Consider the following 1,006,857-nt stretch of genomic DNA (forward strand, 5'->3'; position numbering starts at 1 on the left):
GAGTTAATGTGCTGGTAACTCCTCATTAGAAAAATTAAATGTATTTGCTTTCCAAAGGTACCGTTAGACCTGCTGAGTTTTACCAGCAATTTTTGTTTTTGCTCCTGATTATTCTACTGCCCTTTTATGGACCTGGGTGTGTGGTCAATCTAATGGGTTGCAATGGTATTACTGCTTCACAAGACCAGAAGAAATAGGAACGGGAGTAGGCCATCCAGCCCCTCAAAAGCCTGCTGGGCAGAGCTGTAGATGTGATCTATATGGACTTCAGAAAGGCGTTCGTCAAGGTTCCCTATGAGAGACTGATTAGCAAGGTTAGATCTCATGGAATACAGGGAGAACTAGCCATTTGGGTACAGAACTGGCTCAAAGGTAGAAGACAGAGGGTGATGGTGGAGGGTTGTTTTTCAGACTGGAGGCTTGTGACCAGTGGAGTGCCACAAGAATTGGTGCTGGGCCCTTTACGTTTTGTCATTTACATAAATGATTTGGATGCGAGCATCAGAGGTACAGTTAGTAAGTTTGCAGATGACACCAAAATTGGAGGTGTAGTGGACAGCGAAGAGGGTTACAACAGGATCTGGACCAGATGGGCCAATGGGCTGAGAAGTGGCAGATGGAGTTTAATTCAGATAAATGCGAGGTGCTGCATTTTGGGAAAGCAAATCTTAGCAGGACTTATACACTTAATGGTAAGGTCCTAGGGAGTGTTGCTGAACAAAGAGACCTTGGAGTGCAGGTTCATAGCTCCTTGAAAGTGGAGTCACAGGTAGGTAGGATAGTGAAGAAGGCGTTTGGTATGCTTTCGTTTATTGGTCAAAGTACTGAGTACAGGAGTTAGGAGGTCATGTTGCAGCTGTACAGGACATTGGTTAGGCCACTGTTGGAATATTGCATGCAGTTCTGGTCTCCTTCCTATTGGAAAGATGTTGTGAAACTTGAAAGGGTTCAGAAAAGATTTACAAGGATGTTGCCAGGGTTGGAGGATCTGAGCTACAGGGAGAGGCTGAACAGGCTGGGGCTGTTGTCCCTGGAGCATCGGAGGCTGCACGGTGACCTTATAAAGGTTTACAAAATTATGAGGGCATGGATAGGATAAATAGACAAAGTCTTTTCCCTGGGGTCAGGGAGTCCAGAACTAGAAGGCATAGGTTTAGGGTGAGAGGGGAAAGATATAAAAGAGACCTAAGGGGCAACTTTTTCATGCAGAGGGTGGTACGTGCATGGAATGAACTGCCAGAGGATGTGGTGGAGGCTGGTACAATTGCAACGTTTAAAAGGCATTTGGATGGGTATATGAATAGGAAGGGATATGGGCCAGGTGCTGGCAGGTGGGACTAGATTGGGTTGGGATATCTGGTTGGCATGGACAGGTTGGATTGAAGGGTCTGTTTCCATGCTGTACATCTCTATGACTCTGTGACTCTAAATAGGATCATGGCGATCTAACATTCCTCACATACATTTTCCCACCCTTTTTCTGTAACTCTTAGTTCACCAACTGACCTAAATCTAACTCAGCCTTAAATATACACAAGGATTCTGCCCCAACAGCTGTCTGTGGCAAGGTGTTCCAAAGACTTAAAACCCTCTGAGAGAAGAAATTCTTCCTTGTCTCAGTCTTAAATCGGCAACCCTTTATTCTGAGACTATGCCCTCTGGTTCTAGACTCTCCCATGAAGGGAAACATCTGCTCAGCATTTGCCCTGTCAAGCCCCTTACAAATCCTATATGTTTGAATGAGATCACCTCTCATCCTTCTAAATTCCAGTGAGTAGACTCCCAACCTGTTTAGCCTTTGCTCGTAAGACAGTCTCCCCCATACCTGAATCCTAATGAAACCTCCCTGAACTGCCCCCAATGAAATAATATCTTTCTTTAAATAAGTGGACCAAGAGTACTACTCACAGTACTCAGGTCTGAAGATGGGTCACTGACTCAAGAGGTGAATCGTGTTTTCTCTTTGCAGATGCTGCCAGACCTACTGAGTTTCTCCAGCAATTTATGTTTTGTTTGTTTCAGCTCTCCAGCATGTGCAGTTCTTTATTTTATTTTCTCTCAGTACACTGGATGTGGTCTCACCACTTGTAGTAGGATTTCCCTGCTGTATAGGCCAATCCCCTTGAAATAAGGGCCTACATTCCATTGGCCTTCCTGCTTACCTACTACACTGGTGTGCTAGCTGTGTTTCATGTACAGTGCCCCAAATCCCTTTGTGTTGCAGTTTTCTGCAATTTTTCTGCATTTAAATAATACCCTGTTCTTTTGTTCTTAATTCTAAAATGAACAATTTCACTTTTTCCCACATTGTATTTCATTTGCCAGCATTTTACTAACTTACTTAATCTATCAAACCTCTTTGTAAACTGTTTGCATCCCTTTCGCAAATTGCCTTTCCACCTAGTTTTGTGTCATCTGCAAATTTACTTAAATTACATTCACTTCCTTCCTCTAAGACATTGATATATATTGTAAACAGTTGTTGTCCCAGTATTGCTCATGGGTTGCCAACCTGAACGCGAACCCCTTATCCTCATTTGTTGTTTCATATCTATTAGCCAATTCTCTAACCATGCGAATCTACGACCTCCAACACCATTCAATTTCCTCAGCTCCATACATAAAGCTACAGACCAGATAGTGCTTTATGCAGGTTTTTAGTCAACTCTCTGTCGCCCATTTACTATGAGTTGAGCTCATATCCCAGTGTGTGACACAATTTGCACGTGACCTTCGATTGAAAGATGTGAATTTGCTTCCTATACTCTTCAAAATTCTTCTTTGAATCTTCTGAAAATTTGGTTATTTGGCTATAAGCAAACTTCAGTTCAACCATAGAATCACAGAGTAACTGCAGCTCAGACAGAGGCTATTTGGCCCCACTGTGTATGAGTCAGTTGTCTGCAGGAGTAAATAAATTAAACTCACACCCTTTCCCTGTGTCCCTGTGAAATAATGTTCCTTTGGAATACAGGTAAATGCCTATTCCACTTCCTCATTTTTTTCATTTTCCCCTCACTACAAGCCACTCACTAAATGTTTTGCCGCCACTGGGTCAAAGTACTGGAATTCCCTTCACAACAGCATTATGGGTCTACTTCACTCTATCATAAGGTCAGAGTAAGAATGTTCTCTGATGATTAGACAATGTTAAGCACTATTTGGCAACTCCTCAGGTACTGAAGCAGTCCATGTCCAAATACAGAAAAACCTGGACAATATCCGGGTCTGGGCTGACAAGTGACAAGTAACATTTGCGCCATGCAGGTCCCAGTCAATGACTGTCTCCAACACTAGAGAAACTAACCATTACCCCTTGACATTCAGTGGCATTACCATCACTAAATTTTCAACATCCTTGGGCGGCGCGGTGGCACAGTGGTTAGCACTGCTGCCTCACAGCACCAGAGACCCGGGTTCAATTCCCGCCTCAGGCGACTGACTGTGTGGAGTTTGCACGTTCTCCTCGTGTCTGTGTGGGTTTCCTCCGGGTGCTCCGGTTTCCTCCCACAGTCCAAAGATGTGCAGGTCAGGTGAATTGGCCATGCTAAGTTGCCCGTAGTGTTAGGTAAGGGGTAGATGTAGATGTAGATGTAGGGGTATGGGTGGGTTACGCTTCGGCAGGGCGGTGTGGACTTGTTGGGCCGAAGGGCCTGTTTCCACACTGTAAGTAATCTAAAAAAAATCTAAATCTAATCTAAATTATCATTGACCAGAAACTCAACTGGACTAGCCATATAAACATTGTAGCTACAAAGCAGATCAGAGGTTAGCAATCCTGCTGCAATCCTTCTGACTCCTCAAAACCTGTCCACCATCTACAAGGCACAAGCCAAGAGTGTGATGAAATGCTCTCCAACTGCCTGGATGGGTGCAGCTCTAACACCACCCAAGAACATGACACCATCCAAGACAAAGCGGCACACTTGATTGGCACAATATCCACAAGCCTTCACTCTCTCCACCACCAATGCTCAATAGCAGCAGTGTGTACTATCTAGAAGATGCCCTGCAGAAATTCATCAAGGTTCCTTAGACAGCACCTTCCAAACCCAAGATCACAACCATCTAGAGGACAAGGACAGTAGATACATGGGAAACACTACCACGTGCAAGATCCTCCCCAAGCTATTCTCCATCATGACTTGGAAAAGTATCATTGCTCCTTCACTGTCACTCGGTCAAAATCCTGGACTTCCCTCCCTAACGGCATTGTGGGCCTACCTACAACACATGAACTGCAGCAGTTCAAGAAGACAGCTCAACCCCATCTTCTCAAGAACAACTAGAAATGAAGAATAGAAGAGAATAGAAATTTAATGTCATTTCTATTCATGAAAATATAATGAAAAGTGCACAAGTTGCCTTAATCTGGTGCCATTTTATTTACAGAAATTATAAAAAGAAGTAATGGAGACAAAGTTAAGCCAAATGTAATTTTTTGTTGCCTCCACGGTTCCTGGGTTTCTGAAGTGGCTATGGGTCACTGTGGCAAAGCTGCCCCAGAGGCCGCCAAAGCAAGAATTTCTGGACTGGACCCACCATGTTGCCACTGCTGAAGGTGCTGTATTACTGCCATTGCCAGGAGGAATAGTTTGGACTCACCAAGTCCCTGATGATGAAACGATTGCTCAAGCCATCACCACTTTAGCCACTGCTGTAGCTGCTACATTGCCGCCACGGCCATGATGAATGAACAAGAACCACCTCGACACCACCACTATAGCCACTGCTAAAAGCATTGCACTGTTGGCAGGAGGAACCGACCAGACCCACCACGTCACTGATGATGAAGTCTTCACGCAAGCCACGGCTACCATGGCCACGAGCAACGGCTATCCAGATCTACCAAGCTGCTGCCACAGTAGGTCATCACACCTGCCTTCCTGCACCACAGTGGCAGAAAAGAAGATAATGTCAATTCTGATACAAAACAGAAATGAAGAAACAAACAAAATCAAGAACAAAGAAGAACGTGGCTAGCTTGGTGAGCAGGAGCCTATGGGCTCAGGAGACTAAGTGATGGTACATCCAGTGATATGCACATAAAACACACTATCCCAAATGATAACACCATTAAAAGATTAATTTGCAGAATTTTGAGGAAAGAGAAGGGGAGTGGGACGAATTGGGTATCTCTTTTGAAAAGTTAAAAATCACGTAACACCAGGTTATAATCTTCTGGGAGAAAGTGAGGATTGCAGATGCTGGAGATCAGAGCTGAAAATGTATTGCTGGAAAAGCGCAGCAGGTCAGGCAGCATCCAAGGAGCAGGAGAATCGATGTTTCGGGCATGAGCCCTTCTTCAGGAATGGTTATAGTCCAGGTTATATACACCAGGGTATAGTCCAACAGATTTATTTGGAAGTACGAGCTTGCAGAGAGCTCCTCCTTCATCAGGTCGCTAGTGGGGCAGGATCATAGGAGACAGAATTTATAGTAAAAGATCAAAGTGCCATACAATGTTTTCAACAAACCTTGATTGCTATTAAGTCTTTAATCATCTAGAATGGGGATGCAGGTTTTGGTTGCTTCATCTGTAAATCCCAAAACATCTTTCAAGTCACAATCCTGAGATAACTTCAGATTTTACAAAAGAAAGTGATATCTCAACTCAGACAATGCAGACAGTGTAAGGTTAGAGTGTGTCTGTATCCCAACCTTGAGTCAGACTGATTCTATTTCCAAAGGAGGAATTTATGAAATGTCATATGAACTGACTGTATACAGATTTGCATACTTTTTGAACAAAATAGAATGTATCTTCAAATATAAATCTGCAACTTCACCCCATACACTTTTATGTGTATATGTGTGTGTGTGAGAGAGTTTGTGAGAGTGTGTATGTGAGAGAGTGTGTGTGTGTGTGCATGTATGCATGAGAGAGAGTGTGTGAGAGTCTGTGTGTGTGTGTGCTTGGTAAAGTGTGTTTGTGTGTGACACAGGCCAAGTGTGTCACACTGACCACCTCTATCTTGTGTTAGTCTTCCATTTATTCTGTCAGATGAGCACGTCAGATGACGTGCTGAGCCTGATTCTATCAAGGAATCATGCTCAGCACATCAGGTTTTAATTATTCTCACATCTGGAGGTTCCTTCACTCATTTCCTTCACTCATTTCCTTTCTCAGCAGCGAACCACCGTTAAACCAGGAATCACGGATTTCATGAGACTCTTTTCTCCAGCTTATATGGAGACTACAGAGATACTGGACATTTAACCTCAAACAGAATCCATTCACACATACTCTAATCATTGGGAAACCAATTGACTTCAGAAGGAAACACCAGAAACACAATGGACAACACAGATTTGAGAGGAGATAATGAGGTACATAGTCTATATAACCACCCAGCCTGATCTCACCTGAGAGAGCCTTTTCCAACAACGAGCTTCTGCATAAACAGCTTCCCCACAGGCTTCCAGCCCCAACAAGCAGCTTCGGAACCAAGAACCACAGACGCCGAACAGAGAAGCTGAATCAGGAAGCCAAACCAAGGGCATCATCACAACAAAGGACATCTGAGAGAGAGGACATGCCAACTAAGTGCTATCCAAGCAAGAGCTTCCCAGACACAGGCCTATTCCGAACCAAGCGAATGGACAGCAAGAACCTCAACAGCCACCTATACTTCAAAATGATGCTTTCCCCAGTGCTGAACTTAAACTCCCAAGACTCCAAAGTTTTAGACCTAGCTAGCAGGGGAGGGGAAGGTGAGAGATGACAGGGCAGGGGAACCCAAGGATAGAAATCCTGATAAAGTTTCTGTGATTAAACCTGCTTCTTTAAGTTCAAATAGTGTTTAATCTATTTTTAATTTAATAATATATTTAATGACTGCCCTCTGTGCTAATTTCTGTTCTAATTAATAGTGCTAATTTCTGTTTATTGCATTTATCTTTACTTTCTTGTATTATACTTACCTTTTTGTATTTAAATAAACAGAGATTCTTTTGCCCTCAAACATCTGTCCACTGTCTTCTTCATTTCACTTTCCCTAAAATAAATCCAGTATCTAGAACCAGTGATCTGGGGGTGATTTAAATCAGCTAAAATCAGCAAATTACTGCGTTTAAACCTGAACCCTACAATTCCTAGTTGCCCTTGAGAAGTTGGTAATGAGCTGCCTTCTTAAACCACTACAACCCATGAGACCTGGGTGGACCGACCATGCCTTTAGGGAGTTAATTTGACATTTGGCCCAGGTTAGATGAATTGGCTGTGCTAAGTTGTCCATAGTGTTCAGTGATATATACATTAGATGCATTAGTCAGGGTAAATATAGGGTAGGGGAATAGGTCTGTGTCGGTTACTCTTCGGACGGTCATGTGGACTTATTGGGCCAAACAGCCTGTTTCCACACTGTGGGAATTCTAATTCTAAAAAAACTCACAATATATTTCCAAATCTACATGGTGATTTGCTTGGAGGGGAACTTGCAGATGGTGGTGTTGCCATGTATTTGCAGGGGCCCTGTACTTCTAGATGGTCATGAGTTTAAAGGGTGTTGTCTAAGGATCTTTGGTGAATTTCTGCAGGGCATCTTCTAGATAGTATACACTGCTGGTACTGAGCTTTGGTGGTGGAGAGAGTGAATGTTTGTAGATGACGTGCCAATAAAGTGTGCTGCTTTGTCCCGAATGGTGTCAGACATCTTGGATATTGTTGGAGCTGCACCTATCCAGGCAAGTGGGAAGTATTCCATCATTACCCTGACTTGTGTCTTGTAGTTGATGGAGTCATGAGGTTAGTCATGAGGTGAATTACACCTTGCAGTATTCCAAGCCTCCGCCCTGCTCTTGTAGCCACTCCACTTTATATAACAAGTCCAGTCGTGTTTCTGATCAATGATAACCTCCAATATGTTAATAGTTGGGGGGGGGTGGAGGTTCAGTGATAATAATACCATTGAATGTCAAGGGGCTGTGGTTAGATTGTCTCTTATTAGAGATGGTCATAGCTTGACATTTGTGGGACATGAATGTTACTTGTCACTTGTCATTCCAAGCCTGGATATTGTCCAGGCCATGTTGCATTTGAGTATGGACTGCTTCAGTATCTAAGGAGTTGCAAAAGGTGCTGAACATAGTGCTATCTTTGGGGAACACCTTAGGATGGAGGTAGGGTCGTTGATGAAGCAGTTTAAAATGGTTGGGCCGAGATCACTACCCTGACGAAGCCATACAGAGATGCACTGGAGCTGAAATGACTGACCTCCAACAATCACAACCATCATCTTATGTGCCAGGCATGACTCCAACCATCAGAGAGTTTGCCCCGATGCCCATTGATTCCAGTTATATGGGAGCTCCTTGATGCCACACTCAGTCAAATGCAGCCTTGATGTCAAAGGGCTGTCACTCTCACCTCACCTCTGGAATGTGACTGTTTTCTCCATGTTTGAATCAAGGTCAAAATGAGGTCAAAAGCTGAGTGGCCCTGGCAGAACATAAACAATATAATACTATAACAGTGGGCTGAAAATTATTGATAATTGGTAATCTCAAATGGGAGATTAACAAAATCAACATCTCTCTGATTTGAGATTTTTCAAAGATTTGACCAAGGATAATTAGGGATAACAAAGTGAGGGCATGACAATTGGTCTGGTGGCCAGACAGACACAGTAAAAAGAAATGATTGCTAACTACATTCCTTGTGTTTTAAATAGCCAGAAGAAAAGTAATCATTGTTACCTTCAACTTTCATATCAAGGCCATGGAAACACATGGAAATGGATTTATTTCAGATCAAGAGAAAAACATCTACATTATTGCAACAGATTATTATTTAAAATGGATTGAATCAATTGTCTGCACAGTTTCATATCAGGCAGAATAATAATCACTTGAGCCGGAAAGCGCAAATGAGCAGCTCAGGAGATTTGCTTGTGAAAATGATTTCATTCATGTTTCCAGGTCACCTCACTATCCTCAAGCAAATGCAGAAAGTAAGTGAGGAGTTTGGATAAAAAAACAAAACTAATGAAGGAAAATTAAGGTCTAAATCTTGCTCTATTGAGTTAATTCTCACCACACGATAGGCAATATTATCAATAATTTACTGATGTGCAGGAGATTGAGAACACTGCTTCCACTTCTGTATTGTACGTTAAAATGTCGACATTACTGAGAATGACCATAACGGAGTGAAACAGCAGGAGAATGGACAAATGGACAATCAAAGTCAAATCTTCAGTAATGGTAAGTACAACACAAGTTGCTCGTGTTGAACATCAGGGAGAGGGTATGAGCAAGCAACTAACAGAGAGAAGGGATTGTAACAGAATAAACATTAATATTATTCAAGATGAATTGAATCAATCACTTGCACAGTTTCATATCATGTTACGTATGTGGTGTAAAGTTAAAACAAATTTTAGGATCATTAAGGGAATGGATTGATGTTACTAAGCAAGAAGAATCATTGAATTCCTATAGTGTGGAAGCAGGCCATTTGGCCCATAGAGTCCACACTGAACCCCTGACGAGTATTCTATTCGGGTCCAACCCCCTATCCTATATTTTCTCATGGCTAATCCACTTAAACTGCACACTATGAGCAATTTAGCATGGCCAATCCACCTAATCTACAAATCTTTGGATTGTGGAAGGAAACTGGTGTACCTGGAGGAGACCCATACAGATGTAGTGAGAATGTGCAAATTCCATACAATCACTCGAGGGTGGAATCGAACCCAGGGCCTGGCATTGGGAGGGAGCAGAGCTAGCTACTGAGCCACTGTGCCACCCCACAAGGAAATGTGCTACATGATCGAGTTCTGAATTGAGCAGTGATTTTGGAGTTCTGGAATCAGCTGTCCAGTCCTATATGCTTCAGGGAATTGGACAAAAGGCAAGCACCTCAAAGCACTGGAAAAGTACGCGCCAGTGAGGCCGTCATGAGTCCCTTAAAGTCTAGTGGGAAAAAAGATGTTACAACAGCAGCATCCTTTCTCAAGCATTGAGATGTTAACCACACAAAATCACCTCTCCTTGGGGCAGTACATGTCGCTTGCTGATACGAAACACTACTAGTATGAAAACCGATGTCTTCACAAAGTGAGTGCGCTTTCTCTTTGACAATTCAAGGCACTTATTGCTTCTTGTCCCACCACTGACAGGAAAATAACACTGCATCCTGCTCATGTGGCTATTATTTCCTTTTTTTGCCATGGTCCCCAGCTTATTGCCATTGTTGCATGTTGTTTTCTTCATCTATCTACCACACAGGATAGATACAGGAAGCTTTTTATTCTTAACTATTAAATACTATAGCCCTATTTGATTAGTCAAACATTATTTTATCAGAATTGTTTCTTTCTGTGTTATTTGCTAAACCATGAGCATGCAGATTAGTGCATCAGATATCACTGGTCAGGGTGTATCCTGAATAATAACGTGGCTTTCTCAGAGTTGCTTTCACCTAAAGACACCTTATAATGTTAGCAAACCTGATTTGTATCACAGCATAGTATTAAGGTAGATACATTAGGCAACATTTTCCCAGAATGGTAGATATTGTAGGCGGGGACTGGGAAAATATCAAGGAGCTGTAACAGCATGGATCTCCTGCACATTCCTACCACAGGGAAGGCTTCTCAGAGATGTGATCAATTGATGGAGAAACACAAGATATTTCAATAATTAAAGCCTCAAATAAAGGGGATAGAGAGCCATTGGTGTGTTGCTGGTACCAGGATGGCTTTATCACATTGGAAGCCTGAAGCTCATTACAGGCAATGTGCCAACACCAGGCTGTCTTACAGGTTCTCAAAGATGGAACTCACCAGCACAAAGGCTGCACTAAAGCCCAAAATGCTACAGCTGAAGGTGTTTCCTCTCCACTCTAAGGCACCTGTCTACTTGTCCTTTCTGAATTCTTATTGTAAAGTTAGGCCTCCCAGGACATCTCTGATCTGAGATGTCTTTACCTGCCTCAGAAGCACCCCAATCTCTCAATAGGGTTACTGGAGGTCTGGAGATGCCAGTCTCTGATCGACCTGGTACCATTGGCAATGAGTCTACTCTCTGTCATGGTGAGTACCAAGGTAGCCAATTCGGAGGCTGTGTTTGGGAAAATAACACCAGCACTTTTTTCCCACCAAATATGGGGTTGGACACCCCCTTTAGGACTGCTGTCAGGGTCCCAAAGCCTAGAAGAAACTCCTATGCAATGTGTCCACGGTGAAACTGATTTTGTCAATGTTAAATTTTTTTTTAGTATTAATATAAAGACAGGTTAAACTGGGTCTGTGCAGAGAGAAACAGAGTTAGTGTTTCTGGTTTGCTTTTGTTAACATAAATTCTGCATTGCTAAAATGAATATTTTGGGATTCATTTTCAGAATACTCAAATTATTCTCATCACCAGTAGCAAACAGCTCCCATCAGACAATAGTGGTGGAGAACAGTACATTTTGTATGGCCTCTTGATGATGGTTTGAAATGTTAATTAGCTGATTCCATAAGGATACCATTATTTATGATCTTAATTATTCATTACGTCTAGCTTTCTGTTTAAGACACCATTCTATTCGATTTGGATGGGGTACTACACAATCTGCTAAAATTCTAGCAGCATGATCATAAATCTTAAAATAGATCTCCAGCCTTTGGAGTAGTGTCTGATCAACCACTATTTCTGAACATTTTTAATTAATTGCCAGGATGCAGGTTGGACTGAAGTTCTATATGATTGACAGCTGAATGGGCAGATGGCACATATTACAGAACGATATTAGCAGTTCACAGTAAAAGATTGTGTTCAATAGGTGTGTTCAGTAGTAGCCACAGAATCCACACAAAAGCACTTACAACAAGCTTAGAGGGTCATTAGGGAGGTGGTGGAGAAGGGGTATTATCACTGGCTGAGTAACACAGAACCCCAGGACAATTTTCGAAAAATATGGGCATGAATCCCACGTGGCAGATGGTGAAATTTGAATTTAATAAAAATGTCTTGAACTGAAAGCCATAATGACAGCCATGCAATTGGAAAAACCTGTTGGGGAGAGGAGCAAAACAGCTTCAAAGTGAGCCTACCTGGAAGAGATATGGCAGTGAGTTAAACACTAAAAGGAAACAGAGAACTGTGGATGCTGGAAATAAGAGCAATAATAAATTACTGGAGAAATTCAACATCTGTGGAGAGATAAGCAGAATGAAGATTTTGAGTCTGATGAACTGAAAGCAGCTGGGAAAGAGTATGATTGGGAATAAAGGGAGGCAATAGCCTGGTGGCATTATTGCTGGACTGTTAATGCAGAGACCCAGGCAATGATCTGAGAACCCAGGTTTGAATCTGATCATGGCAGGTGGTTGAATTTGAATTGAAAGTTTAGTGATGACCATGAATTCATTCTCAATTGTTGGGGAAAAAAATCCACCTGGCTTGCTAATATCCTTCAGGGAAGGAAATTGCCATCCTTACCTGGCCCAGCCTACATGACACTCTTAACTGCCCTCTGGACAATTAGGGATGGGCAATAAATGCTAGCCTAGCCTGCAACAGCCTCATCCTGTGAATGGATTTTTAAAAATGTGAATAGAATACATAAGGCAGTGCCAAGAGAAAGAAAAGTAGGAGAGGCAAACAAAGGGATTGCTGATGATAAGCCAAGATGGAGACATGTGCTGGGTAGGGTGCTAACAAGAGTGCGAATGGTGAAAAATGGGTTGGCTGTGCTGAGAACAACCTAAACAAAACAGCACCTACGGGTGTGGGTAATGAACAGAGTGGAGGGTGTTCATGTTCCAAAATTGTTAAACTCAAATCTTTTATAGTTCAATACCCTTATTTTTAAACTCCAATGGGTAAAGGTCCAACCTGGATTAGTGGTGCTGGAAGAGCATCTTTTGCCCGAAACGTCGATTTCGAAGCTCCTTGGATGCTGCCTGAACTGCTGTGCTCTTCCAGCACCACTAATCCAGTATTTGGTTTTCAGCATCTGCAGTCATTGTTTTTACCAAAGGTCCAACCTGCTCAACCTTTCCTCTTCAAGAATCAACTTCTTCTGAACTGCTTCCAAATGCAACTGTGTCCCTCATTAAATAAGATCAGATCAGTACACAGCATTGGAGGTGCAGTCTCACCAAAGCTATTCACAGTGATAGTTAAACTTCCTTACTTTATAACTCCATCCTTCTTGCAATAAAAGTGAATACTCTATTTGCCATTCTAATTGCTAATTGAACCAACTAGCTCACTTTTTTGTGATTTGAGTATAAGGATACACAGATTCTTTTAAAGTGTGACATTCTGCAGTCTAATGAAGGTCTTATGCCTGAAACGTCGATTCACCTGCTTCTCGGATGCTGCCTGTCCTGCTGTGCTTTTCCAGCCCCACATTCTTGACTCTGATCGCCAGCATCTGCAGTCCTCACTTTCTCCCATTCTGCAGTCTGTCCATTATTCTGTTTGTGTATTTTTCCTAACAAAGTGGACACCTCATATTTTTCCACATTATTCTTTGCCAATATCTTGCCCATTTATTTGACCTATTTGCATTCATTTGCAAAATCTGTATCCTTCTCACAATCTACTGTCCTCCCTATGTTGGCATTGTCTGTCCCTTTATCTGAGTCATTAATATGGATCATAAATTAAGGTCCTAGCATAGATCCTTTTGATATGCTGATTCCAGTTTGCCAAGTTGAAAATGACCCATTCATCTGTTTCCTGTGAGTAAGCCAGTTCTCTGTCCATGCAGATGTATCACCCAACACCATGAAATTTTAACTCGAGTGGTAATATTTTAGGTGACCCGTTAGCAAACACCTTTTGGTAATCCAAATACACTACATTGACTAGTTCCCCTTTATCCATTGTTTGTTAAACTTCCTCAAAGAACTTTAATAAATTTGTTAACCATGATTTTACTTTTGCCATCATTTAGCTAGATATTTGGCAAGCAATGGTATCTATATCATAAGGGACACAAGATCCAGCTATGGGAGTGACTTGCAATTGTGAACTCAATGAAGTATCTATCGTGTAGCCCCCCAAAACGTCAATGTCATAATAAATGGGCGCTGTGTTCTGTACCTGTTGCTGGAATTGAAATTTGTCCCCTGTGCACCCAAAATTGTTAAAAAGAGATTTGGTGATTGCTGCTGGTTCTTTGTCCCAGTCTGTCATCTTGTTTTTTAAATTACCCAGTTGCGACTGACTCATGCAGTGACTCATAGTGGGCTTTTGCTTTGTAAAGTCATTTATATTTTACCTCCATTTACTTGTATGTAACTAAACAGCACTTTGGGATAAAAGTTGGGACATTATTTGCAGTAGAAAGCAGTCATAAAAACAGACAGTCAGAGAAGCAATTAATATAGCCATAAAATCAGGGAATTAAATTCAATCGAGGATTATGTATGGATTAAAAATATCATGAAACTGCAAAATCATAAAAGATTCTCATTACTGCTGGAAAGCAATTGTTTGATGGAATGGCTGGTTTAATTTTTCTTGATAATAAGATTGTCTATTTGACTGCAGTTTGCCCTGATGCTGGCTTACAATGTGAGCTGAATCCACATGGGTTTTATTTGGGTCATACTTCATGTGTCACCTAACCTCTGTTGACCAGAAGCAATCCATCTTACCCCACTAATTGGTCCCACTGCCTCCTACAATCACACACAGGTCAATATAATTAACAGCCCATTTCAACCACACAGTTCTACTCGTCTGCATTATCACAGTAAACCAATTGCCACAGGCTGTCTCTGTTGGCTTCTACAAATTAAAAGTAAAACCAATTGGAAAATTTACACACACCTGACGTTTCACAGAATGCACTCAGATTAGACGAGCTATTATTGCTTGAGTCGGCCAAAATTTTTGAGAACCCCTTCAAACGGGCAGGATGATTGGAATGCACAATCAACCTGTCCCTCTTCAAAGTAATGCAAGTTAGCACCTAAACTCCATTACCCCCCAGTTACAGTGACATGCTGCCTAGGACCAGATATGCAGCTGAGTGACTAAACACTTGCACTGAGCCCAGATTCATGTGAGGGGAGCACCAATGAAAGTGAACCTATAGTACCCAAAATATTCTCTCTTTTCCAGGATTGAAACAATGAGGAGGAAATTCCAGAGATAGAGGTGACATGGACATGGTAGTAATGATTAAAAGCTAGCCATAAAAACATTATCAATTATTGTAAAAGTTCATCTCATGCTTATTAGGGAAAGAAATCTACTAACCTTACCTGAAGTGGTGTGCATGTATCCCAAATGCTGATCTTCAGCCAATTTGATCATCTCTACGAGACATCAAGAAATGACTGATGCACTAGATAGTGCAAAAGCCATGAGCCCTGACAACATGCCCTCAATACTGAGAGCTAGCATTTGTAGTGACCATTGCTTGAATGTGCACAGCTGTAACTCAGGCATCTCCCTTGCAACGGGGAGAATTCCAAAGGATCACAACTCTCTGAGTAAAATAATTTCTCCCCATATCACCAACCTGAGAACAATTCTGGGAACCTTTGTTATGCTCCCTCCATGGTAATACTATCTCTCCTGAGATAAGGAGACCAAAACTAGACACAGGTGTGGTTTAGGAGAAAGTGAGGACTGCAGATGCTGGAGATCAGAGCTGAAAATGTGTTGCTGGAAAAACGCAGCAGGTCAGGCAGCATCCAAGGAACAGGAGAATCGACATTTCGGACATAAGCCCTTCTTCTTTCCTCATTCCTGAAGAAGGGCTTATGCCCGAAATGTCGATTCTCCTGTTCCTTGGATGCTGCCTGACCTGCTGCACTTTTCCAGCAACACATTTTCAGCACAGGTGTGGTTTAACCAAGCTCCCATCTAACTGAAGCAGGCACTAGAACTTCCATTAACCTTCCTAATAGCTTACCGCACCTGCATATTAATTTCAGTGACTTTTCAACAAATCTACACTTTTCAATCTCTTACCATTTAAAAAATACTTTGCACATCTGCTTCTGCTGTGAAAGTGGATAACCCTACATTTTTCTATATTATGTTCCATATTGTATGTCACATTCTTACCCATTCACTAAGCCTAACCAAATCTTCCTGAAGTCGCTTTACATTATCTTCATAACACATACTCCCACTTAGCTTTGCATCATCGGCAAATTTGGACAATATTTCATTTTGTCCCTGCCTCCAAATCATTAGTGTATATTGTGAACGGCTGGAGCTCATGTACTGATCCTTGCTGCACCCCACTATTCACAGCCTGCCAACCTGAGAAAGACCAGTTTATTCTCACTCTCGATATCCTGTCTGTTAGCCAATCATTAATCCACACCAACACATTACCTCCTAGCCTACATATTTTAATCTTTCTAACCAGCCTCCTGTGGGTGACTTTATCAAATCTATTGACAAATTGGGGCAAGGGAGTGGGTGCAGCACAGTGGCTCAGTGGTTAGCACTGCTACCTTACAGCACCAGGGACCTGGGTACAATTCCACCCTCAGGCAACTGTCTGTGTGGAGTTTGCACATTCTCCCAATATCTGTGTGGGTTTCCTCCAGATCCTTTGGTTTCCTCCCACAGTCCAAAGATGTGCAGGTTAGGTGAATTGATAGTGCTAAATTGCTTATAATGTGCAGGTTAGGTGGGTTAGCCATGGAAAATGCAGGGTTACAGGGATATGGTAAGGGGGTGTTTTTCAGAGGGTCAATGTGGACTCAATGGGCAAAATGGCCTGTTTCCACACTGTAGGGATTCTATTCTATGAAAACAAATCCCAGTATACTATATTAATTAGCTTTTCTTTACTAATTTTGCTAGTGACATCTTCAAAAACTCTTCAAACATAATTTCCCATTTGCAAATCTATGATGACTGTACCCAATCAGATCATTATCAACAAGGTGTTAGGATAGAGAAATTATATCTGCTAAATTAATTAGAATTCTTTGAGAAGAGCTTCGGTTCCCTTATCTAAGGAAAGATATACTGGCATTGGAAGAGGTCTATGCAGAGGTTCAGTTGGCTGATCACAGGTATGGAGGGATTTTCCTATGCGGGGAGATTGAGTAGGTTGCGTTGTTCTCATTGGAGTTTAGAAGAATGAAAGGTGATCTCATGCAAGCAAAGAAGTTTCTTAGAGTACTTGGCAGGGTAGATGCAGAATAGTTGTTTCCCTCTAGCACAAGAGGGTACACTCTCAGAGTAAGGGGTTGCCCAGCTGAGACAGAGATAAGGAGAGATTTCTTCTCTTAAAGGGTAACTAAACAGTAGCATTCTTTACCATAGAGTGCTGTAGAGACTACAGACAGATTTTCAATCAGCAATGGAATCGAGAGTTAGGAGGGAAAAGGCAAGAAAGTGGGGTTGAGAATGATCAGATCAGGCATGGCCTCATTGAATGGCAGAACAGATTCAATGGGCCAAATGGCTAAATTCTCATCGTATGTTTCTTATGACCTTAAGGAGAAACTCTGTAGTATTAATGGATCAAATGTTTATACTTTTAAATTTATTTATTAATTAGATGAGGACATTGCCGGCCAGGTCAGCACTTCTTGGCTATCTCTAATTGGCCTGAAGCTGAGCGACTTGCTAGGGCTATTTTAGAGGGTAGTTAAAAATCAACCACATTGACATGGGTCTGGGAGTCAAGTGTAGGCCAGACCAGGGAAGGCCGGCAGATTTCCTTCCTTACATGACAATAGCAATTTGGTTTGACTTCTGTGACAATTGGCAATGGTTAAGTAAAAGATAATAAGTTACCGTATCCCATTGGGTTGCTTTTTCACTATAAAATGGAAGTGTTGGGGAATAGGTTGAAGTTCTGTTTTGATATTTGTGCAAAGATCTTTCTAACTGCCTTCTATATTTGTACAGAGCTTTGTTTTATTTTCCTTCTTTTGTGTAATAAACTTATGCGCTCTTGTTAAGGAACATCTTCAACCTCATGTGAATATGTTTCAGTGACTAACTTCAACAATTAAGAAGGTTCAGGGATCGGATTTGCCCAGTATTGCCACTAACTGGTTTTATTATTAGTGAGAGTAGACTGACAGGACAGTAATTAGCTGAGCTGAACATGCCCTGCCTTCTGTTTAAGGGATATACCTGACGAGTGTTGTAGCTGTACTGGAACAGTTTGGCCAGAGCAGGTAGCTAGTTCTGAAGCAGCAATATTTAGTACTATTACTGGGATGTTGTCAGTGCCCATAACCTTTGCAGTATCTATTGCATTCATCCATTTCTTAACATACATGTTGACTGAATATTGGTGTCTGTAATGCTAGGGACCATCAGGGAAGGCTGAAATGTGTCACCCACTCAGCACTTCTGACTGAAAGTAGCTGCAAACATTTCAGCCTTATCGTTTGCACCGACGATGTTGGGCTCAGGTCGGTATTTGATGGTCAGTCTAATTTCAGTCCTTTCTTTAGACTTTGTTGTGAATAGATACAACTGAGTAGCTTGTTTGGACATTTCAAAGGGCAGTTAGGAGTCAAACACAATGCTGTGGGTCTGGAGTCACAGTAGGTGAGACCAGGTGAGGCATTATTGATGTAAATTTTTTTTTAATGACCATTGACAATGGTCAATTGATTACCATTATACCAGCCTTTAATTCCTGACTTTTATGGAATTTAAATTTCACCATTTGTCATGAATGAGTTTCAAAATGAGGTCCCAGAATATGACCCTGGAGCTCGGGATTAACAAGTCCAATGACAATCTTATTGGAGTGATGTTAGACATTGACTGATGCCATGAACTGTCTTCTTCACATTCCAATGGACACACCTATGTTAATACTAAACCTAACATAGCATCACTGGATATTCTGGAAAATCGCTTGATTGGCATTTTCTACCAACCCAGTAACATCAAAACTACCACAATATAACAAAATTTTAGATTAGATTCCCTAAAGTGTGAAAAAAGGCCCTTCAGCCCAACAAGTCCACACCGACCCTCTGAAGAGTAACCCATTTCCTCTGAATGATGCATCTAACATTATGGGGCAATTTAACATAGCCAATTCACCTGATCTTCACATCTTTGGATTGTGGGAGGAAACTGGAGCATCTGGAGGAAACCCACACAGACATGGGGACAATGTGCAAACTTCACACAGTCGCCTGAGGCTGGAATCGAACACGGGTCCCTCACGCTGTGAGGCAGCAGTACTAACCACTGAGCCACCATGCTGCCCATTTTATAGACTAAGAGTAGTATCCAATTAGAAACAATAGCTGGAAAATATTGTAATACCCTTCTACAATCGAAAGAAGTTTTTCTTTAACTTGTAACACAGAGTAGAAATAGAAAAAAGTGAAAATTTCATAAATAGGTGTAAAGAGCATTTCATTATCCATTGAGCTAAACAGCTGGAATAAATACCTTCGCTTCAAACAGTAAAGTTGAATTGAAGAGACAAATAAATGAAAACTTCCAGGAAATGAAACAATATTGAATGAACAAACCAATTGTTTTAGAGTGAAAGCTAATAGCCCATACTTTTCTCCATTTTATATTATAGTTCAGATGATAGCGAGATGCCTGGGGGAGGGACCCAAACACTGACTCTCAGTCAATTATCTCCTGATTCAGCTTATTACCAGAAGATATACTAGGCTATGATAATAATCAACTTTTTCTCAATTTATCAATCCCTGTTTGAATGTTGGTACTAATAAATGGCGCATAACCTACTTTTATCATCATGGTTACCATGGTGAAGTTGGATGGTAGGAACGCTAACATGTTACTGGGATCTTTACTTATCAAGAGCTGATGGAATATATAGTGATTGAAACAAGGTCAGCCAGGTGGACCTCATAAAATATGAGTTCCCTGTTTGGGGCTGTTAATTTGGTCCAATTAGGGAACCCTGGCTGACAGATAAGAACAAGTATGTCAGACATCCTGTTCACACTGGGAGCTGGTTGTCTGGGAGCTGAAACAGTGCCAAGCACTCTCCAAATATAAATAACGGGTGATAGGTATTGGGACATTGGCCTCTGTGGAGTTATTTCAGAAGATCCTTTAAATTTTAAGCTCCAATATGTGGAATTAAATTGAATTGGGTACAAAGTGATCCACTCATTCCTTTTGACTTTAATTCTATGGACCTCTATTCTGTGGATGTATTCCACCCCCAAAAGACTGACCTGAGGAGATGCTCAAGGGTCAATACCTGATTGATCAGTGAGTGTAAAGCCAAGCCAAGCAAGGTCCCCGCACCAAATCATTCTCTCGGAATAATTAGATTAGATTACTTACAGTGTGGAAACAGGCCCTTCGGCCCAACAAGTCCACACCGCCCCGCCGAAGCGCAACACACCCATACCCCTACATTTACTCCTTACCTAACACTACGGGCAATTTTAGCATGGCCAATTTACCTAGCCTGCACATTTTTGGACTGTGGGAGGAAACCGGAGCACTCGGAGGAAACCCACGCAGACACTGGGAGAACATGCAAACTCCACACAGTCAGTCGCCTGAGGCGGGAATTGAACCCGGGTCTCTGGCGCTGTGAGGCAGCAGTGCTAACCACTGTGTCACCGTGCCGCCCATAATCTGGACCATTCAGAGTTTTATCACTAATCCCACACCTACCCACCCTAACAACTCCCTTATACGTTAATCATTAATTAATAGACAGGAACTAAATTCAAATAATCCCACATTGCCAGGAAGAGCCTTATTTGAGGAATTATATCAGAAATTGTGGTGCAAGATTATAGAATTGTTCATCACAATGGCTTTTATAGAATCACCAGGCATTCATCGAACTAATCTTGTGTCTTTACAGGACTTTGTTAATTTGGTTATTTTCTCAAACAAACTGAGTTTATATTAAATAGTCTAATTTTTTTATGTCTCTCAACTCAACTGCCTCCCTGAAAAAATATGAATGCATAATATAGGCACTGGGCAATGAGTAATAATTGCAGCATATTTGTGTGATTAACATCAAACGTTGATGGTTTGAGGTTTGAAGTCTCAAAGCAGATCGCAATAGTATTTTAAACCAAAATTTGACACAGCCACGTAAGATGACATCAGGAGAGATGAGCTCAAGCTTAGTCAGTGAAGTAGGTTTTAAGGTGCACCTTAAAAGAGGAAAGTTGGGTAGAGGCGTGAATAAATCCCAGAGCTTAGGGCCCAGACAACTGAAGCTGATAATGGAGAGACAAAGGAAAAGAGATCACAAATGGAGGAATGTATTGATATTTGTGGATTATAGAAGTGGAATAGATTTCAGGCATGGAGAGTCAGGGAGGAATTGAAGTTTCAAAAGCAAGGTCATGCTGAACCAGAATCAATGTTCCCTCCATTATGAACACAGTTGCAGAGATATCCATCAGATGAGATCAAAACAAATCAATTTCAATAAAAGTTAGCGATATAACAACAGGCCAGGAGATTAGAAGAAGAGGAAAGTGCTCAACAAACTACCTAGTCATAACAAATCTACACTGAGGAACATGTTTGATTGAGACAGTAAGTTATCAGAAACATTTCCTTAGCTCAGAGCTTTAGTGAAACTGACAACTCCCCTGTTTAAGCCATGCAGGATTTGAGATATTCTTTTAATTCCTCTGATTGATCAGTGGGAGTATTGCTTTCAGATTGTGGAGGTGATCCAATAACTGCAGAAGTCATGCAGGTTTAAAGATTCTATTCAAAGGGCAAAGGAAATCAGATTTGCTCTTTGTGAAAATTTCTCCAATCAGAGACAGAGTCCTCTTGATTTCATTGAGCAATAATCTGGTCACAGAAATTAGATGCTAAAGCAAAGACAGTAAATGAACATCACACGGCAGCAGAGGAGGACTCCTGAGCTGGAGTTTGTCTGCTCCCTCCATTTCTTTTCTTCTTTTCTCTCTCCCTTTGCATGTTTCTTCTTTTTCTTTTTACCTTCTACCTCAGAGTGGACTCGAACTCCTGGCCTCAGTGTGGACTCAAACAACTGGCCTCAGAGTGGACTTGAACCCTTGGCCTCAGAGTGGACTCAAACTCCCGGCCGCAGACTGGACTCGAACTCCCGGCCTCAGAGTGGACTTGAACCCTTGGCCTCAGAGTGGACTCAAACTCCTGGCCTCAGTGTGGACTCAAACTCCTGGCCTCAGTGTGGACTCAAACTCCCAGCCTCAGTGTGGACTCAAACTCCCGGTCTCAGTGTGGACTCGAACTCCAGGCCTCAGTGTGGACTTGAACGCCTGGCCTTGGGGTGAAGCCCAATGTGGACTGGGTTGGGAAGAGTGTTATCCTGAACTCTGAATTCTCTATTTTTATAATTTATTTCGGGACTTTATATGATTTTATTTTCCTAATTATTTTCCTTAAGTATTTAAGATACCTAGGTGGCTTGGTACCTAAGATGGTGCCATAAGAAGCAAATTGTAAATTTTTCACTGCACTCATGTGAATACATATGACAATAAAGCTAATTCTAATTCTAAACTCTTGTGGTCACAATGTTGCTTCTAAAATTGATAGACATGTGTGTGCAAAAGGTGCAAATTGCCACCAAGAAGGAATTTCAGTGCTAATCACTTCAGAAGTCATAATTTTAGTCAGGTCAGGATTATCAGATCATAATTCTGAGAAGGTGGGTTACCGCTTTGGCTATTAGACACAAATGCCCAACAATAAAATGAGAACAGTTATGGGATAATTAAAATATCATTTGGCAACTTCTTCACTCAGAAGATCAAATTGTTGCAATCAAAAAGGAAGTTTCATGTTTTATCTGGTGCTCAAAGTGAATACTTCTGCCTGCATATTGGGATAGAGATCTGGGATATCCCATGCTGTGGTGTCTGCACATACACTCTCCCTGAAGCTGCTTGTTCAAATTGTACATTGTAGATTACCAAATGCAGCTCTCCAGTGTAATGTCAAAGACCGCTGTCATGCTCATTCTAGACTGGCATCTTCTACCTTGCTGATATCAGAGTAATGTGATCAGCTGTGTATATGATTTTGATTTACTTGAACCTTATTGTATTACATTGCCCCATAAGTTTTGCTCCACTTGGTCAACATTATTTTAGTATTTTGCATTACTTCCTTACATAGCCATTGTCTTCATGAAAGTGATTATGACGATCATTATTACCATGATCACTGTTATCACCATTAGAGGAACCTAGGAATAGGAGTAGGTCAGTCAGCCTATTGGGTCTCCACCACCATTCAACATCATCATGGCTGAACAAATACTTCAATTCCTTTTACGAAACACACCCCCATAACCCTGTATGTCTTCTGTAATCAGAAATATATCACTCTCTACCTTAAATATACTCAAAGACAAAGCTTTCTTGGCCCTCTCTGTGGTAGAGAATTCCAAAAGATTACAACCCTCTGAGTTTAAAAAAAATCCTCATCTCAGAACTAAGTGTCATCCTCTTTATTTTTAAGTTGTGCCCCTGGGTCTGGCCTCCCCAACCAGACTGTCCACCATCCCACGAACACCACCTCCTTCAAAGTCTGAATATTTCTTGGGATGTAGTGTTCATTGGCAAGGTCAGCATGTGCTCCCCATCCCCAACTGCCCTTGAAAAAAGTGGCTTACTGGATCATCTCAGAGGCCAGTCAAAATCAACAACATTACTGTAGATCTGGAAGGATGGCAGATTCCTTTCCTTGATGGGTATTAGTGAACTATTTACAATGTTGTCAGGGTCATCATCCTTCCAGTTAAATTATTTTCTAGATTTAGTGATTGAATTCAAATTCCATTTACTATGGTAAGATTTGAGTCCATATCCCTACAGCATTAGTCTACCTCTGGATTACCTCACCAGTGTTCTCAGCAGGTCCACTGGGCAAACAGTGGCTACTTCTGGATGCACACTTCCTAGAATGACAGGATCATGCTACAAACCAGACCACGATAATAAATTCCTCAACTGATTGCATTTGTGTGATGTGTCAAACCAGATTTCAGTCTGAAATTTGACTTGTCAACTAGTAATGTCAGCTGGGACCATAACACATGGAAAAATGTATGTGGCCACGGCAAAACAGGCAACTTCAGGTGATGGTTGGCTCAATTCAATGGCGTGGATGAGATTGCAACTGACAACAGGGGGCGCAATCACTGTTTTAGGTGGGTCCTCGTTACATGTGATGTCATCCGGACATCATGGTATCGTAGGTTGAACCTACCTTTGGACAGATAAATGGAGAAGAAATAAGGATTTCAAATAAATAGACCTGAAGAATGGGAACCTTTTCCATAATCAGTTCCAAAGTGGATTTATCTTGGAACAAGTATACAGAATAATCATGTATTCAAGCTCATTTCTAAACTAACAAATGCAAGAAAAGAATCCTGCAAATGAAGACAAGAAAGCTAATTATTCAGAACATCTTTAATTTCTGAAACAATGAAAATAAATCTTTAAAATTAGCCCCCAAACAGATTGCATGGACTTACTTTTATACAGCTCTCTACATATTTTCACAATGTTCCAAAATGATTTACGCCAATGATGTGTGGTCATTATTGTGACATCGGGAAATGTGGCAGCCAGTTTGTGCTCCAAACTCCATCATAACTGTAGGGTAGAATAAACAGACTGTCTGTCTTTGCTGGCCATACTTTTATACACACATGTGGTAATTGTTGGCTGGGCCAGTATTTTATTGCCATCTTTGAAATGGTAAGCTGCCTTCTTGAACTGTTGCAATTCTTGGACCATCAGGGAGGGAGCCCCACGAATTTGACCTAGTGACACTGAACAAATGGCAACATGTGACAAGTCTCAGGATCAGATGGGACTTGAACCTGGTCTTTCAAGACCAGAGGTATGGCCACTATCACTGTGCCACACGTTCCAATGCCCCTTTTCAATCCAACTACATTATTCAGCGTAGAATTTATGATATAAATTTAGGTTTATGAATACTAATAATGGTTCATGCCAATTCTTATTCTGATTAATATCACAAAGATTAAAAATGTATAAATTAAGAAATGTATAAATTACCATACTTAAGATATCAGACATACATAACAGCCTGAGAAAGGTAGAGTCCTAATTTATTTAAATGATTAAACATGCATCAGCCACTTTCAGAACAAAACTGGAAAAAAGTCCTGCACACCAAAGGACATGATCAAATAAGGGATAATAAAGTCATGAAAGTGCCAAATAAGGAAAATATATTCGAACACATCTGATACTAGCACAGGGCTTTCAAGAGAAAGAGAAAATCTTTTTGCCCATCTCTGCATTCTTTATCTTTGTGAATAAACCATATCCAAGACATCCTTGATTAGTTCAAAAATATTTATGGGGAAGGTGATGGCATTTATTGCTGGGCTAATAAACCAGACCCCAATTTATATCCTGAGAGAGGGTGAAATTTGAATGCAATTTTTAAAAAAAAATCTGGATCAAAACCATTGTCATAAAATTCTGTCTAGTTCACTCAATTCCATCTTACTTTAGGGAAGGAAACCTACAGTCCTTACCTGGTCTGACTTACATGTGACTCCAGACCCTCAGAATGAGGTTGACTCTTAACTGCCCTCTGAAATCTTCTTGCCAGTAACGCCCACATCCCTTGAATAATTAAAAATTGCTGAAGAACCAATACTAAGATCTTGATAGAAGTTTTCCAGAACACTAGAATTACCCACCAGTCTGTCATTGAATCCAATTTCTTTTTTATTCATTTGTGGGACGAGAGCATCGCTGGCTGGTCAGCATTTATTTCTCAGCCCGTGTTGCCCTCAGGAAAGTGGTGGTGAGCTGCCTTGTTGAATTGCTGCAGTCCACTTACTGAAGGCAGGCCCACAGTGCCATTTGGGATTTTTATCCAGTGACAGTGAAGTTACAGCAATATATTTCCAAGTCAATGGTGAGTGGTTGACAGAGGAAAGTGCAGATGGTGACATTCCCATGTATTGGCTGCCCTTATCCTTCCACACAGTAGTGGTCTTGGGTTTGGAAGGTGCTATCTAAGGAACTTCAGTGAATTTCTGCATTGCATTTCATTTGAGCAGCATTGACAGTCCCATGTGTAATCTATAAAGTAAGGGCAGTGCTGTTTATGCAAGTTAATGCAAAGAAAGGCCTGAGAAGATTGTTGTGAGCAGGTACTACTCCCTCACTGATTCTTGCTTGTTTGTCATTTCTTCAAGTTGTTAATCAGCAGATTTGGGAGTAAGTGGTAAGGAACAGCCACTTATTAGATAACCAAGCAGAATGGATCCCCCATTGGAATCATCCTGTACATTTTTCAAAAAGGAAAAAAGAAAGACAAAGAAGAAAATTGAAGGAGCTGGGATTGCACCTCAAGCAACTTGCATCACTTGTGCCCACCTTGACAGTTGATAAAATGTGGAGCTGGATGAAGCACAGCAGGTCAAGCAACATCAGAAGAGCAGGGGAGCTGACGTTTGAGGACGTCCTACTTAAGGTTTCTGACCTGAATCATTCACTCTCTTGCTCCTCTGATATTGCTTGACCTGCTGTGCTTTTTCCAGCTCCACATTTTATTGACTCTGGCTTTCCAGCATCTGCAGTCCTCACTATCTCCTTACCTTGATCATCTCATTACAAAGAGAGGTAAAGATGCTTCAGTCTAATGGAGCAGTAGGGCCCATGAAGGCTGAAGTTTACAAAAGAGTGATGCTGCACCAGGGCAGCATCGTCTGTTGAAAACTGACCTGTAGACAAAAGCTAGTAAGGTCATAAGTACCAACAACAGTTATAGATCAAATGCCAATGCGTACTTCAGGAACTTAATCTAATTAGCTGTCCACTGACATTAGAAATCTCTGTGACAGTGTGTTTGCTCAAGCAAATAATTTCTAATTATTCTTCACAATCAGCAGCAGAACAAGAAGCTACTGCATTTTTACAGTGACAGGAATTCCAAAGCTCTAGAAGCCAACAAATAACTCTGCTTAGCTCTAAACTCCTCCACCTTTCCAACATTTTCCTCTTTAAAGTCATCCTTTTGACCAATCTTCTGGGTTTTTTTTATTCTATGGCTGATTACATCTCTGTGAAGCACTTTGATATGATTTCCTACCTTGAAGGGCTACATGAATGTAGGTGATTGTTGTTGAATGATTTCTCTCTTTCGCCTTTTTAATGCAGAAGACTTAAATTGTTGTATTTGGTACTGTTGTGCCTGCCACACACTGTGCTTTGACCCTTACGTTCAGTAAAAACTTGCAAGTCGACTTTTAACAGTAATAAGAAATGATCTTCAGAGAATCATAGAACCCCTTACAGTGTGGAAACAGGCCATTCGGCCCAACAAATCCACACCGACCCTCCGAACAGTTTCCCACTCAAACACATTCCCCTACCTTATTACTCTACATTTACCCCTGACTAATGCATCTAACCTGCACATTTTTGGACTGTGGGAGGAAACTGGAGCACCCAGAGGAAACCCACGCAGACACGGGGAGAATGTGCAAACTCCATCCAGACAGTCTCCCGAGGTTGGAATCGAACCTGGGTCCTTGACACTGTGAGGCAGCAGTGCTACCCATTGTGAAATGGATCTTCAACCATTTCAACACAATTAATACTATAATAACAAATACATTACAAAACTACCAAGTAACAAATCTAATGAACTATCTTATACTTTAACTTTGAATTATCAAATACCATTGCACTAGATCTTGGCCTGATCTACGTGATGATCGTCTGGTCTTCTTCTGGTGGTCCCTGTGTTGTCTTCTCTTCATGAGTGTTGGTCTCGGGTTACCACTCCCAAGGGTGGTGTTGTGATGATTCTTATATCTAGAAGCTTTCACAACCCTTTGGGAGGATCTTCAATTCCTATCGAGGAATCGACCAGAGCTTGATCACCCTGATCAATTGAACCCAATCGTGCGTTGATGTGTTGATGGTGCTGAAGGTGTTAGGGACATGTAGGTCAGGTAGCTTTTCTTAAATAAAGGTTATGAAGAGCCTCCTTTGTTCTGGAAAACAACTAAATGTTTCCTGTTGTCCTGGGAATGGGCTGGGTAAGTTGTATATTGTACTGTCTGCAGCTGTAGCCTCTCTGGGTCTGGAGCTTGGTTATTTCAGTGTTTTTAGCACGGATACTTTAGGCCAATGATGGACTCAATTTCCCAGCATGCTTTATTTATTATCTAGCTTTTCGTAAGTCCGCCATTTTGAGTGGCCCATCTGGCCACAGTCCCTGCTCTTGATCCTGAACAGGAAGCATGATTGATCACATGATCACAGACTAATTTCCATGTGATGACTACATGATCATCCAAGCTCAAGTAAAGTATAACACACACTCAATGAGAGAGGACAACCTGGAGAGTGCAGTGAGAGAGTTTTAATGATCCTTCCCAAACCATACACTCAAACAACTAAAATCTTACAGATAGAATAATGGAAAATGACACCAAATTGAGATCAGGCAAACATCATCAAACTCTACATAAATGAAACACAAAAATTCGGACTTACTGGCTAATCAAGCAAATATGGCAAGTTAGAAAATAAATAAGACATTGGGAATTCATGGTAAAAATCAAATAAACATTACAAAACCAGAGTCACAGATACAGCAGACAGTGATCAAACAAGGGCCATTGTGTACAAATGAACAAATAATCCAGAGAAACATTTTATGCAAACAATAGGATAAATGAATATTTACAGTGGTGCATAGGGTGCCCTTTTAATAAGCTTGTTGAGACCATGAATTGAGTGAGATCTCCATGTTCAGTCATTGTAATAGTTTGCCTTTCCACTTGGTGAATTTGACAGTGAGGCTGGTGAGGTACCAGGGTAATCAGACACATGTGACACAAGAAGGAACAAGGGATGGATTTGGATGTTAAAGCCCCAGTCCCAGAAGTCCTCGCACCAAGTTATACTTTAATTTATTTTTGTTTGTTCTTTGGCATCATTAGTCTGCTGAAAATGTGTTGCTGGAAAGCGCAGCAGGTCCTCGAAGATCTCCTCGAAGATCATTAGTCTGCTGTACTAACTTGGTGAAGCTTCTATGAGTTGTGGCCAATCAGGTTCAAATTTGGTGTAACTCCTCTGGCAGGGTTGAGATCCATATCGTACTTCTCCAGGTTTGCTGGACTTCCTCACTTGCTTTGAATTCCACCTTTTCCCTTTTGTGTCTATTTATCAGCTGAGTTCGACCTACCATGGCAGGTACGTGGTGTTGGTGACATTACATTGGGCTGTCCCATATTGATAGGTACTAAATGAGAGTGTGAGGCAATATTCCCCTTCTCCCCTGTAGGCTATCTGGGTTATGTCGGTGTCCAGGTTGCAAGCGTCTATGGGGCAGTTCAGGCTGGTGTTTGTCTTGAAGCCACGTGGTGTGAGTTCATTGAAATAAATTGGGTAGGGGCATGTTATCACTGTATTAGTTTGTTTGCACGAGTCCAAAGTGGTGCCTATGAGCCTCCCTTCCTTCTCTACTGTGTACCATAAGGTGCCATCGTATCCTATCCATAGACCCTCCTATGTTTTCTACTCCGAATACTGTTAATCCAATTCTGTCGTCTGTGATTACTGGAAGTCTGAATATCACCCTGACATTTTCCCAGGAGTCCCTTTACAGTTGTCGTTGAACCAGAATTTGGTCAGTTGCCTTAGTTGACAATCTGATAATTTGGGGTGTTTCTTTCCCCTAAATAAATGCTCTACCTGTTTGTCACTGATCCAGGATAGAACTTGTCCCTGGCTAAACTGACCAAGGTTTTCCCTCAACTGTTCTGTCATTCACTGTCCATATACTCTACACAGTGCTCAGTTCTGTTCTTTGTCGTCATCTTCCAATTTCCTTTCTATTACCTGGTTGATTGCTTTGGCATGTCCTTTGAGCACAGCTATCAGCTTTAATGGGCGGCACAGTGGCACAGTGGTTAGCACTGTTGCCTCACAGCACCAGAGACGCGGGTTCAATTCCCGACTCAGGCGGCTGACTGTGTGGAGTTTGCACGTTTTCCCCGTGTCTGTGTGGGTTTCCTCCGGGTGCTCTGGTTTCCTCCCAAGTTTAGGTGAATTGGCCATGCTAAATTGCCTGTAGTGTTAGGTAAAGGGGTAAATGTAGGGGAATCGGTGGGTTGATGTGGACTTGTTGGGCCGAAGGGCCTGTTTCCACACTGTAAGTAATCTAATCTTTATTCCCAACCAGTTCCCTTTCGACATCCTGCTGACTATTCTCATTAATTGCATCCAAACTATGTTTTACTTTTTGGGTCAGGACTCTGAGTTTATTGTCCGGGTTGGCCAAATCAAGGGCATTAATGGCTGGTACCCCTGCTCCATATGCTGTCACTAAGTTACTCAGTATTTCCCTTTTTTGTGTCGCTTCTCCATTCCGGGTTTGGTTTTCCCTTCGTCTGTCCCAATCATGTACTGGTTAAGTGGGGATATTGTCTTTTAAGTTGAAGGGAAGCACCATTCTGGCAGTTGGGTTCCTGCTAAATTCACTACCACAGAGGTAAAAACAATGACTGCAGATGCTGGAAACCAGATTCTGGATTAGTGGTGCTGGAAGAGCACATCAGTTCAGGCAGCATCCAAGGAGCTATCATAGATACCAATTCATGGTGGATGTTATCATACAATATTTTGCCAATAGGTTTTAAAACTAGTCTGTTTTGTGGACTAAGGGTGGCTTCAGGACAGACAAGTTGCAGTGCCTCTGCGGTTGATTAGATTAGATAGATAAACCTACAGAATGGAAACAGGCCAGTTGGCCCAACAAATCCACACTGACCCTCCGAAGAGTAACCCACCCAGACCCATTCCCCTACATTTACCCTGAACACTATGGACAATTCACCTAACCTGCACATCTTTGGATTGTGGGAGGAAACGGTGCACCCGGCGGAAACCCACACAGACACAGGGAGAACATGCAAATTCCACACAGACAGTCACCTGAGGCTGGAATCGAACCCAGGTCCCTGGCACCGTGAGGCAGCAGTGCTAACCACTGAGCCACCGTGTTGCCTAAAATGGTTGGCTTTAGGCCGTTCCTATACTTGTACAGAGTGAGCTTCCCCTCTATGAGTTTCCTGGGGCATCACTGCCCGAGTTCTAATCATTTTTCTGGGTCACTTGCTGAACAGTCTATCTTGGGGCACCCTCTGTCTCAGAATCCCCAGCAATCTCCCGTGATTTCTACGCTCAGGCAACAATCATCTGACCTCCTATTTGTTTTCCTGTATACTGCCCACCGGTGTATATAGTGTATAGTATATATTATAAAGTATATTTCCAACATACTGTAACATACCATCCTCACATTTGCCTGCATCCGGTGGACCAAACCATAAGAATAGATTAGAGTGGTGCTGGAAAAGCACAGCAGGTCAGGCAGCATTCGAGGAGCAGGAAAATCAATGTTTCAGGCAAAAGGCCTTTGTCAGGAATCTTGAATCAAGATCAGCAATCTTGACTCTAATCTCCAGCATCTGCAGTACCCAGTTCTGCCAAACCATAAGTATCCTGGGTACATATATCCTGGTCTGTCTGGTGTTTCTTGTGTGTTGCTTCCAGTGATGATGATGATTCCAATAAGGTAGATCTTGATTATGTTCCGTGTAATCATGATTGTCCTGGGGAGAGTTGAAGATTATTTCTGTTGTTATCCTTGCCTAAGATCTGAATGGTTTAGATTAGATTAGATTCCCTACAGTGCGGAAACAGGCCCTTCAGCCCAACCAATCCACACTGACCCTCCGAAGAGTAACCCACCCAGACTCCACACAGTTTAGAATGTGTAATGCATACATCCCAACCCTTCTCAGCTTTTTTTTAAGGAATGGGAACCTCATATGGAATTTTAATTCGGATGTAGATGCCTAGTAGGTTCCAACCTCGGTTTCTTGTGGCTATGGCCTCGTTTCCTAGTGGTAGGGGTTTGTCAGTTGTGTTGGTTTAAATGGACTGGCCATGGAGTGGTTAGAAAAGACTGGAATGAGGCAGTCAACTTGGACCCCAAAAATGTTTGCTTGGCACTGTGGAGTGGTTATTATGAATTAGCAATACAATGAGGCAAATTCGGATACAGAGGTTGTATCTAATAAACTGTGTTTGGAAACCGTGGGTTGGATGACAACCTGTAGGAAAGTCATTGTAAAGAGACTAAGTGATGTCTGGAAGTAAACAGGCAATTGTCTGAACTGAATGAAAATGACCTTTGATCTGTGCGCTACCACGCTAACCCGTTTAATCTTATCAGAATTTACCAGAATATGAATTGGTCCCACTGGACCGACAGAGAAGTATGAATTGCATATGAATGCAGACCATCAGAAACAGTTGCACCTCACCTTGGGTGGCTGTCAGGAACCATTACATCATCTGGATTAATGACTTAGTACATTCATTAAATAGGCAGCCAGCAGAGTCTCATCAGTTTGTCCTGAATCCTGTGTCTCTGTGGGCCTGGCAATACTATATCCTCCAGGTTCCCATGTTCGCGTTCTCTCATTCCCCCTAGTGGTGATGCTCTGAATGCTGAATGCTTCTCCCTGACAGTCCAGTTCAGTCTGTCTTTCCTTTGTCCGCACTAGTCCCTTAGAACTGACCCATATCCACGTTGTGGATATGCCATCTGGGGTCTGAGTTATAAGGACTCGGTTTCCTTGTCTATCGGGGAGTTATTGAGGAGTTCTATCATGTCTAGACTGGTGTGTGACACATCTGTGCTGTCAGTCACTAGTGAGTTATTCTAATCTGTTAGAGAGATCAAGTCCTCTGTCAAGCCAATTAGATTACCTGGGGTCCCTTGGATGTTGAAGCTGCAGTCAGTGGTAATGATGTGAGAGTATAAATTTCTTCAGGGGTGCAGTCTGACTGAGAGGACGTGTCAAGGACCGTCCTTGGTATCACGGCTAACCTTGGTCTTGTCAATTGCTCTACGGCAGTGTCATCCGCCATACACATCTCAAGGTGGTGAGAGCAGCTGTGATGTGTGCCATAGGTTTGTAATTGGTTTACATGATACCAGACAGTCTTTCCTGTGGCTAGTAGAACCTTGTATACTGAGGGGATCACCTTATCCACCATGATATGGAGACCTGAGTATTGAGGGGAGAGAAAGAAACTAAGGTACAGAAACTCTCTGTAACATCACCTGCTGTCCTATAGGGTATTCGACAAGGTTAACCTTACTGACAAAGTAAGCCTTACTTAATTTCCTTTTGTTCCCTAACCTGACAGCTGCTTCTAACTGAGTGGCCTCAATATTCTTGGTAAACTGCTGTAGTGCTTTTTCATGGGTGAGGGCAGTGAGGGCAGGTTCTGTGAGGTTGAAACCTATCATGAAGGTACTGGGGGTATACCCTGTGGACCGGGAGATGGTGTTACATATCACCATTAGGACAACAGAAGTACTGTGTCCCAGGTTTTATTGTTCTGTTACTCTGTCTTCATAATCATCTCTTTAAGATGTGGTTCATCCTTTCTAATATCCCACTGGATTGGGGAGGTATGCAATGTGGAATTTCTGCTTGATACCAAGCATAGCCATCACTTTCTGCATGACTCAGCTGGTGAGATGGGGTTCCGTGATCTGGCTCGATACTGTGGGGTAGACCCCATCTCGTAAATACCTGTTAAATTAGGATTTGTGCGATCATTTTGGCTGCATTTGTCCTAACGGGCAAAGCCTCAACACATTTTGTGAAGGTATCCATGACAATTAGAATGTAGGTAAATCCACTCCTACATGGTGGAAAGGGACCTGTGTAGACAATTTGTAGATTTGTCCAGGACCCTTCCACAGTTCCCCATTTTGAGCGAACCTGCCTGGATTGTTTTGGGTGCATGCCAGGCAGCTGCCAATGTAGTGTGCTCCATCCTCATGTAACTTGGGTCACCAAAACAGTTCTTTCAATCGTTTAGTAGTAGCCTCAATTCCCTAGTGTCCAAGCCCATCATGTTATTGGCATATGATCGGATTTCTGTATTGAATCGGAACTACGTAAGCTTCTGCCTCTAAGACTAATCTGTCCTGTACCTGTAAGGAGTCTTTCCATTTATAATAAGCACCCGGATAAACTCTTCCCAAAATCTGTTTCAAGGAATCATCACGGTGCTGTGCTGGCCGAAGGGCCTCTAGGTTCATTTGGTTCATAGTGATTACATTTACCTGCTCCCCTATGGGTGACTGTCAGAATTCTCCTACATGAGCATCTCTCTTAGTTAACTCATTTGTTTGGTGGTTGCCTACTGAGGATGCATTGTGGTGGCTCCTAATTTACTTATGTCATATTTCCTTCCACTGGCGGCCTGTAGTACGTGGCTGATGGTAGGAGGTTTCACTGGCAGAAATAAAATCTGTGGCTTCCCATAATGGTAAAAATTCAGTGAGGCTGTTGCACACAAACATGTTATCAGAGTATATATCTGCAGGTGGAGGGAACAGATCTGGGTCGCTGCCACATAGGTTACAGCTGCTCGTTCTGCAGCCTGGATATTTAGATAGCTGAATAATTTTAAAGCGAGTTCAATGAGTGGTTGTCCCTCTGCAGCTGTCATATACGTGCCACAGTTGGAAATCCTCCATCTAGATTCTGACTGCAGTTTCTACCTGACTATCCTTTTGTCTTGTCCCCATGCTGCTTTGGGATGAAAGAACCAATGAGGTGTTTTGCTGCAATGATTTGTCTCTCCCATTATTTAGGTTAGATTATCTAGGAAGGTGGTAACCTTGGAAGATGGGCACCTTGGTGTGTCTAATTATGATGTCCCGACCTCGAAGCAGCAGAGTCCATTGCGCGGCTTAGAGCTGGCTCACTCAGCCATCTTTGATTCGGCCGTCCGGCAGGAGATGGATTGGGCTGTGCTCAGTTCAGATAGTGAGTGGACTTAAACCAATGATATAGTTGAAGCACTGGACTGCCCAAAAGACTGCAAGGAGGTGTTGTTCACACATGGAAAACCCTTGTTCCATGGGCTGTAGGACCCGAGAGACACAAGCCTACCTTGTCACTCCTGCAGTGGAACGCAGCGATTATATGATCTCCATCCTACAGCCTGGAGGATTCAACATTGAGTTCTTCAATTTCGAATAACTTGCTTCCCTATCCCCCGACTCCATTCCCAGCCCCTCCCCCTTCCTTCTACTGGGAATCCAACCGGATTCATTTCTCCCATTGACTAACCAGGTTGTACCCTCTACCTATCTTCACCTATCCTCACTTCACCACCCTGCACCCGCCACCCCCTTTATCTGCAGTTCCTCCCACACCCACCCAAAGTCCTGAAGAGAAACGTCGACTTCTCCACCTTGTGATGCTGTCTGACTTGCTGTGTTCTTCCAGCCTCCTGCTTATATGGTCTGTGGCTGCAACTTTGAGAGCGTATGGTAAAATCAGGTTTGGGAACTAATAGGGCTGGTGCTATTGCCAGGATGTGTTTGAAATCAATTACTGCTCTTGTATGATGGGATGTTCAATTCCAGGCAGCGTTCCCTTCAGCAACTCTCAGAATGGAGCTGGTTCGATAGCGAACCCATTGATGTGGTTCCTGCAGTATCTCACTAGATCTAGGAAAGCTCGGAGTGCACTAACAGCTCGGGGAAGTGGGGGGTTATGCTATGAAATCTACCTGCTTTGGTCTCTCTCTCTTGTCCCATTGGTGCCTATTGTTCCCAAGGATGTTACCCTGGGCTGTAGAATCTGGACATTTTTCAAGTTTATTTTACAGCCTTGCACTTGCAAATGGTTGAGTGATACATATTGGATCAGGCAGTCAGGCCAGGAAAACCTCTCCAGTCCTTTGGCTCCCCATCAATGAAAAATCGAGGGTGAGTTATGGAGCCCTTGGGGTAGGCAGGTCCAGGTACACTGCTGTTCTTGGAAGGTAAACATGAATTTGTACTGACAGGAGCGATTTAAGGGTATGGACTAGAAACCGTTATTAATATCAAGTACTGTGAAGTACTTCGCTTGCGGGGCTTGCTTCATTATTGTGGCTGGGCTGGCGACTACTGATGGTATAGTGGGTGGGGTGATTTTATTAAGGTCCTGATAGTCAATGGTTAAACAGCATGAGCCATCCGGTTTCCTGACCAGCTAAATTGGAGCATTATTCGTAGAAGCTACCAGTCACAGCACTCCTTGCTGTAACAGACTGTCAATCACCTTGACCACCTCCCCTGCTGCCTGTCTGGGGAAACCATGCTGTCTTTGCAGTTTTGGGGAGAAAGTGAGGACTGCAGCTGCTGGAGATCAGAGCTGAAAATGTGTTGCTGGAAACGCGCAGCAGGTCAGGCAGCATCCAAGGAGCAGGAGAATCGACATTTCGGGCATGAGCCCTTCTACAGGAATGAGGAAAGTGTGTCCAGCAGGCTAAGATAAAAGGTAGGGAGGAGGGACTTGGGGGAGGGGCATTGGAAATAGGCCGGAGTGGGGGTGGGGGCGGAGAGGTCAGGAAGAAGATTGCAGGTTAGGGAGGTGGTGCTGAGTTTGAGGGTTGGGACTGAGACAAGGTGGGGAGAGGGGAAATGAGGAAGCTGGAGAAATCTGAGTTCATCCCTCATATTTCTCCAGTTTCCTCATTTCCCCTCCCCCCACCTTGTCTCAGTCCCAACCCTCAAACTCAGCACCACCTCCCTAACCTGCAATCTTCTTCCTGACCTCTCCGTCCCCACCCCCACTCCGGCCTATCACTCTCACCTTAACCTCCTTCCACCTATCACATTCCCAACGCCCCTCCCCCAAGTCCCTCCTCCCTACCTTTTATCTTAGCCTGCTGGACACACTTTCCTCATTCCTGAAGAAGGGCTCATACCCGAAACGTCGACTCTCCTGCTTCTTGGATGCTGCCTGACCTGCTGCGCTTTTCCGGCAACACATTTTCAGCTTTGCAGTTTTGGGTCTGGCTTGTCAGTTATCACCTCTCCTGGGATATGCCCACGGTCATGTTTATGCTGGGCGAATACCCCGTTGTGTTTTGCAATTACCTCTCTCATAGCCAGACCCTTGGTTATTGTTAGAGGATTGAACCAAAACTCCCCTATTGTGGTGATCTAATTAGCATAACTTCCTGCTGAGATGATGGGTGGCACCTTGCTAATCATGGACCTCTGCCATAGGCAAGAATTTACTGGCTCAATGGCAAGACTACCCTTAGTCAAAGTTAAAAATCACACAACACCAGATGATAGTCCAACAGATTCATATGAAAGCACTAGCTTTCGGAGCACTGCTCCTTCATCAGGTAGCTGTGGAGCAGGATCACAAGACAGAATTCATAGCAAAAGATCACAGTGTCATGCAACTAAAATGATATCTTGAACAAACCTAGATTACTGTTGCGTCTTTCATTTTGTAGAATGGGTTGCAGGTTTCGGTTCATTGATATATAAATCCCAGAATTTCTTTTAAGTCACATTATCGAGATAATGTAAGGTTTTATTAAAAAAATGACTTCTCAGCTCAGACAATCCATTAAAGATGTGAGGTTAGAGTCTGTCTATATCCCAATTTTGAGTCAAACTGGATCTATGTCCAAAATTTATAAAATGTTACAATCCATGTTACAATGAGGTTTGGGTCTGAGATTTGGACAGATTTGAACAGATTTGGGGTGCAAAAGGTCCCAGCAGATTGAAACACTTGGCGATTAATGTCCTAGATCTTTAAATAAAACTTCAGTGAAAAAAATTGTTTAATTTCGGTCACTTGTGGTTGGTTAAATTAAAAATTAGGGAAATGGCTCTTAATATTGCTAAAAAAGGTTTTGGGGGTTGAAGGTGCTTCCCAAATTTGCCAAGAAATATTGGAAAGACAGAGGAAGGATATACTTTGAGAATTAGCAAACAGGTTAGAATTGGGTTTAGCCAGGGACAAAAGGAGAGGTGAAATTGTAAAGGAGTTGATCAAGCACTTAGGTGCATCAGAGAAACAGACAAGTGCAGTAGAGTTAGAAAAAACCTAAACTGCAAGTGAGGCAAATGTACTAGAGGATAAAGAAAGGGAGAACAGAGCCATGTTAGAGGATAAAGAAAGGGAGAAAAAGTTCTTAGATGAGTAAAAAGGAAGCGAGAGAAGAAAGAGAAAGAGAGACAGAAGAAAGAGAAAGGGAGAGAGAATATTAACTTCAGAAGTTGAAAATTAGTCAGGACAGTCAAATTAACAGGGTGGAGATGAAGGGAGAAGGCAGTGATGTATACAAATATGTTAAAATATTGCCATATTTTGATGAGAAAGATGTCAAAACTTTCCTTATTTCATTTGAAAAATTGGCTAAGCAGATGGAGTGGCCAGAGAACTGCTAGTTCAGACTAAGCTAGTCGACAGAGCTAGTGAGGTACTTGCAGTGCTGTCAGATGAGGGGTCCGGGGATTATGTAGATGTCAAACAGGCCATTTTGAGTGCTTATGAATTGGCATCAGAAACGTAAAGACAATGGTTCAGAAACATAAAGAAGGAACCAAGTCAGACTTATGTTGAGTTCAAAGGAATTTTGATAGATGGGCATGGGCCTTAAAAATAGGTAAGACATATGAGGGTCTAAGAGAGATTATTCTGCTGGAGGAGTTTAAAAACTCTCTTCCAGAAACAATAAAAAAAATCATGTGGGATGAACAGAAAGTTCAGGAAGTGAGAAGAGTAGCAGAGAATGGCAGAGGAAGATGCATTGGTGCATAAGCTGAAATTTAGCTTCCGGCAAGAGTTTTATCCTGTGAGGGATAGAAATTGGGAGAAGAGGAGATTCTTCACTACAAAACAAAGAGTAGATTACACTGGGAATAGTTTACCACAGGTGAAGGAAGAAGTCTAAGGGGGTGAGAAGGAGGTGAAAGGCCTCAGGTGTTTCCACTGTGGTAAGGTGGGACACACTAAGTCACAGTGCTGGTCACCGAAGAAAGGCACTATGGGAAAAGATGTGGTAAAAGAGGATAAGCCAGTGGGCTTGGTGGAAGCTGCAAAGGAAACCCCAAGAAAAGCCAAGGAGCTGCAGGAGAGAGGCCTAGGCAGGGGTTTGGTATTAAGTTAGTGTCTGAGCTCTATAAAGATTTCACCTCTGTGGTTAAAGTTTACTCAGAAAGAACAGGGGGGGGATGGGAAAGAAGCTACAATTTTGAAAGATATGGGAGCTAATCGGTGTCTAATAGTAAGAGATGAAATTATTTGCACTCTTTCTGAAATGTTACCTGAGAAAGTGGTAATAGATGTGGAATAGATGAACAGGAATTTAGGTCAGGTTGGAGAGTCAAATCAAGACTGGGGAAGTAACAGTGGGTGTGACTGACAGATCGTCAATTCCAGGAATACAGTTTGTTCTTGGGAATGACCTGGCAGCAGCCAAGGTGGGAGTGGCATCCTTTTGTGGTGGAAAAGCCAAAGAAAAACCAGGGAACTGAGGAGTTAAAAAGCATTACTCTGGAATTTTTTCAGACTGTTTAGTAACAAGATCCAAAGGCTATAAGTCACAGCAAAAACAAAAACAAAAGAGAAAGGTGAAGGAGTTGAGGTCCAGTTAGCTGACACTCTGTTTGATGTAATGGTATAGGAAAAACATGAACAGGTAGAGGGTTAGGTAGAGGTGTTTAGTCATGAAAAGCTAATAGACTTACAACAGAAAGGCGAGATAATAAAAGGTGTAAATATTGATACCTGATCAGTTTACTGATCAGAATGTATTCCCGACAGTTATTATCTTAAGGATAGAATCCTAAGACAAAAAAGGAGACCACGGCAGGTTAGTGCAGAGGGGAAATAGGCGGAAATGCACTGGATTGTGTTGCTGGTAACATAGAGACAGGAAGTGTTACAGGTAGAACATGAACTACCAGTAGGAGATCACCTAGGGGTAAGGAAGACTCAGGCCAAGGTACAAAAGCACTTGCCTTGGCCTGGACTGCACAAGGATGTGGTTACATTGTGCCGTACATGTCATACACGTCAAATGGTAGATAAGCCACAGGCAGTAATAAAACCAGCATCTTTGTTGCAAATTCCTGCATTCAAGGAACCTTTCACGTGAGTTATGATTGATTGTGTAGGTCCTCTCCCAAGAACTAAAAGTGGGAACCAGTACTTGTTAACCATAAAGGATGTGTCTACCAGATTTCCGGAGGCAATTCCATTACAGAGCATTAGGCAAAAAAGGTGGTAGAGGAGTTAATAGCTTTCTTTACCCTATATGGGTGACCCAGAGAGATTCAGTCAGACCAAGGATTTAATTTTACTGCTAGACTGTTTCAGAAATTCATGAATATCTTAGGCATACAGCATTTTAAATCAAGCGCATACCATCCTGAATCCCAGGGAGCCTTGGAAAGGTGGCATCAGACTTTGAAAGACAATGTTAAGAGTGTACTATCAGGTTTACCCAAATGATTGGAATAAAGGTATCCCATTTGTATTGCTTGCTATTAGAAATGTCCCAAATGAATCTATTCCATTTACTCCCTTTGACTTAATATTTGGACATGAAATGAGAGGGCCTTTGAAATTATTAAAGAAAAATTGATAGAACTGAAGTCAGAGATCTCACAATTGGCTTATGTATCTAAGGTGAGGGAGAGATTAAATTGCTTAGGTGAGGTAGCAAAACAGCAACCAAAACTCAGGTATCCATTTCACAACCAAATGTTACATATTTTCAATTTTCCAGTACACTCTTGGACTGGCATCAAGTCATATACACAGGTGCTTGTAAACAGCATTCACTCTCTCTTAAAGGTACAGTACATGCCTTCAACTTCATAACCCCAATCCCTTCAATTTACTTGAATTCCTGCCATCACATGGGACTTCACCCCCTTAATACAGGCTCAAGCAAAAGTTTAGGGAAAATTAGGTTCCGTGGGGGTTCAATTTCAGAACAACAAAGCCATTTATTTTATTGAATCCCGCCAAAGTCACCAATTTGTTGCACCTGCGTGTTTTGACCCTTATATGCAGCAAAGATCTGCAAGTTGACTCTTAGCAGTAAAAAGAAATGATCTTTATCTATTTCAACATAATTAATACAGATACAGGTAGTACAAACTAACAATGAATACTATAAAACTAACTAACTACCTTATACTTTAACTTAACTTTGAATGATCAAATACCAACACACTAGATCTTAGACTGATCCACGTGGCGATGATCAACTGGTCTTCTTCTTTCAGTGGTCCCAGGGTTGTCTTCTCTTCATACTTGTCAGTCTCGCGTTGCCGTTCCAGAAGGTGGTGTTGCAATGATTCTTATACCTGGAAGTTTTCACGCCCCTTCAGGAGGGTCTTCAATTCCTACTAATGGATCAATCAGGACTTGATCACCCTGATCAATTGGGCCTAATCAGGCGTTGATGTGTTAATGGTAGGGTGGTCCTTGGGTCCTCCATTCCTGAAGGTGTTGGGCATGTAGTTCAGGTAGCCTTTCCCAAATAAGGGTTGTGAAGTGCCCCTTTGCTCTGGAAAACAATTCAACATTTCATATTGTCGTTGGTTTGGGCTGGGTAAGTCTGAAGCTGAAGCCTGTTTGGGTCTGTAGATTGTTGATTTCAGTGTTTTTAGCACAGCTAATTTTAGCCAATGCTTGGCTCAATTTCCCAGCATGCTTTATTTATTATCCGGTTTATCATAAGGCCGCCATTTTGAGCAATCTGTCCGGCCACAGTACAAGGGTCTGGGCTGGAGTTGGTTTCTAAACTGCAATTTAGATTTAAAAGAACAGGAAACAATCAAATCAAGCAACATGTTTTGTCCTTAATGGAAACAGAAATATATGGTAATGTAGAGAATTAAAAACATTTGTCTTGGGTCATTAGATTACCTACATTATGGAAACAGGCCATTTGACCCAACAAGTGCACACTGACCCTCCAAAGGGTAGCCCACCTCCCTCTGACTAATGCACATACCACAACAGGCAATTTAGCATGGTTAATCCACCTGACCTGCATATTTTTAGATTATGGGAGGAAACCCACACAGACACAAGGAGAATGTGCAAACGCAACACAGACAGTCACCCAAGGCTGGAATTGAACCCAGGCCCCAGGCAATGGCAGGCTGTAGTGTTAACCACTGAGCCACCAGACTGCCTGTTATAGTTAAGCAAATAAAAGTTGGATACTTGCAAATCAAATGGAATTGTGTAGAGTACATTTTTAGCTGTACAAGACTGTTACATTTGGTGCAGTGAAGTTGTTACATTATTGAAATAAGGCAGCATTTGGAGTCTTTGAGTTAAACAAAAATTGCCTAAAAATAACGCTCAATTTGTTGAGCTGCAGACTGGCACAGACCAATGACAATTGTGTAGCCAAAGATATCCAGAGCCAGAAAACAAAAATCATTGCTCTTTGCCTTCTCTCTGTATGAGTAAAAAGGATAAAAAAAAAACTAGAAACTCAAAGGAAGGAATTCTAATACAATAAAAAACCTAGGTCCACCTGATCAGCTGTTGAATCAAAACCCGACTATTCTTCTACAGACAATGTTGTATCAACATTAAAAATCAAAACAGCTAATTTAGAAATGTATTGCTGGGTCAACATCCTTCCCTAACAGCATTGTGGGTCCACATATAGCACATAGACTGCAGCAGTGCAAGAAGATAACTCACTATCGCCTTCTCAAGAGGTAACTAGGTATGGTCAATAAATGCTGGCCCAACCAATATTGCCCACAAAGCAAGAGTATACTTTTAAAAAATAACTTTGCATCTTGTGACCTGGACTGTGACCAACAGAATTTTGATTGTCCCAGCCATAATATTTGTATCAAAGCATCAGTCTTTGTTTTTTTCTGAAATTAAGGTTTGTGTGCTTGAGGCTGTAAAGTGGAATAGTTAAAAATGCAAAGTAGTACATTAGTGATCTTTTGTCTTTCTCCCATTTGTCAAAGGTTATGTTTGTTTACAATAAATTGTTTGTTTTTGTTAATGATGAAGCCTGATGTGGATAACCATTGCCCCAAATAGCAGTCAGTCAGATAAACTGATCAGCTTGATGGTTTAATTGATGGTTTAGTTGTATAGTTGCACATTTGTCACAGCTGGTACAATAGTGGGACTCAATTATTAGTGCAATGTCCCCAGTTAACCCAATTCCAAAGATTCATCAGAGTGAAAGCAAGTTGAATATTTCAGGTGCAATTCTTTCTCATGTCACGGGCCAATCTTATAATTTGCTTTCCATTTCATTGCTGCAACTTATTCTAAAACGTTGTGCTCAATTTTCTTCTATTTTTAGCATTGTAAGTAAAAGTAGTTTGTTACTATGTTCAGAATTTACTTTCCCTTAGAATTTTGCTTGTTAATCTGAATTATTTTTCTCAAAATCAAAGCAGAAGGAACAAGGGTCACTGCTCAGGTTTATGCCTTTGTGGTGTAGCCTGACCATGTACAAACATTACAGACAAGATAAAAGGACAACAAATTATTGCCTCCAGCTTGCACTTTAGCCACGATTTTATGATCTGTACTGTTTCAACCTTTCAAGGTGGCAGTGTTCAAAAATGTAGGCTGCAAGCCCGGGCAGACTGCCCAGGAGAGTAAATGTCGATGGAGAAAGGTTATTTTGAGGTGGGGTCCAGCATACTCATTCACAGACTTGCTTCGCACTTTACCTTGGCAGAGGCCTAGGATCACATCAGATAGGTTAAAATACATGCTTAAGCAATGGAATTAAACCCCTCTGTTATTCTGCAGAGAGCAAATAGTTAAAATATTCCAATACAAATGATATATGAGGTGGGATATGGTTTGCAATGTTGGTGTTCCTCTCCATTACTCCAGAAACACTACAACTGCAAAAATATTGCTGATCAAAATTGGCAAAATTTGTTAGTGCAACAAATCATTCAGGCGAATCCAAATCTTATTTGCAGCATTAATGTTTTCTGGAACTTGGGGACAATGTAGCTCAGGAAAGCAAAAACAAAATCCAAGGCTCTCACATTTTTGATAGTATCTTCAAATTAGCTACATGTAAACTGCAAGATTCAACACTGAACTGCGCTGCTTATTCAATATTCATTCCAATTTTAACTATAAAAAGGATAATGATATTCTGCAATTTAGTGAGGTTCTCTTCTGTTATGATAACTGTGTTGAATCTCATTAGATTAATGCTGTTCCAGCGATGTATAAAAATGCAATCTGTTTGCACTCTGTTTTTTAATGAGGGTAGGGATACTCAACTCCAGCTGCTGTCATAGATATGCACATCAAGCATTCCTCATTTTGAGCTGACTTGAATTCAGGAAAGAGAACATAAGGATTATATGTCCATATGTTAACTAAGGCTCAAGATTCCTAAGAACATTTGATCAGCGTTGTGGCAATAATACTTTTCCTTTCACTGAATAAAAGCCAAATAGTACAAAATTTACCTGGTACATTAAGTGCTCCCTGGGTGAAAGGAATACAAATAGCTTGAAAGGCAGCAACCATTCAAATTTTTCATTTGGATATCTTTCACTCATTCTTTCCAGCACACTGACTTTCTTACAGACTCTAACTTCCACAATGGGAGCTCCTATGGATGGTCTAACTCAATTATAACTGATTAGTGGATGAATAGTCAACATGGGACCCCCCTCCACTGACAGCTCACTGATTTTCAACAGTATAGCTATCCTGATTATAGAACATACTCAGCAAACCAGAAAATGAGCAATGAAACTGCCTCAATAAAATTGGTATCGTTTGCAAAGACAGGACAGTTCACAATCTTTGCTCAACTCAATGGGACATGAACTGCAAAAAGTAATAGAGTTGCAGTAACTTAAGTTGCAGGTCTAGGTAACATTTTTTCACAGAGACAAATACATGTGTTTTACGTCAACAGAAAACATAGATACTTCTGCAAGAACATGGAATAACGAACAGTACAGCACAGGAACAGGCCCTTCAGCCCATCATGCATGAGCCAACCATGATGCCATTCTAAACTAATTCCATTTGCCTGCACATGATCTGCATCCTTCTATTCCTTGTCTGTTCATATGTCTGTCTAAGTACCTCATAATCTTTTGCTAACATATATATTTCCACCACCTCTGCCAGCAGCATGTTCCTGGCACCCAGCAGGCAATCTGTCTAAAGCATTTTCCTCACATGTCTCCTTTAAACATTCCCCTCTCATCTTATACTAATGCCCCCTAGTATTTAATATTTCCACCCAGAAAATGACTGACCATCCACTCTATCCATGCCTCTCATTACTCATGCGGGAGAAATCTGCCATCCCAAGAAATGTACATTTTTAATACGATATTATTTGTAGTTTTTAGTATGTTATTTGGCTTTGCAAATAAAGAAAAACAGCATGCAATCAACAAGGGAATGTTACTGCAGTTCCAAATGAGAACGGTGTGTGATTTGGAAATGAACTTGTAGGGAATGATATTCTCATTGTTGCCTTTCTAGGAGGTTGCAGTCAAGGATTTGGAAGATGCCATCAAGATTCCCTTGGCACCATGCACAAGGTGCTGTGGTCACTATGTGTCTATATTGGAGGAAGTGAGAGTTGAAGGTTGTAGATGGGATATCAGTCAAGATGGTCTACTTTATCCTGGATGGTGTTGAGCTCCTTGAGTGCCTTGGAGCCACACCCATCTGGGTAAATGAGAAGATCACACTCTTGACATGTGCCTTGAAAATAGCCTTTGGGGAGTCAGGATTTGAACCACTGGAAGCAGAATTTCCTGCATTTGACTTGCTATTGTAGCTGCAGTATTTATGTGACCAGTTAGTTTTCTGGTCAATGGGTCAACTCCCCAGGTTGCTGATTGTGGATCTGATGATAGTAATGCCATTTAATGTCAAGGGAAGATGGTTAGACTCTCTGTTGTCAGAGATGATCATTGATGGTGACACTTGTGTAGTGTCAATGTTACTTGCTTCTTCTGGATGTTGCCAAGCTTGGATATTGTCCTGGCTTTCATCATCTGAGGAGTTTCAAATGAAACTACCTTTGCTGTAATCATCAGAGAATATCCCACTTCTTGCCTTATCGTAGAAGGACGTTCGCTGATGAAGCAGCTGAAGATAATTGGTCTTGTGGAATATCTGAGGAGATATCCTGGAACTGAGATGATTGCCCTTCACCGGGTAGAGCTTAGCACTGGGTATGACTCGAAACAACAGTTATTTTTCCCATTAATCACCATTAAGATCATAAGACATAGGAGCTGAAATATGCCAATCAGCCCATCAAATTTGGCCTGCCATTCAATAAACTTCTTTTCCAGTTCAATCCAGATATCTCTAACCTGATTCCTTTGTAATGCCTTTTATCTACTTTAGCACAGTTGTTTCTGATCCAAGTTCCTCCTTCTCAAACTGATTGCTAAATTCTACCTTGCTATGGTCACTGTTTCTGAGGGGATCTTTTACTCTGACATCATTTATTAAACCGTCTCATTACACATTAACAGATCCAAACTAACCTGACCCCTCATTGGATCCACAGCACATTATTCTAAGAAATAGTTTAGGAAATACTCTATGAATGCTTCCTGATGGCTTCCCTGCCAATCTGACTATCTCAAACTGCATGAAGACTAGAGTCAGCCATGTTTAATGTACTGCCTTTGTTACATGTGCTCATTGTCTCTTGATTTGTATAGCTATTATTAGGGAGCCTACAGACTCGTCCTAATATTGTCTTCTTCCCCTTTTATTTCTTACTTCTGCCCATATGGATTCTACATTCTCTCATTCAAGATCATTTTTTGTTATCATACTTATTCCATCCTGTACCAACAACATTGCCCCTTACTCCCAGTGAGTCCACACTGACACTCTGAAGAGTATCCCCCCCAAATCCCCCTACCCTATCCCTGTAACCCTGCATTTCCCATGGTTAATCCTCTGTGTCCCTGGACACTATGGGCAATTTAGCATGGCCAATCCACCTAACCTGTACATCTTTGGACTGTGGGAGGAAACCCATGCAAAGTTGGGGAGAATCTGCAAATTCCACAGTCAGTCACCTAAAGAATTGGACCTGGTTCCCTGGTGCTGTGAAGCAGCAGTGCTACCATTGAGTCATCATGCTGCCCTTTGAACCTTTTTATTCCATGTTGTTAAATGCTACAACAATGACAAGATGAATCAATCTATCTCCTCTCTGAATTTCAGCTCCTTTGTCCATGGTTGGTCCAAGGCAGTAAAGACATCTGGAGTCAAGTGGTCCTGCTGGAACTCAGATTGGTGATAGGTCATTCCTGAGTAAGTGCTCCTTGACAGAACTGTTGATGACACCTTCAAAATGTTGATAACTGAGTGCACACTGGTGGAATGGTATATCAACCAGATTAGATCTGTAGACAGGATATGGCTGGGAAACTTTATACTTGGTCATGTAGTTCCCAGTACTGTAGCTGTATTGGAACAGTTCTGGACCACAAGTCTTCAGAAATCCTGCTAGAATGCTTTTAGAGTTTAAAAACCTCCCTGTCTTCCATTCACTCAGACATTTTATGATGTCACGTGAATTACTGTAGACTGGTATCAATGGTGGTGGAGATCTCAGGAAGAGATCAAGGGGAAAAAGCTACCCTACACTTCTGGCTGATGATGCTTGTGAATGTCCATAGAGTGTCTTCCTTCAATTAGTTGGATATTTAATGGCCTGTTTCTATTCACAACTGAATGTACATGACCACAGAGCTTTAATCTAGTTATTAGTTGTGAGGTCACTTTGCACTCTCCACACCATGTTGCTTCTATTGCTTAATGCTCAGATTGGTACTTGATCTTCACCTGGTGCTGGTGTGCTCCTCAAAACACATCATTGATCCTGCTTTGGTCACCTGACCTGCTGATAATAGTGGAGTGAGAGACATGCCAAGCCATGAAGTTAAAGATTATAATGGCACCTTAAAATACGTTCATTTTTGGAAACACACTGAAATAGAGTGAGAAATAAAATTCAGTACAAACAATAACAACAGCACCATATCAAAAAGTTTAAGTCTTAGAGACAGTACAGCATTCCCGCTCACCTGCAGAAACAATTTGTCAATAATTGTGAATAATTTACATTCTGCAGCACTAAAAAAAGATCTTTTTGAATCTTAATGGGTCTAACACAAACTTGGATGCTTAGCAAAAAATGTTAAAGCCATAAAACATTACATTGTCAGCCTTTAATCTGTTATTTTGTGATCTTGCTTCTATACAATCATACTTCTTAATAGTTCTGTCTTTTAGTTTGAAAAATGTGTGTGTGTGTTTGACAACATTTGCCCTTTGAACTGAATGGCTTGCTAGGACATGTCAGAAGGCACTTAAAAGTAAATCACGTCGCTCTGGGTCTGGAGTCACACAGAGGCCAGACTAGGGAAAGAAGACCGACCTCTTTCCCTAAAGAACATTAATAAACCAGATGAGATTTTACAACAATCACCATTACAGAGACTAGCTTTCAGTTCCAAATTGTAATCGAACTAATTTAAATTCCATGAGCTGCCATGGTGGGACATGAACCTTCATCCCAGAGCATTAGCCTGCATGTCTGCTCAGTGACATTACCATTGTCCTGGATGATGTCGAGCTGTGTGAGTGTTGTTGGAGCTGGATGCATCCAGGCAAGTGGGGAGTATTCCATCACACTCCTGACTTGTACCATACATTGTAGATGATGGATAGGCTTTGCGGAGTCAGGAAGTGCAGGATTCCTGGCCCCTCACTTGTACTTATTTCCACAGTGTTTATATGGCGGGTCCAGTTCAGTTTCTGGTCAATGGTAACCCCCAGGATCTTGACTGTGGGCAATTCAGCAAAGGTAATGTCATTAAATATCAAGGGAGAATGGTTAGATTATATCTTGTTAAAAATTGTCATTGCTTGGCACTTGTGTGGCAATGCATCATTTGTCAGCCCCAGCCTGGATATTGTCCAGGTCTGCATTTGGATATGGACTCCTTCAGTATGTGAGGTGTAACAGCCACTGAACTTTCTCCCTTCAACAAAAAAGGTTGCCTACTTGACTAATGTTCTCCAAGCAGTATATCCCCAATTTCTGTTTCATAATTATAACTTTTTAAATATCAATTTAATAATATATTATTATACCTATCAATCCAGCAGGGTGCAACACAGGCTTAGCTTTACTTTTTAATTCTCTTAGAATCTCTTAGTTGACTTAGATTGCTTTTTTATGGTCTTGCTTATCTCTGTTACTATTCATAGCCATTTTGTGTTTATTTTTTTCTTTGATCCCACATTGATTTTTATTTTCTAACTAACCTTCTTATCTTTCTTGCCAAAGTGTCATTTGTCAAACTTATCCAATTTGAAATTAATTTGCCAACTATTTGTTAATTTTGCAATCTTCTTGCGATTTATCCTCCTCACAAATGACTATCTACCCCAAGTCTCAATTTAATGTCATCTACAGATGTTTAAAACTGTATCTTTACTTCCAAAGTTCAAATTGTCAATATGAACTGTGAACAGCAGTGGTCCCAGTAGTGATCCTCATGGAACACCACTTTCTACATTCTGCCATTGTGAAAAATGGCTCGACTCTATGGCTTTCTGCCTTCAGTTAGATAGCTAGCTGACTGAAGGCAGAAAGCCAGAGAGTCGGGCCATTTTTCATTTTGCTACTTGCCCCCTAATCCAACATTCCTTGGTCACATTGATTAGTTAATGATGTGGTATGTTATATAGGGTCTTTTGAAAGTGTACATAAATGTAATCTATTATATTACCTTTGTCTATTCCCTCTGTTATATCTTCAAAAAAGTCAAGGTAGGTCACGTAAGATGTTCCCTTTTAAAATCTGGGCAGGTCATTTGTTATTTTATTTTTAGTTTATTTTTAATTCCCACATTTACATGGAATTTCATTACTTTTCATGCCACTGATTGCATTTGTGGTGGGCAACCTGTTATATCAGGCTATTAACAAAAATCATTTTCCGTTCCCACAGAAATCACTTTCAAAGGTGTTTGATGGCAATTTGTGCAATTCAATAAACTCTATGCATCTCATTACAGTGTAATTATCTTAATTACCAAATCTTCTCTACCTACTATTTACTGCTTCTGATCATTAAAGTTATAGGTTGAAAAGAATAAATTAACCGTGAAGAATGATATCCATATCATGCTAAATCCTCTAAAATATCCTGATGTTTCTGTGTGACACTATGGAGAGAGCAAGAATTAAACTGATGAAAATAAATTACTGATTCACTTCACACAAATCACAATAAAACTGGAATTTGTGCAGAATTATCAACTATACTCCCACTCAGTGCTTCTACGCAACAACTTTAAATGAATGAATCAGCTATTTTCAGGCTTTTCTTCATCATGAACACTTTTATTTTGTTTTTCATTTTGATACGCTTTGAGTCTTATTGCTAATCGTATATCAATTCTTGAATCATAGAAAATTGAAGTAGGCCATTCAGCCCTTTGAGCCTGCTCTACCTATCATAAAGTTGTAGAGATGTACAGCCCGGAAACAGACCCTTCGGTCCAACTCATCCATACCTACCAGATATCCTAACCTAATCTAGTCCCATTTGCCAGCATTTGGCCTTTATCCCACCAAACCCTTCCTATTCATATACCCATTCATGTTGTAATTGTACCAGCCTCCACCACTTCCTCTAGCAGCTCATTCCATAGACTCAGCATTCTCTGTGTGAAAAAGTTGCCCCTTTTAATTTTTAATCATAGTATAGGGGGGCCTTTAGGTCATCATGTCCTTGCTGGTTCTCTACACACTGGAAACTGGAGTCCCTTTAAGAGCGATTTTTTTTCTAGCATTTGCCATGCTTCCTTTACTTTGACCAATGAGTTTGAAAGTGGCATGGCTCTGACTAAGAGCCAATCTGAAAATAAGTGTCAGGGTAGAATGGACACTAAACTAAAGAGCAGGCAATAAAACTAATAGGGTCATAGAGTCATAAAGCACAGAAACAGACCCAATGATCCAACACATCCATGCTGAACAGGTTTCCCAAACTAAATTAGTTCTATTTGCCTGTGTTTGGTCCATATCCCTACAATCCTTTCCTAATCATGTACCTGCTCAGATGTCTTTGAAATGCTTTAGCTATACCTGCATCTACCACTTCTTCTGGGAATTCATTCCAAATTCCTGTGTGGAAAACCTTCCGCTGAGGTCCCTTTCAAATCTTTCCCCTCTCACCTTAAACAGTTTTGAGCTCCACTACCCGAAGGAAAAGCCTTTGCTATTCACCTTATCTATGCCCTTCATGATTTTATAAACATCTGTAAGCTCACCCCTCAACTTCCTACACTCCAGGGAAAAAAGTCTCAGTCAATCCAACCTTTCCTTTTAACTCAAACCCTCCAGCCCCTCTTCCTCTCTCGTGCACAGAGTGGAACCTTCCAAGTGTCAGACACCGAGCAACTGAAATACAGACAGCGAGACAGTGACACATCAAAGAGCAACAACACATGAGTGTCCCCACCCCCACAGTCTCTATACTGTGATGGTAAAAGCTCATGGGATCCAGGGTAACTTGGCAAGATGGATCCAAAATTGTTTCAGTGGTATGAGAAGGGAGTGGTGGTATCAGTCTGTTTGTGTGACTGGAACACAGTGTGCAATGGCACACCAAAGGGATCCCTTATTGTTTCATAAATGATGTAGATGAGAATCTAGAGGGATGATAAGTTTTCAGATGTCACAAAGATTGGCCAGGTGGTGGAAAGTGAGGAAGGTGTTAGGTTACAGAAGGATATAAACGGCTTGGCCAGATGGGCAAATCAGTGGCAGATGGAATTTAACCTGATAACCGTGAGGTGATGCACTTTGGAAAAAGGATCAAGACAAGGGAATACTCAATGAATGGCAAGAGAGGAGGAAGCTCAGAGGAACAGAGGGATCTTGGGCTGTTTGTCCACAGATCCCTGAAGGTGCAGGACAGGTTAATAGAACAGTTAAGACAACATACAGGACACTCTTGTCTTCATCATTCGTGGCAGATGTTAGAAGATTAGGGATGTCATGTTGAAGCTGTACGGAATTGCAGTTAGGTCACAGCTGAAGTATTGTGTACAGTTCTGCTCACCACACTGTTAGAAAGATGTGACTGCACTGGAAGGTGTGCAGAGAAGATTCAAAGAACAAAGAAAATTACAGCACAGGAACATGCCCTTCAGCCCCCCAAACCTGCACCGATCTAGATCTTCTATCTAAACCTGCTGCCTATTTTCTAAAGATCTGTATCCCTTTGCTCCCTGCCCATTCATGTATCTGTTGAGATACATCTTAAAATGACACAATCATTCTCGCCTCTACCACCTCTGCTGGCAATGTGTTCCAGGCACCCATCACCCTCTACATAAAAAACTTTATATGTATATCTCCTCTAAACCTTTCCCCTCTCACCTTGAATTCAAGACCCCTAGTAATTGAGTCCCCCACTTTGGGAAAAAGCTTCTTGATATCCACCTTGTCTACACCTCTCATGATTTTGTGGACCTCATTCAGCTCCCCCCTCAACCTCCGTCTTTCTAATGAAATAATCATAATCTATTCAACCTCTCCTCATAGCTAGTACCCTCCACATCAGGTGAACCTCCTCTGCACTCTCTCCAAAGCATCCACATCATTTTGCTAATGCGTTGACCAGAACTGTATGCAGTATTCCAAATGTGGCTGAACCAAAGTCCTATACAACTGTAACATGACATGCCAACTCTTGCACTCAATACCCCATCAGATGAAGGAAAACATGGCGTATGCCTTCTTGACCACTCTATTGACCTGCGTTGCAATCTTCAGGGTACAATGGACCTGAACATCCAGATCTCTCTGTACATCAATCTTACCCAGGACTTTTCCATTTACTGTATAGTTCGCTCTTGAATAGGATCTTCCAAAATGCATCACCTAGCATTTGCCCAGATTGAAGACTATCTGCCATTTCTCTGCCCACTGCTCCAATCTATCTATATTCTGCTGCATTTTCTGACAGTCTCCTTCACTATCTGCTACTCCATCAATCTTAGTGTCATTTGCAAACTTGCTAATCAGACCACCTATACCTTCCTCCAGATCATTTATGTATATCACAATCAACAGTGGTCCCAACATGGATCCCTGAGGAACACCACTGGTCACAGTTCTCCATTTTGAGAAACTCCCTTCCACAACTACTCTCTGTCTTCTGCTGCTCAGTCAGTTCTTTATCCATTCAGCTAGTGTACCCTGGTCCCCATGCAACTTCACTTTCTCCATCAGCCTACCATGGGGAACCTTATCAAATGCCTTACTGAAATCCATCTATATGACATCTACAGCCCTTCTCTCATCAATCAACTTGGTCACTCTGTCAAAGAATTCTATTAAGTTGGTAAGACATGACCTTCCCTGCACAAAACCATGTTGCCTACCACTGATAAGCCCATTCTCTTTCAAATGTAACTAGCTCCTATCCCTCAGTATCTTTTCCATCAGCTTCCCTACCACTGACATCAGACTCACCAGTCTATAATTACCCGGATTATCGTTGCTACCCTTCTTAAACAAGGGGACATTAGCAATTCTCCAGTCTTCCGGAACCTCACCCATGTTCAAGGATGCTGCAAAGATATCTGTTATTTCCTCTCTCGTTTCCCTCAGTAATCTGGGATAGATCCCATCCAGCCTTAGGGGTTTGTCCACCTTAATGCCTTTTAGAATGCCCAACACTTCCTCCCTCCTTACATCGACTTGACTGAGAGTACTCAAAGATCTATTCCTAATCTCACCTCTCCTTGGTGAATACTGATGCAAAGTACTTGTTAAGAATCTCATCTATTTTCTCTTATTCCATGCATCACTTTCCTCCTTTATCCTTGATTGGGCCAACCCTTTCCCTAGTTACCCTCTTGTACCTTACATATGAATAAAAGGCTTTGGGATTTACCTTAACCTGATTTGCTAAAGATATTTCATGACTTTTTTCAGCCCCTTAATTCCTCATTTCAGATTGGTCCTACTTTCCCGATATTCTTCCAAAGCTTTGTCTGTTTTCAGGCACCTAGACCTTATGTACGCATCCTTTTTCCTCTTAGGTAGTCTCACAATTTCACCTGTCATCCATGGTTCCCTAATCTTGCCATTTCTTTCCCTCTTTTTCACAGAAACATGTCTGCCCTGCACTCTAATCAACCTCTCTTTAAAAGCCTCCCACATATCAGCTGCTCCCAGTCTACATTCCCCAGCACCTGCCACATTTTGGTATAGTTGGCTTTCCCCCAATTTAGCTCTTCCTTTAGGGCCACTCTTGTCTTTGCCTATGAGTATTCTAAAATACTATTCCTAAAGTAATCCCCACTGTTATTTCAACCACCTGGCTGGGTTCATTCCCCAACACCAGGTCCATTATAGCCCCTTCCTGAGTTGGAGTATTTACATACTGCTCCTTACAAATTCTGCTCCATCTAGATCTCTAAAACTAAGTGAATCCCAGTCAATGTTGAGGAAATTAAAATCTCCTACCACCACCCTGTTGCTCCTGCACCTTTCCATAATCTGTCTACATATTTGAATTTCTACCTCACACTTACTATTGGGAGGCCTGTAGTACAGCCCCAAATTGTAATCATACCCTTCCTATTTCTCAGTTCTGTCCATATTGCCTCATTGCTCGAGTTCTCCACAGTGCCCTCCTTCAGCACAGCTGTGATATCCTCTCTGACCAGTAATGCAACTCCTCCATTCCTTTTACCTCCCTCCCTATCCCACTTGAAGCATCGATATCCTGGGATATTTAGTTGCCAATCATGCCCTTCCCTCAACCAAGTCTCAGTAAAACCAATAACATCATACTCCCAGTTACTAATCCAAGCTGTACGTTCATCTGCTTTGCCTACTACACTTCTTGCATTAAAACAAATGCACCTCAGACCACCAGTCCTTTTGTGTTCATCATCTGCTCCCAGCCTACTCTTCCCATTAGTCACGCTGACTTCATTATCTAGTTCCTTGCAGGCTTTAGCTACTACCTCCTTCCTGTGCACTAACCTCCTCATTTGGTTCCTATTCCCCGCCACATTAGTTTAAACCCTACCCAACAGCGTTGCAAAAGCACCCCCGAGACATTGGTTCTGGTTCTTCCCAGATGTAGACCATCCAATTTATAATAGTCCCACCTCTCTCAGAACCAGTCCTAACGTCCCAAAAATCTGAACCACTCCCTTCTTCATCATCCTACCTTTTTTTTCATTTCTACTCCGACTAGCACATGGCACTGGTAGCAATCCTGAGATTACTATCTCTGATGTCCTACTTTTTAACTTGGCCTCCCAGCTCCCTAAATTCTGCTTGTAGGACCTCATCCCATTTATTACCTATGTCATTGGTGTTGCCAGGATGTTGCCTGGAATGGAGCATTTCAACTTCAAGAGAAGGTAGATCAGCTTGGGTTTTTTATTTGAAGTAAAGAAAGTAAAGGAGGCCCTTATAGCGGTGTTTAAGAATATGAGGGGCATTGACGGGTGAAGAAATAGCCGCTGTTTCCCATAGTTGAAGGTGCCAGTAACAAGGGGGATTAATTTTATTGTGTAAAGAAGAGATTTGAAGAAAGCTTTGTCACCCAGAGAATGGTAGGAATCTGGAAAGCATTACCTGGGAGGATAATTGAGATTCAAGATGGCGGCAGAGTAGCAGTGCAGCTTTCAGGCTGCTGAGCCTGGGCTCACTCGCTTCCATCTGCTTCCCTTTGTTTTTCTTAAAATTTTGCTCTTCTTATTTTTCTTTTTTTTATCTTTTTCTTTTCTTCGGAGCATTTTGCAACTTTGAAGGGTCATCGGCAGCACTGGAATGGCAGCGACAATGCGGGGATTGAGGAGTGAGTTCAGGAGGTTGGCAGCAGCAGCGAGTTATAATAACTCATGGCTTTGGGGACAGAGGCCTACTTACCTAATGGAGATAAAACTTTCTGATACAAATATTTCCATTTCTTCTTGTCTCTGTTTCTTGTATTTCTTTTTTTTTTAATTTTATATCTTCTATGGTTGTTTTGATTTTGTATCTAAAATGTTTGTTTCTGTTAATTCTGTTTTTTTTAATCTAAGATAACACTGCAGAATGGTAATGTTGTAAATTTTTCCTCGTGTGGATTTCACCAGTTTCCTCATTTCCCCTCCCCCACCTTATCCCAGATCCAACCTTTTCCCTCCCGAAAAGACATGAGGGGGCCAGCTGGGTCTTCCTTTTTCTGAAAATTGACAATGATTCTGTAGTAGAGTTGAAAAATATGGTGCGGGAAAAACACTGCAGGCCAGGAAGAAGGGCTTATACCCGAAACGTCGATTCTCCTGCTCCTCGGATGCTGCCTGGCCTGCTGTGTTTTTCCAGCACCACATTTTTCAACAAAGTTTCTGTCGTAGTCATTAATTCCAAATTTTTTATATTGCTGAAATTCCACCATCTACCACGCTAGGATTCGATCCAAGGTCTCCAGAACATTACCTAGGTCAACTACATTATTAACCTCATACCAATGCCACTATGCAGCTGTCTACTCTGCTGCACAACTTTGCTCAATCTGACAGTAAAGTTAGTAGATTCATCTTGAATTAGAAAGCCACAATTAATCCTTTCGATCAAGGCACATTTTTACAATCATTCTGCTCATGAATACTCCCAACTCCAGGTTTTATGTAAAGTCTATGTTTAAATTTGTTTCACTGTTAGAAATATATTTCTGTTCCAGCAAAGAGACAGATTCCTATGCCTGAATAAATTTACAATGTAGTCAAAAACAGTTAGAGGTTTATTAGGATTGGCATGAGCCAACCTACTGAGACTCAGTGTTGTGATCACACAATGTTGCAGAAGGAACACACATTACAGCCAGCAATGCTCAACTTCCTGTCTCTCCCTCTCCCTAATTTCTTCCAACTCTCATAGTCATAAGGCTCAGAAGGAAAATGAACATTTTGAATCATTCTCTAAATTAAAAAAGCAATATTGAATAGAGGATTTGTTTCAAAAAAAATTATAGCCCTGCGGGTTAGGAAACTTGTTATTTCTGCTTAGGTAGAAATTGACATGTCTGAACAAATCTCTGGGAACTTATTTGAAATAGAAATGCGCCCCCCCCCCCCACCCCCGGCGTTGGTCGACTCCCTGTCACCATTTTGATGAAAGAGATTGAAAACCACCACAGCCAATGCACTCTCATATCTCACTGATTGGCCCAGTTCGATGAGGACTTAATCAGAGCTGGAATATGTCACTGGATCAGTAAATATTCATCCATCACGAGTCCAATCCATCTGCTATTAACATGATGTGTAAAAATGGAATCCATCCCAACATCCCATGAGTGAAAGTAGCTGGAGGGAACCAACATTTCATTAATGCACGAGACCAGCCTAATGCATTAGTGTGGGGTAAGGAGACTACAGAGAAGCTACAGACTTCCAGTGAGCCCAAGGGAGGATCACTTCAGAGATTATTTTGCAAGATTATATTTCATAAATACAGAGGCTCAACCACAGCTTTTAGTGAAAAACCAACCTTCATTGCCTTCACTGAGCCAAGAGAAGACCTTTCAGGCCTACAACACCTTAACGACTGTATAAAAGAATGTTTTTCATTTAATCGTCTCATAATCTAAGTGCATGTAACATCTTTAGACATCATTTTTTCTTGAGTGTATGTCTGTCTGTCTGTTTGAGGGGTGGGTGTTTACTGTATTTATATTTTGGGTGTTGTGAAAAATAAACAATGATGACTTTGTTTGGTTTAAAATGGTCTGAAAGCGTATTTTTGTGTCTACTCTTTAAAGCTTTAGAACTCAAAAGGTTAAAAACTTACTTACTGAAATATCTGTTTTGTAGTCAGTCAAAAACTAAGAGTAAGGAAAAATTATTCAATAATTATTCTACAACACAATCTATAGTTAAGATCACACCTTCTTTATATGTTTCTAACTACACTGGTCCAGTGCCCATCCCATCCATGTATCTGTTCAATTACATTTCAGTCTGTATCATGTGTTCCAGATCAAGAAAAATATTAACTTCTTTTCTGACATTTCATGCTCTGGAAGTTGCTTCGTGTTGAAGTCAAAATGAGCCTCACAATATTCATATTGAGGCCCCTAATATTTGTGGGGTCACACATTTGGAGAAAAGGTTTGAGGGGAGAAATTAGTGATGGGCAGGAAACTTGGGCATCGAGTTTTCAAAAGCAGCAGGACATTAGAATATAGAACATAGAACAATACAGCACAGAACAGGCCCTTCGGCCCACGATGTTGTGCCGAACTTCTAACCTAGATTAAGCACCCATCCATGTACCTATCCAAATGCCGCTTAAAGGTCGCCAATGATTCTGACTCTACCACTCCCACGGGCAGCGCATTCCATGTCCCCACCACTCTCTGGGTAAATAACCCACCCCTGACATCTCCCCTATACCTTCCACCCTTCACCTTAAATTTATGTCCCCTTGTAACACTCTGTTGTACCCGGGGAAAAAGTTTCTGACTGTCTACTCTATCTATTCCTCTGATCATCTTATAAACCTCTATCAAGTCACCCCTCATCCTTCGCCGTTCCAACGAGAAAAGGCCGAGAACTCTCAACCTATCCTCGTACGACCTACTCTCCATTCCAGGCAACATCCTGGTAAATCTTCTCTGCACCCTCTCCAAAGCTTCCACATCTTTCCTAAAGTGAGGCGACCAGAACTGCACACAGTACTCCAACTGTGGCCTAACCAAAGTCCTGTACAGCTGCAACATCACTTCACGACTCTTGAATTCAATCCCTCTGCTAATGAACGATAATACTCCATAGGCCTTCTTACAAATTCTATCCACCTGAGTGGCAACCTTCAAAGATCTATGTACATAGACCCCAAGATCCCTCTGTTCCTCCACCTGACTAAGAACCCCACCATTAACCCTGTATTCCGCATTCTTATTTGTTCTTCCAAAATGGACAACCTCACACTTGGCAGGGTTGAACTCCATCTGCCACTCCTCAGCCCAGCTCTGCATCATATCTAAGTCCCTCTGCAGCCGACAACAGCCCTCCTCACTGTCCACAACTCCACCTATCTTCATATCATCTGCAAGTTTACTGACCCACCCTTCGACTCCCTCATCTAAGTCATTAATAAAAATTACAAACAGCAGAGGACCCAGAACTGATCCCTGCGGAACTCCACTTGTAACTGGGCTCCAGGCTGAATATTTACCATCTACCACCACTCTCTGCCTTCGACCGGTTAGCCAGTTTTCTATCCAATTGGCCAAATTTCCCTCTATCCCATGCCTCCTGACTTTCCGCATAAGCCTACCATGGGGAACCTTATCAAATGCCTTACTAAAATCCATGTACACTACATCCACTGCTCTACCCTCATCCACATGCTTGGTCACCTCCTCGAAGAATTCAATAAGACTTGTAAGGCAAGACCTACCCTTCACAAATCCGTGCTGGCTGTCCCTAATCAAGCAGTGTCTTTCCAGATACTCGTAAATCCTATCCCTCAGTACCCTTTCCATTACTTTGCCTACCACAGAAGTAAGACTAACTGGCCTGTAATTCCCGGGGTTATCCCTATTCCCTTTTTTGAACAGGGGCACAACATTTGCTACTCTCCAGTCCCCTGGTACCACCCCCGTTGCCAGTGAAGACGAGAAGATCATTGCCAACGGTACTGCAATTTCCTCTCTTGCTTCCCACATAATCCTAGGATATATCCCGTCAGGCCCAGGGGACTTGTCTATCCTCAAGTTGTTCAAAATGTCCAACACATCTTCCTTCCTAACAGGTATCTCTTCTAGCTTACCACTCCGTTTCACACTCTCCTCTTCAACAATACGCTCCCTCTTGTTCGTAAATACTGAAGAGAAGTACTTGTTCAAGACCTCTCCTATCTCTTCCGACTCAGTACACAGTCTCCCACCACTGTCCTTGATCGGACCTACCCTCGTTCTCGTCATTCTCAGGTTTCTCACATACGCATAAAATGCCTTGGGGTTATCCTTGATCCTATCCGCCAAGGATTTTTCATGCCCTCTCTTAGCTCTCCTAATCCCTTTCTTCAGGTCCCTTCTGGCTATCCTGTATCCCTCCACTGCTCTGTCTGAACCCTGTTTCCTCAACCTTATGTAAGCCTCCTTCTTCCTCTTTACTAGACATTCAACCTCCCTCGTCAACCAAGGCTCCCTCACACGACCATTTCTTTCCTGCCTGATCGGTACATACATATCATGGACACGTCGTATCTGCTCTTTGAAAAAGTTCCACATTTCCACCACATCCTTCCCTGACAGCCTATGCTCCCAACGTATGCTCCTCAAATCCTGTCTTACAGCATCGTAATTTCCCTTCCCCCAATTGTAAAATCTACCTTGTTGTGCGCACCTATCTCTCTCCATAACCAAGGTGAAAGTCACAGAATTGTGGTCACCATCACCAAAATGTTCACCCACTAACAAGCCCACCACTTGTCCCGGTTCATTACCGAGTACCAAATCCAATATGGCCTCCCCTCTGGTTGGACACTCTACATACTGCGTTAGAAAGGCTTCCTGGACACACTGCACAAACACCGCCCCATCCAATCTACTTGATCTAAAGAGCTTCCAATCAATATTTGGGAAGTTGAAGTCGCCCATGACTACGACCCTGTGGCTTCTGCACCTTTCCAAAATCTGTTTCCCAATCTGTTTCTCCACATCTTTGCTGCTATTGGGGGGCCTATAATAAACACCCAACAAGGTGACTGCACCTTTCCTATTTCTGACTTCAGCCCATACTACCTCCAGAGGCAGATCCCCCTCAAACTTCCTTTCTGCAGCCGTTATACCATTTCTAATTAGCAATGCCACCCCCCCTCCTTTTTTACCACCCTCCCTAATCTTACTGAAACATCTGTAACCAGGAATCTCCAACAGCCATTCCTGTCCCTCATCTATCCATGTTTCCGTGATGGCCACAACATCGTAGTCCCAGGTACCGATCCACGCCTTAAGTTCACCCACCTTATTTCTGATACTCCTTGCGTTGAAGTATACGCACTTGAGCCCATCTCTGTGTCCGCAAGTAGTCCCTGTCAGTGCTCCCTTCTCCACAGCCTCCCTACAGTCTTGGGCATCCTGACACACAGCTAGCTTACTTGCTGGACTACAAGTCCGGATCCCATCCCCCTGCCAAATTAGTTTAAACCCCCCGAAGAGTGCTAGCAAACCTACCCCCCAGGATATTGGTGCCCTTCTGGTTCAGGTGCAACCCGTCCTGTTTGTACAGGTCCCACCTTCCCCAGAATGCAGTCCAATTGTCCAAATATCTGAAGCCCTCCCTCCTACACCATCCTTGCAGCCACGTGTTCAACTGCACTCTCTCCCTATTCTTTGCCTCACTGTCACGTGGCACCGGCAACAACCCAGAGATGACGACTCTGTCTGTCCTAGCTTTTAGCTTCCAGCCTAACTCCTTGAGCTCTTGAATGACCTCCCCACCCCTCTTCCTACCTATGTCGTTGGTGCCAATGTCTACCACGACTTCTGGCTGCACACCCTCCCCCTTAAGGATTCTGAAGACACGGTCCGAGACATCTCGGACCCTAGCACCCGGTAGGCAACAAACCATCCGAGAGTCTCGCCCATGTCCACAGAACCGCCTGTCCGTCCCTCTAACTAGAGAGTCCCCTATAACTAGCGCTCTCCTCCTCTCCCCCTTTCCCTTCTGAGTCTCAGAGCCACAGACCCCTTCACTGCAGCTTACACCTGCAAGGCTGTCCCCCCCAACAGTTTCCAAAGCTGTATACTTATTTTTTAGGGGAACGACCACAGGGGAACCCTGCACTGCCTGCTTCTTCCCCTTCCCACCTCTAACTGTTACCCAGCTACCTCTGTTCTCCAGCGTAACTATGTCCCTGTAGCTTCTATCAATCACCCTCTCGGCCTCTCGAATAATCCTCAGTTCGTCCAACTGCAGTTCCAGTTCCCTAACTCGTTCGGTGAGGATCAGGATCTGACTGCATTTCCTGCAGACGAAGTCGGCAGGAGTATCGGTGGTCACCCCTACCTCAAACATCCTGCAGGAGGAACATTCCACCGCCTGCGCTGCCATGACTGTACACTTTGTCTCCAAAAACAAGAACACTGAGTCAATAACACTGAGTCACTTACCTGTGGACTTTAAAGTTAGGTTAGAGGAGGCCCTACGAAAGTAGGACCTGGGTTCTAGAACACACCCACTCAAATACTAATCACTTACCTTCCCGCCCAGCTATGCGCTCTAACCTCACTTCCGCTGCCCGCTATAGGTAAGTAATTTTGAAACAAACTGTCTTACCTTAGCTGTAGTCTCCCAGGTTCACTTTTACTCGGCTGCTGCTCCCACTCAAATGACCGTTGGTGATTAAAGGGTGAGTATTTATACTCACTGTTCTCCTTCCTGGCTGCCCCTCTGTTTGCCGCCACTTCCTCTGCTGCTCCCGCTCTTTTTGTGAAGAGAGAGAAAAAAAAACACCGCTGCCTGCTACAGGTAAGTAATTTTGAAACAAACTGTCTTACCTTAGCTGTAGTCTCCCGGGTTCGCTTTTACTCGGCCGCTGCTCCCACTTAGGAGATATTACTGCAGGATACCCATCTAAGACCAATCTGATTGACAGATTGATGAGCAGCTTGCCTCTTGTGCGAGTAGCAAAGTACTCACAGAAGAGGCAAGAGAAGTACACAGAGGAAGAACAGGAAAGGAGGTAACGAGAGATCAGTATCATGAATGGGATTTGGCGAAGAAGCATAATCGCTTGGGGGCAGCCAATCACTAGATCAGGGAAGAGATCATTAAGGTGGGAAGAAAAGGGATAGATCCTAAGAAAATGATAGAATCTATTCAACATAAACGCAGGCCATTCAGCCCAGGAAGTTCACACTGATCCTCCAAAGAGCATTCAACCCAGACCCACCCCCTACCCTGTAACTTTCATGGCTAACACACCCAGTACGCACATCACTACATGCTATAGGCCATTTAGCCTGGCCCATCCACCTAACCTGCACATCTTTGAACCATAGGAGGAAACCCATGCAAACACAGGGAAAACATTCAAACACCACACAGACAGTCACCCAGGGGTAGAATTGAACCCTGGTCCCTGGCACTGTGAGGTAGTAGTGTTAACCACTAAGCCATCATATCACCCTAAAGTGATAGTAAAGGAGGTGGGTGGTGGAGACATTGAGATCGTAGGGAGGTGAGGGGAGGGCAGTCTGTCCAGATGTTTTATAGTGTGTTTAGTTGGGGATTGAAGAAGCTATGCCAGCTTCTCCAGGCTAACAAACAGTACGGTAAAAGCACTCACTTAATAGATCCATCACATTCTCACTTCCTTTTAGTTGTCAGTCTTCCCAAAGCCCATTAGATAAAATAAAAGCTTGTTAAAATTGAAGGCAAAGAGAAAAGTTAAAAGCTGCAAATATCTGACAGGCCTCGGAATGTTGATTGGTTGTCTCTGATATGACTCTATTAAACCAGATAGTTGGAAGATTTGAGGCAGTCTGAGGTCATGTTTGAAATTTCAAAACATTTAACTTTTCACCTGATTCAAACTTACTCAATTTTACAATTTATGCTTTTCTCAAATTTCCAATTTTGGGTGAAATCAAATCGAAGTGAAAACAAGGTGGCCTTGGAGGAGACTGTCATTAACCTCCAAGCAGAATTCTGAACATCCTATTTTTCTGTCTATTAAAGATAGTAATTTCAGAAGTAAAATAAAAAAAACTCGCATAAATCATTCCTTCAACATTAAATAGATTTTATTACTATTTGGTAAGCTCAGTCTTTAGCTCAGTCTTTGTGGGCGGCACGGTGGCACAGTGGTTAGCACTGCTGCCTCACAGCGTCTGAGACCCGGGTTCAATTCCCGCCTCAGGTGACTGACTGTGTGGAGTTTGCACATTCTCCCCGTGTCTGCGTGGGTTTCCTCCGGGTGCTCCGGTTTCCTCCCACAGTCCAAAGATGTGCAGGCCAGGTGAATTGGCCATGCTAAATTGCCCATAGTGGTAGGTAAGTGGTAAATGTAGATGTAGGGGTATGGGTGGGTTACGCTTCGGCGGGGCGGTGTGGACTTGTTGGGCTGAAGGGCCTGTTTCCACACTGTAAGTAATCTAATCATTCACTGTGTATAAAATGTTTTTAGTCATCACTTCCATCATATGTTAAGTTGCACACAAAGCTAACCTGGAAGTGTCAGAGGCAAGGGATATTTGTGTTTTTTCCTCCAAGAATCCAGGTTTTCCTTCTTCTTCCCCAACAATAAATTGTATTCCTGGCACTGCGTCTTAAAAATTACTTAGTGACATACAGTCATAGAGATGTATAGCACTGAAACAGACCCTTTGGTCCATGCCAACTAGTTATCCCAACCCAATCTAGTTCCATCTGCCAGCACCTGGCTCATATTCCTCTAAACCCTTCCTATTCACATATCCATCCAGATGCCTTTTAAATGTTGCAATTGTACCAGCCTCCACCACTTCCTCTGGGAGCTCATTCCATACACATACCATCTTCTGCATGAAAAAGTTGCCCCTTAGGTCTCTTTTATATCTTTCCCCACTCACTGTAAACCTATGCCTTCTAGTTCTGGACTCCCCGACCCCAGGGAAAATACTTTGTCTATTTATCCTATCCATTCCCCTCATGATTTTATAAAACTTTATAAAAGTTCCCCTCAGCCTCCAATGCTCCAGAGAAAAAAGCTTATTCAACCTCTCCCTATAGATCAAATCCTCCAACCCTGGCAACATTCTTGTAAATCGTTTTCTGAACCCTTTCAGGTTTCACAACTTCCTTCCGATAGGAAGGAGACCAGAATTGCACACAATATTCCAAAAGTGACCGAACCAATGTCCTGTACAGCCGAAACATGACCTCCCAACTCCTGTACTCAGTACTCTGACCAATAAAGGAAAGCATACCAAATGCCTTCTTCACTATCCTATCTACCTGCAATCCACTTTAAAAGAGCTATGAACCTGCACTCCAAGGTCTCTTTGTTCAGCAACACTCCCTAGGACCTTACCATTAAGTGTATAAGTCCTGCTAAGATTTGCTTTCCCAAAATGCAGCACCAGGCATTTATCTGAATTAAACTCCATCTGCCACTTCTCAGCCCATTGGCCCATCTGGTCCAGATCCTGTTGTAATCTGAGGTAACCCTCTTCGCTGTCCACTACACCTCCAATTTTAGTGTCATCTGCAAAATCACCATCTATACCTCTATGCTCACATCCAAATCATTTTTATCATTGACAAAAAGTAGTGGACCCAGCACAGATCATTGTGGCACTCCACTGGTCACAGGCCTCCAGTCTGAAAAACAACCCTCCACTACCACCCTCTGTCTTCTACCTTTGAGCCAGTTCTGTATCCAAATGCTAGTTCTCCCTGTATTCCATGAAATCTAACCTTGCTAACCAGTCTCCCATAGGGAACCTTGTCGAATGCCTTACTGAAGTCCATATAGATCATGTCTACCGCTCTGCCCTCATCAATTATCTTCGGTACTTCTTCAAAAAACTCAATCAAAGATTGTGAGACATAATTTTCCAAGCACAAAGCCATGTTGACGATCCCTAATCAGTCCTTGCTTATCCAAAAACATGTATATCCTGTCCCTCAGGATTCCCTCCAACAATTTGCCCACCACCAACTTCAGGCTCACCGGTCTATAGTTCCCTGGCTTGTCCTTAAAACCCTTCTTAAACAGTGGCATCACTTTAGCCAACCTCCAGTCTTCCAGCACCTCGCGTATGACTATCCATGATACAAATATCTTAGCAAGAGGTCCAGCAATCACTTCCCTCGCTTCCCACAGAGTTCTAGGGTACACCTGATCGGGACTGGGGACCTTTATTCATTTCAAGACACCAAGCACTTCCTCCTCTGTAATATGGACATTTTTCAAGATGTCACCATCTATTTCCCCACATTCTATATCTCCCATGTCCTTCTTCACAGTAAATACTAATGCAAATACTTGTCCAGTATCTTCCCTATCTCCTGCGGCTCCACACAAAGGCTGATCTTGAGGGGCCATATTCTCTCCCTAGTTACCCTTTTGTCCTTAATGTATTTGTGAAAACCCTTTGAATTCTCCTTAACCCTATTTGCCAAAGCTATCTCCTTTTTTGCCCTCCTGATTTCCCTCTTAAGTATAGTCATTCTGTCTTTATACTCTTCTCAGGATTCATTCGATTATCTTGTCTCTACCTAACATAAGCTTCCTTCTTTTTCGTAACCAAACCCTGGGGAGTTCAGCCATGATCGACCTACAAAATAACGCACCTGACAAATCCCACAACTTCTGGCGAGCCTCAAAATCCTGAACAACTTGAAATCCATGCTATTTTGTGTTTGTCTGGCTGGGGAAAGAGTTATATTGATGTTTGGGTTCACATTCCATTAAACAGCTTCACCTGACGCACTGTAAATGGCCGTGAAAACACTCTGGCTGGATCGTCCAGGACAAGAGTTCAGTCTATGGGGTGTTGATAGTAATTGGATGATATCGGCTGTTCCTCACATTCTACTTGTGGGGCAAGTGGTCACATCTTCCCCATCCTCTTTTCTAGCAGTCAAGCCTTGTCTAGACTTCCTGTTAAAATCTGGGGTTTCCTCACTTGGGCCATTTACCAGGTTAGAAAAGTGATGTTTGCAGTCAAACAGGAAGTGCACCATTGAGAGCTGGGGATGTTGTCAGGTTATGCGGCAGTATTCTGTTGTTGGGTATGTCGAGTGAGTGAAACAATATGGAGTGCATTGGCTCTGCTGTCCAGAAGTTTCCAGTTTAGACTCAAACCTTGGCTCTGGTATTCTTGAGGTGGGTCAATGCATTAGAGTGATGTCTATGTTATTTTGGCATTAGGCGAAAGTGAGGACTGCAGATGCTGGAGATCAGAGTCAAGATTACAGTGGTGCTGGAAAAGCACTGACAGTGTTGAGTCAATTGTCATTGATAGAGATGGAGAGGTCCAGGAAGGGGAGGGAGGTGTCAGAGATGGTCCAGGTGAATTTAAGGTCAGGGTGGAATGTGTTGGTGAAGTTGATGAACTGCTCAACCTCCTATCGGGAGCACGAGGTGGCACCAATGCAGTCATTAATGTAACGGAAGAAGAGGTGGGGAGTGGTGCCGGTGTAACTACGGAAGATGGACTGTTCCACGTAGCCAACAAAGAGACAGGCATAGCTGGGGCCCATGCGTGTGCCCATGGCTACACCCCAACCTTAAATTCACCTGGACCATCTGTGACACCATCCTCCCCTTCCTGGATCTCTCCATCTCCATCAATGACAACTAACTCAACACTTACTTTTTTACAAACCCATCGACTCTCACAGCTACCTGGATTACACCTCCTCCCACCCTACCTCCTGCCAAAATGTTATCCCATATTCCCAATTCCTCCGTCTCCATGTGGGAAAGTGGTCACAGATTCGGGCATGAAATTCTTCACTGAGCTTCAAGTATTCAGGTAGAAGGCATAAATGACAGTATTGGCAATGTTTGGTCAAAGATTTCACCTCATGAAATAGGGTTTCAATGACCTTTGACCTGCTGTGTTTGCCTGTCTTGAAATTCCAAAGTTTGGAAACCAGGACCAAGTCATAGAGTCATGGAGCATTGAAACAGCATGGAAACAGACCCTTCAGTCCAACACGTCCATGCCAACCAGATATCCTATATAAATCTAGTCCCATTTGCCAGCATTTGGCTTATATCCCTCTAAACCCTTCCTTTCCATATACTCATCCAAATGCCTTTAAATGTTGTAATTGTACCAGCTTCCACCATTTCGTCTGGCAGCTCATTCCATACACGTACCACTCTCTGCATGTAAAAGTTGCATCTTAGGTCCCTTTTAAATCTTTCCCCTCTCACCCTAAACCTATGCCCTCTAGCTTTTGACTCTGCAACACTGGGGAAAAGAACTTGGTTATTTACCCTAAGTCCTTCATGAACTTATTAACCTCTATAAGATCACCCCTGAGCCTATGTTGTTCTAGGGAAAATAGCCCTCCCTATAACTCAAACCCTCCAATCCTGGCAACAACCTTTTAAATCTTTCCTGAACCCTTTCAAGCTTCACAATATCATTCCTATAGCAGGGAGACCAGAACTGAATGGAATATTCCAATAATGGCCTAACTGATGTCCAGTATAGCCACAACATGACATCTCAACCTCTGTACACAATGCACTGACCAATAAATACCAAATGCCTTTTTCATTACCTTGTCTCTCTGTGACTCTACTTTCAAGGAACTATGGACCTGCACTCCAAGGTCTCTTTGTTCAGCAAAACTCCCCAGGACCTTACCATTAAATGATTAAGTCCTGCCCTGATATACCTTTCATCAGTTTATCCATATTTCCCCATTCCCAACATCAGCCAACATTCTCACACCTCAAGCTCAAACTACCACCAACAAAGTTAAAGCTGAAACCAGACTGGAATCTGTAAAATGGGTAATCTGGATGCATCTACAGTACATGTTGCAAGCATCTAGTTTGTGATTCATACATTTTGAAGAACAACTTTCGTTTTGGAAATGTAAATTTTAATTGTAAATAAATTGGTAATGAAGCCATAAACAATAAGTGAATAATTTCTGGAACTCAAAAGTAGAACTCAAAAGTATTATTATCTCCACAAAACAAGCTTGGCATTCTGAAAAAGAGAGTTGGAAACTTCATTCGTAAAATTAATGACAGAGTCAAAGAATTACACTGTAGGTGAAATAATTTGTGATGTTTGAACCAATTGAAAACATGTCACGTTGTCACTGAGATGGAATCTGTGTGTGTCAAATGTTCTTTTGCTAAAGTTATGTGTGTGTGTTTGGTGACAGAAGCAAGCAGTGGTTTTGGAATAGGAAGAGGGGGTTTGGCTCTATTTTGCTGAAAAGTGGATCAGAGTAGATTTAAAGAACCTAACCCTTCAGAGAAAATATTTGTTTCATTGTTTACTGCAGAAGAAGTAATTAAATCAGCAACCAGTGTTGTTAGAAACTAAGATTTGTCCACATTGTCTGTATTGCACTGTTTCATTAGAATTGTAATCGTAGATTCCCTACAGTATGGTAGCAGGCTGCAGGCTGTATTTATTATATATTAATTAACTCATAGAACTGAACAATTCATGGATTCCCTACAGTGTGGAAACAGGCCATTCAGCCCTTTAAGTCCACACTGACCCCTCCAAAGAGCATCCCAATCAGACCCACTAACCAGACCCTTGTCCCTGTAACTCTGCATTTCCTATGACTAATCCACCTAGCCTGCACATCCCTGGACACTATGTGCAATTTATCATGGCCAATCCACCTAATCTGCACATGTTTGGACTGTGGGAGGAAACCAGAGCACCTGGACGAAACCCACATGGACACAGGGAGAATGTGCAAACTCCACAAAAACTGTCACCCAAAGGTGGAACCGAACCCGGATCCCTGAGGCAGCAGTGCTAATCACTGAGCCACCATGCCACCCTAATTAATCATTGATTCCAACATATTAGTGATTACAGACAGGTGGGGTGCTGTGATTACAGAATGTGGGAGCTTCTGAATGCCAGTGTGACTTAAGGCAAACACATCTGCAATAGATGCTTCATCCAACTTCATCCAAGTTCAGTGACAAAAGGGAAAACAAACAGAAAGTTGACTTTTAATTCAAAGGGAATGGAGTATAAAAATAAAGAAGTTTTACTACAACTACACAAAATAATAGGAATACTGTGGACAGTTTTGGACTCCTGTCTAAGGAATTATATACTGACAGGATGTTAAGTAGTTTGGACCTATACTCACTGGAGCTGAGAAGAATAAGTGGTGATCTTATTAAAACACTAAGAATTTTAAGAGACCTGAGAAAATATATATGGAGAGCATAAGACTAGTAGGCATCATCTCAGAATAAAGGGTCACCCATTTAAAACAGGGATGAAAAGGAATTTGGTCGATCAGAAGGTAGTGAATCTGTGGCACTTCTGAGGCTCATACACAGCTGTCAAGGCTAGGTTAAGTCTATTCAAAATGGAGATAAATAGATTTTAATCAGTAAGAGAATCAAGGGTTATAGGGAAAAGGCAGGAAAGTGGAGGTGAGATTATCAGATCAGGGCAAGACCTCATGAATGGTAGAACAAACTCAATGGGCTGAATAGCCTATATCATCTCGAATGCATTATGGTCTTATGGAGAGGTATTGAAACTGTTTTCTGCAGTAAAGAACAAGAGTCTAAATGCCTGTGTTGTCTGTCAAGTGCCAGATTTTGTGTAATCTGTCCAGGTCTGGAGATGACCTTGTGGTGGGCAGGAGAAGATCCAGTGATCATGATCATATCGGTACCAATGACCTAGATAGTTCTCGAGATGAGGTTTTGCAAAGGGCAGATCAGAAGTTAGGTGCTACGTTAAAGAACAGAACCTCAAAGGTAATAATCATTGGATCGCTGCACAAGCCAAGTGCAAATTGGCAGACAATGAATGAAATTAGAGAAGTCAAAGTGGCTCAAAGACTGGCATGGGCAAAACTGCCTGTATTCCTGATGAAGGGCTTTTCCCGAGATGTCGATTTTACTGCTCCTCGGATGCTGCCTGAACCGCTGTGCTTTTCCAGCACCTCTAATCCAAAATGAGTTCTGTTAGGAGAACTGGCACCAGTCCTGGGGAAAGTGGGATCTGTGTGTTGGGATATAAGCCTTAACTATTAATTTAACATGGGGCAGTGTTTGTAGAGGAAATAGACTGTGTTATTTTCTGGGTCTGTACATTGTGAAGGTGCAAAAATGGCCTTTAATAGAGTGATATGCACTTCTTGTCAGATGTGGGAGTTTGAAGAGAGTTTAAGGGTTACTGCAGATTATATCCGCCATAATGGATCGGTTGGGGAGACAGTTAGAAGCAATGAGGAATTTGCAACAGCAACAGTATGTGATGGATGGCAGTTATAGGAAGGGGGGAAAGTCTCAGATACAGTCACAGAGATGGGTTAACTCCAGGAAAGGTAAGAGAGGTAGGCAGATAGTGCAGGAGTCTTTTGTGGATATACCCATTTCAAACAGGTATGCTGGGTTTTGGAAAATGTAGGGGGTGATGGATTCTCAGGGGAACGTAGCACGAACAGCCAAGTTTCTGGTATTGAGACTGGCTCTAATGCAATGAGGGGTACATCGGCTTCCAAGTGGCCAATTGTGTTAGGGGACTCTCTAGTCCGAGGTACAGACAGATGTTTCTGTGGCCAGCAGCGAAAAAGCAGAATGGTGTGTTGCTTCCCTGGTGCCAGGATCAAGGATGTCTCAGAGAGGGTGCAGAATGTTCTCACGGGGGAGAGGGGCCATCGAGAGATCATTGTCCACATTGGAACCAACGACATAGGAAGGGAAAAGGTTGAGATTCTGAAGGGAGATTACAGAGAGTTAGGCAGGAATTTAAAAAGGAGGTTCTCAAGAGTAGTAATATCTGGATTACTCCTGGTGCTATGAGCTAGTGAGGGCAGGAATAGGAGGATAGAACAGATGAATGCATGGCTGAGGAGCTGGTGTATAGGAGAAGGATTCACATTTTTGGACCATTGGAATCTCTTTTGGGATAGAAGTGATCTGTACAAGAAGGATGGATTGCACCTAAATTGGAAGGGGGCTAATATACTGGCAGGGAGATTTGCTGGAGCTGCTCAGGAGGATTTAAACTAGTAAGGTGGGGGGATGGGAACCAGGGAGATAATGAGGAAAGAAATCAATCTGACACTGGTACAATTGAGAACAGAAGCGAGTCAAACAGTCAGGGCAGGCAGGGATAAGGTAGGACTATTGAATTAAACTGCATTTATTTCAATGCAAGGGGCCTAACAGGGAAGGCAGATGAACTCAGGGCATGGTTAGGAACATGGGACTGGGATATCATAGCAATTACAAAAACATGGCTCAGGGATGGGCAGGACTGGCAGCTTCATGTTCCAGGATACAAATGATACAGGAAGGATAGAAAGAGAGGCAAGAGAGGAGGGGGAGTGGCATTTTTGATAAGGGATGGCATTACAGCTGTGCTGAGGGAGGATATTTCCGGATATACATCCAGGGAAGTTATTTGGGTGTAACTAAGAAATAAGAAAGGGATGACCACCTTATTGGGATTGTATTATAGACCCCCCCCAATAGTCAGAGGGAAATTCAGAAACAAACTTGTAAGGCAATCTCAGCTATCTGTAAGAATAATAGGGTGGTTATGGTAGGGGACTTTAACTTTCCAAACATAGACTGGGACTGCCATAGTGTTAAGGGTTTAGATGGAGAGGAATTTCTGAAGTGTGTACAAAATAATTTTCTGATTCAGTATATGGATGTACCTACTAGAGAAGGTGCAAAACCTGACCTACACTTGAGAAATAAGGCAGGGTAGGTGACTGAGGTGTCAGTGGGGGAGCACTTTGGGGTCAGCGACCATAATTCAGTTAGATTTAAAATAGTGATGGAAAAGGATAGATCAGATCTAAAAGTTGAAGTTCTAAATTGGAGAAAGACCAATTTTGACAGTATCAGGCAAGAACTTTCGAAAGCTGATTGGAGGCAAATGTTCGCAGGTAAAGGGACGGCTGGAAAATGGGAAGCCTTCAGATATGAGATAACAAGAATCCAGAGAAAGTATATTCCTGTCAGGGTGAAAGGAAAGGCTGGTAGGTGTAGGGAATGCTGGATGAATAAAGGAATTGAGGGTTTGATTAAGAAAAAGAAGGAAGCATATGTCAGGTATAGATAGGATAGATCGAGTGAATCCTTAGAAGAGTATAAAGACAGTAGGAGTATTCTTAAGAGGGAAATCAGGACGGCAAAAAAGGGACATGAGATACCCTTGGCAAATAGAATTAAGGAGAATCCAAAGAGTTTTTACAAATACGTAAAGGATAAAAGTGTAACTAGGGAGAGAATAGGGCCTCTCAAAGATCAGCAAAGCAGCCTTTGTGTGGAGCCGCAGAAAATGGGGGAGATACTAAATGAATATTTTGCATCAGTATATACGGGTGGAAAAGGATATGGAAAATATAGATTGTATTGAAATAGATGGCGACATCTTGCAAAATGTCCATATTACAGAGGAGGAAGTGCTGAATGTAAAGGTGGATAAATCCCCAGGATCTGATCAGGAGTACCCTAGAACTCTGTGGGAAGCTAGAGAAGTGATTGCTGGGCTTTTTGCTGAGATATTTGTATCATCGATAGTCACAGGTGAGGTGCTGGAAGACTGGAGGTTGGCAAACGTGGTGCCACTGTTTAAGAAGGGTAGTAAGGATAAGCCAGGGAACTATAGACCAGTGAGCCTGACCTCGGTGGCGGGCAAGTTGTTGGAGGGTATCCTGAGGGACAGAATGTACATGCATTTGGAAAGGCAGGGACTGATTTAGGATAGTCAACATGGCTTTGTGCTTGGAAAATCATGTCTCACAAACTTGATTGAGTTTTTTGAAGAGTAACAAAGAGGATTGATGAGGGTTAGGGTTAGGGTTCTATAGATGTGATCTATATGGACTTCAGTAAGGCATTCGACAAGGTTCCCCATGGGAGTCTGATAGCAAGGTTAGATCTCATGGAATACAGGGAGAACTAGCCATTTGGATACAGAACTGGCTCAAAGGTAGAAGACAGAGGGTAGTGGTGGAGGGTTGTATTTCAGACTGGAAGCCTGTGACCAGTGGAGTGCCACAAGGATCGGTGCTGGGTCCTCTACTTTTTGTCATTTATATAAATGATTTGGATGCGAGCATAAGAGGTACAGTTAGTAAGTTTGCAGATGACACCAATGGGCAGAGAAGTGGCAGATGGAGTTTAATTCAGATAAATGTGAGGTGCTGCATTTTGGGAAAACAAATCTTAGCAGGACTTATACACTTAATGGTAAGGTCCTAGGTAGGTTGCTGAACAAAGAGAGCTTGGAGTGCAGGTTCATAGCTCCTTGAAAGTTGAGTCACAGGTAGATAGGATGGTGAAGAAGGTATTTGGTATGCTTTCTTTTATTGGTCAGAGTATTGAGTACAGGAGTTGGGAGGTCATGTTGCAGTTATTCAGGACATTGGTTAGGCCACTGTTGGAATATTGCATGCAATTCTGGTCTCCTTCCTATTAGAAAGATGTTGTGAAACTGAAAGGGTTCAGAAAAGATTTACACGGATGTTGCCAGGATTGGAGGTTTTGTGCTATAGGGAGAGGCTGAACAGGCTGGGGCTGTTTTCCCTGGAGCGTTGGAGGCTGATGGGTGACCTTATAGAGGCTTACAAAGTCATGAGGGGCATGGATAGGGTAAATAGACAAAGTCTTTTCTCTGTAGTCAGGGAGTCCAGAACTAGAGGGCATAGGTTTAGGGTGATAGGGGAAAGATATAAAAGAGACCTAAGAGGCAACTTTTTCACTCAAAAGGTGGTGCATGTATGGAATGAGCTGCCAGGGGAAGTGGTAGAGTCTGGTACAATTGCAACATTTAAGAGGCATTTGGATGGGTATACAAATAGAAAGGGTTTGGAGGGATATGGGTCAGGTGCTGGCAGGTGGGACTAGATTGGGTTGGGATATCTGGTCGGCATGGACGGGTTGGACCGAAGAGTCTGTTTCCATGCTGTACATCTCTATGACTCTATGACTCATTGTATCTGAAGGTTTGCAGCTGATGAATTAATAGCTGAAAAAAGCCAGGCAGTTATCTGATTTGGAAGGTGATCTCTAAAATACTAATTTTATACCAAACTCATCCTTTCTGTGAAACTGAAATCAACATCCAAAAGGTGATCACCCCTCATTTCTTCCCCTCATTCTTTTGAATAGCTTGAACCATATTCAGTTGGAGTCAAATCTGTTTATTACAAGAGAGCTGGGACAATCAGCAAGCTGATTACTGCTGTCAAAATGGTTTGAACAATATTTCAACAAAAAAATAAGATTGTTATAATAACTACAGAACTCCTGAATTCCCATCATATTTGATTTATCATTTAATAGTGCCCATTAATCCTAATGTGATTTCAAAATGTGTTGCTGTTGAACAGTCTGTATTGTAAGAGTTGCAGTTATGAGCAGAAATCTAATGGTTTCAATCATTACTTTTCAGGATGCAATCACAGTTGTGATGGCAAAGTGAAGAATGAAGTCTTGCATCAAAAATTCAGAGAGCTAGGCAGCAGATTAAAAAAACAGGACATCAGTGGTTGTCATCTCTGGGTTACTCCTGGTCCCACATGCTAGTGAGGGTAGAAATAGGATGAATGTCTGGCTCAAGAGTTGGTGCAAGACGGAAGGTTTTAGATTCCTGGATCACTGGAACCATTTCTGGGGAAGGTATGACATATGCAAATGAGATGATCTACACTTGAATCACAGTGGGGCCAACATCTTTGCAGGTAAGTTTGCTAATGCTATTGGGAGGGGTTTAAACTAGTCTGGGAGGGGAAGGAACACAGAATATTAATAAAAAAGTGGTATGTCATGGTAAAACAGAAGAATCAAGTTACAGTGAGTTCAGCTATGTTGAGTGACAAAAGAGTAAGCTGGAGAGTCTTTTCTTTAATGCTAGGGGTGTAATAGATAAGAATGATGAACTCAGGACATGGATTGAAGTATGATAATGTTGCCATTACAGAAATGTGGTTGAGGGAAGGTCTGGACTAGCAACTCACCTTCCAGGGTGTAGGATCTTTAGGCAAAACAGAGGAAGTTATAAAAAGGGTGGTGGTGGAGCACTATTTATTAAGAAATCAATTACTGCAATAAGGAGTGATGATATCTTTGAAGGATTATCAAACATGGGTTTGAAATAATGTTAAGGGGACAGCTACTTTATTGGGAATGTATTAGAAGTCCCGAAAGAGTCAGGAGCAAATATGTACACATTTCACAGGGAAACGATTGACAATTGTACTAAGGGATTTCAATTTTCCCCAACGTAAATTGGTGTGAAGAGGTTAGAAGAGGCAGATTTCTTGAAATGTGTCAAAGGGAGATTTTTTGTATCAATGCGTTGAGGGCCAACGAGAGATGATGCACTGCTAGATTTGAATCTGGAGAAAGAAGCCAGGCAGTGGAGCAGCATTTAGGCAATTCGTAACCACAACAAGATTTAGGCAATTCGTAACCACAACAAGGTGTGGTTTGTTCTGGAAAGGAAAAATATGGCCTGAAAAAGTGGCTTTGGACTAGGGGAAGATATATTTTATTAAAATAGAGCAAGATCTGGCCACAGTAAACTGGGAACAGCTCCTTACATGTAAAACTACAGCAGAACAATGGGGGGGGGGGCATTCAAAAAAGTGCTGGGAGAGTACAGGTCCAACATGTACTCTTTAGAAGGAAATGTAAGAGCAACAGGTTCAGTGAACCCTGGATCTCTAGGACAATTCAGGACTGGATAAGGAAGAGGAGAAGAACTTTTAGCCAGTCTAGAGGGAGCAATTCAGATGTGGCCCTAGAGCAATACAAGAAGTACAGGAAGGAACTTGAGAAAAGAACCAGAAGAGCAAAAAAGGGGTCATGAAAAAGTACTTGGAAACAGGATTAGGGAGAATCCTAAGATATTTTATAAATACATTAAAGGGAAAAGGTGAACCTGGGAAAGAATAGTGCCCATTAGGGACCAAGGGGGCAACCTGTGTGAAGCTGCAGGAGATTGGAAAGGTGTTGAATGAATACTTCTCTTCAGTCTTCACTCTGGAAAAGGAGACCGTAGGTATGGAATTCAGGAAAAGGAACTGTGAGGAGTTTGACGTAAGAAATGGTGAAGTATTGGAGGTTCCGTTGGGCTTAAAAACAGACAAATCCTCCACTTGGGTTAATTACATCCCAGGCTGCTGTGGGAGGCGAGGCAGGAAATTGCAGGGGGCCTCACATAAGTGTTTAATTCCGTCTGGCCACAGAGGAAGTACCAGAGGACTGGAGGATGATTAATGTGGTTCCACTTTTTAAGAAGGATGGTAGATGTGAGTCAGGAAATTACAGAGCAGTGAGTCTCACGTTGGTGGTAGGGAACCTCTTGGAGATAATTCTGAAGGAATTAATTAATACCCACTTGGGAAAGCCTTGAGTTCATTTGGGATAGTCAGCATGGCTTTATCAGAGGGAGGGCATGTCTAACAAATTTGTCCCGCATGGGACACTGATTAAGAAGGTTAAAACACATGGAATATGTGAAAATTGGCAAGATCAATGAGGAACTGACTTAGCAATAGAACACAAAGGGTAGTGGTAGAAGGCTATTTGAGTGGTTGGAGGCTGGTGTCGAGCTGTGTGCCATAAGGATCAGTGCTGGTACATATATTGTTTGTTTATACATAAATGAGAGAGATGAAAATGTGGGGTGAATATTAAACAAGTTTTCAGGTGACACCAAAGTTGGTAGATTGGTTAATAGAGAAGATGGTTGTAGATTACAGGAAAATATAGCTATGTTGGTCAGATGGACAGGCAGAAGTAGGTACTGCAGATGATGGAGATTAGAGTCAAGATTAGAGTGGTGCTGGAAAAGCACAGCAGGTCAGGCAGCATCAGAGGAGCAGGAAAGTCGACGTTTCAGGCAAAGAGCAGATAGACCAGTGACAAATGGTTTTTAACCCTGATAAGTGTAAAGTGATGCACTTTGGAAAAAGAAACAAGATGAGGGAGTACAGTATTTAATGAACACTGTGTGACTTAGAGAAATAGAGGGATACTGGGGTAATTATTCACAGATCCCCGAAGTCAGAAAGTATGCAAATAGAATAGTTAAGATACTTGGGATACTTTCTTTCATCAGTTGTGGCATAGAGTATAAGAACAAAGAGGTAATGTTAGAGTTGTACAGAGCATTGGTCAAGCTACAACTAGAGTATGGTGTGCATTTCTGTTCACCCACTACAGGAAGGATGTGAAAGCACTGGAGGAGGTACGGAGGAGGGTCATCAGGATGTTGCTTGGCATGGAGAAACTATAAGGAGATTCGAGATAGGGTTGGATTTATTTTCTTTAAAGCAGAGAAGACTGAGGGGGAACATAATTGAAGTGTTTAAGATTCTGAGGGGTACGGACAGGGTGAATAGAGAGCAGATGTTTCTCGTGGTTGAGTGTCAATCAAGAGAGGGCATATTTTTAGGGTAAGGAGCAGGAGATTCAGAGAGAATGTGGGAAAAAACATTTTCACTCAGCGCATAGTGGGAATCTGGGAAGGTAGTGGAGGCCAGGAAACCTTACAACCTTTAAGAAATATTTAGATTAGCACTTCAATATCCTAACATTCAAGGACATGGGACAAGTGCAGGAAATTGGGATTAGCGCACTCATTCCAAAATTAGGATTAGTGGTAGTTATTTCGGTGTAGCTCGATGTGCAGAAGGACCTTTTCTATGCAGTATGAATTTATGAATCTATGCCATTCAATATCTTCTGGAACATATTGTATGGCTGTTTATTATCCTTATCACTTTCATATTGGGCAGTTCAAGAGTGAAATTGGCTTGTTTACTGCAGTGAGTCCTAATCCAACTTTACAAAAACCAGCACAGCAGTCAGTATTTATTTCTTTTGCTGAATCCATTACTCCAGCCTGTATTGTGTCCCAGGGGGCTGCAATCGTAATATTGCAAAAGATGTGGATACCAATCAATAAGAGTCATGCTGTTTTCGTCTTAGCATTTATGGCTTAGTGCTGATGTGTGAATACATCGATAAGTTCTTTGAATGCCCAGGAGCGGAAAGGATAATATTCATCAATGAGACTGGAGGCTGACTAAAAAAATGGTTACTTACAAAAAGTATGCATCAGTATTTCTCTATGCTGCACTGGAGAGAACCCAACATACAACATGTCTTCAGTCTGTGTAAAGCTTTCTGAACTGATAAAAAGTAGTTTATTTCCATTCAGAACAATGTAATATTAATTGGAATAAATGACTTGTATTAAGATAGCGTCTTTAAAAGTAGTAAGGTTGCTTCAGCAGCACCTTCCAAAACCCACAACCTTCAGCAGCACCTTCCAAAACAATTCCTGAACCACCTGGATGTCGAAGGTGGTTCAGTGGCTAGCACTGCTGCCTCACAGCACCAGGAAACCGGGTTTGATTCCACCGTGGACGACTGTCTGTGTGGAGTTTGCATATTTTCACTGTGTCTGTATGGGTTTCCAATGGGTGTTCTGATTCCTACCATAGTTCAAAGTTATGCAGGTTTTGTGGATTGTTCAAAATAGATGCAGATGGGTGGGGGGGGGGGGGGTGGGGGAGGTGGGGGTCAACACAGACTCAATCGGCTGAACAGCCTCTTTCTGCACTGTAGGGATTCTATGATTCTAAGATTTCATGTGAGTTCCCTTCAAACCTCACAGCAACCTGGCTTGGAACTGCGTCATTGTTTACTGTTCCTGGGTCATGGAAAACCCTATGATTTCATGCATAGATGCAGTCTGGTGGAGCCACCGCACTTGACTGCTGCAGATGAAGAAGTACCTACCAAACAATTCCTGAGGCGTCATCTGGCACTGCAGGGGGTAGTATTGGAGTCGATTTTATTGCTGACAGTGAATTTGGAAAACCCTCTGAAAACTGAGGTAAAATCTTGGTCATTTGAATCTAGATCTCGGCAAAACAAAAAGTCATACAGTAATACAATACGGAAACAGGCTCTTCAGCCCAAACTGCTCCACACTGACCATGGCGCCCACTCAGCTAGTTCCAATTGCCCAGATTTGGTCCATATCCCTCTAAACCTTCCCATCCATGTACCTATCCTAATGTTTGATAAATGTTGCTGTTGTATCTGCCTCAACTGCTTTCTTTGGCAGCCCATTCCATGTAGGTACTACGTTTTGCGTGAAGAAGTTGCCCCTCAGGTCCTTCTTAAATCTTTCCCCTCTCAACTTAAACCTGTCTCCTCTGGTTTTCAATACCCCATCCTTATATGCATTCATCTGATATATGCCCCAATGATTTTATACACCTCAATAAGATTATCCTTTCCTGGCTAACCTCTCCCTATAATGTCACGGTGGCTCAGTGGTGAGAGCGGCATTGTTGGTCAGTGGTTAGTACTGCTGCCTCACGGTACCAGGGACTAGGTTTGATTCCAACCTTGGGTGTCTATGTGGAATTTATACTTTCTCCCTGTGTCTGTTTGGGTTTCCTCTGAGTGTTCCAGTTCTCTTCCACAGTCCAAAGATGTTCAGGTTAGGTTAATTGGTCTTGATAAATTGCCCATAGTGTTCAGAGATGTATGGGCTAGGTATATTCATCAGGGGAAATGTAGAGCAATAAGTAGAGGAATGAGTATGGATTGGAACTCTTTGGAGGGTCAGTGTGGACTTTTTGGGCCAAATGGCCTGTTTTCACACTGTAGAGATTCTATGAATCTATGATGAACTCAGGCCTACTAGTCCTGGCAACATCCTTGCAAATCTTCATTGCAATCTTTCTAGTTTAACTATATCTTTCCTATAACAGGCTGAGGAAAACTGTACACAATACTCCAAGTGCGACCTCACCAATGACTGTAATATAATGTCCCAACTCCAAATGTATTGCGATGACCGATGAAGGACAGCATGCTAAATGTCGCCTTCGCCACCTTGTCTATCTGTGATGTCGCTTTCAAAGAACTACGTACTTGTACTCCTCGGACCCTCCTCGGACTTCACCGTTTACTGTATGCATCCTACCTTGGTTTGACTTTCCAAGGTGCAACACCTCACACTTATCTGTATTGAATTACACTTGGCAATCCTCAGCCCATGTCCCCATCTGATCAAAATTTCTCTATAATTTTTAATAACCTTCCTTGCTATCAACAATACCTCCTAGTTTTGGATCATCTACAAGCTTACTAATCATGCCTTGTGCATTCACATCAGATCACTTACATAAATAACAAATAACAAAGGTCCCAGCAACAACCCCTATGAATCTACATGAATCTACCAGAAGCTCGAAGCTATTTGTTACAAGGTCTGTAACCCTGTGGAGAGCATGGTGTGTGAAAGTCAAAAAAGAAAATTGTTTTTAGTCATTTGTTAAAGTAAAAGACTTGAAGTATGAAACCTTGTTGTGTCATCCTTTTCAGCTATTAATTGGATTTTGAGTGTCGTTTCAAATATTATCAGTCACAGCGAACATTTTCACAAGATCCAGCCATCATTGATGGAATGAAAGAACTGGGCTATGCTTCAGAGGCTTGCATGGTAGAAAAGCAAAGTTGGGGAGTATGGAGTATAGCCTCTATTCTAATGTAGAAAACATAACAACTAAATTGCTCGCAGCATGTCCTCATAAAGAGAATGCCCAGATAATATGTAATAAAAACCAAAGAACTGTGGATGCTGGAGATCTGAAATAAAAAAAACAGAAATTGCTGGAAAACTTCAGCATGTTTGGCAACATGTGTGATGAGGGAGTTAACGTTAATAATTCAGCTTGATCAGATACTGTGGGAGTGGCCGAGTCAAAGTGTCATTGACCCGAGTTTTTAAAATTCCAAAATACAGCCAGTGATTGAGGCAACTTCCAGATGATGGGTGCAGAGGTTAACCCTGTGAGTGTTCTCCACCCTGGACCTGTTGCAACCACTGTGTCACAACAGCTGCGATAGTTCTTGTGGAGAGGATTTCACCCTCAATTTAAAGGAACATTATCATGGCTTTAGAAGGTGCCTTCATGTTAATGTGTTCAATGTCTCAACACCTGCATCAGGAGCTCTGACCTTGGGTGTTGGGGTTGCCATTATACTGGAAAGCCTCCCATTGACATTGGCTTTGGATGCCCATCTTATCAAAACTCCATCTTTAGTTCAACTGTACATTTGAGAAAATATATTAGCTGAATGGTTTGAAAATGTCAATGTGCACATGTCAAGTCCACATTGTCAAACTTTATCAGAGGGAAGTTTTCCAATATTAAAATCCAAAACCCAAATAAAACTTCAAACTTTGCACTATTTTTTAGTTCATCAGATGTGACTGTTGCCAACTAGACCAGTGTTTATTACCCATCCATAATTGAAAAAGGCCAGTTAAGATTCAAACACATTGCTCTGGATCTGGAGTCACAAGTGCACCAGCTGGGGTAAAAACAGGAGGTTTCATTCCCTAAAGGATGTTACTGAACCAGGTGAGATTTTACTATTGACAATGGATACATGGTGCCCACTAGATTAACTTTATATTCCAATTTTTAAAAACTGAATTCACATTTCACCATTTGACATAGTGGTATTCAAACCTACATCCCAGAACATAAGCCTGAGGTTTTGGATTACTAGTTGACTGTGAAAACTGAGGTGTCAACCTAATGAAGCCAGAAGGGACTGCTGTATATGGTATGTAAATGTACGAACAAGTTAACACCACTGAGTGCCATAAGAACCTCCTACTATGATGATGTCATTTGACTTTGTGGGCAGACCAGATTTGACATCTTGAAGGAGTAAGATTGAAAATCTGTTCCTTATCACAGTCCCTGCAACAATGTCCATTATATCAATGTAACCTGCAGGCAGTTGCTAACGTACGATAAATTGGATCTTGTTATTTACAAGAACTTCTTCTAATTGGACCAAAACGTGATTTTCCTCTCCCAGACGAAAGCAAGCGGGTCCGAAAGTTTCCCACACTTAAAAAGGACAATGGCAGCAGCCTTTATCCTATGCAGCAGATCACACAGCGCAGAGGGCTGGCAGTGACAATATAACACAGACTACTTCCAGGATAGACATTAGAAGCAACATGCAACAGACTGAGCCAAGTGATTAAACAAGCATCAAATTAGTCCTGCCAGATTTACTCATGATGATTGTGGGCAGTTAAATAGGCAGAGGAGGCTCCACAAATCTCCCCTTCTCCAATGAAGGGGGAATACAAGAAACAAGGTAGAAGAATTTATAACTATTTTCAGCCAGAATTGCCAAGAGGATGATTCATCTCCCAAGGTCCTCAATATCACAGAGGCCAGTACTCAGCTAAATCAATTTACTTCACATGAAACCAAGAAACTGCTGAAGGATGGATACTGCAAAGGCTATGGCCCTGCCAATAATTCAGCTTTAGTGCTGAGGACCTGCATTCCAGAATGAGCTGCATCTCTAGCCAAACTGTGCCAGTACAGGGCATCTACCTGATCCAACTCCTGACTTTCAAAATCATGTCCACCAGGAGTGTAATAGAATACTATCCACTTGCCTGGCTAAATGCAGCTCCAAGATGATTGATACTATTCAGAACAAAGCAAGCCACTTGCCCAACATTCCATCAACTACCTGCAACACTGATGCATAATGGCATCAAAGTGGACTACATACAAGATACCTTGCAACAATCCACTAAGGCTCCTTTGATAGCCTCTTTCATGACCACTACCACCTTGAATTGTGTTTCCCAGATGGTTTCCCACTTTAATCCCATTTCAAGGCTTGAACACTATTGCAACCCCTTGTTGAGAATGGAGAAATGGATGAAAGTTGCTGGGGTTGCAGACTTATGGTATCAGGAGAATGAGGGAGTGCGCGAGCTGACAGGCTCATGGTGGTCATTGCTCCCTCAGAACTCATGACCTCAAAGTTCCTGAAGGTGTCCCGATCCCCATTTTGGGAAGCCCTGACCCAGAGAAACAAGGGACACAGATGCTTGGCAATACCAGCAGTTGTAAGTTACCCTCCAAGTCACTCTTCATCCTGACGTAGGACCATTTCATAGGCCTCCTTTGTTGTCCTTGGGTCTATAATTGGGAACTTGCTCATGAGCAGCATTGCAGGTGTGCCCACACCAAGTGGACTACAGTAGATAAAGAAGACAGCTCACTGCCATCTTCTCAAGGAGAAATCAAGTTATGCAACAGATGCTGGCCCAGCCAGAGGCACCCATGCCCCTTTAATTTTTTTTAACAACTGGTCTGTTAAATCTGCTCCACCATTCAGTAAAATCATAGCAAATCTTTTCACTGCCTTAAGTATATTTTCCCACATTTTTCATTTGATTCACTTGTTTATGGTAATCTGTGTAATTGTGGCATTTTGCTTTTATATTAATATTTCAGTGTAATTTAATCTCTCCTTAGATTTTGCAGATTCCCTTTAATGTTTCTGTTTGTTCAAGCAAATCATAAATCAAAAAAAGAAACTGTTTTACATTAAATAAAATTAGATATTAATTGGATCCGTTGACACTTTTAAAACCATCACCCAAATGTTCTGTCAGAGCATCAACGTACCAATGTCAATATTCAATCTTGGTAAGTGCCTGTAAACACAATTTCAATGAACAATAAACCAGTTCGAGCTGCTTAGATTTATATTGATAGGATGCCTGTGTGATCTGGGATGCTGTGGCAACTAATTTTATTTTGCCATGTTGTTTTAAGGTCTTAAATTTGAGTTTAAAATAAGGCTTCTTTGATTTGTTGTGCAATTTATAGAAATATTTTGCTTTACTATTAGATAACAGAGAGTATCGGCAAACCTAACTGCCTTTTGGTTCCACATACACTATGCACTGTAACCAATAATTTGTGTAAAATAAGACTTGATGTTTTGACTGATTAGTGTATAGGTCAAACGGATAAATGGCTTTGATATGACTGAGATCAGAGTTGAAAAGTGCGGCACTGGAAAAGCACAGCAGGTCAGGCAGCAAAAAAGGTGCAGGCGAGTCAATGTTTTGGGCATAAGCCCTGCATCATTCCTGTGCTTCTCCAGCACCACACTTTTCAACTCTGACCTCCAGCATCTACAGTCGTCACTTTCTCTCAGGCTTTTCACACTGAAGAGAAGAAGGAAGAGAGGTGACTTGATAGAGGCGTACAAGATAATGAGAGACATAGATAGAGTAGATAAAGTTAAAAATCACACAACACCAGCTTATAGTCTAACAGGTTTATTTGAAAGTACTAACTTTCGGACCACTGCCGCTTTGGCAGATAGCTGTAGAATGGATCATAAGACACAGAATTTATAGCAAAAGATTTCAGTGTCATGCAACTAAAATGATGTATTGAACAAACCTAGATTGCTGTGAAGTCTTTCATCTTTTAGAATGGGTAAATCCCAGAATTTCTTTTAATGTACCAATGTCAATATTCAATCTTGGTAAGTGCCTGTAAACACAATTTCAATGAACAATAAACCAGTTCGAGATAACTTAAGGTTTTATCAAAAAAGATGACATCTCAGCTCAGATTGAGTCTGCCTGTATCCCAAACTTGAGTCAGACTGGTTCTGTTTCCAAAGTAGGAATTTATAAAATATTACATGGATTGACTGCCTGCAGGCTGTGTGCTTTTTGAGCAAAATAGAATGTATCTGTAAATATAATTCAGCAAATACAAATTCACCCCATTGACTTCTATGTGTGTGCGTGCATGAGAGAGAGAGAGGGGGAGAGTGAGTGTGTGCGTGTGAGAGAGTGTGTGTTTGCATGTGTGCATGCTTGGTAATACATGTGTGTGTGACTATGATGGAGTATAAGCCTGTGAGAGGGTGTGTGCGCGGGTGTGAGTGGAGGGTATATTTGTGTGTATATGAGAGAGCGTGTGTGTATGAAGGTCTGCGTGAGTGTGTGAGTATGTAAGAGTGTGTGTGTGTATGAGAGAGTGTATAGTGTAGTGGAGTCACCTGTTGGGTGACTTGAACCCAAGGTCCTAGTTAAGGCCATCCTCATGGGTTCTGAAATTGGCTATCAGCCTCTGATTGGCCACTCTACATTGTTGCGTATCCCGAAGTCCGGTTTGGAGGATTTTCGCTAGAAGATCTGAGGCCGAATGTCCCTGACCGCTGAAGCGTTCCCAACTGGGAGGGAATACCCCTGTCTGGCAACTGTTGCACGATGTCCATTCATCTGTTGTTGCAGCATCTGCTTGGTCTGTTTCAGTCCCAAACTGCTCAGTTAGCTGAGCACCAATCAACTTCATTTAGAGTCATAAAGTCCTACAGCACAGAGACAGGCTCTTTAGCCCAAACTGGTCTGCGCTGACCAATATGTCCTTCCACGCTAACCCTATTTCCTTGCACTTGGCCCATAGCCTTCTAATCCTTTCCTATCCATGTATTTCTCCAAATGCCTAAATGTTGTTGTGTACCTGCCTCAACCACTTTTGCTGGTAGCTCAGTCCATATGCACATTGCCCTCTGTGGAAAATGGTTGCCCTCAGGTTTCCTTTTATTCTTTCCCTTCTAACCTTAAACTGATCCCCCTTCAGTCTTCTACGCTCTAAGCAAAAGGTCCTAGCTTGTCCAACCTCTCCCTATAACTCAGACCATTGAGTCCTGGCAACATCTGTGTAAATTCCTTCTCCACTCTTTCCTGTTTAATAACTTCATTCCCACAGCAAGTGACCAAAACTGAACACAATATTAGAAGTGTGGCCTCACCATTATCCTGTACAACTGCAACATAACTTCCAAACTTCTTTACTCACTACCCTGACTGATGAAAGCCAGTGTGCCAAAAGCCTTCTTCACTGCCCTGTCTACCTGGGACTCCACTTTCAGAGAACTGTGCACCTGAACTCCAAGATCCCTCTGTTCCACTACATTCCTTAAGGTCCTATCATTCACCATGAAACTCCTGCCTTGATTTGACTTTCCAAAATGCAAGACTTCACACTTATTTATATTAAATTTTATTTGCCATTTCTCAGCCCACTTCTCCAGCTGATCAAGGTACTGCTGCAATTTCTGATAACCTTCCTCGCTATCCATGATACCGCCTATTTTGGTGAGGACTGCAGATGCTGGAGATCAGAGTCGAAAAGTGCAGCATTGGAAAAGCACAGCAGGTCAGGTAGCATCCAAGGAGCAAGAGAGTCAATGTTTCAGGCATAAACTCTTCATCCTGGATGCTGCCTGACCTGCCGTGCTTTTCCAGCACTACACTTCTTGAAACTTACTAATCATGCCTTGTACATTCTCATCCAAATCATTGATATAGATAACAAACAGTAATGAGTCCAGCACCAACCCTTGAGGCACTCCACTAGTCACAGGCCTCCAGTCTGACAAGTATCCTTACCCTCGGCTTCCTTCAAGCCAATTGTGTATCCAATTTGCGAGTTCACACTGGATTCCATGCAATCTAACCTTCCAGAGCAGCCTACCAGCTGGAACCTTATCAAAGGCCTTACTGAAATCCATATAAACTTGTAAGGATTTCCTCCACTCTAATTACCTGCATATTGCAGGAACCCATACCCTCAAAAAGCAAAGTTCTCAATAGGTATTGTTTTCCTTGCTCTGAAATTATAAAGCCACCCTGGTAAATCTGTGATTTCAAAAACAGCTTTTTCTCCTTGTAGTCCACAGTTTTGAACATGCAAAAATAAGACCTTACACTATTTTAAAAAAAAACTCTCCTTGTCTTCCATGTTTCTTATGCCAATTACCTCTCATCAATATTCTCTGTCTCCTGACCTTCCTGTGAATGGACACACAGTCTGTTTATTTGTCAGGTCTAAATGCCTCAGTTCAGTCTCTGCTGACCTTTCATTGCTCGATTGAATTACCACCAGCTGAAGTCTCTAAGCCCTGTTATAACTCTCGAATATTTGTTGTGCATCTTTGCCAACTTTCCTATTTTGTAGTGCCAACAATTGGTTACATTTCCCCAGGTGGGACCAATAATTTATAAAGGTTAACAATAACTTGCCTGCATTTTTACCTTAAGCATGTGTTTCTAAATATATTTAATGAACTTCCTCAAGTGAATTACAGTATACCCCTGTAGTAGGTGGGACTTGAACCTGGACCTCTTAACACAGAGGCAAGGGCACTACCACTATGCTACAAGAGACCTCAACTATGTGGATATAATTTGGAAGTAAGGACATAACATGCTTGTGATATGCTGAAGACCCATTGCTACTTCCAGAATCAGAACAGACCTGACAAAATATCACATTGATCAAGTACAGTCTAGAAGCTTTGATTATTGATTGAGTGTGAAGACCAAAAAGACAAACATCAAATGGCAGCTATAGAGAATACATTAGAAGAAACTGAAGTGAAGATTAAAGAGATGGTATCATTCTCAAACAAATAGATAAGTTTGTCTGTTCAGGACAAGTGATAACAAATGATGGCAGATGCAACGCAGAACTTAAAAAAAGGATAGAGACAGCCAGAAGTAATTTTGTGAAGATGAAGGATATAAATAGCAAAAAAACAGTCAAGGATAAACAAGGATAAACTGCTACATTCCATCCATTTTCTTTTCTGCTTCAGAAACCTGGTCAAGTGAACATCTGCTAAAACTTCCATTCACAGCCCTTAAGACAAATGAAGAGATGCTTGAAATTTAAAGAGCAAACGTATGTCTAGAACATGACATTTAGCCAAAAAATTCAGTATTTTGGTGGTTTGAGCAGAGCTGAAGAGCAATTGAGATCTCTTCCAGGGGCTGGCATAGAGGGCAGTGGGATTGTTTATGGTAGAGTTGAATGTCACAGGGCAATTCCTGTATACAGATGGTGCAAGACAGATGAGTGTGGGACCATGATTGAAGGTCTCCTGGAAGGAGGAGTACAAGCAGCAGCAACAGCATCATTTACAAAGCAAAGGGTCCCACCTGCCTGTAGCTGCCTCAACTCATCCTGCTATCTTGAAAGGTTATGTACACAACTTCAGGTTCTCAGGCCCTGCACCTCCGATCAACTGTACCATTCAGTATGCATTGTCATTCCTTGCTGTTCACACTGAAGGTATTATCTCACACTTGATTGCAACACAGTCTATGGGCTGAATCCCACAGTAAAAACAGAGGCAAGCAGAGGGTAAATTACTGAAGCTAGCTGATTCCTGGGTTCCTGCTTTGTTCACAGCAGGTTTTGCTAAGGCTGAGGGAGGGTAGCCTGACAATCCCAGTTGATTGAGATAAGAAGGCCGGCTGATGTTGTTAAAGAGTTCAGTGAGTGCTCAGTCAGGATCATGATCTACCACGCATGAGCTGTATGCACTGTCTCAGACAGACAAGCAAAAGGGGTTATGGGACTATCATGCCATTCCAGGGAATGATCTTGTCCCTGTGAAAGATGAATGATCCAAATATGGACTGGGCCATTGGGAAACATGAACCTGTGCACCACATTTATTCGCCTGACCAAGGCCACTGGCACAGGCAGCCATGATAGCCTTTGGAAGGTCATGGAGAAACACAGTCATTCTGAGAAATTAATTACAATGATCCAATAGTGCCAAGGCAGAATGCTCATTGATATCAGTGTGTCTTCTGATCCACTAATGGAGATAAACAGAGGTGTGCGTTAACACCAACACGCTGCAGCATGTTTTTCTCCTCCATGTTCTCCAAAACCTTCCGTGATGGTGATCCAGTCATCAAAATCAGAAATCGCATGAATGGGAAACTGCTCAGTCTGAGAAGACTCCAGACAAAGACCAAGGTCTCCAAAGACGTACTTTGCAGTTACCCATTTGCCGATGACTGATCACTAACTGTTGGATCAGAGCTGGACATTCAATGTAGCATCAATTTGTTCTTCAGTGCAAACAATAACTTTGGTCTCATAAGCAGCAAAAAGAAAACTAAAGTTAACCATCAGCCGGCTCTAGGAAAGCCCTGTCTCTGGCTGAAAGTTTCGGTTCATGGACCAGAGCCTGTCAGCAGCCTGTCACTTATCTCAGTAGCACTCTCTCTCAAGCTCTCTACTTTGACAATGAAACATAACAAGAATTGCTAAAGCAAGTCCTGCAGTCTTGTAACATCAGTCTGACTGCAGAGTAATCTGACTACAAAACTGAAAGTGTACAGCAATCATCTTGTCCACTCTGCTCTATTCATGGGAGACTTGACCATCTCAAACAAGAAAACATCTAACTATCTCCCGAAGCCTGTCCACCATTTACAATGTACAAGTGATGGAATACTCTCCGGCTGCCTGGAGGATTGCAACTCCAATGACACTCAAGAACGTGATAGCATCCAGGATAATGTACCTTGTTTGATTGGTACCCTGTCCATCACATTCATTATTCATCCCTTGCAGTGCCAATGCACAGTCACAGCAATGTATACTATCTACAAGATACACTGTAGTAACTCACCAAGGCTCCTTCGACAGCACCTCTACCACTTAGAAAAAGGGTACTAGGTGCATGGGAGCACTATAACATACATGCTCCCTTCCAACTCACTCACCATTCTGATTTAGAAATATAGTATTCCTTCAGCGTTGCTGGTTCAACATCCTGGAACACCCTCTCTTAATATCTTTGGGTGCACCAAGACCCATGTCCAGCTGGGAGTCATTATTATATATTGAACTGCAGTGGGGAACGATTCCCTCTGTAGTCTGCGAAACAACTTTTCACTGCTAACCTTTGCATTTTGTCTCTCAGCTAATTATACATCCTCCACTTGAGAATATTATAATGAACATAGGAAATCATATATATTATCTTATGGTCCAGATTCAGACTAGACAGGCCCATACCATTAACACAGCTCCGTGAGAGTATAACATACAACACTCCAGTCCCTGCCTCATCTTCAGTCACTCTCTTTATGTCATGAGTCAATGTAGTTAGTCACTTGGTTGTGCCTGTCTAATGTGTGGTAACATTAGTGAGCACAGAACCCAGACTATGTATATAAGCCTAGGGATCTCTGTGCTCTATAGTCTGTTCCCCAGGATGCACGCCGAGACAAACATCAACTGCGCCTGTGAAAGACGCTCTTTGGTCTGACCGAAACATGTTGATTTTTCCAGAGCAAGGAGTTGACCTCAGCCAAGTGTTGCAGACTGGCACCTCCTAAGGTCCAGGACTACATGCTGATGGATACATTAACACTTGGGCAGCTGCTGCCAAGGCACAGTGGGGAAAGACCACCCTCTGAGGTCTTTAAGTCTAAGTACAACGGGAATCGTTCAGTTACTGGATTCTTCCAATGCCTCAGATACATGTAATTAAATGTTGCATAAGGAAGAAGTGCCTTGTGTTGTTGGAACTTTTGGGAAAGGCAAACATCTCGATTTATTTGTTCTCAATATGTTACGACTATGCACCCATATAAAGAATTTTATGAATAAAATATATTTTTGAAATAATAAAAGCCTGTGATATCATAATCTTAAAAATTGTTACAGTTGTAAATAAACAGCAGAACCTGACTCAATACAACATATTTAATGCAAATAAACATACAGTAAAACACAAATGACATCAACGTATGGACATCTTGAACCAAAATGTTATGTCCTGTTTTGACCCTCCAGGTGACAGGGGCTGAGGCAATAGCACCATGTTTAACTGAGTTCTTCCGAGTCGGGGTGCTCAGAGAGTGTTGCTGAAGCAATCAGTAATATAGCAGCACATTCTTTGCACTGAGGCTCTGACCCAAGCAGAGCATTTTATTCAAGAAACTAGTTATAGATTTATTGGAACTGAACGATGAGAGAAAAATCAATTCCTGTCTTTTTACCAGGTCAAATTTATTGTAATCCTTACGCTGCTCACAGGGAAACTAACCACACTGTGCATTCAAAAATCCATTCTAAGATGTGGTGGCAAATCGTTTCTCATTAACAGATGAATTTTTACCAGCCTGGATATGAGGGATCCGTTTCAGTGATAAATGAACAATCAATGCAGCCTCTTTAGCTGGATAGTTACACCCCACTGGAAACCCTGCATTGCCATAAACCAGGTTTGTTTTGCACCTTTTCTCAAATGAAATTTCAGAATTTATTTTATGCCTCTGACACATTCTAAGTCGATAAATGGAGCAAGTTACAATCTTCGAGGTGAAACTGCAGACTTTATTCAATAATCTCTATTATGAAAGCTTCATAATATCTTCAACAGTTGAAGTTTTAAAAACCTCTGATTTTAAGTTATATTCCCCTGTGCTTTGTGAGCTATCAGTTGGTAAAGATCGCAGTTATAATTCAAGGAGCCTGAGTGTTGGATGACTTGGCAGAAATGAAGTGGATAAATTATCCACAGTGCATTCAAGAAAACAGGTATGGGGGTATCCTGCAGTCTGACAGCATGGAGTTAGAGAGATGTACAGCATGGAAACAGACCCTTCGGTCCAACCCGTCTGGATATCCTAAACTGATCTCATTCCATTTGCCAGCATTTGACACATATTCCACTAAAGGCTTCCTATTCATGTTCCTATCCAGATGCCTTTTAAATGTTGCATTTGTACCAGCCTCCACAACTTTCTCTGGCAGTTCATTCCATACATGCATCACTCTCTGTGTGAAAACGTTGCCCCCTAGGTCTCTTATTAATTTTTCCCCTCTCACCTTAAACCTATGCCCTCCAGTTTTGGACTCCCCTGTCTTGGGAAAAAGATCTTGTCAATCCATATTCCTTGTGATTTTATAAACCTCTACAAGAGTACATGCAACATCCAGCATATAATTACTGAGTTTTTGTTTCTGGGATGTGAGCATCTGAAGGCAATTAAGAATTGCCACACTCCTGTGAGTCTGGAGACATATATGGGTCAAGTAAGTATGACAGATATCCTTCAATGAAAGAAATTAGTGAACCAGGTGGGGTTTTACAACAATGAACAGTGGTTTCATGGCTGATCATTCAATCCCAGATTTTTAATTGAAATCAAATGTCACCATTAGCCATGGTTAGATTCAAGCCCATGTGTTCAGGGCCACACCCTGAGGTTCTGGACTACTAGAGTCAACACCACCCCTTCTCCACAATAATGAGTAAGCACTAATACAGCAAGTGAATTACTAAAAACAAGATTAGCAAACAGCAGGTTGAGATACATCAATTACACTTCATGCTTTAAACAGGGTCTGAACGAGACTTTCAAAGTAGAAACAGATCCAAATAGACAAAGACAAATGATGACACAAAGGCTATGGGATATCATATTTTGGGCAAAAGAAAAGGTGAGAGTGTTGGGATGGGGATATGAGGAAGATATTCTCAAGCAGAGAAAAGCAGGCTTGATGAGGACCTTGTGGTAGGCAGTTAGTATCACTGAGAGGAGTGGGTGAGGATAGACCCTTGTGAGAGGCAGTTAGCATTATTATGAGGAGAAGGTGAGGTGAACACTCTATGCCAGGCAGTCAGCACCACTGAGAGGAGCAGGCGAGGTGAAGAACCTCACAGAAAAACAGACAGAGCAACGCAGACATGTGTGGGACTCAGGACATAAACAAGAATAAAACTTTTCCAATGTATACTTCAGCAGGAGCAAGCGTAAAATAGAAGCAAGAGTTTATTTAGATGAAAGCAAAACAAAAACTCAGCAGGTTGAGCAGTGTCTGTGGAGTTAACATTTTGAGTCATAGAGTCGTACAGTCCAACTCGTCCATGCCGACCAGATATCCAAAACTGATCTAGGCCCATTTCCCAGCATTTGGCCGTTTCCCTCAAAATCCTTCCTATTCATATACCCATCCAGATGCCTTTTAAGTGCTGTAATTGTGCCAGCCTGCACAACTTCCTCTGGTAGCTCATTCCATACACGCACCACCCTCTGTGCGAAAACGTTGCCCCTCAGGTCCCTTTTCAATCTTTCTTCTCTCATCTTAAAACTATGCCCTCTAATTTTGGACTCCCCTATCCGAGGAAAAAGACCTCGGTTGTTCACCCTATCCATTTCCCTCATAATTTTATAAACCTCTATAAGATCACCCTACAGCTTCTGAAGCTCCAAGGTGAAAAGCCCAGTCTATTCAACTTCTCCCTGTAACCCAAATCCTCCACTCCCAGCAACATCCTACTAAATCTTTTCTGTGCCCTTTCAAGTTTAACAACATCCTTTCTATAGCAGGGAGACTAGAATTAAATGCAGTATTCTAATTGTGGCCTCACAAAACTCTTATGTGACATCCCAACTCTGATAGTCAATGTACTGACCAATAAGGGAAAAGGTGCAAAATACCTTCTTCACCTCCTTGCCTATCTGCAACTGCAATTTGAAGGAACTATGCACTTGCACCCCTAGCTCTCTTTATTCAGAAATAGTCCCCAGGCCCACACCATTAACTGTATAAGTCCTGTCTGGTTTGGCTTACCAAAATGCAACACCTAACATTTATCTAAATTAAGCTCCATTTGACTTTCCCTTACCACCTTTCTTAAATAATAGCACCACATTAGCCACCCTTCTAATTTCTGGCACTTCATCTATGCCTGTCAATGATACAAATATCTCAGCAAGGGGTCGGGTAACATCTTCTGCAGCTTTCCACAAAGTTCTGGGATACACCTGATCAGGATCCAGTTTGATTTATCCACTTTTATGTGTTTTAAGACTTCCAGCAACTCTTACTTTGTAATATGGACACTTATCAAGACATCACTACTTATTTCCCCAAGCTCCCCAAGAAGCTTCTATGACCTTCTTAACAGTAAATGCTGATGTGAAATATTTGTTTAGTATCTCACCCATCTCCTGTATTCCACACATAGACGGCCTTGTTGATCTTTAAGGACCCTTTTCTCTTTTGACCTTAATGTATTTGTGGAATCTCTTTGGATTCTCCTTACCCTTAATTGCCAAAGCTATCTCATTTCTCCTTTTCACCCTCCTGATTTTTCCTCTTAAGCAGACTCCTAAAGCCTTGCACTCCTCAAAGAATTCGCTTGATTCTAGCTGTCTATACCTGACATATACCTCCTTTTTCTTCACTGGAGCATCAATTTTGCTAGTAATCTAACACTTGCCACACCTACCAGACTTGCCCTTCACACTAACAGGAACATACTGTCTCTGATCTCTCATCATCTCTTTTTTTAAAGGCTTTCCACTTCCCAATCATCCCTTCACCTGCGAATAGCCTCGTCCAGTCAAGCTTTGACAGTTCCAGCCTGATACCATCAAAATAGGCCTTATTTCAATTTAAAATTATAACTTTTGGGTCAGGTCTATCCTTTATCAAAGCTATTTTAAAACTAATAGAATTATGATTACTTGCCTCAAAGTGCCTTTGCTGCCTTATTTCCAAGAGACAGTCATAGTTTGCTCCTCCTCTAGTAGGTACATCCATGTAATGAAAAAGAAAGCTTTTTTTAAGACACTTAACAAATCCCTTAACACTATGACAGTCCCAGTCTATGTTTTGAAAAGTAAATCCCTTACAATTACTCCCCTTCTATTCTTACAGGTATTTGAGATCTCCTTACATATTTGTTTCTCAATTTCCCACTGTCAATTGAGGCACCTTTAATACAATCTCAACAAGGTGATCATTCCCTTCTTATTTCTCACTTCTATATAGATAATTTCACTAGACGATCTGCCAGGAATATCCTCCCTAAGTACATCCGTAAGGTTATCCTTAACCAAAAACACCATTTCCCCTCCTCTCATGCCTCCCTTTCTATCCTTCCGAAAGCTTCTATACCTCGGAACATTAAGCTGCCAGTTCAGTCCCTCCTTGATCTATATTCCTGTAATAGTGATGATATTCCAGTCCCATGTTCCCAACCATGCCATAAGTTGATCTGCCTTACCTGTCAGGTCTCTTATATTGAAATAAACGCAGTTTAATTTATCAGTCTTTCCTCATTCTGTGCAGTGCTCTTGCCTGCCTTGACTATTTGACTTGCTCCCCCTTACCTGCTGTACCAGCTTTAGCCTTATCTATTTTCTCACCATCACTTTGCGTCCTCCACCCCACCCCACTAGGATATTGGTCTTCTTCCAATTCAGATGCAGTCCTTTCTATACATGTCATCTCTACCCCAGAAGAGATCCTAATGGTCCAAAGATGTGAATCCTTGCCACTTACACCATTTCTTTATCCACACATTCAGCTGCTCTATCCTTCTGCTTCTACTCTCACTGGCACATGGCACTGGGAGTAATCTAGATATTATTACCCTTAAGGAATTATGTTTAATGTCCTGCCTAATTTCTTGTATTCTCTCTGCAGAACCTCATCCCTTTCTCTATCAATGACATTGGTACCAATGTGTACAACAACCTTCTGCTGGTCACTCTCCTCTTTCAGAATATCCTGCACCAACTCTGATCTGTTGACCTTGGTCTTGGCACCAGGGAGGCACTGCATCAGTCTGATGTATTTATCACATTTGTAAGTAAATAGAAGTGTGCAATTTCTGAGCTGTCTTAAGGTTGGCTAACCCATACACATTTGATGAACTTGCAATGTGATTATGAATCCAGTGACACTTTGTCAGAACTGGTCACTGGGCTTGATATGTTAACTCTGTTTTTCTCTTTACAGGTACTCCAGATCAGAGTTTCTCCAGCACTTTCTGTTTTTGTTTAAGATCCCTAGCATCCTCACTTCTTTGAAATGTATCTATTTGACTGAAGTATGTCGGGGGAGCTCAGACTGTTACACATTCGGCACACTGAGACATTGTCGACAGTCCGGGTGGTCTGGATGACTGTGTGGGAGAAACGCCTCCAGCTGGAACAACTCGAGCTCAAGGATCTGGAGATTGAGCAGCAACTGGGGGCAAGGCAAGGCATTTGTAAGACTGTGAGGTTGGTGGATGGCATAGTTCAGGGCATGGTCACCTTGCAGCTTCAAAAAGTGCAGGCTGGGAGGAAATGGTTGACCACCAGGGATTTAGTGAGAGAATCCCCAGTGTGCATTTCACACAGAAACCACTTCCTAACCTTGGTAAACAGTGAGAATGAGGGTTCCTCTATAGAAGCCTGCCAGAGACGAGGCCATGGCCCCATGGGTGGTCCAGCTGCTCAAAGGAGAGGAAGACGTGTGAGAGGGCACTAGAAGTAGGGGTTTTGTTCATGAGGGGAGTAGACAGATGTTTGTATATTATAGATGTGACTCCAAGAAGGTATGTTGCCTTCCAGGTGCCAGGATCAAAGCTGTTCTGGAATAGCTACAGGGCATTCTGAGATGAGAGGACAAACAGCCAGAGACTATGTTCCCTGTTCAGACCAATGACAGAGGAAGAAAAGAAAAATTAGATGTGGCAGAGCAGACTTTAGGGAGTTAGCAAGGAAATTGAAAAACCAGAATTGAAAGTAAGACTCTCTGGAAGACTAAAGTAAAACAAAGAACTTCAGCTGCTGGAGATCTGAAATAAAAACAGAAATTGTTGGCAAAACTCTGAACTTCTGAGAAAGGGTCACTGAACTCAAAACGTTAACTCTGCTTTCTCCCCTCAGATGCCAGACATGCTGAACCTCTACATCACCCTCAGCATCATGCCGCAGTCAGAATCAGAACAGAAGGATACAGCAGATAGATGTGTGCCTGGAGAGAGATTATTAGATTCCTGAGCCATTGGGACTATTTCTGTATCTGTACAGAATTTGTACAAGTTGAATGGGTTACATCTGAACATGAACAAAAGTAATAACCTCAGGGAAAGTTTGAGAATGCTGTTTTGGAGTAAATTTAAACTAAATTAAATCCTGACAAATACTTCAGAGGAGAGAGAAACTCAGATATAATTAGAAGTTAAAACATGAATGAGTGAGGTTGCAAGGCAGAAGAAACATAGATTAGATAACAAAGAAATTAGTCCAGCAAGCCTAATTGGAATATATTTTAATGCAAGGTTCATGAGGAATAAGATATAGAGCTGAGGGCATAGAGAGGTATGTGGGAGTATGATAACGTTAGTGTGAGAATGACTTGGCTGAGAGATGGGAGGACTGGCAGCTCAACATTCATGGTTAGAGGATATTCAGATGAGATAGAGAGGGGCATAAAAGTTGGGGTGGAGTAATTCAATATTGATTAAGAAATCATTTATAGTGATGATGAAGGATGATATCTGCGAAAGATTATCAAATGAGGTCATTTAAGTAAAAGCAAAAAACACAAAAGGAGCAAACACCCTGTTGGTGATGACTTTACCCAAAACAGTCAGGGAGAGATACAGGATCGAACATAAAATCAAGTTTCAGGTTAGTGTAAGAATAAGAAGACAATAAAAATAAGGAATTTTAGCAATGCAAATATTAACTGGGATAGTTTCAGTGTGCAAGATAGTGAGAGCGCAGACTTATTAAATTGAACCCAAGAGAGCCTTTTTGATCAGTTTGTAGAAAGCCTAACAAGGGAAGGGACAGTTCTGGATCTAATATTCAGCAATATGATCCCTCAAACACCTTGGATTCTTAGCCCCTTACCTTATTAAGTATAATAATGTAGGGTGCCTTATCAAATACTTTCTGAACATCCAATATATTACATCTACTGCTTTTCCTCTATCGATCTTCTTGTTAATTCCTCAAAGAATTCTAATAAATTTGCCAGGCACAATTTCCCTTTCATGAAGCCATTCTGACTCTGCTTGACCATATTACACATTTCTAAATGCTCTGCTATTGCAACCTTTATAATAGACTATCACATTATCCCAATAGCACAGGTGCTAAGCTAACTGGCCTACACTTGTTTTCTCGGTAAAAACAATGACTGCAGATGCTGGAAACCAGATTCTGGATTAATGGTGCTGGAAAAGCTTTTGCCCGAAACGTCGATTTCGAAGCTACTTGGATGCTGCCTGAACTGCTGTGCTCTTCCAGCACCACTAATCCAGAATACACTTGTTTTCTGTCTCCTTCCCTTTTTAAATAAAGATGTTACCCTGGCAGTTTTCCAAACTCTATGTGACTTTTCCAGAATCAAAGGTTTCTTTGAAGATTACTATCTGTGCATCCACTATCCCCTTTAATTTTCTGGGATGTATTCCATCATGTCTTAGGGACCTATCGGTCGTTAGCCCCTATTGGTTTCCCTAGCATTTTTTCTTCAGTGATATTTGGTCTCATTTTTCCCTTGAGTACTTAGTAATATTAGAATGCTTTTAAGTATCTTCTACTGTAAAAATTTATGAAAATTATCTATTCAACTCCCTTGTCTAATTCTCCAATAGGCTGCTTTTTTCCTTATTATTAAATAAGTTTGTGGTATCCATCTTGATATTAGAGCATAAAACATTACAGCGCAGTACAGGCTCTTTGGCCCTCAATGTTGCGCCGACCTGTGGAACCAAAATGAAGCCCATTTAAACTACACTATTTCATTTTCATCCATATGTTTATCCAATGCCATTTAAGTGCCCTTAAAGTCTATTACTGTTGCAGGCAGGGCATTCCACGCTCCTACTACTCTCTGAGCAAAGAAACTACCTCTGACATCTGTCCTATATCTATCACCCTTCAATTTGTAGCAATGTCCCCTTGTGCTAACCATCATCATCTGTGGAAAAAGGCGCTCACTGTCCACCATCTGATTATCTTATATGTCTCAATTAAGTCACCTCTCACCTTCTTCTCTCTAATAAAAACTGCCTCAAATCCCTTAGCCTTTCCTCATAAGACCTTCTCTCTATACCAGGCAACATCTTAGTAAATCTCCTCTGCACCCTTTCCAAAGCTTCCACATCCTTCCTATAATGCAGTGACCAGAACTGTACGCAATACTCCAAGTGTGGACGCACCAGAATTTTGTACAGCTGCAGCATGACCTCATGGCTCCAAAACTCAGCCCCTATCAACTTGGGTGGCAACGTTCAGGGATCTATGTACATAGACACTGAGATTTCTCTGCTCTTCTACTCTACCAAGATTCTTGTCATTCGCCCAGTTACTATTATTACTGTTACTCCTTCCAAAGTGAATCATCTCATACTTTCCCCACATTAAACTATATATGCCACCTCTCAGCCCAGCTCTGCAGATTATGTATGTTTCTCTGTGACCTACAACATCCTTCAGCACTATCCACAACTCCACCACAGTGCTAACCACTTTGCCACCGTGCCTCCATTTTGCCAGAGCGGCGAGGAGAGAAGGAGTGGTGAAGCAAGGGCTACTGGGAAGGGTGAGTTTTCCCGCATTAAAAGGGACTTACCTTGGGAGTCGGGCCTCTATTTGCTGAGAGGTGCGAGGGAGGAGCGAAGGACTTCTGGGAAGTCATATATTTGTGTGGTTGCATTACCTGAAACACTACTTGGGCAGTGTCTCCCACCCATCCTCCTCCTCTAACCAAAAAAAAAGTTCTGTGCGCCAGATTGGTAAGGCAACGAGTTTATTTTTTATACATTATTTTTTGAACAGTCTCTTTGGGAATTTGGAAAAGTGGGAATGGAGGTTAGAGCAGTTGAATGTTCCTCCTGCAGAATGTGGGAAGTAAGGGTCACCACTAGAGTCACTGCTGACTACATCTGCAGGAAGTGCACCCAACTCCAGCTCCTCAAAAACTGTGTTAGGGAACTGGAGCTAGAGCTGGATGAACTTCGGATCATTTGGGAGACAGAGGAGGTTATTGAGAGGTGTTACAGGGAGGTAGCCACTCCTCAGGTACAAGAAAAAGGCAGATGGGTTACAGTCAGGGGACGGAAAGGGAACCAGCAGGCAGTACAGGAATCCCCTGTGGCCATTCCCCTCAACGATAAGTATACCGTTTTGGTTACTGTTGGGGGGGACGACATACCAGGCGATAGTCGTTGTGCACAGGGCTCTGGCACAGAGTCTGTTCCTGCTGCTCAGAAGGGAAGGGGCTCAGAAGGGAAGGGGGAAGAGGAGCAGAGCAGTAGTCATTAGGGACTCCATAGTTAGGGGGACAGATAGGAGGTTCTATGGGGACGAGAGAGACTCACAGTTGGTGTGTTGCCTCCCAGGTACCAGGGTTCGTGATGTCTCTGATCGTGTTTTTGGGATCCTTAAGGGGGAGGGGGAGCAGCCGCAAGTCGAGGTCCACATGGGCACCAATGACATCGGTAGGAAGAGAGATGGGGATTTAAGGCAGAAATTCAGGGCACTAGGATGGAAGCTTAGAGCTAGGACGAACAGAGTTGTTGTCTCTGGTTTGTTGCCCGTGCCACGTGCTAGTGAGGCAAGGAAAAGGCAGAGAGAGGAGTTGAACACTTGGCGACAGGGATGGTGCAGGAGGGAGGGTTTTGGATTCTTGAATAACTGGGGCTCTTTCTGGGGCAGGATGGTCTTCATCTGAACCAGAGGGGGACCAATATCCTGGGGGGTGGGAATTTCGCGAAGGCTATTGGGGTGGGTTTAAACTAATCCAGCAGGGGGATGGGAACCAAAATTGTAGTTCTAGTATAGAAAATGTTGACAGTAGGGAGGTCCAAAATCAAGTTTCAGGAACGCAAGATGGCATCAGCAAGCAAGGGTGTCTACTTCAATGCCAGGAGCGTCCGGAATGAGGTGGATGAACTTGCAGCATGGGTTGGTACCTGGGACTTCGATGTTGTGGCCATTTCGGAGACATGGATAAAGCAGGGACAGGAATGGTTGTTGCATGTTCCAGGATTTAGATGTTTCAGTAAGAACAGAGAAGATGGTAAAAGAAGGGGAGGTGTGGCATTGTTGGTCAAGGACAGTATTGCAGTTGCAGAAAGGATGCTTGGGGACTCATCAACTGAGGTAGTATGGGCTGAGGTTAGAAACAGGAAAGGAGAGGTCATCCTGTTGGGAGTTTTCTATAGGCCTCTGAATAGTTCCAGAGATGTAGAGGAAAGGATAGCAAAAGATTATTCTCGATAGGAGTGAGAGAGACAAGGTAGCTGTCATGGGGGACTTCAACTTTCCAAATGTTGACTGGGAACACTATAGTACGAGTACTATAGATGGGTCAGTTTTTGTCCAGTGTGTGCAGGAGGGCTTCCTGACACAGTATATAGACAGGCCAACAAGGAGCAAAGCCACATTAGATTTGGTGCTGGGTAATGAGACCGGCCAGCTGTTAGATTTGGAAGTAGGTGAGCATTTTGGTGATAGCGATCACAATTCTGTTATGTTTACTTTAGTGATGGAAAGTTATGTTTACTTTAGTGATGTATACCACTGGGCAAGAGTTACAGCTGGGGAAAAGGCAATTATGATGCGATTAGGCATGATTTAGGAAGCATAGGATGGGGAAGGAAACTGCAGGGGATAGGCACATTAGAAATGTGGAGCTTATTCAAGGAAAAACTCCTGAGCGTCCTAGATAAGTATGTACCTGTCAGGCAGGGAGGAAGTTGTAGAGCGTGGGAGCCGTGGTTTATGAAGGAAGTGGAATCTCTGGTCAAGAGGAAGAAGAAGGCTTATGTTAGGATGAGATGGGGAAGCACTAAATGAATATTTTTCGACAGTATTCACTCTAGAAAATGACAATATTGTTGAGGAGAATGCTGAGATACAGGCTACTAGACTAGGTGGGATTGAGGTTCACAAGGAAGAAGTATTAGAAATCCTGCAAAGTGTGAAAATAGATAAGTCCCCTGGGCCGGATGGGATTTATCCTAGGATCCTCTGGGAAGCAAGGGTAGAGATGGCCGAGCCTTTGACATTGATTTTTAAATCGTCATTGTCGACAGGAATAGTGCCAGAAGACTGGAGGATAGAAATGTGGTTCCCCTGTTCAAGAAGGGGAGTAGAAACAACCCTGGTAATTATAGACCAGTGAGCCTTACTTCAGTTGTTGGTAAAGTGTTGGAAAATGTTATAAGAGATAGTATTTATAATCATCTAGAAAAGAATAATTTGATTAGGGATGGTCAGCACGGTTTTGTGAAGGGTAGGTCGTGCCTCACAAACCTTATTGAGTTCTTCGAGAAGGTGACCAAACAGGTAGATGAGAGTAAACCGGTTGATATGGTGTATATGGATTTCAGCAAGGTGTTCAATAAGGTTCCCCACAGTAGGCTATTGTACAAAATACGGAGGAATGGAATTGTGGGAGATATAGCAGTTTGGATCAGTAATTGGCTTGCTGAAAGAAGACAGAGGGTGGTGGTTGATGGGAAATCTTCATCCTGGAGTCCAGTTACTAGTGGTGTACCGCAAGGGTCAGTGTTGGGTCCACTGCTGTTCGTCATTTTTATAAACATCCTGGATGAGGACGTAAAAGGGTGGGTTAGTAAACTTTCAGATGGTACTAAGGTCGGTGGAGTTGTGGATAGTGACGAAGGATGTTGTAGGTTACAGAGAGACATAGATAAGCTGCAGAGCTGAGCTGAGAGATGGCAAATGGAGTTTAATGTGGACAAGTGTGAGGTGATTCACTTTGGTCGGAGTAAGCAGAATGCAAAGTACTGGGCTAATGGTAAGATTCTTGGAAGTGTAGATGAGCAGAGAGATCTCGGTGTCCAGGTACACAGATCCTTGAAAGTTGCCACCCAGGTTGACAGGGTTGTTAAGAAGACATGCAGTGTTTTAGCTTTTATTAATAGAGGGATCAAGTTCTGGAACCATGAGGTTACGCTACAGCTGTACAAACTGTGTACAGTTCTGGTCACCGCATTATAAGAAGGATGTGGAAGCTTTGGAAAGGGTGCAGAGGAGATTTACTAGGATGTTGGCTGGTATGGAGGGAAGATCTTATGAGGAAAGGCTGAGGGACTTGAGGCTGTTTTTGTTAGAGAGAAAAAGGTTGAGAGGTGACTTAATAGAGACATATAAGATAATCAGAGAGTTAGATAAGATGGACAGGGAGGGCCTTTTTCCAAGTATGGGGACAGCGAGCACGAGGGGGCATAGCTTTAAATTGAGGAATGATAGATATAGGACAGATGTCAGAGGTAGTTTCTTTACTCAGATAGTAGCAAGGGTATGGAATACTTTGCCTGCAACGATAGTAGTTTCGCCAACTTTAAGTACATTTAAGTCGTCATTGAACAGCATATGGACATACATGGAATAGTGTAGGTTAGATGGGCTTCAGATTGGTATGACAGGTCGGCACAACATCAAGGGCCAAAGGGCCTGTACTGCGCTGTAATGTTCTATATTCCACCAACCTTAGTGTCATCTGCAAATTTACTCACCCATCCTTCTACACCCTCATTTATAAAAATGACAAATAGCAGTGGACCCAAAACAGATCCTTGCAGTACACCTGTTAGTAACTGAACTCCAGGATGAACATTTCCCATCGACCATCGCCTTCTGTCTTCTTTAGCTGGCCAATTTCTGACCCAAACTGCTAAATTACCCTCAATCCCAAGCATCTGTATCTTGTGCAATAGCCTACCATGGGGAACCTTGTCAAACGCCTTACTGAACTCCATATACACCACATCAATCACTTTCCCCTCATCCACATGTTTGGTCACCTTCTCAAATAACTCAATGACGTTTGTGAGGCACAACCTACCCTTCACAAAACCATGTCGACTATCCTTAATCAATTTATTCCTCTCTAGATGCTTATAAATCAAATCTCTTACAAACGTTTCCAAATCTTTACCCACAACTGAAGTAAGGCACACTGGTCTATAATTACCAAAGTTATCTCTACTCCCCTTCTTGAACAAGGGGGGAGCATTTGCTATCCTCCAGTCTTCTAGCACTATTCCTGTAGACAATGGTGCCATGAAGATCAAAGCCAAAGATTCTGCAATCTCCTCCCTGGCTTTTCAGAGGATCCTAGGATAAATCCCATCCAGTCCAGAGGACTTATCTATTTTCACACGCTCCAGAATTACTAACACCTCCTCCTTGTGAATCTTAATCCCATCTAGTCTAGTAGCCTATATATCAGTGTTCTCCTAGACACCATGTGAGTACTGAGGAAAAATATTCATTTAACGCTTCTCCTATTTCCTCGCACTCCACACACAACTTCCCATTACTGTCCTTGATCGGCCCTAATCTTTCTCTAGTCATTCTTTTATTCCTGATATAGAAAGCTTTAGGGTATATTACTTGCAAGTTTACCCTCAGTTTGTTTTCTCCCCATTTATGATATTTTTTAGTGTCTTTTGCGAGTGTTAAAAACTTTCCCAAACCTCTGGTCTACCACGTATCTTTGCCATATCTTATGTATTTTTTTCCTTTCAATCTGATGCTTTGCTTATCTTCCCTGGTTAACCATAGTTGGCTTATCCTCTCCTTTAATTTCCTTCTTCACTGGAATGTCTTTGCTGTAAGCTATGAACCAGTTTCTTAAATATCTGTCAGTGTTCCTCAGCTGTCATTGCTCCTAAAACCTTTTTCCAGTCAACTCCAGCCAACTCTGTTCTCATTTCTTTGTAGTTAGCCTTATCTAAGTTTAGTGCTGATCCATGTTCCTCTCTATTAAACTAATTTTTAAGTTCTACCATGTTATGACCATTCTTTCTGAGGGGATCTTTTACTCTAACATCATTCATTAAACTGTCTCATTATACCTCAGGTCCAAAATAGCCTGATCACTGATTGGATCCTCCACCCATTGTTCTAGGAAACAGTCTAGAATACACACTGTGAGTTCATACTCATGGCTTCCATTGACAATCTGACTATGCCAATATACATGAAGACCAAAGTCACCCATACTGAGTACACAGCCTTTGTTATATGTCCTCATTATCTCCTGCTTTATTTTCTGTCCCACTATATGGCTACTGTATAAGGCCGAATGTCTAGTCCTAGCAGTGTCCTCTTTTCCTTTTTATTTCCTCCCTTCACTCGTTTGGATTCTACACCTTCTCGTTTAAGAGCATTTCTTGCTATTATAATTGTTCCATCCTGTCCCAACAATGCTACCCCACCAACCTTTCTTTCCTGCCTGCCCTTTCACAAAGTCACATTTCCCTAAATATTTAGTTTCTAGCTTTAATCTTCTTGAAACCATGTCTCTGTAATAGCTATAAGATCACACCCACTAACCTGCACTTAATTCAACTATTTTGTTTAAATTCAACAAGTATTTATATTTGTTCATTAAGAATGATGTTAATAACCAGGAGCCTTAGATTTCAAGTAAGATAAAGAAAGCTAAAAGGAGAACTGAGCAGAATGGTTTTTTTTGGTTGGAGGGTGGTGAGAGTCTGGAATTCACAGGTGGTTGGGTCACAAACTCTCATAATATTTAAACAGTATTTAAACATCCTCTTACCTTGCCAAAACCTCAAGGGCTAAGGGTCAAAAGCTGGAAATGGGATTGGTGTAGTCAAATCTTTGTTGACCAGCACAGAGAGATGAGCTGAATCACCTCTTTCTCTGCTGTAAACTTATGTGAAACTATACTTGGTAACGCCTGGAAATTGCCACCTAAATGGACTGACTGGATAGAGAACTACAAAAAGTTTAATCACAACAAGTGATTTATTTCTAAAAGAAAATATAGTTAGAAATTGACAGCTTCTGAAATCCACTGGCGATCTGAAGAGAAAGAGTCTTTGGATTGTCACAAGATAAGATGTCAAGGATGCTTTAAAATGAGACATTGCATTGCAAACTGAACTTGTAATCTCCTGGGTGTATCTTCGATGGTGAACATCAAAGTAAAAAAAGGACAGCAGTCAAGGCAAGAAACATTTATATTTTCCCTTTCAAGAATCTGCAGAGGCAGGTGTTAAAAGCAAGTTTCATGCTGTTCGATGGGTTTAATAGCCTGACAACCTCATGTGTGGACTCGTGTCCATGCGTAACAGCTAAGAAACATCTTTGCATTACAGGTAAAGATAAAGGATGAAAAATCGTTTTCATTCTGCACATTGCCAGTGAGCCACTGCTAAAAGAAATCAGAACAAAATAGTTTCAATCAACTTCGAAAGTTATGATGGCCTCACAATGCCAGTGACCCGGGTTCAATTCCAGCTTAGGGTGATCGTCTATTTGGAGTTTGAATGTTCTCCTCATGTCTCCATGAGTTTGTGCAGGTGCTCCAGTACCTCACACAGTCCAAAGATTTGCAGATTGGGTGGATTGACTGTGGTAAATGTGGAGTTACAGAGAAGGTTTGGGAGGCAGGTGGGAGAGCTGAGTCTGAGTGGGCTGTTCTTCGGAGGATAGGTACAGATTTGATGGACCAAAAGAGCACTTTCCAATCTATAGTGATTCTATGATTCAAATTTGATTTTCAAAGGCTAATAAAGACCAAATGCCAACAGCCATCTGTAACATGTTAAATATTTTTAGATCTTTTAACTCATAACATTCCCTGATAGGTTGCTCAATAGCCTCACAGATAAATAAATTATTTTTCAAACATCTAACTACATAGATGCAAAAATTCACTTGAATGGGCGGGAAACCAAAAGCGCTGTTAGAACTTTCAGTCCAGTGCAGAAAGTCCTAAAGCGCTTTCAATGCAATCCATGCCCTTGATATGCCAAGTTTAGTATCAGACAGCTCAGTTTAAAAAAGACAGTAAGAGATAAAGCTTGCAATTCAATGATTCCACTGTCAAACGTCAATCCACATCAGAAACACCATCATTTTCTGTCTTGGGACCTTTCTACAGTTCCTATTCATATACCCATTCAGATACTTTTTAAGTGTTGCATTTGTACCACCACTAGCAGTTCATTCCATACACACACCAACGTCTGCATGAAAATGTCATCTCTTGAGTCTCTTTTAAATCTTTACCCTCTCACCTTAAACCTCTGCCTTCTAGTTTTGGACTCCTCTACCCTGGGGAAAAGACCTTGACTATTCACCGTATCCATGGCACTCGTGATTTTATAAACATCTATAAGGTCACCCCTCAGCCTCCAATGCTCCAGGGAAAACAGGCCCAGTCTATTCAACCTCTGCCTATAGCTCATATGCTGCCACTCCCAGCAACAGCCTAATAACTTTTTTCTGAACCTTTTCAAGTTTCACAACATCTTTCTTCTAGCAGAGGGACCAGTATTTCATATGATAAAAATGCTTCTGATGCATTTACATCCTTTCTTAAATAGGAGAGCAAAATTGTACAATATTCTATACCACTGAAGCAAAAACATTCCTACTCTTATGTTCCATTCCCCTTTAAGTAAATGATAATGTTCCATTTGCCTTCCATGTCATGTGTTGTAACTGCATACTAACGATATGTAACTCCTAAGACAAGACACTCAGATCCTTCAATACCTCAGAATTCTGTGCTCTATTACCACTTAAATAATGTCCAAGTTTCTATCCTTCCTGCCAAAGTGGACAAGTTTACATCTTTCCACCTTGTACTCAATTTGCCAATAATTTTTATTTTTGCCCATGCAAAATACTATCCACTTTGTGGATATTTTCATGTCTTCTTCACAACTTACTTCCCTATTTGTATCATCAGTAAATTTAACAACCATATTTAAGGTCACTTCATCCAAATCATTCACATAACTTGTAAGTAGTTGAGACCCCAAACCCTTTGGCACACCATTTATCACAAACTGCCAGTCTGGAAACAAGCTATTGACCAACTGATCTTCTATCCTTGTTAATACATTACTCCCTCACCATGAATAACAACTTTCGATGTGGAACTTCTGTCAAATGGCTTCTGGAAATTTAAGTACAGTATATCCTGTATTTTACCTACTTTACTAGGTTACTTCCTCAAAAAGCTCTAATAAATTTGGCAGCCATGGTTTCCTGTTTTCATAACCATGCTTGTTCAGCCTTGTTGCATTAAGCTTTTCTATATGCCCTGCTGTAATCACTTTAATAATAGATTCCTGCATTTTTCCTACAAAAGATGTTATTCTGATTTGCTCCAACCATTCTCGAATACAGAAATTATTACCACTATCTTACAATGTGATGGGATCTTCCCAGAATGTAAAGGTTTTGGAAAACTAAAATGAACAATCTATTATCTCGGAAGTCACTTTATTAAGACGAAAGGACAAAGTCCATCAAGGCCAGAAAAATGAATGTTCAGTTTTAGCACTAACAATTTCCTTTCTAGCTGTTTCCTACTGACTATAATCAGTTTAAATTCTCACTTCCTTTTACCTTCTTATTCACAATTATTTCTGTAATGTTATTTGTATCCTCTACAGTGAAGGAAGGTACAAATATTTATTTGTCATTCCCTCATTTTCCATTATTAATTACCCACACTCAGTTTAAAAGACCAAACCTCCGTTTATTTATGCTTCTTCCTTTTTGAATACCTGTAGAAACTCTTCCTTCTTTTGTATTTTTAGCTAGTTTTCTGTCGTACTCTAATTTCCCCTTCCTTATTAATCTTTAAAATACATTCTACTATTATGTGTATGATGTTCAGTTTTCTGACTTGCCACTAACTTATGTAAAATGATGTATTTTTGCTTTCTGTTTCTTTAACCTCCTTAATAAGCCTGGTACGTATCATTTCTGTGAACTCTGAACTATCTCCTCAAAATGAGTGCCATTGCTGTCATTGCCAACCTTTATTCTGATTTCTCCATTCACTTCAGCAACTCAATCTTGATGCGTTCATAATTGTACATTTTTTATGATTAACACTATAGTTTTTGATCTGCCCTTCTTTTCCTTCAAGTAAATGTGAAATTTATTCATATGTTCAGTGTCATCTAGTGGTGTGCAGTGGAGTATTTCATTTGAAGGTCATTAAATGATCCTGTCTCATTACACAATCCCAGATCTAATATAAAAAAAACAAATGAACTGTAAATGTTGGAAATCAGAAACAAAAACAGAAATTGCCGGAAAATGTCAGCTGGTCTAGCAGCATCTAGGGAGAGAAATCAGAGTTAATGTTTCAAGTCCAGTGACCTTTCTTCATAACTGATGCTAGCTCAGAAAAGGTTGCTCTTTTCACAAAAGATCGGGTGTGGGAAGAGGAAGGAGTGAATGATAGGTCGAGGTAGAGCCCAGAGAGAGAGAAGAACAGTTGGACAGACAACGGTCCGTCTAGGAGAATGAAAAGCTACCAATAGGGACTATTGGTAACCAACAATGGGTTGTGTGTATTAGATCATGTGATAACCATGTGGTGTGAGGGGGTTGGGGTAAGGACATGGGAGAAGGTGCCTTAAGCCCTAAAATGTTTGAACGTGATACTGAGTCCAGAAGGCTGTAGAGTTCCTGAGCAGAAAATGAGGTGCTATTCTTCCAGCTTGCATTGAGCTTCGCTGGAGCACTGTGGAAAGCCTGAGACAGAGATGTTGACCAGGGAACAAGGTGGTGTGTTAAAGTGACAGGCAACTATAGTTCAGAGTCTTTTTTGGAGATAGAATGTAGGTATTCTGTGATGTGGACACCCAGTCTATATCTCGTTTCCCCAATGTAAAGGTCTTCTCTCTCTCTCTATTACACCATTAATTAACACATTAAACCCTGCACCTTTTCCTAGGTTGGGGGCAGAACTGTAATCTTTACTCTGAATGGTTTTCATATAGAATTAAACAAGTGCTACTAGATGAAAGCTTACACATAAATTATGTCACATAGAATTCTGGCAAAATAGCATTAAAATCTGGATCAACTTTGCTGTAAAATCAATATTGCAAATGGTACCGAGATACCCTTGGCAAGTCCTTGTCTTATGGTCTGGACTACATGTGTCTCCAGGTCCACAACAATGCGGTTAGCTCTTAACTGCCCACTGGGATGGGCAATAAATACTGGATTAGTGGTGCTGGAAGAGCACAGCAGTTCAGGCAGCATCTAAGGAGCAGCGAAATCGACGTTTCGGACAAAAGCCCTTCATCAGGAATAAAGGCAGTGAGCCTGAAGCGTGGAGAGATAAGCTAGAGGAGGGTGGGGGTGGGGAGAGAGTAGCATAGAGTACAATGGGTGAGTGGGGGAGGAGATGAAGGTGATAGGTCAAGGAGGAGAGGGTGGAGTGGAGAGGTGGAAAAGAAGGCCAAACCAGTGAGGCCCTCATCTCCTGAATGAATTAAAACAAAATAAATGAGACAAGCTAAAGGAGAAATTGTTCAGTGAGAGAATGAACTCTGTCAGGAGGAGAAACTGGAAAAGGTTGAAATGCTGTAAGTTGTGAGAAATACTGTAAATGTCAATCAATCAATGACAGTCCTGGAAACAATGGCTTGATATTCAGTGGTGGAGTACTCATCTGATCTCCCTTGAAACCTTTGCTTCACAGCTTCACAACTTAGAGTTCCACAACCAATACAGTCTGCTTCTACCTTCTAAAAATCCATAAATAACATTGCCATGGTAGACCTCTTATTTCAGCCTGTTCCTGCCCCAATGAACTTCATTTATTAGAGTCATAGAGTCATAGAGATGTACAGCATGGAAACAGACCCTTCGGTGCAACCCGTCCACGCCAACCAGATATCCCAACCCAATTTAGTCCCACCTGCCAGCACCCGGCCCATATCCCTACAAACCCTTCCTATTCATATACCTAGGAGAAAGTGAGGACTGCAGATGCTGGAGATCAGAGCTGAAAATGTGTTGCTGGAAAAGTGCAGCAGGTCAGGCAGCATCCAAGGAGCAAGAGAATCGACGTTTTGGGCATGAGCCCTTCTTCAGGAATGAATCCTGAAGAAGGGCTCATGCCTGAAACGTCAATTCTCCTGCTCCTTGGATGCTGCCTGACCTGCTGCGCTTTTCCAGCAACACATTTTCAGCGTTATTCATATACCTATCCAAATGCCTTTTAAATGTTGCAATTGTACCAGACTCTACCACTTCCTCTGGCAGCTCATTCCATACACGTACCACCCTCTGCGTGAAAAAGTTACCCCTTAGGTCTCTTTTATATCTTTCCCCTCTCACCCTAAACCTATGCCCTCTAGTTCTGGACTCCCCGACCCCAGGGAAAAGACTTTGTCTATTTATCCTATCCATCCCCCTCATAATTTTGTAAACCTCTATAAGGTCACCCCTCAGCCTCTGACACACCAGGGAAAACAGCCCCAGCCTGTTCAGCCTCTTGATTTAACTTTACCTTTTAACCCATGATGCTCATGGTGATGGACCTTTGGGTCATGCAGGTGATATGGATATAGTAGAGGTCCTAGTGATGGATGTGTAGAGATTGAAAGTGAGCCTAGAACTGAGAAGGCAATGTTTCAACTGATCTGGTATTTGAGGCCAAGCTGACAGAGATGGTACGTCAAATAAAACGGTGATCAGTCCTGTAGTAATTTGGACCTGTAGTGACATCGAGTGATATGAACATTTCAGCCATTTGTTGCTTGAATAATGACTTAGTTGAGCAGGTGCTCGGATTCGGAACATAGGTATTGCCATGAAGTGATAAGCTTGGCCTTTCTGCACAATAGGATGTTTGTTACATCAAACATTTTGTTTTTGTAGCCATTTTGTCAGGGAAGGACTTCATGGAACTTGTTTGCCTTAGACATTCTTCTCACCCATCACATTCTTCCAGAGACTCACACCCTTCCAAGGTTGGTGCTAAAATCCCTGAGGATGATCTGTTTAGGAATTCAGTCTAGGGATTGCTCAAGGTTGGAGTAGAATCCCTCCTTGAACTTGACCACATCACCATGTAGGTAGAATTAACTACTTATCACTGACACATTTATTGCCAATCATTAATTGAAGTTAAAATCAACCACATTGCAGAAAGTCTGGAGCCACATGTATGCCAGACTGGGTAAGGGCAGCAGATTTTCATTCTCCAAAGGACATGAGTGAACCAGATGGGTTTTTAATGACAATCAATAGTGGTTACATGGTTATAAGGTGAGTTTCTAATTCCAGATTCTTATTGAATTCAAATCTTTGCCTTTGAAGGATTTCAACATCTCTCAACATCCTCAGAACATTAGCACTTGATTACTAGCCCAGTGACATTACCATTATACTACCACTCCCCTAAGGTAGAGCTGGACATGTCATATGACTTGGAGAATCGACTTGTATCAATATAAATTATACTTCCCCCAATATCATTGGATAATAATGTCCAGTCAAATCCACTCTGCTGCCATTTCGAACAAGAGCATTTATATAACTTCTTTAACATTGGAAAATGTCTCAAAAGAACTTCATAGGAGTGTAAACAGACAAAGACACTGACCCAAAGAAGGGTTTATAAGACTTGGATTGAAGGAAGCAATGGATTGATGACCTTTTTGGATTTATGCAGAAAGATGAGAATTTTAAAATTGAGGTATTGTTGACTGGGAGAAAATCACAGATCTATTGGGACTTGGTGCAGGCTAGGATACTGGCAGCAGAATATTGGATGAGCTGAAGTTTGTCTGTGTGAAAGAAGGAGAAGCTTAAGAAAGAACAGAGAGCATTGAAACAATGAAAGCCAAAATACTGCAGATGCCAGAGTCATAGAGTCATAGAGATACACAGTTTGGAAACAAATCCTTCGGTCTAACTCATCCATGCCGACCAGATATCCCAAACTAATCTAGGCCCATTTGCCAGCACTCTCTAAATCCTTCCTATTCATGTACCCATCCAAATGCCTTTTAAATGTTCCAATCGTACCAGCCTCCATCACTTCTCCTGGCAGCTCATTCCATACACGCACCACCCTTTGTGTGAAAACTTTTCCCCTTAGGTCCTTTTTATATCTTTCCCCTCTCACTCTAAACCTGTGGTCCCTAGTTCTGGACTCTCCCACCCTAGGGAAAAGACTTTGTCTATTTGTCCCATCCATGCCCCTCATGATTTTATAAACCTTTATTAGGTCACCCCTCAGTCTTCGACATTCCAGGGAAAACAGCCCCAGCCTATTCAGCCTCTCCCTAATGCTTAAATCCTCCAACTATGGCAATGTCCTTGTTAATCTTTTCTGAACCCTTTCAGATTTCACAACATCCTTCCAACAGGAAGGAGACCAGAATTGCACGCAATATTCCAAAAGTGGCCTAATCATCGTCCAGCACGGCCGCAACATGACCTTCCAACTCCTTTACTCAATACTTGTGACCAATAAAGGAAAGCATACCAAACGCCTTCTTCACTATCCTATCTACAATCCACTTTCAAGGAGCTACGAACCTGCACTCCAAGATCTGTTTGTTCAGCAACACTCCTTAGGACCTTACCATTATGTGTAAAGTCCTGCTAAGATTTACTTTCCCAATTGAACCTCATCTTCCACTCCTCAGCTCATTGGCCCATCTGATCAACATCATGTTATAATCTGAGGTAAGCTTCTTCGTTGTCCAGTGCACCTCCAATTTTGGTATCATCTGCAAACTTAACTATACCTCCTATTTTCACATCAAATCATTTATATAAATGATGAAAAGTCATGGACCCAGCACCGATCCTTGTGGCACTCCACTGTTCACGGATCTCCAGTCTGAAAAATAACCCTCCACCACCACCTCTATCTTCTACGATCAATCCAGTTCTGTATCCAATTGGTTAGTTCTCCCTGTATTCCATAAGATCTAACCTTGATAAGCAGTCTCCCGTGGGGAACCTTGTCGAACGCTTTACTGAAGTCCATATAGATCACGTCCACCACACACTTTTCTTAAATAATGATACCATGTTAGCCAACCTCCAGTCTTCTGCCACCTCACCCATGACTATCGATGATACAAATATCTCAGCATGAAGCCCAGCAATCACTTCTCTAGCTTCCCACAGAGTTCTCGGGTACACCTGATCAGATCCTGGGGATTTATCCACCTTTGACCATTTCAAGACATCCAGCACTTCCTCCTCTGTAATCTGGACATTTTGCAAGATGTCACCATCTATTTCCCTACAGTCTATATCTTCCATATTCTTTTCCACACTAAATACTGATGCACTTAAATAACTTCCCTGGACATATTTCTGGGAATGTCCTCCCCGAGTAGAAATCAGAGATAAAACCAAAATATGCTGGTGAGGCTCAGTAGCTCACCGAGAGAGAAAGAGTTAAAGTTTTGTGTCCAGTATGACTTTTTCAGAACTGTATTAAGATAATCAACTTTAGTGTTAACAAAAGCATGAATGCAAGTGTCGACAGTAAATGGGCTGAGGGAAAGCTACCAACAAGCAATGTAATAGAGCAATGTTACCATCACAGTGCCCCTTTCACGAGCAAACCACTTACTTGATCAGACTGTTTGATATGACTATGTTACAGATGGTCAACTTTCCATTTAAAAACCGTAATTGCTACAAATGCAAGATGAATCTATTATCAGTGTGTTAATCCTTGTTTATAAACTGAAAGTCTCCACTCCTGTCAGTCAAGCACACAGCATCACTGATCTCAGGTGCTGCGAGACTATCAGACAGAATTGTTAACACTTGACATCTTGCCTTCATTATTGCTTACATTTAAAATATCACAGTCCATATCGACATTGACATGTAATGTTGTGCTGACAATGGTAGGCAGATCCTCTGCACTGTGAGTGGATTTGTGTCAGTATCAGTGAATGGTTCTGTCCATCAGGGACTCCCAGAGGACATTATTTCTGATCTTGTCACAACATTCTTGTCTTTTAAATCATAATTTACACCAAAGATTTGGAAAAGTCACTTGTAGGTTATGAAGCTTACAGATCTCAAGCTCCCACTGACTGCATCCTCTGTTTCATGCTTTTCAGAAACTTCTCAAATGGATGGAATAAAGTGCTGATGCTTCATTGCTACTGATCTATTTGGTTGCCAGTTCTTGCTTTCATTTCAATTTGTTCATTGACTTCATTCTTCATCTTAGCCCTTAACACTATGACAGTCCCAGTTTACATTTGGAAAGTTAAAATCCCCTATCATTACAATGCTATAATTCTTACAGATACCTGAGACCTCCTTACAAATTTTTTTCTTATTTTCCTGCTGTTTGTTGGGGGGCCTATAATATAGTTCTTAACATGTGAAAACATTTTAAGCATTTGAAAACATTAGCTTACAATTACGATGGAAGGTCATGAAGTGGGGGATCTGGTAGTGCTTACAATGATTGCACTCCACATTTTAAAGGCCAGGAGAATTACAACAACAATTGCAAAAAGCTGACCAGTCTCATTCTCTGGCCACAACTGTGCTGAGCACACAGTCATCTGTTTGTTCCACATAAAAATATACATTGGAGCAGGAGTAAACCATTCAGCAGTGACAACCTCGTGGGTGATTTAAATGCTGCCTGAACTCCATATTCCAGCCATTCCTCAATACGGTGGGCGGCATGGTGGCACAGTGGTTAGCACTGCTGCCTCACAGCGCCGGAGACCTGGGTTCAATTCCCGCCTCAGGCGACTGACTGTGTGGAGTTTGCACGTTCTCCCCGTGTCTGCGTGGGTTTCCTCCGGGTGCTCCGGTTTCCTCCCACAGTCCAAAGATGTGCAGGTCAGGTGAATTGGCCATGCTAGATTGCCCGTAGTGTTAGGTAAGGGGTAGATGTAGATGTAGATGTAGGGGTATGGGTGGGTTATGCTTTGGCGGGGCGGCCTGTTTCCACACTGTAAGTAATCTAATCTAAAAAAAAAGCCTTTTGACTTCCTTGTTAATCTCGCATTAACCTGACACAGCCTTAAAAATACCCAATGACCCAGTCTCCACCACACTTACACCACATTTCACACACTTACAATCCACCAAGAAATGGGACTTCTCAACACTGTCACAAATGTGGAAATGCCTTACTTTAAAACTGGTGTCCACTTGTTTTGGTTTCTCAGATGAGGAACCATCCTCTCACCATCCATCCTGTTAAGTATGTGCTGCTGAGATTAGGAGGATAGAGCAGATGAATGTATAACAGAGGGGATGGTGCAGGGGGCAAGGATTCACATTTTTGGACTATTGGGATCCCCTCTGGGGTAGACATTACCAGTTTAAGTAGAATGGGTTCTGCCTGAATTGAAAGGGAATCAATATCGTGCAGGGAGATTTACTAGTGCCACTTGGGAGGCTTTAAATGGTAAGGGGTTGGGAGGGTAATCCAAAGTGAAAGTGAGAAAAGGCTGAGGGAGGTACAATAGATAAAGAGAGCAAGTCAAATAGTCAAGGCATACAAGAATTTGGCAAAAAATGAGATAAGACTGATAAACTGCATTTACTTCAACCCAAGAGACGAGGCAGGTAAGGCAGATGAATTTAGGGCATGGTTGTAAACATGGGTCTGTGATATCATAGCTAATACTGAAATGTGGCTAAGGATGGACAGGACTGGCAGCTTAATGTTCCAGGGTATAGAAGCTGGAGGAAAGGTAGAAAGGGAGGCAAGAGATGAGGTGGAGTGGCGTTTTTTGATTATGGATAACATTACAGGTGTTCTTAGGGAGGATATTTCTGGGAGATTATGTAGTGATGTTATCTAGAACTGAGAAATAAGAAGGGGATGATCACATTTTAAGAACTGTATTATAGGCCCCCCAACAAACAGCAGGAAAATAAGAAAGAAATTTGTAAGGAGATCTCAGGTATCTGTAAGAATTATAGCATTGTAATGATAGGGGATTTTAACTTTCCAAATGGGACTGTCATAGTGTTAAGGGCTAAGATGGAGAGGGATTTGTTAAGTGTGTACAAGAAAGCTTTCTTATTCAATATGTGGAAGGGGCAATACTTAATCTTCTGTTGGAAGATAATGGGAGATAAGGCAGGGCAAGTGATGGAGGTTTCAGTGGGGAAAGGGATCATAATTCTATTAGTTTTAAAATAGTAATAGAAAAGTATAGACCTGATCCAAAAGTTCCAGTTCCACATTGGTGCAAGGCCAACTTTGACAGTACTAGACAGGAACGTTCAAAACTTGATTGGAGAAGGCAATTAGCAGATATTGGATTGGTCGGGATGTGAGAGGCCTTTAAAAAAATGATATAATAAGAGTTCAGAGACAGTATGTTCCTGTTAGTGTGAAGGTCAAGGCTGGTAAGTGTAGGGAATGCTGGATGACGAGAGAAATTGAGACTCTGATCAAGGAAAAGAAGGGAGCATATGAAAGATATGGACAGTTGGGATTGAGAGAATCCATATAGGAGTATAAGGGCAGTATGTGTGTACTTAAGAGGGATATCAGGAGGGCAAAAAGGAGACACAAGGTAGCTTTGGCAAATAGAATTAAGGAAAATCCAAAGAGATTCTATAAATACATTAAGAAAAAAAGAGTAACTAGGGAAGGAATAGGGCCCCTTAATGATCAACATGACTGTCTAAAGTGTGGAACCACGTCAGAATTTGTTGTGGAGAAGCTAGGGACTTTGGGGAAATAATTAGCGATGTCTTGAAAGGAGTTCATATTGTAGCAGAGGTTTTCCTGGAGGTCTTAAAATGCATAAAGATAAATAACTCAACCAGGACCTGAACAGGCATTTCGCAGAACTTTTTGGGAACCGAGGAATTGTGAGGCCCCTTGATACATTTGTATCAATGTCAGCCACAGATGAGGTGCTGGAAGACTGGAGGTTGGCTAACGTGGTGCCATTATTTAAGAAAGGCCAAAAGTAAAGCTTGACATCACTAGTGAGCAAGTTCTTGGAGGGGATTCTGAGGGACAGGATTTACATTTTGAAAGGCAAGGACTGCTTAGGGACAGTCACATGAATGAGGGCAGTCATGTCTCACTAACTTGATTGAGTCTTTTGAAGAGGTGACACAGAGATTGATGAAGGCAGAGCAGTAGACGTTGTCTATATGGACTTCAGCAAACGTTCGATAAGGTCAACTGTTCAGTAAGGTTAGATTACATGTGATTCAGGGGACGCTAGTCAATTGCATACAAATTTGGTTTGAAGATAGGGGAAAGATGGTGGTAGTAGAGGGTTGCTTTTTGGACAAGAGCCCTGTAGCTGGTGGTGTACCATAAGGATTGGTGGTGGGTTCACTGCTTTTCATTCATTTATGTAAATGGTTTGGATGTGAATATAGGAGGTATGGTTGGTAAGTTTGCAGATGACACCAAAATAACTGGATTAGTGGACAGTGAAGTAGATTATCTCAGATTATGACAGGATTCCATCAGATGGGCCAATGGGCCAAGGAGAGGCTGATGGAGATTAATTTAGATAAATATGAGATATTGCATTTTGGTAAGACAATCCAGAGCAGGAATTATTCAGTTAATGATAAGGGCCTGGAGATTTTTGCCGAACATTGAGACTGAAGGGTGTGGGTGCATCATTTCTTGAAAATGGAGTTGCAAGTAGACAGATGTGAGGAAGGTGTTTGTCATGCTTTCCTTCATTGGTCAGAACATTGAGTGTAGGAGTTGCAATGTCATGTTACAGTTCTACGGGACTTTGATGAAGCCACTTTTAGAATACTGAGTACAATTCTGGTTGTCTTGCTATTGGAAGGATGTTGTTAAACTGAGTTTAAAGTCACACAATATAAATTTACTTTAAATTCTGTGTCCTATGATCCTGCTCCACCAGCTACCTGATGAAGGAGCAGCACATTGAAAGCATGTACTTCTAAATAAACTTGTTGGACTACAACCTGGTGTCATGTGATTTTAAATTTTTTCCATCCCAGTTCAACGCTCGCACCTTCACATCATTATTAAACTGGAAAGAGTGCAGAAAACATTTACGAGAATATTGCCAGGACTGTAGGGCTAGAGTTACAGGGAGAAAAGGCTGGGACCTTTTTGAGTGGCATGCATAGGGTAAATAGACCATGTCTTTTTCCATTGGTGGAGGAATCCAAAACTAAAGTGCATAGGTTCAAGTTGAAAAGGGAAAGATTTAAAACAGTCTTTTTCACGCAGAAGGTGGTGCGTGTGTGGAATGAGCTGCCAGAGAAAGTGGTGGAGGCTGGTATAATTATAACACTTAAAAGGCATCTGGATGGGTATGTGAATGGAAAGTGTTTAGAAGGTTATGGGCCAAGTATTGGAAAATGGGGCAGAGGTCAAATAGGAACTTATGACTGTATCTAAGTCCCCTCAGGACTTTCCATGTTCCAATAAGTTCACTTCTCATTCTTCTAAACTCCAATAGATAGAAGCTCAACTTTTTCTCATCAGATAAACCACTCCCCCAATCCCCAATCCCAGGAATCAGTTGAGTGAGTCTTCTCTGAACTGCCTCTCATGCAATTGTATTCTTTCTCAAAAGAAGTAACAAGAAATGTACACAGTACGCCAGATGTGGTCTCACTAATGCCTTGGGTAACAGAAGCAAACATCTTCACCTTCATGTTCCATTCTCCTCATATCTATTTGCTTTCATAAGCACTTATTATAGCTGCTTTTATATAGTGATTCATATACCAGGACACCTAGATGTACCACAGAATTCTTCAATTCCTAGCCATTTAAATAATGCCTTTTTTCTATTCTTCCCGTCAAAATGGGCAAGATCACACATCCCATGTTTTATAGGTTTGCTTCTGCACTGTAGGGATTCTATAATTCTATGACTAGTCAAACACGATTTTCCTTTCACAAAGTCACACTGACTGTCTGAATCCATTAGATTTTGTAAGTGAGCTGTTTTATCCTCCTTGATAATAGTTTCCAGTATTTGTTTCTGATGCAAAACCTTTGCTGATGTCACGTTAACTGGCCTGTCGTTTCCTGCTTTCTGTTTTCCTGAGGGCACAAAATTGGCTGAGTGATAGGAAACAGAAGGTAATAGTCAGTGAAACGTTTTCAGGAAAGTTTGTAATGGAATGGGCTAGTATTGGGACTCTTGCCTTTGCTGATATATACATATATATTTATATAAATGATCTAGGTCTTGGGGAGCAGGAGCTAATTTTGAAATTTCTGGATGATAGGAAACTGGAAGCATTGAAAACTGTGAGGAGGACAGTGTACAATTTCAAAAGGGCACTGACTCATTGGTGGATTTGGCAGGTAGGTGACAGATAAGGTTAATGTAGAGAAGTGGGAAGTGATGTATTTTGGTTGGAAGAAGATAGAGAGACAATACAACATAAGGAGTACAATTCTAAAAGGAATGTAGGAATAGAGGGATCTGAGAGTATATGGAAGTTAATAAAGCACACAGTATCCTGGGATAGGGATATAGAAAACAAGAGCAAAAAGATGAAGGTGTCAGACCTCCACTGAAGCACGTTGTACAGTCTCGGAGTCACCTTTCAGAAGGACTGTCTCGGAGCCACATTACAGGAAGGCTGTGAATGCACTGGGGAGTGCAGAAGGGATTTACAAGAGAATAGTTTGAGAGATAAAGAAATTCAGTTATGAAGGTAAATTTGTGAAGTCAGGTCTATTCTCTGAGGAGAGAAGGATGCTGAGAGAAAATATTTGATTGATATTCTTCAAATCCTGAGGTGTCTGGACAGAATAGATAGGGAGAAGCTGTTCTCACTTGCAAAGGGATCAAGAACAAGAGGAAACAGATTTAAAGTGATTTGGAAAAGAAGCAAATGCAAGGTGAGAAGAATTTTATTTGTTCTGTGAGTGATTCAGGCCTGAAAATGTGATGGAAGCAATTTCAGCTGAGATATTGTGAGGGACAATTAATGATTGTTTAATTAGAAACAGTAAAGTAAAGATGTGGAGAGATAAAAAACAGGAATACAGCATCAAGTCATGATGCTTATTTCGAAAACTGGTGCAGACATAACGGGCTAAATAGTCTGCACCATGAAGCTTCTGTGATTCTTTCATTCCTGTTTTGAATGCCCTAGGATAAAGACCATCAGAAACTAGGGATTTGACAGCCTTTAATTCTAAATGATTTCCCAGTGTCTTTTCTCTGGTGATTGTGATTGTTTTAAACTCCTTCCTCCTTCTCACCTCTTTATTAATAATTATTTCTGGATGTCAGTTGTGTCTCCTACAGTGAAGTCAGATGCAAACTACACTCAATTCATCCACCATTTTCCGATTTTCAATTATCAATTTCTCAGATTCACTCTCTGGATGGTCAATCCTCATTTTAGTTTCTCTTTCATTTTAAATACATGCAGAAATTCTTTAAGTGTTTTTATATTTCTGGTTAGCTTTTGCTCAATTACTAACTTCTCCCTTCTTAGCTGTTCTTCTTTGCTGAATTTTATATTTTTTGTATCTTCTGACTTGCAAAAAGCGTCTGCAGAATAGGACATTTTTTCTTTCCATTTGTTGTTATGTTTCACTTCTTTAGTTTGATATAGCCAGTTTGCCCATTGCCTGGACTTTCTTTCTCATTTTCTCATACCTTTGTTAGGAAGTAGCTCCTTAAATGTCTGCAACAATATATTTACTGACCAGTCCCTCATTCTAATTTCTCAGGCAATTTGGGTAGTTCTGCCTTCATAGCCTCGTAATTCCTTTTATTTGCCTTTTAAAGTATTAGCTTTAGACCCAAACCATGCACCCTGAAAATTAATGAAAAATTCAATCATCTGTTACCAGGGAAGACATTGTTATGTATCTATTAATTAATCATACATCACTCCCTTTGAGAATAGTGTGAAAAACTAAAAGACAGACTAAATCATGAACTTTTATTTTTGTCCATCACATCCTAGACTGAGATTTGAGAACCTAAAGGCTACTGCTCAGAGGGAGGGGATTCTACTAACTGAGCCACAACAGTTCTGTAGTTCCCAGCAATCTACATTTAACAAAAGACTGGAGTTTATAGTGTGGTGGTCAAAGTTGATCAGATAGTACTCTTCAATTGTGAATAGTTGAGAAGATACAGTAGGACTTGTCTTGTAGATAGAGAGGGGAAACAGGAAAATTTTCCAGGTATAGTAATTTAGGTACTACGTGGCTCACTTTGCAATATCTGTGAAACAAATTTGATTTAACACAAGCTGAGTCAGCCATTGTTCTCTCTATTTCATGAAGCCACAAAATGAATCATCCATCTGATGATGGTGGGAAGATCAAGGGTCAGTCAAATATATCCAAGTGAGGAAGGATTGCTGTTTGTAAGAAATTGCTTTTGGAATTTCCAAATTCCTCAGTATTGCTCATATTTCTGGAATCAATTTTGGATTTTGCCACCTTTATTAGAGTCTGAAGACAACTGGGAATCAGGTCAATGATTTGGGGCGGCACGGTGGCGCAGTGCCAGAGACCCATGTTCAATTCCCAGCTCAGGCAACTGTCTGTGTGTGGAGTTTGCATATTCTCCCCGTGTCTGCGTGGGTTTCCTCCGGGTGCTCCGGTTTCCTCCCACAATCCAAAAATGTACAAGTTTGGTGAATTGGCCATGCCAAATTGCCCGTAGTGTTAGGTGAAGGGTAAATGTAGGGGAATGGTCTGGGTGGGTTGATCTTTGAAGGGTCGGTGTGGACTTGCTGGGCTGAAGGGCCTGTTTTCACACTGTAAGTAATCTAATCTAATCAATGGGCATCAGTCAAACAGGCATCAGTGTAATCAACATTAATACAATGGGATTCAAATACAATGGGCATCGGTGCAATGGTGCCTGTGACACGTGTACCAGCCAATGGATGGTTCTTCATTAGGTTTTGATTATGAAGGCACTGTTGCCCACAACTGATGGAAACATTGAGTACAGAATTGACATGTCATGTTATGGCTGGACAAGGCATTGTTAAGGCCACAATTCAGGTCATGTTGCTATAGGAAGGATTTTATTAAACTAGAGAGGAGGCCCAAAAGATTTACAAGGATGTTACTGATACTGGAAGATTTGATTTTAAGGTGAGGCTGGGACATTTTTTCTCTCAAATGTAGGAAATTGAGGAGTGATCTTATGGAGGTTTATGAAATCATGAGAGGCATAGATAAGGTAGTTTCCCGAATGGTAGGGGAATTCAAAAGGAGATGGCATAGGTTTAAGGTAAGAAGGAAGAGATTTAAAATGGACCTGAGGAGCAACCTTTTAACCCAGAGGGTGGAGCATATATGGAACAAGCTGCCAGAAGAAGAGGTAGGGAATAATTACAACTTCTAAAAGACATTTAGACAGGTACGGGGAAAAGAAAGGTTTAGAGAGATATGGGCCAAATGTTGGCAAATGGGACTAGTTCAGTTTAGGAAACCTGGCGGCATGCACGAGCTGGGCCGAAGAGCCTGTCTCCATGCTGTAAGAATCTATGACTCAATTTCCTTCTCAAATAAAATCATTTGTGAGGAAAAACACCTTCGCTTGGCAAGTGGTTAGGATTTGAAATGCATTGCCTGAGATTGTGGAGGAGATAGGTTCAATCAAGGTGCTCAAGACGAAATTGGATTAATATCATAAAATGGGAAGTATTAAACAAATTTTCAGGCTGCTGAATGCAGGAATATGGGGAAAAAAAGCTGAAGGATGGCACTGGGTGAGATGCTTATTTGTATAGCCAGTACAGATATAAAAACCTGAAAGGCTTCTTTCCACGCTGTAACAGTTCTGTCGTTCTGTGAACTCTACAACATAATCAGCATTTGAGAATGTCTGCATTTGACTGTCAGTAGCCTATACTTTCAAAAGAGCTTCATAACCAGGTCCAGTATTGTCTTTGGTTAATGTTCACAGTGTGATGAAATAGGTTATTGTCATTTTTGCAATTTGGCTTGCTTTAAAAGAGAGAACGAATTATGTGGGATTATACTCAGAAGGTTTTAATAAAACAAAGTCAGCAACTCATTTTGGAGCAGTGAACTAAATTGAACATTACTCACAAACATCTGATTGCAGGTCCCCGTGGTGTTAATGAAAAGCTGTTTATGCTATTGAGTTTAAAACAGACAGTGGAAACATATTATGGCCTTCAGCTTTGTTTTCAGATCAGTTCAGAAAACACCAGAGTTGAATTCAGAAGTAAGATTTAGTTTTCTCTTCAAGTCGGAGTTCAGGGTGACTCAGAGAAGCCAGTTACATGAACAGAAGTGCCCAGTTTGTGCAGCTTCCAGGCCGGGAGAATCTGGATAGAAATTGACAGGCTGAAGGTCTCAAATTTGTAAAGACTTCATGTCAGATGACCTTGGAAAGGAATAATCAAACTGCCTCCACAGTCCATTGGAAGAAGTCAGTTAGGTAGAAACCTAAGGGTTGCAATCGGGGCATAATTTCTCTGGACTTGAGTTTCGGTATGGAATGTGTTTGCAAGTAGGTTGAAATATTCTTTTGAAGTTTGCGTTAAGATCTTTCTAACTGTAGATAAATTCATTTTTTTGTTTTCTTTTGTTTAATAAATTTATATTCTGATGTTAAAGTACATTTGCAGACCAGTGTGGAAAAGTTTCAATTACTAATTATTATGTTAATTTTAATTTGTTAAATTTCATTCTGGGCTCTGACTTGTCCAGTATTACTACCAGCTGGGTTCATAACAATGGTGTTATGGACCAGTCCTGACCCTTCTGTTATGAAGATGTGGGTGTGCTGTACCTTTAAGAGAGTTAAAAGCTCACAGAATGATCTGACAGCACCAAGTTCTGAACAAGATACAATGTCACCTTTTCGTCCAGCAGCTAGGGTAGCTGGTTACATGGAGACAAAAAACAAAGAACAGAGAACAGCCAGGGAATTCCTAGAGGCATGGCACTCATCCACAGACTCTATCAACAAACACATCGACCTGGACCCAATATATCGGCCACTACAGCGGACAGCTCGAACTGACAACCGGAAGCGGCAGAGACAGGCCACTATAAATGCCGGAGGAAACAGCACAGAAGCGCTTCACAGGAGGCTCCCAAGCACTGAGGATGTCACCTAGACAGGGGACGAAACATTTGCAAGACAAATTCCCAGCTCGGTGAACAGAACCACAACAACAAAAAACAAATTTGAATTAGGCCAATCAGGTTAAATTATAACCCCCCACCAAAAAAATACAAAACTCTGATCAAGTGTGAATTGATTAAATTGACAATATTAAAAGCCAATGTCACAATCTGATGCTTTGCGGGTATAAGACTGGGGAAAATTGAACAGTTGAGGAAGAACTGCCAAAAACCAACAGATATAGGCAGCTAGTCAGAACTTTCTGAGAGGTATCTGTTTGAAGAAGGCGTTTGCACAGGGACAAACATCAACACAGAAAGCAACTCGATAGAGGAAATTAAAGAGAAGATTCGACTGCTGACTGGTTTTGAAATTTGAATTTTTGGTAAATTTTAATCGAGGGTTTTGTCAGACTAGTATTATAGAGGGGAAAGTAAAAGATAGATTAGAGGAAGGAGTTGTAAATAGTTGTTAGTTAATTATTCTCTGTTATACTTTTCAAAATAATGTTGTTAATATTTACTTTAACTAGTTCTTGGCCTCTCGAATTTTCACAGATTACTGCACGGGATAAATCTTTCCTGTGTTGCTGGTTTAAAATTAACAGAGGGCATTTAGTTTGTATTGTAATACTTCAAAACATTTTTGAGCAGGTAGCCCAGACCATAACTTTGCTATTTGTTTCAGGTGAGTGTATGGTGGATATTCCCAGAGTGAATTGACTGGTTAGACTGCTGAGTTTTAAACAAACAGAATTTATTTACAAGATTATGGAATGAAACACAATGAACAGAAAATGGAATACCAGATTACTTATCCTACCCAAAAACCCAAAAGATTATCCCTACTTAATTTTTTTTTAGATTACTTACAGTGTGGAAACAGGCCCTTCGGCCCAACAAGTCCACACCGCCCCGCTGAAGCGCAACCCACCCCTACCCCTACCCCTTACCTAACACTATGGGCAATTTAGCATGGCCAATTTACCTAACCTGCACATCTTTGTGACTGTGGGAGGAAACCGGAGCAAACCCACGCAGACACGGGGAGAATGTGCAAACTCCACACAGTCAGTTGCCTGAGGCGGGAATTGAACCCAGGTCTCTGGCGCTGTGAGGCAGCAGTGCTAACCACTGTGCCACCGTGCCGCCCTAAAGTGTTGCAGGTCGACTGAAGTTTGTGTGAAAAGTTTACACTGAAGCATTGAGTTCCAGAGAATCCATGTGTTGGAGCATTTCTGCCCCTCCTCAGTACATCAAGACTAGGTCACTTGCATTGTAATAATAGTTTCTCATGATCAAAAACTAACAGGATACTGAATAAAGTCAGAATATAAAGCAACATTTGAAAAACAATTGTGCATCCAAACAAACATTAGATAATGAGATCAATTCTTTGAAGTTCGGCTCTGTTACTTTAGTGACCCATTATAAATGGGGTTTTACTTGCCCTTGTTTTAGAACATAGAACAGTACAGCACAGTACAGGCCCTTCAGCCCTCAATGTTGTGCCGAAGACTAATCTACATACCCTACATTTTACGATCATCCATGTGCCTACCCAAGAGTCACTTAAACGTTCATATCTGACTCTACTACCTCTGCTGGCAGTGCATTCCACGCACCCATCACTCTCTGTGTAAAGAGCCTACCTCTGACATCACCCCTAAACCTTCCTCCAATCACCTTAAAATTATGTCCCCTCATGATAGCCATTTCCACATTGGGAAAAGGTCTCTATGTATCCACTCTGTCTATGTGTCTCATCATCTTGAACACCTCTGTCAAGTCACCTCTCATCCTTCTTCGCTCCAATGAGAAAAGTCCTAGCTCCCTCAATCTTTCTTCATAAGACATGCCCTCCAGTCCCGGCAGTATCCTGGTAAATCTCTTCTGCGCCCTGTCTAAAGCTTCCACATTTTTCCTATAATGAGGTGGCCAGAATGGAACAGAATATTCCAAGAGTGGTCTAACCATGTTTGTAGAGCTGAAGCATAACCTCACAGCTCTTAAACTCAATCCCTCAGCTAATGAAAGCCAAAAAATCATACACCTATCAACTTGGGTGCCAACTTTGAGGGATCTATGGACATGGACCCCGAGATCCCTGTGTTCCTCCACACTGTCAAGAATCCTGCCTTTAACCCTGTATTCTGCATTCAAATTCAACCTTCTAAAATAAATCACTTCATACTTTTCCACACTGAATACTTTCCATCCTCAAAAGAATTCAGTAAAGCTTATGAGGCACAACCTGCCCCTCACAAAACCATGCTGACTATCTTTAATCAAGCTATGCTTTTCAAATATCATAAATCCTGTCTCTCAGAATCCTCTCCAATAATTTGCCCACCACCAATATAAGACTGACTGGTCTATATTTCCCAGGTTTATCATTATTCCATTTCTTGATCAAGGAAATAACATTTGCCACCCTCCAATCATCTGGTACTACATCAATGGACAAAGATTACCCTACCCTCACTCTGGCCATCCTCTTGTTCATCACATAAACGTAGAATGCTTTGGAGTTTTCCTTAATCCTTACCACCAAGGCTTTTTCATGCCGCCTTCTCACTCTCCATTCTTCAGTTCCTTCCTGACTACCTTGTAATCCTCTAGAGTCCTGTCTGAATCTTGCCTCCTAAACCTTAAGTAAGCTTCCTTCATCCTCTTGACTAGATATTCCACATCTCTTCTCATCCAAGGTTCCTTCACCCTACCATCCTTGCCTCAGTGGGACAAACCTGTACAGCACTTGCAGCAAGTGCTCCCTAAACAACCTCCACATTTCTGTCAAGCATTTCCCTAAGAATATCTGCTCTCAATTTATGCCCCACAGTTCCTGCCTAATAGCATTGTAATTCCCCCTCCCTCAATTAAACACTTTCTTCTACTGTCTGCTCCTATCCCTCTCCATGAGTACAGTAAAAGTCAGGGAGTTGTGATCACTATCACCGAAATGCTCTCCCATCGAGAGATCTGATCCAGAGATTTCTTAGGAAGGCACAACTCTGTTGTAACAATTATCAATTCAAAGTACCAAGTTTTACAACTTTTTCTATCACCATTATCTTAGTAACAAACTTGCATTCTCACCTGCTTTCATGACAGAAGCCAGTGAGATATTTGTTCTATCTCCATTGTGTGTTCAAACCCATTATATATTCTGCTAGCTCATAATAATGCAAAACAATTTCATCATAAGTATTAGCTCCTTCTGGACCTCAATAGTCACTAAACCATCCTTACGGAAATTCATTGTCAATGCAATTTTTTGTACAAACAAATAGAAAAGAGAGAATGTCATCTGCCCTATCACAGCTTGTGCTACTACCATAGCACCAACATCTCAGCTAAAACACAATAGACAGAGAAACTGAAGGCCCTCCTCATATCAAACCAAGCAGTGTAACCAAGTCATCAGCAGTCCCATTGTTTGCTCCACCATAGCCCTGAGCAAAGGAGTGCACCAACTCTTGAAGGAGCTATATCTGCTGAATGAGCAAGACATTCCATTCAAAAGGAAGTACTCGCTGTGCTCAGACCCCCTTCCCACCCGAGGCCTACCTCAGTCGTTTCACCTTCCATTGCATTCATTGTTCATTAACATAGTTACATGACAGATGATGTAGCAATGTTCCGCTTGTGCCACAGTACCATTCCACAAGATAAGGGGTGATTTTTGCCAGCATTTCACTCTTTTTATGTCATTGCCACTAATCTCTGCACCACTGAGTTACCAATGTTCATTTCTCCAGCACTGATGGCATGGTACAATCTATGTTTGATCAATACAATGCATCAGCAAATTCACTCTGCACTGCACATGTTTGAAGAATTGTTTTCAAATGAAATGTAAGTTTGCAAACTCCTGCTTCATGTGTTTGCACTTTCAATGCCTAAACGTCTAACAGAAGTGGATCCCATGTTTTTCTCCATCAAAGTGACACTGACCCCACCCATCTTAGGCATTGTCCCAGTTATTTTCCAGTTGCATTATACATCTAGAGAACAGCAAAGAAAGCATCTTCCAGCGGACACTATCAGCACCGGGATCCACCTGTTTGCAGTTATCCCCCAAAATGTCCATGTCTCCTTTTACCTTGCATTAGTCAAGAGCCTATTTCCACCAATCCTCCCATTAGGAGACCTTCCACATTGAACTTTACGTTCAGATATCCTCCCTGCCCCCTGAACCTCAACATTACACCTTCTGGTTTCTGGAGACTAATGACTTTTAAAGACAGGGAGTAAGAGCAGGGAAATGAGATTGAGAACATGATCAATAAGGATCTAAAATTGCAGGGCAGGCTCAATGGTCTGAACACCTATTCTTGTTCCTAAATACCACACCTGCACCAATAATTACTCTTTCTTTGTGCTCTAATTCACCATGGCAGTAATATTATATTATTCTGACACAGAATGTTAACTCTGATTTCTTTTCACAGATGCTGTCAGAGCCACTAAACTTTTCCAGCAAGTTTCTGATTTGTTTCAGCATCCGCAGTTTTTTAGGTTTCTACCAGCTATAAAATAATCAGCTAAGCTGTTCTGTTGCTTCACTCCACATGATAGGCAGTTATTCTATTTCTAACATCAATCTAGCATTCTTCAATAACAGAAAGCCTTGTTATCTGTGTTTACAATTAAGACTAGGAAGGTCTTGAGTCTGTGGCTGCTCTGAGAATCAATTCACTCTTACATTTAATGGGAAGAAAAGCTGAATTGTGATAATTGGAGCACAAAGCTTTGTTTATCATGGTCTTACTTGAAAAAAATCTAATGATGATCATGAATTGATTAACATGTGACCATGTCTCAGAGGATTAATCACACTGTAAAAAAATTAATCTTCAGAAGTCAGTCGAAAATCTGAAATCGCACCAGGAGGCCAGGATCTTAGCCAAAACATTTAAGACTAGGATTGTTTAATCAAGGTTTTCCCAGTGGGTTTTCACTTGTTTAACATTTTAATACCAACAGTTTCAATGAGATTCAACATTGATATGATGCCTCAAACCTTAAATATAAATAGAAATTTCTGGAAACACTTCATTTAGATAGTAAGTTGCAGTTTGAAGAATTCAACTCTAGAGAGCTGGAGAAATTAAAGATGGCAAATATCGGATGTGAATCCAATGCAAACAAGTTTTAATTAATCACCATTTAATGGCTAGTCATGTTTATGGAAAGGGTGAGCCATGTTGACTTAAAAGGTCTGAGTAGAAAGGGCAGCGTCATACCCAGCAGGTACAGAATCGTTAAAAATGGATGACCTACCTGTCAATCTTTTTGTGGGAGGCATGCCTGTAATCCTTGCAATGAGGGAAGTCCAGAGAGGTCATTTAGTATTGAAAGAATTGATCTTCTGTGTGAGGGGACAATATTGAGGGCTAAGGTATTTCAAAGACTTGTATTTATATCTTCACTTCCATTAGCACAGGATACCTCAAAGAACTTTACACCAAATAAAGTTGTTTAGTTACTGCCATATTGCAGGAAATGTGGTTTCCAATTTGTAAACGGCAATGCCCCAGCAATGGGTTAATGGGACCAGATGATTTATTTCCATGTGGTTTGTTGAGGGGGGAGGTTAGGAGAATTTCTCTGCTTGACTCAGTAGTGTTATGGGATATTTTACATTCGACTGATGTGGGATTTAACATCTCATCTGAAAGATAGCACACTCAATAGTGTAGGGGGAGACAATGGCCTAGTAGCATTGTTGGTAGACTATTAATCCAGAGACCCAGATAATATTCTGGGGACATGGGTTTGAATCCCACCATTTGGATTTAATCTGAATTTAAGTATCTACTGACCATGAAACCATTGTTGTCAGGAAAACACATCTGATTCACTAATGTCCTTTAGGGAAGAAAATTGATATCCTTACCTTGTCTATATTACATGTGACTCTTGACTCTTAGCAATATAATTGACTCTTAACTGTCCTCTGGCCAATGAGGAATGGGTAATAAATGCTGGACAAGCCAGCAACATCCACCCATTAATGAATAATAAAAAAAAAGGAATACAAACTGAAATATCTGCCAAGATATGGTTTGAATTCTTAAACCCTCAGGCTCAAAGGTGAAATGTGAACCATTGAAAGGAGGTTGGTAATCATAAATGAATCTGGGGATGGCTGAAGTTTGTAATTCTGGATTACTAGAACTCACTGTGATGGAATGAGATAAATGGGTTTGTCATAGAATGGCCAAGCTAAGTATTATGGAACTTGCAAAGGATACTTTCAACTGGAGGATCAGGCAGGGGCTCCATGTGAGGGAGAGCAGGATCTTGAAAGGAGTTAGAAAAATAAGGCAGGGAAAGAAGCAGCAAGTACACATTGGCAGTGGCAGAAAAAGTTACACAACATTAAACTGATTTGAGAAAATAAATAAATGCACATACAAAAATCATTTTAAAAAACATTAAAATAATAACATCTAATTTGAACATAAAAGTTTGGAGATGTTTCAAAAAAATCCTTCAGAGCAATGTGCCTGAGCTTTTATCTTTGAATTTTTCAATGAATAATGTATGTCTTCCTGGTAAACTGCTGTGCTTTAATTGCTTGTTATTTCCTAGCTTTATTTCACATTGTCAACAAATCATTAGCTGAAATCTATTTTCCTTCATAAGCTGCAATTTCTTTTGCAAATGGGCTGATTTTCCGAGTTACAGCTCCACAAATGTTTAGCCTCCAAAGGGAAAGGAACCTCATTTGTCTGAATTGGTTCCTGATTGTTTGGTTCATCCAAGTCCAGCAGAGTTTCACCTCCTTGGCCCAAGACCTGCAATCAGGTTCAGAGCCCCACTTGCTGATGCCAACAGGTCAGAGAAAGTAAACTCCAATTTATCTGGTCAATCTTACAATGTGCGATCTTCCGAACGCAGTGTGGTAGGAATCCTTGAAGTGAATCCATTCCCCTGTTTACAGCACCAGCTGCTCTATCCTGGTCAGTGAAACTTTAACGAGTCCCAAAGCTTGTGATCACTGTGCTATCCCTAGCTCTGCTTCACAGTAGACTAGATTAGATTAGATTACTTACAGTGTGGAAACAGGCCCTTCAGCCCAACAAGTCCACACCGACCCGCCGAAGCGCAACCCACCCAGACCCATTCCCCTACATTTACCCCTTCACCTAACACTACGGGCAATTTAGCATGGCCAATTCACCTGACCTGCACATTTTTGGACTGTGGGAGGAAACTGGAGCACCCGGAGGAAACCCATGCAAACACGGGGAGAATGTGCAAACTCCACACAGTCAGTCACCTGAGGTGGGAATTGAACCTGGGTCTCTGGCGCTGTGAGGCAGCAGTGCTAACCACTGTGCCACCGTGCCGCCCACAAAGTAGGAAATGAGACACTTCAGATTTAGCAGTAACAAAGTTAATCATTCTGTGGCATTTCTAAAAGGTTTATTCAACGTTGAATGAGTACATGGAGACTGAGGGGAGAAACTGAAGGCTTATCATAGTTGATGTCAACCTTCAACTGCACAGCATCACTCCAAACCCTGATAACAGCTCCTGACAGTGCAGCACCCCTTCATCCTGAGAGTGCTAATTCCCCCCCCACTCTGTGAGCACACAGAACACCCCCTTCAACCTAGCCTTAACAGTTTGAGCAACTCCTCAGCCACACAAACCGTCTGAACAGAGCAATCTCTCCCGCCATCCTCTTAGTGATAACCAGCCCTTCCTTGGCCCCAACAGTACTACCCTCCTTGTCCCAACAGTGTTAATCCCCCACTTTGCCCCCAACAAATGCTAACCTCTCTTTTGTCTCCCCTAGTGCTTCCCCTCCATCACCCCTTGACAACACTTGTAGGGTATCCTGCCTCATGACCACACACCCCCAAACAGGATGAATTCGCACCGGCCCCACCAACTCCCCAACACTCTGGCATCATTCAGCCTTGTCGCCTCACTTTCCACCCCCGCCCCATGAAACACACCCGTAAAAAATCCCCCTTCTCTGCTGTCTCTTCCCACATCACCACCGGATGAAGGAGCAACACTCTGAAAGCTAGTGTGCTTCCAATTAAACCTGTTGGATTATAACCTGGTGTTGTGTGATTTTTAACTTTGTACACTCCAGTCCAACACCGGCATCTCCAAATCACATCATCTGGACAGGAGTAAAGGTGTGTGTCATGTCCAGGGAAGGGTTGACAGCTGTTTAGTTTGGTCTGGGTGTTGGAAATGTAGGGGTTGGGTTAGTGACCATTGTCCAGAGAGGGAGTGAGCATTACTGTGGGTGATCGAGCGCATTTGACATAAAACTCTTCTACATTCTGTCTTATAAACACAGCTTGCTAGTATGTATACAGATCCCCATTGAGAGACCACAAGACTATAAGACATTGCAGCAGAAATTAGGCCATTCAGCCCATCAAGTCTGCTCTGCCATTAAAGCATGGCTGATAGTTTCTCAACTCCTTTCTCCTGATTTTTCCCTGTAGTGTTTGATCTCCTTGACAATCAAGAACCTATTTGTCTCCATTATATGAAGATATGGGTGAACTATACCTTTTCAGAGAATTAAAAACTTGTAGTGACAGCACCAAGTGTTCTCAATAAGACACAATGTAACATGTGCTCCAGCTATTCGAGTAGCTGGTTGCCTGGAAATGACAAATAAACAGATTTGAATTAGGCCAATCAGTTTAAATCATATCCTGGAAAATACCAATTTCCAATCAAGGGTGAATTGAGTACATTGACAATTTTAAAAGCCAATGATACAATCGATGCTTTGGAGGTATAAGACCAGGGGAAAATTGAACAGTTCAAGGAGAACTGCCAAGCCCAGCATGTCAACAGACTGCCTGAAAAATAGCTCTCTTAAAAGGTACCTTTTTGATCAGTAACCTGTGAAGCAGAAATCCCTCAGAAGAAGAAAAAAAGAAAACACAGGAAGATCCAAATAGAAGAACCAAAAGCTGCCTGGTTTTGAGATAAGAAGTGTTGTTGTGTAAATATTAATTGGGAGTTTTATCGGACTAGTATAGAAGGAAAGGTGACAGATAGGTTAGAATTGTAAATAGTTGCTAGTTAATTACTTTCCGTTATACTTGAAGAAATGCAGCTGTTAATTTTTACTTTAAATAGTCTTTGGCCACTCGATTTTTTGCAGCTAACTGCAGAGGATAAATTGTTTCAGTTTTGCTGGTTTTAAATTAAGCAGAAGGGTTTATCCCATGTCGTAACAAATATACTCAATGACCTGGCCTCCACAGCCTTCTGTGGCAGTGAATTTCATAGATTCACCACTCTCTGGCTGAAGAAGTTGCTCCTTATATCTTTTCTATAAAGTCTTTTCATAACTCTCAGGCTGTGCCCTTGGGTCCTAATCTATCCTACCAAAGGAAACATCTGCTCAACATTCACTCTGAGTCCAGGTCATTGAGAGACACCAGCCTAACTCACAAAAAAGGCAGGAGATGCACTGAATTCATAGCAAACAAGGAAATGTCAAAGGCATATTATCAATATTTGGAGATGCCGGTGTTGGACTGGGATGTACAAAGTTAAAAATCACACAACACCAGGTTATAGTCCAACAGGTTGAATTGGAAGCACACGAACTTTCGGAGCGTCGCTCCTTCATCAGGTGGTAGAGGAGGGTTCAATCCTAACACACAGAATTTATAGCAAAAATTTACAGTGTGATGTAGCTGAAATTATACATTGAAAAATTTGTTAAGCCTTTCATCTGTTAGAATATCATGATAGTTTCACTTCTTTCATGTGTAAATCACAAAACCTTTTTTTTTAAAGTTGCATTCTCAGGTTAGCTGTTAACAATGGTGATAGCTAGACAATATGTTGAAGGCGTTGGCCCCCTGTGTTCTCTGTCTATGCCATGATGTTTAGATTGATTCTAATCTAAACAGTGAGATAACGGAGTTTTACATGAATGCATGCAGATTTTGAGCAAAGTAAAATGTAACCCTGAAAGTACAAATTCACCCCACAACGTATATGTGTGTGCATGTGGGTTTTTGTCTGTTCGTGTGTGTGACTGTCTGGGTTGGGGGTTGTGAGTGTGAGTGTGGGAGCGTGTGTGTCTGTTAGGGTGTGTGTGGGTGTCCTTGTGTGCATCTGTGTGTACCTGTGTCCATGTGTATTTGTGTATATGTGTGTCTGTGTATGTGTGAGAGTGTGTGTGTGTAGGAGTATCTATGTGTGTGTATAGTGCAATGGTGGTCACCTGTAATGTGACATGAACCCAAAGTCCTGGTTGAGGCCCTCCCTATGGGTACCGAACTTAGCTATCAGCCTCTGCTCGGTCACTTTTCTCTGCTGCCTGTCCCGAAGTCCACCTTGGAGGATGGTCACCAGAAGGTCTGAGGTTGAGTGTCCTGGACCACTGAAGTGTTCCCCAACTGGGAGGGAACCCTCCTGTCTGTTGATTGTTGTGCGGTGCCCATTCATCCATTGTCATAGCCTTTGCTCGGTTTCCCCAATGTACCATGCCTCAGGACATCCTTGCCTGCAATGTAAAAGATAGACAACGTTGGCTGAGTCACATGAGTACCTGCCATGTACAAGGTGGGAGGTGTCCCCACGCGCAATGGTGGTATCAATGTCCACACTCTGACACGTCTTACAGCGCCTACCATGACAGGGTTGTATGGAGTTGTCCTGAGAGCCGGGCAGCTTGCTACGAACAGTTTGAGGTTTGGCGGATGTTCAAAGGCACGTAGTGGAGGTGTGGGGAAGGTCTTGGTGAGGTGATCATCCTCATTGATAATGTGTTGCAGGTCATGAAGAACATGGCGTAGTTTTTCAACTCCTGGGAAATACTGAACAATGAAGGGTACCCTGTCGGCTGCAGCACGTGTCTGTCTCCTGAGGAGGTCATTACGGTTCCTTGCTGTGGCACGTCGGAACTGGCGGTTGATGAGTTGGGCATTGTACCCCGTTCTTGTGAGGGCATCCCTGAGTACTTCCAGGTGTCAAGCACTCAGGGATGCCCTCACATGAAAGGGGTACGATGCCCAACTCATCGACCACCAGTTCTGACGTGCCACAGCAAGGAACCGTAATGACCTCCTCAGGAGACAGACACGTGCTGCATTGGGGAAACCAAACAAAAGCTACGACAACGGATGAATGGGCACCGCACAACAATCAACAGACAGTTGGGGAACACTTCAGTGGTCCAGGACATTCAACCTCGGACCTTCGGGTGACCATCCTCCAAGGCAGACTTCGGGACAGGCAGCAGAGAAAAGTGGCCGAGCAGAGGCTGATAGCTAAGTTCGGTCCCCATAGGGAGGGCCTCAACCGGGATCTTGGGTTCATGTCACATTACAGGTGACCACCATTGCACTACACACACACAGATACTCCTACACACACACACTCTCACACATACACAGACACACATATACACACATACACACGGACACACATATACACAGACACCCACACACACCCTTACAGACACACACACTCCCACACTCACACATGCACCCCCTCACAGACTTAAGACACTCTGCACTCACTACACGCACATTCACTTTCTCACACTCACAACCCCCACCCCAGACAGACACACACACAGACAGACAAAGACCCACATGCACACATATATTTTGTGGGGTGAATTTGTACTTTCAGGGTTACATTGTACTTTGCTCAAAAACTGCATGCATTCATGTAAATCTCCGTTTTCTCAATTTTTAGATTAGAATCAATCTAAACATCATGGCATAGACAGAGAACACAGGGGGCCAACACCTTTAACATATTGTCTAGCTATCACCATTTTTAACAGCTAACCCGAGAATGCAACGTTTTAAAAAACGTTTTGTGATTTACACATGAAAGAAGTGAAACTATCATGATATTCTAACAGATGAAAGGCTTAACAAATTTTTCAATGTATAATTTCAGTACAATCACACTGTAAATCTTTGCTATAAATTCTGTGTGTTTGGATTGAGCCCTCCACTATCACCTGATGAAGGACATTCACTCCGAAAGCTAGTGTGCTTCCAATTAAACCTGTTGGACTATAACCTGGTGTTGTGTGATTTTTAATATTATCAATATTTCACAAAATACCTTTGGTTAAACTGAGAGACAGCAGAGCTCGTAATATCAGTTAGAATATTTAAACATCATACAGAGATGTGGTTTCTGGATTTGGGTGTGTCTAATCCAGAAAATGAGCCATTAAGATTTGCTTAGCAATTGGAAACAAAGAAATATATGGACTTAATAGATCAGGATTGGTGGTAGAAGAGCTGGGAGATCTAAGATAGTACTGTCCTGTGAAAATGGCATTTGCTGGGCTCCGTGCCACAACATCGACAGGACAGGCCTGGAACCCAGCGTTCCTGATGAAGGGTTTTTGCCTGAAAGTCATTCCTCCTGCTCCTCGGATGCTGCCTGACCTGCTGTGCTTTTCCAGCACCACACTCTCGACTCTAATCTCCAGAATCTGTGGTCCTCACTTTCGCAGAGTCGGAACCCAACCTATCCACGTTACTGTGAGTGAAAACACAGTAAAAGTGCTAGAAAACCTGAAAAAGTTGCTTACCTTTGTTTTTACTGCGGGAGAATGCCAAAGAAAGGAGGAAGTTCGCCCAGGGCCTGGTCCATGGCTCAGCCCACTGGAGCAGCAGGCTTGCTTACTCACCAGACCTTGGTTGTAGAGCTGGCCAAATCTCGCAAGATCCTGGAAAGGCAGGTCAAAGGAAAAATCAAGGAGAAGCTGGCTCCGGTATCTGCTCTGCTGTAAGACTTGGGGGAAAGGACTGGTGAGCTTGAGTGCCAGGCCGCAAGGATAGAGGCAGAGACTGACTCCTCCAAGATCCAGATTGAAGCCCTGGAAACAAAGCTGTGTGGTTTGATGGATCTGGTGGATGATCTCAAAAACGGGACAGAAGAAAGAACCTGCGTGTGGTTGGTATGCCGGAGGGGACGGAAGGTGAGCAACGGGTGGACTTCTTTTAGAAATGGTTCCCGGATTTCCTTAGTTTGGAGGCTGAAAAAGAGAAGGATAAAGATTGAGAGACCCCACTGGCTCGCGACATCGTAGCCAGGTATGGACCAGGGACCCCGCCCTGTCCTGGTAAGGTTCCATCATTCTAAAAATAAACAGAGATTCAGGGAAGCTTCCAGAGCTCAGGGAAGGGATCCAAGGGTGTTGGTGTGTGTGAGCTCTAAGGTCAAGTTCTTTCAGGGCTTCTCAGTGGCAGTGATCTGGAAAAGGAAGTCCTACGATGGCGTCAAGAGGAGATTGGGAGTGCTTGGGATCTAGTACTGTTTAAGATATCCAGCGGTGCTTCCGATCAATCTTCATGGGTCTATACATTTATTCAACTCACTAGAGAAAGTGAGGAACTTTGTGGACGTGCTGACTTAAGTCGGATGATTGAATAGGTGTAGAGGACAGAGGTGTTTGGGTTTGCTCTTCATTAAAGAGGACTTGGTGTAGTTTCCTTTTTATTGGTAATGAGTTGAATTTAATTGAGCTCGGGCTGGATAAAGTATTTATCTTTAATCTCTGAGCTAAATTATAGTAAGGAATGGGTGACATATTAATTTTAACTTACTTGTTCATAGTACTAATCTTGTTTTTGCTTTTTTTCCTACCAGGCTGTTGGTGTATATAGCGCAATCCTAGCTGGTAGGAGTTGAGAGAGTGGTTGGGATGGTTAGTAGGGTTGTGGGATGTATAGGTATCCCCTCTGAATGGGGGCTAAACTCCTGAAATCAGTGCCTTTGATGATTTTTTGTTTTTATGTTTTTAGTATACATAGTTTTTGTAAGTTTTGTAGATTTGTTGGTTGCAGTTATTTTAGTTTATGTAGTTTTTGAGTTTAGTGATTTTCTTACATTGAAGCTCAGTGATTTGTAGTTCAAGTTCTCCCTCTCTGGAGTCTAAATGTTGCTATTGAAGGTTATGACTAAGGATGTGTTCAAGTAAATGGGAGCGTAAAGGGGAGTCACTCGCTAGTCAAGAGCAAGAAGGTACTTGCCAGTCTTAAAAGGGAGAGAGTGGATGGTGCCTTATTGCAAGAAGAACACCTAGATGATGCAGAGCATTTGAAACTACAACAGAAAGGTTATGACCAGGTTTATTTTTCACCATTCAATATGAGGAGTAGAGAGGTGGCCATTCCAGATAGAAAGAATCTCCCATTGAAGTTGTTAGAGTGTATTAGGGACACACATGGGGGATTTGTAATCCACAGAGCTCTGATACATGGGGAAGAATATAGGATCTTAAATGTTTACTGTCCCCCAGCTCACCTTCTTAAATTCTTGACACACGTACTTTCTAGGCAAAAGTGTGAACTGCAGATGCTGGAAATCAGAGCCTAGATTAGAGTGGTGCTGGAAAAGCACAGCAGGTCAGACAGCATCCGATGAGCAGGAAAATCAACGTTTCGGGCAAAAGTCCTTCATCAGGAAGGGCTTTTCCAGCATCACTCTAATCTAGACATACTTTCTAGACTGGTTAACTTTGCTGCTCAGCATATTATTGTAGTGGGTGGATTTCATCTGTTTCATTGATCCTACAGTAGATAGATTGCCCAAAGCTCCCTCTTGGCCACTGCATCTTCTTTGCAATCTAAGCGATTAAGGGATTTGTGTGTTGAACTGGGATTGGTAGATGTTTGGAGGCACCTCCACCCTACTGGTAGGGATATCACGTTTTTCTCAAATCCGCATAAATGCCATACCAGAATTGATCTTTTTTTGACACCTGCAGCGCACTTAGGCTCGGTGGAGTAATGTACAATTGGTAATATCATTATTTCTGATCACGCCCCAGTGTATTTAATGGTCAAGAGTAAGAGTACTGTGGTAAGTTCAAGGCACTGGTAACTGGACCCCCTTCATCCTCAAGGGTAGCAAGTTTACTGAATTCTTTTCGACTGAATTCTACTTTTTAGACATTAATTCAGGCTCGACCAGTAATCCATCCATTCTTGGGAAACTGCTCTTGGCTGTGCTAGGGGGTTAGTTCTTTCTTTTCAGCAGATGGGTGAGTAGCAATGTTGCCTTCACTCTGAAAGCAGCTGAAAAAGGCACGCTTTGATAGGCCCTCGCTGGCTAAACTGCAGAGGATCACAGTGCTTCAGTCTACACTGAACTCCATGCTCACACAGACAGCCAAGAAGGAGCTTACAATTTACACACCAAAGGCTGTTTGAGCATAAGGATAAACCGGGCAAGCACTGAGCATACCTTGCCAGGAAAAGGAGTGCTCCCCAAGCCATTACCTCGATCTCACGGAATACACTGAAAATTTGACCCATGATTCTAAAAGGATTAATGCAGCATTTCAGAAATTAAACTCTGAACAATACAGTCTGGAAGTTGTGAGGATGATGGGTTAGGATGGAATCTTTATTTAAGAATTTGGACCTTTCGGGAGTGACCCCCAAACAAAAGTCTCTTCTTAATGTCCCATTGACAGAGCAAGAGGTGCAGGAGGCTGTGAGACAGCTCCAGAATGGAAAGGTACTGGGTCCTGACAGGGTCCCCAGTGAACTAGTTAAAGAATTTATAAGTATACTGTCAGGACTGAGGCTTAGTATGTTTAACGATTCACACAGTCGAGGCCTCTTCCCACCGTCTCTAAGAGAGGCAAAAATCTCACTCTTCCTTAAAAACAGGAAGGCCCCGGAGGACTGTGCTTCTTACAGGCCCATCTCACCCCTGAATGTCGATTTCAAAATCCTGTCTAGGACTCTGACATTAAGACTAGAAACTGTGTTGCCCTTTATCATTGAGGAGGATCAGACGGGTTTTATAAAAGGTCGCAGATTGTCGGATAATATCAGGAGGTTACTTAATATGATCCAAGTATGTCAACAACGATCGGTACAGGGATTAGTGATCTCTTTAGATGCGGAGAAGGCATTTGACCGGGTTGACTGCTTTTATACTTCAAAGCAGTTTGGCTTGGGCAAGGTCTTTACCAAGATGGGTAAAGGTTTTGTATAGTGACCCTCTTGCTGCAGTCCTCACCAATGGTGTGCGGTCAAGCAATTTCAATATTCATAGAGGCAGTCGACAGGGCTGTCCCTTGTCACTGTTGCTTTTCATATGGTGATTGAAGGGCTGGCGGAGGCAATACGTGGGGATCCCAATATAACCGCACCAGAAATGGGGGTGGGGGACAAAGTCACATAAGTGTATGTAGATATGTTCTTATCTTTTTATCAAACCCAAGTTTCATTGCCTCATCTGATACAATGCATTAATTTATTTTGGTGGATTTTTGAGTTGCAAGATCAACTTTGTGAAATCAGAATGGGTGGTCTCCCAAAAATGCTTGGTCATGAGGAAGAATCTTGATTTCTCTTTAGATGGTCACAGGAGATCTTTCTCTACTTAGGTATATTCATTACTCCCATCTTTGATTTCTTTATTCAACAGAATCAAGCAGGACCTTCATAGATAGAAGACACTTCCAATTCTGGGTTAGGTTGGATAGCCCTCATTAAAATGAACATTTTCCCTGTCTGCTATATCCTATGCGAATGATTCCTCTGCTATTTACTAAACAGACATTTTGAAGACTGACCGGCTGGTTCAGTTCCTTTTTCTGGTATTGCAAGCAAGTCTTAATTAAACTGACTAAACTGCAGCTACCCCACAGACTGGGATGAGTGGGCTTCCCAGATATCAAAAACTACCAATTAAACTCGTTGTTATCCTACGTGAATAACTGGGCCCAAGTGGACCCTCACTCACTTTGGTTGGACATCGAAGCATCTCAGGCAAGATGCCCCCTTACTAGCCTGATGTTCTTGGACAAAATGAGGACAATTAATGAGCATTGTCATAGCCCAATAGTTATTAACACTATCAAGGCATGGAGGGCAATGCGTCAGAGTGATGGCAATATTGACAAAACACCATTTTTACACCCATAGTTGGTATTGGAGAAAGTGAGGCCTGCAGATGCTAGAGATCAGGGTCGAGACTGTAGTGCTGGAAAAGCACAGTAAGTCAGGCAGTATCCGTGGAGCAGGAGAATCGACGTTTCGGGCATAAGCCCTTCATCAAGAATGAGGCTTGTGGGTCATGACTGAGAGATAAATGGGAATGGGTGGGGTTTGGGGAAAGGCAGCTGAGAAAGTGATATGTGAATGAAGGTGAGGGCGAAGGTCAGAGGTGATAGGTCATACCCATAGTTGGTATGCCAAGTTTTCAGCCAGGGATGATGGACTCAGGATTTAAACTATGGGCAGTTAGGGCTTTTGCCCGAAACGTCGATTCTCCTCTTTCTCGGATGCTGCCTGACCTGCTGTGCTTCTCCAGCACCGCACTCTTCTGCAGTCCTCACTTTTTCCACAGTTAGGGGTTGTGTCTTGCCTCTGTGATTTATTTGAAGGGGGCATACTGATGTCTTTTGACCAGTTGGCTCAGAAATATGAGTTGCTCAGTAGGTAACGCTTCTGTTTTGTTTGAATTCGAAATTTCATACAAAAAGAGACCACGCTTCTAACTGATTTTTATAAGTCTGACTTGAAGAAGAGGATTGCTTTCTGTTAGCAATCTCCATCATCTCTTGGGAGAAGGTCCCTTGGATGAGTCAGAACAGCTCTGTAAGGTATAGGAGAGGGAGCTGGACGTTGAAATTTCTTCTGAAATATGGGAGGATATCTGGGAAAATCGGTTTGCAACAGAACCCACAGCCTGCAATTAAAGATTCTCCACCGGGTCCACTTGGCTCTAGACTGTCTCGCAAAATTTAAAGCAGGGGCATCTCCAGTGTGTCCTAAATGCAAAGTGAGTATGGGCACGCTTGTCTCTGGCCCTGCCACAGGCTGTGGGCATACTGGAGAGCTGTGGTCGGCAAAATAGAGAAGGGCTAGGTAATGGAGGTATCTTTTCTTCTTGGCCTTATTAATTTACTTCGATTAGGTGCATGCAAAAAAGCCTTTTCAGCATCCTCACTTTTCGTGCAAGAAAGAACATTCCGTTCGGGTGGGTGTCTGAAGATCCCCCGGGCTGTCGGCTGGCGTAAGCTGGTCATGGAACACACCCCCTTAGACTTTCTTACGAGTGTGGTGCATCATAAAACTGAGAATTTGTATAAGACATGGCAGCCCTTTTTGGACTATTTGGATACAGATTTGTCCACGATCCTAATAAGAGCCTTTATATTGCCATAGCAATTCTGTTTAATGAATCTGTTATCCAGAGAGGAAGAACTACAAACATATGATTATGTACACACTAATGCACTTGATGGTCGAGGGGTATTGCTTTGTTTTGTTGAGTAATTATTATTATTATTGGTATGATTTCCCCTTTCTTTAGTTAGTTATTAGTTATCATTTATTTATCTATGTAATTAGTGTTTTTTTTACATTGGTTTGAATTGTTTGGTTTTCTATTTGTTGTAATATTCAAAAGATTTTTCCTTTACTCAATAAAAAATATACTTTAAAAAAATAGAAGAACTAAAAGACACTTAAAGTCTTTAGATCACATTTGAAGGCCAGTTCAGAGACAGATAAAATTTCTGTATGCATCAACTAGAATTCATGTTATGTCGAAATGTAAACATAAGAATTGATCACATAGACAACCAAAAGATCATGAACCGGGGATTCTTTATTCCACTGGCATAGAGACATTATAAACATGAAGAAAAACTAAAGGTTTAAAAAGAGTACCTTCATAGAATTGAGCATGTGGTTTACAACTGGTTGAGGAAATCTTTTGGCTGTCCCATTTTTCTCTCCATCAGGCCTCCTTTACCTTCCCCCAAGGGATGTTCCATTCAACTACTCCAACTGCCCTGCTAGTGGCCAACCTCATTGTTGCCATCTGCTGCTGGAGCACTCAAAATGGACGGATGCTGACACAATCCAAGGTCCATTTCATGACTCAATGCAGCAAAGGGCTCATTAGATAGCGGCTAGAAAATAGAATTGTTGACTTGGTGATAGTAATTATCCACATGAAAATTGAAAGAAAACTTGCGCAACAAACCAATCAGAGCAGCATGATGGCACCGTGGTTAGCATAGCTGCCTCACAGCATCAGGCTCCCAGATTCAATTCCACACTCAACAACTGTCTGTTTGGGGTTTGCATGTTTTCCCCATGTCTATGCAGGTTTCCTCTGGGACTCTAGTTTCCTCCCACAGTGTCAAGATGTGCACGTTAAGTGGATGCCTAGGCTAAATTGTCCATAGAGCCACCGTGTGGGCGACACGCTGGCACAGTAGTTAGCACTGCTACCTCACAGCACCAGAGACCTGGGTTCAATTCCCACCTTGGGCGATTGTCTGTGTGGAGTTTGCACATTCTCCTCGTGTCTGCGTGGGTTTCCTCCGGGTGCTCCGGTTTCCTCCCACAGTCCAAAAGATGTGCAGGTTAGGTGAATTGGCCATGCTAAATTGCCCCTAGTGTTAGGTGAAAGGGAATGGGTCTGGGTGGGTTGCTCTTTGGAGGGTCAGTGTGGACTTGTTGGGCCGAAGGGCCTGTTTCCACACTGTTTGTAATCTAATCTAAGTAATCTAATCTAATCTGTCCAGAGCTGTACAGGCTAGGTGAATTAGTCATGGGAAATGGAGATGAGTGTTACAGGGATAGCTTAGGGGGGTGGGTCTGAGGGGGATGCTCTTTGTAGGTGTAGTGTAGACTTAATGGGTTGAACGGTCTGCTTCTACACTGCAAAGATTCGATAAATCCTCCTGTATGCAATAACCTCACAATAGTCACAATCCTTGGTATCAGTTTGACATCAGACAACCTGAGACATTATCTCCTCAGTTTACAACTTAACATTGAAGTAGCGAGAATAGAACATAGAACATAGAACAATACAGCACAGAGCAGGCCCTTCGGCCCACGATGTTGTGCCGAACTTCTATCCTAGATTAAGCACCCATCCATGTACCTATCCAAATGCCGCTTAAAGGTCGCCAATGATTCTGACTCTACCACTCCCACGGGCAGCGCATTCCATGTTCCCACCACTCTCTGGGTAAAGAACCCACCCCTGACATCTCCCCTATACCTTCCACCCTTCACCTTAAATTTATGTCCCCTTGTAACACTCTGTTGTACCCGGGGAAAAAGTTTCTGACTGTCTACTCTATCTATTCCTCTGATCATCTTATAAACCTCTATCAAGTCACCCCTCATCCTTCGCCGTTCCAACGAGAAAAGGCCGAGAACTCTCAACCTATCCTCGTACGACCTACTCTCCATTCCAGGCAACATCCTGGTAAATCTTCTCTGCACCCTCTCCAAAGCTTCCACATCTTTCCTAAAGTAAGGCAACCAGAACTGCACACAGTACTCCAACTGTGGCCTAACCAAAGTCCTGTACAGCTGCAACATCACTTCACGACTCTTGAATTCAATCCCTCTGCTAATGAACGATAATACTCCATAGGCCTTCTTACAAACTCTATCCACCTGAGTGGCAACCTTCAAAGATCTATGTACATAGACCCCAAGATCCCTCTGTTCCTCCACCTGACTAAGAACCCCACCATTAACCCTGTATTCCGCATTCTTATTTGTTCTTCCAAAATGGACAACCTCACACTTGGCAGGGTTGAACTCCATCTGCCACTCCTCAGCCCAGCTCTGCATCATATCTAAGTCCCTCTGCATCCGACAACAGCCCTCCTCACTGTCCACAACTCCACCTATCTTTGTATCATCTGCAAATTTACTGACCCACCCTTCGACTCCCTCATCTAAGTCATTAATAAAAATTACAAACAGCAGAGGACCCAGAACTGAACCCTGCGGAACTCCACTTGTAACTGGGCTCCAGGCTGAATATTTACCATCTACCATCACTCTCTGCCTTCGACCGGTTAGCCAGTTTTCTATCCAATTGGCCAAATTTCCCTCTATCCCATGCCTCCTGACTTTCCGCATAAGCCTACCATGGGGAACCTTATCAAATGCCTTACTAAAATCCATGTACACTACATCCACTGCTCTACCCTCATCCACATGCTTGGTCACCTCCTTGAAGAATTCAATAAGACTTGTAAGGCAAGACCTACCCTTCACAAATCCGTGCTGGCTGTCCCTAATCAAGCAGTGTCTTTCGAGATACTCTTAAATCCTATCCCTCAGTACCCTTTCCATTACTTTGCCTACCACAGAAGTAAGTCTAACTGGCCTGTAATTCCCGGGGTTATCCCTATTCCCTTTTTTGAACAGGGGCACAACATTCGCTACTCTCCAGTCCCCTGGTACCACCCCCGTTGCCAGTGAAGACGAGAAGATCAATGCCAACGGTATTGCAATTTCCTCTCTTGCTTCCCACATAATCCTAGGATATATCCCGTCAGGCCCAGGGGACTTGTCTATCCTCAAGTTGTTCAAAATGTCCAACACATCTTCCTTCCTAACAGGTATCTCTTCTAGCTTAACAGTCCGTTTCACACTCTCCTCTTCAACAATACGGTCCCTCTCGTTCGTAAATACTGAAGAGAAGTACTTGTTCAAGACCTCTCCTATCTCTTCCGACTCAATACACAGTCTCCCACTACTGTCCTTGATCGGACCTACCCTCGTTCTCGTCATTCTCAGGTTTCTCACATACGCATAAAATGCCTTGGGGTTATCCTTGATCCTATCCGCCAAGGATTTTTCATGCCCTCTCTTAGCTCTCCTAATCCCTTTCTTCAGGTCCCTCCTCGCTATCCTGTATCCCTCCACTGCTCTGTCTGAACCGTGTTTCCTCAACCTTATGTAAGCCTCCTTCTTCCTCTTTACTAGACATTCAACCTCCCTCGTCAACCAAGGCTCCCTCACACAACCATTTCTTTCCTGCCTGATAGGTACATACATATCAAGGACACGTCGTATCTGCTCCTTGAAAAAGTTCCACATTTCCACCACATCCTTCCCTGACAGCCTATGCTCCCAACGTATGCTCCTCAAATCCTGTCTTACAGCATCGTAATTTCCCTTCCCCCAATTGTAAAATCTACCTTGTTGTGCGCACCTATCTCTCTCCATAACCAAGGTGAAAGTCACAGAATTGTGGTCACCATCACCAAAATGTTCACCCACTAACAAGCCCACCACTTGTCCCGGTTCATTACCGAGTACCAAATCCAATATGGCCTCCCCTCTGGTTGGACACTCTACATACTGCGTTAGAAAAGCTTCCTGGACACACTGCACAAACACCGCCCCATCCAATCTACTTGATCTAAAGAGCTTCCAATCAATATTTGGGAAGTTGAAGTCGCCCATGACTCCGACCCTGTGGCTTCTGCACCTTTCCAAAATCTGTTTCCCAATCTGTTTCTCCACATCTCTGCTGCTATTGGGGGGCCTATAATAAATGCCCAACAAGGTGACTGCACCTTTCCTATTTCTGACTTCAGCCCATACTACCTCCAGAGGCAGATCCCCCTCAAACTTCCTTTCTGCAGCCGTTATACCATTTCTAATTAGCAATGCCACCCCCCCTCCTTTTTTACCACCCTCCCTAATCTTACTGAAACATCTGTAACCAGAAACCTCCAACAGCCATTCCTGTCCCTCATCTATCCATGTTTCCGTGATGGCCACAACATTGTAGTCCCAGGTACCGATCCACGCCTTAAGTTCACCCACCTTATTTCTGATACTCCTTGCGTTGAAGTATACGCACTTGAGCCCATCTCTGTGTCCGCAAGTAGTCCCTGTCAGTGCTCCCTTCTCCACAGCCTCCCTACAGTCTTGGGCATCCTGACACACAGCTAGCTTACTTGCTGGACTACAAGTCCGGATCCCATCCCCCTGCCAAATTAGTTTAAACCCCCCCGAAGAGTGCTAGCAAACCTACCCCCCAGGATATTGGTGCCCTTCTGGTTCAGGTGCAACCCGTCCTGTTTGTACAGGTCCCACCTTCCCCAGAATGCAGTCCAATTGTCCAAATATCTGAAGCCCTCCCTCCTACACCATCCTTGCAGCCACATGTTCAACTGCGCACTCTCCCTATTCTTTGCCTCACTGTCACGTGGCACCGGCAACAACCCAGAGATGATGACTCTGTCTGTCCTAGCTTTTAGCTTCCAGCCTAACTCCTTGAGCTCTTGAATGACCTCCCCACCCCTCTTCCTACCTATGTCGTTGGTGCCAATGTGTACCACGACTTCTGGCTGCACACCCTCCCCCTTAAGGATTCTGAAGACACGGTCCGAGACGTCTCGGACCCTAGCACCCGGGAGGCAACAAACCAACCGAGAGTCTCGCCCATGTCCACAGACCCGCCTGTCCGTCCCTCTAACTAGAGAGTCCCCTATAACTAGCAATCTCCTCCTCTCCCCCTTTTCCTTCTGAGTCTCAGAGCCACAGACCCCTTCACTGCAGCTTACACCTGCAAGGCTGTCCCCCCCAACAGTTTCCAAAGCTGTATACTTATTTTTTAGGGGAACGACCACAGGGAAACCCTGCACTGCCTGCTTCTTCCCCTTCCCACCTCTAACTGTTACCCAGCTACCTCTGTTCTCCGGCGTAACTATGTCCCTGTAGCTTCTATCAATCACCTTCTCAGCCTCTCGAATAATCCTCAGTTCATCCAACTCCAGTTCCAGTTCCCTAACTCGTTCGGTGAGGGTCTGGATCTGACTGCATTTCCTGCAGACGAAGTCGGCAGGAGTATTGGTGGTCACCCCTACCTCAAACATCCTGCAGGAGGAACATTCCACCGCCTGCGCTGCCATGACTGTACACTTTGTCTCCAAAAACAAGAACACTGAGTCAATAACACTGAGTCACTTACCTGTGGACTTTAAAGTTAGGTTAGAGGAGGAGGGCGGGAGGGAGGCCCTACGAAAGTAGGACCTGGGGTCTAGAACACACCCACTCAAATACTAATCACTTACCTTCAATAAAATTGGCAGTTTCAAGGGAACTACAACATTGCACATGAAGCCAAGCCTGAATTTCTCACAGCGACAGTGCCGTGCCCTACCTCACCACCCTGCACCACCCCCCCCACCCCTTTATCTGCAGCACCTCCCACACCCATCCCCAGTCCAGAAGGGTTACACCCGAGACCTCGACTTCTCCTCCTCCTGATGCTGCCTGGTTTGCTGTGTTCTTCCAGCCTCCTGTCTGTCAAACCTGAATGTAAGTCATTCTATTGTGTAACTTGTGTCCATTTTAAAGGTGAATTGGAGATCAAGCTGGACAAGCTGGAGAGAGATGGATTCATTAAAGGAATTCAGGAGCACACAAACTTATGCAGCTCAATAACATGCATCATAAAGAAGGATTGATCTTTGAGAGGATCCATTATGCCTCAACACCACTGTGAAATAGTCCCCTTACAGAATATCCACTCTCAAAGTGCTAAAACGAGATTTGCAAGTGTGAAATTCTTCTTAAAGCTCAGATCCAAGTACATTAACTGATCAGTTAGAGGAGTTCCAAGATCTCAAAGCATATTATAAACCATTCAGATGATACTGTTCACAATAACTCCCCTTCATGTTGCGTGTTTGACAAGAGTTTTTTCAAGAGCACACAAATGGCATTACATCCATTGGACCATGATGTATCTATATCACCAATGACATTACTGTAGCAGGAAGATAAAAGCATGTACATAATCATACTCTACATTTACTGATGCCAGCGACACACAATGAAGGATTGGTGTACCCAGTCAGAAATATTGCATTAAGTTTCTCAGTTCTATTTAATTCAGCATAGGCACACATGATCCAAGTAAAACAGAGAACATAAAAGTCATATCAGTTCATCAAGACAAGGATGATCTTCAAAGATGTCTACGTCCCTTTAATTTCCTGTCACCACCCATTCCCAATTTGTTTAGAATCATACAATTGTTATGATGTTGAAACTCCACCCTTCAGGCTCTCTGCCTTTATTCCTGATGAAGGGCTTTTGCCCGAAACATCGATTTTACTGCTCCTTGGATGCTGCCTGAACTGCTGTGCTCTTCCAGCACCACTAATCTAGAATGATGTTGAAACGACCATTCGAGCCGTCATGTCCACAGTGGCTTTCTGAGCATTTTAATTTAAATGCCATTCCTCGGTCTTTTATCCGTACCCTTGCATATTGTCACTTTAAATGATCATCTAATGCCCTCTTGAATGCCTCAATTGAACCTGTTCCCACCAGACTAAGAGGCAGCATATTCCAGACTCTAACACTTGCAGTTTCATCTCTCAAGGAATTATTGAGAAAAGAAATACCTTTTCTGTGGCACAAGGATGACCAGTGTCTCTTTGAAGCATGAAAACAGTCAGGGTCAGAACTATCAAACGTGCAATTTTACAAACTTAAAGAAGACAATTACCCTGGAGATAGATGACTCAGAGAAAGGTCTGGGAGCTTGCCCAATACAGAAAGGAAAATCAATTTAATTGGCTTCAAAAATTCTAACTGGACTCAATGACTGAGCAGAAAACATTAACTTTAATATTTACACTTGTGCATTTTCATGTCTGTCTACTGGGCAAAAGATTTGTGGCAGGCTATGAGATACAATTTGGTAAAAACCAAAGCCCAGTGCAGGCCAAGATTGCAGAGTTTCCTGATAAAGGTCCTTGGATATGATGGTCTCACTACTAAACCAGGTAAATCAGAAAATATCTCCTTAGATCTGCAAGCTCATATCACTGGTGTTCACTTTGAAGATGTGTTCCAAAGAGTCCTGGCACATTTTGCACAAAGCTGCAAAATGACAACAGCTACAAGAAGAAACATCAGAACATTCCATGTTGCAGGAACTATAGAATCAGCCTGATTCAATTCAGCTTGTTCAGGAACAAATGATACCATATTGGTATTTTCAGAGAGAGCTCGACATCTCTGGTGAATAATTGTTAGAATAGGAATTTATGCCAGAACCTCTGCAACCTGTTAATCTTCAATAATTTCTTTACTCACACATAGGTATTAATCAGACAAAAAGACTTGCAAGAGAGTTCATGTATTGGCTGGATATTAGCAGCGGCATCAAAATCCTTGTTGGGGGCTGTGAGATATGTCAGGAGCATATGCTAAGATCAGTGCAATGGGCCATTTATACTACACAAACCCTTGTCCATCCTTGGTCCAAACATGGACCCAACTATTTTCATGTTCATCATCGTTATTCAATAACCCTGGAGATCATTATGGGCAATGGCCTTTAATTTATTGGAAAGGCATTCAAGGGCATGGGTGAGAAGTGAGAGTATGGATCACATGAATTCTTCTCCAAATTATCTCAAATCTAACAGTTTTGCTGAATGCATGATTTGTACAAACATATAATCCCTAAATGCAGAGAAACCAAATAAGATCTGCAAATTGCAATGTTGTATTGAGAGCAATCACACTGAGTATAATAATTACCTCACTAGTGATGCAGCGATTATAACGAATTCAGCCAGCTGATCATCACAGGATATGAGTTCCTTGATTGGGGTAGTGAATCTGGTCCAATCAGGGAGCCCTGGCTGACATATTAAAAGGAAAGTGTCAAAGATACTGACATTCTGGTAGCTAACTCTGAATGAGACAGTGATAAAGTCATGGACTGTTCATATGTAAATAAAGGGTGACTTGGTCACAGATATCAGCCTTTGTGTAGTTATTTCAGATGGAGTTCATGTTTGACAGACCTGCACACACCAATTTACCAACTCGTACCCAAAGAACAGATGTGAACAGATCAGAGACAACAACAGAGAAACAGACAATACCAACTGGACACAATAATCCAAGTACAGCCGCACCACAGTTTTGTATAGCTGCAGCATGACCTCATGACAACAAAAGTCAATCCCTCTACCAATAAAAACTAATAAACTGTACGCCTTCTTAACAACCCTATCAATCTGGGTGGCAACTTTCAGGGATCTATGTGCATGGACACGAAGATCTCTCTGCTCATCTACACTACCAAGAATTTTACCATTAGCCCAGCACTTTTTATTCCTGTTGCTCCTTTCAATTAAATCACCTCACATGTTTCCGCATTAAACTCCATTTGCCACCTCTCAGCACAGCTCTGCAGCTTATCTGTGTCCCTCTATAACCTACAGCATGCTTCAGCACTATCCACAATCCACTGACCTTAGTGTGATCCACAAATTTCCTCACCCATCCTTCTATGCCCACATCTAAGTCATTTATAAAAATTACAAACAGCAGTGGCCCCAAAACAGATCCTTGCGGTACACCCATTGGTAATTGAACTCCAGGATGAACATTTCCCATCAAACACAACTCTCTGTCTTTTTTCAGCTGGCCAATTCTGATCCAAACTGCTAAATCACCCTCAATCCCATGCCTCCATATTTTGTGCAATAGCCTACCGTGGGAAACCTTATGAAATGCCGTGGTAAAATCCATATACACTACATCAACCACTTTACCCTCATTCACCTGTTTCGGCACCTCTCAAAGAACTCAATAAGGTCTGTGAGGATGAGCTACCCTTCACAAAACCATGTGGACTATCCTAATCAACTAATTCCTCGAGGTGATTAGAAATCCTATCTCTTATAACCTTGTCCAACACTTTACCTGTGGGTCAGTGGTTAGCACTGCTGCCTCACAACGCTAGGGACCCGGGTTCAATTCCAGCCTTGGGCGACTGTCTGTGTGGAGTTTGCACATTCTCCCCATGTCTGCGTGGGTTTCAGTTGGGTACTCCAGTTTCTTCCCACAGTCCAAAGAGGTGCAGGTCAGGTGAAGTGCCCATGCTAAATTACCCATAGTGTTAGGTGCATTAATCAGTGGGAAATGGGTCTGGGTGGGTTACTCTTCAGAGGGTTGGTGTGGACTTGTTGGGCCAAAGGGCCTGTTTCCACACTGGTAGGGTTGGGGGTGGGCAGGGGTTGGAGGGGTGGGGTTGGAAGTGGGCAGAGCTGGGGGCGGTAGGTCGGACGAGGTTGGGGGCGGGCATGGGGCAAGAGCTCGCGCACGGTGTGCTACTGCCTATGCTTGTGAATGGGGAGCAGACCTCACAGAAAACTCCGAGCCTTAGAGGAAATCAATTAACCAACAATTAATTATATAAACGAAATAGTGCCTGCCCATCTCATTTGGATAATCGACGTTCCTTGTATTCTCCTCGACAGCATTGACAAAAGATATTCATTTAGTGTTTCCCCACTCTCCTTGGTCTCCACACACAACTTCTCACTACTGTCCTTGATCAGCCCTAATCTTTCTCTAGTCATTCTTTTATTCCTGATATACCTATAGAAAGCTTTAGGATTTTTCTGGATCCTACCTGCCAACAATTTACCATGTTCCCTTCTGGCTCTTCTTAGCTCTCTCTTTAGGTTTTTCCCTGGCTACCTTGTCATTCTCAAGCATCCTAACTGAGCCTTCATGTCCCATCCTAACATAAGCCTTCTTCTTCCTCTTGACAAGAGATTCAACTTCTTTAGTAAACCATGGCTCCCTCACTTGACTACTGCCTTCCTGCCTGACAGGTACATACTTATCAAAGACACGCAGTAGTTTTACCTGCACATCGACCAATATGACTTATTGTAGCCGTTGGTCCCGGTGCAGTCTCCTCTACATTGGGAGACTGAACACCTCCTAGTAGAGCGCTTTAGGGAACATCTCTGGGACACCCGCACCAATCAACCACACCGCCCTGTGGCCCAACATTTCAACTCCCCCTCCCACTTTGCCGAGGACATGGAGGTCCTGGGCCTCCTTCACCGCTGCTCCCTCACCTGGAGGAAGAACGCCTCATCTTCCACCTCGGAACACTTCAACCCCAGGGCATCTATGTGGACTTCAACAGTTTCCTCATTTCCCCTTCCCCACCTCATCCCAGTTCCAAACTTCCAACTCAGTACTGTCCCATGACTTGTCCTACCTGCCTATCTTCTTTTCCACCTATCCACTCCACCCTCCTCCCTGACCTATCACCTTCATCCCCTCTCCCACTCACCTATTGTACTCTATGCTACTTTCTCCCCACCCCCACCCTCCTCTCACTTATTTCTCCACCTTTCAGGCTCTCTGCCTGTATTCCTGATGAAGGGTTTTGCTCGAAACGTCGATTTTACTGCTCCTTGGATGCTGCCTGAACTGCTGTGCTCTTCCAGCACCACTAATCCAGAATCTGGTTTCCAGCATCTGCAGTCATTGTTTTTACCTAGTAGCTATTCCTTGCATAAGCTCCACATTTCAATTGTGTCCATCCCCTGCAGTTTCCTTCCCCATCCTATGCATCCTAAATCTTGTCTAATCGTATCATAAATACCTTTCTCCCAGCAATAACTCTTGCCCTGCGGTATATACTTATCCCTTTCCATGGCTAAAGTAAACATAACTAAATTGTGGTAAAAGTGCTCACCTACCTCCAAATTTAACAGCTGGCCAGGTTCATTATCCAGTACCAAATCCAAAGTGGTCTCACCCCTTGTTGGCCTGTCTACATACTGTGTCAGAAAACCATCCTGCACGCATTGGACAAAAACTGTCCCATCTACAGTTTCCACACTGTAATGTAATGTAATCTAATCTAATCTAAAGTACTCAAGCTATAGTATTTCCAGTCAATATTTGGAATGTTAAAGCTCCCATAACAACTACCCTGTTATTCTCTCTCCTATCCAGAATTCCTAACCTCATCTCCCCTTTTCCCTACTGAGCAACAGGGACAGACTCTGTGCCAGAGACATATACCCCATGGCTTACCCCTGGTAAGATCCCCACCCCACCCCCTAGTATCCAAAACGGTATACTTGTTATTGAGGTGAACAGCCGCAGGGGATCTCTGCACTGTCTGCTGGTTCCCTTTCCGTCCCCTGATTGTAACTTATCTGCCTTTTTCTTGCTCCTGAGGTGTGACGACCTCCCTGTAACTCCTCTCAATAACCCCATCCACCACCTGAATGATCTGTAGTTCATCCAGCTCCAGTTCCAGTTCCCTAACATGGTCTCCAAGGAGCTGGAGTTGGATGCACTTCCCACAGAGGAAGTCAGCAGGGAGACTAATGGTGACCCTTACCTCTCACAGTCTACAGGAGGAACATTCAACTGCCCTAATCTTCCTTCCCACTATTCTAAATTCCCAACGAGACTACTGGAAAATTAAAAAAAACAAAACTAGTCACCTTACCAATCCGGTGCATGGAACGTTTTTTTTGGTTAGAGGAGGAGGATGGTTGAGAGACACTACCTAAGTCGTGTTTCAGGGAATGAAACCACCTCAATATATTTCTTCACTTACTTAGCAGTCCAGTGTCTGCTCCTGCTCAGCATGTGCTCCACCTATTAACATTCACATCAGCTCTGTTTTGGATGGACAACCCTTGTTTTTTAAACAGTGACCCCTAGTTTTGGCGTCTTCCATAATAAGAAGCGTTCTCTCCATATCCATCGTGTCAACCAACACCTCAGGATCTTATACCCTTCAATGAAGCCACCTCTTATTCTTTTGAAGTCCAGCAGTTACAAGTTTAGTCTCCCAAACTTTCCTCATAAGATAACTCTCCTTTTTCAGGTTCGAGTCTGAACTCAAATGCGGTTACGTCTTGTCTCAACGGAGACCAATATAGTACCCAATACTTCAGATGTGGTCTCACCATTACTCTGGATAACGAAAGAATAAGCTCCCTACTTTTGTATTCAATTTTTCTCAAGATATTTGGTAACATTCCTACTTACCTGCAGTGCCTTTTTATGATTCATGCACAAGGACACTCAGCTTCTTCTGCATTCAAAATTCTGCAATCTCTCATCATTTAGATAATATGCATCTGTTTTATTTTTCCTGCCAAAACAGAAAATTTCATAATTTTTCACCTTGTGTTCCGGTTTCCATATCTTCTCCCATTCACTTAAATATCAATCTAATACATGGAAAATATTGCGGATGCTAGAAAATTGAAATAAAACAGCAAGTGCTAAAGAAATTCATCAAGTCTAGCAGCACCTTTAGAGAGAGAAACAGAGTTAATATTTCAAGTCCAATATGACAATTCTTCAAAACTTAGAAGTGAACCTGAGAGCCTGCCCTTCAAACTAATTTGCCAATTATTTCAGCCAGCCCCCCTTCAATGACCTAATAATTGTGCTAATTTAAATTTTGAAAAATGTTCTCAGACCCATTCCTCTCCAGCTCAAATTCAATGTAAAATCCAATCATGTTATAGCATGATAAGCCACCTATAGGAGCTGTCACAATGAGATCATTAATCCTTTCTCACTGTTCAATACCAGCTCTAGAATAAACTTGCTGTCTGGTCAGCTCCAGAATGTGTTCTTCTCGAAAGCAATCCTGAAAACTTTCTGTGAACTCCTCATCTGGGCTACTTTTGACCATCTAACTTTTCAAGCTGACACAGAGCTTAATCTTTCCCATGATTATTACACTACTTTTCTGACATGTTCTTATTATTTTTTACTCTATGCCCCACCCTACTGTGTGGTTACAGTTTCCAGGATAAAAAGTGCACGTGCTTTATGTTTCTTTTCTTTGCTTTTTCTGTTGTTCAATAAAAATTGAATGTTTTCAAGTATTTGAAGGTTTCCCAATGCAATGTTCCCACATTGAACAATAACAAGATGCTGTGCAATGTTGGGTGTTAGGGAAAAGGTAGCACTGCCTTAGGCAGGGCTCACACAGGGTGCTATGACAAGGATGGGTAGCCTGTGTAACTTGACTCTTGCAGCTGTAATTGCAATAGCAGCCAATCAAACAGCTGCTAGCAAGAAATAGCTGTACATTAACAAATATGATCTTCTATTTTCAATGAAAATCATCTGTGCTTGATATGTGCCCTCAGAAGTTTTTTTTTCATCTCCCTCCCACTTGCATGCACAGTAAATGTTATTGGTGGTTGGCAGTGATTGACCTGGTCCACAGCTGTCCTGACAGTTGCACATACTACTGTCTCTGGTGAGTGTGTGTTAGCACGATCGCACACCAGACTGGTATGATGTATACATAATGAACAGAGCAGCATAAAACCGTGTGCGCTAACTCACCTGAGCTCATGGAGAGACACCCTCCAAGAAATTTTCTGATTTTTGGGAAAATTCAGCCCATTGTTCATAAGTCTACTATGAGACCTTTGGGTCTTCGTTCTACACAATCCCCAATTGATCTGCCCTTTTCTGCATCAACTCCCTTGTGATATCTTCATATTGGGTAAAGCTTTATACAGTCTTCAACATGAGCCTTTATAGATCTATTATCTTTAATTTTAACTTCAATGTAAGTATTATAATGTGGTGATTTTTCTGTTGAGTGCAGTGAAGGCTGTTGTGTTTCGTATAGTATACAGCAAGTGATTCATTGGTGTAATGTATTCTGAACATCCTGAGGCAGGATTTAACACAGGCAGCTAATCCTATCCTTTTCCTCTTGGCCCAGGTGGGTGGATTATAATCACCTGATATATTTAACAGCGAATGAGTTCATCAAAGTTGATTATTGTTGTCAAGTACATGAATCCATTTTGTGATTAATTAGAGAATCATACTGTCTCAAATAAGCTTAGGTAAAGTATGGATTTTTAATAGGAGTGAGTCATTATGGAAGTGTGTAATAATTTAAAATGATCTTCTAACACAGGTTCCTGCAATGGCTTGAAGAAGTGAGCGACATGGTGAGACATTTCGGGGATTTCTATAAATATTCCTGTTACAGACACAAGTGTTTTGCTGTGACACTGCAGGGTTGTGCTGTGTTTAAAATCCAGTGTTGGCACTGACATTAACCTGGGTAAAGTTAAAAATCACACAGCGCAAACCAAAGGTTTTGGACTATAATCTGGTGTTGTGCGATTTATAACTTTGTCCCCCCCAGTCCAACACCGGCTTTTCCACATCATTGACATGGGTATTTAACCTCACAGCAAAATGTAATCCAGAGCAAAATGGATCAAAATGAGATTGTTCTGGTTTCAGTATCAGTGCATGGCCAATGAAGACCAATATGAACTCACAGTAAATTAAGAAAATGCAAAGCCTATCCAAGCAATGCGATGTTTTAACATTTTGTACAGCTGTATTGCAGTGGTCATCCTCTCACCACTGAGACATGAGATCATGGTTCGAAACTCCAATCCAAAGAGTGAAATGCATAATCAAGGCTGACATTTCAGTGCATTACTGAGGGAGAATGACATGGTCAGAGGTGCAGTTGTTCAATAGGAAACACACACTACTCTGTCCCCCACGCCATCAAGTCGAATTAACAAATCCCAGGGCTCCAGTTGAAGAACGAGAATGAGTGCTCTGGTCAATCCTTTGATCAATATGACCAAAACACCAACATCTCATGGGAGCTTGAAAACTCCCTGTTCTGCTTCCTACACTCCAGCAGCAATCGAATCAGAAAGTTTTAATAAGCTGCAAAGCAAACTGGGATGTTCAAAGGTTTATAACAGTGTTTTAAACAGTTCATTTTTGCATGTTGCTTTGCAGCCAAATTGATCATGTTAACTTCTAGCTAATAGCTAATATTAGTTGAGGGTCAGAAAACCAGGAGATAGTATTTTTATTCACTCATGAAATGTGGCTGCTGCTGGCTAGACCAACATTGATTGCCCATTCATAATTAATTCCCTGAAGAGGTGGTGGTCGAGCATCTTCTTGAGCTACTGCAGTCATGTGTAAATGCTCACCCACAATGCTGCTAGATTGGGAATTCCAGAATTGTGCTGAAAATGTGTTGCTGGAAAAGCGCAGCAGGTCAGGCAGCATCCATGGAGCAGGAGAATCGATGTTTCGGGCATGAGCCCTTCTTCAGGAATGCCTGAAGAAGGGCTCATGCCCGAAAGGTTGATTCTCCGGTTCCTTGGATGCTGCCTGACCTGCTGCGCTTTTCCAGCAACACATTTTCGGCTCTGATCTCCAGCAGCTGCAGTCCTCACTTTCTCCTCGAAGTTCCAGAATTGTGACCCAGTGGCACTAAAGCAACAGCATTAAGGTTGTAAGTCAGGATAGTGAGTGGCTTGGAGAAAAATTGCAGGGGATGGTATTCTTGGGTCTCTGCTGCCCTTGTCCTTCTGGATGGCTGTGGTCAGGGGGTTTGGAAAGTGTTGTTTAAGGAGCTTTAGTGAATTTCTGCAGCTATTCACTGTTGCTACTGAGAGCAAGCAGAGTAAATGATGAATATGTTGAATGAGGTGCCTCATCCTGGGATGATGTTGAGCTTCTTGAGTGTTATTGGACTTGCACTCATTCAGGCAAGTGGGGAGTATTCCATCACACTCCTGACTTGTGCCCTTTAGTAGATGATGGATTGGCGGTGGGGAGAAAGAAGATAAGGTATTCAACACAGAATTCACAGCCATTGCTCAGCTGTGATTGTTTTCGTTATTTGCTCATGGGATGTGGGATTGCAAGAGAGTAATTAGGAATTAACCATATTGCTGTGTGTCTGAAATCACATGTAGGCCAGACCAGGTAACAATAATAGATTTCCTTTCCTAAAGGGCATTAGTAAACCAGATGGTTTTATTACAAGTGACAGCAGTTACATGATCATTATTGTTAGACTCACTTTTGTGTTGAATTCAAATTTCACCATCCACCATGCTGGGAGTCAAATCCATGTCCTCAGAACTTTTGTCTGGAACTCTGGATTACTGGTCTAGTGACATTACACCACCATCTTCTCCTGATTATATGTCTGGTCCAGTACAGCTTCTGATCAGTGGTGATGCCCAGAATATTGATAATGGGGGATTCAGTGAATGACAAGTAGTGTTATGAGACTCCTTCCTGTTTGAGATAGTAATTTCCTGGCACTATTGTGATATGAGCATAAATTGCCTCTTCAAGCCTGAATGTTGTCCAGGCCTTTTTGTATTTGGACAGGGACTGCTTCAATATCTGAGGAATCATGAATGTTGTTGAACAGATTATGTGGTCATCAGCAAACATCCCTGTTTCTGACCTGATGATGAAGGAAAAGGCCACGATGCTGAAGAACTCCTGCAAGATGTCTAAGAGTTAAAATGACTGATCTCCACAACCACAACCATCTTCCTTTGCGCCAGGTATGACTCTGACCAGAAGAGAATTTTACCCACGGTTATTGCTGAGCAAATCTTGCTTGGTAGCATGGTGGTTGGACTGTAATATTGTTTCCATCCACTTGAAAGGGAGATAGGGCCTTAGTTTATTGTCACATTGCACTACATTTCTGACAGTGCTGCACGCCCTTAGTCTATTATCATCCTCTGTTGAAATGGAGAGATTCACTAGAATAATTCCAGGGATGAGAAATGTCATCATGCAGGTAGATTAGCAGTCAGGACTCTTCTGCCTGGAGAGAAGAAGGCTGAGAGGAGATAGCATGGTATTCTTGGATAGATCATAGAATTTCCATTTGTAAAGAAAACAAGGACAAGAAGGTATAGGTTTGAAATGATGTGCAAACAAAACAAGGATGATGCGAGAAAAAAAAATTCTCACAGCAAGTAATTAGGAACGCACTGCCTAGAAAATGTGGTGATTTAGGTTCAATTTAGGCCTTCAAGAGGGGCATTGGTTGATTATTTGAATAGAAATGGTGTGCAGTGATATGGAGAAAAGGCAGGAGGTTGGCCACAGTTAGTAGAGCTGGACTACATATCGAGCTGGTGCAGGCATGTTGAAACAAATGATTTTCCTCTGCACTGTAATAATTTTATGCTTCTATGATTCTGAAATCTCTGGAAGGGGATTTGAAGCTACTTATTGCAAACTCAGAGATAAGAGGACCAACCACTGAGCAATGGCCATCATGTATCCTATATATGAAGTCAGGTTAACTCTTGATCATCGATCGCCTTCAAGTCTATTTGATCAATCATGAATGATCTCGCTGCTCACTTTGGTTTGCAGCAGCTTTAATGAAAACTAGCTGGGGCTGGTTGGCATTGTTGGCCTTTCAGTTACATAAGGCCATAAGAAATAGGAGCAGGAATAGGCCATTCGGCCCCTCAAACCTGGTCTGACATTCAATATGGTCATCGTTGATCTCAAGATGGCTGTAACCCCACTTTCCTGCCTATCCCTCAAGTATCATGATTGAAAATTTGACTCAGTCTTGAGTATTTCTATTGAACCAACCAATACAAATCTTGATGGAAGAGAGCTAAATGTTAACAACCCTCTGACAGACAAATTCCAACAATCTCAAACTTAAATGGAATATCTCTGATTTCTAAGCTGTTCTCGGTCCCCCTCTTGGAAGGGGGAACCAAGAGATGTGATGACCATCTCCATCAATTTTGAATCTAACCAACATTCTTTGATATTCAATAAAACTATCATCTCTGAATTGCCCACTATGAACATTCTTGGGTTTACCATTGACCAGAAATTGAACTTGAGCATTGCCAATCCACCCAATCTGTATACCATTGAAATCTAGGAGGAGACTGAAACACCTGAAGGAAACCCACTCAGACATACGGAGAATATGCAAACTAAGAGAAACCCCACTGTTGCCCAAGGGCGCAATTGAACCCAGGTCCCAGGTATTGTGAGGCAGAGGTGCGAACCACTGAGCCACCATGCTGCCCTCAGAGCTTGAAATTCTGTGACAAGTAACTCACATCCTGTCTCCCAAAGCCTTCTACCATCTATAATATACAAGTCAGGAACATGATGGAACACTCCTCATTCCTCTCAATGAATGTAGCTCTGACTCGAAGCTCTCCACCATGTTCGCTTGATTAATTGGTGTGGCAAACACCACCTTTAACACAAAGTGGAAGCAGTGCATACCACCTACAAATTACACTGCAGCAAATCAGCAAGGTTCCTCTGACAACAAGTCCTTTGCTCACTGCCCATGCTGCCTAGAAAACAAAGACAATCTTGTAACTGGCTTTTAATTTAAAGGGGTGCATTGAAAAGAATCTCCAAATTGAATTTCAACAATCCTTCATACCATCTGTTAAAGTCCATTATATATTTCTCCTTGAAATGACCATGCAACTTTCCAAACCTTTCAAATTCTGATTAAGTCTCCCAGGTATCCAATAGATAACATTCTGCTAAACTGACACATGAACACTAATGAAAGATTCAAGTCCTCATCATTAGTTGGCAGGGATTCAAGTCACAAATGCTTCACTTCTGACTTTACTTTTCTTCAATAATAACTGCTTGGCAGAATCTTACAGGGATCTGAGTGATGCGGGCTATGATGAATTTGTGGCAGAATCAGAGGAGCAGTCAGGCAAGCCCTATCTTGTCATCAGGAGCATCTTGCTCCATCTTTTATACTTTTCACAAGTGACGTGGTAAGATTCTCATCGGGCAGTGTGGGTTGCCAACGAAGAGGAATTATTGCTTGTGAAACATTGATGGCCCAACTCGCCTCAATAATATTCAGCTTCCTATCTTACCAACTGGCCGAACAAGCTAAACATCGAGAAATCGTGACATAGAAACCAGAGTTAGGTCCCTGGTGGATTCAGCTCACATCCACAGACATTGGCATCCGACCCTCATGGTCCTCTCTGATCCACTCAGAGGACACTTCTGCACTTTAGTGCTGCTCCTTGAGTTTAACTGGAAACTATACTGCAGCAAAAACACTGTGTGCCCAGGGACACACATCCAGCTCATGGACTAACCCAGGCTCTTCATTCCCTATCATTGTGCTCACTCATTGTCAACCTACCTGGATGCTCTCTTGCCTCTTTGTGCTTTGATCCCTCAACAGGAGATAGAAGGATCATTTTAATACTGCCTTGCTGTTCTGCACAGACAAAACAGAAAGAAGCTTGTAAGAAAGCCTCAGTCAAGTTAAGGCAGATAACCTTCAGGCTCTTATGGTGCAGAGCTAGTATCTCTACTTCTGAGCCAAAGGGTTTCCAGCTCAGTAAGTCAAGAGCAGCTTCTGATCCCAGTCCAGGAATTTTGACACAGTCAGTCATTTCATTCAGGGTGATCAGAGTCAGGAGCCTCTCCACATAAGGTGTGAAGAACCAAATGTCAAGCAGCCCACCATCCATTTATTCTAGTGTGGTCTGTCTTCTTCCTGGAATGAGTGAGAGGTAGATATTAAGGGAGGTGAAAGTGGGTGGCACAGTGATTGCTGTTGGTACAGGTGGGGAGGTGTCCTGAGCAAGAAAGTAGGCAGCACAGAGGGCTGCAGGGCGAGTGGGATTAGGATGGGTGTGAGTAAATGAGAGAAGATGTTGCAGTCAATAGTGAGAGTGGCGGAGCATGAGCTTTGGTGGGAGATGGGAACAGAGAGAGTATGAGATATTGAAGAGAAGATGGTGGCATTTATCCTGGCAGATTGGAGAAGGTCGTTAACCTGTCTCCTACATCGTTGTGAGTTCCGCCAGATGTAATTTTAACTTTAACCCATTGTCTAATGATATGACCTTGACTGCTGGCCCTCAGGGGAAAGGAAAATTCCCAAGTCTTCAGGTGCACAGTTCTCTGAAAGTGGAGTCCCAGGTAGACAGGGTAGGGAAGGTGGCTTCTGGCACACAGGCCTTCATCAGTCTGGGCACTGAGTTATGTTGAGAAATTTTTGAGAAATAATAAAATAAACAACATTAACTTGTGCCAGTCCATTAAAGGGAACTATAATAAAAATCAAATCATAAAGGCAACTTTGCAAACTTCTAATAACTTTTGATTTTGGAGGGGAGAAGGTACACTCCACCCCCTGCAATACTCCTAGTTGTGGGAAGCATCAACTGTAACAGTGGAGTCTGTGTATCGCCTCTGCGATCATGGAAAACAGGTGACCAGTCAATTCTAAAGCCCCGTCCAATGCACAATGCCTGGACCTGTTGATAGCTGCATTGTTCAGGCTCAGGAATGAACTCATGAAGATGACCTCCAGATTTCATGCCCTTATCCCCATACTGGATAGCCAAAGGTCTGAAGTATTGGGCTCAAGTCCAACCAAAAATTACAAAGCAGCCCTTCAAATAATGAAGTAGGGTTTGTAAATCTGCATAACCTGTGTATGGATTCTTCAAGGGCACAAACAATTCAGGCAACCTGGGCGTCTGTGAATCACCTTAACTTTCTATTGCAACATACCTCCAAATATCTGGACAGAATGCCGCAGCATGACTGGAAATGTGCATAAGATATTTTCGAATCAACCTGTACAGACAGTAACGTTATCAAATACCTCTGGCAGCAGTTCTCCTAGTTCCAAGGTAGGGACACTACTACTGAACCACAAGATTAGATTAGATTCCCTATAGTATGGACACAGGCCCTTTGGCCCAACAAGTCCACACCTACCTTCCGAACAGTATTGTACCCAGACCCATTACCCTATCCTATATTTAACCCCTAACACTATGAGCAATTTAGCAGAGCCAATTCGCCTGGCCTGCACATCTTTGGATTGTGGGAGGAAACTGGAGCACCCAGACGAAATCCACACAGACCTGGGGAGAACGTGCAAACTCCACACAGAGAGTCAACCAAGGCAGGGATCGAACCCAGGTCCTTGCCAGCGGGAGGCAGCAGTGTTAACCAGTGAGCCACCATAACACCCACAAGAGCACCTCTGCTTTGTGTGTACTCAATATTCAGCTCACCTGTGTACGCTTAAAACATCATTTATAAAATGAGCATTTCATCAACCAAGCTTAATTGAGACAGGAATTTTGTGCAGGCCAGATTGAGAAAGGATTTCATTCCCTGAAGGAATTAGTGAATTGCATTGTCTTTGATGAAGTTCCAGTAGTTTTTGTGATCATTATTAATTATTTCAATGTAAAAACCCTCAACTACTGTGCAGCAAACTGACCACAGGTCACCTGAGAATTCTGGTCCTGTGACATTGTCACCATGCAACTGTTCCTTTACCTACAACATAGAGACATTAAGGCCATGACCAGAAAAAAGAAGGAGCTGTGGCTCAGGTACAGGCAGCTGGTATCAAGGGAACCCCTGCAGATTTACAGAGAATACAGGAGATTACTAAAGAAGGAAATCAGGAGGGTGAAAAGGGGGCACGAGAGAGCCTTGGCTGAGAAGATTAGGTTAAATCCAAAGAGATACTTTAAGTATAGTAAAGGAAAAAGAATAACTAGAGAGAGAATAGGGCCCCTCAAGGACCAAAGTGGACATGCATGTGTAGAACCACAGGAGATGGGCAAGGTTTTCAATGAATATTTCTGCTCTGGGTTTACCATGGAGAATGACATGAAGACTTGGGAACTTGGGGAAGTTAGTGATGATATCTTGGGGACAGTCCATATCACAGTAGAGGAGCTACGGGATATATAAAGGTGGATAAATTTCCAGGCCCTGACCAGATATATCCAAGAACACTGCAAGAGGCTAGAGAAGAAACAGGAATGGGAAGGTCTGGCTGACATTTTTGCATCATCGTTAGCCATGGCTGAGGTCCCGTAAGACTGGAGGGCAGTGAATGTTATGTCATTATTCAAAAAGGGTTGCAAAGAAAAGCCTGGGAACTATAGACCCAACGGCTTAACACCTGTGGTTGATAAGTTACTTGAGAAGATTCTGAGAGTTTAGATATACATGCATTTTGAAAGACAGGATTTGATTAGAAATAGTCAGCATAGCTTTGTGTATGGGAGATCGTGCCTCACAAATGTATTAGAGTTCTTTGATGAACTCTAATGTAGTGGGTGGCATGGTGGCACAGTGGTTAGCACAGAGACCTGGGTTTAATTCCTGCCTCAGGCAACTGTCTGTGTGGAGTTTGCATATTCTCCCCGTGTCTGCATGAGTTTCCTCCAGGTACTCCGGTTTCCTCCCACAGTCCAAAAATGTGCAGTTTAGGTGAATTGGCCATGCTAAATTGCCTGTAGTGTTCAGTGTAGGGGAATGGATCTGGGTGGGTTGCTCTTCCGTGGGTCGGTGTGGACTTGTTGGGCCGAAGGGCCTGTTTCCACACTGTAGGGAATCTAATCTAAGTGACCAGGAAGGCTGATGGGGGCAGGGTGGTAGAGTTCCACGTGGTAGGCTGCTCTGGAAGCAGAGGGTAATACTGGAAGGATGCTTGTCAGACTGGAGGCCTGTGATAAGTGGAATACCTTGGGGGTCAGTTACATATATCAATGATCTGGATGAGAATGCATGATTAGTAAGTTTCCTGATGACAGTAAAACAGGTGGTATCGAGGACAATGAGCAAGATTCTCAGAAATTGCAGCAGGACATTGATCAGCTGGGGAAGTGGGCTGAGAAATGGCAAATGGAGTTCAATATTGATATGTGTGAAATCTTGCATTTTGGAAAGTCAAATCAAGGTAAGAATTTTAAGGTGAATGGTAGGGCCTTAAGTAGTGTAGTGGAATCGAGGGATCTTGGAGTTCAGGGGCACAGTTCTCTGAAAGTGGAGTCCCAGGTAGACAGGGCAGGGAAGGTGACTTCTGGCACACAGGCCTTCATCAGTCTGGGCACTGAGTTATGTTGCAGTTGTACAGGACGTTGGTGAAGCCACACTTGGAGTATTGTGTTCAATTTTTGTCAGCCTGTTATAGGAATGATGTTATTAAACTGGAAAGAGTGCAGAAAGAATTTACAAGGATGATGCCTGGACTCGATGATCTGAGTTATAGAGAGAGGCTGGACAAGCTAGGACATTTTTCTTTACAGTATAGAAGCCTGAGGGGGGACTTTATAGAGGTGTATAAGATCATGAGAGGCATAGATAGGGTGAATGCACTCTTTTTTTTCCCCGGGTTAGGGAATTGAGGACTAGAGGACATCAGTTTATGATTAGAAAGGAAAGAATAAATGGGAACCTGAGAGGCAACATTTTTTAAACAGAGGGTGATACGTATATGGAATGAGCTGCTAAGAGAAGTGGTTGCTGTGGGGACATTAATAACATTTAAAAGGCATTTAAACAAGTATGTGGATAGGAAAGGATTAGAAGGATATGGGCTAAATGCAGGGAAATAGGGTTAGCCTGGACCAGTTTGAGCCAAAGGGCCTGTCTTTTTGCTGTAGGACTCTATGACTCTAACTCTAGTGCAATTTTACCATCATGGCTAAAGACAAAGACCTTCTGAAGTTAATAAAACTCGTGGAGACAGGAGGAGCTAAACTAATTCAGCCACTGTGACTTCAGTGGATTTTGAGGCATGACGGTCTATTTTGCAGTTAGTAATCAGGCAGGATTTGCCTTGTGCTTTTCCATGTGGAATTGTTAGCCAACAGAGGTGTTTATTACAGATAGTGATGGAAAATGTGAGGAAATAAATCAAAGCTCAAAATGATGCTCCAGCTGACTTATAAGTTTGGTGTGAATGGAAATGTTATTTTTCTTCAAAGGAAAGATCCATAAATCCATACTATAACCATGGCAATATCACTCCGAAAGCCATTTGAAGCAATTATTTTGCTTTCACGTTGTAGTTTTGGAGGCCTACAGGCAGTGTGACCAAATTTAAGATCTTTAAGATTTAGATATTTTGTTTTTCTCGAACATTCCTCTTTTGAATGTATCAATACGACACAATTCTCTGTGTTAGTTTAAAATATTTTCTCTATATAATATTCCCAAATTCCAGCATCTTATGAATAATGTTATCCAACCTTGTCACCATGGAGATTGCGTGGGGTCCCCATGGTGCAGGCATCTCTTTGGACTTTGGACCTTTTGGACTTCCCTGCTCGTGTCTAACAAAAACACTGAAGACAATTCCTCCGCTGGTTGTGAGTGATGCTATCAAATCCCCCTTTTCTGCCAAAGACCTTATCATTTTCCCAAGTGTTTTTTACTTGCTACATTTTTCCAGGATCTGGGGCATTTGCCTGGAATAGATCTCACCAGTGAGATACTGCACCTTTGAGGAGGCTATATTCACTTGGGGTTCCTGCCACATCTGCTAAATGGAGTAGGCTGAGATGGAGGAGATTTTGGCTGAGAGGTTTTCCACCCTGATTTATTGTTTGCCTTGTAAAGACTAGGAGGACTGCAAAAATGTAGTTACCTTTAAGGCAACTGAAGATCTCCAGAGCATAATAGAACTCCAAGAAATCAGCTGTCAAATATTCTGCCTATCTCACATGTAGGTTTGAGCCATAGGTCACCAATCGTCCAAGCCAAGCAGCCTTAATCAAAAGGTGGCGTAGATTTTTTTAAATCTATTGCGTACTTCAAAATAATATTAATTCCTGATAATGCAACTAATTCAAATTAGTTAAATGAAATCAATTGGTTTATACAAGATGAAAGCATTAGCCAAAGATGGAGACTCTAACTGTAATTTAAAAGGAGAATTCAGTGCAAGACGGTCTTTTATAGTTCAGTCAGGTCACGTGATCAGGCTGATATGAAGTCCTATGACCCTCAAGTTACCAAATTGATATCAATTTTTCCAGATTCTGCCTCTGGAATTGTCAAGTACATGACTCCGAGTAGCAATGACAGTTGGAGTTATTATTTTTATCCCTCAAATTATCAATACCTCATCTCAAACCAGGTTAATCTCATAATTAATCAATTTAATTATCAGTTTTTTTCCAATTGGAGCTTGACTGCCTGCATATGTTATCCATTCCAATTAGCATTGTACCTGTTTTTATCAATGTCTATTGTTTGGTTTCATTGTTGAAATATTAAGACTAAATTAAAGCTGAGCTTTGTATGCTTTATGTGTTCTTCCAAAGGAGCAGAAATGTTACAGTACCTTTTCTTATATCACGTGGTTTGATATCACAAGATGATCTTGGGTTCATGACAGACTAGGCAGGGAGAAGGCAAAGTCAAAGTGACATAATTTGTTAGTCGTTAAGACCAAATGCAACTGTACATGCAAATCACAGCTACACCATGCTCTGGTCTTATGGTTGCACTAGAGAGGAACAAATTTATTTTCCTTGTCTGTTTATGTTCACACACCCAAATGAACCTTCCAGTCTGGATTATTGCAGTCTGATGGTGTTTTTGCAGATTCTTCTAATTCCGCCCAGACTGTGCTATTCATGGCCAATGATGTCCAGCTCCATGGTACCATCGTTAAGTTTGTTACATTTTCTTGCAGCCACTACACAACACCCCTAGCCGAGGCTTCTGGCCCAACATAAACAATGATTAATGTCATATATTTTCAAATCAATTACTCAGGGTATGTCTTTTCTTTTTTCGTTTCTGTCCTACACCTCCAAGTCTTTTATTTATCTGTTTCCACAGGTAAATCAGGAAACCCGAACAGCAAAAACAGAAATTACTGAAAAAACTTAGCAGGTCTGGCAGCATCTGTGGCAAGAAATTCTGGATTAGTGGTGCTGGAAGAGCACAGCAGTTCAGGCAGCATCCAAGTAGCTTCGAAATCGACGTTTCGGGCAAAAGCCCTTCATCAGGAACTTTTACCTGTGGAAAGAAAGTAGAGTTCAAGTTTAAGGTCCACTGACCCTCCTTCAGAATAGTGTTTCTGATTTCCAACATCCACAGTTCCACAGATTTTCTTTTTTCTTCAAGAAAATGTAAATTAGTGAGTTTGCATTTTCTCTTCTGGTTACTATTATTTCGGAGATTCAGTCGATCTGGCTGATGGAGATGGTTATGATGTAACAGCATGAGTGAATGTGAATGATGAGAGGGCTATACTTTTCCAGCTGCATTATTAACATCAGATCCATTGTTGGTTCCACAAGGAGAATAATGGAGTGGCCCATCCATCCATTGTTGATCTTCATGTACATAAGCTTGCTCCCTTACATTATTGAGATGCTCTTCAAGGTTCTATTCAAGATATGAATGTTGAAGTTGGATTGGGAATGATAGTCACTGGAGTTTAGAAGAATGAGGGTGGATCTCATAGCAACTTATAAAATTCTAACAAACTAGACAGGATAAACACAGAAAGAATATTTCTGAGGACTATGGAGTCCAGAAACAGGGATCATGGCCTAAGGGATAGGCCATTGAGGACTGAGACAAGGAGAAATTTCTTCACTGAGACAGTGGTGAGTGTTTGAAATTCTCTTCTACAGAAAAAGTTTCAGGCCAAAATATTACATGATTTTAAGAATGAAATTGATATAGTTGTTAGAGCTAAATGGATCAAAGGTTATGGGGAGAAAGAGAGAACAGTTTACTGAGTTGGATAATCAGCCATGATGGTATTGGATGATAGTAGGCTCAAAGGGCTGAATGGTCTACTCCTGCTTCTGTTTTCTATGTTTCTATGTTTCTTTATTGTACAACTATTCTCAACTAGCTTTCAACAATTTATATCCATTGTTAATTGGACTGCTCATTCTAAATTTATTGATTAATTTCAGTAAATGATTTATCTGAGAGGCCAGTAACAATTCTGTCACAAATGATATTTTGTTGAAAATGTTCATAAATGGTTCTGGAAGTTGTCATCTGCTACTTAAGGATGATGTCACTAGTATCTTACTTATTCTTGAAGATAAATATTTATCAAAAGCTGTTAGGAGGTTGTCAAAACTAATTATTTGCTCATTGATCTGTTGTCAATATAAGGTGTGATTTTATGTTCTTCCTATGTAATCAAGAAGGGTGTCCTTCATTTGATCTAATACCCAACCCTGAAACTGCTCAAAACCTTTGAAATTGAGTTTTTCTCACATCTGCCAGATTACAGGATATTAAATCTTGCTCCTTTAAGAATTTTATTTGCTCTCAGATTAAAAAGGTTTAGAAGACTATGGGCCAGGGGCAGGCCGGTCGGACTAGTTTAGTTTGGGATTATGTTCGGTATGGGCTGGTTCGACCAAAGGGTCTGTTTCTGTGCTGTATGACTCTACGACTCTATAACTTCTTCAAAATTACCCGTGCTTTTTTGTATTGGTGCTTCATAACACCAGCTGTAGTTGCCATTAAGGATAGTAGTGTATTTACTTGTTCTGCACGTGAATTAGTATTAAAGTGTAAAGAAGTTCTGTATCTTAAATGCTAATCCACATGCTGATCAGTTCATAAGTTTAAAGAAGTTCAGTACCTTAAGAACTGTTTCCCCAAGATGTCCAATTCTATGTTTCATCTGAGTCACCTCAGATATTAAATCCTTCAGGACATGTTATTTCTCCTGCCATGTCTTATTCATCTGCTTGTTTATTCTTACCTTGAAGCTTTGAAATTTTGCAGAATCTCAAATGCTGCTGTAATTTCTTTATGTTAAAGACTTTTATTGCTGTAAATAGCAATGCTGTATTCTTTTTTCTTTTTTAAAATTAATCATATTAAATGATAATACTATGTAGCTGCACTTCGCACTGAAAATTTTTTAATGCTTTTGCTGTCAAAAATGGAAGCTTCGTGCCACCTTGTTAGCAAAGTGGATGATTTCCTTCTTTTTAAGGCATAACACAGTAGTTAACACTGCAGCCTCACAGCGCCTGAGACCCGGGTTCATTCCCCGCCTCAGGCGACTGACTGTGTGGAGTTTGCACGTTCTCCCCGTGTCTGCGTGGGTTTCCTCCGGGTGCTCCGGTTTCCTCCCACAGTCCAAAGATGTGCGGGTTAGGTGAATTAGCCATGCTAAATTGCCCGTAGTGTTAGGTGAAGGGGTAAATGTATAGGAGAGTTGCGCTTCGGCGAGTCAGTGTGGACTTGTTGGGCCGAAGGGCCTGTTTCCACACTGTAAGTAATCTAATCTAATCTAAAACACACAATGCTCAAAATTGTTCACAATGCCCCAGGCTTGTGTCTGTACCCTTAATAAATTCTTCCCACGAACAGCAGTTTAAATTGCGGTTCTTCCACTTTTCCTGTAGCTCCAAATGTTTTTATATTTTCTTATGTTCCTGGTGCTGCACCTGCAGAATAAAAAACATCCATGACTCTTGATTTCCCTTCTGCAGCTGTGCCTCATGGCATCTCCTCATTATGGTGGAAAATCTCATTGTGAGCGACAAGCATTCCTTATTTCATTTCTAGCCTTTTCTTTTTGCACCATTAATTTAAAGCTTTCCCTGCTTAATCCTAAATTTAACTTTTAGCGTTACTCATGGTGCTGTGGTATATTCTCTTCTGAGCTAAAAATTGAACCATTGAACTTCAGATCCTTACTCCCCAGTAGAAGCTGTAATTGTGACTTGTCTTTAAGCTCCTTCTAGTCCACACTGTCCTTCCATGTTCTTTCATGCTTCTTACCAGGATTTGAAATAAAGCTTTAGCAATAGTGTGCAGTTTTCCCTTGTTGGTCTTTTCACAAGCTCCTGCTGACTACATGTCCAAATGCTTGAAGTGGCTGACACTGCATATTTATGATTAAGTGGTAAAGTCTTTAAAGTTTAAACTCACTTGGTCTTCTGGAATGCTTTTCTTCTGCACCCCAAAGGAATATTTCATCATTATACCTTACCACCAGGCATCTTTTCTTTACTAGGTCTAAGGTTCTATTGTTTTACAGTGGTAGAGGCACAGCCGTTAGTTAGTCTTTACAAGAAAAAAACTCTTGTCTAAACAAGATGTAGTTTATTACATGCTAGCAATTTGGTACAAGGTACATTAATTAATTAGAAATTGTTAATGAGATTACTAGGAGATAGATGACATATCAGTTCCTTTCAAGATCCACAGCTAATCCACCTAACTCCCCATTCAAATCGTTTGATATGATCAGGTGAAGTGGTGCTGAATATAGCCTCCAATATGAACCCTTTCACAACCATTATGTTACACAACAGAAAATATAAGAGCTGTTCAGTACATTATTCTCTGATTCTCTTCTAACATTTACGGCTTGTTCCATCTTTCACTCTCGTGCAATGTACTTTTTTTTGTATTAAAATATTATGTAAATGTGAGTTACTCTTATGGTTTATCACTTTAATGGATACAATAACAAGGAGAATACACCACCTACATCCTTGAAAAATGTGAGAAGTATTTGATGCTCTGCTTGATATATTAGGATATACATGATCTGAAAGTAATTAAAACAGCCAGCGTGACAATGATGTAAATATGCAAGAATATCAGTGACTCTGCAAGAAGGACAGTATAAAATATATTCAACATCAAGAGGTCAGAATTTACACATAAACTGAGGCTCTCTGAGCAGATAAATAACAAGAAATGAAGAAAAATTGATAGATCTTCTACCTCAGTGTGAAGACGAGATTGGTTATCCTGCTCCCAATTGCAATTCCTCCCTGTTGCCATAGGAATTCAGGACTGCTGGAGATTAATTGCAATGCAAGACACATGCTTCAGGGGTTGATCAATTATATCACTCAGGTACATTAAATATTAAAAGCAGAGTCACCAGGGTATTCATTGAACAATATGTATCCCATTAATATTGGGCAAGTTTTATTGATGATAAGGTAACAGACAGTGAGCACTATATAAGCAGATGAACTGAATGGTATTAATGGTTACCAAAACATGTAAGCTTAGCCTGCCCTCTATGAATTATTAATTTTTTTTATTTCTTCAGTTCAGGACTTACTTATTGTGGCCTGAATGCCCTTTAACCAGCTTAAGTGAAATCTAAAACATTCATTTGGAACAGAATCTGTTCTCATATTCTGGGGAACTTGGAGCATGAAATTTGTACAGTAGGGATTGTTTCTTAGAGCAGTACAGTGTACCGTCTACCTGAAAACGGTCTATTTTAAACCTAGTAATGTGCAATAAGGTATGATTAATAAGAGAGCACAGTTAAATATCCTCGAGATGATAGTGATCATAATGTGGTGGAATTTCAAATTCAGTTTGAAGGACAAAAATTTGGGTTTCAAATCTGTGTCTGAAACTTAAATAATTTATGAAGAAAGCGCTGTCTAAACTGGGTTGGGCAAGTGAACCAAGGAAATATTCAGTAGATCAGTGCTGACTGTCATTTAAGCACATATTTTACAGCTTTCAACAGAAGCTTAGTCTTGTCAAAAAGCAGGACTGGATAAGAAGAATGAACATCCAATAGTGAACAAGGGTGGCCAGGGAGAATATCTAACCAATAACTATGGCATCTAATTTGGGAAAAAAACTAGTGATAGGCTTTTTGGGATTTTTTTATGAACCAGCAATGGATAACTACAAAGTTAAAAATTGAAGAAAACTATTTATGAAAGCAAATTGGCAAGAAATATTAAAACAAACCGCAAGAGTTTCTACAGGTATAAAAAAGTAAAGAGAGCAGCTAAAGTAAGCTGGGCGGCATGGTGGCACAGCAGTTAGCACTGCTATCCCAGAGACCTGGGTTCAATTCCCACCTCAGGCAACTATTTGCATGGAGTTTGCACATTTTCCCTGTGTCTGCGTGGATGTGCTCCGGTTTCCTCCCACAGTCCAAAAATGTGCAGGTTAGGTAAATTGTCCATAGTGTTAAGTGAAGGGGTAAAGGGTCTGGGTGGGTTGCTCTTTGGAGGGGTGGGTGTGGACTTGTTGGGCCTAAGGACCTGTTTCCACTCTGTAAGTAATCTAATCTAAGTGCAGAACTCTTGGCAGATGTGACTTGGGAAATTATAATTGAGAACAAGATGGATAAATTGTCTGCAACATGGATAATTTAATCCAATATTTGGGCTCAGTCTTAATGGTGAAGGACACTATAAACATCCCAAAGGTATCAGGTAAACAATGTACTAAGGAGATGGGGGTAGAAAATAAAATCTTATAACAGTCTCTACCAAAAGAAACTAAAGGCAGGTAAGTCACCAGAACCTGATTGCCTGCATTTAAGGTTTCCTAAAGAAGTGCGGATACTGGAGGCCGAGGTTGAAATATTCCAGAGGTCACCGAGTTCTGGGAGGGTCCTGTAGATTACAAAACTGCAAATGTGACATCCCTGTTCAAGCAGGGAAGGAGACAGAAAGCAAGAAACTATAGGCCAGTTAGCCTAATATCTATTGTGAGAAATGCTAGAATCCATTATTAAGAAAGAAATAATAAGGCATTTTGAAAAGCTGAATTCAATCAAGCAGGTAGCGTAGTGCCTCAATGGTTATCAAAGTGGCATTGATCCGGGTTTAATTCCAGCCTCAGGAGACTGTGTGGAATTTGCACATTTTCCCCGGGTGCTCTAGTTTCCATCCACAGATCAAACATGTGAAGGTTAGGTGGATTGACCATGCTAAATTCATAGAATCCCTACAGTGTGGAAACAGGCCATTGGCCAAACAAGTTCACACTGACATTCTGAAGAGTAACACACCCAGACCCTTTCCCTACCCTATTATTTACCCCTGACTAATGCACTTACATATCCCTGAACACTGGGCAATTTAGCATGGTCAATCCACTAACGTGCACATTGTCAGAGGAAGTCGGAGCACCCGGAGCAAACCCAAGCATACACAGAGAGAATGTGCAAACTCTTACACAGAGAGTTGCCCGAGGCTGGAATTGAAGCCAGATCCCTGGCACTGTGAGGCAGCAGTGCCACTGTGCCTACAGAGTCCAGGGATGTGCAAGCCAGGTGAGTTAGCAAAGGGAAATGTAGGGTTACAGGGATAGAATAAGGGGTGTGAGTTCGGGTGAGCAGTTGTTCGAATAGTTGGTGTGCACTTGATGGGCTGAATGGCTGGGGCTTGCATACTGTAGGGATTTTATGAGAGTGAACAGGGTTTTGTGAAAAGGAAGTCATGTTTGCTAAGATTGAGGATATAACATGAGTTTATAAAGCAAATCACTACATGCTGTGTATTTGAATTTTCACAAGGCATTCAATAAGATGTCACATAAAAAGTTATTGCACAAGATAAAAGTGCACAGTTATTTGGGTTTTTCATTCATTTATGGAATGTGGACACCACTGACGGATGGCCAGCATTTATTGCCCATCTCTGGTTGCCCTTGAGAAGGTGGTGGTGAGCTGCCTTCTTGAACTGCTGCCACCAATGTGCTTTAGGTAGACCAACGATACTACTTAGGAAGGATTCCCAAGATTTTGACCCTGACAAAATGGTGTTATATTTCCAAGTCAGGATGGTGAGTGGCTTGGAAGGACATCTTGCCAGATGCATGGTGTTCCCGTGTATCTGCTGCCCTTGTCCTTCTAGATGCAAGTGGTTGTGGGTTTGGAAGGTACTGCCTTTGGTGAATTTCTGCTGTGTATCTTGTAGATGGTACACAATGCTATTACTGGGCATGAGTGGGAGAGGGACGGAATATCTGTGGATGTGCCAATGAGGCAGACTGCTTTGGTATGGACGGTATCAAGCTCCTTGAGTGTTGTTGGAGCTGTGGCCATCCAGGCAAGTGGAGAATGTGCCATCATACTCCTGACTTGTGCCTTGTTGATGATGAAAATGCTTTAGGGAGTCATGTGGTGAGTTACTCACTGCAGAACTCTTAGCTTCTGACCTCTGTTGTAGCCACTGTATTTATATGCTGAGTCCAGTTGAGTGGATAAAGAATGGAGCTGGAAAAAGCACAGAGGAGAAGGGAGTCGATGTTCCAGGTCAGAATCTTTCATCAGGACTGGATTCTGACCTAAAACATTGACTCAACTCCTCCTCTGATGCTGCTTGACCTGTTATGCTTTTTCCAACTCCAATCTTTATCCATTCTGATCTCCAGCATCTGCACTTCTCACTATCTCGGAATCCAGTTGAGTGTCAGGTCAATGGTATCCCTGAGAATATTGATGAGGGAAGAAACATCATTATTAGATTCTCTCTTGTTGAGGATGTTTATTGCTTGACATTTGTAAATGTTACTTGCCATTATTCAGCCCAAACCTGGATATTAGAAAATAGAACACAGAACATAAAACAGTACAGTATAGTACAGGCCCTTCGGCCCTCGATGGTGTGCAGACCTTTTATCTTACTCTAAGATCAAACTAACCTACATACCCTTCAGTTTACTATCATCCATACAACTATCCAAGTGTCGCTTAAGTGTCCTTAATATATCTGCTCTACTCCCACTGCTGGCGGTGCATTCCAAATACCCACCACTCTGTGTCTAAAGAATTACCACTAACATCTCCCCTAAACCTTCCTCCAATCACCTTAAGATTATGCTGCTCTGAGAAAAGTCTCTGGCTATTCACTCTATTTATGCCTCTCATCATCTTGTACACTTCTATCAAGTCACCGCTCATCCTTCTTCGCTCCAATGAGAAAAGCCCTAGTTCCCTCGACCTTACTTTATAAAACATGCCTTCCAATCCAGGCAGCATCCTGATAAATCTCCTCTGCACTCTCTCTAAAGCTCCCACTTCCTTCCTATAATGAGGCAACCAGAACGGAACACAATATTCCAATTGTGGTCTAACCAGAGCTTTATAGCACTGCAACATTACCTAACGGCTCTTAAACTCAATCCCCCTGCAAATGAAAGCCAACACATCATATTCCTTCTTAATAACCCTATCAACTTGGGTGACACATTTGAGGGATCAATGGACATGAACCCCAAGATCCCTCTATTCCTCCACACTGCCAAGAATCCTGCTTTTAACTCTGTAATCTGCATTCAAATTCGATCTTCCAAAATGAATCGCTTCACATTCTTCCAAGTTGGACTCCATCTGCCAATTATCAGCCCAGCTCTGCATCCTGTCAATGTCCCATTGCAACCTACAACAGCTCTCCATACTCTCCTCAATTCAACCAACCTCCATGTCATTAGCAAGCTTACTAACCCACCCTTCCACTTCTTCATCCAAATCATTTATTAAAATTATAAAGAGCAGAGGTCGTAGAACAGATCCCCATGGAACACTGATCACTGAGCACCAGGCTGAACACTTTCCATCTCCTACCACCCTCTGTCTTCTATGGGCCAGTCAATTCTGTACCCAGGTAGCCAAATTTCCTTGTATCCCATGCCTCCTTACTTTCTGAATGAGCATGCCAGGGGTAACCTTATCAAATGTCTAAAATCCATATACACCACATCCACTATTCTACTTACATCAATGTGTTTGTCACATCCTCAAAGAATTCAATAAGGCTTTTGAGGCATGACCTGTCTCCCACAAAGCCATACTAATCAAGCTAAATAATCATGAATCTGGCCTCTCAGAATCCTCTCCAATAATTTGCCCACCATTGAGGTAAGACTGACTAGTCTGTAATTCTCAGAGATATCCCTATTCCCTTTCTTGAACGAGGGAATAACATTTGTCACCCTCCAATCATCTGATACTACTCCAGTGAACAATGAGGATGCAAAAATCATCACTAAAGGCACAGCAACCTCTTGGGTGGCACTGTGGCTCAGTGGTTAGCAGTGCTGCCTCACAACACCAGGAACCCAGGTTCGAAACCAGCCTCATGTGACTGTCTGTGTGGAGTTTCACATTCTCCCATGTCTCTGCTGGTTCCCTCTGGGTACTCTGCTTTCCTCCCACAGTCCAAAAAATGTACAGATTAGGTGAATTGGTCATGCTAAATTGCATTCAGTGGTGCGTAGGTTAGGTGCATTAGTGAGGAGATATGTAGAGTCTGGATAATGGGTTTGGGTGGGTAAGATAATGGTCTTGTTGGGCCAAATGGTGTGTTTCCACATTCTATGATATCCCATCTGGACCAGGAGACTTATCAATTGTTGTGTTTTTCAAAATTTTCAGCACATCTTCTTTCTTGACATCAACCTGTTCAAGCATATCCTCACAAATGACAAGGTCCCTCTCACTAGTGAATACTGAAGTAAAGTATTCATTAAGGACCTCCCCTACTTCCTCTGACTTCAGGCAAAATTTCCCTCCATTATTCCTAATCAGCCCTACCCTCACTCTGGCCATCCTCTTGATCATCACATAAGTGGACAACGCCTTGGGATATTCCTTAATCCTACCCACCAAGGCTTCTTTATGGCCCCTTCTAGCTCTCCTTAGTTCATTCTTCAGTTCCTTACTGGCTATCTTGTAACCTTCTAGAGCCCTGTCTGATCCTTGCTTCCTCAACCTTAAGTAAGCTGCCTTATTCCTCTTGACTAGATGTTCCACATCTCTTGTCATCCAAGGTTCCTTCACCTTGCCAGGCATTTGTTGCCTCTGTGGGACAAACCTATCAAGCACTTGCAGCAAGTGCTCCCTAAGCAACCTTCACATTTCTGTTTTGCATTTCCTTGAGAATATGTGATCCCAATTTATGCTCCACAGTTCCTGCCTAATAGCGTTGTAATTCCCCCTCCCTCAATTAAATACTTTCCCAAACCATCTGCTCCTATTTCTCTCCATGACTACAATAAAGGTCAGGGAGTTGTGATCACTATCACCGAAATGCTCTTCCACCAAGACATCTGACACCTGACCTGGTTCATTGCCAAGCACCAAATTCAATATGGCCTCCCCCCTAGTCGGTCTGTCTACATATGGTGTCAGGAATCCTTCCTGGACATACCTGACAAAATCTGCTCCATCCAAACTATTTGCAGCAAGGAGGTTTCAATCAAAGTTAAGCAAACTGAAGTCACCCATGACAACAACCTGTTACTTCTGCACCTTTCCAAAATCTGCCTCCAAATCTGCTCCTCCATGTCTCTGTTGCTGTTGAGGGGTCTATAGAAACCTCCCAATAAAGTGACTGCTCTTTCCTGTTTCTGACTTCCACTCACACTGATTCTGCAGACAAACTCTCCTCGGTGACCTCCCTTTCTGCAGCTGTGATACTATCCCTGATTAGCAATGCCACTCCCCTACCCCCTTTACCTCCTTCCCTATTCCTTTTGAAACACCTAAACCAGAACATCAAACAACCATTCCTGCCCCTGCAGCTCCAAGTTCTGATCCATGCTCTAAATTTATCACCCTTATTCCTGAAACTTCTTGCGTTAAAATAGACACACTTCAACCCATCACACTGACTGCAACTTGGCCCTATCAACTGTCTATCCTTCCTCACAGACTCTCTGCACACTGTATCTGCCTGTTCACTCGCTACTCTATCCTCTGATCCATAGCTCTGGTTCCCACCCCCCTGTCTCACTAATCTAAACCTCCCAAAGAGCTCTAGCAAACCCCCTACTCAGGATATTGCTACTTCTCCAGTTTAAGTGCAGTCATCCTCCTTGTACAGGTCCCACCTTCCCCAGAGGCATCCAATGATCCACATATCTGAAGCCCTCCCTCCTACACCAGACTGCAGCTACTCTCTGTTCCTAGCCTTACTAGCCCGTGGCACCGGGAGCAATCCTGAGATTACTCCTCTGGTCATCCTGCCTTTTTGCTTCCAACCTAACTCACTATATTCACTTTTCAGGTCCTCCTCCCTTTTCCTAGCTACGTCCTTGGTACTGATGTGTACCACAACTTCTGGCTGCTCAACATCCCCCTTAAGAATCCTGTAAATTCCTTTCCAGATTTTAATGCTGTTGAACATGGACTGTTTCGTATCTGATGAGTAACAATTGGTGTTGAACATTGTGCAACCATAGGTGAACATCCCCACTTCTGACCTTACGATGAAGATTGTTGAGCCTAGGACATGACCCTAAAAAACCCTGCCGAGGTGTCCAGGAGCTGAGGTGACTTACCTCCAAAAAACACAACCATCTTCCTATGTACCAGGTATGACTCCAATCAGCAGAGAGTTTTCCCCCTGATATCCGTTGATTCCAATTTTGTTAGAGCTCCCTGATGCTACACTCGGTCAAATGTGACTTGATATCAAGGGCTGTCACTCTCCCTTCCCTTCCGGAATTCAGCTCTTTTGTCCATGTTTGACCAAAGGCTGTAATGAGGTCAGGAGCTGAATGTCCCTGGGGGAACCCAAACTGGGCATCACTGAGTGGGTTATTGCTGAGCAGGTGCTGCTTGATAGCTCTGTTATTGACACCTTCCATCACTTTACTGATGATGGAGAGTAGACTGATAGGGTGGTAAATGACCGGGTTGGATTTGTGCTAGAACAGGTTGGGTAGGGGAGAGGCAAGTTCTAGAATATAGAACATAGAAAAGTACAGCATAGAACAGGCCCTTTGGCCCACGATGTTGTGCCGAGATTTCATCCTAATGTAAAATATAGTAACTTGACCTCTGCACCCCTCAACTCACTGTTATCCATGTGCACGTCCAGCAGTCGCTTTAATGTCCCCAATGACTTCGCTTCCACCGCCACAGCTGACAACACATTCCATGCATTCACAACTCTCTGCATAAGAACCTACCTCTGATGTCTCCTTTATACCTTTCTCCTAATATCTTCAAACTATGACTGCTTGTAACAGTCAATCCTCTCCTGGGGAAAAGTCTCTGGCTATTGACGCTATCTATTCCTCTCATTATTTTGTACACCTCGATCAGGTCTCCTCTCTTCCTCCTTCTCTCCAGAGAGAAAAGTCCGAGCTTATTCAACCTTTCTTCATAAGGCAAGCCCTCCAGTCCAGGCAGCATCCTGGTAAACCTTCTTTGCACCCTCTCCAAAGCCTCTGTATCTTTCCTATAGTAGGGCGACCAGAACTGGACACAATATTCCAAGTGTGGTCTCACCAGGGACTTGTGGAGCTGCAGCAAAATCTCGCGACTCTTAAACTCAATCCCTCTGTTAATGAAAGCCAAAACATCATATGCTTTCTGAACAACCCTATCCACTTGGGTGGCAACTTTGAGGGATCTATGTACTTGTACACCCAGATCCCTCTGTTCCTCCACACTGCCAAGAATTCTGTCTTTAATCCTATATTCAGCATTCAAGTTCGACTTTCCAAAATGCATCACTTCGCATTTATCCAGGTTGAACTCCATCTGCCATTTCTCAGCCCAGCTCTGCATCCTGTCGATGTTGCACTGCAGCCTGCAGTAGTCCTCTATACTATCGATGACACCTTCAACCTTTGTGTCATCTGCAAATTTACTAACCCACCCGTCAACCTCCTCATCCAAGTTCTCTATGCTATCCCTGATCAACCCTACCTTCTCCCTGATCATTCTCTTATTCCTCACGTACGAGTAAAATGGCCTTTGGATGTCCCTAATCCTTCTTGCCAAGCCTTTTTAGTCCCCCCCCCCCCCCCCCCCACCTCCTGGCTCTTCTCAGTCCAATTCTGAGCTCCTTTCTAGCTAGCCTGTAATCCTCTAAAACTGTGCTAGATCCTTGCTTCCTCCACCTTACGTAAGCTGCCTTCTTCCTTTTGACCAGAAGTTCTTCTGTTCTCGTCACCCAAGGTTCCTTAATCTTACCCCTTCTTACCTGTCTCAGAGGAACAAATTTGTGCATCACTCGCAACAACTGCTCCTTAAACAGTCTCCACATGTCTGCTGTGCCCTTTCTGTGGAACAATTGCTCCCAGTCTGTACTTCCCAACTCCTGTCTGATAGCGTCATAATTTCCTTTACCCCAATTAAATATCTTCCCTCAGTAAGTGCTCCTTTCACTCTCCAAGGCTATGGGAAATGTGAGGCAGTTGTGATCACTTTCACCAAAGTACTCTCCCACCGCAAGATCTGACACCTGTCCTGGCTCGTTGCAGAGCACCAAATCCAAAATGGCCTCTCCCCTCGTTGATCTGTCTATATACTGAGTCAGGAAACCCTCCTGAACACACCTGACAAAAACGGCTCCATCCAAACCATCTGCACTAAAGAGGTTCCAGTCGATATTGGGAAAGTTGAAATCACCCATAACAACAACCCTGCTACTTTTGCATTTTTCCAGAATCTGCTCGCCTGTGAGATCTTCAATCTCTCTACTGCTATTAGGGGGTCTGCAGAAAACCACCAATGTGGTGGTTGTTCCTCTGCTGTTCCTAATTTCCACCTGTACTGACTCAGTAGACAAACCTTCCTCAATAACCTTCGTTTCTGTAGCTGTGATGCACTCTTTGATTAGCAATGCTGCATCCCCTCTTTTTCCACCCTTTCTGTTCTTACTAAACATTCTAAACACTGGAACATCAAACAACCATTCCTGCCCCTGTGAAACCCACATCTGTTATGGCCACAACATTGTAGCCCCAAGTACTGATCCATGCTCTAAGTTTGTCACTCTTATTTTGGACACTCCTTGCATTAAAGCAGATACACTTTAACCGAACCCTTTGTTTCTGGACTGCACGTCTTCAGTACTGTTACAGGAATGTTGTCAGGGCCCAAAACCTTTGCAGTATCCAACTGTTTTCAAATATCAGATGAAGTGAATCAAAAGTATCTGAAGACTGACTTCTGTGATATTGGAAGGAATCCCAAGGGGATATAGATAGGTTGAATGATTGGGCAAATCTTAGCAAATGGAGTTTGATGTAGGAATGTGTGGGGACATACACTTTAATATAAGAATAAGAATATATTTAAATCGAGAGAGACTCCCAACACTGAGGGATCTGGGTGTTCTTGTGCATGAAACACAAACATTACTATGTAGATGAGGCTAGCAATTAAGAAGGCAAATGGAATTTGACTTTTATTGCTCGAGGGTTGAAGTTTAACAATAGCATCTTGTTACAACTTAACAGGGCATTGGTGAGGCCCCTGGAATACTGTTTCGGTCGCCATATTTATAAGCATCTGAATTACCAATGTTTGTACTTACAAGTCCAATCCCATGCAGGGGTGTAAGTTTAAAGTTCTTAAATACGAACATTTTCTGCACTCACGTACAACTACTTTAGATTATCCTGCATTGTGTTCTGACGTGCATACAAATCGATTAGCGAACAGACTCAAAAACGGAATCCATTTGCAACCCAGGAACTGTCTATAAATTGTGTGATTTTTAACTTCCTTGAGGCATTGTAGGTTACCAGTATCCATAGAACTGCATTCTAGCACGACCTGTACCAAAGAATGCATAGGAACAGGCACTATGCTCTACCAGGTCTACACTGACACATGATAAAAACAATGACTGCAGATGCTGGAAACTAGATTCTGGATTAGTGGTGGTGGAAGAGCACAGCAGTTCAGGCAGCATCCGAGGAGCAGGAAAATCGACGTTTCAGGCAAAAGCCCTTAACCAGGAATAAAGGCAGAGAGCCTGAAGGGTGGAGAGATAAGTGAGAGGAGGGTGGGGGTGGGAGAAAGTAGCATAGAGTACAATAGGTGAGTGGGGGAGGAGATGAAGGTGATAGGTCGGGGCAGGGGGAAGTTGGAGTGGATAGGTGGAAAAGAAGATAGGCAGGCAGGACAAGTCATGGGGACAGTGCTGAGCTGGAAGTTTGGAACTAGGGTGAGGTGGGGGAAGGGGAAATGAGGAAGATGTTGAAGTCCACATTGATGCCCTGAGGTTGAAGTGTTCTGAGGCAGAAGATGAGGCATTCTTCCTCCAGGCGTCTGGTGGTGAGGGAGCGGCGGTGAAGGAGGCCCAGGACCTCCATGTCCTCGGCAGAGTGGGAGGTGGAGTTGAAATGTTGGGCCACGGGGCGGTGTGGTTGATTGGTGCGGGTGTCCTGGAGATGTTCCCTAAAGCGTTCTGCTAGGAGGCGTCCAGTCTCCCCAATGTAGAGGAGACCGCATTGGGAGCAACGGATACAATAAATGATATTAATGGATGTGCAGATAAAACTTTGATGGAAACTTTGATGGCACGTGATGCCTATCTAAACCAAAAGCCTATTGTCGGCCTCCCTCTATTTCCTGCCTATTTAGATATCTATCACATTGCTATTATACCCACCTCCACCACTTTCACTGGCAGTGCATTCAAGGCACTATGTAGAAAACCTGCCTCCCACATCTCCTTTAACCATACCCCTCCTTGTATTTTAAAGCTATGCCCCATTGTGATTGACATTTCTACGCTTGGAGAAAGACTCTAGCTATCCATTCTATCTATGCCTCTCATATTTTATAGACTTCTATTATGTTGCTCTTCATCCTTTGACATCCAAGTGAAAACAAGTTAAATTTGTCCAATTTCACCTTAAAACTAAAACCCTCCAAACCAGGAAACACCCTGGTTAGCTATTTCTCTTCCGTTTCCAAAGCCTTCACATCCTTCTGGACTGTGGCAGCCAGAAATATTCCACAAATGTAGTCTAACTAGAGTTCTATGCAGCTGCAACATGACTTGCCAATTTTTTCAGCAATTTTTATGTCCCAATTGATGAAGGCAAGAATGCCGTACGCTTTCTTGACCACTTGATCCACTTGTACCTTTCGTGCTTTCAGGGAGCTGTGAGCTTAGATCCATTTGTATGTTGATGCTACTCAGATCCTGCAATTTTCTATAATACAGTACTTCTCTCCTGCATCAGATGTCCCAAAATATTTCACTTCGCATTTGTTCAGATAAAACTCCATCTACCATTTCTCCTTTCAAGTCTCCAGCCTATCAACATCCTGCTGTAAGATCTGGCAAGCCTTCTTACTATCTGCTCCTTTGTGTCATCAGCAATCTTGCCAACCAAGCCATATAGATTCACTTCCACATAACTGACATATATTACAAACACCAGAGATCCCAACAGTGATCCCTATCGAACACCACTGGTCACAGGTCTACAATCTGCAAATCACCCTTCCACTACTTACTTTTTGTATTCTGTTATGAAGATGTGGTACCTTTAAGAGAATTAAAAGCTGATAGAGCTACCTGACAGCACCAAGTGTTCTCAATAAGGTAACAATGTAACACTTGGTCAAAGGTTAAATTAGTTGGTTGCCTGGAAACAACAAAACAGATTCAAATTAAGTTTAAATTATACCCCAAAAAATACCAAACTCCGTTTCCAGTTTAAATTTAGTATATTAACAATCTTAAAAGCCAATGACACAATCCGCTGTTTTAGGGCACCAAGACTGGGGAAAATTGAACAGTTGAGAGAATTGCCAAGCTACCAACATGTAAAACACTGCCTGAAAAATAACTCTCTTAAAAGTACCTTTATCAATTAGTAACCTGTGAAGCAGAAACCCCTACAAAGAAGAAAAGGAGACTGGAATTCAGAGAAAATGAAAGCTGCCTGGTTTTGGGGTAAGAAGTTTTGTTTTGTAAATCAAAATCTGGAGTTTTATCAGATGAGTATTATAGAAGGGCAGGTAAAAGTTAGGTTAGAGGAAGGAATTGTAAATAGTTGTTAGTTAATTGTTCTCTGTTATAATTTGAGAAATAAAGTGGTTAATTTTTACTTTAACTAGTTCTTGCCCTATTGAATTTTCACAGATTACTGCACGGGATAAATCCTTTCTGGTTTTAAATCAAGCAGGAGAGTTTACCCCGTGTTGTACCAATTCCATAACTAAGCCAGTATGAATAATCCATTTTATTAGCTCACCATGAATCCCATGTGACTACACGTTTTATATCACCCTGCCTTAAGGTGCTTTGTCAAAGGCCTTGTTAAAGTTCATATAGACAATACCTGCCCTTATCAATGATCTTTGTCTCTTCCTTAAAAAAGTCAAATGAAGTTTGTGAAATATGACCCTCCCGCACAAAACCATGCTGCCGGTTGCTAATAAGTCCATATTTTTCCAAATGTGAGTAAATCATATCCGTAGGACTCTTCTCCAATAATTTCTCTGTCACTCACAAAAGGATCACCAGCCTATAATTATCTCGTCCCCTCCCCTCTCTTAAACATGGGAACAACATTGGTGATTCTCCTGTCCTCTGGGACCTCACTTGTGACTAAGGAGGATTCAAAAGTTCCCTACAAGACCCCATCAGCTTCCTCACTTGCTTCTCTCAGCATTCTGGGAGAGATCCCATTAGATCCTGGGGATTTGTCTGCCTTAATGACTCTCAAAACACCCACACTTCTTTCTTTTTTATATTGACATGTCTTAGAATATCAACATAGCACTCCCTGGACTCTCCTTTGTGAATTACCGATGTAAAGTATTCATTAAGACCTCACCCACATTCTGTGGCTACACACATAAATTTCCTCCTTTGTCCTTGAGTGGGCCTACATTTTCCCTAGGTAACCTCTTATTCCTTAGATACCTTGGGATTTCGCTTGATCCTGTTTGCCAAAGACTTTTCATGGTTCTTTTTAGCCCTCCAATTCCTTGTCTGAGTTCTTTCCTGCTATCTTTGTATTCTTTGAGGGTTCTGTTTATCTTCAATTTCCTAAACTTTACATTTGCCTCCTCTTTCTTTCTGAACGAGCTCTCGATTCCTCTTGTCAGTGAAGGTTCCCAAATCTTGTCATCCTTATCCTTAATTTTTACAAGAACATGCTTTTCCTGAATTCTAACCAACTGGCCTTTATAAGTTTCCCACATGTCAGATGTGGATTTACCAGGCAAAAGTGAGGACTGCAGATGCCAGAGATTAGAGTTGAGAGTGTGGTGCTGGAAAAGCACAGCAGGCCAGGCAGCGTCAGGGGGACAGGAGAATCGACGTTTTGGTCAAAAGCCATTTCTCAAACAGTCGCCCCTCGTCTGCATTCCCCACTTCCTGTCTAATATTGTGGTAGTTAATCTTCCTGCAATTTAACATTTTTAACCAAAGACTATTCTTGTCCTTAAAATAACTGTTTCCAAAATACTCCCCACTGAAACTTTGATTATCTGGCCGGGTTCACTTCCCAATACCAGATCTCATATATTTTTACATATTATTTCAAAACACTGTCTTGGACACATCTATAACACCCCCTTCTCCAAGCCTCTGACACTAAATGATTCCAAGTCAATAACCTCATGTCATCAAGCCAGGTAACCAACTCTCGTTCAACAAAGAGTGTACAAGAGCCTAGCGGCGTCATCAGCTGTATCTGAAAATATGCTGCCAATTTAATGGCGGTTACAACACAGGACTGAACGTGTTGTTCAAATGGTGGAAGCAGCATGTGACAGAAAGATCAAACAGTTCAGATCAAAGTTTTGCAGTCTTCTTACATCAAGTTGTAAATGGTGATGAAAAATCAAAGTTGATGAGAAATGTCATGATAAGGCCCATCCTTTTCTGTAGTGGGATCTTCAGCTGGAAGTGCCAAATCGAATATCGATCTCAACATTGACCTGAAGTTTCCAACTTCACTGATAAAAGTCTTTAGCCAGCCTTTATTCTGAATTACATTACAAAATGATTAAATGCATCAGATATAGCAATGGCTATAGGTCCCTAGATGTTCCTTGTTGTTAAGCAGAAGATTTGTGTTCAACAATTAGCCATGTATCTTGGATGGTTCATGGTCCATTACAGCCATAATACTGGTTCTACCTGATAATGTGGTCAGCTGTTCAGCTATATCCTGTCTCCAAAGAAAAGAATAAATCCAAGCCAGCCAATTGCTGTCCCATCAGTCGACACTCAATGATCAGTAATGTTCTGTTGACAATATGCCATGTGGCGCCTATCAATAACCTGCTCACCAATGTTCAGTCATGAGACCACTGCCACCACAGAAAGTGTCTACACCACTCCCCTCACGTCTATTCAAGGCCCCAAGGGATCCTTCCAATCTATCAGAAATTTACCTGCACCTCTACCAATGTCATGTACTGCATCCTTTACAGCCGGTGTGGCCTCCTCTAAATCGGGGAGACAGGACGTCTTCTTGTGGATTGTTTCAGAGAACATCTCTGGGGCACCCGCACCTACCAATCCCACCACCCTGTGGTTGAACACTTCAACTTCCCCTCCCACTCTGTCAAGGACAGGCAGGTCCTGGGCCTACTCCACCACCAAATTGTTACCACCTAGAGGAGGAACGCTTCACATTCTGCCTTGGGACCATGCAACACATGGGATAAATATGGATACAACAGCTTCCTCATTTTCCCTCCCCTCACATTATCCCAGTCCCAAGCCTCCAACTCAGCACTGCCCTGCGGACCTGTCCATCACTCGCCCCTCTGACCTATCACCTCAGCTACCTTTCCCCAAACCCCACCCCCTCCCATTTATCTCTCAGCTCCAAAGCACAAGCCTCATTCCTGATAAAGGGCTTATGCCCAAACCATCCTGCTCCTTGGATACTGTCTGACCTGCTGTGCTTTCCCAGCACTACACTCTCGACTCTGATCTCCAGCATCTGCAGTCCTCGCTTTTTTTCAGTCATGGGATACTAAGGCCACATGTTCTAAACTTTTTCTTAAATTCATTCATGGAATGAAGCTGTTGCATAGTGCAGCATTTATTGTCCATCCCAGAGTGCAGTTAAGAATTAACCACACTGCTGAGGGCCTGGAGTCGCAAGTAGGCCAGACCAGGTAAGGATGGCAGTTTCCTTTCCTAAAGGACATTAGCGACTAGATAGATTTTTCAGACAATCACCAATGGATTTGTGGTCATCATGAGACTCTTAGTTCCAGATTTCCATTGAATTCAAATTCCGCCATCTGCCTTATCAGGATTCAAATCAAGGTTTCAAGAACATTACCTGGGTCTCTGGACTAATAATTCAGCAATAATACCTTTAGACCATCATCCCCCTATCATACACTTAGTGCAAATATGGTCACAAGAGCCTAATTCCTGGTGTGAGATGAGAGATACAGCCTTGATGTCATATAACATTCAACCAAGTGTGGCTTCAAAAAACCTTGGTAAAACTAAAGTCAATGATGGTCAGAAGGATAGATGTCCAGTGGCTACAGTCATAGTTTGTGAGAAGATTTGTAGCTCGGGTGCTCGTTGTTGTGGTTCTGTTCTCCGAGCTGGAAATTTATGTTGCAGACGTTTCGTCCCCTGTCTAGGTGACATCCTCAGTGCTTGGGAGCCTCCTGTGAAGCGCTTCTGTGATGTTTCCTCCAGCATTTATAGTGGTTTGTCTCTGCCACTTCCGGTTGTCAGTTCCAGCTGTCCGCTGCAGTGGCCGGTATATTGGGTCCAGGTCAATGTGCTTATTGATTGAATCTGTGGCTGAGTGCCATGCCTCAAGAAATTCCCTGGCTGTTCTCTGTTTGGCTTGTTCTATAATAGTAGTGTTGTCCCAGTCGAACTCATGTTGCTTGTCATCTGCGTGAGTGGCTACTAAGGATAGCTGGTCGTGTCGTTTCGTGGCTAGTTGGTGTTCATGGATGTGGACCGTTAGCTGTCTTCCTGTTTGTCCTATGTAGTGTTTTGTGCAGTCCTTGCATGGGATTTTGTACACTACATTGGTTTTGCTCATGCTGGATATCGGGTCCTTCGTTCTGGTGAGTTGTCTGAGGTTGGCTGTTGGTTTGTGTGCTGTTATGAGTCCTAGTGGTTGCAGTAGTCTGGCTGTCAGTTCGGAAATGCTCCTGAAGTATGGTAGTGTGGCTAGTCCTTTGGGTTGCGGCATGTCCTCGTTCCGTTGTCTTTCCCTTAGGCATCTGTTGATGAAATTGCGGGGGCATCCGTTTTTGGCGAATACTTTGTAGAAGTGTTCTTCTTCCTCTTTTTGCAGTTCTGGTGTACTGCAGTGTGTTGTGGCCCTTTTGAACAGTGTCTTGATGCAACTTCTTTTGTGTGTGTTGGGGTGGTTGCTTTCATAGTTCAGGGCTTGGTCTGTGTGTGTGGCTTTCCTGTATACCTTTGTGGTGAATTCTCCATTTGGTGTTCTCTGTATCATCACGTCTAGGAATGGGAGTTGGTTTCCTTTTCTTCCTCTCTCGTGAATCGGATTCCTGTGAGTGTGGCGTTGATGATCCGGTGTGTGTTCTCTATTTCTGTGGTTTTAATGAATACAAAGGTGTCATCCACATATCTGACCTAGAGTTTGGGTTGAATTTGCAGTAAGTCTGTTTGTTCTAATCTTTGCATTACCGCTTCTGCAATGAGTCCAGAGATCAGTGAGTCCATGGGTGTGCTGTTGATTTGTTCATATATTTGGTTGTTGAATGTGAAGTGTGTTGTGAGGCACAGGTCCAGTAGTTTGAGTATGCAGTCTTTATTGATAGGTTCACCGTCCTGTTGTCTGTTCTGTATGTCCAGCAGGTTGGCTATTGTTTCTCTGGCTAGGGTTTTGTCGATAGAGATGAACAGTGCTGTTACATCGAATGAGACCATGGTTTCTTCCTTGTCTATGTGTATATTTCTGATGTTGTCCAAGAATTCCTGTGTTGATTATATAGATTGTCTGGATCCTCTGATCAGGTGTTTCAGTTTCTGCTGTAGTTCTTTCGCCAGTTTGTGTGATGATGTCCCTGGTAGTGATTCTATGGGTCTGAGTGGGATGTCTGGTTTGTGCATTTTAGGTAGTCCATAGAATCTGGAGGTGTTGTTGCTTTCAGGTTTCATTCTTTATAGGTCAAACCTGGTTATCTGTCCGTTTTTTTTGTAGGTTCCTCAGTGTGTTATCTATCCTATTGGTGAGCTGTGGGGTGGGGTCAAGCTCCCTCTTTTGGTAGGTGTTGGTATCTGCAAGTAGTTGTTGCGCTTTTTGGATGTACTCTGCTTTGTCTAGGATGACCGTCATTCTGCCTTTGTCTGCTGGTAGTATGATTATGTTCTTATCATTTCTTAGTGATTTTAGTGCTTCCCTCTCCTTGGTGTTCAGGTTATGTGTTTGTCTTTTCCATGTTATCAGAGGTGCAATACATTGTATCACTGTTTGTTGTGTCTCTTCTGTCAGTCCATTGTTCCTGAGTGTACATTCTAGTGCTGCTGGGAAGTCTGCTGTCTTGGCGTCCCTGTGGTTGTAGTTGAGTCCCTTGGCCAAAATTGTTCTTTCCGTGTCTGTGAGCTGTCTGTGGGAGAGGTTTCTAACCCAGGAGTGTGTTGTGGTGTCCTCTCTGTTGTGTGTTAGTTTGGCCAGTTTTTCTTTTAATGCCATTTTTTTGCGGTGTGTGGTCCTGTTCTGTCCTATGGTGACGGCCTGTTCTATGATCCAGGTCCATTCCTGATTGGTGGTTTTTGAAATTAACGATTTTTGGCGCGCAATGTCTTGTCTGTATTTGTGAACTCTGATGTGAGCATCTGTAATCATTACCTGGATCATCCTGAATCTGTTCTGTCTGGCTGTGTCCCTGGCTTGTGAATTGTTGACTGGTGGTCTGTATCTGACACATGGTGGAAGGATTCGATTCTTTCGGCATTCATGCAGGAACCGGAGTTGTTCGTATGTGGCACTTAGGCAGTTGGCACAGGATTCCCATTTCCTAGCTTGTCTTAGCGTCTCTCGCCCGTATGTGTTCAAAGTTTGTGAGAAGATTTGTAGCTCGGGTGCTCGTTGTTGTGGTTGTGTTCGCCGAGCTGGGAATTTGTGTTGCAGACGTTTCGTCACCTGTCTAGGTGACATCCTCAGTGCTTGGGAGCCTCCTGTGAAGTGCTTCTGTGATGTTTCCTCTGGCATTTATAGTGGTTTGTCTCTGCCACTTCCGGTTGTCAGTTCCAGCTGTCCGCTGCAGTGGCCAGTATATATCTGTGGATGAGTGCCATGCCTCTAGGAATTCCCTGGCTGTTCTCTGTTTGGCTTGTCCTAATAGAACACCATGAACACCAACTAGCCACAAAACGACACGACCAGCTATCCTTAGTAGCCACACATGCCGATGACAAGCAACATGAGTTCGACTGGTACAACACTACTATTATAGGACAAGCCAAACAGAGAACAGCCAGGGAATTCCTAGAGGCATGGCACTCATTCACAGATTCAATCAAAAAGCACATCGACCTGGACCCAATATACCAGCCACTGCAGCGGACAGCTGGAACTGACAACCGGAAGTGGCAGATTCAAACCACTACAAATGCCGGAGGAATATCACAGAAGTGCTTCACAGGAGGCTCCCAAGCACTGAGGAGGTCACCTAGACAGGGGACGAAACGTCTGCAACACAAATTCCCAGCTCGGCGAACAGAACCACAACAACGGCTACTGTCATAGTTAGCACAGAGGAAGATAGTTGTTGTGGAAGACCACTCTCTGTCCAAGTATCACTGCTGGAGTTCTTCAAGGAAAACTCTCAGCCTAACCATCTTTAGCAGCCCCCTCAATGATCAATTTCCTGTCATGAGGAAGGTTTCCCTGGGAGCCCTCATTTTACTGAGCTAGGATTCTTTGATCTTAATAATTGTTGGATGCAATGTGCAAGATCAAGAGTGCCCTGTGTAGCCTGTGTAATCACTAATAGGCCAAGCCAAACACCAAGATATATTGATTTCCAGTCGAATACATGAGCAAAAATGAAATAGTGGCATTTGAAGTCAGGATTTGGGCACCCAAAGTGAAGACTTCTTCATTACAATACTGAGATTCTGTGACAGTAATCTGAATTCTGACTAAGGAAAATCCACCTGCTTGTAGAGTCTATGTCACAGTCTCCACTGCATATATCCCACATACACTTCAGGATATCTGACAGTGTTGTAAAGCCACTGGGCTTGGTTCTGCTCAGAGGGTGAGTGGATTCCTCCATTTCTACAAGACATTTAGACAGTTCCAGTAACTTCCTTATGTAATTATTGTTCAGGAATATTTCCAATGTGACATTTCAAGCAGAGTTATAATTCATTATAATTGGTGAGTCTACTAAGAAAATGACACTCAAAACAGCTCTTGATGCATGTATTTCTAATGTGACATGTGGTGATCAAAAGAATTAGAGGTTTGGAACCAAGATTCACTTTGAAGCATAAAAGTAGAACAGAACATCAAACTTTACTTTTTGCCAAGATCTTACTTATAAAAGCACCGACCTATAAAGTCCCGCAGTGGGAGTTAACTCTGTCACTCAGACCTTCACATTAAGGCAACAGGGTCATTAGGTCTGATTTTCCCTCCACTGGTGTTCCATCCATTTGCAGAGGACTAATGCATATATGACACTTCTCTCGATACTAAAGACTCATGAAGTCTAGGGCAAAAATAAATTATCAAGAATGAAAAACATACGCACTTCATAAAAATGGTTAAGGGGAGCATGATTTCAAAGTTTGAGCTTGGCCGTTTGGGAGTAAAAGCAGGAAGTTCAAAGGTCAACAGAAATCTGAAACTCACTCTCCACTCTACACCTCGCAGCCACGAGACTGTGAATACTGGAGATCACTATAGCTCTCAGGATTGAGGCTGATGATTTTTATTTTGGGGGCGAAGGAAGTGGAATGTAATAATAGAATCAAACAAAATTAAATAAAGGAAGGTAAATGGAACTGAGATACAGAACAGCCATCATCTAATTCAATCACAGAAAAGCTTTGAGTAACCAAGTGTTCCTATTCAATGTTAAAAGTCATGCAACACCCCAGGTTATAGTCTGACAGGTTTATTTGGAAGCACTCACTTTCGGAGCACTGCTACGTCATCAGGTGGTTGTGGAGTATAAGATTGTAAGACACAGAATTTATAGCAAAGGTTTACAGTGTGATGTAACTGAAATTATATATTGAAAAATACCTGGATTATATGTTAAGTCTCTCATCTTTTAGAATGACCACGTTGGTTTCAGTTCTTTCATATGTAAATCGCAAAACTTTTTTGAAACTTACATTCTCAAGTGAACTTTAACAATTGGTATCATGTTGGACCAGACAATGTATTGAAGATGTGAGCTCCCCTGTGTGAGGCTGTCTGTGCCACAATGGTCAGACTGATTCTCATCTAAAGAATGGATTTACAGAATCTTACAGGGATTCATGCAGTTTTTGAGCAAAGTAAAATGTAATTCTGCAAGTACAGATTCACCCCACAAGCTTATATGTGTATGTGTGCATGCGAGTGTGTGTGTGGGGGTGTGTGGTTTTGGGTGTCAGTGAGAGAGTGTGTGTATGCGTGTGAGTGTGAGTGTAAAGGGGTATACGTCTGTGAGAGAGTGCGTGTGTGAATATGGGAGTGTATGTGTGAGCGAATGAGAGAGGGTCTGCGTGAGTGTGTGCATCTGTAGGAGTGTGTGTATGAATGTGTAGGTGTGTGTGCGTGTGTGTGTAGGAGTGTCTGTGTGTGTGTTTGTCTGTGTGTGTGTATGTCTGGTTGTGTGCGTCTGTCTATCTGTGTGTATTGTGCAATGGGGTAACCTGAAGTGTGACATGAACCCAAGTTCACAGTTGAGGCCCTCCTCATGGATACTGAACTTGGCTTCAGCCTCTGCTCGGCCACTTTTCGTGTTCGCCTGTCCCAAAGTCTGCCTTGGAGGATGGTCACCTGAAGGTCCAAGGTCGAATGTCCCAGACCGCTCAAGTGTTCTCCGACTGGGAGGGAACACTCCTGTCTGTTGGTTGTTGTGCGGTGTCCATTCATCCTTTGCCATAGTCTCTGCTTGGTCTCACCAATGAACCATGCCTCAGGGCATCCTTGCCTGCAGCGTATAAGATAGACAATGTTGGCTGAGTTGCATGAGTACCTGCCTTGTACATGGTGAGAGGTGTCCCCACACGTAATAGTGGCATCTGTGTTGACATTCTGATATGTCTTGCAGCATCTACTGTGACAAGGTTGTATGGTATTGTGCTGGAATCTGGGCACATTGCTACAAACAAGTGGTTGTTTAAAGGCAAGAAGTGGAGGTATGACGAAGGTCTTGGAGAGGTGCTCATCCTCATTGATAATGTGTCGCAGGCTGCGAAGAACATGGCGTAGTTTTTCAGCTCCTGGGAAGTACTGGACCATGAAAGGTACCCTGTCGGTTGCCTATTCAACAACATCAAATCCCTGCAGCCCACTAATAGTTGGGCCATTTGCTGAGCATTAGTTGATTCATTTGCCACTTGGTCTGTAGAAGGGGCACTTCTTGGGAGGGTGCAGCATTGTCTGTGTCTCTCCACAATTAAATTAGATTACATTACAGTGTGGAAACAGGCCCTTCGGCCCAACAAGTCCACACCGACCCGCGATCCACCCATACCCCTACATTTACCCCTTACCTAATACTACGGACAATTTAGCATGGCCAATTCACCTGACCTGCACGTCTTTGGACTGTGGGAGGAAACTGGAGCACCCAGAGGAAACCCACGCAGACACAGGGAGAACGTGCAAACTCTACACAGCCTGAGGCGGGAGTTGAACCCGGGTCTCTGGTGCTGTGAGGCAGCAGTGCTAACCACTGTGCCACCCACGGGTTTTGGGTTTTGCATCAGGAATTTGTACCAAAGCTCCATGCCAAAGACTGACAGTCCAAGGGCTCCTGAACTGGTTTAGTAAAGTCCACTCTTGCTGAATGCTCTAACCATATTCATATATTCCTCAGCATGACTCCCAAGGGCAAGTTGAACAATCTTTTTAAGATATATTATACATCACTTTGCAAATCAGGCAGCTACATAAAGAACAAAAAGCTGAGGGATTTATGGCATTGGTAAAGCTGTAGCTCTCTCATTCCAGCAGTAAACGCATTACACAAAGTCATTTATCTTCTTAACTGATGCAGATTTTCCACAGATTCTTCAGCTGATTTGAAAATGATCAATGCACTGTGCTTGTCTCATTGACCAATGAGTAAATCACTTGTACATTAATGAAATGCCATCAGAAGCCAAGGTGGCCTGTTTCAAAATGTCATTAATTGCCAAAAGATCAAAAAAAGGGATCAAGCATAAATATCAAAGTAATGTCGGAAACGTCAGTATCCCCTTTTGCTTAATGGAGAAGTAACAATTTTTCTGTTGATCATTTCCTGGAAACTATGACTTAATGGGGTAATTTAATTTTACAATTACTCAGGATCAGATGTTAATGTCCAGTCAAGAAAGAGTTGCTAATTCTTGTGGTCCCTTACAAGCCATCAAAGCCCCGGTCAGGGGTCAAATGTCCAGTTCATTAATTTATGTAAAGAAATTATTGACTGGCACAAGACCTTTTTTGTCTCGATGGCACCTCAGTCCAATTTGGGTTTTGTAAATCAAAGCATATTATGTGCATAGCTCTCTGTTAAGGAATTGCTTGGTAGCTCTGTTTCAGGCTGTATTCTCAAAATTGGCACAATATGAAATAAACTAGTGATCAGGAGGTTTGAGCTCTATTTGTCACATGCATAATTCAGGTAGTTGGGCAGCACTGACTTCAGAAGGAAGTCTCCATACAGCAGGGTACAGTTGTATGTTATAATGGCCCAGTGCGTTTGTGTGTTACACACCAGTGGAGATAGCAGTGATGTTGAAAGATGGAGAGCGGCGTTACCACAAAGGAGTGTGTATTGCATTCAGAGCCAAATATTTACCAAATTTCGAAGGGTTCAATCCACAGCAGTGTGGGATTGAAAAATGCTCATTTGGAGTGATCAAGAACTACTGAAGGGGTGAATTAACATATTACAAGGCCAGAACGCTAATTAGATTAAGAAACTGAGATAATGAATTCCAACGAGGAGAGTATGAGCAGGAACCAACTAGAGAGTAGGCCATCTTAGACTGGGTACTGTGTAATGAGAAGTGAATCAGTGCCAATCAAGCTGTGCGACATCCCTTGGGAATGAGCAACAATAACATGATAGAATGTTTATCAAGTTGGAGAATGAGGCAATTGGTTTGGAGATTAGGGTGCTGAATCTTAATAAAGAAAACTACAAAGAATTGAGGCATGCGTTGGCCTTGATAGATTAGAGAGAGTTACTTAAATGGCTGATGGTGGATAGGCAATGGCAAACATTCAAGGAATGCATGGGGGAACTGCAATAAACTGTTTATGCCTATTTGGTACAAAAGCAAAATGGGTAAGAGGGCCAATTCATGGATTACAAAGGAAATTAGAGATAGTATCTGATCCAAGAAAGAAACATACAGATTGACCAAGAAAAATAATAAATGTACAGACATAAACGGGGGAGTGTATAATAGTGGACAAAGAAAAGGCTGAGCAACTGAATACATAGTTTGGTTCTGTCTTCACAAAAAGTGGATACAAATCAGATACCAGAAATGTTAGAGAATGCAAGATTTAATGAGAGGGAAGAACTGAGGGAGATCAATATTAGTAGTGAAATGATGCCGGGAAAATTGATAGGATTGAAGGCAGATAAACCCCCAGGGCCTGATGATCTACATCTCAGAATACTTAAGGAAGTGGCCCTATAGCAGATGCATTGGTGGTCATCTTGCAGGATTCTGTAGATTCTGCAACAGTCCCTACATATTGGTGGGTAGCTAATGTCACTCCAAGATTTAAGAATGGAGATACAGAGAAAAAAGGGAATTATAGATCTACTGATCAAGCCCAACATCAGTGGTAGGGAAACTTTTCAAATTCATTATCAAGGACTTTATGGCAGAGTATTTAGAAAGTAGTGGCAGAATCAAACAGAGTCAGCATGGATTTATGAAGGGGAAATCATACTTGACAAATCTGTTGAAATTCTATGAAGATTTAACTAGTAGAGTTGACAAGGGGGAGCCGGTTGATGTGGTATATTTGGACTTTCAGCAAGTGATTGACAAAGTCCTGTATAAGAGATTGTTGTGCGAGAGTAAGGCTCATGGGATTGGAGGAAGTGTATTGAGATGGATAGGAAACTGGTTGGCAGAGAGAAAACAAAGAATAGGAAGCAATGGGTCCTTTTCAAGTTGGCAGGAAGAATTGGGGGGGGGGGGGCACAGGGATTGGTGCTGGGACCCCAGGTATTCACAATATATATTAATGGTTTGGATGAGGGAACAGAATGTAACCTCTTAAAGTTTGCAGATGATACCAAGTTGGATGGAATGAACTGTGACAAGGATCCTTCAGCATGATCTGGAGAGCTTGGGTGAGTGGATAAACCAATGGCAGAACGCAGGATAATTTGGATAAGTGTGAGGTTACTCACTTTGGAAGCAAAAACAAGAAGGCAGATTACTACCTGACTGGCTGTAAATTGGGAGTGTGCCTGGGTGTGCACCAGTCACTGAAGGTAAGCATGCAGGTGCAGAAGGTAGTAAAGAAGGAAAATAGTATGTTGGCCTTCATTGCGAGAGGTTTCAAGGTACAGGAGCAGGGTTGTGTTGTTGCAGTTATGCAGGGCCTTGGTGATGCCACACCTAGAATATTGTGTGCAGTTTTGGTCTCCTTTTCTGAGGAAGGATGTTCTTGTTCTCGAGGGAGTACAGCGAAGATTCACCAGGCTGATTTTGGGGATGGTGGGACTGATGTAGGTTAGCACTGTTTTTGCTAGAGGTCAGTTAAATGAGGGGAGAGATCTCATGGAGACATACAAAAGTCTAACAGGACTAGGCAGGGTAGATACAGCGAGGATGTTCCTGATGGTGGGTGTGACCAGAATCAGGGGGTCACAGTCTGAGGATTCAGGGTGGACTGTTTAGGACAGAGATGAGGAGACAATTCTTCACCCAAAGAGTGGTAACCCTGTGGAATTCACTATTACAAGAAATGGTTGATGCCAAAACATTGAATGTATTCAAGAGGTGGCTAGATATAGCACTTGTGGCGAATGGGATCAAGGTGGAGAAAAAAGGTAAAAACAATGACTGCAGATGCTGGAAACCAGATTCTGGATTAGTGGTGCTGGAAGAGCACAGCAGTTCAGGCAGCATCCAAGTAGCTTCGAAATCGACGTTTCGGGCAAAAGCCCTTCATCAGGAATAAAGCCCTTTAATGCTGATGAAGGGCTTTTGCCCGAAACGTCGATTTCGAAGCTCCTTGGATGCTGCCTGAACTGCTGTGCTCTTCCAGCAGCACTAATCCAGAATCAAAGTGGAGAAAGCAGGATACTCAGCCTACCACTGAGTTGGACAATCAGCCGTGATGGTGATGGATGGCAGTGCAGATTAGAAGGGCTGAATGGCCTCTTCCTGCTCCTATCTTCTATGTTTCTACATTTCTATGCCTCCTATATTCTCATCCAAATCATTTATATAAATGACAAACAAAAATGGACTCAGTACTAATCCGTGTAGATTACCGCTTGTCACAGGTTGCAGGTCACCTGTCTGAAAACAACCAGCACCCTCTGTCTCCTACTGGCAAGACAATTTTCTATCCAGTTGTCCAGCTCACCCTGAATCCTACGTGATCTAACTTTTCTAATTAGTCTACCATGCGGAACTTTGTTGAAGGCTTTACTAAAATCCATACAAATACCACTCTGCCCTGGTCAATTTTCCGGGGTTTTTAAAACTGTATGAATCCATGCTGACCCAGCCAGAGAAACTCATACCCTGTGAAAGAACAGAACAAAAACTGATGTGATGAATTGTTTCTTGTCACTGTGAATCAAACACGAAAGGGACAGGAGATCAGTTATGAGTCAGGCTATTTTGAATTCCACCAGGAAGCAGTCTCCCCAAAGGGTTTCTGGTATACAACTGCACCTCCAAATATGGAGGCTGGTGGATTATCGTTGGAGTAGGTTCTGTAGGTAAATAGAGCTGAGTTGCAGATGATCTAATTAAATGGACAATCAGGGCCATGGCCTGAACAACTTCCCTCTGTTCCCAAAGCTCTCTGTCTCTAACCAGCAAATATTCAAAGTCACACCAACAGATAGGAAAAAATAAGTTTGGAAATGTAAGCTTATGGATTTGTACAATGTCAGTAATTCTGTCCAAACATGGGTTTATGGGAATTCCTGAGGCAACTTGAAATGACTCCAAGGCACATTTTACTGTGAGATAAAGGATTCTAATTGCCATGACAATCTGTGATTAGAGTACAGCAGACAGCTTAGGTCAGCCATGATCTCTCAGTGAGATGTGGCTGGAACAACCTGTATTTGGAAGAATAGGTACAAGTTCATTCAAACTTAGCTCATCTCCCTTTTCCCATCAGCATCACTTTCCAATGATACAACATGAAGAGAATATTCTCAGGAATTCTGTTTGAGGCTCTTTTGAATTTAATTTTGATCTTTTTTGGGGGGAGAGAAAGCTACAAATCTGAACAATGTGGAAAAAGAAACAAGCTATGAAATCAGCTCGCAAATACTCAATGATAAACTTCCATAAAGTTCCTAACATAAATACAGCTGTTTTCATTTAAAACACAGGCCTGCAGCAGTCAAATGAGGACATGGTCTGACCTTGATTATTTTTTGTACAGAAGAAGTCTAACCACAGCATATTTCCATGTGAGGACCTGAGAATTAGCCCTATCAAATTTGCACTCTGTTGCCCACTCATAGCAAGGTTCAAATGAGGCCCTTGATTTTACAGGAAATCATTTTGGGTCAATTGAAAATCCGTCCTGTTCAGTGATGGGACTTCCTTCCCAGAGGCCCTGAGTCTCCAGGTTCTGTTTGATCCAGACGCAATCAATACCAGAAGCAGAAGACCAGTACCTACCACATATAGGGACTGGTCGATTGTAATTTCTCATTAATATGGTTATTGGGTAACAAACAAGAGCCCATTGACTTTTTACTTACATTGCCCTTGAGAAGGTGGTCGTGAGCTGCCTTACATATAGAACATAGAACATAGAAAAATACAGCGCAGTACAGGCCCTTTGGCCCTCGATGTTGCGCCGATCCAAGCCCACCTAACCTACACTAGCCCACTATCCTCCATATGCCTATCCAATGCCCGTTTAAATGCCCATAAAGAGGGAGAGTCCACCACTGCTACTGGCAGGGCATTCCATGAACTCACAACTCGCTGAGTAAAGAATCTATCCCTAACATCTGTCCTATACCTACCACTCCTTAATTTAAAGCTATGCCCCCTCGTAATAGCTGACTCCATATGTGGAAAAAGGTTCTCATGGTCAACCCTATCTAAAGCCCTAAATCTTGTACGCCTCTATCAAGTCACCCCTAAACCTTCTTTTCTCCAATGAAAACAGCCCCAAGTGCCTCAGCCTTTCCTCATATGATCTTCCTACCATACCAGGCAACATCCTGGTAAACCTCTTCTGCGCCCGTTCCAGTGCCTCCAGATCCTTCCTATAGTATGGCGACCAAAACTGCACACAATACTCCACATGCGGCCACACCAGAGTCTTATACAACTGCAACATGACCTCAGGACTCCAGAACTCAATTCCTCTACCAATAAAAGCCAGTACGCCATATGCCTTCTTCACCACACTATTTATCTGGGTGGCAACTTTCAGAGATCTGTGTACATGGACACCAAGATCCCTGTGCTCATCCACACTACCAAGTATCCGACCATTAGCCCAGTACTCCATCTTTTTGTTACTCATACCAAAATGAATCACCTCACACTTACCCACATTGAACTCTATTTGCCACCTTTCTGCCCAGCTCTGCAGCTTATCTATATCCCGTTGTAACCTGCCACATCCTTCCTCACTGTCAACAACTCCACCGACTTTCGTATCATCCACAAACATGCTCACCCAACCTTCTAGCCCCTCCTCCAGGTCATTTATAATAATGACAAACAGCAATGGTCCCAAAACAGATCCTTGCGGAACACCGCTAGTAACTGCACTCCAAGGTGAACCTTTACTATCAACTACTACCCTCTGTCTTCTTCCAGCCAGCCAATTCCTAATCCAGCCAGCCAGTCTTCTTGAATCACTACAGTCTATGTGTTGTATATTGACCCACAATGCCCTTAGGGAGGAAATTCCAAGACTTTGACCCAATGGTAGTGAAAGAACAGTGATATATTTCTAAGTTAGGATAGTGACTGGCTTGGAACAGATTTTGTAGGTGGAGGTGTTCCAATGTATCTGCTGCCCTTGTCCTCAATAGAAGTGGGCATGGGATTGAGAAAGTGCTCTCTAAAGAGCCTTGGTGAGTGACCACACTACATCTTGCAAATGGTGCAGGCTGCTGCTAATGACTGTCAGTGGTGGAGTGAGTGAATGCTTACGGATGGGGTGCCAATCAAGTGAAATGATTTTCCCTGGATGGTGTAAAGCTCCTTGAGTATTTGTTGGAGTTACACCCATCCAGGATAGTGGGAGATATTCTATCACACTCCTGATTTATTCCTTAAGGAAGAAGGACAGACTTTGGGGAGTCAGGAAGTGAGGTACTCACCACCAGATTCCTAACCACTGACCTGCTCATATAGTCATTGTATTTATTTAGATAGTTGAGTTTCAGCTTCCAGTGCATAGTATTGACTATGAAAATGCTACTAAATATCAAAATCTAGGAACTGAACGTTGCTTCCATATTCTACATGAGAGTCCCATGAGGAAAAAGATTGGAAATTGGCCGAAGCTCAGTGAGCTTTACAAAGTTACATCAGGCTACCACCTGCTCTATTCCTACCTTGGGAGAGAGCAATTCAGTCTGTTCCATTCTCATTAATCTATCACATCCAGCTAGTGCATGACAGTGACTGGAGAAGAAATACTTACAAAACCTTTGATATTAATGAAGTGGTTCAATAATTTCAGCTTGATTAGGTTGACCTTTCTATGGACAGAAAGTAAAGGTCTTTATTTGGGCACGGAATGCAGATTCACAATGATCTGGGCTCCTTCAGGTGCAAGTGACATGCATCTTCTCTGTGACCAGATGAGCTGTTGCTGCTAATGGCACATTCCAATTCTTAAAAAACTGCACTGGAGAAATGAGGCTGAAGAAAAGGGGTGATGCAGTATTGGGAGGCACTATCCTGGAAATGTCCCCAAGAAAAGGAGCAGTGATCCCATGTGGAGGTAGTAGGCCATCACGACATGTCATTCTTGGAGGACAATGTCATTCCCATTTGTAGGGAGAACCACATGGATGAGCCAGTATGACTTAATCCACTTAGCCTGACCAAGCCAGTCCCTGCTCCAATCTATGGTTGCAGTCTCCTTACTTCACCCTAACACACACCCTTGCCTAATATTTCCTGCCTGGCCAGTTGCAGTTTAATCAGGAGGGTGATCAATAGCACATAAGTGTGAAAGAAGGAATTTGATGTGACTCGCAGATTTGATACTAAAGTTGTACACATCTGTTCACATCTGTAAGCAGGAGTCACCAAGCATGTTTGGACTGCTGCCAAGTTGTGGGGTTACGAATGCTCCACGTACCAGCTCACATGTGGCCTAAGGTCAGGCAGAGGTTGGGACAGGAAACATGGATGAAGTTAGTGTGACCATATACAGAGCTCTGAGGAACATGGAGGGTCAAGGTGGCAGTCAGTATGGAGTGACATGCTCTTCCTGTCAGATGTGGGAGATCAGGGAGCAGTCAATTGTCTGTGGTGACTATGCCCACAGGAAATGGGTCTGGCTGCAGCTCCTCTCAGACTGCATTGATTGATTAGAGTGACAGTGGGATGCACTGAGGAGCATACAGGAGGTAGAAAGTGTGATGGATAGTAACTTCAGGGAGGTGGTGACAATGCAGGTTCAGTCAGGTCACCACCAGGAGAGTTAGACAGATAGCCACAGGAGACTCCTGCACTATACTCCTTTCAAATAAGTATCTGTTGGGATATGATAGCCTCTCAGAGGAAAATAGCAGTTGCAGCCAAAACTTTACTGCTATTAAGTGGCGTTTGTCAAGGTTCACGAAAGCAATTCTGATAGGGGAGTCTCTCGTCAGGGCACAGATAGGCATTTCTGTGGCTGTGAGTAAGACTCCACTATGATGTGTTGCCTCCCTGGTGCCATGGTCAAGGATGTCTCAGAACATTTGCAGCAACTTCTCAAAGGGAAGCATGAGCAACCAGGGGTCATTACAAACATTGGTACGAATGACATTGGCAGAAGAAGGGCAGAATGTTAAAAAGCAGGATCTCAAGTGCGAGAGTGAGATTGAGTATGAGACAGAGAGATTGTACATGTGAGAGTGTGTGTGTAAGAGAGAGATAGGAAGATTGTGTGAGACAGAGATAGTGAGATTGTGTGTGCGAGAGAGAGATAAGGAGATTGTGTGTGTGTGTGTGTGTGAGAGTAATTTCTGGATTACATCCTAGTGAGAGTCACGATAGGAGGATAGGGCAGATGAATGCATTGCTGAGGAGATGGTACAGGAGGCAGGGATTCAGATTTTTGGATCATTGGGATCTCTTCTAGGGCATAAGTGACTTGGAGGAGAGGGATGGCTTGCACCTGAACTGGATGGGGACCAATACCCTGGTGGGGTGATTTGCTAGACACACTCAGGAGGGTTTAAATATTAATGAGGGGTGGGGAGCGGAATGCCTGTAAGCAATAGTAGTGATAAAAGAGAGAATCTGGAGACTGGTTCACAAATTAAAGGGAGCGAGTTAAATAGACAAGGGAGGCAAGAACATGGCAGAGAACAAGGTACGAGTGGAAAAGTGTAGTGCTGGAAAAGCACAGCCTCTCAGGCAGCATTTGATGAGTAGGAGAGTCTACGTTTTCAAACGTCGATTCTCCTGCTCCTCGGATGTTGCCTAACTGGCTGTATTTTCCCAGCACCACACGACTCTGATCTCCAGCATCTGCAGCCCTCACTTTGTCCTAGGGAGTGAGTATGATTGATGAATTAAGCTGCATTTTTTTTAAAATGTAAGAGGTCTGACAGATAAGGCAGATGGATTCAAGGCATCGATGGGAACATAGCACGGGGATATCACTGCTATTACAGAAATATGGTTGAGGGAGGGACAGGACTGGCAGCTCAATATTCCAGGAGAAGAAAGGAAGGTAACAGAGGAGGGAGAATGGATTTTTGATTTGGGAAAACATCACTGCTTTACTTAGGATATTCCTGGGGATGGTCCAGGGAAGCTATATGGATGGAACTGGGTATGTGGAGATATGGATCTGGCTATATGTTCACATATACATATATATATATAAAACCAAAAGAGAAAATGCTGGAAAATCTCAGCAGGTCTGGTAGCATCTGTAAGGAGAGAAAAGATCTGACGTTTCGAGTCTAACTGACCCTTTGTCAAAACTGAGATTTTCCAGTATTTTCTCTTTTGGTTTCAGATTCCAGCATCCACAGTAATTTGCTTTTATCCAGTGCTTCCATTTTGCCTCTGCTTCACCCATTCCCCCCCATCCCCACATATCTTGTCACATAGCACCGGCTTCAGCCTTGGCCATTCACAGCTCCTAATCTCCCTATAATCTCTCTATGCACTGTCATTATCACCTCTTTATTGCTACTTTTGCTTCTGCAGCCATGACTCACCTTCTCTCAGCCGAGTATAAATACCTCCCTATTTCTCCCTTTTTTTACCTTTGAAAAAGGGTCAGTTAGACTCGAAACATCAGCTCTTTTCTCTCCTTACAGATGCTGCCAGACCTGCTGAGATTTTCCAGCATTTTCTCTTTTGGTTTCAGATTTCAGTATCCGCATTAATTTGCTTTTATTACATATATATAGGGCTATAACTGGCTATATAGATAAGAAGGGTATGATTGCCTTGATGGGATTATACTGTAGGCCTTCCCAATAGACAACAGGAATTTGAGGAACAAAGATAGTGGGAGATCTCAGATGAAAGGGTGATTAAGAATGAAAGGGTGTAATAACCGTGGAGTTTAAATTTCCAAGCATAGACTATGCCTGCCATCATGTTTAAGGCCCTAGATGGGGGAGGATTTGTTAAGTGTATTCAAGAAAATTTTGCTTTATCAATATATAGATGTACAGAAGAAGCAAAACTCGATCATCTCTTGGGAAATAAGGCAAAAAAACACAGCAGTGACCATAATGCTGTTAGTTTTAAAATAGTTATGGAAAAGTAAAGGCCTTGTATAAAAGTTAATGTTTCAAATTGAAACAATTTTGACTGTATTAGACAGGAACTTTCAAAAGTTTGGGGGAGGGGCTGTTCACAGGCCAAGGGATGTCTGGCAAGGGGGAGGCTTTCAAAACGAGAATTCAGAGCCAGCATGTTCCTTTTAGTGTGAAGGATAAGGCTGTTAAGAGTAGGTAACACCAGATGACTAGAGATATTGAGGGTGTTGTCAAGAAAAAGGTGACATTTGTTAGCGATAGACAGATGGGATCAAGGGAATCTCTTGTGGAGTATAAATGGGAAATCACTAGTGGATGTGAGATAGCTTTAGCAAATAAAGTTAAAGTTAATCCAAAGAGATTCTACAAGTACATTCGTGGTAAGAGAGTAACCAGGGAGAGAATAGGACCCCTTAAACATCAACGTGACCCTCTATATGTGAAACCACAAGGGATGGGAGAGATATTAAAATATTTCGCTTCAGGACTTAAGTGGAAAAAGACATGAAAGCTAGGGAACTTGGGGAAATAAATGGTGATGTCTAGAAAAATGTCCACATTATAAAAGAGGAGGTGCTGGAGGTCTTAAAACACTTAAAGGTAGATAAATCCCCGGGACCTGAACAATCGTAATCCAAGACATTGTGGGAAGCGAGAGGGGAGATTGTGGGGCTTTAGGCAGATGATATTTGTTTTATCCATAACCACAGGTGAGGTGCCAGAAAACTGGAGAGTGGCTAATGCTGTGCCTTTATTTCAGAAAGGTTGCAAGAAAAAGACAGGGAACTGTGAGCTCGATGTCAGTGGTGGACAAGTTGTTGGAGGGGATTGTGAGAGAAAGGATTTCTATGCATTTGGAGACGCAGGGACTGATTAGGGATAGTCAGCATGGCTTTGTGCTTGGAAAATCATATCTCACAAACTGGATTAAGTTTTTTGAAGGGACGACCAAGAAGATAGATGAAGGCAGAGCTGTAAATATCAGCTACATGGACTTCAGCAAGGCCTTTGACAAGGTTCCGCATGGTAGCCTGGTTAGTAAGGTTGAATCACATGGGATCCAGGGAGAGCTAGCAAATGGATACAAAATTGTCTTGACAGTAGGAGACAGAGGGTGTTGGTGGATGGTTGTTTTTCAGACTGGAGTCCAGTGACAACTGGTGTCCCACAAGGATCAGTGCTGGGTACACTGCTGTTTGGCTTTTGTATAAATGATTCGGATGAGAATATAGGAGGCATGGCTATTAAGTTTGCAGAAGACACCAAAATTGGTGATGTAGTAGCAGTGAAGAAGTCATCTAAGATCATGACAGGATCTTGATCAGCTAGGCTAGTGGGCTGAGCAGTGGCAGGTGGAGTTTAAAAAAAGAACACAGAATATAGAACAGTAGACCAGGGAAACCCAGTGGATGTGGTCTATCTAGACTTCCAAAAGACCTTTGATAAGGTGCCACACGGGAGGCTGCTGAGCAAGGTGAGGGCCCATGGTGTTCGAAGTGAGCTACTGGGATGGATTGAGGATTGGCTGTCTGACAGAAGGCAGAGAGTTGGGATAAAAGGTTCTTTTTCAGAATGGCAGCCGGTGACAAGTGGTGTCCCGCAGGGTTCATGTTGGGGCCACAGCTGTTCGCATTATATATTAATGATCTGGATGAAGGGACTGGGGGCATTCTAGCGAAGTTTGCGGATGATACGAAGATAGATGGACAGGCAGGTAGTACTGAGGAAGTGGGGAGGCTGCAGAAGGATCTAGACAGTTTGGGAGAGTGGTCCAGGAAATGGCTGATGGAATTCAACGTGAACAAATGCAAGGTCTTGCACTTTGGCAAAAAGAATAAAAGCACAGATTACTTTCTAAACGGTGAGAAAATTCGTAAAGCCAAAGTACAAAGGGATCTGGGAGTGCTAGTCGAGGATTCTCTAAAGGCCAACATGCAGGTTAAGTCTGTGATTAAGAAAGCGAATGCGATGTTGTCACTTATCTCAAGAGGGTTGGAATATAAAAACACCATTGTGCTACTGAGACTCTATAAAGCTCTGGTTAGGCCCCATTTGGAGTACTGTGTCCAGTTTTGGTCCCCACACCTCAGGAAGGACATACTGGCACTGGAACGTGTCCAGCGGAGATTCACACGGATGATCCTTGGAATGGTAGGCCTAACATATGAGGAACGGCTGAGGATCTTGGGATTGTATTCATTGGAGTTTAGAAGATTAAGGGGAGACTTAATAGAGACGTACAAGATAATACATGGCTCGGAAAGGGTGGATGCTAGGAAATTGTTTCCGTTAGGTGAGGAGACTAGGACCCGTGGACACAGCCTTAGAATTAGAGGGGGTAAATTCAGAACAGAAATGTGGAGACATTTCTTCAGCCAGAGAGTGGTGGGCCTGTGAAATTCATTGCCACAGAGTGCAATGGAGGCCGGGACGCTAAATGTCTTCAAGGCAGAGATTGATAGATTCTTGTTGTCTCGGGGAATTAAGGGCTACAGGGAGAATGCGGGTAAGTGGAGTTGAAGTGCCCAGCAGCCATGATCGAATGGCGGAGTGGACTCATATGTCTTATGGTCTTATAGTACAGCACAGTACAAGCCCTCCGGCCCATGGTGTTATGTTAATCATTTATCTTAATCTAAGACAAACCTAATCTACACACCCATCAATTTACTGCCTTCCATGTGCTTGTCCAGCAATCGCTTTAATGTCCCTAATTTAGATAAATGTGAGGTATTAGATTTAGTAAGACAAACCAGAGTAGAACTTACACAGTTAATGAGAGACCCCTGGGGAGTGTTGTTCAATGGAATGACTGAGGGATTCAGGCACATAGTTCCTGGAAAGTGGCGTCACAGGTAGACAGGGTGGTGAAGAGGTGTTTGGCATGCTTGCCTTCACTGGTCAGAGCATTGAGTTAAAGAGTTGGGATGTCATGTTGCGGCTGTACAGGACATTGGTGAGGTTACTTTTTGAGGACTGTGCACAGTTCAGGTCACTCTACCATTGGAAGGATGATATTAAACTGGAAAGGGTGAATAAAAGATTTTCAAAGACATTATATGATTGGAGGGTTTGAGTTATAAGGAGAGGCTGGATAAGCTAGGATCTCTTTCCCTGGAGCCAAGGAAGTTAGGGGGTGACCTTATCAAGATTTATTAAAAGTGAAGAAAAAAATAGTTTATTGTCTAAATGTGTGAAACTAGAGACATAAGGTGAATAGCCAAGGTCTTTTACCCAGAGTATGACAGTGGAAAGATCTAAAAGGGGCCTGAAGGGTAACATTTTCTCACTGAAAGTGGTTTGTACTTGGAATGAACTGCCAGAGGAAGTGGTGAATGTAGGTACAGTTAAAATATTTAAAAGACATTTGCATAAGGACATGAATAGGAAGGTGAGGAGGCTTATGAGTCAAAACAGGCAGGTGGGGTTGTTTGGTCTGGGAACATGGTCGGCGTGGACTAGTTGGAGTGAAGGTTCAGTTTCCATACTGTGTGACTCTATGATTCTGCCAGACACGCTTTTCAATAAGGAAATTGGTGCCAACAGAATAACAACATTTGTGAGCACAGCTGTGATGGAATAGCTGCTGGCTGCTCCTTCAGCATTACAAAAATCTGACTTCCCCTCCTTTGTATCCTATTCTCCATGAAATAAAGACCAATGTCTGAACCTGTAACATTAGCTCAGTTTCTTGACACAAATGCTGCCTGATCTGCTGAGTATTTCCAGAATTTTCTGTTTTTATTCCTTTAGAATTTCTCGATTGCTTTTATCTACCCACTCAAAATAATATTCATGTTTTTTGTTCCGTATGTCCTTCAATCCAACTCATCCATGACAACCAGATATCTTAAAGTAATCTAGTCCCATTTAAAGAACAAAGAAAATTACAGCACAGGAACAGGCCCTTCGGCCCTCCAAGCCTGCGCTGATCCCGATCCTCTAAATCAACCTGCAGCCTATTTTCTAAGGATCTGTATCCTTTTACTCCCTGACCATTCATGTTTATACATCTAGATACATCTTAAATGACACTATCGTGGCTGCATATACCACATCCACTGGCAATGCATTCCAGGCCCCCACCACTCTCTGTGTAAAGAACTTTCTATGCATATCTCCCCTAAACCTTTCTCCTCTCACTTTGAACTCATGACCCTGACTGTAACATGACCTGTCAACTCTTGTACTCAATACCTCGTCTGAAGAAGGAAAGCATGTCATATGCCTTCTTGACTGACTCTACTGACCTGCTTTGCCACCTTCATGGAACAATGGACCTGAACACCCAGATGTCTCAGTACGTCAATTTATCCCAGGACTTTCCTATTTGCTGTATAGTTCGCTCTTGAACTGGATCTTCCAAAATGCATCACCTCGCATTTGTCCGGATTGAACTCCATCTGCCATTTCTCCGCCCAACTATGCAATCTATCTATATTCTCTGACAGTCCCCTTCACTATCTATTGGTCCACTAATCTTAATGTCTTCTGCAAACTTGTAATGAGGCAACTACACCTTCCTCCAAATCATTTATGTATATCACAACCAACAGTGGCCCCAGCATAGATCCCTGTGGGACACCACTGGTCACAGGTCTCCATTTTGAGAAACTCCTTTCCACTATTACTTCCTGTCTTCTGTTGCCCAACCAGTTCTCTATCCATCTAGCTAGAACACCTTGGACCCCATGCGATTTCACCTTCTCCACCAACCTACCATGGGGAACCTTATCAAATGCCTTACTAAAGTCCATGTATATGACATCTACAGCCCTTCCTTCATCAATCAATTTTGTCACCTCTTCAAAGAATTCTATTCGGTTTGTAAGACTTTCCCTGCTCAAAACCATGCTGCCTATCACTGATAAGCCCATTTTCTTCCAAATGGGAATAGATCCTATCCTTCAGTATCTTCTCCAGCAGCTTCCCTACCATTGATATCAGGCTCACTGGTCTATAATTACCTGGAGTATCCCTGCTACACTTTTTAAACAAGTAAATACCGATACTAAGTGCTCATTAAGAATCTCACTTATTTTCTCTGACTCCACACATTTTTTTCCTCTTCGTCCTTGAGTGGGCCAACCCTTTGCCTCATTACCCTCTTCCTCCTTATATATGAAGAAAAGGCTTTGGGGTTTTCCTTAACCCTGCTCACTAAGGATATATCATGACCCCTTTTAGCCCTCTTAATTCCTCTTTTCAGATTGGTCCTACATTCCAGATGTTCTTCCAAAGCTTTGTTTAATTTTCAGTTGCCTAGACCTTATGCATGCTTCCTTTTTCCTCTTAGCTAGTCTCACAATTTCAAATGTTATCCATGGTTCCCTAATCTTGACATCGCTGTCCCTCATGTTCACAGGAACATATCTCTCCTGAACGCTAATCAACCTCTCTTTAAAAGCAAGAGAGGTTTGAGATGTGAATTTCCCTCCAAATTTACATTCCCCAGCTCCTGCCAAATTTTGGAATGATTGGCCTTCCACCAATTCCCCCACTCTTAGGACCATCCTTGTCTTTGTCCATGAGTATGCTAAAACTTATGGAATTGTGATCACTATTCCCAAAGTAATCCCTTACTAAAACTTCAACCACCTGGCCTGGCTCATTTCCCAACACCAGGTCCAGTATGGCCCTTTCCCAAGTTGGACTATTTATATACTGCTCTAGAAAACCCTCCTGGATGGTCCTCACAAACTCTGCTCCATCCAGACCTAAGTGAACCCCAGTCATTGTTGGGAAAATTAAAATCTCCGATCACCACCACCCTGTTGCTCCTACATCTTTCCATAATCACCACCCTGTTGCTCCTACATCTTTTCATAATCTCTCTACATATTTGTACCTCTATCTCACGCTTGCTGTTAGGAGGCCTATAGTAAAGCCCCAACATTGTTACCGCACACTGAGTTCTGTCCATATTGCCTCACTGCTCGAGTTCTCCACAGTGCCCTCCTTCAGCACAGCTGGGATATCCTCTTTGACCAGTAATGCAACTCCTCCACCCATTTTACTTCCCTCCCTATCCCGCCTGAAGCATCTATATCCTGGGATATTTAGTTGCCAATCTTGCCCTTCCCTCAACCAAGTCTCAGTAATAGCAATAACATCGTACTCCCAGGTACTAATCCAAGCCCTAATTCATCTGCCTTACCTACTACAATTCTTACATTAAAATAAATTCACCTCAGACCATAAGTGCCTCTGCATTCATCCTCTGCTCCTTGCCTACTCTTGCCCTTAGTCAGGCTGACTTCTTTATCTCGTTCCTTACAGCATTTGCCAAGATTTAGCACATATTCTCCCTAACTCTTCCTATTCGTGTACCCATACAGATGGATGTTAAACATTGTAATTTGTCAACCTCTACAACTTCTTCTGGCAGCTCGTTTCATACATGCACCAGCCTCTGTTTGAAAAAGTTGCCCTGTAGATCCTTTTGAATCTATCCTCTCTTACCTTAAACATATACCCTTTAGTTTTGGGCTCCCCTACCATGAAAAAAGATCTTGGCTATTTTGCTTGATTTTTTGGCTTATAATTTACGCAGGATAAGGGATCGGGGCCTAGCACAAAAGAAAGAGTGAAATCACAGGAAAACCATTGGTAGGTAATCACTACTAATTTGGCTATCTATTATAGATTACTTTTAGATTGAAGGTAAATACTTATAGGTTATAAACTAAAGGATCAGAAAGAATTGTTGAAAAGTAAGTACTAAGTAAATAAACAAAAGATGTAGGACAAGACAATGTGTTGTACCTGCATGATGTGGAAGCTGTTAGACCCCATTGTGGTTCATTTGTAGCAAGGGTTAGTTGCTTAAGGAACTCAAGCTCAGAGTTGATGAACAAGTGAGGGGAGAGTTACCTGGACTCTGTGTTTCAGGAGGCAGCCACACTCCTTAGATTAACTACCCTGAGTTCAGTCAGTGGTCAGGGACAGGAGGGTGTGACGACAAGCGAGGCAGGGAAAAGGATCCAGGAGATAGTGCTGAAGGAGCCTCAGTCTCTGAGTTATCTAATAGGTTTGAGGTTCTTGCTGTTTTGTGGATGAGGTTGGGGCTGTAGCACCATGGTTCAAGGAGCCATTTAAAAGGTGGGAGAAAAGAGAAATATTGTTGCAGTCGGGGATAAGATAATAATAAGATGTTGTTCTCTGTGGCCAGGACAGTTCCAAAGGCTGCTGGTGCTTGGGTTCAAGATATCTCATCTAAGCTGCAGGTGACCTTGGAGTGGGACAGGAAGGATACAGTTGTCATCATCCACTATCAGCCATATACTGGTAGAATGAGGAAAGAGGCTCTGCTGAGGGAATATGAGAAACTAGAGGCTAAATTAAAAAGCAGAAGCTAAGAGGTAATAATGTCTGAATTACTAAATGAGCCACGAGCAAATTAGCACACTGTCAACAAGATTAAAGGGGTAAATGCATGACTCAAAGATTGGTGTGAGAGAAACAGCTTTGAGGAAATAGCGGAGGCGTTGGTTGAGATCTTTCAAAAGTCACTGGAGTCAGGGAAAGTCCCGGATGATTGGAAGATCGCTGTTGTAACCCCCTTGTTCAAGAAGTGATCAAGGCAAAAGATGGAAAGTTATAGGCCAATTAGCCTAACCTCGGTTGTTGGTAAAATTCTAGAATCCATCATTAAGGATGAGGTTTCTAAATTCTTGGAAGCGCAGGGTCGGATTAGAACAAGTCAACATGGATTTAGTAAGGGGAGGTCATGCCTGACAAACCTGTTGGAATTCTTTGAAGAGGTGACAAGTAGGTTAGACCGGGGAAATCCAGTGGCTGTGGTCTACCTAGACTTCCAAAAGGCCTTTGATAAGGTGCCACATGGGAGGCTGCTGAGCAAGGTGAGGGCCCATGGTGTTCGAAGTGAGCTACTGGGATGGATTGAGGATTGGCTGTCTGACAGAAGGCAGAGAGTTGGGATAAAAGGTTCTTTTTCGGAATGGTAGCCAGTGACAAGCGGTGTCCCGCAGGGTTCAGTGTTGGGGCCGCAGCTGTTCACATTATATATTAATGATCTGGATGAAGAGACTGGGAGCATTCTAGCGAAGTTTGCCGATGATACAAAGTTAGGTGGACAGGAAGGTAGTACTGAGGAAGTGGGGAGGCTACAGAAGGATCTAGACAGTTTGGGGCAGTGGTCCAGGAAATGACTGATGGAATTCAATGTGAGCAAATGCGAGGTCTTGTACTTTGGAAAAAAAAGAATACAAGCATGGACTACTTTCTAAACGGTGAGAAAATTCGTAAAGCCAAAGTACAAAGGGATCTGGGATGCTAGTTGAGGATTCTCTAAAGGTAAACATGCAGGTTGAGTCCGTGATTAAGAAAGCGAATGCAATGTTGTCAATTATCTCAAGAGGGTTGGAATATAAAAGCACCATTGTGCTACTGAGACTTTATAAAGCTCTGGTTAGGCCCCATTTGGAGTACTGTGTCCAGTTTTGGTCCCCACACCTCAGGAAGGACATACTGGCACTGGAGTATGTCCAGCGGAGATTCACACGGATGATCCCTGGAATGGTAGGTCTAACATATGAGGAACAGCTGAGGATCCTGGGATTGTATTCATTGGCGTTTAGAAGATTAAGGGGAGATCTAATAGAAACTTACAAAATAATACATGGCTTGGAGAGGGTGGATGCTAGGAAATTGTTTCCGTTAGGCGAGGAGACTAGGACCCGTGTACACAGCCTTAGAATTAGAGGGGGTAAATTCAGAACAGAAATGCAGAGACATTTCTTCAGCCAGAGAGTGGTGGGCCTGTGGAATTCATTGCCGCAGAGTGCAGTGGAGGCCGGGACGCTAAATGTCTTCAAGGCAGAAATTGATAAATTCTTGATGTCACAAGGAATTAAGGGCTACGGGGAGAATGCGGGTAAGTGGAGTTGAAATGCCCATCAGCCATGATTGAATGGCGGAGTGGACTTGATGGGCCGAATGGCCTTACTTCCGCTCCTATGTCTTATGGTCTTATGGTCTTATGGAATCGTAGGACATTGACACGAGTACTGGGGAAGGCAGGGCTCCACCTGAATTATGTTGGGACCAGAGTCCAGGTGAATTGTGTAACTAGTGGGTGGGGTGGGAGGGTTTCAGTTACATGGAAAATTATGGAAAACAATAAAGGGGTGAGGGCTTAGCAGAGAATATTAAAGTTTCCAGAACAAGTAATCGGACAAAAACTATGGAAAGCTTCAGGAATTTGACTTCAGGCACAAGAGATATGGGGACAACTATTAGAAGAGGACATACAACTGAGAGTGTTGTATTTAAATGTACACAGTACATAAAACAAGGTCAATGAACTAGTAGTGCAGATTGAAATTGGAGGGTATGATGTTGAGGGTATCACAGAGATGTGGCAACATGGAGTTCAGGGCTGGGAGCTAAATATCCAAGGAATTGAAAGGACATCCTATTGAAAGGACAGGCAGAGGATCAGGATTGCTTCATTCATAAGAAATGAAATTAAATCAATTGCAATGAGCAATGTGGAGTCAAGGAACCACAAAGGGATAAATGGAGTTGTGTATAGGCCTCCTCGCAGTAGTCAGGATGTGGGGCAGAAAATAAATCAGGAGATGGAAAAGGCATGCAAACAAGCCACTATTTCAACAATCATGTAACCTTCAATATGCAGGTGGACTGGGGAAATCAGGCTGGTAGCAGATCCCAATAAAAGGAATTTCTGGAATAACTACAAGATGTTTTTTTTTGGAGGAGCTTGTGGTAGAGCCCACTACAGAACAGGGAATTCTGGATTTGGCGGTGTGCAATGAGGCAAACTTGATTACAGAACTTAAGGTGAAGGAACCCTTAGAGGACTGTGACTATAGTATGATAGAGTTCATCCTGCAGTTTGAGAAGGAGAAGCTGGAATCAGATATAACTGTGTTAGAACTGAGTCAAGGTAACTACAAAGACATGAGGCCTGGTTGGAATGGATGTGGAAAAGATGTTTCAACTAGTAGGAGAGACTAGGGCTCGAAGGCACAGCCTCAGAGTGAAGGGACAATGCTTTAGAATTGAGATGGGGAGGCATTTCTTCAGCTAGAGGGTGTGAATCTGTGTAACTGAGAGGTGCTGAGGCCAAGTCATTGATTGTTTAAGGCATCGAGAAGTAGATTCTTGATTGGTAGGGGGATCAAGGATTATGGGATGAAGGTAGGAGAATGCAGTTGAGAAATGTATCAGCTATGATAGAATGTGGAGCAGACTCGATGGGCTGAATGGCTTAATTCTGCTCCATTGGTTTCCTCCGGGTGCTCCGGTTTCCTCCCACAGTCCAAAGATGTGCAGGTTAGGTGAATTGGCCATGCTAAATTGCCCGTAGTGTTAGGTAAGGGGTAGATGTAGGGGTATGGGTGGGTTGCGCTTCAGCGGGGCGGTGTGGACTTGTTGGGCCGAAGGGCCTGTTTCCACACTGTAAGTAATCTAATCTAATCTAATCTATACCTTACGGTTTATATCAGCAAATTTCCAAGCCAAGGGAACAGTTCCTGCATTAATTAGTATTTTAATAATGTATATCCATGATTTTGAGTTTCCTCCATTGTCTTCTTTTCATATCCTGGAATAGACATTGTCAGGAGATTTATCATTTTTACATCCCATTATTCTTTTTCAATCATTTTTCACTTTTATTGAATCCAATAAATTGCCACCTTTGATTTATTTATCAATTCATTTCCATCACTGTGTGACAATACGATGGTTTTAAGAAGTGTATTTTGTCCTGGTATTTTTTTTAAGAGAGGTTTTGAGCCAGAGGTGTAGAGCTATCTCTTTCAAGCCAATAAAGTAAACAGCTGGTGAAGCCTTTTTTAAATGTTGGAGCAATAGAAGCAGCATAAATACGACTATATGACCATAAGTCATAGAAGCAGAAATTAGGCCATTCAGGCCTTCGAGTCTGCTCCACCATTCAATTATGGCTGATACCTTTCTCAATCCGATTCTCCCACTTCCTCCCCATCACTGTTGATCTCCTTGATACTCAAGAACCTCAGTCTTAAATATACGCAATGACCTCACCTCCATAGCCTTCTGTGGCAATGAATTTCATAAATTCATCACTTTCTGGCTGAAGAAGTTTCTCCTTATCTTCATTCTTAAAGGTCTTCTCTTTACCCTGTGCCCTCAGATCCTCTAGTCTCTCCGAACAATGGAAACACCTTCCCAACATCTCATCTGTCTAGGCCATTCAGTATTCTGTAAGTTTCAATTAGATCCCTCTTCATCCTTCTAAACGCCATTAAGTACAGTCCTAGAGTCCTCAAATGTTCCTCATATGTTAAGCTTTTCATTCCTGGAACAATTCTCATGAACTTCCTCTGACCATACACTCCAGGGCCAGTGCATCCTTCCTGAGATATTGGACTCAAAACTGTGCACAATACTCCAAATGTGGTCTGACCAGAGCCTTATGGAGCCTCAGAAGTACATCCCTGTTTTTATATTCAATCCTCTCAAAATAAATGCCACCACTGCTTATGCCTTCCTAACTACTGACACAACCTGCAAATTTGCCTTGAGAGAATCCTTGACTCGAACTCTCAAGTCTCTTTGCACTTCAGACTTCTGAATTTTCTCCCCATTTAGAAAATAATCTATGCCTCTATTCTTCCTTGAAAAGTGCATAACCTCACACTTTCTCATGTTGTGCCCCATCTGCCACTTCTTTGCCCGCTCTTCTAACCTGTCCCAATCCTTTTGTAGCCTCAACACCTCCTCAAAACTACCTGTTCCTCTACCTATCTTTGTAACATCTGCAAACTTAGCCAGAATGTCCTCAGTTCCTTCAACTGCACCATTAATGTATCCATTGAAAAGCTGCGGTCCCAACACCGAGCCTTGCGGAACATCACTTGTCACCGGCTGCCATCCTGAGAAGGACCCTTTTATCCCCACCCTCTGCTTTCTGCCTGACAGCCAAGCTTCTATCCATGCTAGCACCTTGCCTCTGACACCATGGGCCCATATCTTACTCAGTGGCCTCCTGTGCCGCATCTTATCCAAGGCCTTGGTCTAACCTGCTCATTACTTTGTAAAGAATTCTAGAAAATTTGTCAGGCATGACCATCCTTGATGAAACCATGACTTTGCTCTATTTTACCATACACTTCCAAGTATTCACAAGTCTCATCCTTTACAATGGATTTCAGGATCTTACCCAGGACCAAGGTTAGGCTCATCCGTCTGTAATTTTCCGCCTTTTACCTTACTCCTTTTTTAAACAACGGTGTCACGTTAACGATTTTCCAGTCTTCTGGACCCTTCCCGATTCTAATGATTCCTGAAAGATCACCACTAACATCTCCACTATCTCTTTAGCTATCTCCTTTAGATCTCTGGAGTGTAGGCCATCTGATCCAAATGATTTAGAACATAGAACATAGAACATAGAAGAATACAGCGCAGTACAGGCCCTTCGGCCCTCGATGTTGCGCCGATCAAAGCCCACCTAACCTACACTAACCCACTATCCTCCATATACCTATCCAATGCCTGCTTAAATACCCATAAAGAGGGAGAGTCCACTACTGCTACTGGCAGGGCATTCCATGAACTTACGACTCGCTGAGTCCACCCTCAGGCCATTCAGTTTTTCTAGCACCTTATCCTTGGTGATGGCCACCTTACTCAGCTCTGCCCCCTTACACTCTTGAAGATTTGGGATATTATTTGTGTCTTCCACTGTGAAGACTGACATGAAGTAATTATTCAGTTCCTCAGCCAAAGGTGCAGTCAGGCTCTCACAGAACCAAGGTTTTAGTTTAGCTTTCAGTGGTTGTTGGGGGTTTTGAGGTTGGCTGTGGAAGCTGTTATATCTCTGTCTGCTACAGAAAAATGTTGCCATTCTCTTTCTAGCAGAATTTTCTCTTGGTGTTCCTTCCTCTTGGCCTGGAGAAACACCACATGTATGACAACCTATTTTACCGAATTTTCCTGTATCAAGGGTGTGTTAATGGTATGTTACTATATTGGAATATTTGCTGCTAGTAGTAAAGTAATCTACTATATTGTCATCCAATAGAGTTAAATCATTCCAATTCTTCTTTTCTTTGGTTGTATTTTAACTGTTGAGTGAGAGTAAAGTCTGTTTTGTTTAAAGTTGAGTCGTGTAACTAATCAAATTACATCTGGAATACAGTATTTGTACTTGCCTTTAAACAAGATAAAAGTTGGGGTCTAGGCTATCTCCTTGATATAATTGAAGGGGGATTGGTCTGGTCAAAAGCAAATGTTATTTTATCCTCTTCGCCCACTATGAGAAAACAAAATTCTTGCTCAAAATTAAGACAATACTTTGTTATCAATTACAGCATCATCTGTGTTCATCATTAATGGGCCAGATCTCCCTCAGCCTCTCTCTCATTCATAATATAGTTATACTGTTATAATATTTACTGTTAGCACTTGTATTACATGCAAGATTATTATGTTCATGTTTTGCAGATTTTTTTAAAAGTTCAATTATAACTTTCTATTAGCAACATTGAAGTACACCGGATATTACATACTATTACATGGGGGTGGTACGGTGGCTCAGTGGTTAGCACTGCTGCCTCACAGTACCAAGGATTCAGGTTTGATCCCAGCCTCGGGTGACTGTCTGTGTGGAGTTTGCACATTTTCCCCATGTTGGCATTGGTTTCCTCCCACAATCCAAAAGGTCGGGTGAATTGGCCATGCTAAATTGCCATTAGTCAGGGGTAAATATAGGGTAGGGGAATGGGTCTGGGTGGTTTACTCTTTGGAGGGTCGGTGTGGACTTGTTGGGTCGAAGGGCCTGTTTCCATACTGTAGGGACTGGAATCTATTTACACATAATATTACAACATCCAAACATTTCTGTTCCAGTTCTTCGGCTCCACACAGCTACTTCATTTCAGAATAACCTCCTATTATTTTCTTGTTCATGTAGTTAGCAGTTTCTACTTAAATTTATTTATGCTGCCAGTTCCTGAGGCAGTCAGTTCCACATTCTAATCACTCTCTGGGTAAAGACGCTCCTGAATTCCCTAGTGGAGTTATTAATGACAACTGTATATGCAGTTATCACCTTCTCCTGCAAATGGAAATAACTTCTATCCATGTTCCTCTCAAACTCCATCACATTCTCAACCACCTCCTTTCTAAAGAAAGGAGTCCCACCTGCTTAACCTTTCATGGGGACACCGACCAATAGTCATCAGCGGGGGAACGATGGGGAGGAGTTTGGATTTATTTTATTTCACACAGATGTGATTAAATCAGGCACTTCTTCCACACAAAGGGAGAGTGAAACAGAAACTGTGGCTCACATTTCCCCGACCACATACAAAGGGAACTGTTCAAAATGAAATTTGTAATCAAGAGTTTTGCCAATTTTGCACTAGCCACACTGATTGAGCTTTAATAAAATTTAGCAGCTAAACCATGATTCACAGACTCATAGATGTTGACAGCACAGAAGGAGGCCATTCAGCTTATCATGTCTGTACTAGCTGTGCTAAGTTAAGTGGATATCTAAATGCTGCTTCAATAATATGAGAGTTTCTGACTCCATTTCACATGGGAGTTCCAGACTCCCACAATCCTCAAACAAGTGAAACAAAAATCACCTCAACTCTCCTGTTGGCTTTTTACGTCTTATTTTTAATCTATTTCCTCTGATCATTGACCCTGCTATTAATTGGAAAATTAACTCTGGTCCACCCTATCTATGATACTCATAATCTTGTACAACTCTATCAGGTCCCCTCACAATCTTTGGTACTCCAAGGAAGACAACTCCAGCCTCTACAATCTTTGCTCATAGCTCAGACCCTTCAGCACAGGCACTATCCTGGTAAAAACAAACAAAAACTGATTTTGCTGGAAAAACTCAGCAGGTCTGGTAGCATCAATTTCCTAAACCTTACATAGGCTTCATTGAAAAGGTCCTTCATGATAGGTCAATCCAGAATATTACATCATTTGGGATCCACCGTGAGTTGGTCATAGAAGACAGAAGGTGGTTGTGGAGATCTGTGACCCATGGTGTTCCATAAAGTTCAGTACTGTTTGTGATATAAATGAATTGCATGAAAATGTCGGTGGTCTAATCCGTAAGTTTGCAGATGACTCAAAAATTGGTGTAGTTGTGGGTAGTGAGGAAGGTTGTCAAAGAATACAAAAGGATATAGATCAGTTGGAAAGTTTGGTGGAGAAATGGCAGTTAGAGTGTAATCTAGACAAGTGTGAGGTGATGCATTTTGGGAGGTCAAATGCAAGAGGAAGGTATACAGTAAATGGCAGGATTCTTCACATGTTAATAAACAGAAGGATATTGGGGTGCAAGTCCATAGCTCCCTGAAAGTGACACAGAAATGGATTATGTGGTAAAGAAGGCATTTAGCGTACTTGACTTCATTGTTTGAGCATTTAAAGTTGGCAAGTCATGTTGAAGTTGTATGAAATTTTAGACAGGCCACATTTGGAGTATTGTATAATTCTGGTCTCCAAACTATAGGAAGGCTGTGGAGGCTTCGGAGAGGATGCAAAAGAGATTTTCCAGGATGTTGCCAAGGTTGGAGTGTGTTGGCTGTAAGGAGAGGTTGGACAAAGTTGGATCGTTTTCACTGGAGCATTGGACACTGAGGGGGCGACCTGATAGATGTTTATCAAATTATAAAAAGCATGGATAGGAAGGCAGTCAGACTCTTTTACCCAGGGTGAAAATGTCAAATAGTAGGGGGGGCAAAGGCTTAAGGAGAAAGAGAAGGAATGTTTAAAGGACAAGTGCAAGGCAACTTTTTTTCGATAGTGATAGATACCTGGAATGTGCTGCCAGGGGAGGTGTTGGAAGCAAATGCAATAGCAATGTTTAACAGGCATTAAGACAGACTCGTGAACTGGCAGAGAATAGGGGGACCATGTACTGGCAAATTGGATTAGTTTAGAATGACATCATGGTCGGTGCAGAAATGGTGAGCTGAAGGGTATATTCTATGTAAAACTGAGTTAATGCTTTAAGTCCTGTGACCCTTCTAAACCTATACTCACTCCTGTGAGACACCAGGCATAACATAGAGATTAAAATCTTTTGAAATTCTGCTTTTCGATTTCTAACTCCCTGAATTCTGTGCAGAGGACATAATTTCTTTATTCTTCCTCTGTCATTGGTCCCAACATGATTACAGCCTCTGGCTGTTCACCTCCCTCTTCAGAATGCCCTGCAGCTATTACATAACAACCTTGATCCTCGTATCTGGGAGGGAACGCATCATCTTGGAGTCATGTCTATAGCTATGAAGCTCCTGTCTATTGCCCTCACTAACAAACCACCTACCACTAGTGTCCTTCCACACTTCTTACACTCTGAGCAACTGGACCACCCAGTGTACCATGGCCTTGTCTCTGGCTGGCTGCCACAGAGGAACCATCATCTCAGTATTTAACAAGGCCAGGAAACCGCTTGTGAGTGAGATGCACCCTGAGGATTCTCTCACTACCTGCCTGGTTCCTTCCTTCTGCCTGATGGTCACCCATTTCCTCTGAGCTTGCACTTCCTTAAGTTGCACTGACTGTCCCTCACAGGATCTTCACCTCGTCTGCTCCTCTGAGTGACGCTGACTGTCTCTCACAGGATCCTCACCCCGCCTGTTTCTCTCAGTGACACCGACTCTCTCACACAGGATCCTCACCTCGCCTGCGCCCCTCAGTGACGCTGACTCTCTCTCAGAGGATCCTCACCTCGCCTGCGCCTCTCAGTGACTCTAACTCTCTCACACTGTATCTTCAACCTTATCTGTTTCTCTCAGTATCGCTGATAGACTGTTACAAGGTCCTCACATCACCCTCTCCTCTCCGTGACACTGACTCTCTCTCACAGGGTCCTCACTTCACCCTCACCCCAACCCTCATCCCATCCCATCCCATCCCACCCCACCCCACCCCATCCAACCTATCCTATCCTATCCTATCTTATCCCATCCTCTCAGTAACACTGACTGCCCGTCACAAGATCTACACTTTGCCTGCTTCTCTCAGTGATGCTAACTTCTTTTAATTTCAAAAATATAGTTTATTTGAGATTGTCACAAACACTGCAAAGGAGAAAGTGAGGACTGCATATGCTGGTGATCAGAGCTGAAAATGTGTTGCTGGAAAAGCACAGCAGGTCAGGCAGCATCCAAGGAACAGGAGAATTGATGTTTCGGGCATCAGCCCTTCTTCAGGAATGAGGAGAGTGTGTCCAGCAGGCTAAGATAAAAGATAGGGAGGAGGGACTTGGGGGAGGGGTGTTGGGAATGTGATAGGTGGAAGGAGGTCAAGGTGAGGGTGATAGGCCGGAGTGGGGGTGAGGGCGGAGAGGTCAGGAAGAAGATTGCGGGTTAGGAAGGCGGTGCTGAGTTCGAGGGATTTGACTGAGACAAGGTGGGGGGAGGGGAAATGAGGAAACTGGAGAAGTCTGAGTTCATCCCTTGTGGTTGGAGGGTTGGGTGTCCCAAAGCTCAACCAACCCAACCACCCCGTAGCCCAACACTTCAACTCCCCCTCCCACTCCACCAAGGACATGCAGGTCCTTGGACTCCTCCATCACCAGACCATGGCAACACGACGGTTAGAGGACGAGAGCCTCATCTTCCGCCTGGGAACCCTCCAACCACAAGGGATGAACTCAGATTTCTCCAGTTTCCTCATTTCCCCTCTCCCCACCTTGTCTCAGTCAAATCCCTCGAACTCAGCACCACCTTCCTAACCTGCAATCTTCTTCCTGACCTCTCCGCCCCCACCCCACTCCGGCCTATCACCCTCACCTTGACCTCCCTCCACCTATCGCATTCCCAACGCCCCTCCCCCAAGTCCCTCCTCCCTACCTTTTACCTTAGCCTGCTGGACACACTTTCCTCGTTCCTGAAGAAGGACAAACAGTGTAAAGTTCTGTACAATAACCTATCAAGGAAACAAACAAACTTTGAAGTTTGAGGCTATAAAACAAAGCAAAGGCATCACTGTTCTCAGTGACACTGACTCCACAGATCCTCACCCTACCTGCCCTCTTATTTTCTTTGAAGGAAGACAGAAAAACAAAACCATCAATTGTTTAGCAGATTCAACATTCTTTATGAAGAAAGAAGCAGTTTACATTGCAAATTTGGTAAACATTTTCGGAATTTGGTGTTTTGGTTGCATATTTTCAGTTCTTCCTTTTTTCTTTATTGATTTACTCCTTGCTTCTGAGGGCAGTGCATTTGATCTAAGATCACTTTCCCTCTATTTTCCTTTTCAGAATTTCCGCAGCCACAGTGTGATTTTTTGATTGATTGTTTCTATTGTTTTAAATAGAATTGAATAAGACTTTTAAAAAAGGATATATCCTAAGGATATGTGAGAAAGGTATAAAGTGTCAGAAGTTCTTAAAATTAAGAAATTCTTTCTCTTGGATCTACGGATTTCATTTTCACTTCTTGGGCTGACAAGTGGCAAGTGACTTTTATACCACATAAATGTCAGGCAATGACTGCCTCTAGCAAGAGACAATGTAACCGCTGCCCCTTGACATTCAATAGCATTGCCATTGCTTAATCCTCCACTATCAATATCCTGGAGTTATCATTGACCAAAACGTAACTGGACTAGTCATAGAAATACTGACAAGAGCAGGTCAGAGGCTGGGAATCCTATTGTGAGTAACTTGCATCCTGACTCCCCAAAGCCTGTACACCATCTACAAGGCACAAGCCAGGATTGTGATGGAATACTTTCCATTTGCCTGGAGGGTGCAGCTCCAACAACACTGAAGAACATGACACCATCCATGACCAAGCAGCCCGCTTGATTGGCACCACACGCACAAACATTCACTCCCGCTACCATTGATGCTCAGCAGCCATAGTGTTCACTATCTACAAAATTCACTGCAGAAATTCATTCTTTAGATAGCACCTTCCAAACCACCAACCTCTTCCATCTGGAAGTACACAGACAGCAGATACGTGGGAATACATCCACTTGCAAGTTCCCCTCCAAGGTACTTACCATCCCTGACCTATAAATATATCACCATTCCTTCACTATTGCTCGGCCAAAATCCTGGAATTCCCTCCCTAACAGCATTGTGAGTAAATCCACGGCAGGGGGACTGCAGTAGCACAGAAGGCAGCTTCTCAAGAGCAACCAGGAAAACAGGGTCCCAGCCAGCAATGCCTGTGTCCCAGGAATGAATAATGAATAAGAAAATAATTTGAGCTGAGTTTGGGATAGGGAGAGAGTGTGGATTTTGGAGTTGGAGCTATTCTGGAGATGCTGATTTTCTGCCCCATTTTACTAATTGCAGATTCTCATCAAGATCACATTTAAGTGCATTTCCTGCCAAGCCCTTGTGTGTATCCAGGATTTGGATGATTGTTTACAAGGTTCTACAGAGATTTATATTAAAAAAAAATACTCAGCAGGTCTGGCTGTATCTGTTGAGAGAGAAACTTGTTCATATTTCAGGTTGATAACTTTGTATTGGAACTGGGAAAAGTTAGAGATGCAATAGGATGGAAGCAAGGCAGAGAAAGCAGGAAAAGCACAATATGGAAGGTTTCTGATAAGTTGGAAGGCGTGTGTTTAAGCCAGGAATAATGGTAGAGTGCAAAAGGAGGTGAAGAAAAATTATGTATAATTGTGTATGGGTTTGAAAAGTTAATACTGACGAATTCATGAAGCACTGATGAAGTCTCAGGTGGCAGAAAAGCTTTGGGCCTTGGAGGAGAAGGACCAACGATGAGAACTCCCTTCGTCTCAGGAACAATGTCCATCACAGCAATGTAACATTTGTCTTGTTTAGGACAAGAACCTCAATTTGTGAGACCACCATGTGGTTTTCTGTAGCCCGCTAGACTATACAGGCCCTGTAGATGGACCAGATATATCTGACACCACTATGAGGAGCTACTGTCTCAGGACAAAAATCAGGTCCAGTGGAGGCATAAATGGAAAAACAGAATCATCAACAGAAGATTTTGTCCAGAAATGAATGGAAATAAATGTAACAATCTGAAATTGCTTGTCAGTATTAGATCCAGGAGGTGCAGTACAAGGTGATGGTTCTGAAAGGGTTAATGTTAATAGAACATAGAACAGTACAACACAGTACAGGCCCATTGGCCCTTGATGTTGTGCCCTAAGACCAAACTAACCTGCATAGCTTACATTTTATTATCATCCATGTGCCTATCCAAGAATTGCTTTAATGCCCCTAATGTATCTGACTCTACTACCACTGGTAATGCATTCCATGCACCCACTGCTCTCTGTGTAAAGAACCTACATCTAACATCTCCCCTAAACCTTCCTCCAATCACCTTAAAATTATACTCCCTTGTGATAGCCATTTCTGCCCTGGGAAAATATCTCTGACTAGCCACTCAATCTGTGCTTCTCATCATCTTGTACACCTCTATCAAGTCACCTTTCATTTTTCTTCACTCCAATAAGAAAAGCCCTAGCTCCCCCAACCTTTCTTCATAAGACATGCCCTGCAGTCCAGGCAGCATCCTGGTTAATCTCCTCTACACCCTCTCTAAAGCTTCCACATCCTTCCTATAATGACCAGACTGAACACAGTATTCCAAGTGTAGTCTAACCAGGGCTTTATAGAGTTGCTTTATATAAACTCGCGAATCTTAAACTCAATCCCCATGTTAATGAACGCCAACACGCCATACGCCTTCTTAGCAACTCTCTCAATTTGGGTGGCAACTTTGACGGATCTACGGAGGTTTTTTGAGAAGCTTTATAGCTCAGGTTGAGGTTCTGGATGTAGGTTTGCTCGCTGAGCTGGAAGGATCATTTCCAGATGTTTTGTCATTTTACTAGGTAACATCTTCAGTGGGTCTCCAGGCGAAGCAGTGTTGATAATCCCTGCTTTCCATTTGTATGTTTGAATTTCTTTGGGTAGGTGATGTAATTTCTGTGGTGACATCATTTCCTGTAGCAATGTCATTTCCTGTTTTTTTTCTCAGGGGTGGTAGATGGGGTCTAGCTCAATGTGTTCATTGATAGAGTTCCGGTTGGAATGCCACACTTCTAGGAATTCTCGTGTGTGTCTCTGTTTGGGTTGTCCTAGGATGGATGTGTTGTCCCAGTCGAAGTGGTGTCCTTCCTTATCTGTATGTAAAGGATACCAGTGAGAGAAGGTCATGTCGTTTTGTGGCCAGTTGGTGTTCATGTATCCTGGTGGCTAGTTTTCTGCCTGTTTGTCCAATGTAGTGTTTGTTACAGTCCTTGCACGGTATTTTGTAAATAACATTAGTTTTGCTTGTTGTCTGTATAGGGTCTTTCAAGTTCATTAGCTGTTGTTTTAGTGTGTTGGTGGGTTTGTGGGCTACCATGATGCCAAGGGGTCTGAGTAGTCTGGCAGTCATTTGCAAGATGTCTTTGATGTAGGGGAGAGTGGCTAGGGTTTCTGGACGTGTTTTGTCTGCTTGTTTGGGTTTGTTGCTGAGAAATCGGCGGACTGTGTTCATTGGGTACCCATTCTTTTTGAATACATGGTCTAGGTGATTTTCCTCTGCTCTGCATAGTTCCTCTGTGCTGCAGTGTGTGGTGGCTTGTTGGAATAATGTTCTGATGCAGCATCATTTGTGGATGTTGGGATGATTGTTTCTGTAGTTTAATATTTAGTCCGTATGTGTTGTTTTCCTGTAGACGCTGGTTTGAAGTTCCCCATTGGTTTTTGCTCTACTCTGACATCTAGGAATGGCATAAATACCTTTACTGGCATAAAATTCACTAACGAGGAGGAAAACAACAACAAAATGCCATTCAGTGTGGACTTGTTGGGCTGAAGGGCCTGTTTCCATACTGTAGGGAATCTAATCTAATTCTTCTGTTCCTTCACGCTGCCAAGAATCCTACCTTTAACCCAGTAATCTGGATTCAAATTTGACCTTCCAAAATGAATCACTTCACAGTCTTCCAGGTTGAACTCCACCTGTCACTTCTCAACCCAGCTCCACATCCTGTCAATGTCTCGTTGCAACCTACAACAGCATTTCACACTATCCACAACTCCACCAACCTTCGTGTCATCGGCAACCCACCCATCCACTTCCTCATCCAAGTCACTTATAAAAATCACAAAGAGCAAAGGTCCCAGAACTGTTCCCTGTGGAACACTGGTCACTGAGCTCCAGGCTGAACACTTTCCATCTTCTGTGGGCCAGCCAATTGTGTATCCAGAATTCTGTATTCATGTTTGTCAATCAGATATCAGTTGAAATATGATTACTGTCAGAGAGAGGCACAGAGAGAGAGAGAGAGAGAGAGAATGCACAGCAATGGACACAGTAAAATGACTAACTCCAAAGGCACATTTTTATTCAGAGTCTGGTAATAACGCTAGGCCAAACGTGTGGGCTTGGAAAAGAGAGAACAGTCTTAGATATATTTTAACAATATAATCTTATGTAAGGAGTAATTGAAACGTCTAAGATGTAAAGTTAGAGATACCAACGGAAAAGGGAATAACTTTACAAAAAAAGTGCAAAGATCAGAAAGACAAAGGCAAAGAAATACGAAGCAGAGTTTGCATCTATCACAATGAGCATTAATGTCATTGAACTGAGACTCTGCAAGATACAACTACAAGGAACTGTGAAAGAGCCAGAAATTTAGGCCAGAGTTAGAGAATCTAGACGTCCAAATAATTTATTTAAAAGGAAATGAGCAAATTTAAATAAATCTACTAAAAGAATGCAGCAGAAGATAGGTTAAGTACTTAAAAGGAAGAACAGAAAAGAACAGTAATTAAGCTACAATTTCAGGAAGAAGATTTATAAAGGTTGCAGCCAGAGAACCTGATTTTAAGAAATTGTATGCATGGATGTTTTAGACCATGAAAAAAACATCCATTTCAATCGGGGAGATGTGATAAAGATTAGATTAGATTAGATTACTTACAGTGTGGAAACAGGCCCTTTGGCCCAACAAGTCCACACCGCCCCGCCAAAGCGAAACCCACCCATACCCCTACATTTATCCCTGCACCTAACACTATGGGCAATTTAGCATGGCCAATTCACCTGACCTGCATATCTTTGGACTGTGGGAGGAAACCGGAGCACCCGGAGGAAACCCACGCAGACACGGGGAGAATGTGCAAACTCCACACAGTCAGTCGCCTGAGGCGGGAATTGAACCCAGGTTTCTGGCGCTGTGAGGCAGCAGTGCTAACCAGTTCCATCTTATCTGCATAAGGTGAGAAACTCTTAAAAGTAACGACTAGCCACCATTTTTAACTGTCGAAAATGCTGGAAAATTTTAGGAAAGGTCATAGATTTTTTTCATTCATGGCCTGTGGGCATTGCTGGTTGGTCTAGCATTTATTGACCATCCCTAGTTGCGCTCAAGAAGGTGATAGGGAGCTGCCTCCTTGAACCACTGCAGTCCATTTGGTGTATGTAAATCCACAATGCTGTTAGGGACAGATTGCCAGGATCTTGACTCAGTGAAACCAAAGGAACATGAGGATGGTGAATGGCTTGGAGAGGAGCTTGCAGGTAATGGTGTTCCCATGTATCTACTGCCCTTGTCCTTCTAGATGGTTGGGGTCATGGTGTCAGTGAATTTCTGCAGTAATACAAAGAAACAGATTTAAAAAGCTTGAAAGCAATAAATTAGTACAGAGCAGCCAATAATGCCAATTTAACACTTTATTAAAGAATTTAATACAGTAATACAGAAATACAGCATTAAACCAATGGCAAATAAAGGAAGTAATGCATCAGTATTGTGATTGCTGTCGAGCAAGCTCTACAGTCATTATATTTAAAACAGTATTGGCAAATACAAGAATAAATGATTAAAAACAGCCACCATTATAAGACCATGCCAATGCTGTGGAACAGTAAAGCCCCTAGGGCTTGAACAATGCTTGGCTATGACAAAAGAATGCAAATTCAGTAGAAGTACAGGTCACATTCACAGGATATGCAGAAATAGAAACAATTCCAGAACAGGAGAGAAATCAAAGATGTACTCATGCAAAGATGTCAATTCACTTTTAGCAATGACTCCGAGGGGAAATTGATCATCCATGTGATTCACATCATTAAACTTGTTTATGCTGATCAACATTCTCTTTATTTTAAGTGTGACATTGGACCAGGTGTCATTGTCCTTTCAGATCAAATTCCACAGCTAAAATAACAAAGGTTACAGGCCACTGATGTGAGGGCTGAGTGGGAAAGGATGATTAGCCCCTAACAGCTTCCATTACAACACGAACAGTGACTGATGGTAGATAAGGCATACATTATTCAAAATCAAGAAGCCTCCCTCATGAGCAGAAAGACAAGTATTGCCCTAAACATTGTTTAAAAAAGTTGAAATATTGCAACAGTAGTAAAAGTTCCTTTCGATGGGATAATCAAAAGTTTTCTCAGGATTCGGTGAGCTCAATAATGAATATAGCATTGTGTTATGGAAGATTCCATGTCCCTCAATGAAACCAGCTCTTGAGGATATTCCAGAATGGACATTATCCTGGTGATCAAACCAACTGAGTGGTGCTTGGACATGGTTTCTGTACCCAACCCCCACTTCCTTCATCAGAACATGTGTTGACTTAACACAGCTCAGCAAAGTGGAAGTTCGGGTACTCCACCAAATATGTCCAGTCAATCACAGTTTAGCCAAGTTGTCCAAAAGCCAATTTTTTACCACACTTGATGCAAGGAAAGGTCTCTGGCAGCTGCCATTAGGTGAGCAATGAAGACACCTTATTCCATTTATCCAGCCATTTGGAAATAAGAGTTTCAACAGACTGCTATTTGGGATTGTCCCAGCCCTAATAATTCCCAGTGTGTTGTGTCCAATATACTAACAGGTTTAGCAAGGGTTAAATGTCACATTGGTACACATGGAGAGACAAAAGAACCTGTAGGTGCTGGAATCCAAAGTAAACGGAGATGTTTACGGTGACAGTTTATATGCAACATTTATGATAAACTCACAGACTCCCATAACTACCTGGACTACACCTCCTCCCACCCTGATTCTTGCAAAAACTCCATCCAGTTTTCCCAATTCCTCCATGTCCATCGCATCTGCTCTGACGAGGAGACCTTCCACTCCCAAGCATCCCAGATGCCCTTCTGTTTCAAATAATGTTTCTTCCCCCCTCTCTGCCTTCCAAGCAGTCCTCCACCCCACCTCCTCCATTCTCTGCTCCACTGCTCTAAAACCACCCCAAAAACATAATAAAGATAGGGTCTCCCCCTTGTCCTCACTTTCCACCCAACCAGCCTCCGCATCCAACGTATTATCCTCAAACACTTCCGGCAACTCGAATTAGATCCAACCATCCAGAACATTGTGGGCGACACGGTGGCACAGTGGTTAGCACTGCTGCCTCACTGTGCTAGAGTCCCGGGTTCAATTCCCGCCTCAGGTGACTCTCTGTGTGGAGTTTGCACATTCTCCCTGTGTCTGCGTGGGTTTCCTCCGGGTGCTCCGGTTTCCTCCCACAATCCAAAAATGTGCAGGTTAGATGAATTGGCCATGCTAAATTGCCCGTAGTGTTAGGTGAAGGGGTAAATGTAGGGGAATGGGTCCGGTGGGTTGCGCTTCGGCGGGTCGGTGTGGACTTGTTGGGCCGAAATGCCTGTTTCCACACTGTAAGTAATCTAATATAAACATCTTCCTTTCCCACCCGTCTCTGCCTTCCACAAGGACTGTTCCCTTCACCACTCCCTGATTCATGCCACACTCCTACCAACCAGCCACCCCCACCCCTCAGTGACTTCCTCTGTAACCGAAATGGATGCGGCACCTGCCCGTACACCACTTGCCTCATCTCCATCCAGGGCCCCAAGCTGTCCTTCCAGATGAGATTGAGGTTCACATGCATCTCCTCCAACCTAGTCTACTGCATCTGGTGCTCCCAGTATGGTCTTCCCAATGTAGACCAGATGACTGTTTCATCAGCATCTTTGCCAGGCCCAAACCAACCAGCCTGACTTCCCGGTCACCAGCCATTTCAACTCCCCCTCCCACTCCATCTCCAACATGTCCACCCTTCGCCTCCTCCATTGCTGCAGTGAATCAGACCGCAAATTGGAGACACAGCACCTCAACTTCCACCTGAGCAGCCTATACCCCGGAGGACTTAACACTGAGTTCTCCAATTTCAAATAATCTTCCCACCCGTCCCTTGGCTCCTTTTCCAGACCCGTCTCCTCCATCCCCCACCAATCTGCTAACCGGCCCTTCCTTCCAGTTCCCAACCAGATCTATCCCTCCCATCACCACAACCAGGTTGTACCCACTTCCGGTGTCCACCTATCACTATCTCACCAATCTGCTACTCTCTCCCTATCCTTCCCCACCTTATCTGTAGCTCCACCTACCTCTACATTAACCCTGAAGAAGGGTCAATATGTGAAACATTGACTTGTCCACCTCCTGATATTGCCTGGTTTGCTGTGTTCTTCCAGCCTCTTCCTTGTCTATTTTTGATATGTGAGGAAATGGACAAGGAACAATAAGAACATAATCAGAGGGTCCATGATGTTGAGCTTTCTCCCAATTCAAAAGGACATATTTTCCAAGCAATCTAGTTGCATCTTGGGACATTTTGTTGACAAAGATGGAATAAGACCAGATCCATAATAAACAAAGGCTGTTAATATGTTTTCAACAGATGCAAAGGTATGGTGTGCCAGCTAATGAAATTGTTGCCTCACTTGACAATGATTATTGAGCGCTTGAGGCAACTCCTCAAGAAGATATAAGGATGTGCTGGATCTCATCTATCAAGGATGCTTTCCAAAAGATTGTGGACATGTTGGCATCCACATATGTCCTAGTGGAGAATACATCCTTTCCAACTATCAGAGAGCACAAGAGCAAGATGGTGTTGCTGAACTTGTCTAAGACCCTGGTTAGAATAGCTGGAGTATTGTGTAGAGTTCTGGGTGCCACATTATAGAAAGGATGTGAATACTTTGAAGACAGTGCAGAAGTGATTGAAAAGAATGAATTCCAGGGATGAGAAATTTTAATTATGAGATTAGATTCAAGAAGTTGGGACTGTTCCCTGGCACAGCAGAAAGCTGAGATGAAAGTTGATAGATGTTTTCAAAATCATGAGTGGACTGAATAGAGTAGGTAGAGACGAGCTGTTCACATTCAAGAAAAAAAGGGAATAGATTTAAAGTAAAATGAGAAAGAGGGAAAAAGCTTTTTTCACTTGGCGAGTGGTTAGGGTATTGAATGCATTGCCTGGAAATGTGGTAGAGGCATTCAAGAGAGCACTGGATGATTATTTGGATGGGAATGGTGTGCAGGGAATTTGGGTAAAAGGTAGGAGATCGGCATGAGGTAATAGAACCAGTACAAACACGTTGGGTCAGCTGGCCTCCTTCTGTGATTCAAGCTGAGGCTGCTTCAGCTACAGTTCTATAAACTGGTCTTTTTCAAGATCACCCAGATGACTGTGAAAACTGCTGTATTATACATCCAGGTTATTGTTAGACATGAAGACAAGCTGTTGAGTTATAGACAAGGAGGCTGTCTTGATAACCTGGATCTGAGAGATTTCTAGACTACAGTCTTAACTTGTAAGTGTTCAAAGAGATGGACAACAAACCATTGGTCTCACTGTTAAATGGAGCTGGCAAGAATGCCTCTACAGACACAGATTCCAAATCTACCTTATCAAGTTTGTTCATGTGATGAATTAAGTCCAAGGGGAGACCTGGCTCAGGTACAGGCAGCTGGGATCGAGGGAGTACCTGGAGGTATACAGGGAATACAGGAGTTCACTGAAGAAGGAAATCAGGAGGGTGGAAAGGGGGCAAGAGATAGCCTTGGCTGAGATTAGGGTGAATCCAAAGAAGGACTTTAAGCATATTAAAGGAACAAGAATAACGAGAGAGAGAGAATAGAGTCCCTCAAGAACCAAAGTGGACATGCATGTGTATAACTGTAGGAGATGGGCGAGGTTCTCAAAGAACATCTCTTCCCCGTGTTTACCATGGAGAAAAACATGAAGACTTGGGAACATGGTAAAGTTACTGGTGATATCTTGGGGATAGTCCATATCACAGTAGAGTAAATGTATTAGAATGTATAAAGGTGGGTAAATCTCCTGGTCCTGATCAGATATATCCAAGAACACTGTTAGAGGCTAGAGAAGAAATTGCGGGGGGACCTGGCTAATATTTTGCATCATCGCTAGCCATGGATGAGGTCCCAGAGACTGGAGAGTAGTGAGTGCTGTGCCATTATCCAAGAGTGAGAGGGGAAAGATATAAAAGAGACCTAAGGGGCAACATTTTCACGCAGAGGGTGGTACGTGTATGGAATGAGCTGCCAGAGGATGTGGTGGAGGCTGGTACAATTGCAACATTTAAGGGGCATTTGGATGGGTATATGAATAAGAAGGGTTTGGAGGGATATGGACTGGGTGCTGGCAGGTGGGACTAGATTGGGTTGGGATATCTGGTCAGAGTGGACAGGTTGGACCAAAGGGTCTGTTTCCATGCTGTACATCTCTATGACTCTATGACTCTAAGGGCTGCAAAGAAAAGCCAGGGAATGATAGACCAGTTAGCCTAATGTCTGTGGTGGGTAAGTTTCTTGAGAAGATTCTGAAGGTTAAGATGTACATGCATTTGGCAAGATAGGGTTTGATTTGGAGTAGTATGCATGGCTTTGTGATGAGAGATCATGCCTCACAAGTTTGTTAAGAGTTCTTTGATGAAGTGACCAGGAAAGTTGAGGAGGGCAGGGTGGTAGACATAGTCAATATGAATTTTATTAAGGCAATGTGGATTTCAGATAAGATAGGCAGCTCTGGAAGGTTAGATCGCATGGAATCCAGGGCAAGCTGTGAAATTGGATACAAAATTGGCTTAGTGGTAGGAAGCAGAGGGTAATAGTGGAAGGGTCCTTATCAGACTAGAGGCCTGTGACTAGTGGAGCGCCTCAGGGTCAGTGCTGGGCCTATTGCTGTTTGTTACCTATATCAATGATTTGGATGAGAATGTACAAGGTATGATGAGTAAGTTTGCTGAAGACACTAAAATAGGCGGTATCATGGACAATGAGGAAGGTTATCAGAAATTGCAGCAGGACCTTGATCAACTGAGGAAGTGGGCCGAGAAATGACAAATGGAGTTTAATATAGACATCTTGCATTTTGGAGAGTCAAGTAAAGGGAGGAGTTTCATGGTGAATGGTAGGGTCTTAAGGAGTGTAGTGGAACAAAGGGATCTTGGAGTTCAGCTGCAAGGTTCTCTGAAAGTGGAGTCACAGGTAGACAGGGCAGTGAAGGTGGCTTTTGACACACTGGCTTTCATTAGTCAGGGCATTGAGTATAGAAGTTGGGAAGTTATGTTACAATTATACAGGACGATGGTGAGGCTGCACTTGCAGTATTGTGTTCAGTTTTTGTCACCTTGTTATAGGAAGGATGTTACTAAACTGAAAAGGGTGCAGAAGAAATTTACAGGGATGTTGCCAAGACTCAACAGTCTGAGTAATAGGGAGAGGTTGGACAAGCTAGGACCTTTGGGATTCTGAGTAATCCAAGATGGAGGACGGGAAAAATTTCTGTCTGAAACAGCTGCTCCTTTTCTGAGGTATCTTAAGTGTTGGAGGTGATTTCTCAAATTCCAGGAGCAGCAATTACTGTTTTATATGCTGTGGCATTGTTTTGGAACTTTGGGGAAAAAAAAAGTCAAAACAACAGCAGTTTTAAAAGGGAGAAGAACAGACAAAAGAAGCACATGGTCAGGTCAGTGCAGGAGAGAGAGAGAGAGAGAGAAAAAAAGAAAGAAACTGACACTGCCTTTGCTGTTTGAACTCATGTATCGCTAGACATTGGAGTGCGTCTAGGAAAATTAACAAACAGTGAAATTCACAACAGATCTTAGAGGAACTGTTGGGCGAAGTTCACAGAACAGAATCAGATAAGTTAATCGTTGTTTTAAGTGTGGCCTACAGAAAATCTGCAGTAGTGAGTAGAGTGGGTTCTTTCTTGATTATATGTTTTTGGAGATATGTCCCTTGATTAAACTTAAAATATAAGCCATAACTATTAATTTAACCTGGAGCTGTGTTTGCAGAGGAATAAGACGGTGTTTTTTCCTGGGTCTGTAGATTGTGAAGGAGCAAAAATGGCCTTTAGTAGAGTGATATGCACTTTTTGTCAGATGTGGGAGTTAAAAGACAGTTTAAGGGTTACTGCAGATTATATCTGCCATAAATGCTGTTGGCTGCGAATCTTATCAGATTGAATGGATTGGTTAGAGAGACAGTTAGAAGCAATGAGGAATTTGCAACAGCAACAGAATGTGATGGATGGCAGCTATAGGAAGGGGGGATGTCTCAGATTCAGTCACATAGATGGGTTAACTCCAGGAAAGGTAAGAGAGGAAGGCAGCAAGTGCAGGAGTCTTTTGTGGCTATACCCATTTCAAACAAGTATGCTGTTTTGGAAAATGTAGGGGGTGATGGATTCTCAAGGGAACGTAGCATGAACAGCCAAGTTTCTGGTATTGAGATTGGCTCTAATGCAACGAGGGGTATGTCTGGTTCCAAGAGATCAATTGTGTTAGGGGATTCTCTAGTCTGAGGTACAGACAGACGTTTCTATGGCCAGCAGCAAAAAAGCAGAATGGTGTGTTGCTTCCCTGGTGCCAGGATCAAGGATGTCTCAGAGAGGGTGCAGAATGTTCTCACGGGGGAGAGGGGCCAGCAAGAGGTCATTGTCCACACTGGAACCAACCACATAGGAAGGGAAAAGGTTGAGATTCTGAAGGGAGATTACAGAGAGTTAGACAGGAATTTAAAAAGGAGGTCCTCAAGAGTAGTAATATCTGGATTACTCCTGGTGCTACAAGTTAGTGAGGGCAGAAATAGGAGGATAGACTAGATGAATGCATGGCTGATAGAGCAGATGAATGCATGGCTAAGGAGTGTATGGGAGAAGGATTCACATTTTTGGATCATTGGGATCTCTTTTGGGATAGAAGTGACCTGTACAAGAAGGATGGATTGTACCCAAACTGGAAGGGGAATAATATACTGGCAGGGAGATTTAGTTGAGCTGCTCAGGAGGATTTAAACTAGTAAGGGGAGGGATGGGGGGGGTTGGGACCCAGGGAGATAGGAAAGAGATCAACCTGCGACTGGTACAGTTGAGGACAGAAGTGAGTCAAACAGAGAGGGCAGGCAGGGACAAGGTAGGACTAATAAATTAAACTGCATTCATTTCAATGCAAGGGACCTAACAGGGAAGGCAGATGAACTCAGAGCATGGTTAGGAACATGGGACTGGGTTATCATGGCAATTATAGAAACATGGCTCAGGGATGGGCAGGACTGGCAGCTTAATGTTCCAGGATACAAATGCTACAGGAAGGACAGAAAAGGGACAAAAGAGCGGAGGGAGAGTGGCATTTTTGATAAGGAATGGCATTACAGCTGTGCTGAGGGAGGATATTTCCGGATATACATCCAGGGAAGTTATTTGGGTGGAACTGAGAAATAAGAAAGGGATGATCACCTTATTGGGATTGTCTTATAGACCCCCTAATAGTCAGGGGGAAATTCAGAAACAAACTTGTAAGGAGATCTCAGCTATTTGTAAGAATGATTAGATTACTTACAGAGTGGAAACAGGCCCTTCGGCCCAACAAGTCCACACCGCCCCGCCGAAGCGTAACCCACCCATACCCCTACATCTACATCTACAATAACCCCTTACCTAACACTATGGGCAATTTAGCATGGCCAATTCACCTGACCTGCACATCTTTGGACTGTGGGAGGAAACCGGAGCACCCGGAGGAAACCCACACAGACACGGGGAGGACGTGCAAACTCCACACAGTCAGTCGCCTGAGGCGGGAATTGAACCCGGGCCTCCGGCGCTGTGAGGCAGCAGTGCTAACCACTGTGCCACCGTGCCGCCCAGATAGGGTGGTTATGGTAGGGGATTTTAATTTTCCGAACATAGACTGGGACTGCCATGGTGTTCAGGGTTTAGATGGACAGGAATTTGTTAAGTGTGTACAAGAAAATTTTCTGATTCAGTATATGGACATACCTACTAGAGAAGGTGAAAAACTTGACGTACACTTGGGAAATAAGGCAAGGCAGGTGACTGAGGTTTCAGTGGAGGAGCACTTTGGGGCCAGCGACCATAATTCTGTTAGATTTAAAATAGTGATGGAAAAGGATAGACCAGATCTAAAAGTTGAACTTCTAAATTGGAGAAAGGCCAATTTTGACAGTATCAGGCAAGAACTTTCGAAAGCTGATTGGGGGCAGATGTTTGCAGGTAAAGGGACGGCTGGAAAATGGGAAGCCTTCAGAAATGAGATAAGGAGAATCCAGAGAAAGTATATTCCTGTTAGGGTGAAAGGAAAGGCTGGTAGGTATAGGGAATGCTGGATGACTAAAGAAATTGAGGGTTTGGTTAAGAAAAAGAAGGAAGCATATGTAAGGTATAGGCAGGATAGATCGAGTGAATCCTTAGAAGAGTATAAAGGCAGTAGGAGTATACTTAAGAGGGAAATCAGGAGAGCAAAAAGGGGCATGAGATAGCTTTGGCAAATAGAATTAAGGGGAATCCAAAGGGTTTTTACAAATACATTAAGGACAAAAGGGTAACTAGGGAGATAATAGGGCCCCTCAAAGATCAACAAGGTGGCCTTTGTGTGGAGCGGCAGAAAATAGGGGAGATAATAAACCAGTATTTTGCATCAGTATTTACTTTGGAAAAGGATATGGAAGATATAGACTGTAGGGAAATAGATGGTGACATCTTGCAAAGTATCCCTATTACAGAGGAGAAAGTGCTGGATGTCTTGAAACGCGTACAGATGGATAAATGCCTAAGATCTGATCAGGTGTAATCTAGAACTCTGTGGGAAACTAGAGATCTGATTGCTGGGCCTCTTGCTGAGATATTTGTATCATAGGTAGTCACAGGTGAGGTGCCAGAAGACTGGAGGTTGGCTAACGTGGTGCTACCATTTAAGAAGGGTGGTAAGGACAAGCCAGGGAACTATAGGCCAGTGAACCTGTTGTTGATGGTGGGCAAGTTGTTGGAGGGAATCCTGAGGGACAGGATATACATGTATTTGGAAAGGCAAGGACTGATTAAGGATAGTCAACATGGCTTTGTGCATTGGAAGTCATGTCTCACAAGCTTGATTGAGTTTTGTGAAGAAGTAACAAAGAGGATTGATGAGGTCAGAGTGGTAGATGTGACCTATATGGACTTCAGTAATGTGTTTGACAAGGTTCCCCATGGGAGACTGGTTAGCAAGGTTAGATCTTATGGAATACAGGGAGATCGAGCCATTTGGATACAGAACTAGCTCAAAGGTAGAAGACAGAGGGTAGTGATGGAGGGTTGTTTTTCAGACTGGAGGCCTGTGACCAGTGGAGTACCACAAGGATCGGTGCTGGGTCCTCTACTTTTTGTCATTTCCATAAATGATTTGGATGCGAGCATATGAGGTATAGTTAGTATGTTTGCAGATGACATCAAAAATGAAGGTGTAGTGGACAGTGAAAAGGGTTACCTCAGATTACAATAGGATCTTGATCAGATGGGCCAATGGGCTGAGAAGTGGCAGATGGAGTTTAATTCAGATAAATGCGAGGTGCTGCATTTTGGGAAAGCAAATCTTAGCAGGACTTATACACTTAATGGTAAGGTCTTAGGGAGTGTTGCTGAACAACGAGACCTTGGAGTGCAGGTTCATAGCTCCTTGAAAGTGGAATCGCAGGTCGATAGGATAGTGAAGAAGGCGTTTGGTATGCTTTCTTTTATTGGTCAGAGTATTGAGTACAGTAGTTGGGGCATCATGTTGCAGTTGTACAGGACATTGGTTAGACCACTGTTGGATTATTGTGTGCAATTCTGATCTCCTTCCTATCGGAAAGATGTTGTGAAACTTGAGAGGGTTCAGAAAAGATTTACAAGGATGTTGCTAGGGTTGGAGAATCTGAGCTACAGGGAGAGGCTGAACAGGCTGGGGCTGTTTTCCCTGGACCGTCGGAGGCTGAGGGGTAACCTTATAGAGGTTTATAAAATTATGAGGGCATGGATAGGGTCAATAGACAAAGTCTTTTCCCTGGGGTCGGGGAGTCCAGAACTAGAGGGCATAGGTTTCAGATGAGAGGGGAAAGATATAAAAGAGACCTAAGGGGTAACTTTTTCACACAGAGGGTGATAAGTTTATGGAATGAGCTGTCAGAGGAAGTGGTGGAGGCAGTTACAATTGCAACATTTAAGAGGCATTTGGATGGTTATATGAATAAGAAGGGTTTGGAGGGATATGGGCCGGGTGCTGGCAGGTGGGACTAGGTTGGGTTGGGATATCTGGTCGGCATGGACAGGTTGGACCGAAGGGTCTGTTTCCATGCTGTACATCTCTATGACTTTATGACTATGACTTTTTTCTTTTGACTGTAGGAGACTGAAGGGGGGTCTAATAGAAGTCTACAAGATCATAAGAGGCATGGATAGGATTAATGTACTCCCAAGGTTGGGGAATCGAGGATGAGAGGACATAATTTTATAGTTAGAGGAAAAGGAATACAAGGAAACCTAAGGGGCAACCATTTTTACACAGAGGGTGGTACATACATGGAATGAGCTGCCAGTGGAAGTGATTGAGGTGGGTACATTAACAACATTTAAAAGGCATTTGGACAAATACATGGTTGGAAAGGATTAGAAGGATATGGGCTGAGTGCAGGGAAATGGGGTTAGCGTGGACAGCCATTTTGCTTGACATGGGCCAAAGGGCCTGTCTCCGTGCTTTAGGACTCTATGACTCTATAAGTGTTCTCCAGGGTGAAATTCAATAGTTTTACAATGAATACTGAGGAATTTGTTTGTGAATTGTGTCCTTCAGCTACATGACCAGCAAATCAATGAGTCTCAAAAAGTACAACAGGAATGAAAGAAGGACCAAGAATGTGTTGCAATTCATTGGTATTGTGTCAAATATTAGAAAGACCAAAGGCCCAATGAGTTGGGCCATGAACACCTCTTTTAGGTATCAGCAGTATTTTTCAATTGAAGAAGACTTCCTGGTGTTTGATGAAACTTTGGTCATTCCAGTCTTGCTGAGACAGGTGATATATCAGAAACACTTGTGGATTACCAAGTGCAGAGTCCGTGTTCAGGCACTGGTGTGGTTATTAAGGATCACAAAGGCAACTGAGGATGACATCATGGACTGTGAAACCTGCACCACTCTCATACCTGAAGAGAGACAGCCACTAATCCCCAGTACCTCCATCCACAGACCATGACAAGGAGTGGGACCTGTCCTATTTACGCATGATGGATGCTCTTACTGTATTGCTGTCAATGATTTTTCTCAGTGGACAGAAATGAAAACATTGTAACTCACCACAACAGGGGCAGGTGTCAGGGTCTTAACTTATACTGGATTCCTCATACGTTTGTACAGAATGAACCATGGATTATTAACACGAAACTGAGTGTGAGCTCGAGATGATCAAATCCCTTTTGAAGAAATACTGGTCTAGTATAGCTTATCACTATCTGAATTGTTAATGTGGAGAAAATGGAAGATTTACCTCCCCATTCTACCAGAGATTAATTCCACAGTTGAGTCCACAGGATACAAAAGAGTTTTGTCAGGAACACAGCCTCTTCATTATAACAGAAATTACCATGTATGAGAGGTTCCCACTTGGCCCAAGGACAATGTGAATTGACCCCAGGACAAATAGTATGGTTCTCAAATTGTCATCAAATCAACAAAGCACATATCATGTCCATTCAGCTAAGACATTCATCGAGATTTTGAATCAACCTGTCCAGATGTGTTAACGATATATCTCTGGAACAGTTAAGACTGGACCCAGGCCTTCTAACTCGGAGGTCAGGACACTACCACCATACTGCAAGCACTGCCTCTGAGAAAGTTGTACAGAGGAACTGCAGGAACCTTGTCTCGTTGTGGGACAATCATCCACTAATGCCTGATTAAGGTCACATCCGATGAGGAATACCAAAATGGTAATTGTTCAGAGATCAATCATGGTTAAGACTAGAATCAAGGTCAACAATCATCAAGCAAAGACCAACCTGTGATGATGTTGCTCCTTTAACAAGGTTATGTTGTCCTTTTTTTTACAGAGGGGTAGTAAATACATGGGTTCTGAAATGTCTGGGTTTATCTACTTAAAGAAGCTTATAAGTTTATTAAAAAAAACACTTGTACAATGAAAGGGGAGTGGCCAGTTCGCCAGCTCAACTTTTCTCTGGTTTGGTCTGGTTTTAGCAAGCAGTCAGTTTTTGAGGCTGTTGGTCAAAGAAACAGCTCCACGCTGATCCTCTCTCTCTCCCCGCCTCTCTCTGATATCTCTCCCGTAAGAACCTGTATTTGATCTTACCCCTTTTTACAAAGTAGGTGTTTATGGGGATGTTGCAAATATTTGGAACAGCATCATTAAGTTGCAATCGGACACATTGGATTTTTCAATAGTTGAGTTATTCTATATTGTGTTCTCTTTTGTTTGTGTTCCATTTGATAATCATGTAAATAAATTCTGTTTAGTTTAAAACTAAGTGATTAGGATGTCTGCATCCCTCCTGGAACATCCACTGTATACCTGCTTAAAACAACTAGAAAAGTTCGGGTCTGGGCTACTTTCTTGAAATATTTTGAGGAGGTTTGCCCTGGTCAATAACAGATTGGGGGCTTGCCCAAGATTTCTTTTATAGTTCCAATTTGGGATTAGGGTTATTGGACTTGAAGGCAGCACTTAGCAGGTGTTAGTGTCTTTTATTCTGAGTGTTGAATTCAGTTACTTTAAACAGTGCTTGACGTAGTAATGACTCTTTCAGTCACTAAGAATTTTCTGGGGGTGGAAGAAGTGACTTTGGGGGCTTTACAAAAGGTGAATATGGCCAAGCAGCTGGAATTGGCAGGCAAACTGGAAAGGAGATATGATTACTGCAATAGCTCAGCATTTACATTTGCTCAATACACCATCAGCCATCTTCGGAGATGGCTAAATGTCAATTGAAAATTAAGCAGCTTAAGTTAAAGACAAAAGGAAAAAAAAGGGCAAATGAAATGAAACTGCTTGAATTACAATTAAAAGCAGAGGAAAGATAAAGAGAATAAATCGCTTTAACAGAACAAAAAGAAAGAGAGAGAAGAGAGAGAAAAGGAGAGAGATGAAAGGAAGAAAGAGAGAGAATTTGAACTTAAGAAGTTGTGACTTAGACAGAGGTTCAAAAATTCCCTTCCTGAAGTAGTGAGAACTCATGTGAAAGAGCAGAGAGTTAAAATGGCAAGATTAGCAACTGAAATGGTTGAAGATTATGAGTTGGTTCATAAATCAAAGTTTGGCTTCCAATATCAATTTCAATCCGTGAGGGATAGAAACTGGGGAAAAGAGAAATCCTCATGTGGTAGATCTTGGTGAAGATCATAAGGATAACTTACCACACGGTAAAAAAGGAAACCCTTGAAGTGGAAAGAGAAGCTAAAAAGCTCCAGTGTTTTCATTGCAATAAACTCGACCACACAAAATCGTGGTGTTGGTGGGTTCAGAAAAGCACTGGGAAGTCCGGTGTAGGAAAGCAGGATAAGCCAATGAATTTTGTTGGAGTGGTAATGGAAAGTAGAGTGGAGGCTAGAAAGCTGCACCAGAATGTACAAGCTGGTCAGAGGTTGGCTAAGGAAGAAGTGCCAGATCTTCTTGAAACATGTACCTGCGAAGGTAAAGATTACTCGCATCGGCCTGGAGCAGCAGGTAAAGTAGTTATAATATTAAGAGATAGAGAGGGGAGATGAGGAAACTAGTGAAGTCAATATTGATGCTGTGTGGTTGGAGGGTCTCAAGGCGGAAGATGAGGAGTTCTTCCTAATGTCATCGGGTGGCTTGGATTTGGTGGTGGAGGAAGACCAGGACTTGCATGTCCTTGGCAGAGTGGGAGGGGGAGTGCTTGTGTCCCAGAGATGTTCTCTGAAATGCTCTGCAAGTTGGTGTCCTGTCTCCCCAGTGTGGGGGAGACCACGTTGAGAATAACGGACATGGTAGATGAGGGGTTTGGATGTGCAGGAAAATCTCTGCTGGAAGTGGAAGGATCCTTTGGGGCCTTGGATGGAGGTGAGGGGGGAGGTGTGGATGCAGGTTTTATACCTCTTGTGGTAGCAAGGGAAGGTGTCGGGAGTGGAGGATTGGTTGGTGGGGGGCATGGACCTAACGAGAGAATCACAGAAGAAATGGTCTCTACAGAATGCTGAAAGGAGTGGGGAGGAAAATATATCTCTGGTGATGGGATCTGACTGTAGGTAACAGAAATTGTGGAGAATAATGCGCTATATCTGGACATTAGTGGTGTGGAAGGTGAGTACCACGGCAACAGGGTTCTGTCCCTGTTGCCGTGGGAGGGATGGGGTTCAAAGGCGGAGATGCGGGATGTGGAGGAGATACGCTGGAGGGCATTGTTAACCATGTTGGAGGGGCAATTGCTGTCCCTGAAGGAGGAGGCTGTATGGGATGTTCTATGGTGGAATTGCTCCTCTTGGGAGCAGATGCAGTGGAGGCAAAGGAATGGGAGTAAGGGATCATGTTTTACAGGAGATGGGGTGGGAGGAGATGTAGTGCAGGTAGCTATGGGAGTTGGTGGGTTTGAAATAGATGTCCATGTTAAGTCAGTAGCCAGAGATAGAGACGGAGTTGTTCAGGAAGGAGAGGTAGTATCTGAGATGGTCCAGGTGAACTTGAGGTCAGGGTGGAATGTGTTAGTGAAGTTGATGAACTGTTCAACCTCCTCGTGGGAGCACAAAGAGCCGCCAATACACCAATGTAGTGGAGGAAAAGGTGGGGGATGGTGCCATTGTAATTGCAGAAGATGGACTGTTCCATGTATCTGACAAAGAGACAGGCATAGCTGGGGCCCATGCAGGTGTGAAGGGAGAGGGAGGATTCAAAGAAGATATTGTTGAGTGTGAGGACCAGTTCTGTCAATTGAATGAATGTGTCTGTGGAAGGGTACTAGTTGGATCGGAAGAACAGGAAGAAATGGAGGGCGTAGAGACCTTCGCCATGGCAGATAGATGTGTACAGGGGTTGGATGTCATGGATGAAGATGAGGCGTTGAGGGCGGGGGGAACAAAAGTCATGGAGGAGATGGAGGGCATGAGTGGTATCCCAAAAGTATGTGGGGAGTTCCTGGACAAAGGGGGACAGGATGGTGTTGGGATATGAGGTGATATGTTCAGTAAGGCAGGAGCAGGTGGAGTCAATGGGTCAACCAGGGCAGTTAGGTTTGTAGATTTTGAATAAGAGGTAGAACCGGGCAGTGTGGGGTTCCCGGACTATGAGGTTGGACACTGTGGATGGGAGATCCCCTGAGGTGATGAGGTTGTGAATGATCTGGGAAATGGTGGTTTGATGATAAGATGTTTCCCTGCACATCCAAACATCTCATTTACTATGTCTATTGCTCTCGATGTGGTCTCTTCTACACTGGGGAGACAGGACACCAACTCGCAGAATGTTTCAAGGAACTTCTCTGGGACACATGCACTAAACAACCCCATCAACCCTGTGGCCAACCACTTCAACTCCACCTCCCACTCCACCAAATACATGCAAGTCCCCGGCCTCCTTCATCACCAAATCCTTGCCACCCAATGACAGGAGGAAGAACACCTCATCTTCCGCCCTGGGACCCTTCAATCACACAGCATCAATGTTGACTTCAGCAGTTTCCTTATCTCCCGCCCCTTCAAGCCAGATTCAAACCTCCAACTCGGCACCATACTCTTGAACTGTCCATCTTCCATCCCACCTATCCACTCCATCCTCCACTCTGACCTATCGTCATCATCTCCCCACCTGTATCTACCTATCTCCTTCCCACCTACCTTCCCCCCACCCTAACTCTCCTATTTATCTCTTAGCCCCTTTTGCCCTGTCCCCCCAACATTCCTGATGAAAGGCTTATGCTGAAATGTTGATTCTAGTGCACCTTGGATGCTACCTGACCAGATTAGAGTCAGGCCTGCCTGCTGACCTGGGAAGTAAAACAGTCCTTGAGCCCAGCATGAAGGACCTCCCTGTGGCAGTTCCTACTGTGGGACAGGAATTTAATAACATTGTTACTAAATCATTGGGTGAAATAAGCTGTCACAAATTAGGTGAGGATTTACTGTAATAGTTGATCAAGTCACATTGGCAAGACGGCCAGTTGTGGGCTTTCTATAGAAAATGATTGATCCTGTTATCTATACAAGTATCTGGAAAGAAATAACAAATGAGGTATTGTTGATGACTTGTGTAGACATTTTGGGTATCGTTCTGTAGTCATTGATTAGAAAAGATTCAAACAAGTGAACGACATACCACTATTAGGCAGGAATAAGCTGTTCAGGGAATATCTCTGGGACACACGCACTAAATAACCCCACTGCCCTGTGGCCGACCACTTCAACACCCCCCTCCCACTCCGCCAAGGACATACAAGCCGTGGGCCTCCTCCACCGCCAAATCCTAGCCACCCAATGCCTGGAGGAAGAACACCTCATCTTCTGCCTTGGGACCCTTGAACCACACAGCATCAATGTCAACTTCACCAGTTTCCTTATCTTCCCTTATCTCCTGAGTTTGCTGTTTTTTTAAGCTTATGTTCTGTTTTTGGCCTCAACTCCACAACCCTCAAATTGCTTTTTAGATGACAAATCTGTCTAACCTCATCACTGGATGTCTACCCTCTCACGTTTCCATCACTTCCTAAAACTTTTCATAATTTACAGGCCCACAAATCTAGTTGAAGAGCTAATACTGGAGTGAGCAACCAGTACAGATTCAATGGGTTGAACGGTAACTTTCTGTGCTGTAATTTTGGTTAACCATGTGACAAACTGAGTGATGCAGCTGATTATTGGAGCTTTATGAAGGCAATGGCATGGTAGGTATAACTTCTATTGACTGATCAGCACCAGTCTGAGGCTTCAGCAGTTTGCAGCATCACAGAGCATTGCCATTAATGACCAGGTTACAGTGCTGGACAAAGGTGCTTGCCTTACAGAGCCTGTGCCTGTGCTGACATTTCATGTATATCCAGAAAACACTTCATTCGACCGTAATTTGAAAGCCTCAGATTTGAAAAGTCTAAATATTTTGCTGTTATTACAGTGGAGTGGGAGGTTTGGCAAGAGACTGTGTAATTATAAACTGCTTAGTCTTCCAAAAACGTTCACGTGCTTGGAATCAGCAGAAAAACAGCAGTTTGGATAAAAGACCTAGTGATTATATTATTAAGCAGTATAATTATTTAAGAAAATATATTCCATCATTTTCATATCTCTTATATATCACAAAAAAGTCATTTTGACAAAGGAGGTTACCGATTGTTTAAACAAAGAGATGAAGGGTAAATATTTTAAAAAAATGGTTGTGGTAATGAGTAAATAAAGAGGCATAAATACAAGAGACAGAGAGAGAAAGCAGAAAGACAAAGACTTCAAAATACAGGAAATGAGAGACATGGAGACACAGTGAAACAGAGATCTGTATTGAAGGGTAGCAGAGAAAGAAAGGGAGTAATAGTTCATACAGAGCTGCTGTGAAGAAAGTACTGCCAATTTGAAGATGGGAGACAGGAAGAAGTCAATGAGCAGAAGGTGGTACTTGTACAACTATTCCCAATTTTGGAACCTTTTATGGCCTCATTCCAAGAATTTCCAGGACTTCCTCTTCATCATGTACAAAAGGTCCCAAATGAGTACTGTTACCCCCATTGTTCCCATCTGCTCGGGGTTAACCCAACATATAAGAACTGCAGAGTTTTTAATCAGATCCTTTGGTTGTGGGATCACGTAGCTCTGTCTCTCACATGCTGGTTGGCATGAAATGGTCCTGAGCTGTAGCTTCACCGGGTGACATCTCATTTTTAGGTATGGCCCCAAATAATCCTTCCAGGTGAAGGAGAATTTCAATTGTATCATTTTCTGTTTTAATTTCAGATTTCTGGTTTTTGCAATATTTTGTTTTTTGTGAAGAGTCCTAGGGAGCTGAGAAAGTAGTTTGTTGAAGCAAGCCATGAGGAGTTTGGACAAAGCCTGCATGCATTAGTACTTCAGTCCAACAGAGAGAGTTTGAGCTGAAAAGCTCACAAGCAGTAATTGTTTGACACAACTGACAGTCAGTGTAAAAACTTAAAGGCTCGTTGAATCTAACTACCAGTACACAGACTACAGGGGAGCGTAATTGACCAGAAAGTTAAAAATCACACAACACCAGGTTATACTCCAACTGGCTTATTTGGAAGCACTAGCTTTCGGAGCCCTGCTCCTTCATCAGGTACAGCGCTCCGAAAGCTAGTGCTTCCAAATAAACATGTTGAACTATAGCCTGATGTTGTGTGGTTTTTAATTTTGTCCGCCCTAGTCCAACACTGGCTCTTCCACTTCATGACCAGAAAGGGAGCAGTCAGTGAGACAAGTCTATGATGGAGTGATTCTGGAAAGGGAGGTTTAAGGCCAGAACCGCAAAAGTGAAGAATTATGTACGATTTCTTTTGAAGTTTAATGAAATTTGATGACCCACCTCATTAACGTCTGGTAGCAATTGCTGAAAAATCCATGGGACTTGTCGTGATTGTATTTGTTGTTTGATGTGCACTGTGAGGTGTTTGATCCCAAGCTGTTATACATATTTACCACAATCTTAATCCTGGATGTACGTGCATTGTAAATTGTATTTATGTGCTAATATCAAAAATCTATCATTGATTTGTTCAAAACTGTGAAGTCTTGCAGCTTATTCATTTAATAAATCCCCTAGAATGCACACTTGGTCTGCTTTAAAAATAGAATAGTCAGATTGTTACTTAAATTTACCCTTTTGGCCAAAATGGTTAAAACAAAGACTTCAAATACAAAGCAAAGGAATTTGGCTGAACATACATGAAACTTATCACCTCCAATGTGTTTGTCATTTTCAATTTAAAAATAAATTGATCATGGAATGACAGCATTGAAGGTTGGATCAGTATTTGTTGTTCGTCTCTGGGCATCAAAAGGGTGTGACTTTGTAGAGGGTTCAGAAGATATTTTCAGGGAATTTCCATGGTTCCAGGGATCAGGAATTACAGAGAAGATAGAGTTGCCCTCCTAAGAGTCAAGAAGCCCAAGAGATTTGATGGAAATGCATAAAACAATGGGTTTAAATAGAATGAACAGAAACTGTTTCGGGTGGTCAAAAGATTGATAACCAAATGGCCTAGGTGTACCTTAGTTAATTAATTAGTTTAAATTCTGACAAAGGGTCACTAGCCTTGAAGCACTAACTTAGATTTCTCCCCACAGATGCTGCATGATCCATTGATATTTTCCAACAATTTCTGTGAAGATGTCTGAGAGAGTTTCCAAGAATAGTTCCAGCAATGAGGAATTGCAGTTTTGTCGCTAGATTGGGACTGCTGGCACTGATCTTCTTGGACGAGACTACGTGGAGATCTAATTGAACCATACAAAATCACCTCGGGTCTGGATAGAATTAATAGGGAGAGAACAGTGAGGACATTAAGAACGAGACAACACAGATTTGAAGTAACACGTTAAAGAAATAAACGTGGTAAGAGGAATAGATTTTTCACACAGTGCATGGTTCGGGTCTGGAATACACTGTCTGAGAGCAGAGTCAATTGAGGCATTCATAATGTTATTAGACAGTTATTTGACAAGCAACAATACGTAGGATTGTGGGGAGAAGGCAGGAGAATAGCATTAAGTGAATTGCTCATTTTGGAGACATAGCACTGTTTCATAGATCATAGAATCCTGTTAGTGTGGCAACAGGCCATTTGGCACAACAATTCTACATTGACCCTCCGAAGAGTATCCCACCTAGACCCATTCCCTTACCCTATCACTCTATATTTCCCCTAATTACTGCACCTAACCTCCATATCCGTGAACACTATGGGCAATTTAGCACAGCCAATTCACCTAAACTGCCACATCTTTGGACTGTGGGAGGAAACCAGAACACCCGGAGGAAACCCACGCAGACACGGGGAGAACGTGCAAACTCCACACAGAGGTTGGAATCAAACCCAGGCCCTGCCGCTGTGGGGCAGCAATGCTAACCACTGAGCTGCCCTGAAAGGGTTTCAAAGGGTCTAATCCTTCATCTGCGCTGTAACAATTCAGATGTTATCGTTTTTTTCTATTTAAAACAGCTCAGGTACTGACCAATCAGGGCCAAGGTGTGTTTATGAAGATTGTTGCAAATATTGGGAACAGCATCATTAAGTTGACATGATCTGTTGAGTTTTTGGATGGTCATTACTCGGCATTTGGCTTTCTTTTGTTTGTGTTTCGTTCGGCAATCTTGTAAATAAATTCTATTTTGTTTAAGACTACGTGGTTTGACTAACTGAGAACTAGGAGCAAGAGAAAGCCATCTGGCCCTTCAAGATGATCCGCCATTCAATAAGATGATGGCTGATCTTTGTATGGACTCAGCTCCACTTAACCTGCCTTCTCATCGTAACCCTTAATTACTTCATTGTTCAAAAAAAACTATCATGAATATTTGTGTTACATCTGCTTAAAGCAACTAGCAGAGTGGGTCTGGCTTGGTCCATTCCAGAATGGGGGCTCTTTGCAGGATTTGTTCTATAGTTCCAATCGGGATTAAGTTTGTTGGACTTGAAGGCTGCATATGGTAGGTGCTAGTGTCTTTTTTTCTGGGTGTTGAATTCGGTTGGTTTAAGCAGTGCTTTGACTCTTTCAGTCACCAAGAGTTTTCTGAGGGTGGAAGAGGTGACTTTGTGTACTTTACAAAAGGTAATTAAGGACAAACAGCTGGAGTTGGCAGGTAAGCTGGAGCTGGAGCTGCCTCCTTCAGGAAGGAAACGAAATGTAATTACAGCAAGAGCTCAACATTTAAATTTGCTGGAAATGCCATCAGAACTTTTAGAGATGGCTAAAATTCAACTGAAGATGAAGCAGCCTGAGTTAGAGGCAAAAGACAAAGAATTATGATTAAAAGCAGAGGAACGAGAAAAAGAGAGAGAGATAAGAGAGACAAAAGGAGAGGAAAGGAAGAAAGAGAGAGTCTGAACTTCAGAAATTGGCACTTAAACAGGAAAGTCAGATTAAAAGGATGGAGATAAAGGCTGAAGGTAAACTTAGCGAAGAGAGTGAGGATGAGCAAACCCATGGTAGCCAGAGGCCTGGTGAGAAACTGTTTAAATAGATTCAAGCATTGCCTAAAGTTAATGAAAAGGCAGTGGAAGCCTTTTTCATGTCATTTGAAAAGGTGGCTAAACAAATGCATTGGCCAATGACCATGTAAGTTTTGTTGATCCAAACAAAACTTGTAGATAGAGCTAGCGAGGTATTCGCATCACTATCAGGGGGAGGTATCTGAGGTGTATGAGGAGGTGAAGAAAGCCATTTTAAGAGCCAGAAGCTGACAGACGATGTTTCAGGAATCTAAGGAGGGACCCTGGTCAAACCTACATTGAGGAGGACAAAGTGGGGACTGCAGATGCTGGAGACCAGAGTTGAAAAGTGTGGTGCTGGAAAAGCGCAGCAGGGAAAGCAGCATCCGAGGAGCAGGAGAATCAACGTTTCGGGCATTAGCTCTTCTTCAGGAATGAGGCTGGTGTGCCAAGTGGGCTGAGATAAAAGGTAGGGGGAGGGGCGCTGGGTACATGATAGGTGGAAGGAGGTGAGGATGAGGGTGATAGGCCGGAGAGGGGGTGAGGGTGGAGAGGTCGGGAAGAAGATTGCAGGTCAAGAGGGTGGTGCTGAATCCGGGGGTTGGGACTGAGATAAGGTGGGGGGAGGGGAAATGAGGAAGCTGGAGAAATCTGCATTCATCCTGTGTAGTTGGAGGGTTCCTAGGCGGAAGATGAGGCACTCTTCCTCCAGGCGTTGTGTGGCCAGGGTCTGGCGATGGAGGAGGCCAAGGACCTGGCGATGGAGGAGGCCAAGGACCTGCATGTCCTTGGCGGAGTGGGAGGGGGAGTTAAAGTGTTCAGCCACGGGGCGGTTGGGTTGGTTGGTGCGGGTGTCCCAGAGGTGTTCTCTGAAACGTTCAAGTAGGCGGCCTGTCTCCCCAATGTAGAGGAGACCACATCGGGTGCAGTGGATACAATAAATGATGTGTGTGGAGGTGCAGGTGAATTTGTCACGGATATGGAAGGATCCATTAGGGCCTTGGAGGGAGGTGAGGAGGAAGGTGTGGGCGCAAGTTTTGCACTTCTTGCGGTTGCAGGGGAAGGTGCCGGGAGTGGAGGTTGGGTTGGTGGGGGGTGTGGACCTGACGAGGGAGTCGCGGAGCGGGTGGTCTCTCCGGAACGTTGATAGGGGTGGGGAGGGAAATATATCCCTGGTGGTGGGGTCTGTTTTGGAGTTGGCAGAAATGACGGAGGATGATACGATGTATCCAGAGGTTGGTGGGGTGGAAGGTGAGGACCAGTGGGGTTCTGTCCTGCATTGAGTTTGAAAGGATCAAACAAAGTAATTTTGATAGGTGGATAAGGACATTATAAATAGAGCACATCTTAGATGATTATTTTGGAGGAATTCAAAAATTCACTTCATGAAGTAGTGAGAACTCATGTGGAAGAGTAGAGAGTTAAAACAGCAAGATTAGCAGCTGAAATGGCTGATGATTATGAATTGGTTCATCAATCAAAGTTTGACTTCCAAAATGAATTTCAGTTCATGAGGGATAGAAGGTGGGAAAAAGAGAAATCCTCGTGTGGTAAGGGAAAAGTAGATCTTGGTGAAAACCATAAGGATAACTCACCACACTGTAAAATAGGAAACCCTGGAAGGGGAAAGAGAAATTAAAAAGCTCTGGAGTTTTTCACAGTAATAAAGTGGGCCACATGAAGTCACAGTGTTGGTGTGTTAGGAAAAGCACTGGGAAGACAGGTGTAGAAAAGCAGGATAAACCAATGAATTTTGTTGGAGTGGTAGTGGAAAACACAGGGGAGGCTAGAAAGCTGCACCAGAATGTACAACTTGGTCAGAGGTTGGTTAAGGAGGAAGTTCCAGATCTTCTTAAACCATATACCTATGAAGATAAGGTTTACTCACATCGGCCAAGAGCATCAGGTAAAGAGGTTACAATATTAAGAGATACAGGATCCTTTTAGATTAGATTAGATTACTTACAGTGTGGAAACAGGCCCTTCGGCCCAACAAGTCCACACTGACCCTCCGAAGGGCAACCCATTCCCCTACGTTTACCCCTTCACCTAACACTATGGGCAACTTAGTGTGGCCAATTCACCTAACCTACACATTTTTGGACTGTGGGAGGAAACCGGAGCACCCGGAGTAAACCCACGCAGACAAAGTGCAAACTCCACACAGACAGTTGCCCAAGGCTGGAATTGAACCTGGGTCTCTGGTGCTGTGAGGCAGTAGTGCTAACCACTGAGCCACCGTGCCGCCCATCAATCTTTGATGTTGAAAGATGAGGAGATATGTATTTCTGAAGGATTGTTGTCTGAAAAGGTACTAGTAACAGGAATTCAAGGTTCAATGATGTAGAGTGAGGTTAAAGTGTCCAGTGAAGAGTGAGGAAGTCATGGTAGGAGTACAGGACAAACTCTCAGCTCCAGGAATACAATTTGTCCTTGCTAATGATATAACTGGTTCACAGGTAGTAGTGCTGCCTACTGTGGTTGAAAAGCCAGTGGAAACTCAGGCAACTGAAGTATTGTAGGCCACATGTCCTGGGAATTTTCCAGACAGTGTGGTAACGTGGTCACAAAGTCACCAGTTGAAACAGGAGATATCAGAGAGTACAGAAAAGAAAGGTGAAGTGGAATAAGCAGAGACCGTGTTTGATTGAGACAAACCAGGAACAGATAGATGTCAAAGCAGACATCTTTAGCTCAGATAAATTAACTAAGTTACAGCAGAAGGATGAAAATTTAAACTAATTGTATCAAAAGGCATTCAAAGAAAAGGTATCCCTGAATGTTATTATCTTAAAAATGATGCAAGGAAATGGACACCTTTGCATTTTCAGGCAGATGAGAAATGGGCAGAAGTTCAACAAGTTATATTGTCAGGGGGTTATAGAAAGGAGGTGTTGTGGGTGGCGCATGAGCTACCACTAGGGGGTCACTTAGAATATAGAACATAGAACAATCCAGCGCAGACCAGGCCCTTTGGCCCTCGATGTTGTGCCGACCTGTGAACTATTCTCAACTCGTCCCCCTACACTATCCCATCATCATCCTTGTGCTTATTTAAGGATTGTTTAAATCTCCCTAATGTGGCTGAGTTAACTACATTAGCAAGTAGGGCATTCCACGCCCTTACCACTCTCTGAGTAAAGAATCTGCCTCTGACATCTATCTTAAATCTATCACCCCTCAATTTGTAGTTATGCCCCTCGTACAAGCTGACGTCATCACCCTCGGAAAAAGACTGTCACTGTCTACCCTATCTAATCCTCTGATCATCTTGTATGTCTCTAACAAATCCCCTCTTAGCCTTCTTCTTTCCAATGAGAACAGACCGAAAACTCTCAGCCTTTCCTCATAAGACCTTCGGCTCTGGACCTCAATCCCTCTACGAATGAAACTTAACACACCGTATGTCTTCTTAACAGCACTATCCACCTGAGTGAAAACTTTCGGTGATCTATGTACATGGACTCCAAGATCCCTTTGCACATCCACACTACCAAGAATCTTTCCATTGACCCAGTACTCTGCCTTCCTGTTATTCTTCCTAAAGTGCATCACCTCACATTTAGCTGCATTGAACTCCGTTTGCCACCTCTCAGCCCAATTCTTCAGTTTATTCAAGTCCCCCTGCAACCTGTAACATTCTTCCAAATGTCCACTACTCCACCAACTTTAGTGTCGTCTGCAAATTTACTAATCCATCCACCTATGCCTGTGTCTAAGTCATTTATAAAAATGACAAACAGCAGTGGTCCCAAAACAGATCATGGCACACCACTAGTAACCGGACTCCAGGCTGAATATTTTCCATCAACCACCACTTGTTGCCTTCTTACAGAAAGCCAGTTTCTAATCCAAATTGCTAAATCACCCTCAATTCCATACCTCTGCATTTTCTCCAACAGCCTACCATGTGGAACCTTATCAAAAGCATGATTAGGATTGAGAAAAACTCATGCTATAATATAAAAACATTTTTACTGGCCTGGACTACATGAAGATGGAGTTGAATTTTGTCAAACGTGTCTTACATGTCAGGTGATTGGAAAACCACAGGCAGTAATAAAACCCACACCTTTAATACTTATTCCTGTATTTAAGGAACCTTTTAAAGAGTCATAACTGACCCTTATCTGAAACAAAAATTTGAAATCAATATTTGTTAACAATAATGGATGTGTTTACTAGATTTCCAGAGGCTATCCCATTATGCAATATCATAGCTAAAGGATTGTAGAGGAATTACTCAAATTTTTCACTAGATATAATCAGATCAAGGGTCAAACATTACATCAAAATTATTCAAGGAAGTTATGGATAGCTTAGGAACAAAACAATTCAAATCTACTGCGTACCATCCAGAATCACAGGGACCACTACAAAAGGTGGCATCAGACATCAAAGACCATGTCAAGGGCGTATAGTCATAACAACCCAGTTGATTGGGATAAGGGAATTGCATTTGTGCTTTTTGTGATCAGAGATGCACCAAATGAATTGACCAAATTCACTCCATTTGGATTAGTTTTTGGGCATGACATGAGAGGACTGCTAACATTTATAAAGGAGAAATCGATATGTACAAGGTCACATATTTGGACTACATAGTCAAATTTTCAGGAACAATTAAATGGAACGCGGGAGTTGGCTAGACAACATTTAAAAGTATCACAGCATACAATGAAACAGGAAGCAGACACGAAATCAAAAACTCGCAATTTTGCTATCAGAGATAAGGTGCTAGTATTACTTCCAGTGATAGATGAACCTTTTAAAAGCAATGTTTAGTGGACCTTATGAAGTCGAAAGGAAATTGAGTGAGGTGAACTACTTGATAAGGAGCTGAAAACAACTAGGAGAAAGTGAGGACTGCAGATTCAGCATCTGCAGTCCTCACTTTCTCCTAGTTGATTTTCAGCTCTGATCTCCAGATCTGCAGTCCTCACTTTCTCCTAGTTGATTTTCAGCTCTGATCTCCAGATCTGCAGTCCTCACTTTCTCCTGCTTGATAAGGACTCCAGACAAAAAGAAGTCTCGCAGAGTCTGTCATGAGAATATGCTCAAAAGGTATTTTGACAGGGAAGGAAAGCCTGTTATTAATGACAACACAGAGGGAGGAACAAGTTCAGAGGATTCTGAATTGGACATTTCTCAAATTAACTTGGACAATGAGGAAGTTGTCAAAAATTGGGATAAATTATTGAGTTACCTTTCAGCGGAAAATTGAAATTATCTGAAACTGTTGTTACTATCACATGGGGAGATATTTGGAAATAAGCTGGGAGGTACTAACCTAATTATGCATGACGTAGATTTAGGAGATGCTGTTCTGATTAACCAACATCCTTATAGGCATAACCCTCTAAAGTTGGCATAGGTTCAAAAGGAGATTGAACACATGTTCCAAGATGACATAATTGAAGTGTGTTACAGTGACTGGAGCTCACCCGTAGTAATGGTGCCAAAACCAGATGGTACCCAATGGTTATGTGTGGACTATCGCAAAGTCAATGCAGTTTCAAAGACTGATGACATCCAATTTCATGTTTGGAAGACTGTGTTGAGAAGGTGGGACAAGTAACTTATATTTCTAAGTTAGACTTTCTCAGAGGATACTGGCAGGTACCTTTGTCAGAAGCAGCGAATGCTATTTCGGTTTTCTTAATGCCGAATAGGCTGTATCAGTTTAAAGTCATGCCTTTGGTATTAAAAATGTGCTGGCTACATTTCAGAGACTAACCAATAAAGTAATTGCCAGACTACCCAACTGTGTTGTATATATAGATGACCTGGTGATTTTTAGTTACACATGGAAGGAACATTTGCACCATTTATCAGATTTGTTCAATCGACTTTATCAGGTTTGTGATAAACTTGGCTAAAAGTGAATTTGCCAAAACCCAAGTCACCTTCCTGGGCCATGTTATTGGACGTGGACAAGTGGCCCCATGGGGATGTAAAAACAAAAGCAATTGGGGAGTTTCCCATTCCATTGACAAAAAACACAGTATAGAACAACTTTAGATTAGATTCCCTACAGTGTGGAAACAGGCCCTTCAGCCCAACAAGTCCACACCGACCCTCCGAAGAGCAACTTACCCAGACCCATTCCCCTACATTTTACCCCTTCACCAAACCCTACGGGCAACTTAGTATGGCCAATTCACCTAACCTGCACATTTTTGGACTGTGGGAGGAAACCAGAGCACCCGGAGGAAACCCACGCAGACACGGGGAGAATGTGCAAACTCCACACAGACAGTTGCCTGAAGCGGGAACAACCTTGGTTATCCGAATATTGGATTATCCGAAGAAGATATTCAAGTTCCGCAAAAACGTTACATCAATGAGGTAAATGTATTCGATTTACCTGGACTGAAGAACATGTGAAAATGCTGGCAAAAGCAAAGAAACATCAGCATTTCAAGCAACAGCGACTGGATACTTTTACATAAGGGTTGGTTACACAGCTCATTGCAAAAGTGCGTGCTTTATTACTGTCACTTTACCGGACCATTCATGAAAAAAATGGCAGAGAAAGTAAACGCATGCGTGAGGCGCTGCTTCTGTCTTTCTATTGCAACATTGAGCTCCCAGAAACTGACAAATGCCTTTGTGATTGTGGAAGCTGTTTGGGACCTTGTTTAATGCTGGGATTTCCATATTTATGTAATGGTAAGGATTTAGTCCTTCTCAGTTTAACCTGCAATTTGCAGAATGCAAAGATTAATTTGTTTAAATAGCAGACTTATCTAAATTATAGATTTAAACAAACTCTCCAGTAGAGTACAGCACTAGATCAGTATGGCATCTTCGTTTACGATCAGCTCAGTTATCTGAACAAAATACTCCCCACCCATGTCATTCAGATAATCGAGGTTGTTCCGAACTATAGTTCCTGGGACTGAGTGGATTTTATTGAAAATTTGCACCAACATTTAGCAGTATGGCTGCCCCACTCACTGAACCACTGAAGAAAGGCAAGAACTTTCAGTGAACAGCAGACTGTCAGAAGGTATTTGGCAGCCTCAAAGCCTGTTATTAACATGGCCCATGAAAGTGACTTGGGCCTTGACGAATTCACTTTTAGCCAAGTTTATCTGCCTTCTGAAGTCGATCAAACAAGTCTGATAAATACTGTAAATGTTCCTTCCATGTATGATTAAAAATCACCAGGTCATCTGTATATATGGCACAGTTGGGTTGTCTGGCAGTTACTTTATTGGTTAGTCTCTGAAAGCTGTGTTAACTACTCATCAGTATTAGCCACAGCTAATTATGCAAAGCCACTCGAGGTGGTTATTCAGGTAAGTGATGTGGGTGTTGGTGCTGTGCTCTTGCAAGAAGACAAGAAAATACCTATTAGGTATTTCTCGAGGAAGGTGAACACTCGTCAGCAGAAATATTAAACAGTTGAGAAGAGGACTCCAAGCTTGGTGTTGGCGTTACAATACTTCAATGCTTATGTTACCAGTGACGTATCTGAGACAACCATACATACTGATCATAAGCTATTGAAGTTTGTGGTGAAACTTAAGAACAAAAAGGCCGGAGTGTTTAGATAGAGCCTGTTGTTGTAGCCATTCAGTTTGAAAATTGTGCATGTGGCATGACTAGAAATTATGATTGCCAATGCATTGTCAAGGCTTGAATGAAAAAAGGAGGCGTTCAGTGGCAGGAGTAAAACAGACTGAAACAGAATGTAGTTGCACATGTTTATAGTCAATGTAATATATATGTGTGCAGTACAGCACTAACAATGTAGGATTAAGGGGTTTTAAAATGAAGCCATCTTTGGATATTGATGATTCCTTTTTTAAAGGGAGGAAGTGTGACAATGCTGCTCCTTAAACAAGGTTGTGTTGTCCTTGGCCTTTGTTTTCAGAGAGATCGTAAACGACACAGACTCTGCAAAGTCTGGGGGTGAAGGGTTTTAGGGCCAATTTGATTATAGCTAACAGATACTGCCTCGGGCAGAAGGCTTTTAAGTTTTAAACAAAACACTTGTACAATGAAAGGGGAATGGCCAATTCTCCCAGCTCAGCTTTTCTCTGGTTTGGTTTGGTATTTAGCAGTAATGTGGACAAGCTGCTGGACCCAAAGAAGCGAGTCCAGGTGGACTCTCTCTCTCCAGTGTCTCTCCTGTATTTGATTTTACCTTTTGTGCCAAAGTGTGTTTCTAGAGATTGATGTTGTTTTTGGATTGTTGTTGTTCTGTATTTGGTTCTCTTTTGTTTGTGTTTCATTTGGTAATCTTGTAAATAAATTGTTTTGTTTAAGACTACATGGTTGTACCAACTGCATCCCTCCTGGAATATCCACTGTACACCTGCTTAAAACAACTAGAAAAATTAGGGTCTAGGCTACTTTCTTGAAATGTTTTGAGGGGGTCTGGCCTGGTCCATAACAGTGTCCAACCAATTAAATCATCAAGGTGTACAATGTGCCTGACTCACAGCTATTCTGAACTAAGTTATTTCCCTGTTAAAGTTATTCTTTAGTAAATAGCAAAGAAAAATAGATCACTCATCACTATTATGCAATTTAACTGATACCTCTTTAAAACCACACACACACACACATATTAATTTACTGATATGACAGACAAAAAGGTGACAGCTTGACAATAGTACTACTGATGGAAGAATGAAGGCAGGGATAAACAGATTCTGTTGTTCAAGAGTCCAGAATGTAAGGGTGAGATAAGCTGTTTCTCATAGTACTTTTGGAGTTTTTTGTGATGATGGCACTTGTTGTCAACAGACCAATGTGATTTGTGATTTAATAGCTGACTGATTGGGTGGACCTAGAATGTTTTCTTAGAGTCTTCCAGTTTTAACTTTTTCATTCATAGAGGGAGATGGAGAAGGATGCGTCTTGCTTGCTGTCTTCTGGATGTCTCTGACTAACACTGCACTGTCAGGTGTGCAACAAACTGCAGCTGGACCAATCCAAAGGATTAGACAGTTTTCCCATAACTCAAAGACCCCTTGTGTCGCTTTGTCTTAAAGCATTTACCACTGCTCCAAAATAAAAACAATTTTCTACAGCTAACATATATACCCCGAAATCTGACTTCATCTTTAAGTTGCAAAAGCTCACCTTGTTCTTTTAGCTACATACATGTCTCACTTCAAAATGTAGTCCCTTCCAGAACGGGCACTATCATATAAGGTGACCTCCCTATTACCACTCTACTTCATGACAAGATTTTAAAATTTACCAAATCTTTGCTTCTCTTTTTCATTTTGAACTTATTTGAGTCATCTTGTTAATACAACCATGTAATAATTGTATGTGACAGGTTTTGTCAACAAAATACTAACCGTTAGTTACACTGCAGACATGACATACATACGATTTTATATCTCCTCCAGCAGTTTTTTTCAATCTGGGTTCCCTTCCAGTTGTTGGGATACTTCTTATTTTAATGTGGTTTATATCTTTGAATTCTGATCCCATTTCTGCTTCTTGGAGCGACGTTTGGCTGCCCTACCCCTGCCAACTTCATTCAAACCATCCTTATCAGTATTGGTTAACCTCTCAGAATTAACATTGGTTCTGGCTTTGGTTCTGATGGAATTTTGCAGGTTTCCTTCCAGCTACTCTGGTCCTAATGTCCCAAGACCTTCCCTCCCTACCAATCCTCAGCCAACTGCACGATCATCCTGTTTCTATACGCAATAGCACATAGTACTGGGATAAAGCTGAGGTTAGTAACTTTGCGATTTTTTTTCAAATCTTTTTGTGACTCCTGAAACTCTGCTTAAACCTTTGCTCCCTCTGTCACTAGTTCCAACATTAGCCATGTCTTCTATCTGTTCCTCTCTCCCTCACAGGATGTTCTGTACCAGCTCAGTGATACCCTTTACACTGGCACCAGAACAATGTGCCACTCAGGAATCACATCTGCAATGGCAGAAACACCTACCACTTTCCCTAACTCCTGTATGACTTGATTCAGCTGCATTCCTGTTCTTCCTTTATCCCTCCTTGGAATCTTACTGGTTTTCAAATATGAGACTGAGTAGCAATGGGTCTGGGTAGCCTTGCATTATATGTGCCTTCCTCTTGTCTTGTCTGGAGGTCAACCAATTTCTTCACCTCCTGTACCTTTTGTAATTGTGGGGTGACCTTGTCCTGGAATGAGCTTTTAGGAAAATTCGGAGACTCCCTGATGCATTGCAGTGAGTCCACCTGCTCCTCAGGCTCCAAGACTTGGAGCTTTCACTCAAACAATTGGCAATTCTTCCCATACACATGTTCATCCAGGCAGAGTGTCCAGGAGTTCCCACATAAACATCATGTCTATGCACATTACCAGAATTATAACCAGTTTTACTGTCACATCAGCCATGTCTTCTATCTGTTCCTCTCTCCCTCACAGGATGTTCTGTACCAGCTCAGTGATACCCTTTACACTGGCACCATAACAATGTGCCACTCAGGAATCACGTCTGCAATGACAGAAACACCTACCACTTTCCCTAACTCCTGTATGACTTGTTTCAGCTGCATTCCTGTTCTTCTTTTATCCCTCCTTGGAATCTTACTGGTTTTCAAATATGAGACTGAGTAGCAATGTGTCTGGGTAGCCTTGCAGTATATGTGCCTTCCTCTTGTCTTGTCTGGAGGTCAACCAATGAGTTCAGTGAAAAGTGTATAAGTTGCCGCTTACAGTGGCATCTTAGTTTCAAGGTGCCTAGGTACAGGCCTTCAGTTAGAGTTCTTAAAAAAAAGATGTTAAAAAGTCCAGCATTGCAGATTTTAGGAATAATTTATAAAGTGGAGAAAAGGTTCAGTACAATGGGTTTCCAATCCAGTCCATGAATGGCACCGAGTCTTCCGTCTACACCGGGCCTTGACTCTTCACCATTCCAGCTTCACTTCAGGGGTCATGAGGCCCTGGAATCACCTCGAGACCAGACATTCACGCTGAGGCCACACCAGATCGAGAGACTGCCTTGATGGGCCGCTGGCAGATCGTCACCCAGGGCCGAGAGACCGCCACGCTGGGCCAGAATGCCTCTCCAGGCAAGATGACACTTGGTCAAGTTTGAGTGGAGGCTGGGAGATCAAATGGTGGGAGCTCCAAAGCTGCAAAATTGGAGGCTGGGAGTTCTGATACCTCGAAGTTGGAGACCACAAGGGTCCAAGGCTGTGGCCGGGAGGTCAGAGGCCTTGACACACTGATGCTGCGGAGTTAGAGGCCGGGAGGTCAGAGGCCATCTCGCACTGAGGCTGCGGGGTTAGAGGCCGGGAGGTCGGAGGCCATGACGCACTGAGGCTGTGGGGTTGGAGGCTGGGAGGTCAGAGGCCATGACACACTGAGGCTGGGAGGTGGGAGGTTCGGAGGTTGAAGGTCAGGAGGTTCAAGGCTGAGAAGAGCAGAGAAAAAAAAACAATAAAAAGAGAGAAAACAAAGAAAAGGAATGGACTGAGTGTATGAGCTCTGGCTGAAGCATCTAACTCTGCCATCACCTTTAATCTGATTTTGGGTGATACTTAATCCACTGCCTTCAAAATAATTCACAACTGAAAATTGATCCAGAATGATGAGAACAAAACTACAAAGCTAATGATTTAAGACACTGAAGCATAAAAATCAGAGACCACTAAAATAATATAATATTAAAGATGCCAAAACTAACAAAATGCTCTGAAATCAATAGATTGATACGTATCAAAACAATTAGCAAGTTTAAAAGTATTCTTATTATCTCCTCGTTTTCGATAAACCTCCAATTAAATGAAACAAACTAGCACTCACTTGTTACCCAACAATCCCTTATTCTATGGCAACTTCTTCGCTTTTGCATTTCTTTCTGAATTTTCCACGCTAATGCGGGCTCTGACTCGACTTATCTTTAGACTTGATTTCTCCATTCTCATCAGTCCTGTGTTCAGACAACTCTCCTGTTTTCATCTGTTGGCCTCTTGAATTGTTTCCCATGAGTTCTAAACTCCAGGAAAGAAGGACTGCTTTTCCCACCTTTGACAATCAGCAATGGCCAACTTACATTCAATAGCAAGTAAAAACATAATAAGACAGCCCACGGCACTTCAAGTGAACATTATAAAGAATATTTGACATAATGTTTAATCAGTGAAATAATTTTTTACAAGTGACCGAGAGAAGGAGAGAGGGAGATAGAGGGGGTGGAGATTGTCAGGAAGGACATTCCAGAATTTAAGACCTCAGTAGCTGAAGGAACAGTTCAGGAACAGGGAAGTGAGAGCCCAAAATCAGAGGGGCTCTCGGTGATTCTGCTGGAACTGAAACAGTGCTGGGTCTCTGATCGTCAAGCAGCTTTCTGAAGATTCATATCCCTTAAGACCTGCTGAACCCAATGAAAGGCCAGTAAATTTGGTTTCAATTCTGCCAAGGTTCCTGAAAGTAGTCATGGTGAACTGGCTCCCACCTTTGTGGCCAGTGGCTGAGGTTTGTGATTTATGTTTTTAATAATTCAGTCCAAGTAGTCAATCCAGGGAACAGATTTGTTAAGGAAATGATGCTCCCAGATTGTGTGAATTCATTCAAAGTACATGTTTATTTCAGAAAAGGTTCGATAAGGTTCCCCACAGTAGGCTATAGTAGAAAATGCGGAGGAATGGGATTGTGGGAGATATAGCAGTTTGGATCAGTAATTGGCTTGCTGAAAGAAGACAGAGGGTGGTGGTTGATGGGAAATGTTCATCCTGGAGTCCAGTTATCAGTGGTGTACCGCAAGGGTCAGTGCTGGGTCCACTGCTGTTCGTCATTTATATAAATGACCTGGATTAGGGCGTAGAAGGGTGGGTTAGTAAATTTGCAGACAACACTAAGGTCGGTGGAGTTGTGGATAGTGACGAAGGATGTTATAGGTTGCAGAGAGCTGTACACCGTGGGCGACATGGTGGCAGTGGGAAGCACGGTAGCAGTGGGCAGCACGGTGGCACAGAGGTTAGCACTGCTGCCTCACAGCGCCAGAGACCCGGGTTCAATTCCCGCCTCAGGCGACTGACTGTGTGGAGTTTGCACATTCTCCCCGTGTCTGGGTGGGTTTCCTCCAGGTGCTCCGGTTTCCTCCCACAGTCCAAAAATGTGCAGGCTCGGTGAATTGGCCATGCTCAATTGCCTGTAGTGTTAGGTGAAGGGCTAAATGTGTCTAGGTGGGTTGCGCTTCGGTGGGTCAGTGTTGACTTGTTGGGCCGAAGGGCCTGTTTCCACACTGTAAGTAATCTAAGTATAGCTGGGCTGAGAGGTGGCGAATAGAGTTTAATGCGGACAAGTGTGAGGTGATTCACTTTGGTCGGAGTAGTAAGATTTTTGGTAGTGTAGATGAGCAGAGAGATCTCGGTGTCTAGGTACACAGATCCTTGAAAATTGCCACCCAGTGTTGTTAAGAAGGCATATAGTGTTTTAGCTTTTATTAATAGAGGAATCGAGTTCCGGAATCATGAGGTTATGCTGCAGCTGTACAAAACTCTAGTGCGGCCGCACTTGGAGTATTGTGTACAGTTCTGGTCACCGCATTATAAGAAGGATGTGGAAGCTTTAGAAAGGGTGTAGAGGAGATTTACTAGGATGTTGCCTGGTATGGAGGGAAGGTCTTACGACTTGAGGCTGTTTTTGTTAGAGAGAAGAAGGTTGAGAGGTGACTTAATAGAGACATATAAGATAATCAGAGGGTTAGATAGGGTGGACAGGGAGAGCCTTTTTCCAAGGTTGGTGGGCGAGCACGAGGGGGCATAGCTTTAAATTGAGGGGTGATAGATATAGGACAGATGTCAGAGGTCGTTTCTTTACTCAGAGAGTAGTAAAGGTATTGAATGCTTTGCCTGCAGCGGTAGTAGATTCGCCAACTTTAAGTACATTTAAGTCGTCATTGGACAAGCATATGGACATATATGGAATAGTGTAGGTTAGATGGGCTTCAGATTGGTATGACAGGTCGGCGCAACATCGAGGGCCGAAGGGCCTGTACTGCGCTGTAATGTTCTATGTTCTAAAGTAATATTTTGGGATATGATAAATGAGTAATTTGAGACATGTTGTCGTGAATGCATGTTGGGGAGGAATAGATGATTTTGGATCTGGATTTTGGTTAAAGACAGTGAAGACTGCAGATGCTGGAAAGTCAGAGTCGATAAAATGTGGAACTGGAAAAAACACAGCAGGTCAAGCAGCATCAGAGGAGCAGGGGAGTCAACATTTCAGGCAGGACCCTTCATTAAGCCTCGGGAATTTGGTTCCCAAAGGCCTTCAGCACTTGCTTGTATTCTTCTCATTTCTGGCTCTGTGGAGATTAATTGTAGAGACTAATTGCTATGCTTCATTCAAAACACCAAAATTGTTGAATCAGGTTGCTACCAGAATAGTCGAAGTCCAATGAGATTGCTCTTTTTCCTTTTTTTCAAACATTTCTCCCAGAAAATTATCCAGAAAATGGCAGAGCAGAAATCCAAACTCAAATGTATAGTCAAAGCACCATGGGACTCTTACTTGATGAAAATAAATTTAATGTGAAATATTCTGCAAAATATTCTTCCACTAAAAGGAGGACGGGCTGCCGGGGTTCATTAGCCTTCACTATAATTTCTCAAGCATTTTCTTTGTTCTTTCTCCAACACAAAAGAACCATAAGTATACTGCAGGCCATTCATACAATATGTGTGTTGGCAAAACTGCCGTTGACATTGCATTTTGTAAATAAAAAGCTAATCGTGATGAATATATTTCCGTATCACATTATGATGATAACGAGCATCTTCTGACAAAGATTATTGTATCAATAAGATAGCACCATGTCGAATATAGTGGCAGTCACTTGTGCAATTAACATTTAACAGTTCAATAGGAATAGTACACTACTTGCTGCAAAAAAAATGACTGAAATGAAACAAGTAAAAATTGCAAAAAAATATAGCACCATTAAACACCAAAAGCAGCGTACAAGCTCTGCCACACACTGAAACAGAAAAACCTTTTCACTACTGTCTGTTACCAGGGGCTAAGGTTATGTTTAGTGGTTAAGTCAAGCCACAGATCAAGAGTGAGATCCATGTATTGCTTTCTTTTGTGTAAAACGTTAAATTTGATTAGAACAGTCCATGAGATCCCTGCTCAGCCGCTGGTGAGTTTTGCACATCTACTAGTATATTTTTCTGGCTGATGTTTTGTGCTTGGCTGTTCCTGCATATCTTCCTGGTGCATACCAAGCTCAGTCAGAAGTGAGCAATCAAAAAATGTGCCCTTTTATTTATACTTTATGCAAATTAAAACAAGTTTTTAAAATAAATAATTAGAACTGCACAGTGATAAGTTATGCATGGGGTGTGTGAGAATAGGGTCATTAAGCATGTGTTTGCTGTGAGACTGAGTATGTTGGCTGTGCTGGGAGAATGTCAGGGTGTGGCTGGTAAATTGACATTGTTGTGGCTTCCAAAACCATTTCCTCACTTGATTGCATTATTGATACTTTGCCTGGCCACCCAGTGAGTTAGAGAACCTGACTCATATCTGGAGTGCCCAGTGAGAACATACAAGGTGGATTTTCCAGATCAGCTCTGTTGCATTCCCAAATGTCATGGCTCACTATTTATATTCAAGCTGGAGTCTCAGTCCAGAAGTTAGCTAGTTGTAAGATTTATTTGAAATTCTGATAATATCACTTAAACACTCCTGCAATTTCTCATAATTTAATTTGGACTAAAAGGTAGAGAGATCTGGTGGTTATGAGGACAGCACTATGTTTCAGAGAACTTTTAAGGAAAACTGTGAGTAGATATATTGCTGTACTTAAAGACTTTCTGTTGATTTCTGGGTCTTTGTGCTCTCATGACACTTTGTTACTCAAAGCATTTGCTTCAAAGTCTTAGCACTTCCATTGGTTTTAGATTGTGCACAATAGTGTAAGGGATTTTCCCTGTTGGAGAAGCAACTGAATTGAAATCTACCTGGCTAGATATAATACTGCCAAAGTGTGACCAATCTGTGCTGGGGGAGGTGATGGCCTGTTGTATTATCACTGGACTGTCAGTTTTGAGGACCCAGATTGGAATCCCACCACGGCAGATGGTAGAACTTGAATTCATTAAAAATTTGGAATTAAGACTTTTAAGATGACTATTGTTGATTGCTGGGAAACACCATCTGGTTCATTAATGCCCTTTTGGGAGGGAGACTGCCATCCTTACCTGGTCCAGCCTACATGTAAGTCACCGCAATATGATTATCATAGAATGCCCACAGTGTGGAAACAGGCCATCCGGCCCAACACGACCGACCCTCTAAAGAGCATCCCACTCTCCCCCACCTGCAGTCCCCTTAGCCAACTAGCGTAACCTACACATCCCTGGACACTATGGACAATTTTGCAGGCCAATCCACCTCATTAGCACATCTTTGGACGGTGGAAGGAAACTGTAGCACCCAGAGAAAACCCACACAGACACAGGGAGAATGTGCAAACTCCACATAGACAGTCACCTGAGGCTGGAATTGAACCTGGATCCCTGGCACTGTGAAGCAGCAATGCTAGCCACTGTGCCACCCTTAACTCATATCTCTTAACTGCCCTCTGAGATGGGCGTGAAATGCTGGCCTAGTTGGAGATACCCTCATCCCATGAATGAATGACAAAAAAAAGGGGCTGACATTGGCATACGAATGAGTATCTCCTTCTATCCATTGTTTCAAATGGGGAGAGAACCCTATAATAGCAAACATATCAGGGCACACCAAAGATAAGACATTAATAAATGAAACAAGGAATTCAGAAGATTATTTTTGAGTGTGGGGAGAACACAATATTTGTTAACACTAAGTATTGTTGAAATGAATAAGTGGATATATTTAGATTAGATTAGATTCCATACAGTGTGGAAACAGGCCCTTTGGACCAACAAGTCCACACCGACCCTCCGAAGAGCAACCCACCCAGTCCCATTTCCCTCTGACTAATGCACCTAATACTATGGGCAATTTAGCATGGCCAATTCACCTGACCTGCACATCTTTGGATTGTGGGAGGAAACCGGAGCACCCGGAGGAAACCCACGTAGACACGGGGAGAATGTGCAAACTCCACACAGACAGTCACCCAAGGCTGGAATCAAACCTGGGACCCTGGTGCTGTGAGGCAGCAGTGCTAACCACTGAGCCACCGTGCCACCCAAATATTTAAGATGAAACTAGAGAAAACACATGGGGGAGAAAGGCATACAATGAAATTCTACAGAGTAAGGGAAGTTCTAATTGTGGTAGAGGGCAGATTTTGTGCTGAGAGTTCTATTTAACATCTCTACAGGAGAAAGAGCATGCAGAACTAATTTCACTTTGCCAAAAAAGAGAGTTGACTTATTTCAATCCCAGATTTTGGTGATATTCTCTTGTCTCAAGGGAAATGGGGTTTATATGACACTCAAAATGATACCTCCCAAAAGAAGTGAGTTTCCAAATTGCTGGGCTTTGTTCAAAATGTCTGCAGAAGTGTGAAGGCCCACACCTTCATCTTGCTCCTCATTTTCAAACAACTACATTGAAGCTGGAGAGACTGTCTTGACCAAATGTATCCTCTGTGACTTTGTGAGTAACTTGACAACTATTTCATTCACCCTTTGCAATCCTTTAATAGTTGCTCTGAACTGAATTTTATGAAGTCTAATGAATGGGATTTGGGAAATAAGCTCTCATGTAACCCTAGTCAAAATAGGAAATTGAAATTTATATTGGAAAAGAGAGCCTAACCTATCAGTGTGCTGTGTCATTAGTGAGTCTAAGACATGGATCTCAGTGTAGTGAAACGTTATACAAGCTCATATCTGTTTGTCACTGACTGTTACCTCATGCATGTAGGCAGAAAGTGACAAGTGTATGAAATACATCCGTAACAATTTCTACATTTCACTGATGCTGATGTGCTCTTTAGGGGCATTAACATTTACCAGGGTGGGGAGGAATGGCCAAAAGGGTCAATATTTCATTCTGATTAAGAAAATGTTGACATCACTATCCTTACATGCTAAGGCAGCCATTTCTCAGTCCCTTGCTACGTCCCTTCTTCAAAGTATATCAGTTGTTATAAGTGCAAGGCAGCTAAGGTTGCATTATGGCTATGCAGGAGTATAGCCAACTCAAACTAACCATGTGCTCACATAAAGAGGAAACACAGCGTTGGGCTGTTGGAGCTCAAAGATTACATCCTCGTACAGCAATGCACTCAATCTCTGCACACTCAAGCAAGTTCACAATGTATTAGTCGAAAACCTGGGGAACCGAACAGGATTAGCTTCGTGCTCTCACTAGCAGCGATGCTGTTCTTGATTTTCCACCAGTGTTAACTGTTTGGTCTCCTTTTCCTGTTTTTGTCAAACAGGAGTCCATCACAATTACAAGATGATTGACCCCAAAGCTAGAACAGCAGTGAAAAGGTTAAATAGCACCATTCAAGTTTGCCTTTGTATTGCTAAAAAACCTGTAAATACTCAAATTGCTATAAATGAAGTTATCAAGTTATAAATGTGTTCCTGAAGTGGTTTGATCAATACTCTGGAAGGAAAGAATTGTTACATTATTAATATAATCCAGAATGACAAGAGGGAAAAAAAGCAGTGGAGTGGGGTTTAAACACATCTCCCGACCTGTCCACTAAAGGGACAATTCTCTAGTTCCATTATTGTCTTTTGCTTTTTTTTTAAGAATTCAAATCTGTAATATTAACTCCGCAAAAACATGCAGTGAAAGATTATAAACACCTTTTTCTTGAATAAAAAGAAGGCTACTGCTTAAGTTTTCCTTCCCCACTGATTCAGTCAGGCTGTTCATGTTGCAGAACCAAAGGAAGCTCATAGGGAGCAGTTCTTGAAAAGGTCACTATTTCAGTTTTTGAAGCTGTTTCATGCAGCACAATCCAAAACTGCAGAGATCTTGTGCGGACTGTGGGTAACTGTTGTGTGGAGTCCACAGCATGCCTCAACATTGTTCTCTTCCAGTTTGAGAAATTCTACAAACCTCAGTTCTGCTCAGGTTTAGGCAGAGTTGAAGCTCATCTTAAATTATCTGACGCTGCAGAAAAACCTGCGATTAGCTACCGTGGTATTGCTTGTTTGCGTAGAAGTCTTTGCAGGTTTGGCAGCAGCGCTGGTACCATCGCATGTCCTGACACAGGTTCTTCTCTCGGATGACCCTGCAGTATACTGTCCACTGATCTCCTGTACACTTGTACGTCAGGGCAGCTGGCAGATCAAAACACACTGTTACAATGTGCTCTTCATTGACATCGATAGTTACCAACTAGAATATTCTAGCCACCCAAAGCCTGGAAGGAGAACGTCTCATCTTCCGCCATGGGAGCCTCCAACCACACGTGATCAATGTCGACTTCACCAGATTCCTCATCTCCCCTCCCCCCACCTTATCCTAGATCCAACCCTCTAATTTGGTACCACACTCTTGAACTGTCCATCTTCCTTCCCACCTATCCACTCCACCCACCACTCCAACCTATCACCATCAGCCCCCCATCTTCATTTACCTATCACATTCCCAACTCCCTTCCCCCCAGCCCTAACCCCTTCCCATTTATCTCTCAGCACTTATGCTCAAACCAGTCAGTATTCAGATATGCACAAACCCATCCCAATCAGTCAGTATTTATATATACACAAACCCGTCAAGACTACAGACAGTATTTATATATTTCCAATCCTATCCCAGTCACAGTGTGCATTTATATACAACAAGCCCATTCTGACAAAAGTTCATTTTTTGCTCTTTGCTGAAGATCTGACGTTCCATACATCAGTGCTAAGCTCCCTGTGCCTCCTAGTCGGTCAGGATTTTGGGTTGTCCACAATCTATGGTTTATGTAAAAGAGAAGGAGTGACACTCACCAAGGCTGGGTGAGGTGATTGTATTGATGTTGATGCTTCCATTGCAAGGTTTCTGCTGGCATTGTTTGTAAGCTGGTGGTTTGCTTAAGGTCGGACATTCATTGCCATGGCGACCAGTGACTCTATGCATACACTGAACTACCCGCGAATGCAGGCCCTTTCCACATGTGGAGGAACACTGAATAAAACACCAATACAGACGGAATTATCAACTGGTTCTCTATTCAACAAGATGCACAAATCGATAAAAGATAAAATACTAATTGTTAGAAATCTGGAATGAAAACAAGCCAGTTTTGAGTAGGTCAGGTAGCATCTACAGAGACAGAAAAACAGTTAACATTTCAGGTCAATAACACTGCCAGAACTATCACTATATATTGAAAATGTATTTATATTTTATGCTCATGTGTACATTCATATGGCCATATGCCAGTATAACTACTTTATAGATAATGAGAAAAATTATGGCCTCTTACAAGAATTAGACAACTTCTAAGGCAGGCTTAATTTAAAAATACAGAATGCCTTTTATTAAAAAGATAATTTTAAAAGAACTAAAAGAATTTAACATAATATCACTGTTCCATGTTTAAATACAGTAAGGTCTGGTGTGTTAAACTGGGGCACAGATTTGGGAAGTTACAGAATTATTACAGAGTAGAATAGAGTCATGGAAATAGACTCTTCACTCCAGACATCCCAATCTGGTCTAGTCCCATTAGCCAGCACTTTGCCCATATCCCTTTAAACCCTTCTTATTATATACCCATCCAGATGCTTTTTAAATTTTATAAATTGTACCCACCTCCACTACTTCCTCTGGCAGCTCATTCCATACACACATCAATCCATGTGTGAAAAAGTTACCCCTCAGGTACTTTTTAAATCTTTCCCTTCTCACTTTAAATACACGCCCTCCAATTCCGGGCTTCCCCACACTAAGAAAAAGACCTTGGTTATTCACCTATTCATGCCCCTCATGATTTTTTAAACTTCTATAAGGTCACCCCTCAGCCTCCAATGCTCCAGGAAAAACAGCCCCAGCCTAGTCAGCCTCTCCTGATATCTCAAACCCTCCATTTCTGCAATATCCTTGTAAATCTTGTCTTCACCATCTCAAGTTTACCAACATCCCTCCTATAGAAGGGCGACCTGCACCGGCTCTCCAAATGAACCTCGTGACTTAGTGCCATTCTGCTGCTTTCCTTGTAACCCTACACATTGTTTCTATTCAAAAAGGTAATCATACACTCATGAAAGACTCAAGCGAACTTTCCTTCCTTCACCAACTTACAGGCACTGCATTACAAACCTTAACTACTTGCTGTGTGAAACAAATTTTACTTCTGACTTCACATTTGCTTCTTTTGCAAATTACTTTTAAAATGTGTCTTTTCATTCTTTGTCCTTTTATGCGTGAGAACTGTTTCTCCCTGAATACTCTATCCAGACCCCTCATGATTTTGAAAACTTCTATCAAAGCTCCCCTCAGCCTTCTCTTCACCATGGTAAACATTCCTAACCTCTTCAAACTATCTTCAAGACTAAAGCTTCTTATTCCTAGAAACATTCTTCTAAGTCTATTTTACATGCTCTCCAATGCACACTGTACTCCAGCTGTGGCCTAACCAAAATCTTGTATAGCTTCAACACAACTTCCTTGCTCTTATAATCTATGCCATGACTGAAAAAGGCAAGTGTCCCAAATGCCTTCCTAATTACCCTATTATTGTATCCCGCGGTATTCAGGGATCTGTGGACAAGCACCCCAAGAACCCTCAGTTTCTCTGAGCATGTTGCCATTCATTGAGTACTCCCTTGACTTGTTACCTGTTCCGAAGTGCTCATACTTATCAGGGTTAAAGTCCATCTGACTGATCTGTCGATAGCCCCCTGCAACCTAAGATCTTCTTCTTCACTAGTAACAACCCGACCAGAACACCTTCCTACCCAATGTGGACTATGACCTCTGGTTATTCACCTCCCACCAGAAGATTACTTGTGACATCTTGGTCACTGGCACCAGGGAGGCTACATACCACCTTGGAGTTACATCTATGCAGAAATGCCCAACTGTTCCCAAAATTAATGAATCATAGAATCCCCACAGTATTTAAACAGGCCATTTGGCCCAACAAGTCCACGGGACCCTTCAAAGTACATGCCACCCCGAACCATCCCCTACCCTATCCCTGTAACCCTGCATTTCCAGTGGCTAATGCACCTAACCTACATTTGATTTATAGAGACTATGATCCCCCCCAAATAACTAGACTCCCAGCACTCTATTCAACTTGCACAATACATTAAGAAAATTGAAAAGGCATTGGACAAATACATGGATAGGAAAGTTTAGAGGGTATGAGCCAAGTGCAGGAAAATGAGGTTACTGTGGATGGACATTTTGGTCAGCATGGACCAGTTTGGGCCAAAAGGTTTGTCTCTGTGCTGTAGGATTCTATGACTCTGTAACTGTTAAGATGTTATCATGCCATGCTCTGGTTGCTGGGGGTGTGGAATGCCGAGTAGAAATTTTGGCGGGAAAGTCAATAATGTTGCCTGCTCATAAGGATCTATGGTGAATATGTTAAACCCGCTCTAATCAGTCTGATAGTGTAGGGAAGATGAGTTAATACCAATAGACCCAGAGTGATGCTATGATTTGGTCATTTCACGTTAATTTTGTCTCACTATGATAATGATGACTGATTATTTAAATTTCACATTGAGAAAACTATATGGTAATCCAAGATGGAGGACAGAAAAAATTTCTGGCTGTAACAGGCTGCTCCTTTTTCGAGGTATTTTAGGTGTCGAATTTCAGTAGCAGCAATTACTGTTTTATATGCTGTTGCATTGTTTTGGAACTTTGGAGAAAAAAAGTCAAAACAACAGCACTTTTAAAATGGAGAGGAACAGACAATGGAAGCACATGGTGAGGTCAGTGCAGGAGAGAGAGAGAAAGAAACCCACAGTGCTAACTGACAAAGCAGTGAACTTGTGCAGTTACTGCCTTTGTTGTTTGAATTCATGTATCACTGGACATTGGAGTGTGTCTGGGAAGATGAATAAATAGTGAAATTCACAACTAATCTTGGAGGAACCTGTTTGGGAGAGGTCACAACACAGAAACAGATAAGTGAGTATTTTAAGCGTGGCCTTATAGTAAGTCTGCAGTAGTGAGTAGAGGGGGTTCTTTCTTGATTATATGTTATATTGAAACTTGTCTCTTGATTAAACTTAAAAATATAAGCCATTAGTATTAATTTAACCGGAGCAGTGTTTTGTAGAGGAATAAGACAGTGTTATTTTCTGGGTCCATAGATTGAAAGAAGCAAAAATGGCGTTTTGTAGAGTGAAATGCTCTTCTTGTCGGATGTGGGAGTTTAGGGAGAGGTTACGGGTTACTGAGGATTATATCTGCAATAAATGCCGTTTGTTGCGAATCCTATCAGATCGAATGGATCTGTTGGAGAGATAGTTAGAGGCAATGAGGAATTTACAAGAGCAAGGTGTGTGATGGATGGCAGTTATAGAAAGGGGGAATGTCTCAGATACAGTCACATAGTTGGGTTAACTCCAGTGCAGGAGTCTTCTGTGGCTATCCTCATTTCAAACAAATATGCTGTTTTGGAAAATGTAGGGAGTGATGGATTCTCAGGGGAATGTAGCATGAATAGCCAAGTTTCTGGTATTGAGACTGGCTCTAATGCAATGAGGGGTACCTCAGGTTCCAAAAGATCAATTGTGTTAGGGGACTCTCTAGTCCGAGGTACAAACAGACGTTTCTGTGGCCAGCAGCGAAAAATCAGAATGGTGTGTTGTTTTCCTGGCGCCAGGATCAAGGATGTTTCAGAGAGGGTGCAGAATATTCTCAAGACGAGAGGGGCCAGCTGAAGGTCATTGTACACAGTGGGAAGGGAAAAGGAGGATAGAGCAGATGGATACATGGCTGAGGAACTGGTGTATGGGAGAAGGATTTACATTTTTAGACCATTGGAAGCTCTTTTGTGGTAGAAGTGACTGGTACAAGAAGGACAGATTGCACCTAAATTGGAAGGGGACTAATATACTGGCAGGGAGATTTGCCAGAGCTGCTCGGAAGGATTTAAACTAGTGGGGGCAGGGATGGGAGCCAGGGAGATAGTGAGGAAAGAGATCAATCTGAGACTGGTTTAGGGTAAGAGGGGAAAGATACAATGTTTTCATGCAGAGGGTGGTAAGTGTATGGAATGAGCTGCCAGAGGAACTGATGGAGGCTGATAAAATTGCAACATTTAAAAGGCATCTGGATGGGTATATGAATAGGAAGGGTTTGGAGGGATATGGGCCGGGTGCTGGCAAGTGGGCCTAGATTGGGTTGGGATATCTGGTCGGCATGGGCAAGTTGGACCGAAAGGTCTGTTTCCGTGCTGTACATCTCTATGACTTTGCCTATATAGACAGACAATAAAAGGGGAACTAACTCTTAATGAGTAATATGAAGTGCTTGCAGTTTGGGCATTGCCACTAATTCCAAAACCACTGGGAAACAATGGCAGAACTCTGTTTTGGGTCCAGTTCTGTGTGTCATTTTTATAAGTGACCTGGATGAGGGTGTAGAAAGATGGGTTAGTAAATTTACGGACGACAATAAGGTCAGTACAGTAGTACATAGTGCAAAGGTTGTTGTAGGTTACGGAGGGACATAGATAAGCTGCAGAGCTGGGCTAAGAGGTGGCAAATGGAGTTTAATGCAGAAAAGTGTGAGGTGATTCACCTTTGAAGGAGTAACAAGAATGCAGAGTACTGGGCGAATGGTACGATTCTTGTATATAGATGAGCAGAGAGATCTCGGTCTCCATGTACATATATCCCTCAAAGTTGCCACCCAGGCTGATAGGGCTGTTAAGAAGGCATACGTTGTGTTAGCTTTTATTGGTAGAGGGACTGAGTTTCGGAACCATGAGGTCATGCTGCAGCTGTACAAAACTCTGTTGCAGCCGCACTTGGAGTATTGCGTATAGTTCTGGTCACCGCATTATAGGAAGGATGTGAAAGCATTGGAAAGGGCTCAGAGGAGATTTACTAGGATGTCTCCGGGTATGGAGGGAAGGTCTTATGAGGAAACGTTGAGGGACTTGAGGCTGTTTTCATTCGAGAGAAGATTGAGAGGCGACTTAATTGAGACATATAAGATAACCTGAGGGTTAGAGCTTTTTTCCTCAGATGGTGATGGCTAGCATGAGGGGACACAGCTTTAAATTGAGGGTTGATAGATATTGGACAGATGTCAGAGGTAATTTCTTTACTCAGAGAGTAGTAGGGTTGCACTGGCTGCAACAGTAGTAGTAGACTCTCCAACTTTACAGGCATTTAAATATTCATTGGATAGACACATGGACAAGAATGGAATAGTGCAGGCTACATTGGCTTCAGATTGGTTTCACATTGAGGGCCAAAGAGCCTGTACTGTGCTGCAATGTTCTATAAATCCCTAGAGTATTGCAGACTATGTGTACAATCAGAGAGATTCAAAATAAAGTGAGTTTATGCACTCGCATCTCCACTATTTAAGAATAAAATAGCTTGCAAAGGAGTATATTTACAAACTGCCGCTTTTGGAAGGTTGTTATAAAACTGAAAAGCGTGCAAAAAAGATTTACAAGGATGTTACAGAGATTGGAAGGTCTGAGTTATAAGGTGAGGCTGGATCGGCTGGGACATTTTTCTCTGGAGTGTGAGAGGTTGAGCGGTGACCTTACAGAGGTTTATAAAATCATGAGAGGCATAGATAAAGTGAATAACCAAGTTATTTTCCTCAGGGTAGGGGAGTCCAAACTAAAAAGGCATAGGTTTAAGGTGAGAGGTGGAAGATTTAAAAGGTTCCTGGGGGCACCTTTTTCACACAGAGGGTGGTGTGTATATATGGAACAAGCTGCAAGAAGAAGTAGTAGAGGCAGGCAAATTGAACTGGTTCAGTTTAGGAAATCTGGTCTGCATGGATGAGTTGAGCCGAACGGTCTGTTTCCATGCTGTATGACTCTATGACATTTCCTGAGAGGAAGACACATTTATAAGCTTTATAAGAGTTTTTTATTTATTGTATAAAGCCAATTTGAGTCAAACCCTCAATGACCATATTGGTAACAGCAAATTTCAATAACCATCAGCTCATAAAACCTTTCTGTCTCAGGTTTACATAGGAAAATACGCGAGAGAAAATGATATTGGCTTAATTAGTTCTGGCAATTTTCAGCTGTGGTCTCCAAACACTTGATTCCAACAAATTCCAATCTTTCTGTCCAGCCAATTTCCTGATTTCCATGTCCCTTTTCCAACTAAACTTACAATGGGAAAACCAGTAAATTCCAGTTCCGGTGACTCTTACTGGTCAGTTTGCGAACCATCGTGGAAATCTGAAGAAGAACTGGGAAACTTGTTATCAGTTAAGTGTAAACGCTCTTGCCACTGCCATTCACCCCCAACCCACCCCGTCCCGCTCCCTTACTTGCACTCTCTTACAAAAGCACTTTGAACACAAGGCTGTACATCTGATTTCCAGTTGGCCTAATTGTGAATACTTGGCTGAGCCCCAAGAATAGCAATGGTTCAGCTCACTAGTGGTCAGTTTAGATCACTTGAAGGGATATGACATTCTCATCTTTGATAAGCTAGTTTTTATTTGATGTGGTTTTTCAATTACTTTTTGATTATTTGGACAAGATTAACAGGTGTTAAGATATTTTAAGGTTTACTCACTGAAAGTAAGAATGGCTGTGGGTTGATTGAGTTTCTAGGATGAGCAAAATCCTCACTATTTATTATAATAGCATCAGGAATAGGTCAAATATCTGAAAGAGTTGCCAATGGCTCAATGGTTTTGTACATTGTGGGCACGGCTGACATTTGGACCAAATAAATACACACTTGAACATTACTGAAACAAAGAAATGTTGTCAAGTTTTTTGCCTTGCCCTCATCAGGACAAATGTAAGAATGCCAACTTTCAAAGATCACAATAGTTTTATAATACAGGAGAAAATGAATCCTGAGTGTGTGTCCAGCTACACAAATAATCAACTTAAGATGATCAGTTCAGTTAATAATGGTTCCAAGCTCATTTACACTTGCCAGAGGCAACATACATTCATGCATAGGGACGTGTTCTCTGCAGACAAAGGAATGGTTGTTGTGCCTTTTTGAATTATCCATTATCTCGGACAGCCCAGATTTCTCTATGTTAATGCGTATGCCAGTTAAAGTTGACTTGTTAACCAATAAGCACATTTTTCTCGGCAGTATACATTGTGACCATTTGAGATGTTGTATCCTTGCATTTGTTCTGACGAATGAAAGAGGAAAAGCTTCAGCAACATACCTTTCTCTTGAGCATCCTTAAATTCTAGAACTGAAAGCCTGTTTAAATATAAGCTCAACTGCAGTAACCAAAAACAAAGCAACAGCAAATCTGTACCATCACTGTTGTCTCATTTAGCAGCAGCTGCATGAGTACAGGCTGGTATCCACTGCTTTCTGAAAGGATGATGCCCTTCAGACAACCTGCCGGGATCAGAGAATGAATGAGCTATTTTCACTTCAAAATAATTGACTGAAATGGACCACCTCATCTATCAGACAACCCCACTCTAATCAAATCACTACACTGAAAAAATTGTCATGCTCTCCTCCCACTTTAACTGATAGAAAATGTGTATGATTCTACTAAGTTGTAAAGTAGTCCTGCAGGGTGAATGGGGATGGTGCAGTTTATATTCTGTTTGAGATTAACGATAACACATCTGTGACAATACTGCAGATGAATGTGTGGCTGAGGAGCTACTGCAGGAGAGAAAAGTTCACATTTCTGGATCATTGAATCTCTTCTGGGGTAGAAGTGACCTGTACAAGAAGAACGGATTGCACCTAAATTGGAAGTGGACTAATATACTGGCAGGGAGATTTGCTAGAGCTGCACGGGAGGATTTAAATGAGTGAGGTGGTGGGGTGGGACCCAGGGGGATAGTGAGATTAGATTACTTACAGCGTGGAAACAAGCCCTTCGGTCCAACAAGTCCACACCGACCCGCCGAAGCGCACCCACCCATACCCATTCCCCTACATTTACCCTGCACCTAACACTACGGGCAATTTAGCATGGCCAATTCACCTAACCTGAGGAAAGAGATCAATCTGAGACTGGTACAGCTAAGAACAGAAGCGAGTCAAACAGTCAGGGCAGGCAGGGACAAAGCAGAGAACAAAGTAGGACTGAAAAATTAAACTGCATCTGTTTCAATGCAAGGGGCCTAACAGGGAAGGCAGATCAACTCAGGGCATGGTTAGGAACATGGCACTGGGATATCATAGCAATTACAGAAACATGGCTCAGGGATGGACAAGACTGGCAACTTAATGTTCCAGGTACAAATGCTACAGGAAGGACAGAAAGGGAGGCAAGAGAGGAGGGGAGTGGCATTTTTGATAAGGAATAATGTTATGACTGTACTTAGGGAGGATATTTCTGGGAATATGTCCAGGGAAGTTATTTGGGTGAAACTGAGAAATAAGAAAAGGATCACCTTATTGGGATAGATTCCTCCGGTAGTCAGAGGGAAATTGAGAAACAAATTTGTAAGGACATCTCAGTTATCTGTAAGAATAATAGGGTGGTTATGGTAGGGGATTTTAACTTTCTAAACATAGACTGGGATTGACTAGTGTTAAGAGTTTAGATGGAGAGGAAGTTGTTCAGTGTGTGCAAGAAATTTTTCTGATTCAGTATGTATACGTACCTACTAGAGAAGGTGCAAAACTTGACCTACTCTTGGGAAATAAGGCAGGGCAGGTGACCGAGGTGTCAGTGGGGGAGCACTTTGGGGCCAGCGACCATAATTCTATTAGTTTTAAAATAGTGATGGAAAAGGATAGACCAGTTCTAAAAGTAAACATTCTAAATTGGAGGAAGGCTAATTTTGATGATATTAGGCAAGAACATTCAGAAGTTGATTGGGGCGGATGTTTGCAGGTAAAGGGACAAGCTGGAAAGTGGGAAGCCTTCAAAAGTGAGATAATGAGAGTCCAGAGAGAGCATGTTCTTGTTAGGATAAAAAGGAAGGCTGGTAGGTGTAGGGAATGCTGGATGACGAGAGAAATTGAGATTTTGGTTAAGAAAAAGAAGGAAGCATATGTCAGGTGTGGACAGCAGAGATTGAGTGAATCCTCAGAAGAGTATAAAGGCAGTAGGAGTATACTTAAGAGGGAAATCAAGAGGGCAAAAATGGGACATATGATAGCTTTGGCAAATAGGGTTAGGGCGAATCCAAAGAGATTTTACAAATACATTAAGGACAAAAGGGTGACTAGGGAGAGAATAGGGCGCCTCAAAGATCAGCAAGGTTGCCTATGTGTGGAACCCCAGGAGATGGGGGAGATACTACATGAGTATTTTGCTTCAGTGTTTACTGTGGAGAAGGTCATAGAAGATATCGAATGTGGAGAAATAGATGGTGACATCTTGAAAAATGTCCATTTTCAGATGAGGTGGTGCTGGATGTCTTGAAATGAATAAAGGTGGATACATCCTCAGGACCTGATCAGGTGTACCCTAGAAGTCTATGAGGAGCTAGGGAAGTGATTGCTGGGCCTCTTGCTGAGATATTTGTATCATTGATCGTCACAGGTGAGGTGCTGGAAGAGTGGAGGTTGGCTAACCTGGTGCCATTGTTTAAGAACAGTGGTAAGGAAAAGCCAGGGTGAGACCTGGTGAGCCTGACATCGTAGTGATCCGGAGGGACAGGAGTTACATGTATTTGGAACGGCAAAGATAGTCAACATAGCTTTGTGTGTGGGAAATCATGTCTCACTAACACGATTGAGTTTTTGGAAGAAGTACCAAAGAGGATTGCTGAGGCATTCAACAAGGTTCCCCATGGAATGCAGGGAGAACTAGCCAAATGGACATAGAACTGGCTCGAAGCTAGAAGACAGAGTGGTGCTTTTCACACTGGAGGCCTGTGACCAGTGGTGTGCCACAAGGATCAGTGCTAGGTCCACTGCTTTTTGTCATTTATATAAATGATTTGGATGTGAACATAGGAGGTATGAATAGAAAATTTGCAGATGACACCAAAATTGGAGGTGTAGTGGACAGCGAAGAAGGTTACCTCAAAGTGCAACAGGATCTTGATCAGATGGGCCAATAGGCTGAGGAGTGGCAGATGGAGTTTAATTTAGATAAATGTGAGGTGATGCATTTTAGAAAGGCAAATCAAGGTAGGACTTAGACACTTAATGGTAAGGTCCTGGGGAATGTAACTGAACAAAGAGACCTTGGAGTGCAGGTAGATAGGCTAGTGAACATGGCATTTGGTATGCTTTCCTTTATTGGTCACAGCATTGAGTATAGGAGTTGGGAGCTGAAAATGTGTTGCTGGAAAAGTGCAGCAGGTCAGGCAGCATCCAAGGAGCAGGAGAATCGATGTTTTGGGCATGAGCCCTTCTTCAGGAATGAGGAAATTGTGCCAAGCACACACTTGTCAAAATTGAAAGCACTGTCCTGTATACGAGTCTTAGAGTAGCCCCTCAGGCTCCCTTTTATTTTTTCCCCTCTAACCTTAAACTGATGCCCTCTAATCCTCGTTTCCCCAACCCTGGGAAAAAGACCCTATCCATGCCTCTCATAATCTTATACACTTCTGTGAGATCCCCCACCTCAGCCTCTCCCTATAACTCAGACAGTTGAATCCTGGTAAATTTCCAATTTAAATGGTATAATATTGTGCTCTTGTGTATCAGAAAGAGTGAATGTTTAAGGTGGTACATGAAATGGTTCTGAAAGATTGAATGTTAAAGTTTCATTCATTCTGTCGATGTCGCACACAGTCTGTGTGTAGTGACAGTGGGTTCTACCCTAGTCTTTAAAGGGAACAGATGTAGGGAGGGGATGTCATTTTAACCAATTTATTGGAATTTTCCAATAAATGCAGAGTGTTGTATGTCTCAGATAGAAGGGAAGGGGATTGGTTTTATTGAAGGTGAACAAGGCAAATGGAGTTTAATATCGATAAGTATAAGGTCTAGCATTTTGGAAAGTCAAATCAAAGTAGGAGTTTCATAGTGAATTTTTTTTTCAATTTAATAATACTTTCCAATTTAATAACATCTTTCCGATAGCAAGGTGACCAAAACTGAACATAATACTGAAAGTGTGGCCTCACCAATGTCCTGTACAGCTGCAACATAACTTCCTAACTTCTGTACTTAATGCCCTGACTGATGAAGGCCAATATGCCAAAAGCCTTCTTCACTGCCCTTTTGTTAATTATATTTAAGACTGAGATAGATAGGTTCTTGATTATCAAGGAGATCGGGGGTTACAGGGACAAAGCGGGAGAATCAGGTTGAGAAACTTGTCAATCATGATTGAATGGCAGAGCTGGGCTGAATGGGCCTAATTTCTGGTCCTGTAGCTTATGATCTTATGGTCTACCTGTGACTCCGCTTTCAGAGAACCTTGTACCTGAATTCTATGGTCCCTTGGTTCCACTACACTCCTTAAGGCCCTACCATTCACTATGAAACTCCTACCTTGATTTGACTTTCCAAAATGCTAGACCTTATACTTATCGATATTAAACTCCATTTGCCTTGTTCACCTTCAATAAAACCAATCCCCTTCCCTTCTATCTGAGACATACAACACTCTCCAATAAATTGGTTAAAATGACATCCCCTCCCTTCATCTGTTCCCTTTAAAGACTAGGGTAGAACCCACTGTCACTACACACAGACTGTGTGTGACATCGACAGAATGAATGAAACTTTAACATTCAATCTTTCAGAACCATTTCATGTACCACCTTAAACATTCACTCTTTCTGATACACAATAACACAATATTATACCATTTAAAAAATGCACTGCACAACTCAGCAAGCTTTCTTTGAAAGCACCTTCCACTCTCCTGGCCATGGGAATACCACCACTTGCAAGGTCCCTTTCCAAGTCACACACCATCCTGACTCGTTAATAGATTCCTACTGCTTCATTGTCACAGTGTCAAAAACCTGGGCTTCCATCCCTAGCTGTACTGAGACAGTACTTTCATCATATGGACTGCAGTGGTTCGAAATGGTGACTCAAACCAACATCCTAAGTGCAATATATATACTGCCTTCGTCAGAGACACACGTAATCTGTGAAGAAACAAATAAGATGAAGTGAATTTGTTTCAGTCAAGTTGTTTGAAGGATACTGTACAAATCAGTCTAAACACTGGGGAGAAAGCTCCTGCTCTGCTTTAAACTCCCAGTCTTCTGAGCATGTGTAAAAATCCACTAAAGCCATAGCTGACACCTTCAGTGACAATGAGGGTAGGAGATGTTGTTTATTTGGATTTTGGTAAAGCCTTTGACAAGGTTCCTCGTGGTAGACTAATTAATAAAGTTAGATCACATGGGATTCAGGGTAAGCTTGCCAAATGGTTACACAATTGGCTTAATGGCAGGAGACAGAGAGTGATGTTGGAGGCCTGGTCTTCTACAGGGATCGGTTCTGGGTCCTCTTTTGTTTGTCATTTATATAAATGATTTGGATGAGAATACAGAAGGCATGGTTAATACGTTTGTGGGTGACACCAAAAGTAGACAGTAAAGAAGGTTTTCTACGATTATAAAAAGATATTGATCAAATGGATCAATGGGCTAAACAATGGTAGATGGAGTTCAATCTTGATAAATGCGAGGTTTCGCATTTTTGTAGAACAATCAATGCTGGGGCTTATATAATTAATGGTAGGGCCTTGGGAAGTGCTGTAGAACAAAGGGACCTTGGGGTGCAGATACATAATTCTTTGAAGTTTGCGTCACATATAGATAAGGTGGTAAAAAAAGGCATTTGGCATGCTTGCCTTCATTGTTCAGTCCTTTGAGTACAGGAGTTAGGAAGTTATGGCGAGATTGCAGGCGGCACAGTGGTTAGCACTGCTGCTTCACAACACTAGGGACCCAGGTTCGATTCCAGCCTTGGGCAACTGTTTGTGTGGGGTTTGCACATTCTCCCCATGTCGGCGTGGGTTTCCTCTGGGTGCTCCGGTTTCCTCCCACAGTCCAAAGATGTGCAGGTCAGGAGAATTGGCCATGCTAAAATTGCCCATAGTATTAGTGCATTAGTCAGAGGGAAATGGGTCTGGGTGGGTTACTCTTTGGAGGGTCAGTGTGGACTTATTGGGCTGAAGGGCCTGTTTCCACACTGTAGGGAATCTAATCTTTTACAGGACATTGGTGAGGCCTATTCTGGAATACTCAGTTATAGGAAGGATATTATTAAGCTGGAGAGGGTTCAGAAAAGATTTACCAGGAAGTTGCTGGGCATGGAAAGTTTGAGTTATAATTAAAGGTTGGATAGGCTTAAACTTTTTTCACTGGAGCATAGAAAGTTGAGAAACGACTGGATAGAAGTCTACAAAATAATGAGAGGTATAGATAGAGGTAATGCTAGTTGTCTTTTCCCTAGAATGGGGGGATTTCAAGACTATGACATGACTGTGTTGCCAAATTCCCAAAGAACACCATTTGCATGTTTGCTGATGATACCACCGTGGTAGGGTGGATACCAAACAACGATGTGTCAGAATTCAGGAAGGAGATAGAGAGCTCGGTAATGTGGTTCAATAAGAACAATTTCCCTCTCCACGTCAGCAAAAGAATTGATCATGGACTTCAAAAATAAGGGAGAAGAACATGCCCCTGTCTATATCAACTCTCCTGACTTTGAGAGGGTGGACAACATCAAGCTCCTAGGAGTGACAATAACTGACAGCCTGTCCTGGACCTCCCACATAGATGCGATGGTCAAGAAGGCACAACAATGCTTCTCTCTCAGGCAGCTGAGGAAATTTTGCATGTTCACAAGATCTGTCACCAACACTTACAGATGCACCATAGATAGAATCCAGTCTGTCACCAACACTTACAGATTCATCATAGACAGCATACTGTCTGTCACCAACATTTACTGATGCACCATAGACAGCATACAGTCTGTCACCAACACTTACAGATGCACCATAGACAGCATACAGTCTGTCACCAATACTTACAGATGCACCATAGACAGCATACTGTCTGGGTGCATAAAGGCCTAGTATGACAATTGCTCTGCTCAGGACCGTAAGAAACTACAGAAGGTTGTGTGTACAGGCCACACCATCACGGAAGCCAACCTTCCATCCATGGACTCCATTTACATGGCTCATTTCCACGGAAAAGCCGCCAACGTCATCAAAGACCCACTGCAGCCGGTAATGCTCTTCTATAACCTCTACCTTCAGGCAGAAGATACAGAAGTTTGAGCACATGCACCAGCAGGTTCAACAACAGCTTCTTCCCTGCTGTTATTAGACTGATTAATGGACTCTCTCATTTCAAATAATACTGATCTTGCTAATGTTGGTCTTGCCTAGCACATGCCCTGTGCGATGTAACTTGTATGTATCTGTCTAGTTTTTTGTCATCTTACGATCTGTATGTCCTTGTTTACTATGATCTGTCTGGACTGCTCATAAGTAAGGATTTTCACTGTACTTAGGCAGATAATAATAAATCAAATCAAATCAAATAGGGGGCACATTTTTAAAGTGAGAGGACAGAGATTAAAAAAGACATGAGGAGCAATTTTTTTTTACATAGAGGGGGTTCACATGTGGTGGATGTGGGTACAATTACAACGTTTAAAAGACATTTGGATAGGTACATGAATAGGAAAGGTTTGGAGGGATATGGGCCAGGAACAGGCAGGTGGGACTAGTTTAGTTTGGGATTTTATTCAACATGGAGGTCTTGGACCCAAGGATTTGTGCAATATTACTTTATGAAATGAATAAGTGAGTCACCTTCACAATCTGCAACAAACAGAGGAGCAGATGAGTGATGCCCCACTGACTAGTTATTCCGATGAGCTTTATCTTATAACTTTTCAATGATCATATGTACAACATGATATCCTCAGTGCTTGGGAGCCTCCTGTGAAGTGCTTCTGTGTTGTTTCCTCTGGCATTTATAGTGGTTTGTCACTGCCGCTTCCGGTTGTCAGTTCCAGATGTCTGTTGCAGTGGTCAGTATATTGGGTCCAGGTCGATGTGCTTATTGATTGAATCTGTGGATAAGTGCCATGCCTCTAGGAATTCCCTGGCTGTTCTCTGTTTGGCTTATCCTATAATAGTAGTGTTGTCCCAGTTGAACTCATGTTGCTAGTCATCTGAGTGTGTGGCTACTAAGGATAGCTGGTCGTGTCGTTTCGTGGCTAGTTGGTGTTCATGGATGCAGACCGTTAGCTGTCTTCCTATTTGTCCTATGTAGTGTTTTGTGCAGTCCTTGCATGGGATTTTGTACAGTACATTGGTTTTGCTCATGCTGGGTATCGGGTCCTTTGTCCTGGTGAGTTGCTAACCAATGTAGTGTACAAAATCCCATGCAAGGACTGCACAAAACACTACATAGGACAAACAGGAAGACAGCTAATGATCCGTATCCATGAACACCAACTTGCCACGAAACGACATGACCAGCTATCCTTAGTAGCCACACACGCAGATGATAAGCAACATGAGTTCGACTGGGACAACACTACTATTATAGGACAAGCCAAACAGAGAACAGCCAGGGAATTCCTAGAGGCATGACACTCATCCACAGATTCTATCAACAAACACATTGACCTGGACCCAATATACCGGCCACTGCAGCGGACAGCTGGAACTGACAACCGGAAGTGGCAGAGACAAACCACTATAAATGCTGGAGGAAACATCACAGAAGCGCTTCACAGGAGGATCCCAAGCACTGAGGAAGACTCAGGGGATGAAACGTCTGCAACACAAATTCCCAGCTCGGCGAACAGAACCACAACAACGAGCACCCGAGCTACAAATCTTCTCACAAACTTTGAACATGATATACATTTTATCTGAATGGTTTAGTTTTAGATAGAGAACTTCATGGGGACAATTTGCTAATATGTGTACTTGTTAGCTCAGGTTTTCCAATCCATCCTCCTATACCCTTGGTTATTAAATGTTTAAATTTAGTTCAGTTTTAATAAAGCTTGCAGTTAACCAAATTTTCTTGATTATTTCCGGGCGAAGTAAAACAGTGGATAACATATTAAAAGTGAACTCATTGATTGGTGCTGGTGCATTTGCATTAATGAGTTTTTGCCAGAGATTTGATTTGCTGTGTCCTTTGATGCTGCTGTATTGCTTTTGGACGCATTGTGCTACACGTCAAAGCTGACGCACTGTAGACAGGAGGGGCTTGCAGAGGGGCCGATAAACGATGGATTAATTGATTTCACTAGAGAGCAAAGTTGGTCTGGTTTTAAACATAATCTTATACTTGCTCTCGTTGATCTCCTAGAGGAAAGGTTAAGTTAAAATTGCTCCAGAATTCTCCCACAGTGTAGGTATCTGTGCTGGAGCCAGTTAATGATGAATGGTATTCTACTAAATAGCATTCCTTCGGTTTGGTTTGGGAGTAACTAAATGTGATTCGAGCAGTTGATGCAAATTAATAAATAGACGTGCTTATATGTTAGGTCAATTCTACATTTGTCACAAACAATAACATTGCCAACCACAGAATACTAAATAATTTCATAATTACCATGAAGTGGATGTAATATTGGTCTTTAAAATTATGAACAGTTAATTCCACCCTGATGGCTAGGAAGTTCTGATGAGAGGTCATTAATTTAAAATGATCATTAAGAGATCATGCAGAGAGGTTACAACACTTTTCTGTGTATAGAAGATTTTGGATCATGGAATCGTACAGCTTGGCAGAGGCAGAGGCTGTTGTCTTTTGGAGCTCAGAGCTAAGGGTAAGGTGTAGGACAATGAGGTTAGTTGGAGTTTATGTAGCAAAGAGCTTACATAACATGATGGGCCAAACAGACTCCTTGTAAATTTAAATTTTTGAGGGTCAAGGAAATACTGAAGTTACCAGCAGCTGCTGCAGCTGTGTGCTTTCAGTCATTTTCTTCCAAAAACAGCTCAATAATACCTCGATTATGAAGACCGAGCTGGTTCACAATCTGTTCCTGGCTATGACCTTCTGTTATATACAAGATTATTTTGAAACATAAAAATGTTGGGATGGAGTCTGTGCGAGTTAGCCCATAGTGCAGTAAATGATCATTAGCCTAAGATATCATTACATAATCCTCAGAGTTACATTTATATTTTACTCCTTAATACATCCTACACCAAGTCTGGATTTCTTCCATATATCTTTAGTAACTATTATGACTATTTCCCACGCCAAACCTACCATTGGGCTTTTTAAAAAAATTCTCTCTTTTCAGCACCTTTTATCCAATTATAGTGGGAATCACAGAAATGTTAGTGTCAGAGGAGGTCATTCAGCTGATCATACCTGGCCAGCTCGTTAATGAGCATCATTATCTAGTGCCAAAATCCTATTTTTTCCCCAAAACCATTCACATTATTTTGATATAAATAATCATCAATACCTTCTTAAATGCCTGAACTGAACCTGCCTCCACCACACATCAAGACAGTCATTCTATTCCCTAATTATTTGATGTATGAAAAAGTTTTCTTTCATGTTACCCTTGCTATGTTGCACATCACTTTAAATCTGATCTGTTAGCATCGAACACCATCCCCTTCTGCCTGGCCGAGCTCAGCCTCACCCTGAACAGCTTCTTTTTTAACTCCTCTCACTTTCTTCAGGTTAGTTATACCTGTGTCTTCGTGGGGAACATGGAATATTCCTTGATCCAGTCCTAGGCTGGTGCCCAATCCACAACTCTTTCTCTGGTATATTGATGATATCATCAGTGCTGCTTTCCTCTCCTCTCTGGAATTTCCATCCCTCTCTCACTGTCACCTGGTCCATCCCTGACTCCTCCATTCCCTTCCTTGACGTTTGTTTCCATTTCTGGGGATAGGCTGGCCACCAAAATCGTGGGGCAAAACTGAGGACTGCAGATGCTGGAAACCAGAGTTTAGATTAGAGTGGTGCTGGAAAAGCACAGCAGATCCGGCAGCATCCGAGGAGCAGGAATGGATGAAGAAGGTCTTTTGCCCGAAACATCGATTTTCCTGCTCTTCGTATGCTGCCTGACCTGCTGTGCTTTTCCAGCACCACTCTGATCTAAACTCTGGCTACCAACATCCATTACCAACCAACTCGAACAGTTACCTGGACTTTGCATCCTCATAATCTGCTTCCTGGAAAGACTCTATCCCATTCTCGCAGTTCCTCATTCTCCAACGCATCTGTTCTAATGATTCCATCTTCAACAATGGGGTCTCCAAAATGACCACCTTCTTCCTCAACCGAGGATTCCCCCGCACTGTAGTTGACAGAGCCCTCAGCCGGGTTCAACCCATCTCCCACAAGCAGCCTTCATCCCTTCTCTTCTCTCCCACAACAGTGATAGGGTTCTCCTTGTCCTTGCTTACCATCCCACCAACATCCACATTCAGAAGATCATTAGCCGCCATTTCTGCCACCTCCAGCTGGATGCTACCAACAGACACATATTCCCTTCCTCTCCGCTCCCCTCCTTTGTCAGCCTTCCATAAGGGCTGTTCCCTCTGGAACACCATGGCCCACTCTTCCTTTGATCCAAACAATGCCTCACAGTCCCACAGCACCTAGCCCTGCAATGGCAGAAGGTGTAACACCTGCTTACTTACTTCCTCCCTCCTCAGTATCCAAGGCCCCAAACACACCTTCCAGGTGAAGCAGCACTTTACCTGCACTCCATTCAATCTGGTCTGACTGCCTTTGCTGCTCACAATGTGGTCTTCTCTACATTGGGTAAATGAACCGTAGGCTGGGTGACCTCTTTGCAGAACACTACATGCTGTCTCCAAAAGGACCCTGAGCACCCCGTGCTTGCCACTTTTCCACACCATGGTGTTCACTGGCCAACATCTCTGTCTCAGGCTTGCTGCAGTGCTCTAGCGAAGATCGGTGCAAGCTGGAAGAACAGCACCTCATTTTCTGCTCAGGAACTCTACAGCCTTCTGGTTCAGTATGAAGTTCAATTGTTTGAGGGCTTAAGAAAGACACCTTCTCCCATGTCCTTGCCCCAACCCCCTCACACCACATGGTTATCACATGGTCTAACACACACAATACGTTGTTAGCCACTAACAATCCCCATTCGTAGCTATTCATTCTTGAAGGCTGATTGTTAATTACTCTTTTGTCTGTGCACCTGTTCTCTCTCTTTGGGCTCTATTTCCACCTTTCATTTTCTCTTTACCCCTCCCCCAACCCTATCTTCTGCTGTAAAATACAACTTGTTCCTAGCTACCAACAGTTTTGAGGGAGGGTCACTGGACCCAAAACTTTAACTCTGATATCTCTCCAAAGATGTTGCCAGACCTGCTGAGCTTTATCAGCCATCTGTTTACATTTCTGATTTCCAGCATCCACAGATCTTTTGGTTTTTATTTGAACCTGTGCCCTGTTATTTTTTTCAAGCAGGAACAGCCTCTTCCTATCTACTGAATCCAGCCTGCTCATAATTCTGAAAGGGCTGCATTTAATGAAACCAGCACTTGCATTTGATGCACAGCTGAAATTATCACATGTGAAATCAAACAGGTTTGAGTTCAGGTTTAAAAGGGATGTGGACGTGAATGAGGGATGTGGACGTGAATGAGGGATGTGGACGTGAATGAGGGATGTGGACGTGAATGAGGGATGTGGACGTGAATGAGGCTGAGGGAATGTCCTGTCCTGCATCCTCACTGACCATCAACACCTTCCACCGTCCTCACTCCTCACCTACTAACCCACCCTAACTACATCTTCACCTCCACCCACCCACACCCTGAATGCTCACCCTCCACCCACACCCTGCACACTCACTCTACACCCACCCACACCCTGCACACTGACCCTCCACCCACACCCTGCACACTGACCCTCCATCCACACCCTGAACGCTCGCCCTCCACCCACACCCTGAACGCTCACCCTCCACCCATACCCTGCACACTCACTCTCCACCCACACCCTGCACACTCACCCTCCACCCACACCCTGCACACTGACACCCTCCATCCACACCCTGAACACACACCCTCCACCCACACCCTGCACACTCACTCGCCACCCACACCCTGCACACTCACCCTCCACCCACACCCTGCACACTGACACCCTCCATCCACACCCTGAACACACACCCTCCACCCACACCCTGCACACTCACTCGCCACCCACACCCTGCACACTCACCCTCCACCCACACCTTGCACACTCACTCTCCACCCTCACCCTCCACCCACACCCTGCACACTGACCCTCCACCCACCCTCACCCTGCACATTCACCCTCCACCTACACCCTGCACACTTACTCTACACCCTCCACCCACACCCTGCACACTGACCCTCTATCCACACCCTGAACACACGCCCTCCACCCACACCCTGCACACTGACCCTCTATCCACACCCTGCACACTAACCCTCCATCCACACCCTGAACACAAACCCTCCACTCACACCCTGAACGCTCAACCTCCACCCACAACCTCCACCCACACCCTGCACACTCACTCTACATCCACCCACACCCTGAACACTCACACTCCACCCACACCTGGCACACAGAGCCTCCACCCACACCCTGAACACTCACCCTCCACCCACACCCTGCACACTCACCCTCCACCCACACCCTGCACACTGACCCCCCAACCACACCCTGCACACTCACCATCCACCCACACCCTGCATACTCACCCTCCACCCACACCCTGCACACTCACCCTCCACCCACACCCTCCACCCTCACACTACACCCACTCACACCTTGCATACTCACCCTGCATGCACACCCTGAACACTCACCCTCCACCCACACCCTGCACACTCACCCTCCACCCACACCCTGCACATTCACTCTACACCCACCCACACCCTGCACATTCACCCTCCACCTACACCCTGCATACTCACCCAACACACACACCCTGCACACTCACACCTCCACCCACACCCTGCACACTCACTCTACACCCACCCACATCCGGCACAATCACCCTCCACCCACACCTTGCACACTCACTCCCCACCTACACCGTGCACACTCACCCTCCACCCACACCCTGCTCACACACCCTCCACCCGAACCCTGCACACTCACCCTGTACGCTCACCCTCCACCCACACACTGCACACTCACCCTCCACTCACACCCTGCACACACACCCTCCACCCGAACCCTGCACACTCACCCTGCACGCTCACCCTCCACCCACACACTGCACACTCACCCTCCACCCACACCCTGCACACTCACCATCCACCCTCACCCTCCACACACACCCTGCACACTCACCCTCCACCCACACCCTGCACACTTACCCTCCACCCACACCCTGCACACACACCCTGCACACATACCCTGCACACTCACTCACCACCCACACCCTGCACACTCACCCTCCACCCACACCCTGCACACTCACACTCCACCCTCACCCTCCACCCACACCCTGCACACTGACCCTCCACCCACCCTCACCCTGCACATTCACCCTCCACCTACACCCTGCACACTCACTCTACACCCTCCACCCACACCCTGCACACTCACCTTCCACCCACACCCTGCACACTGACCCTCTATCCACACCCTGATCACACACCCTCCACCCACACCCTGCACACTCACTCTACACCCACCCACACACTGTACAATCACCATCCACCCACACCCTGCACACTGACCCTCCATCCACACCCTCCATCCACACCCTGCACACTCACATCTCCACCCACACCCTGCACATTCACTCTACACCCACCCACATCCGGCACAATCACCCTCCACCCACACCCTGCACACTCACCCTCCACCCACACCTTGCACACTCACCCTCCACCCACACCCTGCACAATCACCCTCCACCCACACCCTGCACACTCACCCTCCACCCACACCTTGCACACTCACTCCCCACCTACACCTTGCAAACTCACCCTCCACCCTCACCCTGCACACACACCCTCCACCTGCACCCTGCACACTCACCCTCCACCCACACCCTGCACACTCACCCTCCACCCACACCCTGCACACTCACCCTCCACCCACACCCTGCACACTCACCATCCACCCACACCCTGCATACTCACCCACCACCCATGTCCTGCACGCTCACCTTCCACCCACACACTGTACACTCACTCTATACCCACACCCTGAACACTCACTCTACACCCACACTCTGCACACTCACCCTCCACTCACACCCTGCACACTCACCATCCACCCACACCCTGCACACTCACCCTTCACCCACACCCTGCACACACACCCTGCATACTCATCCTCCACCCACACCTTGCCCACTCACCATCCACCCAAACCCCGCACACTCAGCCACCACCCACACCCTGCACACTCACCTTCCACCCACACCCTGCACACTCACTCTCCACCCACATCCTGCACACTCACCCTTCACACACACCCTGCACACTCACCATCCACCCACACCCTGCATACTCACCCTCCACCCGCATCCTCCACACTCCCAATCCACCTACACACTGCACTCACCCTGCACACTCACCTTGCACATTCACCCTACACACTCACCCTCCACCCACCCTTTGCACACTCACCCTGCATCCACACCATGCACACTTATCCACCACCCACACCCTGCACACTCACCCTCCACCCACACCCTGCACACTTACCCTCCACCCACACTCTGCACACTCACCCTCCACACACACCCTGCACACTCACCCTCCACCCACACCTTGCACACTCACTCTACACCCACCCACATCCGGCACAATCACCCTCCACCCACACCCTGCACACTCACCCTCCACCCACACCCTGCACACTCACCCTCCACCCACACCTTGCACACTCACTCCCCACCTACACCTTGCAAACTCACCCTGCACACTCACCCTCCACCCTCACCCTGCACACACACCCTCCACCCGCACCCTGCACACTCACCCTCCACCCACACCCTGCACACTCACCCTCCACCCACACCCTGCACACTCACCCTCCACCCACACCCTGCATACTCACCCTCCACCCATGTCCTGCACGCTCACCCTCCACCCACACTGTACACTCACTCTATACCCACACCCTGCACACTCACTCTACAACCACACTCTGCACACTCACACTCCACTCACACCCTGCACACTCACCATCCACCCACACCCTGCACACTCACCCTTCACCCACACCCTGCACACACACCCTGCACACTCACCATCCACCCACACCCTGCATACTCACCCTCCACCCAAACCCCGCACACTCAGCCACCACCCACACCCTGCACACTCACCTTCCACCCACACCCTGCACACTCATCCTCCACACACACCCTGCACACACCCTCCACCCACACCTTGCCCACTCACCATCCACCCAAACCCCGCACACTCAGCCACCATCCACACCCTGCACACTCACCTTCCACCCACACCCTGCACACTCACTCTCCACCCACACCCTGCACACTCACCCTTCACCCACACCCTGCATACTCACCCTCCACCCTCATCCTCCACACTCCCAATCCACCTACACCCTGCACTCACCCTGCACACTCACCTTGCACATTCACCCTACACACTCACCCACCACCCACACTTTGCACACTGACCCTGCATCCACACCCTGCACACTTATCCTCCACCCACACCCTGCACACTCACTCTCCACCCACACCCTGCACACTTACCCTCCACCCATACTCTGCACACTCACCCTCCACCCACACCCTGCACACTCACGCTCCACCCACACCCTGCACACTCACGCTCCACCCACACCCTGCACACTCACCCTCCACACACACCCTGCACACTCACCCTGCATACTCACCCTCCACCCACACCCTGCACACACTCTCCACCCACACCCTGCACACTCACCCTTCACCCACACCCTGCATACTCACCCTCCACCCTCATCCTCCACACTCCCAATCCACCTACACCCTGCACTCACCCTGCACACTCACCTTGCACATTCACCCTACACACTCACCCTCCACCCACACTTTGCACACTCACCCTGCACCCACACCCTGCACACTCATCCTCCACCCACACCCTGCATTCTCACCCTCCACCCACACCCTTCTCACTCATCCTCCACCCACACCCTGCACACACACCCTCCACCCACACCCTGCACACTCACCCTCCACCCACACCCTGCACACTCACCCTCCACCCTCATCCTCCACACTCCCAATCCACCTACACCCTGCACTCACCCTGCACACTCACCTTGCACATTCACCCTACACACTCACCCTCCACCCACACCCTGCACACTCACCCTCCACCCACACCCTGCACACTCACCCTGCACCCACACCTGCACACTCACCCTGCACCCACACCCTGCACACTCATCCTCCACCCACACCCTGCACACTCACCCTCCACCCACACCCTGCACACTCACCCTCCACCCACACCCTGCACACTCACCCTCCACCCACACCCTGCATTCTCACCCTCTACCCACACCCTGCACACTCACCATCCACCCACACCCTGCACACTCACCCTCCACCCACACCCTGCACACTCACCCTCTACCCACACCCTGCATACTCACTCTCAACCAACACCCGGATCACGTCCTCTCTCCCCAACCACTCACCCCCTTCCTGCATCCTCACTTCCACCCACCCACACTCTGCATACTTACTGTCCACCCATACCATGTCCACGTCCTCACTCCACCCTCACTCACCCCCTCCCCGCATCGAACAAGTCCCATCGTCTTCAACATTGAATGTATTCAAGAGATGGCTAAATATAGCACTTGGGGCAAATGGGATCAAAGGTGAAGGAGAGAAAGTAGGATTAGGTTATTGAATTGGGTGATCAGCCATGATCGTGATGAATGACAGAACAGTCTTGAAGGGCTTGAATGGCCTCTTCCTGCTCCTATCTTCTAAGTTTCCATGTTTATAACTGATGTGCCTCATCCCTGGAACCATTTTGGTACAATGCTCTGCTCTGCTTCAATGTGTTCATATCCTTCCTATGATGTGGTGCCCAGAAATATACACAATACAAGATGTCAGCTGCGGTTTGGTGGTGTTACCCTTGCCTCTGTGGTTATGGGTTCAACTTCTGCTCCAGAGCGATGAGCACAAAATCTTAGTTGGCAAACTAAGCATTGAGGGAGTGATGCATTGTCACATGTGGCATCATTCAGACAAAGCATTAAATCAACAAGTCTTGCCTGTTGTCCCTGGTGATTGCAAAAGATCCCTTCCCACGAAGAATAATGAAGATCTTCCTGGCTAATACTTGTCTCTCAAATAGTATCATTTAAACAGATTATCTGTTAGTTTATCACATTGTTTTTTAGTATGCAGATGAGCTGTTGCTGCATTTCCTAATTATACACACTAGAACAGTGACTACATTTCAATGGGGCCATCTTCCTCTTCAAGAAATCTCATTGTGCAGGAGCACAGATCGAGTTGATGAGTGAGGCATAGCACATGCTGATGGAGACACAACCATTATGTTTATATTCATTCTCGGGGTGTGAGTGTCGCTGGCTAGCTCAGTATTCATTGTCAGGGCCTAATTGTTCAGAGTAAACCACACTGCTGATAGTCTGGAGTCACATGTATGCTAGATCAGGTACAGGTGGCAGATTTCCTTCCTTAAGGATATTGGTGAACTAAGTGGTTTATGATAATCAACACTGGTTACAAGGTTGGTAGGAAGGGGGAGGTGGCAGCATAGAGGTAATGTCACTGGACTGGTAATCCAGGCTAATGTTCTGAGGAGATGGGTCCAAATCCCACCATCAGCAGATGGTGAAATTTGAATTCAATAAAATTTGGAATTATAAGCTTGCCCAGTTGTGACCACGTGACCATTTTCAACTTTCATAAAAACCCATGTGGAACTCTAACATTTAGTGAAGGACATCTGCCCTCCCAGTATAGAGAAGTGACTCCAAACTCAAAGCAAGGCAGCTGATTCCTAACTGCTCTCTAAAATAGTCTGGGTAAACAGGCAGGAGGCTGGGAGATCACATCAAGCCAGTCAGCATCAGGAGGTGGAGAAGTCAATGTTTTGAGCATGACCCTTCTTCAGGATTAGGGGAGCTACAGATAAAAGAGATGGGGGGGTGTCAGGGTGGTGAAGTGAGGATAGGTGAAGATAGGTAGAGGGTACTACCTCAATGGTCAATGGGAGAAATGAATCCGGTTGGTGGCAGGGAATAGTGGAAGGGAGAGGGAAGGATTGCGAAGCGAGTTGGGTGATCGGAAGGGAGGTTATTTGAAATTTGAGAACTCAATGTTGAGTCCACTGGCTATAGCTGAAAATGTGTTGCTGGAAAAACGCAGCAGGTCAGGCAGCACCCAAGGAGCAGGAGAATCGACGTTTTGGGCATAAGCCCTTCTCGATTCTCCTGTTCCTTGGATGCTGCCTGACCTGCTGCGCTTTTCCAGCAACACATTTTCAGCTCTAATCTCCAGCAACTGCAGTCCTCACTTTCTCCTCTGGCTGTAGTCTACCCAGGCAGAGGATGAGATGCTGTTCCTCCAATTTGCTGTTTGATTTGTTGTGGCAACGGAGGAGGCCAAGGATGGTCATGTCAGAAAGGGAGTGGTTAGGAGAATTAAAACAGGCAGAGACTGGGAGGTCCGATTGGCCCCTGTGGGCCCGGCTGAGATGTTTGGCGAAATGTTCTCTTAGTTTACGTTTGGTCTCCCCGATGTTGGAAGTGATTGATACAGTAACCTAGGTTGGAGGAATGTCTCACCTGGAAGGTCCACTTGGGGCCCTGGATGGAGGTGAAGGGGTGATGTGCCAGCAGGTTTTGCAACCTTTCCAGGTTACAGGGGAAGGTATTTGGGGGTTGGTGTGGAGAGTGGCCTGAACCAGGGATTGCGGAAGGCAGAGAGGGGTGGTGAGGGGACGATGTTCTTGGTGATGGGGTCCACTTGGAGTTTGCGGAAGTGTTTAAGGATGATGCATTGGATGCAGAGACTAGTGGGGTGGTAAGTGAAGACAAGGGGGACCGTCTTTATTGTGTTTGTGGGGGAGGGTTTAGAGCAGTGGAACAGGGGATGGAGATGGTGCAGTGGAAGACTTTCTGGATGATGTGGGGGGGGGGTAGGGGAGGGAAAGCTCATTGCTCGAAATAGATGGACATCTGAGATGCTTGCAAGTGGAATGTCTCCTCTTCTGAGCAGATGCAGCAGAGGTGGAGGAATTGGGAGAATGGAATGGAGTTCTTGCAGGACACTTGGGATACAGGGAAGAGGTGTAATCCAGGTAATTGTGAGAGTCTGTGGGCTTAAGGTAAACATCTGTCTGGAGACTATCGCCAGAGATGGAAATGGAGAGAGCAAGAAAGGGAGGGAGGTGTCCAAGATGGACCAGATGGAAGAATTTGAGGGTGGCGTGGAAATTGTTGGCAAAGTTGATGAACTGTTCCAGTTCAGCCCGGATGCAGGACTTTAAAATAAATTAGCAAACCACTCAGTCCAAGAGCAACCAGGGATGGGCAATAAACGCTGGCCTTGCATCTCATTCATGAATAAGTAGGTTTGTAATTTTTCAAATATTAATTGAATTCAAATGTTACATCTGTCACGGTGGAATTTAAACCATGTCCCCTGAACATTAATCTGGGGTTCTGGATTACTAGTCTCGATTGCTAGTTCAGATTACTAAATAAGGATTACCTCAAACTTCCCCCAAAAAATTGATTGCACTGACTTGATTTCATGGCTTCTCTCACATTTGAAGAATATATTGGCCTGGGAAGGATTACTACATAGGGTGCCAAGAATGATCCCTCAACTTCAGGGTTAAGTTATGAGGAGAGATTATACAAATTAATTTCTGCAGGATTTAGAAGGTTAAGGGGTGATCTGATTGAAATCATCAAGGCAATAACAGAAAAAGACAGGGTAGATAAAGATGAACTATTTCCATTGGTTGGGATTCTAGAACCGGGAAGCATACCTTTGCAAATTACAGCCATATTATTCAGGGAAGATATTGAGAGAGAGAAATACAATCAAGGTGGTAAATGTTTGGAACTCTCTTCCTCAATGGTAGTGGATGCTGGATCAGTTGTTAGCTTTAAATTTAAGAAGATACATTTTTATTAAGCAAAGGTATTAATAGATCTGGGCCAAAGGTAGGAATATGGAGTTAGGCCATAATCAGCCTTGATTTAATTGAATGGTGGAATAGGCTAGAGGGACTGAATGGCCTACTCCTGTTTCTGTGCTCTTAATTGATTCAGACTTAAGAAAAGCACCAATCTGTCAACTCTACAAACTTTTACAGCTCTAGAATTCTCAGGGCTGGAAATCATCTGGTACCAATTTCAGGAGAGTGATAGAAATCTTGGGAGAATGAAGAGAATGGGATTTCACAGATTATAGCGTGACAAGGAGAGTCTCTACACAATGCAAATCAGAAGGTGGCTGGGAGTCATCATGGCGGAATTCTGGGAGACATCACCACAGCAGGTGGTGTCAAGGTGTGCTTAAACCCGAAACAGTACATTGGTGTATCCCACCCTCCCTCTTCCTCTGACCAAAACAAAGGCTCTGTGCAGAGAATGACTGGCAAGGTAAAGGTGTACAAAGGAGGAGCCGTTAAGAGAATGGGCCAGTGTTAGTGTGAAAGTGCTGAGGCTTTTGCTCTGGAGGTTTCAGTGTGAGGAGGGGATACAGGTAAGAGCAGGTAAGGGCTCTTTAACTCTCTTTCTGTCTAGACTAAAGGGAATAGGGGCTGGCAGTTAGGGCAGTGGCATGCTCCTCTCGGAAGGACGTGGGAGATTAGGGAGACTTTCAATGTCCCTACACCTCTGAGATATGCATCCAGCTGTAGCTCCTGAAAGACTGTGTTAGGGAACAGGAGCTGGAGCTGGATGCACTCAGGATCATCTGGGGTACAGAGAACATCATTGATAAGATCTATAGTGAAGTGGTCACTCCTAAGGGGCAGGCTGCAGGTCGCTGGGTGACCAGCAGAAGAAGTAAGGGTGGGGGAAGGAAACTAGTGCAGGGTTCCCCTGTGGCCATTCTCCTCAATAACAGGTATACCACTTTGGATACTGTTGTGGGGAGGATGTTCTTTCAGGGGCTAGTAGCAGCAGGTCAGTGCTACTGTGACCAGCTCTGAGACTCGGAAGGAGAGGGTGCAGTCAGACACAGCGATACTGATAGGAGACTCAATTGTGAGAGAACAGACAGGAGATTCTGTGGCTGCAGAAGAGACACCAGGATGGCATGACGCCTCATGGGTGCCAGGGTCAAGGATAGTCTCTGAGCGGTTGCAGAACAGTCTGAAGGGGAAGGGTGAACAGCCAGAGGTCATTGTGCACATCAGTACAAATGACATAGGTAGGCAAAGGGATGGGGTCCTGCAAAATGAGTATATGGAGTTAGGTAAGAAGCAGGACCTTAAGGATAATGATCTCTGGATTATTCCCAGTGCCATGTGCCATGAGGATAGAAATGATGCCAGATGAATGAGTGGCTGAATAGGTGTAGGGGACAGAGTTATCAGTTCTCAGATCACTGGGATCTCTCCTGGGATAGAGGTGACCTGTAAAAGAGGGGCAGGTTGCACTTGAACTGGAGGGGAACCAATATCCCTGTGGGGAGATTTGCTAGAGTTGCCTGGGAGGGTTTAAACTAGTTTGGCAGGGGGGATGGGACTTTGAATAAGAGAGGGCCATCAAAAAGTCAGGAAAAATACATGAGCCATTGAGAGCAAGTTTACTACCCAGCATAGCCAGGGACACAGTAAAGGGAGGGAAAAGGCTACTAGTTTAAAGTTCATTTATTTCAACACACAAAGTCTGACTGATAAGGTAGATGAGCTCAGTGCATGGATTGGCTCTGGGGAAGGGGGCATTATAGCCATAACAGAAACATGACTGAGAGAAGGGCAGGGCTGGCAGCTCAGTGTTCCAGGATACAGAAGGGACAGGCGGGATAGATGTCCCTAAGCGAGGAGGAGGAATTGCCCTTTTGATAAGGGAGGACAGAACAACTGTGCTTAGAGAGGATATTCTGAAGGGGTCATCAAATGTGGCTATTTGGTTAGAACTTAGAAACAAGACGGGGATGGTCACTTTGTCTTAGCCAGCAGGTACTGGAGGAGTAGATGTGTCGAGAGATTGCAGATACCTGTAGGAATAATGGAGAAGTACTGGTTGGAGATTTTAAATTCCCCTGCATTGACTGGGCCACTCAGACTGTAAAAGGCCTGAGTGGGGTGGAATTCATCAAATGTGTTGATGATTGTTTCACAAAGCAAAATGTAGAGGGCCCTACTCGCGAGGGTGCAACACTGCACGTCCTGTTAGGAAATGAGGTCAGGCAAGTGACTGAAGGGTCAGTCGGAAAGTACTTTGAGTCCAGTGACAATAACTCTCTTAGTTTTAACACAGTAATGAATAAAGATAGTACAGCTCCACAGGTTAAGGGGCTAAACTGGAGCAGGGCCAATTTTGGGGCCATTAGGCAGGATCTAGCAGAGGCTGACTGGGTGAGTCCGTTTGAAGGAAAAGGAATGACTGGCAAATGGAACATTTTTAAAAGTGTGATATCGCGAGTCCAGGGACAGTATGTCCCTGTTTGGGTGAAGGGAAAAGCTGGCAGCTTTAGGGATCCTGGATGACGAAGGTTATTGAGGCTTTAGTCAGGAGAATGAAGAAGACATCCGTTGAGTTAAGCTATCAGGCTCAAGTCAATTCCTAGATGACTAAAGAAAGTGTAGGCGCACACTGAAGAGGGAAATCAGAAGAGCAAAAAGAGGGTAGGAGATGGATCTGGCAGATAGGGTTAAAGATAATCCCAAGAGATTCTATCGCTACATTAAGAGTAAAACGGTGGCAAGGGACATAAAAGGTCCCCTTGAAGATCAGCATGGCCATCTATGTGTGGAGCCACAGGAAATGGGAGAGATTTTTAATGAGTATTTCTCCTCAGTGTTTATGGAGGACAGAATCACGAATGCAAAGGAAATGAGGGAAACAAGTGGAGATATTTTGGACTGCGCACATAGAATCCCTACAATGTGGAAAGACGCCATTTGGCCCAACAAGCCCAAACCGACCCTCCAAAGTGTAACCCACCTAGACCCATTCCTCGACCTTATTACTCTAAATTTACCCCTGACTAATGCACCTAACTGCACACTCCTAAACACTATGGACAATTTTACATATTACCAGGGAGGAGGTGTTTGCAGCCTTAAAGCACATTAATGTGGATAAATCCCCTGGGCCTTATCAAGTCCATCCTTGGATGTTGTGGGTGGCTAGGGAAGAAATTGCAGAGGACCTTGCAGAAATCTTTGCTTCATCTTTTAGTTGCTGGTGAAGTTCCGGAAGATTAGAGGGAAGCTAATGTTGTTCAATTGTTTAAGAAAGGTTGCAAGGACAAGCCAGGGAACTACAGGCCAGTGAGCCTAACATCAATGGTAGGTGAATTGTTGGAGAGGGTACTGAGGGACAGGAACAACCAAAATTTGGATCATCAAGGTCTAGTCAGCATGGATTTGTGCATGGGAAATCATGTCTAACAAATCTTTTAGAATTTTTCGAAGAGATAATCAAGAAGATAGATGAAGGTAGGGCAGTTGGATGTTTTGTATATGGACATCAGTAAGACCTCTGACAAGGTCCCGCGCAGCAGGCTAGTCATGAAGGTTAGGTCACATGGCATGCAGGGAGAGCTAGCTAATTGGATTCAAAATTGGCTCAATAGTAGGAAGGAGAGGGTGATGATTGAAAGTTGTTTTTCGGATTGGAGGCCTGTGACTAGTGGTGTGCTACAGGAGTCACTGCTGGGACCTTTGTTATTTGTTTTTTACATACATGATCTGGATGTGAATGTACAAGGAATGATTAGTAAGTTTGTGGATGATACAAAATTAGGAGATATGGTTGATAGTAAGGAAGGTTATCAAAAATTACAGAGGGATCATGATCAGATAGGGAAGTGGGCTGGGGATTGGCAAATGTAAATCAATACAGAGAAAACTGAGGTGTTGCACTTTGGAAAGTCAAACCAAGGTAGAACTTATATAGTAAATGGTAATATCCTGAGAAGTGTTCTGGAGCACAGGAACCGAGGAATACATGTACATAGTTTGTTGAAAGCATCGTCACAGATAGACAGGGTGGTGAAGAAGGCATTTGGCATGCTGGCCTTCATTGGTTGAGGCACTGAATAGAGGAGTTGGAACGTTATGTTACAATTGTATGATTCGTTGATGAGGCTACTCTTGAAGTATTGTGCACAGGCTTAGTCACTTTGTTATAGGAAAAACACAGGTGAAAGTGAGGACTGCAGATGCTGGAGATCAGAGTCCAGATTAGAGTGATGCTGGAAAAGCACAGCAGGTCAGGCAGCATTCAAGGAGCAGGAAAATTAACATTTAGGCAGGAGTTTCCTAATGAAGGGCTCTTGCTCAAAATGTTGATTTTCCTGCTCCTCGGATACTGCCTGACCTGCTGTGCTTTTCCAGCACCACTCTATAGGAAAGACACAATTAAACCGGAAAGAGGGCTAAGATGATTTATGGGGATGTTGCCGGGATTATTTATGCCTCAGTTATAGGGAGAGGTTGGCCAGGATAGGACTTTATTCCTTGGAACATGGAAGAATGAGGTGTGTAATATCATGAGGGGTATAGATAGGATGAATGCATACATACTTTTTTCCAGGGATGGGGAAATTGAAATCCAGAGGTCACAGGTTTAAAGTGAGAGGGGAGAGGTTTAGGAAGGACCTGAGGGGCAACTTCTTCACACAGAGTGGTGCGTATATGGAATGGTCTGCCAGAGAAAGTGTTTGAGGCAGGTTCAACAGCAACATTTAAAAAAAAACTTTTGGCTAGGTACATGGATGGGAAGGATTTAGAGGGATATAGACCAAATGCAGACAATTGGAACCCTCTGAGAGGACACCATCGTCCGCATGGACTAGTTTGGGCCAAAAGGCCTGTCTCCATGCTGTATTACTCAAAACAAACCCTCAGAAATGAGAAAACCTTTTGAGAAATGGTGCAGCTGCATTCTCTCCACTACTGCTAACTTACTGATCTTTTTATATTTGTCTGGCATTTGAATCCAATCCCCAAATTATTCTGCCTGCATTGATTCTTCCCAATTCCCTTCGATGTCTGAAAAATTCCAGTGGATAATCTCAGAGACAGATGTTTCTCTACAGTTAAGTCTGGATCCCTGATGGTGGCGGCAAGAGAGATTATCTGGCAAAGAACCATGCACTCACGTCTCAATGTCAGTTGATGCTGTTTCTGCAATGTACCATTGGGAATGATATTGGGTGTGAAATCTTTGCAGTCAAGCATGAGCTAGCTTTGCAATTCATTGGAACTGACAAAGCAGTCACCTTATGATTCTCAGAATAATAAGACTGAGCTTTAGGTGGTTAGTGTCTTCAGGGTTGGACAGAAGATGAAGGGTAAAAACAATGACTGCAGATGCTGAAAACCAAATACTGGAATAGTGGTGCTGGAAGAGCACAGCAGTTCAGGCAGCATCCAACAAGCAGCGAAATCGACGTTTTGGGCAAAAGCCCTTCATCAGGGCTTTTGCCCGAAACGTCGATTTCGCTGCTCGTTGGATGCTGCCTGAACTGCTGTGCTCTTCCAGCACCACTAATCCAGAAGATGAAGGGGTTTCAGTTTAGAATGCCAGCCTTGCTTGATGTAATTAATCACAGGTTTTCTGAGGACAGGCATTCACAGTCAGATTGACACTTCGGACAGGAGACTTTGAGCACGGCTTCTTCAGAAATGTGGAGTGTATTTTAAACCTGATAGGTTCCCCATAGTGCGGGAGAGCCAAAGCAAGGCAAACCACACCCTTTACAGTCATTCCTTGCTGTAATCTGTGATTTAAATGTTTAGCATCACATACAACCACCTGACAGCTCCTGTGAATGTGGAATAACACAGAGTGAGGTGCCAGGGTGCAAGGTCGGTAGGGAGTGGTGCGCCAGGATGCTAAGCATGTTTGATGCCAGGTGGGTAGGGTGTCATACATTTCTCCCTTCACAAGCTTACTTGGACATTAAATCTATCTTGATTTTTTTTCTCGTGAAAATATGGACTTTCATCGGTTTTCCACTTGAGGTAATTGTCTGAGAAGAAAACCTGGCTAGAATTAAAAGGATGTTACCGAGACTGGAAGGTTTAAGTTATAAGGAGAGGCGAGGATATTTTTACCCTGGAGTGTAGAAAGCTGAGGGGTGACATTACAGAAGTTGATAAAATCATGAGGGGCACAGGTAAGGTGAATCACCGATGCTTTTTCCCAAGGTCGGGAATCCAAACTTCAAGTTTGAGGTGAGAGGAGAAAGATTTAAAAGGGACCTGAAAGTCAAATGTTTCGCACTTGTGGTACTTGTTGGAATGAGCTGCCAGAAGAAGTGGTAGAGGCAGGCACAATTACAACATTTAAAAGACATTTGGACAGGTACATAGATAGGAAAGGTTTAGATGGACATGAGCTAAATACAGGCAAATGGGATTAGTTCAGTTTAGGAAACTTGGTCAGCATGAACGAACTGGGTCAAAGGGCGTGTTTCTGTGCTTTATGACTCCATATCTTCATTTTTTCAAGAATATACGTACATTAAAACCAAGAGGATAACTGGGGAGAAAGTAGGACTACACAAGGATAAAGGAGGGAACTTGTGCTTGGAGGCAGAGGAATGGGCGAGATCTTAAATGAGTACTTTGTGTTAGTATTTCACCGGACAAGGATATGGAGGGTAGAGAGATTAGTATGGAGCATGCTAATATGCTCGGGCATTTTGACGTCAAGAAGGATTGGTAGGTCTCTTGAAGAGCGTTAAGGTGGATAAGTCCCTAGGGCCCAATGGTATCTCTCCCAGGTTATTGAGAGATGCAAGAGACGAGATTGCTGGGGCCTTGACCGAGATCTTTGTATCCTCACTAGCCACTGGAGAAGTCCCAGAGGAATGGTGAGTAGCTAATGTTGCTCCTCTGTTCAAGAAGAGAAATAGGGATAATCCAGGAAACTGTAGACTGGTGAGTCTCATGTCAGCGGTTGGGAATTTATTGAAGAGAATTCTTAGGGATAGGATTTAATGCATTTGGAAAAACATGGCCTAATAAGCGATAGTCAGCATGGCTTTGTATGGGGCAGATCATGTCTTCCTAGTTTGATTGAATGTTTTGAGGACATGACAAAGGTGTTCAATGAGGAAAGAGCAGTGGATATTGCTGACATGGAATTTTGTATGGCTCTCAATAAGGTCCCTCTTGGTAAGCTCATCCAGAAGATTAAGATGCATGGGATCCATGCATGAATTGCCTGCTTGGATTCAGAACTGGCTTGGCCATAGAAGGCAGACGATAGTAGTGGAAGGATGTTTTTCAGGCTGGAGGTCTGTGACTAGTGGTGACCCGCAGAGATCCATACTGGGACCTCTGCTGTTTGTGATACACATAAATGACTTGGATGAAATTATGGATGGGTAAGTTAGTACGTTTGCAGACGATACAAAGATCAGTCGGAGTTGTGAATAGTGCAGAAGGTTGTGAAAGGATACCACAAGATATAGATCAGTTGCAGATACGAGCATAGAAATGGCAGATGGAGTTTAATCCAGGTTATTGTCAGGTGCTGCAGTTTGTGAGATCAAATGTTAAGGAAAAGTGTACACTTAAAGGAAGGACTCTGAACAGCATTGATGTACAGGAGGATCTTGGGATTCGAGTCCATAGCTCCCTTAAAGTGGTCACACAAGCACGTAGCGAGATGTGATCGTCTGATGAAGGAGCGGCGCTCCGAAAGCGAGTGTGCTTCCAATTAAACTTGTTGGACTATAACCTGGTGCTGTGTGATTTTTAACTAAGAAAAACTCAGGTTGTTTTCCCTGGTGTGGTGAACGCTAAGGAGAGACCTTATAGGTGACTGACTGTGTGGAGTTTGCACGTTCTCCCCGTGTCTGCGTGGGTTTCCTCCGGGTGCTCCGGTTTCCTCCCACAGTCCAAAGATGTGCAGGCCAGGTGAATTGGCCAGGCTAAATTGCCCATAGTGTTAGGTAAGGGGTAAATGTAAAATGTAGATGTAGGGGTATGGGTGGGTTACGCTTCGGCGGGGCGGTGTGGACTTGTTGGGCCGAAGGGACTGTTTCCACACTGTAAGTAATCTAATCTAAAAAAAATGACTACAAAATTATGAGATGAATAGATAAGGTTGACAGTCAGAATTTTTTTCCCAAAGTTGAAATGTCTAATACTAGGGGGCATGCATTTAAGGTGAGAGGAGGAAAGTTCAAAGGAGAAATGAGCAGCAGGCTTTTTACATAGAGAGTGGTGGGACCATGGAATACACTGCCAGAGGTGGTGGTGGAGGGAGATATGATAGGGGCGTTAAGGAACTTTTAGATAAGCATGAATGTGTAAGGATTACATAGAACAATACAGCGCAGAACAGGCCCTTTGGTCCTTGATGTTGTGCCGACCTGTGAATTAATCTGAGCCCATCATCCTCCACTATCCCATCATCATCCATATGCTTATCCAAGGACTGTTTAAATGCCTCTAGTGTGACTGAGTTAACTACATTGGCCGGCAGGGCATTCCACGCCCTGACCACTCTCTGATATTTGATATTTGTCTTAAATCTATCACCTGTCAAATTGCAGCTATGCCCCCCTCCCCCATACAAACAGACGTCATCATCGTAGGAAAAAGACTCTCACTGTCTACCCTGTCTCATCCTGTGACCATCTTGTATGTCTCTATCAAATCCCCTCTTAGCCTTCTTCTCTCCAATGAGAACAGACCTAAGTCTCTCAGCCTTTCCCCAAAAGACCTTCCCTCAAGACCAGACAACATCGGGTAAATCTCCTCTGCACCTTTTCCAATGCTTCCACATCCTTCCTGTAGTGAGGTGATCATAACTGTACACAATATTCCAAGTGAGGATGCATTAGCATTTCGTATACTTGCAGCATGACATCACAGCTCTGGACCTCAATCCCTCTCTATCAATAAAACCTAACACACTGTATGCCTTCATAACAGCACTATCAACCTGGGTGGCAACTTTCAGGGATCCATGTGCTTAGTCACCAAGATCTCTGTGCACACCCACACTACCAAGAATTTTTCCACTGACCCAGTATTCTGTCTTCCTGTTATTCTTTCCAAAGTGAATAATATCACATTTATCAGCATTCAACTCCAATTGCCACCTTTCAGCCCAGTTCTGCAGTTTATCCAAGTCTCCCTGCAACCTGCAACAGTCTTCCACACTGTCCACTACTCCACCGACTTTAGTATCATCTGCAAACTTACATCCACCCATGCTTGCGTCAGAGTCGTTTATAAAGATGACAAACAGCAATGGTCCCAAAATAGATCCTTCTGGCATACCACTAGTAACTGGACTCCAGGCTAAATATTTTCTACCAACCACCACTCGTTGCCTTCTTACAGAAAGTAAGTTTCTAATCCAAACTGCTAAATCACCTTCAATCCCATGCCTCTGCATTTTCTCCAGAAGCCTACCATGTGGAACCTTATCAAAGGCTTTACTGAAGTGCATGTATACCACTTCAACTGCCCTACCCTCATCTACATGCTTGGTCACCTTCTCAAAAAATTCAATGAAGTTTGTGAGACACGACCTGCCCTTGACGAATCCATGTTGACTATTTCCAATCAGATTGTTGCTTGTTAGATGATTATAAATCCTATCTCTCATAATCCTTTCCAAAACTTTTCCTACAACAGACATAAGGGTCACTGGTCTATAATTACCTGGGTTATCTCTAATGCCCTTCTTGAACAAGGGCACAACATTTAGAATCCTCCAGTCCTCTGGTACTAAACCTGTAGACAATGAGGACTCAAAGATCAAGTATATTTACATTCACACCTTCTAGAATTGATAACATCTTACTAATCTCAATCCTTTCTAGTCTAATAGCCCGTATCTCAGTCTTCTCCTCTACAGTATTCTCCTTTTCCTGAGTGAAAACACATGAGAAATATCTGTTTAGCACCTCTCCGATCTCCAAATGGTCCACACACAACTTCCTATTTCTGTCTTTGAAAGGCCCTGGTCCTACCCTACTCAAACTTTTATTCCTCACATATCCATACAAAGCTTTAGGGTTCTCCTTTATTCTACCTGCTCGTGACTCCTCCTTGCTCTCCTTAACTCTCTCCTTTAATCCTTTCTAGCTGATCTGTAACTCTCCATCACCTCATCTGAACCATCTTGTCTCAACGTCACATAAGCCTCCCTCTTCCACTTAACAAGAGATTAGAGGGATATGGACCAAGTGCTGGCAAAAGGGATTAGTTTAATTTGGTGTCATGTTTGGCACAACATGGTGGGCCAAAGGGCACGTTCCTGTGCAGTACTGTTCTATGTTTAACATGCCAGATTCACTATAACATATAATTATAGCAACTGCACATCTACCATCTGAGGTGAATCTTGTTCTATTACTACACCTGAAGTGAGTTCAGAGCTAAATTAGTCAATACATTTGAGCATCACTGAAGCTGCAACAGATAAGCAGTGATAATGCTATCCAACTACACGTGGGTTATCGAAGCCCCACTGGGACACATGTGAAGGTGATGGGGTAAGAGTGACAGCATCTCATCTGCTTGGAGTTGCTTTAAGATTTGTTACTTTGAAGATAAAAACAGATTGAAAACAGTTAACATTAACAATGCCTGGAGCTGGCACCCACTGTTGAAGGTTTCTGGCAATAACTGATGGACTATGTAAGTTTCAATAATGTTTTCTGAATTGATGTGTTTAATTGTAATTTTGAGCAAATGAGGATCTAAAATCCTAATGGTGTGATTGTTCCATGATTTCTTTTTAAATAAACTCATACTTTGTATTGGATAAAAGAATGGAGAGGAATATTTGTCCTTCACCAACTGGTAATCAGTTTTTAAGGACAGCAGTTTGGGTAGAAATCCCTTTAATGGAAAAGTAAGTCAGCATGAAAACTAGCTCAGCAGGAATTTACAATTGTCATATCAAACTTATTTGTTTCAAGCTTAGTAAATACTTTTCACCAATAGGTTTTCTAACAAACTTACAGCATTGTAAACGGCCTGTTAGTGAGAACAATTAGAAAATTCGGCCATGGGTGTCAAAGGAAATAAGGCAGGCTATCACACTGAAAGATAATACATACAGAGTGGCCAGAAACAGCATGATACTAGAAGATTGGGAAAACTTTAAAGGTCAACAAAAAGCCAAAAACAAAGCTATAGAGAAAAGAAAGGTAGAACATGAGAAAAAAAAACACAGAATATAAAGACAGATAGCAAAAGTTTCTATTAAAATATAAAACAAAAAATGGTGGCTAAAGTAAATGTTGGTCCTTCAGAGAATGAGAAGGGGCATTTAGTTATGGGATATGATGAAATGGCCACGGCATTGAACAGTTATTTTGTCAGTCTTCACAATAGAGGACACTAATAATATGCCAGTAATTGACAGAGAGATGAAGTAGATGAGGACCTGGAAACAATCGTTATGATGGAAGAGTTAGTGTTGGACAAGCTAATGGAGCTAAGGATAGAGAAGTCTCCTGGCCCTGATGGAACGCATTCCAGGGTATTAAAAGAGATGGTGGAAGAAATAGCAAGTGCATTGGCAGTAATTTTTCAAAATTCACTGGACTCTGGGGCAGTCCCAGCAGATTGGAAAACAGCAAATATGATACCACTGTTTAAAAAGGGAGGTAGACAAAAGGTGGGGAAATTAGAAGCCAGCTAGCTTCTCGAGCAGCTACCCTCTGTATCAGGGAAGATGCTTGAGTCTATTATTAAGGAAGTAATAGCAGGGCATCTCGATAGAAATTGTCCTATTGGGCCGACGCAGCATGGGTTCATGAAAGGCAGGTCATGCTTAACAAATCTTTTGGGACTCTATGAAGGTAGACAATGGGGATCCAGTGGATGTGGTGTATCTAGTTTTCCAAAAGGCCTTCGACAAGATGCCGCACAAGAGGCTGCTGCATAAGATAAGGATGCATGGCATTATGGGTAGAGTATGAGCATGAATAGAGGACTGGTTGACTAACAGGAAGCAAGGAGTTGGGATAAATGAATGCTATTCTGGCTGGCAATCAGCGGCTAGTCGTAAGCTTCAGGGATCGGTGTTGGGAGAGCAATTATTTACAATTTATGTAGATAATTTGGAGTTGGGGACCATGGGTAGTGTGTCAAAGTTCACAGATGACACTATGATGAGTGGTAGAGCAAAGTCTGCACAGGACTGTGAAACTTTGCAGAGGAACACAGATACTTTGAGTAAGTGGGCAAAGGCCTGGCAGATGGAATACAATGTTAATAAATGTGACGTCATCCATTTTAGTAGGAGAAACAGTGAAAAGGATTATTACTTGAATGGTAAGAAGTTGCAGCAAGCTGCTATTCAGAGGGACCTGAATTCCCTATTCAGAGGGAATTGGAGCTGGAGCTGGATGAATTACGGATCATTCGGGAGGCTGAGGGGGTAACTGAGAGGAGTTTATTTATTTAGATTACAGTGTGGAAACAGGCCCTTCGGCCCAACAAGTCCACACCGCCCCACCCCGCCAAAGCGCAACCCACCCATACCCCTACATCTACCCCTTACCTAACACTACGGGCAATTTAGCATGGCCAATTCACCTGACCTGCACATCTTTGGACTGTGGGAGGAAACCGGAGCACCCGGAGGAAACCCACGCAGACACTGGGAGAATGTGCAAACTCCACAGTCAGTTGCCTGAGGCGGGAATTGAACCCGGGTCTCTGGCGCTGTGAGGCAGCAGTGCTAACCACTGTGCCACCGTGTTGGTCACTCCAAAGGCTCAGGACAAGGATAAATGGGTTACAGTTAGGGGGAGGAAAGGGGACAGTCAGACAGTGCAGAGATCCCCTGTGGACATTCCCCTTAGCAATAGGTATACCGTTTTGGATACTGCTGGGGGTGGTGGGGGGGGATGACCTACCAGAGGAAAGCCATAGCAGTCAGTTCTCTGGCACTGAGCCTGACACTGTGACTAAGAAGGGAAGGGGGCAGGATAGAAAAGTACGCGTGGTATGGGACTCGATAGTTAGGGGAATCGACAGGAGATTTTGTGGTCAGGATCGGGATTCCCGGAAGGTATGTTGCCTCCCTGGTGCCAGGGTCCGGGACGTCTTCGATCGGGTGTATAAGGTTCTAAAAGAGGAGGGCGAACAGCCAGAAATCTTGTTACATATTGGCACCAATGATATAGCCAGGAAAAGGATCGAGGATATAAAAAGTGATTTCAGGGAGTCAGGATGGAAGCTGCAAAGCAGGACGAACAGAGTAGTGTTCTCTAGTTTACTACCGGTGCCACGAGATAGCAAGGCCGAGGAACAGGGAGAGGGCGCAGCTTAACACGTGGCTGCGCAGCTGGTGTAGGAGGGAGGGCTTCAGATATGTAGATAATTGGGATGCCTTCTGGGGAAGGTGGGACCTGTACAAGAAGGACAGGTTGCATCTGAACTGGAAGGGGACCAATGTCCTGGGTGGAAGGTTTGCTCGAGTAGTTCGAGAGGGTTTAAACTAGTATGGCAGGAGGGTGGGAACCTGAGCTGTATACCAGAGGTGAGAGTTGATGCAGATGAGGCAATAGCAAGAGGTAGACCAGCTAGTGGGAAGGATTTTCCTGGCAAGGAACCAAGGGATCAGTTAAAGTGTGTTTGCTTTAACGCAAGGAGTATCAGAAATAAAAGTGATGAACTTCGAGCTTGGATCAGTACCTGGTGCTATGATGTGGTGGTCATAACAGAGACATGGGTTTCTCAGGGGCAGGAATGGTTGATGGATGTTCCAGGGTTTAGAGCATTTAAAAAGAATAGGGAGGGGGGAAAAAAAGAGGAGGGGGTGTAGCACTACTAATCAGAGAGGGTATCACAGCTACAGAAGCTTCCATTGTCGAGGAAGATCTGCCTACCGAGTCAGTCTGGGTGGAAATTAGGAACAGCAAGGGAGCAGTCACCTCTTTAGGTGTTTACTACAGGCCCCCCAATAGTAGCAGGGAGATGGAAGAAAGCATAGGTCAGCAGTTTTGGAAAAGTGTGGACGTAGTAGGGTTGTTGTAATGGGTGACTTAAACTTTCCCAATGTTGATTGGAACCTCTTTCGAGCAGAAGATTTGAATGGAGCTGTTTTTGTAAGGTGTGTTCAGGAGGGTTTCCTAACTCAGTACGTTGACAGGCCGACGAGGGGAGAGGCCATTCTAGACTTGGTGCTCGGCAATGAGCTGGGGCAGGTATCAGATCTTGTGGTGGGAGAGCATTCTGGAGATAGTGACCACAACTGCCTCACATTCTACATAGCTATGGAGGAGAGGATTAGGCAAAATGGGAGGATATTTAATTGGAGAAGAGGAAACTTTGATGCGATTAGACATGCGTTAAGAAGCATGGATTGGGAGCAATTGTTCCATGGTAAAGGGACTATAGACATGTGGAGACTGTTTAAGGAACAGTTGTTGCAAGTGATGAATAAATATGTCCCTCTGAGACAGGCAAGAAGTGGTAAGATAAAGGAACCTTGGATGACGAGAGCGGTGGAGCTTCTCGTCAAAAGGAAAAAGGTAGCTTACATAAGGTGGAGGAAGCTAGGGTCAAGCTCAGCTCTAGAGGATTACAGGCAGGCGAGGAAGGAGCTCAAAAATGATCTGAGGAGAGCCAGGAGGGGGCACGAGAAAGGCTTGGCAGAACGGATTAAGGAGAACACAAAGGCATTTTACACTTATGTGAGGAATAAGAGAATGGTCAAAGAAAGAGTAGGGATGATCAGGGATAGCATAGGGAATTTGTGTGTGGAGTCTGAGGAGTTAGGGGAAGCCCTAAATGTGTTTTTTGCTTCTGTCTTTATGAAAGAAACGAACTTTGTAGTGAATGAAACCTTTGAAGAGCAGGTGTGCATGCTGAAATGGATAGAGATAGAGGAAGCTGATGTGCTGAAAATTTTGTCAAACATTAAGATTGACAAGTCGCCAAACCCGGACCAGATTTGTCCTTGGCTGCTTTGGGAAACGTGAAATGCAATTGTTTCGCTACTTGCGAAGATCGTTTCATCCTTGCTCTCCACTGGAGTCGTACCTGAGGACTGGAGAGAGGCAAATGTAATTCCTCTCTTCAAGAAAGGAAATAGGGAAATCCTCGGCAATTACAGATCAGTAAGTCTCACGTTTGTCATCTGCAAGGTGTTAGAAAGGATTCTGAGGGATAGGATTTATAACAATCTGGAAGAGCATGGCTTGATTAAATGCAGTCAACACGGCTTTGCAAGGGGCAGGTCATGCCTCACAAACCTTATCGAGTTCTTTGAGGATGTGACTAGAAAAGTTGATGAGGGTCGAGCTGTGGGTGTGGTGTATATGGACTTTAGCAAGGCATTTGATAAGGTTCCCCATGGTAGGCTCATTCAGAAGGTCAGGAGGAATGGGATACAGGGGAACATAGCTGTCTGGATACAGAATTGGCTGGCCAACAGAAGACAGCGAGTGGTAGTAGAAGGAAAATATTCTGCCTGGAAGTCTGTGGTGAGTGGTGTTCCACAGGGCTCTGTCCTTGGGCCTCTATTGTTTGTAATTTTTATTAATGACGTGGATGAGGGGATTGAAGGATGGGTCAGCAAGTTTGCAGACGACACAAAGGTTGGAGGTGTCATTGACAGTATAGAGGGCTGTTATAGGCTGCAGCGGGACATTGACAGGATGCAGAGATGGGCTGAGAGGTGGCAGATGGAGGTCAACCTGGATAAATGCAAGGTGATGCATTTTGGAAGGTCGAATTTGAAAGCTGAGTACCGGATTAAGGATAGGATTCTTGGTAGTGTGGAGGCACAGAGGGATCTTGGTGTGCAGGTACATAGATCCCTTAAAATGGCCACCAAAGTGGACAGGGTTGTTAAGAAAGCATATGGTGTTTTGGCTTTCATTAACAGGGGGATTGAGTTTGAGTCGTGAGATCTTGTTGCAGCTCTATAAAACTTTGGTTAGACCGCACTTGGAATACCGCGTCCGGTTCTGGTCGCCCTATTATAGGAAAGATGTGGATGCTTTGGAGCGGGTTCAGAGGAGGTTTACCAGGATGCTGCCTGGACTGGAGGGCTTATCTTATAAGAAGAGGTTGACTCAGCTCGGACTTTTTTCATTGGAGAAAAGGAGGAGGAGAGGGGACCTAATTGAGGTATACAAGGTAATGAGAGGCATAGATAGAGTCGATAGCCAGAGATTATTTCCCAGGGCAGAAATGACTAACACGAGGGGTCATAGTTTTAAGCTGGTTGGAGGAAAGTATAGAGGGGATATTAGAGGCGGGTTCTTTACACAGAGAGTTGTGAGAGCATGGAATGTGTTGCCAGCAGCAGTTGTGGAGGCAGGATCATTGGGGACATTTAGGAGACTCCTCGAAACACATATGATCACAGAAATTTGAGGGTGCATACATGAGGATCAGTGGTCGGCACAACATCGTGGGCTGAAGGGCCTGTTCTGTGCTGTACTGTTCTATGTTCTATGTTCTAAGGTTGGTCTGCAGGTTCAACAGGTAATTAGGAAGGCAAATGAAATTTTGTCATTTATTGCTAAATTTAAAAGCAGGGAGATTATGTTGCAGCTGTACAGGGTGCTGGTGAGGCCACACCTGGAAGACTGTGTGCAGTTTCAGTCTCCTTACTTGAGAAAGGATGTACTGGCACTGGAGGGGGTGCAGAGGAGGTTCACTAGGTTGATTCCGGAGTTGAGGAGACACTGAGTAGACTGGGATTGTATTCATTGGAATTCAGAAGAATGAGTGGAGAATCTTATAGAAACATGTAAAATTATGACAGGACTAGATAAGACAGAAGTAGAGAGGATGTCTCCACTGGCAGGCGAAGCTAGGACAAGAGGGCATTGCTTCAAGATTAGAGGGAAAAGATTCAGGATTGAATTGAGAATGAACTTCTTCACCCAGAGGGTTGTAAATCTATCAAATTCCTTGCCCAGTGAAGTAGCTGATGCTACTTTAGCAAATGTTTTTAAAGCTAAGATAGATTTTCTTTGTACAATGGGAAGCTAGGGCAGTGATTGCTGGGTCCCTTGCTGAGATATTTGTATCATCGATAGGCACAGGTGTGGTGCTGGAAGACTGCAGGTTGGCTAACGTGGTGTCACTATTTAAAATAGGTGGTAAGGACAAGCCAGGGAACTATAGACTAGTGAGCCTGACATCTGTGGTGGGCAAGTTGTTGGAGGGAATCCTGGGAGACAAGATTTACATGCATTTGGTAAGGCAAGGACTGATTAGGGATAGTCAACGTAGCTTTGTGCTTGGAAAATCATGTCTTACAAACTTGATTGAGTTTTTTGAAGAAGTAACAAAGAGGATTGATGAGGGCAGAGCGGTAGATGTGGTCTATATGGACTTCAGTAAGGCATTCAACAAGGTTCCCCATGGGAGACTGGTTAGCAAGGTTAGATCTCACAGAATACAGGGAGAACTGGCTCAAAGGTAGAAGACAGAGGGTGGTGGTGGAGGGTTGTTTTTCAGACTAGTGATCAGTGGAATGCCACAAGGATTGGTGCTGGGTCGACAACTTTTCGTCATTTACATAAATGATTTGGATGTGAGCATAAGAGGTACAGTTAGTAAGTTTGCAGATGACACCAAAATTGGAGGTGAAGTGGACAGCGAAGAAGGTTACCTCAAATTACAACAGGATCTTGACCAGATGGGCCAATGGGCTGAGGAGTGACAGATGGAGTTTAATTTAGATAAATGTGAGGTGCTGCATTTTGGGAAAGCAAATCTTAGCATGACTTATACACTTAATAGTAAGGTCCTAGGGAGTGTTGCTAAATAAAGAGATCTTGGAGTGCAGGTTCATAGCTCCTTGAAAGTAGAGTCACAGATAGATAGGATAGTGAAGAAGGCGTTTGGTATGCTTTCCTTTTTGGTCAGAGTATTGAGTACAGCAGCTGGGAGGTCATGATGCGGCTGTACAGGACATTGGTTAGACCACTTTTGGAATATTGCATGCAATTCTGGTCTCTTTCCTTTTGGAAAGACGCTGTGCAACTTGAAAGGGTTCAGAAATGTTGCCAGGTTTGGTGAGCTAAAGGGAAAGGTTGAGTAGGCTAGGGCTGTTTTCCCTGGAGCGTCAGAGGCTGAGGGGTGACCTTACAGAGACTTATAAAATCATGAGGGGCATGGATAGGATAAATAGACAAAGTCCTTTCCCTAGAGTGGGCGAGTCCAGAACTAGAGGGCATAGGTTTAGGGTGAGAGGGGAAAGATATAAAAGGGACCTAAGGGGCAACTTTTTCACACATGTATGGAATGAGCTACCAGAGGAAGTGGTGGAAGCTGGTACAATTGCAACATTTAAAAGGCATCTGGATGGGTATAAGAAGAGAAAGGGTTTAGAGGGATATGGGACTAGATTAAGTTAGGATACTTGGTCAGTATGGACGAGTTGGACCGAAGGGTCTGTTTCATCTGTACATCTCTATGACTCTAATAAAGGAATTAAGGGTACGGTGAGAACACAGGTAAGTGGATCTGAGTCTGTGAAAAGATCAGCCATGATCTTATTGAATGAAGGAGCAGGCTGGAAGGGCCAGACAGCCTACTCCTGCTCCTAGTTCTTATGTTCTTATCTTCAAAGCACAACTTTCAGCTTGTAATGTGTTAAAACTGAAGATTACGAACATGGCTTGTGTGGTATTGATTATAAAGACGTCCAACAAAACAATTACTGGCCAATTAAATACTTCAATTCTAAATTTTGAATAGAGCTTTTTAAGATTATGACAGTAAAACAAAGGAATGCAATTCTGAAACAAAAACGAAGTGCTGGAGAAATTCAGTGGCTCTGTCACCAGACTGGAAACATTAATTCTGTTTTTCTCTCTACAGATGCTGCCAGACTTGATTAGATTACCTAAAGTGTGAAAACAGACCCTTCGGCCCAACAAGTCCACACTGACCCACCAAGAAGTAACCCCACCCCCACCCCCTCTGACTAATTCTCCTGACAAATATGGACAATTTAGCATGGCCAATTCACCTGATCTGCACACCTTTGGACTGTGGGAGGAAACCAGAGCACCCGGAGGAAACCCACACAGACATGGGGAGAATGTGCAAACTCCACATAGACAGTCGCCCGAGGCTGGAATCGAACCTGGGACCCTGAAGCTGTGAGGCAGCAGTGCTAATCAGCTATTACAAGGGGGCATAGCTTTAAATTAAGGGGGGGTAGATATATGACTGATGTTAGGGGTAGGTTCTTCACTCAGCGAGTCGTAAGTTCATGGAATGCCCTGCCAGTAGCAGTAGTGGACTCTCCCTCTTTATGGGTATTTAAGCGGGCATTGGATAGGTATATGGAGGATAGTGGGTTAGTGTAGGTTAGGTGGGCTTTGATCGGCGCAACATCGAGGGCCGAAGGGCCTGTACTGCGCTGTATTCTTCTATGTTCTATGTTCTATGTTCTAATCACTGAGCCACTGTGCTAACAATTGCTGAATTTCTCTAGCAATTTCTGTTTTTGTTTCAGATTATGAAAGACTTTGATTGGGATAAACATAATTAGGTTGACATGGAGAAGGAATTAGAAAGATGAGGTTATAAGGTTGACAAGGAAAATGTCCTAACAACAGCTGAAGGTGCAAGACTTAGGGGAGACAGTATTAAGAATTTGGACAAGGCGGGAATATAAGGAACAACTATTTTACACAATAATTTGTAATGGTCTGGAGCTGCTGCTACTGGAGCTGGTGGAAATGGAAACAATGACCATAAGAGGAAAGTGGATGGGCATTTGGAGAAAATTATAGACACCGAAATAGCCAGCAGGTACTAGAGGAGCAGATGTGTAGAGAGGTTGCAGATACCTGTCGGAGTAATTGATTGGAGATTTTAATTTCCCCTTTATTGACTGGACCACCCAGAGCGTAAAAAGCCCGGATGGGGTGAAATTTGTCATATGTGCCCAAGAAAGTCTCCTAAAGCAATATGTAGAGGGCCCGACTCGGGAGGTTGCAACACTGGACCTCCTCTTAGGAAACAAGGTCAGGCAAGTGACTGATGTGTCAGTTGGAGAGCAGTTTGAGTCCAATGACCTCAACTCTCAGTGTTAACATTGTTATGAATAAAGATAGGACAGGTCCACAGGTTAAGGGGCTAAACTGGAGCAGGGCCAATTTTGGGGCCATTACGCAGGATCTAGCAGAGGTCGACTGGGTGAGTCTGTTTGAAGGAAAAGGAATGACTGGCAAATGGGCAGCTTTTAAAAGTGTGATATCGAGAGTCCAGGGACAGTATATCCCTGTTTGGGTGAAGGGAAAAGCTGAAAATGTGTTGCTGGAAAAGCGCAGCAGGTCAGGCAGCATCCAAGAAGCAGGAGAATTGACGTTTCGGGCATGAGCCCTTCTTTAGGAAACGTCGATTCTCCTGCTCCTTGGATGCTGCCTGACCTGCTGCGCTTTTCCAGCAACACATTTTCAGCTCTGATCTCCAGCATCTGCAGTCCTCACTTTCTCCTTCAAGGGAAAAGCTGGCAGTTTTAGGGATCCCTGGCTGATGAGGAATGTTGAAGCTCTGGTCAGGAGACAGAAGGCGGCAGACATTGGGTTTAAGCTATCGGGCTCAAGTGAATCCCTAGATGACTATAAAAAGTGTAGGAGCACATTGAAGAAGGAAATCAGAAGAGGAGAAAGACGGTATGAGTTGGATCTGGCAGGTCAGGTTAAAGATAATCCCAGGAGATTCTATAGGTATACCAAGAGTAAAAGATTGGCTAGGGAGAGAATAGGACCCCTTAATGATCAACGTGGGATAATCTATGTGTGGAGCCTCAGGAGATGGGGGAGATTTTTAATGAATATTTCTCCTCAGTGCTTACTCAGGAGAGAACCATGGACACTAAGCAAATAAGGGAAACAAGTGGGAATGCTTTGGACAACATACATATTACCAGAGAGGAGGTGTTTGCATCCTTGAAGCACATAAGGCTGGACAGCTACCCTGGGCCTGGTCAAGTCCATCCTTGGATATTGCAGGTTGCTAGGGAAGAAATTGCAGAGGCCCTTGCAGAGATTTTTGCTTCATCTTTAGCCACTGGTGAAGTTCCGGAAGATTGTAGGGTGGTTAGTGAAGTATTGGGTGAGAAAATTTGAGGTTAGCCACTTTGGCAGGAAGCAAAGAATTATTTAAATGGAGAGAGAGTACAAATTGCCATGACACGAATGATCTTTTGTCTACCCAAATCATTAAAGAATTGCTTGCAAGTACAGCAAATAGTTAGAAAGGTAAATGGAATATTGACCTTACTTGCAGGGTAGACAGTGAGGACTGCAGATGCTGGAAAGTCAGATAAAACACAGCAGGTCAAGCAGCATCAGAGGAGCAGAGGAGTTGACATTTCAAGTAAGAACCTTTCATGAAGACCCCTTCTCCCATCTCCAACAAACTCTATCTTCCAGGACACCATGTCCTGGCCTCCTACCCTCCCTTGACCTCTTCAAGAATTGCTGTTGCGACATCAATAGCCTCAATCTCTCTACCCCCTCACCCGCTCCAACCTTTAATGAACAGCCCTCTGCTCCCTCCACTCCAACCCCAATCTCACTATCAAACCAGCTGACGAGGGAGGTGCTGTGGCAGTATGGTGCACCGACCTCTACCTCCCTGAGGCCACACGCCAACTTGCTGACACCTCCTCCTACCGCTCCCTTGAACTGACCTCTCATCATCAAACCACTATCTCCCAGACCATTGACAACCTCATTGCCTCGGGAGATCTCACATCCATAGCCTCCAACCTCAGCTCCCCAACCCTACATCACTCGTTTCTATCTCTTACCGAGGATTCATAAACCTGCCTGTTCAGGTTGACCGATTGTCTCTATCTCTGCCTGCTCCTGCCCCAGTGAACTCATCCCCTCTTATCTCAACTCTGTCCTGTCCCCTTTGGTCAAGGAACTCCACAACTACATTCAGGACATCACATCTCCACAACTTTAAGTTCCCTGACCTTCAACACTTCATCTTCACCATGGACATTCAGTCTCTCTACACCTGTATTCTCCATGAGGAGGGTTTCAAAGCTCTCCGTTTTTCCTGTCTCACAGTATCCCTCCACCAACACCCTTATCCACTTAGTGGAACTGGTCCTCACCCTTAACAACTTTTCCTTTCAATTCTCCCACTTTATGCAAACCAGAGGAGTGGCCATTGATAATCGTATGTGTCCAAGCTATTCTCGCCTCTTCTTAGGATATGTGGAACAGTCCTTCTTCCACAGCCACCCTGGCACCAGCGTCCAGCTTTTCCTCTGCTACATTGATTACTGTATCAGCGCTGCCTTGTACTCCCATGAGGGGCTAGAACAGTTCATCTACTTCACCCACACTTCCTATCCTGACCTCAAATTCACCTGCAACATCTCTGACACCTCCCTCACCTTCCTGGATCTATCCGTCTCCATCTCCAGCGACCGACTCAGCACCGATACCTATTTCAAACCAACTAACTCCCACAGTTACCTTGACTACATCTCCTCTCACCCCCTCCTGCAAAGATCTGTCCCATACTCCCAATTCCTCCGCCTCTGCCGTATCTGCTCCCAGGATGAGTAATTGCACTCCTGAACATCCCAAATGTCCTCCTACTTCATGGACTGCAATTTCCCCTCCCTGTGATCAACAATGCCCTCAACTCCAGCTTCTCCATTTCCCACACCTCTGCCCCGAAACCGCACCCCAACCAGAACAAGGATAGAGAGCCCCGGTCCTCAAATTCCAACCTACTAATACCAAACGCAGCGAACCATCCTCCATCATTTCCTCCACCTGCAGTCTGACCCCACCGCCAAAATGATATTCCCTTCCCCACCCCTACCCACCTCCCGCAGGGACCGTCCTCTCCGTGACTCCCTCACTAAGTCCACACTTCCCACCAAACTCTCCTCCACACCTGGCACCTTTCCCTATAGCCGCAGGAGGTGCAAAACCTGCCCTCACACCTCCCCTGTTTTGTCAGGAGGTGCAAAACCTGCCCTCACACCTCCCCTGTTATGCCAGGAGGTGCTACACCTGCCCTCACACCTCCCCTGTTATGCCAGGAGGTGCTAAACCTGCCCTCACACCTCCCCTGTTTTGTCAGGAGGTGCAAAACCTGCCCTCACACCTCCCCTGTTACGTCAGGAGGTGCAAAACCTGCCCTCACACCTCCCCTGTTACGTCAGGAGGTGCAAAACCTGCCCTCACACCTCCCCTGTTACGTCAGGAGGTGCAAAACCTGCCCTCACACCTCCCCTGTTACGTCAGGAGGTGCTACACCTGCCCTCACACCTCCCCTGTTACGTCAGGAGGTGCTAAACCTGCCCTCACACCTCCCCTGTTACGTCCGTCCAAGGACCTAAAGAACCATTCCAAGCCCATTTCCTCTAACGTGATTTATTGTACCCGTTGCTCCCAATGTGGTCTTCTTCTACATCAGACAGACTGAGCGCAAACTGGGGAACTGGTTCAAGGAACATCTATGGTCTGTACGCTCCAATCAACTCCATCTTCCGGTTGCCACCCATTTCAACTCCCCCTCCCACTCCCTCAATGACATGTCCATGGGAGCTTACAACCATATGACCTTAATAGAGAATTCACCAGCTTTCAAATCTCTCTACCAAACCTCGCCTCCCCACACCCCAGGCCTCATCCCATGTCCAGCCTTCCCTCTCCCACCCTGCCTCCTTGACCTGACCTAACCTGTCCATCTTCCTTTCCACCTCATTGCTCCACCCTTCCCACTGACCGATCACATTCACTTCCCAGCTGCACCCACCTATCACCATCCCTCCTACCTTTCCCCAAACCCCACCCCACAATCATCTGTCACACCCCTGATGAAAGGTTCCAACCCGAAATGTTAACTCCCCTGCTCAATATGCTGTGCTTTTTCCAACTCCACACTTATTTGCAGAAGAATTAGAGTAAAAATATAAGGAAGGGGAAGTCTCACTGCATTTGTTCAAGGCATTGGTGAGACAGCAACTGGTATACAGATTTTGTTTCCTCACTTTAGCAGGAATATACTGACATCGAAAGCTGTTCAGAGGAGGTTTAGTAGGCTCATTCTTGGGATGAAGAGTTTGCCATAATGAGCAGCTTGAGCCTATACGCAGTGAAGTTTTGAGGGATAACAGTCAATCATATTGAGACAAACAAGATCCCAAGAGGGCTTGAGGTGGATGCTGACAGAATGTTTCCTTTTGTGGAGGAATCAAGAACTGGGGACAGTTTTAAAAAAACGAGGAGGAAGTGAGGACTGCACGTGCGGGAGATCAGAGTTGAGAGTGTGGTGCTGGAAAAGCACAGCAGATCGGGCAGCATCCGAGAAACAGGTGAATCGACGTTTCAGGCATCATCATGCCCTTCATACAGGCTTATGCTCGAAACATCAATTCTCCTGCTCCTCAGATGCTGCCTGACCTGTTGTGTTTTTTCAGCGCCATACTTTACAACACAGTTTAAAAATAAGGATATCCCATTTAAGACAGAGATCAGAATACATTCTTCTCTCTGAAATTTGTTCGTTTTTTGAATTATCTTCCAAAGACAGCAATGCTATTCAAGGTTGAGTTTGTCAGTTTTTGATTGATAAGGGCAGGAAAATGCAGTTAAGGACATGAGCAAATCAGCAATCACCTTACAGCATGGTAGAGCAGGTTCACCAAGCCGGATAGGCCATTCCTGCTCTTCTTTGTTATGATCATATGAACTTACATTATTATCTCTGTGCCCACCGGCCTCCATTCTGCAAATGGTTTGATTTTCAAATAGTCAAATGTGTCCCAAATCTCCCTTGCCTCACCCTTTCTTATCTCTGTAACATCCTCCAATGCTACAAGCTCAGAGACCTCAATGCTTCTTCAAATCTGGCCTCTTGCACATCCATATTTGTCTTTGCTCAACGACTGATGTCTGTGATTTTGGAATACCTTCCCTAACCTCTCTTTCTTCTCCCCTAAAGGGCTCCTTCACACTTATCTTTTTGATCTCTCTGTCTTAATCTCTCTTTATGGGGCTCAATGGCAAATTCTTGCTTGTTAAAACTCCTGTGAAGTGCCTTGGGATATTCTACTATGTGAATGGCACTACATAAATGTAATTGTTGTTGATACTTCTATAAATAGTGCTGAATGGTGGAAGTACCATACCAAGTTATAAACCAAATTAAGAAGCTCGAGTTGTTTCATATGTTGATCCAATAGCTTGAAGGGCATTTCACTGAAACGTATTTCTCCAGAAACAGGAGATTTGTTAATTTATACTCTGGATAGTTGGTTTAATTCAATAATTAAATATGCTTAATAGTCTAATAAAAAGTGCACAGCACATTATTTCCAAGACTGCATCATTCAGAGCTCTCTATGGTACAAGTCCTAGGTTACACCAATTATAAACTTAATGCATTTTCCTATAAATAAGTGTTTCACACAGGTAATTAGGAAAATACCTGCAAGGCATAAAATGTGGCAAAGAGCACATAATTGTAGCTAAAATATAGGCTCTAGCTTTAAAATAAGAATATATTGTATAAAATAATATGAACAAGTAAATCCCTGGTATGATAACCCCGGGTGTATTTTCTCTATAAACCATCTTCTTAATCCCCACTTCTCTCCACCCTCACGTCCTATAACAAATGCAAGGAGCTCATGGATGCCTTTATAATTAAGAGTGAGATAACTTTGCTGCATTGTCCCTGTCTTTTCTTTCTACTAGCATACCTGGCCAAATGTCTTTTAATAATTCCATTTTTTCTGCGCTTCCTTAATAGAACTCACATCCTACTCTTCCTGCCCTCTCTGAGCTCATCTGCTCCATGAGGGTCAATTCCTGTTTCCTCAATCCTACTCCCACTTAACTGCTGGTCACCTAACTTCCCCTCTGAGACCCCATGTTAGCCAATACTGTAAATGCTTCTTTCTCTTCAGAAGACCCTCTCGTCTTTAATTCTGCTGTCAACACCCTGTCTTCAAGAAAAAATCTTTACCCGATTGTCCTTGTAAATTATCTTCCCCTCTTCAATCTCCCTCTCACTTTTAAAGTCATCTTCTAAACTCTCTCACAGCTCTCCCAGAAAACCATGTCAGACTCTCTCCAATCAGATCTCTGTCCCTGCCACAGTCTAAAATAACTCTTCTTAAAGAATAGAATGTAATTTGTGACTATGTGACTGTGACAAAGGTAAACTGTTCCTCCTTGTGTTCCTCCAGCACAACCTGCAACCTCAGATTGCCCGGTATATCCCTCACTCAACCACAACCATCCAGCCAGAGAATCAGCCCTGGTTTGATGGAGAATACAGGAGGGCATACCAGGGGCAGTAACATACATTCCTGATATTTAGGTGTCAACTTGGTGAAGCTACCAAACAGCGTTACTTACATGCCATATGGCATAAGCACAAAGTGATAGTCAGAACTGAGTGATCCCAAACCAATGGATCAGACCTAAACTCTGCAGTCCTGCCACATCCAGTCATGAATGGTGGTGGACAATTAAACAATTCACTGGAGAAGGAGGCTCCACAAATATCCCCATCTTCAATGATGGAAGAGCCCACACATCAGATCAAAAGATAAAGCTTAAACATTTGCAGTGTCAACGGAATGATCCATCTTGGCCTCCCCCAGTGGTAACCATCATCACAGATGCTAAGACTTCAGCCAATTTGACTCACTTCACATGATGTCAAGAAATGGTTGAAGGAACTGGATACTGCAATGGCGATGGGCCCTGACAACATTCAGGCAACAGTACTGAAGACTTGTGCTCCAGAACTTGTTGCACCCTTGGCAAGTTGTTCCCGACCAATTACAACACTGGTATCTACACAACAATGTGGAAAATTACCCAGGTATGTCCTGCACACAAAAAGAGAGGACAAATCCAACCCAGCCACTACAACGCCATCAGTCCACTCTCGATCATCAGTAAAGTGACAGTAAGGTGTCATCAACTGTGTATCAAACAGCACCTGCTCAACGATGCCCAGTTTGGGTTCCAGTAAGGCCACTCATGAGGCGGTTGAACAGTTCATCACCTTCTCCAACACCTTTCACCCTGACCTCGAGTTCACATGGGCTATCTCCAACACCCCCCTCCACTTCCTGGAGCTCTCAGTCTCTGTCTTTAGCAAGTGACTCAACACAGACATCTATTTCAAATCCACTGGCTCCCACAGCTACTGCAACCTCAGATTGCCTGGTATATCCCTCACTCAACCATAACCATCCAGCCAAGGAATCAGCCGTAGTTCAATGAACAGTGCAGGAGGGCATACCAGGAGCAGAAACATACATTCCTGATATTTAGGTGTCAACTTGCTATCACACACCTCCCACCCCCCTGTAAAAACATGATCCTTACTCCCAATTTCTCCACTGTATCTGCTCCCAGGAGGAACAATTTCACCCCAGGACATCCCACATGTCCTCCTGTTTTAAGGTCTGCAATTACTCCTCCCGTGTGATTAGCAATGCCCTTCAACACATTTCCTCCCCTTCCCACACTTCCGCTCCCAAATCCCACTGCACCCCTCTAAACCGGATCAAGGATAGAACCCCAGATCCTCGCATTCCACCTCACAAATCTCTGGATACAGCATGTTATCCTCCACCATTTTCACCACATACAGTCAGACCCCAGCACCAAAGATATATTTCCCTCTCCACCCCTAGCTGCATTCCACAGAGATCATTCCCTCCGTGACTCCCTCATTAGATCCACCCTCCCCACCACCAACCCTACACACCCGTCACCTTCCCTTGCTGCTGCATGAGGTGCAAAACCTGCACCCACTTGCACCCCCATCACCTGCATCCAAGGCCCTGATGGATCATTTCAAATCCAACAGAGATTTTCCTGCACATTTACTGTATCCGTTCCTCTCAATGTGGTCTCCTTTACATTTGGGAGACTGACAGCCAACTTGCGGAGCAGTTCAGGGAACATCTCCGGTCCGTACTCACCAAACAACCCCACCACCCTGTGGACAACCACTTCAATTCCCCCACCCACTCCCCCAAAGACATGCAAATCCTGGCCCTCCTCCACCACCAAATTAAAGCCACCCGACAACTGCAGGAAGAACATCTCATCTTCTGCCTCAGGACCCTACAACCACACGGCATCAACACTGACTTCACCAGTTTCCAAACCTCCCCTCTCCCCACCTCATCCCAGATTCAACCCTCCAAATCAGCACTGCCCTCTTGACCTGACCTAACTGTCCATCTTCCTTCCCACCTATCTGCTCCACCTTCACCATTGACTTACCACAATCACCTCCCACCTGCATCCACCTACGGCCATCCAACCTACTTCCCTCAGCCCCACCCCCACACCCATATTAATCTCTCAGCCCCCTTCCCCCTCCATATTCCTGATGAAGGGCTTATGTCCAAAACATTGACTCTCCTGCTCCTCAGATGCTGCCTGACCTGCTGTGCTTTTTCCAGCACCACAAGTTTTGACTCTGACCTCATTACAGCCTTGGTTCAAACAAGGAGAAAAGAGCTGAGTTCGAAAGATGAGGTAAGAGTGATAGCCCTTGACATCAAGAATAGAGTGGTGCTGGGAAAGCACAGCAGGTCAGGCAGCATCCAAGGAACTGGAAAATTGACATTTCGGACAGGAGCTCTTCATTAGGAATCCTGATATCCCTTGACATCAAGCCCACAACTGCCTGAATGTGGCATCAAGGAGCCTTAACAAAACTAATCAATGGGAACTGGGGGAAAGGTTTCCACTGGTTGGATCTATACCTGGCACAAAGGCAAATGGTTGTGGTTGTTTGAGTGGGGATGTTTGCAATTATTGCACAATATTCAGCACCATTCGCAACTTCTGAGGTACTGAAGAAGTCCATGTTCAAATGCAACAAGATCCAGGTTTGGGCTGACAAGTGGCAAGTAATATTTGTGCCATACGAATGCCAGACAATGACCATGTCCAAAAAGAGGCAATCTGGATACTGTCTCTTAATATTCAACGGTGTCACTATCACTGAATTCCCCACTATCGACATCCTGAGGGTTACCATTGACCAGAAACTCAACTGGACTCACAACGTAAACAGTGGCTGTGAAAGCAGGTCAGAGGTTCAAAATATTGCGGCAAGTAACTCACCCCTTGAGTCACCAAAGCCTGTCTACCATCCCCAAGGCACAAAGCAGGAGTGTGATGGAATAGTCACCACCTGCCTAAATGAGTGCACTTCTAACAACACTCAAGAAATGTGACACTATCCAGGACAAAGTAGTCCATTTGACTGGCAGAACTTTCACAAGTGTTCCCTCCCTCCACCGTAAGTACTCAATTGCAGCAGTGTGTACTATCTACAAGATGCATTGCAGAAATTCACCAAAGCTCCTTCGACAGCATCTTCCAAACCTACAACCACTTCCATCTAGAAGGACATTGGGCAGCGAATACCACCACCTCCAAGCCACTAACCATCCTGACTTGGAAATATATCGCCCTTCTTTCACGGTTGCTGGGTCAGAATCCTGAAATTCCATCACTGAAGGGTCTACCTACAACACACAAGTACAGTTCTGGTTCAGGAAGGGACTCGCCACCACTTTCCTAAGGGCAATAGATGCTGGCCCAGCCAGCAACATCCATGTCCCATGATTAAAATTTTACAAAGAAATCCTGCTGCAGAGTCTGTTGCCTAACATTTCAAACTTGCTTCCATTGCTACCTCTCTATTCATTGCCAAAGAATCACTTGTGTTGGTTTCCCTTTCAGTTCCTGCACTGTTACCTCTGGTCATCTGTCCCTGCCTCCAACCTTAGCTTCATCCAAATACTATCCCTCAATGATGTCATCTGAAAGCACAGTATTAGTTTTTGCTGATAACACTTTGCTCAACCTCACCACTGCCTCTCCTTCTCCCAATCACTCCATTGTCACTTATCTGACATCCAGTATTGAAAGAGTTAAACTTGCCTGTAATTAAATATTGGGAAGACTGAAGGCTTGTTTTAGTTCCCGGCTTGAAACACTGTACTTGAACTACCAAATCCACCATTGGAAGCCATCTGCAATTAAACCAGTCTGTTCAAAACCTGGCTGTCACATTTTATCCTAAACTTCCAATCTTATATTTGTGCCACCACCAGGACTTTATATTTCTATCTCTAATGTCATCACCTGAAGTCACTCTGGTTCCGCTCATCTGCTGCTGAAACTAACATTCACATCTTTGTTCCCTCTGAGATTTGACTAATCCAATGGACCCCTGTCTGATCACTCTCCAGAAAGCTCTAGTCATCCAAAACAGATGACATGAAGATTAGTTTGTGATAAGTAGTGAGGAGTATAGCCTTGAGTTACTGGGTTGGTTATGATGGCTGAGAGAAACTGGGGGCTGCAGAGTTAGAGTCAAAGTGTGATGCCGGAAAAGCACAGCCGGTCAGGCAGCAACCAAGGAGCAGGAGAGTCGACGTTTTGGGCATTAGCCCTTCATCAGAATGTGTCCAATAAGTCACCAGCACTATGAAACAACCTTCTCAATTTTATAGAATGTAAAATCACTTTCTTGTATTAAAATGTGTAGATTAGAAGTATACCCTCAGAATATGGAGTCACCTTTCAGGACCTTGGCACAGGCTAGTCAGATACAAAGGCAAACACAGCTTGTAAAGTGCTCTTAGCGAATCCTGATGAAAGGCTGATGCCTGAAACGTCGATTCTCCTGCTCCTCGGATGCTGCCTGACCTGCTGTGCTTTTCCAGCGCCACACTTTTTGATTCTGGTTATATTGGCTGGTCAGTGCAACATGAAATTCAAACCGAATTACTACACTTGGGCAGTACAAACAAGGCAAGGAATTACATGATGTCCAGTAGGATCCTAGGAAGTAGTGAGCATTGGAGGAACACCAGTCCTTTAAGGCAGCAGGAGAGGTGAATAAAGTGGTAAAGAAGGCATATAGGTTACTTGCCTTTATCAGCTGAGGCTTAGAGTTTAACAGCAGGGAGGTTATGCTGAAATTGTATAAAGTAAGGGTCAAGTGTGGGAAAATGGGCTTAGAAAAGTCAGGTGCTTGTTTATGACCAGAATATTCACTATGGGCCAAAGGGTTGTTTTCTGTGCAGTAAGTCTCTGTTACTCTAAACCTTGTTACCTGTGTCTCAACTTACAGCAAGTCCCAATCTGCAGTCAACTCTGTGCTCACGGACTTGTATTGGCTCCCACTCAAGCAACCCTTTGTATGTATAGGTAATGGGATAATTGCAAAAGGACACTGACTTACAGAATTGCAGAATTCAACTTCCAAAGCAATAATTAAAATCCTAATGAACACAAATTGAATTTTATTTACTTTGTCATTGCAAATCGGTAATCTTGACAGCAACTGTATTCTAAACAGCAGCATACAAATTCACTAAGAGCAATGCATAACATTACAGCTGTGTTCATCTTTGTGTCTGACTAGCCTGTGCCAACTTCCTGAAAGGTGGCCCCATCTTCTCAGGGTATATTTCTAATCTACACATTTTAATACAAGCAAATGATTTTGCATTCTATAAAAATAAGAAGGCTGTTTCACAACGCTGGTGACTTATTGGAGATTAGTTGTGTAGTGCACTGCTTCAATTATTTCAGTAGCCAAAATAAAATTCTTGTTCTGGTCTCGGATTCTGGATCCTGCATTTACCCTGTCTAGTCCTGTTAAAATTTTATAGTTGTTATGAGGCCTCTCTCATTCTTTTAAACTTGAATGAATAATGACCTGACCAATCTTCTTGTATCGGTCCTGCCAAACCAGGGATTAATCTGATCAAATTTCATTGCACTCCTTCCATAGTCAGAACATCAGATTAGGAGACCAAAACTGTACACAATACTCCAGGTGGGGTCTCACCAAGGTCTTGCACAACTGTAGCAAGGCACTCCTGCTCTTGTACTCAAAACCTCTTGCGATGAAGGCCAACATACCATTTGCCTTCTGTATCGCCTGCTTACTTTCAGTGACTGGGTACAAGTACACCCAGGTCTCACTGCACTTCCCCATTTTATCACCATTCAGATAATAATCTGCCTTCCTATGTGGATAATCTTACATTTGTCCACCTTCTACTTCATCTGCCATGCATTTGTCACACACTCAACTTGTCCAAATCACACTGAAGCATCTCTGCATCATCCTCACAGTTCTTGCTTTGTATTTGCTATAAAGAGAGTTCTAGTAGAAGTTCACTAGACTGACACTGGACATTGCAAGAGTGCCCTGTGAGGAATGATTGTTTCAACTAGAATGTGTTCACTGGAGTTTAGAAGGATGAGACGGGGGATCTGATTGAAACCTATAAAATTCTGTGTGGGCTGGATAGACTAGATGCACCCCAAATACCCTTCCACCCAAGCTTTGTATTATCTGTAAACATGGAGATGTTGTATTTCATTCCCCCATCTAAATCATTAACATATATTTTGAACAGTTGGGGTTCATGCACTGATCCCTGATACATTAGACACTGCTTGCCACTGGAAGAAGATATACTTATTTCTGCTGTTTGATTCCTATCTGCCAACCAGTTCTCTATCCATGTCAGTACACTACCCCCAATCCCACACACGTTAATACATTGAGTGACAAAATCTTATGTGAAATATTACAGGAACAGTTGCACTCCAATCCGTGTCTGTCTTTGCCAGATCATGGGATTACTGGGAAATAACAAATATATCCCAACAGAATGTTTTTGAGCTTCTGCTAGCAAATACACAGATGGAAAAATAGACAGGGGATTAATTTACAACGTGACTGACATGTGCGAAGTAACAACAGGGACTGTGTGTTTAGTTTCAGTCAGCTTAGCCTTTCATTGTCTGCAATGACTATCTCAATAATACTGCCATTGTCACCTGGGTTTTGTAACATTAAATTTGGGCTTTTTAATTTGTTACTTGGTTTTGATAGGAAATGAATTGAGACCATGGCCCAGAGATTACGGTAGTGTTGAAGTGGAACGGATTACAGAAAGATAGAGACCAGGAGCCGGAGTCGGCCATTTGACCCTTCATGCCTGCTCTGTCATTCAATATGATCATGACTCATCCTCTGTCTCACTACCATATTCCAGCTTACCCCCACATAACCTGTGACAACATAAAAATCTAAAATAATTAAAAATCTCTTCTTGAATATATTCAGGGACTTGGTCTCTGCCGCTTTCTGTGGTGGAGAATTCCACAGGCTCAATATGGCTTGAATGATGAAGTCTAACCTCATCTCAGTCCTAAATGGTCTACCCTGTATCCTGAGACTAAGTATCCTAGTCCTAGACTCCCTTCACCCAGGGAAAATGTCCTCCTTGCATCTAGTTTATCCAGTCCTGTTAGAATTTTATACATTTCAATCTGATCCTCTCTCATGCTTCTAAATTCCAATGAATACCTGCTTAGTCAAATGAGTCTCCCCTCATAGGAGGATCCTTCCATCTCGGGTATGAGTTGTGAACCTCCACTGCACTCTCTCCTTGTAGCTAGTGATGAATGAATGAAGGATTTATGTATTGTCACATATATCTAGGAAGATACAGTGAAAAATGTTCTGTCGCCACAATGATGTACAAAAAGAATTTAAGAAAAGAACTTCAACAGAGTCCATCTTCACTTGCTGGGATCCCACCCATGGCACCAGGCCTTTTGTAAGTTTCCCGCTCTGGGTCTACTGCATCCAGGCATTCCCACTCCAAGAACCGACACACCGCAGTCGACGATCCACGGCCGTCAAGAGTCCACACTCTAGGCCCACCAAGGTTAGGAGTCCCCACTCTGCCATTGTTGCAGCCAACACTCTACTGTCACTCCAGGACTCCACACATTGGGCCAACAAAGCCAGAAATCCCCATCGACAGTGCTCCAGCCTCCCGCGATGTCAGAAAGATGAAGAAATGGAAAAAATGACAGAAAGGAGAGAGAAGCACATCCTTCCTTAGATATTTTTAGTTATACTCAAATCCTCTTGCAATGAAGGCCAACTTACTATTTATCTTCCCAACTGCTTGCAGCAGCTACTTGTCTACTTTGACTGATGTGTAAGGATGCCCAGATCCATGCTTCCTAATATGTCACCATTAAATCATATTCTTCCTTTCTGTTTTTTTTACACTGAAGTGTATAACTTAATTAGCAATGTTGTACTTCATCTGCCATGTGTGTGCCAACTGACTCAACTTGTCTACATCACCTTAGGCCTCCTTGCATTCTGCTCACAACTCAGAATGTTGCTCAGTTTTCTGTTTTCAGCAAACTTGGAAACGTTGCATATGGTTCCTTCATTTATATATACACATTGTGAGTAGCTGAGGCCTGAGCACTGATCTTGCAATACTCCACTGGTCATTTCTCTGCCATTTGGAAGAAGCCAGTTTCTGATCTGTTTTCCGTCTGTTAACTAATTATTGATCAATGCTAATATATTCCCCTCTATTCCATGTGCTTTATCTTTACCGAATACTGACATGGATAGAGCAGGGACAGGAATGGTTGTTGCAGCTCTGGGGTTTAGATATTTCAGTAAGAGTAGGGAAGGTGGTAAAACAGGGGGAGGTGTGGCATTGTTAGTCAAGGACAGTATTACTAGGACATCTATTGAGGTACTATGGGCTGAGGTTAGAAACCGGAAAGGAGAGGTCACGCTGTTGGGAGTTTTCTACAGGCCTCTGAATGGTTCCAGAGATGTAGAGGAAAGGATTGCAAAGATAATTCTGGATAGGAGTGATAATAATAGGGTAGTTGTTATGGGGGACTTTAAATTTTCAATATCGACTGGAAATACTATAGTTTGAATAGTTTAAATGGATCAGTTTTTGTCCAATGTTTGCAGGAGGGTTTCCTGACACAGTATCTAGACAGGCCAACAAAGGGCAAGACCACATTGGATTTGGTACTGGGTAACGAACTTGGCCAGGTGTTAGATTTGGAAGTAGTTGAGCACTTTGGTGATACTGGCCATAATTCTTAATTTAGCAATGGAAAGGGATAGGTATGTAACGGAGGATAAGAGTTAAAGCTGGGGGAAAGGCAATTACGATGCGATTAGGCAAGATTTAGGATGCATGGGATGGGGAAGGAAACTGCAGGAGATGGGCATGATTGACATGAGGAGTTTATTCAAGAAACAACTACTGCGTGTCCTTGATAAGTTTGTACCTGTCAGGCAGGGTGGAAGTTGGCGAGCGAGGGAGCCATGGTTTACTCAAGAAGTTGAATCTCATGTCAAGAAGAAGAAGAAGAAGACGACGACTTATGTAAGGATGAGAAATGAAGGCTCAGTTAGGGCACTTGAGAGTTATAAGTTAGCCAGGAAGGACCTAAACAGAGAGCTAAAAACTATTGGTGGACAGTGAGAGCCTTTTTCCTCAGATGATGATGGCCAGCACGAGGGGACATGCTTTAAATTGAGGGGTGGTATATTTAGGACAGATGTCAGAGGTAGCTTCTTTACTCAGAGAGTTGTAGGAGCGTGGAATGCCCTGCCTGCAACAGTAGTAGACTCGCCAACGTTAAGGTATTTAATTGGTCATTGGATAAACATATGGATAAAATAGTTTAGGTTGGATGGGCTTCATATTGATTTCATAGGCCGGCTCAATATCGAGGGACGGCTGGCCTGTAATGCGCTGTAATGTTCGATGTTCTGTGTACCCTCTTACGAGGGACCTTTCAAAAGCCTTCTGAAAATTCAAAGATACCACATCCACTGGTTTTCCCTTATCTATATGTGTGGGTTACCTCCAGAAATCAATATAACAGCTCAGTGTCTCAACTCCATTATGTTTCCATGTTATGTAACTGGTAAAGACCAACCCATACAGTCTCAGCAGTATGTCAAGCAATAAGCCGTAAAGAGAAGTTGGAGGTCTTCTAAATGGATAGTGGATATAGATGCAGAATGGCATCTAAGTTGAATGAAATTACTGCTGGATGCATTCTGGAAGATGAGGGAAAAAAGGTGGAATTTTCATCCACCAGGAGGTGGCAAGTGGAGAAAATAATAAAAATTGAAAATCCCTAATGGCAAGTTTAAACACCAACCTGAACTGTTCACATTCAAACCAGGAGAAATTCATGCTGCGCATGTTAATGGCGGAGAAAAGCTAAAAATAATTTGCAAACATCTCAGTGAGGTTTCTCAAAAATGAGAGTTACCTGCAACCCCTACCCCAACGCTGCAACAAAAAAATCCTTGAAGTCAATGAGTAAGTTTCTCACTAACATCCAAACATGGTTATGTGAAGCCTTGGACTGGACCGGTGCTTCTGAGTAAACGTTTTTAAAATGTTGTGACCTCACCTTCCCCCAAGCTACTTGTTCTGGAGAATTCTCTGCAACACACAGAAAATACCTTTTGTTGTAAATGTTTGAAGTGGAGACACACTCAAGGGGGAAACAGAGGGTCCTGAGGGATGGATGACAGATTGGAAGGGAAAGGCGTCAAGATGTGGATTAATTGTCTTGGAAGAGAATCCAGAACTGATGAAATGTTAACATCCCAGAAGATTATAGGCCTGGAAGAGGTTACAGAGATAGCAAAGAGCAAGGTCATAAAGGCCTCTGAATATCAGGATCAGAATTTAACATTTAAGGTGTTGCCAGTGCTCTGAGCACAAAGGCAATGTGTGAACAGGACTTACTGACAGGAGGACAGCAGAAATTTAGGTGACCTTAAGTTTATGGAGGGTGGAAGTTGGAAAATAGGCTAACAGTGCTTTCGAATAGTTGGCGTTAAGAAAAGCAAGAATGGAGTTTTCAGGAACAGATGGACTGAGATAGGGGAGGGGGATGAGTGATGTCAGAGCATCATTATTTGCATTAGAGTAATACTATTTGTATTTGTATAAGTCTGTTCCCCCAGGTGGATGTAAAAGTTCCCAGTACATGATTCCTCAACTGACATTGTTAAGACTGCTGCTCTAACAGTAATTATCTATCCCTTAGTTCATTTTGGAAATTAGCCCCACTCCACATTCAACAACTTCCCTCAGACCTTTATGGCTGTACCTTTTGCGCCCCTTTTGAATTATATTGTCTAAACTACTGCCTTGAGTTCCCGAAAGACTTTCCATGAGGCAATATTCTTGTTTCTTTGTAGATCTAATTTCTTCATGCTTCATAGCTTCAAACAACAGATGTTGACTTTTGGAAGAGGGGTGTGTGGGATATAGGTAAATTAATGTTACTTCTACAATTCTGCAATTCCATTTCACAAAGTAAAATGAACTCACACCAGTGTGTAATTGTTTTAGCCACGAGCTGAGTCAACAAGAATGGAAACGATGTGGAGGAAATGTAGAATTGTTTTTGTATTAGCTAAAATTGTATGTCAGAATGAGATGTGCCAGCAAAACAATGGTAGACATTACGGGCAAATAGATAAGATGTTGTGAGGGGATGAAGTTAAGCTAGATACGCCTGTACAAACAGTAGGTATAAACATCTGCTTCCCACTTTTACAAAAACACAGGAACAAACCCCAATTAAAAGGGTCATAGGGATCAGAACGGCCTCGGGAAAGGCACAGATGAAGGGGGTAGATAATGATGAAGAAAGAAAGAATATGCCTAACAATGACCTACAGCAGGATGAGGTCAAACAGCCTTGTGAGGCCAGAAATAAGCATTTTGTCACAGACAAGGCTGGATAAGGCAAGAGATAAACAGGGGTAATGGGGGCCGGTCTTAGGGAAGTGGACGATGTAAGCAGGGGAGGAGCAATGTAAAACAAAAGACATCAAATCATATAAATATTATGTATGAATTGAACTTGGTGTGTGTATGACCTCTACCTTATAGGCACTGGACATCTTACCCGCTTGCAAGTGTAAAATAAAGGACACTGCTGATTCAGATTTTGTCTCGGACTGCAATTATTGAGGTGTGTGAGCTTTGTTTCTCACAATTGGGGGCTCGTCCGGAATTTTCTTCCATCACCAGGGGGAGTAGCTAGCCTTGGACACTGGGAAGACGCGTCCCGTTCCCCATTGAGGAGCGGTCTCGTGTCCTGGTTTGGTCTGCTCCCTTGGGCGACTGGTACGAATCCCATAAGAGAGACATCTGAATCAGACAGGAATAGGCGTTCGATAGAAAATACGGCGACAAGGGGCCAGGCAACTCTGTGCACAGACCACGGTAAGAAACCTGACTTTTAAGTATTGCCTTGGTGGCCGGGATTGAGTTTTAGTAGTTAATAAGGGACTAACGAAGGAACTCAATATGGGTTGTGCCGTGGGTAAGGAAAAAGCCTCCGGGAAAACAAAAGAAGGAAAAAGCAATGGAAATGGAGGCGGGGTCCCTTACAACATACCTCCAGAAAGTCCTTTGGGGAGGATGTTGTGGAATTGGCAAAATAATACTTGTACAAGGGAAAAAGATGATTAAATATTGTTGCTTCGTATGGACTAAGGAATCCATTCTTCGTCCCGCCTCTTCTGGCCAAAATACAGGTCGGACAAAGACTGGGTTTGTAAATATCTGAATTTATTTGTCAATGAGTGAGAGAGAGAGAGAGTGAGAGAGAGAATGAAAAGAGCTGTACAGCTGGTAGAAAGTTTAACCCTTTGTGATTTGGTTTGAATGCACATTTGTTTGTTGGTGATTGAATGTTTGCGTTTTATTCCCTGGAGCTTGAGTTCCGGGACTGTTTTGAATCTGATTTTTATTATGGAAACTTAACATGATTTCTTTTAAGGTTAAGGATTCTATAGAGATTATGAAAAAAAAAGAATGATACCTCCTGTTCTTCTTACAGGTCATGACTGCCTTACTATCAGTTTCTAACTAATCTCTTTTATCTTTACATAAAAGCGATTTATGGAGGACAGTTGAAGTTTCAGTTCAACATTAGATTGTAGTAAAAACAAGATCCTATGGTTAATATCTGTGACCTTGGATTCGGCCATTGTTCATGCATTAGAAGTTTTTTTTTAACTTGAATAGACAAATTCTTTTAAGGCAGCTCTGATTATTTCAAGACCTATAGTATTGTAATTGAGCAATGATTGGTCAGCACTACTTAAGAAAACTAATTTTGGATTTAAATTAAGGGACTAAAACTGGGTGATTACAGTGGATTTCAAAATTGAGAACTGTATGCATTTTACATTTGAATATTAAATACTGAATAAATGAACGTAAATATATAAATATATTTACAAGTTTGGAACAGGCTTTAAAGTTAGTCAAGCATGAATTGATGAATTGGTGTTTGAAGTTATGGGGAGCTAGAAATATTGCAATATTTCTTTAAAAAAAAGAAAAAGGGGAAGAACGTAATGACTTATCCCCTTCGGGAGGTACCAATAGGGGACAAAGAGATTGGGTTTGTAAGTGTCCCCCTCAGCAGTGGGGAGGTCAGAACATTTAAAAAAGAAATGAAGGTCCTGGTTGAGGATCCGGTAGGGTTGTCTGAACAAATTGATCAATTTTTGGGGCCCAGTCTGTATACCTGGGCTGAGTTAATGTCTATTTTGAATTTACTATTTACTGGGGAGGAAAGGGGACTTATATGGGGAGCAGCCATTAAAATATGGGACAGGGAACACCCCATTGGAGATGGGGATGCTGGACAGGGAGAGATGAAGTTTCCCCTCAGAGACCCCCAGTGGGAGGATCAAAACCGAGAGTATTAAGAAGGAATGAGGGAATTGAAAGACCTGGTTCTAAAAGAGAGGCAGTTCCGAAGTCACAGAATTTGACTAAAGTCTTTGAAGTTAGACAGGAGAAAGGTGAGACTCCCTCAGCTTTCTTGCAAAGATTAAGAGACTCAATGCAGAAATATTCTGGAATGAACCCTGAGGACCCAGTGGCACAAGGTCTTTTGAAAGTACATTTTGTGACAAAGGAATGGCCAGACATACAGAGAAAGATACAGAAGATAGAAGGGTGGAGTGAAAAGCCATTAGATGAATTGTTAAGAGAGGCACAGAAAGTGTTTGCAAAGAGAGAGGATGAGAGATAAAAACAGAAGGTGAAAATGATGGTAACTACGGTTGATGAGGTAGTTAAAAGAATGGAACCAATATTGAGCAGCCGGAGCGGTGGGTGGCAGCATGTCGGACAGAGAGGACAAGGGGGAGCGTTTGATAGAGGGTTCGAGTGACAGGGGCAGAGCTGGAGGTCTCCACAGGCAGGATGCTATTATTGCGGAAAGATAGGGCACTTTAAGCGGGAGTGTCCTGCTCTGAAAAGGGAAGAGAGGGCAATTCCGCTTATGAATTTTGATGAAGTATAGGGGTGTCAGGGGTTCCTGCCCTCGGGGGCCCACCAGGAACCCTTGATAAACCTGAAGGTGGGACTCTGTAGGGAAGAGGTAGTCTTCCTAGTAGATACGGGGACAGCACGGTCATCGCTGAATTTTAAACCAAAGGAAGTAGGAATGTCGACACAGTCAATTACTGTTTCGGGGGTAAAAAGGGAAGGCTTTACTGTTCCAGTATTTGAACCTAAGATGATAGAAGGTCCTAAGGATAGGGTCACAGGGGAATTGCTGTATATCCCTGATATAGGAAGTAACTTATTAGGGAGAGATTTAATTATCCTCTTAGGACTGGAGATTGGAATTCAGGAAAAAGAATTAGTTGTACAAATGGCAATGTTGACAGAGGATGTGGAGAGAGAGATAGACCCTATTGTATGGGCTAGGGAAGGGAATTGTGGAAAATTACAGATCCCTCTCCTTGAAGTAAATTTAAAACAAAAGGGAAAGGGGACGTTGTCTGTGAGCGACAATATCCCATTTCCATTGAAGGTAAACGAGGACTGCAGCCAGTAATTGAAGGACTGATTAGAGATGGACTTTTGGAACCATGTATGTCTCCTTATAATACCCCAATACTGCCAGTGTGGAAATCCGATGGAACTTATCGATTGGTGCAGGAATTGAGAACATTAAATCGAATAGTACAGATCAGGCACCCAGTGGTGCCAAACCCCTCTACGTTATTAAGTAAGATCCCTCATGACCACAAATGGTTTAGTGTGATAGATTTAAAGGATGCCTTTTGGGCTTGTCCCTTGGCAGAGGAAGGTAGGAATTTGTTTGCCTTTGAGTGGGAAGACCCTAAGACAGGACAGAAACAGCAATACCAGTGTACTGTGCTTCCCCAGGGGTTTACGGAATCCCCGAATTTATTTGGACAGATGTTAGAACAAATATTGGAGAAATTTAGCAGCCCCAAGGGGACTACCCTGTTGCAGTATATAGACGACCTCTTAATAACAGGAAAAAGAAGAGAAAGAGTAGTAGAAGCCACTAACAAATTATTGAATTTCCTGGGCCAGCAGGGACTTAGGGTATCTAAAAACAAACCACAATATGTGGAGCAAGAAGTGAAATACTTGGGACATTTAGTTAGTGAGGGAAAGCGAAAGATAAGCCCGGAACGGATAGAGGGAATAGTGGAAATGCCGCTGCCCAGCACTAAACGGGAGTTACGCAAATTTTTGGGTCTAACGGGTTATTGCAGATTGTGGATTGATTCCTATGCACAGAAGACTAAGAAATTATATCTCAAACTATTAGAGGGGGAACCAAAATGTCTAAGTTGGGATGATGAGGCAAAAGAGATCTGATCCATGCCCCCATGTTAGCCTTACCTTCCCTAGATAAACCTTTCCACCTCTTTGCTACCATGGATAAGGGAGTGGCTTTAGGAGTATTAACCCAGAGGTGGGGGAAGGAATTAGTACATGAAGAATTGATTAAACGGGTCTTAGAATCCCTATTACTCCCCCGAGAAATAGCAGTAGTGCATGTAAATGGTCATCAGAAAGGAAATGAACTAGAGGTTAGGGGAAATAGATTAGCCGATGAAGTGGCAAGGGAAGCCGCCCTGAACCCACAAGAAGTGGTGATTCATTCCCTAATACCTACTGTCCCAGGTCCTAGGGAAGCTCCTATATTTACTGAAAGCGAAGAAAATGAATTAAGAGATTTAGGGGCTGTAAAAACAGCAGACGGGCATTGGATGTTACCTGATGGAAGGAGAATGTTGAACAAAATGATGATGCGAGAGATTATGGCTGTCCCACACCAAGGCAGCCATTGGGGAGTACAAGCAATGTGTGATTTAGTTCTTAGGGAATATGGATGTAAAGGAATATATACAATTGCTAAACAAATATGTGAGGGATGTATCATATGCAGAAAGGTAAATAAGAAAGTCTTGAGAAAACAGACCCCGGGAGGAAGAGACCCAGAATTGAGACCTTTCCAGAGTATACAAGTAGATTATACTGAACTCCCCAGGGTAGGCAGACTAAAATATATGTTGGTCATAGTAGATCATTTATCTAGTTGGGTTGAGGCATACCCCCTAGCTACTGCCACTGCGAGTGGAGTGTCTAAAACAATATTGGAGCACATAATTCCCCGATATGGGCTAGTGAATCGTATAGATTCTGACCAAGGAACTCACTTTACCTCTAAAGTGTTACAGGGGGTAATGAGAGGGTTGGGAATTTCCTGGGAGTTCCATACTCCGTGGCACCCGCCATCATTGGGAAGGGTTGAGAGAATGAACCAAACACTCAAATGACAGCTCTCTAAATTGATAATAGAAACCAGACTCCCATGGACCAAATGTTTACCTATAGCTCTCTTGCGAGTACGAACAGCCCCAAGGAAAGATTTGGGACTATCCCCCTATGAAATCTTATTTGGATTACCTTACTTGGGAACGAATGGAGAATTGCCAATTCCCAAAACTAAAGATTTGTTTTTAAAGAAGTACATGGGCTTGTCCTCCTCTTTGTCTTTCCTCAGGAAACAGGGTTTACTGGCACAGACTCCACCCCTTGAATTCACCGTTCATTCCATCTGGCCGGGCGATTGAATCTTAGTAAAATCATGGACAGAGACTAAATTGCAGCCGGACTGGGAAGGGCCGTACCAGGCTCTTTTGACCCCTGAAACAGCGATAAGGACAGCAGAGAAAGGCTGGACTCATTACACTCGGATCAAAGGGCCAGTGGAATCTCCAGTTGAGGAAGAAGTCTGGACAGCCGAATCAACGCAAGATCCGCTGAAACTCGGACCAAAGAGACATTGAGTAACTAATTATACAGTGGTGACGTGAGCGCGGGATTATTTCTGTAAGATTGTATATTAAGTCTTTTTGTGCTTCAGCATGATGTTTAGATACTGGGAATGCTGCTAGAATTATGATGCTAGCCCTTTTAGTATTGGAATTTCGTCAAATATCATTTTCATATGTATTATTAACGGTTCCTGAATCTGATAATCCACAAGTAATAGACGTTGATGTATGCAGCTTAGTAAATTGTGGGGATGTAGATAATCAGAGACAGTACCGCAGCTCTGAGATACATCTTAAGTCCTGTGGGGATGGCCTTGGGGACGGTACTTGGTATAATGGTCTCGTCACAGTACACCGGGCCCCCTTCCGACCAGCTCGTGATTGTCCTGATAAAAAGTGTAACCCAATATACCTAACGATAAGGAAAACCACATGGCACGAAACAATCCTGGGCGGGGGGGGCACCTATGAGATACAATGAAATGAAACGTTTGGGATAGAAATGAAAGCAAATGGGAAGGATTTCTTGGGCTATTGTTTTCGAATTAGTGTAGGACAGGAAAAACGGGTAGAACTACTGGGTAACAAGATACAATCTTTCACCCCTCCCGCTGATCCTAAAGTAGTAAAATTTATAAAGGTAAAGGACTTGAAACAGACCATTGAAATAGAAACTGGGTACAGGGATGCAAATGCCTGGGTTGAATGGGTAACGTGTACTGTGAAAAGTCTGAACAAAAGCAATTGCAATGCATGTCCCTCCAGTAGGCCAGTGGCCCAGGTGGTTCCCTTTCCGCTCGGGTGGAAGCGAGACAGGAAGGGCATGAAATGTATGATAGCCCTGTATCAGGATGAGACTGCATGGAATGACAGGAATTGTACCTCCCTATCTCTGATGTTCCCTCCCTTGGAGAAGAAAGATGCAAAAGCTCCCCCCCTGTTTTCTGCCGCAGTTGGAAAACACACATCGTGTGTGCGTAGACGAGGTACAAGTCGGTTGAAAGATTTGGGGGAGCTGAAATTATGTACAGAGATTAAGAATGTCACTGAAACGGAGAAGGGAGGGAACTACTCAGCACTAAAAGGTTCCCCGAGCGGATCTGTGGTGGTACTGTGGAGGCAAAATATTGAGACCCACGCTACCTCCAGATTGGAGAGGGATATGTGCAATTGTACAATTGGCAATTCCATTTACCCTGACATTTGAGAAGGAAAAGATAGGAGGGAAAAAGGGAAGGGGTGAGAGGTTACTGTTAGATACTTCTTTCGATGACAGGATTTATCTCGATTCGGTAGGAGTCCCTAGGGAGATACCTGATGAATTCAAGGCTTGTAACTAGATTGTAGCAGGCTTTGAGTCAGCTCTCTTTTGGTGGGTAACAATGAATAAAAATGTAGATTGGATAAATTACATTTTCTATAATCAACAGCGATTTATAAATTAGACAAGAGATGCGGTTAAAGGAATATCAGACCAGCTTGATGCGACAAGTAGGATGGCATGGGAAAACAGAATGGCCCTTGATATGATTTTAGCGGGAAAAGGGTGTGTGTGTGTGCGTGTGATGTTAGGAGGAAGCTGTTGTACCTTTATTCCTAATAACACTGCACCTGATGGTTCAATTACTCGGGCCTTAAGGGGATTGACTACATTAGCAGAGCAATTGGCTGAGAATCCAGGAGTAGACACATCTCTCACAGGATGGCTTGAGTCCTGGTTTGGAAGGTAGAAGGGGATGGTGGTTTCTATCCTTACTTCCCTGATAGTAGTAGTCGGGGTATTGGTGGCCATTGGCTGTTGTATCATACCCTGTATACGAGGGCTCACCCAAAGACTGATTGAAACAGCCTTGATGAAACAGGTGCCCCTAAAAGAAAAATGCAGAAGATAACAAATGGTAATTAAAAAAAAGGGGGAAATTGTGGGATATAGGTTCTGCAATTCCATTTTACAAAGTAAAATGAACTCACACCAGTGTGTAATTGTTTTAGCCACGAGCTGAGTCAACAAGAATGGAAACGATGTGGAGGAAATATATAATTGTTTTTGTATTAGCTAAAATTGTATGTCAGAATGAGATGTGCCAGCAAAACAATGGTAGACATTACGGGCAAATAGATAAGATGTTGTGAGGGGATGAAGTTAAGCTAGATACGCCTGTACAAACAGTAGGTATAAACATCTGCTTCCCACTTTTACATAAACACAGGAACAAACCCCAATTAAAAGGGTCATAGGGATCAGAATGGCCTCGGGAAAGGCACAGATGAAGGGGGTAGATAATGATGAAGAAAGAATATGCCCAACAATGACCTACAGCAGGATGAGGTCAAACAGCCTTGTGAGGCCAGAAATAAGCATTTTGTCACAGACAAGGCCGGATAAGGCAAGAGATAAACAGGGGTAATGGGGACCGGTCTTAGGGAAGTGGACGATGTAAGCAGGGGAGGAGCAATGTAAAACAAAAGACATCAAATCATATAAATATTATGTATGAATTGAACTTGGTGTGTGTATGTCCTCTACCTTATAGACACTGGATATCTCACCCACTTGCAAGTGTAAAGTAAAGGACACTGCTGATTCAGATTTTGTCTCGGACTGCAGTTATTGAAGTGTGTGAGCTTCGTTTCTCACAGGTGGATAATCTTTGAGACATGCATTGTAAAATATTCAGGAATAATAACCTGATTTTAAATACAAATCCAAGATCTCCCCCAGAGATCTTTGAATGTTCTCTAAAATGCATAAAGTTTAAAATCAAAATAGAGGAAGAAATTGCTGAAGAAACTCAGCAGGTTTGGCAGTATCTGTATAGAGAGAAACAGGATTAATGCCTTGTGCTCATTTGATTTTTCTTCAGAACTTTATCAAAAATACTGAACAATTCTTAGAGATTACATTATAGCTTGCACAACAACAGTCTGGTTTATACTGTGTCTTTATCAAACTGGCCACAAGATTATTGCCTGTGGTGAGTGCCTCCCAGTAATAGTCACGTGACTGCAGCAAGCCAGGAGATGCATTGGTGCAGTATTTTATTTCTATCCTAAACATCCACATTTTTATACAAAACAATTGCATGCATTATCATTTGCCCTGAATTACCCAGGTTATCCACAATGCATACAATTGTGCACATGTATTGCATACAAAATCATGCTCAGCTGTTCATGTGTGTGAGTTTCTTTTCTGGGGACAGTTGCCACACAGATGCAAGAACATGTCGGAATAAAGTCACATACCTTTGACCATTCTCCTGTCCGCCACTTGTAGCAGTTTGTGTGGTCCTCGCACTCCTCCTCCTCACTGGGCTTAGTCGCGAGATCACACTTGCTTTGTGGACTGGTGCAGTTCACTGTCCTTAGGTGAATTCCACGACCACAGTCTGTCGAGCACTGCAGGGAATTGTCCACAGTTAATATTTCCATTTTTCTTCCACACATTCAATTTTTTCATATTCTCATGCTCTCATCAGATTCTACAGAATTCAGCTCACTATCAAATTTATCCATATAAACAATACATGGGATTTTACTATTTTCAGTTAAAGCATTTTGTCAAATAAGATTTATAGCACCCAGTTTGCCACGGCTCTTAATTTCAGCTCTGATGAAGAGTCTTTTAGATTTGAAATGTTAGCTTGCTTTCTCTCCTGCCTGACCTGCTGTGACCTCCATGCTTTTGCTGGTTCTTTGAATGAGCTATTTAATTGTCTCACCCTCTTGCTCTTTCCTCCAAAAATCTTTCCCTTCCTGGGGACAGGTGATGGTGTCATGATAGGGTCACTAGATGAGTATTCCAGGATAATGTTCTAGGGTCCGTGGTTTGAATCCCACCATGACAGATGATGCAAATTGAATGCAATACAAACCTGGATAGCTTAATGATGACCATGTAAACACTATCAACTGCAGTGTGGTTGATTGTTAATTACCGCTCTAGGAAATTAGGGATAGGGAAAAAAATTCTAGTCTGGCCAGATGATGCCCACATCCAATAAATATTATCAAAAATATTAAAATATCCAGTTCCCTTTTTAAAGTTCCAATTGATGCTGCTTCCACCATGCTTTCAGACAGCATGGTCCAGTCTCTAACAACACACTGAGTAAAAAATAAAATTCATTTAATTCTGGTTCTATTGCAAGTTACCCAAGACTTAGTGGAAAATGTAACAAATTCATCCCCTTCACGAACACCACCTGAAGTATTAGCCTGGTTATCCTCTTACTTCTAAATGATGACTGTCCTGGAGTCAATTAGGTTTCTATTTGAGATTTTTAGAATTTGTGTGCTCTGTTTTTATCTCAGTAACCTGTCTTGAATTAACTCCTCTCTAAATCAGTCACAATGCTGGAAACAGCATCAGACTGCAGCACTTGGCCAGAGCAGCTTTGAAAATCTGCCAGTCTGAGCCTTGGTACACAATCTGATTTGATATAACAAGCTGTCATTCAAACTCCACCTAACATCATTAAAACTTCATTAATGAATGCCCTACACTGTAGTTCCCAAAGGGGAATAAGGATTAATGGCAGCCACAGATAAAGCATCTTGTTTCTCATCACATGCCTTAAACTGAGAATAAAACAAAACACTAGTATAATAAACCTCTTGGAAATTTAAGACGTGTCTTCATTATTGACTAACATCATGGAAACTATTGACAGCTAATTGTTAGCCAATTGTAGAGTTAACAGAGGATTTAACACTGTGAGCTGCATTACCAACACGAGGTCAAAAGGTGTGGTGCTGAAAAAGCATAGCCAGTCAGGCAGCACCTGAGGAGCAGGAGAATTGATGTTTCGAGCATAAGCTCTTCACCAGCTCCTCATCTTTCCAGCACCACACTTTTTGACTCTGATCTCCAGCATGTGCAGTCCTCACTTTCTCCCAGTTGATTATTACCAACACAGGCATGAGAGGCAAGATAGCAAAGTATAGTAATTATCAAATCAAATTGTTAAAAACAAAGAACCTGAAACTGAAATTCAAGTGAAGGACTGGACATGTTCTGCATGAAATCTGGCATTTTTACTTGTTTAATTTGAAAATAAACAACAAAATTTCGACAGCAATACTCAGCAAATAAGCCCTTCATTGCACAAAGTGGCCCAAAAACTCCAGTTCTCATCCCCATCTTTAAAGATCTCCACTGTCTTACCCCTCCCAACCTCAGAGGAGATTTTGTTCGTGTTACAATTCAAAACACTGAATTCTCTGTTGCTTTTGAGCAACTTGAACCTTCATATGTCCAACCAATGGATACCATATCTTCACTTACCTAGAGCTTATGATGAATTATTTGCATTTTCACCTCCTTTTCATCTTATAATAACCTCAAAGCATGTGTCTTTGATCAAGGCTTTGTTCGCTTGGCATTTTGTTTCAGAAACAAAGTGTCTTGGAATTATTTTCTAAGTTAACGGTGATGTACAAATATAAGTCAAAGTGGTAATAAGCAATATGAATTCTTCACAGCCAAAGCTGAGTTCTAAACTCTGCAGGCTTTGTGGAGCAGCTCGATCACAGTTTTCACATCAGTAGCACTAGTTGCACACTGGCTGTTTCTGCTGACACTGATATTTACAAGACAGCAGAACATTCTGGAAGGGCATTATTAGAGATCACCCCGAACCTTGAGGCCATGCTGGTTGCAATTCTCCAATCATGTTTCAAAGCACTAAAATAACACCAATGATGCAGAACTGGAAATATCCATGCTCTAATGAAAATGACCAGGTTCAAATGTGACATTCAACCTGGGCACATTATCCTAATTTGACATCACGTCACTGAATCCCCACCTATTTCTTAGTACGACTATTTTCTTAATGCATAATAAATATAAAACTTTCCTTTATAAATTCATATCTCTTTGTTGACAGTGTTTCCAGGGAATTCTACAATTGGAGTTTGTCTTATAAAGGCTAATTGACACAGTGCGGAGATGCATTTACAATTATATTTGGTACACATTTAGCAATAAAGCTCTTTTGTACTTTGTCTTCTCATTAAATCTTTATCTAACTCATTAAATTCACCTTTGGATGAGAATATTGATTGGAGAAATGCATTTGTGCATAGTGTACTCAGTGGCTTTCTGTTGCTATGTGACTTCTACCTCTGCTGTAAGCATTTTCACTACCATTTCTGGTAACCATTAAGCACATTACATGAAGCATGGTATCAACAGTGTCCAGTTAAAATAGTATGGATTTTCAGTGCTGTTAGGGAGTCCACACCTCTAAAAAGAAAAGGAAACATTAAAACTGAAGTATTGGGTGAGTCAGAATGGCTGTGAATTTGCAAATCTTGCTGCTGTGGAAATAAAAGGAGATTCGAGAGAATTGGATTTTTTGCCACTCTCAATGATAAAACTATGAAATAAAAAGACTGAGCAAATACAAGTAGTAACTCTGTTATCAGTGCTGGGACAAAAGTGCTACAAGCTATATTATAGACTAGACCTCAAAAGAACAGAAGAGAGCTCAGACAGCTGAGGTTTTGACGACATACTTTGAATGTTACTAATTAATGGTATGTGTTTAATATTAGAGTTCTGGGGGACAGGAAGACTATTTATAAGAATGTGATAAATTTAGCTGGTACCTGTGAATTTGGACAATTGGAAGATAATCTTGACTGAGATAGGCATCTTCTGTGAACAAGTGATTTTGCTCTGCGAATACAAACATCTTGTCAAGAAAATTATTAACTTACGCAGAAGCTCTGGGGTTGTAAATCACCAGCTAGAACATATTGGGGTAAAATTGACAAGGTTCTGCATATGCTGAGACATATTCCAAGCTGAACAACATATTAAAAGAAAGGCTGAAATAGTTGCAGAACAGCCAGCAAAGATCAAAGCCAGTGGACAGGATGTAAGTATTGAGGAGGACATGGTAGAAAAACAATAGGACCATTTCCAAGTGAAAGCAAGGTTATAATTACAAAAATCTGAATCATTTTGCACATAAATATTTAGCAAGAAAGAAACAAAGCAAGTCTAGCAAGATTGCTGCTGAAGAGATACCAGCTTGTGATTCTAATGAATCTATGTTTGTATAAAAGTTTGCCAGTGTCAGATTGAAATGAGATAAATGGTTTGTGACTATTAAAATAGTGAATGCAGTAGGAAGACATCAAACTAAAGTGAAGTCAGATAGACGTTGGTATTTTGTGTGATATGGGCTTTGCAGTCACTATATAAAGTGACTCACAAAAGTGGCCCAAAAATTAAATCAGTCAAAGACATGTTCAAAACTACATAATGGAGTGATACTCCAGAGGACAACAAAATTGGGAGTCAAATGCAATAGGAATATTTGGAATTCTAGATAGTAGATGTTAAGTCTTCTGGAATATGTATTTTGGCTATACGTTTGAGAGACTAAATTCAATTGTTTTGTTATACAAGTGGGGTTTGTATTTTATTGGAACAGCATACCATTAGAATTTTGATTTCTTAAGGAACAGTTAGTAGTTGTACAGAGGGGAATTGTACAAACAGATCCTTCTCATGTGGTGATCAGAACAGCACACATTACCCCAGCTGTGGCCTAATCAAATCTCTAAACAATTTTAGTATCACCTCCCTGCTCTTGTATTTAATGTCTAAGCTAATAAAAGCAAGTAACTCATATGCTTTCTTAACCACCTTATCAAAGTTCCCTGCTACATTCAGGGATCTATGAATGTGCACATCAACATCCTTCTACCATGTCCCATATCAAAACCTTGCTGAAGACCATGTAGACCACATTAAATGCATTACTCTCATCAACATTCCTGCTTACCTACTTAAAACAAAATTGATCAAATTTGTCAAACATGACCTTTCCTGAACTGAAACATGCTGAGTGTCCCTGGTTAATCGTATCTCTTCAAGTGTAGATACATTCTGTCACTCAGTATTGGGTATACCGAGATAAAGTGATAGCCCAGAGCGGCATTTTTCACAAATCATACAGAATCATAGAACACAGAACAGTGCAAAACAGGAACAGGCCCTATGGCCCACTGTGTCTGTGCCAATCACAATGCTACTATGAACTAATCCCATTTGCCTCCACGTATACCTCCAATCACTGCCTGTTCATATGTCTGTTTAAATGACTCTTAAACATTGCTATTGTTAATGCTTCTATTACCTCCGCTAGGGAGGCATTCCAGGCACCTACAACCCTTGTGCAACCATTTTTCCTTGCACATGTCTTTTAAACTTTCCCTCTGTCACCTTAAACCCGTGCCCTCTAGTATTTGACATTTCCACCCTGGGAAAAAAAATCTAACTATCCACTCTATTCATGCCTCTCATAATTTGATACATTTCTGTCAAGTCCACCCCTCAGCCTCCAATGTTCTAGCAAAAACATTCCAAGTTTAGGGTGTAGGTTTGCTCGCTGAGCTGTAGGTTTGATATCCACACGTTTCATTACCTGGCTAGGTAACATTATCAGTGGCGACCTCCAAGTGAAATGAAGCTGTTGTCTCCTGCTTTCTATTTATATGTTTGTCCTGGATGGGGTTCCTGGGGTTTGTGGTGATGTCATTTCCTATTCATTTTCTGAGGGGTTGATAGATGGTATCTAAATCTATGTGTTTGTTTATGGCGTTGTGGTTGGAGTGCCAGGCCTCTAGGAATTCGCTGGCATGTCTTTACTTAGCCTGTCCCAGGATAGATGTGTTGTCCCAGTCGAATTGGTGTTTTATTTTCTCCGTGTGTAGGGCTACGAGGGAGAGAGGGTCGTGTCTTTTTGTGGCTAGTTGGTGTTCATGTATCCCGGTGGCTAACTTTCTTCCTGTTTGTCCTACGTAGTGTTTGTGGCAGTTCTTGCATGGAATTTTGTAGATGACATTGGTTTTGTCCATGGGTTGTACTGGGTCTTTTAAGTTTGTTAGTTTTTGTTTCAGAGTGTTGGTGGGTTTGTGTGCTACTAGGATTCCGAGGGGTCTTAGTAGTCTGGCTTTCATTTCTGAAACTTCTTTGATGTATGGTAAGGTGGGTAGGGTTTCTGGCTGTGTTTGGTCTGCTTGTCGTGGTTTGTTCTTGAGGAATCTGCGGACTGTATTTTTTGAGTATCTGTTCTTCTTGAATACGTTGTACAGGTGGTTCTCCTCTGTTTTCGGATGTTCGTCTGTGCTGCAGTGGGTGGTGGCTCATTGGAATTGTGTTCTGATACAGCTTCGTTTGTGTGTGTTGGGATGGTTGCTGGTGTAGTTACGCATTTGTCGGTTTCCTGTATACACAGGTTTGTAGTTCTCCGTTGTCCGTTCGTTCGACTGTGACGTCCAGGAATGCGAGTTTGTTGTCGGTTCCTTCCTCCTTGGTGAACTTTATGCTTGTGAGGGTGTTGCTGTTGATGTTAAATGTCTCTTCTATCTTGTTTCGTTTTGTGATTACAAAGGTGTCATATACGTAGCGGACCCAGATTTTTGGTTTGATGGTTGTTTGTTCTAGTCTTTGCATTACTGCTTCTGCTATGAATCCTGATAGCGGAGATCCCATAGGTGTGCCATTGGTTTGATTGTAGATTATGCTGTTGAAGGTGAAGTCCCATCTATCCTGGGACAGGCTAAGCAAAGACATGCCAGAGAATTCCTAGAGGCCTGGCACTCCAACCACAACGCCATAAACAAACACATAGATCTAGATATCATCTATCAACCCCACAGAAAATGAACGGGAAATGACATCACCACAAACCCCAGGAACCCCATCCAGGACAAACATATAAATAGAAAGCAGGAGACAACAGCTTTGTTTCACTTGGAGGTCGCCATTGATGATGTTACCTAGCCAGGTAATGAAATGTCTGGATATCAAACCTACAGCTCAGCGAGCAAACCTACACCCTAAACCTCAACCTGAGCTACAAACCTTCACAAACTTAGCACATTCCAAGTTTGTCCAATCTCTCTTTAGAGGTAGTACACTCCAATCCAGGCAACACCTTGGCAAAACTCTTTTGTACCCTATTTATCTCTCTTCCCCCTTTTCCCCACACCCCACATTCCTGATGAAGGGCTTATGCCTGAAATGTCGAATCTCCTGCTCCTCAGATGTTGCCTGACCTGCTGTACTTTTCCAGCACCATACTTTTTGACTGTTATCTTATCACCATGGTCAGTTATTTCTGACTAGTGAGATGGACCACTTGACTTCAGTGATTACCAGTGAGATTGTAGAATGTCTGAAAGCACACTGCAGTTGATATACTACTCCAGACCTTGTAATAAATTAAAATTGTCCTCAATTCGTGAGTGAAGCTATTTCATTAATGATTGGGAAATTCTGCACTATACAGCATTTTCACACTATCTCGAGTCAAACAGAAAGGGTGAGGCTAATTTGAAAATCACAAAAGGATCACAAAAGAGGTGCAGTAAATCCAGCATAGACTTGTACAAAGCAATCCTTCAGTGGAGAAATATACCTACTGAAGATATAGGAAGTAATCCCCTTGAACAATTAACGTTGTGCCATTCACAAACTATTTTTCCGATACCAAAAGTACTGAGACATGAGTAACAAAATCCAAGTGAATTGACAGTAAGTCAGATTTCAGTTTGATAAAACTGCCAAATGATTGCCTGAATTGAGTAGCGGAGGGCCAGAGTACAAATATTGAACACTCTCAAGAGTCTGAACATGTAACAACTTTGAACATGTGCAGAGTGGTTGTAACCTTGATTGTACATGGTGAAAATGAATGGCTAGTTACGTGATTGCAACCACGGACATATCCAAAAAGAAGTTGTTCATTCTCTGCAGGCAACTGCTCAGCAAGATGCGATCTCACTATCTGTGCTGAGTACAAAATCATCATCAGTCCCAGAGGTCAACTGTTCCCTAAAAATGGAAATTTATCAGTAGCACTTACCATGGCAAGAACACAATCTCTTGAACATGAAAAGTGATTGTTTGGAAAAATGCATTAGTATTCAATGATTTATATCCCTCTTCTAAGTGCTTCCACTTCAGTTTGTTGCAGCTATTAAACACATTATGTAAAACAAATATAGTCAAAGCACAATTGTAATTTTGCAACATTTGATTTTTCTTTGCAATCTTAATCTTAGGGATTTGAAAATTCAGATGAATATGTTCCTTCCTTTGAGATTTGCACACAGTCTCCTGGAATTAAAAATAATATGCATCTTTATAATGTGCAAAATGAATAAATCAATCGAAATCTTGAAGTTTGAATTATTCCTCTCACCAGCTAAAACTTTATGGAAATAGGGTTTGTCATGGCAATCTGAGCTGCTGTCAATTTTTAAACAAATGGGGAACCGAAAGGAACACGTAGCAAACAAAATGAAAGAATAAAAACTGTGTTTTTGGATGTCTGATCTTTCTCAGTTTTATAGCACATATTTCACTTCTGGTGATTGCTGTGAAAATCACATTTATCTTCGCTGAAGGGTATGGCAGAACAAATACTGTTGCCGCCCAATTTTGAGCTGGAAATCCAAAATTGAAAGCTATAAAATTTTACTTAATAGGAGCTATTCTCCCTGAAGTTTAGATAGACAATACTTTTTAATAAACTTCACCATTTTCTCAGGGATGGGGAATTGAAAACTAGAGGGCATAGGTTTAAGGTGAGAGGGGCAAGATTTAAGAAGGTCCTGAGGGGCAATTTTTTTTCATGCAGAGAGTGGCATTTATACAGAATGGGCTGCCAGAGAAAGTGGTTAAGGCAGGTTCAACAGCAATACTTAAAAGTCTTTTGGCTAGGTACATGGATGGGAAGGGTTTAGAGGAATATGGACCAAATGCAGGCAATTGGAACTAGCTGAGTGGGCACCATGGTCAGCATGGGCCAGTTAGGGGCTAAAGGGCCTGTTTCCATGCTGTATTACTTTATGACTCTATGACGCTATTAGATCTATATAAGTATAATACCTATATGAAAGCAGAGGAACAGTGGAGAAGATAGTTCAGGTACTGTTTTTACTAGCAGGAGACAGACATGAAAACATGAGAAATTCAAGCTGCATAGATGTGTACAAGCTGTAGCCTGACTTACCTGTATTTAAGGGGACATGTTTAAAGTTTCATTCTTCTTTACTCATCTAGAGGGACATTTTGACTCATTGCTATGTCCGGACTCTCCCACTCCCCATAGAAAGCACCAAACTGCTGCTTGGTCCTGATGCCAATCTACAAGAATGTTAACCTAAGGGTGGCCATGGATGTGATCCCATAGCAAACAAAAGCAGAAGGTGCTGGAGAAACTCTCACGACCACATGTCTGTCATTGCAAGTGGAATATGTTGTCTCCCCAGACTACCCAAGCAGTCTATGCACAGTCATTTGGGGGGTGGCTGGGGTTGGGGGAGGTGGGGGCAAGGTGGAGGAGGGACAGACTATTTTATAAAGTGATTTTTCAGAGAAGGGTTGATGTTACATCAGGCTCTACTAATCTGATCATGTCATACAGTCTCAGATGGGGGAAAAATAAGTCGTGGTCAAAATCCTAATGGAGACAGATGTGGTATAACTGCCTCCTGATAATTTACTGCTAGGTAACAATAGATAGAGGTTATATTCGTTCAACGAAAGAATCAAAATCCACATGTTGTTAGGACAAATGGCTCTTCTTGTTAAGATACATTAGTGGCTCAAACATTACCACTGTTCATCAAATAGGCCCTTTGACCCAGTGTAAAAAGGAAGATCAGTGCTGGGCCTTTGTGGTGCAGTAGTAATGTTCTACCTGTGCACCAGGAGGCCCAGGTTCAGCTCCAGAGGTATGTAACAATATCTCTGAACAGATTGATTAGAAAATATCTGGAAAGGAAACTGGTGGCAGAACTCTACCTCAACCATGAGTTGGGATTAGTTGGTTTCACAGCACATACAATGTGGTGATTAGCACTGGGCATTGTTGCTGAAATACCTCCAGGTAACTGTGATAGAACACACCTACTGGATCCAGGGGAAAAAATGTTCAGAATACAAGTGAGTTTATCACTTTAAGAATACTCACACAGATATTCAGCTGTAATTGCTTGAACAAACAAGCAACCAGGATGACTCATAGAAGGAACAACATGGCCAAAACCTCTACTTCAAACCTGATGAGGAGCAATGTAAGCTAATTAGAGTCATAGTCATAGTCATAGAGATGTACAGCATGGTAACAGACCCTTCGGTCCAATACGTCCATGCCGACCAGATTTCCCAACCCAATCTAGTCCAACCTGCCAGCACCCGGCCCATATCCCTCCAAACCCTTCCTATTCATATACCCATCCAAATGCCTTTTAAATGTACCAGCCTCCACCACTTCCTCTGGCAGCTCAGTCCATACACATACACACTTGGCAGTGATAGAGTCCTTACAATCCTTGAAATATCAAGAAAGGCAGTCCAATTCAAGAGTTGGCTGGGAAGCAACTATCTTCAAGCTCCATGACTGACGATGAAAATCTCTGATAGACATCGGGCAAACTTTAAATTAACGGGCTAAGAACTAGGTTTGTAATGATAAAAGGTAAATAAGGAATACTTACCGTTCACAATCAGTATTGCTGCCATAAGCTCTAACTTATTTAGAGACAAGTGTAGTGCATAAAGTATGGCTACTGTAGTCAAGTTAAGGGATCTAATTTATAATCAGGTGCAACACTGGGAATGTTGTTGAGCAAATTTAATGTTACAAAAGGTCAACTTAAAAGATAAAGAAACAGTGTAAACAGTAGAATGGTTGGAAAACTGTGAAAAGAATAAGAGATCAATAATTTAAAGTGCAACTTTTGCAAGAAGACTTATTAATGCCACAGCACGAAAACTTTGTTGTGTATTGGCTTATAAATGGCAGGTAACTGTGCATATTGACTGTGATAAAGCATGAAACTGTTGGCTGCAAAAGGTGGAAAAGCTTTCATTCTGACTACAAAAAGTCAGAAAAAAAAGTAAGTAGAACACAAATACAGCTTTGATATTTTACAGAAGTTAAAGTATTATAGTGCTCATAGGAGGAAGTTTAACAGTTCATCAACTTCACCAACAGCTTCCACCCTGACCTCAAGTTCACCTGGACTATCATGGACACCTCCCTCCCCTTCTTACACCTCTCCATCTCCACTTCCGGCAACTGACTCAACAGGGACATCTACTTCAAAGTAGACCCTGAATCCCACAGCTAACTGGACTACATGTCTTCCCACCCACCCCTCCTATAAAAATGCTATCCCTTACTCCCAATTTCTCAACCTCCGTTGCATCTGCTCCCAGGAGGATCAATTCAACTTCAGAACATCCCAGATGACCTCCTACTTCAAGGACTACAATTTTGCCTCCCACGTGGTCAACAATGCCCTCCATCTCCTCCACTTCCCACACCTCCACCCTTGAACCCCACCCCAACAACAGCAACAAGGAAGAACACTCCTAGTCCTCACTTTCCACCCCACCAACCTCCAGATGCAATGCATCATCATCCGCCATTCCCGCTACCTACAGTCAGACCCCAACACCAGACGTATATTTCCTTCCCCACCGCTATCAGCATTCCACAGAGACCATTCCCTCCACGACTCCCTTGTTAGGCCCTCCCCCACCACCAACCCACCGTCCATTCCGAGCATCTTCCCTCGCCAGCACAACAGTGAAAAACCGCCCACACCTCCCCTCCTCACCTCCATCCAAGGCCCCAAAAGATCCTTCCACATCCAGCAGAGATTTTCATGCACATTCAAACACCTTATCTACTGCGATGTGGTCTCCTCTACATTAGGGAGACAGGCTGCCAACTTGCTGAACGTTTCAGAGAACATCTCTGGGACATACGCACTAAGCAACCCCATCGCCCTGTGCCTGATCACTTCAACTCCCACCCCCACTTTGCCAAGGTCATGCAAGTCCTGGGCCTCCTCCACTGCCAAATCCTAGCCATCCGACACCTGGAGGAAGAAGGCCTCATCTTCTGCCTTGGGACCCTCCAACTACACAAAATCAATGTTGACTTCACCAGTTTCCTCATCTCCCTTCCTCCACCTTATCCTTTAATCCAACCCTCCAACTCGGCACCGCTATCTTGAACTGTGCTACCTGTCCATCTTCCTTCCCACCTATCCACTCCACCCACCACTCCAACCTACATTGTCACCCCCCCACCTTCATTCACCTACCGCATTCCTAGCTACCTTCCCCCAAGCCCCACCTCCCTCCCGTTTATCTCTCAGCCCCCTTGGGCCCCTGCCCCCCCCCCCACATTCCTGATGAAGAGCTCATACTCAAAATGTCGACTCTCCTGTTCCTCGGATGGTGCCTGACCTGCTGTGCTTTGACTCTGATCTTCAGCATCTGCAGTCCTCACTTTCACCTAAAATAATATAGTATTGCTATAATACAGATTTGAAATCTGTATTAGAAGAAAAGTAATACAATGTTGCTTTACTGAACGCTTTAAAAGCTTGTAAAATGAAGTAAGACAACATTGCTATACTGCAGAATTTATAATGATAGAATCCCTACAGTGTGGAAACAGGTAATTTGGCCTAACAAGTCCATACACGACTCTCTAAAGAGTAACCCACCCAGATCCATTCTCCTACCCTATTACTCGACATTTCCTCGAACTAATGCACTTAGCCTACACATCCTTGAACACTATGGACAATTTAGTATGGACAATTTGCCTAATCTGCACATCTTTGGACCGTGGGAGGAAACTGGAGCACCCGGACAGTCACATGAGGCTGGAATCAAACCTGGGTCCCTGGCGCTGAAAGGCAGCAGTGCTAACCACTGAATCATTGTGATCAGATACACCACTGAATTCGCTATGGTATCTAGAATTAGCCTAGAATATGCACCTGTAAAGGGCAAGTAAAATGATCAAATTCCAGTGAAACAAGTTCTGAAATTATGCATGGCCCAAAAGGGATGGCAGATCCTTTAGGTGGTATTACATTTGACAGATGTAAATTGTTGTACAAATGATATTTTATGCAAGGTTTCCGATCTGCATTAATCAATGGTGGATAAGCAATTGAAGATTTTAATTAAACATTACTGTTATTGTAACAAATAAAAACAAAAATTGCCAGAGAAACTCGGCAAACTGGGCAGGATCTGTGAAGAGAAAACAGTGTTAACGTTGAGTCCAGTGACCCTTCAACCAGCAATTTCTGTTTTTGTTTGTTTCAGATCTCCAGTTCCTGGTTTCACATCACATTATTGTCAAGTCTCCCACTATCACTTTCAAACATTAATTTGAATTTCAATTTATTTATAATGTCTGCAAAATCCAGGATGCTCACTCTTAGATTTATTTCATTCCTAACTAGGTTCATTTCTTGTACTGGCGTGTAAATTCCAAACTGGCTTGGTGAGTTCGGTTCAAGATTACATCCTCAAAGATTTTAATAATCTTAAAATAGTGGAAGGAACAACAATGGCTTCATGCTCTTCCAAGTCAACAGACCTGACCTGTAGCATAAGCAGTAGCATAAGAATATAATTGGAGCAAATGTACAGCATTGAACATAAATAGTCAACATTTGAAATTTACAAGAACAAACTAAGAGCTATTTTCTTTCCCAAAGCAGGGTAGGAACAGAAAGCTGGGAAGATAAGACAAGGTACCCCATATATTGGTGCAAGTAAATTCATACGTTTGATCAAATCTGTAACTCAAACAGGATGATATAAAGACAGACTTGAGTCCAAATGGAACAGCATGTATAGCTTCAGCAAGGAAATGATAGACCAAAAACCAGAGAAGCTAGGTCACTCACTCGTCATCACTAAAGAATTTGAAGTCTAACTGTTAGATATATTAGAAGGATGTCTAGAATTGCAAATACTCGAGCTGACTAGCAAAAGGCTTGGTGCTGCCAAATGCAGAGGTGATTTTTCAGAATTAGTTTAGCTGGACCTAGAGAAACCTTTTAAGTGACTAATCACAATTGTTTTTCGTATTATAGCCTCTTTAAATGTTGATTTTTTGAGGGAAGGTAACCAGTGCAAGGCTAGATACAAAACTGAAGATCAGAGGCTGTGCAAAAAAAAACTTTTGTCTAATCAACCTGTTTAGATACGTTATGGCACATGTCTGGAACAAGTGAGATTTGAACCCAGGCCTTCTGGCTCAAAATAACATCACTGCACACCAGAGTCTAAATTAGAGTCAGAGAGATGTACAGCACAGAAACAGACCTTTCGGTCCAACTCGTCTATGCTGACCAGATTTTTTAAAAATTTCAAAAATATACTTTATTCATAAAATTATTTTGATATCTATACAATTGGTGATGCCATACATACATATACATTCCAATTCTTTACATACAGAGATCAGAATGAATCATTCCTATGTACAAATCTGTACATTGACTATCCAGATATTTTGCTGAGGTGTCAGCGGAGCTCATTACTGAGTGGGCCCCTTGTTCTTCTTAGGCAGGCAGACCTTACACGGTGGTCTTTCCCCACTGTGCCTTGGCGGCAGCTGCCCCAAGCTTCAGCCTCTACCACTTCCTCTGGCAGCTTATTCCATACACGCATCACTTTCTGCATGAAAAAGTTGCCCCTTAGGTCTCTTTTATATCTTTCCACCTCACCCTAAACCTATGCCCTCTAATTTTGGACTCCCCCACCCCAGGGAAAAGATTTTGTCTATTTACCCTATCCATGCCCCTCATGATTTTATAAACCTCTATGATGTCATCCCTCAGTATCCGACGCTCCAGGGAAAACAGCCCCAGCCTGTTCAGCCTCTCCCTATGGCTCAAACCTTCCAACCCTAGCAACATCCTTGTAAATCTTTTCTGAAACCTTTCAAGTTTCACAACATCTTTCAATAGGAAGGAGACCAGAACTGCACACAATATTCCAAAAGTGCCCTCACCAATAGAATATAGAACATAGAACATTACAGCGCAGTACAGGCCCTTCGGCCCTTGATGTTGCACCGACCTGCGGAACCAATCTGAAGCCTATCTATCCTACACTGTATCCTACAATGTCCTGTAGAGCTGCAACATGACCTTCCAACTCCTATACTCAATGCTCTGACCAATAAAGGAAAGCATATCAAATGCCTTCTTCACTATCCTATCTACCTCTGACTCTACTTTCAAGGAACTATGAACCTGCAGTCCAGCAACACTCTTCAGGACCGGATCGAAGGTAGAAGACAGAGGGTGTGGTGGACGGTAGCTTTTCAGATTGGACGCTTGTGACCAGTGGTGTGCCACAAGAATCAGTGCTGGGCCCATTGTCATTAAAACATCTGTCTTCAAATTCCATTAAAAAACATCATGGACTGTTTCAATGATTGTTCATGTTCTGGTGCTTCATCTTGCTTTCTTGAGACTATACTGCCCGGATGCTTGGAAATTGCATGCTAGCATTTCTCCAACTTTGCACAAACAGTATGCTTCAGCAAGGCAGTATTGTCACTAAGGAGAAAGTCAGGACAGAAGATGCTACAGATCAGAGTCAACAGTTTGGAACTGGAAAAACACAGCAAGTCAGGCAGCATCTGAGGAGCAGGAGAATCAATGTTTCGGGCATAAGTCCTTCATATGCAGTCCTCACTTTCTCTGACCTAATCTTGATGAAGGGCTTATGCCTGAAACATCGATTCTCCTGCTCCTTAGATGCTGCTTGAGTATTGTCACTGAGTTTGTTTTCTGAGCTCTAATTTGGCTCAGTTGCACCAAGTAATAATGCTTTTGGGTTTCCTTCACCTTCAATTACAGCAGTACTGAACTATTAGTGACACATAACTTCTGTACTTTTCTAGGTGCTAACTTAAACAATTAATTGCCTTTTTCTTGAGTTCTAACAGCATAGAGTCATCTAACAATTCTTGACTACTCTAGAGTCCCCGGCTATATCGACCAAGTGTCGTTTAGTTCACTTTTCAGCAGTATAGTTTAACAGTTCATTTCTGCTTAGAGCTTGCTTGTCTTTGTTTACCCTCTTCAACTAATTTTGAACCAGGAACTGCTCTTCTATGATTTCTAAATTTTAAAAAATAATTATATATTTATTTCTAAACCTTCTAAAAACCATACAAGTAACTCTGCTCTTGTTCCAACACAAAATTTTATGCAACTGATGTTTTGGAGGGGTCGAATATAGCAAATTCTTGCAACTGCCTGTCTGCTGAATGTTACAATGTGGTCAAGTGCTAGTTCCTGTATTACAAATTGTTACAGCAAAAAAGGAATTGATCATAATTGTCATTTCTATTACCTTTCATGGCTGCACTAGCATTACCCTGATTGAATTAACAAAAATAAAATCACTTAAAAGCAATGTAATTATGACATAAAGGGTTTTACTGACTGGGGGCATTTTTTAAAACAACATTAACAACTGAAAATAGGTGTTTAATACACCCAAATCACTGAAGGCCAAATGAACTTCTTGGACAGAGTATTTTAGGGGAGTCTGCTTTAGGAACTTTGTACAATTCCACAAACTTCCAATGATAGGACAGTCAGTAACTAGAGGACACAAATTTCAGAAAAACCGTAGAAATGTCAGGTAGACAATGATGAGAAGAACTTACTGTTTTACATAGTGATCTGTTGCAATGTTGAACACTGTCTGAAAGTGCAGTGGAAGCAGATTCAGCTGTAACTTGCAAAAATGAAACTGGAAAATAATCACTGACAGGGCTATGGGGAACACAGGTGTACACTAGCTCTTTTAGAAAGCTGAGCCAGGTACAAAGGATTGAACAATGCCCTGTGATGTATTTTTCTCTGAATATATTCTTCCATCATTTCTCTATCTTGGACCTCCAAAGATCCTACTTCTTTACTTAGTCACCTAGTACTGCCACTCCCAAAAAGGGATGGCTATTACTGGACAGTTTTCCTTCATTCAGGCGAACCAGTATCTCACAAAATATCAAAAATGAAAAAGGCAAGAAGTGCTGGAAATCCGAATTACATGGAAGGACAATTGGCATGAGGCTAAGGAATAATAAAATGTTTAATCAGAATCTAAGGATCTGAGGGAAGAGAGTTCCAGAATTATTAGGCTGCACAAAACCCTTTGCGTCTATACTGGCTCTCTGAACATTTTGACTTTGCGTCCAACTCCTAACTTCTCCCCAGAATCCTGCATATTCTTTCTATACAAATAATTATTGGCTCTCAATTGAATCTGCCTCCATCACACTTTTGAGGCAGTGCATTCCAAACCCACTCATTTGTTTTTTTTTCTCAGCTCATACTTGCATCCTTTGCAAAACAAAACTGTGCCCGCTGATTCTCCATTCTTTTACGACTGGTGACTAACAAATCTACAACGTCACTTAAAAATAGCAGGTGAGTTTAAATCATTTTTTGGAATGCCCTTAAATTTGATAACAGTAACAAATTGTAGTTATCAAACTCCTCGAGAAGCTCTGTGGACTTGGCTTTCATAGACCCAAGTTGAACTTCTGCTTACACTGATTGCTGTTGCGAGGGAATCAGCCCTCCAGAACTGTAAACACGCTTACAAAATCACAACTAGGAGGAGTTGGCCATTCGGCCCCTCAATGGCAGCATCAGATTTGTTGTGACTATCTACCAATGTCTTCAAAGTCTTCTACCATTCTCTGAGAACAGTTCTAAAGACATTTCTCCTCTTTTGTATTTTAAATGGGACACCTATTACTTCTAAAGTGTGATCCCAGTTCAATTTCTCACACAAGGGAAAACATCCTTACAGCATTTACTCTGTCAGAGTTTCCTCAGGATGTGTTAAATGTCTCATTGAGATTACCTGTCATTCTTCTAAACTCCAATAAGTACAGTGCCTAGCCTGTCCAACCTTTCCTCAATAGATAATCAGTTGAGTGAACCTTCCTCCTTAATAAGATGATTGAAATTGTACACTATGCACAGTAAAGAGTAAAATATGGAAATATCTTTCCTATATGTCAATAATGTTATAGAAATATTAGAAATGTGCTAACATGACAAAATTAAATACAGATTTATGCTTTAACTTTGCAATGTCACAAACAGTGTTATAAGAATTGAATGTGAGTTTTGATGTATAATCTTTGAAACTTCGCCAATGAATGCAGACCGTCTAAGGATTGACAAAGAACTCATTTACTTGCAGACACAATGATGTTATGCAGTGACAAATAAGATTCATCATTCGCATGTCAGAGTGCTAATATGAATTCATCTGTCCAGTCGTGAAATTGAGAAGCACATACCTTAGACCAGTCTGAGGCTTCCCACAGGGTTAGACAATCACGGCCTTCACAGCCCTGTATTGTAGATGGCCTTGGACCAAGACAGTAGAGATTTCTTGTCTTGAAATATGTGCCATTTTGTAGCTGATAGACACAAGTCACATTCCGAAACTGAGTGCCTTTTCCACAGGTGCTGGAGCATGGAGTCCAGTCGCCTCCCACCCAGCTGCGGGAAAAGAAACCCATTTTAATATGTTAAAGCATGTCCAAAATGTTCTCATTAAAAAGTTCAGTGGACCAACTGAGTGCCTTCGGTGCTGAAAATTTATTTCCATTTGAGCTGTTAGAAATACAGAAAGAGCTCACAAACCATGCAAAGTATAAGCATTACAAAACTTGCAGAATAGCAAATTAATTTCAGTATAGATAGGTATGACATATGGTGCAAGTTAGCTCATTTGCTTACATGACTACCACATTGTTCAGAATAACATCAATACCACAGGTTTGATTCCCTTCCCCATTGAGGTATCCTCTTTACCTGTCTCGATGAGTGAAAAGCAATGGTAAGTCACTAATGGCAGGGATAAACTGCCGTGAGAAGGCACAGGTTAAAGCACCAGCAGACTCTCAGGCCCAGTACACATAAATATGACAATCGGGAAAAGGTACCTTCTGTTTAGAAGAGGAAAGAGGACTCCTTTGATAAGAAAGGCAATGTTTATTGCAGGTGATAGTTATTTCACCAGTTGTCTGGAAGAGAGGATTTCAGGGTCCCTTTCAGTGCCCTCATTATATATGCTTTCCAGTTGTTCAATGAAGCATTGTATTATTGAATGATGGGCCCCAGGACCAGTGGCATGCGGCCCTTCAGTGGACAAGCTTAATTGGCCAGAGGTAGACTTGCCCCTACCCCTCAGTGTGTGTGGTAGGTTGTGGGGTGAGGGTGGGTGGGGGGGGGGGGTCAGTTTAGTAGTCACTCAGGAGTTAGATTAGATTTTTATATGTCTAAGATTTCCTAGGCAGCTATTAACTTAACTGCAACTAAATTCTCCAATTTACATGGGTACTTTCAGAGGGTGCCAGGCTTTTGGGGAATTGCCTAATGGAATCTTCAATTACCTGACAAGATTTGCTAGGCCTGGGATTCCACAATACCCTTTGTACAACTCCCACTACCGCTACAGAAGCGATGATCTGGTCATCAGAAAATCCAAGCCATAATGAGAATACATGTGAAGTTATTCACTTTAGCAGAGAACACCAGAGAGAGTGGCAGAATATTTCTTAAAAGATGATTGGTTGGGAAATGCAGGTGGCCCAGGAGGCCTAAGTATGCATGTTAGGAGTCACTAAAAGTTAGCATTCACACACAGTAAGCAATTAGCAAGTACTGAAAACAATTATAATTAAGTTGATTTTATATTTTGTACTTCAATGTTGAGAAAGGAGAGAAGTGGCTTTAGCTTCATTATATATAGATGGTTTGAGAGATTGGAAGCGCTATACTAGGCAGCCTGAAGCCCTGTTTTGGCAATATGAGGTCAGAAGTCACATGACACCAGGTTATAGTCCAACTGGTTTATTTGAAATCACAAGCTTTTCGAACACTGCTCCTTCGTCAGGTGAAGTGATTTTAAAAAAAACACAGGCACGGAATTTAGGGGCAGAGAGATCAAAAGATCGTACAAAATGGTGAGAGTGGAATATTGACAGGCTGAATAGTAAGTCTCTGAAGGTGATCAAAAGTGTCAGATGGTGTGAGTAAAGTGTTAATAAATATTTAACAAGTGAAGGGATGACCTATGTTCTGATTAATTAAGACAGAGAGATATTTACAAAAATTTAAAAATATGTTGGTGCTGGAAACAAACCAAATGGCTGGAATGACATGCTGGGTATAAGAGTCACATTCTGAGGGTCTAACCAAAGTAACAAGTAATCCAAAATTGTACAAACTAATTAAGGTAGCGAGATCATAACATCTTATCAAGGTGATGGTGTTAAAAGACAACAGTAAGGAAGATTTTACAAATACAGAACAGTATGGTGGGGATACCTGTGGTGTGACAATGAACCCAAGATCACAGGTGAGGATGTCTTCGTGGGGACAGAACTTGTCTATCGATTTCTACTTGGCAATTCTGTGGGTTGTTTTCTATCTGGAAAGCTGCCTTGGAGGACACTTAGCTGAAGATCAGAGGCTGAATGTCCTTGATCGCTGATATGTTCTTTGATGGGAGGGAACATTCCTGTTTGGCAAGTGGGCAACACAGTGGCTCAGTGGTTAGCACTTCTGCCTCACAATGCCAGGGACCTGGATTTGATTCCAACCTCAGGTGACTATCTGTGTGGAGTTTGCATATTCTCCCAATGTCTGCATGGGTTTTCTCCGCGTGCCCCGGTTTCCTCTCTTAGTGCAAAGATGTGTGTGTTAGGTTAACTGACCTGTGCTGAATTGCCCATAGCGTCCAGACACGTGTAGGCTAGCTGGATTAGCCATGGGAAAAGCAGGGCTACAGAGATAGGGAGTGGGAAGGGTTAGTATGGGATACCCTTCAGAGAGTCGGTGTGGGTTTGATGGGCCAAATAGCCTGCTTTCGCATTGTAATAATTTTATGATTATTGCTCAGTATCCATTTATCCGCTATTGTAGCGTTTGCATGGTCTTGCCAATATACCATGCCTCAGGACATCCTTGCCTGCAGTATATGAGATAGATAACATTGGCAAGCTAAGGAGTATTTGCCATGTACGTGGTGGGTGGTGTTCCCACGTGTGATGGTAGCATCCATGTTGATGATCTGACTAAGGTGACTAAGGAGGTGGACGAGGGGAAAGCAGTAGATGTGGTGTATATGGATTTTAGTAAGGTGTTTGATAAGGTCCCCCATGGTAGGCTACTGCAAAAAATACGGAGGTATGGCATTGAGGGTGAGTTGGAGGTTTGGATTAGGAATTGGCTGGCTGGAAGAAGACAGAGGGTAGTAGTTGATGGTAAAGGTTCATCTTGGAGTGCAGTTACTAGCGGTGTTCTGCAAGGATCGGTTTTGGGACCATTGCTGTTTGTTATTTTTATAAATGACCTGGAGGAGGGGCTAGAAGGTTGGGTGAGCAAGTTTGCGGATGATACGAACGTCGGTGGAGTTGTTGACAGTGAGGAAGGATGTGGCAGGTTACAGCGGGATATAGATAAGCTGCAGAGCTGGGCAGAAAGGTGGCAAATGGAGTTCAATGTAGCTAAGTGTGAGGTGATTCACTTTGGTAAGAGTAACAAAAAGATGGGGTGCTGGGCTAATGGTCGGATACTTGGTAGTGTGGATGAGCAGAGGGATCTTGGTGTCCATGTACACAGATCTTTGAAAGTTGCCACCCAGGTAAATAGTGCGGTGAAGAAGGCATTTGGCGTACTGGCTTTTATTGGTAGAGGAATTGAGTTCCAGAGTCCGGAGGTCATATTGCAGTTGTATAAGACTCTGGTGCGGCCGCATCTGGAGTATTGTGTGCAGTTTTGGTCGCCATACTATAGGAAGGATGTGGAGGTACTGGAACGGGTGCAGAGGAGGTCTACCAGGATGTTGCCTGGTATGGTAGGAAGATCGTACGAGGAAAGGCTGAGGCACTTGGGGATGTTTTCATTGGAGAAAAGGAGGTTTAGGGGTGACTTGATAGAGGTGTACAAGATGATTAGGGCTTTAGATAGGGTTGACCATGAGAACCTTTTTCCACGTATGGAGTCAGCTATTACGAGGGGGCATAGCTTTAAATTAAGGGGTGGTAGGTATAGGGCAGATGTTAGGGGTAGATTCTTTACTCAGCGAGTCGTGAGTTCATGGAATGCCCTGCCAGTAGCAGTGGTGGACTCTCCCTCTTTATGGGCATTTAAACGGGCATTGGATAGGCATATGGAGGATAGTGGGCTAGTGTAGGTTCGGTGGGCTTGGATCAGCGCAACATCGAGGGCCAAAGGGCCTGTACTGCGCTGTATTCTTCTATGTTCTGTGTTCTATGTCTTACAGACGTTGCTGTGGCAGGGTTGTGTCGTGCTGTGGTTGATATTGTCCTGAAGGCTGGGTAGTTTGCTGCAAAGGTCTGTTTAGGATTTGGCAGCTATTTGAAGGTGAGAAGTGGTGGCACAAGGATGATCCTGGTGAGATGTTCGTCATCAGCAAGGACATGTTGAAGGCTGTGAAGAACATTGCATAGTTTCTCCACTCCAGGGAAGGACTGGATGATGAAGGGTACTCTATCCGTCATGTCTGTGTCTGTTTCCTGAGAAGGTCATTGTGATTTTTCGTGGTACGTTGGAACTTGTGATTGATGAGTTGAGCACTGCGTCCCATTCTTATGAGGGCCTCTTCCAGCATATTTCAGTGTCTGTCGGAATCCTCCTCGTCTGAACAGATCCTGTGTATACACAGGGCATGTCCTTGGCGGGGGGGGGGGGGGCTTCTTTAATATATTTGGGATGGAAGCAGCAGTGCTCCGAAAGTTGTGATTTCAAATAAACCAGTTTGTCTATAACTTGGTGTTGTGTGACTTCTAACCTTGTTCACTCCAGTTCAACATTGGCACCTTCAAATTTTGGTAATATGATTTTTACATGATCTTGCTAAATGGCCTATTTTTACACCTACATCTTATAGAATAAGAGGTGACTTAATTGAGACTTACAAGTGTGTAAAGGTGGATGTAGAGAGGGTGTTCCCCATTGCTGTTGAGTTTTAAACCAGGGGCAGGTGATTGAATACAGCAGAGAATTTCTTCACTTAAAGGTTGGGGAATTCTTAGAATTTGGGCGGTGTGCGGTTCCAGCATCTGCAGTCCTCACTTTCGCCGAATTTTCAGAATTCTTCACCCCACAGGGCTGTGGAAGCTTAGTTAGCATCAATGGCAATGGAATCTGTGCTGGAAAGGAGCATTAAGCTCAAAGATCATCCATCATCAATGATGGAGCAGACCTGACATCGGTTCTTCTCTAAGGCTTACTTTAGAAGAGTGACCAAGACCACATGCAAGTCTCAGTACTGGAGTAACAAGAAAGATTTACTATATTGTTAATAGGATAGCAGGTTACAGTTGAATAAGACGAGGTAACTCTATTACAAGATGAGCAGTACTGCATGTCTGATAAGAACAATCTTCCATATCCTGGGGATTACAGGCAACAGAGTCTAATTCAAGATTAGAGTGGTGCTGGAAAAGCACAACGGTTCAGGCAGCATCCGACGAGCAGAAAAATTGACATTTCGGGCAAAAGCCCTTCATCAAGAATGAGGCAGACAGCCTCTGGGGTGGAGAGATAAATGGGAGGAGGATGGAGCTGGGGAGAAGGTAGCTAAGACTGCAATAGGTGGATGGAGTGGGGATAAAGGTGATAGGTCAGAGAGGAGGGTGGAGCGTATAGGTGGGAAGGAAGACTGGCAAGTAGGACAGGTCATAAGGATGGTGCTGAGCTGGCAGTTTGGAACTGGGGTGAGGTGGGGGGAGGGGAAATGAGGAAACTGTTGAAGTCCACATTGATGCCCTGGGGTTGAAGTGTTCCGAGGCGGAAGATGAGGCGTTCTTCCTCCAGTCTTCAGGTGGTGAGGGAGTGGTGGTGGAGGAGGCCCAGGACCTGCATGTCCTCAGCAGAGTGGGAGGGGGAGTTGAAATGTTCAGCCACTGGGCGGTGGGGTTGATTGGTGTGGGTGCCTGGAGATGTTCCCTAAAGCCTTCTGCGAGAAGGCGTCCAGTCTCCCCAATGTAGAGGAGACTGCATCGGGGAGCAACGGATACAATAAATGATATATGTGGATTTGCAGGTGAAACTCTGATGGATGTGGAAGCCTCCTTTGGGGCCTTGGACTGAGGTGAGGGAGGAGGTATGGGCACAGGTTTTGCAATTCCTGTGCTGGTAGGACAAGGTGCAGGAGGGGACGGTGGGTTGTTAGAGGGCATGGATCACCAGGTAGTCACAGAGGGAACGGTCTTTGCGGAAAGTGGATAGGGGTGGGGAGGGAAATATATCCCTGGTAGTGGGGTCTGTTTGTAAGTGGCAGAAATGTTGGTGGATGATGCGGTTTATGCGGAGGTTGGTTGGGTGGAAGGTGAGGAACAAGGGGGTTCTGTCCTTGTTGCGGTTGGAGGGATGGGGTTTGAGGGCGGAGGTACGGGACGTGGATGAGATGCATTGGAGAGCATCTTCAACCATGTGGGAGGGGAAATTATGGCCATCTGGTGTGTTCTGTGATGGAACTGGTCCTCCTGGGAGCAGATACGGCGGAGGCGGAGGAATTGGGAATACGGGATGGCATTTTTGCAGGAGGTAGGGTGGGAAGAGGTGTAATCCAGGTAGCTGTGGGAGTCAGTGAGTTTGTAAAAAATGTCAGTGTTGAATCGGTCATTGATGGAAATGGAGAGGTCCAGGAAGGGGAGGGAGGTGTCAGAGATGGTCCAGGTGAATTTAAGGTTGGGGTGGAAATTGTCGGTGAAGTTGATGAACTGTTCAACCTCCTCATGGGAGCACGAGTTGGTGTCGATGCAGTCATCAATGTAGCGGAGGAAGAGGTAGGGAGCGGTGCTGGTGTAACTACGGAAGATGGACCGTTCTACATAGCCAACAAAGAGACAGGCATAGCTGGGGTCCATGCAGATACCCATGGCTAGCCCTTTGTTCCGGTCCCAGCCTCATTCCTGATGAAGGGCTTTTGCCTGAAACGTCGATTTTTCTGCTCCTCAGATGCTGCCCAACCTGCTGTGCTTTTCCAGCACCACTCTAAACTTGACACACAAGTCAGCTGAGCTGTTCAAAAAATTTCTACATTAACCCTTTCAGGCTAGCTGCCTTATACAACACAATAAAGACTTAAAAGGATGAGACTAAAACTCAGAGGTTGTAACTATCAGGAAAAATGAAACAGGTTGGTGAGGTGACCTATTCGTGACTTTTAAGATTATGAGAAGATTTGTTAGGGTTGATGCAGAGAAAAAGCTTCCATTGCTGGGGTCTCCAAACACAGAGGTTAGAGATATTTAATAGTCACCAATGATTCCATTACAGAATTCAGGAGAGACATTTTTACTCAAAGTGGTGAAAATGTAGAATCTGCCATCATTAAGTAAATGAGGTGAATTACATAGATGTGTTTAAGGAAAAGAAAGAAATCAAGAGATGAACTGCACTGGGAAATTTCTATTAGATACGTACACTGGTATATTTGAGCTGAATGACTAGCTTCACTCTTGTAAATGCTATTTAGCTTTATATCTGGTAGAAAAACCGTTGAGAAGAGTTGGTTATCAGTCAGTTGGTTAGCCCATACTAGAATTTTCTATTCAATTGACATTGAAGCAAATATAAATTCTCCTGAAGTGCCAGTAACAGCATAATTTAGACTGTTTCAGTCATTTCAATCATGCACATCATTCAGATCCCTTGGCACCATGCTTGCCAACACATTACAAGTTGAATGCTCAATATTTTAACAAAATTATTTGGAAAACGGCAAATAAGATGTCTTAGAATTTTGTGCAACCAATATTTGTGCGATACTATAAGATTTCACTTGCATTGTGAGAGACAATGCAGAATTTGGGATCCTAGAGATTAATGGAGGTGCAAGGGGAAGGAATAAGGTGGAGAGCTCGAAGGTGGAGGAAGAGGAGGTGGAGAAAGTGAAAGAGGAGGCATTGATAGGAAGAGAAGGTGATGGAATAGGAAGAAACGGGGAAGAAAGAGCAAGAGGAGTGGAGGTAGGAGATGGAGGAGAAGTCACAGTGCCTTACTGAAGAGGAAAGGATACTGAAAATGTTGGGGATTGGCCCACTATGTTGAAGAAGTTCTTGCAATGAGATGAGATGGAAGCCCATCATTGGCACATTGACCTGCCATCATTGGCACACACTCTCATCCAACAGGTTTCCTGAAAGGATTGCAAACTGCGCTGTTGGGTGTGGCAGGGTAAAAGGCATTGTGTTATATCTCACAGTAGATATGCAACATTCCTTTGAAGTGCATGCTCTTGATGTCATTACTGTATCATGACGTATGACTTAATGGTATGAAGCTCTCAATCTCTACCTGACTGAGCTCTGTCCTCTTGCAGAATGACATGCTGAGGGAAACATGCTCAGTAAATTGGCACAGCTTACACATCAGACACACAAATGCCTGTGACTGTCATGTTTATATGTAGTTACCAGGGGCTGTAATAAAAGTTGATTGAGCTCTTCAGTATTATATGAACCACATAAAGGCATATGGGATACTTGTCTTTTGTAGTGATTGTAATGAGGTCAGCCAAGTGGACCTCAAAGAATATGAGTTTCCTGATTTTGGCTGTTAATCTGGCCCAATCAGAGACCCCTGGCTGACAGATATAAACAAGAATGTTGGAGTTCTGTTCATTCCGAGAGCTGACTCTGAGAAAGCTAGATCAGTGTCAAGGACTTTCCATGTGTAAATAAAGAGTGACTTGGCGATGGAATACTAGCCTCTGTGAAATTTTTTCATTTTTAATTAGCTGATACATAGAGTTTAAGAGCAGGAAGGTTATGCTGAACTATATAACAAGCTAGTTAGGGTACACAGAGTATTGTGTTTAGTCTGGAATCCACATTGTAGAAGGGACATGATTGATGTGCTGATGAGGGTGTAGAAGTGGTTTACCAGGATATTGCCTGAGCTGGAGTGTTCTAGTTATAAACTATGATTGCGATCCTTGCAGCAGAGGAAACTCAGCAAAGAGAAGACCGGAGATGTATAAAATTATGAGAGACATCGACAGGATAGACAGGAAGTAATCTTTCTCCTTGATAGAGGAATCAATGACCAGGGTTCATATATTTAAGGTAAGGGGCACTGGTTTTGAGAAGATGTGAAAATAATTTCACACAGAGGGTTGTGGGAGCCTGGAGCTCACTCTTTATATGGGTGCAGCGGAGAAGCCCATATAACATTTAAGAAGTACTTAGATGTGGTCTTGTGATGCCCAGGCATACATGGCTATGGGCCAAGTGCTGGAAAATGGGATTAGAATAGTTAGGTGACTGCTTTTGGCTGGCTCAGACTTGATGGGCCGAAGGGCGTTTTCTGTTCTGTGCTGTGCTGTGCTCTACAATTCTACAACGTCTTAGTACACACCACAATAGAAAGATATAAGCACATAGGATAGGAGCAAGGGTAGGCTATTCGTATTCAATATAATCATGGCTGATCATTGAGTTCAATACCTTAATCCCATATCTTCCTATGTCCCTTAATCCCTTTAGCCACAAGAGCTGGTATTCTTCCTTCTTGAAAACATATCAGGTTTTGGTTTCAACCACTTTCTGCTGTAGTGAATTCCTCACCATTCTCTGGGTGAAGAAATTTCTCCTCAGCTAAGTCCTAAAAGGTTTACAACTTATCCTCAAGCTATAATGCTTGATTCTGGACCGTTTCACCATTGGGAACATCCTTCCTGCTTCTAACCGGTCTTAGTCCTGTTAGAATTATGTAGGCTTCTATGCGATCCTTCTTCATTCTTTTAAACTCGAGTGAATAAAATCCTAGCTGACTCAATCTCTCCTCAGAGGTCAGGCTGCCATCCCAGGAATCAATTTGATAAACCTTTGCGGCAGTCCCTCTAGAGCAAGAAAACCCCTTCTCAGACAAGGAGACCAATATTCCAGGTGTGGTCTTCACAATGGCTTGTATAATTACAGAAAAACGTCCTTGTTCCTGTACTCAAATCCTCTTGCAACATGCAGTTTGCCTTCTTTACTGCCTGCTGCACCTGTGCTCTTACCTTCAGTGACTGATGCACTAGATCTCATTGAACATTCCCCTCTCTCAATGTAAATGATTAAGCCATTCAAATAATAATTTGCCTTCCTTTTTTTGCTATTAAAATGGATAAGTATACATTTATCCACATTATATTGCAATTGCTACGCATTTGTCCACTCCCTCAGTCTGTCCAAATCACACTGCATCCTCCTCACAGGGTCCCCTTCTCCTCCCAGCTTTGTCTCATTTGCAAATTTTGAGATATTACATCATCTAAGTTGATAACCGATATTGTGAATAGCTGGGGTTCTGGTACCAATCCCTATGGTATCCTACTTTTCACTGCCTGCCATTCAGAAGAAGACCTATTTGTTTCAACTCTTTATTTCCTGTCTGCTAACCAATTTTCTGTCGTTCTGAATACACTACCCCCAATTATATGTGCTTCCACTTTACACAGTAAAATGTAGAACTTATGAAAACCTTCTGAAAGTCCAAGTAAGCTACATCCACTGGCAGGAGAAAGTGAGGACTGCAGATGCTGGAGATCAGAGCTGAAAATGTGTTGCTGGAAAAGCGCAGCAGGTCAGGCAGCATCCAAGGAACAGGAGAGTCGACGTTTCGGGCATGAGCCCTTCTTCAGGAAGGGCTTCCTGAAGAAGGGCTCATGCCCGAAACGTCGATTCTCCTGCTCCTTGGATGCTGCCTGACCTGCTGCGCTTTTCCAGCAACACATTTTCAGCTCTGATCTCCAGCATCTGCAGTCCTCACCTTCTCCCCAATTATAAAGTCCCTGTTTCTGTAACAGACCTACACTAGTTCTCATCAATCTTTCTCTGTTTACATATCTGAAGAAACTTTTACAGTCAGTGTTTATGTTCCCTGCAAGCTTACACTCAAACTCTTCCTTTCTTAATCAATCGCTTGGTCCTCCTTTGTTGATCAAAACTGCTCCCAATCCTCACGCTTTTCCTTGCCAATTTACCTGCTTTTTTGCATCTAATACTTTCTCTAACTTACCTCATAAGCCATTGTTTGGTCACCATTTCCTTTCAGTAGCATTTCCCAATTCATCATAGCCAACTCACACTACATACCATACGGTGGCTCAGTGGTTAGTGCAGCTGCCTCACAGCACCAGAGACCCGGGTTTAATCCCAGCCTTGGACAATTGTCTGTGTGGAGTTTGCACGTTCTCCCTCTGTCTGCGTGGGTTTCCTCTGGGTGCTCCGGTTTCCTCCCACAGTCCAAAGATGTGCAGGATCAGTGAATTGGCCACGCTAAATTGCCCGTAGTGTTCAGGGATGTGTAGGTTAGGTGCATTCATCAGGGGCGCCAAGAGGGTAGGGGAATGGGTCAGTGTGGACTTGTTGGGCCGAAGGGCCTGTTTCCACATGGTAGTGATTCTAATTATAAAGGCCATCATTGTTTCCCTTATTAATATTCAGGTCCCTAGTCTCAGAATAAATTAGCTCATTCTCCATTTTGATGAACAATTCTATCATATTATAATCACTCATCGCCAAGGGGTCTCTTACAACTATGTTACTAATTATTCCTTTCCCAATGCATGAGACCCAGTCTACGATGACCTGTTCTGAAAATGTGTTGCTGGAAAAGCGCAGCAGGAGAATCGACGTTTCGGGCATAAGCCCTTCTTCAGGAATGAGGAAAGTGTGTCCAGCAGGCTAAGATAAAAGGTAGGGAGGAGGGACTTGGGGGAGGGGATTTGGAAATGCGATAGGTGGAAGGAGGTCAAGGTGAGGGTGACAGGCCGGAGTGGGGTGGGGGCGGAGAGGTCAGGAAGAAGATTGCAGGTTAGGAAGGCAGTGCTGAGTTCGAGGGATTTGACTGAGACAAAGTGGGGGGAGGGGAAATGAGGAAACTGGAGAAATCTGAGTTCATCCCTTGTGGTTGGAGGGTTCCTAGGCGGAAGATGAGGCGCTTTTCCTGTAACCGTCGTGTTCCTGTTCTCTATGTATTGATCTAGAAAACTATCCCATGTACACTCTAGGAATTCCTCTATGGTATTGTGACTAATTTGATTTTATCCAAAATACATGCAGATTAAAGTCACCCATAATTACTTCAAGCATCTCTGATTTTCTGTGTAATACCATTCCCAACATCACCACTGCAGTTTTGTGATGCCACTAATGATTTTTGCCACTGGCATTTCTCAATTCTACCCACACAGATTCTACATTGTCCGAGCTAATATCTTTCCTCAAATATAGTTGGAGATCATCAGCTTCATGACATAACAATCAGACAGAGACAGAGGGCACTGTTCTACTCCACCTTTCCCTAACTGACACACCATAATGCATTGGACAGGAAAGAGAGGTCAGAGATGATGTTCTATTTGGAACGGGAGACAAAATCTGACATCAGGGTGAAAACCAGGGAGCAGGCTTCATTGCCTTAATTTACAACAATCTCACTTCTGACATGGTTAGAATTCTGGATAAAACTCCAGGTGCTTTTACTTATTTCTGGTACCCCAGCTCGGGCGACTGTCTGTGTGGAGTTTGCACATTCTCCCCGTGTCTGCGTCGGTTTCCTCTGGGTGCTCCGGTTTCCTCCCACAATCCAATGATGTGCAGGTTAGGTGAATTGGCCATACTCAATTGCCCATAGTGTTAGGTACATCAGTCAGGGGTAAGTATAGGGTAGGGGAATGAGTCTTGATGGGTTACTCTTCGGAGGGTCGGTGTGGACTTGCTGGGCCGAAGGGCATGTTTCCATACTGTAGGGAATCTTATCTAAAGAGAGGACTAGAAATAGAAAAATTGCCCAACATCAATTTTAATTTCAAAGTTAGGTCATCATGCCACAGGCTGAAAAACCGTGACCTTCAAGAAATTTGAGTGTCAAACTATTAGCACTAATCCATCAAAAATATCATTAAATGAAAGTGCCATTTAATTACTTTAATTCAGAGTGATATTTCTGAAATTGAGTCATCTGAAATCATATTAATCTGCACATGTTTACTGAGTAGCTTTAGGGACTGTGTTGCTAGTACATAGCAACTGCCATTAGGATCTGGTAAGTTTAATTGTCTCTTATATAGGTGATCCTGGTCATGTATTGCATATTTTTTGAATTTTAAAATATAAATTATGGATCAAAGCCATATTTGTATCTAGATATGTTACGTTTAGATCCCTTATAAATTCTACTCCTTTTTAATCTCCCAGGAACACTTTTGTATAAACACATGTGAAAACTCCAAACCTTTCTGGATTTTTTATCTGTTCCTGGATTGTGAGGATCTCTGGACCCCTATTTCTGCCCATACCATTAAACACTGAGCTTGACAATGATCGGCACCTGTAAGGCAACATGTACTAACCATATAAGACCAATCAATGCTTTATAGCCTTTTTTTATTTTTATTTATCATGGCAGAATACGTCAAAGTGGGGAAGAAGCTGGAGGGATTCCACTCCATTACAGTGACCAGGACGTACACAGCCTGGTTGAATATAGAACACAGAACATAGAACATTACAGCACAGTACAGGTCCTTTGGCCCTCGATGTTGCATCAACCTGTGAAACCAATCTGAAACCCATCTAACCTATTCTATTCCATTATCATCTATATGTCTATCCAATGACCATTTAAATGCCCTTAAAGTTGGCGAGTCTACTACTGTTGCAGGCAGTGCATTCCACGCCCTTACTACTCTCTGAGTAAAGAACCTACCTCTGAAATCTGTTCTATACTTATCACCCCTCAGTTTGAAGCTATGTCCCCTCTTCCTAGCCATCACCATCCAAGGAAAAAGGCTCTCACTGCCCACTCTATCTAATCCTCTGATCATTTTGTATGCCTCTATTAAGTCATCTCTCTACCTTCTTGTCCCTAAAGAAAATAGCCTCAATTCCCTCAGCATTTTCACATAAGACCTTCCCTCCATATACCAGGCAACACCCTAGTAAATGTCCTCTACATCCTTTCCAATGCTTCCACATCCTTTCTATAGTGCGGCAACCAGAACTATACGCAATACACCAAGTGCAGAGTTTTTTTACAGCTGCAGCATGACCTTCTGGCTCGGAAACTCAATCCCTGTACCAGTAAAAGCTAACACATCTTATGCCTTCTTAACAACCCTATCAACCTGGGTGGCAACTTTCAGGGATCTATGCACATGGACACTGAGATCTCTCTGCTCACCTACACTACCAAGAATCTTACCATTAGCCCTGTTACTCTTTCCTGTTGCTCTTTCCTCTGCATTCCTGTTACTCTTTCCAAAGTGAATCACCTCACACTTTTCCACATTAAACTCCATTTGCCACCTCTCAGCCCAGCTGTGCAGCTCATCTATGTCCCTGCCTATGTCAACATCCTTCGACACTGTCCACAACTCGATCAACCTTAGTGTCATCTGCAAATTTACTAACCCATCCTTTTACGCCCTCATCCAGATTATTTATAAAAATCACAAACAGCACTAACCCCAAAGCAGATCCTTGTGGTACACCACTAGTAACTGAACTCCAGGCTGAAGATTTCTTATCAACTACCACCCTTTATCTTCATTCAACTAGCCAATTTCTGATCCAAACTGCTAAGTCACACTCAATCCCATGCCTCCATATTTTCTGCAATAGCCTACCATGGGGAACTTTATCAAACACTTTACTGAAATCCATATACACCACATCAATCGTTTTACCCTCATCCACCTGTTTGGTCACCTTCTCAAATAACTCAATATGTTTTGTGAGGCACAACCTACCCTTCACAAACTGTGTTGACTATCCCTAATCAAATTATTCCTCTCTAGGTGATTATAAATCCTATCTCTTAGAACATTTTCCAACACTTTACCCACAACCGAAGTAAGGCTCACTGGTCTATAATTACCAGGGTTGTTTCTACTCCCCTTCTTGAACAAGGGGACAATATTTTCTATCCTCCAGTCTTCTGGCACTACGCCTGTAGACAATGATAACATAAGGATCAAAGCCAAGGGCTCTGCAATCTCCTCCCCGGCTTCCCAGAGAATCCTTAGATAAATCCCATCTGACCCAGGGAACTTATCTATTTTCACGCTTTCCAGAATTGCTAATGCCTCCTCTTAATGAACCTTAATTCCACCTAGTCTAATAGTCTGTATCTCAGTATTCTATTCGAAAACATTGTCTTTTTCCTGTGTGAATACTGAGGAAAAACATTCATTTAGCGCCTCATCTATCTCCTTGGATTCCATGCACAACTTCCCACGACTACATTTGATTGGCTCTAATCTTACTTGAATCATTCTTTTATTCCTGATATACCTATAGAAAGCTTTAGGATTTTTCCTTGATCTCACCTGCCAAAAACTTCTCATGTCTCCTCCTGCCTTTTCTTAGCTCTCTCTTTAGATCCTTCCTGGCTAACTTGTAGCACTCAAGTGCCCTAACTGAGATGTCACATCTTTACATAAGCCTCCTTCTTCCTCTTGATGAGAGATTCAACTTCTTTAGTAAAACACGGCTCCCTCGCTTGGCCATTTCGTCCTTGCCTGGCAGATACATACTTATCAAGGACACACATTAGCTGTTTCTTGAACAAGCTCTACATTTCTATTGTGCCCATCCCCTGCAGTTTCCCATCCTATGCATCCTAAATCTTGCCTAATTGCATAATAATTTCCCTTCCCCCAACTATAACTCTTGCCCTGCGGTATATACCTCTCCCTTTCCATCACAAAAGTAAACATAACCGAATTGTGGTCACTATCACCAAAGTGCTCAACTACCTCCAAATCTAACGCCTGGCCTGGTAGATTACCTAGTACCAAATCCAATGTGGGCTTGCCCCTTGTTGGCCTGTCTACATACTGTGTCAGGAAGCCCTCCTGCACACATTGGACAAAAATTGACCCATCTAAAGTACTCAAACTATAGCATTTCCAGTCAATATTTGGAAAGTTAAAGGCCCCATGACAACTACCCTGTTACTTTCGCTCCTATTCAGAATCATCTTTGCAATCCTTTCCTCTACATCTCCGAAATTTTTCAGAGGCCTATAGAAAACTCCCAACAGGGTGACCTCTCCTTTCCTGTTTCTAACCTGAGCCCATACTACCTCTGAAGATGAGTCTTCATCAAACGTCCTTTCTGCCACCTGTCCTTGACTAACAATGCCTCACCTCCCCCTCTTTTACCACCTTCCCTGTTCTTACTGAAATATCTAAATCCCAGAACTTGCAACAACCATTCCTGTCTCTGCTCTATCCATGTCTTTGAACAGGCCACAACATCCAAATCCCAGGTACTCACCCATGCTGCAAGTTCATCCACCTTATTCCACCGTATGCCTAGATGAGGCTGAGGAGGACCAGAGACATTAATGACACATTTCGTTTGAGCCATTAGTGGAACCTCCCCAGAGTGAACAAGAGGCCATTGCAGGAGACAACTCCATTGTGAGTATAATGGGGACAGCGGCAGATCATGAATTCAGAACAGGAAGAGGTTCAGAAACTGCTACATTCAGCAAAAGTGTGCCGCTTGTCAGAAACATACACAGAAATCCAAATGATGATTCACGCTTGAATGCTGCATTTCTGGTGGGAGACCTAGCATAAAGCTCTTGAGTGTCCAAGTCGTTCAGGTACTTTCACACAGCAATCTACACACTGGTGCACAACCAAACTGAAGAGATTTCTCCTTGGCAGCACTTAATTTGAGGCCAACGGCATTTTGTATGTTGTGCCTGCAGGGCAAGAAGATCCATAGTGAGAGAGATAGCCTAGACTGGGAATGTGACCACAAGGTCTGGGTACTTGGGAATGTGAGGAGACGTTTTCGATCTAATCAGGCTGCCCATCCAGCGGGTGGTCAGGAATGGGCAATGTGCACAGGAAGCACTTTGAAACTTGGTGGTACTGGTGGTGATGTTTTGCTAACTTCATTGTGATACAACTATGTAACACACCTGATTCTGTCCTAACCTTTCAGCATTCTCCATGATATCCAAGTCCACTCCTTAGTCACCCTATACTGTATATTCCTTCTCTTCCTACAGTACTTTTCCATGCAAGCAATCGTGATTCAAACCAGTTCTTTCACCAACTTCCTTTCCCAGGCATTAACTACTGCTTTCATGCAGAGTAGAGATTTTCTTTTATTTTGTAGAAATAATATACTGTACATATTACTTGTAATTTGATTTTCTCTACACTTAGGTGACCAAACTGTTTTGCAGAGCATGTCAACTGAGTCCACAAGCAGGAGCCTGAGCTTTCAGTTGCTTGTCATTTCAATACTCCACTTCACTCCCAGTCTGACTTTTCTATCCTCAGCATGCGGCACTACTCCAGTGAAGCTCATCACAACCTTGAAAACAGCAACTCAACTCAGCCCTCTGTGGATATCTGGACTCAATATTGAGTTCAATAGCTTCAGATCATGAAACAAGAAGGTAGGCAGGTTGTTTGTGTTTTTCTCCTTGGTCTTGCTGGGTCAGTCTTGTCTAGTTTTCTTCTTTATCCCTTCAAGTTCCATTCAGATGCTCCATCCTGCAGCAATTCACACATCATTTGTGCACAGCCTTTATTTCTTCACTACATCCATCATCTTTCTTTCTGACTGCTGCGTCATGAAATATTTTATTATTTAATCTGCCCCACCTTCTACTTTATGACAGAACTTCCCCTTCACTCTCTCCCACCAGCTTAAAAATTCTGATATTTAAAGATTTATAGAAAAGTTAATAGAAAAGATGTGAATTCATTGGAGAGAGTGAGGAAGTGATTTACAAGAACGGTTCCAGCGATGAGTAACTTAAATTATGAAGATAGATAGAAAAAGGTCAGAATTGTTGTCCTTGAAAAGAAAAAGGCTGAGAGATCTGATGGATGTTTTTAAAGTCATGAGCTGGCTGGATAACACAGCAAACAGTTAAGATCCGGAATGAACCGAATGGAAGCAAGTTCAAATCAGACATTCAAGAGGGCATTGGGTGATTATGTCGATAGAAATAATATGGGAAGAATATGGAGAAAAAGCAGGAAGTTAGCAGTAGGGAATTAAGCTCAATTAAGATCGGGCAAAACATATAATGGGCTGGATGGCCTCCTTCTGCTCCATAGCACGTCTGTAATTGTGTGTGTGTGTGCGCCTGTATATCTGCCTGGTGCAGGGTGTCTGTGTGTGTGGGGTGCGGGGTACGTGGGTACCTATATATCTGCCGGATGCAGGGTATATGTGTCTGTATATCTGCCTGGTGTGGGGTGTGTGTGTGTGTGTGTCTGTATACTTGCCTGGTGCGGGGTGTGTGTGTGTGTGTGTCTGTATACCTGCCTGGTGCGGGGGGTGTGTGTGTGTGTGTGTGTGTGTGTGTGTGTGTGTCGGTATATCTGCCTGGTGCAGGGTGGGTGTGTGTGTCTGTATATCTGCCTGGTGCGGGGTGTGTGTGTGTGTGTCTGTATACCTGCCTGGTGCGGGGTGTGTGTGTGTGTGTGTGTGTGTCTGTATACCTGCCTGGTGCGGGGTGTGTGTGTGTGTCTATATCTGCCTGGTGCGGTGTGTGTGTGTCGGTATATCTGCCTGGTGCAGGGTGGGTGTGTGTGTCTGTATATCTGCCTGGTGCGGGGTGTGTGTGTGTGTGTCTGTATACCTGCCTGGTGCGGGGTGTGTGTGTGTGTCTGTATACCTGCCTGGTGCGGGGTGTGTGTGTGTGTCTATATCTGCCTGGTGCGGTGTGTGTGTGTGTGTGTCTGTATACCTGCCTGGTGCGGGGTGTGTGTGTGTGTGTGTGTCTGTATACCTGCCTGGTGCGGGGTGTGTGTGTGTGTGTGTGTGTGTGTATGTCGGTATATCTGCCTGGTGCAGGGTGGGTGTGTGTCTGTATGTCTGCCTGGTGCGGGGTGTGTGTGTGTGTGTCTGTATACCTGCCTGGTGCGGGGTGTGTGTGTGTCTGTATACCTGCCTGGTGCAGGGTGGGTGTGTGTGTCTGTATATCCACCTAGTGCGGGGTGTGTGTGTATGTCTGTATATCTGCCTAGTGCGGTGTGTGTGTGTATGTGTGCGTGTGTATATATCTGCCTGGTGGGTGTGTGTGTCTGTATATTTGCCTGGTGCGGGGTGTGTGTCTGTATATCTGCCAGGTGCAGGGTGAATGTGTGTTTGTGTGTTTTGTCCATTTCTTGCTCATAAGTTCCAATTCCTGTCCTTTAAATATCCTGAAGAATCATCACCTAAATTGCATTGAAATAAGAATAAGATTCATTCGTTGGTGCTCCACTTCCAACTTGTGCCTTTTCTATCTCTTTTGTTTTATTAAATGTCACACATACATGTAGATCACTGATTGTAGACTCAAGATGGTCTTTTAAAAGAAGTATCCAAAGCTAACTTCTGTCTGTTGAGCTTTCAGGACAAATGTTAAGGTGCACAATCAAGACTACAACTAAATTATGGTAACAGCACAGGGCGGCATGGTGGCTCACTGGTTAGTACTGCAGTCTCATAGCACTGGGGACCTGGGTGCAATTCCAGGCTTGGGTGACTGTCTATGTGGAGTTTGCATGTTCTCCCCGTGTCTTGGCAGGTTTCCTCCAGGTGCTCTGGTATCCTCCCACAATCCAAACATATGCAGGTTAGGTGGATGGGTGATGCTAAATTGCCCATAGAGTTAGGTGCATTGGTCAGAGGGAAATGAGTCTGGGTGGGTTACTCTTCGGAGGGTTGGTGTGGACTGGTTGGGCCGAAGGGCCTGTTTCCACACTGTAGAGAATATAATCAAATCTAAATTATAATGTCAAGAGGATGATGGTGACACCTTTAAGATGTAGTGAGAAACTTGTGATTCTGATGATTGAGGCGAATACTAAAGATACTATGGCATTACTGAAAGAGCTAGGAATCTGCTTGGCCAACATTCCTCCTGTAAACAAAACCATTAAAAACAGGTGAACAGTTTATTTATGTTCTTGTTTGTCAACATGCCAAATTCAATAATGTAACAACTGTTCATGCCAACATCAGATAACAGGGGTGACACTTGGACCATACATGTTATTATCTGAAGCTTCCTTTGTAAAGTACCAAAGGGTTACCTTTGACTGGGAGAATTAATGTCTAAAGTAGTTGTGCAGCAGTGAGCATATGATGGAGGTTCTTACCGTGACTGGCATGGATGTATATTGCACTTCCTGACCTGTGGATCTGGACGGGTCAGGTTTTGACAATCGCTGTCATTCACCACCTCCAATGTCTTATTCATAATCTTGGTGCAACGGACAATTGTTTTCCGTTCACCTGAAAACAAAGATCAGAGTACAAAGATTTTAAAAAATGAAGGATACAGTGGTTCAGCCTTCAACACTATTATCCCCACAATTAATAAACTTAGTGATCTTGGACTGAGCCCCACTCTCTGCAACTGGATCCTCCGTTTCCTGACCCACAGGCCACAATCAGTGAAGACTGGGAACAATATTTCATTCTCACTAACACTCAACATTGGAGCTCCCCAGGGGTGCATACTCAGCCCTCTACTGTACTCAGTGTATATCCATGACGGTGTCACCAACGACCAGACTAATGCCATTTGCAAGTTTGCTGATGACACCACCATAGTCAGTCGAACCTCAGATGGCAATGAAACAAATTTCAGAGGGGATGTGGAAGACCTGGAAAAATGGTGCACTGAGAACAACCCAGCTCTCAATGCCGGCAAAACCAATGAACTCATTATTGACTTTTGCGGGATGTTATTCATGCCCCCCTACACGTTAACAGCACAGAGGTGCAACGACTGGAGAGTGTCAAGCTCCTGGGAGTGGTCAGCCACAACAGGCTTTCTTGGACTCTTCATGTGGACGCACTGGTTACAAAGGCCCAATAATGTCTCTTCTTCCTCAGGCAGCTGAGGAAATTTGGCATGACGGTGGATACCCTTGCCAACTTTTATAGGTGTGCCATCGAGAGCCATTCTGTCTGGATGCATCACTACCTGGTATGGCAACTGTACCATTCAAGATCAGAGATGTTTACAGAATGGTGAACTCGGCCCAGACAATCACAAAAGCCAACCTCCCATCTATAGAATCCATCTACCAGGCCCATTGTCAAGGAAAGGCCACCAGCATTCTCAAAGATCCATCCAACCCTGGCAATGTCTTTCTACAACCTCTACCATCAGGGAGAAGGTACAGAAACCTGAACACACACACCAGTTGGTTTTGAAACAATTTCTGCCCTACTGTTGTTAGAGTACTGAATGGACTCAGAAACTCTTAACATTTGCCTGTACCTACATTTTTGTTTTTTTGCCACTGTTTACCCATTATTTACTTATCTATGTTACTTTCCTCTGCTCGCAAGACAAAGCTTTTCACTGTGCCTCGGTACTCATGACTATAAGTTCAATTCAATTCAATCTGAATGCAGAAAACTATCCTACTGAGCTACAAATACTATACTGAAACTTTTGTTTAATTCTAGTTTGATCTCTAAAACAACATTTTGATTATTCTCAGGCACTGCTTCTACAGCCTACACCAATGCTTGCAACAGCCCAGTTAATTGGGTTTGTTGCAGTACCGTCCAACTGAATGTAATTATATTAGATTTTGGTGTCTGAGGCAGGTCTAACTGTCAGCATTGACAGCAGAATGGATTTCAGCATGTTCCATGATGAGATTATGATATAATATGCTGAAGAAAGCACAAATGCTTTGACGCAAATACAAATAGGTTATACGTTACGGTGGTCAATCTGTCACCACACAGTTCATTGCCAAGCTCCAGAAAGCAAGTTGCTGTTGGTTCAGATACTTGAATGTATGGGACCAAAATCATTTCAGAACTGTTTAATTCTTTTGAAGCCTGTGAATTGATTTGTTTCACCCTTTCAATCTACTTGTTAGTGTCAGATACAAAGGAAGAAATGTAGGCCAAAATGTGTCATTTTAATCCATGGGTTGAGCCTCAGGTTATTTGTTAAAGAAGCCCAGCCTTACATTAGTATATTCAATACAACTGTGGCCCTCCAGTTGGCTGCACTAACAGTTGCTATGGGCCACAGAACAACAATGAAAAATTGTAAAAATCAAAGGATTTACACGCAAGTTTGTAACTATTCTATGGAATTTACGTTGCCTGTGATTTTCTTTTTATTGATTCCCACGGAGATGTTTTTCTGATGCGTGTCTACACCACATGGGACTCCTCACTGGAGTCATGCTTTATATATTTAATTGATATATCTTAATGGCTAGCTGCTTTTGCACATTGCAAGCTCTCTCGTATTTCAGTCACATCTGTCTAAATTAAGTGTCATTTATATTAGTTAAAATATTTGTAACTAACAGGATGTTGCCTGGTATGGTAGGAAGATCGTATGAGGAAAGGCTGAGGCACTTGGGGCTGTTTTCATTGGAGAAAAGAAGGTTTAGGGGTGACTTGATAGAGGTGTACAAGATGATTAGGGGTTTAGATAGGGTTGACCATGAGAACCTTTTTCCACGTATGGAGTCAGCTATCACGAGGGGGCATAGCTTTAAATTAAGGGGTGGTAGGTATAGGACAGATGTTAGGGGTAGATTCTTTACTCAGCGAGTCGTGAGTTCATGGAATGCCCTGCCAGTAGCAGTGGTGGACTCTCCCTCTTTATGGGCATTTAAACGGGCATTGGATAGGCATATGGAGGATAGTGGGCTAGTGTAGGTTAGGTGGGCTTGAATCGCCGCAACATCGAGGGCCAAAGGGCCTGTACTGCGCTGTATTTTTCGATGTTCTATGTTCAATGTTAACACCAAGACATTTTTGCTCAGAATGTTATTTAAATTTTTTTCCCTTCTCTATTCCATTCTCCAACAGTCCATCCTCAATTGCAAGTACAAACCTTACATTCAGTGAACTAATTGGAAATTTTTGGCTATTTGTAAGTTCATTTATACAAGGTCCACAGTTCAAAACAATTCTGAACTGCATTCAGCCTTTGTATTTGTACTGAGTCATTGAAAGAGCTACCCAATTAGTTCAATCACCTTCAATCATATTCATCTCATGATTTCTTGCAAGTTGTTATGAAACCTGCAGATCCCAGGATTAAGCCTGACAGTACGGATATCAGCAATACTGCACTGGACACACACAAACAGACCAGGGTGTGTACACACATTGAGACTGCAGCCATGGAAAAGCCACGTCTAGTTTGAATCTAAAATTTCACAAATTCTGACCAACATCAAAGCAAACTCCAACAAATTATTGATTCCAAAGTATTTGTTATCAGTGATATTTAAAGGAAAATTTGGCTTGAAGGATCATTTCTGGGACCAGAGAGTGGTTGTCCCTGTGCTATTGTTAATCACTCAAGGCCCAGGTAATTGTCTCATGTTCAGGGTTAAAAGCCTTGGCAAATAGCAGAATTGGTGAATATTGATGGTAATGGCAGAAGAGCTAGAATTCTGTAGGACAGCAGCTGTTTAGGCATAGAGAATTGAAAAGGATTTTAGTTTTCTTTAAGTACACGTAAGGAAGATAATGAGAAACCACCTTGTGTAATCTCTTCCTTAGTAATATTGCTCATTAGTCATTGAAGTTAAAAAGGGCAGGATCCTGTAAGCAATTGAATTGGATACTGCAGACCTCGAGGCATGGAGAAATGAGCAGGGGATATATCCTTAGATATATCTATCACTACGTTTCAAGAAAAATATTTCTGTATAAAAAATATAAAATGGAAACAAAACACAACCAGGGGAGAACATGTTTCTGCTGAAGAGAGCAGCTGTAAACTTGAAATGTAGAGTAAAATGCACTACATTTTCACATATCTGATTGCAAAACCTACATTGCCATTTCACATTACTGTAAGTCTAGTAGCCTAGCAGCTCTTGGACCTGAGTACATAGCCTTGAGTGTTCATTTCCCAAAGATGAAATGGACACCATATTCCCAGTGGAATATAGTGACATTCCCAGAAATATCAGGCTACGCTGGCTAACCTCACTGCACTCCACAAAAAGCCAAAATATTCTGTTTTATGGTAATTGTGTGATGGAAAGCAGGCCCTAAATATGCAATATTAGATTCCAATTATCAACCCTGCAATTACCAATTCTAATTGTGTTGGTTAAAGTCCTACGTTGGGCACTTAAAGCAGGATATTCAGACCCCATTAAGGTTGAAAATGAAATCAGACTATTGCTGACAATACCAGCACTGGCTACATTTGCAGGTGATGGGGGGAGGTGTAAGACTGGTTCTGGGAAGATCACCTGTCCAAATAAAAGAAGCAACCAAATCCACCCACTAGAATGCTGTTAAGGGCAGTTAAAAGGAGGCCAACTTGGATTTTTTTTTAGATTAGGTTAGATTACTTACAGTGTGGAAACAGGCCCTTCGGCCCAACAAGTCCACACCGACCCGCCGAAGCGCAACCCACCCATACCCCTACATCTACCCCTTACCTAACACTACGGGCAATTTAGCATGGCCAATTCACCTGACCTGCACATCTTTGGACTGTGGGAGGAAACCGGAGCACCCGGAGGAAACCCACGCAGACACGGGGAGAACGTGCAAACTCCACACAGAGAGTCGCCTGAGGCGGGAAATGAACCCGGGTCTCTGGCGCTGTGAGGCAGCAGTGCTAACTGCTGTGCCACCGTGCCGCCCACAAATTTATTTATTTTATTGTTCTCTAGTCTCTGCATATGACTGGCTGGAGTGGGGCTCATTTCACTGCCTGAAGAGAGTGATGGCCAAGTTTCATTTCTATTTTTCTATTAAACATTTTTAAGTGTTGCTGAGAACCAACATAGAGTCAGAGAGTTATAGAGTCCAACAGCACGGATAAAGGCCCTTCAGCCCAAACTGGTCCATGCCAACCAAAATGTCCATCCACGCTAATCCCATTTCCAAATCAAGTCACTTATTAATTACTGACACTTTACTGTAGCCTGATGTTCTTCTCATGTTGAAAGGTGTGTGTGGCTGCATCAAGCTGTGCGTGGATCCGTGGTACACAAACACCAAGTGTCACTATGTACTGTGGCTCTACCTGTCCCTGGTGTTGCGGAGGATGGACCTGGCCTTGCTGTCACAGAACCCTTCAAGTAGTTGGACCGTTCCATATCACAACAGTGACTACACTCAAATGTATTTCATGGCCAAAACGCATTTTGGAAGGTCTTGAGGTTGGGAAAGTTGCTTGAGAAATATCTTCCACTTTTTCCTGTCCTGCTCAGAGAGCCATATGCCCAATCTTTTTGGATTACAGCATCTTTATTTTTGGAGCAAATGTCACAAACACAATTGTATTCATCAATTTGGCTTGCATGGTGACATGGGCTTTTTACTGGTCATATCTATTTAATATTTCTAACCATTCCCCACTGTCACTGATTAGACTCATTTATACTAACAATTTCAATCCATTGCTCCCTTTTAGCATTGACAAATAATTGATACATTTAAGGAGTGGAAGTTATTCAATTTCTGCTAGGAATTGGTGAGTATGTTGGACTGTCATAATGAAATCACTTTATCAGGCTCTTAAAGTAACAGCCTAACATACTTACACAAGTACACAATGGTATGGAATGAACCTGCTACATTGTGGTACATGCTCCCAAATGATGAACGTTCTTGTCACCAATACAATTTTGAGAAATTTGCTCTTTTCAAATTTGTTTTGTTGACAAAACTGTTTTTGCAAGCTGTTATCATGGAAAGACAAATTTCTATTAATTCATCAAAAATCTGCCCTTTTCCAGTTACAGACATATAGGGCAGAGCCAGGCTCTGAGTGATACAGGCCATGGCAAAATATTTGGGAGAATTGTCAAAAGTCAAGTGAGGCCTTTCTCAATGTTGGGGTCAACAAGTCACATTTTCTAACACGGTTTCGTATTAGATTCTCACTGCTGAGCAGCAAAGGACCTATCAACAGAAATTATTGCTTATTAGTACCTTCATTGTTCCTTAATCTCATTCATATGCATTCTCCTACTCTACCACCCACCAGATAGAATTCTCAACCTGAAAGTCAGAGCAGGTACCTAATGACTCAAACTCAATGGTTGCTGCTCTGGAGCTGTACTTTGGACACTGGCACCAATGTTTGAGGGCAATCTCCATGGGCAGTAGACACTCACCAGCTGCCATTGTCCACCCTTGTTAAGCTTCAGCTCAGCCAAAATGTTACTGCCTGTATTGGGGTCAGTTAGCTCAATTGGGTGGATGGCTAGTTTGCAACAGCAGGAGGTCAATTCTTGCACAGGATGAAGCTACTGTCAAGGACTTTCCTTCTCAATCTCTCCCCTTGCCTGAGATGGGTGACCCTCACGTTAAACCACCAGAGATCTCTCCCTAATGAAAGTGTGGTCCTTTAAGACTATGACAACTTTACCTTTACCTACCCTATTGTACAAAAGTCTCATTAACCCATCAATCCTGTCCTTGGCCACCTGCCTGAGCTCCAGATTCTCAAATAGCTCATATTTAAAATCCTTATCCACACTTTCAAATCTTCCTGTAGCTTCCTCATCCCAAACCTTGTGTTTCTCTTCTGTGACTCCTTTCACACCAGACTAATGGTCCATAACTGTTCACATGCCATCTTCTGGAATTCTCTCCCCATGTTGAACATTACTTCTTAGTCAAGTCATAGCTTATCCTTTGACTCAGTCCCCTATTCTTTTCCCAAAACCCTTTGAACTAATTGCAACCACATTTCTATAGTAAAGATGTTGGATCAAGACAGACTGCTTTACTTGTGAAGCAAAGTTAACAATGCAATAGGAATACAGTAGGAGGGTGGGAGTTCCTCAGAACCTCTTTGTTTGTTCATGGCAAACGTCAAATGGAATCTATCTGCTGACAGTACCTCCTCCACAGTGTACACTGCAGTCCCCCCAGCCAGTATTTGTCCACAGGTAAAAAGGTTCCAGCTGTTTTTGCACCTCGCTGCTGCTTTCAATGGAGTTGTTCACCGAGATTGTGTATTCATAGTGGATAACATAGCTTTGGTCATGAAATAGCAGCACCTATTTTATGAAACAAAAGTCAGTAAGAAAATAAATTCCAGTGGCCTCTTAGCTTCCTATGAATTTCCATTGTTAATTTGAAAATTGTAATCATCAGAACATTGTCAATACATCGGGTTTGAATTACAGCAAAATTCTCACAATCACGAAGTCTGACATTTTTACACTAATGAATAATTAGTAGTAACTTATACTGCTTGGGATTAGAATCATCATAAAACATGGAATGAGAGTTAACAGACTCAACTAAACATAATATTTAGCAACAATCATGACTTCTCAGAGAATGAAACAGTCCATTTCCATATTCAGCAAGAGCTGGACAGTATCAAGGTTTCAGATGATAAGTGGCAAGTAACATTTGTGCCACAAATCAGGCAATGACCATCTCCAATAACAGACAATCTAACCACTGTCCCTTAACATCAAATGGCATTACCATCGCTGAAACCCTGCTATTAGCATACTGGGGATTATTTACCATTGACCAGAAGTTGAAGTGAGCTACCATATAAATGCAATGGCTATAACAGCAGGTCAAAAAGCAAGAATTCTGTGGTGAGTAACTCATTGCCTGTCTCCCCAAAGTCTGTTCACAATTTACGGTGCACAAGCAAAGAATGTGAGGGAACACTGTCCACTTGGAGATAATGAGGTTTGCAGATGCTGGAGATCTGAGTTGAGAATGTGTTGCTGGAAAACCACAGCAGGTCAGGCAGCATCCAAGGAGCAGGAAAATTGATGAAGGGCTCTGGCCCAAAACAACAGCAGTTTTAAAGGGGAGAGGAACAGACAAAGAAAGCACATGGTGAGGTCAGTGCAGGAGAGAGAGAGAGAAAGAAACTGACACCACAGTGTACCTGCACAGTTACTGCCTTTGCTGTTTGAATTCATGTATTGCTGGACATCGGAGTGCGTCTGGGAAAATTAACAAACAGTTAAATTCACAACTGATCTTGGAGGAACTGTTTGGGTGAAGTTCACAGCACAGAATCAGATAAGTTAATTGTTGTTTTAAGTGTGGCCTGCAGAAAGTCTTCAGTAGTGAGTAGAGTGGGTTCTTTGTTAATTATATGTTTTTTGTGATATGACTCTTGATTACAGGAGTTGGGAGGCCATGTTGTGGCTATACAGGACATTGATTAAGCCACTATTGGAACATTGCTTACAATTCTGGTCTCCTTCCTATCGGAAAGATGTTATGAAACTTGAAGTGGTTCAGAAAAGATTTACAAGGATGTTGCCAGGGTGGAGGATTTGAGCTATGGGGAGAGGCTGAACAGGCTGGGGATTTTTTCTCTGGAGTGTCGGAGGCTGAGGGGTGACCTTATAGAGGTTTACAAAATTATGATGGGCATGGATAGGAAAAATAGACAAAGTCTTTTCCCTGGGGTCGGGGAGTCCAGAACTAGAGGGCAAAGGCTTAGGGTGAGAGGGGAAAGATATAAAGGAGACCTAAGGGGCAACGTTTTAACACAGAGGGTGGTACGTGTATGGAATAAGCTGCCAGAGGAAGTGGTGGAGGCTGGTACAATTGCAACATTTAAAAGGCATCTGGATGGGATATGAATAGGAAGAGTTTGGAGGGATATGGGCTGGATGCTGGCAGGTGGGAATAGATTGGTTTGGGATATCTGGTCAGCATGGATGGGTTGGACTGAAGGGTCGGTTTCCAGGCTGTACATCTCTATGACTCTATGACTAGGACAGTTCAACACCACCGTATCAAGATAATTAGGGATGAGCAAAAAGTATTGATTTGGTCAAGTGACTACACTTTATGGCTGAATTGAGGAATTTACAAGCTGACAAAGAATATGAGTCTAGGTAACTGGGTATACTAAATGCAGTTATTGAGAAAATGACTTTCTAAATATATTGCTATCAATATAATGCCAACAAACTCTTCATCAGAAATTAAAAACAGCCAAGTATTTTTCGATAGTGAGTTTTAAGGAAACAAGGTCAGATTTTCACTAAGTTGTGAAAACTCTCGACGTTTTTGAAAATTATGGATGGGACTCAGATTCAGATTCCATTTTCACCTGTAAAGGACAGGGTGTGAAGCATAGCTTAAAAATGTGTTGCTGGAAAAGCGCAGCAGGTCAGGCAGCATCAAAGGAACAGGAGAATCGACGTTTTGTGCATAAGCCCTTCTTCAGGAATCCTGAAGAAGGGCTTATGCCCGAAACGTCGATTCTCCTGTTCCTTTGATGCTGCCTGACCTGCTGCGCTTTTCCAGCAACACATTTTTAAGCTCTGATCTCCAGTCCTCACGTTCTCCTAGGGTGTGCAGCATGATGCATACAGGTGGGATCCCTGATGTTAGCAGGGCAATTTGAACTCAGTATCCGTGCATCCAAACACCTCATCTACTCTGTTTGTTGCTCTCAATATGGTCTCCTCTACATTGGATAGACTGGACGCTAATTCATGGAACGTTTCAGAGAACATCTTGGGGACACACACACCAAACAAACCCACCGCCCTGTGGCCGACCACTTCAACTCCACCCCCCACTTCCACTCCCCCAAGAACATAAAAGTCCTGGGCCTCCTCCACCGCCGAATCCAAACCACCCGACACCTGGAGGAAAAATGCCTCATCTTCCGCCTTGGGACCCTCCAACCACACAGCATCAAAGTCAATTTCACCAGTTTCTTCATCTCCCCTCCATCCACCTCATTCCAGATCCAACCTTCCCACTCGGCACTGCCCTCTTGAACTGTCCCATCTGTCTATCTGCCTTCCCACTATCTGCTCCACCCTCCGCTCCGACCTATTACCACCACCTACCACTTGCACCTACCTATCGCCTTCCAAGTTACATTCCCCCCAAGCCCCAACACCCCCTAATTATTTCTCAGCTCCGTTCCCCCACCCCCAACCCCCAACATTCCTGATGAAGGGCTTGTGCCCGAAACGTTGACTCTCCTGCTCCTCAGATGCTGTCTGACCTGCTGTGCTTTTCTAGCACCACACTTTTTGAATTTGAACTCAGTGTTGAGTTCAACAAACCCCATTCTCTCTGTGAGCATCATCAGGTAATGTGTGAGTTACAAACCTACGGTAGAGACATAGAATCTCATGAAAGATGGAGAAAATCTGTAAAACTGTCCAATTATGAAGCTATTTAAATCCTTAGACCATTAAACCACAAGAACGGCCTGCATCAGACTCTGTTATAAATAATCTGATATAACAACTACAAAAGCTGTTTATATCATTATTAATGGTTGGTTGCTTTCCACAACTTTCAATTACCTCAGCAGAGGATTGCAAATTCACTGTTTGATTGACAACTCAAAAGGGGTTATTAAAAGTTTTTTTTTGATGTGGAATCATGAACGCAAGTCTGTTAGTTTTTCTTGTAAGGGATTAAAACTTTTAGGGGCTTCTTAAGTTTTGAATTTCGTGATCATGAATGGAAGTTTGCTTTTTAATAATAATAAAGGTTGTAAAAGATATTTTATTTCATCACAACATGACTCCTGAGATTTACTCATGTTGGAGATAGATTGGGTTGACCTGGAGGCAGTAAGACTTGGAGTTAAATTGGGATTGGGGATGAAAAAGGCCAAGGGGTAGGTGGGGGAATGAATCAGAACAATTCAGCCATGGCCATGAGGAGTAAATGGGCATGGGAATGGATGGATTGGTGATAGATTGTGAGGACTGAGGGATAGAAGACCTAATAGCTAACAAAATGTTTGGGTGAAATCCTAGAGAACTGGGCTGAGCCTTTAAATCAGTCTGTCTCAGCACCTCTGCAGCCATTTCATTGTCCCAGGGTGTGAGTGGAGTCAACTCTAGCCCGCTCGTACTTTGGGCATGATGGGACACTTTGCTATCCATCTTGGCAGTGAGAGGCCAGCCCTGCTTGCATTATGTGAGTTGTTTATTCCTTATTGTTGTTCTTTATTGCTGATTTACTCCTCAATAGCAGCAGTGTGTACCATCTACAAGATGCACTGCAGAAATTCAGCAAGAGTCCTCAGAAATCACCTTCCAAACCCATCATCACATCCATCTAGACGGACAAGGGCAGCAGATGCACAGGAACACATCCACTTGTAAGTTTCCCTCCAAGCCACTCACCGTCTTGACTTTGAAATATAATTTTATTCCATCACTGTCGCTGCGTCAAAATCCTGGAATTCCTCCCCCACCAATGGCATTGTGGCATATGGGCTGCAGTGGCACAAGAAGGGCAGCTGATCATTGCCTACTCAAGGACAGATAATGATGGGCATTTAATGATGAGCCAGCCTGCATGATGTACATCCCATGAGTGAATAAGATAAAAACTAACTGATCATTCTATAAATTACATGAAAATTACAAGTACACCACAAGGACTGCAACAGTTCAAGAAGCCAGCTAACCAGCACTTTGTCAAAGACAATCAGTGATGGGCAATAAATGTTGATTTACTCCTGATGAAGGGCTTTTGCCTAAAACGTTGATTTTCCTGCTCCTCGGATGCTGCCTGACCTACTGTGCTTTTCCAACATCGCTCTGATCTAAACTCTGGTTTCCAGCATCTGCAGTCCTCACTTTTGCCTAATAAATGTTGGCCTAGCCAGTGATGCCCATAAATATTTTTTTTAAAAAGCTGAAATTTACATTAATATTTTACATTAGCAACTAAGAATCGAAACATTATATGTTGCTGGTGTAATGTGTCTGCCCAGGAGCACAGATCTTATTTTCGGGCATTCACATTTGTACTTGTCCAGGACATAATCACTAACTGCTTTGTTGAGCAATGCCAATTGACTCCATGAATTCCCTTAAATTCACAGATTCCATTCCTCATGTTCACTTAAGGTCAAGGTAAAGAAGCTGGCATACCACGACATTCCCAGGGCAATAAATGACTGTGTGAAATTCACACTGGAAAATGATGTTTTAAAATCCAGATGATTATTTATGGCACCCTGTATGTTACTAAAGGTCTTGGGCTTTGATTGAAAAAAAGACTGGCATTGTGTTGTCAATATTATTGGCAAGTTTTTGCTAGCTTCCTATGTTGGCATATGTGTATGACAGCTTTATTTGCTGAATCCAATGCAGCTGGATGCAAGATCTAAACTCACTAGAATTGGATTTTTTCCTAGCAATGACCTTTGAAACTGATGCTGGGTTGCCCCCAGACTTAGTGGCAGAACCATGTACACAATGGTAATTGTTTATTTAGGTAAACATTGATGCATAGATTATGTCCTTCTGATTAGAAAAGCTCAGTTCAATATTTCGTAGAAACTTTTTCCTTGAAAATTTGCAAAGTCAGACACACACAACAACATTCCTGCATGGTAAATCTGGAATTAACTGATTTAATAAAGACATATTCCATAATAACCAATAGCTTATTGAACAGCTCCAAATATTGCTTAGTCAACAATTTCCTGCAGTTAAATGGCAATCAAATCTTCAATTCACATTTCACACTCGGCATCAAAATCTGGCTTGCCGTCAGTCTGGCTGTTGCAGTCCTTGTGATGTAGTTGTTGTTTTCATGTAATTTATATAATTTAGTTTTATCTTATTCACTCATGGAATGTGCATTGTGCAGGCTGGGCCAGTATTTATTGCCCATCATTAACTGCCCTTGAGAAAGTCCCTTGAGCTTCTGCAGTCCATATGCCACAATGCCATTGGTGGGAGAGGAATTCCAGGATTTTAGCTTCCCTACAGTGTGGAAACAGGCCCTTCGGCCCAACAAGTCCACACCAACCCTCTGAAGAGTAATCCAGACCCATTTTCCTCTGACTAACACTATGGGCAACTTAGTATGAAGGGCTTATGCCCGAAACGTCGATTCTCCTGCTCCTTGGATGCTTCCTGACCTGCTGCGCTTTTCCAGTTACACATTTTCAGCTCTGATCTCCAGCATCTGCAGTCCTCACTTTCTCCTCGCAACTTAGTATGGCCAATCCACCTGACCTGCACATCTTTAGACTGTGGGAGGAAATCAGAGCAAACCTACACAGACAAAGAGGGACACCAGTTCAACTGGGACAATACATCCATCTTGGGACAGGCTAAACAATGACATGCACAGGAATTCCTAGAGGCCTGGCATTCAAACCAGAACTTCATTAACAAACATATTGATTTGGACCCCACATACCAACCTCTCAGAAACCAAACCGGAAATTATATCACCCACCACAACAGACCAAGACAAATAAACAGCAAGTGGGACAGAACTCCAACGCTTCACCAGAGGCTCACTGATTATATTACCTAGCATGGTGAGAAAACGCCTGAGAACAGCTCAGCACTCAAATTTACATCCTTACCCTCAACTTTCTTAACATCTCATTCTCAGGTTGGGGCATCACAGGCAAAGCTGTATCACCAATTCTTGTTTGCCCTTGAGAAGATGGTGAGCACTGTCATGATCCACTGCAGTTTGTGTTCAGTAAACTAAAACTCCCAGCAGTGAAAATAACACCATGATTTTCTATCTTAAAAATGATGTTCTTAAAATAAGTGATTGAAGGTCACCATCTGCTGGTCTTTTAGACCCAAAGGTTTAAATTTGGATATCACGTTTGAAACTAAATGTCAGAGATTCATGGATAGAGTATGTTATCAGGTGTGGGGTGTTAAGATATAATTATTCATCCTGCTTGGTCAAAGACTCAGCCTTTGTAAAAATTCAATGAAAAGTACACAGTGACATTTTAGCTTGTTATCAGTAAATTTAAATTGAGCAAAATTGTCCTTCTCATTTCAAAACCAAATGATTTGCTCCAGGCTAGATTTTCCTGTCCATTCATAGTTAAGAGGTAGTAAATACAATCCGCAGCCTTATAGCAGTCTACACATCAAAACTCTGAATTGTTGAATAAAGTATGTTATAAAGCCTTGAAAATCACAGTACACAAACAGACTGGAAATGATAAACAGCTCTATCAAAACTTAGAAGTATCAAGTCTGCATATGGCAATGTTTGGAAAATGATTTGCAATAAAATTTTCAATTATTCAGTTTAGGCCAAGTATTGCCTCGTGCCAATTTGACATAAAAAGCAGTACAGCTGATACAGACACATGCTCAGGATTTGTGTGGAAATCTGGAATTCTCTTTCCCAACTGGCTGGGAGTCATCTGAACGGTCCAAGACACAGAACACTAGGGTTTTTTGTTACGTGAGGGTATTAAACATTCTACAGCAAAGACAGGCAAAGAGAGTTGAGGCAGAAATTTCACATAATCTAATGTAATGGGGACAGAAGCCTTGAGGGTGTCCTCTTATTGCAATGTACTTAATACACTTAAGAAATCAGGCGGCACGGTGGCATAGTGGTTAGCACTGCTGCCTCACAGCTCCAGAGACCTGGGTTCAATTCCCGCCTCAGGCGACTGACTGTGTGGAGTTTGCACGTTCTCCCCGTGTCTGCGTGGGTTTCCTCCGGGTGCTCCGGTTTCCTCCCACACTCCAAAGATGTGCAGGTCAGGCGAATTGGCCATGCTAAATTGCCCGTAGTGTTAGGTGTAGGGGTATGGGTGGGTTACGCTTCGGCGGGGCGGTGTGGACTTGTTGGGCCGAAGGGCCTGTTTCCACACTGTAAGTAATCTAATCTAATCTAAAGTCCCATCACTCTAAGGTCACTTGTGACAATGCGTAAAATGGACTAGGGTGTTGTGTTAGTCTGGTAAAAACAATGACTGCAGATGCTGGAAACCAGATTCTGGATTAGTGGTGCTGGAAGAGCACAGCAGTTCAGGCAGCATCCAAGTAGCTTCGAAATCGACGTTTCGGGCAAAAGCCCTTCATCAGGAATAAAGGCAGTGAGCCTGAAGCGTGGAGAGATAAGCTAGAGGAGGGTGGGGGTGGGGAGAAAGTAGCATAGAGTACAATGGGTGAGTGGGGGAGGGGATGAAGGTGATAGGTCAGGGAGGAGAGGGTGGAGTGGGTAGGTGGAAAAGGAGATAGGCAGGTAGGACAAGTCCGGACAAGTCATGGGGACAGTTACTGAGCTGGAAGTTTAGAACTAGGGTGAGGTGGGGGAAGGGGAAATGAGGAAGCTGTTGAAGTCCACATTGATGCCCTGGGGTTGAAGTGTTCCGAGGCGGAAGATGAGGCGTTCTTCCTCTAGGCGTCTGGTGGTGAGGGAGCAGTATTTCAACTCCCCCTCCCACTCTGCCGAGGACATGGAGGTTTCTGGGCCTCCTTCACCGCCGCTCCCTTTTGATAAGGGATAGCATTACAACTGTACTGAGGGAGAATATTCCTGGAAATACATCCAGACAAGTTATTTGGGTGGAACTGAGAAATAAGAAAGGGATGATCACCTTATTGGGATTGTATTCTAGATCCCCTAATAGTCAGAGGGAAATTGAGAAACAAATTTGTAAGTAAATCTCAATAATTTATAAGAATAATGGGGTGGTTATGGTAGGGGACTTAACTTTCTAAACATAGACAAGGACTACCATAGTGTTCGGATGTAGACAGAGAGGAATTTGTTAAGTTTGTACAAGAGAGAGGTTTACAAACCCCTTACAGAGGTTTACAAAATCATGAGGGTCAGAGATAGCATAAATAGGCAAAGTCTATTCCCTGGGGTCAGGGAGTCCAGAACAAGTGGGCATAGGTTTAGGGTGAGAGGGGAAAGATATAAAAGAGACTGTTTCCCACTGAGGGCGGTACGTGAATAGAATGAGCTGCCAAAGGAAGTGGTGGAGCCTGGTACAATTACAGCATTTAAAAGGCATTTGGATGGGTATATGAATAGGAAGGGAAAGTGAGGACAGCAGATGCTGGAGATCAGAGCTGAAAATGTGTTGCTGGAAAAGCGCAGCAGGTCAGGCAGCATCCAAGGAACAGGAGAATCGACGTTTTGGGCATCAGCCCTTCTTCAGGAATTCCTAAAGAAGGGCTCATGCCCGAAACGTCGATTCTCCTGTTCCTTGGATGCTGCCTGACCTGCTGCGCTTTACCAGCAACACATTTTCAGCGTATATGAATAGGAAGGGTTTGGAGGGATATGGGCCGGGTGCTAGCAGGTGGGACGAGTTTGGTTTGGAATATCTGGTCAGCATGGATGGCTTGGACTGAAGGGATTATTTCCATGCTGTGCATCTCTATGACTCTATGACTGTAGCTTTCAAAAGTTGATTGGAGGCGGATGTTTACAGGTAAAGGGACAGCTTGAAAATGGGAAGCCCTCAATAATGAGATAACCAGAGTCTAGAGACAGTATGTTCCTGTTAGGGTGAAATGCAAGGCTGGTAGGTGTGGGGAATGCTGCATGATGAGAGAAATTGAGGTTTTGGTTGAGAAAAAGAAGGAAGCATATGTCAGGTGTAGACAGCAGAAATCCAGCGAATCCTTTGAAGATTATAAAGGCAGTAGGAGTATACTTAAGAGGGAAATCAGAGGGCAAAAAGGGGACATGAGATAGCTTTGGCAAATAGAGTTAAGGAGAATCCAAAGGGATTTTATAAATATATTAAGGACAAAGGTTGAATAGGGACATATCAAAGATCAGCAATGCAGCCTACACGTGGAATCGCAGGAGATGGGGGAGATACTAAATGACTATTTTGCAATAGTGTTTACTGTGGAAAAGGACATGGGAGATATAGAATGTGGGAAAACAGATGGTAACATCTTGAAAAATGTGTATCAGGTGTACTGCTTTTTACAGAAGAGGAGATGCTGGATGTCTTAAAATGCAGACACCTGACCAGGTGTAGCCTCGAACTCTGTGGGAAGCTCAGGATGTGATTGCTGGGCCCTTTGTTGAGATATTTGTATCATCGATAGTCACGGGTGAGGTGCCGGAAGACTGGCAGTTGGTTAACGTGGTACCACTATTTAAGAAAGATGGCAAGGAAAAGCCAGGGAGCTATAGACCTGGTGTGACTGACATTGTTGGTGGAAAAGCTGTTGGAGGGAGTCCTGAGGGACAGGATGTACACGTATTTGGAAAGGCATGGACTGATTAGGGATAGTCAATATGAGTTCGTAGATGGGAAATCATGTCTCACAAACTGGATTGAGTGTTTTGAAGTAATGAAGAGGATTGATGAGGGCAGAGTGGTGGACGTGATCTATATAGACTTCAGGAAGGCGTTCGACAAGGTTTCTCATGGTAGACTGGTTAGCAAGTTTAGATCTCATTGAATACAGGGAGAATTAGCCATTTGGATACAGAACTGGCTCAAAGGTAGAAGACAGAGCGTCATGGTGGACTGTTGCCTTTCAGACTGAAGGCCCGTGACCAGTGGTGTACCACAAGGGTCGGTGCTGGGTCCACTGCTTTCCATCATTTATATAAAGGATATGGATATGAACATTGGTGATCTGTTTAGTAGGGTTGAAGATGACACCAAAATTGGAGGTGTAGTGGACAGTGAAGAAGGTTACCTCAGAGTACAATGGGATCTTGATCAGATGAGCCAATGAGCTGAGGAGTGGCAGATGGAGGTTAATTTAGATAAATGTGAGGCACTGCATTTTGGAAAGGCAAATCAGGGATGGACTAATACACTTAATGGTATGGTCCCAGGGAGTGTTGCTGAACAAAAAGACCTTGGAGTCAGGTTCATAGTTCCTTGAAAATAGAGTCACAGGTCTATAGAATAGTGAAGAAGGTATTTGGTATGCTTTCCTTTATTGGTCAGAGCATTGAGTATAGCGGTTAGGAGGTCACGTTGCGGCTGTACAAGACATTGATTCTGTCACTTTTGGAATATTACATGCAATTCTGGTCTCCGTCCTATTGGAAGGATGTTGTGAAATCTGAAAGGGTTCAGTAAAGATTTACAAGGATGTTGCCATGGTTGGAGGAGTTGAGCTTCAGGACAGGCTGAATAGGCTGGGGCTGTTTTCCCTGAAACATCGGAGGCTGAGGGGTCACCTTATAGAGGTTTATAAAATGATGAGGGACATGGATAGGATAAATAGACAAGGTCTTTTTCCTGAGGTGGGGGAGTCCAGAACTAGAGGGCATAGGTTTAGGGTGAGAGGGGAAAAATTTTAAAAGGAAGCTAAGGGGCAACTTTTTCATGCAGGAAGTGATGCATGTATGGATTGAGCTGCCAGAGGAAGTATTGGAGGCTGGTACAATTACAACATTTAAAAGGCATCTGAATGGGTAGATGAATAGGAAGGGTTTGGAGGGAAATGGCCAAGTGCTGGAAAATGGGACTAGATTAGGGCGGCACGGTAGCACAGTGGTTAGCACTGCTGCCTCACAGCGCCAGAGACCCGGGTTCAATTCCCGCCTCAGGCGACTCTCTGTGTGGAGTTTGCACATTCTCCCCGTGTCTGCGTGGGTTTCCTCTGGGTGCTCTGGTTTCCTCCATCACTCCAAAGATGTGCAGGTCAGGTGAATTGGCCATGCTAAATTGCCCGTAGTGTTAGTTAAGGGGTAGATGTAGGGGTATGGGTGGGTTGCGCTTCAGCGGGGCGGTGTGGACTTGTTGGGCCGAAGGGCCAACTGTAAGTAATCTAATCAAATCTAATTAGGTTACAATATCTGATCAGTATGGACGAGTTGGACCAAAGGATCTATTTCTGTGCTGTACATCTCTATGATTCTACATCCTTTTGTGAAGGAAATCTGGTCTGGTCTAAAGGTGACTGCCGACTCTCAGCAACGTGGTTGACTTGGAACGGTCCTCTGATATGGTCTAGCAAGCTCCTTAGCTAAGGGCTGCTGTAGTAGGGCATCTCATGACACGAATAAAGAAAAAACAGGTTTCAGATAATGTTTTCATTGGTTCCAGGACTATCTAACCAGACCTGGAAGAGGACTACAATCTAGGTTAGCTTCCTGATGTGGAAAAAAGATTTGAAGTTTAAAAGTAGTGGAAAATCTGGGCAATGTGACTACATACACGATTCTCCCAGAAAGTCAGCACAAATGTGATGAGTCAAATGGCCTCCTACTGAGCTGCAACATTGTTATATTCTTCTGTTTTAAGTCCCTTCGCTTTACTGAGTAGGCCACTGAAATGAAGCAGAGCTCAGATTTTACTCTGCTTAAGTGCTTATAACATGTAGATTAATGATGAACATACATTCTTCTGTAGATACAACAGCATAGTGGTGGGATTAGACTGGCAATTTAAAGCTTGATAGAAAGACACAGGGAGGAAATGCATTCGATCGCACCATCTGCAATTCCCCTTCAAGTTACACATGATCCTAATTTGGAAATATGTCGCTGGGACAAAATCCTGGAATCCCTCCCTAATGGCACCTGAGCTGTTCCGACACTACATGAATTGCAGTGGTTTAATAAGAGTGCTCATCACCACCCTCTCAGGGGCAATAAATATTGGCTTAACCAGTGGCACTCATATCCTGTGAAGAGAGCCCAATGCATGGAAAGTCCAGAAACAGAATTCAATTGACCTGGAAATTTGTGTGCTGGCCTAGGAAAAACAGACCATAAAAAGTACTGGACTATAAACCACACTTTGAAATGATCAAAGAACATCAGCTTACCAGATTTGTCCACATCCTGTAATGAGGAATTTAGTAGATTGAAAATTGATACACAGATTTATGTCCTGGCAAAAACACACTGTTGTTGTCTCTCTCTCTCTCTCTCTCTGTCAAACCTCATTACAGTCTGACCACCAATTCTCCAAGGGCTAAGGAGCTAACCACTTTTAAAGTAACAACTCTTCTGCTTGTACTCAGAAATGAATACTAACATGCAACAGAAAGTAATTTCTATGTCATACAGTTACCAAGAAAAAAGAAATACTCATTGGAGCTCATTATTCCAAAGACAGATTAACGATATACCATTAAATGAAGTGGTGTTTTAGTTGGTCCCTTAGCAGACATCTTTTCCCACAGTCCCCGTCGTACATAACGGACTGTCGTTCCTGCCATTGGAAACTCGCCAGGAAGTTCAATCTTCCAATCACTGTTGATGGATTGTTTTGTGGAATCTTTTAGAGCTGGTGAAACACAAATATCAAGCAAATTTAGTTATGAAACATTTGTGATTAAACATATTTTCTTCACTCTGAGAGAAACTGGCAAATAACCTCATGGAAACCCTTAAACAGCGGACTTTGAATGTGGATCGTCCACAGGAATTTACAATAGATTTCAAGATGGCTGAAGTATGGGTGGATGTGGATTATTGGCAGAGCCAGTACTTTCAATTTTTTTGCACAGCTACAATCCAAATGAATAAAGTGGGAGTGGAAGTGGGGCTTGATCTTTCTTAAAGCCACCATCTGGTTGTGCAAGTGAAAGCCAATTGGCCTCTGCTCCAGACAGAGACAAACAACTTCAAAACTTTTCCGAAGAGACTAACATCCAATCCAGTCACAACTGTCCATTGAATAACTTTAATAAGAGATAGGAGCTCTACATTTGGGGTAACAGACTTGGTATGTTATTAGCAATTAATTTCACAAGGAAGAATGACGAAATGTTTTATGAATTAGATGGAACAACGCCCACAGGAGCAAGAGAGACCAAGGGAAGGCTGGGAGTACACAAATCTTTGCAAGTTGCAGGAAAAACAAGATTCTGGAATTTATGAGCAAATAGAAAGTTAGGCTGAATCTTTGCAAAACACTCATCAAGTCAAAATGCTGTAATTTCCTCCCTAGTGGCATTGCAGGTCTATCTACAGCACATGGGCTGCAGCGGTTCAAGAGGTCAGCTCACCACCATCTTCTCAAGGGCAACTAGGGACAAGCAATGAATGCTGGCCCAGCCTGTGGCACACATCCCATGAATGAATTTTTTTAAAAAACACTGGTTAGACCGCAGCTGTAATGTTCTGTGACTGTAGTCTGAATGCAGAGTGTGACTTTCCATTTGATTGATCTTAATCAGATAGACAGCTGCTGAAAGGTGATAGAAAGTGAAAGTGTCCTTTGCCAGAAGGAGGGGAAGCATTCATCAGTACCTTATTCTACACAGCACCTGATTTCTTTTCTCATTGAAGTCAAGGCAGTATGACGCATGCTGCCAACTCACTCAATCCTGGCAGTGTTTTTGGAATAGAGTCACAGCAAGTAAAATATTCCTTTCAATTTATTTACACTGGTTGGGGCATGTCCTTGGAATGGAAGCTCTCTGCTGCCCCTATCATTTCAGCTATTTACCATAAAACAATTATATTAGCTATCTTACTAACGACTATGTGCTGAAGTTTAAAAAAATGACATTTATATATCGCACTTTTCAAATCAGCAGGCTGTGTCAAAGTTACTTACATTCAAATCACTAAATAGCTTTGAAGTAGTTATTCTGATCATGTTGATAGATGCATCAGTCAGTTTATACAGGGCAAGCTCCCACAAGCAGGAAACAAAGCAGATGACCAGCAAGTCTGATTTTAGATGATACATTAGCAACATACCATGGATACTGGAATTCTTAAATAAAACAAATACTGGAAATACTCAGCAAGTCCAGTAACATCCATGAAGAGAAACAGTTAACACTTCTGATCAATGAAGTTCCAACGCTTTGTATTATGTTTGATTTTGAAGCTGTACATTGAAGGATGAACATCTTTATACAGTGTCATGCATAAAATTAAATTAAGGTAGATACAGCAGATCAACTTAGATTGTTCATGGAATGAGTTTGGAACCCAGGCATTCAAAATCGTTGGCTGTGTTTTCTGATCTTTGATTGTAATCAAAATCAGGATCATTTTCTGGGCCCTGATCCGGTTCCTGTCAGTGTATTTCATGGCAAAGGATCTCTCGCCAATCAGGTCTAAGGAGTTTATTGGCCTTTCTACCCATAACTTTCCCATGCATGCGTTCACATCCGACAATTTTAAAGGAAGTAGCTACAGAGATAGTGGATGCACCTGTTTGTAATCTTCCAAGAATCCTTATATTTCGGAAGAGTCCGAGATTTTTGGAAAATATCAATCTATAAGCCTGATTATACTAAATTCCTTTTTTTCCCCCTTCATTACATAGCATTTTTGGAATGCTATTTGTGCTTTCTACCATGAAGACTGATGCAAACTATTGATTTCAAATCCTGTGCCACTTTTATAGAACATTTCAGCGCAGTACAGGCCCTTCAGCCCTCGACGTTGCACCAACCTGTGAAACCAATCTGAAGCCCATCTAACCTATGCTATTCCATTTTCATCCATATGCCTATCCAGTGACCATTTAAGTGCCCATAAAGTTGGTGAGTCTACTACTGTTGCAGGCAGTGCATTCCACGCCCCTACTACTCTCTGAGTTAAAGGAACAACCTCTGACATCTGTCCTATATCTATCACCCCTACATCCCCTTGTGCTAGCCATCACCATCCTCAGAAAAAGGCTCTCACTGTCCACTCGCTCTAACCCTCTGATTATCTTATATGTCTCAATTAAGTCCCCTCTCAACCCTTTTCTCTCTAACGAAAACAGCATCAAGTCCCTCAACCTTTCCTTGTAAGATCTTCCCTCCATACCCGGCGACATCCTAGTCAACCTCCTCTTATACCTTTCCAAAGCTTCCACATCCTTCCTATATAAAGCAGTGACCAGAACTGCACGCAATACTCCAAGTGCAGCCGCACCAGAGCTTGACCTCATGGTTCCGAAACCCAAACCCTCTACTGACAAAAGCTAACACACCCTAAGCCTGCTTAACAGCTCTACCAACCTGGGTGGCAACTTTGAGGGATCCAAGTACATGGACACCGAGATCTCTCAGCTCATCTACAGGATCAAGAATCTTACGAATAGCCCAGTACTCTGCACTCCTGTTGCTCCTTCCAAAGTGAATCACCTCACACTTTTCCAAATTAAACTCCATTTGCCATCTCTCAGCCCAGCTCTGCCGCTTATCTATGTCCTTCTGTAACCTACAGCATCCTTCGGCACTATCCACAACTATACTGACCTTAGTGCCATCTGCAAATTTACTAACCCATCTTTCTATGCCCTTATCCAGGTCATTTATGAAAATGACAAAGAGCAGTGGACCCAAAACAGATCCTTGCGGTACACCACTAGTAACTGAACTCCAGGATGAACATTTCCCATCAACCACCACCCTCTGTCCTCTTTCAGCGAGCCATTTTCTGATCCAAACCGATAAATCACCCTCAATCCCATGCCTCCTTATTTGTGCAATAGTTTACCATGGAAAACCTTATCAAATGCCTTACTGAAATCCACATACACCACATCAACAGCTTTATCCTCATCTACCTATTTGGTCACAGTTTCAAAGAACTCAATAAGGTTTGTGAGGCATGACCTACCCTTCACAAAACTGTGCTGACTATTCCTAATCAAATTATTCCTCTCTAAATGATTATAAATCTTATCTCTTAGAACCTTTTCCAATACTTTACCCACAACCGAAGTAAGGCTCACTGGTCTATAATTACCAGAGTGGTATCCACTCCCCTTCTTGAACCAGGGAACAACATTTGTTATCCTCCAGTCTTCTGACACTATTCTTGTAGACAATGACAACATAAAGATTAAAGCCAAAGGGCTCTGCAATCTCCTCTTTGGCTTCCCAGAGAATTCTTGGATAAATCTCATCTGGCCCAGGGGACTTATCTATTTTCACACTTCCCAGAATTTCTAACACCTCTTCTTTGTGAACCTCAATCCCATCTAGTGTAGTAGCCTGTAGCTCAGTTTTCTCCTCAACCACATTGTCTTTTTCTAGTGTGAATACTGACATTTAGCACTTCCCCTATCTCCTCCATGCATAACTTCCCACTACTGTCCTTGGTTAGCCCTAATTTTACTCTCATCATTCTTTTATCCCTTATGGACTTATAGAAAGCTTCAAGGTTTTCCTTGATCCTATCCGCCAATAACTTCTCCTGTCCCCTCTTCTCTCATCTTAGCTCTCTCTTTAGGTCTTTCCTGGCTACCTTGTAATTCACAACTGCCCTAACTGAGCCTTCACATCTCATCCTAACATAAGCCTTCTTATTCGTCTTGACAAGAGATTCAACTTCTTGAGTAAACCATGGTTCCTGCAATCGAGGTTTCCTCCCTGCCTGACAGGTACATACTTATCAAGGACACACTGTAGTTGTTCCTTGAATAAGCTCAACATTTCTATTGTGCCTATCCCCAGCAGTTTCCTTCCCCAGCCTATGCATCCTAAATCTTGTCTAATTGTATCATAATTACCTTTTCCCCTGCTGTAGCTCTTGCCCTGCAGTATATACTTATCCCTTTCCATCACTAAAGTAAACATAACTGAATTGTGGTCACTATCACCAAAGTGCTTACCTACCTCCAAATCTAATACCTGGCTGGGTTCATTACTCAGTACCAAATCCAATATGGCCTTGCCCCTTGTTGGCCTGTCCACATACTGTGTCAGTAAACCTTCCTGCATACAATGGACAAAATCTGACCCATCTAGGGTACTTGAACTATAGTATTCCCAATCAATATTTGGGAAGTTGACGTCCCCAGTAACAACTACCTGTCACTCTCGCTCCTAGCGAGAATCATTTTTGCTATCCTTTCCTCTAAGTCTCTGGAACTATTCGGAGGCCTATAGAAAACTCTCAACAGGGTGACCTCTCCTTTCCTGTTTCTAATCTCAGCCCATACTACCTTAGTTGACGAGTTCTCAAATGTCCTTTCTGGAACCATAATACTGTCCTTGACTAACAAATGCCACACCACCACCTCTCTTACCGTCTTCTCTGTTCTCAATGAAACATCTAAATCCCCAAACCTACAACAACCATTCCTATCCCTGCTCGACCCATGTCTCTGAAATGGCCACAACATTGAAATCCCTTTTTTTGGGCTTTATATTATTATTTCCCCAGTCTCATTCTCTAAGATGCCTATGTTCACTTTAGCAAAGCTTTTCTTTTTCATCTATTTAATGAAACTCTCAGTATCTTTTTTATTACTTCCTACTCTACATTCAAAATGTACAAGGAAAACCGCCTGCTATTTTGCTCTCTATCTACTGAGGGCTATCATTAAAGGATCTGTGATTCACAAGCTATTATTATCACAGTGAAGTACTGGTCAGTTTGAAGAATATATCAATAAACTCTTAGATCTTGATTTAATTTCATCGAGCATGATTCCAGAGGTATGTCCACACCAGACATTGGGTGAGTTGGCACAGTCAGTGCTAAATGCAAAGGATGATGGGACGGAACATAGGACTTTGGGAAAAGGACAACAAGGAACCATGGGGGCTGGGTGGGAAGCATGAGATGGCATAGCTGGGGCATGAGGTATGCACGGAGGGGTAAGGGAGTGTGTCAAGTGAAGGATGTGTATTGCTTTTTATTAAGCTGTTGTGACAAAGTTCCAGAGTGCCGAGGTGTACGTCCATAAATGTTGAGTATTTGAGTGTTTTTTTTAATGTGATTTCTATTGATCACTACATTTTCATCAACTGAATACTCTCAACTCTTTAAATGTTGGATAATTTTTTTTGAGTTCTAAATGCCCTTTCCCCAATCTTGCATAAATATATCCTTCTTATCATTTGGGAATATATTTGTATTCTTGACCACTCTTTTGGCCAACATACATTTCAAATCTTCTCTATTTACAGCCCTCTTTTTTTCTCTAAAATGCTCTCCATTTTGTCTTCAAATATAGCTCGCCCTCAAATAGTTTGTCTTTATCAGCTTATGCATTTTTTTTCAATCTGTTCTTGGCATTTGTACTATTGCACTTTATATGATTTGTTATATCATTTCCCAGATTTTCTATTAAGCAATTTGTCAACCATTCTTGCAGGTGTACATCAATTCTGCTACAGGGCCATTTTTCTTCTCCCATTCTAATCTGTTCTGAACCCTATTAAAAATCTCCTTCACCTTTCGGCTCTCACATCTGTTATAGGTATTGTCATCCACAGCCCAACCCAGAAGTTTAACCTGCTATAAAACAAAGAACTGCAGATGTTAGAAATCCAAAACTATAAATTGCTGAAAAAAACTCAATGGGGTTCTGGCGTTTTCTGTGCAGAGAAAGTAGAGTTAACATTTTGGGTCCAGTAACCCTTCAGAATTGATCGTAGCTAGGGAAAGGTGGGATATATGCTAAAGACAGAGGGTGGGGGAGTGTAAAGCAGTCAGCTATTATTTCCCTTTAAAAATGTTTAGTTATTCAAATTTGCCATTATTTCTTCTTTCAATTGTCTGACTGCTTCCAGATCAACCTCCACAACACTTTTACCAATCTAGTCATCGGGAGATGCTTATCTTCAACCCAGTGATGATCCTGTGCTGATAATTCTTTCTCTCTTTTCCTGTATCAAATGTGTCATTGAAGCAAAGACCATGAAAAGAAAAATTACTTCACATGGAATCTTCCAAATGTTGCAGAGTTTAAAAAGCGAGCCTTGCTTTTAATCTTCCAAAGTCTTTCAGCAATCTAATTAGCTGTAAAAACAGACAGCAGATGGTTACCAGCTGATAATCAGGATGAGACTGGGAACTCAGCTTGAGATGATTTCTGTCAGTATCCAAAACGACCAAAGGACAAACTGATTGGATGCACTTGGATGGGAGTAATTCTTGCTGTCAATTGGAATGATCAAGTGTGGGAAAATGATTTTGGGGGCAATGGGGTTGGGGAGCTGACTGATTTTGCTGCCCTATGCTTAATGTACCAGCAGCAATCAGGTAGACTAAGTTTTTAATCCTGTAAGGTTTTCACTGAGTCAGTTAGCTCAGCAATTCTCCACTGAAGATTATTCTTTCACTGTGAGATTCACAGGTTTTACTGATGCAACTACAGATACCATTGACATTTTGAATCTCTTTCATGCTAAAGTCTCAGAATAACCCGATACTGGATCTATAGTCCTATAAATAATATTAAAAACATAAATATTCCATTCCCTCTGTAGTGAAGGCATTTAGTAAAGGAACACTCACCTTAATGCCTTCCACTACTCATTGCACCTGTGTGGTTTCTATCCCTCTGTTCACCTCCTTTTCATGTGTCTATCGATATAAGCCTCAAATAGTGCTAACATGCTTGCTGCCACTGTCAGTGTGTTCCACGCTTCCACCATTCTTTGGATGAAAAATGTTCCCCACACTTCTCCCCTAAACGATCCCCCCCCCGCTTACCTTGAATTCGTTCCTTCTTGCAGTTGACGTTCTACCATGGGCAAAAAGCCTCTAATTATTCATCCTATATATGCTATTATAACTTTGTAGACTTCTATCAGGTCACCCCTCAGCCTGTCTTTCTCATGAAAACATTACAAATTAGTTCAATCTACCTACAAAACTAAAACCGTCCAGTCCATGCAGCATTCTGATTCGGTACATTCCTTTTCCGAAGCATCCTCGTTCTTCTGGTAGTGTGGCTGATTCCCTGTCTCGCGAATAATGGGATCCAAGTTCCAGAACTAGAGGGCATAGGTTTAGGGTGAGAGGGCAAAGATATAAAACAGACCTAAGGGGCAACTTTTTCACTCAGAGGGTAGTACGTGTATGGAATGAGCTGCCAGAGGATGTGGTGGAGGCTGGTACAATTGCAACATTTAAAAGACATCTGGATGGGTATATGAATAGAAAGGGTTTGGAGGGATATGGGCCGGTGCTGGCAGGTAGGACTAGATTGAGTTGGGATGTCTGGTTGACATGGACAGGTTGGACCGAAGGGTCTGTTTCTGTGCTGTACATCTCTATGACTCTAAAATTAACTGACAAAGTGTGCAGATTGAGGGAGCTCAGGCATCCTTCAGCAGATGGTTAACCTTGGGCGGCACGGTGGCACAGTGGTTAGCACTGCTGCCTAACAGCGCCAGAGACCTGGGTTCAATTCCTGCCTCAGGCGACTCTCTGTGTGGAGTTTGCACATTCTCCCCGTGTCTGCGTGGGTTTCCTCCGGGTGCTCCGGTTTCCTCCCACAGTCCAAAGATGTGCAGGTCAGGTGAATTGGCCATGCTAAATTGCCCGTAGTGTCAGGTAAGGGGTAGATGTAGGGGTATGGGTGGGTTGCGCTTCGGCGGGGCGGTGTGGACTTGTTGGGCCGAAGGGCCTGTTTCCACACTGTAAGTAATCTAATCTAATATTTGTGTTATCATGTGTCCCATATCATTATTACATTCTTGCTCCCTTCCTCACAACACATTACCCTTGGAAGCATACCTGAGGCCTTGACGACAATAAACAATGTCCTATTGACTTCAAAAGCTCAGTTGAACCTGAAAATTACAGGCCTGTTGGCACTACTCTCGGTAAACTTTCGGCCTGTAGTTGCAGAGACTTACAAAATATGCTGCCCCTTCCAGTGTGTGTGCATGCTCAGAAATTCTTGTAAGAGAGCAAAGTCTTCATGTTTCCTCGTGCAATGGTCATAACACACAAATCTGACGGAACCGAGCTAACCAATGACGAAAGTCAAAAATCTTGGTGAGTAGTGAGTAGCCTTTGCACTTAGAGCAATATTTAATAATTTTCTAAAACTGTAGAATGATACAGCCACAATAATACATGCATTATGCTTGTGCTGATTCTTTCAATGAGCTATCCTAGTTCCTCGCTCTTTTGCCAGAGACTTGCATTTTTTTCCTCTTTGAATAATTTATCTAGTTCTTTTTGGAAATTATTACTGAATTGGTTTCCATCACCTTTTCAGGCAGTATATTCAGGACTAAAAACAATTGTTGTTTCTTTCCCTCATGTCACCTTTTAGTTCTTTAGCCAACTAACCAAAATCTATACCTTCTGGTAATTGTTTCTCTTTATTCTATAAAAAACAGTTTATGACTACGAACAAATTTCTGCAAGCTTCTCTGCTTAAAGGAGACCAAATCTAGCTTCTCCAGTCTCTCCACTTAAATGAAGTCCCTCGATTCTGCTCTCATTCTAGCAAATGAGGCGGCAAGGTGGTTCAGTGGTTAGCACTGCTGCCTCACAGTGCCAGGGACCCGGGTTCAATTCCAGAATTGGGCGACTGTCTGTGTGGACTTTGCACATTCTCCCTGTTTCTGTGTGGGTTCCCTCCGGGTCCTCCGGTTTCCTCCCACAGTCCAAAATATGTGCAGGCCAGGTGAATTGTCCATGCTATGTTGCCCATGGTGTTAGGTGCATTACTCAGGGGTAAATGTAGGGAAATAAATCTGGGTGGATTACTCTTCAAAGGGTTGGTGTGGACTTGTTCGGCTGAAGGGCTTGATTGCACACTGTAGAGATTCTAATCTAATCAAACCACCTCTGCAAAAGCTCTCTCAGGCCTCAGCCTCCTTCCACAGGCATAATGTCCAGATTGGCCACAATTCTCCAGCTAGACCCTAACAATGTGGGCGGCACGGTGGCACAGTGGGCGGCACGGAGGCACAGTGGTTAGCACTGCTGCCTCACAACACCTGAGACCCGGGTTCAATTCCCGCCTCAGGCGACTGACTGTGTGGAGTTTGCACGTTCTCCCCGTGTCTGCGTGGGTTTCCTCCGGGTGCTCCGGTTTCCTCCCACAGTCCAAAGATGTGCAGGCCAGGTGAATTGGCCATGCTAAATTGCCCGTAGTGTTAGGTAAGGGGTAGATGTAGATGTAGGGGTATGGGTGGGTTACGCTTCGGCTGGGCGGTGTGGACTTGTTGGGCCGAAGGGCCTGTTTCCACACTGTAAGTAATCTAATCTAATCTAATCTAATCTAAATGTTTTGTGCTCTTTACCTCTGTTTATAAAACAAAGGATCCTCTATGCCTATTCAACATACATCACAACGTGGCCTGTCACTATCGAAAACTTGCACACACACACTCTTCAGTCTCTCTGTTCCAACAACCCATTAAAAACTGTGTTTGCTTGTATTATATTCCATTTGTCGTGTCTGTCTATCCCTTCAATTAATATGTCTTTTTAAAGACTATTACTACACTCCTGTTGGCTACATTTCTGAAAAAAAGGACAAGAATGAGCCTGGAATCACTTCAATATGGGGGAAGACTGATTTTACTAAGTTCAGATATGATTTGGCCACAGCGGACTGGGAGCAGATACTTCCAGGTAAATTAACTAGAACAGTGCATTTGATAAGGAAATATAGAGAGTACAGGGCCAACGTGTTCTAATAAAGGGTGGGACCATCAAATGCTCTGAACTCTGGATATCAAGGGATACACAGCATTGGATTGAGAGAAAAAGGGAGACTTATGACAAATATCAAGGACTCAAACCAGCAAAAGGCTTAGAGGAGTACAGAAGGGCAAAGGAGAATTTTAAAAGGATATGAGCTAAAAGGAGGTATGAAAGGATACTGGCAGTTAAAATAAAGAAAAATCCTAAATTGCTTTGCAGTGTATATTCAGTGTAAAAAGATAATAAGGGAAAGAGTAGGGCTCAGACAGACCACAGTGGTAATTTGTGCATGAAGCCTGAGTATGTAGGTAGGAATCTAAATGAATACTTCAATCGGTGTTCACTTGTGAGAGGAACAATGTGGGTGTAGAAATTAGGAAGAAGGTCTATAATACAATTAAAGAAGTTAGCATAGACAGAGAAGAGGTTTTGACTGGATTTGCAGGCTTAAAAACGGAGAAATCTCTAGGGTGAGATATATCCCAGGTTGTTGAGCGAGGCAAGGTAGAAAATAGCAGGGACGCGTGCAAACATTTTCAATTCCACTCTGGCCACAGGAGAGGTACGGGAGTGCTGAGGGACAGCCAATGTGTATTGTTAATCAAGAAGGGAGCAAGGGATAAATCAAGAAACTACTGGTTAGTCAGTCTAACCTCAGTGGTGGGAAGCAATTCTGAGGGACTGAAGAATCTGCATTTGGAGAGACAGAGATTATTCAAGAGCGGTCAGCATGGTTTTCTTAAAGGGAGGCCATGTCTGACTAATTTAATTTAATTTTTAAAAGATGTGACCAGGTGTGTGGATGAGGGGACTGCTTTTGATGTAGTCTATTTGGACCTCAGCAAGACTTTTGATAAGAACCAGCATGCGAGTCTGATAACAAAGGCAAGACCCCATGTGATCGAAGGAAATTTGGCAAATTGGATCCACAATTGGCCAAGTGACAGGAAGCAGTAATTTCTTTAGTTTTATATAAACAATTTAGACTTGAATGTAGGAGGGTTGATTAGTAAGTTTTCAGATGATACAAAAAATGGAGTGGTAAATTGTGAGGATAGCCTGAGATTATAGAAGGGTGTGGATGGGCTGATCAATACCAAATGGAATTTAATCCAGGTAAATCTAAGGTAATGCACTTGGGCAGGAAAGAAAGGTAAGGGAATATATGATGATCAGATCCTTGGAAACACCGAGGGTCAGAGGGGCCTTGGTGTGCACATCTACCAGTCCCTCAAGACATCAGTGGATGAAGTAGTTAAAACAAGTATGGAATACTTCCCTTTATTAATCAAGGTACTGAGTTTAAGAGCAGGAAGATGATGTTGGAACTGTATAGAACATTAGTTAGATCACCATCTAGAGTATTATGTGCACTTTGTAAGCCATATTATAAGAGGAATGCAGTAGCACTGAGGATGCAGAGGAGGTTTACCAGAATGTTGCCTGGGCTGGAGGGTTTCAGTCATGAAGAGATATTGGACAGGGTGGGATTGTTTTGCTTCTAGCAGAGAAGATTGACAGGGGACATGATTGAGAGGGGCATAGATAGGAAGAAACTTTACCCCTTGAAAGAGGGGTGTCATAGATTTAATTAATTGTATTGGAAGGAGTAGGCCATTTGTCCCGTTCAGCCTACTCTGCCATTCATTAAGATCATGGCTGACCTATCTCAGCTCCACCTCCCTGCATTATCCCCATAACCCTTAATTCCCCTACCATGCAAAAACCCATCCAACCCTATCTTGAATATATTTAATGAAGCTGCCTCTACTGCTTCCTTGGGCAGAGAATTCCATGGATTTATTACTCTCTTGGAAAAACAGTTTTTTCTCATGTTTTCCTAAATCTACTCCCCCTAATCTTGAGGCCATATCCCCTGGTCCCAGTCTCACCCGCCAGTGGAAACAACTTGCCTGCCTCTCTTATCTATTCCTTTCATAATTTTATACATTTCAATGAGATCCCTCTCAATTGTCTAAATTTTAGTACAGTTCCAGTGGGCTCAACCTCTCATAGGGTAACCCCCTCATCTCCGGAATCAACCTGGTGAACCTCCTCTGCACCACCTCCAAAACCAGTATATCCTTCCTCAAGTAAGGAGAATAGAACTGTGCAGAATACTCTGGGCACGGCCTCACCAACACCTTATACAACTGCAGCAGAACCTCCCTGCTCATAAATCCACTCCCTCTAGCAATGAAAGCCAATATTCTGTTTGCCTTCCTGATTACCTGTTGCACCTGCAAATCAACTTTTGGCGATTCAAGTACAAGCGCTTCTAAGTCCCTCTGTACAACAGCTGCAGTCTTTCACCATTTAAATAATACTCTGACCTACTACTTTTATTTCCAAAGTGGATAATCTCACATTTACTAACATTGTACTCCATCTGACAGACCTTTGCCCACTGACTTAACCCATCTAAATCTCTCTGCAGACCCTCCACATCCTCTGCACAGTTTGCCTTTCCACTCAATTTAGTGTCATCAGCAAACTTGGATATGTTACACTCTGTCTCCTCTTCCAAATCTTTTGTATAGATTATGAACAGCTGTTGGCCCAACACCAATCCCAGCAGCACCCCACTCACCACTGATCTCCAACCAGAGATACACTCATTTATCCCAACTCTCTGCTTTCTATTGGTTAACCTGTCCTCTATCCATGCTAGCACATTCTCTGCTAACTCAATGCATTCTTATCTTATGGGGGAGTCTTTTGTGTGGCACCTTCTCGAATGTCTTCTGAAAATCCAAGTATACAATATCCAACTGTTCCCTCCATCTACTGAGCTTGCTACATTCTCAAAGAACCCCAGTAAGTTTGGCAAACATGATCTTCTCTTCCTGAATCCATGCAGGTGGGAAGAGGTAGGAGGAGCTGAGATGATGGATACACCAGCCATGATTTTAACAAATGGCAAAGCATGTTCAAAGGGCCAAATGGCCTACTCCGGCTTCCAGTAACCTTCTCTTCCTGAAGCAATGCTGCGTCTGCATGGTGGAACCCTTTCCATCTAGAATCTCACTCATTTTTTTTAAATGATAGCCTCCAGCATTTTCCCGGCTACAGGTGTTTAGTGAACTGGCCTATAGTTACTTGGCTTTTGCCTATACCCTTTTCAAACAGCGGTGTGGCATTCGCTGTCTTCCAGTTTGCTGGGACCTACCAGGAGTCCAGTGAATTTTGGCAAATTACCACCATTGTATCTACTATAACTTCACCATTTCTTTCAGATCCTGGGATACATTCCATCAGGACCAGGGGACCTATCTATCTTTAGACCCTCCAGTTTGCTCAACACTACCCCTTTAGTGATAACAATTGAATTGAAGTCCTCACTTCCCATCATATCCTTAACATCATTCTTTGGCAGGTTAGACACATTTTCCACTGTGAAGACTGACACAAAATAGTTATTCAAGTCCTTGGCTGTTTCAACATCACCCAATATTAAATCCCCTTTCTCATCTTGCAAGGGATCTATATCCACTTTAACCACCCTTTTCCATTTATATATTTTATATTCTGTGCTAGTTTGCATTGATAATCTACCTTTCCTTTCTTTATTGCTTGTTTCATGGTTCGTTGTTGCTTTTTAAAGTTTTCCGAATCCTCTTGTTTCCCATTATTCTTAGCTACTTTGTAAGCCTGAGCTTTTAATTGGATCCCTTCCTTTATTTCCCTGTTATCCAAAGCTGGCTCTTCTTACCCTTGCTAACCTTGTTTTTGACCAGAACATACTTTCCTTGAGCACTGTGAAAAATCTCTTTGGAAGTCCCCTCCTGTTCCTCAACTGTACCACCATATAACTTGTGTCCCCAGTCTAATTTAGCCAACTCCTTCCTCATCCCATCATAGTCTCTCTTAACATGTTGGGTTTTAGATGATGCTATTTCACTTTCCATTTGTATCCGAAATTCGATCATACTATGATCGCTCTTTCCAAGAGGACCCTTAACTGGGAGATCATTAATTTTTCGTGTCTCATTACACAGGACCAGATCTAAGATTGCACGCTCCCTTGTAGGTTTGGTACCAGGGCTGTTCAAGAAAGTTATCATGGATTAGATCTATGAACTCCTTTTCAAGACTGCCTCTACTGACTTGATTTGGCCAATCAATATGCATGTTAAAGTCCCCCATGACTACTGCTATTCCATTCTTACATGTGTCAGAAATTCAGATATTTCTTGATTGATTGCCTGTGCCACTGTAGCATTATTATTGGGTGGCCTATAGACTACTCCAACCAGTGACTTCTTCTCCTTACTATTCCTGATCTCCACCCAAATGGATTCAACAGTTTGCTTCTTAGATCCTATATCATATCACCCTAATCTCATCCTTAATTAAGAGGGTGACCCCATCAGTTTACTTACTGCCTATCCTTCCTTATTGAATTCCAATCATCACCACCCTGCAACCACGTTTCTGTCATGGCAACTAAATCATACCCCGTTGAACTGATTTGCACAAGTTCATCGACATTGTTTCGAACACCATGGGCAATCAGATAAAATGTGCTTGTACCCATTGTCCCTTTGGAATCTAGCAATCTCCCTGTCTTTTGCATATGATTCTGTTGCCCAATTTTACTTTTGTCTTTTTTACCATTTTTTACTCTGTTCTCTGTATTGCTTCCTTCTGCCTTTTTGTGTGGATTCCAATCTTCTTGCCACTTCATCCTACACTCTGCTCACTGCATCTTCTGACCTGATGCTCTGGTTCCCAGCCCCCTGCCAATCCAGTTTAAAGCTTCCCCATTAGCTCTAGCAATCCTGTCTGCAGGATATTGCTTTCCCCTCATGTTCAGGTGTAAGGTGTCTCTTTCATAGAGATCATACCTTCCCCAGAAGAGAGTCCAGTGATCCACAAATCTGAATTCCTGTCCCCTGCACCAACTCTTCAGCCATGCATTTGTCTGCCATATCTTCCTATTCTAGTCCTCACTAGTGTGTGGCACAGGCATCAACACAGGTAGAGATTACCACCCTGCTTTTATCTTTCCTTCCTAATTGCCTAAATTCACTTTTCATGACCCCATCCCTTTTCCTCTGGTTGCTCAGAGAGGAAGTCAGTCAGTTTGCCGAAGCTGTAACCGTCCTGGACTCCAGCATCTTGTGACTGCCACAGCTAGACCAAACTAGGAAAAAAAAATTGTTTTAAGATAAAGAACAGGAGAGTTTCAGGAGATGTGAGGAAAGACTTTTTTCAACCAGAGGGTATTAGGAATCTGGAACTCACCGTCTGAAAGGTTGGTAGAGGCAGAATGCCTCATAACATGTAGGAAGTATTTAGAGGTACACTGGCGGTGTCAAGGCATTCAAGCACTTGAAACGGGATTCGAATAGTTAGCTGGTTGTTTTTGACTGGCACAGTCTTGCTGGGCCGAAGGGCATTTTTAAAAATCTCTAGATCTCTATGACTCTCAACACTTCAACTCCCCCTCCCACTCCACCAAGGTCATGCAGGTCCTTGGACTCATGCCACTTTTAGACTTTGAATATATACCCTCTGTAAACAAATCCAGGTTACTAAAGGATATCACGATGATGCTGACACTTTATAAAGGTTCGAGGAGAAAGTGAGGACTGCAGATACTGGAGATCAGAGCTGAAAATGTGTTGCTGGAAAAGTGCAGCAGGTCAGGCAGCATCAAAGGAACAGGAGAATCGACGTTTCGGGCATAAGCCCTTCTTCAGGAATGAGGAAAGTGTGTCCAGCAGGCTAAGATAAAAGGTAGGGAGGAGGGACTTGGGGGAGGGGCGTTGGAAATGCGATAGGTGGAGGGAGGTCAAGGTGAGGGTGATAGGCCGGAGTAGGGTGGGGGCGGAGAGGTCAGGAAGAAGATTGCAGGTTAGGAAGGTGGTGCTGAGTTCGTGGGTTGGGACTGAGACAAGGTGGGGGGAGGGGAAATGAGGAAACTGGAGAAATCTGGAGAAACCCCACTGGTCCTCACCTACCACCCCACCAACCTCCACATACATCGTATCATCCGTCGTCATTTCCGCCACCTTCAAACGGACCCCACCACCAGGGATATATTTCCCTCCCCTCCCCTATCAGCGTTCCGAAAAGACCACTTCCTCCGTGATTCCCTTGTCAGGTCCACACCCTCCACCAACCCAACCTCTACTCCTGGCACCTTCCCCTGCAACCGCAAGAAATGCAAAACGTTTGTCCACACCTCCCCCCTTACTTCCCTCCAAGGCCCCAAGGGATCCTTCCATATCCGCCACAAATTCACCTGCACCTCCACACACATCATTTACTGCATCCGCTGCACCCGATGTGGCCTCCTCTATATTGGGGAGACAGGCCGCATACTTGCGGAACGTTTCAGAGAACACCTCTGGGACACCCGGACCAACCAACCCAACCACTCCGTGGCTCAACACTTCAACTCCCCCTCCCACTCCACCAAGGACATGCAGGTCCTTGGACTCCTCCATCGCCAGACCATAGCAACATGATGGCTGGAGGAAGAGCGCCTCATCTTCCGCCTGGGAACCCTCCAACCACAAGGGATGAACTCAGATTTCTCCAGCTTCCTCATTTCCCCTCCCCCCACCTTGTCTCAGTCAAATCCCTTGAACTCAGCACCACCTTCCTAACCTGCAATCTTCTTCCTGACCTCTCCGTCCCCACCCCCACTCCGGCCTATCACCCTCACCTTGACCTCCTTCCACCTATCACATTACCAACGCCCCTCCCCCAAGTCCCTCCTCCCTACTTTTTATCTTAGGCTGCTGGACACACTTTCCTCATTCCTGAAGAAGGGCTCATGCCCGAAACATCGATTCTCCTGCACTTTATAAACGTTGTTTTGTCCATGATATTTTTTAAGTGAGGTTGTAAAGACAGAGAGGTTCAGAAAGATTCTAACTTAACAATGGCAGGGGAGTGGCCAGTTGTCCCAGTTCAGGTTTTTTCTTGTTTGGTTTAGCTGCAACAGTCACAAGATGCTGGAGTCCAGAAAGGTTGCAGCTTCAGCAAATGTTTTCTAACTGACTTTCTCTCTGAAATCTCTTTGGATGTTGTCCCCTCCTGCCTGTAAGAATCTATGTTTCAATTTACCTTTTTGCTGGTGTGTTTATGGGATATTACTGAACTGGAACAGTTTTTTAGTTAAGTTGCTGTATTGGGGTGGTTAAGTTTTCCAATGGTTAGTTATTATAAATTCCATTTTCTTTTGTTAGTGTTTTAACTGTAATGTTTAAATAAATTCTGTTCTGCTTAAAGCCGAGAGGTTTGACCAGCTGCCTCACACCTGGAATATCCACTTCACATCTGCCTTTAAAATGAGAAAAAGACAGATCTAGGCTATCTTCTTAAAATATTTTGAGGGGTCTGGTTTGGTCCATCACAATATCAAAAGAAAGTAGTGGTCATTGTAAAGTCTCTTGGAGATGACTGTAATATCTCTCTCTAGTCAGTAAAATAACAATTCATTCATACTTGAGCCTTTTTAATGCCTTAACAAACTTCCACACAGCCACTGTGGTTTTAAACTCAGTTTCAATATTGCTAACAGCTGTCAGTTGAAAGACATCAAGCAGTGTGGCAAAAGGTGATGAACCGATTAACAAGAATTTCAGGGTAATTGTGTTAAATAAACGATTGCAAGACAGGAGGAGTGTGTCTGTGATTTCTGATGTATGTATCTGATGGGAGAGGCTTCCTCTTGGGAATGTGAGCTGTAATGCTAAGTGGAAAACAATAGTGATTAGAACAGGACTTGGGGACAATGTGAAAATACTGGAAGGGGGGCGGGGCGGGGAAGAGCGGGAATCCAATCCCATAGGGACGAGGTGTATTGGATTCATCCATGATCCTTCACTGAAGGCTTCTCGTCCATATCAATAAAGAAAGGGAACACCTTATGAAGTAACTTGTTCAGAGACCCTCTCTATCTATTTAAGTTAAAATCTGGAATAAAAACTATCCTAATGATGGCCATGTGACAGTTGTCAGTAAAATTTCATCTGATGCATTAATGTCCTTCAGAGAAGGAAATCCATCATCCTTGCCTGGTCTGGCCTGTTTGTAATCTCAGACCCACAGCAATGTAGTTGACTCTTAACTTTCTCTGGGCAACTGGGGAATGACAGATATGCTGGCCCAGGTAATGACATTCATATCCCATGAATGAATTTTAAAAAAAGAAAAATGCTCCTATGAGGAGGATAATTTCACTTTAATTGGATTGTCACTTTTTGTCACAGGTCAGACCTGAGAACCTATTACATACCAAGAAATATGAATGTGTTGAAATCAACATTGTTCCTTTCCACGGTCCAGTTAACTGGCCAGCAATGACCTTGTCCTCGATGGTAGCAAGTGCTGAATACACTGTCCTCATGAATCACCCAGGCTCTTGACCTCCTTGTATTCTGCTCTATTTGTTTCAGAGTACACAGCAAGGAGAGACTTATTGCCAAACTCCAGCCCAAGTATAAACTCTAATCCTTTATTTTGACCATATTTGTGAGTCCTGCTCATTGTTCAAATCCCACCTGCAATCTCTGGTGCTTTCTTCATATTCAATGTGGAATATGAATCTGGGGATTAACATGCATTACTCCAGTTCATTGTAAGGTATAGCTGAAAGAGAAACTAGAATTACTGTCTCATATATTAATTTGATCAATAATTGAGGTTGCCTTTTCCTACACTAAGCCTGTGAAATAGTGCTAATGCATTAAATTTATTAACCTCAGTTATGCCATATCTTCCCACAATTATACAAATCACAGCAGAATCTTACTGTTTTGAGATGTGCTGTTGAGCATATGACAATTTTTACTTGCCTGTTTCTTGATGTAGGTTCAGAATTACTATCTGGCCAATGATTCCATCACTTCAACTTGGTTACTTGCCATATATTTCTGTCTTACACAATAACTTAATATCACTGTAACCTTCTGGGATTTTTTTTTAATAAGGCTTTGCATATGAATACTTGATATTACTGTATACATGACTGTTACAATTTTTTTATTCATTCCCAGGCTAAGCAGCATTTAATGTCCATCCCTAATTTCTCAAAGGGCATTTAAGAGTAAAGCACATTGTTGTGGGTCTGGAGTCACATGTAGGCCAGACTAGGTAAGGATGGCAGTTTCCTTTCCTGAGGGATATTAGTGAACCAGATGGGTTCTGACAATGGTCGTCACTAAATTCTAAATTGCAGATTTTTTTATCTACCATCTGTCAAGGCGGGATTTGACCTCAGGTCCCCAGAACATTATCTGGCTCTCTGGGTTAACAGTCCAGCAATAATACCACTAGGCCATTGCCTCCCTTTACAATTTACAAACTGCTCAACCTCAATTAAAATTCACTTTGCTCAACGACTTTTGAACTTTGATGGATAACAACGCAGTGTTTATAGTGAGTCTGCGGCATGATATCACAGGTCAGGGATTATTATAGCCCACGCTCTTTCAACTGTTGTGCTCCCCTGACCTACTTCCTGGTTTTTCTCAACAATCAGAACTGACCTGTCCAGTAATGGGTTGTTCACCACAGTGGGATTGGAGGCTGTTGGTCCCACAAATAAAGAGATCCTTTGTGACACAAGCACACACTTTGGGAGAGAGAATTGTAAAAAAGAACGAGATTATTCACTAACTAGCAACTTAAGTACAAAACAACATGGGGATACAAGTTTAAAAATGTTCTTATTTTTAAAGCTGGAATCCACAGTTGAGTTGAACATGGTTTCTTTTTTTAAAAATCTCTTCAAAAGTCTACTGAAGAAATTTTGTTGAAATGTACTTTCTATATCACTGTTTTAATGAAAGAAAATTTCACTTGCAGAGAGCACTAGTGCAGGCTCATTACAGGCCAGAGCCTTTATCCATGTAGTCTGGAGTTAAAGGTGTTCTGAAAAAGGGTCACTGGACTCAACATGTTGACTCTGTTTTCTCTCCACAAATACAGCCAGCCCTCTCTAACTTCTGTTTTTGTTAAAGGTGTTTGATGTATACAGTAATGCTGATTGCCAGTGTTTCAAAATACTATATTCAAAAATCAGTTGGGTTCAAGACTATGGAAGTCATAGGAGCAAGCTCTTTGGGGAGGAGAAACAGTTCCCCTTGAGATAAAGGCTTACATTGCAGATAGTCAGTTGTCTATAGACCCTTCCAGGAGAGTAGAAAGTTATTCACATATCTTCTTGTAGGGTGGGTTTAACTTGCAACTCCTGAGGATTTCTCTTAGATCATTTCTGTAACAGATTACAACACATCAGTGAGTACTCCAGAGCTATGAGGAGGAGTTGGGGTGTTGATTGTCTGGCTAATGTTGCCATTACAGACCATTTCAGAAAGTTATTGCAAAATCCAATCACATGGTCATTGCAGACATTTCTGTTGGGCTGTTTGTATTATTTTTAAATGTCACTAAATATATACAACAGGCACTCCAGCAGCACGGTGGGACAGTGGTTAGCACTGCTGCCTCACAGCACCAGAGACCCGGGTTCAATTCCCGCCTCAGGCGACTGACTGTGTGGAGTTTGCATGTTCTCCCCGTGTCTGCGTGGGTTTCCTTCGGGTGCTCCGGTTTCCTCCCACAGTCCAAAGATGTGCAAGTCAGGTGAATTGGCCATGCTAAATTGCCCGTAGTGTTAGGTGTTAGGGGTAGATGTAGGGGTATGGGTGGGTTGCGCTTCGGCGGGGTGGTGTGGACTTGTTGGGCCGAAGGGCCTGTTTCCACACTGTAAGTAATCTAATAGAAGGTGGCGATGGCAAGGGAGGGAGCCAAGCAGGGCATGCAGCAGTTCAGCAGAGGAAAGGATGAAGTAGCCCTCTTGGGTAGATAATCAAAGAGGCAAAGACTCAACTAGGTGTAAACCACATAAGCATAAATGTCTTTGACATTTAATAATTTCTCTTCATGTTAGTGACCTGATGCCAGTGAATAAATGATCCCTACTTCGTGATCTTTGGTTTTGTCCATGTGTTCAATTCTCATGTCATATTTCTGACAAAGCCAGCAAGTCATGGTAGATGACGTTGAAAAGCAATTGGCTAAGGTGGACTGGATGGTAATCAGGTTGAAATTAGCAATGGCCACAAAGGAGACTGAAGCTACTCTGAGGCCACTGGAAGCTTATGCATTGGCGGAGGAAATTGCACCATTAGGTGAAACCCAAGCAGAGGTTCCTCCACAACAATCCCTTGGCAATACAGTGAAAGGAAGTGTTATTCCTGTCAAATATTCTAAATACCAATAAGTAAGAAGCTAGAGAGTTCAGGAGAAGAATCAGAAACATCCTGGAATGATCCTGTAATCGAAGACTGGGTTAAGGGTGCTGAACTGGTCATGGCATCCAGCAGCCTCAATGTGAGTAAGCAGGCAGCATTCATGATGGAAGGTCTGTTGGGAAATACTGGGAAGAAGTACACTTGTTTGAAGAGATACATGTGCTCAAATATGTTCACCATGGATCGTTGCGGGACTGATGAAGATTTTGAAGGACTGAGGTAGCCTGACATACTACAGAAGAGTCTGGATTAGTGGTGCTGGAAGAGCACAGTACTTCAGGCAGCATCCGAGTAGCTTCGAAATCGATGTTTCAGGCAAAAGCCCTTCATCAGGAATACCTGATGATTTTACCTCGTTTTTACCTTTTTACCTATACTACAGCAGAGACTTTATGTCTACAAGCAAGCCAAAGGGGTGGATTTGGTCTCTATACCCCTAGAGCTGATGTTGTCAACTGCATCATTTTCCTGGATTTTTCCTTCAAACCAATCAGGGAATGGAAGCAGCGAGAGATGGGAAACTTGAAATGAAGCCTTTTCAACTACATAGTGACAAAACTCAATTGTTTTTCTTTGATGTGTGGGATAACAATTATGGGGCAAGATCAGACTTCTAATTCAATATCTATATAGGGACAATGAATTCAGGCTGAAGAGGCAGGTAGAATAAATTGCTATACAGCAAGTGAAGATCCAATCCTTGCTATCCTATTTCCACAGTAAGCCTGCAGCTGATCTTGCCCAAGGGATAGTCCAAAGAAAAATTTGGGTAAGTCGGTGCACTTCAGACAAGACTACTCTCTTGCAAACAGGCATTCTGTTTGTGATAATGTTGAAGGGGATAGTCTCTTGGATGAAAATAGAAGTGCCAGTCAGATCTTGGGCACGAAGAATGAATCTTAAAAAGGATTTGTCAAGATTTGAAAGAATAATTGCCATTGAGGACTCTCCTGTCGGGTGCAAAGACAGGGGATTCTGTAGCAGTGAGTGTGAATCTAGGATTTATAGATTCATAGGTACGTACAATGCAGGAAAGGCCCTTCAGTCCATCGTGTCTGTATTGGCATAACTACCACTAAAAGTACGCTAATCCCAATTTTCTGCACTTGTCCCATATCCTTGAATATTTGAAGTACTCATTTTTTTTAAAGGTTGTAATGTTTTCAGCCTCTACTATCTCTCCAGGCAGTGGAGTCCAGTTTCCCATAACCCACTGAGTTAAAAATGTTGTTTTCCCAAATCCCCTCTGAATCTCCTACCCCTCCCCTAAAACTATGCCCTTTTGTGCTTGACCCCTCAACCAAGGGGAACAGCTGCTCTTTATTTACCCTGTCCATACCCCTCATAATCTTATACACCTCAATCATGTTCCCCCTCCAGTCTTCTCTGCTCTAAAGAGAGCAATCCAGTCTATCTAGTCACTCTTTACAACTCAATTTCTCTATCCCAGGTAACATCTGGTGAACCTCCCTCGAATGTTATCATATCCTTCCTGCAGTGAGGTGACCAGAACTGCACACTGTGCTCCAGTTGTTGTTTGACTAACGATCTACACAACTCCAACATTACCTGCTTGATCTTATAGTCTATACCATGATTGATGAAAGCAAGTGTCCCATATGCTACCTTAACTATTTTATTCACGTGCTCTGCCTACTTCAGGGATCTGTAAACAATAACCCCAACAAGGATCCCTCTGTTCCTATTAACTACTCAGCATCCTGCCATTAATTGAATACTCCCTCATCTTGTTTCTTCTTCCAAAACGCATCACATCCCCCTTCTCAGTGGTTATCTGACCAACTCACCTATAACCTTTCTGTAACCTACAACAATCATTATCCCTGTTAATCACTCTACAATCTGGTGTTATCTGCCAATTTGCTTAATTTTCCCCCATGTTTTCACCTATATCATTTATGTATATAACAAACAATAAGGGTTCCTATACAGATCCTTGTGTTACACTAGCCTCCAGTTACCCGAATTGACTTCGACCACGATTCTGTGTGTCCTATTACGAAACCAGTCTACGATTCATCTCACCAAGTTTCCCTCGATTCCTTGTGCTTTAACCGTCTCAATCAGTCTCCCTTGTGGGATCCTGTCAAAAGCTTTCAAAAGTCAAAAGTCCATATAAACTACATCAGCTGAACTTCCCTCATCCACACACATCTTCAAAAAAGCTCTAACACATTTTTAGGCATGATCTCCCTCTGACAAAGCCACGCAGGAATAGTATGTTGTTTTCCTAGTGCCAGGATTAAAGCTATCTCAATGTTTGAAGCAAATTCTCAAAGGGAAGAATGAAATGCTGGAAGTTGTTCTACACAAGTTGGAATAGTTAGGGAATAAGCGGTTAGGTTGAAGGTTAAAAAAGAGAACCTCAAAAGTAGTAATCTCTGGTTTACTCCCGGTGCCAGGTTCTAATGAGGTGGCTCAGTGGTTAGCAATGCTACCTCACAACGCCAGGGACCCGGGTTCGGTTCCAACCTTGGGCCTCTGTCTGTGTGGTGTTTGTACATTCTCTCCATGTCTGTGTAGATTTCCTCCGGGTGCTCCAGATTCCTCCCACAATCCAAAGTTATGCAGGTCAGGTGAATTGGTCATACTACATTGCCCATAGTGTTAGGTGCATTAGTCAGGGGTAAATGTAGGGTAGTAGGGAAGGGGAATGGGTCTGGCTGGGATACTGTTCGGAGGGTTGGTGTGGCTTTGTTGGGCCAAATGGCTTGTTTCCAAACTTAGGGGAATCTAATCTAATGTAATACTGGAATAATAATAGCAATATAGTTAGAAACAGGAGAGGTCACACTGCTTGGAATTTTTTATAGGCCTCAGCAGAGTTCCAGGGAGGTGGAAGAGAGGATTAGCAAAATCATTCTGGGTAGGAGTGAAAGGAACAGGGTGGTCATTATGGGGGAGTTTAACTTCCCCAAAATTGACTGGAAATGCTATAACTCTAGTACGTCGGATGGGTCAGTTTTTGTCCACTGTGTACAGGAGGGTTTCCTGACGCAGTATGTCGAAGGGCTGACAAGAGGGGAGGCCACACTGGATCTGGTGCTTGACAATGAACCAGACCAGGTGTTTGATTTAGTTGTAGGTGAGCATTTTGGAGAGAGTGACCATACTTCAGTTACATTTAATTTAGCGATGGAAAGTAATAGGTACATGCCACAGATCAAGAGTTATCGATGGGGCAAGGGCAATTATAATGTGATTAGGCAAGAATTAGGATGCATAGAATGGGGTAGCAAAATGCAGGGAATGTAGACAATGGAAATGTGGAGCTGGTTTAAGGAACAGATATTGCGTGTCCTCGATAGGTATGTCCCTGTCAGACAGGGAGGAAGTGATAAGGTCAGGGAACCGTGGTTTACTAAAGAATTGCATCTCTTGTTATGAAGGAGAAGGAAGCTTGTGTTGATGAGGCAAGATGGTTTAGATGAGGTGATGGAGAGTTACAGATCAGCTCAGTAGGATTTGAAGAGAGAGTTAAGAAGAACAAAAAGAGGACACAAGCAGTCTTTAGCAAATAGAATAAAGAAGAACCCTAAAGCTTTCTAAAGGTATGTGAGGAATAAAAGGATGATTAGGGTAGGAATAGGTCCAATCAAAGACAGAAGTGGGCGGCACGGTGGCACAGTGGTTAGCACTGCTGCTTCACATCGCCAGAGACCCGGGTTCAAATCCCGCCTCAGGCGACTTTCTGTGTGGAGTTTGCACGTTCTCCCCGTGTCTGCGTGGGTTTCCTCCGGGTGCTCCGGTTTCCTCCCACACTCCAAAGATGTGCAGGTCAGGTGAATTGACCATGCTAAAAATTGCCCGTAGTGTTTGGTAAGGGGTAGATGTAGGGGTATGGGTGGGTTGCGCTTCGGCGGGGCGGTGTGGACTTGTTGGGCCGAAGGGCCTATTTCCACACTGTAAGTAATCTAATCTAATCTAATCTAATCTAAGTGGGAAGTTGTGTGTCGACCCTGTGGAAATCAGAGAGATGCTAAACGAACATTTCTCATCGGTTTTCACTCAGGAAAAGGAGAATATTGTAGAGGAGAAGAATGAGTTATGAGATATTAGACTAGAAAGGATCAAGGTTAGTTACAAACAGGTGTTATCAATTCTAGAAGGAGTGAAAGTAGACAAGTCCCCCGTGCCAAATGGGATTTATCCGAGAATTCTCTGGGAAGCTGGGGAGGAGATAGCAGGGCCTTTGGCTTTGATATTTGAGTCATCATTGTCTACAGGTTTGGTACCAGAGGATTGGAGGATTGCAAATGTTGTACCCTTGTTCAAGAAGGGCAGTAGAGATGGCCCAAGTAATTATAGACCAGTGAGCCTTACTTTTGTTGTAGGAAAGGCTTTGGAAAGGATTATAAGAGATAAGATTTATAATCATCTAGCAAGCAACAATTTGATTTCAGATAGTCAACATGGTTTCGTCAAGGGTAGGTCATGTCTCATAAACCTCATTGAGTGTTTTGAGAAGGTGACCAAGCATGTAGATGAGGGTAGGGCAGTTGATGTGGTATACATGGACTTCAGTAAAGCCTTTGATAAGGTTCCGCATGGTAGGTGTTGGAAAAAGTGCAGAGACATGGAATTGAGGGTGATTTAGCAGTTTAGATTAAAAACTGGCTTTCTGAAAGAAGGCAGCCATTGGTGGTTGGTGGAAAATATTCAGCCTGGAGTCCGGTTACTAATGGTGTGCCACAAGGACCTGTTTTGGGACCACTGCTGTTTGTCATTTTTATAAATGACTTAGACGCAGGCAGAGGTGGATGGATTAGTAAATTTGCAGATGACACTAAAGTCAGTGGAGCAGTGGACAGTTTGGAAGAATGTTACAGGTTGAAGGGGGACTTGGATAAACTGCATAATTGGGCTGAGAGGTGGCAAATGGAGTTCAATGCAGCTAAGTGTAAAGTGATGCACTTTGGGAAGAATAACAGGAAGGCAGAGTACTGGGTCAATGGAAAGATTCTTGGTAGTGTAGATGTACCCAGGGATCATGGAGTCCATGTACATAGATCCCTGAAAGTTGCCACCCAGGTTGATAGTGCTGTTAAGAAGGCATACGGTGTGTTAGGTTTTATTCGTACAGGGATTGAGTTCTGGAGCCGCAATATCATGCAGCAACTATACAAAATGCTGGTGCGGCCACACTTGGAATATTGTGTACAGTTCTGGTCCCCATATTTTGGGAAGGATGTGGAAGCATTGGAAAAGGTGCAGAGGAAATTTACCAGGATGTTGCCTGGTCTAGAGGGAAGGTCTTATGAGGAAAGGCTGAGAGACTTGAACCTGTTCTCATTGGCAAGAAGGAGGCATAAGAGGGGATTTGATAGAGACATATAAGATGATCAGGGGATTAGATAGGGTAGACATTGAAAGTCTTTTTCCAAGATTGATGACGTCAGCGTGGACTACAAATTGAGGGGCGATAGATTTAAGACAGATGTCAGAGGCAGGTTCTTTATGTAGTCAACTCAGCCACATTAGGGAGATTTAAACAATCCTAAAATAAGCACATGGATGAATTTGGGATAGTGAAGGGGGACGAGCTGAGAATAGTTCATGGGGTCGGCGCAACATCGAGGGCCGAAGGGCCTGTTCTGCGCTGTATTGTTCTATGTTCTAAGGATTAAAAGGATAAAGGAGAGAAATCAGTGTCTGAAGAGGTGGTGCAGTATGTGGGGATTGTGATTCTTGAATCATTGGGATCTCTTCTGGGGTAGAAAAGACCTGTTCTAAAGGGTTGGGTTTCACCTGAATTGGAAAGGGACCGATATCCTGGCTGGGAAATTAGCTAATTCTATTTCGGGAGCCTGTAAACTACTGGAGAGGAGGAGTAGCAGTTCCTACATAGCAGTGAAAACAGACAAATGAAGATGTTTCTGAATCAGAAAAGACCAAGTTAATTAAAAAAGACAGACAACAGCAAGTCAAGTAATGAGGTAACTGAAGAATTAAGCTGCATTTATTTCAACGCAAAGGGTCTTACAAGTAAGGCTAATGAACTCGAAGTATGTATTAGAACATGGCTGAGGGAAGAACAGGACTGGCAGCTTAACGTTCTGCATTTGAGATGGTATAGGAAGGTAAGAGGAGAGGGACTGGTGTTTTTTATTCAGGAAAACATCACTGCTCTAATTAGGATATTTCTGAGGGATCGTCCAGTGAAAATATACAGGTTGAAATTAGAAATAAGAAAGGTATGATCACCTCGATGGGACTATACTATAGGCCATCCAATAGTCAGGGAAATTGTGGAGTAAACATGTAGAGATCTCAGATATTTGTGGTCTATATGGATTTCATTAAGGTCTTTGATAAGGTTCCACATGATAGGCTGCTCTGGGAGGTTAGATTGCATGGAATCAAGGGGGAGCTGGCAAATTGGATATAAATTGGCTTGATGGTAGGAAGCAGAGGGTAATGTTGGATGGATGCTTGTCAGACTGGAGGCCTGTGAATAGGGGAGTGCCTTAGGAGTTGGTGCTGGGCCCATTACTGTTTGTTATCTCTCTCAATGATTTGGCTGAGAATGTACAAGACATGATTAGGAAGTTGACAGATGACACTAAAGTAGGAGGTATTATGGACAGGAAGGTTATCATAAATTGCAGCAAGACCTTGATCAGCTGGGGATGGGCTGTAAAATGGTGAATGGAGTTTAATATAGATAAGTATGAGATCTTGCATGTTGGAAAGTCAAATCAAGGCAAGAGTTTCATGGTGAATGGTAGGGCCTTAAGGAGTGTAGTGGAATCGAGGGTCATTGGAGTTCAGGTGCACAGATCTCTCAAAGTGTAGTCACAGGTAGACAGCAGTGGAGGCGGCTTTTGGCACACTGGCCTTCATCAGTCAAGGCATTGAGTATAGAAGTTATTGCAGTCATACAGGATGTTGGTGAGGCCACACTTGGAGTATGGTGTTCACTTTTGCCACAGGAAAGAGTGCAGAAGGAGTTTACAACTATGTTATAGGGCTCAAGGTCTGAGTTATAGAGAGAGTTGGACAAACTAGGATTTTTTTCTTGAGCGCATAGGAGACTGAGGGGGGACCTTTATAGAAGTGTATAAGATCATGAGATGCATGGGTCATGTGAATGCATTCAGTTTTTTTTTTCAGGGTTGGGGAATTGTGGACTGGAAGGCATCAGTTTAAGGTTAGAGGGAAGGGAATATAAAGGAACCTGAGGGGTAACGTTTTTCCACAGAGGGTGAGCTGCCAGAGGAAGTGGTTGAGGTGAGTACATTAACAACACTTAAAATGATTAGGGGCAAGTCAGCATGGTTTTGTAAGAGGGAAATTGTATCTATCAAACTTGATTGAGTTTTTTGAGGAAATAACCATAAAAGATTGGTGAGGGCAGAGTGGTGGATGTTGTTTACTTGGATTTCAGTAAAGCCTTTAATAAGGTTTCACATGGTAGACTAATTAGTAAAGTTAGATCACATGGGACTTAGGGATTGCCAAATGGATACAAAATTGGCTTTACGGTAGGGGACAGAAGCTGGTGGTGGAGAGTTGTTTTTCACACTGGAGGCCTGTGACCAGTTGTGTTCCACAGGAATTGATATTGGGTCGACCTGCGCTTGTTATTTATATAAATGATTTGGATGAGAATATAGGAGGTATGGTTAGCAAGTTTGCAGATGACACCAACATTGATAGTATAATGGACAGTAAAGAAAGTTTATCGAAGATTATAAAGAGATTTTAATCAATTGAGTCAATGGGCTGAGGAGTGGCAGAAGGAGTTTAACTTGGATGATTATGAGGTATTGCATTTTGGTAAAACAAGGGCAGGTCTTCTACAACCAATGGTAGGATCCTGGGTAGTGTTGTAGAAAAGAGATGTCAGGGTTTAGGTACACAGTTCTTTGAAATTTGCACCACAGGGCTTATGAAGAAGGGCTTATGCCCAAAACGTTGATTCTCCTGCTCCTTGGATGCTGCCTGACCTGCGCTTTTCCAGCAACACATTTTTCACAAACAGGTAGACAGGGTGGTTAATAAGATGTTTAGCACATTTGCCTTCAATGATCAGATCTTCGAGTATAGGAGTTGGAATGTCATGTTGAGGTTGTCCAATATGCTGGTGAGGCCTCTTCTGGAGTACAGTTCTGGTTGCTGTGTTATAGGAAGGTATTATTAAACTGGAGAGGGTTCAGAAAAAAATGATCATGATGTTGCTGGGAATGGAGGGTTTATGTTATAAAAATAGACTTGGATTTCTCACTGGAGAATAGGCTGTTGAGGGGTGACCTTATAGATGTTTATAAAACCATGAAGGACATAGGTAAGATGAATAGGAAGTGTCTTTTCCTTAAGGTGGGGCATTCAAAAATAGGGGGACATATTTTTGAGGTGAGAGGAGAAAGATTTAAAAGGACATGAGGGGCAATTTGTTTACACCATGGTTCACATGTGGAAGAACTGCCCAGATGAAGTGGTGGATACAGGTACAGTTACAATCTTTAAAAGACATTGAATAAGTACATGAAAAGGTTTTGGAGGATATAGGCCAAATGCTGGCAACAGTTTAGTTTGAGAGCACGATCAGTGTGGACTGGAGGGTTCTGTATGACTCTGATTCTACAATCCTCTAACCATGGCCACCAATACCATCAGGGGGTAGGGGCCTTTTCCAATGCAAAAGCCTTCCTTTACCAGATGGTAAACTGCTTAGACCTCCCACCAAAATCCAATTTCAAATAACCTCCCTTTCCATCCCGACTCCTTTTCCAACCCTTCTCCCTTCCTTCCATTCCTCTGACTGACCCTTCCTTCCAGTTACCATCTGGAACCATTCCTCCAAGCAACCAACCAGATTGTACCCTCTACTTGTGTTCACCTATCCCTATTTCACTATTCCGCCCCTCCCCACCCAAAGCCCTCCCCCACCCCATTTATCTGCAAATATTTCAAATATTTGTGCGGAGATAAATAATGAAGAGGATAACTTTAGACTACAAGTAGATCATAGGTAGGCTGGTCAGATGGGCTGATCAGTAGCAAATGGAATTTAATTTAGATAAACGTGAGTTAATACACTTGAGTAGGACAAACATGATGAATGTGCTGGGAAGCACTGAGGGTTAGAAGAACCTTGGTGTGCATGTACACCAGTCTCTTAAGGTATCTGAACAGGTTAAGAACACATGGGATACTTGCCTTGATTAATCGAGTCATAGAGTTTAAGAGCAGAGAGATGATGCTGGAACTGTATGAAATGTTGGCTCAACTACATGCATTGTGTCCAGTTCAGTAATCCATATTTATAAGAAGGATGTGATTGCAATGGAGAGGGTGCAGAGGAAATTGATTAGGATGATGCCTGGGCTGGAGGGTTTCAGTTGTGAAGTGATGTTGGATGTATTGAGGTTGAGTTCCTTACAGGAGATTAAGAGGGAACGTGACTGAGATGCATAATATCACGAGGGACAGAATCAGGATAGACATGAAACCTTTCCCCTTGATAGTGGGGGATCATTGACCGGGGTTGGGGGGGGTGGGGGGGGGGGTGGTGGTGGCGGTGGGGAGCGGGTAGAAGTGCTGAGTAGATGTGAGGAAAAATGTTTTTTCATCCGGAAGTTATTGGGAACCTGGAACTCAGTGTGGGGCAGAGACCCTCATACCATCTGAGAATTCCTTAGGTGTCCACTTGTGCTGCTAAAGCATACAAAATGCTGTAAAATGGGATTAGAATAGTGGTTGGTGTTTTTGAGCGGCATGGATGAGATGGAAAGACTATTTTTCCATGCTGTTTATCTCTCGGACTGTAATTGGCTCTATTCCTTTCATGACAGTGTTAATACTCAAATGGATTTCCTCTCCTCCTCCACGCAATCAGACATGTTCTTGCATTCCTTTGTGCTGATCTAACTTCTCCTTCAATGTATCTGTGACTTTTGCCTTAACTACTCCTTGAAACTCACATTCTAGCCACTTGCTTAGTAAACAGGTCTCTCCTGAATTCTCTATTTGGTGATGTTTTCATATTTATGGTTCCTACATCTGTACTCCACAGCAAGTGGAAACAATTTCTCTCTTTCCTATTAAATGCTTCTTCATTACTGATCTATAGAATGGTTATAGCACAGAAGGAAACCATTTTAACCCATCTCTGTACTTGGTTCTCTGTCATACCAATTGGCTTGCTTTGAACAGAAGGTCAATATCTTCACCTGTCCCCACAGCCTCAGATGAACTCATAGCCACAGTCACCACTGTAAACATTAGACCGGTGTTCTTGAGAGTGAACCCATGAAAAGTGATTGGTGCAAATGGACTCCCCAGGCCTGCACTCAGATCCCAAATGGACAGGCTGGGAGGAGTATTCGCTGACATCTTTAATCTTTTCTTTCTTCGATCTGAAGTCCCTATCTGTATCAAGATACCAACCCTCATCCCAGTGCCAAAGAAAAATCAAACAGTGTTTATTAATGAACTACCACCCAGTGGCTCTAACATCCGTAATTGTAAAGTGCTTCAAGAGGTTAATCATGGCTCATATCAACACTGCTTTAATCCTTTGCAATTCACCTACCTGCACAACAGGTCCATGGCAGATGCCATTTCCTGGCCCTACACTCATCCCTGGAATATCTGAATAACAAGGTCAGGTTCCTACTTATTGATTACAGCTCCACTTTCAACACCATAATTCAAAACAAATTCATCTCCCAACTCCAAGAGGCCTCGCACCGCCCCCCCCCCCCCCCCCACCTTAACTGAATCCTTGACCTCCTGACCCATGGACCATAATTGACAGGAGTAGGCAACAACACCACCTCCACGATAATCCTCAATGCCAGTGCCCCATAAGGATGCGTACTTGGCCCCCTACCATATTCCTTATACACTCATAACTGTGAGACGAAATTCTGCACCAACTCCACTTACAAGTTTGCTGATGGCATCACCATTGTAGGTCGGATCTCAAAAAACAATGAGACAGTACAGGAAAGAGATTGAGTCAGTGCTTAGCAGCATGGTGTATAGACAACAATCTCTCCATCAATATCAGCAAAATGAAGGAGCTGTCTGCTGCAATGGTGCTGGGCTGGAGATGGCCAAGACTATCAAGTTCCTGGGAGTGATGATCACCAACAATTTCCCCTGTAATCCTGCACATTCTTCATTTTCAAATAATAATCAATTACCCTCTTGAAAGCCTAAGCTGAATCTGCCTCCATCACACACGAAGGTAGTTCAATCCAGATCCTGACTACTTGCTTCATGAAGAGATTTTCCTTGTTGCCATTACTTTTACAAATTACCTTAAGTCTGTGCCCTCTTGTTCTCCAGCCATCCACAAATGGGAAAGGTATCTCCCATCGACTCTCGGAAAAACTGTTGTGAATTTGAAAACTTTTATCAAACCTCCTTTTAGTTTTTTCATCTCCAAAGAAAACAGTCCTAGCCTCTCCAATCTACCTTCATAGTTGCAGTTCTTTAGCCCTGTGACCATTCTTGTTAATCTTTTCTGGACCTCTCCAATGTCTTCACATCCTTTCTAAAGTATGGTGCTCAGAACGGGACACACACTCCAGATGAGGTCATGCAAGTGTTTTACACAAGTTCAACATAATAAGATAGTTATGTTAAAGGATCAGATCTTAGCCTTCCCTTTTTTTTTGAAGAAAATAGCATTAATCTGTTCATTTTTTCCAATAAATACAACCTCTCAGTTCTAAATCAATACTGTCAATCCTTTTGTATCCTGTCCAGCGCTGCAAGTCATTTTGACAATATGGATACCAGAGTTGTAGAGGGGAATGTGGAACTAGATATTGCCATCTAAATATGCTTAAAAAGTTGAAATGAACAAATCTGGGGTTCAAATTCCTTAACATAGATGATTTCGATGTTGAGTGGGCACTAACGTTGAAACATAAGATGTTGAGCACATTGTAACATTTCCATTCTTCCAATATCAATGTGAGCCCATAGGTGAGTGTAGTCACTCATTACTGAACTAACAGAAAATTAATAGTATTGGTTATTTGCTGGCAATAAAGAAATGTCTGGGAAACTGCAAAGTCATTGGGCCCTCTGAGTACCTCAGCTAACTTTGAACCCTCGAGAGGCAATGACCACAAACCCAACCAACACAGGGTGGGTGAGGACCCTTTAAACTTGAAAAACATATTTAAACAATTAATATGCACAACAGTTATAGTAGTAAAGAGGTTTAATTATTCATATGAATGATGTATATTTCACCATGTAGAGAGAAGTGTAGGAGCAGCACTCTGTCATTTCGCCCCTCCAGCCTCCTCTACTGTAATTAGATTGTGGTTGATCCGGACCTTAATTACTAATCCACTCATAATTATGTTTCAAAAGCTGTCCCAGACCTCAGGCAATAACGCTTGTGTCAGCTTGCTAACAAAATCCTGTTAAATATCTTGAAATGAAACAAATCACTTGAGGGAATAAAACTGAAACTGCATTGTACAAATAAATGCTGCATTATTTAATTCACAGGCTCTGCAGTTTTTAGATTTGCAGCAGAGTGAGAGAATGTTATGTCATTGTTTCTGTCTTGGTATTGCCTATCAATAACAATGATACCAATTCGCAGTTTTTTCTCCTCATCTTTCCGTATATTTCCTTTTGAGATGCTGATCATTACACTTTAATGAATGGTAATGGGATGGTGAAACAGTCAGGGATTTTGGGCTGCTATATATAGAGGTCCTAAGTTCTCCTTAACACATCATGTAAGGTCAACTAACTCTTAATTATTTATGGTGCTCATTTAAAAACATTGCACGATATACAGAGAGCACTCAAAGATTGTAAGGTTTTAGCTCTTGTTGAGACATTCTTTTTATTTCTTCTTTCTGAAATCATCACTGTTAGATTAAGCATACAGCACAGCAGCCATGTCTTGGTAGGCTGGCACTCTTGTTTCTGAGTTGAAATTTGGAGGCTCAAAACTCCTCTTCCTCTGAAGAAAATTTAAGCTGATCATCAAGTGCAGAACGGAGGGAGTGCTACACAGTCAGAGATGCTAGCTTTCAGATGGAAAGTTAAATTAGAACACAGTTTATCATTTCAGGTGGGTGTAGATGATGCTATTAGACTTGAGTTCTCACTGGTGTCCTGGCCAATATTTCACGCTCAGTGGTTCGCACTGCTGTCTCAACTCCATTGACCCAAATTCGAGTGCAGCCTCTAGTGACTGTGTGGAGTTTGCACATTCTCCCTGTGTCTCTGTGGGTTTCCTCTGGGTGCTCTGGCTTCCTCCCACAATCCAAAGATGTGCAGGTCAGGTGGACTGACTATAGGAAATACAGGGATAGGGTAGGGGAATGAGTCTGGATGGGATGATCTTTGGAGGTCAGTATGGGTGAATGGCCTGCTTCCAACACTGTAGGGACTCTGATTCTATTAAATAGATTATCTGGTCATTACCTCATTGCTGGGAGTTTGCTTCTCTTAAATCGGCTCCTGACGTTGTTACAACAGTGATTACACTTCAAAAGTACTTTATTTACTATAAGGTATTTTAGCTGAAAATGTGTTGCTGGAAAAGCGCAGCAGGTCAGGCAGCAACAAAGGAACAGGAGAATCAACGTTTCAGGCATAAGCCCTTCTTCAGGAATACATTTTAGAATGTCCTGACATTGTGAATGGTACAATATCAAATTGACTTTTTTTTTCTTAATGGGCTGTTTTGGCTATTTCAGCTACCATAAGTATTCACCTAACACTATAATCAATTGACTTAATGTCAATAACAATCAGGAACAAAGGAACAATATTTTCTAGTAAATATAATTGAAAATCAATTTCCCATATTAATTGAATTAAAACAAAAGTGGAAAATGTAAAGCGCTTCACATCCAAATTATCACAGTGCTAAACAGCAGAATGACGGCATTCAATGCAAAAGGTAAAGAGAAAATAGAAGATGACTCACTTGGATCAATGCTGACTGACTATCAGAAACACAGTCACTGAGCAGGAACTTATTACATTCCTAATGACCGTTTACAAACATGGATATAATTTTGTCCATGAGCAATGGAAACAAATGCAAGAATGAAGCATTAACAGTATGTATTTAGATAGCACCTTCAAAATAATAAAACAATAAGGCAGACCACACATTAGGCCAGATATTCCTGATTCTGTATTTGATTGTAATGAAGCATAATGTATAGAGGAAGCAGAAGTAGAAGGATCCTAGTCAGTCACAGACGCAGCTTCATTCTTTACACGTAAAGCTAAATTGGTCAGTAATCAAGTTTGATCAATTGCTGTTTGGGATCCTCTCCATCCTTGCTTCTTTTACTACTCCACTCTGGTGTTCCTTTATGCTAAAACTTAATAAGTGTGCAATCTGTCCCAGCATGTTTAATTTGTTGGGCAAAATGTGTTTTGACAAAAGTTCAGAATGGCAGCAAATCATGACTTACCCAGGAAACTGTGGGCTGGCTTCTCTTCAACTACACGAATCCTCCTGGCACCAACAGGGATCACAGTAGCTTCAACGTAACCTATGGCAACAAAAGTTAAATAGATCAGGAATGTTTTGCTAGAATGGCATTCAGTGGCTTCCTTTACAATGTATTAATCCAGCCATTGTAAAATGAATCAGCAGTCTAAATTATATACAGAATTCACAAACAGTACAGCTTTTAGATACTGACCAATTATGTCGGTTAAGTCTGAAGAGTGCTGAGACTCTTTCAAAATGCAATTAGATATCACATTGAGAAGATGCAGCTCAGCAGGAGGGAGCTGTTAACGAAAGAAAATTTTCAGCACTTCAGAATCAGTGGCTCCTCAGACATTCAATTGCACATGTTCTAGCAAACTCTAAGAGGTATGAGTGGTACTTCAGACTGTCTACACTGTTCCGAATGGCACATAATCTGTCCCTCAATTCTTATTTAATTTGTTCTGAGGATGTGGGTGACATAGACAGACAGGCATTTATTGCTCATCATAAGCTGCCCTAAGATAATAATGGAAATTCCTCACATATTAAATTTAGTAATGAGCCATATTTAGTTAAACTGTGTAACAGTGCATGAACATCTATCTAATAGTGATCATAAAATTATCAAATTCAACATAATATTTGTAAAGTAGAAGTGAGAAGCAACTATTAGGATTCTAGATTAAGGGAAGACTAACTTCAATGGAATGAAAACACACGGTCCACAGTAATAAAGAGCAATACACTGCAGATTCTAGAAATCTGAAATAAAAATAAAAGTAATGGAAAATCCCAACAGTCTCTGTGCAGCACATGCAGTTTCAAGAAGAGTAAAATTAACTCTGTCTCTGTCTTTCAACAGATGCTACCAGAACTGCTGAATTTCTCCAGCAATCTGTTTTTATTAAGACAGTCCACAGTAAACAAGGTAAATAAGTTAAAATAAAACAAATAAATACAGATGTTGGAAACCAGAAACAAAAACAGAAATTGCTGGAGAACCAATGGCAGTATGTGTGGGAAGAAAGCAAAGTTACCATTTCAAGTCCAGTTACCGTTCTTCAGAACAGTTCTCCAGCAATTCCTACTTTTGTTTGGGCAAAAATGTTTATGGGTTAAAACCTCATCAGTGGTTCTTGAAAAAAGACTAACGTAATACTGACCAGTTTATATCCTAAACCTGACTGCCCCAGCCAACCCATTATCTCAGCCTGCTCCTGCCCCACCGAACTCATCTCTGTATACCTCGACACGGTCCTGTCCCCCTTAGTCCAAGAACTCCCCATCTACGTTCGGGATACCACCCACGCCTTCCACCTCCTCCATGATTTTCGCTTTCCCGGCCCCCAACGCCTTATCTTCGCAATGGACATCCAGTCCCTATACACCTCCATCCCCCATCACGAAGGCCTCAAAGCCCTCCGCTTCTTCCTTTCCCGCTGACCCAACCAGTACCCTTCCACTGACACCCTCCTTCGACTGACTGAACACTGAACAACTTCTCTTTCCAATCCTCCCACTTCCTCCAAACCAAAGGAGTAGTCATGGGCACCCGCATGGGCCCCAGTTATGCCTGCCTCTTCGTAGGATATGTGGAACAGTCCATCTTCCGCAACTACACTGACACCACCCCCCACCTTTTCCTCCGCTACATTGATGACTGTATCGGCGCTCCCATGAGGAGGTTGAACAGTTCATCCAATTTACTAACACCTTCCAACCCGACCTCAATTTTACCTGGACCATCTCAGACTCCTCCCTCCCCTTCCTAGACCTCTCCATTTCTATCTTGGGCAACCGACTTGGTAAGAGTAATAAAAAGATGGGGTACTGGGCTAATGGTCGGATACTTGGTAGTGTGGAAGAGCAGAGGGATCTTGGTGTCCATGTACACAGATCTCTGAAAGTTGCCACCCAGGTAAATAGTGCAGTGAAGAAGGCATATGGCGTACTGGCTTTTATTGGTAGAGGAATTGAGTTCCGGAGTCCTGAGGTCATGTTGCAGTTGTATAAGACTCTGGTGCGGCCGCATCTGGAATATTGTGTGCAGTTTTGGTCGCCATACTATAGGAAGGATGTGGAGGCACTGGAACGGGTGCAGAGGAAGTTTACCAGGATGTTGCCTGGTATGGTAGGAAGATCCTATGAGGAAAGGCTGAGGCACTTGGGGTTGTTTTCATTGGAGAAAAGAAGGTTTAGGGGTGACTTGATAGAGGTGTACAAGATGATTAGGGGGTTAGATAGGGTTGACAGTGAGAACCTTTTTCCACGTATGGAGTCAGCTATTACAAGGGGGCATAGCTTTAAATTAAGGGGGGGTAGATATAGGACTGATGTTAGGGGTAGGTTCTTCACTCAGCGAGTCGTAAGTTCATGGAATGCCCTGCCAGTAGCAGTAGTGGACTCTCCCTCTTTATGGGTATTTAAGCGGGCATTGGATAGGTATATGGAGGATGGTGGGTTAGTGTAGGTTAGGTGGGCTTTGATCGGCGCAACATCGAGGGCCGAAGGGCCTGTACTGCGCTGTATTCTTCTATGTTCTATGTTCTATGACTCAACACAGACATTCACTATAAACCGATCGACTCCCACAGCTACCTAGATTACACCTCCTCCCACCCTGCCCCATGTAAAAATGCCATCTCATAATCCCAATTCCTTTGTCTCTGTCTCCATCTGCTCCCAGGAGGACCAATTCCAATACTGAACAACCCAGATGGCCTCCTTCTTCAAAGGCCGCAATTTCCCCTCAGAAGTGGTTGATGATGCTCTCCACCGCATCTCCTCCACTTCCAACTCCTCTGCCCTTGAACCCCGCCCCTCCAATTTCCACCAGGACAGAACCCCACTGGTCCTCACCTCCACCCCACCAACCTCCAGATACATCGGATCATCCTTCGTCATTTCCGCCACCTCCAAACAGACCCCACCACCAAGGATGTATTTCCCTCCCCTCCCCTATCAGCGTTCCGGAAAGACCACTCCCTACGCGACTCCCTCGTCAGGTCCACACCCCCCACCAACCCAACCTCCACTCCCGGCACCTTCCCCTGCAACCGCAAGAAATGCAAAACTTGCGCCCACACCTTCCCCTTCACTTCCCTCCAAGGCCCCAAGAGATCCTTCCATATCCGTCACAAATTCACCTGCACCTCCACACACATCATTTACTGCATCCGCTGCACCCGATGTAGCCTCCTCTACATTGGGGAGACAGGCCGCCTACTTGCGGAACGTTTCAGAGAACACCTCTGGGACACCCGCACCTACCAACCCAACCGTCCTGTGGCTGAATACTTTAACTCCCCCTCCCAGTCCGCCAAGGAAATGCAAGTCCTTGGCCTCCTCCATCGCCAGACCATGGCAACATGACGCTTGGAGGAAGAGTGCCTCATCTTCCACCTAGGAACTCTCCAACCACAAGGGATGAATGCAGATTTCTCCTGCTTCCTCATTTCCCCTCCCCCCACCTTATCTCAGTCCCAACCCTCAGACTCAGCACCGTCTTCTTGACCTGCAATCTTCTTCCCGACCTCTCCACCCCCACCCCCTCTCCAGCCTATCACCCTCGCCTTAACCTCCTTCCACCTATCGCATTCCCAACGCCCCTCCCCCAAGTCCATCCTCCCTACCTTTTATCTTAGCCTGCTTGGCACACCCTCCTCATTCCTGAAGAAGGGCTTATGCCCGAAACGTCAATTCTCCTGCTCCTTGGATGCTGCCTGACCTGCTGCGCTTTTCCAGCAATACATTTTTCAGCTCTGAGGTGTAAGGGGTCTATTTATCCAATATAAACAGATCTTAGGGGATAGCAGCCTAAAACTATTAGAGAAAGCATGAAAAATGCCAAAAATAACATAGATCTCGGCAAAGAGACCTTGGAATGTAGGTTCATAGTTCCTTGAAAGTGGAGTTGCAGGCAGATAGAATAGTGAAGGCGGCCTTTGGTACACTTGCCTTTATTGGTCAGTGCATTGAGGAGAGGAATTGCGAAGTCATGTTGCAGCTGTACAGGATATTTGTTAGGCCATTTTTTGGAATACTGTGTGCAGTTCTGGTCTCTCTCCTATAGGAAGGATGTTGTGAAACTTGAAAGGATTCAGAAAAGATTTACAAAGATGTTACTAGGGTTGGAGGGTTTGAGCTATTGACAGAGGCTGAATAGACTGTGGCTATTTTCCCTGCAGCGTTGGAGGCTGAGAGGTGACCTTATAGAGGTTTACAAAATCATGGGGCAGGGGTAGGGCAAATAGACAAAGTCTTTTCCCCTGGGTAGAGGAGTCCAGAACTAGAGGGCAGAGGTTTAAGGTGAGGGGGAAAGATTTACAAGGGGCCTAAGGGGCAACTTTTTCACGCAGAGGAAGTGGAGGTTGGTAGAATTATAACATTTAAAAGGCATCTGGATGGGTATAGGAATAGGAAGGGTTTGGAAGGATATGGGCTAAATGGTGGCAAATGGAATTAGATTTATTTAGGATATCTGGTCAGCATGGACAAGTTGGACAGAAGGGTCTGTTTCCATGCTGTACATCTCTATAAGTCTAAATAGGAAAACTATAAAGAATGCCAAAGGATGACAAAGAAGATACTACTACCTACAAAGAGTTTAAAAACAACTTACAATAGATATCAAAATCAATACTTTTTTTTACATTTACATTTGGATTAAAGGGGTCAGTCAGGATATTAATGATATTGTCAAGGAACACAAGTGGTCAAAAAGGCATAAAGCATGCTTGCCTTCATCAATCAAGGCATTGAGTATAAAAATTGGCTAGTCATGTTGCAACTGTATAGAACTTTAGCAAGACTAAATTTGGTATATTGTGTATAGTTCTGATTGCCACACTACAAAAAGATGTGGAGGTTTTGGTGAGGGTGCAGAAACAGTTTACCAGGCTGTTGCCCAGTGGGTATTAGCTATGGGAAGAGATTAGACAAACTCGGTTTGTTTTCACTTGAACGAAGGATGAGGGACACCCTGACAAAATTTACAAAATTATGAGAGGCATGGATAGGAATGAGTAGTTAGCATCTTTTTCCCAGGGTAGAAATGTCAATTACTAGGGGATATAGGTTTAAGGTAAAAATGGGTAAGTTTAAAGGAGACGTGAGAGGTAAGTTTTTCACACAGAGGGTACAAAGTGCCTGGAATGCACTGCCACAGAGGAGCCGGTGGAGACAGATACAATAGCAACGTTTAAGAGACATCTTGACAGATATATGAATAGGCAGGGAACAGAGAGATATGGACCATGCAGAGACAAAAGGTTTAGAAAGGCATCATGTGTCGGTGCAGTCTTGGTAGGCCAAAGGGTCTGTTCCTGTGCTGTTCTGTTCTCAGAAGGGAGTGGCATATATCTTGAAGAAATATTTCATCTGAATATTTACAGCAAAGGAAGAGATCAGTATGTTAGAAATACCACGGGGCTGTCCGTGGCTGCAAGTGGTTTTTAGTATACATAAAATAGCTTTGGAAGATTTCTCGTTGAAACTACAGCTTCCACAGTCTGTTTGAAGCTAAACTACAAGCTAGAGTAAGAAGCTGCCTTCATAGAAGGAGTATATCCAAAGTATCTGGAGTAAGATAACAAACAAAGGCTCTTGTGAAATGTATACAATGGGCCTTATGGAACAGAAACAGATGTAGCTGTTGTGTTGTGACAATTAGAGAAGGTACAGCCTTGAGGAATGTGGGTAGAAAGCTCCATACCAGGCTGGTCCAAAATTTGATGAAACGTCGTTTCTCCTGCTCCTCGGATGCTGCCTGACCTGCTGTACTTTTCCAGCACCACCCTCTTTCTTCTATGGGCCAGCCAATTCTGTATCCCTGTATCCTATGACTCTTTACTTTCTGAATAAGCTTACCATGGGGAATCAAAGAAGGGCTTATGCCCGAAACGTCGATTCTTCTGCTCCTTGGATGCTGCCTGACCTGCTGCGCTTTTCCAGCAACACATTTTTCAGTTCGAATCTTATCAAGTGCCTTGCTAAAATCCATATACACCACATCCACTGTTCTGCCTTCAATGTGCTTTGTCACATCCACAAAGAATTCAGTAAGTTTTGTGAGGCACAAGTTCCTTTGATTATCACTGATCAGTCCTACCCTCTCTCTCTGGCCATTCTCTTGTTCCTCACATAAGTGTAGAATGCCTTAGGGGTTTCCTTAATCAATCCACTAAAGCTTTTTCATGCCCTCTTCTAAGTCCATTTTTCAATTCCTTCCTGGCTACCTTCTAGCCTGCTAAAGTCCTGTCTGATCCTTGCCTCCTCAACCTTAAGTAAGCTTCCTTCTTCCTCTTGACCAGATGTTCCACATCCCTTGTCACCCAAGTTTCTTTCAGCCTCCCATCCCTTCCTTGCCTCAGTGGGACAAACCTGTCCAGCGCTATCAGCAAGTGCTCCCTAAATAACCTCCACATTTCCCTGTGAACATCTGTTCCCAATTTAGGCACTCCAGTTCCTGCCAATGTAACTCCCCCTCCCCCAATTAAATACTTTCACATACCATCTGCTCCTAGCCCTCTCCATAAGAAGAGTCAAGGTCAGGGAGTTGTGATCATTATCATTGAAATACTCCCCCACCCAGAAATCTAACACGTGCCATGGTTCATTGCCAAGCACCGAATCCAATATGGCCTCCCCTCTAGTAAACCTATCTACATATTGAGTCAGGAACCCTTCTTGAACATACCTAACAAAAACTGCTCCATCCTAACTATTTGAAGCAAGGAAGTTCCAATCAACATTAGGGAAGTTAAAGTCACCCATGACAACAACCCTGTGACTTCTGCATCTTTCCAAAATCTGCCTCCCAATCTGCTCCTTTGTGTCTCTATTGCTATTGAGGGGTCTGTAGAAAACTCCCAATAAAATGACTGCTCTTTTTGTGTTTCTGACTTCCACCCTACTGACTTTGTAGGCAAACCCTCCTCGATGACCTCCCTTTCTGCAGCTGTGATACCATCCCTGATTAGCAAATCCACTCCTCAGTCTCTTTTATCTCCCCCACATTCCTTTTGAAGCATCTAAACCCAGGAACATCCAATAACCATTCCTGCCCGTGATATCCAAATCTCTGTAATGGCCAAAACATCTTAGTTCCAAGTACTGATCCATACTCCATGTTCATCACCCTTATTTCCAATGCTGCTTGCATTTGGGGTGACACGGTGGTTCAGTGGTTAGCACTGCTGCCTCACAGCACCAGAGACCTGGGTTCAATTCCAGTCTTGGGTGACTGTCTGGAGTTTGCACATTCTCCCAGTGTCTGCATGGGTTTCCTCTCACATTCCAAAAGATGAATTGGCCAGGTGAATTGTCATGCTAACTTGCCCAGAGTGTTAGGTGCATTAGTCAGGGGTAAATGTAGGGAAAATGATTCTTGGTGGGTTACTCTTCGGAGGGTCAGTGTGGACTTGTTGGGCTGAAGGGCCTGTTTCCACACTATAGGAAATCTAATCTAACCTAAACAAAAGTGTTCAACCCATCACACTGACTGCATCTTTTCCCTGTCAAGTGCCTATCCGTCCTCACAGACTCTCTGTATGCTGTATCTGGCTGTTCACTACCTACTCCATCATCTAATCCATAACTCCAATTCCCACCCCCCTGCCAATCTAGTTTAAACCCTCCGGAAGAGCTCTAGCAAACCTCCTGCCCAGGATATTGGTCCCCCTCTAGTACAGGTTCCATCTTCCCTGGAAGGTACCCCAATGATCTATGGATCTGAAGCTCTCCCTCCTACACAAGCCCTGCAGCCACAAGTTCAGCTGCACTCGCTATCTATTCCTAGCCTCTCTAGCCCATGGCACTGCTAGCAATCCTGAGATTACTACTCTACTCGTCCTACCTTCTGGCTGCCAACCTAACTCCCTATATTCTCTTTTCATCCCTCATCCCTTTCCATACCTATGTTGTTGATACCAATGTGTACACTGACTTCTGACTATTCTCCCTCTCCCTTAAGAATCCTGTAGACTCGATCTGAAACATCCCTGATCTGGCACCCTGGAGGTATCATACCATCCCAGAGTCTTGTTTGCTACCACAGAATCTTGTCTGTTCATCTCTCGATTGACTCTCCTATCACTACCACTCTTGTATTCTTCCCCCTTCCGCTCTTAGCCACAGAGCCAGGTTCAGTGGCAGAAATGTGGCTTTCCCCTGGTAGGTCCACCCCTCAACAGTATCCAAAACAATATACTTATCACTGAGGGGAATGGCCACAGGGGGTCCCTGCACCATCTGCCTATTCCCTTTCCCTCTCCTGACGCTCACTCAACTACCTTCATCCTGTAGCTTAGATGGGACACGCTATAATGTGTCAGATGTGGCACATATACCAGGGAATAAAGACTGAAGTGATGACAGAACAAATTTGAATGCATGGCTAATAGTACATCTGGGCAAAGATGTAGTGCGTGTACAGTCCTCTACAGGCACATTTGTTAAAGGTTTATTGAAAAAGGAGGCTGAAAAGACAGACAGATGCATTTTTGGAGTCCCTTGTGGCCCTCTCTTTGGACAGCGGACTATGGAATATGCAAGGGGGAAGGGAGCAGTGTTTGGGAATGTGGAGAGTGCCAGTATTATCATCCCCTGCTGCAACAACACCATATCCTCTCACAACCTGGAAAAAATTAAGATGTCAGGAACCAGCAGAGGGACCAATTAATGGAAAATTCCTGCTGAACAATTAAGAGGTATAGCATGATAATGTGAAGCATGTTGTGCTGATCAATATCTTAGGCAGTCAAATGCCAGAGCATTGCTCAGCACAGTCAGGAGATATGTATAAAATGTTAACCAATGTTGAAGTATGTCAAGCTACAGATACACAAGGATCCACTAAATTTAGAGGACATTCCTTAGACGCAAAGGGGAGATATTAAATGACATTGCAGCAAGAGTCGATATTGGAACTTCAATAGCTAATTTTTTAGACATTCAGGATGTAAATGTGTGTGAAGTAGTTCACTAAAATCATGGAAGAATTAACAATAAAAGCTGAAGAGGCCCTGAAAGATCAGATGGGGCTGTGTTAGAAAGGAATCGAAATACAATAAAATGGGGCAGCCCTGATGGAGGGACACGAGACATGGCTATGGATGGTAGGCCAGTGAAAACATAACCTCAACCAGAACCAGAGCAGTCAGTACCTGACTGGATTAATAGCAACAACTGGCACAACTAACCCCCATGTCTAACACTGGATAACTGAAAGGCTTAAAAAGAGTGTACCCTGTAGTTCCAATGGTGAAGCCATTACTGGTATAGGGATGGTTTTTATGGTTGATCCAGAAACAGGGCCCTACTCCCACTATCAGATGGAAAATATAGGTGTTATATGGGAAAACAACTCTCTCCAATACAACACCACAGACACAAATAGAATACATAGGAATAATACCTTATATGGAATCTCACGTGTAGGGTGTAAGCGAAAGAGGAGTATCACCCGACCAATGGGGTAGGGAGATGTCAATGAATGTTCAGAAGGATATTTCGTAGAAATAACCCATGTTACAGACACTGCTCAATCAGGATGTGGGGAACTAACCCAGAAACATCACACATATGCGGAAGTTTATCCTGTTCTGTCACATAATGCATTATCTGGGTCAACATGACACCAATTGTTAAAGTTCACTTAAGAATGTAACTTTTAAAATGTCCTGCGATTTACATATGAAGGAACTGAAACCAACATGTTCATTCTAAAAGATGAGAGACTTAACAAACAATCCAGGTCTTTTTCAATCTTTGATTTCAGTTACATCACACTGTAAACTTTTGTTCGAAATTCTGTGTCTTACAATTGTGTACTCCACAACCACCTGATGAAGGAGCAGCATTCCGAAAGCTAGTGCTTCCAAATAAACCTGTTGCACTATAACCTAGTGTTGTGTTATTTTTAACTTTGTACACCCCAGTCCAACAACGACATCTCCAATCATAATTATCACACACCCCAAATTCTACTTCACACCTCACTTGCCAGTTGCTGTAGTCAGGCTGGGATTATGCTGGAATCCAACAACAAGAAAAGGAAGTGCTTAAGCTACTGACACACGCTATGATGACTTCATGGACTATAAGGAAGTAGAATCAGCTCTCATCCCACACTCAAATGAGCAATTGAGGGAAATTAGGCAAAGGATAGGTCAAACAGTCAAGTTCCACCACTAGTTGTAAAAAAAGACATTCTTGAAGAAGATACACAACTGGAATGTCAGGAAGAAATGGTGGAAAAAGGTGTGTGAGTGAGGAAGGACATTAGTATACATTCCTGGATCAGCATTCCACAAGTAGTAGTAGGAATACAACTGGTATTGGCTCTGACAAGGGGAATAATGGCCTGTAGGTCCTGTAGGCAATATGGGCAGACAAAAAAGCACAGGCCCTAGTAAAAGATAGCAGGAAGGGCTGACAATAGTAGGTCATACAGATTTGATTCTAATCGGCTGGAATTCTTCAAATCAGGTGACAGGCCAACATGACTGAAGCAAGGACTACCGGGAGAAATAAATTGAACAGTAGGCTTTCTCGGTAGCCCTGAACCTCCTGGTGCATGAGATCAGGCTTCTGTACCTTCTGCCTGATGGAGCAGGTTGTAGGAGATCATTACTGGGGTGCAAAGTATCTTTGATGAAGTTGGCATCCTTTCTGGGGCAGCGAGCCACGTAAATGGAGCCAATGGATGGAAGGTTGGCTTCCGTGATGGCCTGATGAAGGGCTTATGCCCGAAATGTCAATTCTCTGCTCCTTGGATGTTGCCTGACTTGCTGTACTGTTCCAGCACCACAGTCTCGACTCTGATCTCCAGCATCTTCAGTCCTCACTTTCTACTGGCTTCCGTAATAGCCTGGTCTATGCACACCACTATCTCTAGTTTCCTATGATCCTGGGCAGAGTAGTTGCCATAGTTATGCACCTGGACTGTATGCTTTCAATTTTGCATCTATCGATGTTGGTGAGGTTCTTTATGGAAATGCCTGAGGAATTTCCTGAGCCGCCTGAGGAAGAAGAGATGTTGTTGTGCCTTCTTGACTGTCACAACAACATGGGAAGACCAGGACACGTCGTCGATTATCGTCACTCTGAGGAACTTGACACTCTCCACCCTCTTGACCTCAGTTCTGTTGATGTAACGGGGGGGGGGGGGGGTTGTTCTCCTCCTTTCTTACTAAAGGCAGTGATCAGTTCTTTAGTTTTGCCGACGTTGGGAGAGAGGTTGTTCTCATTGCACCACATCATCAAACCCTCCATCTCCCTTCTGTATTTTGATGCATCATTGTTGGATATCCGTCCTACTACAGTGGTGTGTTCAGTGAACTTAGAGATGGCGTTTGTTCAGACTTGGGCAACACAGTCGTGGGTGTACAGGGGGTAGAGTAGGGGGCTGAGGACACATCCTTGGGGGTCAAGTATCAAATGTTACTGTGAGGAGGTGTAGTTACCTATCTTCACTGATTGCAATCTGTGGGTCAGAAAGCTGAAGATCCAGTTGCAGAGACCTAGGTCACGGAGTTTTGAGATCAGTCTAGAGGGGATCACGGTTTTGAAGGCGGAGCTGTAGTCAATGAGCAGGAGTCTGACATAGGTGTCCTTGTTGTCTAGATGCTTCAGTGATGAGTGCAGGGCTAGAGATATGGCTTCCGCTGTGGTAGCCTCTGTGGCATTCAGCTCAAACTGAGCATAGAAAGCATTGAGTGCTTCAGGGAAGGGTGTGTCTTTGTCTGCTATCTACTCTGCTTCATCTTGTATTCTGTAATGTTGTTCAGGCCTTGCTTAGGTGGTGGGCATCTGTTTGGTCGGTATGGGCTGTATTGCCTTTTGCCATCCCTGATAGCTTTGCAGACATCATATCTGGACTTCTTATATTCATGTGGGTCATCCAACTTGATTGTTGCATGTCTGGCCTTCAGTAGGTAGTGGATTTCCAGGTTCATCCATTGTTGATGGTTAGGGAACACTCGGATTGACATCTTTGGTACACAGTCCTCCACGCATTTGCTAAGGAAATCCGTGACAGCAATGGTGTACTCGCCTAGTACTTTCTGCTGAGTACTTGGACACCAGATCACTGATTCCAAGCAGCCCCAGAGAAGGTCTTCCACAGCCTCAGACCAGCATTGTAGTTCCTTTTGTGAAGGGTCCTCCTGTTTCAGCTTCTGCTTGTAAGCTGGGAGGAGGAACACAGAGCTGTGATCTGATTTTCAGAAGTGTGAGCAGGGTATGGGGCTGTTATTAGACTATTGAATGGAGCTGATCTTGTCAATATTGATGTCTCTTGTACGTCGTGTGCCTTTGTCTAAATCTTTTGTTCTGTCCATCTTTACTTACTATGATCTACCCGTACTACTTGTAAACAAAGCTTTTCACTGTACTTCAGTCCATATGACAGTAAATCAATCAATCTGTTTGAAGCTAAGCTATAAGCTAGTGTAATTAGCTGCCTTCATAGAAAATCCCGTTACTTTGGTAAACACTAAGATAACACATAAAGGGTCTTGAACAGAGGGCGCTGCTGAGGGGTGACTGAGGAGGATTTTGGGTCAGGTTGGCTCAGTCACCAGCAAACGCCCAGGCGTGAATAAAATAGGGGGAAGCTATAGCAGAGCAGCCAGTTTTGGAATGGCTTTTTTGCGAGGGGCTGCTCTGTGGTTGAAGTGCTGCTGGAGGTTTAAGTGTGGGCTTCGGTGTGAAGGGCAATCAGCCACGAGGTCAGGCAGTTGGAGGAGGAGTGAATTACTTCAGCTGCTGAAGGTATGAGGGCAAACTGAACCATGACACCACAGCTAGCAGATAAGTGAAAGGCTGGTGACTGGTAAATAGATTTTCTTTTCTCTTACTTTCTCTTGGCTTTGCTGTTGTTGTTAATTTAAGTGTTAAGTCATAGTAGGAGATCCCAGACCTGTGTCATGCTCCTCCTGTGTGATGTGAGGATTCCGAGACCCTTCCAATGCCCCTACTCCTTCTCATGCCGCAACCGCATTCAGCTGCAGCTCCTGTCCGACCACTTGACAGCTCTGGAGCTGTGGTTGGATTCACTTTGGAGCATCTGCAAGGCTGAGGGAAGTGTGGATAGCACTTTCAGTATGTTGGTCACACCGCAGATAGAAATTACTGAGAAAAATGGGGAATAAGTGACCACCAAGCAGAAGAAGAGTGGTAAGGTCGTGTAGGAGTCCCCTATGGTCATCTCCCTCCAAAACAGATAAACCATTTTGGATACTGATGGGGAGATGGCTCACCAGAAGAAGGCAGCAACAGCCAGGTTCATGGCACTATGGCTGGCTCTGCTGCATAGGAGGACAGGAGAAAGAGTGGCAGAGCGATAATGATAGAAGATTCAATTGAAAGGGGAATAGATTGGTGTTTCTGCGGCCACCATTGAGAGTCCAGGATGGTATATTGCCTCCTTGGTACAAGGGTCAAGGATATCTTGGAGCAGTTGCAGGACATTCTGGAGAGGGAAGGTGAGCAGCCAGTTGTTGAAGTGCATATAGATATCCAATGGTATAATTAAAAAGAAAAACAGGGTGAGGTCCTACAAGCTAAATTTAGTGAGTTAGGAGTTAAACTAAAATGTAGGACCTCAAAGGTTGTAATCTTGGGATTCCTAGCAGTACCATGTGCTGAGTCAGAATAGGAATGGCAAGATAGCTAAGTTAAATACGTGCCTTAAGGAATGGTGCAAGAGGGAGAGATTCAAAGTCCTGGGACATTTGAACTGGCTCTGGGCTTGCTGGGACCAGTATAAACCAGGACAGGACTGGAACCAATGTTCTGGAGGGAGTGTTTGCTTGTGCTGTTGGGGAGGGTTTAAACTAATATGACAGGGTGATGGGAACAAATGCAGGAAGTCTGAGGGAAGTAAAATGTGGACAGAAACAAAAGACACGAAGGAGAAACATGCAAGTGGAATGCAGAGAAACCAAAGAGAAACATCAAAAAGGGCCATGATTCTTCATATTTCTAAAAGAACAACAAATATCAAAAATAAACAAGCCTGAAGGCTCTGTGTCTCAATGTGAGAACCATTTGTGATAAGGTGGATGACAGTTATGAATGGAAATGATGTAACTGGGATCACGGAGACCCAGCTCCAGGGTGACCAAGGCTGCGTACTCAAAATCCATAGATATTCAATTTTCAGGCAAGATAGACAGAAAGAAAAAGTAGGTGGGGTAGCATTGCTGGTTAAGAGAAGATTAACACAATAGTAAGGAAGGAAGGCCTTGACAATGTGCAATCTGTATGGGTAGAGCTGTGGAACACCAAAGAGAAAAAAAAATTAGTGGGAGTTGTGTACAGACCACCAAACAGTAGTTGTGATGTTGGGGAGGGTATCAAACAGAAAATTAGAGAAGCGTGCATCATTATGGGTGACTACGATCTACATATTGATTTGACTAACCAAGCTGATAGCAATGACGACGATTTCCAGGAATGTATGAGGGATGATTTCCTCAAAGAATAAGTTGAGTAACCAACTTGAGAGCAGGCCATCCTATACAGGGTATTGTGTAATGAGAGTCATAGAAGTGTACAGCATAGAAACAGACTCTTCCGTCTATGCTGACCAGCCTCAGGCGACTGACTGTGTGGAGTTTGTACGTTCTCCCCGTGTCTGCGTGGGTTTCCTCCGGGTGCTCCGGTTTCCTCCCACAGTCCAAAAAATGTGCAGGTCAGGTGAATTGGCTATGCTAAATTGCCCGTAGTGTTAGGTAAGGGGCAAATGTAGGGGTATGGGTGGGTTGCGCTTCGGCGGGGCGGTGTGGACTTGTTGGGCCGAAAGGCCTGTTTCCACACTGTAAGTAATCTAATCGTATCTAATCTAATATCCCAACCCAATCTAGTCCCATTTGCCAGCACTTGGCCTATATCCCTCTAAACCCTTCCTATTCATATACTCATCCCGATGCCTTTTAAATGTTGCAATTGTACCAGCCTCCACCACTTCCTCTGAGCGCTCATTCCATACTCGTTGTCCCTGATGTCCCTTTTATGTCTTTCTTTTCTCACCCTAAACCTATGTCCTCTAGTTCTGGACTCCCTCACCGCAAGGAAAAGACTTTGTCTATTTATCTTATCCATGCTCCTCATGATGTTATAAATCTCTATAAGGTCAACCCTCAGCCTCTGACGCTCCAGGGAAAATGGCCCTAGCCTATTCAACCTCTCCCTATAGCTCAAAACCTCCAACCTTGGCGACATCCTTGTAAATCGTTTCTGAACCCTTTCAAGTTTCACAACATCCTTCTGTTAGGAAGAAGACCAGAACTGCACACAATATTTGAAAAGTGGCCTAACCAATGTCCTGTACAGCAACATGACCTCCCAACTCCTACACTCAATGCTCTGATCAATAAAGGAAAGCATACCAAACACCTTCCTCACTATCCTATCTAACTGTGACTCTACTTTCAAGAAATTATGAACCTGCACTCCAAGGTCTCTTTGTTCAGCAACACGTGCTAGAACCTTACCATTAAGTGTGTAAGTGCTGCTTTGATTTACTTTTCCAAATGCAATACTTCGCATTTATCTAAATTAAACTCCATCTACCACTCCTTAGCCCGTTGGTCCATCTGATCAAGACCCCTTTGTACTCTGAGAGAGGATTAATTACCAACCTTGCAATGTGAGATCCTTTGGGGGAAGAGTGACAATAATATGGTGGAATCCTTTATTAAGGGGGAAGAATGACACAGTTAAATCTGAGACTAGGATTCTGAACTTCCAGAAAGCTAACTTTGATAGCATCTGGCATGCATTGGCAAGGATAAATTGCCCAGTCATACTTAAGGGGTTGACAGTGGATAGGCAATGGCAGATATTTAAAGAACACATGGATGAACTACAACAATTGTATATCCCTCTCTGGCGTAGGAGTAAAGCAGGCAAGGTGGCTCAACCATGGCTAACAAAGGAAATCAGGGATGGTGTTAAAGGCAAAGGGGAGGCATATAAACTGACCAGATAAAGCAGGAAAATTCAAGGACTGGGATAAATTTAAAATTCAACAGAGGAGGACAAAGGGTTTAATTCAGAAGGGGAAAATAGAATACAAGAGTTAGCTTGCTGAAAGCATAAAAACTGAAGAGAAAAAGACCAGTGAAGGCAAATATAGGTCCTTTACAATTAGACTCAGGTGAATTTCATAATGGACAACAAAGAGATGGCAGACCAGTTGAACAAATACTTTGGATTTGTCTTCATGAATGAGAACACAAATTAACTTCCAGAAATGCTGAGGGACAGAGGGTCAAGCATGAAAGGGGAACTGAAGGAAATCTTTATCAGTCAGGAAATGGTATGCGGAAATTGATGGAATTAAAACCCGATAAGTCCCCAGGGCCTGCTGCTCTGCATCCCACAGTACTTAAGGAAGTGGCTATAAAAACAGTGGAAGCATTGGTGATCATTTTCCAGCATTCTGTAGACTTTGGAAGAATTCCAATGGACTGGAAGATAGCCACTCTTTTAAAAGGGAGAGAGAAAACGGGGAATTATAGGCCAGTTAGGCTGATATTGGTGGTGGGAAAATTGCTGGAGTCAATCTTTAACGTTTAATAACTGAGCATTTGGAAAGCAGTAACAGGGTTGGTTCAAGTCAGCATGGATTTGGGAAATCATGCTTAACAAATCTTCTAGAATTTTTTGAGGATGTGACCAATAGTGTGGAAAAGGATGAACCAGTGGAAGTGTGTATTTGGACTTTCAAAAGGCTTTAGACAAGGTCCCACACAAGAAATTAGCCAGCAGAATTGAAGCTCATGGTATCAGAGGCAATATATTGACATGAATAGAAAACTGGTTGGCATATTGAAAGCAGAGAGTTGGAATAAACGGGTCCTTTTCAGAATGGCAGGGAGTGACAACTGAGGTGCCTCAGGGTTCAGTGTTGGGACCTCAGCTTTTCACAATATATATTAACAATTTGGATGAAAGAACTAAATGCAATATCTACAAATTTACAGGTGATACTAAGCTGGGTGGCAGTGTGTGCTGTGGGGAACATGCTACAAGGCTGTAGGGTGACTTGGACAGACTGGCTGAGTGGGCAAATACTTGGCAAATGCAATATAATGTAGATAAATATGAAGTTATCCACTTTGGTGGTAAAAACAGCAAGGCAGATTATCTGAACCATGGCAGTTTAGGGAAAGGTGAGGTGCAACCAGATCTGGGTGTCATTGAGGAGCAGTCACTGAAGTTTGGCATGGAGGTTCTGCAGGTAGTGAGGAAAGCTAATGGCATGCTAGCCTTCAGAGGGAGAGGATTTGAGTATAGGTATAGGGATATCTTGATGCAGTTATACAGAGCTTTGAGTATTGTGTGCAGTTTTGGTCTCCTAGTCTGAGGAAGGACATTCTTACCTATTGAGGGAGTCCAGCAAACGTTCACTAGACTGATTCATGGGATGGCAGGACTGACATATGAAGAAAAACTGGACCAAATGTGCTAGTACTCACTGGAATTTAGAAGAATGAGGGAGGATCTCATAGACACATACAAAACCGTGATGGGACTGCATAGGCTCGATGCATGAAGAATGTTCTCGATGTTGGGGAAGTCTCGAACTAGGGATCACAGTCTAAGAACAAAGGGAAAGTCATTCAGGATTGAGATGAGGAAGAATTTCTTCACTCAGAGAATTCTGACCCTGTGGCATTCTCTCCTACAGAAACTTGTTGGGGATAATTTGTTAGATATATATTGGGGCTGCACAGTGGTACAGCAGTTAGCACTGCTGCCTCACAGTGCCAGGGACCCGGGTTCAATTCCCGTCTTGGGCAACTGTCTGTGCGGAGTTTGCACATTCTCCCCGTGTCTGCATGGGTTTCCTCCCACAGTCCAAAGATGTGCAGGTCAGGTGAATTGGCCATGTTAAGTTGCCCGTAGTGTTAGGTGAAGGGGTAAATGTAGGAGAATGGGTCTGGGTGGGTTGCTCTTCGGAGGGTCGGTGTGGACTTGTTGGGCTGAAGGGCCTGTTTTCACACTGTAGGTAATCTAAATATTCAAGAGGGAGCTGGACGTGGCCCTTGCAACTAAAGGGATCAAGGGGTATGGAGAGAAAGCAGGAGTGGGATACTGAAATTAAATGATCAGCCATGATCATATTGAATGGTGGTGCAAGCTCAAAGGGCAGAATGGTCTACTCCTGCGCCTACTTTCTATATTCATATATATAGAATTGGCCTTGTGGAACAGAAGCGGATGTAGCTGCTTGTGTAGAGACAGTTAGATAAATTAAAGCCTTCAGGAATACTGGTAAAGGCTCCATACCAGGTTGGTCCAAAGTCTGTGTTCATCATGGGATAGAAAAGAACAGACTGACCATGCACTGATCACATGTTTACATGATGTTAAGTCTCTGGATGAGTTGTTGGATGAGATGTTAGATTATAGCTAGCCAAAATGGGCCGAAAAACTATATTTAACCTGCATATTTTCTTTTGTTCTGTGGAGAAGTCCCTGGACTGCCCAGAGGCTCTCTTCCACTGGGGTAAAAACAATAAGTGGACTTGGGTTTCAAGTGATTCATTAGTCATTCCACTCCATTATGATTTGCTAAAATGTTATCAGGAGCAGCAAGACATTAGAATAAACACTGAAAAGCAACAGCAGTGAAGAAAATAATGGCACCAAAGAATGCCATATCCCCAAGGACAGAAGGTTTTCATCCCAGGGTCTCAAAGAAAGTAGGTGAGAACAATGCAAATTAACAACTATAATCTTCCAAAATGTTGTTTTAAAATTTGGGAACCGTTTACTTGGATTAAAAAATTGCATATGTCACTCCGCTAAGATGACAGAGAAAATCCAGGGGCTTGTAGACCAGTTAGGCTAATGTATTATTGGGAAATGATTAGAATATACAACGAAGACTGAACAATGAAAATGTTCACGTGATCAGAGTAAGAAGTATAGAACATAGAACAATACAGCACAGAACAGGCCCTTCGGCCCACGATGTTGTGCCGAACTTCTATCCTAGATTAAGCACCCATCCATGTACCTATCCAAATGCCGCTTAAAGGTCGCCAATGATTCTGACTCTACCACTCCCACGGGCAGGGCATTCCATGCCCCCACCACTCTCTGGGTAAAGAACCCACTCCTGACATCTCCCCTATACCTTCCACTCTTCACCTTAAATTTATGTCCCCTTGTAACACTCTGTTGTACCCAGGGAAAAAGTTTCTGACTGTCTACTCTATCTATTCCTCTGATCATCTTATAAACCTCTATCAAGTCACCCCTCATCCTTCGTCGTTCCAATGAGAAAAGGCCGAGAACTCTCAACCTATCCTCGTACGACCTATTCTCCATTCCAGGCAACATCCTGGTAAATCTTCTCTGCACCCTCTCCAAAGCTTCCACATCTTTCCTAAAGTGAGGCGACCAGAACTGCACACAGTACTCCAAATGTGGCCTAACCAAAGTCCTGTACAGCTGCAACATCACTTCACAACTCTTGAATTCAATCCCTCTGCTAATGAACGATAATACACCATAGGCCTTCTTACAAACTCTATCCACCTGAGTGGCAACTTTCAAAGGTCTATGTACATAGACTCCAAGATCCCTCTGTTCCTCCACCTGACTAAGAACCCTACCATTAACCCTGTATTTCGCATTCTTATTTGTTCTTCCAAAATGGACAACCTCACACTTGGCAGGGTTGAACTCCATCTGCCACTCCTCAGCCCAGCTCTGCATCATATCTAAGTCCCTTTGCAAACGACAAATGCCCTCCTCACTGTCCACAACTCCACCTATCTTCGTATCATCTGCAAATTTACTGACCCACCCTTCAACTCCCTCATCCAAGTCATTAATAAAAATTACAAACAGCAGAGGACCCAGAACTGATCCCTGCGGAACTCCACTTGTAACTGGGCTCCAGGCTGAATATTTACCATCTACCACCACTCTCTGACTTCGACCGGTTAGCCAGTTTTCTATCCAATTGGCCAAATTTCCCTCTATCCCATGCCTCCTGACTTTCCGCATAAGCCTACCATGGGGAACCTTATCAAATGCCTTACTAAAATCTATGTACACTACATCCACTGCTCTACCCTCATCCACATGCTTGGTCACCTCCTCGAAGAATTCAATAAGACTTGTAAGGCAAGACCTACCCTTCACAAATCCGTGCTGGCTGTCCCTAATCAAGCAGTGTCTTTCCAGATACTCGTAAATCCTATCCCTCAGTACCCTTTCCATTACTTTGCCTACCACCGAAGTAAGACTAACTGGCCTGTAATTCCCGGGGTTATCCCTATTCCCTTTTTTGAACAGGGGCACAACATTCGCTACTCTCCAGTCCCCTGGTACCACCCCCATTGACAGTGAAGACGAGAAGATCATTGCCAATGGTACTGCAATTTCCTCTCTTGCTTCCCACATAATCCTAGGATACATCCCGTCAGGCCCGGAGGACTTGTCTACCCTCAAGTTGTTCAAAATGTCCAACACATCTTCCTTCCTAACAAGTATCTCTTCTAGCTTAACAGTCCGTTTCACACTCTCCTCTTCAACAATACTGTACCTCTCGTTCGTAAATACTGAAGAGAAGTACTTGTTCAAGACCTCTCCTATCTCTTCCGACTCAATACACAATCTCCCACTACTGTCCTTGATTGGACCTACCCTCGTTCTAGTCATTCTCAGGCTTCTCACATACGCATAAAATGCCTTGGGGTTATCCTTGATCCTATCCGCCAAGGATTTTTCATGCCCTCTCTTAGCTCTCCTAATTCCTTTCTTCAGGTCCCTTCTGGCTATCCTGTATCCCTCCACTGCTCTGTCTGAACCCTGTTTCCTCAACCTTATGTAAGCCTCCTTCTTCCTCTTTACTAGACATTCAACCTCCCTCGTCAACCAAGGCTCCCTCACACGACCATTTCTTTCCTGCCTGATAGGTACATACATATCAAGGACACATCGTATCTGCTCCTTGAAAAAGTTCCACATTTCCACCACATCCTTCCCTGACAGCCTATGCTCCCAACTTATGCTCCTCAAATCCTGTCTTACAGCATCGTAATTTCCCTTCCCCCAATTGTAAAATCTACCTTGTTGTGCGCACCTATCTCTCTCCATAACCAAGGTGAAAGTCACAGAATTGTGGTCACCATCACCAAAATGTTCACCCACTAACAAGCCCACCACTTGTCCCGGTTCATTACCGAGTACCAAATCCAATATGGCCTCCCCTCTGGTTGGACAACCTACATACTGAGTTAGAAAAGCTTCCTGGACACACTGCACAAACACCGCCCCATCCAATCTACTTGATCTAAAGAGCTTCCAATCAATATTTGGGAAGTTGAAGTCGCCCATGACTACTACCCTGTGGCTTCTGCACCTTTCCAAAATCTGTTTCCCATTCTGTTTCTCCACATCTCTGCTGCTATTGGGGGGCCTATAGTAGACACCCAACAAGGTGACTGCACCTTTCCTATTTCTGACTTCAGCCCATACTACCTCCAAAGGCAGATCCCCCTCAAACTTCCTTTCTGCAGCCGTTATACCATTTCTAATTAGCAATGCCACCCCCCCTCCTTTTTTTACCACCCTTCCTAATCTTACTGAAACATCTGTAACCAGGAACGTCCAACAGCCATTCCTGTCCCTCATCTATCCACGTTTCCGTGATGACCACAACATCGTAGTCCCAGGTACCGATCCACGCCTTAAGTTCACCCACCTTATTTCTGATACTCCTTGCGTTGAAGTATGGACCAGCAACAGGTAGGTAATACCTGATGAACCAGATTAAAGTGACTGAACTAGTGGATGAGGGAATGTTTATGATGTTATTTAGATAGATTTCTCCAAAGCATCCAGTAAGGACACTCATAAGAGATTGTTAAATAAGATTAGACTCATGGAATTGAAGCAAAATTATTGATGTGCTGAGGAAATTAGTTGAACAGCAGGAGACAGAAAGTAGGAATAATTGGCAGACATTCGAATTAGCAGGATGTGAAAAGTAGCAGCTTAAAGGATCAGTACTCAAATCTCAACTACTCAATGAGTGTTGTTGGAGCTGCATTAGTGCATACAAGTGAGGAGTATTCCATTATGCTCCTGATTTGTGCCTTTTGGACGGTGTCAGGCTTTGGTGAAGTTGGTAAATTGCTTGCTGTAATTTTCCTAGCCTCTGACCTGCTAGCGTAGTCATGGTATTTATATATGATGAGTCCAGTTGAGCTTCTGGTCAATGGTAACCCCCAAAGTGTTGATAGTGGGGAATTCAGTGATTGTAACACTATTGAATGTCAAGGGACAGTGGTTAGATTGTCTCTTATTGGACATAGTCATTGTCTGGCATTTGTGTGGTACAAATGTTGCTCCCCACTTGTCAGACCAAGCCTGGATATTATGTTGTGCACACATACACACAATCTTACAATTGATCACACTCACACATAGATCCTCTCTCAAACACATGCTCTCTCTCAGACACACACCCACATTTACACACACATTCTGTCATCGGCATTTACTCTGTCACACTCACGCACATATAAGTCTATGGGGTGAAATTGCATTTGCAGACGCATCCTATTTTGTTCAAAAAGCACATGATCTGTAGGTAGTCAATGTGACATTTTATAAATTCCTACTTTGAAAATAGAACCAGTCTGACTCAAGCTTGGGATACAGACAGACTGTAACCTCACAGCTTTAATGCATTGTCTCAGCTGAAATGTCACTTTTCTTTTAGAAAACTTAGTTATCTTGTGATTGCGACTTGAAAGAAGTTCTGGGATTTACATATTAATCAATGGAAACCTACATCCCCATTCTAAGTGATTAAAGACTTAACAGCAATCTAGGTTTGTTCAATACATCGCATCGGTTGTATGACACTTTGATCTTTTACTATAAATTCTGTGCCCTACGATCCTGCTCCACTACCTGCCTGATGAAGGAGCAGCACTCTGATAGCTTGTACTTCCAAATAAACCTTTTGGACTATAACTTGGTGTTGTGTGATTTTTAGCTTTATTGCATTTTGACATGGACTGCTCCAGTATCTGAGGAGTCGTGAAGGTGCCGAACATAGTGCAATCATTGGTGAACGTCCCCACTTCTGATCTTATGATGGAGGGAAGGTCATTGATGAAGCAACTGCAGATGGTTGGACTGAGGACACTACCCTGAGCAACCCTTACAGCTCAGTTGACTGACCTCCAACAATCACAACCAACTTCCAATGTGCCAGGTATGACTCCAACCAGCACAGGATTTGGCCCCGATGGCCATTGATTCTAGTTTTGCTTGGGCTCCTTGATGCCATGCTCAGTCAATTGCAGCCTTGGTTTCAAGTGCTGCGACTTTCACCTCCCCTCTGAAATTCAGCTCTTTTGTCCATGTTTGAAACAAGGCTGTAATGAGGTCAGGAGCTGACCGGTCCTGGCAGAACCCAAACTGGGCGTCATTAAGCAGGTTATTGTTGAGCATGTACTGCTTTTTAGCACTGTTGATGACACCTTCCACCACTTTACTAATGATCAAGAGTAGACTGGTGGGACAGGTTAGCCAGATTAGTGCTGTTTTTCGTAGGCAATTACCTGATTAGATGCCAGTGTTGTAACTGTACTGGAAGAGCTTGGCTAGAGGAGTGGCAAGTGCTGATACACAATTCTTCAGTACTGTTGCTGAAATGCTGTCCGGTTCCATAGCTGTTACAAAATCCAGTGCCTCCAACTGTTTCTTGAAATGACATGGAGTGACTTGAATTGGCTGAAAACCGGCATCAGTGATGTCGGGGACCAATGCAGGAGGCCAAGATGGATAATCCATTTAGCACTTCTGGCTGAAGATTATTATGAATGCTTCAGTCTTATCTTTTGCTCTGATGTGTTGGGTTCTTCCACCATTGAGGATGCGGACATTTTTTGAGACTCCTCCTTAGTGAATTGTCTAATCATTCACAACTGGATATGGCAGGACTGCAAGTTCAGATCTGATCTGTTAGTCATGGGATTGCTTTGCTCCGTCTATGACTTGCTACTTATTCTGTTTGGCATGCAAGTAGTCCTATTTCGTAGCTTCACCAGGTTTACACCTCACTTTTACATATGCCTGGTGCTGCTCCTGGCATGACCTCCCCTACTCTCTATTGAACCTTGTTTGATTCCCTGGCTTGATGGTGGAGGATATGCTGGGCTGTGAGGTTACAGATCCATGGTGGCAGACTGGCAAGGATTACATCAAATATATTTTTCCCTCTTGTTGGATCCCTTATCACCTGTCACAAATCCAGTTTAGCAGCTACATCTCTTAGGACCTGACCAGTTCGATCAGTATTGCTGCTCCAAGCCATTCTTGGTGGTGGACATTAAAAGCCCTCATCCAAAGCACATTTTGTGCTCTTGTCACCCTCTGTGCTTTCTCTTAATGTTGTTCAACATGGAGGAGTATTGATTCATCACCCGAGGGAGGACATGGTAATCAGTAAGATGTTTCCTTTCCCATGTTTAACCTGAAGCCATCAGAATTCATGGTACCTGGAGTCAATGTTGAGGACTCCCAGGCAACTCTCTCCCCATTGTATACCACTGTGCTACCATCTTTGCTAAGTCTGTCCTGCCAGTGGGACACGATCTATCCAGAGTGGTGATAGTGGTATTGTCTCTATGATTTCTAACTAGTCTATGAAACAGCTCTTCCAATTTTAGCACTAGATCCCAGATATTAATAGGGAGGACTTTGCAGGGCTGGTTTTCCATTGTCATTTCTGAAACCTAGTCTGATATCAGGTGGTCCATCCAGTTTTATTTATTTGTTGAGACTTTGTAGCCATTAATGTGGTTTGCTATGCTACTTCAGAGGATAGTTAAGAGTCAATCACAATGCTGAGAGTCTGGAGTCACATTGAGGCCAGACCAGGTGAGGATGGCAGATTTCCTTCCCTGAAGGACATTAATGAACCAGATAGGCATTCTTTTAACAAGTGACATGGTCATCAGTTGATTCTTCATTCCACAGGCATCCAGTCTGAAAAGCAACCCTCCACCACCACTCTCTGTCTCCTGCCATTAAGATGACTAAACTTAAAATACATTCCCACTTACACACATGATGGCTGGTATTTGGAACTTCATTTACAAGCAGCAACTGATGCTAAATTAATTGTTAACTTTAAAACTAAGATTGACCAATTTGTATTAACTCAAGATGTTGAGGGGAATGGGACAAAGGTGAATAGTGGTAGGTTGCTAATTAGCCTTGATCTTGGAGTGGTGAAACAGGCTCAAGGTGCTAAATGGCTGACACTAATTCCTACATTCTAGAGGACATGTGGTGATGATTGTGTTTAATCAGTAATTATCATCCCTATGGAAGTGATGAGAAGGAGGAAGTCAAACTTTGAAGTGTGTAATTAATAACGTGGCCTTTGCCTCATTCTTTTGAAAAGCCTCATTACTATATATTCAAATATTATTCCGAAATGTATCAGCAGCATGGAAATTACAGTACACCTTCGTACCCAACCAGTTTCAATTTCTGATTGCAGTTTCAAGAGTTAATTGTGGCTAGGTGCACATCAGCCACTCAGTAAGCCATGTTCATCACCTGTTACATTTTAGTGGTAGAACTGTCACCTGATTCAGTAAGATCACGGGTTCAAGCCCCGCTGCAGAATATTGAGTACAAAATGCAAATTGATAGTTCACTGCAACACTGAAAGAGGGTACATCAAAACAAGTATCAAAATGCAATACAATATTTTCTCAATGGAGAAAATGCATAATGCATTCAAAACTATAAATAAAATGGGCTGGGACAATCTCCAAACGTTTTGGACAAAGATTTAGGTGTTCAGAGATTAGCTTTGAAAACAAAATAGTACCGCTGAAGGTTAAAAAAAATCTGAGCACCTGAACCAAGTAATCTGCTTTGAATTTTGAATTTAGAAAAGAATCTGCATCTGAAAGAAGAGGGAACCTGGCTTTACAGATTCAATAGAATCCACTGCTGATATTTCTCAGAGTTTGACTTGGTACCATGTATACCTGCCAGAGTTTCAGAAGATCCACATTTATTTTAGCAAAGGCTTGGACAGAAGATTATCGTTTAGTTCACCTTAACTTGACTATATTTAGGAGAGTGTGGTGCTGGAAAAGCATCTGGCAGCATCCGAGGAGCAGGGGAATCAATGTTTTGAGCTTAAGCTCTTCATCAGGAATAAGGTAGTGACCTGTCCTCATTCCTGATGAAGGGCTTATGCTTGAAATGTTGATTGTCCTGCTCCTCAGATGCTGCCTGACCTGCTGTGCTTTTCCAGCACCACACTCTCCACTCCAGCATCTGCAGTCCTCACTTTCCCCATTTTAAAGAAGTTTTTACATTATATTCACTTTGGTAACTTAAAAAAGTCAAGACAACAAGTGACGGTAGTTGGCTGGGCCAGCATTTATTGCACATTCTGAATTGCCCTGAAGCGGATGGCAGTGAGCTGCCTTCTGGAACCACTGCAGCCCGTTTGATGATGGTAGATCCGCAAAGCCATTAGGGAAGATGTTCGAGGATTTTGACCCAGCAACACTGTATGTACTAATGAATATTGTGTAAGGGTACTAACTAGCCAGAAACAGATGATTGAATGCTGTGGTGAACTTCAAATGTTATAACTGAGAAAAAGTTCAATGGCGAGTTAATGAGGCTGGGCTTTGCATTAATAATCTAATGCTTGACATTGTCAAAGCATATACAAGACATACTGCTCTGTTGCTTTAAGTAACTAAGGCCATGGAATGGTGATTAGTCCCTGGTGTTGTAAGGAAACGGACAGCCCACAGCAACAGGGGCCAATCACCATTCCACGGGCTTAGTTACTTAAAGCAAATGACCTTAATAAATCTGGAAACATCATGAACCATCCCATTGTTTCAGTCTCTGAGGCATCCATGTTCAAATGGTCAAAACCAGTGAAATTAACCCAGTAACAAGAGACCAATTGGCTAATAACAACAGCCTTAAAGTCGGGTGAGGTAAGGGATTTCAAAGACTCTGAGTCTGATTTACATCTCTCCCTGAATTGATTGATAAACTAAAGTTGTAAACATCTGTTGTATAATTGATAAGAATATTTTTCTATTTTTTTAAAAATAAACTTAATATCACTTATAATTTCACAGTCTTGTCTTTGCCCGATGGTCGAGTGTTTTTTGATCTAAAATAGTTTATTCCTGAACTGACTAATTAGATGCATGCAACTATATTTTTGGGCGGCACGGTGGCACAGTGGTTAGCACTGCTGCCTCACAGTGCCAGAGACCGGGGTTCAATTCCCGCCTCAGATGACAGACTGTGTGGAGTTTGCACGCTCTCCCCATGTCTGTGTGGGTTTCCTCCGGGTGCTCAAGTTTCCTCCTACAGTCCAAAGATGTGCAGGTCAGGTGAATTTGCCATGCTAAATTACCCGTAGTGTTAGGTTAGGGGTATAGGTGGGTTGCGCTTCGGCGGGTCGGTGTGGACTTGTTGGGCCGAAGGGCCTGTTTCCACACTGTAAGTAATCTATATTAAAATGTACATTAAATATCCCTTTAAAATTTATAGGGCTATGCAAACATTCTGATTTTTGATTTTAAAGGACACTCTATCTTTGATGTTGTCATACAGATTGATAGCACAGAAAAAGGCCCTTTCAGCCTGTTTGGCCAGTCAAACAAAAACAACCACCTAACTATACCCTAATCCCATTTTCCAGCAATTGGCCCATTGCCTTGTATCGCTTGGCATGGCAAGTACACAACTAAATACTTCTTAAAGGGTTTGAGGATTTCTGCCTTTGCCATACTCTCAGATAGTGAGTTCCAGATTCCCACCACCCTCTGGGTGAAAACAATTTTCCTCACATCCCCTCCAAACCTCCTGTCCCTTCTCTTAAATCTGTGTTCCTTGGTCATTGATCCCTCTATCAAGGGGAGAATGTTTCTTCCGGTCTATCTATACCACACATAATTTTTTTACATTTCAAACATATCCCCACTCAATTGCCTTTGCTCTAAGGAAAACAACCTCCGTCTGTCCAATTTCTCTTCACAACTACAGCTTTCCAGTCAGGCAACATCCTGATAAATCTCCTCTGCATGTTCTCCAGTGCTATCACATTCCCCCTTATAATGTGGATTCCAGAACTGCATGCTTCATACTCTAGCGATGGCAAACAAGTGTTTTTACAGTTCCAGCAGTCTTGTACTAGACAGCTTCTTCTCCACCCACACTCTTAGTGAGATCATCAATAGGATAGAATTTAATGAAGCTTCAACATTAACACTTTCAGAACCATTATCAGGTACAGGAGTCAGAGAGGAATTTTGTCCAGTCTTTTCCTAAGTTGGCTCATAGTTTTTCCAACTCCCAGGAGGTTAAATGCCAAGGGGGTAAGGGATGTATGTAGATAGGGATGAGTGTGAATGCACAGTTCCAATGTAGGACAAGCTCAAAGGATCAGTCCATACATGTCTTTCTTCGTTTGTCCATGCAATCCCAAATTTAAAAAAATCCTTTATTCAAACAACTTGGAGGCAAAGCATTAAAACAATAAATTCTGAATGATCTATTCTTCCATTAATGAAATACGATATTCTACCTGTTAATTGGTCCCAAACCACTGCTTTTATTAATAATATATGATATTTCAGCTAATAACATCACTTTTTGGCACATGTGCCTTAAATAGAAGATAGATAACAGGATAAGACATAATGTGGCAGAAAGCTGATACTTAAAGGATGAGAGGAACACAAAGAAGTAGTTACACTTGTAAATCAACAGTTTGCTTGTTGGTGACTGTCAACTAATTTCAGACCTTTAAGGGGCAGCTTTGATCAGATATTAATCTTTACTCCAAGAACTGGAGGAAAGCACAGTTCTTTATCAAACTAGGTATTTACTTTCCAAGATGTTTGCTTAACTCTACTGGAGCTTGCAGTTTCTTTCATAACATTCAAACAAGCCAATCACTTTCAATTCTACCATGCTGTACTTGATCTATAGTGAGACAATATTCTGACATGTACTTTGATCTTTCCATATTTTTGATGTTCCCTCAGCAATGTGCACTTATACAACAGCCTCAACATAAAAGAACATCCCAAGGTCCTCGATAGTCAGGTGAGATACTGAATGTTCTCTCAAATATGAAACTGAATAAAGGACATTGCACAATAACATTGAGATGTTGCGTGATGGCAAAATGTCTGATTTGGTCCATCCTTCTACTAATTGACTGTGAATTGGTTTCTTATTGATATATTTTCTGAATTGAACATTTTCCACAGCTCTAGATCCATGGTAATTTGTGAGATATAAAACCTGGTTCCAATCTAACCCACCAAGTGGAAATGAGGTGTCAATGGAGAATACAATTGAGCAGTGTATATAATGGACATCCCATCCAAGTTAATTGAGGATTGATGAGGGCAGAGCAGTGAACGTGATCTATATGGACTTCAGTAAGGCGTTCAACAAGGTTCCCCATGGGAGACTGGTGAGCAAGGTTAGATCTCATGGAATAAAGGGGGAACTCGCCATTTGGATACAGAACTCGCTCAAAGGTAGAAGACAGAGGATGGTGGTGGAGGGTTGTTTTTCAGACTGGAGGCCTGTGACCAGTGGAGTGCCACAAGGATCGGTGCTGGGTCCACTACTTTTTGTCATTTGGATAAATGATTTGGATGCGAGTGTAAGAGGTACAGTTAGGAAGTTTGCAGATGACACCAAAATTGAAGGTGTAGTGGACAGCAAAGGAGGTTACCTCAGATTACAACAGGATCTTGATCAAATGGGCCAATGGGCTGAGAGGTGGCAGATGGAGATTAGTTCAGATAAATGTGAGGTGCTGCATTTTTGGAAAGCAAATCTTAGCGGGACTTATACACTTAATGGTAAGGTCCTAGGGAGTTTTGCTGAACAAAGAGACCTTGAAGTGCAGGTTCACAGCTCCTTGAAAGTGGAATTGCAGGGAGATAGGATAGTGAAGAGGGAGTTTCCTTTATTGGCCAGAGTACTGAGTACAGGAGTTGGGAGGTCATTTTGAGGCTGTACAGGACATTGGCTTAGGCCACTGTAGGAATATTGGAATATCAGAAAGATTAGATTACATTACAGTGTGGAAACAGGCCCTTCAGCCCAACAAGTCCACACCAACCCGCCGAAACCGAACCCACCCATACCCCTACATTTACCTCTTACCTAACACTACGGGCAATTTAGCATAGCCAATTCACCTGACCTGCACATCTTTGGACTGTGGGAGGAAACCGGAGCACCCGGAGGAAACCCACGCAAACACGGGGAGAACGTGCAAACTCCACAGTCAGTTGCCTGAGGCGGGAATTGAACCCAGGTCTCTGGCGCTGTGAGGCAACAGTGCTAACTACTGTGCCACCGTGTCGATGTTGTGAAACTTGAAAGGGTTCAGTAAAGATTTACAAGGATGTTGCCAGGCTTGGAGGATTTGAGCTATAGGGAGAGGTTGAATAGGCTAGGGCTGTTTTCCCTGGAGTTTCAGAGGCTGAGTGGTGACCTTATAGAGTTTTATAAAATCATGAGGGACACGGATAGGATAAATAGACAAAGTTTTTTCCCTGAGGTGGGAGAGTCCAGAACTAGAGGGTATAGGTTTAGAGTGAGAGGGGAAAGATATAAAAGAGACTTAAGGGGCAACCTTTTCACTCAGAGGGTGGTACGTGTACGGAATGAACTGCCAGAGGACGTGATAAGAGGCTGGTACAATTGCAACATTTACAAGGCAACTGGGATGGGTATATGAATAGGAAGGGTTTGGAAGGATATGGGCCAGGTGCTGGGAGGTGGGACTAGATTGGGTTGGGATATCTGGTTGGCATGGACGGGTTGGACCAAAAGGTCTATTTCCGGGCTGTACATCTCTATGACTTTATGACTCTAATCCTCTTCTCACTTGGCAAGTTAGGTTGACAAGGCTAGGCTGACATTTCAGTGCAATACTGAGGGTGAACTATTTTGTAAGAGGTGTTGGCCTTTGGGTGAGATATTAATCAAAGACTATTTCTGAATTTTTTAGGTGAACATAAATAAAAAAAATTTAAAATTATAAGCGACAGACCACCCGGCACCATCCATGGTGAACTAAAGTATGTCAAAGATAATATCAAATTTAAAGAAAAGGCATATAATTGTGCAAAGATGTAAGTATGGATACAATATTAAAATAAAGCAAGGGATTATAAAAAGAAAGGAAAAATCAGAATGTGACAGGAAGTTAGCCAAAAATGTAAAAACAGACAGGAAAACTTTTTTCAGATAATTAAAAATGAAAAGCTTAACAAATTATGTGTTCAGTCTTATAGAAAATAAGTCTCAGGAATTAGTATTAGAGGATAAGGAGATGGCAGATGAAACAAACAGATATTTTACAAAAGCCTTCACTAGAAAAGGATACAATCAACATCCAGAAAAAGCTGTAAATCAGGAATTGAAGGCGAGGGTGGAAGTCAAGAAATTTGCAATTACCAAGGAAGTAATACTGAGTACAGTAAATTGTTGACACGAGCAGTTGACAAGTTCCTTGGTCTTGACAAATTTTGTTTTGGGGTCTTTAAAGCAGTCTAGTGAGGTAGTTGATATGTTGGTTTTAATTTTCAAAAACGTATTAGATTCATGGAAGGCTCCTTTATGATTTCAAAAAGGGTAACATAACTCCTTTATTTAAACAATGGAGGGAGGCAGAAAGCTGGAAACTAAGGCTAGCTTCTTTGAACAATTTTCCTCTTAATGGATGTTATGATTAAAGACAAGGCATATGGATAAGTTCAAGGTAATCAGATGGAGCCAACATGTTATGTAAAAGGGATCTCATGTCTAACCAATTTAATTATTTGAAGTGTCTTGTGTTACCTAAACATGATGTGTCAACCTGGCGAAGCTATCAAGCAGTAATACTCACATGCCAGAGAACATAACAACAAGTGGTGGAAAGAGCTAAGCATTCTCACAACCAATGGACCAGATCTAACCTCTGCAGTCCTGCCACATCCAGTTGTGAACAGTGGTGGGCAATGAAACACCTTTCTGGAGGAGAATCTTCAATATATGTCTCCATCCTCAATGATGGAAAAGCCCAGCACATCAATGCAAAAAATAAGACTGAAGCATTCACAATACTCTTTCGCCAGAAATGCTGAGTGGATGATGGACATGATGCTGCAATGGACATGACAGCATTCTGGCAACTGTACTAAAAAATTATTCTCCAGAATTTGTCACATCCCTCGGCAAGTTCTTCCATCTACATTTACAACACTGACATCTACTTGACAATGTAGAAAATTGCCCAGGTGTGTCCTGTACACAAAAAGCATAACAAATCCAACCTGGACAATCATCAATCAATTATTATTAAAGTGATGGAAAGTGTCATTTTTACAAATGATCTGGGTGAGGGCATAGAAGGATGGGTTAGTAAATTTGCAGATGACACTAAGGTCAGTGGAGTTGTGGGTAGAGCCGAAGGATGTTGTAGGTTACAGAAGGACATAGATAACCTGCAGAGCTGGGCTGAGAGGTGGTAAATGGAGTTTTAATCTGGAAAAGTGTGAGGTGATTCGCTTTGGAAGGAGCAGCAGGAATAAAGAGCACTGGGCTAATGGTAAAATTCTTGGCAGTGTAAATGAGCAGAGAGATCTTGGTGTCCATGTACATAGATCCCTGAAAGTTGCCACCCAGGTTGATAGGGTTGTTAAGAAGGCAAACAATTTTTATTGGTAGATAAATTGAGTTTCAGAGCTACGAGGTCATGTTGCAGCTATCCAAAACTCTGGTGCAGCCACATTTGGAGTATTGCATACAGTTCTGGTCACCGCATTAGAGGAAGGATGTGGAAGCTTTTGAAAAGTTTCAGAGGCATTCAGAGGATGTTGCCTGGTTTTTAGGGAAGGTTTTATGAAGAAAGGCTGAGGAACCTAAGGTTGTTTTCATTTGAGAGAAGGGTGACAGGTGACTTAATTGAGACATATAAGATAATCAGAGGGTTAGATAGTGTGGACAGGGAGAGCCTTTTTCCTTGGATGATGATAACTAGCACGAGGGGACATAGCTTTAATTTGAGGGGTGATAGATATAGGACAGATGCCAGAAGTTGTTTCTTTACTCAGAGAGCAGTAGGGCTATGGAACACCCTGCCTACAACAGTAGGACACTTGCAAACTTTAAGGGCATTTAAATGGTCATTGGAAAAACACATGGATGAAATGGAATAATAGACAATAGACAATAGACAATAGATGCAGGAGTAGGCCATTCAGCCCTTCGAGCCTGCACCGCCATTCAATATGATCATGGCTGATCATTCCCAATCAGTATCCTGTTCCAGCCTTATCTCCATAACCCTTGACTCCACTATCTTTAAGAGCTCTATCCAATTCTTTCTTAAATGAATCCAGAGACTGGGCCTCCACTGCCCTCTGGGGCAGAGCATTCCACACAGCCACCACTCTCTGGGTGAAGTAGTTTCTCCTCATCTCTGTCCTAAATGGTCTACCCCGTATTTTTAAGTTGTGTCCTCCGGTTCGGCACTCCCCCATCAGCGGAAATATGTTTCCTCCTGCCAGAGTGTCCAATCCTTTCATAATCCTATACGTTTCAATCAGATCCCCTCTTAGTCTTCTAAACTCAAGAGTATACAAGCCCAGTCGCTTCAGTCTTTCAGGATAAGGTAATCCTGCCATTCCAGGAATTGACCTCGTGAACCTACGCTGCACTCCCTCAATAGCCAGAATGTCTTTCCTCAAATTTGGAGACCAGAACTGTACACAGTACTCCAGGTGTGGTCTCACCAGGGCCCTGTACAGCTGCAGAAGCACCTCTTTGCTTCTATACTCAATTCCTCTTGTTATGAAGGCCAGCATGCTATTAGCCTTCTTCACGACCTGCTGTACCTGCATGCTTGCCTTCATTGACTGGTGGACAAGAACACCCAGATCTCTCTGGTTAGAGATGTAGGTTAGATGTAGGTTAATGTAGGTTAGATAGGCTTCAGATTGGTTCCACAGGTCGGCGCAACATCGAGGGCTGAAGGGCCTGTCCTGCACTGTAATGTTTGATATTCTATGTGTCATTAACGGTGCTATCACGCAGCATTTGCTCAGCAATAACCCCCTCAATAATACCCAGTTTGGGTTCTGCTAGTGCCACTCAGCTTCTGGCCTCAATACAACCTTGGTTCAAACATGGACAAAAGAGCGGAATTCCAGAATCGAGGTAAAAGTGACAGGGGTTGTATTCAACCAAGTGTGGCATCATAGAGCCCTAGCAAAACTGGAATGAATACGAATCAGGGGAAACTCTCCACTAGTGGGAGTCCTATATCTCACGTGAGAAGATGGTTGTGGTTTTTCAAGGACATCTCTGCAGGAGATCCTCAAGGTAATATCCTCAGCCAAACTACCTTCAGTTGTTTCAATGGCCTACCCTCCATCAGAAGGTCAGAAGTGGGGATGTTCACCAATGATTGCCCAATGTTCAGCACTATTCATGACATCTCAGATACTGAAGCAGCCCAGGTTCAAATGCAACAAGACCTGCACAATGTCCAGGCTTAGGTTGACAAGTGAAAAGTAACATTTGTGCCACACAAATGCCACGCAATGACATTCTCCAATATGAAACAATCTACCCACTGGCCTTGACATGCAATGGCATTACTCTTACTGAATTTCCACTCTTGACATCCTGGGGTTACCCATTGACCAGAAATTCAATTGGACTTGCCATACAAATACAGTGGCTATAAGAGCAAGTCAGCAGCTGCAGCAAGTAACTCACCTCTTGACTCCTCAAAGCCTTACCATCATCTACAATGTACAAGTCAGGAAAGTGAATGAATACCCCACATTTGCTCGGATGAATGTAGCTCCAGCAACATTTTGGAAGCTTGACACCATTGAGGACCAAGCAGCTCACTTGATTGGGATCACATTCACAAACATTCAGTCACTTCACCACCAAATGCTGAGTAGAAGCAGTGAGTACACTCTCAAGATCCACTGCAGACATTTTCCAATGATCCCTAAATAGCATCTTCCAAATCACTTCCATCTACAAGATTTAGGGCAGCAGTTCCATGGGAATACCACCACCTGCTTCTTACCATTCTGACTTGGAAATATATCACCACTTTTTCACTTTTGCTGAGTCAAAACCCTGGAATTCTCTCATTAAGACCATGTGGGTCCACCTACATTTGGTGGTCTGCAGCAGTCCAAGGTAGCAGCTCGGAGGGGAGGGCCGTGGCGGCGAGGGCGACCAGGGTCGGGGACGTGCTGGGTGCCGGGGGCCTGAGCTGGACGCTGCCGCGGGACATAGCAAGCAGGGCAGTGGTAGATGTCCGGTACGTGGCCACCGCCATCCGACGCCTTAAAACAGTGGTGCTCGGACCCGACGTAGTGCACCAGTTGGAGGACGCTCAGGTGTGCGGTGGGATCCCGTCCGCGCTCACCCCAGCCCGGACGGAATTCCACATTGGCCCCAAGGTCCCGTACTTCCCACCGAAGCCTGTGCCCCACAACCTGAGCCGCCTCCGGAATTTTAATTTTGTTCCCTTCCAGGGGGTAAAAAGGAGGGCCCTGTATAGACTGCTGCTGCACACCGTCCACCTCTTCTCCCTCATCCACCGCCCGGACACGCCTTGGCGTGCCCATTTGCCACCGGGCGGTGGGGATTCCCAGTGGAGGGCTCTCTACACGGGAGTCCTCCCCCTTTCTCTCGGGGATCTGGGGTGGAGGGTGCTGCACGCAGCGGTCCCCTGCAACCGCAGATTGCGATGGTTCACGGACTCCCAGCCCAACTGCTTGTTCTGTGGCGCTGTGGAGTCCGTGGACCATGTATATATTGGGTGTGGGCGTTTGCACCCCCTTTTTGATTTTCTCAAAAACCTTTTCCTCTGCTTTTGGTTGCACTTCAGACCCACCCTCCTGATCTTCGGGCACCCGGTACGGAGGAGGGAGGGCAGGTCTGAAGACCTCCTCGTGGGTCTGCTCCTGGGCCTGGCCAAACTGGCCATCAACAGGTCGAGGCAGCGGGCCGTGGAGGGCGTCGTTAGGGCCGACTGCCTGCCCCTCTTCCGCGGTTACGTTAGAGCCCGGGTGTCCTTGGAGAAGGAGCACGCGGTGTCCACCAACACCCTGGAGTTGTTCAGGGAGAGGTGGGCGCCGCAGGGAGTGGAGTGTATTATTTCCCCCTCCAACTCTATTTTGATTTAGGCCCTACCCTCCCCTTCACTGTTTGATCACACAGCATTGCCCTTTGATGAGAAGGGCAGTGCTTGTCACTGGCCACTCGGGTGTTTTTCCTATCTTCCTGGTGGTGGAAATTGAATAAAGATCCGTGCACCTTGTGTCTCTCATTGTGTCTCACACCTGCACACACACACCATGGGTGCTAGGGAAAAATAAGCACAACAGCAGTTAGACGGTAGTGTGGGGGTTAATATATTAAAAATAAAGAAAGAAAAAAAGAAAAAAAATAAGCAGGAGGGTATCGCCCTTTGGTGGAAAGGGCACCGCTTGTCACTGGCCACTCGGGTGTTTTCCCTTTTGAGAACTGGATCAGTGTGAGTTTACGTACGTGCAAGGAATCTCCTCCTTGAAGGGGACTGTCCCTGGACTAGCTGCCCCACATAGAAAAAAAAATAAAACTCAACATTAACATTAGGTATCACCCATTTAAACCAGATTAAAAAAAAATCTAAGGGTTGAGGGGTTTTGGAATTCCCTTCCTCAGAAAGCAGTGGATACAGAATCATTGAATACTTTTAAGACAGAAGTACATATTTTCTTGATTATGGTCTGAATATTTATGAAAATAGAGCTGAAATTAAAATCAGATCAGGATTGATTTTATTGAATGTCAGAGCAGGCTTAAAGAGCCATGTGGTCTACAGACCAGTCAGTCAATCTCTGTGGTGGGGAAACTATTGGAAGCAATTCTGAGGGACAGGATGAACCCAATGAACCAATACACCCAATGGTGCATTGGGTGGCACGGTGGTTCAGTGGTTAGCACTGCTGCCTCACAGTACTAGGGTCCCAGGTTCGGTTCCAGCCTTGGATGATTGTCTGTGTGGAGTTTACATGTTCTCCCATGTCTGTGTGGGTTTCGTCCTGGTGTTCCGGTTTCCTCTCACAGTCCAAAGATGTGCAGGTCAGGTGAACTGGCCATGCTAAATTGCATTAGTTAGGTGCATTAGTCGGAGAGAAATGGGACTGGGTGGGTTAATCTTCGGAGGGTCAGAGTGGGCCGAAGGGCCTGTTTTTGCACTGTAGGAAATCTAATCTATATTTGGAGGGGCAGGGATTAATTGAGAGCAGTCAGCATGGTTTTGTTAAAGGCGGGGGGAAGGGGTGTGGGCCAATGTCTGACCAACTTGATTGAATTTTTCAAAGAGGTGACCAGGTGTGTGGATGAAAGCAATGCTTTTGATGCAGTCTATTTGGAATTCAGTAAGAATTTTGAAGAGGATCAGCATGGGAGACTGACAGCAAATGGAATCCAAGGAAAGTTAGGTAACTGGTTCCATAACTGGCTGAGTGGCAGGAAGCGGAGACTGATGGTTGAGGGCTGATTTTTTTTTTCACTGGATGTCTGTGCCCATTGAAATCCCAGTGATATCCTTGCTGTTTATGGTTTATATAATTGATTTAAACTGGATTGTTGGAAGGTTGACAAGTAAGTTGCCAGAAAATACAAAAACTGCTGGTGTGGTTCACAGTGAGGAGGATAATCTTGGGTTACAGAAGGGTATAGGCAGGTTGGTCAGATGGGGCTGATCAGTGACAAATGGAATTCAATCCAGATTACTGTGAGGTGATGCATTTGGGCAGGACAAACATGAGGAATGGTACGTCCCTGGAAAGCACCAAGAATCAGAGGGACCTTGTTCTGTGTGTACACCTGTCCCTTAAGCTATCAGGACGGGTGGATAAAATGGTTAAGGAGGCATGTGGCATATTCACACTTATTAGCTGAGGCATAGAGTTTAAGAGCAGGGAGGTTGTCCTTGAATTGTATAAGACATTTGTTAGGCCACAGCTAGAGTATTGTGTTCAGTTCTGCAAATTACATATCTGGATGTAATTACACTGGAAAGGGTGCAGAGGAGATTTACTGGGATGTTGCCTGGGCTGGAGAACTTCAGTTATAAAGAAATTGAACAGATTGGGGTTGTTTTCCCCAGAGCAGAGGAGATTCAGATGGGACATGATCAAAATGTACAAAGTTATGAGGGCCATAGACAGAATAACATGAGGAAACTTTTCCCCTTAAAGGAGGGATCATTGTCCATGGGTCATAGATTTAAGACGAGGGGTGGAAGGTTGAGATGAGGTGTGAAGAAAAACATTTGCACCCAGATGGTAGTGGGAATCTGGAACACATTCCTTGTAAGGGTGGTAGAGGCAGAATAGCTGATAACACGTAGTAAGTATTTAGATGTACAATTGTGATGCCAGTGCAAACAAGGCAGAGTGCTGGAAAATGGTTGTTTTTGACTGGCGCAGACACGATAGGCCAAAGAGCCTTTTTCTGTGCTGTAGATATCTATAACACTATAAATCTTGTTTCACGTTCATTTGTAAAAGATCTCACAATTGTATGTGAAGAGGGGCAGCCTATGCTTAACTCTACCAGCATCATGAAGCACAACTAATCTGGTTATTTGTTGTTTGTGGAAACTTACTTTGCACTAATTATACATTGAGTACACTTCAAAAACCTCAAATTCACTGTGACGAATTTTGCAATGTCCTGAAGTTATAGATATTCTAGCTCTTTGTTTCATAGATTTTCAATTAATTTATTGTTAAGAATGTTCACTTGAGGTAGGTTTTCAGTTGCAAACAGGAGTGACAGGGATAACGTAACACTAGTTGAAATGTTGCTGTCCTGCCTGCAAAGAGCTGCTGGCCTCTCCAATGAGCAGCAGCACTACCAGAGAGGATACAGCTCCTGACAACAGAACACCCATCTGAGGCCCACGATTGTTACTGGATTCCAGACTCTACTTGAGAGACAGCAGTAAGGGAGTCTTATTAGTGATGTAGGAAGAAATGTGACGGCTGAGGCAAATTAGGTGACTTGCAGTGGAGTCCACCCTTCTTGATGCCGGGTCTGTCAATCTGAGTGCTTTTGAAGGGGAGGGTGCCTGAGAGCCCAACAGCAGCCATATATAGGTTTACTTGTCATGTTATTTACACAGCAACACCACAGCCTGCCAGTGGGTTAGTACCAGATTGAGGCTTTAAGTTGGCTTGAATTATCAGTGTCAGGGCCTAGTGGGAGAGTAGGTTGTTGATGGTCTTTCTGCCATCACCTTAATCAAGATAGTGGTCAGTACTGCAGTGGTGTCCCCATCCACCAACCTCCTGCTTAATTAAATACTCCACCTTCTCATCAGATCGGCAGTGTGGAAGTTCAGAAAAATATGCCCACTGATAAGACTTCAGGTAAAAGTACATTTTTAAAGTTGAATTAGAAAAGCTAACAGTTACACATTACTCTTCCATTATTGTGTGTTGCTGTTATAAAATCCATAAAAGTGTGAGACAGTTATATAAAAAAACAGCTTTTCAAACAGGCTAAACATTTAGCACTGCCTCCATCTTTGAACTAAGCTCACATCAAAATAGACGATGCAAAACTGTTACTTAAGAATGAATATTTCTAATGCAGTAGATTAGGCACCATTGAAAGGGGATGATGAGAATCCTGACAGGCAAGTTCAGTGATTTGGGTGTTATTTCCATTTACAAGAACACAAAGCCATCCAGAAAGTCTGCTCTACACCTTTGGAGATAGGAAACCTCTCAAACTATTAGAGGAAGACGTTGGGAGGGGAGCCCTGAGATAACTTAAGGTTATATCAGTGTACAAAAAAAAGTGACGTCTAAACTCAGACATTTCTTTAAATGTATGCGGTTAGAGTCTGTCAGTGTCCCAACCATGATTGAGATTAGTTCTATTTCCAAAATCTCTCTCTCACTCACACACATGCACAGACACACACTTGTACACACAATAACACACTGCCCCACTCCCCCACACACACACTCTCTCTCTCTCTCCCCCCCCCCCACCACATACGCACTCTTTCTCTGCACCCCCCCCCCACATACATATTCTCTCTCTCTCACACACACACAACACTATGAGGTGAATTTGCATTTGCAGATTTGTGTTTGCAGATACATTCTATTTTGTTCAAAAAGTACACAATCTGTAGGCAGTCAATCAATGTGACATTTTATAAATTCTTACTTTAGAAATAGAATCAGTCTGACTCAAGGTTGGGATACAGACAGCCTCTAACCTCACACCTTTAATGCATTGTCTGAGCTGAGATGTCACTTTCTTTTATATACTGATAAGACTTTATGTTATCTCAGCGCTGCGACTCGAAACAAATTCTGGGATTTACATATTAATCAATCGAAGCCTGTATCCCCATTCTAAGTGATTAAAAGACTTAACAGCAATCTAGGTTTGTTCAATACACATTGACCTTTTGCTATAAATTCTGTGTCCTATGATCCTGCCCCACTCACTATCTGATGAAGGAGGAGTGCTCCGAAAGCTTGTACTTTCAAATAAACCTGTTGGACTATAACCTGATGTTGTGCGATTTTTAACTTTGTCCATTTTTAATTCGACAGCTATCTATTGGGCTGCCTCTTAACATGCTGCATCTGAAAATAACACTCCCTCCATCAGAAGGTCAGCACTGGGAATGATCACTGGTGATTAGGCAATGTTCAATATCATTTGCGATTCCTCGGATACTGTAGAAGTCCATGTCCAAATGCCACACATCTGGACAATATTCAAGCTTCAGCTGACGTGGCAACTAACATTCCCGCACACAAATAGCAAGCAATTACCATCCCCAAAAAGAGACAAACTGACCAACCACCTCTTGACATGCAATACTGTTAGCATGATGATACTATGGCTTTAAGAGGTGTAATATTGTCCTTCTTTTTGAAGACAGGATTTAAGCCACAAGGAATGAGCTGTCTATTCAAAGCCAATAAAGTAAACAGCTTCTGAGACCTTGGGATTTTTTAAAAGTTGGAACAAATTATACATAGTAGGAACAGGAAAGAGTAGGTCCCCTCAAGGATAAAGGAGGGTTAGATGTGGAGCCAGAGGAAATGGGTGAGATCCTTAATGAGTATGTTACATCAGTATTTACTAATGACAGGGATGTGAGGGATGTTCAGATTAGAGAAAGGTGTGTGAATATGCTTAGGAAGGTCAACATCATAACGGTGGAGGTATTGAGTGTCTTAAAATGCATTAAGGTAGACAAATCCACAGGGCCAGATGGGATCTATCCCAGGTTGCTGTGAAAAGCAAGGGAGGAAATAGCTGCATATTAGCAAATTCCTCTGTGGCCTCAGGCGAGGTTCCAGAAGTTTGGAGAATGGCCATCATTGTTCCTTTGTTTCAGAAGGGAAACAAAGATAATCCAGGTAATTACAGGCCCGTGAGTCTGACATCAGTGGTAAGGAAATTGTCGGAGACACAGGAAATCTTCGCCTTTGGCAGTGACTTGTTAGTGATATACAGCATGGATTTGTGTGGGGAAGGTCATGTCTCACCAATTTGATTGAGGTCTTTGAGGGGAGACAATAATGATGATTAGGGAAGGGCAGTGGACACTGTCTACATGGATCTTAGTAAAGCAATTTATAGGGTACCTCATGGCAGGCTGGTACAAAAGGTGGAGTTTCTCGGGATCTGGGGTGAGCTGGTGAGTTGGATGGAGAAGTGGCTTGTTTGTGCAGAATGGAGGGGTGCTTTTCAGAGTGGAGGTCGGTGGCTAGTGCTGTTCGGAGGAGATTGGTGCTGTGACATTTGAGGTGTATGTAGATGATCTGGAGAAATGTGTGATTGGTCAGATTGGTGGGTTTGCAAATGATGCCAAAGTTGGTAGGGATGTGGATAGAGAGGATGATTGTCAAGGGTTACAGTGGGATATAGATAGATTGCAGATTTGTGCACGGAAATGGCAGAGGGGTTTGGTCCAGATGCATTCTGGAGGATCAAATTTGGGTGTGAATTACACAGTGAATGGCGGAAGTCTTGGGAGCATTGGCATGCATAGGATCTGGGTGTATGGATCCACAGATCCCTGGGATGGCAACACAGGAGAATAGGGTGGTCAAGAGGGCATACAACATGCTTGCTTTCATTGCTGGAGCATTGCATGTAGGAGTTGGCCAGTTATATTACAGCTGTATAGGACTATGGTTTAGAATGTTGCATGCAGTTCTGGTTGCTACACTACCTGAAGGACGGGATGCTTTGGAGAGGAAGCAGAGAAGGTTTACCAGGATTTTGCCTGGTCTAGAGGGTTTTAGTTATGAGGAGAGGTTGAATGAACTCAGCTTCTTTTCACTAGAAAGACTGAAGCTGATGGGAAACCTGACAGAGGCCTACAAAATGATGAGGCATAGGTAGGGTGGATAGTCTGAGGCCACTACAAGAGGGCACAGGTTTAAAGTGACAGGGGGAAAGTATCGGGGATAAGTGCAGGGGAAATGTTTTATACAGAAGGTGGTAATACACTGCAGCAATGTTTAAGGTGTATCTTGATAAACACATGAACGGGAGTCAAACAGGGATAGAAACTGCATAAGGGCAATAAATAGTGGGTCTAAATAAGGAATAGGAATTGGCACAAGCTTAGTGGGCTGAAAGGCCTGTTCCTGTGCTGTATTGCATAATAGAAGCAACTTTAATTGGTGGAGTCAGGCTCCCACAGAATCACCAACACTCAGTAGCAACAGAGTGTACTATTTACGAAATTCACCACAGATCCTTAGACAGCACCTTCCAAATAAACAATCACGTTCATCTTGGAAAACAAGAGCAGTACATACATGAGAACACCACCACCTGCAATATCCCTTCCAAGTTGCTGAGTCAAAATCCTGGAATTCACCTCAATGACAGCATTGTGGGTGTACCAACAGCACAGGGATGGCAGCAGATCAAGTAGGCAGCTCTCCACCACCTTCTCAAGGCCAACTATAGATGGGCAATAAATGCTGGCCCAGCCAGCAAAGCCCACGTCCCACATGTGAATAACAAAGATAGAGACTCTGTGGTTTCATTTGGTGATTTTCATTTCGTGGCATTTGGAAAATTTCCAGCCTTGTCATTCATCTGAATACTAGTGAAGTGTTAGAATTACCCATTTTCATTCATTGGATAGGAGCAGCAGGAATGTTTACATAAATCTGTCTTAACTCAACAAGTCAGTGAGAAGAACCACAGGCTGATTGTTGCTCTAATAACCATCAATAATACCACTTCTGTTAAAAGACAAGCTGCTCAATTTATGATAGTAACATTCATGCTGCGTTACCTTCTGAAGAACATTTATCTTTGTGTGCACTGACATACTCTACCAGTACAAACTTGAACTTAAGGGAATTTATATTTGCCAGGATTTGGTGTTGGAGAGACTGTTAGGTCTGAAGGTTGATAAGTCTCCGGGACCTGATGGCCTGCATCCCAGGGTACTGAAGGAGGTGGCTCGGGAAATCGTGGATGCGCTGGTGATTATTTTCCAGAGTTCAATAGAATCGGGGTCGGTTCCTGAGGATTGGAGGGCGGCTAATGTTGTGCCACTTTTTAAGAAGGGTGGGCGGGAGAAAGCAGGAAATTATAGACCAGTTAGTCTGATCTCAGTGGTGGGAAAGATGCTGGAGTCTATTTTAAAGGATGAAATTACGGCACATCTGGATAATAGTAACAGGATAGGACAGAGTCAACATGGATTTATGAAGGGGAAATCATGCTTGACTAATCTTCTTGAATTTTTTGAGGATGTAACTCGGAAGATGGACGAGGGAGATCCAGTGGATGTAGTGTACCTGGACTTTCAGAAAGCTTTTGATAAAGTCCCACACAAGAGATTAGTGAGTAAAATTAGGGCGCACGGTATTGGGGGCAAAGTACAAGATTGGATAGAGAATTGGTTGGCTAATAGGAAACAAAGGGTAGTGATTAACGGCTCCATTTCAGAATGGCAGGCAGTGACCAGTGGGGTACCGCAGGGATCCGTGCTGGGACCGCAGCTTTTTACAATATATGTTAATGATATGGAAGATGGTATCAGCAATAACATTAGCAAATTTGCTGATGATACAAAACTGGGTGGTAGGGTGAAATGTGATGAGGATGTTAGGAGATTACAGGGTGACCTGGACAAGTTAGGTGAGTGGGCAGATGCATGGCAGATGCAGTTTAATGTGGATAAATGTCTGGTTATCCACTTTGGTGGCAAGAACAGGAAGGCAGATTACTACCTCAATGGTATCAAATTAGGTAAAAGGGCTGTTCAGAGAGATCTGGGTGTTCTTGTCCACCAGTCAATGAAGGCAAGCATGCAGGTACAGCAGGTCGTGAAGAAGGCTAATAGCATGCTGGCCTTCATAACAAGAGGAATTGAGTATAGAAGCAAAGAGGTGCTTCTGCAGCTGTACAGGGCCCTGGTGAGACCACACCTGGAGTACTGTGTGCAGTTCTGGTCTCCAAATTTGAGGAAAGACATTCTGGCTATTGAGGGAGTGCAGCGTAGGTTCACGAGGTCAATTCCTGGAATGGCAGGATTGCCTTACACAGAAAGACTGAAGCGACTGGGCTTGTATACCCTTGAGTTTAGACGACTGAGAGGGGATCTGATTGAAACGTATAGGATTATGAAAGGATTGGACACTCTGGCAGGAGGAAACATATTTCCGTTGATGGGGGAGTGCCGAACCGGAGGACACAACTTAAAAATACGGGGTAGACCATTTAGGACAGAGATGAGGAGAAACTACTTCACCCAGAGAGTGGTGGCTGTGTGGAATGCTCTGCCCCAGAGGGCAGTGGAGGCCCAGTCTCTGGATTCATTTAATAAAGAATTGGATAGAGCTCTTAAAGATAGTGGAGTCAAGGGTTATGGAGATAAGGCTGGAACAGGATACTGATTGGGAATGATCAGCCATGATCATATTGAATGGCGGTGCAGGCTCGAAGGGCTGAATGGCCTACTCCTGCATCTATTGTCTATTGTCTATTGTCTACAAACATACAGTCAGTTCTGCTATAACATGCGTTTCTTCAATGCGAATTGGCTATAACACGATTGAAGAATTTAGAGCATTATTTGTAGAACGCAAACTCTCCTTACCTGCTTTGGTTCTAACATGATTCCAGTCCCATTGGTTTAGATGGTGCTGCTATTACACAATTTCATTATAATGCAGGATCGCATGGGAACAGAACTATTGTATTACATCAGAACAGACTTGATTTGTTTGTCATTATATTCAATTATTATGGCATTTTCATTGGGTTTTGAGACAAAAAAAACTTCCAGATTTATCTTGCAAAACTACGTTGAACTTACAGCATAAAGTTAGGCCATTTGGCCAAGCATGTCTGTGCTAAAATGCATACCCCACATGAGCCTACTTGCATCAAACTCCAAGCTGCATGGGAGGGTGAGCTGTGAGGAAGATGCAGTGATGCTTTAGTGTGATTTGGAAAAGTTGAATTAGTGGGCAAATATATGGCAGATGAAGTAATAATATGGACAAATGTGAGGTTATCCACTTTGGTAGCTAAACCAGAAAGGCAGATTATTATCTGAGTGATGGCAGATTGGGAAATTGTGAGGTGCAACGAGATCTGGGTGTCCTTGTGCCCTAGGGGATGAAAATAAGCATGCAGGTGCTCCAATTTTCCATCTGACCTTCTAAGCACTCTGGCCTACTGCTTTCTTTCAACTGGAAGTTATCCCTGCTTTTCACTGAAATTCATTCCACATTCCAACCAGTCTGAGTAATGGAGTTCTTTCCTAAATTGCTTCTTGTTTTCTCAGTAATGATCTTAGACTCGTGGTCCCTAGCTTAAACTTCCCTCAGAAGGATGCATCTCCTTCACAAGCAGAAATTATTTCTCAAAACCTCTCTATCAAACGATATCATAAAGACACAAATCATTTCAGAATATTTCAGAAACACTCAGGATTTCAGAACCTGAGATAATTTGAACTAAATTTTGTCAGGCATCCAATACTCGTGGATTTCTGGCCCACTACGCACCAGTGTCCCAAATATATGCTACAATCTGTAATCAATTCTAGAAACTAAATTAAATACGCAAAGTAAACTAAAAATGTTTGCAAAAGTTCCTCAAATGATCTTCTCCCTCCCTGGATAATGAATTACACACACCAATAAGTTGAAACAGGGCCAGAATTGTTTTCTAATTCAGTTCTCCACAATGTATTTTTATAGTTGTTCTGAATGGTGATTTTGCAGTGTGGCAAATCAGCCAATGTTGAGCCCATACAGTAGATGTCTCATTGAAGAGGAGTGGGTCACAGATAGATCCCTTAATAATAAAGGGCTCATTTTGCATCCTGTATTTAACCCAGCTGAGGGCCCGAGGAGAGGAAACAGAATTACTAAACGTGTGGATCTTTTTCAATATAGTCATGATGTAATTATAACTATTTAATATATTTAATAATATATAATTAATAATATTATTATATTATTACAAATAAACATGTCAAAATCCTTCATAAAAACAGCACAAAGATACACCAACTAAAAGAAGGAACTGCAAGTGGGGAAATAGACACTGAACATGAAATTGAAGAGTTGAGCAGGGAGGGGATAACTGAAGATGTAAGTGAAGTGGCACACTTTCAAACGAAGAGTTCAGAACAGAGCTCAAGCAGATGGGCTAATACAGGACTGAAGGTGTTGTATCTGAATGCACACAGTATAAGGAATAAGGTAAATGAGCTTGTGGCGCAGACTGAAATTGGCACTTATGACGTGGTAGGCATTGTGGAGACATGGCTGCAAAGGGATCAGGATTGGGAGCTGTACATTCAAGGATATACATCCTATCGAAAAGAAAGGCAAATGGGCAGAGGGGGTGGGGTTGCCTTGTTAGTAAGAAATGAAATTAAATCAATAGTAAGAAACGAAGTAGGATCAGATGGTATAGAATCTGTGTGGGTAGAATTGAGGAACCAGAAAGGTAAATAAACCATGGTTGGAGTTATGTACAGACCTTCAAATAGTCAGGAGCTGGGGTGCAAGATACACCAGGAGATAGAAAAGATGTGTAGGAAAGGCAATGTTACCGTGATCATGGGGGATTTCAGTATACAGGTGGACTCGAAAAATCAGGTTGGTGGAGGATTGCAAGAAAAGGAATTTGTGGAATGTCTACAAGATGGCCTTTTGGAGCAGCTTGTGGCAGAACCCACTCGGGAACAGGCAATACTGGGTTTGGTGCTGTGCAAGGAGGCAGGCTTGATAAGGGAGCTTAAGGTGAAGGAACCCTTAGGAGGCAGTGATCATAATATAATTGAATTTACTCTGCTGTTTAAGAGGGAGAAGATAGAATCAGAGGTAATGGTATTACAGCTGAATAAAGGCAAATACAGAGGCATGAGGGAGGAGCTGGGTCGAATTGACTGGGAGAGGAGCCAAGTAAGGAAAGACAGTGGAACAGCAATGGCAGGGGTTTCTGGGAGTAATTCTGGAAACACAGCAGAGATTCATCCCAAGGGAAAAGAAGCATGGCACAGGAAAGATGAGACAACCATGGCTGAGTAAGGAAGTCAGGGACAGCATAAAAGCAAAAGAGAAAGTATATAATGTGGTGAAGGACAGTGGGAAACCAGAGGTTTGGGAAGCTTACAAAGATCAACAGAGGGCAACAAAAAAAGAAATAAGGAAGGAGAGGGTTAAAAATGAGGGTAGGCAGTAATATATAGGAAGACTGTAAGCTTCTTTAGATATATAAAGGGCAAAAGTGGACATTGGGCCGCTGGGAAATGATGCTGGAGAGATAGTAGTGGGGAACAAGGAAATGGCTGAAGAACTGAATAATTACTTTGTGTCAATCTTCACGGTGGAATACACGAGTAATATCCCAAAATTTCAAGAGAGTGAGGGGCAGAGCTGAATATTGTGGCCATCACCAAGGAGAAGGTGTTAGAAAAACAGAATGGCCTGAAGGTGGATAAATCATCTGCACCAAATGGACTACACCCCAGAGTTCTAAGGGAGATAGCTGAAGAGATAGTGCAGGCAATCAGGTAGGGTCCCAGAGGACTGCAAAGTTGCTAACGTGACAATCATTTAAAGAGAGAGTAAGGCAGAAGATGGAAAATTACAGACCGATTAACCAAACCTCAGTCGTGGGTAAGATCCCGGAATCCATTGTGAAGGATGAGATTTCTAAATACTTGGAAGTGTATGGTAAAATTGGGCAAAGTCAGCATGGTTTCATCAAGGGGAGGTCTTCTTTGAGGAAGTAATGAACAGGTTAGACCAAGGAGAGGCAATGAACGTTATCTACCTGAACTTCAACAATGCCTTTGACAAGGTGCTTCACCAGAGGCTACTTAGTGATTTTTGAGAAGATTTGTAGCTCAGGTTGAGATTTTGCATGTAGGTTTGCTCGCTGAGCTGAAAGGTTCTGATGCAGCTTCATTTGTGGGTGTTGGGATGATTGCTTCTGTAGCTGCATCAGAACATTATTTCAATGAGCCAACACACACTGCAGCACAGAGGAACTACACAGAGCAGAGGAAAATCACCTATACCATGTATTCAAAAAGAATGGGTACCCAATGAACACAGTCTGCCGATTTCTCGGCAACAAACCCAAACAAGCAAACAAAACACACCCAGAAACCCTAACCACTCTCCCCTACATCAAAGACATCTTGGAAATGACTGCCAGACTAGTCAGACCCCTTGGCATCATGGTAGCCCACAAACCCATCAACACACTAAAACAGCAGCTAATGAACTTGAAAGACCCTATGCAGACCATGACCAAAACTTATGTCATTTACAAAATACCGTGCAAGAACTGTAACAAACACTACATTGGACAAACAGGCAGAAAACTAGTCACCAGGATAAATGAACACCAACTAGCCACAAAAAGACATGACTCTCTCTCACTAGTATCCTCACATACGGATGAAAAAGGATACCACTTTGACTGGGCCAACACATCCATCCTAGGACAAGCCAAACAGAGACATGCACGAGAATTCCAAGAAGCTTGGCATTCCAACTGGAACTCTATCAACAAACACATCGAGTTAGACCCCATCTACCACCCCCAGAGAAAAGGAGCAGGAAGTGACTTCACCACAGGAAATAACATCATCACAGGAAATGGCATCACCAACCCAAAGTAAACCAAACACATAAATAGAAAGCAGGAATTTTCAGCATTGCTTTGCATGAGGTCCACTGAAGATGTTACCTAGTAGGGTAACGAAACGTCTGGAAATGAATCTTTCAACTCAGTGAGCAAACCTACATCCAAAACTGGAGGCTACTGAATAATATAAGGGTCCATGGTGTTAGAGGCAAGCTGCTAACATGGATATAGGCTTGGCTGTCTGTCAGAAAGCTGAGAGTGGGGATAAGTCCCACGCTAGTCCCACTTTCCTGCACTAGGCCTATAGCTTTGAATGTTATGATACTTCAAGTGCTCATCCAAGCACTTTTAAACATTGTGAGGTTTCCTGCCTCAACTACCCTCCCAGGTAGTGTATTCCAGACTCCCACCGATCTTTGGCTAAGTAGGTTTTTCCTTAGAATCCCTCTAAAACTCCAGCATTTCACTTTGACTAAGGAGAACAGCTGCTTTGTATCCATGTTGTTCATACCCCTCATAATCTTATGCACCTCTATCAGGCCCCCTCCCAAACTCCTCCGCTCCAAAGAAAACAACCTGAGCTTATCCAGCCTCTTTTCATTGCTGAAAATCTCCAACTCAGGAGCCATCCTGGTGAATCTCCTCTCCACCCCCTCCAGTGCAATCATATCCTTCCTACAGTATGGTGACCAGAACTGCACATGGTACTCTAGGTGTGGCCTAAGTAAACTTCTGTACAACTCCAACATAATCTCCCTGCTTTTATAATTTGCTTGTACTGCTAAAACCAAGAGTCCCATATTCCTTCTTAACTGCTCTATTAACTTGTCCTGTCACCTCAGGACTCTCTGCACAAGCACCCCCAAGAACCCTCTGTTTCTCTGAGCTTCTGCCATTCATTGAGCAATGAACAAGCAGATTTAACTTTAGAAAAGAGGAACAAAGTCAAATTGAATTAGATGATGATGTGGTGTTTTGAATGAAATGCAATTAGGCAGGTTTGTTTTGCGCATGTTCGGTGGAGGTAGAAATAGTGGACGAGGTCAACTGTGCTGAAGGCAGTAAGGACAATGAGAGAGAATGTCTCTAGCCATCACAATCACCTGTGCAGACAACATAATAGTGATCACATTAAATTAACCTGGAGGAAAACACCATCTGGCTCTCCACCATGATAGCCAAAGCATTTTGACTGCATCGTCTGTTTTCTGGCGTTAGTAGAAGGATAGATATTGGTCAGCACACCAGGATAATAAATGCCTGCTTCCTCTAGTGGTACCATGCAATTTTTTTCTATTTACCCAAACAGACAGATCAGGCTTCAGTTAATCACTAATTCAAAAGGCAAACATTTAACAATGCAACATTGTGCTAATATATCTAACACAAACTCAACTTTGGGGTCTGGTGCTAGAATTGAATAAACACAGTGGCACACTGGTTAGCACTGCTGCCTCACAGCGCCAGAGACCCGGGTTCAATTCCTGCCTTGGGCAACTGTCTGTGTGGAGTTTGCACATTCTCCCCGTGTCTGCGTGGGTTTCCTCCGGTTTCCTCCCACAATCCAAAAATGTACAGGTCAGGTGAATTGGCCATGCTGAATTGCCTGTAGTGTTAGGTGAAGGGGTAAATGGTGGGTTGCTCTTCGGAGGGTCGGTGTGGACTTGTTGGGCCGAAGTGATTCCACACTGTAGGGAATCTAATCTAATCTAACTCTGAGGTGAGAATGCTACCACTGAACCAAGTACAAATACATACTGCCTGCTGCCAAAGGGTTGACTGATGCTGCATGGCCTCAATCAGTGCTGGTCTAAAACCCACAATATGGTTCGTGTTTGAGATGACACATTTTTTAATTTCCCTCCCTCTGTGAAGTCTTGAAGTGATGAAAAACACTTCTGAGATGCAAGTCTTTCATTCTCTGCTCACAGAGATGTCACTGAGATCTGGAACAGAACAGATGGAAGTCTGCAGCATTGTGACTCTGTGCAAGGTGTCAGCCAGCAAATATTATAAATAATTGGAAGTTATAGAAAGTACTCACACTTATATAGATAGAAAAAAAAATCAAAGCTGGGTGTGTGATTAGCTAAGGCATGCATAGAAGTTATTGAAGGAACTTTAAGAGAAGGCTGATTAAAATTTAACAAAACATTATCAAGTTATCGAGGCATTATAAAATATTAAATCTAGCAGGTCAGTTGAAATATTCAGTAAAAAAATCACTTGGCAATTTTGATGTAGATCAAAAGCAACACAGTTATGATGATCATAAATCTCACATCAATTTACAAAAGATGATGATTTAAAGTAAACTGCATTTGGAAAGGCACCTGTGACTCCACAGTGAATTAAAGCACCTGTGCATGTGAATTTTCTAAGTATATAATGAAAGGCCCATCAACCTGAAATGTTAGTGGTGATCGTACTAATCCGCAACTGATGGCATTGGAAGCCAAGCTGCTAGTGAAGTAGTTAGGAGCTATATTGGGGATGGCTTCAAACACAATTGTGTCACTGGACATGTTTCCCAGGGTTGGGCTATGCAACGGCATGGCTGTGTGTTTCACAGACAGGAACAGCCAATTTGCATATTTAAAGACTGCAGTTAGAGCCATTTTTTAAGGCTGCCAACATTTTGGCCAAGGCTCCATCTGGATGTCACTAACTTCATAAAAGTGGCTTCCTGTGGCAGTCTGGGATTGGGGAAGAATGTCACCAGAGGCTTCACAGCCTAAAGATGGGGCCATAGTCAAGAAGTGCAGCCCCAAAGACCCAATGATCCATCTGAAGGAGTTTCTCATTGTCTCATGGGGCTGACTGTCCATCACTTTAATTTGTCCAAGGGTGCCCCCATTTTGAGAGGTCTCTGGCCTGCCTCAGGAATGTAAATTCCTCCACCCCCCCGGTGATGCTGCTGAGGGTTCACAGCTGCTGGACCTCAAAGCATTGAGTCCTTACATCAAGGAAGGAGACCATTTGCTGCTGGAAGACAACCTTAAGTTGGACAGCAAATAGTCAGAGATTGTAGTTCACATTGGAACCAACAACATAGATAGAAAGAGATTTTGCAACAAAAAAATAACTAGGGAGCTAGACAACAGATTCAAAAGCAACACCTCAAAGGCTGTAATCTCTCGATTACTCATGGTGCCAAAGGTTATTGAACAAAGGCAGATAGAACAGATGTACAAGTGGTTGAAGAGTTGGTACTGGAGGGAGAGCTTTAGATGTCTGGATCATTGAGTTTGTTTTTGGGACGGTAAGACCGTACGAGTCTGATAAGTGCATCTAATCCGGAATTAGACTACTAACTTTGTGGGGGGGTTCGCATGTATGCACCAGAAGGGGTGTAGAGGAGATGCACCAGGATGTGGCCTGGGATGGAGCATCTTAGCCACAAAGAGAGGCTGGATAAGCTGAGGATTGCTTTTGAGCAGTGAAAGTTGAACAGGGACCCGATCGCAGTGTATAAGATTATGAGAGGCATGGACAGGATGGATAGAAAGCAACTGTTCCCCTTCCAGTTGAAGGGTCAATGACAAGGGAGAATAATTTTAAAATGAAAGGCAGGAGGTTTAGAGGAGATCTGAGGAAAAGCTTTCTCACACAGAGGGTGGTGGGACTCTGGAATGCACTGCCTGGAAGGGTAGTTGAGGTGGGAAGCCTCACAGCTATTAGAGTATTTGGATAAACAGTTGAAGTGACACAGCATTCAAGGCTGTAGGCCTTGTGCAGTCAAGGGGAACTAATGTATGTAGCAGTATATTTTAGTGGTACAGACTCAATGGGCTGAAGAGCCTCTTTTGTATTGTACGATTCTATGAATTTGAAAAGAGGACAACCACTTTGCTGCAGATATACAACAGAATCAAAACAATCAGGATACGATAGAAAGATAAATATGCAGGTAAATTTCAGTGAACTGTAAAAATAATGGGGTAGTAATGTAGAGGAGTTTGTCTATCCCAGTTAAGATTGGGAAAGTAAAATGTGAAACCTTTGGAGGGGGCAGAATTCTTAAAATGTGTCCAGAAGGGCTTTTTTAAGCCAGCACATAGAATGTCCTACAAGAGAGGGAGCTGTGCTGGACTTAGCTTCAAAGAACAAAGCTGAGCAAATAACAGATGTAGCAGCGGGGGAACATTTCAGTGAATAATTTAGTACAATGTAAGGTAACTATGGATAAGGACAAAGATGGACCGGAGAGAAAGGTTTTGAACTGTGGAAAGCTGATTTTCATAAGGTTTTGACAAGGTTTCACATGGCAGGCTAGTTTAGAATCTAAGAGTCAAAGGGATCCAGGACAATTTGGCAAATTGGATCTAAACTTGGCTTTGTAGCAGAAAAGATGATGATACAAAGGTGGTTTTGTGACTGGATGTCTGAGTCCAGTAGCATACCACAGGGTTTTGTGCTGGGTTACTTACAATTTGTAGTGTATATTAATTATTGAGACATGAATCTAGGAGCTATGACCGGTAATTTTGCAAATGACATGAAAATTAGATTAGATTAGATTAGATTACATTAGTGGTGTGATAAATAGAGAGGAGGAAAACATAAAAATACAGGATGATATAGAGGAGCTGGTTCGATCGGCTGAACAGTGGCAATTGGAATTTAATCCTAAAAAGTGTGAGGTGATGCATTTTGGAAGGATTAATAAGGCAAGAAAATACATGTTGAATGATGGGAACCTTGGTGTGCAGGTTCATAGATCCTTGAAGGCAGCAGAATCATAGAAGTGTCACAATACAGAATGAGGCCATTTGGCCCATTGTATCTACATTAGCTTATCAAACTAACATTATTACCTAGTGCCAATCCCCTGATTTGTCCCCATATCTCTGAACACTATTTGTACCCAAATAATCATCTACTGCCCTCTTGGAGGCCTCGATCGAACTTGTCTCCACCTCATTCCAGACAGTTCATTCCATACCCTAATAACTTGCAGAGTGAATTTTTTTTTCTTAAATCACTCCTCTTCTGTTTGCACATCACTTTAAATCTATGAACCTTTTGTTCTTGTTTGTTTTTGAAGTGCCAACAGCATCTCCCTATTGACTCTATACCGCCCGCTCATGATTTTGAAAGTATCTATCAAATCTCCTCTCAATCTTCTTCTTTCCAAGGTGATCAGTCGCAGTTCCTTATATCTATACTCATAACTGAAGTTTCTCAATCCTGGAATAATTCTTATCAATTACTTGTATACTCTCTCCAATTCACATCTTTCCCATATATAATACTAGACATAAACAAGCAGCTGAGGTCTAACAAGGGTCTTGCACAAGCTCAACATCACCCACTTGCTCTTGCCCTTATTAATTTAGCCAAGAACACTTTATTTAACTGCTCTTTACATCTGTCCTGACATCTTCAATGATCCAAATAAATATACACCCAGGTACTTCTGTTTCTGCAATCCCTTTAGAATTGTACCCCCTATTTCATATTGATTTTTAATGTTCTTCTCACCAAGTCTGTCACTTCACACATCTCTATATCGAACCCTCAACTGCCATCTCTCTACCCACTCCACCAACTTATCTTTGGAATTCCACACTGTCTCCTCACAGGTTACAATTTTTCCAAGTTGTATGCCATCTCAAATTTTGAAACTGTCCCTGCATACCAAGATCCAGATCATTGATATAAAACTGGAAAAACAAGGCTCCCAACTCTGATGGTTGTTTAGATCAGCGTGGTGCTGGAAAAGCACAGCAGGTCAGGCAGCATCCGAGGAACAGGAAAATCAATGTTTCGGGCAAAAGCCCTTCATCAGGAATACTGACCCCTAGGGAAACTGCATGACAAAACCTCCTTCAGCCCAAAAAATATACATTGACCAATACTTTGTTTCCTATCATTCAACCAATTTTGTGTTCATGTTTCTACTACTTCTTTTATAAAGTGACCTATCACTTTTTTCACAAGTCTATAGAACATGTAGATAAGGTGGTTATGATACCTGCCTTTATTAATCAAAGCATTGAATACAAGAGCAAGGTTATAATGGAGCTGTACAAAATATTAGGCCACTGCTGGAGTGGGATATGTAGTTCTGGTCACCACACTTTTAAGAAGGATATGATTGCATCAGAGACGTGCAGAGGAAATTCACCAATCAGAGATGGAGTGATTCAGTTATGAAGAGAGGCTAGATAGGCTGGGGTTGTTCGTCTTAGCGGATAAAGAGTGAAACTGGAAAAAGCACAGCAGATCAAGCAGCATCAGAGGAAAAGCAGAGTCAATATTTCAGGTTGGAACCTTTCATCAGGACTGATGTGAAATGGTGACTCCTCTTCCCCTCTGATGCTGCTTGACCTGCTGTGCTTTTTCCAGCTCCAATCTTTATCCACTCTGATCATTAGCATCTGTAGTTCTCACCACCTCCAAGTTGTTTGTCTTAGAACAGAGAAAGCTGAGGGTTGACCTGATTTATGTATACAAGGTTCTGAAGGACGTAAACAAGGTAGATAGGGAGAAACTTTTCTCGTTAGTTGAGGGGTCAATACCAGAGCTCCTTAAGGTAAGGAGCAGGAGGCTTATAGGAAACTTGGGGAAAAAAAATTCATCCAGAAGGTTGGGGGTTTTAACTCACTGCCTGCAAGGTTGGTAGAGATCGGAACTGCCAAGATAGTTAAGAAGGATTTAGATGAGCATTTGAAATACTGTTCTATACAAGGCTATGGGCCGAATGTTAGAGAATGGGATGAGAATAGGTGGATGTTTGATGACCAGCATGGACATAATGGGCTGAAGGAGCTTGATCCATGCTGTAAAAGCTCTATGACATCAGTAAAATGGTTAGGCTGGATTTACTGCTGCAAGTACACGTTTAAAGCCTGCAAAAACACACAATCTCTTCAAAGATGTTGCTGAACTTGCTGGACATTTCTAGTATTTACTGCATTTATTTTAGACTTCCAGAATCCATAGCAATTTACTTTACTAAGAAATGATTACTGATTCAGTGGTGCCTACTGCAGTAAGATGTTTGCTTCTGTGTCTCAAAGGAGATGATGGCACAGACTGCATTTCAAAATTAAATTCTAAGTGAACTTTCTGAGTAATCATATCCAAATGTCAGGTCTCACATGTAAAGGAATTGGTCTTTGTCCCATTTACTAGTGTTCAATTTAACTTTCTACAGATTTCAAAAGAAAAGCACACCATGCATCATGTAGAAATTTGTTGCTGATTAACTATCAACCATGTAGAACTTTTCCACTAGACACACGCACACCCACAGAAAGGCCATAAAGTTCAGGAGAAACAACGTAAAGAGCAGGAGAGGAACTAAGGAATGAATCAGAATTAAGGAAATTTATCACCCTGACTGAGAAACTGGTTATGCAAAAAGAGACTGAGAGTCAGGGTAATACAAAATGTTCTAGTTGGTAGAATATCACTAGTGGTGCCCTGTAATGATCTGTGCCAGTGCCTCTAATAGCCAATGCATTTAATAATAACCAAAATAATAGGATAATAGATCGCGTATCCAAATTAGGCAATGGCACAAAGATAGATGGCATTATAAGCAGTGTAGGTGGAAGCTGAATCATACAAATATATTAATAGTATTGTTGAAAAAGAGTTAAAGCCTTTCATCCTGCACTCATCAGGACAGAATATCAAATCAGAAAGAGAAGAACTTATACTGCGTGACAAGTCTGTGCTTATTGTTTGACAAGTGAACTCTCATCGGCAGAAGAATTACCATTCAGAATGCAGCAGAGCTCTAGGGGACATGGAGTAAAAACCTTTGAGGACTGGATTAAGGAAACTCTTTGCACACGAAGAGTGAATAAAGTTTAATAAGCTCTTCTGCCAATGGCAGCTGATACAAGGTCAAGTGTTAATTTTAAAATTGACACAGGTTTTTGTTCATCAAATCATTAAGTAAAACGGAGCAAAGGCAGCTGTTTAAAGTTAAGGTCACAGATCAGCCATGATCCCGCTTCATATTCAAATAAATTAAATGGATTAAATAAGCTTCTGCTGTTCCAGTTCCTACTAGCTGGGAGACCAATATGTCTCCTTTCATACTGCATTTTAGTAACTCAGTAAATGACAGGACTACTGATCTGCAAGACCCAGCTCCAAGACACAGCCACATTTTCTTTGACAGAACAAGTAATAAGGTTGTTAAGATACCTGCTTTTATTAATCAGAACATTGAATACAAGAGTAAGGTTATGATGGAGCTGTATAAAACATTAGGCCACTACTGGAGTGAGGTATGCAGTTCTGGTCACCACACTTTTAGGAAGGATATGATTACATTAGAGATGTGCAGAGGAAATTCACCAAGATGTTACCTGAGATGGAGTGATTCATTTATGAAGAGAGGCTAGGGTTGTTTGTCTTAGTGGATATCGAGTGGAGTTGGAAAAAGCTCACTTTGTACTCCCAATGAAGGCCAACAGTCTTCTGTATCCAGCTCCTGCATGAGCTTTGAAACACTAACTGCTAAACAGGACTGCCTTGGATGACTCATGGCTACTGGGAGCCTTGTTTCCATTTTGACAAAAAGAAAATTGCCTTCAAATCCATTGATTTGTTTGGAAGTTTTTCAAGGAACGAAACAATTTTCAAGGACAGGTACAACTCTGTGATAGAGAGATGGTGGATATAAGTCACCATCCCTCAATCACAGACATAAAACAACATACTGTCTGCCAAAAGCAAGATACTGCAGATACTGGAAATCTGAAACAAAGACAGAATGTTGAAGGAAATCAACAGCTCTAGAAGCATCTGTGGACCAAGAAGCAGAGTTAACATTTCAAATCCAATATGATTCTTTAGACTTGCTGCTTTTAAAAAAAGTCATATTGAACTTGAAACATACAGTCTGTGCTGCTACTTTTCACGAGCCATCGCTATTCCAGTGAAAATTCTTCAGTGTTCTGATCCTGTCTTTCTGTCGTATGCTGGGTATCTTCCCAGTCTTGGATGTTTATAATAGGCAAATGATTTAGCCATTCATCAAAGATCTGACTTGCTGACATAATTATCATATCTTCTTTACAAAAACTGTTCACTATTCCAAAATATTTATCTTTAATTTAAACATCATGTAGCAGGCAATGTTGACAGTCTTTGTCATTAAGAGTGGGGCCTATGTCCAGTTTCTACAGGCACTTCTTTCCAGACTCGGATTGGGAACAGAGAACAAATGCAGCTAAACACATGGCTGGTGTAGGAGGGAGGGCTTCAGACATGTGGATCATTAGGATACTTTCTGAGCAAGGTGAGATCTGTATGAGGAGGATGGGTTGCACCTGAACTAAAGGAACACCAATATCCTGTGCGGGAGGTTTGCTTGAGCTCTTCATGAGGGTTTAAACTAAATTGGCATGGGGGGTGGGAACAGTACCTACAGATCTGAGGATGGAATAGCTAGTGAACAGCCTGGCACAGCGTGCAGTGAGTCTGTGAGGAGGAACAGACAATTAAAAAGGCAAAGTTTCAGTCAGTGTGATGGTTTGAAGTGTGTTTATTTTAACGCAAGAATTATCAGGAATAAGGGTGATCAACTTAGACCATGGAGCAGTACTTCGAACTGTGATGTTGTGGCCCTTACGGAGATTTGGATATCACAGGGGCAGGATGTTTCAGGGTTTAGATGTTTCAAAAGGAATTTGGGGGGGGGGGAAGCGTAAAAAGGTGGGTAGTGGCACTGCTAATCAGGGATAATATCACAGCTGGAGAAAGGGAGGTTGTCGAGAAGGGTGTGTCTACAAGGTCAGTATGGGTGAAAGTCAGAAACAGGAAAGGAGCAGTCACTTTATTGGGAGTTTTCTACAGGCCTCCCCTGCCCCAATAGCAACAGAAACATGGGGAAAAGATTGGGAGGAAGATTTTGGAAAGGTGCAATATAATAAAGGTGTTGTCATGGGTGACCTTAAATATCCCTAATATTGATTGGAAACTCCTTAGTTCAAAAAGTTTGGATGGAGCAGTTTTTGTCAGGGGTGTATCCAGGAAGGATTTCTGACTCAATATGTAGATAGCCCAATTAGAGGGTAGGTCATATTGGATTTGGTGCTTGGCAACAACCCAGGCCATGTGTCTGAACTCTCAATGGGAGAGCATTTCGGTGATAATGATCACAGCTCCCTGACCTTTACTAGAGTCACGGAGAGGGATAGGAGCAGACGGTAGGGAATGTATTTAATTGGGGGAGGGGGAAATTACAATATTATTAGGCAGGAACTGGGGTGCCTAAATTGGGATCAGATGTTCCGGGGAAATGCATGACAGAAATGTGGAAGCTGTTTAGGGAGCACTTGCTGATAGTGCCGAATAGGTTTATCCCCCCAAGGCAAGGAAAGGATGGTTGGGTGAAGGAACTCTGGGTGACAAGGGATGTGGAATATCTAGTCAAGAGGAATAAGGAAGCTTACTTAAGGTTGGGGAAGCAAGGAGCAGACAGAGCACTACAGGGTTACAAGGTAGCCAGGAAGGAAGTGAACAATGGACTTCAGAGAGCTAGAAGGGGGCAAGAAAAAGCTTTAGCGGGTAGGATTAAGGAAACCCCTAAGGCATTCTAAACTTATGTGAGGAACAAGAGAATGGCCAGAGTGAGGATAAGGTTGATCGTGGAGGGAACCTGTGCCTGGAGTCAGAGGAGGTAGGGAAGATCCTTAATTAATACTTTGCTTCAGTATTCACTACTGAGAGGGACCTTGTCGTTTGAGAGGACAGCATGAAATGGGCTGATATGGTCGAACAGGTTGGTGTTATAATGGAAGATGTGCTGAAAGTTTTGAAAAATGGAAGGATAGATAAGACCCCTGGGCTAGATGGGCTATACCTAAGTTTGCTCCAAGAAGTGAGGAAAGAGATTGCCGCGCCTTTAGTGATGTTCTTTGCATCCTTATTTTCCGCTGGAGTAGTGCCAGATGGTTGGAGGGTGGCGAATGTTATTCCCTTGTTCAAGAAAGGGAATAGGGGTAATCCTGGGAATTACAGACCAGTCAGGCTTACATCTATGGTGGGTAAAGTATTGGAGAGAATTCTGAGAGACAGGATTTATGATTACTTGGAAAACCATAGTTTGATTAGAGATAGTCAGCATGGCTTTGTGAGGGGCAGGTCATGCCTCACAAACCTTATTGAATTCTTTGAGGATGTTGAAGAAGTTAGAGCAGTGGATATGATGTACATGGATTTTAGCATGGTGTTTGATAAGGTTCCCCATGGCAGGCTCATTCAGGAAGTAAAGAGGCATGGTATACAGGGAAATTTGGCTGTCTGGATACAGAATTGGCTGGCCTATAGAGGATGGTAGTAGATGGAAAGCCTGGAGCTCGGTGACCAGTGATGTTCTGCAGGGATCTGTTCTGGGACCTCTGCTCTTTGTGATTTTTATAAATGACTTGAATGAGGAAGTGGAAGGGTAGGTTAGTAAGTTTAACAATGACATGAAGGTTGGTGGAGTTGTAGAGAGTCTGGATGGCTGTTGGAGGTTGCAATGGGACATTGACAGGATGCAGAACTGGGCTGAGAAGTGGCAGATGGAGTTCAACCTAGAAAAGTGTGAAGTGATTCATTTTGGAAGGTTGAATTTGAACGCAGATTATAGGGTTAAAGGCAGGTTTCATAGCAGTGTGAAGGGACAGAGGGATCTTGGGGTATATGTCCGTAGATCCCTTAAAGTTGCCACTCAAGTTGTTAGGGTTGTTAAGAAGGTGTGTGATGTGTTGGCTTTCATCAGTAGGGGGATTGAGTTTAAGAGCTGCAAGGTTATGCTCAGCTTTGTAGAGCCCTGGTTAGACCGCACTTAGATTATGCTCAGTTCTGTTTGCCTCATTCTAGGAAGGATGTGGAAGCTTTAGAGAGGGTTCAGAGGAGATTTACCAGGATGCTGCCAGACTGGAGGGCATGTCTTATGAAGTAAGGTTGAGGGAGCTAGGGCTTTTCTCATTGGAGTGAAGAAAGATGAGAGGTAACTTGATTCGAGATGTACAAGATGATGAGAGGCATAGATAGTGCAGATAGGCAGAGACTTTTTCCCAGGGCAGAAATGGCGATCACATGAGGATGTAATTTTTAGGTGATTGGAGGAAGGTTTAGGGGAGATGTCAGAAGCTGATTCTTTACACAGAGTGTGGTGGGTACATGGAATGCACTGCCAGCAGCAGTAGTAGCGTCAGAGACATTATGGACATTAAAGCAGATCTTGGATAGGCACATGGAAGAGAGTAAAATGAAGGGATGTACGTTAGTTTGATCTTAGAATAGGATAAAAGGTCAGCACAACATAGAGGTCTAAAGGTCCTGTGTTCTATCTCTTAGTACAACAGTTCAAACTCCCCCAGCGATTCCATTAGTCCAGCCCTGAACTCATCTTTTTCTCCCCTTTCTATCCTCACACCCTCTCCAAGTATATCTCGTGCGTGAAACCAAGCCCATGCTCCCTTGAGACCATTCCCATTAAACTGTGCCTCCTGGTCGTCATGTTAGGTGTTTATCATTTCCTCCCTTCAGATACTGGCCCATTCTCCTCCAAGGTCTGACCTCTGACCCATTGTCTTTGCAGGCTATTGCTCCTATGTCCAGCCTCTCTTTTCTCTTCAAAGTCCTTGAATATGCTTTTGCTTTGATTCATGCCTGTTTTCTCTCTGCCTGTATGTTTGATACTCTCCATACTGATACTATGATCCTGTCCCATCAAAGTACTGAACATACCATTAGGGAGATCTTATCTGATGGTGCCTCATGAAAATTATCCCTATTAATCTTTCATGACTGTCTGCAGTCTTTGACATGACTGATCTCAGCATCTTCCTCCAAAATCTCTCCACTCTCATCCAGCTGGATACAGCGCATGAAGAAATAGCAGTCCGGACCATGTGTGTCTTCAGTCTGTTTTGCTATTCAGTATGAAATTGGCTTATCTTTGGCCTCAGTTCCATTTTTCCATTCTCCTTCCCTCCATCCATTGATTTCCTGAGAAACCAAAACTCTCTCTATCTTAGACTTTAAATACTTAACAATAGTGAATCGACAACATGCTGAGCTAAAGAATTTGAAGATACTTAAATCTTTGAGTGAAGGGGTCTCTCCTCATTTCAGCCCTAAATGTTGACTCTCTTATTCTCAGATTTTAACCCACCTGGGGAAATAGCCTCGGAGTGTCTTTCCTGTCAAAGCCCTTTAGAATTTTGTGTGTTCCAATGAGATCATCTCTCACTCCTCTAAACTCCAAAGAATATTGATCCAGTTTGTGCAGTCTGTCAGGAGTGTCACAAAAATTGGGCTTTACAGATTATATTTTAAATATCTCCTTTAAGTTAAGGGGAAATTGAATGCTGTGGACAGAGAACGATGGTTATACTAAACCCCTACCTGCAGAAAGTTCATAAGATCTGGTTATCATGGGAAAGAAACCTAACCAACGCCTATTGGAAACCAAGTATATGTATTGTCACAGATTCCAAAGCAGTTCTGAAGAGTCATATTGGATTTGAAACATTAGTTCGGTTTGTCTCTGTCAGGCCTACTGAATTTCTCCAGCATTTTCTGTCTGCTTCGGTTTCCCAGCATCCATTTAATTGTTTGCTGTACCTACCTGCTAGTTTTCTGTGTTCCTTCTACAAATACACCAAAAACCACCAGCACATCAACATTTACAAGTTTAATTTCATTTCAAAAGTATTCTCTATCTCCTTCATCGTACAAAAGAATTTCATATTTACCCACATTATAATCCATCTGTCAACTTGTTGCCCATTCATTTCATCTATCCAAATCTCTTTACAGCCTGTCTGCGTTCTCCTCACAGATGACATTCACATCCAGCTTTGTACAGTCAGCAAGTTTAGATGCACTCTTCTCTTTTTGTCTAAGTCATTAACATAGATTGTAAAGAGGTGAGGTTCCAGAACTAATAATTGTAGTACTCCTGTAAATTTAGAAATGCTCCACTTATCCCTATTCTTTAGTTATTGTTCTTTAACTAATTCTCTGTCTGTGCTGTGACGATGCTGTTATTTTAAAAAGATTATCTTGTCCTTGGTTTTTTTTTTCAAGAAAGATCATAAAGGCACAGGTACCAAACTGTCCAGTTTAACAATGGTAGGGGAGTGGCCAGTTATACAATCATAGAGCTGTACAGCATAGAAACTGACCCTTTGGTCCAACTCGTCCATGCCGACCAGATATCTAGTTCCCTTTGCCAGCACTTGGCCCATATCCCTCTAAATCCTTCCTATTCATATACACATCCAGATGCTTTTTATATGTTGTAATTGTACCAGCCTCCACACTTCCTCTAGCAGCTCATTCCATACACGCACTTCCCTCTGTGTGAAAACTTTGCCCCTTAGGTCCCTTTTATACCTTTCCCCTCTCACCCTAAACCTATGCCGTCTAGTTCTGGACACCCCTATCCCAGGGAAAAGACCTAGTCTATTTACCTTATCCATGCCCCTCATGATTTTATAAATCTCGATAAGGTCACCCCTCAGCTTCCGATGCTCCAGGCTTATTCAGCCTTTCCCTATAGCTCAAATCCTCCAACCCTGGCAACATCCTTGTAAATCTTTTCTGAACTCTTTCAAGTTTCACAACGTCTTTCTGATAGGAAGAGACCAAAATTGGATGCAATATTCCACATGTGGCTTAACCAATGTCCTGTACAGGCGCAACATGACCTCCCAACTCCTGTACTCAATACTCTGACCAATAAAGGAAAGCATACCAAACGTCGTCTTCAATATAATATCTAGCTGCGACTCTACTTTCAAGGAGCTATGAACCTGCACTCCAAGGTCTCTTTGTTCAGTAACACTCCCTAAGACCTTACTATTAAGTGTATAAGTCATGCTCTGATTTGTTTTTCTAAAATGCAGTACCTCACATTCATCTGAATTAAACTCCATCTGCCACTCCTCAGCCTATTGGCCCATCTGATCAAGATCCTGTTGTAATCTGAGGTAACCTCCTTCGCTGTCCACTACACCTCCAATTTGTGTCATCTGCAAATTTGCTAACTATACCTCTTTACTCATATCCAAATCATTTATATAAATGACAAAAAGTAATGGACCCAGCACCGATCCTTGTGGCACTCCACTGGTCACAGGCCTTCAGTCTGAAAAGCAACCCTCCGCCACCACCCTCTGTCTTCTACCTTGGTTAAGTTTTCCAATAGTTAAGTTATTCTAAATTCCATTTTCTTTTGTTCGTGTTTCACCTGTAGTATTTAAATAAATTCTATTTTGCTTAAAGCGGAGTGATTTGACCAGCTGCATCACACCTGGAATATCCACTTCACATCTGCCTTTTAAGAAAGAAAAGCGAGGGTCTAGGTTACCTTCTTAAAATATTTTGAGGAGTGTGGCCTGGTCCATCACAGTGCTAATAAACAATATCCACGTTCATGAACTATTATCTTGTATAATAATCCTGATGCACCTTATTAAATGTGCTTTTAAAATCTAATTATAGTACATATCCAAAGAACTGATGGCATTCTATCCTCTTTTCACACTGCAACATTAGGTCTCCCCTGAGGATCCATTCATAGTTTGTTTGGTAATACAAAATTTTAGTACTGCTGGAAAAGACATTTTGTCAAAATGCTTCAGCATGCATTCATCAGGACAAATTGTAAGAAAAGCTATTTCAGGGGAAAAAGAACATTTGAACTGCACGGTTGAAGAGTTCTGATTGTTTCGGAAGTCATCAGCACTCTCACATAATGTAAACATGGTCTTTGCCCTGAAATTGCTTTTCTTGTGAGTTGTCCTGATTTGTGGAAGAAGAAATCTTCAAGAAATCTTTTTTCTCAGCAATAAATAAGGATCTATTCTTGGCCGCCTCTTTTTCTCTTCTATTTGCTGCCCCCTTGTGACATTATTGAAAAATACAACTTCAGGTTTCATTAGAAGTAATATGGCCGACTTCACAGGAGGCTGGAAATACACAGCAAGCCAGGCAGCATCAGGAGGTGCAGAAGTCAACGTTTCGGATATTAACCTTTATTCAGGACTGAAGAAGGATTAATACCCAAAACGTTGACTTCTCCACCTCCTGATGGTGCCTGGCTTGCTGTGTTGTTCCACCCTCCTGTTTGTCTACTTTGGATTCCAGCATCTGCGGTTGTTTTGTCTCATGGCCTACTTCACAATTACCTCCCTCTTCAATCTCCAAAAATCTGATCTGCTGGGCTGCTTCTCTGATATACAGTATTAAAAAAGCAGAACTTTCATTGAATTAAATACTGGGAAGATCGAATCCACTGTTTCCATTATTTTCCATAGAATCCATTTCCTAGTCACGGAGGATGTCACACTCTCTCCCTGGCCACTGAATTAGGCTAAATCAGATCACATAAAACTTCATGTCATATTCAACAGAGGTGACCTTCTGATCACATAGATATAAAGCTATGAACTATTTTCTCATGTGTATGATCATTTTACTCCACCTTGCCTTACTATAACTACTTTTGAAACCCTTATCATGCCTTCATTACAATAGACTTTACTGTTGAATTAGGGAAACAAATTTAGTGAAACGGAAATAAATCCCCATGGACTTGATGCAGTGTACCCTAGGGTATTGAAGGAAATAGCTACAGAGATATGGATGCACTGGTAGTAATCTTCCAGGAATCCTTAGATTCTGGATAAGTCCCAGAGGATTATAAAACTGCCAATGAAAATCTTTATTCGAAAGGGAAGGTGACAAAAATAACAGGTGATTATAGGTCAGTTTAATATCAATCATTAGGAAAATGTTCTAGTCTATTATAAAGGATTTAAGAGCAAAGTATTTAGGGACACATAATGCAATGAAGCAGAGTGAGCGTAACTGTCATATTAGAATAATGTGAAGAGGTAATAGGCAAGATAGGTAAAGAGAAAGCAGTGAATATAGTATATTTGGGTTTCCAGGATGCATTTCATCTTGCTAGGCTACTAAAAATAAATAAGAGCCTGTTCTATTGGGTGTATATACTAGTGTGATTAGAGAATTGACTGACTAATATAAGGCAGAGAGTTGGGATAAAGATGTCATTTTCAGGATCGAAACCTGTAATTATTGGAATTCTGCAGGGATAGTGTTAGGCCAAATTATTTGCATATATATTAATGATTTGAATGTACTATCATTAAGTTTGCAGATAACACAAAAATAGTCAGGAAGGTAAGTGGGGAGGGTGACACAAAACGTCTGCAGAGGCATAAGAATAGGTTAAGTAAATGGGCAAAAACTGGTCAGATCGAATATAATGTAAGAAAATGTGAAGTTCTGCACTTTGGCAGGAAGAATAGAGGAGCTGAATATTATTTCAAGAGGTAAAGTGTGCAAAAGTTAGGGGGCCAGCATGTGTAAATCACAAAAAGCGACCACCCAAAGCGTCCCCAAGATGGTGGTGCAACAACGTAGGTAGCGTTTGGGCTGCTGAGCTTGTTTACTCCAGCCCAATGGCATCCTTTTCTCTCTCTCCTTTCTTTTTTCCTTCTCTTTGTCTTCCTGACGTTTCAGGGAGATTGTGGAAGTGGTGGTTCCTGGGACTCTTGGTGGCAGGTGCAGAGGTGGCAGTGCCCAGAGCAGAGACTCCTGGCTTCAGTAGGCCTTCAGCCTGGTCTCTTGAATGCAGCATTGGTTGCAGTGATGGTGGAGTGGGGATTCCTGGTGGTACTGTCAGGTCGTCGACTGCAGCAGTATTGCTGCCCTGTGCGGTGACTCCTGGCTTCAGTAGACCTGGAGCAGGAAGTCTTGGTGGTATAGGCGAGACTGTGGTCGCATGAGGAGCCAGGAAATCCTGGGGCATCTGTGTCATCGTTGCTGTACCCTGAGCAGGGTACCTTGAAGTCAACCTTGTAGGGACATTGCAGAAGCCTTGAAGCTGTGTTGGGACACCGGTCAATGAAGATGAAGTCTAGTTAAGTTATGTCTTTTTGATCTTTTGTAACTTAAAATGGCGCTGGATTGTGGCGACAAAATAATTTTCACTGTATCTCTCTACGTATATGAGACAATAAGTCATTCATTCATTCATTCATTTAGAGTCAGAAAGTAATAAGGAAAGCACATGGAAAATTGGCCTTTATTTCAAATGGAATAAAGTATGAAAGTAGAAAGGACTTGCTAATGTATACATGGCACAAGTTAGGACTATATCTGTAATACTGTGAATAGCTTTCATCCCCTTATCGAAGAAAAGACATGGTGGCATTGGAGACAGTCCAGAAAACGTTCATTAGGCTGATCCAAGATATGGAAAGACAGTCTTATGCGGAGAGGTTGAGTAGGTTCCGCCTGTACTCATTGGAATTTATAAGAATTACTCTACTGAAACGTTAAGGATTTTAGCAGGCTTTTTGGGGTAGATTCTGAGGTAGATTGTGAGACAGTCTAAGACCAGTGGGCATAATCTCAGAATAAAGGAATGTCCATTTAAGAGGAGGAATTTCTCCTCTCACTTGCACATTCAGAGTGCTGAAGGCTGAGATAGACAGTAAGGTAATCAAGGGGAAAGGGGAAAAGGTTCAAAAGTGGAGGTGAGGATGATCAGATTGGTCGTGATCTCACTGTATGATAGAATGCACTTGACAGGCTGTTCCTATGTCCCATGATATTATGTGGCTCGCTATTGGATTTTGCTTGACTAATCACCTGTGAAGCAACTTGGTATATTTAATTACATTAAAAGATCAAAAGGAAATGAAGTAGTCCTTCTTAAAGATTCTCTCTATCCTGCGAATAGTTTTATTGGCATGGAGTTTGAAGCCAGTGGCTTAGCAGAGGCAGACACCACTGTTAAAAACCACACAACTCTTCAAAATAAAAGCAAATGTGGTAAATCAGAAATAAAACAGCAATTGCTGGAAAAGCTCAGTAGATCTGGCAGCATCAATGGAGACAATTCAGAGTTAACATTTTGGATTGAGTTCTGAGAAAGGGTCACTCCACCTGTCATGTTAACTCTGATTTCTGTTTGTTTCTTACCTTTTCACTTGGCCGAAGCTATAACCTGCTCTCCCACCTGCAGCATGGATGGATTAGCAAGATCACTGGGGTGAACCACAATGGCTGCCTTCAGCTCAATGACAGGTAAACGTTTTAGACAATTTTACACTTTTACTTTGAACTACTTTTGATTGGAGACACCTCAGAACAGCAGCCTGAACTCCATTTCATAGGACAGTGATTCGTTTAACTTTGAGGTTGGAAGACAAGAAGACACTATGGATGAAAAAGCTGAGGTATGGTGTGTGAATGGGACTTTATGCTTGACAGGATACATGCAACTGGGATCTTGGATGAACCTACATTTACAGAGCATGGAGGACAGCAGGCCAGTTAAGAGAGCATTTGGCGATTAATTCTGAAGATGTCAAAGGTGTGAATGAGTGTTTCAGGTGAAGGTCAGCTGAAGCAGGACATAGATACGGATGGAGCTAATGATCTTTGTGAAGAGTTTATTTTTAAATTCTTCCATGGGATATTGGAGTGAAAAAGTGTGGTGCTGGAAAAGCACAGCCAGTCAGGCAGCATCCAAGGAGCTGGGGAGCCATTGCGTCTCCCAGAGTTGCAAAAAGGTAAATGGGAAGGGAGTACAAGTTAGTAGCTTCATGCATACAATTATAATTTATTATTGTAAACACTTTCAAACTTCTTTCATTATAGGTTCTGTGACTCAGTGTTATTCCAAGGCTGACATACAGCTCAGCTCCTTTGGAATTTGTTATTCATCTGTTACTTTTCTAGGGTATCACTACCAAATTTGTGACCTGACAGTTTCAAGCATAAGCTCTTCATCAAGAATGTGGGGGACCCCAAGGGGGCGGAGGCTGAGGGGAAGGTAGCTAGGAATGCAATAGGTGGATGATGGTGAATGATCAGAGTGGAGGGTGGAACGGATAGGTGGGAAGGAAGATGGACAGGTAGGACAGTTCAAGAGTGCGGTGCTGGGTTGGAGGGTTGGATCTGGGATAAGGTGGGGGGAGGGGAGATGAGGAAACTGGTGAAATTGACATTGATTCCGTGTGGTTAAAGGGTCCCAAGGTGGAAGATGAGGCGTTCTTCCTCCAGTCGTCAGGTGGCTAGGATTCGGCAGTAGAGGAGGCCCAGGACCTGCATGTTCTTGGCAAGGGAGTTGAAGTGGCGCTGGGGTTGTTTAAGTGTATGTGTCCCAGAGGTGTTGGCATCCTGTCTCCCCAGCATAGAGGAGACCACACCACAGTAGATGAGGTGTTTGGGTGTGCAGGAAAATCTCTGCTGAATGTGGAAGGATCCTTTGGAGCCTTGGATGGAGGTGAGGGGGGAGATGTGGGTGCAGATTTTATACCTGTTGCTGGCAAAGCTTGTTCATTCCAATTTGTTATTGAACTGAGTAGATCGCTGAGCCATTAGGTAGGGCAGCTAAGAGTCAACCACATTAATGTGGGTCTGGAGTCACATCTAGATTAGGTTATGTAAGATCATCAGATTTCCTTCCCTAGAAGAAGGGAGCAGATGGGTTTGACAACAATTCAGCAAACTATATTACTTGGATTAGCTTTATATTCCAAATGTTTTAATGAATTTAAAATTAATCAGCTACTAATCTAGTGACATTATCATTATACCATTGCGTCTCCCAGAGTTGGAAACAGGTAAATGGAAAGGGAGTACAAGTTAGTAGCTTCATGCATACAATTATAATTTATTATTGTAAACACTTTCAAACTTCTTTCATTATAAGTTCTGTGACTCAGTGTTATTCCAAGGCTGACATACAGCTCAGCTCCTTTGGAATTTGTTATTCATCTGTTACTTTTCTAGGGTATCACTACCAAATTTGTGACCTGACATTTCAAAGGAGCACTGCTTCTGTAGGGCTGTACCTGACGTCTAATTCATGCAAATAAATTGTGTGGAGCTCAGCCTCTTCTAAGTGTAACTTCCTATTGTTGCATTTCAATTTGTTCTAACTTCAAAAATAACTTACTTTTTCCCCCACTGGTACTGTCCTATGTCAGCTTGTTTTCTTTTTAAAATAGTTAGAAAAAAATTTGTGTTCCACGTCAAACAGGTGGATTTTCTAATGAGCCTAAATTTGTTGGTTTTAATGGGAATGACCGGAGTATCCATCAAACATTCAGTAGTTTGGCCTATGATGTAACATGGACAATACTGAATTTGCCACATGTCTTACACCACATCCTACACAGGGCACTAAAAGGGAAATGCAGCAGGTGTACATTCAATGGTTACTTCATTAACACCTCATTTACCACATTGTCTAAAACTAAAATGGGTGTCACCATCACGAGTCTTCAATATTAAATAGGGTTCATGGCTGATTTGATCTTGGCCTCAAGTCTATATTTCAGGAAACTGCCCATCATCCTCCACTGCTCTCTGGATAACAAAATTCCAAAGATTCACAACAGTCTGAGAGAACAAAGTCTTCTTCATTTCACTCTTAAATAGATCTGTGTCCCCTATTTCAAGATTTCCCAAAAAGAGTAGTGAATTTAAAGTTTGGTAGAAGATTTGTAGCTCGGGTGCTCATTGTGGTTCTGTTCGCCGAGCCGGGAATTTGTCTTGCAAATGTTTCGTCCCCTGTCTAGGTGACATCCTCAGTGCTTGGGAGCCTCCTGTGAAGCGCTTCTGTGCTGTTTCCTCCGGCATTTATAGTGGCCTGTCTCTGCCACTTCCGGTTGTCAGTTCGAGCTGTCCATTGTAGTGGCCGGTATATTGGGTCCAGGTCGATGTGTTTGTTGATAGAGTCTGTGGATGAGTGCCATGCCTCTAGGAATTCCCTGGCTGTTCTCTGTTTGGCTTGCCCTATAATGGTAGTGTTGTCCCAGTCGAATTCATGTTGCTTGTCGTCTGTGTGTGTGGCTACTAAGAATAGCTGGTCGTGTCGTTTCGTGGCTAGTTGGTGTTCGTGTATACGGATCGTTAACTGTCTTCCTGTTTGTCCGATGTAGTGTTTTCTGCAGTCCTTGCATGGGATTTTGTACACTACATTAGTTTTGCTCATGTTGGGTATTGGGTCCTTTGTTCTGGTGAGTTGTTGTCTGAGCGTGGCTGTTGGTTTGTGTGCTGTTATGAGTCCTAGTGGTCGCAGTAGTCTGGCTGTCAATGACAAGCAACATGAATTCAACTAGGACAACACTACCATTATAGGGCAAGCCAAACAGAGAACAGCCAGGGAATTCCTAGAGGCATGGCACTCATCCACAGACTCTATCAACAAACACATCGACCTGGACCCAATATACCGGCCACTACAGTGGACAGCTCGAACTGACAACCGGAAGCGGCAGAGACAGGCCACTATAAATACCGGATGAAACAGCACAGAAGCGCTTCACTGGAGGCTCCCAAGCACGGAGGATGTCACCTAGACAGGGGACGAAACGTTTGCAAGACAAATTCCCAGCTCGGCGAACAGAACCACAACAAAGAGTAGTGAATTTTACACACTCCTGTGTGAACTGGCTTTCAAAGGTCATCTGCTGACATTCCTGCTGCACGAGGTTCATCATCAAACCAGTCAGAACCCTAAACTTATAGATATTTTCTAATCAACTTGTCATAGATTATTACATACCCCTGGAACAGGTGGAACTTGAAACGAGGCCTCTTGGCTCAATGGTAGGGACACTATCACTGCACCACAAGAACCATAATCCAATTTACATTTTAATGTTCACATGTCAAACTAATTTCTGGATGGTGTTGAAGGGAATGATTATTCAATGTCAGCAGTTAAGTGGGACTGAGTGGAACTGGCCTGTGAATTTTCAGAGAGGGCTATGGTTCTCCCTAAGTTTATATTCAGAGCCCAGATCAATAGATTTTTGAGAAATGATGGAATCAAAGGTGGGGATATTGCTGCAAAGTGGTGTTGGGGAGGTCAGCAGTGATCTTATTGAATGGCAGAGCAAGCTAAAAGGATCGTACGGACTGCTGTTTTTTAGATTAGATTACTTACAGTGTGGAAACAGGCCCTTTGGCCCAACAAGTCCACATCGACCCTCCAAAGAGGAACCCACCCAGACCCATTCCCCTACATTTGCCCCTTCACCTAACACTATGGGCAATTTAGCATGGCCAATTCACCTAACCTGTACATCTTTGGATTGTGGGAGGAAACTGGAGCACCGGGAGAAACCCACGCAGACACGGGGAGAACGTGCAAACTCCACACAGACAGTTGCCCGAGGCGGGAATTGAACCTGGGTCTCTGGTGCTGTGAGGCAGCAGTGCTAACCACTGTGCCGCCCCATACTACTCCTACTTTTTATGCTCTTTATATAGCTGTTAAGGAAGCTAGTGAATTAAAGTAAATGTGTTAAACTTCTATTAAATCATGCCTTTTAGAATAAGTCTTGAAAAGTTTTGTTAAGGATTGATATGCAATGTATAATGCCACCTAAATACAGTAACGGTTTTCTGTCTCTCTGTAAATACACAAATACTGGCAGTGGCAATGGCAATGACATGGGCCAGGAGCAGACAGGTGGGACTGGTTTAGTTTGGGATTATGTTCAGCTTGGACTGGTTGGACTGAAGGGTTGTTTCTGCGCCATATGACTGCATAACTATGACTCTTAGTTCAGGTTTTCACATTGACATTCCTAAAGTGGTCTTTTGGTGGCACCTTGTGTACCCTCTCTAACAGAACCAAAAGATGACATTGACTGGGAGATGGGCAATGAGGGACAATTGTAAAATCAAGTACCTGTCCTTCATTGATTATATGCACTTGGAAACAGGAGTAGGCCATTTAACCCCCTCAAGCCTGTGCCACCATTTAATGAGATCATGGCTTAATTCCATATGCCTGCCTTTGGCCTGTATTCTTTAAGAACTTTACTTAACAAAACAACTGACTTAAAACTAACAACTGATCTCGTATCAAGTGGAATTTGTGGAAGAGAGTTCCAAACCTCTACCACTCTTTCTGTTTAGAGGTGCTTCCTAATATCTCTCCTGAACGGTATAGCCCTAATTCTCAGACTATGACCAGCTCTAGAAAGATAGTTAGAAAGATGATTGTCATGGATTAAACTGCAAGGCCCTAAGCATATTAAGGAGTCCTCTTTACAGGTGCCAGAGCTCATCAAGCAGGAAATTTGGAGAAAAGCCCAGCAAGTTACCTAGTGCTTTGAGTATAGAGCAGAATGTTGCCTTCATAATCTAATTAGATCAACATAGTCTGTGCTAATCAACAATTCGCTAGCTGGTATCAGTGATCCTCCTATGTCCTTGGTTGTATCATTAATCTGTCTATTTAGCTAATATATCGTATCTCACTGCTCCTACGTCATTGGTTGTATCATTAATCTGTCTATTTAGCTAACATGTCGTATCTCACTGCTCCTTCGTAACAAGTTTTATAAACTATCTTGAAATTTCTGATGAATAGGTGACTGACTGTTTCACATGAACGTGGCCCAGTATCCCAAATTTTACTCGATTTCTTTTTATAGCTAATGGGTTGGAGGCAGTATAAAGTTTGAGGTAAGATGATGGAGTAATTATAAAGTACTTTCATTTCATTGGTAGTTAAGCAGCTGGAGCAGCCTGTCACATTTCAACCGCAGTGCTTTCAAAGAATTAGAAAATACAAGCTAACTTGAAAGGACAATATAATATCATCATTCCTAATGCATCTAGCTCCAACAGCTTGTTCATTATTTCACCATTCGTCTTAATGTTTTATTACAGAGATTAACGTCACATGCAATCTGAGCAGAACGTCACATTCTGCATCAATCTTTAAAATCATGTTCAGAGAACAGTTTCCCACAAGGACTGCACTTGTTACTGTCATTTAAAAAGTGATGGAAACCTGGATTTTTAATGCCAAGGAGGAAGATTTACTTTTTGTCAAATGTTTGACACCAGCATTCAGGAGATCATTTTAAAGTGCCGCAGTGAGTGTGGGTGAAGGCGTAAATATACGCACACCAATTCACCTTATTCCTGTCCAGTGGTCAATCCAGCACAAATACAGCAATAACATTCTTATTCAATAACAGCATATAATTACATATTATCTATGTATATAGAAAGAGTGAACAATAATAACATCTGTAATTTATACCTTAACAAATTGATACTACAGTAAGCATGATTTGAAGATACACACAGCTGAAAAGGCTGTGTATAATACACTTTAATGAGCCAGAAGTTATCATACATAATGAAGCATAGTGTTATAAAAGCTCTCAGTTGAAGTTACAATATTTTTTCCATAATTTCATTTTACAAATTCAAGTCAACTTGATAATGTCAAAATCAGCCAAGCTACAGGAGCTGAACAAGTGCTGGAGTATCAATAGATTCATTGTGATTCAGTCCAGTAAAGATTGTGTTAGGTTTATATTCAGTTGCTGCTTGTAGTGATTGTAATGAGGTCAGCCAACTGGACCTCAGATTGGAGCTGTTAATTTGGCCAATCAGTGAGCCCTGGCTGACATATAAAAAGGATGTGTGGATCAAACCAGCTAGCCTTTCCCAGGGTTGTTCCCTGATATCAGCCTGCAGCTATTTATCTGACTGTGTTTTCTGTTTCAAAAAAGGAAAAAAAAAACGGAAAAACAAGGATGAGTGTCAGAGATACTGACACTCTGTGGCTGACTCTGTGTGAGATAATGCTATAGGCATGTGCAAATAAAGGGTGACTTGGTGACAGGTTATTGGTCTCTATGAAGTTATTTCAGTGTTCAACTATTTTTGTCATTTTCCTTCAAAGTAGTTTAATATTTATACCAGCAGCTGATTACTTTCAATATTCAATAAGCTAAACCAAATCCTTAAATGATCAAAAACAGAAATAAACCATTTGGCCCTCCACCAGCTGTTTGATAGAGCTGTCCAACAGGCTACATTCTTCTGATCTTTCCTACACCTGTCAGTCTTTTCTGTATAATATTTATGCAGTTCCCTTTTGAAAGTTACCATCTGATCTGATCTCACCAACTTATCAGTTCACTCCAAAGAACTTGTGGCAGAAAAGAATTTCTTCAAAGTACCTCCAGGTTTTTTGCAAATCCTTTTAAATCTATGCCATAAGCCACAAAAAAACAGCTTGTTTTTGTCGAATGTTCCTCCAGTCTTCATGATTTTTAACAGTTCCAGTAGATCTCTTTTTAACCTTCTCTGTTCTAAGGACCAACAAACCAACTTGTCCATTCTCTCTACATAACGTACAATTTCCTAGTATCATTCTGGTAAGTCCCATCTACGTCTTTCCAAAGGACTGAAATCGTACCCAAACTTAAACACGTCGTACAGAATAATACAACAGCTGAGAACTAACTGGTTCTTCATCGAGGATGAGAATTATTTCCTCACTCTTGTACTCTGTTAATAGACCCAAGCATCTTAATTTTTTTTTAATAAATAGCCTATGATTTGTTCTGCAGCCTTCACAGATTTATGTACCTGCACCTGCAAATATTTTGCTTCTGCGCTTTCTGTAAAATGGTATAATTTAGATTATATTGCCTACCCTCATTCTTCCTACTGTTGCAAAGTTGGGCAGAGCATTGGAAGGCAGGATGTTCAAATTTGATGTTTGTAAAATGATTGGGGGGGGGGGGGGGGGCGCGCAGACTGCTTGATCCCTTTTAAAAGATTTTTTTTTCTATGCTTAGAAATTTAAAAATGAATGCCTGTGGGCAGCAGCTTGCCAATTTGCAGCTGCTCAAATTGAAATATTTGTAGCAAAAGGCTATACTGTTAGCAGGCAAAGCAGCATTTTTACCAAGACAATAGATTTTAAAATTTAGCCAATTAATTTATATTAGGCATGCGGAGACTAAGGACCAATTAAATTTAAATCTGATGGTTTTGACAACCTAGAACCAATCTTAATAGGTCATCAAGGGTATAAAAGAGGGCACTTGAAAATTGACAGAGAGCAAACTGCCATCTGAAGAGATTAAGTTTGTCAGTTCTCAGAGTAATCATCTGACTAAAGGTACAGCAACACTCTTAGCTGTATTCCTGACACAAGGATTTGATAGAGACAGGTGTTCCTGAAAAAAGATCAGTAGAGATAGTGCGGAGCATTCTGGAAGACATTTTATTAGGGAAAAGTTAGTAGTTAGCAGGGAATTGTTTGGTTTGTTAGTGGTTCTGTTAATTTGTTCACTGTTGGAGTTAGATAAATAAATTGTTACTTGTTGGTTATAGAGTGAGTGAAAGAATTTCATTTAATTTAATCCCTCCTTTATAACAGATTGGAGGATTGAGGTAGGTTATATTACTATTCACACTTCTTTTAATAGATTATGAGGTGAGGCCAACCTCTCTGGCTGTTTCAGTTTCAGGGTGGGGGGGTGGACTTCGCTTCATAGCACCACTTAGGAACATAGTAAACGTCAGAAAGGAAAATACCAGAAACAGCAGTGAAGGATCTTATGTGACTGAGACACTTAATAAATTATAGCAAAAGTATGGAGAAATATTGAGTACGTTTAAAGAGGAGTTGAAGACAGATTTTTTAATTAGTAATGGGTTGAAGAGAATTGGAGAGCATGCAAAAAACAGGAAACTGGAGTTGAGGCTAAGATGAAATCAACTGTTATTATATCATATGACTGAGTAATCTTGAGGGGCTCAATTGCTTCCCAGTTCCCAAGTTCTTATGAAATACAAATAAATTAATGGGATTATTGGGAAAGTTGACAAATCCCTTTGGTGAGCTGTACCCTAACTTAAGAGGTGGCTGTAGGGACATTAGTTTTGAACATTCAGAATTCCTGAAATTCTAGAACAGCTTACATACCCTTTAAAAAGAACAAAATATATTCTGGGGGTTCTGAGAAAGGGTCACCTCTTTTCACAGATGCTGCCAGAACTGTTGAGCTTTTTCAGCAATTTCTGGTTCTGATTTACTGCACCTGCAGTTCTTTTGGTTTCTTAAAAAATAATTTTAATCCCCGAAGAGAGAAATCATGGAACAATTATCTTGATGTCAACTGTAGGGAAAATGGTCAAATCTGTGATCAGTAACTGGATCCTTGTTAGTGTCATCACCCAGTTTTTTTTACTGGCAGCGCAAGAGCTTGGCTGTCACTTTTATTGACAACAGTCTCTCATTTCCAAACTTATAAAGATCTACTCCACATCCAGGCACCTACATCACAATCACAGGTAAATGTCATAAATTTAGAAGACATGATATATTGCATAAAGATTGGAAAATATTTCCCAGAATTTTTGTAGGGAACAGAGATGTGAAGTAAGTGGATTGTGTTTGGGAGGTCAATTCGAGATTAAATATAGATTCACTGGGCCGCATATAATAAGTTAAACTAGCTTGGTTCTAGAATGGGACAGCATTTGTGTCTCCTATCTGCCCCCTTCATGCCAGAAGATAACATATGAGTGTGTCTGCAAAATTTCCAAGCTACTCCATGAAATCCAACTGTTGCGTCATGCAGAAAGCCACACCAACTGACAATTGGAAGTACTTTTTTGGTTAGTCCATTTGGATTATTTACACTACAGAAGGTGAATATTCGATTTCCACAGTCTATGCCTGCTTAATCATAGAGCATTTCAATAGTTAATAGGTGCAGGAATAGGCCATTCTGCCCTTCGAGCCAGCAGCACCATTCATTATGATCATGGCTGATCATCCTCAATCCATTTCAGTCCATAGAATTCCTGCAGTGTGGAAACTGGCCATTCAGCCCAAGTTCACACCAAATCTATGAAGAGCATCTCACCCAGACTCACCCCTTTAGCCTATCCCTGAAACCCTGCACCTCCCATGGCTAATTCACCCAACATAGATTCATAGAGTCCTACAGCACAGAGACAGGCCCTTCAGCCCAAACTGGTCCACACCAACCAAAATGTCCATCCACGGTAACCCCATTTCCCTGCACTTGGCTCATATCCTTCTGAACCTTTCCTAACCATGTATTTGTCCGAGTGCCTTTTAAATGTTGTTAATGTACCCCTCAACCACTTCTGCTGGCAGCTCAATCCATATGCATACCACCCAGTTGTCCCTCAGTTTCCCTTTTATTATATCACCGCTAACCTTAAATTGATGCCCTCTAGTCCTCGATTCCCCAACCCTGGGAAAAAGAATGCCTGCATTCACCCTATCCATGCCTCTCTGGATCTTATACAAGATCCCCCCTCAGTCTCCTATGCTCTAAAGAAAAAAGTCCTAGCTTGTCCAACTTCTCCCTATAACTCAGACCTTTGATTCTTGGCAACATCCTGATAAATTTCTTCTGCACCCTTTCCAGTTTAATAACATCCTTCCTATAGCAAGATGCCCAAAACTAAACACAGTACTCCAAATGCAGCCTCACCAATATCCTGTACTACTGCGATATAACTTCCCAACTTCTATATTCAATGCCCTGACTGATGTGCCAAAAGCCTTCTTCTCTGCCCTTTGTCTACCTGTGATTCCACTTTCAAAGAACTGTGAACCTGAACTCCAAGGTCCCTCTATTTCACTAGACTCCTTAAGGCCCTACCATTCACCATGAAACCCCGACCTGATTTGACTTTCCAAAGTGCAACACCTCACACATTTATTTTAAATTCCATTTGCCATTTCTCAGCCCACTTCCCCAGCTGATCAAGGTCTTTGCATACAGCAGCTTCAAAACTGACTGACTGCTTTCAGTGAACAGCCAGACCAAACCAGAGAGAAGCTGAACTGGGAGAACTGGCCACTCCCCTTTCATTGTACATGTGTTTTATTTTTAAACTCGAAAGCCTTTTGCTGATCTGTTAGCTATCAACAAATTGGCCCTACACCACTCAAACTTAGACCTTTCAGAATTGCTGCTTTTATGACCTCTCTGAATAAAGGGCCAAGGACAGCATAATCTTGTTAAAGGAGCAGCATCGTCACACAGGCAAGAGTGAAGTTTGGACATGAGGGCAAAATGCACTTGAATCTGCACCAACGAGCAGCAAAACCGCAAAGACTGTCAAACAATCAGCTCTGCAACAGAGATGGGTAGCTGCTATTGAGGCTGCAAGGTGAGAGACAGAGTATCCCATTGAGATGCCAGGCAGTGCCCAGTAACTTGAGGGGTGCTTACCTCAGTCCCAGCATTCAAGTTGGCAGCAAAGGGGACACCTCCAACCCATCTCTCCCTTCTCCAGATGCCATCTTAGCCATAATAAAATGACAGCTAGGTTGTCAAATGGTCTTAATAGGTAATAAGACCATAAGATATAGGACCAGAATTAGGCTATAAGACCCAATGAGGCTGTCCCACATTTGATCATGCCTTTTTTTTAATTTATTCTGTAACAAGATGAGATGAGACAGTGACTGGCTAGGCCGCATTTATTGCCCATCCCTAATTGTCCAGAGAGCAGCTGACAGTCAATCAAATGTGTTTCTCAACTTCATCTGCCTGCCTTTTCCTCCTAACCTATGACCTCCTTACCTATCTGAGTCTTAAGCACAGTCAATGACTCAATTTCTTTTAAAATTCATTCATGCGATGACAGCGTTGCTGGCTAGGCCAGCATGTATTGCCTATCACTAATTGCCCAGAGGGCAGTTAAGAGTCAACCACATTGCAGTGGGTCTGGAGTCACATGTACGCAAGACCAGGTAAGGTTGGCAGTTTCCTTCCCTAAGGGACATTAATGAGCTAGGTGGGTTTTTCCTGACATTTGGCAATGCATTCATGGTCATCATTAAATTCTAGATTCCAGATATTTATTGAATTTGAATTCCACCATCTACCATGGCAGGATTTGAACCCAGGTCCCCAGAACATTTCCTGAGTCTCTGGATTAACAGTCCTGCGATAATACCACTAGGCCATTGATTAATTCGCACATTGTTTCCAGTCATCAGAGAGTCAACCCACTGCCATTTCCACCTCTTGGAATATTTTTCTGGTGATTGGAAAACATTAGGCTTCCCTCTTGATGCCTTCAACCAATATTTTACCACCATACCTCTGACCTGGCTTATGTCCAAAAGGCTGGTAAAATTCCAAGCATTGCACCGAACACTGTCAGTATTCCAGATGTTCCATTTGCAGAGGTGTGCTTTCATCTGTTATTAGTTCAGGACATTCAAAGCCAGAAGCCAAGGGCCAGCAAAACCTTTTTGCAGAAAGGGGGAAACTAACATTTTGCTGGGCTACTGTTGTTGTTCCTGAACAGCCACATACAAGGGCAATGCTGTGGAGCCCTCACCTCTGTCCTGTGTTTATGATACCCAAAACCATCTCTTGGATGTGTTTGGAGAGCCAGGAAGACACTCTCTCATGACTACCTAACTACCTGGCTCCTGACTACCATAAAAGTGCAGATCAGAACCTGGTCCGCCCATTTGGAAAACTCCAGCCCATTATCCTTTCTGAAATTCCTGCAAATTCAGCTCTGCTCCACCTGTGAATAGGAAAACTAGCTGCAATTTTAGAAATCTAACATGATGATCACAGTTAATTCAGTTGGCAAGAATTTTAAGCTACGCGAAGGCTTGATATTCAAAAAACAAACCAAAAGAGGTTTGATCTGCTGAGGAAACAATTCCTAAAACAGCCTGTAGTCCTAATTAATCTTAAACATTTGCTGTTATCCAAACAGTTTTCACCTTATTATGCTAAGGATTTTAAAAACACAGCCCTTTTATGTCAAATTTTCAAAAAGAAGATAAAAAGCTGGCTATAGGAGCCTCTGTCATTTGGCCTCACCCATTCCTCGGCTTTGATTGAAATCTCCTTTGATGATTTCGCAGGACTTGTCATCACCGTTACACATACCACAGCGGTCCTCTTTGGCTGCTGAGCCAATGATTCCATCACAGCCAATCTTCTGTTAATAACAAATAGGTGTCTGCATTATTGGTTCCATAATAAAACACAGTGAGATTTAATTACAGGCAATCCCCTGGTGCTGTTTCCGGATATCTCGGCCTTTTCATGGACAGAATACTTGATTACAATGGGGCCTGTGACCCATAATAATGTCCTAGCCTCACTGTTATTTAGCAGAACAGAATCTGACCAGGCAAAAATAAATTTCAGACAAAAACTGATTTATTTTATAAAACATCAACTCCTGCTACTACGTGTGTCAGGCAACTTTATCAGTTTTACAGAAATGTCACAATGCACTGAAACACCTGAGTGATTTTTCTTGGGGTGACTGGGTTTGTAAATCTCAACTCAGTTCACTCAAGTCTATAAGAATAGAGCCTGGTTGTGGAGATAAGAATGCATAAAAAAATTCATGGCCATAGGGTAAAACTGACATCTTGCACCAATGACAAAGACTTCACAGTTACTAAATAGGAGGATTATTTCCCTCTCTGAATTATCTTTGATTTCCAGTTATTAGACATTTGTACCATGCAAAAACTCAGTTAAAAAGACATAGCCCCACGCAAAGTTATTTCAAAGAGTTCTAAGCATTTCCTAAATCTTCCCAAGCAGACAAATTCCACTCAATTGGTTCCAGCAAAGTACATAAATGCCTATGGTTATGAGCCAAGCCCATTATCGTCCATTAGCCTCTGGTTCAAATTCTATGGATGCAGGGTGATGCATTTCCACTGTATCCTTCATTAAAGAGGAGAAAGGTAAACGGTGCAGATTTCAGTTTATAAAAAGATGACAGACTGTTCTTATGGCATCCTGTTTCAACACAAAAAAAGGCTATTGGCTCAAACAAAGCCTTCTCCACAATGTTATTTCCAATCCCAAAGTTCAAACATAACACAAAATAGTATAATGTCCTTTAAACATAATTTTTTTTACTGACTGAATCTAGAATTATATTTTATCATGATGTATTGAAATAAATGAAAATAATTAGCCTGGCCTCCATAAATGCTCCATACAATCAACATACATATCCTAAGATAATTAGGTCAGCACTTGACCAGTAAAATGTAGTCCAATAATCAGTAAGATGATTACCAGAGTGAAGGACAAATCTGTTTGGAGCAGATTCAGACTGTTATAATAAAGCTGTTTCACACACACTTGGGCATGTCCATACTGAACAGCTCAGTAGGAATGAACAAGATTTTTTTTTGACAGCTGTTTTCAACATCAATCTGATTTATTTTTAATGATGCATTTAAGAGCTGGTCCAGCATCAACATTAAGCTTTCCCAAGGTGATGAGCAAAGCTCTCTCATTCTATCCAATGAGCTCATTCCTCAGAACAGTCTCTCCTGTACCTGGAAGACATTTTGTTCACTTCTTTCACTAACTATCTTGTGGTCCATCAAAATGCTAATTTACAGATTGTTTGGTGATACAAATATCTGCTTATTTAGAAAAAGAATTGAAACCATCCCAAATTAATTTCACAGAAGATCCTGAAAGTCAATTTGTCAGTGATGACTCATTGGTAGCACCCTCACCTCAGGATTGGGGGAAGATTATGGGTTCAACTTCCACTCTGGACATCTGAAGTCAAATTCCAGGCTGACACTCAACAACAGTACAAAGTGATGCCCCACACTGTCAAAGATGTTGTCTTTCAGATTAGACTTTTCAGGTAGATACTGAAGATCCTGTGACATTAGTTAGAGGAGTACAGGGATGCTCTCTCTCTCTGGTTTCCTAATCAATATTTATCCCTTAAGCAGCACCACTGAAACAGATTATATGATTATTTAGCTTATGGCCATTTTCTGCACTGAAGGAAGCCATTTGACCAATTGAGTCCATGGCATTGCATGGAGCAATCCAGTCAGGCCCACACCTGTCCCTGGCTAAGTTTATTTCAGTCAAGTGACACTTCAATTTCATTTTGAAATCTACCAACCTTGTGGGAGGCAAGCTCCAGCTTGTAACAACTCACTTTGTAAAAAAGGTTCTTCTCAAATTCACCCTGCATCTCTTGCCACTTAAATCTGTGTCCTCCAAGTCCTTCCTTTATGAGCTAATAAGAATGGTTTAGGATTGTCTGTCTACTTTATCTAAATGTGTCATAATCTTGTACCATCTTTATCTAATTTTCACTCAATCTCTTTTGCTTCAAGGAAATAACTCCAACTTCTCCATCCTAACAGTGTAACTAAAATCCTCTATTCCAGGAGCTATAAATCTCTGCTGCATCTTACCAAGAAGCTTTATTTTCTTCCCTTATTGTTTTCATCAGGTGGGGTTTAGCCACAGTGTTATAAAGGTTTACTGTAACTTCCCCACTTTCGTAGTCATTGCTTTGGTAGTGGAACCCCAAGATCCCAGGTTCTTTGCTAAACCACACTCTCAAATATGTCTTTCACTTTCTACATCGCGAGAGGTTGCAGAGCTCTGACATGCAAAGTTCTAGGTGTCCTAATGTATGAATCACAGAAGGTTAGTAGGTAGGTACAGCAAATTATGAGGAAATCTGATTGAATGTTATGTTTTATTGTGAGGGGGAATTGAATGCAGGAGTAGGAAGGTTATCTTCAGATAAACAGGGCACTGGTGAGACTGCATCTGGAAAACTGTGTCTCATACTAGTCACTGTACTTTGGGAAGGATTTTAATGCATCGGAAGCAGTTAAGAGAAGATTTACAAGATTAATAACTGGAATGAGCCAACTGCATCATGAGGGAAGGCTAGACAGGTAAGGTCTGCATTCCCTTGTGTTGAGATGAATCAGCAATGACTTAATTGAAACATATGAGATCCTGAGTGGATTTGACCAAGCGGATAGCGAAAGGATGTTTTTTCTTGTGAGAGAATGTAGAACTAGAGATAATAGTTGAAAAATAAGGGGTCACCCATTTAAGACAGAGATGAGGAACCACTTTTTTCCACTCAGAGTTGACAGTCTTTGGAATCCATTTCCTCAAAACACTTCAACCTTATCTTTTGCAATGATATGCTGGACTCTTCCATAATTCAGATTGGAGACATGTGACATTTGTTGTATCCTCCTCCTGAATTGTTGAATTGTCCACCACCATTCTCAACAGGATTGCAGAGCTTAGATCTGATCTGTTGGTTGTGGACCTGCCTATTGCATGTTTGATGTTCACGTTGTTCTGCATTCAAGCTTTACCAGGTTGACACCTCATTTTTAGGGATGCCTGGTGCTGCACCAGCCGTGTTCCCCTGCACTCTTCACTGAACCAGGGATAATTTCCCAGGTTGATGGTAATTGTAGAATGAGTGACATAAGGTTGCAGATTGTTTTGAAGCATGATTCTGCTGATGATGATCGCCTAAAGTGCTAGATAAATACTCAAGTTTTGAATTGCTGGTTATGTGTGAAACCTAACTCATTTAACATGGTGACACACAACAAAATAGAAGTCTACCTCAATATGAAGACAGGACGTCATCTCCACAATCACTGTGATTGTCACTGCTATTGGTACTGTCATAGACAGATGAATCTGCAGCAGGCAGTTTGGTGAGTACAGGTCATGCATGTTTATCCCCCCTTGGTTCCTTCACCATCTGTCACAAAGCCATTCTAAGGGCTGTGTCTTATCAGACAACCAGCTTGGTCAGCAGTGGTACTACCCAGGCACTTCTGGTGATAGACTTTGAAATCACACCCAGAGTACATTCTCTGCCTTCATCTCTCTCGGTCCTTCTCCAAGTGGCATTCAACATGGAGGATTACTGATTCATCAGTCACGGTGGTGATCATCAGTAGGTTTCCTTGCCCATCTTTTACTAAATGCCATGAGTCTTTATGGGATCCTGAATTAATGTTGAAGACACCGAGGACAATTTCCTCTTGACTGTACACCACTGTACTGCCACCTGCAGGTGGGACCAAACATATTATGGGATAATAATGGTGGAATCTGGAACAAAATCTATAAGGTAGGATTCTAAAAGGATGACAACAGGAAACTGTGGCTTGTCTAGTCTGTGAGACAGCACTACCAATTTTGGCATAAGCCCTCAAGCATAATTAAAGAAGATTTTGCATGGTCGACTTCAGGGCTGGGATTCCCAGTTTTATTTCCCAGTCTCAGTTAATTCTTGGTGATCCATCCAGTTTCAATCTTTTCTCTACACTTTAATGATTGTAATACAACAGAGTGATTTGCTAGACCATTTCAGAAGTCAGTTAAGAGTCAAAAACATTGCTAGAGACTGCTTTCCAGACTCTCAGTTTCTAGATGGTTAATCCACCAAACCTACATATCCCTGAACACTATGGGCAATTTAGCATGGCCAATCCACCTGGACTGTGGGAGAAAATCAGAGCACCTGGAGGAAGCCCAGACACTCCCAGGGAGAACATGCAAACCCCACACACACACGGTCACAAGACGGAATCAAACCTTGGATCTCTGGCACTGTGAGGCAGCAGTGCTAACCGCTGAACTAATACGATGCTCGCTTTGTCCTTAACAGTACCCACTACACCTCTTACTTTCCACTTTTAGTCTATAAAGCTGATGGAACATTATTGAGTCCCCTTTTGTGAGATGGTGGAGCAGTGGGAAAGTCATTGGACTAATAATCCAGAGACCCAGGCTAATGTTCCGAGTAACTGCATTTGAATCCCAATGTGGCCATTTGTGTTGCAACATACCGATTTCATAGTTTCGTTGTAATAGAAGCAGGAGTAGGTCACTTGGCCCATTGAGCCTGCTCTGCCATTCATTAAGATCATGGCTGATCGATCCATCATCTCAGGTCTTCCTACCTGCATTATCCCCGTAATGCTTCATTTCCCTACCACGCAAAAACCCATCCAACTGTGTCTTGAATATATTTAATGAAGCAGCCTCGACTGCTTCCTTGGGCAGAGAATTCCATAGATTCACTACTCTTTGGGAAAAGCAGTTCTTCCTCATCTCTGTCCTAAATCTACTCCTCTTAGTCTTGAGGCCAAGTCCTAGTCTCAATTACCAGTAGAAACAACTTTCCAGCCTCTATCTCTTTCATAATTTTGTATGTTTCCATAAGATCCCCTTTCAATCTTCTAAATTCTGGCGAGTACACTCCCAGGGGGTGTACCTCACCTCTCCTCACAGGGTAACACCCTCATCTCCGGAATCAACCTGGTGAACCTCCTCTGCACCACCTCCAAAACCAGTATATCCTTCCTCAAGTAAGGAGACCAGAACTGCGCACAATACTCCAGGTGTGGCCTCACCAACACCTTATATAACTGCAGCAGAACCTCCCTGCTCATAAATCCAATCCCTCTAGCAATGAAATCCAATATTCTGTTTGCCTTCCTGATTACCTGTTGCACCTGCAAATCAACTTTCGGCGATTCAAGTACAAGCGCTTCTAAGTCCCTCCGTACAACAGCTGCAGTCTTTCACCATTTAAATAATACTGACCTACTACTTTTATTTCCAAAGTGGATAATCTCACATTTACCAACATTGAATTCCATCTTTGCCCACTCACTTAACCCATCTAAATCTCTCTGCAGACCCTCCCCATCCTCTGCACAGTTTGCCTTTCCACTCAATTTAGTGTCATCAGCAAACTTGGATATGATACACTCTGTCTCCTCTTCCAAATCATTTATATAGATCACGAACAGCTGTTGGGCCAACACCGATCCCTGCAGCACCCCACTCACCACTGATCTCCAACCAGAGATACACTCATTTATGGAGAAAGTGAGGACTGCAGATGCTGGAGATCAGAGCTGAAAATGTGTTGCTGGAAAAGCGCAGCAGGTAAGGCAGCATCCAAGGAGCAGGAGAATTGACGTTTCTTAGCCTGCTGGACACACTTTCCTCATTCCTGAAGAAGGGCTAATGCCCAAAATGTCGATTCTCCTGTTCCTTGGATGCTGCCTGACCTGCTGCGCTTTTCCAGTAACACATTTTCAGCATACACTCATTTATCCCAACTCTCTGCTTTCTATTGGTTAACCAGTCCTCTATCCATGCTAGCACATCCCCATAAGATAAGAATGCATGGAGTTGCAGGGAGAGTCTTTTGTGCACCAGCTTATCGAACGCTTTTGGAAATCCAAGTATACAACATCCAACTGTTCCCCTTTACCCACTGCACTTGTTATATCTCAATAAACTCCAGTAAGTTTGACAAACATGACCTTTCCTTTCTGAATCCATGCTATGTCTGCCTGATGGAACTCTTCCCATCCAGATGTCTCACTATTTCTTCTTTAATAATAACGTCCAGCGTTTTCCCGACTATAGGTGTTTAGCTAACTGGCCTATAGTTACCTAGCTTTTTTATACAACAGTGGGACGTTTGCTGTCTTCCAATCCAACAGGACTTGTCTGGAGTCCAGTTGAATTTTGGTAAATTACCAACACATTGACTATAACTTCCGCCATTTCTTTCAGTATCCTGGGATACATTCCATCAGGACCAGGGGACTTATCTACCTTTAGACACTTCAGTTTGCTCAACACTATTCCTTTAGTGATAACAATTGAATTGAGGTCCTCACCTCCCATCATATCCTTAACATCATTCTTTGGCAGGTTAGACACATCTTCCACTGTGAAGACTGACACAAAATAGTTTTTCAAGTCCTTGGCTGTTTCAGGTAGGTAAAAACAATGACTGCAGATGCTGGAAACCAGAATCTAGATTAGAGTGGTGCTGGAAAAGCACAGCAGTTCAGGCAGCATCTGAGGAACAGTAAAATCGATGTCTCAGGAAAAACCCTTCATCAGGAATACAGGCCAATTTTTAAGGCAGAGGAAATGACCTGGGAGTTGCAGTGGGAGAGGGACTCCCTGAGATTCTTGTAGAAAGAGGAGAAAAACTTCTTCAAGGCAGGCATCCTTGCAAGGGGATTCGCAGTAGGATTAAAATCAATGAGGTAAAAACAAGGACTGCAGATGCTGGAAACCAGAATATTCCTGTATTCCTGATGAAGGGCTTTTGCTTGAAACGTCGATTTTACTGCTCCTCGGATGCTGCCTGAACTGCTGTGCTTCCCCTTAGCTGTCTCAGCAATACCCAACATTAATTCCCCTTTCTCATCCTGCAAGGGATCTACATCCACTTTAGTTACCCTTTTCCATTTATATATTTATAAAAACTTCTCCTACCTGTTTTTATATTCTGTGCTAGTTTGCATTGATAATCTACCTTTCCTTTCTTTATTGCTTGCTTCATGGTTTGTTGTTGCTTTTTAAAGTTTTCTCAATCTTCCTGTTTCCTATTAATCTTGGCTACTTTGTAAGCCTGAACTTTTAATTGGATCCCTTCCTTTATTTCCCTGGTTATCCCAGGCTGGCTCTTCTTACCATTGCTATCCTTGTTTTTGACTGGAATATACTTTCCTTGAGCACTGTGAAAAATCTCTTTGAAAGTCCTCCACTGTTCCTCAACTGTACCACCATATAACTTGTGTCCCAGTCTAATTTAGCCAACTCCTTCCTCATCCCATCATAGTCTTCCTTGTTTAAGCATAACACCCTGGGTTTTAGATGATACTATTTCACTTTCCATTTGCACCGAAATTTGATCATACTGTGATCACTCTTTCTGAGAGGATCCTTAACTACGAGATCATTAATTTTACCTGTCTCATTACACAGGACCAAACCTAAGACTGCATGCTGCCTTGTAGGTTTGGTACCATGCTGTTCAAGAAAGTTATCATGGATGAGTACTGTGAACTGCTCTTCAAGAGTGCCTCTACCGATTTAATTCGACCAATCAGTGTGCATTTCATTCATCACATTTTATGTGATTATATGGGACACTGTAACCTTTCTCCAGTACTAACTAACAATCATTCTCTGATACACTTTATACCTTTTTCTCTATTTCTATACGCTTGTGCCTATCTATTTGTCAATTTAAACACTCTTCAGCCACTCAAATTAACTTCCCCCAGGAACATTAATCCTGGTCCTATTGCAATATAATGTGTCCCTTTTGAATGGGTGCCTTTTGCCCCCAGAACTGTTTGTATTGTCCCAAGAATCTAAAGGCCTCATTCCTGCAACATGCCTCAAGTCATGCACTGATCCTTCAAACCTCCCAATTTCTATTCGAGCTGGCAGTTTTAGTGACGACTCTATTCAAGATTCTAAATTGACTTCCTCTCTTATGCCTGAAAATCTACTTAAATATTGCCTTTCTCTATTTTGTTGGTACTGTGATGTAGACTGAGTGACTTACATATTTTTAATATCATTTGTGTTTTTCACTTTGAAAAGTGTATGATAGCTTCAGGAAGAACTATCACAGAACTCTTATATGGTAGGAGTAACAAGAAGATGGATTACTGGGCTAATGGTAGACTACTTGGTAGTGTGGATGAGCAGAGGGATTTTGGTGTCCATGTACACAGATCTCTGAAAGTTGCCACCCAGGTAAATAGTGCTGTGAAGAAGGCATATGGTGTACTGGGCTTTATTGGTAGAGGAATTGAGTTCCGGAGTCCTGAGGTCATGTTGCAGTTGTATAAGACTCTGGTGCGGCCTCATCTGAGTATTGTGTGCAGTTTTGGTCGTCATACTACAGGAAGGAGGTGGAGGCACTGGAACGGGTGCAGAGGAGGTTTACCAGGATGTTGCCTGGCATGGTAGGAAGATCGTATGAGGAAAGGCTGAGGCACTTGGGGCTGTTCTCATTGGAGAAAAGAAGGTTTAGGGGAGATTTGATAGAGGTGTACAAGATGATTAGGGGTTTAGATAGGGTTATAGGGTTGACGGTGAGAACCTTTTTCCGCGTATGGAGTCAGCTGTTACTAGGGGACACAGCTTTAAATTAAGGGGTGGTAGGTATAGGACAGATGTTAGGGGTAGATTTTTTACTCAGCGGGTTGTGGGTTCATGGAATGCCCTGCCAGTAGCGGTGGTGGACTCTCCCTCTTTATGGTCATTTAAGCGGGCATTGGACAAGCATATGGAGGTTATTGGGCTAGTGTAGGTTAGGTAGGCTTCAGTTGGTGCAACATCAAGGGCTGAAGGGCCTGTACTGCGCTGTATTTTTCTATGTTGTATGTTCTATGTTAACCCCTACAGTGTGGAAACAGGACCTTGGGCCCAACAAGTCCACACCGACCCTCTGAAGAGTAATTCACCCAGACCCATTCCCCTACTACTCTACATTTACCCCCCGACTAATGCACCTAATTTGCACATCCCTGAACACTATGGGCAATTTAGCATGGCTAATTCACCCTAACCTAATTCTTCAGGAATGGCTCATGCCCGCAACGTCAATTCTCCTGCTCCTTGGATGCTGCCTGACCTGCTGCGCTTTTCCAGCAACACATTTTCAGCTCTGATCTCCAGCATCTGCAGTCCTCACTTTCTCCTCGTTAGAAGTAAATGGCCTGGTTTATTTTATTTTGCCTTCATTTCCTTGCTTAATAAACTTCTGTTTATTAGTAAAACCAAATCTGCAACAGTGTGTGCTTATATTTCAGTGAGAGACACCTTGTTCAAACCGAAACAAAATGTGACCTTTCCAGCCAGATTTCAGTCCGGGATCTGACTTTTCCAGGAATAACGTCAACTGGGATCACAAATGTACCCAATACATAAAATTTCTAGCGTACCTTTATTCCCTCAAGAATATTCTACACTCTCTTTGACATCATTAGCTCTGGCATCAAAGAGGCAACACACTTTGTGGGACTCAATGTGACTTTTACACATATACTTGTTTGTTTGCTTTATTATGGAAGCTCCTACAATAACTGTATTTCTCCTCTTTGTTGGGCTTTACTGATAGTTGGAACTTACCTTACACTTGCCATTCACACAAAGGTCTGTCTCATATGGCCCACAAGGAGTCCCGTCAAGAACTCTCTCAGCTACCAGGACAGGGGACTCTTTCCCAAAAGAGGAGCAATACAAAGTGCAGGGATCATCTGAAAAGGAAACAGGCATTTCTGATCAGCAAAGTCAGATCACAACTTAGGTTATTCACATTATGCAACTCTAGCTGGAAATAGTTTTCATATTTACAAAGGAACAATAGAGTTAAAAAAAGTAAATTTGAATCAACTAACATTATTCATAAATGCAACAGATCTTGAACAGCCCTGACTGTAGCTAACGTAATTACAGCTTTCTCCTCCAGGGGTCAGGTTTCGGTTGCTCTGCCAGTCGTGCCTGCGCCTCCAGCTGCCACTCTCTTTTAGTCTTGAAGTCTCCCTCAAAATGCATCTCTTTCATCAAGCTTTTCTTCCTAATCCTAATACATCTAATTGGCTTGGTGCAATGTTTTACTTTGTTAGAACGACTATGTAAATGACAGTGTATTTATTTTAAATTGGGGATTGTGTGACTGTGCCAGCTGTGGTTCAATTATATTCCTATCATCTAAACTGCTTCACCTCAAAATAAACTGTTTAACTTCAAACTCATTCTCTTACTTCCTTTTCATTTCCCTATTGAACTATTTATATTCAATCTGGTTCTCACTTGCATTACCAACCAGACTTCTCTCACTGATCCCCATTCTTTGCTGCACTTCACTCTCAAAGTCTTTCAACCCTCAAGGAGCTCTGAATTTGGCTGCATATCATTTCTCCTCATGCGAATGAAAGTCAACTCTACCTGAAATAGCACCTTGTTGGCATTTTGCCGGCAAATCTTTGATCTCAATTTACCCGGATCTGATTCTTTCCTAACCCAGCGAAACCCGATCACATCTGAAAGGCAGCACCTTTTGACAGAGCAACACTCTTCAAATTCTGCACTGGAGTATAATCCCACATCATATGATAAATACTGTTGTGAGACTCAACCGTCTTACTCAGCCATGAGGATCAAAAACAGAAATTGCTGGAAAAGCTCAGCAGGTCCGGCAGCACCTGCCGACAAAAGAGTTTGGATCGAGTGACCCTTTCACAGAAACAGGTTTCAAGTTCCAAACAGCATGTTCAATCCACAACCCACACAGACCTTACACAGCTATGGATTGTATTCAAACCTACAAAACTTTTGACCCAAGCAATAAATTATGCATCAAAAGCAGCAAATGACATTGAGTCATTAAATAGTGCTGTACTTCTGAATGTAGCGAAGCATAGATCCCAAGAAGGAATCCAAAATTACAAATGACACTACTGAGCTCGGCATAATCCTTCAATTGAAGGCTTATCCTTAGTACTGCTATTGTGGGTTCTCTGCATTACAATGCAGCTTGGAAGTGGCTTCCTTGGGTGTCCTACATTGGAATTAATTGTGATTGTGTGTTAACTGGTTCACTGTTTGATACACACACTAAATTGCAATCCTGCTGGGAGCTTTTCATGTTTCAGTGCTCAGTAATGGGGCAGCTAGTGAGACTGTGCTCATTTGAACTTTAAGTAGTGTTTATTATTCTCCAAATGAAGTTAATTCTGTTCAAAAGCTCAAATAAAAGCAGAACCTCTCTGTGCATTTTAATTTGGCAAGTTAATGCAGTACAGAGGGATGGAAAAGAGTTTGATGGTGAGAGTCTGGAGATGTTTCTCCATGGAATGAGAGATCAAAAGGGAAATATATATGGAATGAATATAGGAATATGAGTATGCCATTCAGCCTTTGATGCAGGTTCCAACATTAAATGAGATTATTGCTGATTCAATCATTGAACAATTTTTAATCTACATTGGTTTGAAATCTATTTCTAACAAAAAAAAGTGAAATCATGTTCTTCCTTAAAATTGCAAACTCACTAAGCACAAGAAGGCAGAACTAAACTGGTGAATATCATGCCCAAACCCGGGAATACAGGGAGGTGCTTCTGCAGCTGTACAGGGCCCTGGTGAGACCACACCTGGAGTACTGTGTACAGTTCTGGTCTCCAAATTTGAGGAAAGACATTCTGACTATTGAGGGAGTGCAGCGTAGGTTCACGAGGTCAATTCCTGGAATGGCAGGATTTCCTTAAACGGAAAGACTGAAGCGACTGGGCTTGTATACCCTTGAGTTTAGAAGACTGAGAGGGGATCTGATTGAAACGTATAGGATTATGAAAGGATTGGACACTCTGGCAGGAGGAAACATATTTCCGCTGATGGGGGAGTGCCGAACCAGAGGACACAACTTAAAAATACGGGGTAGACCATTTAGGACAGAAATGAGGAGAAACTACTTCACCCAGAGAGTGGTGGCTGTGTGGAATGCTCTGCCCCAGAAGGCAGTGGAGGCCCAATCTCTGAATTCATTTAAGAAAGAGTTGGATAGAGCTCTTAAAGATAGTGGAGTCAAGGGTTATGGAGATAAGGCAGGAACAGGATACTGATTGGGAATGATCAGCCATGATCATATTGAATGGCGGTGCAGGCTCGAAGGGCTGAATGGCCTATTCCTGCATCTATTGTCTATTGTCTATTGTCTATTGAGAGTGTCTGACGTGGTTAAGTGAATTTAGACAAGAAAATACATTTGATCTGCACTTACTTTTTTTTGTTGGGCTTTATTGCCCATCCTAGCTGCCTTTCAGAAGGTGATGGTGCGTTGCCTTCTTGAACCGCTGCAGTCCATGTACTGGAGGTAGACCCACAATGCCATTAAGGTGGGAATTTCAGGAATTTGACTGAGTAGCACACAAGGATCAATGTTATATTTCTTAATTAGAACAGTGAGTGGCTTGGAGGGGAATTTGTAGGTGGTGATGTTCCCATTTTTCCTTGTCCTTTGAGATAGAGTTGGTTGTGGGTTTGAAAGGGGCTGTCTAAGGAGTCTTGGTGAGCCTTTGAAGTGCATTTTGCAGATGTTAATATCTGCTGCTCCTGGATGGTGTCAAGTTCTTTGGGTGTTGTTCGAGGCAAGTGGGTAGTGGTCCATCACACTCCTAACATGTGCCTTATAGGTGCTGTACAAGCTTTGAGGAGTCAATAGGTGAATTACTTGCTGCAGGATTTCTACCTCTGACCTGCACTTGTAGTCACTATTTATTTCACAAGTTCAGTTCAATCTCTGGTCAATGGTAACCCTGCGATGCTGATAATGAGGGATTCAGTGAAGGCAAGGTCACTGAAGGATGAGAAGCAACATTTAGTTTGTCTCTTATTGACGACGGTCCTTGCCTGGCTTTTGTGTGGCGTGAACATTACTTGTCACTTTTCGGTGGTTCTTTTTTTTTCTAATGATCATCAATAGACTCTAAATTCCAGATTTTAATTGAATTCAGTTCCCAAGATCTGCCATGGCCGGATATAAACCCATATCCCCAGAACACTGATGCTGTCTCAGGATTAACAACACTAGGCCTCGAAACTGATGGGTATGATTATTGAAATACAGACCTTCTGAACATTTCTGAAGAAGGTATTTGCATTTCTGTATTAGTAGAAGGTTACCACTACAGGGATTGAAAGTTGCCAGAATTGGAGGCCACTGATAATTATGGAGTTTCAATGCCAAGATGAGCAACAGACAAAATAATTGAGAAACCTAATGAAGTTAATTCAGATGTACAAAAATTGGAGTCTACCCAGGAAATCCAGGTAATATAAGGAAGAGAAGACTGCCAAGAGAAGATGAAAAGCAAGGTAAAGAAAATGAAATGAAAACTGAACAAATCTTTAACCTAATAATTCAGTTGTTTCCATAAAAGAAAGATCAGGAAAGTGCCTGTGATAAACTAAGCATGGCCATCTCTCCTCTTGACTAGATAGTTAACACAGCTCTCTGAACCTATCATGCAATGATCTGTACACAATACCTGGAAACCAACACCTCTTCCAGCAGGAAACCTTCAGGTACTCATCCTTTGGTTAATAGATCAGATTTGAATTCATTTGATTTGATTTATTATTGCCACATACAATGAAAAGTCTTGTTTCGTGTGCTATCCAGGCAAATCATAGCTTATTTAAATACGTCAGGGTAATAGAACAGAATGCAGAATATCGTGTTAGAGCTAGAGACGGTGCCGAGAAAGTTGAAATTTAATATATGAGAGGTCTATTCAAAAGTCTGATAACCGCGGGGAAGAAGCTGTCTTGAATCTCTTGGTTCATGTTTTCAAACTTTTGTATCATCTGCCAAATGGAAGACAGTGGAAGAGAAGAGAGTAGAACCAGGGTGGGAGGGGTCTTTGATAATGTTGGCTACTATCCCTAGACAGTGGGAAGTTTAGACAAAGTGAATGGATGGAGGGCTGGTTCTGTGATGGACTAGGCTATGTTCACAACCTTCTGTACTTTCTCACAGCTTTAGGCAGAGCATTTGCCATATTGAGCTGTGATCCATCTGGATAGGATGCTATCTATGGTGTATCTAATAATGTAGGACTCTATGACTCTATATCTGGTCAGCATAGATGAGTTGGACCGATATGCTTGTTAATGTGCTGTACATCTCTCTGACTCTATGTCGAACAATGACTCTTAAAACACAGAAAAGGGCTCTTTGGCCCAAACTGGTCCATGTCGACCAAAATGTCCATCCACTCTAACCCCATTTCCTTATACTTGGCTCATGTCCTTCTAAACCTTTCCTATCCATGTATTTGTCTAAATGCCTCTAAAATGTTATTAATGTACCAACCTCCACCACTTCCACTGGCAGCTCATTCCATATGCGTAGCACACTGTGTGAAAAGATTGCCCCTCAGGCTCACTTTTATTTCTTTCCCCTCTAACCTTAAACTGATGCCGTCTAGTCCTTGATTCCTCAACCCTGGGAAATAGACTGAGCGCATTCACCCTATCCATGCCTCTAATGATCTTATCCACCTCTATAAGGTGTTCCCCCTCAGTCTCCTACACTCTAAAGAAAGAAGACCCAGCTTGTCCAATCTCGCCCTATAACTCAGACTCTTGAGTCCTGGCAACATCTTTGTAAATTTCCTCTTCCCTCTTTCCAGTTTAATGACATCCTTCCTCTAACAAGGTAACCAAAACTGAACGCAATACTCCAAGTGTGGCTTCACTAACATCCTGCACAACTGCAACATAACTTCCCAACTTCTATACTCAATGTCCTAACTAATGAAGGCCAGTGTGCCAAAAGCCTTCCTCACTGCCCTGTCTACCTGTGACTTCAGTTTCAGAGAACTGTGAACCTGAACCCCAAGGTCCCTCTGTTTCACTACACTCCTTAAGGCCCTACCATTCACCGTGAAACTTCTACCTTGATTTGACTTTCCAAAATACAACACCTCACACTTATCTTTTTTAAACTCCATTTACCATTTCTCGGCCTACTTCCCCAGCTGATCAAGGTCCTGCTGCAATTTCTGATAACCTTCCTCACTGTCTGTGATACCGCCTATTTTAGTGTCATGCCTTGTATGTTCTCATCTAAATCATTGATCTCGATAACGAACAGTCATGGGCCTAGCACCGACCCCTGAGGCACTCCACTAGTCACAGGTCTCCAGTCTGACAAGCATCTTCCACTATTGCCCTCTGCCTTCTATTATCAAGCCAACTGTGCATCCAATTTCCCAGTTTACCCTGGAATTCACGCAATCTAACCTTTCAGAGCAGCCTACCATGTGGAACCTTATCAAAGGCCTTACTGAAATCCATATAGACTACCGCTCTGCCCTTGTCAATCTTCCTAATCACTTTACCAAAGAACTCTAACAAATTTGCGAGGTATGATATCCCATTCACAAAGCCATGCTGACTACTCCTAATCAAACCCTGTCTTTCCAAATGCATGTATGTCTTATCCCTCAGAATCTTCTCAAGTAAGTTACTCATCACAGATGTTAAGTTTATTGATGTATAATAAACTATAGTTCCCAGGCTTTGTTTTGCAGCTCTTCTTGAATAATGGAAAAACATTCGCTACTCTCTAATCTTGTGGGACCTCACCCATGGCTAACGATGATGCAAAAATATCACCCACACCTGTAATTTTTTCTCTAGCCTCTTGCAGTGTTCTTGAATATGTCTGGTCAGGACCAGGAGATTTATCCACTTCCATACATTCCAATACATCCAACACCTCCTCTCCTGTTCCCAAGATATCACAACTAACTTCCTCAAGTTCCCAAGTCTTCATGTCTTTCTCCATGGCAAACACAAAGGAGAAATATTCATTGAGAACCTCACCCATCCCCTGTGGTTCTACACATACACATCCACTCTGGTCCTTGAGGGGCCCTATTCTCTCTCAAGTTATTCATTTTCCTTTAATATACTTAAAGTACCTCTTTGGATTCACCCTAATCTTCTCAGCCAAGGCTATCTCATGCCTTCTTTTCACCATTCCGATTTCCTTCTTCAGTAAAATCCTGTATTCCCTGTATACCTCCAGGGATTCCCTTGATCCCATCGCGCTGTACCTGAGCCACACCTTCTTTTTTCTGGTTAAAATCTCAGCATTTCTTACCATTCAGGGTTCCCTATTCCTGCCAACCTTGCCCTTCACCCTCACAGGAACATATAGAGTTTGAACTCTAGCTACCTCACTTTTAAAGGCCTCCCACTTGCCAGAGGTCCCTTTGCTTGCAAACAAACAACTCCAATCAGCCCCTGCAAGTTCCTGTCTAATTCTATCAAAATTTGCCTTGTCCCAATTTAGAACTTGCATCTGTGGACCAGTTTTGTCCCTCTTCATAACTATTTTAAAATTATGGTCACTGGTCCCAAAATGCTCCCCCACTGTCACCTCCGTCACCTTTACCAAGAGTAGGTCATGTTTTGCCCCTTCCAGAGTACTGTTCCAGAATACTGCTTGATGAAACTTTCCTAAATGTACTTAACAAATTCCACCCCAACTAAGCCCTTAACGCTCTGGCAGTTCTAGTCTATGTTAGGAAAATTAAAATCCCCTACTATGACAACCCTATTGCCCCTACAATCTCCCCAGTATCCCTGCATATTTGTTCCTCTAATTCCCATTGACTATTTGAGGACCTTTGGTACAACCCCAATAACATCACCATCCCTTTCTTATTTCTTAGCTGCATCCACAAAGCCTCACTGGGTGATCCATCAGTTATTTCATCTCTGATTTCTGCTGTGATACTCGCCTAATTTAATCTAGTCCCATTTGCCAGAATTTGACCCATATCCCTCTAAACCCTCCCTATTCATATATCCATCAGACGCCTTTTAAGTGTTGCAATTGTACCAGCTTCCACCACTTCCTTTGGCAGCTTAGTCCATACACGCATCACCTTCTGTGTGAAAAAGTTGCCCCTTAGGTCTCTTTTAAATTTTTCCCCTCTCACCTTAAACCTATACACTCCAGTTTTGGACTCCTTCACGCCAGGAAAAAGACCTTGTCTATACCCTATCCATGCCCCTCATGATTTTATAAACTTCTGTAAGCTCACCCCTCAAGCCTTCAACGCTCCAGGGAAAATAGCTCCAGCCTTTTCAGCCTCTCCCTATAGCTCAAATCCTCCAATCCTGGTTAAAAATCACACAACACCAAGTTATAGTCCAACAGGTTTATTTGGAAGCACTAGCTTTTGGAGCACTGCTCCTTCATCAGGTGGTTGTGGAGAATAAGATTGGAAGAAACAGAATTTATAGCAAAGGTTTACAGTGTGATGTAACTGAAATTATACATTGAAAAAGACCTGGATTGTTTGTTAAGTCTCTCATCTTTTAGAATGACCATATTGGTTTCAATTCTTTCATATGTAAATCGCAAAACCTTTTTTTAAGAGTTACATTCTCAAGTGAACTTTAACAATTGATCTCATGTTGACCCTCTGATTATCTTGTATGTCTTAATTAAGTCACCTCTCAACCTTCTTCACTCTAACAAAAATAGCCTGATGTCCCACAGCCTTTCCTTGTAACACCTTCCCTCCATACTAAGCAACATCCGAGTAAATCTCGTCTGAACCCTTTCCAAAGCTTCCACATTCTTCCTATAATGTGGTGACCAGAATTGTACACAAATACTCAAAATGTGGCCACACCAGAGTTTTGTACAGCTGCAGCATGAGCTCATAGAGTCATAGAGATGTACAGCACGGAAACAGACCCTTCAGTCCAACCCATCCATGCTGACCAGATATCCCAACCCAATCTAGTCCCATCTGCCAGCACCAAGCCCATATCCCTCCAAACCCTTCCTATTCATATACCCATCCAAATGCCTCTTAAGTGTTAGAATTGTACCAGCCTCCACCACTTCCTCTGGTAGCTCATTCCATACATGTACTACCCTGTGTGTGAAAAAGTTGCCCCTTAGGTCTCTTTTATATCTTTCCCCTTTCACCCTAAACCTATGCCCTCTAGTTCCGGACCCCCCGACCCTTGGGAAAAGACTTTGTCTATTTACCCTATCCATGCCCCTCATGATTTCGCAAACCTCTACAAGATCACCCCTCAGCCTCTGACGCTCCAGGGAAAACAGCCCCAGCCTGTTCAGCCTCTCCCTATAGCTCAAACCCTCCAACCCTGGCAACATCCTTGTAAGTTTTTTCTGAACCCTTTCAAGTTTCACAACATAGGATTATTCTAACAGTGGCCTAACCAATGTCCTGTCATGAATCTGAGGATGATAGAGGAGGCAATTTCGAGAATTGCAGTCTTTATGGCATGGAGGGCATTTGTTGTCAAGTGGGATGTTCAACTTTGTTTTATTAGTTCAGGTCATGGTTTGCTCTTTTTGTCACTCTTGCTCTTCTACTTCATTTTGTTATTGCTGGGTCTGAAAATGATGTGCTCCCTTCCCACAGACTCTGACTCAACCTGTTTGATCCAGAAAGATGGTCTCCCAGGAGATGATGCCGATGTTGCATTTCAGCATATCCTTGAAGCAATTTCCCTATTCTCTACTCCTCTAACAATACTACACTTACTTTTTTAATGGAAACTGAAGCTTTTAAGAGCTGCTATAATACTACAGTTTACATTCAACAAAACACTCAGTATATTGCAAACTTGGACCTTGTGAGGCAGCGCTAACCAGTGGGCCACCGTGTTGCCCATCCTCCACAGTTAAGCCCTGTCAACACTATTCAATTGCTGGCTAAGACTATAATGGTGATATTGCCGTCTGGGGCTGTCTTCAGCCATGACAATAAACAGACTCAATAATTAAAGGATCTTACAGATCTCTGATCTGTAAACGTAGAAGTGAATTGTGAAAAAAGGCACGTGGAGCTAATTCTTGCCCCATTTGCTGACTTTTGTTGTGAGGAATTAAGTGTTTCCTGTGACAAAAAGTGAGGATTGTTGGACTCAAAATTCTGCTCACTGATGCTAAATTGGAGTTCCTTGAGGCCCAATCAACACCTGACCTCATAACAGCCTCAGCTCAAATATAGATTGAAGAGCTGAAATCTGGAGGCAAAATGAGAGTAATTGCCCTTGGCATCTGAACGGATTTTCACAAAGTATGACATCAAGGTTTCCAAGCAAAACTAGAGTCAATAGTAATCAGCTCTCCACTGGTTGGAGTCATACCTGGTACAAAAGGTATGTGGTTATGCTTGTTGGAGGTCAGTCATCTCAGTTCCAAGGCATGTCTGTAGGAGCTCCTCAGGTTGGTGTCCTAGGCCCAACTATCTTCAGTTGCGTCATGAATGATCTTTCCTCCATTATAAAGATCAGTTGTGGAAATGCCCATCCATGGTTGCACAATATCCCGCACCATTTGCGACTCCTCAGATACTGAAACAGACCATGACTAAATGCAGGAAAACCTAGGCAATATCCAGGCTTGGGCTGACAAATAGCAAGTAACATTTGTGCCATACAAATGCTAGGCAATACCAATTTGAACAAGAAAAGAAATCTAAAAAACAAATGAACTACGGATGCTGTGAACCAGAAACATAAACAGAAGTTGCTGGGAAACCTCAGCAAGTTTGGCAACATCTGTGAAGAGGAATTTAAGAAAAAAATCTAACCTCTTGACATTCAATGGTATTACCATTTCTGAGTTACCTATTGTCAACATCTTGGGGTTACCATAGCCCAGGAGAAAGTGAGGACTGCAGATGCTGGAGATCAGAGCTGAAAATGTGTTGCTGGAAAAGCGCAGCAGGTCAGGCAGCATCCAAGGAGCAGGAGAATCAACGTTTCGGGCATAAGCCCTTCTTTACCATAGCCCAGAACTGTACTCAGCCAGCTAGGTCAGAGGCTTGGAATCATGTCGGGAATATCTCACTCCTGATTCCCCAGAGCCCTTCCATCATCCACAAAGCCACAAGTCGGGAGTAAAATGAAGTACTCCCACCTGCCTGGATGAGGTGCAGCTCCAGTAACACTCAAGAAGCTTTATACAATCTAGGACAAAGCCTTCTTTACTGGCACCACATCCACACACACATTCAATTCCTCACCACCGACACACTCTAGGAGCAGTATCTACTGTCTACAGAATGCACTGCAGGAATTCACCAAATCTCCTCAGACAGAACCTTCCAAATCCAAGTCTACTCCTACTAGAAGGACAAGGGTTGCTGGTGGGAACACCACCAACTGCACATTCCTCTTCAAGACACTCACCATCCTGACTTGTAAATATATTGACATTTCTTCAGTGTTGCTGGATCAAGATTCTAGTACTCCCTAATAGTATTGTGGGTGGGTCTATACCAAATGGAACGCAGCAATTCAAGGTGCCAGCTCACCACCACCTTCTCAAAAGCACGAGGGATGGGCAATAAATGCTGGCCCGGCCAGCGATTCTCAAATCCTATAAATGAATAAAAATGATGGTGTTCAAGTGGAGAACAAGTGGTTGAGTTGGCCCAGAGCAGTCCACTAAGAGAGTTCAAGACTGTAGCATCCCTATGTAGAATGCTGGATCTAAGTAGTGTACAATTCATCTATTCTCCACATATAGCAAGATAGGACCAAATTTTGTGCTCTTCTGATAAATCAGGACAGTAAACAGCCTTTCACTTATCAAATCTGAAACTGATCATATGAAGCAGAATAGAACATAGAACATAGAAGAATACAGCACAGTACAGGCCCTTCAGCCCTCGATGTTGCGCCGATCAAAGCCCACCTAACCTACACTAACCCACTATCCTCCATATACCTATCCAATGCCCGCTTAAATACCCATAAAGAGGGAGAGTCCACTACTGCTACTGGCAGGGCATTCCATGAACTTACGACTCGCTGAGTGAAGAACCTACCCCTAACATCAGTCCTATATCTACCCCCCCTTAATTTAAAGCTATGCCCCCTTGTAATAGCTGACTCCATACGTGGAAAAAGGTTCTCACTGTCAACCCTATCTAACCCCCTAATCATCTTGTACACCTCTATCAAATCACCCCTAAACCTTCTTTTCTCCAATGAAAACAACCCCAAGTGCCTCAGCCTTTCCTCATAGGATTTTCCTACCATACCAGGCAACATCCTGGTAAACTTCCTCTGCACCCGTTCCAGTGCCTCCACATCCTTCCTATAGTATGGCGACCAAAACTGCACACAATATTCCAGATGCGGCCGCACCAGAGTCTTATACAACTGCAGCATGACCTCAGGACTCCGGAACTCAATTCCTCTACCAATAAAAGCCAGTACGCCATATGCCTTCTTCACTGCACTATTTACCTGGGTGGCAACTTTCAGAGATCTGTGTACATGGACACCAAGATCCCTCTGCTCTTCCACACTACCAAGTAGTCTACCATTAGCCCAGTAATCCATCTTTTTATTACTCTTACCAAAGTGAATCACTTCACACTTAGCTACATTGAACTCCATTTGCCACCTTTCTGCCCAGCTCTGCAGCTTCTCTATATCCCGCTGTAACCTGCCATATACTTCCTCACTGTCTACAACTCCTCCGACTTTAGTATCATCCGCAAACTTGCTCACCCAACCTTCTAACCCTTCCTCCAGGTCATTTATAAAAATGACAAACAGCAATGGTCCCAAAACAGATCCTTGCGGAACACCGCTAGTGACGGCACTCCAAGATGAACCTTTGCCATCAACTACTACCCTCTGTCTTCTTCCAGAGAGCCAATTCCTAATCCAAACCTCCAACTCACCCTCAATGCCATATCTCTGTATTTTCTGCAGTAGCCTACCATGGGGGACCTTATCAAACGCCTTACTAAAATCCATATATACCACATCTACCGCTTTCCCCTCATCTACCTCCTTAGTCACCTTCTCAAAGAATTCAATAAGGTTTGTGAGGCACGACCTGCCCTTCACAAAACCATGCTGACTATCCTTGATCACATCATTCTTATCCAGATGTGCATAAATCCTATCCCTTACAATTCTCTCTAAGACTTTGCCCACAACAGAAGTGAGACTCACTGGCCTATAGTTACTAGGATTATCCCTACTCCCCTTCTTGAATAAGGGAACCACATTTGCTAGCCTCCAGTCCTCTGGCACTACTCCTGTCGACAAAGAGGACACAAAAATCAAGGCCAATGGCTCTGCAATCTCCTCCCTTGCTTCCCAGAGAATCCTAGGATAAATGCCATCAGGCCCAGGGGACTTATCTATTTTCACCCTTGCCAGAATTTCCAACACCTCTTCTCTACATATCTCAAAGCCATCCATTCTACTTATTCGTGCCTCAGTATTCATATCGACAACAATGTCCTGTTCCTGAGTGAATACTGACGAAAAGTATTCATTCAGCGCCTCCCCAATCTCTTCAGCCTCCACACGCAACTTCCCATTACTATCCTTGATTGGACCTATTCCTTCCCTCGTCATTCTTTTATTCCTAACATACCTATAGAAAGCCTTAGGGTTTTCCCTAATCCTACCAACTAAGGACCTTTCATGTCCCCTCCTTGCTGCTCTTAGCTCTCTCTTCAGGTCCTTCCGGGCTACCTTATTATTCTCAATCGCCCCTATTGAACCTTCACGCCTCATCTTTACAAAGGCCGCCCTCTTCCATTTAACAAGGGATTCCAACTCCTTATTAAACCACGGCTCCCTCACACGACCCTTTCCTCCCTGCCTGATAGGTACGTACTTATCAAGGACACTCAATAGTTGCTCCTTGAACAAGTTCCACATATCAATTACGCTCTTGCCTTGGAATCTACTTTTCCAATCCACACCTCCTAAGTCATGCCTCAACGCATCATAATTTCCCTGCCCCCAGCTATAACTCTTGCCCTGTAGTACACACTTATCCCTCTCCATCACTAGAGTAAAAATCACCGAATTGTGGTCACTGTCCCCAAAGTGCTCACCTACCTCTAGTTCTAATACCTGGCCTGGTTCGTTACCCAGAACCAAATCCAGTATGGCCTCACCTCTTGTTGGCTTATCTACATATTGTGTCAGGAAACTCTCCTGCACACATTGCACAAACACTGACCCATCTAACGAACTTGAGCTATAGCTTTCCCAATCAATATCAGGAAAGTTAAAGTCTCCCATAACAATCACCCTATTACTGTCACTCTTCTCCTGAATCATCTTCGCAATCCTTTCTTCAACGATTCTAGGACTATTAGGAGGCCTGTAAAAGACTCCTAACAGGGTGACCTCACCTCTCCTATTCCTAACCTCAACCCAAACTACCTCAGATGGCAAATCTTCGTCCATCTTCCTTTCCACCGCTGTAATACTATCTTTGACAAGCAAAGCCACACCCCCCCCTCTTTTGCCCCCACCTCCGACCCTACTAAAACATTTAAACCCTGGAACCTGCAACAGCCAATCCTGTCCCTGATCTAGCCACGTCTCCGTAATAGCCACAACATCGAAGTCCCAGGTACCAACCCACGCTGCGAGTTCACCTACCTTATTTCGTATACTTCTGGCATTAAAGTATACACACTTCAAGCCACTCTTCTGTTTACAGGCACCCTCCTTTAAGATTGATGCCATATTCCTAACCTCCCTACACTCCAGGTCCTGCACCCTAAAGCTACAGTCTGGGTTCCCATGCCCCTGCAGAGTTAGTTTAAACCCCCCCCAAGAGCACTAGCAAACTTCCCCCCATGAATGGTCTCACTCTTTCCTTACTGCTCTGCATTCCTGTAGAGAAACGCACTGAGTAGTATAAATGGCATTGTAGTCTCTGGTTTGAACTTTGGGGCTGACTGCCTGGTTTCACCACAATGATCTCTCATGCTTCCTTGCATTCCAATATAAATTGACTAGATGGGCAAAACGATCTTGAAATGAGTTATAATAAGGGTGGGGCTGGCTTGTGAAGGACTGAGCCTAATGCTTGTTGTGTGAAGGGAAGCCAATTTCAATAGCACTGTACTTTGAGAGGAAAGTCATACTCAAAAATGCTAGCATTCCTTATTTCTCTGGTCGAATTGAATGGCTGCCAAGTTTAAATCTCTCTTATTTTGGCTCGACTCAGACTTCTTAAACGTGTTATTATGCAGAGTCAAGGCTGGAAACTATACCTGCCAACTTTCCAGTTTTTATGAGCTCTAAAACAAAGCAACTGGCTAGTTTGCAACATACTCTAGTACTCATTTTCATTGCTAATCCTTCATAACATAGACGCTGGGACAGAACAATGTCCAACTTCATTGGAATGTCCTCCTTTTTCACTGTAATCTTGCCTATTACAATCATGCCATTAGATCATATCTAACTCATACTTTTCTTTCCGACCTAAAAGTTAGTCCCCTGGTCCGAAGTTCTATTTTACATAGAATTTACAGCACAGGAAGAGCTCCCTTTCCATCCAACTTGCCAATTATTTTGCTTCCCAATTCCATTTCCATCAATTAATGTTTTCAAGTGGCTAATTTTTAACCTCAGGTTCCAGGAACTGCCTGATTTTTTTTTATTTCCATTGATTTTATTCAGTGGGGAAAGTGGAAATGATTTCCCCATACACCGGCAGCATCCCCAAACTCTGCCCCATCACATGTGAAATTTAAGTTATGCAAGTTTCTAGGAAAGAAGTATTTGGCAAATGGCCGATCACCTTGAAACCATTTTGCTGCCTTCTACATATTGCAAGGGTTTTGGCTCAATGCTCTGTGCTTCCACATTGGCAACTCTCTCACTCTTTTCTAACAGATTCACAGACTATTTCAAATCATGAAAATTTACAAGGAACAACATTTTCTTCTGGTGTATAACTTTTAGTTGAAAAGTAGTATCATATGAAGAAAGAAATAAAGATGGAATTTTCATCACAATGTATGCAGCACAGATCCATCATGTTTGCACAGTTGGGCTTCAGGACTTGTAAAAAAGTTGAAGTGTTGAAAACAGTTAGCTTCAGTCAGTGTGAAACTTGGAAAGGAAATTAAACAAACTGGACAAATCCTAGTGGGAAGCCTATTTCGTACTGTTTCCTCTTGCTCACTGCTGAGACAGTTTTAGCAACTATTTCTTTAGTGCTAGTAATATCAGCACAGCTTTATATCCCTGACCACACACAGTTCATTCCTCAACCACACTGTTGCCATGTGACAGGAGAACTGCGAGTGAACAGACTGACATCAGTTCCAGTACAGACAGGTTTGAGACCCAAAGGCAACTTTAACTCATGGTGGAAACATGTAACCCCATATTACAGACTTCAGTATGGGTAGGGCAGATTTTAACTGCTGCATCTCATTAGAATGACTGTTAGATAGTTTCAGCAGAAAACAGCAGCTGCTGATTGATTTGGGTGAGCAGCAACTGGGCTGATTGCCGCCTGCTGGCAACAAAGTTATGTATGTGAGAGGTGAGGTACTGGCTAGGACTGCCATTTAAGGAGGGCATGAGTCCAGGCATCAAAGACGAATAATTTCCATATGCAGGGTGCGCAGCAGTTATTCCTTAAACAGCAGAACGCACTGGTAGGGGTCTCATCCATTACCTTAACCATATTGTTAAAATAGTGAATCAGAGAGAATGGAACTTAAATGAAGCCACTCCATTTTAATTGCTTCCCTAATCCATTCCCACAGATTGGCCCTGTGACCAGGGAAGAAGGGAATGATTGACACTGGGAATGAGCAACTGAATGAGTGATTGTGAGGATGATCGAGGGAGAGACTCCCTCAATCTGTGAGTGTAAAGGGGCAAATGAAAGGAAGAGTTTCACAGTGAGACTGCACGGGATGAAAGTGACTGCTTGATGAGAGAGTTAGCGAAGGAATATGTATCTGTGAGAATGTGTCTGGGAAAGTGTGGGTGACGTTATGAGATGTAATCCAGAGGACACAGAAGCCTCCACCAACCTCAGCACTTACTTCTCACCGACCACATGCAGCCTTCCATAATAATGGCTGAGGTGGGAGGGAAAAGTCTAAACACCACCTAGTTAGTTATTACATGAGCCCCTTGTGCATGAAGAACACCAAAAGTTGGCTTGAGTTGTCATATGACTCAGATATAAAATAACTTTTCAAGATCCTTCCAATTACTTGACACCATTTATGCTTATGTAATCATTTTGCCAATCATTTCTAAATTAACTATTGCAAACATATCTTCTCACAATTCCTGGTATGAACACTGACATCAGATTATCGGTCAGTATCATACTTTTGTAAAATGTAAGCATTCCAAATGAAACTTTGTACAGGGCTCCCTGATCTAAATATGACCAGAATGTTCCAACTCTGACTAATGTCAGAGATGACATCTGACTAATGTCAGACAAAAGATGAGGATTTAGGTAGCAAGTCTAGTTTCTGTGAGATGTTCTGAGTTAAATAATGTAAAGCCATCTGATGATGTTGGTGCCAGTGTTGGACTAGGGTGGACAAAGTCAAAGATCACAGGATACCAGATTATAGTCCAACAGGTTTACTTGAAGCTGCAAGTTTTCAGAGCCCCCACTCCTTCCTCAGGAAGCTAGTGAGACAGAATACATCAGACACAGAATTTCTAAGTAAGTGATCAAAGGGTCATACAACTTATGCAAATGTTTTGGATAAACCTAGATGGCTATTATGTCTTTAATCAGTTAGAATGGAGGTGCAGGTTTCGATTCATTAACATGCAAATCCCAGAATTTCTTTCAAGTCACTGCCCCAAGATAAGTTTAGGTTTTATCAGAATAAAGATGATACCTCTGGTCAGACAATGCATTTTAAGTGTGAGGCCATGTTTCAAGTCTATTTGTATCTGGTTTTGCTTCCAAAGTTGGAACTTATAAACTGCCACATTGACTGACTGTCGACAGATCAGGTGCTTTTTTAACAAAAAATAATTTATTTGCAAATACAAATCTGCAAATGCATATTCACCCTTTGGATTTATATGTGTATGCATGTGTCTGTGGGTTGGAGAGACAGTGCGAGTGTGAGGGAAAGGGGGAGAGTGTGGGTTTGTGGGTGTATATGTGCATGCTTGAGAGGGAGTGTTAGAGTGTGAGAGGGTATATCTGTGTGAAAGCGCGCGTGAGAGTGTGTGTCTAGTTGTGTGAGTGTGTGTGCGTGTGTGAGTGTGTGTGTAATTGTGTGAGTGAGTGTGTGAGTGTGAGAGTATGAGAGTGTGAAGTTGTGTGAGTGTGAAGTTGTGTGAGTGTGAGTGTGAGTGTGTGTGCGTGTGAGTGTGTGTGCGTGTGAGTGTGTGTGTTGTGTGAGTGTGTGAGTGTTGTGTGAGTGTGAGAGTGTGTGAGTGTGTGAGTGTGTGTGTTTCCTTGTATAGGAGTGTGTGTATGAGAGTGTATAATGTGGTGGGGTCACCTGTAGTGTGAGATGAACCCCAGATCCCAGTTCAGGCCGTCCTCCTGGGTACTGAAATTGGCTGTCAGCCTCTGCTCAGCCACTCTGCATTGTTGCATGACCTTAAGACTGCCTAGGAGGACACTTACCTGAAGATCCAAGGCCAAATGTTCTTGACCGCTGAAGTGTTCCCTCACTGGCAGGGAGCATCCCTGTCTGATTATCGTTCCATGGTGTCCATTCATCCAATGTTGCAGCATCTGCTCAGTCTTGCCAATGTACCAATTCTCGTGGTATCCTTGCCTGCAGCATACAAGATAGACAACTTTGGCTGAGTCACATGATTATCTGCTGTGCTTGTGGTGCGTGGTATCACCATGTGTAATGGTGGTATCCATGTCTATGCTTTGACATGCCTTGCAGTGGTTGCCATGACAAGGACATATGGTGCTGTGGTCGATGTTGTACTGAAGGCTGGGCAGTTTGCTGCTACAATGGTCTGTTTAAGATTTTGCAGTTGTTTAAAGGTGAGAAGTGGAGGAGTCGGGAAGATCTTGGAGACATGCTCATCGTCATCGATAGCGTGTTGCAGGCTGCAAAGAACATGGCGTAGTGTCCCTGCTCCCGAGAAGTACTGGACAAAGAAGAGTATCCTATCAGTCATATCCCAAGTCTATCTTCTGAGGAGTTCATTGCGGTTTTCACTGTGGCACTTCGGAACTGGTGATGGGTTCAGCATCATATCCTTCAATGCCTTCAGGTATTCATTGCGTTCCTCCTCATTTGAGCAGATTTTATTTATGCATAGAACTTGTCTGTAGGGAATAGCTATTTTAATATGTGTAGGGTAGAAGCCCGAGAAGTGCAGCATTGAGGTTATCCGTGGACTTGTGGTCGAGTGAGATACTGAGGTGTCCGTCCCTGATGGAGATGCGTGTGTCCAAGAATGAGACAGATACTATAGAGTAGTCGATGGTAAGTCTGTGGTGGGATGGAACTTGCTGATATCACTGTGATTGTTTCAGGGACTCCTCACCATGAATCCAAAGTAAGAAAATGCCCAGGTGTAAAGTGCTGGCTGTCGGTCTTGTGCAGCAAAAAAGTCTTCTGCAAACTTGTGCATGAAAATGTTGGCATATTGGGGTGCAAACTTGGTCTCCATGGCTGTTCCATGTGTCTGGATAAAGAACTGGTTTTTGGAGGTGAAGACATTGTGGTTGAGGAAGAAGTGGATAAGTTCGCATGGTGCCCGGAGATTGGCCGTTATTGGTATTGAGTACTGAGGCTGTTGCAGCGGTGCCATCGCTTGGGAGATACTAGTGTAGACTGCTGAAACGTCCAGACTGATGAGAAATGTTCGTGGTTTGACTGGTCCATGGGAGCTGAATTTCTTCAGGACACCTGTAGTGTCACGACAGAAGTTGGAGGTTCCCTGGATGTTTCAAGATGCCCTTGACATAGCCAGAGAGGTTCTCACACAGGTTGGACATATATGCGCTAACCGTCAGGAAGTGTTGGAACGCCAGATTCATCAGCTGCACCCACGAGATAGCAGAAAACGTCACCGGAACACAACGCAGTGCCATCCATTTTCTCCAGAATAACCACAACATTGTCATCAAACCAGCAGACAAAGGAGGAGCCATCATCATACAAAATAGAACAGACAACTGCAAAGAAGTATTCCAACAACTGATCAATCTGGAACACTACAGGCAACCACCTGCTGATCTGACTAAAAATCATACTCATAAACTCAACAGTTGATCAAGACTTTTGATCCAGTCCTTCAGAGTACCCCTATGCACTCTCATCCCGTGTACTTTTCATGTAGGGGACTTGACTGCCTTCTGAAGATTCACAAAGCCAACACGCCAGGACATTCCATCATATCAGGCAATGGGACCCTGTGTGAGAACCTCTCTGGGTGTGTTGAGGGTATCTTGAAACCCATTGTACAGGGGACCCCCAGCTTCTGTCATGACACTACCGATTTCTTACAGAAACTCAGCACCCATGAACCAGTCGAACCAGGTACATTCCTCGTCACAATGGACATTTCTGCCCTCGACACCAGCATCCACCATGATGATGGCATCACTGCAACAGCTTCAATACTCAGCACCAACATCTCAATCACTGGGCACCATCCTACAACTCACCAGCTTCATCCTCAACCATAACCTCTGCACCTTCGACAACCATTTCTTTATCCAGACACACTGCACAGCGATGGGGATCAAGTTTGCACCCCAATATGACAACACTTTCATGCACAAATTGAAACAAGACCTCTTTGCTGCACAGGACTTCTGACTAACGCTTTACACCAGATACATTGACAACATTTTTTTCCTTTGGATTCATGGCGAGGAATCACAGAAATAAGTTTCATCCCACCATCCGACTTATCATGGACTACTCTTTATAATCAGTCTCATTCTTGGGCACATGCATCTCCATCAAGGACGGACACCTCAGTACCTCACTCCATTGCAACACCACGGTTAACCTCACGATGCTGCACTTTGAGCTTCCACCCTAAACATATTCAAACAGCTATCCCCTAAGGATAAGCCCTACATATACACAGGATCTGCTCAAATGAGGAGGAACATGACAGACACCTGAAGGCGTTGGTGGAAGCCCTTGTAAAGATGGGATACAACGTTCAACTCATCGATCGCCAGTTCCAATGTGCCACAGCGAAAAACGGTAATGACCTCCTTAGAAGACGGACACGGACATGGGATATGACCGACAGGATACCCTTCACCGTCCAGTACTTCCCAAGAGCAGAGGGACAACACCAAGTTATTCAAAGCCTGCAACACATTATCGATGATGATGAGCACCTCGCCAAACCTTCCCTACGCCTCCATTTCTCACCTTTAAATAACCGCCAAACCTTAAGCAGACCACTGTTCACAGCAAACTGCCCAGCCTTCAGGGCAACATCAACCACAACACAGTACAACCCTGTCATGGCAACCACTGCAAGATGTGTCATAGTGTCGTCGCGGATACCACCATTACACATGGGGACACCTCCCATCACGTACACGGCAGGTATTCATGTGACTCGGCCAACGTTACCTATCTCAAACGCTGCAGGCAAAGATGTCCTGAGACATGGTACATTGGCAAGACCAAGCAGATGCTACAGCAACAGATGCATGGACACGGCGCAACATTCGCCAGACAGTGATGTTCCCTCCCAGTCAAGAACACTTCAGCGGTCAGGGACATTCAACCTCGGGCCTTCAGGTGACCATCCTCCAAGGTAGACTTCAGGCCACGCAACAACGCAGAGTGCCCAAGCAAAGGCTGGTTGCCAGATTTGGTACCCATGGGGGTGGCATCAACTGGGATCTTGGGTTCATGTCGCACTACAGGTGACCCCACCACACTATACACTCTCACACACAAGTCATTCACACAGACCCTCTCTCATATACACACACTTTCACAGTTATGTACTCCTTCGCATTCACGCATGCACACTCTCACATACATATAATCCTTCACACTCACATACATTCCCTCTCAAACATGCATACCTACACACTCTCTCAAGAGAGAGAGAGCACGCATGCACATACACCTACACTTTCTCCCTCACACACTCACATACACACACCCTCTCACACACTCTCTGTTCCCCATACAATCACATATAAATCTATGGGGTGAATTTGTATTTGCAGATACATTCTATTTTGTTGAAAGAGTGCACGATCTGTAGACAATCAATGTGGCATTTTATAAATTCCTACTTTGGAAATAAAACCAGTGGGTCAGATACAAACAGACTTGAAACATGACCTCACATCTAAAATACATTGTCTGACCAGGGGTGTCACCTTCATTCTGATAAAACCTGAAGTTATCTTGGGGCAGTGACTTGAAAGAAATTCTGGGGTTTACATATTAATCAATCAAAACCTGTACCTACATTCTAACTGATTAAAGACTTAATAGCCAACTAGATTTGTTTAATACAATCGCATTAGTTGTATGACCCTTTGATCTTTTACTTACAAATTCTGTGTCTGATGTATTCGTTCTCACTAGCTGCCTGAGGAAGGAGTGGGGGCTCTGAAAGCTAGCGGTTTTAAATAAACCTGTTGGACTATACCCCGGTGTCATGTGACTTTTGACTTTATGCCATGTGATGTTATGTTCACAGCTCCATCTAGCAGTGCAATATCATAGACCTGTTGCTCAAGCATGTATAAGCAATCTGATTATACTGTCCAAGATGGCAGCAAAGGATGACTCCTAAGCCACACTGCATCTGCTCTTCTTTCTCCTTTTCTCATTATTTCTCTTGCAATTTTTCAGATTTTCTTTTCTCTACTTACCTTCTCGAATGAGAAAGTGAGGACTGCAGATGCTGGAGATCAGAGCTGAAAATGTGTTGCTGGAAAAGCGCAGCAGGTCAGGCAGCATCCAAGGAGCAGGAGAAGGGCTCATGCCCGAAACGTCGATTCTCCTGCTCCTTGGATGCTGCCTGACCTGTTGCGCTTTTCCAGCAACACATTTTCAGCCCTTACACCTTCTCAAAACTGGCCATTGAGGCAGTGGCAGCAATGGCAGACTCTGGGGATTTTTGTAGTTGGCCATACGAGGTGGCTGGTGTCCCCGGGCAGCGGCATCACGGCTTCTTCAAGATCCGGAGTGCGGAAGCGACTGAGGGCCTGGAGCAGTACCAGAGCGGGACTTCAGCAAAAGTGTACAAGCAGGTAGTCCAGGGCAGTGAGCCTTTGTGAGGACTGTGAGCCCAGCATGGCCAGCTTATGCACTGTGATGTTGAACGGTGAACAGTCTTGCCTTGTTTTTCCACTTTTTAATAAGAATGCCTGTAATGTATAAGTTTTTAAACTTTGTCTTTCTTATTTTTCTGCTTTGTACCTAAGATGGTGCCATAAGCAGCGATTTATAAGTTTTTCATTGTACTCACATGAGTTCATGTGATAATAAACCTAATTTAATGATTCACAAAAGGGGAGGGGGGTTTTCCTAGCATTCTGATCAACATTCATCCCTCAAAACACTACAACCAAAATGAAGTGTGAGGTAATTCTTCTCATTACTATTTGTAAGACTTTGTTGTGCAGGCATTAACCACTGTATTAGCCCATAAATTAATGTTACTGTAACCTAGCAACACTTGACTTTTTATGAAGTGCATTGGTACATAGCATGAAGGAGGGAAGGCAAAACTTAACGCAAATTCATATTTTAGCAGTTTATGCGGAGAAGTAACTTTTAGTCTGCACTTGGTCAATAATCCTTCAGCCTTGAAATGGTCTTCACTCAAGAAGCATTTTTAACATATGCTCACCATCGTTGAGGACTGCAGTCCAATGTTTTTTCTTCATATGACCTTGCTTGTCTTGAGACTGGCATTGTTGATCCCTGAAACTGGGCAATCCCTTGGTACAAGGTAGGTTCTCACACACTTTGTGCTCCACACTGGCTCCTTGGCAGTTTGTCCCTCCTGGCCCTGGACTGGTAAGCACAAGATACAGAGTATCACCAAACTGATGATTCGTGGGACAAGATCAATTACCCAGCATCATTCTGGCACCTCTCCTAGGCTATCAAATTCCTGGTCCCTTGATGTTAATAGCAGCTATTAGTCGTGTGCGAATAGAAGAAACTTGTTTAAAAATCTTCTCAGGTACTTGCTAAAACCTACTAAATAATATTTCTGTTAAATTCTTAGCAAGTTTATCTATAGTATTCTAAGTGATTTAAGAAACTAAATCTTACAGTGGGTGACAAGTCCTGATCCCATGGATTAATCTCCTCTGATAGTCACTGACCTGAGATTTTATATTAATTGAAACAAGACATACATTGCACAGACCAATAGACAGCAGGCAGAATTTCTATTAAAAAATTAACATGAATATATGAAAACAACCAAACAATTAACAGTTGGTGAAAACCACTAGTAAAAAAGGTTGGACCAAAGGGTCTGTTTCTGTGCTGTACATCTCTATGACTATGACTCTATGACAGTAAAAATCCTTCGGAAACAGATAAGAAACATGTCAATGGGAGTAAGAAACAAAAAGAAATCAAGACACACTTACAAGAAAATATATTCATCCTACCTGTAACACAAAAGCCTGCAACTTGAGAATCTATTGGAAACGTTTGCAACATACGAACAAGGAACAAGGGTCAAAAGATAAAAGCAAATTACTGCGGATGCTGGAATCTGAAACCAAAAGAGAAAATGCTGGAAAATCTCAGCAGGTCTGGCAGCATCTGTAAGGAGAGAAAAGAGCTGACTTTTTGCGTCTAACTGACCCTTTGTCAAAGCTGAACAAGGAACAAGCGTTGGTCCTCTCAGCCTCCTGTGCCATTCCGTAAGGTCACGACTGATTTTAACCACAACTCTATATTCCTTCACATCCCTCAATAACTCCTCATCCCCTTAGGAATCAAGAATTGATCTATCTCTACTTGAAAGATTCTACACCCATTGCATTTGAAGAAAGGAAGTTCAGGTAGATAAGGTCCCCACATCCTGATGGAATCAATCCCAGAATATTGAGAGAGGCAAAAGAACAGATTGCTGGAGCATTGACGGATCTTTGGCCACAGGTGAGGTCCCAGACGACTGGAGAATTGCCAATATTGTTCCATTGTTTAAGAAGGGTAGCAGAGATAATTCAGGAAATTACAGGCCTGTGAGCCTCATGCTGGTTGTAGGGAAATTATTGGAGGAGATTCTCGGGGACAAGACATATAAGAAAATGCACTTATTAGCGATAGACAGCCTGGGTTTGCCCGGGAGAGGTCAGGCCTCACTACCTTGATCGAGATTTTTGAAGAGGTGACAAAAATGATTGATGAGAGAAAAGTGGTTGTTGTTGTCTACATGGACTTCAGTAAACTCTTTGACAAGGTCTTGTGGCAGACTGGTACAAAAGTGACGTCAGATATTATCAGGGTGAACTGGCTAGATGGATTCAGAACTTACGTAGTCATAGGAGAGAGGTGGTGTAGTGGAAGGATGCTTTTCGGAATGGAGGGCTGTGACTGGTGGTGTTCCACAGGGATCAGCGCTGGGACCTCAGCTGTTCAGTCTACATAAATGATTTGGAGGAAAGCGTGGCTGGTCTAATTAGTAAGTTTGCAGATGATATAAAGATTGGCAGAGTTGATGACAGTGAGAAGGATTGTCAGAGGATACACCAGGAGTCATGGGCAGGAAATGGCAGATGGAATTTAATCTGGACAAATGTGAGGTGATGCATTTTGGAGAGTCGAGTACATGTGGAAATTATACAGTGAATGATTGAACCCTGAGGAGTACTGATAAGCAAAGGGGTCTGGGTATGCAGGTCCACAATAAGAGGTGGCAACACAGGTAGATAAGGTCGTAAAACAGACCTATAGCATGCTTGTTTTCATTGGAAGGGGCAGTGAGTAATGATCTTCCCTCCATCATAAGGTCAGAAGTGGGCATGTTCGCCAATGATTGCACAGCGACTCGACAGACACTGAAGCAGTCCATGTCCAAATGCTACAAAAAAGTGGATGATACCTATGCCATTCACAATCTTATAAATTTCTATCAGATCGCCCCTCAACCTCCTCTATTCTAGTGAAAATGAGTTGACAAGTGGCAAGTAACATTTGATCCACATAAATGCTGTCGCCAACAAGAAACAATCTAGCCACCATCCCTTGACATTCAAAAGTGTTACCATCACTGAATCCCCATCTACCAACATCCTGGGAATTATCATTGATCAGAAACTCAACTGGACTCACCACATAAACGCAGTGACTATAAGAACAGGTCAGAGGCTAGGAATAGTGTGGCGAGTAACTTACCTCCTAACACCCCAAAGCCTGTCTGCAAGGCAAAAGTCAGCGGTGTGAAGGGATATTCCCCACCTGCCTGAATGAGTGCAGCCCCAACAACACTCAAAGCAGCCCATTTGATTGACACTGTATCCACAAACATCCCCTCCCTCCATCACTGGCACTCAATAGCAACAGTGTGTACTATCTACAAGATGCACTGCAGAAATTCACCAAAGATCCTTAGACAGCACCTTCTAAACCCATGACCACTTCCATCTAGAAGGACAAGGGCAGCAGTTAGTTGGGAACCCCGACACTTTCAAGTTCCCCTCTAAACCACTCATCATCCTAACTTGGAAATATACCATTATTTCTTCATTGTCACTGGGTCAAAATCCTGGAATTCCCTCCCTAATTTCATTATTGGTCAAAACACAGCAGGTGGACTGCAGGAGTTCAAGAAAACAGTTCATCATTACCTTCTCAAGGGCAGCGAGGGATAGGATATAAATGCTGGCTAGGCAGTGACACCCATTTCCTACTAAATAAATAAATAAATAACTTTTGTTCAGCCACACTTGCAGCATTGTACACAGTTCTGGTCACCATACTACCAGAAGGATGTGGGGATGCACTAAAGAGGGTAAAGGTTTGCCAGGAAATTGCCTGGTATGGGGGATTTTAGCTATGAAGAAAGGTTGAATAGACTGGGTTTGTTTTCACCAGAATGCAGGAGGTTGAAGGGCGACCTGATAGAACTTTATAAGATTGTGAATGGCATAGATAGAGTAGAAAGTATGAGACTTTTTCTCAGGGTGAAGGGGTCAGTTACTAGGGGTCAGAGGTTCAAGGTGTGGGGAGGTGAGGTGAGGGTGCAAATATGCTGATGAGTGCCTGGAAAATGCTGCCAGAGGAGGTGGGGGTAGTAGACCCAATAGCAGCATTCAAAAAGTACCAAGAAAAATAATGAATAGGAAAGGAATAGAGGGATATGGATCCTGTAAGAGAAAACAATTTTAGTATAGAAGGGCAAAATGTTTTGGTGCAAGCTTGGAGGGCCGAAGGGTCTATTTTTGTGCCGTGTTGTTCTTTTTTTTATTTGACTTTCAACCCTTAGATAAAAAAACAGTTGCCTCACTGGCGCCATGTAATTTCTAAACTATGACCCCTCATTCTAGATTCTCCTAGAAGAGAAAACAATGCTTCAATATCGCCATGGTTAAGTCCTCTCAAAATCTTTTGTTTCAAGTACATCACCCCTGACTGTTCTGAACTGCAGAGGATACTGGCCTAGTCTGTCTAGTCTTTCCGTACAAAACAATCTGCCCATTCCAGCATTAGTCTAATACACCTTCTGTTAATTGCTTGCCTGTGTGTGAGGCCCAGGGTTCAGATACCACCACAACCAGTATCATCAGCTACCTAGACTCAGCTAAGAAACTGGCCTCATTTTCAGCAGGAATTGCAAGTTTTAGAATATGTTCAATAATTAATAGAAACACTGTGTGCCATGAGATGCCGCTTCAAGTTTTGGTTCACTTTTACATTATGAGGTAACAATGGAAAATTATTACGGGAGAAATCTTGAAGGAAACCAATTTTTGAAAGCAACAAGAGCGCCAAAATTAGTTTTTTTTAAAATGAAGCATCAAACAAAGCAAAATGTGAACTCTTCAACTTTTTCTGAAATAACATGGAAAGCAAAAATTGCTGGTTGAATATACACAGACTGAATTTCAACTATCAGTAAGCACAAAAAGAGAGCTAAAAAGATCAATTTGGAAAACTAGAAATTGGAGAAGTAATAATTGATCAGTAAATGTTTGTACAATTTAAAGCATTTCTTTCCCTAATACATACCTTGAAGCTTCAACAATAACAAAATGATTCATATAAACAGTAACACATTTGGAAAAACTGGCACGTAATTTAAGTTTAGAGAAAGATTTGGGATAAAAGTCCCAAGGCATATCACAACCAGCTAATTCCTATTAAAGTACAGTTACTACGGTTATCCAGGAAAATACAGTAGTCAATTTGTGCACAGTCAACTCTCACAAGGTACAGATTAAACCACATCAATTGATGTTTTTGGTGGCATTGGCCAGGGTTTGAATGGTAACCAGAGGACTCCTAATTGTCAAAACATGCAATAAGAACCTTTAGCCCATCTTGAGAAAGTAACTGAGGGTTAACATCTTATCTGAAATGCACACTTCTAGCCATGCTAGAAGTGCACTAAAAGCCTGGCCCACAGAGAGATCATGCCCACACCCTGTGATTCTAGACACAACTGCCATCACTGAAATGACCTGATGCAAGACATATTGAGAATGGATTTCCTCTCTGGTTATCCTTTTTTTACTCTACCTTTCTCTAAACATGCTTTGACAGATCTACAACTCAACATTACGCATGTTCTTCAAGACAGCCTGCTTGATAACTAATACGTAACTGAGAAGTCAATCAGAACATACTGTTAATGTCTTCAAGCACTTTCCTAAATCTGATTGATTAAGCAAGTGAGCAATATGCCTAACTTATAAAACTGGATTTTCTTATCCATGGATTTATTGCTGACACCTTTGTGCATTAAACTGTTCGCAATTCTCTTTTTATTATCCATGAAAAGCTTTCCAATTCTCCTCAGTGAATCTTCATTACAGATTCAGATAGACTTTGAATACTTTCAATATGATATACCTTAACAGGCTGTGAAGTGCTTTGTAATACAAACACTCGACACTTATATGAGTGCTCTGGAAACTTGCACAACTCAACTATTGCTTTCTAAGGGGACTTGACAAGGTCAGGGTGAAGTAGCCCACTTGGATCTTCAGAGAAGGAGGTGTGACTGTCAGTGTAAGGACCTGATCGGGATTGCATCTCAGTGAAAGATCTCCTGATCCTCCGCCTCTCCAAAATACAGGTGGAGACTACAGGGAGACTCCATTGGCTTCTGAGGTCCATTGACTAACTGAAGAAAAAAACTTCTAAAGATACTGAGAAAAAGGGTTCATAAAATCTATTTTAAACAGGCTTTGAAAAAGGAATTTCATAAAAAGAAACTATTAATTCGGACATTGTTATAAAGTCAATGATGTAAGGTTTTAAAATATTCTTTCTGGCCTTCAGTTATAGCCGACAGCAATAAAACTTCTTTCTCTAAACCATCCTTTCCAAAGATGGTTCCTGAATGGGGAAATAGCTCTCTGACACCTGTAGTGACTGAGGAAGATTACCCCTACAAAGGGCATGAATTGTGTCTGGTTGATACGAGATGTAAGTTTTCCTCCTGTAATATATGTAATTATTTTGAAGCATTGCCAAGTGTTTGTAGAATTAGCATGTGATCTGGTAAAAGGTAGCACCTCCTGCTAAAGCAGTACAGTAATAAGTTACAGCATATTACACAGTAGAACGTGTCAAAATTACTTACGGGGGATTGTCACATTTTCTTTGTCTAAACCTGGCTCCTGTTCCACATGTCCGGCTGCACATACTCCACTGGCTCCAAGTACTCCAGTCTCCATCCACATGCTCTGGAATTGGTGTTTTACTGACACATTCCCCAGCTCTGCACCACTTAAATCACAGCAGAAAGTACAGGTTAAAAACTGCACCACCTCACCAGCTGTTTACCAATCACATTCTCAGTGATTAACACAGAAACAGGAAGCCATCAAGGCCTCCAACCCTGTTCCACCATTCAATCAGATCATGGCCAATCTGTATTTCAATTTCATTTAACATCCTTTCCTTCATAAATATCCTTGATATACTTAACTGATTAAAAAAAAAGCCATTTCAGTCTCAGAAGCTCCACTGACCCCCTTGTTTCCACAGCAATTTGGGGGAACAAGTAAGATCAAATTGTACACAGGAGTAATCACCAAACAATTGTAGAAGAATTTCCTTAGTATTCTACTTCGGCTCCTTCCAGCAATAGCCAACATACCATTTGCCTTTCTAATTGATTACTGTATCTGGAAGTTAACTTCTATGTTCTCTGTACAAGTACACTCCAGTCACTGAACACCATCAGTAAGGTGTTTTATGCCTTTTAGAAATGTTCTTTTCTCTTCTCATTACCAAAGCATATGAGATTACACTTCTGCACATTATACTCAATCTGTAATCTTTGGCCCACTCAGTCAGCCTATCTATAACTCTTCCCAAATTCCCACTATGCATTGCATTATTAATAACATGAATTGTCACTGATTGATCCTCAAATCAAGGAAGAACTCTACCCAGGTTACAAGCTTTTCCCAATGGGTCTTCAGATAGCTGAACGGGTTAATTTTCAGTGGGTACATGCGGCAAGATGTCCCATGATGTCGTGAGATGGGAGTGCAAGATTCTCTTCTATTCCTTTCCTTCTCTACTACTCCTCAGCCTCATCATTAAGATATCATCACTCAGAGCATGATTTAGCTCAATGGATCAGCTGTCACTATTTTGAAGCACTGCAATGAGCAAACATGGAAATAACATCACAGCTCCTTTGCCTAAGTTATTAATACAGAATATAAATGGATGAAATGCAATCAGTGATCACTAGGTTCAGTCTGCCAACTTGATAATCCTCAATTTATTCTTGTAATCTGCTTCTTCTCCATTAACTAATCCTCCAACCATGCAAATATATTATACCCATCTCCAGGAACCTTACCTTATGTAGTAATCTTTGGCCTGACACCTTGTCAATACTTGATGGAAATTCTGGTATTCAGCTGGTTCCTCTTTACCTACCTTAGTTATATCCTCAAAAAACTCAATTTGTCAGAAATGATTTCCATTTTTGTACATTCATGTTGACTCTGTCTGATCGGTGACATCCCAAATGCATTGTGAACATTATCTTACCAATAAATTCTAATGCTTTCCAGCCCGTAGTTTACAACTTTCTCTCTCCCTTCTTGGTTCTACAATCTAGGAAAATTTGGAACCTTGCAACTAATATACCCACTAAAGCTGGAGTTAATAATTTTAGAACCTTAGAATGGAAGCCATCGGGTCCTGGGCATTTGCTGGATCTTAGCTCCTCAGGTTGCTCCAATGTTTGTTTTACTTGATAATAACTGCTGCAAGTTCCTCAATCTTACCACTCTTAGTTAATATTTATTTCAGATATGATAACTGTGTCTTTTACTGTGAAGAAACACTTGGATAAAGTCTCACGGCAATGTTCGCATTCCCATCAGGATTGCTGCTTTCTATGCTCTAAGAGACAAATGCTTACTTGAGTCACTCTCTTCTTTATATAAAACTAGCTGTTTGGTATTACAGAACTTGAGTATTGCTGAAAAAGGCACATTTTGTCAAAGTTTTCCATCGTCCACTCATCAGGACAAAATGCAAGAATTACTGAAGTAAGGGGAAAACAGAAGAGTACTGATTGGATGGACAGTGGATTCATAGAGACATTGTCATGCAGAATGCAACTGTTCATGAGAACTGACAATCACATAGAGTCAGAGAATCACACAGGCATGGTAACAGACCCTTCAGTCCAACAAGTCCATGCCAACCATGTTACCAAACCAAATTAATCCCATCTCCCATCCCATTTGGCCTATATCCCTACAAACCTTTCTTATTCATGACCTTATCTAAATGACTTTTAAATCTTGTAACTCTACCTGCATCCACCAATTTCTCTGGCAGTTCATTTCACACACACTACTCTTCCTTGTAAAAAAAAAGTTGCCCCCATGTCCTTTTCAAATCTTTCCCCTCTCACCTTAAAAATATGTCCCCTATATTTGAACTCCCCCACTCTCGGGAAATGACCCTTCCTCCCGTGATTTTATAAACCTCAATAAGGTCACCCCTCAACCTCCTATGCGCCTGTCTTTCCAGTCTATATAATTTTCAGGACATGCCAAACTTAGTTTAAATTTTAAATGAGGCATATTGATTGATTGGTCAAAGCATTGCCCAGAGAATGGCACTTATTTTGTTGATTAGAAATAGGTACAAATGTGTCCACATGCTTTCCCATCTGAAAAGAACAGGACCTAGTGAATTATATATGTAGTTTTTCCAATTCTCCATCACTAGGATTCTGTTGTCAAGTCACAAACACAAATCACATGAACTCTCAGTGTAGCATTTGAATCTCAGAGCTAGGTAAGATGTTAGGAATATACACTGTACATCCCAAAGACTGGCGGATCTCATTAAACAGCATATTCCTTCAGCTGTTTGTAACAAGCAAGGTACTGATCATAACAAGGTAAAAACAATGACTGCAGATGCTGAAAACCAAATACTGGATTAGTGGTGCTGGAAGAGCACAGCAGTTCAGGCAGCATCCAACGAGCAGCGAAACTTCGCTGCTCGTTGGATGCTGCCTGAACTGCTGTGCTCTTCCAGCACCACTAATCCAGTAACTGATCATAACAGATCAACCTGCACCTGCAAAACTTAAAACACGATGTCCAACATGAGATGTGATTGCATGCTTGGATAACACCTGCTAAATAACATGGATGGAACGAATTATGCCGATAATCAATTTAGGACTGTCACTCGAGGTTGCTCTGTGCTGTACTGGTTACATGTAAACAGCGAATAAGAATTAATTTGTAACTGTGTCATAGTTTTTACTTTTCTGTTTAGTCTAGTTTCTAAGGAAACACATTTGAGAAAGACAAGTTTAAAGGATTGTGGACAGTGACTCATTTGTAGTTCCAGGGAGAAACTGACTGGAACATAAGTCAAAGGTTACTGGAAGTTCACTTTGGACACAGAGGCTTTTAAAAAAGAAACTTGTCAGAAATCACATGGCATAAGCTAATTGCTTAGATCTACCACATGACTGAGATAATGCCTATTAGGAAAGACAGATTGGACTTTTGTTTGGAGATGGTTTGGATTTCATGTGGGTCATTCTTTGAGTGAAAGAAACTACCCAGCTTTCTGAAAAAGCCTTTGAGTTCAATGTGAGAACTGAGAAGGAGAGAGAGAGAGAGAGAGAATACGTGTGTGGGTGGGTGTTAAGTAGAGGGATTATATTTATAGTTTCATATTTCAAACTGTGTATGTTAACAAGCTTTGCAGTTTTGCTGAATAATTCTTGTTTTCTAATAAATCATTAATTTCTTTATTCACTGACGAGACATGGGCAGCACTGGCTGGGTGGGCATTTATTGCCCATCCCAGGTTGTTTTTGAGAAGATGGTGATAAGATACCTCCTTGAACTACAGTCCAAGTGCTGGACGCAAACCCAGAATACTTTTAGGAAGAGATGTCCAGGATTTTAAGCCAGCGACACTGAAGGAATGACAATATCTTTCCAAGTTAGGATGTTTGCAAGTTCGAGGGGGAACTTATGGGTCGTGATATTCCCATATATCTGCTGCTCTTGTCATTCTGGGTATAAGTGGTTAGCAGTTTGGAATGTGCTGTCAAAGGAGCTTTGATGAATTTCTGCATTGCATCTTGTGGATAGCACACACTGTTGCTACTGAACATAAGTTTACATAAATGGAGGAAGTGGATGCATGCAGATATGGTGACAGTCAAGCAAGCTGCTTTGTTCTGGATGGTGTCGAGCTTCTTGAACATTGTTGGAGCTGAACTCATCCAGGTAAGTAGGGAGTATTCCTAACTTGAGTCTTGTAGATAGTGGACAGGCTTTGAGATGCGAATGGTGATTTACTTTCTGCAGGATTTCTAGCCTCTGATCTGGTCTTGTAGCAACAATATTTTTGTGGAGAGTCTCTTCAGTTCCCAGTCTATGGTAATTCCATGATGTTGATGGGGGGGGGAATTCAACTATGGTGAACCATTGAATGACAAGATGTGATGGTTAGATTCTCTCTTTTTGGAGATGGCCATTGCCTAGAACTTGTGTAGAACTAATGTGACTCGCAACTCGTCAGCCAAAGCTGGATACTGTCCAGATCTTGCTGCATTTGAATATAGAATCATAGAGTAGAGTCAAAGAGTAAAATAGCATGGAAACAGGCCCTTCAGCCCAAACTAGTCCATGCTGACCATGGTGCCCACTCAACTAGTTCGAATTGCCTGCATTCAGTCCATGTCCTTCTAAACTCTTCCCATCCAAGTACCTATCCAAATGTTTTGTAAATGTTGCTATTGTATCTGCCTCAACCACTTTCTCTGGCAGCCCATTCCACATACACACTATGTGAAGAAGTTGCTCCTCAGGTCCTTTCTAAATCTTCCCCCCCACCTTAAACCAGTGCCCTCCAGTTTTCAATTCCTCATCTCTGGGAAAAAGACTATATGCATTCATCCGATCTATGCCCCTCATGATTTTATAAACTTCATAAGGTCACCCATCATTCTCCTACATTCCAAGGAATAAAGTCCTATCCTGGCCAACCTCTCCCTTTCACACAGGCCTGCTAGTCCTGGCAACATTGTCATAAATCTTCTGTGCACTCTTTCCAGTTTAATTGTATCTTTCCTATAACAGGGTGACCAAACCTGTACACAATACTCCAAGTGCAGCCTCACCAACAACTTATATAACTGTAACATAACGTCTCAACACCTATACTCAGTGCTTCAACCAATGAAGGCCAGCATGCTAAATGACTTTGTCACCACCCTGTCTACCTGTGACACTGCTTTCAAAGAACTCTATACTTGTTCTCCTCAGTCCTGCTGTTCCACAACACTCCTCAGGACCTCGCCATTTACTGTATAAGTCCTACCTTGGTTTGACTTTCCAAAGTGCAACACCTCCAACTTATCTGTATTGAATTGTATTTGCCAAGCTCCAGCCCAATTCCACACCTGATCAAGATTCCTCTGTAATTTTTGATAACCTTCCTCACTCTAAACAATACCTCCTAATTTTGTGCCATCCACAAGCTTACTAATCATGCCTTGTGCATTCACATCCAGATCGTGTACATACGTAATAAATAACAAAGATCCCAGCACCGACCTCTGTGGCATACCGCTAGTTACAGGCCGAGAAACAACCTTCAACCATCACCCTCTGCTTCCTACCAATTTTGAATCCAATTAGCTAGCTCTCCCTGGATCCCATGAGACCTAACCTTCATGACTAACCTGCTGTGCAAGACCTTGTCAAATGCCTTACTAAAGTCCATATAGACAACATCCTCTGTCATATCCTCATCCATCCTCATGGTTACCTCTTTGAAAAACTCTACAAAATTTGTCAGACATGATTTTCCGTGCTGACTATCCATTATCATACAGTGACTATCCAAATTTTGGTTGATCCTGTCCCTCAGTATCCTCTCCAACAATATGCCTACCATTGATATCAGGCTCACTGGTCTGTCTCGTCTTTGTTACCTTTCTTAAACAATGGAACAAGATTAGCCACCCCCCAGACTTCTGGAACTTCACCAGTGGCTAACGATCTCTGCAATCTATTCCCCAGCATCCCATAACATTGGAGGATGAACTTGATCAGGCCCAGGGGATTTATCCACCTTAATGCACTTTAAGGTTGTAAACACCTTCTCTCTGGTAATATGTGTATGATTCAAAACATCCCAGTTGTTTCCCTTATTTCCTTGACATCCATGATTCTTTCCTCAGTAAACACTGAGGAGAAATACTCATTAAAAACCTGCCCCATCTTTCTGTGGCTCCACATACAGAAGGCCATGCTGATCTTTAAGGGGACCTATTCTCTCCTTATCCACCCTTTTACTCTTAATATAGCTTTAGAACCTCTTGGGATTGTATTTAACCTTATCTGCCAGATCCATCTCATACCCTCTTGTTGCTCTTCTGAAGTGCACCCTCTGAAGTGTGCTCTTACACTTTTTAACGTAATCTAGGGATTCACTTGAGCCTGATAGCTTAAACCCAATATTGCCACCTTCTTTTTCCTGACCAGAGCCTCAATAACCCTTGTCAGCCAAGGATCCCTAAAGCCGCCAGCTTTTCCCTTCACCCTAATAGGGACATACTGTCCCTGGCCTTTTGATATCATACTTATAAAAGCCGCCCATTTTCCAGTCAGTCTTTTTCCTTCAAACAGGCTCACCCAGTCGGCCTCTACTAAATCCTGCCTACTGGCCCCAATACCCACTTTTGACCTTAGTGAAACATCTGATGATGGTTGGACCTTGAACATATCCTGAGGAATTCCTTCAAATATGACCTAGAGCTGAAATGACTGACCTCCAAAAACCTCTTCCTTTGTGTCAGATATGACTCTAATCAAAATTTTTTCCTTATTTACTTTGAATCCTGTTTTACTAGGGCTCCTTGATGCCTTCATCAAAAGCAGGTTTGATGTCCAAGGAAGTCACTCTCACCTCATCTCTGGAACTCAACTCTTAGCCCATGTTTAGACCAGGCTGTGAAGTCAGGACCTTCTGCACTCTCCATTAAACCAGGTTGAACAATCACGGCAGTTAATCCCCTGGCTTAACCGTCATGCCAGGACATGAGCATGCGGACTGTTTTGGGAGGATATTCTGCTGCTGCCAATGGCCAATAATGTATCATGGATGCCCAATGTTAAGTGGCTAGATCTGTTCAAAGTCTATCCCATTTAGCATGTTAACACTGCTGTATAATATGATAGAGGGATCCCTCAGTGTGAAGACAGGATTTTATCTCTGCAACACTGTCTAGTGATCATTCTTACTGACACTGCAGTGGGCTGATGCATTTGCAGCAGGCAGATTGGTGGGGACTTCTACATTCTCCTAGGAAGGGAACTATCGCTTCAACATTCACACTGTCAAGTTCCCTTAGAATCTTACATGTTTCAAAAAGATCATCTGTTATTCTTCCAAACTGCAAAGAAGATCAGCTCCACCCTGCTCAAACTCTCCTCATAAGAGAACCTCTGTATTCCAGAATAGATGTAGTGAACCTTGTCTGAAAGGCATGCTGTGCAAAAATATCCCTTATTAAATAAAGAGAGAAAACTCTCTGCAGTATCATAGGTATGGTGTAATAAATGGTGTACACAGCTGTAACAAGAACTCTTTAATTTTATACTCCATCTCCCTTGCAATAAAATGCAATATTTTATTTGCTTTCATTTTGGAGGAGGGTATAGAAGGGTAGGTTAGTAAATTTGCAGACGACACTAAGGTTGGTGGAGTAGTGGGTAGTGACGAAGGATGTTGTAGGTTATAGAGAGACATAGATAAGCTGCAGAGCTGGGCCGAGAGGTGGCAAATGGAGTTTAATGTGGACAAGTGTGAGGTGATTCACTTTGGTCGGAATAACCACAATGCAAAGTACTGGGCTAATGGTAAGATTCTTGGTAGTGTAGATGAGCAGAGAGATCTCGGGGTCCAGGTACACAGATCCTTGAAAGTTGCCACCCAGGTTGACAGGGTTGTTAGGAAGGCATACAGTGTTTTAGCTTTTATTAATAGAGGGATCGAGTTCCAGAACCATGAGGTTATGCTACAGCTGTACAAACACTGGTGCGGCCGCACTTGGAGTATTGTGTGCAGTTCTGGTCACCACATTAGAAGAAGGATGTGGAAGCTTTGGAAAGGGTGCAGAGAAGACTTACGAGGATGTTACCTGGTATGAAGGGAAGGTCTTACGAGGAAAGGCTGAGGGACTTGAGGCTGTTTTCATTGGAGAGAAGAAGGTTGAGAGGTGACTTAATAGAGACATATAAGATAATCAGAGGGTTAGATAGGGTGGACAGGGAGAGCCTTTTTCCAAGATTGGTGACGGTGAGCACGAGGGGGCATAGCTTTAAATTGAGGAGTGATAGATATAGGACAGATGTCAGAGAGGTAGTTTCTTTACTCAGAGAGTAGTAAGGGTATGGAATGCTTTGCCTGCAACGGTAGTAGATTCGCCTCAAGGCGTTCTATGCTTATGTGAGGAACAAGAGGATGACCAGAGAGAGGGTAGGGCTAATCAGGGATAGTGAAGGGAACTTGTGCCTGGAGTCGGAAGAGATTGGGAAGTTCCTTAATAAATATTTTGCTTCAGTATTCACTAGTGAAAGGGACCTTGTCATTTGTGAGGACAGCATCAAACAGGCTGATATGCTCAAACAGGTTAATGTTAAGAAGGAGGATGAAAAACATGAGGATAGATAAGTCCCCTGGGCCAGACAAGGTTAATGCGGGAGGCAAGGGACGAGATTGCTGCACTTTTGGTGATGATTTATGTGTTCTCACTGTCCATTGGAATAGCATCAGATGATTGGAGGGTGGCAGATGTTATTCCCTTGATCAAGAAAGGGAATAGGGATCACCCTGGAAATTACAGACCAGTCAGTCTTACGTTGGTGGTGGGCAAATTATTGGAGAGGATTCCGAGAGACGAGATTTATGATTATTTGGAAAACGATAGTTTGATTAGAGATAGTCAGTATGGCAGGTCATGCTTCACAAGTTTTATTGATTTCTTTGAGGATGTGACAAGAACATTGATGAGGGGAGAGCAGTGTATATGTTGTACATGGATTTTAGCAAGGTGTTTGATATGGTAGGCTTATTCAGAAAGTAAGGAGGCATGCGATACAGGGAAATGTGGCTGTCTGAATACAGAATTGGCTGGCCCATAGAAGGAAAGTATTCAGTCTGCAGCTCGGTGACCAGTGGTGTTCCGCAGGGATCTGTTCTGGGACCTCTACACTGTGATTTTCATAAATGACTTGGATGAGGAAGTGGAAGGGTGGTTAGTAAGTTTGCTGATGACACGAAGGTTGGTTGAGTTGTGGATTGTGTGGAGAGCTATTTTAGGTTGGAATGGGGCACTGACAGGATGCAGAGCTGGGCTGACAAGTGGCAGATAGGGTTCAACCTGGAGAAGTGTGAAGTCAAACTTTGGAAGGTCAAATTTGAATGCAGATTACAGGATTAAAGACACGATTTCTTGACAGTGAGGAGGAACAGAGGAATCGAGGTCCACGTCCATAGATCCCTCAAAGTTGCCACCCAAGTTGACAGGGTTGTTAAGAAAGCATATGGTGTGTTGGCTTTCATTAGCAGTTTAAGAGTTTAAGAGTCGTGAGGTTATGCTGCAGCTCTACAAAGCCCTGGTTAAACCATACTTGGAATACTGTGTTCAGTTCTGATTGCCTTAGTATAGGAAGGATATGGAAGCTTTAGAGAGGGTGCAGAGGAGATTTACCAGAACGCTGCCTGGACTTGAGGGCATGTCTCATGAAGAAAGATCAAGAGAGCTAGGACTTTTCTCCCCAGAGAGAAGGATGAGAGGTGACTTGATGGAGGTTACAAGATGATGAGAGGCATAGATAGAGTGGATAGCCAGAGACCCTCTCCCAGGGCAGAAATAGTTATCATGAGGGGGCATAATTTTAAGGAGGGAGGTTTAGGGTGGGTGTGTGGAATGCACGGCCAACAGTGGTAGTAAAGGCAGAAACATTAGGGACATTTAAGCGACTCTTGGAAAGGCGCATGGATGATTGTAAAATGAAGGGTATGTAGATTGATTTAGACTAGAATTGGCACAACATCGAGAGCCGAAGGGCCTGTACTGTTCTTTGTTCTGTGCCCACTGGCATGAAAATTGACAACCCAGACAGCACACCGCCAAGCAGACATATTCCAACTTGAGCTAAAGGTGGAGTACTCTGAATGTGACATTGAAAGATACTTTTATAAAGAGAATACAAAAAAAATTAAGTTTACTGACAACAGAATCCTGTGTTGTCAGGCTGTGATGGAATTTTACATAAATAAGACTTTTGTACTAACTTCCTTGAAAGTAACACCCCCAGGGTCAATTATGGGTATTGTCTCTGTTACTACTTTTATACCATATGCTCAACACTGTGCTCTCAATGCATGTTTCTAGCTCACAGCTACTCATAGTTACTATTTATTTAAGGAAGATGGTCTTGGTGTCAATCAGACACCCATGGGTTTAGACTGAGCCAACTGTTCTCAGAGCCTGAACTCTTCCCTCACGAACCATCTCCCCCGGCACACATTTATCTCCGTTACCTTGTTATTCTTACATGGACCAGCAGGTGGCATTGAGGAGTTATCCCAAGATCTCACGATTACAGAATTGCTCAAACACTCTGCAGATTTCTAGTTCCACTTTTCCATTTCATTGATTCAAGAATGAGCCACAGTTTTGGTGTTTCCCTTCCACTGCCCCTTCCTTTTTTAAAGTCTTCTGCACCTGCTCTGTGATAGAGTAAGGGGCAGAAGTAAAAATGAACAAATGTCACAGAGGTAGAAACAGACAGCTTTGGAAATGAAGAGGTGATGAGGCTAGAAACTCATTTCAGGGTCAAAGGGATCACAAAAGTCAAGATTTGCCAGTCAGGATCAGAAATCTTGAATGGACTTTAAAAAGGGACACTTTTAGAGTTTCTTTTATTGTAAATTTCCTGGCCAACAACTTTCCAAGCTGAAGCACTGTAGACAAATCCAGGAATCCATGAGCATAGGAGCAGAGAGGGTCAGTGTGGAAAACATCTCTGCTTTTTATTAAGTGCCTATAAATCACTGATTTAAGGTGCTGCAGCCATTGTGAAAGCTACTGAGAAACGTTAAGTATGTCAAGTATAGCAGTGAGGTGTAGTGGTTCTGATATTAAAATGTTAGTGCTTATTGTTGTTGTAATGATCTCTTTTAGTTTTCTTCCCCTTCCATTATCTTCAACTCTTTCCACCACCCTTTTCCTTCTCTTGGCATCCTTTCTAATGCACTGATGATCCTTTATCACTTTCTGAAATTCTCTCTCCTTTTGTGGGTCAAACTCACTGATTCAGTCATATTTTAACAAAGGAAACTATTAACAATGTCGTTGAACCCATAACCATTTTACATTTAAGGTGAAGGGACTGATGAACTGCTTCATAATATCATGGTACTTATGTACCTTGATGTTTTACAACAGTTCATCAGTCCCTTCACCTTAAGGAATGCCTGCACACAGATCTGGGCACCTCCACAAGTTTGAAATGTTGGTGCTAGCTACTGCATATGGGAGATGGGAAATGTTCATCACACATCACATTGTTGGATACACTCTATGGTCAAATCAATCCAGCGATCAATCAAAGTAATTAATACATTGGAACATTAAAGATCTAATTGATTTGCTTTGAGGCTGCTCTGGTAGAAATCACCACTTATTTTAAGAAGTTGGGAGACAGTTCATTTATTGGCAATCCCACTCCTCTCTATTACATTGTAGACACTGATTGTTGCTTATTCATTGAACATTTTTACATTTGGATTAATGTTGATCACTTTGTGTGGAAACTTAGGCACAAGCCCATGACAGCAAACAAGCACAGTGTCCAGCACATTCTGGGTACGTTCAGCAATCAATACCCCGAACAAAAGCTCTAGGTGTGTTAAGCATTCCTGCACCACTCATGAAAGAGAACCAGCCGGAAAGGAATTCCAATTCCTGAAAAAGTATATGCTGGGGCCTGACATTGGGTCAAACTATAGAGCTATTAGTTTAGTTATCATCCTCTTGCATTTCTGTTAGGCAGAAGCATGTTTTGAAATGTTTAATTTTTTTTATGATTCTGTGAGAGGCAAGAACTTTCAAATGTTGATTGGGTGCTGATGTTCACAGATAAAGGGATGGCTGGAAAATGGGAAGCCTTCAAAAGTGAGCTAATGAAAGTCCAGAGGCAGTATATTCCTGTTAGGGTGAAAGGAAAGGCTGGTAGGTAAAGGCTGGATGAATAGAGAAATTAACGTTTTGATCAAAAAAAAGGAAGCATTGTCAGGAATAAACAGCAGAGATCGAGTGAATCCTTAGAAGAGTATAAAGGCAGTAGGAATATACTTAAGATAAAAATCAAGAAGGCAAAAAGGGGACATGAGATACCTTTGGTAAATAGGGTCAAGGAGAATCCAAAAGGATTCTACAAATACATTAAGGTCAAAAAGGTTACTGGAGAGAGAATAGGGCCCCTTAAAGATCAGCAAGGCTGCTTATATGTGGAACCACAGGAGATGGGGGAGATACTAAAGGAGTATTTTGCATCAGTGTTTACTGTGGAGAAGGATATGGAAGATATAGAATGTGGGGAAACAAATAGTGATATCTTGAAAAACATCCATATTACAGAGGAGTGGTGTTGGACATCTTATAAAATAAAAAGGTGGATAGATTGCCAGGACGAGAACAGGTCTGTGGGAAGTGAGGGAGGTGATTGCTGAACCCCTTGCTGATATATTTGTATGATTGATAGCCACAAGTGAGGTGCCGGAAGACTGGAGGTTGGTTAATTTTGTGCCACTATTTAAAAAGGGTAGTAAGGAAAAGCCAGGGAACTATAGACTGGTGAGCCTGACATCGGTGGTGGGCAAGATGTTAGAGGGAATCCTGAGGGACAAGATGTACATGTATTTGGAAAGGCAAGGACTGATTAGGGATAGTCAACGTGGCTTTGTCTGTGGGAAGTTGTGTCTCACTAACTTGAGTGAGTTTTTTGAAGAAGTAACAATGAGGATTAATGAGGGCAGAATATCTATTTGGCCTATTTGGATTTCAGTAAAGCATTCTACAAGATTCCTCAGAGTAGACTGGGTAGCAAGGTTAGAACACAGAATGCCGAGAGAACTAGCCATTTGGATACAGAGCTGCCTCAAAAGAAGAAGACAGAGAATGCTAGTGGAGGGTTGATTTTCAAGACTGGAGGCCTGTGACCAGTGGTGTGCCACAAGGATCGGTGCTGGGTCTACTGCTTTTCATCATTGATAAAAATCATTTAGATGTGAACATAGGAGGTATCATTAGTAAGTTTGCAGTTGACATCAAAATTGGGGGTGCAGTGAACAGAGTACAATGGGATCTTGATCAGATGGGCCATTGGGCCGAGGAGTGGCAGATGGAGTTTAATTTAGATAAAGGTGAGGTGCTACATTTTGGAAAGGCAAATCAGAATAGGACTTGTACACTTAATGGTAAGGTTCAGGGGAGTGTTGCTGCACCTTGGAGTGCAGGTTCATAGTTTCTTGAAAGTGGAGTCACAGGTTGATAAGATAGTATGCTTGCCTTTATTGGTCAGTGCATTAAGTATAGGATTTTGGGAGGTCATGTTGTGGCTGTACAGGATGTTGGTTAAGCCACTTTTGGAATACTGCATTCAATTCTGGTCTCTCTTCTATAGGAAGGATGTTGTGAAACTTGAAAGAGTTCAGAAAAGATTTACAAATATGTAAAGATTGGAGGGTTTGGGCTATAGGGAGAAGCTGTATAACCTGGGGCTGTTTTCCCTGGAGTGTTGGAGGCTGAGATATGACCTTATAGAGGTTTATAACATCATGAGGGGCACGGATAGGGTAAACAGACAGTAGTTTTTTCCTGTGGCAGGGGAACCCAAAACTAGACGGCATAGGTTTAAGGTGAGAGGGAAAATTTAAAAGGGACCAATGGGGCAACATTTTCATGTAGAGGGTAATGCATGTATGAAATAAGCTACCAGAGGTAGTGGAGGCTGGTACAGTTACTGCATTTAAGGGGCATCTGGATAGGTAAACGAACGTAATGGGTTTGTAGGGGTATGGGCCAAATCTTGGGAAATGGGACTAGATTTACTTTGAATATCTGGTCAGCATGGATGAGTTGGACGCAGGGTCAATTTCCTTGCTGTACATCTCTGTGACTTTATGACAAGGAGCCTGTAGCAAATGGGGGGGAAAAAATTGATGGTGGTAGAATAGTAGGAGCCAGTGATGAAGATGGAGGCTTTAATCAAAGCTCAAGGTTGAAGGATAAGGCTCAGGCTGATGTACAGCCTCAGCAAGAAGAGTATCAGGGGCGTGGCTTGATTAAATGCCACAGATGATCTTCCCAGACTCTTCCCAGTGTAAACATTGGGTCTACGCTTATCTGGCTCAGCCTGCTTTAATCTTTTGGGTGACAAACTTGTAGCTAGTTTCAAGCTACACTTCCATTGTCTCTAGAAAAAAGGCTAACTTCTTGAACATGATGATCAAACACAGGCGAACAGTTCTGCACACCAGCAGCACCAGCTCATGCTGGAGGTAAAGCAAGGTAGAGTAGGTACTGTCCAACAATAAACCTGGAATATAGATAAGGCAAGGATGGGGGTGACACGGTGGTTAGCACTGCTGCCTCACAGCGCCAGGGACACGGGTTCAATTCCCTCCTCGGGCAACTGTGTGGAGTTTGCACATTCGCCCCGTGTTTACATGGGTTTCCTCCGACAGTCCGAAGATGTGCAGGTTGGGTGAATTGGCCATTCTAAAATGCCCGTAGTGTTAGGTGCATTAGTCAGAGAGAAGTGTAGGGGGATGGGTCTGGGTGGGTTGCTCTTCGGAGGGTTGGTGTGGACTGGTTGGGCCGAAGGGCCTGTTCCCACACTGTAGGGAATCTAATCTAATCTCGCAGGGGCCAGGCCAGGGAGAGCAAGAAGGAGAGACAAAACTGTGGGGAAAAGGCCTTAAATTGACAATAGGGATTGAGCATGAGCACCAGTCCACCTCCCCTTAACTGACCAACATGCTGCAGCATTAAATCTGCTGGGATGCACATAGAGGCCAGGCATTAAATCTTCACTTAATGGCATCAACTGGGGAATGGGCAGGAGGTCAACTCAACAGCCCTCCTAACATGTGTAAAATCAAAGAAAGGAAGGGGGCTCCAAGCGTAACCATTTGAAGCAATAGCCAACTTGAAGAAAGCTGATGGGAAGAAAACATTTAAAGTTAGCATGCTATAATCCAGCATAGACGTCTTCGTGGAAGGACACAGCAGGATTTCATTCACCTTTAAATGGCTCTGTGGCTGCACCATAGAAACAGTACAACTACTGAAGTGTGAAGATACTGGATATCCCGAGATCTTGAACTTACTTTATCGACACCACATTCTGTACCATCCAAAGGAGGATCCAATTTTGTTTTGCATGGTTTGTCTCCTTCTACCAGGCACCATAGTCCAGCACACATTAAATGCTAAAATAAAAAGAAAATTGTGGTTAGGTAACAGGCCATCATATTTCATATATATATATCTGTCAACAGAAACAACATGATCAATAAACAATTAAACTTCCCATCCTCAAATGACAAACTGATACCTGCATATAAAATAATAATGACTGAATTTGCAGTTTTTGGTCACAGGTAGTCCTGATGATGCATCATAGAGTCATATTTATCTACCTGCTTTCATAACCTATAATATTTCCACTAAATAAAAAGCAGAATCCAACATTTTCTTCACTTTCACTGTACATTCACCCTTCACTGTGGAAAACAGAGTCACAGGATGAAGTTTGGTCAACTCTGACTATGGGAATTGGAGCAAACATCCCCAGTCCTCACAATAAATTAAAAGAGGAAATCATTTTTGGGATCCTCAATGGAAGGGCCAATAAATTATTTCAAACTAATAATTCTGACATAATAGGAATCCCTCATGGGGGACAGTTCCATTTCCTGCACCAAGACTTTGCTAAAACAGGTGAGCTTTCCAATTACATCATTTTCCTCAACCACATCTTACTCACTGGATTAGTTTATATAACTTCATGAGGGAGGGCAGTTGCTGGCAGGGTTTTCAACTTGCTGTTTGAGAGTAAAACTGACCTAACTGCTTGACTGTCATCACAGAAACCACTCAATCTTCATGTTCTGGACGGCTGAGGTTCAGCACAGACCTACTCTTGGTCAGGCTCTTGGTCAGCTGGAAGCTATAGGTACTTGGTCTCAACTTTCACTGTATACATCACACTGGGTGAGGTTGCTGTTTAACATTTAATCTTGTTGCTGTTTAGTGTCTGCCATCGAGATGTCAGCCTGGCTCAGGAGAACCAACTCTCTTGTCTCTGAATCAAAGATTTCAGGTTCTTGTCTCATTGCACAAGCTTGAGTATCTAATTCAGGTTGATACTCCAATACAGTTTTGACAGACTGTTGTTCTCTCAGAGATATCAGGTTTCAATTGTGAAACTAAATGGAGGTCCTCTTCTGCCCTCGTGAGAAGGCAAAAAGATCCAATGGCACCACTCAGTAGAGCAGTTGGAAATCTGCCTGATATCCTAGTCAATATTTTTAGCTTTGTTGTGAGTGTAAACTTTTTCTGCATAAATTCTGTATTTCTAATGTGAAAGCGCAGATTTCTCTTCGAAAATATTGGATTGTTTGGGTATCCAAAAATCCCCCAGGCCTGTCAAGTTGGCGGAAGATTGTTATGGAGCATATTCCCCTTGGATTTTCTCACAAGTATGGTACACCATAAAATTGAAAATTTCTATGAAACATGTCAGCCCTTTTTGGAATACCTGGACACAGATTTGTCTGCCACATTAATAAGGGCTTTCATATAGCTGTAACGATTGTGTTTTACGAGTCCAAAATCCAGACAGGGGAACTACAAATGTATGAATATGTGAAAACTAATGCTCTCGATATTCCAGAGTGAGTGTTTTGTTTGGCCTAGGAAATTATTATTCATTAGTTTGTTGTTGGTTTTTATTTATTTAGTTAAGTGGTTAGTAGGAGTTTTTTATACGTATATTTTTCTATGCATATTTATACATCTGTACATGAGGGCGGTTTGGGTCTGTACATTTTTTGGCGTTTTTTCTTTGTGTTGTTTTGAATTTATTGTTTTGTATTTGTTGTAATATTTTAAAAATCTATTTTTCAATAAAAATATATATATTTTAAATATTGGATTGTTGCACAGCATCTCTGAGCATTCCGAGGTCAGGAAAAACGCTACAGAAATTTCAGTTTATTAAATCAGATGGAGAACCGAGAGTTAAACTATAACAATCAGGTGAAGTAATGGCCTGGTGGTATTATTGTTAGACCATTAATTCAGAATATCGGCTAATGATCTGGGGACCTGGGTTTGAATATGTCAGATGGCAGAATTTGAATTCAATAAAAATAAACTCTGGAATTAAGAATCTACTGATGACCATGAAATTATTGTCGATTGTTGGAAAAATCCATCTGGTTCACTAATGTCCTTCAGGGAAGGAAATTTGCTATCATCTGGTCTGGCCCGCTTGTGTCTCAAGCCATTCAGTTGTACCAATCGCTATAAAGTCTCAAAGAAATGAAACCAGAAAGATCACCTGGCATTGACTTAGGCACTGGTAAAGATAATGGCAGAAACAGCCCTATTAACCCTGCAGAGTCCTCTTTACTAACATCTGGCAGCTAGTGCCAAAATTGGGAGCGCTGTCTCAGACTAGTCAAGCAACAACCTAACACAGTCACACTCTCAGAATCATATCTTGTGGACAATGTCCCAGATACCACCATGCTTGGATATGTTTTGTCCCAAAGTCAGGGCAGACCCAGCAGAGATGATGGCACAGAGGTGTACAGTCGGGAGGGAGTTGCTCTGGGAGTCTTCAACATTGACTCCAGACCTCATGAAGTCTTGTGGCATCAGGTTAAATATGGGCAAGGAAACCTGCTGATTATCACATACCATCTTCCTTCACTTGATGAATTGGTATGTTGAACAACACTTGGAGAAAGCACTGAGGATGGCAACAGCACAAAACATACTCTGCATGGGGGATTTCAAAGTGTGCCATCAAGAGTGGCTTGGTAGCAGTACTACTGATTAAGCTGGTCAGGTCCTAAAGGACATAACTGTTAAAAAAATCACACAACACCAGGTTATAATCCAACAGGTTTAATTGGAAGCACTAGCTTTCAGAGCGCTGCCTTCCACAACCACCTGATGAAGGAGCGGCGCTCTAAAAGCTAGTGCTTCCAATTAAACCAGTTGGACGATAACCTGGTGTTTTGTGATTTTTAACTTTGTACACATCAGTCCAACAACAGCATCTCCAAATCATGACATAGCTGTTAGACAGGATCAGTGGCAAGTGGTGAGGGAACAACATATTTGACCTGGTCCTTATCAATCTGTCAGCTGCACATGCATCTGTCCATGAACACCATGTAGTCTGTCACATTGAGGATAACCTCCATCGTGTTGGGTGGCACTATCACCGTACTAAATGGGACAGACCTCGAACAGACCGAGCATCATGATGTGGACCATCAACAGCAGCAGAATTGTACTCCAGCACAATCCGACACCTCATGGCCCAGCATATCTCCTTCTCAACCATTATCATCAAGCCAGGGGATCAATCCTAGTTCAATTGAGAATGCAGATGATCATGCCAGGAGCAGCACTAGGCAGACCTGAAGATAAGGGGCCAACCTGGTGAAGCTACCAAACAAGCTTACTTGCACACCAAGCAGCATAAGCAGGAAGTAAGATACAGAACTGAGCTATTCCACAACCAACAGATCAAATCGAAGACCTTCAGTCCTGCAACATTCACACGTGAATGGTGGTGGACAATTAAACAAGAGACCTTGGAGTGCAGGCTCACAGTCCCTTAAAAGTAGATAGGCAAGTGAAGAAGGCATTTCATATGCAATCCTTTATTGGACAGTATTAAATATAGGAGTTGGGAGATCACGTTGCGGCTGTACAGGACATTGGTTCAGTTATCTAACCACCACCACTTGACATTCAATGGCATTACCATCACTGAATCCCGTAATACCAACATCCTGAGGATTATCATGGACCAGAATCTGAACTGGACTCACCACATAAACATAGTGGCTATGAGTAGGTCAGAGGCAAGGAATACTGCGGCAAATAACTCACCCCTTGACTCCTAAAGCCTGTCCGCCATCTATAAACCACAAGTCAGGAATGTGATGGAATGTTCCCCATTTGCCTGGATGGGTGCAGCTCCAACAACACTCAACAAGCTTGACACCATCCAGAACAAAGCTGTCTGCTTGATTGGCACCATGTGGTTAAAGATGCCCTCCAACGCATCTCGCCCACATGCCGCACCTCCACCCTCAAACCCCACCCCTCCAACCATAACAAGGACAGAACGCCCCTGGTGCTCACCTTCTACCTACCAACCTTCGCATAAACCAAATCATCCGCTGACATTTCTGCCACCTTCAAACAGACCCCACCACCAGGGATATATTTCCCTCCCCACCCCTTTCTGCCTTCCGCAAAGACCGTTCCCTCTGTGACTACCTGGTCAGGTCTACGCCCCCCTACAACCCACCCTCCCATCCTGGCACCTTCCCCGGCCACCGCAGGAATTGCAAAACCTGCGCCCACACCTCCTCCCTCACCTCCATCCAAGGCCCTAAAGGAGCCTTCCACATCCAAAGTTTTACCTGCACATCCACCAATATCATTTATTGTATCCGTTGCTCCCGATGCGGTCTCCTCTACATTGGGGAGACTGGACGCCTCCTAGCAGAGCGCTGGAGGGAACATCTCTGGGACACCCGCTCCAATCATCCACACCGCCCTGTGACCCAACATTTCAACTCCCCCTCCCACTCTGCCGAGGACATGGAGGTCCTGGGCCTCCTTCACCGCCACTCCCTCACCACCAGACGCCTGGAGGAAGAACGCCTCATCTTCCGCCTCGGAACACTTCAACCCCAGGGCATCAATGTGCACTTCAACAATTTCCTCATTTCCCCTTCCCCCATCTCACCCTAGTTCCAAACTTCCAGCTCAGCACTGTCCCCATGACAGGTCCTACCTGCCTATCTTCTTTTCAACCTATCCACTCCACCCTCTCCCCCCACCACCGACCTACCATCTTCATCCCCTCCCCCACTCACCTACTGTACTCTATGCTACTTTCTCCCCACCCCCACCCTCCTCTCACTTATCTCTCCACCCTTCAGGCTCTCTGCCTGTATTCCTGATGAAGGGCTTTTGCCTGAAATGTCGATTTGCCTGAACTGCTGTGCTCTTCCAGCACCACTAATCCAGAATCTGGGTTCCAGCATCTGCAGTCATTGTTTTTACCTAGTTGATTGGCACCATACTGAGTCACTTCCTCAGTAGCAGCAATGCGTACTCTCTACAAGGTGCACTGCATCACCAAAGATCCTCAGATAGCTCCTTCCAAACCCACAACCACTTCCATCTAGAAGGACAAGGACAGCAGGTACATGAGAACATCACTACCTTCAGATTGGCAATGCAAGTGACACATTGGGATACTATATGGTCAGTTGCTAATTCCACAGTTGCAACACAAGTTTGCTTAAAATTTAGAGTGCAGCATTAACTAAAAATATATGCAGAGACTGAATTAATTGAAACATACCCCAAATATGGGTGGCTCAATGGTTAGCACTGCTGCCTCACAGCGCCAGGGACCTGGGTTTGATTCCAGCCTCAGGCGACTGTCTGTGTGGAATTTGCACGCATCCCCTGTGTCAGTGTGGGTTTTCTCCAGGTGCCCTGGTTTCATCCCACAGTCCAAAGATGTGCAGGTTTGATAAGTTGGCCATGCTAAATTGCCCGTAGTGTTCAGGGATGTGTAGGCTAGGTGTATTAGTCAGGAGAAATTTAGAGCAATAGGGTAGGTGAATAGATCTGACTGAAATACTTATTGGAGGGTTGGTGTGGACTTATTGGGCCAAATAGCCTGTTTAGGCACTGTAGGGATTCTATGATTCCCATCCAAGTCACTGACTTGGAAATATATTGCTGTCCTTCAGTGTCACTGGGTTAAAATCCTGGAATTCCCTCCCTAATGGCATGCTGGTCAACCCAAAGCAGGTGGACCGCAGCGTTTCATTGCGACAGCTCACCACCACCTTCTCAAGGGCAGCTAGGGATGGGCAATAAATACTGGGCCCAGCCAACGACACCCACTTCCCACAAAATGAATTTTTAAAAAAAGGACTTTCCCTATTTTGCATTACTTTCCTCTCAAAGGTATGATTCCCACCCGCATCAAAATTCTGCTGCTGCTCATTAATTCTTTTTTAATGGGTTTTCACAGCTTTCCAATGAAGGAAATTAAAACTTCAGGAGGCAACTTCTTCACACAGTGAGTTGCAGTTTGTTTAATAATAGAGTAGCTAATGCAAAATCTGCTCACGCAGACTGGTCTGTAACTGACTGGTTCAGTGCTGCTGTTGGCAAGAGCTGGTCACATCAACTGTACGTGGACTGAAAATGACACACAATTTCCTCATAGGTGCTCTTTGTATTTGCCAAATATATGTTTCAATTAATTCAGTCTCTGCATGTATTTTTAATTAACGTGGAATTAGCAACTGACCAGATAGTATCCCAATGATGTCATCTGCATTGCCATTCTGTTAAAACATCTTATCACTTCTGAAGGAATTCTATCACGAAGAAAAGTTTTGTTTTTGCAGTTATGCCATCTCTCTGTCCCAAAAGGAGAGGAAAATCTGCAGGAAGTCACCAGCCTGCCCACATCAACCAAATACCACCCACAGACTACCAAATACAGGAGACGGTCATTGGCCACTGTGTGATGCTGGCTCTTCAAAACTTTTCTGCATATTACCTGGAGCCTTACAATATTTTTCTTTTCTATCGGTGTTGTTGTGAATTTGGGTCGAGTATTTGTGGATTGGAAGACAGGGTGATAGAATTTGATATTTGTAAAATGATAGTGGGGGTGGGGGGAAAGAGTATGTGGTCCTTTTCAAAGATGATTTTTTTTATGCTTAGCAATTTGAAAGTGAGTGTCTATGGGCAGCAGTTTGCCAATACACAAAGCATTTGAATTTAAACATCTGCATCAAAAAGCCATGCAATTAGCAGGTAAAGCAGCAATTTTGTTTTGTTTTCAAGACAAGTTTCAAATTTAGCCAATTAATTTGAATCAAGCCCTTAGATATCAAAAACCAATTAAATTTAAATCTGATGGTTTTGCCAACTTCGAACCATTCCAATTGTAAAGAAATCAATAAGTCATCAAGGATATAAAAGATGAGGGTATTTGGAAAATCGGTGAGAGCAAACTACTATCTGAAAAGATAACAACTCAGAGAAAGCACCATCTAATGATACCGCAGTACTCTTAATTAATATTTTGGACAGCAGAATTCACAGAGAGAACATTCTCGACACATGAATTCGAAGGAGTAGGCTACCATGAAAAAACATCAGCAGAGAGGGCAAGGAATATTCCAGAAGACGTATCCTAGCTATAATTTTGAGACTAAATTCTATTGTTTCATTATATAAGTGGGACTTGTATTTTATTGGAACAGTACACAATTAGCAATTTGTTTTAATTGGGAATAGATGGTAGAGGGGAATTGTTCAGTTTGTTAGTGGTTCTGTTAATTTGTTCACTATTGAAGTTACATAAATAAATTGTTACTTGTTGAATACAGAGTGAGTGAAAGGATTTTATTTTATTTTACCACGCCTTTAAAATAGATTGGAGGGATGAAAGGTGTATTATATCACTTTCCACACTTCTTTTAACAGATTAGGTGATGAGGCGAGACTCTCTGAATGTTTTGGTGACCTCTGCTTCACAACAATATATATACGCGCAGTTTTACTGCAAAAACTGAGTCAAATATATTACAATAAAACACAACCAACAAAACGAGGGAATATTTATTTTCCACTGTTTCCTCCATAACAATGCCAGATTAGAGAATCATTGATGTGCCAATCCTGGGCAAGAAGTTAAAAAGCCACTTTGCTTACTGACCGGTTGCACAAGGTAAGCCAGGAAAGTTTCGCTTCCTTTCAGGTATTTTACCAGCTTCCACTTGACTACATCAGATATGATAACCATTGCCCTCTCTGCATCCTTGACGCAGGGGCAAGGACACCAGAAACCTGTCCATGACACAGCTCCCAACCTGGAATACCAGCCACTATGGGGCAGCTAGGTTTCACATAGACAAAGAGAAATGCCAACTTTGACCAACCATATAATGAGCACAAATAAGCATACAAACTGCTTCTATCATCGCCATGTGTTATGTAAGTGAATTCAAAGTAAATTCTCCATTAAAAACAGATGTTTAACCAACTAATAGTTTATTCAATTTCTCTATTACTCCAAGTTGCTAGTACAGATACTTTCTCCAACTCTGCATGGTGCTTTAGTAATCACAGATAAACTGAGCAGCTTCTCCTTTTCATATAAATTTTGTTGAATTCTAGAATTACCGCACAGAAGGCATTATAGGGCTGTGTCAGCTTTGACTGTAGTTGGCTAATCCAATCATTCCATTTAATCTATTCGTAAAGCTCTGGCCTTCCTATATCCAGATTTATTCATCTTATTTAAATACATCGACAAATAGCTTTGAAGTGTTGGTGGGACAGTTAATTTACATTCTCAATCCTTGAACAGTGCTGGAAGTCTTAATTAGAGTCCTTGGGTACAGTAGCTCAGGGAGACAGGGTAGCTCTGAGTAATGGCATCTCACAGACTGAGTAGTCAGTTTACTCCTCAAATTGAGTATAGACTCTTTCCTCCCTCAGATCAAATACAAATGCATGATCCAACACATTTTGTATCCCCAGATCCAGTAGCATTTGAGTAACCCCATAGAATAGCTATTCTTTGTGGGAGAATCTGTGGAGAATCTACATGCTGCCTCACAATGCCAAGGTCCCAGATTCAATTCCAGCCTCGGGTGACTGTGTGGAGTTTGCACTTTCTACCTATATCTGCATGGGCTTCCTCCAGGTGCTCTGGTTTCCTCTCACAGTCCAAAGATGTGCAGCTTGGGTGGACTGGCTATACTAAATTGTCCCATGGTGTCCAGGAATGTGTAAACTAGGTGGATTAGCCAAGGGAAATGCAGGATTACAGGGATAAAGTCGGGGTAGTCTATGTGGGATGCTCCTTGGAGGGTTGGTATTGCCTCAATGGGTCAAATGATCCACTTCGACACTGCAGGGATTCTGTGATTTTACGATTCTATGAAATGGCCCAGTGAAAACAAGACCCTGTTTTATGCATACTTTTAAAAGAAGGGATGTATTTAATATTCAAGAACAACAACCAACAATTCAGCACTTGTAATGCTACATACAGACCTCAAAGTTTGGAACTTGGTTTCATTACTGAACCTGCCCTCTATGCTGTGTGTATTGTAGTTTCCAAAGAAACAGCGAGATGTAACAAGATAATATTCTGAAACAGGAGGGAAGGTACAATAATATGGCAGAGGAAATCCACTCTGTGTTAGTGCATCTTACAGACTGAGTACAGTCAGTTTACTCCTTAAATCAGGTACAGACTACTTACACCCTCAAATCAAGTATATTTAAGTGAGCTCACATACTGTTTATCCCACAGATCCAGTAGCGTCTGAGTCAGTCCATCAAACAACTGTTCTTTGTGTTGGCTGGGAGAATCTACATTCCAGAGTAAACTTTACTTTTGGACAAAGGACATAGTAGCAACGGAAAGCAACACTGAGGAAACAAAACATAGACTAAGTGCAGCTGTGATGCTCCCAGGTTCAAGTGAGGGTAGGTTCAGGAGACTAAAAACAGATGCTGAATCCAGTATTGGAAAGTAGATTAAGCCCAGAAGACTTAATGCCTGGGAATCTTTTTAGTATCTCACATCTATTTCCTGCTGAAGCTAAAGAGGAATGATGTCAAGGCTGTGGGTGGAATTGAGGCAAAAGTTAAACACTGTCAGACCTCAGGCAAAAGGAAGGGGGTAGGTGCATGTGGATTCTCAATCATTTTGTGGTGTGGGTACGGAGAGGGAAGACAGGGTGACGGACAGCATTCCTGCTCCTCCTGGTTTGGAATTATTTCAAACGCTATAAGTGAACCCCTGCTGCCTCTCAGCAGATTTCTCTGGTGATTCCAGTCACTGTTCACCTTCTTATCACCTCGCACCCCACCCCCACCATTTAGATCATTAGGATACAACTTCTACACACAGGATAGGTGCAATTGCTCATTTACAAGTTAAAAAACATCACCAGTGGAATGTTACAGGATTCACTGTTGGGGCCTCATGTATTTACAATTCAAATCAATAACTTGGACCAAATGTATGGTTGTTGAATTTGCCGATGATGAAGGCAGACAGGAAAGTAAGTTGTGAGAAGGTGTGTAGAAAGGGATATTGATAAATTAAACAAGTGGATAAAAGTTTGACAGATGACAGTATTGTGGGAAAGTGTGAATTCTCCACTTTGGCAGGAAGAATAGAAAACCAACATATTATTTAAGTAGTCAGACTTTGCAAATCTCTGAGGTATACAGGGATCAGGCTGACTTGGTACAGTTGTACACAGCATTGCTGAGACAAGCCTGTAGTCCCAAGCTTTTCCACTCAACCTTCCATGATCTTTATCAAATGGGGTTGCAGGTTCAAGGGGCTAAATGGCTTACTCCAGTTCCTAATGTATATGTCCGTACATGGGGCCAAGTTAGAGTCATGCGCACCTGCTTGTAATACTGGTTCAGCAATTCCCAAAGTGTAGGTTAGATACTGATCAGACTATTAGGATCCCAAACATCATGTTCAATTCCAAATCATGTGTGCAAGACATCAATTGCAACTTCTCAGAGCTAACCAATTAAGAAGAGCTATCTTAAATAGCCCTAGGCAAGCAAGATGACTGTCCTAGATACCAAGGCTACATTTGACCAAGCATAGCATCAAGGAGCCATAGCAGCTATGGTCAACAAGAATCAGAGAATAGTCTCCACTAGTCAAGCCTACCACAAAGGTAGATGGTTGTGGTTGATGGAGGTCAGACAACTTAGCGCCAGGACACCTCTGCTGGAATTCCTCACACAGTGTTCTAGGCCTAATCACCTTCAGCTACCTATCAATGACTTTCCCTCCATCATAAGGTCAGAATGGGGATGTTCGCTGATGATTGCACAATGTTCAACACTACACATGCCTTCTCAGATACTGAAACAGTCCATGTCCAAATATAGCAAGGCCTGAATTATATTCAGGCTTGGACTGACAGTGGAAAATAGCATTCGTGCCATTCAAGTGCCAAGCAATGGCGATCTCTAACAGGAAAAAAATCTAACCATTGCTCTATGACATTAAATGTAGTACCAGCACTGAATTCCCCATTATCAATATCTTGGGAATTACAATTGACTAGAAACTGAACTGGACTAACCATATAAATACACTGGCTACAAGATCCCTGTGTACTTTTTATGCTCCTCAACAACATTCATCAATTTGGTCTCATTGTGCCAGTTAGAAGTCTCTCATCTCCTTTCAAAATTACTTGGATGGCCAGTTGAAATATCACAACATTCAAGGACTGGGGCCAAGTGCTGGAAAACAGGACTATTTGAGACTTAGAGTAGTTTAGTCAGTTTAGGGTGTAGGTTTGCTCACTGAGCTGTAGATTTGATGTCCAGACGTTTCATTACCTGGCTAGGTAACATCATCAGTGGCAACCTCCAAGTGAAGCGAAGCTGTTGTTTCCTGCTTTCTATTAATATGTTTGTCCTGCATGGGGTTCTTGGGGCTTGTGGTGATGTTATTTCCTGTTCGTTTTCTGAGGGGTTGATAGATGGCATCTAGATCTATGTGTTTGTTTATGACGTGGTGGTTGGAGTGCCAGGCCTCTAGGAATTCTCTGGCATGTCTTTGCTTAGCCTGTCCCAGGATAGATGTGTTGTTCCAGTTGAATTGGTGGGTTTTTTCATCCGTGTGTAGGGCTACGAGGGAGAGAGGGTCGTGTCTTTTTGTGGCTAGCTGGTGTTCATGTATCCTGGTGGCTAACTTTCTTCCTGTTTGTCCTACGTACTGTTTGTGGTAGTCCTTGCATGGAATTTTGTAGATGACGTTGGTTTTGTCCATGGGCTGTACTGGGTCTTTTAAGTTTGCTAGTTTTTGTTTCAGAGTGTTGGTGGGTTTGTGTGCTACTAGGATTCCGACGGGTCTTAGTAATCTGGCTGTCATTTCTGAAACTTCTTTGATGTATGGTAAGGTGGTTAGGGTTTCTTGCTGTGATTGGTCTGCTTGTCGTGGTTTGTTCTTGAGGAATCTGCGGACTGTATTTTTTGAGTATCCTTTCTTCTTGAATACGTTGTATAGGTGGTTCTCCTCTGTTTTCCAAAGTTCGTCTGTGCTGCAGTGTGTGGTGGCTCGTTGGAATAGTGTTCTGACACAGCTTCATTTGTGTGTGTTGGGATGGTTGCTGGTGTAGTTAAGTATTTGGTCAGTGTTTGTCTGCTTTCTGTATACGCAGGTTTGTAGTTCTCCGTTGTCCTTTCTTTCGACTGTGACGTCCAGGAATGCGAGTTTGTTGTCGGTTTCTTCCTCCTTGGTGAACTTTATGCCTGTGAGGGTGTTGTTGATGCTAAATGTCTCTTCATCTACTAGGTATTTCATGCACTCCATCCACTCCACCCAGTTATTCCTAAAAATCATCAAAAACACCAAAATAGAGGAAGACGAAACAGTGTTCTAAGTCGACCTAACAGCCCTGTTCACCTCCATCAACATCGACCTGGCAAAGGAAACACTTACCACACTTTCAGAAGAGACCATCACACACACACCAACCACCATCAATCACATTACCAACGAAAACATCATGAAGCTAGTTGAACTGTGCCTCACCACCCACTTCACCTTCAACAACATAGTCTACAAACAAACCAACGGCACACCCATGGGATCTCCGCTATCAGGATTCATAGCAGAAGCGGTAATGCAAAGGCTAGAACAAACAGCCCTACCAACTATCAAACCAAAAATCTGGGTCTGCTACATAGATGACACCTTTGTCATCACAAAACGAAACAAGTTAGAAGAGACATTTAACATCATCAACAACACCCTCACAGGCATAAAGTTCACCAAGGAGGAAGGAACCGACAACAAACTCGCATTCCTGGACGTCACAGTCAAAAGAAAGGACAACGGAGAACTACAAACCTGCGTATACAGAAAGCAGACAAACACTGACCAAATACTTAACTACACCAGCAACCATCCCAACACACACAAACGAAGCTGTATCAGAACACGATTCCAACGAGCCACCACACACTGCAGCACAGACGAACTTTGGAAAACAGAGGAGAACCACCTGTACAACGTATTCAAGAAGAACAGATACTCAAAAAATACAGTCCGCAGATTCCTCAAGAACAAACCACGACAAGCAGACCAAACACAGCAAGAAACCCTAACCACCTTACCATACATCAAAGAAGTTTCAGAAATGACAGCCAGACTACGAAGACCCGTCGGAATCCTAGTAGCACACAAACCCACCAACACTCTGAAACAAAAACTAACAAACTTAAAAGACCCAGTACAACCCATGGACAAAACCAACGTCGTCTACAAAATTCCATGCAAGGACTACCACAAACACTACGTAGGACAAACAGGAAGAAAGTTAGCCACCAGGATACACGAACACCAACTAGCCACAAAAAGACACGACCCTCTCTCCCTCGTAGCCCTACACACGGATGAAAAAACCCACCAATTCAACTGGGACAACACATCTATCCCGGGACAGGCTAAGCAAAGACATGCCAGAGAATTCCTAGAGGCCTGGCACTCCAACCACAATGTCATAAACAAACACATAGATCTAGATGCCATCTATCAACCCCTCAGAAAACAAACAGGAAATGACATCACCACAAACCCCAAGAACCCCATGCAGGACAAACATATTAATAGAAAGCAGGAGACAACAGCTTCGCTTCACTTGGAGGTTGCCACTGATGATGTTACCTAGCCAGGTAATGAAACGTCTGGATATAAACCTACAGCTCAGCGAGCAAACCTACACCCTAAACCTCAACCTGAGCTACAAACCTTGTAGTTTAGTCATTGCATACCCAACGGGCTTAAGGGCCTCTTCAGACTGTATAATTCTATGAGAACAAATCAAGTTTCTCAAGTCACTCCCAATATTTTCAATAATATCTTCTCTCAATCATAGCAAAGTGATGGAAGGTGTTGTCTAATCTGCTGTAAAACGGAAATTACCCTGCAAGAACCTGCTCACCAATACTCAATTTACATCCTTCCAAAGACCAGCTCCAGAGTTCATTAAAGGTTTCTTCTAAACATGGCCAAGACGTGAGTTGAGAGTGACTACCTTTGACACTGAGGCAGCAAGTGACTGACTGTAACATCTAGTTGTTAATGAAAATAAGGGGAAGCATACTAAGTACAAAGAAAGATGGTTGGAATTGTTGGATATCTATCATCCCAGCTGCAAAACACCACAGCAAGAGTTCCTCAGGGATCTGTCCAAAGTCCAATCATCTTCAGCTGTTTCAACAATGACTTTTATTCCATAAGGTGGGGATGTTTGCTGAGGATTGGACAATATTCAGCATCATGCACTTAGCCCCATGACATCTCTGCAGGAACTCCTTAGTCTAGGCCCAACCATCTTCAGCTACTTATCAATGGTGTTTCGTCCGTCATAAGGTCAGAAGTGGGAATGTTCGCTGATGATTGCACAATGTTCAGCACCATTCATGTTTCCTCAGATACTGAAACAGCCCATGTCCAAATGCAGCAAGACCATGAAAACATTCAGGCTTTGGCTGATATGTGGGCAAGTAACATTCATGCCAGACAACTGCCAGATATGGACTATCAACCAACAAAGACAGAATCTAAAATACTCCTTGGTATTCAGTGGCATTAACATTTTGAATACCACATCATTAACAATATGGGGTTATTATTGACCAGAAACTGAACAAGACCAGCCATGTTATTACTGTTGCTATAAGACCAGAGATATGGATATGTTTCCCCAACTGGTGAGAGTTCTAGAACGTAGGACTAATGTAAACATAAGGGATTGATCATTTAGAGTTGTGATGAGGAGATATCTCTTCACTGAGAGGGTTTTCAATTTCCTAGCCATTCTCCATTTCAGAGTTGTGGATGCTCCTTCATTGAATATATTTAAGGCTAAGATAGATTTACAGGGAATCAAGATATATGGAGAATGGCTAGAAAAGTGGTGTTTAGGTAGATCAGCTGTGAGTGCACTGAATGGTGAAGCAGATTCAATGGACTATACCATCTATGCTGGCACCTGCTTTTTATGTTCATGGAAAATAAGTCTTTGGCACTAAATGCTGTCCTTATAACTGATACGTCCACTTCAAGAACAAATAAAACAAAACTGAAGTTCCTCATCTTTGGCATCACCCTAGTTAATCTCCATGATAGTCTTTTCACCATTTTAACATCTTTCCTAAAGTGTGGTGCTCAGAAACAGTTTTCCACCTGTGATTTATAAATAAAACACAGTGCAGGAAAAATTCAGCAGGTCTGGCAGCATCTGTAGAGACAGAAACAGTGAAGATGTTTCAAGTCTGACATGACTCTTCTTCAGAACAATGATGTATAAAACTCAAAATATGGAAATATTAAGACTTCACCGTTACTGCAGACTTTAAAAATGAAACATGCCTCTTGTAGACTTGGAGGTTTTTACACAATAAACATCTCATGTGTCATAGATTATAACTCCCGATAATAAATTCTTACAAAAAGCAAGAATTTATTTAGCATTTTATCACATTGTCAAGACATCACTGAATTCTTTGGATATAATAAATTGTTTTATAGGCAAAGATAGCAGCCAAGTTTTATACGACAAGGTTCCACCAACAGAAAGTAAGATGAATGACTCGGGATTCTGTTTTGATTTGATAGTGATGATTAATGCATGCAAAAACATCTTTTCCCTCTTCAGCTAATGACACAGACCTTCTACATGAATCTAAACAGCTGGGCTTTAATGTTACATCCCACCGAGATGACAATGCCACTTAACAATGTAGCATCCCTTTGATAGTACAGAAGGTGATTAGATTAGATTAGATTACTTACTTACAGTCCAACAAGTCCACACCAACCCTCCGAACAGCAACCCACCCAAGCCCATTTCCCCTACATTTACCCCTTCACCTAACACTATGGGCAATTTAGCATGGCTAATTCACCTAACCTGCACATTTTTGGACTGTGGGAGGAAACCGGAGCACCCGGAGGAAACCCACGTAGACACTGGGAGAATATGCAAACTCCACACAGACCTGAGGTGGGAATTGAACCCAGGTCTCTGGCGCTGTGAGGCAGTAGTGCTAACCACTGTGCCACCGTGCCGCCCACCGCCCAGGTGGGGAGAGGCCGATGGCTCAATATCACCACCAGTCATCCCTCCAACAACAGAATAGTCCTATAGTCCGGTGGGTGAATTTACCTTACGGTAACACCTTTGCCTATGTTGTATATTCAAAATTGGAATGGAGCCTGAACCCATAAACCTCTGATGAGTGGAAAGAGTACTATTCAAACATGCATGTATTATAAATAGTGATAGATTCAGAACTCTGGGGTACAGAGGGATCTGGATATCCTAGCACTCATAAAGTTAGTTTGCAGATACAACAAACAATTTGCAAGCTAGTAGAATGCAATTATTCATTGTGAGAGGAATCAAATACAAAAGTTTTGAAAATCAAGTACAAAAGTAACTTAAGCTTCAGTCATACAGGGTACTGGAATACCACATTCATAGTACTGTGTATAGTATTGTCTCATTTAAGGAAAGATGTAAACACATTGGAAGTTGTTCAAAAAAGGTTTACTAGACTAATACCTCAAATGGAATGTTTGTCTTTTGAGAGAAGGTTGAACATGACGGAGTTTGTATTTGTTGGAGTTTACAAGAGTAGGAGGCACCTTGACTGAAACATAAGATCTTAAAGGCTCTTGTCGGGCTGGATGTGGACAGATGCTTCAATTTCTCAGAGACTGTAGGACGAAGGAACAGTTTTTGAAATAAAGGGGTCACTAATTTAAGAGAGAGATAAGAAGATTTTGTTTTCTCACAGAGGATAATGTATCTTTACTTCCAACACTTTTTGATGAAGAGTTTCAGAGTCTTTGAATAGTTTTAAGTCAGAGGTAGATAGAATTTCATCAGCAAAGGAGGTGAAAGACCATCAGAGCTCAGCCAGAATGTGGAGCAATCAGATCAGGCATGACCTTATTGAATGGCAGAGAATTCGTATGTTTGCAAAATATCACTGAAAAATTTCTGAATGTAAATCTTAATTAAATGGAATTGGTGGGGCTTTTGCTTTAGGACAACACAAGAAATAGGATTAGGAAAAAGAATTTGGCCCCACAAGCCTGCCCATTCATTCAATAAGATCATAATTGATCTGCCCCAGGCTTTAACTCCACGTTTGTCCCAGCTCTTCATAGCTTTCAGCATCCCAAAACATCAAAATTCTCCCCACTTTGTCTTTAAATATTTTTAGTGATCAACCCTCCACAATGTATTGCGGTAGAAAATTCCAGATGTTTACTGCCTTTTGTGAACACAAATTCATTTGCATCACAATTTCAAATGAGCGCTCTCATATTTTGTAACTATGTCCCCAGTTTGAGACAACCCCGTCCCACTAGTAGAAGCATCTTCCCAACCTTGTCAAGCCCCCTCAGTATCTTAGCTGTTCAATGTCATTCTTCATTCTTCTAAACTCTAATGAATAAACACTCAATTTGTTTAGAGTCGAGAGTGTGGTGCTGGCAAAACACAGAAGGTCAGGCAGTATCTGAATTAATGTTTTGGGCCAGAGCCTTTCATCAGGAATCTTTATGTTTCATGTACAAGATCATCCAAGTGCCTACATGCTCTACTTTATCTTTGAGTCTCTCCATTAAAATAATAGTCTGAAGCTTGTTTCTTCGAATTGCACCATCCTACATCAAACTCCATCAGGCAAGTCTTGCCATTCAGTCAAACAATCTATATCTCCTTGTAGAATCCTGATGAAGAGCTCTGGCCTGAAACATCGATTCTCCTGCTCCTCGGATGCTGCCTGACATGCTGTGCTTTTCCAGCACCACACTCTTGACTCTAATCTCCAGTTTCTCACTATACTTTCTCACTTCCTCCTCCCTCAATTGGTTTAGCTGTTCTTGATACCTTCATACCAGGAATCAGCCTAGTGAAATAGTTTTGAACTGCTTCCAATGCGTATATCTCCTTTTTATTGAAATACGGAGACCAAAACTGTAGACCATACTCCAGGCTCACCCTCACAAAAATATCTACACAGTTGGAATAAGATTTCCATATTTCTAAACTTTAAACACCTAACAGTAAAGGACAAAATTCCATTTGACTTCTTACAGTCCATTTGCCTGAAGTATGTTCTTGTGCAATGCCGCATTACAGAAAAATCGCACTTTAGAAACAACGCTTAAAGTGTTGTGATATAATTGCATTACAGCCAATATACATTTTAAAAGTTTGCATTTCAGAAACAATGTCCCCAATTCGTCAATCATCTTACAGCACATTTGTGTTACAACATGCGTATTAAAGCAGAATGACCTGTACTTGCTGCACCTGCATGCTAACTTTATGTTTCATGCACAAGAACACCCAGATGCCTATGTGCTCTACTTTATAGAGTGTCTCCATTCAAACAATAGTCTGACTTTTGTTTCTTCGAACCAAACCTTCATATATCAAATTCCATCAGCCAAGTTTTGCCTATTTAGTCAAACTATCTATATCCCCTTGTAGATTCCTTATGCTCTCATTAAAACATGCCTTCACACATATTTCACTATTGTCAGTAAATTTGGATGCATTACCCTCTGCTTCATTCTCCAAGTCACGGATCTAGAAAGTAAATTATTGAAGGTCTTGGACAAATTCTTGGTGCAGCTAGTTACAGTTTTCTAATCTGAAAATGTCCCTTTAATTCTGATTTTCTGAGTTCTGTGTGTTAACTTGTCCTCGATCCATGCTAATATATGCTCCAAATACTGTGAGCTCCTACATTGTGCAATACTGTGACCTTTATTGAAAAGCTTTTGGAAATCCAAATACACTACAGTTAATGGCCCCCCTTTATCAACTCTGATTGTTTTATCCTCAAAAAACTCTAGCAAAGTTGTCAAACATGATTACACTTTTACAAGACCATATTGATTCTGTTTAATTGTTAATCTTTTCTAAATATCCTGCTATTTCTTCCTTAATAATGGATTCCAGCATTTTCCCAACAGAGATTAGGAGCACGGACAACGTGGCAACACGGTGGCACAGTGGTTCGCACTGCTGCCTCACAGCGCCAGAGACCTGGGTTCAATTCCCGCCTCAGGCAATTGACTGTGTGGAGTTTGCATATTCTCCCAGTGTCTGCGTGGGTTTCCTCTGGGTGCTCCGGTTTCCTTCCACAGTCCAAAAATGTGCAGGTTTGGTGAATTGGCCATGCTAAATTGCCCGTAGGGTTAAGTAAAGGGGTAAATGTAAGGAATGGGTGGGTTGCTTTTTAGGTTAGATTAGATTACAGTGTGGAAACAGGCCTTTCGGCCCAACAAGTCCACATCGACCCGCTGAAGCGCAACCCACCCATACCCCTACATTTACCCCTTACCTAACACTACGGGAAATTTAGCATGGCCAATTCACCTGACCCGCACATCTTTGGACTATGGGGGGAAACCGGAGCACCTGAAGGAAACCCACACAGAAGGGCCTGTTTCCACACTGTAAGCAATCTAATCTCAGCTAAACTGACCAATATTTTCCTGGTTCCTCTCTCCTTCCCTTCTGAACAAACATGTCACATTAGCAATTTTTCAGGCCACTGGAATCTTCCTACAACGCGGTGCGTTTGAAATATTCTGATGAATACCTCCATTACCTCTGCAGCCACTTCCTTTAAAACTCTCGGTTGTAAGTCATCAGGTCCTAGTGACTTATCTATCTTTAGCGCTATCAATTTGTCAAATACTTTGTCCCTCTTGATAGAGGTTGCTAACAAGATCTTCCTTCTTATTAGCAACATGCTTATCTTTCAGCTGTTTATGGTACTCTCCACTGTGAAAGCCCTGAAAAGTATGCAAATCATTGGTTTAAATCATTTGTCATTCCCTGTTACCCAGTTGCATCCTTTAATGGTCCCACACTTTGGCTGCACCCTTTTTAGATGCCCATAGGCATTATTGCTGTTATCATAATTCTTCAAATTTAGATTAGATTACCTACAGTATGGAAACCAAAAGACCATAAGACAAAGGAGTGGAAGTAAGGCCATTCAGCCCATCGAGTCCACTCCGCCATTCAATCATGGCTGATGGGCATTTCAACTCCACTTACCCGCATTCTCCCCATAGCCCTTAATTCCTTGTGACATCAAGAATTTATCAATCTCTGCCTTGAAGACATTTAGCGTCCCGGCCTCCACTGCACTCTGCGGCAATGAATTCCACAGGCCCACCACTCTCTGGCTGAAGAAATGTCTCCACATTTCTGTTCTGAATTTACCCCCTCTAATTCTAAGGCCGTGTCCACGGGTCCTAGTCTCCTCGCCTAACAGAAACAATTTCCTAGCGTCCACCCTCTCCAAGCCATGTATTATCTTGTAAGTTTCTATTAGATCTCCCCTTAATCTTCTAAACTCCAATGAATACAATCCCAGGATCCTCAGCCGCTCCTCGTATGTTAGACCTACCATTCCAGGGATCATCCATGTGAATCTCCGCTGGACACGCTCCAGTGCCAGTATGTCCTTCCTGAGGTGTGGGGACCAAAACTGGACACAGTACTCCAAATGGGGCCTAACCAGAGCTTTATAAAGTCTCAGTAGCACAACAGTGCTTTTATATTCCAACCCTCTTGTGATAAATGACAACATTGCATTAGCTTTCTTAATCACGGACTCAACCTGCATGTTTACCTTTAGAGAATCCTCGACTAGCACTCCCAGATCCCTTTGTACTTTGACTTTACGAATTTTCTCACAGTTTAGAAAGTAGTCCATGCTTGTATTCTTTTTTCCAAAGTGCAAGACCTCGCATTTGCTCACATTGATCTTCATCAGCCATTTCCTGGAGACCACTCTCCCAAACTGTCTAGATCCTTCTGCAGCCTCCCCACTTCCTCAGTACTACCTGCCTGTCCACCTAACTTCGTATCATCAGCAAACCTCGCTAGAATGCCCCCAGTCCCTTCATCCAGATCATTAATATGTAATGTGAACAGCTGCGGCCCCAACACTGAACCCTGCGGGAAACACGCCCTTCGGCCCAACAAGTCCACACCGACCCTCCGAAGACTAACGCACCCAGACCCATTACCCTACATTTACTCCTGACTAATGCACCTAACACTATGGGCAATTTATTATGGCCAATTCACCTGACCCGCACATCTTTAGATTGTGGGAGAAACCGGAGCAAACCCACGCAGACACGGGGAGAATATGCAAACTGCACACTGACAGTTGCCCAAGGCAGGAATCGAACCTGAGTCCCTGGCGCTGTGAGGCAGCTGTGCTGACCACTGAGGCACCATGCCACCCACAATCAAGTTCTTCTTCTTTATTAACTTTTTAGTCATCCACTGCTAGTTCCTAAAAAAAAATCCCCATCCTCTGGCTGATCACTAGTTTTCACTGCTTTGCATGACTTAGTTTTTAATTGGATATTCTCTTTGACCTACTTTGTTGACTAAGTCACCCGTCTCATTTGACTGGAATAAATGTTTTTGCTGGGCCTTATAAAGGATCTGCTTAAATGTCCCAAGTTGCTCTCCTTCAAACTTGATTTGAAATTCTATCATGTTGAGATTGCTACTCCCAGAGGATCCTTAGAGAAACTTAGTGGGTCTGGTAACATCTGTGGACCTAATTAATCTCATTGGTCCTACCTTTTACATATTAGCCTGGATCTGAAATAGGTTGTTCCCACGTAGGTTCTGCAACATACACCTCGAAGAAACATTTCCTGCTGCACCCTACTAATTAGTCTTCCACGTCATCCTTCCCCATCTTATATATCCAGAAACAACCCTTCTTATACATCTCCATTATTTGCTGATTAATATTTTGTCTTACAATGAGACAACTCTTCAGAAGCCAATAGACAACTCCCACTTGTCACTTTTTTCCCCTGTCATGCCCTATTATCACTCAAACTGTTTCACATTCTGATTTATTGCACCAACATCACGACTCAACATCCTACTGATACTTTACTACCCCACCTCCTTTTCTATTTTACTTATTCTTCCAAAACATCAAATACCCCTGAATTGAATTTTCAGTCTTGGTCATCCTGCAACCAAGTCTCTACAATAGCAATCAAGTCATAGTAATTTATTTCTACTTGTGCCATGAACTCACCTATCTTGTTTCAAATGCTCCATACATTTAGATGAAGAACCTTAAGTTTTGACTTTTTACCGATCACTCTTCAAATCACAGAGGCATACAGCATAGAATTAGGCCCTTTGGCCCATCATGTCTATGCTGACCAACAAACTACCCGTATTTGGTCCATAGCTGACTATGTCCTGGCCTTTTAAGTGCGCATCTAGGTGCTCCTTAAATGTCACAAGAGTATCTGCACTCTCTCAGGCAGCAGATTCTATATTTCTATCACCCTCTCAGTGAAATGGTTTTTGAGATCTCCTCTAAACTTTGTGATCCTCACTTTAAACATCTTTTCCTGGTCTTAGACATGTCTGTGATGAGGAAAAGATTCTCAAAATCTATCCTGTTCATAAATTTTATAATTTTGTACGCCTCAATCAGATTCCTCCTTCAGCCATCTCTACCTATCCAGCCTCTCCCATAACTGAGCCTTTTCATCCTCAGCAACATGCTGTGGGCAGCACAGTGCCAGGGACCCGTGTTCGATTCCCTGTGTGGAGTTTGCACATTCTCCCTCTGCCTGGATTGGGTTTCACCGGGTGCTCTGGTTTCCTCCCACAATCGAAAGATGAGTAGGTTAGGTGAGTTGGCCATGCTAAATTGCCCATAATATTTAGGGATGTGCAGGTTAGGTGCATTAGTCTGAGATAAATGTAGAGTGGTAGGGGAACGGGTCTGGGTGGATTACTCTTCAGAGGGTCGGTGCAGCCTTGTTGAGACAAAGGGCCTGTGTCCACACTGTAGGGACTCTATGATTGAAGATCCTTGTGAATCTCCATTGCATTCTCTCCAGTGCAGTCACAACCTTTCGATAATATAGCAACCAAAACAGCACACAATTTTCCATCTGTGGACAAATCAATATTTTATAAAATCGTACCAAGACTTCCTTGCTCCTATATTCTCTGCAGTGGCTCATGAAGGCAAGTGTAGAATTCCTACAGTGTGGAAACAGGCCATTTGGCCTATCAAGTCCACACTGACCCTCCAAAGAGTAACCTATCCAGACCCATTCCCCGACCCTATTACTCTACATTTACCCCTGACTAATGTACCTAACTTGGACATCCCTGAACACAATGGGCAATTTAGCATGGCCAATTCACCTAACCTGCACATTTTTGGACTGTGGGAGGAAACCAGAGCACCTGGAGGAAATCCACGCAGACACGGGGAGAATGTGCAAACTCCACACACAGTCACCCAAGGCTGGAATCGAATCCAGGTCCCTGCCGCCATGAGGCAGCAGTGCTAACCACTGCTGAAGGGCTTTTGCCCAAAACGTTGATTTTCCTGCTCCTCCAATGCTGCCTGACCTGCTGTGCTTTTCCAGCACCACACTCTCGACTCTGATCTCCAGCATTTCCAGTCCTCACTTTGCCTAGTGCTAACCACTGAGCTGCCATGTCACCCCAAAACATCCTTCTTCAACACACAGTCGAACAGCTTCAGGAATCGATGGACTTGTACACCAACATCCTTTTGTTGCTCAGTCCTCTCTTGGGACCTACCATTCTTTGAATATATCTTTCCCTGATTAGACCTCCCAATATGCATCACCTTGTACTCATCAGAATTAAATTCCATCTGCCATTGCTCCGCCCAATTTACTAGCTGATCAATATCAGACTGTAGCCCAGGACCATCCTCCTCACCATCAACAACACCACCAATTTTTGTGTCATATTCAAACTTACTGATTAAACCTTCTACATTCACATCCAAGTCATTGCCTCTGATCTGGTCACCCTCTGTCTGGTTCTAATTTCTGCTGCACTCTTCTGTACACATTGTCTGGTATATTTTCTACACCTTCCTATCACACTTTGATTATCATTTGCCTATTCACTACTATGTACCTCTGTTCTCATTTTTTGTGATTTTTTGAACTTCCTTTCAACTGAAACACCCCTCTGTCATTAATTACTTTAAAGCAATATAAGCACTGCAACCCAATTTATGCAATTTGCCAGTGCCCCATGAATCAGAACCCAGTTGTCGTCTACCAATCTCTGACCCATGCATTTACCTCTCTAATGTTATTTCCCTAACTCCAATTTGCACATGACTCAGCTCGCAATCTAGAGATACCTTTGAGGTTCTGTTTTTCATTTAGCCCCAAGTTGCTCATAATCCATCAGCAGAACCTTTACATAGGTTCATGAGAGGGACAATGTGAATGTTGAGATTAAAGATAGAAGTTTGATTAGTCTGGATCACATTGACATAGTAGGGAAGATGTGTTAGGTAGGCTAGAGGTTATTATGGTCGACAAATCCCCAGGACCGGATAGGATCTATCCCAGGTTGCTGAGGGAGGCAAGAGAGGAAATAGCTGGGGCCCTGATAGATATCTTTGTAGCATCCATAAACACAGGTGAAGTGCCAGAGGACTGGAGGGTTGCTCATGTTGTCCCCCTGTACAAGAAGGGTAGTAGGGATATCTCGGGTAACTACAAACCAGTGAGCCTAACGTCAGTTGTGGGAAAGTTGCTGGAGAAGGTACTGAGGGATAAAATCTATTTATATTTAGAAAGGAATGGGCTTATCAGTGATAGGCAACATGGTTTTGTGCGGGGGCAATAGTGCCTTACCAACTTAATAGAGTTCTTTGAGGAAATTACCAAGTTGATAGATGAAGGAAGGGCTATTGATGTCATATACATGGACTTTAGTAAGGCATTTGATAAGGTTCCCCATTGTAGACTAATAGAGAAAGTGAAGTCACATGGTGTGCAGGGTGTTCTAGCTAGGTGGATAAAGAACTGGTTGAGCAACAGGAGACAGAGTAGTAGTTAAAGAGAGTTTCTCCAAATGGAGAAAGGTGACTAGTGGCGTTCCACAGGGGTCAGTGTTGGGGCCACTGTTGTTTGTGATATACATAAATGATCTGGAGGAGGGCTCTGTTGGTATGATCAGCAAGTTTGCAGATGACACTAAGACTGGTGGAGTAGTAGAAAGCATACGGGACTGTCAAAGAATACAGGAGGATAGAGATAGACTGGAAAGTTGGGCAGAGACATGGCAGGTGGAGTTCAATCCAGACAAGTGTGAGGTGATGCATTTAGGCAAGACTAATTCTCGAGCGAATTATACAGTAAACTGAAAAGCCTTGGGAAAAGTTGAATTGCAGAGAGATCTGGGAGTTCAGATCCATTGTACCCTGAAAGTTGCTGCACAGGTAGATAGAGTGGTCAAGAAGGTATATAGTGGGCTTGCCTTCATCAGATGGGGTATTGAGTATAAGAGCTGGTAGGTCATGTTAAAATTGTACAAGAATTGGTTCGAATGCAGTTAGAATACTGTGTACAGTTCTGGTCGCCACATTACCAAAAGGATGTGCACACATTGGAGAGGGGGCAGAGAAGGTTTACGAGGATGTTGCCTGTTATGGAAGGTGTTAGCTATGAAGAGAGCATGAGTAGGTTAGGATTGTTTTCATTAGAAAAAAGGAGATTGAGGGGGGACCTGATTGAGGCCTACAAAATCATGAAGGTATAGACAGGGTAGATAGAGATAAGCTTTTTCCCAGGGTGAAGGATTCAATAACAAGAGGTCATGCTTTCAAGGTGAGAGGTGAAAAGTTTAAGGGGGATGCACGCAGCAAGTACTTTACACAGAGGGTGGTAGGTGCCTGGAATGCATTGCCAGCAGAGGTAGTAGAGGCAGACACGGTAGATTCATTTAAGATGCGTCTGGACAGATGCATGAGTAGATGGGGAGCAGAGGGACACAGATGCTTAGGAATTGGGCAGTTTAGACAGTGGTTTTGGATCCGCTCAGGCTTGGAGGGCTGAGAGCCTGTTCCTGGGCTGTAACCTTTCTTTGTTCTTTGTTCTTTATAGATCTACCAAGATCATTAATACTTACATGGACCATGACCATGACTGCTTGCTGAAAAATGTGTTGCTGGAAAAAAGCAGCAGGTCAGGCAGCATCCAAGGAGCAGAAGAATCGACGTTTCGGGCATAAGCCCTTCTTCAAGAATGAGGAGGGTGTGTCGAGATAAGATAAAAGGTAGGGAGGAGGGACTTGGGGAAGGGCATTGTGAATGCGATAGGTGGAAGGAGGTTAAGGGAGGGTGATAGGCCGGAGAGGGAGTGGGGGCGGAGAGGCCGGGAAGAAGATTGCAGGTCAAGAAGGCGGTGCTGAGTCCGAGGGTTGGGACTGAGATAAGGTGGGGGGAGAGGAAATGAGGAAGCTGGAGAAATCTGCATTCATCCCTTGTGGTTGGAGGGTTCCTAGGCGGAAGATGAGGCATTCTTCCTCCAGGCGTTGTGTTGCCATGGTCTGGCAATGGAGGAGGCCAAGGACCTGCATGTCCTTGGTGGAGTGGGAGGGGGAGTTAAAGTGTTCAACCACGGGGCGGTTGGGTTGGTTGGTGACCCAGAGGTGTTGGCTCTTGCACTCCCATTGCAAGGTGCCCCCCAGCCCAGAAGAGATGTCCTGAACCTTGACACCTGATAGATAACACATCTTTTCGGACTCTGTCTTTGCTGCACGGAACAACATCTATTTCCCTAACTATACTATCCCATATTTCTACTTTAGTTCTCTTCATTCATCCTCTTTAATAGTGCTCCAGGCTAAGGTGGCAATGCTGCAACATCAGAAGTGTTCCTGTAGATTGACCTGTTAAACTGAGGTCCTTCTGTTGAATGTAAAAGGTCAATCCACAGGAACACTTCTGGTATTGCAGCACTCACTCAGCCTGGATTCTGTACAAGTGAGCTGCAACCTTCTGATACAAAGACAAGAGTTACAAAATGAGTAACTTGCAAATACAAAAAAGACCTAAAGGGAAATTCAATGTTTGCAGGATGGCACAGAAGCAGTGACAAACAATGTTTAAGGAAATGAAGTAATAAAAACAAGGAATCATCTTTGCTGTTCACCAATGAGTTTCAGGTCAATGCCCGAGATCCAGTCTCAGTTCTCTCAGATAGAAGAGGGCGTCGGTATGGACTATAAAAGCACAAAAAGAGCAGGAAGGGAAATTAAGGCCCACTCACATTGTTAAACTTGGGTTTTGAATGAGATAATCTGTTCTTTGAAACCCAAGCAAAGCAGTGATCAGTAAGTTAGCCTGCTGGATTTTATTGGTCTGGAGGTTCATAAAACGCTGCTCATAGCTTGAAACAAACTTGCATTTATAGAGTGACTTTCTTGGCCTCAGGATATCCCAAAGAAATTTACAGCTCATTAAATACTTCTGAACTGTAGTCACTGTTATAATATAAGGAATCCTCAGATCTTTTAGCATTAGCAATATATATAAATTAATGAGACCAGAGGCTCTGGGCCAGATTTTGAATTTCAAACAGGGTAACTTGGGTTAGGAAATTTCCTAACTTGCTGGACCCAACTCAAAACAGTATGCTGTAATGCACAATTTTCATTCCAGTGGTGGCATCTGCAGCATCAAATCAAACCCATCGAATTCTCTCCACAATCCCATGGACATACCATAGGTTCCATGCCAACTCATGGTTCTCACAGCTCATCATGCTCTCTATGTCAATCCATCCTATAACCCACCCACTCCTATGCCCCATAATATCACTAAGTCATCTGCATAGCCACTTTCCCAATATCCAAAGGCAACATTAAAAACACTGTGGAAACGGACAAAACAACCCTCTGAACATCTAATACATTACTTTTTTATATTTGAAAGTGAAAAATATCTCTTTTCATGAAAACCATTATAGCTTTTAAATCTCAAATCATTAAGTTCTTATAAAAATAAACTTCTATTCAGCTACATATTAAAGGTTCTCAGACTGTGAACTCAGACCCCCTCCTTAGATAATTACAGCTTATGAAACTCAGCTAAGCATTCACAATAAAATAATAACCTTCGGAGAAATGTCTACAAAGAGCTCTACTGAAACCACTGCTTTCTCTAAAGTTTGTAGGACACAGAGCAAATCGAACTGTGCAAGCCTCCCCCTCCATCCTTAGGATGAACTATTTGTACAACTCAACCCCATCTCAGATCATCACCAACTTTCAAGATGATTTACATCTACTCCATCTCTTTGTGACTCTCAGTTAAGCCCTTTCTAATGGCCAAAATTGGGTCTGTTTGAACTCAATATTGAATCCCAAATTCAGGTTTCCCTTGCGTAAATCATGCCCTTCCCACCATTCCCATTTGTCAAAATGTTAGATCTATTGGAAGTGAAGACAGGACTTCTGTTCTGGTCACACCTGCCTTTTTAAATGTTGACAGAATTTGTGAAAAAATGGCCCTTTATATCCAGTCTCTAAATGCAGAAGAGTGCGCAATGCACAACTATAAACGAAGCATGGACAACCATCAGCTTCAAGATACCCATAGAGCAGCATTTGGAAAGAGTCCAAGGGAAGAATAGTTTTGCACTGCACACGTTAAAAGCCAAGAAAAAGTTGTAATAACAAAGAAAGAAAAAATACTTCCAGAAATAACAGGGTATACCACTTTGGATACTGTTTGGGGTGGGGGGGGGGGGGTGGGGGGCGGGGCGGGGGGGGGGGGGGGAGAAGGAGTTGGGATGACATTTAAGGGCAAGTAGCAAGTAGCAGCAGTGCCACTGTGACCAGCTCGGAGGTACAGGGGGAAAGGGTGCAGTCAGACACAGCGATACTGATAGGAGACTCAATTGTGAGAGAACAGACAGAAGATTCTATGGCTGCAGAAGAGACACCAGGATGGCATGATGCCTCCTGAGTGACAGAGTCAAGGGTTGCAGAACATTCTGAAGGGGGACAGTGAACAGCCAGAGGTCATTGTGCACATCAGTACAAATGACATAGGTAGGCAAAGGGATGGGGTCCTGTGAAATGAGCATACGGAGTTAGGTAAGAAGCAGGACCTTAAGGATAATGATCTCCAGATTACTCCCAGTGCCATGCACCATGAGGATAGAAATAGAAAGCTAGGCCAGATGAATGCATGGAGAAAGTGAGAACTGTAGCTGCTGGAGATCAGAGTCGAAAAGTGTGGTGCTGGAAAAACACAGCAGGTCAGGTAGCATCTGATCAGCAGGAGAATCAACATTTCAGACATAAGCCTTTCATTCCTGTTGTGCTGGCCTGCCTGACTTGCTGTGCTTTTCCACCACACTTTTTGACTGATGATTGCGTGGCTGAGCAGCTGGTACAGGGGGCAATTTTTTCAGTTTGTGGATCATTAGGATCTCTTCTTGGGTAGAAGTGACCAGTACAAAAGGGATAGACTGCATTTGAACCAAAGGGGAACAATTATGTCCTTGCAGCAGATTTGCCAGTGTTACCTGGGAAGGTTTAAACTAGTTTAGCAGGAGGAATGGGACTCTGAATAAGAGAAGAGCGATTGAGAAGTCAGGGGAAAATACATTAGCCAAGAGCAAGCTTACTATTCAGGATAGCCGGGGGCAGAGTAAAGGAAGGGAAAAGACTTCTTGCTTAAAGTGCATTTATTTCAACGCACAAAGTCTGACTGGTAAGATAGATGATCTCAGAGCGTGGATTGGCTCTGGGGAAGGGGGCATTATAGCCATAACAGAAACATGACTGAGAGAAGGGCAGGGCTGGCAGCTCAGTGTTCCAGGATACAGAAGCGACAGGCGTGACAGATATACAAGTAAGCAAGGAGGAGGAATTGCTCTTTTGATAAGGGAGGACAGAACAACTGGGCTTAGAGAGGATATTATGAAGGGATCATCAAATGTAGCCATTTGGTTAGAACTTAGAAACAAGGAGGAGATGGTCACTTTGTTGGATCTGTTTTATAGACTCCAAAGCAGCCAGGAGATACTAGAGCAGCACATGTGAAGAGAGATTGCAGTAGGAATAATAGAGTAGTACTGGTTGAAGATTATAATTTCTGTGTATTGACTGGGCCACTCAGAGTGTAAAAAGCCCGGATGGGGTGGAATTTGTCAAATGTTTCCTAAGAAAGGACCTCCTCTTAGGAAACAAGGTCAGACACGTGACTGATCTGTCAGTCAGACAGCACTGTGGTCCACATGTTACCAGAGAGGTGGTGCTGGGAGCCTTAAAGCGCATTAAGGTGGATAACTTTCCTGGGCCGGGTCAAGTCCATCATCAGATGTTGTGAGACGCTTGGGAAGAAATTGCAGAGACCCTTGCAGAGATTTTTGCTTCATTTTTAGCCACTGGTGAAGTTCCGGAAGACTGAAGGGTGCAAAATGTTGTTCCGATGTTTAAGAAAGGTAGCAAGGACAAGCCAGGGAACTATAGGCCAATGAGCCTGACATTAATGGTAGGCAAATTGTTGGAGAGAGTACTGAGGGATACGATCAACCAACATTTGTATAGTCAGGTCTCGTCAATATGGATTTGTGTGCGGGAAATTATGTCTGACAGATGTTTTAGCGTTTTTCAAAGAGGTAACCAAGAGGATGGATGAGGATATGGCAGTGGATGTTTTGTATGTGGACTTTAGTAAGGCCTTCGACAAGGTCCCACATAGGAGACTAGTCATGAAGGTTAGGTCACATGGGATCCAGGGAGAGCTAGCTAATTGGATTCAAAATTGGTTCAACGGTAGGAAGCACAGGGTGATTGTGGAAGGTCGTTTCTCAGACTGGAGGCCTGTGACTAGTGGTGTGCCACAGGGGTTGGTGCTGGGACCTTGTTTGAGGATAAAACAAAATTACAAGATATTGTTGATAGCGAGGAAGATTACCAAAAATTACAGAGGAATCTTGATCAGATGGGGAAGTGGGCTGAGGATTGGCAAATGCAATTCAATACAGATTACACTTTGGAAAGTCAAACCAAGGTAGGACTTATACCGTGAATGGTGAGGTCCTGAGGAGTGTTGTGGAACAGAGGAACATAGAAGTACAAGTACATAGTTCTTTGAAAGCAGCGTCACAGGTAGACAAGGTGGTGAAGGCGGCATTTAGCATGCTGCCCTTCATCGGTCGAGGCACTATGTATAGGAGTTGAGACATTATGTTACAATCAATGGTGAGGCCGCACTTGGAGTATTGTGTACAGTTTTGGTCACCCTGTTATAAGAAAGACCCAGTTAAACTGGAAAAAGAGCAAAGAAAATTTATGAGGATGTTGCCAGGACGAGTCGGCCTGAGTTATAGGGAGAGGTTGGCCAGCATAGGACTTTATTCCTTAGACCTTAGGAGAATGAGGGATGATCTTATTGAAGTGTATAAAATCACGTGGACCATGCACAGAATGAATGTATATAGTCTTTTTCACAAGGATGGGGAATTGAAAACTAGAGGGCACAGGTTTAAGGTGAGAGGGGAAAGATGTAAGAAGGACCTGAGGGGCAACCTCGTCACGTACACAGTGGTGCATATATGGAATGGGCTGCTAGAATGGGTTGAGGCAGGTAATATAGTAACATTCAAAAAACATTTGAATAGATACATGAATGGGAAGGGTTTTGAGAAATAGCGATCAAATGCAGGCAATTGGAACTAGCTGAGTGAGCACCATGGTCAGCATGGACCAGTTTGAGCATGTTTCCATGGTGTATTACTGTACAACTCTAAATCAAAGTCAAACTTTGTTCTATTTCTGTTTAAAACTGCAGTGTGTTGAAATGACTACTGACTCATGTTTGACATATAGGTAACATTGCTGATTCATCCTAACTTCAAATAACCTTCAACAATTTGTAATAAATCAACATGTTGCACCGCACCTGCAGTCATCAGGAATACAACAGCATTCTCGTTCTTTGATTGCACTGGAAAATGTGAGCCCAGGCACATTCTTCAAGTGATGGAAAACTGTAAGCGGAGAACTCAAATGCTCAGTGTAATTATGTTCATTAGCATGTGACAGCGATAACATAAACAGTGAAAAACACCTTTAACACTGTGTTGTTTATTGAAATGAACTGCCCAAACCCACGTGCCAAGCTGAAGGAAATTCAGTAATGTCTTCCTGAAGAGGCAAATGAAGATTAATTAATTTCTCTAGGGCAATTGTCTTATTTTATGAATGATATTAATGATATATCAAAAGAATTCTGTCCCTTAGAATGTAAACCACTTTAATGTCAGACATAACTATAATATTCTTGAAAGGAAATCTTGAAGAAGTTGACCTGGAAATCATAAGGAATTTAGTCTCAAGATATTGATTTTCAGCTGTTTTATGTCTTCAGGATGGAGTGAACGCCTTTTACACAAGGGCCAGATTGTCTGAGACGCTGGGTGAACAGATGGTAAAAAAGTTATTAACTAGGACGAGTTCCAGTAACCACTCCATGTTGTAAAGCTGTCAGCAGCATATGTCTCATATTTTGTTTAATGACCATTGTGCTGTAAGTTATACATTCCAGTTTAATGACAGGGGAGATGCCCCACATTCATTTTATCAAAAAGGCAAGAACTTCTTTTTGGTGTACAATATCTTCAGAAAAGCTAGCATTCACAACAGGTACATGACACGACAGAAACCATTTTAAAAAAAACTCAACTAATCAATATGTTCACAAACTGGAGCAGGTTTTCTCACTAAACTATTCATTTTAATAGAGGTGTAGTTGTAACTGCCAGTTCATAGCTCCTTCATTTTATCCTATGCCTGAGAATCACCAGATAATTCAAAGTAAGAATATTGGAATGCCATGAGGAGTCTCTTTTCAATACACACAATCAAGTCTTGTGAGTAACACTCTCATCTCTGGTTTCAATTTACACTTCAAAGTCCTGAGTGCAGAAATCTAAACTAACACTCCAACCCAATACACAGTATTCTTTTAGATTAGATTAGATTATTTACAGTGTGGAAACAGGCCCTTCAGCCCAACGAGTCCACACCAACCTGCTGAAGTGCAACCCATCCAGACCCATTCCCCTACATTTACCCGTGCCCCTAACACTACGGGCAATTTAGCATGACCAATTCACCTAACCTGCACGTTTTTGGATTGTGGGAGGAAACTGGAGCACCCGGAGGAAACCCACGCAGATACGGGGAGAATGTGCAAACTCCACACAGACAGTCACCTGAGGCAGGAACTGAACCCGCGTCTCTGGCGCCGTGAGGCAGCAGTGCTAACCACTGTGCCACCATGCCACCCCAGTAAGTTCTGCATTTTTGGACATGCACTCTACCAAGGAGGAGCAGGGAAGTTTTGCCTAATACTTATCCCACAAACAAAAATGGCTTAAACAGACAAATTATTTTTATGATTATCTCATTGCAGTTTGTGGGTTTCAGTTGCACATCAACTAGATGCTTCATTCTCTGCATTATTGCTGTGATAACCATTTAATGGTGCTTCACTGGCTGCGAAACATTTTGGGACTTCATGCAGTCATTAAGTCACAATATAAATGCCAGACGTTTGATGTGCCTTCATTCTAGCAAACAGCAGTTTTTTAATTCCCAACATAACAGGTGCAGAAAATTACTTTAAAGAGAATGGAAAATAGGCCACAGTAAGAGAATGTATATGGTAGTCATGATTTGGAGGAGCCAGTGATAGATTGGGGTGGACAAAGTTAAAAATCACACAACACCAAGTTATAGTCCAACAGGTTTATTTGGAAGCACTAGCTTTTGAAGCGCTGCTCCTTCATCAGGTGGTTATGGAGTATAAGATCGTAGGACAGAGAACTTATAGCAAAAGTTTACAGTGCGATGTAACTGAAATTATATATTGAAAAAGACCTGGATTGTTTGTTAAGTCTCTCTTCTTTTAGAATGGGCATATTGGTTTCAGTTCTTTCATATGTAAATCCCAGAACTTTCTTAGAGTTACATTCTCACGTGAACTTTAACAATATGTGCCATGTGACCCAGATAATGCATTTAAGGTGTGAGGTGCCCTGTGTGAGACTGTCAGTGTCCCAATATTCAGACTGATTCCAATCTAAAAAAGGGGATTTACAGAATGTTACATGGATTCATGCATTTTTTGAGCAAAATAAAATATAATTCTGCAAGTACAAATTCACCCCACAAATGTATATATGTGCCTGTGGGTGTGCGTGTACGGGGGAACGGGGTGTATGAGTGTCTGTGAGAGAGTGTGTATTTGTGTGTGAGCATGCATGTGGGTGTGTTTGTGCGGGGGGGGAAGGGGTATGAATGTCTGTGAGAGAGTGTGTATTTGTAGGTGTGAGAGTGTAAATGAATATAAATCTGTGAGTGGGTGTGAGTGAGAATGTGGGAGTGTATGTGTGAGTGTATGAGAGAGAGTCTGCATGAGTGTACGGGTCTGTAGGCGTGTGCATGTCTGTGTCCATAGCAGAGTCTGTGTCTGTCTGTCTGCGAGTGTGTGCATGTAGTGCAGTGGGGTGACCTGTAGCATGACATGAACCCAAGGTCCTGGTTGAGGCTATCCCAATGGGTACTGAACTTGGCTATCAGCCTCTGCTCAGCCACTGTACGTGGCAGGTACTCATGTGACTCGACCAACGTTGTCTATCTCATACGCTGCAAGCAAGGATGCCTTGAGGAATGGTACATTGGTTAGACCGAACAGAGGCTTTGGCAACAGATGAATGGACACTGCACAACAATCAACAGACAGAAGAACACTAGCGGTCCAGGCATTTGATCTCGGACCTTTGGGTGACCATCCTACAAGGCGGACTTGGGGGCAGGCAACAACGCAAAGTGGCTAAGCATATGCTGATAGCCAAGTTTGGAACCTTGGGTTCATGTCACACAACAGGTGACCCCACTGCACTACACACACAGACACATACAAAACACACTACCCTAACACTCATGCAGACCCTCTCTCATCCATTCACTTGAGAACCTAACTTTAAGAAAGTTCTGGAATTCACATATGAAAGAACTGAAATCAACGTGCTCTTTCTAAAAGATGAGACACTTAACAAATAACCCAGGCCTTTCTCAATACATAATCACACTGTAAACTTTTACTATAAATTCTGTGTCCTACGATTTTATATTCCACAAACCCTTCATGAAGGAGCAGCACTCCAAAAGCTAGTGCTTCCAAATAAACTTGTTGGGACTATAACCTGTGAGATTTTTAACAACATATATGGTGGCGGCATGGGAGAAAAAAATAATCCAATTGACTAACACATCCATTTCCTGTTGAAGAGGGCAGGGACACAGATTTTAGTAGTTCAGCTTTTAGAATAATGATGCTTTGTGATTGTGGAGGCTTTGGACCATGTGGTAGTTGTAGGTGAGGATTACACTACAATGAGGTCACAATTCTCACCAAATTCTGTGGTTCAGGATGGAGTGTTTAGGTAATCCATGGCCAAAAGCAGCAGAACTCCCCATCCATATTCCAAAGCAAGGAATATCAGAATATCAGGATATAGTCACAATATCAGGATTCCTTATATTATATCTAAGAGGGGAATAGGGTTGAGTGACTCCTATGTCCTGGACAAACCAGGATTAGTTTTTAATATATTTTTATTCATTCAATATATGTGGCATTGCCTGACAGTCTCAAAACTTATTTCCCTTCTCTAATCACTCTTAAGGAGGTACTCACAAAGCACCTTGGGCTGCTGCAGTCCACATCATACAGGTATGCCTACAGTGCTATTATCGAAGTAGCTCCAGGTGTTTCATCTCACAACAGTGATGGAAGGGGACCAAAGATTCAAAAACAAAAACAGAAGTTTCTGGAAAAACTTAGCAAGTATGGCAGCATCTGTGCAGAGAAATCAAAGTTAACGTTTCAGGTGCGGTGACCCTACCTCAGATTGAAGGGCCTGTTTGGAGGAAGAGTCACCTGACCCAGAACATTAACTTTGATTTCTCAACACACATGCTGCCTGAGCTACTGAGCTTTTCCAGAAATTTCTGTTTTTGTTTCTGATTTACAGCATCCGCAGTTTGAACATAGTTTCAAGTTGGGAAGGACAGTATAATGTTAATATTATTGGAATAGTAATCTTCAACAACTACTATGAAGACACGAGTTCAAAACCACCATGATCAGTGATGGGATTTAAAAATAACAAATTAATAAATCTGGAATAACAAGCCACTCTCAGTAACAAAACAACTGGATTGTCGTTAAAGGTCCTCTGATTTTCTTTAGGGAAGGAAATTTGCTCCCCTTACCTGGTCTGATCTAAATGGGACTCCAGCCCACAGCAATGTTACTGTCTATAGCCAAGCAGGCTATTCATTTATATCTAGATTTATTGGAAAATCAGAAAACAAAGAAACCCAACAAACAGCCAAGCATCTACCTAGGCAGTGGAAAGGAGTGCTAAACATTTACATCCAACCCTGAATGAGGTTCTCAAATTTAAGATTCCAACAGAATATCCCAAACTGTTAAGTGCCCAGGCGATGAACAGCTTCCCTCCCTCCAACCCCAACCTTCAGTTGGTCACACCAAGGTTAATTTTAAAAGGATCCCTTGCTCGTGGTTACTTGCCGATATGCTCCCGCCCCACCCCCGACATGAAGTGAACTTATCTTTTAAAAATGGAGCTAATTTAGAAAGCTTTCTTGAATCAACAAAGATTCCTTCATGTTTGCTACATGCAACAATAAATACTAAGGCAGCACAAGTAAACATAGCTGAGAAATTTGAAGAGAGTCTAATGACTGTGGGCCTGTGTCTGGGAGCGAGCAACAGCAGCCAGTGGACTGTGAGAGGCCAGGGGGAATACAGTAGACCCAGGTCCCAGACCAGGCTACCACAGCTTCCTCTCCTCCCATCTCTTGTGTGTGAGCGGACAGAGCCCGCATGATCATTTACAGACCCTGTCCCTCAGCCAGTTTCCTGCCTCATGGAAGCTCTTTGGCTGCCAGCAGCAATGTGTGGACTGGTCACTGCACAGACACAGACCTTTCACCCATCCTGCAGCTGCTAACTCTCTGCAGGCCATCCTGTCCCTTTCCACAGCTTATACCCTCCCATTCCACAACTTCTCCCTTACCCAGTCATTGTTAACATCAGACTCGACAAGCCCCACTATCCTGACTGCTCTAAATTCAATTCCTACAAAACTCTGCTGTCTGTGGTCTTCAGTCACACCATTCTTTGGGATATCAGGATATCCTCATTGCTTTCAGGAAGGGAGTTCTAAGATTTTGACCCAGTTACAGAATCACGGAAGTTGTTATTGCTCACGAGGAGACGATTGGCCCACCGTGTGTGTAACAGCCCACCAAAAGACTATCCCTGCCCACTTCTAACCACTTTCCGTAAAGAGCATTGCCTCCACAACTCCCCACTAACACCCTTCCCCCCCCAACCATCCCGGCACCTTCCCCTGCCACCACAGGAATTGCAAAACCCACGCGCACACCTCCCCCTTCACCATCATTCAAGGCCCCAAAGGAGCCTTCCACATCCAAAGTTTTACCTGCACATCTACACGTCATTTACTGTATCCGTTGCTCCCGATGCGGTCTCCTCTACATTGGGGAGACAGGACACCTACTCACAGAGCACTTCAGAGAACATCTCCGCAACAGCCACACCAACCAACCCCACCACCTCATGGCCAAACACGACAACTCCCCCTCCCACTCCTCCAAGGACATGCAGGTCCTGGGCCTCCTCCAACGCCACTCCCGAACCATCTGAAGCATGGAGGAAGAACGCCTCGTCTTCTGCCTCAGGACCCTTCAACCCCATAACATCAATGTGGATTTCACCAGTTTCCTCATTTCCCCTCTCCCCACCTTATCCCAGTTCCAATCTTCCAACTCAGCACCCCCCTCATGACCTGTCCGACCTGTATATATTCCTTCCCACCTATCCGCTCCACTATTCCCTTTAATCTATCATCATTACCCCCACCTCCATCTAATCTATCAAACTCTTAGCTACTTTCTTCCCAGCTCTATACCCCTCCCATTTAACTCACAACCTCCTCGGCTCACAGCCTCATTCCTGATGAAGGGCTTTTGCCCAAAATGTTGATTCTCCTGCCCCATAGATGCTGCCTGACCTGCTGTGCTTTTCCAGCACCGCACTCTCAACTCAAAAGACTATCATGACTTAGTACCATTCTCCTAATCTCCCATAACACTGCTCATGGCTTCTATTTAAATAACCATTTAATGTTGCCTTGATTGTTTCAATTTAATCTACCTCACCTCCTCTCAACAGTGCATTCTATATCCAAACCATTTGTATGAAAAAGTTATTACTTGCATCACTTTTATTCGTTTTGCAGATCTCTTTAAATTTAAATACTCGTTATTCTCGATCCTTTTATGAGTGGAAATGGTTTCTCCCTGTCTACTCTCACTCCCTCATGATTCTGAAAACTTCTCTCATATGTCCTCTTGACTTTCTCCCAGGAGAACAGTTTTTCCTCAACCCTAGCCTCATTGGCCCTCATAACTAAACTTTCTCAACCCTAGCAACTATTTTTATACATCTCTTCTACACTCTCTCCAAATACATTCACATCATTCTTATAGCGTGGCAGCTAGAACTGTATACAGAATTCCAGCTGAAAACGAATTATCTCATATATGTTAAGCATCACCAATCTGCTCTTGCACTTTATGCATCCATTAATAAAGCCCAGGATACTTTGTGCTTAAGTATCGGCTCTCTGTCCTGTCACCTTTAATAATCTATATATACATACACATCCTAATTTCTCCGCTCCTCAACCCCATTAAGAATTGCAGCCCTTGTTTTTTATTGTCTTTCCATAAGACCATAAGGGATAGGAGCATGGGTTGGCCATTCAGCTTCTTGAACCTGCTCCATAGGATCATGGCTGATCCAATAGTCCTCATGTCCATTTCCCTGTCTTTTCCCCACAGTTCGTGATTCCCCTACCAATCATGAATCTATCTCAGCTTTAAATGTTCACAAAGGCAGTTTCCCCCACTGATCTATGTGACAAGGAGTTCCAAAGGCCTCATGGAGAAGAAACCTCTCCCCATTTCAGTCAATGCATGCAGTCAGTGGGTGAGGTCTTAAATGAAAATATGTTCACAGAGGAAAAAGACATTGTAACTGGCCATTTGATTTGGGATGGTCAGGTTCTACAACATGTTAAGGTTAATAGAAAGATGTTTTAGTGGGCATAAGTTGTATAAATTTCCAGGGCTTGATGAGATGTATCCCACATGCTTTGGAAGGGAAGGAAGGAGATTGCTGGGGATCTGGCTAAAATATTTAATATTTTGCTGGCCACAGATAAAGTGCCAGGTGACTGAAGGACAGCTGGTTTATTTGTTCAAGAAGGGCAGGAAGGATAGGCCTGGTATTAAAGACCAGTTAGTCTGACATGAGTAAATTATTGGAAAAAATTCTGAGGAAATTGAAAAAGCAGAGGTTGTTTAGGGATAGACAGCATGGACTTTTTGTAGGGAGATCCTGTCTGACTAATTTAATTAGTTTTATGAAAAGCTGACTTGATATATTAATGACAGTAGTGCAGTTGACTAGTACAGTTGTGGTTTACATGGATTTGCAGTAAGGCTTTTGACAAGGTCCCACATGGAAGGCTGGTCCAAAAGAGCCCATGAGATCCTCGGCAAAATGGATCGCAAATTGCCTTGGAAACAGGAGACAAAGGGTGACGGTCTAGGGTTATCTTTGTGATTATAAGCCTGTGACCATTGGTTCAGCAGAGGAATTGGTGCTGGAACTCTTGCTGTTTGTTATGTGCATAAACAATTTGGTTGTGAATGTAGAAGGTTTAATTAGTAAGTTTGCAGATGACATGAAAATTGGTGGTGACATTGATAGTGAGGAGGATGGTCTCAGGCTACAGTCTGATATTGATCAGCTGGTAAATTGGGCAGAGCAATGGGCAGATGGTATTTACTCCCTATTAGTGTGAAGTGATGCACAATGGGAGGTTTCGTAAGGGAAGGTATACACATGAATGATAGATCACTAGAGAATACTGAGCAACAAAGGGACATTGATGTACAAGTCACAGATACCTGAAGGTGTCAGAACAGGTAGACAGGGTGGCGAAGAAGGCATATAGGATGCTCACCTTCATTTGCTGTGGCATAGAATATAGGAGCAAGAAAGTCAAATTACAACTTCATAAAATATTGATTCGGCCAAGGATGACATACTGTTTGCTACATTATTGGAAGTAACTGCACTGGAGATGGTGCAGAGGAGATTCACCAGAATGTTGCTTGAAATGAAATGGCTCAGTTCTGGGGAGAGACTGGATAGATCAGGTTTGTTTTCCTTCGAACAGAGGAAGCTGATTTCAGTATATAAAATGATGTGAGACATAGAGTAGATCTTGAGAACCTTGTGCATGTGTGTCTAAGACCAGACAGCATAAGTTTAAAGTGAGGAGTAAGTGGTTTAGAGGAGATCTGAGAGAAGCTTTCTCGCCCAGAGGATGGTAGAAATATGGAATATGCTGCCTGAGACGGTGGTGGAAGCAGACAATCTCACAACATTTAAAAAGTGTCCAGATGATTGAATAAAAGAAAAATCTTGGTTTTGTAGGCTGATTGAAGTTTCTTTGCCTTCATTCCTTTTAAAATGGTTTACAGCACTTGGATGAAAGATTTTGTCACTTTCTTTACTGTCAGTGCAGGGGTACTTTCTAGCTGTTTCCAAGCTGTGACTTCCATGGCAAGCATGGCAGATTCTACTCCACTACCCAAAACCTTCACATAAACTACTGTATAAACTCTCCCTTAATCACGATAGCTATTATCTCAGGTGGCAATCGGTCACCTTTAGGTGTTACATGTCATTGGCTGTATATAGAACTTTTGCCATACAACCACTAAATTTACCTCTGTAATTGTTTTGTTACCGTAACAGTCCTCTTTTTAAAAAGATATTTTGGAGTTAAGGGCTAAAAATGCCTGTGTTATTTCAGTGTTCCAGCTTGTCGTCACAATAAAACCACAGATTTGTTAAGAATAGCTAAACAGTTATCTTCCCCAAATCATACCTCAGTGACAATGTCCCAGATTATTCTTTACTGCCTCAGGATATATCTCAGAGGGAGGAGAAACTGTGGTATACAGCTGCCAACATCAAACCTATCAAATCAAACGTGGGCACGGAAACCTCTAGCTGATTACCCTTGGGTAATGAATCTGTATTCCTACATGTTAAAGAGGTGGGGGGACTTCAACATTCATCCACCCAAAGTGACTCATTAGCACCACTACTGACCAAGCTGGCTGAATTGAAATCCATGGCACCGGTTGGAATTTATATTCAATTACTAAATCTAGAATTAAGAACTAACCTCAGTGATGGTTCACTCTCTCGGCGGAGCAGGTAACGGCTGTCAAATGGTGTTTAGTTTAAGTCGCGGTATAGTCCAGTTATTTTTTTTAAACGGTTAAAATTTAAAGTTTTTTTTGAAACGCCTAGTGGACCCGGAAGCTGGTGTCGTGCTAGCTTACCTGGGAAGGTTTTTATTTTGTATAATAGCGCGCAGGCGAGGAACCCGAGGCACTACAGGGGGAGAGCCTCCCACCCGCCCACCTCCTCCTCTAACCTAATAATACGACCCGTTGTGGTAAGCAGGTAAGTGCTGCATTTTGCTTGTTTGTTTCTTTAGATCCAGTTTTCTTTTTAAAGTTTACCTTTTAGAGGGATGGCAGCGAAGGCAGTGCAATGTTCCTCTTGCAAGATGTTTGAGGTGAGGGAAGCCATTAACGTCCCTGCTGATTACACTTGCGGGAAGTGCACCCATCTCCAGCTCCTCCAAGACCGTGTTAGGGAACTGGAACTGGAGTTGGATGAACTACGGATCATTCGGGAGGCAGAGGGGGTCATAGATCAGAGCTTTAGGGAAGTAGTTACTCCGAAAGTTATAGAGAGATGGGTGACAGTGAGGGGGACTGGGAGGAAGCAGCCAGTGCAGGGACCCCCTGCGGTCATTCCCCTCAATAACAAGTATACCGTTTTGGATATTGTGGGGGGGACGACTTACCAGGGGTAAGCAACGAGGTTCAGGCCTCTGGCACGGAGCCTGTCCCCGTTGCTCAGAAGGGAAGGGCGGAGAAAGGTAGAGCGATAGTTATTGGGGACTCAATAGTGAGGGGCACAGATAAGCGGTTTTGCGGGGGCGACAGAGACTCACGTTTGGTATGTTGCCTCCCAGGTGCAAGGGTACGTGATGTCTCTGATCGTGTTTTCCGGGTCCTTAAGGGGGAGGGGGAGCAGCCCCAGGTCGTGGCCCACGTTGGCACCAACGACATAGGTAGGAAGAGGGGTGAGGATGTTAGGCAGGCCTTCAGGGAGCTAGGTTGGAAGCTCAGAGCTAGAATGAACAGAGTTGTTGTCTCTGGTTTGTTACCCGTGCCACGTGATAGAGAGTCGAGGAATAGGGAGAGAGAACAGTTAAATACGTGGCTACAGGGATGGTGCAGGAGGGAGGGATTCCGGTTTCTGGACAACTGGGGTTCTTTCTGGGGAAGGTGGGACCTCTATAAACAGGATGATCTCCACCTGAACCTGAGGGGCACCAGCATCCTTGGGGGGAGGTTTGCTAGTGCTCTTTGGGAGGGTTTAAACTAACTCTGCAGGGGCATGGAAACCTGGACTGTAGCTTTAGGGTACAGGATCTTGAGTGTAGGGAGGTTACGAACAAGGCATCGATCTCGAAGGAGGGTGCCGGTAAATAGGAAGGTGGCTTGAAGTGTGTGTACTTCAATGCCAGAAGTATAAGAAATAAGGTAGGTGAACTTGCAGCATGGGTTGGTACCTGGGACTTTGATGTTGTGGCCATCACAGAGATGTGGGTAGAACAGGGACAGGAATGGCTGTTGCAGGTTCCAGGGTTTAAATGTTTTAGTAGGGTCAGAGGTGGGGGTAAAAGAGGGGGAGGTGTGGCATTGCTTGTCAAGGATAGTATTACAGCGGTGGAAAGGACGATGGAGGAAGACTTGCCATCTGAGGTAGTTTGGGCTGAGGTTAGGAATAGGAAAGGTGAGGTCACCCTGTTAGGAGTTTTCTACAGGCCTCCTAATAGTCCGAGAGGCGTAGAGGAAAGTATTGCAAGGATGATTCAGGAGAAGAGTGAAAGTAATAGGGTGGTTGTTATGGGGGACTTTACCTTCCCAGATATTGACTGGGAAAGCTACAGCTCAAGTTCGTTAGATAGGTCAGTGTTTGTCCAATGTGTGCAGGAGGGTTTCCTGACACAATATGTAGACAGGCCATCAAGAGGTGAGGCCATACTGGATTTGGTTCTAGGTAATAACCAGGCCAGGTGTTAGACTTGGAGGTAGGTGAGCACTTCGGGGACAGTGACCACAACTCGGTGACTTTTACTCTAGTGATGGAGAGGGATAAGTATGCACTGCAGGGCAGGAGTTATAGCTGGGCGCAGGGAAATTATGATGCGGTGAGGCATGACTTAGGATGTGTGGATTGGAAAAATAGGCTTCAAGGGAAGGACACAAAAGATATGTGGATCTTGTTCAAGGAGCAGCTATTGGGTGTCCTTGATAAGTATGTACCAGTCAGGCAGGGAGGAAAGGGTCTTGTGAGGGAGCCATTGTTTAATAAGGAATTGGAATCCCTTGTAAAAGGGAAGAGGGCGGCCTATGTAAAGATGAGGCGTGAAGTTTCTTATTGAATTCTTCGAGGAGGTGACCAAGCATGTGGATGAGGGTAGAGCAGTGGATGTAGTGTACATGGATTTTAGTAAGGCATTTGATAAGGTTCCCCATGGTAGGCTTATGCGGAAAGTCAGGAGGCATGGGATAGAGGGAAATTTGGCCAATTGGATAGAAAACTGGCTAACCGGTAGAAGTCAGAGAGTGGTGGTAGATGGTAAATATTCAGCATGGAGTCCAGTTACAAGTGGAGTTCCGCAGGGATCAGTTCTGGGTCCTCTGCTGTTTGTAATTTTTATTAATGACTTAGAGGAGGGAGTCGAAGGGTGGGTCAGTAAATTTGCAGATGATACAAAGATAGGTGGAGTTGTGGACAGTGAGGAGGGCTGTTGTCGGCTGCAGAGGGACTTAGATAGGATGCAGAGCTGGGCTGAGGAGTGGCAGATGGAGTTCAACCCTGCCAAGTGTGAGGTTGTCCATTTTGGAAGAACAAATAAGAATGCGGAATACAGGGTTAATGGTAGGGTTCTTGGTCAGGTGGAGGAACAGAGGGATCTTGGGGTCTATGTACATAGATCTTTGAAGGTTGCCACTCAGGTGGATAGAGTTTGTAAGAAGGCCTATGGAGTATTATCGTTCATTAGCAGAGGGATTGAATTCAAGAGTCGTGAGGTGATGTTGCAGCTGTACAGGACTTTGGTTAGGCCACATTTGGAGTACTGTGTGCAGTTCTGGTCGCCTCACTTTAGGAAAGATGTGGAAGCTTTGGAGAGGGTGCAGAGAAGATTTGCCAGGATGTTGCCTGGAATGGAGAGTAGGTCGTACGAGGATAGGTTGAGAGTTCTCGGCCTTTTCTCGTTGGAACGGCGAAGGATGAGGGGTGACTTGATAGAGGTTTATAAGATGATCAGCGGAATAGATAGAGTAGACAGTCAGAAACTTTTTCCCCGGGTACAACAGAGTGTTACAAGGGGACATAAATTTAAGGTGAAGGGTGGAAGGTATAGGGGAGATGTCAGGGGTGGGTTCTTTACCCAGAGAGTGGTGGGGGCATGGAATGCGCTGCCCGAGGGAGTGGTAGAGTCAGATTCATTGGCGACCTTTAAGCGGCATTTGGATAGGTACATGGATGGGTGCTTAATCTAGGATAGAAGTTCGGCACAACATCGTGGGCCGAAGGGCCTGTTCTGTGCTGTATTGTTCTATGTTCTATGTTCTATGTTCTATGTTCTAAGTTTCAGTTGGGGCGATTGAGAGTTATAAGGTAGCCAGGAAGGATCTGAAGAGAGAGCTAAGAGCAGCGAGAAGGGGAGATTGAAAAGTCCTTGGTTGGTAGGATTAGGGAAAACACTAAGGCTTTTTATAGGTATGTCAGGAATAAAAGGATGACTAGGGTAGGTATCGGTCCAGTCAAGGATAGTAGTGGGAAGTTGTGCTTGGAGGCAGAGGAGATTGGAGAGACACTAAATCAATACTTTTCGTCAGTATTCACTCAGGAACAGGACGTTGTTGCTGATGTGAATATTGAGTCACAAGTGATTAGAATGGATGGCTTTGAGGTATGTAGGGAAGAGGTCCGGGGAATACTGGAAAGGGTGAAAATAGATAAGTCCCCTGGGCCTGATGGCATTTATCCTAGGATCCTCTGGGAAGCTAGGGAGGAGATAACGGAGCCATTGGCCTTGATTTTTATGTCATCGTTGTCTACCAGAATAGTGCCAGAGGACTGAAGGATAGTGAATGTGGTCCCCTTGTTCAAGAAGGGGAGTAGGGACAGCACTAGTAACTATAGGCCAGTGAGTCTCACTTCTGTTGTGGGCAAAGTCTTAGAGAGAATTGTAAGGGATAGGATTTATGAACATCTGGATAGGAATAATGTGATCAAGGATAGTCAGCATGGTTTTGTGAAGGGCAGGTCGTGCCTCACAAACCTTACTGAGTTCTTTGAGAAGGTGACTAAGGAAGTGGACGAGGGTAAAGCAGTAGATGTGGTGTATATGGATTTTAGCAAGGCATTCGATAAGGTACCCCATGGTAGGCTACTGCAAAAATTATGGAGGTATGGCATTGAGGGTGCATTAGAGGTTTGGATTAGGAATTGGCTGGCTGGAAGGAGACAGAGGGTAGTAGTTGATGGTAAAGGTTCATCTTGGAGTGCAGTTACTAGTGGTGTTCCACAAGGATCTGTTTTGGGACCATTGCTGTTTGTCATTTTTATAAATGACCTGGAGGAGGGGCTTGAAAGCTGGGTGAGCAAGTTTGCGGATGATACGAAAGTCGGGGGAGTGGTGGACAGCGAAGAAGGATGTGGCAGGTTACAGCGGGATATAGATAAGTTGCAGAGCTGGGCAGTAAGGTGGCAAATGGAGTTCAATGTAGCTAAGTGTGAAGTCATTCACTTTGGTAGGAGTAACAAGAAGATGGATTACTGGGCTAATGGTCGGATACTTGGTAGTGTGGATGAGCAGAGGGATCTTGGTGTCCATGTACACAAATCTCTGAAAGTTGCCACCAAGGTAAATAGTGCTGTGAAGAAGGCATATGGCGTACTGGGCTTTATTGGTAGAGGAATTGAGTTCCGGAGTCCCGAGGTCATGTTGCAGTTGTATAAGACTCTGGTGCGGCCTTATCTGGAGTATTGTGCACAGTTTTGGTCGCCATACTATCGGAAGGATGTGGAGGCACTGGAACGGGTGCAGAGGAGGTTTACCAGGATGTTGCCTGGCATGGTAGGAAAATCGTATGAGAAGAGGCTGAGGCACTTGGGGCTGTTCTCATTGGAGAAAAGAAGGTTTAGGGGAGATTTGATAGAGGTGTACAAGATGATTAGGGATTTAGATAGGGTTGACAGTGAGAACCTTTTTCCGCGTATGGAGTCAGCTGTTACTAGGGGACACAGCTTTAAATTAAGGGGAGGTTGGTATAGGACAGATGTTAGGGGTAGATTCTTTACTCAGCGGGTTGTGAGTTCATGGAATGCCCTGCCAGTATCAGTGGTGGACTCTCCCTCCTTATGGTCATTCAAGCGGGCATTGGACAAGCATATGGAGGTTATTGGGCTCGTGTAGGTTAGGTAGGCTTCGGTCGGCGCAACATCGAGGGCCGAAGAGCCTGTACTGCACTGTATTTTTCTATGTTCTATGTTCTATGGTGACCATGACAGTTACCATTGATTATTGTAAAATGCGCCTGGTACATTAGTATCTTTTAAGGAAGGAAATCTGACTGGTCTGGCCACCTTTGACTCCAGATACATGGCAACATGATTGACTCTGAACTGACTTCTGAAATGTCTAGCCAACCTCTCAGTCAAAGGGCAAATACGAATAGGCAACAAATGCTGGACTTTCCAGCAAAGCCAATATCCCATTGGAGAATAACGTAAAAAAATCATTTCCTCATAACAAGTTCAAATGTAGGGATGGTTTCTTATTATTGTACAGTGTTCACCACCATTCACAACTCATCAGGTACTGAAGTAATCTGTGCCCACAGGCAACAAAACAGCTAAACACTCAGTCTTAGGCAGATACGTGACAAGTAATGTTCACGCCACACAAGCTCAAGGCAATAATCAGATCCAGCAAGAGAGGTAGAAGCCCCCACTCTCAATCTTCTGGAGTTTACTGTTGATGAAAAACCCAACTGAACAACCATATAAATGTTGTGGCTACTAGAGTAAGTTAGATGCTAGGGATACTGCAGCAAGTAACTCACCTTAAATTTCTCCAAAGCCAGTCCACCATTTACAAGGCACAGAAAGTAAGGTGTGTGTTGGAATACTCTTCACTTGCATGGATCAGTGCAGCTCCAACAACACTCAAGAAGCTCAACACAGACCACGTGAGTGGCACCCAACAGCTTCAACATTCACTGCCTCTACTACCAATGCACAGTGGTATCGGTGTGTACAATCTACAGAACGTTCTGTAGGAACTCACAAGTTCACAGCAACACCTCACCACTATTATCTCAAGCACAATTAGGGTGGGCAATAAATATTGGTCCATGCAGCAATACACACAACCTTTCATCGAACAATTACAAAAAGTGATCTTGATGATGAGCAGCATGTTGGTGAGTGATGTTGAATGATGTCAGAATGTTTCTAATTATCATCAAATCATTCGCTACAGCAACAAAAGAATCATTATTTTCAAACAGGACTCTTCATCGTGTTAGTTGGGTGGGGTGCTGTGCTGAATATTCTTCTAATTTAATATCAGCTCCTGACATCAATTAACACAACGAAGGAGGGGCACAGAGGGGCACACTTGGCTAGCAATCCAGAATCCCAGGATAATGCTCTAGCAATAGGAGGTTGAATACTACAATGGCAGGTAGTGTAATCTGGACTGAATAAAAATCTAGAACAAGCAGATGGCCTAAGAGCTGACCGCTGTTGCAAAACCCCTATGATTCTGACCACTGTTAAGAAACCCCTTTGATTCAAAAATGTCCCTTAGAGAGGTAAGCTTCTGTCTTTATCTTCTGGTCTACATGTGATTCCAGATATACAGCTATCTGGTTGATTTTAACTCCTTCTGGCAATTAGAGGTGGGCAATAAATGATGGTCAATACTGCCCATATTCTGTCAATGAATAAAAGAAAAGCTCATCAGAGTGATTACAAGTTGGTTTGATTGGATAACATTTATTCGAAAAATCATACTGACTTTCAAATTACATCAAATGGGTCATTTTCAGGCTGGCAGAATGTCACAGGTGATGTGCCACAAGTGTTGTTGCAGGTACCTCAGCTCTTTACAATTTAGAATCACAGATTCCCTACACTGAATTTATACAAGTGATTGGGACCAAAGGTATGGCATCTAAATTTGCTGACACTAAAGAGATATAGGTAGATCAATGAGTGGTCAAAGATCTGGCAAATGGAGTAAAACATTGAAAAGTGTGAAATTGCCCACTTTAGTCACAAATCCAAAACACATGATGTAAATGGTAAAAGGTTCCAAAGCTATGAATTATGGAAGGTTAGTATGCAGATACAGGAAGTAATCAGGAAAGCTAACAGAATGTTACAGTTCATTATGAGATAACTGAACGCAAGCGTAGAAAGATTACTTTTCAGTTATACAGTGCATCGGTGAGACCACATCTGGAGTAGTGTACAGTACTGGTCACCGTATTGACAGAAGGATATTAATGCACTCTAAGCAGGTCTTGGAATGGACAGATTGCCTTAGGAGGAAAATACAGATAGGCTAAATCAGTATCCTCTGAAATTTAGAAGAATTTGGGTGACTTAATTAAAAAATATAAGATCTTGAGGGGATTTGACCTGGTCAAATAGAAAAGAGATTTCCTCTTGGAGGAGAATCTAGAACTAGGGGTGATAGTTTAAAAATATGGGGTTGCCCATTTAAAACAGAAATGAGGAAACTTTTTTTTCCTCTCAGAGAGTTCAGAGTCTTTGGAATTCCTTTCCCCAAAAGGCAGTGAATCCAAAATGTTTAAATATTTTTATATTTCCAAGAGGATGAAAGATATTGGGGATGTGCAGGACTGTGGAGTTGAAGTTAAAATCTGATCACCCATTGAATTGCAGAACTAGCTCAAAGGGATGAGTGGCCTACTCTTGTTCCTTGTTTTATGTCTGTGAGTACCTCTTTGGTCATAGTAATGTCATAAGGCTGTTGACGTGGGAGTCAACATAAACACCAATAGCTTTTTGTTATGCAAGGGTCTTGGGGGTTATAGAAAGAAGGTGAGTTAACAGTTAAGTTACAGAGCAACTATGATCTGGCTGAATGGTGGAATAGGTCTGAGGGACGGAATTGCCTCCTTCGGTTCCAATGTGTTACAAAGTTGATCAGCATATCTATGAAAATTGAACAGGTAATTTCTGCTAGATTTTATAGATTGTGAGGCCTGCCTGAGCTCATTTACAAAGCATGAAGAATAGCATACCTAGCCAAAGTGAGTAGCTTCTTAGAATATTTATTTTTAATGCTTCCTTTAAGTTGGAATGGAAAGACATTTAACACCTGAAATATTTCATTCAAATAATAACCTTGCCAGTCAAAAGCCTAGTGAGTTATTAAACTACAAATCATTAAATACGTGGAGCAGCTCAGAGCAGAAAACCCTATCAGCAGAAGCATAATTTTCAGCAATGTAACAGAAACATGGATCAGAAACATGTTTCATTTACACATTAAATAACTACTGGACTAAATACCAGTATAACCAGTTGAGAAAGAAGTGATAAAATAATGAGTATTTTAAAATATTACAAGCAAACATGAGCAGTGCCTAAATCCTGCTTGTGCAACTAGCATCCGAAGAATTCATCTAATGTATTCGCTCAGTGGGTACAGCTGCATACTCAATGAACATTAAAGACATGAGCTGGTTCAAGAGGCCAGGTTCATAAACAGCAGCACTGATGCAAACACCAGCCGTTCTGTTCTCAATTTCATCTGTTCATTTTAAACTAAGCAACAGTATTATTTTAGGTGTTTTGGGCTTTTGTTTTCTCTTGTTTAAAACACAACGGAAACAGACTATAACTAAGAATAAAATAACTCCACATGACATCATTAAGTTAAAACACATAGAATTACTGAGCCAGATGTTGTTTGAGTAGAGGGTGAAGGGCGGCAGATTTTGTGCAATAAAATAACCATTTAATGGGTGATTTAAAAATCTATGTTTCTCTCAGTTACCAATCAGTGTCTGGTAGCATTGGAACGAGGGTGTGATTTTCGGTTAAAAGTTGGGAAAGTGCTACTGCGATGAAGGTCTAGTAGTAGTGATGCCATATGAGTACACTATATCTAAGATCCACATAAACATATCGTTGAAAATCACACAACACCCAGGTTATTGTCCAACAGGTTTTTTTGGAAGCACTAGATTTCGGAGTGCTGCTCCTTCATCAGGTGGTGTGGAGTATAAGATCGTAAGGCACAGAATTTATAGCAAAAGTTTACAGTGTGATGAAATTGAAATGATATATTGAAAAAGACCTGATTGTTTGTTAAGTCTCTCACCTTCCAAATAAACCTGTTGGACTATAATCTGGTGTTGTGTAATTTTCAACTTTGTACAATCGAGTCCAACACTGGCACCTCCAAATCACAATTATAAATATTTCATTGCCCAAAACACCTGCATTGACTGGGGAAAAAAGATAAGTGGAACTGACAGAGTCATACAGCATAGAAACAGGCCCTTTGCCCCACCAACAACCAACAAACACCAAACTAGAGTAATCCCATTGACCTGCACTTAGTCCATAGCCTACTATGCCCTGGCATTTTAAATATTCATTCAGATGCTTCTTAATGAGAGAGTACTATCATCTCTCAGGCAGGGCATTCCATTTTCTATCATTCTCTGGGTGAAAAATTCTTTCCTCAGATCCCCTCTAAACTACTTACTCCTCACCTTAAATTTACATCCTCTCATCTTCAACACGTTTGCAATGGAGAAAAGATTTGGAATGAGGAATGAACTGTGTCACGGCAATGGGAAATGTGGCACAGAAGTTACTGACTAGACAGCCCGGATCTTACACATAGAAACTCAAGGTTTTAACTGCAAAATTTCCCACCTCTTCTTGAAATTTATTTAATTTGGACACATATTATTTGGAAATAAATACATGGGTAAGTCTATCACATTCAACTAGTCATAGAGCTGTACAACATGGAAACAGACCCTTCGGTCCAACCCGTCCATGCTGACCAGATTTCCCAACCCAATCTAGTCCCACCTGCCAGCACCCAGCCCATATCCCTCCAAACCCTTCCTATTCATATACCCATCCAAATGCCTTTTAAATGTTACAATTGTACCAGCCTCCACCACATCCTCTGGCAGCTCATTCCATACACGTACCACCCTCTGTGTGAAAAAGTTCCCCATAGGTCTCTTTTATATCTTTCCCCTTTCACCCTAAACCTATGCCTTCTAGTTCTAGATTCCCCAACCCCAGGGAAAAGACTTTGCCTATTTACCCTATCTATGCCCCTCATAATTTTGTAAACCTCTATATGGTCACCCCTCAGCCTCCGACACTCCAGGGAAAACAGTCCCAGCCTGTTCAGCCTCTCCCTACAGCTCAGATCCTCCAACCCTGGCAACATCCTTGTAAATCTTTTCTAAACCTTTTCAAGTTTCACAACATCTTTCCGATATGAAGGAGACCAGATAAAAATATACCTGTTGTTTTCATTGGCCTGTTAAGCTGCCCTATTTAACTGGCTTCTCCCCTGCCCTCCTTCACCACCACAAAGGAATCACAGCCCTCCCCATTCACTGAGTGAGCTAAATAAAGTTGCCAGTTGTTTAATGTTCCTGAATTCGGAGTCTGCAAAATGTTTCCTCTTTCATGCATGCCAGCTCTCGAAATCATTTTTAAGTAATAAAATTACGAGGTCATAATTTCATTACTTAAAAAATTCAGGGAAGGACATCCTGAAAAAGTCTGCAAGCTTCAAGCAAGGATTTATTTTTAAGTTAGTTCTGCAAATATCACTGGGAAAGAAATTATTGCCCATCCCTATTGGTGTCAAAAAGGTAATGGTAGCCTCTGTGAGATGCAATGTGGTATACAAACAGAGGTATCATTGCAAGTAAGGAATGTATGAGCTTGGAGAAGTGCATGCAGATAGTGAGATTTGCATGCAGCTGCTCTTGTGGTAAATATTGTGGATTTGGAAAATGCCATTGAAAATGAATTACTGTAATGCATCTTCTGGATGGTACATATTGTGTTTTAGTGGTGAAGGGAGTAAACTTAAAAGTGGTGAATGGTTGGCAATCAAGTGAGCTGCTGTGTCTTGTGGAGCTGAGCTTCTTCAGTATTGTTGGAGATGTACTCAATCATACAAGTATTCACACTCCCGATTTGTGTCATGAGGGCCCACTTCATTTTCTGGTTGAAGACATTGCAATGGTGGTAACACTGATGGTAATATCATTGAATGTCAAAGGAAGATGGTTAGATTCGCTCTTATATGAGATGGCCATGGCTTAGCACTTCAGTGGAAAATTACATTCGTTTCACACATAATCTCAACATGAGGTCTTGCTGCATATAGAGCTGGATTGTTTCAGTGACTGGTGAGTTGTGAATGGTGTTGAACATTTATGCAGTCATCAGTGAAAATCCGCACTTCCGACTCCTGTTGGAGGACAGATCTTCAATAAAGTAGCTAAAATGGCCGGGACTACGACACTACTCTTACAGAGCTCCTACAGCAATGTCTAGTAGAATAACTGGGAGATATCAGAAAATCTCAGGAATCTCAAAGCGAGTGTACTTTCCAGTCAGATTCAATTAGTCACTGTAGGCAGGCTGAAGAAGGGCTGATGCCCAAAACGTCGATTTTCCTGTCCCTTGGATGCTGCCTGACCTGCTGCGCTTTTCCAGCAACACATTTTCAGCACTATAGACAGACTCCCAACATTAGCACAGCTCCAACTGGGTGGTCATTATATGTAGAAGGGATAGAAATTGATCTTGCGCCAGGGATTAAAATGACTTGTTAAAGAGCCAAGATCAGGTGTCTAGATTTGACAATGCTGTAAGATGATGTGAAGTTTTGACGTACGGTACTCACTTGCTTCTCAGCCAATGTACTCCCTCCACCCGACCACCAAGGAGACAGCATGATTAACAGCCTGGACGAGAATTAGAGGGGAAGTATGATTCAAAGCAAGATGCAAAATTGTAACCATTTTTGCTCCTCCTGGCCCACAAGCTATCCTCTAAAGACACTTAAATTCACCTGAAGTGTCTTAAGAGTCTCTTCAGAAACCTGCTTCAATCTGAAGCTGCCAACCTCATTAAAACATTCAAATTTACAATCCACTTCCTGGGAGCAGACCGATTGCCTGACAATTGTCCTGCTTCTGTTGAACCTGAAAGTGGGCAAGGTGGGAACAAATTTCCCACCTGAAACCCTGCATGTCCAAATTGTTTGGAGTTAATATTTACCCTTTTGTATAGGGTTATTCCCAATACAAATTTCATGGTGGGTTTACTGTACTGACAGAAGCAAAAATAAAACAGTTAATGGTAATTCAGTCATCAGCAGCAAACCTAAAGTAAAAATAAAGCAAGCTGGTTTCAGGTTATTTATGAGATAAGTAATTTTATGAGATTTTGCAGTATATTATTAATACCTCATTTAAATACTTAGAAGATGGAACAGTTCCACCATCTAGTCAAAGTAAAACCATGAACTTTTGTTCAACAGATGAGCTTCCACCACTCAACCTGAGATTGATACCAAAGAAAAATGAGTGGAGATACTGTGAAGTTACTCCTGCCTCCTTCCAGATACCTTCAAAGTGTGTGGTCGCTGTCAGGAAAAGGTTGCCCCGATCATCCTTCTCCTTCCACCCATCCCTCCAGATGAACCTCTACATACCCAGAGCCTTGTGCTCCTCTAGTTCATCCTGGCCCCAACAAGGTCTGTGGTCATTATACTGAAGCCACATCATCGTCTGGGTAAGCCATTCCCTGAGGACTGTGTTATGGGCACAGGCGCTTTAGGAGTGATTCAGAGAAGTGCAACGTGATGAAATCCTCAAATCTAAACATGCAGTTACAAGTAAAGAGTAGACAGATGCAGGCTGTGCCTCCCTGAACGAAGATAAAGAGGCCACCTTTATAGAGGTGGATCAAATACTATATAAAATACATTACAAACCCAGGGCATCGAGGTCAGTAAACTAGGAACATTAGAAATAAATTATTCTCTCTATAAAACATTAATCATCATAATAAATACTACTCACTTGTTACTTTTATATAAGGTAAAAACAATGACTGCAGATGCTGGAAACCAGATTCTGGATTAGTGGTGCTGGAAGAGCACAGCAGTTCAGGCAGCATCCAAGGAGCTTCGAAACCGATGTTTCAGGCAAAAGCCCTTCATCAGGAATAAAGGCAGTGAGCCTGAAGCGTGGAGAGATAAGCTAGAGGAGGGTGGGGGTGGGGAAAGAGTAGCATAGAGTACAATGGGTGAGTGTGGGAGGGGATGAAGGTGATAGGTCAGGGAGGAGAGGGTGGGGTAGATAGGTGGAAAAGGAGATAGGCAGGTAGGACAGGTCCGGACAAGTCATGGGGACAGTTACTGAGCTGGAAGTTTAGAACTAGGGTGAGGTGGGGGAAGGGGAAATGAGGAAACTGTTGAAGTCGAGTTTGTTTCACAACATGGTTGAAGAGCTTCAGGGCAGAGGAAATGACCTGGGAGTTGCCGTGGGAGAGGGACTCCCTGAGATTCTTGTAGAGAGCGGAGGAAAACTTCTTCAAGGCAGACATCCTTGCAAGAGGATTTGCAGTAGGGTTAAAATCAACCAAGTAAAAACAATGACTGCAGATGCTGGAAAGCAAATGCTGGTTTAGTGGTGCTGGAAGAGCACAGCAGTTCAGGCAGCATCCAAGGGACAGTGAAATCGACGTTTCGGGCAAAAGCCCTTCATCTGGAATAAAAGCAGTGAGCCTGAAGCGTGGAGAGATAAGCTAGAGGAGGGTGGGGGTGGAGAGAAGGTAGCATAGAGTACAATGGGTGAGTGGGAGAGGGGATGAAGGTGATAGGTCAGGGAGGGGAGGGTGGAGTGGATAGGTGGAAAAGGAGATAGGCAGGTAGCCTTTTTATCTGTCCTGACAGCAGATCTCAGGGCTTGTACCTTGTTTGACAACATACATCCAAACAGATGGCCATGCATTTTTCCTCTCAATGTACTCTATAAATAAAATCATATCTGAAATACTCCTTGAGGAGCCTGTGAGTGTCCACTGAGTCAGAAAAGAGATTGGTAACAGCTGCAGCATATTTGAGCTTTTATGCAGCTTGTGTTTCCTGCACTTGGTTCCACCTGCACTTGGTTCCATGTGCTTAAATCTGTTTTCATACTCTTATGGTACAATTCAATGAAACCTTTTGGGTGAAACATTAAACCAAGGTTGTGTCTTCCCCCAGGTAGATGTTGATGATCTCAAGGCACAATTCAGTCACAGCAGGAGTTACCTCAAGTCTTCTGGTCAACATTCAACCCTCAACTAACATTACTTAATTTATTGCTTTTAAGGGGACCTTGCTGTACATGAATTAGCTGCTGTGTTTCCGACATTACAGCAGTGACTATTTTTAGGAGTACTTCATTTTCTGGGAATGGTTTGGAGTGATAAAAAATACTGCAGAAATGTGAATCCTTTTTTAGTTTACAATGGATGTAGGTTTCCTCGCTGAGCTGGGAGGTTCATTTCTATTTATGCATATGAATAGAAAGCAGAAATCATGTACACTGTTCCACCTGAGGCTCACTGAAGATATTATCTAGTAGGGTGACGATACGTCTGGAAATGAACCTTCCAGCTCAGCGAGCAAACCTACATCCAGAACCTCAACCTGAGCTACGAATCTTCTCAAAACTCGCTTAGTTTACAATGTTTAAACCGAGAAGCCAAGCCAAGACAAGGTCTAGCACTCTTTTCCCTTGGTCATACTGGGCACCAGAATGCTGAAGCTGCTTCCATCAACATTCTCCCTGTTCTTGATTGCCCAGCAGGGGAAACACGAACCTCCCACAAACCCCTCTCAAACCCTTTCACAATCTCTGTGGACTGCAGTGGGATCAGCACCATTCCTCTAAACCCCAGAGTGCAGGCCCAATTTACTCAACCACAAATAATACAGCAAACCCTTGATCCCAGGAACTCATCTGACACACCTGTACTCTGTTACTCTATTGTAACTGTACAGCTTTGGTGGCTTTTGAGCAGAAAGGTGCAATGAAAGGTTGTACTCAAAGGTTGTAGATATTCATAAACAATCTAGAAAAGTAATAAAGCAGCCTCTCCGGCCATTCAGCTACCAACCGGATTCATCCCTCCAATCGACCAACCAGGTTGTACCCACCACTTGTAATCACCTCATCATTCCAACCCTCTCCGACGCATAATCCTCCCCCCTCAACCCTTTAATCTGCAGCTCCCCCACCTCCATTCCTTAAGAAAGGTTATACCCAAAACATCGACTTCTCCATTTCCTGATGCTGCCTGGCTTGCTGTGTTCCTCCAGCCTCCTGCATGTCTACTTTGGATTCCAGCATCTTCAGTTCTTTTGTCTCTGTCTCAGTTTAAAGATTCAAACAAGAAAAGGTAAAGTCACCATAGTTTTACCAGACCATAGGCTGCTCTCTCGTCAGAGAGAGACATATGGTGGTTGTGGTTTAACCTGAGGGTAGACACAACTTAGGTGAGGGGAGAGATTGAGAAAGAGAATCCTTCACAGTTATTGCAGGAGCTCAACCTACACTGTTGGTATCACTTAGCATTGCAAGTCAACCAATTATCCAGTGAACTGAGCTAACTGACTTCCTTGAAACAAGGATGTTACACTGGCTGGAAACAAAGGATCTTAGCCTCCAATGCCATTATTCATATTCAAGGACTTGACTAATTAAATCATAAGTAAAGACCACCCTTTTGCTATTTAGAAGCATTCAGCATACAAGGTAAAAGAAACTGAACTGAATTTGCAAACAGCAACAGAAATAGAAATTTTATACAAGAATTCATAGAAAGATTATGTTCAAAGGACTTATGAAATTTGATAAAAACTCTACTCCCGTGCAGTAGGATCAGAGAAACAGCACTAAAATGTGATCCCAATCTGTTATAGTCAGCTGTTCCATTGCCAATAAGCCACTACAATAATATTGTTTGAAACCAGTGACATCAGCAATACAGACCAACTGACTTTCCATTTTCACAGTACATCCAGACTCTTAAAAGATAATGATACAATATTAAAGTGTTCTAAACATGCACCGTCCCTGCATATTATAAATCTTGCTATGAAGTTCACACTCTAAAATCATCAATACCAAATTTGGGAGGCAAGAGTCAGGAACAGAAATTGGAGGAAGATTTGCAGTCGAGAAACTCAGACCTACCAGGTAATAGATCAGAGTGGTGCTGGAAAAGCACAGCAGGTCAGGCAGCATCCAAGGAGCAGGAAAATCGATGTTTCGGGCAAAAGCCTATGAAGGACCGATACATCGATTTTCCTGCTCCTCGGATGCTGCCTGACCTGCCGTGCTTTTCCAGCACCACTCTGATCTAAACTCTGGTTTCCAGCATCTGCAGACCTCACGTTTGCCTTCCAGATAATAGTCTGCCTCCTCTAGAATAACCGATAGAAAAATCCTGAAGTTTAAGGAAAGAATGTGGAGTGCAGTACTTTCTGAAATACTATCTGTGCCACGTGCTAGTGAAGAAACAGAAAGTAGCCTGACATCAATCAGGCAAAAACTTTGGTGTAGAAAATCCAGAGTTTTGTTCTTTAAATGTTGGAACAGAAGTTTATGCAAACAAGTTGGGTTCTGCCTGAAAGGGGGTAGATAGTCCATAGGAGCAGAAATTAGGCCATTCGGCCCATTAATTCTGATCTGCCAATAGATCATGGCTGATGGGTTTTTCAACACAATTTTCCCACTTCGTAACCTTTAATCCCCTTGGTAATCAAGAATTTATCTATCTCTGTTTTAAAAATACTCAATGATCTGGTCTCCACTGCCTTCCGTGGCAATGAATTTCACAGATTTACGACTCTCTGGTTAAAGACATTTCTCCTTATCTCTGTTCTAAATGGGCTTTACTTTAAGGCTGTGCCCTCAGGTCCTCATCTCTTGTATCAATGGAAACATCTTCCCAACGTCTATTCCATCCAGGCCTCTTAGCATTCTGCAAGCTTCAATCAGATCCACCCTCATTCTTCTAAACTCCATCGAGTATAGTTCCAGAGTCCTCAAATGTTCCTCTATGTTAAGCCTTTCATTCCTGGGACCATTCTCGTGAACCTCCTCTGGACCTTCTCCATGGCCAATACAACCTTCCTGAGGTATGGAGCCCACAATTGCTCACATTACTCTAAATGTGGTCTGACCCCCCCTCCAGAACATTATAAAATCTCAGAAGTATACCCTTGCTTTTAAATTCTAGCCCTCTTGAGATGAATGACAACATTGCATTTGCCTTTCTAATTACCAACTCAACTTGCAAGTTCACCTTAAGAGAACCCTGAACTAGGACTGTCCAGTCCCTTTGCACTCCAGGTTTCTGAAATTTCTTTCCATTCAGAAAATATCCCATCCATCTATTCTTCTTAACAAAAATGCACGACCTCACACTTTACCACATTGTATTTCATCTGTCATTTTTTAGCCCACGTTCCTAACCTGTCTAAATCTTTCTGCAGCCTCCCTCCCTCTTCAATACTCTCCGTCACTCCACTTACCTTTGTATCATTCGCAGTTCACCAGAATGCCTTCAGTTCCTTTATCCAGATCGTTAAGGTGTAAAGTGAAAAGTTGTGATCCCAGCACCAATTCTTACGGAACACCACCTTCCATCCCCAACTTCTGCCTTCTGACAGACAGCCAATCTTCTATCCATGCTAGTACCTGGCCTCTAACACCATAGACCCTGATCTTACTCAGCAGCCTCCTGTGTGACACCTTATCAAATGCCTTCTTGAAGCCCAGGTAGATAACATCCATTTGCTCTCCTAGGTCTAACCTGTTTGTTACTTGTTCAAAGAATTCTAATAGATTTGTCAGGCATGACCTCCCCTTGAGGAAACCATGCTGATTTTGCCTTGCACTTCCAAGTAGTCAGAAATCTCATCCTTCGCAATGAACTCCAAAATCTTACCAATGACTGAGTTCAGGTGAATCAGCTTGTCATGTTCCATCTTTTTCCTTACTCCTTTCTTAAACAGGGGGGTTACATTAGTAATTTTCCAGCCCTCTGGGACCCTCCCTTACTCCAGTGATACCTGAAAGGCTCCACTATCTCCTCAGCTATCTTCACTTTCACTTCTGCTGACACCTTCTCCCTGGTCATGGCCACTGTACTCATTTCTGCCCCCCAACTCTTTCGAATGTTTGGGATATTATTCATGTCTTCCACCATGAAGACTGATGCAAAGTACTCATTTTGATTCCTCAGCCATTTCTTCGTTCCCCGTTACCAGTTCTCCAGCATCATTTTCCTACAGTCTAATGTCTACTTTTGCCTCTCTTTTGCCCTTTATGTATCTAAAGAAACTCTTGCAATCTTCCCTAATATCCCTGGCTAGCTTACCCTCATGTTTAATCTTCTCCCTCCTTGTTTCTCTCTTTGTTGTCCTCTGTTGGTCTTTGGAAGCTTCCCAACCCTCTGGCTTCCCATTGCCCTTCGCCACATTATATGCTTTCTCTTTTGCTTCTATGCTGTCCCAGACCTCCCTGGTCAGCCATGGTTGTCTCATCCTCCCTTTGGTATTCTTCTTTTTCCTTGGGATGAATTTATTACAGCTTTTTTTTTTGCAGCTTTGACCAAAGAAGTGGCTGGTGGTTAATGACCAAGAAAAGGGAAATATAGGGTACAGGCAACTTGTGTCATTTCCATGTCATTTACCAATATGGTGAGCAAACATCTGCGCAAGTCCAAGTTCATTAATCCCCAAAAGGATCCTGAAGGAACCAAGGCGGTAAAAATAGGGAAATTCTGGCTTAAATGTTTTTAAATTGACTGAATATTAGCGAGATACCTTGAATGAAAAAGTAGATCTTGCAGCAAGTTTTAAACAAAGCAAAAAATTATCCAGTAAACTAAAAGTAACATGGATCAAGTTACAATACCTTTAACAATGATAATATCATGGAGCAGAGTAAACTATGGTGAAAAATAGGAAGTATTGATCCTTAAGATTAGACTACTGGCTTTCTTTTATGAAGAGACGAAGGAACATTATATGTAAGACAGGATATGTACTGCACAGGGAACTTCAGTAAGGCAAACACAAACAGATATTGCTGGAAAAGCTCAGCAGGTCTGGCAGCATCTGTGTAGAGATATCAGAGTTAATGTTTTGGGTCAAGTGACCTTTCCTCAGAATTCTACCAGATGCTACCAGACCTGCTCAGCTTTTCCAGCAAGTCCAGTTTGTGTTTCTGATTTCCAGCATCTGCAGTTCTTTCAGTATTCACTTCAGCAAGACATTTGCTGAAGTGTGGTTCCTTTTGGAAAGAAAGTAGGCACCAATAGAAATTTCACAGTATGTACATAATTAATTGACAGAACACTAGAGCTGGTGGCATGGGGATTGTCATAGTCAAGGAGAATATTACCAATGAGGTCACCAATTTGAGACTTTGTTGAATAAATTATCTGAAGCTAGGAGTCACCAGTGGTGGGGCTAAGATGAGGCTAAGCTTTTAAAATGTAAAGCTGAACTGGAGAGCTGCATAGGATTAAAGAAAGGAGGATTTGAGTTACTTGGGAATTGGACTGGCAGGTGTCATGTGAAATTTAATGAAGAGGAATGCAAAAAGCTTCACATGCTGACAAAAATCCCAAAGTAATTGAAAACCAAACAGCAAGAAATCCCTGAATGTGGAAAGTAAAAGTGATGTAAGGTACTGATTGACAATAAACTCAAAGCTTCACACCATGGTCAGTGCAGTGAGTAAAGCAAATTAGATGCTGGAGTCTGTTAGAGGTCAATATTGAACCAACCTTGTGAGATAACCCTGACATTTAAATCATTTGCGCTACAATGCTGTGTTCAATTCTGGTTGCAACAAGAAAATATTGAAAGCATGCAAAGGAAGGAGGGGATTGAGGAGAGATGCCTTGAAAATTGCATTAACATACACTTTGGGCTTCAATGGACTTCCCATCAGCTCATCACTACCTGCTGAAGTTCAATTAACAGTCACCCTGTTTGCCAGATGAGAAACAGGCAGCATCAGATGAAATGTACCCCTCCACTAACTCACCAGTAGAGTACGGTAAAGGATAGGTTTGGAAAAATCAGTCTCAGATTCCATCTGCTCTTCATTGTTTCTTTCATGTTCCCTAATCAGCTCCATATGCTCTCAAAAAAAGTACAACATGAGTAAGGTCAAAGCTTTATGAAATTCATGCAAGAACAAAGCTCCTATTTTACAGATCTCTTATTCAGCTGCCACTGTGGCACATGTGTTTCCAGACTTTCGTTAGCTGAAATGGAGCGGTTTAGATAGTGCTCGCTGCCTAGTAATATCATGGTGCATGTATTCATAATTTGCATTTATCAACTAAAATCCATGAAGCCAGCAATAAATTGCACAGTGCAACCAAAGCCCAGACGGAACGCACTTTGTGCCTGCCTAAAAGTGAGCTAGGGTCAGCTGATGACATCATTACCTTTTGATCATCTCCTGACGCTCATGGTCCATCTCAGGAACACAACAGGGCAGAACATCAGACACTAACATTCAAGCAACAGCCACAAGCTTCCCCTGGAGCAATAGCATGTTAACCAAAAGATGGGAAAAGAAAGGCAAGACGAGTTGGCAGATGGAATCAAAAATGAGAGAATAAGTCCCACTTTCCACTCAGCCAGATCGACTCCATAGATGTTTAAAATTGGGGGTTGGGACCTGCTTCCAAGATTCTTGCCCCATTCCCAAAACCTCAAATTTTGCTGGCACTAATATAAAGGTGTGAGTCTTGAGGGAAAGTACCTCTGTCTAACACAAGACTGTCAAATTTTTCAAATATTAATTCATTTTTCTTTTTATTCTTCTACAGATGTGGTATCACTACTAAGTCAGCATTTATTGCTCATTCTTAAATGTCCTTGAGAAGCTGATGGTAACCCACTTTCTTAAACTGCAGCTATCCTTGGCAGATACGTCAACAGAGCTATTAGGAAGGGTATTCCATGATTTTGACTCAGTGACAGTTCCAAGTCAGGATGGCATGTGGCTTGGAGGGAAACCTGCAGGTGGGAGACTGGGTTTTGTGGAGCTGGCTGTCAATGGACAATTTTGCAGCTGTTAAAATACTGGCATCCTCATTGTATGAGACATCAGTTTTTCACTTGTAGCACAATTGCTCGTAATTCACCTGCTTTCCAAGTGAAGTGATGATGGAGAATTGAACATGGAGAACAGGACACAGCCATTTAGCACCTCAAACCTACCCCACCAATGAGACCAGAGCAGATCTGTAACCAATCTACAATTGTCACGAAGCTCTTAATAACTTAGATCAATAAGAAAATGATCAATCTCAGATTTAAAAATTAACAAGTAATCTAGCAATAATTCCCATCTGAGGAAGAGAGTTCCAAAACTTCAGTTGGCTTTTGTTTGCAGAACTGTTTCCAGAATTCGCTGCTGAAATTCTGACTTTAAGTTTTCAACTACATTCTCTTATCCTTCCCTCCCTAACACGAAGGGATAGAGTTAAAAATCACACAACACCAGGTTATAGTCCAACAGGTGCATTTGGAAGTTCTAGCTTTCAGACCTCTGCTCCTTCATCAGATGGTTGTGGAGTTAAAGATCATAAAACACAGAATTTATAGTAGAAGATTACAGTGTCGTACAAACCTGGATTGAACAAACCTGGATTGTTAAGTCTTTCATCTTTTAGATGGGTTGTGTGATTTTTTAACTTTGTCCACCCCAGTCCAACACCGGCTCCTCCACAAGGAGGGATACATTCTGTTTATCTACCCTCAACTGTTCCCCTTAATATCTTGGAAACTTCAATTAAGTCATTCCTTAATCTTTTAAATTCCAGGTATGAAATGCTAGTTTGTGTAACCTCCCCTCAAAACTTAACTCGAGTCCACTTGACATTCTGCCAAATCTAAAAGCTGAGCTTGCACCAAGATTGAGATATCCTTCCTAATGTATGGTGCCCAAAGTTACCCTTAGTAACTCTAGATGTCATTTAACCAAGACTTCATATACCTGAAGCATGACTTCTGCCCCTTTGCATTTAAGTCTGCGAGATAAGAAACCGTTTTAGGAAGTTGAATTGACAGTCGAATTAGGAAGTGGGCAGACTTGTGTTGTTTCCCTGCAGTTGTATTCAGAAGCATATTTTTGGCATATTTTGTATTATGATCTTTTTCAAACTGATTTCTTTTTAAGAGGCTTTGTGCTTCATTTTACTCAAAACTAATCAGTTTGTTTTTGAAGCTGTTCAATCTCAAAGTAGTTGCACAACTCTTCTATCAAGCATTTAAAGGTGCTATACAGGCAAGTTGCTAGTGACAGAGCTGTTAATTTATCTTTTTAACCTGTGTTGTTTCTGCCTCCCCTTCAGTAAAACCCCTTGGACACTTAATAATAAGTTGCAGTTTCTGACAAATAAAATTTGAAGCAAAATCTAAAGATCTCTTAGTCTGCTGGTCCCTCCAGTTCTTTCCCGTTCTATGTGGAGAATTGATTTTGTAAGAAATTATGCTAGCAACTGTCATTGACACTCCTGTCAAAAACACATGGAGACTGGTGTTGCTTTTCTGCAGGTGCATTCGCAAGCAGAAACTCTGCAAATGTTATTTTAACTGGCTTATAAAAAAGCTGATACAGTGCAAATGTTCTATGACTGTTTTGAGGTGTTTTACATTTGGATTTATTTACAACTTTAGTTTTGAAATGGGAGGATGGTGAAGTAGAGACTTTGTGCTTTGCTATAAAATTCCAACCAATCTTAATTACGTTACAGTTAGGGTTAGCACTGTAAAGAATTACCTCCATATCTTTGCATAAGGTTGCGTTGGCTCCGAAAAGAATCTGGCACTGTTCATCAGCACTGTAGTGCATGCCTGGCAGTTTGGGAGGTAGCCGCGTTATATAGTGACTTCTAGGGTCAGTTTCCAAGAGGCAGGCACTGACTTTTGACCTGTTAATAACAAAGGCAAATGTTTTATTAAACAAAACACTCAATATTTTCCACAAAGAAAATAAGTAATCTTGGTCAATGGCAATGGATGTGAAAGAGTTAACCTGCGCTACTGTGAAGCTCTGTCCACTGCGATATGTAACACGGCCACTGGGTGGAGCATAGGCCAATAGCCAAGGAGTCATGGTAAATGTATTTGGAGACGGTGACATCTTCTCCCTCCTCATATTACCACCAATACAATGTAACCTGTATGTAAGTACTAAGACATAATAGACATAGTCCAGATATTTTGATAAGATGTCTTTGTGCTGGAGTTTCCTGGTCAGATGGCTCCTGTTACAAACTTACCCAAGAAGCCACAAACACAATAGTGAAAAAAATCTTCACAGAAACCACATACCCCAATCAATCAGTATGCTGAGTTCTAAGACTTATATATCCAGCAGCAGAGCAAACCACTTTAACAGCTATGAAAGGATATGCAAGTGTGGATGGCAGTTGATAGAGGGGTTATAGTGCTTGGGTGAGTTTTAGGGTACCAGGTAGGTGAGTGTGGCAGTGTGAGGTGAGTAGGGTACTGGGTACATGGTATACCAGATGGGTGAGTTTGGTAGCAAGTCAGAACAGCACAGAAACAGGCCCTTCGGCCTACCAAGACTGCACTGATACAAGCCTTTCTAAACTGAAAACATTTTGCTTCTATGAGGTCCGTATCCTTTATTCCCAAACCTATTTATATATCTATCAAGATGCCTCTTAAACGTTGCTACTGTATCTGCTTGTACCACCTCCTCTGGCAGCACATTTCAGGCATTTATGTAAAAATCTTGCATCTGGCATCTACTGTAAATTTATGCCCTTTTACCTTAAACCTATTTACCTCAATACTGGGGAATAAAGACTCTTACAAACTATTCTATCCAAGCAAACTATGTAAGGTAGCTTGCTGAGCTTGAAGGTTTGTTTTCAGAGGTTTCGTCACCATACCAGGTAACATCATCAGTGAGAGTCTCCGGTGAAGTGCTGGTGGTATGTCCCGCCTCTCTATTTATAGGGCTTGGTTTCTTAAGGTGGGTGATGTCATTTCCGTTTTTTTTTAAGAGAAAGTAGATAGGATCTAAATCAATGTGTTTATTGATGAAGTTTTGGTTAGAATGCCATGCCTCTCAGAATTCTCGTACATGTCTTTGTTTTGCCTGTCCTAGGATGTGTGCGTTGTCCCAGTCAAAGTGGTGTCCTTCTTAGTCTGTATGTATACAAACTAGTGAGAGTGGGCCGTGTCTTTTGGTGGCCAGTTGGTGTTCATGTATCCTGGTGGCAGGTCCCCTGCTAGTTTGTCCGATGTAGTGTTTTTTTTTACAGTTCTTGCATGGCATCTTGTAAGTGACGTTAGTTTTGCTGGTGGGATCTATTGGATCCTTTAGGTTCATTCATCACTGTTTGCTTATACAGAAAAACAACAAACACAGGCCAAATACTTAACATCAGAAACATTCATCCCGACACCCACAAATGGAGCTGCATCAAGACATTATTTCAATGAGCTACATCACACTGCCACACTCAAGAACTACAAAAAGCAGAAGAAAAATATACGTTTTCAAGAAAGACGTGTAACAAATAAACACAATCCGCCGATTCCTCAGAAACCAACGCAAACAAGCAGACACAACGCAACCAAAAACTATAGCCACATTACCTTACATCAAAGACATATCAGAAATGACTTCCAGACTACTCAGATCCCTTTGCATCATGGTAGCCCACAAACCTACCAACACACTTAAACAGCAACAATTAAACCTAAAGGATCCAATAGATCCCACCAGAAAATTAACGTCATTTACAAGATGCCATGCAAGAACTGTTTAAAAAAAACTATATATCAGACAAACTAACAGGGGACCTGCCACCAGGATACATGAACACCAACTGGCCCACTATCACTAGTTTCTATACATACAGACAAAGAAGGACAGCACTTTGACTGGGACAACACACACATCCTAGGACAGGCAAAACAAAGACATGTACGAGAATTCTGAGAGGCATGGCATTCTAACCAGAACTCCATCAATAAACACATTGATTTAGACCCTATCTACCTCCCCTTGAGAAAAAGAACTGGAAATGGCATCACCCACCTTAAGAAACCAAGACCTATAAATAGAGAGGTGGGACATACCACCAGCGCTTCACTAGAGACTCTCACTGATGATGTTACCTAGTATGGTGACGAAACATCTGAAAACAATCTGTCAAGCTCAGTGAGCTAACTTATAGACTTATCATCAACCTGAGCTACAAATCTTCACAAAAATCGCATTCCAATCATGCCTCTCATAATTTTGTAAACTCGTATCAGGTCACCTCCCAGCCTCTGACGTTCAAGTAAAAACAAACCAAGTTTCTTCAAACTCTCCTCATATGTAATACTCTCCAAACCCGGCAACATCCTAGTAGATTGTAACTGTATGCTCTTCAAAGCCTCTACATCCTTCTGGTAGTGTGGCGACCGGAACTATATGCAATATTCCAAATATGGCCTATATAAAATTCCAAACAGCAGCAACATAACTTGCCAATTTTTATACTCTGTGCCCCAATCAAAGAAGGCAGAGAGATCTAGACCTTCATGATTACCTTCTCCCTTTTGTGTTGCTGCTTTCAGGGAACTGTGAAACTATATGCCTAGATCCCTTGGCATGTTGATACTACAAAGGGTTCTGACATTTACTGGAGAGGATTGCATTAGACCTTCCAAAATGCACCACCTCATATTTATCTGAATTAAACTCTGTCTACCATTTCTCCACCCAAATCTCCAGACTATCCACACCCTGATGTATCCTCTAGCAATCCTCCTCACTACCAGAAGCTCCCTCAATCTTTGTGTCACCACAAACTTATGAAAAGAGATCATGTTCATTCTCCTCCAAATCATTTATATATCAGATATGTTAAAAATGACAGAGGCCCCAGTACTGTCCCCTGTGGAACACCACTGGTCACAGATCTCCAGTCAGAAAAACACCCTTCCAACTCTACTCTCTATGACCCAGCCAGTTTTATATCCATCTTACTGCTCACTGTGAATCCCATGTGATTTCACCTTTTGCATCAGCCTTGTCAATGGCCTTGCTAAAATCCATGTAAACAACATTCACCAGCCTGCCCTCATCAATCACCTTCATCACCTCCTCAAAAAACACAACCAAGTTTGTGAGACACATCCTCCTCTGCACAAAGCCATACTGCCTTTTGCTAATAAATCCATATTTTCCCAAAGGTGATTAAAGCCTATCCTTAAGAACCTTCTCCAATAATTTTCCTACCACTGATGTCAGGCTCACCAGCCTGTAATTTCCCAGATTATCCCTGTTGCCCTTCTTAAACAAAGAAACAGCATTGGCTATTCTCCTGTCCTTGGCTCCTCGTCTGTGAGTAAAGAGGATACAATGATTTCATACAAGGTCCTAACAATTTCCTTACCATTCTAGGTTAGATTCTATCAGGTTTTGATGACTGGTCTACCTTAATGCTTTTCAAAACTCCCAACATCTCCTTTTTGATATCAACATGCCCTAAGATATCAACATACCTGTCTCTGCACTCATCATCCACCAAATCCTTCTCCTTTGTGAATACTGATGCAAAGCATTCACTAAGGGCCTCACCCACTTCCTCCGGCTCCACGCATAAATTCCCTCTTTTGTCCCTCAATGAACCTACTCTTTCCCTGGCCACCCTTTTGCTCCATAATTAAATGTCAGGTAAGTGAATGAGTGCAGAGTCGATTCGGGAGGGGTGATCAGTCAGGGGCGGGCGAAGGAATCAGCGGGGCTTCATCAGCGACTCATGGATTCAGTTTAACAATTATTGAGTTACAGGAGCTGTTAGCTGATTTGTTTGCACGAGGTAAAAACAATGACTGCAGATGCTGGAAACCAGATTCTGGATTAGTGGTGCTGGAAGAGCACAGCAGTTCAGGCAGCATCCAAGGAGCAGCGAAATCGATGTTTCAGGCAAAAGCCCTTCATCAGGAATAAAAGCAGAGTTTGAACGACTGGTTTGTGATGCAGAGTGGCACGAACAATGCAGATTCAATCCTGTACCAGCTGAAGTTACAATGAAGGTCCTGCTTTCTTAACCTGACCCCTCATCAATGGTGTAATGAACCTTAGGTGAAGTCCCCCATTAGTCCACTCTTTTAATGATACAGCAGCCTTATGGGCCTCTCGGATTATGGCAACTTTTTAATCTCTAACTTTTCCTGAATAACTGTTAAGCTTGACTGACTTGGCAGTTTGTGACGTTTCTAACTTTAAATAGACTTTTTTTGAGGGTCCCAGATGTAGGAGAATTGTCCATTGCAAACTTCAATTTCCTAGACAATTTCCAAGGAGTCTGCTGTATCAGGGGCTCCACATGGTTCTGATCTGACTCTCTGTAGAGACAAAAAAAACTGCAGATGCTGGAATCCAAAGTAGACAGGCAGGAGGCAGAAGAACACAGCAAGCCAGGCAGCTTCAGGAGATGGCACGGATTATACCCAAAAGGTTGGCTTTTCCACCTCCTGATGCTGCCTGGTTTGCTGTGTTCTTCCAGCCTCTTGTTTGTCTACTGATCTGACTGTCTGGCAATTGGAACATCTAGGTCCTAATCTAGTTGCCCAAAGTGAGTGCCTCTTCTGCTGAGACATGTGGTTCATCCTTCACCAGAAATGACTGGAAGTGGCTGTAGACCTGCACAGAAAGGAGGATTGGTGGCAGCATTCTACCCAAGGTATACAGATCTTATCGTTTTTATTATAACTAGCAGCATCTCTTTGATATTGTATTCCATGTTTATTTAAACCATCATTGATCTCTAGGTCACTTCAAGCTTCCTAACTCCTGCAAAATTCTACCAATTAAAAACATTGCCAGCCTCAATAGTATTTGAGCAGGGAGATATCCACCAGACTTGGTGTGATAAAGGCCTTCCTGACGCCACTCCTGAATGACACAGAGCATCATCCATGCAGGGACTTTGTTACTCAGGCAGAAACTTCGATCGAAGCAGACAAGAAACTAGAAACAGAATATTTAATGGAGCATTATCCACATGAACTGTAAATAGCACTGGACTATTTCTGTATTCAGTTTGTTGAACATACAATCCTGGTTATGCTGATGTGAAAAAGTGTGAACATTTAAAGAATTTCCTAGAAACTACAGACGGATAATATTTTTTGTCAGAATGATTTCACAAATAGAGATAGGAACTATAATGGGTGGGCATGCACAAAGATGATATATATTCACTGAAGGCTGGCAGCATGGGTTCACAAAAGGGAAACGATGTTTAACAAATCTGCACAGTTCTACTAACATCCATTATTAACAAAAAGGACAGAAGTTTTTAGTCAGCAGTTAATGGCTCGTGATGGTGCTATTGGAAGTGATGTGAGGATTGAAGAAAAAACATGTTTCCTTTAAAAACTGGCTAGAGTGAGTGACAGGTATAAATGATTACCTTTCAGGCCTGAAAAAGATGTGAATAGAGCATCCTAGAAACAGTTGCCTTGTGATTTCAAGTATTTTTAAAATACGACATGATTTGGACAAAATTATATTCAGCAAAATTTCCAAAGTGAAAATGCCTTCAAATGAAAACCATGTCAGAGAACGTTGGTAACTGGTAGCAGATGGAGTTCATTGTGGTTAAAGGCTACATAATTATTGTGCAGCTTTGTTAATGAGGATTTGTCATTAGGAAAGAAAACACCAATAAATTATGGAGACCTTCAGCATTGTGCTCGCCTATTAATATGGCCAGAAATATGGAAAAATAAGCTGACACACTCTCCTAGCATTCCACAGGGATATAGGTCAGAGACAGAAATAAACAGATAGATCGGCAGAGCTTTCTTGCGGGAAGGCTCTCCAGTTCAAGTGCAGGAAATTATTTTCCTCATGACCATATAAAATCACAGGACGCAATTCAATTACAGTGATATTTCAATAGTATCACGCACTGGTCAGATCCCCACTGGGATTAATATTATAGGGTCTGAGTTGATACTAAGGGATAATGATGAGTCAGGGCATCAGGAATTTTATAAAAGAAGGTAAGGCTGTAGAATTGATCTTGTTTCTTTTGAACGAAAAGACTGTGAAGTAATCAAAATTGATTTTTGCAAACCAGCCATCCACCAATTTGCTAAGACTAGAGTGACCTCAACAAGGTGGGATGAATTCCCACACCACTGAGGTTATTATGAAGAACTCACCACCTGTCTCTAATGAGGGAGAGCCCTTTGGTCCTCTGGGATTAAGCAATTTTGCCTTTATTCTGGGATAATACGTCAGAGAAGAGCAAAATCAGCAGTATAAATAGCAAAGATGGTTGGATCCATCTCTCGTCAGAGAATTGTTTGAGGATACAGTGAGAAGATGGCTGGATGGAAGTGATCCATCAGAGGGGTGGTATCTTGGATTCATATTTTCCGTGTCTCCACAATTTTCTACATCCTGTTTGGAATGCATGCTGAAGTTAGAAACTTCAACAGAGTAAGTGTACAAAAAAATGTCAGGACTGAACAGAAGGTTCTGTGTTAATAGCTGGCTTACACTTGCCGGGTAAAATTCAGTAAAAACCACAAAGTGTGCATGCTGGGGGGGAAATCTCGGCCACAACCAACTAAAGTACAGAAAGATCTACTAAAAGTGGCTCGAAGGCAAGTTTTTGAAAACTGCAAACCCCGGTAGCGGCTCAGTGGAAGATATATTTCAAACTTTTATTGTGTACAATATCAACGTTTGTCAGGACCTAGCTTCCAGAATACAGTTTGAATATTTTTGAAATTACATGGAACTTGCAATTGCCTGGCAAAGCCTTCATCTCTATTAGTGTGATATAAAAACAGAGGGGTGTGGTGAGTTGAAAGAGTCAGGAAACTCTCTGCTGTAATTATGGTAGTGTTTTTCTTCAAATGGATCCTCCCCAGATTCATGGCTGTGCCAACCTATTATCTGTAATTTATTTCTAACCACCAGGTTGTATTAAATAAGGTCAAAAAACAAAACAAACTACTTTTCTCCCCCAATTTAATTAGAACACACCCTCTCTTGTTCAGTGGGATTTCTTCTCTTATCTATCCACACTTCCCTTATACTCATCAAATGGATTAATTCCTGCACAGCATGACAGAAATGATTTTACTGTGTACCATTATGAGCCTGCTTTATTCTGCTCATGACTCTTATTTCTGGCGACACATTTAAGGAGGAATCTGATATTACTCTGCACTCTGCCAGCACTACTTAAAGTCCATTCCATACCACAATAAATACAAATGAATTGCAGTCAAAGGTGCAGTGCTCACAATTTCTTTTATGTACACTGGGACATTTGCACTAGGTTTGTCTGCTTGAAGAGTAAAATATAAAAGCGGTTTATCTATCTCATTGTACAGATAACCAACACAGGAAATGAGGCCATTCATCCCCTCAAGCCTGCTCTTACATTCAATTAGATTGGGGTTGATTTATGCTTCAGTTTTACTTCCCTGACTTTGCTCCATGTCTTATGATAGGTTCAGTCTCAACACAAAGACTCAGTGAACACCAGTGCCCTGATCAGGTTCACCCCTCTCAGATGTTCCACTGTAGGTGGAAAGGACACCATGTAGGAAGGTGATTTCAGTATTACCAATACCATGGCAGTGGACAGGTAGCCTCACCATTCTGCGTTAAATGAGGTCTTCTCAGAGGAAATATTTTGCTGAGCAAAAGTGAGCATTTATAAGAAGAGAGCAAATCTTACCTCAAAAAATTCTCCAGGTCATCATGGCTACAGGTAGACCAGGACAGGTCACTTGGATTTTTTCCCTTGACCCATTCACCAGACATGATGTGGAAATGTTCAGCACATGAGGAGTGATCGGTGTCATGGCTCATACCCATGCTGTCCAAGAGAGAGTGATGATCGTTTGGGTTGGGGGGGGGGGGGGGGGGGGGAGTTAAGCAGAAAGAGTGAAAGGAAGAAGACAGCAAGCAGAGGAGGTACGGAGATCAAGGTCAGGAAAGCAAGTGAAGGGGGCAGACAGAAAGAGATGCAATCACACAGAGACAGGTGGAGACAGCAAGAGATGGGAGGTAGGTGTAGAGGGGACAGGGTAAGAGGGTGGCAGGGAGGAAGGGAGGACCGGGAGTGAGCAGGGACATGGAGCGAGGGGTGCAGTGAGTGAAGGAAGCAGGACCAAGAAAAAAGATGTAGGAAGTTGGCAGGAGAGAAGAGAGTGATAGAAAATAGGATAGGGGTAGAGAGAGAGAGAATGCAGAGGAGCGCAGAGTGAAAGAAAGAGTGCATGTAGGCAATAATGAGATTTTGGGAGGCAAAGAAAAACGAGTATGTAAGTAAGGGAGCAAAACCAAGAACAATTTGTCCAAATCTCAAACTGGCAGATGTGCCACAAAATTATCCACAATGACTTTTCCTGCAATGTACCATTATAAAACGTGAACTGTAATTAGGATCTAATTTACAGTAACATAGCTATAAATTGCTTGCCAGTAAATCTGGAAAACATCTGCTTTAAATGACAACATGTAACAGAAACACAATCTTAGATGTGGGCTCTGAAACCCATATGAATGTGTGCATTGAGTGACTCTCACTGTAATTATGGCATTCCTTTTAATTTCTTACATCAATTTACTCCAATGATATGCACACATATGGAGCAGATTGAATCTTGGCTCCCTCACCTCAGGGGCCAATGTTTCATCCTGAGCTCATACGAAGCCCCAACCGGTTAGCTGAGAACTGGTGAGGTGATTCACAGCACACTGACGGGAGTGGCAGATTAGCTGTTGGGAGCTAGCAGCATGCAGCAGAGACATTAAACTGAATAGTCTGCATCAGTATTCCATTCTTCACTCTCTGCCTCAAATGAAACATCTAGAGAATTTGGATGTGGTGGAGGCTGGTACAATTGCAACATTTAAGAGGCATTTGGATGGGTATATGAATAGGAAGGATTTGGAGGGATATGGGCCAGGTGCTGGCAGGTGGGACTAGATTGGGTTGGGATATCTGGTTGGCATGGACAGGTTGGACCAAAAGGTCTGTTTCCATGCTGTACATCTCTATGACCATGACTCTAATTCCGGAAGCAGCATCGTCACTAACTAACAGAACTAAGAAAAGCCTTTTCAAATACAAAAGTAAACAAAAATAATTGCTGCAAGACAATATTCATAAGTCACAGCAGAATGTCTCCATTTTCACATTGTTGTTTGGGTTACCTTAACTTGTATTCATTAAAACTCAGTCAAACCATTCTTGACACAATCAATCAGAAAACTGGGGAGGGTCCAGACCGGTGTGGATTCCGCTCCAAGATTTCTACTCTCTGCTCCACTGCAGTTACAACACTGGCATCTATACAAATCCAACCCAGCCAATTACTGCCATAGCAGTTTACTCTTCATTATCAATAAATTGATCAAAGTGATGCTAACAGTGCCATCAAGCAGCACCTGTTCAGCAATAATCTGCTCAGTTATGCCCAGCCCAGTTTGGGTTCCACCAAACCTACTCAGCTCCTGACCTCATTACAGCTTTGATTCAAATATGGAAAAAGAGGTGAGGTGAGTGACTCTTCTTGACTTCAAGGCTGCATTTGACTGAATGTCAACAAGCCCAAACAATGTAAAAAATTGTAACTCAGGGGGCAAACTCTCCGGTGGTTGGAGTCATACATGGCATAAAGGAAGATGGTGTGATTGATGAAGGTCAGTCATCTCAGCTCCAGGACACCTCTGCAGTAGCTCCTCAGTATAGTGTCCTAGGCCAAACTATCTTCAGCTGTTTCATGAATGATCTTCATAAGGTCCAAAGTGAGGATGCTCACCAAGGATTGCACAATTTTCAGCACAAATCAGGACTCCTCAGATATTCTGAAGTCCATGTTCAAATGTACAAGATCAGGACAAATCAGGCTTGAGTTGAAAATTGACAAATGTCACACAAATGCCTGACAATGACCATCTTCAATAAGAGAGTATCTAACCATTGCCCATGATATTCAATGGTGCTAACATCATTGAATCTCTACTGTCTAGATACTGGAGGTTATCATTGATCAGAAACTGAACTAGACCTGCCATATCGGATCTGCTCTTTGTAGTTCTTATAAATGACTTGGATAAAAAAGGGGAAGGGTGGGTTAGTAGGTTTGCCAAAGAGACAAAAGTCGGTGGTGTTGTTCGTAGTGCCGAGGGCTGTTGCAGGATGCAGAGCTGGGCTGAGAAGTGGCAGATGGAGTTCAACCTGGAAAAACACACGTGATTCACTTTGGAAGGTCAAAGTTAAATGCTACAAGGTTAAAAAGTTACAAGGTTAAAGACAGGATTCTTGGCACTTTGGAGGAACAGCGGGATCTTGGGGTCCACATACATAAATCCCTCAAAGTTGCCACCCAAGTTGATAGGGTTGTTAACATGGCTTTCATTGACAGGGTGATTGAGTTTAAGAGCTGTGAGGTTTTGCTGCAGCTGTATAAAACCCTGATTAGATCACACTTGGAATATTGTATCCAGTTCTGGTCACCTCATTATAGGAAGGATGTAGATGCTTTAGAGAGGGTACAGAGGAGATTTATCAGGATGCTGCCTGGATTGGAGGGCATGTGTTATGAAGAGAGGTTGAGTGAGCTAGGACTTTTCACACTGGAGAGAAGAGGAACAGAAGTGACTTGATAAAGGTGTAACAAGGTAATAAGAGGCATAGACAGAGTAGATAGTCAGAGACTTTTCCCCAGGGCAGAAATGGCTGTCACGAGGGGTCATAATTTTAAGGTGATTGGAGGAAGGTATAGGGGAGATGTCAGAGGTAGGTTCTTTCTGTCGAGACTGGTGGCTGCGTGGAATGCACTGCCAGTGGTGGTAATTGAGTCAGAGACATTAAGGATATTTAAGCTACTGCTGGGCAAGCACATAGACGGCAGTAAATTGCAGAGTGTGTAGTTTAGGTTGATCTTAGATTATTCCTGATGAAGGGCTTTTGCCCGAAATGTCCATTTTACTGCTCCTCGGATGCTGCCTGAACTGCTGTGCTCTTCCAGCATCACTAATCCAGAATGATCTTAGATTAAGATAAATGCTCAGCACAACATTGTGGGCTGAAGGGCCTGTACTGTGCTGTACTGTTCTACGTTCTATTTAATACAGTGGTTATAAGTTGGGTATTGGGACAAAATTGTAGCTGTAAGAGCTACTCCTTTTCTGAGGTACTTTCAATGTTGGAACTGATTTCCTCCAATGCTAGGAGCAGTAATTGCTGTTTGATAAACCGTTGCACTGTTTTGGAACTTTGGGGAAAAAAAAATCAAAACAACGGAACCTTAAAAAAGAAGGAAGGGAGACAAAGAGAGTGACCACAAGGTGGGACATGAATCAATCGAGAAAGAAACCGATGTGGGGAGATCACAGCAGGGGTGCAGCTAAGTGGCTAGTTTTTTATAATAAATCTACAATACTGAGGAGAATGGGTTCTTTTTGATTACATGTTTTTATTGAGATCTGTCTCTTGATTAAACTTTAAAAATATAAAACATAGGCACTGAGTTAGCCTGCAGCAGTGTTTTTAGAGCAGCAAGACTGTGCTATTTTCTGGGTCTGTGTTGTTCAGGTGCAAATGTTGTAAAGTTGATGTATTAAAATTGTAAAATGGGGGAAGCATTGCGTGGTCACTTTTTTTTTGGTGCTTAGAATTAAAATGGATGTATGAACAGCAGCTTAAAGTGAAGGTGCAAAGAAAGCGCTCGAATTGAAACATTTTGTATCGAACAGCCAAGCAGCATTTTTATCAAAACAAAACGTCTTTTCAAATTTCTCCAATCAATTTTAACCAAGCACTTAGCGACCAAAAACCTAGTGAATTTAAATCAGATGGTTTTGACAACCTAGAACCAATCTGATTGTAAAAATATTGATAGGTCATCAAAGGTATAAAAGATGAGGGCATTTGGAAAATGGTGAGAGCAAACGATCATCTGCCAAGGGATAACAACTTTCAGCTCTCAGAGAAAGCACCATCTAATTAATAAAGGTATTGTGACACTCTTAGCTAACTTTCCAGACAGCAGAATTCACAGAGAGAATATTTCTGACACCAGAATTTGACAGAGACAGATATTCCTGATGCAAGAATATGAAGGAGGTGCTGTTCCTCAGAGAAGATCAATGGAGAAGACACAGAAAGGTCTGGAAGACATGACCTGGCTATAATTTTGAGAGACTAAATTTTATTGTTTTGTTATATAAGTGGGACCAGTGTTAATGCGAACAGCATAGTATTAGGGTTTTATTTTATTAGGGAATAGTTAGCAGTTAGAGGGGAATTGTTTGGTTTGTTAGTGGTTCTGTTAATCTGTTCATTGTTCGAGTTAGATAAATAATTGTTACTTCTTGATTAAAGTGTGAGTGAAACAATTTCATTTCATTTAACCACCCCTTCAAAACAGATCGGGGGCGGGGAGGTGAGGGGTAGGTTACACCTCTTTTATCAGATTAGGAGGTGAGGAAAGGCGATCCTCTCTGGATGTTTCAGTTTTAATTATCAGAGAGTGGGCAAACCTCCACTTTATAACAGCAAAGATGGCCTTTAGTAGAGTGATATGTTCTTCTCGTCATGAGTGGGAGATTAGAGAGAGCTTCCATGTTACTGATGATTACGTCTGCAGGAAGGGTGCTTGGTTGCAAATCTTGTCGGATCGCATGGATCGGTTGGAGTGGCAGTTAGAGGCAATGAGGAAGTTATAGGAAGTAGGGGATGGCAGTTGCAGAAAGGGAGATAAACTGAAGATACAGTCAGGTAGATGGGTGACCTCCAGGAAAGGTAGGAGAGGGAGGCAGGTAGTGCAGGAGTTTCCTGTGGCTATCCTTAACTCAAGCAAATATGCTGTTTTGGAAAATGTAGAGGGTGATAGACTCTCAGGGGAATGTAAAACTAACAGGGTAAGGAATAGGAAGATATAGCAGATGAATGTGTGTCTGAGGAGCTGATGTAGGAATGAAGGATTCACATTTTTGGATAATTGGAATCTCTTCTGGTGTAGAAGTGACTTCAATAAGAAAAACTGATTGCACCTGAATTGGAAGGGGACTAATATACTTGCAAGGAGATTTGTTACAGCTGCTCAGGAGGATTTAAACTTGTAAGGGGATGGCAGCTTTCAGAGAGATAGTGAGAAAAAAGAGCAGTCTAAGACTGATACAGTCATGGCAGGCAGGAACAAAGCAGAGAATGAAGTAGGACTTTTAAAATAAACTGCATTTAATTCAATGCAAGAGAACTAACAGTTAAGGCAGATGAACTGAGGGTATGGTTGGGAACATGGGACTAGGATATTATAGCAATTACGGAGACCTGACTCAGGAATGGACAGGACTGACGGCTTAATGTTCCAGGGTGTAGATGCCATAGAAAGGGGAGCAAGAAGGGAGGGAGAGTGGTGTTTTTGGTTAAGGATAGCATTACTGCTGTACTTAGGGAGGATACCCTGGGAGTACTCCCAGTAATGCTATCCTTAGGGATGTCATTTTAGATTAAATTAGATTACTTACAGTGTGGAAACAGGCCCTTCGGCCCAACAAGTCCACACCGACCCGCCGAAGCGCAACCCACCCATACCCCTACATTTACCCCTTACCTGACACTACGGGCAATTTACCATGGCCAATTCACCTGACCTGCACATCTTTGGACTGTGGGAGGAAACCGGAGCACCCGGAGGAAACCCACGCAGACACGGGGAGAATGTGCAAACTCCAAACAGTCAGTTGCCTGAGGCGGGAATTGAACCCAGATCTCTGGCGCTGTGAGGCAGCAGTGCTAACCACTGTGCCACCCTTAATTTGGGTGGAACTGATAAATAAGAAAGGGATAGTCAACTTATTAGGATTGTATTACAGACCTCCCCAATAGTTCAGCAGCAAATTGACAACCAAAATGGTAGGAGATCTCAGTTATCTGTGAGAACAGGTTGTTGTGGTAAGGAATTTTAATTTTCCAACGTAGACTGAGCCTGCCTTAGTGTTAAGGGCTTGGATGGAGAAACATTTGTTAAGTTTGTATAAGAAAATTTTCTGATTCAGTATGTGGATGTACCTACTAGAGAAGGTTCAAAACTTGACCTACTCTTGGAAATGAGGCAGGGCAAGTGACTGAGGTGTCAATGGGGAGCACTTTGGGGCCAGCGATCATAATTTGACTTGTTTTAACACAGCGATGGAAAAGGATAGACCAAATTTAAAAGTTAAAGTTTTAAATTGAAGAAAGACCAATTTTGATGGTATTAGGCAAGAACTTTCACAAGTTGATTAGGGCCAGATTTTTACAGATAAAGGGACGTCTGGAAAATGGGAAGCCTTCAAAAATGAGATAATGAGAGTCCAGAGACAGTAGGTTCCTGTGAGGGTGAAAGGCAAGGCTGGTCGTTGTAGAGAATATTGGATGACGAGAAAAATTGGCCAAGGAAAAGAAGGAAGCATGTGACAGGTATAGACAACAGAGATTGAGTAAATCCCTATAACAGTATAAAGGAATATAATTAAGAGGGCAAAAAGGGGACATGGTAAACAGGGTTAAGGAGAATCCAAAGGAATTCTACAAGTACATTAAGGACAAAAAAGTAACTAGAGAGAGAACAGGGCCCCTCAAAAATCAGCAAGGCTGCCTATTTGTGGAATCGCAAGAGATGGGTGAGATACTAAACGAGTAGCTTGCATCAGTGTTGACTGTCAAGGAGGATATGGAAGATATAGAACATGGGGAAATAAATAGTGACATCTTGAAAAATGTCCATATTGCGGAGGTGCTGGACATCTTAAAATGCATAAAGGTGGATAAATCCCCAGGACCTGGTCAGGTGTATCTTCGAACTCTATGGGAAGCTAGGGAAGTGATTGTTGGGCCCTTTGCTGAGATATTTACATCATCAATTGCCACAAGTGAGGTGCTGGAACACTGAAGGTTGGCCAACCTGGTGCCACTATTTAGGGAAGGTGGTTAGGAAAAGCCAGGGAACTATAGATTGGTGAACCTGACATCAGAGGTGGGCATGTTGTTGGTGGGCTTTGTACTTGGGAAATCATGTCTCACTGTCTTGACTGAGTTTTTTTTAAGAAGTAAGGAAGAGGATTCATGAGGCAGAGCAGTAATTGTCATCTATATGGACTTCAATAAGGCGTTCAACAAGGTTCTTCATAGACTAGTTAGCAAGGTTAGATCACACAGAATATAGGGAGAACGAGCCATTTGGATACAGAGCTGGCTTGAAGGTTGAAGCTGGAGGGTGGTGGTGGAGGATTGCTTTTCAGCCTGGAAGCATGTGACCAGCAGTGTGCCATTAGGATTAGTGCTGGGTCCACTGCTTTTTGTCATTTATATCAAGGACTTGAATATGAACATAAGGTTAGCAAGTGTGCAGAAGACACCAAAATTGGAGATGTAGTGGACAGTGAAGAAAGTTACCTTAGATTACAATGAAATCTTGATCAAATGTGTACCAGAGTTTGCTAGATCTACACCAACTCGCCACTGCTCAGACTAACCCTCATCTCTGTGACATCCTGGAGACTCACTATTTGGATGAGGAGGTCGAGGTCATTAAGCAGCTTGGGGACTACATCAACAACCTGAAGCATCTCAGAGCTCCTGAGAATGGGATGGGAGAGTACCTGTTTGACAGGCTCTCACTGAAGGACAGCAGTTAGGGGCATGGAGTACTGTCTCACTCTCTAGCTTAGAATGAATGTATGGTAAAGAAATAAATGGATGTGCTGGGTCATGGGGTAATAAATATCTTGACATTGCCTGAATTTCAAAAATGAAAAAAAGGCAGCACGGTGGCTCAGTGATTAGCACCGCCGCCACACAGCCAGGGACCCTGGGTTCGATTCTAGCCTCAGACAATTGTCTGTGTGGAGTTTGCACATTCTCCCCATGTCTGCGGGGGTTTCCTCCGGGTGCTCTGGTTTCCTCCCACAATCCAAAGATGTGCAGGTCAGGTGAATTGGCCATGCTAAATTACCCATAGTATTAGGTGCATTAGTCAGAGGGAAATGGGTCTGTGTGGGTTACTCTTCGGAGGGTCAATGTGGACTTGTTGGGCTGAAGGGCCTGTTTCCACACTGTAGGGAATCTAATCTAATCTAAATGGGCCAATGGGCTGAGGAGTGACAGATGGACTTTAATTTAGATAAATGTGAGGTGCTGCATTTTGGAAAGGCAAATCAAGGCAGTACTTATACACTTAATGGTAAGGTCCTAGGGAGTGTTGCTGAACAAAGAGACCTTGGAGTGCAGGTTCATAGCTCCTTGAAAGTGGAGTCGCAGGTAGAGAGGATAGTGAAGGAGGTGTTTTCTATGCTTTCCTTTATTGGTCAGAGTATTGAGTATAGGAGTAGGCAGGTGATGTTCTGCTGTACAGGACATTGGTTTGGCCACTTTTGGAATATTGCGTGCAATTCTGGTCTCCCTCCTATCGGAAGGATGTTGTGAAATTGGAAAGGGTTCAGAAAAGCTTTACAAGGATGTTGCCAGGGTTTAAAGGTTTGAGCCAAACAGAGAGGTTGAACAGGCTGGGGCTGTTTTCCCTGGAGTGTCGGAGGCTGCGGGGTGACTTTATAGAGGTTTACATAATCATGAGGGGTGTTGATAGGGTAAATAGGCAAGGTTGTTTCCCCAGGGTGGGGGAATCCAAAACTGGAAGGCATTGGTTTAAGTGAGACGGGAAAGATATAAAAGGGACCTAAGAGACAACTTTTTCACGTATATGGAATGAGCTGCCAGATAAAGTGGTGAAGGCTGGTACAATTACAACATTTAAAAGGCAACTGGATAGGTATATGAATAGGAAGCGCTTAGAGGGATATGGGCCAAATGTTGGCGAATGGGATTAGATTTATATTAGCATGGATAAGTTGAACCAAAGGGTCTGTTTCCGTGCTGTACATCTCTGTAACCCTATGACTCTAATTATTAATTCTATTTGTTAACACCTATTAATTCTCTAAATCCTGTCCACCACAGCTCATAAGGCAGTACTCAGAGTGTGATGGAATTCTCACCACTTGCCCGAATAAGTGGCAGCTCCAACAAAATTCCAGAAGCTTGACACAATCCAGGACAAAGCATCACAAGTATAGATACTCCGTTCCTCCCCCACCGATGCTCAGTAGCAGCAGTGTAGACTATCTGCAAGCTGCACTGCAGAAATTCACCAAAGGTCCTTCAACAACCAGCCAAACCCACGACCACATCCACCTACAGATACATGGGAACTCACTACCTGCAACTTCTCCTTCATGCCACTCATCATCATCATGACTTTGAAATATATCGCGGTTCATTCGTGTAGACAAATTCCTGGAATTCCTTCCCTAATGGCATTCTGGGTCTGCGTATAGCACTGCATTTCAAGTAACTACCTTCTCAAGGGCAAGCAGAGACGAGCAATAAATGCTGGCCCAGGCCACCGACACCCAGATCCCAGGACTGAATAAATAATAAAAGAAAGGGGAACTATGGGTGACTGCCTGACAACTCCCCATAATATCTGTACCTAGGGTGGTTATAATGGAGAACAAAGAGATGGCAGTCAAACTAAATGAATACTTTGGTCTGTCTTCACAAGGGAGAACACAAAAAAATCCCAAAAATGTTGGGGAACGCAGAGTCTAGTGAGAGAGAGACACTGAAGAACTCAGTATTAGGATAGAAATGGTGTTGGGAAAATTGATAGCATTAGAAGTTGATAAATCCCCAAAGCCCAATAATCTGCATCACAGTCTTAAGAAAGTGACCTGAGAAATAATGGCCATACTGGTGGTTATGATTTAAAATTCTATATGCTCTGAAACAGTTCATATGGCTTGTAAGATAGCTAATGTAACCTAACTATTCAAAAAAGGTAGAGAGAAGACAAGAAGTTACAGACCAGTTAGCCTGACATTGGTAGTAGGAAAATTGCTAGGGTCCACTATAAAGCATTTAATAGCAGAGCACTTGGAAAATAACAAGACCAGACAGAGCCAGCATGAATTAATGAAAGGAAAATCATGTTTGACAAAGCTACTACAATATTTTAAGGATGTAACTTCTGGAATTGATAAGGAGAGCCAGTTAATGTAGTTTACTTGCACTTTCAAAAGACTTTTGATAAAAAGCACATAAAAGATTGGAATGTAAAATTAAAGTGCATGTCATTGGAGAAAGTGTACTGAAATAGACAGAATACTTGGCAAACAGGAGACAAAAGATAGGATTGTGAGAATAAGGAATTCTTTTGCAACTGTAAATGTGCTGGTGAGACCATATTTGAAGTCTTGTGAGCATTAGTTCAGGTATGATGAACATCAGGTCAGCCACGATCCTATTTTATGCTGCAGCAGGCTCGAGTGGCCGAAAGGGGACTAAATCTAATATCTCCATATTTGCAAATGATTCAAAGCTGGTGGGAGGGTGAGCTGCACAGAGAATGCAGAGATGCTTCAGTGTGATTTGTACAAGTTAAGTGAGTGGCTAAATGCTTGGTAGATGAAGTACAATGTAAATAAATGTGAGGTTATCCACTTTGGTAGCAAAAGCAAGAAAGCAGATTATTATCTTAAAGTGATGGATTGGGAAAGGGGAAGGTGAACTGACACCAGGGTCCACCAATCGCTGCAAGTAAACATGCAGGTGTAGTCGGTGGTGTTGACTTTGAGAGTGAAAGGATTAGAGTACAAGAGCAAGAATGTCTTGCCGCAGTTGTACAGGATCTTGGTAAGACAACATCTGGAGTAGTGTGTTCAGTTTTGGCCGCCTGATCTAAGGAAGGATGTTCTGGTTGTAGAGGGTGGAACAAAGGTTTACCAAACTGAACCCTGGGGTGGCAGCGACTGATATATGGAGAGAGACTGGATCAGTTAGAACTACATTCACTATAGATTTCATATAATTCCAACAGGAAGGATGTTTATAATCACTGGGTAGTCCAGAACCAGTGGTCACAGTCTAAGGATACACGGTAGGCCATTTAAGACTGAGGAGAAATTTCTTTATCCAATGAGTGGTGAGCCTGTGGAATTCTCTGCCATAGAAAGTGGTTAAGGCTAAAATATTGAATATTTTCAAGAAGGAACTAGATATAGTTCTTAGGCCCACAGGGAGCAAAGGTTATGGGAGAAAGTGGGAACAGTGTACTAAGTTGGATGACCAGCCAGAAGCATACTGAATGGTGGAACAAGCTTGAAAGGTTGAATGGCCTACTACTGCTTCTACTTTCTATGTTTTCTACTCCCCACAGGATTTCTATGCTCTAACCCCTCAAAAGCTAGAGTCTTATAACTTCTCATTCTAAAATACATGACAAATCTGGTTCGACATATGAATCTGCCTGCAAAAACTCACAACGAAATTGCACTCTGGAAAGGTTTAGCACAACAGCACTTCCACTGCTAGGGGGTGAACAGAAAACAAGTTTACTTCCTGCTGAGGGATTATAAAATGCCTAAACACTAAGGCAGCCCAAGATAGTGACCACAGAAAAATAATTTATTATCAATAAGGAAGTGTCTCATCAAATTGAGGAAACTGTTCACACTTCACTCAATCTACACTTCTATAGGATCCCCCCTCAGCCTCCTACGCTCTAAAGAAAAAGTCCTAGGTTGCCCAACTTCTCCCTATAACTCAGACCATTGAGTCCTGGCAATATCCTCATAAATTTCTTCTGCATTCTTTCCAGTTTAATAACATCCTTCATATAACAAGGTGACCAAAACTGAACACAATATTCCAAATGCAGCCTCACCAACATTATGTACAACTGTACATAACTTCCCAGTATATATACTCAATATCCTGACTAATGAAGGCCAGTGTGCCAAAAGCCTTCTTCACTGCCCTGTCTACCTGTGATTCCACTTTCAAAGAAGTGTGAACCTGAACTCCAAGGTCCCTCTGTTTCACTACATTCCTTAAGGCCCTACCATTCACCATGAAATTCCTACCTTGATTTGACTTTACAAAATGCAAGACCTCACACTTGTCTTTATTAAACTCCATTTGCCATTTCTTTGACCAACTGGGGAAGTAGGCCAAAGTCCTGCTGCAATTTCTGACAATCTTCCTCACTGTCCACAATACCACCTATTTTAGTGTCATCAGCAAAATTACTAATCATGCTTTGTACATTCTCATCCAAATCATCGATATAGACTGGATTAGAGTTGAATTACAAGAAATTCAACAGCAGAATTCCCTAAAGCACAAAACATACAGATGCTTTTGAGAAAGGCTCAAGCTTGACATTACCTGATCAGGAAGTTATGTGCTCAAAATGTGTGATATTTACAGGCAGCCTGGCAATGTGTAAATGTAGCACTTAATCCAGGCTGACACCTCAGGGCAACACTGAGCACTGAGGAACTGTTGCATTGTCAGACGTATCATCAGATCAGATGCTAATCAAGGTTTGATCTGTCAGTTTGAGTAGACCTTGAAGATCCCATGGCACTACTTCAAAAGTAGGCAGAATTATTAGCAGTTACCACAAAAACCACATCATCATTCATCTCACCGCAGTTTGGGATGTTACAAGCATAGAAGGAAACCATCTTTCCCTATAAATATTATATGAATCCTAGATAATTACATAATGATATGCACTATTATACAGAATACTGAAAAAGAATTCTATTCACCAAACTAACACCATGCAAGCATTCCCATTGGAATACTACAATCTCTGAGAGAATCAGCATTCTCCTGACTTTTATAATTCCACTGCATACCCCAAGTCTACTTCTATTGCGAAACCTGCTTGTAGAAAACCTACACTGAAATTACTGCTTGTTGCCTGTGACAGCACATCCACTAATGGGAGACTATCACAAGAGAAGACAGGTACTTTCCTACCTTGGGGTAATCAATGAAATACAATTCAGTCAATCTGTTAGATTGTTTTTACCTCTATATGAGGATTGTCAATGACTGCAGATGCTGGAAACCAGATTCTGGATTAGTGGTGCTGGAAGAGCACAGCAGTTCAGGCAGCATCCGAGAAGCAGCGAAATCGACGTTTCGGGCAAAAGCCCTTTTTGCCCAAAATGTCGATTTCGCTGCTCCTTGGATGCTGCCTGAACTGCTGTGCTCTTCCAGCACCACTAATCCAGAATTCCTCATATACAGCCTCACTGATGAGACAGAACAGACAATCAGGTTTCGAGGTCAGTGCACCTGTTCCCCTACCTTCCTAATATCCAACCTCAGTCTCTCCAAACCCCAACCACCCACATTCCAAGTTTCTCAGATCCCTGACACTTAAGCCTAGTTGGAAGAGAAAATAAAATTACAAAGTATGCAAATCAGATGCCATTACATTGCTGGCTGACAAGCTAGAATACTCTTCCAATGAGGTTTACCCTTTTGTCTGAAATAACAAGTAAAACACTCTTGTAAATCTGTGCACTTTGAATTTTTAAAACTTGTAGTAAAGATTGAATTGTAGGCTCTTGTATATATAAGTGCATCATCATTAGCACAGAATGGAATTTTAATCATGTTCGTCATACAAGTTCTATGTAAGATATTTTATAAAAAGCATCCCTTTGTCATTTCATCCTAAAGTTAAACGCAGTGATGCTGAGAATGGAATGCAAAACATGAAGAGCTGGAGGTGGCAGGCAACACCGTATGTAAAATGTTAAGTAAAATCAGCTATATTCACCAATCCTGAATTTCCAGCAGGAAGCTGACCTGCAAGCAAATCAAAGACTCCATGCACAGCGTGGCTGTCAGTGAGTTGCTACACTTCCCACACACTTTGTATGCACACTTTCCTTTGTGTCTCAATGCAAGGAGCATTTGTAATTAAACATCGAACATAGAACAGTAGGCCCTTCGGCCCTTGATGTTGTGCCGACCTTTTATCCAACTCTAAGATCAAACTAACCTAAACACTCTTCATTTTATTATCATTCATTTGCTTTTCCAAGAGTTGCTTAAATATCCCTAACATATCTGACTCTATTACCACCTCTGGCAGTGCATTCCATGCATCCACACTCTCTGTATAACAAGAACATCTCTGACATCTCCCCTAAATTCCTCCAATCACCTTAAAATTATGCCCCCTCATGATAGCTATTTCTGCCCTGGGAGAAGGTCTATGGCTATCCGCTCTATCTGTGCCTCTTATCATCTTGTACACCTCTATGAAGTCCACTCTCATCCTTCTTCGCTCCAATGAGAAAAGCCTTTGCTCCCTCAACCTTTCTTCATAAGACATGCCCTCCAGTCCAGGCAGCATCCTGGTAAATCTCCTCTGCACTCTCTCCAAAGTTTCCACATCCTTTCTATAACGAGGCAACCTGAACTGAACACAATAGTCCAAGAGTGGTCTAACCAGGGCCCTGTAGAGCTGCAGCATATCCTAGCAGCTCTTAAACTCAATCACCCTGCTAATGAAAGCCAACACCCATATGTCTTCTTAACAACCCGATCAACTTGGGTGGTAACTTTGAGGTATCTATGGACATGGACCCTAAGATCCCTCCGTTCCTCTACACTGGCAAGAATCCTTATTTTAACCCTGTAATCTGCTTTCAAATTTGACCTTCCAAAATGAATTACTTCACACTTTTCCAGACTGAACTCCAACTATGACTTATCAACCTAATTCTGTATCCTGACAATAATCCGTTACAACTTACAACAACCCTCCACATTACTTGCCACTCCACCAACCTTTGTGTCACTGACAAACTTACTAACCCACCCTTCCACTTCCTCATCCAAGTCACTTATAAAAATCACAAAGGGCAGAGGTCCAAGAACAGATCCCTGTGGAACCCCATTGGTCACCAAGCTTCAGACTGAATACTATCCATCTACTACCACCCTCTGTCTTCTATGGGCCAGCCAACTCTGTATCCAGACAGCCAAATTTCCCTGTATCCCATGCGTCCTTACTTTCTGAATGAGCGTACCACAGGGAACCTTATCAAATGCTTTGCTAAAATGCATATACACCACATCCACCTTCATCAGTGTGTTTTGTCACATCCTCAAAGAATTCATTAAGGCTTGTGAGGCATGACTTGCCCTCACAAAGCCATGCTCACTATCTCTAATCAAACTATGGTTTTCCAAGTAATCATAAAACCTGTCTCTCAGAATCCTCTTCAATAATTTGCCCACCACAGACGTGAGACTGACTAGTCTGAAATTCCCAGGATTATCCCTCTTTCCTTTCTTGAACAAGGGAAGAACATTTTCCACCTTCCAATCATCTGGCACTACTACAGCCGACAGTGAGGATGCAAACAGCATCACCAAAAGTGCAGCAATCTCTTCACTCACTTCCTTTAGTAACCTTAGGTGTATCCCATCTGGGCCAGGAGACTTATCTATCCTTATGTTTTTCAAAGTTTTCAGCACATCCTCCTTAACACCAACCTGTTTGAGCAGATCAGCTTGTTTCATAATGTCCTCACAAACATCAAGGTCCTTCTCAGTAGTGAGTACGGAAGAAAGATATTCATTAAGGACCTTCTCTGACTTCAGGCCCAAGTTCCTTCCACTATCCCTGAAGGGGCCCTACCCTCACTCCAGCCATCCACTTGTTCTGCACATAAGTGTATAATTCATTAGGGTTTTCCTTAATCCTACCAGATAAAGCTTTTTTTATGCCCCCTTCTAGCTCTCCTAAGTTCATTTTTCAGTTCCTTTCTGGCTACCTTGTAAAGCCCTGTCTGAGATTTGCCTCCTCAATCTTCCTCTTGACTCAATGTTCGACATTCCTGATGTAAGGTGGATGAATTAACTGCACAAACAGTGATTAATGGATATGATGTAATTGGGATCACAGAGACCTGGCTCTAGGGTGACCAAGGATGGGAACTCAACATCCAGGGTTATTCAATTTTCAGGAAAGACAAACAGAAAGGAAAGGGAGGTGGGGTAGTGTGCTGGTTAAGGAGGCAATTAATATAACAGTAAGGGAGGACATTAGCCTGGATGACATGGAATGAGTATGAGTGAAGCAGCAGAACACTAATGGGGAAAAAGATGTTAGTGGTGGTTGTGCACGACCACCGAACAGTAGTTGTGATATTGGGGACTATGAGGAGAAAGTGAGGACTGCAGATGCTGTAGATCAGAGCTTTTCCAGCAACACATTATCAGCATATTGGGGACTATACTAAACAGGAAATTACAGATGCATGCAGTAAGGGTACAGCTATTATAGAACATAGAACAGTACAGCACAGAACAGGCCCTTTAGCCCACAATGTTGTGCCGACCATTGATCCTCATGTAAGGTAAACCTAATGTACGAACCCTCAAATTTCTGTGACTATATGCATGTCCAGCAGTCTCTTAAATATCCCCAATGACCTCACTTCCACAACTGTTGCTGTCAATGCATTCCATGCTCTCACAACTCTCTGCATAAAGAACCCGCCTCTGACATCCCCTCTATACTTTCCGCCAAACAGCTTAAAACTATGACCCCTCGTGTTAACAATTTCTGCCCTGGGAAAAAGTCTCTGGCTATCAACTCTATCTATGCCTCTCATTATCTTGTACACCTCATCTTGTATTATGTGTGACTTCAATCTACATATTGATTGGACAAACCAAAATGGTAGCAATGCGATGTAGGAGGATTTCCTGGAATGTATAAGGTATGGTTTCCTCTACAAATATGTCAAGGAACCAACTGGAGAGCAAGCCTTCCTACACTGGGTATTATGTTATGAAAGAGGGTTAATTAGCAACATTGTGATTTGAGATCCTTTGGGGAAGAGTGACCAAAGTACGGAAGAATTCTGCATTAAGATGAAGAGTGACACAATTAAATCTGAAACTAGAACCCTGAACTTAAAGAAAGCTAACTCCGATGGTATGAGGCACGCATTTGCTAAGATAAACTGGCCAAGGATATTTAAGTGGTTGATGGTGGATAGGCAAAGGCAAACATTTAAATAACACATGGGTGACCTTCAACAATTGTATATCTCTGTCTGGCGTAAGAGTAAAACAGGAAAGGTGGCACAACCATGGCTAACAAGGGAAATCAGGAGCAGTGTTAAAGCCAAAGAGGAGGTATAAAAATTGGCCAGGAAAAGGACTGGGAGAACTTTAAAATTCAGCAGAGGAGGACAAATTGTTTAATTCAGAAAGGGAAAATAGAATATAAAAGTAAGCTTTAAGAAAACATAAAAACTGACTGCAAAAGCTTCTATAGATATGTGAAGAGAAAAAGACTGGTAAAGACAAATGTACGTCCCTTGCAGTTGGGATCAGATTAATTCATAACGGACCTTCACGCAGAGAGTTATGATTCTGTGGAATTCTCTCCCATGGGAAGCAATTCATTAGATATATTCAAGAGGAAGTTGGACATGGCCCTTGTAGCTAAAGGGATCAAGGGGTAAGGAGAGAAGGTGGGAATGGGATACTGAGATTACATAATCAGCCATCATCATATTGAATGGTGGTGCAGGCTTGAAGGGCCAAAAGGCCCACTCTTGCATATCTATTTTCTATATTTCGCTCATGTTTTTGTTGGATGTTGGCCTTCATATAACTTTAGATCTGTTTTGTTTCCCTCAAGTCTTGGTGACACTTACAGTTCAGGAACAACTTGAGCTTGTGATCTACTAGCTCCTGAATCTCCTGAATTCTCATCATACCAGCCTTGACATTTCAAAGTAAAGAAATGTAGGGTCTCCTCATAGGTACTTTTGATGATAGATTTCATGGCAGACTAAGCACTGTAGCTCCTGTTCATTGAGTATCTCAATGTTATCTATGACTTTTCCATTTTTCCTGCCAAAATAGATTAGTCCACATTTCCCTACATTATATTCCATCCACCAACTCTTTGCCCATTCATCTAACTTATCGACATCCCTTTGCAAAGTCATGTGTAATATTCATAACTTACTGTGCCACCTATCTTTGTGTTATCAACAAGTTTACCTTTTGTAAATTCAGTCCCTTGATCCAAGTAACAGACCCCAACATTGCTCTATGTAACATGTCATTTGTTACAGCTTGCTAATTCAAAGACCATTTATTCCTGATCTCAGTTTCCTATTCGCACACCTATTATCCATCCACTTTAATATGCTGTCGTTACACCATGAGCTCTTATTTTGTAACCTTTGATGTTTGAGGACTGGGAATAAGGTAGGCAGTAGACTTGTGCAGGGAGGTTGGATAGGCATGTGCAGGCTAACTGACATCCTATTGTATTATAACAATTCCATGATTCTTTGACAAAGGGTAACACCAGGAGACTTTCTCCTATTTTATCCACTCTAATTCAAAAGGTCTGTGCTGCTGCTATTTTCCCCATAATAATAAGTTCCACTTTTGTGAAAGCAAGAAGACAATTTCATAATAGACCTGTTACGAAAGGATACATTTGTACAGATCACAACAGTATTATTCTTCAGCTCTTCATTATTTTACTTTGTCACAATTTTTCCTATTTGAATTTTCAACCCACATCAACCCACACTTAATCAGCTACAAATGAAAAGGTGACTATTACTTAATAGGGTGCAGGCTCTTTCAAACATTCACCATTTTTCTACATTCAGTTGATCAGACTTGAAAAGACAACCCACATTTTGCGTTTTCCATAAAGCACAACCATTCCCTTTGTAAACCGGCAGCTCTGCTTCGCTTTATAGCACTCACACCATTGAGGCAGCCAATCATCCCTCCAGAAATCTGAGCACAAAATGCTGCAGTAGACTGCAACATTCATGCAGTATGGAGACAAGGCTGGATTATGTTAGATTTCAGAGTGAGTATGTAACTAAATACACTCTTTTTAAACCCATCTTGTCCACACACTTGGATGTTAAAAATCACAAATGTATCTTCTCCTCCATAAATCTTACTGATCAAATACAGTTGGGAAGAAAACAGGGAGTTCAGCAGGTCTCTCTCTCTTTTGTTCTAACATTACTCAGTAGTTGACTGTAGAACCTTGCTGTACCATGTCACTAGTTTCTGTGTTCCTACACTACAACACATCAAAAGTATCTCATTGGCAGTGAAGCATCTTGGACTGCTCTGAGGTCATGAAATATGTCACAGAAATGCAGGCTTTTCTTCTTTCTTCCCAACAACTGATCAGATTGGGCTTTGAACCATCCATAAAAGTACAACAAAGGAGGAATAGGAAAAGCTAAACCAGCAGACCACAAAAACATTGACAGGACTAAGGCCATTATAGCCAAATTAGTGTGAAGAGGATGTGGAAATTGTTTCCAACAAGCTACTTGTATGTTCCAGAGACTGGCCCAATAAAATCAGATGACTAACTATACACACTGACCAGAGGTTAAACATGTGTTACTTTCAGCGAGTTTTGAGAAGATTTGTAGCTCAGGTTGAGGTTCTGGATGTAGGTTTGCTCACTGAGCTGCAAGGTTCATTTTCAGACATTTCGTCACCATTCCCGATAACATCATCAGGGAGCCTCCGGATGAAGCACAGTGTTCATGACCCACCTTCTATTTATGAAGGTAAAGTTTGCTAATGCTCTTTGGGTGGGTTTAAACTAATTTAGCAGGAGATTGGGAACAGAAATTATAGTTCGAGTATATGGGAGGTTGAGAGTAGTAAAGTCAGAACTAAAATTTCAAGATCGCAAGAAGGCACAGGCAAGCAAGAAAGTGATTTAAGTGTGTCTACTTCAATGCCAAGAGCATCCGGAATAAGGTGGGTGAACTTACAGCGTGGGTTGCTACCTAGGATTTCAATGTTGTGGCTATTTCAGAGACTCGGGGGGAGCAGGGACAGGAATGGTTATTGCAGATTTCGGGATTTAGATATTTCAGTAAGAACACAGAAAATTGTAAAAGACGGGGGTGGTGTGGCATTGCTAGTCAAGGGCAGTATTACGGTTGCAGAAATGATGTTTGGGGACTCATCTACTGAGGTAGTAATGGACTGAGATTAGAAACAGGAAAGAAGTTACCCTATTAGGAATATTCTACAGGCCTCCGAATATTTCCAGAGATGGAAAGGAAAGGATTGGAAAGGTGATCCCCTCGATAGGAGCGAGAGTGACAGGGTAGTTGTTATGGGGGACTAACTTTCCAAATATTGACTGAGAATACTGGGAATAGTTCAAATACTTTAGATGGGTCAGTTTTTGTCCAATGTATGCAGGAGGGTTTCCTGACACAGTATGTAAAGGCGGCCTTTGTTTGGAGCTGCAGAAAATGGAGGATATACTAAACGAGTATTTTGCATCAGTATTTACTCTGGAAAAGGATATGGAAGATATAGAAAGTAGCAAAATAGATGGTTACACCTTGCAAAATATCCATATTATAGAGAAGGAAGTGCTGGATGTCTTGAAACACATAAAGGTCGATAAACCCCCAGGACCTGATCAGGTGTACCCTAGAACATTGTGGGAAGTGGTCGCTGGGCCTCTTGCTGAGATATTTATATCATCGATAGTCGCAGGTGAGGTGCCGGAAGACTGGAGGTTGGTTAACGTGGTGCCACTCCTTAAGAAGAGTAGTAAGGGCAACCCAGGAAACTATAGACCAGTGAGCCTGACGTCGGTGGTATGCAAGCTATTGGAGGGAATCCTTAGGGACAGGATTTACATGTATTTGGAAAGGCAAGGACTGATTCGGGATGGTCAACATGGCTTTGTGTGTGGGAAATCATGTCTCACAAACTTAACTGAGTTTTTTGAGGAAGTAACAAAGAGGATTGATGAGGGCAGATTGGTAGATGTGATCTATATGGACTACAGCAAGGCATTCGACAAGGTTCCCCATGGGAGACTGATTAGCAAGGTTAGATCTCATGAAATACAGGGAGAACTCACCATTTGGATACAGAACTGGCTCAAAGTTGGAAGACAGAGGGGGCTGATGGAAGGTTGTTTTTCAGACTGGAGGCCTGTGACCAGTGGAGTGCCACAAGGATCGATGCTGGGCCCTCTATTTTTTGTCATTTACGTAAATAATTTGGATGCGAGCATAAGAGTTACAGTTAGTAAGTTTGCAGATGACACCAAAATTGGAGGTGTAGTGGACAGCGAAGAGGGTTACCTCAGATTACAACTGGATCTGGACCAGATGGGCCAATAGGCCAAGAAGTGGCAGATGGCATTTAATTCAGATAAATGCGAGGTGCTGCATTTTGGGAAAGCAAATCTTAGCAGGACTTATACACTTAATGGTAAGGTCCTAGGGAGTGTTGCTGAACAAAGAGACCTTGGAGTGCAGGTTCATAGCTCCTTGAAAGTGGAGTCACAGATAGTGAAGGTGGCGTTTGGTATGCTTTCCTTTATTGGTCAGAGTATTGAGTACAGGAGTTGGGAGGTCATGTTCCGACTGTACAAGACATTGGGTAGGCCACTGTTGGAATATTGCGTGCAATTCTGGTCTCCTTCCTTTTGGAAAGTTGTTGTGAAACTTGAAAGGGTTCAGAAAAAATTTACAAGGATGTTGCCAGGGTTGGAGGATTTGAGCTATGGGAAGAGGATGAACAGGCTGGGGATGTTTTCCCTGGAGCATTGGAGGCTGAGGGGTGACCTTATAGAGGTTTACAAAATTATGAGGGGCATGGATATGATAAATAGGCAAAGTCTTTTCCCTGGGGTCGGGGAGTCTAGAACTACAGCGCATAGATTTAGGGTGAGAGGGGAAAGATAAAAAGGGACCTAAGAGGCAACGTTTTCACGCAGAGGGTGGTACGTATATGGAATGTGCTGCTAGAGGAAGTGATGGAAGCTGGTACAATTCCAACATTTAAAAGGCATTTGGAAGGGTACATGAATAGGAAGGGTTTGGAGCGATATGTTCCGGATGCTGGCAGGTGGGACAAGATTGTGTTGGGATATCTGGTTGGGTTGGACTGAAGGGTCTGTTTACATGGTGTACATCTCTGTGACTCTATGTAGACAGGCTAACAAAGTTCAAGGCCACATTTGATTTTGTGCTGGGTAATGAACCCAGCCAGGTGTAAGGTTTGGAGGTAGGTGAGTACTTTGGTGACAGTGACCACAATTCAGTTATGTCTACTTTCGCAATGGAAAGGGAGAGGTATATACCATAGGGCAAGAGTAATAGCTGGGGGAAAAGCAATTACAATGCGATTAGGCAAGAAATAGAATGCATAGGATGGGGAAGGCAACTGCAGGAGATGAGCACAAATGAAATGTGGAGCTTATTCAAGAAACAGCGACAGTGTGTCCTTGATAAGTATGAACCTGTCAGGGAGTTGTCGACCGCAGGAGCCATGGTTTACGAAAGAAGTTGGATCTCGTCAAGAGGAAGACGACTTATGTTAGGATGAGACGTGAAGGCTCAGTTAGGATGCTTGAGAGTTACAAATTAGCCAGGAAAGAGCTAAGGAGAGAGCTAAGAAGAGCCAGAAGGAGACATGAGAAGTTTTGGTGAATAGGATCAAGGAAAACCCTAAGGCTTTATGTAGGTATATCAGGAATAAAAGATTGACGAAAGTAAGATTAGGGTCAATCAAGCAAGTGGGAAGTTGTGCATGGAGTCAGAGGAGATTGGGGAAGAGCTAAATGAATACTTTTCGTCAGTGTGGTGGTTGAGTAGAATACTGAGATTAAAGGTTACTAGACTAGATGGGATTGAGGTGATCAGGAGGTGGTGTTAGCAATTCTGGAAAGTGTGAAAATAGATAAGTCCCCTGGGCTGGATGGGATTTATCCTAGGGTTCTCTGGGAAGCCAGGGAGGAAATTGCCAAACCTTTGGCTTTGATCTTTATGTTGTCATTGTCTACAGGAATAGTGCCAGAAGACTGGAGGATAGCAAATGTTGTCCCCTTGTTCAAGAAGGCGAGTAGAGACAACCCTGGAAATTACAGACTGTGCGCCTTACTTCAGTTGTGGGTAAAGTGTTGGAAAGGGTTAGAAGAGGTAGGATTTATAGTAATCTGGAAAGGATTAAGGTGATTAGAGATAGTCAACACGGTTTTGTGAAGGATAGGTCGTGCCTCACAAACCTTATTGAGTTCTTTGAGAAGGTGGCCAAACAGGTGGATGACGGTAAAGCAGGTGATGTGTGTGTATGGATTTTAGTAAGGCATTTGATAAGGTTCCCTACAGTAGGCTATTGCACAAAATACGGAGGCATGGGATAAAGGGTGATTGAGTAGTTTGGATCAAACATTGGCCAGCTGAAAGAAGACAGAAGGTGGTGGTTGACGGGAAATATTCTTCCTGGAGTTCAGTTACTAGTGGGGTACCGCAAGGATCTGTTTTGGATCCATTGTTGTTTGTCATTTTTACAAATGACCTGGATAAGAGAGTAGAAGGATGACACTAAATTTGCGGATGACACTAAGGTCAATGGAGTTGTGGATAGTGATGAAGGATGTTGCAGGTTACAGACAGTCATCAATAAGCTGCAGAGCTGGGCTGAGAGGTGGCAAATGGAGTTTAATGTGGAAAAGTGTGAGGTGATTCACTCTGGAAGGAGTAACAGGAATGCAGAGTATTGGGCTAATGGTAAGATTCTTGATAGTGTAGATGAACAGAGAGATCTCAGTATCCACATGCATAGATCTTTGAAAGTTGTCACTCAGGTTGACAGGGTTGTTAAGAAGGCATATGGTGTGTTAGCTTTTATCGGTAGAGGGATTGAGTTTCAGAACCATGAGATCATGCTGCAGCTGTACAAAACTCTGGTGCAGCCACATTTGGAGTATTGTATACACTTCAGGTCACCGCATTATAGGAAGGATGTGGAAGGTTTGGAAAGGGTTCAAAGGAGACTTGCTAGGATGTTGTCTAGTATGGAGGGAAGGTCATACGAGAAAAGGCTGAGGAACTTGAGGCTGTTTTCACCAGAGAGAAGAAGGTTGAGAAGCGACTTAATTGAGACATATTAGAGAATCAGAGAGATAGATTGGACAGCGAGAACCTTTTTCCTCAGATGGTGATGGATAGCATGAGAGGATATAGCTTTAAATTGAGAGGTGATAGATACAAGACAGATGTCAGAGGCAGTTTCTTTACTCAGAGAGTAGTAGGGGCATGGAACGCACTGCCTGCAACAGTAGTAGACTCACTAACTTTATAGACATTTAAATGATCATTGGATACGCATGTGGACGAGAATGGAATAGTGCTGTTAGAAGGTCTTAAGATTGGTTCCACAGGTCGGTGCAACACTGAGGTCCAAAGGACCTGTATTGCACTGTAATGTTCAATGTTCAATGTGTTTAGGTTTCCTTGGGTCAGTGATGTCAGTTCCTGTGCTGATGTCATTTCCTTTCTTTTTCTAAGAGGGTAGTAAATGAGGTCCATTCAATATGTGTTTTGATAGAGTTCCGATTGGAATGTCACGTTTCTAGGAATTCTTGTGCGTGTCTGTTTGGCTTGTCCTAGGATAGATGTGTTGTCCCAGTGGAAGTGCTGTCTTTCTTCATCTGTATGTAAGGATACTATTGAGAGTGGGCCATGTCTTTTTGTGACTAGTTGATGTTCATGTACCTTAGTGGCTAGTTTTCTGCCCATTTGTCCAATGTAGTGTTTGTTACAGTTCTTACAAGCTAAATGACATTAGTTTTGCTTGTTTGTACAGGGTCTTTCAAGTTCATTAGTTGCTGTTTTAGTGTGTTCGTGGGTTTGTGGGCTACCATGATACCAAGGGGTCTGAGGAGTCTGGCAGTCATTTCTGAGATGTCCTGATGTAGGGGAGAGTGGCTAGGGTTTCTGGACAAGTTTTGTCTGCTCATTTAACTTTGTTGCTAATAAATCGGCAGACTGTGTTCATTGGGTACCCATTCTTTTTGAATACACGGTATAGGTGATTTTCCTCTGCTCTTTATAGTTCCTCTGTGCTGCAGTGTATGGTGGCTCGTTGAAATAATGTTCTAATGCAGCTTTGTTACACAATTCCTAGAAGTATGGCATTCCAACCGGAACTGTACCAACAAACGCATCGACTTGGGCCCTATTTACCCTATTTAAATAGAACAGGAAATGACATCATCACAGGAACTGACATCACCAACCCAAGGAATACTAAACACAAGTAGAAAACAGGTCACTAACCCTCAAAGATCAGCAAGGCGGCCTTTGTGTGGAGCCACAGAAAATGGTGGAGATACTAAATGAATATTTTGCATCAGTATTTACTGTAGAAAAGGATATGGAAGATATAGACTGTAGAGAAATAGATGGTGACATCTTGCAAAATGTCCAGATTACAGAGGAGGAAGTGCTGAATGTCGTGAAACAGTTAAAAGTGGATAAATCCCCCGGACCTTATCAGGTGGACCGAGAACTCGGTGGGAAGCTAGAGAAGTAATTGCTGGGCCTCTTACTGAGATATTGTATCATCGAATGTCACAGGTGAGGTGCCGGAAGACTGGAGGTTGGCAAACGTGGTGATACTGTTTAAAAGAAGGACAGTAAAGACAAGCCAGGGAACTATAGACCAGTGAGTCTGACCTCAGTGGTGGGCAAGTTGTTGGAGGGAATCCTGAGGGACAGGATGTACATGTATTTGGAAAGGCAAGGACTAATTCAGGATAGTCAACATGGCTTTGTGCGTGGGAAATCATGTCTCACAAACTTGATTGAGTTTTTTGAAGAAGTAATAAAGAAGGTTGATGGGGGCAGAGCAGGAGATGTGATCTATATGGACTTCAGTAAGGTGTTCGACAAGGTTCCACATGGGAGACTGATTAGCAAGGTTAGATCTCATGGAATACTGGGAGAACTAGCCATTTGGATACAGAACTGGCTCAAAGGTGGTGGTGGAGGGTTGTTTTTCAGACTGGAGGCCTGTGACCAGTGGACTGCCACAAGGATCGGTGCTGTGCCCTCTACTTTTTGTCATTTACATAAATGATTTGGATGCGACCACAACAGGTACAGTTAGTAAGTTTGCAGATGACACCAAAATTGGAGGTGTAGTGGACAGCGAAGAGGGTTACCTCAGATAACAACAGGATCTGGACCAGATGGGCCAGTGGGCTGAGAAGTGGCAGGTGGAGTTTAATTCAGATAAATGCGAGATGCTGCATTTTGGGAAGGCAAATCTTAGCAGAACTTATACACTTAATGGTAAGGTCCTAGGGAGTGTTGCTAAATAAAGAGACCTTGGAGCACAGGTTCATAGTCCTTGAAAGTCGAGTCTCAGGTAGATAGGATTGTGAAGGCGGCGTTTGGAATGCTTTCCTTTATTGGTCAGAGTATTGAGTACAGGAGTTGGGAGGTCATGTTGCGGTTGTACAGGACATTGGTTAGGCCACTGTTGGATTATCGTGTTCAATTCTTGTCTCCTTCCTATCGGAAAGATGTTGTGAAACTTGAAAGGGTTCAGAAAAGATTTACAAGGATGATGCCAAGGTTGGAGAATCTGAGCTACAGGGAGACACTGAACAGGCTGGGGCTGTTTTCCCTGGAGTGTCGGAGGCTGAGGGGTGACCTTATAGAGGTTTACAAAATTATGAGGGGCATGGATAGGATAAATAGGCAAAGTCTTTTCCCTGGGGTCGGGGAATCCAGAACTAGAAGGCATAGGTTTAGGGCGAGAGGGGAAAGATATAAAAGAGACCTAAGGAACAACGTTCTGACACAGAGGGTGGTTATGTGTATGAAATGAGCTGCCAGAGGAAGTGGTGGAGGCTGGTACAATTGCAACATTTAAGAGGCATTTGGATGGGTATATGAATAGGAAGGGTTTGGAAGGATATGGGCCGGGTGCTGGCAAGTGGGACTAGATTGGGGGTTGGGATATCTGGTCAGCATGGACGGGTTGGACCGAAGGGTCTGTTTCCATGCTGTACATCTCTATGACTATGACTCATTGATAAGGTTACCTAGTCTGGTAACACAACGTCCGAAAATGAACCTTCCAGCTGAGGGAGCAAACTTACATCCATGTGTTATTATCTCTCTAATGCATGCTTTAGGAACTGCCTCCATTTGGTATCTAATCAAAAAGTACAAATATTAAATCAGCTTCCTTAGCTGTCTTCTCCCAATTGATTTCCACTTGCTAAAGCAGCTAAAAATAATTTCAATGAAATCCATGCCAGACATGCAAAGGCACAAACTACTCTATGATACAAGCAAAATTATAATAATAAATTTTGTCTGATTTAGGAAAATCTAATTTTCAACACAAAAACTAAACTGCACTTGAACTACAAAAGCAGAAAGTTTAATCATTCCGAACACATACGCTAATATTAAAAAATGTTGTTCTAAACTATGAGGATTAACTCAATCTAAGATCCTATTTATGACAATTTATTTTCTAAATTTCAAAAGCTGTATGAAGTAATTGGAAGATTAATTTTGGAAAGGCCATGTCCTATAATAATAGAAATGTCTAAACATTAAGATTTAGCAGCATTGAAGACTGTTATCCCCAATTTTGGAAATTACATAGTTAAATTGAGAGACAAATTATTATTCGGCCATATTGGTTTAATTTCCAATCGCAATAGGGAAGTCAAAGATCCATTACACATATACACATTGTAAAAGGGGAGTCAGCAGAAAGGAGATCTTTTTGTGTGGAGAGCATGGCTAAGGTATTCAAGTAGCACTTTGCATTTGTCTTCAACAAAGAGGATACCATAAACATCACAGTAAATGATGAAATGGTTCAGATAGTAAATAGGATAAAGACAGATAAAGGAAAGATGCGAGAATAGTCAACAAATCCACATGAGGAGAAATGATGGCATAGTGGTAATTCACATTAATCCAGAGATCCAGGTTAATGTTCTAGGGATACTTAAATCGTGCAAATGGTGGAATTTGAATTCAAATTTTTAAAAATCTGGGATTTAAACCTCGCCTAATAGCAACCAAGTAACGAATGCCACAAAAAACCCACCTAGTTTCATTTCAAGAAGGAAATTTGCCATCCTTACCCATTCTGGCCTTCATGTGACTCCAGACCCATAACAATGTGGTTGATTCTTAATTTGCTGAGACAGCCAATCAGTTGAAAGGCAATTATGAATGGGCAATCAATATAGGTCTCACTAGGCCCTCTTGTGGTGGTACTTCCCTAGCTTGGACTAGGAGGCCTAGGTTCAAATCCCACCAGTTCCAGAGGTGTGTAACAACATCTCTGAACAGGTTGATTAGAGAAATAGGTTAATTTTTTTTTAAATTCAGGCAACACATCCTATGAAGGGACAAAAACATTCTTAGATTGTTGAGGGGAGGAATGTCAGAAATTGTGGAGGGTCTACTAACAGTCCTCTTGATCAGAAGTCATACGACACAAGGTTATAGTCCAACAGGTGTATTTGAAATCACATGCATTCAGAGTGCTGCTCCTTCGTCAGGAGAAATCCTCTTGATTGTTAGGTCACTGCTGGAAGATGTCAAATTTTGCACATTATTCAAAGAAGGGGAGAGGGATAATCCAGGCAATGACAGGCTTGTCAACCTAATTGGTAGTCAGAACCATTGGAGATAACTGCAAAATCAATGGTCACTTGTGTGATGATCCTGTGGCTTTAAGAGGTGTGTTTTTTCCTGATTTCTTTTAGACAGAGATTGGGAGACAGGGAATGAGCAGTCTATGAGCAGATAAATAACTTATGAGGTCTTGGACATTTTTTAAATAAGAACAAATACACAGAGAGGTTGGGGAGACTTGCAGGAGCAATAGGGTTGTCAAAGTAGGGGATTTTAATTCTCCTAATGTATACTGGGACTGCCATAACATTAAGGGGTGGAATTGTTATGTGTGTTCAAGAAAGTTTCATCAAGCAGTATATAGAGGGACCTACTCAGGAAGGGGCAAAACTCGACCTACTCTTGGGAATGGAGCAGGTCAAGTGAGGGAGGTGACAGTCGGGGAGCACTCTGTGAATAGTGACCATAGTTCTATTCATTTTAAAACAGTTGTGGAGAAAGACAAAACTGACCCACAGGTTCAAGCTCTAAATTGGGGCAAGTCGAATTTTGATGAAATTAGACAGGAGCTCACAGAGATTGATTGGTGTAGTTTGGTTGTGGGCAAAGGGACCTCCAACAAGTAGGGAGCCTTTAAAAGTGAGATAACTAGAGTTCAAGGTCTATATGTTCCTGTGAGGGTGAAGGGCCAGGTTGGCAGGAAAGGGAACCTTGGATGACAAGAGATGTTAAGGCTTTGACCAGAAAAAAAGAAGGTACAGGCAGCTGGGATCAAGGGAATCCCTAGAAGAATACAGAGAATACATGAGTTTACTGAAGAAGGAGAGTGACAAGGGGGCACGAGACAACCATTAGGGTGAATACAAAGCGGTTCTTTAAGTAAATTAAAGGAAAAAGAATAACTAGAGAGGGGAGTGGACCCCTCAAGAACCATAGTGAACGTGTGTGTGTGGAACTGCAGGAGATGGGAGAGGTCCTCATTGACTATTTCTCTTCAGTGTTTACTGTGGAGAAAGACATGAAGACTTGGGAACTTGATTAGATTAGATTCCTTACAGTGTGGAAACAGGCCCTTCGGCCCAACAAGTCCACACCGACACTCCAGAGAGCAACCCGCCCAGACCCATTCCCCTACATTCACCCCTGACTAATGCACCTAACACTATGGGCAATTTAGCATAGCCAATTCACCTGACCTGCACATCTTTGAACTGTGGGAGAAAACCGGAGCACCTGGAGGAAACCACATAGACACTGGGAGAATGTGCAAACACCACACAGATAGGTGCCCGGGGCAGGAATTAAACCCGGGTCCCTGGTGCTGAGAGGCAACAGTGCTAACCACTGAGCAACTTGGTGGTGATATCTTGGGAACAGTCCATCTCAGAATAGGGGTGGTGTTGGACGTATTACAATGTATGAAGATCAATATAAATCTCCTGGCCCGGCAGTTATATCCGAGAACACTGCAAGAGGCTACAGAAGAAATTACGGGGACCCTGGCTGATATTTTTACAATCATTAATAGCCAAAAGGGCTGCAAAGAAAAACCTGGGAACGAAAGACCAGTATGCCTAACATCTATGGTAGGTAAGTTACTTGAGAAGATTCTGAGAGATAAAATACAAATGCATTTGGAAAGATAGGGTTTGATTAGGAGTAGTCAGCATGGCTTTATGTGTGGGAGATCATGTCTCACAAATTTGTTAGAGTTGTTTGATGAAGTGACCGGGAAGGTTGAAAAGGGCAGGGTGGTAGATGTAATCTATATGGACTTCAGCAAGGCCTTTGATGTAGGATGCTCTGGAAGGTTAGATCACATGGAATCCAGGGGAACTGGCAAATTGGATCCACAATTGGCTTGATGGTAGGAAGCAGAGGGTAATAGTGGAAGGATGTTTGTCTCACTTGAGTTCCAGGACTTAGAGTGCCTCAGGGGTCGGTGCTGTGCCCATTAATGTTTGTTATCTATATCAATGATTTAGATGAGCATATACAAGGCATGATTAGTAAGTTTGCAGATGACACTAAAATAGACAGTATCGTGGAGAGTGAAGGTTATCAAAAATTGCAGCAAGACCTTGGTCAGCTGGGGAAGTGGGCTAAGGAATATCAAATGGAGTTTAATATAGTTAAGTGTGAAGTCTTGTATTTTGGAAAGTCAGTTTTGGAATTTCATGGTGAATTGGTGGGCCTTAAGGATTGTAATTGACCAGAGAGACCTTGGAGTTCAGGTGCACGGTTCTCTGAAAGTGGAGTCACAGGTAGTCAGGGCAGGGAAGGTGGCTTTTGACACACTGGCCACCATCAGTCAGGACACTGAGTATAAAAGTTAGAAAGTTATATTATAGTTGTACAGTGAGGCCGTACTTGGAAGTATTGTGTTCAGTTTTAGCCACCTTGCTGCTAGAGGGATGTTATTAAACTGGAAAGAGTACAGAAGAAATGTAAAAGGATGTTGCCTGGACTCAATGGGCTTTTGCCCGAAACGTCAGTTTTACTGCTCCTCAGATGCTGCCTTAAATGCTGTGCTTTTCCAGCACCACTCTAATCTAGACTCTGGTTTCCAGCATCTGCAGTCATTGTTTTTACCCGGTCTGAGTTATAGGGAGATGTTGGACAAGCTAGGACATTTTTCTTTAGAACATAAGAGACTGAGGGAGGATCTTATAGAAATATATAAATCAAGAGAAGCATGGATAGGGTGAATGTACTTTTTTTGTAGGGTTGGGAAAGTGAGAAATGGAGGGCATCAGTTTATGATTAGACAGGAAAGAATAAAAGGCAACCTGAGGGGCAACGTTTTTGCACAGAAGTTGGTGTGCATTTGGAACGAGCCGCCAGTGGAAGTGGTTGAGGCTAGTACATTAACAACATTTAAGAGAAATTTGGACAAATACATAGATAGAAAACTTTTAGAAGGATATGGTCCAAGTGCAGGAAAATGGGGTTAGAGTGGATGGACATTTTGGTCAGCATGGACCAGCTTGTGCCGAAGGACCTGTCTCTGTGCTTGGGGACTCAATGACTCTAATAGAAACAGTCTGGATGGGGTGTGGTCAGCTCTCACAGATCCAGGATTTTTAGTTAGCTTTTAGCAGTTGTTGCTGTGGTCTCAACAGGGTTGGAAGACTGTGAATCTCTCACGGCTGCTTCTCTGTCTCGGAGTTTTTTTTCTCCGAATTGCCTTTTGATGCTCTTTCTTCCAACTGCATGTGAGACAATCTATTTTCTGAACTGGCCTTTGTGCCAAGGGTGTGTAAATGGGATGTTATTATATTTGAACAGTTAATTGGGAGTAGTTACTGTATCCATTATTTTGTTAAGCTTTCCAATATTTAAGTTTCCAAGTTAGTCTTTCATTTTCTGTGTTTTAACTCCAGTGTTTGAATAAAATGTGTTTTCCTTAACATATAGTTAGACCAATCAAATTGCATCTGGAACACAGGACCTCACATTTACATTTCAAAGAAAAACAAGTTAGGGTCTCAACTACCATCTTCATATATTCTCAAGGAGTCTGCTCTGGTCCATGACACTTGTTTTTTAAAAAAAGGGTTAATGAAAGAAAGTCAGAACAACCTAGTCAAGGTAAATTATGTTTGACAAACTTGATTGAGTTCTCTAATGAAATAACAACAAACGTTGTGTCTCTCCAAAGCCTGTCACCATCTACAAAGCACAAGTCAAGACTGTGACAGAATACTCCCCACTTGTCGAGATGAGCACAGATCCTACAACACTGAAGATGATCAACACCATCCAGGACGAGGCATTAATCATTACCTGCTCATGGATGGAGACGCCACTAGTTGGGCCAGCATTTATCATCAATCTCGCACTCTCTTAAGGTGCTGGTGATGAGCTGCCTTCTTGAACTACTGTAATCTGTGTGGTGTGGTGTAGCATTGTCCGCAGTGCTACGTGGAAGGGTTACCCAGGAGTTTGACTCACTGACAATGAAGGAACAACACCATAGTTCTAAGTCAGGATGGTGAGTGGCTTGGAGGAGACCTTGCTCAATGGTGTTCCCCTGCATCCATTGTCTTTTCCTCCTAGGTGGTAGAGATCATGAGTTTGAAAGAAAAGCAGAAATTGCTGGAAAAACTCAGCAGGTCTGGCAGCATCTATGGAGAGAAAGGTTAACGTTTCAGTTCTGAAGCAGGGTCACTAGATTTGAAACATTAACTCTTCTTCCTCTCCACAAATGCTGCCAGACCAGTTGAGTTTTTCAAGCAATTTCTGTTTCTGTTTCTGATTTCAGCATCCATACTACTTTAGTTTTTCTATTTATGGATCTGAAAGATGCCATGAAAGGAGCCTTGGCACGATGCTGCAGTGTATCTTGTGGTTGGTGCACACAGCTGCCAATGATGGAGGGAATGCATATCAATCAAGCTGCTTACTATTGGATGAGAAAACAAAGAACTGCAGATGCTAGAATCTGAAACAAACTGGAGAAACTCAGCAGGTCTGGCAGCATTTTTGAAGAGAAAGCAAAGTTAACGTTTTGGGTCCAGTAACCCTTCTTCAGATTAGAAGAGTCTTCTGAGAGAACCCTCTAAAGAGAACCTTTCTGAAGAAGGATCACTAGACTCAAAATGTCAACCAGTTAAAGCCTCTGACCCACTCTTGCAAACACAATATTTCTAATGATGGTCCAGTTTGATTTTTCATCAATGGGAAATTTGGGGATGATTATTCTATTCACATCAAGGGGAGTTAGTTGGTTAGATTCTTGTCTGAATATCCTTGTCTGGGACTTGTATGCATAATACAAATGTTATTTAAATTTATCTGTTCAATCTATAATAAGTTGTTTCATCACACAGGAATGGACTGTTTCAGTATCAGACAAGATGCAAATTGATTGGAGCACAATGCAATCAGCAGTAACAATCCCACTTACAACCTCACGATGGGAAAAAGCCATTGATGAAGCAGGTGCTAATGGTTCAACCTAGGACACTATCTTGAAGAACTCACTGTGATATTCTGGGACTATGATGATTCACCTGCAACACCACCAAGTTTTTCTTTGTGCTTGGTTCTGACTCCAACCAGTGGACAGACTTCCTGAATCAACTGATTCCCATCAGCTTGAACTTTGATAAAGTTCCTCACTGCATGGTAAGACACTAGGAAGCTCAGAAACAGAGGGACCTTGGGGTGATTGCCCATAAATCTGTGAAAGTGGCAGGGCAGTTTAATAGAGTAGTTAAGAAGGTAAATGGGACACTTGCCTTTATCAGTTGAGGAGATAGTGAACAGTCAGAGTCGATGAAAAGTGGAGCTGGAAAAAGCACAGCAGGTTAAGCAGCATCAGACGAGCAGGACAGGCAATGCTTCAGCAGGACTCGTCATCAGGACAGATGAAGGGTCCTACCTGAAACGCCGACTCTTCTGATGCAACTTGACTTGCTGTGCTTTTTCCAGCTCCCTGTTTATCAAATTTATCAGTTAAGGCACAGCTATATGAGCAGTGAAGATATATTGGAGCTGCACAGGAGTTTGGCTATGCCACATTTACAATAGTTTGTGCAGTTCTGATCTCTTAAAGGATATGATTGCATTGAATTTCTCCCATTCCACTTCACCAAACTGTGCTGAGGTTTATTTGTTTCTCCCAAGAGATTACATGGTTTTAGGATGACATGGCATTTCAGTACCCAAGAGAAAGACTAGAAGAACCTGAAAATCTTTTCTGTTTCTTGCTTCTCATATCACTGTCTCTGTTTGAAGTGGTTTTACTTTGTCACATGTATCATATGTAAGTAAAACAGACTGGGACTCATTCTTAAAGCCCATAAACTGGAGCTTTCATTACATCTGCTTTCCAATTATTTTATTCAGCTATAGTCCAGTAATTCAGTAACACTGGGAAGCTGTCTGGAACCTTCAGCTGACAAAGTGCCAATGTCTAGATTCATTCTGCCAGGTCAGCCATTGTGCACGGGCAGACTGTTGACGCTCAGGGTGGTTTCAGTGGGAGGTCCCTGCTTCCGTAATTGGCCCACTGTGCAAAGTAGAAACTCGAAATGAAAACATTATGTGAGTAGTGTAGTCAGCCACTCATGCTAGACTGGGCACAGCTGTGTAACAGAGGTGAGCTCAGCTGAGAATTGGGACCTGATCAGATTTCCCCATTGCCTGTACTGAGAATGCAGATTAGAGATTCTGGGCATTGCCAAAAAATGGGTTGGGAGGCATTCCCGAAGACAGATTCTAAATTCAGATGCTTTTCTATCCTCCAGCCGATAGCAAATTGACCTTTTTCCCCAACACCTGTCTTGCATTCATAGTTAAACTATAGATTTTGTGAACAGAATCAGCATTAGGTTCTGCTAAAACATCTCTCAGTCGCCAAGTGAGGAATAGGCAGAATCGAGCAGAGAAAAATATTAGTATTTAGGAACCAGTATATGACACCCAAATACGGAATAAAATTCCATTTTGAGACAACCACCAAGAGGAAAAGCACAAAATTCTGAAGCATAAACAACAATCTGCCTTGAAGGTGGGGACATGGTTCAGAGGGGCCGGGACATGTTCCAAAATCTGGGAGAAGCCTCCTGCCAAAGTGAGGCAGAAATTGGTCAGGTGGGTACACTGCTCCCTTTTCATTAGGAATGAAAATCTGAGGTGTGAGGCACTCAGCGCAGGTCGGGCCCATTCCCCGAGCCTGTGCAATGGCGTTCACCTGGGCCATGTTCCACTTCATCTGGAGGTCAAAGATGGACCATATCCACAGGGACATCATGTACAAACCTCTAGATTGGGGAGTGGCATGGGAGGGGGAATATATGAGGAGAACATACTCAATGCTGCCCTCATCCTAATGACCACCTTTGGGCGAGCCTGCCACTTAACTGTGCATAGACCCTCAACAGGCAAACACCAAATGTCACCACGTACTAAGATTCTACCTTTCCCCATTGTTGCGAAGGATGGGTTTGGTCTCATTGCAACAGAACCCTGTACTTTGTGAGACCATTGTATAGCACCTGTCCTTCATGGAAAAATTTGCAAAGAAAACACCTTTGACCACAGCAGACGTTGAAAGATGTCCAAATTAGCAGACAAATGGCAGATGGAATTCAATGCCGAGAGATGTATTTTGGTAGATGAACCACGGACAGATGATAGAGTCTCAAGTATACTTTGAGGGGAATACAGGAGCTGAGGGACCTCAAGGTTCAAATACATAATTCTCTGAAGTTTGCCAGGCAAATTGGTACAGTTGTTAAGGCTTAGAGGATCCTTGGGTTTCTAAATAGAAACATAGATTATATAAAAACAAGGAAGTTATGCTTCATCTCTACAAATCATTGGTCAGACTACAACTGGAGTGAAGAGTTCATTTCTGGGTACCTTATTTAAAGGATCTCAAAGCCACAGATAGTGTGCAAAGGTGATTTACTAGAATAATACAAGGAATGAGGGATTTCAATACAAAGGAAAATGAGAGAAATTGGACTTATTCTCCTTGGAGCAGAAAAGATTAAGAGGTGGCCTTTTCTACATTATGAACAATTTTAACAGGGTAAAGAAGGAATTTCTGTTTCCACTAACAGAACTAAGTTGGTAACTAAGGGTCACAATTTCAAAATTGTCAACAAAACAGCTAGGGCTAAAATGAGAAGAAACTCCTTTACTCAAAGTTGTTAGGATTTCAAATGCGCTGCCCAGGAGTGTGGTAGAGGCGCATTGCATAGAAGGCCTCAAAAGAGAGCTGGATATACATTTGAAAGTGATGAATTTAGAAAGATGGGTCTGGAAAATGAGACTAGCTGGGTTGCTATTTCAGGAGTCTGTACAGACATGGTGGGCCAAACGGCCTTTTTCTGTACTGTAAAATTCTAACATTAGTTTTTATTAAAATAGAGTCAAAATATCAAAACATTGATGCTATAGTTGTTAACTGATTATGATGCTTTGATTGGATGGTGCAGCCAGTGATCTTTATTGATCCCCTTCGACCAACTTAAATGTATCATAATGCTATTATTCAGGCTGGTATAGAGACAATTAGTTAATTCCACAGTTAATCATACTTGGAGTCCACACTGCTGTAAGGGATTTGGATTGACTTTACAAACATTATTTGTAACATGTGATTATCCTCTACTCACTGCACTAATCTTTTATCAGAAGTTGTGGTAGCTTTTATCATGAGATCCTTTTGCTCGAAGTCATAAATTCTCTTTTCAAAGTGGACTTTGTAAACTACGGTGGGGTGCCACAATGGTCAGTGATGGCACCCTTGCTGATTGTGGTTTATCTAAATGACTAAGACTCTCATGTAAAAGGGTTGATTCCAAACAATACAAAATTTTGTGGGGTGGAAAATATGACAGTCTTATACTATACAAAGATACAGACAAGCTGGTCAGATGGGCTGATCAGTGACTAGTGGAATTCAATCCAGATAAATATGAAGTGATGCACATAGGCAGGATAAACAGGGCAATGATGAATGGTAGAACCCTGGGAAGCACCTTTCTGTGCACATGTACTGGTCCCTTTAAGGTATCTGGGCAGGTGGGGATAATGTGGTTAAGATGGTATACTTACCTTTATTAGACATAGAGTTTAAGAGCAGGAAGGTTATGCTGGAACTGTATTAACACTAGTTAGGCCACAGTTAGAGTATCTTGTGCAGTTTTCTGGAATCCACATTAGAGAAGGGAGGTGATTAAACTGGAGAGGGTGCAGAGGAGGTTTACCAAGATACTGTCCAGGCTGAAGAGTTTACTTTATGAAGACAGAATGGACGGGCTGTTTTAATTAGAGCAGAGGAGATTTAGAGGGGACATGATTAAGGTGTACAAAGTTATGAGGGTCATTGATAAGTTAGACAGGAAGGGACTTTTCCCCTTGATGGAGAGATCAAAGAACAAGGGGCAGAAGGATGAGAGGAGATGTAAGGAGAAACTTTATCACCCAGAGGATACCAGGAATCTGGAGCTTCCTCCCTGCATGGGTGATGGAGGCAGACATCCACGAACAATTTAAGAAGTATTTACATGTGCACTTGTGATGCTAAGACATACAAGGCTATAGATCAAGTGCTGTAAAATGGAATTAGAAATTTAAGTTTTTTTTAAGACCAGTGTGGACATAATGGTATTTTTCTGTGCTATAGACGTCTACGTCTATAAGGACATTGAGCAGTGTGGCATGGTTATACATGAAGGTCTTATGCCCGAAACGTTGACTCTCTTGCTCCTTGGATGCTGCCTGACTGGCCGTGCTTTTCCATCTGTGACCATGATCTTCAGCATCTGCAGTCCTCACTTTCTCCTTACATTTCACACAACTTTACCTGGACAACATTCATCCCAGGGCATTTCCCACATTAAGTCACAGAATTGGGTGATGGTAATGACTGTGCTATTACAGCAGAAAAATGCAGAAAATTAGCACCCAGGCAAGTGATTTCTTGCAACATCTCATGACTCAATCTATGAATATGTATTTCTTAGTATCCAATTCCCAAGAGTCATCAGACTCAAAATGTTAATTCTGTTTCCCTCTCCACTGATATTGCCAGATTTGCTGAGTTTCTCCAACACTTTGTTTCCATGATCATCTATTGTCAGTGTCCCTCCTCACCACTGAAGCAACTGTAATAAACAACATGTTTCGGTTTATGCAAAATGATAATATTTGCTACTTTCAGGCTGCTCAGGAGTTTCTAGCTGGCTATTCCAACTGCTTCTGGCAAATGGTTTCCTGACCAGCAATCAAATCCAAACTCATATTTCAAGCTGAATGTCTGATGACAGTAAGACCAGCAGGAAATTTCCTTCAGTGTTATTCACACTGAGTGAGGCATGACAAGGTGCAGATTAAAATTAAAGTTATGGTCAGGGTCAACACTATCAAGGACTTGCTGTAACTGCCAACTAATCAGAACCACATCAAATTACTTCATCTAATTATGGTTCATCTCTCTCCATCCATCCCTCTCCATCTCTTTGTTCTCATCGTCTTTGGGGAAGTACTTTTTAAACTTTGTATAATTGTGTAACACTCTTCCATTTTTATTTCAATTGAGGGTCAATTTACAAGCATTTTATATCCCAATTTTTATAAACATAGAACACATCTTTTTAAATCATACTTTTGCAGATCTGTGCTAACAATTCTATTATTGCTTCACAAGTGTGACCTCTTGTATGAGGTACGTTCCCTTGCTTAAGGCACAAAGTTGTCGTTGTTTAAAGGCATTAGAGTCAAGCCTGTGTTCAATGATAGGAAACTAACATCGTGGACTGACAGACCAATCACAGTCAGCATAACATCTGCATTTCATAATTTCCTTAAAACTCATCTGCATCATGCCTTTGAAAATTAAAATAACTATTTTCAATATTACTTTTACTTCAATGAGTTTCACTTTGAAGAGAACCTACACTTAACTAGTCCAGAAAGCTCAGTTATGGCAATGTCCCCACACTCTGATCCAGAAGGTCTGACTACTTTTGTTTACATTGCCCAAAATACTCAAGATTTCTCCTTGTTTCTCATGCTGTTTCAGTCCTTCGGGCTGTGTTGAATGCTCCTTATAATGCAAGATCATGCTCAAGCTAATAATTGATGCAAAATCATTTCAATTTTAATCTATCCAGGTAAGGATCATGCAGAGGCCAGCACAGACATAGAGGGCACAATAGCCTCCTTATACAAGAGGAACATTTGATTCTATAATGAACAACACTTAGAAATACAAGGATCAGCAGTTGTCCTCAACACTGGCAGAGACTGTCCGGCTGACTCACTTGCCCACAAACTTCGAAATTCGAATCTCCCAACCAGAAGTACGATTACAGGGTAATGATGGTATAACTGAATTCTCATAAACTCCTTCACCTTAAGTTTTTCAAGAGTTGCAAGTTTTCACACAAAGAGTTGGGGTTTTTCCCCTGTTGATTTTACCAACATTTGCACCAGAAGCTGTTTGTCATGGCAATAGTATAAGGCTTACATTCAAGCAACATTATTTGTAATTTTTTTCTTTAATTGCACAACTGAATAAAACACTGTTTGAACAGCAACCAGTGTGTAAAATGGGCCCAATTGTAATTCTGTGTAGATGGGTAGGGTTGATTGAGTTAAAATCTTACCAACGCATTCTTTCTGCTTTAGCCCCATCTGGTGGCATCAGATGCACTGCCTCAATGAACAGATTGTTTTAACAGAGTTACAAAGGGCAATACTGCAAAACATCTCATTGTTATTCATATTCTGTCCTTCTGGATGGACCAACTGCCTGTGCAAGTCTCAAGGGAAAGAAAATGCTTGATTAAATGCATGTCACACCAAGTTCCACTTCAAGCAGCAGCGACTATGCCTCAAAGTATTCATATTCCTCATTCTCATCCGTCAACTGGACAGTGTGCAGCACACAATGTATTGCCATTATCCTGCCAATTTGCAATATTTCAGACATTGGAACTGCTAAATCCTAACGTTATATGGCAGCCCATGGATCAGTGGGTTGCACTGTTAACTCTCGGTCAGAACTACACCAAAGAATCTGTACCTAATCCAGTGCTGCACAGGGGGGGGTTTGTTGCAGACACATATTTTGGATAATATTTTAATCAAAGGATGTGCCTGTCATTTTAACCAAATGTAAAAGATCCCATGACATGTCTTTAAAGAAAAACAGAGGCATTCTCCTGGTATCCTGGAAAATATTTACCCCCAGCCAATCTCACTAAACCAGATAATTATGAGGGAGTTCCGAGTGTGCAATTTAAGGAAGCTGACAGCCATTCTGATAATGCAAGTACTTGAATGAAAACACATAAATAAAGAAAATTTACAACTCAGAAGATCTGTTGTGTCTGCGTCAGAAGAAGTAAAGCTATTTAGCATAATTCAAGAATTCAAGTGCCATTTTGTATTAGCAAAGTGATGAGGTGATTCAATGTCTACCACCCTTTAGGCTGTAAAATCCTGATCCTCATCACCCTCTTGTTGAAACAAAATTCAACTCCCCTCCACCCTTCAACTTTAAATCTATGTTTTCTGGTTATTGGCTTGCTTGCTGACAGACTAAAAAGGTCCTTCTCAATGATTGAATTGATTTATTGTCACTTGTATTTCACAATTAAATATGGTGAAAATGTAATATGTCACCCCACTCCAGCACCATTTTGAGTTACAGAAGATTTTAAGATATAACTAAAATATGACTAAAAAGAGAGTTCTTTTTCCCTTCTTCCGATCTGCTCAACAGCAGCAGGTGGAGGGGGTCTCCACACCAGCTCCGGGACCACCAATGCCTCCTGCTATCCCAGGAGTTCTGCTCTGGGACTACCACTGCCATTGCTGCTTCTCTGCCAAGTGTTCCACATTGGGCCTGGCACGCCACTGCCAAGGCAAACACCACTCCCAATCTGTGCCGATTCAGGCCTATCACATTGCCACAGCTAAAGTCCAATGTCCTGATTTGGAGGGGCCAGTGTTGGACTTGGGTGTACAAAGTTAATAATCACACAACACCAGGTTATAGTCCAACAGGTTTAATTGGAAGCACACTAGCTTTCGAAGGGCAGCTCCTTCATCAGACGATTATCTGATGAAGGAGCGTCGCTCCAAAAGCTAGTGTGCTTCCAATTAAACCTGTTGGACTATAACCTGGTGTTGTGTGATTATTAACTTTGTAGAGAGCCAGACAGCCACCTTACGTCCTGCACTGGTGGGCCCAGCAGCAAACCCGCCAGTGCAGCTCTGGTGCCAGCCCTTGCCATTGGGCCCACACTCAAGGGCTTGTTCCCCTCAAGGAGCCAATTCTTGCTCATGAGGCCAGGCCCTGCTGAAGACACCGAAAAGGGATTTAAAGAGGAAAGAAAAGAAAAACGAAGGCCTACAAAACAAAACAGCAAAAGTAAAAACACAAAACAAGCAGACTGAAGTGGACAAGCCAGAGGCCAGGAACTCAGACACAGCATTGCTACACTGCCACCATCATGGCTGAAGCTTTATATAACATATATCCTAGTGAATGGTGGCAGAGTAAGGCGCTCCAGATGGAGCTGCTGTGCTCTCCAGTTCCTTTTCCTTTCTCTTTCTTCCTTGCAGCAGTTTTTCTTTCCCTTTCCAACTTCTGCACGGTGTGGACACCAGAGTGAGTGTAGGTCGAGTCCAGGAGCGGGAAGCAGATCGAGAGCGGGTTCAGTCCCGGAGCAGGAATCAGATCAAGAGTGGGCTCAGTCCCGGAGTGGGGTGCAGATCAAGAGCGGGCTCAGTCCCGGAGCAGGAATCAGATCGAGAGCGGGCTGGGTCCTGGAGCAGGGAGCAGAGCGAGCAGAGGCTAAGTCCTGGAACCAAGTCGCAACCAGAACCTGGAACGGGGAGCAGATCAAGTGCGGGCTGAACGGGAGGGGGAGAGGACGAGAGGAAGAGATCCAGGCGCAAGTTCAGGACATGGGAAGGCCTCAGTGTTCTGATGCCCAGTACGGCTCTGCTTTCTGCTCCAGATTCCAGCCATGACTCACTTCCGGGACCCGGCCTATGCTCGCTCTGTTCCCCGCTCCAGGACCCGGCCTGCGCTCGCTCTGCTCCTACCTCCAGGACCCGGGTTGTGCTCGCTCTGCTCCCCACACCAGGACCCGGCCTGTGTTCGCTCTGCTCCCTGCTCCAGGACCCGGCCTGTGCTCGCTCTGCTCCCCGCTCCAGGACACGGCCTGTGATCACTCCGCTCCCACCTCCAGGACCCGGCCTGTGCTCACACTGCGCCCTGCTCCAGGACCCGGCCTGTGCTCGCTCTGCTCCGACCTCCAGGACCCGGCCTGTGCTCGCTCTGCTCCGACCTCCAGGACCCGGCCTGTGCTCGCTCTGCTCCGACCTCCAGGACACGGCCTGTGTTCGCTCTGCTCCTACCTCCAGGGCCCGGCCTGTGCTCGCTCTGCTCCCTGCTCCAGGACCAGGCCTGTGCTCGCTCTGCTCCTACCTCCAGGGCCAGGCCTGTGCTTGCTCTGCTCCTACCTCCAGGACCAGGCCTGTGTTCGCTCTGCTCCTACCTCCAGGACCCGGCCTGTGATCGCTCTGCTCCTACCTCCAGTACCCGGCCTGTGCTCGCTCTGCTCCTATCTCTAGGACCAGGCCTGTGTTCGCTCTGCTCCCTGCTCCTGGACCCGGCCTGTGCTCACTCTGCTCCCTGCTCCCTGCTCCAGGATCTGGGCTGTGCTCACTCTGCTCCCCGCTCCAGGACCCGACCTGTGCTCGCTCTGCTCCTACCTCCAGGATCCGGCCTGTGCTCGCTCTGCTCCCCGCTCCAGGACCCGGGTTGTGCTCGCTCTGCTCCCCGCTCCATGACTCGGCCTGTGCTCACTCTGCTCCTATCTCTAGGACCAGGCCTGAGTTCGCTCTGCTCCCCGCTCCTGGACCCGGCCTGTGCTCACTCTGCTCCCTGCTCCAGGATCTGGCCTGTGCTCGCTCTGCTCCTATCTCTAGGACCAGGCCTGTGCTCGCTCTGCTCCCCGCTCCAGGACCCGGGTTGTGCTCGCTCTGCTCCCCACTCCAGGACCCGGTCCGTGCTCGCTTTGCTCCCCGCACCAGGCCCCGGGCTGTGCTCGCTCTGCTCCTATCTCTAGGACCAGGCCTGTGTTCGCTCTGCTCCCCGCTCCTGGACCCGGCCTGTGCTCGCTCTGCTCCTATCTCTAGGACCAGGCCTGTGTTCGCTCTGCTCCCCGCTCCTGGACCCGGCCTGTGCTTGCTCTGCATCCCCCTCGAGGACCCAGCCTATGCTCACTCTGCATCCCCCTCCAGGACCCGGCCTGTGCTCGCTCTGCATCCCCCTCCAGGACACGGCCTGTGCTCGCTCTGCTCCTACCTCCAGGACCAGGCCTGTGCTCGCTCTGCTCCTACCTCCAGGACCAGGCCTGTATTCGCTCTGCTCCTACCTCCAGGACCAGGCCTGTGTTCGCTCTGCTCCTACCTCCAGGACCAGGCCTGTGATCGCTCTGCTCCCCGCTCCAGGGCCCGGCCTGTGCTCGCTCTGCTCCCACCTCCAGGACCAGGCCTGTGTTCGCTCTGCTCCTACCTCCAGGACCCGGCCTGTGCTCGCTCTGCTCCCCGCTCCAGGACTCGGCCTGTGCTTTGCTCTGCTCCTACCTCCAGGATCCGGCCTGTGCTCGCTCTGCTCCCCGCTCCAGGACCCGGGTTGTGCTCGCTCTGCTCCCCACTCCAGGACCCGGTCCGTGCTCGCTCTGCTCCCCGCACCAGGCCCTGGGCTGTGCACGCTCTGCTCCTATCTCTAGGACCAGGCCTGTGTTCGCTCTGCTCCTACCTCCAGGACCCAGCCTGTGATCGCTCTGCTCCTACCGCCAGGACCCGGCCTGTGCTCACTCTGCTCCCCGCTCCAGGACCTGGCCTGTGTTCGCTCTGCTCCTACCTCCAGGACCCGGCCTGTGCTCACTCTGCTCCCCGCTCCAGGACCTGGCCTGTGCTCGCTCTGCTCCCCACTCGAGGACCTGGCCTGTGTTCGCTCTGCTCCCCACTCCAGGACCTGGCCTGTGTTCGCTCTGCTCCTACCTCCAGGATCCAGCCTGTGATCGCTCTGCTCCTACCTCCAGGACACGGCCTGTGATCACTCTGCTCCCCGCTCCAGGATCCAGGATCCAGCCTGTGATCGCTCTGCTCCTACCTCCAGGACACGGCCTGTGATCACTCTGCTCCCCGCTCCAGGACCAGGCCTGTGCTCGGTTACTTTATGTACCTCTCCTACTACCTTCAGATATCAATGAATACATACTCCAAAGTCCCTTACTTCCTCTTACTGTCCTACCACTTATAACATATTTTCTCACTACTTTTACTCTCCACAAATTCATTGCCTTATTCTTATTCACTTATCCCTTTTCCACTCTGCAGTCCACAACATTTTCCTATAGTCTACAGCTTCCTTCTTCAGCATTAAGAGCACAGTCCATTTTGCAAGCTTCTTAATAATGTCTCTTGCACCTAAATTCAAATCAGGGATATATATCACAAGAAGGCTTGCAGACCAGCTGGAAGCCTTCCAGTCACAAAATACCCTGATCAGAGAATAAATCATAGAATCGCAAAAGTGCAGAAAGAGGCCACCAATCCTCCAAAAAGCATCCGCTACCCGATTCCTGCATTTCCCACGACTAATTCACCAAGCCTACATATACCTGGGTGCTATGGGCAACTTAGCACAGCCAATCCACCTAACCTGCACATCTTTGGACTGTGAAAGGAAATCAGAACAGCTGGTGGAAACCCACACAGACATGAGGAGAACATATCAACTCCACACAGACAGTTGTCCGAGGCTGGAATCAAACCCAGTCCCTGGCACTGTGAAGTGAAGCAGTAGTGCTAACCACTGAGCCATCCTTTGTTTCCCACCACTGACCGCAATTTTTAAACCAACTTGACACTTCCATGGGTTTAAATTTTTCTGACCATGTTGACCACATCAAATGCACTACCATTTCGACTTTCCTTATAACTTTCTCAAAGACATTATTGCAAGTTAGTCAGACATACAATACTTACTCCATCCTTCGCTTTAATGTCTACATCACTGCCTCCATACACATTATCTTTTTGTTTTCTAGTTTGTCCATAGTTTTCCTTAGTTATCCTATCGTTCTTTAACGTGTTTATGAAGTATCTTTGGGCTTTCCTTTATTACACTTGCCTACACTTTTTCATAGCTACATTTTGCTTTGCTAATTTCCTTTTTAATTTCACTGTCTGAAATCTGAGGATTTCTGTCGTACTGAGCTCTCAGCATCTGACACAAGTTTGTCTTTCTTCTCTCATTCTAATCTGTACACTCTTTCATATCTAGGGAAGGGCTGGCAGTTGCTCCAGAACAGGATGTCCCACCCTTTTACTCTGTGAAAGCATATTCGCTCATGGCCTCTCTCTCTCTCCTTTGAACGTCTCTCACTATGCTCTGACATAGTTTGCATCCTGATTTATTTTCAAGTAACTGCTTCCAGATCAAATTGTATGTCAGCTTCATAAAATAAAAGGTCTCCAGTTTAAAATAAATGGTAAAATAAACACAGCCTGTTGGCTAAAACACATTGAAGCTCCTTCTGTTGTTGTTCTATACAAAACCAAACCAGATGTATTTGAAAGAGAACTTGCATTATCTGTCATGGGAAAGGCAACCCACTGATATGGTCTGCTGATGCTCGGTATTATAGAATGACGGATTGTCCATGTTCACTGCTGCTACAGTTTAGAAGGTGCTTTCCAGTTACATGTGATGACACAGAATGTTTTGTTGAACGTAACAACCAAGGTGATCATTACGCTTCAAATGTCTGTCTGGCTATTCAAATAAATGATAGATGATCTGTAGCTCCATTCCTTGGTTCCATATCTGACTAATGACCTTACCAGAAAAAATCCACCTGCCACCATTTTCAAACTGTTAAATGTCTCCCAGCCTCAACAATTTTTTTCTGGGTGGGGGCAGACAGTTCGAGATTTTCATGGTCATTAATGTGAGGATACGCTTCCTAATATCACCCCTCAGCACCACAGCACACATTTAAATCTATAGCCACTTCTTCTGAACAACTGAGGGAATAGTTTTCACTCCATCCACCCTATCAATTCCTTTAATCATCATAACCACATCAATTACAGCATCTTTAATCTAGTCTAATCAAGCCTAAACAATGCAAGATGTCATTATAACAGCACATTTAGCCATAGCGTCATTATCTTGCAGCACAGAATGAAGCCATCCAGTTATCATATTTATGCAGAGTCTTTGAAAACACTGTCCAAATTTGACCCAAAGCCCAGCCCTTTTCTCAAAATCCTGCAAATCTGTACTCGTCAAGAATATTTATGGTTGCCTTTTCCATGTAAATTGGAATTGGTTTCCAATCCAGTTCATAGACTTGTAAGGAGTAATTTCTCTTTTTTTCCCAGTTAGTTCTTCTGTCAGTTCTTTAAAATGTATGGTTGCTGAATCACATGGTGGAGGAAATAACTCCTCTCTATTTGCTCGAACAGAATGTTAAAATCCTTATTATGTCTTCCTTTAATTTTGTTATAAGAATAATTCCAGCTTCATCAAACTTCCCACATAACTGAGGTGCCTAATTTCTAGGATGATCCTTGTAATATCCCTTATATTTTCTCCAGAGCTTTGGCATTCTTCCTGAAGTATGGTACACAGAACTGTACAGAAGATACTCCATCTGACGTTTTAACTATGATCTGTAAAAGCTGAACACGAGTTCCTCGTTTCTGTATTTCATGCTCTTATCCACAAAGATGGCCTCTCTATTTACTGAGAAGAAAATCCCTTCTCCTTGGCAATCTTCATGAAGGAGCAGCTACTCTGTTTAACTCTGCAAACCTAACTAAAGACTTAATCATTAGCTTCAGTTAGAGGTGATAAACACATTGTGTGAATAAAGTAAATCTTAGCAAAATTCAAAATTCCTATTAATTCTTGACTTCTGACTATTTAAATTTGTACATCAATAATTGGAAGGCAGATGTCCTGCAGTGGGATTACAGGACTGTAGGTGAGAAATGGGACACATATGAAGAAGGTTGAAGAGGCACGTAGTCAACTTTATAAAATGGTGTTAAGGCCAAGAGTCTAGGGACAGAATCTTGGAACCTAATGGCACATCGAATGAATGGAAAAGGGGCAGGGTCACAGCAAGCCAGAGTTCGGTCAGAGACAACATGCTGAAATACAAAGACGGAAAGGATTTATTTAGATTTCCAAAAGGCCTTCAGTCAGGTCCTATATACTGTCTCCTGACCAAAGTCAGAACATTTGAAAAAAGGGTACTCATTGCAGAATAGATAACAAATTACAAAACGGAAAACAGAAAGCAGAGGTTAAAGCTAGATACTCAGGCCAGTAAAAGGTGGGAAATAGATTTTGCTGGGACCACTGTATTCATCATTTATATAAATAATTTATACTCAGAAATTGGAAGTACAATCTCATTATTTTGCAATAATGGTATTACTGAAGAAAGCTGTGACAAGATACCAAATAAAATTAATAGATTTGCACAATCCACTTCTGAACGATGCATGAATTTCCACATAGGTCAAAGCGAAAGCTAGTGCTTCGAAAGCAAGGATGTGAATGTTGGTTGAGCAGCAAAGGGACCTGAGGCACAAATCCAAATATCACAAAACATATTAGTACAAGATAATAAACAAACAAAACATTTCGGCCCATGTGAAGAGAAACTCCATTCAACTTGTACAGAATTTGGTTCGACCATATTTGATTGCTATGCATTGTTCTGATCTCCATGTTATAAAGATGGTGTAGACATTGGGGAAAGTGCATAACATGTTCATAATGATGATACCAAAACTGAGGAGTGAAAATAATCAGCAAGAATTGAACAGTCATATACCAAGCACAATTTTCAGACCAATAGATGAACAGATATAGATATTTTTATAGTCCAGTTTCTGAAGGCCAAGAAAATCCAACCTTCTGTCCTGACCTGCAATGAGTCAGCTCATCTCAAACATGGTAACACTGTCGAAACCCACATCAGGTGTCATAATGGGATGATGCTGCTCCTTCGACAAGGTTGTCTTGTCCTTGGTTTTTTTTTTCAAAACTGTTTTACCATACAGATTCCAAAATGTCTGGCTCGATCTACTTGAAGAAGTTTTTAAGTTTAAAAAAAAACACTCAGACAATGGAAGGGGAATGGCCAGTTCCCCCAGCTTAGCTTTCTTCTGGTTTAGTTTGAGATTTTGGTTTGAGGTTTGGTTGTCAGGTCTCTGGTACTGAGGCTCAGAAGGGAAGTGGGGGTGGCGAATATAAAAGCGCGAGTGGTAGGGGACTCCATAGACAGATTGACAGGAGATTTTGTGGTCAAGAACAGGACTCCTGGAAGGTATGTTGCCTCCCCAGTGCCTGGAGCCAGGATGTTGCCGATCAGGTTTACAGGATTCTGAAGGGGGAGGGTGAGCAGCCAGAAATTGTTGTACATATTGGGACCAATGCTATAGCCAGGAAAGGAATTGAGGATCTGAAGAGTGACTACAGAAGCTAGGTTGGAAGCTGATTACAGGATGAGTAGAGTAGTAATCTCAGGTTTGGTACCAGTGCCACGAGACAGTGAAGTGAGGAACAGTCAGCGAGTGTAGCTTAACACGTGACTGTGAGGCTGGTGCAGGAGGGAGGGTTTCAGATACTTATACCATTGGGATGCCTTCTGGGGAAGGTGAGACCCATACACGAAGGACGGGTTGCACCTGACCTGGAGGGGCAAAAATGTACTGGGTGGAAGATTTGTTCATGTGGTTCGGGAGAGTTTAAACTAGTTTGGCAAGGGGGTGAGAACCAGAGCTGCATATTTGAGAGGGAGGATAGTTTGATATGGGGAAGTGACAGGATGTTGTGAATCTATCGGGAAGGTTATTCACGTGATGGAACAAAGGGATTGGTTAACGTGTGTCTTCTTTAACGGAAGGAGTGTCAGAAATAAGAGTGATGAACATAGATCATGGATCAGTACTTGGGACTATGATGTTATGGCGAAGTGGGTTTCACAGAGGTTCACAAATGGTTGCTGGATGATCCAGGGTTCCAAATGTTTAAAAAGAACAGGGAAGGTGGAAAAGGAGGAGGGGGTGTAGCATTGCTAATCAGAGAGTGCATCACAGCTACAGATATGAAGGTTGTTGAGGAAAGTTTGTCTACTAAGTCGGTATGGGTATAAATTAGGAACAGCAAGGGAGCAGTCACTTCATTGAGGGTTTTCTACAGACCTCCTAATAGATTAGATTAGATTAGATTTGATTCCCTACAGTGTGGAAACACGCCCTTCAGCCCAACTAGTCCACACCGACCCTCTGAATAGCAGTAGGGAGATTGAAGAACTCATAGACGGGCAGATTTTGGAAAAATGCAGATGTAGCGGAGTTGTTGTTATGGGTGACTTCAACTTTCCCAATATTGACTGGAAACTCCTCAGTGCAGATAGTTTATATGGAGCCGTTTTTGTCAGGTGTGTTCAGGAGGGTTTCCTTACTCAGTATGCAGACAGACCAACGAGGGGAAAGGCCATTTTGGATTTGGTGCTCAGCAATGAGCTAGGACAGGTGTTAGATCTCACGATGGGAGAACACTTTGGTGACAGTGACCACAACTGCCTCACATTTCCCATTGCCTTGGAGAGGGAGAGGAGCAGTTACCAAGGGAAGATATTTAATTGGGGGAAAGGAAATTATGACGCTATCAGACAAGAGTTGGGAAGTACAGATTGGAAGCAATTGTTCCACAGAAAGTGTATAACAGACATGTGGAGACTGTTTAAGGAGCAGTTGTTGTGAATGATGCACAAATTTGTTCCTCTGAGACAGGCAAGAAGGGATAAGATTAAGGAGGGTTGGATGACGAGAGCAGAGGAGCTTCTCATCAAAAGGAAGAAGGCAGCTTACTTAAGGCGGAGGAAGCAAGGATCTAGCACAGCTTTAGAGGATTACAGGCTTACTAGAAAGGAGCTCAGAAATGGACTGAGGAGATCCAGGAGGGGGCACAAAAAAGGCTTGGCAAGAAGAATTAGGGAGAACTCGAAGGCATTTTACTCATACATGAGGAATAAGAAAACGATCAGGGAGAAGGTAAGGGCAGTCAGGAATAGCACAGGGAACGTGTGCATGGAGTTTGGGTTTTCTACAGACCACTTCCTCTCCCCTTAAAGACCAGGGACATATCAGGTAAGCGTGTCTTCTTTTTTACTTTGTGATAAGGGGACTAGCAGGGATGGCAGTGCAGGGAGAGCAATGTTCCTTCCTGCATGATGTTTGAGGTGAGGGACACCATTCATGTCCCATCCAAGTACATCTGCAGGAAGTGCACCCAACTCTTGCTGCTCCAAGACCATGTTAGGGAACTGGAGTGAGAGCTGGATGAACTTCAGATCATTCGGGAGACATAATCTGTGATAGGTAAGAGTTACAGGGAAGTAGTTGGGTGACTGTTCGAAGGGGGAAAAGCAATCAGTGGACAGATCCCCTGTGGTCGTTCCCCTGAAAAACATGTATACCATTTTGGATACGGTTGAGGGGGACCAGGTCTCTAGCACAGAGCCTGTCCCTGTTGCACAGAAGAGAAGGAGGGAAAGGAGGAGAGTGTTAGTCATTGGAGACTCAATAGTTAGAGGCTCAGGTAGAAGGTTTGTTGGGAGTGAACGAGACTCACGGTTGGTGTGTTATCTCCCAGGTGCCAGGGTCCGTGATATCTCGGATCATATCTTTGGGGTCCTGAAAGGAGAGGGTGACCAGCTTCAAGTCGTTGTCCATGTAGGTAACAACAACATAGGTAGAAAGAGGGATAGGGATGTAAGGCAAGATTTCAGGGAGCTAGGGTGGAAGCTGAGAACTAGATCAAACAGAGTTGTTACCTCTGATTTCTTACCCGTGCCACATGATAGCGAGGCAAGGAATAGGGAGAGATATCAGCTGAACACGTGGCTACAAGGATGGTGCAGGAGGGAGAGTTTCAGGTTCTTGGATAATTGGGGCTCATTCTGGGGAAGGTGGGACTTGTACAAACAGGACTGTATTCACTTGAACCAGAAGGGCACTAATATCCTGGTTGGGAAATTTGCTGTTGCTATTCGGGTGGGTTTAAACTAGCTCAGCAGGGGGATGGGAACCGGAGGTGTAGCTGCAGTGCACAGGAGGATGAGAGTAGGGAGGACAGGGAAAGGATTTCAGGGTCACAGGAATGTGATGGCAGACGGTGAAATGATTTGAAGTGTGTTTACTTCAACGCCAGAAGTATCCGAAATAAGGTAGGTGAGCTTGCAGCATTGATCAGTACCTGGGACTTCGATGTTGTGGCCATTTCAGAGACATGGATAGAGCAGGGTGAGGAATGGATGTTGCAGGTTCCAGGGCTTAGATCTTTCATTAAGAACAGGCAAGGTGGTAAATGAGGGGGAGATGTGACCTTGTTAGTCAAAGACATTTTAACGGTGGCTGAGAGAACTTTTCATGAGGACTCATCTCCTGAGGTAGTGTGGGCTGAGGTTAGAAACAGGTCAGGAGAGGTCACACTGTTTGGAGTTTTTTAAAGGCCTTCGCAGAGTTCCAAGGAGGTGGTAGAGAGGATAAGCAAAATCGTTCTGGGTGGGAGTGAAAGGAACAGGGTGGTCATTATGAGGGACTTTAACTTCCCCAACATTGACTGGAAATGCTATAACTCTAGTATGTCAGATGGGTCAGTTTTTGTCCAATGTGTACAGGAGGGTTTCCTGACACAGTATGTCGAAGGGCCGACAAGAGGGGAGGCCACTCTGGATCTGGTGCTTGGTAATGAACCAGACCAGGTGTTTGATTTAGTTGTTGGTGAGCACTTTGGAGAGAGTGACCATAATTCAGTTACGTTTAGCGATGGAAAGTAATAGGTACATGCCACAGGGCAAGAGTTATCGATGGGGCAAGGGCAATTATAATGTGATTAAGCAAGAATTAGGATGCATAGAATGCGGGAGCAAAATGCAGGGAATGCAGACAATGGAAATGTGGAGCTGGTTTAAGGAAGAGATATTGCAGGTCCTTGATAGGTTTGTCCCTGTCAGGCAGGGAGGAAGTGATAAGGGAAGGGAATCGTGGTTTATTACAGAAATTGCATCTCTTGTTATGAAGACTAAGGAGTTTTGTGTGTTGATGAGGCAAGATGGTTTAGATGAGGCGAAGAAGAGTTACAGGTCAGCTCGGAAGGATTTAAAGAGAGAGTTAAGAAGAGCAAAGAGAGCACACGAGCAATCTTTAGCAAATAGAATAAAGGAGAACCCTAAAGCTTTCTATAAGTATGTGACGAATAAAAGGATGATTAGGATAGGAATAGGGCCAATTAAAGACAGAAGTGGGAAGTTGAGCGTGGACCCTGTGGAGATCGGAGTGGAATATTGTAGAGGAGAAGAATGAGGTATGAGATATTAGACTAGAAAGGATCGAGGTTAGTTACGAACAGGTGTTATCAATTCTAGAAGGAGTGACAGTAGACAAGTCCCTGGACTGGATGGGATTTATCCAAGGATTCTCTGGGAAACGAGGGAGGAGATAGTTGAGCCTTTGGCTTTGATATTTGAGTTGACATTGTCTATAGGTTTGGTACCAGAGGACTGGAGGATTGCAAATGTTGTGCCCTTGTTCAAGAAGGGCAGTAGAGATGACCCAGGTAATTATAGACCAGTGAGCCTTACCAGTGAGGAAAGGTTTTGGATAGGATTATAAGAGATAAGATTTATAAGCATCTAGCAATCAACAATTTGATTTCAGATAGTCAACATGGTTGCGTCAAGGGCAGGTCGTGCCTCACAAACCTCATTGAGTTTTTTGAGAAGGTGACCAAGCATGTGGATGAGGGTAGGGCAGTTGACGTGGTATACATGGACTTCAGTAAAGCCTTTGATAAGGTTCCACATGGTAGGCATGGAATTGAGGGTGATTTAGCAGTTTGGATTAGAAACTGGCTTTCTGAAAGGCAGCAGCAAGTGGTGGTTGATGGAAAATATTCAGCCTGGAGTCCAGTTATTAGTGGTGTGCTTGGGACTAGGGTCTGTTTTGGGACCACTGCTGTTTATCATTTTATAAATGCAGGCATAGGTGGATGGATTAGTAAATTTGCAGACGACACTAAAGTTGGTGGAGTAGTGGACAGTGTGAAAGAATGTTACAGGTTGCAGGGGGACTTGGATAAACTGCAGAATTGGGCTGAGAGGTGGTAAATGGAGTTCAATGCAGCTAAATGTGAGGTGATGCACTTTGGGAAGAATAACAGGAAGGCAGAGTACTGGGTCAATGGAAAGATTCTTGGTAGTGTGGATGTGCAGAGGGATCTTGGAGTCCATGTACATAGATCCCTGAAAGTTGCCATCCAGTTGGATAGTGCTGTTAAGAAGGCATACGGTATGTTAGGTTTCATTCGTAGAGGGATTGAGTTCCGGAGCTGCAATATCATGCAGCAACTATACAAAATACTTGTGCGGCCACACTTGGAATATTGTGTACGGTTCTGGTCGCCATATTTCATGAAGGATGTGGAAGCATTGGAAAAGGTGCAGAGGAGATTTACCAGGATGTTGCCTAGTCTGGAGAGAAGGTCTTATGAGGAAAGGCTGAGAGACTTGAACCTGTTCTCCTTGGCAAGAAGAAGACTAAGAGGGAATTTGATAGAGACATACAAAATGATCAGAGGATTAGATAGGGTAGACAGTGAAAGTCTTTTTCCTAGGATAGTGATGTCAGAGTGTACGAGGGGGCATAACTACAAATTGAGGGGTGATAGATTTAAGATAGATGTCAGAGGCAGGATCTTTATGCAGAGAGTAGTATGGTATGGAATGCCCTACCTGCTAGTCAACTCAGCCACCTTTAGGAGATTTAAACAATCCTTAGATAAGCACATGGATGATTTTGGGATAGTGTAGGGGGACGAGCTGAGAATAGTTCACAGGTCGGCACAACATCGAGGGCCGAAGGGCCTGTTCTGCACTGTGTTGATCTATGAACTATGTTCTAGATAGGGGAAGCCCAGAATGAGTTTACTTTGGTTTTCATTAAGGAAAGGTTGTGAATGAGAACTTTGAGGAGTTGGAATACAGGCTTGAACAAATTAAGATTGGTGAAGTTGATGTGCTGGAAATTTTGGCAAACATTAAGATTGATAAGTCCCCAGGGCTAGACCAGGTTTATCTTAGGTTGCTCCAGGAAGCGATAAAAGAGGTTGCTAAGCCGCTGATGAAGATCGCTGCTTCCTCACTCTCCACGGAAGTAGTACTGGAGGGAGGCGAATGTTGTTCCTCTTTTCAAGAGGGGCAATACGGAAATCCCTGGCAATTACAGACCAGTCAATCTTATGTCTGTGGTCAGCAAGATTATGGAAAGAATTCTGAGGGATAGGATTTATTTGGAAAAGCATAGAGGAACTCAGCATGGTTCTGAGAGGGTCAGGTCATGCCTCACAAATCTTATTGAGTTCTTTGAAGAGGTGACAAGACAGGTCGACGAAGGCAGAGCAGTGGATGTGGTGTATACGGACTTCAGCAATCTGGGTAATCCAAGATGGAGAATGGGAAAAATTTCTGGCTGAAACAGCTATTCCTTCATTGAGGTATTTTAGGTGCTGGAGGTGATTTCCTCAAATTCCAGGAGCAGCAATTACTGTTTATATGCTGTTGCATTGTTTTGGAACTTTGGAGAAAAAAAGTCAAAACAACAGTTTTAAAAGGGAGAAGAACAGACAAAGGAAGCTCATGGTCAGGTCAGTGCAGGAGAGAGAGAAAAAAAAAGACACAGCAGTGTACCTGCACAGTTACTGCCTTTGCTGTTTGAATTCATGTATCGCTGGACATTGGAGTGCATCTGGGAAAATTAACAGATGGTGAAATTCCCAACTGATCTTGGAGGAACTGTTTGGGCGAAGTTCACAGCACAGAAGCAGGTAAGTGTATTGTTTTTAAGTGGGACCTACAGAAAGTCTGCAGTAGTGAGTAGAGTGGGTCTTTCTTGATTATATGTTTTTGGAGATATGTCTCTGATTAAACTTAAAATATAAGTCATAACTATTAATTTAACCTGGGATAGTGTTTGTAGAGGAATAAGGCGGTGTTAATTTCTGGATCTGTAGGTTGTGAAGGAGCAAAAATGGCCTTTAGTAGAGTGATATACGCTTCTTGTCAGATGTGGGAGTTTAAAGAGAGTTTAAGGGTTACTGCAGATTATATCTGCAATAAATGCTGTTGGTTGCAAATCTTATCAGATCGAATGGATCGGTTGGAGAGACAGATAGAAGCAATGAGGGATCTGCAACAGTATGTGATGGTTGCCAGTTATAGGAAGGGGGGAAAAGTCACAGATACAGTCACATAGATGGGTTAACTCCAGGAAAGGTAAGAGAGGTCGGCAGATAGAGTAGGAGCCTTCTGTGGCTATACCCATTTCAAACAAGTATGCTGTTTTGGAAAATGTAGGGGGTGATGGATTTTCAGGGGAAGGTAGCACAAACAGCCAAGTTCCTGGTATTGAGACTGGCTCCAATGCAGTGAGGGGTACGTCAGGTTCCAAGAGATCAATTGCGTTAGGAGACTGTCCAGTCCAAGGTACAGACAGACATTCCTGTGACCAAAATCAGAATGGTGTGTTGCTTCCCTGTTGCCAGGATCAAGGATGGCTCAGAGAGGGTGCAGAATGTTCTCAAGAGGAGAGGGGCCAGCAAGAGGTCATTGTTCACATTGGAAACAACAACATAGGAAGGGAAAAGGCTGAGATTCTGAAGGGACATTACAGAGAGTTAGGCAGGAGTTTAAAAAGGAGGTCTTCAAGAGTGGTAATATCTGGATTATTCCCAGTGCTACGAGCTAGTGAGGGCATGAATAGGAGGATAAAGCAGATGAATGCATGGCTGAAGAGCAGGTGTATGGGAGAAGGATTCACATTTTTGGATCATTCGAATCTCTTTTGGGGTACAAGTGACCTGTACAAGAAGGACGGTTTGTACCTAAATTGGAAGGGGACGAATATACTGGCAGGGAGATTTGCTAGAGCTGCTCGGGAGGATTTAAACCAGTAAGGTGGGGTGCGGGGCCCAGGGAGATAGTGAGGAAAGAGATCAATCTGAGACTGGTACAACTAAGAACAGAAGCGAGTCAAACAGTCAGGGCAGGCAGGGACAAGGAAGGACTGATAAATTAAACTGCATTTATTTCAACTCAAGGGGCTTAACAGGGAAGGCAGATGAACTCAGGGCATGGTTAGGGACATGGAATTGGGGTATCATAGCAATTACAGAAACATGGCTCAGGGATGGACAAGACTGGCAGCCTAATGTTCCAGGATACAAATGCTACAAGATGGATAGAAAGGGAGGCAAGAGAGGAGGCATTTTTGATAAGGGATAGCATTACAGCTATGCTGAGGGAGGATATTCCTGGAAATACATCCAGGGACGTTATTTGTGTGGAACTGAGAAATAAGAAAGGGATGATCACCATATTGGGATGGTATCATAGACCCCTTAATAGTTAGAGGGAAATTGAGAAACAAGATCTCAGCTATCTGTAAGAATAATAGGGTGATTATGGTAGGGGGTTTTAACTTTTCGAACATTGACTAGGACTGCCATAGTGTTAAGGGTTTAGATGGAGATGACTTTGTTCAGTGTGTACAAGAAAATTTTCTGATGCAGTATGTGGATGTACCTACGAGAGAAGGTGCAAAACTTGACCTAGTCTTGGGAAATAACACGGGACAGGTGACCGAGGTGTCAAATGGGGAGCACTTTGGGGCCAGCGACCATAATTCTATTAGATTTAAAATCGTGATGGAAGAGGATAGACCAGATCTAAAAGTTGAAGTTCTAAATTGGAGAAAGGCCAATTTTGACGGTATTAGGCAAGAACTTTCAAAAGCTCATTGGGAGCACATGTTCGCAGGTAAAGGGACGGCTGGAAAATGGGAAGCCTTCAGAAATGAGATAATGAGAATCCAGAGAAAGTATATTCCTGTCAGGGTGAAAGGAAAGGCTGGTAGGTATAGGGAATGCTGGATGACTAAAGAAATTATGGTTTGGTTAAGAAAAAGAAGGAAGTATATGTAAAGTATAGAAAGGATAGATAGAGTGAATCCTTAGCAGAGGATCAAGGCAGTAGGAGTGTACTTAAGAGGGAAATCAGGAGGACGAAAAAGGGACATGAAATAGCTTTGGCAAATAGAGTTAAGGAGAATCCAAAGAGTTTTTACAAATACATTAAGGACAAAAGGGTAACTAGGGAGAGAATAGGGTCCCTCAAAAATCAGCAAAGTGGCCTTTGTGTGGAGCCACAAAAAATGGGGGAGATATTAAATGATTATTTTGCATCAGTATTTACTGTGGAAAAGGATATGCAAGATATAGAAAGTAGCGAAATAGATGGTGACACCTTGTAAAATATCCCTGTTAAAGAGCAGGAAGGGCTGGATGTCTTGAAACGCAGACAGGTGGATAAATCCCCAGTACCTGATCAGATGTACCCCACAACTCTGTGGGAAGCCAGAGAAGTGATTGCTGGGCCTCTTGCTAAGATATTTGTATCATCGATAGTTACAGGTGAGGTGCCGGAAGACTGGAGGTTGCCTAACGTGGTGCCACTGTTCAAGAACGGTGGTAAGGACAAGCCAGGGAACTATAGACCAGTGAGTCTGATGTCGGTACTGGGCAAGTTGTTGGATGGAATCCTGAGGGTCAGGATGTACATGTATTTGGAAAGGAGAAAGTGAGGACTGCAGATACTGGAGATCAGAGCTGAAAATGTGTTGCTGGAAAAGCGCAGCAGGTAAGGCAGCATCCAAGGTACAGGAGAATCGACTGAAGAAGGGATTATGCCCGAAATGTCGATTCTCCTGTTCCTTGGATGCTGTCTGACCTGCTGTGCTTTTGCAGCAACACATTTTCAGCATGTATTTGGAAAGGCAAGGACTGATAGTCAACATGGCTTTGTGCGTGGGAAATCATGTCTCACAAACTTGATGGAGTTTTTTGAAGAAGTAACAAAGAAGATTGATGAGGGCAGAGCGCTAGATGTGATCTATATGGACTTCAGTAAGACGTTTGATGAGGTACCCCATGGGAGACAGATTAGCAAGGTAGATCTCATAGAATACAGGGAGAACTAGCCATTTGGATACAGAACTGACTCAAAGGTAGAAGACAGAGGGTGATGGTGGAGGGTTGTTATTTTAGACTGGAGGCCTGTGACCAGTGGAGTGCCACAAGGATCGATGCTGGGTCCTCTACTTTTTGTCATTTATATAAATGATTTGGAGAAAGTGAGGACTGCAGATGCTGGAGACCAGAGTTGAAAAGTGCGGTGCTGGAAAAACACAGCAGGCCAGGCAACATCCGAGGAGCAGGAGAATCGACGTTTCGGGCATAAGCCCTTCTTCAGGAATGAGGCTGGTATGCCAAGCGGGCTGAGATACAAGGTAGGGGGGGAGGGAATTTGGGGGAGGGGCGCTGGGAATACAATAGGTGGAAGGAGGTGAGGGTGATAGGCTGGAGAGGGGGTGGGGGCGGAGAGGTCGGGAAGAAGGTTGCAGGTCAAGAGGGCGGTGCTGAATTCAAAGGTAGGGACTGAGATAAGGTGGGGGAAGGAGAAATGAGGAAGCTGGAGAAATCTACATTCATCCCGTGTGGTTGGAGGGCTCCCAGGCGGAAAATGAGGCACTCTTCCTCCAGGCGTCATGTTGCCATGGTCTGGCGATGGAGGAGGCCAAGGACCTGCACGTCATAGAAACATAGAAAAATACAGCGCAGTACAGGCCCTTCGGCCCTCGATGTTGCGCCGACCGAAGCCTACCTAACCTACACTAGCCCAATAACCTCCATATGCTTATCCAATGCCCGCTTGAATGACCATAAAGAGGGAGAGTCCACCACTGCTACTGGCAGGGAATTCCATGAACTCACAACCCGCTGAGTAAAGAATCTACCCCTAACATCTGTCCTATACCAACCTCCCCTTAATTTAAAGCTGTGTCCCCTAGTAACAGCTGACTCCATACGCGGAAAAAGGTTCTCACTGTCAATCCTATCTAAACCCCTAATCATCTTGTACACCTCTAGCAAATCGCCCCTAAACCTTCTTTTCTCCAATGAAAACAGCCCCAAGTGCCTCAGCCTTTCCTCATACGATCTTCCTACCATGCCAGGCAACATCCTGGTAAACCTCCTCTGCACCCGTTCCAGTGCCTCCACATCCTTCCTATAGTATGGCGACCAAAACTGTGCACAATACTCCAGATGCGGCCGCACCAGAGTCTTATACAACTGCAACATGACCTCAGGACTCCGGAACTCAATTCCTCTACCAATAAAGCCCAGTATGCCATATGCCTTCTTCACAGCACTATTTACCTGGGTGGCAACTTTCAGAGATCTGTGCACATGGACACCAAGATCCCTCTGCTCATCCACACTACCAAGTATCCGACCATTAGCCCAGTAATCCATCTTCTTGTTACTCCTACCAAAGTGAATGACTTCATACTTAGCTACATTGAACTCCATTTGCCACCTTTCTGCCCAGCTCTGCAACTTATCTATATTCCGCTGTAACCTGCCACATCCTTCTTCGCTGTCCACCACTCCACCGACTTTCATGTCATCCGCAAACTTGCTCACCCAGCCTTCAAGCCCCTCCTCCAGATCATTTATAAAAATGACAAACAGCAATGGTCCCAAAACAGATCCTTGCGGAACACCGCTAGTAACTGCACTCCAAGATGAACCTTTACCATCAACTACTACCCTCTGTCTCCTTCCAGCCAGCCAATTCCTAATCCAAACCTCTAATGCACCCTCAATGCCATACCTCCGTAATTCTTGCAGTAGCCTACCATGGGGTACCTTATCGAACGCCTTACTAAAATCCATATACACCACATCTACTGCTTTACCCTCGTCCACTTCCTTAGTCACCTTAGTCATTGGCGGAGTGGGAGGGAGAGTTAAAGTGTTCAGCCACGGGGCGATTGGGTTGGTTGATGCAGGTGTCCCAGAGGTGTTCCCTGAAACGTTCCGCAAGTAGGCAGCCTGTCTCCCCAATGTAGAGGAGACCACATCGGGTGCAGCGGATACAATAAATGATGGATGTGAAGGTGCAGGTGAATTTGCAACAGATATAGAAGGATCTATTGGGGCCTTGGAGGGAGGTGAGGGGGGAGGTGTGGGCGCAGGTTTTGCACTTCTTGCGGTTGCAGGGGAAGGTGTCGGGAGTGGAGGTTGGGTTGGTGGGGGTGTGGACCTGACGAGGGAGTCACGAAGGGAGTGGTCTTTCCTGAATGCTGGATGGAGAGGGAAATATAAATGATTTGGATGCGAACATTAGAGGTAGAGTTAGTAAGTTTGCAGATGACAACAAAATTGAAAGTGTAGTGGACAGCGAAGAAGGTTACCTCAGATTACAACAGGATCTTGATCAGATGGGCCAATGGGCTGAGAAGTGGCAGATGGAGTTTAATTCAGATAAATACGAGGTGCTGCATTTTGGGAAATCAAATCTTAACAGGACTTATACATTTAATGGTAAGGTCCTAGGGAGTGTTACTGAACAAAGGGACCTTGGAGTGCAGGTTCATAGCTCCTTGAAAGTGGAGTCACAGGTAGATAGGATAGTGAAGGCGCCGTTTGGTATGCTCTCTTTTATTGGTCAGAGTATTGAGTACGAGAGTTGGCAGGTCATGTTGCGGCTGTACAGGACATTGGTTAGGCCACTGTTGGAATATTGCATGCAATTCTGGTCTCCTTCCTATTGGATAGGATAAACAGACAAAGTCTTTTCCCTGGCGGGGGTGGGGGTGGGGGTGGGGGGGGGGGGGGGGTCCAGAACTAGAGGACATAGGTTTAGGGTGAGAGGGGAAAGATATAAGGATACCTAAGGGGCAATTTTTCCACACAGAGGGTGGTCCGTGTATGGAATGAGCTGCCAGAGGAAGTGGTGGAGGCTGATACAATCGCAACATTTAAAAGGCATTTGGATAGATAAATGAATAGGAAGGGTCTGGGTTGGGTGCTGGCAGGTGGGACTAGATTGGGTAGGGCTATCTTGTCAGCATGGACGGTTTGGACCGAAGGGTCTGATTCCATGCTGAACATCTCTATGACTCTATTTGATAAGGTTCCCCATGGTACGCTCATTCACAAAATCAGGAAGTATTGGATACAGGGAGATTTGGCTATCTGGATTCAGAATTGGCTGGCTGACAGAAGGCAGAGAGTGGTTGTAGATGCAAAGTATTCTGCCTGGAGGTCAGTGGTGAGTGGTTCCCACGGGGCTCTGCTCTTTGTAGTTTTTATAAATGACTTGATTGAGGAGGTTGATGGGCGGGTTAGTAAATTTCCTGATGACACAAAGGCTGGAGGTGCCATTGATAGTATCGAAGGCTATTGCAGGCTGCAGAGTGATATATGCAGGATACAGAGCTGGGCTGAGAAGTGGCAGATAGAGTTCAACCTGGATAAATGCGAAGTGATGCATTTTGGAAGGTCGAACTTGAATGCTGAAAACAGGATTAAAGACAGGATTCTTGGCAGTGTGGAGGAAGAGGGATGTTGGTGTTCAAGTGCATAGATCCCTCAAAGTTGCCACCCAAGTGGATAGAGTTGTTAAGAAAGCATATGGTGTTTTGGCTTTCATTAATAGAGGGATCACATTTAAGAGCCACAAGGTTTTGCTGCAGCTCTACAAAACCCTGGTGAGACCACAATTGGAATATTGTGTCCAACTCTAGTCGCCCTATTATAGGAAAGATACGGAGGCTTTGGAGAGGTTGCAAAGAAGGTTCACTAGGATGTTGCCTGGATTGGAGGGCTTCTCTTCTCAAGAGAGGTTGACTAAGCTCGGACTTTTCTCTCTGGAAAGGAGAAGGAAGAGAGGTGACCTGACTGAGATATACAAGATAATGAGAGGCGTGATAGAGTCAACAGCCAGAGACATTTCCCCAGGGCAGGATTGACTGGCACAAGGGGTCATAGTTTTAAAATATTAGGAAGAAGGTATACAGGAGACATCAGAGGAAGGTTCTTTATGCAGAGAGTTGTGAATGCATGGAATGCGTTGCCAGCGGTGGTGGTGGAAGCAGAGCCATGAGGGACATTTATGCGACTGCTGGACATGCACATGGATAGCAGGGAATTGAGGGGTGCATAGGTTAGGTTATTTTACTTTAGATTAGGAATAATCCTCGGCACAACATTGTGGGCTGAAGGGCCTGTTCTGTGCTGCACCTATGTTCTATGAGCAGCCTGGTTGTTCAGGCAAAGCAGTCAGACAGTTTTGAGACTGTTGATCAAAGAAACAGCTACATGGAAGAAGGTGTTTCAAGCTGAATCTAGAATATAGAACATAGAACAATACAGCACAGAACAGGCCATTCGGCCCTTGATGTTGCGCCGACCTGTGAACTAATCTAAGCCCATCCCCCTACACTATCCCATCATCATCTATTTGCTTATCCAAGGATTGTTTAAATCGCCCTCATGTGGCTACATTGGCAGGTAGGGCATTCCACGCCCTTACCACTCTCTGAGTAAAGAACCTGCCTCTGACATCTATCTTAAATCTATCACTCCTCAATTTGTAGTTATGCCCCCTCGTACAAGCTGACGTCATCATCCTAGGAACAAGATTTTCACTGTCTACCCTATCTAATCCTCTGATCATCTTGTATGTCTCTATCAAATCCCCTCTTAGCCTTCTTCTTTCCAATGAGAACAGACCCAGGTCTCTCAGCCTTTCCTCATATGACCTTCCCTCCAGACCAGGCAACATCCTGGTAAATCTCCTCTGTACCTTTTCCAATGCTTCCATATCCTTCCTGTAATGGGCAACTAGAACTGTACACAATATTCCAAGTGTGGCCGCATTATCGTTTTGCATAGTTGCAGTATGACATTATGGCTCTGGAACTCTGCACATCCACACTACCAAGAATCTTTCCATTGACCCAATACTCTGCCTACCGATTATTCTTCCTAAAGTGCATCACCTCACATTTAGCTGCATTGAACTCCATTTGCCACCTCTCAGCCCAATTCTGCAGTTTATCCAAGTCCCTCTGCAACCTGCAATGTTCTTCCACACTGCCCTCTACTCCACCGACTTTAGTGTCATCTGCAAACTTACTAACCCATCCACCTATGCCTGCAACCAAGTCATTTACAAAAATAACAAATAGCAGTGGTCCCAAAACATATCTCTCTGACATTTCTCTCTTGTAAGACCCTATGTCTGAATTTTCCTTTTTTGCCAAGGGGTGTTTATGGGGATTGATGCAAGTATTTGGAAGAGCATCATTAAGTTGGGATAATCTGGTGGGTTTCAGACAGGCCAAGTTATTTTATATTTTGTTCTCTTTTGTTTGTGTTTTATTCGGTAATCTTGCAAATAAATTCTGTTTTGTTCAAAACTTAGTGGTTAACATCACTCCTGAAATATCTACCTTAAACCTGCTTAAAACAACTAGCAAAGTTATTCCAGGCAACTTTCTTGAAATGTTTTGAGGGCACCTGGCCTGCTCCACAACAGTAAGGACAAGGTTGCTCATTTGTAACCAGGTGGAACCAGGTGGAAATACACTTGTCCTTGCCAGGCAGAGAAAGTGTGCAAATGTCATGCAGCACATAGACAAGGAGAAACTGCAAAACTGTAGAACTCATTTTTGAGACTTTAAGTAGCCAACCCCTCACCATTCCACATCAACACTTGTCATTTCTGCAGCTGCCTCACTAGCTGGGTCAGCTTATAGACAATGGACTGATACAAATCCAAATAACTGAGAAAACAAGAGTGTGAGCTGGTTAATTGCTTTGATTTAAACAGAGCTAGAAAAACCGTGTTAAAACAGCAAGCTCTAAAACAGGCCTGTGGTGCTAGACATGAAAAATGAACCAAAAAGAGAAACTGCTGGTAAATCTCAGCAGGTTAGTCAGTATCTGTGGAGAGAAAGCAAAGTAAACATTTTGAGACCAATGACACTTCTTCAAAATTCATAGTAGCTGGGAAAAAGTTTTTTATGATGAAGACAGGGTAGGGGAGGGGTAAAGAATAAATGATAGGTGGAAATAGAGTCCAAAGAGAGAGAAGAACAGTTAGACAGACAAAGGATTTGATATGAAAAATGATCCTGACACCAGCACCGCATGGATTGAAACAGAAATTCAAAGGAATCCAAGGATTTCATCATTTAATTTTAAAATTACTCTAAAATATTAATAAAAATTCATTTTGAAACGCTAAACCAATCCAGATGTATTAAGGAATTAGAAATAGTGGTGGGTCCATCCTACAAATAGAGCATAAACATCCTTTCAACTGAGAGCAGATTATCACAAATATGAAGTCACCTGATGAATTCACCAGTGAATTCACCTGATGAAGGAGCAGTGCTCCGAAAACTTGTGATTTCAAATAAACCTGTTGGAGTATAACCTGGTATTGTATGACTTCTGATTTTGTATATCCCTGTCCAACTCCAGCACGTCCACATCATATGACAAATAACAGACACATTTAATGGCCCTGTTCCACATCGTCAAAAACCATTATCAAAGCAGATTCACTTGTGCATGAAAAATCACATTGGAACATTATCCACTGCACATCCATTATCATTTTTGACATGTTTGTTTACATTATTAAAAGTAATTTTCTTGAAATAAAATTGTGGAAAATCACTAGCCACTGTAGTCCAGATGTAATCTTCAAAAGAACATATTCACATTGTAAAACACATAGTCACAACAGCACCTGCTTTGAAAGTTTGCTTTGTTCTAAAACCTCTCTCATGCTGTCTATTTTGTTGAAAATATTCCAGTTCAGCCACTGTGATGTATATCTCATTCTGAATTCTCCCACTGTCTCCTGCTAGCGTGAAAGATTACTTCACCTCTGGCGATCAATTCTATGCCTTCCCCAAAGACAGCAGGGTCTGTGTCCCTGCATTTGTACTGAAAATATATACATTTTGGTGTGGCAGTATCAACATGTACTCAGACACACACACACTGATACAGAGGTAAACTCACTCACACTCTCATTTACGCAGATACATACATGCAAATTCTCACATGCAAACCATGGTCATGGACTTCCTTGCACATTCATGTGAAACACTTAGGTGCATACAAGTGCAAAGCTATTACAGTCCTTAAAATATTCAAACTATCAAAAAAGTATTCCCTACACATTTGCTGGCCTTCATCTGTGAACTCAGCATTTGTACTAAAATCACTTGGGGAAACAAGACAAGGACACTAGAATAATAAATGCACTTGCTATGCAAATTCTTCTCTGTGCCTACAGTCAAATGAAACAGCCACTTCCTCCACTGGTTTACATCCAACAAATGGGGTTTTGAGTAGTTTCCATAACCATATCCCTTTTCACGTGGTCCTGGCATTTTTCTGATTTCTAACTCACCATCAGAAGAACTGGCTAGATGTACTAAAGGGATCACTACACTCCAAATGAACACAAGAATTCTCTTGGATATTTCTTAAAAGCTCATTTTCAGGATGTGAAGGAGGCTCGCATTTATTGCTCCTCGTTAGATGTCCTGAAAAAGGTGATGAGCTGACTTCCTCTGAACCACTGTAGGCCAGAAGCACATTCCAGGATTTTGATTCAAAAAGGCAGCACAGTGGCTCAGTGGTTAGCACTGCTGCCTCACCGCGCCAGGGTCGCAGGTTCGATTCCCGCCTCAGGCGACTATCTGTGTGGAGTTTGCACGAACTCCGTGTATCTGCGTGGGTTTCCTCCGGGTGCTCCGATTTCCTCCCACAGTCCAAAGATGTGCAGGTTAGGTGGATTGACCATGCTAAATTGCCCGTAGCGTTAGGTGCGTTAGTCAGGGATAAATATGGGATCAGGGAATGGGTCTGGGTGGATTGCTCTTCGGAGGGTCGGTGTGGACTTGTTGGGCTGAAGGACCTGTTTCCACACTGTAGGGAATCTAATCTAAAAAAAAGTGAAGGAATGACCGATCAGAAAGTCATAGAGTCAGACAGCTGTACAACATGGAAACAGACCTTTTAGTCTAACTCGTCCAAAACAACCAGATATCTTAAATTAATCCAGTCCCATTTGCCAGCACTTGGCTCATATCCCTCTAATCCATTCCTATTCATATACCCATCCAGATACCTTTAAATGTTGTAATTGTATCAGCTTCAACCATTTCCTCTGGCAGCTCATTCCATACACACATCACACTCAGGGTGAAAAGGTCGCCCCTCAGGTCCTTTTATATCTTTTCCCTCCTCACCTTAAATCTTTGTCCTGTAGTTTTGATCACAACTACCCTGAGAAAAAGACCTTGGCTATTCACCCTATCCAGGCCCCTCATGATCTTATAAACCTCTACAAAGTCAGTCATCAACCTCCAATTCTCCAGAGAGAATAGTCCCAGCCTATGCAGCCTCTTCCTATAGCTCAATGCCCCTTCACTGGCAATATTCTTGTAAATCTTTTCTGCACCCTTTCAAGTTTCACAACATCTTTCCTATAGCAGGGAGACCAAAATTGAATGCAATATTCCAAAACTAGCCAAACAAATGTCCTGTATAGCAGCAACACAACCTCCCAACTCCTACCCTCAGTGCACTGACCAATAAAGGCAAGCATACCAAACACCTTCTTCAATACCCTGCCTACCTGTGAACTATGATTCTGCACCCAAGATCTCTTTGTTCAGCAACATTCTTCTGGACCTTACCATTAAGTGCCCTGATTTGCGTTATCAAACTGCAGCACCTCACATTTAGCTAAATTAAACTCCATCTGCCACTCCTCAATCATCGACCCATCTGAAATAACCTTCTTCATTATCTATTACACCAACAATTTTGGTGTCATCTGCAACCTTACTAACCATTCCTCCTACATTCATATCCAAATCATTTATATAAATTCCAAAATGCAGTGGACCCAGCACCGATCCTTGTGGCACACCTCTGGTCACAGGCCTTAAGTCCGAAAAACAATCCTCCACCACCACCCCCTGTCTCCCATCTTCAAGACAATTTTGTATCCAAGCGGCTAGCTCTCCCTGAATTCCATGTGACCTAACCTTGCTAACCAGTCTACTGTGCGGAACTTTGTCAGATGCCTTGTTAAAGGCCATATAGATGTCAACCACTCTGCCCTCATCAATCTTCTTGGTCATTTCTTCAAAAAACTCAATCAAGTTAGTGAGACACAATTCCCCATGCACAAAGCCATGTTGACTATCCCTAATCAGTCCTTGCCTTTCCAAAAATATTTAGATCCTGTCCCTCAGACAGGCACAGCATTGTTCCTATCATAGACCATGAGCCACATAACATTGTTTCTGTCACACATCATAGGCCGTGTAACACTGTTCTGGACACATCTACTGTAATTATTGTCAGACACAATCAGAACTAGAGTGAAAGCTCAATCCTCATTCTGGAAAATATGTAAAATATATCTTGGAATTCAAATATATTTAAAGTAAAAATCTTTCCATTTTAACATGCATGACTGCTCCCAATCTTGAAGCTGATAACCGAAGTTTTATTGAGCTTCAGTACTAACATACTTGTGGCCCAGCTCATGGGCAATGGTAAAGGCCAGATTGAGACCGTTATCTTCAGCAAGTACACACTTGCGAGTTGCACTGCATGCTCCACCAAGGTAGCCGATTCCTGTGGAAGAATCCAAAAGTGGAGAGTGATTAATTAACTGGAGGCAAAAATCAATTTAAATAAAGCCTATTTTGTACTTCCTGCTCAAGAAGATTGAGGAACAGGAGCCAGGTTCGAGTGCCAGCTGCACTCTAGAGTTCTGATACTTATGTCAACTCCTAAGTCTCCTTCCCTGAGATTTTTGGCTTAGTTTTTACTCAATAGTATTTGCTTCCACGAGTAGTGATGGAAGGGTAGCTTCATATGAAGAGAAACAAGCTATCTTAGATGTTTTGACAAATGACATGACAGAGTTAGGAGTGGCGTGAGCTGAACCAGAGTTTGGGGAAGGCCCAAAGTTGCTCTGCCTCATGCTTGCAAAGATAGCAGAGTACTATGACAACAGGAAAAGCAAAGAACTGTGTTTTTTGAAATCAGAAATACAAACAGAAATTGCTGGAAAACTCAGCAGGTCTGGCAACAACTATGGAGAGAAAGTTGGGTCCAATGACCCTTCTTCAGAACAAGGGTTTGTGTCCATAACAACATTATTTATTGTGATGCAAATCCAGCTCTGGGTTGAATTTTGTCTTGTTTCATGTTAACATTAATTACAAGTTTAACTTTTAATATTTCCAGTAAGAACAAAATTGAGGGTAATTAAATAGGATTTATGGCAGTCATTAACATCAATTCTTAGAGTTCAGCATCCATCTTCTATTAATCTCGTCTCCACCTACACATTCTCTAACAACGTTTTAACACAACAGCATGTTTAAGTGTCATGTTTGAAGGAGTGCCTTAAAGAGAAAAATAATAACTGGCTCCTATTCTGTTTCAATAAATATTGTAAAAAACCAGCCACAACTCCCAGAGAAATAGAAGCAGCCAGCATTACATTCTCTCACTCCGTGTTATAACCTACAGAAATCATTGGGAATTTAGGTAAACAATTAGAGAAAATGCATGACATACCATAAACAAGTATAAACCGATTGTCAGTGGAGGAACAGGGATCTATTTATGGACCAATGGATGAATTCATGTCTGATGTCACCTGCAGGATCCAAGACATTGTATCTGAAGCAAGGTTATTTTCAACAATATTATGTTCTGGAGTTACTTGAGAATGGTGAATGACACCATGGAAAGCCTCGAGGTGATGCTGGAAGAGATCACTAGCTGCATCCACATAATTATGCCTTACCACTTAACACCAGAATAAAGCACATGGCAAGTTGATGGGCAATAATATTTGTACCACATATGACAAAACTTCCTTACACAGCGGCAGTCATAACTCTTGGGATGTCGAACCATTATTTTTGGAATCTTAGGGTTCATTGTACCGCCTGTTCCCCAAGCTGCTTTTAGAGTGTAGGTCTAGAGACTCCTTACTCAGGACTGCACAAACTTCTTGTCCATCCTCCCAAATTCCATTTCTTTGGAACGTATTCTCTTTCATGCTCAAATTTTAAACCTCACTGGGTTAGTGAGTTAAAATCATCACAAAAGTTAAAGATAATTTAGAAGTACACAAAATGCCCTAATTTACCCACCTTTTAGACACTGGTTGCTGGATCAATTTTCTGCACTTAACAAAAATTACTACTGAACATAGAACATAGAAAAATACAGTGCAGTACAGGCCCTTTGGCCCTCGATGTTGCGCCGATCCAAGCCCACCTAACCTACACTAGCCCACTATCCTCCATATGCCTATCCAATGCCCGTTTAAATGCCCATAAAGAGGGAGAGTCCACTACTGCTACTGGCAGGGCATTCCATGAACTCACGACTCGCTGAGTAAAGAATCTACCCCTAACATCTGTCCTATACCTACCACCCCTTAATTTAAAGCTATGCCCCCTCGTAATAGCTGACTCCATACGTGGAAAAAGGTTCTCATGGCCAACCCTATCTAAACCTCTAATCATCTTGTACACATCTATCAAGTCACCTCTAAACCTTCTTTTCTCCAATGAAAACAGCCCCAAGTGCCTCAGCCTTTCCTCATAGGATCTTCCTACCATACCAGGCAACATCCTGGTAAACCTCCTCTGCACCCGTTCCAGTGCCTCCACATCCTTCCTATAGTATGGCGACCAAAACTGCACACAATATTCCAGATGCGGCCGCACCAGAGTCTTATACAACTGCAACATGACCTCAGGACTCCAGAACTCAATTCCTCTACCAATAAAAGCCAGTACGCCATATGCCTTCTTCATAGCACTATTTACCTGGGTAGCAACTTTCAGAGATCTGTGTACATGGACACCAAGATCCCTCTGCTCATCCACACTACCAAGTATCCGACCATTAGCCCAGTACCCCATCTTTTTGTTACTCATATTGTGAATCACCTCACACTTAACCACATTGAACTCCATTTGCCACCTTTCTGCCCAGCTCTGCAGCTTATCTATATCTCGCTGTAAACTGACACATCCTTCCTCACTGTCAACAACTCCTCCAACTTTCGTATCATCCGCAAACTTGCTCACCCAACCTTCTAGCTCCTCCTCCAGGTCATTTATAAAAATGACAAACACCAATGGTCCCAAAACAGATCCTTGCGGAACACCACTAGTAACTGCGCTCCAAGATGAACCTTTACCATCAACTACTACCCTCTGTCTTCTTCCAGCCAGCCAATTCCTAATCCAAACCTCCAACTCACCCTCAATGCCATACCTCCGTATTTTTTGCAGTAGCCTACCATGGGAAACCTTATCAAACACCTTACTAAAATCCATATACACCACATCTACCGCTTTACCCTCGTCCACCTCCTTAGTCACCTTCTCAAAGAATTCAATAAGGTTTGTGAGGCACGACCTGCCCTTCACAAAACCATGCTGACTATCCTTGATCACATTATTCCTATCCAGATGTTCATAAATCCTATCCCTTACAATTCTCCCTAAGACTTTGCCCACAACAGAAGTGAGGCTCACCGGCCTATAGTTACGAGGGTTACCCCTAATCCCCTTCTCGAACAAGGGAACCACATTTGCTATCCTCCAGTCTTCTGGCACTATTCCTGCAGACAACGAGGACATAAAAATCAAGGCCAATGGCTCTACAATCTCCTCCCTTGCTTCCCAGAGAATCCTAGGATAAATGCCATCAGGCCCACGAGACTTATCTATTTTCACTCTTTCCAGAATTTCCAACACCTCTTCCCTACATACCTCAAAGCCGTCCATTCTAATTAATTGTGACTCAGTATTCACATCGGCAACAATGTCCTGTTCCTGAGTGAATACTGACGAAAAGTATTCATTCAGTGTCTCCGCAATCTCTTCAGCCTCCACACGCAATTTCCCACTACTATCCTTGACTGGACCTATTCCTACCCTAGTCATTCTTTTATTCTTGACATACCTATAGAAAGCCTTAGGGTTTCCCCTAATCCTAAGGACTTTTCATGTCCCCTCCTTGCTGCTCTTAGCTCTCTCTTCAGATCCTTCCTGGCTACCTTATAACACTCAATCGCCCCAATTGAACCTTCACGCCTCATCTTTACATAGGCCACCCTCTTCCCTTTAACAAGGGTTTTCAATTCCTTATTAAACCACGGCTCCCTCACACGACCTCTTCCTCCCTGCCTGACAGTTACATACTTATCAAGGACACTCAATAGATGCTCCTTGAACAAGCTCCACATATCAATTACGCCCTTGCCTTGAAGCCTACTTTTCCAAGCCACGTATCCTAAGTCATGCCTCACCGCATCATAATTTCCCTGCCCCCAGCTATAACGCTTGCCCTGAAGTGCACACTTATTCCTCTCCATCACTCGAGTAAAAGTCACCGAATTGTGGTCACTGTCCCCGAAGTGCTCACTTACCTCCAATTCTAATACCTGGCCTGGTTCATTACCCAGAACCAAATCCAGTATAGCCTCACCTCCTGTTGGCCTGTCTACATATTGTGTCAGGAAACCCTCCTGCATACATTGGCAAACACCGACCCATCTAACGAACTCGAGCTGTAGCTTTCCCAGTCCATATCAGGAAAGTTAAAGCCCCCATAACAACCACCCTATTACTTTCACTCTTCTCCTGAATCATCCTCGCAATCCTTTCTTCATAAAAGTAATTAGATTTTAAACTCAGATAAACAGTATTGGACTGTCAACATATAACTTTACTAGTTAAGACTCAAGCCCCTTTATAAACTCCCCCTCTCAACACACAGACAAGAAAAAGAAGGGAAGGGGAACAGTTGGATGGCAATTCAGTGGTCACAGTATCACAGGACTTGCTCAGATGATTCTTGCATTGATCAAAACACTGCTCCTTGATCTTCTTTCTCAGATACTCTTACTTGTTTGCAGGCATCACAGGGTGAATGTTGTGCAGTTGATGTTGTTTTACATGAACTTCAGTGAAGCATTTGACAAGGTGCTACTTGGCAGGCTGCTACAAAAGGTCAGAGTCCATGGGATCTAAGGCAAGTTAGCAAACTGGATCCAAAACAGGCTTGCAAAAAGGAGAAAAAGGGTGATATTGGAGGCTTTGTTTTGTGACTTGAAGCCTGTGACCAGCGATGTATGACAGGGATTGGTGCTGGGACCCTTGCTTTTTGTTACATATGTTAACAACCTGAGTGTGACTGTAGAAAGTTTAATTGCTAAGTTTGCAGATGTCACGATAATTGGTGTGTTAATGATAGTGAGGAAGATGGTCACAGGCTACACTTTTAAATTTAAAAAAAAATCACATAACACCAGGTAGTTGTCCAACAGGTTTAGTTGAAAGCACTAGCTTTCAGAGTGCTGCTCCTTAATCAGGTGGTTGTTAGGTGGTACACAAAAAGAAGCGGCGCTCTGAAAGCTAGTGCTTCCAAATTACCCTGTTGCACTATAAGCTGGTGTTGTGTGATTTTTAACTTTTTCCACCCCAGTCCAACACTGGCATCTCCAAATCAGGGCTACAGCCTGATATTGATCAGCTGGTAAATTGGAAAATGGAATTTAATCCTGATAAGTGTGAGGTGATTCATTTTGGGAGGTCTAATAAGGAAAGGATTTACACCATGAACATTAGGTCGCTAGGGCATACGGAGGAAGAAAGGGATCTTGAGGTACAAGTCCACAGATCCCTAAAGGCGTTAGCAGAGGTATTCATTGGTAAAAAAAAGCATACGGGGTGCTTGCCTTTATTAGCCAGGGCAAAGAATATAGGAGCAGGGGTATCTTGTTGCAACTTTATAGAGCATTAGTTCGGCCATAGATAGAGTACTATGTGCAGTTCTACTTATGCACTATCAGAAGAATGTCTTTACATTGGACAGGCTATGAAATACCTCCACAGAGTCTGGCACCAAGTCACCCTTAATTTACACAAGAAAAGTCCTTGACTTTAGTACTGCCTCATTCAAAGTCAAAAATCATAACACAGGGATATAGTCCAACAGGTTTATTTGGAAGTAAAGCTTTCAGAGCGCTGTTCCTTTGTCAGAACATTAATGAGCTACTCAACAAAGGAGCAACGCTCTGAAAGCTAGTGCTTCCAAATAAACCTGTTGGACTACAACCTGGTGTTGTATGATTTCTAACTTTGTCCACCCCAGTCCAACACCAGCACCTCCACATTATTTAAAGTCAGCTACCACAGTGGCCCTTCTGCCCATCAAAAACAGTCAAAAACACCCACCTAGCTGTACTACTTTCATTTCCAGCACTCAGCCCATAGCTTGGCCGACTTAGTGGTAGAAATCTGGAATTCACTGCCTATAAGGGTGATAAGACAGAAACTCTGATAATGTTTAAGAGGTATTTAGATTTGCACTTGTGTTGCCAAGACATACAAGGCTATGGGCCAAGTATTAGATTAGAATACTTATGCGCTTATTTTTGACCAGTGCAGAATTGATAGGCTGAAGGGCCTTTTTCTGAGATGTAGACTTCTATGATTCTCTGACTTTTAATGAAGCAGAGAACTGAAAGTACATGAATAGTGTTACAGAGTGGTGTTCAACACCCTCTGATAATTAAAAACCATGACGCGGAGGTGCCGGTGTTGGATGCGGGTGGACAATATTAAAAATCACACAACACCAATTATAATCCACAGGTTTACTTGGAACTACAAGCTTTCGGAGCTCTGAAAGCTAATCCTTCCAAATAAACCTGTTGGCTATAACCTGGTGTGTGATTTTTAAAATTAAAAACCAAAACACCCAGGGAAGCACACATCACCTCGCCTCATAATCTGGTAAAGAATTGTGACAAGTGGTATAACCTACCTCTCAGTCCCCAATCTGTTATATAAAGGAGCAGTTAAATGAAATGAAATCCTTTCACTAACTCTAGAATCAACAAGTAACAATTTATTTATCTAACTCCAACAGTGAACAAATTAACACAACACAACTGAGCAATTCCTCTCTAACCACTTATTCCCAAATAAAACAAGATTCTAATAAGATGCTGTTCGAATAAATACAAGTCCCACTTACAGAACAAAACAATAAATTAAAACTGAGTCTCTCAAAGTTCACACAGAATGTGTCCTCCGAAATGCTCCACTGTCTCGCCAGTCTTTCTCCTGCTGTCAGGGCTGTTTCCCCTGTAATTTCTTCTATTCAGAACACCCCTCTCCACTGAATTCTGCTGTCAGGAATATTATCTAAGAGTGCTTTGTGGGGAGTGGGGAGATTTCTGTAATAGCGAGATGTTTTTCTTCCTCTATATATATATATATATTTTGAAAATTATATCCTTGATGACCAGTAATTTCTTTTCAATCAGATTGGTTCCCTGTAGTCAAAACCATAGGTTTTCAGTATCTCAGAGCTTGGTTTAAATTAATTGGCTGATTCAAGCTAGTTACCAAAACAAAACAAGCCTAAGGTTTTCCAATCACATAGCCAATTATTGCATGTTTCCATTTTAGAATTGTCTGTGCATCTACAACTGCTTGCAGACACATTTATGAGGCCCTTCGGCACATCATGCCTGTGCTGTTCATCAAACATCCATCTTCTCTCATCCCATTTTCCAGTATTTGGCCTACAGTCTTTCATACTATGGCATTTTAAGTGTTCATTTATGTATTTCTTGTCTGTCTTGAGGGTTCCTGCTTCTACCAGCCTTTTAGGCAGTGAGTTCCAGATACCCACATTTCTTTGGGTGAAAATATTCTTCCTAAAATCCTCTCTAAACCTCCTGCCCTTTGCCTGAAAATTGACAAGCTATTGAAACTTTTAAGGGGAAACATTTCTGCCTATCCACCTTGTCTGCGCCTTGAGAAGTTTACATTGGAGCAGGAGAGCCATTGTGACATCCCTATCTCTGATCCAGAAGGCCAACATGTGTCAATGTGTAAATAAATGCAAAATACTACTGATGCTTGAAATCTGAATTAAAAATGGAAAGTGTTGGAGAACCTCACCAGTCTGACAGCATCTGTGGAGAGTGAAAAACTGAGTTAATGTTTCAAGTCCAATGTCACTCCTTTTCAGAACAGGAAGTGCATTTGAAGCAACTGTTGGAGTCGTTGAGCTTGTAATGAATATTGGTGGACAGGTTGTCCCCAGAAATGGAAACAGAGAAGTTGGAGGTGGAAGAGAAGACTCAGATGTGGATCAGGGGAAAGTGAGAGAAGGGTGGAAATTGGAAGCAAAACTGATTAATTTTTCCAATTCCAGTGAGAACACAAAGCAGCCCAAATGCATCAAGGATGTATGAGAGGAATAGCTGAGGAGGGGGCCTGAACAGGACAGGAACAAGGAATATTCCATATAACCTGCAAAGAGTTACACATAACTGGGATCCATGCAGGTACCCACGGCCACATCTTTGACCTGTAGAGTGAGATGAGCTAAAGAAAAACTTGTTCAAAGCAAGAACAAAGTTCAGCCAGGCAATAGAGGGTGGTGGCCGATTGGGACTTTTTGAGACTCTTTTCCAGGAAGAAACAGGGACTCTTCCGACCACCTTGATGGAAGATGGATGTATAGAGGGACTGTGTGTCTATGGTGAAGAAGAGGCAGTTGGGTTAGAAAACTGGAATTGTGGAATCAACATATGACCTGGATAAATGCGAGGTGATGCATTTTGGAAGGTTGAATTTGAGTACAGGATTAAGGATAGGATTCTTGGTAGTGCGGAGGAACAGAGGGATCTTGGGGTGCAGGTACATAGATCCCTTAAAATGGCCACCCAAGTGGACAGGGTTTACCGGGTTGTTAAGAAAGCATGTGGTGTTTTGACTTTCATTAACAGGGGGATTGAGTTTAAGAGTTTAAGAGATCTTGTTGCAGCTCTATAAAACTTTGGTTAGACCGCACTTGGAATACTGCGTCCAGTTCTGGTCGCCCTATTATAAGAAAGATGTGGATGTTTTGGAGAGGGTTCAGAGGAGGTTTACCAGGATGCTGCCTGGACGGGAGGGCTTATCTTATAAGGAGAGGTTGACTGAGCTCGGACTTTTTTCATTGGAGAAAAGGAGGAGAAGAGGGGACCTAATTGAGGTATACAAGATAATGAGAGGCATAGATAGAGTCGATAGCCAGAGACTATTTCCCTGGGCAGAAATGACTAACACGAGGGGTCATAGTTTTAAGCTTGTTGGAGGAAAGTATAGAGGGGATGTCAGAGACGGGTTCTTTACACAGAGAGTTGTGAGAGCATGGAATGCGTCGCCAGCAGCAGTTGTGGAGGCAGGGTCTTTGGGGACATTTAAGAGGCTCTTAGATTTAGATTTAGATTACTTACAGTGTGGAAACAGGCCCTTCGGCCCAACAAGTCCACACCGCCCTGCCGAAGCGCAACCCACCCATACCCCTACATCTACCCCTTACCTAACACTATGGGCAATTTAGCATGGCCAATTCACCTGACCTGCACATCTTTGGACTGTGGGAGGAAACCGGAGCACCCGGAGGAAACCGGAGCACCCGGAGGAAACCCACGCAGACACGGGGAGAACGTGCAAACTCCACGCAGTTAGTTGCCTGAGGTGGGAATTGAACCCGGGTCTCTGGCGCTGTGAGGCAGCAGTGCTAACCACTGTGCTACCGTGCCGCCCCTGACATACTCCTCGACATACATATGGTCACAGAAATTTGAGGGTGCATACATGAGGATCAGTGGTCGGCACAACATCGTGGGCTGAAGGGCCTGTTCTATGCTGTACTGTTCTATGTTCTATGTTCTATAACATCAGAAGAATCTTGAATGAAAGTGGGAAAAGCCTGAACATTGGGGAAGAAAATAAAGTCAAGATAGGAAGAAGCAACCCCAGGGCATCAATGTGGACTTCAACAGTTTCTTCATTTCCCCTTCCCCCACCTTACCCTAGTTCCAAACTTCCAGCTCAGTAACTGTCCCCATGACTTGTCCGGACTTGTCCTACCTGCCTATCTCCTTTTCCACCTATCGACTCCACCCTCTCCTCCCTGACCTATCACCTTCATCCCCTCCCCCACTCACCCATTGTACTCTATGCTACTCTCTCCCCACCCCCACCCTCCTCTAGCTAATCTCTCCACGCTTCAGGCTCACTGCCTTTATTCCTGATTAAGGGCTTTTGCCCGAAATGTCGATTTCATGCTCCTTGGATGCTGCCTGAACTGCTGTGCTCTTGCAGCACCAATAATCCAGAAATAAGTTCAGTCATGTATGAACAGGTTGAAGTAATGAATCAGCTAAGTGGTGTGAAGTTGGGTAGAATAACTATAGATTGGGAGGCAGGGAGTTAGAATTTGGTGTTTGTAAAATTGTAAAATCGTAAAATGGGGAAAAGCATTGCATGATGCCTTTAAAAGATGATGCTTTTTCTATGCTTAGAGATTTAAAAGGGATGTCTGTGAGCAGCCTGGGGGATTGCAGGTGCACAGAGGGCCCAAACTGAAGCATTTGTATTGAAAGACCATACAGTTAGCATGCCAAGCAACAGTTTTTACCAAGATACCAGGCTTTTGAAGTTAGCCAATCAATTTGAACCAGGCACTTAGATATCAAATCCTATTAAATTTAAATCTGATGGTTTTGTCAACATAGGACCAATGCTATTGTAAGAAATATTGATATGTCATCAAGGGTATAAAAGAAGGGACCTCAGAGCCAGCTGCCATCTGCCAGAGCTAACAGCCCTCAGCTCTCGAGAGAGAATCACTGGCTCTCACAGCCTTATCAATGTCTTAGAGAAAGCACCATCTAAATAACAATGGTACCAACAACAGAGAAGACATTCCTGACAGAAGACTCGATGGAGAAGGCCCAGAACATTCCAGAAGGCATGAATCCTGGCTATAATTGAGAGACTACATTCTTTTGTTTAATATGAGTGCAATTTATATTTATTGGAACAGCATGCCATGATAATCTTGCTTTATTTGGGAATAGTTAGTTAAAAGGGATGTATTCAGTTTGTTAATAGTTTAGTTAATTTGTTCACTGTTAGAATTAGATAAATAAATTGTTACTTGTTGATCTTAAAGTGTGACTCAGGGATTAATTTTATTTAACCACTAGAAGTTGCTGAAAAGCAGGTTATACCACTTTTCACACTCCTTTTACAGATTATAGGCAAGGTGCTCCCCTTTGGGTCTTACAGTTTTAGTTCTCAGAGGGGGTTCAACCTCCGCTTTATAATACTGTGCTGTTTATAAATTTTGGAGAGGCAGTAGAAATAGGCTGTGCAGGATTTGGGGACCATGAAGTGGGAAGCTGTGGAGGGGAGATCTCCGCAGGAGTTAAGGTCAGTGACAGTCTTACAAGGTTTGGAGATGCCGGCACAACTACCTGAAGAAGCAGCGCTCCGAAAGCTAGTGCTTCCAATTAAACCTGTTGGACTATAAAGCTGGTGTTGTGTGATTTTTAACTTTAGTCTTAGAAGAGGTGGCATCATGCTCAGTGGTGGAGTCATGTGTCAGAGGAGATAGGAGGAGGAATGCTGACACTCCGCCTCTGCCAGGTAGACATCTGACGAAGTGTCCTATTGGACTCTAAAAATTAACTCTGTTCCTTTTCTAATGTGTCTCTTAACAGTATCCCTCTGTCTAATGGAGTGAGCTGGGGGGTCTATATTCTAATAAGATTGGGCTTAGAGTGTAGATATTAATTAATTGCTATTTCGTTTATCTGTGTTCTGATAAAGTTATGTTCTTAATTATAAATTGCCAATTTTAAAACTATGAATTCAGTGTCCAAGACAGGTTATTTGTTAAATTTAAATCTAACGCAGGAACAACTGAACAATTTTGAGGGTCACTGAATGTTTTAAGTTCACTAGGTTGTGAATGCAGTAATAGTGGCTGATTTGGTTTGACTTGTAATCCTTGTGTCATAGTACTTCCCAGATGCTATCAGACCTGCAGATTTACTCCAACATTTCTTGGTTTCATTATGTATCTTAACATGTCTAAAACAGTTGCTTAAAAATACCTATATGGGAGCAGAGAGGTGCTTGTGGTGCTACCTCTAGGATGTCTGCTTCTGAGCCAGAAAGTTCAGATTGAAGTCCCACCTGCCCTACATGTGTAATGTAACACACCTGAATCGATTGATTAAAAATATCTACAGTAAAAATACAAATGCACCTTTAAGTTGCATTGGTGGTTCAGTGGTAGGACTTGAGCCTAGCAGCCAGGAAGCCTGGATTCAATTCCCTCCAATGCATGACAACCTGTTTCTTTCATTCATAACATTCAGCGGTCAATTAGCTCAGTTGGTTGGATGGGTTTTTTTCTAGTTCAGGTGACCCCAATCGTGGGATTCAATTCTCATAGTGTGAAATGCCGATCTTCTCAACTGCACTCCTCACCCAGAAGTTAAACTTGTTACCAGTTGTTACTTTCTCATTAGAGAGGGTAGCCTGTGGTCCTGAACCCTATGGTGACTTTCAGAAGTGAGGGCTGTGATTTTTTGAGACAGTAGGCCCACCTTTTCTAATAGTGTGTTATAATGCATCTGAAGAGGCTCATTAAAAATATTTAGATAGGAGCAGAAGCATCTTATTGCACAGCGGTGATTTCTAACCGATGGGCCAGAAAATACAAGTTCAAGTCCCAACTAACCCAGAGGTGTGATTTTACATATCTGAACAGGGTTGGATAAGATGACTACACAGATCTCAGGTTATGAAGTGTAACTTTGGAACGTTCTCTTTATGGCATCTTCCTAGTAGTAAGACCACATGCAAAATCTTGGTGCTCGTGTTGTGGGCTTATGTCATACCTCTAGTAAGGTCTAGTAAATGGTGCCAAGAGGCTCAATTTGATTTTATTTAAATTTTGAGGAGGGTGATGGTGGAGGGTTGTTTTTCAGACTGGAGGCCTGTGACCAGTAGAGTGCCACAAAGATCCGTGCTGGGCCCTCTACTTTTTGTCATTTACGGAAAGATGTTGTGAAATTTAAAAGGGTTCAGAAAAGATTTACAAGGATGTTGCCAGGGTTGGAGGATCTGAGCTACAGGGAGAGGCTGAACAGGCTGGGGCTGTTTTCCCTGGAGTGTCAGAGGCTGAGGGGTGACCTTATAGAGGTTTACAAAATTATGAGGGGCATGGATAGGATAAATGGACAAAATCTTTTCACTGGGGTCGGGGAGTCCAGAACTAGAGGGCATAGGTTTAGGGTGAGAGGGGAAAGATATAAGAGAGACCTAAGGGGCAACTTTTTCACGCAGAGGGTGGTACGTGCATGGAATGAGCTGCCAGAGGAAGTTGTGGAGGCTGGTCCAATTGCAACATTTAAGAGGCATTTGGATGGGTATATGAATAGGAGGGTTTGGAGGGATATTGGCCGGGTGCTGGCAGGTGGGACTAGATTGGTTTGGGATATCTGGTCGGCATGGACGGGTTGGACCGAAGGGTCTGTTTCCATGTTGTACATCTCTGACTCTATAACTCAAAGAGAAGATACTGCAAGAACTTCCTTTAGGAGATTCACCTGATTGGGCAGAATCCATTTTAAAGCAATTCACATGGGAGTCTGTGGGACAGCTTTCTTCTCTTAGTAATATTTTTATGAATGGGGTAAGCCTGTAGACACATGGTGCCAATCCATTATTCTGCCACAGAGCCAAGAATACGTCTGTATACATCTGCTGAGGTATAATCCTTTGATGATTAAAAGGCAACAAAAATGCATTAACATTCCACTTTTAACTAAGCCAATAACATAGCACAGCAGGTTATGGAGATAAAACTCCCTCACTGTGCAAATATTAGTCAGAATTCGCACCTCTAGTACTAGCAATAATGAAAACTGTTCTTTGCCAACAGTTGGACATACGAAAATGAAAGGTTACGATGCCAGTTTTTCCACTTCCCAGCAGTCTTCCCTCCTGTGAAACCCGCAAGAGGAGTATCTCCCTTCTGCACACGCACTCATGCTTCACTTGCCCAGCATCTGCTACATCTTTCATTTTGTGTCATGTCTGTCCAACTCACTAGAAACTTCAAAGTCAGCACATTTTCATTCTATGGCCATTCTTTCGTTATTCTACAGGATTATAGACTTTTATACCAAGCAGTTGCTGATAGTTACCTTATTTATACTCGACCACATTCTGCACATTGAGCCTGCGCCAATCTATTTCAAAAAGTTGTCCAAGTAGTCACACTCCCTGCATTTGGCACAAAGCCCTGTACATTTATCACATTCTAGTCTCAAAGTCACAAAAAAAAGTAGACATTGGGCCACTTCAAACTGATGCTGGAAGCCTAGTGATGGGAGATAAGGAAATAGCTGGAGAACTTAACAAGTACTTTGGGTCAGTTTTCACAGCGGAAGACATGAGTAATATCCCAACAATTAAAGGGAGTCAGGAGGCTGAGTTGAGTATGGTTGTCATTACAAAAGAGATAGTGCTAGAAAAGCTAAAAAGTCTTAAAATTGATAAATCTCCTGGCCCCGATGGGATACATCCTAGAATTCTAAGGGAAGTGGCTGAGGAAATAGCGGAGGCATTGGTTGAGATCTTTCAAGAGTCACTGGAGTCACGGAAAGTCCCGGATGATTGGAAGATCGCGGTTGTAACCCCATTGTTCAAGAAAGGATCAAGACAAAAGATGGAAAATTATAGGCCAATTAGCCTAACCTCGGTTGTTGGTAAAATTATAGAATCCATCATTAAGGATGAGGTTTCTAAATTCGTAGAAGAGCAGAGTCTGATTAGAACAAGTCAACATGGATTTAGTAAGTGGAGGTCATGCCTGACAAACCTGTTGGTATTCTTTGAAGAGGTGACAAGTAGGTTAGACCAGGGAAACCCAGTGGATGTGGTCTATCTAGACTTCCAAAAGGCCTTTGATAAGGTGCCACACGGGAGGCTGCTGAGCAAGGTGAGGGCCCATGGTGTTCGAGGTGAGCTACTGGGATGGATTGAGGATTGGCTGTCTGACAGAAGGCAGAGTTGGGATAAAAGGTTCTTTTTCAGAATGGCAGCCGGTGACAAGTGGTGTCCCGCAGGGTTCAGTGTTGGGGCCACAGCTGTTCGCATTATATATTAATGATCTGGATGAAGGGACTGGGGGCATTCTAGTGAAGTTTGCAGATGATACGAAGATAGGTGGACAGGCAGGTATTACTGAGGAAGTGGGGAGGCTGCAGAAGGATCTAGACAGTTTGGGAGAGTGGTCCAGGAAATGGCTGATGGAATTCAACGTGAACAAATGCGAGGTCTTGCACTTTGGCAAAAAGAATAAAAGCACAGACTACTTTCTAAACGGTGAGAAAATTCGTAAAGCCAAAGTACAAAGGGATCTGGGAGTGCTAGTCGAGGATTCTCTAAAGGTCAACATGCAGGTTGAGTCCGTGATTAAGAAAGCGAATGCGATGTTGTCACTTATCTCAAGAGGGTTGGAATATAAAAGCACCATTGTGCTACTGAGACTTTATAAAGCTCTGGTTAGGCCCCATTTGGAGTACTGTGTCCAGTTTTGGTCCCCACACCTCAGGAAGGACATACTGGCACTGGAACGTGTCCAGCGGAGATTCACACGGATGATCCCTGGAATGGTGGGCCTAACATATGAGGAATGGCTGAGGATCTTGGGATTGTATTCATTGGAGTTTAGAAGATTAAGGGGAGACTTAATAGAGACGTACAAGATAATACATGGCTTGGAAAGGGTGGATGCTAGGAAATTGTTTCCGTTAGGTGAGGAGACTAGGACCCGTGGACACAGCCTTAGAATTAGAGGGGGTAAATTCAGAACAGAAATGCGGAGACATTTCTTCAGCCAGAGAGTGGTGGGCCTGTGGAATTCATTGCCGCAGAGTGCAGTGGAGGCCGGGACGCTAAATGTCTTCAAGCCCGAGATTGATAGATTCTTGTTGTCTCAGGGAATTAAGGGCTACGGGGAGAATGCGGGTAAGTGGAGTTGAAGTGCCCAGCCATGATTGAATGGTGGAGTGGACTCGATGGGCCGAATGGCCTTACTTCCACTCCTATGTCTTATGGTCTTATGGTCTAATCTAATTCTGAGGCAGAAAATTCCAGATCATAACTTAGATTAGATTAGATTACTTACAGTGTGGAAACAGGCCCTTCGGCCCAACAAGTCCACACCGACCCGCCGAAGCGCAACCCACCCATACCCCTACATCTACCCCTTACCTAACACTACGGGCAATTTAGCATGGCCAATTCACCTGACCTGCACATTTTTGGACTGTGGGAGGAAACCGGAGCACCCGGAGGAAACCCACGCAGACACGGGGAGAATGTGCAAACTCCACACAGTCAGTCGCCTGAGGCGGGAATTGAACCCGGGTCTCTGGCGCTGTGAGGCAGCAGTGCTAACCACTGTGCCACCGTGCCGCCCACTTGTTGCATTAAAGTAAAATGCAGTGGTAATGTTCGGAATGGCATTGAACAGGAAATCAGAGGCATGTGATAAGGGAATATTGGTGATCATGGGTGATTTTAATCTGTATATCGATTGGACAAATCAATTACCCACAAAGCCACAGAGGAAGGATTTGTGGACTACATTTGGGATGGTTTTCTTGACCAATATGTGGAGGAACCAACGAGAGAGCAGGCCACCTTAGACTGAGTACTGTGTAATGAGAAGGGAATCATTGCCAATCAAGTTGTGTGAGACCTTTTGGGGATGAGTGACCATATCATCGTAGAATTCTTTTAGCAGATGGAGAGTGAGGTAGTTGATTCGGAGATTAGGGCGTTGAATTTTAATAAAGGAAACAAGAAAGATATGAGACGTGCATTCACCTCAATTCATTGGGGAGAGATACTTAAAGATATGACACTGGACAGGCAATGGCAAACATTCAAGGACCACATGAGGGAACTGCAACAACGGTTTATTTCTGTCTGGTACAAAAGTAAGTACATAGAACAGAGTACAGCACAGGAACGCATTAATTCCCTTCTGCCTGCCCTTGGTCAATATTCCTTGCATATTTACGTGCTTATCTAAAAATCTCTTAAATACCCATATCGCTTCAGCCTACACGTTTCAGACTCCTACTACTCTCCATGTGAAAAACTTGCCCCTACATCTCCTTTGAACTTTCTCCCTCTCCTCTTAAATGCATGCCCCTAGTATTAGGCATTTCAACTCTGGGAACAAGATTCTGACCGTCAACCTTATGTTTGCATCTTATAATTTTATAGACTACTATCAAGTCTCTGTTCAGCCTCTGCCACTCCAGAGCCTGTCCTGATAGCTCATATACTTTCTAATCCAGGCAGCATCCTGGTAAACCTCTTCTGCACTCTCTCCAAAGCTTCCATATCCTTCCTGTTACGTGGCGACCAGAATTGAATGCAATACTGTAAGTGTGCCCTAACCAATATATAAAGCTGCAACATGTCGTCCTGACTCATATACTCAATTCCCTAACCAATAAAAGTAAGCATGCCAAACACCTTCTTTACCACCCTACCTACTTCCATGGCCAGGGAGCTATGGACTTGAACACCTTGCCTTAACATTTGGTACCCCAAAGTGCAGCACCTCACTCTAACCCGGATTAAACTCCATCTGCCATTTTTCTGCAGTACCCTTCTACACAATCCACAATTCTACCAATCATTGTGTAGATAGGTAGAATACTAACCTACCTATCTACATTTCCATTGAAGTTATTTACATATATCACAAATAGCAGAGGTCCCAGTATGGATCCTGGCAAAACACCACTATCATAGACCTCCAGCCAGAAAAGCACCACCACCCTCTGCTCTCTATGGGCAAGCCAATTCTGAATCCACGCAGCCAAGTCACTGTGGATTCTATACTTTTTATTCTTCTGGACGAGCCTGCTATGAGGGACCTTGTCAAAAGCCTTACTAAAGTCCATGTTGACATCATCATTGATCACCTTCATCACCTTGTCGAAAAATCCAATCAAGTTACTAGGACTTGACCTGCCCCACCTACCATGGTGACTGTCTCTAATTATGCCATGCTTTTCCAAATACGCATAAATCCTAACCCTAAGTATTCTCTCCAATAACTTCCAAACCATTGATGTGAGACTTACAGTCTATAGTTTCCTTGATCATTACTATGACCCTTCTTGAACAAAAGAACAACATTAGCTACTTGACAGTCCTCCAGGACCTCTCCAGTGGCTAGCAAGGATGCAATAACCTTGTTCAAGGCCCCAACAATCTCCTCTCTTGCCTCTCTCAATAACCAAGTGTAGATACCATCAGGCCTTGGGGACTTATCCGTCTTAATGCTGTTCAAAAGACCCAACACCACTTCTTCCTTGATCTCAAAATGCCCAAGCTTCACACTAATCTCACTATACTCCATATCCTTCTTCTGGGTAAATACTGACGCAAAGCACTATTTTACGGTCTGGCTCACATACTGTGCCTCCAAACACATTCCTCTCTTTATCCTTGAATGGTCCTACTTTCTCGATAGTTATCCTCTTGTTTGGAATGCTTTGGAATTCTCTTTAACCCTACTTGCCAAAGTCATTTCATGGCCCCTTCTTCCTCGCCTATTTTCTTGCTTGAGTTCTTCCCTGCTTTCTCTATATTCCTCAAGGGTGCTATCCACTTTTAGCTTCCTAAACCTTACATATGCTTCTTTTTCCCTTTTGATTAAATTCACAATCTCCCTTGTAAGCCAAGGGTCCCTTACCCTGTCCTTCTTCCTCACTGGAACATTCCGGTTCTGAACGTTAATCAGTAGGTCTTTAAACAATTCTGATGTGTTAAATATGGACTTACCTGATAACAGCTCCTCCCGATTTACACTCCTTTGTTTCTGCCTAATATTGACATAACTTGTCCTCCCCCAATTTAGTACCTTTCACAAGGAGAAAGTGAGGACTACAGATGCTGGAGATCAGAGTTGAGAGTGGGTTGCTAGAAAAGCACAGGACATTCCTGATGAAGGGCTCTTGCCTAAAATGTTGACTCTCTGCTCCTCGGATGCTGCCTGACCTGCTGTGCTTTTCCAGCACCACATTCTCGACACCTTCCACAAGGTCCTGACTTATCCTTATCCATGGTTATCTTGAAACTGACAGAGCTGTGATCACGGATTCCCCTAGTTCCCAAATTGCTGAGTAAAAGCGACAGCATTTCAGAATTAGAAGAGGCTTGGGGTTGTTATATTCCTTAACCATGTTTTAGTATCAGGGACCTCAGCAAAAGTAAGGCTCCTCATGACAGAGAAAGCTGCATGTCCACACACTATAAGATCATTTGCCCAGAAAAAAATAACACATTATTTCCACATACTGGGCCCAGTCCTCAACAGGGTCAAAAGAGTCAAGCTTCCCAAACAAAAGCATGATGTAAGAAATATTTACCATAACTCAAAGATGATTGTTGAGAGTTTCTTCAGGATCATGCTTTGCTCTTGTTGCCAATGAAATAACTCCACAGAAGCTGTTATCTCATCACCAAGTCACCCTTTATTTCTACATGATCAGAGCTTGATTATTGTACTGCCTCATATAGAGTCTGGCATCAGATTGTCAGTATCTCTGACACTCACCTTTTTTATATGTCAACAAGACTCTGACTAGATCAGATTAACAACCTGAATCAAGGAACTCATTCTGGAGCTCCAACTGGCTGACCATTTTTACAATCACTACATAAGCATTGGTATTGAATATAAAAGCAGGGATGTAATGTTGGAACTACACAAGACACTGGTTCGGCCACAGTTGAAGTTTTGTGTATAGTTCTGGTCACCACATTACACAAAAGATATACAAAAGCAAAGTACTGTGAATGCTGTAGATCTGGAAAAAAAGTGCTGCAGAAACTCACTAGCTTTGGCAGCATCTGTGGAGAGAGAACCAGAGTTAATATTCCAAATCCAATGTGACTCTTCTCCAGCACAGGATTGATTTAGAAACAGCAGGATAGATTTACAAGGATGTTATTGAAAGATTGTATAACCGAGGGTTCTTTTCCTTTGCACAGAGAAGGTTGAGAGGTAACTTATTTCAGGTGTACAAAAATAATGAGGAGCTTGGAATATAGTGGATAAGGAAGATTTTCTGGAGAGGTCAATTATTGGGGGCATACATTTAAGATGACTGATAGAAGGACTGCAGGGGCACGTCTCAATGTTCCTTTCACCATCACCATTTGCTTTTGCATCGCACTATCACTCCTTTGTCATTTTATAATTTCTGCCCCCCAGCCCTTTGGATTCTTTCTCTACCTCCCATCTCTCCTTCTGTATTTGATTTTAGCTCTCATGAAAGGTCAGAGACTTGGGACATTTATTTTATCTCCCAAACCACAGATGTTGCCAGACCTGCTCAGTACTTCCTGGATTTTCTGTTCTTATTTCAGATCATGGCCTTGCTGGCTACTGATGGCAGATGAGATACCAATCTTCTCATGCTGATGGATGTGGAGAAATCCAAGGGGCCAACATGCAAACTGAACATTAAAACCCAACAAAGTTCACGTGCCTGTTGATCACAATTGGATAAGGCAGAAACAAACAAACTTCAGCTTATCTCTCAGTTAATGGCAGTCATTATTAAACAATTCACCACATAGTTCAGATTCTTTCCTTGAAGACTGCACTAGGTCTGTGGTGCCCTAGAGCACAGGCTGTGAATCAATGGAGGCTGATTTCTGGTATTTCCCCTTTGATATTTCAACAATGCTTGAGCCAATATTTAGTCCAACTTTTATTTGCATTTTACACTTAATATAATAAAACAGCTTAAAACATTTCACTGTAATGTTATCAGATGCATAAGAATTAATCAGGGAAATGTTACCAAAAGCTTGGACACAAGAAGCAAGGCGCAGGTAGGAATTTGAAAGCTTAGGGTGTAGGCAGTTGAAAGCACTCTAGGGGTGAGTCAAAGGAAAAGACACCGAGAAGCAAAGAGCATGTGTAACATTGCTAGGTTGGGGGAGAATTAGAAGAGTCAAAGACATTAAAGCAAGTTTAAGAATTTTAAGCTTGATCACATGGAATACAGGGAGAACTAGCAACTTGGATACAGAACTGGCTCAAAGATAGAAGACAGAGGGTGGTGGTGGAGGATTGTTTTTCAGATTGGAGGCCTGTGACCAGTGGAGTTCCACAAGGATCGGTGCTGGGTCTGCTGAATTTCATAATTTATATAAATGATTTGGATGTGGAGGTATAGTTAGTAAGTTTCCAGATGACACTAAAATTGGAGGTGTAGTGGATAGAAAAGAAGGTTAACTCAGAGTACAATGGGATCTTTATCAGATAGGCCAATGGGCTGAGGAGTGACAGATGGAGTTTAATTTAGATAATTGTGAGGTGGTGCATTTTGGAAAGGTAAATCAGGGTAGGATTTATACACTTAATGATAGGTCCTGAGGAGTGTTGCTGAACAAAGAGACCTTAGAGTGCAGGTTCATAGCTCCTTGAAAGTAGAGCCTCGGGTAGATAGGATAGTGAAGACGGCATTTATACTTTCGTTTATTAGTCAGAGCAGTGAGTACAAGAGTTGGGAGGTCATATTCCGGCTGTACAGGACAGTGGTTAGGCCACTTTTAGAATACGGTGTGCAATTCTCGTTACCTTCCTATCGGAAGAATGTTGTGAAACTCAAAAGGGTTCAGAAAAGACTTACAAGGATGTTACTAGGGTTGGAGAGTTTGAGCTGTCGTGGGAAAGGCTCAATAGACTGGGGCTGTTTTCCCTGGAGCATCGGATACTGAGGGATGACCTTATAGAGGTTTATAAAATCATGAGGGGCATGGATAGAGCAAATACATAGGGTATTTTCCCTGAGTTGGGGGAGTCCAGAACTGGTAGGCATAGGCATAGGATGAGAGGGGAAAGATTCAAAAGAGAGCTAAGGGGCAACTTTTTACGCAAAGGTTGGTGCGCATATGGAATGAGCTGCCAGAGGAAGTGGTTGAGGGGCTGGTATAATTACGACATTTAAAATGCATCTGGATGGGTACATGAATAGGAAGGGTTTGAGAGAGATATAGGCCAAAATGCTGGCAAATGGGACTAGATTAGGTTAGGATATCTGGTTGGCATGGATGAGTTGGACCGAAGGGTCTGTTTCCGGGCTGTACAGCTCTATGACTCTATGTTTCTAAGTCAAGGTAAATTAGCTCAAATGCTGCAGTCACAACATTCTGCCCTTCCATTCATTTCATTTCAAAGAAACCCATCTGAAAGATTAGATTTATTGTTCATTTTAATATGACAAAATACTTCCAGAAGATTAGATTAGATTCCTTACAGTGTGGAAACAGGCCCTTCGGCCCAACCAATCCACACCGACCCTCCGAAGAGTAACCCACCCAGAACCATTTCCCTCCTAACACTAACACTATGGACAATTTAGCATGGTCAATTCACCTGTCCCGCATATCTTTGGATTGTGGGAGGAAACCGCAGCACCTGGAGGAAACCCACGCAGATACGGGGAGAATGTGCAAATTCCACACAGTCTCCTGAAGCTGGAATCGAACCCGGGACCCTGGTGCTGTGAGGCAACAGTGCTAACCACTGAGCCACCGTGCTGGTGTTCAAAGCTAATGAGACTTTACATCCAACAACCAAAGGCCATCACCCAAGATCCAAAAAAATCCCCAATGTAGATCAATTACTTCACTACCAGGAGGCAGAAATGCAAACACTTAATTGAAAGCTTAACAGATCTGTTGGTAACAGCTTTTACAAAAAGATAATTCATTCATAAATATCATATTACATAAGGCAAATATATACTTGCTCATTTATCGTCACCATTTGGGATTTTTTAAAAAGTAAAACATTTCAGACTTCCTCTGACTAATTTCTAACTCAAGGGACCGGTTACTCAGTTGGCTAGGCAGCTGTGGCTCAGGACCAACAATGTTAGGGTTAATCCCCATTTCAGTGGAAACTTGAGGCTACCCTCCTTGCCCTGTAGGTAAATCACATCATCAGTCCCAGTCTGGCAATCCTCAAGTCATTGAAGATACTAGATGGAGAAAAAAATATTCTCATTGAATACGTGTAGAATTTCACCAAATAAAGACAAACAAGAAGCTAACCATAGTTATAGTGCTGTGATAGACCGTATGAACAGTTGATCAATCACAGACTACTATGATATCCTTCAATGTTATTCCAAACTCAGTGTAGCTTTGCCAGAAAAGCATTGGAAAGAAAAAGCATAAACCAGGTTTGCAATCAACAATCAGTTGACATATTGGTTTAGGTGATACTCATACACATAACTGGCAGCCATTTTAAAGAGACACCAGTCTCCTTGCATGTGTGAATGAGACCCTGAAACCTGTAGAAGTCCCTAATCAATGAGAATGTGAATTGAACCCATCTCAATGTGCCTCCGCCATGTTTTTCAGTTCTATTGCAGCAAACCAGGGATTATGAAAGAGAAGGTTGAAGGTCACCAAGAAAAATTCAATTTTTGCTGTAATTGATCATAACGTGGAGTCAGGTGAATCAAAGGTCTGGGCCACTACAATATCACACTTGCCTGTCTCCACACCAGGGTCGTCAGAACCATCTCAGTTGGCACAAACTTTATCCGAAGAGGAAAGAAGAAAGCTGCCCTAGCATAGCCAATACACACTTGCAGCTACGAGAATTATTCAGGGGAGTCCTGAGTCTTAATTTCAGACAAGGATGCCAGTCATTTCACAATTAAACTTTTTTCAGGTTTGAAAAGTTGAATGACTGTAACACATGTGCTTGTTTATCACTGCTCAACAGACTGGGTACAAAAACAATTGTATATAATTGGAAACACCAGTTAAATCCTTACAATGTCTCAGGGCAGGGGAGATTTAAAACCTCCATGGAAAAACAGCCATTGATGTCATTATTCCATGAATAATGTGGGGACTGTGTTCAAATAATGACTGAAATTAGTGAGTGGCAAAAATAGTCTCTGTTATTCAGCAATCACAGCAGAAGTTACAATCCTGAGTTACAGGTCTTACAAGAGCCCTTTATACACAGTTCTTACATATATTAAAATTCCATTACTATGATGTTACATTGTTTTATCTATTGTATACAAAGATTTGAAGGGCTTCTGTCTTGGGAGACAGGAGATGGGTTAAAACATGCTAAATGCTGGCTGCTACTTCTAATGGGGTTAAGAGTGTCTGTCCAGTCTGCTTGCATAGTTAAGAAGTGTTAGCCCTTTTGTCTTGTAAATTAGTAAATGCTACTAAAAATACTAGGCCCATATGCTTTAAATAAGCTAGACATTGTATCTGTACATAATAAAAGAATAAAGGATGTTAAAATGATTACTGCAGCTTCATTGTGAGATTTATTTACTATTTGTTGGTATGAGTTTCATTCATTCATACAATTTCATGGAAGCACTGTTTTGTCAGTTAGTTTCTTAAAGGGATAATGGCCCAGTTAAAAGATGTTTAACAGATACCTACTAATTTGGGAATCTATTCGTGTCCAGGAAATGGTTGGTAAAGGCTGATTAATAATATAATGTTTCACAGAGACTTGTTCTGTATGCTACACTTCTTCAGAGGTAAACACTGCTTGTAACAAGGGCTGACAAGGTGTGAAAATGCAGTAAAAGTGAGCTGGGGAGCGAGTTAATAAAGATAATCTATAACACAATATCTCATAGCACAAAATCTCATAGAACAATATCTCACATATGCCAGGATTTTTTAAATGTAAAACAAGCTAAATGGTCAAATGATAATCTAAAAGATCCTTAGCATCTACTCTGTCAATCCCACTAAGAGGCTGAAAGTATTAGGATAAATTCTCTGAACTATGGACAACATTAGCAGCTTTTTACAATGCACAACCACAGGGTGAAGGTGGACATTCCCTGAGTGCAGACCACAGAGACGATGAGGATAGATAATCTAGAGGGTCAGTGTGGACCCGATGGGCCAAATAGCCTGCTTCTACACTGCAGGGATTCTAACCAAAGAAGATTAGACTGTGGTATTCAAGTAATTCTGCCCAGCACCCCAAGTACCCGTGTTTGAACTGTCTCTAAATGGAGAATGGACACACTCAGGCGACTGACTGTGTGGAGTTTGCACGTTCTCCCCGTGTCTGCGTGGGTTTCCTCCGGGTGCTCCAGTTTCCTCTCACAGTCCAAAGATGTGCAGGTCAGGTGAATTGGCCATGCTAAATTGCCCGTAGTGTTAGGTAAGGGGTAGATGTAGGGGTATGGGTGGGTTGCGCTTCGGCGGGGCGGTGTGGACTTGTTGGGCCGAAGGGCCTGTTTCCACACCGTAAGTAATCTAATCTAATCTAATCTCTGGCCTATATGATCTGCTAATTTGCCAAACACCCAGGCACCTTTGTTCCTTCCCACAGAAGCAGTCGGACAGAGTTTGTTCTCAAGAATTCAGGCTGTCAGCTGCTTCCAAGTATTGAATAGGTCCATGAGGTTTGAGACATTCTGCATCACTACCCTCCGGATCAGCCATCACCAGTATGCTGTGGCCCCAACCTCAAAGACAAGGATCAGAAACCTACAAAATGTAGATATTCCACTCTATGCCAAAAGACCATGATAAGACTATAAAGATGTAGGAGCAGAAGCAGATCATTCAACAAGCAAATCTCCTCCACTGTTCAATGAGCTCATAGTAGGTCTAATAATCCTCAACTCCATTTTCCTGCACTTTCCCAATAGCTCTTGATTCCCTTCCTAATTAATAACCTGTCCATCTCAGTCTTAATATACTTAGTGACCCAGTTTCAACAACTCTCTATGATAAAGAATTCCACAGATTCACTATCTTCTGAGAGAAGAAATTCCTTCCCTTCTCTGTTTATTTGGGCTGACTCCTTACTGAGTTTATGATCCTCTGATTCTAGACTCTCCCAGAAGGGAAACAACCTCTTAGTATCCTCTGTGTCAAGCCTCCTAAGAATCTTCCTTGTTTCAATAAGGTCACTTCTCATTCTAAAAAACTCCAACCTACTCAAATTATCCTCATGCGAAAATTTCTCCATATGCAGAATCAACTTTGTGAACCTTCTTTGGACTGTCTAAAACTGTTCACAGTTTTCCAGCCATATATCCCAAAACAAAGAGTAAGAGTTAAATACTGCCTCTCCTGTAACTTTTTCTTCATCCGCCCAGTAATCAAGAGTATCAACGCGAAACGCAGCACAGGGTGATGACTGTAGAACTCTTCAAGCCCAACTAACCAACTCCAAAAAATGCCGAAGTCCCTGCAGAACAATGTTGCCAGAGTTAGATGGTTTGAGCTATAAAGAAAGGCTAAATAGGCTGGGCTATTTTCCCTGGAACATCGGAGGCTGAGGGATGATCTTCTTGAGGTTTGCAAAACCATGAGAGGCATGGCTAGGATGAATAGACAAGGTCTTTTCCCATGGTAGGGGACTCCAAGACTAGAGGGCATGGGTTTAAGGTGAGAGGGAAAGGGGCAACTTTTTCATGCAGGGTGTGGTGTGCGTATGGAACGAGCTGCCGGGGAAAAGTGGTGGAGGCTGGTACAATTACAACATTTAAAAGGCACCTTGATGAGTACATAAATAAGAAAGGTTTAAAGAGTTATAGTTAAATCCTGACAAATGAGACTAGATTAATTTAGGATATCTGGTTGGCATGGACAATTTGGACCAGAGGGTCTGTTTCTGTGCAGAGGTAAAAACAATGATTGCAGATGCTGGAAACCAGATTCTGGATTAGTGGTGCTGGAAGAGCACAGCAGTTCAGGCAGCATCCAAGTAGCTTCGAAATCGATGTTTTGGGCAAAAGTCCTTCATCAGGAAGAAAGGCAGTGAGCCTGAAGCGTGGAGAGATAAGCTAGAGGAGGGTAGGGGTGGGGAGAAAGTAGCATAGAGTACAATGGGTGAGTGGGGGAGGGTGATGGTGATAGGTCAGGGAGGAGAGGGTGGAGTGGATAGGTGGAAAAGGAGATAGGCAGGTAGGACAAGTCCGGACAAGTCATGGGGACAGTGCTGAGCTGGAAGTTTAGAACTAGGGTGAGGTGGGGGAAGGGGAAATTAGGAAACTGTTGAAGACCACATTGATGCCCTGGGGTTGAAGTGTTCTGAGGCGGAAGATGAGGCGTTCTTCCTCCAAGCGTCTGGTGGTGAGGGAGCGGTGGTGAGGGAGCGGTGGTGAAGGAGGCCCAGGACCTCCATGTCCTCGACAGAGTGGGAGGGGGAGTTGAAATGTTGGGCCACGGGGCGGTATGGTTGATTGGTGTGGGTGTCCCGGAGATGTTCCCTAAAGTGCTCTGCTAGGAGGCGCCCAGTCTCCCCAATGTAGAGGAGACCGCATCGGGAGCAACGGATACAATAAATGATATTAGTGGATGTGCAAGTAAAAGTCTATGATCAAGCTTTACATCCCAAAATACGGAAATACTGGAGGTGTCTCTAACACCTCCAGTCATAACAAGTGGGAACAAGTGCCTGGACAACTCAGCTTCCTCACAAAGGAAGATCCAGCTATAAGGCCCAGAAACATTCAACACAGTAAGATTAGATTAGGTTACCTACAGTGTGGAAACAGGCCCTTCGGCCCAACAAGTCCACACAAACCTGCCGAAGCGCAACCCACCCAGACCCATTCCCCTACACCTAACACTACGGGCAGTTTAGCATGGCCAATTCACCTAACCTGCACATTTTTGGACCGTGGGAGGAAACGAGAGCACCCAGAGGAAACCCACGCAGACACGGGGAGAATGTGCAAACTCCACACCTGAGGCAGGAATTGAACCTGAGTCTTTGGTGCTGTGAAGCAGCAGTGCTAACCACTGTGCCACCGTGCCGCCCATAGTAAGGTCGTGCATGCTCCTGAGTACCCCAGGATCATGCAATGAAAATTGAGTAAGAAAGGGTCAAGTCTTGTTCTAGATTTGAATTTGTCTAACAAAAGCTTAGCTTCCTTTGGATATAAAAATAATCAAGCACAAAATGCTTCTCTCAAAAAGGCCTTTCCTCTGAACCCTACTGCAGTATGATGGATTATACTAATGCCAAGAGTGAAGTCCAGAATTTACCTTTACTCACTCAAAATTGGTACCTCGCAAATAAGTTGGCTGCTGTAAAAATACCTCAGTTTTGTTCTAAAATGTGATCGAAACACAAAAATGAATCTTCATTCCAGTCAAGCAATTAGACAGTAGAATTCTAATATAGCCAACCTTGCTGAACCTCTTATGCATTGGATTGCTTGCAGTAACACACAAATATGTTAAGGATACCAGGTAAATTAACTAATAGTAGTATAAATAGTTCTACAGAAATTAGGCCTTTTTGTGCAGATAGATGGCCCTGGTTTAAGTTTACCACTGTGGAAACTGCCCAGTAATTCATGGAGATGCACACATTTCCACTTGATCTACAATTTGAGTGTGCACTATTGGACAGGAACATTGTAATGGTAACCAAAGCCCAGAGTGGAGACAGCTATGACTCAGTAGGTAGCATTCTTTCTTTGGAATCCTAAGGTTAAGGGTTCAACCCACTCCATAGATTTCAGTGAGGTACCAAGACAGTGCTGCACTGTCAGACATATCGTCTTTCAGGTGAGACATCAAGCTAAAATCCCATCTGCCTCTCATTGGATTTGTACTATTTTGATGAAGAGCAGGAAAGCTTTCTCTGTCTCCTGACCAATAGCTATGCTTTAACTAATATCAATAAAATGCATCATCTCATCATTTATTAAATGTTTGTTGTGGGATGTCACGTTTCCAACAGTAAAGCAGTGACTTGTATTTCAAAAACATTTAGCTGCCGGGTCGGTGGGGGGGGGGGCAACCCTGGTACTTCAGAACAGTATGAATGTGCGTTGATTTTTTCCTAAAGAAGTGACATGGCTAAATATTAATCTCTCATTACAACTTCACGCTATTGATGATATTTCAAACATTTTCTGTTTTTAGAACACACAAATTTAGAAAAAGCGACAAATGAATCTAAATGGAGGTCTGATAACCTCATAACATAATCCTATGTCTGTTATTGAATCATTTAAATAAACAGGTTAATACCTTCAGTAAAAAAAGAGAGCAAATACCATTAGGAATTGTTTTTAATTATCTGCTTCACTAAGTTCTGGTCTACATTGTTCTTTTGGCTTTTTATCCCTGCACTGGAACAAAACCAATAACATACTGCAGCCATTGTAACAAACCCAGCTGCAGTGCACAATATTGGGAAAAAGTAGCTTAATTTGGCAGCCTCAGATGGGTCCGACTACCTGCAATCAGTTTTAACTCACTGATTACTAGTGCTGTTCCTCTCTAGATAATCATTCCACAACCCATGCTGAGGTCCTCAGCAGGCTTCATATATTGTCAAATTCTCATAACGCTGAGTAGCTCTCAGTAAATCGTAAACTTATTGAGTGTCCAAGCTAGTTCAGGCCTACTTGCAGAAGCTGACCAAGGGTCAGCAACTTGAGAATGTAAAGAAGCCCAGTTTAAATCGATGTAGTCAGTAACAGCAAGGTGAAGGAACATCCAACAATAATCAAGCCCACTATTCTAATTTTCACAAAAAGAGTGCACAGACTCACTTCTGGAGGGATGATTGCCGGGTGGGAAAGTGTTTTCTGCAGCTTTCAGTCAAACTGCCAGCCTGACTGACTGTTGAGCTGGAATGCCTGCAGCATAAGGCCACAGTTGTAGAGGAAGAGTGAATTCACAGGGTTCAGACTGGAATAGGGAGTCAGCCAGTCACAGAGGTTTGCTTGTTTGGCTTGAGAGGAGCAGACCTGCTGCTCCAGGCCCACTAGTAGTGCTGTGAATCCACTTACCCCATCAAGGCCTTTCTCGCTTGCTTTAACCTGAAGGATTCCAAAACCCAGAAACTTCGTCAACATTAATAAGAGAAAGGAAATATCCTATCAACATTCAAGATTAAATTGGATAGTAGATAAAGGGAGAGAGGAGAAAAAGAGATGGGAATAGAGCCAATCAACATAATTAGAAACATTTGGTTCTACGATAGATAGCACAGACCAGTTGCATTGAATGGTTTGTTTCTGTGCCCATATTTCTTTAAACATCTATGACTAAGAACAGCCTAACAAATAGTCCCATAATAAGTGTACAGATGCATCAGATACTCTGGTAATTTACACCCAGATGGTTTCAATATTCAATTTATTTTTGATGAATATCTTATTGTAGCTTTCTTACCTCTCATCTCACCCTTCACAAATTGGATTTTACGTTTAAAACTGCACTGTAAGAACAGAAAAAATACAAAAAAAAGGCTATTCTGCATTTTTCCCAGAAGGTGGAATGTCTATGTTTGATTAGATAATGTGTGGCATTATGTCACTATGTTAAATGATGAGGTCCAATTCTGTGAAGATATAGTCACCATCACTCCAGAAGATAAATGGCAACAACTCTCAGTTGTTGATTGCTTACTTTAAAACTATTAAATTCCTGAATAACAAAAGTTCACTGACACAAACACTGTAGCAAATCCTGATTAGATATCCAGGAAATGGCGGAGTAAGTTAACAACGTAAAACTACTGAACACACATTGTATAAATTTCTCTACAAGAGAATAGTTCAAAGTTTGAAATGAAACTGTGCTGTAAATGTAACTTTCAATTACCTAAATTCAAATGAATGCAACTTGTTAAATTTAAATATTACCAGCTGAAAGATGAAAGGCACCATAGACCTTCATGAGGTCCATCAACAGCTCAAAGTTGAAATTCCCACCTCCATGTATTTACACCTTGACAAGATCTCACAACCTTTCCTGTGAAGTCTCATCCAGATTTTACATGCCTCCAGGGTATCAGCACTTATCCAATTCTGGCCTCTCCCACATTCCCAATTATAACCACTCCAGCTATCCAATTCTGAATTCCCTTCCTAAAAGTCTCTCTCTCACTCTCTCTAGCTCACTCCTTCCTCTTTCAAAGCATTTGTTAAAACATGCTTTTGGTCACCTGCTGTAATACCTCCTTTGGTTCAGTGGCATTTCTATCTGATTACAGTCATAGAGATGTACTGCATGGAAACAAACCCTTCGGTCCAACCCGTCCATGCCGACCAGATATCCCAACCCAATCTAGTCCCACCTGCCAGCACCCGGCCCATATCCCTCCAAACACACCTATTCATATACCCATCCAAATGCCTCTTAAATGTTGCAGTTGTACCAGCCTCCACCACATCCTCTGGCAGCTCAATCCATACACGTACCATCCTCTGCATGAAAAAGTTGCCCCTCAGGTCTCTTTTATATCTTTCCCCTCTCACCCTAAACCTATGCCCTCTAGTTCTGGACTCCCCGACGCCAGGGAAAAGACTTTGTCTATTTATCATATCTATCCCCCTCATAATTTTGTAAACCTCTAAAAGGTCACCCCTTAGCCTCAGACGCTCCAGGAAAACAGCCCCAGCCTGTTCAGCCTCTCCCTGTAGCTCAGATCCTCCAACCCTGGCAACATCCTTGTAAATCTTTTCTGAACCCTTTCAAGTTTTATAACATCTTTCCGATAGGAAGGAGACCAGAATTGCACGCAATATTCCAACAGCGGTCTAACCAATGCCCTGTATAGCCGTAATGTGACCTCCCAAATCCTGTACTCAATACTCTGACCAATAAAGGAAAGCATACCAAACACCTTAGTCACTATCCTATCTACCTGCGACTCCACTTTCAAGAAGCTATGAACCTGCACTCCAAGGTCTCTTTGCTCAGCAACACTCCCTAGGACCTTACCATTAAGTGTATAAGTCCTGCTAAGATTTGCTTTCCCAAGATGCAGCACCTTGCATTTATCTGAATTCAACTCGATCTGCCACTTCTCAACCCATTGGCCCATCTGGTCCAGATCCTGTTGTAATCTGAGGTAACACTCTTCCCTGTCCACTACACCTACAGTTTTGGTGTCACCTGCAAACTTACTAACTGTACCTCTTATGCTCGCATCCAAATCATTTATGTAAATGACAAAAAGTAAAGGGCACAGCACCGATCCTTGTGGCACTCCACTGGTCACAGGCCTCCAGTCTGAAAAACAACCCTTCACCACCACGCTCTGTTTGCTACCTTTGAACCAGTTCTGTATCCAAATGGCTAGTTCTCCCTGTATTCCATGAGATCTAACCTTGCTAATCAGTCCCCCATGGGGAACCTTGTCGAATGCCTTACTGAAGTCCATATAGATCACATCTACTGCTCTGCCCTCATCAATCTTCAATAAACTCAATCAAGTTTGTGAGACATGATTTCCCATGCACAAAGCCATGTTGACTATCCCGAATCAGTCTTTGCCTTTCCAAATACATGTACATCCTATCCCTCAGGATTCCATCCAACAACTTGCCCACCACCGAGGTCAGGCTCACCGGTCTATAGTTCCCTGGCTTGTCTTTACCACCCTTCTTAAACAGTGGCACGTTTGCCAACCTCCCGTCTTCCGGCATCTCATCTGTGACGATCGATGATACAAATATCTCAGCAAGAGGCCCAGCAATCACTTCTCTAGCTTCCCACAGAGTTCTCTGGTACACCTGATCAGGTCCAGGGGACTTATCCACCTTTAACCGTTCAAGGCATCCAGCATTTCCCCCTCTGTAATCTGGACCTTTTGCAAGATGTCACCATCAATTTCCCTACAGTCTATATCTTCCATATCCTTTTCCACAGTAAATACTGATACAAAACATTCATTTAGTATCTCCCCCATTTTCTGTGGCTCCACACAAAGGCCGCCTTGCTGATCTTTGAGGGGCCCTATTCTCTCCCTAGTTACCCTTTTGTCCTTAATATATTTGTAAAATCCCTTTGGATTCTCCTTAATTCTATTTGCCAACACTATCTCATGTCCCCGTTTTGCCCTCCTGATTTCCCTCTTAAGTATACTCTCTTTATAATCTTCTAAGGATTCACTCGATCTGTCCTGACATATGCTTCCTTCTTTTTCTTAACCAAACCCTCAATTTCTTTAGTCATTCAGCATTCCCTATACCTACCAGCCTTCCCTTTCACCCTGACAGGAATATACTTTCTCTGGATTCTTGTTATCTCATTTCTTTATACTGCTGTGAAGTGTCTTGGAACACTTCACTAAGTTAGAGGTGGTCAACAATGCAAACTGTTGCTATTGAAGAACAAAATAAACAGAATTTTGTAAATGTGGTTCAGTTGACAGCACTCTTGCATCTGGACCAAACCGTTATGGGTTTAAGTACTACATTAGAACTTAAAAATAAAATATAAGAACCATAACATGATTGCAACCAGTCAGAGATGCCTCTTTCAGATGAGGCTTTAAATTGAGGTCTTATCGCCTCTCTCAGGAGATGGAAATGAGTTAATGGTTGTTATTTCAAAGAAATGTAGTATATTCCCCTTCGTGATCTGCCTAATAGCTATCAAAAACAGATTATCTGGTGATTATCACATTCCTATTTGTGGGAGCTTCCCAGGGACAAATTGCTTGCATTACGACAATAACTACACTTCAAAAATATTTCATTGGCCATAGCAAACTTTGGGACATTCAGTGGTCATGAAAAAGATGCATTATAAATGCTCTAATCATATTAATCCTGCCACTAGTCACAATGGACAGCTTGACATTCCAGGATTTAGGTATTTCAGGCTTGATAGAGAGGGATCTAAAAGGGGTGGGAGAGTTGCACTATTGATTAAGGAGGCACGTCACAGCTGCACTAAGAGAAGACACCTTGGAGGCCTCATCCAGCGAAGCTATATGGATACAACTCAGGAATAAGAAAGGTGCGTCACTATGATGGGGTGATACTATCGACCAGCAGGAGATGGAGGAACCGATATGTAAGCAGATCATGGAAAGATGTGAAAACAACAAGGTTGTTCAGTGGATGATTTTAACTTCTCCAATATTGACTGAGACTCCCTTAGTGCCAAGGGCTTGGATGGGGTAGAAATTGTCAGGAGCATTAAGAAATAATATGTAAATAGTCCAACTACATAAGGGACTGTACTTGTATTCAACGTGATCGAAGATTCAGTAAGAGATTATTTTGGGAACAGTAATCATAATTCTGAGAGTTTCAAGATAGCTACGGATAAGAAAAGGAGTGGTTCTTAGGTGAAAGTGCTAAGCCAGGGAAAGGATAAATGAAATAACATTAAGTAGGAACTGGAGAAACTAGAGTGGGGGGGGCAGCTGTTTGATGTTAAATCCACATCTGACATGTTGGAATCTTAAAAAAGCCACTTGAGTTCAAGACCAGCATGTTCCTGTGCAGATGAAAGATAGAGAATGGCAAGATTCAGGAATCCAAGATGACAAGAGATATTTAAAGTTCAGTCAAAAAGAAAACGGAAGCATATATAAAGTTTACTCCTTGAAGAATATAAAAGCAGGAAAAAACTTAAACAAGTGTAATGGACCAGGCCAGACTCGCCCAAAACATTTCAAGAAGGGACCCCACACCTCAACTTTTCTAGTTGTTTTAAGGAGATGTGAGGTCAATATTCCATGAGTGAAACAGCTGGTCAAACAGTTCAGTTTTAAACAAAACAGAATTTATTTACAAACTACTGAATGAAGCATAAACAAAAGAGAACAGAATATAGAATAACTTAACCAATTTGAAATCCCAACCAACTTAATGATGCTGTTCCAATTTCCTGCAACATCCTCATAAATACACACCTTGGCAAAAAGGTAAATTCAAACAAGTTCTTGCAAGAGAGATGTCAGACAGAGAATCAGCATGGAACTTCTTTTCACTGTAGCTGTTTCTTTTGGGTCAGAAGCTTCTCTGGGTCCCCAGCTAAAAACTAAACCAAATTAGAAAAATCCCTGAACTGGGAGAACTGACCACTCCCCTTTCGTTGTACAAGTGTTGTAAAAAAAAACTAAAAGCTCTCTTCCTTGATTGGCGCCTTAGGTAGTATCTGTTAGCCAGAATCAAAGTGGCCTACCCCAGACAAATCGGAACTTCTACCTTTTACAACTCCTTTTGGTAAAAAACCACGGACAACATAATATTGTTAAAGGAGCAACATTGCCACGGAAGGAATTAGGAGGGCTATAAGGAGTCTTTAAAAGGTCCTTGGCAAGTAGAATTAAGGAGAATCTTAAGGCATTTAACAGGTATACAGAGGAACTTCGACTATCCAAACGAGATGGGCGGGCACTATTTCATTTGGATAATTGATTACTTGGTTATTTGATTTCCTCTGGGGCTCGGAGTTTTCTGTCAAGTCTGCTCTCCGTTCTGGAGACTAGGCAGCAACACACTGCGGGCAAGCCTCCGCTCACCACCCGACCACACCCCACATGCCCACTCCCCCCAGACCCCCCCCAACCTCATCCACCTGCACACTCCTCAACCCCTCACCCCCGTCCACCCCCCCCCCGCCCCCAACCAGCACCCCCTCACATCGCCCCACCCGACCCTCCTCCCCACTGCAGCAGGACTGGACACAACCGGTAAGACTGCTGCTGCCTTTGTGGGATAAGTCTCCAAATAGTGCACTCGCAAACACACACACACACACCTTTTTACTGCAACATTTTGACAGGTTCCACCTCGGCTGTGTAAAGGGCAATGTTGGCGAGATTATCTGGGGAAGGTGGGTTTAGGGAGCACCCCTATGAAGAACTCAAGGGAAAGCGTGGGACTAAAGAGAAAGAGAGAGAGAGAGAGGGGGGGTGGTAGGTCAGTCATTTGGAGACAGTGCCAGGACTGTTCTCAGCAGCATTTCCATGAGCCAAGTTTGTTTTTAATCACTGTATCTATAAACAAAAGACACAACCAGGGTTGAAACAGCTCTTTGACATGATATTTCTGTCGGGACCTTGCAATCCCCTTCGGATAATCCGAAATTCGGATAATCGAGATTTCTCTGTATTATGAACAAGGGGGTGGCTAGGGAAAGGGTAGTCCACAAAAGAATGAAGGAGAGAATTTTTGCATTTAGCCAGGGGAAGTGGTTGAGGTCCTTAATGAGTACTTTGCATCAGCATTCACCAAGGAGAAGGACATGGATAATGGCAAGATTATGGAGGGGTGTGTTGATACCCTGGGGCATGTCAATATCAAGAAGGAAGAGGTGATATGTGTATTGAAAAGCTTTAAGGTAGTTAAGTCCCCAGGGATTGATGGGTTCTATCCCAGGACACTAAGAGAGGCAAGGGAGGAGATTGACCAAGATATATTTTCCTCTTTAGCCACAGACAAAGTTTCAGAAGATTGGAGAATATATCCTTTGTTTGAGAAGAACCACAGGGATTATCCAGGAAATTATAGGCCAGTGAACTTTGCATCAGGGGTAGGGAAATGTTTGGAGAAGATTCTTAGAGGCAGGATTTATTGCTGACTTATTATGGATAGTCAGCATGGCTCTGTGCCAGAGAGGTCTTTGTCACAAATTTGATTGAGTTTAATGAGGCAGCAACGATGGTGATGGGGGAGATAGGAGAGTAATGTTTTCTACATGGACTTTAGTAAAGCATATGACAAGGTTCCTTATGGTCGGCTGGTCCTGAAGATTAAGTCACGTGGAATCCATGTTAAATTAGTAAGTTGGTATGAAGTGGCTTGGTCACAGAATACGGAGATAAGTGAAGAGGAGTGTTTTATTGACTGGAAATTTATGACTGGTGGTACTCTACAAGGATCAGTGGTGTGACCTCTGTTGTTTGCATTATAAATAAGTAAATTGGACCAAAATGTAGGTGGCGAGTAAGTCAGCAGATTGAACAAAAATTATGGGTAGTGAGAAAAGCTGTCAAAGGATACAACAGGATACAACTAGTTGGAAGGTTGGGCAGAGAAATAGCAAATGGAGTTTAATCCGGACAATCATGGAGTCAGAGTCCTACAGTACAGACACATGTCCTTTAGCCCAAACTGATTCTTTCCAAACAAAGTGTCTGTCCACGCTAACCCCATTTCTCTGCACTTGGCCCATATCCTTCTAAACCTTCCCTATCCATGTATTTGCCCAAATACCTTTTAAATGTTGATAATGTACCCACCTCAACCACCTCCGCTGGCAGCTCATTCCAGATGCGTACCACCCCCTGTGTAAAAATGTTGCCCCTCAGGTTCCCTTTTATTCTTTCCCCTCTAACCTTAAACTGATGCCCTCTAGTCCTCAATTCCCCAACCCTGGGAAATAGACTGAGTGCATTCACCCTATCCATGCCTCTCATGATCTCATAAGCTTCTATAATATTCCCCCCTCAGTCTCCTACTCTCTAAAGAAACAAAACTTCGCTTGTCCAACTTTTCCCTATAACACAGACCATTCAGTCCTGGTCTTTGAGTCTTTGTAAATTTCTTCTGCATTCTTTCCAGCTTAATAACATCCTTCCTATAGCAAGGTGACCAAAACTGAACACAATATTCCAGGTGCAGCCTCACCAACGTCCTGAAACTGCAACATAACTTCCCAACTCCTATACTCAATGTGCTGACTGACGAAGGCCCACGTGCCAAAAGTCTTCTTCACTGCCCGGTCTACCTGTGACTCCACTTTCAGAGAACTGTGCACCTGAACTCCAAGATCCCTCTGTTCTACGACATTCCTTAAGGCCCTACCATTCACCATGAAACTCCAAGCTTGGTTTGACTTTCCAAAATGCAAGACTTCACACTTATCTACATTAAATTCCATTTACCATTTCTCGGTCAATTTCCCCAGCTGATCAAGGTGCTGCTGCAGTTTATGAGAACCTTCCTCACTGTGCATGATTACTGCCTATTTTAGTGTCATCAGCAAACTTACTAATCGTGCACATTCTCATCCAAATCATTGATATAGATAACAAACTATCCTTCCACCATAACCCTCTGCCTCCTACATTCAAGCCAACGGTGTATCCAATTTGACAGCTCGCCCTAGATTCCATGTGACCTAACCTTCCAAAGCAGCCTACCATGTCGAACCTTGTCAAAGGCCTTACTGAAATCCATTTGGACAACGTCTACCGTCCTCCCTTCATCAATCTTCCTGGTCACTTCATCACGGATCTCTAACAAATTTGTGAAGTTTTATCTCCCATGCTGACTACTCTTAATCAACCTCTTTTTAAAATGTCTCATCCCTTTATAATCTTCTCAAGTAACTTACCATCACAGATGTTAAGCTTACTGGTCTATAGTTCCCAGGCTTTTCTTTCGGTCTCTCATGAATACGAGCACAACATTCACTACCCTCCAGTCTTCTGGGACATCACCCATGGCTACTGATGATGCAACAATATCAGCCAGGGCTCCCGCAATTTCTTCTCTAGCCTCTTGCGGTGTTCTTGGTCAGGACCAGGAAGTGTATCCACCATCATACATTTTAATACATCCAACTCCTCCTCTATGTGATATGGACTGTCTCCAAGATATCTAACTTCCCCAAATTTCCAAGCCTTCATGCCTTTCTCCATGGTATTGAGAACCTCGCCCACCTCCTTTGTGAGGTGATGCATTTCAGGAGGTCAAATGCAAGAGGAAAATATATAATAAATTGCAGGACCCTGAAGAGCATTGCTATACAGAGGGATCTTGAAGCACAAGTCCATAGCTCCCTGAAAGCGGCAACACAGGTGGATGAGATGGTAAAGGAGGTATACAGAAAGCTTGCCTTAACCAGGCACCGAATATAAAAGTTGTCAAGTCATGTTGGAGTTGTATAAAACTTCAGTTTGGCCACATTTGTATGCAGTTCTGTTCACCACACTGTATGAAGGACATGGAGGCTTTGTAGAGATTGTAAAAGAGCTTTACCAGAATGTTGCCTGGATTGGAGTGCATTAGCTTTATTAAAATCTGGACAAATTTGTTGCATCAGAGGCTGAGGAGCGACCTGATAGAAACACATGAAATCATGAGAGGCATCAATAGATTATATAGTCGGGGAGGTGGTAGGATCGGATATGTTAAAAAAGGTTAAGAGGGATTGGGCATAAGCACATGAACAGACCCTGGAAGGTCGATGGGATTAGTTTAGAATGACATCATGGTCAACACCGACATGGTGACTGAAGGGCCTGTTCCTGTGCTGGACTGTTTTAGATTAGATTACTGAAAACAGGCCCTTCGGCCCAACAAGTCCACACCGACCCGCTGAAGCGCAATCCACCCAGACCCATTCCCCTACACTTACCCCTTCACCTAACACTAGGGGCAATTTAGCATGGCCAATTCACCTAATGTACACATTTCTTTTTGGATTGTGGGAGGAAACCGGAGCACCCGGAGGAAACCCATGCAGACACGGGGAGAGCGTGCAAACTCCACACAGTCAGTCGCCTGAGGCGGGAATTGAACCCGGGGCTGTGAGGCAGCAGTGCTAACCACTGTGCCACCGTGCCGCTCTTCTCTGCTCTATTTTCTAATGGATTAGAAAGATTAAAGATTTCTGTCAAATTCTGTCAGTGGACCATTATAAAAATTGTAATGGCCAAAATTTTATATTCATGTTTCAAATGAGAGGCTGAGTGAAAGTTCACTTAGCTTTTTTTGGTCCCAATGTTGCCTGTTTCCTACAATGTAATTTGGCTCACAATGAGCTTGGATGTTACATTGAAAATCCCATTCTCTGAGTACATACACAAAACAGAAATACCCCTAACATAAAGAACTGCTTTTGTTTTGAGGCCAATGCCTTCTTAAACATGCAAAACGATCTGTCTAAGTGGAAGATCTGACCAGTGAACTTCGAAGACGAACAAAATTTTTGGGGCTAGGAGCCAACAATGTTTCATAGAAATCTGTTCATGATTTAAAGACAGGCAAGAGTTGTCTCCACAGGCTGCCAACCGAGCTCAAACACCAACAATCCATCATACAGAGATTGCTGGAAAGAGCTTTCAGATCTGCTTACTATCGCAGAGGTTTCTCCCTTGCCATAATGTTAATTGCTGTCAGATAATGGTGGAGGTCAGTAATTCACCAACTTGCTTTGGGATCTTACCGGCAATTAATCCAAAAGTTTGGGCTTATGTAGGGCATAACCTTTCAGTCAAAATCAAATTTTAAAAATGTGCACATACGGATTGTCTGATAGTCGTATACTGTTGGACGTAATAGCCCATTTACATGTAATAGCCCATTAATTGTCAACAAAGAGGTGACAGGCATGTGTAAAGTTGTTAAAACATGGATTGCCTTTAGTTTTTCTTAAAATAAAAAAAATGCACTTACATTTCTATAGTGCCTTAGCACTCACAAAATGTCATAGAGATTTAAAGTACAGAAAAAGGCCCTTCGGCCCATTATGTCCTCAGAGTCAAAAACAAACACGTTTTTAATCACAATCTATTCTAATCACAAGTCAATGAAGCACTTGAAAAAAATAGTAGCCAATTTGCACACAACTAAATTCCATAAATGGCACTGTGTTAAATAACCAGATCATCTGTTTTATTGAAGTTGACTGAGGGATAAGCATCAAGTAAGATACTGCTAGGGTCACACTAATATTAACACAACCTTTCCAACATCTAGGTACCATTTACTACAAAGCAGTCTTGAACAACTAACATCGCAGACATGTGGTTAATCCAGGAATTCCGTGGAGTGGACATCTGTCTAATGGGTAAAGAAAACAACTGAAAAATAAAATGGCTACAGTGCAGAAATAACTATAATCTCCATAATTACAATCACTATGCAGTGCCTGAGGGAATTCATTTATATACACATGCAGGTGATTCTCTGCACAAATCAGGACTGGGGAATATAAAGACAAATAATTCATCACTCACACAGCTCAAATAGATTACTCAAAGTTACATTAATTTCAGGCAGATATGCTGCAGCAGGATTCATTGCATAAATATTGTAAGTGTTGGCGAGTGTTCAGTGTCAAACTATGATGGAACCATTTTTCACAAGAGGGGCCTCAAATCCGTGAATACAGGAGGGAATAACTTATATTTGGCAATAGTAATTGATTATTGCATATAGTTGAATGATCCCAAACCAACATAAAGACTGTTGAAACTTCACCTTTAATGAACCTTAACCAGAAAAAAGAAACTGTTTTAATCAAGACTGAATGATTTAAATGAGAAGTTATACTCAGCCAAATCAATGGAGCCCAGAATTTGTGAAAATACTTGAAAAATAAAGTATATTCATACCCTATGAGAGCCCAAATTCAAAGCTCAGAACCTTCGTCCATTGTTTCAAACTTCTGCAACTGCTTATAATTAAAAACGCACTTATGTATTCAGATACAATTAAGGGAAACTAGATTATTTACTTTACATTATTGAAAGACACTCCACTTCAACCACCCAGTTTTGCTGAAAGATGAAATAAAAACCATGTTCCCACCTGCAAGGCTACAGATATCACCCACTTCTCACATCACTGCAGAACACTGGGGGAGTTAGTCAACTAAAAAATGGGAAAGAGATAAAACGGATAAAAACAACAAGCAATTAACCTGTGGTTATTGTGTTTCATAATTAGGGCATAATAATGTCCTTCCTGCTGTGACTCCTCAAGACCCATGGGTCTAAGATGTCAAGGTTTTGCCAGAAGATCTTTAGAGTCTTCTTCCTTCTTCACAATCCTGTCTAGTCTTGGAATTTTGCCTTGAATACTTGTCTTGTCTACTTTCCAAACGTAAACTCTAAGAATGAATCTAGGGTGGTCTTAGGTGCCCAGCATTAGGAGAGTATGGGCAGGGAAAGGGTCAGGAATCTAACTTCAGAGACAACAGCTATGGAAACAACTATAAGAAAGGGGCAGTCAATGCAGGACTGAGGGTACTGTACTTAAATGCACGCAATTTGTTTAACAAGCTTGTAGCGCAGACTGTAATTGGCAGGTACGATGTTGAGGGTTTCACAGACACATGGCTGGAAAGGCATCAGGGCTGGGAACTAAATATCCAAGGATACACATCTTATCAGAAGGACCAGCAGATGGGCAGAGATGCCCTGCTAGTAAATCAAATCAATAGCAGGAAGTGAGATACAATCAGAAATCATAGAATTCGTATAGGTACAATTAAGGAAAAAAAAAGGGAAAAAGACTCTGATGGGAGGTGTGTAATAGTAGTAGTCAGGACATGGGAAAGAAACTAAATCAGGAGATTTTTAATTATAAACAGTTGCAGAAGTTTGAATCCGGAGATAGAAAAGGCACAGGGAGCTTTAATATGCAGATGGACTAAGAAAATCAGGTTGGTAGTAGATCTCATGAAAAAAAAATTGCAGAATGTCTACAAGATCGTTGTTTGGAGCAGTTTGTGGTAGAACCCACTCAGACACAGGCAGTTCTGGATGTAGTGATGTGTAATGAGGCAGACTTGATTAAGGAGCTCAAGGTGAAGGACCCCCTAGAGGGGAGTGAACTTAATATGACAGAATTCATCCTGCAGCTTGAGAAGAAGTTTGATTCAGATATAACAGTACTACCATTGAGCAAAGGTGCAAAGGTAACTACAAAGACATGAGAGAATAGCTGGCCAGAGCTTACTGGAAGAGAAGCCTAGTAGGGAAAACGGTGGAACAACAATGGCAGGAGTTACTGGGAGAAATTTGGGAGAAACACCAGAAATTATCCCAAGGAAGAAGAAACATGCTAAGACAGGGGGAGGAGAGCGTAGGGGGGTGAGGAATGAAGCAACCATGGCCAACAAGGGAAGTCAAGGACAGGGAGGAAAACAACAAGCCAGGCAGCATCAGATGGTGGAGAAGTCAACTTTTTGGTTGTAACACTTCTTCAGGGCTGTGAGTGGATGTGGGAGGAGCTACAAATAAAGGCAGTGGCAGGGACAGGATGGTGAATTGGGGATAGGTCAAGACAGGTAGAAGGAACAACATGGCTGGTCAATGGGAGGAATGAATCCGGTTGGTGGTAGGGAGCAGTGGAAGGGCTAAGGAGGGGCTGGCAAGGGATCAGGGATGGAAAGGGAGATTATTTGAAATTGCAGGACTCAATGTTGACTCCCCTGGGCTGTAGGCTGCCCAGGCGGAAGATGAGGTGTTGTTCCTCCAATTTGCGGTGTGCTTTGTTATGGTAATGGAGGCGGCCAAGGATGGAAAGGATATGGTTAGGGGAATTGAAATGGGCGGTGACTGGGAGGTCTGGTCGGCCCCTGCAGGCTCGGTGAACCATTCCCTAAATTTACATTCAGTCTCCCGATATAGAGAAGATCATATTGGGAGCACCTGATGCAGTAAACTAGGTTGGAAGAGAAACAGGTGAACCTCTGTCTCACCTGGAAGGCCTGTTTGGGGCCCTTGGATGGAGGTGAGGTAGGTGGTGTGCCAGCAGGTTTTGCATCTATTCCGGTTACAGGGCTCGGGGGGAGTTGGTGGGGAGAGTGGCGCAAACCAACAACTGTCTGAGGGAACCGTCCTTGCGGAAAGCAGAGGGGATGATGTTCTTGGTGATGGGGTCTCGTTGAAGTTGGTAAAAGTGTTTAAGGATGATGCGTCGGATGCAGGGACTGGTGGGGTGGTAGGTGAGGACAAGGGGGCTCTGTCTTTATTGCATTGGGAGTGGAATGGAGAATGGAGGTGGTGCAACAGAGGGCTGTCTGGATGACAGAGAGAGGAAAAGCACGTTGTTCAAAATAGGTGGACCTGATGCTTCCTGTGTTCGTCCAGCCTCCTGCCTGTCTATTTTGGATTCCAGCATCTGCAGCTTTTTTGCCTCTAAACAAGGACAGCATAAAAGCATAAAAGCATACAATGTGGTGAAGATTAGTGAAAGCCAGACGATTGGGAAGCCTTTAAAAACTAGCAGAGGATGACTAAAAAATTAATAAAGGGAAAAAGATGAAATAAGAAAGTAAGCTAGCTTGTAAAATAAAGGAAGATTGCAAGAGTTTTGATAAGATATCTAACACATAAAAGAGAGGCAAGAGTGAGAGGCATTGGACTGCTGGAAAACAAGGCCGGAGAAGTAACAAAGAAATGGCAGAGAACCTGAATAGGCACTTTGCATCACCTTTCACAGTATAAAACACCAATACCATTCCAGAACTTCGACAGAGTCAGGAACAAGAGGTGAGTGTAGTGACCATCACTAAGGAGGAGGAACAGGGGACACTAAAAGGTCTGAAGGTGGACCTATCACCGAGACCAGATGGAATATACTCCAAGTTTCTAAAGGCGATAGCTGAGAAGATTGTAGAGACATTGGTGGTGATCTTTCAGGAATCATTAGAGTTAAGGAAGGTGCCAGAAGACTGGATCATGGCTAACGTAGCAACCCTATTTAAGAAGGGAGAGGGGCAGAAGACAGGGAGCTACAGGCTGGTTAGCCTGAGCTTGGTCATTGGTAAGATTTTAGAGATGGTATTAAAGATGAGTATGCAGACTTTTTGGAAGTGCGTGGTAAAACATTACTGAGTCAGTATGGCTTAGTCAAGGGGAGATCATGCCTGAAAGATCTGTTAGAATTCTTTGAAGAAGTAACGAGCAAGTTAGACAATTGAGAGCTGGTGGACATGATTAATTTGCATTTCCAGAAGGCCTTTGACAAGGTGCTGCACAGGGGGCTGGTCAGTAAGATAAGAGCCCACGGTCTTAGGGGCAAAGTACTGGCATGAATAGAAGACTTGCTGACTGGCAGAAGGCAGAGAATAGGGAAGAAAGAGTCTTTTTCAGGATGGCAGCTAGTGACTAGTGGGGTTCCACATGGGTCAGTGTTGGGAACACAACTACTCAAGTTATGCTGAAGAAGGACTTGTTGACAAATTTGCAGTTAACACAAACATAGGTGGAGGAACTGGTAGAGTTGAGAAAGAGTACAAGCTGTAGAAGGACGTAGGCATGCTGGTTGATTGGAGCAGAAGTGAAAAAGTGAGAGGTTATGTATTTTGGTACGATGAATACAGGCATTGTCTATTTTCTAAATGGGAAAAGGCTTTGGAAATATGAAGCGCAAAGGGACTATGGAGTCCCAGTTCAGAATTCTCTTAAGGTTTACATACATGTTAATTTGGCAGTTTGGAAGGTAAATGCAATGTTGGCAATCATTTCAAAAGACCTAGGATACAAGAGCAGAGATGTACTGCTGAGGCTCAAAAGGTTCTGATCATTTAGAATGTTACATGCAGTTTTGGGCTCTGTATTTGAGGAAGGATGTGCTGGCATTGTATGGGCTCCAGATGAGGTGGACAAGAATAATCCTGGGGATGAAAGGTTCGTCAGTGGTTGAAGACTCTGGTAGATATATGAATAGGCAGGGAATAGTGGGATATGGACCTTGTAGGGGCCAAATGCTTTTAGTTTAGAAAGCCATCATGTGTGAGCGCAGTCTTGTTGAACTGAAGGCCTGTTCCTGTGCTGTATTGGGTTTTGTTATGTGCAGGTCAATTGAAATTATTTTATCCTGGTTTCTTCCCACATTGGCTGCACTCAAAGAGAAAGGTTTCTATTCCTCTTTTAGCTGCAGAACAGGGATGTTTAATCACTTTCTCAAGCGATGAGCTTCACAGCACACTAGTCCACACCTTAGCACATCAAGCCACTAACACACTCAGCCCAGAGCTTGCATCAGTGTGTAATCCCATTTCTTCGGACATCACTACAAAACCAAAATAAACATATTGAAAGATGGCTTCTTGCCGAGAAGGGATGGTTAGAGCTCCTCTCATTATCTCCTCCTTTTCAATCTTTCTGTTTGACGCTTCCCTCACTCTGTACAGGCATGATATTCCATAGTTTCACACCGGACTCCACCTGACAGTCACTAAATTTATATCCATCATCGTCTTTTAGATATAGCAGTGTTCTTTTTAAAACACATGTTGGAAATAAAGGTTTGCTATGTCCATGCATGTTCTGGGAGTTGTGATCCACCAATCTGACACTTGTCACTTCTTAGTCCTGGGTATTGTGCGGGTCCTTTTGCTTATGCTTCAGAACCTAAGAAGTTGCTGAATTTTATTCAATCATCAGTGAACATTTCCAACCTAATGATGAAGAGAAGGTCATTGATGAAACACTGAAGAAAGTTGGGCCTAGGATACTAACTTGAGGAACCTATGGTGCAGTGATAATGTCCCTACTTCTGAACCAGGAAACCCGGTTTCAAGACTCACCTGTTCCAGAGATTATATAATACAACTCTGAACCAGGCTGATTCGAAAATCTCTTACCTGAGGAACTGGTGATTCAATGATAATCTCCCTACCTCTAAGTCACAAGCCATAGTTTCAAGTCCTGCCTACTCCAGAGGGGTATTATAATACGTCTGAACAGGCTGATTAAAATATCTGCCCAGGAGAACTTCTGCAATCATGTCCTGGGGTTCAGATAATTCACCTTCAACAACCACTTTCCACTCCGCTAGGTATGACTCCAGCCAGAGGAGAGCTTTCCCCCAATTCCTTTCAATACCCCTATGCTTGGCTCGGGTTACTTGATGCCACAATTCATCAAGTGCTGCCTTGATGTCAAGGGCAGTTACCCTCATCTCACATTTCATACGTCTGTTTTGACGAAAGCTGTAATGATCCAATCTTCATAGAATGGAAAGAGATGATTCAGCCCATTCATACCGGTTCTATGCAAGAGCAATTCTGATAATTCCAACACTCATCCTTTTCCTGTAACTTGCACATTTTTAACTTTGATGTGCTTAACTAAATGTGCTGTCCAGGATTGCACACAATACTTCAAATAAGGTTGAACTAATATTTATCAAATGCTTACTAAATCCAGTGTCTCAGTTACCTCTCTCTTTTAGTGTGACTTTGCCACCATTCATTTTCTTTGTAATCATTTCATACCCGAGTAAACCTTGCCTCATACATTTCTTTTGAACTCCCTCCGTAACCACCCCCCACCCCCACCCTCACCCCGGTCACACTTTGAACCTGTGTCCCCTAGTAATTAACCCCTCCACCCTGGGAAAGAGCCTTATTGGTTTCCACTCCATCCATGCCATTGTCAATCTTATAAATTTATTAGGTCGCCCCTCAACTTCCTGCGTTCTAGTCAAAACAAACCGAATCTAGCCAACCTTTCTTCATCGCTAAAATCCCCATACCAGGCAACACCCTGGAATTTCTGTACCTTTTCCAAAGTATCCGCATCCTTCTGGTAGTATGGTGATGCAATAGTCCAAGTGTGGCCAAACTAAAGTTCTATAAAGCTGCAGCATAACTTATCTATCCTTATACTCAATGCCCCTTTCAATGAAGGCAAGCATGCCATAGGCCTTTTTACTGCCGTATTTACCTGCACTGCCACTTGCTGTGATCTGTGGGCCTGCACACCAGATCCCTCTGCATACCAATACTCCTAAGGATTCTGCCATTCATTGCATAATTTCCACCTGCACTCGACCTTCCAAAATGTATCACCTCACATTTGTCCAGATTAAACTCCATGTGCCATTTTTCTGCCCATGCCTCTAATTGATCTATATTCTGCTGTATCATCTTACAAACCTCCTCACTATCTGCAACCCCACCAATCTTTGTATCATCCACAAACGTACCAATTAGACCAGCCACATTTTCCTCCAAATCATTTACGTGAACTGAGGTCCCAGCACCGAACACTGTGGAACACCACTAGTTACAGCATCCGTTCCAAAAAGCATCCTTCAACCGCTACCCTCTGTCTCCTGTGACTAAGCCAGTTCTATATCCATCTTGTCAGCTTCTCCTGATACCAGGTGACTTGACCTTTAGTACCAGTCTACCAAGAGGGACCTTGTCAAAGGCTTTCCTAAAGTCCATGTAGACAAACGTCAACCGCTTTACCCTCAACAACAATCAATTTCGTCACCTCCTCAAAAAACTTGATCAATTTAGTGAGGCACAACCTCCCCCGCACAAAACCCTGCTGTCGCTAATAAGTCTATTTGCTTCTATATGTGTAAGGATCTTGTTCCTGAGAATCTTTTCCAATAATTTCCCTACCAACGATGTGAGACTCACAGGCCTCTAATTTCCAGGATTATAGCTGCTACCCTTCTTAAACAATGGGACAACACTGGCTATTCTCCAGTCCTCTGGGACTTCACCTGAGGCCAAACAGGATACAGAGATATCTGTTAGTGCTCCAGCAATTTGTTCTCTTGCTTCCCTCAATATTCTGGGATAGATCCCATCAGGACTTATCTACCTTAATATTTTATAAGACACACAACACCTCTTCCTTTTTAATAGCAACATGACTATTCCCTCAGATCATCCTGCACCAATTCCTTCTACTTGGTGAATATTTAGGACCTCACTATTTCTTCTGGCTCCACACACACATTCTCTCCTTTGTCCTTGTGTGGGCCAACCCTTCCCCGGCTATTGCTTTTTATATATGGATAAAAAGCCTCGAGATTCACCTTAATCCTGTTTGCTAATGGCTTTTCACAACCTCTATTAGCCCTTCTAATTCCTTGTTGAAGTTCTTTCCTACTTTCTTTATATACTTCAAGGGCATCATCAGTTTCCATCCTCCTAAAGCTTACGTATGCTTCCTTTTTCTTTCTGATCAAGGTCATAACATCCCTGGTCATCCAAGATTCATGTAACTTGCCATACCTATCTTTCATTCTCATAGGAATGTGCCAATCCTGACCTCTTATCCACTGCCATTTGAAATATTCCTGTATATCTGATGTAGATTTACCCTCAAACAGCTACCTCCAAATGAAATTCTCCAGTTCCAATCTATTACGTTTGCAGTTCTCCTTCCCCCAATTTAACACCTTCAACCAAGGACTTCTGTTGTCCCGAAGATAAAACTCACGGTATTATGGTCATTGCTCCTGAAATGCTCCCCCACTGAAACTTTACTCACCTGGACAGGCATATTTCCCAAAACCACGTCCATTATAACCCCTTCCCTGGTTGGACTGTTTACATATTGATGTTAAGAATCACTCCTGAACTGTCCTTACGAATTCTGCCCCATCCAAGCCTTTAGCATGTAGTCAGTCCTAGCCAAGATAGGGGAAGTTAAAATCACCCACCACAACAACTGTGCTGTTTTCATATCTTTTCAGAATCTGTCTACATATTCTCCCCTCTATCTGCAGTCTGTTGGGAAGCCTGTAATATACCCTCAGCATTGTGATTCCAACTTTTCTATTCCTGAGTTCTACCTATAATGCCTTGCTACATACATCCTCTGATGTATGCTCACTCAGTACAGCTATAAGATATTCCTTTATCAGTAACACAACTCCCCACCTCTTACCTCTCTATCTATTACTCCTGAAACATTTAAATACTAAGGCCTGTCCCTCTTTCACCCAAGTCTCTGTAATCGCAGAATTCCAGGTGCTAACCAAATTTAGTTTATTTTTCACTTTGTCTCCAAAATGTTCACCTACTGACACATAATTTATATTAGATTAGATTCGATTACTTACAGTGTGGAAACAGGCCCTTCAGCCCAACAAGTCCACACCGACCCTCCGAACAGCAACCTACCCAGACCCATTCCCCTACATTTAGCCCTTCACCTAACACTAAGGGCAATTTAGCATGGCCAATTCACCTAACCTGCACATTTTTGGACTGTGGGAGGAAAACGGAGCACCCGGAGGAAACCACACGGACAGTTGCCTGAGACAGGAAGGGAACCCGGGTCTCTGGCACTGTGAGGCAGCAGTGCTAACCACTGTGCCACCATGCCATCCCTTTGCCAATACCATTCCTTAGAACTAGCAATGCTCATTCCTCATTGGTTCATAGAGGTTCTTATAAAGAAAATTCTCGCGAACACACTTCAGAAACTCTTTCCTCTCTTGGCCCTTTGCATTCTAACTATCCCAATCTACACGTGAATAACAAGACCACTATATCATTGCTAATACAGACAAGAGCAGTTGGGAGATTTGGCAGTCAAATTTTCAGGATCTAGACTAATAAAAAGGCATCTCAGGAATATTAATCTCTGAATTCTAGTGTCACATGGAGCTTGGTAAGACCATAAGAAATATGAACATCCACTTTCCGACATTTTCCCTATAACTCACAATTCTCAGACTGAACAAGAATCTCTCTCTCTCAGCCTTAAATATACACAAGGACTCTCCCCTTACAGCTCTCTATGACAAGGAGTTCTAAAGACACTCAACCCTCAGAAGATTTTCCTCCTCAACTCAATCTTAAATTGGCACCCCTTTATCCTGAGACATCCAAATATACTTCCTGCAAGATGGCGGCGGCGAAGGGCCCTTGAGCCAGAACTCATCCACTCTGACTGCTATTCTTTTTTTTCCGTCTTTTCTTATTTTTTTCTCTATCTTCTATTTTCCTTACATACCTCATGAGCTTGGATGGCATAGGTGGCAGACCTCAAGTGAACCTCGAGAGTAAGCCCAACACGGACCTCAAGTGGGCCCCTACTTCCTTTCCTGGGAAAGCACGGGACCTGGTATTGGAATCAGCAGCTGCTACATCAGTGGAAGCGATCTCGGTGAGGTAGTCCCAGCCCTGAAAGATGATGCACGGGGATTGGTGACATAGTCATTGGGTGGGTGTGGCGCTGGTGGCAACAAAACAATGGCGGAAGGGCATAACATTGACATCGAAGTGAGCCCAGCGACAAGAGACACTACTCCAACGTTGGTGGGTCCGGCACAAGTGGTGGCAGATGAGAATCGGTCCAGTGGCAAAAGCCTGAGGATTTGCGATTTTGACATCGGATGAGTCTGGTGTGGACAGCGATTAAGTGGTGGAGGAAGAATGACAGCACAGGTGTCGCTGATGGTGATGAGCTGGCTCAGGATTGATGGACTTTCTTTAAGCTCTATCTTTCTATCTTTTTTTCTTTATCCTTAAATTATTCAAAATGGTATCAGATTGTAGCAACAATGGAAAAGCTTTTTATTGTTTTTCTCACTGTAAAGTATATGTGAGAATAAATCATTCAGGCTATGCCCCCTGGTCTTGACTGTCCCATGAGGGGGAACATCCTCTCAGCATTTACTTTGTATATATTGAATCCTATATGTTTCAATGAGATCACCTTTCATCCTTCTAAATTCCAGTGAATTAAGTCCCCACCTGTTTAGCCTTAGCTCATTTGACAATCCATTGATAATGGGGATCATCCTAGGGAAGCTGCTCTGAATTAACTCTAATGAAATAATATCTTTCCATAAATAAGGGGAGCAAAAACTTCTCACAGTACTCCAGGCATGGTCTCACCAGCACCACCTTCAGTTGCAGTAAGAAGTCCCTGCCCTTATACTACAAACCCTTTCAAATAAGGGCCAGCATTTCAATTAGCCATCCTGATTACCTGCTGCACCTGTGGACAAGCTTTTTGTGTTTAGCTACATCAGTAGAAACAATATGTGGTAGATCCTTTTTTTTCATTTAAATAATACTGTTAGTTTGTTCTCCCTTCCAAATGAACAATGTCACATTTGCCCCCACATTAAACTCACCATCTTCCCATCCACTCATTTAACCTATCAATGTCTCTCTGTATACTGATTGTATCCTTCTCGCAACCTGCCTTTCCAGATGCTTTAGTATCATCTGCAAACTTGACTATAATGCATTAACATATATTATGAACAGTTACGGTCCCTTGTTCCCCATGGAGCCCTACTGATCACAGGTTGCCCGACTGGAAAAGGATACGTTACCTACACTCACTGTTTCCTGCCCATGAGCCAATTCTCTATTCATGTCAATCTAGTACTTGGACTCTCATCATATGACTTAACCTTCTGTGTGAGGTTCCTTCTCAAGAAAGGAGAAAGTGAGGACTGCAGATGCTGGAGATCATAGCTGAAAATGCGTTGCTGGAAAAGCGCAGCAGGTCAGGCAGCATCCAAGGAGCAGGAGAATCAATGTTTCGGGCATAAGCCCTTCTTCAGGAATCCTGCCTGACTTGCTGCGCTTTTCCAGCAACACATTTTCAGCTCCTTCTCAAGAAAGGATAGAATTTGACAGGTTCCAGTCAAATTACAGGCTACAGTTATAGATATAATGTAGGAGAGAGGATTAGAGAGAAATATTGATTGGGGAACAGAGAGAGAGAGAGAGAGGGAGAGAGAGAGAGGAGGAGGAAAGAATGTCAATATAAGTGGGGCGAACACAAGATTTCAAACAAATAGCACAAGAGGAGAAAGGAAACAAAAAAGTTAGTGTGTGATGCTTGGGTTACATACAGAGAAAAACTGAGAAAGAGAAAATAGGAGCATGAATAAGCTATTCAGTGTGATTATATTTTATCACCCAACTCAGCACCTTGTCCCTTTGATGCCTTTAGCCTTAAGAACTATATCTAACTTTTTCTTGAAATTGTTCAATGTTTGGCCTCAGCTGCTTTCTCTTGCAGACTATTCCACTGGCTCACCACTCTGTGGGTGAAGTAATTTCTTCTCATCTCAACCTTAAATGGCCTACTCCCTATCCTCAGACCATGACCTCTGGTTTTGGAAACCCTCGTCATTGGAAACATCCTTCCTGCTTTTACCCTGCCTAGTCTATGCCAGAACTTAAAGTTTCTATGGAATCTCTCCCCACTACCCTGAATTTCCAAACTGCAGTGACTGTCCTAACCAATCCTGTTTCTCTTAATGTAAAAGACTTGTTTACTCCTACTCTTTGTTTACTGTCAGCACATTACTCCAATCAGTATTAATGTCAGACATTAGTTTCATACTTGGAGGCAGTTCCACAATTCTCAGTTTCATCACAAGTTATTTATTTCAGCGTATCTATCCTCTTGTTATTTAGATTTTCCATTTTTTTTTATATCCCGCAGCTGTTTTTCTGTATGTTCCTGAGGCAGACACTTAGCTGGTAGTGCTGACAATTCTGCAGTTGCTAGGAACAGTTTGAATCAATTTGACTTTGATATTTTGCTGTAAACTCTGTAATCCTAGCCAAAAACAATCTTGAACTAAAGAAGAAGCATTTATGATTAAAAAAATGAAATAAACATATCAGACAAAACAAATGCTTAAATGACAAGTCAAAGCATGACAGCTCAGTCAGTGGTTCCAGACCCACCACTAATGTGCAAGCCTGGGGACAGTTTCATTTATTCATTCAGACAAGTATACATCTGTGAGAGTCCTTTGCAGTTTTAAGAGCTGTAAATGCTCTACAAATGAACGCTTAAAATAAACTCCTACCAGATAATGGTACTCTCACATATGGACAGTCAAAGAAAAAAAAACAGCTCCCAAATGACAGTCCATACAAACTGCTCAGAAAGTATAAACTTAATTTCCAGCTTCACATCAGAAGTTAGCGGTCAATTTCACAGGGCTTGGATGTTGAAACCTATAAGTTGGGGCAATTTTCCAATTTGAAAGAGTAGCTATTTCATACCAATCTTTAAAACGCCAACTGGCCTCAATCATCGGAGAGATTTAAGGAAACAGTTCTGGATTTCCACTATTCTGTGTGAAAAATTGCTTCCTGATTTCTCTCCTGAATGGTCCAAGTTCTTAAGAAGGGTCACTGGATTTGAACTGTTAACTCTTCTTTCTCTCCACAGATGCTGTCAGGCCAACTGAGTTTCTGCAGAAATTTCTGTTGCATTTCTAATTTTTAAGGTTAGACCTCTTGTCCTTTGGTGTGGAGCTCCCCACCACAGCAAACTTTCTCAGCATCTATGTAACTGAATTGTTTTATTCATTCAAACACCTTGATTAAGTCACTCTTTAACCTTTTATATTCCAGTGAACAGTGTATAGAACATAGAGTACAGAACAGTACAGCACAGTACAGGCCCTTTGGCCCTTGATGTTGAGCCAACCTTTCATCCTACTCTAAGATCAAACTAACATACATACCCTACATTTTACTATCATCCCTGTGCCCACCCAATAGTCGCTTAAATGCCCCCAAGTAGTAGAGAAGTGTCAATAAGATCTGAGGACACCGATCATACCAAGTATTCACACTTCCAACTGTGGATGTAGTTCAACTTCATCAATTATCCTCTACCAGAGGATCCTATTTTTGCTTGCATTAGGCAACTGAATCATTTTCTGACCACTCCCTCAATAAGTCCTGTTAACTTCCACCTGACATGCTGGGGATAAAGCATTAGTATAATTAAAAACATAAGTAATATTTTATCTGAGGTCAATGGCCATAAATAGTCAATAGTCAACATTAAATCTGAGAGCAGGGAGTGTGTCAGGGTTAAATTTAGTTCAATAATATAAAACCCACATCAATGCACCTCACAGGTCTCATTTTAATGTACCAGGCCAGACCCTCTCAAAAGGTTTCAAGAAGATAGTCCAGACCCTAACATTTTTAGATTTTTTTTAAGGCAGGTGTAGTGTGGATATTCCAGGAATGATACAGCTAGCCAAAGCACTCAGTTTTAAACAAAACAAAATTTATTGACAGACTACCGAATGAAACATGAACAAAAGAGAACAGGATAGAGAATGACTTAATGGCACAGTGGCTCAGTGGTTAGCACTGCTGCCTCACAGCACCAGGGTACCAGGTTTGATTCCAGCCACGGGTGACTGTCTGTGTGGAGTTTGCACATTCTCTCCGTGTCTACGTGGGTTTCCTCCGCGTGCTCCGGTTTCCTCCCACATTCCAAAGATGTGCAGGTCAGGTGAATTGGTCATGCTAAATTGCCCATAGTGCGAGGTGTATTAGTCAGAGGGAAATGGGTCTGGGTGGGTTACTCTTCGGAGGGTCGGTGTGGACTGGTTGGGCCGAAGGGCCTGTTTCTACACTGTAGGGAATCTAATCTAACCTAATCAAATCAATCTGAAAACTCAATCAACTTTATCACAACTTAATGATACAGTTCCAATTTCCTGCAAAATCCCCATAAGCATACTCCTTGGCATAAAAGGTTACTTTAAATTAGACTACTTACATTGTGGAAACAGGCCCTTCGGCCCAACAAGTCCACACCAACCCGCCGAAGCGCAACCCACCCATACCCCTACATTTATCCCTTACCTAACACTACGGGCAATTTAGCACGGCCAATTCACCTGACCCGCACATCTTTGGACTGTGGGAGGAAACCGGAGCACGCGGAGGAAACCCACGCAGACACGGGGAGAATGTGCAAACTCCACACAGTCAGTTGCCTGAGGTGGGAATTGAACCCGGGTCTCTGGCACTGTGAGGCAGCAGTGCTAACCAATTCGAACTCAGGTTCATACAGGAGACAGGTTAGAGAGAGAGGATCAGCCAGGGATAATTTTCTGAAGCACTGAACCTCTTTTCACTGTAGCTGCTTCTCTGTCCCCAGCAGTTTCTAACAGACTGTTCGCAAAAGCCAAACCAAACCAGGATAAAACCCTGAATTGGAAGAACTGGCCACTCCCTTTTCATGTACAAGTATTTTCAAAAACACCTAAAAGACTTTTCTGATTGTTGCCTTAGGTAGTATTTGTTAGCCATTAGCAAAGCCACTAATCTCCGGCAAGTGAGAACCTCTGCCTTTTACAATTCCTCTTGAAACAAAACCAAGAACAACGTAACCTCGTTAAAGGAGCAGCAGCATCACATAGGTCTCAGTGCTGAAATCTCAAGGTATGGGGAGCAATAACCTCTCCTGACTGCTCAAAGTGCTTCTACTAAAATGGAGCAGGTCATGTGCTCAGTGCGAACATGGCAAATTATACACTGTCTCTATTGTAATCCCCACATGTCCTGTCAAACTGGGGGAGGTTAGAATCAGGGCTATTGTTCTTGGCAATACAACAGCAAGCTATTCAGTAGGACATGAAACAGGTTGGGGGTTTTGTAAATCATTTATGTGCAAAAACGGTTTGGTTATAAGTTACAGTTAAGTGATATGTTTCAAGTTAAGGCAGAGCTGCGCAAATTTAAAATTCTTTTTTACAACCAGAAGGTTAAAGTGGAGTTTCAATATTTTTAAGCCAGGCACTAAAAATGTTTACAGTATGATTCATTATCTTGCTGCAGACAGATTCTAAACATCCACACCCATTATCATTGGGAGCTTTTCATTGTAGCCCAGTATGGTTGTTGGCTGAGAATCCACTCGGGTGAGGGAGATATCGGAGTTAAATAGCACATGTGTATCCCAGCCTCTGGTCAGGAAAGAAGCCAGTGCAATGCAATCTTAATCCACACCATTTCCTGCGAGTACTTTCCGCTTTCCTTGTGTAAGAATTCACACGTAAAGAACAATCAGAAGAGCCCACAGAGAACAAGACAAGAAAGACTAAGGGAGTTATTGTGGACTAATGCTCCCCAAACCCATGTCTGCCTTGGATGCTTAGAAGAATCGAAAATTTGGATTGTGCGATTTATGTCTATTACATATTCACTGGGTTTGGAGAAAGTTTAAAGCGAAGATAATGAACAATTATTCTAACTAACATTGCTGGAATGGAAAACGGAGTAGTCTATATCTGTTTATTCAGATAATGTATGTGTTGGAAAAACTTAGTATCCAGTATGCTTTTCCAAAACACCAAGCAATGGCATGACATGGTTGCTCAGTGGTTAGCACTGATGCCTCACAGTGCCAGGGACCCAGGTTCGATTCCATCCTCAGATGATTGTCTACATGGAGTTTGCATGTTTTCCCCATGTCTGTGTGGATTGCCTCCTACAGTCCAAAGATGTGCAGGTTAGGTGAACTAGGTATGGTAAACGCAGGGTTTCGGGTAGGGGAGCAGGTCTGAATGGGATGCTCTTTGGAGGTCAGTGTGGACTTGATGGACCAAATGGGCTCTTTCCACACTGTAGGGATTCTACACAAAACTATCAGTTTCAGCAATATTTATTTACAACACAAACATTCAAACTAAATTTTGGAAAAGAAAGTGTTCAAAAACCTTCAGATCTTATTGTCAATAATGGAGCCAATTTGAATGGAGTAACCAATCAGCAAACCAAATGGGTGTGGGAGGAATACTGCAAGATGTCTAATTTGCAGAGTTATGGGGAAGAACTGGCATATGGGGCAAAATCTTTCAAAGAGCTGGCACATGAGTGACAGACCATTGGTCACTTTCTGTGCTGCTAAGACTCATTTGGCACACATGTAGGTCTGTATTATCACCAGAGTGCAATTTCATTTTTAGGTTTAGGAATCGGGGAAAACGCTCCACTGTATGGAGGCATACTGAGCACAAAGAAAGATGGCTGTGGTTATTCGAGGTTGTGGGTTTTAGTCAATTACTTCAGTCCAAGATCATTTCTGCAGGGGTTGCTCAGGATTGTGTCCTTGGCCCAAACATCTTCAGCTGCTTCATCAATGATCTCCCACACATTTTAAGAAATGGGGATATCCTCTGATCATTGCCCAACATTTAGCACAATTCACAATGTCTCTAATACTGAAACACTGTATATCTAAATGCAGAAAGTCCTGGACAACATCCAGACTTGGGCTGACAAATAGCAGCCAATGCTGACAAGTAACTGATGCATGCCAGGTAATGCCATCTCTACTATGCCAGAGTCTAAGCATCGTCTCTGGATGTTCAATGCCATTACCATCCCTGAATTCCCCACTACCAACATCCTGCATTATCATTAACCTGAAACTAAACTGGACCAGCCAAATTAACAATGTGGCTACAAAAGCACTAAGTAATTTATCAATGCTTTTCATTGTCCATAAAATGATTGATCAGTAAGGCAATCGGTTACACAGTGGAGGATGTTTGGCATACCATCACCATTCTGCCATTATAAGCTTCTAAACTGCCATTAAAAGCTTCTAAATGACAATCCCATCCTCATGGGCCCATATAATGAGGGCTGTAGATTGGACTCTATACTAAATAGTAGCATGAAAAATTAGAAGATTAAAGGTGAAGGGGAAAGATTAGATTAGATTACTTACAGTGTGGAAACAGGCCCTTCAGCCCAACAAGTCCACACTGACCCTCCGAAGAGCAACCCACCCTGACCCATTCCCCTACATTTACCCCTTCACCTAACACTACGGGCAATTTAGCATGGCCAATTCATCTAACCTGCACATTTTTGGATTGTGGGAGGAAACCGGAGCACCCGGGGAGAATGTGCAAACTCCACACAGACAGTTGCCTGAGGCAGGAATTAAACCCGGGTCTCTGGCGCTGTGAGGCAGTAGTGCTAACCACTGTGCTTCTATGCCGCCCATAAAATATAGGATTGCAGGTCAGTAATGGGGCTGATTATTATCAAAAATAAAAACAGATAGAAAATTTGAATGTCATATTGCACCACTACAAAAGCACGTGGAAATTTGATAAGTGAAAAACTCCAAGGCATTGTATCTTAGCACCCAAAGCATTCAGAATAAGGAGAGGAAGTGATGGCACAAATTATGGTAAATGAATATGATCTCAAACATGGTCACAAGGAGATCAAAACTGGGAACTTAACATTTGGAATATTTGACTTTTCAGAGAGACAGGAAAGGTGGAAAAGGTAGCATTATAACTAAGAGATGAAATATGGGCAGTTGTGAGAGATGATCTTGGCTCAAATGATATTGAGTCCATTTGAGTGAACGTTAAAAAAAGCTGCAAGAGAAAGAAGGTATTGATAGTCATAGTGTACAGGCACCCAACAGTAGCTATAAATCAACAAACACCCCGAGTACATATATAAGGAATAGAGCAATAATTAAGGGATGACTTTAATCTTCATGTTGATTGGAGTAAACAAATTGGAATGGGTAGCTATAATAGCAAATTCATAGAGTAAAATAGGGACGGCTTTCTAGAGCAATATGTCATAGAGCTGATCATGAAACAGACAATTTTGGATCTGGTTACGGATAATGAATGACTTCAGGTTTAATAAATGACCTCGTAGTAGGATTCTGGGTATTCCAAGATGGAGGGCGGGAACAATTTCTGGCTGTAAGAGCTGCTCCTTTTTCTGAGGTAGTTTAGGTGTGGGAGGTGATTTCCTCGAATTCCAGGAGCAGCAATTACTGTCTTATATGCTGTTGCATCGTTTTGGAACTTTGGAAAAATAGTCAAAACAACAGCAGTTTTAAAAGGGAGAAGTACAGACAAAGGAAGCACATGGTGAGGACAGTGCAGGAGAGAGAGAGAGAGAGAGAGAGAGAGAGAGAGACTGAAAACCTGCACAGTTACTGCCTTTGCTGTTTGAATTCCATGTGTTGTTGGACATCGAAGTGCAGCTGGGAAAATTAACAAACAGTGAATTTCACAACTAATCTTGGAGGAACCGGTTTGGGCGAAGTTCACAGCACAGAATCAGATAAGTTAATTGTTGTTTTAAGTCTGTCCAAGAGAAAGGCTGTATTAGTGAGTACAGTGGGTTCTTTCTTGATTATATGTTTTTGGAGATAAGTCTCTTGATTAAACTTAAAATATAAGCCATAGCTATTAAGTTAACCTGGTGCAGTGTTTTGTCGGGGAAATAAGATGGTGTTATTTTCTGGCCCTGTAGATTGTGAAGGAGCAAAAATGGCCTTTGCAGTGATATGTACTTCTTGTCAGATGTGGGAGTTTAAAGAGAGTTTAAGGGTTACTGCGGATTATATGTGCCATAAATGCTGTTGGATGCGAATCTCATCAGATCGAGTGGATCGGTTGGAGAGACTGATAAAAGCGATAATGAATTTGCAACAGCAACAGTATGTGATTGATGGCAGTTATAGGAAGGGGGGAAAGTATCAGATACAGTCACATAGATGGGTTAACTCCAGGAAGGGTAATAGAGGTTGACACCTAGGGCAGGAGTCTTTTGTGGATATCCCCATTTCAAACAGGTATGCTGTTTTGGAAAACATAGGGGATGATGGATTCTCAGGGGAACGTAGCATGAACAGCCAAGTTTCTGGTATTGAGACTGGCTCTAACGCAACGAGGGGTACGTCGGCTTCCAAGAGATCAATTGTGTTCGGGGATTCTGTAGACCGAGGTACAGACAGACGTTTCTGTGGCCAGCAGCGAAAAATCAGAATGGTGTGTTGCTTCCCTGGTGCCAGGATCAAGGATGTCTCAGAGAGGGTGCAGAATGTTCTCACAGGGGGAGAGGGGCCAGCAAGAGGTCATTGTCCACATTGGAACCAACGACATAGGAAGGGAAAAGGTTGAGATTCTGAAGGGAGATTACAGAGAGTTAGGCAGAAATTTAAAAAGGACGTCTTCAAGGGTAGTAATATCTGGATTACTCCCAGTGCTACGAGCTAGTGAGGGCAGCAATAGGAGGATAGAGCAAATGGATGCATGGCTGAGGAGCTGGTGTATAAGAGAAGGATTCACATTTTTGGATCATTGGAATCTCTTTTGTGGTAAAAGTGACCTGTACAAGAAGGACAGATTGCACCTAAATTGGAAGGGGACTAATATACTGGCAGGGAAATTTGCTAGAACTGCTTGGGAGGATTTAAACTAGTAAGGTGTGTGTGTGTGGGGGGGGGGTAGGACCCAGGGAGATAGTGAGGAAAGAGATCAATCTGAGACTGGTACAGTAGAGAACAGAAGTGAGTCAAACAGTCAGGGCAGGCAGGGACAAGGTAAGACTAATAAATTAAACTGCATTTATTTCAATGCAAGGGGCCTAACAGGGAAGGCAGATGAACTCAGGGCATGGTTAGCAACATGGGACTAGGATATCATAGCAATTATAGAAACATGGCTCAGGGATGGGCAAGACTGGCAGCTTAATGTTCCAGGATACAAATGCTATAGGAAGGATAGAAAGGGAGGCAAGAGAGGAGGAAGAGTGGTGTTTTTGATAAGGGATAGCAATACAGCTGTGCTGAGGGAGGATATTCCCGGAAATACATCCAGGGAAGGTATTTGGGTGGAACTGAGAAATAAGAAAGGGATTATCAGAGATAGATTAACAGGGATGACAGTAAGCAAGTTGTGGCAGGCATTTAAGAAGATAATTCATGACTCTCAGCAAAATATAGCCAGTAAGTCAGAAAGATTCTAAGAGAGGGATAAAATCATAATAGCTTATCACTGAAGTTAGGGAAAGTATTAAGTTGAAAGAAAATAAGGAGGCGAAAGACAGCCTAATAAATTCAAAATCCAGAAAAGGAGGACTATAATGATGATAAAAAGAAGAAAAAATAAACAAGGGCAAAGTAGCTAGGAGTATAAAAACGGACAATAAGAGCAAAAAGGAAAACAAACATCAAAGTGAACAGAGGCCCCTTAAAAAATGAAAGTGGGGAGATGGTTTCAGGGAACGAGTAACTGCAGAGGAGTTAAACAGATATTTTGCATTAGTCTTTACGATGGAAGATACTTTGAACATCCCATGAATACTAAATAATATGGGGGAGGAATTAAATACCATTCACTATCACTAAAGATGCAGTATTAGACGAACTGAAGTCCATTGACCTTTATGGCTTACATAATGGGATTCTAAATCAAGTTGTTGCATATAAATTTCCAAAAATCCTTGGGTTCTGGAGAAGTACCAAATGATTGGAAAATATAACCTAATTAGGCAGAATAAACATGGTTTCATGAAAGGAAAGTTATGGCTGGCTAATTTATTAGAATTTTTCGAGGAGGTCTGAACCACAGTGGATTTGGGGGATAGTGGAACCAGTGTCATTATTTGGACTTTCAGAAGTCATTCAATAAAATACCTCACAAAAGGTTAAGTCATAATATAACAGTCCATGGTGTGAGGGATATTAACTGGCATGGATAGGAAATTGGCTAATGCACAAGAAACAGCAAGTGGACATAAGGGATCCTTTTTCAGGTTGACAACCTGAGAAAAGTGGGGCTCCATGAGAATCAGTACTGGGTTTGCAACTGTTTAAAAGATACATTAATGATTTGGAAGAAGGAAGGAAGCAAATGTATTGTTGCCAAGTTTGCATATGAAACCAAAACAGGTAGAAAGGCAGATTACAAGAGGGATACAAAGTTTACAGAAGAAAAACTGCAGAAAGGTGCAACATTAAGGGACTTTGGGGTACTTAGATTACTTACAGTGTGGAAACAGGCCCTTCATCCCAACAAGTCCACACCAACCCTCCGAAGAGCAACCCACTCAAACCCATTCCCCTACATTTACTCCTTCACCTCACACTACGGCCAATTTAGCATGGCCAATTCACCTACCCTGCACATTTTTGGACTGTGGGAGCACCCGGAGAAAACCCACGCAGACACGGGGAGAATGTGCAAACTCCACACAGACAGTTGCCTGAGGCGGGAATTGAACCCGGGTCTCTGGCGCTGTGAGGCAGCAGTGCTAACCACTGTGCCACCCATTGAGCACGAAGCCCAGAAAGCTAGGTACAGGTATAGGACATAATCAGGAAGGTTAGTGGAAGGTTGGCCCTTATTTCAAGGGGACTTTTCGAGTAAGGAAGTCTTACTGCAACTGAAAAAGTTGCTAGCAAGACCACATCAGAATACTATGAGCAGTTTTGGTTCCCTTGTTTAAAAAAAGCTATTATTTCATTGGAGGCAGTTCAGAGAAGCTTCACTAGGATGATCCCAGATGTAAAAAAGGGGTAAAAACAATGACTGCAGATGCTGGAAAGCAAATACTGGATTAGTGGTGCTGGAAGAGCACAGCAGTTCAGGCAGCATCCAACGAGCAGCGAAATCGACGTTTCGGGCAAAAGCCCTTCATCAGGAATAAAGGCAGTGAGCCTGAAGCATGGAGAGATAAGCTAGAGGAGGGTGGGGGTGAGGAGCGAGTAGCATAGAGTACAATGGGTGAGTGGGGGAGGAGATGAAGGTGATAGGTCAAGGAGGAGAGGGTGGAGTGGATAGGTGGAAAAGGAGATAGGCAGGTTCGACAAGTCCGGACCAGTCAAGGAGAGTGTGCTGAGCTGGATCAGTAGGGGAATCAAGGGTATGAAGAAAGGGCAGGAAAGTGGGCACCAGGTATTATGTTGGATTAGTCTTGATCTTATTGAATGGAAGAGCAGGCTCAAGGGGCCAAACAGCCTACTCTTGTTCCTGTTTTCTATGGTCTTATGTTCTTATTGTTACTTTAGGGCTCTTCCACTGAAATAAATAGAACCCTGCCTGGAGAAAAAGCCAAAAAGAAGTCACCTGCCCTCTGACTCCATTTTGTAACAGTTAAACAGAGTTAACATTTCGAGTCCAGCGACCCTTCTGCTTTCTCTCCCCAAGTGTGCCACATTTACTGAGTGTCTCCAACAACTTCTGTTTTCATTTTCAGATTTCCAGCATCCATAGTTCTTTGTTTTATTTTGTGATATGGACAATTGAACATTACAAACTGAAGTCAGAGGTCCAGATGACTTATTTTTGGCTCCCTCTCCATCAGGGGTCTATTTGTTTCAATTGAAGGAGCATGTGATATGGACAACAAAAACAGAAGCTGCTGGAGAAACTCAGCAGGCTTGGCAGCATCTGTGGAGAGAAATCAGAGTTAACATTGAGTCCAGTGACTCTTCTGCTTCCTCTCCACAGATGCTACCAGACCCACTCAGTTTCTCTAGTCATTTCTGTTTTTGTTGTCCATGTCCATGAACGTGTATATGATTTGAATGAATCAGTATTAAATGGTCAATCTTGAACATAACCAAAATCACCACAATAAATTAAGTTATGCTAAAGTTTAGAAAATAAATTTGTATGCTAATCACATACACTGCATCCTCTACCTACCTCCAACATTCTATCAGTTATTGCACATCTGACTGATGTTTGGTACTGTGTTTGCAAATTTCTACCACACATTAAGTGAAAATGCAAAAGAAAAGTAGACTCTAATCCAGAGAGAATATCAGAAAAAAAACAGCTCAAGTCAGCCTCAGGATATTTACAAGTAACTTGGGCTCCAATTTCTTTCAGTGTGTTCTAATAATTAAATTTTGAGGTCTTACAGGAATAATTCAGGTTACATAGCAGTGCCTTTAGTAGCCGAATAATACACTATGCTTTAAATAGTTTCAGGGACAGGAGTGGGCTATTCCACCTCAAACCTGTGCCATCATTCACTAGTTCATGGCAGAAATACATCTCAATTCTATTTGATCCATATAATCAAATAATATATTTTCTTTTAAAAATCACTGTCCTGTAAGTTTTATTTGGCCTCCTGCGCCCATTGCCTTAGGAGGAAAGCATTCCACAGTTCAATATTTTTTGTATAAAACCTTGCTTGGCCAGAACACAGAACACAGAACTGGGCATGTACCAGTATGGTTAGAAAATCAAACATATTGCAAATTGTGAGCTCAATCAAGTACTTGACAGGCATGGAATCTTGCAACTTGAGGTTTATATTTAAATGAATACTCATGGAAGGGAAGAATAAACACTACAAATTCTATACACAAACACCATGAAAAAAATACTAGAGAAAAAGCGTAGAAAAGGAATTTGAAAATTTAATATCAAGTTCTTTAAATTCAAGGTCAAGTTTTAATCAATGTACATTCTTTAGAAGCAAATTTTTATTTCAAGAACTTCTACTCACCTACAGTATCACAAGGTTCATCTTTATGTACACAGAAATCCGTCCTGAAAATAAATGGGAAGAGGGAATAACTTTCCAGAGATAAAACTTTCATACAGCCCTGACACAACTAGACACAATAAGTCTGCACTGAATGCTGATGCTTGTTAAACAAAATATTGAAAGCATGATGAAAACAATCAAGTCCCCCACCAATGTTGTTACTCTGGGCATTAGTGGACACAAGTTGGCAGGCTAACGTTGGCTGGTGTCAGCAAATTGCAATGATGATTCAGCAAACTGCTTTGGTTGCTTATGGACCATTGTCATTTTGGTTGCTGGGATTGAAAACAAATCAAACCCATTTTCCCAAATAGAGACAAAATGCCCTTGAAACCAACAGGATGCACTGTAAAGGATAATACTGAGATCTATCCAAGCAACAAAAAAGACGGCTTACAGTGGAACCTTCACAAACCACCAAAAGTGATATCCCCTTAGAGTCTTAAACAACTTATATTATAGACCCCATTTCACATAATAAAATGCCTGATGCAGAATACATCATGAACATCAGCAGGAAAATCACACAAATAGTACAAACCAGACAGTCAGATGAAGTGCAATTATGTAGGTATTAGTGGATTCGCGAACCACAGTGGTGTTAGTAGCCTGCACAATAGAATAACATCTCATATCTGTGTTCTTCAAAGTGTCCTATAAGGTGAGATACAGTGTATAAATTAAAATAGAGGAAAAGCAAAACAAAGGATTTTCCTGACCTAATTTTCATTCAACTGTAAACTGATTTAATTGATTTGAGTAGGATGTTGACTCCATATATCCACCAACTTAACTCTAACATCTTTAAAGGATAGGTGGGCAACTGAGGTTTATGCGGTAAATCACCAGGAATAGAGGTGCTTCAATGATAAATTTTGCCAAGTGTTTTCTTATATTGATCAAAGACTTTGTGCTTCCAGAAGTTTGGGTAGCTGCTGTAATGGGCTGCAAGATGGGCACGTGTACCAGGTTGAAACAAACAAAGTCTACATGTTGGCAGTTCTAAGCCATATCACCTCCACCTTTGCTGAGCACAAACCACGTAACTGTTCCAATTCTATTTTCCAGCACTTGGCTCATAACCTTGTGTACCTTGTCATCATAAGTGAATGTCTAATATTTAAATATGAAATATTATGAAACATGGAGGGTTTCTGCCTCTATCACCCTTACAAACAATGAGTTCCAAATTCCCACCACCCTCTGGGTGAAAAAGGTTTTCCTCACATCTTGACATAAGGAGGGAAAGATGTGTTGGGTAGGCTAGAGGTTATTAAAGTGGACAAGTCCTCAGGACCAGATGGGATCTATCCCAGGTTGCTGAGGGAGGCAAGAGAGGAAATAGCTGGGGCCCTGACAAATATCTTTGTGGCATCCTTAAATACAGGTGAGGTGCCGGAGGACGGGAGGGTTGCTCATGTTGTGCCATGTACAAGAAGGGTAGTAGGGATATTCTGGGTAATGACAGACCAGTGAGCCTGACGTCGGTGGTGGACAAGTTGCTGGAGAAGGTATTGAGGGATAAAATCTATTTATATTTAAAAAAGAATGGGCTTATCAGTGATAGGCAACATGGTTTTGTGCGGGGGAGATCATGCCTTACCAACTTAATAGAGTTCTTTGGGAAAGTGACCAAGCTGTTAGATGAAGGAATGGCTGTTGATGTCATATACATGGACTTTAGAAAGGCGTTTGATAAGGTTCCCATGGTAGACTAATGGAGAAAGTGAAGTCATATGGTGTGCAGGGTGCTCTAGCTAGGTGGATAAAGAACTGAGGTAAAAACAATGACTGCAGATGCTGGAAACCAGATTCTGGATTAGTGGTGCTGGAAGAGCACAGCAGTTCAGGCAGCATCCGAGGAGCTTCGAAATCGATGTTTCGGGCAAAAGCCCTTCTTCAGGAATAAAGAACTGGTTGAGCAGCAGGAGACAGATAGTAGTAGTTGAAGGGAGTTTCTCGAAATGGAGAAAGGTGACCAGTGGTGTTCCACAGGGGTCAGTGTTGGGGCCACTGTTGTTTGTAATATACATAAATGATCTGGAAAAGGACACTGTTGGTATGATCAGCAAGTTTGCAGATGACACAAAGATTGGTGGAGTAGCAGAAAGCATAAGGGACTGTCAGAGAATACAGGAGGATATAGATAGACTGGAGAGTTGGGCGGAAAAGTGGCAGATGGATTCCGATCCAGACAAATGTGAGGTGATGCATTTAGGCAAGACTAATTCTAGAGCAAATTATACAATGAACAGAAGAGCCTTAGGAAAAGTTGATGGGCAGAGAGATCTGGGAGTGCAGGTCCATTGTACCCTGAAGGTTGCTGCACAGGTGGATAGAGCGGTCAAGAAGGCATATAGTATGCTTGCCTTCATTGGACAGGGTGTTGAGTATAAGAGCTGGCAAGGCATGTTAATATTGTACAAGACATTGGTTCGGCCGCATTTAGAATACTGTGTACAGTTCTGGTCGCCACATTACCAAAAGGATGTGTTCGAGTTGGAGGGGGTGCAGGGAAGGTTTACGAGGATGTTGCCTGGTATGGAAGGTGCTAGCTATGAAGGTAGATTGAGTACGTTAGGTTTATTTTCATTAGAAAAAAGGAGATTGGGGGGGACATGATTGAGGTTTACAAAATCATGAAGGGTATAGACAGGGTGGATAGAAACAAGCTTTTTCCCAGGGTGAAGAATTCAATAACGAGAGGTCACACTTTCAAGGTGAGAGGTGGAAAGTTTAAGGGGGATACATGCGGCAAGTACTTCACACAAAAGGGTGGCGGACGTCTGGAACGCATTGCCAGCAGAGGTGGCAGAGGCAGGCACGGTATATTCATTTAAGATGCGTCTGGATAAATGCATGAGGAGGTGGGGAGCAGAGGGATACAGATGCTCAGGAATTGACCGACAGGTTTAGACAGTACATTTGGATCGGCTCAGGCTTGGAGGGCCGAAGGGCCTGTTCCTGGGCTGTAAATTTTCTTTGTTCTTTCTTTGTTCTATCTAAGCTAAACCTATTGCCCCTTGCTTTAAATCTCTGCACGCAGGTCATTAATCCCTTCAGAAAGGGAAGAAGTTTCTTCCTGTTTACTCTATCTGTACCCCCTATAATTTTATACATCGCAAACACATCCCTCTCACGGAAAGCAATCCCAGTATGGCCAATCTCTCTTCATAACAAACTCTCTAGCCCAGAGATCAGCTGCCATTTTTGCCACATATAGCGAGATGCCACCAGACACATACTCCTCTCCCATCCTTCATCCGCCTTCTGCAGGGACCGTTCCCTCCTGGTCCAGTCTTCCTTCACTCCCAACATGCTTCCACAGCCCCATGGCACCTTCCCCTGCAATCACCAAAGATGTAACATCTGCCTATTTACCTCGCCCCTCCTCCAAGGCCCCAAACACAACTTCCAGGTGAAGCAGCACTTTACCTGCACATAACACAATCTAGTCTACTGCATTCGTTGCTCACAATGTGGTCTCCTCTACAACGGGGAAACAAGTGTAGACTGGGTGACCACTTCACAGAACATCTACCTTCTGCCTGCAAAAATGACCCTGAGCTTCCAGTTGCCTGCCACTTTAACATCATCACCCTATTCCCTGACCAACATCTCTGTCTCAGGCTTGCTCCAGTGCTTCAGCAAAGCTCAGCGCAAACAGGAAGAACATCACCTTATTTTCCACTTGGGGATGCTGCAGCCCTCTGGACTCAATATTGAGTTCAATAATTTTAGGGCCTGAACTCTTCCATGTCCTAGCCCCCAGTCCCACACAATGGATCATGTTATCACACAGTCTGCCATTACATATTACCCATTGCTAGCCACTAACAGTCTCCATTAACAGCTATTCACTCTCTTGGCCAGATCATTATTCACACCTTTGTCTGTCCAGCACTTCTCTCTCTGGGCTCTACGCCCACCTATCATTTATTCCTTACTGCCTCCCCCCACCCTACCTTCTGCAAATAAATTTCCTAGCTACCATCAGACCAGACCAGACCAGACCAGAAACTTTTGCTGCCAGACCTGCCGAGCTTTTCCAGCAACTTCTGTTTTTGTTAGCTCATGGATCATCCTAGTAATTCACCTCTGCACCCCTTCAATGCTATCACGTCCCTTCTAGAATATGGATTCCAGAACTGCACACAACACTGTAGCTGTTGCCTAACCAACATTTCATATAATTCCAGCATAACCTCCCTACTCTTAAAACTCTATGTCTCAGCTAATAAAGTCAAGAGTGTCATATGCCTTCTTAACCACTTTATCTAACTGTCTTAACAAGCAAGGGACTAGTGTACATGCACATCAAGTCCTCTCTAATCTTTGGTGCTTCCCCTTGTCAGACAGTTCATCATGTATTTTCTTGTCTTGCTTGACCTGCCCATGTGCATCACCTGTCATTTATCTGGATTGAATTCCATTTGCCACCGATCAGCCCATCTCATTAGCCAATCTATACCCTCCTGTCGCACGTATCTTCCAACAGCAGCACACAACCAACTTTAGCTTGGTGGTATGACCTCCATGGAAAACAGCACAAATCCACAGAACCTCCTTTACTCTGATTAAAATCTCTGGATGGTGGACATTCACCAAAGTTACCTTCAAGCAACAGAAAAACTGCAACTGTATCATCGCTTATTCTCAGTTGAACTCACCTAAACTACAATATTGGAATAATATGGCATTTAGAGAATTTCAACAGGTTTCTTGTACTCCAAAACTCACCACGCCACAGTTAAGCTATTCCAGAATAGCAACAACACTGACATCAACTGACAATGCGGAAAATTGCCAGGTATGTCTGGCTACAAAAAGCAGGTCAAATCCAACTCAGCCAACTACCATCCTATCATCAAAGTACTATTGAGCAGCTATAGAAACAGTGCTATTGAGCAGCACTTGCAAAAGAATGACCTGTTCACTGATATTCAATTTGGGTTCTGCTCGGTTTGCTTAAATTCTGACCTTACTAAAAAAAACTGGTTAAAATATAAACAAACAATCTGAACTCCAAAGGTGAGGTTAAAGTGACTGCCCTTTCCACCAACCGCAGCATTTGATTAGGAATGAGATCAAGGAATCCTAGCAAAGGTGAAGTCAATGGAAATCAAGGGGAGTCTACCAGCAGTTATACTTGGCACAAAGCAAAATATTGTGGTTGTTGACGGTCGATCATTTCCATCCAAGCAGATCACTGCAGGAATTCCTCAGTCCCAGATACAATCATCTTCATCTTCTTCAATGACCTTCACTTCATCATGAGGTCACAAGCAGAGATGTTCATTGATAAGTGCACAATGTTTTAATAATTGACAAACTCCACAAATGCCAAATAATGACTTACTCCAACAACACTTATGATTGCCCTTAATGCTCAATGGCATTACCATCACTGAACTCCCTGACATAAACATCCTGGGACTACCACTGACCACACCAAAATGAACTGTTAAAGCTACACCCACACAGCCAATTGGAGTGCATTCCATCATACTCCTGTGAGCCATGCATATATTATGCCTTTTGGGGTAAGTCAGAGATTCGGAATTCTAGTGCATAATTCACCTCTTGACTCGCCAATACATATCCACTACTTACAAGGCACAGCTCAGGAGTGTGGTGGAATACTCTCCAATTAGCTGTATAGGTGCAGTTATAACAACACTAAAGGACATTGAAATCATCCTGCACATGACAGCCTGCATCTCCAACATTAATTTCTTAACAATACTAAAGCAGAGTGGTAGAGGTATACACCATCCACAAGGTACACTGTAATACTCGTCCAAGCTGACATAGACAGGAAAAGCGATGAGGTCCCAAAAGCAGATTTCAGTGAGTTGGGAAGAAAGTTTAAAAAGCAGGACCTCAAAAGCAGCAATCTCAGGATTATACCTGTGGCACATGCAAGTGAGAATAAGAATACAAGAATTGAGAACTGGTTTAGGAGGGAGGGCATCAAATTTCTGAGAAATTGGGACCATATCTGGGGCAGCTAGATGGGATACACCTTAATGGGCTAGGGATTGATAACTTTGCAAGGAAATTTGCTAGTGCTGTCGGGGTGGGTTTAAACTAGCTTGTTGGGGTTACAGAAATCCGAGGGCTAACCCAACTGAAAGTGTTGGTAATAGAAAGTCAAGCATCAAGTATACTTCAAAAGCAGAACTGTGGCAAAAAGACAAAATTAACAGCGTTCTACCTGAATGCATGCAGCATTTGATAAAAGGTATGCGACAAGAAGGTGAAAGTGATGGGTCCAGTATATCAGTAATGGGAAATCTTGGATCAGAAGAACAATGCTTGGAATCTGTTTGAATGGAGATAAAAAAAAAGCAAAGGGCTTTTGGTTGGAGTTATTTATAAGCCACCAAATAATGGTGATAATGTGGGGCATGATATTAATCAGGAAATTAGAGAAAAATATAGCATGGGCAAAATAGTTATAACACGTTATGTCAATCACCCTTTGGCCGAGGTAAACTAATTGAGCATTAAAGCTATGGAGGACGGGTTTCTGAATTGTGATCAGGGTGGTTTATTAAAGCATTATGTTGAGGAACTAATTAATGGTCATGTTATTTTTTAAGTCTAGCACTATGTAATGAAAATGACTAATTAACAATCCTTTTTCAAAAAGAACTTTTAGATAAGTAACCCTATATGACAGCGTTTTACATAATGTTTGAAAGTAAGGTAGTTCAATCTGAAGCAAGGATGTTAAGTTCAGAAGTGTATAAACTTAAAAGAAAAGGCCAATGAATTTGCCAGAAAGGTTTTTAAAATACAATAAAGGATGACTCAGAAACTGATAAGCAAAGAGAGAACAGAATATGAATGCAATCTAGCAAAACATGAAAGCAGGCTGTAAACACTTGTAGAGATACATGAAAAGGAAACATTTGGCTGAAACAAGTGTGGGTCTGATGCAGGCAGAGTCAGGAGAAAAAATCATTGCATAATGCTACTATTACTAATCCAAACACTTAGGAAATGTTCATAGGAAATTGGTTCAAATCTCAGAAAATGGTGGAATTTGTTTTTCATAAGAATCTTGAATTAATAGTTTAATGATTATTGTCAATTAGAATCACAGAATCATACGATGTGGAAACAGACCCTTAAGTGCAACTCTTTTGCGCCAAATAGATATCCCAATCTGACCTAGTACCATTTGCTCTCTAAACCATTCCTATTCATGTACCCATTTAAATGTTGTAATTTTACCCACCTTTGCCACTTACTCTGGCAGCCCGTTCCAATTATGCACCACCTTTTGCATGAACAATTTACCCCTCAGGTCCTTTTTAAAAGTCTTTCCCCTCTCACCTTAAACCTATGCCCTCTGGTTTTTGACTCTCCCACAAAAGAAAAAGAATTTGGCTACTCACCCTAGCCATGTCTCTCAATTTTATAAATCTACATAAAACATAGAACATTACAGTGCAGTACAGGCCCTTCGGCCTTCGATGTTGCGCCGACCTGTGGAACCGATCAGAACTTAAAAATGTGTTGCTGGAAAAGCGCAGCAGGTCAGGCAGCAAAGGAACAGGAGAATCGACGTTTCAGGCATAAGCCCTTCCTTATGCCCGAAACGTCGATTCTCCTGCTCCTTTGATGCTGCCTGATCTGCTGCGCTTTTCCAGCAACACATTTTTAAGCTCTGATCTCTAGCATCTGCAGTCCTCAATTTCTCCGAACCGATCTGAAGCCCATATAATCTACACTGTTTCATTTTCATCCATATGTCCATCCAATGGCCATTTAAATGCCCTTAAAGCCTTGGATCATCCCTCTGATACTCCAGGGAAAAGATCCCTAACCTATTTAGCCTCTCCCTATAATTCCTGTAGAAAAGTGATCAGAGTTGTACAGAGTTCTAAGAGTGGCCTCACCAATGTCCTCTCTCAGGAAGATAGCTTTGGAGTCTTGGGTACCATTTTGTGCATGAGCTGCCAAGTCACTGATAAACCAAATGGTTTGTTTTCCAAGAACTTGGACATTTAATTCCTATGTAACAACGTCCTGTAATTCCAATAATTCTGAATAATTCCTTTGACTGTTTCTTGTGTTCTACCAAAGTATTCAGGTTAAAACAACAGAGACATTATTGAAATTATGTAACTCCGTTTGTAATCTTGCTTCAAAAGCGAGCTGATTAAGCCAACAGCCGACAGTGATCACATACCGAAAGCAACACATGTGATAGAAACGATTATTAAATTTAAATGTGAAAATAAAAAGAGAGAAAGAGAGCAGAACAGGGGTCTACAATTTCGATCCAGACATATACCACTGCATTGGACCATAAGACAGGTCTGCTGTGGAGCCAACGGAGAGAAAGCTGGCAGTAAGTGCCGTAACTAAATTGGCAGTCAGCATGTTGGGGGTTCTAGTCCCTGCAGCTGCCAAACCATCAGTCCCTGGCAGCCTGCCCTTCAAATGGAGGTGATCCCAAGAGAGAACCCAATGACGCACAGCCATTAGCACTGTTACAAATCATCTTTATTCAGAGAAAACTTAAATACACATTCACCCCAATGCCCCAGGCTTTGCTTAACTTTAATCTGCACTTGGGATTTGAAGTTATTCAAATTAATCTAAAACTGTTTTAACTGCACATTCAGTACTTATTATATAACCACTTTAGAAGTTAGGTACTTCTTTTGCAATATTTTAAGATGATGGAGGTTTAACAGAAGCCTCTTCATGGACAAGGAGAAGCTGCTTTATGTGGTAACGGCCTGGTTCAGCTTGACTCACTCCATGTGATTCAGAGTGCTGAGCCCATCGGTCAGCTCCAAAGCGGCAGTCTTCAAGCCTTTCCAGTGTTCAGCAGTCAGTACCACAGCTATGACAGTGTGACCAAGGAGTTGGGAGTCTGTGTTAGTGAAGGGCTTTTGGACTGGAATACCTCCACAAAAGGGCAGACTGGGCCATCATTGTGAAGCAGAGAAACAGCAGATTTACAGTGATGGCTGTGAGTTAACTGGTTGACAGTGAGTACTCAGGATCAGAGATATTCTCAAAACTATTCATTTTGGCTGATTATTCTTTACGATACACCATCAAGCCCTGATACAGAAGATGCTGTGGACATGTCAGTTACATTACATATATATTGGCTGTACCTGTGCCTTGTAAGAAACATGAAGACCTCAGACACTTATTTATCTCTCGTTATTCAATTTTGGCTGTGACATTAGTGCTACTGATGTAATTAACTCTTTTCTTTTGATTACGCATAAATAACTTTATTTGTTCATGAGATGTGGATCAGTTTTAAGTCAGGGTGGTACGTGACTTAGTGAACAACTTGCAGGTATTGTTATTCCCATGTATGTCCTGCCTTTGTCAGGTCTGGTGCATACAAACACGAACTGTTTAAGTTTTCGAGGAGGCACAAATACTGTTCAGTATATTGTAATCATCAGCAAACAATCACACTTCTGACCTTCCGTTGGAGGGCAGGTCACTGGTGAAGCAGTTGTGGATGAGGAGGCCCAGGATACAACCCCAAGGAACTCCTGCAGTGCTTGTGGAACATAAATGTTGGCACAGATCACTTGCGTTGAATGGTCTGTTCCTGTTGTTGTGATCCCACCAGATCACACATTTAATGCTTATGGCTGCGTTTTCTGAATACCGCAATTTCAACAACAAAGAACACAGCTTTGTAGTGTGACATCACTACCTGCGTTTGTCTATGAGGAGTTAAACAAGAGAGATAATTTTGTAGTTACTATCTGAACTGCTCGACTCTGGCCAAAATCAAATAGAATTATAAACACCTTCCTGGATCAAGAGGCCACAGAAAAGATGAAAATGGAGGGCAGATCCTGCCTCACCCTGCAGCAAGAGTGTAAAGCCATTGAGAAAAGTCGTCATTTAGCACTGTACGCACTGCCACATCTTTTGTGTCTATAGGTGGTAACATTTTCATACAGTGGAAAATGTTTTAAAAATGATAAATGTGAAACTTTGCTACAATCTGTGTTTCTTTTCTCCATAAATGCAGACGTGTAAATCATTTCAGGCAAAAAAATTGGATCAGAAATAATCATATTGATTCAATCATTTACTGACTCAACTTTGGCCATCCCTTGTAAAAACTAATCATAAAAGAAGTAAAGGTGGGGAGCTCTGCACATGCACTGGTGCTGATAAATCTGAACATGGAATGGCAGTACAGGTGAATGCTTACAGCAGCAGCCTGTGTATACACCAAACACCATTTTATTGGACAGTCTGACAAGCAGAATAAGTACTGTCCAAACTTCTGTCATTGGTTGCTGTGATGGTTTGTCACCAAAATATATTCACGATGCTACAGATACTCTATGACAATAAAAAGAACTTTACTACGCAAAACAAAAAACAAACTTAACAATAATTAAGTGCTACAGTTAAAAACATTTTAGCATAAAAATCAAATTAGAGTTTCAATCTGTTTCCAGAGACTCAATCTCAGAGAAATATCACTCCCATCTCAGCTTTAAAATCTGACTTAACCAAGGCTTTCCAGTTTCTTTCTTGTGAATTGTAAAGATAAATTTATGACTCCTTTCAGATTTCTCTAAATTCAGATGAACTAAATTTTTTAAGTTCTAACAACTTGAATATTTCACTGGGAACTCTCTTTACTTAAAAGCTCCACACACTAGAAAACACATCTGCTGAAGGTGAATGTTTGACTCGCTCTTTTTCCCGATTATACCAATATCAGACTGGTCTTTTTCCTCCCTGCCTCTGTACTTAGGGAGGATATTCCTGGGAATACATCCAGGGAAGTTATTTGGGTGGACCTGAGAAATAAGAAAGTGATGATCACCTTATTGGGATTGCATTATAGATCCCCAAATAGTCAGAGGGAAATTGAGAAACGCATTTGTTAAGAGGTCTCAGTTATCTGTAAGAATAATAGAGGAATTTGTTAGACGCGTACAAGAAAAGTTTCTGATTCAGTATGTGGATGTACCTACTAGAGAAGGTGCAAAACTTGACCTATTCTTGGGAAATAAGTTAGAGCAAGTGACTGAGGTGTCAGTGAGGGAGCACTTTGAGACCAGCAACCACAATTATATTCTTTTAAAGTAGCGATGAAAAGGTTAGACCAGATTTAAAAGTTAAAAGTTCTAAGTTGGAGGAAGGCCAATTTTTATGGTACTTTCAAAACTTTCTTGGGGGCGGATGTTCGCAGGTAAATGAATAGCTGGAAAATGGGAAGCCTTCAAAAAATGAGAGAATGAGAGTCCAGAGACACTATGTTCCTGTTAGGGTGAAAGGCAAGACTGGTAGCTGTAGAGAATGCTGGATGATGAGAGATATTGAGATTTTGGTCAAGAAAAAGAAGAAAGCATATGTCAGGTATTGATAGCACATATTGAGTGAATCTTTTAAAAAAGAATAAGACAGTATGAATATACTTAAGAGGGAAATCAGGAGGGCAAAAAGGGAACAACAGACAGCTTTGGCAAATAGGGTTGAGGAGAATTCAAAGGGATTTTATGAATACATTAAGGAAAAAAAGAGTAAGTAGGGAGAGAATAGGATCCCTCAAAGATGATCAAGGCAGCCTATGTATGGAACTGCATGAGATGTGGGAAATACTAAATGAGTATTTTGCATCAGTCTTTACTATGGAGGAGGACATGGAAGATATAGAATGTGGGGAAATAGCTGGTGACATCTTGAAAAATGTCCATACTACAAACGAGGAAGTCTTGGATGTCTTAAAATGCATAATAGACAATAGATGCAGGAGTAGGCCATTCTGCCCTTCGAGCCTGCACCGCCATTCAATATGATCATGGCTGATCATTCCTAATCAGTATCCTGTTCCAGCCTTATCTCCATACCCCTTGACTCCACTATCTTTAAGAGCTCTATCCAATTCTTTCTTAAATGAATCCAGAGACTGGGCCTCCACTGCCCTCTGGGGCAGAGCATTCCACACAGCCAACACTCTCTGGGTGAAGTAGTTTCTCCTCATCTCTGTCCTAAATGGTCTACCCCGTATTTTTAAGTTGTGTCCTCTGGTTGATAAATCCCCAAGACTGATCAGGTGCACCCTCGAACTCTGTAGGAAGCTAGGGAAGTGATTGCTGGATACCTTGCTGACATATTTGGATAATCAATAGTCACAGGTGAAGTGCCAGAAGACTAGAGGTTCACTAACATGGTGCCACTGTTTAAGAAAGGTGGTAAGGGAAAGCCAGGAAACTATAGACTGGTGAGCCTGACATCAGTGGAAGGCAAGTTGTTGGAGGGAATCCTGAGGGACAGGCAAGGACTGATATGGGTAGGTAAACATGACTTTGTGCATGGGAAATCATGTCTCACTAACTTGAGTTTTTTGAAGTTACAAAAAGGATTGATAAGGGCAGAGCGGTGAACGTGATCTGTATGGACTTCAGTAACGCATTCGACAAGGTTCCTTATGGTAGACTGGTTAGCAAGGTTAGATCTCATGAAATACAGAGAGAACTGGCCATTTGGATAGAAGACTGGCTAGAAGGTAGAAGACAGAGGGTGGGTTGCTTTTCAGACTGGAGGCCTATGACCAGTGGTGTGCCACAAGGATCAGTGCTGGGTCCGCTGCTTTTCGTCATTTATATAAATGATTTGGATGTGAACACAGGAGATATCGTTAGTAAGTTTGCAGATGACACCAAAATCGGAGGTGTTGTGGACAGCAATGACCTCAGAATACAATGGGCTAGATAAATTAATTGATACTAGGAATAGTTTAACTAGTGAGCTCCATATGAAGTGGTGTACAATATAGGAACAACAACGGACTGTAGATGCTGAAGATCAGAGTCGAAAAGCTTGGTGCTGGAAAAGCATGGCCTATTCAGCCTCTCCCTATAGCTTAATCCCTCCAACCCTGGCAACATCCTTGTAAACCTTTTCTGAACCCTTTCAAGTTTCACAACATCGTTCCTACAGGAGGGAGACCTGAATTGCACACATGACCTCTCAACTCCAATTCTCAATACTCTGACCAATGAAGGAAAGCATAGCAAATGCCTTCTTCACTATCCTATCTATCTGCGACTCTGCTTTCAAGGAGTTACGAACCTGCACTCCCAAAACTCTTCGTTCAGGAACTCTGCCCAGAACCTTACCATTAAGTGCATAAATCCTGCCCTGATTTGCCTGGTCAGGCAGCATCTGAGGAGCAGGAGAGTCAATGTTTCGAGCATAGGCTCTTCATCAGGAATGAGGGGGTGGACAAAGGGGCTGAGAGATTAATGGGAGGGGAGTGGGGCTGGGGGGTGGGGGGTGGGGGGGGGGGGGGGGGGGGGGGAAGGTAGTTGGAAATGCAAGGATCCTTTACATGAATTCTTCTAAGGATGAAGATAGGTAGATGGAGGTGGTGGAAATGGTGATAGGTCGGAAAGGAAGGTGAAGCGGATAGGTGGGAAGGAAGATGCACAGGTAGAACAGTTCAAAAGGGCAGTGCCATGTTAGAAGGTTGGCTCTGGGATAAGGTGGGGGCAGGGGAAATGAAGAAACTGGTGAAATCTACATTGATCCTGTGTGGTTGGAGGATCCAAAGGTGGAAGATGAGGCATTCTTCCTCCAGGTGTCGAGGGGCTAGAGTTTGGCAGTGGAGGATGCCCATACTTGCAGGTCCTGGCAGAGCGGGAGGGGAGTTAAAGTGTTTGGCCACAGGGCGATGGGATTGTTTAGTGCGTGCGTCCCAGAGATGTTCTCTGAAACGTTTGACAGGTTGGCATCCTGTATGGCCAATGTGGAGGAGATCACACCGAGAGCAATGAACATAGTAGATGACGTGTGTGGAAGTACAGGTAAATCTCTGTCGGATGTGGAAGGATCCTTTGGAGCCTTGGACAGTGGTGAGTAGGGAGGTGTGGGCACAGGTTTTGCACTTCTTGCTATGGCAAGGGAAGGTGCTGGGAGTGGAGGGTGGGTTGATGGGGGCCATGAACCTAACAAATGAGTCGCAGAGGGAATGGTTTCTGCAGAATGCAGATAGTGGTGGGGTCTGTTTATAGGTGGTGAAAATTATGAATTCTTCTAAGGATGAAGAACAGCAAGGGTCCTCGGTATGAATTCTTCCAAGGATGCAGATAAGAAGATGAAGATAGGTGATGATGGTGATAGATCAGAAAGGGGTAGATAGACGAGAAGGAAGATGGACAGGTAGGACAGTTCAAGAGGTCCACAGTGGGTCAACATGGTGGCTCACTGGTTAGCATTACTGCCTCACAGCGCCAGGGACCCAGGTTCGATTCCAGCCTCGAGCGACTGTGTGGAGTTTGCACATTTTCCCCATGTCTGTGTGGGTTTCCTCCCACAGTCTAAAGACATGCAGATTTGGTGAGCTGGCAATTATAAATTGCTTGTAATGTTCAGTGATGTGTAGGTTTGATGCATTAGTCAGGGGCAAATATAGGATAATAGGGTAGGGGAATGGGTCTGTGTAGGTTACTCTTTTGAGTGTCAGCGTAGACTTGTTGGGCCAAAGGGCCTGTTTCCACACTGTAGAGATTCTATGAAGGCGGTGCCATGTTGGAAGGCTGGCTCTGGGATAAGGTCAGGGGAGCAGAAATGAAGAAACTGGTGAAATCTACATTGATCCCATGTGGTTGGAAGGTTCCAAGGCAGAAGATGAGGCATTCTTCCTCCAGCTACCTTCCCCCCCAGCCCCAGCCTCCTCCCATTTATCTCTCAGTCCCCTTGGACCACCCCCTCATTCCTGATGAAAAGCTTCTGCTCAAAAACTTAACTCTCCTCCTCAGATGCTGCCTGACTGGCTGTGCTTTTCCAGCATCAGGGATATATTTCCCTCCCACCTCATCTGCGTTCCACAGAGACCATTCCCTCCGCAACTCCTTTGTGAGGTCCATGGCCCCCACCAACCCACCGTCCACTCCCGACACCTTCCCTTGCAACAGCAAGAAATGCAAACCTGCACCCACACCTCCCAATCACCGCTATCCAAGGCCCCAAAAGAAACTTCCACATGCAACAGAAATTTACCTGCACTTCCACACAAGTCATCTACTGTGTCCATTGCTCTCGGTGTGGTCTCCTCTACATTAGAGAGACAGAACGCCAACTTGCAGAACATTTCAGAGAACATCTCTGGGACATAGACTAAACAACCCCACCACCCTGTGGCCAACCACTTCAACTCCACCTCCCACTCCACCAAGGACATGCAGGTCCTGGGCCTCCTCCACCGCCAAACTCTACTCACCCGACGTCTGGAGTAAGAACGCCTAATCTTCCGCCTTGGGACCTTGAAACCACACAAGATCAATGTAGATTTCACCTGTTTTTTCATTTACCCTCCCTCCCACCTTATCCAGAGCCAATCTTCCAATTTGACACTGCCCTCTTGAACTGTCCTACCTGTGCATCTTCCTTCCCACCTATCCACTCTATCCTCCTTTCCGACCTATCACCATCACTCCCAACTCCATCTACCTATTGTATTCCCAGCTACCTTCCTCCCAGCCCCACCCCTCTCCCATTTATCTCTCAGCCCTCTTGGGCCATCCCTCATTCCTGATGAAGAGCTTATGCTTGAAACGTCTACCCTCCTGCTCTTTGGATGCTGGCTGACGGGCTGTGCTTTTCCAGCACCATACTTTTCGACTCTGGTGTACAATAGAACTTGGATGTCCAAGTATTTCTCCTGGTTACTTACACAGATCCTGTCACATTTCTGAGAATACCTCCTTTGTGGAAAGTTTCTGTTGAATCTTACAATTTTTAAGCTAACCTCGAGTTGCCTGGATTTATTTGGTGGGATTTTCATCGTGAGGCCTGGTAAGAGTTTGCACCTGATCTTGCCAAACTGATCTCATAAATTACCTACAATGTTGTTAGCCCTATGTTGTTCCTCAGGCCAGATTTCTGCAACAACTTACCACATACCACCCCCACAACAAGTCATTCAGCAGATACTCCAGAATATTCACCAGCATCGTTTGCACCCACACCATGTTTAAAGGTCCATTGTGTACCTGGACGAGCACAGGCGCTCTGAAGCTGCTCTGTTTGGCCAAGGACAGAGTCGAAACATATCAGAGAAGAAAAAAATGACATCAATCATGATTTTCCAACAGAGGCCTGGAGGTCCTGTGAACAAAATGATCTAGGGGAGAGACATCCTCTTCCTGGAGGATCTTCTCTTGGTGAGATCTCCCATTAAGGTTCAAGTTTTCCCAATCACTGCAATACCTTCCCTCATCCACTCTTCTCCCTCAGCCTCCTACACCACCTTCCCTCTGCATGCACCAGCACTAACATCTATGTTATCTCATTAATTTATCCCTTTTACTCATTAACAGCCAATAATAGGGCAGAGATCCCATACAAGTGATGCCTGACATCCACGTCCATGTGCTCTATGGGGCTTCCTTCCAGAAGACTAGACTGCAACTGCAGATGCTGAAATATTCACATCCCAAATAAAAAGCAAGTATGTACCACTCTTCATTCCACAACAACTTGCACTCAAACATTTCAGGCCACTCATAACCACTGGTTGTTAAGGCTTCACACTCTTTTGTCTGACAGGTTCCATGAAACTTCCCATGATCCCTGCAAGGAAGTGCATGATTTCTCCTGAATAGCCTGCTAGAACTCTGAGGAGGAGAATACCAAGGACAAAGCATTGGCAATACTGGCTTCTGCACCCACAAGCAACCCAGAATCTGACTGTCCTTGGGGAACTGTAAAAAGATTGTGGATACGCAATCTGGTGAGTGACACACAGCAAAATCTCCATAGTTCGCCTCCTTGTTCAACATCCTTAATGTCTGGCTCCCTCGTTGTGCAAAGGTGTAGCTGTCAGAGTCGGCCAGCAATGGTTGTGCCAAGGCTCAGGTCACTCATACAGAGTGTCAATGTGGGCTTGTTGGGTCAAATATAGGAATTCAATGATTCTATGAAGGGTACGCAACACACTGAAAAGGTCGAATGTCCAGCAAGTGGACAGCCTGCTTGCCTATGTGCTGTACGTTGCATGGGCCTGTGACCAATGTTCCTTTGTGCGCTAAATACGACTCAGATGAACCTTGCCATTCCCCAATCCCTTCCCACTGTGAAAAGCAAGTTAGAGTGGTGTTATTGATTTATCTTTTCCATGCTGTGTACTTACTCCAGAAAGACCCCTTTAATTTATTTGCTTATGATTGAAAGGCCAAATTGTACGAATCTTTCCTTATATACAATTCTCTGACACAAGTAGGCAACATTGTGTCTTCACAACATCAGAGTACAATTCACCTCATTCTCCAGTGATTTGGCTATTCAGTTTAGCTCAGTGGTTTGATTTCTTATCTCAGACAAAGACCTTCAGCCACCTCCTCTCTGCTATATTTCTCGTAACCTTGACTCCTAATTTCTGGGAAGAAAATATTTAATTTTCTTTTTCATACTCACTGAAGTTTCTTACTGTACCGCCTGTGGAGGCAAGTTGGTCCAGACACTGTCTCTTCTCTTAGAGAAAAAGAAGCTCTGTTACATGTTCAATGCAGTATCGCATTTTCAACACTTGTGTCTTTATTGAAAGTGGCTGCAAGATGAATGCAATCAGTCAGCACTGCATGGTACAGGGCACATGTCTATAGAAAGCCAGGAGGCAGACTGGTGCCCTATTGCATTTCTGTCACAAGCAGGTTCCACTGAATGTTTGTGTTGCCCTTAGTTTATAATTATGACCTCATGCTTAAAGTTTGGATCAGTATAACTTGATAGTTTCTGTTTAACAATTCAATAGAGCTGATTTGCTTAAGTTTTAAACATATTGAATTCTTATTCCCAGGTGTAATACCCAAAAGGATTGGCCTCTACCTCTTTACCTAACAACACTGAATTAAGGTCATCAAGTGGAAGACCACTGCAGAATCTACCACATTTCCTTTCTCACCATTGTAAAAAGTCACCCAAACGGAGAGCAGCCCAGAAAATGAACAATCCGAGAAAGTGACAGGATTAAAGCTTTGTTGTAAGAGGATCAAGGTCAGTAGCCAGAGTCTCTGGACACAATCAGGAATTTCTACTGCTTCAGCAGCTAACTTGTCTCCCACTGCTCCAAACACTGCATGGGATGAACTTGCACAGGAGACCTCAAGCACATGCACAAGCAGGTACTCACTGTAAGTGCAGCCTTATGGATATTGAACTTGTGCTATCTCCAATTATGGGGAAGTGTTAAGTGGCCGGTTGAATGTAGTATTAGAACAATTGATCATTGGTTATCTACTGTTAATAAAAATTTTACATCTAGCCCAGCCATTACAACACAAAGGATTAGAAATGAAAATTTTCAGCTAGATCACTGTTGGAATATTGTATATGCTCACCGTGTACCTGAATTCAGGCAGACGTGCAGATCTGCATGAAAGTCCATACATCCCAAACGTGGTAATGTGCAGGCCTCATGTGCATCAAACAACAGTCAGTCAGTCAGCATACAATTCAACTTAGGGCATTGTAACAGGCCATATATTTTTTTTTTAAACAGGACAATAAACATAAACGGAAGTTGAACTGCTATATAATTAAAACACCAGGACAGTTTTGCAATTTGAAAATCATATATTGCATATCTATGAACTCTGCAACACGATGTTGCTTTTTGAAGCAATGAAAGGGAGAATGAGAAAGTAGGTGGCACCGAGAACCTTTTGAATTAAGGAAATGGTGCCCAACAATAACCCTCTATTTGTTCGAGCTCTAAAACATTAAAACCTGCAAGTGAGAAAGATAACATCCACCCAGAGTTTGAAGACTGAAAGCATCTATTTTTCTCTCTCTCTCAGAAAATCAAGAAAGCTTACAAGAAAGAACTCTAACAAGAAGATAGTCTAGGCTACCTGATCAACTATTGAATCAAAGAACTACCAATCGCACAACAGACAACAATATGCCAAAATAAAAAAAAGACTGTGAGACAATTTAACTGTCCTTAAAATCTGGGCTTGTGATCTGTAGAATTTTTTAAAAACTCTGTCTATCCTCTTTTTCCACCTGTCATAGCTGTGTCAAATAGTTTGTCTTTTGTCTGTCTTAATCACGTGAGTGTGTATGCGTGTTTGGGACTTTTAAAAGGGTCTAGTTTAAGCTTTATTGTGGTAGACTTGAAATCCTTCCTTTACATTACCAATTTATAAAGTTGTGTGTTACAATAAATAAATATTTCGTATTAATGCTGAATGGCCAATAGGAATCGCCTTTGTCCAAAATAACTATCATGCAGGCAAATTAGTCATCCCTGGTAGTCTAAGTTGGATTCGTACATCTTGGGATAGTCTGCATATCGTTGAGGGACTATTATTGGCATACTTTTACCAGTTAGGTCGTAATAGTATTCATCAGCTGGCCAGTAGGGGCCATGCAACGTCAGGCAGATTGGGCATCACCAAGCATTTGGATTAAACGTCCAGGAGGGTGGACGTCACAGCCAGAGGAGGGATAGGTGTCAGTTAGGGAGGACCGTGGGCTGGGACACCTAACCATTCTCAAATGGACTCAAGCAACTTCTGTTTATCCTGATCACACAATGTCTTTAAGAAATCAAAGCATATTTAGCTACTGACTCTTCAAAGTCTATCCACCATTTACAAGGCACAAGTCAGGAGTGTAATGGAAAACTCTCCATTTCCTTGGACGAGAACAACACCAACAACATAATAAGCGCATCATCATTCAGGACAAAGCAGTATTATCATTCTATCCACCAAGTCAATCTATTACTTCCTCCACTATCAATGTACGATAGGAACAGTATGTATCATATACATGATGCACTACAGCAACTCCCAATCCCATGATCTATAACATCTAGAAGGACAAGAGGAGCAGTTACACAGGAATATCAACTGCTGGCTTCTCCTCCAAGCCATTTACCATCCTGTCTTAGAAATATCACCATTTCTTCAGAGTCTGAAATAATTGCACAGAAGCCAGTATCTCTTCCCCAAGTTACCCTTTATTTACCCGTGTACGTAAAAGGGTTCTGACCAGCCAGCTCAAAGCCAGTTCACAGGCTGAGGAGATTTTTTTGAATCTCCTTATTATATGTCAGCCAGGGCTCTCAATTGGCCCAATCCCATTAAAGGATTTCAGAGTCAATGAAATTCACTTGGACCTCGTTCCAATCACTACGTCGCTCTCCACCTAAGTCTGGTGATGCAGGCCTGCTTTTTCTTTTTCAGCTTTTCCTTGGACGTTTTCACCCCACGTGCAGTTTCTCTGTCATGGACTCGGACACTGACGCGAGGGGCATGTACCGGACTGTAGCCTGTCTCTCGCGCCCAGAATGTCTTGACAGGGTTTACTCCTCTTCTTCCAGCAATATTAGTATAGACACTGCATCCATCTCAGACTCTGAGGTCTCCTCCACACCAGATGGAGGGGGAGAACCCACGGTTTCCAACAGCCTTTCTGGTTGTTCTCAGGGGCCAGGTATGTTCTGTTCCTGCTCTGTTTATGCAGTAGCCGCTTTCAGATGAGCCACATGTTTGTTCAGGACTGCTTCACCCAATGGAACTTTATATGTCATGGAATCTGACCTCACATCAACCTCGCCTCGTATCCATGCCAGGCCATTTCCATAGTTCAGGCACCAAACTGAAGTAAATATCTCTCTTGTTTAGAGGAAGCGTGTGGATGTCATTGGTATTCCTGCTGCCATTTCACCCTCACCTCACCGCTGGTCCAGGTTTAACCTGATACGGACTCTTTTCCCCATCAACAACTTCGCTGCAGCTATCCCTGTAATTGTAGGAGGGGTGGTCCCATAATCAAACAGAAATTGGGACAGTTTAGTATTGAGTGAACCTGTAGGCTGTTCTTTTAAACTTCCCTTCCGTGTTTGGACTATTTTTTCCACTAGACCACTAGGTGATGGATTATATGGAGCTGTCCAAATATGCCGAATGCCATTTGACTTTAGAAAATACTCAAACTCCCTGCTGGTAAATGACATCCTACTGTCTGTGACCAATACTTCTGGAAGTCCAGGTTTTGCAAATGATGCTCACAGATTTTCAATCATCATCCCTGAGTTTGCTGAATAACCTCTATGCATGTCCAACCACTTTGAATGGGTATCCATAAAGACCAGGAACATTGAGCCCATGAAAGGGCCAGCATAGACAACGTATAACCGAGTCCATGGTTTACCCAGCCATTCCCACAAATTGGAGCGGCCACTGGCCCTCTAGGCACTGCCACACCAACACAGCTATGTCAGCATCCAATCCTGGCCACCCAACATAACTTCTTGTCAACATTTTAATTTTGAAAATCTCTGGATGACCCTGTTGGAGTTCAGCCAGTATCTGGTGGCAACAGTCTTGCTCTCCTATAGGTAACATACAGTTTTTCAATGGTGATCTGATCTTACTGCACCCAGAAAGGTTTCAGTCCTGTTTGCGATGGCCCTTCTGTTCCTCCTATTACCACCAACTGTTTTAGTTCTGTCAGGATGGAATCTTCTTGTGTCCACAGTTGGATTTTGTAAGCCGTGTCCCAAAAATATAAAGCCAGAAAGGACTCTTGCAGGGGAGGCACCACCAGTGGAGTATCTGCCAGTGGGAGGTGGCTCAAGGCATCTGCATTTGCTATTTGGTCTCCTGGACAGTATTCCAACTTGCAATTTAAGGACTGAATGAGACCAGAAACTATGGGCAGCACAGCCTTGTCTTCCTTAAGTAGCCCTAGGAAGGGTTTGTAGTCATTACAATCACAAACTTATGTCAGCTGGGAAAGGCTAATTGTATCCCAAATGGGAGTCTTGTAAATTGGTACAAGCCCCACTAATTGCAGCATACCTCTGGGACTCCTCATTTATTCACAATTGTAGGTAGGCATGGCTCATGTCCAGCTTCGTGAAAGAATATGGGGTCTATGGGCAGCTCTCCCCACCAGGTTTGCATATAAGTCCTCAATGCGAGGGATTGGATATTTATCCAACTGCAAGAAGCAGTTTAGCATTTGCTTAAAACCCCCACAAAGACAAACTAAGCCATCAGGCTTCACCATCAGTAGGGCCAATGCTGACAATTTCACAAATTGCACTGCACTAGTTTGGTGATTCCCACCTCTACTTTTACCAGTAAGGCAAACGGACCTTGCAAAATCACAGAATTGTTTCCCGACCCAAAAGAAAAGTGACTTTGGCCCCTTTGATAGTCCCTAGCCCTTCCGGAAAAATCTCTGGGTACTTAATTAGGGCGTCACTCAGGCAGCCATTTTATAATTGAAAAATGTCAAGCCAATCAAATTAAACCTTTCTCAACCAATTACACACCAATAGGCTTGGGCCTGAGCCTCTTCCTACAATCAGTGGTAACTGAACCAACTGCTTCCCATAGGAGGCTGGAACCAAAGCCATACCCTTAATGTGTAACGGTTCCCCGGGGTACATTCTCAGTCTGGCTTGATCAAGTTTAAGGGTTGAAGTCCAGAGCAAATCTTGTTAAAGTCTGAAACAAAAACAGAAATTGCTGGTAAAGCTCAGTAGGTCTGGCAACATCTGTGAAGAGAAATCAAAGTTAACGTTTCAGGTCTGGTGACCCTTCCTCACCGGATCCAAAATACTAACTTTGAGTTCTCTTCACAGATGCTGCCAGACCTGCTCAGCTTTTCTAGCAACTTCTGCTTGTGTTTCTGCTTTACAACATCTGCAGTTCTTTCTATTTTTATCTTGTTAAAGACTGGTTCTGCAACCACTGATACAACTGCACTAGTATTGACCTCCATGAGAACCGGATGACTACTAAACCAGACATTTATTTTAATTGGTTCTGATTTGGATGATGCTTAGCAATTTAATTGTTCGAACCCACATGTAGGTTTCCAGGGTATGCACTCTCCTGGATAACAGCATATGAGTTATCTTACTCAAGTCAGGCCTCATAGGACTCCTTTGCTCTTTAGAATCCACATACTGGCAGCAATTACAATGGCTTGCTGGCCCATGTTCTAAAGAACTTTTTAGCCATTCAACCAAGACTCAGCTTTGTTGTGGGGTTCTACTATGGACTGATGTTGCACTCAGGATATGCCCTTCTTGATACTCTGCGATTACCCCAACCCATGTTGCTCCCCAAGTTCATTAGGTCAGGTGAGGGTGTCCACTTCCATTGGGATGCCCATAGACCCCATATTCCACTTGCCACATTTTCTAATGACAAAGCCATTTGTAATGCCTGTTTTTGAAGTCCAGTTGGACTTCAGCTTTTAGGTGCTTTGGCATGGTTACGTCATTAATGCCACATACCAAAGAGTCTCTCAGCATCTCGTTCATTGTCAACCCAAATCACATGCTTCTACAAGTCATCTTAACCTCATCAAAAATCCTGATATAGACTCCTCTGGTTCTTGAACAGCCGAATAAAACCAATGGTATCTCAGATTTAGAGGTGGTTTGGGGTCATAATAATCCTTAACTAAATCCACTAACTTTTGAAAGGTTTTAGTGTCTGATGTGTCAGGGAAAGTTAAGCTCATAACAACTGAAAATGCTGGGGGGTCCATAAGCAGTCAGAAAAATTACTTGTTGCTTTTCATCTGACCAAACTAGCATTTTTTCCCACATTACTGGGCCCAGTCTTCAACGGCAGGATCAAACAAGTCAAGCTTCACAGATAAAGTCATGATGCCAGAACGACTGTTGCAAGCAAATTTTCTTCAGGCACGTACTGTCCCACTCTTGTCGACACTAAAATAACTGCACAAAGGCCAGTATCCCAAGTGCACAGTATATGTGCTCTGACCAGCCAGCTCAAAGCCAGTCTCTAGACTGAGGAGACCTTCTGAATCTACTATCCACCATCTGTCAGCCAGGGCTCCCTGATTGGCCCAAGTTAACAACTGCAATCAAGGATTTCATAGTCAATGATATCCAGCTAGCCCCTGTTCCAATCACCACAGTGTCACTGGCTCAGAAAATTCTGGAACTCCCTGATTAATAGCAATGTGGATATAGATAAACCACATGTACTGCAGTGGTTCACCACGATCTTGTAAAGTGCAGTAAGGGATGGGACAACAATTGCTGGCCTGGACAGTGACAACCACATCCCATGAAAGAAAAAAAATTGTCAGTTTAAGTAATAAATATGACAAGATAAATGTCATTTTTAGAAGAAGGTGAGGACTGCAGATGCTGGAGCTCAGAGTCGAGAGTGTAGTGCTGAAAAAGCACAGAAGGTCAGGCAGCATCTGAGGAGCAGGAGAATCGATGTTTCGGGCATAAGCCCTTCATCAGGACAGGATTCCTGATGAAGGGCTTATGCCTGAAACATCAATTTTCCTGCTCCTCAGATGCTGCCTGAAATGTCATTTTTAACCCCATTGTAACAGACCAGGCTTCTCTGCTGCTCCTTTAGAGATGTTGGCCTTTCACCGTGGTAGCTCATCACTTGAAATATTATTGCTGCCAACATTCTACACAATAGACCACAAAAAAAATGCTATATTTTTTCCAGGCAAATGACATTAGTCAGCTGAAAAGCAACAAGTAATATCTCTGACTCCTTCTGACCCCCAGCCATTTTTGGTTGTTATGAGCTTAACTTTCCGTGACACACCAAACACTAAAACCTTTCAAGGGAAGTCTTAGGTGTCTCAAGTGAATACTGTATGTAACAGGTAAACAGTTCCCACTTAAAGCCAATAAAATTCATAAAGCTTTGGGACTGGATAGCAGGGTAGACAGAACTGGGGAAAAAAATTAACTCCGTTGTATTTTTCTAAAACATCAACACCATTGGTCTGGTCAAAGTTAATGTCACCCGCAAAAGGAATTCAGTTCAGATAAATCTAAAGTACAGCACACATGGAATTGAAGCAAAATTCTGAACAATATCTACTGGAAACATAATGCTACATTAGAATATCAACAGGGAAATTTTCAACTGAACATTTATAAGCTAGGAAACGACATCATTAATGTCTGTTGTTTATACACTCCCAAAAACTATATGTTAAAATGAGCATCAGTGGATTACAGCAGTCATAACATAACCCACACTCAGGAGAAACAATGACACTAATAGAATTCCCAGCTACAGCATAGAATCATTCAGCATCTGTTTAGTTTCTATCTAGCAGCTCACTCCAATTTAACTAAAGGAGAGAAGAAAATTTTGTATTGTAAGTCGTTTATTGTAAGATAATAACTGCCCATAGGGAACCAGTTGCTAGTTGACATTAACAGCTTTTTGTTCTGAGATGCTGAAATACATGTCAGTGATCAGGGGACAGCATTCAGATACAAAAACAAAATACTTCAGATATCAAAAAACTGAAAAAAAAAGGAAAACGGTGCTGATGAAAAGGTCACAGAAGATTGCAAATACTGACAGTTTTCATATAGTTGGCAAAAGAACCAGAGGATTATTTTAAAAATGCATGAAGTTATTACGATCTGCAATGCACTGCCTGAGAACAGAATTAGACAAATACTTGTAGTCAAGGTAATTTCAGGGCTATGGGAGTAGAACAAGGAATGGGACTAATTTGTAACTTTTCCAAAAGTTTGGCACAGGCACCTTAGGCCAGTAGCCACCTTCTAAGCTGTAGGAGTCAATGTTCCTGGTCAAAGTCTCACCCAATCAAAGCACTTAATGGAAAACCAAAAGAGTTGGCTCATATTTTCCTAACCATATTTTCCCATTAAGCCTTACTGTAGGTAGAAAATGGGCCTGCTCCAGGGAATTGTCTGTCTGATAGTTACCGAGCATAGTGATGAAATGTCTGAGAACAACCCACCAGCTCATTGAAATGCTGACTCTGCTTCCTTTCCATAGTGCTGCCAGACCAGCTGAGTTTCTCCAGCAATTTCTGTTTTTGTTAAGTTACTCAAAAGGCCTCAGCCTGCTGTTGGTGGGAACCATATGGTGTGCCCAAACAAGTCAACCTGTGTGGGCTGCTTTTCAATTGTGAGGGTGTGGAGGGTGTGGAGGGCAGGATCTCTCCATCAAAGGCAGTCAGTACCTGATTGAAGGACCGAACAGAAGGTAGGCAGAGAGTCTGTTGAGAGATGCTTCTCCATTCAAATCCTTTTGCCTCCCTCATCTTTGCCCCGATTCTCCCCTGGAATAACTGAACAGGTTTGGCAGCATCTGTGACAAAAGAAGATCCTTTATCCTCCATCTGCAGGAACTGCATGCTTGTTAAATGAGGTTTATCAGACAGACAATTCCCTGGAGCAGGCCCATTTTCTACCTACAGTAAGGCTTAATGGGAAAATATGGTTAGGAAAATATGAGCCAACTCTTTTGGTTTTCCATTAAGTGCTTTGATTGGGTGAGACTTTGACCAGGAACATTGACTCCTACAGCTTAGAAGGTGGCTACTGGCCTAAGGTGCCTGTGCCAAACTTTTGGAAAAGTTACAAATTAGTCCCATTCCTTGTTCTACTCCCATAGCCCTGAAATTACCTTGACTACAAGTATTTGTCTAATTCTGTTCTCAGGCAGTGCATTGCAGATCGTAATAACTTCATGCATTTTTAAAATAATCCTCTGGTTCTTTTGCCAACTATATGAAAACTGTCAGTATTTGCAATCTTCTGTGACCTTTTCATCAGCACCGTTTTCCTTTTTTTTTCAGTTTTTTGATATCTGAAGTATTTTGTTTTTGTATCTGAATGCTGTCCCCTGATCACTGACATGTATTTCAGCATCTCAGAACAAAAAGCTGTTAATGTCAACTAGCAACTGGTTCCCTATGGGCAGTTATTATCTTGCAATAAACGACTTACAATACAAAATTTTCTTCTCTCCTTTAATTAAATTGGAGTGAGCTGCTAGATAGAAACTAAACAGATGCTGAATGATTCTATGCTGTAGCTGGGAATTCTATTAGTGTCATTGTTTCTCCTGAGTGTGGGTTATGTTATGACTGCTGTAGTCCACTGATGCTCATTTTAACATATAGCTTTGGGAGTGTTTAAACAACAGACATTAATGATGTCGTTTCCTAGCTTATAAATGTTCAGTTGAAAATTTCCCTGTTGATATTCTAATGTAGCATTATGTTTCCAGTAAATATTATTCAGAATTTTGCTTCAATTCCAAGTGTGCTGTACTTTAGATTTAAGGAGAAAGTGAGGACTGCAGATGCTGGAAATCAGAGCTGAAAATGTGTTGCTGGAAAAGCGCAGCAGGTCAGACAGCATCCAAGGAGCAGGAGAATCGACATTTCCTGAAGCAGGGCTCATGCCCGAAATGTCAATTCTCCTGCTCCTTGGATGCGGCCTGACCTGCTGCGCTTTTCCAGCAACACATTTTCAGCTCTGTACTTTAGATTTATCTGAACTGAATTCCTTTTGCTGGTGACACTAACTTTGACCAGACCAATGATATTGATGTTTTAGAAAAATACAACGGGGTTGATTCTTTTCCCCAGTTCTGTCTACCCTGCTATCCAGTCCCAAAGGTTTATGAATTTTTTGAATGTCAGGCCTCTAAGAACTCCTGTGCATGCTTTTCTTACCAGAGGCTTGGCACTCAAACCTGAACTCCATTAACAAACATATTAATTTGGACCCCATTTACCAAACTCTCAGAACCGGAAATGATATCACCCACCACAACAAACCAAGACCCATAAATAGCAAGCAGGACAGAACACCAACATTTCACCAAGGCTCATGGATGGTGACGAACGGCTAAGAACAAACCCAACAGCTAAGTGAGCAAACAGACAAACCCGATCCACAACCTGAGCTACAAATCTTCTCCAAAGCCTCAATCAACATTTGAAGTCTGGTGATTACAACTTCATCATTTAAGGATAGAGCAGTAAGGTTGAATATGGGCCTACCTTTGCCAGTGCAGCCTAACTAAAAGTCCATCCTATCTCCAAGCTCATCACTTCTGGGAGTGCATGATTTCAGATTGTGTGTGAGACATTCCTCTTAATCCCAAAAAAAAACTTCATTTTTACCCAAACCATCTTATTCTTTCTCACACTCTCTCTATATTCTAACCTAATGAAGTTATTTTGCAAGTAGACGATAAATCGTTATCTGAAATTCATCAATCTCTGTGAGTTGACAAACTACAGCTTTGCAACTTTTAAATATCACATCCATCTTCAAGTAAAGCAGGTTCTGTCAAGAGGTCTTACAGACTCGTATTGTTTGGACAGCTGTTACAATGAAAACCTCACATCCATTTTTGGCTCAAGTATTCATCGCAAAAATAAAAATATGAAGCAATTTTCATTTTTGCTCATGTGCCGCATGTATCTCAACAAAATACTATAATTTCATCTCTTTCTTGCCATATCAATGAAATATGTAATGCCGCTCATTGTACATTACATCATATTTTCCCTAAGTTGCTATATCATGCACCCAGAATACACTACTATAGTCACTCTTTTACATGCCCACCTTTAAACAACCTCGAGACTTCTTAGTCATGGATAACTAACCAGTTGTAATGTTTTACCAGCCCTAGGATAATTTTACTGACACAAATTTATTCCCATTACAATTGCTAAATGTGTTTAGCATTTTGTACATTCAAAAACATAGTTATGGGTCAACTGCTTTCTGGTTATAATAACATGCTCAATAGGAAGGCTGCTAGTGGTCCATGAAAGGTTTTGTTATTGAACATTTAATCCACAGACAAATTTCAAGACAGTAGGCTGCAAAATTGAAATCAGCAAACCAGGTCATTTGAAAAAAAAATTATTTAAGGGCTGACATAACCTCCCAGCTGATTCACTAATGTCCTACAAACAAAACAATCCAGCTAGGTCTAATCACAATTCTAGCACCATATGGCAATCTAGAATTGCTACACAATGCTCAAAGTTGCTCACAATCATTTCATGGACTTGTGAGCAGAAATATAGATTTGGAAAGCTTTTCAGCACAATATCGTCTACAGAGTGGGGCAAGCAACAGGCTGCCTAAATAACCAATAGAATATTCACTGATCCAAGTAGGGTTTAAACCAGAAATATAAATTAGAGTCTGGATGTAGGTTTGCTTGCTGAGCTGGAAGACTTATTTTAAGACGTTTCGTCACCATACTAGGTAACATCTTCAGTGAGTCTCTGGACGAAGCACTGCTGGGGTTTCCTGTTTCTATTTATATGTGTGGGTTTCTTTGGGTTGGTGATGTCATTGTCCATGGTGACATCATTTCTTATGGTGATGTCATTTCCTATTCTGTTTCGCAGGGGATGGTAAATGGGGTCCAAGTCAATATGTTTGTTGATAGAGTTCCAGTTGGAATGCCATGCTTCTAGGAATTCTCATCCATGTCTCTGTTTGGCTTGTCCTAAGATGGATGTGTTGTCCCAGTTGAAATGGTGTCCTTCCTTATCTGTATGTAAGGATACTAGTGAGAGAGGGGCATGTCGTTTTGTGACTAGTTGATGTTCATATATCCTGGTGGCTAGTTTTCTGCCTGTTTGTCCAATGTAGTGTTTGTTACAGTTCTTGCATGGTATTTTGTAAATGACATTAGTTTTACTTGTTGTCTGTATAGAGTCTTTCAAGTTCATTAGCTGCTGTTTTAGTGTGTTGGTGGATTTGTGGGCTACCATGATTCCAAGGAGTCTGAGTACTCTTGTAGTCATTTCCAACTTCACCTTCAACAACAAAACCTACAGACAAACCAAAGGAACACCCATGGGATCTTCGATATCAGGATTCTTAGCAGAGACAGTAATGCAGAGACTCGAACAAACACCTCTGACAACCATCCAGCCCAAACTCTGGGTCCACTGCGTGGATGACACCTTTGTCATCACTAAATGAAACAAATTAGAGGAAATCTTCAAGACCATTAATAATAAAATTGGCATAAAATTCACTAAAGAGGAGGAAAATAAAAACAAACTGCCATTCCTAGCTGTCACAGTAAAGTGAACAGCCAATGGGGAACTTCAAACCAGCGGCAACAGGAAAACAACACATACGGACCAAATATTAAACTACAGAAGCAATCATCCCAATGTCCACAAACAAAGTTGCATCAGAACATCATTTCAACGAGCCACCGCACACAGAAACACAGAGGAACTATGCAGAGAAGAGGAAAATCACCTATACTGTATTCAAAAAGAACGAGTAACCAATGAACACAGTTCACCGATTTCTCAGCAACAAACCCAAACAAGCAGACAAAATGTGTCCAGAAACCCTAGCCACTCTCCCCTATATCAAAGGCATCTCGGAAATGCCAAACAGAGACATGCACGAGAATTCCAAAAGCATGGTATTCCAACTGGAACTCTATTAACAAACACATTGACTTGGATCCCATTTACCACCTCCTGAGATAAAGAATGGGAAATGACATCACACTATAGGAAATGACATCACCAACCAAAGAAACCCAAACATATAAATAGAAAGCAGGAAACCCCTGCAGAGTTTTGTACGGAGGCTCACTGAAGATGTTACCGAGTATGGTGAAGAAACATCAACTCAGCGAGCAAACCTACATCCAGAACCTCAACCTGAGCTACAAATCTTCTCAAAATTTGATAAATTAAGAGTATTCATGGGCAGAAATAGATAATAAAGTGATAATAAAGAAATAGCTAAGAAAGATGATATTGAGATGAGACAATATTTCATTTTTGTTAAATCCCCAATAATTATATTTTGCAGGAATGGGACTCCACAATTCTAAATTCATTTTTCAGGGCCTGCGATGTTCTTCGTTAGTAATTAAGACATATTTCACTGTTAAAAATTAACTTACACCTTAATGAAGGTGGCCCATTGAGTAAGCAAGTAGTTGAAAATCACAGCAACTTATTCTCTTATATGAATTTTAATAATGAATTTATCAGTGAGAGACCAGTGTAGCCAAGCTAATGGAAGAACAGGACAAATCAAACAAGAACTTCCTGATTTGTACTAAACTACAGTGTGCCATTGCCAGAAATTACTGTCCAATTTACTGCTTAGAAATAGTTAACATTACTGATATTCCTATCACAAAACCTGGGCCTGTGGTCAACTCTGAATGTCCTTAGGACACAAGATACTGACTGATAGAAACTTTGCCAGTGTGAATCACATTCCAAGAATGCAAAAGGCAGGAAGAATGATGAAACAAAACAGTAAAAAAAAAATTTCAACTGTGCCAAACATAGCAAAGTATTTCCTTTGGAACAATCCTGTTCATGCAGTAAATAAACTACTCCCCATGCCTCATTGCTACATTGGTTCACCATCACAAACTAAAAATGAAACACTACATTGTATTGAAAAAGCACAAAGCCAATAACTTACACAAAGTCAGTCTTCCCTTCAGCTAAGCAATCAGAATGCTGATAAGTATGTAATCACTAGAAACTAACATGGTCAGAACTCATCATCAAAATCACCTCCATTACATTCCATAGTGTACTTTCTATTGAGAACAATGCCACTCTAAGAAATAAATCAACAAGCTTCCCACCTGCCAGCACCTGGCCCATATCCCTCCAAACCCTTCCTATTCATATACCCATGCAATTTAAATTAACTTCAGCTCAATAACTGATTCCATTGCAATGGGTTTGTGGAATTTGTTTTCAGCCTATTAGAGAATCTCACTTGGAAACGATAAATCCACTTAGAGTCACATTTGAATGTGATCATCCTAACTGAATCATCAAATGAAAACCTGGCATAATACTAAATCTAGTGCACAACTTGTCTTATCCTAATTTTTAAAATAACCACTGAATGAAGTACATTCCTCAGATTATCATCAATGGGCTCAAGGATTAAACTGACATTTTTAAAGCTTTTTGTTGAACGCGTCATGTAAAGACCCTAGCTTTTTATTTTTGTGTTTTTTTGCAGAAATTAGAGAGAGCCATTTTAAAACCAGTGTATTAAAGGATGGGTATATGTTTTGAATTTTTGGGGGGGTTTTAGAATTTGAGGTGCAGGCGATTTGATGCCAAGGGGGTGTATTGACATAACTTTTGCTGGTCTATGAACTAATGATCAATTTTAGATTATAGAGACATTTTGTTTGCTAACCCCTGTGCAACTGTTTCTCAGGTAACCACAGAGGAACCTGATTTATCTGAAGGACAAGGGCAGGGAGTATTTTGTTTGGTTAATTGAATTCCGGATAATCGAATTCCGGATAATTGAATCCCGAATAACATAGTTTAGCCAAGTATCAGGACATTGCGATCTTGCCGGTTAAGCTGATATTCGGATAATTGAATGCTTGGTAAGCAACCTGGAGCTGTAAACAAGTTACAGAGAGAGGTGTTCAGTTCTTCTCCAGTTTACAAGTTGTCCCGGTTCTCTGCAGTCAAATCTCACTGCAAAAGTGAAGAAAAACAGTATATCTTTCCTGCAAGAGACATTGTAAGCTGAAACTTTTAACTGTTAAATCAGAGACTTTTATAAGTGAGCCAGGCACCTTGTGTCCTTTGCCGACCAGTGCAAGCATCTGGAGAAAGACAATTGATGAAATGTGCTGGCCAGCAGAAGAATCATCTCAGCCACAGAACTTGGAGTAAAGACTACTATCTTTCCAGTTCTTCCTCTCTGTCCATAACCTATTTAACTCTGTTTGCTTGTCTTTGGCTGGGTTTAAGGGGAATTTAAAAGGGAATTAGAATTTTAATTTGAAAAGTTATACACCATGGCTTGTAACTATTTCCCCACAACTAGAGCCTAATTACACTTAATTCTTGCTCAGTACAAAAGCCTGGCCTATGCTTTCTACCAACTTGAGTTTGGAAGTTAGGTAAATTGTGGAACTTTGTGTACTTTGTAAAATTTTTAGCTTTTGTAATGACTCTAGGAATAGTATACTTGACTCCTAGAATACTATCCCTTCACATTATTAAAGGGTAACAGCCACAAATCATAATCAATATGGAATTCTACAGTGGCAGCTCGCTTGCTACGACCCTTATCCATAGAATGCAGAATTGCAGATTATCTGTCATGGGTGTATTTTGGGATTATTCAGTAAAATACAAATGGCACACACGTTAATAGTTTATACCACTGACCCCAGAACACTTCTACAGGGCAAGGGAAAATTCCCACCTTGCAGGCAGAGATATATTTCGGTCCTCACCTATCATGGGAAATGTACTTAATAGTGCCATTGCAAGGGATGTCACCCTACCCACGTTCCCACCTTATCTAAAGTCGTCCCATCATATTCCCAGTAGCCCATACAGCCATGGATGATCAAGCTCATGTTTGTGAATCAAGGGAGAAATTGTTTTTTTTAAAACAGAGAAATCTGGAAATTTTGGCACCTCTTCAAATGTAAATAGTAGCTATTCCTCATTTTCTGGTCACTTTACTGAGCAACTCTTCTCAAAGGCAGAACAAACTAAACTTTGTATCAAAAGTCTTTTCTCAACAGATGTGTGACCTGGTCAGAAAGTTTTTTTTCATTAACAGAGCTTGGACAAAAACAATGTTACACACATAGTTAGACAGCTGCATGTACACCATCCCCATTTCCTGCTTCAGACACATAGCTAAAACCACTAGATTCTAAGTGACAAAACTGAGGACCCACATCAATTTTCATTCCATCTCTCTCATTACCTGAAGACGATATATCATATGTCTGCACCGTTCTAGGGATTTTCGCTTCCTCAGTCAAATAACATGATTGTTCATCCTGACACTGGATTGTTAGCATCAGCAGCTTGAGTGGATCCTTGTCTGCACTACCAAAACTTGATGAGTTAGATAGCAACGCAAGCTGATAATTACCCTGAAGTCCAGAAACTTAGGAACATAATATATTTTATATATAACCCAGGCTTAAAATCAGGAGACTCACTTTGGGACATCACCAGTTTCAAAGCTCAGGAATATTGCAAGCACTGCAATGTTACTCTATTTAGGAACGTTTTTTTCTCACACTACAATGTGTGACTCAGTACAGGAGGATCTTACTGATGTGATTACAGAAAGAAATACAGAAGGGGAAAATCATCCACCAAGCCAATCTTGCAAAGATACAGAATACAGCAAAACATGCACAAAGTAAATGTGACATCATGTAATTCACAATCAGAAAGATAAATTAGATTATATGCTCCAAATGGTAAGGAATCAGGAACTGTAGTGAGGCAAAAAGATTTGCAAGTCCAAATTTACACATTATTAAAGATTAGTGGATAGACACAATCAAAAAGATAAATGAAATATTGACTTCTACCTCAAGGGGCTAGAATACAAAGGGAAAGAAGTTATGCCTTTGTTTGAGATCAGATCTCATCTAGAATGCCTGCACTCATTTTTAGGCACTGCACTTCATGGATATATTGAACTTGGTGGAGATTCACCAGCATAATACCAATAATAAAAATGTTAAGTTATCAGGACTTGGTTTGCATTCACTTTAATATGAAGATTGATGTGTGATCTGAAAGAAGTGTTTACAGTGTTATAATTAATCATAAGGTAGCATGGAGAAATTATCTTCTCTTGAGGGAAAATCTAGAAAATGGTAAATAACCTGAAAATTAGAGCTAGGGTATTCAAGAATAAAATCTGGAAGCACTTTCTCCTCCCAACTCACCAAAGGGCCTTAAAATCTGGACCTTCCCAAAAGCATGTGGTGACAGGATCAATTGCTTTTTGGGAAAGGATATCAGAATATATGAAACAAAGGCAGAAGACCAACCATTCTCTATTTGCATGGAACAGGTTTGAGTGGTTAAATGGTGACCTTCAGTTAATAATGTTCCTTCCACAACTTAAATCATTTTTACAGTTTGCCCTGCTAATAAAAGCAATATTCCCATCCATTATTAGGTTAACACAAGCAAAGAACAGACCTTAAATACCTCCATTAAACTCAAATTGAAAAACAAATGTTAATGAAACAAATATCTAGCTCAGGCTTTTGTTAATAATAGGAGAGTTCATCACATCCATTCCCTCCACTGCTGACAATAAGTAGAAGATGCACTATCTACAAGATGCACTGCAGAAATTTATCAAAGATCTTGTGCTTGCACCTTCCAAGCCCAGTAAGAACTACTGCAGTGATTATAGTGAGGTCAGCCAGGTGGACCTCAAAGAACATGAGTTGGGTTGATTGGGGCTGTTAACCTAGTCCAATCAGGGAGCCCTGGTTGACAGATATAAATAAGTGTCAGAGATTCTTTTCACTCTGAGAGCTGGCTCTGAGGAAGCCAGACCTGTGTCAAGTACTGTGCGTGTGTAAATAAAAAGTGACTTGGTGACGGGATGCCAGCCTCTGTGGAGTCATTTTAACTACCACCTAGAAAGACAACGTCAGCAGATACGTGGGAACCTCACATCTGCAAGTTCCTGTACAAGTTACATCCAATTCTGACTTGAAAATATGTTATCATTCCTTCAGTACTACTGGGTCAAAATCCTGGAATTCCCTCCCCAAGGTTTACCGACAGTGTATGGACCGCAGCAGTTCAAGAATGCAGCTCACCATCATCTTCGCAAGAGCAACTAGGGACGGGCAACAAACACTGACCAGTCAATGTCACCCATGTGCCACAACAGCCCCTCAAAAAAAAACTTCCTTATTTATGAGATTGTTAATAATGTTTGAAGCCATTGTTCCAGCCATCTGATCATTCCTGAAATTGCATAATGTTTAATAAATTCATGGATAAATTGCTGAAATCTCAATCTTGCAGCACAAGTCAGGACATGATGATATTTTCTCAATTTATCCTTTTACCTTTGTTGGGAGCAGTGGTGGTCATAGGATGAATCCAGAACAAAGGGTCACAAACTTAATATTAGAGTTAGGCCATTCGATAGTAATGTCAGGAAGTACTTGCTCACATCAAGAATATTTGAATTTCAGAACTCTCTTGCTCAAATAGCTGCATAGGTTGAAAATGGGTTATAAGTTTCAAAACAGCAAAGGTTTTTGTTTAGTAAATGTATGAAGGGAAAGTTTTTAGGTTATGCAGATTGCAGTCATGCAAATGGCATTTAAATCCAATAAAAACACAATGATTTACATGATACGAATGTGGTAATTGGAGGTGCTTATTGTTGTGAAGTTGGCGTATGTAACATTGTAAAACGAGGAAAGCATTAGTGTGGTCCCTTTAAAAGATGATGTTTTTCCATGCTTAGAGTTAAAGTGGACATCTTAATGCAGTTTAATGTGGATAAATGTCTGGTTATCCACTTTGGTGGCAAGAACAGGAAGGCAGATTACTACCTCAATGGTATCAAATTAGGTAAAGGGGCTGTTCAGAGAGATCTGGGTGTTCTTGTCCACCAGTCAATGAAGGCAAGCATGCAGGTACAGCAGGTCGTGAAGAAGGCTAATAGCATGCTGGCCTTCATAACAAGAGGGATTGAGTATAGAAGCAAAGAGGTGCTTCTGCAGCTGTACAGGGCCCTGGTGAGACCACACCTGGAGTACTGTGTACAGTTCTGGTCTCCAAATTTGAGGAAAGACATTCTGGCTATTGAGGGAGTGCAGCGTAGGTTCACGAGGTCAATTCCTGGAATGGCAGGATTGCCTTACACGGAAAGACTGAAGCGACTGGGCTTGTATACCCTTGAGTTTAGAAGACTGAGAGGGGATCTGATTGAAACGTATAGGCTTATGAAAGGACTGGACACTCTGGCAGGAGGGAACATATTTCCGTTGATGGGGGAGTGCCGAACCAGAGGACACAACTTAAAAATACGGGGTAGACCATTTAGGACAGAGATGAGGAGAAACTACTTCACCCAGAGAGTGGTGGCTGTGTGGAATGCTCTGCCCCAGAGGGCAGTGGAGGCCCAGTCTCTGGATTCTTTTAAGAAAGAATTGGATAGAGCTCTTAAAGATAGTGGAGTCAAGGGGTATGGAGATAAGGCTGGAACAGGATACTGATTAGGAATGATCAGCCATGATCATATTGAATGGCGGTGCAGGCTCGAAGGGCAGAATGGCCTACTCCTGCATCTATTGTCTATTGTCTATTGTCTATTGAACAGCAGTTTAAAGTGCTGGTGCACAGATAGAGCCCAAATTGAAACATTGTGTGTCAAATAGCAAAGCAGTATTTTTACCAAGACAAGTCTTTTTAAATTTAGCCAATCAATTTAAATCAAGCCCTTAGATTTTAAAAATCAATTAAATTTAAATTAAATGGTTTTGACTACCTAGAACCAATATAACTGTAAAGAAATGAATAGGTCATCAAGAGTATAAAAGATGAGGGTATTGAGAAAATTGGTGAGAGCAAACTACGATGTGGAGAGATAAAATCTTTCCGCTCTCAGAGAAAGCACCATCTAATTAATAAAGGTACCGCAGCACTCTGAGCTAATATTCCAGACAGCAGAATTCACAGACAGAATATTCCTGACAGAAGAACTGACACAAGAATTCAACATAGAGAAAAGCATTCCTCATGCGAGAATTCAAAAAAGAATGGTGTTCCTGAAGGAAGGTCAGCAGAGAAGACGAGCAGCATTCCGAAAGACATATCCTAGCTGTATTTTGAAAGACTAAATTCTATTATTTTGTTGTATAAGTGGGAATTGTATTTATTGAAACAGCATAACATTAGGATTTTGTTTTATTAGGGAATAATTAGTTGTTAGAGAGGAATTATTTGGTTTATCAGTGGTTCTGTTAACTTGTTTACTGCTACACTTGGATAAATAAACTGCTATTTGTTGATTAAAGAGAGAGTGAAAGGATTGCATTTCATTTAACAACACTCTTATAACAGATTGGGGGGGTGTGGTAGGTTATACTACTTTTCATATATCTTTTAACAGGTTGTTGGGGGGCAGGGTTGACCTCCACTTCATAACACTTACAAACAGCACCTTTATCAGCACTTCAGATTACCACATTCAGACCAGACAAATCATTATGTCAGCATTGAATTCAAATGCAAGTCAATTCCTGCAGAGAAGTATATTTTCGTGCCATGCAGAAGAAGAATATTGGGATTGAGAACTAACTTCACTTCAGCAATGAAATATCAGCTTGAAGCCCTGGAGTGCAACCCTGTCAAGTGTGAGGTTGTCCATTTTGGAAGGACAAATAAGAATGCGGAATACAGGGTTAACGGTAGAGTTCTTAGTAAGGTGGAGGAGCAGAGGGATCTTGGGGTCTATGTTCATAGCTCTTTGAAAGTTGCCACTCAGGTGGATAGAGCTTGTAAGAAGGCCTATGGTGTATTAGCATTCATTAGCAGAGGGATTGAATTCAAGAATCGTGAAGTGATCTTGCAACTGTACAGGACCTTGGTTAGGCCACATTTGGAGTACTGTGTGCAGTTCTGGTCGCCTCACTTTAGGAAAGATGTGGAAGCTTTGGAGAGGGTGCAGAGAAGATTTACCAGGATGTTGCCTGGAATGGAGAATAAGTAGTACGAGGATAGGTTGCGAGTGCTAGGCCTTTTCTCATTGGAAAGGCGAAGGATGAAGGGTGACTTGATAGAGGTTTATAAGATGATCAGAGGAATAGATAGAGTAGACAGTCAGAGACTTTTTTTCCCCGGGTACAAAAGAGTGTTACAAGGGGACATAAATTTAAGGTGAAGGGTGGAAGGGGGAATGTCAGGGGTAGGTTCTTTACCCAGAGAGTGGTGGGGACATGGAATGCGCTGCCTGTGGGAGTGGCAGAGTCAGAATCATTGGTGACCTTTAAGCAGCAATTGGATAGGTACATGGATGGGTGCTTAAGCTAGGAGAAATGTTCGGCACAACATCGTGGGCTGAAGGGCCTGTTCTGTGCTGTATTGTTCTATGTTCTAAGCCCTTTGTTGCTTTCACATGCAGAGCTCCCGCTACTGGACAGCTGGCCTCAGTCACAACTCAGACCAACATTTCCAGTCTCACTTTTTCAGGTGTCAGGGTACAACTGTTGATTTAGAAGTAGCTTGGAACAGCTATACATTGCAACATTATGTACATTAAGTTCTAGATTTAAATCTGTCCAGACTCTGAGGTATACCATGTTAAAGAGCTTTACAGAGGAAGAAAATAAATAAAATGTAATAATTAAGTGTACAATAGAAGTGTGTACCTGTGCATCACTCCAATACAATTGCTGGATCAAAATCCTGGAATTCCCCTTTCACCCGGATAAGTCTGGATATAACTGTCAACAGTTATTTCAATCACATTGCAGGAAGAGATATATATGTTCGGTCGTGAGCATTGTCATCTTGGGCTAATAACCTTTTTCATCTCTCCACTCTGGTACAATAACGTCGATGAAATATCATCTGCATCTTCCTGGAGGTCAACAGCTCCGGATATGCTTGAAGGTTTGGGTGGCACAACAGGTCGCTAGACTTGCTGCAGATTCACTCGTTTTCACACTTAGTTCCTTCTGTACTGGGCCCGGCAGGTCCTCGGACTGGCACCGGATACTAACAATCACCACCACCACCGCCACCACCGCCACCGCCGCCACCGCCGCCGCCACCGCCGCCACCACCACCACCACCACGCCAAACCAAAATTATGGTCCTGCTATCACAGCATCAGATAGCTATTTTTAACTTTGGGTTAAATTCTCCACTATCCCCACATCTAACAGTATAAGGTACACTGCAATATGAATGACTGGCTGATATTATACAGCACAAAAAAGTATACATTTTAATTCACATAAAACATGAATATAAACAAATATAAGCAAATACACAAGCGATTTTTCTTCTTTGTAGTTAGTTTTATAGAAATGATTAGAAAGTTCTTAATCAGAGCACAGAAAAATAAATCCAAAACAATCTGGTCAGTTGTCACATGACGCCATACATGCGAAATAAAACTCTCCAAAGCAAGTTTGGAAATCCACTTTCTCCTGCTACCCTTCAGGGAAATAAACCAGCTATCTCTGGCCTACACACGTTTCCATTTCTACTTTCACATTGATCCTCTGAGCAACTGCAGATGTTCAAGCTGTCTATACCACAAGAATAAATTTTAAAAGACTATCCAGAAAGACTTATATTTATAAATGATTGCCTTCTTATTCCTAAAGTTTATACCATGATTCGAGAGGACTCTAATAATCTGAGGTAATTTCACAAAGATTGAATTTATCCTTTCCTAAGTCAATGAAACAATTGCATTGACCAATAGCATGACTGGGATACTTGGAGCACACTTCATGTCAAATAAAAGCTATTTGTAAATTATTCTATGTTCTGGAATTCCTTTCCTCCATCTCTCACTCCTCCTTTAAGATTCTACTTGGAATCTACACTTTGACAAGCTATTGGTCACCTATTTTAACATCTTATTTGACTCAGTATTAAATTTGATCTGATAAGTCATGGGACGTACCCGAGGAAATTTTTACTATGTTGGAGGCAATAGAGACAAAGAAATCTGCTGCTGTTATCTGATTGTATAAGTACCAGAAGCACACTTATGTGGTTTTGGATAAAAGTCACAGGAGGATTGTCAAAAAGAACTTTTTTTCTAAAACCCTTGAGTGGTTCCACACCTGGGTGGAGGAAACAGAGATGAAGTTTGATTTCAAAAGGAAATTGTATGGCTACTTGAGGGAAATAGCTATGAGTACACAGCAGGGTGTTACGCTATAGAGAGCCAACACTGACTGAGTGAATGGCCTTAGTCTGTGCCTTAATGACTACATATGAATGTTCATTATTAATACGATGTGTTCAGTTCTCTTTCAGAATATTAGCTTTCTGCTCAGTTTCTCACAAATGTAATAATGGACACAAGGTTCTGCTCAGAGTGCAAAAAATCTGTGTGGAGTTTAATGTTAATACATGCGATGTTTAAACAGTTCAGACAGCCACAAGTTTTGGAACAATGACCTACAACCCAAGGGAGATAAGAAGGTTTTTATTCAATCCCAAAGCACTAGATTCAACAACCTAAAGAACACAAAACGTTATATGTGAGAAAGAGACTACCTTGTGACAAACACAGCAGCATCCACAGCTGGAGAGTCATCTTTTCCACCAGGAACATGGTTATTCCCCAGATATTTTGTTCCAAATTCCTTGTGCTGCCAACGACAGAAACTCTCCAGTGACCGTTCTCCATGATGGCCAATCAATAGCTCATCCTAAAAAAGGTGTTTCCAAAATATATTATGCAAATGCAGAACAGCCAAAAATATTAACAGCAAAATAGAAATTGATCTTAGGCTTTTACAAATAATTTTGCTATAAATTCTCATTAGTTGGGAGTGTTTAGCCTCCTTATAGTTTGATGTGCGTACATTAAAAATTTGGACTCATGATGTATGAAATTGCTCAGTCATTCAAAAAGAATTTTAAAAACATCTTTGCTGATTAAGACTGAGATTTTCTAATTAAATTACTGCACAAAATAACTCAAACTGATCTCGCAACATTCCGATTACTGACAAGTCAGGTGTCTCAGTCTGTTGGTTATAATTAATGGCAGATGTTGTGATGGATGAAATCCAAATGAATTTTGGTTGAGAGAGGTTATTTAGGTTTAGGGAATTAGGCTGGCCAATGAGTTAACAACATACAGATCAGGCATTCTCAAACTGAATGTGTAACATACTCAAGGGATCAAATGGCCTCCTCCTGATCCTGTCATACTTACGGGACGATTACGAAGCAAGATTAGTTTGGTCACTTGAATATTGATCTTGATTCCCAGAGAATGATGCTGAAACATGTTATATACCTGCCAAAGAAATGAAACTTTCAGCTAAGGAAGAAGGCACACTGCATAAAAAATAGCATATGCATTCACATTAAATCAGATTGTAAAAGGATAAATAAAGCCAAAGTGTCACAACCATTATGAGTGGAGTGGAGTTTAGAACAATGAAATACGGACAGAGACAGGTGTGGAGTGAGAGAGAAGTTGAGAGACAGAAGCAGAGGATTGGATAATTGAGATAGAGATAGCAGGAGTGAGGGATTTCGAGAACGACAAGGGAAGTAGAAAGAATGAGATCGGAGATGTGGACAGTGGTGGTGTTGGGTTCAGTACTCAAAGGGTGTGACTCTATTATTTCCACTCCTTGGCAAAGTGCCACATAAAATTAAGCAGCACTCAGCGTTCTTAAGCCAGCTCCATTTCAACTATATGCTTGAGGTAATGTGTGAGATCCTTTCCATCCCCCCATCTTCCAAGAAAGGTCAGTTCAGCTGCTGTTCACTTCTCCATTTGTCTTTTTGGTGGCATACAGCCTAACCCACAGTAGAGTGTGTAGTAAAACTAATAAACTAAGTGCAAATGAAGGACTTCCACTTGATCTTTTCATATGCTTGGTATTGGACAAGTAAAGGCACACTATGTGTCATAGGGAGTGAGAGCTCACAAGAACAGCTGACTGAATGAACACAGGAAAAACATTTCGAGGTAAAGTCCCGAAAAGGCAGCAATACAGGATCTGTATCTCCACCTGCAGCTGTTTAACATAAAACTCCGAAGTCAGAGTAAAGCAACAAGCCACTCAGTCACTGACATAGTATTCATTCCAGTAACTAGTTATTGATAACATTGCATCTTTCCAACTTGAAAGAATTGCTTTTTCACAATGAGGTTCTCCACTCCCTACAAATCCACCCTCATTAGCATCTTTTGTTTGTCGATTTCAAAGATATTAATCTTCCTCATTTAATGTTTTCTGGCCATTTCCATTCATTCATCTCCCTTCAGAGTCATGCTGACAAAAACACTGAGCTTGTTTGATTAGTGATATATTTGAAGTAGAGGTTTGTCAGCTCAATTGACTAGATGACTGGTTTGTAATGCAGAGTAATATAATAGTGTGGGTTCAATTCCTGCACTGACTGAGGTTCCCATGAAGGACTCTGCTTCTCAACCTCTTCCCTCAGCGGAGATGTGGTGGCCCTCAGGATGCCTTAAGTACCACCTGACATCTCTTTCAGCCCTATCATCTGGTAGGATTATGGTGACATATAGCCATAATAATCAGAACTGCATAACTTGTTATTCATTTTGGTCTAATCTTTGTAGCACAGCACTACCCAGTCAGAGAAACAGCTGGAGAGTATGACGCATAGTCAATTGAACATGCCTTATCAGTTTTGCAGCTTGAGAGCCCATTATCCAGTCTACATTATCTTATCCATCAAAATTCTTTATTTTTGAAACTGAAAACATTTCTACCTCTGTCTCTACATTTAGTCTGTGGATAAAGCGATGCCATCATTGTCACAAGACTCTGACAGGATCAGGGTAAACTGTGGAAGGTTGTTTTCTTAAACCTCCCTTCATCAAGAACTGATTTTCACAGAAACAGATTTCCATTCAAGGTGAATTTGAATTTGAATTTAAATTTGAATTGAATTGAATTTATTGTCACGTGTACTGAGGCACAGTGAAAAGCTTTGTCTTGTGAGCAATATAGGCAGATCACAGAGTTAAGTAGTACAGATAAGTAACCAACAGGTAAACAAGGTGTAGCAGTGAGGAGGATAGACAGGAAAGCGAAATGGACATAGCATGGAAGACAGTATTGAAGGTAGATAAGTGTGAAGTGATTCACTTTGGAAGGCCCAATAGAAAGACAATATTTTATAAATAAAAAAGGTGCAAGAAACACACAGCTGGATCGACAGCATCTATGGAGTTAGAAACAAAGTTAACATTTTGAGGCCAACAAAATTCTTTTTCGGTATTATCAGCACTTGCCAATTTCTGAAAGTTACAACCCCCAGAGAGATCTCTGCCCATCAGCAGGAATTGGGAAGGAGGTCAATTTACACCTGTTGTTTCCAGGTGTGGGTTAGTTAAATATTCCTCTGGAAATTAAAATTTCCTTCTTTTCAAGCAAATGAGTGGCTGAAAATGAGCTATTGAAATCAGCACCTGGTTGCAATAGGAAAAGAAATTCTTCACTCTTCCTCTGTCTAGGATATGGCTTATTATTGTAAATGTGAAGACAGCGGAGGTCAATCTGTGATCTGTTCCCAGCCAAGTGTACATTCTCCAAAGGGGCTTTTATGATGCATGGTAATATTTCTACCTCCGAGCTTGGAGACCTGGGTTCAAGTCCCACCTGCTTCAGAGATGTGCAAGATCATCTCTATGCAGGTTGATGAAGAAAATATTTACATCCTAAAGAAAGATAGGTTAGAGATCAAACCTTAGACATATAGTCATAGAGATGTACAGCATGGAAACAGACCCTTCGGTCCAATTCGTCCATGCTGACCAGATATCCCAACTCAATCTAGTCCCACCTATCAGCACCTGGCCCATATCCCTCCAAACCCTTCCTATTCATATACCCAAACAGATACCTTTCAAATGTTGCAATTATATTACCCTCTGCCACTTCCTCCGGCAGCTCATTCAATACACGTACCACCCTCTGCGTGAAAAAGTTGCCCTTCGGTCTCTTTTATGTCTTTTCCCTATCCATGGCACTCAAACGTCCATAAGGTCACCCCTCAGCCTCCGATGCTGCAGGGAAAACAGCCCCAGCCCAGCCTATTCAACCTCTCCATATAGCTCAAATCCTCCAACCCTGGCAACAGCCTTGTAAATCTTTTCTGAATCGTTTCAAGTTTCACAACATTCTTCCGATAAGGAGATGAGAATTACATAACCCTGTAAAAGTCCAATTTCCTTATCTTGTCTTAATTCCAAACATCGCCAACAGCACACGATATATTTAAGCAGAACCTGGTTGTCGGCAAATAAATAGTGTAGCAGTGAATAGTGAAGATTTCTGATTTAATCCCAGAATCCAGAAAGAGAAATTTCACAATGATAAATTGCAGTCTTGAGTTCAATATATCTGTTGTACCCTTGTATTTTATAGCTATGTATGGTGAGATTGTTGTTTCATAACTGAGCCCCCAATATCCTTCCAAAGGTAGCCTGCCAGGTCTACCAATATTTAGTGCACATGTAACAGTGGTTAATTCTCGGTGTCCGCCAAAATGGCCTAACAAACCACTGGAAATCCAGGCTCATTAAAGGCAGTTCCTCAAAGGGGGAGGAGTACATGATAACTTTCAGTTACGCATATAATGCGTGAATGTAGAGGATGCCACGTTGTTCCTCTTACAACTAAAACTCATCTAGGTCAACAGGACATCTGACAATTCCAACAGTCCACATGCATGAAAATCACAATAATAGTCAGAGATCTTGCACCAGAAAATCTATTAATTTTCTCTCTTCTGTTTCAGAAATTCTCCATTGGAGGAATGTGGTTTAACTACTACATTCTTTGTATATCCTATAAATTATTGTTATATGTGTTGAACATATTCTGCATTCCTTAGAGCAACACCAAAGTATGTCTCCATATTTAGTAAGCAGCGTCTACAATACTATCATTTACTAAAACCACACAAGCAAAGCCAAAGCACACCACTTGCACAACAGAAGAGAACATGGATTAGTTGTTACTATCCCAGCAACATAAATATAATGGAAGGTTTCATCTCATTTAACTTCTGCAGCATGATCGCCATGGAAACACTTTGGAATTAAACAGAATGTATGCAGGGCCGTAAACTGACACCATGCATTAATAATCACCCCAGCACAAGCAGCTTATATCCAGCGCATCTCAATACAGTACTTTTTAAAGACATTTTCTCGTGTTGGCTACAGCACCTAATTAACCTCAACACAGAAACCCCTTAATATTGGCTGTGTCAGCATGTTCCACATGAAACAGGGTATTCATCCTGATGAATGTCAGGCCTTGTATCTTGTTCTCTGAAGCATTTTGAAAGAAATTATTTAATGTATTTCCACAATCTTTTTCAGTGCATACTAGATCACAACCCTCTGAATTTAAAACAAAAGGCGGTGGTGAGCTGCCCTCTTGAACTGCTATAGCCCACATGGTGTAGAGCAGTAATAATATTCACCAAGCTTTATTAAAACACAGAACCCCAGGACAGAACCCCAATGGTCCTCACCTACCACCCCACCAACCTCCATGTCCAGCGTATCATCCGCCGTCATTTCCGCCACCTCCAAACGGACCCCACCACCAAGGACATATTTCCCTCCCCTCCCCTATCAGTGTTCCGAAAAGACCACTCCCTCCATGACTCCCTCGTCAGGTCCACACCCCCCACCAACCCAACCTCCACTCCCAGCACCTTCCCCTGCAACCGCAAGAAATGTAAAACTTGCACCCACACCTCCCCCTTACCTTCCTCCAAGGCCCCAAGGGACACTTCCATATCCACCACAAATTCACCTGCACCTCCACACACATCATCTATTGCATCCGCTGCACCCGATGTGGTCTCCTCTATATTGGGGAGACAGGCCGCCTACTTGCGGAATGTTTCAGAGAACACCTCTGGGACACCCGGACCAACCAACCCAACCACCCCGTAGCCCAACACTTCAACTCCCCCTCCCACTCCACCAAGGACATGCAGGTCCTTGGACTCCTCCATCACCAGACCATGGCAACACGACGGTTGGAGGAAGAGCGCCTCATCTTCCGCCTGGGAACCCTCCAACCACAAGGGATGAACTCAGATTTCTCCAGTTTCCTCATTTCACTCACCCCCCCCCCACCTTGTCTCAGTCAAATCCCTCGAATTCAGCACCGCCTTCCTAACCTGCAATCTTCTTCCTGACCTCTCCGCCCCCACCCCACTCCGGCCTATCACCCTCACCTTGACCTCCCTCCACCTATCGCATTCCCAACGCCCCTCCCCCAAGTCCCTCCTCCCTACCTTTTATCTTAGCCTGCTGGACACATTTTCCTCATTCCTGAAGAAGGGCTGATGCCTGAAACGTCGATTCTCCTGTTCCTTGGATGCTGCCTGACCTGCTGCGCTTTTCCAGCAACACATTTTCAGCTCTGATCTCCAGCATCGGCAGTCCTCACTTTCTCCTCCTTTATTAAAACACTACCAATGTAGTTCCCTCCCAACATATATCTGCGAAGAGTGCTCAAGGTGATTTCAGATATGGCTTCCAAATGAATGAAATTCATGCAACTCCCCAAGATGGACCTTGAAAGGAATACTGATGAGTTATGCATGTTACATTCGTCGTCTCATTGCTGCAGGGACAAATAATGTATTTTGCATCTGTATATACTATCGACAATGGGAATGCAAGTATAGAAGACAGAAAGAGCGACTGGAACATATTTTGGCTTTCAGAGGGAGGAGCTAATGGAGGTATCAGTGATTTTAACAATCTTTGAAAGTGGACAAATCCTCAGGTCATTATGAGATCTACCCCAGGCTGCTGTGGGAAGTAAGGAGAACATTGCAGCAGCCCAGGCATTAATTTTCAAATCCTATCTAGCCATAGGAGGTACCAGAGAACTGGAGGACAATTAATGTGGTACCATTATTCAAGAAAGGTTATCCAAGAAACGAACTTCAGTGTGGACTACTGGAAAATTTCTGAGGGATAAAATTTATTTCCACATGGGAAGGCAAGGATTAATTCAAGGAGAAGCGCGAGTGGTAGGAGACTCGATTGTTAGGAGAATTGACAGGAGATTTTGTGGTCAGGATCGGGATTCCCGGAAGGTATGTTGCCTCCCTGCTGCCAGAGTCTGAAACGTCTCTGATCGGGTACATAAGATTCTGAAAGGGAAGGGCGAACAGCCAGAAATCATGTTACATATTGGCACCAATGATATAGCCAGGAAAAGGATTGAGGATATAAAATGTGATTTCAGGGAGTTAGGATGGAAGCTGCAGAGCAGGATGAACAGAATAGTGTTCTCGGGTTTACTACCGGTGCCACGAGATAGTGAGGCGAGGAACAGGGAACGGGCGCAGCTTAACACGTGGTTGCGCAGCTGGTTATAGGAGGGAGGGCTTCAGGTATGCAGATAATTGGGATGTCTTCTGGGGAAGGTGGGACCTGTACATGAAGGATGGGGTGCAACTGAACTGGAAGGGGACTAATGTCCTGGGTGGAAGGTTTGCTCGAGTGCTTCAGGAGGGTTCAAACTAGTATGGCAGGGGGGTGGGAACCTGAGCTATATACCGGTGGTGAGAGTTGATGGAGACGATAAATAGCAAAAGGTAGCACAGCCAGTAGGAAGGAATTTCCTGGGAAAGAACCAAGGTATCAGTTAAAGTGTGTTTGCTTTAATGCAAGGAGTATCAGGAATAAAAGTGATGAGCTTGGAGCATGAATCAGTGCCTGGTGCTATGATGTTGTGGTCATAACAGAGACATAGGTTTCTCAGGGGCAGGAACGGTTGCTGGATGTTCCAGGGTTTAGAGCATTTAAAAAGAATAGGGAGGGGGGAAAAAGGAGGAGGGGGTGTAGCACTACTAATCAGAGAGGGTATCACAGCTACAGAAGCTTCCATTGTTGAGGAAGATCTGCCTACCGAGTCAGTCTGGGTGGAAGTTAGGAACAGCAAGGGAGCAGTCACCTCGTTAGGGGTTTACTACAGGCCCCCCCAATAGCAGCAGGGAGATTGAACAAAGCATGCGTCGGCAGATTTAGGAAAAGTGTGAATGTAGTAGGGTTGTTGTAATGGGTGACTTTAACTTTCCCAATATTGATTGGAACCTCCTTCGAGCAGAAGATTTGAATGGAGCTGTTTTCGTAAGGAGTGTTCAGGAGGGTTTCCTAACTCAGTACGTTGACAGGCCGACGAGGGGAGAGGCCATTTTGGATTTGGTGCTCGGCAATGAGCCGGGGCAGGTGTCAGATCTTGCAATGGGAGAGCATTTTGGTGATAGTGACCACAACTGCCTCACATTCTACATAGCTATGGGGAAGGAGACAAGCAGGCACAATGGGAGGATATTTAATTGGGGAAAAGGAAACTATGATGCTATCAGACGTGAGTTGGGAAGCATGGACAGGGAGCAATTGTTCCATGGAAAGGGGACTACAGACATGTGGAGACTGTTTAAGGAACAGTTGTTGCGAGTGATTCTTGTGTTCCTCTGAGACAGGCAAGAAGGGGTAAGATAAAGGAACCTTGGATGACAAGAGCAGAGGAGCTTCTCATCAAAAGAAAGAAGGCAGCTTACATAAGGTGGAGGAAGCAAGGGTCTTGCTCAGCTCTACAGGATTACAGGCAGGCGAGGAAGGAGCTCAAAAATAGTCTGAGGAGAGCCAGGAGGGGGCACAAAAAAGGCTTGGCAGGACGGATTAGGGAGAATCCAAAGGCATTTTACATCTATGTGAGGAATAAGAGAATGATCAAAGAAAGAGTAGGGCCGATCATGGATAGCATTGGGAACTTGTGTATAGAGTCTGAGGTGGTAGGGGAAGCCCTAAATGAGTTTTTTGGTTCTGTCTTTACTAAAGAAAAGGACCTTGTGGTGAATGAAACCATTGAGGAGCAGGTAAGCATGTTGGAACAGATAGAGATTGAGGAAGCTGATGTGCTGAAAATTTTGACAAACATTAAGATTGACAAGTCGCCAGGACCAGACCAAACTTGTCCTCGGCTGCTTTGGGAAGCGAGAAATGTGATTGCTTCACCGCTTGCGAAGATCTTTGCATCATCGCTCTCCACTGGAGTCGTACCGGAGGGAGGCAAATGCAATTCCGCTCTTCAGGAAAAGAAATAGGGAAATCCCCAGCAATTACAGACCAGTCAGTCTCACGTCTGTCATCTGCAAGGTGTTAGAAAGGATTCTGAGGGATAGGATTTGTAACCATCTGAAAGACCATGGCTTGATTAAGTGCAGTAAGGACGACTTTGTGAGGGGCAGGTCATGCCTCACAAATCTTATTGAGTTCTTTGAGGATGTTACTAGACAAGTTGCTGAGGGTCGAGCTGTGGATGTGGTGTATATGGACTTCAGCAAGACATTTGATAAGGTTCCCCATGGTAGGCTCGTTCAGAAGGTCAGGAGGAATGGGATATAGGGAAATTTAGCTGTTTAGATACAGAATTGGCTGGTCGACAAAAGACGGCGAGTGGTAGTGGAAGGAAAGTATTCTGCCTGGAAGTCTGTGGTGAGTGGTGTTCCACAGGGCTCTGTTCTTGGGCCTCTACTCTTTATAATTTTTATTAATGACTTGGATGAGGGGATTGAAGGATGGATTAGCAAGTTTGCAAACGATACAAAGGTTGGAGGTGTCGTTGACAGTATAGAGGGCTGTTGTAGGCTGCAGCGGGACATTGACAGGATGCAGAGATGGGCTGAGAGGTAGCAGATGGAGTTCAACCTGGATAAATGCGAAGTGATGCATTTTAGAAGGTTGAACTTGAAGGCTGAGTACAGGATTAAAGACAGGTTTCTTGGCAGTGTGGAGGAACAGTGGGATCATGGTGTGCAGGTAAGTAGATCCCTTGAAATTGCCACCCAAGTGGACAGGGTTGTTAAGAAAGCATATGGCATTTTGGCTTTCATTAACAGGGGGATTGAGTTTAAGAGCAGTGAGATTTGTTGCAGCTCTATAAAACTTTGGCTAGACCGCACTTGGAATACTGCGTCCAGTTCTGATCACCCAATTATAGAAAAGATGTGGATGCTTTGGAGAGGGTTCAGAGGAGGTTGACCAGAATGCTGCCTGGAACGGAGGGTTTATCTTACGAAGAGAGGTTGACTGAGCTAGGACTTTCTCCATTGGAAAAAAGAAGGAAGAGAGGGGACCTAATTGAGGTATACAAGTTAACGAGAGGCATAGATAGAGTTGATATCCAGAGACTATTTCCCAGGGCAGAAATTGTTAACACAAGGGGTCATAGTTTTAAGCTGCTTGGCGGAAAGTATAGAGGGGATGTCAGAGGCGGGCTCTTTACACAGAGAGTTGAGAGAGCATGGAATGCGTTGCCAGCAGCAGTTGTGGAAGCAAGGTCATTGGGGATATTTAAGAGACTGGTCACAGAAATTTGAGGGTTCGTATATTACATGAATGAGGATCAATTCAAAGTTTGTGAGAAAATTTGTAACTCGGGTGCGCGTTGTTGTTGTTCTGTTCGCCGAGCTGGACATTTGTGTTGCAGACGTTTCGTCCCCGTCGAGGCGACATCCTCAATGCTTGGGAGCCTCCTGCGAAGCGCTTCTGTGATGTTTTCTCCGGCATTTGTAGTGGTTTGTATCTGCCACTTCCGGCTGTCAGTTCCAGCTGTCCGTTGCAGTGGTCGGTATATTGGGTCCAGGTCGATGTGCTTATTGATTGAATCTGTGGATGAGTGCCATGCCTCTAGGAATTCCCTGGTTGTTCTCTGTTTGGCTTGTCCTATAATAGTAGTGTTGTCCCAGTCGAATTCATGTTGCTTGTCATCTGCGTGTGTGGCTACTAAGGATAGCTGGTCGTGTCGTTTCATGGCTAGTTGGTGTTCATAGATGTGGACCGTTAGCTGTCTTCCTGTTTGTCCTATGTAGTGTTTTGTGCAGTCCTTGCATGGGATTTTGTACACTACACTGGTTTTGCTCATGCTGGGTATCGGGTCCTTCATTCTGGTGAGTTGTTGTCTGAGGTTGGCTGTTGGTTTGTGTGCTGTTATGAGTCCTAGTGGTCGCAGTAATCTGGCTGTCAGTTCGGAAATGCTCCTGATGTATGGTAGTGTGGCTAGTCCTTTGGGTTGCGATTTGTCCTCGTTCTGTTGTCTTTCCCTTAGGCATCTGTTGATGAAATTGCAGGGGTATACGTTTTTGGCGAATACTTCATATAGGTGTTCTTCTTCCTCTTTTTGCAGTTCTGGTGTACTGCAGTGTGTTGTGGCCCTTTTGAATAGTGTCTTGATGCAACTTCTTTTGTGTGTGTTGGGGTGGTTGCTTTTGTAGTTCAGGCCTTGGTCTGTGTGTGTGGCATTCCTGTATACCTTTGTGGTGAATTCTCCGTTAGGTGTTCTCTGTACCATCACGTCTAGGAAAGCCACACACACAGACCAAGTCCTGAACTATGAAAGCAACCACCCCAACACACATAAAAGAAGTTGCATCAAGACACTATTCAAAAGGGCCACAACACACTGCAGTACACCAGAACTGCAAAAAGAGGAAGAAGAACACCTATACAATGTATTTGCCAAAAACGGATACCCACACAATTTCATCAACAGTTGCCTAAGGGAAAGACAACGGAATGAGGACATGTCGCAACCCAAAAGACTAGCCACACTACCATACATCAGGAGCATTTCCGAACTGACAGCCAGATTACTGCGACCACTAGGACTCATAACAACACACAAACCAACAGCCACTCTCAGACAACAACTCACCAGAACGAAGGACCCGATACCCAGCATGAGCAAAACTAATATAGTGTACAAAATCCCATGCAAGGACTGCACAAAACACTACATAGGACAAACAGGAAGACAGCTAATGATCCGCATCCATTAACACCAACTAGCCACGAAACGACATGACCAGCTATCCTTAGTAGCCACACACGCAGATGACAAGCAACATGAATTTGACTGGGACAACACTACTATTAAAGGGCAAGCCAAACAGAGAACAGCCAGGGAATTCCCAGAGGCATGGCACTCATCCACAGATTCAATCAATAGGTTTGTCAGGAGAGATCAGATCTAACAAATTTAATTAAATATTTTGAGAAAGTGACCAGTTCTATAGATGAGGGACTGCAGTTGATCCAGGCTACATGGATTTCAGTAAGGCTTTTGAAAGGTATTGCATGGCAATTGATTAATAAGCAAATGTCCCAAGGGGTCAAAGGTAATTTGGCAAACTGGATCCAAAACCAGCTTAGTGGCAGGGAGCTGAAAGCGATTGTCCAAGGGTTTTTTTTAATTACTGAAAGCTTGTGCCTGGTGGTACTCAACATGGTTTGATGCTGATCCCCTTGTTTATTGCAATGTACACTAATCGCCGAATCATGAATGCAAGTTCATTGATAACATGAAAATTGGGGTATGGTAACTAGCAAGGTGGAAAGCCCAAAACGAAACAATGACATAGAACAAATAGTCAGATGGGTTGAACAATGACAAATGGAATTTCACCATGAGAAGGTGAGGTGTGATGTATTTTGGGAGGATGAACTAGGCAAGAGGGCACATGTGAATAGTTGGACTCTCAGAATTAGAGGGAATGGTATGAGTGTCCAGGGATCCATGAAGGCATCAGGAAGGTAGATAAGGTAGTTAAGGCTTGCCTTTATGAATCAAGACACTCTTGAATACAAGAGTGAGGATGTTTTAATTGAGCTATACACAAAATTAATTTGGCCACAGTTGGTGTACTATGTACAGTTCTGGTTTCCATACCACAGAATGGATGTGATTCACCAGTGTGTTGTCTGGGCTGGAATATTCAGATATGAAGAGAGATTAAATAGGCTGGGAACCACAGTATGTCTGGCAGTACCTGTAGAGAAAGCAGAGAGAAAGTGGCTGAAGAAAGGTCACTAGACTTGAAATGTTAACTCTGCTTTCTCTCCACAGATACTGCCAGACCTGCTGAGTTCCCCCAGACAATTTTGTTTTTGTTTCAGATTACCAGCATCTGCAATTTGTTGTGTTATTATAGATAGACTGGAGTTGATTTCATTAAAGCAGGAAGGCTAAGGGAGGATCTGATTGAGATGCACAAGGTTATAGAGGGGATGCAAAGGCTAGATAAGGAGAAACTTTCTTCCTTCCTAGAGGGGTCAATAACCAGGGACATAGTTTTCAAGCTGAGGTGCAAGAGGTTTAGAGAGAATTTAAGGGAAGGTATTTTCACTCAGAGGGCAGTGGATGTCTGGAATTCACTGCCTAGGAGGGTGGCAGAGGCAGGATCCCTCATGACAAGTGAGTAATACTTAAGTGAGCACTTGAAACTTTGTATAATACAACCCTCCAGGCCACTTGCTGAAAAACAGGATTAAATAAATAGATTCCATGCTATTAAGTTCAAAGACCTCGGTGAATCTAAAATAAAGTTGAGCTAGTGACACTGCTTACTTTTGTGTATGATCACTGCAGCAGTCCAGAGTCACTGGACAGTATAATAGATCTGTTTACATTTGGAAAGAGCTGAAGGATCATAAGACAAAGGTCATCTCCAATTATCTCACAATAAACCTCTGCCATTATCATGACCAGCAGAAGGTATAAACTACGCATGAAATCATTATCAAAGATTGACAGAGCAATTGGAGACGGAGCCAGGTTTTACTGCTGCAAACTCCAAGTTGCCTCACTGCATCGAAATCTCCCTGAAATTTCAACTGTGGCTCAGTTGGTGTCTGCTTCTGTCGCTGCCGCCTGAAGTTATGCCCAACAGGACACCTGTCAGAGTATGTTGCACTCATCTGGACTCTCATATCCACTGTAGTTCATCTGCAACTGCTCTGTGACATCAGTCATCCATATCCCCCTTGTTCACGACCTTTTCTTTTTGCTGCCTCCATCTTTCCCTACAGAAGAGATCTCTGTAGCTTTTCAGCTCTGATCAAATGGCTGAAACACCAAAGCTTTCTTTTCTAGATGTCCACTTCCTTTCAAAGTGATCTTTTTGTTCAAGTCATTTCAAGTACCTCTTCACTTGTCTTACGGACTGTAAAAGGAGCCTCACTAACTTTCACAGGTGCACCTTAGAAAGCATTCTGTCTGGGTGCATCACAGTTTGGTACGGCAATTTCTCTGCCCAGGACCGCATGGAACTACAGGCAGTTGTAAACACAGCCTAGGCCATCACACAAGCAAATCTCCCATCCCTGGACTCCAATAACACTTCACGTAGCTACAAAAAAGCAGACAACATCAAAGACTGCTCCCAACCCAGTTATACATCTTCCACCAAGCAGAAGATACAGAAGGTTAAACACACATACCAAGAGGTTCAAGAACTGCTTCTCCCCGCTGTTATTAGACTGCTGAATGGACCTCTCTAATTTCAAATCTAATGTTGATCTTGCTCTTGTGCACCTCCTATGCAGTTGTAATCTTGCATGCCTGCTCAGTCTAGGGTCTGCATGTCCTTGTATATTATAATCTGCCTGCACTGCACACAAAACAAAACTTTTCACTGTATTTAGGTGCATGTGACAACAACAAATCAAATCAAATTGAATTATTCGCAAACATCTTAACTTCCACATTTCAAAGGCCTCTATCTTGTTCCACAGATTTTAAATTACCCAAGTTTCTGAGGCAGACAGGAAAGTGAATAAAATGTATTAACGTGTGAGCTTTCTGCTTAATGCAAGTCTGCATTTTCTACTGGTACCCCATCTTTCATTATCATAAAATTACTTCTGGCTATCTCTATCCTTCTTGTTATTTCTACATCACATTTGTTAGTTGTGTTATCATTTGTCCTCAATAACAAATCTATCTACCTGTTCGAGTGTGCCACTGCCTGTTTCAAATGTCACTTTAGCGTCTTCTAATATATTCCTTTTAAGTACCATTGTTTTCAAATATGTTATGCTCTCACTCAATCTATATTCAGTAGAACTTGGTGTCAAAAGAATGTGGATTCCAGTCTCACTCCAGAGACTGGAACCCAATCAATACAGACAATCCCGCTCAGTAACCAAGGGACTGATTGCTGCACAGTTGGTATCTTTTAGATGAGACATTAAACTAAGATTTCATCTGTTCTCTCAGGGTGATATAAAATGCCCTATGGTACTACGGCAACAAGCAGCAGAGTAGTTCTGCCTGGTGTCCTGGCCAATATTCAGCCATCATCACAAAAACAGATTACTTGATTAGTATCATACTGTAGCATCCTACATTACAAATAGTAACTACATATCAAAAATACTTCACTGGCTGAAAACTTAGAGGTTGTAAACTCAGTTTCAAGTAAAGGACAGAAACAAAGAAATGGCATCATGCAATATGGAGGTAAGGATGTTGAGATGATCAGCCATGATGTAGACTGGTGGCACAGGACTGAGGGGCTAAATGGCCTACGCGTGACACAATGTTCCTAAAAGCAAACAAAAAAAAAATCAATAAAAACATCAAAGAATTGTAACAGCCTGTTAACATCCTGAATATCAGTGAGTAGCCCTTCAGAACTTGCCGAGCAGAAAGCATTACCAGCTGTCACTGCACATATTTCCTTAAAGTCTAACCCATGCTCCTGGGAAACGTTTCTCAATTATCTAGTGTCAATCTTATGAAATAGTTTAAAAATAAACTAACAATTCAGTTAAAACAAATCAAAAATGTGACCTAAAGAACAATGCAAATAATCCTTCACACAGAATATAAAGCATTTTACTGAGGACACATTACTTCGCATGCCTATAGCATCTCCCTCTATTTCACTGCATTGCTTTCCAGTTCCTGCATTAGCCAGGAATCAACATTTATTTTAAGAATGCTTGGGTGGTTTTTAATTGTTCCATTGATCTCCTGCCAAACAAAGGCAGTGTCTACCCTATATATTTTGGGTCTGGAAGTTTTCTTCAATTAAACTTATTTTCAATTGCCTTAGGCAAGGGGAGTTACCACTAAAGACATGCTCATTTTCCACTTTAATTTCTCCTGTCATTGCAGAAGCAAATGTTGCGCAGAAGCTAACCTGTGCTGTTAAAATCAGTAGAATGATGCACCCTAATTTAACAATTCACAGGAAAATCAGCAACAATCATAGCCATCTGAGAGACCGTGGCACGCAGTGAATTGCAATGTCCACAAGTACAAAGGAGATGGTGTTTAGCTTCAGTTGCTGCGATTCAAGTTCAAAAGCAAATAAAAGCTCGTATTTAAGAACAACACTCTCTTTGATTCGTTAGAATCAAATGCATGATGGCAATTGCATAATGCCATGGAATGACCAGTAGCATCTCACCTAGCTTTAAATATACATTGATGCATGTGAAAAATCAATACTTCAAAAGGTTTGATGAATAGTTTGAGAAAAACCCGATTTCATGAAACATCAATGGTATGAACTACAAATCATGACCAAGGACATGGCGTCAAAGTGACTGAATAATTTAAATTCTATCTTTTCACTGGTTTTCAGATCTTATTTCATGTTTGAAGATCACATTCCACCATCCAGGTTGATTTTCTTACCAAAATTGTAACCCAATTACCTCAGATATGGTACATAGAAAGGTAACTCAAATGCAGGACATAAACTCAGCTTGGGCTAAACTATAGCTAGCAACAGTATTCCTTCAGCTGCAGAAAGGGAAAATCTTTCAACACAAACATGGAATGCTTGCAGATGCAAATTTTAAAATGATGTATTCAGGGCCTGGGCCCAGGCTCACACTCCCCCCAATAAATTTCAAAGTAATTAGATTTTTTTGCGCATTTGTCAACATTTTGACAGGAGTTGTGGTTCAAAAGGAAAGATACTGGGAAGGCGGAGACTCAAGAAAAAGATTATGGTAAGGAGAAGCTGAGCCAGAACGTAGCAAATCATATTTTCTGTCTCTGGCAAAGATTTGGGATAGAGAGTAAAACAGAACATGGCAGAAATATTCAGCAGGTCTGCCAGCATCAACAGAGAGATACAGAGTTAACATGACAATTGAATACACCTCTTTGGAACAGAGACCAATGTTGATTTTGGTTCAGTGGGTTTTGAGCTAGTTGATAAGTCCAACTGTCTGCAATCTGCAGACTTTGCCTTATGTGAAGCAAGTGGTGCTTGGAGGATCAGGTGGAGGAGTTGATGGAAGATTTGCATGCCAAGATTTCACCTCTATATATTTTCAATGTGTTCAGCACCTTTCAAAATGAACATATCACAATTTAGCCAGTCACAAGTCACGGTTTCCAAATGAGTCTGTGAAGAGGTTTAGCTTTCTTCAGGAATACTTTGAGGACACTTTTAAATCATTTCTACTGTCCCGAGAATCTTCTGCATAACTGAGTTCCAAATAGAGCAGTTTGTTTGGAAGTGTGATATTAGACACATCAATTACATATGCTGTGCTTTGAGTAGTTAGCATCTCAATGCTAGACAAGTATCTCAGGAGAGGATATTGCTACTGGATTCAGAGGATCCAGCAAAGGGCTGCTTCTGAGGTGTTTTGGGATACCTGCCCAAACCTCCAAACCATGTGGAATATGAATATCACTGTTGCCCTGGTAAACCATGCCACAGGCCGCAAACAAACCTCAAAAGTTATAAGGCTTAACAGCAGAGCAATAAAATGGCATGAATACAGCCAATTTGAAGAGGAAAGATTGTTCAAATGGACACTTATACTTTAAAGTACATCAATGCACAATTTTTACAAATTTCTGGTTAAGCTTCAGCTGGAGTGTTATATATTATTCAAGAACTATATCAATGCCCTGACGAAAATGCAGAGGTGGTTTACAAAGATGATATAAGGGATAGCAGCTCCGCTGCTGTAGATTTGTTGGAGATGTTTTCCTTCGAGCAGAAAAGATTAAGAGATCAAAACGAGGTATTCAAGATTAGGAAAGACTTTGATTCAGGAGAAATGGTTTCCTACAGTAAATGGATTAGTAACCAGGGGTCAGATTGAAAATAATTGGCAAAACAAAAAGAAAGTAAATGACAAGGTGGTATTTCATACGAATGTTTAAGATTTGGTTCACTATCAGAAAGAGGGAGAAGCAGAACAGCAAGTATTGGTTAAATAGAAAAAGTTAAATAAATATCATAACTAATACCGTAATTAGCACTACAGCATTATGGGTAAGTTACAGATCCCCATACAGTTCATTAGCTAGTCAGTTTTACTGCTACTACATTTCCAAAAGTGAGAGAATTAAATGTCCTTAAAGTTATAAACAATCTGTAAATAAATTTAATCTTTGAATGAACACAGATTAAGATATGTATTCAAGAGGGCAGCATGGTGGCTCAGTGGTTAGCACAAAGCGCCAGGGACCTGGGTTCAATTCCAGTATTGGGCAACTCTCTCTGTGGAGTTTGAACATTCTCTCCGTGCCTGCATGAGTTTCCTCCAGGTGCTCCAGTTTCCTCCCACAATCCAAAGATGTGCAGGTTAGGTGAATTGGCTATGCTAAGTTGGCTGTAGTGTTCAGGGGTGTGTGGGTAAGATACATTAGTCAGGGGTAAATGTAGCGTAATAGGTTAGGGAAAGGGGTCTGGTGGTTGCTCTTCAGAGGATTGGCACGGACTAGTTGGGCCGAATGGCCCGTTTCCACACTGTCGGGATCTATGATGATTCTATGATGTGGAGGAACCTGTATTGGATTGGGGTGGACAAAGTTAAAAATCACACAACACCAGGTTATAGTCCAACAGGTTTATTTTGAAGCAAGAGCTTTTGGAGCGCCGCTCCTCCTTCAGGTAGCTGTGGAGCAGGACCATAAGACACAGAATTTATAGCAAAAGGTAACAATGTCATGTAAGTAAAATGATATATTTAACAAACCTCGATTGTGGTTTAGTCTTTCATCTTTTGGAATGGGTTATAGGTTTTGGTTCATTAATATATAAATCCAAGAACTTTTTTTAAGTCATATGCTCAAAATAATTTAAGGTTTTATTTAAAATAAAGGTGACATCTCAGTTCAGACAATGCCTTAAAGGTGCGAGGTCAGGCTTTGTCCATCTCATACGCTGCAAGCAAGGTTGCCCAAGGCATGGTACCAAGCAGACACTATGACAACGGATGAATGGATACTGCACAACAATCACCAGACAGAGGTGTTCTCTCCCAGTGGGGGAATGCTGGGCATTTGGCTTTGGATTTTTGGGTGACCATCCTACAAGGCAGACTTCGGGACAGGCAACAATGCAAAGTGGCCGAGCAGAGGCTGATAACCAAGTTCGGTATCCATACGGATGACCTCAAACTGGATCTTGGATGCTTGTCATACTACAGGTGACCCCACTACACTATATACACTCTCTCAAACACACACACACACTCTCTTATATACTCACTCACGCAGACCCTCATACAGGCACTCATACACCTCATCTCACACTCACTTTACCAAGCTTGCGCGCGCGCGCGCGCGCACACACACACACACACACACACACACACACACACACACACACACACTCCCCCTCTGTGTCTCTGTCTCTACTGCATGCACACACAAGTATTTGAAATTTTATTTACAGATGAATTTGCTCAAAAATACACAAGCAGTAGGCAGTCAATGCAGACAGTCAATCCATATAATATTTCGTAAATTCCACTTTGGAAATGGAACCGGTCTGAGTCAAGATTAGGACACAGAGTCTGACCTCACACCTTCAAGGCATTGTCTGAGCTGAGGTGTCACCTTTTTTCATGGAAGAGCAAAATGTATCAGTGCAGGCTTGGAGAGCCAAAAGGCCTGTTCCTATGATGTAATGTTCTTTGAAAGTTTAAGGTGAACTCAGGTAAGATAAAGAACGAAACTTTATAGAAAGGGAAAAACTTGCATATGCATAGCACCTTTAATGGTTACATTAGGTGACTCAAAGCAGTTTACAACCAATTAAGTACTTGAAGTTTCATTACATTGCAACTACAGGAATCAGAACAAGCTCTTTCTGAATGTGGGAATCCGTGTTGGGACTGTTCCCATCCAACATTTGCCAATATCAATTTAATATTTATTTATGGTAGATCTCAGCCTTGTTTTTAAGCAATCATCTTAATGGAGGAAACTTAAAACTCATACGGTTTACCATGTCTTCAAAAGTTCTCAAACAATTAACTACGTTGCTCACATTGTAAGCTACGCAGCAGTGAATCTGCACACAGCAAAAACCATAAACAAACCAAATGAATTAGCCATTCACTTCAATGTGGTAAGTTTGGTAAAGGCAGAAATGTCAGTGGAGGCAGGAGTGTTGGTCAGGTCACCAGAAGCATTTGCTGCTTATTGTCAATTAATGCCATAAACCTCACAATACCCAGCAGAACCACTTGAGTATTTCGAATGACAGTCCCCCTGATGGTGAAGCGTCCACCTGGATTCTACATCCAGGTTTCTGGAGTAAGGCTTGAACCCATGACTTAGATTCAAGCAGCACCAAACCAGGTTGACATTGTAATCAAACCTTCTGGTGATTTGTTATCGATTTAATTTTAGAATGCTACAGTAAGAGTGCAAACTGAGTGACATAAATATAGTAATATCTTAAACAGAGGCAAGGAAGAGAAAAATGCAATAATAAGAAGGGTAAGTTTTAATGAGCCCACAGTCATTTATACTGTATTCAGCTAAAGGTGTTCAAGTATTCATCATAGCTGTTGGTAGATTAGTTTATTACTGGTTTGATATTTTGAATACATTTAACAATGTTTTAAATGAGCTGAGAACATAGGTTTTAAAACTAGCATTAATTTAAATCAAAGTTTTCTTTATGTTAATACACCACCAAACATTAGTTAAAAACCAGAAGAATTGTGGATGTAAATTGTGGAAAAGCTCAGCAGGTCTGGCAGCATCTGTGAAGAGAAATCAAAGTTAACATTTTGGGTCCAGTGATTCTTCCTCAAATCCACACTGCGGATGAAGCTGAATTTTATTTGCTATGGGGTTTATCATAACTTGCTTGCTTTAGGACTCTATGCCTATTGATATATGAACATCTCTCTCAACTATCCTGCCACCTCAATGATTTCTCAATATTTACACTTAGGTCACTCTGTACCTGCATCCCTTTACAAATGTACCCATTAGTTTACATTGTCCCTCCACATTCCTGTCAAGCAGCCAAGGTGAGCTGAGACTTTGGCCTCCAACTCCTGGCAGTTCGCCAGCCAGGAATCCAGCTAGCCAGAGGAGATGGCTGGTACTCCAGCTGAACCCCAGTAACTCCTCAGGCAGACGGTCCACCTGCCATGGACCAACCAGTAGTCCAGAATATTTGGCCCAGTTGATCCTGGTGGAAGATGCCGCCCAGTACACTGCCTGGCACTCACACATGCTCTCCAGGTCAGCCGGGTCAGTGAAAGTGAGGAGCAAGTCGTCGGCGTAGGCCGAGAGGACCACCTCCGTGCCTGTGCCGCACAGAACCAGCCCTGACAACCTTCTCCACAAGAAGCACAGGAAAGGCTCCACGCACAGGAAATATAGCTGGCCGGACAGGGGGCAGCCTTGACGTACTCCTCTCCCGAAGTGAAGGGGCGCCGTCAGGGAGCCGTTAACTTTAACCAGACACAAAAGTCTGATTCGGATGACAAACTGCTTCACGATCCCAAATCCCCACAGAGTCCCGAGCAGATACTCATGATTCACCCTGTCAACCACCTTCTCCTGATCAAGAGACAGGAAGGCGCTCAGTAGACCAGCCCATTGACAGAAATGCATCAGGTCCCGGACCAGATCATTGAGGATCCTCTGCCTCAGGACGATGTAGGACTGATCTGGGTGAACCTTGTGGGCCAGCACGGAGGCCAAGTGAGAAGACAACACCCTGGCAAAAATTTTGTAGTCTGTGCAGAGGGAGACCAGATGCCAGTTCTTTAAAGAACAAAGTTCTTCCTTCTTTGGCAGCAGGATATTGACCACCCTGTGCCAAGAAAGGGGCAGCTCTCCAGCAATAAGACACTCTCCCAGGACCTGGGTGTTGTCACTCCCCAGAACGCCCTGAGGAACTCCAAAGTTAACCCGTCCAGCACCAGGGTCTGTCAACCAAAGCTCCCCAACTGGACCAGGTTAACAACTCCAATCAGGCAACTCATATTCTGAGGTCCACCTGGTTGACCTTGTTACAATCACTACCTCCCTGTTCGTCTAAGTTCAAGGATGTAGGCCTGTTCTTTTTCTAGGAGCCTCTCTTGGGTGTTTTCACACCGGACCTGATTCAAACAACTCAGACTCTGATACGGGTGATGTGTACCAGACTATATCGGAAGAAATTCATCCTCTTCTTCAGAGGGTAAGGGTATCCAGGCTATGATACCCATCATGTCCAACTCAGACTCAGAGGTTTCTTCGGCGCTGGATGGAGGAGAAGAACCCACTGGTTCCGAAAGTCTTTCCAGCTGACGGGCCAGGTATGTTTTGCTCCTGCGTTGCTTGTGAGTTTGCAGCTTTCACACGGCCCAAATGCTTGTTCAGGACTGCCTCATCTACCTGAAGTTTGTAGCCACGGGATCTAACCTCACAGTAACAATGCCTTTTACCCACGCAGGTCCATTTCCCTGGTTCCAAAACCAAACTTCGTTCTGTTAAGTAAACTGTTTCTCTTGCTTAAAGGAGTCTTGTGTCTGGCATTGACATTCCTGATGCCATTTCATCCTACCCCACAGGTCTGAAAGGATCAGATTTAACCTGGTGCAATCTTCCCCCTCATTAGCAACATTGCTGGAGCTATCCCTGTAGCTGCATGAGGGGTGGTTCTATAATAGAAACATAGAAGATAGGAGCAGGAGGCCGCCATTCAGCCCCTCAAACCTGCTCCATCATTCATCAGGATCATGGCTGACTGTCTAACTTAATAGCCTAATCCTGCTTTCTCCCCAAAACCTTCAATCCCATTTGGCCCAAGTGCTGTATTGAGCTGCCTCTTGAATATATTCAATGTTTTGGCAACAAAAACTTTGTGTGGTAATGAATCCCACAGGCTCACCGCTCATTGGTAAAGAAATATCCCCTCATCTCCATCCCAAATGGTCACCCCGAATCCTGGTTCTGGACACACCCACTTTTGGGAACATCCTCCCGACATCTACTCTGTCTAGTCTTGTTGGGATTTTACAACTGAGATCTCCCCTTATTTTCCTGAACTCCAGTGAAAACAATCTTAACCTCATCAATCTCTCCTCGTACGTCAATCCCACCATTCCAGTAAACCTTTGCTGCACTCCCTAGAGAGCAAGAGCATCCTTCCTCAGAAAAGGAGACCAAAATTGCACACAATATTCTAGGTGTGGCCTCACCAAAGCCCTGTATAACTGCAACAACGCATCCTTGCTCCTGTATTTCAAAACCTCTTGCAGTGAAGGCCAACAAACCATTTGCTTTCTTTACCACATGCCACACCTGCATGCTTACCTTCAGCGACTGGTGCACACCCAGGTCCCACTGTATACTCCCCTCTCCCAATTTACAGCCAATCAGGTAGTAATCTATCTTCTTGTTTTTGCTTTCAAAGTGAATGACCTTACATTTACCCAAATTACACTGCATTCTGCCATTGATTTATCCACTCACCCAAGCTGTCCAGATCATGTTGAAGAATCTCTGCATCCTTGTCAAAGTTCACCCCCATTCAACTTGGCATTATCTGCAAACCTGGAATTGTTATACCAAAAGAGAAAGTGCTAGAAAATCTCAGCAGATCTGGCAGCAACTGCAAGGAGAGAAAAGAACTGACGTTTTGAGTCGAACTGACCCTTTGTCAAAACTGACCCAGCTTTGACAAAGGGTCAGTTAGACTCGAAACGTCAGCTCTTTTCTCTCCTTGCAGATGCTGCCAAACCTGCTGAGATTTTCCAGCATTTTCTCTTCTGGCTTCAGATTCCAGCATCCGCAGTAATTTGCTTTTATCTGGAATTGTTATATTTTGTTCCCTCATCCAAACCATTAATATATTTTGTAAATAGCTGGAGTCCTAGCACTAATCCCTGTGGCACCCCACTAGTTACTGCCTGCCAACTTGAATAGGAAATAGGAACCAGGACAGTTTGGTATCGAGTGAAGATGTAGGCTGTTTCTTTAAACCGGTCTTCAAAATTTGGACTACTTTTTCGACCAGATCATTTAACTGGATGTTAATTTTGATTAGTTCTGATCTGGATGTTACTAAGCAATTTAACTGTTCCAAGCCAGATTGTAGATGGCTTTCCAGGGTGTACACTCTCCTGGATACGGGCCTATCAGTTCTCTTACACAACTCAGGTCAACTCAGGCCGAGTGGAACAGTTTTGCTGTCTCGTGTCTGCATACCAACAGCAACTAGAACGACTGTTTGGCCCAGATCCTGAAGAAACTTTTTCACCATTTGGCCTAGGTTTGGCTTTGTTTTGGGGTTTTGCTGCGTGTTGAACTAGAGCCCTTCTGTTCAGGACAGGTCCTGAGTGAGGCTATGCAATTGCCTTCACTCAAGCAGTGACCCCCAGCATCAGTCAGCCTGGCAAGAGGCCCATTTCCATCAGCATTTCCTGTAACTTATATGCTCCACTTGCCACATTTTCTAATGGCAAAGCCAGTTGTATAACCTGTTTAAAGTCAAGTTGGGTTTCAGCTGGTAAGCACTTTTGCAAGGTTACATCTTGCCAGCTGCCTCGCAGCGCCGGAGACCCGGGTTCAATTCCCGCCTCAGGCGACTGACTGTGTGGAGTTTGCACGTTCTCCCCGTGTCTGCGTGGGTTTCCTCCGGGTGCTCCGGTTTCCTCCCACAGTCCAAAGATGTGCAGGTCAGGTGAATTGGCCATGCTAAATTGCCCATAGTGTGAGGTAAGAGGTAGATGTAGATGTAGGGGTATGGGTGGGTTACGCTTCGGCGGGGCGGTGTGGACTTGTTGGGCCGAAGGGCCTGTTTCCACACTGTAAGTAATCTAATCTAATCTAATCTAATCATTAATCCCATATACTAAACGGTGTCTCAGCATCTCATTAAGGGATCACATGCCTCTGTCTTTCGTCTTAAGTTCATTTAAAATCCTGACACAGATTCCCTTGCCACGTAAACACTTAGCATTTCTGAATTAGAGTGTCCTAGGGTTGTAATATTCCTTAACTAAATCAGTTAATCTTTGAAAGGTTTTAGCATCTGGTGCCTCAGGCAACATTAGGCTTCTAATAACCAAAAAAGCTGCAGGTCCACAAGCTGACAGCAGAATTACTCGTTGCTTTTCATCCAGTCCAAAATCATTTTCTCTGGAAAAAATAATGCATTCTTTCCACATGCTGGGCCCAGTTTTCAATGGCAGGATTGAGTGAGTCAAGCTTCCCAAATAATGACATGATGCCAGAAATGCTTACCCCAACTCAAAGACGACTACTGCAAGCCAATTTCATCCAGAGTGTATTTTTCTTTTCTCTCAATGCCACAGAAATAACTCCAGAGGCCAGCATCCCAACACCAAGTCACCCTTTGTTTACATGTGCATAGTACTTGCACTGGCCCTACCTTCCTCAGAGTCAGCTCTCAGAGTGACCAGAACTTCTGACTTTCCTGCTTTTTCTTTGTCAGCCAGAGCTCCTGATTGGACCAGGTTAACAGCCCCAATCAGGGAACTCACATGGTGCAAGCTCCACTTGGCTGACTTTGTTACAATCTCTACAAGAAACATGGAGTTTGAAAGTTAAAGTGGATCTAGTGAGACAAAGAAGGGGATAAGGTACTGTGATGACACGGTACTGTGACTACAAGACTTTTGTGGATGAACTTTCAATAACATAATTGGGGGCAAATATGAAGGGGGAGAAGCAGTTGAAATGTGTGGGTAAAATGAAATCAAAGTCCAACCATAGCTGAATGGCACAACAGGCTGAGGAGCTACAGGATCTCCCATGTACCAAAATCAAAAAGTGATACCAGTCTCTCACACAGTAAGCCATAGCCTGCACTTTGACTAATTTCAGACAAAATTTTCTGGACATCAAAATGTCAGCAATGGAAGCTGCAGCACCAGTCATGTGAGAGGGATTTATCTGAGTGGTGTTGAAGCAGAAAGTCTGAATGCAATGTGCAATTTATATTGGTGCACCCTCTAGAGGCAGAGTCAGCTACAAGCAGCAGCAAAATCACAAAAACATGTTGCAACCTACATTTTCAGGGATTCTCTTTGTAGAGCAAGAGGCCTGATGCACAATTTTAAATTATTTTCACTTTTGCAGTTTTTCGCCAACGTAACCTTATTTTCCCCCCAATTAAATATATTCTGTTTGCATTCTCCATTTGTAAAATTTAGATGTTTTCGATACTATTTGGTTTCCAAAGTTACTTAAGATTAAAGTAACTTCTGTTTTAAAATGTTGATTTGATTATAAACATGGTCCAAAACATCATATTTGTATTTGATAAAACAGCTATGATTGATATATTGTATTTCACATATTCACATTGATATGCAAAAGGTGAAAATAGATGATCTGTTGAAATAGTACAGCCTACGCTTTCCACTACATAGCAGGAATTTCTGTTTAGGTGGGACATGGGCAGTGTTGGCATAGCCAACATTTGCTGTCCATCTCTAATTACCTTCAAGTAGCCCTCAATGGTCAAGCAAAACGCCATTTAAGAGTGAACCACATTGCTGAGAGTCTGGACTTATGTTAGCCAGACTTGGTAAGGATAACAGATTTCTTTCCCTGAAGGGCATTAATGAATCGGATGGGCTTTTCTAACAATATTGGCAGAGGTAATGGACACTGTTAGTAAAACCAGCCTTTCAATTCCATATTTATTTATTGACTCTAAATTCAACCATTGGATTTGAATCCAAAAGCAATAGCCTGGACCTATGGGCATTTATCACTACATCATTCTCTTCCCTGTTAAAAAAGCAGCCTATTAGAAACTTAGTTTTGCTTCTTTACAATGGAGAAAGCTTTTGTGACTAGCTCTTGGATCTCTGCTTCCTGATGTGTGCATGTTATTGATGAGATGCCTCCTCTAGAGGAGGTGCACGCACATACACTGAGAGCCTCAACCCCTACAAGCACGCCGACATCTCCACACCTGCCTCTCAAGGACACACATGCCCCGAGCATTTAAACCCACGCTATCATTATCCCCCCACACCCAGCTCCAGGCACACTCATCCACACATCCAAACCAACCTGTCAACATCCATCCCCCACCAGGCACACCAAGCCTTTACACCCCATACCCGTACACATCCCACACCTCCAACCCACTCAATCCCTAGGTCCTGTTGTACTGGGTTCTTACTGGAAAGGTGAGCATGAACAGAGTGAATGAAGCACACACATCATTGGGCAACAATCACACTGAGCACTGAACAGGAAAACATTTCACATTTCTAAAGTGCAGCCTCACCATCAGGATCTCACAACAGAAATGTTGACAGTGTCCATCAAGACAGTTGCATCCATTGTAATTCATTAAATTTCAGTCTGAACTGGCTGGTAAATGAGAAGGTTATGGATCCAAATAATGTTCAAGGGTTTTAATCACATGACCTAAGCTGATCCCTCAGTATTATGGACAGGCGCAGTGTTGCACCAGAAATACTGAATTAAATCCTATCAGAGGCATTATGCAAACAGCACAAAGTTCTTGGCTGGCGATTGAAAGCTTAGCTGTAATATGTAATTAATTTTAAGGATTTTAGTAAGGCATTTGATAAGGTTCCCCATGGTAGGCTTATGCGGAAAGTCAGGAGGCATGGGATAGAGGGAAATTTGGCCAATTGGATAGAAAACTAGCTAACCGGTCGAAGTCAGAGAGTGGTGGTAGATGGTAAATATTCAGCCTGGAGCCCAGTTACAAGTGGAGTTCCGCAGGGATCAGTTCTGGGTCCTCTGCTGTTTGTAATTTTTATTAATGACTTAGATGAGGGAGTCGAAGGGTGGGTCAGTAAATTTGCAGATGATACAAAGATAGGTGGAGTTGTGGACAGTGAGGAGGGCTGTTGTCGGCTGCAGAGGGACTTAGATATGATGCAGAGCTGGCTGAGGAGTGGCAGATGGAGTTCAACCCTGCCAAGTGTGAGGTTGTCCATTTTGGAAGAACAAATAAGAATGCGGAATACAGGGTTAATGGTAGGGTTCTTAGTCAGGTGGAGGAACAGAGGGATCTTGGGGTCTATGTACATAGATCTTTGAAGGTTGCCACTCAGGTGGATAGAGTTTGTAAGGCGGCCTATGGAGTATTATCGTTCATTAGCAAAGGGATTGAATTCAAGAGTCGTGAAGTGATGTTGCAGCTGTACAGGACTTTGGTTAGGCCACAGTTGGAGTACTGTGTGCAGTTCTGGTCGCCTCACTTTAGGAAAGATGTGGAAGCTTTGGAGAGGGTGCAGAGAAGATTTACCAGGATGTTGCCTGGAATGGAGAGTAGGTCGTACGAGGATAGGTTGAGGGTTCTCGGCCTTTTCTCGTTGGAACGGCGAAGGATGAGGGGTGACGTGATAGAGGTTTATAAAATGATCAGAGGAATAGATAGAGTAGACAGTCAGAAACTTTTTCCCCGGGTACAACAGAGTGTTACAAGGGGACATAAATTTAAGGTGAAGGGTGGAAGGTATAGGGGAGATGTCAGGGGTGGGTTCTTTACCCAGAGAGTGGTGGGGCATGGAATGCGCTGCCCGTGGGAGTGGTAGAGTCAGAATCATTGGCGACCTTTAAGCGGCATTTGGATAGGTACATGGATGGGTGCTTAATCTAGGTTAGAAGTTCGGCACAACATCATGGGCCGAAGGGCCTGTTCTGTGCTGTATTGTAAAAAAAACTCCGCCGGATCACTAACCAGAGGTGGATAATGTCTCAGCTTTCTAGTGTATTGGCTCCTTAGTTCTATCCAGCCTCTGAATCATTTGTGCAAAGGTGAGATGGAAGCATGGCAGGACTGCCCACCTGTGGACAGTATGTAGCTATCGCGGCTCACGCTCGCTAAGGTTAATGTGAGGAGAACAACTGTTTACACCTGGGCATGGGTTCAGCCCCACAGTCCTGACTCGTATTTCTCACACCTGAGGAAAAATCCCGCCAATATGCTGCAGGCATCACTGTGACTCTTGAATAAACATTTCTTCAATCATTTAAATCAAAGAGTGAAGACTGCTTTTGGTACAAGACTGCACAGAAAAAAAAAGCTGATACATCAACATTTCTAACCTTATAACTACACCATAAAATGCAATCATTCTATTACATTTTTCTTCCTGAAACAATCAAGTACCATCATTCAAACATCTCAAATGACATGAACACAACTGATTTGATTTTATTCTTTTATGAGATGTGTGCATCACTGGAAAGGCGCACATTTGTTGGATTCCCCAATTGCCTTTGAATTGCATGACTTGCTTGACCAATTCAGAGGGCAGAATCATATTCTAACATGCCAAAGAGTCACATGTATGCTGTAAGGTAAGGATAGCAGATTTATTTCCCTAAAAGCGACATTTAATCAGATGGGTTATTACAATAAAAGTTAATATTTTAAAGGAAAAGATTAAGCAAAGTCAGTGTTGGTCCTCTAGTGAGAGAATGGAGAGTTGATAGTCAACAATAAAAAATGGCAGATGAAATGAACAAATATTTTACTTATCATGAGAAAAGATTTAAAAAATTCTGTTGTAAGGAAGACTTGAGTAATGAAGAGGGTATTACAGTCAGTTCTTCTATAACTCGATGGTTGCATAGTTGTGCAGCCTGCATTATGGAAAAATCACACTTAGAAACAGTGCTTAAAGTGTTGGCAATGTAATTGCATCACAGCCAACACACCTCTTAAACGTTTGCACTGCAGAAACAGCACCCTTAGCTGAATCATGTCACAGCAAAGTCACGTTGACGAAGTGCTCGTTATAACAGAACCTTTATGGCACAAGGCACTCAGATTTAAAATGGTCAAGTGAAATGAAAATCATGTTTAACCAACATATTAGACTTCATTGAACAAGTAATGTGTTGTGGATAAGGGAAGGCTTTGGATACATCAGAAGGCATTTGACAAGGTACCACACCAAATGCTATTGCAGAAAATGAATGCTCATGGTATAGGGAGCAATTGGTGAACATTGATAAAAGGGTTTTTTTGCCAGCTAAACTATGCAGGAAATAGTCCAGTTGGAAGCAAAACAAACTGCTGGAGAAACTTAGCAGATCTGGCAGTACATGTACGAGGAAAGTTCAGTGACTCCTTATTAGAACACATGTTGCAGTATCGTATGCATAAAATAGTCTTTGTCTGACTGGCAGGATGCAATGAGTTGGCGCCACAGGGGTCTATATTGTGGTCTCAACATTTTACAACTTGCATTGATGAAGGGAGTAAAGACATGAAAATTAAATTCTCAGAAAACAAAGGTAGGTAGAAAAGTACATTGTAAAGAAAACAAGGAGCTTACACACAGTTATAGGTAGGTTGAGTGTGCAGGCAAAACTTATCTTTGGAGAGTAGAATATGGAAAATATGTAATTGATCATAAGAATAAAAAAATTGGTATTACTAAACAGAGAATGACAGCAGAATTCTGAAGCAAGGAGGGATTATTGTACTCCAATGCATGAGTTACAAATGTTAGTATGCAAGTACAGCAGATCATCAAGAAATCCAAATGAGGTACTACATATTATTCCAAAGGGATTTAATATAAAAGTATTATACAGAGCATTGCTCATGGGTTTTGAGAAGATTTGCAGCTCAGGTTGAGGTTTTGGATGTAAGTTTGCTCACTGAGCTGGAAGGTTCATTTTCAGACATTTTGTCACCATACTAGGTAACATCATCAGTTAGCCTCCAGTGAAGCACTGGTAGTATGGCCCGCTTTTTATTTGTTTGTTTTGGTTTACTTGGGTTGGTGATGTCATTTCCTGTGATGCCATTTCCTGTTCTTTTTCTCAGGGGATGGTAAATGGGATCCAAGTCAATATGTTTGTTGCTAGAGTTCCCAACATTGCTGATACCACATCTTGAATACTGTATACAATTTTGGTCTCCTTATTTAATGATGGGGATACATTGCAGGCAGTTCAGATGTGGTTTAACAAGTTGATACCTGAAATAATGAACTATGAGAAATGGAACTGGATTAGAAGAGTGGGGGCATGACTGGTTTCAAGTCTAGGATCCCGAATGGTCTTGACAAGGTAGATGTGGAAAAGGATAGTTTCCTTTGTGGGTCTGTCCAGAAACGGAGGGCACTATTTTAAAATTAGGGGTTGCCCTTTTAGGACAGAGCTAAGGAGAATTGTTTTCTCCAAGGGTTGGGCAATTTAGCAACTCTGTCTCAGGAGGGATTAGATTAGATTAGATTAGATTAGATTCCCTGCAGTGCAGAAACAGGCCCTTTGGCCCAACCAGTCCACACCAACCCTCCGAAGAGTAACCCACCCAGACCCATTTCCCTCTGACTAATGCACCTAACACGATGGGCATTTGAGCATGGCCAATTCACCTAACCTGCACATATTTGGACTGTGGGAGGAAACAAAAGCACCTGGAGGAAACCCATGGGGAGAATGTGGAAACTCCACACAGAGAGTCACCCAAGGTTGAGAATCGAACCTGGGACCCTGGTGCTGTGAGGCAGCAGTCCTATCCACTCAGCCACTGTGCTGCCCCATGAGCCACCGTGCTGACCCATGGAGTAACTTTTTTGTTAGGTCGTAATAAATTGATTTTCTAGTCTAATATGAATCTAGGATTACTGGGGACGGGGGTGTGGAATTAGAAACACAATCAAATCAACCAGAAACTTAATAAACAGTAGAGCAGGCGCATGGGTCAAATGGACTATTTCTGCTCCTAATTCGTATGTTCAGATCAACAGTATTTGCATTACAGAGACTAGCTACCATGGTGGGATTTGAAACAGTGTCACCACAGCATTAGTTTGGGTTTCATGATTATGAGATATTACCACCATGTCACCAACTTCCCCGCAATCTCATCATTTATCACATCATTGTTTGAGAGAGCTTGCTTTACAAAACAAATTGATTCACTTGTCTAATAAGAATCTACATTTACTGAGGACAGACATGTGAAATTACAAACAACACTCAGAGGGAAATTGAGGAACAAATATGTAGAGACACTTCGGAATTTATGGAATTTGTCAAATGTGTCCAAGAAAGTTTCCTAAAGCAATATGTAGAGGGTCCTACTCGCGAGGGTGCAACACAATGTCCTGTTAGGAAACAAGGTCAGCCAAGTGTTCTGAAGTGTCAGTCGAAGAGCACTTTGGGTCCAGTGACCTCAACTCTCTCAGTTTTAACACAGTAATGAATCAATTATAGGGCAGGCCCATGGGTTAAAGTGAAAAACTGGATCAAGGCTAATTTTGGGGCCATAAGGCAGGATCTATCAGAGTTCGATTGGGTGATTCCGTTTGAAGGAAAAGGAACAATTGGCAAATTGGAGGTTTTTAAAAGTGTGATATCTAGAGTCCAGTGACAATATGCTCCTGTCCGTGTGAAGGGAAAAATTGGCAGGTTTAGGGATCCTGGATGACGAAGGTTATTGAGACTTTGGTCAGGAGAAAGGCAACGACATACGTTGAGTTAAGCTATCAGGCTCAAGTCAATCCCTAGATCACTAAAAAATGTGTAGGAACACACTGAAGAGGGAAATCAGAAGAGCACAAACAGGGTAGGAGATGGATCTGTCAGATAATAGTCAAGACAATCTCACAAGCTTCTATAGCTATATTAAGAGTAAAAGGGTGGCAGGGAAGAGAATAAGTCCCCTTAAAGATCAGCATGGCCACAAGGATCTGTTTTGGGACCACTGCTGTTTGTCATTTTTATAAATGATTTAGATGCAGGCATAGGTGGATGGATTAATAAATTTGCAGACGACACTAAAGTCGGGAGTAACAGACAGTTTGGAAGAATGTCACAAGTTGCAGGGGGACTTGGATAAACTGCAGAATTGGGCTGAGAGATGGCAAATGGAGTTCAATGCAGCTAAATGTGAGATGATGCACTTTGGGAAGAATAACAGGAAGGTAGAGTACTGGGTCAATGGAAAGATTCTTGGTAGTGTGGATGTGCAGAGGGATGTTGGAGTCCATGTGCATAGATCCCTGAAAGTTGCCACCCAGGTGGATAGTGCTGTTAAGAAGGTATGTTAGATTTCACTCGTAGAGGGATTGAGTTCCGGAACCACAATATCATGCTGCAACTCTACAAAACGCTAGTGCGGCCACACTTGGAATATTGTGTACAGTTCTGGTCCCCATATTTTGAGAAGGATGTGGAAGCATTCAAAAAGGTGCAGAGGAGATTTATCAGGATGTTGCCTGGTCTGGAGGGAAGGTCTTATGAGGAAAGGCTGAGAGACTTGGATCTGTTCTCAATGGAAAGAAGGCGGCTAAGAGGGGATTTGATAAAGATATACAAGATGATCAGAGGATTAGATAGGGTAGACAGTGAAAGTCTTGCTCCTAGGACGATGATGTCAGCTTGTATGAGGGGGCAAAACTACAAATTGAGGGGTGATAGATTTAAGACAGATGTCAGAGACAGGTTCTTTACACAGAGAGTGGTAAGGGCATGGAATGCCCCACCTGCTAATGTAGTCAACTCAGCCACATTCGGGTGATTTGAACAATCCTAAGATAATCACATGGATGATTTTGGGATAGTGTAGAGGTACGAGCTGAGAATTAGTTCACAGGTCGGCGCAACATCGAAGGCCAAAGGGCCTGTTCTGCGCTGTATTGTTCTATGTTCTATATGTGGAGCCATAGGAAACTGGGGAGATTTTTAATGAATATTTCTCCTCGCTGTTTACTGAGGAGGGAATCATAGATGTAAAGGAAATAAGGCAAACAAATAGGGATGTTTTGGACTGCATACATGTTACCAGAGAGGAGGTGCTTGCATTATGGTGGATAACTCCCCTGGGCCTGGTCAAGTCCATCCTTGGAAATTGAGAAGGGCGAGGGAAGAAATTGCAGAGAGCCTTGCAGAGATTTTTGCTTCATCTTTAGCCACTGGTGAAGTTCTGGAAGACTGGACAGTGGTTAATGTTGTTTCCATTGTTTAAGAAAGGTAGCAAAGACAGGCAAAGGAACTACAGGCCAGTGAGCCTGACATCAATGGTAGGAAAATTGTTTGAGAGGATACTGAGGGACAGGATCAACCAACATTTGGATAGTTAAGGTACGATTAGGGACAGTCAGCAGGAAGTCACGACTGATAAATGTTTTGTGTTTTTCAAAGAAGTAACCAAGAGGATAAATGAGGGTAGGGCAGTGGATGTTGTCTATCCGGACACCAGTAAGGCCTTTGATAAGATCCTAAATGACAGCTGGTCATGAAGATTAGGTCGCACAGGATCCAGGGAGAGCTAGCTAATCAGATTCAAAATTAGTTCAATGGTAGGAAGCAAAGTGTGATAATTGAAGGTTGTTTCACAGAATGGAGGCCTCTGACTAGCAACGTACAACAGTGGGCAGTGCTGGGATCTTTGCTATTTGTTATTTACATCAATGATCTGGATGTGAATGCATAAGGCATGATGAGTAAGTTTGAGGATGATACAAAACAAGTGGAAATCATTGATAGTGAGGAAGGTTGTCAAAAATTACACAGGGATCATGATCAGTTGGGGAAGTAGGCTGAGGATTAGATTAGATTAGATTACTTACAGTGTGGAAACAGGCCCTTTGGCCCAACAAGTCCACACCAACCCGCCGAACAGCAACCCACCCAAACCCATTCCCCTACATTTACCCCTTCACCTAACACTATGGTCAATTTAGCATGGCCAATTCACCTAACCTGCACATTTTTGGACTGTGGGAGGAAACCGGAGCACCCGGCAAATACAATTCAATACAGATAAGTATGAAGTGTTGCACTTGGGAAAGTCAAACCAAGCTAGGACTTATACAGTAAGTGGTAATGTCCTGAGGAATGTTGTGGAGCAGAAGGACACATGAGTTCTTTGAAAGTGGCATCACAGGTAGACAGGATGGTGATGAAGGCATTTAGCACGCTAGCCTTCATTGGTCGAAGCACTGAGTATACGAGTTGGGACATTATGTTACAGTTGTAGAAGTTGTTGAGGCCACACTTGAAGTATTGTGCATAGTTTTGGAAAGAGTGCAAAGAAGAATTACGAGAATGTTGCCAGGACTAGTCAGCCTGAGTTATAGAGAGACGTTGGCCAGGATAGGAGTTTAATCGTTAGAATGTAGGAGAATGAGGGGTGACATTATTGAGGTGTATAAACATGATGGGTGTAGGTAGGATGAATGCATATCATCTTTCTCCCAGGAATGGGGAATTTGAAAACTGGAGGGCATAGATTTGAAGAGGGAGGGGCAAGATTTAAAGAGGACCTGAGCAGCAACTTCTTCGCACAGAGTGGCACAGATAGGAAATGGGCTGCCAGAGGAAGTGGTGAGGCAGACACAGTGGGAACATTTAAAAAAACATTTGGATAGGTACATGGATGGGAAGAGTCGAGGGGGATATGGAACAAATGCAGGCAATTGGAACTAGCTGACTGGGCACGGACCAGTTAGGGGAAAAGGGCCTGTTTCCATGTTGTATTAGTCAGTGACCCCATGACTCCACATATATAATAGTAAGGTTGTAATACTGGTGATTTTATTTTTCCAAACATTGACTGGGACTACCATAGTGTTAAAGGTTTAGATGATGAAGAATTTCAAAGAATCCCTACAGTGTGGAAACAGGCCATGCAACCCATCAAGTCCACACTGACCCTCCAAAGAGAATGCCAACCAGACCCAACCCCCTATCCTATGTAACTTTTCATTTGCTCTGGCTAATCCACCTAGCCTGCACATCCCTGGACAAAATGGGCAATTTACCATGGCCAATCCTAACATATACATCTTTGGACCATGGGAGGTAACTGGAGCAGCATGCAGATATGGGGAGAATGTGCAAACTCCACGTAGAAAGTTGCACGAGGGTGGAATCAAACCTGGGACCCTGGTGCTGTGAGCAGCAGTGCTAACTACCTATTCACCATACCAATTTGTTTAATAAAATTTCCTTGAACACATTTATCAGTATACAAATCATCTGACTACACAAGAGCAACATTTGACCTTTTCTTGGGTAAGAAGGCAGGGCAAGTGACTGAAATGATAGTTGGAAACACTTTAGGTCAAATGATCATAATTCTATTTGTTTTAAAATAGTTATGGAAAAGGTCATAAGACACAGAATTTCTCACAAAAGTTTACAGTATGATGCAACTGAAATTATATATTGAAAAAGATCTGGATTGTTTGTTAAGTCTCTCACCTTTTGAGAATGACCATGTTGGTTTCAGTTCTTTCATACGTAAATCACAGAGCCCTTAAAAAATGTTCTTGGATTTACATATGAAAGAACTGAATCCAACATGGTCATTCTAAAAGATGAGACTTTACAAACAATCCAGGACTTTTTCAATACATAAGTTCAGTTGCATCACACTGTAAACTTTTGCTATAAATTCTATGTCCTACGATCTTACACTCCACCATCACCTGAAGGAGCAGCACTCCGAAAGTTAGTGTTTCCAAATAAACCTGTTGGACTATAACCTGGTGTTGTGATTTTTAACTTTGCACAGAGGAACATCGATTATCCAAATGGCAACTCTCCAAATTTTGGATTATCCGAAGGGGATCTCAAGGTCCCAGTAGAAACACCACGTCAAAGAGCTTACAGGTACGATGATTAAAAATTAACTCGGCTCACTGAAATGCTGCTGAGAACAGTCCTGGACAGTCCAGGCACCATCTCCAAATGACGGATCTCGATCTCTCTCTCCTTTCCCTGGAGTTATGCACAGAGGAGAAGCCTAAACCCCACTTCCCCAGATAATCGCTTCAACATTGTGCTATACAGGGCAGAGGTGGAACCTGTCTGTGTATGCACATGCTAATTGGAGACATACCCCACAAAGGCAACAGCAGTGTCACTGTTGGTGCACAGTCCGGCTACCCTGGGGCGGGGGCGGAAAGAGAGGAGGAGGCAGGTGAAGAGACACAGGTGCAGTCGGGGGTCAGAAGGTGGGTAGGGTTGGATGGGGGGGGGGGGGTGCAAGGTTGGGGGTGGTGTTGGAAGGGTTGGGGCAACAGGGGAGTGGTCGGGGTGGTGAGTATGCTGCTGCCTACTCTCCTGAATGGGAAGCAGACTTCACAGAATAATCAATTCTCCAAACGTAATAGTACCCACCCATCTTGTTCGAATAATTGAAGTTTCTCTGTATACCACAGTCCAAAAATGACACCACCAAATTTATGGAAAAGGATAAGCCTTCCATAAAAATTAAAGTTTTTATTTGGACTAAGACAAATTTTAATGGTATGACTCAAGAACTTTCAAGAATTGATTGTAGTAGACCGTTTGCAGGTAAAGGGATGTCTGTTAAGTGAGCTTTCAAAAGTGTGATAATGAAACTTCAGAGCCATTATATTCCTATTAGAGTTAAAAGGTAAGGCTGATAGGAGTAGAGAACAATTGATCCATTGGGCCCTAGTCAAGAATAACAAAAAATCATATTAGACAACTGGGTTCAAACTAATCTCGAACACTGCCAAGAGTTTAATAGCAAGCCAGGGAACTACAGACCAGTGAGCCTGACCTCGGTGGTGGGCAAGATGTTGGAGGGAATCCTGAGGGACAGGATGTACATGTGTTTGGAAAGGCAAGGGTTGATTAGGGACAGTCAACATGGCTTTGTGCATGGGAAATTACATCTCACAAACTTGATTGAGTTTTTTGAAGAGGTAACAAAGAGGATTGATGAGGGCAGAGTGGTAGATGTGATCTATATGGACTTCAGTAAGGCATTCGACAAGATTCCCCATGGGAGACTGGTTAGCAAGGTTAGATCTCATGGAATATAGGGAGAACTAACCAATTGGATACAGAACTGGCTCAAAGGTAGAAGACAAAGAGTGGTGGTGGATGGTTATTTTTCAGACTGGAGGCCTGTGACCAGTGGAGTGCCACAAGGATCGGTGCTGGGTCTACTACTTTTCATCATTTATATAAATGATTTGGATGCGAGCACAAGAGGTACAGTTAGTAAGCTTGCATATGACACCAAAATTGGAGGTGTACTGGACAGAGAAGAAGATTACCTCAAATTACAACAGGATGTTTATCAGATGGGCCAATGGGCTGAGAAGTGGCAGATGGAGTTGCATTCAGATAAATGCAAGGTGCTGCATTTTAGGAAAGCAAATCTTAGCAGGACTTATACACATAATGGTACGGTCCTAGGGAGTGTTGCTAAACAAAGAGACCTTGGAGTGCAGGTTCATAGCTCCTTGAAAGTAAAGTCGCAGGTAGATAGGATAGTGAAGGCGGCGTTTGGTATGCTTTCCTTTATCGGTCAGAGTATTGAGTACAGGAGTTGGGAGGTCATATTGCGGTTGTACAGGACATTGGTTCGGCCACTGTTGGAATATTGCGTGCAATTCTGGTCTCCTTCCTATTGGAAAGATGCTTTGAAACTTGAAAGGGTTCAGAAAAGATTTACAAGGATGTTGCAAGAGTTGGAGGATTTGAACTATAGGGAGAGGTTGAATAGGCTGGGGCTGTTTTCCCTGGAGCATCAGATGCTGAGGGGTGACCTTATAGAGGTTTACAAAATTATGAGGAGTATGGATAGACAAAGTCTTTTCCCTCGGTTGGGGGAGTCCAGAACTAAAGGGTTAGAGGGGAAAGATATAAAAGAGACCTAAGGGGCAACCTTTTCACTCAAAAGGTGGTACATGTATGGATTGGGCTGCCAGAGGAAGTGGTGGAGGCTGGTACAATTGCAACATTTAAAAGGGATCTGGATGGGTATATGAATAGGAAGGGTTTTGAGGGATATGGGCCAGGTGCTGGCAGGTGGAACTAGTTTAGGTTGGGATCTCTGGTTGGCATGAACAAGTTGGACCAAAGGGCCTGTTTCCATGCTGTACATCTCTATGACTCTAGAGTATCCCAGGACGTTTTGGGAAGTTAGTGATGAAATTGCACAGCCTCTTGCAAAAATATTTGCATTATCTATAATTACAGGTGTGGTGCCAAATGACTGGAAGGTGGCTAACGTTGTGCTTTTGTTTAAGAAAGGATGTAAGATGAAGCCTGGGAATGATAGACCGGAGAGTTGTTGGAAGTGATTCTGAAAAATAGGATTCATATGTATTTGGAGAGGCAAGGAATAATTAGAGATGGTTTTGTGCAAGGGAAATTATGTCTCACGAATGTGATTTGAGGTTTTGAGGAATTAACAAAGAGGATTCATGAGGGCAGAGCGGCAGATATTGTTTACTTGGACTTTAGTAAAGCCATTGATAAGAGTTCTGCATTGTCGACTAATTAGCAAAGTTAAATCACACTGGGTTCAGGGTGAGCTTGCCAACTGGATACAAAATTGGTTTAACAGCAGTGATGCTGGAGAGTTTGTTTTTGGACTGAAGGTCTATAACCAGAAGTGTTCCATGGGGCATGATGCTAGGTCCAGTTTTGTTTGTCATTTATAGAAATTATTTTGATGAGAATACAGAAGGCCTGGTTAGTAAGTTTATGGACGACTCTAAGACTGGTGGTATAGTGGATAGTGAAGAAGGTTAGCTAAAATTACAAACACACCTTGATCAATTGGGCTAGAGGGTGGTAAATTAAGGTTAATTTAGATAAATGCGAGGTACTGCATTTTGGTAACGCAAACAAGTGCAGGACTTATACAATTAAAAGTAGGTCTTGAGTAGTGTTGTAAAACAGAGACACCTCGGGGTTCAGGTACCTAATCCTTCGAAATTTGCATCGCATGTAGGTAGCATGGTTAAGCAAGACATAACACATCTGCCTTCATTGCTCAGACCTTCAAGTACAGGAGTTGGGAAGTCATGTTGCTGGGCAGCACGGTGGCTCAGTGGTTAGCACTGCTGCCTCAGCGCCAGGGACCTGGGTTCAATCCCAAACTCAGGCAACTGTCTGTATGGAGTTTGCACATTCTCCCCATGTCTGCATGGGTTTCCTCCAGGTGTTCCAGTTTCCTCCCAAAGTCCAAAGATGTGCACATTAGGTGAATTGGCCATGCTGAATTGCAGGGTAGTGAAATGGGTCAATAGACAATAGATAAGAGGTGCAGGAGTAGGCCATTCTGCCCTTCGAGCCTGCACCACCATTCAATATGATCATGGCTGATCATCCTTAATCAGTATCCTGTTCCTGTGTTATCTCCATAACCCTTGATTCCACTATCCTTGAGAGCGCTATCCAACTCTTTCTTAAAATGAATCCAGAGACTGGGCCTCCACTGCCTTCTGGGGCAGAGCATTCCACACAGTCAGCACTCTCTGGGTGAAGAAGTTTCTCCTCATCTGTGTCCTAAATGGTCTACCCCATATTTTTAAGCTGTGTCCTCTGGTTCGGCACTCACCCATCAGCGGAAACATGTTTCCTGCCTCCAGAGTGTCCAATCCTTTAATAATCTTACATGTCTCAATTATATCCCCTCTCAGTCTTCTAAACTCAAGGGTATACAAGCCCAGTCGCTCCAGTCTTTCAGTGTAAGGTAATCCCGCCATTCCAGGAATTGACCTTGTGAACCTACGCTGCACTCCCTCAATAGCCAGAATGTCTTTCCTCAAATTTGGAGACCAGAACTGCACACAGTACTCCAGGTGTGGTCTCAACAGGGCCCTGTACAGCTGCAGAAGAACCTCTTTGCTTCTATACTCGATCCCTCTTGTTATGAAGGCCAGCATGCTATTAGCTTTCTTCACTACCTGCTGTACCTGTATGCTTGCCTTCATTGACTGGTGTACAAGAACACCCAGTTCTCTCTGTACTGCCCCTTTACCTAAATTTATTCAATTTAAGTAGTAATCTGCCTTCCTGTTCTTGCCACCAAAGTGGATAACCATACATTTATCCACATTAAACTGCATCTGCCATGCATCTGACCACTCACCTAACTTGTCAAGGTCACCCTGTAATCTCCTAACATCCTCATCACATTTCACCCTGCCACTCAGCTTAGTATCATCAGCAAACTTGCTAATGTTATTACTAATACCATCTTCTATATCATTAATATATATTGTAAAAAGCTGCAGTCCCAGCACTGATCCCTGCGGTACCCCACTGGTCACTGACCGCCATTCCAAAATGGAGCCGTTTATCACTACTCATTGTTTCCTGTCAGCCAACCAACTTTCAATCCAAGTTAGTACTTTGCCCCCAATACCATGCGCCCTAATTTTGCTCACTAACCTCCTATGTGGGACTTTATCAAAAGCTTTCTGAAAGTCCAGGTACATTACATCTACTGGATCTCCCTCGTCCATCTTCAGAGTTACATCCTCAAAAAATTCCAGAAGATTAGTCAAGCATGATTTCCCCTTCATAAATCCATGCTGACTCTGACCTATCCTGTTACTACTATCCAGATGTGTCGTAATTTCATCCTTTATAAGAGACTCCAGCATCTTTCCCACCACTGAGGTCAGACTAACTGGTCTATAATTTCCTGCTTCCTCTCTCCCTCCTTTCTTAAAAAGTGGTACAACATTAGCCACCCTCCAATCCGCAGGAACTGATCCTGAATCTATCGAACTCTGGAAAATAATCACCAATGCATCCACGATTTCTCGAGCCACCTCCTTCAGTACCCTGGGATGTAGACCATCAGGCCCCGGGGACTTATCAACCTTCAGACCTAACAGTCTCTCCAACACCAATTCCTGGCAAATAGAAATTCCCTTAGGTTCAGGTCCTTCAGCCACTGTTACCTCAAGGAGATTGCTTGTGTCTTCCCCAGTGAACACAGATCTGAAGTGCCAATTCAATTCTTCTGCTATTTCTTTGTTCCCCGTAATATATTCCCCTGTTTCTGTCTGGATAGGTTACTCTTCTGGAGGGTCGATGTGGACTTGTTGGGCCGAAGGGCCTGTTTCCATACTGTCGGGAATCTAATCATATTGAGGTTGTACAGGGCATTATTGAGGTGTCTTCTGGAGTACTGTGTTCAGTTCTGGTCACCCTATTAGAGGAAGGATATTATTAAGCTGGAGAGTTTTCAGAAGAGATATACCAGGATGCTGCTGAGAATACAGGATTTGAGTTATAAAGATAGGCTGGAAGTTTTCTCACTGGATCGTAAGAGGTTGAGGGGTGACCTTATTGAGGTTTATAAAATCATGAGGAGTATAGATAAGGTGAATGGCTTTTCTCTCGGGTGGGGGATTTCAAGACTGGGGAGCATATTTTTAAAATGAAAGGAGAAAATTTTTTAAAAAGACATGAAATTCAACTTTTTTTTTTACACAGAGTAGTTAGTGTATGACATGAACTTCCAGAGGAAGTGATGGATGCAGGTACAGTTACAACATTATAAAGACATTTAGATAAGTACATGAATAAAAAACTGTTTGGAGAGATACGGGCCAAGGGCACGCAGGTGGGACTAGTTTAGTTTTGAGGTTATGGTTGGCATGGACTGGTTGGATCAAAGGGTCTGCTTCTGTGCTGTATAACTGACTCTAAATTGCAATGTTACTCATGTTGCATCAGTACTTCAAAATACTGAATTAGCTGTGGAGCGATTTGGAATGGTAAGGTTCTGAAAAGTACAGTAGAAACAAAATATATTTGTTTTCATTTTGTTGCATATTTTTAATAACCTAGAATCCTATTTTTCAGCGAGAACCTGTCCAGTTTCATTTTCCAATTCATTGACAGACTTTTCCTTCAGCAATTACACGGGGACAAAGCGGCCAATCTCAGCAATTAATTCAAAGAACAGGTGGAAGAGTCTGGCTTTATCACACAGAACCACATATCATCGTTCAGATATTCAGCACTCCTGAACAAGGCGCCGGTGGTCTACCCCATTGGGAAACGGGATTATGCTTTCATCGATTATACTAACAATGACAGATTTAACCTACCATGTTCATGACAGTCAGTATGAATCGTTGAGCAGCCTCGGCACCATGATATTCAACCATGTCAGAATCTGCCACCACTAACGTCTCCACTGTGTATTCATTGGTTAACCGAATGGCATTTCTTCTAGGGCGCCAACCATCAGCTTTCTTCAGTCTCTGTCTTCCTAAGATGGAATATTAATACATTACTTGTGTAACTAAACCAAGCATTCAGAAATCAAAACAAAAATTAAAACATCAAGCAACCTATTGCAGCTGTCATCTGATCAGATGAGAGTGGATCAATAGCATTTATAACGTAAACTGTTGGCTTTTTTTGTATGAAATACACAAGTATATAAGAGTAATTGAATTTTACAGCATGAAAACAGACGCTTCGATTCAACCAGTCGGTGCTGACCATAACTCAAAACTCGTCCATAACTCGTCCATAACTGACCATAACTCGTCCCACTTGCCTGCATTTGGACCATATCCCTCCAAAAGATTTCTTATTCATGTACTTACCCAACTGCCTTTTAAATGTTGTAACTGTACCCACATCCACCACTTCCTCCTGAAGTTCATTTCATGCATGAACCACACAGCATAAAAAAGTTATTCCTCATGTCTTTTTAAAATCTTTCTCCTTTCACATTAAAAATATGCGCCCTTCTCTTGAAATCCCCAACCTAAGGGAAAGACACCTGCCATTCACCTTATCAATATCCCTCATGTTTTTACATACCTGAATAAGGTCAACCCTCCTAAGCTCTAGTGATAAAACTCCTAGACTATCCAGCCTATTTTTAACTACCCAAAACCTCCATTCCAGGCAACTTCCAGGTAAACCTGCTGAGCCCTCTCCAACTTATAAAATCTTTCTATAACAGGCTGACCAGAACTAGACAGTATTCCAGAAGAGGCCTCACCAACATTCTGCACAACCTCAACATGACTTCCCAACTCCTGTACTCAAAAGGTCTGAGCAATGAAAGCAAGTGTGCTATATTTCTTCTTCACCACCCTGCCTACATGTGATGCAAACTTCAAAGAATTATGTACCTGAACCCGGAGGTCTCTCTGTTCTGTTACACTACTGTCCTGCACGTGTTTGTTTTACCAAAATGCAATACCTTGCATTTATCTAAATTAAACTCTATCTATCACTCTTCAACCCATTCACCCAACTGATCAAGATCTGTTTGTAATCTTAGATAACCTTCCACACTGTCCACTATAATCACGATTTGGAGATGCCGGTGTTGGACTGGGGTGTACAAAATTAAAAATCACACAACACCAGGTTATAGTCCAACAGGTTTAATTGGAAGCATGCTAGCTTTCGGAGCGACGCTCCTTCATCAGGTGATTGTCAATCACCTGATGAAGGAGCGTTGCTCCGAAAGCTAGCATGCTTCCAATTAAACCTGTTGGACTATAACCTGGTGTTGTGTGATTTTTAACACTTGAATCACCAACTTTAATCACAAACTTACTAACCATGCCTCCTGTATCCTCATCTAAATCATTTATATAAATGACAAACAAAAGTGGACTCAGCACCAATCCCTGTGGAACATCACTGGTAACAGGCCTCCAATCTAAAAAACAATCCTTCACCACCACCCTCTGTCTCCTGCTGTTATGCCAATTTTGTATCCAATTGGCAAGCTCATGCTGAATCCCACGTGATTTAACTTTACTAATTAGTCTACAATGCGGAACATAGTCAAAAGCTTTACTGAAGTCCAAGTAAGCAACGTCTACCACTCTGCCCTCATGAATCCTCTTGGTTACTTCCTCAAAAACTCAAGTTTGTGAGACATGAGTTCCCTCGCACAAAACCATGCTGACCATCCCTAATTATTCCTTGCCTCACCAAATACACAAATCCTATCACACAGAATCACAAACAAATTACACACCACCAAAGTCAGACTCTCAGGTCTACATTTCCCAGACTACGACTTAAATCCCTTCCTAAACAATGGCACAACATCAGCCACTCTCCAGTCATCTCGAATTACGGATGACAGATATTTTTGCAAGGGGCCCCTCCCCAACTTCCCACAACATGCTGAAGTAATACTCGATCAGCTCCTGGAGATTTATCCACCTTTATATTTTCTAAGGCGCCCAGCATGTCCTCTTCTATAATGTGAACTGTTTTCAAAACATCAATATTTATTTCCAAGTTTTCCAGCCTCCATTCCTTTCTCCACAGTAAAAACTGACACAAAATACTCACTTAATATATCTCCCATCTCCTGAGGTTCAACAGAAAGATGACCTCTGATGTTTAAGGGGACCTGCTCTCCCTTGGGAATCTGATTTTTGAGTTAGTAACCTGCAGGTTTTTTGGGTATCTGAAGTTATTAATTGTATTAATTGAGGCTATAAATGCAAAGATGTCTAGGAGTCAAGATGACGGATCTCCAACAACCATCTTCCTATGTGCCAGGTATGACTCCAACCAGCAGAAAGTTTGCCTCCGAATCCTACTGATTCCAAATGATTCCGCTTTACCAGGGCCCCTTCATACCACAGTCAGTCAAATGTGGCCTTGATGTCAAGCCTGTCACTTGCACCTCCCCTCTGGAAGCTACAACTTTTGTTTATTTTTGAACCTTGTTGGAGGTCCAACACCTCTGCACGAGTTCTTCAGGGTAGCATCTTGGCACAATAATCATCAATGACCTTCCCTTCATCATAAGGTCAGTAGTGGGAATGTTCAGCAATATTGATGACTCCTCAGAAACTGAAGCAATCTGCGGTAAAATGCAACACGATCTGGACAATATCCAGATTTGGGCTGATAAGTGGCAAGTAACATTCGCACATCACATAAGTGTCAGCAAATGACCATCGACCATAGGAGACAATATAACCACCATTCTATAATATTCAATGGAATTATCATGATATATACAGTGGCTAGAAGAGAGAGGTCAGAGGCAAGGAATAATGTGGCAAATAATTCCCCTCCTGACTCCTCAAAGTCTATCCACCATCTACAAGGCACATATCAGGATATATTTGCACCATTAACCACAGGTGAGGTCCCAGAAAACTGGATTCTAGATTAGAGTGGTGCTAGAAAAGCACAGCAGTTCAGGCAGCATCCGAGGAGCAGTAAAATCGACGTTTTGGGCAAAAGCCCTTCATCACGAATACAGGCAGACAGCCTGAAGGGTGGAGAGATAAATGAGAGGAGGGTGGGGGTGGGGAGAAAGTAGCATAGAGTACAACAGGTGAGTGAGGGTGGGGATGGTGATAGGTCGGGGGGGTGGGAGGTGAGGGTGGAGTGGATAGGTGGAAAAGAAGATAGGCAGGTAGGAAGAGCTTCAGGGTAGAGGAAATGACCTGGGAGTTGCAGTGGGAGAGGGACTCCCTGAGATTCTTGTAGAGAGAGAAGGAAAACTTCTTTGAGGCAGGCATCCTTGCAAGAGGATTCGCAGTAGGGTTAAAATCAACTAAGTAAAAACAAGGACTGCAGATGCTGGAAACCAGATTCTAGATTAGAGTGGTGCTGGAAAAGCACAACAGGTCAGGCATCATCTGAGGAGCAGTAAAATCGATGTTTCGGGCAAAAGCCTTTCATCAGGAATACAGGCAGAGAGCCTGAAGGATGGAAAGATAAATGAGAGGAGGATGGGGGTGGGGAGAAAGTATCAGAGTACAATAGGTGAGTGGGGGAGGGGATGATGGTGATAGGTCGGGGGTGGGGGGGGGGGGGGGGGGTGGGCGGCGGTGGTGAGGGCAGTCGTTGTTTTTACCTGGTTGATTTTAACCCTACTGCGAATCCCCTTGCAAGGATGCCTGCCTTGAAGAAGTTTTCCTCCTCTCTCTACAAGAATCTCCGGGATTCCCTCTCCCACAGCAACCCCCAGGTCATTTCCTCTGCCCTGAAGCTCTTCCTACCTGCCTATCTTCTTTGCCACCTATCCACTCCACCCTCACCTCCTACTCCCCTGACCTATCACCATCCCCTTCCCCCAGTCACCTATTCTACTCTATGCTACTTTCCCCCCACCCCCACCCGCCTCTCATTTATCTCTCCACCCTTCAGGCTCTCTACCTGTATTCCTGATGAAGGGTTTTTGCCCAAAACGTCGATTTTACTGCTCCTCGGATGCTGCCTGAACTGCTGTGCTTTTCCAGCACCACTCTAATCTAGAATCTGGTTTCCAGCATCTGCAGTCCTTATTTTTACCCAGAAGACTGGAGGATAACAAATGCTGTGCCCTTATTAAAGAACACCTGCAAAGAAAAACCTGCGAACTATAGATCAGTAAGCCTAACAGGTTGTTAAGTTACTTGAGAAGATTCTGAGAGATAAAATAAACATGCATTTGGAAAGATAGGATTTGATTTGAAGTAGTTAGCATTGCTTTGTGAATGGGAGATCATGCCTCACAAATTTATTAGAGTGCTTTGATGAAGTGACCAGGAAGATTGATGAGTGTAGACGTAGTCCATATGGATTTCAGTTAGGCCTTTGATAAGGCTCCACATCGTAGGCTGCTGCAGAAGGTTAAATCACATGAAATCGAGGGGACCTGGCAAATTTGATACACAATTAGGTTGATGGTAGGTAACAGAATACAATAGTGGAAGGATGGTTGTTGGACTAAAGACCTGTGACTAGTGTAGTGTCTCAGGGGTCGGTGCTGGGCTCATTAATGTTTGTTATCTATATCAATAATTTGGATGAGAATGTACAAGGCGTGATTAGAAGGTTTGCTGATGACACTAAAATAGGCAGTGTCGTGGACAGTGAGGAAGGTTATCAGAAATTGCAGCAGGACCTTGATCTGCTGGGGAAGTGAGCCAAGAAATGGCAAATGGAGTTTAATATAGATATGTGTGAGGTCTTGCATTTTGGAAAGTCAAAATCAAGATAAGAGCTTCATGGTGAATGGTTAGGCCTTAGGGAGTGTAGTGGAATTGAGGGTCACTGGAGTTCAGGTGCACGGTTCTCTGAAAGTGGAGTCACAGGTAGACAGGGCAGTGAAGGTGGCTTCTGGCACACTGGCCTTCATCAGTCAGGGCACTGAGTATAGAAGTTGGGAAGTTATGTTGCAATTGTACAGGACATTGGTGAGGCCACCCTTGGAGTATTGTGTTCAGTTTTGGTCACCTTGCTGTAGAAAGGGTGTTACTAAACTAGAAAGAGTACAGAAGAGATTTACACAGATTTGCCAGGACTCAACGGTCTGAGTTATAGGGAGAAGGTGGATAAACTAAGACTTTTTACTTTACAAGACTGAGCTGGGGGTGGGGGGGGGGGGGGGGTGGGGGTAGGTTGGATCTTATAGAAGTATATAAGATCATGAGAGGCATGGATAGGGTGAATGCACTCAGTCTTTTTCCCAGGGTTGGAGAATCGAGAGCTAGAGGGCATCAGTTTAAGGTTAGAGAAGAAAGAATAAAAGGGAACCGGAGGGGGAAACCTTTTTTTTTTACATGGAGTGCGGCACGCTTTTGGAATGAGCTGCCAGCAGAAATGGTTGAGGCACGTACATTAACAACATTTAAAAAGGCACTTGGACAAATACACAAATAGGAAAGGTTTAGAAGGATAGGGCCATGTGTGGGAAAATGGGGTATTGACATTTTGGTCACTACGGACCAGTTTGGGCCAAAGGGCCTGTCTCCGTGCTATACAACTCCATGACACTGCAAGAGTGTGATGACGTACCCCTCACTTGCCTAGATGGGTGCAGCTCCAACAACACTCTAGGACAAAGCAAAAAACTTTAATGGCACCACATCCTCAAACATCCCCTCCCACCAACACTCACCCTCAGCAGCAGCAATGTGTACTATCTACAAAATGTACTGCAGAAATTCATTAAAGATCCACATACAACACCTTCCCAATCCATAACCATGTAACCTAGAAGGGCAGCAGTTATATAGAAACACCATCACCTTCAAGTTCCCCTCCAGCTACTCCCCATCCTGACTTGGAAATACTGTATATCACTTTAATGAGGCAAGGAGCTGAGTGACCTGAGCAGAGTCTAAACTGGGATTCAGTGAATAGGTCATTGCTGAGCAGGTGCTGCTCGAAAACACTATTGACAACACCTTCCATCACTTTAATGGTGATCGACAGTTTTCTATCATGATAAATACGCCCTTAAGAGTATACTTTTAAGTTTAGAAAGTGAGATTTCAAATGGGATATTAAATGGAAAAACATGGGTGCAGTTACCAAATAATGCTTACTTACTAGTGTGGCCAAGAGCCTAAGTAACTAGGCTCAAGATAGAACTAGGTAAAAACAATGACTGCAGATGCTGGAAACCAGATTCTGGATTAGTGGTACTGGAAGAGCACAGCAGTTCAGGCAGCATCCAAGGAGCTTCGAAATCGACGTTTCGGGCAAAAGCCCTTCATCAGGAATAAAGGCAGTGAGCCTGAAGCGTGGAGAGATAAGCTAGAGGAGGGTGGGGGTGGGGAGAGAGTAGCATAGAGTACAATAGGTGAGTGGGGGAGGGGGATGAAGGTGATAGGTCAAGGAGGAGAGGGTAGAGTGGATAGGTGGAAAAGAAGATAGGCGGAAAAGAAGATAGGCGGAAAAGAAGATAGGCGGAAAAGAAGATAGGCAGGTAGGACAAGTCCGGACAAGTCAAGGGGACAGTTACTGAGCTGGAAGTTCAGAACTAGGGTGAGGTGGGGGAAGGGGAAATGAGGAAACTGTTGAAGTCCACATTGATGCCCTGGGGTTGATGCCACCGCAGGAACTGTAAAACCTGCGCCCACACCTCCTCCCTCACCTCTATCCAAGGCCCTAAAGGAGCCTTCCGCATCCAAAGTTTTACTTGCACATCCACTAATATCATTTATTGTATCTGCTACTCCCGATGCGGTCTCCTCTACATTGGGGACACTGGGCGCCTCCTAGCAGAGCGCTTTAGGGAACATCTCCGGGACACCCGCACCAATCAACCACACCGCCCCGTGGCCCAACATTTCAACTCCCCCTCCCACTCTGCCGAGGACATGGAGGTCCTGAGCCTCCTTCACCGCCACTCCCTCACCACCAGACGCCTGGAGGAAGAACGCCTCATCTTCCGCCTCGGAACACTTCAGGCTCACTGCCTTTATTCCTGATGAAGGGCTTTTGCCCGAAACATCGATTTCGAAGCTACTTGGATGCTGCCTGAACTGCTGTGCTCTTCCAGCACCACTAATCCAGAATCAAGATAAAACTAGCCAAACCATATCTGTGAGCAAGGCCTGATAGAATGCAAAGAGACTAAGGTTACCACAGGTCAAAAGCCAGCAGATATCAGCCCACACCCGTTTTGCATATTGAACAATGGGAAAGGTGTTATGACCCAACTCTGATTAAGAGGTACTTAGCCAGAACAATACAAAGAAACAGGTTTGTGTGTTCCCCAGTTTCAGCCAGACACATTGGTATCAAAGAATAATAATAGCTTAGAAAGGGAATGGGTACACTCAAGATGACCTGATCTAATGTCATATGCTGTGACCCTGCTTTTTGACTCCATTGGTTGAAGCCACAATATTCCAGAAGGGCTCAGAAGGGCCAATAAGAGACACATGATGACCATTTCCTCAGCAACGACTCTACGTGAGACCCACTTTCGCACCAAGTCGACTGAGTGCACCCCTCAACAGAGCTTAGTGAATTGGATTCAGCAGCCCAATCAAGTTCACCAGAGCAGGTCGATGGGTTTTCAGGCAGTAAGCCTAGATTGGGAACAGGTTAACTTAATTTGTTATGCAAGAGTTGTTTCTTTAACTGGAGAACATTTGGATAAAAAAAAAGGTTTGTCTCATAAAGTAACAACATTTTCACAACACATTTTATGAGTAATAAATTGATCAAAGTCGCTGTATAAAATATTTCACAGGCAACATTTGGCAGCCCTCGATCAGCAGTGAGAAAACACAGCAGGCCAGGCAGCATCAGAGGAGCAGGAAACCTGAAGAAGGGCTTATGCCCAAAATGTCGATTCTCCTGCTCCTCGGATGCTGCCTGGCCTGCTGTGTTTTACCAGCACCACATTTTTCAACTCTGGTCCCCAGCATCTGCAGTCCTCACTTTCTCCTCCTTGATAAGCAGTGACCCTAAGATGCTCTGAAGTTGAACGCACAGCCTTGTATTGTGAAAAATCCAGCCTGAGCAGGATTTGAGAGGGTTGCTACTTTATGTAACAGCCAGGGTTCAATTGGGAGAATGAGGATAGAGACAATCAACCAGTGGCCATATACAGATGCTTTGAAAAGCAACAGGAACAAATGGTAGAATTCAAAATTAGATTTGTTAAGGGTATGGGTAAACTTTAGAGTCAGCCACAAGAAGGGCTAAGACGCATCTCCTGAAGATTCAGATGGGTGCCTTAAACTTAGAAGCCTTGGATGGAGGATTTATGAAGGCCAGCCGCCCAACCCAACCCAACCCACCCCCCCCGCCCCCGCCCTCAACAAAGCCAACTGACTCCCATATCTATGGTGAACATAAGAGGCAAGGAAACAAGTCAGGGACCATGAAGTGGCGAGATGTAGGGTCAGGGACCCACGAGCAAGACAACAAGAGGGCTGGATAGAAAGGGTGATTGGGTCCCACTAAAGGAATTCAGTGAGTTAGGCAGAAAGTTTAAAAGCAGGATCTCTAGGGTCATAATCTAGGCATTACTTCCCAAATCCAGCAATAGGAAGATAAATACAGCTCAATATGTGGCTAAAGAGCTATTGTGGGATGGAGGGAGTGCTTCCGATATCTGGATCATTGGGATCTCCTCAATGACAGGTGGGATCTGTACAAAAAGAACAGGTCACACCTAAACTGGGGGCACACCAATATCCTTGCAGGGTTTGCTTGTGCTACTTGGGATGGTTTAAGCTAGTGTGGCAAGGGATAGGAAGTGAAACATCAGGTCAGCTTGTTGACAGAAGATAGAGGTAGAGATGAATAGGCTGAAGGAGGAAGCCTGTTTAATGAGTAAGGCGGAATAGTCTATTAAATAATTCAGGAGGAAAAAGATAATAACAGGTTGCTGAAGTATACAGCTAAAATTAGTGTTCTTTATACAAATGCAGTGTGTGTAAGGAACAAATGAAATGAGCTACAGGCACCGATTTAAATTATAAACTATGGCACAGTAGCCATTCCATAGCTGCAAGATGGTCAGGTCTGGTAACTAAACTTATCAGGTTGTAAGGTTTACAGGAAGGCTGGAGAAAGCAGCATCAGGGATGAAGTAGCATTCCTGATTAAAATTAGAATCACTTCTATGGTGAGGGAGGATGAAATGAGGAGAAAGCACTCATTGGAGACATTATATGTGGTATTGAGGAATTAAAGTAACTAAAACCACAATAGGCATCAAATGTAGATTATATGGTAGCAACTCAAAAGTGCTAGATCTTATAAATGCTGAAATTACGTAAACTACGTAGTAAAGGCAGAGTAATATTAATGGGGATTTTAATCTTAACTGACTAGGAGAGACAGTCAAGCACCTCTCAGAAAGACTATAAATTTCTAATGTGACCAGGATAGTTTCCTATGGCAAATTGCCATGGATGTGACAAGGCGACAGGCAATATTGGACTAGTAATGATTAATGAGCCTGACTTAATTCATGAGCATTGTCAAATTAGTGATCATAACATGATCAAATTTCATGTAGTATTTGTAAGCGATAAGCAAAGATCAGACACTAGAATTTTGGATTTAAGTAAGGCAGACTTTAATGGGATGTAGCAGAGACCGTACTAAACTAGGATGCTCTGCTAATGGGTAAAATAACGAAGGAACTCTGGAGGTGTTCAAAGAAACATTTTATGCTGTTCAAAAGTAATTTGCACCCATGAGAAGGAAAAGCTCCACCTCACAAAACCAGCAGCTATGGACATCTGAAGTGGTAAAAGGCAGCATAAAATTAAAAGAAAGGGTTTATAAAAACACAAAGAACAGTACAGATCCCACAGAATGGGACATATAAAAACCAACAGAGAACCACAAAGCGGTTTACAACAACAGCCAAAAATATTATGCAAGGAAACTTGCAAGGGATAAAAAGACAACGAGAGCAGATTTCATAGTTTATATAAAAGGAAAAACAGCCAGTTAAGCGTCCTATTGGTTCACTATTTAGAGGGGGGATATTGTCAGTTACCATGGGAAATGAAAGACATTCTGAACCATTATTTTGCTTCCGTATTCACAGCTGGACTGCTCACCAGAAATCCCAAAGAAAGTAACAGAGAATCAGGGACAGGGTATAAATAAAATTAGCTTAAGTAAATAATGGGAAAATTAAATGGAACTGAAGATTGCCAAAACCCCAGGACCTGACAGTTACCATCCACAAGTATTAGAGGTGGTAGGACAGCACATTGCCAATGTCCTCACCATAATCTTTCAGAGTTTCCTGGATTCAGGAGTTGAATCTCTGGATTGGAAATTTGCTCATGTCACACTACTCTTTAAGGAGCGTGAAAGGGAGAAATCAGGGAATTACAAGTAAGTCAGCCTAACATTTGTAGTCGGAAAACTGTTGAAGTCTATAAACAAAGATACAATAACTAATCACCTTGAAAATTGTCAGTTAATTGGGGGAGTCAGCATTGATTCATGAAGGGTAGCTCACGCCTAATAAACCTCTCATATTTTGTTGAAGAGCTAACAAGGGTGGTGGACACAGGTAAGTCAATAGATACTGTTTATATGGACTTCCAGAAGGCTTTTGATAAAGTCCCACACAAGAGACTATTAGCTAAGGAGAAAGCCCACAGAATGAGAATTAGCTTTTTATTAGAATTAGATTTTATTGTCACCTGTACTCAGGTGCAGAAGTACACTAGTACAGTGAAAAGTTTACAATATCCCTCTCATGCCACTATCTTAGGTACAAAGTACGTAGGTACAAATTTTAGATACAAAAAGAGGAATAAAGAAAAGCAGGTGCATTACCTTACAGTGATTTATAGTGTAAATTAAAAATAAGATCTAGTTAAAAGGATCAACATTACAGTATTGAGGACAAATTACTGACATGGATAGGAAATTAGTTGAGAGGCAAGAAACAGAGTTGGAATAATGGGTAAATACTCAAATTGGCAGAACATGATTAGTGGTGTTCTGCAGGCAACTATGCTGTTGCCGCAATTATTCCCAATATTCATTAACTACATGGATAATGGCATAAAAAGTCAAATATCCAAAATTGCTAATGACACAAAATTGGGCAATATTGTAGACAGTATAGAGGAAGCATAAAATTATTACAGGATATTGCTAGATTAGGTGAATGGGCAAAGATTTGGCAGATGGATTTTTAATATAATCACGAGGCTATCCATTTCTGACCGACAAAGGATCAATCAGGGTGTTTGTTCTAGAACACACAAAGTAAAATACAATGAAGTCCAACAGGATTTGGGGATTCAGGTCCATTGCACTTTAAAATACCACGAACAGGCGCACAAAACATCTAAAGGACTGGCATACAGGGACACAGACATTATGCTGCAGTTATACAAAACCCTAGTTGGACTTCACAGCATAATGAGCACAAATCTGGGCACCAGACATTAAAAAAGATTTTTTGAACCTGGTGAGAGTTCAACACAGGTTTACAAACATGGTCTTCAGGGGTTAAGTTATGAGGAGAGATTGGACAAATCAGGCCTTTTTTCTCAAGAATTTAGAAGGTTAATGTGTGTTCTAATTAAGGATCTTCAGGATGTTAACAGGGAAAGTCAAGGTAGATAAAGATGAACTATTTTTACTGGGTGAAGATCCTAGAAGCAGGGCCATAAGTTTAAGAATTAGGTCCAGGGAATTCAGGAGAAATGTTATAAAGCACTTCTGTACACAGAATACTGGAGATTTGGAACTCTTGCTCAAATGGCAGTTGATGTTCAATTGTTAAATTTAAATGTGAGACGGATAACTTTTTCTGAAAATTTCTTAAGCATGCATATCAAGGGATACAGACCTAAGGCAGGCACACGGAGTTAGTCCACATATTAGTCATAAGACCACAAGATATAGGAGCAAAATTAGGCCATTCAGCCCGGTGAGTCTGCTTTGCTATTTGATCATGGCTGATGTGTTTTTTTTAAACTTATTCTCCTCCTTGATTGGTAAAAGGATCAAAAGTTATCAGTGACACAGTGACTCAGTGGTTAGCACTTCTGCCTCACAGCAAAGACCGGTGTTCGATTCCCACCGCAAGTGACTGTCTGTGTGGAGTTTGTACATTAGATTAGATTCCTTACAGTTTGGAAACAGGCCTTTCGGCCCAACAAGTCCACACCGACCCTCTGAAGAGTAACCCACCCAGACCCTCTCTTCCCACCCACATTCCCTCCTCTCTCCCTGCCTGCCCTCCCCGCCCCAACCCTCAACCACACAGACACTGGGATACATTCTCCCAGTGTCTGTGTGGACTTCCTCTGGCTGCTCCAGTTTCCTTCCACATTTCAAAGATGTGCAGTTAAGGCGAACTGGCTATGCTAAATTGTATATAATGTCCAGGGATGTGCAGGCTAGGTGGATTTGCCATGTGAAAAAGAGGCATTACAGGGCAGGTTTGGAGTGTCACTCTGGATGGGAAGTTGTTCAGAGAATTGGTGTGGATTCAGTGGCCTGCTCCCACACTATAAGGATTGTGTGAAAAGTTCTGTGAAATTCTCTGTCTTAAATACACTCACTGACCTGGCCTCCAAAGCACACTGCAGCAATGAATTCCACAAATCAACCACCCTTAGGCTAAAGTAATTCCCCTCATCTCAATTCTGAAGGATCACCCTTCATTCTGTAAGGGCTGTGCTCTTGGGTTCTAGTCTCTCCGCTACTGATGAAAATATCTTCACCATGTCCATTCTAGCCAAGCCTCTCAGTAGTCTGTAAATTTCAATGCAATCTGCCCCATCCTTCTAAACTCCAAGTACAACCCCAGAGTCCTCAACTACTCCTCATATGACAAGTCCTTCAGGCCCTGGGATCAATTCTTGTAAACCTCCTCAGGATTCTTTCCAATGCCAGCACATCTTTCCTTAGATACGAGGCCCAAAACTGCTCACAAGATTCCATACGCGGTCTGACCACAGCCTTATACAGCCTCAGCAGTACATCTCTGCTCTTATGTTCCAGTCCTCTTGAAATGAAGGCCAACATTACATTTGCGTTCATAACCACCGACCCTCCCCAACATACACATTAACCTTAAGAAAGTTCTGAACTAGGACTCCCCAGTCCCTTTGTCCTTCAGATTTCCAAAGCCTTTCCCAGTTTAGAAAATAGTCTACACCCCTTCTTCCTACCAAAGTGCTTAACCTTACACTTTCCTACATTGTATCCAACTGCAACTTCTTTGCCCACTCATCTAGCCTGTCCAATTCCTTCTGCAGCCTCCCCATTTCCTCAGTACTATCTGCACCTCCACCTGTCTTTGTGTTATTTGCCTTTAGCTCCTTCGTCCACATAGTTAACGTATAAAATAAATACTTGCAGTCCCAACACGGATTCCTGCGGATCTCCCTTTGTCATCAAAAAAAAGACCCCTTTATCTCTGGCTTGTGTGAGTCAGCCAGTCCCCTCTCCATGTAGTACCTTGCCCCTAACACCATGACCTCTCTTCTTATTTATCTGGCACTTTGTCAAAGGCCTTTCAGAAATCAAAATAGGTCACATCTGCTGGTTCCCCTTTGCCTAATTTGCTTGTTACCTCCTCAAAGAAATTTAACAGATTTGTCAGGCATAACTTCCCCTTGACAAGGCTGTACTGACTCTGATGAAGGACCTCGGCCTGAAATGTCAATTTTCCTGCTCCTCGGACACTGCTGTTCTTTTCCAGCAATACACTCAACTCTGATCTTCAGCATCTGCAGATCTCACTGTCTCCTGTACTGTCTCGGCCCTATTTTACCATGTATTTCCAAGTACTCAGCAATCTCATTCTTAATAATGTACTCCATAATCTTACCGATTACTAAGGCTAACCAGCCTACAGTTTCCTGTCTTCTGCCTCCCTCCCTCCTTCCTTAAACAGGAGTGTTACCTTAGCCATTTTCCAGTCCTCTGGGACTCTCCCTGACTCCAGTGATTCCTGAAAGGTGACCACCAATGCTTCTACAATCTCCTCAGCTACCTCCTTCAGAACCCAGGAGGTGTAGCCCATCCACTGCAGGTGATTTATCTACCTTCAGACATTTCAGTTTCCCAGTATCTTGTCCATAGTGATGGCCACTGTTTCTCACCTCTGCTTCTGGACTCTCAAAGATCTGGTGTTGTTGATGTCTCACTGCGAAAACTGATGCAAAGTACTTATTCAGTTCCTCTGCTATGATCTTATTGAAATCACAGAACAGACTGAAGGGGCTGAATGGCTAACTCCTGTTCTTATTTCTCAAGCTATGAGAGAAAGATTGCAAAAATACTAAGTTAAGACAGGAGTTCGATGAGATGAACTAGGACGTGGACAAAACAAAGAATAAAGCAATAGAGCAGGAACAGAGGAACCAGATAAGTTTATTACACATGGACCAGTTCCAGACACAATGTGAAAAAATTCATCAGGGAGTATAGTGTGCGATCAGCAATCATGTTAATGCCCAAAATACCGAGTAAGCAGAAAAATTAGCAAATTTACAGGTCATGCTCAAAGTCTTACATCAAGTATGCAAAGATTATAAAGCCCACGCTGCAGGTCACCCTCAATCCCAGCACAAGACTGATGAATTAAAGTCCAGCTATCAGCACAGGAAGGACTGATATGCACATTTGGAACAATGTCAGAGGAGTAATGGGGGTAAATGAATGATATAGAATGGGAGAAAATAGAGAAACAAGCTTACAAATACACCAAGCATGATGATGACTGGGAATCCCTCCAATCATCCTTCCCAGAGGAATCTGCACCCCAAGTATCTTTTCCCCACATCAATGAACCCTTTGACAACAAGCTACCAGGTCAGCCAAAATAATGACAATCTAATCACATACACAACCCAGTGCACAGTAGCATGTACTAACCTCCCCCAGGTGATGCAGCGGTACTCCTCCATGTTGAACAACAGTTAGAAGCAGCACTGAGGATGACAAGACACAAAATGTATTCTGGGTGGGGGATTTCAATCTCCGCCGATAGTGGCTCTAGCAGCAGCACTACTGATCGAGCTGGTTGGATCCTAAAGGACGTGGCTGCAAGACTGGGTCTGTGGCAGGTGGTGAGGGAACTACCAAGAGGGAAAAAATACTTGATCTCATCCTTACCAAAATACCATCTGCAGATACATCTGTCTACGGCAGTATCGGTAAGCGTGACCACTGCACAGTCCTTGTGGAAATGAAGTCCCACCCTCACATTGAGAATATCCTCCGTTGTGTTGTATGGCACTATCACAGTGCTAAATGGGAAACAAAATTCAAACAGATTTAGCAACTTAAGACTGGATGTCTATGAGGCACTGTGGACCAGAACTGTACTCCAGCAGAATCTGTGGTGTCATGGCCTAGCATATTCCCCACTCACCCATTACTATCAAGTCAGGAGGTCAACCCTGGTTCAATGGAAAGTGCAAGAGAGCATGCCAGGAGTAGTACCAGGCATACCAGAAGGCAGCACCATAGTTCATTGGTTCGCTTTGCTGCCTCATAGCACCAAGGGCCCAGATTCGATTCCACCTTCAAGGGACTGTGTGTGGAGTTTGCACGTTTTCCCCAGTCTGCATGGGTTCCCACCAGGTGCTCCGGTTTTCTCCCATCATCCAAAGGTGTGCAAGTTAGGTGGATTAGCAATGCCAAATTATCCATAATGTTCAGGGATATGTAGGGTTAGATATGTAGCCATGGGAAATGCAGGGTTACAAAAATAGGATAGGGGGATGGGTCTGGGTGAGATGCTCTTCAGAGGGTTTGTGTGTTCTTGTTGGGCCAAATGGTCTGTTTCCACTGTAGGGATTCTAACAAGGTGTCAAACTGGTGAAGCCAGCAATCAGGACTCCTTGCATGCCAAACAGCAAAGGCAGCAAGTAATAGAAAGAGCTAAGCAATCCCAAAACCAGTGGATCAGGTCTAGGTTCTGCAGTCCTGCCGCCAGCCATGAATCATGGTGGACAATTAAACAACTCACTGGAGGAGGCAGCTCCACAAATATCTCCAACCTCAATGATGGAAGAGGCCAGTGTAAAATATAAGGCTGAAGCTTTCGCAGCAACCTTCAGGCAGAAGAGCCAAACTGATAATCCATCACAATCTCCTCCTCTGGACCCCAGTATTACAAATACAAGTCTTCAGCCAATTCAATTCACTCCATGAGATATCAAGAAATGGTTGGAGACACTGGATGTTGCAAAGGTTATGGGCCCTGAGAACATTCTGGCAATAGGGCTAAAGATTTGTGCTCCAGAACATGCCACACCTCTGGTCAAGCTGTTCCAGTTCAGTTACAACACTGGCATCGACCTGACAATGTGAAAAATTGCCAAGGTATGTCGTGTAAATAAAAAGCAGACAAATCCAATCTGGCCAATTACCACCCCATCAGTCTATTCTCAATTATCAGATAAATGATGGAAGGTGTCATCAACAGTGCTGGCACGCAGCACCTGCTCAGTGATGCCCAGGTTGTGTTCCTCCAGGACCTCTCAGCTCCTGACTTCATTACAGGCTTGGTTCAAACATGGACAAAAGAGCTAAATTCCAAAGATGAGGCAAGAGTGGCAGCCCTTGACAGCAAGGCTGTATTTATACAAGTGTGGCATCAATGATCCCTAGCAAAACTGGAATCAACGGGGTATTGGGGGCAAACTTTCCAGTGGTTGGAGTTGTACCTGTCACATAGGATGATGCTTATGGTTGTTGGAGGTCAGTCATCTCAGCTCCAGGACATCTCTGTAGGAGTTCCTCAGGGTAGTGTCCTAGTTGCAACCATCTGCAGCTGTCTCATCAACGATCTTCCCTCCATCATAAGGTCAGAAGTTCGCCGATGATTGCACAATGTTCAGCACCATTCACAATTCCTCAGATTCTGAAAATGCCCATTTTCAAATGCAACAAGATCTGGACAATAACCAGTCTTGAACTGAGAAGTGGCAAGTAATATTCACGCCACACGGGTGACGAGCAATGACCACCACCAATAAGAGACAATCTAACCATTGCCCCTTGATATTCAAGGTGTTACCATCATTAAATCCCCACTATCAACATTTTAGGGGGTCATTATTGACCAGAAACTCAACTGGACTCACCACAAACAGAGTGGCTACAAGAGTAGGTCAGAGGCTGGGAATACCACAGCAAGTAACTTGCACCTGACTCCGCAAAGCAGTCACCGACAAGACACAAGTCAGGAGCGTGATGGAATATTCCCCACTTGTCTGGACGAGTGCAACCCCAATAACACTGAAGCAACATGACACCATCCAGGACAAAGCAGCCCACTTGATTGGCAACACAGCCCCAAGCATCCAGTGCCTCCATCACAAACGCTCAGTAGCAGCAGTGTATACTATCTACAAGATATGCCACAGAATTCAAAGATCCACAGACAGCACCCAAACCCACAATCACTTCCATCTTGAAGGACAAGCACCACCACCTTCAAGTGCCACTTCAAGCCACTCATCATCCTGTATTGGAAATATATTGCTATTCCTTCACCTCTGCTCGGCCAAAATCCTGGAATTCCCTCCTTAATGGCATTGTGGGTCAACCCACAGCAGGTGGACTGCAGCGGTTTAATGAGGGAGCTCACTACCATCTTCTCATATGCAACTGGGGACTGGCAATAAATGCTGGCCAGCCAGCACTGCCCACATCTTACAAATGTACAATTTAATAAAAACTGGGCCAAAAGTCACACGACACCACATTATAGTCCAACAGGTTTACTTGAAACCACAGCTCAGGGAACTAGATGTGGGTAGGATAGAATTATAGAACCCCTACAGTGTGGAAGCAGGACATTCAGCCCATCAGGTCCACACCGATCCTCCAATGCGTATCCCAGCCAAACCTAACCCTGTAACCCTGCATTTGCCCATAGTTAACCTACCTAACTTACAGATCCCTGGATATTATGGACAATTTAGCATGGCCAATCCACCTAACCTGCACAATCTTTGGACTGTGGAAGGAAACTGGAGCACCCAGAGAAAGGCCATGCAGACATGGAGAGAATATATTAATGCCACCCAGACAGTTACCCAAGAGTAAAACCAAACTCTGGTCCCTAGTATTATGAGGCAGTAGTGCTACCACTGAGCCACCCTGCTACCCTTCAGAGGGTCGATGCAGACACAGTGGGCTGAATGGCCTCTATTTACTCTGTTGGGATTCTATGATTCAATAAAGCTAAGGTAAGCAAGGGTGGAAGGATGTTCCCAGTATGTGGGCCAGAGGAAGAGATCACCTACTACCCTACACCCCCACAGAGAGAGGTTGATTTTTCCCTGGTGCTTAAAAGGTTGAAGGGTGATCTTATTGAGGTTTAGAACATAGAACATAGAACATAGAACAATACAGCACAGAACAGGCCCTTCGGCCCACGATGTTGTGCCGAACTTCTATCCTAGATTAAGCACCCATCCATGTACCTATCCAAATGCCGCTTAAAGGTCGCCAATGAATCTGACTGTACCACTCCCACGGGCAGCGCATTCCATGCCCCCACCATTATAAAATCATGTGGGGGATTCATAAGGTGAAAAGCAAAGGTCTTCTCTTCAGAGTAGGGAAATTCATGGCCAGAGGGCATAATTGTAAGATGAGAGGAGAATGATTTAAAAGGGATAAAGGTTAGGGTCACAAAGACAGAGTACACGAATAAGAAAGGTTTAGAGGGACAGGGGTCAAATGCAAGCAAGTGGGACTAGTTTAGTTTGGGAAATTTGATTAGCATGGATAATTTGAACAGAAGGCTCTGTTTCCGTGCCATATGATTCCATGACTGTATGACCCTAGACAGTAGTAGCTGCCGTATTATAACTGTGGCCGAGCAGGCTACTATGGCTGATAATACAGAGCACACCATCAACAGCCACACACAAACTGGATCCAGAGCAGGGATATCAGACCATGCCACTAGAGGTACCAATGCAACAAAACCTGGTAGCCACAGTGGAAGAAACCGAAAGCTCTGTCACCCTGCACCTTCAACTGAACACACTTCCAATGGCATGAGTGTGTCAGACCATGCTGATTTGGGTGAGCAGAGTGTGGAACGATCCCTAGTTGACAATGAGGTAGGGGGCTACACCATCAAAATCTTGTGGGATATTGGAGGTTGGGAGGGGGTGGGGGGTGGGGGCGGTGGAGGAGGTCCCACACAGCTCTGAATGCATCCACAGAAATCAGTTCTTTTTGTACATCATGGTACAATATGAAATGGATTCGCTGGACATTTACATATCACCTTTAGTACTGAAATGCCCATGAGAGATAGCAAACCCCTATTAGGGCTGGACTCATTAGAGCCTCAGGTCACAGTTTTTAGACACAAGAAAAATATAAAATCTCTACTCAGCAATGTGCCAGCTGCACAGAAGGCAGCAGCTCACACAATAGTGAAAATACACTATGTTCACTAAGGCTCATGCTTGAGCTGAAAGTTCACAATCAGGAGGCACTGGCGGATCATCTTTGCAAAGGACACCAAACAATCACAATAGCTGGAACATTAAGAATATTCAAATAAATCAAAATCTCATTTGGCCCAAAGAAGTTAATGAATGTTCAAGATCCTGAAATGTCTAGGGGAAAGGGTGGGTGGAAGTGAAAACAAAATAGCGTTTACATTGCGTTGAGATTTACTGCTCTGAAGCATAAATAATTACAAGATATGCTGTTTTGAGTAGGGCTTGCTTCATTTAACTTTTGTACTGTCATTTCTTTTTGTTTAAGATGTGAAATCCTGTGGCATCATTCTTTCAGTTAGTAACTCCACAGGGATTTCACATTTCTTTTTAAAAGTTACTGCCAAGATCCTAAAAAGTAGGACAGAAATGTAAATTAAAAGCACCAGACTCCAGAATTTCATTTTTGTAAACGTCAAGTGTGGATTTCTATCCATCTATTTCTCAATGCTCCTCCCAAAATGCATCACTTCATACTTAACTACAAAATAAAGTCACTACTGTTCTCAAATAAGATTTAAACATTGGCATGGATTTTGTAGCGGCAATGATGCGCAACTGTTAACTTTCTCAATCACTGACAGCAACTTAAGTCTGCACATGAACAGAATAACACACAAAACCAGAAACTGCTGTCAGTGATTTTATGCTTCTGCAATTGGTTACTGTTCAGATACTCCCAAACAAAATGAATTTGAAAACAATTGAATCAATACAAATTACCCCTCACTGTTTTAAACATTCTAGAAAAGAGTACATGTTGTTGAATAAGGTGGATGTGTGTCTTTAATAATGCAAAAGTTAGCATAGGGCTGCTCTCCCATTTGAGACACAAGATCTGGTCATGGTTTAATCAGAGTCAACACATTTCAGGCAAGGCAGAAGTTGAGAAGGAGACACCTTAATGGTAACCTCAGAATACTCACACCATAATTAGCTAAAAGTCCCAAATGATTCTGAGAAGCTGATTTTATCCTTGAAAAAAAACAACTTCCTGTATAATGATTTAAAAATACACATTTTGGAACACTTTTTCAAAAATGTATTTCAGCCTGTTAGTTCAATCATTTATTTCAATCAGTTATATCTGAAAAGTTAAATTACAAGTGACAGATACCACGTGTGATATTTCATCTAATTGACCCTCTATCATCACAGCCATCGCCAAGATGACCTTGTGCTTGTGCCAGATTTAAAATTTGTCTGGTTGGAAGGAGAGGTCGAGAGTCTTTATAGGGTACATTGGAGCCAGCAGCAAGCACCCTTGCTTCGCCATTAAAAAAACAATTCCAATTATAAATATCAACAAATAATAGGAATATACATCAACATTTAAAGATACAAAGCTTTTAGTAAGTTGCACAGCATGTTCTGGTATTCCTGACTAAGTTGTAACTTGCAGCTTTCACCACTTAGAATTCATCCCTCATCACAGGGCAAACCTCCAAACCACAGTTTTATCCACACCTTCCTTCCAATGACAGAAGAAGCACCATCACCTCCCGCACAACAAACTTATACATTCAAAGAGCTACTTATCTCAGTGAAGCACTTTGGGAGTTGGCAGGAGAAGGTTATAACCCCTGCAACAAAAACAAAACATTTGTCAACTGCCCTGCCTGCTACCTGATTTTATCTTGTTGTTTCGATCAGACAAACAGGAGATCTGCGGCTAGCATGATCTGCCTTCAAAAATACAAATCAAGATCCAAATGTAGTTCAAAGGTTTGAGTGGAGAATGCCTGCCAAACATTTCAACAAGAGACAAGCAATGGGAAAAGAAACAGAAAGTACAAGGTATTCATTCTACTTCTCTTCACAGGATTTGGCGGATGCAGTCCAGTTTATATTCATTCAATGTGCATTCCTTGAAGGACAAAGTTCCATTGCTAGGCCACTTCAGAGCACACTAAGAATTGAAGAATGGGGGGATCCAAGACGGCGGCAACCTGAGAAGATCACACTGCAGAACTCCGCATCACAGTGCAAGTGGGACGAACCTTTAACCCGCCTAACCCAGGCTATCGTGATATTGTGGGACTCCGGAAAGATCATGGTGTCCCAAGAAACTTCTAAAAGTTAACTTACCTGTGTTTCCAGCCATCCAGAGATGCCAAGAAAGGGAGGAGCAGCACCCAAGGCCGGATCTGCGGTCCAGCCGGCAGGATCCTTGGAGTCGATTACCTTCCAGGCCTTGGTGAACGAGATCTCGAAATCTCGCGAGATGCTGGGGAAACAGATTGAAGAGAAGCTGGCTGCAATCTCTCTCGTGCTGCAGAAGCATGAGCAGCAGCTGGGAGACCTGGAGAAGACGACGGATGAGGTGGAGCACAGGGTCACAGTAGTGGAAGCTAATGCCAGTTCATCCAAGGATAGGATCCTAGCCCTGGAGACTCAGGTCTGTAATTTGCGCGACCAAGTGGATGATTTTGAAAACAGGGGCAGGAGAAAAAAAACATTCAGATCATCAGTCTGTCTAAGGGTAAGGAGAGTGAGCGGCCTGTGGAATTTGTTGACGACTGGCTGCCAAAATTCCTTGACCTGGAGGCTGGCATGAGAAGGTTAAAGATAGAGAGGGCTCACTGGGTCGCAATGCAGAGGCAGTGTCTGGGTCAACGTCCTCGCCCTCTCCTGGTGCGGTTCCATAATTACCGTGATAAGGAGTGTGTCATGGAGGCTTCCAGAGTCCAGGGTAAGGATCCAAAGGCCCTAATTTACACAGGGCTCTAAGATCATGTTCTTTCAGGACTTCTCAGCGGTGGTGATCCAGAAATAAAAATCTTACGACTGTGTCAAGGGAAGACTAAGGGAGCTTGGGATTCAGTACTCCCTGAGGTATCCGGCGGTGCTTCAGATCACCTTAGATGGATCCATATATCTCTTCGGCATGTCAGAGAAGGCAAGAGACTTTGTGGACAAACCAACCTAATTTGAACAATTTTAGTATGTATAAATAGTTTTGTTTGGGTATGTATTTACCATTCTATAAAAGAAACGGAGGAAGTCCAGTTGGAGATTTACCTTTTTTTCCCTCTATTGATAATAATTTGGTTTAAACTACGTTTGGCGGCATTTGAGATGTACATTTTCAATTTCTAAGTTAGGATATACCATCCCCTTTTTTTAAAAAATATGTTTTTTATTCATATTGGTATTCTATGGGGTGTTTATTCTTTTCAGCTTGTGTTTGTGGTGCGGTCTAGCTGGGAGAAGTGAAGGTGGCTGGGATGGTTAGATGCCTACTTATGGGCAATTTGGGATGAGTAGCTGCCCCTCTGGGCAGGGGGTGAGTTCCCCTGATCAGCGCTGTTGGCGCTTCATATTTTGTTTTTTTTTGTTTTTTGTTGTTTTTAATTCTCAATAGTTATGTAGGTTTGTTAAATGTAGTGGTTTTAGTTTATGTAGTTTTTATATTTGGTGGATCATGTGACACGAAGGCTCAGCAGTTTGTGGTTCAGGTTCCTCCTCTCTGGAAGTTAAATGTTATTGCAGAAGATTATGGCTAATGATTTGATTAGATGGTGTACCTGGAATATCAAGGGACGTCACTCACCAATTAAGAGGAAGAAGGTATTCTTGAGTCTTAGAAAGGAGAAGGTGGATATTGCTTTGTTACAGGAGACACATTTGGATGAAAAGGAGCATCTGAAATTATAGCAGAATAGCTTTGACAGAGTTTATTTTTCATCATTTAATAGCAAAAGTAGGGCAATGGCTATATTGGTTAGGAAGAATCTCCCATTTAAGTTGTTGGAGTGTGTTAAAGGCACACACAGGAGATTTGTAATTCTTAAAGCCTTGATAAATGAGGAAGAATATGGTGTTTTAAATGTTTATTGCCCTCTAGCTCATTCCCATAAAGTTTTGGTAGATGTTTTTTCTAAACTGATAAGTCTCGAGTCCCGACACATCATTATAGGGGGAGACTTTAACTGTCTTGTGGATCCCACAGTAAATAGGTTGCCCAAAGGTCCCTCGACACCCTCTGTACACACTAAACAGTTAGTGAGTGTGTGTGTGGAGTTAGGGTTGATGGACGTCTAGAGGCATCTCCACCCTACAGGTAGGGATGTTATATTTTTCTCCGATCCACACAGATGTCACACACCAGGATTTATTTTTTTCTGACTCCTGCTGCAACCCTGGATTTGGTGGCATCTTGTACGATTGGTAATATTACCATTTCTGATCATACTCCAGTGTACCTTATGGTTAAGATTAAGGGTGTTACAGTGGGTTTGAGGTACTGAGAATGGATCCCTTTATCTTCAAGGATAATAAGTTTGTGGAGTATTTCTCCAAGGAATTTCAGGCGTTCCTCGACATCAACATAAGCTCAGTTGATAGTTCATCCGTTCTCTGGGAAACTGCCAAAGTCTACGCAGGGGTTAGTTATTTCATATTCCAGTAGGAAGTGGCAGAAGGATGAGCAGCCACATCTCCTTGAAGCACAGTTGAAGGCAGCCGAGAAGGCTTACTTTGACAGACTCTCATTGGTCAGACTACAGGGGATTACAGCACTGTGGTCTGCATTAAATTCCGTGCTCACACAGACAGCAAAGAAGAGCTGAAACTAAAAGAGAAAATGCTGGAAAATCTCAGCAGGTCTGGCAGCATCTGTAAGGAGAGAAAAGAGCTGACGTTTCGAGTCTAACTGACCCTTTGTCAAAGGTAAAAAAAGGGAAGAAGGAGGAGCTGGCTTTTGCAAAGAAAAGGTTATATGAGCATGGTGACAAGCCAGGCAAATACTTCATGTATCTCGCCAGAAAGAGGAGTGCCCACAAGCCATTACGGCGATTAGGGAAGTGTATGAGAACCTAACATGTGACTAAAAAGATTAATATGGCGTTCCAGAGATTTTACTATAAGTGATACCAATCCGAGGATTGAGAAGACAGGCAGGCCAAAATGGAATCCTTTTTTAGGGATCTGAAGCTCCCGGATGTGAGTCCCAAACAACAGTCCTTTCTCAATGCCCTGTTATCGGAGCAGGAAGTACAGGAAGCTGTGAGGCAGCTTTAGAGTGGAAAGGCGCCCCGGTCCTGATGGACTTCCCAGTGAATTCTATAAGGAATTTATAAGTACACTGTCAGGCCCGATGCTCAATATGTTTAATGATTCATACAGTCATGATTATCTCCCACCATCTCTGAGAGGCCAATATCTTATTTATCCTTAAAAAAGGGAAGGACCCGGAAGACTATGCTTTGTACAGGCCCATTTCACTCTTAAATGTGGACTTTAAAATCTTCTCTAAGACTCTCACGTTAAGGCTGGAGACTGTGTTACCTTCTCTGATTAAAGAGGATCAGACGGGCTTTATAAAGGTTCACAGATCCTCCAATAATGTTAAGAGGCTGCTTAATGTCATTCAAGCATGCCAACAGCAGTCAATACAGGGATTGGTGATTTCTCCAGATGCAGAAAAGGCATTTGACCGAGTTGAGTGGCTGTACTTTTTCTATACTCTAGAGCGGTTTGGCTTGGGTGAAGTCTTATAAGATGGGTAAAGGTTCTCTACGGTGGCCCTCTCGCAGAAATCATCACCAATGGGGTATGATCAAGCAATTTTAATATTTTTAGGGGCAGCTGGCAGGGCTGTTCCCTTTCACCATTGCTTTTTATGTTGGTGATTGAACCATTGGCGGAGGTCAGTCATGGGGATCCCAATATATCAGCTCCAGAAGTGGGGTCAAACTTACAGAAGATTTCAATGCACGCAGACGATGTCCTAATTTGTTTGACAAATCCAGCAGACTCAGTGCCTTGCCTGATACAATGCATTTGCACGTTTGCCGCTTTTTCAGGGTACAAGATTAATTTTGCGAAATCAGAGGCTATGCCAATGGGTGGTCTTACAAAGGAGCTAGCTCGTGGGCAACTATAGATTCCCACTTAGGTGGTCTCAGGAGGGTTGTGTGTATTTGGGCATATTCATTACTCCAGTAATCAGCTGTTCAAAGCCAATTTTATCCAATTATTTGGAAAAATTAAACAAGATCTTCAAAGATGGGAGGCACTCCCAGTCTCATTGTTGGGTCGGATAGCGCTTATTAAAATGAATATTCTCCCCTGTTTGCTATACCCAATATGGATGCTCCTCCTGATTTTCAAAAAGTAAACATTCAGGAGACTGAACAGCTGGTTCAGCTCCTTTATTTGGCATCGTAAGTAGCCCCTCATTAAATTAGCCCAACTGCCTCACAGATTTGGCGGGGGGGGGGGGGGGGGGGGGGCTGGAGAATTACCAACTAAGCTCGCTTTTGTACTACGAGTGATTGGGCCTGTGGAGACCCTCTTTCAATATGGCTAAATATCGAAGCCTCCCAGGCAAGGTGCCCCCTTACCAGTTTGCTGTTTTTGGACAAAATGAGGAGAGTTAGGGAATTGTGCCATAACCCAATAGTCATCAATACTGTTAAAGCATGGAGGGCAATTCAGCAGAGGGAAGGTAACATTGGCAAAACATCTTCTTTTTCACCTTTAGAGAGAGTATGCTGGGTTTTCAACCAGGTATGATAGATTCAGGATTTAAACGTTGGGCAGCTCGGGGTGTGTCTTGCATGGGCGATTTATTTGAGGGAGACACAATGATGTCCTTTGATCAGTTAGTACGGAAGTACGAGTTATCTAATAGAGACCTCTTCTGCTTTTTTTTTTCAAGTTAGGGATTTTATTTAAAAAAAGACTACACTTTTGACTGATCCCTGCAAATCCGACAGAGGGAGGGGTGGCTCATCCTGAGACTACACTTTCTATCAGTACTTTATATCATCAACTGGGGGGGGTTGCCCCCTCAGATGAGTTTGATCAACTCTGCAAAATGTGGGAAAGAGAGCTGGGTGTTGATATTTGGGAGAATGCAAGGAAGATATTAATTTGCAATAGGACCCATGCTTTACAGTTGAAGATTCTCCACAGGGTCCACTTGGCTCCAGACTGTTTCTCAAAATTTAAACCAGGGATATCTCAAGCATGTCCCACATGTAAGGTCTGCACGGGCACTCTTACCCATTGTCTTTGGTCTTGCGATAGGTTTCAAACATATTGGAGTGCTGTGGCAGGCGCAATGGATGTAAGGGTGGAAAAGGACCCTGTCGCATTTTGGGCTGCCCACTGTATTTCCTGCAGACGCGCATAAGAAAAAAAACTTTTCAATATTCTGTGCAAGAAAGAATATCTTGCTAGGTTAGATATCCAAAGCCCCCCAGGCCTGTCGGTTTGGCGGAAGATTGTTATGAAGCATATTCCCCTGGATTTTCTCACAAATATGGTACACCACAAAACTGAATTGTTACAAGACATGGCAGCCCTTTTTTGAAATACCTGGACACAGATTTATCTGCCACATTAATAAGGGTTTCTATGTAGCTGTAACAATTGTGTTTTACAAATCCAATATCCAGGGAGGAGGAACTGTGAACATATGAGCATTTTGTTTGGCTGGGCTGAGTTATTACTATTTATTAGTTTGTTGTTGGCTATTTATTTAGTTAGTTAAATAGCCAGTTTGTTTTTTTTTGTTCTATATTTTTCTATGATGTTTATGCTTTTGTACATGAGAGTGGATTGGGGATTTTTTTTATTTGAGTTTTTGTTGTACTATTTTGAATTGTATTGTTTTGTACTTGTTGTAATATTATAAAAATCTATTTTTTCCATTAAAAAAAGTGCTAGATGTGATCAATTCAATTTTGCAATTAGACAGACAAACATCAAACCTCCAAATTGACAGAGTCCAGCATGATAAGCAGCAAACTACCAGATGCTAAACACAGCTCTTAGAACAGTACAGTTCAGGAACTCTTTGGCCCACAATACCATTTTAAACTAATCCCATCCGCATGAACATGGGAGCCTATCCCTCTATTCCCTGCCTGAATGCCTCTTAAAAGTTGCTATTCTATCTGCTTCGACCACCTCCCATAGCAGTACATTCGAGGCACTTACCACCTCCTGCACGACAAACTTGCTTCATACATCATCTTTAAACATTTCTTCTATTACTTTAAACTGATGCCCCCTGTTATTTGACCTTTCCACCCTGGGGAAAAAAGCTCCCCAACAATTCACCTTATCTATGCCTCTCAATTTTATATACTTCTATCATGTCACCCAGTTTCCGGCACTCTACAAAAAATAATCGAAGTTTGTTCAGCCTCTGCTTATGGTTAATGCAGTCCAATCCAGGCAACCTCCTGGTGCAATGATTGGAACAAAGGCCAGGTGGATCTCATTGGCCCAGGTTAACAACCCCAATCAATCAGGGAGTCTTGGCTGACAGATATAAACAAGATATGGGCGCTGGGGAAAAATAAGCACGACTGCAGTTAGGCAATAGGTAAGGAGAAAAAAATATAACCAGGAGATTCCCCTCCAACTCTTCCAAAAAATAAAAGAAAAAACTATAAACAAGAGTTTCAGACGGTCTCCTGGCTGGTCAGAGCCCATGGACTTTCAGATGAAAATAAAGGGTTACTTGGTGACAGGATACCTGCCTATGTGCATTTATTTCACCTGGTAACCCTCTTTGGCACCATCTCCAAAGCCTCCATGCATTTCCTATAATGGGCAACCAGAACTGCACACAATTCTTCAAATGTGATCTATCTAGAAATTTATAGAGGTGCAACATGACTTGTTAACTTTTCCACTCAATTTGCTGACTAACTAAGGTAAGCATGCCATTTGCTTCTTTACCATCATATTCACTTGTGTTGTCACTTTCAGTGAGCTACGGACATGACCCCTAGGCTCTGTATATCAATACTGCTTAAAAGTCCTGCCTTTTAACTTAAATGTTTTCCCCTTGCATTTGACCTCCCAAAACATATTATTTCATACTTATCGACATTAATCTCTATCTGCTATTTCTCTGCACAACTTTCCAAATAATCTATATCCTACAGTATCTTTTTACAATCTTCCATAACTCTCAGTTAGGTCATCAGCAAATTTACTAATCAGATGACCTACTTTTTCATCCAAACCAAATCACAAACAAAAGTGATAGAGTCATACAGTTGTACAGCACAGAAACAGGCCCATCGGTTGAACTCATCCATGCTGACCAGATTAAGCTAGTTTCCATTTGCCAGCATTAGGCTCATATCCCTCCAAACCCTTCCTATTCATATATCCATCAAGATGTCTTGTAGATGTTACAATTAAACCAGCATCCACCACTTCCTCTGGCAGCTCATTCCATACACGCACCACGCTCCAGTTTTGAATTCTCTACCCTGGGAAAAAGGCCTTGGTTATTCACCCTATCCATGCCACTAGCCCTGGTCAAACACCGCTGGTCACCAGTCAGAAAAAACATTCCTCCACAATTATCCTCTGTCTTCCATGAACTAGACAATTTTATATCTTGGAGCCCCTGTTGTGGCAAGATCCAGCCCAGCATTATACTCTTAATTTCCATTTCCCAACGTCTTACTAGCTTTATTCCAAAAAAAAAATCATTTTTCACAGCAGAATGCACAAATTAAATAAAAATAAAGTGCTGGAACCATTCAGCTGGCCTGGCTGTGTCTGTAGAGATAGAAATAGTTAACATTTCAGACCAATGACTTTTCAAAAAGGGTTTACATTTTTCAACTTGCTCCCTCTGGGACCCACGTGCTTCACCTCAGATGGCCAGGCAGCAAACAATAGAGCCACATGTCTTTGAAGAGACTTACAAGCTTTTTATTTACAGAAATACACATTTTATATGTGCACCTCCAATCAACTGGAGCTTCAACCTATCCCCAAATAGCACAGCACAGTTAATGCCCACCAGCCCTCATACAATTCAGCACTCAATATAAAATTAATGCCATGCACATCAAGGAATCACTATTTGTACTTATTAATTACATTTCCATGTTACACTTGGGTTACGTGACAGTGAGCATTTCAGACATTGAACTTTTAAATAAATGAACATGGCATATATGGTCCAAGATGGCCTCCAATGATCGGGTGACCTTTTATAATCTCTAAAGAGAAAAGGTTCAACTCGCTTGAATGTGCTTCCGAAAATTCTTGAAATGTAAGTGACCATAGCTGGTGTGCCCTCCCACTGAATCACATATCATGGACGAAGCCATCACTGGAATTTACACTATTGCTTACAGGCTGACACAAAACTCAAAATCATAAGTAAATGTGAAAGATTACTATCCATTCCTCATTGAAAAGTGATGGTCATTAAATTTACTCTGGGTTGACAATAAAGTCATTCATCAACGGATAACAGGCATTATTACACCAAGGACCAAGGGGAGAAAACCAAAAATGTCTGAACAACAAAAGGACAAGAGAGAAGCCCCACAGATTAAAAGAACAGATGTTAGCCTGCAATCCATACAAATCGGGCAGACTAACTTATTTTCAGCTGATAAGGTTTACATCGACTGAAAATCATCTGAACATGTAGTTGTATTCTTCTCCAAAAAAAAAAACACAACAGGGAACCCATCCAAGCCTACACCATTACATCTTAAATCAGTGGTTCCCAACCTATTCAATACCAAGGCACACTTCAATGAGATAAACAATTCCAATTCCATGGCACACCCATTTTTTTTTCAGCTGAATTGATTGCTCAAATGTGGTATTTACTTGCATTTACTATGGTTATGACCCGAGAGAGGTTTGCAAAAAACTAGAGGATCAAGAGCATTTACGTTGCAAATTGACCGGAAAAATACACAGTCTTCTACTGTGAGCACAGACACATCTTCAAAACCTGCTCAACTCTATTTGCCAACTTCTCTCTGCAAATGAGGCATCCAGTTAAAGGGCAAACAGCATTAGGCCAGATCACTCTGATCGTACAGTTTCTGTTCAGTTTTTGTTGTTTATTCTCAGATGTTTCATCAAGTGAATCAGAAAATGAGTAAGACAAATATCAAACATATTCACAATAGAGTCTATGCTAATGGGGAAACATGTCGAGGCAAACAGACAGGCAGACCAGCAAGTTGACCAGTCGTTCAACAATTGCACACCTCTTTGCTGTATCTGCACAGTTCCTTCCCATCCTGCACCCATGCACACATGGTGCCAAACCTCTGCACAGGCATGGTATCGCAACACTGCTTCCCAAGAATTTTGCAGCACATTTCTTACCTTGCCACAGCACACCCCAGTTGAAAACCTCTGATTCAAAGAACTCAATCTAAATGTAATTTTCTTCCTGTGTTCTAAATAATTTTGCTGTTTCCTTTGTCTTTAGAATCCATCTCCACTTGTGTATGTGTGTATGAGGGAACAAACATACACATCGTTTTTACACTCCAGAGTGTTGGTGCTTCTCTTTTCTTGTGATTTAAATTTACCGAGAACCCTGCTTCAGGTTTGTTACTAAAAATCGCAACACTCCATATGCAACATCAGGGCGTGGACAACATAGATTAAGTGAAAGGGAAACAGTTATCCCATCATCACTCATCTGAACACAGCACCTGTGAGTATCTGCAAGAACATCAAGTGTGACTGAGACCCGCAAAATTAAAATGTGGAAATGTGAAAGAGCAGTGAGAAGTGAATGTCTTCCATTTCAAAAGCTCACTAACTCCTTTCGTACCTGGTGGAAAAATTATCCCATTTGGTTTTAACCCAAGATCGCCAGCCAGACAAAAAATAAACTGCACTTCATAAAATTTACTTAGTTCTCTTCACTTTCCTTTCAAAATTAATTATTTTCACTAATACTTAGCGGGATTCCTTTGCTTGGGATTCAAATTAAAGCAAAATGAGAATCAAGCAAGAGGATAGAAAAAGCATGATGGGGAGGGGGACGGTGACTGGTATTTATCGAGAGAGTGTGGTGCTAGAAAAGCACAGTAAGTCAGGCAGCAGAGGAGCAGGAGAATCGATATTTCGGGCAAAAGCCCTTCATCAGGAATACTGATGAAGGGCTTTTGCCCGAAACAGTGATTCTCCTGCTCCTCGGACGCAGCCTGACTTACTGTGCTTTTCCAGCACCACACTCTTGACTCTAATCTCCAGCATCTGCTGCCTTCACTTTTGCTTGGGTGACTGGTATTTGTCATCCTGTGACAAAGCTTTACTTGAGGGCTTCACATCAATCTATATGCAGACAATACAACAACAACAGTTTCCAGTATATCTTTAATAGTCATTCTGGGAAGACAGGTACATAGTGTTAAACTAATGGCCTAGCAGTCAGAGATGAAGATTAGCACTTCAGGGAGATTGGTTCAAATCCCACCACAGCAGCGGAAAGAATTTGAACTCATTTATTAAATCTGAAGTTGGAAACTAGTCTCATTCATGATAACCATGAAACTGTCATCAATATCCTTTTGATTCACAAACATCCTAACCTGGTCTGCCCTACATATGACTCCAGATCCACAACAATGTGCATGACTCTTATTTGCCCCGTGGAATGACCCTAGAAAGCCACTCAACTCAGGGCAATTGCGGATGGACAATAAATGCCAATACCACCAACATAAAAAGCAACTATGCAAACAAGCCATATTCCGGAAAGGGGCAGAGGTAAGTTTGACAGGAAAAGTCCTTTCCCCCGATGCAGTGATCAATGACCAGGGAGGATAGATTTAAAGTAAAGGACAGAAGGTTTATAGGAAAGGTGAGGAAAGTCTTTTTCATCCAGAGAGTGGTGGGAATGTGGAACAGACTGCCTGTAAGGAAGGTGGAGGCAGAACCCATCATAATATTTAAGAAAATATTTAATGTGCACTTGTGATACCTAGTTTTACAATACTCTGAGGCCAAATGGAATTAGAACAGTTAGGTTGTTGTTTTTGAGTAGTACAGCCTTAATGGGCCACATGATTATACAACGGTTAAGGAGCAAGGTAGCCAATCAGAAAACTCAAGTCCTCACTTCAGTCAAATAAGTCAGTTTCATATACTACTGAATTTCTGACCAGTCCTAAACTTATATCTCGAAATGAACACAAGTTTCTGGCAGTGTTTCAAAGATTAAATACAATCTTCAATTAATTTTCTATAAAATGATCAGAACAAGTGATTCTCTCATTTTCATGCTCTGGAAATAATAATCTGAACTGCTCATCTAACTTGGTCAATTAAAAGATGATTCAAGATATCTTCTGGCAACCATGCAGTGAAACTATACTCAGTCATCCGATACTGTCAATACTGAAAGGATGCAGTCAGTTAACGCATGATCCATGTGTACCAAATAGAAAATCAGTTGCGTGCTCCAGTGGGGTGGGGGAGGTGATGCAAATTTTTACAAGTTGCGGTGAGAACAGGACATTCAGCCAAAGTGCCTTTGTCATACATTCAACTGGGTCATGGCCAACACAAGTCAACAGCATTTATTACCAAATGGAACATCATTGCAGCAGCACACAAGCAGAAACCAGTTTCCGACACAATGACCTACCAATCCCCTTCAGCAAAGGCACAGCAATATCTCCATGGAGGAGCTTACATCAAATAATTGTGCAATGTTTTGGTGAACAGTCTTGATTTTTAGCTTGTGTCTGAGATTCAGGATGCCCCAAAGCACTTTGCACCCAAAGTGCTTTTGGAGTGTAATATGGAAAGGTTAGCAAACCACATGCACAGCAGACTCTCACAAACATGATCATGACAATCTCAGAATCCCTACAGTGTGGAAACAGGCCATTTGGCCCAACAAGTCCACACCGACCCTCCGAAGAACAATGCACCCATTCTCCTACTCTATTACCTTATATTTACCCCTGACTAATGCACCTAACCTACACATCCCTGAACACTATGGACAATTTAGCATGGCCAATTCAACTGACCTGCACATCTTTGGATTGTGGAAGGAAACCAGAACAGCTGGAGGAAACCCACACAGACACAGAGAATGTGCAAATACCACACAGACAGTCGTCCGAGACCGGAATTTAACCCAGGAACACAACTTCCTCAGTACTGCACTGGAATAACAGCTTAATTTACGAGCCTACATTCCTGGAGTGATGCTTGACCCCATAGCCTTCTGATTCACAGGGGAGACCACATCCAGGGGACAAGTTACATTATGTCAACCAATGGTCTGCTGATGATAGTAGGGTCAGAAATTGTGGTGCCCAACTTTCCAATCAGTGATATCAGGCAACAGACTAAATAACTATCACACAATGATTAATTTAATTGCAATTAGGTCCACACATTCCTTCGGTGTCTCGTCAAAATTTTGCCTTTGACATGTATCATCTGTGTTGAGATGCTGGTATTGGAGATTCATGATGAATGGTTGGGCCTTAAGAAATGCAGTGGAACAAAGAGACGTTGGAGTTCAGGTTCATGGTTCTTTGAAAGTGGAGTCACAGATGGACAGGGCAGTGAAGAACGCTTTTGGCACACTAGCCTTCATCAGCCAGGGCATTGAGTATAGAAGTTGGGAAGTTATGTTGCAGTTGTACAGGATGCTGGTAAGGCTGCACTTGGAGTATTATGTTCAGCTTTGGTCACCTTGTTATAGGAGGGATGTTATTAAAATGGAAAGAGTGCAGAAGAATTTTACAAGGATGTTGTAAGGGCTCAAGGGTCTGAGTTTTGGGGACAAGTCGGACAAGCTAGGACTTTTTTTCTTTACAGCGTAGGAGGGGGGATCTTATAAAAGTGTATATCATCATGAGAGGCATGGATAGGGTGAATTCACTCAGTCTTTTCCCCAGGGTTGGGAATCATGGACTAGAGGACATCAGTTTAAGGTTAGAGGGGAAAGAATAAAAGGAAACCTGCTGTGCAACATTTTTTTTTTACACAGAGGGTGGTAGGCATATGGAAAGAGCTGCCAACGAAAGTGGTTGAGACAGGTACGTTAATAACATTTAAAACGCATTTGGATAAATACATAGATAGGAAAGGATAAGAATATGGGCCAAGTGCAGGGAAATGGGGTTAGCGTTGACGGACATTTTGGTTGGCATTGAGCAGTTTGGGCCAAAGGGCCTGACTCCATGCTGTAGGACTCTATGATGCTAAGCCTGCAAATGATTCAAAAACAGGTTCATATTGCAGTGTTATTCCAAGATGCTTTGCATTATTCTGCTTTCCAAAAAGGTTTCATGCAAAATGCAGCACAAAAACAAAGTTAGTAAAGCAGACAACCTGACTATGAGAAAACAGAACAGATTTGCCTCTACCAATTATGATCCCAGACTCAGCACTGCGGATCTAACTGTGTTACTTCTAATTCACAAGAGCAGCTGCAACACAGCTGTGGTTCTGCTGCCAGAGAGTCTGCAGCCAACATCTGGAACTGTACATCCCTCTTACCTACTTAAGAGAACATCTGTCACATCAGGCAGTCACAGGCACACTCACCTCGATCAAGTCAACGAAAAACAATTTAGTAACACCAACTTTACTGTTCATGCAGAAGTGCTGCAGCAATGGTCAGGGTGCGAGAATTCATTCTGATCCAGACAGCATGTAGTTAATTCAGACTTTTCATTTCAGCTTCACAGTCTCCCCAAATCAATCATTTTATTGACTGGCCAGCTGTCTGAACACAAAACCATTATTATCCATGTTAATAGCTTTTATCCCAAAATCAGTCAAATTTTACATTGTAGTGAAACTCATATTACTCGTTATTTGAAAAGATAACAGGCTGTGAGACTGTCAGAAAAACAGTCCATCTTTCACAATCATGATGATGCGATGGAACAAGATTCAGTTTATCATTCTGACAAGGCAAATGTGCTCAGCACAATGAATACGTGCAGAAGAACATCAGGCACATGCATTCTTTGAAAAGTATAGCAACCCTAGTGTTGATTTTGTGCCATTGTTGACCTCTTCTAGATTTTAGAATTTTCACTTCAAAAGGTGGGTTTTGAGAGTTGAGACAGTGCAGGATGGCATCAGGACTGTGGTGCTGGATACAGATCAGAACTGGCAGCCAAAGGATCAAGTGCCAAGATGTGCTAGTTAAAAGGTCTGCTTCAAATATTTTAAATGTAAAATTAGACCCTCTAAGCCTAATCTTTCACTCCCTCAACATTACCCATGCCCCACTCATTCTCCAATCCATTTCACTTCCATGGTCCCTTATAGATCATTTTCTAATCAACCTTTTCAGAAATGTTATTATCCATCGCTGAAGCAGATGGAACTTAAACCAGAGCCTGCAGGTTCATGGGTAGAAATACTACCAGTGCACCACAAGAGCCACCACCATGGCTGTTCTGGAGCCTTTACCAACTTATGCCAATTCATGCTGATCCATTACCCTCATACTCACCACACTTTACAATTACACCCTCGATGTCAACTGAGTTTAAATACAAAGGTGATTTATAATTCACACCAGGGAGCTTCGCGTCTCTGCCCCTTTCCGCAACCAAAATCAACTTCTAGATCCACATCTCGGTCCACCGTTTGTTAAAGGGCCCATAGACTTCATGGATGTCCAAAAATCTAGCTTTCTCCTTCCTAGCCTGGCAAAACCTTACATCAATTTTATGCACATAACTCTATCGAAAGAGCTCAATCTGCCATTTAATTGACTGCTCAGATTCCAATCCTCCTGTTAAACTTTTCAGGTAATTATTGATGGCACTACCACAGAAGTCAAGTTAGAGTCATAGAGTCAGAGAGATGTACAGCATGGAAACAGACCCTTCGGTGCAAATCGTCCATGCTGACTAGATATAGTCTTGGATTAATTTTCCATTCTTGTGCAACAAACAGTTGAGAGAGACAATGAAGTGAAGGAAGGTTAACATTCTTAGGAATTAGAGGCATTGCTAAACTGTTATAATCATGATCAACGTATCACAGCAGAAATAACTATGAATGCTAAAATGCTCAGTCACAAACTTCCTTTTCCAAAGATTCAAAGTTATGAATAGTCATATTGGATTTAAAATGCTGCCAGACCTGCTGAGTTTCTCCAACACTTTGTTTTTGTTCCAGATTTCCAGCCTTTGCAGTATTTTTAATTTATTTCCAGATTTACCCAAAGCAGCAGTTATGCATCCACTGCTCTAGTTTTAGATTGTTAGCAGTCATTTATCCAATTCGATAGCTAGGACTATTCCTTGGCATCAACCCACAACTCTCCCTGTGCTCAGTACAATTGCATCATGTAGTTGGTCTCTGGTTTCACCTTAACCAGGGGTCAAACCAAAAGCCTGAGTTTAATTAGCTCATTTGGCTAATCACAAGCCCTTATGATCTTCTGAAAGCAAAAGAGTAAACAACTATGTATGTGATTTGTAAACTCATTAAAACATCAGATTGGCAGAAATCTGAGATAATAAAGAAGCTCATGTGATATTGTGAATTTTTAACTCAATTTTTTTTAATCCAAAAACAGAATAATGAGCAATGCAGCATTTTGCTAGTTCCAGCTCCAAGATACTTAGCCTGGTGATTCATACACGGGGATTTGCACCATGGTCATAGAACTCCACAATTTCCAGTCATATCAGAGCGAAGAAAGGCACGACTTTACTTGTGCAAGTCATGCTTGCATTGCATGGTACATTTTATGAGACCTCGACAAATCATCCATATTAGGAGCAGCACAGTGGCTCAGTGGCTCAGCATTGCCGTCTCTGCCAATTCCAGCTTTGGGCAACTATGTGGAATTTGCATATTCTCCCAGTGTCTGTGTGGGTTTCCTCCTGGTGCTCTGATTTCCTCCCACAATCCAAAGATGTGCAGGTCAGGTGAATTAGCCATGCTAAATTGCCCATAGGTTAGGTGCGTTAGTCTAAGGGAAATGGGTCTGGTGGGTTTCTCTTCAGTGTGGACTTGTTGGGCCAAAGGGCTTGTTTCCACACTGTAGGGAATCTAATCACTTAGCATTATTAAAGCTATTTGTTTTGGAAGCTAGCATTCTGTGAAATTATAACATGCACCATGCTCACTTGACTGTTTCAGAATACTGTATTCTGTATACATGTATTCTGTATACATGCAATTCCGTCTCGAAATAGGAGCAGGTTTATTGCAAGGTTTTCAACAGGGCACTCAGAATAGATTAGGGCTGAGTGAAGTGGGGTTCAAATTCTCCAGACAGTTAAAACTATCAATGAGTGATAAGAACATAAGAAATAGGAGCAGGAGTACGACATCAGAAAAGATTTAAAAGGACGTTGCCAGGGTAGGAGGATTTGAGCTGTAGGCAGAGGCTGAATAGGCTAAGGCTATTTTCTCTGGACTGTCAGAAACTGAGGGGTGACCTTACAGATGTTTATAAAATCACAAGGGGCATGGATAGGGTAAATAGACAAGGTCTTTTCCATGGGGTTGAGGTGGGGGGGGGTGGGAGTCCAGAAATGGATGGCATAGGCTTAGGGTGAGGGTGAAGGGAAAGTTTAAAAAGCAACCTTTTTCATGCAGAGCGTGGTACATGTATGGAATGAGCTGTGGGAGGAAGTGGTGGAGGCTGGTATAATTACAACATTCAAAAGGTATTTGGATGAGTATATGAATCGGAAGGGTGTAGAGTGCTATGGGTCAAGTGCTGGCACACGGGACGAGATTAGGTTAGGATATCTGGTTGGCATGGACAAGTTGGACCAAAGGGTCTGTTTCCATGCTGTACATCTGACTCTACATGGCTTATCAAGCCTACTCCGCCATTCAACAAGATCATGGCTGATCTATTCATGAATTCAGCTCCACTTCCCCATCTGCTCACCATAACCCTTATTCCTTTACTGTTCAAGTCTCTCTTTGCTTTAAAACATCCAACGAGGTAGCCTCAACTGCTTTACTGGGCAGAGAATTCCACAGTTCCTCCTCAACTCAGTGCAAAATCTGCTCCCTCTTATTTTGAGGTTATCGTTTCAGCCCCCCCAGTGGAAACAACCTCCCTGCTTCTATCTTATCAATTCTCTATATAATTTTATATGTTTCAATGAGATCCCCCTCATTCTTCTAAATTCCAATGAGTATTATCCCAGTCTACTCAATCTCTCCTCTTAAGACAACCTTCAGCACCCCCTCCAGTGCCAGTACATCCCATCTCACGCAAGGAGACCAAAACTATACATGAAACTCCAGAGGTGACTTCAACACTTCATGCAGCTGCAGCGTAATCTCCCTATTTTTAAACTCTGTCCCACTAGCAATGAAAGACAATATTCCAATTACGCGAAATGGCTGCTTCACTTGCAAACCAACTTGCTGCAATTCATGCACAAGGACACCCAGGTCCCTCTGCACAGCATCACGCTGTAATTTTTCACCATTTAAGTAAGAGTTTATTTTGCAGTCATTTCTCCCAAACTGATGATGCGAGACAAAACCTAACTTGACATTGACAGTCCTGTAGTCTTTTTCTTATTTAAAACTTCACTCATGAGACATAGGTATTACTAGCTGACCAGCATTTATTGTACTGTACTTTCCTAACTGCTTGAGAAGGTGGTAGCGAGCTGCCTTCTTTAACCATTGCAGTCCACGTGCTGAAAGTAGACTCTCAATGCCATTAGGGAGGGAGTTCCAGGATTTTGACCCAGCAACAGTGAAAGAGCAGCGATACATTTCCAAGTCTTGACTTGGGTGAGTGGCTTGGAATGATACTTACAGGTGGTGGTGTTCCCATTTATCTACTGCCCTTGTCTTTCTTGATGGACATGGTCGGGAGTTAAGAAGCTGCTGTCTAATGATTTTTAATGAATTTCTGTAATGAATCTTGTAGGTAGTACACACTGTAGATAGTTGTGGTGGTGGAGGAAGTAAATGTTTATGGATGTGTTGCCAATCAAGCATACTTTGTCCTGTGTGGTGTCAACGTGTGGTAGAACACAGAAGTGTAGAATAGTACAGGCCATTCAGCTCTCAATGTTGTGCCAACCTTTCACTCTACTCTAACCTAAGCACTGTACATTTTACTTTCATTCATGTGCCTATTCAAGAGTCACTTTAAATGTCCCTAATGTCTCTGATTCTACTACTACGCTCCAATGAGCAAACCCCTAGCTAACTCAACCTTTCTTCATAAGACATGCCCTCCAGTCCAGGCAGCATCCTGGTAAATCCCCTCTGCTCTCCCTCTAAAGCTTCAACATCCTTCCTATAATGAGGTGACCACAATATCCCAAGCGTCGTCTAACAAGGGCTCTATCGAGTTGCAGCATACCTTCACAGCTCTTAATGTCCCTGTTGTTGAAAGCCAACACACCATAGGCCTTCTTAACAATGCTATCAAATTGCATGGCAAATTTGAGGGAGGTATGTATGTGGACACAAGGTCCCTCTGTTCCTCCATACTGCCAAGAATCCTGCCTTTAACCCTATAATCTGCATTCAGATTCAACCTTCCTAAATGAATCACTTCATACTTTTCCAGATTGAACTCCATCTGTCACTTATCAGCCCAGCTCTGCATCCTGTCAAACTCCCAGTTGCAACTACAACAGTCCTCCACACTATCCACAACTCCACCAACCTTTGCGTCATTGGCAAACTTACAACCCACCATTCCACTTCCTCATCCAAGTCATTTATTAAAATCACAAAGAGCAGAGGTCCCAGAACCAGTCCCTGCAGCACACCACTGGTCACCAAACTCCAAGGCTGAATACTTTCCATCTACTACCACTCTGTCTTCAATGGCCAGCCGATTCTGCATTCAGACAGACAAATTTCCCTGTATCCCATGCCTCCTTACTTTCTGAATGAGCCTACCATGGGGAACCCTCTCACACACCTTGCTAAAATTCACGCACACCACATCCACTGCTCTACCTTCAATGTCACATCTTCAAATAATTCAATAAAGCTGGTGAGACATGACCTTCCCCTCATGGAGCCATACTGACTATCACTAATACTGACTATGCTTTTCCAAAAATCATAAATCCTCTCAGAATCCCCTCCAGTAATTTGCCCACCACAGACGCAAGACTGACTGGTCTATAGGGTTATCCCTATTCCCTTTCCTGAACAAGGGAATAACATGTCATCCTCCAATCATCTGGTACTACTCCAGTATACAGTGAGGATGCAAAGATTATCACCAAAGCGCAGCAATCTCTTCCCTCACTTCCCGTAGTAACCTTGGGTATATCCTGCCTGGCCCAGTGTTGCTGGATCTGTATAGACCCAAGCAAGTAGGGAGCTTTCCATCACCCTCCTGACTTGTGCCTGGTGGACAGGTGATGAGTTACTCGCAGTATTCCTACCCTCTGGATTCTTATTATAGCCATTGTATTTATATGAAGAGTGCAATGGAATTTGTGGACAATGGTAAGCCACAGGATGTTGACAGTGGGGGATTCAGTGATGGTAACACAATTGAATGTCAAGGGGCAGTGCTTAGATTGTCTGTTATTGTAAATTGTCATTGCTCACCTTTGTGCAGCACAAATGCTACTGGTCACTTGTCAGCCCAAGTCTGGATATTGTCCAGGTCTTATTGCATTTGAATAGGGACTGCTTCAGTATCTGAGTCGTCACAAATGGTGTTGAACATCGTTTCCTAATGGTTGCACATTCCACTTATGATAGAGGAAAGGTTAGTTAACCATACTGCCGGGAAAATATTAGACCTATACAGAATGTGCGTCAGGAATTCACTGAGGAATCAAGAGCAATTAGATGGCTTGATGCTGTTAGAATTCAAAAAAAAGTTTGAAGCATTAACAGGCGAAGTGTCGAAAATGAGGCCTCAGCATCAGTCCTGGGGAGCTCAGTAGGAAGGTTGCTGGTGGAAAGGAATGAGTGCTCTGTAAAACCATGCAGAATGGTTTTGGATATTGTCCAGGTCTTATTGCATTTGAATAGGGACTGCTTCAGTATCTGAGGAGTCACAAATGGTGCTGAACATCGTTTCCTAATGGTTGCAAATTCCACTCCTGAGCAAAATTGTTTTTTTTAGAGGGAGTTACAAGGTCAAATTGGTACAAGTGAAAAAATTGCAATCGTTATGAAGTTTTGATCACCCACCATGTTATTAAAGTCTGGTGAAGTAGTGAGTTGCTGATAAGTGGATGGGATTTGTCTTGATCACATTTCCTATTTAACATGTACTGAGGTGCTCCAACACAGCCTATTATCTGTAATTACCATATTAGTTTTGGGTGTTAGAAATAAGTTGTACATACAGAAACAAAAATAAGTTGCTGAAAAAAGGCAGGTGATCTGGTAGTATCTGTGGTGAAAGCAGAGTTACCATTTCAGTTCCAGAGACCCTTGGGGGTTTTTTTGTTTTGTTATACATGCAGATTCTATTATTGTACTGAACGTTTATGTTAAATTTAACATTGTTTGAAATGATGGAATTGTTTTGGTTTAATCTTTTACTCAGTCCCCGGATCTTACACTTTGCAACTTTTAGTTTTAAAGTTAGTAAACCTTAGCCAAATTGTAACAAATTGGGTCGTTTCACTGGCTTGAATCCTATGTTTTCTGCTTTTTGTACTTTTACATATTTCTCACAACTGAAACCACAGACCATGATACAAGCAAATGAATTGGGAGCAAGGGGAGTCCATTTAGCACCTTGAGCTTGTCTGCCATTGAATAAGATCATGGCTGAGCTAATTGTAGCACCAACTTCACATTCTTCTACTCCCATTATCCTTGACAGTCTTCTTAGCCAAGAATCTATTTCTGTCTTAAAAGCTATGCAATGACCTTGCCTCCTCCACTTTCTGTGGAACGGAGTTCTAAGGACTCAAGACCCACAGGAAAAGAAAATACTCATCTGCTTTAAAGGGGAGACCTTGTCATTTTTTAGATTAGATTGGATTACTTAGAGTGTGAAAACAGGTCAATTCCCCTAACCTGCACATTTTTGGAGTGTGGGAGGAAACCGGAGGAAACCCACACAGACACAGGGAGAATGTACAAACTTCACACAGAGGGAATTGAACCCGGGTCTCTGCGCTGTGAGGCAGCAGTGCTAACCACTGTGCCACCGTGCTGCCCATTTTAAAATCGTGTCTTTTGGCTCTCATTTCTCCCACAAAGGGATATATCCTTTCAGTATCTACCCCTTCAGGATCTACATCTCAGTAGCATAAACTCTCAGCCTTCTAAACACCAATGAACTGAAGACCAGTTTGCCCAACTACCTCATGTAAAAATGCCCCCAGGTTATCAATTGAGTAAACCTTTCCAATTTGTTTCCAATACATTTATATACTTTGTAAATAAGATGACATAGTATTCCAAATGTTGCCCCACCAAAATAACTTTGGATATCTATATAGCTATAGCAAAGTTTATGGTTTATATTAGATTTTCCTTGCTATAAACAATGCTTCAATTACCTTCTAATTACTCGCTTTACCTTGCATTTCATGTACCAGAATGCCCAGTTCTTCTGTACCTCACAGCTCTGCAATCTTGCCCAATTTAAATAATATTCTGTTTTATCTACTTTGACAGGAAAAATAGACCTGTTCACATTTTCCTACATTATTTTCCATTTGCGAAAATTTAGCAACCATACACCCTTTTAAATCATTGACATAAATTGTAAATAACTGAAGCCCCAACCACCTCGTGGCATACTCATTATAGGCTATGCAGCCTAAAACTGCCCACTCTCTAATTTGAGGTTTTATCTTTGAGACTTAACTTGGCTATTCAACAATTTCTTCTTTGTTTTTCTTCTGAAGTCATTAAATAAAGCTGTTCACGCTGCTTAATTTCCACATCTATCTCTAGTCTACTTGCCATCAAACCATCACCACATAGGGAAAAGGAAGTTTTATGTCCTCAGTTTGTACCTTTAAATATTTCTCACTATGACAAAGTGCTTCATGAACCTTGTATCAAATAGATATTGAACTCAAAATATTTAACAGAGTAGGGCAGGGTTGATGCCTTGCCTGTTGACCCATACTATTGGATCTATTTTAGGAGTAAGTATTTCAAAAGTAAATTAAATTAACTTAACTGCACCAACTCTTTCATTTACATGAAATGTATTATTTTTTAATAGACAGGTAGCTGTGCTGAAAAGCAACAGAGGTAAACTAAACAAGTAGTTTTACAGCCAGTGTGTCTCAACATAAACAAAATTAAATTTGAAAAGAAACATTTCATAGTTGGATTTTCAGCTGGTCACCTTTTTTGCTTTTATTACTGTACATGCAAAATAAATTAAGTTGTAATTAAGATGAGAATGGTCATTCCAGACAATTATTACTTTTTTTTCCAGACAACATACATGATGCTTTCAAAATGAAACACTGGTATTAAGAGATTAAGATTACAGGATAAATTAAATCTTTCGATGAAAATTATTAATCTATATTAAGTTTTGTAGACTCTCAATCCAATGTCTGTGTAAAGGTAAACCATAGCCTGCCTTTAGCCAGGCTTGCAAAAGCTTACATTAGGTTTATTCGCACTGAGCCGGAATATCAGTATCAATATTTTGCTCACTTCTTATATCGTGAAACACTAAATACAATGCAAGATTTCAAAATATATAAACTGAGGATGAAATCAAGAAGGGTCATCGACACTAAATTCTATAATACAAATACTGCTAGCAACAGATGAAATGGAATAAAACCATAGCTCTGTGATGGGGAAAAAAAAAGAGAAGGCAGGGTTTTGTACGACTCTGTGATCTTGGCATTGGGTGCATGGTGTAATATTTAAAATCTTTGTTGAAAGGTTTGCAAGGCTAGTAAATGGAGTAAGGGTGGAGATGCTCCCTGCCTCCAATCCTGGTGAAGGGCTTTTGCCTGAAACGTTGATTTCCCTGCTCCTCGGATGCTGCCTGAACTGCTGTACTTTTCCAGCACCACTCTAATCTAATCTATTACAAATATAAATTAACCTTTCAATGTTAAGTGGTTCCAGATGTTTTGGAATCAGACTCTAGAAAGATCCTTATGCTGAAGAAAGAGCAACCACTTCGAATGTAAAAACATTACATTCTGAAAATAATTGCACACATCAATGGTCAAATACTCAACATATTTGCATACCATTATCCTCTGTCTAGTCCTTTAAGTCAGGTTTCAACCAGTTTGGTCTAAATTAGTTAATCCAACCACCAAATGGGCAGACAGTGGACAGCACAGTGGAACAATGGTTAGCACTGCTGCGTCTCAACATCAGGGACCTTGGTTCGAAACCAGCCTTGGGCGACTATCCGTGCAGAGTTTACGTGTTCTCCCCGTGTCTGTGTGGGTTTCTTCTGGGTGATCCAGTTTCCTCCCACAGTTAGGTGGATTAGCCATGCTAAAAAAAGTCATGGAATGTGCAGATTAGGTGAGTTATACATGGTTGCAGGTATAGACTTGACAGACCCAAATGTTTCTGTATTGTAGGGATTCTATGACCATATCAAGGGAATCTATGTCCATTAATATATTTTGAGGTTACTACTGTATAAGTAAAGTACCATATTCTGGAAATCCCCTTATTCAAAATAAAATGTAAAAATATTTCAGACAACATGCCTTGCAGTTTAAGTCCAAGATCATTCTGTGGATCTACACTGTGCATCTCCAACTGGCATTAATCTAAAAGCAATACCACTAATCCACTCTCCTGCGTGGGCTCAATCTTCTTCTGCCTGAAGTACTTATGCACTTTTTGGACAAAGTTAAATCTCTTTTCGGGAGAGAGTATTCCACACCAACAATGCTCCATGGAAATAAGTTCATCCAAAACACTCCTCATTCATGCACCAGCTACAGGTCAGTATGCACAGTTGGAAATCCAGGTCAGAAGATTTGGTATCAAGCTCCCTTCCAACTGGAGCACAAAGTCCAGACTGCTACACTGCAACTGCATTGCTTGATTCGAGGTGCTGTGTTATGGATAAGAACATGCTATTAAGCTTATTGTTTAAAAACGATTAAAAAAAAGTTTCGTTTTGGATCAAGTATAACTAGATAGAACATAGAACAATACAGTACAGAACAGGCCCTTCGGCCCACGATGTTGTGCCAAACATTTGTCCTAGCTTAAGCACCCATCCATGTACCTATCCAATTGCCGCTTAAAGGTCGCCAATGATTCTGACTCTGCCACTCCCACAGTGCCCCCACCACTCTCTGGGTAAAGAACCTACCCCTGACATCTCCCCTATACCTTCCACCCTTCACCTTAAATTTATGTCCCCTTGTAAAACACTGCTGTACCCGAGGAAAAAGTGTCTGACTGTCTACTCTATCTATTCCTCTGATCATCTTATAAACCTCTATCAAGTCACCCCTCATCCTTCGCCGTTCCAATGAGAAAAGGCCTAGCACTCTCAACCTATCGTCGTACGACCTATTCTCCATTCCAGGCAACATCCTGGTAAATCTTCTCTGCACCCTCTCCAAAGCTTCCACATCTTTCCTAAACTGAGGCGACCAGAACTGCACACAGTACTCCAAATGTGGCCTAACCAAGGTCCTGTACATCTTGCTGTGACTGCATTTTTTTAAACATATTGCCCTCATAATTAGTTAAATAACTTCATTTGATTCATTTCATATTTATGGAACGCAGTTTGACTTATAATGATTATAATTCAAGATACTTTTAAAAATAAACTCTATTTTACCATCCATTTCAACCCAATCATTATAATTTATTTTGGTATTTGAAAACACAAATTATAAGTGTAGAATAAAAACTGCTTTACTATATGAATACTTCAGTGTGATGTGTGGCTTACAAGTATGACAATACCAGTGCTGCTGCATGTCAGACATTCCCATGACTCCAGCACCAGATTAAAACTGCCATCAGGAAAACCATGACAGAGATCACAAGATCTTTAAGGCAGCTGGTGACACTGATCGCAAATCCAGGATATTCAACAGAAATTTCATCTGCCCTTTCAGATTGACTTAAGCGATCCAAAAGACTAGTTTTCTTCAGTGTCCTGGTTAACATCTAGCCCTCAACCAAAGTTTCAGAAAAATTGACTTTATAATCCTTTTGCAATTGGTGGCATCTTGAGCTGTGAAGTGAATTGTCAAGTTTTTCACGTTGGAAATGTGATTATTCTTCAAATGGCACATTTTAAATAATATAGATTATGCAGTCATAAAAGTATAAATCTAAGTCTCTTTTGAATTCTCGGCATAAACCTTTGCACTGTAATTGATTTAGAAAAAACTATATTTTCTTTTAAAACCCTTCATAAATTGAAAATGCTCTCTTTGCTCTCCGAAACAGTCATTTTAAAAAGGACCTAGAATTTGCTGAGATTTTAATCACATCACATGCTGCATCTTCCATGTTTCAGTCTGCCAGCCTTACAGGAGGTGATTTAAATTGAGAGAGTGGACACCCAGCCTTTTAATGTTTTTGATATTCAGTAAACAAAAAAGACTGTGCTCAGAGTCTCATTCACATGACTGAGAGATGGGGCGGGGGGGGAGAAAGGGGGGAGAGAGAGAGAGAGAGAGAGAGAGAGATCAAACTACAAGATTTGACAGCTACTGGAGTTAGTCACTTGGAAATCAGACAGACGAAAACACCTAGAAACAAGATTTGATTATTAAGCTGCTTGAACTTCAAATCAACTGAGACCGATCAGCCTCAATTACCCTCTCTGGAGGAAGCTTTTTTTTTCAGGAGGTGAATCTGTAAGCAGTTTCAGACATACATTGAACCCCACAGTTCAAAGAGATGGTTGGATGCTACCCAAACGTGGTTCAATTAAATTAAAACCCAAGATGGTGTCAAATGTCCAATGTGAATTTGTGGTGAACATCCACCCATTGGGAAAACACTCGTTCATTACCCAAAGTTTGCTGGAATCATTGGGAATTCACCCAGGATTTTCCTACATGCAACTGGAAGGCTTCATAACTCGTACTCAGGGAGCACAATTCTTAATTCCGATCTGAATCATTGGCAGTTATGGAATAACAGCATGTGAACAATAGCATTATTTCTCAGGAAAGATGCTGGTAACCCAAGTTTATTGCTTATCCTGACCTGGCTGTTGGGCGTTTCTCTTTAACCAATGTAAAATTGATGCTGAATTTGAGGTTACTCCAACAATTACATTAGCTAGAACACTGAAACCGATCCATTGAAGATGAACAGTGGTACATGTACAAGGTTACAGATGGCATTACTACACTTGTGATAAAAAGAACATTGAGAAAGAGATGTTCATTTTTATTTGTTCATCAATGGTTGCCCATCCCTGATTGAGTAGCTTACTAGACCAGTTAGGAGGCATAAAAGTCAACCACATTGCTTAAAGTCTGAAGTCACATGTATACCAGACCAGGTAAGGATGGCAAATTTGCTGCCTGAAGCAGACACAGGTTTTTACAACAATCAATAGTTACAAACGAGACAAGCTTTTAATTCTGGATTTTATCTACGAGGGTGGGATTCAAACCTTTGTGATCAAGATATTAGTCTGGTGGCATCACCATTACGTCACACAGTGCTGTCAAAAGATGATATATCCTGCAGCCACGGTGCATGGGTCACGGAGGAAGTAAATATTAACCATAAGCTTTTGATCAGGAATGAAGAACTTATGCCCAAAACGTCGACTCTACTGCTGCTCAGGTGCTGCCTGACCGGCTATACTTTTCCGGCACCATACTTTTTGACTCTGATCTTCAGTCCTCACTTTCCCTTCGGTCATGTTACAGTTGTATAAGACTTTGGTTCAGCCACACTTGGAATACTGCGTACAGTTCTGGTTGCCACATTACCAGAAGAATCTGGATGCTTTGGAGAAGGTGCAGAGGAGGTTCACCAGGATGTTGCCTGGTATGGAGCATGCTAGCTATGAAGAGAGGTTGAATAGATTAGGATTATTTTCATTAGAAAGACAAAGGTTGAGGGAGACCTGATTGAGGTCTATAAAATCATGACAGGGTGGATAGCAAGAAGTTTTCCCCCCAGAGTGGGGGCTCAGTTACTGGGGTCATGAGTTCAAGGTGAGAGGGGCAAAGTTTACGGGAGATGAGTGGAAAGTTCCTCACAGAGGGTGGTGGGTGCCTGGAATGCGTTGCCAGCGGTGATGGTAGAGACGGGCACGATAGTATTATTTAAGGCATATTTCGACAGATACACGAATGGGCAGGGAGCAGAGAGATACACATCCTTAGAAAATAGGCGATAGGTTTAAATAGAAGATCTGGATTGGCGTAGGCTTGGAGGGCCGAAGGGCCTGTTCCTGTACTGTAAGTTTCTTTGATATCCACCCTGTAATTTGACAAAAACTTCACACAGTACTCGAGCTGCAGTCTAAATTTCAACACAATCTCCATGATTTCATCAAGAAGTCTGACATCATTCACAAAAACAAAGTTGTGCAACATCATAGTCCACACATATTCGCAGGATAAGGTAGTATGAACCATCAGAGAGATAAAATAGAGGTGAAAGCATCTCAATATTACCTAGTCAGAGTTCATAGAGATGTACAGCATGGAAATAGACTTTTCGTCCAATTTGTCCATGTCAACCAGATATCCTAACCTAATCTTGCCAGTACTTGACCCGTATAAAGACAATCATGACAAGAAAATAAAGAGAAGTTATATCGAATTTATAGCAGGGAAACAGGTTAGTTGGCCTGACTAATCTACAGCAGTGTTGATGTTCCATATTAGCCACATCCTACCTGAGACACTGGTTCTCTAAACATAATTTTCTTGCAAATCTTTTGAGATTCAGAAAAAAAAAACTGTGACATATGCAATTCTCCTCTCTCATTCTTCTAAACTCCAGAGAATACAGGCCCATTTTCCTCAACTCCTCCTCACAGCCAGTCTTAGGGATGGACAATAATGCTGGCCTAGCAGGCAACACCCATACCCCATTCACAAATAAAACCCACACTGGTGAACTTCACTGCACTCCCTCCAAAGAAAGTATATCTTCCCTAAGTCAAGTGTGCTCTATGTTTCTGTACAATTAATTCAAGATGCTTTTATCCTCGTACTCAAATCCTCTTACAGTAAAGGCCAACAAACCATTTGCTGTTATAATTGTTTGCTATATCCACAAGTTAGTTTTCAGTGATTCATGAACCCACTTCTCACCATTTAAGAAATTCTCTGCACCAATGTTCATCATACCAAAGTGAACCTCACACTTACCCAAGATTATATTTTATCTGCTATGCTCTCGACATTCCCCCAACCTGTTAATCTCCTCTCTCAATCATCTTCACAAAACATCCCTTGCTAATTCTATATCATCTCAAAACTTGAAAAATATTACATTTGGTCCACACATTCAAACCATTGATACAGATGGTGAACACCTGGGGGCCAAAGCACTTATCCTTCTGGTACCCCACTAGTCAATGCCAACCTAACTACCTCACTTATTCCTAATGCTTCAATGAACCAATCTTCATTTCATGGCTGTCTATATAACTTTCAAATGCATGCACATAAATTTTCTTTATTAACTTCCTGTGTGATTCTCATTGAAAGCTTTCCGAAAATCCAAATCCAACAGATCACTGACTCCTTATCTACTCTGCAAATGACATCCATAAAAAATTCTAAGTGGCTTGTGGAATATGATTTTTTTTAACAAATCCACAATGAAGTAACTCAATTAAATGACCATCTTCAAAGCTAAAAACAAAATAAAGAACTGCAATACTGAAGATCTGAAGCAGAAACATAAATTGCTTGAGAAAGCGAAGGTGAAGGAGTTCTGAAGGACCACTGGACTCAAAATATTAACTTTCTGCAGATACTTCTAAACCTGTTGAGTTTCTCCAGCAATTTCAGTTTTTGTTGCATTGTTTTCAAAGCATACATATTTCACAATAAGAAGTCTGTAGTTCAGTTTGCTCCCTCATTTTTAAATAAATAGTGTGGTTACATTTGTAACCTTTCAAACATAGAATTCATTCCAGAATTAACAATTATTTTCCCCTTCTTCCTTATAATTATTAATTACAGGATTACAATCATTTTTAAACAAAAACAATACAGTCACCAAATAAGCACTTGTCCATTTCACTGTTAAGGGTTTCAAGTAGGGGACCACTGAATAGTGGATCGTGCTCTCTGCCTCTCCAAGATCCCACCATTCTCACCAGCTACTCAATTGTTATTTCTTATTATCACAACCCTATTAGTTTTTCATTTTCCACTTGTTTAGACTGGATCATTTTCTTATTGCACTGCCACTACCAACTTCCCAAATTCACAATGTGTGTCAATATAAACATAGCATCTCAGTTCAACTTAGCACTGAGTATGAATTGAATGGAGTGCTGGAATAGAAACAGTATTGGAGAAACTCAGCAGATCTGGTGGGATCTGTGGACAGCAGAACCAGAAGTAATGTTGAATACAAAATGTGTCTTCATCAAGACTGAAAGGCTTTGGAAAATGGTGGTTTTCTTGCTATTGATAGTGGGGGAGGAGCAGCAAGTGGAACAGATGGTGATGGTGGCGAATGGCAAAAAGGGAAAGAGGTTGCTAACAGTGGTGAAGGAGCGATTAAGACGTAAAATGGGTGTAAACGAAGGTGTGAAAAGGAGAAAACAGGTCTGAGGTCGGTTCTGCTCAAGGTGGCACAGCTCAAGGTGGTATCGCAAAAAGGAGAGGGATGTTCTGCTCTGAAATTGTGAAATTCAATATGGAATCCTAGAGATAGTAAAGTGCCAAGCAGAAAATGAGGTGTTGCAGCAGCTTGCATTATACTTTACACTGGAAGCATAGTGAGTCCATGGAGCGAGGTGACAGTGGAAGAGAATCAGAATCAAAGGCTGCTATGTTTATTTCTTTTTCTAGCTTTTAAAAGTTTTTCATCCAGTAATGATTGGTCTGTACTTTCACCCTGAAGAATTGCATTTACAGGTGCAGGAAGAGTTGATTGGTGAGGTCAAGTTAGTATTTCTACATTCTAACTTTCTAATCTCCAATTTATAGTAAATCATCCAAAAATAAGCCTCAAGAGGATTGATGAGGGCAAAGCAGTAGATGTGATCTACATGGACTTCGGTAAGGCGTGCGACAAGGTTCCCCATGGGAGACTAGTGAGCAAGGTTAGATCTCACTGAATACAAGGAGAACTCGCCATTTGGATACAGAACTGACTCAATGGTAGAATACAGAGGGTGATGGTGGAGGGTTGTTTTTTTAGACTGGAGACCTGTGACCATTGGAGTGCCATAAGGATCGGTGCTGGGTCCACTACTTTTCATCATTTATATAAATGATTTGGATGTGAACATAGGAGGTATAGTTAGTAAGTTTGCTGATGACACCAAAATTGGAGGTGTCATGAACAGCGAAGAAGGTTACCTCAGATTACAACTGGATCTTGATCAGATGGGCCAATGGGCTGAGAAGTGGCAGGTGGAGTTTAATTTAGATAAATGTGCGGTACTGAATTTTGGGAAAATGAATCTTAGCAGTACTTATACACCTAATGGTAACTTCCTCGGGCATGTTGCTTAGAGTGCAGGTTCATAGTTCCTTGAAAGTAGAGTCGCAGGTAGATAGGATAGTGAAGGCAGCGTTTGGTATGCTTTCTTTAATTAGATTCCCTCCAGTGTGGAAACAGGCCCTTCAGCCCAACAAATCCACATCGTCCCTCTGAAGAGCAATCGACTCAGACCCATTCCCCTACATTCACCCCTGACTAATGCACCTAACACTATGGGCAATTTAGCATGGCCAATTCACCTGACCTGCACATCTTCGGATTGTGGGAGGAAACCAGAGCACCCAGAGGAAACCCACGCAGCCACGGGGAGAATGTGCAAACTCCACACAGATAGTTGCCTGAGGGAGGAATTGAACCCGGGTCCCTGGTGCTGTGAGGCAGCAGTGCTAACTGCTGAGCCACCGTGCTGCCCCTAATTGGTCAGAGTATTGAGTTGGGAGGTCATGTTGCAGCTGTACAGGACATTGGTTATGCCACTGTTGGAATATTGCGTGCAATTCTGGTCTCCTTCCTATCGGAAGGATGCTGTGAAACTTGAAAGGGTTCAGAAAAGATTTACAAAGATGTTGCCAGGGTTGGAGGATTTGAGCTATAGGAGGAGGTTGAATAGGCTGGGGCTGTTTTCCCTGGAGCGTCGGAGGCGGAGGGTGACCTTATAGAGGTTTACAAAATTATGAGGGGCATGGATAGCATAAATAGACAAAATATTTTCTCTGGGATGGGGGGCCATAGGTTTAGGGTGAGAGGAGAAAGATATAAGATAGACCTAAGGGGCAATGTTTTTACTCAAAGGGTGGTAAGTGTATGGAATGAGCTGTCAGAGGAAGTGGTGGAGGCTAGTACAATTTCAACATTTAAAAGGTACTTAATAGGACAGGTTTGGAGGGATACAGGCCAGATGCTGGTGGGTCAGACTAGATTGGGTTGGGATATCTGGTCAGCATGGAGGAGTTGGACCAAAGGGTCTGTTTCCATGCTGCACATCTCTATGACTCAAGAAAGCAGAACAGTTTAGCCATTCAGAATGCCATCCTATGGAGAGTAGGGAATGGTGAACACTTCACACGATCTAAACAAGCTCACAGACAGGCAAATTCAGATGTAGAAACTCCAGGTTTCAGAACTCCAACAAACCATAACATGTAGGGTTACAGCGAAAATGCCACAGAATGGCACTAAATTATAATAATTATTCATAGAGTCAGTGCAGACAAGTCAGATGAAAATGGTTTCCTCCTTCACTTGACAGTTCTAGAATTCTGTCACTCAGATGTGATTTTCAAACAATTATTGACATTTTTGTCTTCAAAAAAGGCCATAAACCTGTCAAACAGACAACTAGAAAGGCTGTTAGAATAGGCCTCTTGGATATTTAGTTCAAAGTGGCAGCACAGCGTATTGCAAGAATTTATGAACATCTTGGACAGCATCTTCCAAACAGTGACCTTGATAACAACACTACCATATTTAGAACCATATCACCATTCCTCCACTGTAATGGGCCAAAATCCTAGGATTCCCATTCTTAACAGCACCATTGGTGTCCCCACACTCGGTGGACTCTAACAGTTCAAGACAGCAGATGGCCTCACAGTCAGTTAGTGATTGATAATGAATGCTATCCTACCCAGTGACACCTACATTCTGTGAACAAATAAAAAAGCCTTTTACATATTCTGCCAGCTTTGTTAATCGGGCATTGTTTTTGAACCAGCAAGTTAATGCGATTTGGATGACACCACCAAAACCAATTTCTCAAGAGTCATAGTCACAGTCATACAGCGAGACAGCATGGAAACAGACCCTTCAATTCAACTTGCCCCTGCTGACCAGATATCCTAAATTAATCTAGTTCATTTGCCAGCGCTTACCCCATGTCTGTTGAAACCTTTCACATTCACATACCCATCCAGATGCCTTTTAAATGTTCTATTTGTACCAGCCTCCACCACTTCCCTTTGGCAGCTCATTCTATACACATACCACCCTCAGAGAAAAAGTTACCCCTTAGCTCCCTTTTAAATTTTTCCCCTCTCACCTTAAACTATGCCTTCTACTTTTAGACTCCCCTATCCTGGGAAAAAGACCTTGACTATTCACCCTATCCATGCACCTCATGATTTTATAATTTTCGATAAATGTCAAGCTTTAGCCTCTGGTGCTCCAGGAAAAAGAGTCACAACCTATCCGATGTGTCCTTATAACAAACTCTCCAACCCTGGCAACATCCTTGTAAACCTTTTCTAAACCCTTTCATGCTTCACAACATCCTTCTTATTTGAATGCAGTGTTCCAAAAGTAGCCTAACCAATGTCCTGTACAGCCGCAACCTGACCTCCCAGCTCCTACATCCAATACATTGACCAATAAGGGCAAGCATACCAAACACAACCTTCGCTATTCAGAGGTAGTGCAAGGATTACGGGTCCTGAGAAGATAGTGGTACAGCTATTGTGGAAGGTGCTCAGATGATGCTGCTGTCTTTATTCTGCCAAGATTCTGACCCCAATAATGAATAAGAATATAACAATACAGGGGACTGTTCAAAGGAATTTGGAGGTATTGCCTTCTTGACCTCTATATTAAATAAAAGCCACAGGGAGGCAGGTGTCATAGCAATTTTGGTGAGTGTTACCAATGTCTCCCATTATTCATAAATACTACAATCACAGTACACAAGTGACAAGAGGAGTTGATATTGAGCCTGGTGACAGGAGTGCAATTTATTAAACTACTGCAGCCCAAACAGCCTCAAACCTCTTGCAATGTTTTATACGAAGCACAGCAACTGAGAGAGCCAAGTACATGTAGATTTCAGATTAGATTAGAAACACATCCTCCATGGCAGAAATTTTCTTGTTATTCTTTCACGGGTTGTGGGGTAACTGAAGCAAGACCAACATATGTTGCTGATTTCCTAGTAGCCTCTACCTCAGGTGAACTGTCTTGTTGAATTAGGAGTGCCAAGATTTTGATCATGACAGTAAAAGAACAGCAGCATATTTCCAAGTCTGGAGGATGAACGGCTTGGAAAGGAACTTTCAGGTGGCAAATAACTGCTGCCCTCGTCAGGTTACGGATTTGCAAGGCACTGTCAAAGCAGCCTTGGTGACCTCCTATGTTGTACACATTGCTACCACTATGCATCAATGGTGGAGAAAATGAACGTTTAGGCTGGTGGGTAGGCTGCCAATCAGAGTGAGATTCTTTCACCTGGATGGTGTTGAGCCTTTTTGAATGTTATTAAATCACAAATCATCCAAGCAAGTGGAGAGTATTCCTGCTCAACTCTGACTCGTACTTTGTAGATGGCAGCCAAGCTTTGGGTAGTCAAGAGGCAAGCTACTTTGGTAATCGCAGCCAAGGACTCGAACTTAAGGAATTCCTGCAATATCCTAAAATTGAGATGGTTGGATTCCAACAACCATGGCAATCTTCTTCTGTGCTGAATATGACTCCAACCAGTTTTCTAACAGATGCCATTGACTTCAATTTTACTAAGATTCTTTGATACCACACTAACTTAAATGCTAAGTGACATCAAAGACAGTTTCACTCCACTCATAGAACATAACAGTGCAGTGCAGGCCTTTCTGCCCTCGATGTTATGCCAAGCTGTGAAACCAATCTGAAGCCCATCTAACCTACACTATTCCATTCTCATCCCTATGCCAATCCAATGACCATTTAATTGCCCATCTTAAAGTCAAAAGAAAAAGTCTCCAATTCTGGCTCAACCTAAAACTGAGAAATGGAGAATGGATTAACAAACAAATCCAGTCTGGAATTCAAGAGAAATTCCTTTGCTCAAAATTGTTAGAATGCTGAATTCCCAACCATCACATGTAAATGAGTCAAGTAACATGAATGCACTTAATAGGAAGCTAAAGAGATGCTAGACAAAGGCAGGAGGAGGATCTGCTGAAGAATTTGATGAAGCAGGTAGACTTGTTAAGAGTACAAATTTCAGTAAAGTGGTCAGACCCTGTGGTCTATTTCTCTGCCATAGTCTTGAGTTTTAACTTCAATCATCATGTTCCAATTGCTGCATTTCTGTAATTCCTTAGCTCAATTCTGCTTTGCACTATCCCTCCTGCACAGGTTTTTCACCGTTCATACAGTGCAGTAGAACCATCTTGGGGATATTTTGATACAAAAGATCTCAGAAGACAACAAAAGAGGCTTGGCACTTCTCAAGATACATTTTCATTTTTTTAATACATTCCAATTTGGTAGTATTGGCTTCGGCTTTTATTTGTAGTTGCTTGACATGGTCTCAGAGAGAGAGAGAGAGAGAGAGAGATACAGACAGACAGAGACCGGGGGGGGTGGGGGGAAGAGAAGAAAGAGACAGACAGGCAGAGAGACAGAGTGTCAGACAGAGAGAGTCAGACAGACAGACCTTAAAGAAAGGCAGCAGTTTCTTGTATTTAATTTAGATTTGGTTTGAATCATTTTCTGAAAAAATGCTTCTGATCTTCACATTTCGTGATTTTCATGATTAAATTTTTCAGCTCGTGTTAGCTGTGTATTAAAACATTTATTCAACAAGTAATGGATATCCTCTGAAGACAGTAAGACTCCAAACTATTTGGTATCACATGCTGTTGGCTTGAGAATTAAGGCTAATATAACTGCTTTGACAATTAAAGATCTCGAAAATATGAAATGTAAAGATGCTGCTCAGTTCTGGCAGTGCAACAACGATGCCTCTTACAAATTAGGGTTCAGTGACATCAGTTATATATGTAAACAGTCTGGCGTCTTCAAGGGGAGGTATATACCACTGTATGTCATCATGAAGAAACCAAATGGAATTCAGCATTCAGACTTGACTTGAAACAAATACATTTGTTCCAAGTTCACTACTTCAGCCTCTCTAAAGACTGACTGAGCAAGTACTCAGACCAAGTGAAAATAAAATCCATGCACTGCATTATCTCAAAGCAAGGTTCAGAGGCAAATGTTGTGAAATGACTCTCAAAATTCAAACAACTGTGTATTAAAACAAGACAAAAATCATGCTACACTTTCCCATGCTCGGAGATTATTTCACGTTGACAACTTCAAAACAATTTCTACCTCCTTCCAATTATTCTGTGCTCGTGGCTCATCTTTCCCAATATTACTTTTCTTTCATGCTGTTCCAGAGTAGGAAATCACCTCATACTTCTACTCACTGTCTGAGATGAATAACATTTCCATAGGAGGAGCAAATTACTGCAGATGCTGGAGTCTGTACTTAAAACAACAAATGCTGGAGATCACAATGGATCAAGGCAGCATCCATGGAGAGAGTGCAAGCCAACATTGAGTTTAGATGACTCTTCATGACTCATACAAAAATATGGAAAATTTGCATGCAAATGAGGAAAGCAGTTCATGTTTGTCCTTATTGCAAGAAAACTTGAGTACTGGATGAAGTCCTGCTACAACTGCATACGCCTTTGAGATCATAGCTGGAGTAGTGTGTATAATTTTGCTCTCCACATTTAATAAAGGATATACTTGGAAGCACAATCACAAAGGTTCATTGAATTGTCTGGCAGCATCAGTGGAGAGTGAAACAGAGTTAGTGTTTTGAGTTCAATATGACCCTCTTCAGAACACTCCTTACATTCCAATTTGGAAGAATCACATAAGACTTGAATCGTTCACTCGGTTTCTCTCTCCATAGATGCTGCCAGACATGCCAAGTATTCCCACTGTTTTGCTTTAATTTCAGATTTCTAGCATCTGCAGTATTTTATGTTCATTTCACCAAATTGATCCTTAGGATGTAAATTGGACCTATATTCTCTGGAATTTAGAAGAATGAGAAGCGATTTAATTGAATCATACAAGATTCTGAAGGCGCTTGATAGCAAAAGATGCTGAGAGACTGTTTCTATTGGTCAGGGAATCTAAAATATAGGTATAGCCTCTGGGTAACTGGTCAATCATTTAGGTTGAGGTTAGAAGACAATCCTTCACTCAAGTCTGTGAATCTTTGGAATTCTCTGTGATGCTCCATTACTGAATATATTTAAAGCAGGGATAGAGAGAATGTTGAGTTCTCAGGGAATCAAGAGATATAGGGGGCAGACAGGATGTTGGAATAAATTCGAGTTCAGCCATGGTCATATCACATGGTGAAGCAGGCTCAGTAGATTATTCAATCTCCTTCTATTTTTTGAGTTTGTGTGGGTGCTGAAGATTAATCATCTTATTGCTGCAGAAATTCCTCCAGACGCTGATGGAATACACTCCAGCTGTTTGCATGAGAATGGTTTCCAAACAAATTCAATGACATCCAGCACAAAGCAGCCCATCAGATCAACATCCAGTCTGCTAAATTAAGCATTCGCACTCCCCATCACCGCTGCATAGTGACAGCAGTATGCAACATCTACAAAGTGCATTAAGCTATTACACCAAGACTCCTCCAACAGCACCTTCTAAACCCATGACCTCTGCAACTGAGAAGGACAAAAGCAATGGGTGCACAAGAACACTTAACAGCTGTAAGTTCCACTTCAAATCACAAACCGTCAAGACTTAAAGCTATAATTGCCATCTCGACACTATCACTAGTTAAAAATCATGAAACTTTCTCCTGATTAAGACTGTGGACCTTACGTACAGCAGATGAGCTACAGTGAAACAAGAGCAGCTCAGCACCACCTTCTCATGGGCACCAAATTTTGGCTTTGTCAGCAAGATTCATATTCGCCAAAATGAGAAAAGGTCCACTCTATCAATCAATAACGTTATTTTAAAAGATTGCTCCTCAGCCTTCTCTATTGTATTTAAAGAATTACTTCAGCCTTTCTTGATTTGTAGAATCTGCCAGTTTTTGCTATTATCCTTGCGAGCATTCTTTATTACACTTTCTTTGGCATTTTCTGCAGTGAGTCAACACTCTTGAGAACATGGAGACCAGAAGTGTCAATGGTCCTCCTACATAAGATCTAACGAGTAGTTTAATAGTTTAAACAGGACTTCCTTGCTTTCCAATTCTCTGTTCAGAGATTAACTCCATTGTTAGTTTATTTCTTTACAAATAGGTTTATTGATCTACATTGCTACTTTCAGTAACTTTTAAAGCTACACACCAAGAGCCCTTGCTCCACTATCCTGATTAAACCCCTTGTTACCCCAGTCTGTATCAGATCACACTTAGCTACATTAAAACTCATTACTAAATTATTCCATTCAGACAAACATACAAATCAGAATTATTAATTCTCCACTCACATTTTGACCGAAGTACCTACGGGTATCTGTAGATATCTAAACATCTACAGAAACTCTTACTTTCCCTGTCTTCATATTTCCAGATAAGAAACATAACCGGTTAGATCACCTAGCCTTAACTCAGTACCATCACCTCCAATGGTTATGCCCTGTCCCACAGACCACACAGTGGTATATCACAGTGGGAGTTCTCAATATTAAACCCAGACCCCATGAAGGTTCATGGCATCAGGTCAAACAGAGGCAAGAAATTCTCTCTGCATATATTGGTGTTGATTACCATTTCCCATTATCCATATTGACCATCACCTGGATGAAGCAATGAGGGCAGCAAGGGCACACAATATACTCTGGTTGTGGACTTGAATGTGCACTGCCCAAGCGAGTCAGCAGCACCACGACTGACCATGATGTCAAGCCGTTAAAAAGGAAGCTGCTAGACTAGGTCTCAACTCCTGACAGGTCCACACACAATGGCAAGGGCGTAAGGGAGGAACCAGACAAAGCACAATCTTCAAGTCCACACAACTGTGGCTCAGTGGTTAGCTCTGCCATCTCTCAGTGCCAGGGACCTGGGTTTGATCCCACTCTCGGGCTACTGTCTCTGTGGGAGTTTGCATGTTCTCCTCGTGCCTGCATGTGTTTCCTCCCACAGTCCAAAAACGTGCAGGTTAGGTGGATTGACCATGCTAAATTTCCCACACCATTTGGGATGTGCAGGCTAAATGAGTTGGATGAGAAATGCAAATTTATAGGGAAAGGGTAGTGGAACAGGTCTGGATGGGATGCTCTTCAGAGGATCAGTGTGGACAAGGGCTGAATGGTCTGGTTCCACATTACAGGAATCCAGGCAGAATTTGTGACACCAACAGCTGTGATGGCGAATGAAGGTTGCAACAGCACAAAAATACCCAGTCATCAAGTTTTCCTTCCCACTGGAACTGGACCTACCTGTGTCAAGGACTGTGCATCTGATGTTCAGCAGCATTTCCACATTAAAAACTCTCTCACATAAAACATCTACTGGAGGAATTCAGCCACTTATACACACATTCACCCTGCAGTGATCAGCAAAAGTCGACGGCGATAGGAGGGAGAGATCTGGAAGTCCCTACCTTCAGACCAGCAAACAAGCAGTGGAGTTTGACTCAGTTGTTTCACACTTGTTATAGAAACAGGAGAGCTTTTCAGCAGCTTGCTTCACAACTGTTAGCTTCACTTCTTTCAAATGTAAATCACAAAACATTTTTAAAGTTACATTCTCAGGTGAACTTTAATGTTAAAGTACACCGGAGAATGTAATTTTTTTAACAAGTTTTGTGATCTACATATGAAAGAAGTGAAACTAACATGGTCATTCTAACTCTAACAGATGAGAAACTTAATCAATCCAGGTCTTTTCCAATATATAATTTCAGTTACATCACACTATAAACGTTTGTGATAAATTCTGTGTCTTACAATTGCGTACTCCACAACTACATGAAGGAGCAGCGCTCCAAAAGCTAGTTCTTCCAATTAAACCTGTTGGACTATAACCTGGTGTTGTGTGACTTTTAACTTTTCCATCAGGTTAACCCTTGCCTCAAGTATCCCATTGTTAATTGTAAGTTGTTATCTGATCTGAGTCATGCTCAGCTGAATCTTGTTTCACAAAATGCAGAATTTAACAAATGCAGAATATTTTAAAATATGTTCTCCAAATGAAACTTCCCAAATAAAATAGTCGGTATTACAGTGGCAACTTTGGTAGAGATCAACATTCTTCGAATTTGCAATATGAAGGGGGGCCAATGAAGTCTTAACAATAATTAACAGGAATGAAACAGCTCAGCCTCAAATTCTAATGTACTCTAAAAAAAATCTTAAAACAAACTAAAAATGCTCTTTTTTTTGTGAACACTGCATTAAAAACACAAAGATGTTATAATACAATACTTTCATCTGGTTAAAGCATGACCACCGACCCAACTGTTCCTTTTTAAACAGCCATTGTAGAATTTCAAACAAACATCAGGGACTCAAGGCACTCAATTTGTTTTAAGGTTACAAGTTTGATAATTTTAAAAAAGGACATATGTTGTACAATTTCAATGTAAAAACAAAATCTGCCCCATTACCCAGCCCACAAAACACACTGAATCAGGATCTCAATTCAAACAAGGCAAAAGGGATTTTCTGAACCAGTATTTTAAAACACCAAAACATTTAAACATCAAACATTCGCAGCATGGCACAATTTACATTGAAACTTTCCTTTTTCAACCCTAGTATTAGTACAACCTTAATTTCAGAATTTTCTCTATTTTTTTTCCATCTTCTCACTGGAATTCCACTTACAAAGAGAGAAAGCTCATGCAGCAGACCACATGGTGCCGCGGTCCAAGCCACCCCCTCCCCCAAAACAAAGACTCACAGAGCCACAAATTTCACCACAGGGGACTTTAACCCCTTTCTCACTTTACTCCTCACGGGGGCTCAAAGCTCAATTAAGCACAGAAAGCCGTTGAGGAGTCAAACCTCAATCAAACCCATCCCAAGGGACTTAAACCCCAGTACCATGCAGAGGACTCTAACCTCAATTACCACCCACCCTCCACTCCCCCAACCATGCTGCGCAGAGGACTCATACCTCTGCCTGCCAGTGCGCTTGAGAAACTGTGTCTCTCAACTAAACTAATTATTGTTTGAGGAATCCATAGAATAGGGAGCAATTGAACAAGGGGACCGTCTTCGGCACACAGGAATATCAAGAGGGACCAAGGTTTAAAATCTTACCTTGTAGGCCCATCAGTCTCGAGACACTGATATTCTGGGTGGCCGCTGACACCATCTGATTGTAACTACCCGTTTGGATCCTGCTGGCTATGCCAATATTGTCATCCATTTCCTCCCTCAGTCAAAGCAAAACGCTCAGAGACACTGTGTAGTTTTATCTCCTTCATCTTTATTCCAGGCCCTGGAGGGAGAGAGAATGATCGCCCATGTGCACAGAGACATGAGTTCACGGACTTCTCTTGAACAGCAGTTTCTCAATGAATTATTGAGTCATTTTACAGGGAGGAGCATCCAGATACAGCAACATACATCTTGATTGGGTGACCATTGCAATCGTAAAGATTAAGCCATCTGCTGTTACACAATGAATAACTGGCTTCACAATGAATACTTCTCACCTTCAAAGTTTATGACAAGATTTGTAGCTCAGGTGCTCTGTTTGCCGAGCTGGGAATTTGTGTTGCAGACGTTTCTTCCCCTGTCTAGGTGACATCCTCAGTGCTTGGGAGCCTCCTGTGAAGCGCTTCTGTGATCTTTCCTCTGGCATTTGTAGTGGTTTGAATCTGCCGCTTCCGGTTGTCAGTTCCTGGCTGTTCTCTGTTTTGCCAGGGAATTCCTAGAGGCATGGCACTCATCCACAGATTCAATCAATAAGCACATCGACCTGGATCCAATATACCGGCCACTGCAACGGACAGCTGGAACTGACAACCGGAAGTGGCAGATTCAAACCACCACAAATGCCGGAGGAAAGATCACAGAAGCACTTCACAGGAGGCTCCCAAGCACTGAGGGTGTCACCTAGACAGGGGACGAAACATCTGCAACACAAATTCCCAGCTCAGCGAACAGAACCACAACAACTTCTCACCTTGTTAAACTGACCACACATGCCGAATGCCTCCTCATCTTGTTAAACGACTCTTCATAACAAATGCTTTTCCAACTTGTCAACCCATTACCCTTGCCTCGAGCACCCCGTTGTTATTTGATCTGAGTCATGCTCAGCTGAACCTCTTGTTTCACAAAACTCAGAACTGAACTCTTTCCCTGCCTGCTTATATCCTACACATTCTCAATCTCACACTTGAAGAAGCCATCATATACAAAACCAGGAAACAAGATGACAGGTTCAACAACAATGACCACATTATCCAATACCTCATCAACAACAAGAGGAAAGCTCTTACTGCCTGCCAAACAACATCACCAGTGAAGCAAAAAGGAGAATGCATCAAACAACAAAGAGAATTACAAGGAAGAATGAAGGATATCAAAAACCAAAATGATGAACTGAGAAAACTAAGGATCTGCAACTCCTTGCTAACAAGCATGACACCCAGGGTTTCTTCAGTGGTACAAAGGCAATATATGGACCCAACATCCTTAACATGAAACTAGTGAAAATAAGAATGGCATACTGTTGAGAGACAAAGAAAAAACAGAACACTTCAAAAGAACTTCTAAACATGTTGCAAGAAATCTCCCAAAGATAACCATGAATGGCAGAAATTGAAACCACCATTAGACACATGAATGCAAAAGCCACAAGACTAAATGCGATTCCAGTGGAGATTTTAAAATTTGAATGAGCAGAGTTCACCTATCATTTCCATCAACAGTTCCTGAAAATCTGGGACAAAGAAGAAATCTCCGCCAATCTCAAGGGCACTGCCATCACCACCACCTTCAAGAAAGGAGACAAAGTGGACTATGGGAACTACTGAGGAATCTCCACACTCTCCATTGCCAGGAAAACTGTTGGCCAAATCCTTGCCAGGCACCTTCTCTCAGTCTCGGAGGAAACCATTCATAAAAGTCAACTTGGCTTCCAACTGAACCACTGGGACCATGGACATGATTTTCACTGCTCAACAACTCCGAGAGAAATATCAGGAACACCACCAACCACTCTACAGCCTTCACTGAGTCAAAAGCTTTGGTCAGATCAATCTATGGAAGACCCTGTCAAAGGTGAGCTATTCAGTGAAATTTGTTAACATTCTCTAACGCCTCCATGACAGGATGCCAGCAATTGTCCTCACCAGTGGTATTATGGTCCAGCAGGGTTGTATCAACATCCCCATACTTCACCTTCAAGAAGGAGCTTCCCAGTGGTGCGGACATTGCCTGCTGCTAGAAATCTTTTCAACCTTAACCAGGTGAAATCCAAGAAGAAAATGATACCGACCTCAGTTGCAGAACTTCAATATGTGGATGATAATGTCATCTCTGCTGTCTTACAATAGAATATTCAAATTGAGCTTCTTACCTTCACAGAAGCATACTGGAGATTTGGTGTCAGCCTCAACATCAAGACGACTCAAATTCTTTGCCAACATATCACAGGTCAAGTTCTGGTACTTCTCTCCATTAAGATCAATGGACAAATCCGCCCAAACATGAAACATTTCCCTTCCCTGGGAAGCTACCTTTCATCCAAGTCTGACAATGATGCAGAGATTCAACATCACATCCAATCTATGGCTCCACCTTCGGATAACTCAGGATGAGAGTCTTGAACAACTATGTACTCTGTACAGATACCAAGATCCTTGCTTACAAGGAAGTCAATTTTCCGACTCTTCTATACGGCTCCTAAACTTGATATTTATAGAAAACTTGACAATGTACATTTGAAAAATGCCATCAACTTTGTTTGTAATGGATTCTCATCATCTGGGAGGACAGTCATACTAGCATTAGGGTTCTTGAAACAGGTAACAGCACCAGCATTGAGGTTATGATCGTGCATAACCAACTCCACACGTTTAAGATGCCTGATTTCCAATTCCCAAAGCAAATATTTTCAAGACATTTGATCAAGAGGACAAATAAAGCATTTCAAAGATTTCCTGAATTTCTCCCTCAAGAAAACAGCATAGATGTTAATGCAAAAGAGAACTTGATTCAGGAAAAAAAAACAGACTTAGAGGAAACGCATGTGTCAATGAACACAATTATTTGGGAGCACACATCAACCAGAGGAAGTATGGAAAAGAAACTGAAGAAATGAATACCAACAATCTCTAGGCCAAGGACCACTTCCACACCTGTGGGTTGAGAGATGTTACTCTAAATTCGGGCTCATGAGCCATACAAGGATCCATAGCACCCATGATGAGCGACATCCAACCTTCTAGTTGACAATCATTCTCATTAGTGAGTGAGTGCCCATGGTTTTCATATTTTAATTATGTAAATGCACCAACTATTCTTCCACATCTTTGAGCCTCCATCATTTCTGGATTTCGGCCATTTAGAAAGTATCATGCTCCATATCTTTCAGTTCCAAAGTTACAACCATTTATTTTGCTACATTAAACTCCATGTTCCACATTTTGCACAATCCTTCAATCTATCAGTATCTCTTTGCAAGTAGCACTTCCATCTACGTGGCTTTCTATCACATAGTTTAGTCATTAATAAATAGTGATCAGTGCCCAATTAATGTACCTACCCATTGTTCTTACTCTCTGCTCCTCAGCCTACTTCCAGGTAACTGGATCAATAAGGCAACTTCAACTCCAAAAACTACAAACTTTACATAACAGTCTTTTGCAAAAGACTTTATCAAATGCCTTGTGGAAGTCCATATAAATTGCATCAATAGACATGACCCTGTCTAGTACTCTCATCTCTTCAAGACACTAGGTTCATCAGACATGATCTACTCTTTCCATAGGCACGTTGACCACAGTTCCATCAATGGGGAAAATTCAGGTTCACACAGTAAACCCACTCTGACCCAAAGTTGATTACCTTCAATCACTTTGCAGAAGTCATTCTTCAGGTGTTTACTCTTTGATGTGAGGGACCGTTCATGCCTGTAGATCTGGTGAACTTCTCCACTGAATGACGAGTTCAATTTATTTACAGGTTCTATTGACAACAGGTCATCACCAATCTGGATATATCCAAACTAGGGAAAAAAATTCAAAGCAATTTTCATCTATTAGTTTTTAAATTCATTTTGTACTTTGACCAAACTTTGCACTATTCACCACTCCCACTATAGACATGAGTCTTAAGTTCAACAGCATAGAAATAATTGAGCAGCTGACCTCAAATAGAGATAAGCGTTAAAAAAATAATGGCACACACGTTACATTCACAATTACTCGAAAGCATTTCAATTCGGCAGTCAAAACGCAATAGCTAATTGCTGTAAAAGCAGATGTTAAAACACATCTCCTGTTTTCAAGATAACCTCAAACATCTGCTGGAATCAAGCTTGGTGTAAAGTTTTATCTGACAATCCTCCTTGAACAAACTTAGTATGTTTCACTATTTTAAAGAAACAGTGACAGCACACTCCACTTTGGCAATAGGCTGACAGGGTAAATGGAGAATTGCTGCGTATCATGATGCATTGTGAATAGACAAAGGAGGCAAATTGAGCTCCTTGCTCCCCTCCATCTGTAATATGACATTGTCCACAAGCATTTTTTTTAATGGAATCCGGTTAAATCAGCAAAATCATATCGTTTTCCATCCGCTAATCATGTTCAAAGCCCTTTAAAATTTTGTAAAACACCCAGGCATGAGGAATGCACAAGTAGTCAATCCGTAATTGCTGTCCTCTTACACATGAAAAATGACATTTTAATGCATTCTGTAGAGATTTCAACTGGACAGAACTTTTGTGAAAGGGTTGCAAAAATGTTGGTTATCAAAGGGTTAACTCAGTTGCAGGGGACTTTTGTGTACTTGCAATTTATCTCCTTGTTAAAAAATATTCAATTTTGGATACCAAGGGGGTTGGCCCATCAGCTGACAGCAGCAGCAGCAGTGAGAGCAGTGTCACCCCAGTTCACCCTGCTGCACAGAGTTGGGGGACAAAGCGTACTAGAGCAATAGTGATTGGAGATTCGACAGCGGCACAGGCACTTCTGTGGCTGAGGGGGAAATTCCAGGATGGTATGGGACCTTGATGGCACCAGGGTCATTAATGTCTGAGCAGGTACAGGACATCCTGAAACAGGAGGGTAAACAGACAGAAGTCATTGCTTTACAGACAAATGGTACAGGTAGGAAGAGTGACAAGATCCTGCAATGACAATTTGCAGAGTTAGGTAGTAAACCAAAAGGGTAGTAATCTCAGGATTAGTCTCTATGCCACATGTTGCTGAGGCTATGAAAAAAGACAAAGTACAACTGAACATATGGCTAAAGAGCTGGTGTATGGGGGAGGACTACAGGTATATAGTTTATTAAGATGTCGCCCAGGGAAGATGGGACCTGTATAAGAAGGACGGGTTACACCTAAACTGGAGGGGTACCAATATCCTGTCCTGGAGGTTTGATGGTGCCATTTGGGAAGGTTAAACTGGTGTGATGGCCAGGGTCGGGTGGGGGGGGGGGAAGGAGGAGAATCGACACTGTAGGACAGTAAGTATAAAGACTGGGGAAAGGCTTGAGGCTGAGGCAAATGGAGAGACAAGGTCATCCTTGTGTTGAATCTCAGGAGATAGGAGAGATATTAAACAAATATTTCACTGTGGACAAAGAAATGGAGGCTAGAGAACTCAGGGAAATAAACGACTGATGTTTTGAAAACAGTTGACATTACAAAAGAGGAAGTGCTGGAGTGCTTAGAAAATATCAAGGTGGATGATCACCTTTACCTGATCGAGAGTACCACAGGACGTCGTGGGAAGTTAGGGAAAAAGAAAAAAAATTGCAGGTGCCTAGCAGAGTATTTACATCACCTCTAACCACATGTGAGGTGCTGGAGGACCAGAGAGTGGCTAATGGTATGCCTTTATTTAAGGAAGGCTGTAAGGAGAAGACTGGGAACTATAGACCTATGAGCCTGATAAGTTGTTGGAGGAGATTCTAAAAGATAAGAATTGCATGCATTTGGAGAAGCAAGGACTGAATAGGGACAGTCAGCATGTTGTAGATTAGATTAGATTAGATTACCTACAGAGTGGAAACAGGCCCTTCAGCCCAACAAGTCCACACCGACCCTCCAAAGACCCATTTCCTTCCAACTAATGCACCTAACGCTAAATGGGCATTTTTTTTTAGTATGGCCAATTCACCTAACCTGCACGTCTTTTGCACAGTGGGAGGAAACCAGAGCACCCAGAGGAAACCCATGCAGACATGGGGAGAATGAGCAAACTCCACACAGACAGTTGCCCAAGGCTGGAATCGAACCTGGGGCCCTGGCGCTGTGAGGCAGCAATGCTAACCACTGAGGCACCGTGTTGCCCCAAGTAGTATGAGTGAAATAGTGTCTCAAAAACCTGACTAAGTTTTTTGAGGATATAACTAAAACAATTGATGGGAGCAGAGTGGTATGTGTAGTTTACGTGGACTTTAGTAGAGCCTTTGACAAGGTTCTGCATGGTGGGCTAATTAGTAAAATTAGATCACATGGGATTCAGGCCAATTAGATAAGAAATTGGCTTGTCATTAGGAAACAGAGAAAGATGGTTGAAGGTTGTTTTTCAGACTGGAAGCCTCTGACCATGTGTTCCAAAGGAATCAGTACTGGCTCCACTTTTGTTTCTCATTTACATAAATGACTTGGATGAGAATGCAGAAGGCATGGTTAGTAAGTTTTCAATGACACCAAATTGGTGGCATAGTGAACTGTGAACAAGGTTATCCAAGATTACAAAGAGATCTTGATGAATTGGGTCAATGGCTGAGGAGTGGCAGATGAAGTTTAATTTGAATAAAATACAAGGTATTGCATTTTGGTAAGACTAACAAGAGCAGAACTAACTTAGTTTTATGGTAGGGCTTTGGGTAGTGTTGTAGAATAGGGAGAGACCTGGGGTTCAAGAATATAATTCTTTGAAATTTGCATCACCAGTAGACAGGGTCATTAGATTAGATTAGATTAGATTAGATTACTTACAGTGTGGAAACAGGCCCTTCGGCCCAACAAGTCCACACCGACCCGCCGAAGCGCAACCCACCCATTCCCCTACATTTACCCCTTTACCTAACACTATGGGCAATTTAGCATGGCCAATTCACCTGACCTGCACATCTTTGGACTGTGGGAGGAAACCGGAGCACCCGGAGGAAACCCACGCAGACACGGGGAGAAGGAGGCATTTAGTACACTTGTCTTCATTGCTTAGAGCTTTGTGTATGGGAGTTGGAATATCGTGTTGAGGTTATACAGGACATCGGTGAGGCTTATTCTGGAGTACTGTGTACAGTTCTGCTCACCCCGCTATTGGAAGATTACTATTAAACTGGAGAGGGTTCAGAAAATATTACTAAAGCATGGGAGTTTGATGGGTGACCTTATAGATGTTCATATAAACATGAGGGACATAGATAAGGTGAACAGCAAGGGACTTTTCTCTCAGGTGATGGAGTTCAAAACTAGGGGGCATATTTTTAAGGTGAGAGGAACAAGTTTTAGAAAGCATGAGGGGCAATTTTTGTTTATATATGCACAGAGTGGTTCACGTATGGAATGAACTGCCAGAGGAAGTGCTGGATTACAGGTACAGTTATAACATTTAAAACACATATGAAGAGGAAAGGTTTGGAGGGATATGGACCAAATGCAGTCAAGTGGAACTAGTTTAGTTTGGGAACACTGTTGACATGGGCTAGTTGCACCGAAGGGTCTGTTTCCATGCTGTCTGACTCTACGACTCTAAGAGGAACAGCAGTCAGGGAGAGGTTGCGGAGCTCAACGGAAATGGAGGCTTGGTCTGTATTTTCTTTAACTCCGGTAAATCAGGTAAAGCAGATAAACTTAGAGCCTGGAATGCAAATGTGATACCGTGGCTATCACAGACACATGGTTGAAAGAGGAATAGGATTGGCAGCTAAATGTTCCAGGATATCAATGCTTTAGGGAGCACATCACAGCTGTGTTGAGGGAGGACAACTTGGAGGAATCTCACAGCAAAGCATCATCAGTAGAGCTCAGGAATAGGAAAGGTAGGGTTCTGGCACTTATTGTACAATTGATCTTCCAAAATGCACAATTTGACTGCCTTAAACTCCATCTGCCATTTCTCTGTCCAACTCTATATTCTTACTATATCTCCTCATATCCTTTGATGATCCTCCTCACTATCTGCAATTCTCAAATTTTGGTGTCATCAGCAAACTTACTAATCAGACCACCTAGATTTTCCTCCAGATTATTTTATATTACTAACAATAAAGGACCCAGCACTGATCCCTGTGGAACACGACTAGTTACTGATCTTCATTCTGAAAAGCATCCTTCCATCGTTACTGTCATCTAAACCAGTTTAAGGCATATCTTGATAGACACATGAACAGGAGATGAATAGAAGGTTAGAAACTGTGAATGAGCATTAAGCAGATCTAAAAAAGGACTAGGAATTAGCCCAAGCTTGGTGGGCTATATGGCCTGTTCCTGTGCTGTACCGTATAAACGTAAATACATTTTTTCTGTATAATTAATCTTTCTTCCTAACAAAAGCATTTTAATTACCAAAATTAGGCAGTTAATAGTTAAAGTTTGCACCAATACTGCCTAAATTCAGTTGAACCAAAGCAAACAAATCCTTAAGAATTTTTCTTAAACCACAGTCTGAAACTACAACACAGAATAAAGATTTCCAACAAGTAGAGCTGAGTCCTTAATGATCCGTCCTGAAAACAGCTGGCCCACCCTCCACCAGCTGTTTTTCAATGGGACTTAAGATGTAGAAGTATTCCTACAAAGGGGATTTGGTCAAATTTAGAACTTTCTAATCAAGATAAAATCTATTTTCAGCAGTACTGAACAACTTTGGCATATTAAGCAAATAATTACATTCACATTCCACCTTTTGTAACCACTGGACATCCCAAAGTGTTAGACAGCCAATTAAGTATTTCTTTTTAAAAGTACTGTAGTTAGCACTGCTAGATTACAGCATCAGGGACCCAGGTTCAATTCTAACATTGGGCAACTAAGCAGAGTTTGCACTTTCCCCATGTCTGCCCAAGTTTCCGCCAAATGCTCCAGTTTCATTCCACAGTCCAAATGTGAAGACTAGATGATTGGCCGTGCTAAATTGTACAGTGTCCAGGGCTGTGCAAGTTAGATAAATTAGCCGTGGTAAATGCAAAATTACAGGGATAGTGGGTTGCATCTAGGTGGGATGCCCTTCAGAGGGTTGGAGTAGACACAATGGGGTGAATGGCCTCGATCTGAAGTGTAAGAATTCTATTATTCTATTCTAGTCATTAGCATAAAAAAATGCAATCAATTACATACAGTAAGCTTCCACAAACAACATGCTAATGAACAGAACTTATTTTTCTTGACAGATAAATATATTGGGGAATAAATATTGCTTAGCATACTAGATAACTCCCCTACTCTTATTTGGAAGAGTCTAGGACATCAACTGACAGGTCACACAGGAGTCTTAGCTTAACATCATCATAGTAAAGGCTGGATCTCCTCAGTGTTGCATTGGAGTGTGCTTAAGACATGTACCACAACTTAAACCCACAACCTCTGGCTTACAGACAAGGATGCTAACCAGTGAGCCATAGATAATGTTTAAATATGAAGAGATCTCAAAAATGTTGACTACCTGTTGGAATTATCAGTTGTTCCACTACCAAGGGACCCCCGATTTAATTAGAGTTGCTAAAGTTTGAACATGTAAACTTAGTCCCAACTTCCAAATATTGCAGCTTCAGTGATGAGCTTTTGAAACATTAAGTTACCTCAGGAGTTTACCTGCAGACTTCTCAAATAGACTATTCTACTTTAAAATAATTGGAATTGATTTAAAAAGTATATCTAGAAAAATAAAAACAATTAACTGTTTACAAACCAGTTAGAAGAAAACAATTATGCAGAACATTTTTCCTAAATTAAGTGAACCAATTACAGAGTTAACATGCACAGGACCCAGTTCAAACTGACTGCCAGTAGCTGTGTTTCTATAATAAACATTCAATTAATCCTTACTCTGGAGTCCATCAAAGTAATTTCTGGCTCTGAACTAAGACTCTTTGGGTTTCCAACTATTTATAATACTGATTAGATTTGAAGACTTCTCAGGAGGTCTTACAGGGACGTTCACACCATCACTCAGTCACATTGCCCCTTATTTCAATTCTATAGGAAGGAGAGGTGTCAGGGGAAATGGCTCACGTCCGCTGCCTGGCTTCATTCCAAGCTGGATTCCAGTCTGCATGCAGCTTTCCATCTGATTGACTTAAAGCCAAGCTCCTGCTGCCAATCCACATCTCAGTTTCTGCTCTGTACACCTGACCCAGCTTTAGTGAGAGACCTAGTCCAAACCTCCTACTCAGTCAAAGACATGCTGCCAGACTTTACTGCTTGTAAATTGTTACCAGGCCCCTCATTTGCTCCTAGTCATTTTGCTCCAGCAAATTCGATCTGGATCAGGCAGAGAAACATCAACTGCAAAACAATTGAGAAAATGACAGGGAAAAGAAGACTCCTTTCACAGAGTGAACTCCAACTCCAGTTTCCCTCTTCCCAAGCTCAGACTGCTCTCCAGTAAATGTCAATGAAGCTGCTTCTCCTACCCTTCCTCCAGCTGGAGTCGGGATTAGTAGAAGTTTAGACTGGGTAAAGGGTCACCAACCAGAATTGAACAAACAGGACTAAAACGTTTTGTTGAACGGTTTGTACCTGCAGGTTTACTAACTGTTCAGCCCAAGGGGTAGTACTGAGCTGATGGGCTGAGTGACTTCCCCTGCTCTTCTGGGAGGGGGTTATTGGTGATTGATTAGCAGTGAGTAGTGAGTATTGATTACCAGTCCATTACAGGTGCTGAGGGAGACGGATGAGCGACTCTGGTTGAGGACGTGGCCGGTGTAGAAGCAGTGGCTGTGGGCTGGAAGCTGGCGGACTCTGGGCTGCCCGTCTCCCCGCTCCTCCACCGTGAGGGTCGGCGCCAGGAAGCTCTGCTCCAGGTTGAGGTCCAGCAGTAGCTCGGTGCCGAATGCCGGCAGCAGGAGGTACAGAGATTGCTGCCCCCCGCTCGCAGCTCCAGCTACAGCGGGTAACATCCCTCTCCTCGCCCGGTGTCCCGCTCCTTCCCCGGGCCCGGGCGGCACGATCCTCCGGGGGACGGTGAGCTCGGCGGCTGTCGGTCAGGGAGGGAGGAAAGGACAGGACAGGTTAGTGACGGGGGAGGGGGGAGCGGTAAACCGGATAACCGGGACACCCCCGCCCCCGGCCGGATAACCGGGACACCCCCGCCCCCGGCCGGATAACCGGGACACCCCCGTCCCCGGCCGGATAACCGGGACACCCCCGCCCGGATAACCGGGACACCCCCGCCCCCGGCCGGATAACCGGGACACCCCCGCCCCCGGCCGGATAACCGGGACACCCCCGCCCCCGGTCGGATAACCGGGACACCCCCATCCCCGGCCGGATAACCGGGACACTCATCCCTTCCCCACAGACTCTCCGCCGGGTAGGGAGGACCGGCCCCACCTCCGGTAGATTTCTTCCCCCCCCCCTCGGTTTACTGGGGTATCATCTGATGTTCCCCCTCCGGATAACCGGGACATCTCTCCCCCTCATTGCCGCCGGTTAAAGCAGACAGAGTGCGGGTACCTGGGCTGGACGTGCACTCGGACAACAACAACAGGCAAGCGACCAGCGCCAGGTGGGGCAGTGTGCGGCCGCACATGGTCCGACTCCAGGCGGCGGCAACTTCTCCGGCTCGACACAGGGGAGACAGGGAGCCCGGCAGCGGGGAAGAGGGAGGGCACAACCGGCCTGGCCTGACCCGCCCCCACCTGCGGTGGACACGCCCCCGGCGCCGGGGAACCGCCCCCATCCGCGGTAGACACGCCCCCGGCTCCGGGGAACCGCCCCCACCCGCTGTCGACACGCCCCCGGCTCCGGGGAACAGCCCCCACCCGCTGCAGACACGCCCCTGGCTCCGGGGAACCGCCCCCACCCGCTGTAGACACGCCCCCGGCTCCGGGGAACAGCCCCCACCCGCTGTCGACACGCCCCCGGCTCCGGGGAACCGCCCCCACCCGCTGTAGACACGCCCCTGGCTCCGGGGAACCGCCCCCACCCGCTGTAGACACGCCCCTGGCTCCGGGGAACCGCCCTCACCCGTTGTAGTCACACCCCCGGGACGCGCACCACCCCCTGGGGACACGCCCCCCGCGCCAGGGACACGCCCCACCTACAGTGGACACGACTCCGGGGACCCGCCCCCACCAGCTGAAGACACGCCCCAGGTGCCGGGGACTCGCCCCCACCAGCGGTAGACACGCCCCCGGTGCCGGGGAACCGCCCCCACCAGCGGTAGACACGCCCCCGGTGCCGGGGAACCGCCCCCACCCGCGGTAGACACGCCCCCGGCGCCAGGGACACGCCCCACCTACAGTGGACACGGCTCCGGGGACCCGCCCCCACCAGCTGAAGACACGCCCCTGGCGCCGGGGAACCGCCCCCACCCGCGGTAGACACGCCCCCGGCTCCGGGGAACCGCCCCCACCCGCGGTAGACACGCCCCCGGCTCCGGGGAACCGCCCTCACCAGCTGAAGACACGCCCCCTGTGCCGGGGACTCGCCCCCACCAGCTGAAGACACGCCCCCGGCGCCGGGGACTACACCCCTTCAGTTGTAGACACGCCTCAAGTGCAGGAGATACGCCCCCATCTTCTGGAGACACGCCCCCGTTTGCCGGGGACCCGCCCCCATTTGCTATAGACACGCCCCGTCAGCTCGAGGCACGAGCAGGCCTCCTGAACGGGCTGTTCCCCTGTCAGCCTTAGACACGCCCCTTTCGAACATGGACACGCCCCACCCAACTTTGGACACGCCCCCAATGACCCACAAACACGCCCCCACCTAAAGCACATGCTATTAACAAGTAGTCAATTTGTCTTGTCCTGGTCAAAAAAGGTTATAGTCCAACAGGGTTATTTGGAAGTACTAGGTTTCTGAACTCTGCTCCTTCATCAGAAGAAGCAACGCTCCAAAAGCTTCTTGTTTTTAACTTTGTCCACTCCAGTCGAACAGTGGCACCTCCTCATCCTGCCAACCAATAAATGCATGAATTCCATGTACCTTCTTCACCATCATCTACTTGTGTGGCCACTTTCAGAGCGCTATGGACTTGAACCCCAAGATCCCTCTGTACATCAATGTTGTTGAGTCCTGCCATTAACTGTATAATTTTCCTTCAGATTTGATCAGCCAAAGTGCAGCACTTATGTGAACTAAACTCCATCTGCCATTTCTCCACCTATGTCTTTAACTGCTCTATATCTTGATGTATTCTTTGACAAGCTTCTACACAATGTACAATTCCACAATCTTTGTATCATCTGCAAACTTACTAACCTATCCATCTACAATCACAAACAGCAGAGGTCCCAATACAGATCCCTGTGAAGCACCGTTAGTCATGGAGCTCCAGCCTGAAAAACACCCTTTGACCACAACCCTCTACCTTCTATGGGCAAGGAGAAAGTGAGGACTGCAGATGCTGGAGATCAGAGCTGAAAATGTGTTGCTGGAAAAGCGCAGCAGGTCAGGCAGCATCCAAGGAACAGGAGAATCGACGTTTCGGGCATAAGCCCGAAGAAGGGCTTCCTGAAGAAGGGCTGATGCCCGAAACGTCGATTCTCCTGTTCCTTGGATGCTGCCTGACCTGCTGCGCTTTTCCAGCAACACACTTTCAGGTTCTATGGGCAAGCCAATTTTGAACCCACGCAGTCAAGTCACTGTGGATCCTATACAGCATAATCTTCTGGAAGAGCCTACCATGAGGGTCCTAGTTGAAATCCTTACTAAATTCCATGTAGACAACATCGACTGCTATACTCTCAGTGATCACCTTCATCACCTCCTCAAAAAATTCAATCAAATTAGTAAGACACTACCTACCCTACACAAAGCCATATTGACTGTCCTAATGGGCCACGCTTTTCAAATGTGCTTAAAACCTATCCCTAAGAATTCTCTCCAGTAACTTCCCAACCATTGATGTACGACACGTCGGCCTATTGTTTCCTGGATTATCCCTATTTCACTTCTTGAACAAAGGAAAACTTTGGCTATTTGCCAGTCCTCCAAGACCTCTCCAGTGACTTATGAGATTGAAATTTATAAATTTCATGGCTTTAAAAAGAATTGCTTTTATTCTCAGGACAAAAGTAAATAACTCACCATTCTCTGGTTTACATTCCATTTGCCAATTTGTTACTCACTCACTTAGCCTGCTGATATCCCATTGCAACAATGTATCCTCCTAGAAACTTACATTTCCACCCAGCTTTGTGTCATCACCAAAGTTAGATAGATTACTCTCTGTGTCTTCATCCAAGTTATAAGTATAAATTGCTGAGGACCCAATATCGATCTTCGTGGCAGGCTATTACTAATTCCTGAAGAAGGGCTTATGCCCGAAACATCGATTCTCCTTCTCCTTCTCCTTTGATGCTGCCTGACCTGCTGTGCTTTTCCAGCAACACACTTTTAAGCCCTGATCCCCAACATCTGAAGTCCTCACTTTCTCCTAGTCTATTACTGATTGCCTAACAACTTAAAAATATCCTGTCTACGCCCATTTACTACTTCCTCTTAGTTAATTAATCCTCTATCCATGCTAATACATCATCCCCACCTCTACAAGACTTTAACCTGTGAGTTAAACTTTTGTGTGGCACCTTTTGGAAATCCAAGAATACTATATCTATAATACTATATCCTTTATCTGTCCTATTAGTTTCATATGCAAAAACTCAAATAAATTTGTGAAACAGATTTTCCCTTCTGCAGAATCATGTTGACATGCTCTGTGCAGAATAATCAGAGCTGTGGGGCAGAGCTCTTGTGTATATTTAAGGCTGAGATAGACTCTTGATCATTCAGGGAATCAAGGATGATGGGGAAAGGGCAGGAAAATGGATGTGAGGAATGTTGGATCAGCCGTAGTCCTATTGAAAGGCAAAGCAGGCTCATGGGACCAAATAACCTACTCTTGTTTCTATCTCTTCTGGTTTTATGGTCTTAATCATATTGTACTTTTCTAAGAGGTGTTAAGACTCTCACAATAATAGATTTTCGCACCTTCCCAATGACTGATGCTAAGTTTTTCCCTGTTTCCTCTGACCCTTCTTTCTTGAGTTGTGGTGTTATATTTGCTAACTTTAAATCTGTTCCAGAATCTAAGGAAGTATGGAAAATCAAACCTAATACATCTACTATTTCTGCAGCTGTCTCTCTTTTTCTTAATTTGCTCATGGGATGTGGGTGTAACTTGCTAGGCCAGCATTTATTGCTCATTTGATTTGCCCATGGTGGTGAGCTGCCTTCTTGAGCCACTGCAGTCCATGTGCTGTAGGTAGACCAACAATGTCATCATGGAGGGTTTCCGGGATTTTGAACAAGTGATGGAACAGCAATATATTTCTCAGTCAGGATGGTGGGTAGATTGGAGGAGAATTTGCAGTGCTCTGCCTTCAAGATAGAAGTGGTTATGGGTTTGTAAGATGCTGTCAATGGAGTCTTTGTGGATTTCTCCAGGGCATCTTATAGGTAGTACACATGGTTGCTATTGAGCATTAGTAGTGGAGTGGCTAAATATTTGTGGATGTGATGCCAATCAAGCAGAGTCAAGCTTCTTATTGGTGGTACCTTCATGCTAGCAAGTATGGAAGTATTCCATCACTTTACTGATGATAGAGAGTAGTCCAATGGGATAGTAAAAGACCAGATTGTATGTGTCTTGCTTTTTGTATCCATATTGTCAAGTAGATGCCAATGCTGCAGCTGTATTAGGTAGAGCTGTGGCAAGTCCTGGAGCACAAGTCTTCAATACAATTGCAGGAATGTTGTTAGGACCCATAGCCTTTTAAGTATCCAGTGCCTTCAACCATTTCTTGCTGTCACATGGAGTGAATTGAACTGGTGGTGATGCTGGAGAGCTCTTTTAGAACTCTAGTTTGTGGGATATCAGGTCATGGGAATTTGCTGGATATTAGTCCCTTGAGTTTCTCAGTAATTATTGTTTTGATATTAATTGCTTTGATGTCCTCACTCCTATTCACCACTCATCATTCCTGAAGAGACAAAATATTTGTTCAATGTCTCTATCATTTCCTCACTGTCTGTGATAATTCCTTTTTTTACTGATAAAGGATCAATGTTTCTTCAGCTAGTCTTTCTTGTAGAAGCTCTTACAATCTGTTCTTACATTCCAGGTTAGTTTTACCCTGGTATTCTATTTCCAGTTATTGATACAACACTATCTTCCCTGTATCATGGAAATTTAGAATCATAGAGTCATAGAGATGTACAGCATGGAAACAGACCCTTCAGTCCAACCTGTCCATGCCAACCAGATATCCCAACCCAGTCTAGTTCCACCTGCCAGGACCCGGCCCATATCCCTTCAAACCCTTCCTATTCATATACCCATTCAAATGCCTCTTAACTGTTGCAATTGTACCAACCTCCACCACTTCCTCTGGCAGCTCATTCCATACCCGCATCACCCTCTGTGTGAAAAAGTTGCCCCTTAGAACATTTTTATATCTTTCCCCTCTCATCCTGAACCCATGCCCTCTAGTTCTGGACTCCCTGACCCCAAGGAAAATACTTTGCCTATTTATCCTATCCATGCCCTTCATAATTTTGTAAACCTCTATAAGGTCACCCCTCAGCCTCCCATGCTCCAGGGAAAACAGCCCCAGCCTGTTCAACATCTCCCTATAGCTCAAATCCTTGTAAATCTTTTCTGAACCCTTCCAAGTTTCACAACATTTTTCCGATATGAAGGAGACCAGAATTGCACACAATATTCCAACAGTGGCCTAACCAATGTCCTGTACAGCTGCAACATGACCTCCCAACTCCTGTACTCTATACTCTGTACATTTCTGTCCACAAAAAGCAGGAAAACTTAAACCGTGCCAATGTACCTACTTTCAGTCACCAGAAAAATGATGAAAGTACTAACAAGTAACATTCACTGACTGGTAATCTACATTGCCATTTAATTTGGGTTCCTCTAGGCCCAAGCAGCTCCAGACCTCAGTACAGCCTTGGTCCAAAAGCAAGAGAACTGAACTCAAGAACGAAAATGAACGTAATTGCCTTTAATATCATGGCAGTATTTGATTAAGTGTAGAATCGATGATTCTTAGATCTGGGTTCCTTTCCAACCTGGATAAGATGTCCTCAACCTTGGTAGCAGACAAGCTACACAATTTTTATGCACACACTCTCACCAACAGGAACTATCTCTGTCCATCAAACTATCCATGCTAAACCTACATACTTTTTGGCCCCCTACTTGAATAGCTCCCTATATTCTGAAGCTGTTGGCAATTTGCTTATTTTGAGCTGTAAAAATTAGCACATTTTTAATTTGTCAAGCTTGTTCTGGCAGTAAGCTTCCAACCCTTACAGTTCAAATGAAGAAAAACAAGAAACCTTGCTTTTTGGTCCTCAGTCACTGTTGCGTCCTGTTTGAAGTTTGGGAACCTTGAATCTTTAATACTTTTAGTGCTCTTCATTTATAGGTGGGTAAATATTTAAGCAGAACACTGGGATCTGTCAAAGCAAAATGGTTAATGTGGCATCAATGTTAATTTACTTCTTAGCATACTCATGTCTCCATTAGAAATTGATGAGAGATTTTGTCACGGTGTTGTGGATTGACACTCCAATGCAGTATTAACAGAAAGTGACAATGTTGGAGCTGCTGTGTCTTAGATGAGTCACTGCTCTGTGGTTGATAGTAGTACCCTGGCATTATGGAAAGAAACCCATATGAGCTCCTGCTAGGTCCCGCCCAAACTCAAGAAATGTCACTGAAGTCTGAATGATCTGTTTATTTACTTCACTATCATTTGTGCAACTTTTCAAGAAGTCACCTGTTGAGTGAAATCTTTTGCGCTTGCTAGTGGTGAGCTTGGAGTTAGGAAGACATTTAGTCGGGCAAGGTAGTGCCATGCTTAAACCCCACTGGCTTCCTGCCTTGGCCCGAGAAGGATAGTCCATAGCCATAATTCTAGCCCCACTGCAAATTGGGATCAATAAATGCCCACTTCATGACCACTGCAGGGCCTCATCCTGCCACCACTGCCTCTGATTGACAAGCCACTCTCAGTGGATGAGACGTTTGCTACTCCTTTACCCCCCTCAGAACTTGATGCCAGAGAAAGGCCCATTGATTGTCTCACCAATGCCTGATTGGCTTGTGGTATGGTGGACCTAGCGAGGAAGAAACAGCATGAGAAGCTACAACTTTCTAACAGGCAGACTTGATCCCTAATGTCTCTACAAGATTCTGCCTCACAGCGAAAATGGCCTCCTCCTTTGCTCAAAGCATTCTAGTATTCTATACAATCAGTGGCTTCACTTTTTAAGAAATTCATTAAGGAGTAAGAGAATGATCAGAGAGGGTAGGGCTGACAAGGGATAATGGAGGGAATTTGTGCCTGGAGTCTGAAGAGATATAGGGGAGGCCCTAAATGAGTTTTTTTGCTTCAATATTCATTGGAGAGAGGGACCTTGTTGATAGTGAGAATACCATGGACCAGGTTAATGGGCTTGAACAGATTGATATTAAGAAAGTGGATGTGCTGGAAATTCTGGGAAGCATCAAGATAGATAAGTCCCCAGGACCGGACCAGATATATCCAAGGTATATCCAGATATATCCAGGATGCAAGGAATGAGTTTGCTGCGCCTCTGGTGATAATCTTTGCATCCTCACTCTCCACGGGAGAAGTACTGGATGATTGGAGGGAGGTGAATGCTGTTCCTCTGTTCAAGAAAGGGAATAGTAAAATCCCTGGGAATTACAGACCAGTTGGTCTTATGTCTGTGGTAAGTGAGGCACCGGAAAGGATTCTGAGAGATAGGACCTATGAATATTTGGAAAATCATAGTTTGATTAAAGATAGTCAGCATGGCTTTGTGAGTGTCAGGTCATACCTCACAAGCCTTATTGAGTTATTTGAGGATGTGAAAAGACAAATTGATGAAGGTTGAGCAGTGGATGTGGCGTATATGGATTTCAGCAAGGCATTTGATAAGGTTCCTCATGGTAGGCCCATTCAGAAAGTTAAGAGGTATGGGATACAGGGAAATGTAGCCATCTGGATACATAATTGGCTGGCCAAAAGAAGACAGTGAGTAGTAGTGGATGGAAAGAATTCCACCTGGAGGTCGGTAACCAGTGGTGTCTCGCAAGGATCTGTATTGGGCCTCTGCTCTTTGTATTTTTTACAAATGACTTGGATGAAGAAGTGGAAGAGTGGGTTAGGAAGTTTGATGATGACACAAGGATCGGTGGAGTTGTAGAGAGTGTGGAGGGCTGTAGCATGCTATAACAAGGCATTGAAGGGATGCAGAGCTGGCCTGAGAAATGGCAGATGGAGTTCATCCTGGATAAATACGAAGTGATTCATTTTGGAAGGTCGAATTTGAATGCTGAATACAAGATTAAAGTCAGGATTCTTGGCAGTGTAGAGGAACAGTGGGATCTTGATGTCCACAAACCTAGATCCCTCATAAGCTGCCACTCAGGTTGATAGGGTTATTAAGAAGGCACATGTTGTTTTGGCTTTCATTAACAGGGTTTAAGAGCCGTGAGGCTTTGTTCCAGCTCTATAAAACCCTGGTGAAACCACTCTTGAAATATTGTATCCAGTTCTGGTTGCCCCATTATAGGAAGGATGTAAATGCTTTAGAGAGGGTGCAGAGGAGATTTACCTGGATGCTACCTGGATTGGGGGGGCTTGTCTTATGAAGAGAGGCTGAGTGAGCTTGGGCTTTTCACACTGGAGAGAAGAAGGAAGAGAGGTGACTTGATCGAGGTGTAACAAGGTAGTGAGAGGCATAGATAGAGTAGGTAGCCAGAGACTTTTCACCAAGGCAGAAGTGGCTGTCACGAGGGGTCATAATCTTAAGGTGATTGGAGGAAGGTTGAGGGGAGATGTCAGAAGCTGGTTCTTTATTCAGAGAGTGGTGGGTATGTGGAATGCACTGCCAGCGGTGGCATTAGAGTCAGAGACATTAGGGACATTTGAGCGACTGCTGGATAAGCACATGAACAGCAGTATATTTGGTGGAGTGGGAGGTGGGGTAGGTTAGGTTGATCTTAGGTTAAGATAAACGTTTGGCACAACATCGTGGGCTGAAGGGCCTGTACTGTGCTGTCCTGTTCTATGAATGTGGATGTTGTTCTGTACCCCAGTATTTATGAGTTGTGCATAATTGCCTTTGAGCAGCCACCTATCGAAATTTTACAGTCCACTGGCCAGGTACATCCAGCTATAGTGATGTTAGAGAGAGAGTTCTAGGATTTTAACCTAACAGCAATAAAAGAACAGCAATATAAATCCAAATCAGGAAGGGGTGGGGTTTGAAGGAGAACTTGCAATTGGTGATGGTCCCATATATCTGCTACCTTGTCCTCCTAGATGGTACTAGATGGTAGTGGTTGCAGACTTGGAAGGTGTGACCTAATGAACTTTGTTGTGTTGGTACTGTGCATTTTGTAAATTTTGCACATTGCTGTCACTGTGTGGCACTTCAATATTGCTAACTTCCACTACTATTTCAACAATAATCACACTTCATTAGCTTTCAAGTGGTGTTTAGGGTGTCCTGAAATTGTGACATGTATTATTATAAATACAAGTTCCTTCTTTGATCCATTTTGAATATTGTGTCTGAAGTTCCATGACACGTGCCAATGTGAGATCCACAAAAAGTGAAAAAAAGCCTGGTGTATGTATAGGAAGTGGAAACTTAAAATGAAAACACTGGGAGTTTGGCACATGTGGAGATTTCTTATGCACTTTACTATAGGAAACCACATCTCTCTGGGCAACATTTAATGCTGTCATGTATAAAGGGAAAATATCTAATTTCTAAGAACATTGTACTGTTGTCCCATGTGTTGGAAACATGAACGCAGTCTCACATATTCACAACTTACAGCCAAGCTCCATTAAACTTATACTTGTATTAAGTCTCATAGATCAAAAAACCCATGACATTAAACTCCTGGTAGTGCAAACCTCAGCTTTCCATGATTTTTCTTTTTGTTTCTAGTCTCATTCCCTTCAATATTTTGTTGTCTCTGAAGTCACCACTTTGAAAACCAAGTGTTTTGGTGAATGGTTTAGAAAAACACATTTCTTCGAAGTAAATCAGAAGTGATAACTTGTCAAGTTTGTTATGTAGTTGACAGAATGACATGATTGGCACACAGTAGGCATAAAGGAGAAAGCGAGGACTGCAGATGCTGGAGACCAGAGTTGAAAAATGTGGTGCTGGAAAAACACAGCAGGCCAGGCAACATCCGAGGAGCAGGAGAATCAACGTTTCGGGCATAAGCCCTTCTTCAGTGTTGACCTGGGGGGGGGTGCAGTGAGACAGTGCCTCATCTTCCGCCTAGGAACCCTCCAACCACACGGAATGAATGTAGATTTCTCCAGCTTCCTCATTTCCCCTCCCCCCACCTTATCTCAGTCCCAACCCCCAGATTCAGCACCGCCCTCTTGACCTGCAATCTTCTTCCTGACCTCTCCGCCCCCACCCCCTCTCCGGCCTATCGCCCTCACCCTCACCTACTTCCCAGTGCCCCTCCCCCAAATTCCCTCCCTCCTACCTTTTATCTCAGCCAACTTGGCACACAAGCCTCATTCCTGAAGAAGGGCTTATGCCCGAAACGTAGATTCTCCTGCTCCTCGGATGCTGCCTGGCCTGCTGTGTTTTCCCAGCACCACATTTTTCAACACAGTAGGCATGACTGGCACTGCTCCAAGCCACAGGATCCATTGCCAGTATAGTCAAGACAAACTGAATAAGCTGCAATTCAATCAGTGTACGAAGTCCCATAGGGATGTCAATTGAAAGTGAGCGTATAGTCTAATAAATAGGCTGACAATTGACAGCTGCTGGGTACTCGAAAAATTCCAACCGGTGCTAGTCAATAACAGCCTAACATCAAAGTGACATCTGACAAAAAAAGAGATGAGCATATACACAGCATAGCACCTTTTACAATCTCAGAATAACCCGAAGCACTTTATAACTTTGCAAAGTAGTTTTGAAGGCTGGTCACTGTTGTAATGTATGGGGGTCTTGCAGCCAATCTCTGCACAGGAAAGTCCCACAAATAGTAATGTGACAATCACCACATGCTGGTGGAATTTCTCTAGTGCTTTTGTGTGTCATGATGCACTAATCAGATCTCACAAGAGTGTGGTAATGACAACTTTTCTGTACACTGGCAGTTTTGTTGACTTACAAGATCTTTGCTGTCAAACACTCACTGCCGTAGTTTGTAGAAGGTGCCACAGCTGCTGTGGTGTTGGATCTCCTCATCAACGGTAGCCTTTTGAGTGAAGTGGCTGCCAAAGTATGGGAAGCACTCAACATATTCCAGAATGTCTCCTTCTACATATGTGGAAGGTGGAATATTTGGCTGCTTCATTGGGAAGACAATCAAACAAAACCTAGTCCTTTTTGAAGCCAGCTGCATAAATAATCAGGCAAAACTTTTGTAAAATCACTTCAGTAGACTAGACTGCCAAGCAGTCCCTTACCTGAAAGGACCTATTTTCTCAACTCTGAAATGACTGGGAAAGATAACGAAAACACTCTGAAGCTTTCCTCAAAGCATAGCAGCATCAGTGTTAATGACTGGAAGAAGCTTGATACCAATCATTCTTGTCCTTCAAACTGGGCCACACTTTTAGTAACAACATCTTGTTAAGTCCAAAAATGTGCAGGTTAGGTGAATTGGCTACGCTAAATTGCCCGTAGTGTTAGATGTAGGGGTAAATGTAGGGGAAGGGGTATGGGTGGGTGCGCTTCGGCGGGTCGGTGTGGACTTGTTGGGCCGAAGGGCCTGTTTCCACACTGTAAGTAATGTAATGTAATCTAATCTAATCTAATCTTAATGTTGAGGCAGAGCTATAGCTAAGAGGAAAAGAAATGAAAGTAAAACTTGCTCTTTTGTTCCACTGGCTCATGGGACATCCAGCCCAATGATATCCAGCTAAAGATCTGTATGTCAATAATTGGCCAGTTCAGTCAGAAGCAGACCCACAGCAGAAACTCATGATCCTGAGTAGACGTCAGATCAACAGATGGCTGTTGACAATGAATGAGCACATAGCCTGTTTAAGTGATGTCAGCTGAGGGTGTAGTACTGGCAGAATGCTAGGAGAACGCACTGCTGTTCATCCAATAGTGCCACAAATTGATTTCTACCTCCTAAAAGGACAAACAGGGCGTTTGATTTAATGTTGCATCAAAAATGACAATATTTCCTACAGAACTCCCTGTATACGCCAATGGAATTTCAGACTTGATTATGAAACACATACTCTTATGGAAATAGAGTAAAGGTCTTGCTGCCTACCTCCAGTGTTAGTAAGTGAGGCCAAAACTACATCAAAAATCAAGATGAGTTCAGATGAAGGGTATTGGGTTGATGGGACATAGGAACAGAGTGGATGGACGTGATTAGAACTATTTGCTGACATGGTGCTAATAATGGATTGGTGGGGTCAAATGGCCTGCTTCTGTGTTATAACTTCTAAGAATTTCTCTGTCCTGGACAACCTCATCTTTCAAGGAGCATCACAACAGCCAATTTACTCCATCCATGCTTGTTGGACTTTGCTATGCCCAACCAGCTATTGTGTTTACAAGTGTTTGTGACAGCCAGTGACTGTTTAAAAGTAGGTTAGCTCCTTCTCAATGCAGTTTGACTTTAGACATTGAATATTTGCCTGAACTGCATCGTTTTTTAACTTGATTCTTACACAATTTCTACATCTTCTATGATCAACTATAACCCCAGACGCATTGAAACTATTCGCTCTTTTTGTTTGGAACGTTAAAATAACTCTGATCATGTTCTAAAAGAGGCTTTAATTTTGTTTCAATGAGATGTTTCTTCTTTGATGGTGGCACAGCAAGAAATATAATAAAGAATTTGATTTTCTCAAACTGAGGTCCTGGAATTTAAGAGTCTCCAGGTCCAGCAGTGTTTGTATTAGTATCAATGGTTGAAGAGGGATCTCCTCAGAGGCACTTGTGTTTAGAGGAAGTAGGAGTTACAATTGGTGTTTAGACTCTCTGTGCATTTATACTGCATTTCTGGGATTGTTAGAATCAGTATTGGGAGAATCCCAATTTATTCTATAAGTATATCATGGGGAAGAAGATACCCAGGGAAAAAATAGGGCCCATAAGAGACTAATGGGGAAATCTGCAGTTGGAACCAGAGGACTTTGACAGGATGTTAAATGAGTACTTCGCATCAGCCTTCAGTCAGGAGATTGAAGATGGAAGTATGTAATTTGGGAAGAGGTAATATGAGGTATTTGTACTGGTTGACATAAGAAGCAAGGAGGTCTTGAAGATTTGGCAGTCTTAAAAGGGAACAAATCTCCAGGTCCAGATGAATTGTATCATGAACAGCCGGAGGAAATAACATGGGCTCCGAAACCCAAATTTCTGATTACTCTCTGGCAACAGGGAAGATGCAGAGGACTAGAAGACAACTCATGTAGTTCCACTTTACAAGAAGAGTGGTAGCGATGAATCAGGGAACTAATGACCAATGAGTCTAACATTAGTGATGAAGAAATTATTGGAGAAACCTTTGAAGGAGAAAATTCATCTCCACTTGGAGAGGTAAGGTTTGATCAGGGAAGGGGCCACATTGGACCTGGTGTTGGGGAATGAGTCAGGCCATGTGGTAGAAGTTGCAGTGGGGGATTTCTTTGGGAATGGTGACCATTATTCTGTAAGTTTTGGAATACTTGTAGACAAAACTGAGAGTGGTCTTAAGAGAAGTGTACTAAACTGGGCCAAGGCCAATTATATCAATATTCAGCAGGAGCTGAGAAATGTGGACTGGGGCTGAAAATGTGTTGCTGGACAAGGCAGCATCCAAGGAGCAGGTGAATCGACGTTTCGGGCATGAGCCCTTCTTCAGGAATGAGGAAACTGTGGGAGGCTTTCAAAGATAGTACAGGATAGACATGTCCCTTTGAAGCTAGAAGAAAGTGAGGACTGCAGATGTTGGAGATCAGAGCTGAAAAATGTGTTGCTGGAAAAGCGCAGCAGGTCAGGCAGCATCAAAGAAGCAGGAGAATCGACATTTCGGGAATAAGAAGGGCTTATGCATGAAACGTTGATTTTCCTGCTCCTTTGATGCAGCGTGACATTGACAGGATGCAGAGATGGGCTGAGAGGTGGCAGATGGAGTTCAACCTGGATAAATGCGAGGTGATACATTTTGGAAGGTTGAACTTGAAAGTTGAGTACAGGATTAAAGACAGGATTCTTGGCAGTGTGGAGGAACAGTGGGATCTTGGTGTGCAGGTACATAGATCCCTTAAAAATGCCACCCAGGAGGACAGGGTTGTTAAGAAAGCATATGGTGTTTCAGCTTTCATTAACAGGGGGATTGAGTTTAAGAGTCGTGAGATCTTGTTGCTGTTCTATAAAACTTTGGTTAGACCACACTTGGAATACTGTGTCCAGTTCTGGTCACCCTATTATAGAAAAGATGTGGATGCTTTGGAGAGGGTTCAGAGGAGGTTTACCTTTTAGACTTCCAAAAGGCCTTTGATAAGGTGCCACACGGAAAGATGCTGAGCAAGGTGAGGGCCCATGGTGTTCGAGGTGAGCTATTGGTATGGATTGAGGATTGGCTGTCTGACAGAAGACAGAGAGTTGGGATAAAAGATTCTTTTTCGGAATGGCAGCCAGTGACAAGCGGTGTCCCGCAGGGTTCAGTGTTGGGGCCGCAGCTGTTCACGTTATATATTAATGATCTGGATGAAGGGACTGGGGGCATTCTAGCGAAGTTTGCCGATGATACGAAGTTAGGTGGACAGGCAGGTAGTACTGAGGAAGTGGGGAGGCTGCAGAAGGATCTAGACAGTTTGGGAGAGTGATCCAGGAAATGGCTGATGGAATTCAATGTGAGCAAATGCGAGGTCTTGCACTTTGGAAAAAACAATACAAGCAAGGACTATTTTCTAAACAGTGAGAAAATTCGTAACGCCAAAGTACAAAGGGATTTGGGAGTGCTAGTCGAGGATTCTCTAAAGGTAAACATGCAGGTTGAGTCCATGATTAAGAAAGCGAATGCAATGTTGTCATTTATCTCAAGAGGGTTGGAATATAAAAGCACCGTTGTGCTACTGAGACTTGAGAAGCTCTGGTTAGGCCCCATTTGGTGTACTGTGTCCAGTTTTGGTCCCCACACCTCAGGAAGGACATACTGGCACTGGAGCGTGTCCAGCAGAGATTCACACGGATGATCCCTGGAATGGTAGGTCTAACATACGAGGAACGGCTGAGGATCCTGGGATTGTATTCATTGGAGTTTAGAAGATTAAGGGGAGATCTAATAGAAACTTACAAGATAATATATGGCTTGGAAAGGGTGGACGCTAGGAAATTGTTTCCGTTAGGCGGGGAGACTAGGACCCGTGGACACAGCCTTGGAATTAGAGGGGGTAAATTCAGAACAGAAATGTGGAGATATTTCTTCAGCAGAGAGTGGTGGGCCTGTAGAATTCATTGCTGCAGAGTGCAGTGGAGGCCGGGACGCTAAATGTCTTCAAGGCAGAGATTGATAAATTCTTGATGTCACAAGGAATTAAGGGCTAAGGGGACAATGCAGGTAAGTGGAGTTGAAATGCCCATCAGCCATAATTGAATGGCGGAGTGGACTCGATGGGCCGAATGGCCTTGCTTCCACTCCTAGGTCTTATGGTCTTATAGGATGCTGCCTGGAATGGAGGGCTTATCTTACGAAGAGAGGTTGACTGATCTCGGACCTTTTTCATTGGAAAAAAGAAGGAAGAGAGGGGACCTAATTGAGGTGTACAAGATAATGAGAGGCATAGATAGAGTTGATAGTCAGAAACTTTTTCCCAGGGCAGAAATTGTTAACACGAGGGGTCATAGTTTTAAGCTGTTTGGCGGAAAGTATAGAGGGAATGTCAGAGGAGCGTTCTTTATGCAGAGAGTTGTGAGAGCATGGAATGCATTGCCAGCAACAATTGTGGAAGCGAGGTCATTGGGGATATTTAAGAGACTGCTGGACATGCATATAGTCACAGAAATTTGAGAATTCGTACAATAGATTTACCTCACATGAGGACCAATGGTCGGCACAATATCGTGGGCTGAAGGGCCTGTTCTGTGCTGTACTGTTCTACATTCTATGTGAGTAAGATCAATCTTAAACGAGGAATCAAGCAAGCTATAAGGGATTATGAAATAACTTTAGTGAGCAGAATTAAGGTGAATCCCAAGGCTTTTTATTCACATGTAAGAGGCAAGATGATAACTAGAGAAAGGGTTGGTCTAATAAAGGAAGGTTGTGTGTTAAACCTGAGAAAATGGGTGAGATTCTCAATGATTACATTGCATCAGTGTTCACTGAGGAGAAGGACATGATGAATGTTGAGATTAGAGATAGAAGTTTGTTTACTCTGGATCACGTTGACATAAGGAGGGAGGATGTGTTGGGCAGGCTAAAGGATATTAATGTGGGCGGCACGGTGGCACAGTGGTTAGCACTGCTGCCTCACAGCGCCAGAGACCCGGGTTCAATTCCCGCCTCAGGCGACTGACTGTGTGGAGTTTGCACATTCTCCCCGTGTCTGCGTGGGTTTCCTCCGGGTGCTCCGGTTTCCTCCCACAGTCCAAAGATGTGCAGGTCAGGTGAATTGGCCATGCTAAATTGCCCGTAGTGTTAAGTAAGGGGTAGATGTAGGGGTATGGGTGGGTTGCGCTTCGGCGGGGCGGTGTGGACTTGTTGGGCCTGTTTCCACACTGTAAGTAATCTAATCTAATCTAATCTAAAATCCCTAGGACCGGATGGGATCTGAGGGAGGTTGCTGAGGGAGACGAGAGAGGAAATAGCTGGAGCCCTGACAGATATCTTTGTGGCATCCTTAAACACTGGTGAAGGTCTGGAGAGTTGCCAATGTTGTCCCCCTGTTCAAGAAGGGTAGTAGGGATATTCCAGGTAACTATAGTCCAGTGATATCAGTGGTGGGAAAGTTGTTAGACAAGGTACTGTGGGATAGGATCTATTTATATTTTGAAGAAAATGTGCTTATCAATGATAGGCAACATGGTTTTGTGTGGGGTGGATCATGCTTTACCAACTTAATAGAGCTCTATGAGAAAGTGACCAAGTTCATTGATGAAGGAAGGGCTCTAGATGTCACATACATCGTCTTTTGTAAGGTGTTTATTAAGGTTCCCCATGGTAAACTAATGGAGAAAGTGAAGTCACATGGTGTGCAGGGTGTTCTAGCTAGGTGGATAAAGAACTGGTTGAGCAACAGGAGACAAAGACTAGTAGTTGAAGGGAGTTTCTCAAAATGGAAAAAGGTGACCAGTGGTGTTCCACAGGGGTCAGTGCTGGGCCACTGTTCTTTGTGATATACATAAGTGATCTGGAAGAGGGCATTGGTGGTTTGATCAGTAAGTTTGCCCATGATACAAAGATTGGTGGAGTAGCAGAAAGCATAGGGGACTGTCAAAGAATATAGGAGAATATATATATACTAGAGAGTGGGGCAGAGAAGTGGCAGATGGACTTCAGTCCGGTCAAATGTGAGGTAGTGTATTTTGGAAGGTCTAATTCTTGAGCAAACTATACTGTAAACGGAAGAGCCTTGGGAAAAGTTGATGAGCATAGAGATCTGGGAGTGTAGGTCCATTGTACCCTGAAGGTGGCTGCACAGGTGGATAGAGTGGTCAAGAAGGCATATAGTATTCTTACCTTCATTGGACTGGTATTGAGTATAAGAGCTGGCAAGTCATGTTAAAATTGTACAAGACTTTGGTTCGGCCACATTTCGGATACTGTGTACAGTTCTGATCGCCACATTACCAAAAGGATGTGGACGCTTTGGAGACGGTGCAGAGAAGGTTTACGAGGACGTTGCCTCATATGGAAGGTGCTAGCTATGAAGAGAGGTTGAGTAGGTTTATTTTCACTAGAAAAAAGGAGCTTGAGGGAGTTCCTGATTGAGGTCTACAAAATCATGAAAGTTACAGAGATAAACTTTTTACCAGAGTGAGAGATTCAAGAACAAGAAGTCACGTGTTCAAGGTGAGAGGAGAAAATTTTAAGGGAAATTACATTACACAAGGATGGTTGGTGCCTGGAAAGCGTTGCCAACAGAGGTAGTAGAGGCAGTCACAGTAGATTCATTGAAGCTGCATCTGGACTTATACATGAATAGGCAGGGAGCAGAGGGATACAGATCCTTAGGAATTGGGCAATAGGTTTAGACAGTGGATTTGGATCAGCACAGGCTTGGAGGACCGAAGGGCGTGTTCCTGGGCTGTAAATTTTCTTTGTTCTTTGTTCTTTGACAACCAGCATGGCTTTGTCAGAAGGAGGACATGCCTAACAAAGTTCATACATTTATCAAGGAGGTGATCAGGTGTGTGGGTTGTGGGTAGTGCAGTTGATGTAGTTTATATGGATTTCAGCAAAGGCTTTGATAAGATCCCACATGAGAGACTGAACAAGAAGGTAAAAGTTCACGGAATCCAAGGTAACTTGACAAGTTGAATTTTAGTGACAAATTTGGTAGAAGGCTGTTTGTGTGACTGCAAGCCAGTATCTAGTGGGATACCACACAAATCAGTGCTGGGTCCCTTATTGTTCGTGATATATATATATAAACACTAAAGATGCGCCGGGTGGTTAATAGTGAGAAAGAAGGCCTCAGATTACAGGAAGATATCGACAAATTGATCAGATTGGCAGATCAGTGACAGATGGAACTTAACCCTGAAAAGTGTGTACTTATGAAGAAATAACAAGTTAAGGGAGTACTCAATGAATGGCAGGACAATAGAAAATTCAGAGAAGCAGAGGGATCTTGAGGTTTTTGTTCATAGAATCCTGAAGGCAGCAAGACAGTTTATTCAGGTCGCTAAGAAGGCTTTTATCAGTCATGGCGTAGATTATAAGAGCAGGGAGTTTATAATGGAACTGTACAAAACTTTGGTTAGGCGATTGCTGGATTACTGTTTGCAATTCTAGTTGCTACACTATAGGAAGGATGTGATTGTACTGGAGAGTGTGCATAGGCGATTCACCAGGATGTTGCTTGGAATGGAACATTTTAGCAACAAAGAGAGGCTGGAGATGCTTGTGTTGTTTTCTTTGGAGCAGAGTAGGCTGAGAGGGGACCAGATTGAGGTATATAAGATTATCTGGGGCATGGATAGGTTGGATAGGAAGCACCTATTCCCCTTAGTTGAAGGCGGTGTATTTTAAGTGGAAAGGCAGCAGATTTAGAGGCAATTTGAGGAAATAATTTTTTCACAGAGCCTGTTGGGAATCTAGGTTAAAGACAAGGACTGCAGATGCTGGAAACCACATTCTAGATTAGAATGGTGCTGGAAAAGCACAGCAGGTCAAGCAGCATCCAAAGAGCAGGAAAATCGACGTTTCGGGCAAAAGCCCTTCATCAGGAATAGACGCAGAGTGCCTGCAGGGTGGAGACAGGCTCTCTGCCTCTATTCCTAATGAAGGGCTTTTGCCCAAAACGTCGATTTTCCTGCTCCTCAGATGCTGCCTGACCTGCTGTGCTTTTCCAGCACCATTCTAATCTAGAAGCTGGTGGGAATCTGGAATGCACTATCTAGGAGGATAGTTGTGGCGGGAAACTTTATAACTTTTAAAAAGTACCTGGAAGAGTCTTTGAAAAGTGATAACATGCAAGGCTAGGGCCAAATGCTGCAAAGTGACATCCGAGTAGATAGGTCAGTGCAGACCCGACAGACAGACAGGCCTGTTCTTTGCTATATGACTCTGATTCTATGTATTGGTTTGCTGCTTAACTCATAATCATCATTGACTTGATAGTATATTTGAATGTGGATAGTGGTAACAATGTGAGTGTGTCACAATTCACTTCTTATACAGGTAGTTCTGTTCCAATGCTTGTTTCGTCAAAGTGGATTCACTGTTACACAATTGACGATGTTTCTAAAATGTGAATGTTTAAACATGTTGGCTGTGATGCGATGATGGTGCCAACACTTTGAGTGCTGTTTCTCACATGTGATTTTGCTATAACATGGGGGTGCACAAGAACACATTATAGAAGAACTGACAATATATTTTTAAGAATTGTTTACTGTAAACTGTGATTCGTTGTCAGACAACGTGTGTTCTGGGATGAAAGCAGTGCTCATCATGTCAACAATGAGTACGCTTGTGTTACTAAATTGTCGAACAACGGTAAATTTTTAAAGGTAGTCCTTCACAAGAATGTGATATTCCCATGAAATGTGTAGATCTGTTGCGACTTTGGTGTGGATGGAACATCATGTGGATGCAGAGGGTCTGTCTACTGCTGGTGCTGGTGTGTTTGGTATCATTGAGCTGCATTCACAGTTTCTGATTCATCCCTGGCCAGTTCACAGATTCAAGTACAAGCCAATTTATGTATCAAATACCCATGTGTCTCTGAATATGGATATGTAACATGAATATGATATCTGGGCATAATGCTTTGGTATTCTGATTCTTTTCCCTTTGAAAATGAATTGTAACAAGTTCAACTCCGGGTGGCCACAATGAGCAAAGCTTCTCAGGTACTCCCTTCATACTATCAGGCCGTCCCTGGATATTAGCCTTTTATCTGCGCATCTTTAGAAATTGCTGATTGTAACTTCACACTGGCTGTTGTCAAAGTATAAACGGTCAATGTTGAGAATGTCATCAACTTTATATTCTAGAGCATCACTGTGTCGATAAAGAGGAATCTCTTGATGTTTCTGTGGGTTCATTTATCAGCTCAGTATGGCAGACAGAATCATCCTGATACCTGAATTATACCTCACTTCTAAGTCATTCCCTTCAAGACTACTGACTGATTCAATTGTGTTAAGTGTGGTCCGTTCTGCTGTAGCCAGTGTAGTTTAAATCTCATGGATTGCGACTTTACCATGACCTATGTATATTGGGCATCCTGCTGCGATTACACCATTGTTACCTACTGGACTTGGGAGAAGATTTCAGGAAGGAGAAAGTGAGGACTGCAGATGCTGGAGATCAGAGCTGAAAATGTGTTGCTGGAAAAGCGCAGCAGGTCAGGCAGCATCCAAGGAGCAGGAGAATCGACATTTCGGGCATGAGCCCTTCTTCAGGAATGGGCTGAAGATTCAGGATTCCTGAAGAAGGGCTCATGCCTGAAACGTCGATTCTCCTGCTCCTTGGATGCTGCCTGACCTGCTGCGCTTTTCCAGCAACACATTTTCAGCAGAAGATTTCAGGAAGCCAAGTTAGCAATATATTGTCATTACAATGTGATTCTACCCATGTACAGAATCTATGATCTTCTAAACTCTGGGACAGACAGTATCATGGAATGCCACTCACTGAGGTACACGCCTTTCAAGATATATAGTGGTAACTTGTTGGCACTAGTTTCTGTGTTCATAGATTCATACACTACATAAGATGCTCTTCATCCTATTGAATCTGCACTACCAAAAATACACAACTACCTGCACGAGTCCCACTTTCCTGCACAAGTCCATAGCCTTGAATGTCATGATACTTTGAATGCTCATCCAAGTATTTTTTAAAGATGCTGAGGTTTTCCGCCTCAATTACCCTGCCAGGCTACGCTTTCCAGACCCTCGAGGTGATTTTGCCATGCTGCCTTTTCAGGATATGATGTTAATTGTTGTAAAAGCTGCTGATCACCTTATAGTACTGACTTAGTTTATGAGGTTAAACATTCTGGAGTGCTTGGTCATGACCTGAAATTCACCTTTCACTTGGTTACTCTGAATTGATGTGTTTGGGTAGCTGCAGCAAACTCTCACAGATTGTGTTGGTTTGCTATGACCCTGCTGTCCATAGCAAAAGTGTGTTGACACCTAGAGTATGAAATTGCTGTTGACCTGCATCTATGGTTTCATAATGCATCCATCTTCAAGTAATGGGCTTTTCTCTTCCCAAGAATATACTTCCTAAAGGTGTAGAAGTAACTTCCAACTTAATGAGGCCCACTGAGAGTTTCTGTTTGGTAAAATCACACTCATACCCTTTACAGTGGCACCTTCCATTCTGGTGTTGCTGCATGTAACTCAATTTAGAGCCTATTCATTTTTAAATTAATTTTTACTGTAAGTTGTTCTTCTCCTACTTTTTAAATCTTTGTTGGATCTTTCTGATCTTCACAGATTCTGGGAAGTCCCCACTGCAAATGGTAAACAAGGTTTTTAGACTTCTCAGGACCATTTATCACTTGTTATAGAGTCATACAGCACAAAAACAAATCCTTCAGTCCAACTAGTCCATGCCAAACATAATCCCAAACTAAATTAGTCCCACCTTCCTAATCCTGGCCCATATCTCTCCAAACCATTCCTATTCATGTGCCTATCCAATATCTTTTAAATGTTGTAGTTGTGCCCACATACACTGCTTCCTCAGGAAGTTCATTCCACACACAGACTACCCTCTATGTAAAAGAAATTGCCCCTCATGTCTTTTAAAAATCTCTATCCTCTCACATAGTCTTAAAATCCCCTATTCCAGGGAGAAGACACTGACCAAAGAGTATATGGTGTTTGAACAGTTGTAATTGTTTTGAAAGTGTCATCGCATGACCATTCCATAATTGTGTCTATCTCAATTTTTCATTGTAGATCTTTCTTTTTCTTAGGCATAGAATGTAGTGTCACATTTATTTATTTATTTTATTGGTTTTGCTTTGCTTGACTTTTTATTTTTAACTTCTTTGCATCTGTCTCTGTTTTTCTTTTGCTGCTCCTTCTCTGGCCTTAGTCCTTTTAAGAGTGTTTGCAGTTACAGATGTCTGCCTGTAGATGGTGTTTGTGTCAAATAAAGTTACCCTGGGTCTTTGAAAAATCTTGGCACTGATTTAAGAAAGAAAATGGTGTACTTGATTGAGGTTTGGACAGAGGGAAGTCTGATAGAGGAGAAAACATTTTTAAGAGATTTCAAAGCTGGGCAGCAGCTCTTTAAGGACCATTTAAATTTTTATTTTTAAATAGAACAGCAGTCGATAGGGTTTTGTTTCATAGGAGAGTTTTCACTGTATAGCCTTTAATTTTTCTTGATTTATAACTACAGCCTTTTTATCTTAAGGAAAGGGACTATTTGAAATTTTTATATCTAGCACCAACCGTTTTGATTTTAATTAAAGTAGATTGACCTCTGACTGATCAGTGTGACCGTATGGCTGTCTGTACGCTCAGAAGCTGATAATACTTATTATCTTAATTCTTTCCCAGAGCTGCTGTCGAATTAGTCTTCAAGTAGTTTTCCCAAATATTAGTCAGTAAAACCTTGGGACTTTTTCTTCGTAAATGCTCACTGTTTCTAACCATGATGTGGATTTTGCCTCCAACAAGTTGATTTACCTGAATCTTACATTATCCCTTGTAACATAAAGAAAGTAGGAGATGGATATCATGAAGTTAAAGAGTATCTGAGTTGAAGATGTTGTTTATTTGTTGAGCTTTCCACATAGTGTGTTTAACTCATATCTAGCAAAGAAACTGAGAGTCAACTCTTATTAATAATAAACAATAATATTTATTTATTTAACACCATTAGTACTATATCAACAAAATACACTATAAACTAACAATTTCCATATAAATCTAATTAACTATCTTGTGCTTTAACTTAACTCTGGATGATCATATCCCATCACACTAGATCTTGGCCTTGATCCACATGGTGATGATCGGCTGGTTGTCTTCTCCCGGTGGTCCCAGGGTGTCTTCTCTTCACATTGATTGGTCTCGAGTTACTGCTCCTGAGGATGGTGTTTTGGTGATTCTTATACTTAGTGGTTGTTCCAGCCCAGTTGGGAGGGTTTTTAGTGTCCTCCAATAGATTGATCAGGGCTCAATCATCCCAATTGATTGGACCCAACCAGGCGTTGATATGTCGATGGCAGGATGGTCCTTGGGCATCCATTCCTGACATCGGTAGTCCTCTCCAAATAAGGGTTTGAGATGCTTTGTGTCTGATCAACAACTCAAGGTTTCAGTTGTCCTGGGTATAGCATTCTAGTTGATTCAATTCATGTAACATAGAACTTTAAAGTGCAGTACAGACCCTTCGGCCCTCAATGTTGTGCCAACCCGTGAAACCAATCTAAAGCCCATCTAATCTGCACAATTTCATTATCATCCATATGTTTATCCAATGACCGTTTAAATTCCCTTAATATTGGTGAGTCTACTACTGTTGCAGGCAGGGCATTCCACACCCTTACTTCTCTCTGAGTAAAGAACCTACCTCTGACATCTGTTCTGTATTTATCATCCCTCAATTTAAAGCTATGTCCCCTTGTGCCTTAGCTATGTCCCCTTAGCCACCACCATCTAAGGAAAAAGGCTATCACTGTCCACCTTATTTAATCCTCCGATCATCTTGCCTCTATGAAGTCACCTCTTAACTTTCTTCCCTCTACCAAAAACAGCCTCAAGTCCCTCAGCCTTTCCTCATAAGATCTTCCCTCCATACCAGGCAACGTCCTAGTAAATGTCCTCTGCACCCTTTCCAAAGCTTCCACATGCTTCCTATTATGCGGCGACCAGAACTGTACAGAACTGTACAAATGCAGCCACACCAGTGTTTTATACAGCTACAACACGAAACATGGAACATAGTACAGCACAGCAATGGCCCTTCAGCCCTCAATGTTGTTCTGACCTTTTATCCTACTCTAAGATCAAACTAAACCTGCATACCCTACATTTTACTATCATCCATGTGCCTATCCAAGTGTCGCTCAAATGTCCCTAATGTATCTTACTCTTCTACCACCGCTGGCAGTGCATTCCACACATCCACCACTCTCTGTGTAAAAAACATACCTCTGACATTTCCCCTAAACCTTTCTCCATTCATCTTAAAATTAAGTTGACTCGTGATAGCCATTTCTGCCCTGGGAAAATGTCTCTGGCTATCTACTCTATCTGTGCCCCTCATCATCTTATACCAGTCGCCTCTCATCCTTCTTTGCTCCAATGAAAAAAGTGTTAGCTCCCTCAACCTTTCTTCATGAGACATATCCTCCTGTCCAGGCAGCATCTGGACAGGAATCTCTGCACCCTCTCTAAAGCTTCCACATCCTTCCTATAATGAGGCGACCAGAACTGAACACAATATTCCAAGTGTGGTCTAACCAGGGCTTTATAGCACTGCAGCATAACCTCATGGCTCTTAAAGTCACAGCTCCCCCTGCTAATGAAAGCCAACACACCATACACTTTCTTAATAACCCTACCAACTTAGGTGGCAACTTTGAGAGATCTATGTACATGGACCCCAAGATCCCTCTGTTCCTCCACACTGTCAAGACTCCTGCCTTTAATCCTGTAATCTACATTCAAATTTGACAACCAACTTCATACATTTCCAGGTTGAATCCCATCTGCACTTCTCAGCCCAGCTCTGCATCCTGTCAATGTCCCAATTGCAAATTACAACAGCCCTCCACACTATCCAGAACTCAACCTTTGTGTCATTAGCAAACTTACTAACCCACCCTTCCACTTCCACATCCAAGTCATTTATAAAATCAGAAAGAGCCAAAGTCCCAAAACAAATCCCTGTCGCACACCACTGGTCACTGAGCTCCAGGCTAAATACATTCCATCTACTACCACACGCTATCTTCCATTGGCCAGCCCATTCTGTATCCAGACAGCCAAATTTCCCTATATTCTATGCCTTCTTACTTTTGAATGAGCCTTGATCGGCAACCTTATCACACACCTTACTTAAATCCATATACACCACATCCACTAGTCTATCTTCATCAATGTGTTTTGTCACTTCATCAAAGAATTCAATAAGGCTGGTTTCTGCAGCATGCTAATTAGCACAGTCACTTTGGTCAAGGTTTGTCTCAATTTCCCAGCATGCCTCATTTATTGTCCATCTTTCGTAAATCCGTCATAAATCCATCATTTTGAGTGGTCTGATGGGCCACATGTTACAACTTGCTATTACGTACAAACATAATGCTCACAGGCACATCAATGTCTGGGCTAATATTAAACTATTAGATTACAACAGAGAAGCACATGAACATACAAACAAGAAACAAGACCGGGCCATTCAGCCCTTCCAGCCCACTCTACCATTCAATAAGATACTGGCTGATCTGATTTCAATTTCAACTGTACATTTGTGCATATCTCCAATATTATTCATCCTCTTGGCAATCCAGAACCTATCTTGCTCTACGTTAAAATATGTAAATATTCTGCATCTACTGCCTTTCAAGGAAGAGACTTCCAAAGAATCACAACCCTCTGAGAGATAAAAATTAGTTTTCTCATCCCTAGCTTAAATGGATGATTCCTTATTTTTAAACTATGATCCCTAATTCTAGATTCTCCCTCAAGAGAATATTGACACCCATCTGGTCAAGTCCCCTCAGCAGTTTATTTCAATTAAATCACTCCTCCCTCTTCTATCTCCCAGAGATTACATAGCAAGTTCTGTCAAGCCTTTCCTCAAGAGGCAATCTGCTCTTACCAAGTGTTAGCATGTAACTAGACAGCTTCATGCTTCAAAGGAGACAAGCAGGAGGCTGGAAGAACACAGCAAGCCATGTAGCATTTGGAGGTGGATAAGTCAACATTTTAGGTCTAACCCTTCTACAGGACTGGGGTGGGTGTAAAGTAATAAAGTAATTCCATTAAGATGGTGCATGCAATCTTTACATCATCAGGTCACATGCTATGAGGCAAATATACTATTATAAGTATGTCTTTCAAAGGTATACAACCATGTGATGTTGTGCAACAGTGATGCAGAGTGTGGCACTTTCTGTATTGGGTTTCTCGGTACCTGTATTGGAGTGTGTCTGTCTGTGTATTGTGTATGCTTCTCTAAATAGTGTGTCTGTATCTGTATTAGGTTTCTGAGAGTGTGTATCTGATTCGGGTTTTTGGAAGACTGTCTATCTCTACTAGGTGTATGCGACAGTATCTGTATCAGTATTGTATTTGAGAGAGTGTGTCTGTATCTGTATTGTGTTTGAGAGAGTGCGTCTCTATCTGTATTTTGTGTGAGTGTGTCTGCATCTGTACTGTGTCTGAGAGTGTGTCTGTATTTATATAGAATTTCTGATAGTGTGTCTGCCTCTAAATTGGATGTCTGACTATATCTGCATTGATATACTGAGAGAATAGGCTAATTAAGAACTGGATGAAACTGGAATCTCATTTACTGAGTGAGCGAGACCTCCTGTGTTTGGAACATATATAAATATTCAATCCAGTTTGACTGAGCACCCGAGTGCAAGTTACAATAGAGTGCAGGAGTTTTCAGTGAAGAAAGAAGAGGGGTGTTTTGTTGCTTTTTACCTCAACAAAGCAGCTGATTGGTGAACATTTCTAGAGTTTAATATTAGTTTGTTAAGAAGGGAAACAAAACAATAAAAAGTAAAGAGCAGGGACAGTAGGTTGATATTAATTAATGATTGAGTTAAATTGAGATAGCAGGTTGGATGGTGTGTTGTAACTGCAGCTGCTGAACACCAAGTGTTCCACAGTAAACACACCTGTAACAAATGTTTGCACCTCAAGCAACTTTAGATCTAAGTTGAGGATCTGGAGTTTGAACCGCAAGTATCGCACGGCACTGGAGAGGGAGAATATTATCTGGGCTCCAGGTGGCAGTCACATCCCTTGAATCTCGATCAAGGACAGGAAAGTATGGGACACAAGGTGTACCTCTCAAGGAGCCTGAGTCCCTGCAATTGTCCAACAGTATCAGGTTCTTGCAACTTGTTTGATGAGAGTGAGCCTTTAGGGAAGAGAGTGACTGAACCATGACACCACAGAGCAGGGAGCCTTTTAATGGTGGTAGGGTGGGGTGGAGATAATGGGAATGTAATAGTGGTAGGGGACAGAATAATTATGGGAATAGATACTGTTCACTGCAGAGGGTGAGACCTAAGGCTGATTTGCCTGTTAAGGATACACCTTGGGACTGGAGAAAAGTTTAGAATGGGAGGGCAGCAATTGAGTATTTGTTATCCAAGTTGTTACCAACTGACAAATTGCACTGCAGAAATTAATCAAAGATCCTCAGACAGCACCTTCCAAATCTACGACTACTTCAATCTAGAAGGACAAGAGCAGCAGATACATAGGAAAATCACCACCTTCAAGATTCCCTCCAAGCCACTCACCATCCTGATTTGGAAATATATCGCTTTTTCTTCACTGTTACTGGGTCAAGATCATGGAATTCCCTCCCTAGTGGCATGGTGGGTCAACCAACGGCAGGTGGGCTGCAGCAGTTCAAGAAGGTAACTCAGCACCACCTTCTCAAGGGCAACTACAGATGGGCAATAAATGCTGGCTAACCAACGATGCCCACATCGCGCAAAAATAAAATGTAAAAAAAACTGCAAGTTAAAACTGTAATCCTCTTATGAACACCCCATTTCATATACACAGCTGCAACAAACAAAATATGGGCAGAGGGAAACTGAGAGATAGTGCTGCGGATACTATTCACAGTTACTGAAATGATACTTATGATTCTTGTGCCGTTCAGAACATTGCTTTTCAATTATCACTCTCTGGGTGTTTCCACTAGTTTGCAATAGATACAAGATGGCTACTTTGTTTATAAAAGATTTGTGACTTATGAGCTAACAGTCACAGCTTATAACAGCTGAAGGAAAAATTAACTGGTTTCCTGCAGGTTTAAATTGGGTTTTAGCTACAAAGAAAAGCAAGGCAGCTCCTGAGCTGTGGAAGAACAAAGCACTTCTTTCTCTTTCTCTTTCTCTTTTTTCTCTTTTTCTTTTTCTTATCTCTCTCTTTCTCTTTTTTTTCTTTTTCTCTCTTTTTCTTCTCTCTCTCTCTCTCTCTCTACCTTTCCTGTTTTGTTCCTAGCCCCAAGCTATTCAATTATCTGTGAACCAATCACACAATTCTTCGCAGGCAAAAGGTTTTATCATCAAAAGTGATCACTAATCCATTGACCAATTGAGTTATTGTTACTCACCAGCTGCATCGGAATACAGAGCCCTTGGCTCCAGTTCATCTACAGCCTGTTCAATTACAGTTGTTCACACGATGCTCATCATAAGTATCAGGTTACGTATTTGTGAAAATAAGACACCAGTTTTAAAATAGTACTTTCCCATTTCAGCCTACATTTTAAGCAATACAGACCAAAACCTTGTGGTCTTTACGCAACTGAAAATGTTTTTCCCCTGTTATAGTTTTCTCTGTAATTTAAACAGAGATTGTATTCTCTAGGTACGAATCCAAAGCTATTCTCAGCTCCTGAAGTTTTGCTTCCTTTTTCTTTGTCTGGCTGAATAACTTCTAATTCTGGAACTGATTTTCATAGTGAGGACCACTCTAGCCAAAGTTAGGTGTCAATACATTGTGTCATTAGAAACTACTTGAGTCTATCAAGTTCAGTGATCTCTTAGAAAATCCTTCAATCTGATTCTTCAGGGGCTTCCTGCGAATCCCTCCCTCCCAAAGTTATAGAGTCATAGAGATGTACAGAACGGAAACAGACCCTTCTGTCCAAATTGTCCATACCGACCAGACATCCCAATCCAATCTAGTCCCACGTGCCAGCATCCAGCCCATATCCCTCCATACCTTTCCTATTCATATACCCATCCAGATGCCTTTTAAATATTGCAAATGTACCAGGCTCCACCACTTTCTCTGGCAGCTCATTCCATACACGTACCACCCTCTGCGTGAAAACTTTCCCTTTATGCCTCTTTTATATCTTTCCCTCTCACCCTAAACCTATGCTCTCTAGTTCTGGACTCCCCCAACCCAGGGAAAAGACTTTGTCTATTTATTCTATCCATGCCCCTCATGATTTTATAAACCTCTTTAAGGTCACCCCTCAGCCTCCGATGCTCCAGGGAAAAGACCCCCAGCCTACCCATCCTCTCCCTGTAGCTCAGATCCTCCAACCCTGGCAACATCCTTGTAAATCTTTTCTGAACCCTTTCAAGTTTCACAACATCCTTCCGATAGGAAGGAGACCAGAATTGCATGCAATATTCCAAAAGTAGCCTAACCAATGTCCTGTACAGCCGCAACATGACCTCCCAACTCCTGTATTCAATACTCTGACCAATAAAGGAAAGCAACCTAATGCTATCCTATTTACCTGCAACTCCACTTTCAAGCAGCTATGAAGCTGCACTCCAAGGTCACTTTGTTCAGCAACACTCCCTAGGACTTTACCATTAAGTGTATAAGTCCTGCTAAGATTTGCTTTCCCAAAATGCAGCACCTTGCATTTATCTGAATTAAACTCCATCTGCCACTTCTCAGCCCATTGGCCCATCTGATCAAGATCCTGTTGTAATCTGAGGTAACCTTCTTCACTAACCACTACACCTCCAATTTTAGTGTCATCTGCAAACTTACTAACTTTACTTGTTATGCTCACATCCAAATCATTTATATACATGATGAAAAGTAGTGGACCCAGCACCGATCCTTGTGGCACTCCACTGGTCACAGCCCTCCACCACCACCCTCTGTCTTCTACCTTTGAGCCAGTTCTGTATCCAAATGGCTAGTTCTCCCTGTATTCCATGAGATCTAACCTTGCTAATCAGTCTCCCATGGGGAACCTTGTCGAACACTTTCCTGAAGTCCATATAGATCACGTCCACTGCTCTGTCTTCATCAATCCTCTTTGTTACTTCTTCAAAAAACTCAATCAGTTTTATGAGACATGATTTCCCATGCACAAAGCCATGTTGATTATCCCTAATCAGTCCTTGCCTTTCCAAATACATATACATCCTGTCCCTCAGGATTCCCTCCAACAACATGCCCTCCACCTACGTCAGGCTCACTGGTCTATAGTTCCCTGTGTTGTCCTTACCACCCTTCCAAAACAGTGGCACCACATTAACCAACCTCCAGTCTTCCGGCACTTTACCTGTGACTATTGATGATACAAATACCTCAGCAAGAGGCCGAGCAATCACTTCCCTAGCTTCCCACAGAGTTCTAGGGTCCACGTGATCAGGTCCTAGGGACTTAAAAAGAATTCTTGATTCCTGAAGAAGGGCTCATGCCCGAAACGGTGATTTTCCTGCCCCTTGGATGTTGCCTGACCTGCTGCGCGTTTCCAGCAACACATTTTCAGCTGGGGACTAATACACTTTTATGTGTTTCAAGACATCCAGCACTTCCTCCTCTGTAATATGGACCTTTTTCAAGAGATCACCATCTATTTCCCTGCAGTCTATATCTTTCTGTCTTTTTCCACAGTAAACACTGATGCAAAATACTCATTTAGGGGTTCTATTCTCTCTCTAGTTATCCTTTTGTCCTTAACGTATTTGTAAAATCTCTTTGGATTCTCCTTAATTCTATTTGTTAAAACTATCTCATGTCCCTTTTTTCCCCTCTTGATTTCCCTCTTAAGTGTACTCTTAACGCCTTTATAATCTTCTAAGGATTCACTTGATCTATCTTTTCTATACCTGACATATGCTTCCTTCTTTTTCTTAATCTAACCCACAATTTCTTTAATCATCCAGCATTCCCTATACCTACCAGCCTTTCCTTTCACCCTAACTGGAATATACGATGTCTCTGGATTTTCATTATCATATTTCTGAAGGTTTCCCATTGCCAGTCATCCCTTTACCTATGAACATCTGCCCCCAATCAGCTTTTGAAAGTTCTTGCCTAATACCATCAATACTAACCTTCCACCAATTTAGAACTTCAACTTTTAGATTGGTCTATCCTTTTCCATTACTATTTTAAAACTAATAGAATTATGGTTGGCCCCAAAGTGATACTCCACTGAAACCTCAGTCACCTGCCCTGCCTTATTTCCCAACAGGAGGTCAAATTTTGCACCTTCTCTAGGAGGTACATCCACATACTGAATCAGAAAATGTTCTTGTACACTCTTAACAAATTCCTCTCCATCTAAACCTTTAACACTATGGCAGTCCAAGTCTATGTTTGGAAAGTTTTAAATCCCTTACCATAACCACCGTATTATTCTTACAGATAACTGAGATCTCCTTACAAATTTTGTTTCTCAATTTCCCTCTGACTATTAAGGGATCTATGATACAATCCCAATAAGGTGATCATCCTTTTCTTATTTCTCAGTTCCACCCAAATAACTTCCCTGGATTATTTCCAGGAATATCCTCCCTCAGTACAGCTGTAATGCTATCCCTTATCAAAAATGCCACTCCCCCTCCTTTCTTGCCTCCCCCTTTCTATCCTTCCTGTAGCATTTGTATCCTGGAACATTAAGCTGACAGTCCTGTCCATCCCTGAGCCATGTTTCTGTAACTGCTATGATATCTCAGTCCCATGTTCCTAACCATGCCCTGGGTTCATCTGCCTTCCCTGTTAGGCCTCTTGCATTGAAATAAATGTAGTTTAATTTATCAGTCCTACCTTGTTCTCTGCTTTGTCCCTGCCTGCCCTGACTGTTTGACTCGCCTTTGTTCTCAAGTGGACCAATCTCAGATTGATCTCTTTCCTCATTACCTCCCTGGGTCCCAACCCACCATACCCACCACCACCCCCCCCCCCAACACCCCCCCCCCCCCCCCCCCCCAACCACCTTACTTGTTTGAATCCTCCCGAGCAGATCTAGCAAACCTCCCTGCCACTACATTAGTCCCCTTCCAATTGAGGTGCAATCTGTCCTTCTTGTATAGATCACTTCTACCCCAGAAGAGATTCCAATGATCCAAAAATGTGAATCCCTCCTCAGCCATGCGTTTATTCTCCTCCATAAAGTCAGAGATTGCTGTTCTCAACAACAAAGACAAAGACTGTTGTTCTCTACAATATATAATAACAACAGAGACTACTGATCTGGACTACAAAGACAGGGATACCTGCTCTCTTATGTCATTGACAGGGACTGCTGATATCTGCAAAAAATACCTCAGGCTAAACCTGGGCCTGAGGACTTCAGCCATCTGGGGACTGCATACAAGGTCTATGTCTGGGGCTTGGAGACTGGGATCTGGAGACTCAGAATATGTCCACGGTTTGAAAACTTGGTCTGTGTCTGATGCGTGGAGCCCAAGCTGCGGCCGGTGATAATAAACTTTATAATGACAAGCTGAGAAAACGTACGCAAGGAAAAAACTGGTACAAAGATGAGAGGACACAGATCTAAGGCTTTGAGCAGAGCAAGGGGGACAGGGGATGTGAGGACAACGTTTTTATGCAGCATGTAGTCTGGAACTCAGAGTGCAAGAAGAAATCCTCATGATCGCAAAAGTGACCATTTGTGAGTTTGCCCTCATTCCTGCAATGCACACTGTGTGAAGTTCTGAAGTGTGAATTAAAGAAAATACATTTGCAGAACTACAGGCATATTGCAGGGAAATGCAATTGACTGAACTCTCCCATGAATGTGGATATCGGGAAATCCTACAGACCATTTCCCTAACAGAAACAAGCAATTATGAAGCTATTACAAGGGGGCATAGCTTTAAATTAAGTGGGGGTAGATATAGGACTGATGTTAGGGGTAGGTTCTTCACTCAGCGAGTCGTAAGTTCATGGAATGCCCTGCCAGTAGCAGTAGTGGACTCTCCCTCTTTATGGGTATTTAAGCGGGCATTGGATAGGTATATGGAGGATAGTGGGTTAGTGTAGGTTAGGTGGGCTTTGATCGGCGCAACATCGAGGGCTGAAGGGCCTGTACTGCGCTGTATTCTTCTATGTTCTATGTTCTATGTTCTATTTTACTTGGAACTTATAAAAATCAGTTTTAGAACATAGAACATAGAACAATACAGCACAGAACAGGCCCTTCGGCCCACGATGTTGTGCCAAACATTTGTCCTAGCTTAAGCACCCATCCATGTACCTATCCAATTGCCACTTAAAGGTCGCCAATGATTCTGACTCTGCCACTCCCACAGGCAGCGCATTCCATGCCCCCACCACTCTCTGGGTAAAGAACCTACCCCTGACATCTCCCCTATACCTTCCACCCTTCACCTTAAATTTATGTCCCCTTGTAACACACTGTTGTACCCAGGGAAAAAGCTTCTGACTGTCTACTCTATCTATTCTTCTGATCATCTTATAAACCTCTATCAAGTCACCCCTCAGCCTTTGCCGTTCCAATGAGAAAAGGCCTAGCACTCTCAACCTATCCTCATACGACCTATTCTCCATTCCAGGCAACATCCTGGTAAATTTCTCTGCACCCTCTCCAAAGCTTCCACATCTTTCCTAAAGTGAGGCGACCAGAACTGCACACAGTACTCCAAATGTGGCCTAACCAAGGCCCTGTACAGCTGCAACATCACCACAACTCTTGAATTCAATCCCTCTGCTAATGAATGATAATACACCATTGGCCGCCTTACAAGTTCTATCCACCTGAGTGGCAACTTTCAAAGAGCTTTGAACATAGACCCCAAGATCCCTCTGCTCCTCTACCTTACTAAGAACCCTACTGTTAACCCTGTATTCCGCATTCTTATTTGTCCTTCCAAAATGGACAACCTCACACTTGACAGGGTTGAATTCCATCTGCCACTCCTCAGCCCAGCTCTGCATCATATCTAAGTCCCTTTGCAGCCGACAACAGCCCTCCTCACTGTCCACAACTCCACCAATCTTTGTATCGTCTGCAAATTTACTGACCCACCCTTCAAGTCCCTCTTCCAAGTCATTAATAAAAATTACAAACAGCAGAGGACCCAGAACTGATCCCTGCAGAACTCCACTTGTAATTGGGCTCCAGGCTGAATATTTACCATCTGCCCCCACTCTCTGACTTCGACCGGTTAGCCAGTTCTCTATCCAACTGGCCAAATTTCCCTCTATCCCATGCCTCCTGACTTTCCGCATAAGCCTACCATGGGGAACCTTATCAAATGCCTTACTAAAATCCATGTACACTACATCCACTGCTCTACCCTCATCCACATGCTTGGTCACCTCCTCGAAGAATTCAATAAGACTTGTAAGGCAAGACCTACCCTTCACAAATCTGTGCTGGCTGTCCCTAATCAAGCAGTGTCTTTCCAGATACTCATAAATCCTATCCCTCAGTATCCTTTCCATTACTTTGCCTACCACCGAAGTAAGACTAACTGGCCTGTAATTCCCGGGGTTATCCCTGTTCCCTTTTTTGAACAGGGGCACAACATTTGCCACTCTCCAGTCCCCTGGTATCACTCTCGTTGACAGTGAAGACGAAAAGATCATTGCCAACGGTTCTGCAATTTCCTCTCTTGCTTCCCACATAATCCTAGGATATATCCCATCAGGCCTGGGGACTTGTCTATCCTCAAGTTGTTCAAAATGTCCAACACATCTTCCTTCCTAACAAGTATCTCTTCTAGCTTACCAGTCCGTTTCACACTCTCATCTTCAACAATACGGTCCCTCTCGTTCGTAAATACTGAAGAAAAGTACTCATTCAAGATCTCTCCTATCTCTTCCGACTCAACACACAATCTCCCACCACTGTCCTTGATCGGACCTACCCTTGTTCTCGTCATTCTCATGTTTCTAACATACGCACAAAATGCCTTGGGGTTATCCTTGATCCTATCCGCCAAAGATTTTTTATGCCCTCTCTTAGCTCTCCTAATCCCTTTCTTGAGCTCCCTTCTGGCTATCCTGTATCCCTCCAATGCTCTGTCTGAACCTTGTTTCCTCAAACTTATGTAAGCCCCCTTCTTCCTCTTTACAAGACATTCAACCTCCCTTGTCAACCAAGGTTCCCTCACATGACCATCTCTTTCCTGCCTGACAGGTACATACATATCAAGGACACATTGTATCTGTTCCTTGAAAAAGTTCCACATTTCCACGACATCCTTCCCTGACAGCCTATGCTCCCAACTTATGCTCCTCAGATCCTGTCTTACAGCATCGTATTTACCCTTTCCCCAATTGTAAAACCTACCCTGTTGCACGCACCTATCTCTCTCCATAACCAAGGTGAAAGTCACAGAATTGTGGTCACCATCACCAAAATGTTCACCCACTAACAAGCCCATCACTTGTCCCAGTTCGTTACCAAGTACCGAATCCAATATGGCCTCCCCTCTGGTCGGGCAATCTACATACTGAGTTAGAAAAGCTTCCTGGACACACTGCACAAACACCGCCCCATCCAATCTACTTGATCTAAAGAGTTTTCAATCAATATTTGGGAAGTTGAAATCGCCCATGACTACTACCCTGTGGCTTCTGCACCTTTCCAAAATCTGTTTCCCAATCTGTTTCTCCACATCTCTGCTGCAAAAGGGGACCTATAGTAAACACCCAACAAGGTGACTGCTCCTTTCCTATTTCTGACTTCAGCCCATACTACCTCCACCCTCGAACTGCCCTTCTGCAGCCGTTATACCATTTCTAATTAGCAATGCCACTCCCCCTCCTTTTTTACCACCCTCCCTAATCTTACTGAAACATCTGTAACCAGGAACCTCCAACAACCATTCCTGTCCATCTCCTATCCACGTTTCCGTGATGGCCACAACATCGTAGTCCCAAGTACCGATCCACGCCTTAAGTTCACCCACCTTATTTCTGATACTCCTCTGCAATGAGTAATGAAAAATTGTTTGCACAAAATTATTCAAGTATTAAGATATTACTCATAAAGATTCCATAAATATTGAAAAATTCTGTTCATAAAATTGGAAGTACTCAGGTACTGTAAGCATATTAGAGCAAAGCAAGACTGGTTTCCTTTTAAGGATTCCATTCTACATATCATATGGCCTTTGAAGTGGAAAAAAAGTGTAATCTTGGCTCCGAAATAGGAAAGTTAAATCGAAGAATAATTTTGATATTTTTCTTTCCATTCTGGGTCCTTAATGAGCTTTTTGCACGAAGCAGTATGTTTCTATCTTTACTGATCCTAATTTAGAACCTTACACACAACAAGTGCGTGTTGCAGGAAAGAGGGTGAAAACTCAAATTGTCAGTGAAAGCTAACATTCCTGTGCCACATCTGGCAGGTCAGAATGTGCAATCGTCAGCAAACAGGCCCATTCCTGACCTTCCAGAAATGGCAGAAACACCTGTTTCTGCAATTCAGTGTCATTTTTCACTCTAATCTTCACGTCCAATCACTCCAGAAGATTCATTTCAATGTCTAACAAACTACAGAAGGCAATAAACAGACTATCATTTTCTAGCTGCACATTTGCAATAGATTACAGATTGGAAGAAAATGAATTGCTATTGAGAGGCCTGTGTGTGCGTGCATGTCCTCTGAAAATTTAAATTTTGCACACTTTCTTTTTCACTCATTTGGAATCTGTAAAGATTGCATGACAGTTTCTTTAATCTGAAGAGCTAAGAGTTTTCACTGAGCTTAGGGGATGCCCCACCTTTCAACAGACATTTTTGATACTTATTTTTTTTCTTCATAGTGGCTCAGTTGGTGTTGTACTCACCTCTGTGTCACAAGATTCCAGATTCAAGTCCCATTCCAGCACAAAAATCAATTCTGACATTTTCAGTGTCGAACCTGAGGGTGTGTTGCACTGTTGAATATGCCATCTTTCAGATGAGATGTTAAACTGAGATCCCACCTGCCTTTTAGGTGGATGTAAAAGATCCCACTGACTATTCAAAGGAGAGAAGGGATGTTCAACATTACAAACACATACGATCTGATCATTATCACATTGCTTTTTGAGGGATTTTGCTGTCTGCAAGTTGCATACCACATTTCTTACATTACAACAATGATTGTTCATCAAAAAAATGACTTCACTTGCTGTAATGTGCTTTGAGCTGTCTGTCAGTTGCGCAAATTGCAAAGCGCAATGAAAATGCAATGTTTCTTTTTCTTTTCATAATCTTATCCTCATTATTAGCAGGTGATATATAATTGTGTAGGGCAGACAGGCAGGTATAAATGTGTCCACATTGAGTGGATAAAGGCTCGAATGGAGTAGTTCCCCCATATGTTCCTTTGGATTCTGGAGGTCACTGTTGACACTGCGTTACTGCAGTCAGTGCCTACTACAGACTATGATCCCATACTATTTTAGAGGAAATTAGAGCAGCTAAATGTGACTCCACTGTAGAGAGCTGTTGCTTACTTGTGGTTGTTCATGTATTCAGGACAGTTAAACAGGTGATAAAGAAGTAAAGCACTTAATAAACTATAAATGACAACTTTGAAATTACAAAAGGTTAATGGCCTTTTTGACTGATATAAGTAACTGCTCATTTTAAACTCAAATGTTTCACTTGATGGGTACTCTGCAGGCAGAAAGAGGATGAATCTTTTGGAAGATTATAAAAAATGTTTCAACCTAATTTTATTGTTCTTTGGGGATCGGTTAACTCTGTTGGCTGGATGGCCAGTTTGCGATGTAGAGCAATGCCAACAATGTATGTTCAATTCCCACACTGGCTGAGGTAACAATGAAGGAAATTTCCTTTGCCTGTGATGTGGTAAGCCTAACGAGAGAACAGCCCTGTGGCTGGTGGGACTATTGCAACTTCATTGATCAAAGAATAATTTCAATCAGAGTAGTAGGCAGCAAATTGACCATTTAAATAATCCTTCCCAAACCGGTTTTAACCACAGCGTTAACTGTGGTACTTTTATAGAAAGTATCGGAATAAAGGACCAACATGGACATTTGGTCTCTCAAGCCTGTTCTGCCATTTAATCAGATAATGGCTGCTCTCTATCTCAACTTTACTTACTCCCCTTTGCTCCGTTTGTCATAAGTTCATATGATATGGGGCAGAACGAGGCCGTTTCGCCCATCGAGTCTGCTCCACCGTTCGATCGTGGCTGATATGCATTTCAGCCCCATTTTCCAGCCTTCTCCCTATAACCCTTCAACTCATTACCAATTAAAAATCTGTCTAACTCTCTTTAAATTTATTCACCCAGCATCCACCGCACTTTGGGGTCAGGAATCCCATGGATTCACACCCCTTTGGGAGAACTAGTCTCTCCTCAGCTCTGTTGTAAATTTGCTGCCCCTTATCCTAAGACATCCTGGAATGTGCTGTCATCCCTGAATGCCCCACAAGAGGAAGCATTCGCTCTACATCTATTTTATTCATACCTTTTATCACCTTGAAAGCCTCAATTTGATCTCGGCTTATTCTTCTAAATTCCAGAAAATATAGGCCTAAACTGTTCCATTCTCTTCATATGACAAACCCCTTATGTCTGGAGTCAATCTAGTGAACCTCCTCTGAACTGCCTCCAATGCCACTATATATTTCCTCAAATAAGGGGACCAAAATTGTGCACAATCCTCCAGGTGCAGTCTCACCAATGCCTTGTATAGTTGTAACAATATGTCCTTACCTTTATATTCTGTTCCTTTAGTTATAAAAGCCAACATTCCTTTCACTTCCTTTATTATCTGCTGTACCTGCATGCTAATTTTCTGTGACTGATGAACAAGGACACTCAGATCCCTCTGCACCAGAGCAACCGAGGTCTCTGTCCATTAACATAACAAGTCACCATTTCATTTTTACGACCATAATGCATGGACTCATACTTATCTGCACTAAACTCCATCTGCCACATTTTGGCCCACTCTCCTAACCTATCTATATCCATTTGTAAGGTTCTTATTTCCTCATTGCAATTTTTGTGTCATCCACAAATTTGATTATAGAACCTTCTATCCCTGTACAAGGTTAATAATGTAGATTGTAAATAGCTGAGGTCCAAGGACCCAACTCTGTGGTACCCCACTGGTTACTTCCTGCCATCCAGAAAATAAACCCTTTTAACTCAATTCTTTGTCTTCTGTCCATCAGCTAGTCACCTATCCAAGCTAATAATTTACTCCCAATCCCATATGATCCAATTTTATGAGTTAACCTTTTGTGCAGCACTTCTGAAAAGTCCAGATATATTACATCTATAGGATCCCCATTATCCACTTTGCTTGTGACATCTTCAAAGAACTCTAGCAGATCAATCAAACATGACTTGCCCTTCATTAAACCATGCTGACTCTGATGGATAGAGTTTTGATTTTGCAAATGACCTGATATTGCTTCTGTAATAATTGATTCTAAATACTTTCCCGACAGTAGATGTTAAACTACAAGTCTATAATTTCCCACATATTGCCTTGCTCCCTTTTTGAATAAGAGAATTACATTAACATTTTTCCAATCCACTGGAACCTTTCTGTATCCAGGGAATTTTGGAATATTGTAACCAATGGATCCATTATCACTGCCACCATTTCCTTCAATACCCTGGGATGTAGATTATCAGGCCCAGGAGACTTGCCTGCCCTCAATCCTAATAGTTTGCAGAGTACCTTTTCCTTATTGATGTTCATTGTTTTAAGTTTTATGTCTCTGACTGACCCATTCCATTAGGAATCGTATTATTGTCCTCCACCATGAAAACTGAGGCAAAGTATTACATAGAACATAGAACATAGAAGAATACAGCGCAGTACAGGCCCTTCAGCCCTCGATGTTGCGCCGATCAAAGCCCACCTAACCTACACTAACCCACTATCCTCCATATACCTATCCAATGCCCGCTTAAATACCCATAAAGAGGGAGAGTCCACTACTGCTACTGGCAAATTGATTTAGCATCTCTCCAATTTCAGTGTTCCCCACTATTAACTCTCCAGTTTCATCTTCCAAGGGAACCAACATTCACCTTAGTGACTCTCTTTCCTTTTATATACCTATAGAAGCTTTTGATATCCTTTTTGAAATTTTGTGTTAATTTTCTTTCAGAATTTATCTCAGCTCTTTTTATTTTTTTTAGTATTCCTTTGCTTATGTTTGAAAGTTTCCCAATCTTCCAATCTGCCACTGGCCTTTGCAATATGGTATACCTTAGTTTTTGACTTTATATTGTCCTTGACCTTCTTGTTTAATCATTGATGTTTTTGCCCACCTTACCATCTTTCTTCCTCACTGGGATATATTTTAGTTGTGAGGAATTGAGTACCTCCTTAAACAACTACCATTACTCATCAGCTGTCTTACCTTTTAGCCTTTTTGCCCAATCTACCCGGGTCAAATCTGTCCTCATGCCAATGTCATTTCCTTTGTTTAAATACAGAACACTACTATGCGATTCCACCTTCTCACCCCCAAACTGAATTTTGAACTTCTATCATCCCTCAAGGATTCTTAACTATGATGTTATCAATTAATCTCTCCTCATTACACTATACCAAATCCAGAGTAGCCTGCTCCCTGGTTGGTTCCACAACATACTGCTCTAAGAATCAATCTCTAATACATTCAATGAACTCTGTCTCCGGGCTACTTTTGCCAATTTGATTCTTCCAATCCATGTGCATGTTAAAATCACCCATGACCTTTCTTGCAAAAGCATATATTTCTTGGTTCATACTGTGCCCCACTGCAGAGCTACTGTTTGCGGACCTATAGATGTCTCTTCCCAAGTACAGAGGAACCTCGGTTAGACAGCATTCAATTAACCGAACTTCGAATCATCCAAACAAGATCGCATGGTTCCGATGTGTGGCTAACTATGTTATCCGGCATCAATTATCCAGCATTTAATTAACTGAATGAAATACTCCCTGCCCATGTCCTTCGGATAGTCAAGGTTCCTCTGTACCTCTTCCCTTTGCTATTTCTTTGCCAGACTCATTCCACATCTTGATTTCCCATGCTGATGTCTTTTCTCATTACTCATCCTTTACCAGCAAAGTGACACCATTTCCTTTTCCTTTCTGTCTATCTTTCTGAAATGCTGAGTATCCTTGGATATTCAATTCTCAGACTTGGTGTCCTTGGAACCATAGCTCAGTAATCGCTACAAAATTGTACCCTTTTGTTTCTTTTTGCATCATTAACTCAATAATTATGTTTTGAATGCTTCATGTATTTCGATACAAAGCTTTTAAATTTGGTTGACCAGTAAATTTCCCTGCTCTTTTATAATTTCTTGGTGCACCCATTATTACTTGTGTCTTCCATCATGAAGACTGACAGAAAGTAATTATTCAGTTCCTTAGCCATTTCCTTGTTCCCCCTGTTGTCTCTCCACATCATTTTACAATGGTCCAATGTCCATTTTCGCCTTTATTTTGCCCTTTATGTATCTAAATAAACTCTTACAATCTTCCTTTATATTACTGACTAGCTTACCCTTATATTTAATCTTTTCTCTCCCTATTTATTTTATTGCCGCCCTCTGTAGCTTTTCTGTCCACACAGGGAACAAGTTGGACAAGAACTCGGGCTGAGGTTCCTGCAACTCTCCCTCCTTGATCCCTCTACCTGCCTCAATCACAGCCATACCCTCCTGTCCACGACCACTGGCCAAATTCAAGTTAGTTAGTCTAAGGGGTGTGACTGTCTCCTGAAACACAGTGTCCAGGTAACTCCACTCCCCTCCCCTCCCCTCCCCTCCCCTCCCCCCAGCGATGTGTTGCACTATCTGAAGGAAGCTCAGAATCCAGCTCATAACTCTGAGCCGGAATTCCTCAAGCAACCAACATTTCCTACAGACATGTCCACTGGGAACCACATTAGGGTCCACTAGCTCCCACATCATGTAGAAACAATACATCACCTGAGCCTCCATCCTTATTTTATATAACCATGTTTTGAATTTTTTTAAATTTTTAACTTTTTTTTTATATCTCTGCTCATTATCTCAATCTGGACGCAAGTTATAACCAATAATTTAACAAAGATTCAATTTTAACACCAATTCAAATTTAGCAGATTCCGTATTAGCCAATCAAATCACAGCTATCCTGTGACATCACTTTTCAATTGCCCCCAGTCGAAACACTCAGAATCAGAAACTCTCACTTTCCCAGGCATCCCTCTGGCTCACTCCCACTAGGCTCCACTCCTGAGCATTGTCTTGAAACATTTAGAGTCACAGACTCATAGACTCCTACAGCATGGAGTCAGGCCCTTCAGTCCAAACTGGTCTATGCCGACCAAAATGTCCATCCACGCTAGCCTCATTTCCCTGCATTTGGACCACATCGTTCTAAACTTTTCCTATCCATGTATTTGTCCAAATGCCTTTTAAATGTCATTAATGTACCTACCTCAACCACCTCCGCTGGCAGCTCATTCCAGATGCATACCACCCTCTGTGTAAAGAAAGTTGGCCTTCCGGTTCCCTTTTATTCTTTTCCCTCTAACCTTAAACTGATGCCCTCTTTTCATCTATTCCCCAACCCTGGGGAAAAGACTGAGTCCATTCACCCTATCCATGCCTCTCATGGTCTTATACACTTCTGTAAGGTCCCACTTCAGTCTGCTACGTTCCAAAGAAAAAAGTCCTACCTTCTCCAACCTTTCCCTATAACTCAAACCCTCGAGTCATGGCAACATCCTTGTAAATTTCTATTCGCAGTTTAATAACATTCTTACTATATCAACATAGCCAAAACTGAACACAATACTCCAAGTGCAGCCTCACCAACATCCTGTATAACTGCAACATAACCTCTCAACTTGTATAGGCAATGCCATGACTGATGAATGCCAGTGTGTCAAAAGCTGTCTTCACTGCCTTGTCTACCTATATCTGCACTTTCAAAGAACCATGAACTCCTAAGACCCTCTGTTCCACTACACACCTTAAGGCCCTATCATTCACCACAAAACTCCTGGCTTGATTTGACTTTCCAAAATGCAAGACCTCACACCTATCTATATTAAATTCCATTTGTCATTTCTCAGTTCCCTTCCTCGGCTGATCAAGGTCCCGCTGCAACTTCTGATAAACTTCCTCACTGTCCATGATACCGCCTATTTTAGTGTCATCAGCAAACTTACTAAACATGCCTTCTCCATTCTCATCCAAATCATTGATATAGATAACAAACAGTAACAGGCCAAGTATCAACCCCTGTGGTACATCACTCGTCACAGGCCTCCAGTCCGACAACCATCCTTCCACTATTACTTTCTGCTTCCTACCATCAGGCCAATTGTGTATCCAATTTACCAGCTTCACTGGATTCCATGTGATCTAACCTTACAGAGCAGACTACCATGTGGAACCTTATTATAGGCCTTACTGAAATCCACATGACCATATACCGTCCTGCCCTCATCAACACTCTTGATCACTTAACAAATTTGTGAGGCATGCTCTCCCACGCACAAAACCATGCTGATTGCTCTGAATCAAGCCATGTCTTTCTACATGCATGTGTATCTTATCTCTCAGAATCTTCTCAAGTAACTTACCTACCACAGATGTTAAGCTTACTGGTCTTTAGTTCCCAGATCTTTCTTTGCAGCCCTTCTTGGATAATGGCACAACATTCACTATCCTCCAGACTTCTAGGACCTCACCCATGGCTAACGATGATGCAAAAAATATCAGCCAGCTCCCCTACAATTTCTTCTCTAGTCTCTTGCAATGTTCTTGGATATATCTGGTCAGGACCAGGAGATTTATCCAACTTCATACATTCTAATACATCCAACGCCTCCTCTACTGTGATATAGACTGTCCCCTAGATATCATCACTAACCTCTCCAAGTTCCCAAATTGTCAGGTCTTTCTCCATAGTAAACTCAGGAGAAATAGTCATTGAGAACCTCGCCCATCTCCTGCAGTTCTACACATGCATGTCCACTTTGGTCCTTGAGGGGCCCTATTCTCTCTCTCTAGGTGTTCTTTTTCCTTTAATATACTTAAAGAACTTCTTTGAATTGACCCTAGTCTTCTCAGCCAAGGCTATTTAATGGCCCCTTTTTCACTCTCCTGATTTCCTTCTTCAGTAATCTCTTGTAATCCCCTATATACTTCCAGGGATATCCAATAAAATTCTACCAATTTCAATCTTGACCTCCAGTATCTACAGGGTTTTTCAAAATCACAGGCTTATCAATTAAATATAACATTAAACAATGGATTAAAAATAGCCATAAAAGACCAAATGTGAGTGAAAATATTTTACATTTTACAGGAGAGTGGAGAATTGTGATTTCTTTTTGATTTTCCAAGAGATGTGAGTTTTATTGGCAAATTGTGGCTTGACTCTACTCGACCCTAGTTTTTACCTAGTTAAGAGTCAATCACATTGCTGTGGGTCTGGAGTCACATGTAGGCCAGACCAGGTAAGGATGGCAGATTTCCTTCCTGAAAGGACATCAGATGGGTTGTTTTTGTGACCAGCAATGATATTTTCATGGCACCATTTTCATTTCACCTTGGATCTGTTTATCTTTCCCATTCCATAACAAGGCTTTTCTGAGTGAACTTTCTTTTGTGAGGCAAGTTATGAAAATATTCACTTAAACCACCACCTTAATTCAGAGTCTATTAAAGATTCACAACTGGGGATGAAATGATTCATTAAAAATGTTTGACACTGTTTCATTTAACAGTTTCTGTTTATGTTTAGGCTGGTAGTTTAATTGAGAAAATGAACAATCCCTATTCGCTCACATGGTGGGAATTGCCACTCCCAAATGCTCTGTGAGTACACTTTGTGGAATTAAGAGACTAGTTTTGCTCTTACATACAGAGAGTTAATAAATACTTTCTTAGAAGCAGCTGACATTCCCCACCATTTATTTGTTTTGAACAGAATAGTAGTGTGAGCTTCTCTGAATATTTTGTCCAGCTCACGTCCGTTTCTGGTTCTAATGCTTTTATCCACATTTCCCACCATGTAGAATGGACAATTTTGGCAAGACCAACTCTAAAGGCAGGTTTTGAAAATGAAAGCTTGTGAAAGATAAGGTTAAATCTAAAAGAGAAAGGACAGTCCTGTATTGAGGCAACTTGTTATCACAATGTGTCTTTCTCTGTCCCTCAGAGTTATTTATCAACTTATATCTGAGTCTGTTATTTATCTGAGTATATATCTGAGTCTGTTATAGAATGGGAAGGATAGATTTTTACAATTAACCAACAGTGCCAGTAATATTGGATCATACAACTGACATGTTGTAGGCAGCGATTTAAATGATTCTTGATCCAGGAATTCCTATTTCATTGCTTTGTAACAGAACTCTCAACATAAACCTGGTTTTAATACACCAGTAAACATTTTCAGAGATCTCCACTCCCAGCATGGAGTATTGTTTGATACGAGGACAAACAAGAGAGCTGAACATGAAGCTCAACTTCCTTATCTGAGGACTTTAAATTAACATAACAATTCATATAGAACACAGAATAATACAACTCAGAAAGAGACCTTTTGACCTACCATGTCTGTACCAACCACGATGCCATTCCAAACAAAGTTTAATAAAATCACACGACACCAGGCTATAGTCCAACAGGTTTACTTGAAAGTAGCTACCTGACAAAGCAGCAGCAGTCTAAAAGCTTATATTTCCAAATAAACCTGTTAGACTATAAGCTGGTGTTGTGTGAGTTTTAACTTTGTACATCCCAGTCCAACACTGATGTCTCCAAATCATACTTTCCTCTTGCATTTGACCTCCCAAACCTCAGCAATTATTCAATCTGACCACATTTTCCGATTCTCACCTCAAATTCTTCTCTAACTTGCTACTCACTAAACTAATTCTATTTTAGAATGCTGGGTTATAAGGCTGGAAATACCCTTGGCACTGCAGCAGCCTCAACATTATTGAAAATGTGGCATAAACCTTGTTTACAAGGAAATTCTCAGCCACAGATTATTTCAATACAGCAAGTGTGCTTGGCCCTTAAGTCTACACGAATGCTTTTCTCCGATGTGAGTCACAGAGTCATTCTGCTGATCCCTCCCTAATACTAGAAAAATACTTTTTTTTTAACAATTCTCTTACTCTATTTTAGAAATATTTATGAGCTGCTTGTACAGTTTGCAACAGAGAATACAAACTTCCAACCAACCTCTTGGCAACACATTCATCAATAGCTTTTATGATTCCATCAATTATTGTTTGTCTAAGCTGTCCAGTGGATTTGACTTGTTGCTAGTTATATCATAGCATATTACAGCACAGAAGGTCAATCAGTCTGTATTGTCTTTCTGTCTCTCTGAAAGAGCTTTCCATTGATTCTTAGTTTCTTTTTCCCAAAGTCTTTAACGACAAGGAATGGTTACGGATAGTCAGCATGGTTTTGTGCAAGGGAAATGGTGTCTTGCAAAATTGATTGAGTTTTTTTGAGAAAGTAACTAAGAATATTGATGAGGGCAGAGCTGTAGACATTGTTTACTTGAACGTTAGTAACGCCTTTTACAAGATCCCGCATGGTAGACTAATAAGTGGGCGGCACGGTGGGACAGTGGTTAGCACTGCTGCCTCACAGCACCTGAGACCCGGGTTCAATTCCTGCCTCAGGCGACTGACTGTGTGGAGTTTGCACGTTCTCCCCGTGTCTGCGTGGGTTTCCTCTGGGTGCTCCGGTTTCCTCCCACAGTCCAAAGATGTGCAGGTCAGGTGAATTGGCCATGCTAAATTGCCTGTAGTGTTAGGTAAGGGGTAAATGTAGGCATGGGTGGGTTGCGCTTCGGCGGGTCGGTGTGGACTTGTTGGGCCGAAGGGCCTGTTTCCACGCTGTAATGTAATGTAATCTAATCTAAATCTAATCTAAGTAAAGTTAGATCACATGGGATACAGGGTGAGCTTGCCAATTGGATATAAGATTGGATTAATGACACAAGACAGAGTGACGGTAGAGGATTGTTTTTCGGACTGGAGGCCTGTGACCAACAATGTTACACAATGATTGGTGTTGGATCCACTTTTGTTTGTTATTTATATAAATGATTTAGATGAGAATATAGAAAGCATGGTCAGTAAGTTTGCAGATGACACCAAGTTGAGGTGGTATAATGGACAGTGAGAAAAGGTAATCTAAGATTACAAAGAGATCTTGATCAATGGGTCAATGGGCTGAAGAGCAGCAAATGGAGTTTAATTTGGATAAATATGAGAAATTGCATTTTGGTAAAACAAACAAAGGCAAGACCTGTATAATTAAAAATAGGATCTTGGCCATGCTGTAGAACAGAGACCTAGGGGTTCAGGTACATAATTACTTGAAGTTTGTGTCACATCAAGACAGGGTAGGCTAAGAAGACATGCTTGCCTTCATTGCTTAGACCTTTGAGTATAGGAGTTGGGATATTATGTTGAGGTTGTATAGGGTATTTGTGAGCTCTCTTCTGAAGTATTCTGCCCAGTTCTGGTCTCCCTGTTATAGGAAGGCTATAATTAAACTGGAGAGGGTTCAGAAGAGATTTACCAGGGTGTTGCTCTAGTGGAGGGTTTAAGTAATAAGGGGATGCTAGGACTTGTTTCACTGGAGGGTAGGAGGTTAAGAGGTGACCTTAAAGAGGTTTGTAAGGTCATGAGGGGGCATATTCTTAAGGTGAATGGCAGGTATATTTTCCCTAGGGTGGGGGATTTTAAGACTGGGGTGTATTTTTAAGGTGAGAAGAGAAAGATTTTTAAAAGCCATGAGGGGTTTACATAGACAATGTGGAATGAACTACCAGGGGAAGTGGTAGACATTCAGATACGTACTTGAATAAGAAATATTTGGAGCGATATGGGCCAAGCGCAGGCAGTTGGGACTAGTTTAGTTTGGAAACATGGTCAGCATAAACTGGTCGGACTGATGGGTGTGCTTCCATGTTGTATGATTGTATTTATTTTCTGTATTTTATCACCTTTCAGAATTTGCTGTGGATTCTGTTTCTCCCAATTATTCTGATAGAATATTCCATGTCTTAACAACTCTGTGTAAACAGATTTCTCCTGTTGTCAGTCTTCATTCTTGTAGTGGTGATCTCCCTGCAGTTACCAACTGACCAACCAGTGGAAACGTTTTTACCAAAGTCCTTGAGTCTCTATCAGCTGTGTCAGATTCCCCCCTGACTCTTTTTCCAAACAAAAGAAGCACTAGCATCTCTAGATCACCCTCAGAATTAAAGACTCTTCTCTGTCATGTTCATCATCTCCTTCTGAAAAAATACACCCAAAATGAGACACAATGGGTCAACTTTCCAAGCAGATTCGATTATTTACAGTGTGGAAACAGGCCCTTCGGCCCAACAAGTCCACACCGACCCGCCAAAGCACAACCCATCCAGATCCATTCCCCTACATTTACCTCTTCACCTAACACTACGGGCAATTTAGCATGGCCAATTCACCTGACCTGCACATTTTTGCATTGTGGGAGGAAACCGGAACACCTGGAGGAAACCCACGCAGACACGGGGAGAATGTGCAAACTCCACACAGAGAATCACCAGAGGCGGGAATTGAACCCAGGTCTCTGGTACTGTGAGGCAGCAGTGCTAACCACTGTGCCACCGTGCTGCCCACACGATGAGGTCTAAACATGTACAGAAGCCTGGAGGAGTACCCATCTGAAATCAGTGCCTGACATCCTGATCCTCTCCTGGAACTGACTAAAATAGCAGCAGGCCAACATTATTTCTTCAATGGAAGGACCTAATAAAACTCGCGTGGAAAAGAATTAATGGACCAATTAGACTATTGACAGTATCGTTCGAGTGCTTGCACCATTGCACAAATTGGGGCAGCATGTTGTGCTTCCTATTTTCATTGGTTGAAATTCCATACCAACCTCAAAACGATTTATGGAGATCATTGATTAAGATAATGCTCTAATCAGAGGAATGGCTCCAATGCTGTCCTAAACTTTCCTCCCATCACTATGGAAATATAAATGTGGAGAGGTGTAAAGCACCACACTTGCAATTCTAAGTCACACTCACACCTTTTATGCAATTCACACAGAGAAAAGATTGGCCTCAACATGTTACCTTAAGTTCACTTTTTTATTTCCATTGATTATTGAAAATGTTGTAAGTACAAAGTGAGTTGTGAGTCCAGCCTGTGTGATTGTTGGCTCGAAATAAATTACAAACTATGCACAGTGAAAAAGTCAAGTTCTACTAATTGAAAAGAAATGTAATCCACAAGAATGTTCTATTTCTGGTTTTTAGCATCCTTAACAACCGAAAGGTTTGGAAATGATTAAAAGAATAGCTTGATATAGTTTGTGGACAGATGAAAGGGAGACTGTGATCATCATTTCTGTGCTATTTTCCATACTTTCCACTATCTGAACAGTCAGCAAACTCCAACTGATTTATGTTGGTAAAAGTTTGGCAGAATTTTTAGTTTCATACACTTCTGTGTAAAACCACTTCCTCTTGTGAATTCACAATTTGTTCTCATTAACACTCTTTAAACTAAAACTATTTCATAATTTGTGGTAATCACATGCTTTCGACAGAGTCTACAGCAGCTAAATGCATCTATGAGTTCCTAATATGCTCTTAATGGAGGAGAACTTCACAAACATATTTATGATGTCATTCTGCATAATCACTGCAGCATTCACTTTTTGGGCATGACCGATGTGAAGCCAGCAGTTTGATCGCTTTGACCTAATTTAGGCCCAATTTCATGGATCTTAGGCAGTTCAAACCCTTTGCTACAGGGAAAGGTTTATAATATCTGAAATCTGGTTTTGTATGAGCAGTTCTAACACCAATGATTACAAGGTCGAACCTTTGAGGGACTAAAGGAGGTGACAGTAATCCAGAGTGAAGTTATGTGGAAAGTGCTCTCAGGTGGCTATATTTCACAACTTTGAACAAGCTCAGTCCCAGCGCCTGTATTTCACCTCACTCATTAAGCTAAGCCTTAGGAGATTCCATAGGCCCAAACTGCTTTCTCACATCCCAGGATCATAGCATAGCTACAGTATGAAAGGAGGTTATTCAACCCATCATGATGATTCTGGTCGTCTGCAGGAGCAATGTACCTAGTACCACTTCCCTGCCTTCTTCTCATGGTCATGCAATTCTTTCTATTTCAACAAACTTTCAAAACAAACTTTTCTCTCCAACAAGCTTTCCTGCTGCTCCTTTGTCTGCCTGTGCATTTGTGTGCATGTTGTGAATGGTGCTCTCCTACTTGAGTCGTCTCCATCAGTACTCCAAATGCCCGTGACCTTGGCTGGCTGTGGAAACGTAACAGTGATGTGTTCACTAGAGTGTGCTCTGGACTCTAACTGAGCTGAACTATCCATTGGGCTATCAGTATCGGAGCTGGTGAACAGTATAAGAGGCAGCCTTGCCGATCTATTCTCTGAGAGATCTGTGGTCTGAGACAATGAATTGCAAAGCAAATCGAAAGGTTTGGACATGTCAAGAATACACTCAGTGACCATAACGGGAGAGCAGCACAGCAATGGCAATGAATCTTACTTGGTTGCTGGGACATGAAGAATTGGCATCACCTCCATGTGCACTCATGGTCCTCTCCTGCTAAGGCAAGCACCCTCTGTTCGTATGAGGTGTGTCAAGGAAATTACTCCGTCTCAGACTTCAAGTCTTGTTTCAAGAATCTTTATTTGTCATGAATTCACAGAGAGGTTGCTATGGTGGCCACAGTCTAAGCACACAGTCAGCCTATACTTATACAATGATACAAACAACTTTGCTCACATTCCACACTTTACAATAATTCAAGATAAAGATAAGCACAGTGCTGCTATCACCTTTGCTATTTGATGTGCTCAAGGACACAGAAACCAAAGAGCTCAAGCTGCACTCCCACTAATGAGCCTAAGATACCCTCCGTATATTTCATCAAATTATAATTCACAGCCTCTGTCTTTATCTCCAGCAATATTTTTCCAGTAAAACGAGAGGCTGAGAGCCGGGATACCTTTGACCTTTGTCAAGTATCCCATCATGCAGCAGTATGCCAAGTTCCTATTACTTCCACAATTCCCACCTTGTCGATCTTCCAGATCAACACCTAAGTTTAGGATATCAATGCGTCCAAAAAAGGGGGTGTATATACTTCTGGAAAAGGGCTCATACTCGTACATGCTTGTTCATCGTAGGGGTCATCATGGGGTATGGTCTGGTAGATGATTACTGGTTTGGCAGCAGAAAATGTGGTCTGAATGAACTGTGAGAAAGTGAGGACTGCAGATGCTGGAGATCAGAGCTGAAAAATATGTTGCTGGAAAAGCGTAGCAGGTCAGGCAGCATCCAAGGAGCAGGAGAATCGACATTCAGGAATGAGGAAGGTGTGCCAAGCAGGCTAAGATAAAAGGTAGGGGGGAGGGACTTGGGGGAGGGGTGTTGGGAATGCGATAGGTGGAAGGAGGTTAAGGTGAGGGCTATAGGCCAGAGAGGGGGTGGGGTGGAGAGGTCGGGAAGAAGATTGCAGGTCAAGAAGGCGGTGCTGAGTCTGAGGGTTGGGACTGAGATAAGGTGGGGGGAGGGGAAATGAGGAAGCTGGAGAAATCTGCATTTATCCCTTGTGGTTGGAGGAAAGAACTATGCAGAACAACAGAGTTGACAGTGTGGTGCTGGAAAAGCACAGCAAGTCAGACAGCATCTGAGGAGCAGGAGAATCGATGTTTCAGGCATAAATCTTCCTGTCGATTCTCCTGCTCCTTGGATGCTGCCTGACCTGCTGTGCTTTTCCAGCAACACACTCTCGACTTTGATTTCCAGCATCTGCAGTCCTCAATTTCTCCCTCTGCAGAACAACAGCCTGTAGTTCTCCACATGATACAATGTATCAGGAGTTTGATAGTAAAGATGATAAGCCCAATGACTAAGGAGGATCCCCACTTACCTGGCCAGGCGACATCAAGCAACCACCCGGAATCAAAAGGGGAGCTCGTTTTCTTGACTTCCGTGCCAATTTGAGTCACCAAATCGGAGACATTTTTAGAGTTGTCTCGTATGTAGGTACAGTATTCCTGCCTAATAACAGCACAAGTGCGTCTCTCCTTGGATAATAGAAAACCCAAGACCAAGTGGTTTTGAAGGGCCACTGTTCTAACTGCAACTATCTCAGCATTGATCAGAGTCAGGGCCTCAGCGGGATCATTGGTGACAGTTTCCAATACTGCTTTTAATTTGCTCAATTCTAGAGAACGCAGATAGATTCCAAGATATCCTCCGAAGAGTAACCCACCTAGATCCATTTCCCTCTGACTAATGCACCTAACACTATGGGAAATTTAGCATGGCTAATTCACCCTGACCTGCATAGTTTTGGACTGTGGGAGGAAACAGGAACACCCGGGGAAAGGCGCGCAGACACGGGGAGAACGTGCAAACTCCACACAGACAGTCACCTGAGGCTGGAATCGAACCGGGGTCCCTGGTGCTGTGAGGCAGCAGTGCTAACCACTGAGCCATCCTCAAGAGTCTTTGCTAAGAGATTTAACATACACTAAATTGTCAGGTCTAAAAGAGTGTGTGTTTGATCCATGGGGCTTTGGCATGGCCTCTATTACCTTTGAATGATTGGCCTGGGGCCGCCTCGCTCAGGGCAGAGTTTTCTCGTCTACCCACATCAGGGCTATTTCCAATCTAGACAGAGGGAATTGGGTACCTGTAGTCATGGGCCTTCCCATAAGAGTTTCGAATGGGGTTAGGCCAATGGTTCTACTTACCTGGTTTCAGAGGGTGTGCAGAGTAATACGCAAGGCTTCAGGCTACTTTAGTCCAGTTTTTTGGCAAGGGTATTTTTTTAGCATCCTGTAGTTTGTTCCACTATTCCCGAGGACTGGGGTTGATAGGGGAATATGAACCTTCTACACAAACCCCAACATTGCACACAGTGCTGTAATTCTTTTTCCAGTAAAGTGGGTACCCCTGTCACTACTCATTTGTCCCAATATTCCAAATCAGGGGATCATATCTTTCATAAGACATTTACGACTGTTCGGGCATCATCCCTTCTAGTCAGAAATGCCTATATCCATCTAGAGAAGATATCCACTTATGACCAGTTTGTATTTAAACCCTCCTGAGGGAGTCATATGAACAAAATCAATCTGCAAGTTCCCAAATGGCCCTTCAAGGATAGGTAGATGATCAAAATATGCAGGTACTCTTCCTCTATGGTACTGTTGGCAAATAACGCATGTTTCAGCTATTTGTTTTAAAATAGTAGATATACCAGGAGCAAACTATTGTTGGGTATTTTGATGTAGCATCCATCCTTTCCCAACATGCCCCTGCCCATGCGCCAGCCGGGCAAGGGCATGGAGGAGAGTATGTGGACAGACCACCCGAATCTCAGGATGCCGCTAAAGACCAGAAATGTCAGGCACCCAGCACAAGCCCCGAAATCGTACAGTCCCTATGCAGCTGCTTCCTGCGCTTGCAGAGCTGCTGTAAGGTTGACGGTGGAGAGGACTTCTATCTTAACAAAGAGGGGCCCATGATCACGCGCATCTGGGCGGCCTTACGGGTGCCAGCATTACTGCGGGACACATCATCCCTCGAGCTTCACATTTAACAACATGCAGGGTAAAGCACTGCCTGCAATATGTTGTTGATAAGACTCATGTGTTGAGTCGGTTCACCAACTGAAGTCATAAACCCAGGATTTTTCCAGAGTATACTGAAATCACGGACCACTCCACAGGCCTAACGGGAATCAGTATAAATGTTAATGAATTTTCCTGTGGCAAGGATACATGCACAGGTAAGGGCAAAGTATTCAACAACTTGGGCGGGTGAGCGCACACCTCTAGCATTTCGAAGGGAGTAATGACTATATAACCAGCAAGGGAACGATCAGCAGTGGACTTGTTGGGCCGAAGGGCCTGTTTCCACACTGTAAGTAATCTAATCTAATCTAATCTAAGACACATGGACGAGCCATTGGTGAACAGGACAAAAGCAGGATTGTCAAGGAGTGTGGAGGATAAATCAGGGTGAGGAGAGGTGACAGAGTTGATCATCTGTAGACAGTCATGGTGGTTCGGATTCCAAGTCAGAGGAAGTAGAAAGGAGGGTAGCGGAATTCACTGAAGACAGGTCACGAACCACCTGAGAGCTGTAATGGGTCACTGGGCACTTCGGACCACCATGGTTTTGGACAAGTACTCTGCTGGTGAAACCCTCTCATTGGTTAACAAAGAGGATGAAAAGCTGACAATAATTGGGTAAGCCCAAGGCTGGGGCCTGTGTCAGCTTGGAGGTCCAATCAACAGAACAAGGCTGACCCTTAAAGGTAACCTGACGTAAAATCGCATCCAAGCACCGGTATTCAGGCACTCCACTGGTGGTAATAGTTCACCATGCTGAGAAAATACAGCATCTCCTATCAAGTAGAGGGTCGTGGGGCATTGAGAATAGCAGCAACACGATCAGGACCCAGGTGACAAGTACCGTTCTCCAGGATGCAGCCTAGATATTGTATCGAGGTCTGACATCATTGTAGCTTGGCAGCAGAAACACAGGAGGCTAAGTGGATCAACAAGGTCACAGAGTCCGACTAACACGCCATGTGAGACCGCAAGGTGACAAGGAGGTCATCACCATGTTGCCATCAACACAGTGCTGCCACAAGGCAGAGAGAGCTGAGACAGATCCCGTCATAACCACCGCAGCATAGCCCTGAGAAAGAAGCGTCCAGGTGAAGTGTTGGCTCCAGTAGGTGAAGGCTATCCTCATGCAGGGGAATGGAAGAAAACGCTGGGCAGAGGCCTGCGACAGTGTACAAGCCAAATCTGCTGGTCATGAGGAAAAGCTGACATTGGTATCAGGGACCACCAGTGTCATGGGGATAACAATCTGATTTATGACGCAAATCCTGAACAAATCGCCACTCATTGTTCCTGCCCGCTTTGGGAATCAGTAAAATGAGAGTATTACAGGGACTTCGAGTAGAATGCAACAGCCCCTGAGAGAGCAGAGCATTAATAACAGGCCGAATGCCTATTTCAGCATCAGGGGACAATCTCTACTGATGGACGCAACGGAGGACCGCACCAGGATGGACAGGAACATGGTGCGGTGGAGCCGAAAGCACCACCCCCACATGATTTTTATGGAGAGTCCACAGGGACAGACGCTAGGAACGGTGAGGGCATATAATCATGGGGCAAGGGTGGCTGATACTGGAGAAAAGTCACCTGCCAACAGGCAGATGGGAGCCAGATATAACCGGCCCCATCAGAGAATGCAGTGACCTGGAAGTTCCTGCAATGGGTCTCCCTTAGAGATTCATCGTGGACAAGAACTGGATCATAGGACCAATTTCCTTAGGCTGATGCAGGGACTTAACAGAGACAGCGACATGGGGCACCAAGGTGGGACCCATCGCAAACAAAGCTGATTGGACAGTATCAAGCTGGACGGCAGCAGCTAGGCCCACAGGTCTAAATAAAATCGCCCATTGAACTGCAGTGACCCTGACTGACATAGACATGGGGCCATGAGGCTTTCATATAAGTCAGGGATTGGATGGTGGGTAGAAAGTGCTGTGCATTGTGTGGTTTCTAGAGAGTGGGGTGTAAGGGGTTGGTGATAGAGAAAGCTTAAGCAGGGATTGGTGCTTCCTTCTAGATCCACTATAAGGGGGCACCAGAGAGGTTCCGCATGGTTGTTCTGTAGTTGCCAGCAGTATAAGAGAGCCTGTGTTGCAGGATCAGAGCCCTGCATCAGCAAATGCAGGGCCTGCCCCACAGAGTCATCAGGGAACTCCAAAGAACAGGCTCTGATCAGAACAGAGGGCTGAAGCACCGAGTTTACACAGGGCTTGGCAACGCAACAGGCAAACAGGTGTTTCTTGGCAACGACAATTGGCTGCTCTACCTGGAGCTGACCAATCTGAATGGGAACAGGTTGGGAGAGTGATTCCACCACGGGAATTCTGGCTATACTAATGGTGGAGACAGCTTCAATGCCTATCGGAAGTTCCATGGAGGGGGTACAGACGAAATAGTTCTGCTGGAGTCAATTAAAACCTTAACACGCGTCCCCTGAACATCTGTTTCCATCATTGTGTCTTTCAGAGGAGAAGGAGACAGCTGGATCAAGGCAGCCTGTAACTATAGTCCCTCATGGTACCCATAGTGTGTCACCTAGAAGGGGTCTGTGAGTGTAAACAGTGGGGCAGGCACTGAGGGCTGAGATCCTGTTGTTGCAGGAGGAGCAGCCAACTGCACTGGGCAATCTCTAGCCCAATGATCCTTCCGACCACACTGATAGCAAATGTCATTATCGTTGGACCGAACTGGCTCCATCTAACTGAGGTGGGTAATATCTTCGGGGCCTTTTGTTATAAGATTGGTGATATTGGGCAAATTGGCACTTGGGACCATCAGAAATCCTATTGAACAGACCTTGTTTGTCCATATTAGTGAGGGAGATAATTACAGTTCCCCACGATTCTGCTGTTCCCAGATGCGATTGATAAGCTTGAAAGCCTGAGCTAACTGGGGCTCGACACAATTTAACATCCTCTGTACTGCCAGAGGATGGTTTCCCTCCAAAGGCACTCACGTGGATGATTCCCAAGTGTCCATAAAACAGGCGACGAAATGAACAAGTGGTTCCCCTTTCTTCTGAAGGCATCCAGCCACCTCCCCAAAGTGGCTCTGCTGCCTGGTCTTTTTGAGATGGCCTGCAGAGCTCGGTTCCGGAGCCACTCATCCCAAGGAATATTTCCCTGACCCCACTGCTCCTCTGTGAGTTCCCTTATCCAATCCCCATTTCCTCCGGACAGGACTGAAAAGGAGTCCTTAAAGGCCTTAAAGGTGTCATATGCAACTTTGAGTAGGAGAAGAACATCCCCGGGTAGGGGATTATACCTTTGGCAGGTTTGGACCAGTCATTTATGGAAGAGGAATGGCTTCATTAATGGGTTAGGAGCCTCATTGATCATGCTTCTAACCTTAGTGGGGGGATCAAAGCTTCAGGACAGCTATATCACTGACCATCAATCGGTGTAGTTGGCAGATGGGAGGGGTGGAACTAAAAGGTGTATTTGCATCAGAGGTGGTGGGAAGCATCCCAGATGCCATAACCAGGTTTCGTATTTCAGTCTGACTGGGAGTCTGCATCGTTGTGGGTTGGGTAGAATCAGGTGGGGTTGTAGGCAGGCCAGTCGTATGGACTACATCCTGGTCATGTGGAGGTTGAATAGGCCGGGGCTACTGTTCTTGCACAGCCGCTGCCAGGAGGACGTTCTCTGTAACTGTATCCTCCCGAGATTCAAGCCAGGGATATAGCCCCATTGAGGCACTGGAAGGTGCCTCCTTCTGTGCACTAACGTATTTCTTAGGTTTAGATTTGGGAGGTTGATGACACTTAGCAACCTCTAAGCATTTAACAAAACAATGCACCATATGACATTTGTCCCAAGTGGGATCTCCATCTCCTCCCTCAGTAATTTCTTGCCATTCCTTAATTTAAGTCAAAAGAGCCTCTATAGGGCCAAAGGCCTTGGGACCATCCATAAAGATCACTACAAAAAGAAATTACATACCTGGAGTCTTGTGTTTCACAGAGCACCAAACCTGCCGGTGATCCCAGTGGAATGATGGGGTCTCCTACCTGTGCCTTGATCTTATCACTTCATCTTGTCTTTGGTTTGTTCACATTTGGACCGCCTTCTGGATGCCTCAGTTCCACATTCGCAGAGAGGGGCTCAATTTCCATAATCTACAATGAGGCTTCAATCACCACATGCACTAACCTACTATAAGCACTCACCAGTGTTTCTCACCCATCCACAAGGTCTCAAAGTCTCGAGCCTATTTCAGTTGGGTAGCTACCATTTCTTAGTCTCTCTCACTGCCTTGGTAAGTTTGGTCTTCTCCGCAATCTTGCCCCAACCTTTCGGTATCACCAGCCGGACACCAGAGAGTCTCTACATTTCCCTCCATGAGGAGAGCACCAGAGTCGGTCCCCCTTCCAGCTTGGACTGACCCCTGCACTGTTCCCATTATTTCCTCCGTTATTTTTCTCAGATCCCGTATTAATTGGGATCTTGCCTGACTCCGCCAGATTCTGTTGAGGAAATTACTTTGTCTGAGACTTCGAATCTTGTTTCACAAAGCTTTATTTTTCGTGAATCCACAGAAAGGCTGCTACAATCATCACTGTCACAGAGCACTCTCTCAAGCTGAACAGTCAGCCTATGCTTATGCAATGATACAAACTACTTTACTGACTTTCCACACTTTACAATATTTCAAGATCGAGATAAGCACAGATATCACAGCCTTTGCCTTTATACTTTGGTGTTGCTCAAGAACACAGAAACCAACGAGCTTAAGATGCACCCCCACTAATAAGCCCAAGATACACTCCTTATAATTTATCAATTTATGATTACACAACCTCAGTCTTTACCTTCAGCAGTATTTTTCCACTAAAGAGGCTGAGAGCCAAGATACCTTTGACCTTGGTAAAGTATCCCATCATGAAGCAGTAGGCCAAGTTCTTACAACTTCCATACGGTGAGGAGCTGGCTGTCAGCACACAACACCTATATTTCTGCCATATTGTGGGTTATTTTCTCCTGGAATGAAACAAAAGGAGGGATTTTTTTTCACCTCTGGGATGTGGGCATCACCAGCTGGCCAGCATTTATTGCCTGTCTCTAGTTAGCCTTGAGAGGATGGTTGTTAGCTACTTTCTTGAACTTGCAGTCCACCTACTGTAGGTTGACCCACAATTCCATTGGGGAGGGAATACCAGAATTCTCGCAACAGTGAGGGAGGAGTGATATATTTCCAAGTCAGGATAGTGAATGACTTGGAGGGAAACTTGAAGGTGGTGGTATTCCCATGTATTTATTACCTCTGCCTTCTAGATTAAAGAGTCATGAGTTTTGTTGAAGTCTTTTATCGATCCAAAACAAGTCTCAGACAAATGATTCCTGTGTCAAAATATCATAGAGATGTACAGCACGGAAACAAACCCTTCGGTCCGACTCATCCATGCTGACCAGATATCCTAATCAAGTCCCATTTGCCAGCACCTGGCCCATTCATATACCCATCCAGATGCCTTTTAAATATTGTAATTGTACCAACCTCCACCACATCCTCTGGCAGCTCATTCCATACTCGTACCACTCTCTGTGTGAAAAGGTTGCCCCTTAAGTCCCTTTTACATTTTTCCCCTCTCACCTTAAACCTAGTTCTGGACACCCACACCTCAGGGAAGAGACTTTGCCTATTTACCCTATCCATGCCCCTCATGATTTTATAAACCTCTATAAGGTCACCCCTCAGCCTCCAACACTCCAGGGAAAACAGCTGCAGCCTCTTCAGCTTCTCCCTGTAGCTCCAACCTTCCAACTTTCAGCAACATCCTTGTAAACCTTTCTGAACCCTTTTAAGTTTCACAACATCCTTCCTATAGGAGGGAGACCAGAATTGCACATGATATTCCACAAATGGCCTAACCAGTGTCCTCTACAGCTGCAACATGACCTCCCAACTCCTGTACTCAATACTCTGACCAATAAAGGAAAGCATACCAATCCCTTCACTATCATACCTACCTATGACTCCACTTTCAAGGAGGTATGAACCTGCACTCCAAGGTCTCTGTGTTCAGCAACACTCCTCAGGACCTTACCATTAAGTGTATAACTCCTACTCTGATTTGCTTTTCCAAAATGCATTACCTCACATTTATCTAAATTAAACTCCATCTGCCACTCCTCAGCCCATTGGCCCATCTGATCAAGATCCCACTAAAATCTGAGGTAACCTTCTTCACCGTCCACTACACCTCCAATTTTGGTTTAATCTGCAAACTTGTCCAAACCAATCTTTATTTTTCTTGCATGCAAGGGGTGAGTACTATTCACATCATAGGTACCAACTCTAACAAGTGATTCAAAATATAGTCTTTATATAACAGAACACCTACGTGACTATTCAGGAAGCAGGAAGTCCAATATTGTGATAATGAGGCTGACTGGTCGGAAATGAATACCGGTGCAGTTCACTGGGACTATCTGTTCTTTTCCAGGCCATCTGCCTTTCCCGTGGATCCTGGTCAAAAGGTATCTGCCTGTTTAAGCTGCAATTTTCTGCGTACTAGCTATTAGCAATATTACATTGAACCCTCAAGATACTCCATCCTTCATGCTGGCTTCCAAAAGGTTTTGTTATTCCACAGTTTGAAGGCGCTGTCTGAGGATCTTTGGTGAATTTTTGCAGTCCATCTTGTAGATAGTATACACTGCTGCTCCAGAGTGTCAGCGGTGGAGGCAGTGGATGCTTGTGGATATGGTGGCAATCAGGCGGGGTGCATTGTCCTGGATGGTGTCAAGCTTCTTGAGTATTGTTGGGGCTGCACTCATCCAGGCAAGTGGAGAATATTCAATCACATTCCTGACTTGTGCCTTGCAGCTTTTGGACAGTCTGGGAAGTCAGGAGGTGAGATACTCACTGCAGAATTCCCAGCCTCTCACCTGGTCTTATAGGCACTTTGCTTATGTAGTGAGTCTAGTTACATTCTGGTCAATGACTATGCCAAGGATGTTGATAGTTGGGGATTCAGTGATGGTCCTGTGTCTGCGTGACTTTCCTCCGGGTGCTCCAGTTTCCTCCCACAATCCAAAGATGTGCAGGTTAAGTGAATTGGCCATGCTAAATTGCCCAAAGTAATCAGGGGTGTGTAGGTTAGGTGCATTAGTCAGAGGTAAATATAGGATAGTAGGGTGGGGGAGTGGGTTTAGGTGGGTTCCTCTTTGGAGGGTCAGTGTGGGCTTGTTGGGCAGAAGGGCCTGTTTCCACACTGTAGGGATTCTATGAATGTCAAGGTGGTTAGATTGTCTCTTATTGTTGCTGGAGATAGCCTTGCATTTGTGTGATGTGAATGTTACCAGGTCAAAACTGCATAATGTCCAGATCTTATTGCATTTGGACATGGACTGCTTCAGTATCTGAGGAGTCACAAATAGTGCTGAACATTGTGCAATCCTCAGCAAACATCCCCACTTCTGACCTTATGAAGGAAGGCTAAAGCAGCTGGAGATGGTTGGGCTGAGGACATTACCCTGTGGAATTCCTACAGAGATGTCTGGAGCTGAGATGACTGACCTCCAACAAGCATCACTAGCTTCCTACGTGCCAGATATGACTCCAACCAGTGGAGAGTTTGCCCCTGATACCCATTGATTCCAGTTTTGCTCAGGCTTCTTGTTGTCACACTCAGTCAAATGCAACCTTGATGTCAAGGGCTGTCACTCTCACCTCCCCTCTGGAAATCAGTTCTTTTGTCCAAACCAAGGCTGTAATGAGGGCAGGAGCTGAGTAGCCCTGGTGGAACCCAAACTGGGCATCACTGAGCAGTTTGTTGCTGAGCATCTGCTGCTTAATAGCACTGTTGATGACACCTTCCCATCCCTTCACTGATGATCGAGAGTAGACTGATGGGGTGGTAATTGGCTAGATTGGATTTGTCCTGCTTTTTACATACAGGATATACCTGGGTAATTTTCCACATTGGAAGGTAGATGCCAATGTGGTAACTAGAATGCAGAAGGCCATTGATCTTTTTGTAGTACTGCTGGATATTCCTCTAGATCATATCTATCAATTGCTGCCTAATCTTTATGGCCCGTGTATAGTCCTGTTTGTTAGCTTCACTAGATTTACACTTTATTTTCAGGAATGCTTGGTGCTGCTCCTGTCATGCCCTCCTGTCCTGTCCATTAAACTAGGATTGATCCCCTGGATACTGCACTGACCCAGGTGGCAACTTCGGGAATCCTCTGATAGGCCTAAGGAAATAGGATGCCTGTTCACAAAGGGGTAAAAACAATGACTGCAGATGCTGGAAAGCAAATACTGGATTAGTGGTGCTGGAAGAGCACAGCAGTTCAGGCAGCATCCAACGAGCAGCGAAATCGACGTTTCGGGCAAAAGCCCTTCATCATGATGAAGGGCTTTTGCCCGAAACGTCGATTTCGCTGCTCGTTGGATGCTGCCTAAACTGCTGTGCCTGTTCACAAAGTCATCCAGGTTCCTGTCCATAAAGCAGGTGCCAGTTTGCCTCTTACTACCTCCTCTAAAGCAGTTCTTGAAAAACACAGACCACACAGGGTCGCTCCAGACTGGCAAAGCATCGCCTGGTGCACAACTGTGTTGTAAATCTAGTGCTGGTGTCAGGAATCATGGGAGATCCTGGAAGTACTGAGTATTCCTGTTGCTGGTGAGTTGAAGACAGCATCAGCAGGGTACTGTAAAGGCATGGTGCGTAGCTACTTAGGCACATTGTAGAGAAAAGCATAAGAAAATGTACCAGGATTCTCAGAGAGAAACTTCCAGTGGTTAAAAACAGCTCCGCTCCCCCCCCCCCCCCCCATCCCTATTGATAAACTCTAGGTCTAGTCCACTTACTTATGGCTGCCTCAAATCGTCTTGCTACCTTCAATGATTTATTCACAAAGACCCTCCTTAGAATTATACCCTTTATTTTATATTGTTTCTCCGTATCCTTCCTGCCAAAATAAATCACTTCACACTTCTTTGCACTAAATTTCATCTGTTACTTATCAACCTATTTACCCACCTATACCTGTCACCTTGAAATTCAACAAATCATCATTCTCATGATTCATAACATTTCCAAGTTTTGGGCTGTTAGCAAATTGTGCTCAGTATACCAAGGTCTATCAATGACTTATTAAAGGATTAGCAAAAGTCCTAACACTGACTCCTGGAAAAATCTACTATAAACCTTCCCAGTCTGAAAAATATCTATTCTCTGCAATTATGTCTCCTGTCACTCGATCAACTCCACATCCATGTTGCCGTTTATCCTTTCCTTTCTTTGTATTAGTCCATTTCTTCAATGGGCTTCAGCTTTGATGATAAGCCTATTATATGGCACTTTCCAAACACCTTCCCAAAGATCACAAATAGCCCCTTATCTCATTACCTCCATCAGTCCTGTGACCTCATCAAAAACTCAGTAAATGAGTGAGTCGTGATTTGCCTTTAACAAATCTGTTCCTTAATTAATTCACAACTTTCTAAGTGATTATTAATGTTGTACCAAAATGGTTTGATGGTTTCATAGAACATAGAACAGTACAGCACAGGAACAGCCCCTTCAGTTTCCTAAACCTTTTCTCCTACCGAGGTAAAGCTAAGTAGTTGCTGGCCTTATCCTTGCTCTCTTTTGACACAACTGTAATTTAGCAATTCTCCAGGCTACAGGTACCACCCTAATGATATGTGTGAGGAGAAGCAGTCTTTTATGACCAGTACCTCCACAATTTCGACCCTTGCTTCTCTCCATACCCTCCAGTACATCACATTGCTTCCTGGTCATGTATCAGTTTTAACTACAGGCAACCTCTCTCTAAAACATCCTACCACAGGATCTTCCAGCAGCAAGACAAAGCACTTACAATGTAGACTGAGACAAACTCCATGCATCCTATTGTGTTTGAATTGTGCCATTAAAGGATTCGATATTTTCAGAAGTCACCCACATACTCACTTCCACAAACCACACATTCCTTCCACAAACAAGTATTTCTGGCTGCTTGAAGTTAAGCTCATGTATTCTGAGGTCAAGAAGCAGTTGGAGTCCCTATGGAGCATTAGGTACAATGAGAGTTTCTTGGAGATTGTACATTCCCGGAGGGTGTAGATAGGGAGGAGTTAGGATCACTGCTGAGTGGTAGAATGGGAAAAGCCAGCAAATATAAGATTGTCCAGGATATGTGCAGCCTCAAATCTGTACTCAGCACTGGAGAGTGCTGGCAGTGAGGACACTCTGAAGGAGTGCAGTCCAGTTGATGGCACTAATGGGCAAAGGGACTACACAGGAGAAACAGCAAAGAGAAGCTTTTTGTTTACAGATTCCACAGTTTGGGGGTTATATTGCAACCACCATCATGAGTCCTGAATGATGTGTTACCTCTCTGGTGCAAGGTAAAAGTCATCACAGAGAGGATGCAGAATATTTTGTAGAATATCATTATTATGATTATCATCATCCATCGTTATGATGTGCTTCTAGAGGTTTATAATGGCACACATCAACTCTAGGCTCCCAGATTGCCTTGATCAGCTATAAGTCGCCTGCCATTACAGTAGGTCCACAGCAGATGCCTTCTCCCTAACCTTACATTCATCAGTGGAATAACAAGCACTGACATTAGCCTCATATTTACCTCTGCCTTCAAGATAAATTCATCTCAAAACTCCAAGACCTAGGAATCTGCTCCCCCACCTCCACAGCTGGATCCTTGACTTCCTGACCTTCAGGCTGTAATCAGTGAGGATAGGCAAAAACACCTCCTCCATGATAATCCTCAACACTGATGCCCTGTAAGGCTGCATACTCAGCCCCTTACTACACACCTTATACTCATGGCTGTGGGGCCAAATTTGCTGATTACATCGCCATAGTGGACCAGATCTCAAACAATGAGACAGAGTACAAAAAGGAGATAGACAGCTTAGAGATAACAATCTTTCCCTCAATGAAAGCAAAACAAAGGAGTTTGTCATTGACTTCAGGCAGTGGAGTGGACAACACCCCCCTGTCTGTATCAATGGTGCTGAAGTGGAGGTGGTCAGTAGCTTCAAGTTTTTATAAGTATGGGTGGGATGATGGCTCTGTGGGTGGCACATTGGCTTAATGGGCACCACAGTAGCTCAGTGGTTAGCATTGCTGTCTCACAGTGTCAGGGCTCTGGGTTCGATTCCAGTCTCAGGTTACTGTCTTGAGTGGAGTTTGCACATTCTCCCCCTATCTGCGTAGATTACCTTTGGGTGCTCCAGTTTCCTCCCATAGTCCAAAGATGTGCAGGTTAGGTGAACTGGCCATGCTAAAATGCCTATAGTACCCAGGGATGTATAAGCTAGGTAGATTACACGTCTTATTGAATTCTTCGAGGAGGTGACCAAGCATGTGGATGAGGGTAGAGCAGTGGATGTAGCGTACATGGATTTTAGTAAGGCATTTGATAAGGTTCCCCATGGTAGGCTTATGCGGAAAGTCAGGAGGCATGGGATAGAGGGAAATTTGGCCAATTGGATAGAAAACTGGCTAACCGGTCGAAGTCAGAGAGTGGTGGTAGATGGTAAATATTCAGCCTGGAGCCCAGTTACAAGTGGAGTTCCGCAGGGATCAGTTCTGGGTCCTCTGCTGTTTGTAATTTTTATTAATGACTTAGATGAGGGAGTCGAAGGGTGGGTCAGTAAATTTGCAGATGATACAAAGATAGGTGGAGTTGTGGACAGTGAGGAGGGCATTTGTCATTTACAAAGGGACTTAGATATGATGCAGAGCTGGGCTGAGGAGTGGCAGATGGAGTTCAACCCTGCCAAGTGTGAGGTTGTCCATTTTGGAAGAACAAATAAGAATGCGGAATACAGGGTTAATGGTAGGGTTCTTAGTCAGGTGGAGGAACAGAGGGATCTTGGGGTCTATGTTCATAGATCTTTGAAGGTTGCCACTCAGGTGGATAGAGTTTGTAAGAAGGCCTATGGAGTATTATCGTTCATTAGCAGAGGGATTGAATTCAAGAGTCGTGAAGTGATGTTGCAGCTGTACAGGACTTTGGTTAGGCCACAGTTGGAGTACTGTGTGCAGTTCTGGTTGCCTCACTTTAGGAAAGATGTGGAAGCTTTGGAGAGGGTGCAGAGAAGATTTACCAGGATGTTGCCTGGAATGGAGAATAGGTCGTACGTGGATAGGTTGAGCGTTCTTGGCCTTTTCTCGTTGGAACGGCGAAGGATGAGGGGTGACTTGATAGAGGTTTATAAAATGATCAGAGGAATAGATAGAGTAGACAGTCAGAAACTTTTTCCCCGGGTACAACAGAGTGTTACAAGGGGACATAAATTTAAGGTGAAGGGTGGAAGGTATAGGGGAGATGTCAGGGGTGGGTTCTTTACCCAGAGAGTGGTGGGGGCATGGAATGCGCTGCCTGTGAGAGTGGTAGAGTCAGAATCATTGGCGACCTTTAAGCGGCATTTGGATAGGTACATGGATGGGTGCTTAATCTAGGTTAGAAGTTCGGCACAACATCGTGGGCCGAAAGGCCTGTTCTGTGCTCTATTGTTCTATGTTCTATGTTCTATGTTCTATTAACCATATGAAATGCAGGGTTACAGAGACAGGGGAATGGGTCTGGGTGGGATGCTTTTTGGAGGGTCGGTGTGGACTCACTTCCATGCTGTAGGGATTCTATCCATCCTGGTCCACCCCGGTCGATACTACAGTCAAGAAAGCACACTTTCTTTTGACTCTACTTTCTCAAAAGATTATGGAAATTCAGCATGTCCACAATTTCTGAGACCAATTTTTATAGATGCACCATATCTATAGATGCACCAATCAAGATGCATCACAGCTCAGTATGGCAATGGCTCTGCCCAAAGCTGCAAGAAATTACTGAAAGTTGTGAACACAGCCCAGTGCATCATGAATACCAACCTTCCATCTATTGGCTCCATCTATACTTCCCACTGCCTCGGGAAAGCAGACAGCATAATCAAAGACTCCTCCCATCCAGGTTGTACTCTCCTCCATCAACTTCCACCTGGCAGAAGATATAGGAGTTTAAACAGATTTAAGAATAGCAGCTTCCCTGTTGTTATCAGATTTATCAATGAGCCTTTCATATAATGAGAGTACGAGAATATAATAAATCAAAGACAAGTGGGAGTGTCTCAGCAGTTGCAATACATAACAATGTAGAACATAGACTGAGGCTCAAAGATCAGATTCTCAGGAGCTAGGAGGAAGTTAAAGAGGAAGAACTTGTGTGTGTGTGGGGGGGGGGAGGGGCGCAATCTCTGAATTACTCCCAATGCCATGCACCAGTGGCATAGAAATAGGGAGATAGGGAGAATCAAAACGTGGCTTCAGTCATGCTGCAGTACTCGGCTTAGATTCTCGGGTCATAGGACACATCTCTTAAAAACAGGACAAGTTACAAATGGAATCAATGTACTCTTGGCGAGGTTCATCTGCATGGTAGAGAAGGGTTTAAATTGGCAGCCAGATGGGAACCAATGTATAGAGAAGTCCCCGGGTACAACAGAGTGTTACAAGGGGACATAAATTTAAGGTGAAGGGTCGAAGGTATAGGGGAGTTGTCAGGGGTGGGTTCTTTACCCAGAGAGTGGTGGGGGCATGGAATGCGCTGCCCGTGGGAGTGGTAGAGTCAGAATCATTGGCAACCTTTAAACGGCATTTGGATAGGTACATGGATGGGTGCTTAATCTAGGTTAGAAGTTCAGCACAACATCGTGGGCCGAAGGGCCTGTTCTGTGCTGTATTGTTCTATTGTTCTATTAAGAGAGGAGTAAGGCTCATAAAGGAGTGAGAATGTCTTGTGGTACCAAAGAAACACAGGAACAGGAGAAGGCCATTCAGCCCCTGGAGCCTGTCCCATCATTCAGTTAGATTATGGCTGATCTGTAACCTAACCTCACACATCTGCCTGTAGCTCATATGTCCCATGCCTATCCTTAACAAAAATGTATCTGTTTCAGATTTAAAATTAACAATTGATCAACCATCCAATGCGGTTAGTGGAAGAGAGTTCCAATTTTCTGCCACCATTCATGTGTAGAAATGGTTCCTAACATCTCTCCTGAACAGTCTGGCCCTAATTTTTAGACTACATCCCTGGTAAAGACAAGCCAGGGAACAATAGACCGGTGAGCCTGACCTCGGTGGTGGGCAAGTTGTTGGAGGGAATCCTGAGGGACAGGATGTACATGTATTTGGAAAGGCAAAGACTGATTAGGGAGAGTCAGCATGGCTTTGTGCATGGGAAATCATGTTTCACAAACTTGATTGAGATTTTTTGAAATAACAAAGAAGATTGATGAGGGCAGAGCACTAGGTGTGATCTATATGGACTTCAGTAAGGTGTTCGACAAGGTTCCCCATGGGAGACTGATTAGCAAGGTTAGATCTCATGGAATACAGGAAGAACTAGCCATTTGGATACAGAACTGGCTCAAAGGTAGAAGACAGAGGGTAGTGGTGGAGGGTTGTTTTTCAGACTGGAAGCCTGTGACCAGTGGAGTGCCACAAGGATCGGTGCTGGGTCCACTACTTTTTGTCATTTACATAAATGATTTGGATGCGAGCATAAGAGGTACAGTTAGGAAGTTTGCAGATGACACCAAAATTGGAGTTGTAGTGGACAGCGAAGAGAGTTACCTCAGATTGCAACAGGATCTGGACCAGATGGGCCAATGGGCTGAGAAGTGGCAGATGGAGTTTAATTCAGATAAATGCAAGGTGCTGCATTTTGGGAAAGCAAACCTTAGCAGGACTTATACACTTAATGGTAGGGTCCTAGGGCGTGTTGCTGAACAAAGAGACCTTGGAGTGCAGGTTCATAGCTCCTTGAAAGTGGAGTCGCAGGTAGATAGGATAGTGACTAAGGCGTTTGGTATGCTTTCCTTTATTGGTCAGAGTATTGAGTACAGGATTTGGGAGGTCACGTTACGGCTATAAAGGACATTTGTTCGGCCTGTTGGAATATTGCGTGCAATTCTGGTCTCCTTCCTATTGGAAAGACATTTTGAAACTTGAAAGGGTTCAGAAAAGATTTACAAGGATGTTGCCAGGGTTGGAGGATTTGAGCTATAGGGTGGGGCTGAACAGGCTGGGGCTGTTTTCCCAGGAGCGTTAGAGGGTGAGGGGTGACCTTATAGAGGTTTACAAAATTTTGAGGGGGATGGATAGGATAAATAGACAAAGTCTTTTCCCTGGGGTCGGGGAGTCCAGAACTGGAGGACATAGGTTTAGGGTGAGAGGGGAAAGATATAAAAGAGACCTAAGGGGCAATTTTTTCACTCACAGGGTGGTACGTGTATGGATTGAGCTGCCAGAGGATGTGTTGGAGGCTGCTACAATTGCAACATTTAAGAAGCATTTGGATGAGTATATGAATAGGATGGGTTTGAAAGGATATGGGCCGGGTGCTGGCAGGTGGGACTAGATTGGGTTGGGATATCTGGTTGTCTGTTTCCTTGCTGTACATCTCTATGACTCTATAACTCCCCAAACAGCAGAAGTAGTTTCTCTATCTATGCTGTGTTATATCTTGATATTATATCATATCTTGAAGTAGCACTTTATTCAGTGGATCACACGAAGGCTGACAGGATTACAATGTGTGCATGTAAATGCACAGAACGAGATTGATGAACAAGTGCTGAGTCCGATCTGGGAATGTGAAATGGCAACAACTATACAAATATGAGTTAAAATAATGAAGGCTTTCAAGGACATAAATTGCTCAGAAAAGACGGGGAAGAGAAAGCAAGGTTGGTTGGCAGTGCTGATTAGGGGCAAGGATGAGGATAGTGAAGAAGGCGTTTGGTATGCTTTCCTTTACTGGTCAGAGTATTGAGTACAGGAGTTGGGAGGTCATGTTGCAGCTGTACAGGACATTGGTTAGGCCACTGTTGGAATATTGTGTGCAATTCTGGTCTCCATCCTATCGGAAAGATGTTGCAAAACTTGAAAGGGTTCAGAAAAGATTTATAAGGATGTTGCCAGGGTTGGAGGATCTGAGCTACAGAGAGAGGCTGAACAGGCTGGGGCTGTTTTCCCTGGAGTGTCAGAGGCTGAAGGGTGACCTCATAAAGGTTTACAAAATTATGAGGGGCATGGATAGGATAAATAGACAAAGCCTTTTCCCTGGGGTGAGTGAGTCCAGAACTAGAGGGCGTAGGTTTAGGGTGCGAGAGGAAAGATATGAAGGACCTAAGGGGCAACTTTTTTATGCAGAGGGTGGTACGTATATGGAATGAGCTGCCAAAGGAAATGGTGCAGGCTGGTACAATTGTGACATTTTAAAGGCATTTGGATGGGTATATGAATAGGAAGGGTTTGGAGGGAATGGGTTGGGATATCTGGTCAGCACAGATCGGTTGGACCAAAGGGCCTGCTCCTGTGCTGACTCTATAACAGAATCCAGTTGTTAGAGTTGAGAAGCAAAAAAGGTAAGATCACAACTGGAGTATTCTAGTGGCCTTAACAGTGAGGGAACGAAAGAGATAAAGGAGAAACTTTGCAAAGGAATCAGAGAGATGTGCAAGACTGTATCGTGGTGTTACTGAATGACTTGCTTCAACATTGAATAAAAACAGAAGTTGCTGGAAAAGCTCAGCAGGTCTGGTAGCATCTGTGAAGAAAAATCAGAGTTAATGTTTGGGGTCCGGACACCCTTCCTCAGAACTGGAATATTGATTGGGATAATGATGAGTAAAGGGTAAAGAAGGGGAGGAATTTTTGAAATGTGTTCAGGAGGAATTTCTTGACAATTATATTCGCAGCCAAACTCAGGAGGTGGAGAAGTGGAATTGATACTGGAGAATGACATAGATCAAATAGATCAAGCGAGGGTACATTTGGATGAGACTGATCACAAGGTTTTAATGTAACAGAGAAGATCAACTGATAATTTAAATGGGAACTTCTAAATTGGAAGAGGTCTAACTTGAATGGAATGAGAGATCTGGTCAGGGATAAATGGAGCTGAAAATGTGTTGCTGGAAAAGCGCAGCAGGTCAGGTAGCATCCAAGGAGCAGGAGAATCGACGTTTCGGGTATGAGCCCTTCTTGATTCTCCTGCTCCTTGGATGCTGCCTGACCTGCTGCGCTTTTCCAGCAACGCATTTTCAGCTCTGATCTCCAGCATCTGCAATCCTCACCTTCTCCCAGGGATAAATGGAACCAAGAAGTGACAGGAGAAACTAGCAATGTTTGTGAATGAATGCTTCCTGCACAAGCCAACTGCATTCCAACAGGAGGGAAGGGAAAGGGTAAGAGTAATAAAGTTGATTGAGTGACAAAGCTCATTGACGGATAAGGGAGATAGAGAACAGATCATAAATAAAAAGGTCAATGATGCACATGGCTGAATTTTTCAAGTGAGAAACGGTTTTGTGGATTTTAAGAAAACATTTAACAAAATAACATATAAAAGGCTCATTCATAAAATTAAGGTTCATGGAATAAGTGGGTAGAGTCAGAGATAAAAATCATCTTAAAGACAGAAAGCAGTTGAATGGTTGGTTTCACACTGGAATTGGGTGCTCCCCAAGCAGAGTAAAATTTCAAAATTTGCCAATGAGACCAAACTTGGAAGCGTGACAAATAATGAAGACGATGCCAATCAACTAGACCAGGGCATAGACAAGCTTGCAGAATGGGCAGTGGGAGCTGGCTTTTAATACAGAAAAGTATGAGATTTTGGTAGAAAGAACAGGGAAAGATTATATGAAGTGAAGGGCAGAGTGCTGAAGAATGTGCAGTGACAGAGGCATTATCAATAGTCTTTGAAGGTATCTGGATAAATTGAGACAGTGATTAGCAGAGTGTCTGGAATGCTGATTTCATAAACAGAGGTATTGAGAACAAAGGTAGGGAAGTTAAACTAAACCTTTATAAAGCTCTGGTTAGGTCACAATCAGAATATTGCATCCAACTTGGGACATCATCCATTAGGGAGGATGAGAGGGTTTTGGACAGATTGTTGAGAACATTTAACAGAATGGCTCCAAGTTGAGGAATTTGAGCTACAAGGCTAAGTTGGAGAAGTTGGGTTCTTGAAGCAAAGGAGGTTGTGGGGACGTACGATTGTGGTGCAAAGATTATGGTTGCAATCTGGTAGACAAAGAAAATCTGATCT

General features: G+C 42.7%; 1 protein-coding gene across 1 annotated transcript; it reads right to left on the reverse strand.

The window, feature by feature from the left end:
- Positions 1-265,811: 265,811 nt before the first annotated feature.
- Positions 265,812-935,132, reverse strand: adamts17 (ADAM metallopeptidase with thrombospondin type 1 motif, 17). The gene is made up of 23 exons (XM_072564884.1): positions 934,969-935,132; positions 934,158-934,489; positions 927,174-927,333; positions 861,453-861,616; positions 819,738-819,821; positions 819,071-819,225; positions 778,130-778,173; positions 714,356-714,461; positions 646,584-646,724; positions 638,621-638,771; positions 574,391-574,492; positions 559,047-559,192; positions 553,122-553,288; positions 530,065-530,192; positions 520,132-520,252; positions 439,125-439,205; positions 403,168-403,325; positions 390,225-390,384; positions 383,506-383,641; positions 363,641-363,845; positions 345,687-345,839; positions 271,202-271,379; positions 265,812-270,544 (listed from the first exon to the last, which is right to left on the reverse strand). The coding sequence occupies exons 1-23, from the start codon at positions 935,042-935,044 to the stop codon at positions 270,393-270,395; spliced, it is 3,300 nt and encodes a 1,099-aa protein (XP_072420985.1). The 5' UTR covers positions 935,045-935,132; the 3' UTR covers positions 265,812-270,392.
- Positions 935,133-1,006,857: the final 71,725 nt, after the last annotated feature.

The sequence above is a fragment of the Chiloscyllium punctatum genome, chromosome 48 (genome assembly GCF_047496795.1).
Source record: "Chiloscyllium punctatum isolate Juve2018m chromosome 48, sChiPun1.3, whole genome shotgun sequence".
Taxonomy (NCBI): Eukaryota; Metazoa; Chordata; class Chondrichthyes; order Orectolobiformes; family Hemiscylliidae; genus Chiloscyllium; species Chiloscyllium punctatum.

Coding starts and splice junctions, on each gene's coding strand:
- adamts17 (XM_072564884.1), bottom strand. CDS start 935,044: ATGTGCGGCCGCACACTGCCCCACCTGGCGCTGGTCGCTTGCCTGTTG. Junction 646,725..714,355: donor GCCCATGAGCTGGGCCACAA/GTATGTTAGTAC, acceptor TCTCTTGGACAG/CATGGGTATGAGCCATGACA. Junction 559,193..574,390: donor CAGAATGTGGTGTCGATAAA/GTAAGTTCAAGA, acceptor CTGTGATTTAAG/TGGTGCAGAGCTGGGGAATG.